The sequence below is a fragment of the Sebastes fasciatus genome, chromosome 2 (assembly GCF_043250625.1).
Source record: "Sebastes fasciatus isolate fSebFas1 chromosome 2, fSebFas1.pri, whole genome shotgun sequence".
NCBI classification, from domain to species: Eukaryota; Metazoa; Chordata; class Actinopteri; order Perciformes; family Sebastidae; genus Sebastes; species Sebastes fasciatus.
This window is the reverse complement of record NC_133796.1, coordinates 38,238,814-39,353,933: the sequence shown is the minus strand read 5'-3', so window position 1 is coordinate 39,353,933 and position 1,115,120 is coordinate 38,238,814. Positions and strand designations below refer to the sequence as shown.

Genomic DNA, 1,115,120 nt, shown 5'->3' with positions numbered 1-1,115,120 from the left:
GTCCTGCCAGTGTTTTTCAGTCCACACGTGCTCAGCAGAAACAGAACACAACACAACACAACACTTCACACACACAAAGAGAGAGAGAGGTATCAGGTCAAACTGCCTGTATTCTGTGTTTGTGATGCACATTATCAGACCAATTTACAATGAATCAGACTACCACAAACTAACTGCAATAACAGTGAACCTGGGGCATTTGGGGCCCTTCAGGACTTTTCCCAGTTGGTAATCCAGCCGTGGCTACCATGTACAGTACACAACAGAATACATACAGTACACAATGCACAGAAGGTGGTAGATTTAGCGGGATCAATAGGGGCCCAACAGGCCCCAAGGCCCCCTAATAGGTTAACCCAGCCATGGAAAAATGCTACTAAAAATCATTCCTGACTTTAGAGGTTTAGCCAAGCCCCCAGGAAGTGCGCCGGTCGTCGATCCCGACTTTCGCAGTGGCCAAACGGCGGTACTGCAACTTCCGTGTCCGTCATGTGATGCCATTAGGCCCAAAAATACTTTTTCCCATAGACTTACATTGGGAAAGAGATTTCTTTTGAAAGTGATTCAATTTCCCAATATAAACACCTAAATAGCCCTTATTTAAAAAATTAAGTTTTTAAAGTTGTAGAATGAACTAATAGCTGAATTAGCAGAGTTATTTTCCTCGGCATAATGAACGCGCATCAGACCCACGAGACTGCGCCGCCCTGCGCGTTCATGTGACATATCCGGGTTCTGCCTGCCAGCTTCCTGCTAGCTGTATGCGGCTGTAATAATGGATATATTGGCTGTAATTCATCACTTTTATCTTCTTATAATACACCCATGGGCTGTATGCTGTAAAGCCTGTGCCGTGAATGTATTCATGCATTCCGTTAATGTAACGTACGTTAATTAACATCTCCGTTCCCAAACAACCGGGTAGTAACTAGTAGGTAGTAGAGTAACACAACATAAATGGAATTTAACGTAGCTGTAGGCTATTATTATTATTATTATTATTATTATTATTATTATTATATCTAATGCGGTTAGTAACTGACTGCTAGCTACCGGTAGCTACCAGCTAGCTACGAGCGAGCAAGCTCATGAACGCGCGGTGAACTCTTGTGCGATACATTCATGTGAGCAAGCCGTGACGGCGGCATGACGCAGCATGACGACTGTGACCCCGTGACCGAGTCATGTGACCGAGCGCTGCGCAGGTTTCATGTGCCCAAGATCCGACAAGATTCGGGTACTTTTCCAGACGGAAGTCGAGCCATTTAGGCTTCACACGACTCTGAGCAACTTTCATAGGAATGAACGGGAGCCTCCAACGCTGTATCCAGTTCTCTTAATACATCCATGGGTTTAGTAGAAGGCAATGAACTACCATGTTCCAGACCTCTCTTTTTTCACTGTTTCACAATGTTTGCAGAACTAAATCATTAATCTGTGTTAATGTTGCTGATGAGCCAATCCAGCAACATTCAAAACCTCCAGCTGTGTTTTCACAGCTGTCAGAGAGAAAACAGGACTACATGGGTGCTCAGTGACATAACACCTCCTCTTTCCTGGTAGCATCAATATAACACTGGACTTAGAACTGTTGAGGGCCCTATGAACACAGGCAGTAAACATGCAAAGCGGCTCACATTTGCCTTTAGCTTCCTTTCAGAAGACTCTGAGTGGATAGAAGTCTACAGACAGATTCCGACCCCGCCCGAGGAGAAACCTCCTCTCATCTCCCTGCATGTCTTACAGCGCCCTCTGCTGTTAGATGGACAGTTTTCAGCTAAAAGACAACCTTTAAGCTGAAGTTTTTCATTATCCAAACTACTAAAAGTATACCTACAGTATTTTGCAATGCAAGGTCAGGTCAGAGTTATAGCTGATTTAGAGTGAGCTTGTTTTAAAGGTCCCATATTGTAAAAAGTGAGATTTTCATGTCTTTTATATTATAAAGCAGGTTTAAGTGCTTTATAAATACTGTTAAACTATCAAAACACTCAATATATGGAGAAACACACACAGCCCGTAATCAGAAATTGTTCGTTTGAAACAAGCCGTTAGGATTTCTGTCCATTTGTGATGTCACAAATATACAATATTTAGACCATTACACGGTTTTAAACGTAAACATTTAAAATGTGGCCCAGTTTATTTCCTGCTGCAGTGTATGTAAATAACATCAGCTGACAGGAAGTGAACATGGACCCAAGCTGTTGCCTAGCAACACAATTCCGCTGAAATGCACTAAAACGGAGCGTTTCAGACAGAGGATAAATACAGGTATATTCAGGCAGACAGTATGAGGAAAATAAAGTTTTTTTTTTAACATTGCAGCATGTAAACATGTTCTAGGAGAAACACAAAATACAAGTATGAACCTGAAAATGAGCACGATATGGGACCTTTAACTTTTCACAGAGCCATTTGACATTTGAGAGGACATGAGAGGAGCAACAGTATTTGAGATTTAAAGGCCAAACACACACACACACACACACGCACGCACGCACGCACGCACGCACGCACGCACGCACGCACGCACGCACGCACACACACACACACACACACACACACACACACACACACACACACACACGCACGCAGTCATTGGGTTTTTATATGTAGTACTTTTAAAGACCTGATTGCTTTTATACTGCTTTTACTCCGTCAATCATCCTCTCATCCACTTTTTATTCTGCTGTACTATTGCACTTTGTTCACTGTGTTACGTTCTATGTTTGTGACTATGTTTTTGTATGTCTGTGGTAGCACCCTGGTCCGCAAGCAACATCATTTTGTTTTAGCCGTGTACTTTTTATGTGGAACAATTGACAATAAAGTTGAACTATGCTTGAACTTGACGCACGCACGCACGCACGCGCGCGCGCACGCACGCACGCACACACACACACACACACACACACACACACACACACAAACACACACACACACTCAGATGAACTCACCTGACTTCCTGTAAATAGAGAGGGGAGGAGCAACACTTAGCAGGTGATCCAGGTACATGAACAGGAAGGGAAGCCTGACTCTTAAAGTGTTCAATGACTCCATTTAGAGTCTCTGAGTCAGTTTTGTCCCTGTGGACTGTAGAGGAGAGAAATGTTAGAATGAACTCAACAGTTTGATTCATCTGTGAACACAAAGTCATGACTGGCTGAATAATACTCATTAAACCTGCCGTAACCCAAGAAAACAAGCAGAGATTTAAAGAGAACTGACCAGGTGGATGTTGGGTGGTTTTATTATACTGTATACTGTGTGCACTTCCTCCTCTCTCAGTCTTGCCTGTGACTCTTGAACAAACTTGTTTCCTTTAAATGTTCACAGTCAGTGTACCTGTTTTACCTCTCAGACTGACTTCAGATCAGAAGATGAGTGATTGTGTGGAGGAAGAGGAGGACAGAGCAGAGTCTCTAGTCTCTGGCTGTCTGAAGAGTGACGGGTCCAAAGGTTGTCCTCCGAACTTCAGTGATGAACCTCGACCCTCAGAGTCAAAGTAAGAGACTGTTTTTACTGTAAGCTGACCTGGTGGATGATGATGCATTGAGGATGAAGACAAAAAGTTCTGCTAAAAGATTTATATTCCTCAAAATGCAGCTTCATGTTGTACTAACTGAGCAAGAAGAAGTGTCATTTCTGAATACCAGCTATGTTTGGATTATGAAATAGAGTTGAAACTTAGGAAAATAGCTTAAATTATTTTTTATTATTTATTTTCTTTGTTGAGAAGAATCTTAGTCATATAAGTCTAAAAAATTCCCACAAATATTACAGAAAAAGCACATTCGTATTTAACCAAATTGATTTAAACGTAAAAATTATATAACATTTGACCAAAACTCATTTTAATTCAACCTCGTCAAGCCAAAAGAGATTATCATAAACACACCGTGTTAAACAGCCATCAGAAGCTCATTCAAACTCTGGTGAAGCCCAAACAACCGAACTGTGTTCCACATTAAAAGTTGTGTCTCGGTCCGCTTCCAAGTGAACTCTGGTGTGTTTCGTTTCTGCTGTGAAAGCAAGCGAACCAACCACCAGCAGATATGTGATTTCAGCATGATTTATATAGCTAAACTACTAATAAATCCATCTGCTGATGGTGAAATCTGTTCAGGAAGTGATCTTATTGATCTGTATTTAAGGTCATGTATAGAAGCACGTCAGCTGTTAAAACTGCTGTGCTAGTGTCTGACTCTGTGTACTTTGTCAGATCATGAACTCCATTAAAGAAAGTGTGACAGCGATCCCACAGTAATACGCCCCAAGCACGTGTCCGTGCGCTCCCCGACGTTCGCACTATGTATTCGCACCAATCATCTGAAAGCGTGCAAAGGGGTTTTTGTACAGTCCTGTCTATACTATTATTCATCATAACATGTGGCTGATTTGCAGTCTAATAATACTAATAATGTTTATTATTAGTATTTATTAATCAAAGAACATAAATATACACATCAGAAGCATTAAAGTGCTGCATAAACTTCTGTCAGTCACCAGAATTAGATTTCCCCATGAGGGTGCTGATGATGCAGGATGACAATCAGTTCCCTGTCAGTCTGCAGAACTTCCTGTTTACTCCTCTGGTTGGTTTGTAAAAAGTCAGTGTGAACAGGAACCGGACCAGAACTACAACAATGTATCATTTTTTTCACTTGGTCCGGACCAAATGAACCCAACTACAGGTGTGAGAGAACCCTTAATCACACTTTTAGCACATAAACAAACGTGAACAAAGGGGTTTCTGCTAACATGTAAATAACAAATTCTGTAGGACCCTGTGATTTGAATTTGATAATAAAAATGGAATCAACTGTAAAATGTGGAATATCGTGGAATTTGCCAAGTGATAAAAATCTGGGTTTTCTCTGCCATTATAAGCATTCCTTCACAGTGTCTGAGCCAACTGAACAGAAAAAAAAACTATGCTGCTGTGTTTTGGTGTCCTTTACGGGCTCGCTGCTTCTGTCCTCTGCTCTCTGTGTGTTGGTGTTTCATCGAGAGCGAGGCTCAGCTCCTCTTCCACACACAAGGACACACTGGTGGTTACAAGACTCTGACATGTTCCTGTGGTACCAGCCCATCTATCCCCCCAGTCACAAACAGCTTACTGGCAGGACCTTGCAAATATGTTGTGCTGGTTAAACGTTCAGGGGATCCACCCTATTCAATTCAATTCAATTCAAATCACTTTATTTGTCCCCGAGGGGCAATTGTAGAGGCTCGTAGAGTATTACAATTAACAACACAAACAGGAAATTTGAAACGTCTTTAAGTTAAAACAAAAGTGATACTAATATAATACTAATACCAGTAAATACTTAAAAATAGTGCAAGTAGTGCAGTATACACAGTATACGGTACATATGGATGTAAAAAGCAAAACAAAAAACAGATGAATGAAAAACAGTCCAGGGCCAAAGCCATGTGCAAGTGTGCAAGTCTGTGTGTGTGTATGTGTATTAGTTGGGTGAGTAGAGGGACAGGGATGGTTGGGAGTTGAGGAACAGGACAGCCTTGGGGACAAATGTTGCCCTTCTCCTCTGTGTCCTGCAGCCTTGGCAGCGAAGCCAGCGTCCTGAGGGGAGCCACTCAAATGCAGGGAACAGGACGTGTGAGGGGTCCTGTAAGATCCTGCCAGCTGACCTTAGCATCTGCTGCTCGCATAGGGTGGAGAGAGCTCTAAGAGGAAGTCCAATAATTTTGGAGCAGACTTTGACTGTGCTCTGCAGGCGGTTTCTATTCTGAAGGCTAATGGAGTAGAACCAGCAGGTGATGGAGAAAGTCATGATGCTCTCAATGAAGGAGTAGTAGAAGGTTGTCAGGATGTCCTTGCTGACCCCAAAAGAGTTGAGCTTCCTCAGGAGATATTGTCGCTGCTGGCATTTCCTGAGGATCTCCTTTGTGTTGGAGGAAAATTTCAGCAGGTTGTCAAAGATTGTGCCCAGGTACTTATATTCCACAACAGTCTCTACAGGCTTCCCATGGATGGTAGTGGTGACTGCCGCAGCCAGATCTCTCTGCTTGTTGGAGAACGTCACTACCATCTCCTTGGTCTTGTTCACATTCAGTTCCAGACAGGAGTTGTCACACCACTCCACAAACTCATTAAGAGCTGAGCTGTGGTGATGTGAGGGGCCTGAAAGCAGAGATAGGAGGACTGTGTCATCTGCGAACTTGACCATGTGGCAGTTTGGCTGGTCGGACCTGCAGTCATCAGTGTAGAGGATGAAGAGCAGAGGTGAGAGGACACAGCCCTGCGGGGAACCAGTTGAAGTGTGTGAGATGTCGGAGAAGGTGTTGTTGACCAGCACTCTCTGTGACCTGTTGGTGAGAAAGTCTATTATCCACAGGATTAGTCGGTCATCTAAATGAAAGTGGGTGGTGAGTTTCTCAGCAAGAATGTGTGGCTGCAGAGTGTTAAATGCCGAGGAGAAGTCTGCAAACAGGAGTCTGGCTGTAGTGTTGGGGGATTCCAGATGCTTGTGGATGGTGTCTATGATGAATGCTTTTGCGTCGTCCACCCCTTTGCCTGTGCGATATGCAAACTGGAGTGGGTCCATCTGTGAGTCTGTTGCCTCGATGATGTGATTTTTTATGACCCTCTCCATAGCCTTCATCACAAGAGAGGTGAGAGCCACAGGCCTGAGGTCATTCAGGACGTTGGTGGTGCCCTTCTTTGGTATCGGAATAACTGTGGAGTTTTTCCACAGTTGGGGGACTATGCTGCTGACCACGGAGCTCTGAAACAGGAGCTGGAACACGCTCCCCAGCTGCTCAGCACAGTGCCACAGGGTACGGCCACAGATGTTATCTGGCCCAGGTGCTGTGTTGACTTTGGTCTTCTTTAGGGCTCTCACCACATCCTCTGTGTTTATGATGAGGGCAGAGTCACCAGGTTTGAATGTGGAGATGGTTGCATCTAGCTGGGTGCTGTTTTCTGTTTCAAATCTGGTGTAGAAGGAGTTGAGGTCGTTAGGGAGAGATGCTGGATTGCTGCCTGCAACCTGAATGGGCTTGCGGGTGGTGGAAGCAGTGTTCACAGCTGCCATGTTCTTGAGACCCTGCCAATGCTACATTATTTCTCATACCGTCTGCCTGAATATACCTGTATTCACCCTCTGTCTGAAACGCTCCTTTTATCTACTACGAAAAATTGCTTCAAATCCCAGCGCTCTTCCTGGGGGCTTGGTTTAGCGATATCAAAAGATATTCCTCTACACTTCAGTAATGAACCTGGACCCTCAGACACAAAGAAAGAGAGCTGCTATATTCAGATTTCTACACAAATGTATTTGCCAACTAAAATTTAACAGACTTTGTCAAATCAACTCTTGCTCTTAGTATCTGTGACAGCTGTCAGTCAACTAGAGAAGATTTAATCTAATCTAAGAAAACGAGTACAAACTTTTAAACCTCCTTATTGTTGACAGTAGCAGTAGTTTGTGTGTTTAGAGCTACCTTAATGACCTAAAAAAGAGAATTTATCAAGGATTCATGTGATATGAATAAAATCATCTTGGTGTTTGCAGAGTTCAGTACAGAACTAGAGCAGAGTCTCCAGTACTCAGCTGTCTGTCTGTGAAGAGTGACCAGTCCAAACGTTTTCCTCTGAACTTCAGTAAAGAACCTGGACCCTCAGACACAAAGTAAGAGCTGCTACTAACTCATTTACATGACTCATTTTCAGCATCTTAGTATCTGTGACAGCTGTCAGTCACCTAGAAAAGCTGTAATGTAATCAAATAGGACGGCTACAAACTTTTAAACCTCGTTATTTTCGAGAGTAGCAGCAGTTTGTGTGTTTAGAGCTAATTAGATAATTAGCTTTGACATCAGAGAATTATCAAGGATTCATGTGATATGAATAAAATCATCTTGGTGTTTGCAGAGTTCAATACAGACAGAGAGGAGAGTCTCCAGTACCCAGCTGTCTGTCTATGAAGAGTGACCAGTCCAAACGTTTTCCTCTGAACTTCAGTAATGAACCTGGACCCTCAGACACAAAGTAAGAGACTGTTTTTACTGTAAGCTGACCTGGTGGACGATGATACATTGAGGATGAAGAAAAAATGTTCTGCTAAAAGATTGATATTCCTCAAAATGCAGCTTCATGTTGTACTAATTGAGCAAGAAGAAGTGTCATTTCTGGTTACCATCTATGTTTGGATTATGAAAAAGAGTTGCAACTCAGGAAAATGGCTTAAATTACTTTTTATTACGCAACAGACAATAGTTTTTCTTTCAGATGTTGAGAAGAATCTTTGTCATATAAGTCTGAAAAAAACAAAACAGAAATATTACAAAAAAAGCACATTAGTTTTTAACCAAATTGATTTAGACATAAAATGAGATAACATTTGACCGAATCTCATTTTAATTCAACCTGTTCAAGCCAAAAGAGATTCTCATAAACACACCGTGTTAAAAAGCTAATTTGTGTGAGCAAGACACACACACACGCCCCATAGATAAACTCTAAGGTCACAGATTTCCTCTAAATGAATAACAGAGCAGAAGTAGGAAAACTGTAGACTGAGGCAGGGTGAGTGTTAATCCAACATTTTATTACTTTACTGCCCTCGCAATATGCGTGTCCATGAGCAAGTTGCAGTTTTTTTTCCATCATGTTATATAGCCTCCAGAATAATATCAATGTTTTAAAAGTGGCCAAATAGAGCTGATTATGTCCTTTACTGATTCACAGTCACTTTGGGCAGCTTAGCTTGAGTTAGTTAGGTTTGAACTGAGGTTACAATTGGTCTGAATATTGCGATAGACCAGCAGTCTAAGACTCACAGCATGTAACACTGGTGCCCTGGTGTTCCTTATTAGAATACAATAATATCAATGTTTTAAAAATGTCCGTTGTTCCCCTTTAATAAACAAAGTTCAGTCAGATCACTAAATGTTTAATAAGACAGTCAGACAGGAAAAGAAGCTAATTCTTGTTTATTAAAGCAGGAGAGTTAAAATAAAGACTGAATGCTGAATTCAAACAGAAAAGTACCAACACTTTAACTCTTCTCTGTGACCATCTGAGCTTCTAGACATTATCGGCCAAGTCTGGATATTTTTCACCAACAATCAACAAATGATTTTAGTAATAAAGTAATGTCTCCACAGAGAGAAGAAGAGGAGTCATGCTTCTGTGGAGGAGCTGATGTCCAGATCCAGAACAAGACCTGGACTGCAGACAGCCAGTCAGACCAGCACTGTACAAAGTAAGACTGTAGATCGGTCTGCTGATGTCTTCATGTCTGGAAACAGGACTTGTTGTTTTAATACACTGACTATTGTTGTGACAACTGTTTAAGATCTTCTCCACCATAGATACTATCTGCTCTGTATCACTTGTACTTTGTTCTCCTTTGAGAGAAAATGTTTGTTTTTATGATAGCACTCCATCTTTGCATTAACCAATCAGAATGATGTTTGTTCTCCATCTGCATAGATGTAGATGGAGAACTATTAATCTCTGTAAAGCAACAACATCACTGTTCTACCAGAACAGTGATGTTGTTGCTTTACAGCAGGGGTGCCCAATACGTCGATCGCGATCTACCGGTCGATCGCAAAGGTAGTGTGGGTAGATCGCATGGCATTAAAAAATAAAATAAAATAAAAAAATAATAATTAAATTTTTTTTTTTTTTTTTTTTTTTAAAATAGACGTCAGCCAACAAATTGCAACACTGTTTCACCTGAACTCAGCTGGAGTGGAGGATGAGATTTTGACACTACAAGCTGACATTCAGCTTAAGTCCAGGGCTCATGGACAGTTCTGGAACTTACTCACAGAGGAAAAGTACCTCAACATGAGGAAATGTGCTACCTCCTTGACTGCATTATTCGGCTCCACTTATTTATGCGAGTCAGCTTTTTCCCACATGAAGATTATTAAGTCCAAATGCCGTTCCACCTTGACTGATGATCATTTGGAAGTGTGCTTGAGGCTGGCTATCAGCAGCTACTGTCCGGACTATGCATCCCTGGCTGATTCCATTCAGTGCAAGTCATCAGAGTAAGGTAATGACAAAAAATGTACAGTTATATTGTACAATATGGGTTCATGCAGTTATGCAAGGTACACCAACATATATTGTACATATAAAGAATACTCAATATATTTATAAATAAATATATGTTTTGCATTTTTATAGTAGGTAGATCATTTTGACTTGGTCATTTTATAAGTAGCTCGCATGCTGAAAAAGTGTGTGAACCCTTACAAACATACGTCTTGTCCTGCAGAGCGACTTGTTGAAAAACTATTAAAAATAAATATAAATATCACTTCGATGTTAGTTTTGACTTCAATAAGGGATGATGACTTTATAACCTTTACTTCTTCATATTTTCTTATAATGATTATTTTCATATTGGAAATGAAAATAATACGTTTCTTTGTTTTGTCTTAAACTTGTCTCTCTCTTTCAGCAGATAGTGGTCTGCAGGAGGTTGTAGATGAACATAAGATCAGTCTGAAGATGAGAATGTGTGACAGAAGGAACTGATGAAACAGGAAGTGGAACCCTTCTCAACAGGATCTACACTGAGCTCTACATCACAGAGGGACAGAGTGAAGACGTTAATACCCAACATGAGGTGAGGCAGCTTGAGACAGCTTCCAAGAAGAAGACCCTCCATGACACTCCGATCAAGTGCCAGGACATCTTTAAAGCCTTACCTGACCAACAGGGACACATCAGAGTCGTTCTGACGAACGGCGTTGCTGGCGTTGGAAAAACCTTCTCAGTGCAGAAGTTCACTCTGGACTGGGCAGAGGGCTTGGAAAACCAAGATGTCAGTCTGGTGATTCTGCTTTCGTTCAGGGAGCTGAACTTGATCAGAGATGAGCAGTACAGTCTTCTCATGCTGCTCCATGTTTTCCATCCAACATTATAGAAGGTCACAGCAGAGAAGCTCGCTGTCTGTAAAGTTCTGTTCATCTTTGACGGCCTGGATGAAAGCAGACTTTCACTGGATTTCCACAACAACGAGGTTGTGTCTGATGTCACCCAGAAGTCATCATTCAACGTGCTGTTGACAAACCTCATCCAGGGGAATCTGCTTCCCTCAGCTCTCGTCTGGATAACTTCCCGACCTGCAGCAGCCAATCAGATCCCTCCTGCATGTGTTGACAGGGTAACAGAAGTACGAGGCTTCACTGACGCCCAGAAGGAGGAGTACTTCAGGAGGAGAGTCAGTGATGAAGAGCTGTCCAGCAGAATCATCTCACACATCAAGACATCCAGGAGCCTCCACATCATGTGTCTAATCCCAGTCTTCTGCTGGATCACTGCTACAGTTCTGGACCACATGTTGACTACAGACCAGAGAGGACAGCTGCCCAAGACCCTGACTGACATGTACTCACACTTCCTGTTGGTTCAGACAAAGAGGAAGAAGCAGAAGTATGGTGAGGGACGTGAGACAAGTCCACAGAAGCTGACGAAGGCTGACAGGGAAGTTCTTCTGAAGCTGGGGAGGCTGGCGTTTGAACAGCTGGAGAAGGGCGACATCATGTTCTACCAAGAAGACCTGTAGCGGTGTGGTCTTGATGTCACAGAGGCCTCGGTGTACTCAGGAGTTTGTACAGAGATCTTCAAAAGAGAGTGTGTGATCTTCCAGAAAACAGTCTACTGCTTTGTTCATCTGAGCATTCAGGAGTTTCTGGCTGCAGTCTACATGTTCCACTGTTACACAAACAGGAACACAGAGGTACTGGAGGCCTTCCTGGGAGAACACTTCAAGCATAGAGAGTCAAACCCAAAATCTTCTCTCAAGAACATCTCTAAGTATTTTGGAAACAATGCTAGTCGTGGCCTATCACTGGATGTCTTCCTGAAGAGAGCCATGGAGAAATCCCTTGAAAGTAAAAATGGCCACCTGGACCTGTTTGTTCGCTTCCTTCATGGCCTCTCTCTGAAGTCCAACCAGAGGCTCTTAGGAGGTCTGCTGGGTCGGACAAAGAGCAGTTCAGGAAGCATCCAGAGAGCCATCAAAAACCTGAAGGAGATGAACAAAGATGATATCTCTCCTGACAGAAACATCAACATCTTCCACTGTCTGACGGAGATGAACGACCACTCAATACAAGAGGAGATCCAAAAGTTCCTGAAGTCAGAGAACAGATCAGAGAAGCAACTCTTTGTGATCCACTGCTCAGCTCTGGCCTACATGCTGCAGATGTCAGAGGAGGTTCTGGATGAGTTGGACCTGAAGAAGTACAACACAACACATGAGGGACGATGGAGACTGATTCCAGCTGTGAGGAACTGCAGAAAAGCTCTGTAAGTCCAGATGTGATTAACTTTATAGATCAGTGTTGATTAGTAGTTTAGTTCTTCAAATATACACACAATAAAATTATTCTTAATATATAATATACTTAAAAGTGTTCCACGTGTTTATTATATAAATATGTCAGTTGTATTTTGTCACAGATGTTCTTGAGCTGTTTCAAATGCTGTGTTTCAAGCTGTCAAGTTAATGGACACACTTATTCTATTTATTTCTAATAATTGTTACATTTTACAGTTTTTTCTTATTTATCTTTTTGGGTGATGGAGACGACATGTGAACCTGGTAAAACAAATGAAAAAAACAAAAGACCAGCTTGCTGGTGGAGCGCTGGGTCTAACTGGTGTAACGGCAGCAACAGAACATTTGCTGATCCGGCGGGGAGTCTGGAGCTGCCGCACACTCTACTCCCGGTGAAGCAGTCTCCCGGTGGCGAGGAGGACGAGGCGGGGCTGCAAGTCGATTTCTCATTTCTGCTTCTTCTAATTTAATCCACACAGTGCAGTGTCCGTTCAGAGCATGTCTGTTTAGAACGGGACGAATGCTTGCAGCTTTCTCAAGAACTGCTCGTACAAACTTCACACTCGTCATTGTGCCTCCTTGGGTCCTGAGCAATACACCTGCCATGACATAGTTGCATCACACACCCGAGTCACGGCCACTCACGGTTAGGAACACCGGTGAAATACACTCTGTTTCACAGGAAAAAACAGACCCCGGTAGCTGTTACTGACAGTCAGAAACATCGGTGAAATACACTTAGCAGAGGTAATTTCCAAATAGGTGTATTAGTTGCTTGCTTTGACATAACCACCACGGTTATAAAGTAGAGCATGGATTTAATTATCGGAGGTATTTTCCTGGAGGTAATGTTATTAGTGTTATTTGTTAGTATCAAGTCTGACACCGGGGAAATACCGTCTTACTCACGGGGGAAAAACACACACAGGTCACAGCTTACTCACGGTCACACCGGTGAAATACAATAGAAGAGTTTGGTTGTAAAGTGAACTGCTGTCAATGAGCCGCGGTCTGCCCGCTGTGGATGACATGCTGCACTCAGTCTGCAGAGCCCTGAAGCCACGCCCCCGCTGCTGCACAGAGTGCTGGTCGCTTGTTTATTCAAAGTTTAATTATATTGAACGTGCGTCAAAATTGCTCCGTCCTTCTGGTTATCACTACAGTTTATTTTTTGACAGCTTGCTCCACCAGCATCAAAGTTATAACTTCCTGCTCCAGTTGGATGCCAATCCTGATGGCGTCCTCTAAGGCAGAGCGCTGCACACACACACACGGCCCCGTGGTCGCTCTTCAACACAACTCACAGCTCATTTTAAAACACTGTCAGTCTTAAAGTATTGGTACTAATAAAACTGGGTATCGCAATACATTTCTAGTATCGGTATACCGTGCAACACTATTGGATGAGCGGTTCTCAAGATATGCGAAGGACACACAGACAGAGATTCCTTGTTTTATAGTTAGATAAACAAACTATCAAAACTCACACAGACCCTGGATGTATTATTGACGAGCCCTCGGTGCGTCTCTACTTCTTGGTCCTCTCATGTTGGACTGAGGGCAGACTAATCTCCTCTTGAGGTGCAAGTAGGCTAGTACTACAAGAAAGTCAGGGCCGGACCTCGCTGGTTGGCAGTAGATATCTCTGCAGCACAATACATTGTTGTATTTAGCATAACGTCAAAACTGTTACCGCTTCATATTCTTTTGATAATGATGTTAATTTTTTTTTTTTTTTAAACTAAAACTCTGGCCAGATCTTACATGTTGCACCTTTGAAGTACCTGGACCAAAAAAAACAAACTCATTTCTGTTGCCTCCACTCTGATTTCCACTGTATTTATTCTATTTTGTAACTGCTCTGTATATATTTTGTTTTTATGTCTTTGAAGCACTTTGTAAAGTTGTTTTTGAAAAGTGCTGTATAGATGGATTATTCTTATTACTATTGTTCTTCTTCTTCTTATTATTATTATTGATTGAGTATGTAACTTTAGCTGAAGCAGCCACTTTGGCCACAAGTGACAATTATGGGGTAATGTTGAATGCTATGCTAACAGTGATTTGGTAGCACAAGTGGAGAATATTCATCAAGTCAGTGAAATGATTCAGTAATGTCAGTTGCACAACAACATCAATCTAAAGTTTTAACATTAGCATTAGCTTGGGTTGTGCCAGTGTAAAATATTTCAAACCGGTTTGGTATTAAGCCACCGGACCGGACTGGTATACCGGATTTTACCACTAGGTGTCATACTTGACTCAGCCACCGCAGACAGCCCATGAATGAGAGTGGAGCGACTCCAGTCCACCTGGTGGCAGAGGTGCACCTCTAAACTGGTTTGCCAACCGTCAATAAACACTAAAGAAGAAGAAGAAGCGGCACCACATTACACCTTACCTCGTGTGTTTTTGGGCTCATCTCTTTCGTTGGCTTCAAATCCAAATGTTGCCATATTGCCGCAGTTTTAGTTTTCTTTGAGACCAGCTCTGTCATGTCTCGTCTCGTCACCCCAAAAAACACATGAACTTCCTAGTAAATAAACCTCTTCCCCCTCCCTCCTCTACTAAAGTTTGATCTCCTTCATGTTGCCAGGCTCGGCTCACGGCCTGTCGGACACTAGTGGCTCTGTTAGTCTGTTTATAAACCAACATAATATCATAATATTAATCACATTGTCATATTGCTTATTAGTAATGCCATACAGGCTGGATTTAGCACTGTGTCTCTGTTGGAACAAGTTGTTGATGTAGGATACTTTTTAATTTGCCAGAACGTGTCATAATGACAAATTTTGGTTCCGCTGGTTAGCATAAAATCAGACCAGTTTTAGCTCGTACACCAGACCGGACCGGCAAAACCGGTGACACGAGACAAAGATTGTCTTTGTAAAACAACGTTGAATCGGAATGGTGCATTTTATTGCTAATGAATTCAAGTTGTGTTCAATAATCTTGTTTTTAAGTATTTCCTTTTATTCTATTACTCACAGAAGGAAACGCAACAATTCCACCAATAACAGTGTTCTAATGAATATATAACAACAGAATGGTAGAATTCAGACTTTTTAAGAGATCTTATACACACCAAAGATCAATGTTGTGTTTTTAATGCTGATACACTGATAACATCTTTCTGATGACATTATATTGAAAATAATGCAACCTTATTGGTTCATTAATTGTGTTTGTGAGCTGAATATGTTTGATGCTCAGAAAAGAATGTTAATGACAAAACGTCATGCAGTCATCAAAATATAGAATTATATGAATGTTTAATTATGTATAGGTCTAAAATTATTACGCGATGTGTTTCATTTCTCTACCGTTTGACAGCAGTCACTGAATTTTCCCATTTATGGACGTGAACCTGACAGCAGCAGGTAGCTATCAAAGAGAGGTCAACTTTATCAACTGTATTATGTAAGGGATAATGTACAGCGAGCCGGTCATCGCATCGGGGTGCAGCATCGCTCTGTCGGGGATTCTTTCACAACAATGACGCGCTAGCTGTACATTATCCCGCTTATGACATGGCTACTTACTTAAAGGTACTGTTTGTAACTTTCAGAATTGCTTGTTAACAGCGACACCTGTGGCCGTTAAGTCAACAAAAGTCAGCGTCGGGCTCACGCTTGCTCGCTCTAAATAGACATGAACGAGGATCGCTCAAAACAGTGAAGCGACACAAATCAGCTAAAACCACAATATCACTCTATATTTCACCTGCTTGGCAGTAATGTTAGCTGACCAGACAGAGGTCTCTCCATGTATCACTGCTGATCCTAGTGTTGGCTTTTCCTGCTTCAGCCTCCGGGTGTGAAGCAGGAAAAGCGGGTCGGTGCCGGGGCTGAAGCAGGAAGGGAAATGTTATTGTCTCCCAGCTGCGCCCGCACGGAGACACCGGCACCCGGTCGGAGACAATAACGTTTCCCGCTGCGGAGCCCCGTCACTTCACAAGACACGGAAAACCTCTGTTGGTCTGGAGGAGCTGCAGCATTTATTTCTGCACAAACGTCCACTGTACATTCACTAGATACTCTCAGAGCTAAACTAACTCTTCTGCAGTGTGGAGTGAGCGCGCATGCACGTGTAGAGGTGGAGCGAGACAGCGAGAACGCGTGCGGTGTGTGAGTGAAGGCAAGCAGGCAGAGGAGCAGAGACTCAGGCCACACACATCCCGACCCGGTAGATTTATACGTGTAAAAAGTTACAAACAGTCCCTTCAAGAAATCAATATTTTGACACAAAAACGGTCCGCCAGAGTCCGACATCAGAGCTGAGCCCATAGCAACGGTCTGTTATAGAGAAATTATAGACCGCAGAACGCCGTGATTGATCAATCAGAATTGAGTATTCAACACAGCCGTGTAATAATATGACGTATTCACTGAGTTTTAAAAATGCTTTTCTAATCAAGAAGGCCTCATGCTAACTTTGTGGAGACAGACCTGGGATCAGATCACACTGACAGACTGGACATTATGGAAGCCTCAATGTAACTACATTTCCCCTCTATTCATCTGCAAGATTAAAGAAAAACAAATATTAAAAGTCTGCAGGTTTGAGAGAGAGTGATGAGAATTATTGTTTCATGTCAAACAGTGAGATAAGATTAGCTGAATGCTGATGGGAAAAGCAACATGTTAATCAAAGAAGTATATATCAAACTGTTTAGTCATCAAATGCATGAAATAAATATAAACTGTCCTCTTTCATAATAACATATTTTGTCATTTTTGTGTCATGACAGATTTTCTGACTGTCGGATCTTAGATACTCACTGTGAAGTTGTGGCCTCAGCTCTGAAGTCCAATCCCTCCTATCTGAGAGAGCTGGACCTGAGTAACAACTACAACCTTAAGGATTCAGGATTGAAGCTGCTGTCTACTGGACTGGAGAGTCCAAACTGTAGACTGGAGACTCTGAGGTCAGTCCACTGACTGTAGCTTATTTGTACACACACTCTCTATAAACTGGCTCTGCTCCAGATGGCTCTAGAGAGGGACTTTTGCGTTTTCGCGTCGGCCACCGTAGCTCTCCAACATGGCACACGGGAGAGGCTTCAGTTGGTTGCAATCTCCTTACGTCACTGCTAGATACCGCCAGATCCTACACACTGGACCTTTAACCACAGACCTTATTTCAGGCATTTAACTAAAAACACATTGACTTCCAGACGAGGGAACAGGAAGTGCTAAAATGCTAACTCATTTCTGGGTTTTAGGACTCATTCCTGTAGTTCTCTATTTGAACATGTCTAAAGGTGCAGCACTCTTCAACAAAAACGTATTGCACCAACTTAAAGGCACATAAGTGATGATTATGAATGACACCATCGAATTAGAGGTTTCTATGGTTATAAGTTATTCCAACGTTCTTTTTGACAGCAGATCTAACTGTGCTCTGTTTTCATGTCAGCACTGTCTAATTATTTGAAGCCGCAGACAATTCGATTGCATCAAAAAGCAAATAAATATTCTGCATCAGAAACATCTTTGCAGGTTCATATTTTTTTCAAGTCTATCTCCATACAATATTCACATATTTATATGTACATTCAAAGAGTTATTGATGTCTGTCATCATTCTTTCTGTCTGTGAAGCAATGCCTGTATAACCTGTTACAAGATGAGGACAAAATCCACAGTCTTGTTGTGTGTAAAATGAACTGTAAAGTTGATCGTAAACTAATTGGAGGCTTCAGCAGTCTGAGTTATATGTATTAGGGCTGGTTGACTTGGAGAAAATCAAATATCACAATATTTTTGACCAAATACTTCGATATCGATATTGCAATGATATTGTAGGGTTGACCGTTTGTGCCTTCACAAAATATTTACACAATGAGATTTTTGATAAATAATCATCAGTAATGTAGATCTCATGACTAAGTTTAAATGACAAATAATAGAACAGCTAGAACAGGCTGGTAAGTTCAGAAAATTACATCACTTTATTGAAATGTAGCCTTTAAAACCAGGAAAAGACAAGACTTATGCCATATCATGATATTACGATATCATAAATCTAAGATGATATCTCGTCTCATATCACGATATCGATATAATATCGATATATTGCCCAGCCTTAGTATGTATCCAGTCAGTATATTGTGTTTGACAGTTTCTTTGTTGAGCTGGAGGAGGATTAGTAACACAAAGAGGGAATTTGGTACTAAACAATCTGTAACTTTGGTTAACACTAGAGGTGGGAAAAAAAATTGATTCACCTATGTATCGCAATTATGTTTTTACGATTTTGAAATAGATTTTTTTTAATGCCAGAATCAATATATTTGCTCCATTTAAGTCTATGTGGAGGTAGAAGGAAGTTACCGCTTTTATTGTGCAGCGAGCCAAACCAAGAAAGTAGAAAACGGCGGTGGTAAACACTACACATACAGTAAAGTATGGAAAGACTTTGGGTTTCACACATTGCAGGAAAAGCAGAATTAGAAATCACGGCTAAAGCTGCATGCTAACTCTGTCACGGAGAGCCAGAGACCACCTTGGAGAAGTTAGAGGAAATATACACGTGGCACTACGTCCGGTTTTCAAAATAAGGTGTTAACAAAGGGAACTGTATATACAAATTACATTCATAGAAATAAGATTGATTGATTATGTTCACCATTATGTCCCTTAAAAAAAAAAAAAAAAAAAAAATACCACTAATTTGTGAAGGAAATGTCTTTATTCTTTGATTTTTGGGTTGCTGGAAAATATGTAATGAATAATTCAGTGACAGTGACTGATATATTTGACTTCAGGACATCTCTGACTACATACATGCTGAAAATCAAACATTCTTACTGTATTAATTTACATATTTTCCAAAGTAAAACTCCCTAGAAGTGTCCGATTCAACTTTTTCCCATGGTCTAGTGTTAAAAAAGTTAACAAAAATCACAATAAATCGCAAAATCAAATCACTTGTAGAATCACAATACTTAAAAATCACAATACATAACAAATCAGGAGTTAGTTGAATTGTCCCAGCCCTAGTAAACACCCACTCGATTTGTTGGACTCACATGTCTGAATCTTCATATTAGTTTCAGTTGAACTTATGAAGTCATTTCTTACAGTGTAGTTGTGTTATGAAGGGACCGTTTCACAGGAGGAATGATTACTGCCAGCAATAACTCTTTTAATGTACATATATGTATATATGTGGCTGCTGTTTTAAGACACACTTTAACAAATGTGGACCTTTCCTGTAAGTTACATAAACCTACTAAGCTACCAGATACTGTAAGAAGAAGGCCATGTAATAAATGAAATAATGAAGTCCAACAAGTCTGATTTGATATTGATCCTCTAATTCCAGACTTGACTGAGATCAGCAGCATTTTATTGATGTTTGTTGACATGAATAGGTGTATGAATGTTGTGGTGACATTTGGATGATGTCTGTAGAAGGCTGACATGATGATCCACAATAACACAATGACAAAGTCACTCTACTCATTTTAGGGAAAAGCTCATTGATCAGGACATAGTAATGTTGAGCCACACATTTAAAACCTGAACACATCTGATTGGATTATTAACTGATTTTTATCTTCATCATTTATTCTTTATTCAGATTGTTGAGCTGCAGGTTGTCAGAGATCAGCTGTGCTTCTCTGGCCTCAGCTCTGAAGTCCAACCCCTCCCATCTGAGAGAGCTTGATCTGAGTAACAACGAACTGCAGGATTCAGTAGTGAAGCCGCTGTCTGGTTTTCTGGAGAGTCCACACTGTAGACTGGAGACTCTGAGGTCAGACACCATTCTTAACTTGTGTACTGAGATTAATATGATGTGAAAGTTGTGGTGACACTAAACTGCAGACATAAGGCTGATATTATACTGATCCACACTGAGTATCTTAATGCTAAAGTACATTTTCTTCTTCAGTGGTTTAGTCCATTGACTGTGGCAGAGCAATGTTGAGCTACACATTTAAAACCTTAATATAACACAACACTTGACTTTCATCATGTTAAAATAAATTATATATATATAAAAAAAACATAACTATGAAGAATAAATAAATAATCTCTATTTCAGCTTTCAGAAAATAACAAATATATTCACTATTTGCTTTTTCTATAACTTGTATGAAGCTATATGATGCTAATACTGACTGAATAGTTTAAACTGAAGATGCTTTGATTTTATGACTCCACTATTCCTAAAATATATATTATAGATGTTTTATCTTATATATCTTTGGTTCACATTTCCCCAAAATCCATCCTGACATATTTGGCATCTTTGGAAACTTTGAGATCTTGAGTTGAATCTTGAATCAATTTCTGTGGTTTTTAATTGTGTTTGGCTGCACAACATGAATTTGTATAGATGGATCCACTGGTGGAGCTCTCAGAGTTTAAGAGGTGAAGTCATTGAAGTAGCAGCACGTTGTCATTAATATTAATGAGGGCTCTGTTTCACTTTTTGTATTTTATAGTTTTTAACCTGCATCCTGTTGGCTTCAGGTGTTTGGAGTTTACATGTTCTAAACTTCTACGTTCTAAACCTTCTTCAGCTCTGAACAGATTATTAATCATTGAATGATTTCAAGCGGGAACGTTGTCTTCTAAACTTACATAATTTATTCTTTATTCAGATTGTGGAGCTGCAGTTTGTCAGAGATCAGCTGTGCTTCTCTGGCCTCAGCTCTGAAGTCCAACCCCTCCCATCTGAGAGAGCTGCAGCTGTGTGTTAACAAGCTGCAGGATAAAGGAGTAAAGCTTTGTGTGGTTTTTTGGAGAGTCCACACTGTAGACTGGAGACTCTGAGGTCAGTTCACTGACTCTCTGTTACTATTAGAGATCTTACATGTTTAATCAACAATTGAACCTAATTTATGTACAAACATAACTTACATCCATAAAGTTGTTAATGTCCTCTTCTTCATATTTTCATGTTTCTGGAACTAAATTTAGTCTGCAGTCACAAAAGACTTGTGTTTCTTAAAGAAATTGTAGAAAATGTCCACTGTTAGTTGTTAAAGTAAATTAATGTTTATCATTTATGGTAAATGGTCACATCTGGATACAGAAGATCCTCTGAACTAATATTGGTTTTAAACTGATCAAGTTTAGTTAATGAAGTTGAAATATTTGTCTGGTTTCTGTTAATTTCAACGTATTCCACAAATAATGTCTGATCATTGATATTGATCCTTCAGCACACACACATAGATGAAGACAGAGATCAGCAGCATATTATTGATGTGTGTTGACATGAATAGGTGTATGAATGTTGTGGTGACATTTGGATGATGTCTTTAGAAGGCTGACATGATGATGATCCACAATAACACAATGACAAAGCCACTCTACTCATTTTAGGGAAGAGCTCATTGATTAGGACATAGTACTATTGAGCTACACATTTAAAACCTGAACACATCTGATTAGACTAAAGTGATTTTTATCTTCATCATTCATTCTTTATTCAGATTGAGTGACTGCAGTTTGTCAGAGATCAGCTGTGCTTCTCTGGCCTCAGCTCTGAAGTCCAACCCCTCCCATCTGAGAGAGCTTGATCTGGGCTACAACTACCTGATGGATGTGGAGCTTCTCTCTGATCTTGTGGAGAGTCCAAACTGTAGACTGGAGACTCTCGAGTAAGTAGAGGGTCGGAGTCGGTCCATGCTGGTTACAGCAGTATTGTTATGATGTGTTTCCTCAGTTAAGCTGTTAGAGGAGAACAGTGACACAGAGAGAGAGAACAGTCGGCCAATCAGATCAGCCAGAAGCTTATTGTGATCATGTGTTAGAGCTGATGTGAAGAAGATGTTGTTGTTGTGTCCATGTCTCCAGGAAATAAAGCTGGATTACAGCTGACAATATCGCAACATGTATAGAGACAGTGGTCCTCATCCATCAAACTGTCGTACCATCAAATCTGATCAGAAAGTCTTTGTTCTCTCATTGATCAGTTCATCTTTGTCACAGCTCTGAGATTAGTCTGACTGAAGCCTCAAATCACTGGCTCTTATTTTATAGAGCCATGGTTACATTTAGTAACCGTGATGTGGTCTTTATACAGACCAGAACCTCTGCTGAAGTCCAATAATAATTTTTAATTCAAATGTCACTGAGACACTGTTTTTTTTAACATCTTTGAACTCTAACAGCAGTAAATCATTAAGTTGAGCAGTGGATATCTCTCTGATTCTGCAGTAATGATGCGTTCAGGACTCTCAGCAGTTTATTTCCACTGAGTACTTCAGTGAGATCTACAGACTTGATGCCCAAAGTCTCTGTAGGTCTGGGAGTGCTGAACTCAGTGTGTTCACTCCAATACATTAACATGAGAGCTGAAAGGAAGCTGGCTGAAGTCCCTGCTGCTCTTTATACTGGATGTTTTATTTCTATTTTACCTTTATTTAACCAGATAAGTCAACTGAGAACCATTTCTCCATTACAATGACGACCTGGCCAAGAGGCAGCGACAGAAGGCAAGGCCATACAAGATATTAGATCAAAGAACATAAGTACGATAAGTGCAATAAAACATTAGACAAAATTAAAACATCACAATATATACAGTATATACAACAATAGATATATATGTGTGGTGTGTTCCAGAGAGGCAAATACAGAAGAAGGTGCAGTGATCAGAAACTACCTCTAGTAATGAGTTAATAAAGGAGGGTAACGGGACGAGGTTGTGGAGTTTTAGTGTCTTTTGTAACTCGTTCCAGTCACTAGGAGCATCAAACTGGAATGAGTGACGACCAGAGGAGGTGCGGACTTTAGGAACGACCATACTAATGAATTTGCTAGAACATAAATTGCGTTTACTGTTCGAGATATTGAGTAGTGAGCGGAGATATGGAGGTCGGTTCTGCCAATGATAGTTTTATAAATGAACTGTGTGCTGCATCACTGACTGACAGCTGATGAAGGGAGTCTCTGTAAACACTGATTCATGACTTCTGTTTCATTTCTTCTCTCATCAGATGGTTTTGATCTCTGTCAGAGTGAGCGATCAGAAAAGTGGATGTGTTGAGAGGATCAGCCGTGTCCTGATGATCCACAGAGGTTCACCACCTGGACCTGGATCTTATTTAATCTTTTTCGTTTTATTCATTCATATATTCTGAACCCAAAATGCCTCTGCAGAATAGTTCAGTTTATGACAACATAACTGCAGATTAACACATTTAAATAGATCTTTCTACTCTGCTTTGTGTCGCAGCTCCACCCTGTGGAACGATGGAGTTTTGCTGTTTATTTCCACATATTTCTAAATAACAGTGGAAGTTAATAAAGTTACCCTATTAAAACCAAGCCCTCAGGAAGAGCGCCGGGCTTTGATGCCCATTTTCTTAGTGGCCAAACGGTGGTTCTATAACTTCCGTGTCTGTCACGTGATGCCATTGGGCCCAAAAATACTTTTTCCCATAGACTTACATTGGGAAAGAGACGTCTGTAACTCAGAGAATACTTTTTTTTTTTAGGTGGATCAACCCAGTATGAACGCTCTAATAGTCCTTATTTAAATCATTAGGTCCTAAAAGTTGTAAAATGCACTAATAGCTGAATCCAGAGTTATTTCTCTTCCTCCGTTCATGCGAATGAGATCCAGACCGAGGCTGCAGCGAGGGCTGGGAGGAGGAGTTAAAGTGACTGTTTGTAACTTTTTAAGCGTATAAATGTACAGGGTCGGGACACATGCGCGCTCGCGTGTGGCCAGAGTCACTGCTCCTCTGCCTGCTTGCCTTCAGTCACACAGCGCGCGTGTCCTCGCTGTCTCGCTCCACCTCTAGACGTGAACGCGCGCTCACTCCACACTGCAGAAGAGTTGGTTTAGCTCTGAGAATATCTAGTGAATGTACAGTGGACGTTTGTGCAGAAATAAATGCTGCAGCTCCTCCAGACCAACAGAGGTTTTCCGTGTCTTGTGAAGTGACGGGGCTCCGCAAGCGAGAAACGTTATCGTCTCTGACCGGGTGCCGGTGTCTCCCTGCGGGCGCTTTCGTGAGGCGATAACGTGTCTCGCTGCGGAGCTCCGTCACCGACCCGCTTTTCCTGCTCAGCCTCCGGTGTCTCCCTCTCCGGAGGGAGACACCGGAGGCTGAGCAGGAAAAGCCAACATTGATTCACGGAGAGACCTTCGTCTGGTCAGCTAACATTACTGCCGAGCAGCTGAAATATAGAGTGATATTGTGGTTTTAGCTGACATGTGTCGCCTCACTGTTTTGAGCGATGCTCGTTCAGGTATATTTAGAGCGAGCAAGCGTGAGCATGACGCTGACTTTCGTTGACTTAACAGCCACAGGTGTCGCTGTTAACAAGCATTTCTGAAAGTTACAAATAGTCCCTTTAAAGGAAACGCTACTGCTCCTGTTCTATGGGCCCAATGGATGAGGAAGATCACCGGATGATCCGGGTACTTTATCACTCGGCAGTCAATCCATTTTGGCTATTCGCCACTGAGCAACTCTCATAGGAATGAACGGGAGCCTCCGACGCTGTATCCAGTTCTCTTTATACATCCATGATTAAAACCAATACCAGTCATTTCTCATATTATCAAAGATAAATATTTGTTTGTAACAAACAGAAAGAATCAGATAAAAATCTGAATTCAGTCGAGGCTTCACTTAAGTTTCTCAACTGACTACAAATAGATTATGTCTGGATTTTGGTGTAAAGTCAGCACCTTCATATTTTATATAATGTTTTGATGTAAAATAAACAAACAGAACTGATTAACATGCTTACTCTAGATTTTATATTTACTAAACATGTACATACAGGAAAACTCTGCTAGTTTTCACGTTACATGACTGAACACAGACACATAAAGTCCCCCTTGGAGCTTTTTCCCCACAGAAATCAGTGTTGAAGCGGTCTTTATCAACACTGTTCATGTTCTGTTGTTCCTGCTGGAGCTGCTTTCTGCCAGCAGATGTCACCATTCCCTCTGTTTTACCACAAAGGTGGTTTATCTGAATGGATGCAGTGAACACTGAACTGATGATGTGAATGCTTTCTTTCTGACTGACTTGGTTTTGTAAAGGTTAAGTGTCATCATGATGTAGTTAAACTTGATTTAAAATGATGGAAACTGGATTTGAAATTAAATTGGCTGACCAGTTGAACAAACGCCCACTTGGACTCAAGTATGAACTGATTAGTTTGCTGGTCAAAGGTCACTGTGACCTCACAAAACACATTTTTGGCCATAACTCAAGAATTCATATGCTGATTATGTCAATTTCACACAAATGTTTATTACGATAAAATGATGAAGTGATGACATTTTTGACAGACATGGATGTAAACTGCAACTTGACTGGTTTGGGGAGGCAGACAACCATGAGGCGGTAATTCTTGTTTTTTTCTTTTCGAAGAGAAAACAAGTTTATTTATTTCATCAATGTTTAAGTATTTTGAGTTAACTAGTTTTAAAATAAGTTAGCAAACTTTGCGATATTAACAAAGAAATGTAGCTAACGTTAATGTTAACGGTCACTTTAATTTTTTAAAACTTAAACATGTTTCTGTGGTTTTCTGTCCACATTTTAAGATGAACAAATATCTGTTACTGGACTGGACAGTGAACACATCATTGTAGTAAAGATGAGAGACTGCACGTATTTTGTTATATTAATATTCAACAACTGTCTTTGACCAAACCTCTTTAACATCTCACACAATAAATAAAAGTTCACAGTATTCCTCAGCAGGGAGAGAAAACTGCATGTTCACATGTTATTAAAGTGCAGGAGTATATTCTAGTATACTTTACAGTCCCAGTAGCTACAGTTTGTGCCTCTCATGTCTTACCTTTAAACTCACTCACAGAGCTAAGCAGACAATTTTCTGACTATCTTTGAAAAATCCATAAAGTCCTTCATCGGCAGCACTTAGAGCTGTTTTGAAGACTCCACAAAGACTCTTCTGAACATCTGGTGTAAAATAAAAACACATTGTTACCAAGTTGTAATTGTATTTCCAAATCCAGGTTGCTGGAAACGGCACGTCCTTGCTCTTTTTTGTAAAACACAAACAAAACGTTCACACTTCTTCTATGATATTGGAAGAAACATCAATATAAACAAATGTTACTAAAAGAATACATTTTAACATTTTTTACATTTTACATTTGTAGTTGAAAGTTGAAAAATAATTGTATTGATTTGACAGTTAGCTTCAGCAAAACAGAAAAGAAGAGCATTGTTAAACAGAGACTGAAGGAGAGGTGGCAGAAGCAATGGGAGGAAGAGAGAAAAGGACGGTGGTTTGACAGAGTTCAGAGGAAAGTGGGAGACATGAGGTGAGTAGGAAGGAAGAGGAGAGATGAGACAATCATATCAAGACTCTGGACTAAACAGCACTCTATTTACAATACGTCAACATGATACAGGTATAGATGTAGTTACTGAAGAAGAAGAAGAAGAAGAAGAAGAAGGGTGTGTGTTCCCCTCCAGACTGCTAGGGGGCAGCAGCAGCAGTGCTGATCTGATGGTGGAGGAAGCAGAGCCGGCTGGATGATGATTGTATTAACAAGGCCTATTGAAGGAGACTCGACCATGCGTCATCAAGACGTCATAGCTTTGGGGTACCACACATGCACAGTAACGTCTAGTCTGCACTCTCCGAAATTGAGCCAATCGCAACGCAGGACCGCAGCTTCAGTTACACTGCGCATGCGTTATACCCCGAGACCGATGTCCGCTCATGACCTAACCTCCTTTCATAGACCTTGTGTATTAACAGGAAGCGTTAGCAGCGGTCAGCAGCCCAGCAGCACACATCACATCAGTGTGTAATAACGCATCTGTGTCACGGGGCTGTGAAACGGTAGCGAGCAGCGTGTCTACACGGTGAACTGGTCCTTTAAGCTGACATGGCTGTCCGGTCTGGAGATGAAGACCTGTTTGACAGCATCCTTCTGGAGGATGAAAGGTGAGTTCTCTGTTTGCTGAATGTTGTCTTACACGTGAACACCGGGGCCCGGTTCTTCATACGTGGTGACGGTAACCCCTCAGGTCGTGAATACGACGGGTGTTGATATGGACTCTTTTGATGAACACGGTAAACACCATCACATATGAAGGAACCATAAGGTCAATGTGGAAGTGTCGTCAGAGCTCTTTGACAGTTCTCCCTGGATCAGGATCGGAACCGACCACGTCAGCTCAGTTCTGGCTCGCTCTCCTCCATCTATAATGAAAGAGTGCTGATAGAATTCTGGTTTTTAGATGACCACATGCAGGTTATTATAAAGTCTAAAAGATCTGTTGGTGTAATTATCACGACTAATACTTCTACATGATGAAATATACAACAAAACAAAATAATAGCCTGTAAACAAAAAAATAACAAATCAAGTGTAGTTTGAGGTGCCGTGAGCAAAAACACATAAACCCAAACAAATGGGAATTTGTCATTTCAAATCTAAAACTTAACACAAAATTATTAATTGCAGAACTCACTTTGACGACAACTGTTAAAGCTATTAAAGAGGCTTTTTAGTGAGGTTTAATTTTCATAAAACAGTTATTTCGCTATATTGTGACAGTAGTACATGAAACGGGTAACCTGAAAAAATCATGTTTCTCTGTGTCCTCCGGTGCTCCTAACGGCATCTGCAAGATTTCACAGACCGGAGGAAAACAAGCAGTCAGAGCTGATCTGAGGTCCGCTGTCCATCTTCCGTCTATGAGAGCCGGCTGTCAATCACTCGTGAACTCCAACCAAACGGTCAAACTAGGCAGCGCTGATCAAATATGAATCAATATTCTGTTACGTTAATGACTATTTCTCTCCTCAAATGTTGTCAGAATCATCTTGTAGTGCACGGTTTAGCTGTATAATGAGAAAGTTTGTGACGCCGCCGCCATTGTAAAATCTGGTGAAGGAACGCCAAGTACCGGTCACATGACCGGAGCACAGCCAATAGGAACGCTCTCTCTCTGAAATGACCTGTGATTGGTCAAAGTCTCCCGTCACGGGCTAGATGTTCTAAAGCCTGAAAACAGAGCCATGAGGAGGAGCAGAAGTCTAGTTTTCTCTCAGAACACTTGAATTACAATATGCTGAAAGGTTATTATGGATTTTTTTCCCCAATGATGCCAAAAATATACTGCCTACTGCCGCTTTAAAAGCACGTTCATGGTGGTTGTTTTTTTCAGGTTCCGAGAGCTGGGCTACCGGGAGGGATGGGAGAAAGGGACCCTCCGAGGACTAGATGATGGCCGCAGACACGGAGCCTCTCATGGGGCCAAGCTGTCCACTGAGGTGAGTGAGCACAGTCACTGGATTTCTATCTTGCTTTCATCTCAACACGCATGCTGTTACGTATCGTCGCGCCTTAACGTTACCCATCACACAAGACTATAGACGGGCCAGGACACTGTTGACTTTGCTTTGGCAAAACTGCACATGTTTTACACGGGACATCTCTCTGTATGGATATGTTTGAACTTTAATAAGAACTGGTCCTGTGTCTGTAGCCGTTAAGTTAAACACGTGGTTAGTTAGACAGGGTTAGCAGCTGATTTCAATCTCTTGCCCTCTATCCTCCCGCAGATTTCCTTCTATTATGGGTTCGCCATCACATGGAAATGTCTCCTCCAACACGGTGCAGATGTCAAATCAAGGTATGGTCTCTTCAGACAAGATCATTATCTTTATCTTCCTCCATATTTTAGTTCAGCCCTCTGCTGGAGGACTTTAATCATGATTTTATAACCTACATACAGGGTGCTAATGATTTAAATCCAACCTTCTTCTGCTTCACGTTAAGGGTGTTTTCACATATAGTCCTCTTTAAACGAACCAAACTCAGTCCTCTTAAAGTGGACCAACAGAAAAAGGGACTCAGTCTGGTCCACTTCAGCTCTGATGGGGGCCTCCAGTCCTCTCTTTCTGTTCACACTATTGTTCCTGCCTTCATCACTCTGCTGGTCAATGCTTTCCCCTTTCAATGACATTTTTAGGGCTGACACAGGCGCTTCCACACAGAATACTGTCCAGTTTGTCGTAAACGGGGCATGTGTCTTTTATGTCAGGGGATTCCCTGCTTTTTCTCATTTTATCGCGTTACTTTGACGCGGCACTGCAGTGCGTTCCTAATGAAGCTTCAAACTTTCATATTAACTGAAAATTGGAGACAAACCTCAGCGTTTCTGTGCGTTGACAGTTGCCGTTATGTTCTGGAGAAGTGTAGTCGTTTTTTCTTCGGTCCAAACTACTCGTCCACTTTAATTAATTCAGTCATTCATTCATGTTTATTTCTGATTTATAACTAGAACAACTTGACACACAGGGCTGAGCTGCATCTCAAATTAATCTTCAGGTCCCCAGCTTTCAGATGATGTACACCACTTCTATGTGACATCTACTGTTGACCTGCTATCTCCCCCTAAAGACTCCCTGTACCCCCCCTAGAAAAGACTAAAACGTGTCTATTGTAGGTCTCAGAGGGTTAACGGTGTGTTGTGTATTTGATCATAAATAGGTATTTAACCATTCAGTGTGAAAATGAACTAAATAATCCCTTCAAGAAAAGGAGTCATTTGTATCTTGGTGACCGCTCAGCTAAGTTTCAAGTTGATTATCGTCATAAGAGCAACAATTACATCGCAGCAGTCGTTGGCAATGAGAATCTTAGATCTCAGGCTCCCTCCGACAATGTTCATTAAATAATGTATAAAAAGAAAATCGGACAAGTACAAATGTGAATCTAAGACATACAATAGTGCAGAAGTTAAAATATAGGGATAAACTATAAAAATAAAATCTATTTGTGGTAGACAGTAATTTGCAAAATGAGTAAGCTGTAATGTAAACAGGGATGTAGTAAATGTATATGCATAATGATAAAGATGATGAATAAGTCTGTACCTACAGGTTTGGGTGACTTGTTACAGATCAATTTGAATCCAACTTTGAAGAACAGAAAAGTCCACTTTTGTGTCAAATCATCAACAATCAGATGAGGCTAACTCAGTGCTCCATGGACGACGAACAGGACGCTGCAGTGTCAGTAATATATCAGAATAGGCTGTGTTCCAGATATATCCATGCAGGGAATCGGCCTCATTCTTTGGGGATTATCAGATGGACGCTGCGCTGAAGACTGACTGGTGTCCTTTTAGAGAAGCGTTTACTGATCATGGAAGTGACTTGTTTATGAAAAGTCCTGAGATGTACTTGAAAGCCACAGTGAGTGTCTCGTTTGACAGTTTTGTGTCTGTCTGTGTGTGTCGACAGAAAGCGTCTGAAAGTACTGGAGACTCTCCTGGGTTTGATCCAAACCTCCCCTCATGAGGATCCGCAGTCTTTAAAGCTAAAGGAGCACATGGAGAAACTCCGTGCCAAGTTCAGACAGGTGGTGAAGAATGTCTCAATTCAATGTTCACTTTTCTGTAACCTAAGACACAGCACAAACAAACAACAGCTAGCAGCTTACATTAGCCTCCATACAACATGCTACAGTAGGTCACTGTGTATTGTCTATATATATCGAGTAACACGTTTGTTTGTCTTTATTTACTCATCAGTGGACAGTAAATCATTTCCTGTCAGTCATTCTGATGGTTTAATAGGAAGCAATAGGGGGCTGAAGCCGATCCCAGCTGACATTGGGTGAAGGCGGGATACACCCTGGACAGGTCTCCAGACTATCACAGGGCTGACACTTAGAGACAGACAACCATTCACGCTCACGTTCACACCTACGGGACATTTAGAGTCAACAATTAACCTAACCTGCATGTCTTTGGACTGTGGTAGGAAACCTGAGCACCCGGAGAAAACCCACGCTAACACGGGGAGAACATTTAATACACAGAATTGTGTTTATTATTTGTATTTATTTCATCAGCAGCATAACCAGACATTGCAGTCCCAAAGCCAACCGCCTTTACAAAACCCTCTATTTCCTATGTGCTGCTACTGTGAGCTCCATTGCTGTTTTACCTAAAGGTCATAATGCAACATGGTTGGAGCGGACTGTAACTGAGCAACTGTATGTACGATACGATACGATACGATACGATACAACTTTACTGTCAGTTTGCACTGAAATTCATTTTGCATCCATAGGCAGCTTAGTTTGTGAAAGAGTACACATACACAATAGACATACTGTTACCATAAACAGACAGACAAGTACATCAGACAAAAACAAAATAAACACATCACCATTATTCATACATAACCCAATACAAAATGACCATCTATCCTCTGGATTTACATGTCTTTAGCAGCACATTAATTATTATTTAGCAGCAAGATGGACTGATGGACAAAAGCGTTCTTTAGCCTGATGCGGTTAAATGTCGGGACTCTGAATCGCCTCTTGGAGGGCAGAAGTTGATATTCCCCATTTAAAACATGTAAGGGATCAGAAGAGATGCTGTTGGCAAGTCTGAGCATACTCTTGTTGTGAGCTGCTTGAAAGGAGGCTGTCACAGGTTGGCCAATGATCTTCGCGCGGATCTTGATTTGGCTATAAAGGTAGTTGATCCTTGTCAACAAAGCTGAGCTACTAGATTGAAGTTGACCTGCAGACACCTGTTCAGCGACAGATAAAGGGCCGTCTCATGCCCTCCTGACAGAACAGATGAACCTCTATTTAAATCAGAGTTTTACACTCCTAATCTATTTCTTCCATTTACGGACCTACAGTGTCCTGCACTCAATGCTGTACCTGAATGCATCCTGTGCAGACATAGACAGGGCACTGAAGCTGCTGCTGCAAACATGCTTCTTTCACTACAAAGCCTGCATGAATGTCTTGTAACCAACGTGGCCTACTGCAGTTAACATGTAACTATCCTTATTGCACACCAGCTAACAACCTCTATCTGTAATCTTGTCCAGGTCTGCTCTATGCTGAGTGTTCCCTCCGACTTCAATGCTTACATCAAAACTCCTGAGGGGACTTCTTTCTGAATCCCTCCTCATGAGGAGGCGCATCCTGGTTTCTGCAGTGATTGGTCTGCACCTGGATTCCTTTCAGGGTTCCAGAGTGTGGAACTGTGACCGTGTCAGTTCGACCAGTCATCTTCGAGAGAAGTCTTTGCCTTCACATTCTGGTGGAAAGGGCTGAAATGTAGGCATGTCCCACGTCGTCATTAACCTGGAAAATCTGAGGAGATGACTGCAGTCGCTGTTGAGCTTGCAGAGTCGGGGAACGGAGTCCCAGTAAGACTCCACAAGAGAGAGATTGGTGTGTTTCTTCTCCTCTGACTGTGGGAAATGAGTGGATTTATTGCAGTGATGTTTAAGCAACTGAATTGAAAATCAAGAATGTAATAAACTGAACAGAAAACAAAGACACAAAATCACACAACACAGTTTGCTCTTTGGTGTCTGAAGTGCCGTATTCTTTGGGAGGTTTGACTAAACTACAGTGACGACATAATTGAAGCAACTCATGCTACTATTCAGCAGTGGTGGGAAGTAACTAAGTACATTTGCTCAAGTCATTTTCACTTATTTGTTTATTTTATTTTGCACAATTTAAGACTACATAACATAAGAAAAAAATAAATAAAGAATAGAAAGTAGTAGTAGTGCAGGAAGAGGAAAAAAAACCCACTGGGCTTATCTGAAGCCTCCACCTAAAGACAAGATTAATATAAAGAAATAATATGACTACATAATAGTGATAACAAACAATTAGAACAATATATATATATATATATAATAACAATAACATATATATATATATATATATATATATATAAACAAATATGTGTGTAAGTGTATGGTTAGAGTTTGTGAGGAGGATATTGATTTAAATATCTACAAAGACTTTGGGCAATCGTAACCAAACATAAGTGAGTGGAAAAAATAAATAAAAAAGATAAAAACAGATACATGGACAACTTGTGGAAAAGCAATTACAAAACAACAATTAAATGACCCTTTAAGCAACTTTTGAAACATTTGATAGATGAACAGTTTATTGATAGATGTGAAAAGCTACTCCATAATTTGGTACCCCTAAATCAGGGGTCAGCAACCTCTGGATTTTTAAAAATGGAAAAGAATACCTGTTTTTTTGTTTACATTTTCATTTTTATTTATCATTGTTGTAGGTCTATGGTACGATGGAGTATTAGGGCCACACGGGAAAAAAATCAATCTGAGATTTCGAGAATAAAGTCGTAATATTATGAGAATAATGTGAGAAGTTTATGAGAATAAAGTCATAATAAAGTAGTAATTTTACGTACTATTTTCTTTTTTTCTCGCAAAGTTATAACTTCTTTCTTGTAATATTCTGACTTTTTTTCTCGTAGAGTTATGACTTTATTCTGGAAATCTCAGATGTTTTTTCCCTCAATGTGGCCACTAATACTCCGTAGTACATTTGCACTTTGGCCCTCACTGCATTAGATTTATATATACTATATACTTAGACTATAAACTGTGTTACCTTCATCACAATGTTTAAATGTTTTGCGGCTCGAGACAGATTTTTTTATTTTTTTTTGTCTAAAATGGCTCTTTTGATGGTAAAGGTTGCCGACACCTGCCCTAAATGTTATAGAAAATTGACCTCTACTAGTTACAAATTTAGGAGGATGAAGATCTAGAGATTGACAGGTTGAGTAAGAATGAACCTGAGAATTTCTTTTAAAATAGGTCTTGAACTGCTCAGGAATATTCCCACCCGAAAGTATCTTATGAATTAAAAACACATATTTGAGATATATTGATATCAATAGTAAGATTCTGGAATTTCTGAAATAGAGGAGCAGTGGAGATGTGTGACTCTGATCGAGTTGCAATCCTAACAAAACAAGTTTTTAAACTTCCTGCTGCTCTGTCCTCCACTGAGTTAAATATTGTGTTTTTCACGCCACTACATTTATCGGACAGCTATATTTTAGTTTACGGAAAGATTTTGCATTTGAAGAGCTTCAAAAATAGGTATGACACATTGCTACAGATAAACTTTCAACGGGGTCACTCAGTGTCCAGTTTATTAGGTCACCACCCCGCTAAATGAAGGTCATCATCACAGCTGAATCAACTGCAGTCATATCTTTTAATGTAGTAAGACGTTACAGTACAATGTCATGTGTCACTATGGAAACACTGGCATGGACAGCTCTGTCAGCTGTGATGAAACACCGTGTTCTTTAGGGCAGCAGGATGTTAGTGAACAAACTTTGGACATTTAGAGAAAATATCATCTGACTGATAGAAATTCCCAGATAGCTGTAATGTACAAACAATACGAGCAGCCAGCCACTAGAGGGCGGTGCTGTAATTCAGTGATTACACCATAATCACAAGCTCTGGCCCTGAAAGTGAATATAGTGAATATGGTGTGGAGCAGCCCTGCATTGTCCTAGCAACTAAGTAACAATCAGTAAAAAGCTGCGTGTACGCACAGTTACGGCAAGTAGGTGAAAGCTGAAGCAGGATATCGCTCTGTAAACTGTGATGGATGTTTACAAAGGACAGATTGGCTGATCATTTTACCATCCACCTTCAAGTCAAGTCAAGTTATTTGTACAGCCCAAAATCACAAATCACAAAATTGCCTCGGGGGGTGAAAAAATGTGAGAAACCTCAGGAAGAGCAACAGAGGAGGGATCCCCCTTCCAGGATGGACAGACGTGCAATAGATGTCGTGTGTACAGAGTAACAACATGATGAAAATACAACATAGACAATCCATATGACAAAAAATAATACATATAATGTGAACATATGTGAGAAGGTGGGTCCAGGAGGATGTCAAGCGGCTTCCAGGTGTCGCCAAACAGATAGAGCCCGAGCAACACAACCTCCTCTCAATGCCAAACAGGTAGAGCCAGAGCAACACGACCTCCTCTCAACGCCAGATAGATAGAGCCAGAGCAACACAACCTCCTCTCCACGCCAGATAGATAAGATAGATAGAGCCAGAGCAACACTACCTCCTCAACGCCAGATAGATAGAGCCAGAGCAACACAACCTCCTCTCCACGCCAGGTAGATAGAGCGGGAGGGGGGGGGGGGGGCGGGGTTAAACCCGTCTGATCCTGTGTGTTGCATTTCCTCTCAGCAATGTCACCAAGTCTCTTTTACAAGTCTATCTTGATAGCATACACATGTCATATGTACAGTATGCTGAAAGAGATATTACCCCTGACATCATTCCTCCCTAAAGTGACTCTACTGAAAGAAATGGTAATGATATATCCACAGTCCTTGTTCTGTGCAAAAAATGCAATCAAAAGTTCACCTGAAGCTCACATGATGCTTCAGCCGTCTGAGTTACACAAAGCATTTGCTTTGAGAGTGCTTTTAGTACCAAGTTCCGTCTTTGTGTTTCCTTGCTGGGGCATCTACTGTACGTCGTGGTGGTCCCATGTACTGTAAGTTTGTTGCCGGTGACTGGTAATAAATCTGCACACTATTTATTCAGTCAGCCCTGAATGACTGTAAACTAGCAACGAGAATGGATTTGGATGTTTCCACTGTAACTTACCGGGCGCTGCGTCACCGCTCGTTGGACTGACAGGCTTCTAGTGACACAGACGCACACACAAAGTTCATCCCCACCAGAGACTGCAGTGATTGTTTATTAGAAATCTTGTAAGTTGTTGTTTTACTGCTTAATAAGAAAGTAGAGATAAGCCCAACCCAGCTGACTCCCCAGTAGGAAGAATATGTTTCTCACTACATCCCAAAAACCATAATACTAGAGCCATAACTGTCCTGTTTCAAAGAGATGTTGATATGTCATCATGGCATATTGGAATCAGTTTGTAAATGAGGCCATTGGAAGAAGGTCTGGATGCTTCCTCATAAATACCTAATAGTGAATAAGGTTAAGGAAGTGAATCACTACATGCAGAAATTAAAAAAGACATAAAGACCTTTGCAGATTTGTCAACGATCATATCTTTAAAGACATTATTATGGGAAAATGTGGTGTTTGCTTTCTTCAAAAACACCAAAACAATATTTCTTATAATAAATTTGATATGTTTTCTTTAATCTTTTAGTCATGAATATAAATTAAACTATAAATACCTTATATTAAATATTTGTTGAGTGTGATATACCTCTGGCTCTTTTGTTATTGTTATACTGAATGTGAATTATGTTATTATGTTTAATAAACAAAGAAAGTAGAGATAAGTATAAAACAACATGACGCCGTGGGTTGGTTTTCCTCCTATCCTCCCCAATTTTTTGGAGTCACCAGCCGCCACTGCTGTGTTTGCTGTGATGACAGCTATATGACGTCCTGCTTTGACTAAACTGCACACAGGCCAGCAGCTTTTAGACTGGGTCTGTCTACTGATGGGGAGCCATTGGTTAATGTTAAACGCCCTGTCCCTCTCTTTAAATAAAAGCAGGTCACCAACCTCTGCAGGGAACAGAGTATGAACAGAGTGTGTACACGGTGCTGCTCGGTCCACACACACACACACACACACACACACACACACACACACACACACACACACACACACACTCACCACCACCACCAACAACAACAACAACAACAATAGCATCAGGGGGCACCAGAGAGGACCAGAGGGACTTTTTCAGCCTTTGTCAGCCAGCCGGCTTTCTATTCCATGTCCAAACTCTCACTGACAATAAGCCAACAGGACTGTGTGTGTGTGTGTGTGTGTGTGTGTGTGTGTGTGTGTGTGTGTGTGTGTGTGTGTGTGTGTGTGTGTGTGTGTGTGGAGGGGTACAGTAGCAGCTGGTTTATGCAGTGTCAGGCAGCAGGTGAACGCTGTCTTCTAGTCGGCAGCTTCTGAAGGCAAACAGAGAAAAGAGAACGAGGGAGGCGAGGGAGGGGAGGGGAGGGGGGGGGGGGGGGGGGGGGGTAACAGGGGCCAAATGAGAGAGGCTGCATTCAAATGAGTGTTTCAGTTCGACTTGTACCCTCTTAAAGTCAAAAACAAAATCAAAGGCAAGCAAGGCACAGCGAGCAATTATCAAATGTAGAATCCAGAGAAAGAGAAAATGAATGAATTGATTGTAGCTGCAGGAAAAAAAAGGGTAAGGAGATAGAAGAACAGCCTAATAATCTTAGGAAGAAGGAGAAGGAGAAGAGGAGAAAGATGAGGAGGAAGAGCAGGAGGGAGAGGAGGAGGAGGGACTGAGGTCTTTGAGAGAATGTAGAGGAATGTGGGGAGCAGGTGGTGAGTGGTGACATGAAAAGCAGTGGTGACAAATGCTGCCGTCCGTCCGGCCGGCCGGCAGCAGCAGCAGGAAAGCTCTCTGAATGAAATGGAGGCATCAGATTTCACCAACAGCTCCAGGAGGGGGTCGGGGGGGCAACACACACAGTTCAGAGCCTGCACGTGCAGCTTTCATCCAGCTGGATCCTATATTTATGCACATTCACATCATATTCATATTGTTTGGAACATAACTGTTAATGTTTGGATACAGAAATTCAGATTTTTTTTAAAAAATGGTTTAAAAAAAAAAAAAAAAAAAAAAACTCAAGGTCCACTTTTCCAGAGCTTTCTCCTGCATCTGATGCAGCCAATGTTTGGAGTTGACTGAAGTCCCATACTTGGGTCACTTGTGTTATTCTATATTTTTCTCATTTTCAAAAAAATCCCATGAAAAGATTAAAATGTGTCTCTCAATACTTTTGGACTGACCTACTCTGTCTGAAGTACTCCGCCTTGGGACCACTGGATACTACTGAAGATATCAATCTGTAAAAACATCACAAAATATATATTTTCATTTTTTTTTTTTTTTTTAAAAGGATCATAATTTCCTGAAACAGTTTTTATCAAATGTTACTCAAACAGGAGGAACAAGAGGGCATTTGTTGGGGACTATTTCCAGCGGCGGATTAATCCCCGTTTGCTGCTCTATAGTGAGTATTAGTGGCAGCAGGACGGTGTGTGTGGGATTGAGTCAGAATAAACTACAGTGTATGTGTGTGTTCATGGTGATGAAGGAACGTCACCGTGTGTAACTGTGAGGCTCATTGATGAGTTGTTGGACATCAATGAGGAAGAACACACCATGCACACAATACTTGTTAGTAGATACATTCATTGCTGGTTTGGCTCTGAACTTGTTGACAGTGTTAAATTTCTAAAGATGCTTCTTGGGAACATTGGGCACAAATTGACCTACTCTATACTTGACGATATCGAGGGATTCATTAAGATACACATAGATGCAGAGGACCTCTCTGGGCTGGATGGACATAATGGTTGTTAATACTCAGGACCTCAGTCAGAAGATGGAAAAATTCAGGCACCATGATTGGCAATCTATTGCATTAATCATTGCTCAAATTTTCAAAGATGAAATTATTGCTAAAGAATGTAAGAACCTTTCAGTTCATTGATTTTCAACAAATGATTCTGAAAAACAACACTTTTTGGCCTTGCTTTTATTTATATTTTATTTTATTTAGTATATTTATTTTTGTATTTATTTTGTATTTATTTCAGTCTATATCCTCATTTTATTTTCCCACAGTTTTGACGAGGGCTATGTAATAAAGCTTTGTAGCCTTAGCTTTGTTCGTTGTTTTCAATGCACCACTTGTAGTGCCATGAGTTATTTTCAATGATTTATATCCTGTATATGTCTTCAGTTAAAGCTTCAGTAGGCAGTATATTTTTGGCATCATTGGGCAAAGATTCCATAATAACCTTTCAGCATATTGTAATTCAAGTGTTCTGAGAGATAACTAGACTTCTGCTCCTCCTCATGGCTCTGTTTTCAGGCTTAAGAAAATCTAGCCCGTGACGGGAGACTTTGACTAATCACAGGTCATTTCATTGACAGAGCGTTCCTATTGGCTGTGCTCCGGTTATGTGACCGGAACTTGGCGTTCCTTCAACAGATTTTAACAATGGCGGCAGCGTCACAAACTTTCTCATTTTACAGCTAAACCGTGCACTACAAGATGATTCTGACAACATTTGAGGAGAGAAATAGTCATTAACGTAACAGAATATTGATTCATATTTGATCAGCGCTGCCTAGTTTGACCGTTTGGTCGGAGTTCGCGAGTGATTGACAGACGGCTCTCATAGACGGCAGATGGACAGCAGACCTCAGATCAGCTCTGACTGCTTGTTTTTCTCCGGTCTGTGAAATCTTGTAGATGCCGTTGGGAGCACCGGAGGACACAGAAGAACATGATTTTTTTTTCAGGTTACCTGTTTCATGTACTACTGTCACGATATAGTGACCGTTTTATAAAAATAACGTTTTTTAATCATATTTGCTCCAATCTCACCTACTACAGCTTCAAAGGCCCTGGTTTCAGTGTCTACTGCCATAAGATAGATAAAAAGATGCGAAACAGGAGCACACAACATCCTCAATCTCAGAGTTCTGTTTTCATCCACAAACCTGCAACGATCAAAGTGCAGCAGGAAGCAGGAGCAGACTCCCCCCCCCCCCCTCTACCCCCCTCCTGGAAATACTTCCCTCTGTGTTTGATGTGGTCTGCTCAGTAATGTCTCTCCCTGCTCTCAGGCCACAAACACTTACCTGTGACAGGACCAGAATAGTTTATCGCATGTCAAATAAGTGTGAGTTGGTTCAGTGATGAGCAAACTGCCTGTTAACACACAAACCCACCACCCAGTGTCAGCCTCGGAACTCGTGTTACTTCACTGTGAGACTACTCCTCCATTACTGCACACACCAATGTAAATTTTTTTCTCCTAGAGAAAATCATTCCAACTTATTTTCATCATTTTGGCCGTTGATTCAATGTGGTATGACTACAGTATTCACCGTAGTAATTACTGAGATCTGTGAACACGGTAAACAAACCCCCACACTATCAATCACTATGCACAGCCTTAAAGGCCCTGACACACCAAGCCAACTGTCGGCCGTCGGGCAGTTTGGGGCCCTCGACAGGGATATTTTCACAGCGACATGGTCATCTGGAATGAAGCTTAGATGTGAGTGAGAGTGGTGTGAAAATGGTCGGCCGACGCTGCTTTGTTTCATATACGTATCATAACAACGGCTTCTATATCCGCAGTCCTCGGCCTTACTGTTTCCCTTTTTGAATGATGAATACAGACTACTGCCGCCTGCTGGTAGGGAGAGTTATTTCCTCTCACACAGGTGCAGAACAAGCCCCCAGGAAGTGCGCCGCTCGTCGATCCCGACTTTTGTATTGGCCAAACGGCGGTAGTGCAACTTCCGTGTCAGTCACGTGATGCCATTGGGCCCAAAAATACTTTTTCCCGTAGACTTACATTGGGAAAGAGACGTCTGTTTTTTGAAGTGAATCAACTTCCCAGTACGAACACCTAAATAGCCCTTATTTAAAAAATTAAGTTTTTAAAGTTGTAAAATGAACTAATAGCTGAATCCAGAGTTATTTTCCTCGGCATAATGAACGCACATCAGACCCATGAGACTGCGGCGCCCTGCGCGCTCATGTGACATATCCGGGTTCTGCCTGCCAGCTTCCTTCTAGCTGTATGCGGCTGTAATAATGGATATATTGGCTGTAATTCATCACTTTTATTGTCTAATAATACATCTATGGGCTGTATGCTGTTAAGCGTCTGTGCTGTAAATGTATTCATGCATTCCGTTAATGTAACGTATGTTAATTAACATCTCCGTTCCCAAATAACCTAACGATTGATTATTAAATTACCATTGCAGCTCCGCTGTCTCCTAAACAAACACTAGCTGCTGCGGTTAGTAGGCTAGGCTACTACAGCAGTAGTACTAGTCTACTAGACTGCTAGCTACCAGCTAGCTACGAGCGAGCAAGTTCATGAACGTGCGGTAAACACGTGTTCATGTGAGCAAGCCGTGATGGCGGCATGACGCAGCGTGACGACTGTGACCCCGTGACCGAGTCATGTGACCGAGCGGACGCTACTGCGCATGTTCCATGTGCCCAAGATCCGCCAAGATCCGGGTACTTTTCCAGACGGAAGTCGAACCATTTAGGCTCAACACGCCTCTGAGCAACTCTCATAGGAATGAACGGGGCCCCGACTCCAACGCTGTATCCAGTTCTCTTAATACATCCATGATACAGAACGTACGTGCTAGCTGGCCATTGGCTGAAGTCTTTGTGTCAAATTACCATTGAACATACCGCAAAGATTTCAGACTTAAGCGGCCATAAAAACCTTCAACACGGTCAGACTAGAGCCAACATTGGCATATACAGCAAAAACTGCCCGACCGTCGGTTGGTGTGTCAGGGCCTTTACTGCCTCCTCCTTCTCACCTTTAACAACGCGGTGGCTTTCTGGTTGTGACAAGACCAGCATGAGAACCATGCACGGCCTCATAACCTCTCTGATCATCTGACCACTTGTGTTTGTTGCCCCATTGGACTGTTGTAGTTATCCCAGTGATTACTTTGGTGAATACAATGTTATCTTGACCAATGAAAACAATATCCAAAACTACACACACGTATTGGAACAAGCCAGAATCCTTTATTTGGGATTTTTAGGCACTGACCTTGAATAGTTAAGGTTAGGCACTGACCTTGAATGGTTAAGGTTAGGCATTGACCTCTAATACTGAAGGTTAGGCATTGACCTCTAATAGTTAAGGTTAGGCATTGACCTTGAATGGTTAAGGTTAGGCATTGACCTTGAATACTGAAGGTTAGGCATTGACCTTGAATAGTTAAGGTGAGGCATTGACCTTGAATACTGAAGATTAGGCATTGACCTTGAATAGTTAACGTTAGGCATTGACCTTGAATACTGAAGGTTAGGCATTGACCTTGAATGCTGAAAGTTAGGCAATTTGCGGGTTGCTGTCTAGACACAATCGCTCTGTTGGGAGTGAGTGGGTCCTGTCAGTTAAAGTAGGTGACCACAAATGTGCCTGTTCGAAATTACTCAGAAACCCTCCGTGCATTTAAATAGAAAACATGATGTAAACAAGAAATAGCCAATTTGTCTGAAAGTAAGTTAGAAACTGAGGTGTGGGGAAACCCAACCTAATAAAGCAGTAGTTTGTGAGGGTTTTTGAGTAATTTTGAACAGGCATATTTGCGGTAACCAACTGACACTATACTGACTGACAGGACCCACCCACTCCCAGCAGCAGAGCGCATGTGCAAGTCTATGTTCAGTTTGCGCACTGACTGATGCTTAAAACGCATCACTTAACATATTAATTGTTGCTTGGGGCGAATGATTTGATCCCTTTTTCAACCACAACAGTAACTGTGTGTGTCCAACAAGAACTGGTGAGTGAAGTGGACATAGCCTATATGTGACAACAATTAGAGCTAGCATTTCTGCTAACTGCAAACATGCTAAAGGCTAACCAACATACTGTATAGGGCAAAAAGGGTAAGTAATCATGAGATAATGATAAAGTAATGAGGAACTCTGGGTGGACAAAAATACTAATGTTCAAGTAATCAGTAATTAATGAGTCATTACTAGTTATTTAGTTAATTAGAGAAGTACTCATTAACGATTCATCAATTATCAAGTCATCCCTGATTGGTTCCTCACTCTTTTATAATCATTAGCTACACTATAAAATTTGATTAGGAGTTACTCATTAACTAATGATTCACTAGAAATTGGTTCCTCATTTGTTCCCCAGTAACTACTCACAGTTTTGTCTATGTTATTGTAAAGTGTTACCCATTCAACGTACTATCTATTTGTTATTAATGTCTCCACTATATGCACTCTGTACATTTATTTAAAAAGTGTTTTACTTGAAATAGTTGAAGTTGACTACATAGTGTGTGTGTGTGTTAGGGGGTCGAGGGTCTCAAGTGAAAATCAATAGACAGACACATGGATAGAAAAAAATGAAAGCATGGTGTAACACATACAGCAGGCTGCTGTTACATAGTGTACGTTGGTGTGTGTGCTGAGGGTCTTTGTCTGCTGCTGGTTGAGCTGGCGCTGGCAGGCCTGTGGGAAAGGATTAGACTTTCACGCCTTTTCCTCCACACTGAAGCCCCATCAAAGACATTCCTTGCATAACAAATCAATGAGTCCTGTCACACACACACACACACACACACACACACACACACTCCTGTTAATCATTAGCCAAACAATAACTTTCAGGATTCAGACAGAACTTTCTTGTTCTCTCCTTAAATGTAGGAAGGAGGAAATTAGCAGAATTTACAAGTTGAAACATTAGCATTTTGTAGCAGTTTGGGGTGTCGTGATATACCACTATTGACGATAACTGTGATATTTAAAAACTGAAATATTGATATCATGTTAACACATATGATAATATTGTTTATCCAGCGCCTCTTAAAGGCACTCGTAAGAATCAGAAATTGCCTTTTAACAGCAACACCTGTGGCCGTTAAGTCAGCGAAAGTCAGCGTCCTGTTGTCAGCTAAAACCACAATATCACTCTATATTTCAGCTGCTTGGCAGTAATGTTGGCTGACCAGACGAAGGTCTCTCCATCAATCGATGCTGATCCTAGTGTTGGCTTTTCCTGCTTCACCCTACCGACCGCGGCCGGAGGGAACAGGGGAGACACCGGAGTTTTGGTCGGAGACGATAACGTTACTCGCTCCGGAGCCCCGTCTATTCACTCAGCAGCAGGAAACATGACACGGGAAACCTCTGTTGGTCTGGGGGAGCTGCAGCATTTATTTCTGCAAAAACGTCGTCTGTACATTCACTAGATATTCTCAGAGCTAAACTAACTCTTCTGCAGTGTGTAGTGTGCGCGCATGCACGTGAGAGGTAGGGTAGAGGTAGGGTTTCAGTCTCTATCTACCTAGAGGTAGGGTAGAGGTAGGGTTTCAGTCTCTGTCTACCTAGAGGTAGGGTTTCAGTCTCTATCTACCTAGAGGTAGGGTTTCAGTGTCTATCTACCTAGAGGTAGGGTAGAGGTAGGGTTTCACTCCCTATCTACCTAGAGGTAGGGTAGAAGTAGAGTTTCAGTCCCTATCTACCTAGAGGTAGGGTTTCAGTCTCTATCTACCTAGAGGTAGGGTTTCAGTCTCTATCTACCTAGAGGTAGGGTTTCAGTCTCTATCTACCTAGAGGTAGGGTTTCAGTGTCTATCTACCTAGAGGTAAGGTTTCAGTGTCTATCTACCTAGAGGTAGGGTAGAGGTAGGGTTTCACTCCCTATCTACCTAGAGGTAGGGTAGAAGTAGAGTTTCAGCCCCTATCTACCTAGAGGTAGGGTTTCAGTCCCTATCTACCTAGAGGTAGGGTAGAAGTAGGGTTTCAATCCCTATCTACCTAGAGGTAGGGTTTCAGTCCCTATCTACCTAGACGTAGGGTTTCAGTCCCTATCTACCTAGAGGTTGTGTTTCACTCCCTATCTACATAGAGGTAGGGTTTCAGTCCTTATCTACCTAGAGGTAGGGTGAAAGGTAGGGTTTCAGTCCCTATCTACCTAGAGATCGGGTTTCTGTCCCTATCTACCTAGAGGTTGTGTTTCACTCCCTATCTACATAGAGGTAGGGTTTCAGTCCTTATCTACCTAGAGGTAGGGTGAAAGGTAGGGTTTCAGTCCCTATCTACCTAGAGATCGGGTTTCTGTCCCTATCTACCTAGAGGTAGGGTTTCACTCCCTATCTACCTAGAGGTAGGGTAGAGGTAGGGTTTCAGTCCCTATCTACCTAGAGGTAGGGTAGAGGTAGGATTTCAGTCCCTATCTACCTAGAGGTAGGGTTTCAGTCTCTATCTACCTAGAGGTCGGGTTTCCGTCAGATGCTTTTCATAGTTGGATGAGCAGCCAGAATATGTGGGATTCTTTCTGTTCTCACTGCAGCGGTTGTACAACTTGTACATCAGACGATTTTTAAATGTTTCTTCTATTATTTTCATCATCACATAATCTCTCTGTCATTTTTTCGATCATTCAAATAATAATTTATTCCATAAAATGTCTAAAGAATAAGTATACTGATATTCTACATTTCACTGACTGTCAACAAATCCCACGGAAATGTGTAGCCAAAGTTTGATGCAACTTGTTCCTGACATTAAATGCTGTTCTTTACTTTGTGTCAGGCCCTGGCACTCCATCCTGTTGCTGAAAATCCTCACTAGAGGACCAAATGTGTATTAATCCGCAGCTGAAAATAGTCCCCAACAAATGCACTTTATACTTCCGTTTGAGTAACGTTTGCTTAAAACTACATTACCCAGCTGTTTTAGGAAATTATTTTTCAAAAATTAAACTACATATTAAGTATAACTATGCGTCAAGTTGCCAAGTAGGATTCTCTGCTAATTTTCAACAACATCAATAACATACAGTGTGAGTTAATTTCATTCAACAAGCCTCTCCTGTGGACAAGAACAGACCAGTTTTTCCAGACTCCATCTAATTCATGTTTTTATTGTGTAGTCGACACAAGTTGCAGACAACTGGCATGAAGTAGACACAACTGTGTGGAATGATTTGTAACAAAAAAACAGTCTATGGCTTCCGAGCACAACACTGACTCTATTTACAAACTCAAATCAACTCACTGACAGTTTGAAAATTGGAGCAAAAAGCTTTTTTCTTTTATAAATATCAAAAGGGGGAAGGAAAGGCCGCTATGGGCCTAAAGGGGGGATAAAGTCTCTTTCACAGAGACAGCTTAACACTCAACAGAGTTATACATATCCCATTTTTCTGTTATGGCACCAGTATCAAAGCATGCCCTGGACTCGCTAGTTTCCATCGCGGATGCTTCATCTTAAGCAGGTTGAACAGAGCTAGTAGGCACTGAACCAACAAGTAGAATAGAATAAAAACTAAACAAATAAAAAGACTAAAATTAGAGATAGATCTTGACTGTCACATGAGGTATTGTGGATCAAAGCATTTCTGTACATTGTCTCATTTTTCCTTGTTTTTTTTTTTTTTTGGAATAGTTCGGAAAATCATATTACGTAATTATAAACAAAAAAAAAGAAAAGGGATCACATAGAATCTACATAAAAACAACAAATGAGGATGTCAATAACACAATTTTCTATGAGAAAATTCAAACCTAGAATGGCAGTATATTGACATTTATATGTATAAAAAAAACACCAAAAATGTAGCAGCAAACAACAGGAGAAAAGCATCGTTTTTTAATCCATTACGTTTTTGTCATCTGTTTTTCTTTTTTTTTAACACGTAGGTGGGATTCATTTTTCTATAGCAGCGGAATACAAGGAGTGTTTCTCTCCTACTCTCTATCCTTAATGTACAATCAGAAACCTCATTTACAGGGTTCCCACACAGTTTGACATACTTATAGAATTCAATACTTTTTTCCAGAGTTGGATTTGAACAGGTCCCTTTCTGCTCGTACCAATCAACCTTGTCATGATAACTTTGCCGTCCTGTGTAGGAACCCTGACTTGAACTCTACAGCATTAAGACACCCCTCCCTGTTGAGCCTTCACCCTTTTTTGCCACTTTTGACACCTTTTTCGCCCCTCTGTATGCTTGCCAGCTTTGCTCTCCCCAGTTTCTTTTTTAGGCAAGTCCCCAAGAAACGCAGCCCACGTCTTTTAGGTTTGTGCAAAATCATAGTCTCAACACTTCTCTTCTTTTTATTTTAATCTTCATCCCCTTTCCCAGAATCCATGAGCAGTATTTGAACTGAGGTGGTGTGACGGAGGAGATGCTGTCATGGCGATTTAGAGGCAGAGTGGAGTTTTAGTTTTACAAATATTCCTTGGACGGCAGGGCTGCTCTGGAGGCAGATATAGTTCAGCGGTAGGTGGAGCCATGGTTTGTTTGCAAACTGGAAAATGCAAGCTTAAAAAAAATAATAAATAATATGTTTTACTATATATAAAAGTATCATTTTAACTATAAAAATAATACTTGATTTTACTTTTACTGGACCTTCAGCTTTTGGCTCTGCACATTGAAACAATTCTTATAATGGAAGAGCAGCTTTGCCTGTATGAAACATCTGTTGAACTAAAACTCAATCTGAGACTTTGAAGGCAGCTGCAGAGCGCCGCCGGCTCAATGAGACTCATGACAGTGTCAAGCAGCATTCAGTCTTGTTTTTAAAAAAGTCTGCCATAAAGGTCGATTTTTTTTTGTCCCATTTGATGAATCAGATTCAGGCCTGATCCAGATCCAACTGTCTGCAGGTGCTGCTCTCACTCTCCATCCCCCATTCAACCCCCCCATTCAATTTTCATGTTGTTTTACAAACTTAACCACTGTGATTTTTTTTTTTTAGACGACCAGCAGCGCTGACCAAAAGTGCTTTTTTTAAAAAAACAAAGTTGGAATGGTTTAGTTATACCTACACAGAAAGGACGCATAGCAGACTGTGGATCGCTTTGCTTGATTGTGCATCGATTTGATCTCATCAAATTACAGCAAGCTGAAACGGGGTAAAAGCGACCGTTGTCGACGAATGAACAAAGAATCACGTATGTCCAAAGCCTTAACAACAGCAGTCCACAGTCGCTAAGGTCCTAAAAACAGAGCGTCTCACACTACACTTGGTTTAAAAAAAAGAGGCCTAAAATTATAAAGTGACTAAACATAAGCAAGCAAGGGATATATGAATGTTTGCACGGCAACAAAACAAACATGGGACAGGAAGTCTAAAAACATACGATATAACAATAGAGAAATGAAAACAAAAAAAAGCCTCTTCTTCTTTAACAAAAGTCAGATTTCAGATAAAGACTTAAAGACAGACTACAAGGACCTACTGTACATGACACTTTGGGATGTTTTAGTAGGCGAGTTAAGTCTGTGGTAATTTAAAGATTCCTAGTTTAATATTTGAGGGAATGAGAAAAAATATCTACTAAAATGTCTGTAATGTGGCTTCAACTCCAGCCCACACGGGTCATCAGTATTCGGTGTCTTTTCTCTCTTAGACATTTCTGTAGTGTTAATTTCTTTTCCCAGGATGGGAGGGGACACTGGCAGGAAATGTGACTTGGGTTTGCGGGGCGGCGGGGGGGCACTCTGTCACGTCTTGGCAGTCGTAGTGGACAGCGGGCATGTGAGTGACATGTCGGCCATGATAGCAGCCCAGGAAGGAGGAGGAGGAGGAGGAGGAGGAGGGAGGCTGAGTTCAGATGAGGAACCCCCTCCCCGGCCGACCCATCGCCAACCTCTGTCGACAAACTTTCCCTCGATCATCAGGTCATCGCGCGACGCGGCTGTCGGTCACTTCAGATGTTGATGTCTCTGACGTCTGTCGGGGTGCAGGACAGGTCCACGTCCTCGTCCACGCGTTTGGTTTCTGTCGTGTTGTTGTGCTGCTGAGCCTGCCGCAGGCTGGACTCCAGCAGGGACTCGATCTGCTCCTGACATGACCGTAAGCAGTCCTGCAAGCACAGAAGCAACACTTTGAGTAAACACCATTGCTCTGCTAACATGGAGTGGCCTTTTCCAAACATTCAAATATGGGTTTGCGTTTTGCGTACCGGGTCACTGCGAATGACCTGCGAAAGGAAGTTGGTGAGATTCTGGGAGGATAGGGAGGCGTCTTGGCTCTTCAGGTAGAGACCTTGAACGGCTGCAACCACGCTGCCCGCCGCCACCATGGACGGAGGACTGGCGATGAAGTTGACATCTGTGTAACAACATGGAATATCAATGATTATAAAACTCCATATCTACTTCCCTTTAAATATATGAACAGAACTATTCATTATTAAACCCCTACGTGTTCCTAATCCATTTTCATTGTTGTAAGAGACGCCTTACATTCAACAGATATAAAGTGACTACAGAGCAGACAGATCCCTGCCTACATCTTCTCACAGAAAAACAACAACGCTACACATCTGCCCCTCTGAACCTTCAACATTTATTAACTAATAATGACAACATGGCTGCCACGATCAGAATAACAAAACCACAAACTAGGTCGAAGAGAACAAAAAAAAAAACAGTAGTCCCAAACTGGGGTTGGGGCTTTTATCTCCAGGAAAGTCCTAAAAAACCTCAATTATGACTGAAACTTTGAATCAACCCTGTCTGGAAACCTGTGATAGGAAGCTGTAATTGGCTACAGAAAGTAAAATATAGAGTACAACTAAATACATAAACAAGAAGTATTCATCATATAGAATAAATGAGAATTACAGGTCATAGCAGAACACACTAAAACGGAACAATAAGTGAAAATGTGAGCTATTTAGAAATACGGAAAATAGGGGAAATGTTTTTTACATTTTGATTTAAGTGAGTGTATTTTACTGCACACATGAAGACACAGGACATACGGGGTTGGTGTCCTACCTGTAGCACAGAGAGCCACGAAGGTCTGAGCGTGTTTCCTGAGGATCTGCTTGGTGGACGGGTAGATCTCCAGCTTGGACAGGAAGTGCTCGATGAAGTCGTGAGGTGTGACCGAAGCCAGGTCCCATTTCAGCTTGTTGAGAACCAGCAGCTCCATTTGCTGTGGACGGACCAAGACCAAAGGCATTCACTCACTGTGACCCAGAGAAATGTACTCTTCCCTTTATTTATTTATTTATTTTTTATATCTGCGGTGACATTTAGTTCCTGCAACTGTTGCAGTTTGTCATTGAATCTGTTCTTTTATCTCCATATCTAGATATAAAGTGTCCAGCTTTCAAGATTCATCCCCGTAGGGGTCGTAATGCTCCAGACTTCAGCTTACTCAAAAATTTATTTTATTAAGTTCCTAAAGTTTTCGAATTAATTTCTTCCTTAACTACCCATACATACTATATATTCTGTATATATTCTGTATATATATATAAATAAATAACAACCAAACATCAGCTGTCTCCATTATTCTGGTGGAGGCACTGCAACGGAAGCAGCTGCACATACAATAAATATCACAGCAAACACAAAAGCTAAGTGTGTGTGTGTAGTTCTTCATGTTCACTTTCATTGCCAACAGCCTGCACCTCTGTCTAAATTCCACTAGGTGTCGCTGTGAGTCGTGTTTTCTTGGCAGTCACTGAGACCATTCATGAAATGAGAGGCCTTCAGTCACCATGGGAGAGTCACAGGCGGCCATTCACTCTGCTGCTGCACCACAGCTACATTTATATACCAAACAACTCATCATATGTGACATTTTAATATTATATTGATATTTTCCGACTCTACGGTGACACTGACAGACCAGATGAACAGCTAAACAACTCTGTGGGGCCTATATCTTCTGCTCATGTGGTCTCTTTCCGTTCTCATGTAGGCTACTGTATATGTGTGTTATGCAACAATCCATGTCTGCAGAAGTCAATTTACCAGCAGCTCTCCGGGCTGGACCGAGTTGTCCGTGTAGATGCAGAGTTTCTCCGCCGTTAAGGGCACAGTTTCCTTCATCTTGGATGCTAGAAACATGCACGTAGCTCCCAGCAGCTGTAGTCTTGTTTTCCTGGTGGCCTCCACTGATAAAAATCTGTCCAAATAGTTCATAGCCAGCGGAAAAACCTCCTCCTCACATTTCTGTTCCTCGCAGACCTGCATGGGGAGGTGAGAAAAAGCACTTAAGAGTTTGCTTTCGGTTGCTGGAAGAAAAAATTCCCCCTATTCACATAGTATACATTGTTAAGACCACTCAAACAACTGGCTCCATGTCGTATTCCCACAGCTGTTTGCATTCAATCATTGGAAAATAAATGAAAAAGGAATTAAACATTTTGTTGCGTCTAATTCACTGGAGTTCAGAGTTTAAATATCCTGCGACTTTTAATGCAAACTCTATTCACATGTATCCGAAAACATCTAAAGTCAAAAATATGATAGATTTATTATTTTTTAATATAAGTAATACTTTTTGCAGCAATGAAAAGAGTCGGGAATTAGTGAGCAAGTCAGTTCTGACTGAGACACAAAGGTGGCGTCGAGGCAAGTTTCGCTCTGCAAATTCAACTTCGTCATCTTTTCATAAAATATTTAGAAATATTTAAAAATTACCAAGGTGTATAATGTTATCATGTAAATGATCCTCATCGAACGCCTGATCGAATGAGAGTCGAATGTGTCGAATTGTGACTCGAATTGATTTAATAATAATTAATTTGTCGGACGAGGTTCTTCTTCACGTGCTGCATGCGACACTTCCCTCTCGGCTCTCACAGGCACGATTTCAAAAATTAATACAAAATATAAAACCGCAAAGACTTCAATCCAAAAGTTCATGTTAATGTTGAAAAACATCTAATCTATCAAATCCGACTGTTAGAATTGATTTAATATTTCGCACTTTTACATAAAAAGCCCTGTTTCCAGGTCGTTCTTCAGACAGCACAGTAACTTTGTCTCCGGCTGATCGCAGAGGAAGGATCCGGAGCCCTGACACCCGCACACCGGCCACCGTGGACCGGCACACCGGCCACCTGGGACCGGCCTGCTGCTGCTCCACCAAGCGGACCTCCGGCTCTCATCCAACCCACCTACTGTCATTGTCGCTGATCTTATAAATTTATAACGATATTAAAAAATGCTTCTCATACGACAACAAAGATGGCGCGTCTACTGGCACGGGCCGGACTGCATACGTGTACATTCATGTTATTATTGAGTGTTTTCCTCCTCTGATCACATCCCAGAACCTCCACGAACATGTAGGCTGACACATAATCAATAACAACTAAAGGTATAAAGCGAGCAGTGGTCCTCTCCGAGCCGAGGGACCACCCAGCGCTCCTGAGGACATAGTCTCTGTCTTTATGTAACATGCACAGAGAATATACACAAACCAGACTCCCACACTAGTCATCATAGATAGATAGCCTATATATATATATAGATAGATAGATAGTCTACACATAGACACAGATAGAAGTGATGAAACTGAGTCACTGGAGTAGAAAGTTGAGGAGAAGTAAAGACCAACCTCTAACATCCAGGTGGCAACTATCTTCCTCATCTTGGGGACTATTTCTTTCTGAACACACTTGAAGTAGTTTGGCGACGGCAGGTAGTTCTCCTCCGCCTTCAGCATGGTGTGGAGGACCCGGTCGGTGAGCAGGTTCACGTCCTGGTAGGCTCTCCTGATGGAGTCCACCTCGCAGCACAGCAGCTGGTCCTCCATGGGGGCGACTCGGCCGGTAAAACACTGTCAACTCTCCCGGTGTCCCGGTGCTGTCCTTAGTGTCCTCAGTGTCCCTGTTAGTTAGCTGTCTCTCTGTTGTTGTTGACCGGGCTGCAGCGGGCAGGAGGAGGCTGACTGACCGACCTACGGTCCTCTGGTCTGATCTGATCTGGATCACGTCTTTACGTCTTCTGGCTGCGCTGCTGCTGCTGCTCCTCCGGTGTGCGCGAGCCCTCTGAAGCACAGAGCGCTTCCCCCCGCGAGACAAAACCCCTGGCCCGCGAGACAAAACCCCTGGCTCGCGCTCTCCAAACACGCACGCACACAACACACACATACACACACACAAAGTTTATGGACGACCGCGCGCTGAGGAGGAGGAGGTGGTGTTAGCTGACGTCAGCTGTTGTTAGGAGGAGGGGGTGAGAGGGGGGATCAAAGAGACAAGCAGTCTGCTAGGGAGCGCGCGAGGAAGGGATTCTATTATATACATATATATACGAAAACGGAGCCCCCCCACCACCACCCCCCATAGCCTGGTGGCTTCTGGGAGGAGGTGGGAGGTCCGGGGCTGACTCTGGGGCCGTCTGTCCCCGGTGGTGGAGGAGGTGGTGGTGGTGGAGGAGGGCTGACCGTCGGTAGGGGGCGGTCCGCCCCACAGCAGCTCTCTCTCTCTGAACATGAGGGGAGCACATGGGACAATAGAGCAGCAGCCCTGAAACACACAGTATAGGCTGCTGCTCCATTCACCTCCATTAATGCCTTACTCTGAAACACACAGAGCTCAGGAGACTATAGGCTATATGATATGAACCAGTGAGCATGCTTCACATGTGATCACTAACCCATTTTCTACCTCTATAATATGTATAAATAATATGTAATACGTATACACACAACAGTGGTCAATTGTTGAGCACTGTAAGTTCAATTATAAGTTATATAAAAATATAAAAATTGATTTAGAATGAAGTAAAGACTGGAGAGCAACTAGTAAAGAGTTTCTGTAACACACACTCACACACACACACACACACACACACACACACACACAGACGGGAGGAGACTGGAGTTTCACCAATGGGAGGAATTGCTGTTACTAGGCAGATGTCGGCGTAACTTTTCATGTGGGGGAAAAGTTCAGTGCACTGGAAAAGTTGACATTGTTATTGTTATCAAAGTGGTTTTACTCAGTATAGTCTTTCACATAATCAATACAGGCTTTATCTATTGACAGCACTGCTTTATGTGTGTGTGTGTGTGTACATCCCTGCTGATTTATTCAGACTGAAGAGAGAGGCCAGCAGGAGCCACATATATTCTAGACATTTACAGCCCGATACAAAGTTTATCAGTCATGTATTTAGTCGCTCAAGTTAATTCCAGCATTTAGTGTTAAGTTGCTCACATTTGAATCTAGTTTCAATATGAATCGGAGCTTTTCACATTCCTGGAATTCCTCTCTGGGCTATTGGGTGGACTACCGTAATGCCTGAAGAGGGTTACCTCTGAGGACAGAGCCTGTGGAGTCACATCACAACATATCACCACTTTGTTGTTGGATCAAAAATATAATATGATTCTGTTTTACAAAATATGTGGTCACCATGCGTTTACATCTGTAACTGAGCTGTAAACATGCTGATTTCCCCTTTTTGTCTACATACACTGTCACTTTATGTTTATGAGGGAAAACTCTCTTAACATTTGTGTTATGGTTCATTTAAATGTTTCCCATTCATACATTTTGTCACGATGTATTTTTGTTGTGTGATTTCCTCTTTACAACTGAACCTCCATCAATATGATGACACAATTAGATAAAACAATACAAATATAATTCAGCTGTTTTTCACCATCATATGCCCTTTTGATTGTCTACCCGTAATCATACAAGTATTTTATTTACAGCGTATGCATGTCATGACAAGCCACTAATTTGCCACTTTTAGCTACTTTGTTATTAACTTCTTATTTTATTGAGTTGTTATAAAATGTTTGCAAATGACGCTTTGAAAAACAAAAGATATATCCCGCAGACCCAGAGAGTACGAAAAGCTGAAACCAACAGTGATTCTGATCCACTTTGTTTCCCCTCATATATGACTTTTTCTCAATGGTGTGCTCTGTCTCTCCCAGTCCCTCTCATTGCACAGATAGCTGGAGGCTTTCTATGGGAAACAAAGGGAGCTGGAGCATGTGACTTTTGCAGTGAGGCTCTTCTAGCAGCTTTATGGTAACGGGGGAAGGAAGTGTTTAAAGGGGCAGCGGGGAGAGCTGAAGTGAAACCAGCAGGGCACAGACTGGTTCAGACTACTGATCCCACCACCACGCAGCCCACGGCTGGAAAATAAATCATATGTCAAGTCTGTGATTCACCACACCAAGGACATCCCTTTTTTGTCCCTGGCTCTCATTCACTCGCACTGCCCTCATTTTCCTTCATCGTTTCTTCAACATATTCAAACTGATTTCAACCACTTGTTGACTTTTCTTGACTACACGGGTTAAGCCAGATACTTGAATAGAATGTTGATTTTACTTCGTTTTTTTTCTTAATTCAGCCTCTTTATCAGAATGACAGATATCAGTACTTGTAGTGCAGGTGGTTGAAGAAATGTGACCGTTGTACACATTCCCAGAGAAAAGAAAAGACAGGATAGAAGTCTAAAACTCTATACAGCCATGCTGGCACCAGTTTGACACTCTACTTATGCACAGCGGTGCTTTGAGCTAAATGCTGATAATGATATCTAGCAGGTGATGTTTACCGTGGTCACACTCTCAGTTTAGCATTGGGGACATGCTAACATTGGGGACCAACATTGCCTTACTGAGAACCCTGTCTCTAGTGTGGCTAAAGCCTGTATTTCTCCACTGCGGTTAGATCGGCTGATATAATCAGATTAAAGCTGAAGTAGGCGAGATTGGAGCAAATATGATTAAAAAAAGTTATTTTTATAAAACGGTCGCTATATCGTGACAGTAGTACATGAAACAGGTAACCTGAAAAAAATCATGTTCCTCTGTGTCCTCTGTGTCCTCCGGTGCTCCTAACGGCATCTGCAAGATTTTTACAGACCGGAGGAAAACAAGCAGTAAGAACTGATCCGAGATTTGCTGTCCATGAGAGCCAGCTGTCAATCACTCGCGAAATCCGACCAAACGGTCAAACTAGGCAGCGCTGATCAAATATGAATCAATATTATGTTACTGTAATGCCCATTTCTCTCCTCAGATGTTTTCAGAATCATCTTGTAGTGCACGGTTTAGCTGTAAAATGAAAAAGTTTGTGACCCAGCAGCCATGTTGGAAATCTCTTGAAGGAATGCCAAGTAAGGCTCCTGGCTGGTCACTGCAGTTTCACTTTGACTGTACAGATAAAGGCTTTCGCTCGGCGTCAGTCTGACTAGTGAGTCACACTCTGAACATGAATTCATTTTCTAGCGCACGCTTAGACTGTTTTCTTTGACTTGAATGAGAATGTCAGATTGTCCCGTGTATGTAAAATAAACATCAGTTGTCATCATCAAGTCTCAGTGATTCAGTCATTCCATTCCCAGTACTGCCTTTCATTCATTCAGTGGTGCAGTAGGTATGTGTGTGTGTTCATGTGTTCACTCATCTCCCCTCCTCAGGGTTAGGGTTAGGGCTCCTCCACAAATTTGACTCTTTATTCTGGGCACTTTCTACAACATGGTTGCTGAATGTTTATGTATGTACAGTATATATATATATATATACATTTTCTTCAACTCTAAAACGGAAATTTCTGTTGATTTACAGGATGTCCTCTGTACCATTCACGGACACTTCTGTGATTCCGAAAACGGAAAAATCTGTAGATTTACAGTATATCCTCCGTACCGAGCCATATATCAGGCCCAACCTTTACATTCTGGAGGGAAAACAGACGCTAACGCTAGCATTTGTACGTTACCTGTCGGTCTTTGTGGACCGCCTGAGGCTAAAACTGGGGCTAACTCTACCTGACGTCCACTGAAGTCTAAAATATAAGCATCGGTTAAAGGTAAATTACAATACCAAACTTGCGTTAGTCTCAAAATAAGTCAGCAAAATATTCCGTGTATCTGGGTAACGTTAATGGTCGACAGCAGCTAAACTAAACAACAAAACAGCGATCCAACTAAAACGATATTGAGCTAACGTTAAGTCCTTAACATAAATCATTTTGGTTAGACAATTTGAGATTTTTTACCAGAGAAGTGTGAGAAAGGTTTCTCTGAACTATACTTTGCTGTGTGTGATGGTCTCTGCCTCTTCCAGCTTTCCCACAATGCAATGCGTATTTAAAAATAAGGGTAAAACTCCTGTGAAAAATCGATACAGAAAACTCCTTCATATTAACACGGCACATTGGCCCATCATTTTACAGACTTTTCTTAGAGTGCAATCTGATGGCTTTGTTATCTAATTTATATCTATATAGATAACAACAGACCGTAGCATGCCTGGCGTATTCCTGCATGTGCCAATAAGGCGCAAAATGCTTATTACTTGTTAATTTTGTGAACTATATTATCGTCCTAATTCTAATTCTGTTGCTTAGTTTTTTATATGAGTGTCTGCGGACAGAAAATTGACTATGCTATCTTCAATTTCTGCCACAAGGAAATATTTTAGAGTAGTCCAGGCTAATCTGTTGTCCTGCCTTCACCGAACCCCGAGCTTTAAGCTTTAGTGCTTAAAAGCAAAGCAGTGTGTGTGTGTGAGTTTGCAGGAGTGTTGAAGTGGTGACATTTGTCTTCACCCTCATTCTGTCCAGCTTTGAAGTCCTGATGCCTCTTCATATTCTAAATATGACCTCCAACAACACACACACACCACACACACACACACACACACACACACACACTGTGTGTGTGTGAGGGCTTCCCTTCCTCCAGCCATCAGCCAGAAGGACTGAGAGAAAGAGGGAAGGCAGAGAAAGAGGGTTCTTCCCTGTGAATGAAGCTCCTTTCTCTGCTGAGGGCAGGTCCACAATGACCCTGCAAAGATGGATAGGGAGATTGTCCTGTGAAGTGATCCGCGAACACGGATAGGCGGGGGTCAATCCGGGCGTGTGTGTGTGTGTGTCTGTGTGTGTGTGTGTCCTGCACCACAGCTAACCTAACAGCACCTCTGGTCTGGCTAGTTGGGGGGTGCTGTAGGGCCAAGGGCAAGGATAAGAGAAAAACAACAGCACAATGGGTCAGTGGGAGTTTGGGAGGGGGGGTAGGGTGGGTTGGAATGCATGCATCCCATATCACACACAACTTGAGTCTACAGGGTGCTGCTTTGATAAGTATCTGTGAATGAGGCTTGTGCTAACTACTAGCTATAGGCTTTGACCAGCAAATATTTGACATGCAGTTAGCTGGATATGGCTCCAATGTATGCTTCAATAAGGCTTTCAAAGCACATTTTCATCTTCATCCGTCATCTATTTCTGTATTAATATAAGACATTATGCTAACAAAAAGTTGATCCAAGCTGTTCCCAGTTCCCATTCACATTTTCTGCTATTCACACTGAGTCTCAGGTAGGAGTTTCCTCTTTAGGTGGAGGTGATATGTTTTGTGTTAAAAGAAATGCAAAGTTAACAATGACCGGTCATAGATACAGGAGACAGGAAATACAAGGCCTCGTTGCGCATATGAAAGTGCACGCCTTTCTGATCGTCCCAAGCCCTTGAAGTTAACAATGTGTGAGGGCCCCGTCACAGCATTTAGCTCATTTCAATGTGAACAAGGCAATTAGTTGGGTCTGCTCACTGCACTGCATAAATGTAAATGAATGAAAGGTTGTTAAAGGTGTAAAATGAAACAGGTAAACTCACACTGTCGAGCAAGAATAAACCTGCTTTGCCTAGTCGATCTGTGAAGGGGGGTTCGTACTGTAGAGTAAAGAGCATGGGTGGATATCATGTTGTTTTAGAGGTGCTATATGTAACAATTTACATGTTTTAATCGCCAATGTGTGTACGGATTGTAACGTAACTTAAAAAGTGAGACCTTTCCCGACTTTCTCGGTTGCCTGTAACAGCCTGTGGACTGACTTCTATGTAAAGGACTCGGGACTGTTTTGCCGGGAAAATCCAAAGAATATGACGTTTATGGGCGCTCCCCGAGTGCCTTGCCTGTCTTCAGCTCCCCTAAAGTGACAACAATGTGCAGCTAATATAGCAAACATTGTCTGGACTGCTTAAGCTATGATTGGCCAACTTGCTGTAACTTACAGTAGGTATGCAGCATGGATCTGCTTGGTTGCATCGTAACATTAGCTGCTAAAGTATTTTGCTAGCTGCAAGCTAGTTAGCATCATGGAGCCAATGGTCCAAATAAAATATAGGAATATACAGAACATTATGTAAGGGATAATGCCCGACGAGCTGTCCATTATTGGGAATTAATGGACGACGTGGAGAGATGTCAGGATGCTGACTGCAGTTTACTTAACGGCCACAGTTGTCATCAATAACAAGGATCTTCTGAAAGTTACATATAGTACCTTTAACTTTGGCAAAATCACAAAGGCTTCCATTCCTATACATTACTCATTTATCTTTAAATATGGATAGTATACACCATAACATGCATCACCTTTTTTTATACGTCAGGATTTCCACTTTTTAAACAAAAACACGTTTAAACCTTCTAAACAGGTTTAGGCAATAAAGCCACTATAGTTAGGTTTAGTAAAAAAAACAACATGGTTTAAAAGCTTAAAGGTCCCATATTGTAAAAAGTGAGACTTTCATGTCTTTTATATTATAAAGCAGGCTTAAGTGCTTTATAAATACTGTTAAACTATCAAAACGCTCAATATAGTGAGAAATACACACAGCCTGTATTCAGAAACTGTGCGTTTGAAACAAGCCGTTAGGATTTCTGTCCATTTGTGATGTCACAAATATACAATATTTAGAACATTACACGTTTTTTAAACGTAAACATTCTAAATGTGTCCCAGTTTATATCCTGTTGTGAATGACATCAGCTGACAAGAAGTAAACATGGACCCAAGCTGCTGCCTAGCAACACAATTCCGTTGAAATGCACTGAAACGGAGCGTTTCAGACAGAGGGTGAACACGGGTATATTCAGGCAGACAGCATGAGGAAAATAAAGTATTTTTTAACTTTACAGCATGTAAACATGTTCTAGTAGAAACACAAAATACACGTATGAACCTGAAAATGAGCACAATATGGGACCTTTAAAATGACCATGTTTGTACAGAGAAAATGTGACTTAACACTGTGAACACGGGACATAACCAAACAGCCCATTGTAAAGTGAAACTTCACGCTCGGGACATGAACAGCGGTCTCCTGGATGAAAGCCATGTGTTTGTTGGACCCCGCCTCTCACCCGCCTGGTGTCTCTTTTTTGCTCTTTAAACCTATCACCACACTCCCGGAGCACTTTCTCTGAGCGTTTGCTGTTGCTGCGGATGGGTTCACATTAGAGTTAATGGAACGCCTGCTGCGTTTCCTACAGGCGCTGGAAGGGTTCCGTGTGCGTTGGTATCACACGTAACAAGTGTCTGTAATTTACACCCTGGGAAGGTAAACGGGCTGTACATATGGACAGATGAAGAGAAGTGAAACTGAAACCTATTAAATAATCATGCAACTCCAGGTTTAGGAGTAATGTGTAGGCTACGCACTCTGCTGTCTCATATGAAGAGGCCCAATGTGAGTTAAACACACTCGTCATACATACTGTACACCTCCTGTATGAAAGGGATTCACCGACCGTGGAAAAGGAGCTAAAAGGGGAAAACAGGAATAGAAAGTGACATTCTGACCACCTACTGTACATGATTTTTCTGACAAGGCAAAGGGTAGACACTATACATCGCAGGAAACATTCTCCTCTACTGACAAAGACAGCTCCCAACATGCCCTATCTGTTGAGTTACAGAGTTCCTTCACCTGGGAAATCACTGCTTTGTGCTGCACTCCGTCCATTATATTTGCATAATTTTTGCATATATTTTGCATTATGCCTTCAAAGTATGTAAAGTATTCCTGAAACCATATGGATGAATGGTCATAGAATCACCCGGAGCACTTCACAACAACACGGAAAAACCCCAAACTCGATTCATGAAAATTTAACTATTTAGTGCAACCTGGTGTTGTGGAAAATATGGTCAATGACGTTTTTTGGCAGCACACTAGATTTGTTGATGACTTGTTGGGTTTTTGACCACACATTAAATATTAATAAATGACATACACAAAACCCCTTTCAGGGGGACTCATGCTAACCTTTATGTTGTTGAACAATCAATTTCCTCATTCAGCAGCAGTGCACTGACTGACTAACTGACTGTTTGCCTTATCAAGCAGCTGTCCCAGAAAAGACCTAACTAAGTTTGTTTGGTGAGTAACGCTTCCGTTTTCCTCAAACTGCAGATTTGGAGCTGATAATGAGTCCCTGCAGCGACGGCCTACGGTGAAGGTGTGCAACTGTAGATATTACACACAAGCTGTAAAAAAACGGCCTGCCTGTCACATTCCATTAAACTTCAGGTATGTATGGTAGGTGAGTAATCCTCACAGTAATGTCATAGATACAATTACACATTACACACAATTTGCTCAAATTAGAACCAAATTAAACTCAAATTAAGGGCTCATTTAATAAGCTTTGGAAGGCGTGGCTCCTTTTTTCAATCTGTCTGGAGCAGGGGTAGGCAACCTTTACTATCAAAGGAGCCATTTTAAGCAAAAAATATATATATATATGTCTGGAGCCGCAAAACATTTGTAGTGAGGTAGGGGCCACATTGAGGGAAAAGAAAATCGGAGATTTTGAGAATAAAGTCACAACTTTACGAGAAAAAAAGTTGTAATATTAACAAAATAAAGTCATAACTTTACGAGAAAAAAAGAAAGTGACTTGTAAAATTACTACTACTTTACTACTATACAAATATATACTAATATTATTACTTTATTCTCATAATACTACGACTTTTTTTCTCGTAAACTTCTGACTTCATTCTCATAATATTACGACTTTTTTCTCGTAATATGACTTTATTCTCGAAATCTCAGATTTATTTTATTTTCCTCAATGTGGCCCTAATACTACGTTATACCATAGACTTACAACACTGATAAATACAAATCTAAATGTAAACAAAAAAACTGTTATTATTTCCACAAATTTTTTAAAAACTCCACAGGGAGCCACTGGAGAGGAGCTGAAGAGCTGCATGTGGCTCTGGAGCCGCAGGTTGCTGATCCCTGGACTGGAGGGTTCACCGTTCTCTGCTCTCTCACATGGGATTGGAGTAACTCTAAGATCTCACTTGCACTGACATTCCCCTTTCTTTCTTCTGTATTTTAAATGTATTTAATATATATATTATATATATATATATAATATATATATTATATATATATATATATATATACATTTTTGTTGTTGTTTTGTTTTATAAATCAAATAAAGATTATGACTTTATATAGCTACATCCACTTAATCACGGTAAATCTTTGTTGTAAAACCAAATAAACGAAGGGGTGACATGAAGCAACTTCCAGGGGCCAAACCTGCTCTGTACAACAAAACCCTAGAAAGAGGACAGACTATGTATACACATATTAAAGCTGAAGTAGGCGAGATTGGAGCAAATATGATTAAAAAAAGTTATTTTTATAAAACGGTCGCTATATCGTGACAGTAGTACATGAAACAGGTAACCTGAAAAAAAACATGTGCCTCTCTGTCCTCCGGTGCTCCTAATGGCATCTGCAAGATTTCACAGACCGGAGGAAAGCAAGCAGTCAGAGCAGATCTGGTGTCCAGGTCTGCTGTCCAGCTGCTGTCTATGAGAGCCGGCTGTCAATCACTGGCTAACCCCGACCAAACGGTCAAAACTAGGCAGCGCTGATCATATATGAATCAATATTATGTTACGTTAATGCCTATTTCTCTTCTCAAATGTTTTCAGAATCATCTTGTAGTGCATGGTTTAGCTGTAAATGCGAAAGTTTGTGACGCGGACGCCATTGTAAAATCTGGTGAAGGAACGGCAATAACGCCAAGATTTTATAAAGCCTGAAAACAGAGCCATGAGGAGGTGCAGAAGTCTAGTTTTCTCTCAGAACACTTGAATTACAATATGCTGAAAGGTTATTATGGAATCTTTGCCCAATGATGCCAAAAATATACTGCCTACTGCTGCTTTAATGAAATATCAACAACATCATTCCCACAAGGTATTCAGTGCAACATTGACCACCACTTCATTTAGCAGTTTCAGTCGAAGCAAGATCACATGACATCTCCTACTGATGTTCTCTAAATAGTATATCAGTTGGTTTTATCATCAATTTATTCTAAATCACGCTGAACACTTATTCACAATTTTCTTTTAATGTAGACAGAAAACAACACCCACATGTTTACTGCATGGGGGTCCTCAGTATTTAATGACACGGGTTCCCTCATAGGTAGTAGGTGGAGTGATATTCGCACTTCAGTATAGCTGCTTAAAGACGGATGACCGAGTCAGTGTCATGAATAATGCTTATTAGACAATAATTCAGGATCTTTTATCTGTCATGGCTATTGTCATGAAGGAGTTTAAAAAGCATGCTCAAACTACCACAACAACTGTAGTCTGTAGAGTTCGGTCTAGACCTGCTCTGAATGAAAAGCGTCTTGGGATAACTTCTGTTATGATTTGACGCTATACAAAAAGAAATTGAATTGAATCGTAGTCCCAACATGATTGAAAACAGAGCTTGAGACTAGGGAAAGGTTTTAAGTAGTAGTTTTAAGGAATTAAGCTATTGAAAATGCTCATTACAGAATTCAGAGCATATCTATTGCCTCCACACGGCTCTCAACATGCACTAAAAGTGCAAACAATGGCAACGGTACTGACAGAGCTAACAGTGTTAAACTGGGAGGGGGAAGAAGGTGGGTGCTATACTTCCGCGACGACGTCGTCGGTCGGGACAACGTTATCAGCTGTAGCCGCCATATGAGAGCAGTGCAGAGTGGCGGCCGTGAGCTAACCAGTGAGGCACGCTCACATGCACTAATATGCACTAAAAGCACAGAGAAGCTCTGACTACAACACACACAGACAGAGAGACTTCATCGTCTGCTCAGGTAGACTCCTCCATATCTTTACATAGACAATAGTTGATGATGATACACACAGTTAGTACTCATAATCCTCAAGCAGACACAATACACACTGTTAGTACTCATAATCCTCAAGTAGACACAATACACACCGTTAGTACTCATAATCCTCAAGCAGACACAATACACACTGTTAGTACTCATAATCCTCAGGTAGACACAGTATATACTGTTAGTACTCATAATCATCAAGTAGACACAGTACACACTGTTAGTACTCATAAACCTCAAGTAGACACAATACACACTGTTAGTACTCATAATCCTCAAGTAGACACAGTACACACTGTTAGTACTCATAATCCTCAGGTAGACACAGTACACACTGTTAGTACTCATAAGCGTCAGGTAGACACAATACACACCGTTAGTACTCATAATCCTCAAGCAGACACAGTACTCAGTTAGTACCCATAATCCTCAAGCAGACACAGTACTCTGTTAGTACTCATAATCCTCAAGCAGACACAGTACACATTTTTAGTACTCATAACCCTCAGGTAGACACAATACACACTGTTAGTACTCATGATCCTCAGGCAGACACAGTACACACAGTTACTCATAATGGTCAGTGTTGACCACATGAAGGGGTAGAGGTACTGTAGTTGTAGTAGTACTGTAGGTACTGTAGGAGTGTTTATTGGTCGGTGGGCTGGGAGCGGTGGAATACTTGTGGTTTAGTGGAGGAGGAAGAAAAAGAGTTTATTTTGCTTCTAATTTGACAACATGCCCTTAAACAGCGTCATTACCTCGTACACAGTATCACAGTGTTTCTGCTTGTTTATGAATGTTAAGATACAATAAAAACATTCTGGGGTTAAGTGTGGCATACAGTTTGTGTGGTTGATATATTCCTTTCCTAATAGAAAATCAGGATATGTTGAAAGGTGAAATCCTGATGCCTACCAGAGTGCGGGTGGCATTTGCTTTCTTGAAGACCATCCATCCATTTTTTGCCACTTCTGGTGCCAGTAGGCTAAGCAAAGTAGTCAAGACGTCCTTGTCCCCAGTCACATCCTGTGGCTCTTTCTGGGCAGTCCCGAAGTTTTCCCAGCCCAGATAGTATTCATATGGGCCAGTGCAAAAGCCAGGGCTAACGCAAATGCAGTGTTTATGGAGTCATCTTATTTTTTTGCATGTGCGCCTGTTTAGTAATTCACTGACTCCAAATGAACGGGCTTGCATGGAGGTGGGAGGAAAGACACAGCTGAGGCTGTTTATGCTGATTAGGCGGTGCAGTGCAATTTCGGTGTTCATTTTGGCAACAAATTGTGTTTGCCTTAAAACCCGCTCAGACCACCTCTCATTGCAAACACAGGGCAATTTTGTTGGATGAGGCGCATGCATACAGACCTCACCGAAATCACAAAATACCTACAAGTAAGTTCTCTTGATTGATTTGTGCATCAAAATAAATATTTTTATGTGATTGAGGAAGATTCTTGCCAATAATTTCATCCACATGAGTTAAGTCCGGTGAGCCAGAGTTCTGCATCATGTTTTCTCCACTGGAAGGTCACCCTAGGGCATTTCATCACGCTTCTCCACTGGAAGGTCACCCTAGGGCATTTCATCACGTTTTTTACACTGGAAAGTCACCCTAGGGCACTTCATCATGTTTTCTCAACTGGAAGGTCACCCTAGAGGGCACTTCATCACGTTTTTTTTTTACACTGGAAGGTCACCCTAGAGGGCACTTCATCATGTTTTCTCCACTGGAAGGTCACCCTAGAGGGCACTTCGTCATGTTTTCTCCACTGGAAGGTCACCCTATAGGGCACTTCATCACATTTTCTCCACTGGAAAGGCACGTTAGAGGGCACTTCATCATGTTTTTTACACTGGAAGGTCACCCTAGAGGGCCCTTCATCACGCTTCTCCACTGGAAGGTCACCCTAGAGGGCACTTCGTCATGTTTTCTCCACTGGAAAGGCACCCTAGAGGGCACTTCAAAGTGTCCTTCATCACGTTTTCTCCACTGGAAGGTCACCCTAGAGGCCACTTAATCATGTTTCCTCCACTGTACTGTAGTCAATTTCCTGACTGAGCGAGATAGAGAGATAGAGAGAGAGAGAGAGAGAGAGAGAGAGAGAGAGGGGAAGAAAGTGGTGATCAACAGAGCTAGTGAGTGACCGAATGAAACACAATGTTGTTTTCTATTTGGTTCATTGCGTTCATGTAGTTAAAGAGACATACAAATGAATAAAACACTCAGATACACTTGGCCTTCCTCTAAAGTATCCACTATGAATTACGTACATATTGGATGATTCCGTATTCTCACAATTTACATCCAGTACCAAAGTTCAGTGCCAATGCATGTCCTTGTTTTATTTTAGAAAGGGATTTGATACAAAGAAGAATCGTCTAATAATGGCTCCTTTTCCCCTCTGTGTGTCTTCTTTGCAGTAATTCATTACATCCAATAAACACCAGAGTTGTGCCACAGAAAATATAGACCCCACCATCCTTTCTTTATGCTATTGGACTGACTGTTATTGGGATAATTGACCCAATCTTCACGGCTTCACAGTGTCCAATAGGACACAGGGACACTCCAGGGAAGTTTCCTCTCAATCTAAGTCCTGTGAAGGCCATGGCTTTATTGAGAGCATCCTCTGAGTTTGATCAAGTGGACAGACCCCTTAATAAGGGATGAATATCTTGGTTAAAACTCACTGACAACAAAGTCCATGTACAAAAACTATGTCTGTGTCCCAGGACGACCTTCTGAGAGCGACCCTCCTTATTGATCCCAGCAGCTGCTCCCTCATCGACTAAACATGCTCTGCTGCTTAATTCCTCACCAGGATCATGGTAATATGGGCTATTGATTGTGGAGCAGAATTATCAGTCTCCACACAAGGACATCCATCGTCAGACAGAAAAACAAAGGATTGCGAATTGATTTGCCCTGTATTCCCATCCTTATGTTATATAGTGTAACATAATCCCACGCTGTGTGTCGTGACATCTTTTCAGAGATGTTTCAAGTGTGACAGGAATATGTGAAAATTTAAGCATAAACTAGTAGGAATTAGGGCTGGGTGATATGGCCTAAAAATAATATTGTGATATTTGAAGGCTATATCGCGATACACGATATATATCGATATTTTCAAATATCCTCTAAGCACTTCAGAAATGCTCAATTTAACCCTTTGATGCATACAATCACACCAATATGATGATTCTTGTAGTCCCTGCAGCATATGTCTGCATTAAAACCTTCTTAAGTGTAAAGTAACTTATTGTTATGTTTACCAGTAAGCTGTTATAACATTGCTGATAATAAAAATTATTATTTTCACACTAGTGTAGAAAGACTCACCAACCTGGCCAAAGTATTCAGGCTCACAGCTTTGGCGAGCACTTGACGAGCTTCTTTAAAATTCCATGACATGAGAGCATCCTTTAAACCTTGCGCGATTATCTCGCCCGTGTGATCAAACGGGAAGAAGCTTGTTTGAAAGCAATTACTCTTCAACTCCCAGTTGTCGATGTAATGTACAGTGATACTCAGCCAGGTATGGCTCACACGTTCTGCTGGACATTCAGATCGGTAGTTGTGGAGAAGTGGGTCACCTCTGTTAGCTGGTTGGCCAACTTTTCTTTCACTCTTGAATCCGGGCTTTTCAACTACGCTAACTGATTTCTTTCCATTTTGCACTTTTTTTGTCATATGAGATTGCTTTGGAAAGCGAGGAAGCCAGAGTAATTTTCTTCTGGGCTGGTTTTAGTTGCTTTAGTCGTGTCTTTCGCTTTCTCCGGGCTGGCTCCTTCTCTCTCCGCTGTGTCCCTCCAGACCAAAACACACCGGCCGCATACATCACACACACTCGACCAGGAGAGTGGTGGTCTGGATGGGAGCGGAGTCTGTGACGTATGTGTGTGTGTGTCTGAGAGAGGGAGCCGTAGAGAGGGAGAGAAGGAAATGCCAAAGCGAGTCTCATGCCGGCGGGGTGGCTTAAAAACATGACATGACAATTTGTAGTCGTTGTTTGTGATATAGTCATTTTATACACCGCGCGTATTAGGATTGACCACTTACCATTAAAATATGTTAGTTAGCCTAATTATTTAGGTAGCTGTGGCGGACTGTGAGTGTGCGTTCATCCAAGAAGAGGACAACAAATATGTACTGTAGCTACACGTGCTTGTAATTTTCTTGTTTGTCTTTATGTCTGTCTCCCTGTATCTCCATCTTCTCCACCCACGCTGTGGTTCCTCCGTCACCACATCAAGAGCAGGGAAAATGCAGAAAGCATGCTGAGAAAGACGCTACCCACCACACACTCTTTCGCATATTTTTTGAGTTTGCTGCACGCTTGCTGCATGCATGAGTGTACGCTGCATGTACTATGTGCTCTGTGGATTGTTTGTTGCATGATTTCAGGATGTGTTTCTTTGCGTATACAAAAATAAATTGATTTGATTTGATTTGATTTGGAGGGTTGGGAGGAAGATTTGGAAAGATTGGGGCAACCTCTTTGCATCTCCAGCAGGAGCAATAGAAGTTTAAATGTAGTGTTGTATTAACAGCATCTCTTTAGACATGTGATGAAACTGAGAAACTTTACTGACAGTATGATATCTTCACTGAAACTGCTGGCTGTGTGATTAATGTTGTCGTGACTGTTCATGTTTGGCTCATGTGTAATAAGAAAAAAGTAAATAAAAAAAACAGTGATCTGTGAAGCTGCTGTGAGGATAACCACAGCAGACTCTGCATGCCCGTCAACTTCTCTGTCTTTTCCAGGTTTCTCCATGTTAAAGTTCATCAACCAGTGTTCCCATTTCTTTGTTCCTAAGTAATTTGCCCACACATCAAAGTCAACAACATGTTATCACAGGCACTATGGCATTGTTGCAAACATTTGTTCAAAATGACAAAGCGGGTCTCTAAATTTTGTTTCTGAATCTTACTAGAAACATTTGCCTGTATTAAAACATGTCGGCATACAATACCCACAACTGGTGGTGTAACAGCCCAGAAAACACTAAAGCAAAGAGGGATATAGGCAAAGGATCTTCACACCGCTAGTCAGGCAAGGGCTCAGGTAGGACAGAGTCAGACAGGCTGAGAATGGTTGGCAAGCTAGGGATGACACACTCTGCCGCCGCAACGCAGCGCCATATGACGTGCATCATGTGCCACCCCTAACAACAATAGGAGGCGTTGCCTGTGTTATTACTACTTTTACTAAATACCGTTAGGCTACTTCTTCCACTTTAATCATGTGTGGACACCCACTACTTAAACCTGATTTCTCACCTGAACAGCCAGTCTTCAGATATGTGGCTCGCCAGGCAATATCTTGCCATCGGGGTCGTATGGTTGGGGATATTTCTCGACCTCAACAACTAGTCTCTCCTCATCCATTCATTGACACACACGAGAGACAGCGACAGCAAGAGGTGAGTGAAGAGATCGGAAGTCAAGCTGCCACAGGAGCAGAGAAGAAGAGCTGCTCTACGAGAGCCGGGATGTACAAGCAGGGAGCGAGTAGGAAAAAATGTGTTGCAGGGCCGCAATCCACTTTACTCTACTACGTTAATCCGCTGGCTGTTTAACCCGCCTTCAGCATCACACCACGGAGGCATCTGGGAGAGACAAATTAGAACCATCAGATTTTCGGTGCTCTCATGCACCAACAAACGCTGGATGAAGAAGGACTCAACACATTGCTCTGTGAAGTGGAAGCGATCATAAATGACCGACCCATCACCAAAGCTTTCAATGACCCTCTGGAGTTGGAACCTCTAACACCGAATCATCTCCTACTGCTTAAAACAAAGCCCTCCGTACCACCAGGAACGTTCAGTCCAGATGACTGTTATAGCAAAAGGAGATGGCGCCAAGTTCAATACCTGGCAGACTTATTCTGGAAAAGATGGACTAAGGAATACTTACTAGAGCTACAAGAACGACAAAAGTGGACAAGAAACACAAGGAACTTTGTCAAAGGACACATTGTTCTTATTATTGATGATGCAGCCCCAAGAAATTTCTTCATTGACTGTTTTTACAACCTTTTTTGAACTTTTTACACACCCTACTTTTACATCTGCATAAACACACGTCCAACGATCTATGGATTTCTACATCTGATGGACTGTTGTTTGAAAAAAGCAAAGACTTGGAAAAAGTTTGGCACTTTTATGTTTTGAATTAGTAATTGTCCTGTCTCCCTACAGTCACAACTAGGGGCAGAAATGTTGGAGCCAAATGCTTGCTTTAATTTGTTAATAATAGTAATATTTTGGTTTTGTTTGATAACATTAATATATTAATTTGTGGCTGTGGAAAGTGTGTCTTTCAGTTATTATTTGAGCGATTATTAGCTAATTAATGCCGGCTGGTTGGAGTGAGAAGACGGTGCATCTTAACACCTCCGCCCCCTTGATAAGCAGGTGACTGCAACGCCTTTGTTTATTAGTTCATCAGGACATGGGAGCGAGGTTGTTCTCAGGTATGCAGCCATACAGGTTTAGACCGCTGCCAAGCGCCATATATGAAGTGAAAAGTGTCTGATTGCACCGGCCTCTTGCTCTGCTGTTCCGGTAAGGCTGATTCCTTTTGTTGTGTGGAGAATCTTGAAAAATAAACAGATTGGGCACGTCAAACTCTAGCCCATATCCTGTAGAATCATCACCAGGAAACAAGGAAACTACTGCACTTTAATACAAAAAATAGTTGATGAGGATATATTAATGCTGATATCATAGACTCAGGTAGACATTACTCCTCTATATCTTTACATAGACAATAGTAACTGAAAGTGGTCGAAGTGGGTCGGTGTTCACCAGTACGCAATACCGGAACTTCTACATTTTACTCCTTGGCATACCGTGACTTTTTCTTGCATACCAGAGTCTCTCAGAAACTGCCGGTACTCTTCTCCGTCCTCTCCATATCAGGCTCTCTGGGAGATTCATATTGGAGCAGCGCCAGCGTATTCGCTTGTTTGGGTTCACATTGGAAGCGCCGAGCATTTAGTTCCCTTCATACACACGTAATATTGACGTCTCTGCGAGGCAAAACGTGAAACTGACACGCTATCCTCTGGTGGACAGGTGGGTCTATTACACGCTTTGGCGTGATATCGGGTTACATTAGCAAACCCACCAAAAAGAATGCTACGGATGACTTTGGATGGCTCATCATCATTTGACCCTCACCTTGCACTTTGATCGCATTTCGTAGCGGCCCCCCCCCAAACGTATCTTGACCTGCACGGCCTCATTTGCATATTGAGATCCAATCAGGCCTATTTCACAGAAGACGTGTTGACATGTGGCCAGTAGGTGTAGATAATAAACTTGATGATGGCTGAATTCTACTTAGCTGCTACAGATACAGATACAGATACAGAGAGCTATATTTATCCCCGAAGGGCAATTCAGTTTCTGCAGTCCACCGAAACATATACACACATTCATACTGCACAATCATCATTGACAGAGGGAACACAGTAGGTGGCATATGGGTAGGTGCAGAACAATAAAAGTACAAGATTAAAAATTAAAAATCTTCGCAATAAAAACAATGAATACAAGAATAAAAACGAGACGAGATAAAAGAATAACGGAATAAATAAATAAATTGTCTGTGCTACAGTATTGTTCATGCTGTCACACTGGCCTGACTTACAGGGACACTTGAATAGAACAGAGCCATCGTCTCTGTTAGAAGTAAAACCTGTGCTTGTCCTGCTATGACGAGTCTAAAATGTCTGCTGACAAAAAGCCCGATGTTACAGACACAAAAAAGTGGTACTTGTGGCACAAGTGTTGAAAGCACTAACTCATGTAGCTATCTATCTATTGACCAGGTACGCTGATCCATAAGCACATTTTCTACATCTGCTTTACACTGAGTTTGACAATCTAAAACACTTTTTGCAAATAACTACTCACGGTTATCTACATGAAACACATCATTCAAAACTAAAAGCTTGGGTGTGTCGTTTGCTAAACACTGCCATTGAAATACCACACTCAATTATCAATCATCCGCACCCAGAATGCACCTGTGAAAACATGTGTAACCAATTATATCACTTAGAAATCAAAGCTCGTGCATTATGAATAGGATTTGGGTTTGCTCTGTGGTATGCACAACACATACTGTATTTACTTTACAGTACTATACAGTACCTATGCTCATGTCATCTTCAGTTAAAGTCATTGTGTCTGACACTGTTATGAGTATATGAGTATTGAGAATAAACACATTGCATTTGTGTTCATAGTCTATGTTTAACTCCGCCAAGGCCGAAGGCCTAGGAAGGAGGTTGTGTTTTCACCGGCGTTGGTTTGTTGGTTTGTTTGTCTCTCTGTCTGTTAGCAGGATTACTCCAAAACTTTGGATTTGAATAAAATCTTTTGGAGGGGCGGAGTGTAGCACATTGAACAATCCATTTGATTTTGGTGGCGATCCGGATCATGATCTGGATTCAGGAACATTTTTAAGAATTCCGATCAGCCTGAGCATTAAAACCTCAGCGAATAACACATTCGCAGTGTAACTGATGACGCGTTGATGACGTGTGACGCCGCCTCCTTCTGAGAGCAGAGAGATACGTGTGTGGATGTGTGTGCGGCAGCTGCTGGCCATTCGCGGTGAGAAAGAAAACAGCAGTAGATGACGGGATGAGAGTCAACGTAGTGTAACGTTATACAGACACAACAAGGCTGCTGAATGAGACAGGGCATCCGCCGATACGTTACACGGTTAATATTAAGCCAACCACCTTACTGAACCTCCAGCTGTGAGCTGTGATCTGTTTTTAAAGTCACGCGTTGGCGTAGGTCTGCGCTCTCCGAGTGCAATTCTAGTTACAGCATGCTACCAATGAATCTAGATAGTGTAGCATAGCATGTGGAAATAGTTATTATTTTGGTGTTTGTGTGTAGAGTTTTGGTGCAAAAACACCATTTCAAGAGCAGAAGTATAAGATATTTTGTACTCTGTTTATATACATATATAAACCAAAAACGGTTTTCAACAAAGAGGGCCCTAGCTCTGGATATTGTGTTTTAGCAATTGCAAAAAAGTGTAATATCAGGTATAAATGGGGTGTGACAGTCTGACAGTCTGACCCTGTGTGTTGCCAGCTTGTAGCCACAGGACTGGACTCACCAAGTCACAAGTCTGGTGGTGACAGAAGCTTGTGTGTCCATTATCCCAATTAAAATAAAAGTACGTATTGTGAAGAAAATTATTGACAGATTGACATGTACATGGAGCATGTTAATGTACATGGAGCATGTTAATGTATCAGTGATGGAGATCCTGAAATAATGACTATCACCAATAGTAAAAAAAAAAAAAAAAAAAAAGCAACTATGTTCAGATTAGTGGAAGCAGGAAGGAATGAGAGAAAGAACGAAGGAAAGAGGAAGGACAATAGCAAGCAAAGACGTAATATTTATTTGATCATCTTAAAAAGTAAGCAGTAATTCCAGCTTTTAGAAATAAATACAGGGTTTAACTGTGAAATATCTCTATCTCTATCTCTATTCAAGTCAACTACTCAGTACCTCAAAACTGTCTTATTATACGTAGTTACTTCAACCTGTGTGGCATCATCTATTGAACATAAATGCATTTTATTACCTTGCTGCTACATGACATTTGTTTCATGATTATTGCTGTTTGTTTATATGTAAGTGAATAAAAAGTTAAAGGTCCCATATTGTAAAAAGTGAGATTTTCATGTATTTTATATTATAAAGCAGGTTTAAGTTCTTTATAAATACTGTTAAACTATCAAAACGCTCAATATACGGAGAAATACACACAGCCTGTATTCAGAAATTGTGCATTTGAAACAAGCCGTGTCCATTTGTGATGTCACAAATATACAATATTTAGACCATTACACGGTTTCAAACGTAAACATTCTAAATGTGTCCCAGTTTATTTCCTGTTGCAGTGTATGTAAATAACATCAGCTGACAGAAAGTAAACATGGGCCCAAGCTGTTGCCTAGCAACGCAATTCCGTTGCAATTCCGTTGAAATGCAATAAAACGGAGCGTTTCAGACAGAGGGTGAATAAGTATATTCAGGCTGACAGTATGAGGAAAATAAAGTTTTTTTTTAACATTACAGCACATAAACATGTTCTAGTAGAAACACAAAATACAAGTATGAACCTGAAAATAACAACGATATGGGACTTTAAGAGAAAAAATATCTTTTTGAACTTTTTTGTGTACACAATGTATCAACTCAGAAAGCTCGATTGTGGCGTATCTACTGAGTAAATACAACTATTGCTACGATGATGATGAGCTAATACTCACTGACATATCCAGTATAATATTGATTCAGCCTGCAGAGTGTGTATCTCACTCCGTCATGTCTCTCCACCACTGATGACAAACACTTTGATATGAACAATTGAGGGGAATTAGCTGAAGCTTTGTGCAATATGCCAGTTTGTTGGAGCAGCATATGTATGGACTAATGAGTATTCGGGTCAGGTGGCCAAACGGAGGCCAGTCCTGGACTGTCAGTCTGATGTCCATCTCCTCATTCACCTGCTAATAGGATCAAAAGCAGGAGGGTCACGGCCGGGCAACCAGCGGGGCGTAGGCTAATGCAGAACGCGCGCCATCCTCGCCCATCTGCCCCAGATGGACCGCCGAACCCGTCCTTGAGGGATTAGAAATATGACTCACTACTTTATGTGTGTGTGGGTGGTGGGTATGGATTGTCTGTAATTACCCGATGGACCATCTCCAGCAAGTTTTCCATTGTTTGCGCTTGACTTTCAAGATAACACGTATCTACGTGGATTATCCCCCCCTCACACCCAATTATCTAGTGGCCAGGGAGGCTGGAAAGCTGCTATAAGTAGTCAACCATAGAGGAAGCCCTGAAGGCTCTCCTTTTTTTATTTTTTTTTTAGTAAAACTGACGTTGCACTGTTATATTAAATTGCATAAGTTAATGATGACATTTTTTTCTTTAAAGTTCCAATTTTTTGGCATTGTTCTTATCTACAACAGAGTATGAGGGCCACAATGAGAAAACAAAAATAAATTGGAGATTTCGAGAATAAAGTTGTAATATTACGAGAATAAAGACAGAAGTTTACTTGAAAAAAGGCGTAGTATAATGAGAATAAAGTCATAATATTATAATGTAGTAATTTTACATTTTATTTTAGGAGGGGAAATAGAGCAGCCTGTGTGAAAATGAGGAACGTGGAGCATCTTATGAAGTTATACTTTAGGTTTCACAAATAACCAAATACTTCCTCTTTAGGCACATCAGCACCACATTATCATCAGTATCAGGACTTCGAAAAGATTGTGCAAGAAACTGCGTTTATTCCAAAGAAAGAACCACACGGACGGTGGGTGATGGGGAAACTGACTCTTTTTTGGAGGAGGAAATGATTTTTTTTTCTCGTAAAGTTCTGACTTTATTCTCGTTATATTACGACTTTTTGTCTCGTAAAGTTCTGACTTTATTCTTGTAAAAGTTATGACTTTATTCTCGTAATATTACAACTTTTTTCTCGTAAAGTAATGACTTTATTTTCATAATATTACGAATTTGTCTTGTAAAGTTATGACTTTATTCTCATTATATTGGGACTTTTTTCTCGTAATATTATGACTCTTTTCTTGTAAAGTTATGACTTTATTCTTGTTATATTTTGACTGCATTCTTGTAATATTACAACTTTTTTCCTCGTAAAGTTATGACTTTATTATCGTAGTGTCCGATTTTTTTCCCCCTCAATGTGGCCCTAATACTCCTTCGTACTAACAAATATAAATTCAGTTTATTGCTACATAGCAGGTAGTGATGCTAGGTAACAAAAATAAGGTTTTTACAGTTCTGGCCCTGAATTCTTTTCATAGGAAAATCATGAAAGGTCATGATAACCTTTTACTCGCCAAGTTATTGTAGAGACCACAAGACAAAGTGAAACCAAAGGTGAACATCGAAATTATTACCCAAACTATAATTGTGAACTTCCATCAGATTTTGAAGTACTTCCTGGGGACAAAAATGTTTAAATTAGCAATTGTAACATTTTTTTTTCAGGTGCACTGCTGTCATATAGATAATATTATTCCACTGCGAACTTTTTTTGCATTTAAACCTGTCTGACTTTTGTTGTTTGCTCCAATGAACTTTATTCTTCAGATGATCATTAACGCTTGTCAGTCAAACGTTTTCTGACCTCACAAATGTTTGCTTTCATTAGGTAATGGTCAAATAATGCTTGCAGTTGGTGTCCACTAAGTCCACTAGATGAGAGATCACACTGACTCACAAGTGGGTTCATGTTATCATACCAGTTATCAGTTAGTGTTGAGAAAACGTTTGGAAAGAGCATCAGAGGTGTTAGGTCAGGAGTCTGCAACCTGCGGCTCCGGAGCCAGATGTGGCTTTTTAGCTGCTCTCCAGTGGCTCCCCGTGGATTTTGTTAAAGAATTACTGGAAATGAATAACTGTTTTTTGGTTTACATTTTCATCTTTATTTATCATTGTTGTAGGTCTATGGTACGATGGTACGGAGTGTTAGGAATTGAGGAGAATAAAATAAATCTTAGATTTCGAGAATAAAGTCATAATATTACGAGAAAGAAAATCGTAATATTATGAGAATAAAGTCATAATATTAGTATATATATATGTATAGTAGTATAGTAGTAGTAATTTTACAAGTTTTATTCTTTTTTTCTCGTAATTTATGACTTTATTCTGGTAATATGGCTTTTTTTCTCGTAAAGCTGTGACTTTATTCTCTAAATCTCCGATTTTGTTTTCCCTCAATGTGGCTCCTACCTCACTGCAAATGTTTTGCGGCTCCAGACAGATTTTTTTTTTTATTCTTTTGCCTTAAATGGCTCTTTTGATAGTAAGACCCCTGTGTTAGGTGAACTGTCATCACGATGAGCAACAAAGAACAAGCATTATTTCCACTGACCTGCAACTTAGAAGCTCTGAATGAAGTTGACATCAGCTTGATATTTACTTGCCATTTCTTTGAAGTTTAACAGAAAACGCCCATATTATCTATTTTCAACCACAGCAGAAGGGAAACGGGAGTTTGTGAGTCATTTAACTGTCATTGTTCAGTTATTTTTATCTTTGTATTGATTCCTCGTTTCACTGTGTAAATGTTTCACATCTCATATCACTGTCAGTCAGACAATGGTCACAGGAAACACTGTATGTGTTGTTTACAGGCAACTCCTATAATAATGACCACATATTGTAATGAAACAATATACAGTAGAATATGCTATATCTGCCAAATCCAAGAGTGTTATTCACTATTAAAACAGTTATTGGGTGTACCGTGTAGCTTTGTCATTTTGGAGAAAGTCTAAAATAACATTTACAATGATTTATTTTGAATGTTAAAGGTCCCATATCGTGCTTATTTTCAGGTTCATACTTGTATTTTGTGTTTCTACTAGAACATGTTTACATGCTGTAATGTTAAAAAAAAACGTTATTTTCCACATACTGTCGGCCAGAATATGCCTGTATTTACCCTCTGTCTGAAACGCTGTTTTAGCACATTTCAATGGAATTGCGACGAAATTGCAGCAGAATTGCGTTGCTAGGCAACAGCTTGGGTCCATGTGTACTTTCTGTCAGCTGGTGACATTCACATACACTGCAACCAGGAATAAACTGGGACACATTTAGATTGTTTATGTTTAAATCTGTGTAAAGGGTCTAAATATTGTATATTTGTGACATCACAAATGGACAGAAATCCTGACAGCTTGTTTCAAATGCTGAGTTTCTGAATACGGACTAGGTATTTCCCTGTGGATTGAGCGTTTCGATACTTTCACAGTATTTATATGGCACTTAAGCCTGATTTATAATAAAAAAAACATGAAAATATCACTTTTTTATAATATAGGACCGTTAATGTTAATGTTTTTTGATATTATAGATATATATTGTTAATATTTCAAATGTTTTTATGCTTTATATTTATGGTAATATCAGTCTAAAGAAAAAAGACAATTCATAATTTAATTGTATTTATTAGTATTTAGATTTCTAATGGTTGTACATGCAGGTGTCTAGTGCCTATAAACCCAAGACGCATCACCATATGGAAGCAGAGCAGCAAGTCTGACAGAATGAATACATACAAGCTTGTTGCAGTGTCAGCTATAAAACAATGGCTCCTATATAGAATCACACACCCTGCAGACACACGATGATACAGTATGCTCATAATCAACACAAACACAAGCAGGAATCCATCAGATCACGGTAATACCTCTACCAGATTAAAGAACAAAATCAAAGGACACACAGGACACGGATGTTTTAATTTAGTCGTATCAGAGGATGAAATAAGGGAGGCTGGATGGTCTGGCTCTCGGTGATGTGATTACTAAAGTAAACCCCACCGATGGTCAATCAAGCCTGGGATGAAGCCACATGCTGGACGTATTGATTATCACACATCTATCAATTCTCTATCCTCTATTCCAATCCTCTACTAGACTCTATGGGTAATACTCTCCTTCAATCACAAGCACACGTTCGCCCACTGACATTTGCATAAACGTAGCCGGCCAGTGCGTTACCACAGTCACTAAGGGCGTCCCCCATGCTGCCTGTTACCCCACGTTCTCTTCGTCGAGCGGCGCATGAGCGGCAGGGCCCCCTCGGTAGAAGGCTCCGCCTGTGCTTATAGAACTAGGGTTACAATATCGTAACCTTCGTTCTAACTCACACAGGCTCCGTCCTCTACTCGACTTTGTGGGTACAGTGGGTGGAGCCTGATGGATGTAAGCCCTGCTACGCCACCACATTGACCCAACCACACTGATCCAGACCGGCTAAGGATTATACACCGCAGCCCACCTGCTTCTTTATAACCTAGGCCGCTGCAGCAGAGATGTCGGGGCCCTAGCCACCTCAGGTAGTGCACAAGTGATCTGGGCCAAGTCAAATCACAAATTTGCCTTTTACAAAAGGGGGCTTTACAATCTGTACAGAATGAGTCAAGCTATGATCTAACACTGCAAGGGTCAAAAACAAACAGTAGACAAACTGCACACCACATTCCCTGGGTCATCAAGGTGCACAGGAACAGGTAGGTGTATCATGCCCAGAGGGGGTCAGGTGCAACACAACTGACACACACACCTTTTTCACCAGTCCTGTATCGTTCCAGCGATAGAGGTGCAGGTGCTTCAGCAGGTGTTGTAATGTGTAAGTGTCTGGCCAGAATTTTAGATTAAAATGTTTAATGACGTCTATGTATTGTGTTGCAGAGATAGCTAGTGAAATGAGCATGCTAACCAGCCTGCCCCGGCCTGTCCTGTCTTATAAAACCACCTGTACCTCGAGAGGCGATAGTGAGTCACTGTGCCGGAATGGGGTGGGAGGGGGGTGGGGGGGCAGTTTTGGATGACGTAGGCTAATACAGTGTTTCCCACAGGATTTTGAGAGACTGTGGTGGGTGGGTGGAAACAAATTTTGAACATTTTAGAGTTAAAGTGGCAGTAAGCAGTATATTTTTGGCATCGTTGTGCAAAAATTCCAAAATAACCTTTCAGCATATTGTAATTCAAGTGTTCTGAGAGATAACTAGACTTAATCACCTCCTCATGGCTCTGTTTTCAGGCTTTAGAAAATCTATCACAGGTCATTTCAGAGAGAGAGTGTTCCTATGATTCTGAAAACATCTGAGGAGAGAAATAGACATTAACGTAACATAATATTGTTTCATATTTGATCAGCGCTGCCTAGTTCTCGAGTGATTAACAGCCGGCTCTCATAGATGGCAGATGCAAGATTTCACAGACCGGAGGAAAACAAGCAGTAAGAGCTGATCTGAGGTGTGCTGCTTACTGCTTGTTTTCCTCCGGTCTGTGAAATCCTGCAGATGCCGTTAGGAGCACCGGAGGACACCGGGGGACACACAGGAACATGATTTTTTTTCAGGTTACCTGTCTCATGCACTACTGTCAAGATATAGCGACCGTTTTATAAAAATATATTTTTTAATCATATTTGCTCCAATCTCTCCTACTTCAGCTTTAAATACATCAATCTGGTGCACTTTAAGAGCAAAATTAAGAGGCTAGATCTATGAAGAACTTGGTGCTCTAGTAAACAATGTAATCATACAGGTTGTATGGTTATGAATGCTGATGGCAAAAAAATGGTATGATTGGATGAAGATCCACCGCACACTCTGCTCCACCGGTTGCAAAATGTGAATAAATATATTTTTCAGTGCTGTTTTATTGGGCATCAACCTAACTTTTTTACGCACATATTGTTGAGAAAAATAAGAGAGACTTGAGGTGTAAAGAAATACTTCGGTTCAGGTTGCAGTTACGTGAGACACAGCCGAGACGGAGCCGTGCAGACTGCACGGTGGCTCAGAAGGAAGTGAAACCCTTTGCGCAGCAGCCTCGTCAACTCGCTACACAGGAAGTGATATCTAATGAGCTGGCTGAGTTAAACCCTCAAGTTCACATGTAAAAATGTCTAAACCAAATGGAGTGTAACACTAATAAAGGAAAATAAATGTTAATCTTCTCAGATTAAGTTGTCGGTATATTTTGCCTCAAGCAGTGGAGGCTGGTCCATAGAGGCAGAGGAGGTTGCTCCTCCTCTATTTTTGAGAGGCATGAGGGAGATCAAAAAATTCAAAAAATAGTAATTGATTGAATTACCAAATATAATCATTTATAAAATATTTTTTCTTTATTCTTTGGAAAAAATCCATTATTCAAATCCTGATTCAAGTTCAACAGCTTCAACAGCGATGCCTGCAGGTCAGAGGGGAAAGGGCAGCCTGTGTGTGAGAAGTGGTTGTGGGCATCATGGGGGGTAGAGGAGGACAAGCACCCTCTGTCCTCCCTTAGGGCGGGACATCTTATATCAACTCAATCCATTTAATTTTTTTCATGCTGATCTGTGATTGGCCAAAACACGATCGGCCAATCAACAATCAGAAGAATACAACATTGACAGCGGGTTGGTCCAATGATGATGTCCCAATGTCCTCTTCAGTCTCTACCGCTGTGTTATATGTGATAAAAAGGCAGTAAAGTATCAGACAGCAGCTTATTAGGAAATGAATTATAACGTACAAATTGTGAACTACTTTTTAACACATAACAAAACAAATCCTTTTTATTTAGGCCTGTTTATTGAACTGTAGCTAGTTACTAGTGTTAGCTAACGCAACAGTTAGCTTGTTATAGCAGCCCTGACAGACCCGTACAGCAGTCCGTCAGCCATACTGAGATCCAGTCCGGGTCACTTCTCAACCTGCAACCCGCTCCGTTGTGGCATGCTCCCCGGTCAGCACCCGGTTAGTGACAATCAGGAATTATCACATTCACTACAATCACAGACTATCCCCCTAATGATGCTCTGACAGTTTGGGAGTCCCGTAGAGAGTTTTTTTCTCAGAGGAAGCTTATTGCTGTTTGGGACGACAGAAATTATTTTTCCAAATTGTCCAAAAACCATGTGCATATTTTGCAAATTCATCACATGCTGTTTATGCTGTTTCACCTGATAAAGTCACATTGTGTTTGTTGAAAAGCAATAAAGAAAGCAGGTCCAACATTAAGATAACAGTTCGTTATCCAAAGAAAATAAGATCATTTGTAATCAGGAAAAAAAAATATCCTGGTATCGCCAGATAACAAGACAATTCATTTGTGATCTTCCGTACTCACCATCAAAGTTTGAAGCAAATAAAAAAAAAAATACTCAGATTACAACTTAATCAGCAGACATAAGAACATTACTTTAGCCAATTGTATCTTGTATGTTCATTTCGATCATCGGATGTACCATTGTGCTGGTATATTCTGGCCCATATGGTGGCAGAAGCCAGGAAACAGGCTCACAGGATTAACCCAGCCCTTAGAATAATACACGGCTAATCAACTCCAATAGTCTATGATTATGGTTTTAGCTATAGTGAGAGACAAAGAGGTGAGAGAGCTAATTCAAGTCGGGCCGGCCTTACCTCTGTTCATAACCAAATGTTTGGCACTCGCCTTGTCTATTTAAGGGTCCTGCAGTAAATACCAGGCAAGGGAGTGTTAAGCCCCAGTATTGTATCTCCAACATGCACAGATGGTCTGAGTTCAGCTGTTCAGCTGCAGACATCACAAACACAGTCAGGCCCTTGGCAAATACAACATATAGGCCAACAACTGTGTGGTTTGGAGTAGGGATGTTGACGATTAATCGACGATCGATTAATCGGTCGTCAAGAATTTGATCGAGCGTGTGAAATTGAATCAATCTACTATCAAATAAAGATCTATATGTGGTTAAATTCTAGATATCAGTAGAATGGAGTATTTTCAAAGCATGTTTCAATGACTTGCATTCGCAACCAGAAAGGCGGCTGAGGTGGCCACACCGAACTGACAGGATGAAGGCGATGCACCCGACAGAGACGCTTAGTCAGCAGCGTCGGGAGCAGCATCTGTGCATCAGGCCTCCGCCATGGCTCCGGCAAAGCTGGCACGCCACTACGTCTAGGCCTCTACCTTTATATGTTTGCTATGTAATGCTGTCAGAGAATATGCAATATGTTGCTGTGGAAATAAGGCTTTGATTGAGGACAAAAACACATTTTGAATTATAGTCAGGATTATAGGCGATTCATTGATTGTTAGTGGTACCGATGATCGATGAAGTAAAGTGCTTAAATATGCATCCTTTATTTGGAGTCAACATGCTACATAATGAATAGTATAAAATAAAACAGGAAAGACATCTGTGCACATGGTCTCTGTTTTAGAAGTCAGTGATATCTGATCAGCTAGATCAGGGGTCAGCAACTTTTACTATCAAAAGAGCCATTTTAGGCAAAAAAAACAAAAACAACTTGTAAAATTACTACTACTATACATACATATATATGTACTAATATTATGACTTTATTCTCATAATACTAGGACTTTTTTTCTCATGAAATCATAACAGAAGTTATCTCATGATGCTTTTCATGTAGAGCAGATCTAGACCGTATACTCTATAATGTAGAGACCCAACAAGAGATCCCCCCATGAGCAACAGAGGCAAGAAAAAAACTCCTCTTAAGCAGGTAGAATCCTTGGACAGAACCAGAACCAGGCTCTGGATTGACGGACATCTGCCTCGACTGGTTGGGTAGAGAGGGGGGGGTGTGGGGGTGTGGGGGGGTGTGGGGGGAGGGAGGGGGAGATGCACAGTAACCACAATAATAGCACAACAGCTATAATAGTAATAAAAATAGGACTAATAACAAAAATCAATTGCAGTGGATGTAATAGAGTGATAATAGAAATATCAGTAATAATAATAGAAATATGACCACTACTACTAATAATAGCAGTAATAGTAGCAGTGGTCATAATAGAAATAGGGCTGATAATAATGATAATAGCAGTGGGTGTCAAGCAGGCAGCAGACACACCCCCGATCCAGGTGTAACCCCGATCCATGGATACCTGCGAGATGAGAAAGCACAAAGACTCCGGGGGAAGAAATCAAGTTAGTAACATGCATGAATGGGACATGAATTCAAATTCAAAGAGAGGGAGAGAAGGAGAGAGCAGCTCAGTGTATCATAGGAAGTCCCCCGGCAGTCTAGGTCTATAGCAGCAGAACTAGGGGCTGGTCCAAGGCAGCCTGAGCCAGCCTTGGGCCAGCCCTAACTATAAGCGTTATCAAAGAGGAAAGTCTTCAGCCTCCTCTTAAATGTGGAGAGGGTGTCTGCCTCCCGGACTGAAACTAGGAGCTGGTTCCACAGAAGAGGAGCTTGATAGCTGAAGGCTCTGGCTCCCATTCTACTGTTGGAGACTCTAGGAACCTCAAGTAACCCTGCTGCATTCTGGGAGCGCACTGTTATAGTGGGGTAACAGGGTACTATGAGCTCTTTAAGATATTTATTGGACAGCTACATTGCTTGTTACTGTGCAGATTCAGATATTACATACAAAACATATATATAGGGCAGTTGAATATGATGCATTGTTACAGAATAATCTACCCAAAGTATAGAAAGTACTTAGAATAAGCTCTCTATCAACCAGTTACAACATTAAAGTGCTGGTAACATCAGTAGCCTGTAACAATCCAATAATATAATATGTAATAATGCATGATGAAATATTAATGATGAAATATTATTAAATTAATGCTATCTGTTTCCAGTCTAGCTTCATGGAGTTCAAGTACCTCGGGGTCTTGTTCACGAGTGAGGGGACTATGGAACGTGAGATTGGCCGGAGAATCGGAGCAGCGGGGGCGGTATTGCATTCGCTTTACCGCACCGTTGTGACGAAAAAAGAGCTGAGCCGGAAGTCAATGCTCTCGATCTACCGGTCAATCTTCGTTCCTACTCTCACCTATGGTCATGAGGGCTGGGTCATGACCCAAAGAACTAGATCGCGGGTACAGGCGGCCAAAATGGGTTTTCTCAGGAGGGTGGCTGGCGTCTCCCTTAGAGATAGGGTGAGAGGCTCAGTCATCCGTTAGGGACTCGGAGTAGAGCCGCTACTCCTTTGCATTAAAAGGAGCCAGCTGAGGTGGTTCGGGCATCTAGTAAGGATGCCCCCCTGGGCGCCTCCCTAGGGAGGTGTTCCAGGCACGACCAGCTGGGAGGAGGCCACGGGGAAGACCCAGGACTAGGTGGGGAGGTTATATCTCCACACTGGCCTGGGAACGCCTCGGGATCCCCCAGTCAGAGCTGGTTAATGTGGCCCGGGAAAGGGAAGTTTGGGGTCACCTGCTGGAGCTGTTGCCCCCGCAACCCGACCCTGCATAAGCGGTTGAAGATGAGTGAGAGTGAGTGATCGATTTTCTTGAAACTCGAAAAAAAAAAAACTGAACTGGAAGTGATGTGGCATCGTTTGCATTGGGACAAAAATACTGCCATCACTTTACATAATATATGATTCAATCAGGAGTCATTAGCCACAAGAATACATTAGATAAGACTACAGCGTAGGGCTGTCAAAGTTAACGATAATTACGCGTTAACACAAAATAGTTTTAACGCCACACTTTTTTTTTAACGCAGTCGATCTTTCGGAGGTTGTAGCGGGCTCACTCTTAAAGCTAGAGTGAAGATACTGGTATCAAATGAAACGAGCAATCCATTGATACCAACCATATCATGCAGCTTAAATAATGCTCCAAACTTACGCCACTTTTAGGTGAAGTAAAACTGTCATGGCCATTTTCAGAAGGGTGCCTTGACCTCTGACCTCCAGATATGTGAATGAAAAGCTTCTGACTTCATAAAGAAAGTCTTCATTATTTATTTGTACTTTTCCAGAGACTCTGGCTGAGTGTTCCTGTAGTTCAGCGGCTCCTTCACAAAAGAGAAGAAATGCTGGTTCCCGACCAGATCAGATGGATGACGGACCGCAAGATGGACCGAACAGAAGTGAACGCCTGTGTTTAAGTGGTAGTAAAGTGCACATTAACCCTCTGAGACCCGTGGGATCGCCAAACTTTACTGTCTTTCAAAGGCTCTAGCAGGTTCAGTTTTAGGGCTAGAGTGGAGCTACATATCATATATCATATGCAACTAGAAAACCTAATGAATCCATCGGTACCAACAATGTCATACTAGCTTGTTGCGAAGGAGGTTAATTAAGGCTCCAAAGTTGGTTTAAATTTAAGTGAGGAAAAACTGTCATGGCCATTTTCAAAGGGGTCCCTTGACCTCTGACCTCCAGATATGTGAATGTAAATGGGTTCTATGGGTACCAACGAGTCTCACCTTTACAGCCATGTCCACTTTATGATAATCAAATGCAGTTTGGGACAAGTCATAGTCAAGTCAGCACACTGACACACTGACAGCTGTTGTTGCCTGTTGGGCTGCAGTTTGCCATGTTATGATTTGAGCATATTTTGTTATGCTAAATGCAGTACCTGTGAGGGTTTCTGGATGATATCTGTCATTGTTTTGTGTTGTTAATTGACTTATAGTAATAAATATATACATACATTTGCATAAAGCAGCATATTTGACCACTCCCATGTTGATAAGAGTATTACATACTTGACAAATCTCCCTTTTAAGGTACATTTTGAACAGTTAAAAGATGTGGGATTAATTTGCGATTAATCGCGATTAATCCCTGACGACTATGTGATTAATCATGATTAATCGTGGGGCAACCATGCGATTAATTCAATATTTCAATCGATTGACAGCCCTACTACAATGACATGAACAAAGAAGCCTTTAGGCCATGTTGGCAAGTAGTTTTTGAAGATCATCACCTCCTTCTGCACCTCATCAAACAATCAGACATCAGCATATCAGACTGAGCAGCGGTAGTCTATGAATATAGTGATTGTTTCATTGTTAGTTTGATGAAAGGAAGAGGCCATGCAGCACCAGCAAGTCATTGTTCTACGAGAGACATCGAATACAGAACGTTTGCCATGATGCAGCTATATGCTTCAGATCTGCTGTGCCAAAGTAATGTGGCCCCTGATTTGCATTATCTTGGATCTAGCCTGAGTGCAGCTGCTGCTTGGGTTATGTAATATGATGCTCCATATGTTCCACATGACTAATTACACTATACAAAAGGAGGAGGGTAGAGGGAGCGTTAGGGTAAGGAGAAAGGGGAGGAGGAGGAGGAGGAGGAGGAGGAGGAGGAGGAGGAGGAGGAGGAGGAGGCTGGATACGTTTGGGGAGCTGAGGATGAGAAAGAGGGGTGATGAAATATAAAGAATGCTATCATTAGTTCCTGTTCCTTCAGTTTATATCAACAAGTGTGATCAGCCTTGCAGCCTGTGTCTCCTTCGTCTCCATCCCCGCTGTTCTCCAATCAGTCCAAATTGATTGTGATAGCTGCAGGCTTTGACCTACTTTGAAGAACAATAGCTCCCCATGGCTGCTTGGGACATTCTGATGGTTTGGTTTTGGAGGTCACCCAGGCTTGGACAGCGCAGAGCTGCTAGGAAAAGGTGGGGTTGCAGCCTAACCCCTTCATCCTTTTCAGAAGCGCACTACCATCCTCTTTGACCCCACGTGACAAAGACTCTAAAGGGTCAAAACAAGCAGCTCCCGGGAGTGTCCAGACACCAGCTGCCTCCGAACTTCTACCCCATGTACAGTGACAACAGCCACACAGCTGTGGATGTCTTCCTCTGTATGGTCTCCATACAGGACCCGCTTTTCTTCAAGTAGAGCTGTGGACATACGGGAGGCTATATGATTGTTTCTCTGTGCCCCTGACAAGTCCTCCAACCAAAATGAAAAAGGTTGGTGGGCAGAACCTTTCAAAATGACACATATTACTAGGGTATCAGGTATCAGGTCCGATACTGTGCTCATGTACTGGTACTCGCAGACGGCTCCGAAACAACGGCACCGATACCACTTTACAGCAGCGTGACGTTAACCTCTCGTCACCATCTTTCGGGTCCTCACGCTCCACCTCCCCGACGGTGCGGGCGAGACGGGCCGGTGGCGCACCCGACCCCGTTGGGGGCGGGATCCCACCTCAGCCGGCGCGCGCCGCCACGGTGTTTTGCTTGCGCCCTCTGACTCGTGCATGCGTTAGACTCCTTGGTCTGTGTGGTTCAAGACGGGTAAGGTGGGTTGCTGCCATCGCTGCAGACCCCTGACGCCCTTTACGTTGGCCGAACCCCGCCTCGGGGGCACGACGCGGTTGGGGCGCACTGAGGACAGTCCGCCCCGGACGACAGTTGCATCGGGAGCAGGGGGCCCTTTCGGGCGGGGAGAGAAGGTGCAGCGAGCCCTTTGTCCACAGCGCGGTGAGGTCTGGGCGGGGAGCGCTGTAAAGCTGCGGCCGTGAGCCACCTTCGCCCCAAGCATTTCCAAGCCGACCTAGAGCCGGTGGCGACGCACACCGCCTCGTATGCGGGACTCCCCAGCCTGCTGTGTGTCGCTCACACCCTCCAGCTGGCTGTTAACAAGGGTCTTTTGGCACAGAGAAGTACTCGTATCGGTACTCGGTACTTGGTATCGGCGAGTACCCAAATGTAAGTACTTGTACTCGGTCTGAAAAAAAAGTGGCATCGGTGCATCCCTACCTAATACTATTCAATAACTACTTTCTTGTTTTACCAGTTCAAGTGACAAAAAGATGACCATGGTCGTATTAAGATAACCAGAGATCCCTTTACCGATGGTGATGGTGCCCCCTTCACTCCTTTTGTTGCTCCAAAGTTTTTCAGGCTTCCATGTTTTTCAGCTGAGCCGATTGAGAGCATACATGTTCCAGACTTGGTCTGGCCGAGCCAGCTGACTGCCTGTTGGCTCCACACACACACACACAATGACTTGAAATAATTTAGTGATATGGCTCTTCAAGCCTTTTCAAATGCAGGGACCTAATAGATCAAATTCTGAAAGTCATTTCTAAAAAAATTGACTGATTTGACAGATTGTTTGTTGGGGACTAAATGTGACCATCTGGGGGTCCCTGTGTGTTTTTTGTGTATGTGACATAAAAAACATTTAAGAGGTCCTGATACAGAGAGGCTGTGGCCCCGTGTGCCATTATCTGGTTAACCTACAGATCCCACATCCTCAGCTGTATATCAGCAGGAAACTGCCTCCAAACAGACCCTGCTTTCTGCCTCTATGAGACTGAGACAATGAGTCACATTCTGGCACTCGACCAGCTACACACTGTTGAGACCAAAGCATGAAAGTGGGAGCTCAGGAACTGACACACACACACACACAGAGACACGGGATGCCTAGGGGGGACACTCTGGACCGGATGGTCAGAAGAGACGCCCTGCATAAGAATGGAAATAGAGAGAAGAAAAAAGGAAAAACAACCATGGCAACGCTAAACCAGTGCAGAAGAGAATAAACAGACAAAACAGCCACAGGCAATAATAAACATGCAATCAATGAAAAGGGATTGTGTTGCAGAGATAAGGTTATTACTCATTATTTATTTTTTGGGCTTCCACCACACCGACTGAGATAATATGATAAACATTTCCAAAAGGAATTCTTTCATGCTTTGGAGAAGCCATTGGAACGCTATCTGACACACCATACACCAGGGGATGGCAACCTTTACTATCAAAAGAGCAATTTTAGGCAAAAAAAAAAAAAAAAAAATCTGTCTGGAGCCGCAAAACATTTGCAGTGAGGTAGGGGCCACATTGGGGGAAAAAAAATCGGAGATTTGGAGAATAAAGTCATAATATTACCAGAACAAAGTCATAACTTTATGAGAAAAAGTCCTAATATTACCAGAATAAAGTCATAACTTTATGAGAAAAAAAGTCGTAATATTACCAGAATAAAGTCATAACTTTACGAGAAAAAGTCATAATATAACGAGAATAAAGTCATAACGTTACGAGAAAAAAAGTCATATTACCAGAATAAAGTCATAACTTTCCGAGAAGAAAAGTCGTAAGATAACGAGAATAAAGTCATAACTTTACGGAAAAAAAAAGAAAATAACTTGTAAAATTACTACTACTATACTTCTAGACATACATTATATATATATATATATATACTAATATTATGACTTTATTCTCATAATACTACAACTTTTTTTCACGTACACTTTTGACTTAATTCTAATAATATTACAACTTTTTCTTTCGTAATATTACGATTTTATTCTTTATTCTCTCGACTTTTATTTTCCTCAATGTGGCCCTAATACTCCGCCATACCATCGTACCATAGACCTACAACAATGATAAATAAAAATGAAAATGGAAACAAAAAAACAGTTATTCATTTCCACTAATTTTTAAAAAAATCCACGGGGAGCCACTGGAGAGGAGTTAAAGAGCTGCATGTGGCTCCGGAGCAGCAGGTTGCAGACCCCTGCCATACACAAACAGAGCACACATGAACCATAAAGCTGTAGTTCAGCTAACACATGACCAACCATCTACTGTCTCCCATCTGTCTGTGTGTAGAGCTGGGACCACATACAGTAAGTGGCTGCTGAGCCTCACTATATTTCCACTTTTGTGTAACATCACAGCTGTGCTTGCTAGTTGTCATCAATGAATTTTTTTCCAGAGGCCTGTACTACGAAGCAGGATTTGGCGTTAGCGAGGTAACTTCAGGGTTAACCTTTCAGGGTTTTCAGTCCTACGAAGGTGGATCACTTCTTACCGGGGTAGATCACCATGGTAACTGATGCTGAACAGCTCCGGAGCAGGTTATGTTCCAAATAAGAGATCAACTCGTATAAAAGCACCTCCTTCTGACCAATCAGAGCTCGTTCGTTCGTTAGTTAGTTAAGCCAGATAACGAGAAGATACCCTGAGTATGTTGAACTCGCTTCGTAGTACAGGCCTCTGGAGGGGACATTGTCCTCCTCTGCTGACATCCTCATTGTGTCTAACTTGAGAAGCTTCAGCATGATTGACCAGCTCTGGAAATGAGGAGATAAGATAACATGGGATGATCTCCAAGAAAAACATTGGTACCACCTAATAAGAAATTTGATCAAAAGTTTTAGCTGAAGATAGCAAACACTGGGCCCCTGTGACAACCCCTCATACAAACATCCGTTCTTTAGTGTACTATGTACATGTAGTAGTGCTCTGGGGGGAGTTTGGTCATGCTGACTATCGTGAACAGGTGACAAACCTCACACAGAAAGAAGTAAGAGGTAAGAAGCTAGAATAAGAATATGAAAATGTTCTTGCATGAAGCGCATTATCATGATTTGTATCTTCCTCAGGCAGCATCCAATGCAGAAGTGTGTCAAGGTTGTAACGTGTTGCAATCAGCAGTGACCGCTGATCCGATCCTTTTCTGTGTTCTGCAGCGCCTGCATATTGAGCATAACACGTTTTCTGACTTTGCAACATGTTTCCGTGGCTGCATTGTATTGTCTTTTGAAGCTGTATGCTCGGCGGACACATGTGTGTCTTTGGTGTTTTCTTGGGGAGACTGACAGCAAAACCTGGTATTTATCTTGAGACGGTTAAACCATCTATACTATGTTTTTATAAATACACTATACTCAATGTGTATCTGGCTCTTTACTAGGTAGTAGATGTGAAGAACTGGGCACCTTTCAACCAAGTACAATGAATTGTCTCTTTTGTTAACTCCACAATGGTGATGCAATAAGGAAGTGACGAGTCTGTCTGCTGAGTGAGATACACACACACACACACACACACACACACACACACACACACACACACACACACACACACACACAAGCTCACACACAAGCTCACACACTCCTTTGCCTCCTCCTCCACTTCCCTCTCCGTCCATGCTGCCTTTTCATGAATGGAGCTGCAGAGTGGAAGTCCTTCATTGGCTGAGTGGCGGACCAATCAGAGCAGAGCCTCGGATGGGTCTTCAGGCCATTCACAGAAGTTCCTGACTCCCTCTCCCTCCTTCTGTCTCTCTCTCTCCCTCCTTCAGTCTCTCTCTCTCTCTCTGTGTCTCTCTCGCTCTCCCTCTGTCTGTCTCTCTCTGTCTGTCTCTCAATTCAATTCAATTCAATTCAATTCAATATGTTTTATTGGCATAACTGTCAGGTGAACAATATTGCCAAAGCATCAATTCAATAATGAGCAAAAAAAGAAGAAGAACAAAATAAAAACAAAAACATATACATACACATATATACAATTAATTAAGCAAATTACAATATAAAGATATTTTAAAAAAAACATGAAAATGGTAGAAAACAATATAGAAATAATGTGTTTAAGAAGGAAAAATATAGCTACATGGGTTAGCACACATGCCTGGAGGTGACCTGACATGTGAAGGCGTGCCCATGTTATTATATTGCTATATCTCTGCGCCCCCCCCCCCCCCCCCCCCCATCTTTTTTTATATTAACTCTTTGTTTATTTAATTTATTATTATTATTACTTTATTTTTTGTATTAATATTATTAATTCTTTTTTATTATTCTTATTCTTTCTTTTCTTTTCTTAATTTTATTTCAATTTTGAATGCTGTAGTTGTTTTCTCTAGTGTACTTATTGTGTTCATCTCTAAGCTCAACTACTTAAAAAAATGTTTTATAAACAATTGTAATTATGAGCTGTAAATTGCATATATGAAAACAACCTCAAAAAAAGTAAAAAAATAAAGTATGAAAAAAAAGGGGCTCTGGTTCAAGTCCCGCTTTCAGTATGCAGCTCAAATGGATGTCCCATCACACTTTCGTCTTTGGTCCGGAGTGTAAGAATGGACAGAAAAGGTTCATTCACAGTTTTAGGTCTGACACTGGGCAAGTGCTGACTGATCACACTGCAATCCACAAACATGCTGTCAGCTTTTACAGTAACCTGTTTAAATGTAAGCACGGAGAGGAGCAGGCAGTGTCTCACAGCTTCTATACTGGTCTTCCTCAGGCTGAGCAGCAAAGTGATGTAGAGTTGGAAGCAGCTCTCTCTCTCTCTGATGAACTCTATGCTGCTCTGCAGAGCATGCAGAGTGGGAAAGCTCCCGGAATAGATGGTCTATCTGTTGACTTTATAAGTCTTTGTGGTCGGTGGTGGTGGTGGTGGGGGATCTGCTGGCAGTAGTGAGTGACGGTCTCGCCGGAGGGCGTCTGCCGCTGTGCTGCAGGAGGGCGGTCCTTACCTTACTGCCTAAGAAAGGTGACCTGGGGCCTGTGTCTCTGCTCTGCTCTGATTATAAGCTCCTCTCCAAGGTGTTGGCAACCAGGCTGAGCAGAGTGAAGGAGCAAGTGATTCAGTGTGATCAGACCTACTGTGTACCGGGCAGGCTGATTTCTGATAATATTATTTTGATTCGAGACCTTTTAGAGATCTGTAAGCTGTTTAGCCTCAAAGTTGATATCATATCAATTGATCAGGAAAAAGCTTTTGATCGTGTCGAGCATTAATATTTATGGCTCACGTTGTGCCAGATGCCTCCCTGCTCATACTCTACCTTTGGCATGCACCAGCCTGAACTCAAAGTGCGTCGCCGCCGCAAGATTACTTGAGAATGGAAGAGAAAACTCAGCCCTGCAGTAGCACTTCCGCAGTTACTTGTCATGAGGTAGCGTTGTTGAGTTGAGGTCCTCTCTCTGCTCTGTGTCTGTGAAGTAGTTACGATGCGGCGGAGCTCTTGAATGTGTGTGAGGGGCGTTGCCTTGGAAGGAGCTCTGAGGGGAGGGGGTGGGTTTAGACTGAGCACCTGAGGCGATGCTACATTCAAATTATGCTAGCTTTCCAACATCGTCGACCCTATCTTTAAGGTTTTGTATTGTGATATTCAGAGCGTCCTGAAAATCAATGGTGGTTTGAGCGCTCCTTTTCAAGCTCAAAGGGGAGTTAGACAAGGCTGCGCCCTCTAGGGCATGTTATATTCTTTAGCAATCGAGGCTTTCTTGCACAAACTTAGATCTGACCTTCAGGGGCTAACTATTCCAGGTTGTAAGCACCTGTAAAATTGTCAGCCTATATGCAGATGATGTGGTCGTCCTGGTGGACAGCCAGCAGGATATTGACATGTCGGTTAAAAAGATGTTGTCCAGTTTGGTTAACTGGGACAAAAATGAAGCTCTCACTGTCGGTGGACTGGAGGAGAAGCTCAGTTTGCCTGGGGGGGCTAAAATATTTAGGAGTGTTTTTGGGTGATCAAAACGAAGAAGGAAAACTGCTGTCCTTTGCCTCTCCGAGCCTGTTTTTTTTTTTTTTGAGGGAGTAAAGGGGAAAATCCTATATGAAGCGCTAGCAAAGGCTAAATACATTACAGCACTAAGGGAGGTCAGGGAGCATCAGTGGCAGGGTCACCTGGGGGGTAGACAATGGCAGGGTTTAGGTGGACGGTGCTGTATAAGCTCAGAGAGAGAGAGACAGAGAGAGAGAGAGAGAGAGACTTTAACCTCCTTTATTAAAATATGTCTACCACGTACTTATCACAGTGCTGTATAATAATAATAATAACAATAATAATACATTTTATTTATATAGCGCTTTTCTGGATACTCAAAGACACTTTACACAGATACAATGATCATAAAACAAGGACATCATAAAAATATAAAACACACACTATTAATTACACATTAAAAGCAGTTCTAAAAAGGTGAGTTTTGATTAGTGATTTGAATGTGGACAGGTTGGTGCAGTCTCTGATGTGTTTGGGGAGTGAGTTCCAGAGGGAGGGGGCGGCTATGGAGAATGCTCTGTCGCCCCAGACATACAGTCATACAGTCACTCAATGTCTCTCTCTCTCTCTCCCCCTCTCTCAGTCATACAGGTACAACGTGTTTGTTCCTTCTTGTGTAAAGTTGATCAGTGTCTCTCTGGGACAGTATGGAATCATCATTCCTGTACACAGGTTTATCCGCATGCATTTCAATTTCCATACAAAAAGACATTCTCTATTGCTGGTAGTAGGTATACAAAGACTGGTTGGCCCACCTCACCTATAGCAGTAGAATTCTGCTCTTCTACATTTTGACAACATCATCATTTGACAGCTAGTTTCCATTAAGTTCAGTTGGATCCCTAGTGTTACAAGAGCTTACATCTGACCAGGTTGGATTGACACACACTCTATGCTGCCAGGGGTCACATGACACTGGCCTTGCAGGTTGTAGTGATGTTAATACTGCACTTAAGACTTGAGACAGACTTTGGTTGCTGGGAGATAAAAAGTGCAAAGAAGCCAAACCCATTAGTAACAGGTCAGGACCTATAAGTTGCCCTGTTATCATGTTCTAGTTGCGGTCCCACCTCAGTTAAGCAGAAATTCTTTATCGACAGCAAGCTTATCCAGCTGGGCAGGGACGATGTGTGGGAGCCACCACAGATAACACAGCTTCTACAGTTGGACAACAGGCGTGGTCATTGATGAACAGACATTTAGTACCAGATCTCATTGGACAGAGAGTTGCTGTGAGCTCATTTCAAACAATGCAGTGGTGATGTCCAGTGCTTTGAGTCTGCAGTCAGAGAATGAATTAACTTATTGAAGCAGGTGACAGCAGCTGTCAGCGATGAAGCATTTAGTGTCAGTTATTAAAATACATGTGCTGCTCTCTAGGATGTAGTTAACATCTGTTTTATCTCCAGTGAATTTGAATGTCGGTTCAGTCTATTCCAGAGGTCATTTTGTTAGCCACCAACAATGTGGGTTGTATTTCACTTCCTGCACTGATAAATGGAAAATGTTACAAGTATAGATTATTAGAGATAAGAGATGTTTTAATCTAATATTTCAGTTTTTTTTAGTCTGACAAGACACAACTGCTGTTACAGGATATTTTAGTTCCTAGTCAGTGTGTTACCTACAGTAGATGGAGTTTGGAGATTGGATACTGTATATATTGTGATGTTCTAATTTTGTCTAATGTTTTATTGCACTTTATGTTCTGTGTTCTAATATCTTGTATGGCCTTGCCTTCTGTCGCTACCTCTTGGCCAGGTCGTCATTGTAAATGAGAATTGGTTCTCAATTGACAAATCTGTTTAAATAAAGGTAAATACTATATGGAAAAGGAGTAGCAGCATGGGAGCAAAGCAATGTACTGCTGTGGACAGGGGGCAGCAGCTATATGCAATGTAGACACCTAAAAAAAATCAATATCAGTTTAAAGGGACTGTTTGTAACTTTTTAAGCGTATAAATGTACCGGGTCGGGACACATGCCGCTCGCATATGCGCGCTCGCGTGTGGCCGGAGTCTACGCTCCTCTGCCTGCTTGCCTTCACTCACACCGCGCGCGTTCTCGCTGTCTCACTCTACCTCTAGACGTGAACGCGCGATCACACACTGCAGAAGAGTTAGTTTAGCTCTGAGAATATCTAGTGAATGTACAGGGGACATTTGTTTAGAAATAACTGCTGCAGCTCCTCCAGACCAACAGAGGTTTCCCATGTCTTGTGAAGTGACGGGGCTCTGCAGCGAGAAACGTTATCGCCTCTGACCGGGTGCCGGTGTCTCCCCCCCGGGCGCAGTCGGGAGACGATAATGTTTCTCTTCCTGCTTCAGCCCCGCTGCTTCAGCCAGCAGGAAAAGCTGACACTAGGATCAGCAGTGATTCATGGAGAGACCTTCGTCTGGTCAGCTAACATTACTGCCAAGCAGGTGAAATATAGAGTGATATTGTGGTTTTAGCTGACATGTGTCGCCTCACTGTTTTGAGCGATGCTCGTTCATGTCTATTTAGAGCGCGCAAGCGCGAGCCCAACGCTGACTTTCGTTGACTTCACGGCCACAGGGGTCGCTGTTAACAAGCATTTCTGAAAGTTACAAATAGTCCCTTTAAGTGTACACTACTTTATTTCGAATATTTTCCGATGGGGAACTGAAATGAAAGTGAAACTTCTTACCTCTGCCAAGGCCAAATGTTTTCACTGGCGTTGGTTTTTGGTTTGTTTGTCTGTCTGTTAGCAGGATTACTTCAAAAGTCCATTATGTATTTGAATGAAATTTTTTGGAGGGGTGGGGTGTGGCACAATGAAAAATCCATTAAATTTTGGTGGCGATCCGGTTCATGATCCGGATTCAGGAATATTTTTTTCAGGAATAAAATTACAGAAATTGAGTTCTACAACGGTTGAAGTGAGTTTTTCTTTGTTTCTGTCCAGTTTGAATGAAGTGTTTTACGCTGCTCCGCTACGTACGGGGGGGGGGGGGGGGGCAATCGTACTCGGGCAGCTTGGCGGAGGTCTGCGCTCTGGCTGTCTGGCTATTTGAAGAGAGTATAGATAAGTTTGACACTCAGTTCAGTTCCCTGTCGGAAAATAATATAAATATAGCGTACACTTAAACTGATATTGATTTTATTTTCTTAAAACAGCAGTACATGGCTTAACTTCCATGCAGGTACCTGGATAATGGATAGGTACCTCATTCAACCGCCCTTCAAAACACCAAACTAACCCTTTATTAGAATGCTATTCTGTGCAGTCACCATGATCCAGTTCTGTCATTCGTCCGTGATAGAGAGTGATGATTGCGGTGAGCAGAAGCTTGCAGTGGAGACGGCGTTGCTAAATGTGTGTTACTGTAAAATGGAAGATGATTGATCTCTCTACCAGTATCAGAAACACAAGCGGCCCATGCTGACCAGTCACACTAAGTGCTGACATGTAGTTTCATTTTTGAGGAGGCACTACAGACGTAGGCAAAGTTGTTGGTAACGTTCCGTTAAAGAGAGAAAAACCCACAATGGTCACTGAAATAACTTGAAACTGACAAAAGTAATAATAAATAAAAATTCACTGAAAATTAACTAATGAAAATCAGATATTGTTTTTGAATTATGGTTCAGCAGAATCATTTAAAAAAACAAACTAATGAAACTGGCCTAGACAAAAATGATGGTAACATTAACTTAATATTTTGTTGACAACCTTTTGAGGCAATCACTGCAATCAAGTGATTTCTGTAACTCTCAATGAGACTTCTGCACCTGTCGACAGGTATGTTGGCCCACTCCTCGTGAGCAAACTGCTCCAGCTGTCTCAGGTTTGAAGGGTGCCTTCTCCAGACTGCATGTTTCAGCTCCTTCCACAGATGTTCAATAGGATTTAGATCAGGGCTCATAGAAGGCCACTTCAGAATAGTCCAATGTTTTGTTCTTAGCCATTCTTGGGTGTTTTTAGCTGTGTTTTGGGTCATTATCCTGTTTGAGGACCCATGACCTGCAACTGAGACCAAACTTTCTGACACTGGGCAGCACATTTCGCTCCAGAATGCCTTGATAGTCTTGAGATTTCATTGCACCCTGCACAGATTCAAGACACCCTGTGCCAGATGCAACAAAGCAGCCCCATAACATAACCGAGCCTCCTCCATGTTTCACATTAGGTACAGTGTTCTTTTCTTTGGATGCTTCATCTCTTCGTCTGTGAACATAGAGCTGATGTGACTTGCCAAAAAGCTCCAGTTTTGTCTCATCTGTCCAAAGGACATTCTCCCAGAAGCTTTGTGGCTTGTCAATATGCATTTTGGAAAATTCCAGTCTCGCTTTTTTATGATTTGGTGTCCTCCTCGGTTGTCTTCCATTAAGTCCACTTTGGCTCAAACAGTGATGGATGGTGCGATCTGACACTGATGTACCTTGACCTTGGAGTTCACCTCTAATCTCTTTGGAAGTTGTTCTGGGTTCTTTGGTTACCATTCGTATTATCCGTCTCTTCAATATGTCATCAATTTTCCTCTTGCGGCCATGTCTAGGGAGGTTGGCTACAGTCCCATGGACCTTAAACTTCTGAATAATATGTGCAGCTGTAGTCACAGGAACGTCAAGCTGCTTGGAGATGGTCTTATAGCCTTTACCTTTAACATGAAGGTCTATAATGTTCTTTCTGATCTCCTGAGACAACTCTCTCCTTAGCTTTCTGTGGTCCATGTTCAGTGTGGTACACACCATGATGCCAAACAGCACAGTGACTACTTTTCACCCTTTAAATAGGCAGACTGACTGATTACAAGTTTGAAGACACCTGTGATGCTAATTACAGGACACACCTTAGTTTAACATGTCCCTATGGTCAAATTATTTTCAATCTTTTCTAGGGCTACCATAATTTTTGTCTAGGCCAGTTTCATCAGTTTGTTTTTTTAAATGATTCTGTTGAACCACAATTCAAAAGCAAAAGCTGATTTTCATTAGTTAATTTTCAGTAAATTTTTATTTATTATTACTTTTGTCAGTTTCAAGTTATTTCAGTGACCATTGTGGGTTTTTCTCTCTTTAACGGAACGTTACCAACAACTTTGCCTACGTCTGTATAAACCCAGGCTGAATGTTTAACCCCCTTTTTTTCCATTTATTTTCACATTTCTATTCCATGTGCCTGAAGTCAAGTTTTGGTTGTGTTGTGTTTCTCCTGTTTGTTTTATCCTCAAACAGAATTCATTTTCTTTTCTAAATACTTACACTTCGCCGGATCCACCTCGCCCAATGTCTGTTAAAATAGTTTTGGTGTGTTATCCAAGGCACATAATTGAGTTTCAAGATAGTAACACAACAAAGACTTGCTTGTCTTAATTTCATCTACATAGTTAGATCTATGATTGTTCCTGGACCGATCAGTTATTTCAGTTTCACAAACTACTTTGGAGCAATAAAACAGTCAGTGGCTGAGTATTGGGATTCCAACCACATAAAGGACCAGCTAACATTGATCTCAGTTATGAAACAGTGATGGCGGCCACACTAACTGATTTAAATCATGTGTGACAAAACCCCCAAACCCACTTCCCAACCTGCCTGCGTAGAATCCTACCGTGAATACAGAGAGACGAGGACCACCCGGCAGGGGTCCTTAATACTCAACACACATGGTTAGGGTTGGCTTATGTTTGAACAGAATGACTTCATAAAATGTTTTGTAATGTGATGTTTAATGTTAGATAGATAGATAGATAGATAGATAGATAGATAGATAGATAGATAGATAGATAGATAGATAGATAGATAGATAGATAGATAGCTAACAGCACACATTTTTGGAAGACCTTGACAGTTGTTCACATGAAAAGTGACAAAAATAGCTGTGTAAAGAATGAAAAAAGAGCTGGCTCCTTTTCTCACCTCCACAAAGCCGACCAGTCACTGAGTAAAGTGGGTGTGAATGTCGGACTGTTGGTCTCGGAAAATTAAAGCAGTTGTTACTGCTGCGTATCTCTCGTGTGTGTCGTCCGCACCGGAAGCGTTTCTGCTGCTGCTGCTGCCAGCCCTTTCTTTACTTTCATAATGGTCATTTCATTTAATTATAAATATCATTTATATTTATTTTAGACAGAGAAAGGTTAAGAAGTAATGTAGTGATTTGTAAATAATAGTAATAATCCACCATTAAAACCCCATACTTTATTTAATCATGGAGCCCTACAAGTCACTGCATGTTCTACAAAACTGTCCTGTAAATATTTCAGAATAAAAGCCTCATGTTAACAAATGAAAGAATTCTGTCAACAGAAGAAACGCTTGAGGGCTTTTATTTTGAAATGAAAGCAGGAAGTGTTGATTTAAGAAAATAAATCTTTACTTTTTTTCCTGTCCGTGACATATTCTACAGATACAGACATTGAAAGTGTAGTAATGTTGCTGGTATGATGTCAATATACTGTCAAAAGATAATTTTCATTTGTCCTTTGCTGCTGTGAACGGCGCTGCTCGCGGTAAAAAATAGGCGAGACCTCGAATCTCTAGAAGAGACGCAGCTGACACGCAGCCGAGCCGCACTGTGTGAGTGCTCTAACCTGTTAACATGAACGCCGAAATAAAAAAACATGTTCTGCAGCCGCCGCGCGCTGCTGACGCGAGCGGTCTGGACAGAACAGAATAGGGCGTTATACTATCAAACTATAATGAGCAAAATAATGGTGAGTTTGAGTTGAGTTGAGTTGGGCTCAGCTGTTGGCCCAGTGGAACCAGAACTGACCAGAGAAAACTGTCACCACAAGACAGATGTGTCAGAGGTTATCTGCAGGGTGACTGTGTGTGTGTGTGTGTGCGTGTGTGTGCCTGGGTTATGTGAAAATTGTTAACAGCTGAACTGTTATCTGGGGGCTCCGCTCCATGCACTGACAGACTTGTTACAGTTTATAACTACTGTGTTCTCATCTCTAGTTATTTCTCCAGGGTCAGTGAACATCAGTCAACATTTACGTTACAAATTTTCATGAAGAAGCAGACACTGTAACTGCAACACATGAAGGTCAATTGTCAACTGTATGTCCAGACTAGAACTTTGAACAATCCACCATGACTGAACACCAGCTTGCTACACTGTGACTCTGGCCCTGTTCAAGTGGACAGCTCTATAAGTACAGGTGTAAACGCACTCAAGACGCATAGAGGACGCATTGAGATCGGATCTGTCAGACCACATTCGGAGGTGGTCTGGGACTCATTTGAACACATTCTTTTAGCAGTTTGTACGTGAATGTGTCCTGGACCACATTAAGGAGGGTCAGCAGGGTCTCTGCGCTCCTCGTATGGATAGACAGGCAGATACGAGCCTCGCGGCATGCAAACGGCCTACGTGCTCTACTATATCCTGTCAGTACATCTGTATTTTATTAAAATATATCTTATCTATTGGCTACATATCTAGAGACTATCAGACTGGGAACAGGAAGTGCATTATAATCATACTGTTATATTATATTATCATACTGTCGGAGATGTGTCTGGGATTTTATTCCGGTTCTCTGCACGGAGCTGACACCCGACCGCCCGCTCGCTCGTTCTCATCCCCGGCTCTCTGAAGCTCTGTACGGCGCTGTTTCCTGGCAAAGACAGCGGTGCCGGCGGCACAGAAGTCCCCGGGGACCGCCGGTACAATAACCTTTTATTTTGATGTTCATAATATGTACTAGAACTCACAAATATATAGGCTATTACTACTGACATTCATGTAATATTAGGTCACAACGGCTGCTGTATTAGCCGTGTGATTACTACGTGTTTATTTGCATATAGAGCGGGGAAGTGAGCTCCGATCACAAGTGATCACTGGAGATGCATGTGGAGACGTATTCTAATACGTCAGGTGTGAACAGACTTATTTGGAGCTGTCCACTTGTGATCCCATCCCGCAGGACACATGTTAATGCCAGGTCTGAACAGAACCTGACCTCCATCTGTATCCAAGTGTGTCACGTGTTGCAATACCCAGCGGAACGCGGGAGAGAGACAAAGTTTATTCATACAGCACTTATCAAACTCAGTGATTACAAAGTGGTTTTGTAATAATGGGATTGCATTAATAATTTGAAATTAAGGTGACCTGAGCTGTTGTTGGTTGTTCACTTGTAACGGCAAGTAGGTCCTGAAATCAACCAAAGCAACTAAACAGAGAAGGCAGCAGGACATCTATGCAGAGCTACTGTATACTGTAGCTTGTGATGTAAAGTTGAAAGGATGGTGCTTTGGCAGCAGTGTGGACAGGCCTGGGTTCCAACTGATCACACATTGCAGATAGTGTCAACTTGCGGTCTGATTTCTTGACTGAATTTTCAGTCAAATCTGGTTTCTGGTGTGCATGTAAACACATAATGGTGTATGCTAATGTGTTAGCATGTTGCACCAGAGCCAGCAGTGCATGGGGGAAGAAATGGATGATTTGAGGTTATATGCTGTCTTCACTGAAAGTGGCAGTAGGCAGTATATTTTTGGCATCATCAAAAATGCCATAATAACCTTTCAGCATATTGTAATTCAAGTGTTCTGAGAGATAACTAGACTTCTGCTCCTCCTCATTGCTCTGTTTTCAGAAAATCTAGCCCGTGACGGGAGACTTTGACCAATCACAGATCATTTCATTGAGAGAGCGTTCCTATTGGCTGTGGTCCGGTCATGTGACCAAAACTTGGCGTTCCTTCACCAGATTTCCCAATGGCGGCGGCGTCACAAACTTTCTAATTTTACAGCTAAACCGTGCACTACAAGATGATTCTGAAAACATTTGAGGAGAGAAATAGGCATTAACGTAACAGAATATTGATTCATATTTGATCAGCACTGCCTAGTTTGACCGTTTGGTCGGAGTTCGCGAGTGATTGACAGCCGGCTCTCATAGACAGTAGCTGGACAGCAGACCTCAGATCAGCTCTGACTGCTTGTTTTCCTCCGGTCTGTGAAATCTTGCAGATGCAGTAAGGAGCACCGGAGGACACAGGAACATGATCTTTTTTCAGGTTACCTGTTTCATGTACTACTGTCACAATACAGCGACAGTTTAAAAAAAACAACCTTTTTTAATCATCTTTGATCCAATCTCGCCTACTTCAACTTTAAACAACATTACATTGACCAACAGAAAGTGTTTTTCAAATGCTGAAATGCTGCACGATGTCAAAGTAGGATCACTGAACACGGCAGTTGTGAATGTGTTCCTAGCATGCTCAGCTGTTAGCCCCGAGGTTATTGCTGCCCTCAGGTTCAACCTCAACCCTGTCGTCTGTAGAACCAAATCACAGCCACATGAATAAAGACACAGATAGCAGTTTCTTGGACTCTGCACACACATAATAATGGAGGCGCACACAAAAGTTGCGTTTCCGTAATGTGAATACACCTTTACCCTAACCCTAATATAAACCCAATTCTAGCCTTAACCTTAAAACCCAGTCGTAACATTTTATATTGTCGTGAGGACCAGCCAAAATGTCCTCACAAAGACAGTAAGACAATTTGAATTTCTACAAATGTCACATAACCAGAGTTCAGTAGGAGACTGACCAGTTTAAACACATTACACCAGACAGGCTAGTATGGACAAACCCACAGGATGCTTTCATATCTAACTATGTACCGTATCCTACTACATAGCATAAGTTCATATTTTACAAATTATTACAATGAAATGAGTGCATGTTGTTAGGCTAGATGTCAGGAGTTGTTAGAGGAGCATCGGCCTGTTTCATTAGTTAGCAGCCAAAGATTCGCAGGAACCGCTGACTGGTCAGGACTGCCACTACATGAAAATATGCTCCTTTTTTTTTTTTTTACCTATTTCTTTATTTATCTTCTTGGTTCGATCTGAGCAAGCAAGGGAAGTTGTGAGGGACTATTATCACTGTACACACACACACACACACACACACACACACTATGCAAACAGTGGCACACTCGCGCACACAGTCTGGTCGATTTGCATTTAGGGAAGTAGTGTTTTTAGCTGGAAGGTTTAACGCTCTCCAGCTCTAACTGACATGTAGGCTAAGGTAAACAGTCCACATCCACACCCAGCAGACAGCTGCTCTCAATCTGCAGCAGCACTGTGGATATAAAGCTGGCAGGAATCACATAGATGAATCAGAGATCAAGATGATAATCAAGGTTTAGGACTGCAGCGGAGGTGTTCTTTAGTCAATAAAGGCATGATGGGGCGTCCTGGTGGCTGAACTATTAAACAAACCATGTTGCTGGTGTGACTCAGGTACTTCTCTTTGGTTTGGGTGAATTTTGTGGCACAAAATAGAAAAGACCGTGACAATCAGCCTTGAAAAAGAATAATTGGGGACATTCTGAGAGAAAGGATTTCATCAGGTAAACTTTTCAGGGTATTGCTGTAGATAACAGCAACTTACTCCATCATGCTGTAACAGCACATAAAGCCACATTCATGGATGTTCTGTGTTGAGGTTTTCTTGTTGAAAGTTGTTCTCGAAAGCCACAGACCTTATGCCAGGTGGGTCTGGGCTGTGAGTGGTATAAAAAGCTTTTTGCTTTGTCCCCCGGCTGCAGTCATTTCCAGTAAGGCCTGAGCTCCCTGCCAAATACTTTATAGGGACTCTGAACTGAGACAATGCAGCTGACCTTTCAGAGGTGCTCGCAAGCAAGATTTACAACGTGAAATCCAAGATGGACGGTCGATTTCAAAATGCAAACTAAAGGTGAGGGGCCACGTGATATTTTGGCAGCATCTTTTTTATCAGTTTTTGGGACATTATTTTGCTTTGTAAATGAAAAAAAAAACATTTATATTGAGAGTGAATATTCATTCTTAACCTTGGAATACAGTACTTTCAACTCCATAAAAAGTTGTCTTCTTCATCTGCTGAAGGAGACCGTGAGATGTGGTTGGAAGCGCCATTAAATGATAGTAAGAGGGCTTTGTCACAGCCCGGCTCTAGAGCTGTGACAAAAACGGGAGACACGTGGGTATACTGAACAAATAAAGTGATTTATTAACCAAAATGTATGTAAAAACTAAATCGAAATAATGTATGGGAGGAATCTGTAGAGTCAGTAGTGTAGGGAGTGGATGTGTGAAAATATGCTGCATGGATGTGTGCTGTAAAAACAAAGACAAAGAACCAAGAAACAGAGGTAGGGTGCCTGAGGAGGTCTGCCAGCCACAGACTGCTGCATGCTTTGTCATTTAAGCAGGGAGCACCTGCCCAGGTGTGTCACATGCTGCTGATTCGCCTCCTCATCAGGTCTGCAGCCTTGAAGAGAGAAAGCAAACACAGCAGAGGATCCAAACACAGAGGGGTCGTCACAACTTTGAGTAAAGTTTTTTTGTCAAAAATAATTTATCCACTTTCATAGCAGCTATCCTGAACTTCCTCATTCATTTCAACATGATTTGTTGATATTCCACCAAATTGTAACAAAAGTATTTTCTGATTCACATCTGCATGTTTTAGGTACTTTTCATTTCTTAATAAAGTGGTTTTAAATAATACTGAATTTAAAAATGCAATGACACAAAACAAAATTAGTTTTTTACAAATTCCTCGACTAGCAGTAAATTGCTCTAATTTCCCTACCAAAAAGTCATTTCAATACTTTATTATAATCAATCTAATTACCTGTAATGTATCACCTTAGGCTGCTCAAGTCTACAATTACAATAATTACTAAATGTTCTCAGTTTCACTACAATGATATTCACCTTACATACAAGGCGGTATGAATTTAGACCCACATAATTCAATCAAACACTGACACTAACAGCACAGGAGAGGTTTTGGTTTTCAGTTTCATCCAGAGAATACTTAGCTAGTTCTACAGCTATTTTAGCTGTCAAACAACTTTACGTTAACACTTTACTTAAAGCTAAAGTAGGTGAGATTGGAGATTTGCTCCAATCTCACCTACCTAAGGTTGGCATCCACCGACACGTTACACGGAAACACACTGTGTTAACAATAAGCCGACCACCTCACGGTACCGCCAGCTGTGATCTGTGATCTGTTTTTAATGTAACGCGTTGGCGGCGGTCTGCGCTCTCCGAGTGCCATTCTAGTTTTTTAAACAACAGGTGTACAATACATATGAAGACAAATATAAACAATAATATCAGAGGTAGATGACACAGTTTGGATTTGATCACATTTTTTAATAAAAGGCCAAATAAATGACTAAATTATAAATGGGTTAAATCATATCTAATAATTGTTGATGTTTCTGATGTTCAGGGCAAGCTGCTCCCCCACATACTTATTATTATTTTGTGTTTGTTTCATTAGTGCAGAGGGATGTTGAGTTTAGTGAAAGGCACCTGACCTTTACTGTTCTTCTTTTAGCTGCTGGTTTGGATGGTTGCACACCCATAGTCGCCTGCACATCTGTGTGATGTAGCCCTAAATGTTGTCATCTGTCCATGAAGGATAAATATATGAGAACACATCTGTGTTTGCATACCAAAATGGTATGTCCATCCGCTGTCCATGTCCGCATCCATCTGGATGCACCTGTCAACAACCAGTCAGTCTTTTGCAGACTGTCTTGAGATTAGTTTCAGATTTGCTCAACATTTGGATGGAAACATTTCTACTGTTAACTGCTGTTGTGTGTCATCAATCCAAACTAATGATGTATACAACAAGCTTGTAACATTAATATTTGGTTTATTATTTTGTACTGTAGTGTAGATTATAAAAGACTTGACTTTGACTTGGTATTCATGACTTGAGACTTGACTTAGACTTGAGACGAGGACTCAAAAGGACTTGACTTTTTTTTAATTAGATATTTAAATTTTCTAGATATTGAGAAGTTACGTTTTGTTTTTGAAACATCGGGTGATTTCTAGTAAAATGCGTGCAAACCTGGCAACCTCCTAGGATGCAGCAGACGCCAACGCAGGAGGCAGCGAGCTATCATGGAGGGGCCTAGTACAAAATAATAAAATTTGGATTCAATGATTATGTTGTCGATGGCGGTAGTAAGAAGAGAACAGCGGTATGCAAGGTCTGCGGCTCAAAAATCAGTGACACGACCACCACATCATCCAACTTCATCCGTCACTACAAAACCCACAAATGTAGGCTACGTGAGTGTGTCTTTTTAGCTCAGTTATTGGCTGGTTAAATGTTAGCTAGAAAGCTAACGTTAAGTTTAAGCTACGTTAGACTTGGCTTTGATTATGCATTTTATTGAGAAGACATATCGCCAATGTAAAAGACAATCGGAGGAATGATTCGGGGCCATATAACCAGTTAAACTATGGGGACACGTTACTAGTTAACACAGCTGTGTACTCAATTTCACAGGTTATCAATCTGAGTGATGGAGGCACCGGTATTTTGGTGTTTGTTTACGGTGACCAGACGTCCCGGTTTGTCCGGGACAGTCCCGGTTTCAAGCTGACGTGTCCCGAGTCCCGACAAATATCTGTAAAACACTCAAATGTCCCGGTTTTCAACAGTCACTAATAAATTGTCCCAGTTTTCACTACGATTTAAATAACAATATTATACTTACATAGACGTTTATCATGTCCAACTCATTAATTAATTTGTGCGCACGAGATAAGTATACAGAGAGCCAGCACAGCGCACCGCTGCAGTCACGCTGTTATGCCACAATTACGCACGGACACCAACAGATCGCTGGTTACATTTAGTGTAGTTTTGAACCACAGAACCCTCCGTGCTTATACAGTATGTGCACATCAAACGTGTCGTTTGATTAATTATTCTACACAGTTCCTTCTGCGCATCAACAGGCATTTCACTCCTCTTATAACTCCCTCAGGACCGGTCGTCCTATCAGTCTTTCACCCGGACGGTGTCTCCATCCTGACCAAAATGTGGTCTGAGCTCCACTTTTTTAATTCTAATAGGCTGAGGCTGTGGCCTGCAACATGATGTGATAGAGATGGTTCGGGTTCAAAACTAAAGTTGAAAAATAATGTACTTAGGCCCAGACAACAATAAGTTTCCTCTGAGGAAAACTCTCTACAGGACTCCCAGACTGTCAGTGTGTCATGAGGAGGACAGCCCTGTGATTAAAGCCTTGTTATTTAGCTAATATTTCATGTGTTTTCAAGGTACATTTCATTTGATTTGTATGTTATTTCATTAATTTATTTGCATGCAAGTTACATTATGGCCATGAAATGTATGCCTTTGTTGTTTTATAGCTAAGGGATAGTTTATAGCCTTTCCAATGCACAATTAATAATCAGAGGAGGTTTGTAAATGTTTCATTTCAATACGTGATATTCCCATAACATTTGCTGTTATTATTATTGTTATTATTATTATTATTATTATTATTATTATTATTATTATTAAAGCAGCCTCCGGATCAAAATAAAAGGAAGAGAGAAGGAATGAAGCATACAGATTTTAACAATATTTATTTATCCTTAACTCAATATTTTGAGCTAAGGATCGAGGAGCTTGGAGAAGGAGCATGGGAATCAGGGATTCACGGAAAAGTCAAATTTCATGACTTTCCACAGGTCACAGCTGAAAAAGTTCTTCCTTCCACATTAGAAATAACTTGTGTCAGTCTGATTTCCCCCTCCAGTTAGGCTGAAAACCATCGACTGCAATGAATGAAAAACATGTTTTAATATACATGTGTGCTCTGCTATATTCATATGAAGTGAATACATATTCCCCTGACCTCACCAAAGAACTGTTTACGTTCCCTGACTTTCCTCTGTGTTGAACGCAACCTCGCAAAATTCAAAGACCTCCGAGACATTCCTTGACCAGTGAGAAGCCTGTTTAACGATATGGGGGGCAGAGAGGAGAGAAGAAAGGGAAGTCAGAGCCCTCTTTTGACAATGGAGGAGGGAGAGGATTGAAACAGACAAGAAGGAGGAGGATTAAGCCTCTGCTGCTGGCCAGGCCCGCAGAGGTCATTCTGCCCTGCTATGGTCACATTAAAGACCACAAGACCCCCTAACCCGTGTGAATGGACCCAGTTCAAGTGCAGACACCCTTTCCCAATAGTGCACCCCCCCCCCCACACACATTTTGCCCCCAGTGTCCAGTCATCACTTTCATGTGCTGACATGGGTTGTTGGGCGGTCTTTCAGAGACCTTTGAGCGTGCATGGGGTAATAGGCTCCCTAGCTGAATAAACTTGTTCCATTCACAACGCTGTGGCTCCAGAGGATGCTGGGAGAGCAGAGGAGGGGGAGGTGAGGAGGCCGGCTTGAGCCTGGTCACTCCTTACACTATCTAAACGTTCAAACCGCACTGGTACCTTTTCCAGTGAAGTTAACAATCTATAGGACAGCTGCTTTACTCAAATCATTTCACTCTATCAACATGTATTGACATTTCTGTGAAATCTATACAACTATATTTTTCATGAAGGAGTGGCTTTATGGCTTCCTCTTATTTGTTGTGAGTTGATGATGTGAGAAGCCAATAGTGTGACAGTTGGCCTGCATTACTCTCAAGCCTCTATGAATCCATGTGTTACGTCTGGAGGTTTTCTAGATTAACCATTCGGCTCGTTTGACAAAAAGAAACATACTTCAACATACTCTGTGGCGGCACGAAGCAGAGATAATGTAAACAAGATTCGGTCCAAACCGAGTCTACAGCTGGACCGAATTGTTACACAAATAGTCAGTGATCATGTCTATAATGTTAGATCCAATGGTACATGTCCACCAAGTCCGATGAGGACACTAGGGGACGCGCTGCTCCACTCAACTGCCGTTCAAGTGGTGATGTTCCCTATCATTGAATGCACCTGATCCTGGTTTTCTGCTCGCTGTTTCAGACAGGAAACAACATGGCGGTCTGCTCGTAAACTTAGGCTGTATTTGAAACCGCCTACTACATACTACTGACGAACGCAGTATGCAGTATACAATACACAGTACATACTGCATACTGCATTCCTCAGTAGTATGCAGTATGTGATGGTTAAAGAGATGTATTTTGCAGTATGCTAGACGAGGCTTTAGCCTTTAAACCAGCTCTTAAAGCACTGGACAAAAAAAACAACTTGTACCACTATTGCAATATTATCAAAAAATACAACTTTGATTTAGTTGTTTATGTTCTGCCTGCTTACTTTATAAGATACTGCAGGTTCAAACAATGTATTCTAATAGCTCATAATGACGTGAGACAAAGAGGATCATCAACGAGGGGAGACGGGAAATATAAAATATTGATCCACAAAATTTACGTTACTCAAACTGCTTTTTCAGTTACAGCAACAAAACAGTGGACCTACTCAGCAGCTGGACCTGCTTTCCACAGGAAATGAATGGAAAGCATTGAGACGCCCTCCGTCAACGCATCTGGTGAGATGAGCCGTCGACACGCCCCCCCCCCCCCTGAAAACGTAAACAAAGGACTGTTTCCGCCTTTTCACTTTGAAAGAGAAACGGCTGATGAGGAAACTCCAACACTTGGCTGACCAATCATGTTACTTCATCACTCAGTCACTCACTCACTAAGTGAGAGACTTTTGCGTTTGTATGGCTGGTCCTCTGCAGTGCAGCCCAAAAAATATCAGAAGCCGGTGTTGGTATGACAGTCTGACATGCAGTGGCCTACCACTTTCAAGCGCCCCTGCCGTTAGGAAACGGTACATGCCAGTGGATCAGGAGCGGCATACCACTCCAGGGACCGGCTTATGCTGCTGAACCATAGTGGCACACCATCAGCCACTTTTCGATCTCAGCGTCACTCTCAACTAGCGCTAATAGCAAATATTTACAGACAAATGACAGAGCGCAGTGCAGCGGGCTCCGGTTGTGAACGCTGGTCTGAAGTCAGCACATCAGAGAAACGTGCCGACACTGAGCTGACAAGAGCAGTAAGTGGGTCTGTTGTGTTAATGCAGGGGTCTGCAACCTGCGGCTCCGGAGCCACATGCGGCTCTTTAGCTCCTCTCCAGTGGCTCCCTGTGGATTTTTTTAAAAATTTGTGGAAATGAATAACTGTTTTTGTTTACATTTTCATTTTTATTTATCATTGTTGTAGGTCTATGGTACGACGGTACAACAGAGTATTAGGGCCACATTGAGGAAAATAAAATAAATCTGAGATTTCGAGAATAAAGTCATAATATTATGAGAAAAAAATCTTAATATTATAAGAATAAAGTCAGAAGTTTATGAGAAAAAAAGTCGTAGTATTATGAGAATAAAGTCATAATATTAGTATATATATGTAGAGTAGTATAGTAGTAGTAATTTTACAAGTTGTTTTATGACTTTATTCTCTTTAAATTACGACTTTTTTTCTCGTAAAGTTATGACTTTATTCTCGAAATCTCAGATTTTTTTCCCTCAATGTGGCCCCTACTTCACTGCAAATGTTTTGCGGCTCCAGACAGATTGTATTGGTTTTTTTTGCCTAAAATGGCTCTTTTGATAGTAAAGGTTGCTGACCCCTGTGTTAATGCTAACACGCCTCACAACATATACACACAGAGTATCAGTTCAGTTGGAGGGGTTTCTGTGAGTAGTTTAAGTATGTTTAGTTCCGTATGTTAAAGAAAGTTTGGTGCTGGTGGTCTGTCGTTTTAAGTAGTGCTTTGCTAATGACGGTCCCGGTGGAGACAGAAACAGGGACGCCGTCCCTGGAACCACCCATTTCCTAGTTGTGTTCACCGCCGACATTTCCTGCAGGTTCCTGTAGAAAAGGAGTATTTGGGACACATACTGTACAGTAAGAGTCGCATGGCGACTAGACACAGGAAGTAAAATCAGTTTGTCGTCTGTTATAATAACAATAAATAGAGGGAGGCCTGTATTCCTCAACATCCCCTGCTATTCTTCTTCAGAGGGAGAAAACAGTAGGGAGGGCAGTCAGAAACAATGGTTTTCCTGTAACACCAAAGACCCTGAGCATTGTGATCATCTAGTCAGATACTAAGTATGCAATCATGTTTGTCTCTCCTCTCCTTCCTCACTAGGACATATCTCTTAACATGATTTCATTTGGAGTGATTAAAGAAAGGGAGGAAAGTGATGGAGACAGACGTGAGACAGCGGTTGAGGTTATACTGATGCAGTGGCAAGATCACAAAATTAAAGTTGAGGCTTGTGTAGCAACTTCTACCGTAATAACTGCTCATAATGTAATAAGACTTTGAGTGCATAATGTAATAAGTTATTACATTATGAGAACATTATTACATAATAAACTTAGCAAAAACAAAAGTAGAATAATATAATAAATTCAGGGCATAATGTAATAATTAAAAAAAAGAGTACTCTCTTTGTCTTCTTACAGCACAGGAACCCTCTAGTTTTACATGACACCAGTGGAGAAGTTAATTTTAGCTGGACATTTTCCGTTTGGTCAAGAGGACATTTTCATCAGTCAGTTCCATATTGATGAAGCCTCTTGGATGTGAGTCTACAAGACATCCAGTGAGCTGGACAAATGAGAACCTTTACAGAGATGATGCTGAATTTAATATACTGGTGAATCTCAGCATGTGAAATAATTGTTCGGTACATAATTATACACCCGCGAAAACGTAGTCGGGGTATATAGCGCTCCGCGTGTCCGTCCTTTCGTCCGTTTCCGGAGTAGAAATCTGAAACTATTTAACTTAGGAACTTCGTATGATGGTTGACAGTGTGGTCTAGTTGCACCTTTTGGGGGTTAGAAGTCCAGGGTGCTCACATTTTTTTAAATGTTTTGCCAAAAACTGTTTTTTTTTCAACTTCAATTTCATACCAGAGTAGAACTCGAAAAACGATTTCACTTAGGAACTTCAAATTTGGTATGATGGTTGACAGTGTGGTCTAGTTGTGCCTTTCGGGGGTTAGAAGTCCAGGGTGCCCATTAATTAATTACTTAATGCCCATTAATTCCATTGGTTTCAAAAGGGCAAAACCTTTGGCCCTATTTTAGTAGGGGTCAAGCTGAGAGTTTGTGACCCGGCAGCCATGTTGAGATCAGTTGAGGAAATACCAAGCACCGCCCACCAGCCGGAGCACAAACGTTCTCATTTTACAGCTAAACCGTGCACTACAAGATGATTCTGAAAACATTTGAGGAGAGAAATAGGCATTAACGTTAGCGCTGCCTAGTTTGACCTTATGATCGGAGTTTGTGTGTGATTGACAGCTGCCTCCGTTGAATGATCAGCCAATAGGAACGCTCTCTCTTGGAAATGACCTGTGATTGGTCAAAGTCTCCCGTCAAGTGCTAGATGTTTTAAAGCCTGAAAACAGAGCCATGAGGAGGAGCAGAAGTCTAGTTTTCTCTCAGAACAAGTGAATTACAATATGCTGAAAGGTTATTATGGACTTTTTTACCAATGATGCCAAAAACATACTGCCTACTGCAGGTTTAAGGGCTTCATTATCATTTCTGGTTTCATGGGTGCAGGATGCATGCATTATATATCTGTCCTGTCTAGGTATTTACTGCACCCTATATGTCATCATATCATGGTGCTTTCTTGTAATTTAAGACGCATGACGTTCGGACCTAGCAAACAGTGTTATCTAATTGTGTTATGATCTAGATCAGAAGGCAGATACATCTGTGAGTCAGAGTTAAAGTTGTCGCTGTAAAGTCTGTTTTAAGTGCAGCATCATGAAGTTTAATGGTTTGGTGGTTAGCCAGCAGTGATAAATGACATAGGTTGCATGTCCCGGGGGCCCCCATCCCTGTTTTGTTGATCATATTTCCATAATTTTGCATGATTTGCTTAATATTTGTATCCTGACCCTTAGCAGGCCTTGGCTGCATGGTACAGGGGAAAGCCCAGTGGCTGTTACTCATTACACAACCAGGAAGCAACAACAGCAGCTGGCCAGGAGCCTCCAGCTAGGGGTGGTAACCACACCAGGGAACTTTCCCACCAGGCAGCTGAAATGAAATAAAACAGCTGAATTACTGATTTATGCAAAAACATAATCCTCCTTTCTGTGCCCAACTACTGTTCAGTCAATGTTTTTATCCAATCTAAAGGTAGAAAACAACAGATAGTTTGTGATGTGTCTAGGAAGTGATGTTTTACAATAAATAAGCAGTAGATTGCCTTTTGAGAGCATTTTGCAATTTGATGTTTGAATGTATGAATCAGGTTCATCAGAAATGTAAACCTCATTTGGAGTGTAAGAACTCTCTTAAACTCACAGTGCCATTGAAAAGTGCAGCGGAACTGTATTCATGTCTGTTCTTTGTAGCCTTAGAAATGACCAAACAGCAACAGATCTATCTGTGAACTTTTATAATTTATTGAACATGGGTAAAGTTTCCTTTTCTTCACTTAAACTTAAATACATTAAACTTAGTTAGTTAGTTCAGTTAAACATAGTTTAACTTAAACATAGTTTAACTGAACTAACATGGGTTCTTTTGTTAACCAGATAATACACTCACATGTATTTCTAATCATTAACAAACTTAATGTGTCCTTCAGTGCAAAGCTGCACTAACCAGATCAGTGACTGCTACCCTTGCTGTGTATGTCAAAGACACTGACATAGCATGTGAAGCATGTCATGTGAAGAAGAATGTGGTCCACCTTCCAGGATATGACCTAATGGAATCAAACAGCAGATTCCAAATGTTTGAAGCAACATGCACATACAGCATTAACCTGCTTACCCATGCTGCAAGCTGATAAAAACAGAGGAGACAATGAAGACACTCGTGGTGTAACATATGCATCGCCTCATGTGCACACTCTGATAAGATAGCATTCATTTCTCTTGTGCTAGGCTTGTTCCTTCTGTGTGGGAAAAACGACAAGGAATGTGCTATTACTTCCCATCGAGCATTCTCTCACTGCCACAGACAGGCAGCTTGTTAGCTAGTTCATTCCTGCCCACGCAGGCCCATTAGAAGGCTTGGCCTACTAAACTTTAACTCTGACATGTGGGAAAGGTTACTTTTAAAAGCCGCCGGGGCAAACAAGGTGTCAGTCAAAACAGGTTCAGAACTATTTCGGATGACAAACGCAGGTCGGATTTTACAAGACGGTTCCTCTAAACAAAGACACTTTTAACACCGAGATAAGGCACTCCTATAGGCCTTTAAAGCTCAGACAGCATAGCTCCCTGTCAGCGGAGGAATGCCTTTAATACAGGTTTATTGTGTTCAGAAATTACAGGCAAGAGGTTTCGTCACCATCAAAACCTCCCTTCCTTCCCGCTTCTCAAACATTTAATGGCTAGGCTGTAGAAACCTTTATAATACAAAGTTAAAGCTGAAGTAGGCGAGATTGGAGCAAATATGATTTTAAAAAGTTATTTTTATAAAACAGTCGTTATATCGTGATGAAACAGGTAACCTGAAAAAAATCATGTGCCTGTGTCCTTCGGTGTCCTCCGGTGCTCCTAACGGCATCTGCAAGATTTCACAGACCGGAGGAAAACAAGCAGTCAGAGCTGATCTGAGGTCTGCTGTCCAGCTGCTGTCTATGAGAGCCGGCTGTCAGATGTTTTCAGAATCATCTTGTAGTGCACGGTTTAGCTGTAAAATGACGTTGATGATGAAGTGTGATCTGGCTGGTGGGCGGTGCTTGGTATTTCCTCAACTTGATCTCAACATGGCTGCCGGGTCACAAACTTTCTCATTTTACAGCTAAAGCGTGCACTACAAGATGATTCTGACAACATTTGAGGAGAGAAATAGGCATTAACGTAACAGAATATTGATTCATATTTGCTCAGCGCTGACTAGTTTGACCGTTTGGTCGGAGTTCGCGAGTGATTGACAGCTGCTCAGAGACCGCAGACTCCAGATCAGCACTAATTGGTTGTTTTCCCCCGGTCTCTGAAATATTGCTGATGCCGTTTGGAGCACTGAGACCTTTAGCTGTAAAATGAGAAAGTTTGTGACGCCGCCGCCATTTTGAAATCGGGTGAAGGAACGCCAAGTTCCGGTCACATGCCCGGAGCACAGCCAATAGGAACGCTCTCTCAATGAAATGACCTGTGATTGGTCAAAGTCTCCCATCACGGGCTAGATTTTCTAAAGCCTGAAAACAGAGCAATGAGGAGGAGCAGAAGTCCAGTCTTCTCTCAGAACACTTGAATTACAATATGTTGAAAGGATATTATGGAATTTTTGCCCAATGATGCCAAAAATATACTGCCTACTGCCACTTTAATAGGGATACACCTCCCTCCCTTCTTCTTCTTATTTTGACTATGGAGCAGTCATAATGACATGACTTCATTGCTTATAGATTCTATGTTTTATTTGTTAAAAAAGAAGCATGTTATTCTTCCTTCAAAAGTTAGTATTGAGTTGCTTTAAGGCAGATTTCTGTTGACAGTATACAGTAGTATACAGTAGTGTGGTATTGTTACCCTGCTAGTAGTTCATAGAACACTTCTAAAGCAAATGAGCAAATGCAGTTCTCCATTCCCCTTACCTTTTATCCTGCCAGCACATGACATCATGACATACATATAGCTGCCATTCCCTCGCTTAAAATATAGCCTCATATTGATCACAAAGAGGTTATTGTCCATGAGGCTGCACCGGTCAAAGCTGTAGAGAATATTCATCAGAAATAATATGTCAGTGTGAAGTAAACGGCCACACACATCATGCTTAACTATTTTCTTTCCAGATCCAGACATAAGTTTATCTCCGGTGTGGACGGACTTGACTATTGCACATCTGTCAAAGGAAAAGGAGGCCAGGTGGACCAAAAATAGCAAGAAAATGACTTAGACCTCAGTGGGTTTTAACCGGGCGAACCAGGTTAAACCACCTAGCATGCTACAGCGCTGCTACAACTGATGGAGAACTGGTGCGCTGCCAAAACTTCCTGCGTAAAATTCGCGCTCCAGAATTTGTTACGCGTTTGCGAACGGTAAACAGCCGAACCCAACGTCCTGAACCGAAACGGTTAATTACAATGACACGTATTGTTACACCCCTGTTGGGGTGTTCATGTTGTTTCTGCTCCAGTTAAAGAGATAATGGTGAACAACCCACACTCCCCTTAACCAAACGTCCAGCCCTGAAGAGATCCACCATTGTTCAACAAGGAAGAGTCAAAACTGAATTTCCTCCTCATCGGCTCCAAATCTACCCTCAGCAAGCTCAACAACCCCACACTCACCTTTGATGGCACCTCTGTTTCCCCCTCCCCCCGGGCACGCAACCTTGGCGTGATATTTGATCCCACCCTCTCCCATGAGCCCCACATCCACCAAGTTATCAAAATCTCCTTCTACCACCTACGCAATATTGCCAAGATCAGACCCTCTCTCACACCCCCCGCTGCCGAGAGGCTCATCCACGCCTTCATCTCCTCCCGTCTCGACTACTGCAACTCTCTCCTCTACGACGTAAGCACTACCTCCATCAATAAACTCCAACTGGTCCAGAACGCAACTGCCCGACTCCTCACCCACACCAAATCCTGGCATCACATCACCCCTGTCCTCAAAGACCTCCACTGGCTCCCTGTCTCCCACCGGATCTCCTACAAAATCCTGACCCTCACCTACAAAGCCCTGCACCAACTGGCTCCCCCCCCTACCTCTCTGACCTCCTCTCCCCCAAGTCCAACCTTTGCAGCTTTGTGGACAGAGCATTCTCCAGGGCAGCTCCCAAGCTTTGGAACTCCCTCCCAAAACTCATCAGAGACTCTGATTCCCTCACACTATTTCAGTCCCGCCTCAAGACCCATCTTTTCTCCTCTGCCTACTCCTTGCCCCCCCCACCCTTACCCATTTGTCCATGTGTATGTATGAGAGTGCGCCTGTGTGTCGTTTGTCTGGTGTTTGTCTCACATCGCTTCCCGTCTATATTGTTAAGCGTCTTTGAGTTCCTAAAAAGCGCTATATAAGTCAAATGTATTATTATTATTATTATTAGTCCAGCCTTCATATGAGAATGTGCAGAATGTGCTGTCCACCGATGGTTCAATCAGCCAGTGGGACTATTTCTACCTGTAGTGCAGCGCTGCATCTGGAACAGCAGGCTTTGGAGTCATCAAATGGAATTTGCTGAACCATTTGAATCAGTCTTTTTTAAAGAATGTTGCCCCTCTCTTGGCTTTATCCCACACAGGGTACTGGTGCAGAGGCTTCATATCTGGACTGCGTTGTATTGATAAGTGCAGCAGCTTTTCAAAGCATTTCCGTAGCGAGTCAACAGCTTTATCTTCCAGGGTTTCCTCTGTTTGGACAAGGTCAGGTGACAGGCTCTGCCAGATTATTTCTGAATGAACCGTGTGTGTGTGTGGCTGTGCGTGCAGACACGTGCATGGAGGGCCGTCCATTCATACATTCCTTCCTCCCACAGTAACCTGAGCCCTGGGGGGGGGGGGTGGAGGGGGAGCACAGAAAGAGAGGGTGGAGTCTACTTGACTTCTCCTGTGATAATGCTCATTCATTTTTTTCTGACTTATCGAACATTTTCTTTTTTTCTTGTGAAATAGCTGATTCAGATCAAACAATCTGAGAACTGACTGAGGTTGACTGACGTTATAAACCTAATAATAATAATAATAATAATCAGGCTAAAAATCCTCTCCGCTCTTTAATGTCCAGAAGAATCCTGACTGGGCTCCTGAGAAAAAGAGAAAGTCCGAGCAGAAAGTGGAAGGCATGGATCTTTTTGTTCTTTCTATCACCGCTCCTTCTCTTGTGTGGTACTATAGAGACTGCTGGGGTTGACAAGACAACACAGAACATAATGCTCTCACACTCACACTCACACACTCACACACACACACACACACACACACACACGCACACACGCACACACGCACACACGCACACACGCACACACACACACACACACACACACACACACACACACACACACTCACACACACACAGCAGCGCAGCCCCAGTCTCTGGCTCCCCTCCCCTGTGTCTGGTTGCAGCCCTCCTCCGTCCTGTGACCTACAGGCATTTAACCTCTGACCTGCAGGGCCAATATTAACTCTTGTGTGATTGTTCCAGGGCAGCCGACTTCCCCTGGCCCAGGCCCTGAGAACATTCCTGGGCCCCGTCGCTAGGAGAGCCTCGCTGTCACACTGCTGACCTCCTCTATGGCCAGGGTTACCCTTGATCTTCTGCGCGCACACACACACACACACACACACACACACACACACACACACACACACACACACTCGGAAGCCCCTCCACCCCCAAACCTCCCCAGCCAGGGGTCCTGCTGTTCTGTCTCGGAGCTGAAGGCCACCCAGTCCGCCTACTAGCTGCCACTGTGTGCTAACACACCTGCATTCATCAATAGCTGCAGGTAGCGGCGGCAGCATGGATGCTTGAAATGCTCACCGCCACCGACTTGTGTTTACATGCACATTAGTGTCCCGGTTTGGAGTCTTCTCCTGGTTTTGATCTTATTCGGGATATGACATTTTCATGGGACGTGACAAACCGTGTTAATTATCTCCGCGTTTTCATGTTCACAACAGTATTCAGGTTTCTGATCATGAGCATACAGGTGAGTCTCATGTTCCGAGTCCTCCAGGTAGTATCTGTTTACATGTGCAACAGATAATACCAGGACACTCCAAAAACCTGATCAGAACCAGAATACTTGTGCACATGTAAATACAAAGTTCTATACCATGAAAGGAACACTATATGTATTCGAAACCTCATACTGTACTAGTAGTACGTACTGATTTGGCCAAAATGTAGTATGGAGTATGCAGTATGCGAACAAAAGCAAAATCTCCAGTATGCTAAAAATACCCGGATGTCGTACTGATTTGGAAAAAATCTCCAGTATGCATCTACCGCACCTACTGTATCCTACAATGCAAAGCGCTGGACCGCTACAGTTACAACAGCAGCCAAAAACGGCTCGTTTTTTAAATTTTTTGTAGCTATTTCATCACTAAATTCACTTCTAAAAGTTTTTGAGGTGAGAAATCAACTGTGTAGACTTTGAATATCGTCAGTTTTACAATATCAGATGGCGAATCAGACATTTGTTCCACCGTTGTTGGAGTTTAGAAGCTCCACAAAATGCTGTGACAGCTAGCTAGCGCCTGCCGGAGTCGCTGCCAACCAGCTCATAGCGGTCTGTGAGTGTGACTACCCGGCTGGCTGGAGCACTCTCTAGAGACCGGTCTCGTAGACAAGAGGCTGTTATTTCCTTGTTGACGGATAGTTTGTTTAAATACCACAACACAAATGTCTATTATAAATTAACAGGAACCTGTGTTTATCTGCCTTTTTGGAGTTGAAAAGCTCCACAATCGCCCGCGGGGGTAGCAGCAGAGTGGCAAGGGAAGAGGCGAGGGAAGAGACGAGGGAAAGAGCAGCCTCCTACAGGGCAGAGAGATACCTGCTGAGACAATATGACCCTTTTTAACATTCCTCTAACATCTGGAGGGAGATCAGTCCACTGTTTAGTTGCTGTAACTGAAAAAGCAGTTTGAGTAACGTAAATTTTGTCGAGCAATATTTTATATTTCCCGTCTCCCCTCGTTGATGATCCTGTTTGTCTGACTTCATTATGAGCCGTTAGAATAAATACTTTAAACCTGCAGTATCTTATAAAGTTAACAAGCATAACATAAACAACAAAATCAATGTTGTATTTTTCAATAATATTGTAATAGTGGCACGAGTTCTTTTTTTTGTCCAGTGCTTTAAGAGCTGGCTTAAAGGCTAAAGCCTCGTCTAGCATACTGCTAAATACATCACTTTAACTGTTGCATACTGCATACGACTGAGGAACGCAGTATGCAGTATGTACTACTACTCCTTTTGCTTAAAGAAACAGCAACACACCATGGTAGCCAGAATCCCCTTCATTTAAATAGGTGGAAACTAAACACTTTAAAACATCTTATTGTTAAAAAGATTTTGGTTTAACCTACATGAGGATTCTGAAATATTTTCAGGTGCTGATATCTTTTCGGGGTTCTTATTCAGCATCCAAGTATTTAACAGGTTTACCTCAGAATTTGGTTAAATAAAAATGAACCTTCATGTTTCAATGAGGAAGCAAATTGAAGGGTTCACTCCAAATTTGCAGTCAATTAATGGATAAATGAATAAAAAGGCTCAGAGAACAAACAGGCAACTCAAGATAAATAAGCCTCTTGTATGATTTTATTCAAGACACACTAATGTTGTTTTGCGTTTTAGAATTTAGTTTGTTTAAGGGTGTTAAACATTAGTGTGGAAAGGTTTTAGAGGACAATTTCAGAACATATCTTCTGACTGTGCAGTACAGCATGCAACGCATCAGCTGTGATGTGGTAAGTGTCATATAATCTTCTTATGACATGAGTTGGACGAGATAAAATAATAAAATAAGAAAGACCTCCCTTGACACTTGTGATCAATTAGTCAACACTTTAATGATTTGACAAATAAAAACAGTAATCAACTTTCTACCATTTCTAAAGTCATGAGGAATTAAACATTATTGATTTATGTGAACATTGCTATCACATAGTAAATACCAGAAAACACACATTCTGTTTGAATGGTATCTCGTCTAAGGACAAGCCTCAGCTAATTAATATGGGAAACTGGTGCAAACTGTAGCTACATGCTTTTCTATGGAGACTAATGTTTTCAAATGTAAATGTTGCTGATCAGCATGTGTACCATCACTCATTGTGCCGCTAAGTTAATTTAACAAATGCCTGTATTTATTTATGTAAATTATTCCTTGAGGTGCTGCACATCATGACATTATTGATTAAATAAGACCTCTCCTCAAGCCCGGGCCCTTCACGCTCCACACATGATTCCATCTTGAATTTCTCCCTCGGGATCAATAAAGTTACTAGTTATCTATCTCTCTATCTTTATGTGACTTACCTAATAGCTGCTTTTGCACTCCTTGGTGTTTAGTTGCCTTTATGTGTGTGTGTGTGTGCGCGCGTGTGTGTGTGTGTCAATCTTGATGTAAAGACATGAAAAACAAGATTGTGACGATGTTTTCACTGAAGGCATTCAGAAATATTACTGTCGTCTCTTTGTCACAGACAACAATAGCGTGCTAACTGACGAGGCTCTCATTGGTCATTAGTCAAATTGGGTGTCAGACTGTGGATGTAGTAGATATTAATGATATGTGAAATGTGATCAGTCACCATGAGGGACAATCGAGGACAAAGGCTCATGATATCTGCAGAAATTTCCGTTTGAAAGTGAAACGGGAACTTCAGAGTCACTTTACTACACAGACTGCATAACTCACCTTCTGTCACGTGCTTGCTCGTGGTGTGCACTTTTCTACTGGGGGCGTTATATATCACATTGTTACAGGGCTGTGTTGAATATTTGATTCTGATTGGTCAATCACGGCATTATGCGGTCTGTAATTTCTATATAACAGACCGTTGCTATGTATAACAGACCGTTGCTGTGTATAACAGACCGTTGTATAACAGATCGTTGCCACGGGCGCAGCTCTGATGTCGAACTCTGGCGGACTGTTTTTGTGTCAAACTATTAATTTCTTCAGTAAGTAGCCGTGTAATAAGCGGTATAATGTACAGCTAGCGGGTCATTGTTGTGAACCAACATCGCCCTGTCGGTGATTCCTTCACAACAATGACCGACTCACCGTACATTATCCTTTACTTATTCTACTTCAAAACAAGTTTTGTCCCTGTGTTACAAAATTATGTTGTGCCATTTTTGATCAGAACAAACCCAAGTTTAACCACAAAATGTGTGTGTCCTGGAGATAGGATTTAAAACAATATTATAGTAAGTTGTGGATTCTTCATTCATAATTATCAAATATCCCTGACAATCAAATTATTATCATTAATAACAGAAAGGTAGATCTAGCAAAGGGAGGTCTAGCAGCAATCTAACAGCACCACAAATCACAATCACAAAACAATATTGACATATCTTTAGGGTGATTATGTCATAAAATATGACAGACATTTGAAGCTTCATTCGAAAACCTCCGACAGCAGATGGACAGCGGATCTCAGATCAGCTCTTACTGCTTGTTTTCCTCCGGTCTGTGAAATCTTGCCGATGCCGTTAGGAGCACCGGAGGACACAGAGGCACATGATTTTTTTTTCAGGTTACCTGTTTCATGTACTACTGTCACGATATAGCGACCATTTTATAAAAATAACTTTTTCTAATCATATTTGCTCAAATCTCGCCTACTTCAGCTTTAAAACAAGGCACCACTGATGAGGGTTGGAACACATATCAACTAGTAGAAAGTTTGGCCTTCAGGCTCAGCTCCCTCTTCAACTGGACAGTGTGCACGCTGCACCTTTAAGCTTAATGTTTAAATGTAAGCTCTAATAGACTTTCTCACAGAGTACATCGGGCAGAACTATTACTGTTTAAATGTCTTTTAATAAGTATTTGGTTCAAGCGAACATTGGTCACTAATTTTGGTCTGTTCTACATATCATGTACCATCAGTTTCAGTTGAGGCATGTGTGATATATTTGCTTCCATTGTTTGTGTGTGTTTGCTCTGCCGCCTCCAGTCACCTGTTGGTTTTTCCCCAAAACACAGCGCAGATGTCGACTGCTCATAAGGGAAGTTGACCACCTTAATACAACGGCAGCAGCCCATTCATCGCCTATCACCAGCCACTGACAGAGGAAGTTTGCTCAGGGAGATGGCTGCATCCTCATCTCATGGTTAATAAGAACTGAGTTACACAACACCTGACCATAAAGACAGGGGGGACCAATATCCTGATGCTCACTGTTCAAACAAGGAACCAACAACCCCCCCATCTCCTATACTACAATGAACATAGTGGACGTAATACTAAAAAACACCCTCTACGCTCACTGCTCACTTTATTAAGTACATTTGTACAATCTAATGCAATTCAATACAACAGCTCTGCCATAAGTTCTACCTTTAAAAAGTGTATTATGTTCAATATATGGTGACATTGTCAGTAAATTCAACTATGTTTATAATTGAGGTCTTAAGGTGGTGCTGTACTGGACTACCTTATATTGAGAGGTGTTTCTAACATGAGGGAATGTATTCACCAGCCATCCACAAAACAATTATCCCTTTCCCATTCCCAATTCTGTTTTAGAGGGGTAGGTGTGGGATACAGGGGGTCTTTAGGGGGAGATAGCAGGTCAACAGTAGATGTCACATAGAAGTGAAGCTGGGAACCTAAAGATTAATTTGAGATGCAGCTCAGCACTGTGTGTCAAGTTGTTCTAGTCATAAATCAGAAAGAATAATGAAGTCATTAAAATAAATTGTGAAAGTGTATAAGGGGTTAGAACACGCATGCTCTGCATGAGCTTTTCGTAAGATATCATGCAAACCGTTTTCATGAGGATGGGTTGCGCCATTACACCTGAGCCAAAAGTTGGTACATTACACTAGCAGGTCCTGTGTGACAGCCCTCTTGGGGTGCATCCCAAATCTCTCATTTACATCCACGTGTACCTCACTTGCGTCTTTTCCTTGTGTCTTAGTCCCTCCCGCCGGGGGATGCATGGGGAGACGCATGGAAACCATGCGAGGAGAGAGGAAACGAGGAAATGTGTTTTTAGGGACAGACGTATTTTCCTCTGAAGCATCGCATGAAGCGACGACTGTTCGGCTGGATCAGCTGTGATCACAGCTGGATCAGCGGCTTTAACAGCTGTAGAGACTTTAGATGGAGTTTGTGTCTGAACTGATCTAATACTAATAAAGACACACAGTTCTTATCAGTGGCAGAGCAGCAGTGTTTCCTCTATGTAGCCTGTTACCTGTTTAACAAACACCTGCACATGAATAACAACCTGAACACTGCAATTATTGATTAGGCTAAATGTTTGAGGGGAAATTGAAATGATGTAACTCATATCAGGAATTATCAGCCTCACGTGATTGGGATGGAAATGAGGATAAATGATGTAAAAGTGTTTGTTGATGACAGACAGACTCTTCATCTCTCTCTGACTTTAAAGCTTCAGTAGGCAGTATATTTTTGGCATCATTGGGCAAAAATTCCATAATAACCTTTCAGCATATTGTAATTCAAGTGTTCTGAGAGAAAACTAGACTTCTGCTCCTCCTCATGGCTCTGTTTTCAGGCTTTAAAAAATCTAGCCTGTGATGGGAGACTTTGACCAATCACAGGTCATTTCAGAGAGAGAGTGTTCCTATTGGCTTTGCTCCAGCTGGTGGGCGGTGCTTGGTATTTCCACAACAGATCTCAACATGGCTGCCGGGTCACAAACTTTTTCATTATTCAGCTAAACAGTACACTACAAGATGTTTCTGACAACATCTGAGGATAGAAATAGGCATTACAGTAACAGAATATTGATTCATATTTGATGTGCCTACCTGAAGTTAGGTTCAATCATCTTAATCTACAGACGGAAAACGTGGGGCCAGGTAGTGTTATTCCAGGTTTCTTACCAACCTGACTGTGTGACTGCATGTCCCATGACCCCTCTCAAATCACAGCAATGAACTTGGTGAATACATCGTTCCTATTACTGATACGACACGATACAGCTTTATTGTCAGTTTGCACTGAAATTAATTTTGCATCCATAGGCAGCTCAATAAGTGAGTGATAATGATGGCCTAAACTAACAATTACTATATAATTACATATTAGCGACCATTTTATAAAAATAACTTTTTTTAATCATATTTGCTCCAATCTCGTCTACTTTAGCTTTAACTGTATCCTTAATAAAAGTTAATGGGGGAAATAAATGGTAAATGGACTTGCATTTATACAGTATGTCACACTGATGGCAGAGGCTGCTATACAAAGTGCCAACCTGGCCATCAGGATCTCATCTAAATACAACTATTCACACACCGATGGCTCAGCCTTCGAGAGCAGTTTGGACACTTCGAGAGCAGTTTGGACACTTCGACGCGTGACCCGAGGAGCCGGGGATCGAACCGCCGACCTTCTGATTGGAGGACAACATCCAAGTCTCCTCAGATAACAGATTGTGAAAAGCAGAAGAAGACCAGAAATAGGATTATGAGACGGTCTTCAAGGTGGCCGGACCAGAACGACTTCCAGTTCAATTGAGGAGCGGAGAAATGTCAAATAAGAGACTTGAGATGCCCCTGTAGTTTTGGCGTTTTTTCACGTTAAACTCGGTGAAAATACAGTCGAGTTGAACCAAAGCACACTTGGTGATTGTTGGAAAGAGTAACGACGATGGTTTAGGTGAGTTTTATTTTGTTTCTGTCCAGTTTGAATGAAGTGTTTTACGATGCTCCGCTACGTACAGCTGATCTCAACATAAACAAAAATACACGTGGATGATGGCGCAAGCTGAACGGAGAGGGGGGGGGGGGGGGCAATCGTACTCGGCCAGCTTGGCGGAGGTCTGCGCTCTCCGAGTGCCATTCTAGTTTGTTAAATAAATCTTTAGTTAAAAGTCAAAGTGTTAATAGATGCTCCCAAAGGCCAAAGTGGACGAGGTGATGAAAATCTGTCGTCAGATGCTGTCAGGTGATGTGACCTCAGCATATAATGCTGAAGTGCTTAACCTGCACGAACCAGAATGAATTCTGGCCATAGACAACAGATGGATTTCATGTTGTCGACTTTCCACAATAAGATCCCCCTCTGCCACTGTTAAACACACGCAGCCTCATTTTGAATGACCGGTAGTGTTGGTACAGCTGTGAAATGTGTAAAAGAAAGCATTAGTGTGAGTGAGCGTGCGTGTGCGTGTGTGTGTGTGTGGATGTTACTAATGAGTTGAGAAGCAGGTCAGCTCAGCAAGAAGATGGAGGCCTCCTGGTGAGGAGTGGTCACCACTCAGTGATGGCCACGCTTCAGGACACACACACATACACACACACACACACACACACACAAGGAAGCTGATCAAGTGTATGCAATGAGGTCAGGGAGGTGTGTGAGAGGAGGAGGATGGCGTGAGAACACAAGGCGACAAGGGGGGAAAAAATCCCTCTTACTTTTTTTCTGTGGATCCATATTGTTCTGCAGTGGTGACCACAGGCTGGACACATGCCTGCCATTTGGGCAACAGGTGGTCAGACAAGGTCAACAGACACAGTGGCGAATAAAGTGCGAGGAACAAAGGATGAAAAATTGGGTTTGATTTTTGAACATGCTGTGCAGAAGTTCACGATTTATTTAGATTTGTAGCTTTAGTGCACATGTTCCCATTGATTGCCCCAGATTATTTTTTATAGTCGTCACTTAAAGGGACTGTATGTAAGAATCAGAATTGCTTGTTAACAGCGACACCTGTGGCCGTTAAGTCAACGAAAGTCAGCGTCGGGCTCGCGCTTGCTCGCTCTACATAGACGAGCATCGCTCAAAACAGTGAGGCAAAAACCACAATATCACTCTATATTTCAGCTGCTTGGCGAAGGTCTCTCCATGAATCAATGCCGATCCTAGTGTTGGCTTTTCCTGCCTCAGCCTCCCGACCGCGACCGGAGGGAGACACCGGCACCCGGTCTGAGATGATAACGTTTCTCTCTGCGAAGCTCCGTCACTTCACAAGACACGGGAAACCTCTTTTGGTCTGGAGGAGCTGCAGCATTTGTTTCTTTATTTCTGCACAAACGTCCACTGTTCATTCACTAGATATTCTCAGAGCTAAACTAACTCTTCTGCAGTGTGGAGTGTGCGCGCATGAACGTGTGGAGCGAAATAGCGAGAACGAGTGCTGTGTGTGAGTGAAGGCAAGCAGGCAGAGGAGCAGAGTACAGCAGAGACTCCGGCCCTGCAGACCAAAGCTACGGTCTCCCCCACGTCCTCCGACCGCGGCCAACACTGTTTAACAGACAGGCTTCACTAGATACAACCAAGAGGTTTTGGTGCTTCACTGTAGTTTGTGTTGGAGTCTTGTCTGAACAGCGTACCCACACGCGAGCGCGCATGGGACACCGACCTGGGTGATTTATACGTGTAAGAAGTTACAAATAGTCCCTTTAAAGAACGTTTTTGGCATCATTGGACAAAAATCCCGTACTAATCTTTCAGCGTATTGTAATTCAAGTGTTCTAAGAGAAAACTAGACTTCTGCTCCTCCTCATGGCTCTGTTTTCAGGCTTTAAAAAATTTAGCCTGTGATGGGAGACTTTGACCAATCACAGGTCATTTCAGAGAGAGAGTGTTCCTATTGGCTTTGCTCCAGCTGGTGGGCGGTGCTTGGTATTTCCACAACAGATCCCAACATGGCTGCCGGGTCACAAACTTTTTCATTATTCAGCTAAACCGTGCACTACAAGATGTTTCTGACAACATCTGAGGATAGAAATAGGCATTACAGTAACAGAATATTGATTCATATTTGATGTGCCTACCTGAAGTTAGGTTCAATCATCTTAATCTACAGACGGAAAACGTGGGGCCAGGTAGTGTTATTCCAGGTTTCTTACCAACCTGACTGTGTGACTGCATGTCCCATGACCCCTCTCAAATCACAGCAATGAACTTGGTGAATACATCGTTCCTATTACTGATACGACACGATACAACTTTATTGTCAGTTTGCACTGAAATTAATTTTGCATCCATAGGCAGCTCAATAAGTGAGTGATAATGATGGCCTAAACTAACAATTACTATATAATTACCTATTAACATGTCTAATGAAAAGACAGAAGACATTTTAATTAAAAAATTAGAGTGTTGTTCTCAAATGGTCTAACCCTCAGTATATCGCAACATCGCCCTGTCTGGGATTCTTTCACAACAATCTCCGGCTCGCTCTACATTATCCAAAGCCTATATATATATATAAATATACGTGATAAAATTTGGAACATGAGAGAACATATATCAAGCAACACTGAGCTCATATAATCATTTTTTTTAGGAAAAGCCATACTTTTTTTCGGCACCCTTCTAAAAGCTCTGTGGATGTATTATTTATTTATTTTTAAATGATTTGTCTCCATATAAATATTATATAATTTATCAATTTAACCTTTAAGCACCAGTTTAGGTTTAACATTCAAGACCATAATATTCTTTTTCCAATCTGAATGTATTTAGATTGGACCCAGTTGTTTAATGCCTGCATAATCTCTTGGCTGCCTCCCACAGAACACCAGGACCGCTCACTGACGGTTGATTCATTGTTATGAATCCAGTAGATGAAATATATATTTTGCTCCTCACGGCTCTGCGATGTGATAAAGACATTTGGAGCAAATCAAAATCCCAAAGTTTTATACATATGATGATGAAATGAAATGAAAATGTAGTTGATATGAGAAAGGGATTGGTGTTATGAAGGAAGACGAGTAAATGTCTCACAGAGGGATGAAAAGTTAGCCAAGCGTCTCCAACAGAACATTCCCATAATGCTCTCTGGGCATCCAGTTGTATCCGAGGAGTGCAGCCAGCCTGCATTGAAATCATGCTGTTATTAGAGCAAATTCAGATCATTGGAGTACAGTATTCGATTAGTGAATATATATGTTAGCGTTTTCACGTTAGGTCCAATTGATCCGTACCGAGCCCGATTGGCCCCCCTCGCTGCTCAGCTTCCACATTAGTAAAGCTGTTCCATACCCGAGTACACTTGCGTCATCATCCACGTGCATTTGTTTATGTTGAGATCAGCTGTACTAGTGGCGGAGCATCGTAAAACACTCCAAACTCACCAACACCGTCGTTGTTACTCTTTCCAACAATCACCAACTCTGGTTTGGTCAAAATAAACTCTCATTTCACAGAGTTTGATGTGAAAATAGGCCGACTCTCAGCAGTTCTCGTTCTTCAGAGGCGGATCATTTAACTAGCTAAATAAAATAACAAATATCGCCTACTATTGTTTATATTTTAATGAACCTCTCGCCTGCCTTCCTGCTTTATCACCCAGTAGTTCAGAGGATGAGATCGGTGCACGCTGCGCGCATATACAGATTTCGGAGGAGGCCGGCGGCGAAAAAAGCCTGCCCTTTCACTTTAACTACTCGTTAACTGCTAACGTTACTCGCGTTAAATAGCGGTCCACTTCCGTGTTTTGGTACGGTTGGCCTTCACAACCGATGTGAATCGTACCCGAGTGCACATGAACCGTACTCCAGACCACCTTTTCAAGTGGACTCGGGCACGGTTCGTCGATCCGTGGCTGAGTACGGTACGCAGCGTTCACACTGATCAATCGAACTGGACTTTGGGGGGACAAGTGTACTCGGATCCGGGCCCGGGTCCCTAATTGTGAAAGCACCCTATAAGCTCAGCATCAAACACAATTTATTCTGCATTCTGTCAACATCTTTTCCAATAAAAGAATTTGTGGAAAAAAGGTAATTTCTACTTTTTCCCGCCACAGGAAACCCATAACGCTTCTTTGTTTCTTCTTTTAGATTACTTCTGTTTCGGAACAGGTGCTCCTCCAGGAAAAGCATCCATCAGCTAGTGTATCAGATCATGTCCTATTCAATTACAATGCATGGACTAGTCCACCTCTCAAAAGCCTGTTGCCAGCCGTCCTGTCCGTCTGTGTGTCTGTCTGCTGAGGGGTTTTGACCCCCTCTAGCTGAGGCTTTGACAACGTGACAAGGCAGCAAGCCGCGGGCCATGATATTGTGTAAAGGGCAACTGTCCATTCGTGGGACTATTGTCTGGATGAGCGCTACTGTCTCTGAGACAAAAGAAGCACCTGCCTGATGATTCAAACACACACACACACACACACACATGATGGTCTGCCATGTGCCTGACACAAGGCCGCTGTGTGTCCATAACCTCCCATTACACAAAGGAGGGGCGTGTGATGTGGGGCTGGACATGTAACACACGCTCAGGGATTGTGTGTGTGTGTGTGTGTGTGTTGGGAGTGGGAAGGCTCACTCTAGGGGTCAGTTTGGCGGGAATGTCAGGCTTGTTGGATTTACATCTGTTCAGCAATGTGCCAGGCTGTGCGCCACACTACAGAAGAGACTCTCTCTCACACATACACTCACACACACACACGCACGCACGCACGCACGCACGCACGCACACACACACACACACACACACACACACACACACACACACACACACACACACACACACACACACACACACACACACACGCACACACACAAGCTCATCCAGCCATTTGTGAGTAACAGAAAGGCATCATGTTGGCATGTGCCTGATTAACAACAGGTCAATCTGTTCCTCAGCGTGTGTGTGTGTGTGTGTGTGTGTGTGTGTGTGTGTGTGTGTGTGTGTGTGTGTGTGTGTGTGTGTGTGTGTGTGTGTATGTGTGCACACGGGCAGCGGAAGCGACACTAAAACACTTGTTGCGCATCTGTCCTCCGAGACATGTCCAACGAGCAGCTCCTATAGTCAAAGAGAGGCTGTGTTGATCCAAGCAGCCTTCTATTGACAGTCATCCAGAGGCACAGAGGCAGACTCATAGTCATAGCTGCGGGGCTTAGTGTGAAGAATTGTGCATTCATGTGCTGTCAGGATAATTGCTTACACTGCTCTTCACCGGGGAGTTTCACTTAAATGTCAGGACACAAGTTTGATCGGTTACAATTAGGGATGGAACAGGTTCAGGTAAAAAAATCTGAACCGAACGCGTGTATGTATCGTTCGGTTCATTTGAAAATAAGTTATGAGGCCGATTGTGTGTGTTTTTTTTCATGTAGAGTTAGGCTCCCGTTTCCTGTCACACTAGAAATCAAGGCCTATTGAAGGAGGTTGGGACATGGGTCTTGAGGTACGGGGTATAGCACATGCTCAGTGTAACTGAAGCTGCGGTCGTGCGTTGCTATTGGCTCAATTTTGGCGAGTGCAGACCAGATTTTACTGTGCATGTGTTGTACCCCAAAGATATGACACGTTGATGAAGCATGACCCAGCCTTTCTGTTAATGCAGGGGACAGCAACCTGCAGCTCCTGAACCACATGCGGCTCTTTAGCTCCTCTCCAGTGGAAATGAATAACTGTTTTTTGTTTACATTTTCATTTTTTATTCATCATTGTTGTAGTAAATAAATCTGAGATTTCGAGAATAAATTCATTTTACGAGAAAAAAAGTCCTAATATTATGAGAATTATGTCATAAGTTTACGAGAAAAGGGTTGTAGTATTATGAGAATAAAGTAATAATATTATAAAGTAGTAATTTTACGCGCTATTTTCTTTTCTTCTCGTAAAGTTATGATTTTATGCTTGTAATGTTCTGACTTTTTTTCTCATAAAGTTATGACTTTATTCTCGTAATATTATTACTTTTTTCTCGTAAAGTTATGATTTTTTCTCGTAATATTGTTACTTTTTTTTCCTCGTTAAGTTATGACTTTATTCTGGAAATCTCAGATTTATTTTCCCTCAGTGTGGCCCTAATACTCCGTAGTACATTTGCACTTGGGCCCTCACTGCATTAGACTTATATACTATATTCTTAGACTATAAGCTGTGTTACCTTCATCACAATGCTCAAATGTTTTGCGGCTCTAGCCAGATTTTTTTTTTGTTGCCTAAAATGTCTCTTTTGATAGTAAAGGTTGCCGACCCCTGACTTAATGCATCCATGGACCCAGCCTCCTTCACGGATGAAGTGCAGAGTGCGGCTGTCAGTCAGTTTAGGAAAAGTTTGTGGACACAATAAAGTCCAGTTGATCCACCAGCATCGTTTGGCTCTGCTGTATGGGAGCATTACGGATTTAATGTTACCATGAAAATGACGAGAAAAAGTGGTGGATAAAAATATGATTAAAAAATGTATTTTTATGACTTTTTTTATGCGTACCGGAGCTTCTCACAAGCTGCCGGTACTCTCCTCTGCCCTCTCCATATCAGGTTCTCTGGGAGATTCATAATGATGATTCATAACGGATGCAGCGTATTTGCGCCGTGGGTTCACGTAAGGAACGGAAGTACTGTGCACAGGTCAACAAGCGATTCTGATCCTCTGCTGTTTACTATAGAGCTGTCTGTCTGTCTCTGTTTAGACACAACCGACATATATGTGGAACGAGTGCATAATTTAAAACCCACGATCACGAACAGCAGTGACACGAGGCTGTTTCTAATAAATATGATCATTGATATCACATATAATATATGATTTTATATAGTTTATAGTAGATTATCCGTGTGTCTTTTTTTGCCACGATCGTTAAGCCGTATGAACATAAAAACTATGTGGGGAACATCTGGACGAGCCGACGCACGGTGCGGTACTGGGTGGGGGTGGAGAACGAGGGTGCTGTAATATGTAAATACAATGTTGACGTCCGTTTTGTAAAATTGTTAGTGAACTTTTCATCATAACTTTTCTTTGTGAACAAATATAATTAATGAAACATTATTTACAAGTTTTCTGAATCTGCTCTTCTGATTTACAGAAGATGATTTTACAGGACAAACATTTCCAGGAGAATTAAACGTTCAGACGAAGGCTGTGATGAATAATAAGTACAGCTCTTGAGTATGTAATAGTTTTAATGTCAGTGCATATTTATCTTCACATTACCAATGTCACTTGAAAATGAACATTTTACAACTGTTATTGAAGTAAAGAGATTGATCACACTGTTGTGTGACATATGTGCATGCATGGTGTGTATTTGGTTTTCCTGCTTGTTTTGTCATTGCATCAGGACCTGCAAGCATGTACTGTACATATACTTGCGGGGAACATGTGTGCCTGGTGGTAGGTGGATGTGTATTTGCGTGTGTGCATGCATATATTAGCTGTCTTCCTACAAGTGTTGCACTACACTGAGGCATTTTAAAGGCTGAATGGAGGAGTGTAGAGGAACAGGGAGGGACAAGGTCGCTTTCAGAGGAGGGAGGAACTCAACACATAAATCCTCCAGCTTCTCTTTGATAAGGCTTCAATTCACCAAGGATCATGTACCACGCTAATAGCTGCCTGCTTCAACCTCCCAGCCAGCTCGCATAACACACACACTCACACACCACCAGCACTGACACAAACAAACACATAGAAGCAGATATAAATATGTGCAACATATTCATATAAAATTACCCCAAAACACATGTATGCTGACAAACAGAAACAGAATAGCTGTTGATAAAAACAAATTTATACATACAGTCATGTCTGCAGCTCTGGAGACACCAGGAACCACATAAAAAAATAACAACACACGTTTACGCATAAGAATACAAATGTATATAGGGAGGCTATGTCTAAATCTAACCATATAGTAGCTCTTTCAAACACACACTCTCACTCACTCACTCACTCACTCACTCACACACACACACACACACACACACACACACACACACACACACACACACACACACTGAGGCCAAAATCAGGCCATTTCTGTCCTGAGATGTTCACACAATTAAGTCAACCTAATGCGAGTGGACAGGCGCCCACTGCCATGGCTGCCAGACACAATATGCTATAATTACACATTCACTAAATGCAAACATCTGAAAATGTTGTCTTCTGTTAGAATCGGGAGCCTGAAAGAATAAAGGGGTCCAGGGTTACATGCCAGAATCTAAAGCAGACCTTGTGGTGCCCAACTTCATTGCTAACTCTAGAAACTACAGCTAACAGACATCCTTTTTGAAATTCAACGGATGAGACGGGATTTTTCTCCAGGAGACTTTAATTTTTTTTAACAAAAATTTTAAAACATTTCAGGTTTTGTGATATTTAAAACAAAATTAATTTTGAATATTTTCCACCTTCACCAAAAATGTGATGCTGTAGTACACAACACATCCACAACCATTTAATTGAATACCAACTTTTTAGTTTCATCAGTGTGAAAACAACAAAACCAAAGCAAGTGTTTTGAAAAGTTCTCTGTGGAACAATGTGTTGAGATGAAAGCAGTCTTGCCTATTTCATTAGTGTGGGTGTAGCTCTAAGCCTTGCATGCATTCAGGGATGTTAATGCAGGCTGTTGACAGATGTGATTCTAAATAGCACCACAATGTGAGTCTTCACTATAGCACACCATGACCCCCACGCTAAATGAAAAACACTAGAAGGACTTCCGGTTTGAGGGCAGATGGAGTAGACGTAGTCTGTGTCTCGCACCCGTAATTTTACTCTTCAACCTTTTCAAGCCCTCTAAATTCCACTTTGTTTTTCTAGTGAGTGGACAACGGCATTACTGCAAACATATTACAGTAATATGGCATCAGATAGGGCAAGAATGATCCGAATGTTAAAGTCGACCCCACTGAGGCAAACACTGCTAGCAACAAAGTCAACATGACGCCTATAGCTAGTCTTCTGGAAGAGCACCGTAAAACCAGTCTATCTGAATTCAAAGATGAATTCTAAGCTGAACTCAGGGCTACAGTCCAGCATGTCCAGAAAATTACCTCGGTTGAGTCTAACGCCATCCTACAGGAAGAATGCATACTCGCTCTGGAGGCAGCGTGGGTCGTCATCATCAAATTACACCGTTACCAATAGAAAGAAGGCAAGGCAAGGCAAGGCAGCTTTATTTGTATAGCACATTTCAGCAACAGGGCAATTCAAAGTGCTTTACATAAACATTCAAGAACATTGCGACAAAGTGCAAAAGAACATTAAGACATCATTAAAACAGTTATAAAAACATAAAAACATTAAAGATTAGAAAATAAAAACAAGCTAAAAATAAAAGCTAGGATAGAAGCTAAAATAGAATATAACACACAAGAGTAAAAGTTCTAGTGCAGTATAAGATCATTATCTGGTTTAATTAAAGGCAGCAGCAAACAGGAAAGTTTTAAGCTTTGATTTAAAAGAACTCAGAGTTGAAGCGGTCCTGCAGTTTTCTGGGAGCTTGTTCCAGATATTTGGTACATAAAAACTGAACGCAGCTTCTGCATGTTTAGTTCTGACTCTGGGGACACTAAGCAGACCTGATCCAGATGACCTAAGGGGTCTGGATGGTTCATAACACAGCAGAAGATCAGAAATACATTTTGGCACTAAACCATTTAGTGCTTTGAAAACCAGCAGCAGTATTTTGAAATCAATTCTCTGAGAGACAGGGAGCCAGTGTAGAGACCTCAGAACTGGACTGATATGATCCACTTTCTTGGTCTTAGTGAGGACTCTAGCAGCAGCGTTCTGAATCAGCTGCAGCTGTCTGATCGATTTTTTATTAAGACCAGTAAAGACGCCGTTACAGTAGCCAAGTCGGCTGAAGATAAATGCATGGACTAGTTTTTCCAAATCCTACTGAGACATCAGTCCTCTAATTCTTGCTATATTCTTCAGGTGATAGAAGGCTGTCTTAAAACTCAGGTCAGAGTCCATGACTACACCAAGATTTCTGGCTTGGTCCGAGCTTTTTAACATTACAGATTGTAGATGAGCACTAACCTTTAATCTTTCCTTTTTGGCTCCAAAAACTAGGACCTCAGTTTTGTTTTTGATCAGCTGAAGAAAATTCTGGCACATCCAATTATTGACTTGTTCAATGCACTCATCACTCAGTGCTTGTATTGGACGGTAGTCTCCTGGTGATAGAGTTATGTAAATTTGTGTGTTGTCTGCATAGTAATGGTAATTTATTTTGTTGTTATACAAAATCTGACCCAGTGGAAAAGAAAAGATCATAAGCGAGGCCAGAGTCAGGAGAGGCAAGCTACAGTACCGAGGCTCTCCCATTGGCATCAATGAAGACTACACTCTGGAGGTAGTGGATCAACGCATCAAAATACAGATACAATACAAATCCTGCGACACATGACAGATGGATACAGGAACTCTCAAAAAAACTGCATACAACTTGAAAATATAAGATTCTTCATTAAGGCCCAGACACACCAACCCGACATCAAAGAACTAGTGCCAATGAAGGCTGACCTTTGAGTCGCCTCAAGTCTCCTTTGTCTTGGCCAAAAAGTTGCACTCGAACACACCGCAAAGACTACAGCCGACGGCCAGTTAGCACGTACGTTCTGCACCTGCGTTAGATGAAATATCTCTCTACACCAGCAGGTGGCGGTAGTCTGTAATCATCATTGAAAAAGGGAAACAGGAAGACAGAGGACGGCCACTTTGGTCCAAACTGAAATATATCTACATCTACGTATGATTTGCAAGACGAGTATCCCGTGCGTCGGTCTCCGATGCCGAGAGACACTGACCAAGCAGCAGTATTTGATGAGTTGGGACTGAGAATGTGCAACGTGTTCTCTTCCGAACTCCTCATATACTGACACTCTGTCAGACCCATCGGCGTCACTCTTTTTGATCACAGAAAACGCATGCATCATGTTGTGAAGTAAACACTTGCTTAGGTTCAGGTAATAAAACCTCTATAGTTAGGTTTAGGAAAAAAACAACAGAGTTGGGCTTAAAAGTACTCCTTTTGTAGAGTGAAAATGACACTGAACATTGTGAGCAGGGGACACGAACAAACAGCTGATTGTAACGTGATGCACGGGACACTAACAGCGGTCTCCTTGTGTTTGTTGGACCCATCCACATCCCCTCCCACCTGCCCACTTTGTGTCTTTTTTCTCTTAAAGCTATGTCAGCATACTCCCGGCGCACTTTCCCTGAGCGTTTGATATTGACACAGATGGATTTATAGGGCAGTTAATGGAACGCCTGTAGCGTCTCGTACCGATGCTAAACGGTGCCTTAAAGGTCCAATATTATGCTCATTTTCAGGTTCATACTTAATAATAATAATAATAATAATAGCTTGGATTTATATAGCGCCTTTCATGAAACCCAAGGACGCTTAACAAAGACATAAATAAACACAACAAATGTAACAGAAGCTAGAGGCCATAGGCCTTGGTGAAGAGGTGGGTTTTGAGGAGTCTTTTGAAGGTGTCCAGAGATGGTGCGTTGCGGAGCTCTATGGGGAGAGAGTTCCAAAGTGTGGGGGCTGTCACACTGAAGGCTCTGTCCCCAAAAGTTCTCATTCTTGTGTGAGGGATGGAGAGCTGACCCGTGCCTGAGGATCTAAGGTTCCGGGGCTGTGTGTAAGGGTGGAGGAGGTCAGATAAATACTGAGGAGCCAGGGCGTTGAGGGATTTGTAGGTGAGGAGGAGGATTTTGTAGGTGATGCGGGACTTGACCGGGAGCCAGTGGAGGTGGATGAGGGTGGGGGTGATGTGCTGCCAGTATTTGCTACTTGTATTTTGTGTTTCTACTAGAACATGTTTAAATGCTGTAATGTTAAAAAAAAACGTTATTTCCCTCATAGTGTCAGCCTGAATATGCCTGTATATACCCTCTGTCTGAAACGCTCCATTTTAGCGCATTTTGATGGAATTGTGTTGCTAGGCAACAGCTTGGGTCCATGTGTACTTCCTGTCAGCTGATGACATTCACATACACACTGCAACCAGGAATAAACTGGGACACATTTAGAATGTTTACATTTAAAATTGTGTCAAGGGTCTAAATATTGTATATTCGTGACATCACGAATGGGCAGAAATCCTGACAGCTTGTTTCAAATGCAGAGTTTCTGAATAGGGACTGTGTATTTCTCTGTGGATTGTGTGTTTCGATACTTTCATAGTATTTATATAGGACTTAAGCCTGCTTTATAATAAAAAAACATGAAAATTTCACTTTTTTATAATATGGGACCTTTAAGCGTCGGGATTGGACGCCCTGGGAATGAGAACCTGCTGGAATGTGTTGGTTTGTGGCTGTGAGGGCCAGGATGGCCCATGCCGGGGTTATACATTTAAACTTGTTAAAACTAAATAAAGATCTTTATTTAGAAAAACTAAAAAGACCGGCCCACAAAAAACTGGCCAACCAGGAAAATTTCTAAGCTTCCCAATAGAGTGCTCAAATCATTGTAGCAGGATGGTCAGAGCGACAACCATCTTTATGTGTAGTTTACCGCTGCCATAGAGTGCTGCAGGGATGATGTATTTCTGTAGGCTGACAAAAACACAATGGGATTTTTCCATTAGAGTTTGGATTGTTGCAGAAAATACGCTCTGTGGCAAACACAAGTTTATGATACCTGAATGCTGTGTTTTCCTTTACATAAATAAAGACATTTACACCATGAATTGATGCATACAAATTCAACAGAATGCAGGAAATTAATTGTTTGATGCTCAAAATGTCCCTGAGGGAGAACCCCAAGGCCCCCCCCACCCACACACACACACTTAACATTATCCACTAAAAGAAAAGATTCTGGACCTCACTAATTACTTAACCCTGCCTACGGCCCTGAACAGGAAGTGAGCTGAAATTATAAATGCTTGATCAAAGGCATTCAATCCAGAAATTATTTGGATTGCTAATGTCCTAAAGTTCATATTGTTTATGCATTTTGGATGAATCTGTGTTTAGCATGACAACTGATGCAACATAAGGCTTGCTCTGATACTTAAGAAGTGTTTAACAACTAACACAGTGAATGAACTGTGCCACTCCATAAGCTGTAAATGAGGGCAATAGGACCAACAAAGAATACATTCCTCAGACGAGAGGGTTTCCACTGCCTGTTCTCAAATAAAAGGCGAGCAGACGCTGCTCTATAAACCATGCCGGCCCTCTCACTGGGAAAACCTTTTGCATTTTAAGCCATCCCCCCAACCTCTCTGTGTCAATTGTCCAGGGGGAAGTGAGGAAAGTGGTCATTGCAGGTCAAAAGAAGGCCGACAGGGGTCCTGACTTTCAAGGTGGTCCCATTAAGGATCATTCATTTTATAGTGCTCCTTAACAGTCCTCACTTCCTGGATGACCTAAACTGTTACTTAGATTCAAGACTAACAAAACACAGGCAAAACATGTTCAAAGATGGTTCTCAGAAGATCCCTTTTATTCAACTTGGTGACTATTCATACATTTGGAGACACTTTTCCACTTTCTGAAGCAGTTCAAAAACATGTCAAAATGGCTCTTCACCAAAGCAGAATGGGGCTATTGTACAAGACCAAAGTTCTGGTATTGCTAGAAACTAACATGTATATACACACACACACACACACACACACACACACACACACACACACACACACACACATTGCACACATAGTCATAGACACAGAGGTCAGATAAAGCGTCCACTGACACAATCCAGCCAGTGGCATCTGAGGAATCTTAACAGGGTTTTAATGGCCTGGGAGGCAACAAAGACATCAAGAAGGCACCGAAAGAGGTGTGTGTGTGTGTGTGTGTGTGTGTGTGTGTGTGTGTGTGTGTGTGTGTGTATGTGTGTGTGTGTGTGTGTGTGCGTGCGTGCGTGCGCAAGTTGCGGGCTGTTAGTGAAGTCGTAAGCTGTCTCACATTACTCATGGTCAAGCCTATTGATCATCATGTGGTAGATTCAGATGGTAAAGAATTTATTTGGTTTTTCAGACCCCCACTGGTGTAAGCGTAAAATATATACTGGAAAAACAAAGTTCGTAAACTTGTGTTTGGTTGATTATTTCTCTGTTGTTACAATGCTAATTGGCATTGTATTTTACATCGTTGGAAAGCCTGTTTATTTACCTTCGCAATGATGTCCAATTTGTAAGGATCATGCATTTGTGGGATGAGCAGCACAGCTGATTATGTGGGTAGCGCCCAAGAAAAATTTGCCAAAATGCTCTGCCAATGGTAAACAGTGTATTCTCATAAGGCTACCAGGAAGCCTGCAATGACTGCCCTTCACCGTCAGGCCCGTTGGCACTGGTGTCGACAACACAGACAATGGAACCTGAACATGTGGGGGAATGTCATGTTCAGTGATGAGTCCAGGTTCTGTCTGCCAAAGTTGGATGGCAGGGTCAAAGTATGGAGACGACGCGGAGAACGCTATGCTGATTGTTGCACCGATGGTGTAACAGCTTTTAGTGGGGGCAGTGTCATGGTGGCAAAACAAGGTTTGTCATCCTTGAAGGCCATCTCAATGCAGTGAGATATCGGGATGAGATTCTGCAGCCAGTGGCGATCCCATATCTCCACAATCTTTCTGGGACCTAACTTCATCCTCCGAGATGACAACGCTCGCCCCCACAGAGCCAGGGTTATCACAGACTACCTCCACAATGTGGGAGTAGAGAGAATGGAACGGCCTGCCAAAAGTCCACACCTCAACCCAATTCAACACTTGTGGGATCAGCTTGGGCGTGCTGTACGTGTTAGAATGACCAACACAACCTCGTTGGCTGACCTGCAACGAATCCTGGTTGAGGAATGGAACGCCATCCCACAGCAACGTATGACCAGGTTGGTGACCAGCATGAGGAGGAGGTGCCAGGCTGTTGTGGCTGCGTATGGATCTTCCACCTCTACTGAGGCTCATGACGGTGTATTAAATGAATAAAGTGTAAAATAGCCAATATGTCTTGTTTGTTCCTTGTTACTGAAAGAGAGTTCAATCATCCAATCCACCAAACAACTCAAAACAAGAGTCAACACCAACAGGAGAATACACTGTTTACCATTGGCAGAGCATTTTGGCAAATTTTTCTTGGGCGCTACCCACATAGTCAGCTGTGCTGCTCATCCCACAAATGCATGATCCTTACAAGTTGGACATCATTGCGAAGGTAAATAAACAGGCTTTCCAACGATGAAAAATACAATGCCAATTAGCATTGGAACAACAGAGAAATAATCCACCAAACACAAGTTTCCGAACTTTGTTTTTCCAGTTATATACATATATATATACATATATATATGTATATAAAATAATTATTGCAAAATCAACAGTGTGTTATCCTACATCAGGAAGTTACCTATTTTTAGGGTGAGTTAGATCCCAGAGGAGTCAAACTGCCTGTTGGACCCTCTATAGACGATCCATTATAAGCCTCCAGATGTGCCTGTGTGGATTTCACACTCATAAGGTAACTACATTTAAATCTAAATATAAATGAATGTATTTCCAATGTGAAGTTGACTGCTTACATTGAAAGCACCTCTATATGTTTCTCCTATGTTTTCAGGCACTGTCCATTCACTGAGGTGACTCCACACCGCCGTGCAGTGTACATATGTAGTAGAAAATCATCCTAGAAAACGGAGAGAAGGCCAAATGCTAGTGTTCTTAGTTCAACCAATCTTGAGAAGAATTTTTAGTAACCAGCAATTATTTGTGTGTGTGGTTTAGTTTTTTATGCCAAGTACTTAACATTATGCCAGATTTTGGTTTTCACCTGCTATCTTGTTGAACTAATAGCTTAAGGCCCCTTATAGTTTTATGAGTTATTGCAGAAAGTATTTAACAATGCCTAACAATAGAAAAGTCCTTCAACAGCACTAGTTGGACTGAATTTAAAAAAAGTCAAAATGACTTTTCAGGAAACAGTAGGGTACAGTCATCTGTAGCATTAGGACTCTAGACTTGTATCAGCTGTGGAGTGTGATTATTCTGGGAGGACTGGAGGTGTTATCATATGGTACAGAATGAACCTAAAAGCTTTGTGTTCTGTTTCTGGGCCATCAAGACAAAGGGTCTGTTCCTCAGCAGAAGAAATGGTATTACTTTTATCATAAGGTCAAATTACATCAGGGCCTCTCCTCCAGCCTCCACCTGCAGTGCCTCTCCTCTAGCCTCCACCTGCAGTGCCTCTCCTCCAGCCTCCACGTGCAGTCCCTCTCCTCCAGCCTCCATGTGCAGTCCCTCTCCTCCAGCCTCCACCTGCAGTCCCTCTCCTCCAGCCTCCACCTGCAGTGCTTCTCTTCCAGCGTCCACCTGCAGTGCTTCCACTACAGCCTCCACTTACAGTGCATTTCCTCCAGCCTCCACCTGCAGGGCGTCTACTTGTACAACTGCACAAGTTAAGCGTTAAGTACAATCGGACGGTCACATCGAATTCTTCCAGGAATTGTGGACGGTTATGTTTGCCTATATGAGGACTGTTATTACCTCCGCCAAGGCCAAAGGCCTAGGAAGGAGGTTATGTTTTCACCTGTTGGTTTGTTGAGCAAATATGATTAAAAAAAGTTATTTTTATAAAACGGGCGCTCTATCCTGACAGTAGTACATGAAACAGGTAACCTGAAAAAAATCATGTTCCTCTGTGTCCTCCGGTGCTCTTAACGGCATCTGCAAGATTTCACATACCGGAGGAAAACAACAGTCAGAGCTGATCTGAGGTCTGCTGTCCAGCTGCCGTCTATGAGAGCCGGCTGTCAATCACTCGCGAACTCCGACCAAACGGTCAAACTAGGCAGCGCTGATCAAATATGAATCAATATTCTGTTACGTTAATGCCTATTTCTCTCCTCAGATGTTTTCAGAATAATCTTGTAGTGCACGGTTTAGCTGTAAAATGAGAAAGTTTGTTAAGCGGCCACCATTGTAGAAAATTTGTTGAAGGAATGCCATGTTCCGGTCACATGACCGGAGCACAGCCAATAGAAACGCTCTCTCTCTGAAATGACCTGTGATTGGCCAAAGTCTCCCGTCACGGGCTAGATGTTCTAAAGTCTGAAAACAGAGCCATGAGGAGAAGCAGAAGTCTAGTTTTCTCTCAGAACACTTGAATTACAATATGCTGAAAGGTTATTATGGAATTTTTGCCCAATGATGCCAAAAATATACTGCCTACTGCCACTTCAATGCCCAAGTGTGCTTCTGTATTCAAGGACTTTAACCGCAGGTTTACAGTAGTCTCTGCTTACATACAGTATATCACAAGTAAGTAATAGAAAAAAAGTTGGAATAATAGCAATAGACTAACTGAAGGAAGTATGTATACAACATGGTACTTTTAGCCATAACCTCACACAAAAGTGTTACAGCTGAATGTACATGCATATTCGGCATACAAATCATGGAACATAAAACATAAGTACTGTATAAGTAAGTATTTATAGTCATAAATTATTTGGATTTTAACCCCTAAACACAGATTATAAATATGCCACAAGGAAAGCCTTCAACTTTTGATGGCTTTGGACGGGATTCAAACTCGTTTTTTTCCTTCCTCTCTCTCCTCCGCCTCTTCCCCTTCTTCCCTCTTCGTCCCCTTCTTTTACAGACAATTGTTCCCCAGCTTTGGCTCAGAGGTAGAGCAGGCCATCCACCAAAGGTCAGCAATTCGATCCCCGGCTCGTCCAGTCTGCATGTCGAAGTGTCCTTGAGCAAGATACAGAACCCCAAACTGCTCCTGCAGGCCGAGCCATCAGTGTATGAATGTGTGTGTGTGAATGGGTGAATGTTGACATGCAGTATAAAGTGGTTTGAGTGGTCGGAAGACTAGCAAAGAGTTATATGAATGCAAGTCCATTTACTTTGTTTGACATTATCTGATATTATGCCCCACTTTCACGAAACGACAAACTCATAAGAGAGTGATTGAGAAAAACAACTAAAGACCCGATAAACCAAGCAGAAAAAGAGTGATGTGAAAATCTCAAGTGAAAGAGGAGCGCAGATGAAAATGATAATGATAGCAGCGTCAGTACTGTTTTAAGCGTAGCTCCTCTTTCCCTCCCTCTCTGTCCTTCAGGTCTTATCTATGGCCATTTGTAGCAGCCATTAGCATTGAAGGGTCTGGTAATCTCTAGCTGCAGGGGAGGAAATTCACTTTCAAAGAGCCGAGGCCATTCTCTGTCCCCTCTCGCACCACCTCCCCCTCTGTCGCCTCCTCCTCCTCCTCCTCCTCTTCTCCTGGGCTCAGAGCCTTTATGTTGACATCTGTCCACCACATTCCAAACACATCTCCTCATCCATACCTGTTGGTCCAACACAAAAAACATCATTCTATCCTGCATGACAACAACACATTCTTACGTGCTGCAGTTGTAAATGTCATGTGTCTATTGCTTTCCTTGCCCTTGTGTGTGTGTGTGTGTGTGCGTGTGTGTGTGTGTGTGTGCGTGTGTGTGTGTGTGTGTGTGTGTGTGAACTTTGTTGATCCCTGAGAGGAATTTAGGTAAATAGAGAGTAACTTCATAGAAATAGAAGTCTCCTACTTGACATTTATGGTGGTGGAAACATTATATTATACTGCACAGTCCTGACATTAACTGCCATATATTGTAATTCTCATGCAAAAGTACATGTCCATGTAGACACGTGGAAAATGTGATAAAAACCTGATCAACTTTTCTTGCAATAAAATACATCTTTAACGTTCTTCTAGTCCTTATGCTAAGCTAGCCTAACTAACTCCTGGCTGAAGCTCTGTATTCAACACACAGACGTGAGAGTGGGGAATCAATCTTCTCATAAGCATACTTCACAAAATATCAAACTACTCCTTTAAGGAAAAAATAAGTCTTTAAGCTCCATAACTTTAAGCTCCAAAGCTTTATAACTTCCAAAAAATGATATTATCTGCCAGGTATTATTGTACAATAGAACAGATGGATACATTTCAGTAGTAGAGCATTAAATATGACGCTTTCATAATGAGCCAAGGCAAGGACCAATTGCAACAAAAATGTATTGTAAGTTATTTTTTTAAATGTTCTAAATGGGTAAGGATATAATTCTACTATGCATGAAATGTCGTCATTAGAAAGTACATATCATGTGCTTAAAGTGTACATATTGTATCTGCTCTCAATTCAGAAAGTATACTAAATATTTGGTGACATATATTGTTCCAGTTTGGTACCATTTTGCAGTGTATACAGATATCTATTTTTTTTTAATTTTTCATACAGAAGTTGCTGCCTAATGGAGATTTAAAAAAATAATCAATGTGGAAGCACAACTTGGAAGTTTGCCCTTTGCTCTACAGACTACAGTGCAATAAAACACACAGTAGCTGTAGACTTTTGTCCTTTAAAGCTGTTCTCGGCAGATGACCAAATGACACAAATATTGAGGATGTGATTACTCAGCATGTGGGCAGCGTGGAGGATCATTGGCTCTGAATGCTAAATATTTGCTATGGGTGGGTTTCTTCCTTTCATCTCAAGTGGACTGGAAATTGCCCATTAATGGCAATGTGTCCAAAGGTAATTTTTGTATCATTTATGACATTTTTTGGATTGTTTGCAATACAGCAAGAAAAAGACCAGAGTTAAGGAAGATGCAATGCCACAAATGACCACTCGATGGGGCAAAAATCTCCTGACTTTGTGAAGTCAACTAAAAAAAGTCTCAACTTGGCACTCGAAATAGAGATTTACTTATACATCATGTTAGACAATTTTGTTACATGAAGAATATATTAACAGAAACATGTTTTGGGGTGTATATTGCTTGATTGACATGTGACTCAGCCTATCACACACAGCTGCTGGTGGTTGCCTTATACTCAGCTCCTCAAGGGTGCCCAAAGTTAGGATTTTCTGGCTCTAATAACTGACATTAATGTTGGCGAACAAAACACCCTCATAGAGACACATGGGTGACATTTCACTACAGTCTGCATTGTTTCCCTGCCTTTTGCTCCAGCTCCATCATGAACCTCAGTGAGTATAACCTGGTAGGTAGGTAGGTAAAGAATGGATGGATGGGTTGCCAAGAAATCCTCTACCAAACCAAATGTTTTCCCTTATGTGATGGTGGAGGAGCATGCAAAGGCAGAACATTGTAAAGAAGAAATCAACAACAGATGAAATGTGGAAGATCCAAGCTCGCATTAGTTATCCATTTGTCACTTCTCCAGGCTTTCTCCTCTTGGCGACTCTCTTCTTGAACCATTTCTGACCAATAAAGATGCATACTCCATGCCACAGGACCCGCCTACACAGGATGAGTACCAGCAGCACCACCACAAGAGTCCCAGAGAACATTGTCCAACCTGCAACATATACAACAGTTTATCAGTACAAAAAGAAATCGCTCAGTGGCACATGCAATAATATATAGTATGTAGATATGGCATTGGCTGCTTCAGCCCATTAATGCGATATGTCAACTTCGCCGTCATATAAGGGGAAGTCAAGACTGGCCTGTAAACACATACAAGTGAATGGGGAGCATCCGTTTTTCTGGATCAAAAGCAGTTAGAAAAGTAAACACTAGTTTATAAAAAATATGTGGACTGGGTTTTTCATGGCTTTGGCCCAAACAGCATACAGTGATATTTAAAGGGACTCTATGTAAGAATCAGAAATTGCTTGTTAACAGCGACACCTGTGGCCGTTAAGTCAACGGAAGTCAGTGTTCTGTTGCCCCCGCTCGCGCATGTGCTTGCTCTCTTTTTTTTTTTAATTGTTAATCTCGTACTTTATTGTTCTGCACCTCCCCATATGCCACCTACTGTGTTCCCTCTGTCAATGATGATTGTGCAGTATGAATGTGTGTATATGTCTCGGTGGACTGCAGAAACTGAATTGCCCTTCGGGGATAAATAAAGCTCTCTGTATCTGTATCTGTATCTGTACATAGACATGAATGAGCAGCGCTCAAAACAGTGAGGCAACACACGTCAGCTAAAACCACAATATCACTCTATATTTCAGCTGCTTGGCAGTAATGTTAGCTGACCAGACGAAGGTCTCTCCATGAATCAATGCTGATCCTAGTGTTGGCTTTTCCTGCCTCAGCCTTCCGACCGCAACCAGAGGGAACAGGGGAGACACCGGAGTTTTGGTCGGAGACGATAACGTTTCTCTCTGCGGAACCCCGTCACTTCACAAGACACGGGAAACCTCTGTTGGTCTGGAGGAGCTGGAGCATTTATTTCTGCACAAACGTCCACTGTGCGTTCACTAGATATTCTCAGAGCTACGAAGTCTTCTGCAGTGTGCATTGTGCGCGCATGCATTTGAGTGTGGAGCGAAAGAGTGAGAACGAGCGCAGTGTGTGAGTGAAGGCAAGCAGGCAGAGGAGCAGAGTACAGCAGAGACTCCGGCCCTGGAGACCAAAGCTATGGTCTCCCCCGCGTCCTCCGACCGCGGCCAACACTGTTTTGCAAGACGGGCTTCACAAAATAGAACTTTGCGGTTTTGGTGCTTATGTGTAGTTTGTGTTGGAGTCTTGTCTGAACAGTGTAGCAACACGCGTGCGCGCATGGGACACCGACATGCAAGGATTTATTTGTGTAAGACGTTACAAACAGTCCCTTTAAGACAACAGAGAGTTCCCGACTTCGTGGAAACATGGCACAACATGACAATGCCCTCGTGCCCAAAGGCAGGTTAACAAAGAAATGTGTTTACCAGTTTAGTGTGGAAGACCTTGACTGACCTGCACAGAGCCCTGACCTGAACCCCATCTAACACCTTTGGGATGAACTGGAACAATGACTGTGAGCGTGATGTTGGGTGATAAGGTCACCCAACATCACGAAAGGCTTCGGTGTGTTCACAACAAAGTTCTTGCCAAATTCTCAAACAGTGTCTGAGACCCATTTCCCCCACACTTTTATGAAGTTTTATTTTGGGAGGCTGCGCCTGACAATCTTTCTTAAATATTAGTCAGAAAAGCGTGCTCACTCTACGCAGTGATTGACCAGGTTTGCACATGTGACAGAGTATACAGGAACTGAACTGGTCTCTCAAGTTACTATATAAGTGGGGCCATTTAGAACATATATGAACATTTTTGCCTTCGGACATGTCCGTGACACTTAGTATGATATTACACAGGATATCAATGCTCTTGTGGTTGAATGGAAGCAAATTCCTGCAGCCAGGTTCTAACATATATAGTAGAAAGCCTTCGCAGATGAGTGGAGGCTGTCATAGCTGCATGAGATATTCAACGTCCAGCTATAGGTTAAATATTTGGTTGTTCACATACATTTCAAGGATATATGAAGGATGTAGAATTTGAACATTTGAGTGTGCTTCTAATTACAAAAAATGGAAATAAAAGATTGAGTTGGAAAAGGAAAGTAGACCAAAAGCTAATTAGTTACAGTAACAGGAGAAAAAGTAAGTCATTACCTCCTCCCCTGTGTGTGTGTGTTGTGTGTTGTGTGTTGTGTGTGTGTGTGTGTGTGTGTGTGTGTGTGTGTGTGTATGTATGTGTGTGTATGTATGTTGTGTGTTGTATGAGTGTGTGTGTGTGTGTGTGTGTGTGTGTGTGTGTGTGTGTGTGTGTGTGTATGTATGTGTGTGTATGTATGTTGTGTGTTGTATGAGTGTGTGTGTGTGTGTGTGTGTGTGTGTGTGTGTGTGTGTGTGTGTGTGTGTGTGTGCGTGTGTGCGTGTGTGCGTGTGTGTGTGTGTGCGTGTGTGTGTGTGTGCGTGTGTGTGTGTGCGCGTCCTCTTCAGTCTTGATAACAATGATAGCTCTGTGGAGGGCCGCTCCACTACAACCATTGATAGAGAGATACAGAGAGAGAGGGACCAGGATAGAGAGAGCATGGAAAAAAAGAGGTCTGATTTGTGGAGTGTGCCTCACACCCTCCTGTGGGTACCCCCCTCTCCTCTCTCTCTCTCTCTCCTCTCATTCTTTTCTTCTCGGCCACTCTGATGTAATCCAAAGGCCTCTGCAGGAGCAGCTGCACAGCGAACCAGCCTTCCCCTCCTTCCCTCTCCCTTTCTCTAAATCTCTTTCTCTCTTTTCTTTGCACTTCCAGAGGCATGCGAGGCGAGGCGAGGCGAGGGAGAGGAGGGCGCTCAGACACAATTGGGGTCTTTTTCTGCCTTGAAAAAAAAGGGGGCTATCGCCTCACATCTCCTTCTGTCGCCCCCTCTACTGTACTATACTGCAGGCGGGTGGGTGGGTGCAGTGGCACAGTGTCTTGGTGTGCTGAAAGGGCAGCATAAAGAGACAACTGCACATAAATACCAGAGCCAGACAGCAAATTTAGCTGCAGACAAACAGTGGTGGCTTTAAACAACAGTTGTTGTTAGCAGGGATGCACTAAAACTGAGTTTATTCACATTTTCATTCGTGGAGTTTTCCTACAAACATCCTGAACTTTGACTTAAGCGGCATCAGTCAAAACCCCAAGCTACAGCCAGTGCACCAAAATGTCCATATGCACTATACAGTGATGCTATTTACCAAGTTAATAGAATCCATACATGAGAAGAATATTCCCATGAAACGTCTTTAAGAACATCATGGTGTTGTGGTTTAATCCCTGCTCTTTATGTTGAAACAAGTCTAAAGCTCTGCTAGCAGCCCCTACAGGCTGTAATGTCTATTACTCCTCACATCATAACAGTGTTGGGAGGAATAAACATGCTGACAGTTAAAGATACAATTGATAACATTGATAACATTCAGCCACATTCCATTGCATCACTTCACAACAAATGGTTGCCATTTGACCCAGACAGTGACAAGTGATGAATCGTTCAGAGTTAAAGTAATTTTGCAATATGTAGCTATAGGCCTACATTAGGTGTGTGCGTGCATGGCGCGCACTCCCCCCCTCTCCCACCGCTGCCGTAGTTTCAGCTGGAGATCAGCTGTTCTAGCGTGAAACTTCGTTAAAAAAACATTTGATTCAAACTGGACAGAAACAAAATAAAACTCACCAAAACCGTCTTGGTTAGTCTTTCCAACATTCACTAACTCTGGTTCAGTCGGCCACCCACTTCTAAATCCCCTCTGATACATATCTTTCTTATACATTGTTAGAGAGAACTACTGCGGAGACAGCCGGGGCTCCTCTCTAGCGCACCCGGTAGCGACGTGGAGGGAGAGTGGCGCCGGTCTGCACGAGCTGCCGGTGCTGCGGTCCCGAGGAGAGCCGTTCGACAAAGTTTCACTTTGGGGCATCACATGACCAGACATTATCAATCCATTTGACGAGGGCGGCTTTAACCACGGGTGCTTTCCCCCTTTCGTTTTTCTTTCAGAGAGAATGACTTTCCTTTTCCTGTCATGATATCGATGTGCAGGCAGCGCCAGCCTCAGGTGGCCAGCCAGAGAGCAGACATACACTCACCGGCCACTTTATTAGGTACACCTTGCTAGTATCGGGTGCTCTTCTGCTGCTGTTGCCCATCTGCTTCAAGGTTGGACGTGTTGTGTGTTCAGAGATGGTATTCTGCATACCATGGTTGTAACGAGTGGTTATTTGAGTTACTGTTGCCTTTCTATCATCTCCAACCACTCTGCCCATTCTCCTCTGACGTCTGACATCAACAAGGCATTTTCGTCCACACAACTGCCGCTCACTGGATATGTTCTCTTTTTCGGACCATTGTCTGTAAACCCTAGAGATGGTTGTGCGTGAAAATCCCAGTAGATCAGCAGTTTTTTAAATACTCAGACCAGCCCGTCTGGCACCAACAACCATGCCACGTTCAAAGTCACTTAAATCCCCTTTCTTCCCCATTCTGATGCTCGGTTTGAACTTCAGCAAGTCGTCTTCACCACGTCTAGATGCCTAAATGCATTGAGTTGCTGCCATGTGATTGGCTGATTAGCTATTTGTGTTAACAAGCAATTGAACAGGTGTGCCTAATAAAGTGGCCGGTGAGTGTATCTTGGCATGTATGGAAAGACCCAAAATGAACACTGTAAGTGGACTACTTAATCCCCTCACTCCTCTTGCTATGTCTCTCCCTCTCTTTAGCATTTTGTTTCATGTGAACACAACAGATTTGATCTATATCTAATACTCTGGTGAAAATCTTACAAAGGGTCCAGTAGGATCTTTAAAGATTCCCTATAGGGAAGATCATTCAAAGGATGCATCTGAAATACCTCTCCAGATGAAGTATTTCTTTATGTCTTTAATATTTTCAACATGGAAGGTAAGAACTGTCATTATTATGATTATAATTATTATTCAAAAGTCAAGTTTATAGATTGCAGGAAGAAAAAGTAAATGGAAGATGTACCTCACCTTCTAAAAGCAAGTTGAATAAATGCCCATAAAATCCCAGCAGTGGGTCAGCGGTGTGTTATATGTATGATAAAGCGCTCACTTTCTAGCACAAGCGTAGCTGAGAATCAAAGTCGTCTAACATCAAACTGTTTTGCACACTGTGGGTGGGAAATGATGTCCTTGGTTTGACTTTTCTGATACTGTGTAAGTCAACAGTCCGCTGATACAGACACCGGACCGACAGACTTTCAAAGTACCTGACATGCTTCAGGAGAAGGGCAGACATTTCAGAACACCACAGAAAAAGATTAACTGCAGTGCAGATAACGAAGCAACAATCTGTAACGGCCGGGCCACGCAGGGAACGTCAGCAGCGGCGGCTGTTGTAAACTGGAAAAACAAAGTTCGGAAACTTGTGTTTGGTCGATTATTTCTCTGTTGTATCAATGCTAATTGGCATTGTATTTTACATCGTTGGAAAGCCTGTTTATTTACCTTCGCAATGATATCCAACTTGTAAGGATCATGCATTTGTGGGATGAGCAGCACAGCTGATTATGTGGGTAGCGCCCAAGAAAAATTTGCCAAAATGCTCCGTCAATGGTAAACAGTGTATTCTCCTGTTGGTATTGACTCTTGTTTTGAGTTGTTTGGTGGATTGGATGATTGAACTCTCTATCAGTAACAAGGAACAAACAAGACATATTGGCAATTTTACACTTTATTCATTTAATCCACCGTCAGGAGCCTCAGTAGCGGTGGAAGATCCATACGCAGCCACAACAGCCTGGCACCTCCTCCTCATGCTGGTCACCAACCTGGTCACACGTTGCTGTGGGATGGCGTTCCATTCCTCAACCAGGATTCGTTGCAGGTCAGCCAGCGTGGTTGTGTTGGTCACTCTAACAAGTACAGCACGCCCAAGCTGATCCCACAAGTGTTGAATTGGGTTGAGGTCTGGACTCTTGGCAGGCCGTTCCATTCTCTCTACTCCCACATTGTGGAGGTAGTCTGTGATAACCCTGGCTCTGTGGGGGCGAGCGTTGTCATCTTGGAGGATGAAGTTAGGTCCCAGATTGTGGAGATATGGGATCGCCACTGGCTGCAGAATCTCATCCCGATATCTCACTGCATTGAGATGGCCTTCAATGATGACAAGCCTTGTTTTGCCAGTGAGGGAGATGCCGCCCCACACCATGACACTGCCCCCACCAAAAGCTGTCACTCCATCGGTTCAACAATCAGCATAGCGTTCTCCACGTCATCTCCATACTTTGACCCTGCCATCCAACTTTCGTAGACAGAACCTGGACTCATCACTGAACATGACATTCCCCCACATGTTCAGGTTCCATTGTCTGTGTTGTCGACACCAGCGCAAACGGGCCTGACGGTGAAGGGCAGTCATTGCAGGCTTCCTGGTAGCCTTATGAGAATACACTGTTTACCATTGGCAGAGCATTTTGGCAAATTTTTCTTGGGCGCTACCCACATAATCAGCTGTGCTGCTCATCCCACAAATGCATGATCCTTACAAGTTGGACATCATTGTGAAGGTAAATAAACAGGCTTTCCAACGATGTAAAATACAATGCCAATTAGCATTGTAACAACAGAGAAATAATCCACCAAACACAAGTTTCCGAACTTTGTTTTTCCAGTATATTTTGTCGTCCATGTTAACAGGTTAGAGCAGCCACACAGCTCGACTGCGTGCCAGACTGTATATTGACATCATACCAGCAACATTACTACACTTTCAATGTCTTTATCTGTAGAATACGTCACAGACATGGAAAAAAGTAAAGATTTATTTTTAATTTAACACTTCCTGCTACGGTTTCAAAAGAATATAAGTCATTGAGCGTTTTTTCTCTGTGGACCGAATTCCTTCATTTGTCAACACCAGGCTTTTATTCTGAAATATTTACAGGACGGTGTTGTAGAACATGCAGTGACTTGCAGGGCTCCATGAATGAATAAAGTACAGGGTTTTAATTGTTGATTATTACTCACTCATCACTCACTCATCTTCAACCTCTTATCCGGGGTCGGGTCGCGGGGGCAACAGCTCCAGCAGGAGACCCCAAACGTCCCTTTCCCGGGCCACATTAACCAGCTCTGACTGGGGGATCCCGAGGCGTTCCCAGGCCAGTGTGGAGATGTAATCTCTCCACCTAGTCCTGGGTCTTCCCTGTGGCCTCCCAGCTGGTCGTGCCTGGAACACCTCCCTAGGGAGGCGCCCAGGAGGCATCCTTACTAGATTCCCGAACCATCTCAGCTGGCTCCTTTACACGCAAAGGAGTAGCGGCTCTACTCCGAGTTCCTCATGGATGACTGAGCTTCTCACCCTATCTCTAAGGTAGAAGCCAACCACCTTCCTGAGAAAATCCATTTCGGCCATATGTTGATCTAGTTCCTTCGGTCATGACCGACCCCTCATGACCTTAGGTGAGGGTAGGAACGAAGATTGACCGGTAGATCGAGAGCTTTGCCTTCCGGCTCAGGTCTCTTTTTGTCACAATGGTGCGATTATTACTATTATTTACAAATGAGCACATGTTTCCGATCAGGTACCGGTTGGCCAGAAGGGAGTTGGAGCTGGAGTTTGGCCAGATATTTCCGGGAATTGTTGACATATTGTCTTATAATGATGAGTTTCATATTTTGTTTACCGATAAGGAGCGCACTCCATTTATTATCTGTCGCTGTCCATTGACGGGGGTTCTGAATTAAAGTTGTCGTGGCATATTGTGAAGGAGGGGGAGGGCCTCCAAAATGTCTGTAGCCCCGGGGCCTCAAGTAAGGCCCCCCTGCCAGCAGCAGAAACCACTTACCTATGCGTGTGTGTGCGTGTGTGTGTGTGTGTGTGTGTGTGTGTGTGTGTGTGTGTGTGTGCGTGTGTGCGTGTGTGCGTGTGTGTGTGTGTGTGTGTGTGTGTGTGTGTGTGTGCGTGCGTGCGTGCGTGTGTGCGTGTGTGTATGTGTGTGTGCGTTTCCGTTAAAGGGGTCACTGGTGTTTATTTTGCCTGTCTAGGTGTCATGCCTCTAACTGAACGTTGTACTCCCCAGTCACCAGGGAGGGACCACTGAGGGCACATATGGTGTGTCCTACAGGCACAAATGCAGTGTGTGTGTGTGTGTGTGTGTGTGCGTGTGTGTGTGTGTGTGTGTGTGTGTGTGTGTGTGTGTGTGTGTGTGTGTGTGTGTGTGTGTGTGTGTGTGTGTGTGTGTGTGTGTGTGTGTGTGTGTGTGTCTGTGTGTAAATGCAGGTTAGGGTCAATCAGCCTTGTGTTTGTTGATACTTTCAGGGAAAGGTGAACCAGCTACTGCTTCTGGGAATTATCCATAGTGCTGACCATGTTTGCTGGGCTGTTTAGTGTCTGTCCTTTGTGGTTTGACAGCAGTTACCCATGTCAACTATTTATTCATTTCCTATCACCAAGGTCTCCTTTGAAGCAGCATGAGACATGACCCTTAAAATCCTAACCTATAGGTGATTATAGACCTGGGCTCATATTGATCACACTGCAGGCCTGACTTGATTGAAAGATACCGGCTGATGAAGTATTCACAGAAAGGTCTAGGTATGGCAATGTTTGGTAAAAATATGAAATGTTGTTTAAAAACAAGTAGCTGTGCAGCAGCTAAAATAAAAGGGTCTACCCTGGCAACATTTCGATCTTTTAGTGTGGCTATAAACATGAAAAATTATGGAAGTAACTGATTGGAGAACAAAGAGAGCTTGAGAGAGAAGTTTAAACCCTGCCTACTTTAGACATGAGGCGTTTCAGCCATGTTTCTCAGTTGTCAATCTCACGTGTGTCCGACAACAGATTTTCTTCAATCAATACAGCTGTCCACACACAACACATTAATGGCTATACACACATAAAATGCGAAGCACACTTTTATACTTTCTCCATTTTACGTGCTTAACCACAGTGTTGGACTCAACAAGTGGCCTCCGATAATGTACTCTCTCTTAGTAGCATATTTAGCTGTTTTATTGATTGTTGCTATTGACAGTGAGGTGATGAACAATCTGAAAAGTACTGAGGCTGATCTGTACTTCCACAGTAATAACGTTGAGTTTTTTATTGAAGGAGGTGGAATAGAACTTTGTTTATTTCAAAGCATTCATAGAGCCAAGTCAGAGCCTCAAAGTCCCACATCACCACACCGCTTAGCTAATGCTAAGCTAACATAGTTTGTTACTTTTATCCGAGGTCACTTCTTCAGGTTTCCTGCTGGAAACAAGGGGAAAACAGCCAGCCTGGCTCTGCCCGCCTCTTTCCAATCTTTATGCTAAGCTAAGCTAACCCGGCTGCTGGATGTAGCTTCATATTTACCGTAGCAATCTTCTCATCTAACTCTCTGCAAGAAAGAGAATTTTTGTATTTCCCAAAAACTTGTCCTTTAAAAAGTGACAAGCTGTGTTCCCACATTATGTATGTCCCCCAAATCTCTAAGAAAAGTGAAGACACCTATACCATACCGCTAACTCTCGTAGACACCGGTTCAGTAAAAGGAATAATGGAAAGTCGGGCCCATAAATCATGCGAGGTATCATGGGACTAAGGATAAAAAGTGGATTACAATAGTGCTGCCAGAGGTATAGGCTATGCTCCAGTGGTCAGTAGTTCTTATACTGTGTAGACATGCTGTTTAAATGTATTATTTAATTTATACATGATTTAATCTATTTCCCAGCTTTTACCAGTTAATCAAATCTATCAGAATGGATGACTCAATAGAGTTTTGTCTTTTCACTGTCCAGACGGAGCTGGAAAAACAGCGAGATGGGAGGACAGAAAGGATGAGAAAAGGGAAGAGGAAGTAGCCTGACAGCCACATGGAGCTAGCAGACTGCTTTTTTGGCATGACCTGAAAACAAGGAGTGTGCGTGTGTGTGTGCGTGCGTGCGTGCGTGCGTGCGTGCGTGCGTGTGTGTGTGTGCATGTGCAAAAAGCTGTTCTAATTCACGGACACGTCTCTCTAGCAGAGACATCCTGTCTGTGACAGCGGAACACTCATGGTTAACAAATTAGCAGAGTATCGTTAGCTGTGAAGTGAGAGAAGGCTAGGTATGCTCTGTCTCCCCATCTCCCGTCCTCTTCCCTCTCTGATCACCTGTCTCTGTCTCCCCATCTCCCGTCCTCTTCCCTCTCTGATCACCTGTCTCTGTCTCCCCATCTCCCGTCCTCTTCCCTCTCTGATCACCTGTCTCTGTCTCGCCATCTCCCGTCCTCTTCCCTCTCTGATCACCTGTCTCTGTCTCCACATCTCCCGTCCTCTCCCCTCTCTGATCACCTGTCACTCTCTCTGTGTCTCTCTACTTTTTAAGAGGTGTGATCATTTTTGCCAAGCCATGTACAGATACAAGAATAGTTATTTTGATTTCAAAATGACTGTTCTAGTGATGCTGTGTGCTGTCAGGTTAATGTGTATTTATGTTAATGAGGAGGGATTTAAATAGTGACATCAATGTACCTTTAAAGACCCCACAGTGTTTGTTTGGTCCTTATAAGTCAAAAGTGAACTGTCTGTGTTAACCTCAATAGAATTAGTGTGGTAAGTATGAGGTTCTGTAGGTTTTATCTGAAATCTAAAGTGACCAGAATTTTTTTCCGATTTTTTGGAGCACTTTAACCTCACTCCCATAGCTGTAGGACCTCAAGAAAGGGCAGTCCACTTAAACCACCACCGGGCAGGTTTGGAGTAAATGTCCGGCTAATACATATAAACCCGAATGTGTTTGTGTGTGTGTGTGTGTGTGTGTGTGTGTGTGTGTGTGTGTGTGTCTGGGTTATCATCCAAAACCCAAAGTTTACAGCCAAGCTACCAACCTCCAAAGCCAGGATCAGTGCAGGGTGGCACACTCCACAGACAACATGGCACTGTAGCCTGGAAATGTGTGTGTGTGTGCGCGCGCAGCAGGGTGCAGCACCCTGGGTGGCCTGGCCTGTTCAGCTGTCTGTTTGGAACCATGGGTGTCTGGGCGGCAGCATTTCAACCAGACCAACTCGATACCAAGAAGCTTTTGATTTGTATCACTGAAACCTTGAAGACAGGCAAAGATCACATATGACAAAAAAAATATAAAATAAGAAGTTATTATATTTATAAAACATATAAGATAAAAAACAAAAGAAGTTATTACATATATAAAATATATAAGATAAAAACATAAGAAGTTAATACATATATAAGACATATAAAAGAAAAAACATATAAGATAAGAAGGTATTACATATTTAAAACATATAAGATAAGGAGTTATTACATATATACAACATATAAGGTAAAACATATAAGATAAGAAGGTATTACATTTATAAAACATATAAGGTAAAACATATAATATAAGAAGGTATGACATACATACAACATATAAGATAAAACATATGAGATAAGAAGGTATTACATATATAAAACATATAAGATAAAACATATAAGATAAGAAGGTATTACATATGAAACAAGATAAAACATATAAGATAAGAATGCTGACTACATCTGATTCAAAGTTACTAAACCAAACTGAGAAAGATCTTCCAGTAAGATAGGAAGAAAGTCAGTTAAAACCTTTGCCTCTCAGGCATAAACAGCGTTCAAGGCGCTGAAGAAGAATGACAAGGTGACCAGTATTGAAGGCTGCACTGAGGTCGAGAAGAACCAGAATAGAAACTTTATGGTTGTTGGAGTTAATTTTAAGATCATTAACAACTCTGACCAGGGCAGTTTCTGTACTGTGGTTGACTCTAAAACTAGATTGTTGAATATCAAACAAATTGTTATATGACAGATACATATGCAATTGTTGGTATATAAGCTTTTCTTGAATTTTTCCCAGGAATGGAAGGTTTGAAAATGGTCTGTAGTTCTCAAAAACAAATGGATCAAGATCACTCTTTTTTAACAATGGCGTTATGATAGCATGTTGGGAAAATTCCAGAGAGTAGAAGGCATTAACAATCTCAAGGACGTCATCTACCAAACAACTGAAAACATTTTTGAACAACTTAGTAGGCACTCGGTCAAGAGCACATGATGCAGAACTTAACTGCTGCACCACTTCTTGTAGTTCACTATGTTGAATAGGAGTGAAGTTGGACAAAGTGTTGGCAACATGGCACGGAGTGGAAGACGAGCAGTCACACCCAGCAGCAGAGCAAGCCTCATTATTGTTCCTAATATTGGACGTTTTATATTTAAAGTATGAGGCTAATTCATTACATTTTTCTGAAGAGTGGAGCTCAGCAGGTATTGGTCTACGATGATTAGCCAGTTTATCAATTGTACTGATCTGAAACGTATTGTTACTCAAATTTTCAGCAATAACTTAACTGTAGTAATGCTATCTAGATTTTTTTTTCATTTCTTTGTTATATGTACTGAGCAGGTCCTTATAGATATTATAATCAACCTGCAATTTTGTCTTACGCCATCTGCGCTCAGATTTGCAGCAGGTTCTTTGTAGTGCCTCCACCAAGGTGCTTTTGTTTTACCAGAGATTACTTATTTTTTTATAGGTGCAATGTTATCCATAATTTGTGTTATTGAAAAGTTAAAATTATTGACCACATTGTCACACAAAGACAAGGAAGACAGGATAGCTCCACAATCGCAATGTCAAGTGCCCTGAGTGTGGGAAAACAACAATACAAGCATGCTCAAAGCCTTTAGCAATGAAAGCAGACGGCAGAAATTTGATGCCATGTGGGGCTGATTGCCTGTCAGCAGAATCCGTAATGACTTTTCAAATGTTTATAATAATAATAATAATATGAAAAACACAGTCAATAGTAAGATAAACTATTTGAAATACAATTTTAATATACTGCATAAATTTTTTCATCCTCCAAGACAGTGTTTCCTGCTCATTTCTTTTCTCTAGGAATTGTCCCATGAATTATTTTCTAAGATCCCTGAAAACACACACACACACACACACACACACACACACACACACACACACACACACACACACGATGCATCATTTATTTTCTTTCAGAATAGGAATACCATTTTTATTTCATCTGTCAGAGCTGAGCTGGAGAAAGTTTATGAAGTCGGATATACCCTCTTCCTCTCAGACCCCCATAGAAGGAGGACAGGGTCGTGTCAACATTAGCCAATCAGCTGTAGACACAAGTCCTCAACAGTTAGCTGTCAGGTCACTGCAGAGAAGCAGACAGGCTAGTGTGTGTGTGTGTGTGTGTGTGTGTGTGTGTGTGTGTGTGTGTGTGTGTGTGTGTGTGTGTGTGTGTGTGTGTGTGTGTGAATGCAGGGTTGTACAGGGCAGATTTCATGGTTAGTTGATCACAGGCATCCCAGGCCCGACCCTCATGACAGCTGCAAGAGCCACTACCCCCCTAATACGCGCATGCGCACACGCACGCACACGCACACGCACACGCACACACAGCTCTTGCTCCAGTCTATCTTCCTTCTTTTATTAGCTATTAGATGAAGAGCTGCAGGCGACAGGCTGACCACCTCTAACTCCTCAGCCAACCCGTTCTAACTCCCAACTCGTAAATACCACCGTTTGGTAAATGCCCCTCGGCATCGGATACCGACGACCCTTTAGCGGCTAAGCGACGAAGCCAATGCCAATGTAAACCTGCCCGCCACGTTACTCAACAGTTGGAGCATGTGACGTAGTATTTCAAGCGTGAGAGTCCAAGAAGGGCGGTCGGGAGGGGAGGTGGATGGGTCAAACAAACACAGGACTTCCAGGACAGGACACCCAGGAGACCGCTGTTCGTGGCCCGTGTCAAACATAAAAGTAACGTTGACTTATTTTGTCACGTAGTCCCACAAGTCACTTGATCGCTACTCCCGTGAGCTGTTAGTCACGTGATAACTGTAACCAGCTCCTTTTACTGAATCCTCTGTTGTGTGGAAAACTACTGGCTACAGCAAGAAATTAGATGGAGGTTGTTGGATCTCTGACAAAGTAGGTGTTCAACCCCTGTGTTAAACAACACCTGCTGTTACCATGGCAACCGTGGGTGTCACCAAATCATCCAGGACTGAAATCTTGAAGATCATAACTTTTAAATATTCTGAAGTCAACTATTTACTTTGTCTAGAGAGGGAGAGTACAGCTTATTGAGTGGGTGTCATTAGTTCCTGGCACCTACTCTGTACGTCCCAGCAAACAAAGATAGTACATTTTTGTTTTTAGATTTAGTTAGCACTGCTCATTCCCGAGCCTCTGCGCCGCTATTCATCCTCATCATTAAAAGTTAAAGAGTCTGGCTGGCTGCTCTTCCATTTATACCTCACGCTAAACTATAGATCAAGATCACAGAAGGGTCATTAGCTCTGCAATCGATTGTTCCCGTTAGTCCACGTTTATCATGTCAGACACCTTGTATAGACTAACCTTCTCAGCCCTCATTCCCAACAGCCCCAACTTGTAACTTGAGGACGCTGACCCTTGACCTCCAAGGGTCACCCAGGGCCTGAGCGCCCGCACAGTCTGCCTACTGCCAGGGCTAGTTCTGAGATAATGAGCTTGCCATAGCTTAGTTTAGCTGCGCTGGACTTGTGAAAAGCATGATTAGAGCATATCTGCGCCGGACGACAGTCTTAAGGTGCCGTCTTTGCCTTAGGGTGCTACAGTAATCCCATGTTCTAGCAGGATGAAGACTAATGTGGTTACAACACATCATCCCAGTTAAATCTGCTGCAATGCTTTGGACCCCCTAATCTGGTGTCCTTGTATTACTTGACTCCTCAGTCATGCCATAAATATTGTAATAAAACCAACATTACTACTATATAAACTACCACAACAACACAAAGAAATCATTATGGCAACCATAACTACTACAACACATTGTGATGCTACTTTAACATCTACTATATGTTAAGATTTTTGCAGAAATACCCAAACACAGACACATATTACTTGAGGCCCTCCCATCCCTTCTCAATATGCCGCGGCTTTAATTCAGAACCCCCCCGTCAATGGACAGCGAGAAATATTAAATGGTGAACAGAATATGAAACTCATTATCAGACAATACGTTAACAATGAATCAAGACTAAGCTAAATTGGGTGCACAATGGCAACACAAGGAGATCATTCTTTTCAGTTAAAACCCAGAAACATCACAGACAAAGAACTGGTATAAATTTGGAGTGGTTTGGGAAGGTTTTTGACCTAAAACTATACAATTTTACATCATTTTGACCATTATTATTACTATAGATAACACCCAAAAAGCTTAAAAACAAAACTTTCTATTAACAGTTAAATCATTATTTCATCATTTATACATATCACAGCCTTCGTCTGAACGTTTATTTCTGTGGAATAATATTCTGTAAATCAATAGAGCAGATTCAGAAAACTTTTAAATACTGTTTCATTAATTACATTTATTCAAGCCTATAGCCTAGTCCAGGGGTCAGCAACCTGCGGCTCCGGAGCCACATGCGGCTCTTTAGCTCCTCTCCAGTGGCTCCCTGGGGATTTTTAAAAAGAAATAGTGGAACTGAATAACTTTTTTTTGTTTACATTTTCAATTTTATTTATCATTGTTGTAGGTCTATGGTACGATGGAGTATTGGGGCCATATTGAGGAAAATAAATAAATCAGAAACTTCGAGAATAAAGTCATAATATTACCAGAATAAAGTCATGGGTTTATGAGTAAAAAAGTCGTAATATTATGAGAATAAAGTCGTAGGTTTACGAGAATAAAGTCATAGGTTTACGGTAAAAAAAGTCGTAATATAAAGAAAATAAAGTCATAACTTTACGAGAATAAAGTCATAATATTACGAGAATAAAGTCATAGTATTATGAGAATAAAGTCATAATATTATAAAGTAGTAATTTTACGTGTTATTTTCTTTTTTCCTCGTAAAGTTATGACTTTATTCTCGTAAAGTTATGACTTTTTTCTCGTAATATTACGACTTTTTTCTCGTAACATTACGACTTTTTTCTCTCAAAATGGACTGACTGGAATGGAGACCGGTTTCAACTGGGACACCTGAAAGGTGGGATGGATTCTCATAGACCTAGGCAACTTGATCCTGACTACAGAGGGATTCATGATGCTGTCGACTTTGTAGCCAATGTAGCAGGGAGAGAGTTTCCTAGATACAGTTTTCAAAGGGATGTCTTTAGAACAAAGCCATACTTTCTGACCTGGCTGGTAGTGGAGATGCAATGAACCAGTGACTGTCAGCGAAGCTGTGGTTGCGATCATGAACGTTAACACTTCCGTGTGTGTACATAATGTATTTTATTTCACATCATAGCACACAATTTCAGATTAGTTTTCATAATCAGTTGTCTGCTGAGAAAAATTACAACGATTAATAAATTATGTTACAGTCATGCTTACGGTGTGCATTGAAATGATCACTTACTTCTCTTTCTAGTTTCAGGATTTCCAAATCAGAGTCTTTCTTTTTATCTCCATGTCCAAGTCCAAGTCCTGCAGCTTTCTTTTGTGATATTTGATTTTTCTGCTCTGCCAACTCTATTTGTTTTTTAAGTGTGAGCTGTACAGGCATCTGACAGTTTGTGAATTCTGTAAAACTCATAACAATTAGTTCAGCAGGAACTGTGCATGGTGTGGGTGTCCTACAGGTAATACTCACTACGTTGTCAGGCCTCTCATGCTGTACAGCATCTGGGTCCTTTTACAATTATGATATTCTCTATGAGCACTGACTTCTTATCTATTATGGACTAAAATATTTCCACAAGATTGACATGATACCTCTAGCCTTCTGGAGTCCACCGACACAGTCTCCCCATCGTCTGCTGCAGAAGTGCCCTCACCCTGCCACATTCAATAGAACTTAGTGTTGAGTGTTGACAGGTGCCACGCCTATATGCTTTAATGAATGATACTCACTCCATCCACCTCGCGGCGATTGCCTCATTAATGTTATGGTTTCCTTATAGCATTGAGATTAAACGTGAAATATTGCCAAATAGGTGCGTTTGCTTTTCGCTTCCACAATAAATCCTCTGCCTCCTGCTCCTACTCCTGCTACTCTGAGCTGACGGACCAGATGCATTCATGGTCAGTATGTAGTGTCCGTCATCTGACTATCGATTGATAACATGCCGCTGATACGCCAAAATGAATAAAATGGGCCAATTCTTTTTATTTATTACTTAAAGGCTACATGCCTCTGTTTTTTACAATGTTCAATTGTTTTTAATAAAAGAGTACGTGTTGAAGTACATGGGATTTATTGTTGTTGTTTTGTTTTTTACCGTGGTATCGAATTTGGTATCGAGAATCGTGGAAATTCACTGGTATTGGTATCGACTACTAGATTTCTGGTACCATGATGTCCCTAGAGGAGACAAAGCGGGCTGTGACACGTGTAGCTGCGCTCAATTTCACGTTAATTGGGATGTCTAAAGGAAAGGTGCGCAGGAACAGGCGTACGCACGGTTTTATACATGTGGAAATTTCTGTGCTTATGTACTTTTCCAATTTTGTGAGTACGCCATCTTCCAGTGTGAAAGCTGGACAGTCTTTTATACATGAGGCCCCTGGGGTCCCCTGTCAGTGCGCAATTTCCTTTTATAAATCACAAATCAACTTGGAAATGTTTGCACATGGATCAGCCTCATATCCCGCCCTCGACACGCCCACATTCAACTCTAAATGGTCGATGCAACGCACCTCACAAATGTTTCTGCCTAGAAATGATCCTGCTGATCAGTGGATCTTTACAGTGAATCACGGCAACTACCGAGAGGAAGACCAAGAAATTTTTTATTTCTGACACAGAGATCGAGGTGCTTGTAGGTGAGGAGGTCCCTGAACACTCGTTCCCTCCTAATTATACCATTCACGTAGCCCTCACAGTGCCAGTACATCATGCAGCATTACGGGTGTCACCGCTGTGTTTATATGTTTACAGCAATCGGACTGATCGATTCACAACTTGCCAAAATGATCGAGACAATCAGTAATATCCCCCACGCTGGATATCGTTTGAAAATGGGAGTTTGATGGATGAACACTATTTATTTATTTATTTATCTAAGTTGTTTCTATGGTGAGCTTGGTCAGCATTATCATTTGGACTGATAATGACAATGAGGATATGGAGAGTAACGAATGTGCGAGAGCTGTCACTGGCTTCATTTTCACACTTTGCTAATTAAAACAATCCATACTGTCTGTGCAGGTGATGAAGATGTGACAGCCACCGCAGTTGTTTTCAGTTCACTCTGTAGCGCACTGGAGACAGTCTGATAGTTGCATCGGATAGTTGTTTTTACTTTGTCTATGTATGCTGTATCTGTCCCTATCTAATAAACCACACATAAATAAATAAAGTCGTTTTCAATGTAGCGATTTATCACACAACAACTTTATGAAAACTAATATCGTACTTGGTGATAGATATGCACACTATTAGAAGATATTCTTAAAACTATTGATGCTCTGTTCTGCCATTCTTTAATGCTATTTGATGTAACCTTGGATTTCTGTCACATTTAATTTCTACAATCTGGCTTCAATTCACCACCACCTCATCATCTGCGTCGTCAGTTTCCCGCCTCCATAATGTACGTACGCATGGATCACAGTTTCTGTACAGGTGCTCACATTCTCCGGTCAAGTTTGTTTTTATACTTTTGCATGGGAAGTGACGTGCGCTCATTTCAGGCCCCGTTTTGTGCGTACGCAACGGTTATAAATGAGACTCCTGAACTCCTCTGAATACTCTGCTACACTGAGAAACAAGTTTTAAATTTGAGGAACATAAAAAACGCGCGAATATCATATAATCAAATTTATATTATTATATGTTTTAAGGTATTTATAATGATTGGATTATTAAAGAAATACTATTGGTCCACTGATCCCAATTAAGACTATAAAAACCCCTTGGATGGTATTGTGTGGCTTACATACTGCTCTTAGATTCTATCTATCTATCTATCTATCTATCTATCTATCTATCTATCTATTCCCTGACAAAGTAGCACAAGACAATTACTAGCGTCAGCCTCAGCGTCCCCTGATAGGACAATCAAGGACTTTATGTCATTTCAGCTTCAAAGTTAGCATAAGATTAACTAATGAGAGGTGATCCCAAATTGCTGCTCCCCAAGCTTTAGCCCTCTCCGTAAGCAAACCCACAATGTAAGCTATCTTGGACTTATCTGAGGAATATTTCTAAGGCTGCTGCTCGAACACCAGGGAACACTGGAGCAGAAAGGACTTGCACGACCCCAGATATCCATACCTAGATCTCAGGGCCTTTAAGCTCTGTGGGCAGGTCTCAATCCGTGAAACACTTGCTGTTAGACTCCTTAAAGTTTCAACGACTTCACAAAGAACTTGATCATGCTGACCTAAAAGAGTACCTTGATTGGCGAGAGCTATTCTTATCTTATCGTAGTTCCTCTTCTTGCAGCATTTTTTCTCTCCAATTATTGGGCACATGACAGAGTATTTGCATATGGCACACCTGCCCTTATGTAGGTTACTGTAGTGTTTAGGGGGCATTACCTATGCTAACACCTTCCCTTATATAGTGTTTAGGGGGCATTACCTATGCTAACACCTTCCCTTATATAGTGTTTAGGGGGCGTAAACTTTGCTAACACCTTCCCTTAGTGTTTAGGGGGCATTACCTATGCTAACACCTGCTCTTAGTGTTTGGGGGAGCGGTGCCTATGCTAACACCTTCCCTTATATAGTGTTTAGAGGGTGCTACCTATGCGAACACCTTCCCTTATATAGTGCTAGGTGGCGTTATCTATGCTAACACCTTCCCTTATATAGTGTTTAGGGGGCGTAAACTTTGCTAACACCTTCCCTTAGTGTTTAGGGGGCATTACCTATGCTAACACCTGCCCTTAGTGTTTGGGGGAGCTGTGCCTATGCGAACACCTTCCCTTATATAGTGCTAGGTGGTGTTATCTATGCTAACACCTTCCCTGATATAGTGTTCAGGGGGCGTTACCTGTGCTAACACCTTCCCTTATAGTGTTTAGGGGCATTACCTTTGCTAACACCATCCCTTATAGTGTTTAGGGTGCGGTGCCTATGTTACCACCTTCCCATATAGGCTATAGTGTTTAGAGGGTGTTACCTATGCTAACACTTTCCCTTACATAGTGCTAGGTGGCGTGGCGTAGTGTTTAGGGGGCGTTACCTATGCTAACAGCATCCCTTATTTAGTGTTTAGGGGGCGTTACCTATGCTAACACCTTCCGTTATTTAATGTTTAGAGGGCGTTAACTATGCTAATACCTGTCCTTATATAGTGTTTAGGGGGCGGTGCCTATGCTAACAGCTGCCCTTAGTGTTTAGGGGGCGTTACCTATGCTAACAGCTGGCATTATAGTGTTTATGGGGTGCCTATGCTAACAGCTGCCCTTAGTGTTTAGGGGGCGGTGCCTATGCTAACACCTGCCATAGTGTTTCGGTGGCAGTGCCTATGCTTACAGCTGCCCTAAATGTTTAGGGAACAGTGCCTATGCTAACACTTGTCATTATATAGTGTTTAGGGGTCGGTGTCTATGCTAATAATAAACAATTGGCCACACGCCTCCAATTTCTCATCAAGTGGGATTCATCATTAAGCACACCTGGGTAAGAGCAGATTTGGATGGACTGGACTTCTCTTATTTAAAAAAAATGAAGAGAATATGAAAGAGAATTTTAAGAGAATGTTGCTGCATGAGGCCCAATATGTATTGTCACTACACTAAGTAGTTGTCGGATTGTTGAACAGCCTCTTAAACCCCAGCCCAATGCAACACTCATGCCCACTTCACACTGTGATGGGCCAGGTGTGGAGGTGAGAAAGTATGCATAATGTGCACTTTCTCAAACTGGTTTTCATACTTCACAAGACGACTTCCATCACTTTTTTTGTGTAGCTAAAAATTAAACCATTGATTTTTTGGTATGAGGAATGTATTTTCAAAGTAACATTGCAAACAATATTGATTGACTGGCTATAAAATGTGACATACAGTATGTGAACTAAAATTAGATGAAATAATACAAACTTATTCTCAGTCTCTCAAAGAAAGACAGACTTCCATTAAGTGCGCTACTTAACGCATCACTTCCTGTTTGATTTTTCCTGATAAAGGTCTGATGAAGTAAGGAGTGGATGAATCCCTGTGTCTTGCATTGGTGACTGAGAATGGCTTTACCCATATTTATTTATATGAAACTGTCTCCAAGGGAATGAAAAATGGATTAAGGTTTACTCACTTTTAAATATATACTTCTTTATTATATATTTATTAAGAACATTGCAATTATCAGTGGGCAGCAGTGATACCAGGCATTGACACATCAATACATATACACAATAATAATAAGCAATAATTCAGCATGCATGCGCATGCATAATAATCAATAGTCTGCCTATGTGTTATTTCTTTTCTCTTTTCTCACATTAAAGGTCCAGTGTGTAGGACCTGGCGGTATCTAGCGGTGAGGGTGAGATTACAACCAACTGAAGCCTCTCTCCTGTGCCAAGTGCGTAGGGGAGCCATGGTGGCCGACGTGAAAACATGAATGGCCCTCTCTAGAGCCAGCTGTTAGGTCATTTGGAGCAGAGTGTGTAGAGTGTGTGTGTGTACGTGGGAAGTGAGTGGTGAAGCAAGAGAGAGAGAGCGGCGACGGGAACGAGTAACGTTATCAACTCCGACCCAAGCAAGAAAAGTTAACAGAGTTTGGTTTGTCTGTTCTGGGCTACTGTAGAAGGTAACGGAAACACAATGATTGGGGGTTCCGCCTTTTGATTGTTTGTGTTAAAAAAACAACAACTTTGTTTCCTTTTAAGGAAAAAAAACATGAATTCTGCTGTTAGAGTTTTGTACACTGTTGTTCAATAAGTATACATACATAAATGTGCAGTATATAGATGTCTGTATATTGTAGTCAATATTCATACGATGCTTTAGCAATAGAGTATTTTATTATGATCATGCCAATAAAGCTATTTGAATTTTTGTATTTTGAGAATAGTGGAAGAGGGATGTATGGTTGCATGGATGGTGGCAGGTAGCTTTAGCAGCATTCCAGCAGCCAAGACTGGCCTCATTGTCCTGTGTGTGTGGGAAACTCTGAACACTTCCTTTAAGAGCGATTAACAGGAAACCTAAGACGCTGGATTACTGACCCTTCTCATGTTCACCTCAACCTGCTGTAGATCAAGTCATTCAACCCCCTTACTCATCCTCTCTCTCTCTCTCTCTCTCTCTCTCTCTCTCTCTCACACACACACACAAGACACACACACAGTAAAAAACTCTAGACTATTAACTTGTCATACGTAGGAAAGATAAGCAGTATAAGCCGATGACCACTCAGTGATCATAAGGATGCATCAAAACAAACAATATTTTCATAAAACTAATCAGTTGCAGTATGCTTTTCATACCGATCACTTGCGGGGATGGAAATGGTTGGTAGGACTGTCCATCTGTCGTCCAGCATTGCCATACAACACTGATCCACCTAAACATGTTTCAGCAGCAATTTGCAACACTGCCAGTAAGTCTGGTATGGATATTCATAGTTCTCAGCCCATGATTCATAAAGATTTTTGTTACCCTTAAAAAAACTCAACCATTACCTAAAAATGTATACTTAAAGAACCCCCCCCCCCCGAAATATTTTATGATATACTCGGCTTTGAATAATAATTTGTGTATAATATGTTGCATTTCTATGAATATGCAAATATATTTCGTTTCACAGGTTTAACTGCTGGAAACAGGATGTCTCCTACTTTACTGAAAAATCCCTTCTCTGGGTATGTTTCAAGTTTCTACATCACACTTTAAGTGGCAATAGGCAATATATTTTTGGCATCATTGAGCAAAAATTCCATAATAACCTTTCAAAATATTGTAATTCAAGTGTTCTGAGAGATAACTAGACTTCTGCACCTCCTCATGGCTCTGTTTTCAGGCTTTAAGAACTTGGCGTTCCTTCACCAGATTTCACAATGGTGGCGGCGTCACAAACTTTCTCATTTTACAGCTAAACCGTGCAGTACAAGATGATTCTGAAAACATTTGAGGCGATAAATAGGCATTAACGTAACATAATATTGATTCATATTTGCTCAGTTCTGCCTAGTTTGACCGTTTGGTCGGAGTTCGTGAGTGATTGACAGCTGGCTCTCATAGACAGCAGATGGACAGCAGACCTCAGGTCAGCTCTTACTGCTTGTTTTCCTCCGGTATGTAAAATCTTGCAGATGCAGTTAGGAGCACCGGAGGACACAGAGGAACATGATTTTTTTCAGTTTACCTGTTTCATGTACTACTGTCACGATATAGCGACTGTTTTATAAAAATAACTTTTTTTAATCATATTTGCTCCAATCTCACCTACTACAGCTTTAAGTAAGAGTGTAAGTTTCATACTGGACCCTGATTGGCTACAAACTAGTTGTGATGTCAAAACCCCTGCTTGTACTTACACGTTAAACTGAGATTTAAGATGAACTCAAAGAAATTTCCCCCTCCAACAGATGAAAGTGAAAACAAGCTCTACACAATGAAGTTCAAACATCACAGTGAATTAACAATAATAATAGGTTTTTGACTGGAGGGGGGCTTAAACATTCTGGTTTATTGTGGTATTTTCATGAAATTTCCCTTTGGACATACTGTATATCCCTTCAGAGGCAGACTACTGATTGTTTTTGGTCATCCCCTGATCTCTTCTCTAGTTCCAAAAGCACAAATGGCATTTGCACTTGTACTAATGTCCAGGTTGTGTAGAGTTAAACTGAGCACATTGTGCCTGCCAGAGGATGAACCCCTCTCTGTGTGGACACTCCATGAGCTTTCCTCTAGTGCCACCCTTAGGACAAACTGTGTAGCCCCTCAACTAAGACTCTAAGAACAGCAAATTCATCAGAAAAGACAATATGTTTGTAGCATTCTGTCTGCTACGAAAGTGGATAAACTAGGTTTAGGAGGGTTTATTCATAGGGCAATGAGATGACACGTCAGATGTTACCATCATGTGGTTCTCAGATATCCACTTAATTAGTTTGTCCGTGTTGGTTCCCGTTTGCTGGGAGCTTATGTGAGCAATGGCCAGCTGGTAGCAGAAAAGCAAAGCGTGGCCAGCTGTTGTGAGCCTATTAGCTTCTAGTTTATTCATCTATAGTGGGGGTGTCTTGGTGTGGAGGTCTGTGCTACCATCTAGTGGTATAAATTGCTCTGCATAATTTGTTAAAATTTGTCATGTTAAAACTTGAAATCATTATTACACGCCTTAAAGAACATAACTCACATACCAGATGTAAACAAAAGGGACCTCCATATTACCAACATTTAATCATAGGACTGGATTCACTCACAAAATGATTGATAGGTCTGTTGATACACAACTATCAACAGTGTATAAGCCAACACCTGCTACCAGAGGTAAACTTCATTCCTCCAGTGAATACCTCTGAGGTTTTGCTCACAAAACTCATGTGGATAAATCGGCATTAGAGAGACACTCTGGGATCCTAAAGTTAAACTGAAAGGGATTTTTGGTGGACATTTCAACATAAGAAGTGTCATCTCAAAGACTGAACAACTGGAGAAGCTTCTGACTGACTCCGACCTTCAGTTCTTGTGTCTCTCTGAAACATGGATTACATCATTAACCCCAACAAGTGTTTTTACTATACTGGGATATATTTTTTAGATGGGACTGAACTCAAGGGAAGGCAGGTGGCATATTGATATATGTCAAACATTTTTTATGTAATTGTAGCAGAAGTGCTACACCGTGAGTTTTCCCAGCACACACAGACACATCAGGACAAGTTGCAGTTACGATTAACAGTCTTTATTACACGACTGATCCCACACATTAAACACAAATATACCACTATTACACTGTGTGCCTCTGCTTGCCCGGCTTCCCTGGCACAAGGTCCAGTTGCTCACATGTTCCAACCCAGTTCAGCAAACAATCTCAGAGGGAAGACCCCCAAAAGAGCTTTCGTTTTTGAGATAACCCTACCCGAGGTAGAACAAAGCACAACAATGTTTTTCACATTCTCCTAGGTCTCTTACATATGCAATGGATTCTTGTATAGAATTATTTTACTGCAAAAATGGTTAAATTGACAGATATTGTGACACACCCACAAATGCAAAATAAAGCCAGGCTGAATGGGAGATGATGCACCTGAACTCATGTAATTTCATAATGCAAGCTCTGATTGATCCCAAATTTGGTGTGATAGTGGGCAGGGGGTTCCTCTACATGTGTGAAGAAACCGAATGTGAATATATTGATGCATTGAGGAAATACAGTACTAGAAACACATAAGAACAATAAGCATAAATATCAAATATCAAGTTCTGTGATGAATGTATTAATTTACTTTTAGGTAGCTTTGGCTGGAATTGTCCCAGAAACACCAATCAGGGTTTGCTGGAATGGTATGACTGTGCTGAATCCATTAATATATGATATGTAACTGTAGCAGGTATGCTCAGTGGTCTACATTAAGAAATGTATCACGTGTTCCAAGCATGAAATGGGGGTAAATGGCATGTCTGCAGTCAATAGATACTAAATAATACACTTCAATCAGGGAGAGCTTGTTACACACCAGTTATTGAAAGTTTTGTATCAACTTTAATTTAAGGAGTAAATAAATGATGTAATGCAAGTAATCATTTTCATTTAAACCTTTAACTAAGGGATAATGTACAGCAGGCCGCTCATTGTTGTTTAATAAACCCTGACAGAGTGATGCAGCACCTCGATGCGATACATTGCCCTGAAGGGGTTTATTTCACAACAATGACCCGCTAGCTGTACATTATCCCGCTTCTTACACGGCTTCTTAACTAATATCTGTAATTCAATTTTTATTTTATTTTTTTAACTTATTTTTATTTCCTTTCAACAGGTACAGTCGTACAGCACAATAACATGTTTTGACATGACACAACAGGTTCATAAGTTTCCATAGGAGGTAGTCCGTGAGCTTCGGCGTCCTCACAATGTCCAGACATTGTTACATTAATTAGGAATGAGTAATATTTTTCGTCCATAGGCCCAGAGAATACATAAATGTACAGTGAGGAAAAATGAAATGTTTATTTATACTTATATTAGGAGAGAAGAGAAGATAAGTATAGGAAAAGAATTGGAAAAGAATAAATAAATAAATAGATAAATAAATACAAATTAAATTAAATTGAGAGATAAAGTTAGAAAAACAAATAGAAAAGGAATAATAATAAACAAAACAAAAAAATAGAGAAAAATAAATTGGGAAAAAGTAAAAATAAAAGAAGAAGGAGAATAAAAATAAAGAGAAGCAAAGTAAATAGTGATAATGAATCACAACGAAAAAAATAATAAAAAATAACGTATTTCATGTAATTCAGGTTTGACTGGTCAAAATGACGTTATAGATATCTTGAATAAAAAGTCTGACTAGTCACAGTGTAATTACGAGCAGTCAAAGCGCCGTTATTCATATCTCTAATGTTGATTCCGGATAGTCAAGCTTAGCTACTAGATGTTAAAATGGCTTGCCATACATAGCCTATTTGGTCTATGCATTTGATCACTACTATGTAACATTACGTACGACGTAATTACGTTGTTGGTTATGTCAACCCGTTGCCTCCCCAGTCAAGCAAGGCCTATTGAAGGAGGCTAGATCGCGCGTCATATCTGCGGGGTACTACACATGCGCAGTCAAATCTGGTCTGCCCTCGCTGAAATTGAGCCAATCGCAACGCACGACCGCAGCTCCGGTTACACTGCGCATGCGTCATACCCCACACCCCATGTCCTAGCCTCCTTCAACAGGCTTTGCAGTCAAGACAACACAAGGTCGTCGCAGCAGCAGCAGCAGCAGTCCGCCGCAGACATGATGTCCCTCGCTGCCCGCTCAGGGGCTTTCTCCCCGTACATGCAGGCCACAGCTGTCGCGGTCGCGGGTCCCCTGAAGGCTCTGGTACCCGGTGCTGTTGTAAAGACGGACAAGGTTTTGTTGAACCCGAAAAAACAGTTCCTGTGCCGCGAATCGCTCAGCGGTCAAAGCCCGAAGACGGGGCCTGCTGTGACGGTTAGCATCAACGGTGAGTAGCTCATTCACTTGCGTTACCGGCGTTATACTAGCGTTACCGGCGTTACCGGCGTTATACTAGCGTTACCGGCGTTACTGGCTAAATCATCTTTCTGTACATGTGCACTGAGAGTAAACGTTGGATACCATGCGCTATGTGTGTGTTGTAAAGTGATGTCCAGTCATCAAGTATCACTGTTAAATACCAGCTAGTGAGTTTAGTAACGTTAGCAGCAGCAGCTTCTTCCAGGCTGTTAGCTAGCATCCGGTTAGCCCAGGTGGTGGCTGAAGAGCGGCCTACCCTTGAGGTCATCAGGGTTACACCACTTTGTCTCAGCCAGCTGACGAGTTTACAGGTAAGCTACGTGGCAAACTAACCTAAACAGTTAGACTACACAGCCTACTGCCAGCTTTGGTTTGAGCTAACACGGAGGCTCTGTAGCCTTGTCAATAACAGCACATCACTGCTCCACCCTTCACAAGAAACTCACTGGACACACTGGACACACTGGGACACACTGAGACACACTGCTCACTGGAGGGAACTGAAGGAAATAAGATAAGATATGATATTCCTTTATTAGTCCCGCAGTGGGGACATTTGCAGTGTACAGCAGCAAAGGGGGTAGTGCAAAAAACAAGAAACATCAGCTAACACAGTAAAAAAGAGCTAAACAAAGTGTAACAAAATATGAACCATTTAAATATAAGGATGTATAAAAATAGGAGCAGTATGTACAGTATTGACAATAAAGAGATAATTAAAAAAATTACACAAGGGGAAAATGGTATTGCACAGTGAGAATGAATGAATGAATGAATGAATGAATGAATGAATGGAATTCCAGCTGAAAATATCAGGTTATTGTCAGTTTTTTGGTGTGTATGTGGTCTACTGGGAGCAGTGCTGGTTGTGGATTCTGACAGCTGCAGGAAGGAAGGACCTGCGATATCGCTCCTTCACACACTTTGGGTGAAAAAAAATGAGAGCTCAACAAAATAATAGTACATTTGGCCGTCGTGCCACTTTGGAGGGACCATGTCTCATAGTGATTTCTTTAAAACTCTATGTCCCGTAGTGTTGGAAAATGCATGATAGCTTTGCAGCAATGGTAGCTTTCTATGTGCTATCACTCCTTTTTTCATCCCTCAATCAATCACCATTTTACGCATAGATCCAGTATAAAAGAGGGTAACCAACACACAATATTATGAAGTCATATATAATTGTAAAGCTTAGACTATAGTCTATCCATCGGTCACATTGTCATGACACTGAGGACAAGAGAATGTGACCGTTGACCTATAATGCTGTAATCGGGCAAATTCTGAATGCCACTGCAAATGCCCTTATAACTAACTTCATATTGATCTGATGTGCCCATGGATAGTTCCAGCATAAAGAGCACAAAAATAGCTTTAAAATAACATATTATATGAATAACAACAATAACATTTCTTATCAGAATAAACGTAACTTTGTGCTGTTTTTTTCTGATAGAATGTTCATGTTGAAGTTAGTTATAAGGGCATTTAAGGGCTCCTGCACCTCAAAGTCTAGCAACACATCCGTGTTGTTCTCGTCCGTTGTTCACCTCCGGTGTGTCTGAAAACATTCCTGCTGTCGTCGCTCCGTTTGTTTATGAGCTACGGCAACCTGTGACAGTTGCGTCACGACTGTGCGCCCTCATTTACAACCAAATAGATTTGTCCCGCACCCGGTTGTGAGCGACCCTGGTGTGTGTCGTTCACACCGAAATTGACCCTGGTCTGACCCACCTCTCGATCTGGGTCGCGAAGCTGAGTCAGTCAGCGTGGGTTAACCCTTTCATTTCAGTTCACTTTATTTGTACATAGTGTCAAATAACGGAAGTTATCTCAAGACACTTTTCATACAGAGACCCAACGAGAGATCCCCCATGAGAGAACACTCTATGCGACAGTGGCAAGAAATAACTCCCCTTTAACCCCCTGAGACCCACAATAGACCTGTTTTAGTCTTTTTTTAGGGGGGTACAGGGGGTCTTTAGGGGGAGATAGCAAGTCAACAGTAGATGTCACATAGAAGTGGTGTACATCATCTGAAAGCTGGGAACCTGAAGATTAATTTGAGATGCAGCTCAGCACTGTGTGTCATGTTGTTCTAGTCATAAACATGAATTCATTAATTGGTTAAAATTAATTTGTAAACTCTTTAATGGTATAGAACATTATGATAGAAGTATATGATGGTCATCCCCATGCTCTTATGTCTCATGATTTGTTGCAGCAATTTTTTGGTTGATACCATTTGGTGCTAAATTTAACAATTTTTTACCACTGGAGAATTGATAAAAAATGATCAATAATCCCTCCAAAATACCACATTAACACACCAAGACCTTGAGGAACACCATAGAAAAAGCCATGCTGTGATTTGGTATCAGCACTTTTGACATTTGGAGATTTCTGCAAGAATTGCATTTTTCAGCGATTGGATGGCGAGCACTTCTGTTGTGTAAACTGCTCAGAAGCCCCCTTATTGTCAATCTAGCCAGGAAAGCCATCCATCCTCTGAATGCTCTAGGTTAGGGTTAGGGGTTTATAAATATAATTATTTGAACATGTCCACTATATATACTTCATGAAGTGGTGTATATAGGGCTGCAGCTACCAATTATTCGATCAATCCTTATCGTATTGATGGAACAAAATTCTTTGTATAATTTGATTAAACTATTTGTCATGTATTATGCTAGGGCTGTGCATCTACTCAAATTTCAATAACGATTTTGGCTTCCCCCGATTATGAGAACAAGACAATCAACATAAAACGATTATTGTGGCACATTCTGTTTGCCAGTGACTCTTGAAACACGGACCCTGTCTTGTTTACCACGCTTTATGCTTTTTTGCCGTCATCACCATCCATATCTATACAACCAATGTGCTTATGATTATACTGTTTACAAAGTTCTTCACAGACCCAGCTTCTTCATTTTGCTCTCAAAGTGCACCAGATTGATGCATTTAACTTGAAAATTTAGGCAATACAATTTTCTTCCTAAATGAATGGTGTTTACAAAGTCGACGAGTAATCGTGTTAAATAATTATCATCTTAAGATTGACCAAAATAATTCGGATCAGGATTTTTGCCATGATCGAGTTACAAGTGTACACAGCGAAGGCTGAGCCATCAGTGTGTGTGAATGCTGACATGTAGTGTAAAGTGCTTTGAGTGGTCACAAGACTAGAAAGGAGCTATAGAAATGCGAGTCCATTACCGTTTCCCATGATATAGTTTAGATTCTTAGATAGTTTTCATGTTTGACGTTCATTTAGATGCTAACGGATGCTGTGTGGCTGTCGTCACTCATTTTAAAAATGTCATTTACCAGGATTTATATTGATTTGGTCTGACTATGTTGTGATCATAAAATGAATGAAGTCCGAAACAAAATAAATGCATCATAAAAATTAATTTGAAGTCAATTGCCAATAATTACATACATTTCTATACATTGACAAGTGAAGGCTTCAGAAATGTGAGCTGCTCCGACACAAATAGACCCGCACACTGAGCGACCGGACTGGCAGCAGCCGTGAAGCAGCCGGATCCTGTGTACGTCGGCCGTTAGGGTTCACGCTGATTGGCCTCTGCAGTCTAACTGATGACCTGTTGGTTTCTGTCTGCAGGCTGTGCAGGAGTCCGCTTTGCCCACACAGACGTCAGGGTACCGGACTTCTCTGACTACAGGCGCCCAGAGGTGCTTGACCCCAGCAAGTCCTCCCAGGAGAGCAGTGAATCCAGAAGAACCTTCTCGTACCTGGTCACCGGCGCCTCAACCGTGGTGGGCATCTATGCCGCCAAGACGGTGGTCACTCAGTTTGTTTCTTCCATGAGCGCCTCAGCCGACGTCCTGGCCCTTTCAAAGATTGAAATCAAGCTGAGCGACATCCCCGAAGGCAAGAACATGACCTTCAAGTGGAGAGGCAAACCGCTGTTCGTCCGTCACCGCACAGAGAAGGAGATCGCCACAGAAGCTGGCGTGAACATGGCAGAGCTGCGCGACCCTCAGCACGACAAGGACAGGGTACTCAACCCCAGCTGGATCATCGTCCTAGGGGTGTGCACACATCTGGGCTGCGTGCCCATCGCTAACGCTGGCGAATTCGGAGGTTACTATTGCCCCTGCCATGGCTCGCACTACGACGCTTCAGGCCGTATCCGGAAAGGCCCCGCCCCCCTCAACCTGGAGGTCCCCTTCTATGAGTTTCCAGACGACGACACTGTGATCGTTGGATAGATACTCCTAACACTCAGACTGAGCTCTCATTGTGCAACATGATAAACATCTGCTCAGTATAGAGATGCTTTAGAGGTGGAATAATGCTTTTCACATCAGTAACAGCTGGTACAAGTGGAAATGTTTTGTTCTCAGCAGTCTTTCAATCAGCGTCACAATTTTCCCAAACATGACAGATGTTGTTAATGTAGTCACTTTACACACTGACAGCAAGCTGTTTTTAAATGCAGAACATTTAGAATATGTTGTCAGAGCTGAATGGGTGAACACTTGGAAGATGGCATCCTCTCTTCCTTTCTCGGCCCTGAGTGACATTTGAACGTGAAATAGAAACACCTGCTAATCGTATGAAGTTTCAGTCCATCTAAATGGAACAAACGTGTCGCAGTCTGGTAAATAAAGAATTTTATTTAATTTGACAACCTGGATTCAGTGTTCAGCCTTTTTTTGTTTAAAATTATGCCATTTGATCATGATTTAATTGTTGAGGACATGAACCGTTTAATTTGAAAGTCCTGTTGCCATGCTGAGGTCGTGGGTCAGAGTCAAACTGAGATTTAAAAAGTACCGAGGTGAGAATTGGAAGTTGAGCTTTATTCTGCAGGATGTCTTGATAAAAATCATAACATAACATAACCTAATTGTTAATAAGTAATACACGCAGGTTTGGCTGTGGCTGCAAAGAGTAAGACTGAAGACAAGCCTGCATTGCATTGAAACCTGGGTAAAAATAAAGGGTACACTTACTGAAAGCTTTCAGAAATTGATTTACTGAGATTGATTATCTCTAAAAAGAAATATTAAATATTGGTTCTTCTATGACATACGTAGATACTTGAAATCCTCTAAAAAGCCAGTATGTAGATAAATGACTCTTCAATGCATCTGGAGTTACTTATCTATACTATATTATTATTATATACTATACTCTATTAGTGCTGTACTGAAGTGAAATAAGCCTGTTCGATAGCGGTGTGTAAACATTCACAGTGCAGACAGCTAGCTACACTTAGCTTCTGCGCACGCTTGATCATGTCAGAATAATAGAAGTGTTTTATATCAACTTTAATTATGATATTCCACTGAATGACATGGAAAAGGTCAGCAGTAGTATGAAGAATATAGTACTTCTGGTCAACGCTGCATGCTGCTGTAGATGCAAGCAGAATGGTGGCAGTGAATGGTCCTGTATGGACCAGGATCTCCAGGTCCGGTGAATTGCCCTCTATGGTCCAGGATATGGAAACCTCATAGAAGGCTCTATTTTATAGGGCTGTAATTTCCTAATAGAAAGTTTCCTGGAAGAAGGTAATTTTTCACTAATTATATGGACAACAGGAATGTCTCTGAGAGAACGGCTCCGTTTAAACACTCACTTGTTATTCTTTTATTTTTTGGAAACTTTATTCTTCATACAATAGATGTTGAACTGCGTGTTTGTCTGTAGACCAATTTAACATCTTTACATGATTAGCTGACCTGCTGTGCTATTTTCTCTATTTTCCTTTAATTACAGAGCTTCTTCCTGGAAACCTCTTGAAAATAACTGGGATAATATTTGAAAATTATGGACATTTAAATCAATAACGAAAAAAAAAACTAGATTACTGACTTGCAGTGATTTTATTCTGTGTAAGAAGAAGAAGAAAGGCACTTTATTGATCCCTGAGGGGAAATTACATTTTTTCACTGTTATTTTACATAGTACATGTTACACACAGGCCCGAAATACACACACACACACACACACACATGCACAAACAGGACCTATATACATGCATTAATGGAGCGAGCGAGGGGGCTGTCCCTGACAGGCGCCCCGAGCAGTTGGGGGTTTGGTGCCTTGCTCAAGGGCACCTCGGCAGTGCCCAAGAGGCAAACTGGCATCTCACCAGATATCAGTGCACACTCAGTACTTGGTCCATGTGGGTCCATGTGGGTACTTGATTTGATGTGGGGGGGGGGAGGGGGGTGCAGCAATGACTGGCTCGCTGTACATTATCCCTTACATATACTTCTTTATACAGCACATTTCAGACACAAAGGCAATTCAAAGTGCTTTACATAGGCATAAACATACAAAAACAAATAGAACAGAAAATCAGACAATCCATTGTGTGTGTGTGTGTACTTGTTTTCATGACAAATGAGGACAATTTTTATGATAACACACCTTCAATATCAGGACGCTCGTAAAAATTAGGACATTTTTGGCCTCCTCATTTTTCCGAGCTCACCACAGTGTTCTAGAGCATTCAAATCCGGTCTGACCAAAATATAGCCGTAGACAAAATCTCAACCGATGGATGTATTCGTAGATGCATGGCTCGGAAATACTTTGATTACCAGGTCTCTAGGACCTTGGGAAAGGCACGTCCCCATTTGTCGTGTTTTTTTCAAAAGTCCTGATATTGTCTATAAACACGTATGTGTGTGTGCTCACATAGATCAGCTTTTTAACTTGATGTGTTAATGAGTGTCATGACCCGGCTCATGAGCCATGACAAGAGAGGTGTACAAGTTTATTATTAAACATACAATAACCCAAAACACATAGTGAGGTGATGAGGTGTGTGAATCAGTGTTATCAGTTTGTCAGCAGATGGATGAGTGGTTGTGTGGTGAATGAAGGGTGTCAAACCTAATCTAGTAACATAGCCGAAGCCAACCAAACAAGAACATGGTGGTGTAGGAATGGAGAGATCTCAGCTTTATGTTTAAATCATGCTAATAAATCTATTTAGTATAAGACTTAAGTATTTTTTTCTGTTTTGTTTTCTTTTACAGACTTATACAAATAAAATTCTTCTGAATATCTGGATGAAAAATTATTCTTTCTGTTGCACAATCAAAAATAATTTCAGCCATTTTCCTGAGTTTTGCAACTCTTTTTCATAATCCAAACACAGATGGTAGCCAAAAATGACACATCGTATTGCTCAACTAGTACAATGTGAAGTACAATTTGAAAATGTAATATATTATCATATGAGTTACATTTGTTTATATTGATGTTTCTTCCAATATACAATTCAAATATAATAGAAAAGGTGTGAACGTTTTGCTTTTGTTTTACAAAAACGAGCAAGGACGTGCCATTTCCAGCAACCTGGATTTGGAAATACAATCACAACTTGGTAAAGTGTTTAAAACATGTTTTTATTTTGTAACAGATGTTCAGAAGAGTCTTCAAAACAGCTATAACTTCTGCTGATGAAGGACTTTATGGATTTTTCAAAGATAGTCAGAAAATGGTCTGCTTAGCTCTGTGACTTGAGTTTAAAGGTAAGACATGAGAGGCACAAACTGTAGCTACTGGGACTGTAAAGTATACTAGAATATACTCCTGCACTTATTATAACATGTGAACATGCAGTTTTCTCTCCCTGCTGAGGAATACTGTGAACTTTTAGTGTGTGAGATGTTACAGAGGTTCTCTCAAAGACAGTTGTTGAATACTAATGTGACAAAATAACTAGTCTCATCTTTACTACAATGATGAGTTCACTGTCCAGTGCAGTAACAGATATTTGTCCATCTTAAAATGTGAACAGAAAACCACAGAAACATGTTGAAGTTTAAGTGACTGTTAAGACTAACGTTAGCTACATTTCTTTGTTAATATCGCAAAGTTAGCTAACTTATTTTAAAACTAGTTAACTCAAAATACTTAAACATTGATGAAATAAATAAACTTGTTTTCTCTTCGAAAAAGAAAAAACAAGTATTACCACCTCACGGTTGTCTGCCTCCCCAAACCAGTCAAGTTGCAGTTTACATCCATGTCTGTCAAAAATGTCATCACTTCATCATTATATCATAAACATTTTTGTGAAATTGTCATAATCAGCATATGAATTCTTGAGTTATGGCCAAAAATGTGTTTTGTGAGGTCACAGTGACCTTTGACCTTTGACCACCAAACTTTCATCAGTTCATAATTGAGTCCAAGTGGACGTTTGTGCAACTTGTGTGCTGAGTTTAATTTCAAATCCAGTTTCCATCATTTTAAATCAAGTTTAACTACATCATGATGTCACTTAACCTTTACAAAACCAAGTCAGTCAGAAAGAAAGCATTCACGTCATCAGTTCAGTGTTCACTGCATCCATTCAGATAAACCACCTTTGTGGTAAAACAGAGGGAATGGTGACATCTGCTGGCAGAAAGCAGCTCCAGCAGGAACAACAACATGAACGGTGGTGATAACGACCGCTTCAACACTGATTTCCGGGGAGGAAAAATCTCCACGGGGGACTTCATAAAACTGGAATTTTTCCTGTATGTACATGATTAGTTAATATAAAATATAGAGTACGCATGTTGATCAGTTCTCTTTGTTTATTTTACATCAAACATTATATAAAATATTATGGTGCTGACTTTCCACCATAATCCAGACATAATCTGTTTGTAGTCAGTTGAGAAGCTTAAGTGAAGCCTCGACTGAATTCAGATTTGATCTAATTCTTTCTGTTTGTTAAAAGGCAAATATTTATCTTTTAGAATATGAGAAATGGCTGGTATTGGTTTTAATCATGGATGTATAAAGAGAACTGGATACAGCGTCAGAGGCTCCCGTTTATTCCTATGAGAGTTGCTCAGTGGAGCATGAAGCCTAAATGGCTCGACTGCCGAGTGATAAAGTACCCAGATCATCCGGCGATCTTCCTCATCCATTGGGCCAATAGAGCAGGTGCAGTAGTGTTTCCTTTAACTCCTCCTCCTCCTCCTCCCAGCCCTCACTCCAGCCTCGGTCTGGGTCTCATTCACATGAACGGAGGAAGAGAAAAAACTCTGGATTCAGCTATTACTGCATTTTACAACTTTAAGTACCTAATGATTTAAATAAGGGCTATTAGAGCATTCATACTGGGAAGTTGATTTTCCCAATGTAAGTCTATGGGAAAAAGTATTTTTGGGCCCAATGGCATCACGTGACGGACACGGAAGTTGTAGAACCACCGTTTGGCCACTAAGAAAATGGGCATCAAAGCCCGGCGCTCTTCCTGAGGGCTTGGTTTTAATAGGGTAACTTTATTAACTTCCACTGTTATTTAGAAATATGTGGAAATAAACAGCAAAAGTCCATCGTTCCACAGGGTGGAGCTGCGACACAAAGCAAAGCAGAAAGATCTATTTAAATGTATTAATCTACAGTAATGTTGTCATAAACTGAACTATTCTGCAGAGGCATTTTGGGTCCAGAATATATATATATAAAAAAAAAAAAAAAAGGCAAAATAAGATCCAGGTCCAGGTGGTGAACCTCTGTGGATCATCAGGACACAGCTGATCATCTCAACACATCCACTTTTCTGATCACTCACTCTGACAGAGATCACCCCAGCTTCCATCTGATGAGAGAAGAAGAGAACAGAAGTCATGAATCAGTGTTTACAGAGACTCCCTTCATCAGCTGTCAGTCAGTGATGCAGCACACAGTTCATTTAGAAAACTATCATTGGCAAAACCAACGTCCATATCTCTGCTCACTACTCAATATATCCAACAGTAACCGCAATTTATGTTCTCGCAAATTCATTATTATGGTCCTTCCTAAAGTCCGCACCTCCTTTGGTCGTCACTCATTCCATTTTGATGCTCCTAGTGACTGGAACGAGTTACAAAAGACACTAAAACTCCACACCCTCATCCCGTTACCCTCCTTTAATAATTCATTACAAGAGATAGCTTCTGATCACTGCACCTGATTCTGAATTTGCCTCTCTTGAACACACCACATATATATATACTGTATATATATATATATATATATATACAGTATATATATATATATATATATTGTTGTATATACTGTATATATTGTGATGTTTTAATTTTGTTTAATGTTTTATTGCACTAATCGTATTTATGTTCTATGATCTAATATCTGGTATGGCCTTGCCTTCTGTCGCTGCCTCTTAGCCAGGTCGTCATTGTAAATGAGAATTGTTTCTCAGTTGACTTATCTGGTTAAATAAAATAGAAATAAAACATCCAGTATGAAGAGAAGCAGGGACTTCAGTCTGTGTAGCGTAGCCAGGTTCCTTTCAGCTCTCATGTTAACGTATTGGATTGAACACACTGAGCTCAGCACTCATAGACCTGCAGAGACTTTGGGCATCAGGTCTGTAGATTTCACTGAAGTACTAGGTTTAAATAAACTGCTGAAAGTCCTGAACGAATTAACGAATTAAAAATGATTATTGGACTTCAGCAGAGGTTCTGGTCTGTATAAAGACCACATCACGGTTACTAAATGTAACCATGGTTCTATGAAATAAGAGCCAGTGATTTGAGGCTTCAGTCAGACTGATCTCAGAGCTGTAACAAAGATGAACTGATCAATGAGAGAACAAACACTTTCTGATCAGATTTGATGGTACGACAGTTTGATGGATGAGGACCACTGTCTCTATACATGTTGTGATGCTTTCAGCTGTAATCCATCTTTATTTCCTGGAGATGTGAACACAGCAACAACATCTTCTTCACATCACCTCTAACACATGATCACAACAAGCTTCTGCCTGATCTGATTGCTGACTGTTCTCTCTCTCTCTCTGTGTCACCGTTCTCCTCTCACAGCTTAACTGAGGAAACACATCAGAACAATACTGCTGAAACCAGCATGGACCGACTCCAACCCTCTACTGACCTCAGAGTCTCCAGTCTACAATTTGGACTCTCCACAAGATCAGACAGCAGCTTCACATCTGAATCCTGCAGGTTGTTGTAGCTCAGCTCCAGCTCTCTCAGATGGGAGGGGTTGGACTTCAGAGCTGAGGCCAGAGAAGCACAGCTGATCTCTGACAAACTGCAGCCCCTCAATCTGAATAAAGAATAAATGATGAAAATAAAATCACTATATAATCCAATCAGATGTGTTCAGGTTTTAAATGTGTAGCTCAACATTACTATATCCTAATCAATGAGCTTTTCCCTAAAATGAGTAGAGTGACTTTGTCATTGTGTTATTGTGGATCATCATAATGTCAGCCTTCTACAGACATCATCCAAATGTCACCACAACATTCATACACCTATTCATGTCAACACACATCAATAACATGCTGCTGATCTCTGTGTTCATCACCGGTGTGCTGAAGGATCAATATCAATGATCAGACATTATTTGTGGAATACTTTGAAATTAACAGAAACCAGAGAAATATTTCTACTTCATTAACTAAACTAAACTTGATCAATTTAAAACCAATATTAGTTCAGAGGATCTTCTGTATCCAGATGTGACCATTTACCACAAATGATAAACATGAATTTACTTTAACAACTAACAGTGGACATTTTCTACAATTTCTTTAAGAAACACAAGTCTTTTGTGACTGCAGACTAAATTTTTTTCAACTGACATGAAAATATGAAAAAAGGACATTAACAACGTTATGGATGTAAGTTATGTTTGTACATAAATTAGGTTCAATTGTTAATTAAACATATACTGTAAGATCTGTAATAGTAACAGAGAGTCAGTGAACTGACCTCAGAGTCTCCAGTCTACAGTGTGGACTCTCCAGAAAACCACACAGGAGCTTCACTCCTGAATCCTGGAGGTCGTTTCCTCTCAGCTGCAGCTCTCTCAGATGGAGGGGGTTGGACTTCAGAGCTGAGGCCAGAGAAGCACAGCTGATCTCTGACAAACTGCAGCCCCACAATCTGAATAAAGAATAAATGATGTAACTTTAGAAGACAGCGTTCATGTTTGAAATCATTCAATGATTAATAATCTGTTCAGAGCTGAAGAAGGTTTAAAATGTAGAAGTTTAGAAAATGGAAACTCCAAACACCTGAAGCCAACAGGATGCAGGTTAAAAGCTGTAAAATATAAAAAGTGAAACAGGGCTCATTAATATTAATATTACTCATGTTGTGCAGCCAAACATAAATAAAAAACACAGAAATTGATTCAAGATTCGACTCAAGATTCGAGAAAGATGTGAAATATGTCGGGATGGATTTTGGGAGAAAAGGGAAGAAAAACAGGCAACAAAAAAATCAACAAAATTTTGTTTTGTTATTTATACCCCTTTCACACTGAGGACTCAACCAGGGTTGAACCAGGGCTGGTTGTATGTATGAAAGGGTTAACCCGCGTTGATCGACTCGCCTTTGCGACCCAGGTCGAGAGTTGGATTGGACCAGGGTTGGACCAGGGTCGATTTCAATGTGAATTGCACAGACCAGGGTCGCTAACAAACGGGGCGGGACAAACCTATTCGGTTGCAAATGAGGGCGCACAGTCCGTCACGTAACTGTCACGGGTCGCCGTGGCACATAAACAAACAGTGGGACGGCAGCAGGAATGATTTCAGACACACTGGAGATGAATAACGGACAAGAACAACAGAAAAGCAGTAAATGACGGAATGGTGAGGGACAACGTAGTGTAACGAACATAACAAGGCTGCTGAACGAGGGAGGCATCCGCCATTACGTTACATAGAAACACACCGTGTTAATAATACCTCATGGTACCGCCAGCTGTATGCTCATCTGTTTTAAAGCATGTTTACACATATTCTATTTGTAACGTTTCCTTTTTAAATTTGTATCTTTCAAAATAAACCTGCTAAAAGATCTATCTGTCGCCTGTCCAATCTGTTATAAAATAACAAACTCAGTCTTAGTTCATTACATTATCAAGCAATTAGCAAACTAAATTAAATATACACTAATTTTATTATTTTTGGACAAGCTCTTACATTATCCAAAAGTTGCCACATGCCGAGCTGAAAAACTTTAGTAGGTCTACTATATGAAGCAAATCTTAGCTGGGATGGTGGAGTGAGTGAAATATACATTTCAGTCTTCAGAAGTGTCTAATCCGTTTGTGGTGTAGCCTATATTATCATATTAGATAGCACATTGTAGTCTAATATATGATAAATGGGTACTCTAGATGGACAGAGGAAAAAAGGTTCATGAGTGCTGATTGATAGATACTGTAAATCTGTATGTTGTCTGTATGTTTTTGTATACATTACAGCTCCATACATACAACATAGTTAAACATTTTATAAAGCTAAAAATGCTGCGTGTACTATATTTACACTGTATCCCAAAAACATGCATCATTCTGTGACATTTTGTGTTTTTGCAAAAATTGATCTCTCTATAATCCTCCAGAGATGTAACCCCTCCGCCCATTTGTAACACCTCAGCTAATTGGTATGCATTGCTCCCGGGTGTGACCCAGGTTGTATCTGAATTGTCCTGACCAGGGTTCAACCCGGGTTGACTGGCTTGGTTTGAATTGACAAAAGGAGGGTTGGACCAGGGTAGGTAAACCCTGGTCCAACCCTGGTCATTGGTGTGAAAAGGGTATTACACAACGTGGGCGCTGGGCATGAAAATGACAACTGCGTCAGGGCTGTGCGCTGGGTGTAAAATAGGGCCCTCAGTGTGGATCAGTATAATATCAGCCTTATATCTGCAGTTTTATTTCGCCACAACTTTCACATCATATTAATCTCAGTACAGAAGAAAAAAATGGTGTCTGACCTCAGAGTCTCCAGTCTACAGTGTGGACTCTCCAGAAAACCACACAGTAGCTTCACTCCTGAATCCTGCAGCTTGTTGTGACTCAGCTCCAGCTCTCTCAGATGCGGGGGGTTGGACTTCAGAGCTGAGGCCAGAGAAGCACAGCTGATCTCTGACAAACTGCAGCCCCACAATCTGAATAAAGAATAAATGATGTAACTTTAGAAGACAGCGTTCATGCTTGAAATCATTCAATGATTAATAATATGTTAAGAGCTAAAGAAGGTTTAGAACGTAGCAGCTTAGAAAATGTAAACTCCAAACACCTGAAGCCAACAGGATGCAGTTTAAAAACTGTAAAATACAAAAAGTGAAACAGAGCTCTCATTAAAATTAATGACAACGTGCTGCTACTTCAATAAAGACGTAGTGACTTCACCTCTTAAACTCTGACAGTTCCACCAGTGGATCCATCTATACAAACTCATGTTGTGCAGCTAAACAAAAATAAAAAACACACAAATTGATTCAAGATTCGACTCAAGATCTCAAAGTTGCCAAAGATGCCAAATATGTCAGGATGGATTATGGGAGAAAGAGAAGAAAATCAGGCAACAAAAAAAATCAGCAAAAGAATATCTGTTACTTATACCCCATTCACACTGTGGACTCAACCAGGGTTTACACTGTATCCCAAAAACATGCATTATTCGTTTTTGCTGATCTCTGACAAACTGCAGCTCCACAATCTGAATAAAGGATAAATGATGAAGATAAAAATCACTTTATAATCCAATCAGATGTGTTCAGGTTTTAAATGTGTAGCTCAACATTACTATGTCCTAATCAATGAGCTTTTCCCTAAAATGAGTAGAGTGACTTTGTCATTGTGTTATTGTGGATCATCATAATGTCAGCCTTCTACAGACTCAATCCAAATGTCACCACAACATTTATACTCCTATTCCTTTCAATACACATCAATAACATGCTGCTGATCTCAGTCAATTTTGGAATTAGAGGATCAATATTAAATCAGACTTATTGGACTTCATTATTTCCTTTATTACATGGCCTTCTTCTTACTGTATCTGGTAGCTTAGTAGGTTTATGTCATTTACAGGAAAGGTCCACATTTGTTCAAGTGTGTCTTAAATCCACAGCCACATATATATATATATATATATATATATATACATATATATATATATGTATATATATATATATATATACATTAAAAGAGTTATTGGTGGCAGTAATCATTCTTTCTGTGAAGTGGTCCTTTCATAACACAACTACACTGTAAGAATTGATTTCATAAGTTCAACTGCAACTAATATGAAGATTCAGCCATGTGAGTCTGACAAATCAAGTGGGTGTTTACTAGGGCTGGGACAATTCAACTATCTCCTGATTCGATATATATTGTGATTTTTAAGTACTGCGATTCCACAAGTGATTTGATTTTGCGATTTACTGTAATTTTCGCAAACTTTTTTAACACTAGACTATTGAAAAACGTTGAATTGTACACTTCTAGGGACTTTTACTTTGGAAAATATCTAAATTAATACAGTAAGAATGTTTGATTTTCAGCATGTATGTAGTCAGAGATGTCCTGAATTCAAAATATCAGTCATTGTCAGGCAATATTTATAAAAAAATTTCCAGCAACCCAAAAATGTAAAGAATAAAGACTCACAAATTAGTGGTATTTTCTTTTTAATTCATAAGGGACATGTAATGTTTTGTACTTCTGATGAATATAATGAATAAATCTTATTTCCATATATGTATTTTGTATATACAGTTCCCTTTGTTAACACCTTATTTTGAAAACTGGACATAGTCACACATGTATACTTGCTCTAACTTCTTCAGGTGCGTCGCTAGCTCTCCCCGTCAGCTCCGTTGTCTTTATACATCCATGATCAGCTCCATTGGGGCCGTTTGAATGCATTTAACATAAATGTCAGTATATGGGTGCTCTAAAAAATGTAGCGTCGGCCCATTTGACCACGGAGATGAGAGTGACGGCCGGCTTGACCACACGTTACCGCAATATGATAACGTTTCCTGTCCATGACAGAGTTAGCATGCAGCTTTAGCCATGATGAATAGCTCTGCTTTTCCTGCAATGTGTGAAACCAAAGTGTTTCCATACTTTATTGTATGTGTAGTGTCTAACCACTTTGGATTTAATATGGGAGGGTGCAGGTCGTATCCACGCAGACCCTCCTACGTTTTCTACTTTCTCGTTTCGGCTCGCTGCGGTTTGTTTTGGTTGGAACGGATATGACGTCAAGTTACTCGGACTACAACATTAAAGCGGTAACTTCCTTATACCTCCACATAGACTCAAATAAAGCAAATATATCGATTCTGGCATTAAACAATCGATTTCAAACTCGTAAAAAAATAATTGCGATACATAGGTGAATCGATTTTTTTTCCCACTCCTATGTTTACCAAAGTTACAGACTGTTTAGTACCAAATTCCCTCTATGTGTTACTAATCCTCCTGTAGCTCAACAAGGAAACTGTCAAACACAACATACTTACTGGATCCATACTAAGGCTGGGCAATATATCGATATTATATCGATATAGTGATATGAGAGGAGATATCAACTTACATTTTATGATATCGTAATATCGTGATATGGCATAAGTCTTGTCTTTTCCTGGTTTTAAAGGCTACATTTCAATAAAGTGATGTAATTTTCTGAACTTACCAGACTATTCTAGCTGTTCTATTATTTGTCATTTACACTTAGTCATGAGATCCACATTACTGATGATTATTTATCAAAAATCTCATTGTGTAAATATTTTGTGAAAGCACCAATGTTGAATCTTACAATATCATCGCAATATTTATATCGAAGTATTTGGTCAAAAATATTGTGATATTTGATTTTCTCCTAGTCACCCAACCCTAATACATTTGACTCAGACTGCTGAAGCCTCCAATTAGTTTAAGATCAACTTATTTTATTTATTTATTTATTTATTTATTTATTTATTTATTTATTCATTTACATTTGATGCAATTGAAATGTCTGCGGCTTCAAATAATTAGACAATTAAGAACGTGGGATAAACTTCGAAACATAGAAACCTCTAATTAGGTAATGTTGTTCATAATCATCACATATTTGCCTTTAAATTGGTACAATACGTGTTTGTTGAAGAGTGCTGCACCTTTAGACATGTTCAAATAGAGAACTACGGGAATGAGTCCTAAAACCCAGAAATGAGTTAGCATTTTAGCACTTTCTGTTCCCTCGTCTGGAAGTCAATGGATTTTTAGTTAGATGCCTGAAATGAGGTCTGTGGTTAAAGGTCCAGTGTATAGGATCTGGTGGTATCTAGCAGTGACGTAAGGAGATTGCAACCAACTGAAGCCTCTTCTGTGTTCCAAGCAGGTTGGAGAGCGACGGTGGCCGACGCGAAAACGCTAAAGTCCCTCTCTAGAGCCATCTGGAGCAGAGCCAGTGCATAAAGAGTGTGTGTACAAACTACATACAGTAAGCTACAGTCAGTGAACTGACCTCAGAGTCTCCAGTGTACAGTTTGGACTCTCCAGGCCAGCAGACAGCATTTTCAATCCTGAATCCTGCAGGTAGTTGTTACTCAGGTCCAGCTCTCTCAGATGGGAGGGGTTGGACTTCAGAGCTGAGGCCACAACTTCACAGTGAGTATCTGAGAGTCCACAGCGAGAAAGTCTGTCATGACACAAAAATCCCAAAATATTTTATTATGAAAGAGGACAGTTTATATTTACTTCATGCATTTAATGACTAAACAGTTTGATTTCCACTTGTTTGATTAACATTTTGCTTTTCCCATCAGCATTCAGCTAATCTTATGTCACTGTTTGACATGAAACAATAATTCTCATCACTCTCTCTCAAACCTGCAGACTTTTAATGTTTGTTTTTCTTTAATCTTGCAGATGAAGAGAGAGAAAATTTAGTTAAATTGAGGCTTCCATAATGTCCAGTCTGTCAGTGTGATCTCTGACAATGTCAATGTCCAGATCTCAGAAAGATGTTATCAGTGTATCTGCATTAAAAACACACCATCGATCTTTGGTGTGTATAAGATCTCTTAAAAAGTCTGAATTCTACCATTCTGCTGTTATATATTCATCAGACTGCTGTTATTGGTGGAAGCTGTATATTTCCTGATACTACTCTTCTCTACACCAACAAGAGAGAGAAACACCAGAGTTTCCTTCTGTGAGTAACAGAATAAAAGAAAAGATTTAAAAACAAGATTATGGAACACAACTTGAATTCATGAGCAATAAAATGCACCATTGCCCGATTCAACACACTCAGGTGTTTTACAACGACAATCTTTGTCTCGTGTCACTGGTTTTGCCGGTCCGGTCTGGGGTACGAGCTTAAACCAGTTTGATTTTATGCTAACCGGCGGAACCGACATTTTTCACTATGACACGTTCTGGGAAATTAAAAAGTAGCCTACATCAACAACCTGTGCAAATAGAGTCACAGTACTAAATAAAGCCTGTATTGCATTACTAATAAGCAATATGACAATATTATGATAGTATGTTGGTTTATAAACAAGAAGAGGTTTATTTACTAGGAAGTTCATTTGTTTTTTGGGGTGACGAGACGAGACATGGCAGAGCTGGTCTCAAAGAAAACTAAAACTGCGGCAACATAGCAACATTTTGTGCCACTTCTTCTTCTTCTTTAGTGTTTATTGGTGGTTGGCAAACCAGCTTAGAGGTGCACTACTGCCACCAAGTGGACTGGAGTCGCTCCACTCTCATTCATGGGCTCTCTGCGGTGGCTGAGTCAAGTGCGACAACTGGTGGTAAAATTCGGTATACCAGTCCGGTCTGGTGTTTGGCTTAATATCAAATCGGTTTGAAATAAACTGGGATAAAAAAGTTCGGAAACTTGTGTTTGGTCGATTATTTCTCTGTTCTTACAATGCTAATGGTCATTGTATTTTACATCATTGAAAAGCCTGTTTATTTACCTTCACAATGATATCCAACTTGTAAGGATCATGCATTTGTGGGATGAGCAGCACTGCTGATTATGTGGGTAGCGCCCAAGAAAAATTTGCCAAAATGCTCTGCCAATGGTAAACAGTGTATTCTCATAAGGCTACCAGGAAGCCTGCAGGAAGCCTGCAATGACTGCCCTTCACCGTCAGGCCCGTTTGCGCTGGTGTCGACAACACAGACAATGGAACCTGAACATGTGGGGGAATGTCATGTTCAGTGATGAGTCCAGGTTCTGTCTGCCAAAGTTGGATGGCAGGGTCAAAGTATGGAGACGACGCGGAGAACGCTATGCTGATTGTTGAACCGATGGAGTAACAGCTTTTGGTGGGGGCAGTGTCACGATGTTGGGCGGCATCTCCCTCACTGGCAAAACAAGACTTTTCATCATTGAAGGCTATCTCAATGCAGTGAGATATTGGGATGAGATTCTGCAGACAGTGGCGATCCCATATCTCCACAATCTGGGACCTAACTTCATCCTCCAAGAAACAACGCTCACCCCCACAGAGCCAGGGTTATCACAGACTACCTCCACAATGTGGGAGTAGAGAGAATGGAACGGCCTGCCAAAAGTCCACACCTCAACCAATTCAACACTTGTGGGATCAGCTTGGGCGTGCTGTACGTGTTAGAGTGACCAACACAACCACGCTGGCTGACCTGCAACGAATCCTGGTTGAGGAATGGAACGCCATCCCACAGCAACGTGTGACCAGGTTGGTGACCAGCATGAGGAGGAGGTGCCAGGCTGTTGTGGCTGCGTATGGATCTTCTACCGCTACTGAGGCTCCTGACGGTGTATTAAATGAATAAAGTGTAAAATAGCCAATACTCTATGTCTTGTTTGTTCCTTGTTACTGATAGAGAGTTCAATCATCCAATCCACCAAACAACTCAAAACAAGATTCAATACCAACATGAGAATACACTGTTTACCATTGGCAGAGCATTTTGGCAAATTTGTCTTGGGCGCTACCCACATAATCAGCTGTGCCAAATGCATGTCCCTTACAAGTTGGACATCATTGTGAAGGTAAATAAACAGGCTTCCCAACGATGTAAAATACAATGCCATAATTGGCATTGTATTTTACATCGTTGGGAAGCCTGTAACAACAGAGAAATAATCCATCAAACACAAGTTTCCGAACTTTCTTTTCCCAGTATATTTTACACTGGCACAACCCAAGCTAATGCTAATGTTAAAACTTTAGACTGACTGTTGTTGTGCAACTGACATTACTGAATCAGTTCACTGACTTGATGAATATTCTCCACTTGTGCAACCAAATCACTGTTAGCATAGCATTCAACATTACCCCATAATTGTCACTTGTGGCCAAAGTGGCTGCTTCAGCTAAAGTTACATACTCAATCAATAATAATAATAAGAAGAACAATAGTAATAAGAATAATCCATCTATACAGCACTTTTCAAAAACAACTGTACAAAGTGCTTCAAAGACATAAAAACAGAATATATACAGAGCAGTTACAAAATAGAATTAATACAGTGGAAATCAGTGTGGAGGCAGCAGAAATTAGTTTGTTTTTTTGGTCGAGGTTCTTTAAAGGTGCAACATGTAACATCTGGCCAGAAATGTAGTTTAAAAAAATTGAAAATTATAATTTATCATTATCAAAAGAATATGAAGAAGTAACAGTTTTGACGCTATGCCAAATACAACAATGTATTGTGCTGCAGAGAAATCTACTGCCAACCAGCAAGGTCCGGCCCTGACTTTCTTGTAGTACTAGCTTACTTGTACCTTGAGAGGCGATAGTGAGTCACTGTAGCGTCCAGTCTGCTCTCAATCCAACATGAGAGGACCAAGAAGTAGAGCTGCACCGAGGGCTCGTCAATAATACATCCAGGGTCTGTGTGCGTTTTGATAGTTTGTTGATCTAACTATAAAACAAGGAATCTCTGTCTGTATGTCCATCGCATATCTTGAGAACCGCTCATCCAAGAGTGTTGCACGGTATACTGATACTAGAAAGATATCACGATACCGCGTTTTATTAGTACCGATACTTTAAGAATGACAGTGTTTTAATATGAGCTGTGAGTTGTGTTGATGAGCGACCACGGAGGCCGTGTGTGTGTGCAGCGCTCTGCTTTAGAGGACGCCATCAGGATTGGGATCCCGCTGGAGCAGGAAGTTATAACTTTGATGCTTGTGGAGCAAGCGGTCAAAAAATAAACTGTAGTGATAAACAGAAGGATGGAGAAATTTGGACACGCGTTCAATATTAGTAAACTTTGAATAAACAAGCGACCAGCGCTCTGTGCAGCAGCGGGGGCGGGGCTTCAGGGCACTGCAGACTGAGTCAAGCATGTCATCCACAGCGAGCAGACCGCGGCTCATTGACTGCAGTTCACTTTACAACCAACCTCTTCTTATGTATTTCATCGGTGTAATCGTGAGTAAGCTGTGACCTGTGTGTGTTTTTCCCCCGTGAGTAAGGCGGTATTTCCCCGGTGTCAGACTTTATACTAACAAATAACACTAATAACGTTACCTCCAGGAAAATACCTCCGATAATTAAGTCCATGCTCTGCTTTATAACCGTGGTGGTTATGTCAAAGCAAGCAACTGATAAACCTATTTAGAAATTACCTCTGCTAACCGTTCTCGGGAAAGCTGCAAGCACTCTGCCCGTTCTGAACAGACATTCTCTGAATGGACACTGCACTGTCTGGATTAAATTAGAAGAAGCAGAAACGAGAAATCGGCTCGCACCCCCGCCTCGTCCTCCTCGCCGCCGGGAGGCTGCTTCACCGGGAGTAAAGTGTGCAGCAGCTCCAGGAGACGTACCCCCAGTTAGCAGTTAGCTCAAATTCAGCCAGTGCAAACCCCAGCAACCAGGGCTCTGATCCCAGGACCGCCCCGACTCCCTGCTGGATCAGCAAACGTTCTGTTGCTGCCGTTATACCAGCTAGACCCAGCGCTCCACCAGCCAGCTACATTTTTAGTTTTTTTCATTTGTTTTACCAGGCTCACATGTTGTCTCCATTACCCAAAAAGATAAGTAAGGAAAAACTGTAAAATGTAACAATTATTAGAAATAAATAGAATAAGTGGTCATTAACTTGACAGCTAGAAACACAACCAACTGAAACCTTTTTCAACTCAACATTTGAAACAGTTCAATAACATCTGCGACGAAATACAACTGACATATTTATGTAATAAACACATTTAACACTTGTGAGAATATTATATTTTAAGAATAATTTTAAAAGTGTGTATATTTCAGGAACTAAACTACTAATCTACACTGATCTATAAAGTTAATCACATCTGTGTGGTGGAATTTTTGATACACAAGTTAACTCAATAGGAAGGAAGAGGCCCCTGAGCTGTTGATGTCCTACACAGAAGGTTTATTGAAGCTTGATCAAGGAGCAATTGTCAGGTCTCAACCATTGAGGTGCTCTTTGCTTGAAGGCTTCACAACCCTGCCCTTCCCCAGGTGCACAGTGTTTTAACCTTATCATGTTTTGACTTACTCGGTTCCTCTGGCATCTCTGACCCTGGTTGCCCCAGCTACTGGCTCTATGGTCCCCGCTACTGACACACCTGTACAGATAACGGTGGCTCCCCTAGGCAGGACTCCAACCCAATAATGTCAACAGAGGGACACTCTGAGAAACACTCTGACCAAGGAGAGAGAAATTAATACAAAATTCCATCACAATCTGGACTTACAGAGCTTTTCTGCAGTTCCTCACAGCTGGAATCAGTCTAAGTCGTCCCTCCTTTGTTGTGTTGTACTTGTTCAGGTCCAACTCATCCAGAACCTCCTCTGACATCTGCAGCATGTAGGCCAGAGCTGAGCAGTGGATCACAAAGAGTTGCTTCTCTGATCTGTTCTCTGACTTCAGGAACTTTTGGATCTCCTGATGTACCGAGTGGTCGTTCATCTCCGTCAGACAGTGGAAGATGTTGATGTTTCTGTCAGGAGAGATATTATCTTTGTTCATCTCCTTCAGGTTGTTGATGACTCTCTGGATGCTTCCTGGACTGCTCTTTGTCTGACCCAGCAGACCTCCTAAGAGCCTCTGGTTGGACTCCAGAGAGAGGCCATGAAGGAAGCGAACAAACAGGTCCAGGTGACCATTTTTACTTTCAAGGGATTTCTCCATGGCTCTCTTCAGGAAGACATCCAGAGATGGGCCACGACTAGCATTGTTTCCAAAATGCTTAGAGATGTTCTTGAGAGAAGACTTTGGGTTTGAATCTGTGTGCTTGTAGTCTTCTCCCAGGAAGTCCTTCAGTACCTTTGTGTTGCTGTTTGTGTAACAGTGTAACATGTAGACTGCAGCCAGAAACTCCTGAATGCTCAGATGAACAAAGCAGTAGACTGTTTTCTGGAAGATCACACACTCTCTTTTGAAGATCTCTGTACAAACTCCTGAGTACACCGAGGCCTCTGTGACATCAAGACCACACCGCTCCAGGTCTTCTTGGGAGAACATGATGTCTCCTTTCTCCAGATGTTCAAACGCCAGCCTCCCCAGCTTCAGAAGAACTTTCCTGTCAGCCTTCGTCAGCTCCTGTGGACTCGTCTCATGTCCCTCACCATACTTCTGCTTCTTCCTCTTTGTCTGAACCAACAGGAAGTGTGAGTACATGTCAGTCAGGGTCTTGGGCAGCTCTCCTCTCTGGTCTGTAGTCAACATGTGGTCCAGAACTGTAGCAGTGATCCAGCAGAAGACTGGGATTAGACACATGATGTGGAGGCTCCTGGATGTCTTGATGTGTGAGATGATTCTGCTGGACAGCTCTTCATCACTGACTCTCCTCCTGAAGTACTCCTCCTTCTGGGCGTCAGTGAAGCCTCGTACTTCTGTTACCCTGTCAACACATGCAGGAGGGATCTGATTGGCTGCTGCAGGTCGGGAAGTTATCCAGACGAGAGCTGAGGGAAGCAGATTCCCCTGGATGAGGTTTGTCAACAGCACGTTGACTGATGACTTCTGGGTGACATCAGACACAACCTCATTGTTGTGGAAATCCAGTGAAAGTCTGCTTTCATCCAGGCCGTCAAAGATGAACAGAACTTTACAGACAGCGAGCTTCTCTGCTGTGACCTTCTCTAATGTTGGATGGAAAACATGGAGCAGCATGAGAAGACTGTACTGCTCATCTCTGATCAAGTTCAGCTCCCTGAACGAAAGCAGAATCACCAGACTGACATCTTGGTTTTCCAAGCCCTCTGCCCAGTCCAGAGTGAACTTCTGCACTGAGAAGGTTTTTCCAACGCCAGCGACGCCGTTCGTCAGAACGACTCTGATTTGTCCCTGTTGGTCAGGTAAGGCTTTAAAGATGTCCTGGCACTTGATTGGAGTGTCATGGAGGGTGTTCTTCTTGGAAGCTGTCTCAAGCTGCCTCACCTCATGTTGGGTATTCACTTCTTCACTCTGTCCCTCTGTGATGTAGAGCTCAGTGTAGATCCTGTTGAGGAGGGTTCCACTTCCTGTTTCATCAGCTCCTTCAGTCACACATTCACATCTCCTCCTCAGACTGATCTTATGTTCATCTACAACCTCCTGCAGACCACTATCTGCTGAAAGAGAGAGACAAGCTTAAGACAAAATAAAGAAACTTATTATTTTCATTGCCAATATGAAAATAATCATTATAAGAAAATATAAAGTAAAGGTTATAAAGTCATCATCCCTTCTTGAAGTCAAAACTAACGTCAAAGTGATTTTTATATTTATTTTTAATAGTTTTTCAACAAGTCGCTCTGCAGAACGTGTGTTTGTAAGTCAGAGAAGGAGACTGTAGCAGGAAAGCTAATGTTATTCAAAGTCTGTGGCTCCTGTTCAGTTCAGTTCAATTCAATTCAATTTATTTTTATAGTGTCAAATCATAACAGAAGTTATCTTAAGATGCTTTTCAAATAGAGTGGGTTTAGACCTTACTCTATAATTTAGAGGCCCAACAAGAGATCCCCCATGAGCATGCATTGTTATGCGACAATGGCAAGGAAAAACTCCCTTTTCATCAGTGTGTCTGTCTGTCTATGATAGAACAGTGATGTTGTTGCTTTACAGAGATTAATAGTTCTCCATCTTCATCTACGCCGATGGAAAACAAACATCATTCTGATTGGTTAATGCAAAGATGGAGTGCTATCATAAAAACAAACATTTTCTCTCAGAGGAGAACAAAGTACAAGAGATACAGAGCAGACATGTATGGTGGAGAAGATCTTAAACAGTTGTCAACAATAGTCAGTGTATTAAAACAACAAGTCCTGTTTCCAGACATGAAGATATCAGCAGACCAATTTACAGTCTTACTTTGTACAGTGCTGGTATGACTGGCTGTCTGAGGTCCAGGTCTTGTTCTGGATCTGGACATCAGCTCCTCCCCAGAAGCATGACTCCTCTTTTTCTCTCTGTGGAGACATTACTTTATTACTAAAATTATTTGTTGATTGTTGGTGAAAAATATCAAGACTTGGCTGATAATGTAGCTCAGAAAGTCACAGAGACGAGTTAAAGTGTTGTTACTTTTCTGTTTGAATTCAGCATTCAGTCTGTAATGAAAATGTTTCTTTATTTTAACTCTCCTGCTTTAATAAACAAGAATTAGCTGCTTTTCCTATCTGACTGTCTAATTAAACATTTAGTGATCTGACTGAAGTTTGTTTATTAAAGGAGAACAACGGCCATTTTTAAAACATTAAAGTTATTTTGGAGGCGAAATAACTATATAAACTATATAACTGTATGAAAGAACTGCAACCTGCTCATGTATGCACATATTGCGAGGACGCCCCGGGAAACCACAAGGTGGCAGCGTCATCAGGGTAAACAGTAACTGCCTGTCAGTGGCGATATGAATGGAGTATAGAATTTCAACAACATTTGCAATATAAAGAACCATTCTGTCACTTTCTGAATCTATTTTATGTGATAACAATAACCACTTATAAAACAGGGAAACTGTGTCATACCTTTCTGACTTCTTTAGTTTTCCAGTAGTTATAGTTAATTCAAGTGCTGTCCACTGGAACGGAGAAATCCAGGATTTGGGCAGTAACTAGCTTTTAGTTTCCACAGTGATGAACACACCAGTAAGGTATCTTGGATTTTTTCCATCTGTGCTATACGTGGTCAACAAAAGTCTGGTACTGTATTTATGGAATTAGTTATACAAGTCTAACTAGCTAGCTACCAATATGCCGTGCCTGTTGCTAGCATGGTCGCTAGTAGTAGGATGACCGTCACAACAATGCGCTGAAATCCTGTCATGTTCTGTCATGAAAAGTTTGTTAAACTTCAGTTAGAAAATACATTTTAGTAGAAATGTAATATACAAACACACAGTCAACAAAATCATGGCATTGGCATGGCATAATTTTGTTGTTATATCATTCTGTATCTTTCCAGTGGTGTTCCTTATGTATTCAAATCTGAGAACTACGTACGTATGTTTTAGCATCAAAATGCTATTTTCCCTTCAAGCCCTTCTAAAGATGTTTTCCCACATGGTGACCTGACGTAGGTTTCTGCATGATGACACTGCTACATTTACAGTATATACTGTATATACATCCTTATAGTCAGTGTATTAACGTTACACACAGTAACTTAGATGGTGGCCGGCGTGCTCCCAGTTTGGAGAAGCAGACCGGAGTACCGGCAGGAAGCTAAGTGATTTATTGCTGCGGACGCCAAATTAGTTCAGATCAGAAAGTCACACAATAACACAAACTAACTAACCGATGGATGCAGCGGTAGACCAGCTACTCTCCTGTTCTGAGAGGGAAAATTACTGGTTTTGTGAATTGAGTCTGGTGGCTTTAAAGACAGTGATAAAACAGCTTCAGTTCTCTGTCAGAAAGGGCTGTCTGATGGCGAAGTAAAGCAGAGAAAATATTCTAAATATAGCGTACACTTAAACAAATATTTTTTTTTAGGTGGCTAAAATACTTTTTTTCGCTACTCCCGTCCACAGTGGCTTTACCTCGCCGTCAGACAGCCCTCTCTGACGGGGAACTGAAGCCGTTATATCGCTCTCTTCAAAGCCATCAGATTCTATTCACAAAAGCAGTAATTTTACCACCCAGAACACGGGAGTATACGTACAACCCCACTTCAAAAAAGCTGTCATAACAGCTGATTTTAGGAAAAGTCAAACCAACAAAATATTTTGAGGACAAATATGAGACAATTAATTACACATTTGAAGCACATTCTTCCAGATTTTGAATAGTTGTAAATCTTTACAGCGACTTCAACGTTCGGGCAAAATTATAAAGATTTTCTTGACGTGTAAATTGTGAAATGGAGGTTCTTTGGTGTTTTGTTACAGAAATACAATCAGTAGATTGTGGCTATAAAACGCAGACTAAGATCCATCTTAGGTTGAAACAGTATCTGCACTAATAGATAGTTCTGCATCAGGAATATAAATCTTTTAGCCTCAATGCATCATCGTTCACCAGGTCAGCTTACAGTAAAAACAGTCTCTTACTTTGTGTCTGAGGGTCCAGGTTCATCACTGAAGCATATAGGTATTCCTTTGGACTGGTCACTCTTCATAGACAGACAGCTGGGTACTGGAGACTCTGCTCTCGGTCTGTACTGAACTCTGCAAACACCAAGATTATTTTATTCATATGACATGAATCCTTGATAAATTCTCTGATGACAAAGCCATTTCAGTAGCTCTAAATACACAAACTACCGCTACTTTCAATAATTTGGTTTAAAAGTTTGTATTAGTCCTCTTAGATTAAAGCTTTTCTGGGTGACTGACAGCTGTCACAGATACAAAGAGGAAGAAAGCACAAATTAAAGCCCCCTTCCAGTGTAATTTGGCATTTCTATAATATTTCATATTTATTTGAGTCATTTCCTGACTAAGTTGATTAGCCACACTTTTTGCCAATTTTTTTTTTTTTTGACAAATAACTTAATTTTTTTGCTAAAAATTAAACTAAATGAGGGTTTTCATTTTAGTTTTTAGTTTCCTCAACAGACTAAACTAATGTTTAGTCTGTTTATTTTCACAATGGCTTTTGTGAATTCCGAGAACGGCTGCAATCAACGTAGTGGATTACACAAAATCCCACCGGCAGAATTAACACAACACACTGACTGTCTCTCTCACTCGCTCTCTTCTTTACTTTCTCCTCCTGCTGGAGAGGAATTAACGGAAAGCAGCCGATGCCGTTTTGGAGGTTTGCCGGCCTCTATCAGGTCCGATCGACTGGGAGCGCAACTTTCAGTCCGAGAGAAAACCAGAGAAAAGTCATGTTAGAGAAATAAACGAATCTCTGAGCAGCCCGGTACGGTGTCGGTGCTGGAGCAGAGGAGAGAGCGGCCGGTGCTGGTGGATGGTGAACCTCCAAAACATCCCGAAACTGTATCTCAAACGGCGGACCTCGTTAACATGTCTATCCGTCCTGTGGGCGGCGTGCGGCGGTGCAGCTCCTCGGTGCAGCAGCAGCCAGAAGGCCGCCTCGCCAGGAGGAGACGGTGAAGAAGAGATAGAGTTAGAGAGATTTGGTGAGTTGAGATAATTCTGGTCTCATTTGTGGTCTGATAAATAGTAAATTCATCTAAACTGGTTTGAAAAACAATGCAACTTGGTTGCCATGGTGATGAATTACGTCTGACTAATAACCACATCCCCATTCTCTGTTTGAGAAAGAGCAGCCCAATTCCAATCCACCCCCTACACCCTCCCCCTACACACTTCCACTCCATTTGCGCGATCGCGTGGAGGGTCCGCCATATCAAGTGTCATTCCAAATCAATTCACGGGGAGTGGAAGTGGGTTATAAAACCCTCCAACAGTGAACCTGCATCGATGCCGACTTAACTAGCTGCCCTAACTGACGACATGCAATGCCTTTTAGTGATCCAATGTAAGTTCCGTGTGACTACTGGTACAAATATTAACTTGTAAACTGCTCAAACTGATAGACATTTAATTTATTCTACTTTATTGTCATACAGACGTCAACAACATAAAGTAAGTAGATTGTATTTAGGATCAAATATACTCTTGTCTAGACTAGAAAACGGTGTGTGTGTGTATGTCTGTGTGTTTGTGTGTGTGTGTGTGTGTGTGTGTGTATATATATATATATATATATATATACATATATATATATATATATACACTGTATATATATATACACAGGGGCTATTGCTCCTGATAGGGGTAAAAAAATATATATATATATATTATTTTTTTACCCCTATCAGGAGCAATAGCCCCATCATTTATTATATCTCCAACTGTGCAATACTGACTTAACAGTGCAATAATTTAGTGTAAAATAAAGTATTTCTGATCCTGATATTTCTTTCTTTGCCGGAGAGAGGGAAGTTCGTTCCGCCGCTGTGTTGATACCCTCCACCTTAGAAAAAGGAGCTTCATTAAGCTGTGTGTGACTACAAACATAGTTCACTCCGCCATGGAGAGGGAGGGTGTAGGGACCGGATTGGAATTGGGCCAGCATGAACCAAAAAACAGGAAGTAAAACTAGATGGGGGGGGGGGGGGGGGGCTTTAGTTCTCTTTGTGTTGTGAAAAGTTTGTTCAACTTCAGTTAGCAAATACATTTTAGTAGAAATTTTAAAATAGAAACACAAAATCAACAGCAAACAGTATTGGTAGAGGAAAGTGAAAATTAGTCATAAATGAGTTGGTAGCAGCTCTCTTACTTTGACTCTGAGGGTCCAGGTTCATTACTGAAGAATGGAGGATATTCTTTAGACTGATCACTCTTCATAGACAGACAGCCAGAGACTAGAGACTCTGCTCTGTCCTCCTCTTCCTCCACACAATCACTCATCTTCTGATCTGAAGTCAGTCTGAGAGGAAAAACAGGTACACTGACTGTGAGTTCAGATGATTTAAAGGAAACAAGTTAGTACAAGAGTCACGGGCAACACTGAGAGAACAGGAAGTAACACACAACCTCTCTCTCTATCAAACACACACACACGCGCGCGCGCGCACACACACACACACACACACACACAGTATACAGTTTGTTTGTTTATTTAGATCCACATTAGCTTTTGCATAACAGCAGCTATTCTTCCTGGGGTCCACACAGTTTACATTGTGACAATACATAATACACTTTATCAAAAAAATGACTTGCTCCGCACACACATTTTTTTCTGCTTTATTAGTCAACGTTTTGGTCAACAAGGACCTTCATCAGGACATTAAGAAGATAAAATGGTGGTGAGTGTTCTTTTAAACACCACCAAATCAATGTGATTGGATGATTGGAAGTGTCTGCCATCCCTATTGGTTGAGGAAGTGACATCATCACATATCCATTGCACCATGAAAAAAAACAGTAAGAGAAGAGAAGAAAAATACATGTCAAACAAAGAACATCAAACATACATCACTATTGAAGGAAAACACTAATAATCTTACCATAAATTATCAGGGCACATGATCATAAGTATATAAAGTTACACCTTAAAAACATTGCTTGGTCAATTTACTAACAGCAACTCAAACAACAAGATCAAAATGCCAAGCCATCATCATTACAATTAAGTAGAAGTTCTATATTTTACAGACATACACTCATCATTGAGCCCAAAGTGGGTTATCATCATCATGATCGAAACGTTGACTAATAAAGCAGAGAAAAGTGTGTGCGGGATCAAGTCATTTTTTTGAAAAAGTACATATTGGAGGGTATCTACTCCAAGCACCACAAACAATTTTGAGAATGTGCATGTTTTCCTCTCCTTGAAATACATAATACACTAAAATAACACATCGTAATGCACGTCTACTGTAAATAAAACAATAACAAGTGAAACAGTTTAAATAACACAAACACTGATCTATCATGATCTAACAGATACATATCATCATTTATCTGTTAGATCATGATAGATTTAGATAAATATCATGATCTAAGAGATACATATCATCATTTAACATGGAATACCCATAATACCTTTACACACCAAAGAGTACAATAAAACCATCCAGAACTCTATCTGGTCAGTTCTCTTTGAATCTCTGCTTGTTTTCTTGGGTTACGGCAGGTTTAATGAGTATTATTCAGCGAGTCATGACTTTGTGTTCACAGATGAATCAAACTGTTGAGTTCATTCTAACAGTTCCCTACCCTACAGTCCACAGGGACAAAACTGACTCAGAGACTTTGACAGTGAAATAATAAAATGTTGGATTAACACTCACCCTGCTTCAGCCTTCAGTCTGGAGCTGACTGACTGAACACTTTAACTTTCAGGATTCCTTCCCTGTTCTCATGAGCCTGGATCACATGGTGAGTGTGGCTCCTTCCCTCTCCATTTACAGGAAATCAGCTGAGTTCATCTGTGACTGTGTGTGTGTTCACAGCCATTTAACATGATGCGTTCATAAGAATCTCTCTTGCCTTGAACAGGCTGAATTAACCTTCTGAGACCCACAATAGACCAGATTTAGTCTTTTTTTAGGGGGATGCAGGGGGTCTTTAGGGGGAGATAGCAGGTCAGCAGTAGATTTCCTATACAAGTGGTGTACATCATCTGAAAGCTGGGAACCTGAAGATTAATTCAGCACTGTGTGTCAAGTTGTTCTAGTCATAAATCAGAATTAAAAAATAATTAATTAAATAATTAAAATAAATAGTGAAAGTGCATAAGGGTTTAGAGCATTATGATAGAAGTATATGATGATCATTCCCATGCTCTATTATATCTCATAAATTGTTGCAGCAATTTTTGGGTTGAAACCATTTGTTACTCAGATTTTGTGCTAAATTTAACCATTTTATAACACTGGAGAATTGATAAAAATGATCAATAATCCCTCCAAAATACCACATTAAGACACCAAGATCTTGAGGAACACCATAGAAAAGCCATGCTGTGATTTGATATCAACCTGAGTTGCATTTTTCGGCGATTGGATTGCGAGCACTTCTGTTGTGTAAACTGCTCAGAAACCCCCTTATTGTCAATCTAGCTAGGAGAGCCATCCATCCTTTGAATTAGGCCTGCACGATGAGATTAAAAGTTGCAGCCGCAAGGAATTGTGGGGCGGCATTACCTTCTTTCCTTTGCTAAGGACGGTCCAGTGTATCCTATGCTAAAGGAGATATTAAAGGAAGCATTGAAGCACCTTTCCTCTGCATTTATAGGATTCAAACAGCTCTTATCATGGCTGCTAATGAGCTACTTCCGGGTCATTTCACTCCGTTAGGAACCTTCCTAAGAGAAAAAGACTTTTCGACCGCAGCCCCGGATTGGAATTGGGCCGATATATTGTCGGGCAGCAAGTCTCGCAAGAGTATGTGCAAGTTTTGCAGATCTCAAATCAGATTTCGCAATTTGCGGGCTCCCTTCTAGACACAACCTTTTTCAAACTGCTGAGTCGGCGTTTCCATTTACGGAACAGAGCCAGAGTTGCCAAGTCAGCTTATTATAAGTGACTTCGGGCTTGTTTTCCTGAAAAGTCCCTTACTAATATTGGTAGTCGTGGGTAGTGTATTTTTGGGCTTGTTTCTAGAGTGTAGTTGCTTATTTGGGCTCCTGTCTCTCTCCTTTATACCGGCATAGTTTGTTCACACACAGATGGCTGACAGTCACTGACAGTCACTCACCGCCACCGCCACCACTCAGTGTTTTGTTGTTGTGAGACAAATCTTGATGGGGTTGATGGAGTTTATCTAACAATGCCAGGTACTAAGTGGGCAAAATATGGCAAAAAGTTGGAAACAAAGAATGGGAAAAGGAGAGTGGAGTTAAAGATTCAAAGGCAGTTTGACGTTTTTGTAAGTGTGATATAATAGCACATCATGCCGATCTGGTTCAACATGCTAGCACTGAAACACATTAAAGAAAACGCAGCTCCATTCTCTTCAGTGAGGTTTCGATTCACGGTCTTTGCAAAAATGAAACAAAATACAAAAATAAACTAAAATTTTCAACTTCTTTAAATTTCTAACAAGTTTTCTTAGATTAGATTACATATTCTCTAGGTGACTGACAGCTGTCACAGATACTAATAGGAAGAGTTTATTTGATGAAGTCTGTTAAATTTTAGTTGGCAAATACATTTGTGTAGAAATTTGAATATACAAACACAAACCGAAAACATGGTATTGATCAGAGGTAACTAAGAATAAGTCATATAAATGAGTTAGTAGCAGTTTTCAGTGTGTGTGTGTGTGTTTGTGTGTGTGTGTGTGTGTGTGTGTGTGTGTGTGTGTGTGTGTGTGTGTGTGTGTGTGTGTGTGCGTGCGTGTGTGTGTGTGTTTGTGTGTTTGTGTGTATGTGTGTATGCTCACACAGATCAGCTTTTTAACTTGATTTCTTTATGAGTGTCATGACCCGGCTAATGAGCCATGACAAGAGAGGTGTACAAGTTTATTATTAAACATACAATAACCCAAAAACCATAGTGAGGTGATGAGGTGTGTGAATCAGTGTTATCAGTTTGTCAGCAGATGGATGAGTGGTTGTGTGGTGAATGAAGGGTGTCAAACCTAATCTAGTAACATAGCCGAAGCCAACCATACAAGAACATGGTGGTGTAGGAATGGAGAGATCTCAGCTTTATCTTTAAATCATGTTAATAAAGTAAGTGTTAAGTAATTTGTAATGAGGTTTTTTTAACGTTTTGTTTTTCTTTTACAGACTTATACAAATAAAATTCTTCTGAATATCTGGATGAAAAATTATTCTGTCTGTTGCACAATAAAAAAATAATTTCAACCATTTTCCTGAGTTGCAACTGTGCAACTCTTTTTTCATAATCCAAACACAGATGGTAACCAGAAATGACACATCTTATTGCTCAAATAGTACAATGTGAAGCACAATCTTTAAAATGTATTATATTATCATATGAGTTACATTTGTTTATATTGATGTTTCTTCCAATATACAATTCCAATATCATAGAAAAGGTGTGAACATTTTGCTTGTGTTTTACAAAAAAGAGCAAGGACGTGCCGTTTCCAGCAACCTGGATTTGGAAATACAATCACAACTGACACTTAACCTTTATTAAACCAAGTCAGTCAGAAAGAAAGCATTCACATCATCAGTTCAGTGTTCATTGCATCCATTCAGATAAACCACCTTTGAGGTAAAACAGAGGAAATGGTGACATCTGCTGGCAGCAAGCAGCTCCAGCAGGAACAACAGAACATGAATGGTGGTGATAACGACCGCTTCAACACTGATTTCTGAGGGGAAAAAGCTCCACAGGGAACTGTATGTGTCTGTGTTCAGTCATGTAATGTGAAAACTATCTGAGTCATACATAAAACGGAAATTTTCCTATGTGTACATGATTAGTGAATATAAAATCTAGAGTACCCATGTTAATCAGTTATGTTTGTTTATTTTACATCAAACATTATATAAAATATTAAGGTGCTGACTTAACGGCGAAATCCAGACGTAATCTGTTTGTAGACAGTTGAGAAACTTAAGTGAAGCCTCAAATGAATTCAGATTTTATCTAATTCTTTCTGTTTGTTACAAGCAAATATTTATCTTTGATATTGTGAGAAATGGCTGGTATTGGTTTTAACCATGGATGTATAAAGAGAACTGGATACAGCGTCGGAGGCTCTTGTTCATTCCTATGAGAGTTGCTCAGTGGAGCATGAAGCCTAAATGGCTCGACTGCCGAGTGATAAAGTACCCGGATCATCCGGCGATCTTCCTCATCCATTGGGCACATAGAGCAGGAGCAGTAGTGTTTCCTTTAACTCCTCCTCCCAGCCCTCCCTCCAGCCTCGGTCTGTGTCTCATTCACATGAACGGAGGAAGGGAAATAACTCTGGATTCAGCTATTAATGCATTTTACAACTTTTAGGACCTAAGGATTTAAGATTCAAGATTCATTCAAGCCTTTTATTGTCATTGTGTAGTACAACAAAATTAGATTGTGACAATCCCATAGGTGCTAATGCAAAGATAATACAATAAAAAAGAGATAATACAATGTAAACATAAAAAATATAGGAGATAATACAATATAAAAATACAATATGTATATTGGTGACATACCAGTTTTGCCAGATTATTGCACAAAGTTGCAAGTTCAAGAGGTTTATGGCAGGCAAAAAGCTATTTTTAAGTCTGTTTATGCGGTTTGATCTGAAGCGCCTGCCTGATGGGAGGAGCTTGAACAGGTTGTGTCCGGGATGAGTGCTGTCCTTGATGATATTTTTGGCCCTTCTGATACAGCGAGTGTTGTGAAGGTGGTCAAGTGATGGCAGCTCAGTGCCAACAATGTCCTGGGCTGTTTTCACAACACACTGCAGGGCTTTTTTGGCAGCTTTGGTGCAGCTGCTGTACCAGGCTTTCATGCGGTTGGTCAGGATGTTTTCTGTGGTGCATCTGTAAAAGTTGAGCAGCAGCTTCGCTCTTCTTAGCCTCCTCAGAAAGTAGAGGCATTGCTGTGCTTTGCCTACTACCGCTGAGGTGTTGTCAGCCCAGGAGAGGTCCTCTGAGATGGTGACTCACAGAAACTTGAAGCTGGAGACTCTCTCCACAGCCTCTGCTTTAATAGTTATTGCACTGTGTGTGGTCTTTCTGGTGGCCCTAAAGTCCACAATGATTTCATTGGTCTTTTTGGTGTTTAAGACCAGGTTGTTGGTGTCACACCATGCTGTCAGGTTCTGAACCACCTACCTGTATGCAGCCTCATTGTTGTTTTATATGAGCCCAATGATTGTCGCATCATCCGCAAATTTAACAATTGTGTTTGATTCGTGGGTGGGTTGGCAGTCGTGGGTGAAAAGTGAATAGAGGAGGGGCTCAGCACACAGCCCTGTGGCACGCCAGTGCTCAGGTTGAGGGTGGAGGATGTGTGATTTCCCAGTCTGATAGACTGGGGGCGGTTAATGAGAAAGTCCAGTAACCAGTTGCACATGTGGGGAGTTATTCCAGGTGTATGGAGTTTGTTGGTCAGCTGGCTTGGTACGATGGTATTAAACGCCGAGCTGTAGTCAACGAAAAGCATCCTGACGTAGGTGTTGGCTTATCCAGGTGCGAGAGGAGCCACACAGATGGCGTCCTCAGTTGATCTGTTTGCCAAAGGCAAACTGGTGTTGGTCTAGATCAGCTGGGACAGAGTTTTTGATGTTGGTGATGACCACTCGCTCAAAACACTTTGAGATGACAGTGGTGAGAGCGACTGGTCGTTAGTCGTTAAAACAGGTTATCGTGTTTGTTTTTTTGGAACAGGCACAATGGTCGTGGATTTCAGGCACGTAGGGACTGTGCATAATATATTACGTTATTAAATAAGGACTATTAGAGTGTTCATACTGGGAAGTTGATTCACCTTAAAAAAATATCGGCTGAGTTACAGACGTCTCTTTCCCAATGTAAATCTATGGGAAAAAGTATTTTTGGGCCCAATGGCATCACGTGACGGACATGAAAGTTGTAGTACCGCCGTTTGGCCGCTACGAAAATGGGCAAAAGCCCGTCGCTCTTCCTGAGGGCTTGGTTTTAATAGGGTAACTTTATTAACTTCCCCTGATATTTAGAAATATGTGGAAATAAACAGCAAATCTCCATCGTTCCACAGGGTGGAGCTGCAACACAAAGCAAAGCAGAAAGATCTATTTAAATGTGTTAATCTACTGTAACTTTGTCATAAACTGAACTATTCTGTAGAGTTTTTTTGGGTTCAGAATATATGAATGAATAACAAAAAAAAGACAAAATATGATCCAGGTCCAGGTGGTGAACCTCTGTGGATCATCAGGACACGGCTGATTCTCTCAACACATCCACTTTTCTGATCAGTCACTCTGACATAGATCACCACGGCTTCCATCTGATGAGAGAAGAAGAGAACAGAAGTCATGAATCAGTGTTTACAGAGACTCCCTTCATCAGCTGTCAGTCACTGATGCAGCACATAGTTCATTTTTAAAACTATCATTGGCAAAACCAACCTCCATATCTCCGCTCACTACTCAATATCTCCAATAGTAACCGCAATTTATGTTCTAGCAAATTCATTAGTAAAGTTTTATTGCACTTATTGTACTTATTTTCTATGATCTAATATCTTGTATGGCCTTGCCTTCTGTCGCTGCCTCTTGGCCAGTTCGTCACTGTAAATGAGAATTGGTTCTCAGTTGACTTATCTGGTTAAATAAAGGTAAAATAGAAATAAAACATCCAGTATAAAGAGAAGCAGGGACTTCAGCCTGTATAGCGTAGCCAGCTTCCTTTCAGCTCTCATGTTAACATATTGGAGTAAATGTCACAGTAAGATTTAGTTGTTTGAATCACTTGATCCAGTATTGCACGTTTATTTATTATTATGGATTTTATCATGTGTACATGTATTTCCTGTTGTTTTTTATTGATGTTGTGGTGTTGCATGTTTGCCAGTTTTATTATTGCATGGGTTTTTATATTTCATATCTGGTTTTACTGAGTTGTTTGTAATTTGGATCAAGGTGATTAACTGATGAGAAACAGCTGTGACAAATTGCTTCACACACCCCTGACAGCTCCGGATTGGTAGACAGAGACGCTGTGCTTCTTTTAAGTTGATTGTGGACAGGTGCGCAGCAGTTGCACAAAGGGAGAGATTCAGCAGGCACGAGGGAACGAGGACGCGGAGCTTGACACACGAGTTTGGGACCGAGGCGGCTTCACCGGTACGTTTTGCCGCAAGAACACGGGCCGACAGAGTGAGAGGGGTCTTTTTTAACAGTGGAAACACCTTTCATTGCTGGTATCCAAATAAGAACCTCACACTTTTTTGACATGAACACACTGAGCTCAGCTCTTTAGGCATCAAGTCTGTAGATTTCACTGAAGTACACAGTGGAAATAAACTGCTGAGAGTCCTGAATGCATCATTACTGCAGAATCAGAGAGATATCCACTGCTCACTTTAATGATGGATTTACTGCTGTTAGGGTTCAAAGATGTTAAAAAAAAAAGTGTCTCAGTGACATTTGAATTAAAAATGATTACTGGACTTCAGCGAAGGTTCTGGTCTGTATAAAGACCACATCATGGTTACTAAATGTAACCATGGTTCTATGAAATAAGAGCCAGTCATTTGAGGCTTCAGTCAGACTGATCTCAGAGCTTTGACAAAGATGAACTGATCAATGAGAGAACAAAGACTTTCTGATCACATTTGATTGTACGACAGTTTGATGGATGAGGACCACTGTCTCTATACATGTGATGCTGTCAGCTGTAATCCAGCTTTATTTCCTGAAGACATGAACACAACAACAAAATCTTTTCTTCACATCAACTCTAACACATGATCACAACAAGCTTCAGGCTGATATGAGCGGCTGACTGTCCTCTCTCTCTGTGTCACCGTTCTCCTCTCACAGCTTAACTGAGGAAACACATCACAACAATATTGCTGAAACCAGCATGGACTGACTCCGACCCTCTACTGACCTCAGAGTCTCCAGTCTACAGTGTGGACTCTCCAGAAGATCAGACAGCAGCTTCACATCTGAATCCTTCAGCTCGTTGTGGCTCAGATCCAGCTCTCTCAGATGGAGGGGGTTGGACTTCAGAGCTGAGGCCAGAGAAGCACAGCTGATCTCTGACATCCTGCAGCTCCACAATCTGAATAAAGAATAAATGATGTAATTTTAGAAGACAACGTTCCTGCTTGAAATCATTCAATGATTAATAATCTGTTCAGAGCTGAAGAAGGTTTAGAATGTAGACGTTTAGAAGATGTAAACTCCAAACACCTGAAGCCAACAGGATGCAGGTTAAAAACTGTAAAATACAAAAAGTGAAACAGAGCTCTTATTAATATTAATGCCATCGTGCTGCTACTTCAATAAAGACGTAGTGACTTAAATTCTTAAACTCTGACAGCTCCACCAGTGGATCCATCTATACAAACTCATGTTGTGCAGCCAAACACAAATAAAAACCCACAGAAGTTGATTCAAGATTCAACTCAAGATCTCAAAGTTCCCAAAGATACCAAATATGTCAGGATGGATTTTGGGGAAATGTCAACAAAAGTCATCTAAAATATATATTTTAGCAATAGTTGAGTCATAAAATCAAAGAATCTTCAGTTTAAACTATTTAGTCAGTATAAGCATCATATAGCTTCATAGAAGTTATAGAAAAAAGCAAATAGTGAACATTTCTATATATATAACAAACTCAATCTGGGTCTGTCACAGTTGGCATTTTGAGTGAGAAACTGCTCCAATGTTGGACACGCTTTACATGTGTGTATGCCAAAATCAACAACAGGAGAAGACGTTGGGAAAAAGGAAGCTCATATTCTCCGTCAAGCCCTCGTCAGGGAGCTGTTCCGGCGTGAAAACATCATCATCAGCAGAATGCGATTTGACGAGCGTCCTTTGTAACCCCGTACATGTCGAAGATAAGAGATGATTAGGTTGAGAACTGTGAAGAGGTTAGTCCCTATACACTGGCACTCAGTTACCAACTGTAAAAAAGTTTGTTTTATGAATTTGCTTAGAGCTATTGTCTGATAGCTGAAATAGAGATTATTTAATTATTCTTTATATTTATTTATTACACTATTGTGTTGAATACTCGATTCTGATCACGGCATTCTCCGGTCTGATATTTCTTTATAGCAGACCGTTGCTATAGGCACAGTTCTGATGTTGGACGCTGGCGGACCGTGTTCAAAATATTGATTTCTTCAGTAAGTAGCCGTGTAATAAGCGGGATAATGTACAGCGAGCGAGTCATTGTTGTGAAATAATCCCCTTCAGGGCGATGAGAGACCAACACGCTCCACGTCGGGGTGCAGCATCGCCCGGTCGGGGATTCTTTCACAACAATGACCGGCTTGCTGTACATTATTCTTTATGTATTTTTTATTATCATTTCTTTGAAAAAAGAGACACGATGAAAGTCAAGTGTTGTGATATATTAAGGTTTTAAATGTGTAGCTCAACATTGCTCTGCCCCAGTCAATGGACTAAACCACTGAAGAAGAAAATGTACTTTAGCATTAAGATACTCAGTGTGGATCAGTATAATATCAGCCTTATGGCTGCAGTTTAGTGTTACCACAACTTTCACATCATATTAATCTCAGTACAGAAGTGAAAAATGGTGTCTGACCTCAGAGTCTCCAGTCTACAGTGTGGACTCTCCAGAAAACCACACAAGAGCTTCACTCCTGAATCCTTCAGTTTGTTTCCATCCAGATCCAGCTTTCTCAGATAGGAGGGGTTGGACTTCAGAGCTGAGACCAAAGCACAACTGATCTCTGACAAACTGCATCACCTCAATCTGAATAAAGAATAAATGATGAAGATAAAAAATCAATTTGTAATCCAATCAGATGTGTTCAGGTTTTAAATGTGTAGCTCAACGTTACTATGTCCTAATCAATGAGCTCTTCCTTAAAATGAGTAGAGTGACTTTGTCATTGTGTTATTGTGGATCATCATAATGTCAACCTTCTACAGACATCATCCAAATGTCACCACAATATTCATATACCTATTCATGTCAACACACATCAATAACAGGCTGCTGATCTCAGTCAAGTCTGAAATTAGAGGATCAATATCAAATCAGACTTGTTCGACTTCATTATTTAATTTATTACATGGCCTTCTTCTTACTGTATCTGGTAGCTTAGTAGTTTTATGTCATTTACAGGAAAGGTCCACATTTGTTTAAGTGTGCCTTAAAACAGCAGTTTATTTATAAAAGAGTTATTGGTGGCAGTAATCATTCCTCCTGTGAAGTGGTCCCTTCATAACACAACTATACTGTAAGAAATCACTTCATAAGTTCAACGGAAACTAATATGAAGATTCAGCCATGGGACTCCGACAAATCAAGTGGGTGTTTACTAGGACTGGGACGATTCAACTATCTCCTGATTCGATATGTATTGTGATTTTTAAGTATTGTGATTCGATTTTGCTATTTATTGCGATTTTTGTTAACTTTTTAAACACTAGACCATGGGAAAAAGTATATAAAAAATATCTAAATTAATACAGTAAGAGTGTTTGATTTTCAGCATGTATGTAATCAGAGATGTCCTGAAGTCAAATGTATCAGTCATTATCAGGAATTATTTATAAAAAAAATTCCAGCAACCCAAAAATATAAACAATAAAGACATTTCCCTCACAAATTAGTGGCATTTTCTTTTTAATTTATAGGGGACATGTAATGTTTTATACTTCTGGTGAATATAATCAATAAATCTTATTTCCATATATGTATTTTGTATATACAGTTCCCTTTCATTCATTCAAAGCCTTTCGCTCCTTTGTGGAGCATAGGCCGTTGACCACAGTCCGCCAGAGTCTTTTGTCCTGGGCTTTCCTCTCCAGTTGTTTCCATGTCAGCCCGCTCTGTGTGATGTCCGTGTCAAGGTCCCTGCGCCAAGTGTTCTTGGGCCGGCCTCTCCTTCTTTTGCCTTGTGGGTTCCATCTAAGGGCCTGCCTGGTGATGCTGGTACCGGGTTTCCGGAGTGTATGGCCAATCCATCCCCATCTCCTTCTCCTGATCTCTTCTTCAACAGGTTTTTGACCTGTTCTTTGCCAAAGATCATTGTTACTGATGGTATCCGGCCAGTGGATGTTTAAGATGCGCCTCAGGCAGTTGTTTATGAATGTTTGTACTTTTTTTGTTGTGGTCTTTGTTGTCCTCCACGTCTCTGAACCATAGAGGAGTATTGGTTTAATGTTGGAGTTGAAGAGTCTGAGCTTTGTCCGCCGGCTGATTTCTTTGGAGCTCCAGATGTTCTTTAGTTGTATGAATGAAGCCCTTGCCTTGCCGATTCTGGCTCTGACATCTGCATCCGTTCCACCCTGTTTATTGATGACACTACCGAGGTATGTAAAGGCTTCTACTTCTTCCAGTGCTGTTCCCTCCAAGGTCACTGAGTCTTCACTGGTTGTGTTGACCTTGAGGACTTTACTTTTTCCTTTATGGATGTTGAGGCCTATTTGTGACCTATATACAGTTCCCTTTGTTAACACCTTATTTTGAAAACCGGACGTAGTCAAACGTGTATACTTCCTCTAACTTCTAGCTCTCCCGTCAGCTCCGTTCTCTTTATACATCCATGGTCAGCTCCGTCGGGGCCGGTGTCTGAATGCATTTAACATAAATGTCTGTATATGGGTGCTCTACAGTTGTAGCATCGGCCCATTTGACCACAGAGATGAGAGTGACGGCCGGCTTGACCGCACGTTACCGCAATACAATAACGTTTCCTGTCCATGACAGAGTTAGCATGCAGCTTTAGCCGTGATGTCTAGCTCTGCTTTTCCTGCAATGTGTGAAACCCAAAGTGTTTCCATACTTTACTGGATGTGAAGTGTTTACCACTGCTGTTTTTTCCACTTTCTCGTTTCGGCTCGCTGCGGTTTGTTTTGGTTGGAACGGATATGACGTCACGTTACTCAGACTACAACAATAAAAGCGGTAACTTCCTTCTACCTCCACATAGACTCAAATAGAGGAAATATATCGATTCTGGCATTAAAAAATGTATTTGAAAATCATTAAAAAAAAATTGCGATACATAGGTGAATCGATTTTTTTTACCATCCCTAGTGTTTACCAAAGTTACAGACTGTTTAGTACCAAATTCCCTCAATGTGTTACTAATCCTCCTGTAGCTCAACAAGGAAACTGTCAAACACAACATACTTACTGGATCCATACTAAGGCTGGGCAATATATCAATATTATATCGATATCGTGATATGAGACGAGATATCAACTTAGATTTTGGATATCGTAATATCGTGATATGGCATAAGTCTTGTCTTTTCCTGGTTTTAAAGGCTACATTTCAATAAAGTGATGTAATTTTTTGAACTTACCAGACTGTTTTAGCTATTCTATTATTTGTCATTTACACTTAGTCATGAGATCCACATTACTGATGATTATTTATCAAAAATCTCATTGTGTAAATATTTGTTTTAAAGCACCAATGGTCAATCCTACAATATTGTCGCAATATTGATATCGAAGTATTTGGTCAAAAATATTGTAATAATTGATTTTCTCCAAGTCACCCAGCTCTAATTGTCCTCATCTCGTAATACGGGGATTGCTTTTCTTTTTTCTTTTTTTTCTCTTGAGTCAGACTGCTGAAGCGTCCGGTTAGTTTAAGATTAACTTCACTGGTCATTTTACACAGAGCAAGATTGTGGATTTTGTCCTCATCTCGTAATACGGGGATTGCTTCACAGACAGAAGGAATGATGACAGACATCAATAACTCTTTGAATGAACATATGAACATGTGAGCATTGTATTGAGATAGACTTGAAAAAAATATGAACCTGCAAAGATATTGCTGATGCAGAATATTTATTTGGCTTTTGATGCAATTGAAATGTCTGCGGCTTCAAATAATTAGACAATGCTGACATGAAAGCAGAGCACAGTTAGATCTGCTGTCAAAAAGAACATGGGAATAACTTAGAACCATAGAAACCTCTAATTTAATGGTGTCATTCATAATCATCACTTATGGGCCTTTAAGTTGGTACAATACGTGTTTGTGAGAGTGATGCACCTTTAGACATGTTCAAATAGAGAGCTACAGGAATGAGTCCTAAAACCCAGAAATGAGTTAGCATTTTAGCAATTCCTGTTCCCTCATCTGGAAGTCAATGTGTTTTTTGAATGTGTTTTTAGTTAGATGCCTGAAATAAGGTCTGTGGTTGAAGGTCCAGTGTGCAGGGTCTGGCGGTATCTACCGGTGACGTAAGGAGATGGCAACCAACTGAAGCCTCTCCTGTGTGCCAAGCGTGTTGGAGAGCTACGGTGGCTGACGCGAAAACGCAAAAGTCCCTCTCTAGAGCCATCTGGAGGAGAGCCAGTGCATAGAGAGTGTGTGTACAAACTACATAAGCTACAGTCAGTGAACTGACCTCAGAGTCTCCAGTCTACAGTTTGGACTCTCCAGTCCAGCAGACAGCAACTTCACTCCTGAATCCTGCAGGTAATTGTTACTCAGGTCCAGCTCTCTCAGATGGGAGGGGTTGGACTTCAGAGCTGAGGCCACAACTTCACAGTGAGTACGTGAGATCTGACAGTCAGAAAATCTGTCATGACACAAAAATGACAAAATATGTTATTATGAAAGAGTACAGTTTATATTTACTTCATGCATTTGATGACTAAATAGTTTGACATATACTTGTTTGATTAACATTTTTCTTTTCCCATCAGCATTCAGCTAATCTTATCTCACTGCTTGATATGAAACAATAATTCTCATCGATGTCTCTCAAACCTGCAGATTTTTAATATTTGTTTTTCTTTAATCTTGCAGATGAAGAGAGAGAAAATGTAGTTACATTGAGGCTTCCATAATGTCCAGTCTGTCAGTGTGATCTGATCCCAGGTCTGTCTCCACAAAGTTAGCATGAGGCGTTCTTGATTAGAAAAGCATTTTTAAAACCCAGTGAATACGTAATATTATTATTATTATTGTTGAATACTCGATTGTGATTGGTCAATCACAGCGTTCTGCGGTCTGTAATTTCTGCATAACAGACCGTTCGGTATGGGCACAGCTCTCATGTCGGACTCTGGCGAACCCTGTCAAAATATTGATTTCTTAAAGGGACTGTTTGTAACTTTTTAAGCGTATAAATGTACCGGGTCGGGACAAATACGCGCGCGCGTGGGGCTGAAGTCCCCGCTCCTCTGCCTGCTTGCATTCAATATCACAAAGCGCAGAAATAAATACTGCAGCTCCTCCAGACCAACAGAGGTTTACCGTGTCTTGTCAAGTGACGGGGCTCTGCAACGAGAAACGTTATCGCCTCCGATCGGGTGCCGGTGTCTCCCTCTGGGCGCAGTCGGGAGACGATAACGTTTCTCTTCCTGCTTCAGCCCCGGCACCGACCCACTTTTCCTGCTTTGAAAAGCCAACAGCATTGATTCATGGAGAGACCTTCGTCTGGTCAGCTAACATTACTGCCAAGCAGCTGAAATATAGAGTGATATTGTGGTTTTAGCTGACGTGTGTCGCCTCACTGTCTGGAGCGATGCTCGTTCATGTCTATTTATAGCGAGCAAGCGCGAGCCCGACGCTGACTTTCGTTGACTTAACGGCCACAGGTGTCGCTGTTAACAAGCATTTCTGAAAGTTACAAATAGTCCCTTTAAGTAAGTAGCCGTGTAGTAAGCGGGATAATGTACAGCTAGTGGGTCATTGTTGTGAAAGAATCCCCAACAGGGCGATCCGACCCGATGACCGGCTTGCTGTACATTATCCCTTACATAATACAGTTGATAAAGTTGACCTCTCTTTGCTAGCTACCTGCGTAATAATATTAGACCTGTACATAATTAAAAATGTACGCGACTGCGTCTGCGTCGCGTGGTGGCTGCGTGATTCATGCGTCGGGTGTTCACACCAGCTGCGTCTCTGCTGCTGCATCTGCTGCTGTCAGACATTTTTTTCTACATAGAGTTTGCCTTTCATAATGGCCATTTCATTTCATTATAAATGTCATTTATATTTATTTTAGACAAAAAAAAGGTGAAACGTGTGGTAAGTGGTAAGTAATAGTAATAATCCACAATGAAAACACGGTACTATATTCATTCATGGAGCTCTCACAGTCACTGCATGTTCTACAACACTGTGCGGAACATATTTCAGAATAAAATCTTTGTGTTAACAAATGAAGGGATTCTATCCACAGAAAAAACGCTTGAGGGCTTTTATTTTTAAATGAAAGTAGGAACTGTTGATTTAAAAATAAGTTTTTACTTTTTTCTCCATAAGATATTCTACAGATAGACATTGAAACTGTAGTAATGTTGCTAGTATGATGTCAATATACAGTAAATAGATCAATTTCACTGTCTGTTGTTGCTGTGAACAGCGTGGCACGTGTCAAAAAGAGGCGATATATCTCTAGTAGAGGCGCAGCTTAGACGCAGTGTGGCTGCTCTAACCTGTTAACACGGACGCCGAAATAAGAAAACAACAGGTAACACAGCTGCCGCGCGCTACTGACGTTCCCAGTGTGGATGAGGCTTGAGTCCAGCATCTCGTCCACAGCAGGCAGACCGCAGCTCATTGACTGCAGTTCACTTTACAACCAAACTCTTCTATTGTATTTCACCTGTGTGACCATGAGTAAGCTGTGACCTGTGTGTGTTTTTCCCCCATGAGTAAGACGGTATTTCCCCGGTGTCAGACTTGATACAAACAAATAACACTAATAATGTTACCTCCAGGAAAATACCTCTGATAATAAATCCATGCTCTACCTTATAATCGTGGTGGTTACGTCAAAGCAAGCAACTAATACACCTATTTGGAAACCTCCGCTAAGTGTATTTCACCGATGTTTCTGACTGTCAGTAGCCGTGACTTGGGTGTATGATGCAACTATGTCATGGCAGGTGTATTGCTTAGGACCCAAGGAGGCACAATGTCGAGTGTGAAATTTGTACGAGCAGTTCTCGAGAAAGCTGCAGGCATTTGGCCCATTCTAAACATACATGCTCTGAACGGACACTGCACTGTCTGGATTAAATTAGAAGAAGCAAAAACGAGAAATCGGCTCGCACCCCCACCTGGTCCTCCTCCCCGCCGGGAGTACAGTGTACGGCAGCTCGGAGTGTACGGAGACGTGACCCCCAGTTAGCAGTTAGCTCAAATTCAGCCAGTGCAAACTCCAGCACCAGGGCTCTGATCCCAGGACTGCCCCGACTCCACGCTGGACCAGCAAACGTTCTGCTGCTGCCGTTACACCGGTTAAACCCAGCGCTCCACCAGCCATCTGATCGTTTTTTTTTAATTATTATTTGTTTTACCAGGTTCACACGTCGTCTCCATCACCCAAAAAGATAAATAAGAAAAAACTGTAAAATGTAAAAATTATTAGAAATAAATAAAATAAGTGTGTTCATTAACTTGACAGCTAGAAACCCAACCAACTGAAACATTTTTTAACTCAACATTTGAAACAGCTCAAGAACATCTGTGACAAAATACAACTGACATATTTATGTATTAAACACATTTAACACTTATAAGAATATTATATATTAAGAATAATTTTATAGTGTGTATATTTCAAGAACTAAACTACTAATCTACACTGATCTATAAAGTTAATCACATCTGGACTTACAGAGCTTTTCTGCAGTTCCTCACAGCTGGAATCAGTCTTAGTCGTCCCTCCTTTGTTGTGTTGTACTTCTTCAGGTCCAACTCATCCATAACCTCCTCTGACATCTGCAGAATGTAGGCCAGAGCTGAGCAGTGGATCAAAGAGAGTTTCTTCTCTGATCTGTTCTCTGACTTCAGGAACTTTTGGATCTCCTCTTGTATTGAGTGGTCGTTCATCTCCATCAGACAGTGGAAGATGTTGATGTTTCTGTCAGGAGAGATATTATCTTTTTTCATATCCTTCAGGTTGTTGATGATTCTCTGGATGCTTTCTGAACTGCTCTTTGTCCGACCCAGCAGACCTCCTAAGAGCGTCTGGTTGGACTTCAGAGAGAGGCCATGAAGGAAGCGAACAAACAGGTCCAGGTGGCCATTTTTACTTTCAAGGGATTTCTCCATGGCTCTCTTCAGGAAGACATCCAGAGATGGGCCACGACTAGCATTGTTTCCAAAATACTTAGAGATGTTGCTGAGAAAAGACTTTGGGTTTGACTCTCTGTGCTTGTAGTCTTCTCCCAGGAAGTCCTCCAGTACCTCTGTGTTGCTGTTTGTGTAACAGTGGAACACGTAGACTGCAGCCAGAAACTCCTGAATGCTCAGATGAACAATGCAGTAGACTGTTTTCTGGAAGATCACACACTCTCTTTTGAAGATCTCTGTACAAACTCCTGAGTACACCAAGACCTCTGTGACATCAAGACCACACCGCTCCAGGTCTTCTTGGTAGAACATGATGTTTCCTTTCTCCAGATGTTCAAACGCCAACCTCCCCAGCTTCAGAAGAACTTTCCTGTCAGCCTCCGTCAGCTCCTGTGGACTCGTCTCGTGTCTTTCACCATACTTCTGCTTCTTCCTCTTTGTCTGAACCAACAGGAAGTGTGAGTACATGTCAGTCAGGGTCTTGGGCAGCTCTCCTCTCTGGTCTGTAGTCAACATGTGGTCCAGAACTGTAGCAGTGATCCAGCAGAAGACTGGGATTAGACACATGATGTGGAGGCTCCTGGATGTCTTGATGTGTGAGATGATTCTGCTGGACTGCTTTTCATCACGGACTCTCCTCCTGAAGTACTCCTCCTTCTGGGCGTCAGTGAAGCCTCGTACTTCTGTTACCCTGTCAACACATGCAGGAGAGATCTGATTGGCTGCTGCAGGTCGGGAAGTTATCCAGACGAGAGCTGAGGGAAGCAGATTCCCCTGGATGAGGTTTGTCAACAGCACGTTGACTGATGACTTCTGGGTGACATCAGACACAACATCATTGTTCTTGAAATCCAGTGAAAGTCTGCTTTCATCCAGGCCGTCAAAGATGAACAGAACTTTACAGACAGCGAGCTTCTCTGCTGTGACCTTCTGTAATGTTGGATGGAAAACATGGAGCAGCATGAGAAGACTGTACTGCTCATCTCTGATCAAGTTCAGCTCCCTGAATGAAAGCAGAATCACCAGACTGACATCTTGGTTTTCCAAGCCCTCTGCCCAGTCCAGAGTGAACTTCTGCACTGAGAAGGTTTTTCCAACGCCAGCGACGCCGTTCATCAGAACGACTCTGATGTGTCCCTGTTGGTCAGGTAAGGCTTTAAAGATGTCCTGGCACTTGATCGGAGTGTCATGGAGGGTCTTCTTCTTGGAAGCTGTCTCAAGCTGCCTCACCTCATGTTGGGTATTAACCTCTTCACTCTGTCCCTCTGTGATGTAGAGCTCAGTGTAGATCCTGTTGAGGAGGGTTCCACTTCCTGTTTCATCAGTTCCTTCAGTCACACATTCATCTCCTCCTCAGACTGATCTTATGTTCATTTACAACCTCCTGCAGACCACTATCTGCTGAAAGAGAGACAAGTTTAAGACAAAACAAAGAAACGTATTATAAGAACATATAAAGAACTAAAGGTTATAAAGTCATCATCACTTCTTGAAGTCAAAACTAACGTCAAGGTGATTTTTATATTTATTTTTAATAGTTTTTCAACAAGTCGCTCTGCAGGACAAGACGTATGTTTGTAAGTCAGAGAAGGAGACTGTAGCAGGAAAGCTAATGTTGTTTAAAGTCTTTGGATCCTGTTCAGTTCAGTTCAATTCAATTTATTTTCATATAGCGTCAAATCGTAGAGAAGTTATCCTGAGACGCTTTTCATAGAGATCAGGTCTAGACCGTACCCAACAAGAGATCCCCCATGAGCATGCATTGTTATGCGACAATGGCATGGAAAAACCTTTCATCAGTGTGTCTGTCTGTCTATAGTAGAACAGTGATGTTGTTGCTTTACAGAGTTTAATAGTTCTCCATCTTCATCTATGCAGATGGAAAACAAACATCATTCTGATTGGTTAATGCAAAGACGGAGTGCTATCATGAAAACAAAACATAAAAATATTAAATTATTTCTTTTGGGTTCAGATTTTCTCTCAAAGGAGAACAAAGTATAAGTGATACAGAGTGGATATGTACATGGTGGAGAAGATCTTAAACAGTTGTCACAGTAATAGTCAGTGTATTAAAACAACATGTTCTGTTTCCAGACATGAAGACATCAGCAGACCAATCTACAGTCTTACTTTGTACAGTGCTGGTCTGACTGGCTGTCTGAGGTCCAGGTCTTGTTCTGGATCTGGACAGCAGCTCCTCCACAGAAGCATGACTCCTCTTCTTCTCTCTGTGGAGACATTAGTTTATTACTAAAATAATTTGCTGATTGTTGGTGAAAAATATCCAGACTTGAAGCTCAGATGGTCACAGAAAAGAGTTAAAGTGTTGTTACTTTTCTGTTTGAATTCAGCATCCAGTCTGTAATGAAAATGTTCCTTTATTTTAACTCTCCTGTTTTAATAAACAAGAATTAGCTGTTTAATTACTAATTAAACATTTAGTGATCTGGCTGAAGTTTGTTTATTAAAGGAGAACAACGGCCATTTTTAAAACATTAAAATTATTTTGCAGTCGAAATAACTATATTAACTATATAACTATATGAAAGAACTGCAACTTGCTTATGTACGCACATATTGAGAGGACGCCCTGGGAAACCACAAGGTGGCAGCGTCATCACAATAAACAGTGACTGTCTGTCAGTGGTGATATAAATGGAGTATAGAATTTCAGCAACAATTGCAATATAAATAAACATGTTGTTACTTTTTGAATCTATTTTATGTGTTAACAATAAACACTTATAAAACAGGGAAACTCCATTCATATCACCACTGACAGGCAGTTTACGTGTTTACCGTCATGACGCTGCCACCTTGTGGTTTCCCGGTGTGCCCTCGCTATATGAGCGTACTTGAGCAAGTTGCAGTATTTTTTCCATCATGTTATATAGCCTCCAGAATAATATCAATGTTTTAAAAATGTTCGTTGTTCCCCTTTAATACAAACTCATCATTTTCTGCAGCTACTTCACAGTAAAAGTCCTCCATTAAAGAGAGCTGCTTATGTCCTTTACTGATTCACAGTCACTTTGGGCAGCTTAGTTTCAGTTAGTTAGGTTTGAACTGAGGTTACAAGTGGTCTAAATATTGTGATGACCAGCAGTCTAAGACACACAGCATGTAACACTGGTGTCCTTGGTCTTGCTTTTTAATGTCAATATGTTTTCTGCCACTTTCTACTGTCAACTATCAAATGAATGCATGAATTCAAATATTCTAAAAAACAGAAGTGGTACAAATCTACATTTGATCATTTCATGCAATTTGTTTTGTCAGCAATTTCTAGTGATATGAGGAGGTATCGTATCCGATAACATCATTTATATATATTTATATCATTTCAATTTCAACAATCAGCCTTTCCTCATCTTTTGGAATAAGGAATAAATAGAAACAGGGTGTCTGACAAAACACGCACGCTGCGGAGCGCTTCGTCTCTAGCAGCCAGTTAGTTCATTCTAATAGAAAACAATGCAATCAAACTGATTTTGTCATTGACGCTGGCTCGCGTTAAATAAAGATATTCCACATCGTCTTTCACCTCCAGAAGGTTGATTGTCTCCTTAGACTCTACTTCTATTGCTTTAGAGTGTAGTTCCGTCAGCTCATGTGAGGTAATGTCGCCCCCTCCTGGTGGAGCTATTAAATGCACCTCTCACTTACAGATTGTTTCTACAGATAAGCTGCGGTACCAGTTGGACAAAATTACGTAAACAAACAGGAGGGAAGTTACAAATGTCACGTGGCCCATAAATCCAAAGGAAGCGATCTGCAAATGCGCAAATATCATTCCACGTGTAGAAATAGATGCACAAATGCGTATATATATATCACTTTACATGTAAACCTTAAAATACGTATTTACAGAGTAAGTTATGTGTATTTGCAAATCGCCCTTTATTTTTGTGGATGTGACTTTACACACCACAAATTCAAAAATACATGTTTGTGGATAGTGAAATATTTGGAAATCATGGTTCACATTTGTGGACTTCTGTGGATTACAACTAATAAAGTCCGATAAAAACTTCCACACCTGTGAGGACCAAAATAAGTCGGAAATCGCTGTGTTGGGTGCCCCAAAAGGAAAAAACATGAAAGAGATTTTGATGTAGTCCACCATATATATATATATATATATATATATATATATATATACTGGAAAAACAAAGTTTGGAAACTTGTGTTTGGTGGATTATTTCTCTGTTGTTACAATGCTAATGGTCATTTTATTTTACATAATTGGAAAGCCTGTTTATTTACCTTCGCAATGATGTCCCACTTGTAAGGATCATGCATTTGTGGGATGAGCAGCACAGCTGATTATGTGGGTAGCGCCGTCACCATCAATGGTAAACAGTGTATTCTCCTGTTGGTGTTGACTCTTGTTTTGAGTTGTTTGGTGGATTGGATGATTGAACTCTCTATCAGTAACAAGGAACAAACAAGACATATTGGCTATTTTACATTTTATTCATTTAATACACCGTCAGGAGCCTCAGTAGCGGTGGAAGATCCATACGCAGCCACAACAGCCTTGCACCTCCTCCTCATGCTGGTCACCAACCTGGTCACACGTTGCTGTGGGATGGCGTTCCATTCCTCAATCAGGATTCGTTGCAGGTCAGCCAACGAGGTTGTGTTGGTCACTATAACACGTACAGCATGCCCAACCTGATCCCACATGTTGAATTGGGTTGAGGTGTGGACTCTTGGCAGGCCGTTCCATTCTCTCTACTCCCACATTGTGGAGGTAGTCTGTGATAACCCTGGCTCTGTGGGGGCGAGCGTTGTCATCTTGGAGGATGAAGTTAGGTGCGAGATTGTGGAGATATGGGATCGCCACTGGCTGCAGAATCTCATCCCGATATCTCACTGCATTGAGATGGCCTTCAATGATGACAAGCCTTGTTTTGCCAGTGAGGGAGATGCCGCCCCACACCATGACACGGCCTCCACCAAAAGCTGTTACTCCATCGGTGCAACAATCAGCACAGCGTTCTCCGTGTCGTCTCCATACTTTGACCTGCCGTCCAACTTTGGCAGACAGAACCTGGACTCATCACTGAACATGACATTCCCCCACATGTTCAGGTTCCATTGTCTGTGTTTTCGACACCAGCGCAAACGGGCCTGACGGTGAAGGGCAGTCATTGCAGGCTTCCTGGTAGCCTTATGAGAATACACTGTTTAGAGCATTTTGGCAAAGATTCAATACCAACATGAGAATACACTGTTTACCATTGGCAGAGCATTTTGGCAAATTTGTCTTGGGCGCTACCCACATAATCAGCTGTGCCAAATGCATGTCCCTTACAAGTTGGACATCATTGCGAAGGTAAATAAACAGGCTTTCCAACGATGTAAAATACAATGCCAATTAGCATTGTAACAACAGAGAAATAATCCACCAAACACAAGTTTCCGAACTTTGTTTTTCCAGTTTATATGTAGGGGGTTTTTACCATGAAAAGTCAATCGACTCCTGTTTGTTTTGGTGAGAAAATAAACGCTTTTTGCATCAAGATCTGTCGAATTCTCTCGACCAATTTTTTTAACCTGATTTATAGTTTAGTTTTAATTATGATAAAGACAAAAGTGCTGGAGAGGAACTCCCTATCTTTTGCTTGCCCATGGTCGGGGCATCTTTGTCTTTATCTTAACAAAAGCCATCTAAATAGCTCTAAACACAAACTACTGCTACTCTCAACAATAACGAGGTTTACAAGTTTGTAGCCGTCCTATTTGATTACATTACATCTTTTCTAGGTGACTGACAGCTGTCACAGATACTAAGAGGAAGATGGCACAAATGATTTAGCTTTGTCTGTGTCACAAAAAGTTTAAATTTTAGTTGGCAAATAAACTTCAGTAGAAACTTTAACAAATAAACCAAATCAACAGAAAACATTGGCGGAGATAGCTGAAAAGTTAGTCATGTAAATGAGTTAGTAGCAGCTCTTACTTTGTGTCTGAGGGTCCAGGTTCATTACTGAAGTTCAGAGGAAAATGTTTGGACCGGTCACTCTTCACAGAGAGACAGCTGGGTACTGGAGACTCTGCTCTCTGTCTGTGCTGAACTCTGCAAACACCAAGATGATTTTATTCATACTGCTTGAATCCTTGATAAATTCTCTGATGTTAAAGTGTTGTGATACATTTTCAGGTTTTTTTATATAAGTATAACCTAATACAAAAATATATCATGTATTAACACAAAATGTTCATACACTAGGGTATTTTTGGTTAAAGTATAAACTTAAAGACAATCAAAAATATTATGTATTCTGTCACATAAGCTTATGTTGATTTTACATAAAAAAATGTGTGCCTGATGCATCAGTGAGGGAAAGCACTCTGGCTCGCTCTCTCTAGGTGGGAGGAGTGAAGCATGGCATGAGGATTTTTAGCATGGAGGGAGTGCAGGCAAGTCCTGAATAACATGACGGGGAGCTGTGAGGGGGGGGGGCTGATACATGATGGCGAGATGTTGAGGCTTCTGAGATTTTGCACCTCAGCTACTGGCGTGAATGGGAGGGTTTGCCCCAGGCTCGAGGTAAAAAAGTCAGAATCGTAAATCTGTCAGAAGATAAGGCCTGTGAGGACCAAAATAAGTCGGAAATCGCTGTATTGGCAAAATTAATTAATGAGATTTGGACAGAGTGCCCCAAAAGGAAAAAAACATGAAAGAGATTGGGATGTAGTCCACCATATATATATATATATATATACAGGGTTTTAACATGAAAAGTCAGTCCTCTGCTCGAGCTGCCAACTTGTGTTTGTTTTGGTGACAAAATAAACGCTTTTTGCATCAAGATCTGTTGACTACTCTCGACCAATTTTTTTAACCTGATTTATAGTTTAGTTTTAATTATGATAAAGACAAAAGTGCTGGAGAGGAAGACCCTATCTTTTGCTAAACAAAGTTTCAAAGTTTGTAGCCATCCTATTTGATCACATTACAGCTTTTCTAGGTGACCGACAGCTGTCACAGATACTGCGAGGAAGATGGCACAAATGATTTAGCTTTGTCTGTGTCACAAAAAGTTTAAATTTCAGTTGGCAAATAAACTTTAGTAGAAACTTAAACATACAAACAAAATCAACAGAAAACATTGGCGGAGATAGCTGAAAAGTTAGTAATGTAAATGAGTTAGTAGCAGCTCTTACTTTGTGTCTGAGGGTCCAGGTTCATTACTGAAGTTCAGAGGAAAACGTTTGGACTGGTCACTCTTCATAGACAGACAGCTGGGTACTGGAGACTCTGCTCTCTGTCTGTACTGAACTCTGCAAACACCAAGATGATTTTATTCATACTGCTTGAATCCTTGATAAATTCTCTTTTTTAGGTCATTAAGGTAGCTCTAAACACACAAACTACTGTTACTGTCGACAATAAGGAGGTTTAAAAGTTTGTACTTGTTTTCTTAGATTAGATTACATCTTCTCTAGGTGACTGACAGCTGTCACAGATACTAAGAGCAAGAGTTGATTTGACAAAGTCTGTTCAATTTTAGTTGGCAAATACATTTGTGTAGAAATTGTAATATAGCAGCTCTCTTACTTTGTGTTTGAGGGTCCAGGTTCATTACTGAAGTGTAGAGGACAACCTATGGACTCGTCACTCTTCAGACAGCCAGAGACTAGAGACTCTGCTCTGTCCTCCTCTTCCTCCACACAATCACTCATCTTCTGATCTGAAGTCAGTCTGAGAGGTAAAGCAGAACTCAGCTCAACAGGACAGCTCAGAACACAAGAATCAAGACAAACAAGTTTGTACAAGAGTCACAGGCAAGACTGAGAGAACATTAAGTAACACACACATGCACACACACACACACACACACACACACACACACACACACACACACACACACACACACACACACACACACACACACACACACACACACACACACACACACAGTTTACAGTACAATAAAACCACCCAGCATCCACCTGGTCAGTTCTCTTTAAATCTCTGCTTGTTTTCTTGGGTTACGGCAGGTTTAATGAGTAATATTCAGCCAGTCATGACTTTGTGTTCACAGATGAATCAAACTGTTGAGTTCATTCTAACAGTTCTCTCCTCTACAGTCCACAGGGAGAAAACTGACTCAGAGACTTTGACAGTGAAGTAATAAAATGTTGGATTAACACTCACCCTGCTTCAGCCTTCAGTCTGCTGACTGACTGAACACTTTCACTTTCAGGGTTCCCTCCCTGTTCTCATGTACCTGGATCAACCGGATCAGTGTGGCTCCTCCCCTCTCCATTTACAGGAAATCTTTCACCTTAGAGTTGATCTCAGGTGTTTGTGTGTGTTGCTCACACAAATCAGCTTTTTAACACAATGTGTTTATGAGAATCTCTTTTGGCTTGAACAGGTTAAATTAAAATTATTTTTGTTCCAATGTTATCTCATTTTATGTTTAAATCATGTGCTTTTACAGGGGTTTTTTTACAAGATTTTTCTGAACATCTGGAAGAAACATTACTCTTTCTGTTGCACAATAAACATTATTCTGAGTTGTAAGTCTTTTTCAAAATCTAAACATAGTAGCCAGCAAATGCCACATCTACCTTGCTCAATGCTTGCTTATATTTGTATGTTTTTTTCCACTATTCCATGTTTTCATAAAATATAATGTGTGAATATTCAGCTTTTTTATTTTTACAAAAAGAGAAAAGACATAAGTAATTTCCAGCAACCTGGATTTGGAAATATAATCCCAAATTCTCTACTCGTCAAATGTTTAAGTTACTAGTTAATTATTTCTTAAATACGTGTTTATTGAATTTCACATGTCAGTATTTCAGAAGTAGTAGAAGCTTATCGTTAATGAGTAACTTTAACAAAAAAATATTTTTATTTTCATGTCACACTATCAAGTTTCAGATTGACTAAAGAAACAGTCTCAGCAGATAAAGCCTAGCCTGACTGAGAAGACGATCATGCACTATAAAGTTTAAATGTTTATATCTCATTCAAAAAGTAACTACGTTAGGGACAACTATTTTTAAATAGTAAACAGTATTTGGTAATTGTTAATTCAATGAACTATATTTTTTTGGAATGTTTTCCATGAACTTTCTACAGAACACATATTTTGGCATTGCAATTGGGTTTCAATTTTGAAATGTTATAGGTTCTATGTCAGCAGTCGTAAGCTAATGTAGCTAAAAACTAACTAAACCCACGCTGCGTTCCAATCCGCGTTTCTCAGTACTTAAACTTACGATTTTGAGTGCATAAGTGCGTTCACACTGAGAAGTACGGCAAAATGCAGTGCACTCTAAGTACCCGGATGTTGTACTCAAAATGGTCAAATCGTTTCACACTCAATGGGTGCCATCTTGGCTACGTAGCAGAAGGGGCGGGAACACGACCACTATTCCAACATGTGAAAATGGCGGCTGAGGATGCAGCAGCTTGTTGCGGTGCTGAACAACGTACCTTATAGATGTAAGTTATAAAGTTTTACGTCTACTCATTTGCTTTTATTTTGCTTTAATTGTTGTGGAGCACAAGTCATCAGTGTGTTTATTGGGTTACTGTAAGAGTTTGTACAGTTTACGTACCATGAACGATATCGTGAATGCTTGTTACGTGTGGGCCTTAATGTGCCACAGGGCACATTGTTGTGGGCGTGTTTTGTTTGTCTGTCTCCCCTCCTGCTGACCTACTTCTTTTTCAGGAGGAGCACCTGAGACGGTGTACTGATCAAGGGAGGGAAGAAAAGGGCGGAGGGATGGTGTGTAAGGGGGCACACTCTCTGGCACTCAAGCTGCAGCCGGCAGCCCTGCTCGGGAGACTCCCGTCTCCATTGTTGAGTTATTTTGATCTTAGATGACCTTTTTTTCCCAGCATTTAGTTTGTGACTTTGTTTTGGGCTGGAGATCTCCGGTAGTTAAGTTTTAAGATATAGACCCTGTTCAGACCTGGTATTAACATGCGTCCTGAGTGATCAGATCACAAGTGGACAGCTTTAAGTACGTCTGTTCACACCTGGCATTAGAATGCGTCTCCACATGCGTCTTTAGTGACCACTTGTGATCCGATCTCACTTCCCCGCTCTTTATGCAAATAAACATGTAGTAAACACACGGCTAATACAGCAGCCGTTGTGACGTAATATTACATGAATGTCAGTAGTAATATCCTACTTTTGTGAATTTGGGTACATTTTATTAACATCAAAATGAAAGGATATTTTACCAGCGGTCCCCGGGGACCTCCATGCCACCGAAACCGCAGCTTCTGCCAGGCGACAGCGGGGTAGACAGTAGAGCACAGAGGCCGTTTCCATGTCACGAGGCAGACAAGCGCTCGCGTCTGCCTGTCTATTCACCTGAGGAGCGCAGAGACCCGCAGATCCAAGCGGGACGTCAGTTGAGTAGGTGGTCCTTCAATGTGGCCCAGGACACATTCACGTACACACTGCTAAAAGAATGTGGCCATATGCGACCCAGACCACCTCTGAATGTGGTCTGAGTGATCGGATCTCGATATGTCCTCAATGTGTCTTGAGTATGTTCACACCTGTACTTAGAGCTGTCCACTTGTGATCGGATCACCCAGGACGCATGTTATGCAGGTCTGAATAGGGCCTTAGTGGGGTTTCAGTTGTCTAACCATATTTGGTCATTTACATTTTGTTACCAAGTGACAGAGGCATGGCTAGCTCCTTTTGTATGTGGGGGTTTATTTTGTCCTGTGCCTTATATGGAAGACAGGGGCGGGGCTGTGTGGTGGGCGGAGCTACATCCACCCAATGAAATTACAGTTTAATATTCTGTCAGTTCAGGCTCCCGTCACGAGGACGCCAAAACTGAAGCAGAAGCGTTTGAATTTCTCCTCCAGCCAAGAGAACGGTATTATACATATGTCCGGTTTATTGATGTTTTATTTTTATCTGTATGATTTATTCTACTCCTATTTCTTTTTTCATATTTGGGTTGAATTTTTTTTTATTTTTTTTTCCTTGCATACAGATTTCTTTGGGTTGGAAGCGTTTCTGTAACGTAGTGTAATGTTTGCCACTGGGTAACTGTGGGCGGGAGGTACAGAAGTTCTCTTTGGAAATTCAAACATTTTTGCAGATCCATTAAAAATAAGCTTGTTTAAGTTAAAGCTGCAGTAGGCAGTATATTTTTGGCATCATTGGGCAAAATTTCCATAATAACCTTTCAGCATATTTTAATTCAAGTGTTCTGAGAGAAAACTAGACTTCTGTTCCTCCTCATGGCTATGTTTTCAGGCTTTATAAAATCTAGCCCGTGACGGGAGACTTTGACCAATCACAGGTCATTTCATTGAGAGAGCGTTCCTATTGGCTGTGCTCTGGTCATGTGACCGGTACTTGGCGTTCCTTCAAGAGATTTCCAACATGGCGGCTGGGTCACAAACTTTCTCATTTTACAGCTAAACCGTGCACTACAAGATGATTCTGAAAACATTTGAGGCGAGAAATAGGCATTAACGTAACAGAATATTCATCTGTATTTGGTCAGCGCTGCCTAGTTTGACCGTTTGATTGGTGTTCGCGAGTGATTTACAGCTGCCTCTGTTGAATGAACAGCCAATGGGAACGCTCTCTCTTTGAAATGAGCTGTGATTGGCTAGATTTTCTAAAGCCTGAAAACAGAGCCATGAGGAGATGCAGAAGTCTAGTTTTCTCTCAGAACACTTGAATTACAATATGCTGAAAGGTTAAAATGGAATTTTTGCCCAATGATGCCAAAAATATACTGACTACTGCAGGTTTAAGTTAGGTTAAGTTATACATTATCCCGCTTATTACCCAGCTACTTACACACGTGGACAAAATTGTTGGTACCCTTCCGTTAAAGAATGAAAAACCCACAATGGTCACTGAAATAACTTGAAACTGACAAAAGTAATAATAAATAAAAATTTAATGAAAATTAACTAATGAAAATCAGCTATTGTTTTTGAATTGTGGTTCAACAGAATCATTTAAAAAAAAAAAAAACTAATGAAACTGTCCTGGACAAAAATGATGGTACCCCTAGAAAAGATTGAAAATAATTTGACCATAGGGACATGGTCCTGTAAATAGCATCACAGGTGTCTTCAAACTTTTAATCAGTCAGTCTACCTATTTAAAGGGTGAAAAGTAGTCACTGAGCTGTTTGGTATCATGGTGTGTACCACACTGAACATGGACCACAGAAAGCTAAGGAGAGAGTTGTCTCAGGAGATTAGAAAGAAAATTATAGACAATCATGTTAAAGGTAAAGGCTATAAGACCATCTCCAAGCAGCTTGATGTTCCTGTGACTCCAGTTGCACATATTATTCAGAAGTTTAAGGTCCATGGGACTGTAGCCAACCTCCCTGGACGTGGCCGCAAGAGGAAAATTGATGACAAATTGAAGAGACGGATAATACGAATGGTAACCAAAGAGCCCAGAACAACTTCCAAAGAGATTAGAGGTGAACTCCAAGGTCAAGGTACATCAGTGTCAGATCGCACCATCCGTCACTGTTTGAGCCAAAGTGGACTTAATGGAAGACAACCGAGGAGGACACCAAATCATAAAAAAGCGAGACTGGAATTTGCCAAAATGCATATTGACAAGCCACAAAGCTTCTGGGAGAATGTCCTTTGGACAGATGAGACAAAACTGGAGCTTTTTGGCAAGTCACATTAGCTCTATGTTCACAGACGCAAAAATGAAGCATACAAAGAAAAGAACACTGTACCTAATGTGAAACATGGAGGAGGCTCGGTTATGTTCTGGGGCTGCTTTGCTGCATCTGGCACAGGGTGTCTTGAATCTGTGCAGGGTACACTGAAATATCAAGACTATCAAGGCATTCTGGAGCGAAATGTGCTGCCCAGTGTCAGAAAGCTTGGTCTCAGTTGCAGGTCATGGGTCCTCCAACAGGATAATGACCCAAAACACAGCTAAAAACACCCAAGAATGGCTAAGAACAAAACATTGGACTGTTATGAAGTGGCCTTCTATGAGCCCTGATCTAAATCCTATTGAACATCTGTGGAAGGAGCTGAAACATGCAGTCTGGAGAAGGCACCCTTCAAACCTGAGACAGCTGGAGCAGTTTGCTCACGAGGAGTGGGCCAACATACCTGTCGACAGGTGCAGAAGTCTCATTGAGAGTTACAGAAATCACTTGATTGCAGTGATTGCCTCAAAAGGTTGTGCAACAAAATATTAAGTTAAGGGTACCATCATTTTTGTCCAGGCCAGTTTCATTAGTTTGTTTTTTAAAATGATTCTGTTGAACCACAATTCAAAAGCAATGTCTGATTTTCATTAGTTAATATTCAGTAAATTTTTATTTATTATTACTTTTGTCAGTTTCAAGTTATTTCAGTGACCATTGTGGGTTTTTCTTTCTTTAACGGAAGGGTACCAACAATTTTGTCCACGTGTGTACTTAACAAATCAATAATTTGACACTGAAATGGTCTGCCAGTGTTCGAGATCAGAACGGCCTCCATAGCAACGGTCTGTCAACGGTCAGCTATAAAGAAATAATCGAGTATTCAACAAAGCCACGTAATAAGGAGGCGTTATCGGTCCCTGTAAGTGTAACCAGTGGACTTCTGCGTTGTGTTGGGTTAGTTAGAAAGGACACCGTGACACCGGGATCTCTTCAAATACGGCCTCTGTTTATTCTCTGACAAACACACAGGCAAACAGAACCTCCGTGTGAAATCTCATGTCCGCTTCAACTCCTATACACACGATTACTATATACAAAACAGAAGTTAGCTTAACTTGCCGTAACTTTAAGCTAGCAGCATTTACTCTTAAAACAACTACGGTATTCCTAAATGCCAGTTCATTGAAATCAATATATTGACATGTTGGGATAGACGTTATAACATGGTAAGAAACAAAAATATAAACAAAACCGTACGATAAATAATGGGATGGATAAGGATAATAAATCAGCCAAAAGATATGTCACCCACCTCTCCCACAGGATAGTTGTACAAAATGACAGAGGAGATTTATAATAAGGACCACAGAAGTAGAAACGAAGGAGGGGCTCTGAACTTCAAATATCCTCGGGGTTTGGAGGTTCTCCCATTCAGAATAAAGAGCAACTACATCCATTTTGTGTAATTATAAAAACCAGAGAACAAGATAGACATAGGGTACATAATGACCCTGTTACATAAGCACTATAGATGTGGGTCAATAAGGGCCTACTATGTTGTGAAAGTGAAACTTAAAAGCAACACGTTCTAACATGTAAAGCTGAATGAAAAGTTACATTTTGAATGCAAACAAAAAGGCTTCTTTAGGTTAAGGCAACAAAAACACTTAAATTAACTACGGTTCTAAAGGGAAAATGAAACTACAGCTACAGCATCGTTGGTTTCACATGGGATACAAACCCCAATCTATTGGGCGAAAGCCCTGTGTTTCCCATCCATCACCCCTGACCTTCACCCCTTATGGACTTTTGTGCAATTTATACTACAGCACCTCACTTCCTCTTCTGATCCTGTCATAATTACTATAGTCACTAGATGTCACCGTTGTGTTCTTCTATACCTTCTTCTTCTAACATTTGAATAGATATTAAACCCTACTATTGGGTGCAGTAGGCCCCTATTGACCCACATCTATGGTGCTTATAGCAACTGATAACGCCTATTTAATAGTCTGAGAGGGTCAGGGCTCTTTATTTGGTGTGATCTAAGGCTTGCTCCTGCAGATTTTCAGGTCAAAGTTTGAAACATTTGTTGATATTCGACCTGCAAAGTAGACTCTCAAATGTCCAGCGAATATGTCATTTTCACAGCAGACATTTTGACTTATCATAGATGAAAAAGCACAGGTGTAATTAATAACACTAATGATGGGTCTGTTCCATTTAGGTGTCCCCGTAGTGAACTGGCATGCACAATCCCAGGACCCTGGCACAGGCCGACATAAGTGGAATGCAGCCAGTATTAATGTCATTAACCATTCATTACGACTGCCTACATCTAGCCTGATAATTGGACTGAATTGCCTCTTCGTTCAGTTACTCAAGGCATCCCGCAAGACTGGCTGTTAAATGGTAGAAATACAAAGTGAAGAATTTTCAACTTCTCGAGTAAATTTCTCCTCGCTTAATTTGAAGTCTTCAGCCAGCCTTCAAATTCAGTATTAATTTCAGTTTATATTGTCTGTGACGAGGTGGAATATGAGAAATTGCAAGTTATTAATGTGGTGAAAATTGAGTCCCTTTACGCCAGGGGTCTCAAACTCGCGGCCCGCGGGCCAATTGCGGCCCGCAAGACGATATTTTGTGGCCCCCACCTTGATATGAAAGTTTAATGTTAGTGCGGCCGCAAATTTTTTAAAAAAAATTTTTTTTATAAAGTTTTTTTTTTGGGGGGCATTTTTTCATTTTTATTGACAGGACAGTGGATAGAGTCTTGGAAAGGGGGGGAGAGAGAGAGAGTGCATGCGGAAAGGGCCACAGGCCGGATTCGAACCCGAGCCGCCGCGGTCACGACTAAGTCTTGTTACATGGGCGCCCGCTCTACCAACTGAGCTAACCAGGCGCCCTCAGCCCGCGAGTTTTATGTGAATGGCAGTTTGCCGTGGAAAGTCCCTTTGTTGCGCGAGCCCGAGCTGAACGAACCTACCAATCACAGCGGGGTATATGGCTCCCGGGGGCGGGCAATCGGCCGGGCTTGATGCAAGCAGAGAAACATTTCACAACAACTATGGCAGCGCCCGTGTAACATCGCATAAGCTTGATTAAAGCTTGATTTATACTTCTGCGTGTAATCGACGCCGTAGCCTGACGTGCACCTCTCCAGAAATGTAACTACACGTCGCGGCGACGCAGACCGCAACAGCTGTGATTGGTCCAGTCTCTCAGCGATGCTGAGCGGCCAGGACCAAGTTCTACTTCTCTCTGCCTCCATCTTTTCAATGTTTGTTCACACAAATCGACTCAGATATATTTTCTCTTTTCGGCGTTGCAGTAATGTCAGTAAAAGTTCTGTGGTTCAACAGTTATTAGCTCCAACTCCGCTCAGTTTCTGTTTGTAGTACAAGAAGAAGAGGAAACTCATAGAGACGCCGCCGCCAACTAGCGGTTTGGTGGTGTAATTGCAGAGCAATACAAACACAGCAGGCACAACTTTATTGCGGAGTGACACCAAGTGGAATGAATATATATCTTGTCACACAGCCCCAATCATGTCTTTTTCAAAGCCTGCAGTGAAGAGAAAGGTTGGTGACGAGCACAGACAATTTCAGGAAAAGTGGGAGACGCAATAGGCCATGTTCAGAAGAACCCATTCAAGTTAAAGAACTGTTAATAATGACGTTTGAGAAGATTGTTTTTTTTTTAACAAAGCTTTTTTTGTGGAATACCTGATGCGGCCCAGCCTCACCCAGACTCTGCCTCCAGCGGCCCCCAGGTAAATTGAGTTTGAGACCACTGCTTTACGCCATGAGGGTCAAACCATTAAAATACTAGTATAAAAATGTTTTCAGATTTTAATAAAACATGTCTGCTGTTATGAACAGTGAGTAGAACTGGACAAAACTTGGCCTGTTTCTTTATTACCCAGAACCATAAAATCCAAATTTAGTGGGTCTCACATCTCTTGCTGGAGGGAGTGCGGATCAGTTTCAGTGGACCATGCACATATATTTGGGGTTTTGTCCTTATGTTATGCCTTTTTGGAAAGAAGTGGGCCATTTAGTCTCAAAGATTCTGAACCCGAATTATGATTTCTCTTTTACCTTTTTGTACCTGGGAAATGTTCCTAAAGATCTCAGTAAAAGCAACACATACCTTTTGAAGATTATTATTGCATTATGATTATTATGTGCATTTTTAACTGTATCTGTGCCTCTCTTATTATTTACTTATTTTTTCAATGATTATTATTGATTATTGTGTAATGTCCCAGTCCACACGTGTTCTATGTTCATAAAAACAAAAACAAAAAAAAAGCAGACAGGAAGAATAACATATTTTTCAGGTGAGAAAAGTAAAAAGAAATTGTTGCTTTTTGGTCAGATTAACACCTGATGTAATTCCGCCCCTTCAAATTCAAATTCAAATTCAAATAAGCTTTATTGGCATGAATGTTCAGGTCAAAGCTAAATTACATATTAAAGGTCCCATATCATGCTCATTTTCAGGTTCATACTTGTATTTTGTGTTTCTACTAGAACATGTTTACATGCTGTAATGTTAAAAAAAACAACTTTATTTTTCTCGTACTGTCTGCTTGAATATACCTGTATTTACCCTCTGCCTGAAACACTCTGTTTTAGTGCATTTCAACGGAATTGCAACAATTGCAACAGAGTTGCGTTGCCTGGCAACAGTTTGGGTCCATGTCCATTTAGAATGTGTGCATTTAAAACCGTGTAATGGTTTAAATATTGTAGATTTGTGACATCACAAATGGACAGAAATCCTAACGGCTTGTTTCAAACGCACAATTTCTGAATATGGGCTGTGTTTTTCTCCGTATATTGAGCGTTTTGATAGTTTAAAAGTATTTATAAGGCACTTAAACCTGCTTTATAATGTAAAAGACCTGAAAATCTCACTTTTTACAATATGGGACCTTTAAGTAAAAGTACAGAAGTATTATCAGCAAAGTATCTTAAAGTACCAACAGTGAGGCCATGAGATGATTATTGGAGCTGCAAAGAAGATAAAACAAGTTCTGCTACAGGAATCATAAAGCACTTAAACCTGCTTTATAATATAAAAAACATGAAAATCTTACTTTTTACAATATGGGACCTTTAAAGTGCTTTAAGATAATTAAAAGGAACAGCAGCACTTTTGTGGAGCTGGAATCATGAAACGTTTTTTTACATGAGAATTAACTGAAATGATTATCAAAATAATTGCCAATTAATTTTCTGTCAATTAACTAATTGATTAATGGACTAATCTTTCCAGCTTCACTTAGACCGTTGGGTTTAATTTATAACAAAACCTATTTCATAAGCTCTTTGTATTATTTTGTGTGTAAAGTACAAGTACTTCAAATTTGTACTAAAGTACAGTACTTGGGTAAATGTACACCAGATACAACATCAGATAAAAAATACATCCTCCTCATTCCTTCAGTGACACAGAGGTTATTTACCTCTCCACACCTCTGCTATAAAAGTAAAACCCTTTACCAACCAAATGTTAACAGCGTTCTGGGTGTGTGTGTGTGACCGATGAGTCAATTGCCCTCACAAACAGAAAAGACAAGGTTACTGCCAGGCTGTCTAAACAGTAACCAAGCAACAGGGTCAAAGACCTGAGATTCAACAGTCTCAACTTTGTATTAAAGGCTCCACAGTTCCTTTGTGAAAGTGCGTCTCTCTTGAATATCACATGTACATGGTACAAATGAAAGGTCTGATCAACATTCAGAGGACAGAAATGATTAAGTTGTGCCTGAGGCCACTTCACAGCTATTCTTCCAGTCAATAAATAAGCACATAATGTCATGTCCAATAGAATCTGTGTACTGACCGTGGCGGTCTGTAGCAGTCAGCGCTGCAGGCTCCTCCCCCGTGAACTTTGGAAAGCTTCTGGTTTTTTTCCATCTTTCTGTTGGCTGAACAGTCAGATTTCCCTCCTTCTCATCTCAGCCACAGACAGACCATCATAGAAGTGAGTACTCCAACTCGATTAACATGTGTAGTTCTGAATTCATGCTAGAACATGAGGAATTAAAATGATGAGTTTTAATTAGTATGTGGTTGGTAAATAATATTTACTTTGGATATGTAATGTAGTTTTTTTTTGTACTTTTTGTAAAGCTGCAATGTTACAGGAGATTTTTGTGGTTTCAGTCACAGCTTGTTAACCTGGTGCTCACTACCTGTGTGGGGTCATGTGATTTGCAGACGGGTCGCAGCAGATAATCAAAGCGCCATCTGTGGTTTCTTATTGCCTCACACTCTCAACAAGTTTGAGATGATTTCCTGCATGTGGTCCCCTTCACCACTGAAGGGCTCTTTGGATGGATTTCACTTTTTACGTCTGGATGAGGGGAAATCACAGTTTATAGTCGCCACTGGCCACTTGCTCATCATCAAATTGGGCTGAGGCGAGATGTAGCGTTGCGGTGAGGATAAAGTGAGGGTTCGTTCTTTTTTCCCTCTTGTTACTAATGAGCTGATACTGGTAATGTTGTTGAACATGTATGTTGATTAAAACGAACATTCCTCAAAGAGCACATTCCTTCCTTCTCCCCTCCTCCTCAGCTTCCCATGGTGTCTTGATGAACTTGAATCAAGCATGACGCTTCGTGGCTGCCCAGTGTTAATGCCCTTAAAATACATACGGCCCATCCGCCCCGTCTCCGGTGAAGGAGGTAGTGGGCGCCCGGCACTGGCCAGTGGCATGAGGCTGTGTCCATTCGTGAACACTGTTGCTGGTGTGAGGCTGAGAAAGGGGGAGGAGTACTCCTGTGTCTGTTTTTCTTTCATCTACCTCCACACGGGAGAAAAGAGGTAGGAAACACAGTGACACGAGGAGAGCTGGCGGTGTGTTCGAAGCCCTCATTGCCGGCTCAGCCCTTTTCCATTGCTGCTGCTCCACAGCTGGTAGTGGCAATGCAACTGCGCGTTAACAAAATGCATGTACAGGATGCTGAGACTGGGTTATTTTCTCCGGTTCTGCAGCAGTCCATCAACCGGGAGACTGGTTTACCACCATCGACTTAAAGGACAACATACTTTCATGTCGAGATGGCTCAGAAACTCAGGAAATTCTTGCGTTTTGCCTTCCAGGGGATAGCCTATGAGTACAACAAACTACCGTTCGGCAACTGTCTTGGCGGCGGGCCAGACTATTGGGGAGGGGGCAACGGTGACGGTGTTGATCGTCATGCAGGTGCTGGGGTCCATGGCAGCTGCTCACCCAGTGGTGCCGCTTAGACTGCTGCACATGCGACACCTGCAGAGGTGGTTTGCCAGCCTACACTTGGATGCCAAGAAGCACAGGCAACTCTTGGTGACCATTCCCCGCTCGGTAGAAAACGATCTACACTACTGGGGATCTCCACAACACCTGTTACAGGGAACACTGCTCGGACGAGCTTGACGAGTGGTCAAGCTGTTCACGAACGCGTCCCTGACGGGGTGGGTGGGGATTGCCTAGGGAGAGTGGTTGGTGGAGTGTGGCCACCGGCGGAGAACTGACACATTAACCTCCTCGAGCGCCAGGCAGTGTTCTTGGTCCTCCAGCATTTCAGGCCCCGGATACAGGGAAAGCATGCGTTGGTGAGGACCAACAACCGCACCACGGTGGCTTACATCAACAGGCAGGGCAGAGTTCGGTCCGCTGCCCTGGAAACAGTGGAGAACCTTTGGTTGTGAGCCTTAAAGCATCACGGTATGGTTTTCCCTGACATGGCAGGACGATCCGCCCTGGAGGGTGGATGTGTTTGTACCCGTTTGCACACGTTTGCACACGTTTGCACACGTTTGCACACGTGCCATGGCCAAGAAAGCTGCTTTATGCCTTTCCATCGCTCCATCTCATCCCTCCCCTACTGGAGAGAGTGAGGTGGGAGCAGTTGTCAGTCATTCTGATAGCAACAGGTCTTCGCTCAGCACCATGGTATGCAGAACTGACTCAGATGTTGGACCATCCCCCAGTTCTGGGAGGCTCTGTCTCAGGAAGTGGGGACAGTAGGCACACTGCCCACTCTGGGCCATCCACTCCAGGCTTGGCTCCTGAGAAGGACAGGCTGAGGAGGGCTGGACTGTCTGTGCAGGTTGTACAGACTATCCAAGCGGCAAGAGTGGGATACAATACTGCCTGTTACAAGGCAAAGTGGTTAGGGTTCCAACGCTGGTGCGAGGCTACTCTCAGACCAAACCTCTCCTTCGTTCCTAAGAACTTAAAGAGTTAGACCATGGCCTTACCCAGATCAGTCGCATACTATATGGGTTGGCTAGGGCCCCCTGCTTCTCTGCTGCAGCAGCCTAGGTTATAAAGAAGTCGGTGGGCTGTGGTGTCTAATCCTAAACCTGTCTGGATCTGTGTGGTTTGGTCGATGAGGTGGCGCGGCAGGGCGTACATTCATCGGGCTCTACCCACTGCACCCATAGAGTCCAGTAGAGGGTGGAGCCTGTGGGAGTTAGAACAAGAGTTACGATAATGCAACCCTAGTTCTGTAAGCAGAGGCGGAGCCCTCTACCAAGGGGGCCCTGCCGCTCCTCCTCCCTGTAGAGGGTATGGGATACCAGGCAACGAGGGACACCCGTATTCGGTAGCCACATCCTGATTGGCCGGCTAGGTTTATGCAAATCTCAGTGGGCGAACGCGTGCATGTGATTGGAGGAGAGTAGTACCCATAGAGTCCAGTAGAGGGCTCTGTCTCTGCTTATAGATCTAGGCTTACATTATCGTAACTTTCGTTCTCGCTTTTTGACTTTTCCCTGATTACCAAATTCACTTCATTTAACTGAAGTCATTGAGCTATTCAATCACTGATTTGTGAAATACAATTTATCAATTTGTAGACAGGGCTCAGATCTTCAGGTGAAACAGAGATATAGAGTAGTGTGTCATCTGCATAGCAGCTGATAGAGCCTGATGGCAGCATATACAGACAGAAAAGAATCAGGCCCAGGACTGAACACAACTTTCTACTGCAGATTTGTTACAAGAAACTGGACAAAATGCTAAAAAATATTTTGAGCACCTGGTATTTTACTCCTACCATGTCACCTACTAGAAATGACCCCACTTTCCTCTAGTCACTGCTTTTTAATGAAAAGCATGAAATTGCGGTGACTTTTAATAACATTGCTCCATCCTCTTTAGATATGTTTGACGCCTGGGTCTTATTGTTTCTTCCCCTGTTAGGTAAGTACATGCATCATTCAGACACATTTAGAACAGGTTTATATATTAACAACAATGAATCTAAACCTGTCTCAACACCTGCAGGGGCAAGGGCGTTCATGATCCACAACACCCAGTGCAGCCTGTGTCTGGAGGAATCAGCAGCTATAGGTGAAGTCCTGCTGAAGAGCTGCAACCTGGACTCACAGTCTCAGCAGTGGATCTGGAATGATCGGGGCATGCTGATGTGTGTTGCGTCGTCCAGATGTTTGTCAGCCCTGCAGAGAGAGCCTGTCCGGACTCGGTCCTGCTGGGGGTCAGAGGTGGATGCAACAGGGTTGATATGGGACTGTGACAGGGGCAGACTGATCAGCAGGAACACCTCAATGCTGCTATCAGTAGATGGCTCGCGTCTTATTCTCACACATGACAGTAAAGAGTCAAAGTGGAGATCTCTGGATGAGGGGGACATCTGCCAAGAAAAGCTCAGTAAGTCAGTGAAGATTAAAGGAACAGAAAGGTTGGGAGATTTGTGCTGGGCAGGCATTGGATTTCAATTTGATTTCTATATTCCATATTTGTATCAAAGCCATTTCTATGATATTTCATATTTATTTCAGTCATTTCCTGACAAAGATGATTAGACACACTGTTTGCCAAGAGATTTTTGACAAATAACTTAATTTTGTGCTCATAGTTAAAAAAAAAAGAAAAGAAAGTTGTTGGTAAAATGTGAATATGACGTATGACTATAGTAGAAGCTGCAGGTCAAAGGTCATCCTCCAAGCTGCAAGTCAAAGGTCATCCTCCTGCAGGTTCACTCATGCTCGTTTGAGTCTGAGCAGCAAACCGATAAATCTGTTTATCTGTTAGTTTGTCTTTCTAGTTACTTAGTTAGATGTAGTTAGCTAGTTGGGTGAAGTTAACAAGTTAGGTATAGTTAACTAATTATGTGTAGTTAACTAGTTGGTTGTATTTAGCTAGTTAGGTGTAGTTAGCTAGTTAGGTGTAATTAACTAGTTAGGTGTAGTTAACTAGTTAGGTGTAGTTAACTAGTTAGGTGTAGTTAACTTTTTAGGTGTATTTAGCTAGTTAGGTATGAACCTGAAAATTAGCATAATATGGCCCCTTAAGAAGCTTGAACTTTGACAACTGGTAAAAGTTTTAATTTACTAACATTAGTATGATATTGAAATAATATTATTTAAAAAATATTAAACTGAAGCTGTTTTTGACAGATACTGTTGCATTTACATGTGTATGACATACTGCATACAAATAATCAGAAAATTGAGTTGAACGAAACGATTTGGAGACATTATTTGGCACAAGACTGATGATAATAAAATGTCAGTCAATTTAGTGTTTGTATATTATGTATCATTTGGTCTGTAACAAACAGTGCTGCTGTGTGTGTGTGTGTGTGTGTGTGTGCGTGTGTGTGTTTGTTCTTCCTCCAGGATCCAGGAGGGCATCTGATGATCCAGACGAGTTTGAGGCTGCAGGGCAGACAGGCGAGCAGGCTTCCATGACGGAGGAACAGAGAGAATACCTCCGCTGGTACTATCGCACTGAGGACGGTAAGCTGCTCTTAAAATGTTTCATCCAAATGAAAACGTAGTGTCAGAAATCATTCTCATCACTCCAGACCAGTGGTCAAAGTGGGCCGCAGTACCGGCACTTCTACATTTTACTCCTTGGTGTACCGTGACTTTTTCATGCGAACGAGGGTGCTGTAATTTATCAGTACAATGTTCACGTCCTTTTTGTAGGCTTATTGAAAGAGATGAAGACGCGTGACATCTCCTCTTTTCACCTTCCTTGGATACGTTTTGCTGGTTGGGCCACCAGTGACACCAGAAAATGTCAAATCCCACCAGGGCTTCAGGGCCCCATTGTAACTGCCTGACAGCCCTTGTTCATCTTCTCGCTGTGTGAGCGTGTGTTGCTGTGTGTGACAGAGTCTTGAATTGTGTACTCTCTCTTGTGAGAAAATCTTGAGAGCGATCAATTGGAGAGTGAAGAATTGACTGGAGACCAAGGAATGTCTGACGCTGGAGGTTTATTGCGTCTCGAATTGAAGGAGAATCAAGTAACAGCAGTACAAGTGAAAAACAAGTAACAATTCTGAGGACACCGCTGGTCAGAGGAGATTTCTAACCTGCTCGATGTACGCAGGCAGGATAACCCAAATATGGCCATTCTCATTCTACAAAACAACATATGCTCCAGATCGTATGAACGCACAAGTGCGTATCTAATTTCCTAATTTATTTAATATATCTCAGGTCACAGGCAGTAATTAATCAGTGAGACAGAGACAACTAAGAATGTATGTCTGGGTAAAGGCTTCATTTATGTGTGAGGGGAGATGTCTGCATGTGCTGTATGAGAGACTCAAGCCTCGTCCACACTGGGAACGTCAAGAGCGGGTGGCTGCTGCTTTACCTGTTGTTTTTTATTTCAGCGTCCGGCTGGGTTGCGTGTCAGCTGCGTCTCTTCTAGAGATTCGAGGTCTCGCCTATTTTTGACGCGAGCCGCGCGGTTCACAGCAACAACAGACGGTGAAAGTGATCTATTGAAGGTTTATTGACATCATATCAGCAACATTACTACAGTTTCTATCTGTAGAATATGTTACGGAGATGAAAAAAAGTAAAGACTTGTTTTAAATCAATACTTCCTGCTTTCATTTCAAAATAAAAGCCCTGAAGCGTTTTTACTGGGGGCAGAATTCCTTAATTTGTTAACACGAGGCTTTTATTCTGAAATATGTGCCGGATAGTGTTGTAGAACATGCAGTGACTTGGAGAGCTCCATGAATGAATATAGTACTGTGTTTTAATTGTCGATTATTACTATTATTTACATATTACCACACGGTTCTTAACCTTTCCCTGTCTAAAATAAATATAAATGATATTAATAATGAAGTGAAATGGCCATTATGAAAGGCAAACTCTATGTAGAAAGAAAGGGCTGAAAGCAGCAGCAGCAGAAACGCAGGTGAAACGCAGCTGATCTGAACACGCGCCTCGCCGCCACGCGATTACAATTACAATTACAGTATATTACAGATATACTGTATTCACTGTATATTATATCCTTAACATCTCTCACAATTCTACAAAGCACATATATATATATGAATATCATTATATGAGCTGCATGTTTAGCAGTCTTCTTCCTGTTGCAGCAACCACATGGAAGTTTGTGCTGCTGGGACTGGCCCTCGTCTGCCTTCTTGTTGGTTTTTTGCTGCTGGGAATGGGAGCCATGGCCAACAAGTATGAGTTATACAACAACATGTTCATGGCAACGCTTGTATCATATTGATATTCGAAAGGCTGTTGAGTAAAAGTTCCCCGTCTTTTTTCCCTCAGAAACAGAAAGAAGATTGCCAAGTACAAGGCAGCAGCTGCTGCTGTGGCTCAGAAAGGTGAGGAGCTGCAGAGCATTTCACTGCTCAGAGATGACAGCAGCAGCAAACCGTCACCATCACTCGACAGGCTGATGCAGGGAAACAGACCCTCCCCGTCCAACGGGGAGGCGAGTGAGCTCAAAGCAGGAAACATCGTGGTCACGTGGAAAGACGGCAACACCTCCAGCCTGTACTCCGATCCTGCAGCAGAGGAGGAGAAACAGGAGGAGGAGGGCTCAGCTGATGAAGAAGTGAAGACGATGGAGTGAAGAGTTCACATTCCAGCCTGTAACACACTGTTGGACTTTACCATGCTCCCTCTTGTTAGCAGCTTCCATCACATATGGTTAAAGCCACCACCACACACTGCTCCACCCGCAGGATGCTAACATAATGTACAACTTTGATGCACTACTAATACTATGAAGTTACAAAGCATTACATGTGTAAAAGCTGCTGTCTCCCTACATTCACAGCAGTCTGACAGTCCAACAGATGAATCAATTCCTGAAAATGTTATAAAAAGGTCTGTAATCCAAAACAATCCATTAGTTAGAATGTATGCAGGATGTTAAAGAGATATACCATATGTGTGACATGAGGAAGCTTATTTCTTTGGCTAATGATAATAAGTATTGCTAACACTAATACAATTCTCCTACACGATAAACTGCATATTTGTTTTGTTTGACTGCCGCTGTGAGAGGACATTACCTAGTTAGTCGATCGTGGATGTCCAGTCAGTGTTGATGGTAAATGTAGTCCATTGAAGCAATAAATTCCTTAGTGCTGCTATACTGACCCAGAAAGCTGAGCTCTTCTGCTCTCGGAGCTGTGCTGGTAATGCCTACATGTACCAGGATGCATTGCGCGCAAGCTTCTGACGGCTGAATATTTGAGTCAAAACTGTAAAATGCATCCTCTGCTCTCATATTTTGGGATGCCATTTTCACTGCTGGAAATGTAACTAGTTTGCCATACAAGCAAAGAGGACAAGGAAGTTCTGTTTTGGAGCAGCATCTAGCACAGCGCCCCCTGGCTATACCCAGAGACATCCCAGCTAAAAAAACAGTAGCCTGTAGTTCTTCCTTCATCCAACTACATCACTGTCACGTCAAATGATGGCGCTGGATGCAGGAAGAACAACAGGAAGACTCAGCTGTCTGGGTCGATATAGCAGCACTGTGGAATCTATTGCTTCACTGGACTACATTTACCTTCAACACTGACTGGACATCCACATAAAAGGTGGCGAATTCTCCCTTTAAACTCTTCTTTAACTTTATTATGTATGGTTACATACTGTAGGAGCATGCTGTGTTTTTGCTTTCCCTCAAATGAAAAAATGATTGTCAGCAGATGAGCTTGTTGTTCCTTGTTTGTTTTTATGACAGTGAGTCTGGTGCAAGACCCAAAATAAGCATAGATATGATTCAAATAGGAGGACTATGAAGAAAACAAGAGAGATTAAGCCCGTTTGATATAAATGGACTTCCTGTTGTGATCACAGAGTGAAGGAGCTTCAGATACTCTGTATGACATCATGAATTTGATGATGATTGTAGTTTGAATGCTGCTCCAGCTGCCTCAAACATACAGACAGCAATGAAGAAGTGGATGAAAGTACTGTGTGTCTGATGACTCAACCTAAATCCTGTTGTGACTGACACATGGTGAGCTTATCAGCTAATGCCTCTTTCCAAATACTGTATGTTGATTGGCTAGGAAGACGAGTCGGCCGTTTCTCTTTCTATCTATTTAAGCATCTTAATCTATCTGATCCCACATTCCTTGAAAAGCTGTATTGACATGAACTATAGTAGGACAGTGATTACATTTCAGAATAAATGTCGGCTCCCTCGAGTCTTCACTCCATCCTCTGCTGCAACTCTCATCACTCTTGTTTACATGGAACACACTTTCTTCCCTTTTGTTTTTTAATTTCATTTTGTGACCTTCACTCCAGAGCGCCGAAGACAATTCTGTTATTTACATAATCATTTCATTTCCTATTTGTATTGATTTTAATAAAAGACAATATACTGGGATCAGAAAAGAATATTCATGCAAAACTTTCACCCAGCAAACATTTTACCTAGCAACAGTTGTACCCACACACCTTACCAATCAGAGAGCTTATGGGTCTGATTACTGACCAATCAGACACCTCATCCCATCAGGACGAGTATAGTAGGAGATGCTTAAAAGATGGTGATGCGAGAGATGTAGTCTGAACGCACACCCTTCATACTGTATGTTCAGGTCTCTATTAAGGTCTCTATATATGCCGACGACACAGCATTGGTCGGATTTTTAAAATCTGAAAATTCAGCAGTGGAAGGTTTTGAGAGGGAAACACGGAGCTTTATCCAATGGTGCTCAGATAATTTTCTTGAGGTCAACGTTAAAAAAACGAAAGAGATGGTCATAGATTTTAGTAAGAATAAGATAACAGTTCCTCCTGCCAAGTTTAAGGGAGAATTAGTTGAGCGGGTCTCAAGTTATAAATCCCTTGGAGTTGAAATTTATGACATTTAAAAAATTCAGTGCACAAAGTAAGTCTAATTAACTACAACAGAGGCTGTTCTTTCTTAGGAAATGTAATCATTTTAGAGTTGAATGTTGTATTCTTCAAATGTTTTACAATACTGTTTTTCAGAGCGTCTTCCGGTCTGCTTTGCACCTTTTGGTAATATGCATGCTCAAGATCATGTCAAACTGCAGCGCATGATCAAGACAGCAAGTAGGATCATTGGGATCGATCAGGTGTCTGCAGCACAGCTGTATAGGGACCTTATTCTAAAAAAAAGCAGATCAGATCCTCAACGATCCTACCCATCCTCTCCATCAGAAATTCAGAAAGAGTAGCAGATCAAATAGCAGATTCCTGCAGCAAAAAATTAGAACAACGAGGTATAGCAATCTTTTGTGCCGACAGCAATTACACTTCTAAACGAGAGGTAAATAGGCTGTGGCCCACCCTATGTGTTCTGGATATAGGCGTTTGAACTGTGTTTTTTTCATACAATTTGATTTGTTTTGGACGGTGTTTCTCTGTCTATTAAGACTGTCGGATTGCACTTTGCATAGAGTATATATTTTATATTGTGGAGGGTGTACTTTTGTACCGGCAGTATTGTACTGGATTTTCTGCTAGTGTGTGTGTGTGTGTGTGTGTGTGTGTGTGTGTGTGTGTGTGTGATCTTGGAGGAGGGAGTGTGCATGGGAGTGCGCTGTGCACAGGTTCCTGGGAAGTGTGTGAGGTTTTATATGTTTTTCTTTATGAGACGTGTTTATGACCATATGAATTTCCTCTTGCGAGATAATAAAGTTGACCTTTGACCTTTGAGCTTATCTGAAAGAATAAAGAATAAAGCTTGTCATACTTCCGTTTCACTCTTCTGTGTGTCAGTGTTCACGTCCTACCAACTATCAGTCGTTATTTATTTAAAGTTAAAGTCCGGGTAAAGTCAAAATAAATATGTGTTCTGAGTTTGTCACACCACAGAAAAATTTATTATTAACCACCCAGCCAAATTTGAATGCATAAAATAATCACCCAGTGTATAAAATCCATCCATCCATCTTCAACCGCTTATCCGGGATCGGGTCGCGGGGGCAACAGCTCCAGCAGGGGACCCCAAACTTCCCTTTCCCGGGCCACATTAACCAGCTCTGACTGGGGGATCCCGAGGCGTTCCCAGGCCAGAGTAGAGATATAATCTCTCCATCTAGTCCTGGGTCTTCCCCGTGGTCTCCTCCCAGCTGGTCGTGCCTGGAACACCTCCCAAGGGAGGCGCCCAGGAGGTTTAAAAATCATGGAAAAATAAGCAGTATTCTCTGCTCTGAAACGCTGGCAGGCACAATGAAGGCTGCTGAAGGCGCTGAAACCTCGCCCAATCACGGGTCAGGGTTGATTATGTATGAACAGTATATACAACACTTTATACGTTGTTGGCCATCCAATGCTGAACACGACTTTTGCAAACTATTAACGTGCATGCTCTATTGGCAGAGCACGTGTAACAGAGACTTCCGCCGGCTGAGCCAGCTAACTTCCGGTTAGCCCTATGCTTACTTGAAGGGGGATAAAATAATTAAATCGTGAGACTCTTCTAGACTTTCCAAATGTTATCGGACCAAATCGATCAGATTCTGATAGTGAAACGAGTCATTAAAACTATGTATCCATCGACATAAGCACAAGTTTAACTAGCTTGGTTGTGATTGGCCAGTGAGCGCAGACCTGGAACACGCAGTATGTTCTCATGCACACCCTGAATGACAGGAACACAGAGAGACAGACGGGACCGGACCTGGACCACCAGTAAAACCTTTATGGATGTCTTGACGGTCCACTGGGATTTGTCCCCGTATACCAGATGGCCAGTACACCACTGGCTGTGGTGAGGAAGTGTTGTAACTGGCGACTGAGAGGGGGACAACCACTGATGCTATGTGCTCTAGTTATCATATAGTGTTAGAGGAGGGGTTATGCTCAGGATGGCAGTGGGGTCATCGAGCCATGATTTCAGGCCCGCCCAAAATATCCTGAACACAAAAATGGTGAAAAAATGGTGTTTAACTACACAGTTCAGTACTGTAGTTCACAGTCTTTTTACATGTTTTAAGCAATTATTTTTACCTCCGCCAGACTGAAGGCCTAGGAAGGAGGTTATGTTTTCACCGGCGTTGGTCTGTTGGTTTGTTTGTAGATCAACTGAGACTTTCTTGACTTGCAAAATTATCTTTTAAATGTACAAACATCACATGTGTGATTCATGGTGTAATTCAAACGGGATTAAAAAGTATTTATCTCTCGCCGTTGACTACCGTTCATATTTTTTCCAAAATAAGGTCCCATGGTGTCCACCAGAAGGGGCGGGACTTTGCTTCTCTATTTGAGTAAAAGTCCTATTCATTTTTCCCATTGACAATATCAGGTGACAGTTGGGTCGACGCTCTATTGAAATCATCACTACAAAAGATGAACAACTGCGTTTGAAAGTATCTGATTCTTTGATAAAAAAAAAAGTCAAAGGTACAAGAACCATTTCAGCAAGAACCTTCCAATCACAGAGCTTAAAATTCTGTCACATCAGCTACTAACGGTGGGCGGGAGCTAAAGGTTATGGCGCTGAGAAAACAGATTTGACCATTGGCAGTTTAAATGAAGCATGGCGACGTGTTTTGTTCAAAACTGTGACAATGAGGCATTTTGAATCTACTACAATTCTGGCCTGGCTTCTTCTCCATGGCAACAGCGGCCCCAGCTCATGGGGATTGTAGTACTGATAGCTGTCAGTCAAAATGACAGATAAAACCTGTTTACTCATAAGTCAAACTGGTGGTCAGAACATAAATATGTTGGGTTGTTACATCATCCAGGAGAGTTGGGAATTCCCAGGGCATCAAATGCCAACGCTTTGTCCCCGGCCTGGGATTTCCATTAACTCCAATGTAAAGTTAGAAGATCTTGAAGCCTTTCAGCAGGGTGAGTGTGGCGGCCCTCCGTTTGCTCTGCACTCTGGATGTCTTCACGGTGACCAGCTTGGCGGTGGCGGGGGCCGGCAGCTCTTTATAGCAGGGGGTGGTGAAGGCGGGGACATCGAGCAGCGCTTTGTCCTCGCTGATGAGGACGGCCGGTACCAGACGGCCACGCTGCCCACCACGTCTCACCCTCCTCACCGCCTCATGGAAGACGCGCTGCACAGAGAGGAAGTCCAGACAGGCCGACACCTCAAAGAACAAACAGCCAAAACGAGACGCCAGCAGCTCTCCGTCACACCGGCTCACCTGCCTGAGAGAGAATACGTATGTTACTGATTATTGTGCCGCAACCGAGGACACTGCAGTACTTTTAAAATTACAGAGCAGTGTACAACAGTGACCTATCTGTATATATACGGTATGTAGAATTGATATTATATGATGTGGTTAAACAATTACATTCAATTTACATTGCCACGCATCACAAAACTATTTTTAGCTCAGCTTTCACACGTTCTCTATGGATTGGCCAGACATTCATGTTTTCCAGACGATGAATCCTATTGACCCCTGATCTTCCACCAGCTGGTTGTTTCACACTGAAAGACCTCAACAACTATTGGATGGTTGGTGATGAAAGGTGGGTCATCATTCGTGTTCCCCTCAGGATGAACTGTAATCATTATGGTGACCCTCTGACTTTTCATCTAGCGCCATCATCAGGTCAACATTTTAAAGTTCCCATATTGTAAAAAGTGAGCTTTTCATGTCTTTTACATTATAAAGCAGGTTTAAGTGCTTTATAAATACTGTTGAACTATCAAAACGCTCAATTGCGGAGAAATACACACAGCCCGTATTTAGAAATTGCGCGTTTGAAACAAGCCGTCAGGATTCCTGTCCATTTGTGATGTCACAAATATACAATATTTAGACCATTACATGGTTTTAAATGTAAACATTCTAAATGTGTCCCAGTTTATTTCCTGTTGCAGTGTATGTTAATAACATCAGCTGACAGGAAGTAAACATGGACCCAAACTGTTGCCTAGCAACGCAATTCCGTTGCAATTCCATTGAAATGCGCTAAAACAGAGTGTTTCAGACAGGCAGACAGTACGAGGTAAATAATGTGTTTTTTGAACATTACAGCATGTAAACATGTTACATAGCCTATATGTGACAACAATTAGAGCTAGCATTTCGGCTAACTACAAACATGCTAAAGGCAAACCAACGTACTGTATAGATCTAACATGATGAAGTCAACAGTCTTAAAGCGACCTATTGTGCTGGAATGATGTCAAACTTCATAATATTCATGGATGTGAATATGAATGTTTATGTTGTCTGTATATTTTTTTTATTTTTTTTTATTTGACCTTTATTTAACCAGGTAAAATCAATTGAGAACCAATTCTCATTTACAATGATGACCTGGCCAAGAGGCAGTAGCACAGTCCACACAAGTGACACAAACAGCACAGATACAATACAGTATGACAAACACATGAGAAAATGGCTAAAAACAGCATAGGTAAATTAATAAACACTATGTACAAAAAAAGGCGGATTACTGGATGTTCTTTGTAAAAATGGAAGAGAGAGAGAGAAGTGAGGGCTGGTCAGCAAGTACAGCAGTCAACTATGACTTGTTGCAGCTTTTGTTTGAACATGTTGAGAGAGGTGAGAGCTGTTAGTTTGAACGTGTTTTGTAGTGAGTTCCAGTCATTTGCAGCGGCAAAATGAAAGGAGTTATGACCAAACACAGTACGGACTTTTGGAATGATGAGCCTAATGAAGTCACTGGATCTTAAACGGCGATTGCTGTCGGAAATGTGCAGAAGATTGGAGAGGTAGCGAGGGGTCATTCCCAAAATGGATTTGTAGACCAAGAGCAGCCAGTGTTGTAGCCGCCTGGTGTGAAGGGAGGGCCAATCCACCAATCTGTAAAGATCACAGTGGTGGGTGGTGAAGGGTGCACATGTGGCAAAACGGATTGCTGAGTGGTGGAGTGTGTCCAGTTTTCTGAGGGTGGTCTTTGATGCCATTTTATAAATTATATCGCCGTAGTCAAATAGAGGAAGGATGGTCATTTTCACAAGGGTGAATTTGGCAGAGTGTGTAAAGGAGGCCTTGTTTCGATACAGGAAACCCAGTCTAGCTTTGACTTTAGCCAGAAGGTTATTGATGTGTGTGTTAAATGAGAGAGATGAGTCCAACCAGAAGCCAAGGTATTTGTAGGAGCTGACAAACTCCAGCTCCGAGCCATCAGCACTGTAGATCTTGGGAGGGCTGGGGATGATGAGGTTTTTCCGGTCAAACAGCATACATTTGGTCTTTTTGGAGTTGAGGAGCAGGTGGAGGTTGTGGAAAGACTGTTGGACGGAGGTGAGGCTTTGTTGAAGAGTGGACACAGCAGAGTGGAGTGAGGGACCAGCTGAATATATGATGGTGTCATCAGCATACAGATGAATCCAGGAATTTCTAGCAGCTTTGGCTACATTGTTAATATAAATGGAGAACAAAATAGGGCCTAAGATGATATATGATGACTAAAACACCTGTTAGGAATCCTGCTGTCTCTGATTTATTAAAGAATTAATTGTAAAGATAATGATGAAGTAATGATGGACTCCTCATTAACTATTCAGTATTATGTCTCACTGTACTGGGGGGGGGACACAAAAACAGTAACTAATGTTTAAGTAATCAGTAATTAAAGGCAGGGTTGACGATGTTCTCCAGTACACACTATCTGTTATATTGGTTGAAATGGTCTTTACATCCCGACAGCGATACATTACTGATGAGCTCTGAAAAAGGACCGGAAAAGAGCCGTCATCTTTAGCTGCTGTAATCCTGGAAAAACGTCTACAAATCACTGCCTGCTTGGAAAGAACCAATCAGATGCCTCCCTGCCTCCCTGCTCGTTATCTACCCTTGGCGTGCACCAGCCTGAACTCAAAGCCAGTCGCAGCGGTACTCGTGCATGTGTGTGGGGGGGTGTTGCCTTGGAAGGAGCCCAGAGGGGAGGGGTTGTGTTTAAAGTAGTTGCTACTTTCAAATTATATTAGCTTTCCAACATCGTCGACCCTATCTTTAATGAGTCGTTATTATGATTTGATTTTTATTACGATTATGATTCAGTTAATCAGGAACGACTAATGAAAGTTGTCAGTATGATCAAGTCACACGGTAAATGGACTTGCATTTATATGAAAGCACCCAGAGAGCACATTCAGTAAACCTCCTTCTACAAGGACGCACACTCAAGTACATTTATTATCTCAACAAAAGAAAAGAAGCTCAGCTATTGTTCTCAGGACCGAACTGACCAGTCTGCACATTAGGACTCAGATACACAGAGCCTTTCTTCAGCCTGCTAACTTCAGTAATGCAAAAGCACAGTACTTATACTGATGGACACATGAGGTCTAAACACAAACACACACAGAGATACCAGCCTGTGTCTGTCCATGTCCAGCTTGTTCCCCAGCAGGATGATGGGAGTTTGTGGCCTGAAGGTTTTGTTGTGTAGAGCCAGCGTCTGCAGGTACAGCTGGCAGCCTTTAAAGCTCTCCGTGTTGTCGATGCTGTAGACGACGAGGAAGGCGCTGGCCCACGTCAGATAACGCTCACTGTTCACTGGACCCTCCTTCACACACACACACACACACACACACACACACACACACACACACGCACACACACACACACACACACACACAGAAAAACCAAAAACACACACTGCATACTCATGTTCTCATCATCAAGCCCTCCCGCCTAGAGGGATATCAGCTGATTGAATGGACGTTATCAGCCTCATAGTAGGTTTCAGAAGGCCGTTATCATCTATTCACGTTTGAACACTGATACAAATACAAGAAGACGACGGCGACCTCTAGTGGCCGTAGAAATTATGACAGGAGTAAAGGAGAAAGTCAGGAGGCGTAGTATAAAGAGCGAGGAGGTCGGGGTGGATGGACGGGTCAAACAAACACAGGACTTTCACCCAGGAGGCCGCTGGTCATGTCCTGTGTGAAACCAAAAGTCAACGTTGACTTGTTTTACCATAATTTAGTTTCATAACTTACATACTTCAGTAACGCCACGTAGGCTGCATAAGTTATGTAACAAATGTAGGCTACTTATTCTAACCCTAACCATGTAGTATTGTTGCCTGAACCAGTGTTTCTCAAGTGGAAGTACTAGTACCTCCAGGGTTACTTTGGAGAACTGCAGGAGGTGCATGAATTTTTACTTAAAGGGACTGTTTGTAAGTATCAGAAATGCTTGTTAACAGCGACACCTGTGGCCGTTAAGTCAACGGAAGTCAGCGTTGGGCTCGCGCTTGCTCGCTCTAAATAGACATGAACAAGCATCTCTCAAAACAGTGAGGCGACACACGTCAGCTAAAACCACAATATCACTCTATATTTCAGCTGCTTGGCAGTAATGTTAGCTGACCAGACGAAGGTCTCTCCATGAATCAATGCTGATCCTAGTGTTGGCTTTTCCTGCCTCAGCCCCCCGACCGCAGCCGGAGGGAACAGGGGAGACACCGGAGTTTTGGTCAAAGACGATAACATTTCTCGCTGCGAAGCTCCGTCACTTCACAAGACACGGAAAACCTCTGTTGGTCTGGAGGAGCTGCAGTAGTTATTTCTGCACAAACGTCCATTCACTAGATATTGTCAGAGCTACAAAGTCTTCTGCAGTGTGGAGTGAGTGCGCATGCACGTGAGGTGGAGCGAGCTGAGTGCGGGCAGGCAGGCAGAGGAGCAGAGGAGCAGAGTACAGCAGAGACTCCGGCCCTGGAGACCAAAGCTACGGTCTCCCCTGCGTCCTCCGACCGCGGCCAACACTGTTTTGCAAGACAGGCTTCACTAGATATAACTTTGCGGTTTTGGTGCTTCTGTGTAGTTTGTGTTGGAGTCTGAGTCTGAACAGCTTAGCCACACGCGAGCACGCATATGCGAGCGCGCATGGGACACCGACCTGGGTGATTTTTAAGTGTAAGAAGTTACAAACAGTCCCTTTAAATGTTAATTGAAAAAATATCAGAGATGCAAAATTCTTAAAATAATGATACTTTAATAAGTTCAATGAACAATGTAAATTCGATAAACCACATTTTATATTCAATATTCCAATTTTCAATGCAATCGTCAACTGCCGTAAACTGTCAACTGCTGCAAGAAGCGTTCAGGACAACGATTCTTCACTTACGTTTTACGCTGGTCAGGCGGTACTTGGCTGAAAAAATATTTCAAAGGGAGTACATTATTGAAAAAGGTTTGAGAACTACTGGCCTAAACCTAACGTTGTTTTGTTTCAATCAGTTTCATCAGTGTGCAAAGGAAATTTAGAATGAAGTCCTTGTTAAATAACTTTATGCTGCAAGTCTTCTGTTTTGTTTTGCTGTGTTCACCCTTTGAAGGGATTATGACAGTTACGTGTTACGTGTGTTTATTTGCTTGTCCATTTGTTTTGGCCTTGACGACTCGTTGTCTCGGTTGAACTGGACTGTAGTGGAGTTTTCTGTGAAGGCTTCAGCTCCTGTGTTCCACCAGCAGGTGTCAGGCCTCACCCAGAACTGGGTCTGAACTTTGGCTTCTCCTGAAGGTTTTTATTATAAGCCTATGTACTATGATCAAACAAAAATGATCAATTCATTACTTTAAGGACACATTTCCTGTGTACTTATATTACAACTGCATTAGCACATGTTGATGATATTACTATGACCTGAGAGCAGGTGTTTATTGTGATGGGTTACAAGTCTCCTCACTGCACAATCTGATACTTCTCTTTGTCTTGATATTAAACTGAATATCTTTAGATGGTTGGAAAAAACAATCTAATAATGTCAAATAGGACTCTTGGAAATTGTAACAGACATTTTTCACTATTTTCTGCCTCCTGTACTGTAACTCTTGGTCTGGGTCAGCCCAGCAGGCATTGATAATAGGCTGGAGAGGAAAGGACCCGATGGTCTCATATAGTGATGGGGGATCGGGAGCAGAAGGGTATGTGGGAGTAAAAGCAGTTTAACCATACCTGGTCACAGGTGTCCATCACTCTCACTGTGACTGGCTGCTGGTCCACCCTCTCCTCTGATGAATAGATATCTTCTACACGGCAGCAATGACACAGAGAAGACTATTATTACTTTCCACCACTTATTTTCTGTGTATTATTCAAATGAAAGCAGAGGTCTCACCCAGATGGGGGTCATATTCACTGATGAAGCGCTTTGTGAGGAATTTGACAGTCAGTGCTGTAAAACAAAGAGAGACAACGTGACATAGTGTGTGGAGCCTCAGGGGACCGGGGTCAGCGAGGGCCCTGAGAAAACCACCGCTATAAAAACAGTCACATGGAACATTCAGATGAAACTCATGTAGCACGAAGACATCTGGTCATTTCAAAATAAAAAGCAAACAGAGGGTCAGGGCTGTATGTAACTGACCATTTCACAACAACTTCCACTGAAAACACATGTGAGCTGTTAACTGTGTAGGAAGAAACGTCTCTTTAGACTGATATTAGCTTTAAAGGTACAATGTGGCCTGAATTTACTTTAAATCAGGGGTCTGCAACCTGCAGCTCCGGAGCCACATCTTTAGCACACTCTTTAGCCCCTCTCCAGTGGCTCCCTGTGGATTTTTAAAAATGGAAATGAATAACTGTATAACTGCTATATTTAGACTGTAGGACCCAGTAGTAGAGGTATTTCTTTGGAGCATGTGTCTGTATGTGTCACACAGTGCACCTTTAATGCTTAGAACTGAAATAAATTCAATCTAATTAATCATGAAATAGCATAATGTTAAGCCAAGAAGATACATTATTGTCATGAAACATGAAAAATAATTATTTATATATATTTTTAATTTGTTCAATGAAACAGCAATAAGTCATTCAGTGTGTTATCACTTTCCTGGTTTGTATTAATGCAGTCAGCTGCTTACTTTACTGTAAACTACGACTCTGTGAACAGAAATGTATAAAACTTGGGGAAAATACAGTTATTTAGCTAGTTGTAGCCACTAGTTAATTTACTAGCTAATGATTTAGCTAGTGTTAGCCTAACTAGTGCAGTCAGTATTTTCTGACTGAACTAACATTTCAATTCGGGCCGTCAAAGTTAACGCTTTAACGCAAATTCGTTAGAACACTTCTAAATTCTTTAACACATTAACGCAACTTGTGAGTTTTAGGTTGTAGCGGGCTCAGTTTTAAAGCTAGAGTGAAGATACTAGAAAACCTAATGAATCCATTGGTGCCAGCCATGTCATACTAGCTTGTCAGGAAGGATGTTAAATAACGCTCCAAACTTACGCTACATTTTGGGGAAGAAAAACTGGCATGGCTATTTTCAAAGGGGTCCCTTTGACCTCTGACCTCAAGATATGTGAATGTAAATGGGTTCTATGGGTACCCACGAGTCTCCCCTTTACAGACATGCCCACTTTATGATAATCACATGCAGTTTGGGGCAAGTCATAGTCAAGTCAGCACACTGACACACTGACAGCTGTTGCTGCCTGTTGGGCTGCAGTTTGCCATTTGAGCATATTGTTTTATGCTAAATGCAGTACCTGTGAGGGTTTCTGGACAATATTTGTCATTGTTTTGTGTTGTTAAGTGATTTACAATAATAGATATATACATACATTTGCATAAAGCAGCATATTTGCCAACTCCCATGTTGATAAGAGTATTAAATACTTGACAAATCTCCCTCTAAGGTACATTTTGAACAGATAAAAAAAATTTGTGATTAATTTGCGATTAATCGTGATTAAATATTTTAATCGATTGACAGCCCAAGTTACAACAAACAAGCCCTTTCAGTAAACCTACAGTTGGAAGTGAGGCTAAGCTTCCTTCACCTTTCTTGCCATGAAATATTAGAATGTTAAAAGAGAGACCTGATTTCCCGGAGCCCATCACACCGAGCAGCACCAGGTTACACTCGGATGGACTTCTGTCAGCAGCTGCGGCAGAGTTACACGTCTTCACTTTCCCAAACATCGACATGGTTATCTTCCAACTGCTTCACATACTTATTTCCCACAATCTCTGGTGTCATTTGATAATGCTGAAGAGGATAAAAACACATTTCCGTACAGGCAGGCTGTGATTGAAAAGCACAAGTTCTCTGTTTTTTTCCCCTTTTATGTCCTCTAGAGATCCAAGTGGACTGATATACTGTGCTGTACGCAGTGTGTGAGTCTTCTGCTCCCGTGAGAGGAAAAAACAGTCCCGTGTGCAGATGGTGCACTGACTTCTCCATTTTAGGAAAAAGACTTCAAACGGAGCTTGTAAAAGCTGAACTGTAACTTTACTGAAGCACCAGCCAGTTCACTGAGCTGCAACTAGGGTGGCTGTAAATCTTCATTTAAGGCATTCAGACCACCAGATATTAGTCTTACTGCATTTGTGAAATGCCTCAGGAGCTCCTTTTGTTTGTGTATGTATGTAATGCCCCAACCCATCTTTCACATACTATCCCATAAGCTCTGTCTGTATGGTATATAATATATGATATATAATATATATAATATAATCACTGGATTACTTTGATACTGAAGAAAACTCAAAAACATGAAGAATCTCAGACAACTTCTGGAGTTATAAGGAGCGTCTTTTTTTATAATCTGTTCATGATGGACCTCAGAGACGAGGCAGTCAAACAGTCCAAATTCCTATGAAACAACTTGAGGAAATTCTTATTTCCTATGATATACAACATAGGCTACATGTTGTTGACTATGTATTTGAAACTGAATTAAGAGAAAGGTTAGTATTAAGAATGCGACAGAATGTGAAAAGAGCCTACAGAAATGGAAGAATGTAATCATAGCATTGATTTTCATTTTGAATACATTTTTGCAATATTCACTCTCTTTTAGCTCTGACTTTGGTCTCCACCAACTCCTGAGGGAAATATCTGGGATTTATTGATGTTCGACTTTCTTCACCAGTCACCATACTGTATATGATATACAGTATATATATGATAGATATCATGAGCTGATATTAGCTTATCACAGACATGACAGGGTTGCTGTATATGTTAGTTCAAAAAATGTAAATAGATATGTATAAAAACATGTTTGCACTCATATAGGAACAGAAAGAGAAATATATCTCTACAGAGTTTGTCCACCAGAGAGCAATATTATATTAAATTATATTATATTATATCATATTATATTATATTATATTATTTTATATTATATTATATTATATTGATATTATATTATTTTATTTTATTTTATATCATATTGTATTATATTATTTTATATTATATTATATTATATTATGTTATATTATACTATATTATATTATATTGATATTATATTATATTATTTTATATTATATTATATTATTTTACATTATATTATATTATTTTTATTTTATATTATATTATACTATATTATATTATATTATACTATATTATATCACATTATTTTATATTATATTATATTATATATCATATTGTATTATATTATATATCATATTATATTATATTATATTATATTATATTATATTATATTATATTATATTATTAACAACAGCACAAATTAATAATACAATTGTAATTCACTAATGATTTTTAAAGCAAAATGATAATTGCATGGATTATGGATTATTTTTTCATTTTGATTTCTTCTTCTGTGTGATGGTTTCAGGCCTTGGCTCCTCCAGTAAAGGTAGCAGTGCCACAGTGGAAAAGTACTTAGTTACAAGTAAGAGTCCTACATGTCCTGCACTCAACTTTTCAATGACTGCTGAAACGGTGGCATGAACACTATGTGACCCAGAAGAACAACCTATTGTTACAGTTTGACTCTTCCTGCTGCTCAAGGACACATCTTCAGCTGTTCCACAACTGTCAGCCACAAACAAAGAGCTGACATAAAACGTCAGCACATTCACAGCTACCCCGCCGTTATCCGGCTCCCATTTCTCCTCTGGCTGCATGTCATCATAATGTACTGAACCGTGTCACACGTCCGCCTGCTATGTATAGCAGTCTGTTCTCAGAGCTGTGAATAAACTCTTGTCAGCTAGCATCTGTTCTGGAGAGGAGCTACTCTGTCTCACCGGCAGTATTTTGATGTGCAGTATTTCGATCGGGATCAAAGCTTTTCTTGTGAGCGTGCAGTTCAGCTGGGATGTAATGAAGATCCACGACAGGGAAGTGATGGAGTCCGACAGCTGTCCACACTTCAGCCAGCAGCCATCGGACAGCCTGAGGGTCAACATTGACGACAGCTCTTTCACTGTGGATAAAGCCGTTCTGGCGGAGAACTGTGAGTACTTCAGAGCGTTGTTCCAGTCAGGAATGAGGGAGTGCCAACAGGAAGAGCTCCACCTGCAATGTGTGGGGGTTCTGGGGTTTCTGGTCATGCTGCGGGTCCTTGATGGGGAGCGACCCGTGCTGAGCAGCGACCAGATCGTGGGCGCCATCGAGTGTACGGCTTTTCTGCAGGTGCCCGCTCTCACCAAGCACTTGACCAACATCGTCAATTCTGAAAACTGCCTGCTCATGTACCACACGGCCGCCACCTACGGCGTGTGGGAGCTCTCCCACACTTCAGCCTTGTTCATCAGAGATATGTACACTGACCTGAAGGAGCATGTTCGCGCCTTACCCAACAAGCTGGTAGAGTACATAGAGTCTCTTCTCCCGAGTAGCTACTTGGCGGTGTGCAGCCACTCGCCGTCCACAGAGCTGCTGCAGGACTTCCAGAGGACCGTCTGCTACCTGGACGAAGACAAGGGAGAGTGGAAGGTCCTCACGCATCTACCTGTGAGCACGAGCACCACGATGGCAGGTGTGGCCGTCCTGGACAACAAACTTTACATCGTCGGAGGAGTGCTTGATGTAAGCAAGAAGGTAGTAGAGACTGGTTTCTGTTACAACCCTGCATTCAACACATGGACCACCATCTGTGGCTCCCAGCAGCTACGCTACAACGTCACTCTGATAGGTCACGAGGGCTGCCTCTACGCCCTAGGAGGTGAGTACGACACGAAGGCCCTGTCGTCTGTGGAGAGATACAGGGTGTCTAGTGGAAGCTGGGCTTTTGTCTCCCCCCTCCCCTGCCCTGCAGCCTTGGTGGTGTCCGCTGTAGCTATGAACAGGATCTTTATCTGTCTTTGGAAAGGTAAGGGGGCCACGGATATACACGAGTACGTGTCCGAACGGGACCAGTGGCGTCTGGTCACCACGCTCATCCGTGAGCACAGTTACGGTCTTCACATGGTGGCCCATAAGGATAATCTGTATGTGATGCGTAATGGACCCTGTGATGACTTCTTACTGTGCGTGATGGACTGCTACAACCTGAGCTCAGGCCAGTGGATGGCCATGTCCGGCCAGTACGGGAACAGTAAAGGCTCTCTGCTCACCGCCGTGGTCAGAGGAGACTCTGTGTTCACACTCAGCCGGCAGGTGACCACAGAGTACACCGTAGAGGATCGCAAATGGACGGTGAAGCGTGAGATGAAAGGTTTTGGCAGGATTGGATCCATATATACATTTCTGATGAGGCTGCCTAAAGCCCCCGTCTCCCCCGTGGGAAACTCTTCGGATGTGACTCAGGACCAAAACGTCAGAGACTGTCCCAGATTCTCCCCACAATGCTCTGATAACCTGTAAGAGCTGCAGACAGAGCTTGTCCAGGCTTGTTACTATGCACTATGTGGTAGAAGGGAAAAAAAGGTGAAGAATAAAATGATGACCCAAACCGTCTTTTGTAAACATCCATCAGTTTACAGACTCACTGTATGATGATCATATGATCATGAGGGGTTACTCTTTGTGTAATCTGGCTAAACTGCTCGTACATCGTCGTGGGAATATCACAGAGTTTGCAGATCACACAGCAATGATTTGGTAACTGATAGAAATGATGAACAAAACTACAAAATTCATGTCTTTTATATTATAAAGCAGGTGCTTTATTATTGCTGTTAAACTATCAAAACGATCAATATACGGAGAAATACATGCAGCCTGTATTCAGAAATTGTGCGTTTGAAACAAGCTGTTAGGATTCCTGTCCATTTGTGATGTCACAAATATACAATATATAGATCATTACACGGTTTTAAACATAAACATTCTAAATGTGTCCCAGTTTATTTCCTGTTGCAGTGTATGGGTGTGTTCCAATCTGCGTACTTCTGTACTTACACTTACTATTTTGAGTGCATAAGTGCGTTCAAACTGTGAAGTATGGCAAAGTGCAGTGCACTCAAAGTACCCGGATGTTGTACTCAAAATGGTCAGATCGTTGAGTGTGGAACGCTGGACACTTTCCACACTCAATTACCTCCATCTTGGGTACGCAGCGGAGGGGCGGGACCACGACCACTATTCAAACATACGTAGATAACAGAATAAAACTATACAATACGTAAACATACCGGTGCATTTTCCGCCAACAGGAGGACACAGCGTAGGCAACAACGTTGGAAATGTAATTTCCACTCTGCTTTCATTTTTTTCTTCAACAAAGCAGGCAGATATTTTGGCGGGTAGTGGATGGGTAAAACCCTGAAGGAGGCCGCAGGGCAACACATAGGATGCCAGCTGCAGTAAAACCCTGAAGAAGAAGATGATATTATGGCGGGTAGCGAGCCGCGGTGAAATGTTGTGATCGTCATTTCCGGTCGGTGCGCCGCAGAGTATTCGATTTGAGACGACCCTACCCCGCTGAACTTTACGCACTACTCAAGTTAGTACAGAGTGCACAAAGTGCACTACATTGAAATGTACTTCAGGAAGTACGTGGATTGGAACACACTCTATGTAAATAACGTCAGCTGACAGGAAGTAAACATGGACCCAAACTGTTGCCTAGCAAGGCAATTCTGTTGCAATTCCGTTGAAATGCACTAAAACGGAGCGTTTCAGACAGAGGGTAAATACAGGTATATTGAGGCAGACAGTACGAGGAAAATAAAGTTTTTTTTTAATGTTAAATCAAGTAAACATGTTCTAGTAGAAACACAAAATACAAGTATGAACCTGAAAATGAGCACGATATGGGACCTTTAATAACCAGCAGGTCCATTTTGGTGATGTGAATAAATGAGAATATGTTGTGCTGTTAGTGGGAACCAGTCCCTGATGGACACTGCTCCTGTTTTCACAGAAAACAAGTCTCGGATCAGGGTTGTTTTCCCAGACGGATTCATTCTAGGAAACGAGGTTAAATAAGGCTAGAACATAGAGGAGAGAAAAGAGTTGAATAAAAATAGAAACCTGCAAATCACATGAATGACAATTAAAGAAAAAAAACACTGTCTTGGTGGATTTTCATGACACTTTAATAAATCTGTCACAATTGCAACTACTCACATCAGTTGAGACTCTCACACCAAGCACAAATCAAATTTTTCGCCCTTTTTGCCGTTGTGTTCATTCGCATCACTCGTGCTAGATGCACCGGAGAGGGGGGGGGCTTACCTCCATGTAGATACCAACAAGGTTTCATCAACCATGGCCAAAATAACCACCATTGCTGCTTTGTACCTGTTGTGGAAGTCCCAGATATGTCTGAAAACCAAACGCTGTCGTGTCTGGGTTCATAACATCACCTGGCGGCGCTCTGTGAATTTCATTAGCAAGCCACACGTCGCTACTGCGGTATGAACACTGAATAAACAGATTATGCTGTGATTTAATTGCAATAAACTGATTAAAATGATGCCGAATTAACTACATAATGATGTTGATTTGTAAAAAGTCTGAATTCATGCTTTGTCAGGTCTGTCCACAAGACGACAATCAAACAACTTTTAAATTGCTTGTTTTGTGAATGGAGTTTGGATTGATCAGTGTCAGGCTATGCAGCTGCTCCATCAACACTCCACATAAAGTCATCCAGGCATAAATACTTCAGCGACGTTGTTGTTTCTACCATAGACAGTGTATGGTTTATAGTCGTGTTACCGGTGTTACACGGTGTTCGGGCACACACCAGTTACATTACTAGCTCACCACCCCCACCGCCGTTTTATTTTTTTCATAGAAATAAAATCCATTTAGTGTATTTTCACCTTTCAGTGCCGTTTTATCAACACATTGTCGGACGACGGACGCTACAATTTGAAAGTGAAAGTGTCCGCTCAGAGTATCAGGAGTCAGATTTCACACACGGGACGAGAGAGAGAGAGAGAGAGAGAGAGAGAGAGAGAGAGAGAGAGAGAGAGAGTTGACAGACAAGACGATGGCGTAGGATCTGGTGTCAAAGCAAAAGGCAAAAGCGCCTACATGGCAATATTTCAGGTTTAAGCCCAATGCTATAATAGGAAACCGTAATGGCAATGAGGCAATCGGTGTGTGGAGGACGGAGGGGTCACAGCCGGTGTGCGCGGTGCAGCGGTGCAGCGGTGCCAGGAGGAAAACTGCAGCCCTGCTGGACCCCAGAGGCTGGACACAGGGTTTGGTCTGGTCTCTGTACAGATATGAGGTACTGCTATCACAGAGCTCTAGGTGCAAACAGCCACAGACGGCTACAATTTGTCAGGACGTCCATGTCGTCAGTGACGGCAGGACGTCAGCGACAGCAGGAGGAGAATCTCAACGCTGATAGGCTTTTGCGTCGCAGCGTCACACCTCTTCCTAACTGGCTGCGATGTGAACAAGCGATTGTTTCAGTTTTTCCCAATGAAGACGTCCTAACCTGGTTCGTGCGTCAGCAAACAGGCTGAGCGACGTGCCGCTTGTTTGAAAAACAGCTCGCCCTGGCTCTATTTATGCAAAGTTTCAAGCACCTCCAACCTGTGTTCACTGGTCTAAATCGACGCTGACAGTAACAGTTAATGACAGTTAATCAATATCATGCTCTCTATGTAATAGAGAGTGACATCGCTCGTAGTATCTGGACAATTTTTCGGCAGAGTTCGCTCGCTCGCTGTATGTTAGGAAGAGGGGTCACGCAAATTCGTCACTCAAGTTGAAATATTTCAACTCACACAAATTTTGCATATTCACATCCTTTGAATCACGTCCTGTCTTCATTCGCGCTGCCCGATGCAAACTTACGTCTATTCGCGTCTATTTGCCTCTTTGCATTGACTTTGTATGTAATGACTTTGTATTTAATGACTTAATCTCACCACGCGGAAAATTAATTTTGTGTTTGGTGTGAATGCCCCATCACACACATAACACAAGTTCAATCACTTTCAGACGAGCCATGAATACAATCAATAAACACAGGAAAGAAAATGTGCAATATGGGCACATCATCATCGTCATCATTATCATATACAGTATATATATATATATAGTATATATCAGGCCACGCGCATCATCAGCTCCTCCAGCGCTCTCTCTCGGTGGTTTTCATGGACCAGCAGCACTTCTTTGATGGCGTTCTGCTGGAAGCCCATCTCATTGAACTGACTCAGCAGATGAAGGAACTCCTCTGCCTCAAGAGGAAGACATCATTATGCTTTTTTATACAATTTCAGCACTAAAACAGACTCTTATCAAAGGAAAAGTGTAAGAAAAAGTCTTGATGAGTCTATGAGAAGATGAAAGACTAAGCCATGTTGGAGCTGTGTGCATGTCTTACCTTTGTTTCACAGTTGTGGAACATCTCTAGAGCCTCTTCAACCAGGGCCATATCATGACCCAGCTGACACAGATGGTCACATGCCACCAGGTAACTCAAGATCTGCAACACATACACACACAGCTCTTCATTCATGTGGGACACAGCAACACCTTGTGGCTCAAATAGGGTAAAAACAAAAGGAAAACTGTTGAAATGACAGTTATCCTTCTCTGTTACCAATCAGTCGGCCTGAGAAAGAAAGATGGTAACCCGGCTTATTAGGCTAATAATAACAATAACTCTTGTCTGGAATACTAACCATCTAGCAGTGGTGGCGGAAGTACTCAGATTCTTTACTTTAGTATGTTACCTAAGTCAAAGTATGTACGTATAATCAGGGAAACGTCCATGTAAGCATTCTACTATTATATATCCCATCATTAGATCATTATTACTCAGGCATTACTGTAAAAGCAGGATTTTACTGTTGTATCTGCTCCAAGTGGAGCTCATTTTGAACTGTTAACTGATTATTTTGATTATTGGTTTGTAAAAGAAAAGAGTGAGAGATGCCGTCACAGTTACCCAGAGCCCAAAGTGACACCTCCAGATTTGAGTCCAAACCATCAAATTATTACAAATAAATTCAACTGAAATAATTACAAGCAAAAAGAAGGATCCTCACATTTCAGAAGCTGGAACCATGAAATGTTTTTACATGAAAAATGTAAAATAAAATAGTAAAATATCAAAATAGTGGCCAATTTATTTCCTGTCAATCGACTGATCCATTAATTGACTAATAGTTTCAGCTCTAATTTTATATATACTGTTAGGTAGTTTAATTTTTAATAAAGTATCACATTGTATGTGCTGTTGATATAAATAATAATAAATAAATATAATATATAAATTGATAAAAATCTTAATTTTGTAAAGTCCCCAGTAACTCCAGCTGTCGGATAAATGTAGTGTAGTAAAATGTTTCCCTGGCATGAAATAAAAATACTCAAATAAAGTATAAACACCCCAAAAGTACCAAGCCAGTACTGAAAGCTTGGAAATCCTTTATGACTACCTTTGGTGTCCCAAAAGTGGTGCAGACTGACCAGGGGAGTAATTTCATGTCTCGCACTTTTCCCCCAAGTGGTTAAACAGCTGAGGGTTGAACATCAGGTGTCCAGTGCATAGCGGTGAGAACCACGAGGCCTCAGATATACTGCCGCATGGAAGAATGGCAGTGAAGGCAACATGGACAACACACAGCCAGACAACAGATGAGTTTAGTTGAGCTGATCAGAGGCTGATCTGTAACCCCACTATCAACTTAGTAAAACCATTAAACGCACCATTGAGTCCAATAAAGGCACTGAGCTGCATATCAGTGCTGCACCATTCTTTAAGCTACTTCTCATGTAAAACAAACATGAACATTTCTCTTCATAGAACTTCAAGCTGATGGAAACTTGTTGAAAGTTCTCATTTGCATGTGTGTGCTTTTGTAACTTTAAATCTATTCAAGTGGAACTTAAAGCCCCCATATTGTAAAAAGTGAGATTTTTTAATATTATAAAGCAGGTTTAAGTGCTATATAAATACTGTTAAACTATCAAAATGCTCAATATACAAAGAAATACCCACAGTCTGTATTCAGAAATTGTGCGTTTGAAACAAGCCGTTAGGATTTCTGTCCATTTGTGATGTCAAAATATACAATATTTGGACCATTACACGGTTTTAAACGTAAACATTCTAAATGTGTCCCAGTTTATTTCCTGTTGCAGTGTATGTAAATACCATCAGCTGACAGGAAGTAAACATGGACCCAAACTGTTGCTTAGCAACGCAATTCCATTGCAATTCCATTGAAATGCACTAAACCAGAGTGTTTCAGACAGAGGGTAAATACAGGTATATTCAGGCAGACAGTACGAGGAAAATAATGTCTTTTTTGAACATTACAGCATGTAAACATGTTCTAGTAGAAACACAAAATACAAGTATGAACCTGAAAATGAGCATGATATGGGACATTTAAGCAAGGAGATAAAATATATCAGAATTATAACAAGCCAATATTAATCAGTCAGCCGGTGTGTCCAAGAGTGTGCGTCCCCTCTCTCCTTCTGTCCCATCAACCATGTACTGTGGCCTGGGATTGGAGGTGAGGCGAGGTTATGGGAACTCTCACTGTGGAAACTCTCAGCTCTATTTTTACACTGGCTTAAAGTGGCTTTAGTATACTTTAGTATATTGGCTTTTGGTTTCATTCCCACCTCCAGTTCCGCCCAAAATGTCAATCAAAAACCACGCCTACTGACTACAGCGCATGGCCAATGTCTGCTCAAAGTCCAGAGTGTAGTTCGCTGAGTGGACATGTTCTTTTTTTTTTTTTTTTGATAGGGCGGAAGTAATAAAAAATTGCGTGCTGTAAACGATAAATGTCAGCTGGGTGCTGTGAATGATGAACGGTTGACTGTTGATTATCAGAGCAACACTGTTTCAAATAAAATGTCAAATTATCACATGAAGTTAAGATTTATCACTCTATTTTACATTAATTAGGCCACTTTCTTGAAATGATAAATGACAATTTTGTGTTGTGAATGATGAATGCTGAATATAAGATGGGGAAAATGATGAAACTGGCTCTGTTTTCATCATATCACAACTGCTTTAGTCAAATTGGCCTTAAATGAATCAAATCACTTGGTAATATTTCACATCCATTTTCATCACCTCCATTTTTATCAATTCATTTTTGTGACTTCCACCCCTCATAATGGTCCCTCCTCCCGCCTGGATACTCCCGTCAGCTGACTGCTCCTGGTTCAGAGGCTGGCTGGCTACCGGTAGAAAGGATGAAGACCGGTGGACATGTTACCTGATATTAACAGAGACGCTCAGCTGCAACTCAGTTGCATGTAAAAAACAGTTATCTCTCCACCAGCAAGACCATGTTGGACTAGCTGGATCTGGCACACAGGCTGGAGTTCAGACTCGTCCTGACTCAAAGGTGAGTACACTGAGATTATTACACCTGTGTCACAAATGTTTGCCGTTAAACCCCGACTGGCTTTCACTGTTGCTGTGTGTCTTTCTGGCTCTCTTTCCCTTTGTTTAACTCATATACGCTTGTGACTTTATGGGTGATAGGATTTGTCAGGGAACGGACCCTGGGTAACAGCCCCCACCCGCTGACACTGCGTTCACACCAGCTCAGGCGTTACGGCAATTCGCGGTAAGGGGTTGTGCGGCGGTGTGGTCGGCGGAGAGTCACTTTAATGGCCATTGTCTGCACTCGTTTGTTCCCTCATGGCTGGTTGTGCAGCTCTGGATCGCGACGTCGGGTTCTCCGAAAGTTCATTCTGTTTCTACTCTTCTGGGTCAGCATGAAGGACAGACAGTATAGAAAGTCAGAGGTCTTACTGTACGTTACACTGACTGACCTGATCTGGGGTCTGGTGGCCTGTCTTCTGCAGGGCGATGATGGCGGTACAGAGGGGGTACCCCCGGGCAGTGACGGCCCCCAGCAGCTCTCTCTCCTCTGGGCTCAGAGCTGACAGGAGCTCAGCTGACGAGTCCAAACCAGAAGACTTCTAGGAAACAAGAGCCTGTAGTGAGTGAGAGTGTTTTTTTGGGAGCAGGACGAGGATAACAGGAGGACAGACATCTGCATCTCTCATATCACAGGACACAACACAGGACAGGACATCAGGAACATCCACCTGGAGCATCTCTGTGAGGGCATCAGGTGCCTCTTTAGGCATGTGTCTGACACCGTAGAATTCATTTTATTCCATCTTACTGGGGTACTTCCACCTGCTGCTCATAAGGACCTGAGAACCTGGCTGGATTCAGGCAGCAGACTTTACACAGTCTATTTTTAGAGTGCAGATCCCTGAAACTATTTTGGAAATGTGAACTGAAAAAAAAGGGTTAGGATTGATTTCCTCATTCACAAGCAGAATGAAAGGACATCTAAAAACTGACTTATCGCCAACTTGAATAGAAGTCCGGTCAGAGGCTATGTGTGATACAGCAGGGAGCTTTGTCTGTCTGTCTGTCTGTCCGTCAGGTTCTATAGTAAACAGCAGACTGTTCACTCTAGGTTGGCTGCTTTTACCCAGAGGCATTCTCTTAATTTGCAATATCAGTTTTGGCCCCCTGACTAGTAGTCACGATTATTTATCAGCTCAAGGTCCGATCGGCACTGATGGAAACATGACACTTGTGGACATGCTACTTTCCGCCCCTTTTTCAGCAATTTCTTTCATCTCTGCCACAAACTCCGTCAATCTCCGTCCAACCAAGCGCTCAAAAAATCATTCCAAAATAGTTGGCACCGAGTTTGAAGAGAGACTGAATAAATAACAGATATAAAAAAGTAGTAACCACTGTAACATTTTCACTGGCCTCCACGCGCTTTCTATTGTTTACTAACTCTGTTTTCTGGCGCATTCGTGACGTTGACCGTGATTCACCAGCAAAAAAACCCCCCAGAAAAGCATAGGCTACTTGTCTGCTGGCAATGGGAAAGCAGTCTATCGCTTATTTTTAGCAGGTTTTCCCACATTAAAAAAAACCTGCATATATGTGCTAATTTTGGTGGGAAAATGGTATCAGTTAAAGGGAAAATGTGCCAATTTTCAACCTTATCTCTATCTGAGTTAGGCCTGCAGTTGTTACTAATGTTCTCTGTGTGTCTGGTGCACAGCTGTAAAATCTGTTGTTCTTCCTGCTTCCAGTGTTGTCGTTGGAACCAAGGAAGAACTACAGAGTGCTCCTTCAGCTTTGGTAGCTGCAGGGCTAACAAAAAACGTCCTTGTTCTCTTCTTCGGTTATGTTTCCAACAGCATAAAAATAGCGTACCAAAATATGCAGTGCAGAGGATGTTATGGACGAGGATATTTACAGTGTACATTTTACAGTGTTTTGGTTGACTCGGATATTCGACCGTATTCGGTCGGAGCGAAGCCGCTCCAGGACATAGCCGGAGGGGACCCTCCAGAACCTGAGCTGCCGAGAGCACACACCGACCGGTGGAGCCTCCGATGCCGACCGAAACGGAGTCATTCTGCTGTAACGAGTGTCAGCTTGGGCAGTTTTTGTTGGGTGCTGGCCAACACCATCGCCACAGCCTGTCAGGCTCTGGCCAAGGAGACAAGCCTTCATAGCGGCCGGAGATGGTAGCGGTTGTCGCTGCCGCAGCATCGGCGAGTCAACGGCAGCAGCCCACCGGCCTGTGCTTCTACCACGCAAGTTTTGGATCTAAGGCCAAGGGGTGCCGCTCCCCATGCAGTTTCGGCAGGGCGGGAAACGCTGGGGCCGGCGCTCTGTAGCTGCCATGAGCGTCAGCCGAGCAGGCAGGCTGCAGTTCATCCAGGACAACGTCTCCGGGCGGCGCTTTCTCTGTGACACAGAGGATCCAGCACCATTCTTGATTTGAGTGTGTTAGTGCTCATTTAGTGAAACTGAAACACATCCTGGAACGTTGTTATCTTCCTCAAAAGATCAGACTGCTATTTCAAACGATTACTGTCAATAAAACCGGAGCTCCACACATACACAACACAATACAACATGTTCCCTTATGACACATTGTTGAGCTCTTACCCTGTGTGTTGTGTTGATGATGGGGAGCCTGTCGACTGTATTGGCTCTGGTGGTGGGCGTCCTGTGTGAGGACGGTCTGTCTGTGTTGGCACCATGTTGTTTTGACGTGTCCAGTTCCGACAGGGAGCACTGTCGTAGGTTCTTCCTGCGCTGGTGCGGCAGGCTGCTGAGGCAGGCCGGAGGGTTCAGGAGGTCTGGGACGAAGGCTCTCTGTGCTTTCCTCTGACCACGCTGACATGTAGCAGCAGCGGGACGCTCTCCACCAGAGCAGGCTTTCACTGACATACATAGGCCTATGTTGGCTTTCTCTGCGGCGCTCTCGCCATCATCCTCAGAGTCTGAGATGGCCACCTTAGTGCGCAGGACGGCGGGGTTGAGGCTGTGGGAGCGCTGTCGAGGATTGGGCTCCCAGAAGTCGGAGCAGTGGCGGCTGGCCAGGCGGCTCTGCTGTGGGCTGTTTAACATCACCCAGTATGGCGGACAAGAAGGCTGCAGTCCTGATGAAGAGGAGGAGAGCTGAGGCCGTTGCTGGCTGGCGAAGCCACTCTGCAGCCCAGTTAACACCCAGTTCTCCAGGCTGAACTCATACTGTCACAAGGACAAAACTACATATTAGTGACAGAATGTATTCTTCCCAGCCTACTACTCTGGAGCTTAAATATCCTTATTTCAACATTAGGAATCTCAGTCTGTTGGTCAAGTACTGGTCTGAAGTGAAATGTCTCAACACCTGTTCATGATGACACAGTCTAAGTCTCTATCAAAAGTCAGAGGGGAACACAAATGATGACATACATTTCATCACGATTCATCCAGTAGTTGTTCAGTTTGGACCAAAGTGGAGGACAGACATGGCCATGCCTAGAGCCACGCCATGATCGTTCGGCGTGATGGCGTTAGTATTCTCATTTAGCCATTTGTTAGCAAAGGCTTGTGTTAACCACAGACCTTATTTCAGATATCTAACCAAAACAAAACATTCAAAAACCCATTTACTTTGAGATGTGGGAACCAGAAGTGCTAAAATGCTAACTCATTTCCAGGTTTTAGGACTCATTCCCCGGGCTGCACGGTGGTGCAGTGGTTAGCATTGTCGCCTCCTGGCAAGAGGGTTGCAGGTTCGAAGTATGTGTACAGTATGTGTATGTGTACAGTATGTGTATGTGTAGAGTATGTGTATGTGTATGTGTATGTGTATGTGTCCGGTATGTGTCTAGTATGTGTACAGTATGTGTCCGGTATGTGTCCGGTATGTGTCCAGTATGTGTCGTAGTACACTCACCTCTGTCTCCTGCAGTCTGCTGAGATAATCAGGGACAACAATTGCTACGTCTTCTTTGACTTCCTGTGAGGCAGCCTCGGGCATCTTCATAGGGACACCGTCCATCCTGCTCACTTCACTGACACGCACGCACACATACACACACACACACACACACACACACACACAGGTTTACTTATCTCACTTTTGGACATATTGTAGACTTACATTCATTTCCTGGAGACTTACCCTAACCTATAACCCCATTACCCTAACCTTAACTGTATTAACCCAAACCTAACCTATAACCCCATTACCTAACCCTAACCGTAACCTAAACCTAACCTTAGCCACTGTCCAAAAAAACAGCTGTTTCCCAATTGGGGGACACGACTTTTGTCCCCAATTGGACAAACCGTCCCCAGTCAGCCGGTCTTTAGTCTAAAATGTGTCCCAGACACAGTTTGACTTTGGATGCTTGATCCATTCACCAACACTCTAGTGTAGCTACACACTAAAAAAACACCAGATGCTGCTGTATCTGAGCATCCTGACATGAAATGGCTCATGTTACTGTACAATCTGCATAATCTCTCATCATTTTTACACAAACATCTCTGAGTCAGAACTCAGTCAAATCCAAACTGACATAATAAACAGTTTTATAAGATTCAGTGTGACTTACACTTAAAGTTCCACTTTCTTATTAAAAGATGAAAGTAGTTCCTTCATGTGAGTAAAATGAAACTGCAATTTAGTGTCTTTCCACCTACACTCCACCTCTCTGCTCTCTCTTTTAAGACAGCGTACTGTATGTCATCGTTCATCCAAGGGGTTAACAGAGGGAAAGGATTCGTGACAACAAGGTTATTAAAGGAGCAGACTAAGTCACTGGTCTGGGGCTGGCCAGCAGCGACCTTGGAGAGGATATAGCTTGGTAGAGCGTGTGAGAGTGAGGCATGCGTTTGATGGATTGGGTGTCAGCATTGAAGACAGTATAAAAAATAATACCCTTGTGGTCAGACAGTATACCAGGTACATCTGACTTTCTGCACACAGACAGGTTCACACACTAAATCAGATTACCGTTCCCAGAAAACCTGCCAGCTCACACCTCTGTCTTTCTATATCGGTCCAGTGTGTTACACAGTGAAGAGAGGATCGGACACAGAAAACATGTCTGCGTATGACTGCGAGTTAACCATAAGGTATAAAGGTAAATGTGCTCCGTGTCCTCTGTCCCTGCTGTCCTGTGAAAGCTGATCACATACTGTATTTGCTCCAGTAACACCTCGAGGCCAGATGGTCCAGGACTTAACAGCAGAGAGGACAGATGCTCCGTGAGCTCATCGTGTTGTCTCTAATGCTGCTGGACTAACAACAGCAAAAGTATGTGACCACTTCCAAGTAGGCCAGTTTAAGGCGAGTACGACCTCAACCTCACTTCACAAAGGCAACAAAAAAAACATTGATTCTATTTTACTCACTGTACTTTTATTGACTGGATTTGATCAAATTGTGGAGCTGACTTTTGTCCTTTGTAAAGCATGTTGTAATTTTCTGATATTAAATGTACTTAGGTATTGAAAGTAAAAGTAAATGCTGAATTTTGAGATTTATGAAATGAATTACTCTTAACATGTACACCACCCTATAAATGGAGAAAAACAAGGTCTTCACAATTTAAAGAATTTAAAAAAAACAAAATCCCGTTTTTCCTTCATCGTAGTCGCATGTAGCATGATGTGATCCTGACATGCAGCCCGTCTGGACTGGAGCGGAAACTGAAACTCCACTACGGCTTTGAGAGCACATTGTTTGCACCTGTTGCCACATCACGTGAATGATGGAACTCGCGAGCTTTGACCACTGATTCAACAAACCTGCTTGATTGCCATAGTAACGAGTAACAGAGCTACTTAAAGCTGTAGTAGGCGAGATCGGAGCAAATATGATTAAAAAAAGTTATTTTTATAAAACGGTCACTATATCGTGACAGTAGTACATGAAACAGGTAACATGAAAAAAATCATGTGTCACTGTGTCCTCCGGTGCTCCTAACGGCATCTGCAAGATTTCACAGACCGGAGGAAAACAAGCAGTAAGAGCTGACCTGAGGTCTGCTGTCCAGCTGCTGTCTATGAGAGCAGCTGTCAATCACTCGCGAACTCCGACCAAACGGTCAAACTAGTCAGCGCTGATCAAATATGAATCAATATTCTGTTACGTTAATGTCTATTTCTCTCCTCAAATGTTGTCAGAATCATCTTGTAGTGCACGGTTTAGCTGTTAAATGAGAAAGTTTGTGACGACGCCGCCATTGTAAAATCTGTTGAAGGAACGCCAAGTTCCGGTCACTTGACCGGACCACAGCCAATACGAACGCTCTCTCAATGAAATGACCTGTGATTGGTCAAAGTCTCCCGTCACGGGCTAGATTTTCTAAAGCCTGAAAACAGAGCCATGAGGAGGAGCAGAAGTCTAGTTCTCTCTCAGAACACTACAGTGTTCTGCTGAAAGGGTATTATGGAATTTTGCCCAATGATGCCAAAAATATACTGCCTACTGCCACTTTAGGGGAAATTTATCAGAGTAAAAGTACACATTTTATTTAGGAAATGTAGAAAGTTAACAGAAATATAAAAACTCAAGTTATGTACAGATACTCACAAAGTACTGTAATGAAGTATTATTACTTTACTATATTACACCACTATATATATATAAACAACACATCATTGTGTTTATTATTACCACATTGTGTAATAATTAGTTTACACTGTTTAGAGCATTTTGGCAAATTTTTCTTGGGCGCTACCCACATAATCAGCTGTGCTGCTCATCCCACAAATGCATGATCCTTACAAGTTGGACATCATTGTGAAGGTAAATAAACAGGCTTTCCAACGATGTAAAATACAATGCCAATTAGCATTGTAACAACAGAGAAAAAATCCACCGAACACAAGTTTCCGAACTTTGTTTTTCCAGTTTATATATCTATATATCTATATATCTATATACCGATCAAACTGCAATGCACTGTGTGTTCTGAAACCTTTCTATCGGAACCAGCATTAACTTTTTCAGCAGTTTGAGCTCCAGTAGCTCTTCTATGGGATCAGACAACACTGGCCAGCCTTCGCTCCCCACGTGCATCAATGAGCCTCGGGTCTGACCCTGTCGCCGGTTCACTGGTTTTCCTTCCTTGGACCACTTTTGGTCGGTCCTGACCACTGCACACCGGGAACATCCAACAAAAGCTGCAGTTCTGGAGATGCTCTCACATCCTTACACTGGCCCATTTTTTCTGCTTCCAGCACAAAGTTCAAAGTTCAAAATGTTCACCTGCTGTCTAATATGTCCCCCCAACTGCCAGGTGATATTGTAACAAATAATCAATGTTATTCACTTCACCTGTCAGTGGTCTTAATGTTACGGCTTATCGGTGTATATCTATATTTTATTTGTACTTTATGAGCATGTGCCCTTTGAAATAAAACAGTGTATAGCACAGCCTAATCTTAATAAGCTTGGTTCCAGTAAATTGTCTGTTTCAACTATATTTGAATGTTAATAAAACAAAAGTCATCTTACCGGTGTTGTCGTGGCGCTGCTGTCACACTGTCGGGATCCTCTCAGCTCAAATGGACGCCGAAGCTTAAATTAGAGGAGATTCACCTGTAGCAGTAATCTGGGGACTTGCACTAACCTGATTTACTGTCCACACACACAAGAAGTCAACAGAGTAAAAGCCTGACGTCAGATGCCATTACAGCCGATTACAGCAGAACCCTGTGTAAACACGGTGATGTCAGGCTGGCTGGAGTCAAACATCCACATCATTATTAGATTATTCATTATTCCTTTATTATTATAGGAAATTGCTGTGGCTGTGGCTCAGTGGGTAGAGCGGGTTGTCCTTTATGCACCAGGATCGATCCCCGGTTCCTCCCGTCTGCATGTCGTTAAGCGAGACACTGAACCCCAAGTGTCTTCCCGGGCGCTTCACAGCAGCCCACTGCTACTAGGATGGGTTAAATGCAGAGGTCACATTTCATGTATTACCTGTATATATGTGATGATTCTAATTAAGTTTAACGGTCCCATATTATAAAAAGTGAAATGTTCATGTTTTTTTTTTATAATAAAGCAGGCTTCAGTCCTATATAAATACTGTGAAAGTATCGAAACGCTCTATCCACAGCCCGTATTCAGAAACTCTTCATTTGAAACAAGCTGTCAGGATTTTGGTCCATTTGTGATGTCATAAATATTCAATATTTAGACCATTACACAGTTTTAAACGTAAACAATCTAAATGTGTTCCAGTTTATTCCTGGTTTCAGTGTATGTGAATAACATCTACTGACAGGAAGTACACATGGACCAAAGCTGTTGCCTAGCAACACCATTGTTGCAATTCCATCGCAATTCCGTCTAAATGTGCTAAAACGGAGCGTTTAAGACAGAGGGTGAATACAGGCTTATTCAGGCCAACAGTATGAGGAAAATAAAGTGTTTTTTTTTTTTTTTACATTACAGCATGTAAACCTGTTCTAGTAGAAACACAAAATACAAGTATGAACCTGAAAATGAGTATAATATAGGACCTTTAAGTTTTTGAAAGCAGGACAGATGCCAGACTCTCTATTGTATAATGAAAGTGCATTTTGTGCCACAGTGTACACATCAAATATGATTCACTATAATCCAGAACACTACTGGACAGATTTCGCTCCCATTTGTTGTGAATATATGTGACTTGTGATGATTCTGGGGGATTTCCCGACCTTTCACCTAATAATGCCCTGCCAATGAGGGGTTTTAACCTGGTACTGAAAGGGTTAACCCAACAGTTTTTGCTCCTCAGATGCCTTTTCTATTAAACTTACTCTGAATAAAAATGAAGGTACATAAAAAAACAAAAACATCGCCATTAAATGCATCATTATCAGTGCTTCACTTCAGAAACACCACAGAGCATACCAAAGAAAGAGCACAACCAAACCTATGCTGTTCATCTGAGATTCAATAAAAAAAAAAATTTAGTGTCATCACACGACATGAACCTTGTGGATCGAAGCTCGTTCTCTGCAAGAGCTTCAGAGGAACAGCAGTGAGATGAATAACGTACCATATTTTGTTATCGACTCCGTTTTTCTCACCTGCAGCATTTTGTTCTGTGACCAATGCAGCTGGAACCTCATCCCTTCATCTTGTATTAGATCTGACACAGACAGTTCTACAGTGGGACGCTGCAGTTCACATGAAGATCACAGACCATGATGTAATTTTCTTATTCAGGTTAACAGAGGGTTTAGAACAAATTACTTCTAAATCCTTTATTAACTTCTTTACTCATTAAAGTCTTATTTGTACATCTTGCTCAGATGGGTTTATACCAGCAGTCCTTCCAGTAACCTGCACCGGAGGTTTGGATTTACTGTATTAGTGGAGTGTTGGATGTCGGGCACCAGTTGACAGCACATACAGTGAGTCAGAGGCCGTCTCAGTCCGTGTCAGCAGTGCACAGAGCAGAGGCCCAGGCATGGTCTGACGGGGCGTCTGGCAGGATCCAGCTCTGAGGAACCGCAGAACCATCAGGATGATCCGCTGGAACCGCAAACACATCCCACTCTCTCCTGAAAGAAGAACAAGTTATCATGTCACTGTCATTTCAATAACAGCATTCGTGGGCCTTAACACATGCTGACGTGACTGAATGATGTCTGAATTCAACTTCAGGCTCCTGCTACTGTTCATGCTGCTCACTGTCAGGTCCATCCAAATACATCTTAAATGTTCATTGAATTTCCAGACAGTATCCAATGAAAGTTTGCATCCATTACTGTGGTAGGGTGAAAAGGAGCTGATCGGTTGATGGAGATAAACAGCCGGTGGAGCTGATCCTCCAGTTGGTGCCATTAAAGCATTGCAGAGGAAGAGGACACAACGAGACGAGGTCAATAAAAGAGCTCCATTCAAAGCTGAAACGATGGAAAACCGTGTGGAAGACATAATGTTTCATGAATTAATGTGAGGAAGGTTACGGTCTCCTCATCGCTCCACACGCATCTGATGTTTTCAGCTCTTCTGTGATGTTTTTAGCAGGCTTGGGGGGGTAACCGATTGCATGGAAAGGCATTTCAGCAAACTGAAACTACTCAGCCCAGCACTCGGGACTCTGCAGGCATGATGGGAAACATGTGTCGTCCCTGTCGCTACCATGGTCGCTATGATACTCGGGGCACTTCCTGCATGCCTGTGTAATTTTACACTGCATGAATTAGCCAAGTGGCTAGCAGACTTTAGTTAGTTAGTTACTTTTCCTTACTCATCATAGCTTTTCTACTCTTACTTGGTTTAACATTAAGTCACTGCATCTCCCGACAGAACAACACCACGGTTGAATTTCAGCCTACAGGCACATTTTTCAGCTCAACGTTGTTGAATCAGAGCAACTGATATTGGTAGCGAGAGCAACAAGCTAGCGGACTGCTGAGTGCCGTCTCTCAGCGCCAAGGCTCCGCCTCCGCCCTCGGTGACTCCCACGGGTGACACACAGCGGTCAGAGGAGAGAAACAAGCGCGACAGTAAATGACAACAAAACCGTGTTTTTGTCTATTACAGCGCACTTGTAAAATACTGCAGAAGGATTTCTGTTTTGTTTTAGTAATGATTCTGTACTGAGGTGGGTCACAGATACTGATAATGAAAAGATGCAGCTTTTTATATTGTAGACTGTTGAAGTTTAATTATTGAAACACGTTCTAAATAAAAAGGGAGTTCAGTTCTCTTTTTAAAGAAGAATTTGAAAGTGTAAATGACAGTTGTCGGGGCATAAAACCAATGATCTGTTGATCTTTATGAACCAAGACTCCATAATCCAACAATGGCATGTTTAAATTAAAAATCAAATCGGATCGTGGATTTGGAGAATCGGGACACCCCTAGTCAGGTCACATCCCACATCTCAGTGTAAACAGTACACATCAGGTCAACCTGCACAATATATAGACTTAGTTGTACACTATACAGTAAGGACATGACCTGCTGTATATATATATATACACTGTATATATACAGTACATACATATATATTCATCTCCTTTCACTTCCTATAATAGCTAAATGATTCTGTTTGTTGTCTTTGCTTTATCTGTAAGTGTATTCCATCAAACATCTAACCTGATTTGTAGTAAAGCATGCAGTGAGCGCTCAGCCTGGGTGTAATAGTGTCTGAAGGGCTGCAGGACAGAATCAGCAGGAAGCTCATCTGAGAATAAAACAGAGGAAAATGATTACATATTACAAAATTACAAACAAACACATGTACTGTATGTGATTCCATCATACTGTTGAACTGTTAAACTGATGCTCTCCCTTTGGTGTCGACAGGGATGTGGGTTGTTACCTCCAAACAACATTGTGTTCACTCTGCGTTTCCTCTGCAGGTGTCTCTCCCTCTCCTTCTTCACTCGTTTCTCCTGCTCTCTCCTCCTCTCCTCCTCCTGCTCTCCTTCCAGCATCACCATCAAAGCCTTCTCCTCTGTGGAGTAGATCGCTGTCCTCTTCTTCATCACATTCCTCAGCTGCTCCAGTCTGCTGCCGAAGGCCTCGTCACATTCTCGCTCAGTGACGATACCTGCAACACACACACAGTTAGAGACTGTAGTCTACACTGTCCTGTACAGACTGTAGGCTACAGGTTACACTGCGTACAGTGTGGACTCTGTACTTTGGCAGAGTGGGAAAACGCTAGGGATGGGAATAGAGAATCGGTTCTTGTTGAGAACCAGTTCCTAGTTGTCCCAGTCCTTGGTATCGCATGCCTCCATGACTATTGATTCCTCTTACTGCTTTCCAACAGTTACACATGCACAATGAAGTAACGCCATACACACGCTGTATCATGTTTCAGTTTGTTTAGGACCAGAGCCATGTGGGAGAGAAAAAAACAAAACAATCGAAAGCATGGCACTACTACACCTGAGGCGACGCACCCTATTTTGTCCCTGGTAACGCTACACTGTGAACAACAAATCTGTGTTGAAATCAACAGAAGAAGAACTAGTAACGCTACCTGTTAGCAGCAGGTGGACAGTACTGTCCTGTTTGGCTAGATAACAGAGCTACGAACGTTAACGGAGGCTCCATTGAGTTACCCTATGACAGGTTCACACTCTGTTCAGTAAAAATGAGCACTGGGCGAAGGTAAATTAAAATGTTATCATGAAGTGTTAAATGTAATCTCGTACAATGTAGTTTTTGGCCAGACACTTGAATAATTACAGTTGTTTGAAGGAGGTGTTTTCACAGTAATATGAGATAGATATTAGAGAGGGAATTGACCCTTTACTAAGTCCATCCCCTTGAACGCAGACTGGCCAATCATAGTGCAGCATTGGCAAGCTTTGACCAAGGTCTGACAACTATACAGCTGTGCTCCATCGACTCTAATGCATTCATTTCACATTTTCTTCATTTTCAGGCTGGTTTTGTGGATTTTGAGTTAGTCACGGTTAACCGTTTTGTAATGGCGAAACTCGTTACCCAGAGAGGTTGGAAGAGATATACGTAAAAACCTGTGGAGCTAGCAGAGTGTGTTAGCACATCATCAACTTAGCACTAAGCTACGTTAGCTACTGAAGGTATACCGAATGTATACACATGTTGCTTTTGATTTTTAATGATTGTAACAGTGAATAAAGACCTACAGGGCTTTACAGGAACCGCGTTGCTCTTACATTTCATTGTCTTCTGTCTGGCTCACCAGGTGATGCTGGTTCACTGGCTTTAACTTCTGTCTTTATCTTTTTAACCTGTTATCGCTGCTGAATCAGTTGGACATCCTGATATACCATTCAAAAACTTAGCAAATTATGACCTGTTTAACTTCCTAACACTAGCTCTAAGCAGCTTATAATACATACAAATCTTGGCATTAGTAGTTTATTGTAATCAAAGCAAATATTTAAATAAAAATACATTTATTTCCTATCATTTGAATTGTGTGTTTTTATGCAAATAACCACTATAGATGATAGATGAATAACAAAGCACAGTACGGTACTGTGTACAGTACCCTCCCACCTCCGAAAAATAGGGTGAACACTGGAATTTACCATGCATATAATGTTTTAGTGTAAAATATATAGAACATTGAATGACATCAGATCTAGAATGTTATTTCTTCATTTAGCGCAAAAAAAAGAAGTTTATTCCAGACCCTGAATAAAAGTTTAAGGCACTTCCGCATTGGCTTCACTTGTCAGACCCCGGAGTTGCCCACCGGTCTGGGAATAAGGTGCATGGCTGAATAATTTACCTTTCCTCGATGCTGCCTCTTTCCTCAGTCTGCGCAGTTTCTCCAGAGATCTCAAGATGTCATGCATCCTCTTCACATCTGCCTGTTTCTTCCTCACCTCGCAGAGAACCGCGTCCGCAGCCAGCTTCAGCTCCCGCTCCTGGTACAGAAACAGATAAAAACACTTTAAATGCTGCGGCCGCAAGGAATTGTGGGATGTTATTCTCTGTTTTCCTTTGCTAAAGGATGGTCCAGTGTATCCTATGCTTAAGGAGATAATAAAGGAAGCATTGCAGCTCCTTTCCTTAGCATTTGGAGAATTCAAACAGCTCTTGTCATGGCTGCTACTGAGGTACTTCGGGTCATTTCGGAACCTTCTTAAGAGAAAAGACTATTCGAACGCTACCCAGTATACCTTGCGGGAAGACCAGCCCCTACTCTGCCGCTGATTGGCTACTGGCTTCTAAACCTAAACGCTAACGGTAGGTAGCCTAGCTATGATGCTAATAGGAGCTGAAGGTAGGCTACCCGGTCCGGACACCGGTATGTTGTTTCATCATTAAAGTCGCTTATGAGAATTTTTGAGGCAAGAAATCATCTGTGTAGATTTCGAATATTGGCAGGTTTATAAAAAATGTTTGATGTTTTCGGAGTTGAGAAGCTACAAACTGGTGCGACAGCAGATGATCGAAGTCTTTTGCCAAGACAATTGGAGAAAGCTCCAGTCAGCTCAGAGCGGGTTCTGTCAGTGGCCTGGCCGGGTGGCTGGATGATAATCCCTGCAGGCGCTTGCTCGCTGTCGCGCCAGTGTGTGGAGCATCTCAACTCTGAAAAAATCTACACAGATGATTTCTCGCTTCAACATACCGGTGTTCAGACCGGGTAGCCTGCCTTCAGAGCTGCCGTGGTTGAGTCGCTCTCCTCCGCCACGGCAGCTCAGCAGCTCCGGTTAGCATCATAGCTAGGCTACCTACCGTTAGCGTTTATGTTTAGAAGCCAGTAGCCAATCAGAGGCAGAGTAGGGGCGGGTCTTCCCACAAGGCATGCTGGGTAAGCGCGCCCGCACATATCATGGATATATTAAAAGAACTGGAAACAGCGTTGGAGGCGGGGCCCCGTTCATTCCTATGAGAGTTGCTCATTGGTGCATGAAGCCTAAATGGCTCGACATCCGTCTGGAAAAGTACCCGGATCTTGGCGGATCTTGGGCAACTGGGACATGCGCAGTAGCGTCCGCTCAGTCACATGACTTGGTCACGGGGTACCAACGTCACGCCGTCGTCACGGCTTACGCTCTAGCCTCGGTCTGGGTCTCACTCACATGAACGGAGGAAGGGAAATAACTCTGGATTCAGCTATAAGTGCATTTTACAACTTTAAAAACTTAATGATTTAAATAAGGGCTATTAGAGTGTTCTTACTGGAGAGTTAATTCACCTAAAAAAAATTATCCGCTGAGTTACAGACGTCTCTTTCCCAATGTAAGTCTATGGGAAAAAGTATTTCTGGGCCCAACGACATCACGTGACTGACACGGACGTTGCAGTACCGCCGTTTGGCCACTACGAAGGTCCAGATCGTCGACCGGAGCTCTTCCTGGGGGCTTGGCACATATGCAAAGCAGATTGAGCAGCCGGGATGGATCGGGTACATGGATGTATAAGGAGAACTGGATACAGCGCTGGAGGCAGGCTCCAGTTCTTCCTCATCCACTGGGCCCATAGGGCAGGCGCAGTAGCGTTTCCTTTAACTCCGCCTCCCAGCCCTCACTCCAGCCTCGGTCTGGGTCTCATTCACACGAATGGAGGAAGGGAAATAACTCTGGATTCAGCTATTAGTGCATTTTACAACTTTTAGGACCTAATGATTTAAATAAGGACTATTAGAGTGTTCATACTGGGAAGTTGATTTACCTAAAAAAATTATCCTCTTGAGTTACAGACGTCTCTTTCCCAATGTAAGTCTATGGGAAAAAGTATTTTGGGCCCAATGGCATCACGTGACTGACACGGAAGTTGTAGTACCGCCGTTTGGCCGCTACGACAATTTGCATCAATGCCCGGCGCTCTTCCTTCGGTTCCGAGATAGATAAAGTGATAACATGCATGAGTTTCCTTTATAATTCTGCCCCCAAGTGGACAAAAATGAACACATGTTTGAATCCTCCGACAGACGTGGACTACTACTTACCTTCTTCTTCTCCTCCACTTGGTGTACCCGCTGCATCCTCCACTTGTTTATGGCAGCCTCCTTCTCAGCGAGGAGCTCCTCTCTGTGTTCTTCCTCCACCTGGAACAGCTTCCTGGCTCTCAGTCGCCGAGCTCTCCTGTTAGCAACACGGGACAACTTCGCTCTCCAGCCGGCTAAACACTCGCTGTCACCGAGGCCCTGGAGCTTCTCCTGTAGCTCTTTCTTCACATTTAAAGCCACCACATAAGAGTCTGGCCAAACACACCCGTCCTCCACGTTGTTCCTCAGAGTTTCACAGGACTCTGCTAACTGGGCGACGAGCTGAGCTGCCCGGTTCAGAGCCGCTCTGAGGTCCGGCACAGGGGTGCGGTGCGGCGGCTGCTGGGTCTGCTGCTTCTGGGTCTGCCGGCTCTTGGGAGTGTTGTCTCTGTCTTGGAGGAACCGTCCGAGCCACTGCTGGTCCTGCCTCCTCTGAAGGGCTGTTTCATCCTCAGGTCTTGTCGTCGTTCCCGGACTCCAGTCCCGGTCCTTACCGGTACCCTGCGGAGGAAACAGCAGAGCTCCGCTTCCTGAGTAATCCTCACAGTCCCGCTGCTGTCTGTGACCGGGCTCCAGGTCATACTGAGCAGCCTGAGGACCGGCTCCGAATGGCTGGAAGGTGGCGGCTCCCCTGCTGCTGTATGCGTGTACCGGAGCGGCGGTCACCAAGGTAGTGGGGAAGTGTCCCGGTGGTGAACAGCCGAACGGAGGCGGGGGGACGGAGGGGTCAAACCCGTACGGAAAGACCGGGTGATGAGGCGGCGGTGCCGGGAAGTCGCTTCTAAACCCGTACGGGTGACCACCGCCATACCCCCCTGGAGGGGTCCACCGGGGAGCAGCCGGGTCATGGTCCGCCTGCAGCGCGCTGCTCCCCGGGGGTCTGTTGGCGGTGTACGGTGGCGTCTCCAGATAACCGCCATTATAGCCGAGAGGCTGCTGCGGCTCTGACGAAGCCTGGTGGTGGTATAAGTTGTCCATATGGTGAGCAGTAGTGACCTGTGGTGAACGTTATGGAGCTGCAGGCTGCATACAGTCTCTCTCTCAACTCCTCTCAGGAGCCATGTTTAGTGTTGTCGTCGTTTCTTCTTCTCCTTCTTCCTGTTTTCGGTAGCTTTTGGTACGTTACATCGTTACATCGCCAACAACAGCAGTGTGGCTCAAATTGGTACTACAGCCCGTAACTCAACAGTAAGAAGCTGCTTACTGTGTCTCCTTTAGCTCCGCCTCGAAACGCTCGGTCTGGTCCACCCCCATGGTCCAGCCGAGGTCTGGGCTCATTCACATGAACAGAGGTAGGAAAATGAGATAAGATCAGATATTCCTTTTTTAGTCCCACAGTGGGGAAATTTGCAGTGTACAGCAGCAAAGGGGATAGTGCAAAAAACAAGAAGCAACAGTAAAAACAAAAATCAAGATACAACACAGTAAAAAAAAGTAAAACAAAAGTAGACCGACATATAAAATATGAACAATTTAAATAGAAGAAAATATAAAAATTAGGAACAATATTACAAGTTACAAGTTACAAATTCAACTTTATTGTCATTTTCCACATACAAAGTACACGGTTAAAACGAAATGTCGTTGCTCACGGACCAAGGTGCAAACACAGACATACAAAAACAGTCACAAACACATAACACAGTGAACAAAGTGCGATGGTGCAGCACAATAAAAAGTGGATGACAGGACATTAACAGAGTAAAACAGTATAAAAGCAATCAGGTCTTTAAAAGTGCTATATATAAAAACAAGGGGAATGTTAAAAATTGGAACAATATATACAGTATTGACAATACACAGACTATTAACACAATTGCACAAGTGGAAATATGATATTGCACAGTGACATGAACTGTAACTGAAACTGTGACTATATTGCACGGTACGAATTACACCTGAGTAGTATTGATAGACAGTCAGTGTACAGTATAGTGCAGTTATTGTCCGTTTTTTGGTGTGTGTGTGTGTGTGTGTGTGTGTGGTCTACTGGGAGCAGTGGTGGTTGTGGAGTCTGACAGCTGCAGGAAGGAAGGACCTTCGATAGAGCTCCTTCACACACTTTGGGTGGAGCAGCCTGTCGCTGAAGGAGCTCTCCAGTGCTGCGATGGTGTCCTGCGTGGGGGCGGGAGTCGTTCCCCATCATAGATGACAGCTTTTTAGCCATCATCCTCCTCTCTCCCACCACCTCCACTGGGTCGAGAGGGCATCCCAGGACAGAGCTGGCCTTCCTGATCACTAGATAGCTCTGCATTCAGCTATAACTGCATTTTACAACGTTAGGGACTATTCAAGTACTGGGGAGTTGATCTACCTACACATAAATGATCCGCTGATTTACAGACGTCTCTTTCTCAATGAATGTCCGTGAAGTCTATGGTAGAAAGTCTACTGCGGTAGTCTGTGTGAGAGACAGACAGGCAGACAGACAGGCAGAGAAGGCAGCCTGACGCTTTCAAGGCCTGTTGAAGGAGGCTTGGTCACGCTTCATCAACGCGTCATATCTTCGGAGTTCTACGCAAGCGCAGTAAAACCTGCCGAGATTGAGCCAATCGCAGCGCACGGACGCAGTTTCAGTTACACTGCGCATGTGTAAAATACCCCCCAGACACCCAGACCAGGTCCGACCAGGTCCGCCCTCGTCCTAGCCTCCTTCAACAGGCCTCGGACGCTTTGCGGAAGTGTATGAGAGAGGGAGTCATATGACCAGGCAGGCAGCCGGAGAAGATGCTACCTACATGGATAACACTCCTCGGACACGGTGACTAACATCCACAACGAACACGGTAACAGCTCCCGTAATAAGTCACACGTAGACACAGTCAATAACGTTAACGTTATCTGCGGTCACTGAGTGTTAGCAGCCACACGCTCCTATTGATTGTATCTCTAGTAACAGTTCGCTAGCTAGCTGGCTGTCAAAGCTAATATAACAGAGGCAGGTGTCTCTCTCTGCAGTACGTGAAGTGATTTAACGCTCGCTGTTTGAGTCACTATAACTTCTGTTTTCCTGAATGTGTTTGTGTCTGAATGTGTCCTCAGATGGAGGAGATTAAAGTGTCTCCTGACTATAACTGGTTCAGAAGCACAGTGCCCCTGAAGAGAGTAAGTACCTCCTGATTTCTAACCTGTGATGGTGGTCCTTAATCACTGGGCCCCACTGCTTGATACAGGACCAGTAGGCCTACACATCAACACATCACATGTGTACATTATCATTTTACAAACGTGTTGAAATATGGAAAAAAAACAGATTTCACAACAAAACATTTTTCCTAAGTAAGTCAATAGACAGACCAGATCAGTGTTATTACTTGGCCTGATGTGTTTCATTTCAGTGTTCTCTCTGTGATGAAGAAGCTTTGCCTTTAATCAAACACACGTTTGTTGTTGAACACATAACTGTTGATCATTGTCATGCAGCATGATTATATTTGCATATCTGCCTGATAGCAATGAGCATCCGTCCCCAGGAGAAGTAGTCCAATCAGTAATCTCTATAAACAGACATTCACATGCAGACTTTGTAGGCAACGGGACAGGATGTTGGTACCGGACGTGTTCTGCTCTCTGTTTGTAATCGGAGTAGTATTGACCAATCACGTTGGAGTAGGCTTTAGTTGAACACAGTCCGTGTGGAGAGTAAAGAGGCGGAACACATTAGCTGAAATGTAATCTGGGAACCCAGCGGCTGTCGTGTGACGATGATTTAGCTTTTGAATCAGCTATTAAACTGGTTTCTGGTGAAACAGTCTGGTCGTACACGTCGTCTCTCAGCTCCAACGCCAGTCTCACATCTCAAGTATCTAATTGGACTGTAGACAATGAGCAGCGCACGGAAAAGGAAGTCTTGGCCCGGATATCCGCTGGCTACACCAGAACCACAGAAATATAGACCCTTTGACCCCAGAGGCTTATCTGTCGTCGGCCCGATAGCCGATGGGTTCCGAGATTGTCCAGTCAGAGCTTCAGACCTGCCAACCCAATCGCCATAAAAGCAGTCCAATTTTTTCATTTCCATTTAGGAAAGGTGTTTCTGTCTGGTATTAATATATACTGCGGTACTGTGATACTTGATTCAGCCCGATGACTGCAGCAATGGCAGACCTACCGGCAGCTGTTTCAAATTATTCTTGTCTCGCTGACTTTGAAGCGAATCTGCAGTCGTACCAAGAAAATACCAATATTACTTTTGTTGGTCAAAGAAGCCACACATTGTTTGGAAAAACTGGTTTGAGCTGCAACTAAAGTTAAAGTGAAGAGTAGAATCAGTCAACCAAGTTAAGCTGGTTTACTAAATGGATTTCCACTCTAATTTACTATTTTATAACAAACATGACAAATGTCAGTATTTAAAAGAAAAAAGAAGATCTGTTTCACCTTTTGTGGCAAGAGCGCCGCCATGTTGCAGTACTCTAGCCTGTGACCTCACAAGGTTGGTGGGCTCTGCTGAGTTAGACGGATACAACGGTAGAGACCATGAAAGACGGAGACAGAGGAGTGAGAGAGGACAGAAGAAAACACAACTAGGGGACACTATTGTGTTGTCCCTGGATGTAAAAATGAGTTTTATAATGTTAAAATCAAGTACAAAACAGTCCATTTCATAAACTGATTACAGGATTCTGCAGGTATTTTCCTGGGAAAGGGGAGCAGGTTTTGGTGAGAATTCCTGGGACATAACAGGATCTTAATCCCGAGCATTCAACCTGGCTTTCTGAGCAACATGAAAGTCCTCCGAACTGAGCTGCTCTGCTAGATTACAAATAAAAAAATAAACCAGATTAAAACACAATAGAGCAGCTGATGGCTGAGCTGCTCCATTACAGTAGCATTCACTCCTGACTACTGTACTCCCGTTTACTGCTCAGACTGCACTAACAGTCACCCTCACACTGGTCCTCTGCTTGTGCTGTTTACACCAATAAGACCTCATATTCACAGAGAGCTCTGTGCCTTTGGTTTTAATACACAGCACTGTCTAACTGCTTACCAGTGACTCTTAAGCTTCTAACAGTATAGTTGAAATCTGGGCTCATTTAATCCCTTACAATTGTGTTTTGCACATTTGTTAGTTAGTTAGTTAGTTAGTTAAACTATTTTCTGAAAAACTTGGAGGAGGGCTTGTTTAAAGTAGGATGCAGTCAGTATTAGAGATAACTTAAAAGACATTCTGTCCACACCTTGGTGGCTCTTACTCATCTCTAGCGCCTCCCAGAGGATGTAAAAATTGCAGAGTGAAGGATCATTTATAATCTGGAAAGCTTTAGTCTTTATATTTAATTCATATTTTTCGCTTGGTTGCATCTGGGACTTCTCTGCTCTGTCAGTTTATTCCTGACTTTCAGATTTCCATATGACCACATATTGCAAAATACAGTACTGTAACATGACCATGCTGAAGAATAGACTACTTTCCACCCGATTCTCCAGAGTTAGTTTACCAACGTTAACACCATTGAACCTCCTGTCTGTCAGACTGTCCACAGTGTAGTCAGTGTTCACACAGACTTTCTAAAGAGGATGAGGGTCAGAGCTGGCAGTTTACCAGTAGAGTCCGTGTGATGCTGGATGAAATGGTCAGTCATCCATCACATGCTCAGTCATCAGTCACATGCTGACTAGGGCTCAGTGTTCATAGTATTTACTGGGCTAAGGGTTCGCACTGGCTGATTCATCACAGCAGGTGGTGTTGGTTATAAGCTGTGAACAGGGCAGTCAAACTGATTATTATTTAAGAAAGGGATGCACTGATACCGTATCGGATATCGGGCCGATACTGACTCAAATAGCCGGATCGGGTGACAATGAAGCCGATCTATTAAATTCAATTCCATGTTTATATACTATATATATTTTAAACTGGAATTTTAATTCCTGTTTAAGTTTTGACCAATTTGTTGCTGCATTAAAAAGGTTTACACCCAAATTATAATTCCTGTTGTCTTTAACCTAAGGTTTTTTACCAAGTTGTCAGTGTACGATTTATTATTTTAATAATAAATAACAATTTAGTAAATTTATGTCTGTGTATTTATTTGTTACATTTTGTGTTACAAAGTTAGGAAAGCAGAGTTTAAGTCCAGCCTGATGTTGCCTTACACATAAAAGAATGATCCCAGTCACTTCCACACAGTGAGACATACAGCTGATTAATTAAACACTAGTATCGGATCGGTACTCGGTATCGGCCGATACCCAAAGCCCAGATATCGCTATCAGGACTGAAAAAGTCGGATCGGTGCGTCGCTAATTTTAGAGCCCAAAGAGGTCAAAATATCCAATATTTCACAAAACAAACACCGAAAACTTCATTTAGTCGATCAGATTTTTGCTTCTTTGTCTCGATCATATTGCAGCCTCTTACAGGGTCCAGACCCCCATCTTAGAGGGTCCAGACTAGGGCTGTCACGATATCAATTTTTCTCAATGCGATTATCATGGCAAAAAAATATCACGATAACGATATTATCGCGTTATCATTAAAAAAATGACGCAATCACTTAAAATACATCTTTAACTTTACCTGGTCCAACGTTGTTTGTTTAATTTCTAAAACAACGGACAACAGTGTATTTTACATGGTAGTGAGTGTGTCTTAACTGAGTAAACAAATATAATATAATAAATAGGTTCAGCTGACCTGCTCCTTTTTCTTTCCCTGATGATTTTCTTGGATGCTGCTGCCTGACCACAAGAAAAGTACAAGCGGTGCAGCTCAGAGGATGAGATCGGCGCATGATGCGCGCAGATACAGACATTGATATGAAACAGTTTTATATGTTTACAGATTTCGGAGGAGACCAGCGGTGTTGAAAAAAGCCTGCCCTTTCAAAACTACTCATTAACTGCTAACGTTACTCGCGTTAAATAGCGGTCCACTTCCGTGTTTTGGTACGGTTGGATTTCACACCTGATGCGAACCGTACCGGAGTACACACGATCCGTACTCCAGACCACCTTTTCAAGTGGACTCGAGCACGGATCGACGAACCGTGCCAGAGTACGGTACGCAACGTTCACACTAATCAATCGAACTGGACTTTGAGGGGACAAGTGTACTCGGATCCGGGCCCGGGTCCCTAATGTGAAAGCACCCTTAGTCTTCAATTCAGATATTTCCATATTTGTCTCCTGTGGCCTGTTTTGAAATCCCACATGAAAGAAACTTGAGGGCCGTGATGAGTTTGCTGGATGTATTTTTCTCACCTTGTGTTTTTGTCTCCACCAGATCATTGTTGATGATGACGACAGTAAGGTGTGGTCGCTGTATGACGCCGGCCCAAAGAGCATCAGGTGTCCCATCATCCTCCTCCCTCCAGTTAGCGGGACAGCTGAAGTGTTCTTCCAGCAGGTGCTGGCGCTGACAGGATGGGGCTACAGAGTCATCTCGGTGAGCTCCTCACTAGAAACACACTGCAGCTTCAGCATGTGTCTGATTCGTATCTACATTCATCTTATTTTTATTAGTTTTGTCAATAAAATGTTTGAAAACAGTGAAAATTGTCTGTTGAGTTTTTCAAATGTTTTGTTGTGTTAACTGTGATAGAAAACTGTGGCACACTGGAGGAAGTGACACCAGAGGATGTTTAACCATAATCAAATCATAATTGCACATTAAGTTTCTGTCAGTAGATTAATTGATTAATCGACTAATTAATGATAATATAGGCCTAATCCTGATTAGCGGAGGGGTCTGTGAATATGTAAATATCTAGTCTGTGTGGTTTCCAGCTGCAGTATCCGGTATACTGGGATCTCTTGGAGTTCTGTGACGGCTTCAGGAAACTTCTCGATCACCTGCAGTTGGATAAAGTAAGTCTGTGTTTTCCTTTTGCCTCAGAGCTGAGCATGCAGTATTTTTTTTGTACCCATGTGTAGGTTTGTTGCTATTCTTACGTAATCACCTGACTGCGATCACCTACGCAACAATTTTAGAACAAAGCTATTTAAAATCACGCTGTGCGGCGGAGCGAGAGGTGAAACTTGTTTCAACAAACTATTTGAGGACTAATTGACACTCCTTTGCCAATGATGCTGACTATGCCAGCAAACTACCCATGGAGGGTAAAGGAATAGTCCTGTTATCAGTGTGGGCATGTTACCTGATCACCCTCCTGACTGTGTCTCTCTCTGTCCAATGATGAACCTCCAGGTCCATCTGTTCGGTGCCTCCCTGGGTGGATTCTTGGCTCAGAAGTTTGCAGAGTGCACACACAAGTCTCCCAGAGTGCACTCGCTGATACTGTGTAACTCATTCAGTGATACCTCCATCTTCAATCAGACATGGACGTCAAACAGGTGTGTTTTAATGATACCATCATAAACTTTCCTCTCAATGTTCACCTTCATTATTAAAGCTGAAGTAGGCGAGATTGGAGGAAACATGATTTAAAAAAAGTTATTTTTATAAAACAGTCGCTATAACCTGACAGTAGTACATGAAACGGGTAACCTGAAAATAATCATGTGCCTCTGTGTCCTCCGGTGCTCCTAACGGCATCTGCAAGATTTCACAGACCGGAAGAAAACAAGCAGTCAGAGCTGATCTGAGGTCAAACTAGGCAGCGCTGATCAAATATGAATCTGTTACGTTAATACCTATTTATCTCCTCAAATTCTTTCAGAATCATCTTGTGGTGCACGGTTTAGCTGTAAAATTAGAACGTTTGTGACGCCGCCGCCATTGTGAAATCTGGTGAAGGAACGCCAAGTATCGGTCACATGACCGGAGCACAGCCAATAGGAACACTCGCTCTCTGAAATGACCTGTGATTGGTCAAAGTCTGCCGTCACGGGCTAGATGTTTTAAAGCCTGAAAACAGAGCCATGAGGAGGAGCAGAAGTCTAGTTATCTCTCAGAACACTTGAATTACAATATGCTGAAAGGTTATTATGGAATTTCTGTCCAATGATGCCAAAATTATACTGACTACTGAAGCTTTAATGTCTTGTTTCCATGTTCCTCCTCAGTTTCTGGTTAATGCCGGCTTTCATGTTGAAGAAGATTGTTCTGGGGAACTTTGCTAAAGGACCTGTGGACCCTAAAATGGCAGATGCAATCGACTTCATGGTTGACAGGGTAAGTGGACATGTGTGTGTTGACAGGGTAAGAAGATGTATGTGTTGACAGGGGAAGTGGACGTGTGTGTGTGTGTGTGTTTATTTGTGTTACAGAGGTGGTCCATGTCAGAGTAATGTATCACTATAGTGGAACAAAATATGTCTTCTTGATTCCATTTGGTGATGTAGATGTAAAGCTAGATATTAGCATCAGTAATGCTAATTGCAGTGGTGGCCTAAAGTTTAGAGACGCAAGCTTGTGACCGGAAGGTCGCCGGTTCAATCCCCCGGACCGGCGGGATAAATCTGGGTGGGGAAAAGTGAAAAAGCAGTGCTTTACCCTCCCTCATCACCACTGAGGTGCCCTTGAGCAGTGGAGCTGCTCAGTGGCCAGCAGATCAGACTGTGGTTGTACTGGGCAGCTTCCAGGAGTGAATGTGTTACTGTGTGAATGTGATCAGGGCATTCCTGGAAAAGAGAACATTGCTCTCAGTGAACCTCCCCCTGAATAAATAAAGGTTAAAAAGAATATATATATATATCAGCGACAGCCGTGGCCGGAGGCTTTGTTTTTTTTTAGGTTATCCGTCTGCACGTACCATTCTCGTGAACGCAATATCTCAGGAATTTCAGGAGGGGAATTCTTCTAATTTGGCACAAACGTCCACTCGGACTCAAGGATGACCTGATGAGATTCTGGTGGTCAAAGGTCACAAAACACGTTGTTGCCCGAAACTCAAGAATTTGTATGCTTATTATGACAATTTATCAAAAATGTGTGCACTCATTGTGCGTCACCAGAGTCTTCCAGATTTAGGGACTTTTGGAGCTAGTGCTGCTAGCTGCTGTCAGGGGAGAAGAGTTGGCATCACTGGGCTGATTTTTTCGGTTGGATCGTTTTTAAAATCTAGTGTCGCCTACCTTTAAGTAGAGATATGTGATGTCTTTGTGTTTGAATGTTAAACTCTGCCCTCCATGTGTTGTGTGTGCTGTAGTTGGAGAGTCTGAACCAAAGTGAGTTAGCATCGCGGCTAACACTCAACTGTCAAAACTCTTACGTGGAGCCGCACAAAATAAAAGATGTTGCTGTGACCATTATAGATGTAAGTGTTAAAACCATCTCTCTCCCATCAGGTATACGTCCATTTATGTATATTTCTACGACAATAACCTTAAAGACATGCTTTCTCTTTGAATGGTGTTGAGGTGTTTGATCAGAGCGCTCTATCGCTGGAGGCAAAGGAGGAGATGTATAAACTGTATCCCAACGCGAGACGAGCTCATCTGAAAACAGGAGGAAACTTCCCGTACCTGTGCAGGAGTGCTGAAGTCAACCTCTACATACAGGTACGCTCTGCTGTATCTTTTTAACTAGGAAATGATGATGGAACCGGGACACCTGTTGATCCTCAAGGTGAACAATGATTGATGATCTATTTGGTCTCAGTCTGTAACTTCAATTTTTTCAGAAAATCTGATGTGGAATATTTTTAGGGAATATAATTTGAAGAATGTTTTTTTATTTTATTCACACTTTATATTACCACGCAGTTCAAGGCGATTAACAAATGTATATATGAAGATTTTTTTTCCTTCATAATTTCCCTTGAAACTGTTATGTTCATTTTGCACTAACATTCTCAATTACATGAAAAAATACTCAGTACTTTTCATTTGTCAAGTATTCAATTCACACTGGAGTATGCAAAAATAGGCTTTACCATGTAGTTATTTCATATTGAGTATTTATTTATTTATTGAATTACCAGAAAACATGCTGTGTTATGATATATATACACTGATCAGCCATAACATTATGACCACCTGTCTAATATTGAGTAGGTCCCCCTTTTACGCCAAATCAGCCCTGACCCGTCGAGGCATGGACTCCACTAGGCCTCTGAAGGTCTGGTGTGGTATCTGGCACCAAGCCGTCGGTAGCAGATCCTTTTAAGTCCTGTAAGTTGCGAAGTGGGGCCTCCGTGGATCGGACTTGTTTGTCCAGCACATCCCGCAGATGCTCGATCGGATTAAGATCTGGAGGATGTGGAGGCCGAGTCGACACCTCCAACTCGTTTCCATCCACATGATGTAAAAGAAAATGTGATTCATCAGACCGGGCCACCTTCTTCCATCGCTCCGTGGTCCAGTTCTGATGCTCATGTAGCCCATTGTGGGCGCTTTTGGGCGGGTCAGCACGGGTCAGCATGACCGGTCTGCGGCTACGCAGCCCCATACGTAACAAACTGCGATGCACTGTGTGTTCTGACTCCTTTCTATCTGAACCAGCATTAACTTTTTCAGCAGTTTGAGCTCTTCTATTGGATCGGACAACACGGGTCAGCCTTCGCTTCCCACGTGCATCAATGAGCCTCGGGTCTGACCCTGTCGCAGGTTCACCGGTTTTCCTTCCTTGGACCACTTTTGGTAGGTCCTGACCACTGCAGACCGGGAACATCCCACAAGAGCTGCAGTTCTGGAGATGCTCTGACCCAGTCGTCTAGCCAGCACTATTTGGCCCTCGTCAAAGTCGCTGTTCGTTCTGATGTCGGACCCTGGAGGACAATTTTTGTGTCAAATTGATAGGCGTGTAATAGCCGCTACACGTCGGGCGCAGCATCGCCCTGTCGGGTTCATTTCACAACGACTGGCTCAAAATCTCACAAGCCTGACGGCCGGTCTCGAGGCACCTAGACGAAATGCATTGTGGGGTGATGTGACGTGTGGTTATATTTGATTTGTCTTTTCCGGGGGTTTTTTTATGACGCTGCTTGTTATTTTTCTGCACAGATTCACTTGCGTCAGTTCCACGGGACGAGATACGCCGCCATCAGTCCTGACATGGTGAGCGCCGAAGAGCTGGAGGTGCAGGAGAGTCACCTGAGCGGTAACCAGGACTCTGACGAGGACCAATGAGACCGCTTTTTACCTCCCAGAGCCGTTTCCTCTCAACATTTCCAACAGTTTCTCTCACCCCTTCATCATTTCACAGGACGTTTTCTCCAGATTTTCTATGGAGCTCAACGGTCAATCAGCGAGTCACCCGAGAATATTTTTATTTGACAGATGAAGCAATATTTTGATAATGACCTGTACATAAACGGTACTCGGCCGCTTTGCTTTAAACATACGACACCTTGCCTTATGTGGAATGAATATGATAATTGTTGCACTCATAAACTGCCTGAACTGTTTGCCTCAAGTGTTCATTTCTATGTGTACTATATGTTGTGGTTAACACAGCCAGCGGTGAACTGGTTTCCTGTTAACGGAAAGATGAACACACTGGCTATGGAGAGACGGTATATCTGATAGTCTTTGTGTAATTCAATGAGACGAAATTGCATTTTTTTTTTTTCATTTGTTTTGGAATACGGTAAATTACTTTGTATTTCCCATGTGCAGTTGTTGTTTCCACCCGTGTCACAGTGATGAGCCGTTAGAACTGTGGCTCTGCACTACGTTTACATGTCGTGACCGTGAGCAGCGACCAGTCCATGACATCGGTCTGTCTGTCGAACTGACGATGCTTCGGCCACTAAAACTCACATTCTGATTTTGCAAGCTGAAAATCGAGCGCAGATCCGAGTGTCACTGGATGTTTTGTAGTGTGGAGAACATTTCTACAGATATATGAATGACTAACGTGTGGTATACTGCAGCCCTGGGGTTCATTCAGTGTATCTCCAAATGCTCCTGTAGCTATAATTGATCACTTTTCCTTCTCTGCTTCACTTGTCGAAGAATAAATGAAAATGATGTGCTGTGCCTTTTTATAAGAGATAATGTACACATTCTCTACACTGTGAAACGCCTCTTCATTTGTTTTTTTAGTCACTTTTAGATGAATGTTGAAATGTCATGTACAACCACAACCGAGGAGGAGTAGCAAGTCTACCGCATCATCTCAGCCCTCCACCCATTTGTCATTTTTGAGTATTTAAAGGTACCGTTTGTAACTTCTTAAGCGTATAAATCGGGTCGGTGTCTCGTGCGCGCTCGCATGTGGCTACACTGTTCTAACACAAACTACACGGAAGCACCAAAACCGCAAAGTTCTATCTAGTGAAGCCCGTCTTGCAAAACAGTGTCAACTCTTTCTGCTTCAGCTCCCCCGACCGTGGCCAGAAGACACAGGGGAGACCGTAGCTTTGGTCTCCAGGACCGGAGTCTCTGCTGTACTCTGCTCCTCTGCCTGCCTGCCTGCCTGCCTGCTTGCCTTCACTCACACACCGCGCTCGTTCTCACTCGCTCCACCTCTAACGTGCATGCACACACACTACACACTGCAGAAGACGGGAGTCTGAAGCAGGACAACACAGTATCAGAATCGATTCATGGAGAGACCTTTGTCTGGTCAGCTAACATTACTGCCAAGCAGCTGAAATACAGAGTGATATTGTGGTTTTAGCTGACGTGTGTCGCCTCACCGTTTTGACCGATGCTCATTCATGTCTATGTGGAGCGAGCGCGAGCAACAGGACGCTGACTTTCGTTGACTTAACGGCCACAGGTGTCACCGTTAATAAGCAATTTCTGATTCTTACATAGAGTCCCTTTAAAGTTCTGTAAAGCTGCTCGGTCAATATCAACGGATCAAATGACAACATGTAATGTGAAAGAGGTCGCTCATGATGACAGAGTTATCACCTGACTCTGCAGTTCAGATCGACAGAGCGTTTTAGCTTCTCTCAATTCACCGTTCAGCTGTCCCACCCACAACTTTACCGTTCTGGTTCACTCTCACCGCTAGCGTCTTTCCCAGAGGCAGCAGGCGGCTGTTTTCAGAAGAAGCCACTGTCCTGTATCTGCTCAACAGCAAACGGAGACTAGCTGGTGAACATAGTGGAGCGTGTAAAGGGGCAGATATTTCCCTCAAAAGTTGGTAGAGGCCAAAAGCAGAGCTAAAGGAGAGAAATATTGAGCCGTTTTCTCATATGAACTCCAGAAAAGTAGAATTCGGGCATTGACATTTAGGCGAGGGCTGATGCAAGGAGGCAGGACACGACGCAGGAAATCAATAACGCGGTCACGTAGCCGGCTCTTAACTTGGTCATAAACAAACGAGTCTCCTGCCGTTGATTGAATTTTGAACGATTCTCGGCTCACTGACAGAAGTCTCCGGATCTCATCGTCTCTCCAGTTAGACGTTTTCGTTGGGTAAAGTCTGTTTAATGTCCGGTCCAAATGATTGGGACATTTGTGTTTTCACACACAGCTTCTCGGGGTAATGTCTAAATGAGTTCAGGGTTAAAGCATTCATCAGGTGGACACAAACGCTCCAAATGAATGACTGTGTTGCTCTGTAACTGCTGGATGTGGAGATAAGCAACTGTTTATCAACTTAAAAGGTGAAGGATGATATGTCAGTGTTGTTATATTGGCTGTGTTTTACAGTTCAGCTCAGCTGGTAGAGCTGAGGCCTGTACTACGCAGCAGGATTTGGCGTTAGCGAGGTAACTTCAGGGTTAACCCTTCAGGGTTTTCCGTCCTACGAAGGTGGATCACTTCTTACCGGGGTAGATCGCCATGGTAACTGATGCTGAACAGCTAACCTGCCCCAGAGCAGGTTATGTTCTAGATCAGCTCGTATAAAAGCACAGTCTACTGACCAATCAGAGCTAGGTGCGCAGAACGTATGGTAATATTACACAAATATGAAGAAGTTAAGTCATAATCCAGGCTAAAACTTGTGGAGTGAAGCAGAGTGAAATGACCCAGAAGTGTCTCAGTAGCAGCCATGATTAGAGCTGTTTAAATTCTCCAAATGCTGAGGAAAGGAGCTTTAATGCTTCCTTTATTGTCTCCTTTAGCAGAGGATACACTGGACCATCCTTTACCAAAGGAAAAGAGAATAACATCCCACAGTTCCTTGCGGCCCTAGCATTTAAAGCGACGCACCATTCGGCTGTTCATGATAACAAACGATATGCTTCTCTTGTATATTATTTTCATACGCTCATACACTAATTGGGATTCATATTTAATATGAGCGGACAGTGACAACCATTTCGTTTCACTTTATTTTCAATTAATTATTTATTTTGAAAATTGGAACAAATACCTCAGTAAAAAACAAAACCAGAATAACAAATAAAATGAACAGTAAACAATCAATTAACAATTAATCAACATAAATAAATATTACATGTCCCAAAAGAAGTTGGAAGAAGTATATGATCCTACACTGTCTCCATAACTCCAACAATTAACCCAATATTTATCATATATTCCTTTGTTTATTTAATTCCAACCTTAGTAATGAAGTGATATTTTTCACCGGTTGTCCACGTGTAAGGTCAGATGATCCTTTATTATCTGTTGAGGTAAAGTGTTCCAGCAGCAGGAGGACCTGTGGTATCTCTCTTTCACACATGACTCCTGATCCTAGTGTTGGTTTTTCCTGCTTCGGCCTCGCAACCGCGGTGGGAGGGAACAGGGGAGACACCGGAGTTTTTGTCAGAGACGATAACGTTTTTTTCACCGGAGCCCCGTCAATTCACAAGACACGGGAAACCTCTGTTGGTCTGGAGGAGCTGCAGCAGTTATTTCTGCACAAACGTCCACTGAACATTCACTAGATATTCTCAGAGCTAAACTAACTCTTCTGCAGTGTGGAGTGAGCGCGCATGCATGTCTAGAGGTAGAGCGAGCTGAGTGAAGGCAAGCAGGCAGACAGAGGAGCAGAGACTCCGGTCCTGGAGACCAAAGCTACGGTCTCCCCCGCGTCCTCCGACCGCGGCCAACACTGTTTAACAGACGGGCTTCACTAGATAGAATTTTGCGGTTTTGGTGCTTCGGTGTAGTTTGTGTTGGAGTCTCGTCTGAACAGCGTAGCCACACGCGAGCGCGCATGGGACACCGACCCGGGTGATTTATACGTGTAAGAAGTTACAAACAGTCCCTTTAATGTGTTTTATTTAACACAGACCACATACATTGAGGCATATGTACAGAGATGCATATAGTTATGAAAGAGATGTTTATTAAAAACCCAGTTGAACCATTAATAACAACAGCATGAATCAAACAAGTTTTGTTATATAGACTTGGAGTGTCTCTCTGTGGCACATATGCTTGTGTAATGATAACACACTGTAAAATTTTTTACCCTTAAATGTTTTTTTTTTAATATTCTAACAGGAAGCTCTTGACATGAAATCAGTTATTTATGATTAAAAGTATGAATTCATCATTTTCATTGTCATTGTTTCATTGACGGAAATATAAAATTCCATCGAACGACCGACGGAGCTAAATTTGTCAGTGCACAGCACACATGGACTACTTTATCTAGAGGTGTAAGACCTTCAGGATGCTCTGCTTCACACATCTGAATTCCAAACGTACTTTGAAGTACGGTATACCGATTCCTCGCCTCGCCGGTAACTCTCTCGACGTGGATCCTGACTGATGCGAGTCCTCGTGTTGACTCCAATTCCACTGGACCCAGTTGCTTTTCCCCTTTAGTAAAAGCTGGGATCTTAAGCTCGGCATTGTACAGACCAACTGAATCTGCCACATCGAACCCTCTATCAGCTAGTGTCACATCACCGAGGTCGAGGTGATCTAAAAATCCACTGCTCTCAGTCAAGTGTTTGTCCGATGTTCTGCCTCCCCATCCTTTTGATATAAAACAAACTGTTCCTTGTGGTGTTATGCCAATTAGATATTTCATGGTATGGTGGCGTTTGTGTTTCGAGTACGTCTGTGCTCTTGGTCTTAGGTCTCTAGGCTTTTCAATGAAAATCTCAAAGCAGTCAATAATACAGGCGCATTTGCGAAAGACCTGTCTAAATACCGTAGGCATCGACAGCTGGAGCTCTTCTCGATTTGGCCAAAACACAAGTGCTGGAACGAGCCTCGCGTTCAACACTTCAATGGTGTTTCTAAATGTTCTACTTGCAGTTGGAATTGAGATTTTAAAAATACAACCGAGCAATGAAAGGGGAAGGTTCATTTTCAGTCTCATAAGAGTTAGCAGCAGTTGCTGAAAGGGAGAGAGGCTTGTACCGGTCTGCAAAAACGACATCACAAACGTCAACAAGACTTGTAACTTGGAATATGTGGGGATTCCAGTCATCGCCTTCACTTTTTCATCATCTTCTTCAAAAGCCAGTTCATCAAATGTTCCCGATCTAATTGTGTCCTTCAGCCTTTCGTTTTCCTCCCTGAGTTCATTACATTCCCTTTGTAATCGTTCAGTCTTTTCCTTACAAGGTCTGTTGTCACACCGTTGTTCATCCTCAGCAGGCGGAGCAGGCTCAGCTTCTGGCACAGATGACAACTCTAGGAGGACATCCACTGCTTCTTGCTTCTTTTTCTCCTCCGCTCTTTTGTTATTCATCCTGCTGTGGTGGTCGTACCTTTCCATGTCTCTCTCTCTTTTCCTCTTCTTGGTGGCTGGTGTGTGTGAGAAGACAGATGGAACCCAGTCGGGGGACAGCGGGTCATCAGATTTGGCACCTATAATGATACAAGAGAGATAATGTCCAACATATATGCCAACAAGTTACGTTTCTAGATACCGTTCATGCAGACCGGTAAGACAATCTCTCCCTTCCAACAACAGCTTTTTACTCTTCAGACTGAAAATGAACCTTCCCTTTAACAATAACGATCGAACCCCGCTTACTACAACCTCGATTCCCAAAAAGTTGGGACACTGTGTAAAAAATGTAAATTAAAAACAGGACTCATCACATTCAGAATGAAACTTTAACATCTTGTCTTTGTATTTAATTCAACAAAGGTCGAAAAGGGTTGGCACATCACTGTATTCTGATTTTATTTACGTTTACCACAGCATCTGAACTTATTTGACTCAGGTTGTATTTAGCTAGCGTTAGCTAACAGCTGAAGTTAAAGGTCCCATATTGTAAAAAGTGAGATTTCCATGTCTGCAATATTATAAAGCAGGTTTAAGTGCTGTATAAATACTGTTAAACTATCAAAACGCTCAATATACGGAGAAATACACACAGCCCGTATTCAGAGATGAATGTGCGTATGAAACAAGCCGATAGGATTTCTGTCCATTTGTGATGTCACAAATATACAATATTTAGACCATTACACGGTTTTAAATGTAAACATACTAAATGTGTCCCCGTTTATTTCCTGTTGCAGTGGATGTGAATAGCATCAGCTGACAGGAAGTAAACATGGACCCAAATTGTTACCTAGCAACGCAATTCCGTTGCAATTCAGTTGAAATGCACTAAAACGGGGCGTTTCAGACAGAGGGTGAATACAGGTATATTCAGGCAGACAGTATGAGGAAAATAATGTGTTTTTTAACATTACAGCATGTAAACATGTTCTAGTAGGAACACAAAATACAAGTATGAAACTGAAAATTAGCACTTTAAAGTCACTCACTGGAGTTGGTTGCGTTGGTCTACAATGAACGAATTATGTCTGAACAATCACATACAGATATAATGACTATGAATATACTAATTAACATGCACAGTGTTAATCTGAGTTTACCATTGATGAAATGTTCGTTACAAATGCGTGTGTACTTCGATGGCTGCCACTGTTTGCTCCCCCCCGGCACAGAGTCCCGTCTGATGGCAGAAATCCAACATCTCCTCCTCTCCAAGTTGTCTCTTTCTGAAGGGATGCGGTAAAAGCACAGTCCGGGTTTGTCTCCCCGTCGGTTAGTGCATCCAACTGCACAACAACTGTCCGGCATTTTCAATAGATGGCGAAAATCAAAAGGTCTGCGACGAAACTCAGTCACGTTGTCAGTTGGCGGGCAGCGGGAGACGGCATGTTGTTGTGCCCTCCAGGGGGGCGGTCCTATAGGGCCGTGACGTCACGTGACAACTATGACTTGGCTGCTATGATTGGCTGCAGGCGTTCGGATAGGGGGCGGGACATCCGGCTGTTGTACTGGTCTCGATTGGCTACGGCTCATCAGACCGGGAATATTTTGAAAGTAACCGGGTGTGTTCTCTCCGCTTGTGTTTGTGTGTCAAACTCACTAAACGTCGCAGCAGCACTGTTAAACTGACTAAACCTGACGGTTAGTCCACTAAACCTGAAGCAGTCCTCCATGGAGACAGAAGCGAGGGAAGTCCCGTCAGCCGCAGCGAGGGAAGCCGGGTTTGAGATGACGGACGTCGTGGTTGATTGTGAGTCCTACGTTAACGTAGAGCTCGACATGGAGAAGACCGGCGGGGTTTCTGAAGCGGGACAGAACGGGTCCGGTATCAGTCAAGGTCCGTGGCGTGATTTACTCTTGATGTCAGTTGTTGGTTAGTTTAGTGAACAGTAAGAGCGTGTGTCCTGATGTAACTTTAACCTGTAGTTAGCGGGTCTGTTGTCTGTAGAACTCAGCAGTTTGTGTTGTTGTCTATTCAGCCTCGAACCAGTGGAACCAAACGATGCTCAGTGACGTCACAGCCCGGTAACATGTTAGATAATAACGTTTGGCTGTATGCCTCACGGTGTGGAAGTGACTGACACTGCTTTCCTAACTTTGTAAAAATAAATTAATAATAATAAATTAATTAATTAATTAATTAGACAATAATAGAATAATAAACGTACACCAGCAACTTGGTAAAAAAAAATCTTCATAATTAACAGGAATTACACATTTCAAATGTAAACTTTTTTAATGCATCAACAAATGTATGGGCAGAAAATAAATGTGTCACTAACTGAATTTAAATCATTTATATTTCAAATTTGAAATGCTCAAATTGAATAATTCGTGTCTCATTTGCAGTCTGATAAACAGTAAATTCATCAAATTCAGTGCCTCATATCACTAGTATTTTCCGAGCTACTGTAGCTGTCATATTTCAGATGGACCTTCCTTTCTGACGCTTTGGATTCAGGATTTAATCAAACTAACAAATCTGTGATTCATCAATATTTTCTTACCTGAATTTGTTCTTACTCTGCAAACAGATTTAGAAGTGCCTCAGATAGCGATGCACCAATACCAGTATCGGGTATCGGGTCTGATACTGTGCTCACGTACTCGTACTCGTACTCGCAAAGCGGCTCCGATACAATGGCACCGATGCCACTTTACGGCAGCTTGACGTTAACCTCTTGTCACCATCTTTCGGATCCTCACGCTCCACCTCCGGCGAGACGGGTTGGTGGTGGGATCCCACCTCAGCCGGCGCGCGCCGGCCCTCACTTTCATGGCGTCACAGGGTTTTGATTGCACCCTCTGACTCGCGCGTGCGTTAGACTCCTTGGTCCGTGTTTCAAGACGGGTCGGGTGGGTTGCCGACATCGCCGCAGACCCGTGGCGCCTTTTACGTGGACCGTAGCACAACGCGGTTGGGGCACACTGAGGACAGTCCGCCCTGGTCGACAGTCGCGCCGGGAGCACGGCGCCCCGTCTCTCCCCGAAAGGGAGAGAGGGCGCAGCGAGCACTTTGTCAACGGCGAGGTTCGGGGCAGGGTGCCCCACCTCTACACCTGGCAGGTAGTGGGTGTAAATATTTCTTAGCTGTTCTGTGTGTTGTGAGGTGCAACCAGTTTTAATTTAGCGATTTTTCTGAACAGCTGCTGCCTCGACCCCTAGAGCTGGAGAAAAGAATAACACATACGTTTTCCCCAACAGCTCTGTTTCAGAATGAAGAGGACGATGAAGATGAGAGTGATGATAATGATGATGATGACGACGACGACAGTGGCACAGACCATTTTAACACCGAAAAGTCCGGGACACAGCTTCAAAGATGTGAACGCCACGGACGAGAGGATTCCAGTCTTCCTGACACCTTCCAGACCGGCCACTTGCTGTTCTACGAGAGGTTCAAGGCCTACCAAGACTACATGCTCGGTAACTACAAACACTCTTACATATTCCCACTCAAATACAATCTCATAATAATAATAATAATCATTGGGAGTCCTTGTGTGTAGGAGACTGTAAGCCATCCGAGGTAAAGGCCTTCACAGCAGACTACCTGGAGAAGGTGGTGGAGCCGTGTGATTGGTTGGCTCTGTGGTCTACTCATATCTTTGATGTCCTGGTGGAGGTGAGACCAGCTTTCAGATATGTTCTTATTAATATTGTAATCTGATGTCAATCTGATTTGGAGGAACTTGTAGTAACTGGTTCTGGGTCTGTAACATTGAACCTGTGACTCATGTGACGGTACGCACTGTGAAGCTGAAAATGAGTTACAATATCAAGTCAATTAAAATTATGACACCCAGATGATGTAGATGTCATTTAACGCAATAGGCCTAGGCCCTGTTCACTGGCCGTAGTGATGGAATCTTACAGCATGTGCTCCACCAGACTTTGTCAGTAGCATCATTTTGGTTTTCCAGGACGGAGGTGAGAAAAGAGTGAACTTCTTTGAGTTCATCCACAAAATAATAATTGATGGAAGCATGCACTGATTTGCCTTTTCCAGCATTTTAGGATTTGGATTGAAATGTAACTGCTTCTAAATCATTTACAACAGCTCATTGATTTGATGCACGCAAAAAAAGTTCCAGTTGAGCAGCTTCTAAAATAAATGTGTAACCGCAGAGTAGGGATGTCACGAGAACCGATACTTCAGTACCAAGTCGATTTCCAAAATTCTAAAAACGTGACGGTACTCGTTTTCTACAGTAACGGACGTACAGTACGATGCCTGCAGGGTCCGAAATAAACACCCGCCACGCGCCAAATTCGGCTGCTTCTGTCCTCTGCTCTCTGTGTCGGAGTTTGACACACAAACACACAACAGCGCCATGCAGCAGTGAGATCCAGAGATGCAGAGATCCTCTATGTTCGAGAAGAGGATTCACTCGTGGGGGGAAAAACTGAACTGAACAAACTGAATTTCTATCTTTTGTTGCTTATTGCCAAATCTCTGAAAAGTGGTGTTTTTTTTATTGAATTCTGGGCTCTTTATTTCCGGTGAATGTTATGGGACTTGCATTTGATTATCTTACACTTAAATCCCCAGATCCACTTTGTTTGAACCATCAAGTTTCAGGAGAAAACGATGAAGAACTAACGTTACGTTACTGAGCACCAGTTGGATCCAGTTACTCTGCTGTTAAAATTACATTATATTTGATGGAGAGCGCATATGGCTGGTTTAGGACTCGAGACCTGAGTTGGGACATGGGTCACAGACTTGAGACTTACTCGTGACTTGCAAAACAGTGACTTGGTCCCACCTCTGGTAGCCTATACCCAGTGAAATGTCACCATGTCATTGAATTTAAACTATAATACTGTAGACACATGTACACATTAAATAGGATTTATTGTTTTTTGTTTTTTTGTTTTTTTACCGTGGTATCGAATTTGGTATAGAGAATCGTGGAAATTCACTGGTATTGGTATCAACTACTAGATTTCTGGTATCATGACATCCCTACCGCAGAGAGCGTTGGGTTGAACGTGTTTACAGTGAACAGCTGTTCATTACTCCCAGTGTTGGTGCTGAAGAGCTGCTCGTGATTTCAGGTGTGTGATCTGGACTTGAAGGATCTGAAGGCGTGTGTGAGGCTGGTGCTGCCGCTGCAGTGTGACACCAGAGGCTGTGAACTCAACGAGGACGCCATGAAGTCTCTGCTGGAGGCCACTCAGCAAAGAGTCCCTCTGCAGGAGCTCCACGTGGTCTACGAGCAGTCTGGGGACTTTGATCAGACCGCCCTCGCTCTCGAGCACCTCAGGTGGGACTCCTGAGCCGATCCTGTGCCTGGGCGTCACTGGTTAGCGTGTCCACGTTTTTCCATCCTTCCTCTCTCTCCTCTTCTGTCTGCAGGTTTTTCTATACACACATCTGGAGGCAGTGGGATGAGGAAGATGAAGATGATGACTTTGACTACTTTGTTCGTTGTGTGGAGCCTCGTCTCAGGTTGTGAGTACACTTTGTGTCTGGGTACGTCATCACCCAGTTTCATTCCGACGAATCCCATTTGAAAATGTGTCTTCTCTCAGCTACTACGACATCTTGGAAGACCGAGTTCCCGCGGGTCTGGTGGCAGAGTACCAGTCCTTACTGGAAAGTTGCTCCCAGTGCTTCCAGCAGTTCTCTCTGCTGCGCAGCGGCCTCAGCACCGACTCGGACTCCGAGCTGGACAACGTGTCCATGGTGGAGGGCCTGAAGCTCTACGACCAGCTGGAGACATTCAAACGCAAGCTGCACATCATTGAGAACCCCCTTTTGAGGTAAGACATATTCAAATACCCAGTGCCCTACAGCATCGCCACTGCTCCTTCTATGGGTCCTTTTCTTTATTGTCCTAACTTATGTTTCCTTCCATCGCGTCCCATCTCCTCGCTTGACCCGGAAATCGTTCCCCCTCTGCCATCATGGAGGATCTTCCAATCTCTTAAATGCACCTCAAGGAGAGAGCAAGGAAACACCGGTGTATCCTTCACCGATGCCTTTTACCGACCGACACGCACCCCTATTAGATATCAGTTACTGATTGGACGCTGCTGCTGATTGACACGCCCCCTTATTGAATATCAGTCACTGATTGGACACTGCAGCTGATCGGATTGATCTGATAACGTACAATCTCAACATCACTGAGTTTCACACCGGAGTAAAGACAGATCACAGATTAAACGTTTTATATTTTAGTTGTCTTCTGATTCACCGTCTAGTTAAATTCGGTGTTAACTGTAGGTGTGAGCAACAGACGGACCATGTTGATGGTAAAGTGCTCCAGCAGCAGAAGGACCTGCAGTGTCTCTCCTTCACACACCACGGCTGAAGCAGCCTGTTACTGAAAGAGCTGTTTAACACGTTAGGGATAATGTACGGCGAGCCGGTCATTGTTGTGAAAGAATCCCCGACATGGCGATGCTGTTCGCGTCGGGGTCTCTCATCGCCCTTAAGGGGTTTCTTTCACAACAATGACCCGCTAGCTGTACATTATCCCACTTATTACACGGCTACTTACTGAAGAAATCAATATTTTGACACAAAAACGGTCCGCCAGAGTCCGACATCAGAGCTGCGCCCATAGGTCTGTTATACATAGCAACGTTCTGTTATAGAGAAATTACAGACCGCAGAACGCCGTGCTTCACCTATCAGAATCGAGTATTCAACACAGCCGTGTAGTAAATGACAACGGTAGCAAAAAAAGTAGTAAAAAAAAACATCACTACTCAACTGATACATGCGGCCTCCAAGCCGATCAGCTGCGATCAGCTGATCCAGCTGCGATCAGCTGCCACCGTCATCGCTTCAGATGATGTTTCAGAGGAAAGGACGTCTCATGTCTCTAAAAACATATTTCCTTGTTTTCTCCTCGTATCTCTTCCTCGCCTCCTCCTCCTCCTCCTCCTCTGCATCTCAGGTGGGAGAGACTAAGAGGCGAGGACAGGAAAAGAGGAGACACATTAGCATCATGAAAAGCACCCTTTGTCTCTCTCATCCATCTTTCTCTGAATATCTTCATCGTCCTGACCTCCATGACCTCCTCTGCAGGTATGTGCTGGGTTACAGAGGTAACGCCAGGCAGCAGTGCGCGCAGAGCCGCGGGCTCAGAGCATCGGGTCTGAAGGTGGTCCATGTGGTCACAGCGTCCTGCAACCCCATCCAGCTCCAGTCCCTCCTCAGCGACAGACTGCTGCCTCTGTGTTCCTCCGAGGACACGGAGATTCAGGTCCGTACCGCGCACGCTCACAGTAGAATGTCTTACCTCCGCTGTCCACTGGTGGGCCTCAGGGTCAGGCCAAATGCTTAGATTAAATTAAAAAATGCAAAGTTACTTATTTTTCTATTTAAATGTGCTCAAGAATTCACAATCATAATTCATAATTCATAATTTCAATGACCAGTTACGTCTGAATACCAGCACATCAATCAGGACCCATCATCAGGTAGAGACCAACGGGTTTCACCAGTGTTGGCTAACGTTCCCTTGGATGCAGCGACACAACATGGATCACTTTTTGATACGAAAAAGTGACGTGGGAGAAAACCCTGCACCAGTAACAGTTAAAACGTATAGTAAGGAAATATGACCCTGAGTACATTCAATGTGGATTCATAATCCATTTGGGTCATTAGAGCTGACCGTGGCATAACACATATTAACAGCCCAGTTTATTTTATCTCCTTTTTTTTTTTTATCATGATATGTTTTTTTCTCATTTATTTAGGAAGGTGGTTAATTAATAATGGGAAATTTAGTAACAATCAGGAGTGGGCCTTAAAGGCAGGGTTGACGATGTCATCCAGTATACACTATTTGTTATATTGGTTGAACTCCTCTGTTTGTATAGAAGTCTATGAGAAAATGAGTCTACTTCTCACTTGATTTATTACCTCAGTAAACATTGTAAACATGAGTTTATGGTCTCAATCACTAGTTTCAAGTCTTCTTCAATACAGCATGATGTTCATTTAGTAAATTATCAGGCTCCAGACTAACTTTTTACGCTGGTTCCATTAAGGTTTACCCAAATTTTTTCACCGTGCCTTTTGGCGGTGCAATAATACATTTTAAGCGTTTTATCAGTTCCCATAGGCCAGGGGTCTGCAACCTGCAGCTCCGGAGCCACATGCAGCTCTTTAGCTCCTCTCCAGTGGCTCACTGTGGATTTATAAAAATGGAAATGAATAACTGTTTTTTGTTTACATTTTCATTTTTATTTATCGTTGTAGGTCTATGGTACGACGGTACAACGAAGTATTAAGGCCACACTGAGAGAAAATAAATAAATATGAGATTTCGAGAATGAAGTCATATTACGAGAATAAAGTCGTAATATTATGAAAATAAAGTCATAAGTTTAAGAGGAAAAAAAGACATAGTATTATGAGAATAAAGTCATAATATTATAAAGTAGTAATTTTACATGTCATTTTCTTTTTTCCTTGTAAAGTTATGACTATATTCTTGTAATATTACGACTTTTTTTCTCGTTAAGTTATGACTTTATTCTTGTAATATTACAACTTTTTTTTTCTCGTTAACTTACATTTCGTAGTAGTACATTTGCACTTCGGCCCTCACTGCATTAGACTTATATACTATACATATGTACTTAGACTATAGGCTGTGTTACCTTCATCAAAATGCCCATTGTTTGCGGCTCCAGACAGATCTTTTCTTTTTTTTTTTTTTGCCTAAAATGACTCTTGATTGTAAAGGTTGCTGACCCCTGTTATAGGTCTATGCTAGTGATGTCACCATACCAGTAGTTTATACCAATACCAGTGAAATTCCACAATTCTTGATACCTGATTCAATACCACGGTAAAAAAACAAAATAAAACAATCAATGGGATGTGTGTGTGTGTAGTTCTATAGAGACCCAGTGTCCGCGGTGGAATCTTGCCATCAGGGTGACGTGGTCATTGTTCTCCCAGGGATCTACAGTGTCAGCAACTCCATCTTCCTACCAGACTCCGTCACCATAGAAGGTAAATGGGTTTCCACTGAGATCATCAGATGGATGATCAGTTTTTTTTATTGTAACTCAGTACGTCAGCCGGCTCCCTGCAGGGTTGTGTCCTTTCTCCTTTTACTACCTTGGTAGTACCATGTTGTAAACTGATCTGATGACAGAGTTACTACGTCTCTTCTCCGTCACATGGAGCCGTCATGCAGGAACACGTGGACTACTGCCATAGATGTTTTTTTCGATTCAAATTTGTCCAAAACAAAAGAAATAGTCATTATTGTCATTCTTGTTGAGAAAACATTCAAACCTGCAGATACCGTGTTATCATAATTAGTGTTTTTAGATAGCTTTGATGTGTATTTGTGTATGTAAACTGGCTTGCCTCAGTATTTAGAATTGAATTGATCTCTACTGTATCTGGATGTTAATTAAACCCCCTTAAATTCAGACATCCCTCTGAGTTTAAACCTGACAACAAACACATCTTTACTGTGTTCTTGTGTTGTCTGTGTGCCAGGCTTCGGGCTTCCTGATGAGGTGGTGATTGAGAAGAAAAACAAAGGCGACTCATTTGTGGAGTCCACAGGAGCTGATGTCAAACTGTCCAACATCAAGTTCATCCAACACGATGCTATCGAGGGTATTCTGTGTGAGTATACGTGAATCCAGGTTGTAGGTGGAAGTAGACAAACTTCCCATCACTGTAAACCAAGCCCCCAGGAAAAGCGCCGGGCTTTGAAGCAAATTTAAGTAGCGGCCAAACGGCGATACTACAACTTCCATGTCCGTCACATGATGCCATTGGGCCCAAAAAGACTTTTCCCCAAAGACTTACATTGGGAAAGAGACAAGAGCGTGTGTGATTCACGCGTCGGGTGTTCAGACCGGTGTTTCTGCTGCGTTTCTGCTGCTGCTGTCGGCCCTTCCTTTCTACATAGTTTGCCTTTCATAATGGCCATTTCACTTCATTATAAATGTCATTATATTTATTTTAGACAGAAAAAGTTAAGAATGAATTAACAACATTATTATTATTATTCCCATGTACTGTTATGTGCACACATGTTGCTGTGTGATCCAGTGAAGCTGTCTGTTAACATGCTGACTCTCTCCTGCTTGGCTTCTGTCAGGTGTGCGTCACGGGACTCTGAACATGGAGAACTGCGTGCTGCAGTGCGAGACCACGGGAGTGATCGTCCGAACATCAGCCCATCTCACCATGAACATGTGTGACCTGTACGGCTCCAAGGTCAGTGCTACTGTATATGATACTGATCACAGGTTTCACCTCACAATCAGCTGTCAGGCCTGTTGTTGCTCATTTGGTTCAAATTTTATAAAAAACACAGGTACCAGCTGGGCCAATCCCAGGGCGCTATCGATACACAGGTACCAGCTGGGCCAATCCCAGGGCCCTATCGATACCCTGGTACCAGCCGGGCCAATCCCAGGGTAGTATCAATACACTGGTACGACCTGGGCCAATCCCAGGGCGCTATCGATACGTCGATTGGTCCTTTAGAGTGGTATATATTTTTTTTTGTGCATGTAAAAGGTCTTCAGAGTTACAAAGCCCAAAGTCCACCCTCCCCCCACAGAAACACTGCTCCTGAACTGCCTGTAACGCCCCGCTTGAAGTCCCGCCTTTTCATCTGTAATGTGGTGATGTCACCAAGTAACACATTTGCATAATACCTGCCTCGCGGCTAGTTTGGTACGCCATCAAACAAAGTTTGAGCAGAGCTGGAGCGGAGTTGAGACTTTGGTTCGGTCGACCAATCCCAACAGTGGGCCAGCCAGAGGGGTCAGCCAGGATAAGGAAGTGTTTTTTGAACATTAAGCGTGTAAACATGTTCTAGTAGAAAACCCCAAAACATCACCTGATAACGAGCATAATAGGTCCTCTATAATGTAAATGTGACTGTATGTGTATGTCTGTCGTGTTGCTGTGTGTTGCATGCAGGGGGCTGGTGTGGAGATTTACCCCGGCAGTGTTTGCAGTCTAGTCGGTAACGGTATCCATCACTGTAAGGACGGGATCCTCATCAAGGTGAGGAAACATTCAGCCTGATGGAAACAAATACTGTCTTTGGTGTGCGTCATGTGACTTCACGTTCTACCACTGTTACTGAGATAGGGAATTAACATGCTCCCACCCCAGTATGTATAGACGGGTGCTGAATGCTCATGTTTCCTTAGCGTGCAAACTGCCGAAATAAAAAAACAACAGGTAAAGCAGCCGCCACGCCTGACGTTCCCAGTGTGGACGAGGCTTTAGTCCCATTTCTCAGTGGAATGCTGTGATTAATAATTACAATCGGGTTATTAAATGTGAAAAAGTTTTGTCTGGTGTGTGCGCAGGACTTTGCTGATGAGCTCGACGTGATGCCTTCAATCACCATGGAGAACAATGTGATCCACAACAATGAAGGCTACGGGGTGATTCTAGTGAAACCCAACAACGGGGAACAACATGAAGGTAGGTCGATGTCGAACATCAGATCAATGAAGATGTGGATATGAAGGCTGCTTTGTTCTGTAAGAAGCTCTCTTGCAGCACAGAATCAATACTGACCAGAGCTTTTGTTCCCAGAGGGCCCTGCTGGACCGACGGCTGAAGACAAACAGCAGGGAGGTGTTACCGACCCCCTCCTCATCTCCACAACATCAACTACAAACCCGAGCAGCAGCAGCAGCAGTTCAGCAGACGTTCAGCCCGAGTCGGCAGAGAACAACGGCGCGGACGGCGACGCGGCCTCCGCCTCAGGCAGGAAGTGGCAGTTCAGTCGTCAACTGAGCAGAAACAAGGAGACTTCCTGCAGCCGAGCCGTCCAGGATCTGATGGACCACCAGATCTTCGTCTCCATTCAGGGAAACCAGTTCAGACGTAACGGCATGGGCGACTTCGGCACCTTTTTCTACTGACACAACGTCGATACGCGGCTTTTTAACATCCTTCCACAGAGTTCATGTTTTAGATGATTTCTTTTTTGTTTTGTCATGAAATAAATATTGCTGATTCACAGCAGAGACGATGAGGATGTTCCTGTGATCAGTTAGAAGTTCCCTGTTTGTGTTTCTATAAGCACAAACGGGGAACTTCTCTCGGTGAATCGCTCCCCATGTTTGAACTTGCACAAATGCTTTTATCTTATTTATTCCTTTGGACTGCTGGCGCAAAATGTTTTTAATATTTTTAATGCATTATGTTTGATATCCACTTGTCACTTTGAATGCAGTTTTGGTGGTTTCACTTCTAATAATCTAATAAATGTTGTTACCTGTAAGGTGGTGGCTTGTTGAAAGCAGTGCACTGTTGATAATACTAAGTTTTCCATTGTTCACGAATTTAATGTTTTTTTGTGATAATGAATGTCCTGCAGATTAAAAACCTCTACATCTTGCGGTGCAGTATGATGATCCTTCTAGAAGGTGTGTATTGTAACCGGACTAAACTGACCTCAACCGCTGTGAATGACACTCACTGAGTCTAATCCAGGGGGCAGCAACCTTTACTTTCAAAAGAGAAATTTTTGGCCAAAAAATAAAAATGATAGCCTTATAATAATGTTAACACCGCCTACTAAGTTTAATGCAGTGAGAACCCAAGTGCAAAAGAGACAGGACACTGAAGAATCGTCTTGAGGAGATCTGGCAATATGTTTGTTCTGGAAATGTCTTTCAATTACTGTTTTTTGTTGTTTGTTAATTTCGCGTTGCAGAAAGCAAACAAATCTGTCCGCACACTATTAAGTTCGCTATGTTCCTCTGACACTTTTCTTTTTTGGGGGATTTGGAAGCCTACTGTAGCTAGGAGAACTCAAGACTAGCCAACACGTGTTGATCGGCAAAATTAGTGGATAAGGCGGCGGGGCTGTAGACGTACGTAGGCTACGACACACAGTTTAGTTGACTGAAATGTAGGAATGTTTAGGGCTTCAAAGCTTCGGTGAAAAGTATTCGAGGACATTCAAAGCTTCGTGTATTAGCATGGCATGGCATGGTGACATGTTCTGTTTGTCTTGTCTGTCTCCATCTCCCCTGTTTCAGTGTCCGGGCCAGCGCTGCTGCCACACTACTGTACACACACACACACAACAAACAGCGATATCCGTCTGAGAATAACTACTAATAATTAATAATGTTGTGGGATTATTCCTTATTCCATGGGCTGTTTTGGGATTATTAAATTATTATTATATATATATATATATAAAATTTAAATTAGAAAACAAAGCGTTTGAATACTGATTTGGAGGTTGATTACCATGGCAACGGTCGAAGCTTCAAAGTATTCGGGTCGGCCCTCCTGAAATGTTGAAACTTATTTTTTTATTCATTTGTAAACAAATGTATTAATGCTTATTTTTTATTGTACAATTAGTTATCATTAAATTAAATTCTTTACTAGTATCCACGTGACTCCTGAGGTCCTCCACAGAGAGGATAGGCTGTAGGGTGTGATGACGTCACGCCCTCCTGGACGTTAGGTGGCGCTCTGCACCGTTCAGCTGTTTGTGATCCGCCATTAAAACCGAGAGGAGAAGAAGAAGAGAAACGCTGGTTCGGTCGTGACAACAACAGTGAGGTAAACCGTGGTCAATCAAACCCAAGATGTATGATAATATAAAGGTCACGTTTGTGAAACTGAAGCGTAGCATGTCTGCCACGATAGTGTGGTCTAACGGAACCGACGCACGGCTCTTTAAACCGACGTCACCACATCAGCTAGCATTAGCATGCTAACGAGCCGTTGTCTGGTGTTCTGTTCTGCTCACGCGAAGCAAACAGAACGCTCCACAGAACGCTATCCGTGTCGCGCGCGCACCTCTGATAGGACGAGGTTAATGCGCGGGACGTTGCAAAACTTCAACATTCAGTATAGTATGCCACTAAAACGGCGCGCGTGTGTGTGAAGCATGAGCCTCAGTCAGTCCTTGTTGGTTCTCGTAGAAAAGCCCAAGTTACAGTTATTGGACATTTCAGCACATTTTATGTGGTTTCAGCTCTTATAATGTGTCTGTCCGGTCAGTGTTGGTGGTGAATGTAGTCCATTGAGGCGGTAAAGGAGATGAGATCAGGCGGCAGCAGCAGGGGGCGGTGACCGTCTCCAGCATCCTTCACTGAGTTTACAGGAAGTCATAGGAGTAGTGACTTCCGGTTAGAGCCCTTCTGTAGGCTACTTGTAGTTTTCAGACCACGTTCAGATTTATTTATATTTGTTTGTAAATCTACGTTGAAATGTGCGTGTATCTGGCATTGGATTGGATTCTGAGCTCTCGTTTTGATAAGTGCTATATAAATAACCATTATTGTTATAATTATTATTATAAACCACACAAGATGTTTTTAACAGATGAAACCTTAATTTAATATCCTACAATCTAGTGTTAAATATTACAATTACACATAAAGTTCAGACTTTCTACAACAAGTAGTGTTTGCTGTCAAAACTAAGAGCCAATCAGCTCTTTCATCAGGCGACAGCCAGATGTTTCCCATCATGCACTGTTTTTTTTTTTTCAATCGGTGGAGGGCAACTAAAACTGCAGCCGCAGCCGCCTCGATCTCGTGAGGTTATCGTTGCCCACGTATGCATGATGTCATAGCAAGTCGGACATAAATCTAACCAGCATGCATTGTGCGGCGATCACCGGTGATCGATTCTGCGCCGGCCTGCCTCATCTCCAACGAGCCTATTGACTGAGAAAGCTTAGTTTTCCTCAGCACCATTGCTGTGGGAGCTGTGCAGGCAGTGCCTACTACACGTACCAGGATGCATTGCACGCGAGCTTCTGCGGCCCAACCCCAAGACCTCCTCTCAGTCCTTCCGCCACCTGTTTTTGCATTTATGTATATGTTTTAATTCCACCTTATTTGCACTTTTTTCTTTTCTTTTTTTTTATCAGTCTATACATTGTTTTTTTTAGGAAATTGTTGCATATTATACCTTTAAGAAAATCTAAGTTTCTGTGATTGGACTCAGTATCGGCAGATAATCAAAAGTAGAATACTCGGATTGGGCCCAAAAAACATTTGTGTCCAGAAGGTAACGCACAACTTGCGAAAACTTGCAAAAACTCTCCTGAGACTCGCTGCCTAATGACATATCCTAACCTTAACCATCAACCAAGAGAGTTTCACAGTTTGTGGGTTACCTTCTACACACAACCCAAAAAAACGTTATCGGGACATCCCTACTTGCTCTGCACATTTCTGGTGTCTTTTACTTGTCTTCAGTGCCCCCCTAAGAGTAAAAACTCAAAATGTGAGTGTAAAGGGTGAGGAGGGTCACTTAAAATCAATTTATTTCAGCTGGAACATGTCTTCAGATCTCTTCAGTATATGGTTTGTTGACATTTGTTCTTGTTCTTGTATTGAATCTCAGATTGATCATCAACAGAGTGGCAGTGTGTGGGGAGTTGGCTTCCTCAGTTTCATAAAGAGCCAGTGAGTCTGCAGCCCAACAAAGACAACATGGACACCACAACAGGAGCACAAACAAGGTATGCACACATACTCTTCACAGAGTTGAGCAGCTCTCAGCCCGGGTGGTACCCATCCTTAAATAACCGGCCAAAACAAAATTACACAAATTGTTGTAAATGCCGGACTTCTGACTGCCATATGCCAACATGACATCGGTCACTTTTGGTTACAGTGTATGTTACAGTAAGATTTAGTCCATAGGATATGTGGACATCTCCATGTCAGCACAACAGAGGGGTATACATATATCCCATGTGTTGTGTGATGACCCTGATGAAGACCACAGGCTGAAACTCTTTGGCAGGGGTGAAAGTGAAAGTAGATGAAGTTGCTGCCGTTACTGCTATCCCAACCTTCATGGCTTCATATTGTTCTTCTCCCACCCCCAGATTCATGCATCCCTGAACACACGCATTCAAGTTTTTAAACGCCTTTATGGTGACAAATTGAAATTAGAAACACTTGACATCATAAAGGCTAGGCCTGTCCTCGACCAAAGACATTCTTAGTCGACTAACACTCGTACGATTTTGTTGACTAATCGATTTGTCGATTTTATCGACAGATCTGTAAAACGGAGTTTCTCCACGAAGAATCTCACAAAAGCACCACTTTAAATCTGTTTACCAGACACGTGCTGAAAAAATGTAGCCTTATAGAAGGTTATTTCTTTAAATGGTGGAAGTGCCACAGAAAAAAAATTAGAAGACAGTTACAACTAAATTCATCAACAACAGTTGAACAGTTTACAAGCACTGTGTGTGTGTGTGTGTGTGTGTGTGTGTCAGGAAAGGACTGCCTGCCAAAAACCCCGAGGCACTCGATATCAGACAGGAAGCTGCAGCAGATGTGGGCATCTGTTCCGAAAGGGGGACTGCCTCGGCATTAGTCCCATTTCCTGAGTTGGGAAGTCGTTCTTCCGACTTGTGACTTTGTGTGTTAATGCACTTTAAGTCGTAATATGGACACCTCAAAGAACATGTGTTTTATTGCTTACATTAGCTGCTTTTGAGTTGTTGTTTCGACGTGAATTTTCCCAGTCGAGAACTAATTTTTCAGATTATTCCAACACCACATGAATGGTGAAAGGTCACTGCACATATTTTCTATTTATGATATGTTTTTTAGCTCTCTGTATTTTATGTGGTTACACCGTCAGGATTGCTACTTAATTCTGTTGTACTTTGTGCAGTGACAATAAAGGAATTCTATTCTATTCTAATGCCGCACAAATGCCCTATCTCGCAATGTTAATGAAAGTGAATATGTAATGCATTTACAAACAAACAAACGGTCGAAATTATAACCTTCTCGGTGCAGGTAGGCTAACCAACTGTTGTTAATGTTGACCTAACGTCAGCAGATGTGTTTCTTGTTGGAAATGCGCTGTGTAGGTAGCTGCTGTCCCTGTTCCCAGTACTGCGTACCGGCACTGAGTCTTTTAGTGGTACGGAGTACTTTCACCCCTGCTCTTTGGCCTCACCATATAGTTGTTCTTTGTATTACAAGTTTTGCTGGAGTTTCTACCTCTTTCTCTCTCACCAGGTTGTAAATTTTGGCGAGCTGCTGAGTCTTGTTGTTAAGATGTGTGATCAGAAGAATGGCAGTGACCGCGGCGAGATGTTAAACAGTGATGATACGGACGAGCTGTCAGCCAGTGATGAATCTGAGCCTGAAGAACGACCCAGCGGTGCTCCCTTTGACCCAGAGCTGGACGACGACGATGATGACGATGACGAGGAGGCTGTGATCACTGCTCCAGTTGCTGGACACAGAGCTCAGAGTTCATTCAGTCTGAGAGGAGGGGGCTCAGCTTTCTCAAACCGCAGCCACAGCATCTTTGAATGCCTGGACAGTGTTGCCCGGCTGGCCTCCTCCTCTCTGAGCCCGAATAACGTTACGGACGGAGTGTTTGCTCGGCCTCTGCCTCCACGTCCCAGCAGGAAGACGATCCGGCCTCCGCCCAGCTGCCCCACACCAGCGAAGAAGAAAGGAGTCCCGGACTACCTGGTGCACCCGGAGCGCTGGACCCACTACAGTCTGGAAGATGTGCCCGAGACCTGCGATCAGGGCAACAGCAGGGCGGCTCACAACTTCCTGTCCAGTCTGCAGCAGACGAAGGAGCAGCAGACGAAGGAGCAGCAGACGAAGGAGAAGCAGACGAAGGAGCAGCAGGAGAGCCGGAGCGATACCTCCTGTAACGTCGGGGAGAAGATGATCTTCTCCAGACCCAGCGGGCTGCTGAAGGAACAACTTGCTAATCAGCTGTCATCTGTTAGCAGCAAAGAGAAGGAGACTCGCCTCAGTCATCTGGAGGAGGAGCACGAGGATGAGGACGGCAAGGAGAAAGAGAAGGCTGGAGGAAGGAGAATAGACCAGAGTGTAGAAAAGGCTGAGGAAAGGGCGAGAGATGAGGAAAAAGACACAAGGGGAGCAATGGGTCGACCAGACGAGAAGAAACCGGTGCAGAAAGAAAAAGAAGAAGAGGAGGAGGAGGAGGAGGAGGAGGATATGGAAGAGGTCAACCCCGCCTTCACCTCCTTCAGGAAGACCAAGCGTAAGAACTACAGGAAGGGCTCAGGGCGAGAGGACAACTGACCACGACACAGCCCTGTTAGTTTATCTGTGCTAATGTCAGCATGCCGCCGGCCTAACTAGCTTACCGCACAGTGAAGTAAGCTGATTTTAAATCCAAGGACGAGGAGTATTTCATTAGCTGGCGACATGTTGGGTTACAATGTTAAAAAATGTTAAAAACCTTTTTACATGGTTCTCTTTTTAAAAGGAGTCCACTGGAAACATTAAGAAAGTCAGCTGGAGACAGTGTTGTCAACTTACTCATGGAGCTAACGTAAGCGTAATTAATTAGGTAGCTGCAGTGACCGTTTTCATTTCAGGAGGCAGCATCAACAGTCGTCGGCTCAAAATGAGAAGCTGCTCCTGTCTCAACCCTGTCTCCTGCAAAACACCGTTCCCATACATCTAAACTGCATTCTCAATTCCGTTTCGAGGGAAAACTTTTTCTCCCGGATTACGGTCGCAGTTTTAAACACGTGGTTACCATAAATTTAAACAAAACCAAACAAAAACATCAACAGCATCATGGTTTGGCTTAAGATAGGTAAGTTCGTTACGTTATTTAAAGGTGCCAAATGCAAGATTGGGAGTATTTCCGTTGCCTTCGCACGGCTCTCAAAATACCGACGGCTGAGCCGGCAGCTTGCAGCTAACGGCGCTAACAACACTAACAGTGAAACATACAACAACAGTGTTAACCCCGGGGGGAACAACAGGCTGGGCGCTACGCTTCCACGACGAGCTGTAACCGCGCAGAGCGGCGGCCATGAGCTAGCCAGTGGGGCACGCTCACATGCACTAAAAGCACAGAGAAGCTCTGATTCTAACACACAAAGAGAGACTTCATTCTCTGCTCAGGCAGACATTAGTCCTCTATATCTTTACATAGACAATATTAGTTGATGAAATATTAATGCTCTGAATATCGTACAGAGAACCTTTAAGTTACGGACGTAAATTAAGATATAAGTCAACGTTGATTTTTGGTTTCACACGGGACAATAACAGCGATCTCCTGGGTGGAAGTCCTCTGTGTGTGTTTGACCTGTCCTGACCTCCTCTGCAGACTATGACTAGAAACGTGTTTTTAATACGTAGAAAAACAAACGTAATCCATAAGAAAATATGTTTCCCTCGAAACGTAATTGACAATGCAGTTTCATTGTATGTGAACATAGTTTTTAGGAGACCAGGCTGTCTGTCTGAAATCAAAGACCCATTGTTTAAAAATGAATATGAATTGAGATGGTAATTCTGCTGCTGAGAACTGTATGTGCTGACAATGAAAGATTGACAGGTTAGCAACAGTCAGTAATGGGGGCGAGGAATCATCAGCTGAATCCAAATCAGCCTGAAAGACAAAAATGAAAACTCGTATTTTTTATTTTGAATAAAGGAATTAAAATGAAAGAACATGAACACGTGAGAACATCCTGTTTACACTCAGCTGATCAAACTGGGGAGGGAAATTAGAACCAGTGTAGGAATTTCAAACTGTTAGTGTTTATCTTTATTTGATTTAAATTTCTCGTTGCATGTTCTGTAAAATGGAATAGTCGCAATAAAAAAAATTGATTTGTATTATTTGTTTTACTTATCATCCTTTCAAAAACATTCAATGTTTGTTTTGTTCAATCTGAAACTTGATAGTGTGACAGGAAAATAGAAATACATTTTTGATAAAGTTACTCATTAACGATAAGCTTCTACTACTTCTGAAATACTGACATGTGAAATTCAATAAATATGTATTTAATAAATAATTAACTAGTAACTTAAACATTTTACGAGTAGAGAATTTGGGATTATATTTCCGAATCCAGGTTGCTGGAAATTACTTATGTCTTTTCTCTTTTTGTAAAAACAAAAAAAGCTGAATATTCACATATTATATTTTATGAAAACATGGAATAGTGGAAGAAACATACAAATATAACTAATAAGATAATAATATGGCACTTTTTAAAATGTCTTGTACTAATTGAGCAAGGAAGATGTGTCATTTCTGGCTGTTTAGATTATGAAAAAGACTTACAACTAAGAATTACTTTTATTGTGCAACAGAAAGAATAATTTTTCTTCCAGATGTTCCAAAAAATCTTAGTCATTATTCTGGGAAAAAAACAACTGTAAAAGCACGTTAGTATTTAACTAAACGGATTTATTGACATGATTTAAACATAAAATGAGATAACATTTGACCAAAACCCTTTTTAATTCAACCTGTTCAAGACAAAAGAGATTCTCATAAACACATTGTGTTAAAAAGATGATTTGTGTGAGTAACACACACAAACACTCGTAGATCAACTCTAAGGTGAAAGATTTCCTGTAAATGGAGAGGGGAGGAGCCACACTGATCCGGTTGATCCAGGTACATGAGAACAGTGAGGGAACCCGGAAGGTGAAAGTGTTCAGTCAGTCAACTCCAGACTCCATTTAGAGACAACAAGGCAGAAGGATGAAGACTGAAGGCTGAAGCAGGGTGAGAGTTAATCCAACATTTTATTACTTCACTGTCAAAGTCTCTGAGTCAGTTTTGTCCCTGTGGACTGTAGAGGAGAGAAATGTTAGAATGAACTCAACTGTTTGATTCATCTGTGAACACAAAGTCATGACTGGCTGAATAATACTCATTAAACCTGCCGTAACCCAAGAAAACAAGCAGAGATTTAAAGAGAACTGACCAGGTGGATGTTGGGTGGTTTTATTGTACTGTAGTGTGTGTGTGTGTGTGTGTGTGTGTGTGTGTGTGTGTGTGTGTGTGTGTGTGTGTGTGCGTGTGTGTGTGTGTGTGTGTGTGTGTGTGTGTGTGTGTGTGTGTGTGTGTGTGTGTGTGTGTGTGTGTGTGTGTGTGTGTGTGTGTGTGTGTGTGTGTGTGTGTGTGTGTGTGTGTGTCCATGTTTTCTCCGTCTTGCCTGTGACTCTTGAACAAACTTGTTTGTCTTGATTCTTGTGTTCTGGGCTCACAGCCAGTGTCCCCGTTTTACCTCTCAGACTGACTTCAGATCAGAAGATGAGTGATTGTGTGGAGGAAGAGGAGGACAGAGCAGAGTCTCTAGTCTCTGGCTGTCTGTCTATGAAAAGTGACAAGTCCATAGGTTGTCCTCTACTCTTCAGTAATGAACCTGGACCCTCAGACACAAAGTAAGAGAGCTGCTATATTACAATTTCTACATAAATGTATTTGACAACTAAAATTTAACAGACTTTGTCAAATCAACTCTTGCTCTTAGTATCTGTGACAGCTTTCAGTCACCTGGAGAAGATTTAATCTAATCTAAGAAAACAAGTACAAACTTTTAAACCTCCTTATTGTCGACAGCAGCAGTAGTTTGTGTGTTTAGAGCTACCTTAATGACCTAAAAAAGAGAATTTATCAAGGATTCATGTGATATGAATAAAATCATCTTGGTGTTTGCAGAGTTCAGTACAGACAGAGAGCAGAGTCTCCAGTACCCAGCTGTCTGTCTATGAAGAGTGACCAGTCCAAATATTATCTTGTTGACTTCAGTAATGAATCTGGACCCTCAGACACAAAGTAAGAGACTGTTTTTACTGTAAGCTGAATCTAAGGCTAAAAGATTTATAGTCCTGATGCAGAACTATAAGTGCAGATACTGTTTCAACCTAAGATGGATCACATACAAACATACAAACTACTGATTGTATTTCTGTAGCAAAACACCCGAGAATCTCCATTTTACAATTTATCATCAATTAAAATATTTTTTTCATTCAGATCCACTGCAACAGGAAATAAACTGGGACACATTTGGAATTGTTACGTTTACAACTGTGAAATGGTCTAAAGATCTGCGACTATTCAAAATCTGGAAGAATATGCTTCAAATGTGTAATTCAATTCAATTTGTCCTCAAAATATTTTGTTGGTTTGAAAATCAGCTGTTATGACCTACTGGGTGTCATCTTGAATCAGCGCACATCATAATTGTGCAACATGTGGTGAAAAAGCATCTGTAGAAAATATTTACTCACCTTGATCATCATGTGTTGATGGTTTGAGTTTGTTTATTAAGACAGTCAGATAGGAATTGCTTCTTAACAGCGACACCTGTGGCCGTGAAATAAACGAAAGTCAGCGTCGGGCTCGCGCTTGCTCACTCTAAATAGACATGAACGAACATCGCTCAAAACAGTGAGGCGACACACGTCAGCTAAATCCACAATATCACTCTATATTTCACCTGCTTGGCAGTAATGTTAGCTGACCAGACGAAGGTCTCTTCATGAATCAATGCTGATCCTAGTGTTGGCTTTTCCTGCCTCAGCACAGACTGAGGCAGCGGGGCTCCGCAGCGTGTAACGTAACTGTCTCCGCCCGCAGCTGGAGTGAACAGGGAAGACACCGGCACCCGGTCGGTAACGATACGACAACCAGACCTCTGTTGGTCTGGAGGAGCTGCAGCAGTTATTTCTGCTTAAACGTCCACTGTACATTCACTAGATATTCTCAGAGCTAAACTAACTCTTCTGCAGTGTGGAGTGAGCGCGCGTTCACGTCTAGAGGTGGAGCGAGTACGCGAGAACGCGTGCTGTCTGAGTCAAGGCAAGCAGGCAGGGGAGCAGTGGCTTCGGCCACACGCGAGCGCGCATACGCGAGCGCGCATACGCGAGCGCGCATACGCGAGCGCGCATGTGTCCCGACCCGGCACATTTATACGTTTAAAAAGTTACGAACAGTCCCTTTAAAATAAAGCGAACATTTTCATTACAGACTGAATGCTGAATTCAAACAGAAAAGTAACAACACTTAAACTCTTCTCTGTGACCATCTGAGCTTCTAGACATTATCGGCCAAGTCTGGATATTTTTCACCAACAATCAACAAATGATTTTAGTTCTAAAGTAATGTCTCCACAGAGAGAAGAAGAGGAGTCATGCTTCTGGGGAGGAGCTGATATCCAGATCCAGAACAAGACCTGGACCTCAGACAGCCAGTCAGACCAGCACTGTACAAAGTAAGACTGTAGATCGGTCTGCTGATGTCTTCATGTCTGGAAACAGGACTTGATGTTTTAATACACTGACTATTGTTGTGACAACTGTTTAAGATCTTCTCCACCATACATATCTGCTCTGTATCACTTGTACTTTGTTCTCCTTTGAGAGAAAATGTTTGTTTTTATGATAGCACTCCATCTTTGCATTAACCAATCAGAATGATGTTTGTTTTCCATCTGCATAGATGTAGATGGAGAACTATTAATCTCTGTAAAGCAACAACATCACTGTTCTACTATAGACAGACAGACACACTGATGAAAGGGGAGTTTTTCCTTGCCATTGTCGCATAACAATGCATGCTCATGGGGGATCTCTTGTTGGGTCTCTAAATTAGTTAGAGTACAGTCTAGACCTGCTCTATTTGAAAACCGTCTTAAGATAACTTCTGTAATGATTTGACGCAATATGAAAATAAATTAAATTGAATTGAACTGAACTGAACAGGAGCCACAGACTTTGAACAACATTAGCTTTCCTGCTACAGTTTCCTTCTCTGACTTACAAACATACGTTCTGCAGAGCGACTTGTTGAAAGACTATTAAAAATAAATATAAAAATCACTTTGACGTTAGTTTTGACTTCAAGAAGGGATGATGACTTTATAACCTTAACTTCTTTATATTTTCTTATAATGATTATTTTCATATTGGCAATGAAAATAATAAGTTTCTTTGTTTTGTCTTAAACTTGTCTCTCTCTTTCAGCAGATAGTGGTCTGCAGGAGGTTGTAGATGAACATAAGATCAGTCTGAGGAGGAGATGTGAATGTGTGACTGAAGGAACTGATGAAACAGGAAATGGAACCCTCCTCAACAGGATCTACACTGAGCTCTACATCACAGAGGGACAGAGTGAAGACGTTAATACCCAACATGAGGTGAGGCAGCTTGAGACAGCTTCCAAGAAGACCCTCCATGACGCTCCAATCAAGTGCCAGGACATCTTTAAAGCCTTACCTGACCAACAGGGACACATCAGAGTTGTTCTGACGAACGGCGTCGCTGGCGTTGGAAAAACCTTCTCAGTGCAGAAGTTCACTCTGGACTGGGCAGAGGGCTTGGAGAACCAAGATGTCAGTCTGGTGGTTCTGCTTTCGTTCAGGGAGCTGAACTTGATCAGAGATGAGCAGTACAGTCTTCTCATGCTGCTCCATGTTTTCCATCCAACATTACAGAAGGTCACAGCAGAGAAGCTCGCTGTCTATAAGGTTCTGTTCATCTTTGACGGCCTGGATGAAAGCAGACTTTCACTGGATTTCAAGAACAACGAGGTTGTGTCTGATGTCAACCAGAAGTCATCAGTCAACGTGCTGTTGACAAACGTCATCCAGGGGAATCTGCTTCCCTCAGCTCTCGTCTGGATAACTTCCCGACCTGCAGCAGCCAATCAGATCCCTCCTGCATGTGTTGACAGGGTAACAGAAGTACGAGGCTTCACTGACACCCAGAAGGAGGAGTACTTCAGGAGGAGAGTCAGTGATGAAGAGCTGTCCAGCAGAATCATCTCACACATCAAGACATCCAGGAGCCTCCACATCATGTGTCTTATCCCAGTCTTCTGCTGGATCACTGCTACAGTTCTGGACCACATGTTGACTACAGACCAGAGAGGAGAGCTGCCCAAGACCCTGACTGACATGTACTCACACTTCCTGTTGGTTCAGACAAAGAGGAAGAAGCAGAAGTATGGTGAGGGACGTGAGACGAGTCCACAGGAGCTGACGGAGGCTGACAGGGAAGTTCTTCTGAAGCTGGGGAGGCTGGCGTTTGAACATCTGGAGAAAGGAAACATCATGTTCTACCAAGAAGACCTGGAGCGGTGTGGTCTTGATGTCACAGAGGCCTTGGTGTACTCAGGAGTTTGTGCAGAGATCTTCAAAAGAGAGTGTGTGATCTTCCAGAAAACAGTCTACTGCTTTGTTCATCTGAGCATTCAGGAGTTTCTGGCTGCAGTCTACATGTTCCACTGTTACACAAACAGCAACACAGAGGTACTGGAGGCCTTCCTGGGAGAAGACTACAAGCACAGAGAGTCAATCCCAAAGTCTCCTCTCAAGAACATCTCTAAGTATTTTGGAAACAATGCTAGTCGTGGCCTATCACTGGATGTCTTCCTGAAGAGAGCCATGGAGAAATCCCTTGAAAGTAAAAATGGCCACCTGGACCTGTTTGTTCGCTTCCTTCATGGCCTCTCTCTGGAGACCAACCAGAGGCTCTTAGGAGGTCTGCTGGGTCGGACAAAGAGCAGTTCAGGAAGCATCCAGAGAGCCATCAACAACCTGAAGGAGATGAACAAAGATAATATCTCTCCTGACAGAAACATCAACATCTTCCACTGTCTGACGGAGATGAACGACCACTCAATACAAGAGGAGATCCAAGAGTTCCTCAAGTCAGAGAACAGATCAGAGAAGGAACTCTCTGAGATCCACTGCTCAGCTCTGGCCTACATGCTGCAGATGTCAGAGGAGGTTCTGGATGAGTTGGACCTGAACAAGTACAAGACAACAAAAGAGGGACGACTGAGACTGATTCCAGCTGTGAGGAACTGCAGAAAAGCTGAGTAAGTCCAGATGTGATTAACATTGTAAATCAGTGTATATTAGTAGTTTAGTTATTAAAATATACACACTATACAATTATTATCCTTCAAATAGTGTTCCCCATGTCTATTACATAAATTATGTCAAATGTTGAATGCAAATAATGTTGATTTTTCAGTTGGTTGGGTTTCCAGCTGTCAAGGTAATGAACACAGTTCTATTCATGATATTTCTAATAACTTAAGACTTAACAGTTTCTTCTATAAATCTGTATTTGGGTAATGGAGGCAACAAGAAAACCTGGTAAAACAAATCAAGGACTTTAGAGGTGGTTGAGGTTTCACACCAGCATCTTACCACAACATATACAGATGCAGCCACCTAGAATTTCCCCTCCCTCCATGATGGGGCCCAGGCCGATCCGTGACGGGTCTGGGCTGGGACCTTGCTGGGTTCTTGACTGAAAGGAAGTCCCCCACGATGACATAGTGAACATGGGACCGATTAGTAATGCCCCCATGGAGCTACATGTGGAAACCAGTTGCAGTGGTTTATCTATCCACCAGGTAGAGAAGTGGTTATCAAAGCTGAAGCTGCCTTATACGGCACCTGAAATCAGCTGTTCTGTACTTATCATATTTGATATGTATGAGGAAGTGTGCTTGAACCACAAATGTGGTCAGAAAAGCCTTAAGACCTTGATGATGCATTATTGTGAAGACTGTGAGTTTTTGATGAACGGCGTTGCCGTAGCATTTGCAGCCATTTGGCGTGATTCTCCATGAAACAGGAAGTTGTTTTAACTTCAGCATTCTTTGTCAAATCTGCTCCAAATTTCTCAGCCATGATGATGGTCCATGCCTGAGGTCATTTACTTGCCAATATAGACTGATGGCCCCGCCCCCTACACATTAGCCACGCCCCTTTCACAACTCATGAACCGTTTGTCCTAGACTCTTGTGGGAGGCATCATTGGACTCAGCGGGGAGATCCTCTTTCATTAGTGACGATGTTCCCCGCCCCCTACACTTTTGTCCAGCCCCCTTTCATAAGTCAGGAGTGGTTTGTCGCAGACTCTTGTGGCAGGCATCATTACTCTCAGCAGAGTTCTGGTTTCACTGTGCCTGGCCACATCCACCAGCGTTTTGCCAGTACCCCGTCATGTGGGAAGGTGCGAGGGCCCGTTCATCGCTGCTTGCAGCTTTAATTAGATTTGATTATTTTTTTTTGTCTATTTGTTAAAACTATTTCTAATCTTTTTCTGAATTGCATTGTATTTATTCTATTTTTTAGCTGCTGTGTACACAGTATTCAATCTTAAAAGCACGTTCTAAACCTGTGTTGTATAGATAAAGGATTATTATTCTTAAAATTGAGTATGTAACTCATGCTTAAGCAGAGTGTCCTCTTTCATATAATCATGACAGACTTTCTTGCTGTGGAATCTCAGAGACTCACTGTCCTCTTTCATAATAACATATTTTGTAATTTTTGTGTCATGACAGATTTTCTGACTGTCAGATGTCACATACTCACTGTGAAGTTCTGGCCTCAGCTCTGAAGTCCAACCCCTCCCATCTGAGACAGCTGAACCTGAGTAATAACAACCTGGAGGATTCAGGAGTGAAGCTGCTTTCTGCTGGACTGGAGAGCCCAAACTGTAGACTGGAGACTCTGAGGTCAATTCACCGACTGTAGCTTATGAAGTTTTTTATAAATTAAATGTTTTCAGATGATTATAAATTCATTTTTATCGACATAATTCATTCTTTATTCAGATTGAGTCGTTGCAGTTTGTCAGAGATCAGCTGTGCTTCTCTGGTCTCAGCTCTAAAGTCCAACCCCTCCCATCTGAGAGAACTGGAGCTGGGTAAAAACAAGCTGAAGGATTCAGAAGTGAAGCTCCTGTGTGGTTTTCTGGAGAGTCGACACTGTAGACTGGAGACTCTGAGGTCAGACACCATTTTTTACTTCTGTACTGAGATTAATATGATGTGAAAGTTGTGGTGACACTAAACTGCAGACATAGGGCTGATATTATACTGATCCAAACTGAGTATCTTAATGTTAAGTACATTTTCTTCTCCAGTGGTTTAGTCCATTGACTGTGGCAAAAACAATGTTGAGCTACACATTTAAAACCTTAATACAGTGGAAACCACTTATAGTTATCACGTCTGTCTGGGTCAAATTGATCACTACTGTATAAGTGGATGATTACCATAAGTGAGTCTTTGTTGTTGTGCATCATTTCTCCTGCAGATTACCATCTAATTGGCGTTTGTATTATTTATTACATGAATACAAAGAAATTCTCCCTCACCGACGGTGAGGCTTTGCTATTTTTTGGCCGGCTTTGCAGCGCGAGTGTGTATGCAGATGAATGATGCACCTTTTCCCGGGCTCCTTGCTCGCTGCGCCTTGGAGGTAGAGTATCAAGGGAGTAAAGTAAAAAACAAAAAAAAAATGTAATTAATGTTAGTCCAACGTAATTTTAAAAGGTTTTGCCAGATGTTCTCATGTATGAAAAGACCCAAAATGAACACTATAAGCGGACTACTGATTAGTATAAGCAAATTATTTAAACAGCGTTTGTATTGGAATGATTCTGTCCCAAGCCCTTTGATCCATATAAGCAGATGATCACTGTAACCGTGATCACTATAAGCGGTTTCCACTGTATATCACAATACTTGACTTTCAACATGTTTTTTTTTTCTCAAAGAAATGATGATAAAAAATACATCAATATGAAGAAGAAAAATAAATAATCTCTATTTCAACTATCAGACCATAACAAATATATTCAGTATTTACTTTTTCTAAAAAATGGTGAAGCTTTATGATGCTTATATTGACTGAATAGTTTAAACTGAAGATGCTTTGATTTTATGACTCAACTATTCCTAAAATTTATATTGTAGATGACTTTTGTTCACATTTCCCCAAAATCCTGACATATTTGACATCTTTGGAAACTTTGAGCTCTTGAGTTGAATCTTGAATCAATTTCTGTGGTTTTTATTTGTGTTTGGCTGCACAACATGAGTTTGTATAGATGGATCCACTGGTGGAGCTGCCAGAGTTTAAGAGGTGAAATCACTACGTCTTTATTGAAGTAGCAGCAAGTTGTCATTAATATTAATTAGAGCTCTGTTTCACTTTTTGTACTTTACAGTTTTTAACCTGCGTCTTTTTGGCTTCAGGTGTTTGGAGTTTACATTTTCTAAACTTCTATGTTCTAAACCTTCTTCAGCTCTGAACACATTATTAATCATTGAATGATTTCAAGCAGGAATGTTGTCTTCTAAAGTTACATCATTTATTCTTTATTCAGATTGAGTTACTGCAGGTTGTCAGAGATCAGCTGTGCTTCTCTGGTCTCAGCTCTGAAGTCCAACCCCTCTCATCTGAGAGAGCTGGATCTGAGCCTCAACGAGCTACAGGATTCAGGAGTGAAGCTCCTGTGTGGTTTTCTGGAGAGTCCACACTGTAGACTGGAGACTCTGAGGTCTGTTCACTGACTCTCTGTTACTATTAGAGATCTTATAAGTTTAATTAACAATTTAACCTAATTTATGTACAAACATAACTTACTTGTGTTTCTTAAAGAAACTGTAGAAAATGTCCACTGTTAGTTGTTAAAGTAAATTCATGTTTATCATTTGTGGTAAATGGTCACAACTGGATACAGAAGATCCTCTGAACTAATATTGGTTTTAAACTGATCAAGTTTAGTTAATGAAGTAGAAATATTTCTGTTTTTTGTTAATTTCAACATATTCCACAAATAATGTCTGATCATTGATATTGATCCTTCAGCACACACACATAGATGAACACAGAGATCAGCAGCCTGTTATTGATGTGTGTTGACATGAATAGGTGTATGAATGTTGTGGTGACATTTGGATGATGTCTGTAGAAGGCTGACATTATGATGATCCACAATAACACAATGAAAAAGTCACTCCACTCATTTTAGGGAAGAGCTCATTGATTAGGACATAGTAATGTTGAGCTACACATTTAAAACCTGAACACATCTGATTGGATTATAAAGTGATTTTTATCTTTGTCATTTATTATTTATTCAGACTGAGGTTCTGCAGTTTGTCAGATATCAGCTGTGCTTCTCTGGCCTCAGCTCTGAAGTCCAACCCCTCCCATCTGAGAAAGCTGGATCTGGATGGAAACAAACTGCAGGATTCAGGAGTGAAGCTCCTGTGTGGTTTTCTGGAGTGTCCACACTGTAGACTGGGGACTCTGAGGTCAGACACCATTTTTTACTTCTGTACTGAGATTAATATGATGTGAAAGTTGTGGTGACACTAAACTGCAGACATAAGGCTGATATTATACTGATCCACACTGAGTACCTCAATTCTTCAGGGGTTTAATCCATTGACTGTGGCAGAGCCATGTTGAGCCACACATTTAAAACCCTAAAGATAGGGTCGACGATGTTGGAAAGCTAGCATAATTTGAAAGTAGCATCGCCTCAGGAGCTCCGTCTAAACCCACACCCTCCCCTCAGGGCTCCTTCCAAGGCAACGCCTCCCCCCCCAAACACACATGCACGAGCACCGCCGCATTGTAACTACTTCACAGACACAGTGCGGAGAGAGGACCTCAACTCAACAACGCTAACTCATGACAAATAACCCTGGCAGTGTTACTTTTGGCTGAGTTTTCTCTTCCATTCTCCAGTAAACTTGCGGCGGCGATGCACTTTGAACTCAGGCTGCTGCACACTAAGGTTAGAGTACGAGCAGGGAGGCAGGGAGGCATCTCATTGGTTCTTTCCAAGCAGACCTCGAGGCAGTGATTGGTAGACGTTTTTACAGGATTACAGCAGCTATAAATGACGGCTCTTTTCGGTCCTTTTTCAGAGCTCATAAGTAATGGATCGCTGTCGGGGTGTAAAGACCATTTCAACCAATATAACAAATAATGTATACTGGATAACATAGTCAACCCTGAATTTAATATAACAGGAAAAAATCCTACAGGGATAACTCACTCTGAACCTCTTAAACACTTGATGTTCATCTTATATTCCACATCATGTTTTTTTTAATAAGTAAGGGATAATGTACAGCAAACCGTTCATTGTTGTGAAAGAGTCCCCGACAGGGTGATACTGGGGTCTCTCAACGCCCTGAAGGGGTTTATTTCACAACAATGACCCGCTAGCTGCGCATTATCCCGCTTACTACACGGCTACTTACTGAAGAAATCAATATTTTGACAATGGTCCTCCAGAGTCCGAAATCAGAACTGCGCCCATAGCAACAGTCTACTATACATAGCAACGGTCTGCTATACATAGCAACGGTCTACTACACATAGCAACGGTCTGCTATACATAGCAACGGTCTACTATACATAGCAACGGTCTACTATACATAGCAACGGTCTACTATACATAGCAACGGTCTGCTATACATAGCAACGATCTACTACACATAGCAACGGTCTGCTATACATAGCAACGGTCTACTATACATAGCAACGGTCTACTATACATAGCAATGGTCTGCTATACAGAAATTACAGACTGCAGAACGCCGTGATTGACCAATCAGAATCAAGTATTCAACACAGCCATGTAATAAATGATAATAATACACACATTGGGTTCAGGTGTTTGGAGTATACATTTTCTAAACTTCTACGTTCTAAACCTCCTTCAGCTCTGAACAGATTATTAAACATTGAATGATTTCAAGCAGAAACGTTGTCTTCTAAACTTACATCATTTATTCTTTATTCAGATTGAGGGGCTACTGGTTGTCAGAGATCAGCTGTGCTTCTCTGGCTTCAGCTCTGAAGTCCAACCCCTCCCATCTGAGAGAGCTGGATCTAAGTAACAACAAGCTGCAGGATTCAGGGGTGAAGCTCCTGTGTGGTTTTCTGGAGAGTCAACACTGTAGACTGGAGACTCTGAGGTCAGTTCACTGACTCTCTGTTACTATTAGAGATCTTATATCTTTAATTAACAATTTAACCTGATTTATGTACAAACATTGTAACAGGTGTGGTATTGGCCCAAATGTAGCACAAACACTGACAGGTAATGTGGATAATGTCTTTTATTCACGGCGTATACAGGAACCAGGACAAGCAGGTAAGTAAACTCACGGTACAGTTTTAGATGAAGGCTGAAAGCCTTGACAGTCTTTCAGGGGGTACCCAAAGGGCATGCCCAAATTACTCATAGTGTCCCGTGGGTGTGTTGAAGGCCATTTTCCACTCATCTCCCTCCCGGATGTGCACCAAATGGAAGGCATTGCGCAGGTCCAATTTAGTAAAGATGGTGGCCCCCTCCCGGAGCTCGAAAGCAGAAGAGATGAGGGGGAGAGGGTAACGATAATCGATGCAGGGCCATAGGGACTTGTCCTTCTTCTCCACGAAGAAGAAGCCTGCTCCCGCAGGCGAGGAGGAGGGACGGATGATACCAGCGGCCAAAGAGTCATTAATGTTTGTTTCCATAGAAATCCTCTCTGGAGCGGACAGGGAGCACAGACGGCCCCTCAGGGGGGGTCGTACCGGGCTGCAGGCCGATGGCACAGTCATAAGGGCGGTGCGGGGGAAGGGAGGTCGCCTTGGCCTGAAGAAGTGGTTGACTGGGGCGCGGCGGCCTGTTTTAAGAAAACTTGGTGGCAGGCCAAGCTCCATCCCAAAATGGGCCCTAGTCCAGTCAATATTGGGATTGTGGCGGCGGAGCCAAGAGTAGCCCAAGATGAGGGGAAGCCTTGGAGACTGCAGGATGTGGAACTGGATGGTCTCATGGTGCTTGCCGGAGATCAGTCTGATCGATGCAGATTTGACCCAGCAGCTTGGGATCAATCAGGTTCTCCTGTTGGGTCCTGTTCCTGCCAGCGCCCTCGATGGTCATCTCCTGGGCATGGTCACCCATCAGACAGCTCCAGTCCGCATGCTTCTTTTTTTTTTACCTTTATTTATTCAGGGGGAGGTTCACTGAGAGCAATGCTCTCTTTTTCAGGAACGGCCTGATCACATTCACACAGTCCACTGTTGGTTGTTAAAGTAAATTCATGTTTATCATTTGTGGTAAATGGTCACATCTGGATACAGAAGATCCTCTGAAATAATATTAGTTTTAAATTCATCAAGTTTAGTTAATGAAGTAGAAATATTTCTGTGGTTTCTATTCATTTCAACGTATTCCACAAATAATGTCTGATCATTGATATTGATCCTTCAACACACACACACACACACACACACACACACACACACACACACACACACACACACACACACACACACACACACACACACACACACACACACACACACGTACACACCAAATGCAGCCGTTTAAAGGATCAATATAGTGATCCTCTAATTCCAGACATGACTGAGATCAGCAGCATGTTATTGATGTGTGTTGACATGAATAGGTGTATGAATGTTGTGGTGACATTTGGATGATGTCTGTAGAAGGCTGACATTATGATGATCCACAATAACACAATGACAAAGTCACTCTACTCATTTTAGGGAAAAGCCCATTGATTAGGACATAGTACTATTGAGCTACACATTTAAAACCTGAACACATCTGATTGGATTATAAAGTAATTTTTTATCTTCATCATTTATTCTTTATTCAGATTGAGCGACTGCAGGTTGTCAGAGATCAGCTGTGCTTCTCTGGCCTCAGCTCTGAAGTCCAACCCCTCCCATCTGAGAGAGCTGGATCTGAGAGTAAACGAGCTGCAGGATTCAGGAGTGAAGCTCCTGTCTGATCTTGTGGAGAGTCCAAACTCTAGACTCAAGACTCTGAGGTCAGTAGAGGGTCGGAGTCGGTCCATGCTGGTTCCAGCAGTATTGTATATTGATGTGTTTCCTCAGTTAAAGTGTCAGTATCCAGTATATTTTTGGCATCATTGGGCAAAAATGACATAATAACCTTTCAGCATATTGTAATTCAAATGTTCTGAGAGATAACTAGACTTCTGCACCTCCTCATGGCTCTGTTTTCAGGCTTTATAAATCTAGCCTGTGACGGGAGACTTTGACCAATCAAAGGTAATTTTATTGAGAGAGCATTCCTATTGGCTTTGCTCTGGTCATGTGACCAGAACTTGGCGTTCCTTCACCAGATTTCACAATGGCGGCGGCGTCACTAATTTTCTCATTTTACAGCTAAACCGTGCACTACAAGATGATTCTGAAAACATTTTAGGAGAGAAATAGGCATTAACGTAACAGAATATTGATTCATATTTGATCAGCGCTGCCTAGTTTGACCGTTTGGTCAAGGTTCTTTTTTATATGTATATATATACTGGAAAAACAAAGTTCGGAAACTTGTGTTTGGTGGATTATTTCTCTGTTGTTACAATGCTAATGGTCATTGTATTTTACATAGTTGGAAAGCCTGTTTATTTACCTTCGCAATGATGTCCCACTTGTAAGGATCATGCATTTGTGGGATGAGCAGCACAGCTGATTATGTGGGTAGCGCCCAAGAAAAATTTGCCAAAATGCTCCGTCAATGGTAAACAGTGTATTCTCCTGTTGGTGTTGACTCTTGTTTGGAGTGGTTTGGTGGATTGGATGATTGAACTCTCTATCAGTAACAAGGAACAAACATGACATATTGGCTATTTTACACTTTATTCATTTAATACACCGTCAGGAGCCTCAGTAGCGTTGGAAGATCCATACACAGCCACAACAGCCTGGCACCTCCTCCTCATGCTGGTCACCAACCTGGTCATACGTTGCTGTGGGATGGCGTTCCATTACTCAACCAGGATTCGTTGCAGGTCAGCCAACGAAGTTGTGTTGGTCACTCTAACACGTACAGCACGCCCAAGCTGATCCCACATGTTGAATTGGGTTGAAGTGTGGACTCTTGGCAGGCCGTTCCATTCTCTCTACTCCCACATTGTGGAGGTAGTCTGTGATAACCCTGGCTCTGTGGGGGCGAGCGTTGTCATTTTGGAGGATGAAGTTAGGGGCCAGATTGTGGAGATATGGGATCGCCACTGGCTGCAGAATCTCATCCCGATATCTCACTGCATTGAGATGGCCTTCAATGATGACAAGCCTTGTTTTGCCAGTGAGGGAGATGCCGCCCCACACCATGACACAGCCTCCACCAAAAGCTATTACTCCATCGGTGCAACAATCAGCATAGCGTTCTCCGCGTCGTCTCCATACTTTGACCTGCCGTCCAACTTTGGCAGACAGAACCTGGACTCATCACTGAACATGACATTCCCCCACATGTTCAGGTTCCATTGTCTGTGTTGTTGACACCAGCGCAAACGGGCCTGACGGTGAAGGGCAGTCATTGCAGGCTTCCTGGTAGCCTTATGAGAATACACTGTTTAGAGCATTTTGGCAAATTTTTCTTGGGCGCTCCCCACATAATCAGCTGTGCTGCTCATCCCACAAATGCATGATCCTTACAAGTTGGACATCATTGCAAAGGTAAATAAACAGGCTTTCCAACGATGTAAAATACAATGCCAATTAGCATTGTAACAACAGAGAAATAATCCACCAAACACAAGTTTCCGAACTTTGTTTTTCCAGTTTATATATATATATATATATATATATATATATATATTTATGTTTATATCACTGTTCTGTATCTGTTCTGTTTTGTTTTTGCACCAATAAAACAACAACAACAACATAAACTTGAATTTATTCACTGGTGACTCACTCTTAATTCCATTCTCCCTCTCTTCTCCACCCTGCAGCGCAGACATTCACCTTGGTGAGCAGCGACACATGAGCGACGCCGGCCTCGACATGCACACTGGCGTCCCGTAAAGCCCAAATATAGCCTGCCTGCACAGAGCATGCTCCACGGCTTCCTGCGTTACAACAGGACTATTTTGATACTGCTGATACATGCCCACAAGGAGACTGAGAGGATGACAGCCCTGCTACTGTAACTAACTGACAACACACAGACGGGCCGCCATCACTTCCAGACAGAGAGAAAGGCGCATGTACCGTATCTTTAACACCTGTTGGATCTGTCCCTGAGCAAAACACCAATCTCTGGAGTCAGATTTGTCTCAAAACATTTCTGCATAAAAATAAGATTGTGAAATGGTGAAATCATAAAAAAGTTACAAATTATGTCTGTTTTAGCTGAAATATACCTGCCCATCCCAGATATGTTCCTTGGAGTCTTGAGTTTTTCTGGATTCCAAATGAGTCTCCACCTGTGTATTAACAGACAACCATACTAGGTCCATAATTGAAAAGAAAGTGGTAGACAAGGAATATGTGACTAACTCAAGTCTCAACTGATTTTTGAAAAATACAGGAATTACCTAAAGAAAACAATGTGTAAACTGCTCCTAAAATAATCCCTCTCAATCATCACTATGACCCACTAGCAGTGTATGGTGGTGTCTGTATCTACAAATAGCCTGCAGCCCTCTGCCTGGATTTCCTCTTTTCTTATTATTTAGCTGTGTTCGGGATGTTTCTGGGCTTCAGCAATAACGTTTTATTTCTCTGATTCACTTCTTTGTTCTCACTAACGCCGCTCCCTCTCCTCTCTAATTTGAGAAGGGGTGTTTGTTGTACAGGGCTTGTGCTATGTCTGTTTCAGCCGCCTATATGTATGTTTTAGAAAGGCTGAACTAGTTTTAAAAAAGAAGATTGTTTTTACAGTTTTTACTATCTGTTTATCCTCTAGAGTTTTAAATCTAAGTAGGCTTCTTGAACACAAATGCTATTTGGCAGCTCCACAATAACACAAATGAACACCTGATGGTCTGATGTGTTGACCACAGTAGCAGTTAGAATGGACCATGTCTACAAAGGCTGTGTATTAAGCAGCATGTTAGCAGAGTACCACCTTCAGTCCTCCTTATTGCACTCAACCACATTATTGGGTGTCAGTCATCAACGTTTTGGCAGCACTCAGAGCCCAACACACAATCATTGTAGTTGCGTGCATAAAACTGAAGAAAACAGACTTGAAAATGTAAAAATAAGCTTCAGGTCACAGCTACATGTGTGTAGTGCGAGTAAATCAGATGTTATGCAGCCTGGGTAGACCGCTAGATTGATTCAAATAGCAGTGTATCTTTGCGTCCGTGTAGACATGCCTTTTAAAGCCCCTGCAAGCCAGGTCCAGACTGAAATTATGATGCGAAAAGGGGATATGTTTGTGTGCATACATTTCACATAAAATACACATGGCTGCATGTGATCCGGAACAACATGCTCTATTTTGGAATTTGGTTTTCTCTTTTGCGTGCATTTTCAGTCTCGATATAATTATTTACGCAAATGGAGATAACACTTTCAAAAAGTCTCTCCTTAAAGGTCCCATATCATGCTCATTTTCAGGTTCATACTTGTATTCTGGTTTTCTACTAGAACACGTTTACATGCTTTAATGTTCAAAAAACATATTATTTTCCTCATGCCTGAATATACCTGTATTTACCCTCTGTCTGAAATACTCCGTTTTAGTGCATTTCAACGGAGTGGCAATGGAAATGCGTTGCTAGGAAACAGCTTGGGTTTACTTCCTGTCAGCTGATGTCATTCACATACACTGCAACAGGAAATAAACTGGGACACATTTAGAATGTTTATGTTTAAAACTGTGAAATGGTCTAAATATTGTAGATTTGTGACATCACAAATGGACAGAAATCCTAACGGCTTGTTTCAAACGCAGTTTTTGTATACGGGCTGTGTGTTTCTCCATGGATTGAGTGTTTTGATACTTTCACAGTATTTATATATCACTTAAACCTGCTTTATAATATAAAAGACATTTAAATCTCACTTTTTACAATATGGGACCTTTAAGTCATTCATGGTGTCGCACTCGGTTGTACACACGGAAAGTGACTCAAGTGATTGTGTTAAGAATGAAAGAAGAGAACTTTGAAAAATAGAGAACCTTCACACCCGAGTCCACTGTTGGAAAGTGACGTTTCAGATGCGGCAGATTCAGTTTCAGAGAAGAACATGTATCACTGCAACCTATTTGATGATTTGTCTGTGAAGTAGCCAGCTACTCCAAATACTCGACACTATATAAACCATTTATTTATGCCGCTCATCTAGTCAGGCTGAATAACAAGTAACAAAAATGAACACTGAACAGTCAATCCTGTTCTTTTGGTTGTCAGTCCACATAGACCGTAGTTAGGTGACAGTTTTCTGTTTCTCTTTCTTTCTTTTTTTGTGTTGCTGTTGTTAATTGGCCATACTTTTATGGCTATATATACAGTATATATAACCATTTCACAATCGTGACTGAATGCACGACTTGTTTTGGGGGTAACATCTCCATAGATGTGTTGCCAACTGTACACACACGCATCAATACACAGTACTTTTGATACCTTACTAATTATTAAAGTCATCTTAGCATAATAATTCTCAGAATATTCTACTGATCTGGAGGAGGTTACTGTTACTGAGTTGTTGGAGGTGAGTGTACAGCTGCATACAGGAGCACTTGAGTCTCACCGCAGATGGACAAAGCACCAGAACTTGACACACATGCAGTGCTTTACTTAAACCCCAAAGTGACCGCCGATGCTCTTGGATTTTAACCTGCTTTGATTTTGAGTCCAGAGGCTCCCTGATTGTTACTCTATTTTCATTCATTTGATATACATATAATCAATATATAAAAAGTATATATATATATGAACATAAAGCAGATTTTTACTTCAACAAGGTGCTGATTCTTTTGGAAAGAACTAAGTGTTTTGCAGAAGTTGTGATTATGTTGAAAAGACATTCTGAATTTCCTGAAGTCTGTGGACAACACACACACAATCTGTGAATGTTTTGGATTTTCAGTCTGCTTTTTCAGTTGTGTCTCTTTTTGTTTTTCTCTTTGGTTTACATCACTTAGAAGATATACAGAGGCTGAGGACATGACACGGATTAGATATTTTGCATTTGAATCTGTCCTGTGGTGAAGAATTGGAGAATAGCACATGTACGAAGCAATAAGTAGGACTTTGGAGCTCCAGGACATAAAATAAATTTTAAAGAGATGTATAAACTGTAAAAACATAAAATAAATCAAGATAGCATCATTTATGCACACACTGAAAAGAAGAGCGAATATTATAACTATAAAAGGTTATTATCAATATTATTAGGGTCAATATGCAAAAAGTTCATAGCCCATCTGTTTTATATCATGTGAAATAAATGATGTTCTTAAAATATGCTTGTTGCTGTTTTTTGTGTGTTTTGTCGTCTCCACTCAAATTATCTTTTGCTTTTCAGGTCTAGTTCTCGGATCTTTCTTTTTGTCCATTTATGTGACATGCTTGAACTACATGACATGTTCATCCCAACCTTTTTGGCTTGTGACTCCTTGAAATGAAAACAAGTATACTTGTATTCACATTCCATTCAGCTCCATTTATTTTGAATTGAATGTGAATCATTTTAGGTCATGGACACAAGCTGTGAGTACTTCCACCAAAGAGGGAATTTTCTTTCTCAGTTTCATTTGAAATATTTTTTTTAAACACCTGAAGAGGTGAAGAAATCCAGTCCTATGCAAGAGAAGAAAAGGAGAGAAAGGTAAGAAAATAACATCATACATTCACCTCTTTATTTAGCCAACATTCTGGTGTTCACATTGGAGAGTTCAGGAATTGAACACCTCAGCACCAGTGGGCTACCTCCGGGGTTTGAAAAGTGAAGCCAATGCGGAAGTGCCTTAAACTTGCATTCTTTCTAATGGGGCGAATCCTCTGGTTGCAAAAATAAGTCTGATTGTATAGAAGTCTATGAGAAAAATGAGCGTACTTGATTTATGTAAATATGAGTTTATGGTCTCAATGGCTAGTTTCAAGTCTTCTTCAATACGGGGTTAAACCTACGCTACAAGTGATGGAAACACAACGTGTGTGTGTGCGTGTGTGTGTGTGTCAGCCGGCCAACACTGATACTCACTCCTCCAGCTGTCTTCAGTGATTTGCAGAGAGTATGTTTCTCTGCACAGCAACTCTGAATCAGTTTCATCTCCAGTGTTTTCATTACAACATGAATATGGTTCACAGTGGCCTGTTTCCATGTACAGTAAATCATCTTTGCTTAGCTCCACAGTGTACAAAGTGCACTATGGTCACACAAATAAGAAATCGCACAGGTTCTATTGTTTGTTAAAGGATCAGTTTATGAAGTTAATAGTGTCCAAATAAGGAAATGTAAATAAATATACAATCGTAAACCTACCAACAGTAACTATAAACACTATAATCATTACTAAATATGATAAGCTTGAATGGTAATAATGTGATCTGCATCTTAAACCAATTAACTGTGACTACATTGCTTACGTTTTGATTTGAGTTTAAAAAATGAAAACAGTGATGAAACAAAAAAATGGAAATGTGCTTTAGTTTTTTTAGTTTTTATTTGGGTGAACCAACCCTTGAACATGAAACCCTCTCTGCAGTGGAGCTGTGCAAATATAATGGACCTCTTTGGTCTGCGCTACAACAATATTTACTGAAAAAGATTGGTAAAACCTACTACATTTTGATAACAAACACATTAAGGATTTTTGTAATTTAATGATACATGAAGAGACCTCATCGCAGGTAATCAGTTGATTTTAAATGACTAAGACTGCCTTCACATGATATGAAATTTGCTCTTCGCTCACCGCAAGGTAGGGCGCAGGGACCCAAAAATGTGCGAGATCAACGCCTAACCTAAACCATTCGAGGTCAATGCCTAATCTTAAAGGAACAATGTGTAGCACTGACAGCTTGCTAGCATTTAAAATGGATAACAGCGGTCCAAGATTTAAACATTGGAGCCGTGGCCCGTCTGCTCCTGTGATGTGACTAATAGCAGTTAGTGCACGTTTTCGCAATTATAGGGTTACCTTCTCGATACGACTGCGTTAGCTGGCCAGCAGTTGTCACATGGACCACAGAGAGATGACCGTTAACGTTATCTCTGTTGATCCAGTTTGTTAGCTTGCTTCCATGGCTGCAGAAGGCTGTTTGCATGCCAATTTGTTTTGTATGTGGCAACGGGTTGTTGAAATGGTCAGTGGACGGGATCACGCCGGCCAAAACAAAAACAGACGTTCTGGACAGGAATGGAAATTTCAAATAAGAACAAACTGGCTGTAGCATTGTTGTCGGAGAAGCCAATATTCAATTCAGCATGTTTTCTTAATCTGTAATGACATATCATGGTCATTTTATGATTTAATAAAGTAAATATATTACATATTGGTCCTTTAACTATTAGAGGTCAATGCCTAACCTTAATCATTCGAGGTCAATGCCTAACCTTAACCATTCGAGGTCAATGCCTAACCTTAACTATTCAGGGTCAATGCCTAACCTTAACCATTCGAGGTCAATGCCTAACCTTAACTATTCAGGGTCAATGCCTAACCTTAACCATTCGAGGTCAATGCCTAATCTTAACTATTCAGGGTCAACGCCTAACCTTAACCATTCGAGGTCAATGTCTAACCTTAACCATGTTACAAGAGTTTCGCAAATTGTGGGTTACCTTCTAGACACGACCCCTTTGCAGAGGCAAAGCGCAGCGCAGGTATGTCATCAAAAAAAGTACACAATGAACGCCATTCACTGTTTCTAGGCAACAACAGCAGTTGCAGCTGTTATCTCATGGTTGCACTTTGACCTTGGTTGCCGCTGACCTTTCAGAGTTGAAATAATTGGAACTATGAGCGCCGCGCTTAGTGGCAATGTCGAGCGGTGTGCCACGTCAACGGTAGCGCAGAGCGATTTTACCGTTGATCATGTGTGGGCGGTTTAACTTTTACTGAGCTGATACATGACTAAGTCTATGAGGGAAGTCAAAGTTTACAGATAATATTTCAGAAAGTTGATCAGAAAGTTTGATCAAACATTTGCAAAGTTATTTCTTAGTAAGATACATGTTCCATTAACGTAGGCTATTCAAACCCACACATTTGTATAATGTACCATCTGAATAAGCTGTGCGCCAGGTTGAATATCATGTGAATATAAACTTGTGGTTGAGACCAGCCTGATGCAGATGATGGTGGTGATGTCACTTATAACACAGGAAGTTCCTTTTCTCAGTACAGTCTGCGATCTCCATGTTGCCCGTGTTGTTCTTGGATATGGTTCCACAGTGCTGCCTCACGGGGGGGCAGAGGGACAGGTCAGAGTACGACATGCTCGCCCCGTTCACCCACAGCCACTCACCGGCCAGGAAACGGAGACCTGACCACACCTGAGGAGAGGAAACAATTAATGAACCTCTACCTTCTGTCCACGAAGTATTTTCAAAGAAACTACATCTATAAAACTGTTGACAGGACTCCAACTGCAAACAAGGTCAATTATAACTGTTTGTATTATTATTTTCAAACCATTAAGGTCCAATATTTGTACATGTTAGTAATGATTAATGTAAAAAAAACAAGTATCATTGTGCATTTCGGCAATGCAATTCTTGGAGATTGCTGTGACTTCTTCCTCCTCAGACTTTCAGTTTGCTTTAGGGCTGTCAAAGTTAACGCGATAAAACATGTTTTAACGCCACAAATTTCTTTAACGCATTAACGCAACATGCGATTTTTAGGTTGCAGCGGGCTCAGTTTTAAAGCTAGAGTGAAGTAGTGGCTTCATATGATACATTGGTACCAACCATCTCATAATAACATGTCGTGAAGGTGGTTAAATAACGTTACGAAGTTACGCTAAATTTTGGCACGGAAAAGCTGGCATGGCCATTTTCAAAGGGGTTCCTTGACCTCTGACCTTAACATATGTGAATGAAAATGGGTTCTATGGGTACCCACGAGTCTCCCCTTCACAGACATGCTCACTTTATGATAATCACATGCAGTTTGGGGCAAGTCATAGTCAAGTCAGCACACTGATACACTGACAGCTGTTGTTGCCTGTTGGGCTGCAGTTTGCCATGTTATGATTTGAGCATATTATTTTTTACTAAATTCAGTACCTGTCCAGGTTTCTGGGAAATATATGTCATTGTTTTGTGTTGTTAATTGATTTCCAATAATAAATATATACAGACATTTGCATAAAGCAGCATATTTGCCCACTCCCATGTTGATAAGAGTATTAAATACTCGACAAATCTCCCTTTAAGGTACATTTTGAATGGATTAAAACATGTGTGATTAATTTGAGATTAACTATGGACAATCATGCAATTAATTGCAATTAAATATTGTAATCGATTGACAGCCCTAGTTTGATTAAATTTAAATTCTACATTTATTTGTTTATTAAAATAGGGTCAACACTTATTGCATTGCATTTATTGCACCAGCTGTAGCTAAAAGCTTATTTTCTACCTGTAGTCTCTGGATGGTGTGGGGGGTTACGTGGTGACTGGTTATTAACTGTCACTTCACAGCAAGAAGATTTTGAACCCATTGGGGTCTGTCCAGCCTCACACCGAATGTATAGGCGAGAGGCTGTTAAAATGTCATTCATGACGACAGGCGTGTAGTGTCGCATGGCTTTTCACACATATCAAAGGCATAGTGTCAAAAAGAAAATATAGTGCACTAGCACCCCGTTTAAATGTTATCAGCCCATTAAATTGGCGTTATCAGGGTTTTTTAGCCCGATAGATGTGGGTCAAAAGGGGCCTGCTACACCCACTAGTAGGTTTTATAATAATAATAATAATTAAAGCTGCAAGCAGCGTTGAACGGGCCCTCGCCCCTTTGCGCACCTCGGGGGTACCCGCTGCCGTGCATTTCCATGAAAGTCGGACACTGCACGCAACAGTTAGAGGGTATTTTCTGTGTGGAGCGCGTAGCACTGTAAATGACCTGTTGAGAACCTGTGGGGCATCCTTAAAAGGCACTTCTATGAGGGTGGGTGGCAGTATACAACCATTTCTTGTTGCCAGTAGGTGGCGCTATCACCATAACTCAATAATGGAACGTATATGTCTTCAGGCCGGGACTCTTATACAGCTTGTGAGGTTTGGGGCAGATTGGAATATGTAGAGTCAAGTTACAACAGCCTCCTGTGTCGTGTCGTATGCCTCGAATGGTTGAGGTTAGGATAGGTTGTCTGGCAGCGAGTCTCACGAGAGTTTTTGCAGATCTCAGATCAAATTACGCAATTTATGGGCTCCCTTCTAGTCGCTAGTCTGGAGGCTGAAAATCAGGGCTAAAGTCAAGTAGAGTGAACTTGCTATAACCAAACTGCCAATCACTGTGCATTTTCATAATGTAGTAATCACATTTAGTACCAACTCGAAGGGACTGTAAGATCTTTACTTATTTGTTGTTTTTTGTTGTACATCTGAACACTTTGTTCAAACTCTGTATAAGCTGAACCTGTTTGTCCTCTGAACACCCACACAGGTGTTTTCAGTTATTCTGGCTCTCTGCTCAGGTTGAAGGTGGAATTAATGAGATCACAAATCTCTATCTACCAACAAGAATGATAAGAATGCCCAAACAGGTGCAATGAAGGCTGACAGGAGACTCAGGAAGATGTCAATAAATTACAGTGAGCAGAGATCTAATCAGCCAAATAAACTGAAAACACCTATATAGGTGTTCATAGCTTTTAACGCAGGGTGCAGAACCCTCTGAACCTCCTCCACTGTCACCTCTCTGTTGTCAGTGTTATTCCTACACCCACACTGAGGTGAGGGATTTGTGGTGTAGAGACTACAAGTAAAAGAAATGCACTGCACTTTTTTTATTAGCTTCTGGTGCCTCTAATTTCAGATATTGTACTGTCATCACCTATAATCATGACTAAAAGCATATCAGTATGTCATTTGGTACCCCGTTACATTCATGAAGTCAAAACTGCAGCTACTGGTGACAAAGTTAAGAGCGAAAAACAACAACGGTACTGGGTGAGCGACCTAACCGACGTGAACGTCAGAGTTTGGTTGTGTCCCATTGTCACGCATGGGAAAAGATGCTGTAAAGACAAACTTATTGTCTGTGTTATTTATTGGTTTTGATGTGAATTATTCACACTTCAGGGTGTTGACTTCATTAAGTCAGAAAGATTAGTGACATGGTTTGATTTGATTAAAACCTGATTCTATTGAGCAGGTTCCTCAGGCACGGCTCAACAATAAGGATTGCTCACATGCAAGTATAATGCCACATTGGGCTCGTAAATCTAACAACTTCCTGTTTCCTTTAGGTGGCGCAATGACTATAACTCATAATTGAACGTATACGTCTTGATGCTGGGACTCTTATAAAACATGTCAAGTTTGGTGCAGATTGGACAATGTATAGTCAATTTATAACAACTTCCTGTTTCTTGTAGGTGGCGCTAGTACTATCACTCATAATGGCACATATATGTCTTCAGGCCTGGACTCTTATCCAGCTAGGGAAATTAGGGACAAATTGGACAATGTAAAGTCAAGTTAAAACAGCCTCAGGTGTCATGTAGAAACATCGACATTTGCCGCGCCTCCACAACAACACTGTTTCGCGAAAACACAAAAGCTTTGCAATTTTGCATTGTGAAGGTGTTGAGATTCTGCTGCCCGATTTTGAGATGGCTCTCTTGAATCCTCTAGGAGGAGTATCGTAAAGTTCCATACCTGTAAAGTGATAAAATGGCGTCTTCTCACATGACCTATGACATCATGAAAGTCGGACACTGCACGCAACATTTAGAGGATATTTTCTGCATGGAGTGCGTGACGCTGCAAATGACATGATGAGAACCCGTGGGGCATCCTTACAAGGCACTTTTATGAGGGTGGGTGGCATTATACAACCATTTCTTGTAGCCAGTAGGTGGCGCTATCACCATAACTCAATAATGGAACGTATATGATTTCAGGCCTGAACTCTTATCCAGCTTGTGAAATTTGGGGCAGATTTGACTATGTAAAGCCAAGTTACAACAGCCTTCCGTGTCATCTCGAAACAGTTCCATACCTATAAAGTGACAAAATTGGTCGTCTTGGTAGTCTTCTCACATAACCTATAACATCACCGTTCGAGCGATCAAAGATTCCTTCGCAATTTAGCGTCACATTAGTTTGAGGGTTATACCAGCCAAATTTGACGCAAATCCGATGAAGTCTCAAGGAGGAGTTTGTAAAAGTATGCATAAAATACATGAAAAACACACAAAATTTGAGATGGCCGACTTGCGGGTGGGCGGAGCTAATGAAACCTAATGAGGAATATGTCTGAAATAATGAGCAGGATGTACCTACCAAATTTCATGAATATAGGATCAACTTTGCCCAAACTATGGCCTTAGGCCTTAGTCCTTAGGCGTTAGGGGACGCTATGGAGCCCGCTTAAGACGCTGAACCCAATCGCTGTATATTCACGTACAGTTCACAGATGTCCATCTTTTTACCAACTTTCATGAGTCTTCGAGTACATCAAGGTATGTTCAAAGGCTAAAAGACATAAGGGGGCGCTAAAGAGCCAACATGCCACGCCTGAGCCCAATTACACCACCAAATCAAAGTAATTGCAAGTGTGGATGTGTGTGTAAAGTTTCATGAGTTTTTGTGCAACCTAAAGTCCTCAAACATGTGTTCGTAAATTTTAAAATCACGCAGGAAATCCAGGATGGCTGACTTCCTATTGGCCGAAAAAAATCTAGAAAATATTTAATCCGCCTTTGAAGATGTGAGCAATGACCTACTCGAATTTCGTGATGATCGAAGTAACTTTCTCTGAAAACTTGCCTACATTAGGGGGCGCTATCTCGCCCGCTGGTGACACCCGAGCCCAATCACTCCAGAACATTGAATTTCCCATCAGTTCTGAAGCATATTCCACTTTTGGTGAGTTTTTGGGGATGGCTAAGGTCCCAAAAAGGTGCCAGGACACCGTTGGGGTCCTGGCACTTTCGTGCTCGGGCCCTAATAATAACTTGGATTTATATAGCGCCTTTCAAGAAACCCAAGGACGCTTAACATAGACATAAATAGACACAACAAACGGAACAAAGCAGTAGCTAGAGGCCATAGGCCTTGGTGAAGAGGTGGGTTTTAAGAAGTCTTTTGAAGCTGTCCAGAGATGGGGCGTTGCGGAGCTCTATGAGGAGAGAGTTCCAGAGGGTGGGGGCTGTCACACTGAAAGCTCTGTCCCCAAAAGTTTGCAGGTTTGTGTGAGGGATGGAGCGCTATCATCATCAATATGGTTGATTAGCAAAAGAAGGAATAAAAGAAGATGACAGAGACCTCTAGCAACCATAGTAACTAAGACAGGAGCAAAGACTTTCACCCAGGAGATCGGGGTTTGCATCCCATGTGAAACCAACAACATGTTGTATTCTTTGTATTCACAACGTTATGTTTCACTTTCACTTTTCAAACATAGTTATTGTAATCCAAAACACCATCTTTTCCTAAACTTAATGAAGTGGTTTTGTTGCCTAAACAGGCAGCAGCCTCTAGGTCTGAAAAGTGAAGCCAATGCTGAAGTGCCTTAAACTTGCATTATTTCTAATAACCAACAGGTTCCTCTAGTCTATGAGAAAATTAGCCTACTTCTCACTTGATTTATTACCTCAGTAAACATTGTAAACATGAGTTTATGGTCTCAATCGCTAGTTTCAAGTCTTATTCAATACAGCATGATGTTCATTTAGTAAATTATGGTCCCATTTAGAGATGCTTTAGGGCGTGGCTACCTTGTGATTGACAGGGCGCTACCACGGCGTCAGTCTGGAAGCTGTCCGTGTTTTTGTCTTAGTACTTTAACCCTTTCACGGTGTATTTTCAGTTCTTGAAAGTTAATTATAAACTTTTTGGTCATCTGAAAACGTCTTATTCAGCGTTCGGTTGTACTTAGCTCCACCCTTTTATCCAACCGAGATAGCGATGACCAAAATCCAAGATGGCGACAGCCACAATGCCGAACTTGAGGCTCCAAAACCGACTGACTAAGCCTAACTCTAAAGAACTTGTAGTTTTGTTGCCTAAACCAAAACAAGCTGTTTTGTTTGTGTTCAAAACGTAACATTTCATTGAGTTTTACAACGTGGTAGAGCGGGTTGGTTTTTAAGTTTCACTTCACTTTTACAACGTAGTAGGTGCAGTTTGGCCCGGCTGACATATTAGAACAGTAGTGATAATGACTGATAATGCCCATTTAATCAGTAGATGACATTCAAAATGGGTGGCACTAAATGAAAAATAAGAAATGATTTTGCCGAGCTTGAAAGATTACGCTAAGTTTGCTTTGGAAAAAGAGCACCTTCATGTTGTTGTTTTGCTGTAAAGCGATTCAGATATCCCTCCAAATTGGCTCCACAGTGGTTGGTGGAGATGGGGACACGCCACCTTAACACATAGCACCTGTAAAACATTTCTTACATGTGTCACTGAAAGTGAACCCACCTCCTCAGTGTAGGCCTCCATGACCTTGGTGGTCACGTAGTCATGGTCTTGCCCAGGCTGCACGCTGATCAGCTGGTAGTGAAGGGCTCGGCAGTGCTCCATCGCCTCCTCCCATGTCTTGTTCTCCTTTACTAGGACTAGGTTGTCCCTGGAGCAGACGAAGGGAAACCGGTTGGAGCAGTCCTGGGTAGCCATCTTTTTGCCTTTAGAGGAGATGGAGACACAGTCGCCGTTGTTCCCTGGCTCGTTCAAGTCCCAATTTCTGTACTCCGACAACCCTGTGCTCCACCTCCATGTTCCCCCTGCAGAAAAGATTTGGAAATTTGAGGTGAAAGTCTGTCAGTTTACTGTTTGTTAGGAAATCAACTAACCATCCCTCCGTCAGCTTTATGGCTAAAGACAGGAGTTGAACTGCATTGAAGAGAACTAATTAATAAATAACATCATAGCAGGGTTTTTACTCCCTTCTACTTGTTTCAAGAGGTAGAATAAGTTGATTATAGCATCTATAGCATAGCATAGTTTTCTAAAACAAACTGTGTCGTCAACGTTTTTCATTATGAGGGAAGTGAAAGCAACTGGCTTTAAGTCATTAAGTGTTTTCATGGGTCATACTGCTTTCATACACCGTTCGTAGCTATAAGAAAAGTGATGCACTGTAATTCGTGGCAGTTCGTGAAATAGTCACGAAATGTAATTTATTTGAATCGTGTACAAAGACACGAATTTCCCTTTTTTTTGTGATTCTTTTCAAAATAAAACTACTCAGTGAGATTTAGGAAAAGATCGACTTTGTTAGATTTAGGCAAGAAAACCATTAGTTACTGGTTTGGGTTAAAATAACTCCGGAAATGCCGTTACTTCCATATGGAAGTTATGTGACAAATAAATCAACGTTGGTTTCTGGTTTCACACAGGACACAAACACCGGTCTCCTGGGTGAAAGTCCTGTGTTTTTTACCCTTCCACCTCCTCCCTCCGTCGCTCTCTATACTTCCCGTTTCACAATTACGTGGATTACATAGGAATTGATTTTGTGCTGACCATCACGAAAAATAATTAAATTTGTGTCTATGTACACAAATCAATACATTCAATTTCATGACCATTTCACAAACTACTGTGTGACTGGACTGATATATCCCACGAAATCAATTCATATGTAATGCACGTCATCATGAACCAGGAAGTATAAAGATTAAAAAACGCCGGGTAGAAAGGAGATCGGAGTGGGATGGGTGGGTCAGAAAACACAGGCGACACAGGACACCGGTGTTTGTGTCCCGTGTGAAACCAGAAGTCAACGTTGATTTATTTGTCACTTCCAGAGTTATTCTAACCCAAACCACGATCTTTTCCTAGACCTAAATAGTTTTGTTGCCTAAACCTAACCAAGTTGTTTCCTGTGAAGATGTAAGTTTATTTTGAAAAGACTGTAACAAGTGGAAGTGGACATAGGAGAACACACGAAAAATGACTTTTCATAAGATATAAGAACCGCTGTATGAGGACACGTTGCCTGTGGCTGTCAGTTTGCTCGCACCTACTATACCACAGACTTTATAAAAGCTTGGCCCGTGTGAGACTGTGAGCTTGACGAGACGGATGTTTAGCTACTTGAGATAGTGACTTAACAAATTTGGTGCCATCTATGAAACTGAAACCAGAACTGTGAATTAAAAACAAAAGTCTGGTCCTTTCTCAAGGTTCCATGGTGGAGAGGAGGTTGTGTTGCTCTGGCTCTGGATCTATCTATTCAGCGTGGAGAGGAGGTTGTGTTGCTCTAGCTCTACCTGTTTGGCGCCGAGAGGAGGTCGTGGTGCTCAGGCTCTATCTGTTTGACGTGGAGAGGAGGTCATGTTGCTCGGGCTCTATCTGTTTGGCGTGGAGAGGAGAACGTGTTGCTCTAGCTCTACCTGTCTGGCGCCGAGAGGAGGTCGTGTTGCTCGGGCTCTATCTGTTTGGCGTGGAGAGGAGAACGTGTTGCTCTAGCTCTACCTGTCTGGCGCCGAGAGGAGGTCGTGTTGCTCGGGCTCTATCTGTTTGGCTTGGAGAGGAGAACGTGTTGCTCTGGCTCTACTTGTTTGGCGCCGAGAAGAGGTTGTGTTGCTCGGGCTCTATCTGTTTGGCGACGCCGGAAAGCTGCTTGACATCCTCCTGGATCCACCTTCTCACATATGTTCACATTATATGTATTATTTTTTGTCATATGGATTGTCTATGTTGTATTTTCATTATGTTGTTACTCTGTACACACAACGTCTATTGCACGTCTGTCCATCATGGAAGGGGGTACCTCCTCTGTTGCTCTTCCTGAGGTTTCTTCCATTTCTTTCCCTGTTAAAAGGTTTTTTTTGGTTAAGTTGTTCCTTATCCGATGAGAGGGTCGCACTGTAAAGGACAGAGGGTGTCGTATCCTGTACAGATTGTAAAGCCCCCTGAGGCAAATTTGTGATTTGTGATTTTGGGCTATACAAATAAAATTGACTTTACTTGACTATGAAAAGAACTCACCAATAGAAGAGTTTCTGGACTGAGATAAGAGTAATTCAGAAAAGCATGACAGGTTGCAATTGTGTGTGTCTTTACCCTCTCTATACAGTCCAGTCCAGACTGGAAAGTCCCGCTCAATGACAGCTGAGTACAGGTCGGAGGAGTGTCTAAAAGTTGCCAGATCATCGTACACACTCTTGCAGTACTGCAGGGCTTCAGACCGCGACTTTGACTGTGGTATAAACTTGTATTCGTAATGGTTCGGGCGCTGCTTGTGACAAATGAAGAAGAAAGGTCCTCCACAACTTGTGCCATAAAACCTTTCAAGAGAAAGATGAACAACAAAATTACAAAGAGGAAGAATTTGATGCATATATCTAATTTGTCCCTTTCGGAAGAAAAATATTCCAACATGTGTACTCATTTACTACGAATAACAAAACATTTACATGACCATGCTGACCATTTTCCAAATCAAATCATGCTTCAGATTTTTGAGTGCTGGCACTATATTTACATTAAGGAGGGCAGACATGTATAGACAAAACACAAGCAAATTAAGAAAGGTATGTATCCATAGTCAGTGTATTAGCTACAGTAGAGGACAGTCGGCACGCACCCAGTTTCGAGAAACAGACAGGACTACCAGCACGGGAGCAAAGCAATGTACTGCTGTGGACGGCGGCAGCAGCAAAACAGATGTTAGACACCTAAAAGAATCAATATCAGTTTAAGTGTACGCTATATTTAGAATATTTTCACTGCTTTACCTTGCCGTCAGACAGCCCTTTCCAATGGGGAACTGAAACCATTATCTGTGCTCTCTTAAAAGCCACCAGACTCCTCTGACAAAAACAGTAATTTTACCTTGCAGAACACAGGAGTTGATCAGTTAGTTTGTTTGTGTTAATGTGTGACTTTAGTGAATCCAAACTAACCCTTTAGAAAAGTGCTTCTCAAACATTTTGGGGCCAGGGACCCCTTACAGGAGATAACATTTTCCAAGTATCCCCTCTTAATCGTAACACTGATTAAGCATAATGCTTACTACTATTTGTACTCTTAGATGCCATTGGAGCTATTTGTACATCTAAAACTTTTCAACCTAAATACTACAGACCTGTTTCATAGTGATAAACAGAAACACATTTCAATCTAAATCATGTGAAGATAAGATGAGATATTCCTTTATTAGTCCCACAGAGGGGAAATTCACAATGTTATTTAATGTTAATCCCACTTAAATACCTTTTAAACAGAGGGTGATTTTATTCAAATTGTATTTCAACTCAACATGACAGCATTTATACTTTTCAAGTAATTGATCTTAAAAGCTTTCAGAAAATAAATAGTAGCAAGACTGGCATAGTTCTAATAAGTCCAGACATTTAAACTTAGTCTAAAGCTGACTTTCAATAAGTGTTTCAACTTGAAAATAATTACTGTGTGTCACAATCATATCAGAGTTTCTATTGGCTCTAAGCTAATGTGGGTGGTAATGGACTCAATATGCTTATTTAATTGGCGCAAAAGGTCCCCATCTGTAGATATGCACTTTTTAATAATACAGCACAATTTATAATTTATAGTAAATCATTTTGCGGACCCCTGACAGAGTGCCATGGATCCCTGGGGGTCCCCGGACCCCACTTTGAGAATCACTGCTTTAGAACACCAAAGTCCAGACCAGCAATGTCTGTGTTCTGCGAGGTAAAATTGCTGTTTTTGTCAATGGAGTCTGGTGGCTTTGAAGACAGCATAGTTAACGGCTTCAGTACCCTGTCGGAAAGAACTGTCTGACAGCGAGGTGAAGCAGTGAAAATATTCTAAATATAGCGTACACTTAAGCTGATGTTGAGTTCGTCCACAGCAGTACATTGCTTTGCTCCCGTGCTGGTACTCCTGTCTGTTTCTCCAAACTGGGGGCGTGCCGACCGTCATCTACTGTAGGTAATATACTGACTATGGATAAGTACCTCATACAACCCCACTTCAAAACACCTGAACTATCCCTTTAAGTTGCAGTGCACTGAGTTTTCTTGGTCACATTACTCCTGGCAGCAATCAGTTTCCATTAATTTATGTACGTTATGAAAATCAGCTCAAGTCTTTACTTCAATTGGGCCTCACACCTCCACACAACAATAGCAGCAGATACAAATGTTTAACCTTAAAGAATGGATACCAGGGCTGCTTGAGAAAATTGTTCAAGAATATACAATATAATATATAATCTGCTTAACATGCAAAAACATTGTTTAAGTCTTTAAAACCATGTAAGAACAGTCTCCCATTACCTCCTGTGTGTGTAATAGACGGTAGCACAGGTTTCGCCAGCCTGTGGCTCGCTGTTTCCCCAGGCGTTGAAGTATAGGTATACTCCATTAGACCACTTCCAATATGTTGAGTAGTTGGAGGATGTTGTGTAGGAGGTTGTTGCTTTGAACAGGCCGATCCATGCATGATAGTTCGTCATGGTCATAAGGTTTTCATCTGACTGCGTATAGATGGTGGCCAAGTCGGCCACGTAGTTGCTATTAGGACAAAAAAATAAAATAAAATAGAACAGTTCTATTTGCAAAGTGAACTGTCAGAATTCAAACAATTAAAAACAAAGTATACCAACAGTAGAGGACGTTTCCTATGCATGTATAGCTGAGGCTGATGGGATGTCATTAGTTTTGCAAATATTTCGTCATAAAACCAAAAACAAGCACAAATTGAAACTGATGAAGAGTAAAGCGATGACCAAAGTTATTGCTCTTTTATTCTGTGTAATTTCCAGTGTTACATTCAAGCCTTACTTTGTATAATCCTAACTACAAATTATAACTGTTAGTAGTTATTGATGATAATGTTAATAATGTGATAATTATTATTAAATAATGTAATGTAATTGTATTCTTAACCCTTGTGCCTCACTTTAAAAATACAGTATATAAATACATTAATAAATTAAATAAATATCTTTTCACAGTCTGGGATATGTCAATGATTAGCAACAACATAGATTTTGATGCATTTTTACTTTTTTTGTGCAGTGTCAGATTTAAAAAAAAAAAATAAATAAATACCCCCTTCCTAAAATTGCTTGAAAAATAATATACATTAATATTATTCTCCACTTTCATGTAGTTAATTTTTTAACCAACATCAGACCTGATCATAACTACCATAAATTCAAAATATATATATTTTCATAGTCTGGGATATGTTAATGATAAGCAACTTTCGCTCTTTCCTTTTTCAACAAATTTTCAAATTTTAAATTTTCAAATTATATTTTTTTAATATTTTAATGTAACTTTTTATACTCTATATTTATGTTTGTTTTATTGTTTTTTTGCAGTGCTTGCTTTTATTTTTTATTTAATTGAATTTGTATTGTTATACATCAAAACACCAAAATAAATTCCTAACACGTGAAAACCTATACTTGGCAATAAACCAGATTCTGGTTCTGAAAAATTAAACTCCCACCTCTTGCAGTAATTTTGAGCGTCCTGCCAGCTGTAATGACTTTGGAAGTACGTGTATTGTTTGGACACCACTGATCCCAGCCCACACACGGTACTGTTGAGGAGGAGGACGATGACGAAGGGTCCTGAGAAACTGCTTTTCATTGTCATCATCATCAGAATTCTGTTGTACAAATATCACATTGAATCATGCTGTGCTATCTTTTATAGTGAGGATAAACACTAGATATCTTTTATTTCACAGCAGATGAATGAAGTCATGAATCTCTTAATGTATCAGGCAGATTAAAGACCAAAGTGAATATTGTGCTAATTTTTTACTAAAAATGAATCGTTCATTGATTGTAAAAGACCATAAAAAACACTAATAGACACTAATCAACTAAAAACTTTGTCAACCACCAACAATCAGTGTTCATGTGTTGAGTTATTACCTGTCCTGATGCTTGTTTTGCCGTCTCTTGCGCTCAGTGAGAAACACCCAGTGCTGCTCGATGAGCCTCCAACATCCAGCTGAACATTTCACCACTCTGAGTTCCTCGTATCAGACCAATCATTTGACTAGCAGGCACTCTTAAATCAACTATCAGCTCCCTGTCACTTCATCTCCAGAGACCATTTGACTGTTGGCAAATGAAGCACAGATTTACCTGCAGACCTGAAACATATAGATATAGTTTGCTCAGGAGGCAGGCAAATAAAACTGCTGCATCATTGATTGGAGTCACATCAGGACATCTTGTAGGACTGTTAATAAAACATGTTTATGATCACAATTAATTTCTGAGAGAGTGAGTTTAGCAGACAATGAAATAAAATCCACAAAGTCCAGTTTGAGTAACACGAGTCTGAAGCTTACCAGACAACAAAACACAGCAGAGCGGTTTAAAAGCACAATGAGACAGGATTTTACAACTCTGGATAGTTATGACATCACAAAATGATTTTTATCATCATCCGTCTTCACAATCAGTGAATATTAGCTCATTGCAGCTACATTGGTATCGGCGTATACGTCAGTCGGTAAATTACAAGAAATTGAATCCCAAAGATATTTAAAACAGTGTCACCTTTCTATAGTTTGTCCACCAGAGAGCAGTGATAATTATGTTTCAACTTTAAACTGCCCGATGATCCCAACTGTTTAAAAGCAGTAGGATTTGTCAGTTGCGGTTTGTAAACACAACATTCAAAGTTGGCCCCTCCTCCCCGGCTCAACAAGGGTTAGGGCGCTCGCCAGATGGTGAAAGCCAAGTTTTGTCTGCCTGGCGTTTTGCCTCGCTATATTTGTGTTTTTCCGTTGCTGTATCCGCCATTTTCGTAGCTTCCTCTTGGATGCGTGCTTACGATCTGGCACCTGAGGCCTGTACTACGAAGTGAGTTCAACATACCCAGGGTATCTTCTCGTTATCTGGCTTAACTAACCCTAACAAACCAGATCACGCTAAATGATCCTACGAAGTTGGTTGTCAGGTCGTTCACATGAACGGGGCCGTGTTTGACTAATCACAAACATGGACAAGTCCGCAGACTCGCAGACAGACAGGCAGAGCGGCACATTTTACAAAGGAAGAGTAAACTATATTAGACAAATACGAAGAAGTTAAACACTTAATCCAGACTAAAATGAACAGCTGAAGCTGCCAAATGCAGGAAGGACAGCTGGCTAAAGAAAAAACTCCCGATGTGTGAATGCGTAAATTAACAGACTTATTAATTTAACGAAATACTCAAGTCAGATATAGTCGTCTAGATATAAATAGCTTTTAGGAGTGTAATGGATGAATGGATTACACTTCTATATATTTTGTGTATAACTTTCTTTCAGCTGCGCCCCCCCTCTCAGGCGGTGTGAAACGGACTCAAGAGCAACTAAAACAATAAATATAAAAACATATTTCAAAGCAGTAAACACCCACAGCATAAAAGCAATGTCAGTTTAAACTGTGTTGTGTTTAGCTTGGATTATGACTTAAACTTCTTCGTATTTGTGTAATATTACCATATGATCCGCTCACTGTGCTTTGATTGGTCAGTAGGCGGTGCTTTTATACGAGTTGGTCTCATCTGGGACATAACCTGCTCAGGAGCAGGTTAGCTGTTCAGCATCAGTTACCATGGCGATCTACCCCGGTAAGAAGTGATCCACCTTCGTAGGACGGAAAACCCTGAAGGGATAACCCTGAAGTTACCTCGCTAACGCCAAATCCTGCTTCGTAGTCACTACATTTTTATAGAGGTTGACGATCAGAAACGTCCCGAACACAGCAAAATAAGATAATACTGGCCGCAGGGTCGTGAAGCTGTATGCATGGGCACCAACGTCTGTTCTGCCACAAAGCTGTCCTACTTCCACATCGGAAAGACCATGATGATACTATTTTATCATGCTTTTATTGAGTCTGTTTTATCCTTTTCTCCAGTGTCATGGTTTGGTAATATGCCTCTGAAGGACAGAAATAGACTGAGTCAGATAGTTAAATGGTCCAGTCGGCTGATTGGTGAGTCACAGCTGAGTCTAGAGTCCCTGTATACCAGGCAGTTACAGCGAACATAGAATGAAGGCCTACAGGAACAGCTTTGTTCCAGCTGCAATTGTTCATTTAAATAAGTCCTAGCAACATTTGCACATATTTATGGAAAGTTTATCCTATTGTTGTTTTATTGTGTCGTTTGTCCTGATATTGTAGTGTTTTTTAATATTGTTCTTGTGGCCTTCTTTTTGCTGTGTCCTGATCCCAGTAAGCCTTTAAGTACTTTTTGTCATGTTTTTGATGTGTCTGTCTTTTGTCTGTGTTCTGCTGCTTAATTTATTGTCAATGCGGATGCCATCCTTTATTTTTGCTGCAAAACAAATCTACATACGGGTAAAAATAAAGTCACCTGAGCCTGAACTCTCACAAACACACTCGATAAAATCTTTTCTGAGGCAAATTATCTCTGGTACAGGCGATGTAATGAAAAAACATTCTTAACCAGGGTTGTAACACAACTTAAAACACATTTTTTCAACAGTGATTTGTAGCAGACGAACATCGTATATTGTTGTTTAATTTGTGCTGTAAAAACAACTGACTCGTATATGGAATGAACACATTTGACCGGACAATCAGACTTGATCGTATACATGAAAAACGTATTTATTTATTTATTTATTTAGGGATGTTTAAATTTAACTGATGACATCGTGCAAATATCTTCACCTGACTGCACTTTGCTTTTGTAGTAACTAAATCAAAATGCTCTCCAAAACATTTACAAGAATTAAACGGAATACATTCATAAACAATATTCAGCATAACAGAGAAGAAACGTTCTGCATATAAAGTTTTATTATGCACTGATTTAAACTCTTTGATCACAGTGCAAATAAACTCTGAATTACATCTGAAACAAAAAGAAAACAGTCATTAGAAATAAATATTTTCTGTCTGTAACATACAAGCAACTCACTTGATTAAGTCTTACATTTTAAAGGGCGGGTCCATCTGCGTTATTTTCCATTTTCTTTTCTTTTTTAAATGGAAACGCCCACTCGGTCGTTACCAAAAAGCAGTGACATAGGTTTCCGAAGCAAGCTAATCACTAAGGTCATGAATAATGTGAACGCTAGCACTAGCGTTTATGAACTTTGAGTGCTCAGTTTTACTTGTTTTAAGTGTGTTACTGCTGTCTAATATTTACAAACTCCAGTAGGTATCTGTAGTCATTTCTTTACTTGAATTAATAATCAGTACCATCTAATTACTAAATTAATTCCCTCAAAAGGCATAGCATGAAGTTACTGCAGCAGTAAGAGCTGAAGTTACAGTTTGTCTTGGTCAGTAAAGAAGGATTGCAGTGTTAGCATGCACCTGTGTTTTGAGATGTTGAATTCTCTCCCTCAGATTAATGTGTCATCACCTGGGCGGGACATGCTCCTCTCCAGCTGCTTGAAAGATTCTGCCGACAGCGTGCGGATCTCGTCCTTTAGCCGGCGGTGGCCGTCCAGGGTCAGGTGCCAAAAACACGACTTCCTCTTGCCATCTCTGCACAGCTGGTTGCAGGTTTTGCGGAAGCTGTTGTTGAAGCACAGGTTGTGTCGGATGGTGTTCTTCCAGCCGTCTGGAGCCGTCTGGAAGAAGGGGAAGTGCTCTCTGGGAAAGGACAGGGAGAAATAAGAGGAACATGGGGTTCCCTGCTGATTAAGTGCCCTCCAATTAGTCCAAATTAACAGACCCGATGTGTGTGTGTGTGTTTTACCAAACTATCAAAGTCTGACCTGGTGAAGTTGTAAATCTGCTGAACTTTGAGGCCCCCAGTGTGGCTGCTCTTGAGCGCCAAGGCGATGAGGATGCAGTAGTTCACAGGTGGACGAGGCCAGCATCCTGGCTTCAGGGTCTTACTGTCCTGGAAGCAAACAGAAACTTTATTATTTCATTAATTACTAATTCGTTCCACTTATGGTGGACAGTTTTCATTTTAACATTTCACAGAGCACCCGTTACAAACCCATGCAAACTTCACACTTTAGCTCAAACGTACAGGAAAATGTATTAATTTCTCAAGGATATTTAAAGCTCCCCAAAACTTGGTTTCAAACCTTTAGATTGTATCGACACAACGCTGTCTAAATAACCGACAATCTAAAAGTTTGGACAAAAGCATTGTGTTTCTCAAAAAGATGAATCAGGTCTGTCTGGGCAGCCGGTTAGACTGTTATCAGTTCATTAAATTGGCATTATCAGTGGTTATCAGCCTCATAGATGTGGGTCAAAAGGGGCCTGCTACACACACAGGGCAGTTGGGAAGGGAGGTGGTTGGGTCCAACAAACACAAGGCTTTCATCCACAAGACCACAGTTCATGTCCCGTGTTCACAACATCAAGTCACATTTTCACTGTAAAAACGTAGTCATTTTAAGCCCAACCATGTTTTTTTTTTTCCTAAACCTAACTCAGTGGTTTTGTAGCCTAATCCTAAGCAAGTGTTGTTTAATTTACAACTGACAAAGCGTCAGTTTATGACGAGTTGGGATGAGAGCGTGTTGTTATTTTAAGCCAAAACACTATCTTTCTCCCTAAACTTAACTAACTGGTTTTGTTGCCAAAACCTAAAGCAGCTGTTTTATTTGTGTTCAAAACGTAACATTTTTATAACACGTGAGAACGTGTTGCTTTTAAGTTTTGCTTTCAGTTTTATAACGTAGTAGGTATAGCGGGCCCCTACTGACCCACATCTATGAGGCCTAACAGCTGATAACGCCCATTTAATGGGCTGAAAATCAGGTGGTCTGGGTGTGGTTCAGATTTAACTGACAGTGTTGGCAGCATCCCACAACTGTCACCACAGTTTGATCCAAATATTACTAAATGGTAGGTGACACTACTGTAATCCAACAGAGCCCCACCCACTTCAAACCAGGAAGAACCAATGTAAAACACAGAAACAGAAATCACCTACATGAAGCGCTTTGTGTTCACGTAAAACCCCATCACTCATATTAAGGTGATAATTAAGAAAAAATGTTTAGCCTAGTGTTCTCACCCTGGCTTTCGGGGTTCTTCCCTTGCGTCTGTTCTTGGCTGGTCGACAGGAGGCCTCTTCCTTCTTGATCTAATAGTCAAAGATGATGGGATTACAGTCATAACACACACACACACACACACTCAAATTGTTTGAATCAGTGCAATGAATCCTGTATTAGTGTTTGTGCATGTAAACTTACATTTAAAATATATATTTTGTATGCACTGTAGATCGAATCTAAGTGAGTGACCTCCAGGGTCTGAGAAGTGAAGCCAATGAGGAAGTGCCTTAAACTTGCATTCTGTCTAACAGCCAGCAGGGGGCGACTCCTCTGGTTGCAAAAAATAAGTCTGAATGTATAGAAGTCTATGAGAAAATGAGCCTACTTCTCACTTGATTTATTACCTCAGTAAACATTGTAAACATGAGTTTATGGTCTCAATCGCTAGTCCGGTCTGGGAGTTTGTCTTACAACTTTAACCCTTTCACAGTGTGTTTTCAGTTCATGAAAGTTAAATGTAACATGTTGGACACCTAAAAGTGTCTTATTCAGCGTTCGGTTGTACTTAGCGCCATCCTTCCATCCTTTCGTGTCACTTCTAGTTGCAAAAAAAAACAAGATGGCGAACTCAACACGCAGGCACACACACACACACAGTTGATGTCTGCAGTGTGTACTGTACCTTGTACTCAGAGGAGTGCAGCAGCTCCTCCTTGAGAGGAGCACCGTGGGGGGCCGACATGCGGTGCTCTGTGGTTGGCTGACGTTGGGTCTCTGCAGGGTTCAGTACAGGTGTTTGGATTTCCTCAGTAGGTTCACAGTGAGTCTGCAGATCTGCTGTATTTTCTCCGTACTGGATCGGGCAGGCGATGTTGGGATTCACCAACAGCCACAGGTTTGGCTTCACAAAGGTGTCTGAAGGACAGAAACACTAATAGTACACATTCAAGGTGCAACTAAAATCAGGTCAAGGTCTACAGTAATCAGCCAAAACAAGAAGAGGTCGCTGTTATTTCAGAGTAAACAGAGTTGAGGATTTTAAGTTTCAGGCACAACTAAAAGCCTTTTCACCTTAACAAAAGAAAAATCAATGTCAACATTTTTATCCTCATCAGGAAGAGAAAGGAAAATAATGCAATAAAAGACGGGGAAGAACTTCATATTACTCGTGGACACAGCTGGGAAAAAGTGTATTCTATAAAACTGGAAATCTGAACGTCCTCCTTCAAAAAAGCATGCAGTGGTTAAATTAATTAACATCCTATAGTGGTACACCTGAGAAGATTTTGTGTAGTGTGAGGAGGAAACCGGCAACGTACGAAAAAATATGTCCTACCGTGCTCTTATTGTCTACTTAATGCTGTATTACTTCCCTTACATTCATTAGAAACTAACACCATACTTGATTGAATTTCTGTGGGCTGTGGGTGGCAGAGAGTACTTTGTTTGTCTCCGTGTTTGTCTGTTTTTCATGTGTATTTGCATATGGAAAATGGCTATTTTGCTTCAATGAAAAAAAAAAGACAGAAGAAAAAAGAAGGCTGCTGGAGGATGAAAACATGGATGTAAACTCTGCAGGTTTCAAAATGTTTTCTTTAAAAGAGGGGGCTGTGAGGGAAGTAATACATTTAACATTTGTTAAAGGAATAGTTTGACATTTTGGGAAATAAATGTACGCTTATTTGCTTTCTTGACATGACTGATGACGAGTGACATGAGAAGATCAATACCTCGTATGTCAGACATACATCAATGTTCTCAGATAAAACTCAAAAAGAAAGTGTATTTCCCAAAATGTCAAACTATTCTTCCAAAGCCTCGAGAATGAATAGAATGACATTCGGGCTGTCAAAACTAAAGCTTCAGAAGGCAACAATTTTTTGGCATCATTGGGCAAAAATTAATAACCTTTCAGCATATTGTAATTCAAGTGTTCTGAGAGAAAACTAGACTTCTGCACCTCCTCATGGCTCTGTTTTCAGGCTTTAGAAAATCTAGCCCGTGACGGGAGACTTTGACCAATCACAGGTCATTTCAGAGAGAGAGCGAGCGAGAGCGAGAGCGAGAGTTCCTATTGGCTGTGCTCCGGTTGGTGGGCGGTGCTTGGAATTTCCTCAATCTGATCTCAACATGGCTGCCAGGACACAAACTTTCTCTTTAAAGCTAAACTGTGCACCACAAGATGATTCTGAAAACATTTGAGGAGAGAAATAGGCATTACAGTAACAGAATATTTTGAACGTTTGATTGGAGTTCGCGAGTGATTGACAGCCGGCTCAGAGACGGCAGACCTCAGATCAGCTCTTACTGCTTGTTTTCCTCCGGTCTGGGAAATCTTGCAGATGCCGTTAGGAGCACCAGAAGACACCGGAGGAACATGATTTTTTCAGATTACCTGTCTCATTCACTACTGTCAGGATACAGTGACCGTTTCATAAAAATAACTTTTTTTAAATCATATTTGCTCCAATCTCGCCTACTTCAGCTTTAACGTGATATTAATACGTTTACACAAATTTGTTTTAATTTCTTTAACGCATTAATGCAACTTGCTATTTTTAGGTTGTAGCTGGCTCAGTTTTAAAGCTAGAGTGAAGATAATGGTATCATATGAAACTAAAAAAACCTAAAGAATCCATCGGTACCAACCGTGTCATATAGCTTGTCGTAAAAGAGGCTTAGAAATGCTCAAAATTTCCGCTACATTTTGGCGAGGAAAAACTGTCATGGCCATTTTCAAAGGAGTCCCTTGACCTCTGACCTCAACATATGTGAATGAAAATGGGTTCTATGGCTGTTTTCGAAACCGCATACTATACTAGTAGTACGTACTGATTTGGCCAAAATGTAGTATGTAGTATGTAGTATGCGAACAAAAGCAAAATCTCCAGTATGCCAGAAATACCCGGATGACGTACTGATTTGGAAAAATTCTCCAGTATGCATCGGACCAGTCTATCTCGCCTACTGTATCCCACAATGCAAGGCGCCGGAACAGCACAGGCTACGGGTATAAAAACAGCAGCCAAAAGCTGCTCTTTTTTTACGTTTTCTGTAGCCATTTCAACACTAAATTCACTTCTGGAAGTTTTTGAGGCGAGAAATCAACTGTGTAGATTATTAATATCGGCAGTTTTACGAAGTTAGATGGCGAATCGAACATTTGTTCCACCGTTGTCGGAGTTTAGAAGCTCCACAGAATACCGTGACAGCCAGCGAGCGCCTGCCCGGGTCGCTGCCAGCAAGCCGGGTAGTCACGCTCAGAGACCGCTATGAGCTGCTGGAGCTCTCTAGAGACCGGTCTGTAGACGAGAGGCTTTGATTTCCTTGTTGACGGATAGTTTGTTTAAATATCACAACACAGATGTCCATTATAAATTAACAGGAACCTGTGTTTATTTGCCTTTTTTCGAGTTAAAAAGCTCCACAATCACCCGCGGGCGTAGCTCGCTGGAGAGCCGGCCAGTGACGCTCACAGAGCGGCTGCAGAGCAGCAGAGTGGCGAGAGAAGATGAGAGGAGAGGAAGAGGAGAGAGAAGAGGAGAGGAGAGAGAAGAGGAGAGGGAAAGAGCAGCTTCTGACGGGGCAGAGAGGTTCCTGATGAGACAACATGACACTTTTTTAACATTTCTCTAATATCTGGAGGGAGATCAGTCCTTTTGCTGTAACTGAAAAAGCAGTTTGAGTAAAGTAAACGTTGTGGATGAATGTTTTATATTTCCCGTCTCTCCTCGTTGATGATCCTGTTTGTCGGACTTCTTTATGAGCTGTCAGAATAAATAGTTTAAACCTGCAGTATCTTATAAAGTAAACAAGCATAACATAAACAACAACATCAAAGTTGTTATTTTTTGATAATATTGTAATAGTGGTACAAGTTAGTTTTTTTGTCCAGTGCTTTAAGAGCTGGTTTGAAGGCTTAAGCCTCGTCTAGCATACTGCTAAATACATCACTTTAACTGTCACATACTGCATACTACTGAGGAACGCAGTATACAGTATGTACTGTATACTGCGCTCCTCAGTAGTATGCAGTATGCGGTTTCGAAAACAGCCTGAGTACCCACGAGTCTCCCCTTTACAGACATGCCCACTTTATGATAATCACATGCAGTTTGGGGGCAAGTCATAGTCAAGTCAGCACACTGACACACTGACAGCTGTTGTTGCCTGTTGGGCTGCAGTTTGCCATGTTATGATCTGAGCATATTTTTTATGTTAAATGCAGTACCTGTGAGGGTTTCTGGACAATATTTCTCATTGTTTTGTGTTGTTAATTAATTTCCAATAATAAATATATACATACATTTGCATAAAGCAGCATATTTGCCCATTCCCATGTTGATAAGAGTACTAAATACTTGACAAATCTCCCTTTAAGGTACATTTTGAACAGATAAAAAAGTGTGCGATTAATTTGTGATTACTTGCGATTAACTATGGACCATGATGCGATTAATCACGATTCAATGTTTTTTGATTGACAGCCCTAAATGACATTCAAATGTGTATTGATAAGGTTGTAAAACACAGAATATATAAAGAAAAGCTCACCTGACGTTTTATCGTACCAAATGAATTCATCTTTTCTTCTCGAGGCTCTTGCAGAAGGCCTCTGGACCACGTATTGATCATTCAGTTTGTCATCTGTCATTAAACATTAAACACTGACAATCAGCACAACAGTTGATTTGGCCTCCAGACTCCATTCACTGTTCCTGACAATAACATGAAACAGTTTCCTCTCATGATAATCTGTGTTTCAACTGGTTTTCTGTGCCGTTTGGATATAATGGGAGTGATTGACAATCATCAGTGAAGCCAAATACTACAGAGCAAAGAAAAACAGTCACCGTGGTAAAACTGGTCCGTGGTTGTCGCCAGTTTCAGCTCCTTGTCCATGTCCCAGTCCGTCAGGCCCACAGAGCAGTGCAGGTCGAAGAGTCGGGCTTTGGTTTTGAGCTGTAAGGTCATGGCTGGATGTGTTTCCCTCACTTCAGCTCAGCAGCTCTCTGATAACAGCTGCAGGCTGCTGATACAACAGCTGGAGCTGAACAGCCTGATTGGACTCAATTAAAGTTGAAGACTTCAGCCTGCGCTGAAGGGACATATTTGTGTGTATTTTGCAGCTACATTTGAATTTAATACATCAGAATGTGTTTCATAAATTAAATAGAATAGTAATTCTGAATTGTTACTAAGGTTACTGAAACTAAATTGAGTTTGATAAATTAAATACATCCACGTTGTGATCGATGTTCCATACTTGCTACTTGCTACATTCAAGACAACTCGGAACTCCAGAGCTTCTGACCTCCTACTGGAAACAGTTCAACGTCACTCAAATTCGGAGTTCCTACTGAACTGAGGGCAAATTTACTGAAATTAAATTAATTCATCTACCCCGACTTCACCAAGATGCAGTTACTGATAATGAGTTTTTACTGATGATATAATGTGAATCTTAATTCCATTTAATTTTGTCATTGCAATGCATGTGATGCTAATATCTTTTTCTTTTCTTCTATAATTCTTTCCCTTTTTAAAATTGATTAAGGTATGCACTGGAGAGTGCCCTGATCAAGCCCCACCGAGTTTCTTTTTTTTTGCACCTCTCCATCACATTTGTTGTTGTTTATGTAATCTCTACTTGTACCTTTTTTATATGTGTAAACAAATAAAATGTAAATATAAAATTAAAATTTGTCCAATACTTTGTTTTAAGACCAAATACGAGCAAAACTAATAACACGTATTCAGTGCACTTAGCAAATCTTCACATGCTAAACTAAGATCTACAATGGTGAACATGGTACAGTCATGTTGTTGAAACCCGATCAGAGAGCTGCGGTGATATTTGTTTGTATTTTAGACATTTAACCCGACACAGCGTTCTTCCGGCTCTCTCGTCTGCAGCAAAGCAAACATCTGACTGTAGTTTTACAACTCGCTGACAGCAGAATGTCCACCTGAGGTTTTAAAATTTAAGGTTTTAAGGATCTAAAATCACTCCTTCATACTTTTCAATCGTGTCGTACATATTGTACACAAACATAATCCCTCCATACTTTTCTAAAAACTGACATTCTCCATTGAAGCATCTCTTTCTTTCCTACATTTGTCACAAACACGTCAAACTTTTCTTTTCAATTTCTCCAGACCTGCATTAGTGCAGTTTAGTCTATTTATTTTTTTGTCACATTTACAGTACACATTTCACAAGTAAGAAACAGATCAAAACAGAAAATAAATCAAGTTTTTTACAGCATGAAAAAAACTAAATCATATAGTTATCTTTAAATATCTATATATCTTTGTATAGTTTAAACATTAAGTTTTGTCGTATACTCACAAGATTTCGCCTCATTCCAGTACGTTCATTTACAGAAAGTCAACACAATAACGGGGATGGCGAGGACCGGAAGCTCCTGTTCAGCTTTTAATATCTAACAACGATCTAGTAAAGACAGCAAATCAAGTCGGGGCTCACACACTTCACTCGTTTTTGGGGGGGGGAAACCACGGTAATGACCAGACGTGCTGACAAAATGTAGCACTAAAACAGAAATAAATACAGGTTATATAGAACCTGGTGGAGTGATGCTGAGCAGAAGAATGTTTTCATGACTGGCTGAAGTTCTTCAGTTCTGATTTGGGACGTTTTTACTGATTTCGGTAGGTAATAAATCCAAAACATACAGTACCCTTCACCTTTAAGTGTTTGTTTCATGTGCCTGGAGATTAACGTGATCTCAAAAAGATGGTTGGTGTTCGCTGTGCTGAGAGTTCACGGTAAAATAAATCATGTGTTTTTCCGTCCTGGTGGTTGACGGGTTGAATTCCTGTACTTAAAAAAATAAATTGCAAATTCTTCTTGTTGTGTATTTTGTCAGCCGACGTGTCTGATGGACATGGCGTGCCACAAAAAACAACACACTCAGCGTCAGAAAGTTTAGACAATCGGAGGCGAGTGTTTGAAAGTCAAATGAGTTGCCTCCTTTATCCGCTGAACAGATTAAGACAAGCCCCAACCACCTCTGTTGAGCTCATGGGATTATTTTCCATCTAAAAATTTAAATTGATTATGTGATTTAAGCAATAATGAGTCTGGCTGGAACTCACATCGCAACGGGAAATTTGGGTACCGAGAACCCATTTACACCTGCGAGTGAAGAATGCAGAAAATTTAGCATCAAACCATCAGGATCTTTGACACCGAGGTGGGACTGGAGACTCGAGACATAAGAATGAATGAAATGATGATGGGAAGAAGAAGGAGGAAGAGGAGGCTCAAAAGATAGGAATGTAGTTGTCGATCTTGGCGCGGTGGCGCTGGGCGATGCACTCGGCGATCCACACGATGTTCCTGCACTCCTGCTCCTTCAGCTTGACGTAGGCGTAGAAGACACTGAAGTGGAACTGGTTGAGGAAGGCCAGCTTGTTCAGCTTCACCTGCGAGGAGGAAGGAGGAGGAGGAAGAAGAGGAAAATGAAGGAGGAAGATGAGTGTTCAAACACCACAAAGCTGTACTCATGTCGGCCTATATTAGCTTATTGCAGATATAAATCAGTATCTGTTCACATGTGTGCCAATACAAAGTAGGTCTGAGGTCATTTAGAAACACTGACTACGTTTTCATGCACAAAATATTCAGTTTTTTGAACTTATTCTGAAAAATACAATATTCCTACAAAGCTGTTTACATAAAGAAAATGAATATTCCACTAATATTCCTGTTTACATGCAGCCGATTGGCGTAAAACGTCCCAATGAGGGCTGGGCAATATGGCCAAAATCTTCTATCGCAATGTAGGTCTTGATAAAGATGAATTAAATACTTGACAAATTAAAAGTACTTTCTCATTTTCTAAGAACTTAAGTGAACATGGCAGTTTTAAGTGAAATTATAGAGAAAAAAAGAAATAAATATAGGCCTAGCCTATATCGCCAGAGAAACGATATAGAAAAATATATACAATAAACATTTTTATATCATTTTGACGATATATATTGTCACATTGCCCAGCCCTATGTGCATCCTATACAGCATAGTAAATAATAAACATAATATAGAAACAGTTAAAATACAGAACAACAGAGACAACAATAAAAGTTCACGATCAATAAATAAGACATGTTTTGCACAATCCTATGTTTTTCACGCCCCCCAGTCTGTGAGTTAACATAAGAATGCTCCTAAAACCTGAATAATATCGGCATATCCCACGTCTTCATCGGTAAAATGCTACATAAGGGAATATTACTAACATATTTTCTATTTTGCTTTTTACCGTTTACTTATAATTATATCTTTATTGTTTACTTATTTATTATACCGTGTTCTGTTTTTTTACTGATGCCCCTTGTTGTTTGCACACTGTACCCCTCTGCTGCTGTAACACTGCAAATTGACCCGCTGAGGGACTAACGGGATTATCTTATTTTATCTTATCCAAACAGAATATGCTGTTTATATGACCTGTATCAAATTCAGAATATTGTCATATTTTTGAATCATTGTGAAATATTAGTGTGCGATGTAAACGTAGTCCCTGTCACCATTACATAGTTTGTCTGCCAGACACTAATTCAATTCGCGAGTCGATTTTTCAACTGTAAAATGTCCCGCTCTGTATTTATCTTGGTCACAGTTCTTTAAAAAAAAGAAAAAAAGAAAAGGAAATCCATCCATACCCAGAGCGTTGTTTGTGTTATTTAATTATGTAAAAAAAAATATCAATATCAATATCTGTCTAAAAATCCAGTATTGGTCAGGCTTCATATACTTGCACCCAGCAACCATCTGCAAAGACCAGTTAGTCACAGTCGACCCTGAAACTGCATTTAATGCACCAGAGCAGACAATCTAAATGCAAAGCGAAATTATTGCAAACGCTCCAAGTTCCAATACCGCTGAAACCGGTGATTCATTTAATAGTTGGCAACTAATCGATTAATCGTTGCAGCTCGAGAAGCAACAAAAGGCCGTCATATTCAAGGACAGCCACAAAACATCTAAATTAGGGCTGAACGATTTTGAAAAAATATCTAATTGCGATTATTTTGACTGGGAGTCATCCTTTTTACATCATTATGCTCATTTTCATTGGAAAACATATTTTTTGCGAGGATCTGTACCAAACAAAGATGTTGTTTTAAGTCTGTAGAATATGATGGGGGTTTTTTTTCGATTAATTGTGCGGCCCTAATCTAAAAAGCTGCAAACATGTATTTACACTTGTCAAACATGCAAAATGTTGCTTTTGAGCCGTGACTGAGCCGGATGGCGTGTGTACATAAGGTGTAAGACAGCTCCACTTGGGAGTAAATGCATGTCTGAACATGTGTGTGTCACCTCGTGCTCGAAGAAGCGGTCCTCCAGTGTTTTGTCACCTGGGTTGCTGCCAGCGCCCTCGAACAGCAGCTTGTACTCCTGAGGACAAGTTCAGACATAGTGACAGTGGTAGTGATCAACTACAGACAGACAATAACAGACGACAACAGGAGGATAACAAACAGGGAACTGGAGAGACACGAGTAAACAAGGCAAACCGTCTTGGCTTTAAGAATGTCTTCAGGTACACTGACTGGTTTGACAGAACTTTGTGTACAAAAACAGACAGGTTCAATTTGATATGTTAAAGCTGAGGTGATCTCAGCAGACTGCTGCCTTTTGTACTTACAGGATAGAAATCAGCGACGGCTTTGACCTGCTCGTAGTCATCAGCCCGGGCCAGCTGAGCAAGGCCTTCTGGGTAAAGCTTGCCGCAGTGGGGGAAGAGCTTGGCGCGGTCCTCCTTGGACAGCTCTGTGCCGAACGAGTTGATGGTGATGATGAAGGCTCTCCTGTCCGCCTCGAACTGCAACAAAGACGGGAAGGTCAGTGGAGCAACAACAAGTGACCGACTGAGCCGATACTTTCATCTTTTCCACTCCCCCCCTCTTTTTCATAGACCCATTTTAGTGTTTTTGTAGGGAGGAACAGGGAGTCTTTAGGGGGGGATAGCAGGTCAACAGTAGATGCCACATAGAAGTGGTGTACATCATCTGAAAGCTGGAAACCTGAAGATTAATTTGAGATGCAGCTCAGCACTGTGTGTCAAGTTATTCCTAGTCATAAATCAGAAATAAACATTAATGAATGAATGAATTAACATAAATTGTAAAATAATGTATAAGAGCATAGAACATGATGATATTAGTATATGATGGTCATCCCCATGCTCTATTATGCCTCATAAGTTCACCAATTTTGGGGTTGATACCAATTGTTACCCAGATTAGGTGCTAAATTTAACCATTTTTTTATCACTCGAGAATCGATCATAATCCCTCCAAAACACCAGATTAAGATACCAAGACCTTGAGGACCACCATAGAAAAAGCCATGCTGTGATTTGGTTTCAAAAACTCTTGACATTTGGAGATTTCTGCAAGAAGGATTGCATTTTTCAGCGATTGGATGGCGAGCACTTCTGTTGTGTAAACTGCTCAGAAACCCCCTTATTGTCAATATAACTAGGAAAGCCATCCATCCTCTGAATGCTCTAGGTCTCTAGTTTGTGGCTGTAAAGTGTCATGAGGCTGTGATTATCCTAGAGGTCACCACAGGTCATTTTATACAGTGAGGTCAAATTTTTTTAAAATTGGTTTCACTACAATGAAATGGTTACTATGGGGACTAACATCATCACACATGAATACAGTCGGGCTCATTAGTACTAATGGATTCCTTAGGTTTTCTAGTTTCATATGATACCAGTTATCTTCACTCTTTTAATTCAGCCAGACGTCCTCCACCAGCTGAGTGTGTGTGTTTGTTTTCAACCTATCCACGGAGCAGAGACTCACCTCCAGAATAGGACACATGGTGTCAGCTGTGGTTCCTCCGAGGTTGGAGCAGAACTTATAGAAAGCCTCCAGGTACGCCTGAGAAGACATGGTTCAAAATGTTCATTTAGGTAACCAAAAAAATAAACAAATGCATGAACAAAATTATTCAAGAAAAAAAATATTATCTGATTATAATATATAAGTAATCTCAATGTATATTGTCTTGCAATTTACATAACTCCAAAAAAATAATAATAAAATATGTTGAGTCATTGTTTGTATCTTTTATAACTTTTAGATATCTTGTGATTTTAATCTACTGCCTATTTTCTTTATTATATTTACTGTCTTTTATATCTTGCTGTTGTTTCAATTCATTCTGGCTTTTCTTCTGTAAACACTCACATTATTAATCATTACTATGAACATAACTATTTTACCTTGTAAAGTGTGTTACGGATTATTTCAATGTTCATCTCATCCAAGTCCTGTTCAGATATGCAGTCCTGGAAGAACGCAGCTGAAGAGAAAAAGAGAAAGAATTTACATCAAACCAACAGAAAGGAAAATGTTCTTCAAGCTTTGGCGCCATCTGCTGTTCTGCAGTAGACATTACGATTCAGATTTCACACCCTCTTTTATTTAATTAGCAGGTTATAATGTGAGGTACGCACCCAGGGGCGTGTCCACCAGGATGGCGTTGTAAAGCTCGGCGGGGGTCTGGGCGATGTTAACCGCCTCCATCTGCTCGAAGCTGCCCAGCGGGTGACACTTTGGCACCAGCTCAGAGATGGCGCGCTGGTGGAGGGTGCCCGTGATCAGCAGGATGACGTTATCAATCATATAGCTGTACCTGAAGACACAAGGTGGGGGGGGGGGGGGGGGTGGGGGGGGGGGGGGGGAGGGGGGGGGGAGAATAGAGGGGTTGTCACAACACAGCAGAGGAGCAAAGTCTATCTATGCTATGGATCTTCTGACTATTCCCCCCTTTTTGGTTTTTGTTAAAAATGATCATACATTTGAGCCCATCACTAGTACATACTATACAGTACTGCAAACTGCTCATTTTACACTAAAACTAAACTTGAATTTTATTAAACTTCCACTGGTCTGAGTCCATTTTAGTACAGATTAATAATAATAAAAAACCCTGCTGAGACATGCAATCTAAAGCCTGATTAAATGAATGGCTGACAGATTCCCAGATTAGTTTCTCAAAAACCTGCTGAAAACTATGATGAATTACACAAACCCCAAAGCCTGATTTATACCTCTGTGTACAGTAAACCAGCAGCGCACCTCCTGAAAAATGTGACTACGCGCCAGGCACTACGGACGCTGAAGAAGTTTGATTAGACATCAGAGCCAGGAGGTGGGATGTATAGACAAGTACCTCACATGTGTTACAACAACAACCTTTATTCATTCTAGGCACAGGAACTCCTCATCATCCAACGCTTAACAACCGCCCGTACAGAAAGTATTGGCGCAAAGCCATAGGAGTACTAATCAGGCATAACACTTTTAGTTTAGTGTGTGATAAATGTGTCTACATGTGCTAAAATGATTCCATGAACATTTAGTCACCTTGACGTCAGTGTCATTGTAATCTTATAGGCATAAAAAAACCACCTGCTGGTGCATTCAAGGACACTCGAGGATTATAGGACAGTAACATTTATTTGAATGCAAAATGAACACAAATCATTTTACTGGTGTTCATGACTGCCTTTTTTTTTTTTCTTCAACAACATAACTCATCAATGGATTGCTTTCCTGTCAGTTCTCAGATATCTGAGCACACTTGAATGCATCAATGACTTTCCAAATCAGTCCCTGCTTCCAGTTGTAGAACCACACGGTGACATCACTCTGACAAAGAAGAGAAAGGTGACTGAACATTCACTGTTATGGATCGGCAACTGACATAAACTCAATCTGAAAACCAAACTAGAAGACTAACGGTGTGCTTCGGAAAATGGTCGTCAGTAACGTGAAGTATGTGTCACTTGTAGTTAACGGGCACTTTAATGAGTCTCTTTATTCACACAGAGTCAAGGTTGTTGTGTATCTGGGTGTGTATACGCCACTTCCCCTCGACAAGGTGAAGCCTTCTACACAGGATAACCTCACTGATCACGGATCGATGGATGTACACACTGATTCATGTTATTTCCTTTGTTGAAAGCCGTTCATCTGCTGGTGTCAGGATTCTACAAATGTTGATAAGTAACCCACCTGACTGACAAAACCAGCAGTATAGGCCACTTTTACACATGGCTTCAAACTATCGGTAGTGGTTTACATGGTTTACTGTCAATAGACTGGCCCTTGGACTCGTCAGCAGCTACTACCATAATACTCCCATAATTACCTCCACCGGCCGAAGGCCTAGGAAAGAGGTTATGTTTTCACCGGCGTTGGTTTGTTGGTTTGTTGGTTGGTTTGTTTGTTGGTTTGTTTGTTTGTTTGTCCGTTAGCAGGATTACTCCAAAAGGAAATTTATGGAGGGGTGGGGTGTGGCACAATGAACAATCCATTCAATTTTGGTGGCGATCCGGATCATGTTTCGGATTCAGGAATATTTTTAAGGATTCCGATCAGCCAGAACATTAAAGGTCACATATTATGCTCATTTCCAGGTTCATAGATGTATTTTAATGTTGCACTAGAACATGTTTACATGCTGCAATGTTCAAAAAACCCTTTATTCTTCTCATACTGCAGCCTGAGTCTGCCTGCCTCAGAGCCTAATTCAGCCTCTGTCTGAAAACCACTGATTCACAGCCTGTCTCCTCCCACTCTGCTCTGATTGGTCAGCGTTTTCTGTCAATCAAACTTCCTCAACAACAACAGCGTCACCCTCCCTCTCCCTCCCGGAGAAGCTCTCTCGAGAGAGAGAGACGAGTGGAGAGAGAGGAGTGGAGGGAGAGGCAGCTAGAATAGAGCTTATAAACCACTTTAAAGTTTATAAACCAGAAACTTCACCCAGCGCACGTTACCGGAGGAATCTGATCAGAAATCGGCGACACATGATGAACATCTGCGGTCCAGATTCCAGGTTTTCCTGACGGTTTCTCTCAGGTAAATAATACTATTTATAGCTCTGTTAGTTAACTCAGTGTTTACCTCATGCATCAACTCTGTAAACCGTAAACATACACTCTGTTTTACGTCTGTCTTTACAGATCCATCTGTGAGAAATGACCGACAGAATCATCCCAGAGGAGAGCAGATAGCTGAAAGCAGATGGGAGATACAGAGCTACATGCTACCGCTATGAGACGGTGTGTAAACACAGCGACCATCAGGGTGGAAAATAGAAGATGTGAAACAGTAGTCAGTTCATTATTTCTGCTAAAAGATAAATGTATGGAAGATCAGAGTAATGGTATATTATTTACAGTAGTAGCTGTCTCTGTGTTACCATGACTACAGACCACCGGAGCTTAGCTTACCATAGTTTACCAGAGCTGAAGACTTTCTCCTGTACCATGTTAACATAACTAACTAACAGGTGAGATGATTACAAATGCTGTGAATAATTAATATTGTCATCTGTCAACTCAAATAAAGTTTGACTGTGAAACAGAAATGTGTTGTGTTGCTTACAAGTCACTATTTACTACCTGTACTCTGCTACATGCATGACATCAAATATATATAATATATAAATATCATCTGTTTAAACAGTGTAATTACATAAAGCCTTTGTGAAAGAACATGTTATATTTAGATGATGGGAGTACATGAAGCCTGTTCTGCTGGTTCTTGCAGACTTTGCTCAAGTTAGGTTGAGGAGGAGAGACAGTGACGCGCTGTGGGGCGGGGTCAGCTACTGAAGGTTCTCTCTGGTTCGACCAGGAAACCCTTACATGGCTTGCATTTCTCTAATGACGTCAGAAGAGAAGGAAAAAAAGCGATTTTTTTTTCTGCACCCATTTCCGGACAAACGGAGGAGGAGAAAAAGAGAGAGGATGGTCTTTTATGATACTATGGTGGCCTGTAGACACACTGGGGACAGATATTGATGTTTAAAAGACATGGAAAAGTGCATTTTGCATAATAGGTGACCTTTAAGACCTCTGGGTATAACACATGCACAGTGTAACTGATGACACGTTGATGACGCATGACCCCCCCTCTTTCCTTCAGAGAGCGAGACAGAGAGAGTGCGGAGGATGGGGGGGGTTACAACTGTAGAATCAGTGTTTTTTCACATTAAACTCTGTGAAATTCCAGTTGAGTTGGACCAAAGCACACTTGGTGATTGTTGGAAAGAGTAACGACGACGGTTTAGGTGAGTTTTATTTTGTTTCTGTCCAGTTTGAATGAAGTGTTTTACGATGCTCCGCTACGTACAGCTGATCTCAACATAAACAAAAATACACGTGGATGATGGCGCAAGCTGAACGGAGAGGGGGGCGGAGGTCTGCTCTCTCTGAGTGCCATTCTAGTTTCTTATTATTCTTATGTGCAATACCGACTTAAATTAATTGTACAATAATTTGTACAATAATTCAACCGTGCAATACTTAATACTGATTTTATACTGTACATTTCAAGAAATTGTCTTATTTGATTCTTATTTATCTACACTATTCTTTCATTAATATTTAACACACTTTAACACACAAAATTCCAATTCTCACTATGGTTATATATTGTATGTTTTCGATGCACCTATTTCTTATATTTCTCATTTAGTACTTTTATTTATTTATATTACTCTACATATATTATATTATATGTTGTAGCATTATGTATTTAATTAACATACTTCTTTATTTGTATTTTTGTTATATATTCTTTATGCTTATATATAAGAGCAACTGTAACATCCCAATTCCCCCCCCTGGGGAAATTATATCTGATTTCTGATTCTGATTAATACAAGTTCTGTATCAGCTCTGTCTGTCAGGCTGAATTTTTGGAGAAATGGATTTAAGTGTAACAAGACATCCAGAATATTTCAATATATTGTACTGATAGTACAGTCTTAAAGGTAATTTCATATGTCCCCATGCAAGAATCCCTGACTTATAAGTGTCTGAACAAGCAGCATACGACAGAATATACTGTGAAAAATGAATTTACTGCAACTGTAAAGCTACATTAAAGAAGTTTTACAGGGAATGTTATATAGTTCAACAAGTTATTTCAACACGACAGCTTTTTGCTTACGTTATGAAGTCCATGAAGCTGGCCAGCGGCTCGTACGACTGGTTCCTCATGTGGCGAAACTCCACCACCATCTTCTCCTTCAGCTTGTCGTCGATAACAGACACCGTGAGAGGAGACGCCTCGTTTGCCAGGAAGCTGCCATAGTCTGTGCTCTGCAGGTGGAGCTTCAGATCTGCAGGGGGAGACACGAGCTGATTAGGAAGCCTCGTTCTGACCGGTGTTACTAAGTGTGGAAATAACTAGAGATGCACCGATTGTAATATTCTGCTAATATTTTGGCCAATTCCGATTTCTGATTTCATTAAAAAGTCTGACCTGCAGATTACGATTTTTGCTGATTTTCTTTCTTTCTAAGAACTATAATTAACAGCATACGCAAACATTTTTGTAACGTTTCTTTCATGGAAAATTGAAATTCAATTTTATGTTCATTATAAAACACTGAATATTAAATAACTTACATTTTCTCCAAAACAGTGCCGAGTTACAGGACCTTACTCTCACTCAAACTAATCTCAAAATAAAAGTTCTCCAGGTTACTGGACAGGTAAAATCCAACTGGAAATGAATTGCAGTATATCCCACTATTGCAAGTTTTGTCTTCTTCACTCACGCTGAATAACTTCCACAACGAAAAAAAAACGAAAAAATTTGGATGCATGACACTGATTGGCCGCTTTCGACCGGTGGACGATCGATCGGTGCATCTCTAGAAGAAACCTAAAATCAAGCTGCACACGAGCAATGAATGTTGAAATTTCCCTGCTAATCAACAAACTCTTGTCTCAGAACAAGAACAATGAGCTTCATTGGGAGGGTGTAAAGCATGGGGGAAAAAAATGTGGAGGTCTGCCCCAACCAAGTAGCTCAAGTATATTTGGCATTTTAACTTTTTAAAAATACAGCAAAAATGAAATAATTCCTAAAGACCAGAGTATAAAACTGACATAACGTCAGACAAAACATAAAAGCAAAAACAACATTTACGTGTCAGTGGTAATCAGTAGCACAACAACAAAGATGAGACTTGAATGCTAGGATTTTAGATTTGTTTTCCAACCTCCAGGGAGCCACTGGTTTTAGTTTCACTACGGTAAAAAATAAGTGGGAATCACCAGAGTCCTCATGATATGATATTATCACGATACTGCTGAGTGTTGGGATAAGATCTATGGCGATTTATTACCTTTTTTCAATTGCAAATTATGCATTTTTCAACATCTGTTTTATTTAAGAAGATACAGTTTTCACTCTGTTCACCTTAGTGTTTTCATTCTCATATCTTGAGGTAAGAGGTCAAGGGACCCCTTTGAAAATGGCCATGCCAGTGTTTCCTCGCCAAAATTTTGCGTAACTTTGGAGCGTTACTTAGTGTTCTTTCCGACAAGCTAACATGATCAATTCCTTAGGTTTTCTAGTTTCATATGATACCAGTATCTTCACTCTAGCTTTAAGACTGAACCTGTTACAACCTCCGAGTATAAAATGCACTTTGTACAGACTTGATATTGCTTTAACTGCACATAACATCACAGTGAAGATCACGTCTTTGTTGTTAAAATGACATTATTGTTGCGTGGTTATGCAGAGTGTTTATATGAATATGCACTTACAACTGCATAATAACTGCAACAATACTATAAATACCAGCAGGCCATATGACTGCTGAACTCTTGAGCTCATCACTTGACACTTTACCGTTGCACTACTTCTAATTTCTCTTTATACCTGCACACACAGCAGTATATTTATTTCATCCTGTCTATATTACAGTTTATTCATTTTATTACTACTGTACACCAGTCTGCCACATCAGTATTATACTTTATATTACATTTTATTTGATTTTAATACATGTTACATACATTCTATTTTATTCCTATGTTTTAACTTCTGCACTGTTTTGTGTTTTAAGTCTTGGATTCTCATTTTTACTTGGGTGTTTTTCTTTTATACATTTTGTTGTAGAATTGTTGGAGGGAGCCTGGGAACAAGAATTTCATTGCCACCAATTGCTCCTCTGTAATTGTTGTGCATATGACAAATAAAGACTTGAAACGTGAAATACTTGATGTAACAGCAAAATGTAACAAAAATAAATAAAAAAAAGAGGATGTCCATTGTGATTGATAATGTTATTTTTCACTACTGGATTTTGATGCTGTACAGTAACTAATAAAGCCAAAGAGTAGGAAATATGCGTTTATAAATATCGTTTGGAAAATGGTCGACAGTATTGCAGTGGTGGAAAGTAAACAAGCACATTTACTCAAGTACTGTACTAAAGTACAAGTTTACCACATTTGTACTTTACTTGATATGCTACTTTCTATTTTGGAGGCAAATATTGTACTTTTTACTCCACTACATTTATTTGATAGCTTTAGTTACTTTGCAGATTATTAATATCAAATATAAACCTGACTAATAAATTATGATATATTATTACAGGTTAAGCATATAGGTTCAGTATATAAAGTAATTCAAATTAGCTCCCCCTTTACCTGCTGTAATATTAGTGATGAATACATTAATGCATCAATAATTATAATTCAATGATATAATATATCATTCTGCATAATGAGTCATTTTTCCCCTTTAGTGCTTTTAGTATACTTTGATGCTAATACTTTTGTTCTTTGACTTAGTAAGAATAGTAGAAAGACTTCTACTTGTAACAGAGTATTTGTACACGACAGTATTGCTACTTTTACTTAAGTAAATGTTCTAAATACTTCTTCCTCCACTGCAGTATTGTGGAGTGTATAATTGTAGTAATAAACACTGGTGTGACCCTTTTACAGACTCTTTTACACATGTCACATTTCTGCCATAAAATCTCAGTTATATTGATGTTTACCAGAACAAGGTCACTTTAATCTTTAATGCCCATGATGAGTTGAAGGAGTATCAGTGTAATCGAGCTATGCGAAGCTAATGCAATGTACCATTTGATCAAAACGGTAGTGTCCAACGTAAGAGTGTTAAATCTCTTCCTATCGAACTTTCACTTCCGCTATAAAAGCCCATCATTGATCAATAGACGGGAAAACACCGGGCTGTATTTGCTTAGCTTATGTTAGCATTATGTTAGCTAGCTAGCTAGGACTTAGAGGATAGCAAGCTTTTAAAAAAAACAAATCTCGAACACCATTTCACATTTACTCTGAGGAAACTGTCGGTGTGAAGCTTAATGACGAGCACTACGTGGCAATATTACAAAGAGCGTCGGTTAGTGTGATTAAAAGCAACATTATCGTGGATGTAAACCGAGCTAACTGGCTCTGAGACTGACAGCTCGCGTTAGCTAGAAAGCAAGGCCTATTAAAGGAGGTTAGGTCACTGGTTTTATCGTGTGGGGTATGACGCATGCGCAGTGTAACTGAAGCTGTGGTCCTGCGTTGCAATTGGCTCAATTTCGGCGACCAGATTCTACTGCGCATGCGTTATACTCCCGCAGCTATGACGCGTGTGCTAGCCTCCTTCTAAAGGCCGTGGCAAGTGGTTGCTATGAGCCGTCAGCTAGCATGGGTTTTAACTCACCCTCCAGGGTCTCACACTGGACGAGGTTTAGATAATCCGCCTGGGACAGTATTCCGGCTTTAAACCCCCGGACCAGCCCCTCCAGGTAGCCGTTATCAACGTTGAAGTAGAGCTCGGAGAAAGGCATCCTGTCTGACCGTCAGATCGTCTCTGCTGCTGGAGGAGAACCGTCGCAGTCCGGCTGGTTAGCGTCATCAGCTGACTGCACCATGTGACCGTCATCTGACCTGTCAGCTGCTCGTGCGCGTACTCGTGTGCGCGCACTGGACGAGAGAAAAACGTTACTATCCATTATGAGTAATACAAAACATAGCGCCTCTTGTGCAGCAGCTGGACGACAGTGAGGATGACAATAAATAAGAGATGACTATGTAACAACTACTAATGTAACAATATGCCTATGGAAATAAATTAGAAACGTAATGTTACACTACCGTTAGCTAATGTTAGGAATTAACGGTAGGTAAGTAAGGTACGTTTATTTATATAGCACATTTCAGACGCAAAGGCAATTAAAGAGCTTTACATAAGCATAAATATAGAAAATAAATGAAACAAATAAAAATAAGACAAAAAAGAGAGAGAAAATAATATCGAAATGTATCTTAAAAGGAAAAGTATTTAATACTCTTATCAACATGGGAGTGTGCAAATATGCTTGTTTTATGTATATGTATATATATATATTTATTATTGGAAATTAATTAATAACACAGAACAATTACAAGTATTGTCCAGAAACCCTCACTAGGTACTGCATTTAGGATAAAAAAATATGCTCAAATCACAACATGGCAACCTGCAGACCAACAGGCAACAACAGCTGTCAGTGTGTCAGTGTGCTGATTTGACTATGACTTGACCCAAACTGCATGTGATTATCATAAAGTGTGCATGTCTGTAAAGGGGAGACTCTTGGGTACCCATAGAACCCATTTACATTCACAGATCTTGAGGTCAGAGGTTAGAAAAGTTACAAAAGTGCTTCACATAAAAACAAAAAAACACATCAATAACAAAATAAAAGTACCAAATAGCAATGTAACAACATACTAATTAAAATAGTAAACCTATAAAACAAAATAAAAACTAGAATCAGGTCAAATCAGGGAAGGCAGTGTGATAAAAGTATGTTTTGAGTTTAGATTTAAAGGAAGCCTGTGACTCAGCCTGGAACAGATAGAAGGCTCCTGCCCCAGGACCTCAAAGTACGAGCAGGGTCATGCGGGGATAAAAGATCAGAGGTATAGTGAGGAGTCAGAACATTTAGTGCATTTAGACTATTTTTACTATTCAAAAATGTACTGGAAGCCAGTGTGAAGAGGCTAAAACCAGGGTGATGTGTTCATACTGTTTACTCTGGTTTAAATATAAATATATACTGTATACACATATATATATATATATATATATATATGTACACACACACAACCTTCAAAATGCTCACAGTTCATGACGTCTACTAATATCTGATTAGATTTAAAGCCGTTTACGTCACACTATCTGTATTAGATGCCCATAAAATAGGATGTTAACATTAATGTGATGGGTCAGCTTATATTTGTTTCCATTTAATTTAAAGATATTATATTTGATGCTTTGTGTGATAAATTCATCTGGAAAATGTTGTCTGGTTTAAAGACAAAGCTCCTAAGAACATTTGTCCTTTCTATTTTTATCATGTCTTCATGTGTCATTTGTTTCATTTCCAACAGCCCACAAAGGTTGCACTGACAATAAATTCACACTAGATGGCCCTGAAGCCCAACAAGAAAATATTGACACCACAGAAGGTGAATGTGTGTCTGAATAGGAAGGATAAAAATTAACTGAGAGGATGTCATCACAGAGCTGGAACATGAAACTCTTTGCAGCGGTTCCCTTGATAGCTCACACAAACATGTGGACTTGTGGACACATTACTATACTTGTAAGGACCCTGTCCCTAATCCTAACTTAAATATAATTATTTACTTTAACCCTAATACCAAGTCAAACCACCCTTTGAAGAAGTGAGATCAGACAAAGTGTCCCCACAAAGCACAATAGTCTAATTCAATGGTTCCCAACCTGGGGGTCCCGACCCCACTAGGGGTCGCGAGGCCTTCTTTTTGGAGCAAATCTATAAATATTTTCATAAAACGGTCGCTATACGGTGACAGTAGTACATGAAACAGATAACCTGAAAAAAACCTGTGATTGGTCAAAGTCTCCCGTCACGGGCTAGATTTTCTAAAGCCTGAAAACAGAGCCGTGATGTGGAGCAGAAATCTAGTTATCTTACTTGAATTACAATATGCTGAAAGGTTATTATGGAATTTTTTCCCAATGATGCCAAAAATATACTGCCTAGTGAAGCTTTAAAAGTTCCTAAAAATAAGAGGAAAACTCACTATTTGGGTTGATTGTACAGTTTATTAGTTGTTCTGTACTGTTATTGTTTTGCATTGAATATAATATGAAATATCCATAAAATATGTCACTTAGTCAGGGGTCCTCAGTTTTCTCAATGATAGAAAAGGAGTCCCTGTAAGGAATATATGCACCCATCAGCCATAACATTAGGACAGCATGGTCACCTGAGCAGTCTACGGCTACGCAGCCCCATAGGCAACAAACTGCGATGTACTGTGTGTTCTGACACCTTTCTATCTGAACCAGCATTAACTTTTTCAGCAGTTTGAGTTCCAGTAGCTCTTCTATTGGATCGGACAACACGGGCCAGCCTTCACTCCCCACGTGCATCAATGAGCCTCGGGTCTGACCCTGTCAGCCGGTTCACTGGTTCTCCTTCCTTGGACCACTTTTGGTTCGTCCTGACCACTGCAGACCGGGAACATCCCACAAGAGCTGCAGTTCTGGAGATGCTCTGACCCAGTCGTCTAGACAGCACAAGTTGACCCTCGTCAAAGTCGCTCACATCCTCACGCACCTTTTTTTCTGCTTCCAACACAAAGTTCAAAGTTCAAAATGTTCACTTGCTGTCTAATATACCCCCCCCCCCCCCTGCCAGATGCCATTGTAAGGAGATAGTCAATGTTATTCACTTCACCTGTCAGTGGTCTTAATGTTATGGCTAATCGGTGTATATATACTGGAAAAACAAAGTTCGGAAACTTGTGTTTGGTGGATTATTTCTCTGTTGTTACAATGCTAATTGGCATTCTATTTTACATCGTTGGAAAGCCTGTTTATTTACCTTCGCAATGATGTCCAACTTGTAAGGATCATGCATTTGTGGGATGAGCAGCACAGCTGATTATGTGGGTAGCGCCCAAGAAAAATTTGCCAAAATGCTCTGCCAATGGTAAACAGTGTATTCTCATAAGGCTACCAGGAAGCCTGCAATGACTGCCCTTCACCGTCAGGCCCATTTGCGCTGGTGTCGACAACACAGACAATGGAACCTGAACATGTGGGGGAATGTCATGTTCAGTGATGAGTCCAGGTTCTGTCTGCCAAAGTTGGATGGTAGGGTCAAAGTATGGAGACGACGTGGAGAACGCTATGCTGATTGTTGCACTGATGGGGTAACAGCTTTTGGTGGGGGCAGTGTCATGGTGTGGGGCGGCATCTCCCTCACTTGCAAAATAAGGCTTGTCATCATTAAAGGCCATCTCAATGCAGGGAGATATCGGGATGAGATTCTGCAGCCAATGGCGATCCCATATTTCCACAATCTGGGACCTAACTTCATCCTCCGAGAAACAACGCTCGCCCCCACAGAGCCAGGGTTATCACAGACTACCTCCACAATGTGGGAGTAGAGAGAATGGAACGGCCTGCCAAGAGTCCAGACCTCAACCCAATTCAACACTTGTGGGATCAGCTTGGACGTGCTGTACGTGTTAGAGTGACCAACACAACCTCATTGGCTGACCTGCAATGAATCCTGGTTGAGGAATGGAACGCCATCCCAGAGCAACGTTTGACCAGGTTGGTGACCAGCATGAGAAGGAGGTGCCAGGCTGTTGTGGATCTTCCACCGCTACAGAGGCTCCTGACGGTGGATTAAATGAATAAAGTGTAAAATGCCAATATGTCTTGTTTGTTCCTTGTTACTGATAGAGAGTTCAATCATCCAATCCACCAAACAACTCACAACAAGAGTCAATACCAACAGGAGAATACACTGTTTACCATTGACGGAGCATTTTGGCAAATTTTTCTTGGGCGCTACCCACATAGTCAGCTGTGCTGCTCATCCCACAAATGCATGATCCTTACAAGTTGGACATCATTGCGAAGGTAAATAAACAGGCTTTCCAACGATGTAAAATACATACATAATTAGCATTGTAACAACAGATAAATAATCCACCAAACATAAGTTTCCGAACTTTGTTTTTCCAGTTTATATATTATTACTACATTTTCACTGTAAAAACTTATTAATTTTAAGCCCAATCATGTTGTTTTTTCCTAAACCTAACTAAGTGGTTTTGTTTCCTAAACCTAAGGAAGTGTCTTTGTTAAATTGAGCATTAAGCACCTGTTTACTTTTACCAAAAAGTGACGCCAATGGGTCTGACAAAGCATCGGTATGTGATGAGTTGGGATGAGAACATGTTGGACATTGGGAGCATTTCTATTGCCACTGCACGGCTTTCAATATGGCGACGGCTGAACCGGCTGTAACAGCCATATGAGAGCAGTGCAGAGCGGCGGCTAGCTCACTGGCTAGATTTGATTTTTTACAATATAAATCTTTCAAGGCTGTTTTCTCAAAATAAGGTTTTTCTCACTGAGCCAAAAATCTCCACTTCAGCGGCACTTACATACACCAAACTTTCCAGTTTCATTCCTATCTATATTCTGAAGGTTTCTACAGAGGGGTTTGTTCATATATCATTCATAGCCTGATATATAGAACATTTTATTTCTAAAAAATAAAAGACGGAGGCTGTTTATGGTTGTTCACAGTATTTTCTGATTCACAAAGAGATATCCAAAATCCCATTTGTAAAATCCTTTGACTCTAATATGTCAACAAAATGAAACAAGAATATTAAACCTGACTTTTGTTCAGATTTCTGTCCTCGAAATGTATGCAAATTATCATATATTTAATAAGATAATGCCTCATTTGCATATTTTAGCATGAACATTCAGAAAACTTGAAATACAAAAAAATAATTGGGGGAAAACTGGAGAAGTTTCATGGTGATATCTATTAGGTACATTTTTTTTACCCTGTTCACCTATAATGCCTCCCCTTAAAGCCAGGCTCATGTCGTACAGCACAGCTTCTGTTGCTTTCAGTGTTTTTGTCTCACATCTTATGCAACGTTCATTCTGATCTCCAGATAGAAGCCAAAAGCTGAATGTGTGTTTGCCCCCCGCAGGGTTTTCAGCACTGCTGAGACGTAGGCCTACAGCAGCGGTTCCCAACCTTTTTCCTTAAGGGGACCCATTCTCTACCAATGAGTTAACGGATGACCACGGATTAAGTGACATATTTTATGGATATTTCATATTATATTCAATGCATGACAATAACAGTACAGAACAACCGATAAACCCAAATAGTGAACATAATAACTGCAGGAAGTTTGTGTAAAACTAGCTATTTGGATGAATTTTGAGCAGATTATTTCCTGTGAATGTTGCATCAGAGATGAGTTTTCCTGTTATTTTTAGGAACTTTTAATACAATTCTTTGTCTGTATTATGTATTTGTTCAGTCTTTAAGAAATCATACATACTTAATAGGCTTCTTGTTTTGACAAATTCAGTGTTTTCTTCTCCCTGATGCTTGGACATTGTTCTATCAGCTCTTTGGTTGTTTTAACTGCGTACTTTAGTAATGCAGGAGGAAGCTCTTTAGCAGAGAGGGAAGACTCTGTGAATATAACTTGTGTTCAGCTCTTCACTGTGCCCTCAGAGGTAGAGCGGGTCGCCCACCAATCGAAAGATTGGCGGTTCGATCCCTGGCTCCTCCAGTCCACATGTTGCATCGGAGTGAATGAGTATTTACTGTAGATTAGATCCAGATGGGCAGGTTGGCACCTTGCATGGCAGCCTCTGCCATCAGTTTTTGAATGTATGTGAATGGGTGAATGCTGACATGTAGTGTAAAGAGCTTTAAATGGTCGGAAGACTAGAAAGGTGCTATATAAATGCAAGTCCAAGTCCATTTTAAATAATAATCCAAACTTTAAAAATAAGAATTTAATTTAGTTTTTTTTCCACAAATATTAAAGATAGGGTCGACGATATTGGAAAGCTAGTATAATTTGAAAAATAGCATCGCCTCAGGAGCTCCGTCTAAACCCACCCCCTCCCCCACCGAACCGCACCGCCGCATCGTAACTACTTCACAGACACAGAGCGGAGAGAGGACCTCAACTCAACAACGCTACCTCATGACAAGTAACCGCGGCAGTGCTACTGCAGGGCTGAGCTTTCTCTTCCATTCTCCAGTAAACGTGCGGCGGCAACGCGCTTTGAGTTCAGGCTGGAGCACGCTACGGGTAGAGTACGAGCAGGGAGGCATCTGATTGGCTCTTTTCAAGCGGACCGCAAGGCAGTGATTGGTAGACGTTTTTCAGGATTACAGCAGCTACAGATGACGGCTCTTTTCCGGTCCTTTTTCAGAGCTCATCAGTAATGGATCACTGTCGGGGTGTAAAGACCATTTCAACCAATATAACAAATAGTGTGTACTGGATAACATCGTCAACCCTGCCTTTAATGAACTGCTGAGATATAGGCCAACTGTATATTTTTAAAAAAAGTTATCTTACACCCCTTAAAATCAAGAAGGCCTCGCGACCCCCTGTGAAGCTTTGGTGACCCCTAATGGGGGTCGGGACCCCCAGGTTGGGAACCAGTGGCCTACAGCATAGAACTAGATTTGTGAGGTCTTTTCAGATTTGTGGCCCACATTCTTTATCTGTATATGTGTGTCTGTGTAGTTTATAGACGATCTTCTGCTATGATCCTGATTCTCTGTTTGTCTCGAGTAAAGCCTGCCGTGTGTCAGTTTATTAATCACAAACTAAATGAATGATTAGTCTTCTTTTCTATGTACATTTTTCTATGTAACATAACTTTGTAAATAGTTGGGTTATAGCTTGCAGCAATTTGATGACCTGATTTTTTACAGTACTTGAAAAAGAGTACTTTGTGTGTAATCTCTTTACATCAGATGTTTGGTGCGGTTTGATATCACTGGTTTCTGTCCAGGGTACATTTTACTATAGTCTTAAGTTATTGCTATTCATTCAAATTAATTATTTATGTCAAAAGGTTCCTTTAAAAAAACATAAAGACACACTTGATTTGGCAATGTTTACAATTTTATTTGGTATTTGTACAAAAAGTGTGATATAAACATATATACAGCACATAATACAACATACTTATTAAAGAAATTCATATAAATTATTAACGAAATAGCTAAATTTTTTTTCAATAAACAATTCTATTCAAGGTAAAAGTAACACAATATTCTTGGCATAAAATTTCCATACAAAATTGTACAAAATACCGTACAATTGAACAAAGCTGTGCAAAACAGCAAATTGTGTCTCAGAAGCAGATCCTGTACAGTGCGCATGCGCCGATGAAGCAACAAACTTAAGTGAAGGTTGTTTTTTTTGTTGTTGTTTTTTTAACAATGACATTTATGGGGTTCTCTTTCAGGCTTCTTACAAATGTGGTCACAGTCTCATATGAAAACAAAACACGGATTATATTCTCTCTATATATTTAAAAAAATAAATAAATTAAGATACTGTTATTTCTTCTTCGTCTGACTCTGAGAAGTCCGAGTGCTTACTGGAGAGAGATGGAGAGGAGATGCTGGACCCGGCCCTCATCTTCTCTCTCCTGAACTCCTCTTCCTCCTCCTCCTCCTCAGCTGAGGACTTCTTGCCCACGTCGCTGAGGTCCGGGTGCGGGTTGGCTTTGGTGGGCAGCGTCTGCTCGCGACAGCCGCCGGACGACAGCAGCTCGCGCTCCTTGGAGTTCCTCCACTTCATCCTTCTGTTCTGGAACCAGATCTTCACCTGCAGACACGGAGAGAGAGAGTTAACAGAAAGTGGAAACAGTGATGAGAGTTAACAGGGAGTGGACAAAAGCTCTGCGTCCAAATTACGCACGACATATTGACCCTTTTTAAACACTTGTGAAGTTTGTTTTTACCTGTGAGTCTTTTAGGCCCAGCTTAGAGGCCAGCTTCTTTCTGTCGGGCTTGCTGATGTATTTCTGTTTCTGGAACATTTTCTCCAAGGCCTTGCGCTGCACATCGGAGAACACCGCCCTCCTCAGCATCCCTCTGCGGGGCTTCCCTCTGGCGGCCAGGGGCCACGAAAAGGTCCCGGGAATAGGGACCACGGATGAAGATGCTATAATACAAACACAGAAGAGACATTGGAACCTGTTAGCTTTATGTTTTCTTTGCCAAAATATCTGTTTTTGCTGAGAAGAAATGATCCTTAAAACAAGCCACAAAGAACCAAAATAGGAATATGTTAAATATATTTTTATAAAACCACACCTATATGAATATAATGATTTGTCTTTAAGCCCATACTTTTTCTAACCGGTTATTATTGGAAGTTTTTCTCCCTTTGGAGCTATGCAATACGTCTCCGTTTTGAGTGAAATGGCACGAGGTGACTAATTAGCACATTGGCCGGTCCCCAGCCGCATTGGTATGGTAAAGAGGTAGCATTTCCTTTAAGGAGGCCTGTGAGGGCGGATAGAGGAGTTAATAAACCGTGAACGGTAATTGTGTAGTAATGAACTAACGCAGAAAAGACTCTGGACAGGCGGCGAAGGCCATATATTATCGCAACAAAAGGAGATTTACACTTTCAAACTAAACACAAACTGCATACCAGAATACTGATGCCTGGAGGGGAGAGGGGGGGGGGGGGGGGGGGGGGGGGGGGGAGAGGGGAGTGAAGAGTGGAGGGAATGGCGCTTTTTTTTCTTTTTTTTTTCTCCTTCTTCTTCTTCTTCTTCTTCTTCTTTCTTGCCTTCAAATCATTTTCATTAAATGAACACGAAAAGCTATTGAGGGCGCTGGAGTTGTTTTGTTGAGGCATTCAACTTAGCCCATGAAAAGATCTCCATTATGATTTGTCTGAATGAAAGCACCGGACTAGCAACTTTATAGACTTTTCTAAGAGATTATTCTTTATTATCTCGACTCGTTGATTGGCCCGCTTGGGAGAATAAACGTTTAGGGGGCACACACACAGAAAGATAGAGAGAGAGAGAGAGAGAGAGAGAGAGAGAGAGGACTGTTTGGTCAGTGGTAACCTATCCTATGAGCCGTGTAGCACGCAGGGACTAACTCTCTCCAGCTTGGATGCAGTTTAAAATAAACCTCTCTTTATTGGACTCCCTTGGAGCCGAGACACCGGTCCTGTCTGCAGACTGCTAACTGGACTAACTGGCCGTCTCCTCCTGACAGTAGAGCTGAATCAGGAACAACGACGCGCTATGTGGTCTTGTGAGAATATTGAAAACTCTCAATAGCGCCTAATAGGGAAATTAGTGCATGACTGGTTCACGCCTTTGCACCCCCCACCCCAACCCCCCTGGTAAAAGTCACTCTCTCCGGGGTGTGTGGGTGGTTCGCCCGGTGGGAGCTGACCAAATTGGTCACGGTGCTGAAAGCTTTGTTGGCCCGCCACGGCGGCCCGGTGGCCCCCCGGGCTCTGTGGGAAAACCCTGGGCCAGGGAAATACCAAAACGCCCCCAATGGGAAGCAAGGAGGACTAGAACTCAACACCACGCCTCAAATTTAGAGCGTGACGATTTGTGATAATTGGTTAATTAGGGGGCTGGTGGGTGTGTCCGGGCAGGGGCCACAGCTCAGGGGCCACAGCTCCCCATTAATAAGACAGTGATTTCTTCTTCTCTTGTAAAAAATATATATATATGACAGGGTGCGAGAGTGTTTTACATTTAAAAGCAATTAGTTCAGACAGAATTGTAAAGGTGCGGCTGTAAGGGGTGGCTGTGACTCAGAGGGTAGAGCAGGTTGTCCACCAATCGGAAGGTCGGTGGTTCGATCCCCGGCTGCTCCGGGTCACATGTCGATGTGTCCTTGAGCGAGACACTTAAACCCAAATTTGCTCCCGAAGGCATCGGTGTGTGAATGAGTATTTAGATTAGATCCTGATGGGCAAAGTTGGCACCTTAGCAGCCTCTGTCATCAGTGTGTGAACGGGTGAATGCTGACATGTAGTGTAAAGAGCTTTGAGTGCTCGGAATACTAGAAAAGCGCTATATAAATGCAAGTCCATTTACCATTTAAAGGCTGGAGAGAGGTGGATCTATACAGGAGACGTGCGTAAAAGTTGCGCCTACCTGGTAAATAAGGTGTCCTGAATATGGGGTGAAAGGTCCCGTCAAAGCAGGGCATGGGGAAGGTCTTGGAGGTCAGGTTGTGGAAAGCATGGTGGTGAGAGGACACTGTGGAGGAACATCACATGTTAAAAAGGAGAGCATGATGGGAGGACACTGTGGAGGAACATTACATGTTAAACAGAATCATTCCTGAATGACGCAGATGAATCTGAAACGAGCACAGAGTCCCCGTCTTTTACTCACCGGTCTTTGGTGAAGGTGCGAGGATGGCGCTCACTCCAAACTTGAGAAAAGTTGGGTCCTTGCTGCTCGACACTGACATTTTCGGCGAGCACGAATCGCGCGTCACCGCGGTGGTGGTCGTCGTGGGCGCGCAGCCGCCGAAGGACAAGGTGGTGGTGGCCGTGGGCATAGAGGCGCACACCGACGGGACGGTCCGGTTAACGAAGGCGGCGGGCCGGCTGATCCGCAGCAGGTCCTCCACCAGGAAGCTGGAGTGAGTGTGGAAGGCGGACGGCAGGCTGTGGTGGAGCGGCAGACCGGCGGCGGGCCGGTACAGACCCGGGTAGAAGGCGGGAGGCGCGAGCATACTTGGGATCATCATGGTCCCGGTTTTTAGAAAAAAAAAAGAAATCAGTGGTGTCAAATGTGAGATACTCCTCGTGTCAGCTGGGAGAGAATCAGTCTGAATGTCTGCTACCTCCTCTGGTTGTGTCACTCTGGGGAGAGCAGTTTTATAGCAGCCTGACCCCCCCAAACCCCCCTCCTCGAGCCTCCACAATGGGGCTCAACAGAGTCCTCCACATGGGTCCACATGGGTCCACATGGTCGCTTTCATGCCGCATCCCCCGGCCCGCTGATTGGCCGGAGGACGCGATTTATGATTGCATTAGACTTCATAAGCAAGCAACACACAATGTCCCCATCACAAAAGAGGCTCAGTCATCAATTTTGCATGTTGACCACTTTCCTTTCAATTTGTTTTGTTTGGCAGAGAGCGAGCGGCCTAATTAAAGAGCAATCTTTACAGATCCAGTCATTATAGGGGGGACTTTTAATGAGCACTTAAGAAAAAAAGATACTTTATTCTTCCCATTCAGTGTGTCTCTCTCTGTTATGCAGAATATACAAAACACAGCCAACTCGTTAAAAATGTAAAAATATTCTTTTATTCTATTTGCAGTGCGTCAAAATTAAACACATAAAAGGCTGATAAAAAGTACTATTAATAGAATATATTTGTTGTTAAATCTACATTTTTCCACAATGCGCAGCATATCAAATGTAAATCAGTTTTAGGGTTCCATAGGATTCTCAACACTCAATCTGGCCCTTCGTCATGGAATAATGTCTTAAACGGATTTCTGCTATCAAAACGCTTTAACAGATGTGTTAAATATTACTTTTTTTTGTTGCACAGGCTCCATTGAGCGCCCAGCAGAGCCGCAGCTCAGTGCGCACATACAGGAGAAGTGTGCGGCCTGCTGATCCTGTTAACCATGAACTAACTGTCACCCTCAGCTTCAGCTTCAGCTGCGGAGGAGAGGAGGAGAGGAGGAGAGGAGGTCCCCTCGGCCTTTCTCTCTCCGCTTCAAGAAAAAGCCCAGAGGAATAAAAAAAGCTTTATTTCTAAAGACGGTTTTGTTCTGCTATTTTAACCGGCTGAATAAAAGTGCATCTGTGATTTGATTTAAAACGCATTCATATGAGCGGACACTGAGAGCCCATATAAAACTCCCATTAAAGCGACTTGGAGCCTGAGAGTCGTGTTCTGTCAGCTTTGCCCCTGAAAACCCGTTAAAGAAAAGCAATTAGGCAAAAAATGCATCGCAGAACCAAAGAGGAGGAAAAAAAGAGCCTAATTGTTGAAACCCAATTACAATAAGAAATACGGTAAAACTATTTGGAAAAGTTTGATTTAGAATTAAAATCAATAAAGAAACGAAAAAAAAGGTTTATACATGATTTGATTTTATTAATCTGTATTTTAGTTTGTCATTTATAACTTTTATTGTCAGCTTTTGAGTTAGTATTTTAGTATTTTTAGTGTTTTATTCATTATTTTCTTTTTTTCTTTTACATTAAATATGTTTTGTTTTATTTTTCTACACTCTTTTTCCACTTAAAGAAAAAACACCGGAATATCCCGGTATAGATGGCGAGTCCGTAAGCAGTTACTGTTGTTTGCTCTTGATTATTAACAACCAAATAATATAAATTAATATAAATTATTTTTGATAATATTTTTTGTTTTAAATGTGTTTTTAAAATCAGTTAATAAAAATAAACTAAAGAAGAAAGGCTCCGTGTTTTAAAGTGTGCGTAAAAACAAACTTTTATTCACTTTAAAGGTCAATTTACGCACACGGTGTGTGTCCACATTATAGTCCCTCACTGACATTTCTGTTTCGAGTAAACCAGCCAGTCAGTTTGCATCATTTGGGCTCAGCTCAAATCACGATAAGTGGCTCGACATCAATCTAATATAAACTGGCCACAATCCCATAATTAAAAGGGAACGCCTCCGTGAAATGATCCTTTAGAGAGTCGACGCTCATCAGAGGTGCGTCTGCTTTATGAGCGCAAGCAGGACGCAGGACGCACAAACAGGCGTTAACACATCAGCTCTCCATCAGCTCTCCACCACCACCACCATCACCACAGCTACACCTCCGCTAAGTAACGAGACCTTCAAAGCTTCTTTTTTTTTTTATGAGCCTCGTATTCCTTCAGCCTCCTTCTTGGCTGCCTGAAATCCTCCTTTTGTGATCGCTAAGCAGATGGTTAGCAGGAAGCATAGGCTGCTCTGGCTGACCGAGACTAATTTCTACGAGCTTTGCAAGCTTGCCACGTCGGCCGCTCCTTTACCAGGCCGAGTAAAAACAGCTGGCCGCGGCTGAATTAAGGCCATTAAAAGCACATCTCTGAAATATTAACACCCACCTCCCCCTTGTTAAAGAGCCATCACTTTACCATAAGCATCCTAGGAAGCACTGTTTTACAAGTTTACATGGCATTATAGGCTAATTTGGCGTATTTTTCATCACCAGGTCCAATACGTTTATTACAAATTATTATATTATTGGTACGTATTTGTGAGTTTACAGTGTGTCTAACGATTAATTATTACAATTTTATCAGATCATATGTATTAATAATTGTATTCTTACAATATTAAATGTGGTATTTTATATATTTAATAGTCACATTTACACCACTTCATTATGTTTATGTGCATTTATGGTATAAACTAAGATCCCCACAGGGATTACCTACTGATCATTTAATTTCATTTATGGTATCCTTGGACGGGAAGGATTACTCATTTAAACCACTTATTATATAATATAGGGATTACCAGTACACCATACTTAAATTTAGAATATTCCAAAATTAATTTCCAGCTTTATTTTGTACAATAAAGAAGTACAATATATGCACTATATCCAAATATTATCGGATTGTTGTGCTCTGCAGGGCCCTGCAGCCAGTTTACCAAATAGATGAAGTTAAGCATTGTCTTGGCTCTCTCTCTGCTTCGTTAAGTGAAAGAGGCTGAGTAAATATGTTACCCATGCATGAGAGGCTCTCTATGGGCCGCCCCATTGTGCCGCCGGTCCGACAGGTGGTTAACTGTTTATTATTCCCTCATTATTTATCGGTGACGTGGACGCACCGAGGAAAAAAGAAGGAACTCCCCAAATCTTTTCACTTAACCGGGTGATGAACAGATTGTGCTGACTGGTTGCAGCCTCGTATATGTGACAGCAGTCACCAGTCCATCCATCTCTCCGCCCTGCAGCCATTCAGCCCGCATCCAACTCTCCAGCAGGGTTCGGTCAATTAAAAATCATTTATTTCAATTAGCACATCCATTCTGACAGATGTAGACGTTTTCTGTTGCATTACATGCCAAATAGCCTACTTTCAATACATTTTCGGATATCATAGAAAATGGACATTGTTTATCTATAAGTGCCAAAGACAGAAGTCTCCAAAGACATTACAAGGATATTGTAATATTGTCAATATTGTTATTAAAGGGGCTTAAAAAAGATAATAAAATGAATAAGAAATAAAGTTGAATTTCAGACATCAAATGTTGAATATTATAGGCCCTTAATGGGATTTTTTTCAATATAAATTTATTCAAGTACTGTTTTGCTTCACTTATTTCAATTTAATGATATTTTATATTTAATTATACTATTTAAACATTTGAAAGCTATAGGGGAGAGCGGGGTCGGTTTGGACCCTATTGTATATAACACCAAATAAGCTTCCATTACTCACAGACTACTTGAACAGTAATGAAAATAATTCTTCCCTGAACAGGTTTATTTTAGAAACCCAACTCAAAAACGTGAAAGGCACAATTTTATTAAATGTGCAAGGAGTCTATTTCCCCCAAATTCTGCCTCCCGGGGTCGTTTGGGACAGCTTTAGATTGGAAAAAAAGTTGCAGTCTAAATTTGAACACCTGATATATCAGCCCAGTCGCACAGCAGTTTGTGAAATAGTCATAAAATTTAATGTATTGATTCGTGTACATAGACACAAATTTCACATTTTTTTGTGAAGGTCAGCTCAAAATCAATTCGCATGTAGTTGTGAACCCGGGAAGTATAAAGAGAAGTGAATGCTGAGTAGAAAGGAGGTCAGGGTAGATGTGTGGCTCAAAAAACACAGGACTTTCACCCAGGAGACCGGTGTCCATGTCCTACTATGTGCAACCAGAAGTCAAGGTTATTTTATTTGCACATAACTTCCATACTTAAAGCTTCAGTAGGCAGTATATTTTTTGGCATCATTGGGCAAAAATTCCAAAATAACCTTTCAGCATATTGTAATTAAAGTGTTCTGAGAGAAAACTAGACTTCTGCTCCTCCTCATGGCTCTGTTTTCAGGCTTTAAAAAATCTAGCCCGTGACGGGAGATTTTGACCAATCACAGGTCATTTCAGAGGGAGAGCGTTCCTATTGGCTGTGCTCCGGCTGGTGGGCGGTGCTTGGTATTTCTTCGACTGTTCTCAACATGGCTGCCGGGTCACAAACTTTCTCATTTTACAGCTAAACAGTACACTACAAGATGTTTCTGAAAACATTTGAGGACAGAAATAGTCATTACAGTAACAGAATCTTGATTCATATTTGATCAACGCTGCCTAGTTTGACCGTTTGGTTGGAGTTCACGAGTGATTGACAGTGATTGACAGTGATTGAGACGGCAAGGCTCCAGCTCGGCTCTGATTGGTTGTTTTTCTCCGGTCTGTGAAATCTTACAGATGCCATTAGGAGCACCGGAGGACACAGAGGCACATGATTTTTTTCAGATTACCCATCTCATCACTACTGTCAGGATATAGTGACCGTCATATTTAATAATCATATTTGCTACATTTCTACCCACTCCTGCTTTGAGTTACTTCCGTAATTATTTTAACCCAAACTGGGATCTTTTCCTAAACCTAACTATGTAGTTTTGTTGTCTGAGCCTAACCAAGTTGATCTATTCCTAAACCTAACAAAATAGTTTTATTTTGAAAAAACTGGAGCAGAAATTGACACCTGCGTCTTGTGCATTTGCTGCGGAAAATCAACTCCTTTGGTGTGAGTAGATCTATCCTGTGTACTGTCTACTTGTCATATATTGAGAGCCTTTTAACCTTTTCATTTATTTGCTGGTTTAACGGTTTGTCTATGAAGGACAGGAATTGCTTAAATAACATTGTGAAAGTCTGCTCCAAAATCATCGGAGCCCAGCAGAGCAACTTAAACTCTATCTGGGAGAAACGTGTCCTCCAGAAGGCCAAAAACATTATTAATCACAACCAAATCCTGTCCAGTGAGTTCACACTACTGCCTTCAGGACGGCGCTATCTGCCTCCTCACAGAAAGACAAACCGCTACTCCAAGTCATTCATTCCTTCCGCCATTACACTGCTGAACGCAGAGTAACTATCATGAATGAACGACAACAAAAATGTCTTATTTACTTTGAATGTACAATTATTTTGCACTAACCACATAACGGTTGTCTGTGTTTGCATTTGGTACATTCTTGGAATACAATTTGCAATGTGCAAATACTCTTGGCACTTTATTCTATTCTAATTATTTATTTATTCCTTTATTCTTTTATCTCGTCTTGTTTTTATTCTTGTATTCATTGTTTTTATTGCGGATATTTTTAATTGTTAATCTCGTACTTTATTGTTCTGCACCTCCCCATATGCCACCTACTGTGTTCCCTCTGTCAATGATGATTGTGCAGTATGAATGTGTGTATATGTCTCGGTGGACTGCAGAAACTGAATTGCCCTTCGGGGATAAATAAAGCTCTCTGTATCTGTATCTGTATCTGTGTTGCTGGACATTCATAGGAAAACGCATGAAAAATACGTTGTTGAAAGTGGTGCTGAGTATCGCAACAAAAGGAAATTCGCGTCAATGTACGCAAATTTCACGAACTGCCATGAGACTGTGTTGCATTTTCTTTTTAATGACACATTATGCGTTTCAAAATTTCCCTAAACAATAGATCTAATATAGCCCTTCAGCCCTCTCCCTCAACTCTCAGTTGTCTCATATACTTGTAAGTAGTTTTGTTGCCTAAGCCTAACCAAGTTGATCTTTTCCTGAACCTAACTAAGCAGTTTTATTTTGAAAAGACTTGAGCGGAAAGTGACACGTGACATTGTCACATGTTGCTGGACATTCGTAGGAAAATGCCACGAAAAAAGGGAAATTTGTGTCTATGTAAACAAATCAAATAGATTAAAGTTTTGTGACTATTTCACAAACTGCTGCGAGACTGTGTTGCAATGGCATAGTTGCTTTCTAACTTGCTAAAAAGACACTGTCCCAATTATCATTATTAATAATTAAGACAATAATATAAAAATAACATGCAGAAATGAACCCTTTGACATAATAAATACCTAAAATATAAAATATAAAGTACTTGCAATGAAACATTTTCTCCTCTAGTATTGCTTTTTACTGAAGTGAAGTGTCTGAATACGTCTGCCTCCATTACACATTATCTTTCAGACTTGAGTCCATGGTGCCTTCAAATGTCACAGTTCTTCTAGTGAATCCTCATCTCCTGCCATGTGAAGTTAACCAAACAACTATTTCAAGTGGATTCAGTTCGTGACTGGGCTTCACCTCAGTGGTGGCTCCCACTCTTGGTGTTTTGGCCGCGGCTTCACCTCGGCTCGCCGGCGGCACCGAAGGAGGCTCCTGCAGCATCTGGCGCAGGCGGTGCAAAAAAAGCCAAGCTCGGCACTGAGCGAATTAGCAATGCCACAAGATTCAGAAGAGCAGTGACAAGCATTAAATCGATATTAACTTTGTATTAAACATGGGCCCCCTCCCTCTTCCCCAAATGGACTGGAGCCATATCAGTGCACAAAGCGCTCTGTATGAACTCTGGCTGCACCTGTTCCCCCCTCACTTGGCCATGGGAGTTCAACTTCTTAGTTTCACCCCAGGCGCTTTTCTTTTCGTCTGCTTCACCCCACTCTGAATTCTTTCAGTTGGGCTTTTGTCATCGTTTGTGATCTCATCTTCACCTCCCACGTTTACAACTCATCAAGTCACATCATTAAGGACACGCATTTACATTTTCATTAAGCGTCCAAACAAATTCCACTTTTCAAAGAAAGTTTATTGCTCTCTCTCTCTGGTCCAGACTGGAACACTTGCCTCCCCCTTTTTTTTTTTTTTGCTGTTCATTTATTTGCAGTTGTCAGTATGGATGTCGAGTGGCGTCCTAATCCTCTTAAAGCGCATGTTGGTACAGTTTGCATATCATTTTCTCATCCCGTAGAAAGGCCACAGCCCTCTCTATTCACAGGGATTCCCTGTCCTCTTTCAGTGCAGCCACAGCCAACAGCATTAGCATAATCTGACAACCAATACCATTGTCTGTGACCTTGTATGCAAAGTTAATTGCTCATTAGTACCAGACAAAGCAGAGGGGTGCAGAGGAAACACAGTAGTCCTCTAAATCCTTGTTTTAGAAGGGGATGGCAGGCAGGTGGAACATCCTCCACTGGCTCATTATACTCCACCTGAAACCATTACAATTTATACTAAATCTGAATATTTGAGTTTCTGATAAAAGCATGTGGTGCTCAAAAACACTCAGAATCCGGTGTGTAAGTAGTTGTTGTTTATCCAACCTTTTTAGTTTTAACAATAATCTGGCAGTATTAAGTCCACACACACACACACACACACACAAACACTCGCACACACTCCCCCCAAAAGTACTATATACGATTTGTCACAGAGGCTGAGCGTTAATCAATTGCAAATGTATCTCTCCGCGAGTTTAATCTCATCTCTACATTAGTTTCACGGACGCGGGGGCGATTTGCAAGAAGGGAGCCTCCACTCCGACCCCCACCCCGAGCACCTGGCAGTCTTTTCGGGCGTAGCGTCATGTAAACACCCACTGCTCCAACGGGTGCCCCGTCTGAGGACCCAAAGCGTCGCCGCGCAGCACGGAAAAGAAGGCCAGGCTGTGTGGTTGTCAACACCGGTTTAGCTTAGGAGTCCCGTCGTGACATTAGCGGTGACTCTCCCCGGTCGGGGCCGACCTGCAGCACTTGTTTGATATAGATATAGCCGCTAATATCTGATTATTAAGGAATGAACAGGCACTAGACAGGGTTCAGAAGGCCACCACATGCAGCTGCCTAATACTGTCTTTGTGCTCTGCGGAGCTGCAAAGCCGGCAAGGACAAACAGATGAAAAATGTAATAAAACTTGCAGGATTTTTTTCAGTTCTGTGCACCATTATGAAATGAGGAAATGCTACTTGTTTTAGTCATGCACAGTGAAAGACATCCATAAAAAAGGAGCAATTAAAAGTTTTTAATCTTTCCAAGAAAAAGGCTAAAACTTGATCATTTTTACAGCTCTGGTCAGGAGGGTTTGTTGTTTACTGGGCTGGAAGCTTGAAGAAGTGTGTGTATGTATGTGGGAGGGGTAGCTGTGCAGCGCAGTCGAAGGAGAAGAAGGTATGAATGGGGAAAGAAGGGGCTTGGGTGGAGGAGGGGATGCTTGACGGACTTCACTGCCTGTTGGCCCTGCAGCATTGATGCCGTGTTGGCCATATAATCGGATTGCCAGTGGGTGAAAGTGAGCCCGGGTGCTTATGTCAGTTTGCGTCTCGTCAAGCTGAATAATACGCATGGCCAGGGAGTGAAGCGGACGCTTGCCATTGAGGGCTCTCAGTACTTGTGGCTAAGCATTTCTAAAAGAGAGAAAAAGCCTCATTGGATTCATATATAATTCTCACTCAAGCGTTTTGATGCATTTGCATAACAGGAGGAAACCAGTGATCTTTTCAGCGCTGCTGCTGCTCCTGCTGCACAAGTGTGTGTTTGCATGTGCCGCTGTGTGTGTGTGTGTGTGTGTGTGTGTGTGTGTGTGTGTGTGTGTGTAGCTGAAAGGGCCCTAGCTGAGCCCTGCATAAACAAGGCCGGACACGGTTCTCGCACTTGGCGTCTCATGATTAATCGAAGATCAACAACAAAACGACAGAACATTTAGCTTTTTTTTACTTTCACGTTGAGGAAAAAAAAAAAAAAAACTGAGCCGGGAGCAATAGTTCAGTGTTTATGTTGCCATGAATGAACGTGACCAAAGAAAACACTGCCGACCTTCATATTCTGTGGATTTCATTTGAAAACTTTTAAGGACGGTCGATGATGGGACTCTTTTCTGATGCTGTATTTCAAACCAGCGTTCTTTTACATCAGCCTGTTGAATTTGGCCCGCATGGAAATGACTGAAATGTCCTTTAAAACATCAGCCAGTAGATGCATTCCCCCCAAAATACTTTTGATCCACAAGTTGAATTCCTTTCGTAAGCATTAATCTCGTGTGTTGTTTTACTCCACTGTCACATTAAGACAGCAACACATTTAAAATGATTTTTTCTCTGTTTCATTTCAAATGAAATTGCCAAGAGGACAGTGATGATGATGATGAAGTGCTGACTTTCAGCTTTCATTTGAGGGTGTTAACATCCACATCAAATTACTAATATTATGCCCTTTTTATACATAGTGCCCTGATTTTACAACAATGCATCAGGACACTGATCCTAAACATGCAAACAAGGCAATAGCAGTTTTTTTTAGGGTCAACAGTTGTGTGTTCTGGACTGTCCAAGTCAATCACCTGACCTCAATCCAATTAATCCGACTGTTGCATTTAAAACTAAATTGAAAGCAAAAAGATTCCAAACAACAAGGAAGTGCAGATGGCTGCAGTACAGGCCTATAGAGCATCATCAGTATCAGTAATGTTGTTCATTTATGTGTTGTCTGTTACTTTTACTATAACTGTGTTGTTGCTATCTTGATCTTTGATCTCAATGGGACTAACCTGGTTAAATAAGGGAAAAAATAAATAAATAAATACAAATATAATGTCTTGTTGATGGTTCTTCACAGGCGCTAACTTTGACTTTTTATGACTTGTTTATGATATACTTTAATGGCTGTTTTATGAGTTTTTATGACATACTATAGCAAGAATTTGTAATGATTTTTTTATGACATACAATGACTTTTTTTAAAATTTAAGACATACTAAACTAGCCCGTTCTCATTCACAGGGCGTCAAATACCGCCGCAAAAGGCACCCTTTAGCGCCGGTGTGTGACGCACCAGGCTTTCCATTAACTACGATGTAAATCCATCTGCGGCAACAGTAAACGCTCGGGGAAAGTGCTGTGGTTTTTCCTTAATTCACAACATTAAGCACGTGTTTACTGTGACCAAAAAGTGACGTCAAAGGGGGCTGACAAAGCGTCAGTATGAGATGAGTTTTTTACTTTATTTTTTACTTTATTTTGTTCAATTTAAACATGAAGACAACATGGAAGGAACTTCAACCTTAACACACAAAATGCCCACACATAGAACCCCTTTTCACACAAATCTTTCCATGGTCCTAGGAATGAGTCCACATTACCTTTTTGGCATCTCAAAAAGACAACAAATTGCAACCTTGGTTAATTATTTGCCATACATTTGATTCTGTTTATGTTGGATACCCTGACAGTTACAAAATGTGCAACTGTCTGAATACTTGTTGACTGCACCTTATCTAGTATCTACATTTGTTGTACAATTGTAGCTGGAGAATCAAACATCCGTTGATGAAGCCGTGACAGCAGCCACACCTCAGTGTGAGGTGGCAGCTTGCTGGCGGCCAGCAGCTGAAGCTGACAGGGCGACTGTAACTCTCCTCATCCCGGATGCGGACCGTCAGCCGGTCCATTTACCCCGTTGAAACTCTATGAGGCATGATGACCATGAGGACGGTCAGGGTCTTTGGTCATACAGACAGCAGTAATGTGGTCTGACTTTCCACACAGCAGAGACCCCCCAGGTCTGATTCCTCGAGCAGTCAAAGTCCTGCATCTCAAAGTCACATGCAACCATTTGGAGCCATTGGCCTGTGCTGCTTCTCAGTGCCCAGTGTGGCCTGTAATTGATCCCATCATTGCATTATGGGGGATCTAACAGGCCCTAGGTGAGGTGACCTCCACGCCACCAGGTCTTTAACTCCCCTTTTCTGCTTGTCAGTTCTCCAAACCATCACTCGTATATCCCTTTCACCATCTCCTGCAGTCCATTTCCCCCTTTCTTCTTCTTCTTCACGCCCCCTCTCTCCTCCGGTTTAGCAGCCATGTTGAGCTCGGAGCCGTTTCAGCTTAATGAGCGAGAAATAACACAGTTTATCCAGATCAGAGACACGGTGGAGTACTTTCATGTTTTTCTTTTTTCTCCTGGCTATCAGCTGAGCGAACAAAGTCACACCGGGATTCAAATTGTCCTCTTATGATGAACTCATGACCAGGATATGGGGTTAAGCGGGTCCACCAGAAACAACATGGAAGAGGAGGCATATCTCTTTTTTTTAAAAGCATTACGACACTTTATAGTAGACCGTTGAAGTCTGTCAAACTTTTCCATTCGTCTTCCATTCCCAGTCGTTCAAAGCTGCATTGGGCTCTATTGCAGAGTACTTTGTATATTATCTGGAGCTGGAGAGTCTTCCTAGAGACCTCTGGTACTTGTACAAAAGCCGAATGGGGTGGGCAGGGGGAAGGGTCACCTATTGCAGAGTGACCTCTGCTCTGCAGGGCCAAATGATAAGACACTTAAGGTCAAGGAGAGCACAATGGCCTGAGAGAGAGTCCACTCCAAAGACAACAAGCCAAAGAGCAGGAATTTGAAACTTTCACTTGGCTTCAGAAAATCACTTGAGGTAAAGCTTCGAGATGAGAGGTTCTCCTTTCATTTGGTAAAATATGAGCCGGATTAAGGACGGAACGAGCTCAACCTGCTCCTACAGCTTGGCTTCTGTTTCAGTATCATTGCTCTGCAGAGCCAGAAAGCCCTAGCCCCCGCAGTTTTAGACGTACACATGCACAACTTCAACAACCATAGACTCATAGTTTTAGACGTACTCATGCACGACTTCAAGAATCACAGATCCACAGTTTAAGACGTACGCATGTGCCAGTACCAGAACCTCAGATAGACATACGGATGGCGTTTACTTTATATTTATTTTTATTTCATGTAACCTTTATTTACAATGTTACAAAAAAAAGAAAATAAAGCATGCCAAAAGCCGAGATGGGCAATTAAAAATAGAAAATGTAACAAACAGACAAGGGACTACAGATACATCCATCCATGACGGACGTAGATCGTTTGACTCTTATCAAAGCTACCAACAGTATTAAAAATAATAGTTCACGTTTCTAGCCTTTAATTAAATAAAAGTTGTTTATATTGTATTACATTAAGGATTTTTTTTATCAATACAATCATGAATCTAAAACAGCTGAATGCCTAGACACCATAGACTGTATGGTCTACGTTACAACACACACACAGATTGATAGATACACACATACATATTACACACACGATGCCTTGTTGGGTATAACGTCACCGACAAATAGATGTAACGTTAAAATATAATTTTAGTCAGCGCTGCATTTCAAATAAACATTGGCATATTAATTTTTCTCTTGTACACAGATACTGTTCGCTGTACCGCCATTTTCATTTATTGTCATTTACAATGGCGCAGTTTTACATCGAAAACTGTGACTCTTGAAGTTGCGTCTAAAAATGTGTCTCTTGAAGTTGCGCATGCATATGTCTAAAACTGTGGCTCCTGAAGTTGCGCATGCGTATGTCTAAGGGCGTATTCACACCTCCCTTGTTTAGTTGGGTTGAATGGAACCCTGGAGCGTTTACCCTCTCAGTGCGGTTCGTTTGGGCAGGTGTGAACGCAACAATTGCACTCGGGTGCGCACCAAAACAAGCGAACCGAGACCTCCTTGAAGGGGTGGTCTCGGTTCGCTTCCAAACGAACTGCGGTACGGTTTGGTACGCTTCGTTTGTGGTGGGAACTTGATCCGACCTCGATCCGGCCAAACTGGAGAAAGCATTGCACCTTTTTGGATCAAACCAGCTCTGGTAGCGAGCTGCGCTGTGCATGTCAACACCAGACACCAGACAACATTACTACAAAAGAGCCAACGCTTGCCCTATTTACATCAGTACTGAACAGGTGTAACGTCAGGCTGTGTTAAAGACCACACGCATTCCTGACGGATCTTCGGAAATATTTTCGTCCGATAAGCGTGTCACAGTTTAGGAGGGTTAAGGCACGCCTCCTCCTCCATCCTCCGTACATCTCGATATGCGCCTTTGGCAACTCCAGTGCATCAATACATTGTTTTCCAGTTGCCTCATTTTCAAACTGTATCGTTTGCCTTGAGTGAAAAATTGCTACGAGGTAAAAAAAAAAGATGACCAGGGCCAAGATCAAGCCGCATAGTTGTCCCTCCATTGATGCGTTCTGGAAGTCTGCTCTTCTTTGTTTACTTCCGGGAGTTTTCCAGCATGGAAATTCTGACCAATTAGAGAGCAGTTACTTTGCACACCAAAATTTTGGTCCGCTTGTAAATGCTGCCATGTGAACACAAACCAAACACGAGGCAGTATGCAACATTGTAACAATTTGGTCCCTGATTCAGACCAGAGCAAACCAACTACAGGTGTGAAAACGCCCTAAAACTGTGGCTCTTGAAGTCGCGCATGCGTACGTCTAAAACTGTGGCTCTTGAAGTCGTGCATTTGTACGTCTAAAACTGTGGCTCTTGAAGACACACTTGCGTACGTCTAAAAATGTGGCTCTTGATGTTGTGCATGTGTACGTCTAAAACTGTGGCTCTTGAAGTCGCGCATATGTACGTCTAAAACTGTGGGTCTGCAGGTTGATGAATCTCTTCTCTTTGGGGAATATGGAAGATGTGAAAACTTGACGAGTGATCTATATTGTTTGCCCCGCTACACGCACAGACAGATTTTTTGGTTCCAGTTGTTTCACTTTCTAATTTTCATGGGACAGTGTGATTTTCCATGGTCACGGTTCTCCTAGAATGTTTTCCCATCATCTTTCCTACGGTTCGATAGATCTTTGCAGTCTTTTTTTCGGAGGCAGATAAAGTGGGACAAGCAGCGACTAATTGATCAAGGGAGAAGCAAATCTCAGTGTCACAGTCTGGGAGTCCAACCCTATTAGCTTTACGACGTGTGTCCAACCAGCGCAGCCATGGCCAGATCTCCCACAATCTCCAAGATCCCAGCAGATGGATGGGAAATTATAGCTGCCATTTGTTGTTAGAGACAGACACATAGTTTTACTCCTTGAAGTAAATCTGCAGCAGTCTTTCATGCAATCTGAGAAACTGAAATTTCAGCATGTGTGCATGGGATGTTTGCAGCTTGTGAGTAATAGTCTGTGAAAGGAGGATACGATGACAAACAGGCGATCACAGCGTAATGAAAAATGTCCTGAATAATGACACATATGTTCCGATTTTACACCATTCACTGAGCTGGGACAATATTTCAAGGATTAGAGATAACAGACTGTGATAGGCTGTCTCCTGAGTCCAGGGATCACGGCTGCATTCACATGCAAAGAGACACTTAAACACACACACACACACTTTGAAATGAGTGTTGTTACTCTTCTTTCATATGAAAATGAATTTTTAATGACCGGCAAACACAGAAATGACGATCACAATAAGCCGTTTCCCACCACAAATTCCCAACGATAACGGCATCAATGGCACGCAAAAAAAGGAATTAATAAAAGCAGCATCAATTAATTTGCTATTGCAACATGTGACAAAGAGAGTAGAATGACGAGTGCATGAGAGCAAGAGACAGTTGGCGAAGGGTTGCCAGTTGAGAAAGCTCTATTCATCCTCCCCGAGGTCCTTCATACTCACAGAGGAGATGACAAAGAGCACCAGTTAATTAGCAAGAAGTAGCATCTCAAGGAGGACTGCGAAGAAAACCTCCATTCACTCTCTCTGCTCACCTCTCGCTTATGAGAAAGACTGAAGGGTTGGGAGGAGGAGGAGGAGTGGGGAGCCCGGCTGCCTGCATGGGGCTGCCTTGCTTGATTTAATTTGGACAGTCATTCCTTTAATTTGCAAGGTCATTGTATCTAACGGGGAGTTTCTATTGAGGCCGGCGAACAAGTGAAGGCCTTGGAGTGCAAGTCAACGATGTCTCCCCTTCTGTCTGCTGGATGAGACGCGGCCGTGGCGGAGGAGAGAGGATGAGAAGAGGAGGATGAAGTGAATGAGGGGGGATTTGGAGAGGAGATGAAGTTTTAATTAAGGCACTTCTCCGTTTCTAAGCAGACTAATTTAAGCCATAGTTCCTCACAAGTGTATGAGATGATGGAAACAGAGGTGAGGAAGAGGGCTGGAGGGCAGCCTATATTAGATCTATTGTTGAGAAAGATTTTGAAGTGCCTGAATGTGTCATTAAAAAGAAAATAACAGATGGAGAAAAAAAAGACAAGTTGGCCTACTTTCCCTCAATAAAAAAAGAGCTGAACAAAATCTTAGAAGATGCACCACGCAGAGTTTGATTTCAAAATGTACAAAATCAGGTAAATTGGATGCTTTTTTTTGTGGTGAAAGTGCAGATTAGCTGCGATGTAAACGCATCCACGTAAATATGCCACGATCAGAGCTAGTGATTCAGAATAAAAAAGAGATAAAGACTGCTCATGACGAGCGGGATGAGAGGTGGAGGGGTCCAGCAAACAGGACTTTCAACCATTAGACCGGTGTTGTAGTGACATGTTTGTTAGTGACATTTCTGATGCGTTTTCCGTACTTCTGTTGCATTGTTTCCGTACGTATTTTAGTAAGTGTACGTACTTTGTATGTATTAATTTTATGGCCGACCATGGTTTTCCCTAAACCTAACTACCGGTAAGTGGTTTTGTTGCCTAAACCTAAGTGAGATCAAGTTTAAATTAAGGCACTTCTCCGTTTCTAAGCAGACTAATTTAAGCCGTAGTTTAAATTGTATGAGACGATTGTATCAGAGGTGAGAGAGATTGTTATTGTTGTTATTGTTGAGGAAGATTTTCAAGTGCCTGAGTGTTATTAAAAAGAAAATGCAACACAGTCTCACAGCAGTTTGTGAAATAGTCACGAAATTTAATCATGTACATTGACACAAATTTCCTTTTTTAGTGACGTTCAGCACGACTTTCAACAATGTATTTTTCATGCGTTTTCCTACGAATGTGCAGCAACACGTGACACACGTGTCAATTTCCGCTCCAGTCCTTTCAAAAAACGACTTTGTTAGATCGACTTGGTTAGGCTTAGGCAACAAAACTACTTGGTTAAGTTTAGGAAAAGATGGTGGTTTGGGTTAAAATAACACCGGAAGTGTCGTAACTTAAGTACGGAAGTTACGTGACAAATAATTCAACTTTGACTTGTGGTTCCACACGGGACACAAACACTGGTCTTCTGGGTGAAAGTCCTGTGTTTTTTGACACCACCTGTCCACCGCGACCTCCTCCATACACGTAGTTCGCCGCTCTTTATACTTGCCGGTTCACAATTACGTGGATTATATACAAATTGATTTCGTGCTGACCATCACAAAAAAAATTTAAATTTGTGCACAATACATACAATTTTGTGACTATTTCACGAACTGCTGTGCGACTGGGCTGGAAAATAACAGATGGAGAAAAAAAGAAGTAACCGGTTGGCCTACTTCCCTCAATAAAAATAACTAAACAAAATCTAAGAAGATGCACAAGAGTTTGATTTCAAAATGTACTAAAGCAGATGACCTGGATGATATTTTTGTGGTGAAAGTGCAGGTTATGAAATAATGTAAAGACCCGAGGAATTAGCGGTTACCATCGCACCAGGAGCAGAAGGGCAACAGCTTGCAAGTAAATCTCTGATGGAGGGAACCTGGTTGGTTTAAATGCTGTTATTGTTTCACTTGTTTAAACGGAGGCCTGATCAGAGCAAAGAGCTCCCCGAAGTCCACAGGCTGAGGTGCAGACAAAGGTAGGCCTGCCTGCGCTGAGGTCCCCGAGGACCGAGGAATATGCAAAGCCCTGCACCTCCACACTGAGGCTGAATTTGAATGGCTTAAACCAGGCTGCACCATAAGGAGGCAACATTCAGCTCCTCTAGCCACTTGGCTTTACATTTAAAGGTTAGAAAATGTAAATGTATGACAGTGACTGGGGTTTAAGAATGGAAATGTGAGTAGTGTCACTGTTGGGAAAGGGGAAGGCTAATTAACAGTCAAACAAATAAAACATTAATGAATAACTGTAAAACGTATTTGTTTATTTAATTTATTATTATTATTATTATTATTATTATTACTTTTTTTCTCTTTGTATTATTATTATTAATTTTTTGTTTTCTTTTTTTCTTTTATTCTTTTTCTTTTCTTTTATTCAAATTTTAAATGCTGATGTTGTTTTCTCTAGTGTACTTATTGTGTTTGTTTCTAAGCTCGACTACCTAAAAATTGGTTTATAAACTATTGTAATTACGAACTGTAAATTGCATATACGAAAACAACCTCGAAAAAAAGGGGAGAGTAAAAAAAAGAATAATGTGAGAGTTGAGTTCATTGGCTGTGACAGACAGTGTCAATCAAACCGCTGAGTGGAAAGCCTCACCGCCCAGGTCTTTGAGGGCACACTGACTCTGTTCATCTTCACTGCACAGTTCAACACTGTTGAGACGACCACGTGGGCTGAGCTGCATCCAAAATATCTGTTAGACTCTTTCCTCTGTGTTACTCTGCAGAACACATCAATCAACAGAATAATTCTTCTGCTCTTTATTTATTTAATCCGTTATCTGGAAGCTGTTTTGTCTTTCTCTAAGCTGCGGTAGTGAAAGTTGTAAAATACTATTACAGAACTAGAATGGCGCAGACTTCCGCCAAGGTGGCCGAGTGCGATTGCCCCCCCTCTCCGTTCAGCTTGAGCCATCATCCACGTGTATTTTTGTTTATGATGAGATCAGCTGTACCCCCCCTCTCTGTCTCTCTCTCAGAAGGAAAGAGGCAGGGTCACTCGTCATCACTTACACTGCGCATGTGTTATACCCAGAGGTCTTAATGTTCTGGCTGATCGGAATCCTTAAAGAAATTCCTGAATCCGGAGCATGATCCGGATTGCCACCAAAATCTAATGGATTCTTCATTGTGCCACACCCCACCCCTCCAAAAAATTTACTTAAAATCCATCACAGACTTTTGGAGTAATCCTGCTAACAGACAAACCAATAAACCAACAAACCAACAAACCAACAAACCAACAAACCAACAAACCAACAAACCAACGTCGGTGAAAACATAACCTCCTTCCTAGGCCTTCGGCCTTGGCGGAGGTAAATATAGAGTGGTGCAGGAATGAGAGTCCTAAAACCCGGACATGAGTTAGCATTTAAGCACTTCTGGAGGTCAAAAGGTTTGCTGAATGGGTTTTTAGTTAGATGTCTGAAATACGGACTGTGGTTATCACAATATTAAGAGATTTTAACATTTTGTTCTGCGTTTTAAAATATGCCAATAGATATCCCACTCATGCATTTTGAAGCTTTTATATGTCATAAAATAGGTGGTTGCTAACAAGTGTCTAACTGAGACTACTAAATGTCATCACGCCGACTCGTCTGCCTTTACAGCCTCATTGTGTTTATACTCGTGCTCATGCGACCGTGGTGTAGTTCATTTATAGCATTTATAACGTTAGCTTTTTACTTCTGGCGATTGCATTCACACTTCCAAAATCATAAAAGGGGTGTTCATTTGTGAAGATTATGTTGCTGAACAAAACGTATAAGCATCACAAACGTTTGTTTGTTTATTTTCTGCAATAATCCAAAACCCAATAGAAAAAAATCCCATTGGCTTTTTGTCGAGGGAACCAGGGCGATGCTAACTTCCTGGTTGGCCTACAAAAATACAACATCCCTGCAGCACTCTATACTCCATTATGAGTAATGCTGTATTAAAAAGAAAATTTAAAAATGTAAAATGTCAGGTATTCAGGCATCAGAAAAATAAACAATCATCATGAGAGAAGCTCAGAGTGTTAGGAAAATAAAAGTCCCCACCCTCATTAAAAACACCCTTCATATCTCCAATTTTGGAGATTTCCTCCCCTCAGATCAGTTGATGGATTCTCCTTCTCTAGTTGGGTAATTAAAAAAATCAACAGTGTCAATGGTTTCAACAAATCCCCATAATGTTTACTTTCAAGTGACAAAGCCCTCTATAGCGGCCGTAAGAATTTCATTAGGAGCAAAGCAGGAAGTAGTGTGATGTTAAAAAGCCACAAAGTCGGGATGGATGGGTCCACAAAATGCTGGCGATCGCTGTTCATTTCCTGTTTCCTACCAGCAGTGAGCCATAATTGTGAGGTTCTATCTGTTATCTGCTCTATCTGCTCTATCTGTTTGGCGTGGAGAGGAGGTCGTGTTGCTCTGGCTCTATCTGTTCGGCAATGCCGTAAATCTGCTTGACAACCTCCTGGATCCACCTTCTCACATACGTATGTTCAGATTATAAGTATTATTTTTTTGTCATATGGATTGTCTATTTTGTATTTTCATTTTGCTGGTACTCTGTACACACGACATCTATTGCACGTCTGTCCATCCTAAAAATAAAATTTACTTGACTTGACTTGACAAAGTAACTACCAACTCACGCCGCACTGCGCCACTGCTCTGGTGTGAATTCGGTGTAAAGCCATCACATAAAGTTTCAATACTGCCCGCTGAAATGGAGGAAAAGTAGTCTCCCACAATGTAAAGTAAGTAGGCTACATTAAAACTGTGTTCCTACGAGAAATTCTTAGTCGACTAACATTCAAAAGATTTTGTCGACTAATCGATTTGATTTAATCGACAGATCTGTAAAACTGAGTTTCTCCACAAAGAATCACATAAAAAGTACCACTTTAAATCTGGTGTTTACCAGAGATGTGCTCAGAGGTTTCTTGGAGAATAAGTCATTCGGCATGAAAAAAAAGCATAAAAAATTACTAATCGACTAAAAAAATCTTAGTCGACTACTGTCAGACCAAAGCAACCGTTAAGTCAAATAATCGACTAAGAGGGGGCAGCCCTTGTTCCTACAGTGCTTGGTAACTTAGCAAATGTATTAAGTAACTTCCCACCTCTGATCAGTCAGGATGAATTAGTCGGCTCATCCTGTCATGTCAGTAAGTGTCAGATGGATTCTTCCTGCAGCCAGGAAACTGCTGACAGGAGCCCCGACAGCGCTAACTAGGGCCTTTAGAGACGCAGGCTAATGGTTAGCTCGCCAGGATAACATCGCCGTTTCAGCATCTGTCTCTTTCATGTTGTCGACAGGAAGGAAGACGCTGACAGAGAGCAGCACTTCTGTTTCCTGCCACTGCTTAACCTGATCAGCTGTCAAACTTTAATGATGTTTCAGGAGCAATATGAACAGAGGAAGCTAAGAAAATAAAAATCTCTAATTTGAGATTATTGATACTGATGTCCTTCCTGTTAAATTTTACTTCAGGGGATTAAATTAATCCTAATGGTCTTTCGATTTGTCATGAATATCCAAATAGCAACATTGTGCCCTACAATGGTCAATATGGAAATGTTGACTGTCCACTTTGTGAGTCATGAACGTTTGTAAGCATGAAAAGGTTGAGAGAAAGGCGTTTTTTTTTTCCTGGAGAAGTGTGGAAGACTTTTTTTTTTGCGGGGGGAGGAGGGTTTCAGGGGTTGTGCTCAAATCCCCAGAAAATTCAAAGTGAGAGAGTGGAGGGGGTGGATCTGCCAGAGGAGGAGGAGGGTGATGTATGGAAGCGTAAGAGTAAGAGTTTATTCACTGGTGTCTGAGGGAGCCTTTCAGAGCCACTGAGTGAGTCTCTATAGCGGGGCAATCAACCATAGGACTAGGAGGCTTTATCTCTAAAATACAACCCCACCTCCACCACCCTGCTCCACCCTTCAAACACACACACACACACACACACACACACACACATGCACGCACGCACATACACACACACACACTGTCTGGTACCTGTGAGAGCCTCTCATGTGCGGCTAAGGGTGCCATTGAGGGAGACAGGAGGGAGAATGGCCCGTGAGGGACAAACAATCCTGAGGAGTCTATCATTCTGTGTGGTGTTGTCTTAGGGCCTGAATAGAGCCAGTGTGACCTGCCCACCACCACTACCACCACCACCACCTCCTCCTCCACCTCCTCCTCCTCCTCCTCTCTTCTCCATCAACCCCTCCTATCTGCTGCTAGCCGCTCCACCACTACCACCACCCAGCATCCCCTGCAGCCGTCCTGCCAATAAACGCCTTATCGTCAGCGTCACTTCCAACAAACAAGCGACTCTCTCTTCCAGCCAGGGTTTCAACCAAAACAAATCACTTATTCAACTAATATATTTTCAACTAGGGACGTCCAGATCAGGTTCTTTTGGTCCACATCCCGTTCCCTATTTATTTTTTTTCTATCCACTGAGTCCAATCTAATACTATTTAAATTAGGGCTGTCACAATATCCAGCCCAGTCGCACAGCAGTTCGTGAAATAGTTACGATATTTAATGTATTGATTCGTGTACATAGATACAAATTTCAATTTTTTTTCGTGATGGTCAGGTTATGCATTTTGTCTCTTTTTTGGCAAATGAATTACACCAAAAATACAAGTGTATTAAACTGGAGATAGAGTCTGTAACCATAACTGTACAAATAAAAAAACATTAAGAGATGCTGCACAATATTATCATATGTGTATTATTAACATGATATCAATATTTCTTTTTTAAATATCATATTTACCGTCAATTCCGCTATATCGCGATTCAATGGACAGAATGCAAAGTGTGACTTTGGAACATTGTGGCCAATTTCAAATAATAAAACATCACAAATAGCAACTTTTTAGAGAATTCATTACTTGATTTATATTGTTTGTTTGACTAAGACATCATTGGAGCTGTTGCCCTATTGTCCACAATTTTGCTTTCTCTTTTTTTTGGGGGGGGGGGGGTTAAAAACTAACTGTGAGTAGCACTTACATTTGTAGAATTAAAAATATCTCAGTTTTCAAATGGTGAGGTTACATTTTCAAACTCTCTAAATCCAAATTATATTCACTTTCACATGAGGAGACTGGAGTGTCCCATCACAGATCTGAAATTAGTGTTGTTGTTTTAACCGTAACCAGGAATATTTCCAAGTAGCTTAATGTGTCCAAAGTAGAGGAGGCAGATGAAAAAACATGAGTATTTTTCAGAGCAGTCATGTGAGTCATTTTGGAAAGCACTGGCATATTATCCTTTTTTGTCCTTCATGTTTGGAGACTTGTTGGCGTCAAAGGTTGCACTTTTGACGCAATTCTTTGGCCCTTCTTGCGTTAAATGCACCCGTTTATTTCACAGACTCAGAGGCTGCGGTCGAAAAGTTAAAAAATTATGTCCTAGTATCTTTTCCTAACCACTTCTCCTTGACCTCGACGGAAAACGTCATGAGGTCAAAGAAAGATGAGAGGGAGAATTCATAAGGACTTTGGATAAGACACTTACACTAGGCCCCGTAATTATGATGCGACGTTGGATGTTATTGATGTGGGTCTGATGGACTACAAAAAGCACATCTCACACTTCACCCCATGCGTTCTTACCATGTTGTTTCATGCAGGCTATATAAACGTGTGTGAAGAAGAAATACTGAAGGTCCTTCCTTCCTGCTGCTGTCACACTTTACCATCAACACCATTCCATACATAGACCGTATACCAAAAGTGACAATTCACTCATGCGCAATGTCAATTAAACTGTTCAATATCGATATTTCAATCAATATGTGTGATAATGTGAATTCAACCATTCAGGTTTTCCTACTTATTGCATTTAGCTTTTTTTTACTGTTCAGTTATTTATTATAGGCCTATCTTGTTTTTCTTATCTCATGCTACTGAAGCCTCTTGTTAGTGCACTGTCCACTTTGCTGCTGTAATACTGCAGATTTCTCCGCTGTGGGACGAATAAGGGATCGAATAAGGGATAATTTTAGACGTGGACAATATGGTGAAAAATATTACTTCATTACCAAGGTTGGAATTGAAATAAAAAAAGGAATACAGGCTACCAGTCACATAAGTTTATATGATAGATACTGAGATAATTGTTTGAGTTATGGAGATGGGTTAGGATCATATAAGTGTATAATTCAGACTTCATTTATTTTGATTATGAGAATTTGATCATTTGATCAATTTATTTGTTATTCTTGTTTTGACTATTATTTATTTGTTACATGTTCGAAAAAAAATAAAGTGACTGTCCACTCATATTTATCATCATGAATCCCAATTAGTATATGACTGTGTGAAAGTATATGGTAAATATATGCAAGATAGGCTTATCACTTGTTTTCATGAATGGCCAAATGGTGCTTTGCTTTGAATGCTGCTGCCGCAAGGATCTATGGGACGGCATCATCTCCTTTCCTTTGGTAAAGGACGGTCCAGTGTGTCCTCTGCGTCCTCTGCTAAAGGAGATAAGAAAGGAAGCATTGAAGCTCCTTTCCTTAGCATTTAGAGAATTTGACCATCAGCTCTTATCATGGCTGCCACTGAGATACTTCCAGTTCATTTTAACTCAGTTAGGAACCTTCCTGAGCTAAAAAGAGTATTCAATTGCAGCCCAAATTTCCATCGGGCAGAGACTCCTCCATCGAGCTCAATACTGTGTGGGAAAGGCAAGGAGGACCATGACTCATCCAAACATATGGTCCTCTGATTCCCTCTGACTGATCTGTCTGCAGCATCTGTTGCCAAGAGCAGCACACAGACAGACACTGTGACCAACAGCATTGTGTAGATGTGTGTGTTAGTGTAAATGACACTGGAGGAGAAGGCCAGGGGGGCACCCAGGGCCGGGTGCAAGGGGGTACGGGGAGGGAAACAGGGCTGGTGGCCGCTGGGGTAAGGTGTGGGGGGTGGGGGGTGTACGAGGGCACCAGAAGGGCGTAAAGAGAAAGGCAGAGAATACAGTCATTACCCACCCAGGGCTATCCCTCTCTGGCCCATTAGCTGCTGGCGGCCGTGACCAATTGGGTTTTGTCGCTCCTAGCAGGGTCATCCAGTGGTGGTCTGGGCCTTTTCTACAATGGACGCTCACTCAGCCGTCCTCACACAAAACCTTTAAGAAGGGAAAGAAAATTCTCTCCCTGACTCTCTCTCTCTCGCTCTCTCTCGGTTTTTAAAAAGACCCAGTCAGGCAAGAAAGAGAAAGAGTGAAAAGTGATCATGAAAAGAGATTTGTTGCGTTGTGAGGCGCGCAGGGAAGTGATCGTTTAGCCACACGTGGGGCGAAGGGGACTCCATGGCGGTGGGTCTTGTTAACCCTCTTGACTTTTATGCCAGAAAAACCAAATCAAATTGTTCCGTGCCTCAAAGTCCCGAGGACGTGGTTCCTTGTGGGAAAAAAGCTTTCGCAACTTCACAACTGTGGCGGCGTGTGTAATTTTCAAAGTGGAAAGGAGGAATTTGAATGGGCCACAGCAGATTATCCAGTGTGTATAAACACTGATCCTTGAACTCAGACGGTTAAAACGGCGAAACAGGGAAAGCTGTTTCTCTTCTGCAGTTTGATTCCACGCGGTGGCTCGACGGAAGCAGATGCAGGAGAGGTGACAAAGGTCGGAGGTTAATCTCTAAAGAAGCATTAATTTAATTTATCGGATTCCCACTAAATGAAACGAAGCCCTCTCTTTCCGTGATTTAAAAGCTCAAACATCTAGTTCATTGAAGAATTTAATGCTCCTCTAGCAGCTGAAAAGATTCTTCACTTTCAACAGAAAAGCTAAAAAAACACACAGCTCCACATTTTGGAGATTTCAGGTTTCCATGCAGGGACTTGTACCATTAACAAAAATAATTGCGTGCACATATATGCATATTCCATCTAGTACGAGTTGTGTACGTCTGCCTGTGTGTGGGTGTGTTTTTTTTTTTTTTTGTCCAGTCCGAAGCTGAATAAAAGGCCAGTTAGCCACATAGCGGGCTACTAATTCTCCATGTCAAATACAATGGCTGCAATTATATGGTAATCAGTGTTGGTGGCTCATACCTTTCTGCTGCTTTCTGAGAGTGTGTTGTCTGGCCAAGCTGCTCCTCAGGGAGACGGTTAGTCACGGCTTATTATTGACCCATTAGACGCCCGTCCCACTGCCAGAAAGAAACCAGTCGGCTCACAGGCCGCGCTGCATTCACTGAACAACAATAACGAGAGGCAGACTGAAAACCAAGTTAATCATTTTGTTATCTGCGGACGAAATGAATGAACTCATCGGTGCCAAACTCGGATTCAGATCTTTAAAAGGAACATCCCGGCGGGGTTTTTACACCGTAACTAACAGTAACTTAACCATTCATTTATTTATCTGCAAGATAAGAAAATCAATGAGCAAACTCTTAACACATTTAACTTGTGCAAAACCGTGAAAGTAAGCCTCAAATAATTGGAAAAAATGATTAAGAAGAGTGAAGACTTTTCAAATTAATATGCACGTATAAACTCCATTGCCACTCATCCAACTGATCAAAGTGTAAGTGAAAAAGAAAATACAGGGCTGGCACTAACCATTATTTTCATTGTCGATTAATCTGATGATTATTTTATTGATTAAGCGATCAGTTGTTTGGTCTAGAAAATGTCAGAAAATTATGAAAAATGTCAATCAGTGTTTCCCAAAGCCGTCCTCAAATGTCTTGTTTTGTCTACAACTCAAAGATATTCAGTTCAGTGTCATAGAGGAGTAAAGAAACCAGAAGATATTCACATTTAACAAGCTGGAATCAGAGAAATTTTGACATGACTTGATAAATATATAAATATAAATAACTAAACCAATTAATCGATCATCAAAATAGTTTGCCAATTAATTTAATAGTTTAATCAATTAATCATTGCAGCTAAAAACAAAAAAAAATTTAATCTAGCAACTACTGATTTGTATTCACATTTCAGAATAAGATAATTATAGACTTTTTGCTTCTTGAAAAATGACTCAAACCAATTAATTGACTATCAAAATTGTTGGCGATTGACAACTAATCCATTAATTGTTGGAGCTCTAGTAAAGTTCAAGACTTGCTTGGATAATAGAGATGGTTGTCTTGATGATTAATATAATGGAAACTGATTGATTTGAACCTGGATGTTTATGGTCGTTTGTATTTTTTTTTGCTTGCTTGTTCGTTTCTTTCCTATAAACACTCGATATTGTTGTGATGTATAATTGTCAAAAAAGGCACAATCAACACAGACATCACTGTTGACTGATTATGCAACTCAAGCAAGTTTTAAGAGTCTGACAATTTATTTCCGTACAATAATGCATGAAAAACAATAGCTGCCTGGTACTGTAGAAAATGTACATCTAAAAAATACTAAACTGTATTCCCTCAAATATAGTCAAACGAAACGTAAACTATGGGGTAAATACATAAGGAGCTCAAATTTGCAAAACACGCTGGCCCTTCCACTCACGCTGTGGCTGCAAATACAAATCAGTAGTTGACAGATTTTTTTTTTTTTTAGCTGCAATGATTAATTGATTAAACTATTAAATTAATTGGCAAACTACTTTGATGATCGATTAATTGGTTCAGTTATTTATATTTATATATTTATCAAGTCAAGTCAAAAATTCTCTGATTACAGCTTGTTAAATGTGAATATCTTCTAGTTTCTTTCCTCCTCTGTGACACTAAACTGAATATCTTTGAGTTGTGGACAAAATGAGACATTTGAGGACGTGGTCTTGGGCTTTGGGAAACAACATTTTTCACCATTTTCTGACATTTTCTAGACCAAACAACTAATCGCAAAATAATCGACAGATTAATCAACGATAAAAATAACCGTTAACTGCAGCCCTGCTTTCAGCCTATTATGACTTAACACCAACTGAAATTGTGTTTTTGTTGACCTCCTGGTCAGAAGAGCAACGGACTTGGAATTTTTTTAACCAGAAGAACTGAGTGAAACATTGATTTTCAGCTTGGTGTTAAGTCACTGTTTTTAACAACATTACTGGTTTCTTTACTCCTCTGTGACAGTAAACTGAATATCTTTGAGCTGTGGATAAAACAAGACATTTGAGGAAGTCATCGTGGGCTTTGTTAAACATTTTTCACCATTTTCTGGACCAAACAACTAATTAACTAATTAATCGACAATAAAAATAACCGTTAGTCGCAGCCCTACTTGTTTTTGTTGCACTTGAGAATGAACTGTTCAGTTAAAACAGATTATCATGCAAAGCACATTCATAACACGACGCGAGCCCTGTGAAGATATTCTCTTTCCAAACATGTCCTCTCTTTGTCGCCTCTACTCTTCGTCATATAATCGACAAATGTGTTGTTTTGATATAATCCCCCCAGATCTGTCAACTCTGAAGCTTGCCCTCTGCTCCCCCACCACCCCCCCCCACAACACACCCACACAGACCCCTCTGCCACCTCCTCTCCAAGTCCCCACCCCTGCAAAGCAAAGCTCTCTTTGTTAACCTAATGTGCTTTTACCAGTTGCTTTCTGCCAGGGAGACATCTGCTGTGTGCAACCAGTCAATATTGTGAGGACAGTTCAAAGCAGCCAGTTCATTATCTGTGTCAGCTTAACAACCCAAAGGTAGCGGTCTAAGGGACACAGAGAGGAGGAGGAGGAGGAGGAGGAGAAAGGGGGAGGAGGAGAGGAGGAGGGGGGGACACAATGTGTGAGGACACAATAGACTCCTCATTAACCAGTGATTTATCATGATAGGATGCCCAGTTCAACCTTTGCCCCCCCACCCTGCCCGCGCACACACACACACACAAACACACGCACACACCTCTAGAAAAAGATCTTATTGTTGGGGAAAAAAGAAGAAGAGAGGAGTGTGAAAGTGGAGTTGAAAGTGAAATGATATAGTTAAAATGTCAAATGAAAAGTGAAAGTCTGCAGCTGAAGTGTGTCCTTTTTAGATAAACGTCGGCTCCGGCCGACACACTGTGCTTTTCATTCATTTTAATAGTGAAACTAATAAAAAAAAAAAAAAAAGTAGAAGCTGGTAACTTTCTCTTATTGTCACTTTTGCTGCTTTGATTCCATTACGCTCCTCTCTTAGACTTTTTGACTTCTCAGATCGACAACTTCTCCCTCTGACTGTGTCGTGAGAAGAGCGAGCGGCCCGACTTTATTAAACATTATGCGCAATCTGATTTGCACCGTAAAAATTAGCCTTGCAACAGACACACCCTCCCTTTCCTGAGAGGCTTTATGAAAGTCAAATGTCTGGGCTCATGATGATATCATACATGTCAGAAAAGCCTCTAAAGGATGCTCCATGCATGCATATGCAGGGGAGATCATAGTCCGTCCTCGGCCGCTCTGCCCTCTCGGAGACGGAGCCTCCTCCTGCACATAAAGGCTGTATAATGAGCGTTTAATGTATGGCTTCTCAAAATGCAAGAGAAAAGGGAATATTCAACGTGGCCCATGTGGTGGTTTTGTAAAGCTGCTGCAGGAACACACCTCTTTTCACTTTCTCCTTTTTCCATCCTTTCCATGCAACCCCCCCCCCCCCCCCCCCCCCCCCCCCCCTTCCCTCCTTCCCTCCTTCCCTCCCTTTCTGAATCCATTTGCTTAAATCAATCTCACAGGAGGCGGTCGTGGATAATGTACCAGCCAGGGTTTGTAAACCGTTTTGTTAACAATGCATTCTGAAAAGAAAAGAAAAGAAAAGAGGAGAGAGAGTGAGAGAAGGAGAGAGGCAGAAACGGGGCAGAAGGGTGCTGAAAGAGGAACAGTTGGGTGGGTGTGGTGCGCGGCGCTGTTTGGGACGGGCCCCGTCGACTGGTGACACCCCTGTCCCATCTCCTCCTCCCTCAGCTAAAGCCTGCATCCGCCCAATTCGGTCCAGTCCTTGCTTTAGTCACACCACCTGCCTTCACCATTCTTCACCACACACCCACCCGTCCGCTGACAGGACGAACAGACGGCATAAACCCCCGTAACTCAGCCTAAACACCCCGCTCACGCACACACACACACATTTGCTAAGTATACACGCTGACAGGGTAGTGCTCCCTTTATAGGATTATAGTGATCAATAACGAGCAATGAGAGAAGATCATGGTCAATTTCTCAATCGTGTCAATAGGGGACACATGTGACTGCTAGTCTGACCAGATGTGTGTAGGAATCAGACATCATTGTACAATTTGTTTTCACCTTTACTTATGAATCACAAGGGAGTGTGAGCACTACTTGAAAACTCAGATTGCATCTCTAAACTGCCAAGAGGGAGATTTCACATCCTAATAACAATGATGCCAGATCAGGATGAAAAGTCAGCTTTTAAAGTTCCTCATACCCACTGAACATGTCTGGTTAGCAGCAAACTTGGTAGTACCAGATGTTGGACTTTCCAAAAACCTTACAAACATTTAAGAACGAAGACCCCAAATCTTTAAGGCCCCGATGCACCAAGTCGACAGTCGGCTGTTGGACATTTTGGGGCCGTCGGCGAGCGTCTGTCGGTCTAGTTTTTGTGGGGCGTCCCTGCATCGTTGGCTCTAGTCTGCCCGCGTCGGAGGATTTATTGGCCGATTCAGCATGTTGAATGTAAGTGCTAACTGGCCGTCAGCTGTAGTCTTCGCAATGCGTTCGAAGTGCAACTTGTCGGCCAAGACAAAGACGACCTGAGGCAATGCAACAGTCGGGATTCATCGCCGCTAGTTCTTTGATGTTGGGTTGGTGTGTCTGGACCTTAAGCTTCCAACTTGTAATTTGATTTTGCGTGCTTACCTCTTCTATAAAAGCCTTTCCTTCTAGCGTGAATCTACAAGTTGGAAAGTTAGAATAGTTTGCAGGAGTGCGAGTATAAACACAACGAGGCTGTAAAGGGAAACTAGTGAGTTTCCATGATATTTACCCCGTGCATCATCAGATTCTACCATTGTGCACAGTATAAAATCAATAAAAAAAAACTAAATTGTATAATTTTGACTCCGAAAGGAGTAGTTTTATTATAATAATGAAATATGATAATAAACAAATAAGATCAATAACAATGTAAATAACACAACAACAAAAAGAATCCAAAGTCAAGTATGTACATTCAATATAAAAACGGTCAAAAATATTATAAAGTAAAAATACAATTTCTCGTGCGTTGATTTTGTAACTAAAATATTGAAATCATTGCCAATCAAACATGGACAAAATACACTTGGAGTGTTATTTTAGTCGCGTTAAGGCCTCGTCTTTTAGAAACAATTCGGAAAAAAAGACCACCACATTATTTTATGACGTTTTTAAAGGCGGTGTTTTAACACACAGCTCAGTTGAACCCGGTACCGGGTCCGTCCGGTAAAAGAGGTTAAGCAAGGGGTCAACTTCTTCAGTACAAGTTAGGAGTGACACATCCAATCAGCAGGGACCTGTTCCTCCATGTCCTCTGTACCAAGCTACTTTGCCTATCAAAGCCCCCTTTTAGCCCGAGGAAGCCCGGGCCAGTTTGACACCATATTCCCACGGGTCCTGCTCAGATCTCAACCAAAGCACCCATTACTGGATCATAAGCTCCAGAATCAGGCCGTACTGGACAGGAATCCCCAGTAGAGTCTTGCAGATCAGGGCTGATTTGCAACATAAGCCCCCCTGTGATTGCCCATTAGCCGCCGTCCCCACTGACAGCGGCTAGCAGGGTAGCATGTCTAGATGTAACCTGCCATTGAAGGTTTGCTACCATTACGCTCTCTAATTGGCTGTGAGGGGTATTAGGAGAGGTCGTGGCTTCAGGGAATTGATAGTGACATCTGATCTGATGTCCACTTAAAATGAAGACGATGTTGAGTCAGAGTGTGTTGACAGAAGAGGATCCCCCTGGGATGCAGCTTAGGATCTGATGACTGATGGGTTATTATAATACAAGCCCCCGGTGTCAAGACTCATTGTGCTTTATACGTTCATTTTTCTTTGGTCCACACCACAGTTTAAATTTTCACTGCAGTTTTACATTTTGGTTGGTTTAGGTTTGTTGTGACCAATTAAAAGTGAGCCAGGACCTGTAAACTAATTTGGACAAAATGTACCTACTTATTAGACAGCATTTCTGGTCATTCTGTCCAGCCCAGTCGCACTAAAAGATGTATTAATGATGAGGATAATGCGCACTGCATTTAGCGTGCAATACATACAGTCGACGTCGTGTCATAGTTGGGGGGCGTGGTTTAGGGCGGCGTCGGAACAAGCCTTTTCCCTCGCCTGGATATGCTAGGAAAGGGCGGTTTTTAATATCATAAATTTACGTACAAAAGTGCCATGTCTTATATAGAGTCCTTGTCCTCACTCGGCACAGAACGTTACATACAAAAATTGGACAGAATCGGAGTAGATTATTAAATTATAGATTATTGTCCATATCTTATAAAACACTGGACAAATGACCCCGAATAATGGCCCGAAGTGTCATTCCCAGATATTTTCTGCTATCTGGTTGAATCACCTGGTAAGTGACACTATGACATTTACTCAATATATGATGAATTAAACTTACCTTTATAATCCCCGGCTATTCAAAATAATGTATCTCTGCTGACTATTTGTAAAAAAATTAGACACATTCAAACTGTAAGGAAAAAACTGTGTTTCTCTTACCACAGATTCTGTGGTCTAATGGTGTCGCTCCAAATACTACAAAAAAAGTCATGGTTCCAGAGTGAGTCAAGTGTAGTGGAGAAACCTGATTACTGACCTGCTGGATGTATACACAGATTTTACTACTGTGCATGTAAACTCATCTGATTTCCTGTGTAACCTGATTTCTGTGGCCCTGTTCCGACCTGGTATTAACATGCGTCCTCAGTGATTTGATCACAAGTGAACAGCTCTACGTACGCGTGAACGTGTACGTGTGAACGCACTCAAGACACATTGAGGACGCATTGAGATCCGATCACGCCAAGCACCCAGGAAGAGCACCGGGCATTGATGCAAATTTCCGTAGTGGCCAAACGTCGGTACTAGAGACGTCTGTAACGTATGTCATTTTTTTTTAGGTAAATCAACTTCACATTATGAACAATTGAATAACCCTAATTTAAATCATTAGGTCCTAAAAGTTGTAAAACACACTAATAGCCGAATCCAGAGTTATGTGTATGAGACCCAGACCGAGGCTGGAGCGAGGGCTGGGAGGCGGAGTTAAAGGAAATGCTACTGCGCCCACTCTATGGGCCCAATGGATGCGGAAGATCATCGGATCACCTCCACGCCACTGGCACCAGTGCCTTTGCCTAACAACAGCGGACTACAGAGCTCCAGAGAGCGGGGAGGAGAGAAAGCGAACAGGCGGACGGACGGTCGGGTGTCAGCAAAGCAGTGGAACAAAAACACCGACACATCTCTGACAGTATGATAATAATGCACTTCCTGTTCCCAGTCTGATAGTCTGTAGATATGTAGCCTATAGATAAGGTAGAGCACAGAGTCCGTTTCCAAGCTGCGAGGCAGACGAGCGCTCGCCTGTCCGTTTACCTGAGGAGTGCAGTGATCCCGCGGATCCCAGCAGGACATCAGTAGAGTAAGCGGTCCTTAATGTGGCCCAGGACACATTCGCGTACACGAAAAAGAATGTGGTCATATGTGGCCCAGACCACCTCTGAATGTGGTCTGAAAGATCTGATCTCAATGTGTCCTCAATGCATCTTGAGTGCGTTCACACCTGTACTTGTGATCCGATCACTGAGGACGCATGTTAATACCAGGTCTGAACAGGGCCACAGTTTGTCTGCATGTGGTCTGCAGATCAGAGCGCGCAGACACCGAGTGTGGTCCATCAACAGCTCTTCCTAATCAACCCCAGAGACCCGGGCCTTTTAGCCGCCAGCCCTCAACACGCCGCGCTGTGTTTACACACGCTGATTAGTTTCGTAAGTGTACAGAATGTCCCGAGGACGGTGATCTCCGAATCAATGTGCCCCTCAGTCCCGTCCTTTATCTTCCCATCCCTCCGTCACAAAAGCCAGAGATCCTCTTGGAAGCGGCGAGAGAAATTAGGGGATCAGAGTCGGCCAACTCCTGAGCAAACAGACTGAGCTAATGGACCAGCCGCTTTCTCCTCCCCTCAAATTATTATCAGAGCGAGGGAATGTAGCCAGTCCAGTCACGATGTTAATGCTAAAGCTCGCTAATCCCTTACACACACACAGTGGCCTCGCACTTGCCTTGATACACACATGGCTACTGGGTAATCACTCCACCACCCAGGCAGTGGGAGAGGATCAGAGCGCAAAGGAATGAGACTGAAAGTGAACACATACACATGGCGGAGGGGTTCCCAGGGGCCTGGAAAACTGATGTAGCTTTTGCGAGATATGACAAAGATGACAATGAAGCAGAGGATCCAGGACATGGTTCAGAATGAAACTTTTTAAGAATGTTTTTGATTTGACACGATTCAACACATTCTCATCTATGGCAAGCCGTTTTAACATTTAATAGCTAAGCTTTACTATCCGGAATTAACATTAGAGATTTCTACAATTGCGTTTTGACTAGTCAGAATTCTTATTCAAGATATCTCTAACGTCATTGTGACTAGTCAAAACGACAGTTAGAGATATCTGTAATTTAGTTCTGACTCTCCTAAATAGCAGTCATAGATATCTCAAACGTCATTATGACCAGTCAGAATTGTTGTGCATGATGTTGTTCATCAAGGCTTCCCATTGGATATCGGCCCAACAAAGCGTCTGAACAGTGTTAGCAGAAGCTTTTGCTAACTTCGATAGTTCGGTAAAATGCGAAAGATATTAACAGATTCAAACTTCCCGGATCAATAATTCATAAGTTGTTCGAACACCAACGAGGGCTCTTTCTATTCGTAGTAAGGCAGACAATGAGCTACAAGCTCATTTTAATCACAACCAGCCTTTAGTCCTCAGAGCTGGACACGTTACATCGGTCTCTATGTGCAGCTGGCTGTGAGACGAGTGGTTCAGGGACCGTTGTGGATCATATAGTTAGAAAATTACATGAAATAGAAAGAGCTCATCGTCAAAGAATCTGTGGCCAAAGAGAGCTTTGTTCACTCGAGAGTTGTGGTAGAAATTTACAGCGTACTGTAGATTTATTGTCTCGAGACACACTTTATAAACCCATACGGCTGCAATGCAGCCTCCCACTTGCCGTAGCTGCTGACGTAATTACAGATATCTTCAACTTCATTTCAATTAGTCAAAACTCTAAATCTAGATATCTGTAATTACATTTTGACTATCCCTAACTCCGGTTAGAGATGTCTACAACATCATTCTGACTAGTCAAAATTTAATTTAAGATATCTAAAAAGGACAATGTACAATTGAGGGGAATTAAAGATATCTTAAACTGGAATTACGACTAGTCAGAATTCTTCTTCATAATTAAGAATTGTAGATTCTTGTAATGACCCATACACATGAATGGCAAAAGTAGTTTGAATCGTACTAGTCGCAATGTAATTACGAATATGTAAAATCAGAGTTTTGCCTGGTCAAAATAGAATTAGGGATATCTTGAATTAGAGTTTTGATGAGGCAAAATGACGTTGCAAATATCTCTAATGAATATCCTGTCTAGCTATTACATGTTAAAGCGGCTTGCCGTACTCATTCCAAAGTTGTCACATATGGCCACTTTGTCACACCCCTTGGCATCGCTTCAGGTGTAGGCAATAAAACCACTTAGTCAGGTTTAGGAAAAAACAAAATGGTTGGGCTTGTAAAGTGAAAATGACACTGAATGTTGGGAAGACGGGACACAAACTAACAGCTGATTCTAACATGAAAGTGAAACTTAACGCGGTCTCAGGAATGAAAGCCTTGTTTGTTGGGCACATCCACCTCAATTAGTGTGTCTTTCGGCGTGTCATGAGGATGCATTTTAGCCTTTTCGCGTGTTAACAAAACAAAACCACTTAGTTAGGTTTAGGGAAATTTCATGGTTGGGCTTCAAATAAGTACATAAAAACTAAGTAAAATGGAAATAAAGAACATGTTACAAACGTCACTAAAAAACACGCGGCAAAAGGGACTAACGTAACTTACAAAACAACCGGCCTCCTGATAAAAAGTTGTGGTTGGACCCATCCACCTCCCCTCCCGCCATAAGCGGTCTTTCTCGCCTTTTATTCTAGGCCTGACCTGATGCACATGTGAACGCACAGGTAGGTAACCCGATACAAACTCTTCCTCCTCCTCTGCATCAACACGTCCCCGTCGAAGCCTGTCCAGGTTTAGGTTGGCAACAGCTGGCTGAAGCAGAATATGCTAATGCCAGTTCTTGGGAGGAGTACTTTAGGCTTATGAGGGATTAGCGCTTGTTGGCCAGCCCTGACTCCCCGCTGAGCGAGCACGCTAATACAGGTGTTAGTAAACTGGCATTAGACTCCAGCTAATTAGCTTCCATTCACAGAGCGATTGTCCAGCCAGCTCTGCCATTTGTAGCGGTGTTTGCTCATCGGCAGGGAGGTCTCCGTGCTGTGGTGGGTCCGTTATGATCCGACATGATCTCCCTTCTTCCTTCTTTCACTCTCCCCGTAGGCCGCTGGACAGCAGGGCCCATCCAAGAGACAGACTCAGCTGGTTTTTAGAAGAGCCAGAAGCCAAGGCGGGAACAGAGGAGAGCCAGCAGCATCACACTGAGACAGCGGCCATCATAAAGTTTCAGTACAGCCGATCACGCAATAAAGCTATTGTCATTAATGGGATAGTTTGGATGTTTTAAAGTGGGGTTGTGGTACTTGTCCATACTCAGTGTATTATCTACAGTAGATGGAGTTTGGAGAAACAGATAAGAGTACAAGCATGGGAGCAAAGCAATGTACAGCAGCAAAACATATTTTAGACACCTAAACAAATCTGTATGAGTTTAAGTGAACGCTATATTTAGAGTGTTTTCACCCCTTTATCTTGCCATCAGACAGCCTTTTTCCGATGGGAAACTGAATTTATCCATGCTCTCTCCAAAGTCAGCAGACTCTGTTGACAAAAACAGTACAGATAACGCTTTCAGTTCACTTACCTGTTGAAAATATTCTAAATATAGCGTACACTGAAACGGATGTTGATTTTTTTTAGGTGGGTCTTTTCTTTTAGGTGTTTAAAACATGTTTTGCTGCTGCCCTCGTCCACAGCAGTTCATTTCTTTGCTCCCGTGCTGGTACTCCTGTCTGTTTCTCCAAAATCGAAGGTGCTGCAGGATTGAAAAACCAATGTATTCTCATACTACGAAAAGTTGTTCCTAATTTTTTCATGCGTTATCCTACGAATGTCCAGCAACACGCGTCAACTTCTGCTCGTTACATGCGTACAGTCTTATCAAATTAAACTTCCGTCTTCACTTCTTGGTTAGGTTTAGGAAAATATTGTGATTTGGGTTAAAATAACGACAGAAGCGGAGTTACTTAAGTACAGAAGTTACATTACAAAGCAGGGCTGCAACTAACGATTATTTTTATCGTCGATTAATCTGTTGATTATTTTTCTCGATTAATCGATTAGTTGTTTGGTCTATAAAATGTAAGAAAATGGGGAAAAATGTTGATCAGTGTTTCCCAAAGCCCAAGATGAACTCCTCAAATGTCTTGTTTTCAGAGATGTTCAGTTTACTGTCATAGAGGAGTCAGAAAATATTCACATTTAAGAAGCTGGAATTGAATTTATTTTTTCTTGAAAAAATTACTTAAAGTGATTAATCGATTATCAAAATAGTTGGCGATTAATTTAATAGTTGTCAACTTATTGATTAATTGTTGCAGCACTATGACGAATAAATCAACTTTGGCTACAGGACACAGTAGGACACGGACACAGCGGTCTCTGGAGGGAAAGTCTGGTGACCCATCCGTCCACCCTGACCTCCGATAGGCAGAGTTTTTGGTCTTTATACTTCCTGCTCACGATTACACGGTATAAATACAAATCAATTTTGTGGGATATACTGTATACAAATTAAAGTGCATTACTTTTCATAGGTAAAGCTATGAACAGTGCATGAGAAAAGCCTACCAGGTCAGAAACTGTTCAAAACCCATACACATGAAATGCATCAAAACCGCAGTTATTATGAGCTTTTCTACATTTACGTCTTCCAGAGAAACAAAGTAATCTGATTTCTGTAAAACAGTAAAAATGTTGTGTTCCATGCATATTGTGCCATCGCTATTTATTTCGATAATTGCTTCATGTTTGCATGTGTGATGAACAAAATGAATTTAGGTGGACGACAGGAATTGAAAGATGGGTATTACGTGCCCTACACTGTCGCTGGATGTGGGAAAGAGACTAAAGGTTAGTTGGTTGACATTCCCGAAGCCATTCTGCCGGGGATGTCGGCAGTTCAAAGGAGTCATTAAGCTTCACCCGTCCTGCCACAAAGGGGAGATTTAAGACAGCAAATAGACCTGATAGTGAAAACTCAAAGCCAAACACAAATATCCACTAAGAGGCTTTTGGTGTATTATGCTATTATTACCCATACAACACCGAGCAGATTGAACTGTTTCAAGTTTAATTTTCTCCTGGGAAACTCTCCTCATAACCGATAATCTGTCCTTTTCATGTCACCCATTGAGATAAATTATGAGCGAAATACTGATAAACAGTCATAATATTGACATTTCATCAGGCCTTGGTGGTCCTAAACATCACTTGCCAACCCTCCTGATATTCCTGGGAGACTTTTTCATCGCCTTCTCCCGTATTTCTCCCGATTTATGACAAACGTTTAAACCTTTTTTTCCCTTTTCGTTATCTCAACCTGTTTCTGGTAATGTACAGCGTGTATAAGCCCGACTGCTTCCACCCCGGACAACAATACAGCTACACCTGTGGCATTGCCCGGTAGAGAAGATGCTTGCGACACAACTCGGTTTGAGCTGCGCTCGCCGCACATCACAGCGCGCAGCGCCCAAAGTTGGGTTTTGCTCAATGCAGCGAAAAGCCGTCGTGGTGTGGCAAAGCCAAACCGAAATAACAGGTTTCAGACATGGATGTATTAAGAGAACTGGATACAGCGCTGTAGGCAGGGCCCCGTTCATTCCTATGAAAGTTGCTCAGTGGTGCATGAAGCCTAAATGGCTCGACTTCCGTCTGGAAAAGTACCCGGATCTTGGGCACATGGGACATGCGCAGTAGCGTCCGCTCGGTCACATGACTCCGTCGCGGGGTCCCAACATTACGCCGTCGTCACGGCTTGTGCTCCAGCCTCGGTCTGGGTTTCATTCACATGAACGGAGGAAGGGAAATAACTCTGGATTCGGCTATTAGTGCATTTTACAACTTTAGAAAATTATTTTTTTAAATAAGGGCTATTAGAGCGATCATACTGGGAAGTTGATTCAACTAAAAGAAAAATTATCTGCTGAGTTACAGACGTCTCTTTCCCAATGTAAGTCTATGGGAAAAAGTATTTTTGGGCCCAATGGCATCACGTGACAGACACGGAAGTTGCAGTACCGCCGTTTGGCCACTACGAAAGTTAGGATCAACGACCGGCGCACTTCCTGGGGGCTTGGTTTCAGAGCGCAGTGGTGCCGTTGTTGTGTTGTGTCTGAAACGACCTTCAGTGAGTGAGAAAATGACAGGGAAATGGAAAGTACTAAGAGAAAGAAAGCAGGGGCAAAAAATGAATAAAAACTGATGAATATTAGTTTATGCCAGAGATTCACACAAGTTCACACCAGAGGGGCAAATTATTCAGTTTTCTTTCCAGAGAATTAAAACTAAAATTAAAAGTAGGCCTATTTAACATAAAAATGCAATGTCAGTTTACTTAATATTTTGTTATTTTTCGTCTTTAAAAGTCTCCAGAATGCAGGAAACAACATCGGCCCCCAAACCCCCTGCTTTGGTTTTGAAGTCCTCCCTTTTTTTGAGGTCTCAAGGTTGGCAACTATGGTCCTAGACTCTGCGTTAAAATATAATTTGACTGAAATCAAAGAACATACTATATATCTGAAATATACCTAATACTGAAAAAGACCCTGACTGATATTAGCATAACTTTCAACGACAGAGAAAATCTCCGGTCAATTAGTTGACTGACTTTAACAAAGCCATGCTGATGAAAAGGACTCGGTGGCCAATACACAACCATTCAGACAAGGGTTTATAAAGCTCAGCAGCAGAACAAAGTCTGCGGTACACAACTTTCAGTAGATGTGTCACAAGAGCATATCTGTGGGGAAAAAAAGCAGAATTTGGTCGTTTCAGAGTTGCGATCAAAGCACATGATAGAGTGTGGTGTGTAATAACTTTCAGCAGACGCTGAAAGAAAACAAAGCATGAGCTGGTCAAAGTAACCAATGGTGTGATGGTCTACAATTTGTCTAACATTTCACAGGACTGCCATAATTGTCTCCAAATGTCCTTTTCTGATGTCTTTGTATCCTCATACAGTATGATATCTTATGAAAAGTTATTCCTATTTTTTCGTGCATTTTCCTACGAATGTCCAGCAATTTCCACTTGTTACATGCATACTGTACAGTCTTTTCAAAATAAACTTCCATCTTCACAGGAAACAACTTGGTTAGTCTCCAAAAGAAAATGATCCCTCAAAAACATGTGACCTCACAAACTTCTGTCACATCCATGCCTTCATATTTATAGCATTTTCAAAATCCTGAAAAGTTGTGCTTGTTAACAGCGACACCTGTGGCCGTTAAGTCAACGAAAGTCAGCGTCTTGTTGCTCGCGCTTGTGCTCGCTCTACATAGACATGAACGAGCATCGCTCAAAACAGTGAGGCGACACACGTCAGCTAAAACCACAATATCACTCTATATTTCAGGAATGTTATATTTGACCAGACGAAGGTCTCTCCATGAATCACTGCTGATACCGTGTTTTCCTGCTTCAGCCTCCCAACCGCGGTCAGAAGAAACAGGGGAGACACCGGGGTTTTGGTTGGAGACGATAACGTTACTCGCTCCGGAGCCCCGTCTATTCACTCAGCAGCAGGAAACAAGACACGGAAAACCTCTGTTGGTCTGGAGGAGCTGAAGCATTTATTTCTGCACAAACTTCCACTGTACATTCACTAGATATTCTCAGAGCCAAACTTACTCTCTTCTGCGTCTCCTCGTTTCGCCGCCGCTCTCTCTCTTGCTTCGCTACTCACTTCCCTCGTACACACATACACTCACACAAGACAAATTTTTCTCCGACATCGATCACATTCCTGTTTTGCCAGACCGGCTTCACTAGATATAACTTTGTTTGTTTTTTGGTGCTTCCGTGGAGTTTGTGTTGGAGTCTGAGATGTGGTGGGGGCTGGTCGTTTGTTTGCGTTAGCGTACCCCATTTCTAACCAACTGTTAGCTATCCCTGTAGCTGCGCTAAACAGAGTAGGCACACGCGAGCGGCCAGGACGTCACATCCGCTGGGACACTGACCCGAGTCCTTCACGTATTAGTCTATATGCTGATAGAGGAAACACAGAAAGTCGTGGAAGGTCTCATTTTTTAGGTTAGGTTAAAACCTGTTCTCACATTTGCAATAAAAAATTATCTATAAGTATAAAAACTTACATACAGTCCCTTCAAATGCACAATTGAGGGAAACAAACTAAATTTACACAAGTAATTGACACTATTGAAAGAGGCAGATTCACTGACAGGCGTAGCAGTCAGCAGCAGGTTGGCCAGATGTGCAAGTGTAGTCTTATCTGTACCTGCTGGGAGCTGCCAGGTCCCCCAGACTCTTCTTAGGACCCTCTATTGAAAAACACTGATAATCTGTTTGCTCCTTTAATGAGCCCATTGTTCCCCAGAGGAAGGAAAGCAGGTCTCATTGCTGCTTAGCTGCGGCTCTTTGAGCAGCAAAAGCTCCTCTGAGCACCACCGATACGAACATATTGTGAAGGTCTGAGCCTCGAGTCTGAGCCTGCAACAAAGCCATGAGCCCGAAGAAGACCCTGAGCCGCTGTGGAGTTACTTTATTGTACCGCTTTTTTCACCGCTGATCAGAGGATCTGGCAGCTGGCATGGCCTTTTTAACCCCTTAAACTTTTCATTTTCCTTTAAATTGAGACACAACTGCTTCCACACTAGGGCTATATTATTGTAATTACATATGATAAGATTTAAAAGGATTTTGTTGTATATATGTATGCTTGTTATTGTACAACAAAAAGTACATTTTAATATATACAATATAAAAAATGGTTGGAAATCTGCTTAAAACACAATAATACAAAATCTAGTGGAAAATCTGATGATTAAAAAAAATATTGCAATTTGCAACATGACCACTTTAGTTTACGTAGTTCTTTCTTTTTTAATGCTTGTATATAGGGTTTAATTTTTTTACTTTTTAAAATGTATTTAATTCCTTGAGATTAAAATCTCACACGCATCACAATGTTACAAAAATTATAAAATAAAACATGTCAAAAAATGACACAGGGAAATAAAAATAGTACATGTTACAAACAGACAATAGATACATAACACAAAATCCATTTTTTTTAGTCCGGTTACTTTCTAAAAACTAAAAGAGGACCTTATTGACTGTAAACTACATCAATCTGTGTCTTTTTAGAGAGGGAAACAAATACATTTTCCATTGCATGTAGAGGTGATATCCGGGCGAAAATTAGTTCCAACTGACATACTCCTTTTAAAAAATCTGTCAATTTTTGTACAAAATCTGAACAAAATTTAAAAAAAAGATGAGCCTTGTGTATATTCTGTATCTGCTTGTTCCGACACTTCATTGAAGCTAAATTAAGCTTACGCGCCACATTACATACACTAACTGTAAATCTAAAAAATTTCTTTAACATGCTAAAACTTGAAATTTAACAATCTCACAAAACATGAACTAAGTTAGGCAAACATTTTTGCTTTTTTAACTGATAAAACTGACCCGTAACTAGTTGACTATGAGCACACTGAAATATTCATGGATCTGTTATCATTTGGACGATAAAACACATTGGAGATTAATTACCATTGAAATGTATGACAATAAATGGATATCTGAGCAGGAGGTCACAGGAAAAGCAAAAAGGCATCATCTTGACTATTGTTCGCACCAGCTACATCGGTAGACGCAGCAACAAATAAAGGCAACAGTCGGCTCTAATGACGGAGACTCCTCATCATAGCTACAATCGAACGCTGCATCTTGATCAGACAGTGCCCCTCTAATTGAGCTAATCCCCACTTCAGGATCAGCGCCGTCCCCTGAGGTCTGACCCTCCACCCACCCTGTCTCCTGCTCTCACTGTCTCGGCTTAAACCCTCCCGTCCCCTCTGTGGCTCATGTGGACAGCAAAGCTGTTTATTGGGAGACAATGGGCAGCAGATTGTGCTGTCAGGCTCCATTAATTTCCATCATTAGCATCACACTCCAGAGTCTGTGGAATCGGGGTTCTAATCCTTAAGCCATGTTTGTGTACAGCATGTGTGTGTGGGTGATATGTGTATACGTAGGCATGCACGTGTACACGTCTTTCATTTGGAAATATCCTTAAAATTCAATTCATATCAGTCGGTTTTACAGAATTTCAGCATCTACTTCAAGGAAATAAAAATAAAAAATGATATATCATGTGCCGCAATAAGGGCTGTCAATCGATACAAATATTTAATCGCAATTAATCGCATGATTGTCCATGATTAATCTTGATTAATCACAAATTAATTGCCCAGTTATTATCTGCTCAAAGTGTACCTTAAAGGGAGATTTGTCAAGTATTTAATACTCAACATGGGAGTGGGCAAATATGATGCTTTATGCAAATGTATGTATATGTTTATTATTGGATAAATCATAAATTATCAATTAACAACACAAAACAATGCCAAATATTGTCCAGAAACCCTCACAGGTACTGCATTTAGCATAAAACAATATGCTCAAATCATAACATGACAAACTGCAGCCCAACAGGCAACAACAGCTGTCAGTGTGTCAGTGTGCTGACTTGACTATGACTTTCCCCAAACTGCATGTGATTATCATAAAGTGGGCATGTCTGTAAAGGGGAGACTCGTGGGTACCCATAGAACCCATTTTCATTCACATATCTTGAGGTCAAAGGTCAAGGGACCCCTTTGAAAATGGCCATGAAAGTTTTTCCTCACCAGAATTTAGCGTAAGTTTGGAGCGTTATTTAGCCTCTTTTGCGACAAGCTAGTATGACATTGGTTGGTACCAATGGATCCCAATGGTTTTCATATAGTTTACAGTATCTTTAAAACTGAGCCCGCTATAACCTCCGAAAGATCGATTGCGTTAATGCGTTAAAGAAATCAGTGTCGTTAAAAGTAATTTGTGTTAAGGTGTTATTATCACATTAACTTTGACAGCCGTAGCCGCAATATTTAGCAATATAAAAATGTGACCATATAGATCACGGAGCCCAAAAAAATGATAGGAATACTAACTAAATCTGATTAGTTATGACTCCTGAAATGTGCAAATTTTTGTTAAATGCCAATCAAATGTCATCAGTTAGCACTGTCAGAAGTCTCAACATGCTGCCTGAAAACACTAACAAGCTAACAGCTTTGAAACAATGTCCTACAGCAGAAATCTGAAGAGGTCAAAACTCCTTCTACATACTACAAGTGTTGCTGGAATGTTGACATCTTCAGACTTTTTCCCTTCTCCATGCACTTTGGAAGTAGGTGAAGTTGTGCCAGAAACCCCCTCTCTGCCTCTACAGCAGAAACCTAAAATCACTTTGTGTAAAGATGTCCAAAATTGAGTTTGTGGCCAACTGAAGAGGTTTGATACTCCAACCATGTTCAGACATTTACTCTTCATCTCTATGAGTGCATTCTCATCTACATGTTTGTATTCCTCAGTTCAGTTTTATGTTAAAGTTTTATTTTATTAAGGTCTGATATATTTCCTATGGGTGTATTTATTAGGGGTGGAACGGTTCACAAAATTCACGGTTTGGTTCATATCACGGTTTTCGGTTCGGTTCAGTACATTTCTGTTACAGCGAAGAGGTCATGTTCTGATTTCAACATGCTTTTCATTTATTTGGCAAAAATAAGTTAACAAATGTTTGCCTTTACAAAAGTATGGCTTACATAAAGAACATAAACACTTCTTCATTGTTAAATCTTAACTGAAAGAATATGTCTTCTACAGTCATTAGTGCAAACAAAAAAATGCAGCTTTGTTATGTTCATATAATATATATGATGTAATTATAGACTAAGGCCATCAACATAAATTGAAGCATAAGCTCAACCAGAACTATACTAAAAAAACAACAACAGTATAACATATGTCTCAATTCCCTGATTATCAGCTCTTAATTGAAATATTAGTTTTTCCACTCAAAAAGTGCAGTATTTGGAGGAATACGGTTGGATTTCTGTACCACTGTGTTATTTAAAAATAATTAATAAATATAAAACACATTACAGGGATTGTGCTGCTGGAATTACTGTGTTGCTTATAAGTGTATAGCGCGGCTCAAGTAACGTTACGTTAATCATATGCTGAAATCCAGCGTCCTTCACGACTGCATGAGGCTGCATGTCTTTCACTATAAACCTCCCCGATGCTGTAGTTGTGTTTTTCGCCCTGTCTGAATCTACATGTATAGGCTGTTTAAATGCTGCGGGGAGGAGGAGTTGTTCATTCCTACCCGAAGTGTTGCCGCTAGCTTAAACCACACGTGCTGCACAGTGCTTACACAGTGGCCATTTTATCCACCATTTTTTTTTGTCATTTTTCTAGGAAACACTAAATTCGTAATGATTCGTAGTGCTCCCATACAGCAGAGCGAAACGATGCTGGTGGATCCTCTAACTGTACTTTATCGTGTCTACTCCCCATTTCCTTAACTTTCTGACAGCCACACTCTGCACTTCATCTGTGAAGAAGGCTGCGTCACACGTCATATCTTTGGGGTACAACATATGCGCAGTAAAATCTCGCCCTCACTCCACGAAATTGAGCCAACCACAAGGCACGACCGCAGCTTCAGTTACACTGCGCATGTGTTATACCCCGTACCTCAAGAGAGACGTCCGCCCGAGTCCCAGGCTCCTTCAATAGGCCTTGATTTCTAGTGTGACAATAAACGGGAGCCTAACTCTACATGAAAATAATACACAATCGGCCTCATAACTTATTTCAAATGAACCGAACGATGCATACACGACCCAAACTGTGACTAGCGGACCGAACAGTTTGGATTCTTTACCTGAACCGTTCCATCCCTAGTATCTATTAATGTGGAGTTGACATTTTTATATTGTTATGTGTATTTCACATGCCCAGGGACAACAGATGGAAATTAGCATTTTGCTCTGTCTGGAGCAATACATTTATTTTACAATGTGCCTGTCTTAAATAAACCAAAAAATAAATAAATGTTGCTTTATCATTTGCATTTTGCACTGCAAGCTATAAGAAAACTGAGGTTCAAAAACAATTTGAAAAAAGTCAAAATGGTGAAACTTGGAATCAGTTGTGTGCACATTTAAGCACATTTAAGAAGGAATGAATAAGGACTTTTGTACAGTCATAGTTAGTATAAATGCGTTGATACGTAAACCCGGAATCATGTATAGTATTGAACTGTAACAGGGTTCAACGTTAATGTTTTTTTCCACTTGCCTGGTCGGGCAAGTGGATCAGAAACTTGCCCAAAGTCAATTTTTACTTGCCCCTGTACAAATTAGTTAAAATAGTGGTTATCAAATAAATAAGACTAAAGCCAATCGTCATGTTTTATCCGCCTTGCTCTCAAACTTACGGCAAACTGTGCAATACACAGTTAAAGTTTCGCCCACATCCTCAAACGCCACCCAACTAAACCCCTGTTTCCAGGATAATTGAAATGTTCGCTTGTGCTTCAGCTCATAAACGATATGAGAAAGAAGCAAAATCGCTCACTCTCATGAGCTACTTCCATTATCAGCTTTGGAAACAAACAATGTGTTAAATTCTTTTTTACTACTTGCCCAATCGGGCAAGTACGTTTTTAGATTTGCTGGCCCGATGTGGCATCTTACTTGCCCCAGGCAAGCGGGCAAGCCTTATTTTTGAGCCTTGTAAAAAAAGTTTGGTCATTTTTCTGTGACTAAATACAATGAAAATACTGTACAGTTGCGATTAAACTAACCATCCCAACCCTGGTTCAGCTGTAGCTTTTCTTTGCTCTATACCATCCAGGTTGGAGATTTATTGTTTGTGCATTTTCAGCCTCAACTGCAGAAATTGCATGTGACACATGGTAAATTTTTTGGTGTGAAGACGCTGTCCTACTACAGTATATCTGTGCATCTCTTATCAGGTGCAAATCCATTAACATTAGCAAATGCCTAAATATATTAGTCTACTATTGGCATTTGCCTGTACCAACCTTAAAGAGCATTATCAGTTTTGCTCTACCTGTTTTTCACCTGCATCTGTAGTAAAAAATCTTACAGAAACATGCATCAGTATTTGCCAGTGCAGGTGGGAAAATATTAGGGGTGGGAAAAAAAATCGATTCACCTATTTATTGTGATTTTTTTTTTTACGATTCTGAAATAGATTTTTGAATGCCAGAATCAATATATTTGAGTTCATTTGAGTGTATGCAGAGGTAGAAGGAGGTGACCGATTTTATTGTTGTAGTCTGAGTAACGTGACGTCATATTTGATCTGTATCTGTCACTCAAAACAAACAGTAGCCGGCCTGCGTGGATACGACCTGCACCCTCACATATTAAATCCAACGTGGTAAACACTACACATCCAGTAAAGTATGGAAACACTTTGGGTTTCACACATTACCAGGAAATGCAGAGCTAGACATCAGGACTAAAGCTGCATGCTAACTCTGTCATGGACAGGAAACGTTATCGTATCGCAGTAACGTGCGGTCAAACTAGCCGTCACTCTCATCTCCTAGGTCAAATCAGCCGACACTAGAGCACCCATATACTGACATTTATGTTAAATGCATTCAAACGGCCCCTATGGAGCTGATCATGGATGTATAAAGAGAACAGAGCTGACGGGAGAGCTAGAGATGACCTTTTTTCAGAAGTTAGAGGAAGTAGACACACGTGACTACATCCGGTTTTCAAAATAAGGTGTTAACAAAGGGAACTGTATATACAAAATACATATATGGAAATAAGATTGAGTGGATTATATTCACCAGAAGTATAAAACATTAAATGTCACTTATGAATTAAAAAGAAAATACCACAATTTTGTGAAGGAAATGTATTTATTCTTTATATTTTTGGTTAGCTGGAAAAAAAATTAAAAAATAATTCCTGACAATTTGACTTCAGGATATCTCTGACTATATACGTGCTGAAAATCAAACAATTTTATTGTAATATTTTGATATTTTCTTAAATAAAAGTACCTAGAAGTGTATGATTCAACTTTTTCACATGGTGTAGTGTTAAAAAGTTAACAAAAATTGCAATAAATTATAATATCAAATCACAATACTTAAAAATCGCAATACATATTGAATAGGCACCCAAGTATCGTGATAGTATCGAATCGGGAGAAAGGTGTATCGTCCCAGCCCTAGAAAATATCGAACATTGGTATCAACTTCAATGCATCACTAATTCATATCACAGGTAGCAGTATGAACTGTGTGAGCCATTATTTCACATCCACTGTTATAAAAGCTAATCCTGTCTGAATGGTGCTTCAGGTGAAGTGTGGCAGAACAGCAGCGACGGAGACATCAAACGTTATGCAATGCTGAGGAAAAGGCAGGAGGGACTGTGATTGAGGTATAAAGAATGTGGAAAAAGCCAATGAAAACCAACTCTTTATGATCCATATGTGCTTTAGTGCAAGATAATCAATGGTCAAATGCAATTGACCACTGACCACCATTGGTATTTCCACCTCCAGCGGCGGAGCTCTAAAAGGAAATTGAACCACGTTTCTGCCACGCACCCACTGAGGCATAAACCTTCTTACTCCAACTTCCTGTCTGATCAATGTGAGAGACAATGTCTCAACAGGTGCGACAGACAGGAGCCCAGCAGCAGCTTTCCTCCCCGCCGCTAGGCCCAATTAGCACCCGCGGCTAAGGAACAAAGAGGCGACATTTCATTTCAGCAGAGTGCCAGTTTAAGGCCTCTTCTCTCAACCTCAGCCTCTTTTCTTTCTGTCTCTTACTGCTGACATCTTTAAAGGATCATCCCTGGCTCCATCATATTCTATTAGATTGGGTCGATGCCTTGTGTTCGAAGTGGCAGGGGTGTTAAAAACATGGGGTGTTGATGAATTCATTGCATGTGACTGGACTTGCTTTCTTTGTGTGGAGGTTTTGGCTAATGAAACCCCCCGAAGGTCTGACAAAAGGCGAAGACATTTTTCAGGGTTCGGTTCGCGCTCCGGGTCCAGGCTGGATTTCCTGACCGAATTACACACAAGTGCTGCCATCCCGGACAACTTTTCAACTTATTTGGAAAGAAAAGATCCAAGGTATCCTCAAGTTAAAAAGCCTTTCATTGGGTGTTTTTTTAATACAGCGCATGATGTGTAAATGGCTTCCATCAGTGTAAGGATGGAGAGCCTTTCGCTTTCCCCTCGTTGCTGTGGGACCCTGTTTTCTGTACAGCTATATTTCACATCAGATGCTTTTCTTCAACATCTTATCAGCTTTTTTTATTTACAATTTTAGCATTTTAAAACATCCGTAGAATTTTCCTCAAATTAGGCCATCACACACATATTTTGAAAGTGTATTTCTTATGTAAAGAGCTCTTGTTTTCAACAGTGTGAACTAACCAGTTCGCAAGAGACCACACATGTAGTGGTATGTAAGTTGGATTTACATTCAATAACATTGCAAATGTCCCCGCTGTGGGACTAATAAAGGAATATCTCGTCTTATCTTAACATGATTCAAATTGAAATGTATTTCAGTTTATCACCATGAAACATGTCTGAAGTAGGGTGACCAGATCCCAACTAACCAAATGTGGGAAAAAGAGTATGTTTGTGTGGGACAATGAATCTATATCCAGTTGTTAGGAGATGTTTTCACATCAATATCAAATAGATAATAGAGAGAGAATTGTGACACTAGCTCTAAGCAGCTTGCTGAGATTTTTTTTTATCAAAGCAAATATTCAAATAATCATAATTATTTGAATTGTGTGTTTTTATGCAAACAACCACTATAGATGACAATAACAAAGTACAGTACAGTACTGTGTACAGTAGGCTTCCCTTCCTGCCCCCAAAAATAAGGCTTTTTTTGACCTGCAATGCATGTTTTTATAGTTTGTCATGCTGGGGGATTCTCTGTTTTGTTAAGTTTTGTTCATGGAAATATTACTACCCAAAACAGTCAGTCCTGTACAATTCAAAAACTCCTGCATATAATGTAATGTTCTTAATAATATGCTGTTTGGAGTGAGTTTCAGTATAATAAATGAGAACCACTGCTATAGGCAGTGCTTTTCCAAATTGCCACTGCGCATGCGCAGTCCATAAAGCGTTGTCTATGGTGGAAAATCAGGATGAGACAGTCTTGTTGAAGTTCAAGCGTCTCTCTCCCTTCCTGTTGAATGTACTATCACATCAAACCAGATACATATAATATACAATGAACAGTTGTGCTGTGAACTCTTTTCACCGTCTATCGTTGACGGAGACGGTTATGTCTATGTGTGTCCTCAGCCTATCAGTGAAGCAGACAGAGAGCACCGTCCGGAGAGATGAGGCAACCAGGAAGTGATCCAGCAGTGTGATCGTTGCTCCTAGCAGCAGTGTGTGTAATGAAACTACTGGACACCACCCTGGGAAAAGCGACCGGTCTCTTAGCTGCAGTAGTTGTTGTCATTGCAGCTGTTCTGACTTATCTCGACGACCCTGATCCGGTTAAATACAGCAGGTAACGACCCGTCTCGGTTTAGCTGCTCTGACAGATGGACTCTGCACATGTATACAAGCGTTACATTAGGAGACCTACTTGTAACGTAACGTTATCTAAATGCGGATATGAGTAACGTTAGTATTGATGTCAGCGTTAGCTACGATGGTCCCAGACCTGTCAGAGATAATAAACCACGATTTAATTTAACCCAGGAAGGCTCCTCCCTGGGTCGTCTCTGGTAGTCAAACCAGACCCCGTTAAGAAACAGGTGACTTAAAGGTTCCCTTTGTTTTTTAGGAAACATACTCGCCTTGTAAAACAAAACTATGACTGGATTCAGGATTGTATGCATGTTCTCATAAGTTCGTCATAAATTGCATCCACTACTTTACAGTTTTACATAGTTTATAACCTCGATTACTGTCGTCCACCGAGGTCGACTAGATAATAGAGAGATAATTGTGATCTGTAACTTCCAGACACTAGCTCTGAGCAGCTTGCCAAGATTGATTTAAACAAAGCAAATATTTAAATAATCATTTGAATTGTGTGGTTTTATGCAAACAACCACTATAGATGACGATAATAAAGTACACTACAGTACTGTGTCTCCCTGCCCTGATAAAGAGGGCCTTTTGGACCTGTAGTGCATGACTTTATAGTTTGTCATGCTGGGGATTCTGTTTTGTTAATGGAAACATTACTACCCAAAACAGTCAGTCCTGTACGGTTCAAAAACTCCTGCATATAATGTAATTTTCTTAATAATATGCTGTTTGGAGTGATTTTCAGTATAATAAATGCTGAAAAATAAGTGTGCAGTATGTTTTCTATAAATTAATGTAGTGATAAAATAGAGGTTACGTCTGACAGAATTTGTTTGGCCCCCGGCAACAATCTGGGTTTCTCATGTGGACCCCCCAGGAAAAATAATTGCCCACCCCCCCTGGTCATAATGGTGGTACTTGGAGGGTCAAATATTTTCTGAGGTGGTACGTGGTCTCTGTCCTCTTAACACCAAACTAGCTTCCGTCTGGAGATAGCGTTTCTTGTCAATGGCAGTCATCTGACTACAAAATTAATTTCCTATTAATTGCCCAAATACGTATGTGAAAATATGTCTTATGCCAAGATAGTAAACACTATTTACACAGCATGTTTCACAGTTGCACACTTTGCCTGCATATAATACACCGTTGTTTGACTTTGGCATTACCTGCTGTCACTTTGTCTTTGCACACAGCATGGCTGAGGACATGAAGACTCTGGAGGAAAACTTCAGGCAGCAAAATAAAAGCTGTTTCATCCTCGGTGCCTCCGGGGAAACAGGCAAATTGTTGCTTCAGGAGCTGCTGGGGCGCAACATCTTCTCCAAGATCACGCTCATCGGAAGGAGACAGCTCACCTTTGAGGACAAAGCATATGAAAACCTGGTTAGTGGGTAGTCAGTTGACTCCCATTACCTGAGATTCATCATGTTGAGAGTGACGGTTTGCTTCACACTGTGTTTTCTATGCCTCCAGGTACAAGAGGTGGTGGACTTTGAGAAGCTTGATGATTATGCTGCAGCCTTCCAGGGACATGATGTTGGCTACTGCTGCCTGGGAACAACCAAAGCGAAAGCAGGGACTGTAAGTTAAACTTTATAAATCCAACACGGGTTCTTTACTGGTGAATCAATTAAAATTTCACTGTTGTACTGTAGCACAACATTACCAAAATACACTATAGAGTATCTGTTAGGACTGATAAACTGGCTAGGCCAATACATCTGCCAATATTTGCTCATCGAAATACATTACATTGGTTTTGCCGTAGAAATCAGCCAGTAAGTAGCAAGAAATTGCAGGACAGAATGCTAAAGACATGTTTGAATTAATTTAGAAACAGGAACACTATTACACAGTTTGTCCGTCCGAGGACTGGCAAGTATTGTCAACTGTAAAATGTCCTGCTGTGGACATAGCTTGGTCTCTTAAAAAAACAAATTCAAGGGATCCTTATCAAAAATGTTTATATATCTTATGTGTTTATGCTAAAAAAAAATCTCCCCCTGTTGTTGTATCAGAGCATTATTCAGGCCATTCTACTGTCCTGTTCCACCTGCTTCTTTAACATGTTATTCATTACTAACTGGGCCAAACTCACAAGCATAACCAACACTGCTGCTAGGATAATTGGTCTCTCCACACCCAACATCGCAGAGCTAAACAATAAGGCCATTGCAAAATCAGTTCTATATCTATGACATCACACACCCACTCAACCACCACCTCGCCCTACTGGCCTCCGAGCGCAGGTAGAGAGCACTGAGGTGCAGAAGGGCTCGCTTTGGGAATAGTAGGGATGCACGATGTGACTTTTTCAGTCCCGATGCCGACAGTGACACCTGGGCTTTGGGTATCGGCCGATACCGAGTACCGATCTGATACCAGTGTTTAATTAATAAGCTGTATGCCTCACTGTGTGGAAGTGACTGGGATCATTCTTTTATGTGTAAGGAGACACCAGGCTGGACTTAAACATTGCTTTCCTGACTTTGTAAAACACAATATAACAAATAAATACATAAATACAAATTAGTGAATTGTTATTTATTATTAAAATAATAAAATGTACACCAGCAACTTGGTAAAAAATTAACAGGAATTACAATTCAGGTGTAAACCTTTTTAATGCATATTGGTCAAAACTTAAAGAGGAATTAAAATTCCAGTTTATAATGTATATAATATATACAAATAGAATTTAATTTAATAGATGATCCCCATCCAGCTGTTTGAGTCAGTATCGGCCCGATATCCAATCCGGTATCAGTATTGGTGCATCCCTAGGGAAAAGCCTAATCCCTGCAGCCAGGGTCTGAAATTAGCACCCGCCAAATGCGGGTAAATTGTTGGCAGTGGCGGGTGAAATCTTTATTCCCATCACTAGCGTTTTCCCTGCCTGCCCAAGTGGCAGGTGTCCTGATGATTTCACCCATCACTGCCAACAATATACCCCCATTTGGAGGGTGCTAATTTCAGACCCTGGGTATAATATATAATATATAGGGCTGTCAGTCGACTAAAATATTTGATCGCGATTAATCACACATTTTATATCTGTTCAAAATGTACCTTAAAGGGAGATTTGTCAAGTATTTAATACTCTTATCAATATGGGAGTGGACAAATATGCTGCTTTAGGTAAATGTATATATATATTTATTATTGGAAATCAATTAACAACACAAAACAATGAAAAATATTGTCCAGAAACCCTCACAGGTACTGCATTTAGTATGTCAAATATATGCTCAGATCATAACATGGCAAACTGCAGCCCAACAGACAACAACAGCTGTCAGTGTGTCAGTGTGCTGACTTGACTATGACTTGCCCTAAACTGCATGTGATTATCATAAAGTGGGCATGTCTGTAAAGGGGAGACTCGTGGGTACCCATAGAACCCATTTACATTCACATATCTTGAGGTCAGAGGTCAAGGGACCCCTTTGAAAATGACCATGCCGGTCTTACCTCGCCAAAATTGTCATGGTTGGTACCGATGGATTCTTTAGGTTTTATAGTTTTATATGATACCAGTATCTTTACTCTAGATTTAAAACTGAGCCCGCCACAACCTAAGAATCACAAATTGCGTTAAAGAAATTAGTGGTGATAAAACAAATTTGCGTTGAGGCGTTATTATCGTGTTAACTTTGACAGCCCTAATAATATAATAGTGACACATTATTTATTCACAACATTATTTGAATGATCATTTGATAGGAAAGCTGTGGCAAACGCCTCTCAATGTCAAAATGCTGTCAAAATAATGTTTTTCTGTTACTTCTCTCTTTCATTTCAGGAAGGATTCATCCGCGTCGATCATGACTACGTTCTAAAGTCAGCAGAGCTCGCCAAGGCAGGAGGCTGCACACAGTTCCACCTGGAGTCCTCCAGAGGAGCCGACAAAAACAGCAACTTCCTCTACCTCAAAGTCAAGGTATTTTATTTCCATCCTCTACAGCGTGCCACATACTGAGGGTCTTCTTCTTTTTCTCAACTAAAGCTTCCCTGTGTGTCTCAGTAAGTGACGACATTGGACAGTCACTGAAAGGTCAACATGAAATGGATTTTCTTCTTCCAGGGACAAGTGGAAGCAGAGATTGAGGCGCTGGGTCTTGACAGATTTGCCATTTACAGACCAGGGTGAGTCATTTACTTTTTTTATGAGATCGACTTCCAAATTCACCATATGAGACAAGAAAAATTGTCCCCAAACTAAACAAAAATGCATAGATAAATGAATACATTCTGTACAACAGAAGTATTGTGTATAGTCAAACAGTTGAGAATCCTGTCAACTTGGCCAATATTTGCAGACATGCCTGAAAAAATGCATCTTCTTTCAGCTGAATAACTGAATAAGTTATGTATGTCATCATTATCTCAACCCGCTACAGGAAATGACACCAAAACATGCGGGGATGTGGGGATGGATGATGACATCCGATAGCTGCTGGTTGTTTATAATGCAAATGGACGCTGAGCAGAACAAAACCGAATCTGGGCCGGTGCTCATATTCATCCATGTCATACGTTCTTAGTTCAACACTAGAGAAGAAGAGCTTTACATTATGCTTTATTAATGTTTCAGGGACTGTGATCGAGGTTGTTTTGACTCCCCTGCTGCTGATATGCCAGTTTGACAGGTTACCAAAACTCCATCCAGTAAACAAGGCACTTATGTGGCACCATGTGACTTATGTTTAAAGTCATGGATGGATAGTAATAGTGTGGGTGTGGAATTTTAATGTGCCAAATTATAACAAAGTTACTGTGGTACAGACCATGACAAAGATTTGAAATGCACAGTTTCACATGATACAGACTAGAAGTGCACTCGGAGAGCGCAGACCTGAAAAAAGCAGGTTCCTCTGCCTCCTTTTAGTGCTTCTAATGGCATTTGAAAGATGCCACCCAAAGAAAAACAACCAATCGGAGACGAGGAGTCTCTAACGCAGCTGTCAATCACTGCTTGCAAAACTCACAAACTCAGATGAAACGGTCAAACTAGGCAGCGCTGATCAAATATGAATCAATATTCTGTTACTCTAATGCCTATTTCTCACATAAAATGTTTTCAGAAACATCTTGTTGTTTAGCTGTAGAATGAGAAAGTTTACTCCGGTTGGTGGGCGGTGCTTGGTTTTGGCTCGACTGATTTCAACATGGCTGCCGGGTTACAAACTTTCTCATTTTACAGCTAAACAGAACACTACAAGATGTTTCTGAAAACATCTGAGGAGAGAAATAGACATTACAGTAACAGAATATTGATTCATATTTGTTCAGCGCTGCCTAGTTTGACCGTTTGATTCACGAGCAGTGATTGACAGCTGCATTAGAGACTCCTCGGCTCCGATCGGTTGTTTTTCTTCGGGCGAGGTTGAATTTTGCAAAATGCCATTAGGAGCACTAACAGCAGACAGAGGAACATGATTGTTTTCACAGCTTATCTGTCTCATGTACTTCTGGCAGGATATAATGACACTATGAGCAAACATGATAAAAAAAAGTTATTTTTATAAAAGTTACCAACTGCACCTTTAAATAAGCTGATCCAACCCAATCCAATCTCTAAATCATCAATACCTTTGTGTTTTTCTCCAACAGGGTTTTGCTGGTAGAGAGGCAGGAGAGTCGGCCTGCTGAGTGGATGGCCAGGAAATTCTTCAATGCCTTTTCTGCTGTGTGTTCTACGTCCATGTCCATCCCAATCCAAGCGGTGGCTAAAGCGATGGTGTCAAACACTCTGCTTCAACCTGAGCAGAAGACGGAGATCCTTGAGAACAAAGACATCGCCACTCTGGGAAAGAGTGCAGGGAAATAAGAGAGAGAAAGAGAGAGCAAGAAATATACTGAGGTGAGAAAAAGATTACCCATTTACTCATTTAATTTCAAGCAAGGTTTCCTGGTATGGGACTGACCCATGTTGGCCTCCTTGACACTTATCTGATGACTATATGGATGTCAAGCCATTTACATTAGACACAGGACTCTGGTGAGGCAGGGAATCACACAAATGGGTTGTCGTGTCTGCACGTTATTAATCCTGTTTTATGCAAGGAATATACATATATATATTTTGTCTGTATCTTAAAATTGCAGTGGGTAGAAATGGAGCAAATATGATTTTAAAAAGTTATTTTTATAAAACGGCATCTTTATAATGGCATCTGCAAGATTTCATCTAAAAGGTTTCACAGACCGGAGTCAAACTAGGCAGCGCTGATCAAATGCTGTATGAATCAATATTATCTTACTGTAATGCCTATTTCTCATCTCAAATGTTTTCAGAATCATCTTGTACTGTACTGTTTAGCTGTAAAAAGTTTGTGACCCGGCAGCCAGGTTGAGATCAGGTTGAGGAAATACCAAGCACCGCCCACCAGCTGGAGCACAGCCAATAGGAACGCTCAACAGGAACGCGCGCTCTGAAATGACCTGTGATTGGACAAAGTCTCCCGTCACGGGCTAGATTTTTTAAAGCCTGAAAACAGAGCTATGAGGAGGAGCAGAAGTCTAGGAAGTTTTCTCTGAGAACACTTGAATTACAATATGCTGAAAGGTTATTATGGAATTTTTGCCCAATGATGCCAAAAACATTCTGCCTACTGAAGCTTTAATGTTAATGCACCATTCCTATAAACTTAAAAGAAATAAACTTAAATGGCAGTTTGCACTCTAAGATTACACACAAACAGAACAAATAAGTATAATGAATAACCAATTTAGTTTCCATGACAACGCTCTTCTTAAAAGGGAAAATTTGCCTTTTAATGTTGATGGTAAATTGAAGCAATAAATTCCCCAGCGTGTGCCACATTGACCGAGAAAGCTGAGCTCACCTGCTCACGGAGTCGTGCTACATGTACCAGGATGCATTGCACGCTAGCTTCTGACGCCCAGGCTCCCCAGCGGCCATATCCTCCTGCGCGGCTAATGCAGCCACAGCCTCGGCCTCTCTCCGCTGTATTTCTTCGGCCGTGTACTCTGGCTCGAATAAAATACTGTTGAATAACCGAATCAGCCAAAACACTGTAAAAAGTACCTTTGTCCATAACATCCTCTGCACTCGGATGACGTTTTCGCAGTTTACAATACAAGCAAAGAGAACAAGGTGCCTTAAATAGCAGCCTGTAGTTCTTCCATGTCTCCAACTACGTCACTGTCACGTCAAATGACGGCACTGGATGCAGGAAGAACAACAGATTTTGCAGCTGCAAACTCAGCTTTCTGGTTCAATATAGCAGTAAGGGTGGGAAAAAAACGATTCACCTATGTATCGCGATTTTTTGTTACAATTTTGAAATACATTTTTTAATGCCAGAATCTATATATTTGCTTCATTTGACTCTATGCGGAGGTAGAAGGAAGGTACCGCTTTTATTGTTGTAGTCTGAGTAACGTGACTTCATATACGTTCAGTATCCGTCACTCAAAACAAACAGTAGCCGGCCGGCCGTGGCGAGCAGAAACCAGCAGAGGGTCGGCGAGGACATGACCTGCACCCTCACATATTCAATTCAAAGTGGTAAACACTACACATCCAGCAAAGGATGGAAACACTTTTGGTTTCACACATTGCAGGAAAAGCAGAGCTAAACATCACGGCTAAAGCTGCATGCTAACTCTGTCATGGACAGGAAACGTTATCGTATTGCAGTAACGTTGCGGTCAAGCCAGCCGTCACTCTCATCTCCGTGGTCAAATGGGCCGACGCTACAACTGTAGAGCACCCATATACTGACATTTATGTTAAATGCATTCAAACAGCCCCGATGGAGCTGACCATGGATGTATAAAGAGAACAGAGCTGACGGGAGAGCTAGAGATGACCTTGGAGAAGTTAGAGGAAGTATACACGTGTGACTACGTCCAGTTTTCAAAATAAGGGGTTAACAAAGGGAACTGTATATAAAAAATACATATATGGAAATAAGATTGATTGGATTTTATTCACCAGAAGTATAAAACATTACATGTCCCCTATAAATTAAAAAGAAAATACCACTAATTTGTGAGGGAAATGTCTTTATTCTTTGATTTTTGGGTTGCTGGAAAAAAAGAGTGATAAATAATGCCTGGCAATGACTGATATATTTGACATCAGGACATCTCTGACTACATACATACTGAAAATTAAACATTTTTACTGTATTTATTTAGATATTTTCCCAAGTAAAAGCCCCTAGAAGTGTATGATTCCACTTTTTCCAATGGTCTAGTGTTAAACAAGTTAACCAAAAACGCAATAAATCGTAATATTGAAACGCAATACGTGTATAATCGCAATACTAAAAAATCCCAATACATATCGAATCGGCACCCAAGTATCGTGATAGTATCAAATCTGGAGGTGTATGTATTCGGTCAACTACATTTACCAACAAACACTGACTGGACATCCACGTAAAAGGTGGTGAATTTTCCCGTTAAGATTGGGGCTCAGATTAAAGGAGTTTTAAAATCCTGACCAATTTAACTATAAAGTTATATTAAAAATGTTCCACTAAGATGATCACTACTTTATATAAGCACAACAAAAGGCTTTTAGTTTTCATATCAAGCTAACAATTCAGTTCAAAGTTCACTTGTGACTGTCTGTGTGACCTGTGTCTCCAAACTGTTGATTTTATTTCCTCTTTTCAGGTAATTGCAGCAGCTGTACAGAGACGACTACATACTGCAAACACTATTCACATCATCATCCTCATCATCATCATCATCATCATGCCAAAGTACTGACTGTGGTGGGTTCTGCTAGATTCTTTATGGAGAAAACAACCTAAAATATCCAGATCCATAAAATACTTAATCATTTAATTGTATCTGGGTATTTCTGTGGTCTTTCATGATATTGTAATATTTTCATCAGGGAACTATTGTCTTGCTTTTTGATGTGCATCATCTGTTCTCTGAGACAACGCACTGCCTTAAAATAAATGCTTGAGTTTTTATTAAATTATTATAATTATTTAACTGTGTGTGTGTTTGATTTAGGAAAATGTTTCCATAATGGCTGTATCAATATTAGTAATATCTGGTGTCTACATCTGTGCGGCATATATTGCATGCATATACAAAATATCTATGCTATGCTATAGTACAGGTAATATATAGTATTTGTTCATTTTAGATTTAACGGTATCTGTAACATGCAGATACAACGCTGAGTCGCCGACCATTGAAGATATGAAGTGTTTTTATAGTGATACCAGGAATGGAACAATTTTGAATAAACTTCGTCGATAGTGAATTTTGTCTACATTTCCAATGTTTCTAAAGCTGAATGACGGTCCCACAAGTTAAGTTACCAATTCAAAGTCTTAACTGCTAAACAGCCAGTTTGATTTTGATTATGGCACATATGAACCTATGATCGTATTTATTTTTTGATTAATATGTTTTCTTCTTTTTCTTTTTTTTAAAAGTCACAAATCATCTTGGGACCAAGTTAAATTATGCTTATGCTGGCAATGTCAAATATCCAGATTATATAAACCCTTAAAACACGTGCGAATACCAGCATGTGTTTGTTCATGTATATTAAGATGTTAAATGAAGGTAGACTGACCAGAATAAGAATGAGTCATTTTTCAATTTTCTTCTTTATTTTTATCTTCCTATTTTTGTTGTATTGGTGTATATTATTGCTCTACATGTGAAGCACTTCAAATTGCCTTTGAGTGTTTGAGGTATGATATTCAAATAAACTTGCCTTTTCTCTCCATGATCTAGCAGCACCCCCTTGTGACTGAATATGGTTACACATTGGGCTCTAAAGACTTCTATGATATGGATTCCTTCTCATCCAGAAATCTGTGATTAATGTGTTTTATTTGATTTTTTTTAATCCCTCCACACAATAGTCGAAGCTGTCAACATGCCACCTCACAGCAGGTGACCTACTATACGTACTGGTGTCATTTTTCTATAGGATCTCAAACAGGTTTTCCTTGAGACTAGGGAATAGAATTTAATAATAATATCCATAAACTTATGTTGCTAAAAATTGTAATGTGTGTTGATAAACCTGCTGATTCAAATTCTGAATAAATGGGGGAAAAAACAGTGGTGACGTGACATGAAAACATGCTTTCCGGGTTGATATTTTACATGTGAAACAGTTGATGTTCAACTCTGATAGACATTTGGACGTGTCACAGTAGGAAAAACAGGTGTAAATAATAAAATTAATGATGGCTTGCTACCAGCAAGCATCATCATCAAAAAAAAGGCATGGTAGACAAAGATGTTCAAAGAGAAATAGGGTAAAACATTAAGTTATGGATAAAGTGTTCTGCAAGAAGTCAATTAGCGGTATCATTAATACTCTTATAGAAAGTCCCATTTCTCTCTTTACATTGGTAAAGGACGGTCCAGTGTATCCTCTGTTAAAAAGAGATAAGAAAGGAAAAGCACCTTTCCTTAGCATTTAGAGGATTCAAACAGCTCTTGTCATGGCTGCTCCTGAGATACTTCCGGGTCATTTCACTCCGAAGCCCCATGTCCCATTTGTATGCATACTGCATGCAACAGTCCGTACTGTGTAAAGGGCAGCTGCAGTATGTACTGAAAGTAAAAAAGAGTATGTGATTTGGAAAATAGCCACAGCTTTCTCTTCTTCCAGCAGCTCTGGGCGTTGCCATCCTGGCCATGCAGCAATTAGTCCAAAATGAGGAACAGCTGAACTGATGGGCCCTCACTGCTCAGAGTTTAGAAATAGGTGTGTGGGGCTGTGCTACCAGTGAACAGGTTAGTCGTAGCAGAGAGTCACTGTTGAGTTAGGTCTGCTGAAAGAAAACTTAACAATGAGCTCTACAGACTGCTTGAGGTAAATTGTCCTGTTCAATGTCACCTTTGATTGCAGCTATTTGAAAACTTACTTTAATCTAAATACATGGGAAGTGTATGATCTTAATCTGTTTCCCTCTTTACTCTGCAGGCTGTTTGTGCTTCTCTTTTGGCTGATGGTTGCTGGTGATGTAAATTGTGAGAATACCCAGAAAGGTATTGCATGATATGTAGGGGTGTGAGAAAATATCGATACACATGAGTATCGCGATATTATGTCTTGTAATACTGTATAGGTTCTCCAAAACACTATTGATTTTTGATTTACCTCTTAAAAATCCGACAACCCGCCAGCGGACCCGGTCGCTATTCTGTCTTTCGGAGGTTGTAGCAGGCTCAGTTTTAAAGGTCCCATATTATAAAAAATTTGATTTTGATGTTTATTTTTATTTTAAAGCAGGCTTAAATCCTATATAAATACTGTGAAAGTATCACAACGCTCTATCCACAGGGAAATGCACACAGCCCGTATTCAGAAACTCTTCATTTGAAACAAGCTGTCATGATTATTGTCCATTTGTGATGTCACAAATATACAATATTTAGACCATCATTCAATCTAAATGTGTTCCAGATTATTCCTGGTTTCAGTGTATGTGAATAACATCTACTGACAGGAAGTACACATGGACCAAATCTGTTGCCTAGCAACATAATTCTGTTGCAATTATATCGCAATTACGTCAAAATGTGCTAAAACGGAGCGTTTAAGACAAAGGTTAAACACAGGCATGTTCAGGCCAACAGTATGAGGAAAACAAAGTGTTTTTTGAACATTACAGCATGTAAACATGTTCTAGTAGAAATACAAAATAAAAGTATGAACCTGAAAATGAGCATGATATGGGAACTTTAAAGCTAGTGAAGTGAAGATAATGCTCCAAAATTCTGCAAAATTTTGGTGAGGAAAAACTGGCATGGTCATTTTCAAAGGGGTCCCTTGACCTCTGACCTTAAGATATGTGAATGAAAATGGGTTCTGTGGGTACCCACGAGTCTCCTTTATAGACATGCTCGCTTTATGATAATCACATGCAGTTTTTTACATGCAGTATAAATGTTATTTTCACCTTTTTATAAAATGGTGTATTTGAATATTTCTGCATACTGGGGTCCCTAAACAGTCTTGGAACTACATAAATATGACTGGAAAGCTGAGACTCTTGTGGATTCAATGAGCCCAATTGTACTCATGTGTTAGTCCCCAACTTTAGTTAGTAGCCATTTCACATAGTGACTTTTATTACTCAGATTTTAAACATATGCTGGTGTGTCTTTATACTATGACAGTTTTCCTAAAATTAGATTTGAAAAAAATCTATCACCTTGCTTACAGTATATCGCAATATATTGAATCAATACCTCTGCAATTTTACTTTCAATACACTTTATATAGAACAATATGTACAGTGTCTGTCTGTGTGTTTTATTTCAATAGGTTATGTACGACACGTCCAGGCCGCGATGGCAGTCCACAATGACAACAGAGAATATAAAAGATGGAGTGGACCACCTGCTTCCAGAAACCCTAGAGCTTGTTACAATACATCAAGTGTGGACGGAGGGAAAAGTGGCAACATTTACCCTGCTCAAGAGGATCCCACCACGGACTCTAAATCATCCCAAATCCAAAACCATTATTCGTATCCTGTAATTCCTGAAACACAAAATAGCAATGTTCCAAAAAGCCATTTAAAATCTGGCTATGCGTCGGCCTCAGTTGCTCAAGGACGACGTAATGTGGTGTACGACCGCAAGAAGATTCATCAAGCGAACTCTGATTCTGTTCGGCCCCGTATCCATCGAGCCAGAACTAAGTCAACAGGAAGTTTTCCACCTGTTCAGGTAGACAAAGCTCCAGTAGGCTTTGAACCCAACAACAGAAGGGCCGCCATCTATATACACAGCAGTAAATCAAGTCCAAATATTCCAGCCACCAGTCTGAAGTCTCAAAAGATTCACGTTCTCCCCAGAAGCTTTAATCGCGGCAGAACAACCTCGTTGCAAAATGTTTTCAAACCCAGCGACAAGAAGAAGGACTCCATTTGGAAGGGACGTCCTCCTGGAAAAGTTGACACACCGATGTCTTCTCCAATATGGAGTCCCAGGGTCTACAGCGGTGATGGGACGTCTGAAGCAAAAGGATACGCTCACGTCCGCCACCTCAAGCCTGGCTTTGACAAAACACTGCTCCAAGCTGCTGCAGGTGGACAGCAGTTTTTGGAAACAGGTTTTCCAAAACCGAATCAGGCCAGTTATAGCCATGATGTTGGTGTTTCAGCAACAAGTGAAAGGCAGCTAAACCTCAATTACAATTCCAGAGGTTCAAGCCAGCTCAGCAGCTGGCATCCTCCGCCACCAGGCAGAACACAAACTCCTGTCCAAGGCAAATTCAAACCTTTCCAAACACGTCCTACGAATGGTGCGTTCCCTGCTCACACCCATTCAGACAGTGAAATGGGTCAGACTCAGACATTTGCAGGGACAACCCTTCCCCCTGGTTTGAACTCCACCACAGGTGTAACTTCACCAGTCACTGGAGACTGGAGCACTGAGTCTGCTTCGCCCACGCAGACAGCGGGCCGAGATGCAGAGCTCGTACCTCAAGCATCAAACAGTGAGGGCCAGTCTGTAAGCTCAGCAGAAGTTGGATCTTCCCCGGAGCAAGAAAACAAACCATTTACAGTTTCTCCTCCGAAGCTACAACCGGAAGAGAAAGAGAGAAACATCACCGGGTTGTCTCAAGTCTTCAAGAAAATTGATTAGTCTGGAGTTTAAACTGACCTGCCAGATGCTGCTTGGTGGCAACACCAGCAAGAGGGTAAGCCTTTACGGTTAAACATAGGGCTGCACGGTTAAGGCCAAAATGATAATCACGATTATTTTTTTTTATCAATATTGAGATCACGATTATTTATCACGATTATTCATTGATTTTTAGGGACAAATTCTTTTTACTGCAATTTTACATTTAAAGGTCCCATATTGTAAAAAGTTAAATTTTCAGGTCTTGCACATTATAAAGCAGGTTTAAGTGCTATATAAATACTGTTAAACTATCAAAACGCTCAAAAAACAGAGAAATACACACAGCCCGTATTCAGAAACTGCGCGTTTGAAACAAGCCGTAAGGATCTCTGTCCATTTGTGATGTCACAAATATACAATATTTAGACCCTTTACACAGATTTAAACGTACACATTCTAAATGTGTCCCAGTCTATGTGCATGTTAATGACATCAGCTGACAGGAAGTACACATGGACCCAAACTGTTGCCTAGCAACGCAATTCCATTGAAATGCACTAAAATGGAGTATTTCAGACAGAGGGTAAATACAGGTTTATTTAGACAGACAGTATGAGGAAAATAATGTGTTGTTTGAACATTACAGCATGTAAACATGTTCTATGAGAGACACAAAATACAAGTATGAACCTGAAAATGAGCACAATATGGGACCTTTTAAATAAATGCTTTCACATCCATGTTGTGCTAAACATTCCTGCTAATGTACAAATATTTGCATCAAAATGAGATTGGTCCTTATTCACAGTGCATCTCCTAGAAGCAAAATAAAATTGTACCAATGTTTCACCCAAAATTAAATCAATAGAGCACTGTTTTCACTTTCTAGTTGTGCTACGTTCCTGGTAATTAACAAATCTTTGCATCGAAATTTGACTTAACATTAGGTTCTTCTTCACCTGAATTCAGTGCAATTTTATTATTATTCGTCTAGTAATACAGTATATTACTCTTCTATTCTGGACTGCAGCCGCAACGTTCAGGAAAGTTTTTCACAGTCTGTGGCATGACAGCTCCCCAGAAGCGAAGCCAAAACATCTCGATCACCCCTTGGTGGCTGGCTATTAGTTTAGAAAGCGTTTGATTTGAGATGCAGCAGAGTATTCTATGAGTGGTCAATATCGCAGTCAATTGTGTTCATTTAATTGTGAGAAGCCAAAATCGTGATCGCGATTAATATTCGATTAATTGTGCAGCCCTAGTTAAACAACATTTTTTAACAACTTATCTGTTTTTGTATCTATCTATTTGTGAATGCCAAAGCTGTCAAGGTCAAAGTGATGAAATAACTTAACTCACATTTTCCCTCTCCAGATGGCGGATGGTAGTGACGGGGTAGGACCATATAGCCTAAGTGTAGGCTGTACTTCTACCTACTCCTTTTTGGAAATGTAATATGTATTTATGTTGATTATTTTATTGACAGTTTGCTTTACTGTATGTTCACTGTTCATTTTCTTTGTTATTCTTGTTTAGTTTTTTACTTAGGCATTTGTTATATGTTCAAAATAAATAATTAAAAATAAGGTCAAACAAAATGGTTGTCACTGTCCACTCATATTTATCAACATGAATCCCAATTACTGTATGAAAATAATATGCAAGATAAGCATACCGTTTGTTTTCATGAACGGCAGAATGGTGCGTGCTTTAAATGCTGCTGCCGCAAGGAATTGTGGGACAGCATTATCTCCTTTCCTTTCCTAAAGGACGGTCCAGTGTATCCTCTGCTAAAGGAGATAATGAAGGAAGCATTGAAGCACCTTTCCTTAGCACTTAGAGGATTCAACCTGCTCTTATCATGGCTGCAACTTAGATATTTCCTGGTCATTTCACTCTGTTGGGAACCTTCCTGAGAGAAAAAGACTTTGACTGCAGCCCAAGTTAACCTACTGTTATCTACTGCATAAAAAAAATTGCAACAGGAACTACAAAAAGGCCCATTTATGTTTTCATCATAGTTTCATGTTGTCAAGTTTAAAAACGCCTATACGATAGAACTAGCCACAGGTTTGTGGTGTTAACTTCATTGTTTTGACATTTGAGACACAGCATTCACACCGCCAACCTGCTAGTAGTTAAGCAAAGCATCTATTTTTACTTACATTCATGCATTTGCATTAGCACAAGTAGGACAATGAAATAAAGTGCTACAGGAATGAGTTAGCATTTTAGCACTTCTGGTTCTCTCGTCAGGAAGTCAGTGGGTTTTTAGTTAGATCCCTGAAATAAGGTCTGTGGTTAACACAAGCTGAAGAGATTTTAACGTTTTGTTGTATGGTATAAAATACATAAATAAATATCCCATTCGTAATAAAATATAAATAAATATAAAATTAATAGATAAACAAATAAAAACATACAAATAAACATAAATAAATGAAACAAAATTAATACACACGAAATACTAAGTGAAATGAATGATAATTTGAAAGAAAAACAACCGCCTACAAAATGTAGTATAGAGAAAAATGTTATTTGAATTGTGTAAATACTTAGTCAAACTTAATATTAAATAATACATTTCCAAATCCTTGAGTTGAGGTTTTTTTTCTTCTAATTTCTGCAGGTTGTTTTTATGCCTATGCATTATAGGTAATTCAATAATTATCCATAATGCAGTGTGTGGTAAGCAATGGAATGCAGGTTCAGGTTTAATGTGTTTCCTCAAGGTTTGATGTGTTGGCTTCTAATAGGCCCTCTGCCTGTTACGGTTGCATGTGTTCCCTGTATAGTGATATTAAAACATTCTAATGGTTTAACATTTTAACTTTGCAATTCACAACAGATTCATGCATTTTTAGCTGTGCATTTAATTATTCTTTCTTTGCATAACAGATAGGCTATGATCTTAAAGGCTGTTCAATATCTTTTAATATGCCTAAAGGCTTCAAAACTATTATTGCTTGTTTGATGTTGTTTGATTTTCCATGTAACATCCACATCTACAAGCCTAGATTTTGTAACAGCAATAACATAAAGAACATGGGATTGCACATTTAGCCTCGAGTGTTTCCTACATTAATTAAGGTGATTTAAGGCGGCATCAGATGGCATCTGTTCCACATTAGGAAATTAAGATTTGTTTGAGACAACTTGGCACTAAGAGTACTAATAATATGTCTACCATTTCTTTTATGAGTGTGATATCTGCATTTTCTTTCTTTTTGGGGGGGGTTTGATTAAGACACATCCTGGGGATTTAAGGGGGGTACTGGGTGTGAATTTAATGTATTGGCTTCATATCGCAATATATTCCAGAAGTCCGAAATGCAAAAAATGTCCCACATTAGGCTAATTCACCCCTACAGTGTATTTTTTTCTTTATCAAACTATTCCTTTCCCACTTGCTCATCCCACCTTCCAGACACAGCGACCTGTCCTATAATTAGTCTATTATTAAAAACAATAAATACATGTGTGTAGTGGAACATCTGCACTGTTTAACAGGCGATAATAAAACCTGTTGATCTGTATTTGTGTGGAGGTGTTATTATCATTATAATATTATACTTTTTCATTCTCATTCAACTTTGGCGTCATCTGGTGGTGAAGTGGTGGAAGTGCATCTTGGCCCCGCCCTTTCTTGACGTCACCTGACGTCACCAGGAAGTCCAGTGAGAACCAACCGAGGCGACATCATGGCAGCATACACAGACCCACGTGAGTTTGGTAAATAGCACATTTAAACCCCCAAAACGCTTCCTGTAAACATGTAAGCACTTATTTCTGCTAGCGATACTTTCTATGACGTGTATAGTTAATGAAGTGTGTGTTTAGTTGCGTCACACGGTGCGTCAGCAGCCTGTCAGCCAGCTGTAACCGTGGTGATGATAACTCATATCTGAGCACAGTGATGAGCTGAAGCTGCAGCTACACTAACAGAGTAACGGTGCACATTCAGCTGTAATGAGGGTTTATTGTTATTGACAGGCGGTGATGATGACGAGATGCCCGAGCTCTCAGACTGTGATGATGATGACGTTGTTGGTGATGAAGAGCAGTGGCTGTGGCTGGAGGAGGAGGAGGAGAGTCAGACAGTTAATGTTACCTGTCTGTTCTGTGACAGGTGAGATCACTTTACACTTTCACCTTTTGGTCAGACTCAGTTATCTTCACTTTCACTAGTTGTTTTTATTGAAAAGCTCAAAACCAGTCCAGGGAAGATCATTGTGGTTGCACATCTTATTAGTTTACTGTTTCCTCCCTGCTAGAGGACTAGAATATATACATTATATATAGATACAATAACTGGAAATCCAAACTGGGGTGTGTGTGTGTTGGGTTATTGTGCTTTTTCTTTCTTTGTCATTCTTAAAATCCCTTGGGGTAGTGTACATCTCCACTATTGATTGTGTTGCCCTTTCTGTTTTACACATGCATCAATAAAAATGTTGAAATTAAACAGATTTTCCTACCTGTTGTACCTTTGTGTTCCAGGTTGCTGAGCTCTGTGCCTGCCACCCTGCAGCACTGCATGGCGGAGCACCAGATCAACCTCGTAGACGTGATAAGAAAACACAGTAAGTAGATGCGGATAGATTTGTTAAAGTCTGAAAACAGAGCCATGAGGAGGTGCAGAAGTCTAGTTATCTCTCAGAACACTTGAATTACAATATGCTGAAAGGTTATTATGGGATTTCTGCCCAATGATGCCAAAAACTTGTTGCCTACTGAAGCTTTAACAGATTATTCAGTTCTGCGGAAATAGCTCACTCTTTTTTTCTTCCTTCCTTCCTAGATTTAGACGACTACGGCTACATAAAGATGATCAACTTCATACGGTCAACGGTGAGAACTGAGATGTGATTTAATGTTCACACTATATCGTTACATTTATATATTTTTGAATTTCTCTGATGTTTGCCATTTTCGTTCCTACCTCGTGTTCACGGGGATTAATATCGCATCCACCAGCTGAAAGATAGTCAAGTAAATGCAGCACAACTTAAAGTACTTAAAGTGCAATATGATTGATGTATTTTTTTGTGAACCAATCTGTGTTTATTTATAGAAATGTGATGCATCCTGTCTGACGGCGCTGCCAGACGCTCCCTTACCCTGGGAGAGTGAAGAGTTCCTGCGACCCGTCCTGCAGGACGACCCCCTGCTGCAGACAGGTACAGCAACTCCTCCTCCTTCATGTTTTACTTTAGCTTTTAAAGCTGAAGCAACTGACAGTTTGAGCAACAGTCTCAACAGATGTGTTTGTCTCGTTAAGACAACTTTGGCAGAAGTTTTTAGTCTCTCACTGACTCACACGCTCACATTTAGCAGGCTGGTAATTGTTGGTACTTGTTTGCCGTTTGTCCCGGGTCTCGGCTCTGGTCCAGAGGAAAAAGGTGTAAAGGTTTCAGTGCGCTTCAAAATGAACTAGTCTGTTTCATCCAAACAATAGAAAGGCAGAAGTGTTAATATTTGACATATATGACATATTTTTATGATACTGACACATTTCTTTCAGCAAGATAATCTCCACAAATGAACACCACTTTTATTATTTTTGAAGAGTAATTGCAATCGGCAGAAGTAAAAAGCTAACGTCATCACAGACGAGTCAGCATGATGACGTTTAGTAGTCTCATTTAGCCACTTGTTAGCAACCTCCTTTTTTAAGACACATAAAGGCTTCAAAATTCACAAGTGGGATATTTACTGATGTATTTTATACCGTAGAACAAAACGTTCAAATCTCTTCAGCTTGTGTTAACCACAGACATTATTTCAGGCATCTAACTAAAAACCCATTGACTTCCAGACGAGGAACAGGAAGTGCTAAAGTACTAACTCATTTCCGGGTTTTAGGACTCATTCCTGCAGCACTCTATCCACCTTATTCCTAGCCCCCATGATGCCTTGCGTGAATTATGGGTGCAATTATGGGGGCCATTGCATCAAACCATGGCAACATGGCAAACATGGAAACGCTACGCTAATTCTCTCTCCTAGAGCTATTGTATTAATAAATCTAGTAAAACATGTGTGAACACCACCTATTACAGCTCAAACGGGTGATCAGTGTGATCATAGCTCTGCCTTCTACTATGGAGGGATGGAGGACGACCTGAAGAAGTGGCCTCAGATAACCTACACTAGCATATTTAGCTACGTTATTGGCTCTGTTGCTACAGACGGTGAAAGCTCTGAGGCAGATCAGGACTTCCACAGTAACAAGCGTTAGTTTTTTTCTACATATAGATAACCGTACTTAAACTATTTGTAGTCTAATGCTCCCTGCACTCCGTGCCATGAACTGCCTTACATTTTAAACTGTACAGAAAATAGTGAAAGTAACTAGCTGTCATTAAACACACGCTACAATGCTGAGTCCTCCCTACACATGAAATCATAGCTGATGAGATTTTCTAAAGCCTGAAAACAGAGCCATGAGGAGGAGCAGAAGTCTAGTTATCGCTCAGAACACTTGAATTACAATATGTTGAAAGGTTATTATGGAATTTTTGCCCAATGATGCCAAAAATATACTGTCTACTTTAGGTTTAATCAATTAGTTGTCAACTGTTGAATTAATCGCCAACTATTTTGATAACCGATTTAATCGGTTTGAGTAATTTTTGGAAGAAAAAACTGTCAAAATTCTCTGATTCAAGCTTCTTAAATGTGAATAATTTTCTGGTTTCTTGACTCTTCTGTGACAGTAAACTGAACATCTTTGAGTTGTGGACAAAAAGAGACATTTGAGGACGTCATCTTGGGCTTTGGGAGACACTGATCGACATTTTTCACAATTTTCTGACATTTTGTAGACCAAACAAGAGAAAATAATTGACAAATTAATCAACAATGAAAATCGCTAGTTGCAGCCCTAGGCGTAACATCCTTTCATGTTTAATGAAGATTTGGCATGAATAAAACAAACATACCAAACAAAAGCAACACCCATTTCTTGTATTCCGGTACTGTTTTCATAAGCAGTCTTTGAAACCACTGGAAGGTCTGACAATCAGAATTTAGGCAGATTCATTTTAGATACGACCTGGATGGATTTAGTCTTGATTCCATATCCACTTCACTTCATTGTTCCTTCAAGGAAGACTTTTTCATTTGCAGCCATTTCAAAATACAACAGAAAACATGCAGCGCATAAATACAAAACAGTTATTTTATGCATACAATGTTGTTTTTTTGTGTTTAAACCTGTGTTAGACCCTGCGTTGAGCCTACATGTTTTACATCTCTGTTTGTCTCCCCTCTCTGTGTCCCCTTTCAGACCCCGAGGAGCTTTGTGAGGAGTCGAGCCTGTCGACGTGCCCGTCGTCGGGGGCCGAGTCCCATGATGCACTGCAGCAGAGAGCACAGGCCGCTGAGGAGAGAGCTCGTAGCTCAGAAGAGGCGCTGGCCAGAGCCATGGATGACCTGCACAAACTCAAGTCAGTGACCTTTCTGCATTTGCACCTTTTTTTGTTTATAACCACTAGGTGTGATACGGTTGTCCTATTAGTTTATTTCTCTTTTTTATACTTTATTGTAATGTTTCTTTCATCGTATTCCAGACAAAGTACGTTGCTCCTTTTTATACTTTTTATACGAGTTTAATTAATAAATAAAAGAAAACAACTAGGAGACACAAAACTCACATAAAAATAAAAATTAAAAAATTAAAAATAAATAAATAAAATGAGTTGGGTTATTAGTTTTTATAACCACTAGGTGTAATAAGGTTTTCCTATCAGTTTATTTCTCTTTTTTATACTTTATTGTAATGTTTCTTTCATCATCAAGTTAAATTAATATATAAAAGAAAACAACTAAGACACACAAAACTTGCACAAAAATAAATCAGTAAATAAAAGTTAAAAATTAAATAAATACAATTAGTTAGGTTATTAGTTTTTATAACCACTTGGTGTGATAAGGTTGTCCTATTAGTTTATTTATCTTTTTTATACTTTATTGTAATGTTTCTTTCATCGTCTTCCAGATATCGTCCGTTGTGCATTTTTATACTTTTTATACAAGTTAAATTAATAAATAAAAGAAAACAACTAAGAGACACAAAACTCGCACAAAAATAAATAAATTAAAATTAAAATTAAAAAAATAAATATATAAAATGAGTTAGGTTATTAGTTTATTTCATGTAAATCTGGGTAGATTTTTTTTCTTTTCCATGTTCTTGAGAGCTTGCAGTGCACTCTGTGTGTTGCTTTACTTATGGACTACCCACCTGGGGCCAGCAGGGGGACACAGTGAACCCAGTTTTGCAGAAACATCAACTAGAGTACCTTGTGGAAGAAGTTTGGAGGAAGGGGAAAGATAAAAAAGGAAGGGAAAATTCCACTGCAGCATGGAGGTTAAAGTGAGGAGGGGAGGTAGGAAGGGGGGGGCAATAAGGGAAAATTACAGAAAGAGTGAGGTTGGGGGGGGTTGGGTTGGGAGGAAGAGTTAGAAAGATTAATGCCTCCCATCTCCTCCATTTACTGCTACGTCCTGCATGAAGGTTGTGTGTGCTTTTCTGCTTTCTGGTCGCTGCTTTTGTCCCTAATACGAGAAGTTAAACGCAGATCTGTCCGGCGGTTTCTTTCAGGCTGCTGGCTCAGGGTCTGGTGCTCAACGCAGAAACCAGCAGACCTGGAAACCTGGGCACTGTGGCTGAGCTCCGGGAGGATGAGGACGAAGCCTACTTCAGCTCATACGGCCATTATTACATCCACGAGGAGATGCTGAAGGTCTGAGTTGTGCAAACACACACGCATACCACACGCACGCACACACACACACAGACACACACTGACCAGGGCTGCAGGTCTCATTACAGTCTCGTGAGTCACTTCCTCCGGGCGCAGCAGTCTCTGCAGAGCAAGAAGTGGGTTCATCAGCGCACGTCTTGGCTGAAAGATTTCCATGTAGCACGTAAATGAAAATGATCATCTTTACGCACACTTTGATTCTGAGGACAAGACATTTTTCTCAAAAGTGATAAATCAGCAATAAGTGCTGAGCTCTCATGTGAGACGCCAGCAGTGCCGCCGCCGCACGGAGGATGCTCCAAAACGTGGAAATAATTTTTTTTACACTGCTCAAGCTCTGAAACCTGAAAGTGTCAGCAAGGCTGAGGGGGTTGTGAGTGTGTGTGTGTGTGAGTTTGTGTGTATGTGGGGGGGGGGGTCAGCTCTGTCTCCTCCCTTCCTGTTCTACTTACCGCAGTGCTTAGACATATTCCTGTTGGCTGTCCTGATTGGTGCTAAGCACTGTTAACTTTTGCGTCATGTGCACGTGCGTCAGGCTGTAAACTCCATCAGAACCTCGGGAGGAGCGGAGACCACGTGACGGGGGGGGGGGGGGGTGTAGAATGCGGAAGAATGTGTTCAACTCTTTCACAGGTCGCCGTGAAGTGCATCACCTATGACGCACTCTCTGCGTGTGTGTGTGCGTAAGAAACCTCTGAAAGGGTGTCATGGTTTCTGAGCATCCTCAGTTAGACGTACATTACTTCCATTTAAAACAAATCAACTTTTAATTTGTCCCCCGATTACTAAAACACGGATACTGGCCAGTGTGTGTGACATGAAGGAGGTGAGAATCTTTTCAGTGTAAACTCGCCTCACTTTACTCGCTGCTTTTGAGCTCGGTTTTGAGTTTCAGTGGAGAGTTTTGGTGTCCCACAGGGCTGCCCTCGACCCAACAAATTGTTAGTCTTGTTTAGGTCGGTTGAATGGAACCCTGGAGCGTTTACCCTCTCGGTGCGTTTCGTTTGGGCAGGTGTGAATACAGCAATCGCACTCGGTTGCAGCACCAAAACAAGCGAACCGAGACCTCCTTAAAGGGGTGGTCTCGGTTCGCTTCCAAACGAACTGCGGTACGGTTCGGTACGGTTCGTTTTCGCAACTGGAGAAATCATGGTGCCTTTTTGGATTACACCAGCTCCGGTAGCAAACTGCGCTATGCATGTCAACACCAGACACCAGACAACATCACTACAACAGAGCCTACGCTTGCCCTCGCTGTTCACATCAGTACTAAACAGGTGTAACGTCACGCCTCCTCCTGAACTGTCTTGATATGAGCCTTTGGCGACTCCAGTGCATCAATACTCACATAAAAATAAAAAAATGAAAAATAAATAAATAAAATGAGTAAGGTTATTCGTTTTTATAACCACTAGGTGTGATACGGTTGTCCTATTAGTTTATTTCTCTTTTTTATACTTTATAGTAATGTTTCTTTCATCGTCTGTCAGACAAAGTCCGTTGCACATTTTTATACTTTTTATACAAGTTAAATGAATAAATAAAAGAAAACAACTAAGAGACATAAAACTCACACAAAAATGAATAAATTAATATTAAAATTAAAATAATAAATACATAAAATTAGTTATGTCACTCACACGTTTTGTTCAGCAAAATAATCTCCACAAATGAACACCACTTTTAGGATTTTCGAAGTTTGAATGCAATCGCCAGAAGTATAAAGCTAACGTTAGGCTATAAACGAACTACACCACGGTGGCATGAGCACGAGTATACACAACGAGGCTGTAAAGGCGGACGAGTCGGCGTGATGACGTTTAGTAATGTCATTTAGCCACTTGTTAGTAACCTCCTCTTTTAAGACACATTAAAGCTTCAAAATTCACAAGTGGAGTATTTACTGATGCATTTTATGTCGTAGAACAAAACGTTAAAATCTCTTCAGCTTGTGTTAACCACAGACATTATTTCAGGCATCTCACTAAAAACCCATTGACTTCCAGACGAGGAAACAGGAAGTGCTAAAATACTAACTCATTTCTGGGTTTTAGGACTCATTCCTGCACCACTCTCTTGCTGATCATTGCGATATAGCATGAATTTGTTGTTTCTGGTCTTTAGGGCAACGCTATAGTTGAATGACAAATATCAGAGTTTATTCGACTGTTCCAGCCGAGTACAATGAGTCTTTTGGTGGTCATATTCACATTACTACATTTTGTAATTGAAAAGTGTTGAATAGAACTTCCTCCATTCCACGGTGTCTCGCACCGAGGCGTGTTACCGTCATTTCAATAGATTTCTGCAGCTTTTCCTCCAGAGGGGAGTCGCTGGGCACATTTGATTGGCAGGTTAATTAGCGAGTCCTGACCTGACCTCCACAACAAAATTTCCAGTTGTATTTATCCCATAGATTTGCTCTGAAATTTCCCAGAATCCCCCCACAGTCTGTTTTGATCTGCTGTTATCTGCACCTGTGTAGAAAAAGCTTTACATGCCATGCTCTGAGGTTTTTCTTTTCCCCTCACGGGAGCTGATAAGGCCCACGTTGAATTCAACTGTATATCACAACACAAGCATCCGAATACAAGCAGTCGTAGCACTCGAAGAACGCACATTACCTGCTAAAGGTTAGATTCCCTCAAAGGAACAGCGTGTAGCATTTAGGGGGGGATCTATTGGCAGCAATGGAATATAATATTATATATTAATAAGTATGTTTTCCATCCATCCATCCATCCATTTTCTTCCGCTTGTCCGGGTCCCGGGTCGCGGATGTCCCTCTCCCCAGCAAGTTTTCTAGCTCTTCCTGAGGGATCCCGAGGTGTTCCCAGGCCAGAGGAGATGTATAATCTCTCCAGCGTGTTCTAGTTCTACCCTGTGGCCTCTTACCAGTTGGACGTGCCCAGAAAACCTCCAAAGGGAGGCGTTCAGGAGGCGTCCAGATCAGATGACCGAACCACCTCAGTTGGCCCCTTTTGACGCGAAGGAACAGCGTCTCTACTCCGAGCTCCCTCCGGATGTCTGAGCTCCTCGCCCTATCTCTGAGGCTGAAACCAGCCACCCTACAGAGGAAGCTCATTTCAGCCGCTTGTACCCGCGGTCTCATTCTTTCTTTCGGTTCCGCTCTATTTTACCCTCACTCGTGAACAAGACCCCGAGATACTTGAGCTCCTTCGCTTGGGGCAGTGACTCACTCCCTACCCGGAGGGTGCAGTCCACCGTTTTTTCCGGCAGAGAACCACGGCCTCAGATTTGAAGATACTGACTTTCATCCCGACCGCTTCACACTCGGCCGCAAACCGCCCCCAGCGCGTGCTGAAGGTCACGTCAAGTACGTTTTCATTAGTGTATAATCACCTGATAATAAGAATAGCTGTGTTTTTGTCACCTTAGAATGAGCCGTTTATATCTAGGGGTGGTATCTATAACACTGGCTCTAGGTGGGGCCGTTGGTTGCAATCTGCAACCTCACCACTAGATGTCGCCAAATCCCACACACTGCATCTTTAACTCTTAGAAAACCCTGCAGTAAATACAAATTCTCGCCATACACATTAACATGTTTTATTCTTCTCTCTCTTTTAACTCCTTCAATCAAGAAAAATTGTGGTCCGCGTGTGTTGATACTAATTTTTTGAATATTCTCTCCACAGGATAAAGTGCGCACGGAGAGTTACCGCAACTTCATGTACCGCAACCCTGAAGTGTTCAAAGACAAGGTGAGCCGGCTGAACACATGCAAACAGATCATGTGTATGATGTGTATAATGTGTATTTGCAGGGCGGCTGGTTTAATGTACAGCCAAGTCTATTAACAGAAACAGGCATGTGCATTTTGCAGGAAAAAGACATTAATAAGGTGATTTAAAACACAGTGGGACTTTATTAGCGCCTCGAATGTCGACTGCAGAGTGCTGATAACAGACGCATGCAATCCACCACCAAACACATAACACCCCCCTTCCAACTCGCCCCCCCCCCCCCCATCTCCCCTGCAGGAAGCAGTGGCCTGGATCATGACCATCCATTACATGGGCGGCTGCTGGTTAGTGCTGGGATGAGGCTGTAGAGGAGGGAGGCAGGTTTTGTTGATGGGAGCGTACATTATCCCTGTCACCAAGAAACACTCGGCAGAGAGGGAAGTGTCACCTTCTACGGGAAGCGCGCGCTAGATGGAGAACAAATCAGGATATTGTTGTTCAGTACTGTTAAGAGAGGGGCAGGGGGGCAGGGGCGGGCGGGGTGGCTGAGCAGTACAGGAAGATGGAGAAAGGAGTGAGGAGTGTCGTGTCAGCAGTGTGCCGGCGACCCTCTGTGAACCAGTAAAGGCAGCGGGGATGCTTACAGGCAGGTTGAAGTAGCCTTAAATAGAGACACACATAAACACAGTGTTACATGCAGATGCGTGCGCACTCACTGCAGCTGTGCCTCGGCCATTTAACACCAGCCGGGGGCGGAGATGAACAAATTAGCTGTAACCTATGGGAACCTGAAATAGAAGCGACTTAACAACAGTGCTGGATGGAAAAAAGTTACTATGGGGAGCAGTTTGATCAGTAAAGGTGCTGAGGTCAGCGTGCCAAACACACTGTGGCTGTGTATTGGCAAAACTCAGGAGATACGATACGTATCATGATACAGGGGTAACCATTCAATATATTGCGATACTGTAGGCAATTTTTTTTAAATCCAATTTTAGGAAAACTGTTATAGTATGAAGAACCAGAAATGCACCATTATTAGAAAAGGCAAAAATAACACATTTACACTGCATGTAAAGAACTGCATGTTATAGAACCCATTTTCATTCACATATCTTGAGGTCAGAGGTCAAGGGGGACCCCTTTGAAAATGGCCATGCCAGTTTTCCCCTCGCCACTACGTCCATATTTTACACAGTCTATGGTACAAATGTATAATATAAAATGTATTGTTGTTCTGCATCAAGTGTTGCGGCTCTTCCTAAACATATAAAAACTGTCAAGTTGTGGAAGACTCCTCTAAAATCTAAAGCTATCATATCCTTCAAGCTATTTTTCCATACATTGTATTGCTGTTTGCCTCCCGTCCTGCAGGTGGTGCTCGATGTGGGATGCGGGACTGGCATACTGTCCATGTTCGCTGCCAAAGCTGGGGCCAAGAAGGTCATAGCCGTCGACCAATCAGAAATCATCTATCAAGCCATGGACATAGTCAGGTGAGAGACACACACACACACACACACACACACACACACACACGCACACACACATGCACACACACACACACACACACACACACACACACACACACACACACACACACACACACACACACACACACACACACACACACACGCACACTACAGTCACAACTTTCACAGAAATGAACGGGGCCTCCAACGCCGTACCCGGTTCTCTTAATACATCCGTGGAGTAGTCAGATCCTCTTCCCGTTTGTGTGCAGCAGGGGATTGTGGGAGTAAAGGTCAGTGTGACCTCCACCTTTTATTTGTTGCAGCTGGTTGACTTCAGTGTCACGTGGACATAATGCACGTAATTTACACCTGCAGTCGGACTCATTCACCCCTCGCCTCTTCTTCTCCCCTGCAGCTGCAGTCCGAGGCCTACACACACACACACACACACACACACACACACACACACACACACACACACACACACACACACACATGTAGATGACCCCCTGTTGGTACCTTTTAATAAAATACACAGTCCCAATTTTAGGTGCTGTGTGTTTCCAGTTTTCCAGCAGCGGAGTCATTTACCTCCACCAGAGCCCTCCGCTGTCCGCGTCCACCTGCAGCCACTTCCTCCATCACACCCCCGCCTCTAAAATGCATTTTTGAGTTAGGGGCCATTATGACTGCTATTATTACCGTTATGTAAGAGAGTGTCGTATAAGCAAAACAACGGGGTTTGCTGAAGGAAAAGGACGTTTTAATTTTACAGCCCACTGACTCGCTGTTGGAGAGTGTGTTGGCATGCAGGCTGCGTCGCAGGTTCGCCAGCGGTGAAGATTCAGCAAAAGAAAGATGTGTAACCCCCCCTCCTCCCCTCCTACACACTCACACATGTACACACACAAACACACACACGCATACAGAAACACACACAGAGCCCTCGGCTCCCTTTAAATCTACTGTCCGCTTGTGATTTTAAAGCTCTTATTTCTGTGTGTGTGTGTGCATGGATGGCCTGTGTGTGTGTGTGTGTGTGTGTGTGTGTGCGTTGATGGCCTGTGTGTGTCCGCCACTTCCTCTCGATGTTAATATCAGGATTGTAATTAAAGTGGCTCCTGTTGGTTGGGCAGGAGCATCCATCTCCTGTCTCCACTCCGTCGCCGAAGTTTAAATGAAAAGCTAGATGTGACTTCCTTCCTTCACAGTCACTTCCTTAATGGATAATGTCTAAATACGTTTTTCTTTTTCTTTTTTCTAAATGGCTGGAATTGATGGATTATCTAATAGAAAGCTTTGAATTGTGACTACAAATTGGGGAAAAAAACTAAACAACATTTCACGTAGATTAATGAAATTCAACTTTTAATGGTGAACTAATAATAGCCGGACAGATTATCAGTTTCTGGATGTTTATCAGCCGACATTTGACTTTGGTTGAAGGATGCCGATCAGCCAGTAACGCACACGACGGCTTCGTCCAAAATCACATTCTACGCACTACGTACTCAACAAGTGTACAATCGTTCAGCATACTTATGTGTGAATAAACATTAGTATATAGGGGTGTAACGATTCATCTACTACATCGATGTATCGATTTGTATTCCTACGATCCAACTACGTCGATAGGTAATTGGCAAGTTGTCCTTCACGGGAGACGTATATTGATATAAAATCGATTTGAAACACAAAAATAGATTTGTATGGATACTAAGGATTTGCACCTTGTATTTAAGGACGACAAACGTTGTATGAAAGTGTTTTTTAGCACTTTTATTAGTAAAGAAATGTTAAACGTGACTCCGGTTCACTCTCCAGACATGCGGCAGCTCTTGCCAGCTCCGCCTTCACGCATCCATGGCGTGCATGCGGTCGAACGGCGCACTGAATTCCTAGCGCCGTGGAGGGAGACAGGCCCAGGTGCCCGGTGAGCTGCCGGCGCTGCGGATGCAAAGGAGCCGGTCGGCAGAGTTTCAGGCGCTATCAATCCACTTGACGAGGGCGGCTTCACCCAGAGGCACTTTCCCCGTGCGCTGTCGTTTTTTTCATTCAGAGAAAATGACTTTCCTTTCCCTGTCATGATATCTATGTGCATCATGCAGCCTCAGCCTCACGTATCCAGCCGGAGAGCAGACGGTCTGCGAGGATAATTATCACGACGGGAGTAAAGTAAAAAACTAAACAGAAATTCAACTAACGTCAGTCTAACATAGTTTTAAAATGTTGTTCCGTATGTTTTCATGTATGAAAAGACCCCAAATGAACACTGTAGGCTGACTACTTGATTACTTGATTATTATGACTACAGATTATTTAAGCAGCGTTTGTATAGGAATGATTTTGTCCCAAGCTGTTTGATCTCTATCAGCTGTTGATCTCTGTATTATTACTCTACCGTTTATATTGAAAATGAGGACAGAAGCAGCAGGTTAAATTACTGTTCATTTAACTTGAATAGAAGTTGGTTTATTATATTTTTTGTTAAATATTGCACTGCCTTGTATCTTGAGAACTGAAGCAGCGGGTCCTGCAGTTGCACTTTTTATTATTTTCTAATAAAAGCTGTATGTATTTGCCATTAATCATTGTGTTTACTTGTTTATATCTATAATTAATTTATCCCTGATTCCCTAACAAGAAAAACTTTGAGGAATCCTGACCTGCACTGTCCAGTATCAGATATTTATTGCACAGTCACACTGATTGAATTTTTGGCAAAAAAAGTTACTGTATCGATTTAAAGTCATTGAATCGTATCGTATCACTCTAGATGAGCCAAATATCATCCTTCAATCGTATCAGAACCATGTAAATCGTATCGTATCGCTGTAAAAATGTATCGTTACACCCCTAGTAGTATGTATCTTTTCGGACACACTGAACTGTAATTTACGTCGTCATTTCCCGAGAGCCTCCTTGCTGGTTGGAGATGTGTAACCATGGTAACCTATGCCAACCTCATGTGACCAAAACGACGGTTTGTGAGAATCAAATTCCGAATTAATTTAATATATATCTTACACCTAGCAAACTGAAATCTTATACTTAAATACGTTAAATTGAAGCGTCATTGATGTTACAGATCTGTCCGTCAACGTCTGTTATGAACGTTGTCGTCACTACAGCATTGCGTTGTGGGATATTTATGCCGTCGTAGTGTACAGCGTCGTATACTGTAATATTTCACGGGAAATAGTATGCAATTTGTGTACGATTGGTTTCATACTAAAGTTTCGGACATACTTAAATATCTCACATACTGTTTTAGCGTACTAAATAGCATGTTAGTGTGGAATTTCGGACACAACCTATGAATGCATGTAATTCAGGACAACCTGGCAATTATTCATACGTTTGCATTGAAGTTTTATGTCGTTCATTATCCCAAAAATGTGGTTAAAATAAAACTTTTTCATGTAAAATGTTGGTTAATTGTTTAGTTATTTTTATTTTCATTTATGTGACGGTTCCAATTTAAAAAAATCTTAATTCATATTTTTTTTATTGCTTTTTCGTCCTGAAAGAAGCAATATATACGCATACAGTGTGCATGTGTGTATATAAAACATATTTGGCAGATATATTGGCAAATGTCTTTATCAATGTTGTTGATTATTGGAATTGAAATTTTCTATCTTTAAAGGTGCTTAACTCGAAATTCAGAGTATCTCTATTATTGAAGAATTGCCTTCACGCAGCTCTCAACATGCTGACGGCTGAGCCAGCAGCTAACAGCTAACGGTGCTAACCGTATGAACAGTGTTAACGGTGTTAACCTGAGGGTTAACCTGAAGGGTGGGCGTTACACTTCCACCATGACGCCGTGGTTCTTGACGGCGTTATCAGCTGTACCCGCCGTATGAGAGCAGCGCAGAGCGGCGGCTCAGCGGTGGAACAACTCTGTCCCTCCACTCCGGGTCCGTACCTTTTTTATTATACAGAACGACGAGGTGGAATAATGGTACAACATTCCCGCCTAGAACAGGCTGTGTGAAAAGGGGCTTCTCTCTCTCACTCTGTCTCCCACTCACACACACACACACACACACACACACACACACACACACACACACACACACACACACACACACACACACACACACGCACACAAAGCCACACAGATACTGACTCTCTCCCCAGAGTCCTGACATTGTCCTCTAAATTACCCCAATAATGAGATTACAGTGTTTCCCTCTTGTGAAAGGTGTAGGTGGGGGGTTGGGGTTGTGGGTGAGGAGAGGCGGGGGGGGGGGGCTGTTGGATCCTGGGAGGAGGTGATAGCAGCAGTAGAAGAGCAGCAGAGAGGGGAGAGACAGTTCAAGATAAGGATCGCTGCCACAGAAATGCACTCTGGGCCGCTGTGAGTAATTGTTCTGTCCTCGGTAACATTAGCTGTCATGATAATGGAATATTCACAGAGATTGATACCCAGACTGGCCGGTCTGAAAGGAAAGATCATTTAAACAGCGGCGCTGATCCTACAGCCGCTACCTGAGCACCTGACACTTCTGCAGGCCCACAGTTACAGTTTTACCCCTTTAACACTCCTACCAACACGGCTCAGGAAAGACTGGAAATATAATGTGTGTGACAAATTTGAAATATTACCAACATTTTGCAAATTTAGTTTGTAGTTAATGTGTGTTTTGCGGCGTGCGACATTACTGTTGTCGTACACTCTCACTCGCGGCTGTTTTCTGTGAAAAAGCTCTGATATAACCGCTGTATGCTACCTGCCCAGCACCAAACAGCAGACAGACAAAGGTCCTGTTCAGACCTGGTATTAACATGCGTCCTCAGTGATCCGATCACAAGTAGACAGCTCTAAGTACAGTTGTGAACGCACTCAAGACGCATTGAGGACGCATTGAGCTCGGATCTGGGCCACATATGGCCACATTCTTTTAGCAGTGTGTACGCGAATGTGTCCTGGGACACATTAAGGACCGCCTACTCTACTGACCCGCGGGACTCACTATGCTCCTCATGTGAATAAACAGGCAGTTGCGAGCGCTTGTCTGCCTCATGGAAACAGCCTTTGTGCTTTACTGTATTCTGTCTGTACATCTGTATTTTATTAAAATAAATGTTATCTATAGGCTACATAGTCAACAGGCTATCAGACAGAGTGTGCTGTGCGCATACGGTATGCAGATTCGGAGGAGACCGGCGCCGTTGATAAAAGCCTGCCCTTTCAAACTACTCACTGACTGCTACTCGTGTTAAACAGCAGTTTACCAAAACACTTCCCGTGTTTTGGTACAGTTGGTTTTCAAATCTGATGTGAACCGTACCTGAGTACACATGAACTTTACTCGAGACCACCTTTTCAAGTGGAGTACGGCACACAGCGTTCACACTACTCAAACGAACTGGACTTTGGGGTCAAGGGTACTCGGGCCCGGGTCCCTGATGTGAAAGCCTCCCAAGTAGGCAACGTCAGTATTGTGTTGTTGTTCCGCTGCCACCAAGTGGCTTTAAACATGAATTCTCCTATTATATTTTGACGGAAATGAATTGCCATAACTGGGATTTGTAGTATCCACCTTTTTTTGAATGTGCAGCACAGCAAAACTTCAAGCCAACTATTGAACCATTTGTTTGTTGGATTCTAGGTGACGTAATATTGAAACGAGTCATGTTTTTAAGTCCTCTGACTCTTGCATGTTTCCCCCCGACAGGTCCAACCAGCTGGAGGACAAGATCACTCTGATCAAAGGCCGCATAGAAGACATCAAGCTCCCGGTGGAGAAGGTGGACATCATCATCTCAGAATGGATGGTCAGTACTTATTCACGCACACGTACATACTGTAGGAGTTTGACTGTAGGAATGCGGGAGTCAAAGCCTTTAACTCCCTAAAGCCTCGTAAAGTCAGTGAATGGAAAAAAGATATGAAAGTTCAATTCCCAATCAAAAATATGTGAACTCATATCGATAGCTGAGGATGTGAATCAGTGGACTGGATTTCGGAGTCTCTCTACTAAAACGCTCCTATGTGATTTCCTCAAATTCAGTTCAGTAGGTCTCTACAATTAAAGCTTAATAAAATATTGCTGCTCTGTGTCACCAATATATTTAGAGATACATCTATGTTTTTTGGCCTATTCTGAGGCCTGAGGCCATCGATTTTATCGATTAATTTGAATTAAAGCTTCAGTAGGTAACAAGTTTTTGGCATCATTGGGCAAAAAAATCCATAATAATCGTTCAGAATATTGTAACTCAAGTGTTCTGAGAGATAACTAGACTTCTGCTCCTCCTCATGGCTCTGTTTTTAGGCTTTACAAAATCTAGCCCGTGACGGGAGACTTTGGCCAATCACAGGTCATTTCAGAGAGAGAGCGTTCCTATTGGCTGTGCTCCGGCTGGTGGGCGGTGCTTGGTATTTCCTCAGCAGATCTCAACATGCAACACTTGCTACATTGCAAGATGTTTCTGAAAACATTTGAGGAGAGAAATAGGCATTACAGTAACAGAAAATTGATTCATATTTGATCAGCTACTACTGTCACGATAATATAACTAACTTTTTTTTAATCATATTTGCTCCATTTCTACCCACTGCTTCTTTAATCACAATAGGTAAATTAATCTTTGTTTGCTTTTTGTTAATCATTTTTATTATTAAAATAAAAACAAAGCTTATTTGAATAATCCCCTTGTCTTTTGTTGGCCTAGTTTGTTTTAAAGAAGAAAAATAAATCGATTTAAATCGTATCACCCAGCCCTATTTGGGAGCTGATTTTCCATCCAACAGTCTTTGAACTCTTAGAACACATACATCGATATATCTAAAATGTAGATGCTCAACTTAATCTCCGATTGGTCCTTTTCCAGCCAATGAGTGTGCGAGAGTCCAAGGTGGCAGCAGCAGTGACGCATGTTTTAAACATGGCTTAAACGGGGGCTAAACTCGACCATGAGCTCCTCTGAATACCTAACCAGGAAGAGCAGTCCTCCTTCCCCTTGATGCCCATTTATCAGGGAGATTCTCTGTGGCGATACAGGCGGGACGGCCAAAGTTGAACGCACCGCTGAAGTCATCCCTAATTCATGAGCATCCCGTATCTGTCCCCCCTCCACCTCCCCCATCCATCGTGAAACCCCAGGGTCACGAGCAGGGGTCGCCAGCCAGAGCCTTCCCATCCTCTCACCGGGGAAATTGAAATTCGGCGGGTTGACGTGCCGGCGGAGCGGTGAAGGATAGGGGGCGTAATCTCCGATGACACCGGCTCACAGAGCGCTAATAAATCTAAGAATCCCCCAGTCACTTCTCATCATGGCGGCGATGGCAGACATTCCTCAAGAGTGGCCAGAACTTCAATAGCTGCCCTCCGATCTGCCTACATAAAATGGAAAAATGACAGTTGTCACAGGAGTAGACTTTCTGGCCGGTGTTAAATGGCTTTAAGACTGTATTAAACTTTAATGGCTTTGTCTCAAAGCCAGGTAGTGTCTTATTACCACCGGGAGATTCTGGAGATGTCATCGCTTGATGGAATTGTTTTTCTCTTCTTTTTTTTTTGCTTCAGTCGCCTTGTTTTATTATCATATAAATCACTTTCTTATCACAATTCTTAGTGAATCTTACACATCATTGAATTCATATGTTTTTAAAATAAATCCTAAATATTTTATAAAATGTTAATTTTCTCAATATAGCTAGTGTAGGAAGTTCTAAAATGACCTTTTATTACAAAATCTAATTTCAAATGTGTTTTACAAAAATATAATTATTTCTCTTGTTGTTTCTCAGAGAAACAGTTTCATGTTCCCCTCTCCTCATTCAATGTATATAGATTCTGTAATTACCTTCCTTTATAGTAGTTTTCATTGTCTGAGGGCGGAGTCCGCCATTCCCACGCTGGATTCACAGGAAACTTGCATATTAATCCAGAGTTATTGAGAGGCGAAGTCTCTCCCCTTCCGGTGGATCACCATGGGACCTTATTTCGGAAAAAAAATACGAATGGTAGTCAACGGCGAGAGAAATATTTTTTTTCATCCCGTTTCAATTGCTCCATGAATCACACACATGCTGTTTGTCAATTTAAAAGATAATTTTGCAAGTTTAGATAGTCACAGTTCGTCGTGGGGTTTGTCGTAGTATCATTTAGTTTTGTGTGAAACCGCTCAGTGAACTACATCTCTCGTGTCGCACAATATACGTCACCAACACTAGCTAGCTAGCTAACTTAGCTATGTTCCACGCACAAATGAAACGTTGTCTTACTTGATGTGTTTTATCCAGCGACTCCTGGTCTTTATATCAGCCAGGAAGAGAGAGAAGGATCAGACCCGTTGCTGGTGTGAGTTCATCCCAGTAGGAAACACACAGGCATCGTAGCTTCAGAGAGAGAGACGTCACTACGTGACTTTTGGGTGTGTCGTCTTTCTAGTTACGTATTTTCACAGTCTGATACTTCAACAGTTTCACAACAAACTGAGACTTTCTGGACTTGCAAAATTATCTTTTAATTTAAATGCGTGATTCTAGGTGCAATTCAAAAAGGATAGAAGAAATATTTGTGTCTCTCCGTTGACTATCGTTCATATTTCTTCCGAAATAAAGTCCCATGGTGGTCCACCGGAGGGGACAGGACTTCACCTTTCTATTGTTTGTGATCTTATCTTATTGATATCAGCCTCCCTGTTTACTGGTTACTCTCTTACAGCCGTGTCAGAGCTATATTTAGTTACTGCTAATGCAAACTGAACATTTCCTACAGCTAGTAGTTCACATTAAAAGCTAAACTGGCTTCAATTCCGCAGCAGTCACAGGAAATCCAAATGTATACTGAGGTAGACAAAACATATTAGAACACGTTTTCATGCTTTAATGTAAAAAAAAAAAAAAAAAAATCTCATACCGGCTGTTGGTTGATTGGTCATCCGAACCAAACTCTTCGGACTGCGTTCCAGGTCCGCTCCAACTAGCTTTGTTTGAGGGCGTGCCAAACTAGCTGCGAGGCAAAGATGGTTACTTGGTGACATCACCACGTAACGGAAGAAAAGGCAGGACTTCAAGCGAGGCGTTTCAGGCAGTGCAGGAGCAGTGTTTCTGTTGGGGAGAGTAAATCCTGGTTTATGGTCGCCATAGTGAAGCTGGCGCGAGGTGCGCGCGTCAGAAATTTACGTCGTCATGGCTTGAATGAGCCTTCGTGCACCTCCGAATTTTTTTAACTGCGCTGGCTGCGCGCGCTGTGCTTTTCGGAGCATATTGAAACAAACAACGCGCTGAGCATAAACACCTCTGTGCATGCTTGTAGTGCGCGCGCCATCTACGGAGGCCCGCGCCACGGTGTCTCGCGCGAGTATAAACAAAGCTTAACTTCATTTTGTGTGAACATTGCAGACCTTTTAATATGCACAAAAAAACTAAATAACAAAGGAATGGGAAAAAGCACAAAAGCGTAACAGGTCCTCTTTAATATTACAGGGAGTAATGGAACAAGAAGGAGCAGCCATCGAATGTTTGGCTGCTCTGTAAGAAGATACACCAGATAGATAGATTGTTGGCTGCCCCCAAGTTTCTAGGACCTGTAGTATTAACCGCACCTGCCATTACCACGGTAACCCCAAATCAATCCGAATTGAAATCTTAAGGATTCTAAATTTAAAGTAACTTTGATTACTCTTGTCTCCTCTCTCACTCTTGTCTTACGCTCCGTCCACACTGGGAACGTCAGGGTCGCGTGGCGGCTGCGTCGCGTGGCGGCTGCGTGATTGACACGTCGGGTATTCACACCAGCTGCGTTTCTGCTGCTGACAGCCCTTTCTTTCTACATAGAGTTTGCCTTTCCTAATGGCCACATCATTTCATTATAAATATCATTTATATTTATTTTAGACAGAGAAAGGTTAAGAAACGTATGGTAATTTGTAAATAATAGTAATAATCCACAATTAAAACCCCGTACTATATTCATTCATGGAGCTCTGCAAGTCACTGCATGTTCCACAGCACTGTCCTGCACATATTTCAGAATAAAGGCTCTAGTTAAGAAATGAAGGAATTCTGTTCACAGAAAAAACGCTTGGGGGCTTTTATTTTGAAATGAAAGCAGGCAGTATTGATTTAAAAACAAGTCTTTACTTTGTTTCATCTCCGTAACATTTTCTACAGATAGAGACATGTAAACTGTAGTAATGTAGCGGGTATGATGTTAATATACAGTCAATAGATCACCTTCACTGTCTGTGACATATTCTACAGATGTCTACACATCGAAACTGTAGTAATCTTGCTGGTATGATGTCAATATACTGTCAATAGATCACTTTCACTGTCTGTTGCTGCTGTGAACTGCGCGCGGCTCGCGTCCAAAATAGGCGAGACCTCGAATCTCTAGAAGAGACGCAGCTGAGATGCGCGTCTCACGTGGGCAGTGTGGCTCCTCTAACCTGTTAACACGGACGCCAAAATAAAAAACGAAAGGTAACGCAGCCACCATGCACTCTTGACGTTCCCAGTGTGGACGAGGCTTTACTCTTGACTCCTGCAATATGTTTAATAAAAATATAAATACGGCAAATAATGGAAGAAAACAACATCAAACTGCTGTATCTATGTGGATCTATGTAATCAGGGTTTAACACATTGGAGGCGTGCTAATGCCTCCAACAGAGAATGTCCAAATTAGGTCAAAGCAATTGGAAGGTATGTACAGGAGGGAATTGTGTAACTAAGAATAGATTAGCATCTCACACTTTGCAGGCTTTGTATTCCTTCCTCTGGATTTTAGGAATGTAGGACTGATGAAATAAAAAGGAAAGGTATGAGGGGAAAAACAAGTTAAAACTGAGAACCTTCCGCACAGCCACACTGTAGTTAGTCTAGGTAGAAAGTATATTATAACAGTCTGGTGAGTTTGTTGTCACTGAACAGTGTAATTAATCTGAAATTTGTAGAATGAATGGTTCAACAAATCTCGGTGGATGAAGAGAGAGAGCCGTGGGCTTACTGTGGCAAAGAAAAGCATCACTCCTTTGAAGAAAAGCAAAACAAAAAGTACATTCATCTATCTTCACATGTGCTGTGATTGAAAGTGTTGTTCTCTGGCCTGGAAAGTAGTCTATACTGAGTAGAAGGAATTCAGTGAAAAATGCTTGGGACTTTGAAAAGGCATTAATTCCAGAGAGACTGTGGACAAATGCAGTACATCAATTAAAAAACAGAAAAATTACTGAAGAACAGAATGACAGCTTGTTGCTAATGCTTTAAAGTGTTTGCATTAGGGATGTTCACAATTAATTGACCAACATCACTTCATAGTACTACTAGTGGTCAAAAACACAGGGTTCCTTTAAAGCTGCAGTAGGCAGTATATTTTTGGCATAATTGGGCAAAAATTCCATAATAACCTTTCAACATATTGTAATTCAAGTGTTCTGAGAGAAAACTAGTCTTCTGCTCCTCCTCATGGCTCTGTTTACAGGCTTTAGAAAATGTAGCCCGTGACGGGAGCCTTTGACCAATCACAGGTAATTTCATAGAGAGAGAGCGTTCCTATTGGCTGTGCTCCGGCTGGTGGGCGGACATGGCTCAACATGGCCGCGTCACAAACTTTCTCATTTTACAGCTAAACCGTGCAGTACAAGATGATTCTGAAAACATTTGAGGCGAGAAATAGGCATTAACGTAACATAATATTGATTCATATTTGATCAGCGCTGCCTAGTTTGACCGTTTCATTGGAGTTCACGAGTGATTGACAGCCTGCTCATAGACGGCAGCTGGACGGCAGACTCCAGATCGACTCTGACTGGTTGTTTTCCTCCGGTCTGTGAAATCTTGCAGATGCCATTAGGAGCACCGGAGGACACAGAGGAACATGATATTTTTCAGATTACCTGTCTCATGCACACTCACCAACATTTTATCTGGGATACTGGGTTGAAATTTAACCCCCATCTTTGCAGATGCTGTTTTACACCCTCACATTGCAGTAGATGATTTATATTGTTATGTAAGTATAGACAAATATTGACGTCTATAACACTCACATTTTCAGTGGTGCTTTATAATTGACCATCAGATTATAAAATTAGGAAATGATGATGAAAAAAAAGAGTTGAGTATTACTTTAAAGGAACAGTGTCTAAGATTTGGTGGCATCTAGTGGTGTGGTTGCAGATTGCAACCAGCTGAGTATCCCTCCGGTCACTCCTCCCCTTCCAAGACTGCGGTAACCAGAGCCGCAGAGTGCAAAACCATGGTAACGCCGTTCACCTCGCTCAGAGGCCATCCTTACCATAATAACACTACTTTTGGAGCAACGGAAGTCAGACGGCGACTGGCGGTACCACGGTTTTACACTCTGCGGCTCACGTTACCACAGTTTCACAAGCGTGTCGGAGAATTCTAGAGCCAGTGTTTGGTTTGTCCGTCATCAGCTACTGTAGAAACATTGCAGAGCAAAATGGTGGACTATGTGGAGACAAGCCCCCAGGAGGAGCACCGGTCGTTTATGCCAATTTTCGTTGTGGCTAAACGGCGGTACTACAACTTCTGTGTCTGTCATGTGATGGACCCAAAATTGCTTTTTCCCATAGACTTACATTGGGAAAGACACGTCTGTAACTCAGAGGATAATTTTTTTGAGGTGAATCAACTCCCCAGTATGAACACTTGAACAGCCCTTATTTAAATCATTAGGTCCTAAAAGTTATAACACGCACTAATAGCTGAATCCAGAGTTATTTCCCTTCCTCCGTTCATGCGAATGAGACCCAGACCGAGGCTGGAGCGAGGGCTGGGAGGCGGCTACTGCGCCTGCTCTGTGGACCCAATGGATGCGGAAGATCTGAACAACTCTCATAGGAATGAACGGGAGCCTGCCTACAACGCCAGTTATTTTAATACATCCATGTGTGAAGAGGAACTGCTACCTATGTCGATATGAACGGCTCATTCTAAGCTAACGAAAATGCAACTATTCTTAATTTCAGGTGATTATACACTAATGAAAACATAGTTATGAATACTATATTCCATTTCTGCTAATAGATCCCCAGAAATGTTCCACACTATTCTTTTAACTGTCCATATACCAGCAAATTGTAGCTTTATAGAGATAACCTTTCAAGTTTTTTCATGAATTAATAAGTTACCTGACAATTAAGGCTGTTTATGGAAGAGAAACGAAGGATTAAATCACTGAAGTCCAGCTGTCAGAGTTGTTGGAGCGAGCAGACAGACGGTGGTTACAGGGCTAATAGACAGAGATGGGTGATGAATGTGGTGTATCTGTGGTGGTGGTGGTGGTGGTGGTGGTGGTGGTGGATGAAAAGGGGGCAAATATGTGTCTGTCTGCTGTGGCAGTGTTTGAGAGACTGCCTTTAGCAGCACCGCTGTCATTTCATAACTCACGACATTGATCGGTTCTCTTTCTCAGCACGCCGAAAAACAAACAGTGCAGAGCAGATAAGAGAGTGGGGGGGCTGACGGGGAGGAGGAGAGCCGAGTCCCCCCAAAGACTAAATAAAGATTGTCACTCCGAGATCAATCACAGCTGATGGGCCTGCTAGCATGATAGTGTTTAATGGCACGGACGCACGAATACGGACACGAGAGGAGACTGTCAGAGGAGAGTTGGCTTTAACAAACTTTTGTTACATAATACTAGAGTTAAGAACTGAAGCATTAAAGCTTCAGTAGGCAGAATGTTTTTGGCATCATTGGGCCGAGATTCCATAATAACCTTTCAGCATATTGTAATTCAAGAGCTCTGAGAGAAAACTAGACTTCTGCTCCTCCTCATGGCTCTGTTTTCAGGCTTTAAAAAATCTAGCCCGTGACGGGAGACTTTGACCAATCACAGGTCATTTCATTGAGAGAGAGCGTTCCTATTGGCTGTGCTCCGGCTGGTAGGCGGTGCTTGGTATTTCTTCAACTGTTTTCAACATGGCTGCCAGGTCACAAACTTTCTCATTTTACAGCTAAACCGTGCACTACAAGATGTTTCTGAAAACATTTGAGGAGAGAAATAGGCATTACAGTAACAGAATATTGATTCATATTTGATCAGTGCTGCCTAGTTTGACCATTTGGTCGGAGTTTGCAAGTGATTGACAGCTGCACAGAGACGGCAGACTCCAGATCAGCTCTGGATGGTTGTTTTTCCTCCGGTCTGTGAAATCTTGCAGATGCCCTTAGGATCACCGGAGGACACAGAGGAACATTTTTTTTTTTTTTTCAGATTACCTGTCTCATGCCCTAGTGTCAGGATATAGTGACCGTTTTATAAAATAACTTGCCCCCTGGACGCCTCCCTAGGGAGGTGTTCCAGGCACGACCAGCTGGGAGGAGGCCACGGAGAAGACCCAGGACTAGGTGGGGAGGTTATATCTCCACACTGGCCTGGGAACGCCTCGGGGTCCCCCAGTCAGAGCTGGTTAATGTGGCCAGGGAAAGGGAAGTTTGGGGTCCCCTGCTGGAGCTGTTGCCCCTGCAACCCGACCCCGGATAAGCGGTTGAAGATGATGTGATGTGATGATGATGTCACAATAGCTCAAAGTGTTCAGGAGATATGACTTTTTTTTGTAACATAAGCCCTGCCCAGAGCCCTAACTTTAAGGGCCAGCTATAGCAAAACTGTGTGGAATAGGGTGACAGCAAAAAAATCAGATTTGGACACAATTCAAATGGTGGAAAAAAAATCTGGATGCAAATGGGCGTGGCTTATATAGATAGATTTGTTTGGACCCCCAAAATCCAGGAAAAAATTTTGTTTCTGAGAGTTACGGTTCTTAATTACAGGCTGAAAGGTAAAGTTCATTGTTATAGCGCCACCATCTGGGCAAATTACACCACATTTGACACTGCACTCTATCGGGTCCCCAGCAATACACCCACCTAGAGTGAAGTCAATCGGATGAACGTTTCTCAAGATATGCGAAGGACATACAGAAAGAGAGACAGACAGAGATTCCTCACTTTATAGTTATAGATATATCTTGCATAAGAAGAAATTTTGAATCACAAACTGCCCAAAATAACTTTAATTATCTTCATTACTTTGAACACTAACTGATGATACAGAAAACTATGATAGAAACTAAGCGTTGACTTTTCCTTGAAGAAATAATGTAGTCTTGCTGTGGATGCTGAACCTGCATCATGTACCGGCGTCTTGGTAACAGTTTGTGTATGGAGGCGAAGGCCAGTGTCCCTGAGCTTATTGAAGTAGGCGTGTGTGGTAACTCACCTTGGAGAAACTCTCCCAGAATGTCAAATTGGTCTTCAGTTTCATTAAAATGTGAAAGGAACCCTGAACAAGGAAAGTGTCAAAGAGCTCAGTTGAACTTCTCTGCTGTGGAGACGTTTTTTTTATGCCCACATCTCTAATATTTTACCCTGAGGTGAACATAGTTTGACTACAAAACAAGTATCACCTGCATACACGCACATACACACACACAACACACACACACAAATACACAAAGTCCGAGTCATTGTGTGCGGTAGAGGGGTGAAGTCAAATTAATGGCAGCCCTTCCTCTTTAGCCTCATTATCAGTGCTGGAAGACTCACCTGCCCAAGAAGAGAGTGGTAGTCATCAGTCATCCTGTCCTTCAGTCTGCCTGACTGTCTCAGACACACACACACACACACACACACACACACACACACACACACACACACAAACACCTAAAAGAACATCGTCCGGTTAGGTGAAACATGGCAGCATTATTCTAAATTTTAGTAAATAAAAACACAAGAAAATGGTTAAAGCACAGAGTCTTTGCTTTGCACCTCGTATTGATAAAATCCGCTTGGAAAGAACCAATCAGATGCCTCCCTGCCTCCCTGCCTGTACTTCTTTCATAATAACATATGTGACTGCACAATTTCTCTTATTCCGACTGACTGTCAGTAGTGCAAGTATCAACGACAGACACAATCCTCCTGCCGAGGATTTTGCCCACTGAGACTTTGGTTAACTATTTTCATTATAAAAGATAAGGAACATTTCAAATACTTCTGTATTATATTGTACAAAGACAGAATAAACACTTTCCCAAAATGCAACAGGACACAGTAGGCTATAAAACTGAAAAGCATCTCTTATGTTATGAAATTGAAAATTGTATCCCGTTCTGCTTTTACGTCTAGAGGCTGCTTGAAAGCAGCGAGGACGAGTAGTCCTGCTCCGGTTTGTTTTTTCCTCGTCCCGGTGATCGGCACATCTGGGTGATACCGACGATTTGAACGCGTGTTATGCATGTTGGATGCGTTTCCATTCACATCCCCTACAACGGTGAAACAACGCCAACACACCGTCCTCATCTTATACGACTTTCTCTCCGTTGCTGAATGGTAACGCGCAAGCGGGTCTTCCAGCTCCGGCGGGGGGGGCAACTCATCAAAGAGGGCAAATGGGCTATTGCTCGGGCAACTTTAGCCCAGTTTTGTGCACATCCATGCTGTCATTATCAAGTTTTTTTAAACCCAGTCTTTCATCAGTCATCCAAGGCTTGTATTTTCATAAATGTGTCACTTCACGATAAGTCAGAGAGACACGTTTCCTGTCAGTACACCAGTATGCAACTTTATTTTTCCCCCTTCACGCCAAGTGAAGCATAGGCATATATAGCCATATAGACAGCCATTTACTACGAGCAGGGTGGTATATAAATAGCCACAATGCAATTCAACACAATAATATCTACTGTATGCGATGTTGCATTTCACTCATCTGGTCAAAACATCCGCAGGAGAGGAGTGACTGCTCTCTGGTTTGAATAACAATGCTACATGCAGAACATGAACCTGACGTCCTGAAATGTCCCTCAAACAGACATTCCCATAAACCCAAACCCATAATCCTGCACCGCTCAGTTGACATTGTTTTTGTGGAGAGAAATGGCCTCCGTGTTCCCTAGAAATGATTAATTTAATAACAGCTCGTGAATGCTTGGACAAGTACACAGCCGAATACAAGTACATTAAGATTTTTATAGTGTATATGTCAGTTCACAGCTATAACTTTTTATTTCACAAAGGCACACAAAGGCAGGCATTGTTTTATTTTTATGCTGCTGACTTTGACCTTAAAACAAAAATTGAGTTTTCATATTAAGGTGCCTTTCCCAAAACCGAAGCAGTAAATCCATGCATCGAGAAATGATGCGTGCTTGTATGCAACATCAGATTATCTGGTCTTGATACAATCTACTGCTGACATGATGGAGTTTTACAGCCCGTAAAACCCACAGACTGTATAGAAGAAGTGGACATAGTCACCGTAATGTCATTCATTGGTTTGTGGACTATCGTTTTGAAGCCTTGAGTTCGGCATTTTGGCCGTCGCCATCTTGTTTTTTGCAACCAGAAGTGACACGAGGGGGTGGAGCTAAGTACAACCGAACGCTGAATAAGACATTTTTAGGCGACCAATATGTTACAATATCTTTTCATGAACTTCAAACCCTCTGTGAAAGGGCTAAAGTTGTGAGGAGAAAACATAGACATCGCCCAGACCGGACATCGCCCAGACCGGACAACGCCGTGGTAGCGACCTGTCAATCACAAGGTAGCCACGCCCTAAAGCATACCCTGCTTTATGGTCTATTTGATTCTAAATGGGACCATAATTTACTAAATGAACATTGAAGAAGACTTGAAACTAGCGATAGAGACCATAAACTCATGTTTACAATGTTTACTGAGGTAATAAATCAAGTGAGAAGTAGGGTCATTTTCTCACAGACTTCTATACAATCAGAGTCGCCCCCTGCTGGATATCAGAAAGAATGCACGTTTAAGGCACTTCAGCACTGGCTTCACTTTTCAGACCCAGAGATGGGCATCAAGATAGATATGTTGTGCTCTCTTTATTCACTTATTTGTTCATTAGTATTTAGATAAAGACTTTATTGAATAGAAAACTAGAATTGCACTCGGAGTGCGCAGACCTCCGCCAACGCGGGACATTAAAAACAGATCGGTTACGTGAGGAGGTCGTCTTATTATTAACACAGTGTGTTTCCATGTAACGTATCGGTGGATGCCTCTCTCATTCAGCAGCCTTGTTACGTCTGTATAACGTTACACTACGTTGTCTCTCATCCCGTCATCTACAGCTTTTTTCTTTCTTACCGCGGACGGCCAGCAGCTCCCGCACACACATCCACACACGTATCTCTCTGCCCTGGGAAAGAGGCGGGGTCATGCGTAATCAACGCGTCATCAGTTACACTACGCAATGTTTGCTTAATGTTCTGGCTGATCGGAATCCTTAAACAAAATTCCTGAATCCGGATCATGATCCGGATTGCCACCAAAATCTAATGGATTGTTCATTGTGCCACACCCCAACCCTCCAAAAAATTTCATTCAAATCCATCACAGACTTTTGGAGTAATCCTGATAACGGACAAACCAACAAACCAACAAACAAACAAACCAACGCCGGTGAAAACATAATAATCTCAGATCTTTGAACAGCTGCTAAACTTAGAGGTCTTATTGATAACATTGTTAACATTCAGCCACTAGATGTCGCATTCTCCCTCGACCGTTCCATTGAATTCACTTCACAACTAGTCGTTGTCAGGCTCTTACCGTCAGTCTCAGCCATTTATCAGTTTTTCCACGCTAACTGACGACCCAGAGATACCACATGATACCAACTTTGTTATATTATTGGCTCACAAGCCTTGTTAGAAGTGGGAACCAAACACATAGCTTCCACAGAGATAAACAAAACATTCATTTTGAACCCCGCAGTTTGAATTTTTTAAATGATTAATTTACAATCACAACATTTTTTTCAGGAAAAGCCATTCTTTTTATTCGTCACCTTTCAAAAAGAAAGGTGAAAAACAAATATTTGTCCACATAAAAAAAACTTTAAATAGTAACGTCACCGTATTTCACTGACCTCTCTGGTTGAAGTCTGCACATTGATGCAAAGACCGCTGAGCTGCACAGCTAATCGGGAAATTTGGTGGCATGAAATTGGACAAAATATAACAATAATGGATACATGCATATCTTAGTGAAAATGTGCCATTTTCCTTCTAATCTTTTGTGTCTTCAAAATCATTTCCATACTTGATTGAAATGTTTTACCGGCCATGGAAATTATCGTACAATCTTCTGAAAGCACACGATGTTCTTATCATTGATTTCAGAAGAGCCGCGGCTTCTAATAACCTTGTAGCTATACTGCAAATTACTTTGCTGCTACACTATCTTTCCCCTCTATCTCTCATTTGCATGCCTTTAAATGGAAATTAGGCTGTTATTGGAACCTGCACAATGTACACTCGCTCAGCGTTAATGCACCGAAATCTATTACTCGGATGTGTGTGTGATATGTTTATGCTAATTTGGCGTCACCTGACCGTAGACTACTATAGAAGAGGCTTGTTTGACGAAGAGGCGCTGCCTTCTGTGTTCAGTCAAGCGTGGAGGTAGTCGCAGAAAACACACACATTCATGCGTGCGCGCCGTCTCCTTTATTTTGCCTCGGCCCCTCCTGGGACTGGAAGTGATGATGATCTGCAGTAATTGAGGAAGACGTATGTTGAATGCAGTAGGAGAGAGGAGGTACTGGAGGGCGGAGGAAAGTGTAAACTGCTGATGCAGATTTTGTACCAAAACGCCTCTTGGTACCTATAATTGACAGCCACTCCGTCTCCTATGGGTTGATGGACACGGAAATCTGTAAATTGTAGCACGCTAAACCTTTTTTCAACCCTCTGCCTGCAGCAACTAAAGACAGAAAGACATTGCAGGAGTAATTATAAAAGTTGCCACTGTAGAGTTTATAAAGAAAACTCAAACTTCAGAGCGTTTCTGTGAAGTTAAGGGTAGTGACGACTACAAAATTCTACACATAAGTAACACAGCTGTAAAAGTGTATTTGCCGTTTTTCTTTTTGTGTGTGTGTGTGTGTGTGTGTGTGTGTGTGTGTGGTAGCCCACTCAGGGGAATGTGTTTTATATGCTAATTCGGTTAATGTGTATAAGCTGCTCCAGCCCATTCTCATTAGGTTTTCATTAGTCTCTTTTATGGAAATGCACAGTGACTATACTGCAGAGCATCGCCTGCACCAGCCGGGCTGCCTGAAAGTAAAGCTGAGCCGCTTCCTCACACTAAAGCCTCGTTTCCACACACAGCTCTGTGAACGTATGCAAGTCAACCGGAAGTCCGTTCTTCCCAACGGGAACCTCCGTGATCTCCGATGTGTTCGCGAAACTCCTCCTTCAGTTTGCTTCTTTTTAGTTTCAGTTCGGTATTTGCCTCCGAGTGTGTTGAAAAATTTTGACTTTTGCGGCATATTTCGGACGGACCATGTGCACTCTGTGTGTCACAGGAAGTTATCATTTTATGCACAGGAAGTTAGTTTAGTTTTAGTTCATTACTTTATTTGACAGCGACGGGGCATATTGATAACATTTCGGAAAATATGCCAGTCAGCCAGAAAGCCTGACTTTCATCTGTAGTCCCCTCCTCCCGGATACTTGCCAACCCTGAGACCTTCAAAATAGGGAAGATTTCAAAACCAGCAGGAGGTCTGAGGGTGTTCTCCCCCAGAAAAAATAAGTTTTCAGACACTTTGTTTCCTGCATTCTGGTGACTTTCAAAGAATAAAAATAACAAAATAATAAGTACGCTGCGACAGTATTTTTATGTTAAACTTTTAATTTGACCTTTAATTCTCGGGAAAAGAAGCTGAATAATTCGCCCCTCTAGTGTGAACTTGTGTGAATCTCTGGCATAAACTAATATTCATCAGTTTTTATAATTTCTTTGCCCCTTGCTTGAGTATTTCTTTCATTTAGCTCTTTCCATTTCTCTCTCAGTCTCTCACTCACTCACCGAAGGCCCTTTCAGACACGATGCGACAACGACACCACTGCACTCTGAACCCCGTTGTCTCCAGTGGCTTTGCGTTGCGCCACAACGTTTTTTTCGCTACTAAAGCCCCACTTTGGGCGCTGCACACTGTGATGTGCGCTGAACCCAGCAGCGAGCGCAGCTCAAACGTGAGCTCAAGCTGCCCTGTGTTGCGAGCATAGAGTGCTCTCTTCTGCCAGGAATCAACATTTGGTGTAGCTGTATTGTCGTCCGGTTGGAAACAGTAGGATTATACTGTACACGCTGTACAGCGCCAGTAACGGGTTAAGATAACGATGAGGAAAAAAGGTGTGAAAATGTGCCATAAATTGGGAGAAATATGGGAGAATTATGACCCCTGGAGGAAACCGGGAGAGGGCAATGAAAAACAGGAGTCTCCCGGGAAAATCGGGAGTGTCGGCAAGTATGAGTCCCCGGCTGGCAATAGTTAAAACACAGACGGAATAAAAAAACATAGAAAATACTATCAACGATAAAAGCAATGAAAAATGAAATATGCAGATACGAACAGAGCCTTCACTACTTAGACACAAGCATTTTATGCTAACTTCCTGTGGAATTAGCAAATGAATAACTGACTGATAAATGAATACAGCTCTATTTATAAATAGTTTCAAAGTGAAAAGTTCGATGTCATATTAATCTAGCATTGGGGGGTTTCTAGCTAGCTGTGTAACATAGAGTGCATGTATAGTGGTTCATATGTTTTTAAAAAAAATATTTCACAAAATACAGACAATTACCTTCTCTCCCATTTCTGCGGTGGCGTTTCTATCCATCCGTAAAGAAATGCATTTCCTTGCGCATTCCATAAACAATAAAGAATTACGGACACAAAATAAAAATAAAAAATGTGGAAATGAGGCGTAAAGCCAAAATACTTTCCGTGTCTGCGAGTACGTGAGGGTCTGACGTCCACGTACCACCAATTGTGGTTGGTGTTGTGGCTGCGCACAGACTTGCTACAAGTGGTATCGTAGCCATGTACTGCGCATGTGTGGAACGCGTCCTCCAAGCAGACAACACACAGAACACAGAACAAACACACAGAACTACTACACCTGCGTGGCGTCCGCAGCTGTCTGTGTACGCACATGTTTGGGAGTATAATCAAGGCCCGTCTGTCACTGAGCCCAAAGGCAGACGGATCGATTGGAGGAAATGGTATCAAAAAAGTTAATCTGCTGTTGAGATTTAATCTTGTTTTTTTTTAACACAAATGAATAAAGATTCTGTGAAAGTGAGATAAAGGAGAGAGTTGGGCAGCGGAAGTCTTTGTTTTTCTTGTTGCAGTTTTTACCTGAAAGTTTTCTACAACTCTTTTGATTTACTGTGATTGATCAGCCAACATGTCGACAGCAGATACCGAAAGATCATTTTGTGATACAGATCAGTAAAATAGCGTAGACCTTAACCCTTAAAGGAAATACTTCAATACATTTTTTTTTTTTTTATTTATTTTTTACTGAGAGATTTGAAGATCAATATCAATTTAATATGTGTGTGTTCAATACAGAGGTATTCATGACCTAGAGAATAAACTGGAGGCAGGAGGAAACCGCTGGCGTTGCTTGCTTTCCAACAAATTCAAACGTATTGTACATATTTAATGTGTATTTGAAATGTGTACAAATATGAAATATTGTGGTTTTAATGAGTGGATAGTTTGCACCTTGGAGCTGTTGACCAACAAACAACATTTGGGTCCAGTGACTGTACAAGCCTCTCAGAAGTTCTGTGCTTGTGGTGCTGTTGCTGATATGTCGACGATACACCTATCTCCTGATTCCATACTTTCACGATACTCGGGTGCCGATTCGATATGTATTGCGATTTTTAAGTATTGCGATTTGATATTACGATTTATTGCGATTTTTGTTACCTTTTTTTTAACACAGTTCAATCATAAACTTTTAAGGACATTTACTTTGGAAAAATATCAAAATGAATACAGTAAGAATGTTTGATTTTCAGCATGTATGTAGTCAGAGATGTCCTGAAGTCAAATATATCAGTCATTGTCAGGACGTATTTATTCTTTTTTTTTTTTTTTTCAGCAACCCAAAAATCAAAGAATATGACATTTTCTTTTAATTTATAGGGGACATGTATGTACAGTATTTTGTATATACAGTTCCTTTTGTTAACACTTTATTCTGAAAACCAGACGTAGTCGCACGTGTATTCTTCCTCAAACTTCGCCAAGTCTATCAGGAGCCCTGGCGGTGTCCTCGTTTAGGATGCAACTCCAAAACGTGGACTAAAAATAACTTTTATCACAAACTTCACCGGTCAGACTAGATAAGATGTGAAAGGATGACTCATCTTCGCACCTGCATCTTGCCCTGCAGCATTTTGCCGAATGTGTAGTAATGGTGGGAATTATTTTAAAACTTGAACTTTTAATTAAAAACACTGAGGCACCGTTGGTCTGAGTCTGATGAAACTGTGAGGGATATTACATTTGAGCGCTGTGTTCTCGTAATTAAAATATCAGCACTGACTGGCCTGAAGGATGCCTCTGTGTCATGAAGAGTTCAACTTTACAACACCGTCCTCCTCATACCGGACTGATCTTCTACACTGATACGGCCCGAAACTGCTACATCATCCGGTTTTGATTGAACTTTTAGTGACGACACATGGTATATGATCACCTGCATCATTCAGGACTGACGACACATTCACCCAGAGGTTGAAGTATTCTGACGAAAATCTAATCCTACTCAAACTTTTGCTTCAGTTCCAGCCCTCCTCACATCCCATTCTAATGGCACAGTGTGTTTCTGTGTTTTTGATGATTAACATTGCAGATGTATAAATTAGGGGGTGTGGTACATGCTGCTGGGAGGACGTGGAAGCCAGCAGGAGGGGACAGTAATCCTGGAGCATTGTTGACAATAAAAGTAAGGTGTGACTCCGCTTTCGGGCATCTCTCTCTCTCTCTCTCTCATATCCTCTTCCCTTCAAGAGAGGCAGTGTCCCGTGAAATTGGGATCTAAATTACGAGGCTGGTGTTCTCTGTGTGAGGGTTTTTAAAAACGACCCGCTCGGCTGCTAAGGACATCGACTGGACCACGACAGTCAGCAGCAGCAGACCCGACTTTGGTCCGAGACCGGTCCGCTGTCGATAAACGCAGAGAACGTTTCCCCTTATCGTCTCGCGGAGGATGAGTCGGTTATATCGGCTTCATCGCTGTCATCATTATCAGCTCGGGGCCCACGACAGAGATGGTGACGATGTTGGGAGTTAGTTATAAATCAGGGCTGTTTCCCCTGTTTGTCTGCCGCTTGCTCTCCTCTCCGTTCTCCAATAAAAGGTTGTCTTTATTTGAATAATAAGGCTCTTATCTCAGTGAATTACTATTCTGCTGGCCACTGCATCCTCTCTACATCACTCTGTCTCTTGCTCCTCCTCTCTCCTCCTCCTCTACTTTGTCTTCATCATACAACCCCCCCCAAACGTCCCCTCATTCAGTCTTTATCTTTTGTCCCGGCCCTCACCTCTCCTTGTCCCTCTTTCCCCCTCCACCGAAGAGAAAGTAGAGATATTGGCCATTTTGGTTTCTTATTTTGTTTTCACACTTATTGGTCTTCATTTAAACGATTGTGTCGCCGTAGAGCTGCTTCCATCTTGCTCGGATGGGTCCAGCGCTCCAACATAGTGGTAGTGAGCCATTTCCCAAGTTGTAATTGACATTTTTTTCAGCACTTTTATGAGTCATGCCCTGATAAAGGCCAGTCTATTGGCAAAACACTCTCCCGTGTATTATTGTTCCACTACGCGCAATGCTTTTTGACCCCTTAAAACTCCAACGGCCTGTCGGTGGGCCTGGCCGCTATTTGTGTTTTGTGTCCCGTGTTCACAACTTTCAGTGTCACTATCACTGTACAAACGTAGTCGTTTTAAGCCCAACCATGTTGTTTTTTTCCTAAACCTAAAAAAAGTGTTTTTTTTAAAGCTGCAGTAGGCAGTATATTTTTGGCATCATTGGGCAAAAATTCCATAACAACCTTTCAGCAGATTGTAATTCAAGTGTTCTGAGAGATAACTAGACTTCTGCTCCTCCTCATGGCTCTGTTTTCAGGCTTTAGAAAATCTAGCCCGTGACGAGAGACTTTGACCAATCACAGGTCATTTCAGAGAGAGAGCGTTCCTATTGGCTGTGCTCCGGTTATGTGACCGGAACTTGGCGTTCCTTCAACAGATCTCAACATGGCTGCCGGGTCACAAACTTTCTAATTTTACGGCTAAACCGTGCGCTACAAGATGATTCTGAAAACCCTTGAGGAGAGAAATAGGCATTACAGTAACATAATATTGATTCATATTTGATCAGCGCTGCCTAGTTTGACCGTTTGGTCGGAGTTCGCGAGTGATTGACAGCCGGCTCTCATAGACAGCATATGGACAGCAGACCTCAGATCAGCTCTGACTGCTTGTTTTCCTCTGGTCTGTGAAATCTTGCAGATGCCGTTAGGAGCACCGGAGGACACAGAGGAACATGATTTTTTTCAGGTTACCTGTTTCATGTACTACTGTCACGATATAGCAACCGTTTTATAAAAACAACTTTTTTTAATCATATTTGCTCCAATCTCGCCTACTTCAGCTTTAATTCACAACATTAAGCACGTGTTTACTGCGACCAAAAAGTGATGCAGATGTGTGTGACAAAGCGTCAGTATGTGACAAGTTGGGATCAGAACGCGTTGGATAAATTTGAGCTATGAAAATAAAATCCAGCTTGTAATAATTTGTTTTCCCCTTTGTGCACCTCTTTTTTCCTCTACACTGGACCTGTAAACCTGTACAAAATACAGAATAATCGACATTGTCAGGTCATGGGTAAAACTGATGATTAAGCAATAATGTGATTTATTCCAGAATGAATGTCCATATCAGAACTGCTCCAGAAATCCATATCAAGGCATGTCAGGCTTCATAGATCTACAGTGAACACGCGGACAAATTCATCATCGTGATGGGGACCAAATATCCAGATTGAAAATTGAATTCTTTTTCCTTGTGCTTTTGATTTGATCGTAAAACACAGATCTGAAAGCACTGATGGGTGTTTTTGATCCTGAAGGAGCCTAGTCAGCGTTGTCACAGCTTTGAACGGACTGAGACGGGTCATCAGTTCCAGTAAAGTGTGCATGTAGTGATTTTGCTCCACCTCCTTGTCCCAGATGGAGATATGCCCTCCCATATGTCTGAACCCGCTCCAAATATTGTGCACATAAACACCATAGTGAAGGGGACCAGCGTCGCAGCTCTCGGGCTTATCCGATTGGTCGATCTGCTGGTTGGAGGGGTAGGAGGTTGAAAAAGCCATTTGTCAGCAGTACCTGCCATTCAGGTCGAAGCCAACAAGATGTGGACAAAACTCAATTTCAGCGTTAATGGAATAATACCACGGTTAATGTGCCGTCTACTGGAGCAGAACAGGAGGTCAACTCAGGGTCAAACCTTTGGATGTTGGGTGGCAGACCACGTGGGCACATCACTCAATTCACAGTCAACAGCTAATTCAGATTTCCACCACAGTTATCTTGAATTTAAAAATTGATTGGATTGTCCAGCGGTTCGGTAGTTTTCTCCATTTATTACCTGCCATGAGCTTCCAAAGATACCAGATAACGCTGTATTAAACTTGTTCCAGAAGATACCTGGGTAATAATGTGTACTTCCTCTGTTTCCAGGGTTACTTCCTGCTGTTTGAGTCCATGTTGGACTCTATCCTGTATGCCAGAGACCTCTACCTGGCTGACGGTGGCTCAGGTAGGTCACATTGTCTATCAGATATATGACACATGCCATGTACAAACTGCACAGAAAGGGATTTTTCTTGAGGCAATGTCATTTAATTTCTCCATAATGTGGTTTGTGAATTTTAAGAGTGATGAAACACCGCCTTCCAGGCTGTCCTTGAGCCTACACATATTTGAAAATCAACTGAAGTGGTATGAGGAAGTGCGAGGGGTGTCAGGGGTTGCTCCGAAAAAAATTTGTACAGTAGGTCGGACTACCTTGGGTGAGCTCCAAAACCCACTAACGCCATCCTGAATCAAAGGCTCAGTGTGCCAAGGAAAACTAATATCACGTGAGCCAACAGCTTCGTAACCAATACTAATAAACACATATTTCACATGGCTTGCAGTAGAGCTCGACAGCGATGTTCCATAAGTGAAAATCCCAGCCAGGTCCTGAATGGAGGATTGGGATTTTTAGCCGTAACGTCGTAACTGTCAAAGGTAGAATTACCACAAAACTACGAGATTGTGAAACCTTGTTTTAAGTAAAACACGTTTCATTTGCGATCGTCATGGATAAGTACTACACTACCCACAATCCCAAGTGTAACAGCGACGTCTCTGATAGGTGGAGCTAGCTGTTGCCACGGAAATGTGTAACGCACTCGCGAACGATTAGTGAGGGTCCGTGCTGCTCCGCGGTCTGCTCCCGGGTTTCAAACCGGGCCCACATGGCGGCTCGTTTGAAAACTTTCTCGTATGTTACGAAAATACAGCAGTTCGCCGAAATGTGTGTTTCTGGAAACATTTGATACGAGAAATAAGGCATGCAGTTGCTGAATCTGTCTTCAGTTTAGATTCAAGATTCAAGAGTTTTATTTGCCATTTGCACCTAAGTACATTGGAATTCTGAGCAGTTTACACCGAGTCAGCTTTAAGAAAAGAAAAAAGGTAGAAAAGGCACAAGGTAATTACAGTACAAAATAAGTAGCACATTCAACTCAACACAATAAATAAATAAATAATTAAAATATAAAACTCCCTCAGTGTAGTCAATAAATAAACTAAACTACCCTCTGCATAGGAACGATACCCCAGAATACAAATATACAGTATATATATATATGATCCATGACCATGTTAAAAGAACTTGTAGCTCTCAAAAATATTTTTAAAAAGAAATAATTAATATATTTCAGACAATTCCACAGTGGAAGGCAGCATGTTGCACAGCATTACAGTCCATTCAGTTCAGGTGTACTGTGTGTCAGTAATGGTATGGAGGTGAGGTGAGGTGTGGGGTATTTGTGTCCCTCTTTAACGTCCTTTGCCACCAGTCTTATTGTAGCTGGGAAGAAACTGTTGTGAAAGCAGAAGTGCTCTGTGAGTGGAGATGCTCTCTGGCCTGTGGTGCCTCAAGTTGTGTCCTGATTCCCTCCACCTGAACAGAGAGTGAGCTGGGTGGTGTCTGTCCCTCAGGATGCTCTGTGCCCTCCTCCTGCAGCGCTGGGTGTATATCGTGTCCATGGAGGGGAGGTTAGAGCCAATGATTCTTTCTCCAGTTTTTATGACTCGCTGCAGTGATTTCCTCTCAGCCTGGGTAGCGTTCCCAAACCACACCGTGATGCCGCTGGTGAGAATGCTTTCCACCAGTCCTCGGTAGGCCAGGGTGAGGGGCTGACGTCTGAGTCCAGCCTTTTTCAGCAGCCTGATGAAGTGCAGCCGCCGCTGAGCTTTCTTCACTGTTTCAGTAGTGTTTTTGGCCCAGCTCAGGTTGTTAGTCAGGCGAAGGCCGAGGAACTTCAAACTGTCAGCCCGCTCCACCTCTGTGTCCTGGATGATGAGAGGCTGCAGATGGGGGGCTCTCCTCCTGAAGTCCACGATGAGTTCTTTTGTTTTTTCTATGTTGAGAACAAGGTCGTTGTCTTCTCCATAGCTGACCTGTCCCCTGTATGCAGACTCGTCCCCACCTTGGATGAGGCCGAGGATGGTTGTGTCATCTGCATACTTAATAATGATGTTGTTCTTCTCAGTGGAAACATTGTCATGGGTGTATAGTGCAAACAGTTTTGGGCTGAGGCAGCAGCCCTGAGGGGTTCCCGTGCTGACTGTGAGCTCAGCAGAGATCTTATCTCCCATCCTCACCACCTGTGGTCTGTCAATCAGAAAGTCCAAAATCCAGTTGCAGGTGGCTGTTGGGACCCCGAGGTTAGCTGACTTCACAGTCAGCTTCATTGGCCGGATTGTATTAAAGGCGGAGCTGTAATCCAAAAAAAGTATGCGTGCATATATCCTGTTACTGTCCAAGTGTTGGAGTGTGGAGTGAAGTGCCAGTGCCACTGCGTCATCCACTGACCTGTTTGAGCGGTAAGCAAACTGTAGGGGGTCCAGTGAGTCATGAATCACTACGTTAATTGATTGAAGAACCAGCTTCTCCAGGCACTTCATGGCCACTGAGGTGAGTGCCACTGGCCTGAAGTCGTTCAGTGTATGTGTATCTGGTTTCTTCGGGACCGGTATGATGACAGATGACTTGAAACACCTAGGGACTGTTTCCTGTGTGAGAGAGGTGTTGAAGATGTCTGTGTACAGTTGGCAGTGTACACCCCTGCCAACTGTTCAGCACAGGCCCTCGAGACTCTCGGTGACACTCCATCAGGTCCAGCTGCCTTGCGTGGAATCACCTGCTTCAGAACCCTCAGAACCTGTGTGTGTGTCACCTGTAATGCAGTCTCATCAGAGTTATGGGGGGCTTTTGAGGGGGTGTCTCCATTCAGTCTGTCAAATCTAGCGTAGAAGCTGTTGAGGTTGTCTGGAAGGGTGGTGTCCCGAGCTTCTGTCCTCGTCGTGCTTCTCCTGTAGTTAGTGACAGATTGGATTCCCTACCACATACTATGTGTGTTGTTATCCAGGTAACAGCTCTCAAGTTTCTGGGAGTACGCTCTCTTTGCAGCTTTTATGGACTTTTATAGCTCGTATCGGGCAATTTTATACTCCACAGTGTCCCCTGACTTAAAAGCTGCACACCGTTTACTGATCTTCAGACGAACATCTGCATTAACCCAGGGCTTTTGATTGGGAAAGACACGAATAGTCAGGGAGGGAACACACATGGAAGTGCACCAGTCAACATAGCTGCTAACAGTCTCTCTGTACTCATGGATGTTGTCTGTCGCCTCTTTAAAGATGTTCATGTCTGTGGCCTCCAAGCAGCCTTGTAGCTCTGCCAGCGCACTGTCATTCCACCTTCTGACAGTCCTCACAGGTGACAGGGTTAGCTCTTAGCTTTGTGATGTAAATGGGTTGTAGCAGGATAGCCACGTGGTCAGATTTACCAAAATGAGGCTTGGGGACAGCAATGTAGGCCTTCTTTATGTTGCTGTAGAAACGGTCCAGTGTTTTGTCACCTCGGGTGGAGAAGTTCACAAACTGATGGAGTTTTCTTCAGTTCACAGTGATTGAGATCCCCAACAACAACAAGAGCAGCATTTGGATATGTATTCTCATGTCCACTAATCATGTCATGGAGCTCACTGAGTGCATTGCCCTCATTGGCTGAGGGGGTGGCGTAAACAACACTGAGGATGATACACTGCAGTTCTCTTGGTAAATAAAACGGCCTGCACCTTAGTGTAATGTATGCCACATCTGCGGAGCAGGAATGAGATATTATCTCCGTGTCAGTGCACCAAGACTGCTTGACGAGAATCGTCGTTCCCCCCCCCCGCGGGTTTTTCCGCAGTCCGCTGCCTTGCGTTCGAATGTTGAACAGTCCTGAATGTACCGCTGTTTGGTTAGTCGACACAGGAGATCGTCCATATTGTTTACCAAAGACTGTGCGTTGGCAAAGAGTATGATCGGTAGCGTTAGCCTTCCTCTGCTAACCAGGTGCCGGAGTCTCCGCTGGATGCCTCCCCGCCTACCGCGTTTCCGGTGCGTCCTCTGGTTGCCTGGGGAACCCCCTGCTGCATCCTGGCTAGTTGTAGCTCCGCCTTGACGAAGTAGCTCCGGGAAGCAATCAAGCTCACGAAGGTTGAAATCACCTCTGTCACTGAGCTCACCAAGCTGCAACAGGGCTGCCCTGTTATACTTTACACAAGAAAGTACTAACAAAAGTAGGAAAAGAAAATTGACTCGGAGAATACCGCAGTGTCGCACAAGCATGAGCACCATCTTGGTTGTAGATCGAAAAACGGTTAGTTTAAACGATTTCCAGAGGCAGTGAGTCACCATTCGCAGTGCTTTATGGGATGAGTAGCTCCATCTTTCTTAAAATAACTACGTGCACAGTCTTATACATTTTCCTTTTTTTTCCGTTTTACTTTGATCAAATGTTTTATGGTCACGATTCATCTCCTAGTTGGTTGGCTTATAGTTCTTCATATAAGGATTTTCTGAAACGTCAATGGATTTAATGAATGGGAAATTCAATCGACTCCTGTAACCGGAGCCGTTTAAAAAGTGTGCCGTCGCTGTTGACCTCTATAGCTATAGATTCAAATTGAAAATGTACTGTACTGTCTCTGCCAAAGGACTAAACTAAGGTTTACCACAGCATCTCCATCATTTAATTATCAGCTGATAGCGATTCAACGTCAGACCTGCTGCCTCATGTACCTCCTGCACTCCATGTAAGTGAATTTCCCCGTCCTTGCCATTATGTAACAAGCAGCAGGCTGGCACTACCAAATGGAGCACAAACCTGGAAAATCTTTGGTATGATAACAACATTTTTGGCTTTCCAGCAGCAGTTCCCAAAGTAGGAAAGGTGTCTAACCCTAGTATTAAAACCCCCCAAATGGCATTTAGAGTTTTTCTCTGCACCTCTTGCAACAATTATACTATCGATACAATTCTCCACATACTGTGCATGAACTCCAAAGAATATTTTTTTGTGTTTTATTACTCAGTGAAATCTGTTAGTTTGGGGATGGTGTAGTGCAGTGTGATACTTCAGGTCAGATTTACTCTAAATTTCATCTGTCAGCAGGGAGAAACCGCTCATGCTCACCACCCCCTGTGGTGATTACAAGTAGCACGTGAGAGAGATTGGAGTGGTTTTCTTGTATTTCCCACTGGGTGTGTCAAATTGTACGAGCGTCAATACCAACAGCAAACATTGCATTACTACTCCATAATCAAATGCACATAAGAAAAGCCAGGAACTTATGAGGGAGAATGGACATATTTCTTTTCTTTTATACAACTTGAACATGGAAAGGAGGATTCAGCCTTCCACTCAGAGGTGGAGTAACAAACAGCTGAGGGGGGGGAGGCTCAGCAGCTCACTTCAACCCGACACACACAGCTGTTTTAAAGACAACATGTCTTTAGTCAAGAGGGGGAAACTTGCACCAAAGAACGTACAGTATATTGCTAAGAAGTGAAAGTCTGTTCCATTGCAACGTCAGCGCCCAGCAGCATAGCTACGCTTCTGCCATTTTGGACATAAAGCGACTACCCGACGCCAGAAAAACGTCCGCCAACTAAGTGCCGTACAAAAGTAAAACAAAATTATTTCTATTCTACTGTTATAACTTTAATGTCTCTACCGAAATGTCCCGCGTTGAACAATACAAATCTTATAAATATTACAATACATTATAATATAACGTTTTTCATGTCAAGGATCCAAAATTGAGTCCGATAGACCACAGACCGTGGATGTATGAGAGGTTGTGTCCTGTGCTTTTTGCCCTGCGTGTTAGTAAATAGCCTACAACTCCATTAAATACTGTTGACGTCATGCTACTAGCACTACTAGCTACTGGCCGATAGCAGGTTGTTTGGGAACAGAGACGTTAATACATCCACTACGGTACAGGCTTACAGCATACAGCCCATGGGAGTATTAGAAGATGATACAAGTATAATACTATATGATTTTAATAATAATTTAAATGAGGGCTATTTAAATGTTCATACTCTGAAGTTGATCCACTTAAAAAAAAAAAAATACTCTAATTTACAGACGACTCTTTATACATTCATGGCAATGGAGTCATTGGCGTTTTCAGTCCAAAATGGCGGCATCCGCAGCGTCATCAAAAAAGCACCGGAGTTTTGCCTCTTTGTTTCTATACTCTTTGCTTGCACACAGTAATTGAATTTGGGTTTTTTTGCTTCACTAACAGCTTGGCTTAAATTAATACTACACTCCCAAAATGACCATTTGTATATCAATTACTCACCCCGTTCTACCTTGAATTTCTGAGGAAAACTTTGTATGTAACTTTGCATCTTTGCTAAAACCTTCCTATGTAAAACACTTCTGCATAAACAGTCTCCATGCAAGTCCAAAGTGTTTTATATATATAGTAAGGTTTTAGTGAAGATGCATGCGTTTGGGGAGCAGTGAGCATACGACTGGATAAATGAGACTTGAATTTTACTGCACGAGTTATGTGACAGATTGTAAATGAATGTTTTGACATAGTTTTGTTATAGTTATTAAACGTGGGCCCCCATGTACTTCAGTTCATCACGTCTTATCCCCGTTTTTTTATACTCCTAGGAGGCGTGGTGATATCGTTTTGATCAAATATGCTGCTTGGAATTTTATTGTGAACCTGTTTGACAATGAAAATGACATTTTGGGTTGTACAATAACAATATTTTCAAAGACAAAACCAAAGACAGAAGCGAAATATATAAGATGGATGTTTTTTAAATGGGATTTTAGAATTGGAGTCAAACTAATAGGACCCTATATAGACAATAGTTTGACACATGTGCAAAGACTATGTTCTTTAGGGATTTGTGTGTGTGTGCTTGTGTGCCTCAGTCTCCCAGGTCATCCCATCCCTGTCACTGACCAGATTTAATGGCTTGTGCCAAATGTGACCCAACTAAGGCACGGTTCCACCACACTGCCTTTAGTGGCTCCTTGGGACACAAGGGAGAGGTCACACTCACACGCATAGATTGACAGCCCGAGTGACCCCACCTATAGAGACGGATCTGTTAGCGAGGCGGATTGGACAGGCGAAGGTGTGACCAGAGTGAGGCAGAAAGTGACAGGTCAGAGGACAGCGTATGGCTCGTCATGAGCCTTTAACCCTGACACTCCCAGAACGGTGTCTCTCTCTCTCTCTCTCTCTCTCTCTCTCTCTCTCTCTCTCTCTCTCTCTCTCTCTCTCTCTCTCTTCTCTCTCTCTCTCTCTCTCTCTCTCTCTCTCTCTCTCTCTCTCTCTCTCTGGATCTACTGCCACTCAAAACCAGGAGAAATGTCTGCTGGCACCGGCGACTTCAGCCAATGGAGCTGCTTATAGCCTAAAAGAATTCCCAGTTCTTCCCAGCTTAGATGATAAGCTCCTCCAGGACGGCTCGTTTTTGCTTATGTTATGTTAAACCATGTCTAAAAAGGTTATTGAACTTTAGTCAGCCATTTTTCATATGCATTATTTTCAGTTAACCTACACGCCTCTGAGGTAGCAGACTCATTGTATTAACCATGATCAGCAGGATGCTCCTCTCTGGTCCTGCCCATAGACTGCATAAAATATGGACATAGTCTCTGTGACGTCGCCCATAGGTTTCTGAAAAGACGTTGTGAAGCTCAACGTGGGTGGCTCCGCCGCCATCTCGGCAGTGACCACACTATATATTATTTATTTATTTATTTATATTGTATTATATATTTTTTTCAACTTGAGGACATTCAGCAGCATACAGTGTACTGTACTGCACATACTGTATGGCTGAGAGAACAGTCCCAAAATCTCTGAACGATAAATCAAGTCAATGTAATATTTTTCTTTTTAAAATACAACAGTGTGCACCATGTCCTTTCTCATGTTGCCTCACAATTTGTCTCGATAAACTACAGTCTGACCAGCTAAAGGTTCTGGACTATGAGCTGATTGGTTGGATTTCTGTTTTCACGTAGTCTTGTCACGAGAACCGATACTTCGGTACCGTCGGGGCTCGAGACTAACGGTGTCCTGTCGTCCCGGGGACGATAGAACATTTCCCTGATAACGCTACACTGTGAACAACAAATCTGTGTTGAAATCGGCAGGAGAAGAGATAGTTAGCATTAGCTGTTAGCAGACGGTGTGCAGCACAGTCCTACTTGGATAAATAACGTTGCTAACGGCTAACCTTAACGGAGGTTGTGTTGAGTTACATTCTGATGTTCAGGCTCTATTCAATAAAATGAGTATTGGGTGAAGGTAAATTATAATCATGTCATCATGATGTGTTCAAATGTCATCTTGTCAAATTTATTTTTTGGAAAGAGACTTGTGGCGGATCATCAGGGATTAATAATAACTTTGCAAAAACCAGTATGCAAACGGTCATAAAGGAGCGTATGTTGAGGTTCATGGGATTTATGCTTTTGTTTTTTTCAGTGGTATCGAATTGGTATGGAGAATTGTGGAATTACACTGGTATTGGTATCAACTACTAAATTTCTGGTATCGTGACAACCCTAGTTTCATGTCATTGGTTGTTGCAGCTGTTCTCGATGAAATTATATGAAATTGAGACAATTATAATATTGAAAATCATAAATTTAGGTCAGTAAGAGATTCATATTTCCACTAATTTTTATAAATTCAATTCATTCCCCATGCTTAATTCAGCATGCATGGTGCCTGGCACTAAAAACACTAAGAGGTTAGTTACCTGTGTCAATACTACGAGTGGAGGCTCCTCCATGTTGTTGTGTTTGGTCAGAAGTAAACATGCCCATAAAGGCAGTATTTATGTGCTAATCTGCCAAGCAAATATTCCTGCATTTCATACCTTTAATTCATTTAATGTTGATCGTAATACAGTTACGGTGTCACATTCGATTTATCAACTTCTATTCCATAGTTTATTTTCAGATTTTGAGTGTGTGTGTGCACATGGCCGGACGTGCAGCACTGCTGCTGTATGTGTGTTTAAGCTACATTAGAAGAGAGTTACAGCGGCTCGCTCATTCTCCCCACTACATTAACCTCCCCTTCATCCTTAAATGTGTCCCTGCATGCCTGGCACAGCACAGCGTCCAGGGAAAAAGGATCTGTTTTGTCCCATGCCCCCTCCCTCGCCGCCTTTCCCTCTTTCACAGCCGACCAATGGGGGAGATGGAGAGAGAGCAAGAGAAGGGTTGTGGGGGGGGGGGGGGGGGGGGCATGACAAACGGGCTGAGCAGCGAGTCGAGAAGGACGCAGATGTCAAAGCCATGAATCTGGGGACGCCCGTGTACCCCCCCGCCACCCCCTTCTTCCTCTTCATCTTTCTCCCTCTCCATCCTCACCACAGCACCCCCTCCGTCGCCTATTCGTCTCTCTGTCTCCATTTCTTTTTCAGAGAGCTTCTCAGACGGGCCTGTCCCGATTCTGCCCAATCAGCAGCACTCCCCCTCCCCTCCTCTCACCTGGCCCTCGTAATTACTCACTCGGTTCAGTAATCAGAGTAAAATGAAGTGACAAATCTGCTGTTTGCGTGTGTGAATATGTGTGTGCACAGTCATTAGGTATGGTGACACTCACAGGGTCACAAGCAGGCTTCAGCTAATAATGAGAGGCCATGAGTTGCCCATCACTGAGCTGTCACCATCCATTCACACGTTTTACGGTCCGACGTGTCGAAGGTTACGTGAGACCGAGCATTAACACACATGCCAAGTAATATAATTAAAATGTGCTCATTGCAAGGCTTGCGTTTTTCTTAAAACTATAAAAAGTTTGTAGTTTGCTCCTGATGGAGAACGAAGTTTGGAACCAGCTTGGTTTCACAGCAGTTACGATGGGTTCCAATTCTCTGGATGATTCTTTGTCTGACAGAGATATCTGTTTAAATCCCTAACTGCTATTCTGCTAACTGTTGTTGGCAGGTAATTTGAGTGAATTGAATGCTGCTTCTAAGCGTTATTGCTGCTGCTAACCGCTTGCTATTGATATCTTCTACTGCTAACTGCTTAATGTTGCTGTGTACTGTTGTTGCTGCTAACAGTTTGTCATGGCTGTCTGCTATTACTCCTGCTAGCTGTTTACTGTTTATATCTGCTATTGTTGCTGCTAACTGTTTACTGTTTATATCTGCTATTGTTGCTGCTAACTACTTATTGTTGCTGTGTACTATTGTTGCTGCTAACAGTTTGTCATGGCTGTCTGCTATTGCTGCTGCTAACTGCTTATTGTTGCTACTAACATTTTTTCATGGCTGTCTGCTATTACTCCTGCTAACTGTTAACTGTTTATATCTGCTATTGTTGCTGCTAACTACTTAATGTTGCTGCATACTATTGTTGCTGTTAACATTTTGTCATGGCTGTCTGGTATTGCTTCTGCTATCTGTGTACTGTTTATATCTGCTATTGCTGCTGCTAACTACTTATTGTTGCTACTAAAAATTTTTCATGGCTGTCTGCTATTACTCCTGCTAACTGTTTACTGTTTATATCTGCTATTGCTGCTGCTAACTGCTTATTGTTTCTGATAACAGTTTGTCATGGCTGTCTGCTATTGCTGCTGCTAACTGCTTGTTGTTGCTGCTAACATTTTGTCATTGCTGTTTATTACTTCTGCTAACTGTTTACTGTTTCTATCTGCTATTGCTGCTGCTAACTGCTTAATGCTACTGTGTAGGCTACTATACTGTATTGTTGCTGATAACAGTTTGTCATGGCTTTCTGCTGTTGTTTCTGCTAACTGCTTACTCTTTCTATCTGCTATTGCTGCTGCTGCTAAGTACTTTCTGTAGTTTTATGCTCATATATTGTGCCTGATTTCTGTACTTTAATTGTTATTCTCTTTTTTGCTCAGTAAATTGTTTTGTATTTTTTCATTGCTTGATAAAAGCAGTACTTGCTGTAGCTATCGGTTAATGCCACTGCTAACTGCTTGCTAACTCAATCAGCTATCGCTACAGCTAACTGCTTGTTACTATCGACTATTGCTGTTGCCAACTACTATTGCCCTTGCTAATAGCTGCCACCACGATTAATAATTTACATTATTTCATGTTATATATATACCACTATTTGTACCATCTGATATAATGTCTATAGTATGGATAACTCTTAATAGTTATACTTAATAGTATTTAGCCTGTTTGCTCTGGAGATATTGCCCCGCTCTATGAATTTTCTCACTCGAAGTTATCATGATGCTACAGTCAGATATATTCGTCATAATAGTGCGCTGTGCAGATTTGTATCTGTTCTGAACATATCTATGTGGGACATATTCTTACATTACTACCAATGGCAGTAAGTTGTATGTTAAAATATGAAGTTTGATATATCCTCATGAGTGTATGACTCTAGTTTAGGCCCTAGGCCTCTGTGACGGCTAATGTTACTTCACAGTAGGGATACCAATGGCTTAAAGCATCTCAGCTCTGGCTTAATCACCAAGCATATTACCCATAGAAAAGAATCTATTCAGATGTGAAAACACAATGAAAAGGACATTAAGGCTCACGTTTAATGCTCATTTAAGACATGGATAATGTTCATTCAATAGACAGTATTATGTAATATGAGGAGCAACAATAATCACTGCCTATGCTCAGTCTTCAAAGCTTTGAAAGATGAAACTAGAAACACAGTTCCCCCCGTGACTGATTGACATCTTTCATCTTTTAAGAAAAATAGTTTTTCTGAGGCTGCAGGTTCAGTCAGCTAAAGGACAGAGACACTGTCAACTAAAGGACAGGGACACTGTCAACTGTGAAACCATGTTTTGAACTGTTCTGGCCAGTGGCACAAGCTGCAAAACCTTCCAAATGATTCCAAATCACGTAAAGTTTCCCCAACAACTCTGCATCTATTCCACCCTAAGTAATGAATCTGTTAGGTCGGGATCACATCATTTTTTATGTTGCAGGAAGAGTAACATTATAATTGATGCTGCGCAACTTTCATTAGCATGTCTACCTGAAGTAATGAAGGGGATAATGGACAAAAGTACGTTGGTGGTTGCTCTTGTCTTTGTGTTTGATCGAAGAAGAAAATGGGTCGGGCATTTTTTTTTTTATCTTCTCTGTTGTAATATAATTTGTGCAGCAGAGCCGCTGGGCCGGGATCCCACCTCAGCCGGCGCGCGCCGGCCCTCACTTTCATTGCGCCACGGGGTTTTGCTTGCACCCTCTGACTTGCGCGTGCGTTAGACTCCTTGGTCCGTGTTTCAAGACGGGTCGGGTGGGTTGCCGACATCGCCACAGACCCCTGGCGCCTTTTACGTGGGCCGTGGCACGACGCGATTGACAGTCACACCGGGAGCAGGGAGCCCCGTCACGGTGTGGCCAGGTCCGGGCGGGGAGCGCTGTAAAGCTGCCTAGAGCCGGTCGCGGCGCACCGCCTCGTATCTGGGACTCCCCAGCCTGTCGTGTGTGTCTCACGCCCTCCAGCTGGCTGTTAACGAGGGTCTTTTGTCACAGAGAAGTACTCGTATCGGTACTCGGTATCGGCGAGTACCCAAATGTAAGTACTTGTACTTGTACTCGGTCTGAAAAAAAGTGGTATCGGCGCATCCCTACTGTGTACTCTTGTTCTGGGGACATTTGGATCCAATTGTATTTCAGACAATAATACTGTGCCTCCAGCTTTGTAGCTACAGTTTGGAAAAGACCCTTTCCTGTTTCAACATGACATCGTGCACAAAGCCAGGTCCATTAACAAATGGTTTTCCCAGTGTTGTGTGGAAGAACATGACTGGCCCGCACAGAGTCCCAGCCTCAACCCCATCCAACACCTTTGGGATGAACTATGTTTCTATAGTAGCCCAGAACGGACAAATCAAACACCGGGTCTAGAGAGAGCCTTTCCTGTTTTTACGTAACCCGAAAGCCACCATAGTTCTCCGACATGCATGGAAATGGAGGGTTGAGCGGAGGTGTATTCAGTTGGTTTGCAACCTCACCGCTGGATGTCAATAAATCCTACACACTGGTCCTTTTTTAAAAGTGAAGGCTGTTATATTATGTTAGCATATTAGGGCTCACGGGACAACGAGATCTTGAACAAACACATATGGTAATACTTCGGTGTCCACATTTGATCCATCTAGTGTGTAAAGTATGAAGTATTAAAGTAGGACAGAATGCTCGCCGGGTCATGTTTCGTGCCTGTGTGATGGATACAGTCATTACAGCGGCCTCGTGAAATTGATGCAAAGCTCCACACCCACAAGATGTTAAGGCGTTTTCTGATTAAATTTGCTGAATGGTTTTCAAGCCATTCAATTTGTTGATATTAAACACGTCTCAGCACTGAGAAAAGAAGTTTATGGGACATGAATTTTGTATTTAGCTATGATTAATGATCTTTAGTTGAGAGGGAAACAAGTCCCTGATGGGATTCACTCATCGCTGACCAGGCAGCCTTACAATAGTTGAGCCCACTGAAACCGCACTTTGAGATGCGGTGACCTCCAAAAATATGAACTGTGATACGTTTGTTTGGTGCTCTTCTTTCCTTTGGATGTGTAGGAACGGTAAGCAATATTCAGGTTCAATTCAAGTGCATTGTCAATAGGTTTACAATTGTTTATACAACAGATGCTTCAAAAACTAACAATAAAAATGTCAGTTTCTAACCTCTGACAAATAACATTGCTAACAGCACTGCCAGCAGTGAGCAGCACCAGAGGAGCTACTGTAGCATGTCACAGGTGGTCTCCCCTCCGCTCCTCTCTCTCTCTCTCTCTCTCTCTCTCTCTCTCTCTCTCTCTCTCTCTCTCTCTCTCTCTCTCTCTGCCTCCACTTTCTCATTTTCTCTAGTTTCTGGTTCCTCTTGACGAGGTTGTTTAATGGTGAAATTAAGCATTTTTATCACACTGCCAACATACCACAGCAAACTGAAAAACAGTTTACTTAAGTAAGTATATGTCAGTGAAATCACCCAGATGATTGCAGTGCACAGAAGGTTGCTGGGGTAATGTGGTAATCAGGGCTGTCAGTCGATTAAAATAGTTAATCGCGATTAATCGCAAATTAATCATACTTTTTTATATATAGAAAAAAATATATATATATAAATATACATATATATATATATATATATATATATATATATAAAACAAACCAACAACGAGCGTCCCAGTCCCAATGCCCCTTCCTCATTCCTGTACCTCTCTTAAAATTCATTTATTTTTGTACTTTATATAATTTCTTTATTCAAACCATTCCATAAATTCACCCCACAAATTGATATACACACGCTCTTCCTAGTGGTACCAACACAATACTTTTTTTTAGAATAGATTTTCCACTTATGTTATAACTCCCTTTCTGTCTGAGAGCATTCTCTGTATGATGCCAGGAAGCAAATCATTCCTTGCCTTGTTCATCATTTTGTGCAGTCCTAAATTCTACCTTGCGCCTTGTAAAACAATAACCGCAATAATCATATTTTTGTAGTTATTAATTTACGTATGTTACGATAAGCCCCTTGACTCCCTTTGCTCCTCTCTTTGCTCCTCAGTCTACCCCGACCTTTGTAACATCAGCCTGGCAGCAGTCGGAGACGCACAGAAGCACCAAGACCACATTGCATTCTGGGACGACGTGTACGGCTTCAACATGGCGTGCATGAAGAAGGCCGTGGTGCCGGAGGCTATGGTGGAAGTGGTGGAAGCAGACAAGCTCATCTCTGAACCTGCAGTCATACAGGTAAATTATAACTTATATATAAGTTATGTACTGCAACATTCAACCTACAGTGTCGTGGCTTTGGAGGTCCAATAATGAGACTGATATTTGAAACTGCAAGTAGCCAATATGTTTTACCTATATTCAGTATTTTTCTTCTTTTTTTTAAGTAGCAGACGTTAATGTACAATATGACCTGAAATAACCACAAGAAACGTGGTGTTTTTCCAGGAAGTATAATTAGTAGTTGAAATGTGTTTTCTGTATTTATATGAAATAGAGAATTTACTTGCATAACCTAATACTGTAAGTCAGTTTAAAGTTGTACTTGATTTAGCCCTGTAATAAACCGTTCTGCTGAGGACAAGTTTTTCTTCTTCTTTTTGGTAAGAACATTTATGTTGATTGAGCATCGGTTCCCACCTTAGGGGTCGGGACCCCACAAGAGGTCGTACGATGAATTTAAGGAGTCGGGAGATGATTACTGCTACAAAAATTTTTTTGTTTTACAGACTTTTATTTAATCTTTGGTTCGTTCTTGTGAAATACTGTATAGTGTTTCCATCTTCAGGCATCTAAATATGATTAAAACCAAAACTGACAAGGCTGAATCACTCTTCTGTTGAACTTCTATAGACCTGCAACCTGTGCTGAGGGATCCATCCTTCCTTTAAGAGCTGATTTTGAAAATACACAACACAATGCACCTGGAGTAGTTTTATTATTATAATGAAATATGTAAGTAAAACTTAGATAATAACAAATAAGATCAATAACAACGTAAATAAGATAACAAAAATAATCCAAAGTCAATTATGTACCTTCAATATAAAACGGTCAAAAATATTATTAAAGGTCCCATACTGTAAAAAGTTAGATTTTCAAATCTTTTATATTATAAAGTTGGTTTAAGTGCCTTATAAATACTGTTAAACTATCAAAACGCTCAATATACGGAGAAATACACACAGCCCGTATTCAGAAATTGTGCATTTGAAACAAGCCGTTAGGATTTCTGTCCATTTGTGATGTCAAAAAATATACAGTATTTAGACCATTACATGGTTTTAAACATAAACATTCTAAATGTGTCCCAGTTTATTTCCTGTTGCAGTGTATGTAAATAACATCAGCTGACAGGAAGTAAACATGGAACCAAAATGTTGCCTAGCAACACAAATCTATTGAAATGCACTAAAACGGAGTGTTTCAGACAGAGGATAAATACAGGTATATTAAGGCAGACAGTATGAGGAAAATAAAGGTTTTTTTTAACATTACAGCAGGTAAACATGTTCTAGTAGAAACACAAAATACAAGTATGAACCTGAAAATGAGCACGATATGGGACCTTTAAGTAAAAATCTAAAATTTTCGTACGTTGATTTCTTAACTAAAATATTGAAATCATTGCCAAACAAACATTGTTTGGACAAAATACATTTGGAGTGTTGTTTTAGTCGCGTTAAGGCCTCGTCTTTTAGAAACAATTCGGATAAAAGACCACCACAGTATTTTATGACATTTTTAAAGGCGGTGTTTTAACACACAGCTCAGCTGTACCTGGTACCGGGTCCGTCGGGTAAAAGAGGTTAAATGTTTCTGCCAAATGTTGCCCCAAGACTAAACCCTTAGCACAGACTCTTCAGGGTTTTTTTTTTCCTGTAGCAAAGGTCAGAGTGGATCCTCAATTTTGACACCAACTATCCAGCATCTGATATTTAACACCTGTATTGGCAAACCAATATGTCAGTCTGATCCTGATATACAAGGATCGAGGAAGCTACAAGTAGGAGAAATAGAGTTTGTGGGGCCCAAGCTGTTCGGCTACTGACAGGGAATGGGAGCAGGAGTTGGCTGTGGAGAGAGAGATAGGGCCCTGAAGGGTGTGTGTGTGTGTGTGTGTGTGTGTGTGTGTGTGTGTGCGTGTGATGCTGTAGCAGTGGGTGATTGATGTGTCTAATCCTTGTTTAAGTTCCTCTTAAGGAAACTTCATTACTCTCAGCCCCTGTGGATAGAGTGGTTTTTCACTGATGGGAGAGAACACACACTAAAACAAACACACACAGTCCAACATATAAGAACATTCACCTCTTCTGAATCTCTCTCTGTGTAGGAATGCTCATCGCGTGTTTCCTCGCCGGTCGGCCCCGGTTGCTATGTAGCATGTCCTCCACCACCCATCTGTGGATGTGATGAATGAGGGGAGAACTTGATGTAATGGAATTTGAATCCTCTAATCGATAGTTTCTCCCCTCCAGTGACAAATAGACAGCCCCTCTGCCCAAATTACACTGACTCTCATCTATCGCCTCCCGTTGATACAATCCAATAACGTTCCATTAAGGCTGGCTGCTATTCCGTAAAATTGAGCACCCTTTCGTGGAATTAGAAATTCCTGCAAAACAGATGAGTTTTTTTTTTCTTGGTGAGAACAGATAGGAATATTAACTTGAGGAACTTGCAACCATTTGAAGCAGCTTTAAACCTGCCTTATATAACGTGTTTTATGGCTAGAGTCATAATTTGAATTTTTCTAGAGAGTGTGTTGCTCTAAATCAGTGGTCTGCAACCTGCGGCTCCGGAGCCACATGCGGCTCTTCAGCCCCTCTCCAGTGGCTCCCTGTGGATTTATAAAAATGGAAATGAATAACTGTTTTTTTTTTCACATTTTAATTTTTATTTATCATTGTTGTATGTCTATGGTACAACAATACGACGGAGTATTAGGGCCACATTGAGGGAAAAACAAAATTATTCTCGTAATATTACGACTTTTATTCTCGTTATGACTTTCTTATCGTTATATTACGACTCATGCACTACTGTCAGGATATAGTGACCGTTTTATAAAAATAACTTTTTTTTTATCATATTTGCTCCATTTCTACGCACTGCTAATGTCAAGGAAAACCTGCTATTTGTTGGTTCCGGCTGGGAACCAACTTTTCAGGTTCTGAACCATTTTATTTTTGGTGCGAAGCAGAACGGAACACGTCCCATGTTGGTGGAGAAGCGATATCAGTGAGTCCGATATTACAGCCAAAACAACGAGCTGATAGTTAGATTCCTTCTATACCAACTTGTTCTCATTGTTTAGTTGTTTTGTATTACAGTACATGATCACAGTTCATAATGTCATCTGTATTTATTTATTTATTTTTAAATTGTGCAACGTATGCTGTTTGTTTTTGCAGACTATTGACTGTAACGGAGTTTGTCTGTCTGAGCTGGAGTTTGCATCAGATTTCTGCTTGAAGATAACAAACACCACTGACATCACGGTGAGTACACACATACAGTCCCCGCCCACTCGCACACTGACACATCCATAATGCTAGTGATAAAATTGTAGAGTTATTAAAGTTGATAATGTTTTATCCTCAGAAATTATCTTAAAATTGTGTGAATGATAACTATTTGATCAGCATTGTCATACTTTATGTTGCTGAGATCTGAAATGCAAAAATTCATTAGAAAAACTCATTAGATCATTTTGGGATTTTTTTTCCCAGGTGAAATGTATTTCTAATTCTAATTTATAAATGTTAAACATTAAAAGGTCCCATATCGTGCTCATTTTCAGGTTCATACTTGTATTTTGTGTTTCTACTAGAACATGTTTACATGCTGTAATGTTCAAAAAACACTATTTTCCTCATACTGTCTGCCTGAATATACCTGTATTCCTGCTCTGTCTGAAACACTCCGTTTTAGTACATTTCAACGGAATTGCAACAGAATGCTAGGCAACAGTTTGGGTCCATGTTCACTTCCTTTAATAGGAAATAAACTGGGACACATTTAGAATGTTTACGTTTAAAACCGCGTAATGGTCTAAATATTGTACATTTGTGACATCACAAATGGACAGAAATCCTAACGGCTTGTTTCAAATGCACAATTTCTTAATACGGGCTGTGTGTATATCTCCGTATATTGAGCGTTTTGATAGTTTACCAGTATTTATAAAGCACTTAAACCTGCTTAATAATATAAAAGACATGAAAATCTCACTTTTTACAATATGGGACCTTTAATGGCTACACAAAAAAAATTGACCCGAAGTAAAAGTTTGCACGTCCATTGTTACCAACTGTCATTTATCAGAGATATTGTGTGAAAAGGAACGAGGCAGTACGACCAGCAGAGACATCAGTCAGCTCGTGTTGATTGATCGTGTTTCTGTATTTAAGAGGATTTCTGTCACTCGGATATTTGATAGAGTTTCAAATCGAATCAGAGCAGTGAGACTAATGTGACTTTGAATTACATGTCATACAGCATAGTGAATGTTCACAGCCTGCTTGCCCTGTCATTCTCTCAAACAACCAAAACACAATCACAACCCACCTCTCACACTGGAGCCAGAAATAGTTGCGGTGTATTAAAAACATGTTTGCCTTGCCTGTAGATTCCTGTGCTGGTCATAAAGTTATTCTTTATGTTTCAGCCTTGTCCTCTCGTACGTACTTGTCTCACATGTCAACGTACTCTAAATACTTCATAAGTCTTCAGACGAATAGGTAGCCATTATAATTAATTCAATAGATTGTTTGTGACCTCAAGGTACAAATCTTTCAACTGTTTTTGGAGCACACTCCAAGCGCCAAGGCCGAAGGCCTAGGAAGGAGGTTATGCTTTCACCGGCGTTGGTTTAGTTGTTTGTCTGTTAGCAGGATTACTCCAAAAGTCCGTAATGGATTTGAATGAATCTTTTTGGAGGGGTGGGTTGTGACACAATAAACAATCCATTAGATTTTGGTGGCGATCCGGATCATGATCCGGATTCAGGAATTTTTTTTAGGGATTCCGATCAGCCAGAACATTAAGACCTCTGGGTATAACACATGCGCAGTGTAACTGATGACGCGTTGATGACGCATGACCCCGCCTCTTTCCTTCAGAGAGAGAGAGAGCGGGGAGGTCCTTTTCTGTAATGATAGACACATTTGTAACGTAGCAGAGCCATTTTCAATGCAAACCTCCTCAGTGAGATGTTGCTCGCCATCACAAAGTGAATTACCAAAATGTAACATGATTACTGTGATGAATGAGTCATATGACCATATCCATCTAGTGTTTTGGTGGTGCTCAATTTAAACATATTTTACACAGCCTGATAAGTCCTAGGGGGGAAAAAGCAAATTAGTACTCTTTAATTGCCTAATTTGTGCTTTCAAATTAATAACTTGCGTGCACGAATTAACAGAACATAGCGTTAAAACAACATATGTTTAAGGGATTTCAAAGATAATTCAACCTTGTTAACCTACAACACCCCCGACATATTCATTTATCTCTGTCCTAAATCAAAAACTATGGGCTGTCAATCGATTCAAATATTTAATCCTGATTAATCACGTGATTGTCCGTAGTTATCAACATCCATTATCAACATGGGAGTGGGCAAATATGCCGCTTCATGCAAATGTATGTATATATTTATTACTGAAAATCAATTAACAACACAAAACAATGACAGATATTGTCCAGAAACCCTCACAGGTACTGTATTTTTTCATAAAAAATATGCTCAAATCATAACATGTCAAACTGCAGCCCAACAGGCAACAACAGCTGTCAGTGTGTCAGTGTGCTGACTTGATTATGACTTGCCCCAAACTGCATGTGATTATCATAAAGTGGGCATAAAGGGGAGACTCGTAGGTACCCATAGAACCCATTTAAAAATTCACATATCTGAAGGTCAGAGGTCAAGGGACCCCTTCGAAAATGGCCATGCCAGTTTTTCCTCGCTAAAATGTAGCACAAGTTTGGAGCGTTATTTAGCCTCCTTCATGACAAGCTAGTATGACATGGTTGGTACCGAAGGAGTCATTAGGTTTTCTAGTTTCATATGATGCCAGTATCTTCGCTCTCCTTTTAAAACCCGTTACCCGCTACAACCTCCGAAAGATCGAACAGCGGCAGGACCCCACAGCGGCCCGTTGGATTTTTAAGAAGGTAATTAAAAATCGCGAGTTGCATTAATGCGTTAAAGAAATTAGTGTTATTAAAACAAATTTGCGTTAACGCGCTATTATCGCGTTAACTTTGATAGCCCTATCAAAAATTGAAAATTAATGCAGTTAATTAACGACAAAAATAAGGAGTCCTATTTAAGATATCCCATGATTCATCGGAAACCCGGCTGAGTTGTGCAGGTCAGCTTGACCAACGACAGCAACACACAAAACTGAAGTGTGTGTCCTCAGTGAGGGTCAGCTACAGGCACCAAAGCATGGAGAATGGTTTATGAGTCTATTTGGTGAGGTGCTGGCAGCCACCATAAACCCCCCTCACCCCAGCCATCCCCACCGACTTCCCCCTGAACTTCCTCCAGCGTCTGAGGCCACATTTTCTCTCCGCGGTACCGGCCGACTACAGAGCAGCCTCGCCGCTACTGCAGGCTGTGACGCTCTGCGCTGTGAGAAGTGATCTGTCTGGACAAAAGCTCATTGTGTTGGAGCAGCTTTGTGTTGTGCTGCAGTGTTACTGCGCTGTCTGGTGTTCTATTGGTTTAATGGATAATCAATAGGTGGTTATTATCTGGCCTGTGCTCCCTGGGTGAGGCCGGGGAATTTAATGGGATTTGTAAACATCCTCTCATTTTTCCTGTCTTTTTCTGCTCTGTAATTGAAAACACCCAGTTTCTATATCTGGGATGTAAGTCCAGTCATGTTAGGGGTCCTGCAGCAAAAACAGATGATGGGATCGTACGGTGTCATTTTTCACTTTTTTATTTTATTTTTTTAGGTGCAAAACCACTCCATCCCTGCTCTCTTCCTGCTATTTCACGCTTCTGATCATCCTCCTCCGTCGGCACGCCGATATGCAAGAGCATACACACTGTATGTGTCTTTATGATTTATCATTCAGTCGTGCTATCAGACTCGTTTTATTCAAGTGTTTCTGGCTTGTTTTTTAATGCAGTTGTATCACTTGGGCTGCGTCCAGCCTGCTTGTGCCAGGATTTACAGACGGATTATTGACCTGCAGGAGTACAGGGCGGTGATAGTAACCACAGAGATACTGATCTGTAGTCAGTATCGGCCGCAGCTCCTCAGTAGTAGTTAAGGTTAGGATGTGTGAAGGGTAAACCGCTCCTGGACCAGTGCTCGGGGATCGGTGAGGGAGAGCTACTGCGCCTCCCGTCCTGTGATGGAGCGCCTGCTTTTGTTCTCCCGTCGACAGTCCATTCATCAGCTCAGCCTGCCTAACCTTGCATTAAATGAACAGCACAACCCCTGCGTCTGCGCCGTTCGCGCACAAGACAAATCCTCTCACTCTCTTTTTTTTTTCTTTTTCTTTTCCTTGCCTCCCTTTTTACATCTCGCATGCTCTGCGCCTTGTAGACATTGTGTCTGCCTTTGCAAACTGGGATACAGTATAGTATATATGTGCTGAAACTTCCATTAAAACTTGGATCAGAAATTCTCTCAGGGCATCTATATACCCTTTTTTTGTTTTAGCCCCCCTCAGCTCCACGATCCATTCACCTGAACTGTAGAGCAGGTATAGCAAAAAATGCCTCATCCCCTCCTAAAGGCTGGAAATGATGTATGCTGATGGTGTTGCAGGAGAGAATAAGTTTCTGTCTATAATTAATTTCAACACTGCTGCTGATGTAGCTACTGTAGCGCTACAGAGGAGAACGTCCCTGCAATACATCTCTAACCTGCTTTCCATCAAATTTAAATTGTGTGTGTGTGTGTGGGGGGGGGGGGGTGGCCTTCTGGACTGACGGGGCAGGCACTCGTCAACTTCAAGGATGACTTTCAGCACATTAAGAAGGGAATTGTTAATGGGGAAAAAATCCTCTCTGTAGCTCTCAACAGTGTAAAACACACAACATTCAAAGTATCATCTGAGTGTCAACAAGAAGTGTTTCGGCAGACTATTTCCAGTCCAGTCAAAACATTTTCAACATACTGATTTTTGTCAATATCCTAGAAGTTAAAGGAGAAATGTGCCAATTTTACAAAATCTGTTTAGAGGTCTTGAGGAATCCTACTGTGTTTTTATGTGCTGGATTATATTTAATGGTGGTGCAGATTTCAGATTTTTTTTCCTTTGTAAAGCACTGGTAACATTTGAAAGGTGCTATAAAAAGGAAGTTTATTTTTACTATATGTGGGAAAAAAATTGTATGAAGCCTTTTGTAGCTTCAGAAAGAGCTGTGCAAAATCAGATGAATTGTCTCAAGTGATGTCTCTTAAAAGATAGGGTCGACGATGTTGGAAAGCTAGCATACTTTGAAAGTAGCATCGCCTCAGGAGCTCCGTCTAAACCCCAAAATCTGGGGGTGTGGATTTAGAAAGAAGCGAGTTTAACAGACCTCTGCAGCCCGCTGCTCATCTCAGCTTGAGGCTAGCGACTCAAGGCTACATTGGCCGCTACCGGCATTGCAGAGCAGTCACTCTCCCTCTTACCGGTGCCCATTTAGTTCCTTTTTCGCGCATCAGCGCCTTGTTAACGATACATAGTCGGAAGACGGACGCTATGAACTGAAAGTGAAAGTGTCTGCTGAATACGAAGATTTCACACACGGGACGAGAGAGAGTTGACAGACAAGACGATGGTGGAGGATTAGGTGTCAAATTGAAAAACAAACGCGCCCATTTGGCAATATGTCCGACATTAATGAGGCAATCACAGCCGGTGTGCAAGGAGCAACGACACCAGGTGGAAATCTGTGGCCTCGCAGCGAAAGCTGGACCGGAGAGGCCAGACACACAGCCATCCGACGTTAAAGATCCAAGTAAGCGCTCGTAAATTGTCCGGTAACACCGGTCACGAGTTTATTAACCGTTGGGAACGTTTTCTCACTGTGACATCCCTAGTGCTTTGGTGACATAGCCGGGCCGGCTGCGCGTGCATTTTAGTGCATGTGAGTCTCTTTCTCTGTGGTGTCGTGGCCGCTGCTATTCACTGTGCTCACATGGAGGTTACAGCTGATAACGCCGTCCCGACCACCGACGTCATCAACCGAAAGTAGTCATCTGGATATCCCTGTAGCCGTCGGAGCGAAGTGCATCGCAGCTGTAGAGCAATAAGCCACTTTCCCTTTATCAATGGTGTCAGTCGCTGAAGACCATGCCATTTTATTTTTTGCCATTTGTAAATTTGCAGACAAAAGCCACCTTGTTACGTTTGCTACTGTTTGCTTAGCTTTATTCAAGCTAGCTAAATCAAAAACTAGCAACAGTCACTAACATCAACAGACCAGAGAGCCCTCACGGATCGAGCTGTTCTCATACACCGTTCATAGCTCCTAAACCTAACTAAGTAGTTTCGTTGCCTAAACCTAACCAAGTTGTTTCCTGCAAAGAGGGAAGTTTTTGAAAAGACGGAATGCACGTAACGAGCGTAAATTGACACGTGTTGCTGGACATTCATAAGAAAACGCACAAAAAGAATACGATATCACACGAACCGTCGGGATACGTCGCATTGATACAGCAGGAAGTCAGCCGGCCAGTTTTACCACGAAGCTGCGACAGGAATTCTGCTTTCTGTGTTTTTACGTTCAGTAACACTGAAAGACGAGGGTTTGAGATGATTGAAATGATGTTTTTTTTTGGAAAAGCTCTTGGAGGGTTGGATACCCCGTCGCCCTGGTGACAGTTAACATTTCCCAAATCTCGATAACAATGAGTAAAAAGTTATTATGATCAATGGTCATAAAATGGGGGGAAAAAATTGAAAAACACCGGTTGACAAAAACTAAAATGAATATATGTTAACACCACACATGTTTGTTTTTTTACAAATGCTGCCTCTCTACCATCTCCCACCCTGAATTTAACTTCAGTGCTCTTTTTATTCCCTGAGATTAGCTGAGTAAAGCTCAGCAACGCAGCTAACCACAGTCAGTCAGTTTAGCGCAGCGTGAATGTGGACCTTCTCTATCTGTTCCAGTACAGTTGATTGTTGTGGAGGTGTGCTGTAGCTGAGTGTGAGTCGTGCTCCACCTCACCGGAGTGGCAGCAGTCGGGTGAAGAGGCTGAGAAGAGAGATGGGGGAGGTGGAGGAGGAGGGTGGAGGGGGGATTCTCACCAACCAGCCCGTGAGGTGGTCGTGCTTGAAGCCTCCACGCCTGGATAAACCCCATCAAAAGCGCATTAGCCCTCTCTTCTCCCCCCCCTACCCTCCCTCCCCTCAGCGCCCCTCCCCTTAACCCCCCCCCCCCCCTCCCTACGTCGTATAATAGTATCTGGCCGGGCCACGCAGCTCGCTGACACACAGCCGGGCGAAAGGGGAGCGATGATGAATTGCTCCCTGTTGGTGTTATCCATGATGATAATTATTAATTTTCCCCCCCGCTCTTCCCGGAGAATGGGGGCCGGAGAGCTGCAGCGTTGCGGAGCCTCCTCCGTGGGCCCGTCAGGAAGCCCACTGTCATCACTTATCGCAGACAGAGCCGGGGCCCAAGGCTAAACGCTGATGAAAATGAAAAGCGCTCATTCTGATTTGTCCTGTTTGTGTGTGTGTGTGTGGGGGGGGGGGGGGGGTGTACGTGTCTACATTTTTTGAAGTTTACCCTTTCTTTTCCTCTCTGTTTGTCTCTCTTGTTTCGTTAACCCCCCCCCCCTTCTTCCATGTGCTGGGATACAGAGGCCTCATTCTGTCAGGGATTGCAACAAATTCTCCGATACAACATAATAACGGGGTTGTTAAAATTGTCATAAATTAATGGAACATACATTTTGAACATTGGTCTGTGAGGGTGCAACATTTTTAATTTAAAGTTTCTGATTATTCACAACAAGATGACGACGATGACGACAACCGTTTTTTCTTTTTGTATTAAATCAACTGACTTTTGTAATGTGAAAGGGGTTGCTCGTAGCATTGTTGTAGTCAAGACCACCACAACCGAGACCAAGTCCTGGCCAAGACCAGAGTGTATCGAGACCGAGACAAGACCTAAGGAATCCATTGGCACCATGTCATGCTAACATGATTGGAAAGGAGGCTAAATAACGCTCCAAAGTTGCGCTAAATTTTAACGAGGAAAAACTGGCATGGCCATTTTCAAAGGGGTCCCTTGACCTCTGACCTCAAGATATGTGGATGAAAATGGGTTCTTTGTGTACCCACGAGTCTCCCCTTTACAGACATGCCCACTTTATGATAATCACATTCAGTATTTTTTTCATGCAGTATAAATGGGTTACTTTCTCATATTCTAAAAATCGGGTATTTGAATATTTCTGCAAACTGGGGTACCTAAACAGTCTTGGAATTGCATAAACTGGGTATCAATGTAAAGCTGAGACTCTTGTGGATCCGATGAGCCCAACTGTATTCATGTGTGATGATGTTAGTCCCCATAGTAGCCATTTCATTTCAGTGAGACCATTTTTTAAAATTTGACCTCACTGTATAAAATGACCTGGGGTGACCTCTAGGATAATCACAGCCTTGTGAAACTTTACAGCCACAAACTAGAGACATAGAGCATTCAGAGGATGGATGGCTTTCCTAGCTAGATTGACAATTAGGGGACTTCTGAGCAGTCTCCAGAACAGAAGCGCTCGCCATCCAATCGCCGAAAAATGCAATGCTTGCAGAAATCTAAAAATATCAAATGTTTTTGATACCAAATCACAGCATGGCTTCTTCTGTGGTTGTTCCTCAAGGTCTTGGTGTCTTAATGTGGTATTCCGGAGGGATTATTGAACATTTTAATCAATTCTCCAGTGGTATAAAATGGTTACATTTAGCACCAAATCTATGTAACAAATGGTATCAACCCCAAAATTGCTGCAACAACTCACGAGACATAATAGAGCATGGGGATGGGCATCATATACTTTGATCATAATGTTCTAAACCCTTATACACTTTCACAATTCATTTGAAATAATTAATTAATTAATTAATTTGTGTTTATTTCTGATTTATGACTAGAACAACATGACACACAGTGCTGAGCAGCATCTCAAATTAATCTTCAGGTTCCCAGCTTTCAGATGATGTACACTTCTATGTGACGTCTACTGTTGACCTGCTATCTCCACCTAAAGACCCCCTTTACCCCCCTAAAAAAGACTAAAACGGGTCTATTGTGGGTCTCAGAGGGTTTTTAAAGGTGTTTTTAATTCTTACCAAGTGACGATTGCTGCATCTGAACACTGAAAGTTTTCAGTTCTCATCCGGAGTTAAAGTTTGCATCTCGATGTATCATTTTACTGGCTGTCGTAAAAGCTATTATTAAGTCTGTTTAAAGGGCCCTAAGAAGTTTGATAAAGTCTCTTCCCTCAGCCCAGTTTAAATCAGAAAGCATTAACAGCCTGCGATCGGCCGGGCTCGGTGCAGTACAGTCCATATCAGGTGTGAGTCATCAACGTCTTTATTGCTTATCTCAACACTTTCACATCTTTTGTGAACGAGGCAGTTACGTTCCTTTTTTTCTTCTTTCAAATGTGATTTTAATGGAGCAGCAAGTCGCCGAGATTCTCTGCTGTTTTTTTCTCTCTTTATTTTGCATTTGCAAGTTTCACTCTGTGGCCTAAATCTTAATTGCCCGTCTCGCTGCCGTGTGAAAGTTGCACAAACGCAGAAGTGACAATCAATCTCGCTTACGAGGCGTTGTCATCAGCGAGGCGCGATGAGGATGATCTCTGCCTTCTCCGGCTGAGAGAGGTGAATCCGCTCTGCCTGACGAGTAATTACGGCTAATTTCCTAATTACCTCGGTACCGAGCGCCTCTGTAGCGTTCATTAAAAGCCATAATTGCATTGGGTTGACATGCTCTTTTATCCACTTTGGCTTCTTTTCTGGCGGTTTAGTTGTGAGCTAGCGTGCCGCCCCTGCCTGTCTGAGTCGATAAAGGTTGATTGAAGCCTCTGCGCGGGGAGTGTGTTGAACACGGCTTCCGACGGCATCGTGATGTCGAGTCTGTGTGTGTGTGTGTGTGTGTGTGTGTGTGTGTATCTTTACGTGTGTGCTGTATGTAGAGCTTTCTTGGCCCAGTACATGCGGAAATAATTTAAATACAATTCGGGAGACTTTTACAGAACAGATGGCACTATTTTGTTTCTCCAAGTGATACAAATCAATAAAAAAAATCCTGTAAAAAAAGAAACCTTGCATTATGTTACTGCCACTCTCCTGCTCCTTCACACCTTCTCAACTTTGTCTGTTTTCCTGTCTTTACCTCTCTTTCCTCTCCCGTCCCTCTGTTTTCCTCTCTCCCTTCTCTTCCATTGATTCGGCTCTTCTTTGTCTCGGAGAGCTGGCCTCCAAGTTGTCAGCTGCGTCAGGATTAAAAGCTATTAGTTCTGCATCATTGCCACTACAAGTGTGCTCCTGAGATTGATAGAGTGCCTCTCTTCTTCCAGTTAGGGGGAGAAATGGGAGGAAAACAAGCCCGGGGGGGGGGGATTTTTACCTCACATATCTGACAACGGTCACCTACAGGCACTCTGGCCCTGGACTTTCCCTCAGTTTGTTTTAGATGTGTGAATTGGCTTTCACTCAGTTGTGTTTATAGCTGTATAAATCCATATCAGCCCACAGTATATTTTAAAAGAAAGACTACATTTCCATGCAGGCCTTTAATGAATTGAAAACCCAATATGAAGGAAAATAAGTTTTATCTGGTCACAGACTCTCAGCTTCTGACTGGCTGCTTTCATCTCCTTTAGTTTGCAAAACTCTCATCATCATAATGGAGCAGAGATCTGTCTAATTTCCGTTCCCCCATAGTGGGCATTATTCCGATCCACACATATTCAGTTGGACTAAAACCACATTAGTGTTTAGTTTTCCTCCTCTGTGCTGAGTGTTTTTTACATTGCAGTAACACTGTCACCAAAATAGCCACCTTTGCTAATTTCATGTACCAAGCTGGATTTTTTGTTTTGTATTATTATTGTCAGCAAAAAATTGCCTCCATGTCGTCGTCGGCTGCCTCGTAATTTATTTCTTTTGTCCGGTGACAAGTCTCCCAGATGAGGTGAGAGGGAGCACATGGGAGCTGTTGTTGACTCAGCCGAAAGGAGAAACCCGATTTGGTTTTGAGAGGAAGGAGGGTTGAAGAGTGCAGCTCTCACATGATTCATATCCAAACCTACTGTCTCTGTAAACAAGGAGGCCAATACAGTTCTCCAGACCGTGCTCACATTTTAACAATTTATTTTTGTCCGCATAGAGAACAATGATACAAGGACACAAATATTAAAGGTGCCGCAGAAAACATTCACAAAATCATGGACCAGTGACGTACACTAGGTCTTCACAATAGAAAACATGGTAGGCCTTCTCAGTTCTCAGAGATATAAGTAGCAGCGTCTTCAGCAGCGGTTTACCCCCCTTTTTTGCGCATCCCAAATTCTAACTCCGGGGTCTGAAAAGTGAAGCCAATGCTGAAGTGCCTTAAACTCGCATTCTTTCTGACAGCCAGCAGGGGGCGACTCCTCTGGTTGCAAAAAGAAGTCTGATTGTATAGAAGTCTATGAGAAAATTAGTCTACTTCTCACTTGATTTTATTACCTCAGTAAACATTGTAAACATGAGTTTATGGTCTCAATCACTAGTTTCAAATCTTCTTCAATACAGCATGATGTTCATTTAGTAAATTATGGTCCCATTTAGAGTCAAATAGCCCATAAAGCAGGGGATGCTTTAGGGCGGGGCTACCTTGTGATTGACAGGTCGCTACCACGGCGTTGTCCGGTCTGGGAGTTTAACCCTTTCACGTTGTGTTTTCAGTTCATGAAAGTTAATTATAACATTTCGGTCATTGTACTTGGCTCCACCCTCTCTTGTCGCTTGTGGTTGCAAATAACCAAGATGGCGACGGCCAAAATTTCGAACTCCTGGCTTCAAAACGGCAGTCCCCAAACCACGTCACGGTGACTACGTCCACATCTAGTATACAGTCTACGGGTAGGACCAGCCTGTGAGTGTGTCCTAGGCTGCCAAATATGAAGACAAGTAGTCTGCACCTATAACCGGCTCTAAGATGGTATTTAGGAGTGGTTGGTGTTTATTGACCTTGGTCATAAAGGCTTCCTCTAAACTAGAGTCAAAGGTGCAGGCCACCTCTAATAATAAACACTTTTTGGGTCTTTTCATTGACAGCTACAACATCTAGTCCCCTATTATGTCGTGCCGCGCTACGTACATTCCTTTGTAAACATAACAGCCTTTCAAGCCATGTTTCCATTCACATGTTTGCATGCTTATTTTGAAGTACAGCATTACAAAAGCTGTATGGAAACGCCAAAATTCGATAAAAAGTCCTCAATTGCCAAAAAAAAAAAAAATGGACGCTTGCTTGAGATGGTTTTTGCCTTCGTGAAAAAAGAGTTGACGCACTAAGTAGGTTATGGAAACGCTTTTGCCGCATAAATTCTGACGTAGCAAACATTTAACTCACATGACCGATCAGCCGTTTCTGCTGTCGCCGTCTTCTCGGATATTCCCATAACGGGCGAATGCTCGTTTTTTGTTTCCAGACAACGTGAAACATGGCCAATGACTGACTGACTGACTGACATGACAGAACAGTTAAGACTTGCCCAATTGAAACAAAGTCCCGAAGACATCTCTATTATTCTCTCGTAGATGGTTGGATGGCCAAGTCGACTGGTTTTGTTTCCCGGTTTGCATCCTCTACTTCTTCTTCTCCTCTGTTTACTGGCGGATTACAGCCATGCGTAGCCTATAGCCAACTTCTGACCAAACTACGCTGTAGCAGAGTTTATTAGTTTCAAAACAGTTGATGGAAACACGCATTTGCATTTCTTTTTTTGGCGGCATTTAAAAAATTTTGCTTAAAATTTACTTGACAATTGAATGGAAACACAGCTACTGTGGTAGGAAACCAGATAGAAAGGTTGAGTCTGGTGGGATGGACTCGTAGTTCACACACACATGCATATGACAATGACATGGTAAGCACGGCAAGCAAACTAATTTAAATTCTTGTGTCTCCTTTAAGGTAGGTAAGTACTGTAAAGATAACTGTAAATATTTGAACTGTAAATTTGATTCCCAGTTTGGTTTTACTGCCTTGTTCCTCAACACAGCAGCTTATTTTGCTCATTAAAACCCTGAGACGTGTTCTGCCTCCCGCCTCTCTCTCGGCTGCATGTCAAGAGTTGCCGTGTAGTCAAACAAATCCAGGGGTTTATTGTACTGTCACATTCTAACACGCCCCTCATATTTCATTTGCAGGCAATTGTCGGCTACTTTGACATTTTCTTTGACAAAGGCTGCGGCAACAAGGTAAGCAGCAGCGGCCAACAGCCAAGCCATTTAACGGAAACTCAATTATGTTCACGCTTTAGCGTGTTCCTCCTCCCCGAGGCCTTTCGCTGGCAATCGACGGGCGTCCTAGCCGACTGCTGATATAAGCACTTACCCAGCAGAGCCGGCCAGTTGGAACCGCCGGTGCCAAGCTCTGTGAGCAGCACAGATACGCCTTGTGATTGCACTTCCTATTGTACCTGAGACTCAAACTGCATGCTATGGATGATCCAGTAAAGGACCATTTCCACTAGGAGCTAAGGCTGGAACATTGTAACATGTTTGCTTCATGAATACAGTGCAGTTAGGTTTTATTTATAATGCTATATGGTTTAGTGTGAGAGTGGATTGACTGTAACATAAAACCATGACATAGAAGATCGGTTCAAAGGGTTTGTGCAGCTTTATTTTAATCTGAACAAGACTCCTACAGGACCTCCAGTAAAGTTTATCTTACTTCTGTTTGAGTCTCAACTTTTAAATATTATTGCTCTTTTTCGTAACTATTGTGCAGATAGACTCCTTTTAAACGACATGAATGTGAATAGCATGGTTTCCCATATAGACTCAAATTAAAGGAATAGTTCAGGTGTTTTGAAGTGGGGTTGTATGATGTACTTATCCATAGTCAGTGTATCACCTACAGTAGATGACGGTCAGCACGCCCCCCAGTTTGGAGAAACAGACAGGAGTACCAGCACTGGAGCAAAGCGATGTGCTGCTGTGGGCGGGGGGCAGCAGCAATTATAGACACCTAGAAAAAAATGAATATCAGTTTATGTGTACGTTATATTTCGAATATTTTCGCCGGTTTACCTTGCCGTGAGACAGCTATACAGTCTACGTTTCCAGTGGGCAACTGAAGTTGTTGTCTATGCTCTTGCCAAAGCAACCAGACTCTTTAACACGAACACACTGACCGATCGAGGCGGCGGTAGACCAGCAACCCCTGTGTTCTGCGAGGTAAAAATGACTGTTTTTGTCAATGGAGTCTGGTGGCTCCGAAGAGAGCATGGATGGATATAACGACTTTAATTCCCCATCAGAAAAGGCTGTCTGACGCAAGATAAAGTGGTGAAAATATTCTAAATGTAGCGTACACTTAAACAAATATTGATGTTTTGCCGCTGCCCCCCATCCACAGCAGAACATCGCTTTGCTCCCGTGCTGGTACTCCTGTCTGTTTATCCAAACTGGGGGCGTGTCGACCGCCATCTACTGTGGGTAATACACTGACTATGGTATAAGTACCTCATACAACCCCACTTCAAAAGACCCAAACTATCCCTTTAAGTCTCATTGCTTTTGTCTTTTTTATAGATTTTCATCGAAACATACCCAGAATTTCTTTTAATAATAGTAAATCGCATATATAAACCGATTTCAAGAAGTTGTTTTTGAAAAATGCTGCAACCCAACAAGTTATAGGAGCACTGGTTTGAGATGTTGTGATTGTGATGCCCTTATTTAATTATTTTTTCTTTTCACGTATTATCACACCAGGTGATGTTCTCCACGGGTCCTCAGGTCACAAAGACGCACTGGAAACAGACCGTCTTCCTACTGGACAGGCCTGTCCCTGTCCAAGCAGGTCAGTAGTAGATTTTGTCAGCTCTCATGTACATATTCCCTATCAGGCCACAAAGAGTTTACACGTGTGGTTAAGTTCCATTCAGGTTTGCTTTTCTTCTGTGGTTTTATTTTCCCTCTCCCGGACCTCGGCGGTGCGTCATAGCGAGTCGCGGCAGGTAATCTGTCTGTGGTGGAGATGTAGTCAGGCTGGTTGACACCCGTTATCTGTCAAACCGCAGAGACAGCGAGGGATCAAAACAAATCACACCCAGCCATCGAAGACAGCATGTAAAACTTAATCTGATAGCCAGGTTGCAGGCCTCTGAATCAAGACACGCTACGACAGGAGCGCTTTGTAACTGACCGGTGAAATATTTATACAAACGCTGTATCAGCAGATTAAACTGTTTTTAACTGGTGCAGCTTACTGGGAGGCGTAGCTGTATGGATTACATTTTTTTTAATACATATATATATATATAGTGTCAAATCACAACAGAAGTTATCTCGAGACGCTTTTTATATAGAGCAGGTCTAGACCGCACTCTATAGTTTAGAGACCCAACAAGAGATCCCCCATGAGCATTGCATTGTTATGGTAATGCCCTGTGGCCAGGAAAAACTCCCCTTTAGTGGGTAGAAACCTCGAGGAGAACCGGGCTCTGGGTGGGCGGACATCTGCCTCGACCGGTTGGGTTTTGAGATGGAGACAGAGACAGAGACAGAAACAGAGGGAGGGGGTGGGAGAGGGAGAGGAGGAGAGATGCACAGCAACCACAATAATAGCAAAGCAGCTGTAAGAACTAATACAAATAGGACTTATAACAAAAATCAGTAGCAGTGGATATAAAAGAATGATAATACAACTATCAGAATTAATAGCTGTAATAATAATAGAAATATAACTAATACTAGTGATAATAAAAGGGCTGATAATAATGATGGTAGCAGTGGGTGTCAAGCAGGCAGCAGACGCAACCACGATCCAGGTGTAACCCCGATCCAGGTGTAACCCCGATCCAGGTGTAACCCCGATCCATGGATACCTGCGAGACGAGAAAGCACAAAGACTCCGGGGAAAGAAATCAAGTTAGTAACTTGAATGAATGGGACATGAATATATACAGAAGGAGAGAGAGAAAGGAGCTCAGTGTATCATAGGAAGTCCCCCGGCAGTCTAGGTCTATAGCAGCAGAACTAGGGGCTGGTCCAAGGCAGCCTGAGCCAGCCTTGGGCCAGCCCTAACTATAAGCGTTATCAAAGAGGAAAGTCTTCAGCCTCCTCTTAATTGTGGAGAGGGTGTCTGCCTCCCCGACTGAAACTGGGAGCTGGTTCCACAGAAGAAGAGCTTGATAGCTGAAGGGGACTGTTGGGGACTCTAGGAACCTCAAGTAACCCTGCTGCATTCTGGGAACGCAGTGTTCCAGTGGGGTAAGAGGGTACTATGAGCTCTTTAAGATATGATGGGGCCTGACCGTTTAGGGCTCTGTAGGGTTGGATGGATGTTCTCTGAAATAACTTTCTGCAGGTTCAAACATGCAATCCAGCAAACATGACAAGGCATCTTGTATCCCCTTTTGTTGTTGGTCTATAGTGAAAAATGTCACCAACCAGCCATGAAAGTGGTAACTTTAATAGAAAAATTAGACAGCTGTGGCATTGCCAACCTGACAGGTATAACCCAACAAATCCTCTAGCTTCTGGTGGCTAAAACATTAGATAGACACGACTATGTAACTTACATTACTGGGTCTTCTCAACTTGTGCTACTGTTGCAGTCCAATAAACAGAAGTAAAAACTAGGAGGCAAAATAAAAGCTCACCTCAGCATCTTTTCCTGCTTTTTCGTCTTAGAGACCTTTTCATCTCAGAGAGGCGACACTCTGTGTTGAAGAACATTGAGATTGCAGGAGGTTTTCTTCATCTGTTCAGCCGTAGTGTCGTGACTCATACTCACCACTCACCACAAATAAAATGGAAACATAAATGCACTACTTCATGTGAGCCAGAGCATTTATCCCAGAAAGGATCTCTTTAAGTGGTTTAGATCAGTACAATCAGTTAAAGCTTTAATTAACTTAATACAGGACAAATCTCTATTATTAATGATTCCGGTGTTCTGAAAAATGTATAATGATCACTTTTCAGTGTCCCCTCACACTGTTCAGTCATTATGGATGTTGTGTGAAAGACTGTGTGCATCACTGCTGTACGCTCTAGCCCTCTCTGTGCGTTATCATAATGGGAATCGCAGATACTGTCCGCCGATGTGGGGATGGATGAGCCTGTGGGCCAGCTGTCCAACTTGCAGACCAGATATTAGATGGAGTCTACTGTAATAAATGACCTGCGGAGGGACGGAAGGCGCTTGATGTCCGGCGGCTCTTATAGCCACGCTCAGCCAGGGGCGATAAGAACGTCAAAACCTCTGACGCTGCTCAAACGCTATCGCGGGCTCGGCGCTCCGCTGGGTCAGATAAACGCAAGCGGAGAGTCTGAGAGCTGAGGACGACAGTATGCTAACACAGTGCAGAAGTGGGGGGAAACCGCAGAGCGAAACGGAGACAAGTTTCATTTGATTATCTGGTGCAGAACGTCGGGCTCTGGTTCCCTGTTTGACTTATGCGGAGCGGAGAGAGACATAATGAATGCAGATGCTTCCTACAGGGCTCGAAGGGGCACTGAATGGTTTGATGAGAATGATGTGAATCATATGCTACGGCCTTCACAGTCACATCGCAAAGCAGTGGAACACAGCTGGACACTTGTGGGTGATTTTTGGACCACCATTTTGGACCGTAATAGACAGTCCTCTCTACCACCATCACCATAATACCAAATGAAGGACTGTCTTTTAGAAGAGTGGCGGTCATCCCTCTACTAGAGTTTCAGAGACTTGGAGAATCTATGACTCGGAGCATTTGCAGCATATGGTGGATCAATACCTTACTAAGACACTCAGGGTTGTCCTTTGATTTATCACCTATATATGTATATATACACACATATTCTTAAAGGTACAGCGTGTAACATCCGGCGGCATCTACCGGTGAGGTTGCAGGCTGCAACCTCTCCCTTGTGTCAAATTATTGATTTCTTCAGTAAGTAGCTGTGTAATAAGCGGGATAATGTACAGCTAGCGGGTCATTGTTGTGATGCGGAGGGGTCTTGCATCGCCCTGTCCGGGTTTATTTCACCACAATGACCGGCTCGCTGTACATTATCCCTTACTTGTTTCCCAGCGGCTGAGTGGAGTGACGGGGGTTAACTCCAGAGCGAGTAACGTTATGACTCCGGCCCGAGCAGGAAAAATTAACAGTGTCTGTTCTTGGCTACTGTAGAAACATGGTGGCCCGCTCCGTGAAGAGGACCCGCTCCCACATTGGTTCCTTTTTCTCTAAATGAGGAGTCGCCCCCTGCTGGCCATTAGAATGAATTGTCACGCCTGCTAGAAGTGCTCGGAGATGGATGCACAAAAAAGTTTGAGCGCTCTGAAGAAAGATGCTGGGTGCGTTGCTTTTTCTCTAGGCAGCCGCATAGCATTTCAAAACAATCGAAAAAAGACGCTAGCGCTGAGAAAAAATGCTATACGGACACCCAGCCTCTCTCTCTCTCTCTCTCTCTCTCTCTCTCTTTTTTAACTGTGTGCCTGATTTTACAGTCAGCAGAGCATCTGGGCTCTTGGGGTTACTTGGGGGCATAGTGACATGTCACAGCATTAGCCAAGACACACACACACACATGTAAACAAACACACACACACATGTTCACAGCCTGAGCTCAGAACCAGCCAGTTGCGATCCAGTCGAGTCTATAAGGATCCGTCAGTCTGCTTTAATACGTGAACCGAGCCAAGTATGAGGAACAAAAGTTTAAAGGAAGAACAAAATGAAAGGCGGAAGTAGTGTGTGTGTGTGTGTGTGTGTGTGTGTGTGTGTGTGTGTGTGTGTGTGTGTGTGTGTGTGTGTGTGTGTGTGTGTGTTAGTGTGAGTGTTAGTGTGAGTGTTAGTGTGAGTGAGGGAGTGAGCGGCAGGTTATTGATGTGCTCGCTCCACCCCGGCACCCTGACGGTCCCCAGCCTCCTCCAGGGGCCGTAAACCAGAAATTGAGTTTTTAACAGCATTCACCCGGCTGCCTGCTAGACTCCTATGGTGTACTTTACAACACACACACACACACACACACACATACACTGCTCCTTTACACACTCAAAATACACAAGAGTACTAGCTTACTTCTATACTAAACTCCCCTCTGGCTGTAAGAGAAAACTTCCTAAAGTCACCTTTAAGATGGCATAACTCTTAGACGGGCGGGCGGCCTCTCCTCCTGGTGTTGACTGAGAAGCTCCTTCAGCTCTGATCGGCTGCAGCGAGGGCCGGGCATAAACATCCAGCGGTTTGTTTTAATACCCGACTCTGTCTGCGGTGATTTATCACGGCGAGAGAGACTGAATCCTATTTGATGTGTTTTGTACGAGTGCAGCAGTAATTAACTCTGAGGCTGCGCTTCTGTGGGAGGTGCCGGGCAGAAGAGGAGAGAAGGCACGCAGCAGGCTGGAACAAAACATCCCCGCAAATCCTCCCGACTGGCAGCGTAATAAATTAAACAGCGAATCATTTGTCATGCTCCGGTGTGTTTGTGTTGCTCGAGTATTGAAGAGGAGGGTCCTTTTTTTCCACAGCGTTACCTCCTTAATGTAACCAGAAAAAGGAGGTCACAATTTTTATTTTTTTTGCAAGAAAGTCCTGGAGGTGAGGCGGTGGCCTGGTTACCTGCGCCATGGGCGTTTGTTCTTATCAGGACTTTCATTGGACATTGCTTTTGTTCCCACCCACTTTCATGAGTCACCCCTCCTGTCCCGAGTGGTGCTGTAGCTCCTCTAAATTCCCTCTTTACCCCCGCCCCGCCCTCACCTGTCCAGGCTCACTTACTCGCTCACCCCGTCCCCTCGTTTGAACTCCGAAGGTCCTTGAGTTGTCGGACAGCAGCGGTCGAGCCGACCTTCAGGGTTCTTCAGGGCTGTAATCCAGCACGCTGGTTTTGTGTCTGCACACTGGTGCGTGGGATATATACCGCCCATCAGCTCTGCTCCTTAGCTCTGCACTGAACAGGAAAAGGCCTGAGAAGTGAAAACGCATTAGATGAAGGTAGACTGGAGCAAGAGGGAGGATGTCAGAGAGATGCATCACTGCAGTGTCAGGGAGGGGTGCTGAAGTCAGTGCATCCCTGTGTCTCACCCAAATGCTTCTGGTGTTTCCATGACAGATCCCCCAAGAGCACTGTGGTTGAACTTTGTGTCTGAAGTCAACATTATCAGCTCTTTCATATTGCTAATTGACAGCAAAAATCTCTCCTTACACTCAGAGAGACAACGGAAGGATTTATTAAATGCACCATCAAACTAATGTAGCTCTGTGTCTTACACTCTTACCGCTGGACTTAGAGGGAGGCCGAGTAGTGCTAACTAGGGCTGATTAAAATATTTAATTGCGATTAATCGCATGATTGTCCATGATTAATCACGATTAATCGCAAATTAATTGCACGATTTTGCGTTAACGCGTTATTATCGCCTTCACTTTGTCAGCTCCAGTGCTAACCCATAGTAAATTAGCTTCACATGAAATTAACTAATTAATTTCCCCTTTCATAGGACATGAAGTTCAGGTTCTGAAAAGTGAAGTCAATGCAGAAGTGCTTTAAACTTGCATTCTTTCTAATGGCCAGCAGGGGGCGACTCCTCTGGTTGCAAAAAGAAGTCTGTGAGTCTATGAGAAAATGAGTCTACTTCTCACTTGATTTATTACCTCCGTAAACATTGTAAACATGAAATTATGGTCTCTATCGCTAGTTTCAAATCTTCTTCAAATCAGCATGATGTTCATTTAGTAAATTATGGTCCCATTTAGAGTCAAATAGACCATAAAGCATGGCATGCTTTAGGGCGGGGCTACCTTGTGATTGACAGGTCCCTACCACAGAGTTGTCCGGTCTGGGAGTTGTCCGTGTTTTTGTCTTAGAAATGTAACCCTTTTCACAGCGTGTTTTCAGTTCATCGAGGTTAATTGTTATATCTCGGTCATCTAAAAAATTAAAACAAATTTGGTTGTGCTTAGCTCCACCCTCTCGTGTAACTTCTGGTTGCAAAAAAACAAGATGGCGACGGCCAAAAAAATGCCGAACTCGAGGCTTCAAAACCATAGTCCACAAACCAATGGGTGACCACGTCCACTTCTTATATACAGTCAATGGGCAAAACTCAGTTTAAACCATAGACCGTATATAAAGATGGACGACGTGTCCCCACTTCCTCCCACTGTACAGAAGTGAAGCCAAAATATCCCGGATACGGGAGCTGCCATCTCCAGATTTTCACAGAAACCATCTTTGGGACAAATTTATTTGAGGTGTACTTTTAGTTTGGCCCATCCGCTAACATGGAGGGGGCGGGCTTTATGACCTATACTGCAGCCAGCCACCAGGGGGGCAATCTAGATGTTTTGGCTTCACTTTTGGGGAGCCGTCATGTCGTCCATCTTTATATACAGTCTATGATTTGAACCAATCCGCTCCGTTGAAGAGCATCATGGTATTTTTCTATGGATATCAGTAAAATCTTTAAAAGGAGAGCCTTAGTATCGAAGTACTTCAGTTCAGTCTCCTCTTGCCCTCACCGTGTATCACTGCGGACGCTGTAGGAGTGTGAGTTAAATGGTTAAAATGTAGATGACAACAGTTTAAATGAATCACTAACGCGAGTCGTGTATTTCCAGTGTAATTTCATGGAGAAAGGCTGCGTTGGGCCGTTTCTCTGGGCCCCGTTTGTGCTTAATGACACTGGCATGTTGATGTACGACATGGTGGTGAAAACCCGGCTCCATTCCCCGACTCATTTCCACACATGGTTAACTCTTTCTCCCAGCATCTGAGTGGCCAGTTTACTGAAGCCTCTTCCGTGGGGAGTTCAGTCTGAATGATTACAGCAGAGCTGCTGTTGTCGCACCGCAACCGAACAGACATTCGGTCGGTGGTTCTGTTTGTATGTTTCAACGCTTGCATGAGGGATTAGTCGGACAGTTTTTCTGCAAAGTTTTGAGGGTCTTTGGTCCCACACCTCTTTTTTTTTCAAAAGGTCAGGCAATTATTCCTTTAACCTTTATCAGCCTTTTGCCAACTTGAGTTTGACTTCAGCCGTCCGCTGCCTCCCATGAGCACCAGGGGCTCTGTCGCTGTCACCACATTATAGCTAGTGTGAAATTAAGGCTCATTGTGTCATTTCCTATCAAATAAATAAAAGCAAAGATAGTTTGTTTTTTTGGGGTATCTTTGACATCAGCTTTTATCCAGAGATCACCGGTGTTTAGCCACACAGGAAACACAAAGCAGGCATGTGTCAGTGACCTTTTCTGTTGCAGTGGGGTCGTCTCGCATCAATAGCGGCAACCGCTGACCCGGTTCATTAAGTTGATGATGGAATGGAGGACAGACAGCGTCTTTTACATTCTTCTTACTGGCTACATCTTTTACCAGCCTTGCAACATTAGTATCTGTTGGGTAAAGTAGTAAGCTGCTGGTCCAGGCAGTGTTTGGATAGTTATACAAGAAAAGCCAGAAATCTGACCGTTCTGTTTGATGAGGACTTAAAGGTCCCATATTGTAAAAAGTGAGATTTCATGTCTTTTATATTATAAAGCAGGTTTAAGTGCTATATAAATACTGTTAAACTATCAAAACGCTCAATATACGGAGAAATACACACAGCCCATATTCGGAAATTGTGTGTTTGAAACAAGCCGTCTGGATTTCTGTCCATTTGTGATGTCACAAATATACAATATTTAGACCATTACGTGGTTTTAAACGTAAATATTCAAAATGTGTCCCAGTTTATTTCCTGTTGCAGTGTACGTAAATAACATCGGCTCACAGGAAGTAAACATGGACCCAAACTGTTGCATAACAACGTAATTCCATTGAAATGCACTAAAACGGAGCGTTTCAGTCGAGGGTCAATACAGGTATATTCAGGCAGACAGTTTGAGGAAAATAAAGTTGTTTTTTTAACATTACAGCATGTAACATGTTCTAGTAGAAACACAAAATACAAGTATCAACCTGAAAATGAGCACGATATGGGACCTTTAACATAATAACACGTTAGACGGCGGCTGGTGGTACCACGGTTTTACACTCTGCGGCTCACGTTACAGCAGTTCCACAAGCATGAACTACGGTGGCCTTCAGGTAGCATAAATACGCAAAAGTCTCTCTCGAGAGTCAGTGTTTGGTTTGTTCGTTCTAGGCTACTGTAGAAACATGGTGGTGCAACATGACGGACTCCGTGAAGAGGACCCGCTCCCTATGTAGAAATGAAGGACTCATTCTAAGCTAACGAAAACACAACGATTCTTAGTTTCAGGTGATTATACACTAAAGAAAACATAGTTATGAATATTATATTCCATTTCTGATAATAGATCCCCTGAAATACTACACACTGGCCCTGCTGTACACTGCAAATGTCCCCCTGTGGGACTAATAAAGGAATATCTTATCTTATCTTTAAGACAACTAGCTTTTTTTGGCCAGTCTTGCTACTGTTCATCTTCTGAAAGCTTTTAAGATCAATTATATAAAAGGTATGAATGCTGTTGTAGTATATACTGTAAGTGATATTAACATGATTTGAATCAAGATTTATTTATTTTGATCTCTAAGTAAGTAGAAAGTTAAGTATTTAGGTTGAAAAGTTTCACAATACAAATAGCTCCAATGGCATCTAAGAGTACAAATAGTTGTAAGCGTTACGCTTAATCAGTGTTACGATTATGAGGGGGGTCCTTGGTCCATAAAGTTTGAGAAGCCCTGCTCTTAACAGCTCCACTGTCCAGATAGAGGACTAAAGGGGGTCATCCTGAAGCTTTGGAACAAGCTGGTATCCCCGTCCTCCTTAATATTTTCTGCCATTTCTTGAGATCCCGGTAGGATCGGAGAGTGTTTGTTGTTGTTTGCATGTTTGTGGGTAGGTTACTTGTTTGCTTTAAATGCTGTACAGCACTTTGTAACATTATCTTTAAAACCCAGATGTACTGATGTTCCTGTAGAGTTGAGTTTAGCTCTTGTTCATTTGTCACATCCTGCTTTCTGCTAAAGCACCCACGACGTGAACGCGGCGTCCGTCTGTCCTCTCTGCAGTGGACTGACAGACCCAGAGAGCGGCGCCAGCAGCAAAGACTCGGCGACAGCGGCGTTGGCATGGTAACGAGTGAGACGTGACAGCAGTGATGGCGAACGCCTCGAACGGAGGAAAAAAAAGCACCACAGTCATCACTTTCTCTCTCCTCGTCCTCCTCTCTCCTCGTCCTCCTCTAACCTCCAGCGATGAAGAGCGTAGAGGAGGGCGGGGGGGTGAGAGGATGCTTGTTTGCCGTGTGGATAAACATTCATTTACCTCCAGCAGTCAAACGTGAAGTTAATCAGAGTGATTACGCGTCATAATCATCAGCGTCTTCCCCCGGCCTCCCGGTCGCTCGTGCATCCTACTGTAAATGCACTTTCCTCCTCGCCGCCATCTGGAGATTTTCGGCGCGTCTGCACATACACTCGCGCACACAGTCTTGCTTATTAACATACATTAAACCACATTGCCTTTACACACACATCATCATTTCTATAAGCGCCAGCGTGTGTCTGCCTCGTACTGCAGAGGCCTGAGCTCAGCAGCTCTGCACCGCCGCAGGGCGTTTATGAGCAGTTATTCATTTTCTTTTATTACGAACACACTGATCGATGTTGTCTGCCTTTTGATGGTTTTAACTTTAAGAGCCCGATATAAAGGCGTAGTAGACGTTATGGTCGTGATATACCGAGGAGGGTTATCAGGTGGAAATCAAATGAAAAACAGTTTTATTTACTTGGAACTTTCTCTCAGGTCAACAAAAAGTAAATCCAGCCACTTGTTCTCAAACAACCTGTTGAGGAAAAATAGGGCACGGGAGCAAACATGAGTAACTTTATGCATAACATAATGTGCTATCCCAAAACAAATGGAACTGGTTACTGGTTAAGAAGAGGGGGAAAAAAACTTAATTTTATTGAATTTATAATTATAGCCACGTCAGTGAGCCACACTGTTGCACTGAGTGACATGTTCCTTCATTCACATGAACAAACACTAGTTTATTTTGACTCAGTCCCCAGCCCGTTTTCATTCCCAGGGCATCAAATACCAACGCTTTGTCACGGCAATCAGCGTTTGATACCGCCGCACAAGGCACCCTTTAGCGCCGGTATGCGACACACCAGCCTTTCCATTAACTACAATTTAAACCCATCCGCGGCTATAGTAAACGCTCAGGGAAAGTGCTGTGGTGACATAGTTTAAAGAGCGAAAGAGACACACTGGGACGGGAGATGGATGGGTCCAACAAACACAGGGCTTTCATCCAGGAGACCGCTGTTCGTGTCCCGCGAGTCATGTTTCACTTTAATTTTACAAACAGCTCATTCGTGTCCCATGTTCACAACGTCAAGTCACATTTTCACTGTAAAAACGTAGTCATTTGAAGCCCAACCATGTTTGTTTTTTTCCTAAACCTAACAAAGTGGTTTTGTTGCCAAAACCTAAGCAAGTGTTTTTGTTTAATTCGCAACATCAAGCAGGTGTTTGCATGCCAAGAGAAAAGTGACACTGAGGGGTCTGACAAAGCGTCAGTATGTGACGAGTTGGGATGAGAACGTGTTGCAATCTCACGTACCCCATCCTGCTGCCACAAATATTCACTAGAGCACCAAATATGTATTCATCCGCAGCTGAAAATAGACTGAATTGCACTTTGTAGATTGTCCCTGACAACCCGTCTCACAGACCAACGTTATGTGTCCAGCTTGGAGGACAGCTCGTTGTGATTAAAATGAGGTTGTAGCTCGTTGTCTACCTCACTACGGTTAGAAAGAGCCCTCGTTTGTGTTTTAACAACGTTTCAGTTATGAGTTATTGATCCGGGAAGTTTGAATCTGTCAATATCTTTCCAACTTTACCGAGGTACATCATCTAGGGGGGCTCTGTACATCAGCAATGCGTGGACTGTCAGGAATGATTGGAAGAAGAAGAGCTCTATGAAGTAACTCATTCCCTCCAGTTACTAACTTGGGAGAAAGACTTAATACAAATGTTCTCCTAGGGGGGCTCCGTAGTATTTCTATTTGAACATACGGTGAATGTTTTATTGTCAAGTGTCTTGAGAAACGTTGGTGTGAGAATGAACTTTAAATAACCTTTGACTTTAACAAGTTCTTGTCTGAAGTTTCTTTCGAGCCAAACCGAAATCCTGCTTCTAATTCAGCGAACATTTAGACACACGGCAGGGACGGCTGACCGTGTGCCAAAACTCCAACTCAACCCCGCAGCAGCTGCTTTCCATTTTTCATCCTCACACCTTCAAACAAAGAGGAGGAGGAGGAGGAGGAGGGGACTCTCCAGCGGAAAGGTTTCCTCTCTTCAACATTAAACTAACCGTGTACTGATATCAGTGTTTCTCTCTCTTCTTCAGGGGAGGAGCTCAAGGGAAAGATCACCGTGCGTAAAAACAAGAAGGACCCTCGCTCGCTGTTGGTCACCTTTGACCTCGGAGACAGGAAGCAGACTTACAGCCTCCAATAAAGTCAGCCATCGCAGCGGTGCAACATCCAGCAGATATAGCCCACATTTAAATCGACCATTCATGTATTCACATGTGGGAGCAGGATAGAATTAAACATTTGATTTTGATAATGTTAGGATTGTTTATGTGCCTTGTAATAAAAAAAAAACATAACATATGACTTTTCTCTTTGCGTGTTTTGTTAAGCATATGGGAACAGGTTTTGAGATGTCTGGGTTACATGTAAATTCTTGTTTCAAGGGCATGAAAATTACTTTATTTCAAAGTGAAGCAGGTCCCAGCAGCACATTGACATGCAGTCATAAAGATGAATTTTAACCTTAAATCTCTTTAGACCTGCAAATAACCCAAACTACATACACTTACTCAGTGGTTCAGACCACTCATCAGGCACCGTCACACACCTGTCTCTGTCTGATCAAAATATCCAACAAAATAAAAAAACACTCCAAGGAACTGGCTGCTGGTTCTCTGTTAAAGAGATTTTGCCAAGTATTTCTCTTAATTCCCCTCCATACCCTCCCCCTTATTGTCCTACTTTGAGCTGCATGAGATTTAAAGGGGACATCATCCATCTTCCCTGAATTTACTGGGACAATGTAAAATGAATTTGAAGCTTTAAAAAAGGCTGACTGAAGCCTCTTTACATACTTCATTGAGCAGCTCTGGTTACAATTAAAGATTTTTTCCTTCCTTCTCTGCCTGAGATGATGAATACAGGACTCTGGGAAAGTGTAGTGGTCTGTGAGGAGGAGCAGACCGTCTTATAGGTGATTTGACAGTCACCTCTTCTGATGTATTTCTACTGCTTCTGTGTCCTCTCATTATGTTAATACAGTCTGGTCTGACATTAAATAGGGGCGTATGCTCACATGAGCAGGGAAAGGAAATGTTGAAACTTGCAGGCTGTCAAAGTTAATGCCATAATAACGCGTTAACACAAAGTCGTTGGAATGCTACTGATTTCTTTAACGCGACTAGCAATTTTCAGGTTGTAGTTGCCTCAGTTTTACAGCTACAGAGGCTAGTAGGCATACGGAATCCATCGGTTCCAACCATGTCATGATAGCTTGACGCGTAGGAGGTTAAATAACGCTCCAAACTTACGCTTCTTTTTTGCGAGGAAAAACTTTCATGGCCATTTTCAAAGGGGTCCCTTGACCTCTGACCTCAAGATATGTGAATGAAAATGGGTTCTATGGGTACCCACGAGTCTCCCCTTTACAGACATGCTCACTTTATGATAATCACATGCAGTTTGGGGCAAGTCATAGTCAAGTCAGCACACTGACACACTGACAGCTGTTGTTGCCTGTTGGGCTGCAGTTTGCCATGTTATGATTTGAGCATATTTTTTATGCTAAATGCAGTACCTGTGAGGGTTTCTGGACAAAAGTTGTCATTGTTTTGTGTTGGTAATTGATTTCCAATAATAAATATATACATACATTTGCATAAAGCAGCATATTTGTCCACTCCCATGTTGATAAGAGTATTAAATGCTTGACAAATCTCCCTTCAAGGTACATTTTGAACGTATAAAAACAGTGCGATTAATTTGCGATTAATTGCAATTAAATATTTAAATGATTGACCGCCCTAATTGAGACTGTTGATTTTGTGGTGCTTGAAGCTCTTAAAAGTGCTTTAAAATGCCATATATTTAATAGTGCCTCAAGGCTTATTCATAAGGAAATGTATTGTTTATTATCATGTAAAAAGGCAGAATATTTGCAATGCTTTGTTTAACTTTGCTTCTAGTTTCCCCAAAACAGATACTTTAAAAAATATATATATTATTATTATTATCACATATTTTTACTTTGTTTTTAGATGAGTAACATTTATTTAGGGAATTTCTTTGGGATGGAACATGTTGGCCTACTCTCTGAACATCCTTTTGAAAAAGTCACCTGAATTGATAAAAAGCAACGATCTTAGACACATCTGTTTCATATTCTTGTTTAAAACGAAACATCTGCATGAAAGGAACAGGCCCCGGTCAATAACAGTCAATACCAGTCATTATTAGTACAAATACAAGAGTGTTTCTGTCTGAGACAGTTGCACAAATCGCCCCAACTTAAATTGTAAAGTGTCGCCGACAGCCAGGAATGATGATGATGGTAGTGATGATGATGATGGTAGTGATGATGATGGTGGTGGTGATGATGATGCTGATGATGATGGTGATGGTGGTGATGATGATGGGAGCCGTGGGTCCCCTGGATGACCTCCTCCGCTGAATCACTGCTTCCCAGGCGCTTCAGATGGATGCGGCTTCTTATCACTCAGGCGACAGCGGTGGGAGTGATCAATTAATTACACGAGCTCGTTGTAATTAACGAGCACGAGGAGGCGACGCAGAGAAACCCTCCTCCGCGTGCCGGTTAGTTCAGCTCCTCCATCAGGACTTCTACAGTCTCGAAATGCAAAAAAAAACTAATGAATGAAAATGAAATGATGAATGATGAAGAAACCAGTAGAACCTCTTTAACAACATTTTATTCAACTGTAGTTGGACATTTCCCGCTATAGAGAACATCTGTCCAACATCTGTCTGAGGGTTCCTGCAGATACACGTGCTCTTTATTTTTGCTGCACGTGTGCGTAAAGCTCTGCAAACCGCTATTTCTGTAAACATTTAAAATCCTCATGTAACTGGATGTGTTGGCCTGTGTGTGTGTGTGTGCGTGTGCGTGTGTGTGTGTGTGTGTGTGTGTGTGTGTGTGCGCGCGCGCGCATTCCTGGCAGGCCGCGTGCTCAGCGGACTCTGGAAGACGAGCAGAAATCAATTACAATTATTCTCTGTTGACAATGTAATTAAAGTGAAGGTGGCGGCTAATACAGCCGCTGCTCCTCTTATCTGGAGAGGACGGAGATTTACAAGCGGAGGGAGGCAGCGTGCACGGAGCGCGAGCACCGGGCCCGAGCTGGCTGGCGGGACTCTGCAGGCTGCCGGTCCCCCAGGTACCGGTCCCCCCGGTGCGGTGGGTGTAACCACGGTGATCCCAGCAGGGACAGCCTGCCTCAAACCTCAGCAGCTGTCGTGAAAGCAGCGCAGGTTAACAACAGGACGTCCAGTAAACAACTCAGAACAATGCAAATGAGGATTTAGACTTTTTATTTTTTATTTTAATTTTGTTAAATTTTATATTAGTTTATTAAAGATAAATATATGTATTTTTTAGAATATATTTTATATATATATTTTTAGAATGAAAGGCTGTATTGTTCGTCTTTAATGTGAGGTATTTCTCCTGCCATGTAGGCTACTGTAGTTCAGCGGTTCTCAACCTGGGGATCGGGACCCCCCAACGGGGGTTGCGAGATCATTTCTGGGACTGCCAAATAGTTGTGGAGAAAAAATTATAAAATAAAAAAAAACGTATTAAAAATAAAATAACATATTTCAGACTGGGGAACGGTCGAGACTAGAAAAATAGCTTATGGATGAACACAGATCAGCGGCGTAAAAGTAGCCTAATTATTTAGTGAATGAATATGAAAACATCAACTAAGTAGTGGTTATATATATATATATGTATATATATATATACATATATATATATATATTATGAAAATGTAGACATTCCACCAGGCAATGGGTATTTATTATTAGCCAATTATTATTATTATTATTAGTAGTAGTAGTAGTAGTAGGCTATTATTGTTGTTGTAATTATTATTATTATTATCATAAGGCTATTATTATTATTATTATTATTATTATTATTATTATAGGCCTGTCTTTATTGCCTGTAATAATAGCTAGCTAAACAACGTGGTTGCTAAGCAACTATCTGGTTCTGGTCGTTAACACGTTTATAATTGGACTGTCAGGTCTGGCTCAGCCAATCAGAGGAGAGGAGGCGCCCGGAGCTGTTTCGCTTTATTAAGCACAAATATTTCAGTTGCAGCAAAGTGTCAAGAATTAAACATTTTATAGGCGACCAAATCAATTTCCCTCCTGTGTGGTGGCCTGTGTGCGTGTGTGTATGTGTGTGTGTGTGTGTGTGTGTGTGTGTGTTTTGTCCTGCAGCTCCACCACCTCTCACTGTGTGATGGTTTCTGTATTGAGGCCTAAACTGTTTATAATGAACGTTTTATAAAGTTATTCTTAATTAGTTGATGAGACAAACTAGGTCGCTTGTGTGTTTTTTAGTTGTTGGATAAATCCCCACACGCAGGACTTCCATGTGCATTATCCGTTCACAGGGAGCCTGTGAGGAAGGGATGCGCAATGCAGTGTTCTGGTGTTCTAGAATCTCCATGGCACATTCTCTCCTCTGTCACCGCTCCAGTCCTCCGGCCTCCAGCCAACCGCTCCGGTTCCTCCTCACACACGTGCTTTAAGAAAAAAAGAGGCCTCGTTTCTTGTGTAAGACTTTAACAAATGAGTAGCTTCATAAAGACCTCGCCCACTTTTTTTTCTTTTTTTTTTAACTTGATCAATGCTCCTATCGGTGACGCACGAAGGAACGTATAGAGCCGGGAGCGCGCCGTGCGTAAAACCCGCCAAGTGGAAACAAACTATTTATAGTTCAGACCATTTATAGCACATAGTCTTAAACCGTCAATTGTACTTCAACTTAAATATATGTATTTATATATATGGTGTGTTATGTATGCATAATGATATATCTATAAAGAATTCCAGCTGTTTTTGATATATTACAACTTAAATAAACACGTCTCCAACTAACGCGCTCTTTTGATTTCATAGTTTCTGCATTTGTTCAGGCCTAAATGTTGATGACATAAAAGAACCGAGTAGTTTTCTATGAAACAAATCATCTTGTGCACTGAAAACGCCTCTGTCCCCTGAGTGGCTACTGTAATAGTAACTGTAGCAGAGAAACCCGACTCAGCAGCACAGTGAGAACAGTATTTAGACTCTCTGCTGCTGCATTAGATCTTTCTCCAGTAAAAAGACTAAACCTGGAAATCTTTATCCCACACGAGCTGCTGCTTGTGCTCGTGTGGGATGATGCGTCCGTGTACGTGTGTAAGCATCCCACACATCCCTGGAGACAAGTGTATTAATGAGCTTTGGAAAGAGTCCCTCCAGCGCTCACACGTGCCGTGCGTAACCACAATACGCACACCAAATTCACGCACGCACGCGCACCCCCGTCTTCTTGGCTCCGGTTGTCCCTTTAAAAATCCGAATCCAAGGCCAATGATTTATCAAACTCCTATTATCAAGAAAATGTCACTCGAAGGGCACCTTGCTGCGCACTGACGCAAACTCCGCTCTTTTCCCGCCGAGCCACAGAGAAGAGCTGTGCACTTGGTGCTTTAGCGCGGATACAAGCAGTCCGCTTCAGTCCGCTTCCATCCTCTCCTCGTCTCTTTTTACAGCTGTTCCAGCCTGCCAGCAGACCTCTGCAAAAAACATGGTAAGTGTCCCAAAAGACTTTTCTACACTTTTCCACCTGCACTTTCATCTGTTTAAAGAACTTTTATTTTCAGCTGTTTTAATTTTAATTTGACACTTTTTTTTCTTTTTAAAGCAGTTTGGCACGTTGCGGTTCTCGCGCTGTCCGTGGTGCTGACAGACATGCAGCTGCGGCTCCACGTTCAAAACTTTTTTCCACTTCATCCTGTCACCAAACAGACTGGGATTCATCTTGTAAACGAATGTAATGTGGCTTTTTAAAGGTTTACATTTTATTTTAGTCCACTTTTCCTATTTATTTTTTTTATTTACTTGTTTTCTATTTAAAGAGAAGCTATTACAACCAGGTGCATTTATTTCTCTTTAACACAACTAAGCATTAATCAATCAACAGATTTTTATTTATTTTTTTAAATACAACCCTCACACACACACACACACACACACACATACACACCTTTTTTTAGATACTGGAGGCTGATCCGGTTAGTCTCCCCCCCAGTCAAAGCTAAATGTTCAGGGAGTCATTTGTTCTCCCGGCGCCCCGGGTCCTGGGTCCCGGGTCCGCTCTCTGCTGTACCGCCGTTGATCGTGCATGCCTGCCGGGGACAGAGCGGAGTCACCGAGAGACCGAGCAGCAGCAGCAGCAGCAGCTTGTCTAGTGCCCATAAAAACCAGTGGATGTGTGTGTCTGAATGACATGAGGAGGAAATGGGGCGTAAAATTAAAGAATCTTGCAGAAAGCAGAGAACCCCCCCTCACACACACACACACACACACACACACACACACACACACACACACACACCCGGTAGACTGTGAGCTGAACTACAGAGCAGCCAGACACACAACATGCTGCAGGAAAACGGTGCAGAAAGCAGAGAATAAAAGAATAGTCCCAGAGCAGAGAGAGAGAGAGAGATGATGAGCTGCAGCAGCTCTCTGTCCGCTTCATGATGTCTCTGCAGCTCTGCTGTCCTCTGTCCCTCTGATCTGTCCCTCTGTCCCTCTGTCCCTCTCATGTTCCAGGATTTCTCTGACCAGAGAGAAATGGCCAAACAGCCGGCCGGTGCCGCCGCTCCCACCGGCTACATCCCGGCTCAGCAGCAGCAGCAGCCGGACGGAGCTGCGGGACTTACAGCAAACAAACCGGACAACACCAGACCGGACAACTCGGCCCCTCACCTCCATCACCATCCGGCGCCTCAGCCGCCTCCGGCCAACGAGGGCAAAACTTTTTGCAATGTGGAAACTAATCCTGGAGATGTGGACAGTAATAAAGCGTACGGGACGTTTAAAAGCGCCGCGCCGCCGGCCCCCGGAGCAGGAGCCGCGGCCACCGGCACCGTCAACTCCTCGGCCTTCAGGAAGGACTCATCAGCCCAGTACGGAGACCCGCTGCGGGCCACCGCGGAGCAGAACAACACCGCGGGCAACTGGACGGCTATGAGCCAGACCACCATCATACTGGGGACAGATGGGAACACGTCTGTTCAGCCCGGCACCGTGGCGGCGGTAAGTCAGCTGGAATCAACCGGAAACTTTAACAGAGAGCTGGAAGCAGCTGCGGTGAGCTGGTGGAGGATGCTGCTGACTGGATTCACCTGCTGCATGGTGGATCAGGTCTGCATGGTGGATCAGGTGGATCAGGGCTGCATGGTGGATCAGGTGGATCAGGGCTGCATGGTGGATCAGGGCTGCATGGTGGATCACGGCTGCTGGTGGATCAGGGCTGCTGGTGGATCAGGGCTGCTGGTGGATCAGAGCTGCTGGTGGATCAGAGATGCATGGTGGATCAGCTGGTGGATCAGGGCTGCTGGTGTGTGATGGAGTGAAAGAGGGGAACCCAGAGCCTGTGATGAGCTCTAATGTGCGTCCCTTAAAATGGGCTTTAAATTGCTCAATGGCAGCTCGACAACTTGTGAGCTGAATTAGTGGATGATTGTGGTTTAACAATGGGATCCTAAAAAGGAGCAATCATTATGAGGCCACAGACCGATGGTTCATTATCGGAATGTTTTAAAAATAATTGTTGCTTAACAATCTGAGAAGACAGTGATGGCCTCCATGATAGAATTATTTTGTTGTAATTCAGGCTGTATTGATATTTGCACATTCCTGCTGAATTAGCTATAAATTGTGCAGTATACTGAACATGAGTAAAATCTGGTTGCATGTGAAGAACAGTATACTTTGGGGTGGATCCTGAGCTATTTGGCGTCCCTGCCGTGCGCAGCGTCCCCTCTGCACCAATCTGATGGTCCATGAAAACTTTCAAACCTGCTTATGTCAGCTAAATATTCGGAAACAAAACGAGTGTGAACGAATCAGTGTGATGGATAATGATCACATCAGGGAGGAAGATCTAGTCCCGTAAACGAGACAATTTCTCTCTTTTTTTTTTTTTGTTAGATATATTCCGAACCGATTTGCGGTGATTAGTTGTGCCTGATTTTTGCTCACAGTTCCAACAGTAACACGATTAGAGATAAAGAGGATTCAAGCCTACTCTCGCGGTGTTTTCGGTGTTCCCGTGCTGCTCCAGCAGCAGACACACTTGGTTTGGCCCACAAAGCCCAGGTGATAGACAGCACCACTGTACCACTGTATTACATGAGACTGCGGATTGTTTCCCGCGAGGGCAGACCACCCCACCCCCCCCCACACACACACACACACACACACGCACACACACACATTCCCATGCATGGTGTTGTTTATGTCTCTGAATATTCATGCTGTTGTCTTTATCCTGCGGTGCAGTTGTAATTATGCATTTTTCTCAGTATTTTCTCTCATTATATTTTATTAGTGGACCATTAGACGTTTTTCTTTTTTAATCTTTGCATCTTGAGATTTAGGAGGTGCTTTCCCGCGGTTTGGTGCCAGTAATGGGCCTATAAGTGCAGTTGAAGAGGAGTTTTATATACAGGCTTGTCATTGGAAAGCTGCTGCTGATTCCTGATTGTCAAACATCTGTAACTGTGAACGAAATTAACATATTTAGTGAGGAAATGGAAAAAAAATGTCACTCAGAAATATTCATATTCTCTGATAGGCTGGAAAATATGTCCAGGTTTCTGAATGTTAGTAGTGCTTTTCTAAAAAAAGATTTGCATTTTTATTGGTGGTTGAAGACTATCGTTTTGTATTTTTTCTTTATTAAATCCCGCCTTTCAGGCCCACGTGCTCTTTTATTATGATTTATCTACTGGTTAACTTGGAGTCCAGTGTGATAAGGCTATAGGGGTTTTATTTTTTTATTTTTTGTAGAATAAATTAATGTTTTTTCCTCTCAGGCTGATGATGATGATGAAGGGGGAGATGAGAATAAGGCCAGAGGAAACTGGACCAATAAGATGGATTTCATCCTGTCCATGGTGGGCTATGCGGTGGGTCTGGGGAACGTGTGGAGGTTCCCTTATCTCGCCTTCCGGAATGGTGGAGGTAAGAGTCCCGGGTCAGTGTCTCTAACATCCCGGTACACAAACAAAATCAGAAAAATCAGTTCAGGAAATGCCAATTTTACCTCATTTTAAGTCACAGTTGGAATGATTTCTTATTGCTTTTCTTTATAGATATTTCTTCCAATTTTAGGCCTTTAACCAGGCGGAAAATATTACCCTAAAAATACAAAAAAATAGCTTATAGAGGCGAGATTTAGTTCAGTGTTTTTTTTATGTAAAAACGGAAAAAAAGAAATAAAAATAAGAGAAAAAGAATGCCCTAAAATAATGTATTTACACCATTAAAACAGCTGCGGAAAGTGCCGCAGTTGATAACAATATTAATATGATAGTAATAGTAACAGTCCATTAATTATTATTATTATTATTATTATTAATTGTTCAGCTATGCTCGAAGCGATTTACAGATAATTTATGTTGTTTTTTTTATTGATTAATAAATGTATGTGTGTTGTTTAAATATCAGCAGATGAGACGAAGCTTGATTTCCATTTTTATTTGTTGTTAGTTTCAGCTTTCCTGCCTCTTAAAGTGCGCTCCTGCTGTTTCATTTCCTTGCAGGAGCTTTTTTGATCCCTTACCTGACTATGTTGGGCATCGCCGGCATCCCAATCTTTTTGCTGGAGGTGTCCCTGGGCCAGTTTGCCAGCCAGGGGCCTGTATCAGTGTGGAAATGCATCCCAGCTCTGCAAGGTAAACTGCCACAACTAAATAACCCACAAAAAAAAAATAATAATTCAAAAATAATCCTCATTTATTATCATCACGACCTCTCTACTTTTTCTTAAGAGTAATTTATATATTTCGTCTCATTTATTTATTTTAGGTTGCGGGATTGCCATGTTGATAATATCTGTCTTGATAGCCATATACTATAATATTATAATGTGCTGGACACTGTACTACCTGTTCGCTTCGTTGAAGGGCTCACTGCCATGGGCTAACTGTAGGAATGAGTGGAACACGGTGGAATGTAAGGACAAAGACATGCTGCTGTTAGGTAAGACACACACACCTTCACACACACACACACACACACACACACACACTGTCTCACACACACTCATTGCACACACACACACACATACACTAAAAGCACCTCTATCTCCACAATGCGCAATGCGTCACGACTCCCTCAGCTGAGGTGTCCTGCAGTATAATGAATCCTGACCTGTGATCTCTGCAGTGTTTTACCTCCCAAAATCACTTCAAATCCACAGCACTTCATGTACTTGTAATAGAGGGCCTCAATGTGACACATTCAACTTAGAAACAAACATTTTCATATAGTTTTAATTCTTGTTTTGTCTGCTAATTCTAGATATTTTATCTTTTCAAGCTGCACAGGCTGATTTTTTTGTATTAATGCAATTATAGATGAAATCATGGTTTCACTGTGATAATAATATGCTGGCAGGGGCCCGGAGGTGTTTTGACGTCGATCTGCGTCGAATAAATATCGAAATTTCGTTCATTTCGCGCAATATTTGCCTTCAGCGATTCTGTGAATTCAGCACAAAAACTGCTTGCTTGACAAATCTACTGTACAGGCTGAAGCTGCTGCAGTGCTGCGGTGAGCCCGACAGCGACCCCTGCTGGCCGCTAAGACTACTACAGGCCGCTCAACGCTGCACTGCCTCTGGCTCTATAACACACATAACAGGAGAAATAACACATACAGGAGAAATACTAGCAATAAGAAAAATCTGTTAATGACTATGATTAATACAGTATTTGCAACTTGTAGTTATTAATACGCTTATATGTGTATGTATGGGGTGGACACAATTATACGTATAATACGTACGTATATATTATATTTGTATTTGTCATATGACAGTTCTAGAAAAGCAGTCATTGGCAATGAAAATCTTTGGTCTCAGGTTCCTTCAACAATGCTCATAAAATATGTTCATATAAAAGGGGGAAATTACACAAGTAAATGTAAAAGCAAAATGATAATCTGAGGCATAAAATAGTGCAGTTGAAATAAATACAAACATAAGGAAGTATAAAATAGTAATGTAAATGTAAATTTTGTTGATGACAGTAATTTAGATGAGAAAACTGAATGTAAACAGAATGTAGTATGTAACAATGTGAAGTACTAAAAATATATCTACAGAGGCGTTAACAGGAATGTAGTATGTAATAATGAGAAGTACTCAAATATATATGCAGAGGAATAGACAGGAATGTAGTAAAATGAGAATTACTAAAATATATATACGGAGGTGTAGACAGGGATGTAGTATGTAATAATGAGAAGTACTAAAAATATATATAGAGGTGTAAACAGGAATGTAGTATAATGAGAAGTATTAAAATATATATACAAATGGTGGTTGATACAATAACCCTGCAAACATATTATAAATATGCTTACTTTTAATTCTCATAATTTAGTTTCGAAAAGACGTTTATAGAAATTAATCTTTTGAGGTTATACTCTGTGGTGCTGTAGCAGTAGATTCAGCGGTTTGTGCTGTTTTTCAACCCCATTTATTTACAGAAAACTCTGTCTTTCTCTGCTGAGTGGTTCAGTCATTGCTTTGTAAAAACTGTTATGCAAAGAGTTTTAGTCCGTTTTTTTTTTTACTTCAAATTAGAAAAAAAAGCTAAAAAAAATATTTTTTGCAATCAAATGTTTATTTAGATTAATACACAAAGTCTACAACCACAGGATTACCTCTATCGAATTACAAATAATAAAATAACAAAACAAAAATAAAAGCACCACCCGTTCCTCCTGGACATTTCAACACACACTCACATTACGTACGTTTACTGTTAGATACCAGCACTCAATCAGTGCAATCAGTAAAATGCATTAAAAGCAGGATTAAAAAAAAAAAGAAAAAAAGAATATAAGTCATATAAAAAAGCTATTTTGTCTTCACACTTTGTCTGCATGAAAAATTGTGCAGTCAAAAGAAAAACAGCTTTTCTTATCTTATCTTCCCTGGAGTATCTGAAATGAGGCCCAGATTCAGTATAATCATTTCTGTTATTCACATCTGGCTATTTATCAAAAAGAACAAAGTTCTCACTGAGGATCCACACTGCTGTCTCCAGATCACATCCATCTGTTCTGCTCCCTCTTTGCCTTCAGTGTGAACAGCTGAGTGGACAGTATAAAGCTCTGTCCCACAGCGGCACTCTGCCGTGTCTCTCCCTGTTGACATGTGTTGGTTTCTGATTTGGAACAGACACGTGCATCCTGCGGGACAGAAACATCACCTCCATCAAGAACTCCACGTTCTGTCTGTCCGCAAGCACCGTTGGGAACCTGACGAAGCTGTTGAACATGACCGTGGACGGGAACAAGACCTACGTCAGCCCCAGTGAGGAGTACTTCAAGTGAGTGGAACGTCTGTCTGATGAAAAACTGCCTTTTAAAGAAGAATTTACATTGAATAGACACAAAAATGAGACCTGCACGGTTTGGTTTACAGGTCTAATTGTCATAATCATGGAGAGATAAAATTAGATCTCATGCAGATTTACGGTCAAAAGGTCTACAGGCACAAAGACCAGGCTTGGTCATAATGATAAAAGATAATAATGATTTTAACTTATTGTTTTAAATGTGCCCAGTTGCTTTTGAAACGGTTCCACAGAGCCATTTTTAGTCCAGAAGAGAACCTGTAAATCTTTGAATTCAACACACACAAAAATCACCAAAACTAGAGTTTTCACCTGACAATGTTCTGCAAAACTTTTCCTAGGAACCTTATTATCTTAAAGCTATTGTAAATCTGATATTGTGGTAAAAGTATTACTGATAATTTCCATTAAAAAGCAGGAGCGGAGCCAGACGCAAGGGAGAGTTTTTCCCCATTAACAGCAGCTACTGTTTATTAACTATTTTTCAGGTCTTTTGAGATAATAGAATGTCTAAAAACCTGTAGGCCTACATCATTTGAGGAAAAAAACATTATTGCTAAGGGAAAACAATCATCTGGTAGCGCTTACATCTTATTTTCTATCTAATTGTTCTCAAACTGTCCTCATCGTTCTGAAACCATAACACAACAGATGTTGAGGATGACTGATGTTCACTCCCGCCGCCTAAAAAGAGGGAAAAATAATCTGATGTTGCTATTTTTAAGTTGCATAACATACATAGTAGGTCGGGTAGGAATTTGACGTAAAAACAGCGTTACTAATCTTGAAACCTATTTGTCTTATACTATGCTGGAGTAGAATTCACAGACGAAGAAGATTAGTTGACAAATTTGCCACATTTGACTCCATGCCATAACGAGAACTGCGCTCGGAGAGCGCAGACCTCCGCCAACGCGTTACTTCAAAAACAGATCACAGCTCACAGCTCACAGCTCACAGTTGACGGTACCGTGAGTTGGTCGGCTTGTTATTAACACGGTGTGTTTCCGTGTAACGTATCAACGGATGCCTCTCTCATTCAGCAACAGAAAAACCTTGGATCAATTATATTGGATTCCTTTAGGGAAAAGCGTAGTAGTAGTAGTAGTAGTCGTCGTCGTCGTAGTAGTAATAGTAGTAGTAGTCGTAGTAGTAGTAGTTGCAGCATAGAACCACCCCACATGACAATGTTAGGGTGGACATAGATGGCAATATTTCTTCAGTAATGGAACTTTTGCTCCATAGATCTGCCGGTCCAGTCAGAGAGACTAAGGGGAAATGACACAAAGTTGAAGTTACATTTAAAAAAAAACTGAAAGTTTCAAGGCTTTTTGAGAAGATATTTGGGGCTGGAGCCCCAGAAGCCACCCAACCTGGTTCGCCCCTGTTGAAAAGCACACACATTACAACTACAACTCGACAAAATACAGAACAAATACAACTTCTTTTGGTTCTGTTCAATGAATGTTTCAGCAGTCTCTTGAAGACAGAATAAGGCAACCTTCTGCAAAACCAAGAAGAAGAAGAAGAAGAAGAAGAAGAAGAAGAAGTGGATTTGTGTTTGAAACATGTTTAAATAATTGTACCACCCTGGCAGAGTTGTAGGACTGTACATAAATAATTTGCATGATGTTTTCGTTCATTGTGGCTGAGTTGTGCTTGTTTGAATCCCACCTGCAGGTACAACGTTTTGCACATCTCTAAAGGAATCGAATTTCCAGGAGACATCCGCTGGCCTCTGGCAGGCTGTCTGATGCTGGCCTGGATCATTGTCTACTGCTCTTTAGCCAAAGGAATCAAATCATCAGGAAAGGTGACCCAACACACCAAAAACTCTGCTGTTTGCACCTTTTGGTCAGCTGTAGAAGAAACACTGTGGCTGCCTTCCTCTTACTTCAGAGATGAAAGAGCCCCCTAGTGATGAAATGTGGCACATAATCAGAAGTGCACCACTCGTGTTTAAACTGAACAGCCCTGCTGTTACCAAGCTTTGGCTTCTCACAGCCCTGTCCATTCTGGATCGACCTCTCAGATAGTGAAACACCCAGATTCATTCATCTTTGAATTTGATACATGTGGAGAAACTTGATTTAGATTTCTTGTCAGCCTTTGAGTTTTTGTTTGTAACTTACTTATACTAAGTAACTTATGCTGTTACTTAAAGGTCCCATATTGTAAAAAGTGAGATTTTCAGGTCTTTTACATTATAAAGCAGGTTTAAGTGCTTTATAAATACTGTTAAACTATCAAAACGCTCAATATACGGAGAAATACACACAGCCAATATTCAGAAATTGTGCGTTTGAAACAAGCCGTTAGGCTTTCTGTCCATTTGTGATGTCACAAATATACAATATTTAGACCCTTACACAGTTTTAAATGTAAACATTCTAAATGTGTCCCAGTTTATTTCCTGTTGCAGTGTATGTGGATAACATTAGCTGACAGGATGTAAACATGGACCCAAACTGTTGCCTAGCAATGCAATTCCGTTGAACAGACAGAGGGTAAATACAGGCATATTCAGACAGACAGTATAAGGAAAATAATGTGTTTTTTGAACATTACAGCATGTAAACATGTTCTGATAGAAACACAAAATACAAGTATGAACCTGAAAATGAGCACGATATGGGACCTTTAAAATTGTTTAAGGTAAAACAATTATTTCTTTTAAAACTAAGAAGCTAAAAACAAACAGACACCTAAATACTTTTGATAGTGGATTCAAGAAGATTCAGATTCAATAAATTGCAAACAATCCACAACCCTATTGTTGCCACAATTAAAACATGCCGTAGGCCTTTTTTGACTGCAACCTGTCCGTAGTGCAGCAGCAAATTTGAAGCATTGAAAGCCAATAATTAACAGCCTTCAGCCTTTTATTTAACATCTTTGGGCAGCCGTATTTCTTGCTTCAGCACATCCACAGCGTCTAACCAATGAATTTTGGATGCAATAACTTTACACTTTTGCAGGGAGGGAAGAGAAAAGGGGAACGCAGGATTAAATTATTCTCCCCGTATCACTCAAAATTGGAAAATTGTTAGACATGTTCCATCTGGGCATTTTGTGGATCTATTTTCCCTTATATTTTTTTTAATCATTATTTTTTATTTACATTTTGATTATAAAAGAAAACAAGACAAAAACAGAAAGAAAGAGACCAAGTCTATTTTCCTCTCTTGATAGAGTTTTCAGCGTACTGATTCAGACTGAATTCTTGTATAACATCTCCCTCTACTGGACGTAGATGTGACACACACTGTGGCAACATTTAGAGACCTCAGTTGACATTGTTCACATTTAGACTGCACCAATAGATTTGCATGTTTCATCATAGGAAACATCTGGCCACCTTGTATTTTAGTAGGTCAAAGGTTACTTATTACACTCTAATGTAGCTGCAGAGATGCTTTGACAGCTCTTACTTGTTAATGCATTATTGGTGCACTTCGGTACCTCATATTGGCTTGTAATCAATATCTATATGTGGGAAAATCAAAGCTGGAATACACTGTCGCTGGGACAAGGATGACAGAAATTTCATTGTTTCTTGTCCTATAAATTTGCTGTGTTGCGGTTGCAAAAAAAAAATGTGCCTATGAAACGTAACTTTCCATTTATGTACTGTAGAGTATTTTTTTAACAGCTAAACAATGTTAACGTTTGACTCTATGATGATTGTACAAATAAATGACCAAAATGAAGTAAAGTGAATATGGCATACAGTGCATAAAAGAAGAAATTGTGGAGTCATAGGAGTGCCATAAAAAAAGAATACATCTGTAAAGTAATAAGAGAATATTTGTTGAAATATAAAGAGGAATAAATAAGTAAATAAAAAAATTGTGGAAATACAAATAAAAATAAATAAAAGAATAAATGCATGTGAAAATATAAAGGCAAATCAAATATGAAAAAACCAATTAAAAGCATTTTCATTTAATATTTATTTGTTAATTAATTTATATATATATATTTATTTCTATGTTCAAAAATATATATTTATTTGTTTGCATTCAAATTACTCGTTTTTTCCTGTATGTTTATATTTATAGTTTTTATTTTTAAATATTGTTATCTCTTTACTTTTCCTTATTCTTTTCTCTTTACTTTTGCTATTCCTTGAAGGGCCAAGCTGTTAATCAACTGGCTTTGAGCGGCCTTCCTGCCCAGGCTGCAGACATATATTTTTAATTTAAATAATAAAAAAGAGTAATTTATATAGAAAATAAATAAATAATTAGAAAAATATATATACAGAAATAAATGTGAAAATAAATGAAAATGGTTATACATATTATCTTATTTTTCATTTTTTCTCTTTATATTTCCACATTTATTCTCTTATTCTGTTACAGATTCTTTTTTTTTATGGCACTCCTATGACTCCATAAGAAATAAAAAATGAATATAAAAATAAGTACATAGTCTAAAGAATAGCCTCCTTTTAAGAACCTCTGATTTTGCTTTCTTTGCAAGTATTATCTTTAGTTATGACATTTTCCTCTCCTTCTCTCTCTCATTTCTCCTCACGTTGTCTCCTCTCTGCTCAGGTGGTGTATTTCACTGCCACATTTCCCTACGTGGTGCTGGTCATCCTGCTGATCAGAGGAGTCACCCTCCCCGGTGCCTTCAACGGCATCCTTTACTTTATCACACCAAAGTGGGAGAAACTGAATGATGCAAAGGTACCTGACGCCAACACACACACGTGTTTAATTCAACCTTGATGTGCGTTTTGCGCAGTCCTTTCCTGCTCTTCTTTACCTGCAGCTATTCCTCTCCTCCTCCTCCGTCAGGTGTGGAAAGACGCAGCCACTCAGATCTTCTTCTCTCTGTCGGCCGCTTGGGGAGGCCTCATCACACTCTCCTCCTACAATAAGTTCCACAATAACTGCTACAGGTAAACACACAAAAGGTAAACCATGCTTCTGGCAGACACATTCAAACTGTCACCGTGTGGATGTATGTCTAAAATGTCAATAATAAATGTCACTCTTTGCAGCCAGCAGTTCAGTGTTTCTTTCATTTCCTCTCACCTGAAGCATTAAAATCTGTTTTATTTATCACTCGCTCACTCAGTTCAAAACATTTGAAGGTATCTTTTATTGTAAAAATAAAGAAAATTGTAATTTCGTTTGGTTTGTAGACATTTTTTTTTCATGTAAACACAACTCAGAAAATGAAAGATCTGAGAAGAGCTTGTTGTTAAGTTGTTTCTATTTGTGTAAAACATATTATTTAAAATTTATTAATTTAATTTTATAAAATTATATAATATAAAATAAAAAAAATAAAAATCCCACTCTGAAAGTTTTGCTACAAAAATACCTTTAATAAAGCACCCATTTAAATATTATACACATACATGCCTTATGCAACAGCCCTGCATAAATATAAAATAAAATACATTTGTTGGACTAGTTTGCATTACAAGGTGTGGCTGTGAGAAACATTTAAAACACTACACCCCCTTGTGTACACCTTCGGTAAATGCCTACCACCTTTTAGAGCCTTTTATTTGCAGTATTTATTCCTGCCATCAGATGGCGCCACTGCATCTCTTATCTGTGTGAACACAACAGTGATGTCCTGTATCAAATAAAAGAACTTTATCATATTATATATATCACTTGTTATATGAAGCATGTTTTGAATATTGCTTCACTTTTTTCAATCACTAAAGCAGATATTTGCTTATTTAGCTTCTGTTTTTTCTCTCTTTCCTCTTCTCCCTTGCAGGGATACTATTATTGTGACATGTACAAACAGTGCCACCAGCGTATTTGCTGGGTTTGTCATCTTCTCGGTCATTGGTTTCATGGCACATGAGTTGAAAGTGCCGATAGAGCAGGTGGCAGATGAAGGTAAGAAACCACAGCCGCAGGCGGCAGCAGCAGCAGCAGTAGGCCGGCGCTGCTCACTCAAACACACCGCAAAGTTTCATCTTTTATCTGCTGTTGAGATGATGTGTGTGTGTGTGTGTGTGTGTGTGCATCCTCATTTACGTGTGTGTGTGTGTGTGTGTGTATGTGCGTGTGTGTGTCAGGTCCAGGCATAGCGTTCGTGGTGTACCCAGAGGCTCTGACCAGACTTCCGCTGTCTCCTTTCTGGGCGATCATCTTCTTCCTCATGCTCCTGACTCTTGGCCTGGATACCATGGTAACCACTGCTCCCACAATGTGTGTGTGTGTGTGTGTGTGTGTAGGCTATTGGTCTATACAGTACTATACAGTAAGTGGCTCATACTGTATGTCCTCATTATAAAAATGAGGAAAATCATCCAGAGTAAGGATATTTTACGGTTCTTCGCTTCTATAAATGCCGGCTTTAAAGACACAATCGGACATTTATCCCGACAGCAATGCACCTGATTCAGCTGTTTTCAGGCCATTAAATGTGTGTTATTGTGCATAGATGTGGGTCAGTAGGGGCCTACTACGTTGTAAAAGTGAAAGTGAACCTTAAAAGCAACACGTTCTAACACCTTGTAAAACTTAATGAAACAAACACAAGACTTTCAACCAGGAAACTGTTGTTCGTGTCCCGTGGGAAACTAAAAATAACGTTGACTTATTTTGTTAGTCACGTGACTCGTCGGCATCATCGGTCCCGTCATTCACGTAAGTCACTAGTCAGGGAAGTGAACCACGGCCATTTTTCTAACCCTACCTAAGTGGTTGTATTGCCTTAACCTAACTTCCTGTGAAAAAGGAAGTTTATTTTGAAAGGACGCTATGCATGTAACGAACGTATATTGACACGCCGTCCTGGTCCATCCAAAAGTAACGCAAGAGGGGTATCACCGTGCACCGGTCTCCGATGCCGAGGGGCACCGACCAAGCGGCGGAATTTGACAAGTTGTGAGTGAGAATGTGTTGCACCGGACTTCCCTCCCTCTGTAGTGGATGCACAGAGGTGAAAGTATTATCAATCCTGTCATCTGAATCTGAAGAAGACCACAAAACGAACCTGCTTCCTAAAATAGTGACTGTTATTGGCCACTTGGGGGCAGAAGAACTCCACAATGCTTGTCAAACACTACAACCTACATTGAAACATCCAGCATACACAGAGCAACACTATCACTCTAGTTTTATCTCTGGTTTGGTCTCCACTAACCCCTGAGGAAAAATATCTGACTCTTTAGCTGCTACATGTTAATTTTGTATTTCTAAAAGTATTTGTAAATTCTTTTTTTTTGGTATTGGTTTGTGAGAAAACATAGTTTGAGTTGTGGCCGCAACACCAAACAGTCTGATGGTGAAGATCTCTAAGTTTCACAACATCAGCAGCCTTTATGTCAGTCACGAGAGTCTCAAAGTAAACACTCAACTTCGGTAGCGGCATCCAGCTATGTCTAAACGCTGCACACATTGACCCAATTAACATAATTACCCATACACACCACCCACTGGGATTGATTTCAGCTCAAGTGCTCCAGCTCTCCAGGGGCTTGAGCAGAGGGGGTCCGTGTGATTGGAGTGAGTGAAATTAAGTTGACCTTAAAGTTTTTGCGACAACAACACTAAAGTAAATAAGTTTAAGTACAATTAAAGTACACATATTCAAGTAAGCATGTTTCACTATTTTCTGATATTTTGTAGACTAAACCAAAATAATGTGGAGATTAATCATAAGTGAAAACTAATAAAAACTGCTTTAGCCAGTAATCAATTGTAATCAATTTATAAATTAATCAATCTGAAAAATGGTATTGTAAATTTATCGATAACGTGCATTTAAAGTTACTGTGAGGAACTTTTAAATATATGAAACAGTCTCAATTTAACACTGATGCCTCTATATGACTGACATCAGTAAACAAGACCATCAGTGAGAAGATTGCCCATTTCCATATAGTTATTCTTAAAACTCGTCATCGGTGCCACTGGGTCAGATTCCTCGCAAAATCAGACGAAATCAGGCAGGTTCATCAGAAACTCCTTCAGCTCAGACTCCAACGGGGCCTCCTGTAGAGACCAGCCCACAGCGTCACCACGCTTGTTGGAGGACCAGGCCATATTGCTGGGCCCGCTGGAGGGAATGGAGGCACGGGAGAACCAGAACCAGGACTGTCAGATCCTGCTGCAGTAAAATGAGAGGTTTCCTAAAAGGACTCTGGTGCTCGGAAACAACACTTTTGTACTAAGGATACACCAAAATAAACACAAAATTAAGAAAAGGTTTCTCACAGTAGCTTTAAATGATACACTAAGAAACTCAATATGAAAACTTTTTTAAAAAGAGCATTAAATGTACCATTAATAATTATATTTCCTTATTCTCTCTTTAGATTATTAATTAATAATTTCCATTTCAAAATGGAATCACCAGATATGAAGAATATATTGAAAACCATCATTTTATACATTTTTAAAACTGCACTAATCAAGATTTATATATTAACAATGGATCAAATGCCCACAGTATGTGTAATGTGAAATGTTTCCCTCATAGTGACAAACACACAGTGAAATATCACCCAAACCTGCTGCTCTCTTCAGCTCTGCAGAGCATCTTAAGTGTCTTTCAAGTAATTGTTTTGGTTTTACTGCAACGCTCCCCTCATCAATCTTGTTTTCAGCAGCATGAAGGCTGTATTCACCAAAAAAGCTCTGATAAACCCGCTGTACACTACCTGCACGGTACCAAACAGCAAACAGACTAAATTAGCAATTAGCTAATGAATAACATGGAGCATTTAGAGTCAGATATTTCCCTCAGGAGTTGGTGGAGACCAAATTGAAGCTAAGAAAATGAATATTGAAGTTACATTCATCGGGTCGGTACAAACACAACTCTAAATGTGTGATAATGTTGCTTTGCGTCTGTTGGATGTGCACATAAGCAATTTTGACCTACCAATAATTACCTCCGCCAATGTTTTCACCGGCGTTGGTTTGTTGGTTTGTTGGTTTGTTTGTTTGTCCGTTAGCAGGATTACTCCAAAAGTCTGTGATGGATTTTAATGAAATCTTTTGGAGGGGTGGGGTGTGGCACAATGAGCAATCCATTAGATCTGTGGCGATCCGGATCATGATCCAGCTTCGGGAATTTTTTTTAATAACTTAATAACTTTTTTTTAATGACACCTATAGATTTAGCGTTAGTAACGACGACGGTTTAAGTGAGTTTTATTTTGTTTCTGTCCAGTTTGAATGAAGTGTTTTACGATGCTCCGCTACGTACAGCTGATCTCAACATAAACAAAAATACACGTGGATGATGGTGCAAGCTGAACTGAGAGGGGGGGGCGGAGGTCTGCGCTCTCCGAGTGCCATTCTAGTTTGCTGATACGTTTGCCATAATGACTTTATAGCATGTCAATATTCCGTTTTCTGCTTGTTTTGCTGCCCTCAAGTAGCCAAACAAGTCAGCTAATACATTTTTTAATGCGTTTTTCAGTCCAACCCATGCACCGCTACACTTCTAGAACTCTAATTGTGTCAGTTACTGCACTGATTCATTCCTGATGTAACTTCAGTGAACAAACACTTGAGTCTCTGGGATGTTTTCAAAGTCCAGAGCACCTCCAGATACAATCCTGGGCAAACAATTCCAGATAAAACAGCGACTCCTTTAAGTGCACCGTGACGCTCCCGAGCTGAGCAGAGGAGCAGAGGGCACAGCAGCGCATTAAGACACAAGTCAACAGTAATAGTAAATGATGATGTTACTTTGCCTTGGCAGTGGCGGCTCCGAAGGGAGGGCTGGTGGCTTTGTTGTAGAAAGCAGCTTCGGCGGTAATAGGCTTGGGATGTTGACGGGAAATTAGTTTTGGGAGCTCAGGAGGAAGTCGAGGAGGCTTTCTACAGTACGCACACACACATACACAAACTATACCACCCTCCTTCAATTTGCCTGTTTGTATATTCATCCACTACTGTCCTCTGGGTTCTGAGCCCATTTCACCACCGTGTTACATTTGCTAATGTAATCTGCTCCTCCTCAGGATTAGGATAATGTTCTTTATTTGTTTTGGAAATAAATGAAATTACGGTAAAAAAACGTGTTTATTGGATGAATTGAAGACGAACGGCTCACAACAACTCTGACAGCAGCAGCTGCTCCGATTCAGATGAGGAAACCTGCTGACTGGAGGCTTTTCAGTTGAAATGCTGCGGCAAACTGGGCTGATTGGACAATTTTCAGTAATTGTGTAGTGGAGGCAGCCAATCAGGATCTGCTGAACTGATTTTTTTTCTTTTAATTATTCCGAGTTTTTTTTGATAATTAAAGGCACAATGTATAGCACAGTGGGCAACCTTCGGCTCTGAAAAGTGAAGCCAGTACGGAAATGTCATAAACTTGCATTCTTTCTAATAGCCAGCAGGGGGCGACTCCTCTGGTTGCAAAACGAAGTCTGATTGTATAGAAGTCTATGAGAAAATGAGCCTACTTCTCACTTGATTTATAACCTCAGTAAACATTGTAAACATGAGTTTATTGTCTCAATCACTAGTTTCAAGTCTTCTTCAATACTCTCGTGTCACTTATGGATGCAAAGAACCAAGATGGCGACAGCCAAAATGCCGTACTCAAGGCTTCAAAACCGTAGTCCACACACCAATGGGTTACTACGTCGACTTCTTATATACAGACTATATTGTAGCATTTAGGGGTATCTATTGTCAGTAATAAGTATGTTTTCTTTAGTGTATAATCACCTGATAATAAGAATCATTGTGTTTCATGTTTCGCGACCCTTGGCACACGGGAGAATTTTTGGTTGGTTGCAATCTGCAACCACACCGCTAGATGGCGCCAAATCCTGCACACTGCACCTTTAAAGTTAAAGTCATATTTTCTCAATTTATCGATTATTTATTTGGTCCAAAATATGACAGAAAATGGTGAAAAATGTCAATCAGTTCCCAAAGCCCAAGATGACGTCCTCAAATGTATTGTTTTGTCCACAACCCAAAGATATTCAGTTTACTGTTATAAGAGGAGTAAAGAAACCAGAAAATATTCACATTTAACAAGCTGGAATCAGAAAATGTTGCCTTTTTTTTTCTTAAAAAATTACTCCGGTAATTTAATTAAACCAGTTAATCGATTATCATTGGTGATTAATTTGATAGTTGACAACTAATCGATTGATCGTTGCAGCTCTAATTTCAAAAATGTCTTATTAAACATCTTTCAACATACATGTGATTGAACAGGAACAAAAAAATCTTATCTTTTTCTCTCTTTCTCTCTCATCTCCATCCCAGTTTGCCACCATCGAGACCATCGTAACCTCTGTGTCAGACGAGTTCCCCAAATACTTGAGGAAACACAAACCTCTCTTCACCCTGGGCTGCTGCGCCTGCTTCTTCCTCCTGGGGTTTCCCATGATCACAGAGGTACGACACAGAAACACACACATCTATATATACAGAATGATGCAACACCCCCGGGTGGAGGACACTTGAGCGTTCTCCCCGCTCCCTGCTGCGACTGTTTCTTTGAATGAGCCAACAGACTTCTGCATGTAAAGCGAAGTCGCAGCCTTCAGAGGACAGGCTCAGTGAGTGGAACAAGAGAGGCTGAGTCTTATTAAAATCCCCCCTTCAGAGGCTAAAATCCAGCCTGAAGTAGGATTCATACATGTCATTTCTTTTGATCCGGTACAGGTCAGTGTGAAAAGTTATGACCGTGGACAAGTCAGAGGGAGGAGAGGGGAGGGGTGTCAGCTGTGAAGATGAAACCTTCAGTTGTTTTTGTAATATTTTCTTTGTGTGTTTGTGGCAGAATGGGATGTTCATGCTGCAGTTGGTGGACACATTCGCAGCCTCCTACTCTTTGGTCATCATTGCGATCTGCGAGCTGGTGGGGATTTCCTACCTCTACGGTGAGTACAGTTGATCCCGTTTTATCTCATGACCTTTGACCAACAAGACTGGAAGCCTGAAGCCTTACTAGTGGCCACTCCAGGCTGTAATGTTAATGCTATATCCCACAATGAACAACATACCGACAATTGTATTCTTGTCTCTCTGAGCAGTATGGATGTGCTCAGGAAATTTCATTAGGAAAATCATCATATTATGAATATTCATACCAAATTAATGGTGATCTAGTTAGTTTTTGACAACATATCAAGTCAAGTCAAACTACATTTGTATAGCACATTTAAAAACAACCGCAGTTGACCAAAGTGCTGAAAAGACTCTTTTTTTTTTAAAGAGTTCAAATAGAAAAAGAAAAGAAACATATACATACACAAGATACGTCCCTAAATACCATAAATACATACAAAAAACATACACAAGATACAAAATACAGTGTGTCTACAGGGGTATTAGGTGTGAGAACAATGTTGTTTCTCTTTTAGTCTTTTTGATTTAATACCTCTATTAAAACAATCAAATTGTGTTGCATTTTCAATTCAGTTGGTAGACAGTTCCATAACTTTGCTCCTTTAACAGACGAGGTTTAGCGTAATGCAATGTGACAGTTACCATTTATTGTGGCCTGTGTGTTGACTCTGCTGGTAACAAATTCATTAAGCAGGGAAGGAGCAGGACCACTGAGGCATTTAAAGGAACAGTGTGTAACATTTCAGAAGATCTATTAGCAGAAATTGAATATAGCATTCATAACTATGTTTTCTTTAGTGTATAAACACCTGAAACTAAGAATGTTTTCGTTAGCTTAGAATTAGTCCTTCATATCTACATAGGGAGCGAGTCCTCTTCACAGAGTCCTCCATGTTGTTCCGCCATGTTTCGCGCGACGGCATCTTTTGTTAGGCCCTCGATGCCTGGTAAATACCCACGTCTTTCAGACCCCACACCCCCCGGTTTGTGATGCAGTCTTTCTGTTGAAAACTTGTGGTATCCAAGCCCAAACCGAGATCCCCATGTGATGTCACTCGAGATATTTTTTAGAACTGTTTTCACAGACTACATAGTCCGCTCTATGACTAGTAAACTGCCTTCAACATGTACAATCAGTGGAGTGACCCTTTAACTGTTTGCTAAACCTTAAATAATTTCAGTCTTGGACTTAAAGGTGCAGTGTGTAGGATTTGGCGGCATCTCGCAGTGTGGTTGCAGATTGCAACCAACTGAAACTACTCCTGTGTGCCAAGCGTGTAGAAGAACTTCAGTGGCTGACGTGAACATTTGAAAACGTGAATGTCCCTCCATAGAGACAGTGTTTGGTTTGTCCATCATGAGCTACTGTAGAAACATGGCGGACTCTGTGAAGAGGACCCGCTCCCTATGTAGGTATAAAAGGCTCATTCTCAGCTAACAAAAACACGATTCTTATTTTCAGGTGATTATACACTAAAGAAAACATACTTGTAAATATTATATTCCATTTCCAGTAATACATTCCTCTAAATGCTACACACTGTTCCTTTAAGGGAGAGTTTTAATGTCCCACAATGCTGTTTCAGAGGCTTTTCAACAATTTGGACGAAATATTGAATTCTGGTCTTTTGGAGTGTAAAAATGGTAATATCTCATGGAATAATATGTAACACGCAGCATTCAAAGTTGTCCCTTCCTCCACGGCTCAACAAGAGAGAGAGAGAGAGAGCGAGCAGCGATGGTCAAGCGAGAGATAGAGTGAATTAAGAGAGGGAGCGGCACTAGTGAGAACAAAGCAGTTCACCAGAGAAATAAAACGTTATTGCTGAAGCCCAGAACTGTCCTGAAAATAAGGAGAAAAGACAAAATCCAGGCAGAGGGCTGCAGGGTCTCTGCAGATACAGACACCATCACACACTGCTAGTGGGTCATAAGTGATGATTGAGAGGGATTATTTTTGTATCAATCTATTCATTGTTTTTTTTTAGCATATTATACCTTTAAACCAGCTGCAGATATTGTTTGAACACAACTTCCAAAACGACTGTTTTTGGAGTCTAGACTTTGTCTATTATGTAAAATTCTGACTTCCCTTTCTCTGCTGTGTACAAAACGTTATTCCAGCCGTGACCACCAGGGGTCTCTGTTGCAACGTATAAGTCACACACACACACACACACACACACAGGTTGAGAGCTCAGGTGTGTGTCAGAGAGGCTGTTACCAAGGAGCAAAGCAAACGGCTCTCCTCCAGTTTGTCAGAGCATCAGTTCAGCTGACATATTGAAATGATTGTGTGACTCTGCCTCTTCATGTCACTCACTGTTATCCGTCAATAAAGTCAGAGGAATGAAGCCATCTGCTCCCGTGCTTTTTCTCAGGGACGACAGAAACCGATGCTCTCTCCCCATCTCTCTCTCTCTTTCTCACACACACACACACATTCATGAGGATGGATTGAATTTGCTAGTCCTTTTTTTAAAGGGCCCTTATTAAACCCAGGTCACTCTCTGTGTATTCTCTTTCTCCCATGTTCTTTTATTTCATTTCTTTGCTTTTTGTCTCTGCAGGTCTGCAGAGGTTTTGCGAGGACATTGAAATGATGATTGGTTTCCAGCCAAACCGATTCTGGAGAATCTGCTGGGCCTTTGTGACTCCGACCATTCTGACGGTATGTTTCTTTTTCGCTCGTCTCATTTTCTCTCTCTCTCTCTCTCAGACACACTCGCAAGTCAATTTTACTTCTATAGCCCAATATCACAAATCTGAAATTTGCCCTAGGGGGTTTTACAATCTGTACAGCTCAAGACACCCTTTGTCCCTTTTCAAGCCCTCGCATCGGCACGTCCGGCTTGAAATGTTTCCATTTTCACTGCCGCCTTTCAAGTTCATTGATTTGCAATTGGAAAGGAACAGAGGAGAAATTGCCTCTGTTGCACTAAAATCGAAAATTATTTCCTCCTTCCAATTCCTGTCACGTCACTGAGTCTCAAGTTGTTTGTGTTTTTCAAACTGCCAAGTAGTTAGTGTGATGTCAGTTCAGCTGCTGCAAACACATTTATTTCCAGAGAAGAGATTTTCTGTAACTTATTTGTTATATGCTGCGTAGTAGAAATTCTAATGTGCAGGGTTTAGCAGCACGTCAGTGTTGGACACTGGCCAGCGTTCATGTTAGTAATTGTAAAGGAAACCACTGTAGCTCCAAAGCACAGGTGATGATGACAAATGGAGCAGCAGTCGAGCCGGCTGGTCATCTCGCTGCTCTCGAGGGAGATCAGATATCCTCGGGGAGCCCATTGATGCACAACCCCGGGCTAATCTATATCTGTCTGCCTTCTTTTTTCTGTCTGTTTTCATTTTCTTCCTCTTATTCTAATCCTTCTCAGCCAAACTTGCTGTAGATAGGTGACATTTTAATGACATTTCAATGGCATAGCATACTATGACTTTTTATAAAAACAAATGTATGACATACTATACTATGACTTTTTATTATTTTTATGACATACTATACTATGACTTTTTATAAACAATGTATGTCATACTATACTATGTTTGTTTTTGTATTACATACTGCACTGTGACTTTTTAGTTTTATTGATTATTTTAAAGACATACTTAGATTTTTTATGACATACTTTACTATGACTTTTTAAAAATGTTTTTTTAACGACATTCTATGAAATTGTACTACTTATTTATGACATACTATACCATGACCTTTTATTCATTTTTATGACATACTACACTTTGACTTTTTATCAATTTTTATGACATAGTATACTATGACTTTTAATTTTTTTATAAAATACTATACTGTGATTTTTATTAATTTCTATGACATACTATACTATGACTTTTTATAATTTTTTATGACATAGAATACGATGACTTTTTTCTTATTTTGTATGACATACTTTACTATGACTTTATAAAATATTTCTTTAATGACATACTATGACATTTTACTACTTTTTTATGATATATTATACTATGACTTTTTATAATTTTTTATGAAATACTATACTATGACTTTTTATTAACACAGCTTTAGCTGACTGAGTTCGGTCCTGACTGAGTTCAGTATAGTTAATTGGGAAGAAATCTACTGTACAGTCCTTGTTTAGTGCAGACTACATCAGGTTGCAGAAGTCAAAAAGGAAAATTTGGGTAATTATTTTAAGATTTACAGTAGTTTTTATTCTAATCAATAGGAATTTGCATCTGAAGGATGCAGAAATAGCAAGTCATTTAGTAATAAATTACTTTAGACGTAATCAGTCAAGTTTGCTTTCATAGTTTAGCGTCACGGTAGCTTTGGGTGAATCATTGATTCCCTGAAGGATTGTGGGGTTTTCTGACATTATATGGTCCCATTTAGAGTCAAATAGACCATAAAGCAGAGAATGCTTTAGGGCGTGGCTACCTTTTGATTGACAGGTCGCTACCATGTCGTCGTCCAGTCTGGGTTTTGTCTGGGTTTTTGTCTTAGAACTTTAACCCTTTCACAGTCTGTTTTCAGTCCATAAAAGTTAATTTCACTTTTTTGGTTCACTAAAAATGTCTTATTTAGCGTTCGGTTGTACTTAGCTCCACCCTCTTGTGTTACTTCTGGTTGCAAAAAAATAAGCTGGCGACGGCCATAATGCCGAACTCGAGGCTTCAAAGTGGCAGCTCACAAACCAATGGGTGACGTCACGGTGACTACGTTCATTTCTTATATACAGTCTGTGTGTTGAACTCTATCAAATGTTACTGTGTGCCCAGTACATAGTACAGTAGTAGAAGTTAAGTTGCAACACAACTTGCAGAAGTTGTAGAAACTTTTTCAAAGTAATTTTATTACTTATTAATCGCTTACAATTATTTCTTTCAAAATCTTTTTTTCCACATGTAAAAATAGCTAATTGTAAAATCATGCTTTTGCAGGTTGTGTTGCAAACTTACAGAGATACAGCCTCGCACACCTCCTCATTAATGTGTGTCTTCTTGCAGCAGGAAACACATTTTGCAAGTGATAAATGAAATTGGAAAAATATGGGTATTTTTTGGTGAAAAATCAGCAAACACCATTTCATTTGGCAGTTGTTGTTTTTTTTATACCTGTTGAGCTGACCAGTACAACCACTGTGGCCACTGAGCAGCATCACTGGAGCAGAAGCTAAAGTGATGCTGCTCAGGGACACTGCGGCAGTAACAGAGAAGGCATCTCATTTCCTGGATTTGCTGGTCTGTACAGGGCATCCTGGGACTGAGTCTGTACCAGTGGGAGGGGATGACGTACGAGGACTACACCTACCCCGCCTGGTCCATGGTTATGGGCTGGCTCATGGTTATCTGCTCCGTCATCTGGATCCCCATCATGTTCGGCATTAAGATGCACCTCGCCCCCGGCACCTTCTCCGAGGTAATAATTGAGACAAAGCCGTGACCAGACATTGTCACGTATGTTTTGTTTTGGTCTGCTTCTCACACGCGCTCACACACACACACACACACACACACACACACACACACACACACACACACACACACACACACACTGTCGGAGAAATAGTCTCATCCTTCGCTCATTAGCAGGGAGAGACGGGCTGCTGGCTGAGTATTATTTTGGCCATTTCACTGGGAGTCCGGCAGGTCCCTTTTAAATACTCAGATTAATGGATGATGATGATGATCGTGGCTCTCTCTCCTAACGTCTCTGTTCCCTCAGCCTCAATCACAGACCGTCCTTCAACCTTACACGTTGATCTCTTTTCATTCTTTGACTGTAATAAATGCATAATCATCATAGCTTTTTTTCTCACATATTAGGGTGATGTTGAATGATACTGCTGCAGGACAACTTCAACCACCCCACATGTTTGAGGTTTTTATTGATTTTTAGAAAAGGTATCCAATCAATCTTCAGTCTACGCCATCTCAGGGTCACAAGAGTAGTAACCTTCAATGAAAACATGCTAAAAATACTACACACTGCACCTTTAAAGCTGGGGTAGGCAGTATATTTTGCGTCATTGGGCAAAAATTCCACAATGACCTTTCAGCATATTGTAATTCAAATGTTCTGAGAGACTTCTGCACCTCCTCATGGCTCTGTTTACAGGCTTTAAAAAAATCTAGCCTGTGACGGGAGACTTTGGCCAATCACAGGTCATTTCAGAGAGAGAGCATTCCTATTGGCTGTTCTACAAATGCAGATGCACGTCCCTTCGGTGATGGCCTGATTCAATGCCAGAATATTCTGTGGAAAAAATTGCTCTTCCAGCATTGACAACAACTGTCTACACTGCAAGGCAATCCAAAAAAGAAAGACGGACTTATCAAAGAGAGTCGGACAATATCGGTGAAGTGTTTCAGAGATGGAGAGAAAATCTTGCTAATATTTATATATAATTTTAGCCTTCTTCATGGGCTCACCGCTGCAGCGCAGCCATGACGGATTAGCAGAAGGCTAAACTATTAGCATAACATTTGCTCTACATCTCTGGAATGCTTCGCCGACATTGTAGCTAGCTAGAGTCTCGAATCGCAGTATGTCATCTCAAAGGGCGGTTTACAGCTGGTTGGAAGACTGGAAAGGTGCTATACAAATGCGAGACCATGGAATTTTTGCCCAATAATAAATAAATAAATAGATAGATACATAGATGTACTTTATTGATCCCAATTTGGGAAATTATTATAAATCTAAAATATAAACATAGAATATCCTACTGTATACATTAGCAAAGTTTGCAAGTTACAATACAAAATAAATGAGGTAGTAAATGTGCAAATGTAGATGTGAAAAATTCAACATGTGCAAGATTATTGCAGGACTAAAACAGAATGGAGTGTGGTTGAGACAGAAACTCTTAAGCTGAGAGTTCTCTGTTAGACAGAGGTGAGCTGTTGTAGAGGGTTATTGCTTTGGGCAGGAAGGATTTCCTGTATCTGTCTTTGTGACGGCGAAGCTGAATCAGTCTGTCGGAGAAAGAGCTCCGCGGTCTGGTAATGCCAAAATAAACTGCCTCCACCAGCTTTAACAAGCAAGCTACTGCTAAACAATTCTACCCCCCACTACAGATCTGACTCCATGTACCTGCTCTTCCTGTATAAACCCATCTGTGTGTTGCCTCTCCTCTCGCAGCGCCTGAAGCTGGTCTGCTCCCCTCAGCCTGACTGGGGTCCGTTCCTGATGAAGCACCGCGGAGAACGCTACAAGAACATGACCGACCCTCTGGGAACCAACTCCCTGGGCCTCAAACTGCCCCCCAAGGACTTCCAGCTCGGCACCTACCAGTAGCAGCCGCCCCGGGCAGCACCGCACCGCACCACCTCCATCCCCTGCAGGGGACACCACCGAGGAGGAGGGCGACCTCCACCTCTTCTTCTCCCTCCTCCTCTCTCTCTCTCTCTTTCTCCCGTCCGTACTTCAACCCTCTTTGCTTCCTGTCTTCCTCCCTGTATCGTGGAAGTGGAAACAGGCTCTTCCCTCTCTTCTTCTTCTTCTTCACCACTTCCTCTCTTCTCTCGTGGAGGAGTAGCTGCTCAGGTGGAGTCTTACTCCTCCGCTGCTGCTGCTTCATACTCGGTTAATGGGCTAATCATTGCCCCCACACACACACAACAACCACTGATTACTTCTGAACCCTTCCCAGGGATCTTTATTCCAAGAGAAAAGTGTGTCATAAAATGACACAGCTCAGACTGCACTTGCAATATTAGACTCACCATAGCTGCTCCCTATGGAGTCGTGTATGTATGTGTGTTAGTGTGTGCGCGTGCCCTCATATTTGTGTGTAGAAATAATGAATAATCTCGGTGCGAGCAGACACGGGAAAACAAAAAGAAAATTGAGCGACAGAGAAGCAGCGGTTCAATGAGCTCGGCGGGGTGTTTTGTTCCATCTGTGTATAAAATTTCCAACGGCAATACAAATAATATCAACTGCCTCGGGAAAAAAAAAAAGAAGCACTGGTATCACATTTTGTTCCTATCCAGCAGTATATATGTATATTCACACTAGCTACTGCTCAGTCGCTCTTGCTTTGTCAAAAATAGATTACAAGATCTGCAATTTGTGCCTCCTACGTCCCAGGAGAGTAGCGAACGCATCTCGATTACCACTTTTAAGGAGATACACTTTGGCCCGGATGACTCTGCAGTGTGATAGAAGCTTGGGTTTATTTTTCCTCTCTGAATCCGAGGGACCATTTGTGATACGCTCTCTCTTTGTCTATTTATTAAGTCGTATTCCTCCTCGTATTCTCCTCTATTGTATTATCCTAGAATGTAAAGGACACATTCCCAACGTAGGAAACCACTCAAGTCGTCTATCCTTCCTTTAGTAACGTGGCCATTTAACCTTTTTAAGACCCGGTAGTGCATATATTTTAGACGGCGTATTTATCTCTGTATGTGTTGTGAGCTTGTCAATCCATCTGTGAAAACCATCTTTACAATGTGCATCACATCAGTAGAGTATAAAATATATAAATATATATATATACATACATATAAAGTCATATATGTACAGCCTCCATCAGAGGAGAGAGCTAGCAAGACAGAGATTGAGAGTGTGAGTGTGTGTGTTCATGTCTCTCTGAACCCCATGTTTCTCTTGCTAGCTGTATAATATCTTGTACAAAGTGTACACTTCTTAAAAAAAATCAAGTAGTAAGTGTGTGTGTGTGTTGTCGCGTCCTCACAATGTTAGGAGCAGCTGCTATGTGTGAGTAGATGAAGATTAGACTAGAAAATGGCCTCCTTCTTCCCTGGAAGTGTACTTTGTCTCTTGTTGTTTGTGGTAGACCTCCGGAGACCTCTTCGCCATTTCAGACTTATGCCTCTTGCTTCTCTGTGTGTCCTCGTGAAAAACAGGGTCTCAGGTATATACTCGATTCCACCGGACTACTCCGGTAGACGCAGGAATAGTAGCATTCAGTGCATAGGAAACAGAGAGTAGAGCCATCCTAATGCTAAACTGTACTGGAAGCAGTGTGGAAGTGTGTGTGTTGCAAAGGATCAGAATCAAAATACTATACTTCCTGACGTGCAGCACCACTTCGCTTTTTTGCTTGCTGTTGCTCAAACGCGCCTTGCGATGATTATACAGGACATACGAGCGACTCGACCTGTTTCGACCAACTGTGTGCAGTGCTAAATCAAGTCTCTTGCAAGGAAAATATAATTTTGAACGCCTTGTAATCAACTTGATGTTTAATTGGCACTTGAGCCAGTTTTATTTACATATGCAGATAATTAAAGCTTTTCAGAGACTTTCCAGTCACCTTTCTGACACCGTGGTCCATCCGAATCAGTCAAATTACGGTAATTTAGAACCAGCCCGGTCTCACCAAATGGCGTATGAATGACACGGTAATTTGAAAGTCATTCCGCGTGCAATAACAATGCCTTTTGTTGCTTTTGGCGTGTCACGTGTACACCGTGTAGTCTGTACTGACTGCAATCTAAACGCATCTGTGTGAATATGCTACGCTCAGAGCTAGTGACGTAGCATAAAACCACCAAACACAGGACTTTAAACCAGGAGATCGGTGTTCGTGTCCCAAAGTGTTGTTGAGTTATTTTGAAGTTACGTTTGTGTATGTTACGTTGTTTACATACTTATTTTAAGCCCAACCATGATGTTTTTCCTAAACCTAACTAATTGGTTTTGTTGCCTAAACATTACCGCGACAACATGGCGTGAAATGACACGCAAAAAGCCTAAAATGTGTTATCTGGACACGCGGAATGTCCTTAAAATGTTGTGCTATTTATACGCCTGAGGCCAGGTTGTTTGGAACGTTTGTCCCTTTAAGTCGTGCTGTCAAGACATCATCAGCACAAATGAGCGACTGTAATAGTGTTTCTGCAGGGACGTAAAAGCCATCTCCAGATGTAAAAACCACAGCAGCCTGAAGGAACAGCCCGGTGCAGCCCAGCGGGCATCCAACTGGCTTTGCAGCCTCTTTAAATGTGACATGACAGGCAGCCAACTCTTACTTTGTGGGCTGCCAACCAATTACCTACACAGTAACACCATGTAGCCACTCAGAAGCAATTAGTCCTTTCCGCACTTTGACCAGTTGGATAGGTAGTTTCATGTTGACACAAAGTCCTGATTGGCTTTATTATGCTTTTAACACTGCAGGCATTTACTTGTTGAGTGGTTTAAATGGAAATTGCAGGTATAGGTGCAATTACAGCTGCTCAGAGGTTTAAGGGTCTCCTTAACCATTTCTCTAAGCCATGTCTTTTCATGATGTTGACATGAAAATAGCACAGGTATGATTTAAGAGGTTGTAAACAAAGCATAATCAATTAAAGAGCACAAAAGCCCTGTTGTTGAATAGTTCGCTTGCTCCACAGTGTTGCTTTTGTTAGTGCGTTTAGCTCTATTTGTTCAAATGTGATAATAATGTATGTCTGTGTATGCTTGCGCGTGTGTGTCTCTGTATTAGTTTTTACTGAACTCCACTTAACTGTCAATCAGATGTTTGCATGGTCAGTCTCAGAGTAGATCGCTGAAAGAACCAGAGGAGATTTACAGGATTTCTTTTGCTTGGATGCCTCGGCCTGATGCTCCTCTGTCTCTTTTCTGGTGGACATGAGGATTTTTAAGCCACCAATTGTGGACTTGAGTTGGGAAAAACTGTTAACTCTGACATGCTCTAAAAAAAAATCAACCCTATGGCAACCATTCACTTGAGAGCAGGGGCCGAAAGGAGCAGACTGGCATTTTAAATTGTGTTGGATGTAGTGGACAGTATGCTCTTTGAATGATAAAAGCCCTTTATGCCCTGAGATAGAGTTTAATGATTTCCTTTAGGGCCACAGCTAAATAGCTATAAGTTCTGTGTTTTGTGTCCCTGTGTTTCAATTTCAACTGGGCTCCAAAAAAACAGCTTAGAGCTCAGTTAAAACCACATTTCTTCATAAAATATAACACTGAAGAGCTTGCATGTGCAGTTTGTGTTGCTGTAACCCAATGTCCATGTATAGTAATCCTCCTCCTTTCTCTCTCAATAGTATAAGTCCGTGCATGTTTACGTTCGGGAGCTTTTTGTTCTCCATAACGTTAAGACACAAGAGGGTTGTCCTTCTTATAGAGGAGGAAGAAGAAAAAAATATATGGAAAAATAACTGTCAATTTACTTTGCCTGCAAGTCAACTTTGGGCAGTATAGGTAACCAAAGAAAGAATACTTTATTTAAGGTTGTAGTGAAAACAGAAAACAAACTTTAGAAGAAAAAAGGATTGTGTCATCTGCGTATAGGAGGTTGAGATACTGCCATTCATATCCCATGTAGTGTTCCTCGATGTTTGCCAATACGTTACAAAACATCTTCAGGTAACCATTGGCCTTATAGATGTCCTCTAACGGTAGAATATTGTATGTATTTCAAAAATAACACCACAGAATAGCTTATCGTCTGTCTCATATGGTACCAGTATTCCTATTGTTATGTCTGTTGTGTCTTTTTGGCACTTTATTGTCCGACCTATGAATGCATAGGTTAAATTTCTAATTACTTGAGTAATGTCATATATTTATGTGTGTTCTATGTGAGGTACTGCTGCCTATGGATATAGATATGTGCCTCCAACAGCCCACAACATCCTTTTGATTTGAAAATAGAAAGTAGATATATAATAAATATGTTTTAAAAATTGGTGTGAGATGTAAAAAAAACAAAAAAAAAGGAAAATATATATCATATATGTGAAATGCATTTATTTATTTTCAATGTCATCAATCTTTGAGGCCCTACCTCAGATTTTGTATTTATGTATAGAAATGCAATTGGATTATAGTATCTTTGCCAATAATAATATATCGCTATTATATCATGAAATGTATAACCTATGAATCAATAAATAAATGTTATTGTTTTCTTTGTTGTCACTGTCTTTTAGTCAAGTGGAGCTATAGACAATAACGACAAGGAAATTAGGTAAGGACAATAAGTCCCCTCTCTGACGTTGATTGACAACTTTTATGTAACTGAACGCATCACGGCTGTGTGGAAACGTTACTGCTATTTGTTGTTTACAGGGAAATCATGATCAGAGAGGAGGAGATTGAAAGGAAAGATGATCTGAACCCTGCAGGCATGTTGTTTGTTTCGTACATACCATGTGCTGCTGAACTGTGGCAGAGAAGCATATTGCATATTTCATGTCAAACTAATTTGCAATTTAAATGAATTTGCATGGAACACACCGGTTAGAAGTACATCATGTACATAAGTAGAAGTCCCTTAACAATGCCGGGAGGCAGAAAGCAGATTTATTGAATTCAGTGCTTCGAGCCTTATTGATTTGTTATGAAAAGGCAAGAAAATAAAGTGAATGCAATTGATTTGTAAAATACATAAATTCTACAAATAATGAGGTAATATAATTCAATATATTAATAGATTTTTTGGGATCAAAATAATTCTAAAAACACATTTGATTGTGAATCATTTAAAACAAGACACAGCAATGCTAGCGACTCTGTGAAGCTGTAGGCCTACTCAGGCACAGAGGTTGTTTGAGGTAAATGCTAATATGCTAATGTTATCTGGTAAATAGTAAAGTATAGTATATTTACCAGGTTCACCATCCAAGTTTAACTTGATAGGGAATAGGAATGTGATGTCACCGACACCATTTTTGGAGGATAATGGTTAAGAGTGCCATCCACTGGCTGTTTACTGCAAGTGTAAAAAGAACACAAAACACTGCACAGTGAATAAAGCCGATTCAAAAGCCGAATTGTAGAATATATAGTATACAGTCAGACAAAAAGGTAGGCTAACATTATGGGTTACACTTTACAAGATACCGATAGAGTATACAGATATAACAGACATTTTCTTAGTATTCCGTTAGCATAACATTAGCTAGCTTATCTTTGTCCGGATGATTGTGTAGTTGGTATCTGGCTTGTAGATCTTAATGTCATTTACCTACCTGTTTGTAAACTGGACATCAGCCTCCAAAGATTAACACATTTTGAACCGCTGATAGGTGTTCACTAACGCCAAAACACATCAGTGACCATAATAGGTGACAAGCTGTCAAGGTCTTCCTAATTTGTAAGGATTGATATCATTAACTAACTTCAATTTCAAAATATATGGCCACTTTGCCGCTGTCAGCTTCTCTTTATACTATATAAGTATTTGTCTTTCGCACGTACTTTATACATTTCTGATGATGAACGACTGACAGATGACAAATGAATAGACCAGTGACAGATAATAACAGTCTACCGTAGCTCCGTAAACTACCCTCCAAAAATGGCTCCGCTAACATGGCTAAAAATATCTCATACTTTTTAAAGATAATGTCTGAATGTTTAAAGTAGGCTACATAATATGGGGAAATGTAAACAGATTCCTCCCCTCAGCCAGATTAGAAGAGCTGATTAGTGAAGTCACCTTGTATAGCCTTTGGTTGAAATACAAATCTCTAGACTCTTTTACCACTGTGGCACATCTGCCTGTGTAAAGTAATAGTTCACAGCAAAGAGAGAATCAATCAGATTTCCTTTGATATGTCAAAAGTCCAACATCAAGCTGAAAAAAACATTTACCTCATTATCTTTGGTCTTCTCCTCCCTGACGATCCTTTGTTTCAGAGATCCCCAACAGGAGCAAAGAGACTATTCTTTAAAAGAGGTAAGTGTGCAATTTCTGCACCTTTTTACTACAGAACAGTGATTATGCTGAAAGGGTATATTATCCATCTCATTATTTGTTGATATTTTCTACCTGTGATTGATTTAAGCTTATTCTCCAAAGGACTATTCATTCTAAGTAGCTAGATGAGTCCTGAATTTACACCCCAAAATGCCTCCAGCTCCTTCTAATTCAGCTGAAACTGTTTGACAGTCTCCCCAGAGGATGAGCAATTAAAGTAAGATTTGTTTTGCTAAAAGACAAAAAAGCTACAAATCTAAATTACAGAAATTGAACAAATTTACCAAAATGATGCAATTTACCCAGATTAACATGGGACTAAACTCATCAGATGATAATTTTCAGTGGAGTTTTTACTTTACTTTCCGAGGGGATATTCACACAAGATCCAGAAGATTAAAAAACCTGTGCAATTATTACAAACCAGAGGGGAAATTCTCTTTGTTTTAAGATATAGCGTCATTTACCATCTGTTGAAAGCACTTAGACCTGAAAGTTTTGTTGAGGAAAAGTGCTGCCATCTGTATTGTCAGCGCTGTCCTTCTCTTCTCAACCTGCTAATGTAAGATCAAAGATCTCTACGGGAGGGAGAAAAATAAAGTTTGATGTTTTCTAGAACACTTTGTCTCCTTTTTGCAGGTGGTGACATTCAGACATTTATCATTCTGACCGCGGCAGTCTCGCCGACAGCCTGTTTGTTTACTTCACCATCAGTTAAAAGTTGCCTGGCCCCAGGCTTGAAGACACAAGACCCAGCACACAGTTTCCTGCCTATATTCAGCTGACAGGAAAATCCTTCATGATTTATCTCATCAGCTTTCATCAGCTGATGAGATAGTGAGTGACCTTGAGGAGCAGAAAACTTTACGACTAGACCAGCAAAATATGCTTATAGGCTTTTAAATCACCCATTCTGTGTTACAATGACATCTAAGAATGCTGTTGAAATCAACATAATGGCATGTTAGAGGGTAGCTGTTTTTCCTGCTTCTCATTGTGATCTCTGCTAAAATGATTTCATTACTGCTGAAAAGCTAAAGTATTTAATTTGGTCTTATTGTCAAAACCCAACTTAAACTTCTTGAACCTATAGGCTTCTGACTAATGCCACTGCTCGAAAATGATATGCCCAAAATTAATAGAGTGTACGTATCTCTGCAACCATAAGGTCTATTAGAATAATCTTGCCATCATAGTAAAGGTAACACTTGTGAGATTTCTGCACAGGTGTAAACATCAATATATATATATATATATATATATATATATATATGTTATTGGGTATATGTAAATGAGGATAGAACACATCATAAATGAAAGATTTCATTTCCGCCTAACAGAATTGTACACTTTTAGAGTGAATATCCCTTTAATGATGCAGTTGGAGTCCAAAACCTCTAGCAAACCATATCACAACATCTGAACATCACCTGTTCCCACTGATACTGATGCTAATAAAATGAAGCAGAGCAAAGTTGGAGATTTAGTGGAGGCATGTTATGGCGGGATCTTCAAATTGCCGGTAAATTGGGTACCATCTGTGCCATTTTAAAAAAAATCAGGTAGCTGTAAAACTCATTTAATTTCATTTACATGTCACTATAGTTATTAATTCCATCTAAATAAAACTGGTTTTGACTTTGTTTTGAAAAATCAGTCAGCCCTTTATGCATGTCCCCATTCAAAGAAAACAGTCTTCCATGTCTGCCATGACCCTGATGAGCTCTGGGAGGAACCACAGGCTCACCTGGAGTCAACTAGAGGTGAGCTCAATCTGCCCTCAATCAGAGCTCCTATAACCAGGAGGAGAATCATTGCTTTGTTTGCTCTGCAACCAACCAGACCTGTGTTCGCTTATGCTTGTCAAGTGCGTCTAAAGTGAGTTGTTCTTCAAGGTATGTCAGTTTGATAATGCCCACCCCCTGTACTGGGAGTGCTCGGGTTCAAGAGGCTTCTTATCCATCCCCAACCACTGTCGCAGATAATAGAGTGCTGTTCATCTATGCACTCTTTTATTTATTTGCGTATTTATTTGACTTTCTGCCCCTAGAGCATATGAGCTCCGTAATTAAATAGCAATGAATTAGAGAATGCTTTCCTGTCTAAACACATTTTGAAAGCCAGTGGTGTGTTAATTGTTTCTCCTTGACTTGAGGGCATCATTCACAAGAGACACTCTGGAAACATTTTGCTTTAATTTGCACCATTGTCAGATTCAGTGACATGCACACAAACATTTCTTCCCCTATCTTTCTTTTGTTTGGCTGTTTGAGTTGCAAACAATCAGCGATGATGACACACAGTCAGTCTAACTGTTTGGTTTGTAACACCACAGAACAGAAGGCATATTTTGTAAAAACTCACCACATACAGTGCACACCCATCTTTTCTTTCATAATCATGGTATTAACATTTAGACTGATATACTGTACATCAGATGGAAATGACAGTTCGGCCTATAGAAACACACTGCATGATGAGTTTGGGATTATTGCTGTGCATCTCACAGCACTATATTTTCTCTCTCTCACTCACCTGTCAGTCACAAAAAATAATTTCCTGTTGTTGTCTCAGTCTCAACCCTTAGCATCCTGCACTCCCAAAAATGTATGAAAAGTTTCTCACAAAGTGACAGTTACATTACAATGCTTTATTGTTCTTACTAAAAATATTTACGCGTTCATCAGGAACTACCTGCAAGTACATTTTACAAGGATCAGCTAGTAACTCGTTCACATCGTAGCTACTGCTTTCAGTCAGTTAGGTTACATGTCTTTGTAAACCAGCCCGTTCTCATTCCCAGGACGCCAAATACCGAGGCTTTGTCACGACCGTCGGTGTTCGGTACCGCCATACACGGCACCCTTTAGCGCCTGTATGAAACGCACCGGGCGTTCCAATAACTATAATGCAAACCCATCTGTGGCAACAGTAAACACTCTAAGAAAGTGCGCCGGGAGTGTGGTGATGTAGTTTAAAGAGCGAAAGAGACACACCGGGCGGGCGGTAGGGGAGGTGGATGGTTCCAACCAACACAAGGCTTTCATTCAGGAGGCCGCTGTTCGTGTCCCGTGCATCACATTAAAATCAGCCGTTCGTTCGTGTCCCATGTTCACAACAGTTACTATAATTTTCATTGTACAAACGTAGTAATTTTAAGCCCAATCATGTAGTTCTGTCCTAAACCTAACTATAGTATTTTTTTTGCCTAATCCTAAAGTGACGTCAAGGGTAACTATAGTGGTTGTGATGCCAAGAGGCGCAACGAAGAATGTGATGAGTTGGGATGAGAACGTGTTGAATTTCCAGTACACCAATAAAGTTACCAGACAACTGAAAATAACTAAATTATTAAACACAGGAAAAGGTCGGACCGCACGTTCTCTAGTTGCAAGACATTCCAATCAGGTAGAACAAACTCATCCAGTGCATAGACTGTATACCGATTAAAAAAAGATGTGGCGGTTATATGGAACAAAAGATTACAACAGCAGTGGCTAAATGTTCCACCTTCTTCACCAGTTAGTCACTAATGTGAGCTAAAAGCTAAAAGAGGCCAAAAAGCTGCACAGAGCTGCAGAGTTGGGTGATAATTCTGTGCCAATAACTCCCTTCCCACATAACACATAATTACATTTTCACTGCATAAACACGAGAAACTGAGGGAAAAAAACAATGCAACTTACTCATTTAAAGAGCACCAGTCTTTGATCTCGGCTTTTTTTGCTTTAAAAGAAATGTGGTCACACCAACAATTAGTGATTGGACCACCATAAGACTATTTCATTTCATGTTCATGTTTATTCCTCTGGAGCCCGGCTCTGAGGGCATCTGTGGGGATGGGACCGGGTCCCTGTGGGTGTCTGGGATTGGGCTTTGGGGAGGTGGTCGCGTCCTCTGCCTCTCTCGTCTCGGGTGGTCCAGGGTGTTCACTGGACCTGGTCGGTGCCTACGTCTTCTGTATGGTTATTCAAACTACTGATACTATTCAAAAGTAAACCTCTGAAAGACTGAGTGCACGGCAACATTTTATGAGAGAATAATATACTGCATGCATTATCCTGTTAGTATGTCTATCTCTTGTATCAAAGTACTTATATATATATATATATATTTTTGTTTTCCTTTTCCCCCTTTCTTCTTTTCTTGTCCATTAAAAGAAATTCGAAAAATAAATGAATAAAAATACCTTGGATGACTCCTGAGGTTTCTACCTTTTCAACAGTGACTCCTTTTCAACATCGTAATGAGTGACTTATTCAAATTCTTATTTATATAAATATGTGGTATTTTTCTAATGTTAACTATTTCTCATGGCAGTCTCCAGCTTCCCTATAATCAACCGTATGATCACACTATCTAACATGTAGCCCTGCAGGTATGATAACCTAAGCTGTGTTTATCCTGCTATGGGGTAAAAGCCTTTCCTGATATTTGGATACAATGATAACAGGGTCGATCTCACTTTTGAAGCCAAAGGCAAAATCAAAGCAAAGAGCAAAGACCATTATCGATAGCCTTTTATAAAGGAGCTAATGTATTTCAGGGAGGCTGCACTCTGAAATGGTAAAAGGCTGCTCTATCTGCCACCCAGATCCTCACCTGTTTGAACCCATCTTTTTGTCTCCGCCACCCACGTTTTGCCGCTATAACAGTCTCCACTCCCCTGGGAACGTTTTTACAAAAGATTTCGGAATCTGGCTGCAGGGATTTTATCCACAGGTCACGAGGTCTGGCACTGATGTTGGGCGATAAGGCCTGGCTTGCAGTCGGTGTTCCAGCTCATCCAAAAGGTGTTGGATGGGGTTGAGATCGGGGCTCTATGCAGGCCGGTCAAGTTCTTCCACACTGAACTCTGAAAACCATGTCCTCAGTTAAGAAAGGACCTTCTCCCTCCTGCTAAAATGAAAGCGCCCCTCTAGGTGGTTTGGGTTAGGGCAGAAGGGTTGGTTCAGGTTTAGGCAGGGGGAAACACATATCGATGTGAAACAGTACAACACAAGCAAGGGAGCTCGGTCGCTGGTGGCATGGAGGGAGGCCGGGCGCTGTTCATCTGCATGTCCTGCCCGCTCTGCAGTGACACAGAGTCGGTTGAAAATCGGCAAAGTTTCCTTTCGATGTCTCCCTCGTCCTCCTCCTGATCTAACAACAGGTGAAGGGGGGAGGTGTGTGGAGCCAACACTCCTTTGCTCTGAAGCTTCTTATGGTGCTAAAATATATACTGTATATACAGCATATATACACAGTAAATATATGTGTATATATATATATACATATATATATATATATATATATGTGTGTGTGCAAAGGTTCACAGTATTAAGAATAAAAAGAATATGCAATATGCAGAGAAAGTAAAAATAAAAATTAAACTTAGTCCCATGCCTCTGTGGTGGCATTTCTTTTCTTTTTTTGTAAACATCTTATTCTGATGTTTTTGCAACAGTCCCTGTAAATATACAGCAATTTACAATCAAATGAGCATGTGTTCTGTTTTCTAGACTAGACATTTGATCCTAAATACAATGTAAACTTAACGTCTGTATGACAATATTAAATGTCTCTTTGTTTTTTTTAATGATACTGAAAGTGCAATTAAGGAATTAGACGTCATAGCTGTGATTCAGTTTGATATTCAAATATTCAAATTGTGTGTACTTAATTGTTTTGCAGTCGCCGTTCTGATCTTTCTGGTACTTCTGTAGTGCACTTGACATTGGGACCTGACTAGGATTAACCCTCCCGTTTCAACTGAAATGTGTATTTTCAGAGTCTGATGAGATGATAATTCATTTCTGTGCTCACATTGACGAGAGCCCTCAATGTGACAGTCGTGGAAGTGGAGAATTGTGCAGACGGTGAGCTGTAGAGACTGAAACGAGTAATAAATCTGCGTTACATTGTGTTCTGTTGAATTGAAAATAGTGTGACGACAAGTGCAGGCAGCCAGTTCAACATTTCAAAATACCTTTAGGGCTGACTTCCATCATCCATATTTTGTTACATCTGTGAGCTGCTTAAAGAGACCTAAAGAAAGCAGAGTGTCTCAGATATCTAAAAATATGTGTTTGCCACTGATCCAATAGAGCAAGACAGATATCTGAGGTCTGCCGCTGTGTGTTATACAGCCCTTCAACAGACTGCACCTGCTCTGCTGACAAGAATATATTAAATCTCAAATAAAGTCTTCTTTAGTAACAAGAACAGAGGTGCAGATGTGCCCGTCTCATGCCGTGCTCGAGCCGTTATGGAGGTCAGTGCTGTGCTTCATGCTGTTGTTGTTTTCTGAACTGTGTGTAGAGATAAAGAGAAGTCTCCTGTGTCTTAAAGCGAGGCAGCTACAGGAATGTCAGACTAGACCACACAGCTTCTTGGTAACTACTGTATTAGTATTTTCCAGCAATATTCAGAAAATTGAAGAAGGTATTCTCGATCCAAACACAAATTAAAGATTGCTCCACCAAGCAAAATCAAATTATACGATCTCAGGCGTCCTTCCAATCTGAAATTGCCTGGCAGAGCTCCAGTCATTGGCAGTGACAGTGACTCAGATTTGAAGCATTTAGGTTTCATAAAGTTTATAATGATTAGTTCTGAAGTAGTTCAGATTTGTCCCTTAGAGGCTTTTGATAAGGTGTGGTTATGGTTGCAAGGAGACAAGAAGGTTGCAAGGCTCCAAGAAATCGAGCGTAGCGTTAGTTCAGGCAGGCCATGAAGTCAAGCGCTGCTCATGTGACAGCTGTCGGCTGATGGCGGCCGATCTTAGGCCGGCCAATCAGCTGACGCATCATCTGACAGATCAGCTGATTCCCTTCTAGGCATTCATTGGCAAATTTCATACAGGGCGCCTTATTTAAGCTCCTTCAACCTGGCCACCTGTGCTGCTTCTTCTACAAAGCCGCTCGCAACATGAGAACAACCAGATTTTCCACGTACAAGCTTCAACTTACCCTGCTGCTCGTCATGTCGATTTCCGTCCATGATGACTGGGCTATGGAGTCACAACAACAGCATCCAAGGCAGAGGAAGCCATCGGCAAAGAGAGCCGTTCCCTATCCGCCGGAGCTCGCATCTGATAAGTAGACATTCAAGTTCTGCTCCCAGCATTTCCTAATGGCCAGTGTCCAGGCTCCTACAAGTCCTGGTTGAAAACCACATCACGGCTCCAGTCGGGTCTTCTAATGAAGAGCTTTTGTAATGTTTTGGAAAGCGTCCATGGCGAAACTCCACCAGCAGATCTTCTCAAAACCTGCGCTCCCAGGAAAGCCGCTGAGAAAAGGAAAGAAAGTGCCCGAAACTCCGCTGCAGTCCCAGCTACGGCCGCTGAGCCGCCATCCAAAAGAGCACGAGATCCAGCGGTCCAAGCCCTGGTCCGAGGCCCGGTCCGAGGCCCGGTCCAAGCCCAGCAGTCCGAGCTCCAGCGGCCCGAGCTACAGCCCCGGCAGCCGGCTCCCTGGAGCAGGAGGACAACCCTGTCATTACAGCTCTATCCAGCATCCAGTCGTCACTCGCCAGTATGACTCCAGATCCAAGCTTTGAGTCCATGTCGGCATCTCCAGCAAGCCGGGTTCTTCCAAAACACGGAAGGGCCGTCACCTCTACGCGCGCCGCAGATCGATTACGTCACTCCATCGAGCTTTGATGACGTCACAGTCCCGCGGAGATTTCTGGGAATTGCAGTCCAAATCTCCACCAGGGTCCATTATTCAACCTGCTGCTGCAATTTCGCACAATCTGAGAAGCCAAATCCTTGCAGCTATCCTTCATAAAGGGTGCAAGACTGATGGAGATAAGAAGGAACATCTGTTTTAATCTGAGTCTAATCCCGTCTTCAATGATCCACTATCTGAGATGCCGACCTCAAGCCAGCCAATGAGAGTCATTCTTTGTCACAGATGAGGGGAAGCCCATGTCCCAAGCTTGGTTTGCCTCACACCTTCGCCTCCTCTGCCAATCATGCGGACTGCCACCAGAACGCTGCACTGCGCATTCTCTCCGCATAGGAGCAACAACAACAGCAGCATTAACAGCTCTTGTCTCCACACTCGAGGCTTGGGGCCGATGGTCATCAACCGCTTATGAGCGTTACCTCCGGCCGGAGGCTCAAGACATCCTCGAAGCTCAAAAGCTATGAGTGCTCAGTAACTTGCTGGCTATATATAGTAAATGTTACGGCATATCTGCTTGACTCTCTCATTTGACTTTCTAGCCATATGCCTCAGCTTGCAACCTGTGAAGAATCAAAGGCTTCACTGTATATGTTTTAGTCTAATTAGCTTTTCATTAAGTTTATGCTGATGCTGCTCTACGCTGCTGTTGCTCTACGCTGCTGTTGCTCCAAGTTGCTACTCTATGCTTCAACCTGCTGCTGCTCCACGCTGCTGCAGCTCCACACTACTGCTACTCCACGCTGCTGCAGCTCCACACTACTGCTGCTGCTGCTCCACATTGCTGATGCTGCTCCACGCTGCTGCTGCTCCACACTACTGCAGCTCCACGATACTGCTGCTGCTCCACACTACTGCAGCTCCACGATACTGCTGCTGCTCCACACTACTGCAGCTCCACGATACTGCTGCTGCTCCACACTACTGCAGCTCCACACTACTGCTGCTGCTCCACATTGCTGCTGCTGCTCCACGCTGCTGCTGCTCCACGCTGCTGCAGCTCCACACTACTGCTGCTGCTGCTCCACGCTGCTGCAGCTCCACACTACTGCTGCTGCTGCTCCACGCTGCTGCTGCTCCACGCTGCTGCTGCTCCGCGCTGCTGTTGCTCCACATTGCTACTGCTGCTAATGCTGCTCCATGCTGCTGCTCCAAACTGCTGCTCCACACTGTTGCTGCTGCTGCTGCTGCTGCTGCTTCATGTTGCTTCTGCTGCTACAGCTCAATGCTGCTGCTCCACGCTGCTGCTGCTGTTTCATGTTGCTGCTGCTGCTTCATGTTGCTTCTGCTGCTGCTGCGGCTCCATGATGCTGCCGCAGCTCCATGCTGCTGCTCCACGCCGCTGCTGCTTCATGTTGCTGCTGCTTATGCTGCAGCTCCATGCTGCTGCTTCATGTTGCTGCTGTTTCTGCAGCTCCTGCTCCACGCTGACAGAGGAAACTCAAGAAGAAGAAGGATGCAGGAAGCTGGAAGATGTTGGGAGCTGCATCAGACTCGGGTTCAGTTTCCATGACGGAGGGAATTCTTCAACCGTGTAAAAGATTATAAACAGCTCTGCTGACTCGTATGTTCAGAGAGGAACACATCGGTCTGTAGATGATCACGTTTTCCATGTTACAGCCTTAAATTAACCCTGCAGATCTGTCAGTACTACCAGTTCTGCAAAGAACATTTACTCAAGTACTATACTTAAGTTCAGTTTTGAGGTACTTCCATGTAGGCGCTGGGAAGGCCAGGGAGGTTTTCTTGGAGTGGTCATTTTTTGGGGCTCCCTGCGCTCCCTGCTTTTAGCTTTCCATGTATGCACATGGAAGGGCAAGGAGGTGTGCTCTCCTTGCCTCATGTTTTCCACGTATGCGCGTGGAACCACGTATGCACATGGAAGGTTGCAACCTGTGTAGATGCAGGCGAACTGAAGCTTCATGAAGCATCAAAGCTTTCCAGCATATTGGTTCGGAAAAGGGTTAATATCTGGATGTATCATGTGCACGAAACCACCTGGTGGTCAAAGATTATAAAACAGGCAGATATGATCTTAACCATGTGATCTGTGATATACTATATTTTGCGCCAGTAAAGGCTGTTCAGAATGACTATATATTACAAGGTAATCCATTTATATCCATATAATATAATGTCCATTTTCTAGTAAGTATATTTTGAGTTTATAACATACATGTATATTAAACTGTAATTGTTTTATGCATCTTATGTGTGTAAACCAAATCTTGGTCAATAATTGTATTGTAGTGTAGTATAATATAATAATGGCAGGAGGGGTAATATTAGTGTTCTGTGTCACTTCTGGAAAGTGGCATTGGTTTAACCAGTGTACGAGTTTCACAGGGTGCTCAGCTAGCTCCTCCTGTGGCTCTTCCATGTAAGCGCATGGAAGGCCAGGGAGGTTTGCCTGGTGTGGTCATTTTGGGGGTTTTGCTGCTGCGCTCCTTCCTTTAGCTTTCCATGTGTGCACATGGAAGGGCAAGGAGGAGTGCTCTCCTTGCCTCATGCTACCACGTAGGCTCGTGGATCCACGTATGCGCGTGGATGGGCGTAACCTGTGTAGATGCGGATGGCATCACTGTATGTCGTTTGAATCTGCACGGGTTTCACAGGGTGCTCAGCTAGCTCCTCCTGTGGCTCTTCCATGTAAGCGCATGGAAGGCCAAGGAGGTTCACTGGTGTGGTCATTTGGGGGGTATTTACTGCTGCGCTCCCTGCTTTTAGCTTTCCATGTGTGCACATGGAAGGGCAAGGAGGAGTGCTCTCCTTGCTTCATGCTACCACGGAGGCTCGTGGATCCACGTATGCGCGTGGATGGGCGCTACCTGTGTAGATGCGGATGGCATCACTGTATGTCGTTTGAATCTGTACGGGTTTCACTGGGTGCGCAGCTGGCTCCTCCTGTGGCTCTTCCATGTAAGCGCATGGAAGGCCAGGGAGGATTGCCTGGTATGGTTGTTTTGGGGGTCTTTGCTGCTGCTCTCCCTGCCTTTGGCTTTCCATGTGTGCACATGGAAGGGCAAGGAGGAGTGCTCTCCTTGTCTCATGCTACCACGTAGGCTCGTGGATCCACGTATGCACGTGGATGGGCAGGGAGGTCCCAGAGCAGAGCCATACCGCCAAATATAAATGTATATATTACTGCATGTAAATAAAGTTCTTTGACTAAAGTGGTCCTGACTGAAATAGGTTGATTTAAGAGTTGTTATTTACATAAGACGTCTTACCTCCTTGTATAGCTTGTTTTTGTGGCATTTTCTGTTTTGCTGGCATATCTCTGGCACAGGAAGATGGCGTCCCCATTCCTGATCCTGCCTACGTAGCTCTAATTGGCTTGGTTGTTTTTCCTACGTGGGAAGCAGCCGTCACCGAGCACAACACCAGACCATTTGAATAGCTGAAAAATCTGATGTGGGCAGCGATTGAGCCATCTGAAACCAGACTGACGTGTGTAGAGGGATGCTTTAATGTGGACTGTAGCACAATATGTATAGGAAGATGAAGAAAAAGAGACGACCAAACAACGGTCAGTGTGTTTACATTTAATACAGGCAGGTTTTATATGGATGCGTAGGTATTAATTCAATTCAATTTATCTTTATATAGCGTCAAATCATAGCAGAAGTCATCTCGAGACGCTTTTTATTTAGAGCAGGTCTAGACCGTACTGTGGACGGCCCACATTTCCCAGCATGCCTGCCTAGTGCAGAGTGCTGGACTGAGTAGTTTAAGTTTGCTGTTTTATGTTCCAAAATACAAAGTTTACTTTTGTTAGTGTTTGTAAAGTGATGTGTCTGTTCAGAACACGGTGGCTTATGTTGCTAATTGTGATTTTTATGCTGGTTTATAGTTTTAACCATGAGTGAGGGGCTGTTGTATTTCTTGAGTACAGCTGTATTTTCCTTAATGTGCATGTGATTGGGTGGGGCGGAAGAAAACATTGTTGATCTTGCTATTGATTTTGATCGATTTTCAAGCTAAGCACAACCAAACGCAGACATTTTTATAAATGTTGTACTGAAAACACACTGTGAAAGGTTAAAAGTTATAAGGCGAAAACACAGGCAACTCCCAGATCGGACAACGTCGTGGTAGCTACCTGTCAATCACAAGGTAGCCCCACCCTAAAGCATCCCCTGCTTTATGGTCTATTTGACTCTAAATGGGACCATAATTTACTAAATGAACATCATGCTGTATTGAAGAAGACTTGAAACTAGCGATAGAGACCATAAACTCATGTTTACAATGTTTACTGAGTTAATAAATCAAGTGAGAAGTAGGCTCATTTTCTCATAGACTTCTATACAATCACACTTCCGCCCCCTGCTGGCTGTTAGAGAGAATGCAAGTTTAAGGCACTTCAGCATTGGCTTCACTTTTCAGACTCAGAGGTTGGCCACTGCATGGGATTTTGATCATAAAGCAATATTGTCAGTAAACGAGTACAAGCTGCTGAAAATAAAAGAAGATGTACCACCTCCTTTGTTGGAAACTGAAAGTAATTTCAATAATATTAGTCTGAGTGCTTGTTTTTATAAAGGTTTCTTTTTACAAGTGTTTTCATATTGTAAACACATCAATATACCATTTGATTCTGAACCTTTAAAAAGCCTTTATTCCATCTGCAAGTAAAATAATAGTAATAATAATAAAAAAACACAACATAAACATTCTCTATTTGAAGTTTTGTTGGTCAGATAAATTACAGTTTTTGTCCCCTGTAAATTCATGTGCCCCTCCGTGCACGCTTCCAAGGGAATGATGATTTATGGTTGTACAGCCGAGCCACGGTGGCTTGGTAAAAATATGCCAGGGAAAATAACAATGTTATCCTTTAATGAGTCTTTCAAAATAAATTGCCTTGGCAAAACAAGGAATGTTCCCTCTCTGGAACTGACAATTTTGTCAGTGCTTGAAAAGCCTTGGCAGTGTGCTAGTGAGTGCTTGTATTTGAAAGTAAACAACAGTTAAGTAATACACAATGGTCTGAATCGTTGGTAGGAAATGACTCGACGATTGACAGAGCCTCGACTATTTTTAGCCCGCATGAGGAGTTATTGGTTGAAGTTACTGCAGGTCAAAAGTTAACTCGCAGTGAAAAATCTAATTTGTAATGTTCTGTATTTGTCATTAAAGCCTTTATTCCTAGAGCCTGAGGAACTACTGAGAAATAAACATGATAATGGCAATAATAATAGTACTGAGAATCATATCAAAGATACTTTTTCCCTCCACAAATGAGCCTCAACGGGACATGTTTTGATGCTGCGTTAGAGAGCAGCCTTTAGTATTACACCATCCGGCATCTAGAAACGTCTATAAGCGAGCAAACTAGTCTACAGGCTTTCAAATGTTAATATGCTTGTTTACCACCGTTTACTATGTTTCAACTGTTTTACGGTTCTATCGTTTGTTTTTAATGGAAATCAGTATTGTTTGAAAGGAAATTTCCTGCTGTCAAAGTTAATGTGATAATAACACGTTAACGCAAATTCATTTTAACACCATTCATTTCTTTAACGCATTAACACAACTTGCAATTTTTAGGTTGTAGCGGGCTCAATTTTAAAGCTATAGCGAAGATACTGTTATCATATGAAACTATAAAACTTAAGGAATCTATTGGTAACAGCCGATGTCATACTAGCTTATCACGTAGGAGGTTAAATAACGCTCAAAACTTACGCTAAATTTTTGCGAGGAAAAACTGGCATGGTCATTTTCAAAGGGGTCCCTTGACCTCTGACCTCAAGATATGTGAATGTAAATGGGTTCTATGGGTACCCACGAGTCTCCCCTTTACAGACATGCAAACTTTATGATAATCACATGCAGTTTGGGGGCAAGTCATAGTCAAGTCAGCACACTGACACACTGACAGCTGTTGTTGCCTGTTGGGCTGCAGTTTGCCATGTTATGATTTGAGCATATTTTTTATGCTAAATGCAGTACCTGTGAGGGTTTCTGGACAATATCTGTCATTGTTTTGTGTTGTTAATTGATTTCCAATAATAAATATATACATACATTTTCATAAAGCAGCATATTTGCCCACTTCCATGTTGATAAGAGTATAAAATACTTGACAAATTTCCCTTTAAGGTACATTTTGAACAGATAATAAAATGTGCAATTAATTTGCGATTAATTCCAATTAACTTTGGACAATCATGCGATTAATCGCGATCATAATATATAATGTTTGAATCAATTGACAGCCCTAAAAAAAAAGTACTTTATTCCAAAAATATCTTAGATTTTTTTCATGCCCCTGAATGGGATAAGCGGTTACAGATAATGGAAGGATGGATGTTAATAGAGATACAAGATTTGCTGTGGAGACAATGTTATCTGAGTAAATGAACATGCTGTGATTATGTGCATTGTATGCAAACCACAGTTTAATAATAACCTGAAGGTGAGAGAAAAGTAAGCACACGTACGTGTTGACACATTGTATAGCTCAGACTGTGTGTGTGTGTGTTCAAGATTCAAGATTCAAGATTCAAGATGTTTATTGTCACGCCGGTTGTACAGGTACAAACGTGTGAAATACTTTTCGCTAGGAAGCTCCATTAAATAATAAATTATATTACATTTACATTACAATTATAAAAGGAAATACTTTATACAAGGGCATATTAAGAACATATGTATTAACAATATATACAGTATATACAGTATAAGAAATATTTTTGTGTAAGAATGTGTCAAATTAATTATAGATTTAAAAGTGTCGTGTCCTTAATGACCCTCAGGGACTTCCTGAGGCACCGCTGGGTGTAAAGCTCCTGCAGGCTGGGCAGCTCGCACCCGGTGATGTGTTGGGCCGAGCGCACCACCCTTTCCAGCGCCTTACGGTCCACGTTGGTGCAGCTGCCGAACCAGGTGGTGAAGCAGCCTGTCAGGAGGCTCTCTATGGTGCCCCGGTAGAAGTCCCTGAGGATTTGTGGTTTCAGTCTGAAAGTCTTGAGTCGCCTCAGAGCGTACAGTCTCTGCTGGGTCTTCCTGACTACAGCGGTGGTGTGGGTGGCCCATGTCAAGTCCTTATGGATGTTGACACCCAGGTATTTAAAGGTGTCCACCCTCTCCACCGCTGTGCCGTTGATGGTGACTGGGGGGTGAGTGCAACCCCCCCTCCTGTAATCCACGATGACCTCCTTGGTCTTTGAGATGTTCAGGGAGAGGTGGTTGTTCTGACACCACTGTTCCAGGGTGGTCACCTCCTCCCTGTAAGCCATCTCGTCGCCATGGGAGATCAACCCCACAACTGCTGTGTCGTCCGCAAACTTCACGATGGTGTTTGAAGCTCTTGTTGCCACACAGTCGTGGGTGTAGAGGGAGTACAGGAGGGGGCTGAGAACACAGCCCTGAGGCGCTCCTGTGCTTAGAGTCAGTGAAGTCGAGGTGAGGTTGTTGATTCTCACCACCTGGGGGCGTCCCGTCAGAAAGTCCAGGATCCAGTCACAGTGGTGTGTTCAGGCCCAGATCCTTGAGCTTACTGACGAGCCTGGAGGGCACTATGGTGTTGAACGCTGAGCTGTAATCCACGAACAGCATCCTCACATAGGTGTCCCTTCCTTCCAGGTGGGAGAGGGCGGTGTGTAGTACATGGGCGATGGCGTCCTCTGTGCCTCTGTTTGGGCGGTATGCAAATTGTAGGGGGTCGAGTGTGGGGGGAAGCATGGGGCAGATTAGGGATTTAACCAGTTTCTCAAAACACTTGCTGATTATGGGGGTGAGGGCTATGGGGCGCCAGTCGTTTAAGCTGGTTACTTTTTGTTGTTTGGGGATGGGGATGATGGTGGTGGATTTGAAGCAGGTGGGGACAGTCCGGAGAGATAGTGACAGGTTGAAAATTGTTGTGAAAACCCCCGCCAACTGGTGTGCGCAGGACTTCAGGACGCGTCCAGGAATGCCGTCTGGGCTGGCATCACAGCGTCTGTGTGTGTGTGTGTGTGTGTGTGTGTGTGTGTGTGTGTGTGTGTGCGTACATCTGTTGCTGTGCTCCGAGTGTCTCTATAGTAGTCAATAGTAGAGGCTTCACTGACAGATGAGGTGAGTGTTAGGAAGGCCTGTAAGTAATAAGCCGAGACGAGGTCATTACTTCTCTCTGTGCTGTACACCATTAACCTCATGGTAGAAAATCACTGGGAAACAAAGTTGTTTTCTGTTTGTATCAGCTTTTCTTCTTCTTTATTAGACTGCTTAATCAATTCCTGCAACCTCACATGCGCCAGCATGTAAAACATTGTTCGACTTGTGAAACCGATGCTCCGGTAGATATAGAAATAATTAACACCATACCCATTTGCCATTTGGTGAGAGATACTACAGCCGAGAAACAATGTTTACTCCTGTTCATTATCGGGGAAATAGTTACAGATATGCCTTTTAATGTAGAATTATTTGAGTCGATGTGATTTACACTTCTCTGATGAAGCTACATAGCACTTGGCTTTATGGTTACAACAGAGTGAAAGCCTTCATTTGTCACCGTGTGGTCCAGGACTGAGGGCGATAACATCCAATATCCAATTCCCTTCAGGCCTGGGGGCTTTACTGAAGTGTGTGGCTTTCCTTAGAATTAGCACCCGTGTATTGTGGTCTGGTGCTGACAACAGAGCAGGAGAAATCAATGACCTTCTTGCCCTCGTGAAAGAAGTGGGTGAGCGAGGACATTCATCAGATCACAGAGGTGGATCAAGTGGAATTGCAGTTGTGGCTCCAAACCTGGTGGAGACGTGGTTAGGACGCAGAGGACCTTTGAACCTCACGGGCTATATCATTTTGTGTCACACTAACACCCTATTCAGTCAGCATGAGCTCTACAGCGACTATACATTTACATCATACTTGCCAGCCCTCCCAATTTTCCCGGGAGACTCCCGTTTTTCATCCCCCTCTCCCCATTTCCTCCCGGGGTCACGATTCTCCTGCATTTCTCCCCATTTATTTTTCATCTTTATTTTTTTCTTTTCATTATCTCAACCTGTTTTTGGCACCGTACAACGTGCATAGGCCATAAGCCCTACTGTTTCCACCACGGCAATAGAGCTACTCCAAATGTCTTTTCCAGGCGGAGGAGAGCTGCTCGCGACACCACAGCGCGGTTTGAGCTTCACTCGCCTCACATCACAGGGGCGAATTATTCAGTTTTCCTTCCTGAGAATTAGAAGTTATTTAAAAGTAGGCCTATTTAAAAAAAAAAAAAGTGATTGCAGTCTACTTATTATTTTGTTATTTTTATTCTTTAAAAGTCATCAGACCAGGACCTCCAGAACCGCTTTGGTTTTGAAATCCTCCCTATTTTTGAGGTCTCAAGGTTGGCAAGTATGGTTTACATGCACATTAATATTATACTATTATGCAGCGATTTTTTAAAAATGTAGTTCCCAATGATTATCGAATAGTATTTTTGCTTGGAATGCACATCCCTAATTAAGACATGTGGGATATGCCGATATTATTCAAGCTTTAGGAGCATTCTGTGGACATGTATACAGCACTTTCAGAATATGCGTCTCATTCTGTTTTTTTTTTACGTCAGTTTGCGACACATGGCCCCTTGCCTGTTTACAGCCAGCTGTGTGCGTTAAACACAAACTAGCCGACAGTTTGCAGAGTTGCATGCTCAAAAGAAAAGCCCACATTCTGAAAGACTTGGATATCAACAGGTTTTTGGATGTGAGCAAATATTGTAACGCCGACCTTTTCAAGAAGGTGGTTGAGGAATGAAAGAGGGAGGCTGTGTTCGCCACCGGTTACGTTAAACTCAGTTTGCGTAGGCTGCACTTAAATGGGAATATTAGTGAAATATAAATTTTCATTAGCCATGTAAACAGCTTGGTAGGAATATTTTTGTCTTTTTCGGAATAAGGGCACAAGATCTGAACATTTTGTGCATGTAGTCATTGAGAGGTTAATTATTACCATACATCTACAATTATAATAATATTTTTTTTTTAATTTTGTTTTAATAAACATGGACACACATGATTCCTTTGCTTATACATTTTTCATCTAAAATCTAATACATACATACATTAACATTACTGCATCCTTCCAATAATTCTGGTGGGAAAAATGAGACAATCCTGATTAAAAAATTGGCAGTCTATATGCTGCTTTCAGTTTATTTATTCTTGGTTTCCCGGCTTCCGTAGGAGCTTTAAGTGGACGTGTATACAGAAACACCAGCAAATCCATTCAGGCTGAAGGAGATGCCATCAAGTACCTCTGGGGCCTGTGCTGTAGAAGAAGTTTACTGTCTATCAGCTTAAGGAAAGCTGTCTGTAGCAGCTTATAGCCTGTGTACATGGAGTCTCTGGTTACATGAAGGGATTATGTTATTGATATCAGATCCAGGTATACTTACTTACTTTATACTTTATACTTTATTGTCAGACAGGTCTGAAATTTGTTTTGCATAACAGCAGCTCCGTTTGCAACATCACAGAAAGGACAAAGACAATAAACAAGGATACAAACATTTAAACATTACAATCACAGAAGACAATATTCAGGGCCCTTTAACGCACATTTGATCTGGGATTAGGCTCCATATTTAGTTTAAGGATTGACTGATGCAAAAAAGAGTGCTTCAGTCTAACCTTATTAAATCGTGGAACCCTGTATCTCCGATTCGATGGTAACAGTTGATATTCACTGTTCAAAACATGATTGGGGTTAGAGACGATGTTGTTAGCCAGCCTTACGATGTTATTATGATAGGCTGATTCATAGAGTTTCTCAAGGGGTTGACCTACTATCTTTGAGCAGATTTTCATTTGTTGGAGCAGTTTTGACTTTAAAGTAGTTGACAAATTATTGTACCATGTAGTATAACAATACTGCAGGACACTCATAATCACAGAAGTAAAAAACAATAGAAGAATTTGTTTACTTGCCCCAAAAGACCTGAGGCGGCGGAGAAAGTAAATTCTTTGTTTTGTCTTTTTACAGACAAATTCAATGTGGTCCTTCCAAGATAACAGATGATCAATCATTACTCCCAAATATTTATATGAAAATACCTGCAGGATTTTTTCGTTATGAATAACAATAGGAACTTTATGAGAATCAGATGGTGAACCAAATACAATTTCTTCCGTTTTCTTTGTGTTAATCTGAAGAGCATTACTGTCACTCCACTCGACCATTTTGTTCACGCCATGTTGGTGCAGCTCAGGGTCGTCCGAGTGACTTAACAGAGATATTATAGCCGTATCATCAGAATACTTTAGGATGTATTGATTTGGTGTATTTGTACGACAGTCATCGGTGTAAAAGGTGAAAAGCATAGCTGAACTCACGCAACCCTGAGGGGCCCCGACGTTGGTTGTGATGGCAGTGGAAAGGGTTTTATTTACTTTTACAATTTGAACTCTGTTAGTGAGAAAGGAGGCATACCAGTGTATCAAATAGGGATTCAGTTCCCGCTGGACCATTTTTGACACCAAGATGTCTGTCTGTATTGTATTGAAGGCTGATGAAAAGTCTAGAAAAAGAGCTCTTGCATAGGTTTTTGGTTTGTCTAAATGTTTTGTAATAATATGAACCAGAGCGGCAACAGCGTCTTCTGTACCACAACCCTGCTTATATGAGAATTGATATGGATCAAGATTGTCTTTTGTTGTACTGACAAGATAGAGGTATACATGTGGCTTTTCCAGTGTGGTGAGAGAACATGCATATATGGATCAGAAAAAAAGCTGATTACAGAGAGCACTGCTATCTATTCACTTTGATTTATTCTTTACATTACAGATGTCTTGTTATATCTCTTTACAGTTTATGAGATAAAAAGGTCATATGAGGGCTGTGCAAAGTCACAGCAGGGGTTAAAGTCTTTCTTGCCGAGAGCTAGATGAGGAGGTTGATTTTCACTCTCGTATCTGCGGTACATATGAAGTCACCGCCAGAAGACGGCTAACTTACTATAGCTTATCACAATGACTGAAAACAGCAGGACACAGACTGGGAAATTGTCAAACTTTTCCTTTTAAGCATAAAATATCCAGGGTTGAAATAGATTAAAATACAACGTCATTGTCCAACAGGGTGGAAAATTGCCTTGCTCAACATGAATTTAGCACAGAAGCATACAACATCCTGAAGAACAAATAATAATCAGAACCATAAAATACTAAAAACAGCAATAAAAAAAACACAAATCACACAAAATTAAATTGCTGATTGCGCTTACCTGAATAAGACTGTCTTGTGAGTGTACAGTGGATCAATGTTCTAAGTAGTAGCAAGTAGTCTGATATGGTATAATTGGTCTCCACTCAACTTGCATTCAAAATCCAATTAGTTTAGTTTCCTAAGGGGCATGATACGGCATATTTTGGCAAGCATTTTGTCCGATCAACAGCCAAGGTGAGGGGACATGCTGTTTCTGTTCTAGAAAACACAGCTTAAAAAACTGGAAGGACCAACTCTGTCCCTTATCAGCCAGAAGCCATAAACGTCATGTTCTGCTAAGAAATACCTTCAACCGACACGCTGCTCTGGTTTAAACACCATCATGGATGTAAAGCAGAACGCCGCGATAGCAGTTGGTTTAAACGTGTCAACTCCACGTTTGCCTTCTCCGTTTTTACTTCAGTCGAACAGTCTTGACACTTGCTGGAAACAGAAAGGTGGCTGGTAAATTCACTCTGTAACTTGAGCCAGAGGGCATACAGCAGAAATGAGATAGAAGAAGTTGTGACACAAGTATTTACCACCACATCTCCGCTCCAGCACACTGTACAGCTCGAGAAGCACAACTTTGAAAAGTAGCTGTCAAAACACAAATCCAGTAGATTAGAAAATAATTAGTTTGCAGTAAAAATAAATGCCTGGGCTGTCAAAGTTAACGCGATAATAGCGCACATTTTTTCTCATGGCACTAATTTCTTTAACGCATTAATGCAACTTGTGACTTCGGATGTTGTAGCGGGCTCATACTAGTTTGTCGCAATTGCAAAAGAGATTTTTTTTCGCAGTGGATTTCATCTGGTTAAATAAAATAAAGTTAAGGTGGCCAAGTTGTACTGTTAGATGTAGAAACAGCTACTCACAGTTTACCACTAATGGAGGACCTCCAGTACGACTGCCTCACCTGAAAGCCCTCTGTGCTGTTTGGATTATGCATAAATTAAATGTGAGTGAAGTATCCCTGAAGGGAAATTGTGTGTACATTGTGTGCAGGTTTCGTACAATGTACACAGTGTACTGTAAGAAATGTGCTAATTACATTGTAATTTGTAACCTTGTCTTGGAACAACATTTCTTGCCATCGCAGGCTGAATGTGTGAATGGAATCAAATATTTGTCAGCCTCAGCACAGAAAGGGGGTGTGGGCGGACAGAGGACAACATCTGTCTGCTGTATTATGGGCTCTTTGATTTGTGCCCGGTCCAGATGGGCCGTCACGCTTCATGGTTTCACACGGCAAACGCTACAGTAACAAATGACTCAGGCAGTGATCCAATGACGGGGACTCTCACTAGGACAAACAAAAGGCCAGATGAATGGGCATCTGTGGCTGACTGCAGCAGTAGATTGTCCCTCCTGTCCTATGAAGCCTGGCGAAATAAAACTTTAAATGTCAAAACATGAAACGCTGAGTGATGACAAAGCACTAAAGTGCAGGCCCCGTTATTGATAGACCCTGAGTGTAATAGCTCTTTTTTAAACATCCGTTATTTATAGAGTAACATTATTTTCATAGCTGAATTCAAAGTATTAACTGAAATCAGATAATGTGCTGTACTCTGAAGCTAAAAGAAAAACCTCTCAAATGCTAAACCAATACAAATTGTGAGCCCCCCATCCCTGATGATTTGTCTAGATATGTGGTCCATACGATATTATGATTCATACCGTAATATCGCAATATTGTATTGATACACAGACATCGTGTATCGATCTTTTATTATATAAACTATTAACCTCTTAACAATCCGACAGCCGTAATTCTGTCTTTCAGAGGTTGTAGCAAGCTCAGTCTTAAAGGGGACATATCATGCTCATCTTCAGGTTCATGTTTGTATTTTGGGTTTCTACTAGAACATGTTTACATGCTTTAATGTTCAAAAACACATAATTTTCCTCATACTGTCTGTCTGAATATACTTGTAGTCACGCTCTGTCTGAAATACTCAGTTTTAGCGAATTTCAACGGAATTGCGTTGCTAGGCAACAGCTTGGGTCCATGTTTACTTCCTGTCAGCTGATGTCATTCACATACACTGCAACAGGAAATACAACTGGGACACATTTAGTATGTTTATGTTTAAAACTGTGTAATGGTCTAAATATTGTAGATTTGTGACATCACAAATGGACAGAAATCCTAACGGCTTGTTTCAAACACACATTTTCTGAATACGGGCTGTGTGTATTTCTCCATGGATTGAGTGTTTTGATACTTTCACATTATTTATATATCACTTAAACCTGCTTTATAATATAAAAGACATGACTTTTTACAATATGGGACCTTTAAAGCTAGAGTGAAAATCCTGGTATCACATGAAACTATGTTAGTTGTGAAACCTAAGGAATTGACTGGTACAAACATGTCATGTTAGTTTGTAAATACATTTTTGCGAGGAAAAACTGGCATGGCCATTTTCAAAGGGGTCTCTTGACCTCTGACCTCAAGATATAAAACTGTATTATTTAACACAAATCTTGACAAACTGCATAATTTGTATTTGAAAAAAGATATTATATCGCAATATATATATATCACAATACTATGTTTTTATGTGTTTTTATGCTTGCTGTAGCAGAAATTGCCCACTTGGGACCAATAATAAATAGTTTTGACGTGATTCATCTACTAGATGGAGACATAGACCATGTTTTCACGTGGACGGCTGAGGATAGGCTCTTCGATGCTGGAGGAAGGCAGTGTGCAAATTCTCCTCCATGTCAAATGAATACAGATGGCCGGAATCAACTCAGAAATGATCCAGAGACATTGGAGTAGCCATTAGCAGCATTGATATGCCCTCGAACACAACTTTTGATCACAAAACAGCAAAGGTAAGACATCATTTATGGTTCTGGCTGTATAAAGTAATGTTTTTTTTCTCTTCTGTGGCTGCTCATTCAGTGAGTTTTGGTCGTAGAGTGATACAACTTATACCGTTGGAATCTGTGGCGTCTCAGCTTTTATAATGAGCATGAAGCATGTAATAGCAAAACCGCTAGCACCACTACGCATGCATGCACCCTTGGCTTGTTTTTGCTGTGTGCTCATTTAGTTGCTTGGTGTTGGAACTGCGTTTTGTTTTGGTAAAAATGGTCATCGTGAGCTTTTGGCCGAGCTTATTCCTGTTATGTGGGTGTAGTGTGGGTATGCAGGATGAATATGTTTTATATGTTTAACATGTCTTTATCTGGTGTTTGTTGCATTGTGCACAACTGCCGCTGTGTTTTTGGATCGAGCTTCCATTCTGTGCGCTGCCTTTGATTTTTTTCTGGGAATGTCGCCACTGAGACCCAGTTTGCAGTACTGTAGATGCAAGCACTTTCATTGTCTTACCTCATACGACAATAGATGGTGATTTAATAGACATTTATTTCAATGAAAATCTTCGAGATTATTACTTTAACATAAGCATACATTTTTTTATTAATGCAGTCATCGTTACGAGCAGATTTTATATTGCAAGATTGGATATTTGGGAGGAGACCAAATTAAATTCATTGTTAGTGAATATTTTATTGATCAATTTCAGTATCAACGTTTTGGAGATTTCAGATACGTTGACTAACACCATTTCGGAGACGGGGTAGCACCAACAATGGGAAACATTAAAGCCGGGCATACGCTGTACGATTTGATAAATGTTGTTGTGTAATTCCTACTCCTAGTGTACGATTGGATCATTTGCGATGTAAAGCCAAAGCACACAATTTATGTACTCACACTGGATGTATATATATATAAATTAAAAAGAACTCTGCCCCTGCAGACCGTTCTGGCGGTTGACAGCTGTCAATAAAGATTCATTTGAAAGCTCCGAGGCAGGTAAAGTTTGTTTGCTAGCAGAGATCTGTACGGTTCACAATGCTAACAAGGCAGAAACATGCTGCCTTGATCATCTCTGCCATCCAGTCCACTGAAACGTCTAAAAAAACAGAGGCGGTGGCGTAACGTTGGTGGCGAGGAAGACGTGGACAGTATGGCTTGTCCATTTTGTAGAGAGTATTGGAGGTAATCTAGCTACGTTTTACTATATCTGTTGTACATCGTTATCTTGATACCTACGCTCTGTCAGAAAAGCAGAAATAAAGCACTTACGTTGGGTGTCGGCTCGTGGCTCTGCTTCAACTGTGTGAGAGCCTGTGGATGGCCGATCAAAATTTCCGACTGTCCGGCGGCTGGTCCGGAGGAGTTGATCGGTCCTCAGTCCCCACCTTGTACACTGCACGGCAAACAACTAAAATTAGTTGTGCAGCTCAAAATTTGGGCCAGAAACGAACAGGCTAAAATCATACAGTGTATGCTCAGCTCACCAGGTAAATGTTAAAAGCATTGGAAAGGGCTAGGTGAAAAGATTGTTTTTTTCAAATTTGGGGAAAAATGGGCATGTTTTCTACTTACTGTGCATGCTAAGGTGTGGCATTCAATTCAGCATTGTTAGTGATCGCTAACACAGTAATATGTGGCGCTCCAGTTTCTTGGCCTTCACTACAATAGCTCCTTGTGTGTTGAATTCCTGCGCCAGTTGTTATGGAGTGGGTTGCTGCTGTAGCCTACCGTGTTCAGCTGTGTTCAGCCCACCACCACCAGCAGCCCTTCAGCTTGATGGTAGCAGGAGGAGGCCTGGAGGAGTCCTCCATCTGGAACTGATGCACATCTTCAGGCCCGAGACAGCATCTGATACACTTGTATATTATTCTAATTATACAAGCTACAATGTTGTAAGACGGAAAGCAATTTCATCAATGTCATATTGTGTACAAAATTTAAATTTAAAAAATACTGCGGGGGTTCTTCCACCTTAGGAAGGGAGAGCATCTAAACTTGATTTACTCATGAATGCAGGCAGCTCCATCATCACATAAACTCTATCCCCCACGTACTTTAGATTATTCCGTCAGATGACATAATTAATTATCCTCATGATCTACATCATCTGGTATTATGTGTGTTTTGAACTTGCAGAGCGCCGGGCAGCACTCTTTATTCTGATGTGGATGATCCTCTGAATCCCATTCTGGAACTTTATTATTTTATTCATGAGATCTGCTGATACATTATCAGGCTTGGATGGAGACATGGGAATCCATTTGGTGTCTTTTCCTCTGCTGGAGGTTGATCAGTGCCATTGCTCGTGTGGGCCATTGTCATGTTTCAAAGTGCCTCGTCGTGGCTTTGCTTCAGCGGAGATCTTCATTTCCTTTTTTTCGCTTGTGTCACTTGTTTCTGATGCTTGTCTCCTGTTTGATGACTTTTCGCTTCCTGACTCTGGAATATTCATCGCTTTTTACTTCTGTTCGCCTCTTTTTGTTTCTCCTTTGACTTTTGGATGAAACTAAAAAGCATTTCTTATGTTTTGTTCTTTTTCTGTTCATCTGAGAATGTTTTTTTCCCCCTCATTGATTGAGGTTTTTTCACCCCTACTCAGTTAGGAATACATCCATACATAATTATGGAACAAAACATACCACACCAGTTATCTACGAATATACATTTTTATACATTTCATGATCTGCAATACTTGCTGTAAGCGGTGGAAATTAAAATATGTAATGTGTTTGATTTCCAGTTGGTGAAATAATTTCATTTGCATATTTTCCCAGGATGCAATTAGAAAACAATTCCATCGTTTATCTGAAAAGAGGAAATAATTGCTGTAGGCCATATGGTTACGTCATTTGATAAACTTACTCTATTGAAAATAAATGACTCGAGCACAATTGATAAACCTGTTACCTCTATCCATAAATAAAATTTATATTTGTTTCCAATAGAGACTTTTTTTCAATGAGATGAATTTCAGTTTTTTCAATTGTAAATGCCAAGCTTAATAAATAGGTTTGCCTCACTGAGAAAAGTTTTATCAAACCCAGTCCATCTGCTGCATCTGCAGTTGTCATTTGTTGATGGATTCCATTGAGGCTGATTTTCACGCCTTCATTAGTTACTCCGGTAATTAATAAACCAAACATTATGATGACTGGAGATGTCGAGATGTAACGTTGACCTGTAAGTTTCTATGAAGAAGGAATCTGTACTACAAACTACTACTACACACTAGGCAGCGCTGATCAAATATGAATCAATATTATGTTACGTTAATGCCTATTTCTCTCAAATGTTTTCAGAATCATCATGTAGTGCACTGGTTTAGCTGTAAAATGAGAAAGTTTGTGACCTGGCAGCCATGATGAGATATCTTGAGGGAATACCAAGTGCCGCTCACATGACCGGAGCACAGCCAATAGGAATGCTCTCTCTCTGAAATAACCTGTGATTGGTCAAAGTCTCCCGTCCAGGGCTAGATATTCTAAAGCCTGAAAACAGAGCCATGAGGAGGAGCAGATGTCTAGTTATCTCTCAGAACACTTGAATTACAATATGCTGAAAGGTTATGGTTTACTTATGGAATTTTTGCCCAATGAGGCCAAAAAATTGTTGACTACTGAAGCTTTAAAAAGTGACGCCAAGGGGTCGAGACCAAGTGTCTGTATGTGACGAGTTGAGAATGAGAATGGGTTGGCTGAGCTGTGATGTGATTTTGGCGTAGTGACCACCCTCTTCAATGCAGCATCACTGCTACACACTGACGCACATTCATAACAACAGGAACAGCTGTAAAACGATGAATACATTTTTCTGAGCATCACAGACACTTTGCAATGACAGCATCAAATACCAAGGCTTTCTCACGGCCGTTGGCGATACCGCCACACAAGGCACCCTTTAGTGTCTGTATGAGACGCACCAGTCTTCCAATTAACTATTGGAAACTCCTCTTTTCGCTCTTTAAACTAGGTGACCTAGTTTAAAGAGCGAAAAGACACAATGGATGGGTCCAACAAACACAAGGCTTTCATCCAGGAGACCGCTGTTCGTTTCCTGTGCTCACAACATTCAGTGTCATTTTCACTTTACAAACGTAGTAGTTTTAAGCCCAACCATGTAGTTTTTTTCCTAAACCTAACTAAGTGGTTTTGTTGCCTAAACCTAAAGTGACGCCAAGGGTAACTATAGTGGTTTTGATGCCAAAAATGAAGTGACGCCAAGGGGCGTGACAAAGTGGCCGTATGTGAGGAGTTGGGATGAGAACGTGTTGACAGTGACTAGTTTAAAAAAAGCTGTATCACAGGAAGTATACATGCCCATATGGGCCCAAAAACCGGAGCCCAGTGACCAACTTTCGCCATCATGGAAGCTTAATATATCCTTCTTTCTACAGAACAGATATGATATTACAGAATTGATATTGATCTTCTCATCCAATTCCCGGAGAGATATTTTATTATTTCCCGAAATGTCAGAATATTCCAAAGCTTTTGCTCATCTTCCCTTCGTCTCAGTCTCAGAACTCTTCTAAATAATTTCAGAAAATGCAGCTGGCTGTGCAGTGATTGAACAACAGACAAGTGGGGAAAGCAAGAAATCAGTTCTCTATTGTGTAGCTGTTTTCTTCTCTCGAGTCATCAATACAAATCGCACAGAGAAGAGAGAGCATTAGTGGCCTTTTTCTCTTCCTTTCTCCGCCCAAACAGTGATAGTGTGAGAGTATTATTAATTCTGGCTTCATCATCGCTGGTATTTCTTTTCCTTTTTCTTTGCTCTCATTTATAGAGGTGTAAATCACCCTCCCCCTCTCCAACACCTCAAACCCACCAAATTGAGCTCTCGATGCCGCCCGGGCCCCAGAGCAGTGAACACAAATGTCAGCTAGATTACCAGTCTAATTGGCACAGCGTTGGCCCTGCTTTCCAAAGCAGAGAGCTAGCCTGAGAGCTGGAATGCGGCAGTGAGGACAGTAATTCACAGAGCCCACATCTGAACCGAGCAGACTGGTGAGGGGGAGGAACCCTTTTCTCTTCTCAGGTTCATATTCTGCACACACCGATGCACCACTGCTAGCATGCACATGCATAAACAATGATGCACAGAAACACACCCAGGATACAAAACTCACATTAAGCTGGGCACACACCCTCATACTGTGGGTAAGGCCCGATCGGCATGTTTGGTCTCTTTATGGAATACGAAAAATATCATGAAAATGCAAATCCCTGCTGTGGATGGAATGTAGAGAGGAAAGGAAATTTCGATGACTTGGACCAGGCATTTAAATTAAAACTGTGGAAAACAACAACACTTTGTTCCATACCATGCAAAAGTTTTTCATTTCATATATATACAATAATGTAATGTTAAATGGGACACTTACAGTAATAAACTATGTCTATACTACTATATCACAAACTCTGCAGCTCTTTTAGGCTTTTTAGCATCTTTTAGCTAATTGTTTGGTATTTATAGCAAATTAACTCTACGGTTCAGCCTCGGTGCGCTCATCAACCCCATTTCCAGTAAAGCAGCAGGCAGCTGTTTTCAGCAAAGAAGCTCTGATAGACCAACAGTACGCTACCAGCCCAACACTAAATGGCAGACAGATGACAAATGTAGTGATAGCTTGAGAATGAAGTGGAGCATTAAGGTGCAAAAGAGCCAGATATTCAACATATTTTCATAATGTTTGTTATGATATTTTATGTGTGTGACGTTACTGACTGTGCCGACGTAAAACCATCATGTGGCGGCTGCATCGGCGTGTGCGTGACCAGCAAAAACTTGGATATATGAATATGAGACTGCTGAAACCGGCCGGCTTAGATCAGCTGCTGATTGACGGTGCGTCTCTAGCTGTTAGTTTAGGAAACGTTTGATTAATGCAGCAGAGTTTTCTTTGAGCAGCCCATTTTTTAAACATCAATACCGCAGTCGATCATGTTCATTTAATTTTGGGAAGCCAAAATCGTGATTGCGATGAATATTCGATTAATTGAGCAGCCCTACCATAAGGTGGTAATATTTAGATTTTAGACACCTTGTTCTGTTCCATGAGCGACAGCTGCTCCACAAAATGTCATTGTAGTACAAAATCCTCCCACTATTTATGTCTAGACCGACCGTGTTCTCTGTGCTTCAGAGTTAATCTGCTCATTTCACAAAGTGGAAGACTGTATTGTACTCCGACAACAATCCACTTTGTCAGCCGATGATGGCTATTGGGGCTCAACAAACTGTAAGTCCCATCAGCCTGTTTGTCAGAGTGTGATCAAAAAGAGAGAGTTGTCGGGGACATTACCTCATTAATACTTTACAGTTCACAAATAAACAACTGACACGGCTAATATGAGGCAGCACTCTAAACCAGAGATGCAACCAGTGCAAGGTCACGAAGCAGATATCAGTAGCACAGGCTTTACTTCATGTTTTCTGTCGAGAAATAGGACGATAGGGAGCAACGCATGTATACACCTTGTTTTTGGTTGGCGTTTTATTGTGTTGCTCAGCTGTATCTGATCAAGAATGAGCTATTAACTGAACTGTGACTGTTTTTAGCCTCCGTTATTGTCAAATAATTTATCTTCTTTTGGCACAAAAAGACACAAACATTAGAGGAACAATGTTGTTTTGCCCGGTAGAAAGCAAATTTAGTTTCGGCTTAAAGTAGCTAATTTAAAGTGTCCCCACAGTGAAACATCAGTTATTTGAACAGAATTCAAGAGAAATCCATTCATCATTAGATATTGTTTCTATGTGTATTTGGAGAGAGCAATAACAATAGCATCGTCGGAGCAAGAGAGCAAGCTCTTACAAACACGAAAGTCGTGGCACTTATACTTAAAATGGAAACAATGGATTTTTTCCATTTATTGCTGAATGTCAGCGTTAATTGGCTGCACTAGAAAAATTGCCCCTCTGCATGTTTGCAATAAATGTGCAGTTTGCTGAAACATTTTCTGCTAGAATGCCGGAAATTACTCGAGTGTAGGAGTGGTTAATGCCTTTGAAAAATCTAGCCTGTGACCCGAGACTTTGACCAATCATAGGTCATTTCAGAGAGAGAGCATTCCTATTGGCTGTGGTCCGGTCATGTGCACTACAAGATACAACCGTGCGCTACAAGATGATTCTGAAAACATCTGAGGAGAGAAATAGGCATTAACGTAACATAATATTGATTCATATTTGATCAGCGCTGCCTAGTTTGACCGTTTGGTCAGAGTTCGCGAGTGATTGACAGCCGGCTCTCATAGACAGCAGATGGACAGCAGACCTCAGGTCAGCTCTTACTGCTCGTTTTCCTCCGGTCTGTGAAATCTTGCAGATGCCGTTAGGAGCACTGGAGGACACAGAGGCACATGTTTTTTTTCAGGTTACCTGTTTCATGTACTACTGTCACGATATAGCGACCGTTTTATAGAAATCACTTTTTTTAATCATATTTGCTCCAATCTCGCCTACTACAGCTTTAAGTAAAACAAAAACAGAAGCTGTCTGCACTAGGGATGCTAATTTAGATTTTTTTTTTTAACCGATAACCGACCCTCGTTATCCGATTATTAACTGTTAACCGACAAGATTAATGCGTCGCATGCAGCGGTGCGCCAGCCCCCCGCTCCTCTGAGTTTTGCTCAGCTTTTTAATTAATTTTATATATTTCTTTTAACCGTTTAACCGATAGCATTAATCGGTTAAAATTCTTAATGTCGGTTAACGGTTAATTATTAACATCCCTAGTCTGCACTTTGACATGCTCATTGTTAAAGTACATCCAGTATATATTTCCTTACTTTTAATCACCTCTCCGCGTTTTGTTTTCTTTTGTTCCTTCTCTTTCTGTGCAACCTCTCATTTACAATGGCTAAATAATTCTCTGCATGTGTTACAATGATTACAGACTGCTGCAGGAAAAATTAGGGGATTCTAGTGCACTTTGTACTCTCCATTACCAGCCACTTGTGGAGTGTGTTGGGGCTCTCCGAGGTGGAGAAGAGGTCGTAGCCTCTGACCTCTGTGTTAACAGAATCACCAGGCTCTTCTCAGCAGTGCAGAGCCACTTGCCCTCTGGCCCCTTATTCATCCGTTGGGGATAATCATGAGTTGGTGTGATCATCAGAGGTATGAAATTGTAAGGTCTTATTTTTTGGTGTTACTATAGCCACAGACCTGTGCTTTATCAATCACAGATTACAGACAGATCCTGGTTGGATATGTGATGTTTTTAGAGATTAAACAAGACTGAGAGTCTACCGGCTCAGTAGTGGTCCTTTTGAGGCTGTACTTAGGAACGGCAGTGCGTAGGGCTAAATGCTAACTTTAGCATGCTAACATACTCACAATGACAATGCTAACATGGTGGTGTTGTCATGAAGGAAACCTTGGCTGCACCTGCAGGATTTTTTTTACCTAACCTGCCTATTCCCACAATCCATTTGCTTAAGCGAACAAACTGGCCCATAAAGTCTCCAGCCAGATACAATCAAACTTTATCCAATACTTTCTGGGATCTGATTGAACAGCTATTACTGGGCGACTCCTCCGTCTGCAAAAAGAAGTCTGATTGTATAGAATCTATGAGAAAATGAGCCTACTCTCTTGATTTATTACCTCAGTAAACATTGTAAACATGAATTTATGGTCTCAATCGCTAGTTTCAAGTCTTCTTCAATACAGCATGATGTTCATTTAGTAAATTATGGTCCCATTTAGAGTAAAATAGACCATAAAGCAGGGGATGCTTTAGGGCGTGGCTACCTTGTGATTGACAGGTCGTTACCACGGCGTTGTCCGGTCTGGGTGTTGTCTAGTGTTAGCTTGATGCTGACACATAATGGGTATTGCCATTAACGCACTAACGGAAATTAGCATTGCAATCATGATGATATTATCTTGTAAAATTAACATGCTTAACATAAAACAACGTGTGCTCATTCTTACAGGAATTCATTTCCTATGCTCTGTGGAAATGAACTAATTAGCTGCTAACATCACATTGGTAGCTTAATCTGCTACTCTACTGCTTCAACACTCCACACTGACCAATAACAGCAACCTCACAGGATCTAAACTCAACACTATGTGGTGACATTGTTAGCTTATGGAAGATAATGTTATGTTCAATAACAAGTGATTACTGTTTATGTTTACTACAGGTATTCTGCTGTTCTCTACTATAGCCAAGAAAAGAAGAGTCGTTGTCATGTTGGTCTTTTAATACAAATTTTATACATTCAATGTTGTGTACATTTTTCCCCATGATATCGAAAATGGTGTTGAATATTGATATTTTTCAGGGTATCGTATCGGAGTTAGAAATTCCAGTACCACACTAGTGTTTTGGTCGCCTAAAAATGCATTCAGTTGTACTTAGCCCCACCCTCTCATGTCACTTCTGGTTGCAAAAAAACAAGATGGTGACGGCCACAAACTTTCTTTTATAGGAAAGTGTTTTTGAATGATTTAATATGATGCTGGCTTTTATCATCCCTCTCTGGCCATTTTATTCTGCTTTCTAAAATGTATTTTATCCCCAGATGTTTCTTGTTTCTATGATTGTTTTTATTTTATTCTTTGCTGATTTATTGTTTTTTGTTGTTTTTCTGTTTTGTTGATTTGTTTTTTCTGAAGAGCACTTTGTAACCTTGTTTAGAAAAGTGCATTATAAATAAAGATTATTATTATTATTATTATAAACAAAGATGGTTACATCCACAAACCAAGAACCAAGATGGTGACGGCCACAAACTAAGATGGTGACAGCCACAAACCAAGATGACGACGGCCAAAAAACCGACTCGAGGCCTCAAAACCGTAATCCACAAACCAATGGGTGACGGCACGGTGACTACGTCCACCTCTTATATATACAGCATATATGAGCAAGCTACAACGTGCAAACAGAAAACTATCCAGTCCGTGTAATTTAAGTATTAAAACCTGACCGCATGGAGGCGGGGATGTGCCGATCCGGGCAGCGAATATGATGTAATAGCACTTTGTTGCTTGGAAATAGAACAGAAGCATACCCTAATGTGCATTTAAGCTCATCACGACACCTCTGGTGTGTGGGCTTAACGTTACAATAGGTGCAGCTGTTTTCACGTACTGTTTGTTATAAGCTGCCGGTGTGTGCTGCCAGTAAGGCCTGCTCAATTTCTATGTTCTCTTAAAAAATCTCACAGACATTTTCAGGGGTTTCTTTAAGCTAAGATTGGAAATAAATCACAATATGGAAACGGCATTGCAGATGAGAACAATTGCAAACAAAAAATAGAAGCCACATTTGAATCAAAACAATTGAAAGCTGACTATGTTATTGAAGATTTTTCTGAGAAAACTAGATGATTTTTGTTTGGGTCTCTGTATATTCACATATCAGAGACACCACTGACATTAAATGAGTAAGTATTTTAATCTTCGTGGCTAAGTCATGGGTATTAATTGTTTGTTAAAAAGCAGCACTATGACTCTGAATCCAATGAAAGGACAGATTTATTGCTCAGACTTGGGAAGAATGGGAGTCTCTGACAGGAGTGGGCATATAATACATGATGTGGGTGTTATTTACATGCAGGTGCTGCTGTAGGGGATCTGAAATGGAAAGATGATGTGGACAACACGGCTGACCAGACTCAACACCTTCAACAATCGCATACAAATAAATGTCATCATTAATTCTGATATATCCGGCTACTGCATTATCCACCACCCTCAGTGGACACACAGTCTTGCAGAGAGTGCAGAGAAATGCTAAAACAAACCCCAAATTATTGTTTTTAAGAAGATTATCCTTTAACATTTTTCTTTTTTTTAGATTCTTCAATATAATTTGTTCCATATTTGTTCAGAATATAATCATATAAAATATAATTTGCCATAAAAAGAATCCTTTTGGGTAGTATTGGCTTGGAGAGCAATATGTACAGTAAGTGATTTTTTCTCTTCCTATTTCTCCCTCAATCTTTATTTTTTACACAAAAGGAAATCCCAAATGCTTTTAAATTGAATTTGAGGTGAGTGTATCAGATTTACAATCTGTGAAATTCAGACCTACCAGAAGAAAATATAGCTCTTTTCTACCTTATATTATGTTCAAGCTAACACCCCCTCATACTTTGCCACAAAATAGTCTGAGACAATGGAATGTTCTTTTTGATATATTAGCTCTGACACCTGGGTCATATTTTCATTAATTAAACATGGTTTTGTAATTTCATACTGATAGAGACCCATTTCACCACAGACTTCAGGCACACAAGATATGCCTTTGCCCCATAACTTAATTAGAAAATGATAAATGCCTTAGTGGTGTGTCCATACATTTTCTAAAGGTCAGAGCCACCTTTTGTCTTTACTCATTTTAATTCACCACATATTTGGAAAGGAGTTGTTGAGAGTATAGAGGGTTTACCTCCAACTCTTATCTTTGTATGCCTTTTAGGTCCGCTACATCTTTAACGTAATGGGTAGCGTTGAATATGTTTGAGTGTGCATTTTTTTTTTTAAAGGTGCAATGTGTAATGTCTGGCCACATGCTCAAAATGTATAGGGGTTAGCATTTTACCTGTACTACTAAAAAAAAAGCCATCAACAAACTAACAGCAGGGCAAGACTACGTAAAATTCAACCAAACTGCTGAAACTCTGAGAGAAAGTCACAACAACGTTGCTATCTTCATGTGTGGCATCGGCCCATAGTTTACGTTAGCCATCCTTGTGTTTACTGTGCTACTGAACGGGGGCTGTACGGTCCATGTGCGCTTTGATGGTTTATCGGATTAAATCCGACGTGGCAGAAACGAGAAAAGCACTCGTTTTTTCGTTTTGTCCTCCCCGTCACCAGGGGACTACTTCGCTGGGAGGAGAGCATGCAGCCGCTCCGGGAGACAGACCTTCAGTTAGCGGTTAGCTGTAGCAACTCAAATTCAACTAGTGGTGCAAACCTTGCTGGGGGTCTGATACCGGGGGGCTGCCCAGACTCCCCACCAGATCAGCAAATTTCCTGTTTCAGCCGTTACACAGATTAGACACGGCGCCATCTCGCTGTGACTCCCGGTACTGGGGTTTGCACTGGGGAATGCGAGTTGCAACAGCTAACCGCTAACTGATGGTCCAACTCATGGATGTATTAAGAGAACTGGATACAGCGTTGGAGGCGGGGCCCCGTTCATCCCTATGAAAGTTGCTCAGTGGCGCATGAAGCCTAAATGGCTCGACTTCCGTCTGAAAAAGTACCCGGATCTTGGGCACATGGAACATGCGCAGTAGCGTTCGCTCGGTCACATGACTCCGTCACGGGGTCCTTACGTCACGCCGTCATCACGGCTTGCGCTCCAGCCTCGGTCTGGGTTTCATTCACATGAACGGAGGAAGGGAAATAACTCTGGATTCAGCTATTAGTGCATTTTACAACTTTAAAATGCTTGCTCATTTCAGTAGATCTGCCTGCAACACAATACATAGGGGTCTTTGACATAGTGTCACCACTGTAACCTCTTCACATTCTGCTGATAATGTTGGTTAATTTTTTGAACGTTTCGATCTAAAATTCTGGCCAGATCTTACATTATGCACTTTTAAACTTTAAAAAGCCCCATAGCATCTTGTGAAGCTAAGTATTGCTGCTCAGACTATCAATGTGAGAAAGTAACCCCAGGTCACCATTCATTCCAGACTACAAGAGCCAAATGTGGCTGATACCATCCATTTTTTTTTTTTTTTTTTTTTTTGCAGTGACATGCAGACAGTGCTTGTTTTGTGCAAATGAGTTTTACAGACTTTCAAGTGCTTTTTTTCTTTTTTAATTTCCTACAGAATGATGGGCGATGCCCTGCTGCCCCACTACATGTCTTCTAATTTCCTGCTGATAAAGAAACATCACAAGAAAAATTTCAAGTTGCAGCCTTGTCCGTTCATCAGCTGGCCATTTGCAGGTTAGGACCATTGTAGTCAAAATAGCTTGGCCTAAAACTGGCATGAGCTGGAATCATGCCAGAGTTGTCTTGTGAGCAGTTTGTTATGCAGACCGAGCCCCCAGAAACAGCACTGGGCTGTGAAGTGGTTTTAACATAGTGGCCACAGTCGGTCACATGATACACTGGCCCAAACAGACTTTTATCCCATACACAATCTTTACAGAAATTGAATTAAAGCAATGAATACATTTCCCTGAGCACACACACACACACACACTGAAATGATTTGAATTTGATCCATTATGTCTTGAAGCCTTGAGGAGCTATGTTGGTGATTAACATGCCATTCAGGCCAGAGAGAAATCTAATGCTAATAAATGGGGCGCCAGTTCGGAACATGGTATCCAGTTCTCTTAGACACTCGGTTGCAGTTGGCATGATGTGGACAGTTACCTGGGTAAAATGATAGCTTAATCCATGTTGGCCTTTGTGACTGGCCCCTTAAAGCAGCTCTGTTGAGATATTTACTGTTGCGTGATGGTCCAAATCCATATGTCAATGTTCACCAAATTTAAACTGAAAACAAACACTCACAATATTGAACAGTAGGGAGTATAGGCAGTAGGCGATTTGTTAATTTTTAACAGGGGGGGACGGACCCAGTTCGTTCCATTCACCCACGACTATAGAACTGCCATATGAATGACTCTTTTGGTCAGAGAAAAAGTCACAATCACAAATCCTTCTGCTACTTCAGCGCCATGGATTTATCAATACATAGCACAGTTAGGCTATTGATACTTCAGAACCATGATCAGGGCCATAGATTCTAACTTGCACAAACCTCATGGATGATTAGGCACACTAGACTAACACAGTGGTTCCAAAAACGTTTCACGTCAAGGACCACTAAACAGACACAAATTAGACCACGGTATGGATGCGACGGTGAGGACATTTTCCCACTGGTTAATAACAACAGCGATGTTACCGATTACACCGGATATTTTACAAGAAATATGTGTAGGTCAAATGTGTAGCGCGCTTACTTTGATCTTTAACGTCGGTTGGCTGTGTTTCTGGCCTCTCCAGTAGAGCTTTCAGTCGAGGTTTGACTGACTCCTGCTACTCTGTTCTGAGACTCTGTACGGAGCCGACACTTTCACTTTCGGTTTGTAGTGCCCATCGTCTGACTATCTATTGATAACACGGTGCTGATACGCGAAAATGAACTAAATGGGTTTTATTTCTGTAAAGAAAAAGCAGAACGACGGTGGGGGCGGTGGGTACGTAATGTAATCGGTGTGTGCCCGACCACCGTATAACACCGGTAACACCGACTACCGAGGCAAGCCTAGACCACAGACCCCCATTTGATAAAATTTTGTCCCAGGATCCCCCGTAGATTTTTGTTTTTAGATATGTTATTACAGAATGTGCATGAAACCCATGACCAAAATAGACATAAGAAATAAGATATGGTAGAATTTTATTAAGCCCTGAGGAAATTATTTTGCCAGAGATATCTCAAAATTAGATAGATGAGTTTAGTAAAACAAGTAAACTAAAATAGAATGGTAATATTGCGCTTGATATTCTGTCATTGAGTTACTTATGGATGGAATTATAGTGAAAATAAATGATTTCCCTTTTTGTTGGGGACCCTAAGAACCCCTCATGACCTCTGGGGGGTCACTGGACCCCACTTTGAAAACCACTGGACTAACATATTCAAGTAAACAACCCCCTCTGCTCCGGCACTCTCTCTGCTACTAGGGGATGGAGAGGGGGGGATGGCATTTTAACAAGGGGGATGCATTTTGGATATTTTGCTAACAAGGGAGATGGCCTCAATTCTCCTACTGAGTATAGGACACTAGCAGACGGTCCTCAATAAGAAATCAGACAGGAGACCGCTGTTTGCACCCTGTTTTTCTGTTAACAATGATCACAATTTTCCCTAGACTTAACAAAGTCATTTTTTGTGCATAAACTTATCCAAATCTCATCCCTAGCGGTAGCAGATCAGGATAGAGTTATACCACATTTTTTGTAACGGTCATTTGTAACTGTTATGGAAGGCTCTGATAACGATGTCGAATGGGGCGACAGATCAGAAAACAGTCATATCGATCACTTTGAAAGGCAGTGACAAACAACCCATTTTGTCGGTCACTTTGGAGGACTTATTGCAGTGTGGAGAAACAGGAAGGTAGGGAAGAGGAAGGGGTTGATGACTATGGACCAAAACCAAATAAGCTTCTCTCTCAGTGAATTTTGGATGTCCGTCTGTCCCTTCACTGCCTCATTCTTCCTCCTCCCCAGTGAACACCACATCTCCGTGACTACAATCTCCACACTGATGCATCGTGCGAAGAAGAAAAGCAGGACTTTCTACCATTTGCCTCATTTTCTATTTCTGGTGTGGCTTCCTCGATGATAATGTCTCATGACATATTTAACTTCAAGAAACTCTCAAAATCTTTCATATGGATGGATTTGTCACATGAGGCATCATAGCTTGTTCAAAGCAATTAACAATTTACAAGAGTCAAAGGAAAACAAGTCAAAGTATCATACGTTATGTAAATCGCATAGATGCAGATGTAGATTTTGAGTGCACAAACTGGTGTGTGTCTTTGTATTGTTGGCATTTAAATCTGCAAGTACGTGAGGGTCTGCTATAGATTAGACTAGATTAGATTTCCTTTATTGTCATTGTACAGGTACAACAAAATTGAGTTTGCAACTCCCCATCACATACCCGATGCATTAAAAGACGGTCTATAAATATAGGGTACTATACAAGCGACGACTATAAGGTTAGTGACCAGTGTCGTATGTGCTTAATATTGAATAAAACATAAATCTTTGTGTGGTCCGCGTGATGTAAATTTCGTCATTAGAGGCAGTACATCTAGGCTCTGTGTGGACGTCCGGACTTGTCTTAGCGGCCACTACGCTCAAAGCATTCTCATACAACGGTTCGTATGATAGTTTACGAAAAGTTAATCCTCATTTTTTGTGTGTTTTCCTACGAATGTCCAGCGTCAATTTCCTCTCCAGGCTTTTCCAAAAAAAAAGCTTTCATCTTCACAGGAAACAACTTGGTTAGGTTCAGGCAACAAAACTACTTTGTTAGGTTTAGAAAAAGATCGTGGTTAAGTTCCGCCACACCGGAAGTGGTATAACATAACTACGGAAGTTCCGTGACAGAACAGTTAGCTTCAGGAAAAGATCGTGGTTTGGGTTAAAATAACACTGAACATGGTGTAACTTAAAGGTAGGGTCGACGATGTTGGAAAGCTAGCATAATTTGAATATAGTATTGCCTCAGCAGCTCCGTCTAAACCCACCCCCTCCCCTCGGGGCTCCTTCCAAGGCAACCCCCCCCCCCCCACCCCCACCCCCGCCCCACACACACACATGCACGAGCACCGCCGCATCGTAACTACTTCACAGACACAGAGCGGAGAGAGGACCTCAACTCAACAACGCTACCTCATGACAAGTAACCGCGACAGTGCTACTTTTGGCTGAGTTTTCTCTTCCATTCTCCAGTAAACGTGCGGCGGCGACGCGCTTTGAGTTAAGGCTGGTGCATGCCAAGGTTAGAGTACAAGCAGGGAGGCAGGAAGGCATCTGATTGGTTCTTTCCAAGCGGACCTCCAGGCAGTGATTGGTAGACGTTTTTACAAGATTACAGCAGCTACAGATGACGGCTCTTTTCCGGTCCTTTTTCGGAGCTCATCAGTAATGGATCGCTGTCAGGGTGGAAAGACCATTTCAACCAATATAACAAATAGTGTAGACTGGATAACATCGTCAACCCTGCCTTTAAGTACAGAAGTTACGTGGCAAATGAATCAACGTTGGCTTCTGGTTTCACACAGGACACGAACACCAGTCTCCTGCATGAAAGTCTGGTGTTTGGCTACAAGTGGTAGTGTAGCGATTTGCTGCGCATGTGTGGAACGCGTCCTCCAAACGGACAGTATTAACAGAACTACTATGCGTCCATGGTGTCCTCAGCCGTCCGTGTATGTGTCCGTTTGGGAGTATAATCGAGGCTTAAGTCTCAGAGGACTCTACCTCCTAGAAGGTGTTGCCGGATCAGTTGGCAAAATGTACCATAAAGCATGGAACTGCACGAAACAACAAGGCATATATTGGACTTTGGGACCTACGTTGCAAAGTAATGAGTGGGAAAAAAAGCAAAAAGGGAAAGTGTGGTCATCTGTTTGACTGTGCCTGATGATCATAGTTTTCCATAGAGGACAAGCTCGTTGACTGTCCACACCATGCGTTTCCTTGGACACTCCGCTATATAACATGAGTTAAATGGAAGTCTAGTAAGTTGTAATGGAGCTTTTTCACATTTCTGTGTGAAGCTGCTCCTTGTTTGCCGTTGGAAGGCCATATTGTTTATAAAATCACTCTAGGAAATAAAGAAACAGAAAGCATGGAATTGTTACCGGCTTTTAACGAGCAATAACTACTAAATGTTCATTTTCCACAAATTATAAAGGAAACTAACACTTTGAAAAAAGGGGTGAAACCATCCACTTATACTGTAGCACTCTAGATGTATACTAACAGTTTAAAAGCTGAGAAAAAAATATATATGTATATAACATTACAACAGAACTTTCTCCATCATTTAGAGAGGGGCTTTCTGTTTGGGTCTTAGCTGGAAAACAACCCTGCAGTTACCTTTTGGCTCCGGTCATCGTACGAACAATGAAACGACACCTGTTCATGAAACCAGTGTATGACATTTACAAAGAAGTGTGAAATGTGTAGGTAGTGCGAGGTGGAGTCGGTGCTTTGTGTTCTGAACAGAGCAGTGACTCTAACCCATCCATCACTGTAAGGGATTGTTGTGCGCATTGACATTTTATATGCTGTGAAGGGAGCAAAGTGGGCTGCTGTTGCCTGTGATTCATTTGTTGTTGTTTTTCATTGGGATCCTGCAGAGGAGTGGAGGAGCCAGCGCTTTGTTTGAATGTCAGCAGCAGAGACAGAAAGAGACTGCTGTGCCCACTGAGCTATGTACAGTGTGCCCCCATGATTATGATGGATTGTCCACTGTGAGTGCACATTTATGAATGTTAAGAGCACCTTTTATTCTAAGTGCATGTTCTGAAAGTCGGGCTGTCACGAAGAATCCTGAAGTGTTGAACGAAGTCTTATCCATATGGAGGAGATGGATGAGAAGACAGAATTTAATACTTTCAAACTGCCCAAAGCTCAGGCGATAATCCCCCTAATTCAACTCTCACATGAAAGTTTATTTGAAACTTTCAGACAATCTCTAGTCATGTCCTCATTCAGTCCAGACTTGGTACCGCTTGACCTCAAGGCATTTTCATAGATGATTTTCTTTCATATATTACAAATTTTGGCACCAGATGCAGCATATTAAATCTGTTTGAAAGTGAAATTACCAGGGCTGTCAAACGATTGGCATATTTAATCGTGATTAATCAAAATGTACCTTAAAGGGAGATTTGTCAAGTATTTAATACTCTTATCAAATATGCTGCTTTAAGCAAATGCATACATTTATTACAGGAAATCAATTAACAACACAAAACAATGACAGATATTGTCCAGAAACCCTCACAGGTACTGCATTTAGCATAAAAAATATGCTCAAATCATAACATGGCAAACTGCAGCCCAACAGGCAACAACAGCTGTCAGTGTGTCGACTTGACTATGACTTGCCCCAAACTGCATGTGATTATCATAAAGTGGGCATGTCTGTAAAGGGGAGACTCGTGGGTACTCATAGAACCCATTTTCATTCACATATCTTGAGGTCAGAGGTCAATGGACCCCTTTGAAAATGTCCCTGCCAGTTTTTCCTCGCCAAAGTTTAGCGTAAGTTTGGACTGTTATTTAGCCTGAAGTGCAACAAGCTAGTATGACATGGTTGGAACCAATGGATTCCTTATTTTTTTTTCTAGTTTCATATGATGCCAGTATCTTCACTCTAGCTTTAAAACTGAGGCCGCTATGATTTCCAAAATATCGGTGGCCTGTCAGATTTTTAAGAAAAATGTAACGCAAGTTGCGTTAATGCGTTAAAGAAAACACTTCATTTTACAGGTCCACAAATTTCATGGTAACTAGGTGATAATTAGCAAGTAACCTATTTGAATTTTTTTTGGAGTAACTGCCAAATTACCCAAATATTTACCTCAAAATTGATCGAAAATAACCTTAACCGCTATTTCCCAATAGCTGGTAATTTATTTAATACATTTCCAGGAAAAGAATACAAAGTTAATTGATATCCTTTATTTCCATTTGTGCTGATAAATAGATAATAATTAGCAAATAACTTATTTGAAATTCTTCAAAAAACACCTTGAATCATGACATTAGCTACCAGGTTTCATTTGTGTAGACAATCAGTCACACAATGGTGAGATTTATGTCTGATCAAAAGTGTCTTCTATTAGTTTTCCACCTCGGATGAAGAGCAGCGCACAGCCGCTTCTCAAGCCTAACTGTTAGTAACTGTCCACATGAAACCCAGAAGTAAATGCCTCAGTCCTCCTGGTGTGAAGTTACTGTATGCGTTGATTAGAGCGGCACTTCGCGATTCGAGAGACTAGGCGTCACGACGCCCGCTTCTCATTTGCATAAAGTTGAGGGCTCGTCTACTTTATGCAAATCACGGGCGTCCGACACGACTCGCCGCCTCTCGAAACTTCCCCAAATCTTTTAAAATAAACGTTGTCGATCCAAAATAAAGACAGATTCATCAACTGCATGGATTATTTCTCGCCTCCAATGTTTTCAGAAACACATTTCGGTGAACTATTTTCATGAAATAAGAGAAAGTTTCCAAACGAGCCTCCATACTGGTTCTGGTTTGAAATCCGGGAGAGGACCGCCCACAAGGGAAAGCGTTGTCCAATCAGGTGCAGCCGGTATTTTCGCAGTTGTAGGAGGGGAGTGTAGTTTTCTTTGTTGTGGGTCAGAAGCAGGTCAGCCATGGAGGAAAAATGAATCACAGTGGTGTCGGGTATTGCAGTGTTGTACGATGCTTCGTTGCTATATTCTATAGAAACAACAGCCAGAGGAATGCAGCCTGGAAGAAGGTTGCTGAGATTGTAGGTGTTTCCGGTGGGTTTAAAAGATATATTTGTCTGTAGCCGGTATGTTTAGTTCTCAGTCATTGTAACTGATTACAATTACATGCATTTTGTAATTAATCTATGTAACTACAGCTACTCCCCAACACTGACTATCGCACAAAAAGGACAAAGTTAGATGATAAAATTGTATTCATAAACACTGATGTAAGACACAGTAAATTGATGTGCTCCTATGATCCTATGTTCTCATCAGAGGACATCTGCCGCACAAGGTGGAAGAGTCTGAGGGACCAGTTTAAAAAAGAGAAGAAAAAAAAGTTAGGAGAAACACAGGAGTGGGGCTGGGGCCTCCTCACAACGGCCATGGAGATTTATGGCTGTGATGGAGTTTTTCATGCCATTTATTGATAATAGACTCACTTCCTCCAACCTAACCAGGAGGGTCCCATCCACTGCAGCCACCATCCACTCTGCCCTCCCTGAAGCACAGCCTGTCTCCTCCATCCGTCCCCCCTACCTGCAGCTTCCAACCACCACCCCCCTCCCTGAAGCACAGCCCGTCTCCTCCATCCTTCCACCCTACCTGCAGCTTCCAACCACCACCCCCCTCCCTGAAGCACAGCCTGTCTCCTCCATCCTTCCACCCTACCTGCAGTTTCCAACCACCACCCCCCTCCCTGAAGCACAGTCTGTCTCCCCCCAAGTGCAACCTCAGCCAGCTGCATCCACTCCACGGCCACCTGCTAAAAGGAGGCGAGTAGACACAGGTAGTGGTCCCGTGAGTGTTTTCGAGAGGAGACTCCTCCTTGCACTGGAGGATGACACCAGCCCCCCATCCACACCTCCACCTCCAGCCCCCATCGATATCGATGCCCTTTTCTTCCAAAGTCTCCTGCCGTCCCTTAAAAAGCTAGAGGACAGGAAAAAGGAGGAGGTGAAATTTAAGATTCATCAACTTCTGTTTGAGGCAGGAGCAGAATAATTACGTTCAGTTCAGATTAAGTTATATGTTCAGTTCAGTTCCAGTTCAGTTGTGTTATGTTCCATTTTTGATTATGTTAAATGTTGATGTTTTGAATTTTCAAATTAATAAATCTCTTTGATTAATAATATAACTGTATATTGGTTATTATATAATCCACTGCTTATAACACAATGCTACAGTTCTTCATTATAAAAGTTGCACTATAGTATAAAATAAAATTGAGTCGTCGTAGGAAGTGCTTGAGGTGCAAATGAAATGGGGTATACATATATGTATGTGTGTGAAATGATTTGTACTCCCCAGGTAAAACAGTACATAATTATAGTTGTGACAGTATAGTTGTGCTTGTGCAGACACAAGCACAACTATACTGTCACAACTATAGACAGTATAGTTGTGTTCGTGTAGTTGTGACTCACAACTATACTGTCTATAGTTGTGACAGTATAGTTGTGCTTATGAAACATTGCTCTTTATGCATTATATATGTGGCTCTTAAAAGAGCCTTTTGGTTGTGTAGTGCTCTACACGTTTTCTTGCCATGGAACAGCACCCTCTTGGCAAAAGTGTGAGGTGAAGCTCTGTCTCACACGAATGGCTTTCCTTGTGGCGTTGGTCGACCCCATCCTGGCAACATCCTGGAGAACAGCAGCAGAAGCAGCAGCAGAGATTTCTGGCACGTGGAGTTGTGGTTCTGCCTCCCTCATGTCTGTGACCCTCAGGAAGTTGTGAAGGACACAGGTGGCCCTCACACACAGCTCTGCAGTCACTGAGCCGACTCCAATTACACGCCGGTACATACGCCACTTGGATGAGAGGATGCCAAAAGCATCCTCAACCACCAACATGGCACGACTGAGGCGGTAATTGAAGACCCTCTGCTCCCTGCTGATGTTGGAGCCCGGGAATGGCCGCATCAGGTTCCTGCTGAGGGGAAAGGCCTCATCTCCCACAAAGACTTGTGGCAGTGAGCCTCTGTGCTCTGCTCCTGGAACCACAGCATCTTGTGGGAGGTCCAGAGTGCCATCTCAGAGCCCCTCTCCAAAAGTGGAGTTGTGGAGAGACCCACCGTCGCTGGTTCTCCCGTATCCACCGATGTCAACCACCCGGAAACGGTACTGCGCATCTACAACTGCCAAGAGGACAATAGAAAATGTCCCCTTGTAGTTGTAGTACAGCGAACCGGAGTCGGAGGGGGCCTTGATGACAACATGCTTGCCATCTATGGAGCCAACACAGTTGGGGAAGTTCCAGCGATGACGGAAATCCTTCGCTATGGTCCTCCAGTCCTCCATGGTTGGAGTATGCATCACCTAAATCACCATGGAATCCCAGATAGCCACATCCCTCACGATCCTGCCCACTGTGCAGACCCCCACATGATAATTTAAGGCTATCGTGTGGAATGAGTCACCTGTGGCAAGATATCTGTAAATACATATATGAAGACATTAGCCTTGTATTAACTGCAATATGTAGCTGTGTGGCATACACAGTATTACAGTAATTCCAACAAACATAATGGCTAACGACTACAGGAAGGCTCATGGGGTCTAGTACAACAACTTTCTGTTGACATTATTTGTCCTAACTAATGTTGAGTTGAAATATTACCTAGTTATGTAGTGCCTACAGGACACTTAATGGGCCAACTACATTATTCCAAAGTATAAGGATTTAATAACAAAAGTAATACTGCACACAACACTATGCCTATAATTAACTCACATCGTGATAATGTAATTTCACCGCTCTTATGGCATTAGGACCATGGAACTTTGTGCCAGCATGTTATTTAAACAACAATGGATGCATGGACAAAAATCAATGCAGTTTACCGTAGGCAAATAGTGAGGTGCTCAGGTGGACCGATAGCCTCCCGGTAGCTGGTGTCCATCCGAGACATTCGGTCTCCAATTTTCCCGAGCACCTCATCAAACTGGCCTCTGGTCAGTCTGAAGTTCTGCTGGAACATCACCTCATCCAGGCGAAGTTCCGTGACCAAACGGTGGTATTCGCCGTGCTGTTTGCGGGCCTGGAGTATAAGGTAGACCCAGAATCTCCAGCTGCGGCGGAGTTGGTACCTCTTGTACCGCAAATACAGCAGGGCAATCACGAAGATCCGTTTCCTTCTTCTGTTCATGGCAAATGAGAGTGGGCTATGATTCGCTATCCCTCCAAAAGTTGAAATAAAGCCAGTAAAACGTCACCACCCAGTATTGGTCAATCATCTGTCAATCATCTATCGCCACTGCCTACTGGAAAGCCCACCAAGCGTCCAATGTTAGGAAGCGTCGCGTCCCCTCACGATAAAAACGCCCCTGTGGACATGTACCATGAGTATGAAAAAGAGGATTAGACTGACCATCAGGCAGCTACAAAACGAGCCCGTCAGCAGCCAGCCACAGGACCAGCCCCTCAGCAGCCAGCAAGTGGAGAAATATGGATGTCAATAAATGGTGAAACTGAATGGTCTTCTTGCCCAAGGAATGAGCCACCCCACATGGCTGCCAATGTTATAAGGATGCAACCAGGGCCAACACGGATGGCGTTTACTCATGTGCAGGACATCAAGTCTTCCTTTGAACTTTTCATCCCGGATGCCATCCAGAAAATCATTCTGGATGGCATTCATTTGGAAGGAAGGCGTGTTTTTGGAGAGAGGTGGAAGGAGATAGACCCAACCCATTTACATGCATACTTTAGGGTTCTTATCCTTGCTGGAGTTTTCAGATACAAAGGGGAGTCCACAGAATCCCTGTGGGATCTTGAAACTGGCAGAGAACTTTTCCGTGCAACAATGTCTCTGGAAAACTTCCACATTATTTCCAGGATTATCCGCTTTGATAACCGAGACGACAGTGGTATAATAGTCGACGCTACAGTGCCGGCACCACCACAGCGTGGCAGGTTGGAGTGGTCCGAGATGACAGTGGTATAATAGAGACGAGAGAGACGAGTTAGCTGACATCAGGACAGTGTGGGACAAGTGGGTGTTTTACAACCCTGTAGCTAATGTCACTAAATAGAAAATGAGGAAGGGCATCTGGCATTTTTCAGTTTTTTTTTTTTTTATTTCATTTTGTTTTTTAGAGGGTGACCAGCGCCCCCCAGAAGGTGGTACCCTAGGCATCCGCCTATAAGGCCTATGCCTTAAACCAGCCATGCCCCGAGGTGCACGGACCGCGGTGGAGGCCTTGCTGTTGCCTACAGCAACCATTTAACTGTAAACAAATCTCTATTGACAACTTTCAGAGTTTTGCCTTATCTCAATTCATAACATTTGTTATGACATACTATGATACTACATACTATGACTTTTCAACCTGGTGCAGCACGTCTCTGGTTCAACTCATAACCGAGGCCACGCCCTTGACCTCGTATTTACTCTTGGCCTGAATATAAACTCCTTCTCAGTGATAGACTTCGTCTCTGACCATAAATGTAATCTATCTGACTTCTGTATCCGGGCAGAACCAGTCTGTCCATTACCTGTTATGGTATACTATACTATGACTTTTTCATGACATTTGTTATGACATACTATGACTTTTTTATGAGTTTTTCATGACATACTACACTTTTTTTTACATATATTTATTTAACTCAAAATGCAGTTAGAAGAAAACAGTATGTTGATTCTCTGTGGTCTAAAGAAAAGAAAAATTAATTGGGTATAAATTTAATTAAAGTTTATTCTCATGGCTCAGTATTAAATATCACATTAAATAATGGCTAATTGGAATATGAGCAGAACCTGCCCAGCCTAAGCTCTCTAAGAAGACGAGGAAAAACTCCTCCAAAATCCTGAGGCCAGATGGAAAATGGGAAGAAACCTCAAGAAAGGAAATTCAAAGAGAGATCCCCTCTCCTCGAACGGCTGGGGGTGTTACAGGATCTGCAAAAAAAAGGGCAAACGATGAATAATAACCATCCATCATCTGTAACTGCTTATCCTATCACAGGGTCAAACAGGAACACATGGGGCCGGCCATGTAGCGCCAGCCTATCACAGGCCGGTGACCTCGCCAGCCTATCACAGGCCGGTGACTTCGCCAGCCTATCAGAGGCTGGCCGCCCCGGTTCCTCAAGTTCTTCCTGTCAAAGAGAGTGTAACAGTAGTAGTTGGAAGACTTGAGTATTGTATGACGTGGACGTGTGTGCTCAGGGTTGGTTTATCTGAGCCATGGGTGATGCTTGAGCTGCTCCAGGGTCAGGCGCTGTTTGGAGTCTTCACGCAAACACATTTGCAAGAATTCCTTGCAATCTGGAGAGAAAGAAGGAGAAGAAAGATGAAGGTGACGGCTACAGAGATCCATCAGAATGTGAACTAAAATGAACAGATTAGTGTCTGTTGACATGTTTGTGTATGTTTTTGTTACTTTTGGACAGCCTCTTGTTGAACGTAGCCCCGTTTTCGTGGAACGCGATGGTGTCAAAAAATGCATCCCTGTGGAGTGTTTGGAACAGGACCACTCCCATCTGGCGGGGCACACACGCTGGTGACCTGTCCAAGGTCGCCAGGCCATCGTCGTTCAAACAGGACCACTCCCATCTGCCATGCTGTGATGGGGCCGGCCCTGTAGCGCCAGCCTATCACAGGCCGGTGACTTCGCCAGCCTATCACAGGCCAGTGACCTCGCCAGCCTATCACAGGCTGACCGCCCCGGTTCCTCACGTTCTTCCTGTCAAAGATAGAGCAACATTAGTACTTGGAAGACTTGAGTATTGTATGGCGGCGGGGACGTGTGTGTTTCGGGTTGGTTTATCTGAGCCATGGGTGCTGCTTGAGCTGCTCCAGGGTCAGGCGCTGTTCGGGGTCTTCAGTCAGACACTTTTGCAAGAAATCCTTGCAATCTGGAGAGAAAGAAGGAGAAGAAAGATGAAGGTGACGGCTACAGAGATCCATCAGTGAACTAAAATGAACAGATTAGTGTCTGTTGACATGTTTGTGTATGTTTCTGTTACCTTCGGACATCCTCTTGTTGAACGTCACGCCATTCTGGAGTACCGCGATGGTCTCAAAAAATGCATTCCTGTGGAACGTTTGAAACACGACCACTCCAACCTGCCACACTGTGGTGGTGCCGGCACTGTAGCGTCGACTATAATACCACTCCGGAGGGATGAGATTAGGGGTAACTAGAATATACAGATATAATGATAAGACGGTGAGGAGGAGGAGGAGGAGGAGGAGGAGGAGGAGGAGCTTCCTTTAAACGTAAAAGTCACAGATGGGTAAGTTAGTGAAGAGCAGGAGTAGAAGCTAGACATCTTACCGTAGTAGACGCGGTAACTGGCTCCTCTCTTCACGAAGCAGCTCAGTCCAAAGTCAATGAGGCGAACTCGCGGGACGTCCGAGCCGGTCTCGATCAAGATATTTTCCGCCTTGATGTCCCGGTGAAAGATGCTCTTATCCTCAAGCTCAATTAATGCATCAACCAGCTGTTTCAGGATGATCTGAGAAACAAAAAGAGAGAGATGAGGGATCGGAGAGGAGGGTGCTTTGACATTTCTTCATGGCTGTTCCACGCCAACGTGGAAGTGTAATTACTTTGGTGAGTACAATGTACAATAATGACTAGAAATAATGGTCAAAATAATCCCCTCCAGTTCCTGTACAACGTTTAAAACACACACAAGGATCCTCCAGCAGCTTACCTTGGCCTCTTCCTCTTTTAAGGAGCCTCCCTTTGACCAGATGTACGTAGCCATGTCCATGCAGGGGACTGGTCTCTCCAGCACCAGGATCAGCTCCTGTTCCAGATCGTACCAGTCCAGTAGGGACACAGGTGCCGAGGAGGCCGCTGAGCCACTTGTTTCGGCCGCCAGTTTCAACAAGATGGCGACCTCCCCAGAGAGCGTATTCCCATGCTCGTCCTGAAACATCACAACAAAGAGGAGGATGAGTGAGAGAAGCTCCACAGAGAAGCAGGATTCATCCAGAATACATCCAATAAGAGAGTGCCGTGTTGAATACAGCACATCTTAACTCACCACGTGTTTGATGCACTGATTGTCGCTCGGGATGTATTTGATGGCAACCTACGAGACACAAACTTTGTTAGCACTTCCTGTCCATACTGTGTGTGTGTGTGCATGTGTGCGCAAAAATGTGTGTGTAATACTTACAGGCAAATGATCTGCTTTGCGATAGCCAGCAAACACAGATCCACGCCCTCCTTCGCCGAGCTTCTCTTGCTGTTGATATTTGTCCTCGAATGCAGCTAAAAGACAAACAAGGTTTAGTTTTAATAGAGTTGTGAGGAACACTGACTACATTTTACTGAAGCTCTGGGGTGGATTCATGCACAGACTGGCCTAGGCTGCCATTTACAGGGGCCCCAGATCGGCCAGATTATTTTTAATTATTTAAATGTACTTCAGAGAAAAAAAACAATTTTTTTTTACCCTTATTGGCCCACAAGAAACATAAAAAAAATGAAGAGGGACACATGTACCCAATCAGCTGACCTTATGAGCCTGGCCCGACAATGTGACCAGGTTCATGAAGTCAATTTGGTTTTCAAATAATACGTCACTACTGGACAGAATAGTGGCAAAGTGTCAAAAAGAAAATATCTGATCACGGAGCCACAAAAACAAACAGCACAAGTTCTGAAAGAACACCGTGACCAGAATCTACTAAAGAAAACCCCTAAATTGACGAGATATGTCAAGATTTAGATTAAAGGCTGTCTCAATGTTTTTGTATACGCCAGTGTTCCCCCGACTGTGTCCGTGTGGGCCGTGAAATATTCCTAGCACGCTTTTATACATGACACTAAATTACTTTTTTTCTGGTAACATTAAAGCATGATGAGTAAGGTTGGGCGGGGGCATACAAAGAGTAGCCCAGGGGCCCCTGAACACTTTAATCCGCCACTGCTTAAGTTCTAATATGAATTTTACACTTAACATAAAGCCCGACGTGTATTACTATGTACTGACCTCTTTGCACACATGTGGGCAAATTGTGTGCAGTGTGCAGTTTGTCGTCCTCGGACTCTGTCAGGTCTGGGCTCCTCTTCTTCTTCTTCTTACCGCCTCTCTTCCTCTCATCCTCTGCAGATGAGATGAGGTTTTCAACAGATGAGAAAAAAAAACAGAGGGACATCAACTTGTTGTCAGTCACAGGACCTAACGTGGACAATAAGTCCTCCAAACTAAATGACAACACAGACCGTCATTCTGTGACTTCCAAAATGACACATTGGAGTCTTTTCTGCCCTGCTGCCTCTCAGTTAAAGGAATAGCTCGTCATTTCTTTTCACACTTTGCTATTGTATATAGTATGATATTGTTATTCTATGTTCATATTTTATATTTTCTAAGCTAGTTGTAGTAGTCTGGCATATTTATAGTATATTCTAACATCTATCTATCTATCTATCTATCTATCTATCTATCTATCTATCTATCTATCTATCCTCTCATTTTCTTATTCTTAATCTTAGTACTTATATTTCTTTACATATATATTTTTTTATATTGTAGCATTATGTACATAATTTACACGTTACATACTCCTTTATTTCTATTTTCTCACATTCCTTATGTTCATACAAGAGCAACTGTCACGCCCCAACGTCTCCCCGGGGATCAATAAACTATTACTGATTCTGAAGCTGAAGCTGGATTTGAGCTGTGGCTAGCCTTACGTAGCCTAATGTATCCTAACTTAGCCTAACTTAGCCTAACTTAGCCTAACTTAGCATAAAGACTCGTGAGGCTGGGGGAAACAGTTAGCCTGGCTCTGTCCAAAGTAAAATAAAATACGCCCTCCAATTCAAACTAATATTTCTCACTGTCCTCTGGTGGTATCTGTCCATGCAGATATACTCTATCTGTCTTCATCCTAATACAATGGAGGGGATTGACATTACATAAAGCCAAACCCGACATGTATCACTATGTACTGACCTCTTTGCAAGTGTGTGGGCACATTTTGTGGGGTGCTCAGTTTGTCGTCCTCGGACTCTGTCAGGTCTGGGCTCCTCTTCTTTCTCTTACCGCCTCTTTTGCTCTCATTCTCCAGAGATGAGATGAGGTTTTCTACAGCTGTGAAAAAAAACAGAGGAACATCAGCTTGTTGACAGTCACAGGACCTAACGTGGACAATAAGTCTTCCAAACTAAATGACAACACAGACCGTCATTCTGTGACTTCCAAAATGACACATTTGAGTCTTTTCTGCTCTGCTGCCTCTCAGTTAAAGGAATAGCTCGTCATTTCTTTTCACACTTTGCTATTGTATATAGTATGATATTGTTATTCTATGTTCTATGACACATTTGAGTCTTTTCTGCTCTGCTTTCTCTTAGTTAAAGGTCCCATATCGTGCTCATTTTCAGGTTCATACTTGTATTTTGTGTTTCTACTAGAACATGTCTACATGCTGTAATGTTCAAGAAACACATTATTTCCCTCGTACCGTCTGCCTGAATATACCTGTAATTACTTTCTGTCTGAAACGCTCAGTTTTAGTACATTTCAATGGAATTGCAACAGAATTACGTTGCAAGGCAACAGTTTCGGTCCATGTTTACTTCCTGTCAGCTGATGTCATTCACATACACTACAACAGGAAATTAACTGGGACCCATTTAGAATGTTTACGTTTAAATCTTTGAAATGGTCTAAATATTGTAGATTTGTGATATCAGAAATGGACAGAAATCCTGACGGCTTGTTTCAAACGCACAATTTCTGAATACGGGCTGTGTGTATTTCTCCATATATTGAGCGTTTTGATAGTTTAACAGTATTTATAAAGCACTTAAACCTGCTTTATAATATAAAAGACATGAAAATCTCACTTTTTACAATATGTTACCTTTAATGACATCAGCCGACAATAAGTTAACATGGTCCCAAACTGTTGCCTGGCAACGGAATTCCGTTGCAATGCGCTAAAACGGAACATTTCAGACGGAGGCAGGTATATCCAAGCAGACAGTGCGAGCAAAATAAAGTTTTTTTGAACATTACAGCATGTAAACATGTTCTAATAGAAACACAAAATACAAGTATGAACCTGAAAATTAGCACGATATGGGACCTTTAATAATGGAATACATGAAGTAAAATACTTGATTAAGCAACCTACAAGAAATTAAATCAAATAACTCCTGCTAGGCATTTTCACATTTAACACACAGTATACCTTAATTTGATCCAACTTGAGCTTCATCATGACCATCATCAGCTTTTCTTTTCCTTACCAACCAGTTAACCAAACTCATCTGAAAATTAAAAAACTATATAATATACTACAAGCTAAGTGTACAGAGATTTACAGGGATCACATTTTAGAACAATGTGTACTATCTGTCAACACTGGCCAAAAATGACATTCAATTATTCTTTCTAAATAAATACACAAGTTGAAATCTATTTGAACGACTGTTAGATGTTTAATGAACATGTGTTGAGATTATTGATGTCTCTAATTTAGTTAATTGCTGAAGTAGCAAGCACTATTGGCTGTTGCCACATTCACTGAGCATATAATTGGATAGTTAAATGAACTAAGAAAGATGTTGTACAAATACTGTATGTACTCAATGTTTTTATGTTCATATAACAAGTAGTTATTTTCTTGTTCAATAATGTGAACATTTTGTGTTCACTTTACATAACATAAACACATCATAACAACAAGAGTTGCAGAGTTATGCTGAACACAATTTTTTTGCTGTCTTAACATAAAACTAGCACAAATTTCTGTTTTTACCAACTTATTATTTTCTAGTACACTTAATTTAGTAATAATTAGTCAAAGCAACATTAAATTTAAAGGTTGAGTACAACTCCATTTCTTTGTTTATGTAACGTAAAATCTTTGAGTAGAAATAAAAACATGAATTTATGTTATAATGTTTATGTCAATAGAACTTAAATATTTAATGTTAAAATGGCATTTATTGTTAAGCTCAATGGACAGCATAGAAATTGTGCACTATGTGTATATTTTAGTAGTTGTTTTAACTTAGTAGCCCTTTTGGTGCCCCAGAAGAAATTCAGATTTGGAAACCGCAACAAACATCACAGTGGCTTCAAGACAAAAATTAAGATTTTTTTTTTCATAAATAACTGTTTTTATTATAATATAAATAAAAAATTGGTTCCTGGTATTGTTTGTTTAATACATTATGGTATTGGATCGGTACATAGACTGGCGTACTCGCCGATACCCGATACCGAATTTTGGGCAGTATCGGACGCAACACCTCAAGTTTCAATTGGGCAAGTTTTAATTGCTCTTTCACATCAGCTAGTATAGTCCATGTTTCATGTTGTCAGGAGACAAAAACGAGCATTCGTAGTTTATAGGAATATCCGAGCAGACGCCTACAGGATTACTCCAAAAGTCTGTGATGGATTTTAATTAAATATTTTAGAGGGGTGGGGTGTAGCACAATGAACAATCCATTCGATTTTGGTGGCGATCCCGATCATGATCTGGATTCAGGAATTTTTTTAAGAATTCCGATCAGCCTGAGCATTAAAACCACAGGGTATATAACACATGCGTAGTGTAACTGATGACGCGTTGATGACGCATGAGCCCGCCTCTTTCCTCCTTCGAGCAGAGAGATACGTGTGTGGATGTGTGGCGAGACTCCGAAGTGTGGCGGGAGCTGCTGGCCGTCCACGGTGAGAAAGAACAAAGCGGTAGCTGACGGGATGAGAGACAACGTAGCGTAACATTATACAGTCAAAACAAGGCTGCTGAATGAGAGAGGCATTCGGCGATACCTTACATGGAAACAAGCCGACCGCCTCACAGTATCGCCAGCTGTGAGCTGTGATTTGTTTTTAAAGTCACGCACCTTGGCGGAGGTCTGCACTCTCCGAGTGCCATTCTAGTTCGAATTTGCTTTAGATTTGGAGGTGAAAAGACCAGGAAAAAAAGCTAGTTTTGGTTGAAAAAGTTTTCAGTTGTCTGAATGAAACCAGGTTACATAAACATTTCAACACCTTCTCTTTTGCATTCATTTTGTCAAAATCCATAAAATGAAGGGTTAGAATTTTTTTTTTGTTTCACAATGGTAAGACCTTCCTTGCAACATTAAGAGCTCTTCTTGTTCAGAGATAATGTTCACAAGGTTGAACATAGTCGCTGATTAATGGAGTTAGGAAGGAACATGAGCAAGGAAACCTGAATCCATTTCGAACCCCATAAACCATGCTATTATACTCACTCATTCAGATGTCTTTAGGGGAACATGTTACGACCTCACTCAACATACTCCTTTACAGTGTTTTTACACCGATTGTGAAATGATTTAGGCTATTGAGCAACTGATATGTGCAGGATGTAAATTAGGGAGTAGGGTCAAGGTTTCTCTAGTCTGGCACAATAAGGAACTGTATTGGAATGGTTTGCCAGATACAAACCACAAAACATTAACCTCAGATATACAGCACTATTTCTTATTTGTGATGTCTGGAAGGAACCAGTTGAGTCTTATTTGAATCTTCCTGTGCAGGGATTCTATTTGTGGCCCAAAATGTTTTGTTCTCATTTCAATATCACAAACTCATAACACAGCCAAAGATTGGTGTTATTAGACTCTGTTGTACTGCCCTGAAATGGGGTTGAAAATGTTGGACCCCTCTCTCTCTCAGTCAAATAGCTTCTGTCCATATAAACTTCTGCTCATAGTTATCAATAACCTGTCAAAATCATTGCACTAAAATTGATCTAATTTTGTACTGAAACAGTAATTATAGAGGAGGCTATCTACATCGATCTGAAGTTATTGATACAAAACTTAATTAAACCTTGTTCTCATGTTTAATATTCTCGAAAATACATCTAATTTATCCTTATCTCTCAAATATATATATATCTTCCATATATTAACAAGATTAGGGAAGCAATGACTTTTTCAGCCAAGATAGCGATACCTGGGCTTTGGGTATCGGTCGACAACGAGTACAGATCCGATACCAGTGTTTAATTAATAAGCTGTATGCCTCACTGTGTGGAAGAGACTGGGATCATTCTGTTATATGTAAGGCAACATCAGGCTGGACTTAAACATTGCTTTCCTAACTTTGTAAAACACAATATAAAATATGAAAACGTAGATACAAATTTACTAGGTCCGTCAAAGTTAACGTGATAACGCATCGACGCAAATTCGTTTCAACGCCACTAATTTCTTTAATGCATTAATGGAACTTGTGATTTTTAAGTTGTAGAGGGTTCTTTTTTAAAGCTAAAATGAAGATACTGGTGTCATATGAAGAAAATCTAAGAAATCCATTGGTATCAACCATGTCATACTAGCCTGTCGTGAAGGAGGCTAAATAACGCTCAGAATTTACAATAAATTTAAGAAAGGAAAAACTGGCATGGCCACTTTCAGGGGGGTCCTTTGACCTCTGCCCTTAAGATATGTGAATGAAAATGGGTTCTATGGGTACCCACGAGTCTCGCCTTTACAGGCATGCCTACTTTATGATAATCACATGCAGTTTGGGGGCAAGTCATAGTCAAGTCAGCACACTGACACACTGACAGCTGTTGTTACCTGTTGGGCTGCAGTTTGCCATGATATGATTTGAACATATTTTTATGCTAAATGCAGTACCTGTGAGGGTTTCTGGACAATATTTGTAATTGTTTTGTGTTGTTAATTGATTTCCAATAATCAATATATACATACATTTGCACAAAGCAGCATATTTGCCAACTCCCGTGTTGTTAGTATTAAATACTTGGCAAATCTCCCTTTAAGGTACATTTTGAACAGATAAAAAAATGTGCAATTAATCGCGATTAAATAGTTTATATTTATAAATATTGATTGACAGCCCTAAAATTTACTGAATTATTTATTGATAAAATAATTAACCGTATGCAGCAAGTAATTGGTCAAAACTTAAACAGGACTTAAATTCCAGTATATAATGTGTATACAGTATATAAACATAGAATTTAATCGAATAGATCGGCCCCATTGTCACTGATATCTATCAGTATCCGCCCGATATCCGATATCGGTATCGGTATCGGTGCATCCCTAAACAAAATAGCTGTTTTCTGAAGGAAGACATTGGGCTCTATTTTATAGTCATGCAAGTGCAACGACAAAGTGGTAGGTATTTGGTGCACGGACTGTGTGGGCGTCTCAAAGCGCACCTGCTGTTTTGGTTCATGTATGTGCAGCTGCACAGAGTGCAAAAAGACTGGGTGAGGTTGAATATAGATTGGGCAGTGTGGTAATAAAAAATAAATAAATAAACTAGAATTGCACTCAGAGAGCGCAGACCTCCGCCAAGGTGCCCGAGTACGATTGACCCCCCCTCTCCGTTCAGCTTGCGCCATCATCCACTTGTATTTTTGTTTATGTTGAGATCAGCTGTATGTAGCGGAGCATCGTAAAACACAAATAAAACTAACAAAATAAAACTCACCTAAACTGTCATCGTTACTTTTTCCAACAATCACCACATCTGCTTTGGTGGAACTCAACTGTAATTTCATTGAGTTTAATGTGAAGAAACGCAGAATCTACAGTTGTTGTTGAGTGTCCTTATACAAATAATGATATACAGTAGGTAGTTTCAGGTAGGTCATAATTAAGATAAGTGATTAACAATGTGGCGGATGCTGTTGTTTTTTTCCGACCCTCGGGGAATGAATCAGTGCCATTATTTCGCCGGCTGCCTCTGTCCACCGCCTCTATTGTTTAGTGTGGCCATTTTGCTTCGCCTTGTGGAGCCAAAGTACATAAACACCATTATCAGAGGAGCAGTTGGAGGGAGTGCGCTGCTGTCAAACAAACAATGGCCCTGTGGAATTACCTGCCACGACTCATACATGTCGGGGAGCCGTGATCATCCTCATTCAACCGCAGTCTGGGAACCCTCAAGTTTTTGTTGTGTTCATTTGGGCTTCTAAGTGATTGAGGAGGATCTGACTATTAATTAAGAATGTTGATTACTGTAATTTGTAATCATTCCTCCTATAATTTCTGCAGTGTGCAGCAGTGCACAGAGGGAGGTCCATGAACAGTAACAATGTGCTGTTATTTATTTTTTTTTTCTTGTGCGTGCGTGTGTGTGTACTTCCTTGGCCCGCCTTTGAATACCGTGATTTAATAATACAGATTATTAATTAGTGGTATGCTGTTGGGGTTTTATAAAACCCATTAAAGGAAAATTGATGTAATTGGAGCAAATGTTTGGCTGAAAAGTACACGCACCAGTGTGCAGTCTCTGATGTGAAATGCTGGTTACTCCCTCCATCCAGGCTTTAAGTTGTTTTCTTCTGCAGCTTTTATGTTCCGCTTTTAACTTTAAAAGTTTAGACTTTCTCTCGCGTAACTATCATGAACCATAGCGGATCATCTGAGGACGTCGCCTTTAATCAGAAACCCCAGCTGCCAGGTTGTATGAGGCTATTACCTATTCAGTCTGCCCCCTGCTCAATGGCTTGTTTTATACTGCTATCATTCAAGGTTATACTGAGCCTGATTTGTACTGTCATTAAACAGGTCCTGTTGACATTTCAAGTACTCTCAAGCTGAATCATGGCCTTTCGCGTGCTTTATGAAATTGCCCTCCATTGGACAGAAACCGAAACAATAACTTGAATGAGATTGCGCTGAGATATCCATCTTTACGCGTGATAGTGAAAGCCGTAAGATGTATTCTTTAAAGTTCTGTTAGAGTTTTAATCAGATCTTAGGGTCACAGTTCCCACAAAAATGTCCCCTACCGTTTTCATCTGAAACACATGCATTATTTTAACAGCTGTTTCACTTTCTTGGTAAGAGTTTTCCAGCGAGACAAGATCTCTTGCGGTATTTGGGTTTGAATTGCCCCAGAGATAATCGATTTGTCCGTCTTCAGTATTTATGAGCTTTCTTTCTGCAGTAACCCTCCAGACTGAAACCATGTAGGTGTGGTTTCTGCTGCCCTCAGTTAGCAGGTCAGTCATGTTGTCAGGGATCTATTCATTTTGCTGACTTGAGCTCAAATTCATAGTGATAACTGAATCTATATATCATCCACAAACTGCAGAAAATAATAATCACTCACACACAGAAGAAATGTTCTGCCACCTGAACCTTCACTGGGCCGTGTTTTCTGTGCCCTCAAGTCCATTGTTGATAATGAAGATGCGCTCAAAAGCGTGAGCAACGCCGTCGGGCGTAACTACTATAATAGTAGTTCAACTTTTGGAACGAAGCATGTCATGTAACAAGGAACAACCAATCACAGCTGGCATATATTTTCTTTCTTCTGTAAATATCAGCCTATAGTAAATATATGAAGGAGAAGTTATTATACCCCACACAACAACGTAGTCAGGGGTATATAGCGCTTCCGTCCGTCCGTCCGTCCTTCCTTCAGTCCGTTCGCGTGTCACACTTTCGTTTCCGGAGCAGAACTCGAAAACTATTTATTATTCTACTATTTACTTCATATTTGGTATGATGGTTGACAGTGTGGTTTAGTTTTGCCTTTTGGGGGTTAGAAGTCCAGGGTGCCCAAAATTTTTGAAATTTTGGCCAAAAACTGGGATTTTTTTTTTACTTCCATTTCATTTCCGGAGTAGTATCAGCCGGGAAGAGAAAGAACGATAAGACCCTTTGCTCGTGTGAGTACATCCCAGTACGAAACACACAGGCATCCTAGCTTCAGAGAGAGAGATGTTAGTCTTTCTAATTACTTATTTCATAGTCTGATACTTCAACAGTTTTACAACAAACTGCGACTTTCTTGACTTGCAAAATTATTTTAAATTGACAAACATCATATGTGTGATTCATGGCGCAATTCAAACAGTATCAAAAAAATATTTGTCTCTCCCCGTTGACGACTGTTCCTATTTTAATTTTTTTTCGAAATAAGGTCCAATGGTGGTCCACCGGAAGGGGCGGGATTTTGCCTCTTTATAGTGGCGCGAGACGGCGCTAGTAACTGCCCAATGAGATAATGAGAATGTAAATGACTCAATTCAAGCATGCCTGCAAGCTTCAGGCTCATAACAGCCATTTTGAATCCATGTGTGAACAACGTGTAACTCCTTAAAGATGTCATTTGCTGTTTTTAATTTTCAAGTTTACATCAGTTATTTACATTGAATAAGGCCAGATAACGGACGCTGAATTTCATGCACAATTAAAATTTGATGTTTGATGATATCATTTAAGATTTCAAAATTTCAGACTTCGGCGACTACTAATGTTAGTATTAAAATGTAGCTCTTACCTGCGGACACAGAGATGATGGCCTAAAAGCAACAAATAGATACATTTTCATTGGGATTGTCTATTTTTTGACAAACAAACTTACACCAACGGAAATCTTAAGCATTACCACATCCAGTCTATCACTATAAACACACATGGAAAAGTAGAAGTCAAGAAGTCAAGGAACAACCAAGCACTGTACAGGTCTGTGAGGTGCTGTAACTGAAATTCCTCTCACTGTAGCCGAAGGGCGTAGAAATGTTCGCTCAGTGCTGGGGTTGACTAGCTTGCAGGGGAAATGTGTTTCTTCGTGTAGCCTATTTCTGGCAGCAGTTGGAGGTGACTCTGTGTTTGTTTGTGTGTGTGTGTGTGTGTGTGTGTGTGTGTGTGTGTGTGTGTGCGTGTGTGTGTGTGTGCGTGTGTGTGTGTGTGTGTGTGTGTGTGTGTGCTGTGATGGAAGAGTGGAGCGGATGCTGTTCTTTCTTGTGCTCTGAGATTTGAGCTCCCAACCAGGCCAGTGTGCGCTCCCAGCGCTGCAGCCCTGAATGGGAAGCACCAGCAGCCACTCACTGTGAGGTGCAGACCTGACAAGCCTGCATCGACAGATAAGGCAGAGCAGCTTTGGTCAACAACAGAGCTGCACAATACAAATGCTAATATCAAACTGTAGGGTTGTACCAAGATGTTTACCACTGAGATTTGATTGAATTCCGTCTTGAGATCCGACCTGGCCAAATCAGATCCCCACTGCTTATCTGTGGGAGCCTTGCTGATGGCTTAAAATAGGAAATGGTAATCATCGTGGCCTTTTTCAGCACAGGGTCCGAGTGTGAAGACGTCCCTATGGGTCCATTTGAAGGAACTGGCTGGTCATAAGGACCGTTAACTGGCTGTCTTTTTCTCTGCGTCTTTTGTGTCTGCTAATGAGAAATGTCATTCTCTAAACTCTGTCACTGCCTTCTCCGTCTGACTTTTCAAACATATTGAAGGTCACTTAAAGGGCTATATTAATCAGTGAACCGCAGGTTTCTCTGTCCTAAGAGACAGTGCTAAATGGACAGCGTTCATCCCATTCGAGAGATGGACTGTCTGTCCGACTAACATCTGCAGTTAGCTTGTAAAGCCAGAATGTTGCCATTTTTCTTCTCCGCTTGAACAAGGACAACATGCCCTGTGCACAGCACTGGAAATTGCCAGCCGTGTGGCGTGGGATTGGGAGTGCTTTACGTATCAAGGAGTCATTGGGGAAGCTGTGCAAAGGCAATAAGCAGAGTTTGTTGTGTAAAATGTCCTTCAGTTACTGTTTGAGAGAGCGGAAATCTCTCTGTCATGTCAGTGTATAACATAATTAACACAACACATAAGGCGTTAACGCAAATTTGTTTTAACGCCACTAATTTCTTTAACGCATTAATGCAACTTGCAATTAATTTGTAGCAGGTTCAGTTTTAAAGCTAGAGTGAAGATACTGGTGTCATACGAAACTAAAACAACCTAATGAATCCATCGTTACCAACCGTGTCATACTAGCTTGTCACGAGGGAAGCTGAATAACGCTCCAAAATTACACTACATTTTGGAGAGGAAAAACTGGCATGGCCATTTTCAAAGGGGTCCCTTGACCTCTGACCTCAAGATATGTGAATGAAAATGGGTTCTATTGGCACCCACGAGTCTCCCCTTTACAGACATGCCCACTTTATGATAATCACATGCAGTTTGGGGGCAAGTCATAGTCAAGTCAGCACACTGACACACTGACAGCTATTGTTGCCTGTTGGGCTGCAGTTTGCCATGTTATGATTTGAGCATATTTTTTTTATATACTAAATACAGTACCTGTGAGGTTTTTGGACTGTAGTTATTGTTTTGTGTTGTTAATTGATTTCCAATAATAAATATATACATACATGTAGACGTAAAGCAAGCATATTTGTCCACTCCCATGTTGATAAGAGTATTAAATACTTGACAAATCTCCCTTTAAGGTACATTTTGAACAGATAAAAAATGTGTGATTAATATGTGATTAATTTGCGATTAATCGCGATTAACTATGGACAATCATGTGACTAATCACGATTGAATATTTTAATCGATTGACAGCCCTAAATGAAATATTATTTAATATAGTTTAGATATGTAATTGGATTACAAATAACATATCAGATAATGGATACGTGCTTTGTTTTCCACACTCGTTTAGTACCAAGTTATATACTGCTACAGATGACATAGCACATGCATTATCACAGTGGGCTGGCTGTAGCTTAGTGGGTAGAGTGGGTCATGGTTTAACCAGAAGGTTGGCGGTTTGATCCCCGGCTCCTACTGTCTGCATGTCAAAGTGTCCTTGAGCGAGACACTGAACCCCTAGTTCAGGGGTGCACACACTTTTTCAGCATGCGAGCTACTTATAAAATGACCAGGTCAAAATGATCTACCTACTATAAAAATGCAAAACATATATTTATTTATAAATATATTGAGTATTCTTTATATGTACAATATATGTTGGTGTACCTTGCATAACTGCATGAACCCATATTGTACAATATAACTGTACATTTTTTGTCATTACCTTACTCTGATGACTTGCACTGAATGAAATCAGCCAGGGATGCATAGTCCGGACAGTAGCTGCTGATAGCCAGCCTCAAGCACACTTCCAAATGATCATCAGTCAAGGTGGAACGGTATTTGGACTTAATAATCTTCATGTGGGAAAAGGCTGACTCGCATAAATAAGTGGAGCTGAATAATGCAGTCAAGGAGGTAGCACATTTCCTCATGTTGAGGTACTTTTCCTCTGTGAGTAAGTTCCAGAACTGTCCATGAGCCCTGGACTTAAGCTGAATGTCAGCTTGTAGTGTCAAAATCTCATCCTCCACTCCAGATGAGTTCAGGTGAAACAGTGTTGCAATTTTTGATGCGAGTGAATCAGCCTCAGCATCTTCCCGAAAAGGGTAGCACATGAATGTAGCGACTGGCTCCAGTAAAACAAAGTCTTGAAAGCGTCTGTCAAACTCTGACATACAGTTCTCAATCTGCTCTGATAGGCTGACGTCTATTTTTAATTTATTTATTTTTTTTTTTAATGCCATGCGATCTACCCACACTACCTTTGCGATCGACCGGTAGATCGCGATCGACGTATTGGGCACCCCTGCCCTAGTTGCTCCCTGTGTGCTTTACAGCAGCCCACTGCTCCTAAATGCTTAGTAAGGTTAAACGCAGAGGTCAAATTTCATGTATGTATATGATGATTGTAATTCAGTTTACGTTATTAAGCTTGTGGTATTAAAATACCAACTCACTGCATCATTTTGAGCTTGTCATTAGAGGAATGGTAATGAGTTGTATTGAGTTCCACACAGCAGCACTGTCTCTGTGCTGCCTCGGGCTGTAACATGTCAGTATCTCAAAGAATCTGCCGGCTTGACTTCTTGCATCTATAATAAACTCGTGCTCTCATTACTCGCAATACTCACAACAAGATAGAAGTTTCTATTGGCACTGTATAATATGAACATAAAAAAGTGTTGTCTGTTTCAACACATTTTGATGAAATCACACGAGTCATTTTGTCAATAGTAATTTGGTTGCATATTTGGAGCTGAAATGCAAAAGGTTCTTGTTTTATTTAGTATGTCTCAATCTTTGGTGTGTAGCACTCTTGGGATGGTGTTTCTGCTGAAAACTTGGTATTTCCTGTCTGTCAAACAGTGGGCATGGACTGCAGCATCTTTTTGCTTGGAGTTTGAGTTTCTGTAGGTGGCGTTAGGTCAAAGAAGAGTAAGGGAGAATATATGGAAACAGAGTACTTTTAGGATGCTGTAATCAAAGTTTTTACATTAACAATGGATCAGTTTCTTTTAGCTACGTGGAGCTGTTAATGTCTTTTAACTCACTGTAACTTCATTGGCTGAGCGAAGCGAGTCAATTGCTGCCTGCGGCATTACAATGAAATAAGATTGTGTCATGTTATTTTTCACTTGTTGTCTACTTATCTCTACTTTCTTATGTTAAATGAAAGATCAAACTGTTCAACGGTAAGTTACGAGATTTATTAAAAACAATTACTGCAGGCTCTGCATGGGAATGAACCTTGTGTGTTCGTAATGTGTCATTAGAAGCCTGTCAGTCCAACGAATAGTTAAGGTTAAGCATTAACCTTGAATAGTTAAGGTTAGGCATTGACCTTGAATGGTTAAGATTAGGCATTGACCTTGAATGGTTAAGGTTAGGCATTGACCTTGAATGATTAAGGTTGAGCATTGACCTTGAACAGTTAAGGTTAGGCATTGACCTTGAATGGTTAAGATTAGGCATTGACCTCGAATGGTTAAGGTTAGGCTTTGACCCCAAATAGTCACGGTTAGGCATTGACCTCAAATAGTTAAGGTTAAGCATTGACCTCTAATAGTTAAGTTTAGGCAGTGACCTTGAATGGTTAAGGTTAGGCATTGACTTCGAATGGTTAAGGTTAGGCATTGACCTCGAATGATTAAGGTTGAGCATTGACCTTGAATAGTTAAGGTTAGGCGTTGACCTCGAATGGTTAAGGTTAGGCTTTGACCCCAAATAGTCACGGTTAGGCATTGACCTCAAATAGTTAAGGTTAAGCATTGACCTCTAATAGTTAAGTTTAGGCAGTGACCTTGAATGGTTAAGGTTAGGCATTGACCTTGAATAGTTAAGGTTAGTCATTGACCTCAAATAGTTAAGGTTAAGCATTGACCTCTAATAGTTAAGTTTAGGCAGTGACCTTGAATGGTTAAGGTTAGGCATTGACCTTGAATAGTTAAGGTTAGTCATTGACCTCAAATAGTTAAGGTTAAGCATTGACCTCTAATAGTTAAGTTTAGGCAGTGACCTTGAATAGTTAAGGTTAAGCATTGATCTTGAGTAGTTAAGATTAGGCATTGATCTAGAATAGTTCAAGTTAGGCTTTGACCCCAAATAGTCAAGTTTAGGCATTGACCTCAAATAGTTAAGGTTAGGCATTGACCTTGAATAGTTAAGATTAAGCATTGACCTCTAATAGTTAAGTTTAGGCAGTGACCTTGAATAGTTAAGGTTAGGCATTGACCTCTAACAGTTAAGTTTAGGCAGTGACCTCTAATGGTTAAGGTTAGGCATTGACCTTGAATGGTGAAGGACCCGAGACCCAAGGTTGTGCTGGCAGAGCGGAGCTCTTCCTCCGCTACCCGGCGGCGTCCTGCCGCCACTAGTTAATCGATCGTGGAAGGCATTGTTCTCTTGGACGGATTAAAAAAAAGAAAAAATAAATTCTAAAATGGTTTGCCAAATATACTTGGGCGGCCGTTGATATACCTGGGCGGCCTGCCCGAGTAAAGTCTACTGTATGAGTGGGAAACACTGGATTGTTATCAGTTACCAGATGTTGGTTTGCAAAAATATTGATCTATGTTTCTGATGCACATATACTAACAAAAGCACCAAAAGATAAACATCAGAGTGGCAGGCGCTTGTTGGCCCCAATCGGTGAGCGAGAGCTGTCTGTTCAGACTAACTTTCACCCATTTAGTAAAGTTTCTCATAGTTTTTTGCTTCTAGGTTGTCTTATCTTCTAGCACAAACAAAACCACAGAATTATGAGCAAAACAAAATGTTTCAGTGCCAGTTTTTCTCAATTTGTTTTTGAAGCATATAACAAGACAGTTAAGATATATTGACAGAAAATGGTTGGCTAGTTTGTTTCGTTTGCCCCTGTGATGTTTTTTTTAGATCATGAAAACAGACAACTGACTATAGAAGATCTTTCTTCTCACACAAATTGCAGAAGATACATCTCAGCAGTCAGCTGGCTGTAGTAGCCATAGTAGCCTTTGCAAATCAGCTGAAGTGCAACTTATGACAGAAGACATGCTGCAATGGAGAGTGTCGGCCTGTGTCTGTGCCAGTTTTATGTGGTCAGCTTGTTGTGCCAGGACCTTGTGTTACTGCACTCTGTTTCGGAGACACATTCTCATTATAAGGTTTTCTCGTCACCAGCTTCACACCAACATACTTTCCGATCAGGTACTTCAACGAATTGCTTGTTGCTGCAGTGGACAGGTGACTCTGACCTGGACACAAGCTCCTTGTTATAATGATATTCCTATACTTCCATGAGATATCTATCTATTGAAATCAAAGAAAAGAGTATTAACAACAACCGTTTATTTTTAGAAAAATACCACAGTGTAATACACATACGTTTTGCCCCTAAAGTTGTTGCACTGTGTTGCAGCTTGTTTTGCTCACCATTACTGCAGACAGCCTGTACTTTGGCTCTGCTCAGTGGGCACCCTTGGGGGTGGTGGGTTTGAAACCCAACTTCTCCCTGTATGGATAATTATGCCCTCTGTTTGTTATGCTTCAAGCCTCAATCACACAGCCAGCTGAAATGGAACAGAGAGCAAACATTTAGCCACACAGCGTAAACATCGAGTCTCTTGTGTGTTGGGAATGTCATGGTCCATCTCAAGCAGAGGTTTCACAGAGCCGGAACAATAGACACAGACTGTCAACACATCGTCACATGCTGCCCTCCAACGTCATCAACCAGCACTTCATGCATGATTTCCACAACATTCAAATACAACCAATTCCTATTAAGCTTTTAAATCCTAATATTCAGAGTGCATACATTGAAGTGGTGCGCCAAGCACGGCACATTGACAGTTCATATACTTTTCATCCATGCACAAGTAAAAACAGTCTATCAAATAATTTTCTAATGAACAACATTAGGCCTTGACTGAAAACGTCCATTGAACAAAATATGATTAATAGAAACATTGGCCTGTGAATTGTATTCATTCTTTAAACAAGCTAAAGCATTAATCAGCAGGGATGTCTCGATATCAGAAATTTAGTAGTCGATACCAATATCAGTGAAATTTCACAATTCTCGATACCAATTCTGTACCACGGTACAAATCAAGTAAAACAATAAATCCCATGTACTGTGCTTCATACACTCTTCTTGCATACTGTTTTTCTGTAAGGAAGTTAAACAGGTCATAATTCCCTCTCTATTATCTATTTTATATTGCTTTGAAAACGTCTCCTTCAAACAACTGGATTTATTCAAGTTTCTCGTCAAAAACTACATTTTACAAGATTAAGATAAGATAATCCTTTATTAGTCCTACAGCGGGGAAATTTGCAGGATTACAGCAGCAGAGGAGGAAAGTGTAAACAATAAGAGGCATCAGTAAAACCAGTAAAACCAGATTAATAAATAAGCAAGTAAGCAATAAAGATATAGTTAGTAAGTAAACAGTAAAAAAAAAAAAAACAGGCGATAAGAAATAGACTGAAAGTTTTGGTTCACAAATAACAAAAAAAAGTAGAGCACAGATGAGTTAAAAAGTTATTAACCATAAGAAAGTACAACGAAACAAGTTAAATCATTTTATATTTGAATAATTTTACTAAATAGAGCCTGAACGCATCATAATGTAAATTAATGATACCTATCGTGTTGAAATCGGCAGGAAGAGTGCTAGTTAGCTGTAAAGCAGCACCTGCACGGAGCTAACGGCTAACGTTAACTGGCTCTCGTCCGGCCGATTTCAACACAGATTTGTCGCATTATCAGGGAAAAAAATAAGGTGCGTCACATGGATGCGTTGATAGTGAATTTACTGCGTCCCAAATATATTTTTTATCGTCCCCCGAGTATCGTCACATTTTTATCGGTTCTCGTGACATCCCTATTAACCAGACCTTTTAAATGATGTTTTGAAGAGGGGTTCCAGACTTCTTGTCTTCAAATTCTAGACTCTTAGATGATTGTTGGGAGCCACTGAGCTCTTTCAGAGTAAAGGTCCTTTATGCTGAAACATCATGGAGGGACATAAAATGTCTTTTCAGTTTCCAGCCACACCGCTGCTGCCTCTGCACATGTGCAGCTGCCCACCTGCCAGCCTCTGTGAATCAGGGCTTCCCCCAATCACTAATCCCAATGTAACCCTGGGCAATAAGGATGTTTTTTATTGCCCTATACCACAGAATGACCACAATACATCAACTGGAGTTGAAAGAATTTTTTATCAATCCCAGTGAATCAGAGCTCACTTCCTCTAAGGCTAAGCTTTCTTATTTGTTTTCCTTTTTTGAAAGAAATGCCTCGACTCAGCGATCGAAAGAGAGCGCTACGAGTTAGTGAGTGTAAACATTTTCTTTTCTTCAGTCTTAAAAGGACAAGAGCGTTATTATGACAGTAAAAACAGACATGGTAGACACACACTAGTATGAGTACAACCCTGAAATGAGTTGCATTGAGAACCTTTTTCTCTCTATCACCTGCAAAAACACTGCCATCATTCTCACACCACCTATAGTACACGTAAACTCATAATAGTCATTCTCATGCTTGTTTTCTTTCTTTGAAAAATGTTGGAAAAATCTAAACCTAAAGAAGAAGTAGGTGATTCAATTCAAGCTGAATAAAAGTGAGTAAACAGCCCAAATTACAAATCACAGCACTGAATCACAAAGTGAATGCATTCATTCAGAAATGCTGGATTAGATCTGAGACTGTAGTTGATTATTAATGTTAAACCCACCTGTACTGTGGCACGCACATACTGAGGACACTTCAGTAAATTATTCACCTCACTATGAGAGAACATCTTCAAAGGGTGGAAGGTTGTGTTTAGTGCTGCTTACTATGGGAAAGTTCTGTATCTGCTACTGTCTCTGAACAAAGAGTATTAGAGAGATGGGTAAACGTTATCAGTACAGGGGTTACTTGTATGAAGCACTGCATGAATTTAATTGACAGATGATTCCTGATGACTCCTTAGAAAATAATTTCTGGAACTGCATTGACATTTTTTTTGCTATATACTATATACTAAGAATCTGGTGATGCGTTACGTATCATGATACGGGGTTAATGATTCAGTCCAATTTCGGTCTACAACAACTCCTGAGAAGAAAAACATCTGCTTATTTAGCTGTTAGATGTTCCAATTTCTTTTCCAGCTAGTTGCTAAATTTGTCTGTCTGTGGTTTGTTGGTGGGCCGGTAGTGTACAGTGGGTTTATCAGAAATGATTTGCTGAAAACAGCTGCCTGCTGCTGGAAACAAGGTTAATGAGACTGAGACTGAAACCAAAAGAGGCTAAAAAGCTCCCCAGAGCTGCAGAGTTGCTGATTATTTGAATATTCTGATGATAAGCAGGTATAATGTTCCCCATGTTCAGCATCTTGGTGTAGTGTGTTAGCATGCTAATATTTGCTAATTACGAAGCACAAAGTGCAGCTGAGGCTGATGGGAATGCCATTAGTTTTTGCAGGTATTTAGTCATAAAGCAAAGTATTGGACAAATCCATTTTTGACCTGATGAAGGCGCCAGAGGAAAAGTTAAGGAATCACCAAAGTTATTACATTTTATCCTGAGGCAACCCACCCAACAGATGCTGAAACATTTCACTCAAAACCACACATGGTAAAGCTCATGGTGGCTTTAGAGGAAAAGTCAGAGGATCACCAACGTTATTGGGATATATCATCTGGTGAGCATGAGTATCTGTGCCACTAGTTGTTGAGATACATTTCAATCTGGACTAAAGTGGTGGACCGACCGACAGATCAGCAGCATTGCCATCCATTGAGCCCTGCTGCTAGTGTAGCTAATAAAAACACCAAATGCAATTATCCTACCATTGAGCTGTAATGAGCCTCTACCGCAGTGTGTTTCATTCTCGACTCCAGTGCTGAAATGTAATTACAGTGAATTTCATCAGACAAGAGAGGATTTTCAACTTTGATTTTCAACCCACACGTTTGTTTTATTATGATGAAAATTGGTTGATAATCAGTGTCTTCTAGAGTGAACCCTATTTAGCTACCTCCCACAAAATGCTGACAAAACAAGAGAGGAACATCAATAATAGCAGTGATCGTATCGGTTTTCCTCTTTATCTTTTTCTTTTTAATGTCCTCGGCAGGAGCAATCTGATAAGATAAAGTGCATCTCCTCAAAAATGTTGACACAAATGTTATTTCCTTAAGGTCATCCCCGTGCCTATGGAGACAAATGGTCTTTGTTTGTTATTATTTCGTTGTGTTTTGCTGACGCAAATGTTTTAACTCGGAGAATTATGTTGCAAAATGTCTTTGAAAATGTGGGTTTGTGACAGAAACACTTTGCTTTAACTTCAATCTGCAGCAGACTGTTTTGGAACAATGAGGCAGGTCTAAATGAGGCTGCAGGCTATGAGGGGGAATAATGTGTTTGGTTGTTTTGGGGATAGAATTAAAGGCCCTGTTCAGACCTGGTATTAACATGCATCATGAGTGATCCGATAACAAGTGGACAGCTCTAAGTACGTCTGTTCACACCTGGCATTTGGTTCATCACCAAATCCGCCTTCTTCCACCTCAAAAACATCTCACGTCTCCGGCAATCACTCTCTGACTCTGTGGCAGAAACCCTCATCCACGCTTTCGTCACCTCCCGTTTGGACTACTGCAATGGAGTTCTGTCCGGGGTTCCCAGCAAAGCCCTGGACAGGCTCCAGTATGTGCAAAACTCGGCTGCCAGGGTTCTCACCCGCACCAAGCCCTGGCAGCACATCACCCCCACCCTCATCCACCTCCACTGGCTCCCGGTCAAGTCCCGCATCACCTACAAAATCCTCCTCCTCACCTACAAATCCCTCAATGCCCTGGCTCCTCAGTATTTATCTAACCTCCTCCACCCTTACACACAGCCCCGGAACCTTAGATCCTCAGGCACGGGTCAGCTCTCCATCCCTCACACAAGACTGCAAACTTTTGGGGACAGAGCCTTCAGTGTGACAGCCCCCACCCTCTGGAACTCTCTCCCCATAGAGCTCCGCAACGCACCATCTCTGGACACCTTCAAAAGACTCCTCAAAACCCACCTCTTCACCAAGGCCTATGGCCTCTAGCTACTGTTACATTTGTTGTGTTTATTTATGTCTTTGTTAAGCGTCCTTGGGTTTCATGAAAGGCGCTATATAAATCCAAGCTATTATTATTATTATTATTATTATTATTAGAATGCGTCTCTATATGCGTCTTGAGTGGCCACTTGTGATCCGATCTCACTTCCCTGCTCTATATGCAATAAACACGTTGTAATGATGTAATATTACATGAATGTCAGTAGTAATATCCTACATATTTGTGAATTCGGGTACATTTAATTAACATCAAAATAAAAGGCTATTGTGCCACCGGCACCGCAGACTTTGCCAGGCAACAGCAGAGAACAGAGCTTCAGAGAGCCTCGGATGAGGGCGGACGGGTGGGTGTCAGCTCCGTGCAGTAGAGCACAGAGGCCCTTTCCATGCTGCGAGGCAGATGTGCGCCCGTGTCTGCCTGTCTATTCACCTGAGGAGCATAGTGAGACCCGTGGATCCCAGCGGGACGTCAGATGAGTAGGCGGTCCTTTAATGTGGCCCAGGACACATTCACTACACACTGCTAAAAGAATGTGGCCATATGTAGCCCAGACCACCTCTGAATGTGGACTGAGCGATTGGATCTCAATGCATCCTCAATGTGTCTTGAGTGTATTCACACCTGTACTTAGAGCGGTCCACTTGTGATCCGATCCCTGAAGACAGTCTGAACCGGGCCATAGAGAAAGGAGTGCTCTGCCTCTGCTGGGAGGTGTTTCATCCTTTGAGATGTACTATCAAAGTTAAGACTATTAGATAAATACTATAGGACCTTTGAGTGTTTAGAGCAGTGGAGGCAGTGCTGTCACTGTCATCAGGTTGAAAGGTGGAAACCATTTTAGGGTCCCACAGTGGAACCCATATGTGTTTTAATATTTTATACGTATCCACATACTTTTGGCGATATACTAGGGCTGTCAATCTATTAAAATAGTTGATCGTGATTAATCGCATTATTTTCCATAGTTAATCATGATTAATCGCAAATTAATTGCACATTTTTTTATCTGTTCAAAATGTACTTTAAAGAGAGATATGTCAAGAATTTAATACTATTATCAACATGGAAGTGGGCAAATATGGCAAACTGCAGCCCAACAGGCAACAACAGCTGTCAGTGTGTCAGGGTGCTGACTTGATTATGACTTGCCCCAAAACTGCATGTGATTATCATAAAGTGGGCATGTCTGTAAAGGGGAGACTCGTGGGTACCCATTGAACCCATTTTCATTCACATATCTTGAGGTCAGAGGTCAAGGCCTGCTACAACCTCTGAAAGATCGATTGCGTTAAAGAAATTAGTGGCGTTAAAACTAATTTGCGTTATTGTGTTAACTTTGACAGCCCTACCATATATTGTGTCATTCTACATTGTACTTCTGTGAGTATTTACCATGTGCACTGGCTATTTGTCAGTCATACGAAAAGCCTACAACGACCGATAATAATATACTGTATCGGGCCCTTAAAGAGACAGTGTTTAGGATTTGGTGGCATCTAGTGGTGTGGTTGCAGATTGCAACCAACTGAGTACCCCTCCGCTCACTCCTCCCTTTCCAAGACTGATGTAACGTGAGCCGCTGAGTGCAAAACCATGGTAACGCCGTTCACCTCGCTCAGAGGCTACCATAATAACACTACTTTAGGAGCAACAGAAGTCAGATGGTGGCTGGCGGTACCACAGTTTGGCACATGCAGCTCACGTTACCGCAGTTTCACAAGTCGGAGATCTACGGTGGCCTTCAGGTAACGTAAAAACATGAAAGGCTCTCACTTTTGTGTGGTTTATCTGTTCCGGGCTACTGTAGAAACATGGCGGAGCAACATGGCGGACTCTGTGAAGAGGACCCGCTCCCTATGTAGATACGGAGGGCTCATTCTAAGCTAACGAAAACACAATGATTCTTAGTTTCAGGTGATTATGCACGAGTGAAAACATAGTTATGAATATTATATTCCATTTCTGCTAATAGATCCCCTGAAATGCACTGACCTTTTAAGAGTTGTAAGACTTACCAAGATGGAATCTAATTAAGATCATGTGTGGGTACAGCATGTTGGATATTTTGAGGGAATAAATGAATACATTTGAAAGTTAAATTAATTAAATTGGAGTGCCTTTGTGCAGCAGCAGCAGCAGCAGAGTTTGGTAACATCCAGCCCCTCTCTCTCCCTGCGCTCTCAACAGGGCAGCACTGGGCCAAACTGACTCTGATGTTCAGAACAGGACCTAGAAGGGATGCCAAGCTGGGCACCTGCCTTTACAACCCTTATCTCTCTTTGGCTTCTCTCTTCTCACCTTTTTTTAGTCTGGCTAGTTCTCCTTCCAGATACTTTTTAGTGATCATCATACAGAACTGGGAAATTTGGAGAGCTGCAAAATTTGATAAAATTTCCCCACAGTCACAAAGGTGTTTTTGTGTTTGCTCGGAGCATTAAATGAAGTATTTGGTGCTGAATAAATTATGGGATAAATGGCAGTAGAAATTTTTTCTTAAAGGGTAACTTCGGTATTTTCTGACCTGGACCCAATTTTCCCATTTTTTGCATCTAAGTGACTGACGGGGACAACAGTTTTTGAAATTGATCCAGTATTGAGTCCTCTCACGCCAGGGCGGACTCAATACTGGATCCTCTGTTGTTAAGAGACAGACAACCATGTTTGTGTGCTCATATCCATTGGACAGTCTACACTTTGACTGATGTCTTTTGGACCAAAGTTTTTGAGAGCGCATAACATGATTTCAACGGCGATTAATGACAATTTTAAATGTCAAAATATTCAATTGATGTGATAAACGTTAACTTTATTTACCGCTTATTAAATAACGCTGCTGCAACATCAATATTGGGCGCAGGATTACGTGAAAACAGCGTCTGTGTTGACAGAGTTGCTGCTGCAGTGCCAAGCAGTCAGTGCGCACCATTGATGTTAAAAATGCCCATTTCAAAGCATTCATTCAACAAAGGGTGATATATTTAACAACTTGTGATAGCACAATAATCATTTCATACAGACTACAGTACTGTGAGAAGCATTAATTAAGTTGAAATGTACATTTTCGGTGCTCTAGTCATCTCCCCTCTCAAGCCGCTGTGGGCGCACCTCACAAACTGACTGAAATCTCACAGGAACAAATGGAATGAAAGAGGGGGAACTGAAGATGACACCCACATACATTTTATGCACGATCACAAAGTGTTTATTCAGCAGTCGGCGGAAAAATGTCATCTGTACGGAACATCGTTAGTGTGCAGAATATAGGTAGTGTACGTTAGTTACGCTACGAAAGAGCAGCGGAGAAGAGATGTCAGGTCCTTAAAAGGACTGACAGCAGAGCCAGGAGAACATCAGATATGATTTCATGTGTAGGGAGGACACAGCATCGTACCGTCTGTTTAATGACAGCCAGTTACTTTCACTATTTTCTGTACAGTTTAAAATGTAAGGCAGATCATAGCACGGGGTGCAGGGAGCATTAGACTAAAATAGTTTAAGTACGGTTATCTGTGTGTAGAAAAAAACAAAAACCTTGCAACGGAGCCAATAACGTAGCTAAATCTGCTAGTGTAGGTTATCTGAGGCCACTTCTTCAGGTCGTCCTCCATCCCTCCATAGTAGAAGACAGAGCTATGATCACATTATCCTGTTTGAGCTGTAATAGGTGGTGTTCACACATGTTTTACTAGATTTTTTAACACAATTGCTCTAGGAGAGACGATTAGCATAGCGTTACCATGGAAAACGGCAATTCAGGTTCAGTGACAAGAAGCGTGATATGACGCCCATAATTCACGCAGGGCATCATGGGGGCTTGGAATAAGGTGGATATTACGCTAACATTCTGAACATTACATGGTAAATGCTAGCTTGTTACATTGCTAATTTTGAGCACAGGACTTCAGCTTAATTCAAAATGAACATGGATCTTTCTGTTCTTTAAAGCTGAATTAGATTTGTCACACGTAGGGCTGTCGCAATAACCGCAATATTGCAATACAAATACTATTATATTGATAACATGCCGCTGATATGCAAAAAATGAACTAAATGGGTTTCATTTCTGTCAAAAAAGCGAAACGACGGTGGGGGCGGTGGGTACGTAATGTAATCGGCGTGTGCTCGATTACCGCGTAACACCGGTAACCGACGACCGCGGCGAGCCTAGTCTGTGTGAAAACCTCATGGACAAGAGAAAATGAGGACATTCACATCGTGCACACCCTCGTAGCAGCTCTGCAGCAGGTACTAATTCAGGGAGCAGGGATTTAGAAATGCAGGCAAAGTTCTCCTAAAAATGTTCCTGGCAAAGTAGAAGCAATGAGCATTATTTGTAATAGTATGATATATATAGACCGGTGGCGGCAGAGAGGCAGCTTTTGTATTACTGTGTAGAGTACTTTGTATTTAATTAGTTAAGGTCTTTGGCAGAAAGTGCCGAGCTTGATGTGCAGGTATTCTATTCTCACCATCCTCTGGGCAGCTTTCACACATCATCCGAGGAGGGTGATAATGAGGGTGAATTTAAATTCCACTATCGGGCCTTTAAAAGAAAGCCTCACACTAGCATTTTAAAATATTCAGTAGCTGAAAATTAATCTAACAGATAATGAGTTGTTAATCACAGCAGCTCTGGGTGTTTAATCTATCCACTGTAAAGAGGCTGTTCACCTGGAGATCTCCAGAGAACAGAGAGGCTTCTGACAATGGCTTTCTCACATGTGGGTGACTCATTTATGCTCCGTCCTTCCTCTGAGGAAGCCGGTGCTCGGAGGAAACAGGACTTGAGGTGTACCACAATATAAATCTGGCCTTTTTCTTTTCTCTTAACCTCCTGTCTTTTTCTAGAATTCTCAAAAGAAGTAAAGTATCTGTGTTGCATCAGTTTCGCTTCCCAGAAAAACCTCAATCAGTCTTATTAAAGGAGTTCCAGTTATTTCAGATAACACGGCAGGAAATGCCTGCCATGACAGACGGTTGATTTTCTGGTGTGATCTGTGGGATGGCAGGGTCTTATCAGGAAGCTGCCACTCCCAATAAAGAAACAACTCCTTTAATTATGCTTAATCCAGGGGAAAACGTAGCCAGTCATACCACACATGTCACATTGGGCAGCTAAATATGGTTGTCCTTTCAACAGGAGAGCATTCAGACAGTGTTCAGGCATTGGGATCCAAGGGTGGGATTCTTTTCAAACCACTCAGCTGTCACCCTGTTTACCAGAGTCTGATTCAGTGTGGCTGGAGAGGGACAAAAACACATTTCCAGGGACCTGGGTAGCGAGATGAGAGGAGGGGGAAATGTACATGAAAGAGCGGGAAAGGGAAATTTATCTTTTAATGGGGTGTAGGCACATTGGCAGGAACGAGAGAGATGCACCATTGAGTGGTTAATGGTAGAGAGGTGACATACAGTAACTCAGTGCTACGACACTTTGTGAAAATAAAAGTCAAACAACAACAGAGATAAGGACAATTCTGGTTTTATTTTCATGAAAACATGTCGGCACTCAGACAATCAGACGGGTTGTAGACAAGCCAGCATTTTAGACGGATTATCTAAACTGCTTTATTTGGAGGTGAAACCGAGGACACAATGTTGGTAGTAATCTGCACAAGAAAACGTTGTACTAGGGCTGGGCAGTATGACGACAACAATATAAAAATGTCTATTGTATATATTCTTCTACATGGTTTATATCACAATATGTTCGGCCTATATTTATTACCCTGCTTTATCTTTTTTTCTCTCTATATTTCATTTAAAGGTCCCATATCGTGCTCATTTTTAGGTTCATACTTGTATTTTGTGTTTCTACTAGAACATGTTTACATGCTGTAATGTTCAAAAAACACTATTTTCCTCATACTGTCTGCCTGAATATACCTGTATTTACCCTCTGTCTGAAACGCTCCGTTTTAGCACATCTCGATGGAATTGCGATGGAATTGCAACATAATTGCATTGCTAGGCAACAGCTTTGGTCCATGTGTACTTCCTGTCAGTAGATGCTATTCACATACACTGAAACCAGGAATAAACTGGGACACGTATAGATTGTTTACGTTTAGAACTGTGTAATGGTCTAAATATTGTATATTTGTGAAAATCTCACTTTTTATCATATGGGACCTTTAAAACTGTTATGTTCATTTTGCACTTAATTTCTTAAAATGAGAAAATACTCAGTACTTTTCATTTTTCAAGTATTTAATTCACACAGTAGTATACAAAAACAGGCTTTACCATGTGGTTATTTCATGTAGACTATTTATTTATTGAATAACCAGAAAACATGCTATATTGTGATATATATCGTTATTGACATATTAAATGTCCTATATCGGGATAGAAGATTTTGGCCCTATCGCCCAGCAGAAGGTCAGTGTTGAACCTACACGTCAGCCTGTAAACTGTGAGGTATGTTTACAACAGCCAGTTTGGGTCATAATGTTTCCATTGAGGTAATTGTTGACCTTGGAAGTAAACAAAATCTTAACTCAAGGTCACCTTCTGGAGGTTTTAGCTTCAGCGAACACTACTGCTAAAGAAGACTGTTAGATATGGTTGAAAGCTCCAGGAAATGAGTTAAGTGGAACTTGACATTTTTTTTCGCCATTATTTGAATACATTTGGCTAACATGGAAATCTGGCGGCATTTAGTGGTGAGGTTGCAGATTGCAACCAACTGAAACTTCTACCTTGTGCTCCCTATGTAGATATAAACGGCTCATTCTAAGCTAACGAAAACACAACCGTCTTTAGTTTCAGTTAATGAAACACTTATTAATATATTAATATTCAATTCAATTTCTGACAATAGATCCCCCTAAATGTTACACACTGGCCCTTTAACTTGGTGAGTATAATGTTATCATCCTTACTGATGACCTAACATGAACTAGAGTTATTCTTTAAGAACTCCTTTTAAATGTTCCAGGAATTGTACCAAAATCACTTGTTCCTTGGCCCTTGGCTGAACATTTAATCACATTTCATTAAACTCTGTGAATGATTTTGAGATATCTAAATAATTAGCAAGAATACACGATTGAATAAATAACCTCTTTGGCAGACATTTAACCCAAACATCAGTGTTCATCATGTCAAAAATCGATGAAAGAATTACTTCTAGGAGTTCAAAGCAAACACGTTCTTTACCTAAACCTTCACATTATTCATCATCTTGAATTTAGTCGAGAATGCACAAGATGAGATCTCGTTAGCCTCGGCTTCACTTGACCTCTGGTTTCATTACTCCTCTGGTGCTCAGACTGACTGAATAACCAAGGTCAGTTTGTGGAGTTGATGGAGAAACACAGCATCTGTGTTAATCACAGTGCAGCTGCAGTTTCTTCTTCACTCAAAGACACCATAGGAAGTAGAAATATCATTTTTAAAAAAGCTTTAGTAGTGAGTAGCAGTGATATCTCTGTAGCTGCCATTGTAAAATACATATGGGAGAAACATTGACGTACACCATATACTGTATATAAGAAGTGGACGTAGTCACCGTGATGTCACCCATTGATTTGTGGACTGCTGTTTTGAAGCCTTGAGTTCGGCTTTTTGGCTGTCGCCATCTTGATTTTTTGGAACCAGAAGTGGAGCCAAGTGCAACCGAACGCTGAATAAGACTTTTTTAGGCGACCAAAAAGTTTATAATTAACTTTCATGAACTGAAAACACACCTTGAAAGAGTTAAAGTTCCAAGACGAAAACACGGACAACTCCCAGACCGGACAACGCCGTGGTAGCGACCTGTCAATCACAAGGTAGCCACGCCCTAAAGCATCCCCTGCTTTATGGTCTATCTGACTCTAAATGGGTCCATAATTTACTAAATGAACATCATGCTGTATTGAAGAAGACTTGAAACTAGCGATTGAGACCATAAACTCATGTTTACAATGTTTACTGAGGTAATAAATCAAGTGAGAAGTAGCCTCAATTGGATACAATCAGACTTCTTTTTGCAACCAGAGGAGTCGCCCTCTGCTGGCTGTTGGAAAGAATGCAGGTGTAAAGCACTTCTGCATTGGCTTCACTTTTCATATTTTGCCACACACATTTAAATAAGCAAACAGGAAGCAAACAAACAAATCAATCCAGGGAGAGATGAATTCATCCCAGTGCAGTCATGTAGTGCAGGTTGTATTTCATTCTGTCAGAGGTTTGTCATGTCGCAGTATGCTAGCTGTGCGAAACAGACAGCTGTTATTATCCCAGAGTATCTGCTCAGTTACATTGCTCAAACTATAGGCTTGACCTGTATTCATCAAGCCCTCGCCTTGTAGCAAAAATAATGTGCAGTATGAATTATGCACAGCACTACATATCAGTGTAACAACCTTTAGCCAAGAAAAGCCTGATTTAAACCATGACAGTTAATTTTAATTAATTAAAGTTTTTCCACAGTATAACAAAAATAGCCACATTTCATGCAGATTTTTGTTGTGGGTTTTAAAAATATATTTTTCATTCTGAAAAGACAACAACGTCTGCTGATGTCTGCATTTGGGCGGTGGTAAATCAGCGCCTTGACAAATGTCACTGTAGTGATGAATGCCTTCATCGCAGAGCGAGACATCAGGGGCTTTGCTCTTCTGTCTGTGGGTGCCATGGCAACGCAGACAGAGCGGTGTGTGTGTGTGTGTGTGTGTGAGTGTGTGAGTGTGTGTGTGTGTGTGTGTGACCTGCCCACCTTCCAAACTCTCACCAGATTAACTTCCGTGTTCTGTCGCTGCGTCTGCCTGCCGCTCTGGGCTCGGCTGATAGGTCGAATCTGCTCGTCCGCTCTGGCCATTGACTATTAGCGGATCAAAGTCTTTCCTCTGCCAGAGTCATGTGTGCAGATTGATGCAGTTCAAGGAGGACTTTGAAATAACTAGACGTGTGTGTGTGTGTGTGTGTGTCAATGTGTGTGTGTTTTCTAGTTTTGAGTTTTAGGCTTCCACATTGAACCAAACTTCGAGCGTCTATTTTAAAAACCATTCCCAAACACTGGCACATCCTTGAGACAGATTTTTTATGACTTCTTTTTGTTGAACAATTAGTAATGTAATTGTTTTTTGCATTATATAATAAATAAATAAGGAGTAAGTGACTGTTCGCTTAACCCCTCCCCCCGAACAATGAACATCCAATTAGGAACAAGCTTAGCAACCATAACTAGATATGGTAGGCCTGAAAAGCTATGGATTTCTCCATCTGCCAAAGTGCTGTGCATGGGTCAGTATTAAGAGCAACACGTGGACCTACACGGAGTCTGACTCGTTTCCCTATGCCTACAATCAACAACTGCAACTTAACTGCAAGCATAGGTTGACCAACTCATGGACAGCTTAAGTTTTATAGACATATGTGGAGGGCATCCTGAAAGAACAACATAAACAGTTCACATGTCACTTACTGGCAACATTTAGATACTTCCAATTATTATTTGCCTTTATTCCTTTAAAGCTGCAGTAGGCAGTATATTTTTGGCATCATTGGGCATAAAATTCCATAATAACCTTTCAGCATATTGTAATTCAAGTGTTCTGAGAGATAACTAGACTTCTGCTCCTCCTCATGGCTCTGTTTTCAGGCTTTAGAAAATCTAGCCTGTGACGGGATACTTTCACCAATCACAGGTCATTTCATTGAGAGAGCGTTCCTATTGGCTGTGCTCCGGTCATGTGACCGGTACTTAAAGAGATTTCAACATGGCTGCCGCGTCACAAACTTTCTCGTTTTACAGCTAAACCGTGCACTACAAGATGATTCTGAAAACATTTAAGGAGAGAAATAGGCATTAACGTAACATAATATTGATTCATATTTGATCAGCGCTGCCTAGTTTGACTGTTTGGTCGGAGTTCGCGAGGGATTGTCAGCCGGCTCTCATAGACAGCAGCTGGACAGCAGACCTCAGATCAGCTCTTACTGCTTGTTTTCCTCCGGTCTGTGAAATCTTGCAGATGCCGTTAGGAGCACCGGAGGACACAGGAACATGATTTCTTTCAGGTTACCTGTCTCATGTACTACTGTCAGAATATAGTGACCGTTTTTCATAGAAAATACTTTTTTTTAATCATATTTACTCCAATCTCGCCAACTTCAGCTTTAATTTCCAATTTCTCTCCACCAGTGGACATGTGGCTGGCAAATTTATTTTTAGTAAATCTGTACAGCGATTACATTATGGTTAATCTACAATGCCTGTTTGTTTGTTTTCCCTTCATTTAGCTTTGTGGTAGTCTATGAACAGTTCCCCTGTTTCACAGGAGCTATCTGGTTCCACTGTGCACACCAGGTTTGGTTTGTGTTACTGCTGGGGAAATCTTCCCACCGGTTAATAAACTGCATGTGCTGCCATGCCTGTTTTGTGAACACCAACATGGACCCACTGTAGTCTTTAACCGGGTCTAAGTTTTCATGTGAGCTTGCAATGTCTGTGGCTTTTTCCAGGTTTAACCTGAGCCTATAGGCTGGACTTTCAGCGATCATCAGACACAATGTAACATTTTTGATCTGCATTGTTCCACAAAACAAACTGTTTAGATGTGTATCGCCATGTGATTTTTTTTATTGCCATTGTGCTTCACATACAGCACCTCCGTGTTATCCTACTGATACCCAAGAGGGGCAATTGTGCGATTTGGTGCTAGCAGGCAGTAGTACAGGTAGTGATAAGGGACATAAGACATCTAGAACATCTCTGTGGTGATATAACAAAGACCCATATAGAGAAAGAAAGGGAGGTGGACAGAGGGAGGACGCAGTGATCCAGAGAAATGTATTAGCCTGCTGTGGATTGACAGTTCCAGCTCTGTGGCCAGTCTACCACAATTTCTCCCTCTCCCTCTCACACACTCTCTCTCTCTAAAAAGACATGGGAATTGCAGGTTTAAAAAAGGAAATTAACTGTTGTGTTCATTCAGTCAACATTATTTTGTGAAACCACCAGAGAGCACCTGTCTGTAAACATGTAAACACAAGTCAGACATTGTGTTCAATCTTCAGCTGAGGCAGCACAGGTCCATTTATTGATAGTGTGTCATTTTGTCATAGTAAAAAAAATCCATATTGAACATATACATAAATTGAAACAGGCTATACAATTGCATCCATATATTCATAACCAGGGAAATGTGACAGGAAATCCTATTTTCCCCCCAAGATGAGCATCTGCATTTTGTATGCTTCAGCACACAGAGGACGGGTGAGCATTTCTCAGGTGGTAGAGGATAATAAAATGTGAATGAAGAAAACATAAGGTCTTAGCTAGGTGTCTGATCACAGAGTTCCTTAATCTGACTTTTAGCTGCTCTGCCTCTCATCCAATGAATCCCTTTATGTGGCCTGTGACGGCACATACAGTCATGTGGCATTCAAGTTGCACCACTGTAATCTAGTACGTCTCCACTCTCCGCTTAGCATAAACAGCTTGAAGATGTCACTAATTCATTTGCATACGTTCACTTTTTACATATTTTTAATATTTAATACTAAACACATATTTGTGAGACATAAAAAAGAATGAAAGATTTAAAAAATAAAAATAAAAAGTGCTGGCAAAAAGTTTAACAGACAAATCTTTTCAACTGTGTCTTTTTTGATAATAAATAATATAAATAAATAATTATAAATAATAATAACTTGGATTTCTATAGCGCCTTTTAAGAAACCCAAGGACGCTTTCCATAGACATAAATAGACACAACAAACGGAACATAACAGTAGCTAGAGGCCATAGGCCTTGTTGAAGAGGTGGGTTATAATACAATAAATAATACACAATCCACACAATTATCAAGGTAAGCAAAGTAAACACTTAATAATTTGGAAAGATAGTGAAGAATACCATTCAATAACAGTAGGGTGACCTCTTTTGGTCTACTTTTACGCCTACTGTAAGGACGCATTCACACCAGCCTAGTTTAGTCCGGTTGAACTGAACCCTGGGGCGTTTACCCCCTTGTTACGATGTGTTTGGGTTGGTGTGAACGCCGGACTCGAACTCTGGTGCGGACCAAACGTCCACTCTCTGGTCCGCCTTGAAGGCGCGGTCTTGGACAGCTGTCAAGTGAACTCTGGAGCGGTTCATTTCCGAACTCACTTTACCATTTGAACCGGTCACAGGAAGCGTACCATTCATGTGTCATTTCATTAGTTAAAAAACGTTTGCTTTTCTTGTTTTTTTCCATGTGACTGGTGAACTAGTAGCCTGTTTGCTACCACTGAATTTGACTAATTTACTGTTTTCAGACCACAAATGCTAGGAGACTAGTTTGCCGATAGGAAAGCAGTCGGCAGCTGCCACTGGCCACCAGCCCGCTGTTCGGTTCATTTTCTGTAACCAGTGTAGCATGAAAGCATGGCGGAATAAGCAAGCTAGCTAACTGGCTAGCTGCTAAATGAGTGAAATGTAACAACTTAATACTTGTCACAGTGTAGGAAAACACATTGCTATCGCCAGATGAGTGACAACTTTTTTAGTCTAATTTTCTGTACGTTAACCAGAGTAGCATGAAAGCATGGTAGCTAGCTAACTAGCCAGCCGCTAAATGATTAAAATAACAACTTCGCTTCATCCACACTCTTGTCACAGCGTAAGGAAAGCACATCACACGAGTCGTATGACGAGCCGACCGTTTGACCAATTACCAGACGACGTTGCCACCACATGGCTTTTGATTACAATTTCTGGACTGTTTGAGTTTTGCCTTTATGAACGCAAACCGGACCAGTTGTTAAACTGAAACAATGCATCATCCTCGCAATGGTTCAATTCAGAAACTGGACCTTTATGTGTGAACCCGCCCTAAGATTAGAAAACCAGAAAAACTAAAACGTTTGATATATTAAGAAGTTGGACTTGGTACGCACTGAAGAAACATCAGATTCAAACTTCTTGACATTAACCCTAATTAATAGTCTTTTAGACTAGTCTTTTAATAGTCAATTAGAAATTTGGCAATATAGCCCTCCTCCTGCTGTGTGTTATTTTGTCAAGCCAACCGTGCCTAATAGACCCACCTCTCCACCAGAGGTTAGAGTGTCAGTGTCACGTTTTGCCTCGCCGAGGCCTGAATATTACACACTTTTTATTTACATGCAGTACCAGCAGGGGGCAACAAAGCCACTGAATTAGGATCAGGCAAGAAAACCACTTAGTTAGGGTAAGGGAAAACGTCATGGTTGGGCTTAAAATAAGTACGTAAATTAAGTAAAACACGTACGGAAACAACGTAATGTCAGTACGGAAAACACGTGACAAACGTCACTAACGTAATTTGCAAAACAAAACACCGGTCTCAAACACGGGTCTGCCGCTTGTAAGTCCTGTGCTTGTTGGACCCACCAACTGGTCTTTCTCACTTTATATACTACATAAACTAGCTCTGAAGTTAGGCTTCCGTCACTACACAACACGTGACAAACGTGTCACGTATCAACCAACACTACAAAACATTGCAACTTCATGCAGGCATTGCATGCTCGGCGACACAAAACGTTACGCTGACTTGAAATGCTTTGCCGTGAGACTGGGCTGGGTCGTCACTGAAATTGGTTGCTGTTGTAGCTCAGTTCTTCTATCTATTTTCCTCCATTCTTTGTCTTTAACGGTTTGTTCGTCGTCTTCATTTTTATACACCAACGAAGCTTTAAATCTTGATTCTCTCCTTTCCTTTTTTTTCATTTTCTTCCCTTCCTCGGGTTAGTTTCTAAGGAGGTGTTAACTTCCTTGAAATGAAGCCTCAGCAGAAGTCTATTCCTTAATTAAATGACAACATGGCCGGCTCAAAGGCTATGAAGCTACTCTTACACTGTAATGAGCACTTCACCTAAAGAAAATGTGTCACCATTAATGCTATAATTGTTTGGAAAACATTTTCCTCTCATGCCTAATTTCTGTTAATTTCATGCGTCCATTCAAGTGCTGCATTAAACAAACAGTCAGCCCGGTGCAGTAAAAGCACTCTGAATGTACACATAAGTGGTTCGCATTTTTGTTACTTACTATTTATTTCTCTTTCTTGCCCTCGTTTTATCCCTCTTACAATAAAAAAAAAAACATCTCAGTGATGTCTTGATACTAGAGATTGTACGCTAATGGTCTATTAGTGAGGCATATCCGTGTAACAGTGCACTTTAGTTCCTGAGAAGTAGCAAAGTCTCAACTTGAAATGAAGTTGAAATGCAGATCTCATTTCTATTCTGAGGCGGTGCTGGTTTCTGTGGCTATAAAGCCGGGCCTGTTTTATCTAATGAGCATAGAGTAGTTAATTCTCCTCTGCTCCACAGCTTCTGGCAGGAGACAGTCTTGGAGGTCAATTTGTTTACAGGGCAGGAGGTAATTGCGAGGCTCGACCTCTCAGCTCAGCCAAGGAAATATCAAGGCTGGTTTTGGGGAATCGCTGAGGGGAGGCAGACAATTAGCCACCAGTGAAAACACCTCTGGTGAGCACACCATGGTTTCTCGCTTCTGAGCTGCATATCCGGACATGCTCCGAGCAGGATGTGTCTTCTTCTTGTTGCTCCGGAGAAGAATTCTTTGATTGGCTCAGAGTTGGCAGGAGAACAGGGTTCCTGTGGACAATTGATCCAGTTTTCTCTTTGTAAAGTGTCACGGCTGCTCAGTTGAAGCTCAAGTTAACCAACCTCCGCTGTATCTACCTCAGCTGGGACATGTTAGATCAGTCCTGTCCCATCATCCTGTTCTCTGTAGAACCACAATCAAAGACACGAGGCCTGTGGTCTCTAAGAACTGGATTCTTGTCTTGTCACTTTGGGTTTGATCTTCTTTCTGCTCAAGTAATTCATTAAATTGTGAGAAAACAATTCCCTCTGTGGCCACTTTGTATTCACTTTGTGCAGGAATACATGGGCTGCTCAGCTCTTTGATCAACATACCATTTTAGGTATCAAAGATTGGTATCAGCTTGGAAAGCAGATTTAGCTGAGCTAGAAACTACATGTGGTGGCTTTCTGAGCGTGCATATTTGCTAAAGCAGCATATACTGGTTCAAAAAGGTGAAACTTTAACCAATAGCTGTTACAGTGGAACGGATAACATACATTTTTCAGTCAAATCCTGCAAATAGTGATACAAGGACCAAATTTGGTATGCTTGATCTAATTTTTAGACGATACACCTATCTCCTCATTCGATACTATCACTATACTTGGGTTTCGATATGTGTTGCATTTGATATTACGATTTATTGCAATTTTTGTAAACTTTTTTAACATTATACCATGTGAAAATGTTGAATCATACACTTCTAGGGACTTTTACTTTGGAAAATATCTAAATTGATACATTAAGAATGTTTGATTTTTAGCATGTATGTAGTCAGAGATGTCCTGAAGTCAAATATATCAGTCATTATCAGGAATTATTTATTAAATTTTTTCCAGCAAAACAAAAATCAAAGAATAAAGACATTTCCTACCAATTTGGTGGTATTTTCTTTTTAATTTATAAGGGACATGTAATGTTTTATACTTCTGGTGAATATAATCAATCAATCTTATTTCCATAATATGTATTTTATATATACAGTTCCCTTTGTTAACACCTTATTTTGAAAGCTGGACGTAGTAACACGTGTATACTTCCACTAACTTTGCCAAGGTGGTCTCTAGCTCTCCCGTCAGCTCCGTTCTCTTTATACATCCATGATCAGCTCCATCGGGGCTGTTTGAATGCATTTAACATAAATGTCAGTATATGGGTGCTCTGCAGTTGTAGCGTCGGCCCACTTGACCACGGAGATGAGAGTGACGACCGACCTGAGCGCATGTTACCGCGATACGATAACGTGACAGAGTTAGCATGCGGCTTTAGCCATGACGTCTAGCTCTGCTTTTCCTGCAATGTGTGAAACCCAAAGTGTTTCCGTACTTTTATGGATGTGTAGTGTTTACCACTTTGGGTTTAACATGTGAGGGTGCAGGTCGTATCCATGCAGACCCTCCAACGTTTTCTACTTTCTCGTTTCGGCTCGCTGCGGTTTGTTTTGATTGATGGATACGGAACGGATATGACGTCACGTTACTCTGACTACAACAATAAAAGTAGCAACTTCCTGCTACCTCCGCATAGACGCAAATGAAGCAAATATATCAATATTGACTATTCAATAATCAATTTCAAAATTATAAAAAGAGCGATACATAGGTGAATTGATTTTTTTCCCACTACCCTTAAAGGGTTTTTTGGTGGGGAGTTGTTCCTTATCTGATGAGAGGGACGCACTGTAAAGGACAGAGGGTGTCGTATCTTGTACAGATTGTAAAGCCCCCTGACGCAAATTTGTGATTTTGTGCTATACAGATAAAATTGACTTGACTTGACTAATAGCTGCTGTGTTTTCAAATATAAATGTAAACCACAACGTTAAGGAATTGATAAATGGATATTTGAATATAAAGTATAAATTTGTGTCGCACTTTCTTCCGTTTTTTCATGCTTTTCCTTTTCACTTACTGCCTGGGAGCATTGCAGAAAAGAAGTTATCTTATACTTTCCCTATCCATTTCTTTAGTGTCATTCGTCGATCTAGGATGGAAAGTTCATTATATTTTACACATTATGCGAGAGACATTTTAAGGAACTTTTTTAAAACTTGAAATTACTTTTTCACAAAAACTGCCTCCTCTATTCCAGAGGAAAATGCCTGCTGCTAATCTCCACATTTTCAGTCTCGAAGCACACAGAACAGCATGGACTCACAATACAATGGAGCGAACTGAGCGAGGCGGCTGAAATAAGCCACATTTTGCATTTTATGAAACATAATGTGGTGGTGGTGTGTGTACTGTATGTGTGCATGTAGACACTGAAAATTGTACATTTGTAGTGGAGTTCAGAGACTTCATTAGTAGGGGCCCACATAATAAATATATGAGGCTTTTGAAGATTACTCACTGGACTCAAACAGTCTTCTCCATCTGATTATCACATTATAACCACATAACCTATGACTACTTTGACATATTGAAGTGATTCCTGCTCAACTTGGAACTGGAATCTGATCGTGTTGATGTTGGATCCAGCTGTCTGTCCAGATGCAGTATCTCCACATCTTCTGGCCAGATAGATGAAATAGTTAATGAGGGCATTCACGCTTTTGGAGAGGTCTGAGCATGCACCTCTGTTGGTCTGAGCAGGCAGAATCACAAGTGATCATATCCTACTGAAAAGGTGGAGGGCACTTCTGCATCTGCAATCTGAATGTTTCTTTGCATTATGATTTATTAACTGTATTTCTGTCATTTGTTTATTTCTGGTTGTTGATCCCCTTTACGGTACCCCGGCACCCCAAGCTTTTGAGGCCCTGATACACTCAGCGGTCGGACAGTTTGGGGCCATCGGTGAACATCCGTCGGCCCAGTTTTTTTGGTGTGTCCTGCACCGTCGGCAAACGTAGCTTTGTGTCATGTACATATCATGACAACGTCTTGTTTATCCACAGTCTTCTGGTTTCCCTTATTGATTGATAAATACAGACTACCGCCACTTGCTGGCGAGGAGAGTTATTTCAAGGCACGTAGGCGCAGAGCATACGTGGTAGTTGGCCGTCGGCTGTAGTCTTTGCGGTGTGTTCGAGTGCAACTTTTTGGCCAAGACAAAGGCATCATGAGGCGACTCTACGGGTGGCCTTCGTCACCGCTAGTTCTTTGATGTCGGGCGGTGTGTGGCCCTTGCGTCTCCTAACCAGCAACACCTCTGTCAGTCAGTATCTGACTATGGGTCAGGTCAGGTCCCGAACTGATTTAGACATAATTGCAGATTTTAACACAATGAGGCAGTACCCAACTGATTGTCAGAGTATATCGCACACTGGGTCAACCATGCAATGCATGTACACTAGAAATATCAAAATATAAAGGGCAGGTTGCCATGAACAGTAATGATCAGCCATAATGATATGTGCTCTGCAATTTTTTACAACACAACACTTGTGAATCATATAAATGTACCACATTGGAATAAAATATGAATGTAATTAGATATGTATAAGAGCCACTGTATCAAAGGAGTATTCTGATTAAAATCAAATTATCTCAAGAGGAGATTTAGAGCTTCACATTGTGTCTCCTAAAACCTTAAATCCCACTATAATAAAACAAATATGGTAAACTGCAGCCCAACAGGCAACAACAGCTGTCAGTGTGTCAGTGTGCTGACTTGACCATTAATTGCCCCAAACTGCATGTGATTATCATAAAGTGGGCATATCTGTAAAGGGGAGACTCACGGGTACCCATAGAACCCATTTACATTCACTGATCTGGAGGTCAGAGGCCAAGGGGACCCCTTTGAAAATGGCCATGCCAGATTTTCCTCACCAACATTTTGCATAAGTTTGGAGCGTTATTTAGCCTCCTTCATGACAAGCTAGTATGACATGGTTGGTACCGATGGGCTCCTTAGGTTTTCTAGTATCATATGATGCCAGTATTTTCACTTTAGTTTTAAAACTGAGTACAATCAGTGTCTCATCTTATGCACAAGCTCAACATGACCTTTACCTCCTCTCTATATTGAAACATGCAACCACACACACACATCCTGAGAAATCAGTGGACCTCTGCACTACTACTGGGAACCTGCCTCTAGAACTTATCTTGCAGCGATAGGAAATATTCTATACTGATCGGATGGAAATCTATATCCTCTGAGATAAGTGCAGTGACAGTCAGCCGATAGCAGTCAGCAAACAGTTTTTCTATACGACACGTAGAGTGGGTCTCTCCGCAGAGCTGCGATTGATCAGCGAGGGCTGGATCTGCATCAGAGTTTAACATAATGAGCCTGACGGCGGGAGGTCTGCAGCAGTGAACGAGCAACACAAAACCTTGCAGATTGTTTAGTCTATAACTGCCTCTGGAGGAAGAAGTTTGCTTGAAGAATTGACAAACTTTATTTTATTTAATTGGCCTGTCAATGAGGATGCATTCAATACAAGCAGCAGAGTAGAATTTCCTTTTTTCTAGGAGATGCTTTAAATGGTTAATTCATTTATACTCCATTTGGTGCTCTTGTCTCCATTAAACCTGCAGTAGGCAGAATGTTTTTGGCATCATTGGGCAAAAATTCCATAATAACCTTTCAGCATATTGTAATTCAAGTGTTCTAAGAGAACACTAGACTTTTGCACCTCCTCATGGCTCTGTTTTCAGGCTTTAAAAAATCTATCACATGTCATTTCAGAGAGAGAGCGTTCCTATTGGCTGTGCTCCGGCTGGTGGGCGGCGCTTGGTATTTTCTCAACTGATCTCAGCATGGCTGCCGGGTCACAAACTTTCGAATTTTACAAGTAAATAGTGCACTACAAGATGTTTCTGAAAACATTTGAGGTGAGAAATAGGCATTAATGTACCAAAATATTAATTCATATTTGATCAGCGCCGCCTAGTTTGACCGTTTGGTCGGAGCTGCTCAGAGACATTTTTTTCAGGTTACCTGTCTCGTGCACTACTGTCAGGATATAGTGACCGTTTTATAAAAATAACTTTTTTTTAATCATATTTGCTCCATTTCTACCCACTGCAGTTTTAATACACACTTCGTCCTGCAAAAAAATATTCAGCATTTCAAATTAAGAAGTTATGATTTATCTTATAAAACCCCTCACCACACTCATTGAGCTTGACTGAGTTAATTATGACAACAAATATGCCCTTGAAAAATCACCGCTGAGTCCTGTGATTATTCAAATGTTCACAATCGTCCGCTGCGATTTGATAGTGTCTCTGCACACCGACTACGCGTGTCCTTTTTTCTTCCGTAATTGATTTGCTTGTAAACAGCTTATTAGTGCAAAGATTGCTTTAGGACTCGATAAACTCATCTCATTAGGAGGGAAATGCATTAGTGCTGATTTAATATGAAGCTTGAATACTGATGGTGCGTCATGCAGGAGCGTGGAGGAGTACGAGTAAAAGGTTTTCCTCTTCACCTGCAAAAAACCTGCATCCTTTTATCCAACAAACAATGCATTTTTGGGCCTGTGCGGGCCACCGGGAAGCATGTAAGCATCCGTCTCGGCTTTTCGGTCCATCTGCGCGCCCTCTTTTGTCTCCGAGCCACACACACACACACACACACACACACACACACTCTCTCACGCGCACGCTGCAATATGCCAGTGGGCAGTGCTGGTGTGAGAATGCCATCTGTACTCACACCATCAGATCCACCCTGGCGGCTGTCCACGCCATGCCCTGCTGCTTATTTATCACCGCCTGGCACATGGCGATGATGGTAATTGATTTTATTGAGGCCTCAACCCCCCCCACCTCACCTCTTTTTTTCTGCCAAACTCCTCTGCCTCTCCACACAGCAGCATCCCTCTGCCTCAACAACATCTTCTCTTTTTCTTCATGTGTCAAGGAGACGGGCCGGTGTTATTTTAAGTGATGGTTTGTGGAGAGAACACACCGATAGCAGCATTGATTGTATTGCATGTGCAGCGGGGTGTGCGTGTGGTGCGATTGTGCGTTCAGGCTTGAGGCTGTGTATATCTGAAGGAAAGGAGAGGTGATGGAGAGGAGTGACAGCGCCGAGTGCTGCTGCAGCGTGACCGTCATCGTCGGTTCGAGCCGAAGGAACTGGGACGGTCAATAACACTCGATGGCTCCACGTTAGGGGCCCCGTGGAGCCTAAGGACAGTCATTAGGAGTCAGGTACACTGGTGCAGTTCCCCTGGCAATTAACTCCACGGAACCAACTCCACTTTATTGGGACTTTGTTAAAAGCGCAGTAAAACCTTCTCTGCTTGTCTGAGTTACCCTAACAACCATGATTACGTTGTAAATAACAGTAAACAAGACAACATGCTGAATCTCGCTGAGCACAAACAGCGTGACAGACAAACAACCTGCACTCTGTCTTCTGCACCGCTCGCCTCGCACACTGCAGGAAAATCAACGGCTTCGTGTTTCAGGCTTTTAAAGGCTTTGATTTTGAATGCACACTATCTGCTATCTGAATGTCATTGCACTCAGCTCAAAGAAGAGATTTCCATCAGATCCGTGGGAGAATATTTGTAATCGCCGGGGGACTTGGGGGGAATCTCTGCTGGTTGTGTCACTGCTTACATCTGACAGCAGATAACAGTTGTTATAGGCCACTAGAGCTGTAAGAAGATGAAAAATCTCTGTGATGTTCCTTTCATTTTCCTGTGTGGACTGATATGATCTCAGTCATCTGCAATTAGTTCTTAAGGTGAACATAGATTACAGGTAATTACCGCACCAGAATCTTACACATCTCTTATCTAATGGTCACCAGAAAGCAGTTATAGTCATGTACAGACATGACAGAAGAAAATGTACAGTAGGTTGTTATTTCGAGATTACGAAATTAAAAAAGACAACATGGCCATCACTATTTGTAGTTGCATTTATTGAGACGGGAAACTTTTTATTTGCAGCCTTTATTGCAAATAAATTCTCTCTATAGCAGCCTCTGGTCTGAGTTTACTCAAATAGTATACTGAAAGGTGCACCCCATTCAACTGTTATCAGGCCATTAAAGGGACTCTATGTAAGAATCAGAAATTACTTGTTAACAGCGACACCTGTGGCCGTTAAGTCAACGAAAGTCAGCGTCCTGTTGTTCGCGCTCGCGCTTGTGCTCGCTCTACATAGACATGAACGAGCATTGATCAACACATTGAAGCCACACACGTCAGCTAAAACACAATATCACTCTATATTTCACCTGCTTGGCAGTAATGTTGGCTGACCAGACGAAGGTCTCTCAATGAATCGATGCTGATACTGTGTTTCCTGCTTCAGCCTCCTGACCGCTGTCAGAAGGCACAGGAGCAAGACCAGAGTTTTGGTTTTGGTTCTGCAGTGTGTAGTGTGCGCATATGCATGTGAGAGGTGGAGCGAGCTAGCAGGTGAGAACGGACACGGTGTGTGAGTGAAGGCAAGCAGGCAGGCAGCGGAGCGAACACAGCATCGTCTCCCCTGTGTCTTCTGACCGCGGTCGGGGGGGTCGAAGCAGGAAGAGTAGACACTGTTTTGAAGATGGGCTTCACTAGATATAACTTTGCGGTTTTGGTGCTTCCGTGTAGTTCGTGTTGGAACAGCGTAGCCACACGTGAGCGCGCATGGAACACCGACCCGCAATGATTTATAAGAGTGTAAGTGTAAGAAGTTACAAACAGTACCTTTAAATAGGCATTATCAGTTATGGCTATGCTATAAACACCATAGATGTGGGTCAATAGGGACCTGCTCCACCTACTATGTTGTAAAAATGAAAGTGAAACTTAAAAGCAACAAGTTCTAACATGTTGTAAAACTGTATTGCAACGTCACATTTTACACACAAACAAAAAGGCTTCTATAGCTTTATGCAACAAAACTACAACTTCTTAAGGTTTAGGCAAAAAAACAAACAACATTCAGTTAAGTTCAGGGAAAAACATTATGTTTTGGCTATGAATAACTACGAACAAAAAAACAATTACATGCTGTTGGTTTCACATGGGATGCTAACTCCGGTCTCCTTGGTGAAAACCCTGTGTTTTGTGTCTCGTCCATCTGCGAGCTCCAGCCCTAGTAGAATTTCACAGAGTCTATACTACAGTACCTAACTTCCGCTTATGCTTTACAATCAGTACAGCATACGACAACCTCTCTCCTTTACGACCCTCGCTTCGAATAAGGAAAAATATTTGAACAGGGGAAAAAATGGAAGAAACCTCAGGAAGAGCAACTGAGGAAGGATTTCCGTCTCCCTGGATAGATAGACCTGCAATAGATGTTGTGTGTACAGAATATACAAACATAATAAAACTACAATATAAACAATCCATATGACAAAATTATACATAGAATGTGAACTGTATATGAAAAAGGTTGATCCAGGAGGATCTCAAGCAGCTTCCAGACAGCTTTACAGCTAGAGCCCAGGCAGCAACCTCCAGTTCTGAAAAGTGAAGCCAATGCTGAAGTGCCTTAAACTTGCATTCTCTCTAATAGCCAGCAAGGGGCGACTCCTCTGGTTGGAAAAAGAAGTCTGATTGTATAGAAGTCTATGAGAAAAATGAGCCTACTTCTCACTTGATTTATTACCTCAGTAAACATTTTACACATGAGTTTATGATCTCAATCACTAGTTTCAAGTCTTCTTCAATACAGCATGAAGTTCATTTAGTAAATTATGGTCCCATTTAGAGTCAAATAGACCATAAAGCATGGGATGCTTTAGGGCGTGGCTACCTTGTGATTGATTGTGGTTGCTACCACGGCGTTGTCCGGTCTGGGTGTTGTCCGTGTTTTCGCCTTTAAGCATATCATTCACACAGATAGGAAAATGAAAAACACTGCAAATGCACCATATTGTGAAATTCACCTGTCGTCATGCCAGAGTCGCTTCTGGCCAGTGGCTTCTTCTCCGAATCAGCAGCTGGTTACTGTTGTGCGAAACCGGCTTGCAAATAACTAACACAACATTTAGCCGGCGCAAAACTGATGCAACACAACAGATGAACATCGGCCACTGCCATCGGCGAATGTCATCTTATTTGCCGAAAGCTGTCAACAAGGTGAATATCGGCCGATAAATTTGTGCATCCATAAAAACACATATCCAACAGTCAACAGCCTGCTACTTCATACTGTTATTTGTTAGATGAAATCAAAGCAAGTGATTTTCAGCAGACTTTAATTATGACTTTGAAATAAATAATATTATTCATATTCAGATACAGGAACATCCCTAAGCATATGTGCAAGGTGTGTGTTTTGTATGCATGTTTGACCAGTTTTTTTTTGTGTCTGAGCAGTGCTATCTCAGGCTGTCATCGCCTATCTCAGTGCACACTGCCAGAGAACGAGCCGCACATTAGGATGGGCGGCAGGTGGGAGGCAGGTCCAGGGAAAGATCAATGCAATTTGCAAAGTGCCTTCCATACAATTTCAGTGTTGGATTGTCTCCAGCAGTAAGAGCGAGAGGTACACAGCGAAGGAGAAAAGTCATGACTCAACTTAACTTCGGCAAAACTTTAGGCCCTTTTTACCCCGACTGTCAGAAAGCAAATGTGTCCGTGCGATCTGCAATGTTGTAGGGAAACGGGGCAACTATCAGGACATTCTGGTACAGCAGGATTGATACCATCGCACATGTTCCACTTTACACTTCAAACTGTAAATGATTGCTCTACTCCGGCTCTGCCCCAAAGAGTAAATCTTTTTAAAATCTAACTTTGTCCTCTGTTCACTTGTCAGAGGGCACAATGAATGATCTGCAATGATTTCTGGTGCAGTTTAGTACCCCCATCCAATTCTTCCTTATGACTCTTAAAAGAGAAACCCTGCAGATGTTCTTGCTAATGTAACCCACATGATATAATGGGTTACATTAAAAAGAAAGAAAAACACTCATATTATGAATTACTGTGCTTCTGTAATGTCACTCAAACAAAAATAACTAAGCTAGTGTGAAGTGTCAAGTTGTGGTTGCTATCCAATGAATACAGTTGTGAACCTGTTATCTCAGCCAACCAGCAACCCGCTGTGGCGACTAGTCCCGCCCACCTGCTCCCCTCAGGTAGCAAGTGCGTGAGTGTTTTCCAGCGCAAGATGCAGAGAGACGGAGAGCGTGACAGTGTGTTGATATAAAAGTTAAAGAAATAAGGAGAGAAACAGAAGACAACTAGGAGCTACAACTAAAACGGGTTTTACTGGAGACTATAAAACGGCAGTGGTCGGTAGTTGAGAGTAAATACAAGTGAGTTAGTAAACTCGTTTGCTGTTGTTAGCTGCTAATTAGCCGCGCGCTAACTGCTCGCGCTAGCTTGGAAGTGCGGACATCCCCGTGACTTTCCCTGCTGAAAACGTTCCCTTGTTTCCTGCTTCAAGAAGCCAGGTAATACAAACGGTCCATTAACCAGTTATTTCATTGTAATTTCATCCACAATGAAAGCTAATTTATCTGATTTAAAGGCATTGAAGTTACATTAGCCTCATTAGCTATACTGTATGTTTATGTAGACACGTGGTTTTACGCTGTCGTTTCGTGCTCGTCCAGCCTTCTCAGCACAGAAATCGGTGAGCATGATCATTTCATTTCAATGAGGGACTTCATTTTATTTTGCATTAATGGAGTCATTGTACTGAATTATTTGTACAAGCTGTTTATTTACAAGGTTATTCCATGAATGGAAGTCATTTTATTTTGCACTTTATGTAACTTTTTGCTGATTTCTATGGCAGCTAAACTGTTTTGATCTATAACTTGCCTTGTTAAAGGGCAAGTACAAAAATATAATTGTTTCATTTAAAGTTTGTGTCAATGCAAATTTAATGATGTAACTACAGACAAAATAGATAGATAATTGATACTCATGATATTTCTCTGACCCTGTCTGTTGACAGGTCAGGTTTTTTCTTTTGGGTTGTTTTGTGCCTTGGACCTTCCAGTGATGTAGATGGCGAGCTATCCCACCTAGATCTAGAGAGGAGAGACCTAAGAGATCCTGCTGCACTCTGCGGTGTGGTAGGCCCAGTATCTGCAAACACCCTGACACTCAGCCCTATCAAACAATTCCCCCTCTTTCCCACACACTTTCCCATGCCCTGGAACTCTGAACTCTTAACACCTCAGACTTCGATTTTTCCTCATTTATGGAACTCTGAGCTCGTTCCTATTTTTTTGGGACTCCTTTTTATTGGACTTCGACTTGAACTTACCTTTTAATTCCTGGAACTGTTTGTTAGTGGCCGAGTAGTGGGATATCATCCTTCAGTGAATGGTGTTTGTAAAATGTTTGATATTATTTTTTGTTTTTCATGAGTGTTTGAACTGTGAATGTGAATTTTGAAACTTATACTTGAGTTTAAGGTTAATACGGAAAATTCAGGTTAAAGGGTGCACCCAAGATAGAGTTGAGATATTTGATACTGCATGTTCTATTTCATACTGCAGTTTTTCCTTTTTTTCATATTTGTGACGTCAAATCTTTTATCATATTTCTATACTACTAAAGCCGGTATATTTTTGCATTTAAATCCCTGCTTCTGAGTCTTCTTTAAACATTCCACTGTGCTCCGGTAGTTGAACCTAGCCCTATGCTAGCCCATATATTATTTCACATTTTCACATTGTAGCATTTACTGTCGATTCTTTATAAGTGTTACACTAAGTAAAGGATAATGCACATTAAGGCTTATGTTATATCAATGATCATTGTTTCCTTAAATGTTTTTTCCATCCGGTGGTGAATCTTTAGCTCAAATTCACGCCTGGGAAAAGACTAAATCATTTTGGATAGCTTTTTGATATTGTTATCTCAAACCACAATCATTTGTTGCTTCTACAACTTATTTGGCTATGAAGTAATCTAGTTATTATCACTTATAGGTGTAGTTCCCTCTGTGCTACTTTGTCCACTTGCACAGTGGCAAAACAGACGTACAAGAGCAAGTCAAGTGTATTTATGTAAGAGGGGACATATCGTGCTCATTTTCAGGTTCATACTTGTATTTTGGGTTTCTACTAGAACATGTTTACATGCTGTAATGCTCAAAAAACGCATTATTTTTCTCATACTTTCTGTCTGAATATACCTGTATTCACGTTCTGCCTGAAACCTTCATTTTAGCGCCTGTCTCTTTCAGACCCCCTCCTAAGAAAAGCCCAGTCTGCTCTGATTGGCTTGAGAGAAAAATATGGTGCACCTTTGCAAATTTAGTTCCTAAGCCGAAGGTGGAGATACTCAGATGGGGGGCAATATATTCTAAGGAGCCTTTAAGTAAAATCCAAAGTTTGTCCCAGAGGGTTTACAATCTGTCGCTAATGTTGTACAATCTATACAGCTTGTAATAAAGTGCTACGGGAATAAGTCCTAAAACCCAGAAATAAAAGTTAGCTTTTTACTTCTGGCGATCATATTTACACCAAATAACATATTTTGCCAAGAAGCGAAAGTCAGTTGGTCGTTCCATTGCAACATCAGCGCCCAGCAGTAAAGCTACGCTTTCGCCATTTTGGACTGAAAGCAACTACCGGACGTCAGTAAAACTACCGCCTAAAAATTGCCACGCAAATGTAAAAAAAAAATGGCATATTCTATTGTCATATTCTACCGAAATGGCTTGTGTTGAACAATAACACATGATAAATATAATAAGCGTTTCAGTCCACAATGGCGGCTGTTTCGTCTCTTTGCTTCTATACACTCTGTTTACGCTTCAAAAATCATAAAAGTGTGTTTTCATTTGTGAGGATTATCTTGCTGAACAACACGTGTAAGTACCATTAACGTTTATTTGCCACAGAGATTATTTTCTGCAATAATCCAAAACCCGATGGAAAAATCCCATTGGCTTTTTGTCGAGGGGACCAGGGCGATGCTAACTTCCTGGTTGGCCTACAAAAATATGTCATCCCTGGAGCACTCTATGCCCTCTAGCATTAGCAAAAACTCTACAAAAAAGTAATAGTTCACTGCAGGGGAAACATTTTGTAGGGAATACAAATTTTGTCACGATTTGTTATCATAACAATATTCTACAAATGACGGTAAAGCTGCAATTCATTATTTCCTGTTATAATTGCAACTATGCAAGTTACATAGAGTTGCTGTTGGAGTCTAAGCCAGCTTTGAATAGTCATAGCTGAATAAATGAAATGCTATTTTCCAGTCTTATTATGCTTCAAGAAAGCAGAAATAGCACACCAGACTTTCTTCACCTTGTGGTTGCGAGCTGTTGTTGCAGATAGGGACACAGCAGATTTCTATTAAGACTAATGTTTGATTTAGTTTCAATACAACTAAGCAGATGTAGCGCCTACATTCTCAACCTGATAGAAACACTGGGCCTTCAGATATTTCCAGGTCAAGGACAGAAACAGTTTGAGCTTCCCGTCCCCGGTCTGTGGCTGGGTCTTTGCCTCACAGATCTTCAGGGACAGAAGCCACAGTCGGACTCTAAAATAAGTCTGATGTGCCCGGACAATCGATGGCTCTTCCAAACACAGCTGGCCTAATTAGCTCCCTCACACACCGAAGTGTGATCAGCAAACAGCATCTAAACACATTCAGAAGCATGCCTTCACCTAATCTCATTTATTTTCCAATTTCTCTCAATCTTTCTTTCACTTTCATAATTCTCACATGCAGACTTTGGGGAGTAGTTAATTTCATGCAATTAAATTTGTTTTGTTTTTTTCTTTTGTTAATTTTGCTGTCGGGTCTATTATTTATAATTTTAATTTTGTTTTGACAGTCTGATACATGATTGCAATTATTTTTTTGACTATTGGAAAAGGGTAGAACTGCATTTTATTCTGATTTAAAATATTTTTTGTTACAGTTGCAGACTGTAATAAAGCTTCAGTGGGCAGTATATTTTTGGGCATCATTGGGCAAAAATTCAATAATAACCTTTCAGCGTATTGTAATTCAAGTGTTCTGAGAGATAACTAGACTTCTGCACCTCGTCATGGCTCTGTTTTCAGGCTTTAGAAACTCTAGCTCGGGACGGGAGACTTTGACCAATCACAGGTCATTTCATTGAGAGAGCGTTCCTATTGGCTGTGCTCCGGTCATGTGACCAGAACTTGGCATTCCTTCACTAGATTTCGCAATGGCGGCGGCGTCACAAACTTTCTCATTTTACAGCTGAACAGTACACTACAAGATGATTCTGAAAACATCTGAGGAGAGAAATAGGCATTAACGTAACAGAATATTGATTCATATTTGATCAGCGCTGCCTAGTTTGACCGTTTGGTCGGAGTTTGCGAGTGATTAACAGCTGGCTCTCATAGACAGCAGCTGGACAGCAGACCTCAGATCAGCTCTTACTGCTTGTTTTCCTCCGGTCTGTGAAACCCTGCAGATGCCGTTAGGAGCACCAGAGGACACAGAGACACATGATTTTTTTCAGCTTACCTGTTTCATGTACTACTGTCTATTAAAGGAGTACTTTATCAAGGCTACACTGAAACTGAAAGGAGTCAACATTGTAGAATATAAAACATGAAATAGTATTGATAATGATTTGGATGTTCATCATTTGTTTAATACTGTGATTCATTTTGATAAGACGACGAAGCTGGGGATTTTTTCACATCCGATAACCCCCCCCCCCCCCCCCAAAAAAAATTAAACTGTGATGTAAATTTCAAGAATTTACTGGACTAATAATAATGAAATAAACACTGAAAGTTGGTGAAATGTCAGTTGAAGTGAAGCTCTGACAGCAGATGAATTGTCATTTGAGGTGTACGCATTCAGGCTGTTCTCATACACCATTTGTTGTTTTTCCTACAAAAGGTAATGCACTGTAATTCGTATAAATCCTATGAAATCAATTTGTATGTAATCATGAACCAGGACATACACCACATAGGGAGGATGTCGGGGCGGATGGGTGAGTCAAAAAACACCAGATTTTCACTTAAAGGTTCCATATTGTAAAAAGTGACATTTTCATGGCTTTTATATTATAAAGGAGGTTTAAGTTCTATGTAAATACTGTGAAAATATCAAAATGCTTAATCCACAGAGAAATCCACAGCCCGTATTCAGAAACTGAGCTTTTGAAACAAGCCGTCAGGATTTCGTTCCATTTGTGATGTCACAAATCTACAATATTTAGACCATTTCAAAGTTTTAAACGTAAACATTCTAAATGGGTCCCAGTTTATTTCCTGTTGCATTGTATGTGAATGACATCAGCTGACAGGAAGTAAACATGGACCCACGCTGTTGCCTAGCAACGCAATTCTGTTGCAATTCCATTGAACAGAATGGAATATACATGGAGAGGAGAGGAGCGTTTCAGGGTAATTACAGGTATATTCAAGCAGACAGTATGAGGAAAATAAAGTTTTTTTTAAACATTACAGCATGTAAACATGTTATAGTAGAACCCAAAATACAAGTATGAACCTGAAAATGAGCACGATATGTCCCCTTTAAAGAGTAAGTGATGACGGCAGTTAAAGTGTCAGTTGAAGCCTAAGCTCTGGAAGCTTTTGAATTGGCAGTTAAAGTGTAAGCATTGTATGAATATGAAGTATTTTTTTTATGTAAGCAGAGAATACAGTGCAAATATAGGCACTGAAAAATAGTTCAAAGGTGTAAACACAGAAGCTGTTGAATTATCAGTAAGGGATGATGAAGGGTCAACTTTGAACAGTTTTTAAAAAGTTGAATATTTAGAAAATGATAAAATATATGAAAAAATTGAATAGAAGCAACCAGAAAGCTTCCCAGTGAGCACACTAATAACAGAGCTGACTTATAAAACATCCTGAGATATTACTGAAAGCCATAAAGGTTCTGTAATTTGAAAATGAAACAATAAAAACCATCAGTCAAGCTGGACACATACAGTACTAACATGAGAATGTCCATTTTCTGCCAGAGCGGTGGGATTGGAGAGAGAATGGGGTCCAGTAATGGGGTCTATGAATCAGAAACTGGAGTTAAAGCTGTTTGTCTGGATGGTTTTACTTTACAGAGGGGCCTGTTGGAGGCAGAGAGAGCTGAGTGGAAACAGGTCAGACCGAACTGCTCAGTTCAGTTCAGCTACTTCAGGCAACAATGACTTCATATAGGATATATGAAGCAGAGATATAAAGAAAGTCCCAGCACCAAATGTATCATGTAAATGGAACCCTGAGCCCTATTCTTAGCCGGACTCTGCAATAGCTCAACCCTGTAGGTAATAGAGTTTGGTAAGATTGAGATTGTCCGGGTGAGAAACTGCAGAATGAGTTGTTTGCCAGAGAGGGGAAGTGCGCCGTGTCTTTTCATCTTGTGAAGAAATTGAGTGAAGAAAGACTGGCGGAACTGCTGATTGGAAAACTTTTTCGGTTTTCCCTTCTATTGTTACACATGTACAGCACCTCACTGCTCACTCTCTACATCCTATAGAAAAGTTAGGATCAAACTTAGTGAATGACACAATGCATAATCAACACTATTATCAGGGTTTTGGAAGTGTTTCGTGAAGCTAAAGAGACAGATTTTTTTTAACAGTCGTGAGATTTGAAATTTTTTTTTTTACCTTTATGCATTTCAACACAAAATCCAAAGATGGGGTTTGCAAGTATTTACAGATGCATTAGAGCAGATCCATTTTTAATTGAATCTCTTTTATCCATCCCAAGTAGCTTTTTATGTTCTACCAGGAACCAGCTCAGGACTGAAACATGTAATATATATATATATAAGGGATAATGTACAGCAAGCGGGGTCATTGTTGTGAAAGAATCCCTAACAGGGCGATGCCGCACCCCGACGCGGAGCGCAGTCTCTCATCGCCCCGAAGGGGATTCATTCACAACAATGACCCGCTAGCTGTATATTATCCTGCTTATTACAAGGCTACTTACTTAATAAATCAATAATTTGACACATAAATGGTTCGCCAGAGTTCGACATCAGAACTGCGCCCATAGCAACGGTCTACTATACATAGTACCGGTCTGCTATCAAGAAATAGCAGAATGTAGAACACCGTGATCAACCAATCAGAATCAAGTATTCAACAACGCCATGTAATAATGTATTATATCAACACAGTCCAATGACAGTTTGTGAAAAAAATGTACATTTTTACAAAATGTAATCTATTTGATTCGTGTAATTTCCCTTTTTTCTCGTGACGCTCAGCACGACTTTCAACAACGTATTTTACGTGCGTTTTCCTACGAATGTCCAGCAACACTTGGCGCACATGTCAATTTCCGCTCAAGTCTTTTCAAAAATAAAATTACTTAGTTAGGCTTAGGAAAAGATTGTGGTTTTGGTTAAAATAACACCAAGGGTGGCGTAACTTAAGTATGGAAGTTATGTGACAAAAACTACTTAGGTAGGTTTGGGAAAAGATTGTGGTTTGTGTTAAAATAACTCTGGGAGTGCTGTAATTTAAGTAGGGAAGTTACGTGATAAATAACTCAACTTTGACTTGTGGTTTCACATGGGACACAATCACCGGTCTCCTGGGCGAAAGTCCTGTGTTTTCTTGACCCACACATCCACCCTGACCTCCTTCCTACACAGCGTTCACCGCTCTTTATACTCTCCAGTTCACAATTACACAGATTACATATGAATTGATTTTGTGCTGACCATCACGAAAAAAAAAAAATCAAAATTCGTGTCTATGTACACAAATCAATACATACCAGTATTAGCTGCTCTGTTTCAACTATGTTAGGCTGTAAAAACGTGCATGCAGGCTGAAAGTCAACTGTGGTGTTCTGTTGGGAAATGCCGTGACAAAAACATAGTAAGAGCAGAGGAGCTATGGGAAAGTCAGACAGCTGCTAGACTAATTCATGCAGTGTAAATTGCCATAGGCTTTGTGCCACATTCATGTGGTGTCGGAATAATCGGAAAAATTAGTTCCCCACTTGGAAAATTAACGTGAACGCCCCCTCAAGTCCAGGGGAAACGCTACATAATAAATAATTATTCTTTTTTATTACATATTTCACAATGGAGCAAACATATCACCATTAAAGTCCTAATAGTTCTCATATGGGGGTCAGCCTTGGTTGTGGAGCCTGATGGCTACCAGCATGAAGGACTGACCCAGGCGCTTTGTGCATTTTGAACAGATAAAACGTGATTAATTTGTGATTAATCACTATTAACTATGAACAATCACGCGATTTTATTGATTGACAGCCTTAATTAATCTACAATAACAATTCCGACAAATGAGCCAGCCAGGTGAGGGTGTGTCAGGGTAGCCAATGAAAAGAGAGACTAATGTGACTAATGAAGAACGGGGCAGCGAATGTGTGCAAAGTTTGCAAGCTTGACAGGATTGTGTGTGAGGATTGAGATGGAATTTGGAAGTCCTCTGGGGACCATGAATGTCTGTGCAAGTATAGTCTCCATTGTTTTTAGGCTATCCATTCATTTAAAAAAAAAAAAAAAAAAAACTTTGGAGGTGGCCTTTATTTTTCTCAAATCCATAGACTTTCAAGGTTTTTCAAGGCTAGAGGAAATGAACCACTCTTGGGCTCCTGGGCTTAGTAACTGAGCAAAATTGTATTCCTATTGATGTGTTACTCTCACTATACGGGCTGAGGGGCACTTTCAATAAGAGAGAGAGTGCGAGAGAGAGGTGCATGACTGGCAGCCATGAGAATGTCATTAGGATTAGCTGTAAAATGTAGGCCATCCTCCATTTTCCTGGTATGGCCCACAGAGCAGAGAGCAGCAGAGAACACCTTATGTGCGCAGTAAAGCAAAATATACAGCACAGAGAGGAGGAAATATCAAGCAGTTGACTATTTTAAGAGCTTTTGGGTTTGGTTTATTACTTTCACCGTGTTTTTATAGATTTTAATCACCATACATCTTTGGGAGGAAGACAGCTAAGAAAATAACACGGCTGTGTGTCCTTGATCTCTAAGAGGTACTTCATTCTGTTCAATTCCAGGTTAACTGAAAAATGATGTAAAACATTTGCATCGCATTTCAGCGAGTAAAGGTGTAAGCAGTGAGCCACGAGAGGCTGTGATATACAGCTAAGGGGCGCTGTTAGGCACGATGCGGAGCCTCGAGTGGCTTCTTGCTTTTATAAAACGGTTACGACATATACCTGGCAAGGTTTCATAAAATACACACACAAAAAACTAAATAAAATTATTGATAAAAAATAATTTCTCTTCCGCCAATTAATGTAGTTCTTCGGCAACATTTAGCAGAACAGTTACCAAGCAAATTTTTCGGTGCATAATAAGTTAATATATTGTAATTTCAGTCGTATATTGTTTTTCTTGGTAATTCTGTAATATGTCTGAGGAAAATGTCGATATTCCCAACGGTCTCATCTTTCTCCTCTGTCATTATGTCGCAGACGACAGTAACGTTATTATTGCGCCTGCAGCTTGGAGGATGACCTTTGACCTGCAGCTTCTACTATAGTTATACGTCATATTATCCCATTTTAGCGACAACTTTCCTTTTTTTTTTTTACTATGAGCACAAAATTAAGTTATTTATAACAATGTGGTTAATCAACTTAGTCAGGAAATGACTCAAATATATATGAAATATCACAGAAATGCCAAAATACACTGGAGGGAGGCTTTAAAGATTGAGGTAATTAACATTTATCTGGATATCACCATTAATTGTGCAATTTTTGAAGTAGTCTTCAATCTTGTGCTGGTACAGGGGTGTTTGTCTCTGGACAAGGACAAGGACATCGCTCCAGCATCTTCTCACTGTAGTTTAGGCGCCAGTAAGATTGCAGGGACAATTCATGCCCTGTCATTGACATGCTTCCTCTTGCCTCTAGGCCAGCATCACAACGTTTTGTACAGTGGTGCTTTGCATGCAGGGGTTGATGTAGATGTGCAGCAGTGCTGGCTGATTTACAAATCCGTGGCAACATGGAGCCAAGGAAGTTCACCGCCATGGGCTATATAATATGCCTAACATAAGAGAATGAAAAAAAAAAGGTTCTCATCATGTTGCAGTTACATAGTAACTTAATATGTATCTACCATTGGCAACTATTATGCCCACTTTCCCCTAGCTGTTGTGAGCAAAATTGAGCATAATAGGCTATAAATAAAAGCGTGCAAGCTAGCTAAAGTTACATCGTTAACTTAGAGATCGTGGGTGTAGTTTTTTGGGGTTTGGATGGAGATAAAAGGCCACTGGTGACAGCAATGGCAGGTATTTCTCCCTGGCTACTCAAACATAAATCCCCGTAGGCTCTCTTTGTTTCTTTCTTTCACCGGCATCTTTGTGGGTTTTTTGTGAAACGAAACTACGGCTTATCGGTCAGCCCTAATTGGGAATTCCTTGCTGTGCTGAGTTTGCTGTGCTTGTGCATGTGACGATGTTAGAGCCTACATGCCAAATATCAGTCACTGTACATATTCTACATTAACATCATAATCCATTCAACTGGCTGAAAATCATGTACATTTTGGATCAGGCGTGATGTTTATATGACTAGATTAAATGTAACAGTTCCAGCTGCAGGCATTGACCTTCTCACAGCAGGGTGCTGATGGGACCTTGTCAAAAATCCACAACTCAAACTGCCCCTGATTGCTCATGTCATCCATGCATGGTCCCAAATCTTAACCGCAGTGGGAACCTGGTGGGAGTCTAATTTCTGCCTTTCTGACTCTTATGAGAGAATACTAATCTGTCGGCGATAACGCTCAGCTCAAACCACGCAGGGGAGAGTTCACAGTGTCATGTTTTCACACCATAATCGGTAGTAGAGCAACAGAGGCATAAGTCTTGTCTGTCTAATGAAAAACCACATCAGAGTCAAAGAACAAAACGCCACCGCAAGTGCTCTGTTTATTCTGCGGAGGCTGAGGAAATATGCTGATCTCAGTCAGGCCTTGGAAACCCTCAGACACGTGTAAATTAAAACAGCAGAGGCACTGAACTACAATATTTTGTGCTTCTGAGTAATGCTGACAACTGAGAACAACATTATGACAACAGCAGATGACTCACCCGACTCCTTCTACGTACAGTCTCTGAGTGAAAAGGTGTTGTTTTCTGGAAAATGATAAACTCTTGTTGTGTCAGTATGTATTGATGTGTTTTAACAGAGCTAGTGTATAAAAAATGTCTGAGGACCTGTTCAAGTCGAAGGCTTTGTGAAAAACAAATGACTACAAAACATGATGAATTTTTAATCCCTCCAGTCCCCCCCGGGTGATTTGAGGACTCCTCCGCCCTGTACATGACTTCTGTGGTTAAGTCGCTATTCAAAGTGCTCTTCAGATTTTGGTGTAGGATGAACTGGCATCACTGGGTCTGAACTGATACAGAGGATTTAGAGGGATAATGGGAATAAATCCAAACGTGGAAGCAACCAGGAATCTGAGAAATCATCACTAAATCTTTCCCTGAAAAATATACAGTATTTATAGACAAATGAATATCACACAAAGCAATAAGTATTGGATAAAGTATACAAATACTAGCATTCAAATTGCTACCAAGTAGAAGTTCTCATTAAAGGTGATAAATGTGAAACGGCTAAGCTGGCGGCTTGCAGCCAACGGGGCTAACAACGACTGCTGACAGAGCCAGGTCTGGACGGCCTTATCGGCTGTAACCACCATGTGAGAGCAGTGCAGAGCGGCAGCCTTGACCCATCCAGTGGTGAACACTCACATGCACTAAAAGGCACACACGGCCGGCTATGTCAACAAAGCACAGAGAAGCTTGAATTACAACACGCACAGAGGGAAGCCCAGTCTCATGGCAAAGCATGTAATAGACCCGTCTGTCCACCTGAAGGAAGCGTGTCAGTGTCACGTTTTGTGTCGCCGAGACGTGAATATTACAATATTATTATTATTATTTATTTTTTTATTTATTCAAGGCAGAATGATAGGATGATCCTCTCCGCGCCACGGGCACTGCATGCACTGACTTTGGCTGAATGTTGTGTTATTGACGTCCGTGCGACCAATCAGGTGATGACAGACAAGGATCATACCATCAAGCAGGGAGGGGCGGGGGCGCGGGCGCGCGGCACGCTGACGGTCTACAGGTACAGAGCAGGAGGGAGAGGAGGAGAGAAAGAGAAAGAGGAGTGTGGTGCGCGGAAACGAAGCAACATGTAAAATCATGGTATTCTGGAAATTATAAGGTTTAGAATAATTATATTGAATAATTTAAGTGACATATGTGCACACATACTAATCATAGGTCAAAATATCGCTAAATTTTGCTGAATTATAAAAGGCAGAAATGGTAAAACAAAGAGCCGTTTGGGAGCCGAAAGAGACGGCTCTTCTTGGTGAGCTGAGCCAAATAATCTGGCTCACTAAAAAGAGCCGTAATTCCCATCACTGGTGACTTCATTCTCTGCTCAGGTAGACATTACTGCTCTATGTCTTTACATAGACAATAGTTGTTTAATGCCATATTAATGCTCTGGATATCGTATAGAGAACCTTTACGTAGAATGGCTTGTTTAAAAAATATTTTCTTATAGGATTTATACTGACACGTTAACATTCATTATAGCATGGCAACTGAGAATTCTTGATTCTGATTGGCTGGCATGTGTTGATTAATTTCTAATAACCAAATAGTATAACTGAACACCTCTGATGCAGGTGTTTGTTACACAGACACACAATGTATATGAGGATTTTTTTGAATGTTATCCCTCAACTTTTCATGGGTGCAGTAATGTCAGAGCTGGTCAGTACTTTCTAAACTGGTGTGTAGTTCATGACAATTCACATTTTATAAGCCATTCATTTGCTTTTTATGTGAAGTCTTGATCTGCAATGTAACTAGTTACTATAGCTGTACTATATATATATATCATTTTTGAAACCTCTGTAGTGTTAAATCAAATGTTCGGGAGTAAGGGAATTACTCAAGTAGTTGCTTTTCATGACTGTCAATTAACTGTTCAAATATGAGCTAAACCTGAATGTTTGTATTTTATCTCTTATTTGTCCTCACTCGAAAACCAACAGCTTTGTTAAGTTCCTAAGTTTCCTAACAAGCGACCTCTTGCAATGCAAATAATGACCGTTCTCACTCAACGGCAAAGGTGGACGTGGCGTGACACAAAACTCACAAAAAAATTAAAGTAGGAGGTTGAGGTGGATGGTTTACACTTAAGACCTCTGCTCACATACGGGTGAACCATTATCATGAGCCTAACCGTAACAAAGTTGTATCTTTATCTAAACTTGGCAGATCAGAAAATGCTCGAGTTGTTTTTGTAGTATTCAAGTCATTTCACAAGGCAGTGTGAAATGTCACGTTTTGTTCAGTGACACGATACATAAAAAAAACACAAATCTAACATTATTATTAATAATATAAGCTCCCTACTATTTGTTTTCAATATAAACCATTTCTTTATTTCTGCTCTTCAGTGGTATTTCAGTCAGTGAAATATTCTTATTGCAATTATCTCTCCCCAATTAACTTAATGTGATCATGGCCCGACGGCTGTATGCGTTAATAAGCAATGATTAAAACCTCTAAGGTAAACCTGTCAAGATAAGCCAGCCTCGGGCTATGTCAAAATGTAATGTAATAATAATGTAATGATAACAAAACAAAAGCATCTAATAATCACATAAAAATCCCTCTTGTCGCAGTCTCTAACATTTATTTAATGAAATGGTACATTATTTTCTAATTATGTTAACAATGCATATACACACATCTGTGCTGTATCACACAATCATAGTATATAGTACAGTAATTGGAAAGAAAGATAACTGGTTGCTCGGTGTGTTCAGTCGTAAGGTAAAACGTGTCGGGTGCTCTTGGAAAACGAGGGGAAAAAAATCAGGATAAACAGGAAGGCAATCCAGGCACTCCAAAATATCAAGAAAAAGTAGCAACGAGGAAGAGAATAAATTAAAAAGCCTTTATTGTAGTGGCTAAATCATTTAAAAAGCCAACATGTTTCGACCACTGTATTTCTTCGTCAGGGAAAGTAATTTATGTCCTTATTAATGAAACTACTCCTACTTTACAACAGAGGCTGTAAGGATAACAATGGGAGTCTATACAGAAAAAGAAAAATATATGGAATATTTTTCATTATTTTTTATTACTCACAGAAAGTTGCATGTAAAGTCAATATCCTCATTAAAACCAGAATACTTTAAAGGTCCCATATCATCCTCATTTTCAGGTTCATACTTGTATTTTGTGTTTCTACTAGAACATGTTTACATGCTGTAATGTTAAAAAAACACTTTATTTTCCTAATACTGTTGGCCTGAACATGCCTGTATTAACCCTCCGTCTTAAACGCTCCGTTTTAGAACATTTCGACGGAAATGCGACGAAATTGCAACAGAATTGCGTTGCTAGGCAACAGCTTGGGTCCATGTGTACTTCCTGTCAGCTGATGTCATATACACTGCATCCAAGAATAAACTGGGACACATTTAGAATGTTTACGTTTAAATCTGTGTAAAGGGTCTAAATATTGTATATTTGTGACATCACAAATGGACAGAAATCCTGACAGCTTGTTTTAAATGCAGAGTTTCTGAATACGGGCTGCGTGTATTTCCCTGTGGATAGAGCATTTCGGTACTTTCACAGTATTTATATAGGACTTAAATCTGCTTTATAATAAAAAAAACATGAAAATCTCACTTTTATAATATGGGGCCTTTAAGGCATCCAGTCGATGGTTCCAAAAAGTGTCTCCCTCTGGTAAAGTTTTTGTAACCTGTCTCCCCCCCCCAACCAGCGGTTTAATATGTTCGATGCACTCTATGCGAAACTAAGAATCATGAGCACCGTGATACTCACTAAAGCGTCTAGCCATGGAGTAGTCGCGATTCCTGACTCCGATGGCATATTTATGCTCGGCGAGGCGATCTCAGGTGTCTTTTTGTGCCGCCTATGTAGAAAAAGCCCTCCTCACATGGACAAAACAAGCGGTATATGACAAAGGTGGTGTAACAGTTAATGAAATCTCTTTGTTTTTTAGGTTTTATCTGAGTTAATGTTTGCAAAATATTTAGTTTTCATCACATTTTCACAGTGAGGGCAATGCATGCATTTAAAAGGTGCCAAACGGCTTGGTCAGCCAAGTACCTTTTTTATCTGCTGGAAGATATGAATGCATTAGCCTGTCCCGAAGATTATAGGGGCGCGTCTAAAAAGAAACAATAGGGGGTTCAGGAAGATTCTGTATGCATGAAGAATAAAATAACATTTAACAATGTCATGTAAAGTTAGCACTACCCTGATCCTGTAGCTTTTTTTCCACAATCCTCCTGTCTCTCTCCCTAATGCAGGTCAGAGACAGACACAGAAATGGGAACACCTGCAGGTGCCATTCGTTTATCTAATGTGACAGCAACAGTTTAGCAGCAGGAAATAATCTCTTAAAAAGCATTAAGTGGCTGAGTGGATGCAGCCAAGCCCTCAGAGTCCAGCCTTGTATTGAGGATTTATAGCATTTTTTTCAGTCATCAGTAGGTTAGTTGCAATTTTATTGTAAACTCTGACCTCATTGAATTGACAGACTACAACAATGAAGTTTAGAATTTAAAGTTTTTTGATGAATAAAAGGTATAAATCCAGAGTGATTTAATAATAGATCCTGTCAGCTCTGCCATTAAATAATCAGCATGAAGCGATACCATCTTGTGTGATTAAGGAATAACGTGCACAGCTACACATTCTTACTTTGCGGGACTGTATTTATAGCTCATGCGATCTACATTACTGTTGTATTAGATTTAGTGAGCTGCGACAGTAAATTGGAACCGCTGTGCATCGCTCTTCGGTGTTAACCCTTTACCATTCCGCCCTCTATTTTAAAGGGGTAAGAGATGTTCAGGGGGGAAAACACTCAGCAGTAGATGTCACATAGAAGTGGTGTACATCATCTGAAAGCAGGGAACCTGAAGATTAATTTGAGATGCTGCTCAGCACTGTGTGTCAAGTTGTTCCAGTCATTAAAGATGAAGTAGGTGAGATTGGAGCAAATATGATTGAAAAAAGTTATTTTTATAAAACGGTCGCTATATCGTGACAGTAGTACATGAAACAGGTAACCTGAAAAAAATCATGTGCCTCTGTGTCCTCCGGTGCTCCTAACGGCATCTGCAAGATTTCACAGACCGGAGGAAAATAAGCAGTCAGAGCTGATCAGGTGTCTGCTGTCCATCTGCTGTCTATGAGAGCCAGCTGTCAATCACTCGCAGACTCCGACCAAACGGTCAAACTACATCAAAATATGAATCAATATTCTGTTACGTTAATGCCTATATCTCACCTCAAATGTTTTCAGAATCATCTTGTAGTGCACGGTTTAGCTGTAAAATGAGAAAGTTTGTGACGCCACCATGAAATCTGGTGAAGGAACGCCAAGTACCGGTCACATGACCGGAGCACAGCCAATAGGAACGCTCTCTCAATGAAATGAAAACTGTGATCAGTCAAAGTCTCCCGTCACGGGCTAGAAACAGAGCCATGAGGAGGTGCAGAAGTCTAGTTATCTCTCAGAACACTTGAATTACAATATACTGAAAGGTTATTATGGAATTTTTGCCCAATGATGCCAAAAATATACTGCCTACTGACACTTTAATAAGAAATAAAAAAATAATTAATAAATTAAAATAAATTGTGAAAGTGTATAAGGGCATAGAACATGATGATATAAGTTTGTGATGGTCATCCCCATGCTCTATTATGTTTTTTAATAAATTGTTGCAGCAAGTTTTGGGTTGATACTATTTGTTACACAGATTTGGTGCTAAATTTAACCGTTTTTTACCACTCGAAAATTGATAAAAATTATCAATAATCTCTCCAAAACACCACATTAAGACACCAAGACTTTGACGAACAACCATAGAAAAAGCCATGCTGTGATTTGGGATCAAAAACTTTTGACATTTGGAGATTTCTGCAAGAATTGCATTTTTCGGTGATTGGATGGTGAGCACTTATGTTGTGCAAACTGCTCAGAAACCCCCTTATAGTCAATCTAGCTAAGAAAGCCATCCATCCTCTGAATGCTCTAGGTCTTTAGTTTGTGGTTGTAAAGTGTCATGAGGCTGTGATTATCCTAGAGGTCACCACAGGTCATTTTATACAGCGAGGTCAAGTTTCAAAAAATTGTCTCACTACAATGAAATGGCTACTATGGAGACTAACATCATCACACATGAATACATTTAAGCTCATTGGATCCACAAGAGTCATCTTCACAGTGATACCCAATTTATACAATTCCAGGACTGTTTAGCTAGTTACTGTTAGTATGCAGAAATATTCAAACACATCATTTTAGAGTAGGCAAAAATAAGCCATTTATACTGTATTCAAAAAACTGCATGTGATTATCATAAAGTGGTCATTTTTGTAAAGCGGAGACTCGTGAGTACCCATAAAACCCATTTTCATTCACATATCTTGAGGTGAGAGGTCAAAGGACCCCTTTGAAATATGCCATGCCAGTTTTTCCTCGACAAAATTGAGTATAAATTCATAGCATTATTTAGCAATCTTCTCTAGTTTCATATGATACCAGTATCTTCACTCCAGCTTGAAAACTCAGCCAGCAATAACCTCTGAAAGACAGGATAGCGACTTTTAACAATGTTAATTACTATTTTCTTTTTTTGTCAGGTTTATTTGGTGCTAGTTGGCAAACTACTGTAGCTGGTGAGTTAACGGCTAACACAGCAGTCACAATGGCTGTCTGGGCTTCTTTCTATTTTCTATGAACTGTGCTGTTTACTCCCCCCCCCCACCCCCCCCGGCATGTTGCTCCCAGGATTGAACATAGTTTATTGAAGAGGGTAAAAAAAGCTCCTGTTAGCTTGGTCGCAAACAATAAGTTCACAGTTAATGATATTTGTACCATTGCCTCATAACTGTCTAAAAATAATTGCTCTTCAGTGAAACAGTTTCCTTCTCCAATAGAGCAGGCTTGGGCATAAGTGAAACAGCTAATAAAATACAATAGCTTTCTCCATTTTTGACTCTTAGGGTGTTTTCATATTAGGTATGATGGATCCGTACCACGCCGGATTACAAATGGCCACCCTCCCCACTCCCCCGCCGCTCAGCTTTCACATTAGTAAAGTTGTTCCGTACCACTTCAATACTTCATTCAAACTTGACAGAAACTAAATAAAACTTACCAAAACCGTCGTCGTTGGTCTTTCAAACATCGCCCGGCCCCATCGCCTACTATTGTCTCTATTTTAAAGAACCTTCTGCCTGCCTTCCTGCGTTATCACCCAATGCCATGCAGTTCAGAGGATGAGTTTGGCGCATGCTGCGAGCATATAAAGATTTCGAAGGAGACTGGCGGCGTTGAATAAAGCCTGCCCTTTCACAACTACTCGCTGACCACTTCCGTGTTTCGGTACGGTTGGCTTTCACACCTGATGCCAACCGTACCCGAGTACACACGAACCGTACTCGAGACCACCTTTTCAAGTGGACTCGAGTACGGATTGACGAACCGTGCCAGAGTACGGTACGGAGCGTTCACACTTATCAAACATACTGGACTTTGGGGTCAAGTGTACTCTGATCCGGGCCCGGGTCCCTGATGTGAAAGCACCCTTAAACACTCTGTTCCCTGAAAAAGGTTGTGTCAAAGTTTACCGGAGTTAAACTCAACAGTTTTGTACAGATTTACTTTGCCCACTGAGGTTTACTTTTAATCCACTGATCCTGGTTATTCCATTGACATGAATTAATTTTGCTGTGCAATTTGTCTGTTTTTAAAAAACTGGTATGACCGGCCTAAGGTACAGTCAAATTAATCTTCCGCCTACCAAACTCGCCCTGCACTCAGCCCAAAAAGATGCGATGTCACGGTTCCGATGTGGGTTGTGTGAGAGTGATGCTGCAGTTTGTGGTGATAACACGTTAAAATACTGACTGCTCCATTTCCAAACACAGTGCATCACTGTTTCTATTAGCTGACTGTGCACATCGGCACGGCCAAAGTCGAACTTGAGGTGAACTCTGAACTGAGGTCTGCGAGAACAGGAGATGCTTTAATTTGTCCTTCATACGGGTTTCATCTGAAGTAAATGGGAAACAGACATTTGTAGGACATAACTGTAATGTGACCATATTTGTATTAGTGCTGTAATACATGCTTTTCTGTTTCAACCTGTGCGGAGGTCTAAATCAGCCAGAATAACTGAAAACACCTGTGTGGGGGTGCAGGGCCAAGTATCCCCACTGCTGTGGGATAATAGGCCCTTTTCACGTTGCAGGGTAAACACAGGTGTAATTAATAACATTAATTATGGCCCTGATCCATTTAGGTGTGCCAGGGCCCTGGTATTGTGCATGCTGGCTCACTGGAATGGCTGTGACACACTAAGTAGAATAGGACCATAATTCATTTGATCAGTTACACCTGTGTTTACCCTGATGTGACATGTCAAAATGGCTGCTGTGAAAAGGGCCTATAAGCACACAGAACATCAACACTGTTTGGTTACACACAGGATGTTTGACTGCCTGAGGTCAGCCAAGTTGCCAGGGAAAATGTTGGCATCGTACGTTTCTGTAAACCACAGATATGTTGAATGTTTTTGCACTAAGGACGGTTGTTGTTACGCTACCTAGTTACGTTATTATTTTATCACAAACCATGATCTTTTTTCTAACTTTAACCAAGTAGTTTTGTTTGCTAAACCTAACCAATCGTTACCAAGCGATAAAGTTCACTAAGACTTTCTACCAGTAGACAGCTGATGTTGACTTTCCGCTTGTTATTTAATGTTGTTACGTAACGTAACGTAACGTAATGTAACGTAACGTTACATAAGAAAGTCCACTAAGGACGGTTGTTGTTAGTTGTTTCGCTACGTTGTTATGCTACGTTGTTATGCTACGTTGTTACGCTACGTTGTTACGCTACGTTGTTACGCTACGTTGTTACGCTACGTTGTTACGCAACGCTACGTTGTTACGCAACGCTACGTTGTTACGCTACCTAGTTACGCTACCTAGTTACGGCTACCTAGTTACGGCTGACCTTGTTACGTTATTAATGTTTTTTTTCTAACTTTAACCTTTTTGTTTTGTTTCCTAACCCTAACCAATCGTTCCACAATGTTAACCACGTGACATTGTGCATTTCTGCAAGTGATACGAGGTTGATAATTAAACATATTTTTTTTGTTCAGAAACGTCAGGTTCGACGTATCCCATAGTTTGCAGAAACATACAATGCCAAAAATGTTTCTGCCGACTGGGTTGGTGTTCAACCTCCTGTTGAATCAAAACGATATCAAGCAGTGTAATAACATACTACTAATACAGCTAGGGAGTACTCGTTAAGTACTAGGAGTCCTCATTGTTTTCAAACAGCAGTCAGAACCTCGATTGTTTGATGGACCAACATTTGCTTAACTACGCTGGTAAGGTTTATATTACTTAAATGGCTCATTATTTCCAGTTTTATTAATGAGGAAAACAAATGAACAACAGAATTATTAGAAACAGGTTTCTCAATTAAGTCAGAAATGGAATCAAGGCAATTACTAGAATAATAGCAAGTGCAGTCAGACCAGCTGTGAGCACTTTCTTTTATAATTAGCAATGCCACAGCAATAAATGACTTTAAAAATAATCAAGCCTCCCTCAGCTAGAAACATTATAAACTGATGGACGAGTGGTGTTATTTTCCCCACGACGTTGAGCGAGGTCTTCCATGTATTCTTTTCTTGCTTGAGGACATGTTGAAATGAGTCACTGTGATACAGTGCTCATGTATTCTGCAGCTTATGAGAAATCCCTGTCGGTCTGTCTAAGTGTGAGTTGGAGGATAGGGAACCTGATGACATAACTGCTGCATTTGCGATGTGTCATTTGAATCCCATTTGTTTGATTCCCCACCAATAAAACTCAACTGTGAGTGCTGTGTACTTTGTTATTGAGAGTGTAGGACGGTCTGTCAAGTAAATATGAATTAGGGCTGACAAAGTTAACGCGATAATAACGCAAAATCATTTTAATGCCACTAATTTCTTCAACGCATTAACTCAACTTGTGAGATTTAGGTTGTAGCGGGCCAAGTTTTAAAGCCAGAATGAACATCCTGGCATCATATGAAACTACAAAACCCAAGGAATCCACTGGTACCAACATGACATACTAGCTCGTCGGGAGGAGGATAAATAACGCTCCAAACTTGCACTAAAATTTGGCGAGGAAAAACTCTAATGTTCATTTTCAAAGGGGTTCCTTGACCTCTGACTTCAAGATATGTGAATGTAAAATTGTTTTATGGGTACCCACGAGTCAAGTCAGCACACTGACACACTGACAGCTGTTGCTGCCGGTTGGGCTGCAGTTTGCCACGTTAAATATAATATTATTATAATAAATATATACATAAGTTGCATAAAGCAAGCACATTTGCCCACTCCCACATTGAAAAGAGTATTAAATACATGACAAATCTCCCTTTAAGGCACATTTTGAACAGATAGAAAATAGAGATGCACCGATACCACTTTTTTTCAGGCCGAGTACAAGTTCAAATACTTACATTTGGGTACTCGCCGATACCGAGTATCGGTACGAGTACTTCTCTGTGCCAAAAAACCCTCGTTAACAGCCAGCTGGAGGGTGTGAGCAACACACGGCAGGCTGGGGAGTCCCACATACGAGGCAGTGCGCCGTGACCGGCTCTAGGTCGGCTTGGAAAGGCTCGGGGCGAAGGTGCTTCCCGGGGCCGTGGCCAAAGCGTCACCGGGGCGGACTGTCCTCAGTGCGGACTGTCCTCAGTGCGCCCGAACTGCGTCGTGCCCCCAGGGCGGGGCTCGGCCCACGTAAAAGGCGCCAGGGGTCTTCGGCGATGTCTGCAACACACCCGACCCGTCTTGAAACACGGACCAAAGAGTCTAATGCACGCGCGAGTCAGAGGGTGCAAGCAAAACCCCGTGGCGCAAAGTGAGGGCCGGCGCGCGCCGACTGGGGTGGGATCCCGGCCCCGTGGGGTCGGGCGCACCACCGGCCCCTGTCTCGCCCGCACAGTCGGGGAGGTGGAGCGTGAGCGCGTGCGATTGCCCCCGAAACATGGTGACGAGAGGTTAACGTCGCGCTACTGTAAAGTGGTATCGGTGCCGTTGAATCGGAGCCGTTTCGTGAGTACGAGTACATGAGCACAGTATCGGACCCGATACCCGATACTAGTATCGGGTATCGGTGCATCCCTAATAAAAAATGTGCGATTAATCGTGATTAACTATGGACAGTTATGATTAATCACGATTAAATATTCAAATCAATTGACAGCCCTAATATGAATCAAACAGATATCTGCCTGCCAGTCCTTTGTTGTTTACATCCCTTATCACAATGTTTAGCTCTGACTGCTGCGTTGACAGAGTTGCAAAAACGCAGGTCAGCACAAAAAATAAACATTTAAGAAAACAGATTAGTGGGAATCTATTTTGCCTATTTCTCATATAGAAGTTTATTAAATATACTGAAATAATAATAGCTTTCTGTAAAGTTGTACAGTAATCATAGTTTCCTTTCTTTTCTTATCCTTATATAAACCCAAGAATTTTCACTAATTCCAAAGAAACTTGTAATAAGATGAAGAGGGGAAGAGGCAATTTATCTCAGTATGGCTTGCTTATATGAAAGAGCGGCCTGGCTTCATTGTGCCATCGGAGGTCATTTAGTTTCACAGTTTCTCTCTGGCCCCCGGGACTATCTACCTGAATCATCCATTAATCTTCCGCTCTAACAGAGAGTACCACTGGCTGGTTATGCAAGGGGCCCTTTTGTCAGAATAATATAAAAGCACGTCATTACTGCTTGGGCCTTTAATTGCTGTATTGTGTCCATTGTCACTGGCTATGAGGCTGTAATTTGTTTTTTGTTGTTGAAAGTTTTAGTTACATAAGAAAGAGGTATAAAGCTTACATATTATTCATACGAAATGGAACCCAGTCGCACAGCGTATCCGTTGCTTCACATCTTCACTTCTCTAAGGAGAGAAGTTGATCTGAGGCACAAGGATTCAGGAAATGCTGTGAGTGTCATTTATGTGCACATTAGTAGTCGAGACTGCTCACATTGCCAGAAGCTAGGCTAGGAGAAAAAAAAAAGATGTGTCAACAACGAATGTGCGGCGTTCCTAAGAACATCTGAAAAATGTTCTTTATAAAAGGATGTCAACCTGGCTGTGTACAGTAGGTGATGCACTTTTATGTAATTCCATGGGAAATAAAGAGGAAGTAGGAGCCTGAAGGCGAAGCTCTCTATTTATCAGTCGGTTTGTGTTTCAATCCTCAGTTGTGGTCATGAATGTGAGTGGTGACTGATAACAAATATTTTTTTTGTTCAGGCAATCCGGGACTTAGCTTTCAGAGGAACATGGTGAGAAGCTTGGGAACCATCTCAGAGTAGAACTGCTGCTCCTTCATATTGAAATGAGTCAGTTGAGGTGAATTGGACATGGATGACTCCCTATGGAGGTATTAAAGATAGATCCAGCTGGGAGGAGACCTTGGGGGCACACCCAATATAATATTATAATGTATATATCCCATCTGGGCCTGAGAATGCCTCGGGATCCCCCAAGAGGAGCTGGAGGATGTGACTAGGGAGCAGGACTACCCTGCTTAATGTGCTGCCATCGCAACCCTGGATGGATGGATATAGCCACTGCGAATAAGTGGTAGAATAGATGGATGGATAGAGCTATGGACAGGAGTCAATACAGTCTTTCTATCTGGTGAACCGCTGGCCTTGACTTGAGTTGATGGAGTGACATAGCTTGTGCAAGAGATGTGGGATAACCAAAGGATAGATTTATTTTTGTGTAGCAGAGTTTCATCCCGGAAGTTGGGTACCCAATCTGACAAGTCTTTATACCTAAATAATAAAACATGTTGTAGTGACTTTCTCAAAGACCCCGATGAGCATTTGTACAATCGATGGTAGAATGAAGACTTACCAGTGAACTAAAGAACCACCCATATAACACCATCACAGTACTTTTTGTTCTGCTACTGGACGTATACAGTACACGTAGGACTTCTTTAACAACCAACATTTAACAGTAACATAAGAAAAAGAAGAATCAAGACCCATACACAAAAATTCACTATCGTGGAACAGATTACCTGACACATTATGTCTTTTCTTTATACATTTTCTTGAACTAGCAAATATTTATACAACCCTTTAAAGGACCAGTGTGTAACTATTACGGGGATCTATTGGCATGTTGCGCCGCCATGTTTCCACAGTAACCCAGAACATACGAATCAAACTCTGTTAACTTTTCCCACTTGGGCCGGAGTCGATAATGTTATTCTCTCTCGGTGCAGCCGTGCCCTCTCTCTCTTGCTTCACTACTCACTTCCCTTGTACACACACACTGTAAGCACTGGCTGTGCTCCAAATGACCTGCGCTACTCTTACAACAACTGGCTCTATATACGGCCATTTGCGTTGGCCACCTTAGCTCTCCAACACACTTGACACACGGGAGAGGCTTCAGTTGGTTGCAATCTCCTCACCGCTAGATACCTTTAAACCATTCTGTAGAGGATTCCACAGTTTGACGCCAACCACTGAAATTCGAAGTAATCCGTGCAAACTAATAACGCTTCAAATTAAATTTCCTTCTACGTTTGCACGAAAAGGCGATTGAATGCCACGATAATGCGCAAGGCGTTTAGTGCGCAATAAGTACGTCTTTCTTGATTTCCGCCTGTCATTTGTAGGCTACGCCATGTATCCTGATCTGACTGCAATGTAAACGTATTTGCGTATAAATGCCACAGTAAGAGTTAGTGACGTAGTATAAAAAGCGATAAAGAACACTTATTAGGTAACGGGTCCAACAAACACCAGACTTTTAACCAGGAGACCGGTGTTCAAGATCGGTGTTGATTGGCGTTTTGTCAGTGACGTTAGTGACGTTTGTCACGTGTTTTTTTTGGGATGTTTGTGACATGTTTTCCATAGTTGTGTTAAGTTGTTTCTCTATGTATTTTACTTAGTTTACGTACTTCTTTTAAGCCCAACCGTGCCGTTTTTCCTTAACCTAACTAAGTGGTTTGGTTGCCAAAACCTACCTGCGGACATTACAGTAGTTTAGTTGCGTGGCGTACAAATGACACGCGAAAAACGGCATAAAAAGGACACACGAAAAGGCTAAAATGCAAACTCATGACACGCGGAATGCCAGTGTAATGTCGTGGTATTTATGTGCCTTCCTGTGAGACCGGGTTGTAATAACAAACAGCTTTCTTGTAATACTCTGCTTTCGCCATCATGGTTCAGAGAAACCAAAGTTGATTACTGGTAAGACATGGGGACACAAACTGTGGTCTCCAGTTTCAAAGCCACACACTTTCTGTCTCCTTCCCAAGCCTTCCTACAACATCATGCCACTTCCACTTTTGCTATTTACTGTGGACAGTTGTTATTTACACAACTGTAAGAGGTCACTTTTAAGAAAAAAGAGTTTAAGCCATTTGACTAAAGGCTTTTTTATGTGGTGACTGTCTTAACCTTTTCTACACTTTCCATGAAGAGATGACACCTAAGGACACAGAAGAGTAAGAGTGCCAGTACCCTTTGATGTTTGATTTTAGTGCCAGTTCCTGACTCCATTCCTGAGGCCACTGTCTTTCACTGTCCCACACTCACTGTCATGTCTTTTAAAGAGTCATACTGCACTATGCACTGTACCATTGAGTGAGTACAATGAAAACCAAAAAGCAATAGGTGTAGGTGTATACAAAATATTGTAGTTTGAAGCTCAGAAATACAACCTGCAGGGTTTTGGCTTCAGGCATTTGAGTATGTTGTTATCCCTGCCCTCTTCTCTTCCCTGAGTTGGTCATAATCCAGTTTCTACACTTACCACGCTCTTGATGAGCTTTTTTTTTATTTAACCTTAAAGTAGAAGTGAAGTGTTCAACCAAGTTAAGCTGGTTTACTAAAGGGATTTGCACTCTAATGAACAATCCTATTACAAACATGATAAATGTCAGCATTTAGGAGAAAAAAGAAGATCAGTTTAATCTTTTGTGACAAGCTAATGTCTCTAGTGTTTGCTTTGGAGATTTTAAAGTTTTACTTTGTGATGGGAGTTATGGTTCGCTAATGTTGTGCTGGTAGCTGTGGGGGGACTGTAGATTCAGCGTTTTTTCACATTAAACTCAGTGAAATTATAGTTGAGTTCGACCAAAGCACACTTGGTGATTGTTGGAAAGACTAACGACGATGGTTTAGGTGAGTTTTATTTTGTTTCTGTCCAGTTTGAATGAAGTGTTTTACGATGCTCCGCTACGTACAGCTGATCTCAACATAAACAAAAATACACGTGGATGATGGCGCAAGCTGAACGGATGGGGGGGGGCAATCGTACGAGCAGAGGTCTGCGCTCTCCAAGTTCCATTCTAGTTTCTTGTGCCGCTGCTTCCTGTCATTGTTGCTGTGAATCTCTCTGCTGTGGTTGCTAGCTTCATGCCATCTGTATTCTAAATACTATGTGCATGTCAAATGATTACAGTTACTAATTACAGACACTTTACTTCTGTATTCTGAATGCATACTGTAATCTTAATGTCTTTTATAACTAACTATAATGACAAATAGAAGATTAATGGTGAGGTCTCATTTTGAACCCATATACATTATAACCAGATTAATGCCTTAGTGTGGTTATTGACGATAATTAGGTTAGATCCTTACCCACCGCTGCTGTATATAATGAGCAACAAACTTATATTATCTGTATGTGTTTCAATTCTTTTCCCACCTCTGCAGCCTCCACAGGGTGTGAACTGTCTAATTTGGAGGGGGGGTTAGGGAGTCCATATGGCCCTCAGTGCTGCTCACACGATCTAATGAGAGCTATTTTAGCATACGGCTCCCTGTAGCTAATTTGGGTTCATGGAAATGAAATGTCTGCACTCTGTATTTACTTTAAAGCACTCCTCCATTTGTACTCTAATAATTCCGACCAGGAGAACACGCACCATCAAGACTCAATCAGCTTTAATAGCACTGCTCTCAATGGCTGATAATCACGACTCCATTTCTGTACATTACATGTTGTAGTGTTTGAACCAAACGGGAGCAGCTCGCTCTCCGTCGACGTTCGGGTGTTTATGCACCCAAATGACACGTGTTCTATAGTCACAGCTATATGTAATGGCAGGTGTATTGCTCAGGACCCGGGGAAACGCAGCGTGAAGTTATTTGGATAAGCGGTTCTCGAAAAAGCTGCAAGCAGCATCACCACAGGCGAAGCAATCAGCGCTTCCTGAACATGCACGTTTTGAACGGGTACTGTACCGGTAGGCTATAATGTGTGAAGATGAGTCCTCACATTCCAGATTTCATTATTATCTACTGATTAAATGAAGAAATTTAGGAAGCAATGTAATGGATCAAAGCACTGTATGCAGATAATGGCTTATTAATGCATTGTGCTCCTTTTATTTTACAGTATTTAACATTTCAAAGGGTTTTCGTCCTCATAGTCTTTCAAACTGCAACTCTAATGCCTTGTTTTACATCTTGTAAAAAAAAAAAAACACTGATCATAACATGCCTTACTTTTGTTTCCAGATCAGGTGTTATTGAACAGCAAATATCCAAAGACTGTTTATGTCAAAGATCTGGTGTGAATGCTAACACTACAGAGGTCTATGTAGGAGATGAATCCTAAAAGTAAAAAATGCAGCTTTAAAGGGGACATATCATGATAATTTTCAGGTTCATACTTGTATTTTGGGTTTCTACTAGAACATGTGTACATGCTTTAATGTTCAAAAAACACATTATTTTTCACATCCTGTCTGTCTGAATATACCTGTATTCACCTTCTGTCTGTAAACGCTCCGTTTTAGCGCCTGTCTCTTTAAGACCCCCTCCGAAGAAAAGCCCAGTCTGCTCTGATTGGCTTGTGAGAAAAATACGGTGCACCTTTACAAAGGTAGTTCTCAAGCTGTGGATGGAGATACTCGGATGATATATTCAAATGAGCCCGCATGTGAAGGGGCAACCCTGTCTCATTTCAATACAACTAAAGTGCATTCTCAAATACACTTTGAGGGAACCACATTTTCTCCTGGATTACGGTCGCAGTTTAAAACTGTTTAAAACAGTTTTAAACAGTTTTAAACAGTTTTAAACGTGGTTAATGTTTTAAATTGAAAGAAAACTAAAATTGCAACAAAACTACTTGTAGTTAAAAATATGTGTCCAAGTTAACGTGATAATAACTAAACTAAATAAATACATTTGTTTTAACGCCACTAGTTTCTTTAACGCATTAACGATCTTTTGGAGGTTGTAGCGGGTTCAGTTTTAAAGGTAGAGTGAAGTTACTGGCATCTTATGAAACTAGAAAAACCTAAGGAACCCATTGGTACCAACCATGTCATACTAACATGCCGCAAAGGAGGTTAAATAACGCTCCAAAGTTGCGCTAAATTTTGGCGAGGAAAATCTGTCCTGGCCATTTTCAAAGGGGTCCCTTGACCTCTGACCTCAAGATATGTGAATGAAAATGGGTTCTATGGGTACCCACGAGTCTCCCCTTTACAGACATGCCCACTTTATGATAATCATATGCAGTTTTGGGGCAAGTCATAGTCAAGTCAGCACACTGACACACTGACAGCTGTTGTTGCCTGTTGGGCTGCAGTTTGCCATGTTATGATCTGAGCATATTGTTTTATGCTAAATGCAGTACCTGTGAGGGTTTCTGGACAAAATGTGTCATTATTTTGTGTTGTTAATGTAGAGGGAAAAAATTATCATTTGGAGTATAACCTTTGTATTAAGTGTGATTCTCTGTGTTATACTGTTCATGACTTGCTCCCTTTTCCGCTGAACTGTACTCGAACCCCTGATGATCATATGACTCCCTTTCTGAACTATACTCGAACCTTTGACACCGTAAATGAACTGTCCTTTTTCTATACAATGCCTGATCTGTATAAATGATGTAAGGATGAAATATAGTTTAGCCTGCACATTGACCCTTCTCTCTCATGTCTGAGACAAAGTGTGTCATCATTTATGGAAATTCCCTGCTTGAAAGTGTGCCTTCATTTATAGTATGTAATCAAATCAAATGTAACCAATGTAACCTTGACTCTTTGATCGTATGCATATAAAAATCCTGGTGAGGATACACTCGGCACCGATTCCTCGGCAGTCGCTGACTGTCACTTTAGAGGTTTTGGTCCTTTTGCGCAAAAGCTTAATAAATATACAAAGATACATTTCTCTTTCTTTGTCTCCCTTATTAGGTCAATTTCCACCACAGTTAATATATTTCCAATAATAGATATACACACATTTGAATAAAGCATATTTGCCCACTTCCAGCCAAATCTGTATGGCTTGTTGAATCACATGATTTCTGATCTAGGCAGAGTTGTCTTATTTCACAGTTTGTGGGTTGGTAGGCACTCCAGATACCCAAATGTATGAACACAAGCACTGAGAAAGTGAGTTTTTCACGATTTGTCTCCTTGAAGGCTTAATGGATGGTTAGTAATTTTGCATCTGAACCTGCCGTCTTCTTTGCCGATTGGAAAGAAATTATCAGTGTGTTGTTATGTTGTTCCAAAAGAAAATCAAAAGCTTTCAACTTATTCTCTGCCTGAAAACAGACGAGGTGTCCATTGATGTAATAGCGCATCAAATGGAGCAATAAAGTCAGTGTCTCTCCCTCTGATTTTGGAAATTACAAAAAAAATAACCAAAATGTTTCTCATATTTAATTTCTCATGCAACAGTCAAAGAAAACTGTTGCCAATACAAACCCTTTTTCTCATTAAATGTCGATAAGTGATGCACTTTAAACATTTTCAATTTAGTTTTGGTGTTGTCTTTTTTTCCGGTGGACAATTGGCCAATCCTGGAAGCTGTGCCGTCATGTCAAATCTTTTCAGCACTTCTACAAAGTAGGAAAACGTTTCATCAATCTTGCACATCACTGATGAACATCAGGTTTTGTCCCGCAGAATCGAAAGAGCAATGTTCTTTTTAAAGAACCACTGTGTCACACCAAGTTCAACACCCATACAGGGAGAAATGTATCACAGAAGAGGCAAAGAGAGCAATATCTACCTAGAAGGAGCTCCAGGAAATAGACTAGAATGCAATGTACTTGCAATGTTCACAGTTGGGGCAACTCTCGCTCTTGAAATCTGAAAGAACACCACGTCTGCTATTTCTATCACAGTTTCCACCTAAATCCTGCAGCTGAGAATAACAGGTTCACACGGCATTTCAGGAATTTTTTTTTGGGAAGACAAAAATGGGGAAATCACTGGTAGACCCAGACTAAATAAGCAGGGAAAGAGGGAAACACAAAAATACTACATAACTATAAAAATAACTACAAAATTCATAGCAAAATTGTTGACCCTTATGATCTTGCTCTAAAGGATCATACCAGTGTGTCTACTGTTATACATATAATATATTGTTTGCATTTATTTCTGTACAATATGAAAATCAATTAGAGTATTGAAACTTGCTTGAGTTATACAACCCATCACAGTCTATAATGAAGTCTGCAGTCATTGTGTCATTTACATTATCACGGCATGGTAAAGCACTTTGACTTTATTTGAGGGGACTGCACTCTATTATGACATACCAGTATAATAATGAATGCAGGAACAATACATCAGAAGTTGTGCATAGCGTACATTTGAAAAAGCAGAAATGTTAATGATTTATGTCCAAGATTTATAGTTACAGTAAACCAAGAATGAGTTAATTTGTCTTAACAAACTTTACGACTTCCCTACCCTGTCCATGGCACTCAGCCCACTGGCTCCTACTGCTGACACAGATCTTTAAAAACAGGTCACAAATATATAGTTTATTTATTTCAAATGGCTTAGTAATTTCCTAAAGCAGCTGGGCACTGTAGTTTTTTAGCAAATGTTCCTTAAACGGAGGTAAATTGTGCATTTGCCAGGGACTGTTTTTATCCATGGATTAATACACATTTGGTGCTCTTGTGAGTATTTACGGCTGCATGACACTTGCTTTGAGTCAGACCCAAATGTACATGTATTTGGGATTGACTCAAAGCAAACTACACTTGCCGTGTTCGTGGTAATGATGGAACATGTCAGCCAGTGTATCAGTGTCATCATTAGGGCCCGAACACCGACCAGCGGTCGGCTAGCAGAGGCCCTATTGAAACTGTATAATTTTTTTATTATTTTATTTCCACACATTCAGGCGCCTTTTTGAGGGCATTGGGGCGCTCGAAAACTCTCCAAACTTGGCGTATTAATCATAACTGGTGAAAAATATCATATTTCATGGGTCCCGTGCTCGGGTTTGACAAAATTGTTTTCAAATTAAAGCCTCCACCCAACTTTCACGTAGCTAGTTGAAATTTGGTAGGTATGTGTAACAAATTAATATGATGCTGGCTTTTATCATCCCTCTCTGGCCATTTTATTCTCTTTTTTTTGTTTTTATAATCCCTCTGCTGTTTGTATTTTATTTTTGCTGATTTATTGTTTTTTTTTTGCTGTTTTTCTGTTTTGTTTTTTTCTGAAAAGAAAAGTGCTATATAAATAAAGTTTATTATTATTATTACAACATGTGGACACATGCAAAAAAGCCTCTTTGACGTTTACCGTAAACCCAACAGGAAGTCGGCCATTTTTCATTTCATGTGCAATTTTAGGCCATTTTCTGCCATTTACGGGCACTGTACTATAATGAACACCTAGTTGGCTTGGTTCAATGCTTAAAACTAATAGAATAATTTTCTGAAATGTCAGTGGAGTGAATGAATGGGAAATTCACTTCTGGAACCGGAGCCGTTGAAGAAGTGGGCGGTCATTGTTGAGCTTTATGGCAGGGTGGAATAATCTATTTCAGGCTTTGGCTACATAAGCAGTGAGTTTCGTAGCATCAATTCATTGTTGGATTTGGCCGTTTCATGGGATTTGTTGTCAAAAAGAAAAGAAAAAATGAATATCCCCAGACTTCAAATTTAACCTTTTTAAAACTTTCACACTTGACAAAGCATAATGAAGTAGGTTTACCATAAGGGTAATACGTGCCTTGATCACTAGGGGTTGCAAATATCATATGCGCATTATGGTTCTTTAAGCTGTTTGTTGCAGGTTTTTTGAATTTATGTGTCACTCATATTAGAAAGCTTTAGTCTGCAGTTTGAGAGATCTGATCTCCGTGATACAATGATACAGCAGTAAGTTGTCATTCCAATCACACCGCTGCCTTCTGCAAGAGAGACGCTGCCTTTTCCAGTCTAGCAGGCGTGTTTACCTCTGCCTGAAGAAAGTTGAGAGCAAAAGTGGGTCATGCTTGGGATAAGTGCTGCTATATTTGTCAAAGGAATCAAACTTGCCGGGACAATTCATGCCCATCATGTCCAGAGAGTTTTTCTGTGCGACCTGATAATTACCTCCAGGCCACAGTTTATGTGAACAATGCACCAGTCCACAGTGGTGGCGCCCGTTTAATCCATAACTTATTCTGCTCTCACAGCAGGGTGGAGTGAACGAAAAAAAAAAAATCCCGTCTCACCGTTTCCCCTCCTGTCGTTGAATGAAGAGAACCATTTTTAAAATTGTGGTGCAGAAAGTACACAGAGGTCCAAAAATTATCTTTTGTGGAACAGTTGCAGCTCAAATGGTATTGAATAGCGTCCACCACATTGTGGTTTGTGGCGTCACATATTCACATTGGCGAAGCTCTTTTTTTTTTTTTTGCAAGTACCTCTGAGGGAATCATTACTCATGTTCCTGGAGAAGTGACATTCAACGAGACTCCAACTGTTGCTGAAATAAAGTTAAAGCACTGATTCCCCTGAGTGCCATTAAGACGTCCCTCTGGAGCTTCCCCTGGCTTTATAAGTCTCTCATGGTGCAGATTTTATAACCTTCTCATAGTTTCCAGCCCCCTCCATTCGACCTATTAAAGCCAGACTGGACCTAAAATTCTCCAGCGCGGCTGAATGGAACAACACACACTGTTTACCGAAGCTTCACCTTCACTCTGTGGTGTTAACTTCAGAGGGAGAGCATTGTATGCAGTGTGAGCCAGGTTGTGAACTGCCAACCTCATTCCTTGATTCTTGTAAAGTATAAAACCCTCAGTCTGTGCAGTAAGTCACAATTAAACTGTGATCCAGCTTAAGCCAGGCCCACACTTTAATGTGGACAACTCTGAAAATGCAAATTTTTTTGCCTCCGTACGGGCGACGGCCAGCATTATGTTTTCAGGTTCTCCATTCGTCCATCCGTATGAACACGATATCTCTGGAACACCTGGAGGGAATTTCTTCTCATGGCACAAATGTCCACCCTGATTCAAGGATGAACTGATTAGATGTTGGGGGTCAAAGGTCAAGGTCACTCCGACCTCACATCTGTCTCATTCTTGTGATATCTCAGAAAAGTCTTGAGCGAATTGTATTGCATCTGGCACAGACATCCACTTGGACTTGAAGATGAACTGATTAGAATTTGGTAGTCAAAGGTCTCTGTGACCTCACAAAAAAATTAATTCTAGAAGAACTCAAGAATTCATACGCTCATTATGACAATTTCACAGAAATATCTTATTCTAGTTTCTCTCTATTTTGGCCTTAAATCTATACTTAGCCAAAATTTTCCATCACAAACAACTCAGCTCTTCAAAAACTTTCGAGTGGATGAAAGAGCGGTTAGCACTCACTGTGAGAAGGCCCTGGATTGAGCACCGCCAAGAGTGTCTGGGGCTTTTGTTTACTGAGTTGGCATGCTCTTCCTGTGTTAAAGTAGTTTCCCACTTGGTATGCACATTATCTGATGTCCAATAGAAACAAACATCGAGGACATCTCCTCCTGTGACATGCCACGTGACGTGCCCCCCCCCAATTCCCCCCTCACCTCCAGCCCTTTCTATAATCACTCATTTTATTTCTCTAGCTGATGAAGCAGTACAGGTGTTGTTATTGACATATAGTATACACAAGTATACTATATACTGTAAGTATAAAACAGTGATTTTATTAAGGGGTCAAGGAGAATATTAAGTAATTATCGTATTATCGTATCGTAACCTGACGCGCCAGATGGCTTGTTTACACAGGACCATCTGAGAAGCCATTATTGGAAACTGTTTGGAAAAGGGAAGGCACTTTCAAAAATACTCTGCAGGTGATTGGATGAACCATCTGTCAATCAAACTCTTGCCGAAGCCAGTCGGGAGAAGAGCGAAAACATCTTTTCACCATTGAAAAAAGGCCTTAAGTGACGTTCTTTGCTTTTATTCAATGAAGAAATACTCTCCAGTTCTGATAGAACTGATCTGGCTGGTCGTAGCTATACCTATTAAATATAAAGAGCAGCGAATGCCACGTAGGGAGGAAGGCTGGGTGGATGGGTGGGTGAAAAACTACTGGACTTTTGCACAGGAGACCGGCGTTCGTGTCCCGTGTGAAACCAGAAGTCAACATTCATTTATGTGTCACGTAAGTAACACCATTTCCGGAGTTATTTTAAGCCAAACTACGATCTTTACCTAAACCTAACTAAGTAGTGTTGTTGCCTAAACCTAAGGAAGTTCTTTCCTGTGAAGACGGACGTTTATTTTGAAAAGACTGTATGCATGTAATGAGCGGAAATTAACACGTGTTGCTGGACATTCGTAGGAAAACAAATGGAAAAGGAGGTTATAACTTTTTCGTAAGATATTATACGAACCGATGAACTGATGCTATTGCAGCATCTATACTAACCGCCATTGTTGTTTTGAACACACAGTTGCCTCTTTGTGTTGCGTCACGCACACCATCACGCCCGTAGCTGACAGTAGCTCCTCACAGGACGCTGATTGGTCCGTGCTCTGGTCACATTACTCAAAGCCTGACGAGATGTGAATGATTGTGTAACATGTGATCCCGTGATTTTTGTGTGATATCGCGAGAATCCAGCTGCCATGCAAGGTAAACTATTAAGCTTTACACAGCCATATCCGGCAGAAAGCCGGTTCATTAAACCCCACTTCTTACCAGACGAAGGCAGTGATGTACAATGGCAGAGATTAACAAAGAAGTGTGACCTCCAAGCCTGGCACACACGGCAGTGGCACACATGATGCCACATCCACCAGGCGGCAAATTTGGGAATTATGGTGGTGAGCATTTTAACACCGTGATTAATGGGTAATGAGGGGTTTTCAGCAGACACAGCGGGCTGCATGGCTCTGTTCCCTGGCTGTAATATTCAGGCCCTCATTCAACAACTGCATGCTCTATCAGAAGCTTAGTTCTTCATTCTATAGAGCATGAATCTCTTTCATGTCTGCCTGGGTTATTGTATGCAAGACGCTTGCCTCAAATCAGCTGATCATTATTTGATGTGTATGCGTGAGTTTGCTTCCCATACTTTTAATGATTATCATTAGGGCTGTGTTAGTTAATGCGATAACGCGTTAACACAAATTTGTTTTAACGCCACTTATTTCTTCAACGCATTAACAAAACTTGCGATTTTTAGGTTGTAGCCGGCTCAGTTTTAAAGCTAGAGTGAAGATAGAAAACCTAAGGAATCCATTGGTACCTACCATGTCATACTAACTTGTCGCAAAGGAGGTTAAATAACGCTCCATACATGCGCTAAATTTTGGCGAGGAAAAACTGCCACGGCCATTTTCAAAGGGGTGCCTTGACCTCTGACCTCCAGATATGTGAATGAAAATGGGTTCTATGGGTACCCACGAGTCTCCCCTTTACAGACATGCCCACTTTATGATAATCACATGCAGTTTGGGGCAAGTCATAGTCAAGTCAGCACACTGACACACTGACAGCTGTTGTTGCCTGTTGGGCTGCAGTTTTCCATGTTATGATTTCAGCATATATTTTTTTATGCTAAATACAGTACCTGTGAGGGTTTCTGGACAATATTTGTCATTGTTTTGTGTTGTTAATTGATTTCCAACTAGTACATGCATTTCCTGCTGAAAATGCGTGTGAATGCTGACAGCTGAAATGAATTGCAAAGCATTGATGAAAATGCAGAAATGTGAAATGACTTGCCTAAAAATGTTAAAGCTCAAATGCATTGCACTGCACTGCTGAAAAACCTAGAAGTTGAAATGTACAACTGGCAGAGTTGGAAGCTGTAAAGTGTAATACGTTCAAAAGTGGTAAATTTGAAGTGAATTGCCTGAATAGGCGGAAAGAAGAAATGCTTTATATGAATATCAGACAGATGAACTGCATTGCTAAACACACAGAGAGAGACAGAAAGTAGTATTCGGGTGGAATAAACCTTTAAAACTACAAGTCGTTAGATCCTGATGAATAGTTTGGCACCTTGCATTGCAGCCTCTGCCATCAGTGTATGAATGTGTGTGTGAATGACTGAATGTTGACATGTATTGTAACGCAGTTGAGTGGTCGGAAGAAACTAGAAAGGCGCTATTTAAATGCAAGTCCATCCATTTACCAAAGCGGCTGAAGGAGTTATACCTTCTGTTCTGTCCATGAATGCTCAAAGAGATTGCATTATTCAACAGAACTGCATGGAAATAAAAGCAATACGAGTGGGAAACGAATGATGTACAGTTAGAAATAACTGCATGCACGGCGCTCATCTGAGCAGCTGAAATTGATCTGCAGTGGTAGCCCTACTGTAACAGGCTGGGACAAACTCACAATGTTTTTTTGAAACAAAGAAAGAAATAACCTAATATATTACGTTTGCCGAATTTACAACAAGGCACGAATATTTACAAATTTGTCGTAGACAGAGGAACACAAAGTTTATAAAGTTTCCCCTTACTCAATAACTCACAAAACGGTTTGATTTTTAAAGGGACTCTGGGGATTTTCTCTCCAGCTACAAATAGGATGAAATTGTGGTTGCAGTTTACTGTATTATTTGTTAAATTTGGTAATGGTACCAGCTCTGGATTATAACTTGCAGCTTTTAGGACACAGCAGAAGTGTGAGAAGACTCCAGTCAACAGTCTTTGCAGATGTTACAGGATCTTCTGCCTGTTCTCTGCAGAGAACCGTGTGTTCTGAGTAATTTTATACACTTATATGAGACAGAATTACATTCTTACATTTGCTGATTTCTTGGTGTTCAACGTGTTCTCAAAGTAAATTGGCTTTGCACGAAACCTACAGTTAAGTTACAGCATAACCTGAATTTATATAGAACTTTTTGAACATTGAAATTGGAAAAAAGCGATTCTTTTAGGGCTGGGACAATACACCTATCTCCTGATTTGATACTATCTGGATACTTGGGTGCCGATTCGATATGTATTGCGATTTTTAAGTAATGCGATTTAACAAGTATTGAGATTCGATATTATAATTTATTGCAATTTAACTTTTTTTAACACTAGACCATGGGAAAAGTTGAATGGTACACAATAATTTTACATAATTTTACTTTGGAAAATATCTAAATAAATACAATTAAAATGTTGATTTTCAGCATGTATGTAGTCAGAGATGTCCTGAAGTCAAATATATCAGACATTGTCAGCCATTACTTATGATTTTTTTTTTTCCAGCAACCCAAAAGTCAAACAATAAAGACATTTCCCTCACAAATTAGTGGTATTCTCTCTTTAATTTATAAAAGACATGTAATGTTTTATTCTTCTGATGATTATAATCCAATCAATCTTATTTCCATATATGTATTTTGTATATACAGTTCCCTTTGTTAACACCTTATTTTGAAAACCGGACGTAGTCACACGTGTATACTTCCACTAACTTCTACAAGTCCGTCGATAGCTCTCCCATCAGCGCTGTTCTCTTTATACATCAGTTAGCATGCAGCTTTAGCCACGATGTCTAGCTCTGCTTTCGTGTTTCCATAATGTATGTGAAGTGTTTACCACTTTAGGTTTAAAATGTGAGAGTGCAGGTCGTATCCACGCCGACCCTTCGCCGTTTTCTACTTTCTATTTTCGGCTAGCTGCTGCCGGCTGCGGTGTGTTTTGGTGATGGATACGGAACGGATATGACGTCATGTTACTCAGACTACAACAATAAAAATGGTAATTTCCTTCTACCTCCACATAACCTCAAATGAAGCAAATATATTGATTCTGGCATTAAAAAATCTACTTCAAAATCGTAAAAAAAAAAAAAAAATTGTGATACATGAATCGATTTTTTTCCCCACCCCAAAGATGAGGATTTTCTTCCCAAAACGTCCTATCAGGAGCAAAGAAGCCAGGTCATCTTGTCTGAAGGCAAACATATACCCATCACTTTGACGCTGCACGGTGCTGCTCTTGATTCCTAGAAATATCAGAGCGTATAACGGCTGATTACTAGTACTATTACTAATATAACAAACATGATATCAGGCTGATGTGTTCGGTAACTACAAAACAAGGTTGGAATGAACATAAAGAGGTCCACCATGTAAAATACTAGAAGCACTGCTGAATGTCATTTATCTCATCAGTGGCTCAGCTCTATCTCGCCACTCGTAGGTTTAATTTGACTCCTGTTCTGCTCCGAGAAACTCTAAACTCTGGCCTCCATCTCCGTCAGGCAGCTAAGACCCATAGCGAATGAGCTTTTCCGAGTGCTGTTTTTGAGGTCACTTCTGTTTGCGCGCAAATTGGATGTCTCGCTCGCCTGTTTCCCTGATAAAGGGCCCGCTGGTTGCACCTCTTCTGCTGACCTCACGGTGTGTGAATGCGGGACGATGGCAGGCATTGTAATATGTTGACAAGCACAGATTGAAAACAGCCGGGCCCCACTGCAATCGTGCAATCTGGAGAATGGGACTAAATTATAGAGCAAATCCTGTTGACATTCATGCTGCCAGTCCATGCTCTTCTCTGTCGCTCTCTGTCTCTTTCTGTGACTTTGTTTGTTCACTTTGCACAGCCCTGATGCAGGAAGCATATGTGTCAACAAATGTCCAATCAGTGCATACGTAGCAGAGTGAGCAGTGGTGAATTCGGACTGTCTGAGGTACAGGGGCGAAATAAAACCAGCGCACAGAAACCTTTCTTGCATGTAGGGCAGCCTATATGGCACTGCATCATGTTTTCTCCCCTGGAACGACACCCTAGATATCACTTATGTCTCTTTCACACCAATGACCAGGGTCGGACCTGTGGCTGGGACGATACACCTATCTCTTGATTGGATACTATCACGATACTTGGGTCCCGATTCGATATGTATTGCGTTTTTTTAAGTATTCCGATTTATTGCAATTTTTGTTAACATTTTTAACACTAGACCATGAAAAGAAGTTGAATTATACACTTCTAGGGACTTTTTACTTAAGAAAATATCTAAATTGATACAGTAAGAAGTTTGATTTTCAGCATGTAGTCAAAGATGTCCTGACGTCAAATATATCAGTCATTGTCAGGCATTACTTTTTACATTGTTTTAGAGATAAAGACATTTCCCTCACTAATTAGTAGTATTTTCTTTTTAATTTTTAAGGGACGTGTAATGTTTTTTACTTCCGGTGAATATAGTCCAATCAATCTTATTTCCATATACTGTATGTATTTTGTATATACAGTTCCCTTTGTTAAAACCTTATTTTGAAGACTGGATGTAGTCACATATACTTTCAAGTTCCGCTAACTTCGCCAAGTCCGTCTCTAGCTCTCCCGTCAGCTCTCCTCTCTTTATACATACATAAATGTCAGTATATGGGTGCTCTACAGTTGTAGCGTCGGCTGATTTGACCACGGAGATGAGAGTGACGGCTGGCTTGACCGCACTTTACCGCAATATGATAACGTTTCCTGTCCGTGACAGAGTTAGCATGCAGCTTTAGCCGTGATGTCTAGCTCTGCTTTTTCTGCAATGTGTGAAACCCAAAGTGTTTCTGCTATTATCGTATCTGCTGGTTTCATCTCGCTACGGCCGGCAGGCTACAGCTTGTTATGAGTGAAGGATAGGGAACAGAAATGACGTAAAATGTCACAGAAGGATGCATGTTTTGGGAATAATGTGTAAATATAGTACATACAGCATTTTTACCTTTGTAAAAGGTAACTATATTATATTTTACTTGGATCTGTACCTAATGTATGCAAAAACACATGAACTCATGAACCTTCTTTCCTCTGTCTATCTACAGAGTACCCATTTATCATATATTAGACTACATTATTCGATCTAATATGATAATATCGGCTATATTTACAAAAGGATTAGACACTTCTGAAGACTGAGATGTATATTTCACTCACTCCACCATCCCAGCAATGATTTGCTTCTTATAGTAGACCTGCTAAAGTTTTCCAGCTGGGCATGTGGCAGCTGTTGGATAATGTAAGAGCTTGTCCAAATGTAATATAATGAGTTTATATTTCATGAAGTTCGCTAATTGCTTGATAATGTAATTAACTGGGATTGTTTTTGTTATTTTATAACAGATGGAACAGGCGACATATGTGTCTTTTTGCAGGTTTATCTGGAAAATTTAAAAAGTTCAAAAAAGGTAATAGAAAATGTGTAAACATGCTTTAAAAACAGATGTGCCTCACAGCTGGCAGTACCGTGAGGTGTGTTTCTGTTTCTGTGTACGGTGGTCGGATGCCTCTCTCAAAAATACAACATTTTACAATCAAATGAACACATCTACTGTTTTCTAGCAGTTTGATGCTAAATACAATGTAAACTTGTTAACATCTGTATGACTATATTAAATGTCTGTCATTGTTTGAGCAGTTTATGTTTGTATGGGTAGATGCATGGAACTTAACATTTGTACGGAGCGTGTTCCATCACGAACACAAAACGCAGTTGCAGGTGGCCAGTCAGTCAGCATCGATGCACTGATACACGCTCGCTGTTGGAGGGTTTTATAACCCACTTTCACTCCCCGGTAATTGGTTTGGGATGGCACCTAATATGGTGGACCCTCCACGCGAACGCGCAAACGGAATGGAAGTAGGTAGGGAGAGGTTGTAGAGGCAGATTGAGAAAGGACCAGACAGTATGAGAAAAATAATGTGTTTTTTTTTTAACATTAAAGAATGTAAACGTGCTCTAGTAGAAACCCCAAAATACAAGTATCAACCTGGAAATGAGCATGATAATCCCCTTTAAAGGTCCCATATTGTAAAAAGTGATATTTTCATTGCTTTTATATTATAAAGCAGGTTTAAGTTATATATAACTTATATATAACTGTGAAAGTATCAAAACGCTTAATCCACAGAGAAATACACACAGCCCGTATTCAGAAACTGAGCTTTTGAAACAAGCCGTCAGGATTTCTGTCCATTTGTGATGTCACAAATCTACAATATTTAGATCCTTTCAAAGTTTTAAACATAAACATAAATGGGTCCCAGTTTATTTCCTGTTGCAGTGTATGTTAATGACATCAGCTGACAGGAAGTACACACGGACCCTAGCTGTTGCGTAGCAATGCAATTTTGTTGCAATTCCGTTGAAATGCACTAAAACGGAGCGTTTCAGACAGAGGGTAAATACAGGTATATTCAAGCAGACAGTGTGAGGAAAATAAAGTGTTTTTTGAACATTATAGCATGTAAACGTGTTCTAGTAGAAACAGAAAATACAAGTATGAACCTGAAAATGAGCATGATATGTCCCCTTTAAGGTTCATTGAAATCTGTATTCATTTTACAAAACTGTTTTTTCTTTGTGTTCCTTGGCTGGCTGTGGCTGCTAGCAGGAGCCTTTATGTATAGTATATCTGCCGTGCCTCAGTAGATAATTCCACCAATGATCTTGATGTTTATGAAGAGACAGAATGTGCAGATGAACTAGACAACATCATTTTGAGACACTTAAAGCCCCCCTCCAGTGTATTTTGGCATTTCTATGATAGTTCATATTTATTTGAGTCATTTCCTGACTAAGATGATTAGTTTGCCAATTTTTTTTGACAAATAACTTCAATTTGTGCTCAAAGTTAAAGAAAAAAGACAGTTGTTGGTAAAATGGGAATATGATGTATGACTATAGTAGAAGCTGCAGGTCAAAGGTCATCCTCCAAGCTGCAGATGCACTCATGCTTGTTTGAGTCTGAGCAACAACCGGTAAATCTGTTTATGTCAGTCAGTTTGTCTTTCTAGTTAGTTAGCTAGTTAGCTCCAGTTAGGTGTAGTTAGCTAGCCCAACTTGTTGCATTAGCTAACTGAGGCGAGAGGGACCGGTGCTGGTGGACGGTGCACCTCCAAAACGTCCTGAAACTGCATTTCAAACGGCGGACCTCAACAACATGTCTATCCGTCCTCCGGTGCGCTGTGACTGGCGTGCGGCGGTGTGGCACCTCGGTGCAGCAACCGCCAGACGGACGCCTCGCCAGGAGGAGACGGTAAAGAAGAGAGTGAGTGAGAGAGAGTCGGTGTGTTGCGCTAATTCTTGTCTCATTTGTGGTCTGATAAACAGTAAATTCATCTAAATTGGTTTCATCTAAACTGGGTTGAAAAATTATGCAATCTGGTTGCCATGGTAACGAATAACCTATGACTATCAACCTCACCCCCCATTCTCTATTTGAGAAAGAACTTTAACCAAAAAACAGGAATTAAATCTGGCTGGAGGGGGGCTTTAATTGCTTTTTTTTTTACTTTTTAAAAGCCTGAAAGGCAGGAATTATGTCGCCTCACCGCCTGCCTACAAACAATTTAAAGTCCCCTTCCCTCCCTTTTCTCTCTTCACCGCTCTGCAACCTGTAATTTCAAATAATGTGGTGTTTTTTCCCCCCCCTTCAAGATTTTTCCGTTCTGGATCAGTGGTTTGCAGAACGCTGCTATTGTTTACAGTCTAATTTGAGACCATGGAACAGTGACCTGCATCCCAACACAGACATTACACCATATCCCTATGGTGTAGAGAGAACACACTCGCAAGGGCGGAGCAGGCGGTGCACACACTGTGTAACTGCCTTAATCACTGAGCAGACGCTGCTGTTCTCCTCTCCTCACCAGTTTGTGTTGATGCAGGTAACCCAGACAACCTGACAATGTACACAAATTAGAGTCAAGGCAGGAGAGGGGTATGATTAATGGTTCTCAATAAGGACAGGCCCCAGGAGGAGAGAGGACTGGAGCAGCAGTGCTTATAAATCCCAGGGATTCTCTGAGGCGAGGAGGAGGAGGAGGTGGGAGGAAGAGGAGGTCGATTTAGGAGCTGGAGGAAGTGATGGGGATGGGGATGGGGATGGGGGGGAGGAGGAGAAGGGATGCAGGACTTGGTGTCCGTGCTATTATTCAAATCCCTCAGTGCAAACTCACACTCTACAGGCTATACAGTATCTCCATCCACTTAATACAATCTGTTCTACTTTGTCAGCTGCAGTGTTGTTAATTTGTCCCGCGAGACTGGGAATCCTTTGAATAATCTCTAAACTGTGACAAGTGAGAGTGAGCCTATACCTATCTATTACTGAGAATTCCCACATCCTCCACTCACCGACTTTCCCTTTGAAAAAGCCTTTTTCTCACCTTCGAAATTGGAAGTTTCGGCGGTCTGAACAGGAGGAGGTGGGGGGGGGACTTCACAGATTGATAATTGAGAATATTGTCAAAACATTCAGTCTGCCGTCCAGTTTAAAATATATCCGTAATAAACGCGTTCGTCTGTCACTGTTGATGCCAAGCTCTCACCGATTCGACACGTTCAAACGTTATAACGCGATTATAACGATTTGGCACCGAGAGAACCCCCCCCCCCCCTCCCGCTCCGGTGAGGTGGACCATTCCTCCACATCCAGGCGAGGTGAGAGCGGTGCGGGTGCACACGGCGCCAGACGGACCAGAGCGGCTCGAGTGAGCAGAGATAGAGAGACACGCAGCAGACGAGGAGCTCACCGGCCGAGAGGACTCTCTGTACAGCGAAACTCACCCCCAACAACAACAACACACACAAATGGATATTTACGTGGCTTTGTTTCCTCTTCTCTTTTTTACCAAACCAGGTGAGTAGTAGGAACTCTTATTTTTGGTCGCGAGTCACGTTCCTCGTCTTTTTTCCGCTTTTTTTCAGTTCGCACCTGAGCTGCTCGAGCGCGTCTCATTTGTTTGGTGGGCTGTTGCTGTTTTTTTTTTTTTTACCACCTGCAGTTTGTTGAGTTGATATTTTTGCAAACCAAAGGTATAAAGTGGATGACTGACACCTTTTACCTTTTAAACGTGTGCGCGCGGTGCACCTCGAGCCAGCCCCGTGCAGAACACAGGTGTTGGCTGCGGTGCGTTTACGTGTAAATGAAAACGGCGGCACTTTTTTTTTTCTCCGACATTTTAAGCAGTCATATGCACACATAAGCAGTGCTTGTGAGATGCTGCTTCACACCCTCATAACCTTCATCTCTCTCTCTCCCACCACACAGCTCTGGCTTTCGGATCAGATCAAGACTACCAGATTGATATCATCAACGAATTTGACCTGGCGAATGCCACCTATGGAATTACCCAAGTGGCGGGGCTTCACAACAGCAGCAAAGCCTTCCTGTTTCGAGGTAAGGCTGCTCTCCTCCAGCACCACAGCACAGCTGACACATTTCCTCCCTCATTAGTCGCGCTGCTCAAGTTCTGAACATGTCTTTTGTCTTCCTTGTGTCATGGCCCCCTTTGTTTCGGTAGTTTGGTGTGAGCAGCAGCAGCAGAGCCACACCTTTCATGGTGTTAGCTGGGATGCAGAAAGGGGAACACTCCAGGGAGCCTCCTCCTCCTCATAATTAACTCCACATTTAATTTGTCCCAAGCAGCTTTGTGATGCTTTCTGGACACACTTGAGCAGCTCTGGTCTGTGTAGGATTTTCTACAGCACTTATTTTCCACTGTTTCCAGTGGCACCCCCATACAGTGTTGTTTAATCCCAACAACTGGTGCTTAAGAGGACCCTGAAGGGCACACACTATGTGGCTGGTTTCAGAGAAAACCCCCATAATAATTATGCATAAATGTCAAAGTCCTAATAGTTGATGTTGAGATGCGTAACCAGTGTCAGATGCTCACTTGCGTCTGCACTCTGAAAAGGACTATTTTGGTAGAAGTTTTTCCGCCTGCCTGGTGTGCACTCGGCTGTAAGCAGCTATAGGCTGAGTTGTTAGAGAAGTAGAAAGAGGAAAGAGGAAAGAATCTAGTGAGAGAAGATGGAGAAAGAGACTTTTTTTTAGTGATTAGTTGCTTGCTGTCTGCTTCTTTGTGCTTTGTTTTCTGCTTGGCTGCCGCTACAGAAAATCTGGAAACCAGGAAAAACCTGCGATGGGAATTTTATTATCATATTTGAAACTTAATGTCATTTTGAATAGCTCGATATTCAAAAAGGCAGTATGTATGAGATTCACATTAAATTGGAGAGGAGTTGTTGTCTCATCGTGGCCCAGAAAATGTTCAAACCTGGACGGAAACTCAATGTTGGGGAGTCTTTTTTTATACTTTTCTGGCATGGAAATATTCAAATTCAAAGATACTGGCACAAACACCAGCAGCTTGAATCCCAAATAAGCAGCGCTGGGTGTTGAATATCGGCAGAGTGGTGGTGGTGCGCTGTGTGGTTTTATTTTCTAGAGTGCTTGGCTCGATGTGCCACTGGCTCTGTATGAATGAAGTCAGGGCAGCTTGGCCGACTCTGCCGAGGTGAAGCTGTCCAAGATTCAGTGCTGGAGGCCATACGGGATACATAACCTCACTTTTTTACTTGATATGCACATACACACACACACATACACACTCCTACTCCCAGCTGCTCTCCCTACGGTCTCCAGGCTCCCAGGGTCGGGGTGCAGCAGCTAGATAGTGTGGGAAACGGGAGGCTAATCCAGTCGGGAAACTGGACCCGTGAGTGTTGGCGAGGACGCTGGTGTTGTGACCTATTTAACACTTCGCCCACCCATGCGCTGCTTTCATGGCCCGGTGACCCAGATGGCTCCACAGCACAGCAGCCAAAGTTGCAGCAAAAAGTTGATGTTCTTCTAACAGGTTACGACAAACGGGTCATGATTTACCCGTCTAGCAGAAGCTGCGTGGATTGGCTCAGTGATTATTCAAGATGATTTATGTATGCTGTATGCAATCACGTTGTGCTCTGAGCTCAATATCATATTTCATCTGTTTGATTGCAGAAATTGTGGCGGAACATATTGTAATGCTGATCAAGCGGCTCGGGGAGGGGGGGAAATAGGGCAATGTGGTGTTCCAATTAGTGTCGATAGCACTGAGAGAGAAAGAGAGAAAGGGCTCTGGCAGCGTCTCTGACTGGACACTGGGACCAGTCTCTCCAGTCTCCCAGTTAGCCAGTGATTTACAAACAACAGATGGTTTCTTCTCTTTAACGTTTCCACCAGAATAATGTGCCAGTGCCATCGATGAAAGGCGGACGAGTTCAGCCTCCGCGAAAAAGTCCGTATCTGGATGAAGAGAAAGAAAAATGCTGATATTCCCCTGCTGTGATAGCGGGGAACAAAGCTCAGCTAATCGCTAAGATATTTGTTCTTATAGTCTCTGTACCTTTCATCAACAGGATTGCTTTATAGTGCGGGGAACTTGCTGCGAATAAAGTTTAGTTTGTCCAGAAGAGGGCCGACCTAGTTTCTCATCCTACATATGAATCCGGATTGTCAACCTCATTACTCAGACACCCTCCTCTCTCCCAATGTTGATATAGATTTAAAGTTATTTTGATGGCGGTTATCGGTTTGTACTTTGGTATCCCACTATGGCTACATGTAGGGTCTGTCGATCTGTCGGTTTGGTCCTGAGTGAAATATCTCAACTTCAAACCTATGTTGGTGCTTCAATCGTACAGGTCTTTCCTCATCAGACTGATAAATAAGTGCTCAGTTCTTGAAAATATGACATTTTATAAAAACCTGAACAACTATTGGATGGATTACCATGAAATGTGATGCAGACATTCTTGGTTCCAAGTGAGGGGACCAGAGAGGGGAATGTTAGGTTCTCAAACATTTTGGGGCCAGGGATCCCTTAAAAGGGGAGAACATTTTCCAAGGACCTCCTCATAGTTGTAACACAGATTAAGCATAATGCTCACTCACATTTGTACTCTTAGATGTCATTGGTATTTGTATTCTAAAACTTTTCAACCTAAATACTTCAGACCTGTTTGATAGCGATAAACAGAAACACGTTTCTATTTGAATCATGTTAACACCACTTTGTTTTGCCTTGATATTCCAGGTGCTTTGTAATCAGATGTCACTAGCTTGGCCGGCTTCAAGGCTTCATTCGCTAGCACCTGAAGACACATGATGCATTTTACTCGCTGTCGCTCGATGTAACTGTCATCATATTTTCTCAATTTAGCTAGTTCAGGCTTAGCGTCACTTGACGATATAGACTGACTCAAATATTTCTCCATGCTCGCCAGCTAGCTAGCAGCAGCAGGAACGGTTTGTTGCGCCCTGAGCGAAGTGACTGGTTCATGATAGATTGCCTTGATGTGTCACAATCATATCAGAGTCTCCATTGGTCCAAAGCTAATGTGGATGGGAGTAATGGACACAATATGCCTGTTTGATTGGTGCAAATGGTCCCCATCTGTAGATATATACTTTTTATAATACAGCACAATTTTATCATTTATAGCAAATTATAGTGTATTTTAGTGCATTTCAACAGAATTGCGTTGCTAGGTAACAGTTTTGGTTCATGTTTACTTCCTGTCAGCAGATGTCATTCACATACACTGCAACAGGAAATAAACTGGGACACATTTAGAATGTTTACGTTTAAAACCGTATAATGGTCTAAATATTGTCCATTTGTGACATCACAAATGGACAAAAATCATAACGGCTTGTTTCAAATGCGCAGTTTCTGAATACGGGCCGTGTGTATTTCTCCGTATATTGAGCGTTTTGATAGTTTAACAGTATTTATAAAGCACTTAAACCTGCTTTATAATATAAAAGGCCTAAAAATCTCACTTTTTACAATATGGGACCTTTAAAGCATTCAGCCTAACTGCCTATGTACATAAGAAGGTAAGGCCAAACTCGAGGTCCACTTGGTTCCTAATATCTTAGACATGGCTCGGGACCTCAGTCGGGCCGTGTCAAAATGATATTCAGTCTAATCTCTATAAACAGATTCTGTATTCATATGGCAACGGGACAAGATTTTGGCATTGGAAACGTTCTAATTTTCTTTTACAGTCCAAGTAGTATTGACCAATCACGTTTGAATGCAGGTAAACTGTCCGTGTGGAGAGCAAAAGAGGATGCAATGCAATCTTGGAACCCACCAGCTGTCATCTGTGATGATGATTTAGCTTTTTATTGGTTTAAAATTAGCTTGTTAACTGGCTACTAGTGAAATAATCCGGTCGTGCACGTCGTCATTAAGCAGCCTGCGGAAAAGGAAGTCTTGTATCTCAAGTTACTTGATAGTATTGTAAACAATAAGCAGCCCACGAAGCTTATCCTTTGTCAGACTGATAGCCGATGGGTTCTGAGACTGTATTCAGTGTAACTGGGTCAGGAAGAGCCCCCTTGTATTGGTTTTGGGGTCTGTGTGTCAATATGTGTAATAACTGGATCCAGCCAGACTTGTGATCAGCTCTGATCATGAGGTACGTCCTCCAGTACATTACATGAGAAAAAATTGTTTTTGACGCAAGACCAGGAGTGTGATGTGAAATGTGTGAACTCCCTTCAACTGTGATGGCTCGTTAATTGGTGCCACATCACGCTGCCGCCGGTTTTGGTGTTAATTTCTCTCTTTGGATGTGTTTGGGTTGACCTCATTTTGAATCGTATCTAATTATCCTCTGGGCTGTTTGAGCAGTCAGCCGTCCTTGGATTCCTTTCGGGTCTGTTTTTTTTTTTTTTTTAATTGTATTTATGCGCCTCATATTTGGGTAGGTTTAATGTGTTTGTTTCGGACCAAACTGTCGTTACATTCATGAAAGTTGAACTTTGAGCCACCAGGTCTGACAATGTAGAGCTAAGCTCGACTAGCTGAGTCTTGAGATGTCCTGAAATGACCGCTGTGCAGAGAATAGATCCTTTCCATTTAGGTAACAACTTGACCTTTCCCTTAATGCCACACTCAGGACAAACTTTACATTTTTTTTCACGGCTGTATTAAGATGAAGATCTTCATTTCTCATCCATCCAGCAATTTTATTTTCTGGTGTGCCATGCAGCTTCATAGGAGCGCATCCATGGCTGTATACCTTTCAAAAAATACTTGAATACTGAGCTACTGTATTTTTACTGCCTGATATTTTACTGACGGGAAGGAGTTTGAAAATGGTCAGCGGGGTTTAAAAGATCTGGACGGCCTTCATTGTGTTTTAAATAGGGCTGTCAATAGATTAAAATGTTTAATTGCCATTAATTGCATGATTGTCCATAGTTAATCACCTTTAATCCCATATTTTTTACCTGTTCAAAATGTACCTTCAAGGGAGATTTGTCAAGCATTTAATACTCTTATCAACATGGGAGTGGGCAAATATGCTGCTTTATGTAAATGTATGTATATATTTATTATTGGAAATCAATTAACAACACAAAACAATGACAGATATTGTCCAGAAACCCTCACAGGTACTGCATTTAGCATAACAAATATGCTCAAATCATAACATGGCAAACTGCAGCCCAACAGGCAACAACAGCTGTCAGTGTGTCAGAGTGCTGACTTGACTATGACTTGCCCCAAACTGCATGTGAAATCCCTTTGAAAATGGCCATGACAGTTTTTCTTGCTTAAATGTAGGTGGTACCAATGGATTCCTTATGTTTTTCTAGTTTCATATGACACCAGTAGCTTCACTCTAGCTTTAAAACTGAGCCCACTACGACCTAAAAATCGCAAGTTGCGTTAAGTCGTTAAAGAAATTAGTGGCGTTAAAACAAATTTGCGTTAACGCGTCATCGTGTTAACTTTGACAGCCCTAATTTGAAGGTAACGAATTGTAAGCTGAATGAAATTTGGTTTGGCCATTTGTCACATGACCAGAGTCAAAATATGATTATCAGTTTTCAAGTAATATTAAGTCATTTGTTTCATATCTTATTTTCATGTTAGATTGTTCCTTTTTCAAGTTTTTTTCCAATAAGAGCCAAAATGAACTCCAAGTCTATTATACTAGTTTATTTAGACTCTGTGAAACCTGTCTGGTCAGTATAGATCCTCTGTTCTTCATCGACTCTCTCGCTCAAAATCATTAATGTTAAACACTTAAATGGTAACAACAGATGCAGCCTTGATCCTGATATCCCCGAGATTTATAAACACGCCTCCTTTCGGCCTTTTAGGCCAATTATCCTTAACATATAACAACTCTGCAGTCTGGTTTTAGGACCGAAATGGTCCTTAATTAACGCTTTATCGACCTTTTTGTCGATTCCAATCAAAGCCTCTTTCCCGACCTCATTTAAAGCTGAAATCCACACCGAAACACCTCAACTACTGTCCCATAAAGAGCTGGAGCTGATGGGAATTGCATTTCTTTTTGTATTTGTTGTTATATCCCTGTGAATAACTGGCAAAATGTAGCAGGTAAAGTGTGCATCATTATGTCTCTCATAATGTCTCTCTGATGTCCTTCAGAATCAGAGAGACACTTTGCATAGTTCAACAACCATGCAGGGAGAAATCCATTGTAAGAGAGGAAACGCAGTTGAAAACGGACCAGAATGCAATGCGGCAACCAAAAAAAAGGCTGTATTTGAAACCGCCTACTACATACTACTGACAACTAACAAGTTGTAACAAGTAACTTCAGTTATAGCAACAACACAGTGGACTGATATCCCTACAAATATTAGAGTAATGTTAAAAAGGGTTATGTTGTCTCAGCGGGTATCTCTCTGCCCCGTCAGAGGCAGCTCTGTCCCTCGCCTCTCTGCTGCTCTGTAGCCGGTCTATGAGCGTCACTGGCGGTCTATGAGCTTTTTAACTCTCTTGTCTATGAGACCGGTCTCTAGAGAGAGCTCCGGCCAGCTCATAGCGGGGTCTGTGAGCGTGACCGCCCGGCTGGCGGGCTTCTAAACTCCAAAAACGTTGGAGCAAATGTACGATTCGTCATCTAATATTGTAAAACTGTAAACATTCAAAATCTACACAGTTGATTTCTCTCCTCACAAATTTTCAGAAGTGAATTTAGTGATGAAATAGCTACGAAAAATGTAAAAAAACGAGCCATTTTTGGCTGCTGTTGTTGTGACCATAGGCCGTACCACCCCAGCGCTTTGCATTGTGGGATACAGTAGGTGAGGTAGACTGGTCTGATGCATACTGGAGATTTTTTCCAAATAAGTATGAAATCTGAGTATTTTTGGCATACTGTAGATTTTGCTTTTGTTTGTATACTACATGCTACATTTTGGCCAAATTAGTATGTACTACTAGTATAGTATGAGGTTTCAAATACAGCCCAAGTCTTGAGTTTAAAGAAAGGGTTCTATTTTTTTTTGTTGACTAGGAACTCAGCTTCATGGTGTCAAAAGCCAGGAAATCATTCACTGATGTAGAGGTTGCTGGAGACAAAGTGTACATTCAAACTGTAAATTACAACACTCAAAGGAATTGTTCAATATTGCGTTATTGTGATACCACTCTCGTATCTGTCATTTGAATGCGAAGTTACAGCCAAGAGAAGCTCACTAATTAACACATTATTACAACCAAAGTGTCAAAATAACAAGTTTCTGTTTTACAGGGACTTGTGTGTTGTTAACCACAACTTGTTGTTTTCACATTTAGGTTTTTGTACCAATTAAACAACCAAGATGTAACGTGTTAATTAGTAAGCTCAGGAGGGGGGGTGATTCTTTTTTTTTAATTTTTCCTAATCAGGTTTTGGTATCAAGCTTATCATCTAACACTCAGCATGAAAGAGAATAAGCATATTTCCCATAATGACAAACCATTAATACTGGGATTGCAAACTTTACATGCAGTGTTTCCCCCTAGGTTGATTGCTTGGGGGGAGGGGATTGGCTGCTTGTGAGGGTGCGGGGGGCGCTAGACACCACTGTTAGGTGGAAGCTAGAGTTAGAAATCTTCTTTAATAACATTTATTTTTGTTGAAATTCTCATTACATTCCGACGGCAATCAATAAATCTGATCATCCTATGATTTCATTTGGCTCGAATGAAATGATTAGAGGGGCTACCTGCCTCTCTACCTGCCTATACTCTGCCCGTGCACTCATTGCGCGTCACCGGAGTCTTCCACAAGCTGCTAGCTTGACAACTGTGAGTACTAACAGTAGCCACGTTCGTTGTTTACGATCATAAAGATCATTTTGGCGGAGTAGCTTTAGAGGCTGGCCTTAATGAGTGTCAGTGTTGCTTACTTGACGACTTTCTTGCTAGATTTAGTGACTTTTGGAGCTAGTGCCGCTAGCTACTTTCATTGGAAAAGAGGTCATTGGCAACACTGGGCTGTTTTTTTTGGTTTGATAATTTTTAGAATCATTATACTCTTGCTAGTTTCTTAAGATTACCAAGCCTAACTTGGCTTTTGGCATTTTACACTGCATAAATTAGCTTAGCGGCTAGCAGACTTTTTCTTACTCATAGCTCTTCTACTCTTTAAGGCGCTGCATTTCCCAACAGAACACCATGGTTGAATTTCAGCCCAACATTGCTGAAACAGAGCAGCTAATACTGGTCTCTCTGCCCTCACACTAAGACACACACACACTCAATCTGTGCAAAGCCCCGCCCCCCATCGGTGAAACACAGAGAAGAGGAGAGAAACTAGCGCGACAGTTAGGGCTGCCCCCTCTTAGTCGATAAGTCGACTAAATAGGTCGTTTTGGTCTTACAGCTAGTTGACACTGCACGACTTTAGCTCTGATTTTTCTGCTCCCCAACAGTTTTTTGAGCTCCCCGACAAAAGCCAGAGATCAGATGCAAATCGGCGTTGGTTCGACGCTCACACATCGGCACTCGAGGCTCAAATACGCGATTCAATGGCTCGCTGATGCCTCGCAGATACATTATCTAGCATGCTAAATATCTGTACCTGTTGGGGACTCAGGCCACGAGCTGCAGCCAATGAGAGCGCAAGACACTGGTTTGAGGTGAAACAAACAAAAGCAATTTAATGTATGTGTTGCATTTGTAACACGGAGCAAAGTTGTTGTTGCACATAGAGGGATAAATAGTAAAGTGTGGAAACAGGCTGTTTTGGGAACACACGACAACATCAGCAATGTCTCGTGTATGGTATCACGTCATTTACTGTGAATTTCTCGCGTGTTTTCGTGACAAAACGTAGTTTGGAGACTTCATCGAGGTCTCCTCTCAGTGAAAGATCTCGTAATGTGTGACCTCCCATCGTCGATCAGTCATGTAGTGTGAAAACCACAACGACTTAAAGACTCCAGATTACAAGACAGCAAGTCGTATAGTGTCAACAGTAGAGCGATCTGACGACTTTGAGAGTCGTGTAGTGTGAACTTAGGTTATGTTGACTAAGTTTTCTTTAGTTGATTAGTCATTTTTATGCTTTTTTCATGCTGAATGACTTATTTCAATAAACTTATCAGCACTTCTCTGGTAAACACAAGATTTAAAGAGGTACTTTGTGTGATTCTTTTATCTTAAAACTAATCGATTAGTCGACAAAATCATGTGATTGTTAGTTGACTAAGAATTTCTTTGGTCGAGGACAGCCCTGTCGACAGTAAATGACAGCAACACTCAATAACGAGTGCATGTAAATATTTAGTTTCCTTCTTTCGGGGGGCGGGGGGGCCTACTGGGGGCAATGGTAGAGGAAACACTGACGTATTGTTGACAATCAAATTGTAGTTGACACAAGTGAAATTGTTGTTTCCATGCAGACATTTTGTCTCAAATGATGCTGCATTTCCATGTGGGTGGGACCCCTGCAGTGAGCTGGACTGTGAGCAGCAGTTATGAAAGTCCAGTCCACGATGCAGGGAAGAGTTTTCACTGTAAAGAGGCCTTGCTTACATTGATGGCATGTCAGGGGGTTTGAGGTTTGTCCAAACTGCAATAAGCGCCTTTAGCTTTTCTCTCACAGAATGTAAAACTGACAAAAAAGAACTGAAAAAGTGTCCAAATCCAGATGAAGAGCAATTTATAATGAACCGAGTCAGCGGAAGGTCGCTACTCTTTGTGAACAAGTCAGCAAATCCTGCTTCACTATTCTGAATTTACTAGAACTACTGAAAGCTGAATTGAACCTTTTTAGAAATGCTGTTTTCTCTGACAAAATGGGACTTGTGCTAAAAGCTTGCCTTACTGTGACAATTTAAAATGTAGTATTAGTTTGTTTAATCTGGTTTTGATTCCACCGATGGTCTCCGGGTCAAATATAATGTTGCCAATTATCATCCCAATTGATTCGGCCTTCGGCCTTCGGCCTTCGCCAAGTCCCGCCCCTCGAATCCAGACTGTCCAGTAATAGCGTGGCGTCGGCCAGCTGCAGGGTCCGACAACTTGAGGGCTTTCTGCTCCGTAGACTCTCATGCAATTATTTCAGATTTTCTTCATTGTTTTAGGCTGGTTTTGTGGATTTCAATCTAGTCATGGTTAAACATTGTGCCTTGGGCACCTGTAATAGTGATACTCGTTTTCCGGAGAGGTTGGAGGGAGATATAGGTTTCAAAAACGTTACGTTTCGACGTAAAAACCCGTGGAGCTAACATTAGCAGAGAGTGTGCTAGCACATCATAGTGTTAGCACACTATGCTACGCAAGCTACTGCAGGTATACTGAATGCATACGCATGCTGCTTTTGCTTTGTAATGATTGGAACCGTGAATAAAGACCTACCCGGCTTTACAGGAACAGTGTTGTTCCTTTATTTCATTGTCTGCTGTCTGGATCACCAGGTGATGCTGGTTCACGTTGACACTGTGATCTGTTGGCTTTAGCTTCTGTCTTTATCTTTTGAACCTGTTTTCACTGCTGACCCAGTTTGACATCCTGATATATCCCTCAAACGCGTAGTATAGACCATTTTTGTCTGCTTCTCACTGAAATCACTTTTTAATTTTTCCAAAAATTAGATGCTATGTATTCAGGGAGTGCAGATAGAGACAGTGTGGGCTCTATGGTAGCTCTGATGGAGTAGCAGCGGGGGGCGGGGCTTAGCAAAGGGTCAATTATAAGCCATGCGTTCTAGCTTTCCATATCCTGGACCTGGTTCAGTGAAACTATGACACTGATGAATTTCAGGTATGTCAGAACACCATTACCATAACTCTTCCCGGCTGACAATGCAAACCGGTGATCGTACAGGTTTTAGTTCAATTTTGAACATTAGAAATTCCGGAGCATTTCAGGTTTTCCATAACGCCACCCAGAGCAGAGAGGTAATCGTCACAGAGGTCTCCAGCATCTTTTTCTGGATCCGTTCACATGTAGCGACAGCTGCCTCTTCTGTTTGGCTTTTGCAAAACACTTCTTGTTGTAAGGAAAAATATATATATATTGTGTGAGCTAAAATAGGTGTGTTATGAACGGCTAAATTGGCAACTCTGAAATCACTCAATTTCTGCAATTGCTCACAGCTGAAAAGAAAAATTGAGGGCCCCAAAGTTCAGCCAGCACTTTATTAACAGCAGAAAACAAAGTAACCAACTGCCGTCACCTCTCTCTGCCCTCCAAAAACCCTGGGGGGTGGACAAAATAATGTGAACATGCTAAATTTCAATTACCAACACAGCTTAAGATGAGTTGGGCGAATGCCAGTGAGCCTACAGGCCAATTATATTTGTCACATAGAAAAGATATGATTTTTTTTAAAGTTAACTTTATTCAACCATCAGAGCTACAAAGAGGCCATATAATCTGAGCCCAAACTGCAAGAACATCAGTCAAACATACAATAATTATTTTGTGTGTCAAAGGTAGAAGTCTAGAAAACATGACAATAGGTGCTAAACCGGCAAACTGAGTGACTGAGTTCACCTTTGAGTTCAGTTTACAACAGAGATGATTTACTTCAATCTTTATGCTTCATACATGGTGTTCTATATTTTTCTTATTAGCCAATCCTATGAAAAGGCCAAAACCATGTCTTCGTCTCTCAACAGATAGTGATAAGATATGTGAATGTAAATGGGTTCTCTGGGTACCCACGAGTCTCCCCTTTACAGACGTGCCCACTTTATGATAATCACATGCAGTTTGGGGCAAGTCATAGTCAAGTCAGCACACTGACACACTGACAGCTGTTGTTGCCTGTTGGTCTTGAGTTTGCCATGTTATGATTTGAGCATATTTTTTATGCTAAATGCAGTACCTGTGAGGGTTTCTGGACAATATTTGTAATTGTTTTGTGTTGTCAATTGATAATAATAAATTATTAATAAATATATACATACATTTGCATAAAGCAAACATATTTTTCCACTCCCAATTTAATAAGAGTATTAAATACTTGACAAATCTCCCTTTAAGGTACATTTCGAACAGATTAAAAATATGCGATTAATCGCAATTCAATATTTTAATAGATTGACAGCCCTAATTTTAACAATTGAAAATCACGATCTTTTTTGAATTTCCAGTGCCGCTACAATGGAGCCTAATGTAAGAAATCATTTCTTCAAATTTTAATTGTTCTAAAACATCAACAGTAAACATCAGGTTTTGTTGTCGGTTCCAATCATACAGGAAAGAAGTCAATTATAGAAAAAGACACCCAGACACTGAAACCAAGAGACTATTCTCACTTCTTCCTAGCAAACGAACAGTGCTGTAACTATCAATCCCTCTACTAGCACATAAAACCCAGAGGTAAATGCAACAGGTTCTCACCACTTCTCTCGCAGTTATTAAAAGGCATTCTGTGAATGATACACTAGAAAAATCTCAACATGAAATATAAATAGATGAAGCAGGTTGTTGTAAAGAGTGTACACCAAAACTCGAAATCACAGGCTCCAAGGTAGAACTTTGTTAATTCTTTTGTTTTACCAAAAGAAAAATGATTCATGCAGATAAAAGTTCCCCGTAACAATCCATCAATGTAGACTACAGACGTGCTTTTAATGATGAAGAATTGTAAGAATGATGGCGTCTAATTGCTGATGGGGGAAAAATGATTCCCTGACGTTTTTAAGCCTGAATTGAGGCAGGGCGAGGCGATTGCTGCTGATTACAATGATTACTCTCCTTCAATACACTGAAGAGAAGAGCTCCTAATTGTTTGTAATGGTGTATGTTTTCGTCTCCGTCATCTCCCAGCCGTCAGGGAGTGTGTAGTTAAAACTCTGATCTGATACCTCGCCAGATGTTGTGTGTTTTTGAACAGCTCACTGTGCATTGCTTTCATGTGTTATAGGGCTGTTTTACCACGGTTTTAATCTTATAATTCAGGGCTAATTGGCTTATAAATTGTACATGTAAACACTTCATCAACAGGTTACTGATTAGTAAAAGAGAAAAAACAAACTGTTGCTGCCTCCACTGCCTGCCTGTGTATCTGTCAGCTAGATGTCTCGGGAATGTACGGACTCGCCCTCGCCTAGGGATGCTAATTTTGAATTTTTTTTCCCCAACCAATAACCGACCCTTGTTGCGATTATTAACCGTTGACCGACAAGATTAGTGCGTTTCATGCAGGGGTGCTGTGGTTGTAGTGCCCTAACAAGCCGCCCAGCTGCAACGATAAGCAGATGCATAAACAGGTTACATCCATAATTTATCACCAGCTGCAGTGTATGAGCACAACAGACAACTGAGTTCACCCGACCGGGAGAGTCAGCAGCCTCGATGCTGCGTATGTTGTCGTGGACACATGCAGCCACTTTAGTCTCCACCGCATCATTTAGATTAGCTGCCAGGTTGTCAGCTGTTTGTCTGCCTGTTGGAACTTGTGGTTGTTGTGGTGCAGGAAACACCGTTTCTCTGCATTTTCTCCCGTGAGCTCCTGCTCCTCTTCTTGTCATAGATGGTCCCAATCTCACTGAATATTCTCTCGCTGGGAACAGATAAGGGGGGGTGGGCAGAGGAATTTTTTTTTGCCAGTGGTGCAAGAAGGCATATGAGGGATGTGTTCCGTTTCCACCATTCTAATGGCAGACCAGTCTGTCTGTCAATCAACGGCTCACGGAGGTACCGCGCCAGCTGCTCAGAGATGCCATGCTCATCACTCTCTTCAGCAGGAGTTTCACGAGCCTGCAAAAATATGTGCATACATTTGGTCCAGAAGACCAGAGGGACCAGGTTCCTCTTCCTCCTCAACCTCCAGCTTTTTCTGTTTCGGATCCGATCCTTGGTCTCCAGTGGTGGCTGCTTTTTGTTGTTCGGACATAATGGCGTGCTCTTCTTTTAGCCATTTCTGTGCCATCTTGCTCAGTGTGTCTACTGCAGAGACGTGACCCTTGTACCGAAGATCCAGCAGTGTTGCCAGCACCAAATATTTGGTCTTCCTTGATCTTTGCAAATCGTCTCTCCAAGCTTTGCAACGTGGTTTCCCATAGTGTTTTGATCCCCCCTCGTGGTGGGACCCTCTGCCTGAAGCACCGTCTTCAGTACAGCAATGCTTGGGATGATGCAGGAGACGGAGGCCTCTGCTTTGCTCATCTCAAAAGTCACTTCCTCAATAGGCGCCTATTTGAATGGCACTCAGACGCTGTTTTGCGAGCACAGAGTGGCTGTCTTTAACTTGACAATAATGACCCCCACTACTCTCTGGCTGCGGACGCCCTCAATCACCACAAGCTGTAGTGTGTGTGTGTGCAGTACAGCTGAGGTCTGGTATTGTTGCCCCAGTCTGAGGCCTTTAATCATGTTTGCACCACTGTCTCGGAGCACAAGCACCACTCTGTCTTGGTTGATATCCCGATGTTTCAGCATGCTAAGGAACAACTCGCTGATGTAGTCCCCAGTGCGGGAGCCAGACATGGCCTCGACATTTAGGACTACCTGTTTCCTTTCCCAGTTATTGTCTATAAAACGACATGCTAGACTCATTAATGATTCCGTTTCTCCAGAACAACAGTCTGTGGTGAAAGACAAATGGAAGCCAGCATTTGCATTTCAACCTTTTTGTGCACACTGTCCAGCATGTCTGTGCGGTGCTACTTCTCCTTTTTGATGCCATACCTTGGCTCTGCTGTAGCCATCAGCCGCTGGAAGCCGACATCTGAAACAATTGTAAAGGGCTGGTTGTCTGTGGCAATCATTTCTGTTATTAAAGTATCATTTTTTTTTTTACCTGGGTTCAGAGTTTTGCCATCTTCTTTGAGCATCAAACATCTGGTGCTACAGTGGGCTGAAGTGAGATGGCTGGAGCAGCAGCTGCTGTATCCTCTTTTTCCTTCTGTGCCTCTTTATCAGTCTGGAGGTGGTGACACTTCAGGTGATTCAACATGTTTGTGGTATTTTTTCTTCTTCCCTTTTTCAGCTCCCATGCTCACTAGTTGGTTGCAGATATTGCACCTTGCCTTCTCTGGTGTTGGCTCAGTGAAATACTGCCATAAGGGGTTAGATTTCTGTTCAGCCATCAGACTGCAATTATTAAAAAAAAAAAATATATAAGGTTATTATTTTATTTTAAAGTAATTTATCCTATAATTCATTATTCCATGCACATTACAATCTAATCTAATCTAATCTAATCTAATCTAATTTTTAACACCGGTGATTGAAGGAATTTGGGCAAATATTTATAGTAGTGTGCATGATGGTTAATAGTAGTAATAGTTCAGGGCTAAAAACTTTTTAAGCACCTTTCCAAAACTGTCCTAAAGCATGTTTTTTATTTTTGTTTGTTGACAGACACTGTTACAAGCCATATGGCCATAATCTAAGTGATCACAAAAAAATAATAATAACTTCGTTCACTTGTATTACACAGCCTTCTGCTCATATCTGCTATGCTGCGGACTACACACAGGCTACTAGCGGTGATGTCATATAGGCTATGTAGGACCCCATAGACATGTTTAATGAGGAAGTGAACTTTTTGCTAAATGTTTCGACTAATTGCTTATGTTTCTGCCCTCACATGACGAGCATTGTCAGCATCAACTCTAGTAAAGTGTAATCACGCTTCTGAAGTTTAGTTTTCTCCGCCATGGTTACTAAGAGCAGAAGCTCTGTGTGTCTGAACACGGCGCTAAAGCAGCGTGTATGCGAGAGCTGCTCCGCCCCGCACACGGCTAACGTTACCGACGGAGAGAAATTCTCCGTCACCAAAAACAGAATTGATAACGTCGGAGCCTATCAATACTACGGTTTGTACAAATTTAGCCCCGGAGCCCGTTACCGGGTTTTGGTACCCATCCCTACCTGTAAGGTAGTTGGTTGGAGGTTCGCTATCAATACAGTTCCAAAGTATTTTCTCTCTAAAAGTAACATTTCATATCTAACCAATTAAATATATATAAGGCTTTGAAAGAGAAGAATTTCAGCCTTACCGTTTTCTCCCGGTTTCTCCCAGTTACGACGTTGTTCTTCTCACACACACGCATGCAAAGGTTAACCCACTGGGTTACATCTACTGAGGTCTGCCGGTAGAATGGCAATTTGATTGACACCAGGGTGTCACACATGTTCCACAGCAACAACAACACTGGGCTGCCCGCAGATGTGCCTGCTTGCTAATCGGCTTAATATGCTCAGGCCGATTATGTAAAAAATGTAAAAAAATCTGCCCGATAAATCGGCCGTCGGGCGACCTCTAGTAAGGACTTAGACAGTGTGGGAAAGTGGAAGTGACAGAGGTAATTAAATAGCGGACATTCACACATGGAGGAAAGAAAGGCAGAATATGAGGTACAAGATCTTCCTTAATGGGGGCTTGTATGCTGTATATGTGCATCATGGACAGGGAAGTAAAGGAACATGAGCTGCTGTGTGTAAAGTAGCAATCAGCACCACAGCTGAGTGGACAGCTCCCCTTGAGACTCACAACTGTAACTCTGCATTCACACATACAAATGCAAAGTAGTAGTAGGCAGGCAGTCTATGGCCTGTCGTGAGCTACAGCTCTGTGAGAATGTTGCATTAAGCAAGTAATTTACATACTCCGCTCCAACTGGACTGTTGTTTTCTGATGTAGCAGCCGTGCTACACATGAGAAAAGGAATTAATTCCCCGTTGCACAGTTTGTTTCACGGGTACAGAATAGCTTTGTTTTCTCTTTATACCTTGTGGTATGCGCTGTTGAAACTGTGTTCATACAACAATCACCTGAGCTGGCAAGCCTGTTGGCGTTGCCATCCTGTATCTGCGCTGGATGCGATCCTCACTCGTCTCGTGGAGCGGAGTAGTAAACAATTCTCTGCGTCCGAGTGTGACTGTGGGCATTTAAACGACTGTGATTGGCTCTCGCCTGCTTGTCGCTTGCATTGCGTCAGAGGACATTTGCAGCTTTTCTCAGCTTCCCCCTTTAGTTTTGCTGGGTGCATTTTAAATCTCCGTAGGTCAGGTGTCGGGTTGCATCGGCAGGTTCAGCTTTCAATGAATTGCAGCCTATCGCTGCCCCAGCTTTTGAGTCTGTGGATGACCTGTAAGACCAATTTAAATAGTGTTAACCCCTTACTATTCCACCCCTTTTTTTCAGAGGGGTACTGTAGGGGTGGGGGACGGGGGATGTTAAGGGGTAAATAAAAAGTCAACAGTAGATGTCGAATAGAAGTGGCTTTTAAAGCAGCTGCTAAGCTTAATTTATGTTCTATTCTTGAAAATCCAACCTGGAATCCAAATGATAAACACATTTACTTTTGCAGAGGCAGCAGCTTTGTGCCTCGTAGCTCTTAATGATTTTGTTGCATCTTCTATATACCAGTTCCATTTCACTTCCAGTTTATTCTTAATAGATTTAGTAGCGTTTAAACTTCCATCAAATCTTCAGCTGACAGATTTCTTGTCAACCCAAAGCTACTGTATATGAATCAATATCAAAGGCCCATTTTGGTACCAACAGGGATTTAATCCATTGACTCTGTAGCGAAAGAGTTCATGATTGAATTGATGACTAGTTATATTGGGTTCTCCACATATAGAGTTTCTTGACAGCTAATCAAAAGACAAATGCCTTGGACCAAAATGTTTTGGCCTTTATGTCTTTTTAGTATTTCAGATTTACCCTCGGGGTAACCAAGCAGGGTGGGAGGCTAACAACACGGGCCGATAAATCCACATCTCACTGCAGGTTTCCTTTCCTCTCAACGTATCAGCGCCGTGCATGTTACTCCTGTTTTTAGAAAGTCCAAAATATGCCAATCTTTGATGTGCTCCAGTGAAATGTTATCATGTTTGTGTCAGGCGATTGGGCAGGCGTAAGGTTTGGCTCCACTCGAACGGATCTGTCTGTTCTCTTGTGGTGGAGATGAGACCGAGCCGCATGTAACCAAAATGGAAAAAGGAAAAATGGCAAATTAAAGAGCCGAATTTAGCTCACAATTGCAGATGCTGCAGAGAAATCAGACATTAGGTGGTTTAAGGGGGAGAAATAGGTGATGACACATTTTAGAAATCTTGACGAGCACAAATAGAGCAAACAGCACAGTGTGACCCAAACAAGTATTCCTGGAGGTTTGGTAGGGAATTGGCTAGAATCTGAGTGGTTCCATTGAGGTCTCATTCTCTCTCCTGCATCCATTTTGTTTCTATTTATACCTCCCCCCTGACTGCAGAGCGGAGTCGGGTTGCATATGTCACAGATATTACAGAGAAAGCCCCATGCAGGCAGGCCCGAGAGGCTGTGGGCAGTTCACAAGCTGCGAGCTAAGCCAGGCTACGATTCTAAAGTCTACTGCGCTCAGTCCCAGCCGCTGAATCCAATGGAGGCTATCAAACCTTTCATCTTTTATGTATGAGCTTCCTGGCTGTCCTACTGCTGGAGGAGGCGAGACACTGGTCCCACCTCACAGGAACCTCGGCGGAATTATTCCATCTGAATTATTCATCGTACATGAGGGCGATATCTCTTAAAGGGACAGACGTGTCTCTATTGCCCCCCTGCTGTCAAATTAAAGGCAGTGTAGAGGAACAATGGCCAGAAGCAAGTGCCTTTAGTTGGATGTGGGGGAAACATAATCTTATCCGGCACACCCAGAACCTGAAATCCATATAACTGGTCCGGAGCATCGCGGCCTCCCGGGACCAGGATCAATAGCGGAGATTTACTGCAAAGGATCCACTTCTGGCGTCGAAGCTCTACAGTGAAGCTGCCTTCTGCAATTTTTGGACCCAAACTGTGAAATCCTTGCCCTCTATCCCCATCTGTTGATGTTTTTTAAAGCCCCTTGGTGTGGATTTTATGGATCTTTGAAATTATTCTGATGGCATACGTTTTTGTTTGTAGAGAAATTGGGCAATCTCAGTGAAAATTGGAGCTGTCAGTGTGCTGCTTTCGGCCTACTCCTCTGTGTCCCCAGAGGAGTCTTAGGAGTCTCCAAAGTCAGAAATGTTCAATTCCTATATGCATACTAGGGATGCTAATTTTGAAAAATGTTCTTAACTGATATCCGACCCTCGTTAACCGATTATTAACCGTTAACTGACAAGATTTTTTCCCCGCATGCAGCGCTGCGCCGGCTACAGTGTACGAGCACAACAGACAACTGAGTCTTCAGTTCACCCGTCTGGGAGCGTTAACTTAGCAGCTACGATGCTGCGTGTAGTGTCGTGGCCATGCAGCCACTTTCCCAGTAAAAGTTTCCATGCACATTTAGTTCAGTTTAGCAGGTTGTCAGCTGTGTGTCTGCCCGGATTAAGGAAAGCAATATCCGACAAACAGTGTGTGTGTTTGTGCTACGTTAGCATATGTAGCTCTGCTGGTAGCTTCGTGCTCCCCGACAGACCGTGTGTGTGGCATTATAGCTGTGAACATAGGTGTAGCAGACAGTGTGCGTACAGTTTATTTGTCGGTGAATAAGTGCTCCGAGGCTACAACTCCTCAGCTATAGACGGGAGCCTATCTTCCTGTATCTGTAACGCCGGCTCCGGCTTAACATTTCTTTTAACCGTTTTAACCAAAAGTGTTAATCGTTAATATGCTTAATGTCGGTTAATTATTAACATTCCCACTGCTTACATAGGGGCTAGCTGTTATATTATGCTACTACACTGCTGTTTTATTAGGCCCACTTCTGCTACATTTCAATCATGCTGGCGTTAGAAATGGCCATGTCGGTCAATCATTCGGTCCGTCACTTTGGTCCGGACTGAAATGTCTCAACAACGATTGGAAGGATTGCCTTAAAATGATACATCCGTGGTCCCCTGAGAATGAATCCTATTGGCCCAATCCCAAAATCCACATTCATGGACTTGGAGGTGTGTTCCCGTCAAGGCTTATTGAAAGAGGCTGGGACACGGGTCTTGGGGTACGGGGTATGACACATGCGCAGTGTAGCTGGAAATGCGGTCGTGCATTGCTATTGTCTCAATTTCGGCGAGTCCCGACCAGATTTTGCTGTGCATGTGTTGTACCACGATGAAATGATGCGTTGATGACGCGTTACATCTCCCCTTTTCACCCTCCTTGGTTCCCGCAAAGTCCATGAGGGTTTAGGGCTGTACCACTGTCAAATCTCCAAACGCTTGAGGGCTCCTTCACAGACATTTTGACGCTATGCACACTTTCCGTTATAGTCCACATTTCTCCGGACTTTGCCACCCACAATTCATAGCTTTGTGACATTAAACAAGGGTTTACCAGGGGAAGGTCGGAGACATTAACATTAAGGATTTAAAATGTTACATAAAAAACATGAAATTAGAGCAATGCAAGCATAGGCTACATTACACACCTGGTTTATTCATCAACTACAGTGGAAACAGCTCATCATGATCACATCTGTCAGGGTCACATTGATCACTATAAGCGGATGATTATTATAACTGCAGTTTTGTTGTTGCATTACATGAATACAAAGTAATAAAACGGTTTGCTTCTTCTGCCTTTACCCTCACCAAGGAGGAGACATAAGACGAACGACGCCCCTTTACCGGGGCCCCTTTGCTCGCTCACCCAGTAGCGCCATGGATGGAAACGGCTGCCGGTCTGCATGTGTGCCGCAGAGCCGGTTTCACGTGACCAGGCATTATCAACCCACTTGACGAGAGCGATTTCCCTGTGCGCATTCATTTTTCATTTGGAGATGACTTTCCTTTTCCCGTCACAATATCATGCACGCAGCATCAGCCTCCGGAATCCAGCCCGAAATCAGATGGTCTGCGAGGCAAAGGATCAAGGGAGTAAAGTAAAAAAGTCCCTTCTGAGTGACTTTGATTCCCTAACAGCTGGTTGACATTTCACGGTGACGTGTCTCAACAACTGTGGGGTGGATAATCATGCAATTCGATGCAGACATTCATGGTCTTTGTGAAATTCAGTGATCCTTTGACTTTTCCTCCAGCACCATCATCACGTCAAATTTAGAATTTGTCCAACACTGAGGTTTATGACCAAACACCTGCAGAATTAATTACCTTTTATCTTAAGAGCTTCTTCTTTACTTTACTACTTTACTATTGTGGCTGTGGACTTCATTTTAACTTTACTCTTTCTGGTTTGGTTGCTTACATTTTTCTATAGCATTTCATATATGACATTTCTTAGCGATTCAGCGCACACCTTTCCAGACCTTCAAGGTCTGTTATTGGACACTCTTTTAGTTCTAATCACTGTAAAATGTGGTTGTAGAAATTGCAAGTCATCCAGCTTATCCTGGTGTGCAGCACACAAACACATACATAGTAAATAGTTACAGCTTTAATAATAACACCACATACTGCAGCTCCCCACTGAATTCACCGCACAGAAGGAGGCTGGATTGCTGGCTCCTTTTATTCCTTTTCTATTTTTATAGCAGCGAATTGTGCTGTTTTTGTGCTCTTACGAACAATGCAGGTTTAGAATTGACCGTCTGGAAAGTAGTGGCAATCGTGTATTATCATACACTCAAAGTTCCCTCTAAAGCCTGGCTCATTATCGCACGCGGAGAAATGTCATCAACAATACGACGGCTGCATGACTGAAAAACTGGCACACTAACCTCAGCGTGGAGCAATTAAACTCTGTCTGTTTATCGCTGCCTCAAACTGCTCGTGGAAGGTGCGAGAATGAGCCTTCAGCACCTTCCTATCTCCATCAGAAGCCTGATATAATTAGCCCTGCTTTGTCCTGCCCGGAGCCATTGTCTTTTTGTTTTGATGCTATCACAGTCCCGCTGTAATTGCATCACTTTCACTCCGGTGGCTTTATAACCTATCGTAAATTGGAATTGGTATGTTTTCTGTTACGACTAATTACAGCTAATGACATTTTGGTACCACTTGGATATGATGTAGGAGATGCATTCTATACCAGCAGCCAGAGTTTCATCACCAACAAAGAGAAACAGTTGAGAAAAGGGACACACAGATTGTGAAATTTCTGGCCGGTACTGATGTTTTTATTACCTCTGTCAAGGCCGAAGGCCTAGGAAGGAGGTTATGTTTTCACCGGTGTTGGTTTGTTATTTTTTTTGTTGGTTTGTTTGTCCGTTAGCAGGATTACGCCAAAAGTCTGTGATGGATTTGAATGAAATTTTTTGGAGGGGTGAAGTGTGGCACAATGATAATTTTATCCATTAGATTTTGGTGGCTATCTGGATCATGATCCGGATTCAGGAATATTTTGAAGGATTCCGATCAGCCTGAGCATTAAAACCACAGGGTATATAGCACATGCGCAGTGTAACTGATGACGCGTTGATGACGCGTGACCCCGCCTTCTTCTGAGAGCAGAGAGATACGTGTGTGGATGTGTGTGCGGAAGCTGCTGTACTTCCGCGGTGAGAAAGAACTAAGCTGTAGCTGAGTCGTTGGTAGGGATGTGACAGTGAGGAAAATTTTCCCACCGGTTAATAAACTTGTGACAACACCGGTGTCACCGATTACACCAGACATTTTACAAGAAAAGATTACGGTCAATATGTGCAGAGTGCTGACTCTAATCTTTACCGTTGGGTGGCGGTGTGTCTGGCCTCTCCGGTAGCGCTTTTGCTGCGGGGCTCCGCTGCAGGGGTCTACCTGGTGGCGCTGCTCCATGCACACCGGCTGTGACAGCTCCATCCACCTTGCGGCGATTACCTCATTAATGTTATGGTTCCCTTATGGCATTGAGATTAAACGTGAAATATTGCCAAATAGGTGGGTTTGCCTTTCACTTCGACAACAAATTCTCTGCCTTCTGCTCCTACTACTCTGAGATGAGAGACCAGATGCATTCATGGTCAGTATGTGTGTGTCCGTCGTCTGACTATCGAATGAAAACATGCCGCTGATACGCCAAAATGAACAAAATGGTTCAATTATTTTTATTTGTTACTTAAAGGCTACATGCCTCTGTTTTTTGTAATGTTCAAATGTTTTTAATAAAAGAGTATGTGTTGAATTACATGGGATTTTTGTGGTATCGAATTTGTAGAGAATCGTGGAAATTCACTGGTATTGGCATCGACTACTAGATTTCTGTTACCGTGACATCCCTACAATGTAGTGTGACGTTATACAGACATAACAAGGCTGCTGAATGAGAGAGACCTTGGCCGATACGTTATACGGAAACACACCGTGTTAATAATAAGCCGACCACCTCATGTAACCGCCAGCTGTGAGCTGTGATCTGTTTTTAAAGTCAAGCGTTGGCGGAGGTCTGCGCTCTCTGAGTGCAATTCTAGTTTATTTTGTCTTTTTGCTCTGATTTATTCTTTTGTGCCAGGGAAACAAAGACCTCGTTATTAAAAAAAAATAACTGAGCTAATTTAAAGTCATGCATTACACTGTCTTTGAATGAGCACAAATTCATAAAAATGTATGAATCAACCTTAATATAACATTTTCTCACATGAGTCATTCTTTTTTTTTTTCTTTTTTTAAATTTTTTTTTAAGAAACCGCTTCAAAAGCCTTTTTGGCTGATATACAGCTACCTACTCAATGAAAAGAATGTTTCAGTACTATTTTGTGAAACAAATTAAATGTAAAAGCGGTTACAAATATAAGCAGTGTTTCTCACACATTGATTTTACTTTGGCGGGCCGCCCATATACTAACGGCCGCCCAAGTATATTTGGCGACCCATTTTAGCATTTTTTATTTTTATTTTTTTATCCGTCCGAGAAAATTACGCCATCCACTAGGGACGCTAATTTTGAAAAATGTTCTTAACTGATAACCAACCCTCGTTAACCGACAACATTTGTGCCGCGCATTCAGCGGTGCGCCAGCTGCAGTGTATGAGCACAACAGACAACTGAGTCCCCAGTTCAACCGTCCAGGAGCGTTAACTTAGCAGCCACGGTGCTGCATGTAGTGTCGCGGACATGCAGCCACTTTCCCAGTAAAAGTCTCCACCGCACATTTAGTTCAGTTTAGCAGGTTGTCAGCTGTGTGTCTGCCCGGCATAACTTTAGCGAGTGTCCGACAAACTGTGTGTTTATTTGGGCTACGTTAGCAGCTCTAGCATTGCCGGAGGCTTCGTGCTCGCCGCCGCAACACACGTACAGTCTGCGTGACTTTAGCGGGTGACCGACAGACCATGTGTGATGACACAAATAACCAACGCATTTAGCAGGCGCAAAATTGATGCAACACAACAGATAAATATTGGCCACTGCCATCGGTGAATATAATCTTATTTACCGATAGGCCAATCGAAGTCAACAAGGCCAATATATGAATTGGTGCATCCCTAACCGAGAAGGAAATTTTTTAGCATCCAGCGATGTTTGTTCATTTATTACTTTCCCTATAAATCCTATCGTAATGAAACATAAATAAATTTTTGGAATGTACATTGTGTGCTGCTCAGAATAAATGATTACCTGACCTTAACATCAAATTGAATATTGATATTAAACTGATAATTAAAAGCTAAGAAGTGTAACTCATAATCTCACAGACCACACATAGAGACACACAGCAAACTGGAAGATTTTCTGCTTTCGCGTCATGTTTTCTGTCTACCCTTTCTTCTAAATAAATAATATCCTACCACGGAAGGTACCGCAGTCTTTGAGACAACCTATATAAGATCTCCAGCCAACAGCAAGTAGCTTTTTTGCCACTCTCAGACCCGTAAGATAACCATGTTAAGATAGTCATGATAATTTGAGCAAATAATCATTATGCAGAAGTACTGTATGACGCTTGGGAAACAGGGAATATTTTTCCTAAAATACTTTGATTATACTATCTCATTAATAAGTATGCAACAGCTAACAAGTCCCTGCTGAAAAAGCTGACAACATTCTTGATAATACATCCCTACCCTTTTAAAAAAAACACCACTGATCTCTAATAAAATCACAGAGGGAAAGTATGTTGGGATTAAGCAGCACTAGGGCTCATCTCCCAAGATGTGGTCGCGGGCACTTCATGGATTAACTGTCAACACCAACAACCTGGTTACCAAGACAACACTGACACCATCGTGGCTGCATGCTGCTGGTAATTTACCAAAAAGGTGTCACTGACCACCTTTAAACTCGAGCTGAAGCCTGTAACACGCCGGAGCAAACGCAGAGCATATCGCTGTTACCATGTGAACACCTTGCCAGACCAATCTGGCAGATTTTCACGTTTCAAGTGCAAATGAAACTTCACATGCCTCTGGGGGGCTGAAAAAGTTCCACCACTGCCTGGTCTTATAAAACGGTGTCAAACAGGGGGGGTGGGGTGCTCCCAAATCACACTTTTCCTCGTTCCATCACAGTGAGGTTGACAGGTATGGATTTGTTGGAAGTTAGCTAACATTTGCTGGTTGTCAGGCCAACGCAGCATCCTGTTATGCACCTTAGTGTCCATGGTAGTCACAGTGTCACTCTTAGCTTAAAGAGGTGTGTGTATGCATATGTATGTGTTTGGCAAAGGGGTGCTGTTTAAAATGGGTGGGATGCCATTAAAAAGAACACAGGGAACTATTGCCCTGAAAACTATTGCCCTGAACAAAAACAAGAATTAAAGTCACAGTTGTCTTGATTTTTGTCTGAAGAGGGGCTGGCAGTGTCAGACATTGAGAACCCCTGCATTAAAAGATATCTGGAGTATCAGAGTTGGAATTTTGTGCTGACGGTGGCGCTAGATAAAAGCTTGAGGTCTGTCCAAAATGGAAAGGATTCAGCTCCTGGGGAGCATGAATGTGCCCAGTGATGTCATTACAGCCTGACTGATACTGGATTTCTGAAGCCGATATCAATGAACGAGAGCTATATATCAGCTAATATTATGTTTTTGTCACAACATAGCACACACAAACACAAGTAAACATTTTGTTTAGGATCAGTGTTGCAAGATCTGCAGTTTTCCTGTGGAAATGGGCTACTTTTCAGGTGTTTGAATTTTTTGTCCACTGTTTTGTGTTGACCTATTTTGCATGTGGATTACATGAATAATATCTTTAGATAAAAAAAATCTAAATTTAAATACAATGATTTATTGATACGCAAATTCTACCAAACTGACGCCAGATCGGCACGTACACAGATGGACATGGGACACGTCACATAACGTCACGTCACGACCGCCGGCGCCCGCTTCTCGATCCCAAGGCAGGGAGGAAGAGGGAGAAGGGAAGAACAAGTGAATAGTTTAAGAGTAAGAGGAACTGTTTAGGGAAAACTGCTTTTAATGCTGACACACTAAACATTTATGGTGTTACTTTATACATTTGTCAATGATGGCAATGCTGATGTATTTAAAAGCAGTGTATATGGTTTGGCAGGGGCATATTTTGAGTCCTGGATTTTGGCTGGTTTTATTGGCTGTTGGGCTGGTTTTGGGCTGGTTTTTGATTGGGCTGATTTTGTCACATAGACCTGGCAACCCTATTTAGGATCCCTAGCATTTGATAATCAAACCACTGTGACCAAGATATGTACTGGGATATAATTTTATACTGTAGTTCAAGTTCAATTGCTCTCTGTTGGACACTATATATAATGTCATTACAGTTTCTTTTTCCTTTTTTTGAGGTTATTGTTTTTTGCCTTTTTTTTGCCTTTATTTGACAGTGTAAGAGACAGAGACAGGAAATGGGGGGAGAGAGAGTGGGGTATGACGTGCAACAACGATCCCAAGGCTGGAATTGAACCTGAGACGTTGCGGTAATGTGCCACATGCTGTAACAGCTCGGCTATGAAGGTGCTCCTCAGTTTCTAAATTATCTCAAACAAATCTTTGGCACTTATGTAATTCATTTTTTACTTTTTGGCTGACATACCAATACAAATGCAAATATATCTATCTATATTGGTCATGCCAATTTATCTGTTATGGCGATCTGCCTATTACATTTGGATATTTTGTGGTTAGAACCTGATGGTGGAGCTAAAGGAAAGATTAGGGGCGTCATCAAAATGATCAGCCATCCTCTGGAGACATCATATACATCATAAAATGGTATTATCTCTCTTTTGTCTCTATGCTTCCGTATCCTCCTCTTAGCTCCATTATATCAGCAGCTCTTCATACACTCGGAGATATCAGAGATGACAGGATGGGTTGTTGATACCACAACCCATGACATTATTTTGATAGAGGCAGGGCTGATTTTTTTTGGTGTGGGAGCAGCGTGTACATTCAGCTGCCAGCAAGCTGCGATGCAACATTTAAAGCACGTACACAATGTGCCTTCATCTAATCTTTACCAGGATGGTAGACGGAGTGCAATAGGCCAGCAATGTTGACTGATATCCAGACAGGTCGGGACTGGAGATGAACTAAGATGATGAGGGAAGTTTTGAAGCACTAAATAGAATAACTAATTTGGTTTCAAATAGATTTTTAGTTTTATAAATAAGTGTTTACTGATTAGTCTGTCCTTCAGAGGTGTGTAGTAACTACATTTATGGAAGTTCTGTGCTTGAAAGGTGGCATTAAAGGTCTAATGAAATATAAAGTTGTATATTTACTCCCTTAATGTCAAACAGGATCCCATTGAAACAGGATGACAAGTGTAAACCAACAGGATATCAAATATGGAGAGAAGCATTTTGTGTTGTGATAGCTTTATTAGTTTAAATTATGCCTACCAGTGCAGCATGAATTGAACTGTTTTCCAGGAAGTAATGCTATTCCACGAAGTTCAGGTCTCCATTTCTTGAAGACTTTATACAGTTAGTAGTTTTCTCCTTCAATCCATAGTTTCTGAAACGCCTCCTTCACGGTCTTCTTTGTATGTTCCCAACTGCCATAGATTTGCTAGAATATAGAGAAATACACTTCTTCAACTCTCATGTACAAAGCCTTCGAACAAATGTTAAGCTACATTTCCACCAGATCCGGCGAGGAGGCTATGGGGCCTCGCTGCTCCACTCAACTGGCCGCTTAGTTCCCACTGGTGACGTACCCAATCATGGAATGCACCTGATTGGTACCTGGTTCTTCTGTGCTCGCCGTTTCAAACAGGAAACAACACGGCGGCCTGCTTGTAAAACTTTCTGTTATTCTGTCTAAACAATCCACCAAAAATCTACTTCTGAAAACATTTGAGGTGAGAAATAGGCTACACCACGGCTGGATCTCGTTTCATTTTAGGACTAAATCACATGGTCCAAGTTTTGTGAGCCAGGCGCATCACGTTGGACGGGCTCATTTGCCTAAAGTTGAGGTTTTTCAACTTTATTCAAACACAGACCAGCAAACGCAGCGCAACCCTCCTCCAAATTCGCTGCAACACTCCAAACCACTGGGCGACTGCTTCTCCTGCTCTCCATCGAAAATGAATAAATAGTGTTAAGACGCTCTCCATCACCGGATCTGGTGGAAATGCGCCCTTAGTGTGCAAATGCTACTCTTCCATCAGTCAGAAACACTTGAGCTGAGAATGGAGATCATTATCATTCATTAAGGATCAAGTTTTTGTGGCCATGATCCCGAACAGAGTCCCTTTTTAATATTGGGTACCTGCCCATACGGAGTCTGATGGGATACTAAATGTTAATAAGATATGTAACTGATACATTGAAATAACAGCTGTAGTCCTATAAGTCAGACACATGAGCTTCTTGATCCAAATACCGGAAGTCTTGGTTCAAAACTATTAGGTATGTACGGTCAGCGCCTGCTAAATATGAGAAGCTGCTACCTGAATGTTTTGTACACTGCTCTTTGCTAATTATAGAGAAAGAGGAGAGATAACAAATTTATTAGCAAATCGGTGTGTTTTGTCAACCTGAAGTTCCTCACCGGTGTGACAAAATGATCATTCACATTCACACTCTAATTTTGGACTTGGATATGCAGCGACATGCTCACACTTTAGGCTATTATAAATGAGGCCGGCACTAGTAGGCTGAAGTTAACAAAACACAAACATTATATGTGCTTCATTTTAGCCGAGACTGATCCATTAAAATATGCCCGGATCGGCTCCGATACTAGATCCTTAGGATCGCCTCAGGATATCTTATCATCCATTATTAATTCACCAGGTAGAGGTCAGTGCAACATCATATTTGTTTATTTATCTTGGTAAAATGATGAATTCTAGAATTTTTTTTACTTCTAATAGTGTGTTTACTGTGGTTTTACCACTCTTACTTAAAGGTGCTAAACGTGAAAATTCAGAGCATATCTATTGTCTCTCAACATGGCAACAGCTTGCAGCTAACGGTGCTAACAGTGCAATCAACGGCAACAGTGCAGACTGAGCTAACAGTGAATGGATGGTGGGTGCGACGTTTCCGTGTTGACGCTGTTGGTTGGAATGGCGTTATCAGCTGTAACCGTTTGAGAGCAGTGCAGAGCAGCGGTCGCGAGTTAGCCAGCGGAGCATGCTCACGCACAAACACACACTGAAAGCATGCACGGCTGGCTGGATATGTTAACAAAGCACAGAGAAGCTCTGACACATACAATGGGAGAGGGACTTCATTCTCTGCTCCGGTAGACATTACTCCTCTATATCTTTACATACCAAATAGTTGTTTGTTGCTATATTAATGCTCTGAATGTTGAATAGAGAAGCTTTAACTAATGCCGGGTACACACTACACAAGAATCAAGCCGGTTTTCAGCCCGATTCCCCCCTCCCGACAATCGTCAGCAAAGCCCAGATTTTTGATGGTTCTAAAGATTATTTTCCCAGATATTCCTGTGGTGTGAGGTATGTTAACAGTGTTTTTTTTACATCCCCCAATCAACTCGGAAGTCCATCCTTGCCGCACCAATCTCAAATCGGAAGAATTAAACATGTTCAATATTTACGATTGCATCTCTTGTTGTGTGTGGGGAACCCTGAAGATAGTCAATGACGCGGTCACGTGGGAAAGAACGATATCCAATTGAAAACGAAGCTGACTGAAGGACAACCACCGCTGTCATGGCGGCCGTGGCTAATGCATCCATCCTTTTGTGAATTTTCAGTACAAAGTAGTGCAAAAGAAAACATTGCTAATTCTTCCTACCCGTCGTCCGCCATGTTTGTTTACACTAAAGTCACGTTTGATCGCGAGATATTTTGTGAGATTTCCGGTTTTGAGAGTCGGGACTCTTGTTGTTCATAATATAACATAACATGTTGTTACGTGATGTGTACAGATGTTCGTTATGATGTTCTTGTGTGGCTGAATATCTTAGATACATCAGTATCCTCTGATGTCTGCAGTCCACTAAGAAGCATTCTTAGTTTCCAAGAAGGAAATTGGTTTTATTCTGAATCCATTCAACTCATTCATATTCATTCCAACATATTCTCTTTGAACTAAACTTTATTAATTTGCAAAAACATCAAAAACATCGCATTCATTCTGGGACACTGCATATTTGATTATGAAAACTGAATCATACAGTGTTTTTTTTTTTTGCTTAATATAAACCAAAATGTTATCCGGCGTTTCAGATGTACAGAAACGTTGGCTGTAATTAAAGTTCCAAATCTGTAACTCAGAGAATCTCAGACATGATTGGTGTGACTTAAATGGAAGTTGGATGGATATGGTGTTTAATTAGTATCAAAACCTGCGCGCGCACAGAACAGTATCCGCGAACGGAAAAGCATCAATGCGAGGGAGCGTTATGGCTCCGCGTGCAAAAATGCAGTCGCGCAGGGGCTGTGATGAGCACTCACTTGACCATCTCTACGCGCTCGCAACTGCTCAACTCGCTCGCTCGTCAAGTTGACTTTTGACACTTTGGAGGCGGGGAACATGAATAATTCATGAACATGTGACACCGTTGTCCAATCATAGAGCACAGAACACGTGACCATCCATTCCTCCAAATATCACAATTTTGTATCTGGGAAGCAGTTGAGTATTAGCATTAGATAATAGCATTTGAAAAGTAATGCCAGGAATGCCAACAACACTAATAATAATGAACAATCAATAGGTTTGGGGAAATAATTTTAATTTAAATCATTTAAATCATTTAAATTTAAATTTTAAATTTATTAGATGTTAATTTTTTGTTTGTTTTTAAAAATATAAAAGTAAAGAAAATAATCTATAAAAAAAATCTATCAAGGCAAAAGAGAAACCTTTGGAAAGCTCTCAAAAAGGGTATTCCTTTCTAACCCCCTTAAGTGCATCGAAACATTGACAGTGATTTTATTTTATATATGAATAATATGTTATACTCAACTGCTTCCCAGATACAATATTGTGATATTGAGTGGATTGTCACGTGTTCTGTGCTCTATGATTGGACAACGGTGTCGCGTGTTCATGAATTATTCATGTTCTGCCTTCGCCATCAGAGACTGTTGGTGTTGAATGTGAGCAATTAAAGAGCGGACACATCAGCCACTGTCTATTCCATCCCCGCCTCCAAAGTTGACGAGCGAGCGAGTTGAGCAGTTGAGCAGTTGAGCAGTTGCGAACGCGTAGAGAGGGGTCGATCGTGACTGCATTTGTGCACGCAAAGCAGAAATGCTCCCTCGCAATGATGCTTTTCCGCTCGCGGATACTGTTCTGTGCGCCCGCGGGTTTTGATACTAATTTAACGCCATAGATGGCTGATACATTTTGGCACAGTGACTGTAATCTCATGTCAAAAATTAGAATTTTGGAAGTGCTGGACTGATGGTTAGAGTTCGATGAAATCTCAAAGGATGATGCATTTTGTTGCAGAGTGCTTTCAGTTTGTCTACAGCATCTGTGGAGGAGAAAGTGTTTGCTTTTAACTTGTTTAGCGGTGTGTGAAAAAAGGTCTGACACTTTATTGGCTGGTCGGAACCAACATAATTTGGTTCTTCATAACAGCACGGATGCAGTACTGTACCTGCTACAGTGTTTAAATCTTCAGCACTAGGAAGGAGCAAACAGAAAAAAACCCTCTCCAGTCGAGGATTAAAGGACGCTGGATTTAAAAATAAAAAAAATGGGAGAGCTGACTGCATCACAAGGCGAGCCGTCATTTTGTTTTAGTCAGGGTTAGAGGAGGAACAGGCATAGCAAAACACAGTGAGAGATGCTGCTGCTCTTCTTGACTGCGAGCTTTTCATGTCCTCCAGTTGTGTCTCTGAGGCAAGACGGAGAGCTGAAAAGTGAGAGGGGCTTTGATGGTAAAAGAGGAGGCTTATTCAGTCCCGTTGCTAAATGAAATTCGGCTTGTTGTTTGCTCCTGAAGCAGCCAAGAAGTATGAATATGTAGGAGAGGTATATATGCTCGTCTCACAAGCTGACCTATAATTTACAAACCTTTGTGGTGTATCGTGTGATTGACTGTGAGTCTTGTGAGATTTTCAAGAAGATTTTTACTGTCTAGCATGTGAATGCAGACTTCGTATTCTTGGTAGCCACTGTGCACTGCAACTTATCCTATCCAACAAACAAGCAAAATATTATCTCAGCCCAGTCGCCAGGTAAAAATGTTGGTATTGGACGTTTCCGCAAACCAGGGATACGTTGAATGTCGACGTTTTTGTATTCGGTCAGAGTGAGTGACGTAGTTTAAGGAGTGAAAAGAGACACGCCAGACGGGGCGGGAGGGGAGGTGGATGGGTCCAACAAACACAAGACTTTCATCCAGGAGACCGCTGTCAGTGTCCTGTACGTCACGTCACAATCAGCTGTTCGTTTATGTCCCGTGTTCGCAACGTTCTTTTCTGGCGACTGGGTTGATTATTTGGAGAAGTTAGTCTTAATAAAAAGAGCAGTTAACCTCAGTAGTTACCCGAGTGGAAGAAGGTCCTGACTGGGTTCTTTCTGTGTGCTTTAAGCAGGAGGTTCCTCTAAGAGCTCTGGTTTCCTCTTACCCCAAAAGGCTTCACAGGCCGTAATCGTGATCGCTTACATTTCATCTCATGGAGAAATTCAATGTCCGATCCTTTGTTTTAAGTCAGCTGTCACACAGGTGTTTTTTACTCACAAAATGTTCACGCACAGTAATGCAACAAGTGCCGTCACCTCTCCAACTCTCCGCTGTCCGTCTGTGCGAAACACTACACACCATAAAGACCACAAAAAGCAATATGAGCCTGTTAATTTATGTTATTTACCTAATTTATGTGCACTCGTTTCATTTCCGCTCAGCAATGGGAGTCTCTTGCGTTTTGCTTTCATGTGTAGGTGCGGTGTTTCACCATGGGCGGAGCCCCGCAAGCAGAAAGCCAATAAGAGTAATTTATTAATTTAATCCGTGCAGAAGATGAACAGACAGTCCAATCCAATCCAAATTTATTTATAAAGCACATTTAAAAACAACAAAAGTTGACCAAAGTGCTGTACAATTATACAAAAAAACATAAAAACAACACATTAAAACACTAAGACCAACTTAAAACCAACAGGACATTAAAAAAATAAAAGCGTAATAAACAGTTAATTCAGGTAACTCGGGCAAAGGCTGCACCGAAGCAACAACACTGGAGAGAGTGGAGAGAGAAATTCCCTCGAGGCAACAACAAGGCCAAAAAGATTTAGAGTTTTTTTTTTTTTCTTTTTGTAAAAAATAAAAATGAAAATGAAGGAACAGCTTAAATGCAGGTGATTGCTTTTCTAAATGCAATGCAGAGCTATTCTGTGGTCAAGCATATACATTGGAATGATTTTAATAAATTTTATGTACTTAAAGTGTCAGTAGGCAGTATATTTTTGGCATCATTGGGCTTTCTCATTTTACAGCTAAATAGTAAACATTTGAGGAGAGAAATAGGCATTAACGTAACATAATATTGATTCATATTTGATCAGCGCTGCCTAGTTTGACCGTTTGGTCGGAGTTCGCGAGTGATTGACAGCCGGCTCTCATAGACAGTAGATGGACAGCAGACCTCAGATCAGGTCCGACTGCTTGTTTTCCTCCGGTCTGTGAAATCTTGCAAATGCCGTTAGGAGCACCGGAGGACACTTGCTTCATGTACTACTGTCAGGATATAGCGACCGTTTTATAAAAATAACTTTTTTTAATCATATTTGCTCCAATCTCGCCTACTTCAGCTTTAAGAATATGCTGCCATGGACCAAGGCATTGGCCTCAGAACTGAAGTGTTCACCCTGGATTCCTCCTCGTTCACTAAAACCCCTTTCAGACAGGTTTTATTTCTCTAAGTCAGGTGATTTTAAAACTGCATGTGCTGGTCAGGGACTTTAATCCTGTTTAGAGAGCATATGTGAGTGATTTTTTCTCCACCTGCGCTAGTATTTATTACAGTCTGAAGTACTAAGACTTTTTCCAGTGCAGTTGATCCACTGGGAACTGCATTTCCTCTTGGTTTCATCAGCTCGGTGTGTCCTTGGGAGTTCTATGGGAACAATGGACGCAGCAAAAAAAAGAAGCTTTTTGCCAATCTGATGGATGCTGGTGCGTAAACACCCCACATGTATTTAACACCATCAGCTCACAGGAAACGGTCCTCTTCTTACTGTAGCTTTAGTAAGACCATTTGACTATTTGCAACTATCTGATGATAATAAATACTGTAAAAACAAAATCATTTAAATATAATGATTATGTGAATTTAAAAAAAATGATGAGGTACTGGTGACAAGGGTCATGCAATTTTCATTATAAACACATTTCTGTGGTACAGAAATGGTGAAAATATGGTTTGGAGCCCGAGGTTGAGAGAACTTTCACACCGGGCTTACCCCGACTTTAGTTCAGGGCTTGTTAACCCTGCTTCGCAGCATAGTTAGCACAGAGTTTGCGGGGTCATCCCCTGAAAATCGACTGAACACAGGGCTTGCGGATGCCAGTTGCTAGTAGAAGTGCAGTGTGAATGGTATAACCCTTGGCTTAGGTTGACCCTGGGTTAATAATGTGTGTGTGAAAAGGGGTCAAGTTAGCCCAGGGTCAACTCTTAGCCCAAGGAAAGCTAAGGATAACCCTGGGATACTGATATGTGAAAAGCCCTAGGTTTACCTTGTAACCATGGTCTTGAGTCAATGGAAATAAATCAAAATCTGAAAACTAGGGGTCAGAGAGCTTCTCCAATCAAGATCTATTAATAAAACACTTGTAAAAAATGATCTTCAGCATACTTAGAACACATTTTGACTATAGGGTGACATTTTACACTTGCTTGTTTTGTCCAAACAACTGTTCAAAGCCCAACATTAGTCAATTTGCAAAGATATAAGACACAATTTTATGCTTCTCCATGGGGAAGTGTTGTCACGGTTAAGGAATTTCCCCTGCGGTGATGATGATTGACTCAACAGCGCTATATGCAGTTATTATTGCCATTTTAAATGATTTAATTTATCCAGATTGTAGTACTATATAAATACGCTGTATTGTTAGGCTGTTTTTCCCTGAACTTAACTTTTTTGCCTACCTATAGAAGTTCTAGTTTTGTTGCCTCAACATAAAGAAGCCTTTCAGTTTGTGTTCAAAACGTGACGTTTTACGTGTTGGAACGTGTTGCTTTTAAGTTTCACTTTCACTTTTACAACGTGGTAGACGTAGCAGACCCCTACTCCCCCACATCTATGGTGCTTATAGCGACTGATAACGCACATTCGATGGCCTGATAACAGTCGAATCGGGTGAGTTTCTCCTCCGTTGTTGTTGTTGTTGTTGTTGTTGTTGTTGTTGTTGTCGTCCAGCACTTGTAGCCTACGTGTAGAATGTGACGGTTGGTCTGTGTGGTATTTGTCCCGCCCCTCCTCCATTGTGATTGGACAGCCGGGTAAAAAAAGTGACAGTGACGAGCGCATCGTTTTACCCGAAGCTGAATATTTTTCAACTCTCGGCGAACCAGAAAAAAACATCAAACACCAAACTTGCAGCGCAGAACAGACGCTCAGCGCCTCATCACGCTGCTGCTGTTTGTAGCATAGTGCAAATGCACAGTGCTCCAATTGCAAAGAATTTAACAAAGAAAAATTATGAACATCCCTAGCCCTTATTCACACGTTACAAGTCACAAGTTAAAAAAGATAAAGAGGTAGAATACAACTACACAAAATGATATGAAATTGAATAAGAGCTGCGAATTGTGACATTTGAGAAGCTGAAACCTACACATTTTTGACGTTGCTCTGCAGTATCGTAGATTTCTGTCCATCAGCTAATGATTTATCAACTAATTCTTTCAGCACTAGAACAGAGCAAAAGCTTTACTACCCATCACCCTGGAATATTAGAGCCACCTGAATGGAGCCTAATAAAGTACAACAACATATTTTTACTATGAGCAGGATATGTAGTACCTGCCAGCCTCATAGCAGCAGTTTATTAACACAAAAGCTTTAACTTTACAGTGACTTAGGGCTGCTAATGCATCACAGTGACAGCACCTCCAGAGAAAGGAAACAGCACTGCCTCCCTCTCTCACACACACAAGAGGGAGGAAGGCCACAGAGATTTTTCAAGCTCGTGTTACGCTCAGCTCGCGTCCCCATGCTCGAGAGAGGATAGCGTTTGTCATGAAGACAGGGGAAACATCTGGAGTGCCATTTGTTTTAATAATTCATCGTTTCTGACTTCATAATCAACCCCAACACAGTCGGAGCCACTAAACCCGGTAGCTTCCTCTCCGAACGGAGTCCCGTGTGAATAATCTGCCGCCGACACATGTTGAGAGTACACATCGAGATATTGTTCCACACGCAGCAGCTAGTTTGCATTTCCAGTCGCCTGCATTTGATGAGTTGCCTCCTTTGTGCTTTGCCTCTGTGTGAATTGATGCCCCATTTGCTCAGATAAGAGACTGAGGGAACTGTTTGTGTTGTTTGTCTTGCCGTGTCTTTCCTTTTTTTAGAGAAGTATTGGTGTGTTTGTTCACCGGAGAGGGCTGTAATGTTTTTCAGATACTGACACCGCTGCCTATAGGGCTGCACCGTATGTGGCACATTTTCCTTAAGATTAAAAGAGAAGAGTTTAGTATATAGTTTCACTGTGTTGAATGACTGTGCATGCTGCAAGGTGGACCCTAAAAATGTGTTTTCAGCACAGTAACTGCATAAAAAATAGAGTAACGAAAAAACACTGATAAACAAAACAAATATTCTACTTATTCAATACATAGTTGGTTGACCTTCTCTGACTCTAACCTGTTTATGTTCCAATGTTTGTGTCTCCTCACATGTCAAATGTCATGCAACATTTCTAATACTGTCAATAGAGGCATTCATGGTGCATTTCACTAATGTATAATTATCTAAGTCAGGTTTGTTGACCTATCCATCCACCATAACCTCCTGCCTAAGAGGATTTGCGGTGGCATTAAAATAACTGTTTACATGCACATAATTATTCCACTATTATTCCGAATCTGATTCAGGTCAAGCAAACAGTAGTGCTGTCAATCGATTAAAATACTTAATCGCGATGAATTGTACGATTGTTCATAGTTAATCTTTATTAATCACAATTTAATCATATATTTTTATCTGTTCAAAATGTACCTTAAAGGGAGATTTGTCAAGTATTTAATTCTCTTATCAACATGGAAGTTGATAAACAAATATGCTCAAATGATAACATGTCAAACTGCAGCCCAACAGGCAACAACAGCTGTCAGTGTGTCAGTGTGCTGACTTGACTATGACTTGCCTCAAACTGCATGTGATTATCATAAAGTGGGCATGCCTGTAAAGGGGTGACTCGTGGGTACCCAGAGAACTAATTTTCATTCACATATCTTGAGGTCAGAGGTCAAGGGGACCCCTTTGAAAATGGCCATGACAGTTTTTCCTTGCCGAAAATTTAACGCAAGTTGGAGCATTATTTAGCCTCCTTCGCATGCCGGAAAGGAGGCTAAATAATGCTCCAACGCTCCAACTTGCCAGTATGACATGGTTGGTACCAATGATTTCCTTAGGTTTTCTCGTTTCATATGATGCCAGTATCTTCACTCTAGCTCACTGAGCCCGCTACAACCTAAAAATCACAAGTTGTATAAATGCATTAAAGAAATTAGTGACGTTAAAACAAATTTGCGTCAACGCGTTATCGCCTTAAAGATAGGCTCAACGATGTTGGAAAGCCAGCATAATTTGAAAATAGCATTGCCTCAGGAGCTGTCTAAACCCACCCCCTCCCCTCGGGGCTCCTTCCAAGGCAACGCACCCCCACACACACATGCACGAGCACTGCCACATCGTAACTACTTCACAGACACAGAGTGGAGAGAGGACCTCAACAACGCTACCTCATGACAAGTAACCGTGGCAGTGTTACTTTTGGCTGAGTTTTCTCTTCCACTCTCCAGTAAACGTGCGGCGGCGACGCGCTTTGAGTTCAGGCTAGTGCACGCCACGGGTAAAGTTCGAGCAGGGAGACAGGAAGGCATCTGATTGGTTCTTTTCAAGCAGACCACGAGGCAGTGATTGGTAGACGTTTTTACAGGATTACAGCAGCTACAGATGACGGCTCTTCTCCGGCCCTTTTTCAGAGCTCATCAGTAATGGATCGCTGTCGGGGTGTAAGACCATTTCAACCAATATAACAAATAGTGTAGACTGGAGAACATCGTCAACCCTGCCTTTAACTTTGACAGCCCTATTTTAAACATTATGAAAGACTTGGATATTGACAGGATTTTGGATATGCGCAAATTTCACAACGCCGACTTTTTCAAGAAGGTGGTTGAAGGAATGAAAGAGGGAGGCTGTGTTTGCACGGTCGAACAAGTCCACCATCGGTTACGTTAATCGGAGTATGCATGTCTGCATGCAAACGGGAATATTAGTGGAATATTCCTTTTCATTAACCATGTAAACAGCTTTGTAGGAATATTGTCTTTTTCGGAATAAGGGCAAAAACCAGAATATTTTGTGCACAAGGAGGATTATCACAGCTCTAATAAAGCTCTTCGTTCTCGTATCATGGCCCCTAAGGAACATGTTTATCGTCAAATGTACACACACATGTGTAACCTGTAATATACAGTATAATCGCTGCAGGTGTTTCCTGTGGTGCCACTGGGCTGTGAGAGAGATGTTTTCTGGGAGAGAAGCAAGGCGCCTTTGGGTGACCTTTTGGGCTGTATTATCTCTGTGTGTGTCTCCTCCCCTGTATGTCCTGTCCTGATCCTATCTATCAGCTCTGCTCTGCATGCTGCCCACGCTGCACCACTTGTTTGCTCCACCGCCATCGCTTTTTTTTTTTTCTCACCTCTCTCTCTCTCCTTTTTAGAGGAGAAAGAAATGCAGCAGGGCTCACGCAGAGGTAAACTGTGCGGCTGTGGCTGTCAGTTCGTGGCTGTGAGAGAATGATTAAAGAGCCCGCCATAAACATGACTGCGTGATGATGAGGTTATTTGCCGATTTGTTGCTTTATTCGACATTTAACGACGTGGTGGTTTAGAGCTCTCGGGGGGGATGATTTATCGCAAATATAAGGAGGACAGTACTAACGGACGCCGTTATCCTTATCCCGGCATCATATTTTTCAAGTATGCAGAGCATGGCTAATTGAGATAAATAGCTGTGTAAGCAGTGCTGATGACAGGATGGAGGCTGGCTGGCGAGCCTGCTGGCTGGTGCCGCCGTCCCACTCTTAGATCCAGCGATCGGCTGTTTGTCAGGCGGAGCGGCACGAGGAGAGTGAGGAGGTAATTAAGCTCGGCTGAGTTGCGATGGTGGGGGGGGGCTCTCCTGGATCTCTACAGGGGCCTCGGCTGTACAGTCGCCTGGTCTCCTCAGAGTGAGCCCCACTCCCTGCAGCGGGCCTACCGCAGGCCTGACAGATACTGATACGGCACCTCAAAGCACTCAGCGCTCCACTAAATTAGCTCACATCTCAATTCCACCTATTTCCCCTGTGCAGCTTGTGTTCTTTGTGTGTGTGTGTGTGTGTGTGGATTCATGCTGCATGTGTACAGTGTGAGCGGTTTGAAGCACAGACTGCCAGCTGTGGTGTTAAAACCAGCCCACAGCAGAGGAGGATTGTGTAGAGCTGTGGGGGGTGGAGCAGATTATGGATAGGATCTCAGCCCAGAGAGTTGTTAACAAAACACATGCGAACACACACGCACACACACGCACACACACAGTGTATGGAAAGAGATTAGTGCCCACAGGGACTGAAGTTGGAGCAGCATACATTAGAATTTCTCGAGTTTATACCGAATCTTTCTGAATTTTAAAACATTTTCTTTTTCAATAAATTAATTTAGAATAATAACATGTGACAATTCAAGATTTAATTAATCCAGCACAGAAGGGAGTGCACTTTTAAACCTTGTTTCTTTTGTGCATTATTCAGTTGCCATCTTTCAGTCAGAAAACAGCTACTGTTTGCACACAAAGATGCAGTATATGGTCGACTGGTTTAATGAGTTAGGCCATTTTTACATCCGCTCTTTCTCTCTCGTTTTATGAGGTAGAAAGAGAAATACAGACAGACTGATTTTTACTCGAGGCTATCTCAGAAATAAGAGCTGTTTCCATGGTAACAATCAACAACAACTGCTACCAAATGGGAAAAAAACTGGATCAAAATGTGTGGCTTGCTGACAATGCAGTGGAGACAGTTTTCTGCAAGCATCTGGGGTGTCTACCAACCCACAAACTGTGAAATAAGACAACCCAGTCAGTGTTTCTGTGGGCTGCCTAGATCAGAAAACATGTGATTCAACAAGCCATTCAGATTTGGATCCCTTCCTATGTCACATGCAGGCTCATTAGAAAACAGTATATTGCCCACAGCTTGAGAACTGCCTTTGCAAAGGTGCACCATATTTTTCTCCAATCAGAGCAGACTGGGCTTTATCAGGAGGGGGTCAAATAATGTGTTTTTTGAACATTAAAGCATGTAAACATGTTCTAGTAGAAACACAAAATACAAGTATGAACCTTGAAATGACCATTATGGGTCCCCTTCTAATCTCTACTTTTGATATCAACACCAAATAGATGACATGAAAGGGTTGCTCATGCCAATGAGCACACTCGGACTAAACACACAACTCCGCACTCTATGCTGATTTTTTTGCCTCCACTTAATAACGAGCCAGGACAGGTGACGTATTATAGATCGATAAAGTCTGCGTAGGGAGGAGGTGGATGGGTGGGTATAAAAACACCGGGCTTTCATCCAGGAGACCGCTGTTTGTGTCCTGTGTGAAACCAGAAGTTGACTAATGCACTACGCACTGTGTATTCTGACACCTTTCTGTCTGTCGGAACCAGCATTAACTTTTTCAGCAGTTTGAGCTCCAGTAGCTCTTCTATTGGATCGGACAACACGGGCCAGCCTTCGCTCCCCACGTGCATCAATGAGCCTCGGGTCTGACCCTGTCAGCCGGTTCACCTGTTTTCCGTCCTTGGACCACTTTTGGTAGGTCCTGACCACTGCAGACCGGGAACATCCCACAAGAGCTGCGGTTCTGGAGATGCTCTGACCCAGTCGTCTAGCCAGCACTATTTGGTCCTTGTCAAAGTCGCTCACATCCTTACACTTGCCCATTTTTTCTACTTCCAACACATCAACTTAAAGGATAAAATGTTCACTTGCTGTCTAATATATCCCACCCACTGCCGGGTGCCATTGTAACGAGATAGTCAATGTACGTATCTACTGTGTGTATATATATACATATATACAGTATATATATATATATATATTAGGGGTGTGACGATTCACTCAGCTCACGATACGATAGAATACACGATATTGAGGTCACGATCTCGATACGATACGATATTATAACGCGCTGTTAGCCGCCGAGCTAAGTTGAGTTAACGCTCCCGGACGGGTGAACAGGGGACTCCCATCAACGAATATCTGTTGTGCTCCTACAGCTGATGCAGCGCTGCGTACGAGGCACAAATCTTGTCGGTTAACGGTTAATAATCGGTTAACGAGGGTCGGTTATCGGTTAAGAAAATGTTTCAAAATTAGCATCCCTAATTTCTAGTAAACAATCCCAGTTTATTTTACCTGCACAGCATCAAATAGTGGACTGGCTGGTAAAGAAAGTGGAACATCTACTGCAGCTAAAGAGATAAATATATTTCTCAGGAGTTGGTGGACGTACTAACATCAGGTGGACAAAAATACTCCAACGAAGATGCTAATGTTTCTCTTTCTTTGAGGCATACTGTAAATAGACAGCTGTTTGCTAACATGCTAGCCATAACAACACTATATAAGCTATATGGCTTTTTTTCTATGGGCTTGTTTTGCAGTCACTCTGCCCCCTATAGGCAGACAGACTAATGCATTACATTTCTTCAGAGGTGTATGTTTTGGTGGCTTGAAGCGGTTCCTCAATAATTCATGTTTTTCAATTGAAAATAGTTTCCTGAAGTAGTTGGGCACCGTGCTGAGTGAGAACTAGTAGTAACATCTAAAAAAATTTACCTTGTTTGTTTAGCCCGTGATTTTAGGATTACACGTTGGATTTATTTCTTGACAAACAACAGTTAATGCAACTACCTAGTACGTCAATGCGGCAGTTCTGGCTTTACCGTGGATTGCTAAATGTAGTCGGTGCTCTGGTTTTGGATCTCTGTAGAGAACCAATCTTGGCGACTTGGTGACGTTAAGACTTTGGGATGCCGCACACGGTCACTGCACCTGGATTTTTTTCCCACCAAATAATAGTTCCAACTTGTAACTCCCCTACAACCACAAATTGCCATTTTTACTTTTTCTATTCATGGGTAGCTTAAACATGAAGTCTCCATTATATAACCTAATTAAGGCAGGTTTAGAGTTTGTTCGGCTTATATTACCACTTTGAAGCCAGGCTGTTTCCCCTGCTTTCAGTCTACAAATTAATCTTCTCTCTTGGTCGGAAAGAAAGCAAATGCACATATTTCCCAAAATGTCAAACCATTCGCTTAAATACAACAATAATAATTTTGACTTTATTACACATTGCATTTTTTTTTTTTTTATTTAAATTTTATTTATCCTACAAAAATATTTTTTAATGTTTCCTTTAACAGCTCAAAACGAGCATGACAAATTCAAACTCAAGTCAGCTCAAGTACCATCCCTTATGGTGCTAATCTCATTTCATACCACGCACACACACACACACACACACACACACACACACACACACACACACACACACAAGCTTTAACTCTGCATACGGTTCATAACTGGCTTCACAGCCTCACTCTGCATGTCTTCGGTGAGAGTTAGAGATACAACATGCAAATGTCGGTGCCCCTGGAGGAAATGGAAAGGGAAGTTCATTACTCTAATCTAATATTCCTCTGGCTGGATTTTGCGTCGAGGCTCTGCGTTATTGTTCTTCCACAGATGGATGAGCTTTATTTCAGTGACTTTTTTTCCTTATTTACTGTAATCAAGCTGCACTCAGTTGGATGGCTCGTGCTAGAGAGTTGTCAGCTCCGTTGAAGCCCCACGCCCTCTCAGGGTGTTATCAAGTGGCCGGTCTCATTAGATATGTGACACATCACATCACACCGATAACCTACCAGATAGAGCTTCCAGTTTGTTTTTTTATGTTTACAGGCAGGTTATCTACTTGCAAAGAGAAGGAAAAGTTGAACTGAATCATCAATGTTTTATCATTTCAGATTTATGAATTTTTCAGCAGCCGGGGAGCTCTTCAAATGCGAGCCAAGTCAACTTCGGAGAGGCTTGCTGAGAGCTCGGCTGTGTTTGTAGGCTGCTTGACATGCACTCACTAGTCTCCTTCACGTGCATCAAACTCTCTTCCTCCTTTTTTTTTTTTTTTTGTACTAACACTGTTCACTTTCTGCGGCTTTCGCCAGTTTCTAAACCTCATTCAACATTCCTTGCCATTTCGCTGTAACTGCACCACTTGCCTCGAACTCTCTTCTTCAGTTATTTATTTGGTGACTTCTGTTAGCGTCTCTGCTCCTGCATTTCTTAGTCTGTTGCTCTTTGCGTTTCGCTTTTGATGGGAAAATGTCGACTAAATTTGCAACATCTCTGCTTCAGCTGTAGTCGAGGTGAAGTGCCATCAGTGGTTGCTGTTGACATATGGTTTTTGTTACCTTGAATCTTTGAGAGTTTTTTTACGTGCGTTTGTTTTCCATTTCCAGTCATGCCTCGCTCCTTTATCTTCAGTTCCAGCCCAGCCCCTCCTGCTCTGCAGTCCAGTCTCTCTGCTTTTTTACTCTCCACTGCAGACCCGCCTTGAGCAGCCGAAAGCAGGCTAGCTCCTCAGGGACAGTGTGCTGTGTGCTGGATGGATGACTGGCTGGCTGGCTCCATGTGTGGATGTACAGATGACTGCCTTCTTGCAGGATCAGAAAGAAAAGAAAAGAAAGCTTCTAAAGAGCTAGGGAAATTTAGAAGGAACTGGCATATTGTTTGGTCATATATATTTTCTTGTTGAGTTGCCACGTAACCGTGCATGAATGTGACCACTGCCCCGAATGAGCCACCATAGCTGATTGTGAGGTTAATAGTGGGAGATGTTTTTTCCATTTTTAAATAATGTTGTCATTTACGGAGACAAATGAAAGGATTAATACAAAAAAGAGAGGGGGGGAAGATATAAAACAAAGGTCCTCTTGTGCTTTATTTTTTTTTACGTTCAAACTGCAGTTGGTAACTTTGAGCAAATATGATTTAAAGTTATTTTTATAAACCTGTCACTATATCCTGACAATAGAAAATATCATGTTCCTCTGTCCTCCTGTAAGACAACCAATCGGAGCCGAGGAATCTCTACAGCAGCTGTCAATCACTGCTTGTGAAGCTTGTGAATTCCGATCAAATGGTCAAAATAGGCATTGCTGATCAAATATGAATCAATATTATGTTACTGTAATGACCATTTCTCTCCTCAAACGTTTTCAGAAACGTCTTGTAGTGTACTGTTTAGCTGTAAAATGAGAAAGTTTGCGCTGGCTGGTGGGCGGTGCTTTGTTTCTGGCTCAGGGTTCCTCTGACTGTTTCTTTGATTGTACTTGTTGTCTCGAACCCGGGCCACTGCTGTAATGACTCGGCCTCGAGCTACCAGGGTATTTTTGGTTCAGAAACGTTGCCATTCAACGTATCCGTGGTTTGCATTAAAGTCCAAAGGCAAAAAAAATGTTCTGCCGATTGGGTTGACCTGAAAAGAGACTGAAGTCACTCTCCCTCTGTGTGTGTGTTGTAATCCAAATTCCTCTGTGTTTTGTTGACATAGCCGGGCCGGCAGTGCGTGCCTTTTAGTGCCATGTGAGCATGCCCCTCTGGCTAGCTCATGGCCGTCGCTCTGCACTGCTCTCATACGGCAGTTATAGCTGATAAAGCCGTCTTGGCTGACGGCATCACCGCAAAAGCGTAGTGCCCACCCTCCGGTTCCCCTGACGGAGATAACAGTGTTACAGTAAGCACTGTTGCCGTTGTTTGCACTGTTAGTGCTGTTAGCACCGTTAGCTGTTTTTCACGTGAAGCACCTTTTTTTAAAGTTTTACTATTATTCCTGATTATTAGATTCATACTAGGGCTAAACTGTAGGTCGTTGCCTTAGGATGTGAGGGCGCACCTACTTCATTATCTGCATTACTGTGAAGATGAAAACGAGCAGTAAAAATCCCACCTGCTCGGTAAGTGGGTTGGTCGATGGATCTGTCAGCAGAGGTATCAGAGCTGGAGGGGTTGTGATGGCCAATGAAAAGAAGCTTTTATCTTGTCTTGTTAACAGTCCATTGTGGGTTTAGTAAATTGGCCGCAACTGATGCCAGAAAACTTTGATGTGTTGTTCTTCTCTTGTACCTTTAAATGTCGTTCCTTGCTGTTACCCAGCAGCCTCTGAGCAGCTGCCAGTGATGCTGAATGTGTTGCTGCGGGGACTGTAACAATGTGACTACTGTCCAACAGAGACAGCCTCTTTGATCTGACGCCCGAGTATAGACAGATTGTGTTTGTGTATCGTGCTTTACGTGCTTGTACCGTTCACTTTATCCAGATTTAGGTTAGTCTGTATACTAAACATGGACTGATTCAGAAGTTGTTAAAAGCTTTTTCCTAAGTTCCAAACTTAAATGATGATTTCAGGATTCAGAAACTGAGCACCACCTGCAGGATTTGCTAGTTTTCTCCGTTTTTATATGAAATATCTCTGGGTTTTGGACTGTTGGTCGGACAAAACAAGATATTTGAGGACTTAAGCTTGGGCTCTGGGAAACTACGGAGGATAAATCAACAATTAAAAAATAACTATTAGTCGCAGCCCTGATATCAAGTGCTTTTAGTCCCTGCTTAAGGGCTGTATAGTAGGGATGTGACAGTGAGAACATTTTCTCACGGGTTAATAAACTTGTGTCAACACGGGTGTTACCAATTACACCGGACATTGTACAACAAAAGATGATGGTCAATATATGTAGCGCACTTACTTTGATCTTTACCGTCGGGTGGAAGTGTGTTTAGCCTCTCTGGTCAAGCTTTCACTGCCGGGCCGCAGGTTTCCACCTGGTGCTGCTCTGCAGCGCACACCGGCTGTGAATGCTCTGCCTTCATCGCAGCGTTTACCTCATCAACGTCATGGTTCCCTTACAGCATTCGGTTTAAATCTGAAGTATTGCCAAATAGGGCACTTTTGCTTTTCGCTTTGCATCGTCTTGTCTGTCAACTCTCTCTCGTCCCGTGTGTGAAATCTGACTCCTGCTACTTTGAGCTCCTCTGTGACACTCTGTACGGAGCAGATGCATTCACTGTCAGTTTGTAGCGTCCGTCGTCCGGCTTTGTATTGATAACACGGCACTGATACGCCAAAGTTAACTAAATGGGTTTTATTTCTGTAAAAAAGCAAACACGACGGTGGGGGCAGTGGGTACGTAATGTAATCGGTGTGTGCCCGACCGCCGTGTAACACCGGTAACACCGGTAACACCGACTACCGAGGCAAGCCTACTGTGTAGTCCAAAAACAGAGCTTATAGCCATGTGCCACTTTAAGACTTTCTCTTGCTTGACCACTTCTCTCCTCTGTGCTGCACTTGAGGATGGCTGGCAATGAAACTCCATTCACATCATTGCATAGTACCATGTCATGTAAAGATGCACTGACAGAAGTTGTGGTTAAGGTACAGTAGCTGAGATGTGTCAATCTTTTCAAACTGATCCTGATGTCCTATCACTCAGCCCTAATTAACAGCCAGCTGTAATAGCAGTCAATACAAATGTATTACCTCGCACGGCAGCTGGATTCTCGCAATGTCACAAGACCTCTCTTGACTAACGATTGACTAACGACTCACATGACTCATGTGACTAATGATACTACTGAGTCACGTGACTAGCGAGTGCCTAACAACTCACGTGACTCACATGACTAACGATACCAGTGAGTCACTTGATTAATGACTGATGTGACAAAATAAGCCAACATTGACTTTTGGTGTCACACAGGACTCGAACAACGGTCTCCTGGGTAAAAGTCCTTTGTTTGTTTGATCCATTCACCACCACCCCACGCACCCACACTAAGCCACCCACCTATCGCTCTGAGCATCTAATAACGACGCGGATGGGTTTACATTGGAGTTAGTTGAAAGGGTGCCTCCGTCCGTTGGTATCAGACGCAGAGGGGCGCTGACCAAGCTACGGTATTTGACGAGTTGGGAGTGAGACCGGGTTGACTGCACACATGAATATACAAACCAGAAGGAGGCGATGTACGGTAATGGTCCTCCTAGTGAGCTGGAGGGTGAAGGCTTTTAGACATTTTCTTGCCAGCTGCTGCGCCGGCTGGACACCGGCCTCCTACAAAAAACTCTGCCCTGTTCTACTTTGTGCCCTTGGCAAAAACTTGAGTGTAGTACAGTAATATGCTTATCTGGCTGTGACACAGGTCTTCCATATCAGGCCAGACAGACAGAAGTCCACACAGACTTGACTGGCAGTGTCTTCGGTGAGTGAAGTCTCTCCGGACCGTGGCTGAGCTCCTCTTCCTCACTGCCAGTTAAAGAGGCCATCTGTAAGACTTAGCTGAGCTGGGGGAGGACCCGCCAGGGTCCTGATTAAAGTGATGAGCTGTAAAATGGAGAGGGGGAGGGGGGGGGGGGGCTGACAGCCGGCTGCTGCCTGCTACACTGAGCTTCATCTTGTCTGCTGGGAGACGAACCTTACTGCTCTACCTGTTTCCTCCTGTCACTGTAAATAGGTTTGTTTATGTCTACAAGCCTGAGACTTGCTGTACAGTGGAGACTGTTAGGGGGTGCACTGCTTTACTTCTGCTCCCTATCGATCCATCATTATTAGTGGACTGTCGGGGCTTTTGTAAATTTTGGTTTCCACTGGCTAATTCCGCTTAGGTGCAGCACAGTTTGTAAACAACTGACACTTAGTAGACTATCATCTTGGTGTGTGTGTGTGTCACATTTAATGATGTTAAGTTTGTGTCTGCAGCAAGCCTTTTGTCAAACAGCATCTGTTAGCATTTTGTCTCTCTCTAGCTCTTGTTACAGACATCTTCATGTAAGCAGACTGCACTTGATCCAAATAATGTTTGGAATACAGCACATTTTCAAAAGCCAAGTATTGGAGGATTATAAAGAATTTTGCAGAGCAATTTTTCAGGACTTAATATGATGATGATATGACGACTGCACTTTGTGAAACCAGTATATTTAGATGAGGTGACTCTAGGGAGGCCACAATACCAGAGATTTAGCAGTCGATACCAATACCAGTGAAATTCCAGATTCTCAATACCCAATTTGATACCACGGTCAAAAACAAAACAATAAATTCCATCTACTTCAACATACTCTCCTTTATTACCGTTTGCATATTTTGCAAATTTATTATTGATCCCTGATGATCCGCCTCAAATTTCTCACAAAAAAAATAATTATTACAAGATTACATTTGAACGCATCATGATAGCGTTGCATTTTTACCTACACCCAATATTCATTTACCTATTTATTCATTACTAAATAGAGCTTGAACACATCACAATATAACTCAATGCAACCTCTGTACATTTAGCCAAGCAGGACTGTGCTTTTCACCAGCTGCTAACAGATAACGTTACTCTCCTCCTGCCGATTTCAACACAGATTTATTGTTCATATTGTAGCTTTATCAGGGACATTTGTACTCTGCACACACTACAAAGAAGCACATTTCAAGGAAGTCAGAAGATTTTAGGATGACTAAATCTCATCTTTTCCAAGAAAAATAACATCATCAAACACCATTCGCATTAGAATATTAAACTTGTTTCGAGGTAACTGGTCTTGATTTTTATGTTAAAATACCAATCAATCTTTTTTTAGGTGGAGTTGAAAATAAATGATGGTTGTCAAATTCTCATCCCGAACATAATTGAGAAAAATGGCTTTGCTCATTTCAAGAATCAGCAATCGTCAGGTACAAAAGAGTCAGAATAATACAACACTCAACACTTAATCTTGTCCTGTTAGAGACCTACATTGTTAGTAAAATATACAGTAGAACACATTGTTTAACGTGTGAATAAGTAACAGGACATGCTGCTGTGTTTACTGTGCTGTCAGTCATTTTGTATAATTTATTTTGTACAAAAACATCTCTTTTTAGAAATATAGCAGCATTAGAGGCATTTATCTCCTTTTAATATTCAGGGTCTTAACTTTAATTAGTTTACTCAAACTGACACATTTTCTTTCTTGTTTTAAATCTTAACTATGGGATTGTTTTTTTCGTTTGCTTCAAAAGAATTCATCCAATGAGACTGTTGTCAATGCAAAAAAGCACAGCACTGGTCATTCGCTTAAAGGTGATAAATGCGAGATTGGGAGCATTTCTATTGCCTCCGCACGGCTCTCAACATGGCGACAGCTGAGCCGGTGGTTCGTAGCTAACGATGCTTACAGCGAAAACAAAGGCAACAGTGCTGACAGAGCTAACGGTGTTAACCTGGGGGGTAACCAGAGGATCGGCGCTAACACTTCGACGATGGCACGGTCGGTCGGGGCGGCGTTATGAGCTGTGCAGAGCAGTGGCCATGCGCTAGCCAGTGGGGCACGCTCACATGCTTGAACATGCACTAAAAGCTTGTGCGGCTAGCGGCTATGTCATCAAAGCTCAGATGACGACACACACAGAGGGAGAGTGACTTCATCCTCTGCTCAGGTAGACATTACTCCTCTTTATCTAAACAAATAGTTGTTTAATGCCCTTATTGCTCTGGATATCATATAGATCACCTTTAAAACAACCCAACCACCTACAGTACGTGACCTGTATTTACAACGTGGCTGACTTGTGAGACTGGTGTTTTTTAATCCCGTCTCCTACCTACACTCGTGTTGGTTTCATGACCACAAGTTATTTCAGTCTCCTAACGTTGTCTGGGTCTTAACCGTGGAGGTGGCAGATCAGAAAACACTCCTATAAATTGGTTTAGTCATCCTGGAAAGCAGCGATGACCAACCCACAGTATTTTGTTACATAGGTGTGAAGACTTGTTGGGCATGTTTTCCTGCCAGTAGGGATGCTAGATCAGAAAATGATAAACAAAAAGCAACCTTTGTAGTGGTTCAGGTTTGAGGACGAGTTGCGTTTGAACGTTGTTAGCACAGATACATTCTGGTGTTAAGTATCTGCATCTGAGCCAGTTGAACCATTGATCTTCCAGCCCTGGCATTACTTTGAAGGGGAATGAGTTTTGCAGTTAATCACTGCAGATAAAAATACAGTTCAACTCCCATTCTCCTTTGCAGCCAAGCTCATATGCATAGGGATAAGAGACTGCTTTGTTTGGTTTGCTGCCTGTTTCATGCGGGATTCATTACTACAGTTTGTTGGTATCGATCAAGCCGTGAAGACCTTGAACTCGACTTTATTAAGCGCTCACATGAGGAGCGACAGCCGCAGTTTAAATGGGATTGAATTAATGTGGGAACACATTTATTGACCTTGAAGCGTAGCCTACCACACAGCTTCCTTCCTTCACTCGTCAGTCAGGTGAAGGTAAAAACCTGTATCTGACAGTATCTTCACATCATGAAAATAGGGCCAGCGTCTGAAGGCGGTGATCTAATGACAGACTCCGGTCATGGAGCCATTGTGCTGGAGAACAGAGGGAAGTGGCACTCCATCGACTGGGCTGTGACAGCAGGGAGGCTGAGTGTGAAGGCGGGCGGGCCACTGTCACCCTGGGGAATTTTAAAAGCCCTGCGCTGAGACAGCCACAGACTCCTCTCCGCTGGACTGTCTGTCATGTACAGCTGGTTTTTGTGGAGCTGCAGCAGCCTCTCGTTCAGATCTGGTGGCTTAGACACACACTACAAATTCCTCTGGTTTCCTCACCTACATTCACCTTCACATACATACGGATGGGACGCAATATTCTATTGCAGATCGCGATAAAAAACAACGGAGCTCCTGGCGATGCTACTTTCAAAGTATGCTAGCTTTCCAACATCGTCGACCCTACCTTTATGATTTTTGTTTTTCACTAAAATAGTTTTTCACTAAAATAGTTTTCCACTAAAATAAGGTGTGTCCTGTCTGTGATGCTGTAAAAATATTTGTTTACAAAAAATGTAAGGTAAAGTGATTCTAGTAAATTTTAATGCCATTTTAAGAGTTTTAAGAATATTTTGCTGAATATCGGGATAATGTTGTGAATCGCAATTGTTTTGACCTGGATAATCGTAACATATCGTCCCATTCCTGCACATAAAAAAATGCTCACATTCCAAGACTAGAGAGGACTATCATTTATTACCAAATCCTGGAGACAGTGGAGGTGTGCTGTCTGTCTGATCAACAAAATGTTTTAGTTAACATATACTCACTTCTCAGTTTATGAGATTTCAGTGTGATGTTTTATGTACATATTTGTTGGGATTCAGTTTTGTTTGTGGACATGGAGCACAAGAAACAAGACTAGTTATCTACCATGCTAGCAAAGAGCCGCTGCTGCCATTTTGGACTGAAAACACATATTATATTTCTAATATTTTATTGTTCAACACAGGCCATTTCGGTAGTATATGAGCATAAAATAGAAATAAGTTTGTTTTACTTTTTTTTTTTTAGGCAAACGTTTTACTGGCGTCCAGTAGTCGCTTTCAGTCCAAAATAGCAGAAGCGTAGCTCTGCTGCCGGGTGCTGATGTTGCAATGGAAAGAACAATTGACTTTCACTTCTTGGCAATATACGTTCTTTGATGCTATAGCCCCTTTGTTGGGCTTTAATGCTAACAAGCTTACTGTATGTTCAGCAGATCTATTTACAATGTTTACCATCTAAGCAGAGCATGTTAGCATGCTAACATCTGCTAATTAGCACTAAACTTATAGTACATCTGATGTTGATGGAAAGACCACAGGTTTGCAGGTATACGTATTGTCATGAATTGCGAATTGACATTTTGACCTGATGGTGGCACCAGATGAAGTGTGAGGGGATTCAGTGGGAGTCAGTGGGATTCATCCATGAATGTGGACCATGAATGTCTCTATACAATTGCATTGGCAATCCACCCAGTAGCTGTTGATATATTTCAGTCTGGATCAAGTGGTGAACCCATCGACTGATGTAATTATCACTACACCATGAAATCATCTTGTATTGATATGCAACTTGATTACGATATGCAAACCTCTAAGCACTGTAAGCCTCAAGTTGCCCTCATTCTATGTAAGTATATAGAGGTAAAAATGTACAACTCACTGCATTGTATTTGAAAGCAATGTTGTCTAAAGAAACCAACCCTGTCGTCTGATCATTTGGGAGTCAGTTGCCAGGTGTTGGGGGTGTCCTTGAACACAGTAATGTGTTTCCAAGCTGTTCACTCTGGCACAATCATTGGACAATAATTGTCTTTTAAGTCTGTACGTTTCTTTTCATTCCATATTGACATGAGTGAGAACCACTGTCTCTGAAAAAGTAGGAAATCAATAAAACAAACAAAGCCACCAGTCCTAGCTTAGACGAAGATGGAAACGACAAGCATATATAGGCACTGACATGAACACTTTACGGTGCTCATACATATATGCATCCATCTTTTACAACAGGTTGTATGCTAATTCAACTTGTGACCCCACTCTGACACCATCATTGCTGACTCACAAACATCACGGGAATGCTGATTACAAACAAATGGGGGATTCCGATATACACTGTGTAAATGCAGGGTCACACACAGACTCAGACTGTTATGGTGTGATTTATGTTATTTATTGCTGCTTTAAATGTCAAAGCCGCACATCACAGTGTAGTTTTGGCCACCATTCCTATCAGGAATAAAAAAAATACCAATACTGACGAGGTTCAATTCAGACTGGGTGAGAAACAAACCTCACAGTTAGTTGGACTTATTTTAAAGAGAAACTGAAGGCAAAACGGTAAAATTATGACCCAAACTGTCTGTTGCAAACATCCATCAAAGTTTACAAAATAACTTCTCGGTTCAACTGCAAATATTGCATATATTGCATATATTGACACACCGTGTCAATATATGCATGTAACACGCATATATTGACACACCATCCCCACCTAGGTCAAAGTTGTCCTTTCAAAATAAACTTTCGTCTTCACAGGAAGTTATGTTGAAACCACTGACTAGCGACTCGTATGACAAAATTAGTCAACGTTGACTTTTAGTTTTACAATCAACTGTGTCCTGGGTGAAAGTCCTGTGTTTGTTTGACCCTTCTGCCACAACTCCCTACCCGCCCTAAGCGGACTATCGCACACTTTATACAGTTGCACACATAATATGTCAGTTGCTCTGAGCGTCTAATAATGCAGCCCTGTCTCCTACAAAATTCCGTTCCCATACAACTAAAGTGCGTTCTCAAGTACGTTTCTCGCAGTTTTAAACAGTTTTAAACAGTTTTAAACAGTTTTAAACACGTGGTTAACATTGTAAACTATAACAAAACAAAAAACACATCAAAAGTACTTGTTAGGTTTAGTAAAAAAAAACATCATGGTTTGGCTTAAAATGACTACATTTGTTACGTTAAGTTACGGACGTAAATTCAAATAAGTGAGTGTTGATGTTTAGTTTCGCACAGGACATGAACAGTAGTCTCCTCGTTGAAAGCCCTGTGTTTTTTGACCCATCCCCCACCCCGACCTCCTCCCTACGCAGACTTCCGCGGACTATCATTGCAAACATATTTGTGATACGTTATAAACAAACCGCGACTAAATATGTTTCCTTTGAAATGTAATTCACAATGCATTTTTCGTTGTATGGGAACGGAATTTTTAGGAGACGGGGCTGAATGATGACGCGGGTGGGTTTACATTGGAGATAGTTGAAAGCCCGGTGCGTCGCATACAGACGCTAAAGGGTGCCTCCGCGCGTCGGTATCAGATGCCGAGGGGCACCATTTGACAAGTTGGGAGTGAGATTGTGTTGACCCCGTTGGATATGTTGTGTCAATGTTGTAGTTTTCCCAGATCTCAGCAATTACTTTGGTTTTTACAGTTATTCTAACTGATAGAAATGATTGCCAAAACTACAAATGTAAGACTGAAATTGTAATACACTAGTATTATCCTTTAAAAGCAAACTGCAAAACTGTGGGTAAGAGCTCCGTCCAGAAGTAGCTGGATTTAAGGGCAAAATCTCTGAAGGACACAAAGTTCTCTTTATGCAAAGTTTCCTGTTTAAGTATCAATTTCCATGCACTAGTTTGGTGTAGCTCGTTGGCATCAACAGATTAATTTTCTTCCCTGCCAGACAGAACTGCCAGAACTGTTGATGAGATATATTTCCAAAGTGTGAAGGTGTTTCACCATGTGTGATTAGATAGCTTAATATGCTGCTCCCCTATTTTGGCAAGTGCACGCGGTGGAGGAGGCGCACGGAAAAGCACATCGCCTGTGAAAAGAGTTTACACAAGCTCATGATTTCCCTTCCATTTTGACTTTATTCCCTCAGATGTTGGGAGAGCCGTTCACGCCCCGGCACACATCACAGAGAGAGTGGTGCAGCTGTTCAGGAGGAAAAGTGAGTTTACCTTCTTGGCCTCCATCCAGCAGAAGTCCTCCACGTCAGGAGTCATATTCTCCATCCACGAGTCCGAACACAGGTAATCCGTCTGTAATCCTCTTCATTTTTGGCCCCGCAGCTCCTTTTTTTCTGCACAACTTTACTTGCACGGCTTGCCGGAGCGCTCTCGTTTTAAATTAAACCCGGAGATGAATTCTCATCTCGCTGCATAGCTGTTTGCAGATGGCTGTTGATGAGGTGTAGTAAAGTAAAGATCAGTGTGAGATTACTCCACTGCCAGGGAAAGTCAGTGTGTGATAGGAGGGCAAGTCTGCGGGGCGGAATAATGCAGCGTATCCTCCTGTATGCTCGGGGCAGAAAGATAACCCTCCATGTATTGTGTCTGTAAGATGAGTGTGAAGTACTAAGCAATGCCGAGCATGCTGATAATGCTGAACTTTTATCGTAGAACGCTGCATAAACAGACATGTCTGACTGGGGCGGCTACACCGATAACTAGAATATATGGCCTTGTAACTGAGCTGCGATGAACTACCAGAGCACAGAAATAGGTACACATCTTTTTTTTTCTTTTTTTTTTTTCTCTGAGTAATAATTTGAGCATTGGTAATCTCCTCTCGAGGAGTCTTATTGAATTCGTAGCAGAGGGCTGAATCTTGCTGCAGAATGCGATGGCTGCAGGACATCAGCGAGTGGCAGCAGCGAGCTCACCCGCCGACCCCCCTGAGAAACTCTACAACTGTGAATTGTTTTTAAAGGGCAGGCAACATTGATTTTCCTCCACTTGTCTGAAGGTAAAAGCCTTCAGTTGTGTAAAACACGCAGTCCGAGTGGGCATGTGAGGGAGTGTGTGTATATGTGTAAGACAAAGGCAAAATCATACACAGTGGCAGAGTAAAGCCGAGGCCTCTCTCAACTGATGGAGAGAGCTGTTGTGTAGGGAAGGCGAGTCCTCTGAAACAGCGCTTCCCAACCTGGGGTTGATCTGAGGGGTCACCATTAAACAATCTGTTATAGTTGATAGTTGTTTGTTTTCTTACTTTTCTATAATTTTAGTTTATATTCTTGTGAAATACTAAATACTATCAATTCTGGCCTCTAAGAATCCTTCTTGGAGAAATCAGAAAGAGAGTCCATAAAGTCCATAACCAGCGATTGGGGGTCACAAGTAGACATTGCTTCATTTTAAGGGGTTACAATCAGTGCTGTCAAAGTATAATAGTAACGCAATTGACAAATCTGCCTTTAAAGTAGATTTTGAACAGATAATTTTTTTTTATTAATTTGCGATTAATCACGATTAACTACGGACAGTCATGCAATTTGTCGTGATTAAATATTTTAATCGATTGACAGCCGTAGTCACAATACAAAAATGTTGGGAACCACTGCTCTAAAATGTAATAAAAGCTACAGGTTATTCTGCACTAAAAAATAGCTACAGGTTTGATCGACTTTGTTAGACACAAAAGCTGTGTTATACTGTAAGTTAGAACTTCAAAGAATACCTACAACATTGGAGCTACTTCGTGAAAATATAATAATATCTAAATATCAGCTCAAATGGTCAAAAATATGACTATTTTCTTGCACAATACTTTTTTATTGCAAGCAGTTAATAGCATATTGCACAAATCTTTATGTACAAAACCAATAATTCACTTTTTATTAAACTTTCCAAGAATATAGAACAGTTCAGCTACAACAATAAAATGCTGCTTACATGTTAATACATCACTAATTATTAGCCTCTATAGTAATATAGAATTGCAACATATATCATAACAATGACTGTTCTCCATCATAAGTACTAGGGTTGGGTGATTGGACGAATATATTTGAATGTAATGTATACCCACTCATGTCTCACCCACTGTCACACTGGCATGAGTGAGTCTGCGACTTGCTGCAAGTAGGTTTGTATACAGAAGTTAAGCCGCCACAACGGTTGCAATGGCAACAGTACACACAAAAATGTCCGCCGCTCTGACCGTCCTGCAACGGTCGTGTCTAGAAGGTAACTCGCAAATTGCGAAAACTTGCAGTAACTTGCAAAAACTCTTGCGAGACTCAATGCCTAACCTTAACCATTCGAGGTCAATGCCTAATCTTAACTATTCAAGGTCAATGCCTAACCTTGACTATTCAAGGTCAATGCCTAACCTTAACTATTCAAGGTCAATGCCTAACCTTGACTATTCAAGGTCAATGCCTAACCTTAACTATTCAAGGTCAATGCCTAACCTTAACTATTCAAGGTCAATGCCTAACCTTAACTATTCAAGGTCAATGCCTAACCTTAATCATTCTAGGTCAATGCCTAACCTTAACCATTCGAGGTCAATGCCTAACCTTAATCATTCTAGGTCAATGCCTAACCTTAACTATTCAAGGTCAATGCCTAACCTTAATCATTCTATGTCAATGCCTAACCTTAACTATTCAAGGTCAATGCCTAACCTTAATCATTCTAGGTCAATGCCTAACCTTAACTATTCGAGGACATTTTGCAGACGATGCATGCTTTTACTTCAGTGAGGTTTTGAATGCAGGACTGTTGATTATAATGGAGAATTTTTTCTTTGTGTTTTGCTACTTTTATGTTAAGTAAAGAATCTTTGTCCACTGGTGTGTGTGTGTGCCTGTGCACTTACCTTTCTCCAAGCACATCTTGTATGATCCACCCTTGAAGAGAAATGTGTTGGCCCCTGCTGTGCTTTTAAGGTGACCCTGAGAGTTGCCCATAGTCCCCTTTCTTTCTATCTTTCTCTCTCTCTTATCTCTCTGTCAGTGTCTCTCTCTCTCTGTCTCTCTCACATTACCTGCAGGCATAATTGCCACACAGCGGGCTGGCCAAACAACAGCGAGGCTAAATGGAGCCAGCTGACTGTACTTTCCTCCTCCTTCAGGCACAATGACATGCACCACGCAGCATATGTAGCTCGGAGGAGTGCTCGGACTAAACAAATGTTGTATTACAGGCACTCAGCCATGCTCAAACACAGCCACTTGTTATACTGTGGTACAGTATACTGATTCCTGGAGCCAGACATTTATAGTAATCAGAGGGTTGTTGAGTTTAAAAAGATCTGTTTTCCCAAATTACAACAAGACATATTTCTGCTCTTAACCCTAGTGATATGTAGGCATACTCACACTGGTTTTATTTGCCCAAGTTTTGAGCAATAAGTCCTCCAACCAAAACAGCAAATACATGATATGTCATTGGCCTCCAAAATAACCAAAACGAGCGTATTCTGATCAAGACGACATTTGGCAGTGCCTCATAAAAATGATTCATGACTTTTTTTTTTCTGATCGGTCACCGCTGCGGCTAGATTAAGGCACAAGAAGAGAACAATTGTGGTCATGCTTTAAAGAAACCAGTGTTTACTTTTAGTATAGGCAACGGGATGTGGACAATTGTCTTCAAGGTCAAAGAGAGGATTGTTGACCCACCCATCCACCATAACCTCCTGCCTAAGAGGATTTGCGGTGGCATATCAATGACTCTTTTTACATGCACACTAAGGGCGTTTTCAAATTAGGTATGATTGATTCGTACTGTGCCCGAGTAAGATAGCCCCCCGTCTCCACTCCCCCGCGGCTCAGCTTTCACATTAGTAAAGTTGTTCCGTACCCGAGTACCCTTGTGTCATCATCCATGTGTATTTGTTTATGTTGAGATCAGCTGTTCTAGCAGCAGATCATCGTAAAACACTTCATTCAAACTTGACAGAAACAAAATAAAACTCACCAAAACCGTCGTCATGAGTCTTTCCAACAATCACCAACTCTGGTTTGGTCGAAATCAACCCTTATTTCACTGAGTTTGATGTGAAAATGTGTAGACTCTACACTCTGTTTCTCCCCGCTGTCTCTCTCTCTGCCCGCTGAGCATCTGAGCGACTCTCGTTCTTCGGAGGCAGACCATTAAACTAGCTAAAAAAAAATAACAAACATCGTCCAACCCCATCGCCTACTATTGTCTCGCGTTATTAGCAGTCCACTATCCTGTTTCGGTATGGTTGGCTTTCACACCAGATGCCAACCGTACCCGAGTACACACAAACCGTACTCCAGACCACCTTTTCAAGCGGGCTCCGTACCGTACTCGGGCACGGTTTACACTAATCTAACGAACTGGACTTTGGGTTCCCTGATGTGAAAGCAATATAATATTCTACTATTATTACCTCCGCCAAGGCCGAAGGCCTAGGAAGGAGGTTATGTTTTCACTGGCGTTGGTTTGTTGGTTTGGAGGATTACTCCAAAAGTTTGCGATGGATTTGAATGAAATTTTTTGATGGGGTGGGGTGCACAATGAACAATCCATTATATTTTGGTGGAAAAATTCCTGAATCAGGATTGTGATCCTCTCCGAATTGTAGTTCCAAATAGGTCAATATTCAGAATTTGATACGGGTCATGTAAACAGCATATTCCGTTTGGATATCCTGAATTAGGCCTTATTCAAAATTGAGCATTTTCCCATTAAGACATGTGGGATATACCGATATTATTCTGGTTTCAGGAGCATTCTTTGGACATGTATACAGCGCATTAAGAACATGCGTCTCATTTGGGGTTATTACGGCAACATAATAACACAACATATAACACAAACCAACTAGCCGACAGTTTGCAGAGATGCATGCCCAAAAGAAAAGCCCACATTTCTGGTCGGAGTGAGAAACACTCCTACTTTTAAACATTATGAAAGACTTGCATATCGACAGGTACTTGGATATGTGCAAATTATCACAATGCCGACCTTTTCAAGAAGGTGGTTGAAGTAATGAAAAGGGGGAGGCTGCATTAGCTTGGTCAAACAACTCCGCCACCGGTTACGTTGATCGGAGTATGCACGGCTGCATGTAAACGGGAATATTAGTGGAATATTTCATTAGCCATCTAAACAGTTTAGTAGGGATATTGTCTTTTGCGGGGTGAGATCTGTGGATTATTCAGCTTAACAGGATACTGTTACCTTTCAAATGTAGATATCATAAAATCTCAACACATTAGCCTAAATCTAAATATCTACATGACCTGACATCATAGGAGAACTGACTCATAATAATCTCACAATACAGACTGAATATTTAGCCATTTATTCCTTATTTATAACATCCAGCCAGCTACTTGATTTTCAGGCCTCTTCCTTTTCTTTCCAATATTGTGTATTGTTGATAAAGGAGATATTTGGATGCAAATCTAGCCAAGTCAAGCAGCAGGCTGAAGTTATTGTGAGACGAGCTGTTGTGTGAGTCAGACTGCCACACTGCGAGTGTAATTAAATTTGGCGAGATGGACAGAGCGTTGACTGGCTCGGTGCAGACCTGTGCCCCATTGTGACCGGAGATTTGTTCTGAACCTCTGAATCCTCTCTGAAGGCCCTATTAGAGCCCTCGGCCGATGCCCATTCTTTCCCATTATAACACAGGCCTCCCATTCAGCCAGCTAACAGACAGCTAGCTCTACCACTCGGGCCGAATCCAATCATACATTCCTTCTGTCCCTTCTTTACTTCTTCGTCTTTCTCTCAGCACAATCAAACCGCCCTCTCTTCCCTCCCACATCCTCTGCCAGCTCCGCTTTCCCAATATGATAATATCCTCCTCTCCTCCCTCCTCTCATCCTCCGCTCTCCTCATCCTCAAAGTGAAAACGTCCTTTGAATGCAAGCATTTTCTCGCTACCCGCTGCAAAAGCAGAAGAAACTTTTTTTTCTTTTTTTCTGCTTGTGCCCGGCACTGGGGAATGGGGAGAGAAGGTTTATTGCTGCTCCACTAGGCTGAATAGAACAAAAGCCTATTTCTGCCCAGCCAGCAGTTTTCTTGGTCCCGGTAACGCTCTCATTGTCAGCAAGTGGCAGTAGCTGTGTGATGAACTAACTCAAAGCCCGTCCTCTCCACTGCTCTTCCCACCTGAACACTTAAACACACCTAAGATGCTCAGCCAGCTCCTCCAGCTGCTCTGTTCATCTGCCTGCCCCTTTGTCACTCTACAGGTCTGTCTCTATCTACATGCCTCAGTTCATAAGCACCTATACAGGCTTTCCTCTTGTAAGGAAACCTGCTGAGCTGAAGTCGACATGAGGTGGGAGTTGAAAACACACACGGAGGTGGAGGAGAGGGACTTTGTAAAATTAGACTTTGTGGTAAAAGTTTGGGGATGTTGTTGAGTAAGCATGGAGAAGTTGGATGCAGTAAATATTTTATAGATTTACTTTTAACATGAACAGTTAATTGAACATGAGCACAAGAACAACCCTAAAGTGGAACGTATAAGGTGTCTTGATAGGTAAATCAGTGAGTTTATCAGTCAGAACGAACCTTTATAAAATACTTTAAAATTCTTACCTTCAAGCTGAAGAAGACGAGATTGGAGCAAATATTATTAAAAAAATATATTTTTATAAAACGGTCGCTATATCGTGACAGTAGTACATGAAACAGGTAACCTGAAAAAATCATGTGCCTCTGTGTCCTCCGGTCCTCCTAACGGCATCTGCAAGATTTCACAGACCGGAGGAAAACAAGCAGTCAGAGCTGGTCTGAGGTCTGCTGTCCAGCTGACGTCTATGAGAGCCGGCTGTCAATCACATGTGAACTCCGACCAAACGGTCAAACTAGGCAGCGCTGATCAAATATGAATCAATATTATGTTACTGTAATGCCTATTTCTCTCCTCAAATGTTTTCAGAATCATCTTGTAGTGCACGGTTTAGCTGTAAAATTAGATAGTTTGTGACCCGGCAGCCATGTTGAGATCTCTTGGGGAAATACCAAGCAACGCTCACATGACCGGAGCACAGCCAATAGGAACGCTCTCGCTCTGAAATGACCTATGATTGGCTAGCTTTTTTAATTACTTAGATTTTCTAAAGCCTGAAAACAGAGCCATGAGGCGGTGCAGAAGTCTAGTTTTCTCTCAGAACACTTGAATTACAATATGCTGAAAGGTTATTGTGGAATTTTTACCCAATGATGCTAAAATATTGTTGCCTAATTCCACGTCTTTGATTTACACAGTACTGTAAGTTGTATTGACTTCATTGGAAATCCCGTTGTGACGTAAGTCATGTTTTCATTACGTTACACTCACCTGACCTTGTTTTTTTTCCACCTGATACATTGCTGGAGATTATCTTCCCTTTTGAGAGTTTGTACTTTCAACAATATTTTCCATAATCAAATTTATTAGTATTATTAGTTATTAGCAGAAGCAGTAAGTAGTTTTGCAAAATCCATTACAAAAAATGCAACACTTATGCATTCCTGAATCTCTACAATCATGGCCAGATGTCATCGTAATAGATGGGTCTCCTTTTTGTAGTTTTGGATTGCATCAATCCTCATTGGAATAAATCCTGTCATCTGATAAATTAACTCTCACCATCTGATTCTAACGTGCACTCTATATAATAGCCTTGAAAAACAGGTGGGGGGACATATTGCTAAGAAGTATGATCTTTTTTTTTTTGTGCCAAAATTGCAATAAGCAATTTGGTTTGTTTATCGTTCCTTGGCAGATGATCTGAAAATTCTTCAAAAGGAAAAAAGGAACTGTTTGGTGCTGTTCTGGGCTGCCACGGCGAATCTCTGCTCTCTGTTTATTTTATGCTTAAATTTGATCTGCAGAATTTTTCCGAAATGTGTTTTGCCATCAGATGGGATTTGTGTGTGAATGGTAGAGAGAGAAAACCCTGCTGGCTTTGATCCTGAACTCCTGATCTCTCCTGTGGAGTAGGGGCTGAGGGATGAGCTGCACCCTCTCACCTCAGACACATACCAGTTTCCACTCTGCACTCCCTGGACTATTCTTCAGCCGTGTTTGTTCTAAGAAAAAGGATGCGATATAGTACAAATGCTGACTGACAACAATTCCCTCTGCTCATCAGAGTCTTCTTCAGAATTTCTATGAACTAACATAGGCTGACCAAAATGCAGAATAATTTTCCGTTAATCATTCTTGCTGGTGTGCAAACTATCTTGGCTAAGGTGGATGTAATTGCATGCCTGTTAATAGGACATGTAACATTATTGGAAACCGGACAACCAGTCAGCTGTGCCACATACTGTATGAGACACACTTTGTGGACAAATTGGTAGATTTGGCTTGACAGGCCGACCTGGATCATTCAAACAATGCAATTTGCGTACAGAGCCTGAAGGCATCGGGCCACATATTGAAGGCTATTACATGCTCAAGATAGTTTTGACAGTTGGTCCGTCTGCTGCTGTCTCCATTTCTGTGAGTTTGCCTTCATAAACAAAAACAAAAAAAGACATCATTGTAAAGAGAAACTCCACATCTGCTTAAGACGCCCATAGGAAGGAAGAGAACCCTGAAGAACATCAAGCCCACAGGAAAATAAATTACTCACACAGCACGACAGAGGCTCAGCTTGCTGACTGGCAGCAAAAAGGCGATCTTAGACTCACCCTGCCCCACACTTCCCAGACACCTCCATTGTGTTTGTTGTTAGTTTGAATGACAGGATCCCCCTGACGCCCCTGAGACTACCAGATCTCCCTCACCTGTCCAACAGTTTTTAGACCCCAGAGACCTTCACCAGCAAAGAGCTCTCTCTGGCAGAAAAAACATCCCAAACCCCAGAAGTTTCTTTTAACACTTGGATGCTCAACACCACTGACTATTTTTCAGTTTGATACAGAGAGTCAGGGACTAATCTATCAAGATCTAATCTGACATGCTATAGTCTTTAGGTGTACATCAAATAGGATTCTTTTATATGCCTCTGCGCCGGCGACATCGTTTTTGGGTCGTCCGTCCGTCTGTCTGTACGTCCCATTTTGATGAACTCGATATCTCAGGAACACCTGGAGGAAGTGTCTTCAAATTTGGCACAAATGTCCACTTGGACTCGAGGATGAACGGAGTAGATTTTGGTGGTCAAAGGTCAAGGACACACCAATGTCTAACAGGATTAAATGACGAAGTGGTGACATTTTGAACTGCAACTTGACTGGCTGGTGGAGGCATACAACCACAAGGCGGTTATTCTAGTTTCTTTCTCTCCGTTACTCAGTTTGATTCAGTTTGTTGGACAGTAACTGAGAGGGTAGCTGGCTGTACCAGGGTTAGCTGTTAGATTAGACAACCCAACAGTATAAATTAGCACTAGAATAAACTAGTACTTCTACTTTAACCCTCATTTTACCAACCTATTTGACATACAGTACAAGGACGACCGACTGGGGTCCCGCAAGAAAAAAACTACTGTGAGAAACGACCATCATAACAAAATGTTATCTTATTTCTTCTCAAAACATTATTAGTTATTTAATTAATGTCATCTGAAGGGAAAAAAACAAAACATTTTTTTATGATAAGTTACAGTTAATTTGCATATTGTGTAAAAATAGACATGAGGAAACGTGTGTCTGCTGCATCTGTCTGTCTCCTTCAAACTGACTGACAGAGTGATGGTGTGTGATACTTTAAAGTAGGACCCATAGCAAACATTTTATCCATCTATTCTATTTGATCTATTTTAACTGCATAAGCTGCAATTGGGTGCTTTTGTACTGAAGTCCCCTAGGACCCCGATACATTTGTCTTTTTAAAAAGCACAAATTAAAACAGAAACAGAACACAATGATATGAAGTCATTAGGAACAAACTGACTGACAAAGTCATGAAAAATTGGAATGAAAGAGTAAAGTGTGTGTGTGTGAGATATGACAACAAGTATACCTCTGGGGTCTGCGGGGACCCCAGTCGGTAGGATGAGGGTTAAAGTGGCAGTAGGCAGTATATTTTTATGGCATCATTGGGCAAAAATTCCACAATAACCTTTCAGCATATTGTGATTAAAAAAGCTAGCCCGTGACGGGAGACTTTGACCAATCACAGGTCATTTCAGAGAGTGAACGTTCCTATTGGCTGTGCTCCGGTCATGTGAGAAGTGCTTGGTATTCCCAAAGAGATCTCAACATGGCTGCCGGGTCACAAACTTTCTCATTTTACAGCTAAACCGTGCACTACAAGATGATTCTGAGAATATTTGAGGAGAGAAATAGGCATTAACGTAACAGAATATTGATTCATATTTGATCAGCGCTGCCTAGTTTGACCGTTTGGTCGGAGTTCGCGAGTGATTAACAGCCGGCTCTCATAGACGGCAGATGGACAGCAGACCTCAGATCAGCTCTGACTGCTTGTTTGTCTGACAGCTTTAAGTAAATTTTGTTGAAAATACTGACATTCTTTTATTCAAGTAAATAAATTGAATGCAGGACTTTAACTTGTAGTGAGTATTTTCACAGCGTATTATTGCTACTTTTACCTAAGTAAAGGATCTGAATACGTCTACCTCTCTTATGGGAGTTTTCATGAAGCAAGCTCTTGTGGTCATTAAATAGCACTGCTTCTCAGACCATGGTGATTACTGATTCACAAACCCATCGTATCCTAAGTAAGCGAGTTAGCTTTCTCACTGACCTGCATGGAGAGTTATTCCTGATTCGTGTCTTTGGATTTTTGAGAGAAGCACCCGAATGGATGTTTTTTTTATTCACTCCTCTGCACCCCGTTATTCCAATCCCTCTGGCCTGTCCATCAACTGTTTAAACCCGATGGCATCGCTGCCCCGATGGACCTCATCGCCAGGAACCTGAGGCGGTCTGCCTTGCACCATGCTTTGCTGCTAATAATGCCACGCTGCTGAACACACACTGTGTTCACACTCGCTGTGAAAAGAAGAATTAATTTGCTCCTGCTCATCACAGCCTGTTGATCTGTACACCTCAAGCCAGGCTCAGTTTTGATGACGATGTGATGAGATAATCTGCTAAATCCAGAAACTCCATCAAGGATAGTCCACCTGTGACAACTGAAGCACGCGACGCCTCGCAACCAATCCCGGTCACATTCTTCAGGTCAGTAACTGAAGGCATCGGTGCGTTTTCCCATCATGGTATCTGGTTTACCTCCTTCTCCTCCCGTCCCACGGACCAGCTCCAGAGTGTTGACCTCCCTATTGAGCAGATAATTGGCTGTCAGCTGCCCTCCATAAAATAGCTGCATGACACTGGGGGTTGAAGAAAAAGGACAGGATGATATACAGCCAACCCAGCACTCTCGGGGCAGCCGTTCATTTCCAAAACTTTTCTCTTACAGATGACGCCGGTGCATTTTGATGAAGACCACTTGTCACCTCTACAGCTTCTTCCCGGAGCTGTCACTGCACTCCTGAGACCCTTCCACCGCCCACAATCTCCATCTCAGGGGACTCTGACGGCGACCCTGCACTGTGCCTGTTTATTTATTACTCAGCAGTTTGAACCAGCAGCTCTCCTGCTCTCAGCACATTTACAAGACTGTGAGGAAAATGGGGAGACGCATTAGCATGAAGTCTCCACATTATGAATATGGTTATATCATCGCTGGTGCTACCTCACCTTGGATATCTATGTGTTTTATGGTCTGCTGCTAATGAGAAAAAGCTGTTGTTACTTTAAAACATCGCTGCTAGATCAGCTCCGCCGTGTCCATATCACTTTAAAGGGTAACTTTGGTATTTTCCAACCTGACCCTGTTTTCCCATCTTAGGCTGAATTCACCAGATCAGATGTTGGGGCGATTCGCGCAGGGTTGTGCGGCAGTGTGGGAGAGTCACTGTAATGGTCCTTTAACCGCAACGTTTATTGTCTTTTATTCCCTCATGGCTGGGTTGTACAGCTCTGGATCACCGGCTAAAGCCTCGTTCACACTGGGAACGTCGGCAGCGCGTGGCGGCTGCGTTACCTGTTTTTTTATTTCGGAGTCCGTGTTAACAGGTTGAAGCAGCCACACTGCCCACTGCACGTCTCACGCGCATCAGCTGTGTCTCAGCTGCGTCTCAGCTGCGTCTCTTCTAGAGATTCGAGGTCTCGCCTATTTTTGACACGAGCCGCGTGCGGTTCACAGCAGCAACAGACATTGAAGGTGATCTATTGACTGAATATTAACATCATATCAGCAACATTACTACAGTTTCAATGTCTGCATCTGTAGAATATGTTACGGAGATGAAAAAAAGTAAAGACTTGTTTTTAAATTAACACTTTAATTTCAAAATAAAACCCCTCAAGCTTTTTTTTTCTGTGGACAGAATTCCTTCATTTGTTAACACAAGGCTTTTATTCTGAAATATGGGCCGGACAGTGTTGTAGAATATACGGTGACTTGCAGAGCTCCTATGAATGAATAAAGTACGGTGTTGTAATTCTGGATTATTACTATTATTTACAAATGACCACATACTCATCATAGTGGTATCTAACCACACAGATATTTTTGCTTTTATTTGTCCAAGTTTTTGAGATATCTGTTTTAACGATTTTTGCCCCAACGCGATTACAATAGAGGTAAAACAAAATTTTTTTTTTTGGTGCTCTCAGCAAAGAAAATGTATAATATAAAAATTCAACAGCCACAGCTCTTTCCAGAAATAGTGTTCCCATTACTCCGGATAATCAGTCCCGTTCTTGATACTTCTAATATAGTCTCAGTTAAAACTGTTGACAAGAGTTAACATTGGCCAGGGCGGCTGGGATTTCCATTGAACGGCACACCACCGTGTCTCTAAACATTGTTCAGGCCTTTGTGAATTAGCGAGGCACTTGTTTAACTACCTGGAGACTGGGCCAGGTAGGTAGGTTATGTGTCCTGATTGTGCATACACTTACACAATTATTCTGTCTAGAAACACTAGGAGCAGGGGTGCATTTTTTGACTGTTTTTGTTCTTCATCTGGAAAGGTCACATCCTGAGGTTCTAGTTCTAATTTGGTTTACTTGAGGTAAAGTTATTTGTAGCTATTATCTTGAAGAGTCCTCTTTTGGTTGTATTTGATTATTTGATTTGAACAGCACACACCAGCCCTTTTTTTTCTTTGTAGCTCACCTCTTTTTTTGTGTTTTCTGAAGTTCCTTGTCAATAAATAACTTTAATTTACCAGTTCCACCTGGTTTTATGTAGCTTCCCCTTGTGAGCCCGGTCGTAACAACAAGTGCTGTGAGAGTATCACGCCGGCATGGTGACAATCACTGGTGCAGACACGTTGTGCTCCCACCACAGGTCCTGTAGAGAACCGATTAGATTTTAGAACATCTTGTTGCATACTTTTTAATATCAATAAGCAACCATTATGAAACTCTTAAATGATTGAATATATGATGATCATGATTAACTTAGTTCCTCTTGTTCTAGTCGTGGTTACAGCTGTCTATCTGTGTGTATTTTGTTGTTAGTGTCTCTGCACACTCCCTCCAAGACAAATTCCTGCACTTGCAGTGGTAACATTGTGACTATATTGATTCTCATTCTGTTGTCATGTCACCTGGAGCTTCTTAGTTGACACGGGTATGGAAACTTGACTTTGTGGACAATAAAAAAATGATATTAAGGCGTCTCTATTCAGATAGAATTTGCTATAGTCGTGATGCAGAAAATCTTATTTTACAACTGCAAAATCACCATATCTGTAGATGAATGGTGCAGCAAATGTTTGGGTCACGGCGACACCAAAGTTAGTTTCCTGTTGTGTAGAGCACCTCTTTACATTTCCATTTACAATATTACTAGGGCTGTCAATCGATTAAAATATTTAATCACCATAAATGACATGATTGTCCGTTGTTAATCGCGATCAGTTGGCAATTAATCGCACATTTCTTATGTCTTCAAAATGTACCTTAAAGGGAAATTTGTCAAATGTTTATAACTCTTATCAACATGGGAGTGGGCAAATATGCTTGCTTTATGCAAATGTATGTATATATTTATTATTGGTAATCAATTAACAACACAAAACAATGACAGATATTGTCCAGAAACCCTCACAGGTACTGCATTTAGCATAAACAAAATGCTAAAATCATAACATGGCAAACTGCAGCCCAACGGGCAACAACAGCTGTCAGTGTGTCAGTGTGCTGACTTGACTATGACTTGCCCCAAACTGCATGTGATTATCATAAAGTGGGCATGTCTGTAAAGGGGAGACTCGTGGGTACCCAGAGAACCCATTTACATTCACATATCTTGTGGTCACAGGTCAAGGGACCCCTTTGAAAATGGCTATGCCAGTGTTTCCTCGCCAAAAGTTAGCGCAGCTTAGAGCATTATTATTCCTTAGGTTTTCTAGTTTCATATGATACCAGTATCTTCACTCTAACTTTAAAACTGAGCCCGATACAACCAAAAATCGCGAGAAGAAATTTGCATAAAAGAAAATAAATATTACATTACATTTATTTGGCAGACACTTATTCAACCACTGTTGAGCCAGAACAGAGATGGCAGCGGTGTTTAATATGTACAGTAGTTGTACAGTCAAATTTAGCAACAAAAAAACCCCTCCCATCACATACTGTAAGTGTTTCCTTGAATTTTCTTTTCATTGACAGTTGGTGTGGTTTTCCTAGAAAATGAGAATGAAATCTAAAGCTGTGTCCCAGTTCAGGGGGCTTTGTCGAAGTCCACATTCTTAGACCGAATGCATCATAATTGGCCCACAAAAGCCTTTTTTGTGCTTTTTGAAAGGATTCTCCCAGTGCGGCTCAGAAGTGCAGCGGTTCTTGTCCAAATTTGGAGGACACGAGCAGTCTGTCCTCTGCAGCTCTCCACACCCCCATTATCCGTCGTCCGCTGCTCTTTGTTTACTAGCAATTATTTGGTTAAATCACTTAAATTCTGACACTTCTTTGTTGCTTTCTGCTCATTCACGTACATCTTCTTTTCAAGTGTATTTTTGCTCAGAAAACAGTGCAGAGTTTTGCCATCAAATCCAAAACCATTCTAATCATAGCACAGCCTCTCTCGCTCTTCCACAGCTAACCAGCATTTTCGGCTTTCTTTGATATGCAAACACTGTTTTTTTTTTCTGTGGATGCTCACATTAGGGGTCTGTTAGATCCACGCAGTTGCCATTAGTAAAAAAAAAAAAAAGTGGCTTAGTAAATTCTGGATGTGAGAGGATCAGCAATGAAAAGAAAGCCTTTATAATGGTGATAAGGCTCATTGTTTGTATTTTGCACAGAGAAACAGATATGTAATTTTTTTAGTGTGTCAGGCTTCACAATTAGTTACAAATGGACTGCCTGCCAACAGATTATTCCCCCTCATTAAATATGCTGTAACGCAGGGATACAATAGCTACCGCTAAATGCTTCATAAAATAAACACTGGCTGTGAAGTGGAGTTAATGCCTTTGATGATTATTTCATGAGTCAAATCGGGATGACTGTTTCTGCTCGTCGGGTGATTTCAGGCCTCTCGAAGCCCCCGAGGAGGCTTCCATCAGTGGAGGAGGGCGAAGCTGGAGAGCTCTCGTCCTCCGCTTTACTCCTCGTTCGATGCAAATGATTCTTCTCTCCAGCTGACAAGTGTCAGCGGCTCTGTCTCCTGCAGCACGGTTTAAACGAGCTATCAGCTCGGTGCCCCGCCGCAGCCGCAGAGTGATGTATTCATTTAATTTCAGAGCGATGACACGCCGTACAAAGTCGGCCGAACTGGCCAGCCATACCCGTACTGACTCTACCTCTCTCTCTATTTCTCACACACACACACACACACACACACACACACACACACACACACACACACACACACAAACATGTAAGTGAGTAAGCAGCCCCTGCTCGGTGCATGCAAATGCGATTTAATGTTGTAGAAAAACACTTCCCTGTGATGCTTGTTAATTTACTGTGTGATAATTGTTTTAGTATTAACACAGCCTGCTGTGTGGGGGGCTGATGGGTCGTCATTAGCTCCGCGGAAAGCTTTGAACTCGGTTATCTGAACCCTACAAGACGCCCCCTCCTCTCATTTTCCCTTTGTCTTTTCTTGGTTACAACAATTCATTTGTTCATCTTCATTCTTGTTATGTAGGAAACGCCGCGCCACGGCTAATGCTTTTATGAACTGACATGTATCAACAAACAAAAATGCAGGCTTTCGGGTAACATTCACCCAGCAACTGAAGGTGCTTTATTGTGCATGGAAATATGTTTTAAAGGCTTAGGGGAAAAACAAACAAACATGTGAAAGTCATGTCTTCAAATGTGAATTATTACATTTTACATGCAAAATAAGATATTTCACTAGTAAAATGTCCATATGTACCTATGATAACATTACGACATTGGTACAAATTAGATGAGACTTAAACAAACAAAGTGCCTTGGTAGCTGAGTGGTTTCATTGCAAGCCATATAACAGCAGCAACGTCCCAGGTTTGATTCCGGCCTTGGGACCTTTGTCTCTCTCTCTCTCTCTCTCCCATTTCGACACTGTCCTCTGTGAAAGGCGAACATGACACAAAATAAAAACCACCACATTAGCAGAACTTGCAGTATATGAAAGAGAAAATGAAAGTGAACAATACAATTATAACTCAAACTTCAAATTGAAAATATCCATCACAGTTTATAGACCGACTTCCTGGTTCTGCTTTGACCTGCTGATCTTATCGTAGTTGTGAGCGCACACTTTCCCTGTGCAGTTAGGGATTAATAACAACACTTTGGTTTTAATGGAGGGGTACATAGAGCCGGGGTTCTCAAACATTTTGGGGCCAGGGACCCCTTCAGGACATTTTCCAAGCACCCCCTCTTAATCAAAACACCGTACTACCATTTGTACTCTTAGATGACATTAGAACTATTTGTATTGTAAAACTTTTCAACTTAAATACTTCAGACCTGTTTGATAGTGATAAACAGAAACTCATTTCTATTTGGACCATGTTAACACCACCTTTGTTTTGCCCTGATATTCCAGGTGTTTTGTAATCAGATGTAGCTTTAGCTGACCGGCTTTAGGGCTTCAATCGCTAGCAACTGAAGACACATGTCGCATTTTGGTCTCCTGTCGCTGTCGTTTGATAGAACTATTGTTATATTTTCTCAATTTAGCTAGTTTGCGTCACTTGAGGCTATGGACTGCTAGCTCGCCAGCTAGCTAGCTGGCTACTAAGCTAAACTAAGTAGCAACGGGAACGGTTTGTTGCGCCCTGACCGAAGTAAGTGATTCATGACAGATTGACGTGATGTGTAACCATCATATCAGAGTTTCTATTGGTCCAAAGCTAACATGGCTGGGAGTAATGGACACAGTATGCTTGTTTTATTGGCGCAAATGGTCCCCATCTGTAGATATGTACTTTTTAATAATACAGCACAATTTTATAATTTATAGCAAAATATTTCGCGGACCCCCTGACAGAGTGCCACGGACCCCTGGGGGTCCCCGGACCTCACTTTGATAATCCCTGGTTTAGATAAACTGGCCATACTGTTGTTTGGCTTGTTTACAACAAATGTTTGATGCTTGTGTCCCCACTGGACTCGCATTCCCAGATATCAGCTATTACTTTGGTGAATATAATGTTATCACAACTGATAGAAACCTCCTTCTCTTATGTCTCATATTCAGAGGCTGTACTGCAGTGCTTACACCAATGTGTACCTGGCCACTGTAAACATCTCATCTTGATATTTTATATTTCATTTGACTGTTTTCGGTGTTTCGTTTGTGTCGACTTCTTCTCAGTTTCATTCATTTTCCAAACAGAAAAGATGGAGAAATCTGCCTCCTCACAGCCTCCATTGATATTCTCTGGGGTGGGTCCACTCTCCCTTTCCATAAATATGCATGAGAGCCATAGAGTTTTGTATTGAATGGGCTTGATCCCTATGCGAGTGTGTGTTTGTGTGTGTGTGAACTTGTGTTTCAGTGTCTGAATATATCAGAATAGGCTAGGTTCTGGCTCGGTTCGAGTTATGTATCAGAGAGCTGTGTCACATACTGTATATTGTGTGTGTGTGTGTGTGTGTGTGTGAATGTGAGAGGCCAGTGGTTCCAGTGTTGGGGGTCATTTTGTGCCGCAGGGAAGCTGAAATGTCATGACTGGCTGCCTGCGGCTCTCGGGCTGCCGCCGTCTCTGGCTGGCTGGCTCTTAATTTAGCGTGGCTGATGATGGTGGAGAGTCGAGCGCACGCGGTGCTGGAGACGAGCCGGTGTGACTGCAGGTCGAACGCCTGCGGTCACACCACCAAGTGAGGACAGTCGGTGAAACTGAGACAGAAATGTCTTTCTTTTTTTTCTGTTTGGTTAGACCGGCTGACAGACATCTTTTTTACAGAAAGCCGACGCTGAGTAATCGCTCTCAGTAGCTGTTTGATGAAGCATCAACTCACCGTCCTTCATGTGTACACGCAGTATGATTGTTTGTCAGCTGGGTAATGAAATTACAGTGTGTGTTTACAGGGGTCAAGATGAGAGTGACCTCTTTTTAATAAATATTGGATCAGCAAGTCATCGTAGTCTGCTTAAGATGACGACCGCAACTACAAACAGATTGTCTGCGAGACAGAATGACATTTAATTCTTTATAGTTTTAATCACACATTTTGATTGTGTAAATATTTTTGGCCTGCGAGCATAAGGTTGAGTATTTTAGTCCGTCCTTTAGTATCAATATTCACGATCCCAAGGTGGAACATTTTTGGATATTTTGTCCAATCAGGTCAACATTTTTCCTTGATCAAGACTTTTGGGAATGCGTATGTCTTCAGTGACCTCCTGATCTCTTCTCTATAGTGCAGCTGTGTGGCCAAATATTCCACTTCATGCAAGAAATGTCAACTTCTAATTGGTAGATTCACATTTTCTTTACTAATTAAGTCCCTCAGAGGATGAAATATTTCCACATTGGATGCTCTTTGAGCGTTCCTTCAGGTCAAGTTCTCTTGCAAATGAGATACATTATAATCTAACTGGTTACTGCAATATTTCTAAGCCAGATGATAAAACCTTATTATTATAGTTATTTTAAAACCTACCAGCGGTTCGTCTGTAAGACGAGCAGATTTGTCATTAGGTATGCCAACACTTTCATATTATTAGACAATAAATATTGTAGCCTTCTAAGCTATATTCACACTACGAGCGACAAAAGCAACAAAACGGCCTAACGTGGCCAGCTACATTGTCGCCGTTGAAGTGTTGCTCAAGCGCTCGTTGACCTATTTATGTCGTTAAAGCTTCAGTAGGCAGTATATTTTTGGCATCATTGGGCAAAAATTCCATAATAACCTTTCAGCATATTGTAATTCAAGTGTTCTGAGAGATAACTAGACTTCTGCTCCTCCTCATAGCTCTGTTTACAGACTTTAAAAAATCTAGCCCGTGACGGGAGACTTTGACCAATCACAGGTCATTTCATTGAGAGAGCGTTCCTATTGGCTGTGCTCCGATCATGTGACCGGAAGTTGGCGTTCCTTCACCAGATTTCACAATGGTGGCGGCGTCACAAACTTTCTTATTTTACAGCTAAACCGTGCACTACAAGATGATTCTGAAAACATCTGAGGAGAGAAATAGGCATTAACGTAACAGAATATTGATTCATATTTGATCAGCGCTGCCTAGTTTGACCGTTTGGTCGGAGTTCGCGAGTGATTGACAGCCGGCTCTCATAGACAGCAGATGGACAGCGGACCTCAGGTCAGCTCTTACTGCTTCTTTTTCTCCGGTCTGTGAAATCTTGCAGATGCCGTTATGAGCACTGGAGGACACCGGAGGACACCGGAGGACACCGGAGGACACCGGAGGACAGGGGAACATGATTTTTTTCAGGTTACATGTTTGATGTACTACTGTCACGATATAGCGACCGTTTTATAAAAATAACTTTTTTTAATCATATTTGCTCCAATCTCGCCTACTTCAGCTTTAAATACCACTGGGAACTGGAATTTATTTAGATGCAACGGAACAGGGTGAAAAGAAAAAACATGATTGGTTGACACTTCTCCACGTCATTGGAGCGCTGAAAACAGTTGAAACCAGCTCAGCTTTATTCGTACCGTGTCATGACCAACACGCGGCGACGAGTGTCGGGCGTCAGGTTGTAGCTTCGTGTCACCGGCTTCCATTGAAAATTACTTTTTAGCCTGTTGCTGTGTCGTCTGCAGTGTGAACACAGCATTAAGAGGGGCTATGAGGGTTTTAGACATTTGCTCATGTTGTATATAAATCGTTCACTAAGGGCCTAATAACAGCTACTCCAAAATAATATCATTAGTTTAGTCTTCAGCAGAGTTTTACTGTTCCATGTAGAGGAATGGTGATTTTTATTGTCAATCCTTTTTTGTTTGCTTGTCTTTTTTAATTGATCATTTGTTTGAAAATACTGGAATATGCCCATTTCAAGTTGTCCTAGATGACCTCTTCAGATTGCTTGTTTTTTTCTTACCGTCAGTCCAAAACTGAAAGATATTCAACATGCAGTTATATAAAACAGAACAAAAAAAACCAACTCACAATTGAGAAGATAGAACTTTTGCTTCATAATTATGGAAAACAGAACCTGTTAAAATAAAAAAATAAATGACTCAATAAATAAATAAACATCATTAAATGTAGAAAAAAATAATATAAAAAATGAATGTAGCAAGTAATTAATGGATTAAAGGGACTATTTGTAACTTTCAGAATTTCTTGTTAACAGCGACACCTGTGGCCGTGAAGTCAACGAAAGTCAGCGCCGGGCTCGCGTTTGCTCGCTCTACATAGACATCGCTCAAAACAGTGAGGCGACACACGTCAGCTAAACCCACAATATCACTCTATATTTCACCTACTTGGCAGTAATGTTAGCTGACCAGACCAAGGTCTCTCCATGAATCAATGCTGATCCTAGTGTTGGCTTTTCCAGCTTCAGCGTCGGTGCCGGGGCTCTGAACCATGAAAAGCGGGTCGGTGCCGGAGCTCCGCAGCGAGACACGTTATCGCCTCCTCGACCGGTTGCTTCGCAGGGGAGACGATAACGTTTCTCGCTGCGGAGCCCCGTCACTTCACAAGACACGGGAAACCTCTGTTGGTCTGGAGGAGCTGCAGCAGTTATTTCTGCACAAACGTCCACTGTACATTCACTAGATATTCTCAAAGCTAAACTAACTCTTCTGCAGTGTGGAGTGAACGCGCGTTCACGTCTAGAGGTGGAGCGAGACAGCGAGAACGCGCGCGCTGTCTGAGTGAAGGCAAGCAGGCAGAGGAGACGAGAGCACAGCGGCAACACGCGAGCGCGCATTTGTTCCGTCCCGGTACATTTATAAGCTTAAAAAGTTACAAACAGTCGAAATTGATATTTCTATTTTAATTGACTTCTTTATTTATTTATCTTTGTATTAATTCCCTTATTTATTTACTCTCCTGTTTAATTTTCCCTTAAATTTATTTATGTATTTTTTTTGTATTTATTTATTTATTATATGCACGATTTTCCCTTTGCACTTCACCCCTTATTTCCCAAAACGTATTTATTTCTGTATTCTTTTCTTTACACATTTCTTTTTACATTTCTTTATGCATTTCTGCCTTAATATGTAAATGAGGGGGCTGTCACTCAATGTGAGTCATTTATTTATTTATTCTTTTTTTTTTTTCTATTATTTTGGTAGGTTCTGTCCTCCATACATAATGACTTAAAACATGAATCAATTATTCAGATAGTGGTGGCATAACTTTTCTGTTGCCGTACTAATCAGTTAATTGACTAATTGTTTCAGCCTTATGCAGTGATAATCTAAATGTCACTTCCTCTCTCATTCTGGAATCAAATTATATGTATAAAATATAAATTGTTTTTATTTTCATCTCTCAAACAAGTTTTAGAAAACAATTCACCAACCTGCTTTGTACGGACACACAACACTGAGTGTTTTCCATGAGTTTAGATATTTCTTTAACCAGAACAGAGACCATGTCCTGGAAGCCGAGCCGTGTCTGACCTACTCTTTTCTTCTGCAGTTACTTTGAGCTGGAGAGCAGCGGGGTGAGGGAGGAGATCCGCTACCACTACCGCTTCAAAGGCAAGCCGCGCTCCGAGTCCTTCCCCTACCGCCTCGCTGACGGCCAGTGGCACAAGATCGCCCTCACCATCAGCGCCACCCACCTACTGCTGCATGTCGACTGTAACAGGTAAACAGACACACACACTGAAACACCTTGATGTCTCTGTCACTAGTGGCGATTTATTTTTACCGTGCTCCTTTGAAGTGACACATCTAATGAGCTGTCTGTGTTTATCAAGGTAAATATTTGTTCTCTACTGTCTCAGTGCGGATGACAGGCTGTTAACAGGGCTGACAATGAAACATCCAAGGACAAATTAACACACACGAGGAAGGGCTGCGTCTTTATATAGCCTAGAGAGGATGTGTGTTCAGCTCACACTGTTCCATAATCAAGTGGAAGGTAACAATGACATAATCGCCTCATCGATTGGGCAGTGAAGGGCCTTTTCTAAAGGAGCACTCAGTCAGAGCTGATCTATAAACATGCACTTCAGCTGTGACAATCCTCTCTCAATCCTCACACTCCTGAGAGCCAGGAAGCCATCGCTTGTCCCTTTTCTTAACACAGGCGCTAGACAGACAACGCCCGCGAACAAGCGCCGTAAATTTGAGTAGAGGCAACGCTCCGTTACCTCTCGCGGATGAAAAGCTATATGATGCACGGGAGGATCGCGTTGTCGTATTGATTCTTCCCAGACGCCTATTATTCCCATCAGGCCGGTGGTTTGTCGATTAATTATCGCCGCAGTGGCTTGTCTGTCAGATGAGACTGTGGCGAAGATAAAAGAGAGCATCAGAGTGTTTCTGGGGAGAAGAGTTCAAACCTAATTGGATAAAATTGGAATCAAAACCCTTTTTCTTGCTCGCAGTGCTTCGGGTGAGTTCATTAAGTCATGGTTAGATTGAATGAGTTGCTTCAGTGCTGTTTATCATCTGACTGTGAGTGGTATGACGCTCAAGGTTGATACTAAGCTGCTGTTTTTTTAATTCCTGGCTGAAAGGAATACTTCACCCACAGAATGACCATTTGTATATCAGCTACTCACCCCGTGTTACCTTGAATTCTTGAAGAAAACGGAGAAAAGTCTTAATGAATTGAAGTAGATGGGGTCCCTCGTTTAACAACCTCTATCACAACATGCTTTTACAAACTCTCACATAACTTGTGCAACGTATCCTCGTACAACTGTTAACCTTATGAAAAGTTATTCCTTATTTTTTGTGCGTTTTCCTACAAATGTCCAGCAACGTGTGTCATTTCCACTCGTTACATGCGTATAGTCTTTTCAGATTTTAGGAGTAAAATCTCATCGAGATTAAAAATCTCTTTTCCAAGAGTGTCCTGGCCAAGATAGGCAGCAGCACAGTTACACGGTTGCAGACTTAAAGATAACATAACAATTGAAAACGAAGACAAAGAGCAAATTACAGAATCATAAGGAATAAAAAAAACATGAATCCACATTCAAAACATCTGCGACCAGATTTGCTTGCTTCGAAATCTTTCAGAAGCACTTTAAAGACATTCAGTGAGACCAGCTCTCCAAGTTTCAGGTCATTTTGTAACTGATTCCAAGATGAGGGAGCAGCATACTTGAACGCCATTTTTCCCAGTTCAGTACGGACTTTTGGGGACAGTTAGTAGGATTAAGTGCTGGGAGAGAAGACGGTAACTTCCCATACTTTTTTTGAAGGATATAGGTCCGTAGGTAAGATGGAAGCAGACCAAGAATAGCCTTATAATTAAGAACACGCTAGTGGTTCGATCTACAGGTGGACAAGGCAGACCATCCTACCCGAGCATACAAAGAGCAGTGGTGCGTAAGGGCTTTCAAATTTGTACTAAATCTCATTACTCCATGGTAGACGGTATCCAGCGAGCGTAGGCTTTGAGAAGATTCATATATGTATATAACATCGCCATAGTCCAGCACAGACATTAAGGTGGCAGCGACAAGCCTCTTTTTGGCCTTGAAGGAAAAGCAAGACTTGTTTCTAAAATAAAAACCCAATTTCAACTTTAGTTTTTTCACCAGCTGCTGAATGTGAGGCTTAAAAGTCAGATAATCATCAATCACAATTCCAAGGTGCTTGTATTGAGATACAGACTCAATTTCAGGGCCCTGAAAAGTGGTGACAGGAGGGAGATTCAGTGGCTTAGATTTTGCATTTGAGAACAGCATGAGTTTTGTTTTGTCAGCATAAAAGGTGTTTTTTGACCCATCTTCCCCCCCAATCTCCTTCCTAATGTGGCTTTTGTCGCTCTTTACACTTCCTGGTTCACGATTATGTGGATTACATGCAAATTGATACGGGAGACGTATGAATTACTTATGAAGATTACTTTTCGTAGGTGTAGTTAGGTACAGTGTATGAGACCAGCCTGACTCGTGCAGTATAATCCAAGTCTCGTTTATCCAGTCGTATGTTCAGTACTTCCCAAACACATATGTCTTTGCTAAAACCTTCATATTCAAAATGCACAAACGGTCTCTCATCTACGCAGGCGCGCTATGAGAAGTGTTTTAAATAATCAGGTTTTAGTGAAGATGAATGTGTAGACTACACGAGTTGTGTGATAGTTTGTAAACGGATGTTTTTGACGTGGTTTTGCTGTTGCTTTGTTGTTTTTGATATCAAATCACAGCATGGCTTTATCTATGGTGTTCTTCAAGGTCTTGATGTCTTAATGTGGTATTTTGGAGGGAGTTTTAAACTAAATTTAGCACCTCATCTGTGTTACAAAGGGTATCAACCCACAAATGAGAAACAACTTATGAGTCATAATAGAGCATGGGAATGGCCATCAATAGTTATCTCGAGGAGCTTTTTACATAGAGCAGATTCAGTCCAGTTCAGTTCAGCTTTATTGTCCCCTAGGAGAAATTAGGTTTAGCAGCCACAAAATACCGAGCGTTTCACAGTCACATCAATTAAAACAAACACCAGACAATACAAATCAGACAAGACGGTACAACATACATAGCTTAAAATAGATCACCATATGGAGATAAGTGATCCTTAAAAGTGTTCAACAGACCAATAGCTACTGGAACAAAGGATGCCTTAAGTCTCTTAGTCCTCCCTGCAGGCATCCTAAAGCGTCGTCCCAGGGACAATAGCTCAATCTGTCTTCGCAGGGGGGTGATCAGACCAGTCCAAAATGGCGTTGGCCCTCCTGAGGACCTGTTAGTGATAGATGGCAGTAAGCTGAGCCTGACTTACCCCAGTGATTTTACTTACCACTCTAACAAGGCTATTACGTCTATTTTTGTTGGACAAAGTGAGGTTGCCAAACCATGCTACCATAAAAAGGTGAAGACGGACTCAATAAAACCTCGATTAAAAAGTGTCATCATGGTTGCACTCATGTTAAAGGGACTGTTTGTAACTTTTTAAGCGTATAAATGTACCAGGTCGGGACATATGCGTGCCGCTCGCATATGCGCGCTCGCGTGTGGCTGAAGTCTCTGCTCCTCTGCATGCTCGCCTTCACTCAGACAGCGCGGGCGTTCTCGCTGTCTCGCTCCACCTCTAGACGTGAACGCGCGCTCACTTCACACTGCAGGAGAGTTAGTTTAGTTCTGAGAATATCTAGTGGATGTTTGTGCAGAAATAAATGCTGCAGCTCCTCGAGACCAACAGAGGTTTCCTATGTCTTGTGAAGTGACGGGGCTCCGCAGAGAGAAACGTTATCGTGTCCGACCGGGTGCGAGCCCGACGCTGACTTTTGTTGACTTAACGGCCACAGGTGTCGCTGTTAACAAGCATTTCTGAAAGTTACAAATAATCCCTTTAAAAGAGTTCATTTTTCTTAGAAAGAAAAGACGCTGCTTTACTTTCTTTAAAGACGGCATCTGCATTAGGTTCAAAACACAGTTTACTATCAATAACTGTGCCAAGATATTTGTAGCTGTCCACCAGTTCAATCATCAGGTCTAGACCGTACTCTATAGTTTAGAGACCCAACAAGAGATCTCCCATGAGCATTGCATTGATAGGGTAATGCACTGTGGCCAGGTAAGGGCTGGGCGGTCATCTGCCTCAACCGGTACAGCAGAGCCTTTAACATTCAGATTGAATTAAAGTAAAGATGAAATAAAAAAATAAATAAGGAAGAAGCAGCTGCTGAACAAATTAAAAACATGAGTCACCAGTTTGCCTTGATGTGGGAGGAACAGATGACAAAAGGCATCGCAGCGCTCTTTAATAAAAAAATTCATCAGCGTAAAAATCCCCAAAACAAAAAAACATCCACTAAGAACATGATTTCCACATCTTGTAGGTTGAAAAAATCAGTCACTGCTAAAACTTTTTCCTAGAAGTATTTTAATATAGAATAACATTGCAAAACACAACTGCAACCTGTGGGTGTCTTCTTCACCCCTGTTGGTTAGTGAGTGCAGGTCAGACAGAGGGAAATATGAATCCTCATACACCTACAGCTACACAACGTCATCTGTTTGCCGGCTACATCTTATTTTTTTGTGAAATAGGTGGGCGTTTTATTTTAAACTAGAATGGCACTCGGAGAGCGCAGACCTCCGCCAAGGTGCCTGACTTTAAAAACAGATCACAGCTCACAGCTGGTGGTACCGTGATGTGGTCGGCTTCTTATTAACACGGTGTGTTTCCGTGTAATGTATCGGCGGATGCCTCTCTCATTCAGCAGCCTTGTTATGTCTGTATAACGTTACACTACGTTGTCTCTCATCCCGTCATCTACCGCTTTTTCCTTTCTCACTGCGGGCGGTCAGCAGCTCCCGCACACACATCCACACACGTATCTCTCTGCTCTCAGAAGGGGGCGGGGTCACGCATCGGTGAAAACATAACCTCCTTGGTGAAAACATAACCTCCTTGGCCCAAGGCATTTGGCCTTGGCGGAGATAATAAACCCAGCAACACATTGATTGGTAATGCATGCACTCTAGGCTTGGACGGTATTAAGGTATACCAGGGTTAGGGATGTTAATAATTAACCGTTAACCGGCATTACAAATTTTAACCAATTAATGCTATCAGTTAAAAGGTTAAAATTAATTTTTAAAAAATAATAAGGAGAAAAGCCGGTCCACCTTAAGAGGCTGCACCGGAGTTGCAGGATACAGGAAGTTGGCTCCTGTCTTGAGCTGAGGAGTTGTAGGATTTAGTCACCGACAAATAAACTGTACACACACACTGTTACAACTACATTCACAGCTATAACGCTACCGACAACCCCACACTCACCGCCGCCACACACACACGGCCTGTCGGACACTCGCTAACGTTACTCTGGGCATTTTGGGTTAAAATTACCCAGGAAGTGGCATAACTTAAGAACGAAAGTAGCGTGACAAATAAATCTATGTTGACTTCTGGTTTCACACGGGACCTGAACACGGTTTCCACCCTGACCTCTTCCCTACGCTGTGTTTGTCGCTCTTTATACTTCCTGGTTCATGATTACATAGATTACATACAAATTACAGTGCATTACCTTTTGTAGGTATAGCTGTGAACAGTGTATGAGAACAGCCTGTTTCCCTACAGTGGGAGGAAGTGGGGACGCATCGTACATCCAGTATATACAGTCTATGTTTTTAGCAGCCTCGACTTTTCATCACAAAAACAATATCCTACTTCAGGGCTTTCCTTTAATCCATCCATCCATCTTATAATATGTTGTGTCCAGTAGTGCTTCGGATGGAGTGGAGAACAGATTCTCAGTGTGGATCTGTTGTGGCAGGAAGGTTTGGAGAGTCCCATTATCACCAAAATGTTCACATACAGTTTCCAACGAACCGCAGCGCTTTAGAGTCGTGTTACACCTGAACAATGTTGCTGAAATTGACATAAGGTAACAGTTTCTTTAACCGGGGCGTTCACCAATGCAAGCAGTCAGTTTTGTTGTCGTTAACTACCAACTTTAAATATGCCGCTCTGCTATCCACTTACTTATTCTCAATCACCAAAACACAGAAAGGATCTGAAGATCTTTATGCAGAGCTGCTCTATGAAGCTTTTCTTGGAAGATCAAAGTGCGGCAGGGCGAATGTCACCATGGTTACCGCGCCCCCCCTCCCACCTTAGATGTGCAGTCGTGGGTCAGACTGAAAGGTCACCCACCTCATCTGCCGCTCTGCTCTCAGCTCTCTGATCACATGTTGTCCCCTGGCCATATTTCACCGTGACCCACGGCAGCACCGGCTGACACCATCCGCCGGCAAATCAGTTTTCAAATGGTCTTCAAAAGTAGCAATCACGGCTCATGATACCTGTCATCTGAGAAACAACACGACACTTTAGCCCGATGTGACTCGCACCCCCCACCGCTATCTCAAAAAACCCCATGGTGAAACTCCGCAGCTGTCGTATCAAAGTGTTCTGCATGTTTTGGTCCGAAATAGCTTTTGAAAACAGCAGCTGAAGTGGTTCTCTTCAGTGTTTATTCGGTTTGACTCTGCCCACATAGCATTTGGCTTTTCACTACAAGGGCAACGACCTCTGCTCGAATCCTTTAACATCACCAGGAACCCCGGCATGCTTAAGTGCAAAAGGATACCAAAATAAGTCTCTCAAATGTTGTAGTTTGGATTGCCTAAAGGGGCTGAAATGAGAACCCATTACACCAAACTATATTTACTCTCATCTGACTCTTCAGTAGAATAGAATATGTGCATGTTTTATTATCACTAGTTCTCAAGCCATAAAGCTTGTAATTTGATGCTTTTGTATAGCTGATAAACACTGCAGTGAGCAGAATATGTCCAGAATTACCAATCAGACTTTCCCACAGGGCACTAATGAGGATAGTTAATATGAGGACTGGATTTAGATTAGTTACAAAGAAATGAAGTTGCCAGATTCTCTTTTTTTTTATTTGCATACTGATTATGCAAAGTTTCAGTGTGTGTGTTTCTTCTCTTCCTTTTTTCAAGGTTCTTAAAGAACTAATGATGATGAACTCATCCCTCACAAATTCAGAATTTCAATTGTATTTTTCCCCCCTTAAATGTTCTCTCACACTACTTTGACAGCAGCTAAGAAAAATGTGGCTTTGATGCTAACTTTGTACGAGGACCAAACACAAAAATGAAAAAAAAAAAATAGAAAATAATCTTCCTGCTAACCTGATCATCTCACTCCTCTTTAAGTGTTGGGAATGATTCCCCCATTCAAAGCAAATTGGCAGCCCCATTACCCATTGCATTTAGCGCGATCTGATTTGTGCACCAAACAGCACTTTATTGATTTCAAGGCTCATTAAATCGTTTTAAGTATCCGTAAATGTGAGCGGGTGCAGTGTATCCTCACACATTCAGGTGGACTTTTTACCGCCCTGACAGCTCTTGCTTTATCGACGCCTGTTTCGCACCCAAACCGTGACGCACACGCCGATTGATGTGGTGATTAGGTGGACAAAGGTGGTGACTCTGCAAAATGAATCATCAAGGCAAGTTTATGTATGTAGCACATTTTTCATGCACACAGACAATTCAAAGTGCTTCACATAATGCTTAAAAAAACAGCATCAAATGTTAAAATGCAAATTAAAAGAATAGAAGTCTTTTTTTTAAAGCACATTTTAAAAAGTTAAGAAGAGCTGCATGAATACAGGATATAGGAGGACAGGAGGGTTCATGATGAGTATCGAAGGTTCAGTCAAAGGCAATGGAGAACGTGAAGTTTTTAACCTGGATTTAAAGGTGCTCAAAGGCGGTGCGGATGTAATATTCTCTGGACGTTAGTTCCAGCTCTGTGGTGCAGAGTGTGAGGACAGTCGGCAGCCTGAGAGGGTTCATATCGTAAAAGACAGTCAGGGATGTATTTTCGGTTGTAAGCCATTGAGAGATTTAAAGAAAAGCAGCGGTACTTTAAACTCTATTCTCTGACACACTGGGAGCCAGGAAACCACTTTGGTTACTGTACGGATTAAACACGCAAGATGTAACAGGGTTTTTGCCTGACTCCCAGCCCAGGCCTAAAATTAAAATGTGTTATACAGGTAGCAAACTCCTTTAAAGGGACTGTTTGTAACTTCTTACACGTATAAATCATTGCGGGTCGGTGTCCCATGCTCGCTCGTGTGTGGCTACGCTGTTCAGACTCAGACTCCAACACAAACTACACGGAAGCACCAAAACCGCAAAGTTATATCTAGTGAAGCCCGTCTTGCAAAACAGTATTAACTCTTCCTGCGTCAGCCTCCGGACCGCGGTCAGAAGACACAGGGGAGACCGTAGCTTTGGTCTCCAGAGCCGGAGTCTCTGCTGTACTCTGCTCCTCTGCCTGCTTGCCTTCACCCACACACCGCGCTCGTTCTCAATCGTCCTCTCGCTCCACCTCTCACGTGCATGCGCGCACACTCCACACTGCAGAAGAGTTAGTTTAGCTCTGAGAATATCTAGTGAATGTACAGTGGAAGTTTTAGCTGACGTGTGTCACCAAAAAAGTTTTTGACCGATGCTCGTTCATGTCTATGTAGAGCGAGCACAAGCGCGAGCAACAGGATGCTGACTTTCGTTGATTTGACGGCTACAGGTGTCGCTGTTAACAAGCCATTTCTGATTCTTACATAAAGTCCCTTTAAGGAATAACTGGTAGTGCATAGGTTGTGTGCTTAACGTTAGCAAGCGTCGGTGTGCGGTCGTGAGGCAGACGGGGAGAGCGAGGGAGTGTGTGTGCGTGTGACGGACTGACGGCAGTAATGTTATAGTACTGAGTGTAGCAGTGCAGAGTGAGTACAGTTTAAGCTGCCGGTATAATAAATGCTACAACTGTCAAGTTCACAAGCTTGCCACAGTCTGTTTACTGAAGGGGTTAGCCCCGAAGTTAGCCACAACTTCAGGCGCTACTCGCGTCATTGTCTCTGCACTGTTAATTATGTCATTGCCGTTGCGTAATCAATACGTGCCTGATCAGCGTCAGCTGGTAGACCATCCGTAATAAATACAGACATGCATATTTTTTGTTGTAAGCTCTATTTGGTTGAGTTGCCTCTTAGCGAAATGCTCTGATTGAATTTAAGTCCGCCTGGTAAGCGGTGATGCAGCGTACATGTCTAGGGATTGTATTGTGAAAGGTAAGGACGGGAGGAGTAATGAGGCATATTTTACGAAATTAATAAATACAAAATTGCGCTGCTCTCTCTCCTCTCGTCCATCTGCCGTTTTTCCTTCAGTGCAATGCATGATGGTATATAGTGATTGGTTAGTGACCATTGGTTGTACATTACTATTCACAATGCATTGTGGGATACTTTGAGTTTATTATAGGGTACAATAATTCTCACTATACATACGGACACCACTACAAAATGCCGAACTCACTATATCGTTTGCTACATACTATAATTGATACAGTGTAAAGGATGTGAGCCTGTTAGCTTGTTTTGGAGTTCCTCTACCCCCTTAGTGTCCCAAAAATGCAGCTTTAACAAACAAACGACAATAACATTTTGCAGAGAGAAAAAGTATACACCTCAGAAGTCAGTAAAATAAAATGGTGGAGAAAACGGATGATTTAAGGATAGTTGACGTGTTTTGAATTGTAGACTCATTTAGGACAATTTTGTTTGCAGTTACATCGTCTGATAGAAGAAATGTATTTTAGCAATCAAAAACATCATGGGATAATTGTCAAGTGATTGGTACAATGGTGTAAATATCAGCCGTGCGACCGGTGCAGCTGCACAGGGACAACACATTTTTTGCAGCTTTCTTATTGTAGCTGGGCCCGGAGTCTTTTAGGTAACTATTGAACGATAATCCTGAAAGTACTTACAAATGTGATCACTATATATATATATATATATATATACAGACCACCTTCCCACCTTGGGTTTAACACTTATGGTTTCTGTCTGTGGTGCTGATAAGAGGCTGGTTTGAAGGAGGGGGTTACATGGTGACATAGCAATTGTCTGGAGTGGTTGTGTTGGCACACACTGGCGTACGCTTAATTTTGGGGGAAGGCTGTGGAGGCCTCTCTCTCCAAAGAAACAGAATGCGATACAGCTACAAGGCATATTTAGTTGGCTCACTTTTCTGGTTCTCAACTGGGAAAAAACTTCATCTCCTGGTCACATGCTTCCCTTCTTTGGAGGTTATCAAAGAGCATTCTGGGAAATGAATACAACACTTAACCAATATGGCACTTAATTCTGGTGCTTTTGCTCCCATGAATAGCTTTAAGATAAGCATTCAGACGTAGTAATGAATTCAGACGCTAACTGGTGAAATGCCTTTGACCCCTGCTCATCAACGTCATTATTTAATGAATCAAATGTTCCATTTGTCCCTCATCTATATTTTACACTTTGCACCCGTCAGGGATGATGGAAATTGCTCATCAGGGCTCTATTCTTTACAGACTTGCTCTCCATCTACAGTAAAGTCTGATGAATCAGTTTTCTTTTTACTGAGGGAATGATTTCCATGTATATTTTTCATCAAGGACACATGAAATAACAGCAAATTAATGAACAGTATCTTTTTTTTTTTTTTTTTACAATATTTTATAAGCAATGTAATTAATTATTCCACACACTGACTAGAATAATCATAATTATTAATTAGATTAATCGTTGCTGTCACAGTAACGGAACATTTCAAGTATGTATGCAAACAACGAGAAACGGCAACATTATCCTCTATTTGAAGGACTTATTCCGTTTGGATATCCCCGTCACACCCGTCCGTGTCTCTGACGCTGTTTGTTACAAGAAGCAAATCCTCTGGCTTCCCCGCAGGGCAACGTCTTCAAATTGTACCTGTTGTATTATTTGACCGCACCACGAGAGTCATTGTGTCCAAAGTGAAAGGACTCTTACCTGGGGGCAGGATTTGGACTTAATCTCAAGGTGGATCAGAAACTCGAGGGTTCATGGAAATTTCCCCCGTGACTGTTTACCCGTCTGTCCTTGTCTGAGATCGATCGGAAGGAAAGATCGGAGGTAAAGAGGTAAAGACATGTGGGCAACATGCTGAGGGAGCACAGAGGGGGCAGTGTCGCCTTCAGCGGGGATAAAGTCTGTCAGTGAAGGAAAAGTACTCCATAATAAAGCGATGGAAACATGTTCCATCTGTACAAAAATATAGCATCAACGTTCCTACCAATGAGAATGCTAATGATAACCATAGAGCAACATAATGGCAAGATAACTATAATAATGCCAATTAGAATAAATCAAAATATCAATTAAAAAAAAATCAAAACACTGTTTTAAAATGCTTTGCAAAATCTTAACAACCAAAAACCTAAATTATCTCAATTAAAGGCAAATGTAGTAGCTGTTCTGAGCTTTCAATCATATAACATGATGCTCAGTTATCATTGAATTTTAGACCTTTAAGGACTTCTTAGCCTAAAAGTTCATTCTTGAACTTGAGGTCAAAATGAACTTTGAAGCTCAATAAAATGCATAACAAATGTTTTATTAAAATGTGAATTAGTGTTGAGAAACAACATCTTGTGCTCTGAGAACTGGTGATGGAAATTGTCTTAATTTTTGAAATTTTGTTGACTAAACAATTAGTTAATCAGAATGATAATGAATAGAAAAAGTGGTAATAATCATGCCTGGTACACCCTAACATAGACTTGCTGACTCTGATGCTATTGATCTCACTACTGTCACTTTATCTTCAATGTATCATCAATTTTAGTCTCCATATGCTCTTGTATAGTTTTCCATTTTACTTTTTTATCCTATTCTTTGTCTTATTCAGGGCTGCGTTAACACAAATTTGTTTTAATGCTACTAATTTCTTTAACACATTAACATAACTTGCGATTTTTAGGTTTTACCGGTTATCAGTTTTAAAGCTAGAGTGAGAATACTGGCATCATATGAACCTAGAAAGCTAAGGAATCCATCGGTACCAACCATGTCATCCTAGCTTGTCGCGAAGGAGGCTACATAACGCTCCAAACTTGCGGTGAATTTTGGCGAGGAAAAACTGCCATGGCCATTTTTAAAGGGGTCCCTTGACCTCTGACCTCAAGATATGTGAATGAAAATGGGTTCTATGGGTACCCACGAGTCTCCCCTTTACAGACATGCCCACTTTATGATAATCACATGCAGTTTGGGGCAAGTCATAGTCAAGTCAGCACACTGACACACTGACAGCTGTTGTTGCCTGTTGGGCTGCAGTTTGCCATGCCTTGCATTTAGCATGCAGGACCTGTGAGGGTTTCTGGACTATATTTGTCATTGTTTTGTGTTTATTGATTTCCAAAAATAAATATATACATACATTTACATAAAACAGCATATTTTCCCACTCCCATGTTGATAATAGTATTAAATACTTGATAAATCTCCTTTTAAGGTACATTTTGAACAGATAAAAAAATGTGCGATTAATCATGGTCAATCAGGCAATTAATCGCATTTAATATTTTTTTATCGATTGACAGTCCTAGTTTTTTAATATACCTCTTAATATAACTTTCTTTTCCTTTCTCTATTTATCTGTACTATTGCTGTCTTTATGGCGCTGCAACAACCAGATCCCTCCTCTGGGGATCAATAAAGGTTTATGTTATCTTATGTAATAATGAAAATAATAGTTGCAGCCTTACTGAGGATATCGGATTTTACAGTACTGCAGCACTTAGAGTTTAAAGGTCGGCGATGTACTGGAGCTGGAGTTTATCTTCTTATTGTTGTAGATTTGATTGTAGATTTTATTCCCATCGGTTCTGATCACATTTTGCTCAGCTCCTAGTTGCAGAGATTTTGGAGATTTTGGATAGGGTCAAAATATTGTACTCTCCCGTCCATTAAGTCACGCAACACAAGCCTCCACTCTGTCCTTTTAACAACAAAATAAACCCTCTGGTGCTTCCATGTGCCATCATGTACATGATTTTGCACTTTGTGTGTGTGCTGGCTGGACTGCTGCCATCCCAAAGGTTAAAAGGGAGCTTTTTGGAAATCTGTTGCTTGCTCCGAAGATGCTGCTTTCACATGATAAGAAATTTGCTCTTCACTCACCATAAGGAACAGAGAGCAGAGCCTTGCAGAGGCAAAGCGCAACACAGGTATAATATGCCGTTAAAAAAGTGCACAAGAAACGCGATTCACCGTTTCTAGGCAACATCAACAGCTACAGCTGTTATCTCGTTGGTTGCGCTTTGAAAGCTCAGCAGTGGCCAAGGGCAAAGTTGAAATAATTTGAAGTTTAAGCGCAGTGCTCGGTGGCGATTACGATCCAACTACATCGATAGGTACTCGGCAAGTTGTCCCTCACCAGAGACGTATATCGATATAAAATCAATTTGATACGCAAAAATCGGTTGTATCGATATTAAGGATTTGTACCTTGTATTTAAGGACGACAAACATTATATGAAAGTGTTTTTTAGCAGTTTTATTAGTAAAGAAATGTTAAACGTTACTCCGGTTCACTCTCCAGACATGCGCCGGCTTGCCAGTTCCACCCTATGCAGCGTGAACACGCATCCATGACGTGCATGCAGACGAACGGCGCACTGAACCCCTCGCTCTCTCACCCGGTAGAGGAGCCTTTCGAGGGCGGCTTCACCCACAGGAGTTTTCCCCGTGCGCTGTCGTTTTATCATTCAGAGAAAATGACTTTCCTTTCCCCGTCATGATATCTATGTACACGCAGCATCAGCCTCACGTATCCAGCCGGAGAGCAGACGGTTCGCGAGGCGAATTATCACGACGGGAGTAAAGTAAAAAACTAAACAGAAATTCAACTAACGTAAGTCTAACATAGTTTTAAAATGTTTTTCTGTATGTTTTCATGTATCAAACGACCCCAAATGAACACTGTAGGCTGACTACTTGATTACTTGATTATTATGACTACAGATTATTTAAGCAGCGTTTGTATAGGAATGATTTTGTCCCAAGCTGTTTGATCTCTATCAGCTGTTGATCTCTGTATTATTACTCTACCGTTTATATTGAAAATGAGGACAGAAGCAGCAGGTTAAATTACTGTTCATTTAACTTGAATAGAAGTTGGTTTATTATAATTCGTGTTAAATATTGCACTGCCTTGTATCTTGAGAACTGAAGCAGCGGGTCCTGCAGTTGCACTTTTTATTATTTTCTAATAAAAGCCGTATGTATTTGCCATTAATCATTGTGTTTACTTGTTTATATCCATAATTAATTTATCCCTGATTCCCTTACAAAAAAAACTTTGAGGAATCCTGACCTGCACTGTCCAGTATCAGATATTTATTGCACAGTCACACTGATTGAAATTTTGGCAAAATAAGTTACTTTATCTTTTTCAAATCATTGAATCGTATCGTATCACTCTAGATGAGCCAAATATCATCCTTCAATCTTATCGGAACCATGGAAATCGTATTGTATCGTTGTAAAAACGTATCGTTACACCCCTACCAGTATTGCTTTGTCTACCGTTTTCCGCTCTGATACCAACTTGTAGTTATTCAGTAGTGACCTGAAAGTGAACGTTACACTAATGAATCCAGATTGCTCACACAGGAGCCGGTGTTGGTGCTGCCTGACCCCAGAGCTTCATCCTTGACACGACTAATCGCAGCTTCCTAATTTGACGGAGACTCGCCTGGTCTCCTGCACTCATCTCATCTAATAATATTCCATCTCTGTCGGTAATTATGTTTCTTCTGCGCGTTGATTAATGCGGTTTGCCTCTGAGCTCATCAGCTCAGCACCCGCTCATTCGCAGGCATAACATCTCTATCCGCAGCCACCCCTAATAAATGATCCCGATCACTTAACGTGGTTGCACTAAATAAATGTCTGTCCACGCGTTTATTTTATCATACGTCTTGCAAAAGGTGGGCTCCCTGTCATTGTTCCTGAGCATTAGTTTAATCAGTAGTCTCTTGATTTCTCAACTCCATCCATAAGCACTGGGTGGATGGTAGAGAAACACCTTGAAAAGGTCACCAAGTCAAAGGAGATGTTTTATGTATGAACACTCCGCACAGAATGGGCTTCAAAATTAATTGATCCATCTTGCTGTGAGGTGACAGTGGTATTAATTAAGTCGGGTTAGGACGGTACATTAAACTTAAAAGCTCAAGAAGAGCAACCGACTACATAATCTAATTATGAAATGAGGTATTTAATTACTGCTTTTAGTGGCAATCTTAAAAATGATCTCCTGGCCAGAGAGAATATTCATATTCAAACTCCGAAAAGTCTTGGGGTGAGTTCTTCATGGACAGCGCCATTTGTCTTTCTGAATATTGAAATCAACAAAGATATCTCTTTTCACATAGAGCAGGTCTAGACTGTACTCTTTTTTAATAATATTTACAGACACCCAGCAATTCCCACATTCATTCACCCGTCCTTGTGAACTACTAATGCTTGAAGCTTGGTGACGTGAGTGCTTGCGCTCTCGGTCACCAACAGTATGATAAGTTACCTCAGTTGTTCAAGGGGAGCATATTTCTACCACCCGCTCTTGTTTAGCTGCTGACTGCTAAATGTATCCCATGTCTTTAGTGGAGCTCCAACAGAGCAGGGTTATAGTAAGTAAGGAAGTAAGTAATTTATTTTTCAAAGCGTCATGCACCAAAAGGTGCCAAGCCCACATGGGCTTACAAGAGACTACATGCATAACAAATAGGAGCAATGTAATAATGAGAGCATAAAAACAAATATAATACACCTCTATGCTCTATGCACAGACAAAGTCAAACAATGTCAAAGCAAATATGAACACAATCCATCTCCTTAGACGTTACAGCTGTAAAACACAAGTTAGGCACATCTGAGGCACAGACTTTGCTTTTAACACATCAAACATAAAGCATGTCACACTGTTGGTAGGCATTTAACAAACTGATCTAGGGGAAACACTTTGTCTGTAAACAGACACTGAAGTCTACATTCATCTGACATAGAAAACAAATCAGGACATTTTAATCTAAGATTGTGATATAAGGACTATGGAACAAAATGTGCATTTCATTTTCAACCTCTCCCAGCTCGAAAATGAAATTGAGACACACTTAAAGTGGCAGTAGGCAGTATATTTTTGGCATCATTGGGGAAAAATTACATAATAACCTTTCAGCATATTGTAATTCAAGTGTTCTGAGAGATAACTAGACTTCTGCTCCTCCTCATGGCTCTGTTTTCAGGCTTTAGAAAATCTAGCCCTCGACAGGAGACTTTGACCAATCACAGGTCATTTCAGAGAGAGAGCGTTCCTATCGGCTGTGCTCCGGTCATGTGACCGGTACTTGGCGTTCCTTCAGGCCATCTCAACCTAATCTCAACATGGCTTCTGGGTCACAAACTTTCTCATTTTACAGCCAAACCGTGCAGTACAAGATGATTCTGAAAACATCTGAGGAGAGAAATAGGCATTAACGTAACAGAATATTGATTCATATTTGATCAGCGCTGCCTAGTTTGACCGTTTGGTCGGAGTTCGCGAGTGATTGACAGCCGGCTCTCATAGACAGCAGATGGACAGCAGACCTCAGATCAGCTCTGACTGCTTGTTTTCCTCCGGTCTGTGAAATCTTGCAGATGCTGTTAGGAGCACCGGAGGACACAGAAGCACATGATTTTTTTCAGGTTACCTGTTTCATGTACTACTGTCACGATATACCGACCATTTTATAAAAATACCTTTTTTTAAATCATATTTGCTCCAATCTCGCCTACTTCAGCTTTAATATGACGAGATTCCTCCCTCATTTTGATTCTGTGGCTCTCCGTACCCTCACAGGTCAAGCAACCCTGTCTTCTACAAAATTACGTTCCCATGCAACTAAACTGCATTCTCACATTTTGGGGGAAACATATTTCCTGCCAGATTATGGTCGCAGTTTTAAACAGTTTTAAACAGTTTTAACAGTTTTAAACAGTTCTAAACACGTGGTTGACGTTGTAAATTGAAACAAAACAAAAAGACTACTTGGTTAAGTTTGGTAAAAAACGGTGTGGTTTGGCTTAAAATGACGTTACGTTTTTAAGCTACGGACGTAGATTAAAATAAGTGAGCGTTGACTTTTAGTTTCACACGGGACACACAGCACAGTCTCCTGGATAAAAGTCCTGTGCTTGTTTGACCCATCCACCACCCCGACCTCCTCCCTATGCAAACTTCTGCGGACTGTCATTACAAACGTGTTTGTGATACGTCAAAAACAAACGTAATCCACAACAAAATAGGTTTCCCGTTTGAGACAGGGCCGTGTTAAGGGGGCTGCATGTAGGATCTGGCGGTATCTAGCAGCGAGGTTCAGATTGCATCCAACTAAAGCCTCTCCCGTGTGCCAAGCGGGCAGAAGTACTATGGTGGCCGATGTGAAAAAGGTGCAAGAGCCAGGTGTTGTAGGTTATTTGGAGCACAGCCAGTGCATTGAGTGTATGTGGGAAGTGAGTGGTGAAGCAAGATAGAGAGAGAGAGCGGCAACAGGAGCGAGTAACGTCATTGACTCCGGCCCAAGCAGGAAAAGTTAACAGAGTTTAGTTTGTCCATTCTGGGCTACTGTAGAAACATGGTGGTGCAACATGGCGGACTCCGTGGAGAGGACCCGCTCCCTATGTACATATAACAACGGCTCATTCTAAGGTAGCGAAAACAAAATGATTCTAAAGCCTGGGGCACACTGCCCGCTTCAGGCTCGCCTGACGGCAGCGTCACGTCGTGGCCGCGTGATGCCCACCTAGGGTGTTCACACTAGACGCGAGTTAGCTGCCTCTTGGGAGCGTGTCAGCTACCTGTCAGCTGTGTTTCTGATGCTGCTGTCAGCCCTTTCTTTCTACATAGAGTTTGCCTTTTAATGGCCATTTAACTTCATGATAAATATAATTTATATTTATTTTAGACAGAGAAAGGTTCAGAAACGTGTGGTAATTAGTAAATAATAGTAATAATCCACAATTAAAACTCCGTACTGTATTCATTTATGATGCTTTCCAACTCTCTGCTTGTTCCACATCACTGTCCGGCACATATTTCAGAATAAAAGCCTCGTGTTAACAAATGAAGGAATTCTGTGCAAAGAAAACCCGCTTTAGGGCTTTTATTTCGAAATGAAAGCAGGAAGTGTTGATTTAAAAACAAGTTTACTTAACTTTACTTTTTTTTCATCTCCGTAACATATTCTACAGATAAACCTCGAAACTGTAGTAAAGTCTTGCTGGTATGAAGTTAGTCACTAGATCACTTTCACTGTCTGTGACATATTCTACAGATGTCTAGACATGGAAACTGTGGTAATCTTGCTGGTATGATGTTCATATACTGTCAATAGATCACCTTCACTGTCGGTTGCTGCTGGGACACGCAGCCGAGAGGTAAGCGGCTCGCGTGTAAAATAGGCGAGCCTTCTATTCTATAAAATAGACGCGCGTCTGACGTGCGTCTCATGCGGGCAGTGTGTCCACTCTAACCTGTTAACATGGACGCCGAAATAAAAAACAACACGCGACGCTGCCGTCACGCGAGCATGAAGCGGGCTGTGTGTCCAGGCTTTAGTTTCAGGTGATAATACACAAAAAAAAAAAAAAACCAACATATTTATCAATATTATATTCCATTTCAATAGATCAATAGAAAATAGATCCCCCTAATTGTTACACACTGGTCCTTTTTTATAGTTTTCTATTTGTCAAGTGCATAAAGTTGGGTGTCAAACTTCAACAAGGTTGTTGATCATAGTGATTCCAGTTTTGCGGTCAGAAATGCCGGTGTGACCCGGCTCTGCTGTTAAGTCTGAGGTCAGAATACCTCGGCTTTGTTTTTTTTTCCACTCTTCTACAAAATAACTTCTGACTAACCGTCAAAGTCACTGACATTCAGATATAAAAACTGCTGTTTAGTCTGCCTGCTGCTGCTCTGTGGAAAGAAAAAAAAACCTTACGACTCACCTCACCGGATGAAAAATTAATTTTCTGCTTTGCTGCCGCAGCATTTTTAGCAGCATTTCAATGAACAGCATGGACATTTAGAAATAATGATATGTATGGAACACAAAATGTTATTGCATTCAGATGTGTGGAGTGAGAAGATGGCTGCAGTGTGTTGCCTCGCACACAGTCGATGGCTTTTTCAGTCCTCTACTACCTCCTCCACCTATCATTTTCAAAATGCATTTCATCGGAACATACTCTACTTACTGTAGGTAATTTCTCTCCCACGCACGCTTCTGTGTGCTATTACCTGCAGGAGTGCCACCGTGGAGCCTAGACAAGGTCAGACGCTTACATAACTGTAGTATGTAATTGCAATCACAAAATTTTTGCTAATTGAATTAGTGGCAGACACCCAGAACATACTCCCTTGTCACACACTCCGAGTCAGCTCTTTGTTTTGGACCTGAATAGCTAATCGCAGTAATGACATTGGCTCTGCCTGTCGCTTACGACCACGTGGTCGTCCCCCTGTACATGCAGAAGGTCATTTCATGTGCAGTCTGGCTGGAGTTTCCCGTGGGGGCCTTTCACTTCCCCTCAGCGCCGTTCAGTTCCTGCTTCCAGCGCCTTTGCCTCTCCTGTGCTGCTTTTTTTATTTAGCATCCAGTTTAAACCGGGGGCTCTGCTGCATGTGTGATCTTCAGATGTGGTTATGAAAGCCAACCTTCAAGCTAGGGTTGAGTTGAAAGTAACAGGTTTTCTCCTTGTTGGCTCCTTCCTTTGGGGGTGCAGCACAGAAATGGGCTGGAAACAAAAGCAACCCCCCTCTCAAGATCTACTCAACCCTCTTTTTCGCTTTCCGTGGCTCTCTGACTGCCAGGTCTCTCTCTCCCTCAGTGGACTGTATACAGGAATTAGTTTTTCACCAAGACCACAAAGCTAAAGCCCCGCTAGCACACGCTGTTCGAAAACACACTGACACATTGGACAACACAGTGAAGCTGTACTCAGCAGTAGGTCTAACGTCTAAACTTTGTCCTGAGGGTGGTGCTAGAGGAAAGGTCACAGGGTCATTCACCACCTTGGGCATTTTAAATGTACTCGGCAAACTATTGTCCTTTTTCCATACGCATGTGCTGGCTTGGCTTGACTTTGCATCTCCATTACATCAGGGTTACCCGCTTCAGGGTGTGTGAAACCACGGTTGTGGCTAGTGGTCAAAGGAGCGGCTGTAAAACGGTGGATAAACTCATTTAATTTCCGGTATTCTTCACAATAAAAGTCCCCCCTGTTATTGTTGCTGCTTGTACTCTTCCTCCCTGCAGTATTAGTACACTTGCTTTTATTTGAAGAATAGCCGCTAACAAAGTTCCACCAATTTGGTGATGAACACATTTCAGTAACTATACGTACATTCCTTGTTTTTTTGGTATTTAAAGGTCCCATATTATACTCATTTTCAGGTTCATACTTGTACTTTATGTTTCTACTAGAACATGTTTACATGCTGTAATGTTAAAAAAAAAACAACTTTATTTTCGTCATACTGTTGGCCTGCATATGCCTGTATCTACCCTCTGTCTGAAACGCTCCGTTTTAGCACATTTCGACGGAGTTGCGATGGAATTGCAACAGAATTGTGTTGCTAGGCAACAATTTTGGTCCATGTGTACTTCCTGTCAATAGATGTTATTCACATACACTGAAACCAAGAATAAACTGGGACACATTTAGATTGTTTACATTTAAAACTGTGTAATGGACTAAATATTTTGTATTTGTGACATCACAAATGGACAAAAATCCTGACCGCTTGTTTCAAATGAAGAGTTTCTGAATAAGGGCTGTGTGTATTTCCCTGTGGATAGAGCATTTCGATACCTTCACAGTATTTATACACAAATTAAGCTGTCTTTATAATAAAAAACACATAGTTTTGGACCTTTAAAAGGTTTTATTATGAAGCAGCAAAATCAAGAAATGTTAGGTTTTATTAAGGGTGTAACGACTAACCGATATGTGTCAGAAAATCAATACAAGAGTCTTAGATTCATCGATATAAATCTCTGAATCCGACTCAAATTATTCGGGGAAAATCCATATGCCCGTCATAAACCGATACAGTCAGAAATAGATCCACTTGAGCCGCTTTTTACATGTTATGTGTGTGTGTGTCGTGGATGTGGTAAGAGAGTGAGGTGTTTGTATGTGTGTGTGTGTGTGTTTGTAATGTTACAAGGGGAGAGTATCGAATCGTTACATGGTTAACTATCGTTTTTGTACCGCATCGCAGACCATGTGTTGAGATGCGTATTGAACCTTCTAAGGAGGGTGAAGATGTACACTCCTGGTTTTCATCAGCAGCAACTTAACATGACTCTTATACAGCTGAAAGGGAAACAGTAAAATAAAGCAGATATCTGAAAGTACAAACAAGGACGCAGGAGAGAAACTAAACTTCAAACCACAGAGATTCGAAAGCTAAATAAGTATTGAGAGCTGAACTGGTCCATCTTGTGCGTGGCGTGGCACAACTCGGCACACAAAAACTGATAATTTAAACACAAATCAGCACGGCGTAGTTTAACTCGGCGCGCCCAAAAGTGCCGATGGAAAAAGCCACATATGTAATCTGTTAATAAGATACTGTATCTAGCGGATGACGCTGACATCTTTGGCTTGCCAGTAGTACTGGCCTGACAGAGCAAAGTGCAACATACAGAATGGAAAGGGTTCATCCTCTGGGGAGAATGTAAATCTGTAAAAAGGTTACTATCTATTGATGCCTTCAAATGGGGTTGTGTTTACCGTGTTTACGAGATGAGTCCATATGAACGTCGCCCTCTTGTGGTATCCACAACCTCGTAAGTGGAACTTTTCTGAAAGTGCCGAGTTCACGACTTGTGACGTGTTTGTTGACGTTGTCATTTTTCGGTGCATAATAAGTGAATATGTGTTAACTTTAGTCGTATATTGTTATTCTTTGTAATTTTATAATAGATCTGAGGAAAATGTTCCCAACGGCCTCATCTTTTTCCTCCGTCATTATGCCATGTAACCCACTTGCTAGCTCGCTAAACTGTTAGCCTTTGTGGCTTCTAGACGCCGACGGCAACGTTAATATTGCCGTTGCTTAGCAGCGGTGTTTTTCACGACTTAAACACTTGAACGCCTATCGCATATCGGGTACACGACTTCCCATGTTGTAAACACGGGCTCACGAGTTTCTTTTGAAGGCACCATTTTTTCCTGAGCTTTTAACTGTATTTTAGTCTTTCTTAGTGGATGGAATTCCTCAGTTGTCATGGAGACAGCTCTGGACAAAAATGGTATCCAGTTATTTAGCTTATCCGTAGGTCATGCTTTTACCCTGATTAGTGCACAGCCACATTCCCTGTGACAGGAACATCCAACAGAGATGATACACAACACAATGTCCATAATTACTGAAACACAGAAGGGTTACAGCGGCATTATTAAAATACCTCCATATGTCTTTGTTTTCACTGAGTATATTTGCTATGTCTAACCTAAAGCGAGATTTAGACACGAGTAGGATTTTGTATTTATTGGTAGAGAGAGTCTTGGACAAGGAGGAATATTAGAACAAAGATCTGAGAAAGTGATCACGAACTAAGAGAGAGCTCAGTTCACTGATGTTCATTTGGCTTTCAGCCCAAACAACACCCTGAATATTCCTCTGCACGTGTTCTTGTGTGTGTATGTGAGAAAGATGCAGTGCTTTGTTTCCTTTACTTTGTAGCAGTATGTTATGCAAACCTTTGTTTGCTAAACCTGAACAGTTTTGCTTGCATTGTAGGTGTTTCGCAGTGTGCTTTGTCAATATTGTTAATTGTTAATTAAAGGCAGGGTTTACACTATTTGTTATATCGATTGAAATGGTCTTTACACCCCGACAGCGATCCATTACTTATGAGCTCTGAAAAAGGACCGGAAACGAGCCGTCATCTGTAGCTGCTGTAATCCTGTAAAAATGTCTACCAATCACTGCCTCGCGGCCCGCTTGGAAAGAACCAATCAGATGCCTCCCTGCCTGTACTCTACACTCAGGCACCAGTCTGAACTCAAAGTGCGTTGCCGCCGCAGGTTTACTGGAGAATGGAAGAGAAAAGTCAGCCAAAAGTAGCACGATAGTAGTTAGTAGTAGTTAGTTAGATAGTAGAAGTAGTTACGATGCGGCGGTGCTTGTGCATGTGTGTGGGGGGGTGTTGCCTTGGAAGGAGCCCCGAGGGGAGGGGGTGGGTTTAGACGGCACTCCTGAGGCGGTGCTACTTTCAAATGATGCTAGCTTTCCAACATCATCAACCCTATCTTTAAGATCATATCTACAAAGCTTATTTGAACTTTTCTACTCAACATCTTATTTCCATAGTTTTGGCCATTATTTTTATAATTTTATATTGCTGAGATCTGGAAACACAGACACACATAGCTAAATGAAGTTTGGCGGGGCAAGAAATGCGAGCAGTCGGACAGGTTACACTGTAAACAAGCCCAGATTATCTAAACCACTTTATAGTTAAACCCGACATTAAGATACGGGTCACTAATATTCCCTCATTGCAGATAATCTGTGTGTTTACAACTACGGAAAGTGCGGTAGGTCAGTTGAAGTTGAACCAGGAAGTCTGTCTGTAAACTGTGATGTACTGCATGTTAACAACTGACGATTGTATTACGTTTGGCTAACCTGGGGGTTTGTTTAAAACTACAAAACATAGGATTCTGGTTGTGATAAACCATAATTTATCCTTTAATATTTCACATTTTTCTCAAAGCATCAGAGGTTGTTTTTTTAGTTGTTTTACTCCAGTCTGGCGTATGTGAGGCTGCAGCTCATTTGATTATGTTAAAAACACATTATTTTGTGTGTACACTATTGTGTTCTCTCTGCTGGATGTTTTTGTTTTCGAGAGAACGTAGGTGTCACAACAGCATGCTTTGCACACTCATCAGTGACGAGCTATACTTATGGATAACAAGCTGAATAACTGAATAACAATTGTGCCTCATTTACAATTTTTTTTGCAGTTTAGTGTCAAGTCAGAGGCTCAGAGAGGCTTTTTGTTAGTCATGCCTCACTTTGCACCCGTGGCTTGACTTCTGATACGATTTTTCTTTATTTCCCAATTATTCAAGGTCAAGACTTTGAAGACAGAGGTTTATTGATACACCTTCATCAGCTGGGGTGTCTGAACCTCTGCAGTGGCGGTTACAGAAACTCTGCATTTAGCCTTGTTGCCTGGAGTGAAGCAGCCGTCTAATACAGAGTAAAATATAAATGTCCCTAGAGGAAATGTTACAGATTTTTAAAAACTTGCCGAGTATTTCCGCCACTCTGGATCCCCCAGAGTCATTACAGGGCACATGTGGTGATGGTTAGACCTGTACGATATTGACAACCCCAGAGAAAAAGGATATGAGTGATGCAGAGGGCATACGGTACACTTGCATCTGTTATATGGTTGTTTTTAGCCAATGGCGGCTCCAGAGACGGCAGTGTTGGTCTGTTGGTCAGTCGGCAGGTCGGCCCACCGCCTTTGTCCACACTGAAATATCTCTAACTATTGAATGGATGGCCATAAGATTTGGTACATATATTCATATCTTCTAGAAGGATGTACCCTACCGACTATGGCGACCCTCTGACTTTTCATCTAGTGCCATCATGAGCTGACATTAGTGGTTTTTGAGTGAAATGTCTCCACAACTATGGAATGAATTGCCATGGAATTTGGTAGAGACATTCTTGCACTTCTCAAGATGAACTGTAACAGCTTTGGTGATCCCTTCACTTTCCATCTAGTGTCATCATCAGGTTGACATTTTTATCTGCTCAATACTTTGGTTTGTGACAACAAACAAGAAGTGGACGTTGTTACCGTGACGTCACCCATTTGGTTTGTGGACTACGGTTTTTGAAGGCTTGAGTTTTGTCGCCATCTTGTTTTTTTTGCAACCAGAAGTGGCAGCAGAGGATGGAGCGAAGTACAACCGAATGCTGAATAATGTATTTTTAAGCGCCAAAAATGTTACAATTAACTTTCATGAATTGAAAACACACTGTGAAAGGGTTAAAGTTGTAAGACGAAATAGGAAGTGAAACCTTCACCCTTTGGGCCAAACGGTAACAAGATGCCACATTTGATCCCAATCAAAACTTGGGCTATGTATTGGCAAAAATCTGGCGATATTCGGCCGGGCCGTCAAATTTTTAAGAGGTTAATTGAAAATAGTGTTTTGGGGGAAATGATACAGTATCGCACAACAGAATATTGTGATACTTGTGTATTGATATTTTCTTACAGCCCAAATCAGAACTAATATTTCTTTTGGCAATTCAAAATGTGATGTTCTAGTTAGACTACTTAGAACCAGAAAACTGTGCCAGATTAGCAATTTTTCCTCTTAACTGTGTTTGGAATCATCAGCACTGTTGAGGGTCTTCGACCAATCAGAACGCTTGTTTGAAACTACCTGTTGCACGATGACCGATAGAGGCCGGTGGACACTCAGTTCAGCCACAGTTAGAGGAGCAGATGCTTGAGCAGCATGAGGACATGGTAATGAAGAGGCGTCTACGTGGCCTGCATTAACCAGACGCTTGACTAACAATGTAGTCTGATCTACATTATTCATCTCATTTGGCCCATAAATCATCGGAGGGATGTCAATATTTAAGATGTAGTCGTGGCCTTAACAAGCTGCTTTTGTGGCTGAAAGAGGGGCTGTTATTGGTTTCATCAGGAATAAACTGCCACCAGCCAGTGTTTATTTATTTATTTCCTTTTGAACCTCAACCCACCACTGCTCATTGCCACTCTGAACACATTTTACAAATCACACTGCGGCGGTCTGTGTTTCAGTTATGGTGTGAAGACGTGCTTTAACAATCTCTTTTAAATGTCTTAGCTCTCCCCGGTGCCTCTTTCATCCTCTTTCTCTCTCTCCATCGTGGCGGTTGTGTTGAATGATGTCCTAATTAAGTCTTCAAAACAGCTGACTATCAGTGTTAATGGCTGTTGCAACACAGAGTCTGATAAAATGTTGTGAAATGAGCACAAACTTTGAAGAGATATTTTGGTAACAATTTGTAATAACCATCATTTATAAATGGTGAAGTGGAAACTTAGTTAATAGTTATTTTACTGTTGACCAGCAATGAAATGATAATTAATCATGTTTACTAATTATTAGTAATGCTATAATTTCTGTTACTTTATCATTAATTTATGTAATATGAAATAATTAGTTTATAAATTTCGATATTATATCAAAGTTGACTGGAGACGATAACAATTACATTCTGATTACATTAGTAAAGTTTTTATTATCAGCTTATTGTTGCAAAAATTATAAAATGTTATACTATATTAAGTATTCATTAATGATTACCAAATGATTTGTACATTTTTAAGAAATCATGTGTGAAACATCTTTAAACATTACATAGATAGGTGGACCAGAAACCAATTATTAACCATTAACAATGAGTAACTATCTATCCAAATAATGTTTATAGATACCTTACAATGTATTTATTGACCATTTAATAAGGTATTATAATCATCAGTTCCAGCTCTATAATAAACATCCAAATAATGTTTATAGACGGTTTTAAAAAACAATTATTGGACTGACCCTGCTGACCCGTTTTGGAGGTTCCTGACGGTGGACCCGTTGTTCTTCGCTGTCAGTGGACGGGGTGTTGAACCCCATTGTTATTACTATTATCATTATCATAATTGTTAGTATTATTATTATAATTATTATTACATTCATTTTGTTCTTTGCTCATTTATTTATTTAGTTAGTTCCTTCCCTATGCTCTCCCTTAGTTAACTACATTAATACTTATTATTTTTTTATTTTCTCTCCTCTCTCCATATATCCACCCTATAGACTCCACCCCAGAATGCATGCATGCACGCACATGCACACAGACACACGCACACACTAGCATCACCTGGTTCTCACATCTCATGGCAAAATTGTTGTAACTAGCCTCTATTCACTGTTCTTGTCGTCCTTGTGTTGTTTTGTTAATGCATTGTCTTTTGCCTTGCAATAAAAAAAAAATAATAATTACCATTAACAAAGTGTTAAAAATATCTATCCATGTAATATTTATATATATTTTACAAAACAATTTCTTAAAAGATTTACAAATAATTTCGTAATCATTAACACGTGATTATTATAGTATATAAAATGTTTTATTATATGCAATAATAAGCTGTTAAAATAACTACTAAAAATAAATAATAGCATTACTTATAATTAGTAAACATTAATTATCATTTAATGGGTGTTAACAGTAAAATAACTATTAATACAATTTGTATTAACATCAATTCACCATTTATAAATGATGGGTATTACAAAAATATTTTTTTGTGAAGATTGTGTTCCAGATAATGTGATTTTTTACCTGTTCAGCACATGAGCAGGTCACATGAAGCTTTCATTTGAGCACGGCTGCAATGCATGAAATTATTTCAATTTCAGACTCCCTGTTTCTGGCTGTCTGCTCTATCTTTTTTTTTTTTTTTTTCATGCACATTATTTTTTCCATAGTGCTCATATTACAGTTCCCATATCACTGTTAATGTGCACATGGATGTCAGGAAGAAGACTGATGGCTCAGCGAGCCTCACAGTCATCTGAAATACTTCCGACCCTATTCTACTCCTCTAGAGCGCCTGCATTATGAAGATCAACATTATGTATTCTAAATGATGTCTTGTAGGGCTGATGATAACATCCGTTCCGTTTCACAGTCAAGTGTACATTTCGAACGTAGGTTATGAAATACTGTCGGTTTCATTACACACTTGGCTAATGAAGGAGGGGAGACATCGGGAGCTCTCCACCTTAAAGATCTCGTAATGATTCGACTCGTACTGCTTTTGTGTCCAGCAGCCAGAAAATGACATTCTGCCTTGCTCATTAAAGAAGCCAGTGAGCTGGAAGGTACATTCCTTTTTTTTTTTTTCACCTGCTAAGCAGCTCATCAGCCGGGCCAAAACTATCATTAGGACAAGAACAAGGCTGTTAGACTGGAATGGAACATTAGAATAATGATGAAGTTGCAGTGAAGCCAAACTTCATCTGATTCTTTCTGTCCATTGTTCTTACAGTCGTTAATCTTTGTCATTTTTCCATTGCTATTCCATAATACATCTCAATATTTTAAAGGGGACATACTATGAAAACTCACGTTTCCAGTGCTTGTGCTAATACATTTGGGTATCTTGAGTTCCTACCAACCCACAAACTGCGAAATAAGACAACCCGGTCAGATTTTTGTGGGCTGCCTTGATCAGAAAACATGTGATTCAACAAGCCAATCAGATTTGGCTCCCCTTCCTATGTCACATGCAGGCTCATTAGAATAAATCGCCCACAGCTTGAGAACTACCTTGGCAAAGGTGTGCCATATTTCTTCTCGTAAGCCCAAGACTGGTTTTTTTCGGGAAGGGGTCTTAAAGAGACAGGCGCTAAAACGGAACGTTCAGACATTTGAAGTAATTTCCCCTGAAGTGACAATGATTGGCTCAGCAGCGCGATATACAATACTATTGCCTTTTTTTGTTGCAAAATTACTTAATTTATCCTGATTTAAGGGCTATATATATTAGTTGTATTGTTAGGCATTAAATGTTACGTATATTGTTGCTTTTTAAATGACAAAGATGACAGTGTTAAAACTATATAAATAGGCTATTGTTTACTGTTAAATGCAGAACATAGAAGGGCAATGAGGCGCAGCTATTTTTTTTTTCTGCGGAGACTCTGTGGTAGCGTCTGGTTGTTATGATATGGGATGTCCGCAGAAGGGAAGGCTGACGCACATAGGGAGGGAGAGGATGGGCCTGCCGGTGGGTGTATTAATTTCTCCTCCATTGTTGTTGTTCAGCACTTGTAGCCTAAATATAGGATCTGGTCTGTGTGGTATTTGACCCGCCCCTCCTACTTTGTGATTGGACGGCTGGGTAAATGTGACGAATGCAGCGTTTCATCCAAAGTCACGCTGCTGCCGTTTGTAGCATAGTGTTAATACTGTACGCGTTGTAAAGAATTAAAAAAAGACAAAATGAACATAGCGGTTGTGGCGGTTACTTGCCATCCCCTGCGGTTCGCTTGTCAATAACGCGGTATTGCAATATTGCTGTTATTGTGACAGCCATAAATACAGGTATATTCAGACATATATAAAAATTATATGCTTTTTGAACGTTAAAGATGCTCCATATGATATCCAGGGCATTAATATAGCATCCTACAACTATTTGCTGTGTAAAGATATGGAGTAGTAATGTCTACCTGAGCAGAGAATGAAGTCTCTCTCCATCTGTGTGTGTGTGTTTTGTAATCCGAGCTTCTCCTTGCTTTGTTGACATAGGCGGGCCGGCTGTGCATGCTTTTAGTGCGTGTTTGTGCATGTGAGCGTGCCCCACTGGCTCGCTCACGGCCGCCGCTCTGCGCTGTTCTCAAGCAGCGGTTACAGCTGATAACGCCGTCCTGATCGACAGTGCTGTCGCAGAAGTGTAGCACCGACCCTCCGGTTCCCCCTTAGGTAAACACTGTTAGCTCTGTCAGCAGTGTTGCCTTTCACTGATAGCACCGTTAGTTATGAGTCTTTGGCTCGGCTGTCGCCATGTTGAAAAGCCATGCGGAGGCAATATAAATGCTCCCAATCTTGCATTTATTACCTTTTTAAAACATGTTCTAGAAGAAACCCCAAAATACAAGTATGAACCTGAAAATGAGCATGAGATGTCCTCTTTAATATATGGTATAATATGTAGTGGTATGCATGGACAGGTCCAAGTCAAAGTGAAGCCGTGCATGAAGAACTAGAAATGTTACCCCAAATGAGCAATTCAGGTGTAACATTTTAATTTCCTGTGAAGGGCAGTGCCAGTGTTGCTCAGCGGAGCAGCGAGCATTCATTATTTCATTACCCGATCATTGACGCCCCAGCGAAGAGGAGTGTGCGCCACAAAGAATGATAATGAGTCGAAATCGGGTTAATAATGCCACATGATGCTTTCTGTAACCTTGACACCTTTGCCCTTGTCCTTGGCAAGCGTTGCGCCCGAGATACAGTTGGTATTTCTGACCTGGAAAGGCTCTTTTGTTTGACCGGGTGGTTGCATTGTCACAACTTCGCAGGACACAGAGCATAATGAAAGCACAGGAGGAAATTATATGTGGCCCGTGGGTCTCTAATCAATGTGGCAACTCCAGCAGAATAACCCCACATTTAGATCAATGGGTGGCTGCAGGGTCTCAGCGAGTATTTACTCCTCCTGCCCTAGCCGGCCTAATGAAGGAACATTTTAAATGTCAATGAGTAGTGGTGGTAAAGTATTTTTTTTTTCCCAATTGATTTTCTATAATGTGCTCGTCATGCGGGTTAGGCTGCACACAGAGACCTCGACCATCTGACTGGGATTTTCCATCAGTGTTGCAAGCCTGTCGTTCCGCTGATGCAACTGTTGATTCCCATTATTTTCAATCAGGGTGCATTTTTTAACCTGAAATTGATTTGAGTGGTGAACTGGTAATTATCATGTGAATGAATCTGGTGCTAATCAGCTTGGGGTTTTTTTCCCCACTGTTTATTACATCAATAATATTCTCTCGTTTCCGTTGATTATTTTTTGGGGCTTTTTACATTCAACTGATAGCAAGACAGACAGGAAACATGGGGAGACAGATCAGGGGATTCAATTCTATCACTAGACAGTTTTTGGACTGGATGATTCTGTAAAACTCTGGATTAAATCGAATGACAATGTTTTTGAACTTTCAGTTCAGCCAGTATGTGACGGATTATTTACCCTATGAGTAGGTCTGGGTGTCGGTACTCGACATCGACTGAAATAACCCAATACCAAGTAGTATTGAAACTTCTTGAGTCAAAGGACACCTGCATCAGATCCTTTTTGTACCCAGATCTAGAAAAAAAAACGACTGTTGCAGTCAATCGCCACAAGCGTGCTTCAGTTTAATGCAACGTGTGATTAGCCCACCATACCGCAGCAGCTACAACCCATACAGTTTGTGGTTTGGTGAAGTCGAGCGCGGTGTATTTGACGGGGTTAGCATGCCGAGATGCCCCCAAAACGTTTGACTATACTTAGGGCTGGGTATCGCTTACGATGCCAGCACCAATACCAGTACCAGTGATACAGATACCAAACGAGTACCTCATTCGATACCCATCATGTGAATGGAAGCTGTGTGTGCTGGCTAGCAAATTGCTACCGCTACTATGTAGTGCTCATATAGCGGTTACCGCTGATAACACCGTCCCCCGACCCACAGTTGTAGGATCGCAATGTCACCGGTACCCCCCAGGTCAAGTGTTAGCTCTGTCAGCAGTTGTTGCAGTTGTTAGTGCTTAAAGCAACGTTAGCACCGTTAGCTGCTAGCCGCCAGCCGCCAGCCGCCAGCTCAGACATCTCCGTGTTCAGAGCCGTGTGCAGACAGGCAATCCTGGCTCTATGGGTTGTTGTAGCTGCTGTGGTAGTGGGCCAATCACACGTCGTAATAAATCAAAGAATGCTCACGGTGATGGTTGGATGCATTGTATCGTTTGACTGAAGAAGTTTCGATACTACTTGGCACTGGGTTGTTTCGGTCGATACCTTTTAAAGGTATTGAGTACCGATACCCAGCCCTAACTATACTACAAATTAATTGATAAAAATAAATGCGGCGGTGGTGGCATTTTATGCAACTAATTGCTTCCATTTACATGATGGGTATCGAGTGAACTAGAACAAAAAGGTATCAAATTGAAGTACTCTATTGGTATCAGTATCACTTTTAGCGTACTGGTATTGGTACTGGTGTTGTAATTTTTTAAGCGATACCCAGCCCTATGACACTACCTGCATAACTTGTATTGACTGCCACAAAGAAGGATCTGCAGCATAATTTTAGACGGTTGTTTTCAGCACAGTATATATGTAAAGATACATATAGTAGTTTCCCATAATTCAACTTCCAGAAAGCAATAATAATTGAACAATTTAGTATGACATGTAATAAGCAGATGCACCCAACATTAAAGAGTAACTTCCTGTAACACCAGGCTATAGAGCTCTCACTGCGCTCTGTGGTCGAAAGTCTCAAGTTTGCTTTTTGGCTTTGCTTCATATAAAGACTCTCTGCTTCCTGCTTTGGCACTAAACATGGCCGTTGGATTCGAATCTCGTACAACAGAATAGTCATACTTGGCTGAAGGATGACATGCAACAAAGATCCCCATATCGGATTCAAACTGGGGACATGGCTGTGATGTAGTGTTTTGTTTTTTCTCTGTATACTGTATGTGTCGTTATATTCCTGCTCTGCCTTAGCAAGTTTCTCACTGGCGTGAACGCTGTCAGCCTCATGCCGTCATTAGCCCTGGCTGAGCCGCCATCATTCTGCTGCTCAAGTATTTGACTTTGTTTTAAAGAGCAGATTGGAGGCTGTTAGTCCTCCCTAATAGCCCTTCTTCTGTCTGGGGATCACTGCCGTCTTGTGTAAGGTGTGATGGAGTGTGTCATTACTGTAGCCTCCCTGCGTCGAGCTCAGCGGGGTCCAACCCACATCACGCTGGCAGACGCCCCAGCTCGGGCCCCTGGTGGCAGTGAGGAGGAGGAGGAGGAGGAGGAGGAGGAGGAAGAGGAGGAGGAGGAGGAGGACAGCAGGAGCTCGCTGCGCCAAGGAGACCCAGGGGACACTTGCATGCATACACGACCGTACTTTCACACCTTGCCATCCTCTCCATCTCCTGTTTTGTTTTTTTTTTGTTCCCCAGAATATATGTGCAGTAGTTGTGTCTTATCAGTAAAGGACAGGAGCGTCTATCAACAGATAAGGTCATTGTGGAGGTGAAGTTATTACAGATATGTGAGACAGAGAGGAAGCAGGCGTACAGTTCCTCTGGGAATTGGGTGACGAAGCCACATTAGACTCTTCATCTACATACTGTAGGTAAAACCAGTCCTATCCCCTGCACCAAGCTGGGGGTAAAGGAATTTGGGTCATTTTATCCATTAAACATGATACATCTGCCATCCTATTAGGATATGCTCTAGTTTCAGGCAATAGTTTCCTCGCCTTTTTCAGCGGGGATGCTCTAGTTCTTTTCCGTTAGTTTTCTGCTTTTTGGGTTCTTTTTGCACCGCATGCTGCCAAGATGTTTAAAAAACATTTGTTGTTAAAAAAAAAATCCAATCTTGCCCACATTTCATCCATTAGGGATTTCATTTTTTTTTACTGAAAGACGACCAAGACTGGATTTAACAATGAATGGGAGTATTGACTCAAATCGCAGGCCTGCCATCTCGGAGCAGAATGCCGGCGTCTTTCAATCTCTGTGGGTGGCGGAGCTCCAGTTTTTGAGTAGAGCTGGTACAGTTTGATTCATTTCGCAGCACTTAAGAAGCATGAGAGAGACAGACAGATGCCCTTTTAGAAATAGACGCTGCAGAGCGGCAGTGACAGCTGCCTGAATATACGGTAGTGCTGCCACGGAAGTCGAGGACAGACGAGAATAAGAAGGAACACCGGCGCGGCGTTGCTCCACTTCCACAACACAATTTATCATCTTCATGTTATGGTTATTTTTTTGTTTGACATACATGTGTAAAGCTTCAACAGGCAGAATATTTTTGGCATCACTGGGCAAAAATTCCATAATAACCTTTCAGCATATTGTAATTCTAGTGTTCTGAGAGAAAACTAGACTTCTGCACCTCCTCATGGCTCTGTTTTCAGGCTTTAGAAAATCTGGCTTGTGACGGAAGACTTTGAGCAATCACAGGTCATTTCAGAGAGAGAGAGCGTTCCTATTGGCTGTGCTTCCGCTGGTGAGTGGTGCTTGATATTTCCTCAACTGTTCTCAACATGGCAGCCGGGTCACAAACTCTCATTTTACAGCTAAACAGTACACTACAAGATGTTTCTGAAAACATTTGAGGAGAGAAATAGGCTTTACAGTAACCGTACAGTACAGTAAGGCTCAAGCTCGGCTCTGATTGGTTATTTTCCTCCGGTCTGTGAAATCTTGCAGATTCCGCTAGAAGCACCGGAGGACGCAGAGGCACAATTTTTTTTAGATTACCTGTCTCATGGGGCTTTCAGGGTGGCTGTGGCTCAGAGGGTAGAGCAGGTCGTCCACCAATCGGAAGGTCGTTGGTTCGATCCCCAGCTGCTTCGGTCACATGTCGGTGTGCAAGACACTTAACCCCAAAATTGCTCTCGAAGGCTGAGCCATCGGTGTGCGTGAATGAGTATATAGATTAGATCCTGATGGGCAAAGTTGGGCACCTTTCATGGCAGCCTCTGCCATCAGTGTATGAATGGGTGAATGCTGACATGTAGTGTAAAGCACTTTGAGTGGTCGGAAGGCTAGAAAAGCGCTAAATAAATGCAAGACCATTTACCATTCCATGCACTACTGTCAGGATAGAGTGACTGATTTATAAAAACAACTTTTTTTTTAATCATATTTGCTCCATTTCTACCCACTGCATCTTTAATCACCCATCCAAGTGGTTGCCGATCAATTTTCTGCCAATCGACTAACAAATTAATCGACTAATCGTCTCAGCTCTACTGAGGAGCACTGCTGCAGCTACGGCTTGATTATATTATATAAAACAAAACATACTGTTATATAGCCTCTGCATAGACTTAATGGAGTTTCATTGAAAAGCCTTATTTATCTACAGTATCTCCCCACATCTGTCTTAACAGCGCACATAGCAATAACAAGCCCTAATGATGATCTTGAAACACGTCAAGAGTTTAAACTATGCCGGCTGTTGCATTAAACATCGAGAGCCTGCGCCCCACTGTAAGTAAACTGGACTTTGGATAAACCTCCCCAGATGTCTTCATTCTCACAGAAACATGGCTTTACCCCAAAGTCTGATGTTGCCGCTTTGCCATAAATGGTAGGAAGTCTATTGTTTCAAATGGATCCATTCTACCTTAACAGGAATACATCATGCGGTTGTGACTGTTAAATCGAGCCTTAATTCTCAACTCTGACTGATGCAGATTTATTACACGTGTCTGTTCTGTTGCTCAGATGGCTGCAGGGATTTAATGAACCGAAGGAGAATGTTTTCACACAGTATTACACAGCTGTGAACAACAAATACCATAATTTAGAGGTAAATGCAGACCGCTTTTATCATCATTTTTGCATTAAACCTACATTTTTGTTGCTGATTTAAATGCATCTACTGGTTGGAGGGTGCCAATAATTCAGCATGCACTTCATTGCCGTAATTAAGAGATTAAGGTAAACTGCTTTATCGATGTTCCGCATTAAACATGCATCTAAATCAGCATCCAAAATGTATCTACTAGTTGGATGGTGCCAATAATTAAGCATGCAGTGCTGGGCATACAGAACCCCACACAGATGGGTGAGTCAAGGTTAAGACAATAAACAAAAATATGAAAATAGAGTCCATTGTCTTTGGAACTTTAAAGATACATTCTTGCTTGTTTTTGTCTTTAAAAAAAAAAAAACACAAAATAGAAAAAGCTTACTCATTTTGCAGAATTTCCCGCAACTCAGGAAATTTAAATAAGCATGTATTCCAGCCCAGTCGCACAGCAGTTCATGAAATAGTCACAAAACTAAAAATCAATTTTTTCGTGATGGTCATCACAAAATCAATTTTTATGTATTTGTGTAATTCATTCACTTATGTAATTCGCGTAATTGTGAACTGGGAAGGATAGAGAGTGGCGAACGCTTCGTAGGGAGGAGGTCGGAGTGGATGGGTGGGTCAGAAAACGCAGAACTTCCCCCCAGGAGACCACTGTTTGTGTCCCGTGTGAAACCAGAAGTCCGTGAAACCACTATCCTTTCCTAAAGCTAAAAAAAATAGTTTCGTCACGTACCGTCTGTACTTAAAGATAGAGTCGAAGATGTTATTTTTTTGAAAGTAGCATCGCCTCAGGAGCTCCGTCTAAACCCACCCCCACCCCTTGGGGCTCCTTTTAATGCAACGCCCCCCACACACATGCACGAGCACCGCCGCATCGTAACTACTTCACAGACACAGAGCGGAGAGAGTGGAGTTTTCTCTTTCATTCTCCAGTAAATGTGTGGCAGCGACGCACTTTGAAATCAGGCTGGTGCATGCCAAGGGTAGAGTACGAGCAGGGAGGCATCCTATTGGTTCTTTCCAAGCGGACCTCGAGGCAGTGATTGGTAGACGTTTTTACAGGATTACAGCAGCTACAGATGACGGCTCTTTTCCGGTCCTTTTTCAGAGCTCATCAGTATGGGATCGCTGTCGGGGTGTAAAACCATTTCAACCAATATAACAAATAGTGGTTACTGAATAACATCGTCCACCCTGCCTTTAAGTTACACCACTTCTGGGGTTATTTAAACCAAAACTATGATCTTTTCCGAAACCTAACTAAGTAATTTAATTTGAAAAGACTGGAGCAGAACTTGACAGGTGTGCCACGTGTTGCTGGACATTCGTAAGAAAACGCACGAAAAAATACTTTTTTGTAAGTCATGTTGAGCGTTTTAAAAAAAGGGAAATTTGTGTCTATGTACACAAAATCAAATAGATTGAAATTCGTGGCTATTTCACAAACTGCCGTGAGACTGTGTTGGTATTTCTGTAGCATTTTTCAGAGTGCTTCACGAAAACAAAAAGAGACAGGGTACAACACATATGCATACAAAAGGACAGACCAAAAGATATAAAAAATAAAAATAAAACCCCACAAAATATACCTAAAATCAAGTTGATATCTAAAGTCTCGGTTATAGTCCCAAACGGACACATACACGGACAGCTGCGGACACTACGGTCGCGTAGTAGTTCAGTTTAAATACTGTCCGCTTGGGACAAGTCTGCGCAGTCACAACAAATTGGCAGTATGTGGATGTCTCCACTGAGCCTTTGCCTACATCCTCCGATGACGAAAAGTACGTCACGTCGCATGTCTGTGAGGGTCGGCAGACGTAGAAAGTATAACTTCGGTATAAAATGGTTGAAAGCTCCGTGCAGAAAATGTACAGTATGCTTGTTTTTCTGTTCCTGTTTGGTACATTGACATGCTGTCTTCATAGCACTATCTGGCATGTGAATGTGTGTGCGTATGAGATACAATGGAAACCGCCATACACATTATCTAATGAACTCTAATTCTGCTCAACACATCACACATACTGCGAACGTCTGTAATGCTTATAAAGGACTATATGCTGCATGACACATTTGCCACTGCTGTCAAAGAGGTGTCACCTCTGGATGTAATTATGCACACACACATTCCCCGGTGATGACAGGCTTGTTTACTATTCCTCATGATCTGTTCTGTAACACCCCTAACACTGCATAGGAAGGTGGAAGAGAGTTGAGGTGTAAATGGATGAATCTTTTTCCGTCAGATTTATTTAGTATAGCTCCCTGGTTACAGATTTCACTGGGCTCGGATTGTAACTATACATAGGAAGACACATTTAGAGGTATGACAACCAGGGCTCTCAACGCGATATCGTATTAGCGCAAATTCATTTTAACGCCATTTCTTTAATGCATTAACGCAATTTTTGTTGTTGTAGCGGGTTCCTTTTTAAAGCAGAAAGAAGATACTGGCATCACATGAAACTAAAAAAAAAAACAAAGGAATCCATTGGTACCAACCATGTCGTACTAGCTTGTCGTGAAGGAGGCGTAATAACGCTCCGAACTTACGCTACATTTTGGCAAAGAACAACTGGTATGGCTATTTTCAAAGGGGTCCCTTTGACCTCGGACCTCAAGATATGTGAATGGGTTCTATGGGTACCCACGAGTCTCCCCTTTACAGACATGCCCACTTTATGATAATCACATGCAGTTTGGGGCAAGTCATAGTCAAGTCAGCACACTGACACACTGACAGCTGTTGTTGCCTGTTGGGCTGCAGTTTGCCATGTTATGATTTGAGCATATTTGTTTATGCTAAACACAGTACCTGTGAGGGTTTCTGGACAATATCTGTCATTGTTTCGTTTTGGTAATTGATTTCCAATAATAAATATATACATACATTTGCTTAACGCAGCATATTTTCCCACTCCCAGAGTATTAAATACTTGACAAATCTCCCTTTAAGGTACATTTTGAACAAATAAAAAAATTGTGATTTATTTGCGGTTAATCGTGATTTAACTATGGACAGTCACGCAGTTAATCACGATTCAATATTTGAATCGATTGACAGCCCTAATAACAACAGAATGTACTGTATGTTAGCACAAGGAAAGTGCTGATCAGTGGCTCTCTCTATACACGTGGATTCACACGTTAATGAGCCGGAATTTATATCCAATCTCAGCAAATGGACTGTAGCTGAGAATCAACCCAATTATTCTGACCACATTATAATTAGTAGGGCATAATCTGTATTCACAAAGGAAAGGTTGTCTCATGGTTATTATTGAACATTTTGTTCACAATAGATCCACTCTCTTTCTGTCCACATTTGAACACGGTGATGGGTATTATGTGTTTTGGATTGTGTGCTACACCTGAGTGGTATCATGATGAATGTTTAGGCTTAGTATCTGAAAGACCACATGTAGCCGTTTACTTCTGTTTCAGTAGGTGCCGACAGTAAAGTCAAGTTGGTGTTTACAGCCTGATATCACATGAAGTGTCTCAGTGGGCTTTCTTTCTGATGCAGCTTGAGCTCTTCAAGAAGACAAAGAAAGAAAAAAAAAAAAATCTCCCAAAACATTAGGACTTAAGGGAGAAGGAAGACACTTTAAAAGGGTGAAATCAAACAACACTGTCTCCTAGAAATGATGTTTATAGACTCCTGAATGTTTTTTCCAAGTATGTTTTGGAGGAAACATTTTTTTGTAGTCCATAAGGTGGTGTGTCTCGCACATCACTGAAGTCTTATGTACAAAACTCAGGACCCAAAAGCACCTCGGGGAAAAGATCATGGGAAAAGATCATGGTTTGGTTAAGACTAGGAATATATTATGTTTTCAGTTATATTGAAAAAGTAAAGACCTGTTGACTTGTTCAATATTTAACCAAGACATTGATCTTTCCCTAACTGTAACTGTTTTTTTTTAGTTGATCATGCAGTAGTTGTCACGAGCAGCTACAGCAGGAATTTGTTTTCCCAACATTTGGAAATTTGAAAAACATGGGGAAAGTTTTGTTTTTAATATGAACTACGGCTGTCAATTGAATAAATTATTTAATCACGATTAATCTCATGATTGTCCATAGTTAATTATGATTCATCGCAAATTAATCTCACATTTTTTTTATCTGTTCAAAATGTACTTTAAAGGGAGACTTGTATTTAATACTCTTATCAACATGGGAGTGGGCAAATATGCTGCTTTATGCAAATGTATGTATATATTTATGATTGGAAATGACAAACACTGTCCAGAAACCCTCACAGGTACCTCATTTAGCTTTAAAAAAATATATACTTTATCATAAAGTGGGCATGTCTGTAAAGGAGAGACTCTTGGGTACCCATAGTACCCATTTTCATTCACATATCTTAAGGTCAGAGGTCAAGGGGACCCCTTTGAAAATGGACATGCCAGTTTTTCCTTGAAGTTCGGAACGTTATTTAGCCTTTTTTCCCTGACAAGTTGATGATGACAGATCCTTTACTCAAAAGCTGTTGTAAAAAACCTGTAAAAAGGCAAAATACAATGGGATCATAATCCGACAATAACATTATAATAAGTCCAATTTCATTGCAGTAAATACCATCATTTAGAAGACCGAGAAAGGGGTCCATTGAAGACGCTGATCATAATTAGGGTTAAAGGGGGAAGAGTCGGCCGATTTGGAAGCTTGGAGGACGTGTTGTCATTTTCTCCGATGAAGACCAGTATATAGAAATGACACCATGTATTAGTCTTCCACATAGGGCTGGGTTCTGTTAGCTGCACCTTTTGGATTTCATTCAAAATGGATAACATTCAAAGGACTGGTTAAGCCCTGAATCTAACAAGCTTATCAAAACATTTACCTCGCTTGTCTTTATTATTTTAGCATGAAGTCTTCTGGATGTTTTAATCAGATCTCTAACATTTTCTTACCATTTTTAATTTTTTTGTACAAAGCAGTAAAGTACGATTTTTACCTTTAAAACATTAAGGTAGTGCCAAAGGCCCTGTTCATACCTGGCACTGACATGCGTCCTGGGTGATCCGATCACAAGTGGACATCTTTAAGTACACGTGTGAATGCACCCAAGTTCACACCGCTATCGGAGGTGGTCTGGGTCGCATATGGCAACATTCTTAAAACTCACCTAAACCGTCGTCGTTACTCATCAACAACAATCACCAAGTGTGCTTTGGTCGAACTCAACTGGAATTCCACCGAGTTTAATGTGAAAAAACGCTGAATCTACAGTTCCCCCCCACCATCCCGCTCTCTCTCTGTCTCTCTCTGTGAGGGAAAGAGGCGGGGTCATGCGTCATCAATGCGTCATCAGTTACACTGTGCATGTGTTATACCCAGAGGTCTTATCGGAATCTGTAAAAAAAATTCCTGACCTGGATCTCTACCAAAATCTAATGGATTGTTCATTGTGCCACACCCCACCCCTCCAAAAAAAATGCATTGAAATCCATCGCAAACTTTTGGAGTTATCCTGCTAACGGACAAACTAACAAACCAACAAACCGACGCCGGTGAAAACACAACCTCCTTCCTAGGCCTTTGGCCTTGGTGGAGGTAATTATCTTAATACTGTATATAGTTATATAGCTTCATGGCTTGTTGGTGATGAGTCTGTATTTTTGTTCCGATGCTCTGCACAGATCTGACACCCGCCCGCTCTCTGAAGCTCTTTGTGGTGTCAGCGGTACGTAGGTCCCCGGGGGCCGCCGGTAGACAGTAACCTTATATTTTTATGCTCATAACATTAACCTCGATTCATGAATATGTAGGATATCAATACTGCTGTCTCCCTCCGGTCAAAAACAGCAACGCTATTGGTCTTTGCAAACAGAAATTATGCAGATATGTTGTCAATCTGGTCAAATTTGAATTTTGTCCTTGAAAACCAATCTTTTGAGTTGTAGTTCTTAAATATGGTATTCAGCTTCATGTTAATCAACTTAATCTGAATTGATATGCAAAAGGATTTGTGAATGTTTTCAGATTTCACAAGAAGATTCTACAGATTCAGGTTTGATAAACTGCCGGCGAAGCCCAATCCTAGTTACAAACACCTTTAGGAGCATTTTTAGAGCATTCAGGACTTTCTTTTTTAGCTTCCTGTCACATAACCAGTAATCTCTCACCCGCCTTCAGTGACGCGACATTATCTCAGCCTGTGCTTTTGGCAGAGGATAAACGGAGAGCTTTGAGAATTTTGTCCCACGGCGAGGCGAGTGACTCAAAAGGGACTTCGACTCCTGAATCCCGTCTTCATCTCTCTGGCAGAGGAGAGACACAAACATGACAGGAAATGTCTCGAGTTCAACTAGTGGAAAATTGGAAGTGGTCTGGGGTTTAGTGTGGCCGACAGATATTGGCAAAGCAAATAATGAAGGCTGTGATTGAGATTGTTCTCTTGAAGGGAAGCCATGACGGCTGCCAAAGAGCTAAATATTGTGTCTCACTTTTGAAGATGAAAGCTGTCGGTTTTTCGAATTTTCTGACATGTAATCCTTAAGTTAGATGGACGGGGCTTTTGATGGCATTAGTGGCTTTATTTAGTCTTTTTAATGTATTTGCTCTTATCGCTGGCTTAAAGACAAACTTGGGAAACAGCCAGCCAGTACTGCTGAAATCCTGACCGCCCAAGATTAAATGTAGTTTATTCAATTCAGTCAGTAAATCGGTGGAAACGAGGTGGCCTGGCAGCTTATTGAAGTGGACTGTCAACAAAATATGTGTTATGTAGTAAGATGTGGATTTATACACTCGCCGCCATACGGTGCTTCCACAGCTCCAGCCGGCCGTAATGCAGCACTTTCCTCATCTCAGGGTTTTCTCTTTGCTTCAGCCTCCATTCACATGAATGATGGCGGAGTCGCTCCACACCTGCCTCTCTCTCTCTCTCTCTCTCTCTCTCTCTCTCTCTCTTCTCTCTCTCTCTCTCTCTCTTCTCTCTCTCTCTCTCTCCTCTCTCTCTCTCTCTCTCTCTCTCTCTCTCTCTCTCTCTCTCTCTCTCTCTCTCTCTCTCTCTCTCTCTCTCTCTCTCTCTCTCCTCTCTCTCTCTCACTCACTCTCTCACTCACTCACTCACTCACTCACTCACTCACTCACTCACTCACTCACTCACTCACTCACTCACTCACTCACTCACTCACTCACTCACTCACATCCACACTGATAAAGGTGAAGACGAGCGGTGTGAAAGTGGAGCAGTGCTGCCCTATTTTACTGGTTCAGGATGGAGTGATCAGTCTGGTTCATCTCTCTCCACTGTATCATGTGTTCCTGCAAGTCACTCCCATTTCCAACAAGCTTTTATTGATGTTTTTTTCTACTGTGTAGTAGATGCTAAGGGATTTGGCAAAGCCTGTTAATCCAACATTAAAGTTATAATCCTTAAGATTTCAGTCCTGGTTGACTTGATGACACCAGTGGTTACTGGTCGAGACAGCAAGTGTCCTACAGGTCCTAGGATTCTAAAGGGCAGCAGACACTTGTTGTTTTGTCAGAAATATAGCAGAAAAACAACCTGTGTATCTGTATACTCATTTTGTGTTGATGAATACGTCGTCAATTTACGTCAATAATCGGCCTTGTTTCATTAAGCTAAGAGCAACCATGATCTGATTTCATGCTGCACACGGCACAGGTAGTTTTGCACAAAACTGAAGAGGATGGTGGTAGGCCTGTTGCAACAATTACTATAGCGACTTATCGTACGATATATGGACATTACCTCAATCGTTTTTACGCTAGCGACTTATCGTACGATATATGGACATGGCCAACATCGTTTTTACGTTAGCAACTTATCGTACGATATATGGACATGACCTCAATCCTTTTTACGTTAGCGACTTATCGTACGATATATGGACATGACCTCAATCGTTTTTACGTTATCGACTTATCATATGATATACGGACATGAGCACGATCATTTTTAAGTTAACGACTTATTGTACGATATATGGACATGACTTTGTGATTTTTACGTTGTCAGCTTACCATGACTTACATGGCCTTGCATTTCCTGTGAATCCCTCATGCATGGGTAGGTAATTTTTGAACATTGAATGGCTATTGCTAAAAATAATGCTCAATATAAATATAAAAAATAGAGTTAGATTGTTTAAAACTCTTGATAATTTTAACTTTTAAAGGGACAGTTCACCCAAAATACAAGAGAAATCTCGAAACCGGTACAAATGAAATCAAAACTATCTGCAGGAGTAGATATCACTGTAGTGAGACAATGTTTTTTTGTCTGTTTTTTAGGATGAATTTAAAATGTTGCCAACACATTCATTGTATTTATTCACATTCCCCTTCTATTCTCTGGGTTGCAAACTGTAGCTATTACTCATTGGATCCTGCACCCCGGCGATAGAAGAGTTCTGTTAATCATACTATATGTTGACTGGTGAATGTCCTCTATAATTAGCTGTTGATGGCTGCGGCCTGTGGTGTCAGACCGTGCAAATATGCCCGTGAGCACATCGCTATTCTAATTGGCATCTCGGCGCTCGGCTCTCTCCAATATTCCCTGTGTGAAACTCCCGGTCTTCACCACCGCTGAGCTGCTGCTGAGAGGGGAAGGTGAGGGAAGCAAAGACAGAAAGGTTGGGGGGGAGATAAAATAGAGTATAATCACATGACCTCTACATTCTCTACTGCAGTGACAGCTCGCCCAGCAGGGGGGGGAAATCAGACGGCTACAGAATAAACAGCATTGCGGCACTGCAGCACCTACACATCAAGCACAATGTATGCACATGTCAACATTTTTAAATGAACAAGCTGCTATTTAGGAAAAAACATAAATTAAAGAAATAAAAGAACATTATTTTGAAAATGTGTGCATATAAATAACAGAGCCGTAATTATTCATGCGTGGCCGTGGCATTGTTTTTCTCTCTTAGAAACATAAAAGAGACTAACTGTGACTCAGATGACAAATTCTGCTGCTGTTTTGTACTTGATTCATTCTCTCGCTGGAGGAAAATAGCTTTTTTTTATAGCATTAAAGGAAACTAACTTATGGATCTTGTCTATGTTTTTTATTTTCCAAACACCGTCTACAAGTTATAGCTTTCTTTCTTTGACAGTTATAACTTGATATATCCGTCACAAACAAATGCAGTATAGGCGCAGGTTGAGGCTGATGATCTACAGAGTGAATGTCTCATTTGATCAGGATTGTGTACACTCTTAAAGGTACTGTTTGTAACTTCTTAGACGTGTAAATCATTGCAGGTCGGTGTCCCATGTGCGCTCGCGTGTGGCTACGCTGTACAGACTCAGACTCCAACACAAACTACACGGAAGCACCAAAACCGCAAAGTTCTATCTAGTGAAGCCCATCTTGCAAAACAGTGTTAACTCTTCCTGCTTCAGCCCCCCGACTGTGGTCAGAAGACACAGGGGAGACCGTAGCTTTGGTCTCCAGGGCCAGAGTCTCTGCTCCTCTGCCTGCCTGCTTGCCTTCACTCACACACTGCGCTCATTCTAACTCGCTCTCTCGCTCCACCTCTCACGTGCATGCGCACACACTCCACACTGCAGAAGAGTTAGTTTAGCTCTGAGAATATCTAGTGAATGTACAGTGGACGTTTGTGGAGATATGCTGCAGCTCCCCCAGACCAACAGAGGTTTCCCGTGTCATGTTTCCTGCTGCTGAGTGAATAAACGGGGCTCCGGAGCGAGTAACGTTATCGTCTCCGAACAAAACTCCGGTGTCTCCCCTGTTCCCTCTGACGGCGGTCGAGAGGCTGAAGCAGGAGAAGCCAACACTAGGATCAGCATTGATTCATGGAGAGACCTTTGTCTGGTCAGCTAACATTACTGCCAAGCAGCTGAAATATAGAGTGATATTGTGCTTTTAGCTGACGTGTGTCGCCTCACTGTTTTGAGCAATGCTTGTTCATGTCTATGTAGAGCGAGCACAAGCGCGAGCGCGAGCAACAGGACGCTGACTTTTTTGACTTAATGGCCACAGGTGTCGCTGTTAACAAGCAATTTCTGATACTTACATAGAGTTCCTTTAATGTCATTAGCTTATTAGGCTCTTAGAGCTAACATGTAAGCAAGCACTCATTTAAAGTTACTGTGAGGAACTTTTATCTGGTTATGAAACAGTCAATTCAATTTCAATACAATACAATTCAATACTGTATTACTATATGACCTTCATCAGTAAACAAGACCATCAACAAGAAGATTAGCTATTTCTGTATAGTTATTCTTAAACTTGTCATCAGTGCCACTGGATCAGATTCTGTGAAAAATCTGATAAAATCACGCAGGTTCACCAGAAACTCCTTCAGCTCAGACTCCAGCAGCTCAGACTCCAGCTGGGCATCCAACCAGTTTGCCATGGACAGACCCAGATCCGGCTACGCCTCCGCCTTCGACCTGCAGCCTGAGCTCCGGCGGGAGGTGGATGGTGGAGAGCTCTGCGCCCAGGCCATATTGCTGGGCTCGCTGGAGGGAAGGGGAGCACTGGAGAACCAGAACCGGGATTGCACAGTACTGACTGTCAGACCCTGCTGCAGTAAAATGAGCTGAAATGCTCAGAAACACCGCTTTTGTCTACAGGAACCAACACAAAACTAAAGTTCCTCGCAGTAACTTTAATGTAACTTACATTTCACATGAAGCAGAAACATGGGCATAAAGGCATCCCAATAGAGCCCATTTTCTTTCCACCTGTCAAATTATTGACATGCGTTGTATTCACGATTTATTCACTTTGTTCGGTGCAGGTAGTTTGCGTGAGCTGCCCGTAGTTTTATAGCGGGGGTTGGTGAGAGCTATTAGTAGTCAACCATATGTGCAGGCAAATCAAAAACCAAAAGCTGACAAAACCTTTGAAAGCTACAGAGCTGCGGGGATTATAGCAGCACTTTTTACATTACAGGGAGTCATTTCACTCTGTGATAATAACAAAAATGCTGCTTAATGGAGCAGTAAGTATATGCTGAAAGCCTAAAAAATGACAGCATGCAAACGAGATTGGTCTTGAGATATGACCTAACCAAACACCTGCCCAGCTGCTGACATTCACCCCTTAATAATAATAATACGTTTTATTTTGCATGATTATTTATTTCCTCTTCACTTTGCCAACTCTTCAACATTATGACTATTACCTGTTTTTTTAAGTGTAGTACCGTGAGTCATTGTTGCAGTTCCTCTGTCAGAGATCAAAACAAACTACTAAATAACTGAATGCAATACCCTCAATGAAGCTGAAACAGAGACAAATCAGCTTGCTGCTCTTGAGTGCAGAGAAACGCAGGAGGTTTCCTCCTCCTTCTCCTACTAGTGCGAACAGAGGGAGGAGAAAACTTGACAAATTGTTCTCTGACATCCCCATCCGTGCTCACCAGCGTCCTTTAGACCGCTTCATTGGAAAAAAAAAAAAATGGTGTTGAATGACGCTGAGGATGTTTGCCTTGCTAATGCCAAAGCATGTTTGTGTCTGTCTGTCTATCTGGAGTCGGGTTAGTTAATCCAGCCTACATCCCAGGTCCAGATATCAATACCGTGTTATAGAGGGCCACGGGGCGAGACTGGCTGTCATGCTCGAGGAGAGCAAGCCTCTGCTCATGAAGGGAGAGGGAGGGGGCGTGAGGGAGCGGACATGCACACAGTGTGTTGGATTTACCGCTCAGCTGTATTGGATCAGTGTTCCTGCCAGACCAGGACAAAAAAGAGAAACGTGCTTGTATCAGTGTCGCTATCATAACCAAACATTCTCTTCTGATTTGTCGTTGGCAGGATTTACGAGCGGGTGATAGACCCTCCTCAGATGGAGCTGACCCCGGGCAGCGGAGTGTGGCTTGGCCAGCACAGCCACAAGCATGGCCTGTTCAAGGTAAGACTCCACAGATGATTTCCTTCATGCACCTGAACGTGCTTCACATTAAAGATTGCCTGGTATAATTGGCCATAGGCTGTGTGGGGGGAAGACAGCCAAGTGGAAGATACAAGAAAGAAGGGCTCTCAGAGGAGCCACAAAAAGCTCAGCGTATGCTTTGAAAGGCGTATTCCCAAGCCCATTACCAAGTTGTCGATTTTTAATCACTGCTCATTTTCTCAGGCTCCTGCGTGTGCTCACAGCAGGGAGGGGATGTGGCTGAGTGTCACCAAGACATGAACGCACTCCTGATATTCCCACCTCTCCCGCCCACCCACCATGCAATCAATGGGCCGTTTTATATTTTTTTCTGTCTAACATCTATGTAATATTGATCAGCCCACTGTGGTGTAAATAATTTCTCCTCCTCATGCTTTGACACTATCGCTGCTGCACATCAGCCCACTGTCCCCTCCTCCCTCTTCTTCTTCCTCCTCCTCATCCCTCATAGCCTCTTGCATCAAGGCTTCAAGGAGCTCCTTCTTCTGGAGGAAAAGCTCTGGTCTTGAAAGACGCAGCTCCCATCATCCAGTTCCCTACCCGCCGTCGGCTCAGTGATGGGAGTCTGTCTACCCCGACATGTGCAGGCAGCGCTCAGAAGTCTTTGTCAGCAGCAGAGACAGATGGTGTGGGAAGCGTGCAGGCTCGTGTGAAGCGAAGAGGGAATGGGGAGATTTTCCCTTCAGGTTTACACTGGGATGAGTTGGAATGTCGGCTGACAGGTGCTCTTGTAAAACATTGAATCGAGGACCTGTTGCACGTTGTATCAGAAGGGCCGTTTAGAGCTACATACACCTTTTTTTTTTTTATTTAACATTCACCTAATTATCTCCCGCTGCTGCTCATGCATATTTATGAGCCAACATATCTCATAATTCAACGTGTGCCAAGAAGTTTTCCAGAGATAGAAACTTAGTTATAGTTTGATTATTCCATGAGTGCCGTCTACCCAGATCTGAAAATAATAAATTAGTTCTAGTTAAAGCCGCAGTTGGTAACTTTAATAACAATAAAGTTTTGTCATATTTGTTCGAACTGCAACTATATCCTGACTGTAGTGCCTTAAGACAGATAATCTGTGAAACAATCAGGTTCCTCTGCCTGCTGTTAGTGCTCCTAATGGCATTTGCAAGATTCCACCGCTTCCAAAGAAAAAACAACCAATCACAGCCGAGGAGTCTCTAACGCAGCCGTCAATCACTGCTTGTGAAGCTTGTGAACTCGCAAACTGTGAAACTAGTCAGCGCTGATCAAATATATATATTCTATTACTGTATGCCTATTTCTCACCTCAGATGTTTTCGGAAACATCTTGTACCTTTAAAGCTGAAGTAGGCGAGATTGGAGCAAATCTGATTAAAGTAATAGTAGTAGTTATTTTTATAAAACGGCGTTATATCCTGACAGTAGTACATGAAACAGGTAACCTGAAAAAAATCATGTTCCTCCTGTGTCTTCTGGCGTCCTCCGGTGTCCTCCGGTGTCCTCCGGTGTCCTCCGGTGTCCTCCGGTGTCCTCCGGTGTCCTCCGGCTCCGGTGTCCTCCGGTGCTCCTAACATCATCTGCAAGATTTCACAGACCGGAGGAAAACAAGCAGTAAGAGCTGATCTGAGGTCTGCTGTCCAGCTGCTGTCTATGAGAGCCGGCTGTCAATCACTCGCGAACTCCGACCAAACGGTCAAACTAGGCAGCGCTGATCAAATATGAATCAATATTATGTTACGTTAATGCTTATTTCTCTCCTCAGATGTTTTCAGAATCATCTTGTAGTGCACGCTTTAGCTGTAACATGAGAAAGTTTGTGACCCGGCAGCCATGTTGAGATCAGGTTGAGATGGCTTGAAGGAACGCCAAGTACCGGTCACATGACCGGAGCACAGCCAATAGGAACGCTCTCTCAATGAAATGACCTGTGATTGGTCAAAGTCTCCCGTCACGGGCTAGATTTTCTAAAGCCTGTAAACAGAGCCATGAGGAGGTGCAGAGGTCTAGTTATCTCTCAGAACACTTGAATGTATAATATGCTGAAAGGTTATTATGGCATTTTTGCCCAATGATGCCAAACATATACTGACTACTGCCACTTTAACTCTCTCCCAAATCCCAAAACTAGAGTGCTAAAACTCAACGTTGTGATGTCATAGGGTACAAAGTCTGGAGCTGCTTCATAGACAATAAATGGGGAGAGATGCTATACAGTAGATGAACCTGAGAGCACCCAGGGGAATGTTCCGAGTAAATGGGAACATTTTCTGTTTCACAACTAACACTACAATAAAATCAAGCTCATTTTGGGTATAAAAAGAAAACAAACATCCATAAAATCTCCATTCATCATAAAGTCTCCCATTCATTGTCTATGGAGTAGCTCCAGACTTTCTACCCTATGACATCACAAGTTTGAAACTTACTTCTCTGGTTTCTGACTTTAAGAGAGTAGCTCATGTTCACAAATATCGATTGAACTTTCCTAGGCAATGGAAAATAACATACTGGAATTCTTAATTTAGGTGGTGTTCCCCTTTGATGGGTTTGGTTCCATTCAGGTTCAATGTCTAGCTACCTAGCTACATTCCAGCTCAGGTCTGCTGTCTTTCTCTGCATGTTAAAAAAGATTTAGTACTTTAAGAAAAGAAAAGAAGGATTGACAAAAACTCTCTAAAATCCTGTTGTCTTTTATTTCCCAGTCTTTGAATTAGCTTAGCTTAGCATAAAAACTGGAAGCAGGGGGGACACAGCTAACCTAACTCTATCCAAAGTTCAATACGCCTACCACTGCCTCGAAAGCTAACAAATCAACACCTTGTATCTCATTTGTTGAATCTTTACTCAAACACAAATTTAAAAACAACAAGTTATGGCTTAACGGGGAGTTACAGTATGTGCTGTAACTATTTCTTGGCAAACATTGGCGAGGAATATTGTGCAGGGGCCTTAAGAGACACAAACACACAGAAATAGAGAAAGCCGATATGGACAGAGACAAAACATATTGTTAAAAAACTTTACTTTGCTACTCCTTTGCTATTCCCTTCACACTTTCTCACCTGCTCCCGTCTGTAACCTGCTAAAGACGAGAGGATAAAACAGAGCCTACTTAGATCTTGTCATGTGAAAAGCCGAGAAGGCTGAAGAGCTCGTTGGGAAACGAGAGAAAAGAATAAAGAGGGCGAAAGAAGTAGAAGAAGTAACAGTGCAGATGGAGATAGGAGGTGAGATAAAGCTGCAGCTGTAATCTATCCCATTCGGGACTCAGGAGTAGGATAATGATAAGACAAGCTAACTAGGCCTTTTAAATAAAACATATCGAGCCCTCGCAGCGGCTTGAGACGCTCCTCGTCCTCGTGCCGCCTCCTCCCGGGAGCTTCTCCGTCTGAAGGAGGAACTGTAATAAATTATCTCTATCTAGAATCCATTGTGCCAAGGATGCTGACTCCTCAGGGACACGGCGAGCTCGTTTGGAACCGGTGCTTTTGTGAAACGCTCGGTGTTTTCATGCACCACGGGCCAGTAATGAATCTACTACGGACAATGATGGAAAGCTCGAACACGTTAGAATGAGGCAGCGCGATGACGGAAAAGCCAAACCTGGACACGAGAGATTCAGAGCTTAGATCTCTCACTCAAGTCTGTCTTTTGATCTCCCCGTGTATGTCTTGCGTTGCCTCTGTTTCCTGGTTGTTTAAATTTGTTTGTTTATGCTTTTGTTCGCGTCTTTGTTCTTTTTATTTCGACGTACCATCCACGGTATGATCTTCTCTATACCTGGTGTTCAAACCTCAGTAGCAAAACAGTACAGTGTCGGGTTAATTACCCAACTTCTGAAAAGCAGAATGAGCAAAAGGAAACGCATCAGTATATTATGGAATTAATTTCAACTTCTTTACGAAGAACTAAACTTTAAGAATGTCGTATGCTGTGAGGATCCTTAATGGTGCTTAAAGGCAGGGTTGACGATGTTCTCCAGTATACACTATTTGTTATATCGGTTGAAATGGTCTTTACACCCCGACAGCGATTCATTACTTATGAGCTCTGAAAAAGGACCGGAAAAGAGCCGTCATCTGTAGCTGCTGTAATCCTGTAAAAACGTCTACCAATCACTGCCTCGCGGTCCGCTTGGAAAGAACCATTTTTAGGGCCATTTTACAGCCGCTCCTTTGAGTAGCGCGTAACTGTTGTAATGGAGACGTAAATTCCTGCCGTGCTGGGCTGACACGCCAAGTCATGAGTGGAAAAATCCTACAAGACACAGGAACTCGGCTTGTGTCTTGAGGAGTTGTAGCATTCATTCACCGACAGCCTGAACTCTACACACACTGCTTCTCTCACAGCTAGTTACAACTGACTTCCTTTCACCGTCACTCCGTCACACACACACACTCCCTTGCTCTCACTGTTTGTGTGTCTGTCTGTCTCTCTCTCTCTCTCTCTCTCTGGACCACAAACACAGACACTAACACTAACATTAAGCACACAACCTACGCACTGAGTTATTCCTTAAAGGAGTTCGCTACTTGTATAACACATTTTAGTTTAAAAAACATCTTAAAAATACATAATTCCCCGATGTTTTGCCCTGGCGGGGAGTCATCTCAGGCCCGCCGGGCTTACAATATACTGGCGGAATCCCTGTATTCAACATAATTGAATATCGTTCTGTTATCGTGGACACGTGAGGACCATTATCATGGCCAACCAATATTGTTTCTAATGATAATCTTGTTATATCGCCCCAAGCCTAATTTGTTTATATTTAGATGCTTTTGCACATCTGTTTCCCGGAAGAATGGCTAAATAAGATGCTTTTCTCCTTTCATTTCTGAAGAAGGCACAACTGCTGCCCCGACATTAGCTGATGGATTAAAGTCTGCACTGCCAAGACGTTCTATAAAGTGCTCCTGCTAAATTTCTATCCTCGTTATGTTAGGAAGTCGTGTGCAGTAGTGCATGCCTCCCTCAGGTTTGAGTATGTACGCTACACAGTGAATGACATATACACACAAGTTTTTGTGTGCAATTTGATAGCCGATCCTCCAGACAATTGCAGCTAAAATCACAAGTTAAATTAACCTATCATCGTCTCTCATTTGAAACAAAAAGGCGTGCAGAAAAAGGCCTTTAGGGTGCTTTCACAAGCCAACATTTAGTCGGTTTTAATGAATCTCTGGTGCGGTTCGTTTGGACTGTTGTAAACACAGTAATGGTACTCTCACAACCGAGACCATCGCTTGCAAGAGGTTTCCTCGCGACCCCTTGCGTGGTTCGACTGCAGGGAGAATATAATCATGACATAGACACAGACAAACAAGGTTAACATGAGTGAGAGAGGACTGACCTGGACTCCTGCAGAAGTCCGATGTTTCGCTTGACATCTGGGCCGAAGAGAACATACAGAATATGCTGAATAAAGTCCACAAAAATAGTGACGTTTATAAAGTCTTTTGAGATAAACTGAAGGAGAAGGGATTCGTGCGCACAGTAGCTCGGTGCCGAGTCAAAGTGAAACAACTTCGACGGCAAAGTCCTCGATTCGCTGCATAGAAGTGGCTGCTCTCGAGACGCAAAACATAAATTCGCTCCTTCGTACACGCTCCTCAGCACTGTGTTACTATAGTGACTATAACTGGAAGGAAGTGCATAGACTATAGAAGTCAAAGTGATTTATTATTTTGTTTTTGTAATCTATCGAATTAAAAAGTGATTCATTATTGTGTTATGGTAACCTGTAGGAGGTTGAGCATGGAAAAGCTAAAACTCGGGACCTGTAGTCCTGTGACACAGGGGAAGTGAATCTTGATGAGCTAAAGCATAAAGATGATGACTGACGGCTGAAAGAAGAAGTGACTAAAAGGCCTAGACAGGTCCCAAGAATGAGCTGAGTAATGATGTTAACATGACCATTGTATGAGGAGGAGAGAGGGGAAAGGGGAAAGGGGAAAGGGGAAAGGGGGAGAGTGTGCGCGCACATCCTTTGACGAGATGAGAAAATGAGTCTACTTCTCACTTGATTTATTACCTCAGTAAACATTGTAAACATGAGTTTATGGTCTCAATCTCTAGTTTCAAGTCTTCTTCAATACAGCATGATGTTCATTTAGTAAATTATGGTCCCATTTAGAGTCAGATAGACCATAAAGCAGGGGATGATTTAGGGCGGGGCTACCTTGTGATTGACAGGTCGATACCACGGCGTTGTCCGGTCTGGGAGTTGTCCCTGTTTTCGTCTTAGAACTTTTACCCTTTCACAGTGTGTTTTCAGTCCATAAAAGTTAATTTTGAACAATTTGATCACCTAAAAATGTCTTATTTAGCGTTCGATTGTACTTGGTTCCCCACTCTCGTGTCACTTCCGGTTGCAAAAAAAAACAAGATGGCGACAGCCAAAATGCTGAATTCGCGACTTCAAAACGGCAATTCAAAAACCAATGGGTGACATCACGGTGACATCACGGTGACATCTCAACTTGTTGTTTGTGGTGAGTTTGAGCCTCTAATGTCTGCATGTCTAGTGGCACCAACACGTGACAGGTCAAAGTTTATTGGACACTGAGTGAGCTACATCATTACTGTCCATCATAGGGCTGACCCCTCTTTGTCGATCAGTCCACTAATTGGTCATTTTGGTCTTAGTCGACTAAGATTTCTTTAGACACTTAGTCATTTTTTACGCTTTTTTTCATGCTGAATGAGTTATTTCCTAGAAACGTCGGATCACATCTCTGGTAAACACAAGACTTAAAGTGGTGCTTTTGTGTGATTCGTTGCGGAGAAACCCATTTTTACTGATCCGTCGATTAAATCAACTAATCGATCAGTCGACAAAATCCAATGAGTGTTGGTCGACTAAGAATTTCTTTGGTCGAGGACAGCCCTAGTCCATCAAGGTGTCGTTTATTGCCTTGAAACAGTTGGCCTCTGTCAAATGGAGCACGGAGATGTGAATAAGTCAATTCTTTGTGGAGATCATCGGCATCATTATCATCCCTTTCTCTCTCTCTCTCTCTCTCTCTGTTCATCTGCCCTCTCTCATACTTGTTAATGAGTGTTTGTTGTTGATGCGTGTTTAGTCCTGGGAGATGAACCGCAGGTGGAGGTTAAGTCTTCAGACCCGGCTAGACCAAGGAAAGGTCATGTTGTGCATGATCAAATTGAGTAAATAGAATCACAGGAAAAAGCTTTACCCAGGATAATACTTCTGTCAATGTTGCCTGAAGGCGGAGTGCCGGCCAAATACGCCCAGCCTATTATTACTATAATAAACAAGCTAACTGGGAATTATGACTGTACAAGCGAGCAGACAAGCGTAGAGATGGTAATTCTATCAGCAATAACGGTGAGTGAACTTATGAACGTTTGGGGAAACAAAGAAACAAATGATGCATAAACAGCACATAAGCACACATACATTTGCACCACTTGTGAGGACCCTCATTGACTGTATTCATTCCCTCTCCCCAGCGTGAGTCTTATCCAAATCTTAAACCAATCCGTATTCTAATCTTATTTTTCATCTTTTTAACAGTATAAATACATCTGTTTCTCATACAAATGTGTAAAAACACACACGCACACACACATTTTTTTGTCTTGCATTTAGTCAAGACTACAATGCCGTCTGTAAGTATTTGGACAGTGACACATTTTTAATTGCTTTGTCTATACTCCTGCAGCACGTTGGCTATGAAATGAAAACGATGTTATAGTGCCGACGTTCAGCTTTACTTGATTATCTTCACATCCACAGCAGATGAACAGTGTAGGAACTGAAGCCCTTTTTTTATTCATCGTCCCTCAATGGGATGCTTTATATGTTTGGAGGAAACTCACAATCACTTGGACTGACAATACACAGTTTGGCCGTAAAAAACAACAACAAAAAAAGCCCTCGTCATCATCCTAAAATTAGATAGTGTGGTGGCAATAAACTATGTTCTTTCATGAAAACATGGGAGAATTACACGGTAAATGACGTAATACCATACGCAAGACATTGCTGATGTTGTTGTTGGCACGTGTGTTTACAAAATAGCCTGTTTCCACACTCTTTTTTTTACTATTTATTCCTCTAGGTGCAACAACAACTTTGCTCCATGTTGCAAACAACACATACAGTAAGGCCCTATTCAGACCTGGTATTAACATGCGTCCTCAGTGATCGGATCACAAGTGGACGGCTCTAAGTACAGGTGTGAACGCACTCAAGTCGCATTGAGGACGCATTGAGATCGGATCTTTCAGACCACAATCCGAGGTGGTCTGGGCCACATATGACCACATTCTTTTAGCAGTGTGTACGCGAATGCGTCCTGGGCCACATTAAGGACCACTGACGCCCGCCCGCCCGCCCGCCCACCCGCCTACCCGCCTGCCCGCCCGCCTGTTCTCTGTCCTCCCCGGCTCTCTGGAGCTCTGTAAGCCGGTGTTGTCTGGCAAAAGCAGCGGTGCTGATGGCGCGGAGGTCCCCGGGGACCGCCGGTACAATAACCTTTTATTTAAATGTTAATAAAATGTACCAGAATTCATGAATATGTAGGATATTACTACTGACATTCATGTAATATTACATCACAACGGCTGCTGTATTAGCCGTGTTTTTACTGCGTGTTTATGTGCATTATAGAGCGGGGAAGTCAATCGGATCACATGTGGCCACTGAAGACGCATGTGGAGACGCAGTCTAATGCCAGGTGTGAATAGACGTAGTTAAAGCTGTCCACTTGTGATCCGATCACTGAATCACTGAGGACGCATGTTAATACCAGGTCTGAACAGGGCCTAAGTTCCTGTTGTAATAGGCGACCCCTCCTCCCCCAGGTTTCCCCTCAAACCGTGTCTCGTATTTAGCATGTTAGATATCTGGAATGTGTCTGCGGGGAATCAACGCGAGCCGACGCCGATTCGCCTCTGATCGGGGGCTTTTGTCGGAGAGCTCTAAAAACTTTCCGGGAGTGGAAAATCAGGGCTAAAGTTTAATACAATTAAACATTCCTCACAGTAACTTTAAAGGTCACATATTATACTCCATTTAAACTAGTTATTATAGGTCTCAGACACCTCCAAACCATGTCTCTGAAGTTTTTTTTTCAAAAAAACAATCAGATCATGCATTCCAGCATGTCTCTATAACCTCTGTTTCAGCCCATTTCCAAAAGTGCTGATTTCTGTGTCTGTAGCCTCTGTCTCCTCCCACTCTGCTCTGATTGGTCAGCGTTTTCTGTCAATCAAATGTCCTCAACAACAGCGTCACCCTCCCCCTCCCTCCCGGAGAAGCTCTCTCTCTCTCTCTCTCTCTCTCTCTCTCTCTCTCTCTCTCTAGAGAGAGAGAGAGAGAGAGAGAGAGACGAGTGGAGAGATAGCAGCTAGAATAAAGTTTATAAACCACTTTAAAGTTTATAAACCAGAAACTTCACCCAGCGCACGTTACCGGAGGAATCTGATCAGAAATCGGCGACACATGATGAACATCTGCGGTCCAGATTCCAGGTTTTCCTGACGGTTTCTCTCAGGTAAATAATACTATTTATATCTCTGTTAGTTAACTCAGTGTTTACCTCATGCATCAACTCTGTAAACCGTAAACATACACTCTGTTTTACGTCTGTCTTTACAGATCCATCTGTGAGAAATGACCGACAGAATCATCCCAGAGGAGAGCAGACAGCTGAGAGCAGACAGCTGAGAGCAGATGGCTCTGTTTACATGGAGATACAAAGCTAACCCGGTAGCATGTAGCTAACCCGTTAGCATGTAGCTACATGCTAACGGGTTAGCTACATGCTACCGCTATGACACGGTGTGTAAACACAGCGACCATCAGGGTGGAAAATAGAAGATGTGAAACAGTAGTCAGTTCATTATTTCTGCTAAAAGATAAATGTATGGAAGATCAGAGTAATGGTATATTATTTACAGTAGTAGCTGTCTCTGTGTTACCATGACTACAGACCACCGGAGCTTAGCTTACCATAGTTTACCAGAGCTGAAGACTTTCTCCTGTACCATGTTAACATAACTGCAGGTGGGATGATTACAAATGCTGTGAATAATTAATATTGTCATCTGTCTACTCAAATAAAGTTTACAATACATGATGCAAGCTTTTGTGTGGAGTATTGCAGCCAACAACAGAACAAGCTTTTTTTTTCTTTCAGCATGTTTACTAGTAAACAGTCGAAATAACAATGGCGGACGCAGCTTGCTGAGCCGGCTACTCCGTGGGCGGGGTTACCAAGCCGGGGTATGGGGTGAGGGGGGTGCTGTTCTGTTTCACTGGAAACAGGAAAGCCATATATGGCTTGCATTTCTGCCTAATGACGTCAGAAGACTAGGAAAAAAGCGAATTTTTATTTCTGCACCCATTTCCGGACAAACGGAGGAGGAGAAAAAGAGAGAGGATGGTCTTTTATGATACTATGGTGGCCTGTAGACACACTGGGGACAGATATTGATGTTTAAAAGACATGGAAAAGTGCATTTTGCATAATATGTGACCTTTAAATAAACGAGGAATCTTTAGAAGTTGTGTCTGTCCACCTGATGAAAGTAAATTCATGATATTCACTATCTTTTAGCTCTGGTTTGGTCTCCCGAAAAAAAAAATAACTGGCTTTTGAGCTGCTAGTTTATTCAGCTAGTCAATAGGTTTGTCTGTCTGCCATTTGGTGCAGGGAGTTAGCGTACACTGGATTTACAGGTACGCTGAAAACATACAGAAAAACTCCAAACTATGAGTTAAAAGAGGCTTAAAGAATCTGCACAGTTGGTGATAATTCTCTGTGGATTCATCACTTTTAGCAACCTCTCTTTACTGTATATAGTCCTTTTATTTCATTGTTCTAAAAATATTGATTAGTGCAGCTTTAAAGCTGAACGTCAGCACTTTTCCCCCCGTTCATTTCAAATCCAATGTTCTGTTGTGCAGAGACAACACAATAGAAAAAGATCTGTCACTGCTCTGACTGTATATGACTTGAAAGCAGCTGTGTAATTGGACTTGTCTCACCACGGAGGAGCATATAGACCTTATTCCTGAATAGTGCTATTGAAACATATCTGCCATAGGGGTTGGCTGAGGCATGAAAAAAAAAATGTGTGCACGTTTCTGCCCGCGTGTGTGTGGGAGAGAGAGAGAGAGAGAGAGAGAGAGAGAGAGAGAGAGAGATTGTATGACTTCAGTTCGAATTACCTGCTGATCATTGACAGTGATGTGTGGTCAGGGCCCCTATATTACACCACCGGGACAGACATCTGTGATCTACACCCTCATTTTCATTCTGAGTGACACTGACAATCTCTTCTTCACCATCCACTGCTCACACAGCCTCTCTGTGTGTGTGTGAGGGTGTTTGTTCTCAATCTGTGCTCCAAGCCTGTTCGCCTCAAGGCTCCCTCCTCCCGTGTCTCTGTTTGAAAAGGAGGCAGGTGTTGCTTGCACACAGGCCAGCCAAATCACTGTAAAATAATTTCACATACACACAGAGCGAGAGACGAGATGATGCCAACTGCGCTTGAGGTGGTGAATTCTAATGTCCTTCCAGCATGTTTTCAGTCGCCACTTTGAAGGAACGGTGAAATTATATTACCCCCGTGTGTGTGTGTGTGTGTGTGTGTGTTATTGTGTGTGCGTGTGGGCAGCCTAGTGTTTTACAAGTTGGGTTTTCCATTAGAGAGGGTTTTTTTCTCCCCGAGATTGTTCTCTGTGGTCATCATGGAGCCCTCTGTTTACCAGCCCTGCACCTCTGGAGCCCGTCACTCACAGTGATTGACAGACAGTCTGTTAAAGGAAAGAACTCTATCGGTTATAGGCAATTTACTTCCCTCTATGTGTGAAGTACATTTGCTTCAGTTCAGTCAGGAATGGATGCTGTACTGTATATATAGTACGACAATAGTTTTTTTAATTTTTTAACATTTGCTGTGGTGGTTTTTCACCATTTCTAAAATACAAGAACATTCAAACCTACACTGTAAGTAATTTGATTGTATATTTCCAGTAAATTACTGGCTACTAGTTGCATTACTTTCACAGCAATTTACTGTATATTTTTTACAGTAAGTTATTGTGAAATGACAGCTGTATACTGTGACCTCACAGTAGTTATATCAGTATATTACAGGGATTTAGCAGTATGCTGCTGTAGAATTACTGTATTAGATAGATAGATGGATACTTTATTGATGAAATTTTGCTTAAAAGTAGCTTAAACAACACGTCCTAACACCAATACACCTTAAAATGAGACAAAATCGAATAGAATAAAATAAAGTAAAATAAAATAAAAATAAGATAACATAAGTACAGCAGTGAAGCGACAGTGTGCACATTTTTTTTACTTAGAAAAGTTGTATGGATAGAGCTGTATCAGTTTATTCATTCGCTAGCATGTTATGCTTACTTCCTGTGGCATGCGGTGCTTATGGTCCGTCAGTAATCTGCCGCAAAAGTTGACTTTTTTCAACGTACTCGAGGCAAGTTATGCACTGAAAAAAAAAACGTAAGGAAGAGATTCACCAACAACATCGGAGATGGCGGAGGTTCCCACAGGAATGAACGAACTTCCGGTTGATTTGCATACGTACACAGAGCTATGTGGAAACGAGGTGCAGGCAAGGACACTCCTTGGTTAGGTTTAGGAAAATATCTACTCGGTTAGGATAAGGCCACAAAACGTCTTAGTTAGGTTTAGGAAAATATCGTAGGTTTGGCTTAAAATAACTCTGGAAGTGGCGTTACCTCAGTACTTAAGTTACGTTACAGATAAATCAACGTTGACTTCTGGTTTCACACGGGACACGAACGCGGGTCTCCTAGGCAAAAGTCCGCCATTTTTTTTTACCCAACCATCCACTCCGTCCTCCTCCCTACACGGCATTTGCCGTTCTTTATATTTCCGGGTTCACAATTACATGAATTAGACACAAATTGATTTTGTGGGATATATTACTAATTACTGTGCATCACTTTCCGTAGGTACAGCTACGAACATGTATGAGACCAGCCTGATCTGATTTAGGACCACATTATGAAAGTGGACCAAACCAGAAATGAAAAGATCAGATTCAATGTGATTTGTGCTGTTCACAGTGTTATAAAATAAACAGATCTGAGTCACATATGTGCAACATGGTCATATTCTTGTCTGTCATGTTTTGTGCCATTAGATCCACAGAGATATTCCATGATCTTACCAATCGATGTTTATCATTGTCTCTTTCTGTCTTCTCCCTGCACCCCCTCCCTCTGTGTTTCCAGGGCGTTATCCAGGACGTGAAGCTGATTTTCGCTCCCAATGGCTACATCACACAGTGTCCCAACCTTAACCGCAGTGAGTATCGTGATGACACAGTCACACATAATGTTCTGAACACGCTCTTAGTAAGAGTTAAAGTAGAAAGGAAAAAAAAAGAGCACTCCCCATTACTGTGCGCCATTATAAGATTGGACTGCAATGAGCTATGTGTCAGCCGGTGGTGACCTCTCCTCCGCTGATCACAGATAAAGCCTCCCCTCCATTCTATCATCTTCCTCTCTCTCTCTCCAGTAATCTTCATTTTGCTTTAATTCAGATTCAGTGCAGCCTCCTCTCTCCCCGCCCTCGTTTCTCCATCTGTTTACTGTCCAACAGATTAAGATACAAGGCCACCGCTGTGCCACTGTCTCTGTTACTGATCAATAGGGCATGTAATCACACCTTGTCGCTTTATTATTGATACTAATGCCAGCCACAAGGCTAAGACAAAGAGTAAACAGATGTGCGAGGCTTCCCTTTTGTTTGCTGCCGGCCGACATGAGCTGCGTTCCAATACTTTTTTCTTTTTTTTTAAATAAATATTGTCTCGTATCTAAATGCTTCCCTCTTGCTTTTCCTCTCCTTTTTCCTCTCTGTTTTGGTGCTTTCCCTTTCCTCCGTTGAGCCTGTCCGACCTGCAGCGATTTCTTGAGCCTGGTGCAAGGCATCATGGACCTTCAGGAGCTACTGGCCAAGATGACCCTGAAGGTAAGAACAAGGAACAACCTCCCACACAGAAAACCACCACCAGCAGCTCAACAGAAAATGGTGAAAGGACTTGCAGCGGCTGCCAAACAAAAAACTGTAAAATTATAATATCCAAATTCAAATAAATGTTTAAATTTCCAGAAATTTCCAGTCAATGTTTTGCAGAGAAATAATGTTATTTTACAGATTTTCCCTAAATTATTGCAATCAAACACCTTCGATAAAGTGACGGGACCAGAAGTACTGCAGAGAAAAACAGTTATTTTATGTATTTTCCCTAAATTATTACAATAACAACTTTTATAATGTGCTGCAGAACTAGAGTTATTGGTGTCACAAATGTTTAGCAGACTTTACAGATAAAAGACAAAACAATGAATATGTAAAAATGTTGGCAACTATGTCAGTGTTAAATAAAAGTATCCAGTTAAAAGATCCACTAATATCTCTCCCAGTTGTAGCTGACAAGCAAATAAATAAATAAATGAAAATGAATAAATAACTCCCCTTCTCCACTACAGCCGGAGACAGCTGGATCCTTTGATATATTTGCCGCCTTCATTGAAGTGCATTGTTCTTTTCCCTCAGTATCTCATTTCTGTTTCATTTCAACAAGGCGGTACCTGAGAGAGATAGAAGTTATTGTTAGGAAACAAAAAACAAAATGAACATGCACCTTAATTTGTCTTTAGAAAATCTGATTATTGTGACGGTTGTTATTGTGAGTGTGGATTGAAGTGGTTTTAAAAGACCCGAAACCAGAAAAAAACAGAAAAGATATTAATGTGTATGTAAGAGGGAACAGCAACCTCTTGGTCCCAGAAGTCCCCATATTATTATTAGTATTTTACATTTTGCAGTGGCTCAGGATTAGAGTGGTGAAAGAATGGAACAGTTTTCACTTTGAATATACATTTTCATCATAACAATTAGGGATGTACCGATACCACTTTTTTTTCAGACCGAGTACAAGTACTTACATTTGGGTACTCGCCGATACCGAGTACCGATACCGAGTACCAATATGAGTACCGATACGAGTACCTCTCTGTGCCAAAAGACCCTCGTTAACAGCCAGCTGGAGGGTGTGAGCGACACACGACAGGCTGGGGAGTCCCGTATACGAGGCGGGGCGCTGCGACCGGCTTGGAAAGGCTCGGGGGAAAGGTGGCTCGCGGCCACATCTTTACAGCGCTCCCCGCCCGGACCTCGCCGCACCGTGGACAAAGAGCTCGCTGGGATGGGACCCCCTGCTCCCGGTGCTGCCAGGGTGTGGCTCAGCCCACGTCAAAGGCGCCAGTGGTCTGCGGCGATGTCTGCAACCCACCCGACCCGTCTTGAAACACGGAACAAGGAGTCTCACGCACGCGCGAGTCAGAGGGTGAAAGCAAAACCCTGTGATGCAAGAAAAGTGAGGGCCGGCGCGCGCCAGCTGAGGTGAGATCCCGGCCCCGCGGGGTCGGGCGCACCACCAACCCGTCTCGCCCGCACCGTCGGGGATGTGGAGCGAGGAGAGAGTGTGGAGAGAGGTTAACGTCACGCCACCGTAAAGTGGTATCGGTGCTGTTGTATCTGAGCCGTTTTGCGAGTACGAGTACATGAGCACAGTATCGGACCCGATACCCGATACCCGATACTGGTATCGGTATCGGTGCATCCCTAATAACAACAGAGGGAAATGTGAATGAAAGCATTATAGTTCCTCAAGAATGACAGTAAAGAAGAGTAGAGCTTGACCTTGTAAATTACAGTTGACACAACAACCTCAACTCAACGTCAGCTTATTGGACTCCCTAAAAACGTCGTATTTCACCCGAAGGCAGTGCCGTACAAAGTGTTGTGTGCCTGATGGGTCTCGTCACTTTTGGGGATTTTTTTGATAAGATAGCAAAACTGTAATATAAAAAGTTGTTTATTAACCCGATGTTTGCCTTAAGACCAAGATTAAACCTACAAAAACGTTCTCATCCCAACTCGTCACGCCCCTTGGCGTCACATAGTATTAGGGAGTCCCGTCCACTTACTTGCTTGTTCTGGAGCATTTGACCATATTACACCGTCCTCATCAGCAGATTGAGTTTGCTCCGTTTGCTCCGTAGAACTAGAACTGAAACGACCTTGAATTGAAGAAGAGTAGAGTTCTGCTGTTAGGTGAAAATCTTTTGCTTTCACATCAGTTGAAGAAGGAAAGGAAGGAAGGAACAAGGGAAGGATGAAAGCTTGTATGTTTTATGAGCTTATCTCGTTTTATTTGAGGCAGCAAGAGTTCAAACCTTAATTCAGTTTGAAGGTCATTCCCTGTTTGGTGGTCTATAAAGTGTGTTGAGTGACCGGTTAAGGATACAGAGATGATCAACACAATAATTCAGAAGATATTTTGTGCCCGTAGCTGTGAAACCTTTGCACGACTCAATAGTTGGGTTGTGTTTTCAACATAATTTGTAAAGTCTTGTCTTATATGTATTGTATTTAATATTATAATTGAATACGTATTTTAAAGGTTTTAATTTCAGCCGTCAATCGATTAAAATGTTTAATCACTATTAATTGCATGATTGTCCATAGTTAATCGCGATTAATCGCCCATTTTTTATTTGTTCAAAATGTACCTTAAAGGGAGATTTGTCAAGCATTTAATACTCTTATCAACATGGAAGTGGACAAATATGCTGCTTTATGCAAACGTATGTTTATATTTCTTATTGAAAATCAATTAACAACAAAAAACAATGACAAATATTGTCCAGCAACCCTCACAGGTACTGCATTTAACATAAAAAAAATACTCAAACTCAAGCCCAACAGGCAACAACAGCTGTCTACCCTCTGGGGTTTAATACATCTGATCTTGAACTTCTGGCTCCATGTCATTGGCTTCTATTCTACGTTTAACCACAGTATTTGGGATAAAGACATTTTAGTCATTGAGAATTGCTTAAATGTAGGTCAGACATTCATAATACTGACCTTCACTTATTGTTACCGAGCAGCTACGTCTTTATTACGAGCATATGCAGGGGTGGAGCAATGCGTGAAATAACTGCTGTATTATCTTGTTAAAGTGATTTAGATTCTAATGTTTATTTCCCTGCCCTGCTGCTACTGTCATTGTAATGAATTTCAGATGCTAGAGGTTAGGTTTTTTTGGGCAGTACACACACACACACACACACACACACACACACACACACACACACACACACACACACACAGACACACACACACACACACACACACACACACACAAGGGACCGATGCATTCAGGGTTCAGTAAAGTGTCAGGAAATGGCGACTGCATTGGCACAACAGGCGGCTAACAGGTGGTGTGCATTCTGCAGTGCAGCCATGGGGGAGAGCTTGAACCATTTCTAAGACTAAACATCTGCATAACCGTGTGTGAGTGTGATTGACTTTTTGTGTGTGTGTGTGTGTGTGTGTGTGTGCGTGTGCTTCTATGTGCATGAGTGAGCGCTATAAGGTGGGAGTGAATGAAGCAAGGACATCTCAGCGGGCAGGCGAGCTATAGAATAATTCTGGGTGTAAATAAGGGTGAAATGAAGAACATTACCCTACCGCTGTGTCAACGCTTCCCCCTTCACATGAGTGCACCTCAACCTATTGCCACCTGACCTCATTGCATCCTCCCCGCTGTGACTCATATGAGCAGTCACCTCCAGCGCTAAATGTTATGCTGTATATAGAGATTGGAGGAATTCAGCATGAGGTGAATAATTGCTTGGTCGGGATGATGTCAAGGCGAGGTGAGATGGCAGTGTGATCCACCGTCTGTGGATTAGCGTGGCAGCATTTGCCTGTAATATACCCGTGTGGTTGTGAGAGGCCAAAAGACATAGTAGTAATGGCTCAATACTACTTTTTTCTGATACCACAACATGGAATATCAACACAAATACCAATCCAATATATATATCTTTTTTTCCTCCAGTGGTATGTAGCCATGTAGATTGTTTTGTTGTTAGTTTTTCTGCTATCTGTCTCTCGGATTTCTGTTTATACAATAAAGGTGTCAATGGAGGAATTTTGATTGTGCTGTTGACAGCATTGAGCAGTTTCTTCCAGAGGTTCCGTCCAGAATCAGTGTCCCTGTTAATCTGGATTATCCACATACCTCTCCGTCAACGAACAATTAGTCCCAATAAAAATGGCTGACATCAAGGTCAGAGACCAACGTATCCTCATGAAATTGTTCAGATTATATTATTCCTCATTTTTTGTACGTTTTCCTACTAATATCCAACAACACGTGTCAATTTTCGCTAGTTACATGCATACAGTCTTTTCAAAATAAACTTCTGTCTTCTCAGGAAACTCCTTGGTTAGGTTAAGGCAACAAAACTGTTTACTTAGGTTTAGGCAACAAAACTACTTACTTAGGTTTAGGCAACAAAACTACTTACTTAGGTTAAGGCAACAAAACTACTTACTTAGGTTTAGGCAACAAAACTACTTACTTAGGTTTAGGCAACAAAACTACTTACTTAGGTTTAGGCAACAAAACTACTTACTTAGGTTTAGGCAACAAAACTACTTACTTAGGTTAAGGCAACAAAACTACTTAGTTAGGTTTAGGCAACAAAACAACTTACTTAGGTTTAGGCAACAAAACAACTTACTTAGGTTTAAGCAACAAAACTACTTAGTTAGGTTTAGACAACAAAACAACTTACTTAGGTTTAGGCAACAAAACTACTTAGTTAGGTTTAGGCAGCAAAACTACTAGTTAGGTTTAAGCAACTATATAACCCCTTGTGTAAGGTATAAATCCATTTTAAGACGCAGGTTGAAAAATACCACTATTTACTTTTACTCACTAAAACGCTTGTACAGACGCACACCTATTCTGCTAATTAAATGTCAGTTGCCATTGTGTAGTGAGTTTTCAACCATGGGAAATGAGCTGGTCATCATAGTTGCTTACAACAATGTTGATTCCTCACTTTTCCTTCATTGTATTATTACAATATTTATGCTGACTTTGGAAGGCTAATAGAAAAGGATTCCCCCACTTGCTGTTAATCCAAACACATCCTCACCATCACTCACATTTAAAGATGCATTGATCTGCAGTATTAACCCTTTAAATGTACCATCAGGTTTTGGAGTCACAATGTGTTTTTGTTTCATTGTTACGGCTTAAATATGATAATTACTTGAGGGCAGACATCCCCGATATGAATACAAACAAAATCAAATTAATTCCTCCTTGGCTCAAGACTGATTGGTCCCCAGAATTCATACATGTGGGACAACCTTTAGATATGCAGGCAAACAAAAAAGATTAATGATCATCTTTTCCCTTGCCCTCCTTCAGCTCTTACTGTATTCTTCTATGTCCCTCTGCCTCATGTATCAACGGAGCTACATGCTTGTTAGCCTCTGACTCCTTTGTGTGATATCGCCGTGCCATTTGATGCTCACACTGTACAGGAAAGGTATTCCTCGGCGGTGCCTCAAGGCAGCCTCCCAGTCTTTGAAATTGTATTTCAAACATTTTGTTTAGGGGCTTTGACAGGACACATCTCCAGTGCTCACAGCTCACACAGCTCTCCAGCAGCCAGCTGGGACTCCTCTAAATGAAGTAAAAGGCCTAAGTGGCATCCAGCATTTTTCTTTTTTCACTGAGAAGCCTCCATCACTTCGCATCAAGCCCTTTCTTTCTGACACCGTGGCCGGGGCAGGTCTCAGAGGAGCAGAGGGGGCGGAGGCGCAGCGCCAGAGCAGCCTTGAGTGTCTTAAGTGGACCTACAATTTCTGAGTTGACCCACGCTGCTCAGATCAATTGAACCTTTGAATTCCCCCACTTTTCCACCTTTTCAAACAACATCTGATTGCTTATGTGTGGGTCAGACAGTTCTTTTACTTTATAGATATATGAATTTATATGTGAATTGCTGTTTGTGTGTAAACAGCCAGCTGCTATTCAAGGCCGTAAACTGAGCTTTCATGGATGCAGTGTGCTGTTTTGCTCAGAAAAGACGTGTGTAGATTATATATGAATACAAGCTGAACCTTGGTGGATGTTGATTTTCAACAGGAAAAAAAAAGAAACATTACATTTAGTATATATTTACATAATGCTGCATGTGGTTAATTTGAATGATATTATGGACAGGGTTAAATTGTTGGCAGTGGCGGGTGAAATCGTCAGGCCATCCACCACTTTGGCAGGCATGGAAAATGCTAGTGATGGGAATAGAGAACCGTAGTTGTCAGATTTCTTGGCATCTCATGCCTCCGTGACTGTTGATTCCTCTTATTGACGCTTTCCGACAGTTACGCATGCACAATGACGTAACGGCATGCGCACGCTGTATCATGTTTCGGTTTGTTTGGGACCGGAGGCACGGCGGAGAGAAAAAAAAGTGCTCAAAAGCATGGTGCTACTACTACTAAACCTGATGGGGGACACATCTTATTTTTCCCCTGATAATGCGACACTGGGAATAACAAATCTGTGTTGTAATCGACAGGAGGAGAGTTAGTAACGTTACCTGTTCGCAGCCAGTGGGCAGCACTGTCCTGCTTGGATAAATAACGGAGCTACTAGCGTTAACGGAGGTGCCATTGAGTTACAATTATGAGGCGTTCAAACTCTGCTCAGTAAAATGACTATTGGGCGAAGGTAAATTACGTTATCACGATGTGTTCAAATGTAATGTCGTAAAATTACGTTTTTTTTGGCGAGAAACCTGAATCAGTTCAGTTGTTTGAAGGAGATGTTTTCACAACAATATAAAATAGATATTAGAGAGAGAATTATGACCTGTTTAACTTCCTAACAGCTTACCAAGATTTTTTAATGAGAGGAAATATTTAAATAATCATTTGAATTGTGAACAGATAACATTTCTAATTGACAGACAAAAAAAAAACTTGTCTGCCACAGTGGCAGGAAGTGAAAAACTGGAATCATCCATTGGATCAACAAGATGCCAGATTGACGTTTTATCTCCTTTGCTACAATATCGACGTGAATCCCTCCTGCACCAGTTTGAGTTCAAACACTCAAAGCAGCATGGCTGATGAATTAATTCTCTTAGTCTCCTAGAGATGACATTTACCGTATATACAACGAAAAATACATTTGGAGAGGAACACCTCAATTACCTTTTTCATGCCTCCAAGCCGGAAACTTCAAGATGTTTCGGGTTGTGTGTGTGTCTGTCCGATCCGTTCTTGTGAACACGATATCTCTGGAACGCCTTGAGCGAATTTCTTTAAATTTGGCAAAAACGTCTACTTGAACTCAAGGATAAACCGAGGTCACTGTGACCTCACAAAACACGTTTTTGGCAAAACGACAAATGTCTAACAGGATAAAATGATGAAGTGATGACATTTTGGACAGACATGGATGTAAACTGCAACTTGACTGGTCGGCGGAGGCATAGTCAGTTTGGAGCAAGTCATAGTCAAGTCAGCACACTGACACCCTGACAGCTGTTGTTGCCTGTTTGGCTGCAGTTTGCCATGTTATGATCCAAGCACATTTTTTATACTAAATGCAGTACCTGTGAGGGTTTCTGGACAATATCTGTCATTGTTTTGTGTTGTTAATTGATTTCCAATAACAAATATATACATACATTTGCATAAAGCAGCATATTTACCCACTCCCATGTTGATAAGAGTATTAAATACTTGACAAATCTCCCTTTAAGGTACATTTTGAACAGATAAACACTGTGCGATTAAATCACAATTACCTATGGACAATCATGCGATTAAATATTTTAATCGATTGACAGCCCTAGTGATTTAAGCTACTGATGTGAATTTAAATAAGTGAACATTAACTTTCGGTTTCATACGGGACACAAACAGCGGTCTCCTGGGTGAAAGTCCTGAGTTTGTATGACACATCCCAGACCTCCTCCCTACGTGATCTTCCGCGGACTATCATTATAAACGTATTTATGATACGTCAAAAATAAAAGTAATCTGTGACAAAATATGTTTCCCGCAAAACGTAATTCACAATGCAGTTTCGTTGTATCGGAACATCATTTTTAGGAGACCGGGCTGTCCATTTGTAGCAACTAAAGCGTGACTAACATTTTTTGAATGGTTATGTTTAGGCACTCACAGTATTTGGTTAATGTTAGGGAAAGGTCGTGGTCTTGGTTTGATATTGAAAAGGTCAATAGCGACTTTGACGCACGAAACAGGGCATGTTCACTCAATTAACATCAAACCAAAACCCAGATCTTTCCCCGACCTTAAAACAAATGCTTTCGTTGCCTAAACCACACACACAAGACTCAGGATGCGAACCCCAGTGTGAAGTTCTGTGCTCCTCCCCACGACCTCCGTGCGGACTTTCATCACTGGACAAAAAAAAAAAAGCCATTGGCTGTGAATATGATCCAGCCAGCAATAACATTCCTTACAAAACACACTTGGCGAAACAAATCAGTAGTATATAAACAGAAATTCTAAGAGACGGGGTAGTTTAAATCCTGCTTTAAAGTTAATCCCCGATTGGTGCAGACTGCCCTCTGTGCCCCTCCCCGTGACACTGCCTCGTGTCAGTCAAAAGATGCATCGCTTCAGTCGAGAGACAAGCGTGGATTGTTGAGCGTGAAATAAGCTGAGGAGGAAGGGCTGATCAGTGTGGGGGAAAAAAAAGAGGAGTGAGGCAGGATCGGGGCTGTCAGTCCTGGCTGTCATTTTCTCAGTAGATTATAGCCTGAGGTCTGAAGCATGAGCTGCATGATGATCACTTATTATTCAGTGTCCTTCTAATGAGTGACTCCCAGCAGAGCACCTCTCTGTGCAAAACGGACCGGGGGCACGCTGGGGGCGGGTTAACCTGCGTGCACACGTAGACTTTTGATTTGGTTTTGTGACTCTGCGTGTTTCTGTGTTCGTCCTCAGTTGAACTACGCAGAGTCCAGGCTGACCCAGCTGGAGGGCTGTCACTGCGAGAGGACCTGCAGCGCCAACGGCCTGGTCTACCGGGACAAGGAGCTGTGGGTGGAGCCGGAGAACTGCAGGAACTGTGCATGTAAGGTGGGTGTCGCCCTCGTCCTCACGATCAAAGTTGAGTGAGGCACCGGCTTTCAACTGTATCACACTGTAAAATAAATCTCCCATCATATTCAAGTCAATTTTATTAGCCTAATATCACAAATCACAAATTTGCCTCGAGGGGTTTTACAATCTGTACAGCGTGTGACATTGGATTCTAGCAATGTCATAAGATATATATCATATATCACAGACATATCACACGAAAATCCATCTTGTGAGGCTTCAGGTAATCGCGTTTGTGACCGGCAAGCCAGAGCACGGACCGATCGACGTACTGCGAGGAGCTACTGGCGGCTACAGGCGTGGCTTAGGTGTGTGAGACAACACAGAGAGGCGGCTGTTAGGCTGCTATCGAAAAGTCCTTTTTAGCTTAGGAAGGTTCCTACGGGAGTAGAATAACCTGGAAGTATCTCAGTAGCAGCCATGATAAGAGCTGTTCAAGTTCTCTAAATGCTAAGGAAAGGTACTTCAATGCTTCCTTTCTTATCTCCTTTAGCAGAGGATACACTGGACTATCCTTTACCAAATGAAAGGATATGATGGCGTTCCACAATTCCTTGCGGCTGCAACTTTTAGCAACGCACCATTCGGCCGTGTGACAATCATTTTGTTTCACTTTATTTCTGTTTATTTCGAACGTGTAACAAATACCTAAGTAAACAACAAAACAAGAATAACAAATCAAATGAACAGTCAACATATAGAGAACTGTCCATAAACAAATAATCTACATGAATGAATATTACGTCCGAAAAGGAGTAGGAAGAAATGTACATTTAATGCTTTTACTCCTTCACCATAACTAAAAAGAAACTGAATATTTATCATAAACTGTTGTGGTAGCCTATAGGCTATTCCTTTTTTTATTTCAGTTCCAATTTTGGTAATGAAATGATATTTTTCACCGGTTGTCCACGTTAGGTCAGATAATCTTTTATTATACGTTGATGTAAAGTGTTTCAGCTGCAGAAGGACCTGCGGTGTCTCTCTTTCACACACCGCAAGCGAAGCAGTCGGTCACTGAAAGAGCTATTTAAGAACGCACTAGGCGAATATGCGCCTTTTGTAGTCCATCTTCAGAACATTGTAGTTTCACCACGGCAGACCCGCGTCACTAACATCCGCCACCGTCGCATCATAATTACGGCGCCTATAGTGTAAATGCAGTCGGATTGCCTTAACGCCGCCGTTGTCTTTTCCTAACTCCTTCTGAACTCTCCTTCACATCTTTCCTTGACCTCATGATGTTTTCCTTAGAGGTCAAGGAAAAGAGGTTAGGAAAAGACCTTAGGACGTCATTTTTTATTTTACTTTTCGACCGCAGCCTCAGCAACAATGGCGGCTCCTGAAGAGGTTAGCGTTTAGCTGCAATAGCATCAGTTCTATCAGAACTGGAGAGTATTTCTTCATTGAAAGAAGAGCAAAGAACAGCACTGAAGGCTTCTCTCGATGGAAAAGATGTTTTCGCTCTTCTCCCGACTGGCTTCGGCTGGAGTTTGATTGCCAGATGGTTCATCCAATCACCTGCCAAATATATTTGAAAAGTGACTGCCCTTTTCCAAACAGTTTCCAATGACGGCTTCTCAGATGGTTCTGTCTAACTAACCATCTGGCGGGTCAGGCGGGCATACAACACCCTCTGTCCTTACATCCCCGGATAACGGGGGGGGGGGGGGGGAAGCTTTAACCATGAAAAAATGAAAGAAACCTCAGAGCAAAGAGGAGGGATCCTGTCCCAGGACAGACACACAATAGATGTCATGTGTACATATTGGATAATTTAATCTACTTTTTTAATATGATTGTCTTCAAGTGAAAAAATAAAGATAAACGGCCGCTGCAAGAACATTAAACCAACCTGTTTTCTGTAGAAATTACTGCTAGTATCTTGAGAGGAAGCAATTTAGTGTAAGCTTATTTAACCCATTAACATGAAGTCCCCCCTTTTTTATTTATCTTTTATTCAACCAGAAAAGTCCCATTGAGATACATTTTTTATTCTGCCAGGGAGTTATAAAAAAAAGGGCAAACGGGGACAGATAACATCACAGCGCAAAACATACAAGAAAACAACAACAGACGCAAAACACACAGGAATCAGAGGCTAAAATATTCAAGGCAAATTAAATGGCACTTGATAAAAGCAACAACATTGACCTGTAAAAATAGATTTTAAAATGTTTTTAAACCTGTCAAGAAAGGGTAAAGATTTCAAGTCAAGTATGCCTGGCAGCTCGCTCCGAGCTTGTGGGGCATGAAAGGAAAAGGCAGATTTAGCCTGTAGCTCTGTTTGGGTGATTGGGACCATGAGGGGAATTTTCTCTGATGGTCTGATGGATTGTGCTGCAGCTACTGGAGTAATATGTCAGTTAACTGGATACGTACTGCGGTAATTTACCCAGTAAAACAGTTTTTTTTTTGCAAAACAAATAAACATATTGGCTTTCTCCATAAACACAGTGAAGTCCTTTTATTTCCCTTAAGTAGCTTTAAGATGATTGAAATCATCTTATTCAACACCGTCTGACATTACCTTATTTTTTTAATATTTTTGTGCATTCATGCCTTTTATACTGTAGTGACAGTAGAGAAATGAAGGGAAAGACAGATGGGTAATAAACATTCCGTTGCCAGATGTGAACTGAGGACGTCGCAAGTCCTGGTCTGTAAACCACCAAGGTGCTCCAACAGTATCATATTCTGTATCAGCTGCTTTCTGCTCTTCAGCAGAAGCTATATTTCGGGCAACTGTAGCTCAGTTTGTAGAGCGGGTCGTCCTTTAACCGTAAGATTGGTGGTTCGATCCCCCAGCTCCTACTGTCTGCATGTCAAAGTGTCCTCGAGCGAGACACCCAACCCCAAGTTGCTCCCCGGGCGCTTTACAGCAGCCCACTGCTCCTAATGCTTAGGATGGGTTAAATCAGTGGTTCTCAAACCAGATGTCGGAATCTCTTTCACTGTAAACAAATTGGCTCTGATCGTCTCTTTATAAATCCGTGGTAGCGATGGTGTTCATTCAGACAGGTAGTCTGTAGGTTTACAAAATGGACAGATATTTGACAGGGACAAAAAGAAAAAGATGCTTGGGAGATGAACTTGACAACGTGCTCATCTGACGCCAATCAAAAGAAAATATGAAGTAGGGTCGCACCGAGTAGTTCAAAGCTTCATTCTGAACATATAAAAACATTAGCCGACCTTCCACCTTCTCTTCCCTCCTCTCTCTCAAACACACACAGAACATCTCTGTCCAAAAGTCCAAATTTATTGAAAAAAGAGAGATCGTAATTATTTCCAGTATTCACTCCATGTTTTTATCTAATGAAATATTCTGCCTCGGTCCGTATCTTTTAATCGTTCAACCTTTCAAAAACAACTGTTTCACTGTGGTTAAACCGTGAAAATATTTCTTACTCCAAAGGAGGGAATGACAGAAAAAGTTTGCAGAGGTCAAATTTAGTGTACGTACCTGTATGTATAGGATTATTGTAATAAAGTTTTAAGTTAAGTTTAAGTTGTTTTTTTCTAAAAAAGTTTAGTAACACATTGATCTGTATTTGAAAGCGGTTGAAATTGTTTTAACCAAATGCAGATCTTTCGACTTTTTAAAGAAAATAAGAATTTTGAGACCTGATAATATGAAGAAATGTCCAGTGTGTCATATGAAATCAAAGGAGAAATCGTAGTAGTCGAGGGGAAAGTGGGTACACCAAAAAGACAAATCACCAGATTTATAACAAAATAGTCTCCGGAACACTTTCAGCATTAGGCGTAGATTTTTTTCATTTAATGAGAAGTCACTACAACTCTTATTTCCTCCACTCTGAACACTTAGCTTCCTTAACTTGTCTTCCCATCAGCCCTCCCTCCATCCCAGCCCCTGCATCATGTCTACCCTGCCTCCTGCCCGCCCCCTAACAAGCGCCCCCTAATAAGCCTCACTGCTGTACTCATACATAGTGTAGGAGCCAGACTTTGAAATGTGTTGAATCAGGCCATCCCTGGCCCCGGGGAATTAGACTTGCTGCATCATTGCACATCAAGCACAGGGTGGAGTTTAGTCGGTCTGATTTCCTCCTGCGGACATGCCATTAACTGATAACCGCGGCGTCCTGGGGGAACCATTTCCGATGACTCATGAAATGAAGAGGCGCTCGCAGAGAGAGATATCAGCCTCAAAAAAATGAAGGCAGTCCTTCAGGGCCTGAATAACTACCTGCTATCAGCGGGGCGCTCGCTTTCAGTAGCCGCCATCCAGCGCTCGATGACGAGTCTGTTATCTGATAGTATGACATTATAATTTACTTATTTTTTATATACAGTATATGATAGCTTTCAGTTTCAGATTGCTGGTGATTGGGAACAGGTTCGGGTTGGTTTGCATGGTGCGAACACTGCAAGAGCATTAGACATTCAGGGCTGAGTAAGCAGCATTGGATGAGAGTATACATCACACTGCATGTGTTAACTGTTAGTGGTAAAGAGTGTTTTTTTTCCAGATGAAAATATATAATTCCACGAATGCTTATGCAAATTGAGACATAGAAAGACGTAGGAGACGTGTACATGGTGGATTTTTTTGGCACTGCTATAGGCAAAAGCCTTTAATGTTCACATTAGGATTGGGACGATTCACTCATCTCCCGATTCAATACTTTCACGATACTTGGGTGCCGATTCGATATGTATCGCGATTTCTAAGTATTGCAATTCTACAAGTATTTCGATTCGATATTACGATCATTGCGATTTTTACCTCAGCCATGGCTGAAGGCCTAGGAAGGAAGTTATGTTGTTTGTCCGTTAGCAGGATTACTCCAAAAGTCCGCGATGGATTTGAATGAAATGTTTTGGAGGGGTGGGGAGCGGCACAATGAACAATCCATTAGATTATGGTGCCGATCCGATTCATGATCCGGATACAGGAACATTTTTAAGGATTCCAATCAGCCTGAGCATTAAAACCACAGAGTATATAACACATACGCAGTGTAACTGATGTCGCGTTGATGAAGCGTGACCCCGCCTCAACAGACAACGTAGTGTAACGTTATACAGACATGACAAGGCTGCTGAATGAGAGAGGCATCCGCCGACACGTTACACGGAAACACACCGTGTTAATAATAAGCCGACCACCTCACGGTACTGCCAGCTGGGAGCTGTGATCTGTTTTTAAAGTCACACGTTGGCGGAGGTCTGCACTCCGAGTGCCATCCTAGTTGTTAACTTTAACTTTTCTTTAACTTTCAAAAAATTAATCATACACTTCTAGGGGCTTTTACTTTGTAAAATTATCTAAATTGATACAGTAAAAAATGGTTGCCGGTCGTATCCATGTGGAATCTCCGCCACTTTCTACTTTTCCGTTTCGGCTCGCTGCAGTCGACTGTGGTTTGTTTTGTTAACGGATACGGAACGGATATGACGTCACATTACTCTGACTACAACAATAAAAGCGGTAACTTCCTTCTCCCTTTGCATAGACTCAAATTAAGCAAATATATCGATTATGGCATTAAGAAATTGATTTAAAAAAACGTTGGAATCACAATACATAGGTGAATCAATTTTTTTCCCACCCAGTTCACAGTGAGCATTTGATTTTTGCTTCTGATGTTAACATGTTTTACGTCTTTTCTTATAGAACGGTGTGGTGGAGTGTCGCAGGATTTTCTGTCCTCCAGCAAACTGCTCCGAGGACTCGCTGCCTGTACACATCGACGGGACTTGCTGCAAGAAATGCAGACGTAAGTAACAGAAGCATACATTTAGATCGAGCAGGAAGCAGAAACAATTTTCTCAGCTAAACCTGTGAAAGTTGCCTCTGCAACACCACCAGGTCAGATCAGCTGCTAACGACTTGCTCATTTGTGTTTCTGCCAAGCGGTGGAAATAGATGATGATGATTAAATAAACCTCCTGTTGCTCAGTCTACAGCCTCTACCACCATTCAAAACTTTGGCTCGTATTTTATCTATAAAACTAGCATAGAGCTACGGATGATGTCATCTCTCCACAGCCGCCTTCTCGAAAATCAACTCTTCTCTATAATCGTTTTGGTTTTATCAATACATGCTAATCAGGACACATTAAACTAAGTTGTATGTTTTGCTGCCTTTTGTTAATCAGAATGAACTTTGACTTTACATTGTCTAGACAGTTTAAGAGAAGGTGATGTTGACCTCATATTAAAGGGTAACTTCAGGATTTCTCAACCTGGGGCCTCATTACAGAAACGTCATAAGTCTGAAATACGATTTTATCTCAGTTCAGGATGACATTTAGGATTTTTGGTATTACAGAAACATGTTCCTAACTGCATTTAGGCAAAAAAAATCCTATATTATCTTATCATAGGATTCTATCTGTTACAGAAGCGTCCTAATTTAGGGATTTCCCAAATTAGGAATCCTAAATTAGGATTAGGGGTGGGAAAACAAATCGATTCATCTATGTTTTTTTGTTTTTTTTACGGTTTCGAAATAATTTTTTTAATACCAGAATCAATATATTTGCTTCATTTGAGTCTTTGCGGAGTCTGAGTCCCGTGACGTCATATCCGTTCCGTATCCGTTAACCAAAACAAACCGCAGCGAGCTGAAACCAAAAAGTAGAAAACAGCGGAGGGTCTGCGTGGATTCGTCCTGCACCCTCACATGTTAAATCCAAAGTGGTAAACACTACACATCCAGTAAAGGATGGAAACACTTTGGGTTTCACACATTGTAGGAAAAGCAGAGCTAAACATCACGGCTAAAGCTGCATGCTAACTGTCATGGACAGGAAATGTGTCGTATCGCGGTAACGCAATGTCAAGCCGGCCGTCGCTCTCATCTCCGTGGTCAAATCAGCCGATGCTACAACTGTAGAGCACCCATATACTGACATTAATGTTAAATGCATTCAAACGGCCCCGATGGAGCTGACCATGGATGTATAAAGAGAACAGAGCTGACGGGAGAGCTAGCGACGGAGCTAGCGGAAATATACGTGTGTGACTACATCCGGTTTTCAAAATAATGCGTTAACAAAGGGAACTGTTTACAAATACTTATAGAAATAAGACTGACTGATTATATTCACCAAAACATTACATGTCCCTTATAAAAAAAAAAAAAATACCACTAATTTGTGGAGGAGATGTCTTTATTCTTTGATTTTTGGGTTGCTGGAAAAAAATAATAAATAATGCCTGACAATGACTGATATATTTGACTTCATACATGCTGAATATCAAACATTCTTACCGTAGCAATTTAGATATTTTCCAAAGTAAAAGTCCCTAGGAGTGTATTATTCAACTTTTCCCATGGTCTAGTGTTAAAAATATTAACAAGAAATCGCAATACCCATCGAATCGGGAGAATCGTCCCAGCCCTAATCTACAGTAGTAATCTTGCTTTATTTCCAGAGTGTATCTGGGATGTTTTGCAGCAGTAGAACAGTGTCATGCCACTTCCTCTTCTTTGCTAGTGAGTGGGAGACGGTCATTATTCACACAACCACACAAATGTCCGCTTGTCAGGGAAACACAGGTTGCTCGCATTGAGACAAATGACCGTCCTACATGCATGCTCAGCTTGTTTCCTGAAGGTACGACTACCACCAGAACCGCTGTAGATACAAAGAGGGCTGTCGTCTGTGGCTGCTGGCACAATGAAACCAGAGTAAACTATCTGCGAGAGCAGAGATCACAGTCGGTTTTGCGGAAGCTGAAATGGAAGGCACTATTTCTAGTATAAAGCACACAGGGGTCTGCTACAGCTGCACACAGACCCACAGACAACTGCGCCTCTCTCTTGCTATATGGCAAAAACACGAAATCCCTGAAGGATAGTTTGTCTTTGAATAATTCCAGCCCTCCTCTGCCTCCCTCCTTCCATCCCTCTGCTCGCTCCGTCCTCCTCCTCCTCCTCCTCCTCCTCCTCCTCTTCCTCCCCTGTGAACATCAGAGCTCTGGAACAGACGAGCGAGGGGAGCAGCGGTCCAGAGCTGCGACTGAGCGCTCCACGGTCCTGCACCCTGGAGAGGAGAAAAGCAGGACTTCGTATCATGTGCTTCGTTTTCTATTTCTGCTTTGCCGCCAGAGGAATATGCCGACGGGTCTCCTCTATTGTATTCTTAATGTGCTGTTACATTTCTTCTCCGTTTACGCACACCAGCCAAGAACAACTCTGTCTCTGACAGAATTAATTATGCAGAACTTCAGGCTGGAAACTTTTTCTTTTTTTTCCACAGGCATCTCAAAAGCATCTTTAGCTATTTCTTTAGTACCACGGGTGCTGATATTGTCTGATTGTCTGATTACTGGTATTTCATATTTACTGTACTTACCTTAATAGAGTGTTATTTTCTATCTTTGTGCCCACAGCGAAATGCACCTACATGGGCCAGACCTTTTCCGAAGGCCAGCGCTTTTTGTCCCGGAGCTGCAGGGAATGCAAGGTAACATTTCTACTTAAAGGTCCAGTGTGTATAATTTCAGGGGATCTATTAGCAGAAATGGAATATAATATTCATAACTATGTTTTCATTAATGTATAATCACCTGGAACTAAGAATCTGTGTGTTTTTGCAAGCTTAGAATGAGCCGTTCATATCTACGTAGGGAGCGGGGTCCTCTTCAGAATCCGCCGCCATGCTGCTCCGCCATGTTTCTACAGTAGCCCAGAACGGACAAACCTTTACTATTTTTGCGTTACCTGAAGGTCACCGTAGTTCTCCAACACGCTTGGGAAGGGAGGGGTGAGTGGAGGTTTATTCAGTTTTTTGCAATCTGCAACCTCACCGCTAGATGCCGCTAAATCCCACCGACTGGACCTTTAATTGTACAATTCTTTCTCCAGCATTTAGCCTATACTCTGCAATCAAACATACCGTGCAGCACTTCCACTCTTTCAGTGTAAATGTGTAATGATTGTGGTGGACTGCTCGGCGTGTTATTCAATTAGCCAGCAGGCCATATTAGTTTTCCCTTCGTCCCCCCAATCTGCTCAATCTGCCTTCTTTTCCTTCTCTCTAATGGCGAGATAGCCAGGTAATTAGAATAAATATGAACACAGCAACACAAAGGCCTGATTTTAATAGATGCTTCATCTCAGCGTGGATTATAATTAAAGTCGTTATTCCAGTTCACCATAGAAAAGAGGTGAGCTTTCTTCACCGAGGAGCCATTTATCTTTTAAAGACGCTGTTTTAAGGAGAAAATTAGCGTTTTATGCGTGTAATTGCACACAAAGAGCCGCACAGTGGATTCCTGAACTCATTATTAGCCCTCCGGCACTTCGGAAGCCTGATTATATTGTTTGTAAGCTTTGTTTCAAACAATTACAACCATCCTCCACTCCTGGAATATGAACCCTGCTAAGTGACCAATTTGTGGACAAGTTGTTTTCAGAGGGGACCTGGAAAGTTTTATTTTGAGGCCTTCGGAGGTCTCTCGTGTCAGCGTTTCGGTCCCATAAGTCTCAGTTGTATTTTTCGGCACGTGTGTTGTGTCAGTTTCTGCATGTCAGACCGTGTTTCTGTCCTCTCACCGTCACAGCAGGAAAGGTGGGAAGTGGGAAAAGCATCAATGAATATATACATTGACATATGGAGAGAATAAGCAGGAAGGATGAGATCGGTGGTCGTTGGGGTGTCAAGTCAACTTTTATTTACATACATGTAGCCCGCAATATCACAAATCACACAGCGACTTTACAATCTGTCCAGCATACGACAGCCTCTCTGCTTCGCCATCTGTATGGATAAGTAACACTCAGCAGCTCAGATTGTCACCAAATAACTGTGCTGCGCTGAAACAGATTAGTTGATCAACAGAAAATGAATTGACAGACATTTTAAAAATCAAATAATTGTTTATGAAGCAAAATTATTAGGCAACTAGAATGGCACTCGGAGAGCGCAGACCTCCGCCAAGATGCCCGAGTACAATTGCCCCCCCTCTCCGTGCAGCTTGAGCCATCATCCACGTGTATTTTTGTTTATGTTGCGATCAGCTGTACGTAGCGGAGCATCGTAAAACACTTCATTCAAACTGGACAGAAACAAAATAAAACTCACCTAAACCGTTGTCGTTACTCTTTCCAACAATCACCAAGTGTGCTTTGGTCAAACTGAACTGTAATATCACAGAGTTTAATGTGAAAAAACGCTGAATCTACAGTTCTTACTAATTATGACAATTTCTCACATGTATTTAAGAGGATAAGATTATGTAGTGATGACATTTTGGACAGACGGGAGTAAACTGCAGCACAGTTATTATTAGGGCTGTGAAAATTACCACGATAATAACGCATTAATGCAAATAAATTTTAAGGCCACTAATTTCTTTAACGCACTAATGCAATTGAGCCTTCGGAGGTTGTAGCAGGCTCAGTTTGAAAGCCAGACTGAAGATACTGGTATCATATATCATAGCTTGTCATGAAGGAGGTTAAATAACGCTCCAAACTTACGTTACATTTTCATGAGGAAAAACTGTCATGGAAATTTTCAAAGGAGTCCCTTGACCTCTGACCTCAAGATATGTGAATGAAAACGGGTTCTATGGGTACCCACGAGTCTCCCCTTTACAGACATGCCCACTTTATGATAATCACAGGCAGTTTGGGGCAAGTCATAGTCAAGTCAGCACACTGACACACTGACAGCTGTTGTTGTCTGTTGGGCTGCAGTTTGCCATGTTATGATTTGAGCATATATTTTATGCTAAATGCAGTACCTGTGAGGGTTTCTGGACAATATCTGTCATTGTTTTGTGTTGGTAATTGATTTCCTATAATGAATATATACATACATTTGCATAAAGCAGCATATTTGCCCACTCCCATGTTGATAAGAGTATTAAATACTTGACAAATATCCCTTTAAGGTACATTTTGAACAGATAAAAAATGTGCGATTAATTGCGATTAACCATGGACAATCGTTGATTGACAGCCCTAGTTATTATGGCTTACATGTTAGCATACATTTGTTTATATACACACACTAATCAGACACACAGCAACATTAGCATTCATTCTGAGTTCAATATTCAGTCTCCTCTTAGCGCTGCATCGGTGGCTCTTTTGTACAAGGCAGCTAGTCGCTTTAACTTTATCCGTCTGCTGTTTGTTGCTCGACAGGTAGCGTACGGTGGGATTATCGAAACGTTTTCATCCAAAAAAACAGCAGAAACATCACCAATGAGAGCGGACTGTGTGGGCCTTCAAACCAAAACAATGAGCTAACAGGAAAAGACAAGTTCTCATTAGTTAATGACTGATAAAAGGCTCACAGTGCAAAGCTGTACTATTAAAAGATGACACGTGGAAGCAGTTAATAGTATGGTAATAGTATGGTCCCTAGAATAGAAGGAATTGACATTGAAGGAAGTTGTGGGGGAGAAATCTTCGGGATTTGAGTCGATACTTCCGTCCTTGAGAGGTCTGGTCTGACGTAGCAGCCAGGCTGCTGCTGCTGCTGCTGCTGCTGTGTGCCTGCTATTTGTTTTGAAGGCCCAGGGGAAGATGACACAGAGTTCGATCTACCTTTGTTTCCCTTCTTTGGTGGCGCCTATCTGCACCTTACCTGCTATCTGTATTCATGCCCCCCTTGTGAATGTGAGCAGCATATACAGCCTTTTACAATCCTCCCCTCTCTGTTGTCATGGCAGCCTCATTCAGCCAGGAGTATCTTAAAAACACCCTGTTTTTTAACACTTGAAAACATCCTTTTAACTGCAGTTGTTGTTCAAAAGCAGTGTCACCGTCCCCTTTTGTGATGTTCAAATTATAAGGTTCACGCTGGCAAAACGTAGCTCTACCCGCAGGCCTTTATGTAAGGTCTGAGAACTGAAAATATGTATTAAACATAAAAAGGAGGTTACACTTGGCAGGGTTATAAAACATGAAGGTTTGATATTTAACTATTATTACAGGGACGGATCATTATGTGACTTACTGTCAGTATGTCTAACATTGAATTTAACATTATTTTGTTAAATAAAATACTGTTACTGGAAGTCCTGGTCCAAAAAATATAAAGTTTATAATCTTAAATTATTGTTATATTTGATTTATTGTTTATTTCTGCAGGGACCTCGCACAATTAAGACTAATTGCACCACAGTTAGCTAGAAGCTAATTTGCATCTGTTGTCCCTATACAGGTAGACTAACAACAACCACACTGCAAATACACTACATGAACGATGCACGGTGCATAAAAGACCATCAGTGTGAGATAATAATAATAGAATCAGTATGATAAATACAATGCAATGCATGGTTTTAAACGCTGCAAAGCTTCCCGAGCCTCTAATGTTTGTTGGTGTGGAATTCCACTTCCCCTCTACTTTAACCGTGAAAGCAGATCGACCAAAGGCTGTCCTTCTGAACAGCGGTACCCAATGGATACTCTAGTGCTAATGGAACTGCCACTGCCGGGGTAGGCCAGGCATCATTGTAGAGGACGGGGTGCGAGATTATGAATCATTTTAAACATCAGGCAGCAGGCAGGAGTAAAGTAAGAAGTCATCAAAGTTGAGGAAATTATATCTTTTCCGGTTATTACAGTGATGATGAGCCTTTGACTTTTTAACTAGTACTTTTAGGAATTGTTTATAGCACTGGTTCCCAACCTGGGGGTCCCGACCCCCATTAGGGGTTGCCAAAGCTTCACGGGGGGGTTACGAGGCCGTCTTTAGAAAAAATACATAACACAGACAGAGACTTGTTTTAAAAAATAATCTCTGGTGCAATATTCACCGGAAATAATCCTCTCAAAATTCATACAAATCGTTTGTTTCATACAAACTCCCTCCAGTGATTGTGTTCACTATTTGGGTTAATTGTACTGTTTATCAGTTGTTCTGTACTATTATTGTTATTCATTGGATATATTATGAAATATTCATAAAATACAGTATGTCACTTAGTCAGGGGTAGTCAATTTACTCAATGATAGAAAAGGGGCCCCTTAAGGAAAAAGGTTGGAAACCAGTGGTTTATAGAGTCAAAGTATCCTCGTACATGATATCTTATTGTATGATATCTTATGAAAAAGTTATTCCTCCTTTTTGGCTCGTTTTTCTAAGAAAGTCCAGCAACACGTGTCAATTTCCACTCGTTAGATGCATATAGTCTTTTCAAAATAAACTTCTGTCTTCACAGGAAATAACTTCCTTAGGTTTAGGCAACAAAACTACTTTAGTTAGGATTAGGAAGAAGTTTGCGGTTTGGCTTAACATAACCCCGGAAGTTGTGTTACTTAAGTACATAAGTTAAGACAATAAATCAGTGTTTGTTTCTGGTTTCACACGGGACATGAACGCCGGTCTCCTGGGCGATTGTCTGGTATTTTTAGACCAACCCATCAACCCCCGTCCTCCTACAACTTCCTGGTTCAGGATTACGTGAATTGCACACAAATTGATTTTGTGGGATATACGCGAATTACAGTGCATTACTTTTCGTAGGTATAGCTACCAACAGTGTATGATACCAGCCTGAGTTAGTACACAGGCTTGAGTGTAGTCACACCTGCCTGTGACTAGGTTGTTATAACAATAAGATAGATGGGGGGGGGAAATCAATGAGTACATAAATCTTTACAGCGGACGGAGACAACTGATGCCTGATACCCTTAAGGTTATTCAGATTAAATGTAACTTTGCTGATGACCCTACAGACTTCCTTTTCAAAACTATTATCACCTATATTCTGTCTTATCTTATATTAAGTCTTCTTCACCAATGATCTTTAGCTGAGTCCAAACACCGGCTTGCAGAGAGAACACAAACCGGACAACAGACCAGTTTAATGCAGTCTGTCATCGAGTTTTAACGTTAACTAGCAACAGCTGATATGACCTGCTGCTGCTTGTCATTTTTAAAGAAGATAAGTTAGCTGAATGTTTTATCCACTGATATGTGCTGATGGTACTTAGAGTCACTAATGTATTTTCCGTGCGATGGGTGAAACATGCATGGAATTATATGAACAGCATGCGTCCACATGACATTCAGGAATAAATGCTTAGAATTAACATTAAAAACAAATTAAAAACACATTCTCAACATCACCAGGTCATATAGACATATAGTATGTCAGCAAGTTCACACTTTGTCACGTCAAGTAAGTCTTTTCACGTGACGCTTGTTAGTGGATTTCCCGACTTCAGTCAACAACCGATACGACCGTTTCGACACGTTATGTTTGAGGAAAATTCAACCCAGTCGCCAGAAAAAATGTTGGCATTGTACGTTTCTGCAAACCACGGATACGTTGAATGTCGACGTTTCTGAACCCAAAATACGTTTCATAAAAATGTTTCACATCAGCCTCAGATCACGCCTGCAGAAACGCACAACACTGCGTGGTTAACGTTGTGAAATGATTGGTCCGTGGTGGTTAACTACTTGGAGGTTAGAAAAATGATCATGGTTTGTGTTCAAATAATAACATAACGGAACTTAACAACCGTAACAACATAACTAGCGTAAATAAATATCGGCAGCCCTTAGTGGACTTTTTAACGTAACGTAACAAGCAGCAGTCTCCTCGGTGAAATGGTGCCTTCAAATGGGGTCGTGTTTACCGTGTTTACGAGATGAGTTGTGACGTGTTTGTTGACGTAAAAAAATGGCGGAGGCCATATTGTAATTTCAGTCGTATATTGTTTTTCTTTGTAATTTTAAAATACGTCTGAGGCCTCATGTTTTTCATGCCTTTTGCATTTCCTGCATTATGTTACCCACTTGCTAGCTTGCTAAATCGTTAGCCTTTGTGGCTTCTAGACGCCGACAGTAACGTTAATATTGCCATTGCTTAGCAGCGGTGTTCTCACGACTTTACCACTTGAACGCCAAGAATATCGTACACACGACTTCCCATGTTGTAAATACCAGCTCACAAGTTTCATTTGAAGGCACCAAAAGTCCTGTGTTTATGTTGAACAAACTTACCACAAAAAAAAAGGTTAAAGAAGCAGGATTGTGACGGGAAGCTTGCTGATTTGAGCTCCGGAACAGATCAGATTGAGTGTCATTTTTCCCCTTAAATGGTGTTATTGTTCTGGTGAAGATCTTGTGTAATGCTCAGACCTTCACACATTTGACCCCCAGCACTGTAATTGTAATGTTTTCCTTCTGTCCTCTCCTTCCAGAACGGCCTGATGGTGAAAGTCACAGAAACTTGTCCAGAGCTCAACTGCACCGTCGGTGAGCAGATCTTACCAGATGGCAGATGCTGCAATGTTTGCAGAGGTATGTCTTCCTCCCCACTGCACTATTCTCAGATGCGCGAATCGCTCTTTCTTTGGACGTGCACACACCAATCCCCCTGCCGCTGCCAGAGGTAAACATAGCCAGTATGCCGGTTGCTGATTCAGGCTGAGCCTCTGCAATAATTCTGTTTCTCTCCCTCTCCACCGGGTACGAGTGCTTCTTGGCTGGGATACCTATCAGAGCAGATTGGTCTGTCTGCTATAGAGCACCTGCTATGCCAATTTGCCTGAACCCCGCTGCTCTGGCAGGGGGGTACTACAGGGTAAATAGCCACGGGTAATTCCGTAAATACATTGAATAAACGAACTGTAGGAGGCTGTCTGCTATAGAGCCATAATGAAAGGAACCAGGGGCAGGTTCCGAGCAAAAGGAAATTGCGCTCTCATTTAGGTAAGATAAGCAGCATGCGTCAGACTCACTGTATTCAGAGGAGAGGGAGATGAAAAGAGTGTGAAAGAGGATGCAAAGAGAAGATAGAGGAAAGGGAAGGAGAGGAGGAAGATGAGAGGGAGGAAATATAAAGTCTTAGACCTGCTGTGTTGAAAAGAATGGAAAGGAAAGGAGAGGAGGAGGAGGCGAGGTAAAGAGTTTAAAGCACATGAGAGGAGAGGGGGATGATGAAAAAGTTAAAGAGAGGATAATACGCTATATTTTGAGAGGAGAGGAGAGAGGACAGGAGAGGGAAGATAAAGAATAGAGAAAGAATACGATGCTGGCCCACACGAAAAGATTTTTCAAATCTTAACAGATGTTGAAAACGTAAGAGACCTCACACATAACGACATGTTAGGTTAAACAGTTTTGTTCCTATAGTGTACGGTGACAAACGATTTGGCCAAAACAGCACACCACTATTCATGAACAAAAATTGTCCCGACTCTCAAAACCAGAAATCTCGCAAAATCTCTCGATCAAGTGTTCAATCAATTTGTTTGTTTTCCTACAAATGACCAGCAACATGCGTCAATTTACACTCGTTACATCCAGTCTTTTCAAAATAAAACTCTGTTTTCACAGGAAAACAACGTCCTTAGGTTTAGGCAACAAAACTACTTACTTAGGTTTAGGAAACGATTCAGGTTTGGATTAAAATACCTAAATGGCGTTACTTAAGTACAAGTTTCTAACAAATAAATCAATGTTGACTTTGTTTTTTTCACCGGTCTCCTGGGAGAAAGTCTGCTGTTTTTTTGACCTACCCATCCACCCCGACCTCCTCGCTACACAGCGTTTGCCGTTCTTTATATTTCATGGTTCACGGTTAAGTGAATTACACACAAATTAATTTCATGGGATGTATGTGAATTACGGTGCATTACTTTGCATAGGTATAGCTACTGACGGTGCATGAGACCAACCTGAAACACACATGGCGTACGACGGCCAGTAAGAATAATCAATGTTGATTGTTGCACTACTTTGTACTGAAAATTCACAAAGAAAAGAGAAAATGAATGAATAGTGTCAAGTTGCTCCTCCATTTCTGAGCTCCATCTTACTACTACTTTATGCTTCACGTTTTCCATTAGCTCATGCATTAGCTCATGCATTAGCCACGGCCCGGCAGTTGCTGTCCTTTATTCTTCAGTCAGCTTGGTTCCCAATTGGCTGTCGTTCTTTTCCCACGTGACTGCGTCATCGGCTGTCCTTGAAGTTCCCCACACACAAGAGTAGATCCGATCCGATCACATTAACCATGTTCAATATTTACGATTTGAAATCAGTGAAGGCAGGATAGACTTCCAAGCCGATTGGGGAATGTTAAAAACACCCCTAGCATACCTCACACCACAGGAATATCTGGAAAGATAATCTTTAGAATAGGGCTGTCAAAGTTAACATGAAGTTTTTTTTTTTTATTTCTCAAACCAATTAATCGATTATCATAATAGATGGCGATTAATTTAATAATTGACAACCAATCCGATGCCTCCCTGCCTCCCTACTCGTTCTCTAACCTTGGCGTGCACCAGCCTGAACTCAAAGCGTGTCGCCAAAAGTAGCAGTGCCGTGGTTACTTGTCATGAGGTAGCGTTGTTGAGTTGAGGTCCTCTCTCCGCTCTGTGTCTGTGAAGTAGTTACGATGCGGCGGTGCTCGTGCATGTGTGTGTGGGGGGCGTTGCCTTGGAAGGAGCCCCGAGGAGAGGGGAGGGGGGGTTAAGACAGAGCTCCTGAGGCGATGCTACTTTCAAATTATGCTAGCTTTCCAACATCATCGACCCTATCTTTAAGGTACACTTTGAACATATAAAAAAATGTATGATTAATTTGCGATTAATCGTGATTAACTATGGACAATCATGCGATTAATCGCAAATAAATATTTTAATCGATTGACAGCCCTACTTTAGAGCCATGAAAAATCCGGGCTTTGCTTACAGTTGTTGGGAGGGGAGAGGAAAATCGGGCCCCAAATCGGCTTGATTCTCGTATAGTGTGTACCCGGCACTAGACTTGTTGAAAAGGAGAGATGAGAGGAGGGAGGAGAGGAGAAGAAAGGTTTAGAGTATAGAGGAAAGGACAGCAGAGAGGGAGAGAAGAGTAGGCGAGAGGAGAGTTTGTCCAGTAAGAGCTAACAATTAGAGATTGATAGTCACAGTGTCTGTTCTATTTCTCTCTTTCTCTCTCCCACTCTCACACACCCACGCCCACCATCGCTAAAAACTCAGAGGCGGTCATTATTTTCTAATCATCTCTAGACCTCTTCTCCACTGTGTGACTCAGTACTTTGCCACCACTCTGATATTTACTTGTGCCTCGCTGTTAAATCCTCTGTTAAATTGGTAATTACGCAGAGTGCTCATGCCTCTCTGTTTTACTGAAATAGAAGAAGAAGAATCCCACCGGAAAAGGGGGCCGATGTATTGCAAATCAAAAGATCCAGCTATCACAAACACAACTGCAATGCATTTTTCCCCCCCTTCTGTGGTGTCTGAGCAGAACTATACTTTATACCACATGCACACACTCTCACACATGCTCCTTATTGTAATCAGTCCTTTTACATGTTTACGCCGTTCGGTGGGGTGCTGCTGTAGATGGTGGAGGAGGAATAATGCACACATACTGTAGCTCTTTTTCCTCAGTAATGGCTCCCCAGGCTGCCTGCCTCTCAGGGCTTTTATGTGCAGCCAGCCAGTCTGTCTGTCATTACAGGACATGATGGGCTATATCAGCTCATACTTACTGAGCAGGAGACAATCACATCTCTGTCTGTCCGTCTGTCTGTCTGCTTCCTTATCTGTTGCGCATTTTCCGTACATCTGTCATGTCACATCCTCTGTACACGTGCAGGATCTCAGTGTGTCTGACAATAGATCGATACTGTGGTACACAGGCACTGTAGGGGTTAACGTTCCAATCCACCACCGCAGCCGATCGGGGTATTTAATCCCCGTAGCGATACCATGTGTTCCAATAGATACAATTGTTCCCAGGTGGGAAGCCAGTGAGGGATCCTGATCCTTTTACTGCACTAGTGTCTCCTGCACTTCCACTGAAGAAAACACTGACCTCGCTGTGACCTTGAAACGTAGGCTTTAAAAGTACAGTATGTAGCTTACTTTATTTCCGCGGATGGCAGCTGTTTTCATCTTGGATTCATGCGTTAAAGGTCCCATATTATAAAAAGTGAGATTTTCATGTTTTTTTTTATTATAAAGTAGGCTTAAGTCCTATATAAATACTCTGAGAGGATTGTAACGCTCAATCCACAGGGAAATACACACAGCCCGTATTCAGAAACTCTGCATTTGAAACAAGCTGTTTTTTCTCCATTTGTGATGTCACAAATATACAATAGTTAGACCATTACACAGTCTTAAACGTAAACAATCTAAATGTGTCCCAGTTTATTTCTGGTTTCAGTGTATGTGAATAACATCTACTGACAGGAAGTATACATGGACCAAAGCTGTTGCCTAGCAACACAATTATCTTGCAATTCCGTCAAAATGTGCTAAAACAGAGCGTTTAAGACAGAGGGTGAATACAGGCATATTCAGGCCAACAGTATGAGGAAAATAAAGTTGTTTTTTTAACATTACAGCATGTAAACATGTCCTAGTAGAAACACAAAATACAAGTATGAATCTGAAAATGAGCACGATATGGGACCTTTAAGACGGATTCAAATGGTGGTCAGAGTCACTGGAAGAAAGTGTCAAAACTAAATAGAAATGTCCTCAGAAACGTCTCACAAACCACCGCTGCAACTGTTTAACAGGTCCCACACACTCATACTGTTGATTGTCCACAAGAGAGCTAAATACTTCCCTGTCACACACAGTCGTCCAGCGAGATGTTGCCTATTATTGCCTTTAGCGTTTTTATTTGTGAAGAGATAATTGTGATACAACATTTTGCTGTGTACTCTTATTTTGAAACTTCTGTGTTGGCGGTGCAGATATCTAGTTACAGCCTATAGCTCAGTATTTCATTCATTTCTGTGAAGAAAACTTAATGAAATTGTTATCTTTAAAGAGACACTGAATTTTGTAAAAAAAAAAAAAGAAAAAGCCAATTAAGTATGTATGATAGGATAAATAAAAAAAAATACGTAATACAGACAGATAATTGTATTAAAAAAATCCTAACAGGAAAACTCATCTCTGATGCAACATTCACAGGAAATAATCTATCAAATTCATCGTTCATCGACGTTATTTCTTTCACTATTTGGGTTAATTGGTAACAGCTTATCAGTTGTTCTGTACTGTTATTGTTATGCATTGAATATAATATGAAATACCCATAAAATGTCACTTACTCAGGGGTCGTCAGTTTACTCAATGAGAGAAAAAGGGGTCCCTTAAAGAAAAAAGGTATAGGGAACCACTGCTGTAGGGGCTGGCCATCTATCAGTCTAGTCTTCATCATTCACCTGTTTTGTAAAACATCATATTGAAGGTCCTGTGCTGAAATACGTTGGCTGAACTGAAATGGAGAATCCTTTCTCTTTTGCTACTGGAGCCCCTCACTGAAGTCGCTGACTGTTAAAGCAGCACAGCGCATTGTTTCTACGAGCACCCTTCAAACCAGCACATCAACACAGAATAGCAGGAGAACACACTGTCCTGTGCTACAGAGCAGCACACTCGTGACCCCCCCTTCACTCTACTGGCTGGATGGATGACCTCCTCTGAGACTTCCTACATGAGCTGCATGTGTGTGTGTGTGTTTTTTTTAAATATATTGTTTGTGTGTGTGTGTACGTGCTGTTGTGAAAGCCAAAATTTGTATTATTGCACCAACAATTTGCTGCAGTCATAAACCTTATGCATACAGGCTCCTCGTCATCCGCAGTATTGTGGTCGACAGGAACAAAGTTGCTCTTTTGTGCATTTGTCTGCTTTTATCTCCGTGTGCAGTCCAAAGTAAATGGAGGCCTCCTTTGTCTCGCTCTCTCAGGTTATGACTTCTGCGCAGAGGGACTCATTTGTGGCGAGAACTCCGAGTGCAAAAACCGGAATACTAAAGCCGAGTGTGAATGCAAGAGCGGCTATGCCTCCATCCACGGGGATTCTACTTACTGTGAAGGTAGGACTATACTTTTCCCAGCTCGGGCTGAGTCGGGGGGCTCATGTGAGACCGACTCACAATATCTATTAGCTACAGGATGTTAAAAGCAGTGCGGCTGGCAGCATGTCAGCGTTTAATTCACCGTGGGCCCACAGACTGAGATTTCTAATGAGCTGATATTAACACACAGATGATGACAGGCTGTAAGGGAACAAGGAGTTGTCTGAGAAAGCATGTGGTCAGCTTGTGAAAAGGGAACCTGAACCGTTGTTATGGCATCAGTAATCCAAAAAAAGCACATGGATGTGTTGATTTGTCTGTTTATAAGGTTGGTAAAGGTTAAGGGTAGGTGCAGTTTCAGCAGCTTGATATTGTAAGTGGTATTTTACATTACTGCTGGCCATTTTCCAAAGGATATCATTGAGTTTTAAATAGATTTTCGGCTATTAATTTCATTTAATACAGATTTGGAAAATGAAAATTTTGACACCTGTCAAAGTTTCTGTATCATCTAATGACAATGCAGTAGTGTTGTCACGATGCTGGAATTTCTAACTTCAATACGATACCTTGAAAAATATCAACAATCGACTCCTTTTTCGATGCCACGGGTTTTATTGAAAAATAAATAGCGCCATGTGTGTCAACTTGCTGTCGGACAAAAGAGAGAGCAGAAAGATCAGCTGGTATCTGTTTATCGACACTGTGGAAAATGAAAATTGTAACAATTATTATCAATACTCTGATATTTTGGACAACACTGTAATGCAGCTGTGTTTTTTTTTATTGTGTGATCAGGCAGTATCTAGCTCTTGTTCTAATGAAGGCTGATTGCACTTTCTTTTAATTTGCTTTGGACAAATAAATGTGATGTAACGCATTCAATACTTCAGAGGCAGATGTGGAAAAGAATCCCATTCAGGGATTGGTTGTTGGAAAATACAGTAAAACCAAGAAGACAAACAATAACATGGACATTGTCGAATGATAATATGAATTTGGTAATTTCTTGCATTAAGAATGCTGCCGTTTGGCGTCCTCTTCGATTGTAATGCATGTATTAGAGCATCTCAAATGTACAACGGAGTACGTTTTTCAACACAGCCTATGCTTGCAACCACTAAAACATGACACGATAACAAGACAGACTTAATGTCCGTAGTGTTGAATTACCTATTTGAATCAACTGCAAGTTGACCTTTGTAGCATCTCGAAATGGACTTAAACCAATCTGCAAGGTACGAAGTCAGTTTGTAAACTCATGGCATGCTTTTAAAAAATGGAAACTTGACGGGATTTATATTCATTTGGCTGGCACAAAGATCCTTTCAGGTTATTGTGAAACTTTTGCTCATGCTTTCATCAAATGTTTGGTAAGATTTAAACTTCACTTGCAGCTGTTATATGTTTGGGAACTGAACCCAAGTCTGTAGAGTTAATGGTACACGTTTTACCCATGCCAAACTGCATATTTACTTTTCACGAAACTACATAACTATTTTAAGCTGAGCTGAAGAGAGTAAAGGCACTCGCGAGCGTGCATGACGTTATATCCGTTGGATTTTCCCAGAAATACTGACCCGCATACTTCACATTAAAAGCAGTCTACAGGCTGATAGAGGAAACTCAGAAAGTTGCAGAAGATCTCATCTTTTTAGGTTAGTTTACAACCTGTTCACACATTGGCAATAAAAAAACAATTAACAAACGTTCATACGTGTAAAAACTCACATACGGTCCCTTTAAACTAGAGTGCCTATTGTTTCCAGTAGTGTCTGCCTCACTTTTCCTGTAAAACAATTTTGAGACATCTGATCTGTTTTTCGAGACATAATTTCACAAATCTTCAGGGGATCTCAGCCTCTCTGAAAAAGCAACTAAGAGTGTCAGGGTGCTTCCAGTATACGATGACTGTTGGACTTGGCTGCCAGTCAGTGGGTGCTGGAGGCCCAGAGTGCTTGTGATGGAGCTAATGGCCTTATTTGATTAAGAGGCTTGGGAGCGGCAGTCGGCGGATTGAAGGATTTGCTCGTCGCTCGTCGCAGTTGTCTTTGGGTCGGAGCCACGGCAGACTGGATTCACTAAACACGCCGAGAGCCGGGTAGCCACGAGCCCTCCAGTCTCGTCTGCCTCTGTTTGATCTGCATGGTAAAGTGGTTTACCCAGAGCTCCACTCCAATCCACGACAGTCCCACACCATACGAGCGAGGGCTGGGAAACGCTGATTGTTAGATCAACTATGTAAATCGGGAGGAGCCACGGCTCTATTGGCTGCGAGGCATTATCCGTGTTTGGGGGTTTGCTCCCTAAAGGCGGCTCAGACTTCTATTGTGACTGGATTAGCTGGCATCCTGCTGTACAGTATGGTGATATTTGACATGGAGTCACTCTCACCTCCAACTTAAATTGGCTTAGGATAACATGTCTTACGCAGCAGACTCTGTATCTGTTTTATTTGAGTTATAAACAAAGCCCGGCAGTCTAAGAATAGATGTTTTACAAGACAAATTAATTTCTCCTCATGTACTTTACAAACCGGATATTGTGTCTGGCCGTGGCTCTAAGCTGTCATTAAATGTGAGCATTATATCCTCATAAATGGTTTAATGTGCAGCGGAATGATTGAAGATGAGATTATTTACTTGTAATCAGAGGGCTGTTTGAGGACGGACCAGAGGCGGAGGCTTCCGTCTGTCATTCAGTCACCTTATGGAGCCGTTATTCTAACTCTCCCTCGCTTTAAGATGAATATCTAATTATTCTCAGAGGGATATTTGGCTGGCATATTGTCCTCCATCGTACCAAAACTTTGCATAAGTGCAAAATGAGGCACCCCACCTGTTGTGAAAGGTTGCATTGATATTTTCCCATTAAAACACATGTAAGACTTTTCTGCCCTTCATAGTGTATTTCTGGAGTGTTTATTAACTTGAAAAAAATCCCGAATGTCTTAGCCTAGACAAATTTTGTTCAGTTTTCACTCTTTGTTTAGACTTCATGTCTTAGCTAAGCAGGCCGTAAATTGTTATTGTTTGTATTTCGATTTGTGATGAAGAGGTTTTGAGTTTTGACACACGTTTTCCCATCACTCTTTTGATATTTCAAACAGCAAGTGTGATGCTGTGTTTTTAGGTATTAGCTGTAGGCTATGGGGGATGGAACCTGCCAAAATAAATAAATCATAAATCATCAATAAATAATACTAATAATGAGTGACAACAATGTGTACAGAACATAATACAGAAATAAATACGTTTGGGGAAATAAACAAGGGGTGAAATGCAAAGGGAAAATTGTGCAGAAATAAATAAATAAATGCATAAATAAATACACACATTAAAAAATAAGTATAAAATAAATACAAAATAAATGCTTAAATAAATAAGCACATAAACAAATAAACACCTACATAAATAAATCAATGAATCAATAAATATAATAAATACATGGATAAATAAAAGGGGAATTTAAAAAAGAAGATAAATTAAATACATAAGAGAATTAATGCAAAGATAAATAAATAAAGCAGTAAATCAAAAAAAAAATCAATTTATGTCACATTTTATCAATTAATTAATGGCTACATTTATTTTTTATATTATTTTTACTGCATTTAATGACATATTCATTTATTTATTTATCGAGTCATTTATTTTTATTTTTGTAATTTTTGGCAGGTTCAGTCCTCCATAGAAGGCTTCACCTGAACCCTGTTAGTGAATCTGCACAATAGAATATAATGCTGAAATAGCTACAGAACAAACACTTCCTGTTTGCAACACCGATGTACAAACAACCATCGACTAGATACTTTGTTTTTTTTACTGAAAATGTACTTTTTACTTTAGATTCATCCACAACTGAGGAAAGTGGTTGAGTTCACTGAAAAGAGGGAGTTCAGTTGTTTCCAGCAGTATGTGTACGTGGTCTGTGTGTTCCAGTCTGACTGATTTATGACACTGGAGAAGTGGGGAGGGGGGGGATTTTTTGATGACACATGCTTTTCTCAGGTGCTAGAAGTCAATGAAGCTGCAGCATATTTTGTCTGTCTGCTGCAGCATGTATGACGCATGCCTGATTCCTGCAGCCGGGAGGAGGATGTGTTAATATTTAAAGCCATCTGCCCAATCTCAGAAAGCAGAAAATGTGCCTGCATATGCAGAATATGCACACATGTAGAAACACACTAATGATGGTGTTTGCCTCACTAGCCTGCCCACCAAAGTGTTCATTTACTCCATTAACGATGTATGTTACTGCATGAGAACTGATGGTCTCAGAGATGAGTCAGTTGGAGGCATCGCTCTGCGTACTCGATGTTGAGGCATCTGCTCCTCCTCTTCTCTAGCTTGGGAAAGACTTTTTAATCCTGGAGGAAGCCTGGGAGAAGGCCGCGGTTGCTATTGATCGGTCTTGTCAACACTCAGCAAGTCAAAGGCTCCAGCTGGCCTGCTGGCTCTGCCTCAGCAACAGCATGGACACATGAAGCGCAATAGGCCTAATGGACTGCATGGAATTACTGTTTGCACTGAAGGCCATCAACCCCTTCCATATTTTCCTCACAGTTACCTGAAAGGCCTTTCCTCCTTTACCTTGACCTCAGGATAAGGATATTTCTATTCACACAGAACCAGTCTAAGAAACTGTCCCTGGAAACTGTTTGGAAAAGGGCAGGCACTTTCAAAAAAATACTTGACAGATGATTGGATGAACCATCTGTCAATCAAACTCGTGCCAAAGCCAGTCGGGAGAAGAGTGAAATCCGTCAAGAAAAGCCTTCAGTGCCGTTCTTTGCTCCTCCTTCAATGAAGAAATACTCTCCAGCTCTGATAGAACTGAGTTCCTCACAGGATGCTGATTGGTCCGTGCTCTGGCTTGCCAGACACAAACGCATTGCTTGAAGCCTGACAAGATGGATTTTCATGTGATATGCGATCCTGCGATTCTTTGCGTGATCTTGTGACATTACGACAATCCAACTGCCGTGCAAGGTAAGAGTATTGGGTAAGAGTATTGGAACTTTAAATAACCCAGTACCAAGTAGTATCAAAACTGCTCAAGTCAAACAATACCTGCAATTGATCCTTTTTATACCCAGATCTAGAAAAAAAACCAGACTGAGACTATGGTTTTGCGCGGAGCCAGTCACCGCAGGCATTCTTTGATTTAATGCAACGTGTGATTGATCAACCACTACCGCCGCAGCTACAACCCATACAGCCGGGATTGCCTGCCTGCGCACAGCTCTGAACACGGAGATGTCGGAGCTGGCGGCTAACAGCTAGCAGCACTAACAACGCAAACAGGGCTAACAACGGCAGACAGAGCTAACAGTGTTAACCCTGGGGGGGGACCAGAGGGTGGGCGTTACGCTTCCGTGACAACGCAGCCCCACTGTGGGTCGCTGCGTGAGCGCTGTGCAGTGCGCTGGCGGTGATTAGCGAGCCAGTGGGGCACACACACAGCCTCAATTCACATATTTGGTATTGAATGAAGCGCTCTATTGGTGTCTGTATCACTTTAAGGGTACTGGTATTGGTACTGGCACCGTCCGATACCAAGCCCTAATCACAGGGCTGACACATAGATGCTCACACTCACATTCACACCTAAAGGCAATTTAGAGTGGCCGATTAACCGAACCTGCATGTCTTTAGACTGTGGGAGGAAATCGAACCCAGAACCTTCTCGCTGTGAGGCGTCAATACTAACAACAACACCAACATACCGTGCTACGCACCTGTTGTTTTTTCACCTCATTGTGTTTACCACTTCTGAAACCAAACCCATGCCCTCTCAGACTTCCACATGCAAAAGTGTGTCAACATTTTCTAATGTTAAAATAAAAATCAATTGCGTTAAGGCCCTGACACACCAAGCCGACGGTTGGCATTCACACAGTTTGGGGCCATCGGTGAGCGTCCGTCGGCCTAGTTTTTTGCATTGTGTCCCGGCCATCTGGAATGAAGCTAAGCGGTGAGTGAGAGGTGTGAAAATGGTCGGCAAACGCCGCTTTGTTTTCATGTACATATCATAACAACGGCTTGCATATCCGCCGTCCTTCCTGTTTCCCTTTTTGAATGACGAATACACACTACCGCCACCGGAGAGTTATTTCCTCTCACGCAGGCCCAGAACGTACTTGCTAACTGGCCATCGGCTGTAGTCTTTGCGCTGTGTTCGAATGCAACTTGTCGGCCTTCATCGCCGCTAGTTCTTTGATGTCGGCTTGGTGTGTCTGTGACTTCAGACAACTATTCTACTTTCCCACTTCCAATATTACTGTATACAGCATGTACTGTATGTACATAGATGTAAGCCCATCTATTATAATGTGGTAAAACAGGTCTATCACTAGCTTCGGATCAAAGATCTTCAATCAGATAAATCCTGCGAGGCAGGAATATGGTGAACGCTGTGACACCGGTGTTAAAGCACTAATTTCCTATTGATAAAAAGCACCGACTACATCTCGCGGGTTGTGTTCTCCCTCTGGCTCAGTGTGTCACACCACCTGTTGCTGCTACATTACTGTTATTTCTCACGTTTGCGCTAATGGGCTTATCATAGGCTTATTATCCTCATCAGCTCGTGTTTATGCTGTCAGTGATATTCTTCTCGAGTCCCGGCAGATCTACTGTATCATCGCTCAGCACCAGAGGACACAGACATTAACACTGTTGTTGTTGTCGTTGACAGCTTGTTAATCGTAACCTAAAAAAAAAAAACATGTTCACATTGGGTTGAGCCCTCTCACGATAAAGCTCCAAATAAAGGAAGTGCTAAAGCAGCTGATGGGAGAATAGTTGCATCAGCTAAGAGCAAACAACATAATTCCCTGCTTCCCTAGCGGAGTGCTGCAGGGACCCTCCTCCCAAATGGCTGGTTGTTACCTCAGAGGCTGCTCTGTATATCTCTTTTCCACGGTGGCTGAAATCCCAGCATGGGTCTAATGTTGAACCAAAGTGCACCTAGATAGTGCATATCTTTCTTTCATTGGATATGTTCTCAGCTTTATATGGGCCTTTTTTTTTCTCAATATACCCAAATGATCTCCCACTCTGCAGGAAGCTTATATTTTTTGTTCTTTACAGCCTCTCAAGTGCCTCTTCTGTGCACTTCTTTTCCCCTCCATGTTTCAAATTAAAGGCTCCATCGCCGCAGCGCGTCCTTGGAAATGTTTATGGGCGAGCGCATTAGGGAAAAGTCAGAGCAGTTAGTAAGACGCTCGAGTCGAGTCGAGTATTTTCCGCATGTGCAGAGATGAAGCGTATTTCCACAGTAATGGTCTCGGGAGGTTGCTGCGGAGAATTCTCCTGCTGTTAAGAACCCTCATGGGTCATTCTACCCACATTAATGGCGGCATTAGCTCCTGTTGTGCCCCGTAACTCTTCAGCGGCTCTTATGTACAACTAAAACAGTGACTCGCCCTTGTTTGACACGTAAAGGTGGATTCGTTTCACCGCTCCGCCAGCTGTGTGTTTTGTTTGGTGTGCTGCTCGAGATGTCGCTGGGTTTAATTTGGCTCTTATTAACATGCATTTGATGCAAATGTTGCGACTCCTTCTCCACTTCACGTTGCTGTCAATCACCAGCTAAGGCTGTATTTTTCTGCAGACCATAGTTTTATTTTTTTTCTGCTATAGGTAATAAGATTAGAGCCCAGTGTGAGGCCGACACATTGGAACCTTAAACGGAGCTATTTCTGTTTGTTCAGCTCGCTTCCATTTAGCTCCGGAGCAGCCGAACTCCCCGGGTTCACAGGCTGACTCTCTGATGTGTCCCCTTAGCTAACAGGCTCTGGGGAGGCACTTTATGATGTCCCCTGATCTCCAGTCAATCTCCACCGACACCACAGCAAGATTTCAGCTCCTCTTCTCTTCTTTGCTCTCTCTCTCTCTGGCTTTCACCACTCACTGATAATAGGCCGTGACTTTGGTGCTAATAGTGTAACAGTTACTGCAACTGGAGCTTTTTGAACACATTTCAGACATCTCGGTTGTAACATGATGAACTTCACAGAGGAAACTCACATTACAATGTAGAATAAAAGCAGTCAATAAAAATGTGAATATTTTGAAAAATAAATGATCAATCAGAAAAATGCAGTGCACTTGTATGGATGGGGACCGTGTTAAATACTGTGGCTGGAGTGCCCTAACTACATTGAGTTGCTTTAATTGAAAATGAGCTCAATAAAATCACTTTAGAGCTAATTATCAGTGCTACCATCAGTCCTAGACGTGTCCATGCAGTGTTTTACATCAAATCTATAGAGTGGGGGTGGGGGTGGGTGTCTGAGTGGCTGTGATCAATTTCTTGTCCATTTTGCACTTGCTGGTCACAAAGGGCAAATGAGAAAGTGCAAAAATCACCTCGGCTGTTTATGACACACGAATGGGAAAAGTGACAACAGTGACTTGTTTTAGTTGACAAACATGACATCAATTTCCCTCAGAACAATAATGAATGGACAGACGTAAAAAAGTCCTCTTAAAATAATGCTAACTAAACTTGATTATTTGTGTAAAATCAAGAACCAATTTTCATAAAACTAGTGCAGCAATATGTCTTAAGCCCATTTTAAATCGAAATACAAATTTATCCACCTTGCTTCTATTTAATGTTCATGCAGTTTAACAAAATGCAAAAAAAAGACAAAGATAAACACAGTGTTGTTGATTGTCTTGCCTATATCAAGATACGTATACGTTTTGCTGCTGTCAGCTCCTGGGAAGAAACTCTTGTGAATTCTCTGCACGAAGCAATCCTACTTTGTCGATCATCTAGTTTTCTCTAAAGAGGTGTTTTGGATGCGAGTGTGACAACAATGCATATCACTTTTCAGAAAAAGAAAATTCTTGTCAGATCTACTGTACAGTCGCTGAAAAAGAGATTGAATATCTTACCTTGAAACACTTTTAACAACCTAATGCATATATTGTAGATTTCTTATCTCTGATAAGAAAATAGAAGATTTTATCACCCTAAAAATCAGATTGTATGATTTCCTTTGAATCACACTTTCTGCTCACAGTTTGAACGTATGCCACTCTATGCCACTCTGTCTCTATGCCTCCACTTCACAGTACGATGGAGGTGAATAGACTTGTGTTTGGGGTACTCAAAAGCATTGTACAACAGAAACACATATCTCCAAACATAGTGTCATGTTCACTCTAGATAATGTACAGACCTCACTGTGGACCTCACTGTGGACTGTTTTTATGCCTTCATGACGGTGACAGCCGTGGCCGGAGACATTATGTTTTTGGGTTGTCCGACCCATTCTCGTGAACCCAATATCTCAGGAACGCCTGGAGGGATTTTTTTTGTCTTAAGGAAAAACTGCTTAGAATTTGGTGGTCAAAGGTCAAGGTCACTGTGACCTCACAAAACACATTTTTGGCCATAATTCAATAATTCACATGCTAATTATGACAATTTGACATAAAAGTCAAACAGGATAAAGTCATAAATAGATGGCATTTTACATGGATGTAAACTAAAACTTGACCTGTTGGCAGAAGCATACAACCGTGAGGTGGTGATTGTAGTCTTGGAGATGAACTCCTCAGTAAAAATGAATTCAAGTGTAAACTGTTGATTAGCGTTTATTTTTAAATGCCATTAGCACCATAATCTAAATTCCATTCACCTCCATGGTATTGGTACGGTATTGGGTTTTATTTTTATTTATTTTATTTCTTCCTTTTTATTCCTTTTATTTCACAGTGATTTTTTTTTTTTCTTGATATGTCCCCTTTAAATCTAAATACAAGATTGTCAACCTTGTTCATAAAGAACAATCATTTAATGTTCATTAGAAAACTTTGTCTTTTACCAGTTTAACCAAATACAAAAAAGACAAAGATAAACAGTGTTGATGCCTCTATCAAGATTTGTCTGATCCTTAAAATAAGCAATCTAGTCTAGTTAACTAAGAAAACCTGTGTTGAAACATGTTGTTGTGATTTGATACATACAGTATGAATTTCCGACGAATTATGGCACAATTTTGGCACACTCTCATTATGCACCAATTTACTAATGTTTTTATTGCTGTATACGTCCTGCTGCTGTCAGCTCCTGGGAAAAAAACCTCTTGTGAATGCTCTGCACGAAGCAATCCTACTTTGTTGATCATCTAGTTTTCTCTTAATGGGTGTTTTGGAAGTGAGTGTGTCATGCAAATCACTTTTTTCAGTCTCATTTCTTGTCAGATTTACAGAGATTGAATATCTTAAGGAGAAAAACTAAAACCGGGTACCTTGAAACACTTTTAACAACCTAATGCATATAGATTTCTTACCTCGAATATAAGATTTTATCAACCTAAAAAATAAGATTGTATGACTTTCTTGAATTGCACTTTTTGCTCAGAGTTTGAACTTCCACTCCATTATGATGGAGGTGAATGGACTTGTGTTTGGGATACTGAAAGCATTGTACAACAGAAACACATATTTACAAACGCAGTGTCATGTTCACTCTTGATAATGTACAGACCTCACCGTGCACAGCTTCTATTCCTCAACACTGGTGAGAGCCAAGGCCGGAAGCATCATATTTTTGGGTTGTCCGTACGTACGTCCATACCCTTCTCATGAACGCGTCATCTCAGGAACGCCTACAGGGAATTTCTTCAAATGTGGCTCAAACGTCCACTTGGATTCAAGGATGTACGGATTAGGATTTGGTCACAAAACACGTTTTTTGGCGATAACTCAAGAATTCATATGCCAACTAAGGCAATTTCTCACAAAGTCAGGATAACAGGATAAAATGATGCAACGTATTCTTATACAACGGTTCGTATGATGATATCTTCGGAAAAAGCTATTACTCCTTTTTCGTTTGTTTTCCCACAAATGACCAGCAACGTGCACGTGTCAATTTCCGCTTTTTTCAAAATAAACTTCCGTCTTCACAGGAAACAACTTCCTTAGGTTTAGGCAAGAAAATAACTTAGTTAGGTTTATGAAAAGATCCTGGTTTGGCTAAAACTAGCTCCGGAAGTGGCGTTACTCAAGTACGTGACTTATGTGACAAATATATCAACGTTGACTTCTGGTTTCATATGGGACATGAACGCCGGTCTCCTTGGGGAAAGTCTTGTATATTTGACGCACCCATCAATTCCAACCGGCTCCCTACATGGCGTTCACCGCTTTTTATACTTCCTTGTTCACGATTCCGTTAATTACACACAAATGGATTTTGTGGGATACACACAAATTCCATTACTTTTTGTAGGTATAGCTATGAACAGTGTATGAGACCAGCCTGAATGGTGAAGTGATGTCATTTTTGGACAGACATGGTTGTAAACTGAAACTTGACTGATTGGCGGACGCATACAAGCGAGGCGGTAATTCTAGTCTTGGAGATAATTTCCTCAGTAAAAATTAGTTTGAGTGTAAACTGTCGATTAGCAGTTATTTTTCAATGCTGTGAGCAATACAATCTAAATTCCATTCACCTCCATGATATTGGGATGGCGGCAGGAATCTGCGATAGATATCGAAAAACCTCGGCACGTGAAACCAAAACTATCTGCATGGTTGGATGTCACCGGGGATGGCTGAAAATGTCTTTTTGTATAATTTGGGAGAACTGACTTGTCAGTTATTCTGAACATCCCCCCCCCCCCGTGGAGGCTTTGGTTGCTGGTTCAGTAAATGCTTTCTGTGTGTCCACATATCCTGAGCCCTGTTAGCCAAGATGTTCCCAACTGATAACGTTGTGTCCAGATCCCGTACTCCCGGGACAGATGAATTAGGATTTATGAAGTGATTTGTGCAGGATTTTACCCATCTTGAATCTCTGTGTTGCCGGGGGCTGATAGAGGTGCCGTTATCGTATGTTTGCAGAAGAGCTGAGATGAGCTGTGCGTTTGGCTTCTGGGTGGGACAGACCAGTACACACTGACACTGACAGTCACACAGACGGACAGATTCATGGTGGCGCTAGGCCGCGGCTACAAACAGACAGACATACCGACAGATCCCTTGGAGTGCAAACCTGCAGGAATCATATCCACGGAGGTTGGAACTGAGCTAATCAAGGGCAGAGCCTGCCTGCAGGACTTCCACAGCAGGACTGATGGTGTGTGTGAGTGCACATGTGTTTGTGTGTGTGTGTAGCTGTCCTGGGATTTTAGATAAGCTCAGGGAAACACAATGTGTCTCCACCCGGAGTGCAGCACCTGCCCCTATGCTACCGCTAATCCGCGAAAACTGACAGCTTCTGCTTACTTTTCCCTGCCGAGTCTGGTCACACATAACAACATCAGCAGCCAGAGAAACATGGAAATACACACCTATGATGAAGGGTTTTTACTCATCCTGTATCACAGACCACTTCAGTGTCAAGTCATTACCATTAATGTTCTCAAAGCAGCGCCGTTGAGAGGTAATGCGATGTGCGCCGAGAGGCAAAGTGACGTATTGATTGGGAGCAGTTTAGATAATCCTCATTTGTCTTTATTCGGCCCGCGATGATGGGAGCACCAGTGTGCGTCTGTCTTTTGTGGCATTGGCGAGCGCCGCTGGCTGAATTGGCTCTCACTCAGTGGCATTAAAGAGTAATTGGCTGTGCTCGTACTTCTGCGAATCAATCAGGTTCTCTGTGGGAACTCTGCCTCCGCCGTGTTAAAACAAGGATGTAATGACAGGGAACGAATGAGCAACAGGGCCCGCTTCTCCTCGGTCCTGTATATTGTAGAAAGTGGCGGGGGTTGAGTTGGGGGAGATACACAGAGGAGGACAGACAGGCAGTCAGTAAGGTAGATAAAGACAAGGACAAGCTAAAAGGCAATAGTTTAAGCCTCTGCCAACAACCTGCTGTAAGCGGTGCCCTTCGTAAAAGTTTGTTGTTTGTCCTCCAAGACAAAGCACATGTTCAGTAATCAACTTGGAAGTCCTCGACATTCCAACCAGCACTTAAATACACCAGAAGACACAACGATGCCTGTAGTTAAAATGAGACAACCCCATGCTCTTATGTCTTGGGGGGTTCTGGCACCTTCAGTGTCTCTTATACAGACAGTCAGGAAATCTTTTAAACAATTCACTTTCATACATTACAGAGGGTTTGATGACCTTTGAACCGTTCTTTGACAATTTAATTCAAGTTAAGGCTGCATGTATTATATGTAGAAAGCCGAAACAAAACTGTCACAGCGTGCCCATGAATGAATTATCATCCATTCAGTATTATCAAGTCGACCAGAAATTCAATAAGTGGTAAATTGTTTGTTTATTTGTAAATTAAATTTTTATTTCATTTTTTTCTTTATTTACTTATTTTTTTTAATTAATGCCTTTTACTTAGATTTTTAATATCACTATTGCTATATTTATTTTATTTCATTTTTATGTATTTATGTTTACTTCTATTTTTAATGTCATTATTATTGTTATTATTTGAATTGTTTGTATTATTATTATTATTATTATTATTATTTGTATTATTATTTGTATTATTTTTCTTATTATGATAAGAATTTTCTTTTTTTTACTGTTACTATCACTATCGCTATCTCTCTCCATGTGTATAAGTATTTACCTATGTACATTTACCTGTCCGTAATTGGGCATCGAAACCTAAAATCTGCGCCGAAAACTTCAATAAACAAAACTGTGAAAGCAAAAAAGAAAGAAAGAAAGAAATTCAATAAGCAAATTGCCCAAAATGTTGCGCTGTTTCTTTAAACTTTTCCATAGGAGTTTTGGTTTCATACAATGGTGGCATTATTCCAATCCAGGAAGAACTCAATGTCACAGGACTCCAATGCATACAGAATTACAATAGATGTCTGTTTAGGGGCTGGATCACCACCACAATCTCACCCTCCGATCCACAGGTCAATAGACACAGTATTTGTCTGCCAAATTCTAGGCAGAGGGTCAATGGTTCAATCTCCCAGCAGGATTAATCTGAGTGCCCTGCAGTGCCCTGAAGTGCTCTTGAGCAAGACCCCTTACCCCCCGACTGATCCTATGAGCTGCTCAGTGGCCAACAGATTAGACGACGGTTGTACTGTGCAGCTTCCAGGTGTGAATTCATGCAACTGTGTGAGTGTGGAACAATGGATTCTTGAAAGAGAGAGCACTGTTCACAGCAAAACTACCCCCAGTTAAAGGACAATTCTGGTTTATTACAACTTGAATTTCATACATTTAGCCCAAAGCTTCTATCATAACATGTTAATTGCGGCGATCTAGGAGGAGGCGACAACGCTAAAAAGAAGTCAGACTGGGTAATAAACACAGTCAGACTATTATATGGGTTTTAAAGACGACCTATTATGCTTTTGTGCTTTTCCGCCGCAGAAACACAGCTGCTGAAACGCCTCGCTTGAAGTCCTGCCTTTTCTTCTGTAACGTGGTGATGTCACCAAGTAACCCTCTGCCTTTCAGCTATAGTTTGGCACACCATCAAACAAAGCCTGTTCGAGCAGAGCTGGAGCAGAGTTCGTAGAGTTCGGTTCATTTGACCAATCATAACAGTACTAGGCCAGCTGACCAATCAGAGCAGACTGTTTTTTTTTGTGGAGGGTGGGGTAGGAGCTCAAACAGAGCGTTTCAGACAGAGGGTGAAAAGAGGTGGAGCAGCGCAGCCGGTATGAGAAAAATGAAGCGTTTTTTGAACATTAAAGCATGTAAACATGTTCTAGTAGTAACCCAAAATACAAGTATGCACCTGAAAATAAGTATAATAGGTCCCCTTTAAAAGCCAAGCTTATTTGTTTAAAGCATCAATCACTGTTTACAGACATACTTCCAGATTTGACTTTGACTTATCCTACCGATGTAGCGATGCCACAATTGAGCAATTACGTTGGCGATTACAATTTTATCATAACCGATAGAAACAATGATCAAAGCTACAAAATAAGATCCCAGTTGGAATAAACTGGAATCATCCTTAAATAAAGGTTACAGAAAAATCATCTTGGCTGCTATCAAACACGCAGCCAGACGGGCAGGGGTAAAAATAACAATAAAGTCCCTCTTGTCACTGCTCAAACAGAGATAATGACAGAGAGGACAGTGTTGGAAAGTACAAGCAGTACTGCTGGCCAAAGCTCTGTTCATGTCGCTGAAAGTCTGAGAGCGCGAGGAGAGCCTCTCTGTGTGCAGCGGGTGGATTGAACCGACCTACTGTGTAACACTGGCAGAGGTCTGCCGGAGTCACAGTGGGTGAGCACTCTGGTAAAAGGTCAGTGAAAGACCTGTAATGAATTATAGTCATTTCACTCAACGGCAGTGTGCAGTGTGTGTGTGTGTGTGTACTGCTGCTCCTCTGAGTCTCTCCATGTCCCACTTCTCAAACTCTCTTCTGGGTGGCATCCATCTCTGCCATCTGCACCGCGCCGACTGCATGTGTTCCAACACAGCCAACGCTGTCCTTGGCATCGCTCCGCTCCCCTCGCCTCATTCCTCATACGGTTATTTATCCCCGCTTATTCCCATTCAATTTTCCTGACCATTTCTGAGCTGTAGGGGATTGGGGTGGTAATCCTCGAGCTGGAGGGCTTGCTGGCGTGCCTGCTCTGCATGGTCTTTGGGCTAAAATGTTTAAATTCCCATTGGAATCGAGCCTGGAAGCTCACCATGCAAGCCTGGAAACTTATTTTGCTCCAAGTAGCCTAATGGGAGCGAATGCAGATTACCTAAAGGCCTGTTTTATTTCATTAGCATGGATCAGTGTTTTACCCCCCCAAGCGTTGGGACAATGTGCTATTTTCACATTAGCTATTGCGATATGTCATCAGATTGCCAAAGTGATTATCTTGCTGTTGAGAAAAAAAGTCTTCATTAATTAACGCGTACTGTAATCTTGTTTTAGAGGGACTACGTTTCAATAAAACTTTAACTGCCAAATCTCAATTTAAGCGGTTAAGATTGTTTTTGTAAAGCTGTTGGCTCAGACGTGTAGCTGAACTTATCTCACAGCTACAGACTATCTGCTCTTTTCATTTTAAAAATAATAGGGCTTGAATTTCCCAAATGGTGGGGGCAGTACTCTCTGATGCGCGGACACTCGAAGCAAACACAGCACCAATCATTGATAAACTCCGGCCGCAGCTTCAGTTCGAGTGTGGACGAAACAAAAGGCGTTTCTTTCTCAGGCAGACATTGTCATTTGCTGACCCTGTAGCACTCAATCGCAGGGTTGTTACAGACACGCATGCAGAGAAGTAGTCTAGGCTCATTTTCCACATCCCTGCTGGTTTTAACACACCATCAATCAAACACTGTCTTTGTCCTAATTCAGTTGCCACTTCCTTTGAAGGACACGGCCTATAAAGGTGTTACATCTGGAGGACTGAAGGAAAGTGGATCGGTCTTGCACTTCCCTTCCCAGATGAGACAGTCTAGCCTCACCTGAACCGTCGCTAATGGTGCAGTTTTTGGGGAGTCCTCGTCAACTCGTAAAGTTGAGAATTTAAGTTTACCAAGAAGAAGTTGCACTTGAATTGCTGACAAAAGTGTAAAGTTCAGTGAATGAAGCAGGATCCCTGAGAGAATGTTTCGCTTGGCATTGTGTACCATTTTATTGGGGCGACTGTGGTTCAGAGGGTACAGCAGGTCGTCCACCAATCGGAAGGTCGGTGGTTCGATTCCCCGGCTGCTCCGGTCACATGTCGATGTGTCCTTGAGCAAGACACTTAACCCTAAATTGCTCCCAAAGGCTGAGCCATCAGTGTATGAATGTGTGTGTGTGTGAATGGGTGAATGCTGACATGTAGTGTAAAGCGCTTTGAGTGGTCGGAAGACTAGAAAAGCGCTATATGAATGAAAATCCATTTACCATTTATTCATAAATATGCATATGTTTTACTTAACTGTAAAGCCCTATAGTGATTAACAACGTATTCAGGCTGCAAACGGGAAGAAAGTGTACACTTGATTTCCATTATTTAAAGGACCAGTGTGTAACAATTATGGGGATTTATTGGCAGAAACGGAATATAATATTAATTAAAGGATGTTGTCTTTAGTGTATAATCACCTGAAAAGAAGAATTGTTGTGCTTTCGTTACCTTAGAATGAGTCGTTTTTATCTACATATGGAGCGAGTCCCCTTCACCGTCATGTTTCTACAGTAGCCCAGAACAGACATAGGGGGCCATTTGCGTTTTCACATTTTTGCGTTGATCACATAGACTGTATATAAGAAGCGGACGTAGTCACCGTAATGTCAACCATTGGTTTGTGGACTGCTGTTTTGAAATCTCAAGATCACCATCTTGGTTTTTGGCTGACGCCATCTTGGTTTTCTTGCAACCAGAAGTAACATGAAGGGGTGGAGCTAAGTACAACCGAACGTTGAATAAGACATTTTCAGGCTACCGAAAAGGTTATAATTACCTTGTATGAACTGAAAACAGACTGTGAAAGGGTTAAAGTTCTACGACGAAAACACAGACAACTCCCAGACCGGACAACGCTGTGGTAGCGACCTGTCAATCCGCCCTAAAGCATCCCCTGCTTTATGGTCTATTTGACTCTAAATGGGACCATAATTTACAAAATGAACATCATGCTGTATTGAAGAAGACTTGAAACTAGTGATTAAGACCATAAACTCATGTTTACAATGTTTACAGAGGTAATAAATCAAGTGAGAAGTAGGCTCATTTTCTCATAGACTGCTATACAATCAGACTGCTTTTTTGCAACCAGAGGAGTCGCCCCCTGCTGGCTGTTAGAAATAATGCAAGTTTAAGGCACTTCTATATTGGCTTCATTTTTCAGACCCGGAGGTTGCCGCTTGGTCGGCCACCGTACAGTTCTCATACATGCTTGGCACACATGAGAAGTTTCAGTTCTGCAACCTCACCACTAGATGCCGCCAAATCCTACACACTTCCACCTTTAAGGTCATTTCCTGTGCGTTTTTGTCGGAAATCTGGAGACGGACAGACGCTCCTCCTCAGTCTTCCCTTCAGTCAACCCCAATCTGTTAATTACAGCAGAGACCGCCGGGACTAATGATCGTGTTCCACAGGGTGGTAATGACACAATTATAACTGCGAGGACATCAGTCATCTCCATTTAGCTCAGACAGTGTCCTTGGCCTTTTAGGCGCACACACTGAAGTGAATAAGACAAAAAACTCAGATGACTGAGTGTCATTGAACAAAATTACTCTCTTTCACAGTTACTGAACTCACAGGGCTATCGGAAAGATCCAGTTCTACCCCAAAGTGAATGCCGAGGCTGTGATAAAAAAAAAAAAGAACTATGCATCAACAGCGTCCAGTGCAAATCATTTTGTTCTGCCTAAATATACAGTATGTCAAGTGATGAATGAATGAATATTTCGGCCCCGTCGGCTCTTTTTTGAGGGAATGATGAGATAGTTTGTATGCCAAGACTCTAAATTTCTCCTGAAGTCTAGCTTTGTTTGGGGATTGATTTTAGCCGTCAGAGTACCGTCAAGGATTTTCCCTTGGAGTAGTGATTTTCTGCTCTGCTCCACAAAGCGCGACAGCTCAGAGTGGTTTATGACCCCAAGCGTTCTGCCAGGCTGCCTTACATTCACACCATATTTAACCGCTGACAATTAAACCCGCCAACAACCTTTCGTTGTAACTGTCACAGCACTAATTTAATGCTCCAGTGCAACCGAGATGAGCTGCGGCTTTTATAAGGAAGCAGGGGTGATGCCATGCACACATCATGTCTACGAAGAAAACACATACACGGGAGCGATCTAATCTAATCGAGTGTTATTGCAGCGAGTATCCAGTGTTTGCCTTTGAAAAATGGCTTCAATCTTAAAGGAACATGCTGCAGATTTTCTCAGTGATCTCCACATAGTCATACCAATAGAAAGTGGGAAACATGTTGAGTTTTGAAGGAACATTTGTAAAGTTTCAGTTTGAGTTTACAGTTTGCTGCCGTCTTGGCAGTTACTGGAGCTGCAATATTACATTTTTGTTGGGGGGATTGCTCGGGGGGGATCTGAGGTAACCGAGGCACGGCTGACTGTGCTAGCATGAGATACTGTTATCTGTCAATCAAGCAAACATGCCTCAGAAGTTGGGCCCTTTAAATGGATCTTATGGGGTCTGGGGTTATTTTGAAGCCAGCATCCTGCAGCCATAAGAGAGTGTGCAGCTTTTTCAAAGCTTTTCAAAGTCTATATTTCAATGTGAAGCTTTACAAACTGTAAGTGGAAATAAATTCATAAATGTTTTTTTATCATTTATAAAAAAAAAAAAAATTAAAAAAAACTTTCCAACCAAATTTAGACCAGTTTGACCTTGATGTCTGGATGTATTTTTTTTACCTATAAATCCCCCAAATGCTCAAGATAATGCTTTGTTTTTATACCTTTCAAGATGTAGACAAATGTTACACGTTTGTTAGGCAAGCAGAAACACTGTTTTAGGAATACTAACTCATCCAAGGCTGACAGTCTTCAGTCTCTCTGTCCCGTCTGTCTTGATTTTTTTTTTTTATATTATGTATATTGCAACCTGTTCTCACTCCAAACTAATACCGCAGCTTGGTCGGTGCCCCTCGGCGTCTGATACCGACGCACCGAGGCACCCTTTAGCTTCCGTATGAGATGCACCAGGCTTTCAACTAACTCCAAGTTAAACCCATCCGCATCATTGTTAGATGTCAGAGCAACTGACCATAGTCTAAAGAGTCAGAAAGTCCAAGTAGGGTGGGTAGGAGGGACGTTGGATGGTCAAACAAACTCAGGACTTTCACCCAGCAGATCGCTGTTTGTGTCCCGTGTGAAATGAAGTCAACATTGACTTATTTTACCGTAGTTTTGTTCCGTAACTTAACGTAGGCTACTTAACAGCAGTTATGTAACAAGCGTACTTATTTTACGTAACACAGTTATTTTAACCCAAACCCTGATCTTTTCTTAAACCTATAATCAAGTATTTTGTTCCTTAAACCTATTTTTGTTGTGTAAGTAAACCTAAAAACTGAGTAAACCTACGATGGAAGATTATCTTGAAAAGAGACAGTATGCATGTAACAAGCGGGAACCGTAAGTTTCCTATAAACACTGAAGTCGTAGTTATAGTTCAAAATGTCATAGTCCTAGTTTGAAACGTAGGCGCACTGACCAAGCTGCAGTATTTGACGAGCTTGGAGTGAGAATGTGTTGCATATAGTGTCCTCATCTATCTGCAGCTAAAGTGAATCTGAGTGTGAGCTATATATCTTCATTACTATTCCCTTAGCAGCATTGTTGTCTTTATATAGGTATACAGCTATACGTCTCCAAAAAGCTTGTCCTGTTTTTGGTGTCAACGGCACCAAGTGCAAAAAGTTAAAGATACTTCAACTTCGAACTCAACTGTGCCACGCTTCAAAGGGGGTTGTGTATCATAGCAACAGCGGGAGCCTCATCTAGTGCTTCCCCAAATATATCTGCCAAACGCTCCCAGCTATAATACAGACGCTCGGAAGTACAAAGGAGCCTCAGCTCCCTGCACCTGTTGCCCAAAGCATGTCTACTGTGGCAGTCTTTGAGGTGTGGAGTTTAGCCCGGATGCAGAGGTTCAGGATGCCGGCACAGTGAGGGAAGAGTTCATCGATTTATTCAGGGTTTACTCCATCAAAGCTGTGCACGAAGCACTGTTATCATGTACAGTTCAGGGAAATCTTGGTTTCCTTCGCTGTGTAGCACAAGTGTTGCCCTCTTGTGGAGTCCAGAAGAAGCAGGTATACGGGAAGAAGAGACAATTATTGGCTGTTTGCTATAGCAAACGAAAAATAGCTGGCTCACAGTTTCAGCTGTTTGTCCACATGGAATCACCCGTCACGTCGCTGGTTTAAAACTAAGAGCTCCAAAGCATCTCTTGGACCAAGGCAGATTTCTGTCTGTGTGTGCATGACTACTGGCAGAGTCGCAATTCTTGTAGAATCGCAATACTTGAAAAATGCAATACATATCGAATCGCCACCCAAGTATCGTGATAGTATCGAATCGGGAGATCGAAATCGGTCCCCGTCCTCCCAGCCCTATAGGTGATAACCTTGGACTGCTAATATTTGACTTCATTTGTCCTCCCCCTGTGTTCATACATTTCTAACATTTCGGGTTGCCTAGTGAGAGATATCAGAGCATAGAAAAAGTCCCACAAGCCCTTCTTGTACTGTATTTACCACCAGGGGGCTAATTAATGAATGAACTTCAACTTGTTTTTGTAGTAAATCCAAAATGACAGAACATGGTGTGAAGAGAGAGGTTAAGGATGTAATGGCAGGTGTAGTGTTTGGATGTTGTCAGTAGAAGGTCATTGTAAGTGAAGAAACACAAACCCTGTGTGTTCTGTTTATCTCCACGCTCCCTCCTGAAAGGCTTTAAACATTAATTTCTCTGGCTGGCAGATGGCTGCATTGAAAGGTTGAGTGTTAATAAAGAGCAGCTGGTGGAGTTTTGGTTTGACCTTCATGTGATGAACGTCCTGCAGTGAGTGGAGAGGAACTCCCCAATGACAAGTGTGTAACTCCTCTGATGGATGGCATACACACCTAGCTGGTGTACAGACACACACACACACACACACACACACACACTGGTATTAGACATTGCTGTGCTATTTGAATGACATTGTGAGATACAGACTTTTGTACATATTTTGATACTCACGCCAAATGTCCTCTTCAAGTAAAAGTTGTCTCCTCACCCACACAGTTACACACATTCACACATTCACACATGGAAGTTGCCCAGTACATTACAGTACATAACAGTACATAACATTCATTTGGCAGACACTTTCATACAAAGGGACTTTTTCCCACTCATACACCGTCACTGTGAGTACATCGGGGTTCAGCATCTTGCTCGTTACAACTGCAGTCCAATCCGATGGCCAATAAGCAGCACGACTAGAGCAGCTGGGGGTTTCAGTGCCTTGCTCAAGGGCATTCCATCAATGATAATGAGGTAGAGGGCAAGCCCTGATCTTTTACTTGGTCAATCCAGATTTATCTGGATATTGAACCAGTCAAACGAACCAGGCTGTTCTCATACACCGTTCGTACCTACGAAAAGTAATGCACTGTAATTTGTATACATCCCACAGAATCAGTTTGTATGTGATCAGCGTAATTGCGAACCAGGAAGTATAAAGAGCATCAAACGCGGCATATGGAGGAGGTCGGGGTGGATTAAAAAAACACTGGACTTCCGCCCCGAAGACCGATGTTCACACCCCGTGTGAAACCAGAAGTCAACGTTGATTTATTTGTCACGTACTTTCCGTACTTAAAGCTGGGCATACACTGTACGACTCATTTTAGAGTCGGACTGAATTTCAGCTTCGTTGGGCGTCTTTTGCCGTGTAGCGTACGGGGGGGACTGAGGACCGATGAATTCCTGATATGTCCGAAATTTCGGTCGGCCGACACCCAACATCAGTGCCTTTTTTTCTCCTCTTTTTACAGTAATCAGAGCGTAGCTATCAAGATAACAATGTAGGCTACAATAGATATAGCCAGTAAAACGTAGCTAGCTTACCTCCAATTCTCTCTGCAAAATGGATAAGCCATACTGTCCACGTCTTCCACGCCACCTGTGAATCCATATAACGTTATGCCTCTTTTTTCGGACGCTTCAGCAGACAGGATGGCACAGATGATCAAGGCAGCATGTTTCTGCCTTGTTAGCGTTGTGACCCATACAGACCTCTGCTAGCAAACAAACTTTAACCGCCTCAGAGCTTTCAAACAAATCTTTATTAACAACCATCAACAGCCAGCAGGGGCCGACGGGCAGTGTTTTTTTTTCTATCTTACACGTAGGATACAGTGTGAGCACGCAGGTGTAAGATCGGAAAAAAAACACGGCCCGTCGGCTCGTGCGACAGGCCGTGGATGATGATCGGACCGTACACATAAATCGTTAGCTTTGTCTTTACATCGCAAACGATTTACTCGTACAGTATAGGAGTAGGAATTACACAACAACATTTCTAAAATGTAATTAATTTAAAAGCTTTTCTCCTTAAACTGACGAGCTGCTCCTCTGAGTTTTACTCAGCTTTTTCATTAATTATTAATATTTCTTTTAACCGTTTAACCTATAGCGTTAATCGGTTAAAATGCTTAATGTCGGTTAACGGTTAAACGGTTAATTATTAACATCCCTATGTTAGGCAATTACTGCAATTTTGCCAGCTGAGCTCAGATACATCAAGTGACATCTCTTTACTCAATATATCCAAATGTAACCGTAACAAACCATGTGATTCTTTATTTTTACTCTAGAGACCTCCATTAGATTGGCAGTGGGCAGCTAATAAAAAGCAAATGTTGTCATAAAGATAAATTGCTGTAATTGCTGATCAGGACAACTCCAACACTCAGCAACAGAGCAGGCTGAGTTGTGACTGAGTGTCAGTGTGACTGTGTGAGGAGGAGGAGGAGGTGAGCAGGAGTGACTTGATAATTGAGCCGTGGGTTATTCACATGTTAGATCATTTAATGAGTCAGACAGCGGAGAGGGTATCCTCTGCTTGGGAGCTGTTGACTTCATTAAAAACAGTAATGGTGTGTAATGATGTGATCAAGCTTAAGCCTGTCAGAGCGCAGCAGCAGGGTGTTGACACCCAGCACCATTAACATAATGTTGGTGGCATATGCTGTCCATCTGAATGGCCGAGCGCGGGGTCAGCGATGGGATTGACACGATGAGTAATGCGTTGAGAGGTTTGTGCCGCTCGCTTCTTCTCTTGATGGAAAAGATTGCTACGCGAAGCGACCCATACTAGAGACTTCTGGATATCTGGACCACGGCTGCCTCAATTTTAACAAGGGCTGTCAAAGTTAACGCGATAATAACACGTTAACGCACATTTTTTCACCACCTCTAATTTCTTTAACACATTAACGCAATAGATCTTTTGGAGGCTGTAGTGGGCTCAGTTTTAAAGCTAGAGTAGAATAAGCAGGTATCATGAAACTAGAAATCCCAAGGAAACCACCATGTCACTAGCTTGTCGAGAAGGAGGTTAAATGACGCTCCAAACTTGCGCTAAATTTTGGTGAGGAAAAACTGTCATGGCCATTTCCAAAAGGGTCCCTTGACCTCTGACCTCCAGATATGTGACTGTAAATGGGTTCTATGGGTACCCACGAGTCTCCCCTTTACAGACAAGCCCACTTTATGATAATCACATGCAGTTTGAGGCAAGTCATAGTCAAGTCAGCACACTGACACACTGACAGCTGTTGTTGCCTGTTGGGCTGCAGTTTGCCATGTTATGATTTGAGCATATTTCTGATGCTAAATGCAGTACCTGTGAGGGTTTCTGGACAATATTTGTCATTGTTTTGTGTTGTTCATTGATTTCCAACAATAAATATATACACACATCTGCATAAAGCAGCATATTTGTCCACTCCCATGTTGATAAGAGTATTAAATACTTGACAAATCTCCCTTTAAGATACATTTTGAACAGTAAAGGCCTACTTTTTTGCTGAGGTTCTAGTGGAGCTCGCCCAATGATAAACACATACAGTAATATTAAGATGCGTTCCCATAGCAGCTGGACAACTTGTTAGGTCCCTTGACCTCTGACCTCAAATGTTTTCAGAATCATCTTGTAGTGTACTGTTTAACTGTAAAATGAGAAAGTTTGTGACCCGGCAGCCATGTTGAGATCAGTTGAGAAAATACCAAGCACCGCCCACCAGCCAGAGCACAGCCAATAGAAACGCCCAAAAGGTACGCTCTCTCTGAAATCAACTGTGATTGGCCAAAGTCTCCGATCACAGGCTAGATTTTCTAAAGCCATAAAACAGAGCCATGAGGAGGTGCAGAAGTCTAGTTTTTTTTTTCTTCTCAGAACACTTGTTTTACAATATGCTGTAGGGTTATTATGGAATCTTTGTCCAGTGATGAGCAGTAAGATGACCCTGTTTTGTTGTCAGAACTTCCATCTCAAACAATCCCATTGATTTTTGATCAGTTATCAGTCTAATGTCCAGAGTTTAAAGTTTAGTTTAATGTTTAAAAAGAAGTGTGCAAAATGAACTTTTAGTTTGCAGTTTAGTTTTTGGGACCATTTGGTAAAAAAAAAAAAAGGCCATTAAATAAGCAAACAGATTCAGGCTCAATTTTTTACTTGTCAATTCACCAAAATCTGCATGTCTTTGGGCTGTGGCAGGAAGCTGGAGCACACACACACGCACGCACGCACGCACGCACGCACACACACACACACACGCACGCACGCACACACACACACACACACACACACATAGCTGGTTTGAGCCCAGGCCTTCTTCCTGTGAGGAGTCAGTGCTGCCCATTTATTTTAATGAGGCACAATTGTCTTACGACCGTCAGTGTGGGTCAAATGTGCTTACATCACTAGGTCTGGTCATTCATATGCGGTAACTCATTGTCTTTTCCTGCATACTGTCAAGAGTAGGGGGAGGGGTTGGGGGCGGGAGTCCGGGAACCAATCCCAGCATGCACTAGGCAAAAGGAGATCAACCTCCATTCACTGCTGGGTTTCAGTCAGAGTTGCCAAGTCTGCTTAATATGAGCGACTTTGGGCTCGTTTTCCTGAAAAGTCACTTACACATATTGGTAATCAGGGGTTGCATTTGTTTGGGCTTGTTTCTAAAGTGTAGATGCTTATTTGGGCTTGCTCTTGTCTCGCTCCTCTATACAGGTTTAGTTTGTCCTGTTGCAAGATCCATACACAACCCCCATCCCAGTTTGCCATTTTTTTAAGTGTGATATTAAAGCACATCATGCCGATCTGATTCAACATGCAAGCACTGAAAAACATAAAAGAAACGCTGCACTGTTCTCTTCAATAAGGCTTATGACAACAGCTTCTTCCCAGCTACAATAAGACTGGTAGCAATGGACATTAAAGAGGGACACAAATACCCCACACCTCACCTCGATACCATTATTGACTCACAGTGCACCTGAACCAAATGGACTGAAATGCTGTGCAATATGCTGCCCTCCATTGTGCAATCCTCTGCAATATATTAATTTTCTTTTTTATATATTTTTATGAGAGCTACAAGTTGTTTTTAATATGGTCATGGAGCATACAGTATATTTGTATTCTGGGGGTATCGTGCCTATGCAGAGGGTAGTTTAGTTTATTTATTGACTATACTGAGGGTGTTTTATGTTTTAATTATCTATTTATTTATTTGTTTATTGTGTTGAGTTGAATGTGCTACTTATTTTTTTGTACTGTAATTACCTTGTGCCTTTTCGTCTTTTTCTTTTCTTAAAGCTGACTCGGTGTAAAGAATTCCAATGTGCTTAGGTACAAATGGCAAATGAATGGATTGCAGTCTCAAAGCAAAACGAAATTAAATTAAATGAATGAAACAAAACAAAAATGAAATAAATGTAAAGTTACAAGCTAAAAGTGGATGCAAAAAAATTACCTTAAAAGTTCAACTTCTTTAAGTTTATAACAAGAAAAATGCTAAGTTACAAGCTAAAAATGCAATGCATGCAATCCAAAATAAATTCCTATATTTGAAGTGATCAAATGGCCGCCTCTCTCTCTCTCATGTTGTGGTAGGTAGGTCGCTTGTTTTCGGATTTTTGGGGGGGAAGAGTTTCTTTTTTTGGGCTTCTTTCTATAGACCCGATTGCTTGTGGAAACGCTGGTTTCAGTACCACCACTGAGAATGCTCTGTGATATCGGAAATTAAACTAATATTTTCAAATGCAACGAATAGATTAACACCCAAGCAGAGTCTATTTTGTCTATAGACATTGAATTTTGTCACAGACGGAGCTTCCGCTCTACCTTGCTGACAATTATTAATCTCCTGTGAAATGGAAACAAAAGTTTGCCTCCGCAATGCTCCTGCTTTATGGACTGAGATATGAGATTCAGCGCGGCGCCTGCAGAATTGCTCCCAATTTAACGTTCAGAGGAAAACCAAATATAGCGTCTGTGGATTTGATTGGCAGAAGGTTAAACAGTGTCTTATCTGCAGACACAGGATATGTAATCACAGAGGGATGCTGGCATCACATCGCCCCACCTGAGAGGGCCGCCCTGTCCCGCAAAGCCTCCGTGAAGGGAGCTATCAGGCTATTAATCACGGGCGTACGCGGCGCCGTATCTGTCACCTGGCTGTTAATGCGTGTGTCCGTGTGCAGCTTCCATCAGACCAGAGCTGGATCAGTTCAGCGGTCATTCTCTGTCTTTTATTTTATGCTTCATCCCTGTTTAGCGTCGCTTATCCGGGCTTCCACCCTCTTTCTCAATCTCTCTTATTTTCTTTTCACCGAGATATTATTAAGGGAAATATACACTTTATCTTACTGGTTGATGTCAGGGGCAACATTTACATACCCAGGGCATTCTGTAGCTGGAGTAATTTGGTTTTGAGTCTATATATGTATGTATGTATGTATATATGCGTATCCTTCATTACTATTTACAATGTTCTGAGAATAAGCTCAGGCTCTGATGATGAGAAGCCTTGCCAGGAGTGCTCTATTATCATATTCATTTAACCCGTATTTAACCTTGCCGCCGTCTCCCACTAAATAATGTAGCTGTTGCGTCTGACCTGTGGTCAGTCTCACAATGTTTCATCACTTGGGAATGAATAGCTAATGGGAGTGTACCTGAATGTGCCCATAAACGTTTATATTTTGCTGCAAATAGGGCAATAATATGCAGTTGCGGAAAGTAACTTAAGCACATTTACTCAAGTAATTAAATACACATTTGAGATACTTGTACTTTACTTGAGTATTTCCATTTTATGCAACTTTATACTTCTACTCCGCTATATCTCAGAGGGAAATATTGTACTTTTTACTCCACTATGTTTATCTGATACTGATTTTAGTTACTTTTCAGATTACAAGTTTTCATCCCCTTCCTGTCCAGTGAAAACCACATATCTCCAGATGTGTTGATTTTGATAGTTTGTGACAAAACAGTGGTGCAATGCAACAAAGTAATAATACTTCAGTATTTTTTGGGAGTATCTGTACTTTTGGGGTGGCAGTAGTTCAGTCCATAGGGACTTGGCCTGGGAACCGGTGGGTCGCTGGTTCAAGTCCCCGCATGGACCAAGTACCGAGTGTGAACTGCTTGCTGGAGAGGTGCCAGTTTGCCCCTGGGCACTGCCGAGGTGCCAAACCCCCGACTGCTCAGGGCGCCTGTCAGGGGCAGCCCCCTCGCTCTGACATCTCTCTCATTAATGCATGTATATAGGTCCTGTTTGTGCATGTGTGTGTGTGTGTGTGTGTGTGTCCTGTATATAACAGAGTGAAACAATTGAATTTCCTCTCGGGGATTAATAAAGTGCCTTTCTCCTTCTTCTCTTCTTTACTTGAGTTTATATATTTCTGTCAACTTTCACTTTTACTTTTTACTATTGCAAGCAAGCAAGGTTTGGTGAGTCCTCTAGCTCACAAGTTACATCATTCACATGATGGGCAAGTGCAAACAAAGTGCCCTCAGAGCCGTAGTTTAGTTTTGATTTCCGCACAAGTCCAGACAGGCTGCATGTCAGATCATATTACATGCTACTATACGTGGGAAGGAAAAACTGGATTTTGCTCTTTAAAGCTGAAGTAGGTGAGATTGGAGCAACTATGATTAAAAAAAGTTATTTTTATAGAACGGTCACTATATCGTGACAGTAGTACATGAAACAGATAACCTGAAAAAAATCATGTGCCTCTGTGTCCTCCGGTGCTCCTAACGGCATCTGCAAGATTTCACAGACCGGAGGAAAACAAGCAGTAAGAGCTGATCTGAGGTCTGCTGTCCATCTGCTGTCTATGAGAGCTGGCTGTCAATCACTCGCGAACTCCGACCAAACGGTCAAACTAGGCAGCGCTGATCAAATATGAATCAATATTATGTTACCTTAATGCCTATTTCTCTCCTCAAATGTTTTCAGAATCATCTTGTAGCGCACGGTTTAGCTGTAAAATGAGAAAGTTTGTGCCGCTGTTCGGTAAGTTCCGGTCACATGGCTGGAGCACAGCCAATAGGAACGCTCTCGCTCTGAAATGACCTGTGATTGGTCAAAATCTCCCGTCACAGGCTAGATATTTTAAAGCCTGTAAAAAGAGCCATGATGAGATGCAGAAGTCTAGTTCTCTCTCAGAACACTTGGATTATGCTGAAAGGTTATTATGGAATTTTTGCCCAATGATGCCAAAAATATACTGCCTACTGCAACTTTCAATCCTTAAATTTGTGAAGACCTAATTTTTCTTCAAGTGTAATGCAGCCTCCATTTCAAGGTACGGCACACGTTAAGTACAGAAAATATCAGACACTTTTACTCAAGTAATATTCTAATAGGTGACTTTAACTTCTACTAAAGTCCTTTTTCTGGTTAGATATCTAACCAGAACTCCAGTTATTTTACTCAAGTGTGGCTTTCAGGTACTTCATCCACCACTGGTGGTAAACTGAAGGATGAAGTGTTCCTTTATGTGCTGAGAAAATCCTCCCATTTCTTAAGCTAAATAAACTCTTTAAAAAGCCTCTTGGATCAGCTGGAAGATGCACCGTCACAAAGCTGAGAACAGGCTGTTTATTTCTGATACCATGATGCACTGCTGTAGATTAAACTCGCCAACAGGATATAAAGGAGTTAAAAACGACTACAGCAGTAAAATGCAACATAGACATGAATTCAGCAGTAATATTAATCCAGGAACATCATAGTGCAGCACTGATGGGGGACATTTTATTGCACAATCAATACTTTTACTTTTCATACTTTAAGTACATTTTGCTGATAGTACCTGTATATTTTTACTAGGGCTGTCAATTGATTAAAATATTAAATCGCAATTAATCACATGATTGTCCATAGTTAATCACAATTAATCGAAAATGAATCGCACACTTTGTATATGTTCAAAATGTACCTTAAAGGGAGACTTGTCAAGTATTTAATACTCTTATTAACATGGAAGTGGGCAAATATGCTACTTTATGCAAAATGTATATGTTTATTATTGGAAATCAATTAACAACACAAAACAATAACAAATATTGTCCAGAAACCCTCACAGGTACTGCATTTAGCATAAAAAGAATATGCTCCAATCATAACATGGCAAACTGCAGCCCAACAGGCAACAACAGCTGTCAGTGTGTCAGTGTGCTGACTCGACTATGACTTGCCCCAAACTGCATGTGATTATCATAAAGTGGGCATATCTGTAAAGGGGAGACTCGTGGGTACCCATAGAACCCATTTTATTCAAATATCTTGAGGTCAGAGGTCAAGCGACCCCTTTGAAAATGGCCATGACAATTTTTCCTCACAAAAAGTAGTGTTATTTAGCCTCCTTGGTAACAAGCTAGTGTGACAACATGACAAGTGTTGGTAGCATTATATTCTTTAGGGTTTTCTAGTCTTATATGAGACCAGTATCTTCACTCTAGCTTTAAAACTGAACCTCCGAAAGATCGATTGTGTTAATGCGTTAAAGAAATTAGTGGCGTTACATTAACTTTGACAGCCCTAATTTTTACCTAAGTAATGTTCTGAATGCAGAACTATTACTTGTAATGGAGTATTTTAACAGTGTGGTATTAGTACTTTTACTTAAGTAAAGGATCTGAATACTTCTTCCACCACTGATAATATGTTTAGATCTGTAACATACATAAACACACCATCTAAAGAGCGATATACACCGAGTGGTAACTTGCGTGCTTGAAAAATGCAAAGCAGATTAATAATTACAAAATCAAGATATCGCCTCACTGGGATATTTGTGCAAATTCAAGATATGCACACTTATTAAAAGATATATGTGGTGCATCATATTAAGAGCTTCTAAAAGAATAATCCTCAGTAGCAGGATATAGAATGACAGTAGTGGAAATCAATATCAGAGTTTCAGTATTTTCATGTTTCTGTCCTGATAACCCGCGTAGTGGTCGGCTTAAGTTTAAAGTTATGCGGATGGCAGAGCTCCCGGTGTGTGCGGTGCATACTGTCTGTGTCTGCCGTCAGGTTCATGTAATAAAGACTCACAGTGTGACCCATTAACTGACTGATATAGCAAGTGTGCTTATCAAAGTGTTGATTGATTTCGATGATAATTAACAAGAACTGCAGTCAGCAGATTATATTTATTCACATCACTTCGTCTTTCCAGGTCTAATTAGAGAGGTTGAGAGCAGCTCTGTTTCACAGCTGTACGCGGGAACTCGTGTAAATATATATAAATACACACAGAGAGCAGCAGCAGTTTATATGACAACCTTTCCATCATTTAACTTACATGTCTACGATGAAGAACCGGTGGTGGTAAACACTGGAATTTCATCTTATTTCCATAACAACGACTAAAATTTAGTTTCAATGCTTTCAAATACGGTAAATCAATCAAAATGTGGACTGAAATTCACAAAGTATCTCCTTGAAAATGTTTTATATCTTAATTGAAATGAAAGTTGACGGACAAAACTGGCTTTGAGATGTAGTAACTTTAATGACGGCTGTACCAAACATCTTGAAAATACATGTCCAGCTACCAAATGATGATGAATCACTTGTATGATAATGAAAAATGTTATGTTTGTAACACTACCGATGTACCACATCATTATTTTACATATTTAGCATCGCTGAATCATGTCGAGCATCTCTTCAAAAGTGTCAATGAGCTCAGCTCGTTCCTGTAAAACTAGTAAATGTGTCAAATCTTTTGACTTTCTTCTTAGATACTTAGGTACTGCAGATTTTCTAAAAAATCAACACTATATGTAAACGTTATAAAAATAAAACAAACCACTATATGCAGAGCTCTCATCTATCTTTTTAAAGAACATACAAAAGAGCACAATCCCCTACTTCAACCCACATACAAATACATACAACATCCAAAATAGTACTATATAAAAAAACAACAACAAAAACAAGTCAACTGACAGAAGAGGCACTTTGAAATATCAGTAGTTAATCAGAGGCACTAAGGTCCATAACAGTTGTGAATGTGTGATCTTTTCAGGGGGCTGGGGGGCACATCTGTTCATTTCCAAACCCCGTTTAGCTATGAGGACAGGAGAATGAGACTTTGAGGTCACTGCTTTTCATTTTTGCAATACATAAAGCTTTTTTATACTGCATTCTGTAATCGTAGAAAAATCCCTTAAACATGCACAAACAAATGTAAAGTTTGGATCCGGTGTGAAAGGAGCTCCTGTGATATCAGTCGGTGTGTCATAGACCATCTTTACACCTTGCATTAACATGCGTTTTGGGTGATTGGATTGCTATCGGATGGTGCTTAACCACATGAAAGTACCGGGGCTGGGACGATTCACCTATCTCGTGACGGCTGGCTTGACCGCACGTTACTGCGATACGATAATGTTTCCTGTCCGTGACAGAGTTAGCAAGCAGCTTTAGCCGTGATGTCTAGCTCTGCTTTTCCTGCAATGTGTGAAACCCAAAGTGTTTCCATCCTTTACTGGATGTGTAGTGTTTACCACTTTGGATTTAATATGTGAGGGTGCAGGTCGTATCCACGCCGACCGGAACGGATATGACGTCACGTTAGACTACAACAATAAAAGTGCTAACTTCATTCTACCTCCCCATAGAATCAAATGAAGCAAAGCAAATGTATCGATTCTGGTATTAAAAAAATGATTCATCATAGGTGAATCAATATTTCTTTCCCCAGACCTAGAAAGTACGGGTGTAAATGCACTCAAAAGACATTGAGGATGGATTGTGATCCATTGTGACCACATTGAACACAAGTGTAAATGCAATTTCCTTTTTTTAATCTACTGACAACTATGTGGACGAAAATACGCAACACTAGGACTGTCCCACGTAAATTTTTTTGGGCTCCAGAGCTTTGTTAGTAATCAACAGCGAGTATTCAAAGCTTTGGCAGGGTGTCTGGGGTGGGGGCAAGGCTCAACCCGCAGCGCGTTCCCAGAGCTTCTCCAGTCACTGGACCGTGGTGACCAGAGAGATCACCGCCATCACTCTGTCTGCGCTCAGCGTCTCCTCTCCTCATCCCTCTGCGTGTGCGAGTGTACGCGTGCAAAGTCACGTTTGCAGGCCCCCTCCTCCTAAACGGCGCCATTCTGAGGCTGATGTGTCCGTGCATCACGCACCGCCTCTCTGGCAGTGCCCAAATGCAAGCCTCTGCGTAATGTAGCTTCCCCCTCAGCCCTTTCAGACAGAACGATCGGATCTCAATGTGGACACCGGAGACGCATATTAATACCAGGTTTAAACGCAATCAGGTTAAATCATATCTAGATCCAATCTGGACACGAGATGCATTTTAATACCAGGTGTAAAGGTGGTCATAGATGTACCAAAACAATACCACATCTAAAACATTTCATATCATTCAAGTTTGCGTTGGTGTCATTTCTATGGAATGAGGTAGAGTTGATGAGGTAAACCGTAATGTATCAGTGTGTTTATATGCGCAATAGTGCTGTTTATATGCTGTTTGTGCATGTAAACATCCCAGTTTCCTTATTCTGGTATCAAAACCAGAAACAGAACTCGGGAACTATGGCATAAAAACACTTTGTTCCAGTTTTCTAATCGCTGCCTGCAATCTATGCTGGTGCATCCTCAACTTGAGTCACGTTATTGGAGGAAGTAGTGTTGAAGAAGCTGTTGTTAAATGAACCAGAAACCAAACTGCTGAGGTACAGTAACTGGAAATGTAAAGATTAGCTGAAATGCCGAAGAGTCAAACACATCCCTGCACCAACCACACAATCCAAAACCTGGAGAACGGCTGGAACAAAGAGCTGAATAACCAACTACTGTTATGTTTCATGTAAACATCATATTCCAAATAAGATAAAAACAGGATAACAATCATGATGGTGAAACTAGTGCACATGTAAACATTCTCAGTGGTAGTTTAACTGTCGCTGTAACATCACCACATCGGTGAGCACTTCCAGAGTTGTTGTAAGAAAGGATCTTCGTTGTAGATAAGAAAAGCTGTTAACATGAGGTATCCATTTTCACAGCAGCGGTATTCCAGACAGAGATAGGTAGATATGTATCCATTTATGATGCTGGTAGATCCCTTGTCAAGGTCGTTGTAGATGATAGTCCAGTTTTCACTCCAAGATATCTGTGGACCTCATACGTTAATTGGTTGAATGCATTAAAGCAGTGTGATCAGTCCTTGTAGATGTTTTTAAGATTAAGATTTACGAATAAAGTTATTATATGCCCTGCGATGGACTGGCGACCTGTCCAGGGTGTACCCTGCCTTCGCCCAATGTCGGCTGGGATCGGCTCCAGCCCCCCCGCGACCCCTAACGGGATAAGCGGTTGCAGATGGATGGATGGATGGTTATTATCATGTAGTCCACTAACAGGCCAACTGATGATGATGGTGGAACTTCCACTTTTTGAAGCTGGTTAGTCAAAGACCACCTAACGAGTGCCCTCACAGACTGGCAACAACCACAACCACAGCACCTGCCACTAAAGATTGTTACTCCCTGTGAGCTCTGTACACACATGCTCTGCCTCCGAGGAGAGTGAGAGGGGAAAATAAAGAGGAGAGAAACTGTTGTCTCATTTTTGAAACACTTTCTAAATAAAAAGGGAGTTGAGTTCTCTTTAAAGAAGAATTTGAATGTGAAAAAGACAGTTGTCAGGGCATGAAACCAATGATTTGATGATCTTTAAGAATCAAGACTCCATAGTCTAATGGTACATGTCCACAGGAACCGTCCTTTCCACGCTTCCCATTCATTGTCTATGTATGCAGCCGTGCAATGCATTCTGGTAGCGTGGCGGCGCGATTCGAGAGACGGACCGTCATGTCGCCCACTCCTCATTTGCATAAAGTTGATTACTTTATGCAAATCACGGGCGTCCGACACGACTCGCCGCCTCTGGAAACACCCGAGAAACTTTTAAACTAAGCGTTGTTGATCCAAAATAAAGACAGATTCAGCAACTGCATGGCTTATATCTCGCCTAAAATGTTTTCAGAAACGCATTTCGGTGAACTATTTTCATGATATAAATGAACGAACAGCCATGTTTTTTTTGGGAGTAGCAGCCCAAGTGGGAAAGCGTTCTTTCAATCAGGTGTCGAGTGCCTAGTGGCAGCCCATCAAGCGTACAATGCTGGGAAGCGAGGCGATCCCTCGCGATGAAAAAAAACGCCCCTTTGGACATGTACCATGACAATGGCATGTTTAAATTGAATTGTGACCTTAAAATCGAAAGCCACATTGAATCGTGACACCTCTAGTAAGTGTAGTTACTCAGTGAGTTAATAGTTGTCTCGATGCCACTCATTGTAACAGTTCCTAAAAGCAGTGAAACAAAGTGTTTTTTGACAAGTGCTACAATAGACAGGCGACTTTCTTTTACAGACTGCACATTTCCTTCTGCCAGCAGTGGCCCGAGATCTGGAGGCCACATTGGTCATTTGCTCTACAAAGTAAGCTGGCAGGTGACCTACGCATATAGCATAAGCGGGTGGCACCTCAGTGGACGGAGAAGGAGGTGTGGTGGCTGGTACATTGGATGGGGAGGCAGGTGGCACTGTGAGCTGGGAGGAGGGTGTATTGGAGGTAGGTGTCGCGGAGGTTGGTGGCGCTGTTGACGGGGGGGCAGGCTGGACTTTGAATGGAGAAGCAGGAGGCACTTTGAAAGGAGAAGCAGGCAACATATAGTTTTGTGGAGCTGACCGGTATGGAGTGGACCCAATCTCAGCCATGGACAAAATCAGCTGTTCCCTGAAGGTTTTCTGTGTCAACACAGGCCGATTCTGCAGTTTAGACAATCCTTTGTGGAGGATGAAGGCATTCACAGTGGCTATGTCCACAAAATGATAAAACAAGGTCTTGTACCATTTCTGGGTTTTATGGAGGACGTTGTAGTAGCTAATGAGTGCGTCTGACAAGTCGACACCCCCCATGTGCTGGTTGTAATCTAGGATGCAGCCCGGAACAGGCACCTCCTTCATTGTCCACTGTCCACCTGCATCTTTCACTTTGCGCTTCGTCATGTCATTGCTGTACGCTTTGTGTAAAGTGGAACACATCGTTACCTGCCGGGCGTCTAACCACTTAACAAACAGCAACCCTCCTTTCCTGATCCACCGGATAGTTCCCCTTGGAGTTTTCACAGGCAAGTCATTCCTTTTCGTTCTAGGATAACCAGCTACGTTAGAACGAAGAGTGCCGCACGCCCAGATTTTCCTCTGAAGGAGGTCAAGGAAAAGAGTTGGACTGGTGTAAAAGTTGTCCACATAGAGCTTGTATCCTTTGCCGAGAAAGGGCATCTTCAGCAGTCTCATGACCGCGTCGTAGCTTGCCCCCTTCCCTGAGGGTTCACCGTCTTTTCCCCCATACACAAAAAAGTTCAGGGTATAGCCGCACGATGAGTCTGCTAAAACATAAAGCTTGAAGCCCCATCTAGTAGGCTTGTTTTTAATGTACTGCTTGAACCCGATCCTTGCTTTACTCGCCACCATCCGTTCATCTATGGAGATATTCTGGTGGGGATGATAGAAAGTGTAGCAGGCCTCCAAAATCTGCCCATATAGTGGCTTTATCTTGCAGAGTCTGTCATGCCCCGATGTCCCTTTCTTCTGGTCATTGGCCGCTTCGACCGCAGGGTCATTCATGTGTAGACTGCCGGAGATGGCTAGGAAGCGTTTGCAGGACATGACAGAGGCAGGAAACGGCAGGTTGAACAGCTTAGATCCTCTCCAGAAGTCTCTCAGAGTTTTTAGCGGTACGAGACCCATGTAGAGGACAATGGAGATGAAGGAGTACATATCCGCTGCTGTGACAGGCACCAAGCCTTTCTTCTGGCCTTGGTATTTCTTTTCCCCATAGGTGTTGGTGTTTTTTACCAATGTTTTGATCACCGTCGTAGAGAAGAACAGCTGGAAGAGTTCGAGTGGCGTGTAATTCGCAGTTCTGTTCAGCTGCGGCCCCACGTCCCTCTCAGGTCTGAACCGTGGTTGAGGAGGCTCGACATCTTCCTCATCCATGTTACACCACCGGTCTCCGTCGGCTTCCTCCTCCTCCTTGCCAGTATTTGACGAGGAGGGGGTGCCTTTTTTGGGTGTAGATGCATGGTTGATCTTCTTTCTGAGGGGACTCTTTTCCCACTTCTTCGATGGGGATTTGAGGGGCGATGACACTGGAGATGAAACCGAGTGGCTACGCTTCCTGGCAGCACTTCTCTTTGCTGGCTTACTATTCCACTCTTCATCTGAACTGTCCTCATCAGTGACGTCTGCCCTGTAAGTAAAGTAGACAGGTGAGGATTAGGGATTAATTACAATTTTGACCGATTAATGCTATCAGTTAAACGGTTAAAAGAAATATTAAACATTAAATAAAAAGCTGAGGGCAAAACTCAGAGGAGCGGCTTGTCACTTAAAGGAGAATAGCTAGTCCACCTTAACAGCCCACCTTAAGTGAGTCTAAGACAGACTTGTTGCTAACTTCAGGGCTAACTCCCTTCACTTTAACCAGCAGGTGGCTGGCAAGACATGGGAGCTTGGCTTGGGTCTTGAGGAGTTGTAGCATTTGTTCACTGACAAATAAACTGTACACACACTGCACTGCTACGTTAATAGCTATAACATTACTGATAACTTCACACTAGGGATGCTAATTTTGAAAAATTTCTTAACCGAAAACCGACCCTCATTAACCGATTATTAACCGTTAACCGACAAGATTTGTGCCTCGCATGCAGCGGTGCGCCAGCTGTAGTGTATGAGCACAACAGACAACTGAGTCCGCAGTTCACCCGTCAGGAGAGCTACTTTAGCAGCCACGGTGCTTTGTGTAGTGTCGCGGACATGCAGCCACTTTCCCAGTAAAAGTCTCCACCGCATCATTTAGTCTAGTTTAGCAGGATGTCAGCTGTGTGTCTGTCATGCGTAACTTAGTAACTAGTGAGTGTCCCACAAACAGTGTGTGTTCTTGTGCTACGTTAGCAGCTCTCTTATTGCCGGTATCTTCGTACTCACCGCCGCCACACACATACGCTCTGTCAGGGCGGCGTAACTTTAGCGAGTGTCCGACAGACCGTGTGTGAATGTGGGGTTGTTGGTGGTGTTATAGCTGTTTATTTGTCGGTGAATAAATGCTACTCAAGTCAAGCGAGCTCAAGACGGGACTTTAACAGTTAATTATTAACATCCCAGCTGACAACCTCGCATCTAAACTAAATGATGCGGTGGAGACTTACTTATGTGTCCACGACAATATACGCAGCATAGTGGCTGCTAACTCTCCCGGACGGGAAAACTGGGGACTCAGTTGCCTGTTTTGCTCATACACTGCAGCTGGTGATACATGATGGATTTAACCTGTTTATGCATCGGCCTATTGTTGCAGCTGGGTGGCTTGTTAGGGCACTACAACCACAGCACCCCTGCATGAAATTTTGTTGGTTAACGGTTAATGATTGGTTAACGAGGGTCGGTTATTGGTCAGAAAAAAAATCTATATAAGCATTCCCTAGTGAAGATTAATTGTATAGTAGGATAACATTCTTCTGGAATAAATTAATTGCAACTTTCCCCAAATCATTTTTTCCAAGCAAGACTGACGGTGAAACAAACAGTGAATGAAGCAATTATTCAAAAAGAGAAGTAGAAGGTCAAAAAGATGAATGAGGGCAGTAATGTGAAGTGGCCATAATAGTGGCTGTATTATTGTATTGCTTCCACTTCACAGGGAACACATCATGCTCATTTTCAGGTTCATACTTGTAGTTTTGGGTTTCTACTAGAACAAGTTTACATACTTTAATGTTCAATAAACACATTATTTTTCTCATCCTGTTTGTCTGAATATACCTGTATTCACCCTCTGTCTGAAACTCTCTTTAAGCCCCCCTCCCAAATCAATGTATCAATGTGATGAAGTACCTTGATTTATCAGGTATTTAATTGTCTTGATTAGCCAAAAACAGACGTTGTCATCTGTTTATTTTATCGGTAGGCAGTTTCTTAAAGGATCACTGTGTAACAATTAGGGGGATCTATGGGCAGAAATGTGATATAATATTAACTGTGATTCTTTAGTGTGTGATCATCTGAAAATGTTGTGTTTTCATTAGATTAGAATGAGACGTTTGTATCTACATGGGGAGCTGGTCCTCTCTACATGGAGTCCGCCATGTTGCACCGCCGTGTTTCTACAGTAGCCCAGAACAGACAAACCAAACACTGTTAACTGTTACTGCTTGGGCCGGAGTCGATTATGTTGCTCGTCGGCGCTCTCTCTCTCTTGCTTCACCACTCACTTCCCTCGTGCACACACTCTACGCACTGGCTCTGCTCCAAATGACCTACGCTACTCTTGCAACAACTGGCTCTAGAGAGGGGCACCACTAGATACCGCCCAGATCCTACACACTGTTCCTTTAATTGATTTTACGGAGCCTTTACAGTATTACAATACAAACTTACATACCATAATAGAGGGTTTTCTCCATATCTTCCCTAAAAACCTCAATTAATATGTCTATTATATTATCATTACTGCATAAACAGTTGGCAGTTACACCTCTGTAAGACTAATGCAGTCTAATACAACAGGCCTGTAAAAGTTGGGGGGGATTTCCTAGACACAGATTAAAAAAAGAATGGTCAAAATTTAAGTAGCAGAGGCCGAGATATCCTGACTTTTAGTCTCCAGTATTAGTCTAGTTCCAAAAATACTGGATCCCACATTGCAACTCAATAAGATCTTTCATCAGACCCCTCCCAGCCTGGCAAAGGCCCAATACTGTCAAACTCCACACCTCTAGTTTGTAACGCATTCTTTCTGTTATAAATGTGTATCATACAAGCTCAAGCTGAGACAAACCTGATGACCTCATCATCAGGGTGATTTTCTCATGCTTGTCAAAGCTTCTCCAGAGCCGCAAAAGACATTATACAACTGTTCTCACAGGCTTAATTGTACTGAACATAATGTGTAAAGCCCTTTAAGGGTGGGACATATCATGATGATGACGCACAGTATTGTTTTGTCCAATATCAGGTTATCATCTATTCCATAATGATGCATGTAAGTACACCTTTTTCATTCATTCAACCATTATTTATACTCAAGAGATCATTGAAGGGCGACCCACATTTACAATGACATTGAGTTAAAGCTGAAGTATTTTTATAAAACGGTCGCTATATCCTGACAGTAGTACATAAAACAGGTGACCTGAAAAAAAATCTGGTGCCTCTGTGTCCTCCGGTGCTCCTAACGCCATTTGCAAGATTTCACAGACCGGAGGAAAACAACCAGTAAGAGCTGATCTGAGGTCTGCTGTCCATCTGCTGTCTATGAGAGCCGGCTGTCAATCACTCTGAACTCCGACCAAACGGTCAAACTAGGCAGCGCTGATCAAATATGAATCAATATTTTGTTACTGTAATGCCTATTTCTCTCCTAAAATGTTTTCAGAATCATCTTGTAGTGCACGGTTTAGCTGTAAAATAAGAAAGTTTGTGACGCCGCTGCCATTGTGAAATCTGGTGAAGGAACGCCAAGTACCGGTCACATGACCGGAGCACAGCCAATAGGAACGCTCTCTCTCTCTGAAATGACCTGTGATTGGTCAAAGTCTCCCGTCACGGGCTAGATTTTCTAAAGCCTGAAAACAGAGCCATGAGGAGGAGCAGAAGTCTAGTTTTCTCTCAGAACACTTGAATTGCAATATGCTGAAAGGTTATTATGGAATTTTTGCCCAATGATGCCAAAAATAAACTGCCTACTGAAGCTTTGATTACAAAAAAACAAAGAAAAGGAAAGCAAAATAACATATAATAAACTAGTAAAAGTCATTAAACAATTTTGATTAGGGAAAATAACTTGATAGATACATAAAGTAAAATATAAAAGCCCTAGCCTTTTTGCTATTAGGATAGATAATTTGACAGATTTAAATGTGAAATAAAACAGTTATATAGAAACAAGTAGATTTCAGGGGATTTAAGATCAACTTTCGAAAATGTCCCAAAGGTATACAGTAAAGTGAATTGATTTTAAGGAGGTGTTGTTTTGTTCCAGGAGTCAGGTGCACTACAATTAAAAGCAGTTTTTTCCATGTCTAGACCGAGATCGTGGAACATGAAGCAGGTGCCAGTCAATAGAGCGTGTCTGATAAAACCCACCTCCTGTAGTCTCCTCATTGTTGACCAAAAGCTTTTTACTTGGTGTTAACATGGGATCGCCATGCAGATTGTTTTATGAGAAATGTACTACTTTTATGAAAAGTTAATATCAAGCTGATAGATAAGAAAAAAATATGCAATGCATTAAAAAAAAAAAAGAATGTCTGGTAAAATTGCACAGGCACACAAAAGAGGGTTGTTGCCTTCCCACCCTTTACTCCCTTTCTCAGTGCTTGGGCACATACTGTACATTTGGGTATCAGGAGTGCCTGCCAACCTACAAACTGAAATAAGACACCACATTGTTTTGTTTTTTGTGGGCTGCATAGCTCAGAAAATATGTGATTCAACAAGCCCTATAGATTTGGCTGCCCTTCCTAAATCAAATGCAGGCTCATTATTACACACAGCTCGAGGACTACCTGTACAAAGGTGCACCATATTTTACTCTCAAGCCAAACAGAGCAGACGGGAGGGGGTCTTAAAGAGCCAGGCGCTGAAATGGAGCGTTTCAGACAGAGTGTGAATACAGGTACATTCAGACAGACAGTATGAGAAAAATAATGTGTTTAACTTCAAAGCATGTAAACTAGGGCTGTCAAAGTTAACGCCATAATAACGCAAATTTGTTTTATCGTCACTAATTTCTTTAACGCGTTAACGCAATCGGATCTTTCAGAGGTTCAGTTTTAAAGCTAGAGTGAAGATACTGGTATCATATGAAACTAGAAGGAATCCATTGGTATCAACCACGTCGTACTAGCTTGTTGTGAAGGAGGTTAAATAACGTTCCAAACTTGCGCAAAATTTTGGCGGGGAAAAACTGTCATCGCCATCTTCGAAGGGGTTCCCTCGACCTCTGACCTCAAGATATGTGAATGTAAATGGATTCTATGGGTACCCACGAGTCTCCCCTTTACAGACATGCCCACTTTATGATAATCACATGCAGTTTATGGCAAGTCATAGTCAAGTCAGCACACTGACATACTGACAGCTGTTGTTACCTGTTGGACTGCAGTTTGCCATGTTATGATTTGAGCATATTTTTCATGCTAAATGCAGTACCTGTGAGGGTTTCTGGACAATATTTGTAATTTTTTTGTGTTGTTTAATGATTTCCAATAATAAATATATACACACATTTGCAGAAACAAGCATATTTACCCACTCCCATGTTGATAAGAGTATTAAATACTTGACAAATCTCCCTTTAAGGTACATTTTCAACAGGAAAGGCCTAATTTTTTGGCCCAATGAGGACAATGGACCGCGATGTGCACGAGTTTAATGTCGCAAAAAAATGCGGAGAGTTGTGTGCGTAAAGTAAACCAACCCTGCACTAACTAAAAAGCACTAACAACAACAGGAGCTGCAGGTTAACGTGGTGCTCTCCGTGCGTGTGCTCGTTGTCCGTGTATGTACATCAACGCTATTATGTGTGTCTGAGTGCACCGGCTGCTGCTCCAGCAGGACGAGAGCTTCTAGCAGCAGCTTGTGCACATGAATGAATAGATGAATGGATGCTGCTGGTGCACACTAGTCTGCACAGGAGCAGGATATTAGCGCAACAGGCATCCCGGGTATGTGCTGCACCACTGTATAAATGCATGTACTCTACATGTTTGCATATAAGACCTCACAGATCATATCTATAGTGTTAAAGCGCGGGGTTTCGTTGGCACGGATCCAGCTCCGGACCGGGTGTTGAGTACTCACTGATCTGGTCCTCGGGTCGGTCCCCTCGGGATGTAGTCCTCGTCCAGATCGACCTCGCTCTCAGAGGCTGAATCCGAGTGGAGATGCTCTGATTCATCCTCAGACTCTGACAGAAACATTTCTTTAAGTCTGACTTTTCTCTCTCTCTCTCTTCAACACAATGAGGGTGGATTCTTTACGCTCGGGTGTCTCCGGTCCGACAGGATGTCCCGTCTACTGATGACCATATATGGTTAGGAGGAAGAGGATTGCTGATAGGCTTCACTGTGCAGAGGCCTGTTTCCCTAAACCAAGATAACGGATTGAGCCGGGGTTTCCAGTTATCCTGGCTCAGTTTAGCCTTGATTTATTCTGTGCAGCTATCCTGCTCCAGACCAGACTAACAGCCAGGTTTAATTGATCCTGCTGTGTTATCTGTTCAGTCAGCAGTCACTCCGATCAGAACCCAGTGTGTTTTTTACAGTTAGTCCATGACCTTATGCATGTATTTTGCCTCATTTTTATTAGCCTTAAAGCGTCAAAATAGCATATTTGAATGCAGGCTAATAAAATAAGTACTAACTGAATACATACCATCATTCGGTGAAGTACTGTTGTTATTTTAACATCGTGATCATCATTCATTTTTATTTTTATAATCAATCATGTGATAATCATTATCATGGTTATATTGTGTTTATGAAGACTGCTGTTCATATTGTTGTTAGAGGTTTGATGAATATATTATTGATTAGAAATGGCTGATGAAGTTCACTGGACCAGTAACTATATACTGTAGTGTTCTGTACATTCATGAAACAACAGGGATATAACAGAAAACACATTTTACAATTACAGGACACCTCACAGGACAGTAAACATAAGAAATATGTACAAATATGTGCATCAAACATACAATATATAACCACAGTGTAAATAAGAAATGAAATGCGGAATTAGAAATAAGAATTGAATATGAATATTTCTTGAAATAAAATAATTACTTTCTCTGAGTGTTTGCTGTTGCCGCTGATGGGTTTACATAGTAGTTAATGGAAAACTAAAGGGTGCTTTGTGCATTGTTATCACGCGCCGATTGACGTGACAAAGCGTCGGTAATTACGCCCTTGGGAATGAGAACGGGCTGATATACGAAACAGAAGTTTGTCCCTGAATCATATTATATGTTGCATCTTGTTTATCTAGAGGCCAAACATATTCAGTTGCACAGCTGAAAGCTGGTATTCTTCTTCTGGCTATTGAGCTTGGTCGATTAATAAATATTCAAGAGGAAAACAGATTGTGTGAGTTCAGCTGTGTGACTTGGGTGAAGTGGAAAGTGAGTCAGATTTTCTTTGGTACAGTAAAAACTATGATGACTTATAAGAGAGTTAATGGTCCTTGAAATGGTACTCAGATGAACAAAAACTGGAGTGGTTGTATAAATTTGATGTGTTTGAGTTGCCAGTTGTGTCTCAAAAGCCTGGAAAAGAAGGCAAGATTGTTTGTTTAATTAGTAGTTAATTAGATTTACAGTACTACATAGTAAATGTACTCAATGATGATTTAATTATGAAGGATGCTTTGGTTGTTTTTCTATTTTCTTTGTTGTTCGAAAAAGTAGTATACGCTGTATTCAGGTGCTGATGCTGAGATCAGGTTAAAATAACAATGGTGTTGGTATCTAGAAAGGCTCATAGACTGCATATAAGAAGTGGACGTAGTCAGCGTGACGTCACCCATTGGTTTGTGGACTGTTTGAAGCCATGAGTTTGGCAGGGCTGGCCGTCGCCATCTTGGTTTTTTTTTACACGAGAGGTAGGAGCTAAGTACAACCGAACACCAGTGACCAAAATGATACATTTAACTTTGATGAACTGAAAACACAAACTGTGAAAGGGTTGAAGTTCGATGACGAAAATACGGACAACGCCGTGGTAGCGACCTGTCAATCACAAGGTAGCCCCGCCCTAAAGCATCCCCTGCTTTATGGTCTATTTGACTCTAAATGGGACCATAATTTACTAAATGAACATCATGCTGTATTGAAGAAGACTTGAAACTAGCGATTGAGACCATAAACTCATGTTTACAATGTTTACTGAGGTAATAAATCAAGTGAGAAGCAGGCTCATTTTCTCATAGACTTCTATACAATCAGACTTCTTTTTGCAACCAGAGGAGTCGCCCCCTGCTGGCTGTTAGAAAGAATGCACGTTTAAGGCACTTCCACATTGGCTTCACTTTTCAGAACTGGTGGTTGCCGCCTGGCTAGGCTACACCAGGACACCTGACCAACTGTCCAACTTCATTTACATTTTCCAGACAATGATTTGTGAAAGTAACGTGGTTACATATCGACACATTTTACACAAAATAAACTGAAAATTATAAAGATATTTTTATTTGTTATCACGCCTGTTTTTTCAGGGGAATTGGGGACTTTCTCCAGTCAATACCTGCATCAGTTGTAGAGAGAGTTTAAAGGGTGCCCCATTGGGTTACATTTAGAGCATGTGGTGTCCGTCAGTACACCGCCATGGGAAAAAAATAACAGCACTGCTTAAACCGTCTCCGATTCACCTCATTAACGGCAAAGCATGGTGGGTAAATCTTCATGTGTGGGTGCAGAATCCTGTTATCTCAGGAAGTGTATTTGTCAGCTCATGACATCTTACAATAATATTTGTTTGAAAGTGCAGGGGTCTCGTAATCAGTCTGACCAGGCAGCTGCTGAGTGACCTTGCTTGCCCTTCCCCCATTGAAAATCAGAGACAGTGGTGTTAGCCACAGGGACGAGGCTGAATACGCCTCCCACTCACTTTTACAACCCTAGTTCTCGATAGAGTGTGGAAGAGTTGAATGAAAAAGCCCAAATTATGCTACTTATTCATGACGTGGAGAGCTTCAGTGGAGGGAGTTATAGTCAAAGTGTTTTGTTTGCCTCCTTTGCACTCAATTTGTGACAGAAATATTTAAAGCAGATTCACGGGGAAACAAATCTGCATGCAATTTTACATTTAAAAAAAAACAAAACAGAAAGAAATAGTCCACAAGCGTAAGCACTGTAAACACTGGAACTACTTTCTACAGAAAAAAAAGTAGTCCCTGTTGAAATTAGTGCAGTAAAAATGGATGTTAAGATCAGTTTTATGTGTTATTTTACGGCACAGGTTATTTTTACTACAGGTTATTTTTTTATTTAATTTAGGATACGATCCAAGTTTCCTCCCTGGTAAATATTTCCTCAACATTATCATTTCACAGCACAACAAAATGTGGAAGCCGTAAACGCTTTCAAAAACTACTGAACCTTTCTGTTTACAGCCAGAGTCATGAACGGCTCATGAATTATTCAGTCTGTCATAGCTGTGATTTCAAATTTGGGAAAGTTTAAAGGTCCCGTTTTACTCACCTGTCAGCCTTTTAGGTATTAAGTGTGCCTCGTTGTTTATTTATTTTTCAAATTGGTGGGAATCCTGCTGTGCACGGGGTTTACGGATGGTGCAGAACAACAGTAACATGAGTTAATTTGAACCAGTAGGTTAATATACGGCAACGTTAAAGAGTGCGATAACTGCTGAATCCAAATCAGTCTTGATTTTGACATCATTTTCATTATATAATCATGATAATTTTTCCAGTGTAGGCTTGAATTCAAAGTAAAGAACCATAATCCAAACTAAACACTCTGATACACTTCTGAAAGTTTAGTGAAATAGCTTTTCCCTTGTGTTTTACACATTGTGGTTTGGCTGGAACACAATGTTCCCATGCAGCGACCTTTACACAACCGTTAATGACCAAAATGTGCAACTGTGTGTGCGTTAGAAGAAAATAAGGATTTAGGATCACCAGTGTGTGCATCTTAAATCGTGATATCCACAGTAATGTCGTTATTCCCTGTACTGACTGATAGAAATTGTGATAGAAGGTGGACTGTTTGGGGTTGGAAAGTCATCTCCGAGGCCTCCTGCCAGTTTTGTGGCAGCGGGAAAGAAGTGAATGCAAATCGCAAGGCCCCAAATTGAGCATTTATTGGCTAACGTGTAAAGTTGTGTTGCGTGTTTTACCAAAATTGCCCCCAATAATTGGATCAAGGGGTAGAACAATGCTCCCCGCTGCAGAGTAAGTCATCTAAGTGGTGCTTGTAGCCACCAGCCAGGCCTCTGAATGATGCATGTTATGGATGTCTCCTCTGTGCTGCTCTTTCAGGCCTGTTGACAGGAGGATGGTGTGTGTGTGTGTGTGTGTGTGTGTGTGTGTGTGTGTGTGTGTGTGTGTGTGGGAGGGGTTGATGATGGCGATGACACTTGTCACATGTCCTCTGTGGGAGTCCTAGGGGCCGCTGCTGGTCTGAGCTGTGGATGTAATCTCTGTTCATGTTTAATAGAGTAGCTGAATGATTCTGGCTGTCCAGGTTCAGGGAGTAAAACTCCTGCTCATTTTCTAAACAAGGTTATAGGGGACTGACTGCCAAGACTTGGATGGACTTGAAAACTTACCCGGTTGAATTGTCAGCACAAAAAGATGAACAATGAGAGAGAAAATACGTGGTTTGTTTGATTAAAGATTCAAAGGCACAAGCACTTGAACATAAAAACGTTAGTGGGGAAGTCAACTAGGACTCCCAGGAAGCATTTTGGTTAGAAACATTTAAAGATTAAACTTTGCAAAACCGTGTTGCATTTGAATTTTGGATGAATGCAACATGGCGCAGTGTTTTGTTTGCAATGGCAACATGTTTTTTTTTCTTTTTAGTTGCTACAGCTCTGATTGGCTCTGACTGGTTTGGCTTCTTCTTCATGTCAATGGCAGATGAGGCTTATGGTAACTTGTTAAGTAGACATTAAATATGTATAGCTAATAACATTATATATATATATATATGTATATATATATATATATATAATATTTATAGCCTATAACATATAAGTTCTTTATTGTTAAATTGTCCAGGAGGCTCCCTTATTGTTATATTGAGGAAAACTGAGGTTACCACTCAAAAGAACCCTCACCAGAATAAGAAAGACAACATTAGTCATGTGTTCAGATGCCACAAATACAATCTGATGTTGACATTTACCTGATAAGGACCACATTGTGGTTGTGCAAATTATGACTCTTATCTGTCAGAATAATGTGATTTTTGTCACAGCGCTGAAAACTCTTTTAGGGAGGAGGTTGAGTTTTATGTGCCTTAAAGCTACTACGAGGAACTTTAGTTTTATGTTGATTTTGGCGGTCCTTGTGGACAAAAGCAGTGTTTCCAAGCATCAGAGTCCCTTTAGAAAACCTCTCATTTTACTGCAGCAGGGTGGCTCTGGTTCTCCCCGGACCTCCAGCAGCGTGGTGTCGGTGTCGGCTCCCAGCGGGGACCGGCGGAGCAGCGAGGCGACGCTCTGACCCTGGCCGGAGGAGGAGCCGCTGCTGTCGGGCCTTTCGATCTTGGTCTGTCCGCGATGAGCTGCTCGCTGCCGGAGGCCCCGCTGGAGTCTGAGCTGAAGGGGTTTCTGGTGAACTTGATTTCAATTTCGTCTGATTTCGCGCGGAATGCGACCCGGGTAGCACCGAGACAAGCATTAAGAATAACTACATAGAAATAGCCAATCTCCTCGCTTGATGGCCTCGTTTACTGATGTAGGTCATATAGAGGCACCAGTATTAACTTGAGGCTGTTTCATAACCAGTTAAAATTTCTTCACAGTAACTTGAACCTTTAACCAATTGTTTTTGTAAGTCATTTGATTTGAAATGCATGATGATGTTGATAAAGGCGCCATTTGGAATTTGCAATTATCAATGGTCTATTTTTTTTAATTAAGTCTGACAGAAAATACAATGGGAGAAATCCCATTGTATTTTGCTGGTTGTATGGAACTTGAGATAGTCAGAAAGCACTTTTAGATAAATTAACAAAGCAAATGGAGAGACAGAGGAGGAGGAGAAGAAGAAGAAGAAGAAGAAGAAGAAGAAGAACAAGAGAGCAGAACGATTGTGATCTCCTCCTGATTTGAGCTGTGTCGAACAGTAGTAGCGTGCAACTTTTAGAACTGTTTCCTCGGATTAAATATAAATGGTAGCATAATGCATATTGCATCGGTTTGGATGCCTCGCTCTCTTGTTTTCAACTGCTGTGTAAACACCTGACAGGAAACGGTCAGCACTGACTGAGGTTCAGACTGCACTTCCTGCCGAGCATCTGAAACTTTCATGACCCTCGGTCAGCATGTGTGTGGGTAAGAGAGATAAAGGGGTTAAAGGAAAAGCAGAGAGACGGGGAAAGAACAGGCCGAGAGTGTTGTTCTTTAGCATGCATCCTCTCTCAGCAACATTCACATGCTGTTGGAGAAAACAACTCCCCCGACGCGGCACAGGGCCGATGTTTTTCCGAGATCGCCATAAAAACTAAAGGAGGATGAATGATTCAGACCGCTGCAGCAACGTCTGCAGCATCTGCTGCTCTCTGAGCTCCCAAGGATTCCTGCTCTCACTCACCGCCGCCTCGCCTTCTGCTCATCTACACCTCCATCTTTATTTCATTCGACTCTGTTTTTCCATTTGCTTTCCACCTAAGCAAGTAAATCATCACACCTCCTACTCTCAGCCCATCGCTGCGCACACAGTGCCCTCCTGCAGCACTCCTCCGCCCCCCTCCCTCCTTCCCCCCCTATCTGTGTTTAACAAGTTTAATTTTGGTGTTCTAATTACGTAGGTGTTATTACTGTTTCCACTGCTGCAAAACCAATTGACCCTCTGGGGACAAATACAACTTCTGTGTGTTTTTCTCTGAGTTTTGTTTGGATCATTAAAAGGTTGTGTTCATGCCATATGTTTTTTAGTGCCCACGATGGTACAAACTAACCAAGAGATGTAGTTTTATGTCTGTTGGACAAACCTGAATACTGTTGTATGAGCATAGAAAAGACAAATGTTTGAACAAATTCACACATTTCTTTCCATACTACCATACCATCCATCTTTGTCGATAACGGTGTGATGGCTGATAAAATTGTCAGATCCATTATGGGAGGGGAAGGATGATAATCTGATTACGGACCAAACGGACAAGACTAAATCTTATTTGTCCAACGTCTGTTTTTGGACAGCGATTTTAGTCCATGTAGACTATTGTCAAGCTATTAAGGTTTGCCAGTTTTCAGTTCCTTCAGGAATTGACAATGAAAAATTGTCAGACAAGCTTGCACATTTTTGGGGGATTTCAAATGGTCAAATCAGAAGGATGCATGGGCCTTTTACTAACTTTTCAAAATAAAGTAATCCAATCTAGAACCGCAGTTCCAAAAACAAAATCAATCCCTCGACTTCAGCAAACCAACTTCTTTACAAATCCCTTAACCCTCGAGGGACATGTTGTCCTTGAGGTTTTCTCAGGCAGCTTTTGTGTATCACTCCTAATAAACCTCACCATATCAAATGTTAGCCAACAATATCTGATCTTCTACCTCAACCGATCCATCGATAACATAATTGTTCACCTCAAACTAACAAGCCAGTGTAACGTTTGGTCAGTTTTGTGCACAGCAAAACTGAATTTTACCCAATCATACACTGACCGGCCAGCCGCCATGTTGAAAACAGCTAAACAGTACACTGAAATATGTTTCTGAAAACATTTGAGGAGAGAAATAAGCATTATAGTAACATAATATTCATTCATATTTGATCAGTGCTGCCTAGTTTGACTGTTCACGAGCTTCACCAGCAGTGATTGACAGCAGCGTCAGAGACTGCTCGGCTCCGATTGGTTGTTTTCCTTCGGTGGAATCTTGCAAATGTCATTAGGAGCACTAAAAGGAGGCAGAGGAACCTGAGCTTTTCACAGATCATCTGTCTCATGTACTATAGTCAGGATATAGTGACAGTTTGAGCAAATATGACAAAAAGTTATTTTTTATTATAGGTCCCATATTGTAAAAAGTGAAATGTTCGTGTCTTTTATATTATAAATCAGGTTCAAGTGCTATATGAATACTGTGAAAGTATCGAAACGCTCAATATACTGAGAAATACACACAGCCCGTATTCAGAAATTGTGCGTTTGAAACAAGCTGTTTTTTTTTCTACCCATTTGTGATGTCACAAATACACACTATTTAGACCATTACACGGTTTTAAACGTAAACACTCTAAATGTGTCACAGTTTACTTCCTGTTGCAGTGTATGTAAATAACATCAGCTGACAGGAAGTAAACATGGACCCAAACTGCCTGAATATACCTGTATTTACCCTCTGTCTGAAACGCTCTGTTTTAGTGCATTTCAACGGAATTGCGTTGCTAAGCAACAGACAGTATGAGAAAAATAAAGTTGTTTTTTTTGCAGCATGTAAACATGCTCTATTAGAAACACAAAATACAAGTATGAACCTGGAAATGAGTATAATATGGGACCTTTAAAGTTACCAAATGTAGCTTAAACTCCCCCACAAATGTTACTTTTTAATTAACTGAAATGTGACATTTCAACTCCACTTTAAACCGAAACCAGCCCCTTCAGTAAATTAGACAACATTCTGACAACTTCTCAAACATTAATTCGATGGCATTTAGCCATCAGGGGGTTATCAGAGGAATCATAGTAAAGCAACTTCATGTAAACACGACATCCAATTTCTTTGCCTTGACCTGATTACTGACAGTAATCATTTTTTTTTATGAGCATGAAAGTGTGTCGAGTTTCCTCCTACCTCACCGGCAGGAATCAGGCAGCATTTGACTCACCGTGAATAGAGCATTTTGGTAAAATGTCACATCACAGTGAGGGAGAGAGAGCGAGCGATAGGAGATGATGGCACTTCCAAAAGGTAACAGCCTCCTCTGACCACTCGCAGCCATGGAGCTCATTAAACGTCCTTGCTGGCCACTTTTCTTATCAGCTCTGTCCTCTGAGCAGAACCCCTCAGGCCCAGATGAAGATTCAATTCAAGCTATAAAACCGGACGCGTTCACGCCGAGCACATTTCCAGAAGTTCATTCAAACTCGGGAAATGCTTTCTCCTTCAGCCTGCCTGATTTGAGCAGATGACAACAAAGCCATTCCAGTTCAGGTTTTTACAACAAACCACCTGCAAAAAGTGAGAATTTCTCTGTGAAGAGAACTAAGTGAGGTTCATTATGATGCCACTGTGACTGTGGCTGTGAGGAGACAGACAGATACAACAAGAGTCTGTTATATTTAGCCGTTTCGTCACGAGTTCACTATTGAATTAATGCAACATGATACATCGCTATGGTCTTTAAAAGTTTATCAATCTAGGATAAAATCAAGAACGATGTTATGATTACTGTGAGAAAAAAGCAGAAACACAGTTAAAATAATTAACAAAAATAATCGTAATATTTGCACACATTGAATCCTTCCAGAGAAATGCTAAATCATTCAGTGACTTATGTTAATGTTAATGTAACTGGATGTCACATACGGTATTTGCATTGTGCATTAGAAATCCTATGTACTTGTCATTGCTAGTTAGGTTTATAATTGCATTATTATTATTAGTACAAATGTCAGATTTGAATGTAGAAATGCCAATCTTTAAATCTCCAAAAAAGTGTGTCAAGTAAGGTTATATATTTGTTTCACAAACATAAAAAAAGTAAAATAAAATTCACATGACAGGAATGTAAAATATATGTGAGGGTGTGGTAGAAACCTATAATTGCTTATATAAAAACTACACCCAAAAGACATACAAAAGATAAACATCATAACATACAAAAATCCTAAATATTAGTGTTCAAAATTTTGACATATAAAAATAAGGTAGTAAGTTTATGCTTATTCTCTGTTATATAATGAATGCATATCTTTTTTCCTGTGTGATATCTCAAGAGTCAAATTGTCAACATATCTGCAAAAATCAACATCTGTAGCAGGCATTAAAGGAGATTGTTGAGCAATGGATTCACCCACTATAATAGGGGTGAATGAATGGTCTTTAATCTGAGCTGAGTATCATCGGAGCACCGTGAACAGTCCAACAATCACACAAGATAAAGAGTTGTTACTCATATGGATCATTATTGGAAAGCACTGACCCCGTTTACACTTGTGTCTCGCATTCGGATAAAATCCAGTCAAGCTTTTATTGCACTTTTGTTCACACTTAGCCACATCATATTTATGAACTTTGAGACTTTTTCCTGTTGCTTTTATGAGATAGGGAGGTCATTGACTGTATAACAAGATAACAATGTCTATATTCAGTGTAACTTCAAATGCTGTTATCGCAGAGGACAGACTACAAGTAGTTATTTCTAGATTGTGCTTATCACATAGGTCAGATGGGAGGAGTTAACATTACAAAAAAAAGCTAGAGTGGAGATACTGGCATCATATGAAACTAGAAAACCTAAAGAATCCATCGGTACCAACCATGTCATACTAGCTTGTCGTGAAGGAGGTTAAATGACGTGCCAAACTACATTTGGCGAGGAAAAAATCAGAATGATGCATGGGAATTTTACTAACTGCCACTACGATTAATCTGCGATTAAAGCTGAAGTAGGCGAGATTGGAGCAAATATGATTTAAATAACATATTTTTATAAAACGGTCGCAATATCGTGACAGTAGTACATGAAACAGGTAACCTGAAAAAAAATCATGTGCCTATGTGTCCTCCGCTGCTCTTAACGGCATCTGCAGGATTTCACAGACCGGAGGAAAACAACCAGTCAGCTCTGATCTGAGGTCTGCTGTCTAGCTGCCGTCTATGAGATATCTAAATTATCATATTCTCAAGTCTACAGCTCAATCTGTAATCAAATCACTTCTCATTTGTGATAGTGAATCATACGTGGAAGATGTCGTCACGTCTGCCAGCATTACAGCCTGAAATCCCCTCTCTGAAGATCTGATAAACGAGGGTCATTGTTTGAAGAAACAGACGGGCCCCTGTGTGACTCTGAGCCGACTCGACCTCTCAAAGCTACATGAGAAGGAAAATAAAGACCGAAAAAATTCCGTCCCATCAGCTGTATGACGTTCCTCTGCTGCTGCAGACGCTCTGCTGTCCTGGAGAGTAGTAGCAGAGGTAATCACTCCGTTCGGTCCTCATTATCCAACAATGCTAAATGGATTGTCGGTTGCTATAGCGCCTAACAATCACCCGGTGCCGACACGGGCAGGCGTGTGCATTTAGAGTAATGTGAAAGGCACATTGCAGTGCATAAGTCACGTTGCCCCAGGTGTAGCAGGCACAGTGAAATGACACTTTTCTTTCAAAAAATGGCAGCTTTGTTCCCTCTAATACATGCGTGTCTCGTAATTTACCACAATTTGCTGTTTTTTTTTAAAGAAAGAACAAATGTAAGTGTGTCCTTGTTATTTATGCATCATATATTTGCTGGTTTTGCCTGTGTTTTGTTTTAGTTCTGCTCTGTGTTCCTCTAAAGGCTTCCTGCTGCTGTGTTACCTCTGCTGTGTTATTTTCATCGCCTGGTAATGAGAAAGTGTCACGTCGACACACTTTCTGATTTCTGAAGACAATGATGATATGAAATTACAGTGGTTCACTGAGGAAAGGAGGCTGGGATGTTTTTGTTCTTGTTGTTTTTTTTTAGCCGAGCATAGGACTTGAGAAAAAGGTATCAGCGATGTGTTTGAAACGAGTTTCCTCTTTGATCCTCGGATGCTTCTGGTGCTCCGACTCACTCCGAGAGGTCGACATGGGACAGGTGCCAGTTTCATGACCCAGTAATGGCATGTGGAATCATCTGTGGGTAAGATACGGATGGTATAAAGGGGAGGAACGATCTTTGTTTGGCTGAGGGGGGAACGGCTAACTACCCTATTTTAAGTAGCAACCTACTTAAGCTTTTTATACTCGAAAAATCTAACCGACACTCCGAGTGTGTGATTGACACGTTAATTGACGCTCCTTATGAGGAGCTGCTAGGGCTGAAAAGTTAAAGAGTGTAATTATCTCTTTAGAATCCAAGAGGACATTTGATAATGGGGATGTATTACCCTTATTACAATGGAGATTGTGGCTGCAGTTTTTCCGTCTGAGACTATATTAAGCGTGTTTCAGGTTCTTAAACCCCAGGCATTCTTTTCTTGCGTTTCACTCCCTCTATGAAAAAGGCTTATGGCATTATATTCCCCCTCAATGAAAAAAAGAATGATGTTCATATTGGATTGGATTGTGCACTTCATGATTTTTGTCCAGCGCCAACGTTTAGTACAAATGCTGGAGTCTTTTTATGTAGTGAGGAGTTGAGACTTGAACCTGCCATGGCTTTTTCTTATTAGTAATCACAATGTCTTCCCAACCTTTACCCTGTGTTGTTGCCTAACCATAACCATAAAATAGTTATTAATGCATTATTATTTTATATTACTAACTTAATTTGTATAGCACTTTTCAAGCTGGGAGCACAAACTGCTTTCCATAGATAGCATTAAAAAAAAAACAATCACAAATATAAAAAAGAAATCCAGGGTTACTTTCAGGATGCGTGAGGTTACTTCGAACTTTAGGGCACTTTTTTTTAATTAAGAAATGTTTTATACAGTTTGAATTGTTTGTGCTATATAACTCCGTGTCTAAAGTATTTTCAGGGTTTAACTTAAGAACCATGTGGACAATACACTCACGTCTTATGCCCAGTTCAGACTACACGATATCAGCTCGATTATAGCCCGACACGGCCATCGTAGGGGATCGAGAATGATAAATGAGTGTCGTGTGCGAAAATCAATCCTCTTATCTCGCGTAGTGTGTCATAGTACACGACAACCGACGCCACGTCTGGGACGCCCCACAACACCCCGAGGAAAAGTCTAGCCTGTCAGAATTTTTCGTCTTGACACGCCTAGTGTGACATCTCCAACGACGTGTTCCTTTGCGTTGACCAATCAGGTGCTCTCTCCAGCGTGCAGTCGCAGTCAGGTCACTTGGTAATAAACAAACATGGCGAAAAGGAGGAGGGATGCCGAGTTTTCTGCTCTCAGGTGGGACAACGAAACTGACTGAAGTATGGACAGTCCATACCGTCCTCTCTGTGCCACCCAGGAGCGCATCCACAACCATTTTTTCTTTCTTTTCTTTTTCTTTTCACAACACAAGACCGCCAGGATCACGCACAACGCTCTGAACTCGCGCATGATCATGGAATACGACGTGCCGTGATTGGTCGTGGTCATACGTGTAGTCTTCCCAGTCACCCGACCAAGACACTGCAAGAGTTTATCGCGCTGATATCGTTAGATCCGACATGGTGACCATCGTCAAAGACAAAAATCATCAGCCGAGTATTTTTGTTGTGCACATTTATGGCAGTATGCTCAAGCACCTCTTGTGGTTGCGGTGATTCACAATATTTGAAAAAACTATTTAATTGACTATTTCATACCATCATTGACTGCTGACTCCTCACTACTCTTAACCGGCCGCAAGTGATCAACAACCGTTTCAGTAGCAAAAAGCATTTCCGTCAATCTGAGCTGAAAACTGAGCAACTTTCATAGGAATGAACGGGGCACCGACTCTGTATCCAGTTCTCTTTATACGTCCATGGGTTGTACCGATAACTAATTGGAATATTTTGACACTATAAAGATTGACGACTGTGACGGCAAGATTTGATGTTACAAGGAGTGTCCTTTTTATTAGATTTTCTCATGGATTTATGGGTGTTTTTTACCTCCATCTAATCTGATTCCAGCAGTATGTGTATGACATCTCAGCTTGTCAGTTAGACTGATTCATGGCCCTGAGAGGAAGAGGTGAATTTCTTTTGATGCAAACTCTATCAATTGTGTGCCGGCTCTTTTCACGCCTTTCCTCCCAGCTTCAATCTTTTTTATGTTTGAATTCTCATGCAGAGGGGATTAGAACGGAGAGGAAGGATACTGTGGTGACTGGTTGAGAGACAGAGAAAAAAGGCTTTTAAGAGCGAGGGATTGGGAGAGATTGATGAGATCACGTACGCGGATGAGAGAATAGGAGTGAGAGTCGTGAGCTTTAAAGGTAGCAGCATGCATTAAATTCGGTCGGCGGGAGGGTGTTGTCAGGTGTTTCATCTGGAAACAATGAAGCTGGTCTAAATGAGGCTGCAGGGCTGAGGCGGGGAACCTCCTGTGATCAATAATGTGTCTGGTTGGTCTGGGCCTGGCAGGGGAGAGATTTAAAGAGAAAGGAGTGCTCCCCCTCCGCTGGGAGGTGTTTAATCCTCTGAGATGTAGCATCAAAGTCCAAAAGACCATTCTATTAAGGTACGAGACACGCTCACAAAATGCGGAGGCCTAACATGGTTCAGGAAGAGACCTGAAAGACGCTAGGATTAGTGCTGAGGAGGAGGCCCAGTGGTCTGATTGGACAGGATGTTCTTTATTCTTACCCTCTGCTTTCATTTTGTCCTTCAGGGCTGTTTGAAAGTACACTGTGTCTTTGCTGTTGAGCGAGCATAGTTTTGATATTTATTTGGAATTTCTCCCCAAAAGACACCTTATATTATAATTATTATAATTAAAACTCTATTAACTCTGAATTAAACGAGTGTGTAATGTGTAAAGGGTCGCTCATGAACTAAAAAAAAAAAAAAGAATTCTCCAGCTCTGCTGCTGTACTCAGCTTTGTATTATGTTTTAGCTCATTGTTTTATGGCACATTTACTGTGTGGTTCAGCATCACATCATGCCTGTTTCAACAAGTCCTCCAACCCATACGACCACATAGACCGTTTGTTCCTATACCCTCTAATACAGCTCCATCACCGGTGGCAGGAGATCAACACGTCCTTATATCTAACCGTAACGGTCGCGGTTTTAAACACGTGGTTAAAATTGTGAAACGGTCTAAGTCGGGTTATGTTTAGGCAACAAAACTACTTGGTTAGGTTTACGAAAAGATAAGTTTGTTAACCTAGTTTACATACGTGGCGACATAAGTTCAGTAAGTTATGTAGATAAGTTAAAATAACTCGTTGACTCTTCGTTTCACCAATACATTCTCATCCCAACTCGTCACATATTGACGCTTTAGTCGCAGTTAACACATCCTTAATGTTGTGAATTAAACAAAAAAAGTTAGTTTTAACTTAATGGGCTAACAGGTGCCTCGTGGGCGGTATCGCACACTAACATCCGTGACAAAGCATCAATATTTTTACGCCCTGGGAATGAGAATGGGCTGGTTTTCACACGGGGAACAATCGTCAGTCTCCAGGGTCAAAGTCCTATGTTTGTTTGACCCACCCATCCACTCCGACCTCCTCCTAACGCTGACTTTGTCCCTCTTTTTAATATGTCACCTGACTTCCTCCTTTGCGCCCATCATAATTGGCCACAAGAGGTCGCTGCGGAACAATAAACGTAAACATAACATACTGATAAAACCACAGTGTAAAGACGGACAACTTTAGGGACTAGAAAGTGGAACAGCTAAAGAGGGAGACATTTTTCTCAGGAGATGGTGGAGACCAGACTGGAGCTAAAAGAAAAGTGAATATTGGATTTATGTTCTTCAGGTGGACAATCACAACTCTAAGGATCTACTGTTTATTTTCAACATTTAAAGGGGCAGTAGTCAGTATATTTTTGGCATCATTTGGCAAAAATTCCATAGTAACCTTTCAGCATATTGTAATTCAAGTGTTCTGAGAGAAAACTAGACTTCTGCACCTCCCCTCTGTTTTCAGGCTTTAGAAAATCTAGCCCGTGACGGAAGACTTTGACCAATAACAGGTCATTTCAGAGAAAGAGCGTTCCTATTGGCTGTGTTCTGGTCATGTGACCGGAAATATAACATAAACTGTGTGAGTGCTAGTGATTGACAGCCGGCTCTCATAGACAGCAGCTGGACAGCAGACCTCAGACCAGCTCTTACTGCTGGTTTTCCTCTGGTCTGTGAAATCTTGCTGATTTTCCCATGATTTTTTTCAGGTTACCTGTTTCATGTACTACTGTCACGATATAGCGACAGTTTTATAAAAATAACTTTTTTTAATCATACTTGCTCCAATCTCGCCTACTTCAGCTTTTACTATAACAGACCGCTATAGTGGATGCAACCAAATGGCCATAGGCGGCCTTCTTTTAGTTCGTTAAGTTGGTGATAAGTCAGTTAGCACTCTCTATATGTTATAGTTCTATTTTTACTGGTACCTTTTTAATTTGTCTGTATGCAAAACATTAATAGAGAACAAAAAGAGGATTATAGGATCTACCCTGTGATGATGTAGTAACCCAGTCCACACAGATTATAAGAGTTTAATTTCACATCATCTAACCCAGGTGAATACACCTACAATACAGTAAAGGAGGTAAAAAATCTATAGCACTCGCTGCTGGACAAACTTGTTTCCTCTTAATGTCCACACTGAGACGGAGAAAAAGAAAAAGAAAAAGCAAAGGGAAGCCAAGTGGGTCTCTAAAGAGTTTTACTCGTATCCTCTGATGCCTCACCCTTATTACCTCCCCCTCTCTCCCGCCTCCCATCACCAGAGGCTGAAACAGTTTTTTCGCTCCAGGTTCTTGTTGTACAACACTCGAGGATGAAGTGTTCGTATCCGAGCAGTCTTGTGTATTATCATAATATCTGACCCGGGGCGTTCTTTGTGGGAGAGCATGTTACAACCTGCTGAAAAAAGACTTGTAGTCGTGTTATTTTCTCATGCCAGGAGGAAGAGGGATTTAGCTCAGGAACTGTACTCTTTATTTATTTTATTTTATTTCAGTCTACAGCTCCTAATCTGCTCCAGTCTGATCATTCACACACATGCAAACAAACACACACCTTGAAATCCCCAAATCCCATTTGTGTGACTTTGTTGCTGCCGAGGCACAGCCACCTCCACTCCCGTAGTCATCATCACCTATATACTGTTACCTGCTGTGCTAAATACACACACAAATGCAATCACACAGACTCACTGATAAACACACAACATCATCCTCGTCTTCCGTGTGAGTAGCGTGATGTTTGCCTCTGCAGCAGGAGGAGGAGCAGGGGCACATCTCACAGCCTCCCGCCCCCTCCCCCTGCTCCGCAGCTCTATAAGATATTTATAAGCATTTTGATAGTTTTCTTCCACTCTCTATCATCCGAGGTGAACGCTGTCATGTCGGATTACTCCTGTGCTATTCACTGAAGACACCGGCGCACTGTTTAGACCCACATAGGGTTCGTTCTGAATTATTAATCGCATTCATGTCATTAAGCAGCTCGCACAGCCTCCCTATAGCCAGGGACGCCTAGAAACAGAGAGAGAGAGAGGCACTGATTAGATTCTCAGCAGATGTAGCTCAAACCCTCTGCTGCACTGCAAAAAAAAAATACTTTAATTAATTCATTTATTGATGAATTAATTAAAAAGAAAAACAACTTGTATGAAATACAGCATCAAACAGCATCAGTGCATACAGTGTTAGACACGTTCACACATTATGTATGAGACAACAGCATTCATAACACACACAGAGCGTTACATCAGGAGCTTAATTCATCCTCTTGAGGTTGATTTGGGGCCACTGAAACAACCCGTTCTCACTCCCAACTTGTCAAATGCCGCCGTTTTGGTAGGTGCCTCTCGGCATCGGAAACCGATGCACGGAGTCACCCTTTAGCAACAGTACGTGACGAACCGGGCTTTCAACTGACTCCAATGTAAACCCACCCACGATGTTAATGGATGGTTCGAGCAACTGACGTAGTATGCATACCATGAGAGTCCACTCAGGGCGCGCATGAGGGGTGATGGCGTTGGTGTCATGTGTGAAACTAAAAGTAATTTTGACTTATTTTGTCACGTCAGTCGTTAGTCATGTGACTTGTCGGTATCTTCAGCCTCGTGAGTCACCAATGACGCGAGTCGACCACGACCGTTTCCTAACCCTACCTAAGTGTTTGTGTTGCCTAAATCTAAATTTCTGTGAAAAAAGGAAGTTTATTTTGAAAGGACACTATGCATTTAACGAGTGTAAATTGACACGCCGTCCCTGGTCCGTCCAAAAGTAACGCAAGAGGGACACGTTGGGAGTGAGAATGTGTTAGTTGAAAATATATTTAATTTATAGAAACGCGTGCAGATAGCAGTATTATCTGTGGCTCTACAGCAACTTGTGTAGGTATAGCATCCAAGTTCACAACGTAGCAGCGGTGCCACCATAGCAACGTCGGTTACTACATATACAATTTGTTTATACCAATGTATTCATTTGGTAGATGCTTTTAACCAAAGCGACGGACAAAAGAAGTTCAATCCGAGCCTCAGTAGATCAAGAAGAAGCCTTAGCATCCCTGCTTATACTCATTATTATCATTATACCCTTATATCATAACTGGAAAAATAGCAGGGGAACTCAAGCTGGGAGCAGACTTTAAGATTATTGAGGCCTACAAAGACCAGATACCACACAAGTTCCACCAAAATACACAGATTCTGTAGTCTTGATGATCAGAATGGAGCACATATTGAACCACTGAAGGACCAGTGTTGGTGGTAACGCGTTACAAAGTAACATGGTCCGGTCAAAAGCGGCTTTTTGACTTGGCGTCGAAACGTCGGTCTTAAAATAAAGTTTACTGCATTAAATCCGTGTGCTCCAGTGTGCTTTGGACCTGCTCTCTGAAGTTTCTCCTGTTATAAAAAAGACATATATTAGGATCTGACTCTTGGGAAAGTTCTTCTTTTGATAACTAATGTAATAAATAATGAATGCAATATTATTTCACTTCCATTTATTGAGCCTTCACCCTGAAACTGTCTTGGGGCCCGCCTCCTTTGAAAACCTCTGCTGCGGACTGTGATTAGAGACACATCACCATAGGTACCCCTCTAAATACAGCATGTTCCAAAGCATAATGTACCATCCATCAAATACAGGCTTGATAATTAACCCTGCAGTTTGCATTGAATAGACAAAAGAAAGAAGGAAAAACTAGTTTGTTGAGATGGTTGAAGGAGAGATGAGGGCAACATGGACTGTACAGTTAAGTCAATTTTATTTGTATAGCCCAAAATCACAAATTTGCCTCAGGGGGCTTTACAATCTGTTTAGGATACGACACCCTCTGTCCTTTACAGTGCGACCCTCTCATCAGATAAGGAAAAACTTAACCAAAAAAAAACCTTTTAATGGGAGAAATAAATGGAAGAAACCTCAGGAAGGGCAACAGAGGACGGATCCCCTTCCAGGTTGGACAGACTTGTAACAGATGCCGTGTGTACAGAGTAACAACATAATGAAAATACAACATAGACAATCCATATGACAAAAAATAATACATATAATGTGAACATATGTGAGAAGGTGGATCCAGGAGGATATCAAGCAGCTTCCAGGCGTTGCCAAACAGAATAGAGCCAGAGCAACACGACCTCCTCTCCACGCTAAACAGATAGAGCCATAGCAACACAACCTCCTCTCCACGCCAGATAGGTAGAGCCAGAGCAACACAACCTCCTCTCCACGCCAAACAGATAGAGCCATAGCAACACGACCTCCTCTCGACGCCAGGTAGGTAGAGCTAGAGCAACACAACCTCCTCTCCACGCCATATAGGTAGAACCAGAGCAACACAACCTCCTCTCCACGCCAAACAGATAAAGCCATAGCAACACGACCTCCTCTCAACGCCAGATAGGTAGAGCCAGAGCAACACGACCTCCTCTCCACACCAGATAGGTAGAGCCAGAGCAACACGACCTCCTCTCCACGCCAACAGCCTACAGTCTGCAGTGCAATCTGGAGGAGAGAGGAGAATGAATTTAATAAGAGCGACATGAACTTGGTGATCAGCTCTGAATTTAAACTGAAGTCACGTCTTAGTTTTTTATTAGAAGTAGATTGAAGAACTAGATTTTCTTCTGAGTGAATGTGAACCAGCAATCTGTTAAAAAATAACAAAACAACAATAGATTCCTACATTGTAAGTTTGTTTGCTGATGTTAACACTCGTGCACCGCAAGCTCATTAATGCGACCGCTCATGTGCAAACGCAACCGCATGCAGCGAGCTTGCTCTCTCTCCTCTGTTCCTGTGTGTCTCTCACACACAGAGACACACACACACACACACACACACACACACACACACACACACACACACACACACACACACACATACACACACACATACACACACACAGGGCTGGTGCAGATAGAAAATGGGTTTTGCCAGTGACAATAAGAGATGAATGGAGAAGTGCTCAGAGTAAATGAGGTGATTTCCATGATGAAATAGAGCGATAAAAAGGCACAGGAGAGATCGCTTTTCCTCTCCCCTTCTCTCTCTACGGCTCTCCTCCGCTTTGTTGGCCGCCCATTCATCATGACATCATAGTGATGGAGAACACACACACATACACAACACACACACACACACACACACACAGAGTAGATGAAGAGGAAACACACTGCTGAACTGAAAGCATCCGGAAGAGAAAGCAGGTTGAAGTCTTGTGCTCAAATCTGCCCGATACTGTATCCCAGCCGTAGGTGACCTTGAAGTGAAGAGGGTGATGTCACTCTGGAGGGTTGAGCAGCAACCCGGTGTGTCGGCCTGCGCGGATAAGAGCCGGCTCTGATCTCCTGAGGATTGAAATAAGCCAGCAAGGAATTATTTAGTGGGCAAAGGCAGGAGCAAGGGCAAAGCCCAGAGTACTGATGTAAATTTTTAGAGTATGAAAGTAACTTTTGCCCTGCTAGGTGAGAGGATGAAGGACTTCAGTGTCAGTGGGTCGATCAGTCTGTCCAACACTTTGGTCAGAGGTATCTCCATGACTACTGGCCAGATAAACATGAAATTTGGTGTAGATATTCATCGCCCAAGGACGATGTATTTTAAAGATGTTACATCTCAGGCTTTAAAATTGTAGCTGCTTTCACACTTGTTTGAGTGTGAAGCAGAGTTTGATTCCCCATTTGACCTCACTGGTGTGCTTCAAGAGTGCCCTACTATTGTTCCGATCCACAGCCCACTACATCATTTTGTCAGTAAATGCAGCTGTTTACCTCTGTTGCCCCGAAACAAGATTGGCACCCAAATTGATGTGCGCGGGAAAAAAACGAAGAACAATGTACGTCCAGGTGGACCCGTGTGATTACAACTGAAGGGAGCACGACCCCCCCCAATATGGGCCGAGAATAACTGATACACGAGTGCTGCTCTTCCACTACCCTCCCAGGAAAAAAACATATTGTTTGCATTAACTGTTCTGTAAGGCAGTTTATCCCCTGTTGTCTGGAAAACAATTCAAGAATACCTAATGATTTGGATTTCCATTGGTGATACAGACTAGGGCTGCGTGTTGGCAAGAATCTGGCGATACGATACGTATCACGATACAGGGGTTACGATTCAATATGTTGCGATACTGTAAGCAAGGCGATATATTGCAAGTTTTTAACTTAATTTTAGGGAAACTGTCATAGTAAAAAGAACACCACCATATGCATACAATCTGAGTTTTAAGAAAAGTTTACTTTTTCATACAATCCGAACAGTGGGATCTGCATTTGCCTTCATCACAGTCTCTGTTACAGCAAACATCACAGCAATACTTTGATTCAAATTCACGGTTCGGTTCATATCACGGTTTTGGGGTCATGATTTTCGGTTCGGTTTGATACATTTATGTTACAGCGAGGAGGTCATGTTTTGATTTCAACGTGCTTTTCATTTATTTGCCAAAAATAAGTAAACAAATGTTTGCCTTAACAAAAGTATGGCTTACATAAGGAACATAAACACTTCTTCATTGACAAATCTTAATTGAAAGAATATGTCTTCTACAGTAATTAGTACAAACAAAAAATGCAGCTTTGTTATTTTCATATAAATGATGAAATTATAAACTAAGGCCATACATTGATGCATAAGATCAACCAGAACTATACTAAAAAAACGTAGAGCTTTTTATCTCCCACTCATTCAACAGTGGCTCTTTGGTCATAATTCTTACTATAACAGTTAAGGCACTCAAATACTGACATGATGTCAATAAGAGAAAAAAAAATTACAAAAATAAAATCATAAATGTCTGTAATGTTCCATCTTAAGGCTGTTATTAAATTCTCAACTGCTGCTTATGCTAGTTTATAAAAGGGCAGGCACAACAGACTAAAATTCACACCCGAAGGTTCACGCACTTTGACCATATTATGCTTTAATTCTGTATAGTTTATGGTGGAGTGTGGTCGTACTGTATATGCAGCGATAAACACTCTTATAGCATCAGATATTACTTTGGCATGGTGTGAATCTGTTGTGGAAGGCTGTCTGAACGCTGGGGGGTTTGAACGGACTCTCCGTCCAGTCTGCTTTTGTTTCGCTCAGCTATTCTACACATTTGGGTGATGCCGTTGTAATTAAATGTTTCAAGTGTCAGCATATACACCCGACTTCAGTTGAACAGTGTCGGCGTACAGTTTGACACAAATCGTTGTCAGTTTAGCTCGACTATCATGAGCTACTGCGCCGCTACAATGCTGCTACCATTCCTGGTGCGCTGCCAAAATGTTCCGTGTAAAACTCACGCTCCAGAGTTTCTGTTCTGCGCGTGCGAGTAGTAAACATAAACAGCTGTTTGGGTAACGGAGAGCCGAAAGGAAGTCGCGGACCGAACCAAACGGTTCGGGTCAAATAGACAAACCGTTCCACCCCTGTTAGTTAATCTTTGCATGTAAACTGTTATTAATTAAAAATCTATACTGTGTTTTTTAGAATCAATACAGTTTCACAAAACAAAATATTCCATTCAACATTTTCTATATTTTCTCACAACCCTAATATAGATAACCCTCTGACTGCACTTGGACTGTACCGCAGTTAAACTGGAATCCATATCAGACCACCTCATTTAGGTGGACTTTGATTTGTTTCTTGGTCTGTGCCTGATTATTGAAAAAGCATCATATTTTTAGGTAAAACAGTGTGAACCTGCCTTCAGTGTATTGAATTCTTTTCCATCACAGCGCTTTCACATCAGTATGTGGGAGAACTATATACATGTTGGAGTTCAATGTATAGTGTTTTGATGAACGTTTCTCCTTAGTGAATGCATCCTAGTAGCGGTTGTTGAAGCTGAAGCATGGTAGAAAGTGTGTGAAGAAACAAGTTGCTTGAGGGGATACCGGAGACTTTAGTCATTTAAAGTGCAAGTCTTTATTCTGACAAGCGACGCTGGTTGTGATTAGGAGCGTTTGGCAGGTTTGTGGTGATGGATGTCAGAACGCCGTCCCAGTCTTTCTCTGATCAAGCACAACTTGGGGAAGAGATACCAGTGTCATGTAGAAGTTTTTAATTTAACAGCTTGTGTTTTACCTGCAGGGTTATTTGCCCCAAAGGGATCATTTATATGAATTTTTTAACAGCGGAGTGATGTGATACCCTTCTCTCCAGCTGTGCTGCATGTTGACAAGCATCATGTTCAGCCTACAGAGTTACTCCTCTCCTCCAGGAGTGTGGATGAAGACAGTATTGAGAATTTAATTGAAAGCCTAAGAAAACCTGAAATTTGTCAAGACAAGGATGGTGAATTCTTCTGAATTATTTAAGTTAGCTGTTTATGCTGTTTGTAGCCACAGACCTTAGCAGGTTTAGGTTGTTTTAGACTGCAGAGAATATGGCTACAAAGATGGAAAGATGACATGGCAGGAGGAGCTCAACAAACTGACACTTAAAGGGATAGTTCGGGTGTTTTGAAGTGCGGTTGTATGAGGTACTTATCCATAGTAGGGGTATTACTTACAGTAGACGGTCAGCATGTCATCAAATCACAGCAATCTAGATGATAGCGTACAGTCTAGACCAGCTCTATATGGAAAGTGCCTTGAGATAACTTCTATATACGCTATATACAAATAAATTGAATTGAATTGAATCAAGAGACAGACAGGAGCACCGACACCGGAGCAAAGCAATGTACTGCTGTGGACGGGGGACGGCACAAAAATATGTTTTCGCCACCTAAAAGAAAGGCCCACCTAAAAATAAAAATTGATAGCCGCTTAAGTGTACATTTATTTTGAATATTTTTTCCGACGGCGAACTGAACAACGTATCTATACTGTTTTTGTCATCATAAGTTTCACTTTCAGTTCAGTTCCCTGTCAGAAAGGAGAAGGAAAGGGCGTCTGACGGCGGGATAAAGCGGTGAAAATATTCTAAATGTAGCGTACACTTAAACGGATAAAGCATTTTATAGGTGGGTCTTTCTTTTAGGTGGCTAAAATAAGTTTTTCTGCCGTCCCCGTCCACAGCACTGTATTGCTTTGCTCCGGTGTCAGTGCTCCAGTCTGCTTCTCCAAGCTGTCATCTACTGCAGGTAGTACACCTACTATGGTATAAGTACCTCATACAACCCCACTTCAAAACACCCAAACTATCCCTTTAAGAAAACACAAGCAAATGAGGAAAAAGTCTCCATGACTACGATGACAGCTACATATCATATTACAAACACATTTACCACAATTGAGGCATAAAGACGTCATTGACGAGCAATTGAAATATTCTGCAGTTTTTAGTGTACCCCATAAATTTCCGTTTAGTTCCGTATGACTCGGAGCTTTCCTGTATTTACGGCATGTTTTCATGGCTCCTTGATGGCAAAAGCAGTGGCCGGAAGCATTATGTCTTCAGGTTTTCTGTCCATACAGTATGTACATCCCATTCACATGAAAGTGACACCTCAGGAACACCTGTAAGGAATTTCTTCAAATCTGGCACAAACATCTGGCACTTGGACTCAAGTATGAACTGATTAGATTTTGGTGGTCAAAGGTCAAGGTCACCGTGACCTCACAAAACATATTTTGGGCCATAATGTAAGAATCCACATGCTAATTTGAAATTTCACACAAATGTTTAACAGGATAAAATGATGAAGAGATGACTGATTTTGGGTGTCAACTACAACTTGCCTGATTGGTGGAGGCATACAACCACAAGGTGGTAGTTCTAGTTTTTTTTTTATGTCACTTCATGGGAGCTGTAGTTTGTTTGTTGTTAAAATCAAGTGCTGTAGTTGATACTCTTTTATCTTGAAAAGGAATGGTAAACCTCAGTTGTTTCATAAAGATAGATGAACGACACCCTCAATGAGAGAATGCATTGAGTTACAGAAGCTGGTGGTACAGTGGCCAGCCAGGACGTCACATCAGGACACTGGGCTCTTTGTTACAAAGACAGTTATTCCTGCCCTTTGTGGAACTTAGAGCTAAAAGATGGTTAATAGTAGGAATTAAGCAACTCAAAGTTAATCAAATAGCTAATGAGTTAACAAGTAGGACGGCACTTTAGTCAATCCCTGTATTTTGGGGAGTAAAAACTACTAGAAAGGGTCAATTCTTCTGCTGCTGGGGCTCCTTAACTCTCTCTCTCTGTCTCTCCCTCTTTCTCTCTTTTTTCGTCTCTCTCTCTCTCTTTCTCTATCTGTCTCTCCCTCTGTGTCCCCGTCTGTCTCCCTTCCCCCTGCTGTCCATACAACGACAGAACTTCCTTCCCTTAATATTGAAAGTTGTATTGAGAGTTGTCACCTCCTATCATTAATCTCTGTCTGCCCCCCTGAGCTCGGTGCCCTTGTGGAAAGGTCTCACACATGAAAGCACTAGCCTTCTGCACACACACACACACACACACACACACACACACACACACACACACACACTCACACACACACACTATTTAATACACTTCCCCACCACTCTCTCGCTCCCCGGTAAAGTCCTACAGTGTACAACTTGTGGAACATGAAAAAAAGATGAGCGAAATGGCTGACCTGGTGCTCGGCTGAGTGCACCCTCCCCGTATCGCCCTGCCCTACCCAGAGACAACCCCTCCCATCGGGGGCGACAAGAGTTCACTGCCGGGGCTGAGGACAGAGGACAGGGAAGGACTGGAGGAGCTAAAACAACAGAGTTTACAGCCAGAGTGTCAGAGAAACGAGCTACAGAACAGAAGCAGGGACAAAGTTGAAAATGACAATGCACAATATCCTGGAAAAAATAAACCTCAACAGGGGTTGCATCGCCCAGTCAGGGTTTATTTCACAACAATGACCGGCTAGCTGTACATTATCCCGCTTATTACATGACTACTTACTGAAGAAATCAATAATTCAACATCAGAACTGCGCCCATAGCAACGGTCTGTTATACATAGCAGTGGTCTGTTATAAAGAAATAACAGACCGTAGAACGCCGTGATTGACCAATCAACAAAGCCGTGTAATAACGATTGAAAACGCACAATAAAGATCCGATAACAGTCGAATCGGGTTCCTGAACCCTGACTCTACCTTTATATTGAGGTACCACAATTGAATGTAATTTCAGTGTTATACAGTAGTATGTTAAAAATCCCGATTACTGATCAGACTGTTGAGGAGTTTGCTTAAAAAATCTTGAAAAACAGGGACCAGTTGTTTGTTTAATGTTGTCCTATAAAGTTCAAAACCTTTTTCTAAAGTGTTCAGTTGAGTACAGAATTAGCTAATGATCCATTGATAATTTATTTATATTTCTCCAATTGAGTAAGGACTTAAAGCAAATATGATTAAAAAAAGTTATTTTCATAAAACGGTGGTTATATCGTGACAGTAGTACATGAAACAGGTAACCTAAAAAATCATGTCTCTGTGTCCGAAGGTGTCCTCCGGTGCTGATCTGATCTGCTGTCTATGAGAGCTGGCTGTCAATCACTCACAAACTCCGACCAAACGGTCAAACTAGGCAGCGCTGATCAAATATGAATCAACATTATGTTACGCTAATGCCTATTGCTCTCCTCAAATGTTTTCAGAATCATCTTGTAGTGCACGATTTAGCTATAAAATGAGAAAATTTGGGATGCCGCCGCCATTGTGAAATCTGGTGAAGGAACGCCACATAACCGGAGCTCAGCCAATAGGAACGCTCTCTCAATGAAATGACCTGTGATTGGTGAAAGTCTCCTGACACAGGTTAGATTTTCTAAAGCCTGAAAACAGAGCCATGAGGAGGAGCATAAGTCTAGTTTTCTCTGAGAACACTTGAATTACAATATGCTGAAAGGTTATTACGGAATTTTTGCCCAATGATGCCAAAAACATTCTGCCTACTGCCACTTTAACTGGTGCACAGATCCAGAGAACATGGAAATAATCATCTTTTGCATATGTGGACAATGACAATGTCATTTATTATTAGGCCTGGGTTTTTAATGTGACAAGGCTCTACTGTGGAAGTTTACTCTGAAACCTTCAACTCAGCTGTAGCTAAAGACAGCCCAAGGTTGGACCAGGGTTTATGTCCGCAAAATGTCACCTGCTTCTCAGAGTTTGTCCTCATTTCACAAAATCTAGTGAGTAGTGTTTTTTTTCCCTGCCAGGGCAGAAATGGCAGACCTGCGGTTTCACTCACACACCGCAAATGAAAGCTGACTATATAAAGGATGTCAACGCCGATTGAGAGCAAATTTGTTTCCAGACACACATGCAGCCCGTCTCCATCCCAACGCCGTCGCTGGCATTTAATTGCACTTGATATTTAAGCGCTGGAGCAGATCACATTACAAGTGGCTCTTCCTCCTGTTTGTGCTGCCGGCGTATTCCATTATATGCTCCTCATTTCCCTAGCTGTCCTTCAGACTGCGTTGAATGTCAGCTGCTCGGGGCATCGGGATTCTGTATCAATTATAGGAGTTGAGGCAGCTACAGTGAATCGGGAGCTGATAGCATCGGCGCAGGCGGGGAAAAGGGAGGAGGGCGAGCTCAGCGCAGGTAGATAGAGCCGTGGCCGGCAGAAGGGCGCCGGATTGAGCCGAGGCAGACTGCAAGTCACCTCAGGATAAAGTAGAGATATTGGGGATTTAGAGGGAGAAGTTAATGAGAAATGTAATGCAGAAAGTAGAAGGATTGTTACTGTTACACTGGAATTAGTTGCACAGTTGGTATTAATTTCTAGCTGTCGCACACCAATTATAATTTTATTAAAAGATCATATTGGTGTTTTAGCTCATTAGCTACCTGCGATGCCCAGTTGACAGCATTGCTTTTCTAAAACATGTCATGCTTTTAAATTTTCCTTCCTGCCCTCTATAACTACTAGTGTCAGAACGCTAATTAATTTAGTTGCATGCATTTTGTTGTCAGAGTTGAGTTAGGAAGGCGGGGGTGATTTCAAGGAGGCTCTGACACCTGACATGTTTTCGCAGAGAAGCAGTGATTTCACAGCCAGTGTTGGAAAGTCAGACAGGAAAGAAAAATATGGATGTTGATCATAACTGTAGGAGTTCAGAGATGCACAAAATGTTCCTCTCTACGGTAAAATTGCAGCCGCGATAACTCCCTCCTCCTGTCAATGCCAGAATTCCACTGGTTGCGCAATGTGGAGGTCAGCGTATTTGGGGTCAAGTTTAGTATAGTTGAACTGAATCGTGGCAGAAATGTTGTGTATTGTGCGCCACCATTGCTCACACCACTGCCCAAGAGAGCACAACCACTCTGTTTCATTCAATTCAAAGCCTATTGCTCCTTTATGGAGCATAGGCCGTTGACCACTGTCCGCCACAGTCTTCTTTCCTGTGTTTTCCTCTCCAGTTGTTTCCATGTCAGCCCGCTCTGTTTGATGCCCATGTCAAGGTCCCTGCGCCAGGTGTTCTTGGGCCGGCCTCTCCTTCTTTTGCTTTATGCGTTCCATCTAAGGGCCTGCCTGGTGATGCTGGTACTCCGTTTCTGGACAATCCATTCCCATCTCCTTCTCCTGATCTCTTCTTCAACAGGTTTTTGACCTGTTCTCTGCCAGAGATCATTGTTGCTGATGGTATCTGGCCAGTAGATGTTTAAGATCCGCCTCAGGCAGTTGTTTATGAATGTTTGTACTTTTGTTATTGTGGTCTTGGTTGTCCTCCACGTCTCTGAACCATAGAGGAGTATTGGTTTAATGTTGGAGTTGAAGAGTCTGAGCTTTGTCCGGCAGCTGATTTCTTCGGAGCTCCAGATGTTCTTAAGTTGTATGAATGAAGCCCTCGCCTTTCCGATTCTGGCTTTCCGACATCTATGTCCTTCCCGCACTGCTTATCAATGACACTGCCGAGGTATGTAAAGGCTTCTACTTCTTCAAGTGATGTTCCCTCCAAGGTCATTGAGTCTTTGCTGTTTATGTTGACCTTGAGGACTTTACTTTTCCCTGTATGGATGTTGAGGCCTATTTGTGATGATGTGTCTGCCAGTATTCTTGTCTTTTCTTGCATCTGTTGTCGACTGTGAGACAGAAAAGCCAGGTCACCAGCAAAGTCTAAGTCGTCAAGCTGTGTTGTGAGTGTCCACTGGATCCCGTTTCTCCTTTGTGTACAACCAATCTGTGCTTTGAAAATAATGGTTTTGCTCTTTGCGATGTCGCGATTTCACACTTCTTGTGTGAAAGTCCTGACAGCAAAACGTCACAATTTTTTTATTTTTTTACGGTGAGGGATTACCTATCTCTGCAATTGACTTTAACCGTCTGAGACCAATAACAGACCTGTTTTTGTCTTTTTATGGGGGTAAAAGGGGTCTTTAAGTGGAGATAGCAGGTCAGCAGTAGATGTCACTTAGAAGTGGTGTACATCATCTGAAAGCTGGGAACCTGAAGATTCATTGAGATGCTGCTCAGCACTGTGTGTCAAGTTGTTCTAGTCATAAGTCAGAAATAAACATGAATGAATGAATGAATTATTCAAAATGAATTGGAAAAGTGTATAAGGGTTAAGAACATTATGATAGAAGTATGGGATTTCCATCCCCATGCTCTATTATGTCTCATAAGTTGTTGCAGCAATTTGTGGGTTGATACCATTTGTTACACAGATTTGGTGTTAAATTGAACCATTTCTTTCCACTGGAGAATTGATAAAAATGATCAATAATCACTCCAAAATACCACATTAGGACACCAAGACCTTGAGGAACACCATAGAAAAAGCCATGCTGTGATTTGGTTCCAAAAACTTTTGACATTTTGAGATTTCTGCAGGAATTGCATTTGTCGGCGATTGTATCGCGAGCACTTCTGTTGTGTAAACTGCTCAGAAACCCCCTTATTGTCAATCTAGCTAGGAAAGCCATCCATCCTCTGAATGCTCTAGGTCTCTAGTTTGTGGTTGTAAAGTTCCATGAGGCTGTGATTATCCTAGAGGTCACCACAGGTCATTTTATACAGTGAGGACAAGTTTCAAAAGATGGTCTCACTACAATGAAATGTCTACTATGAGGACTAACATCATCACACATGAATACAGTTGAGCTCATTGGATCCACAAGAGGCTCAGCTTTACAGTGATACCCAATTTATGTAAATACAATCAAGGCTTTTTAATATATTTCCTTCCTCGTTGCCACTTGTTTTAGTATTTTAGAGTGCCTGGATTGCCATCCTGTCCATCCTTATTTTTTTTCCCCCGTTTTCCAAGAGAATCCGACACGTTTTGTTTTACGGTTGAATACACAGATCAGCCAATTATCTGTCTTTCCAAGCATGGTAAAAAACTGCGACCGTAATCTGGGAGAAAATATCTTTCCCTCGAAACATAATTGAAAATGCACTTTAGCTGTATGGGAACATAATTTTGTAGGAAACAGGGTTGCTAGACCATAAGAAAAGATTGTGCCCATGTGCCCAAGGCATTCTGAGTGCACAAGATGCAGTTTAGTGACGCTAAAACTTTCAGTTCATGTTCTCTGCGAGGACTGAAGTATGTTCTGTGTATGAAATTAAAATGAATAATGTGATGGTTGAGGTTCCTGGGGGAAAGTTATATGTTCTGCCTAATGTGTTGCCAGTTTGAGATTGGAGCTATTCTGGGAGAGGTCCGCCTCAGAGGAGGCCTTCAGCGAGATAGAATATACTGCCGAGACCCGTTCCCTGGGTCCCACTGGTCTTATAACATGACGTTACACACGAGCAGTAGGATTGAACTATTTGGAGACGCGACGCAGTGCAAATGACCAGTAATACCCCTGGAAATTAGGGAGAACAAATCCTCCTTCGCTTTTTTTCCGTCTTTGGGGAGTTGAGCGTTTGAGTCTGGGTTTTTTCTCTCCCCAAACATTTTTTTTTGGGGAGAGTGCTACACCGTGCAAAACCACTGGTATCATCCTTTAAACAAATATTGGAAAGCTTCCCGAACACCCGGCCCTCCATCATCATTCCCATTCATTCGGGAGAATACTGTGAAGAAGTTAATCAGTGACAACATAACAAGGTGTATTGAGGAGTAGAATAACTGCAATAAGGAAACGGGGAAAGAATTTGCATAACGATAAAGAGTCATTTCATAGAGGGGGAGTGTGAAATGAGAGTTTGATTGAAGAAAACGTTTCTGAAATCAAACCTTAGAAGTCAAATTATATTGTAAAGTGCCATTTTTTAAAAGAACGTGTGAAATGAAATTTCAACTTTTACAATCGACGGAGTGAAGAAACGGTAACATGACAGTTAATGAAAAAAATCTGTACAAAACACTTATCGGCTTTCTTTTTTATTCTGAATTAATGCGAGTGAGACGACAGTTAGATCACCCTCAGGATGAGAGGTTGTTACTTTTTAGCTCTCTGCAGGGAAACAAAGATAAGACAGTTACTTCATGATGGATCATAGGGGACACTAGTAAAATACAATGAATGTTGAAGTGAGTGATGATTTAAAAAAGACATGCGTTCACTTCAGTGAATTCAGAGAATGAGGCACAGCAGAGCAAGACAAAGTGTATGACAGACCAGAGAGAGATTAAGTTTCACATTTAAGTGGATATTTTTTCAGAAGAAGTATGCAGGATTTTTTAAACATTTTTTTTATTTAGAGACCAGTAAAATGTGTCGTATCTAGAGATGCTACAGTTGAATAGTCACCGCTATGGTTAGGGTTTCAATTTAGGTACAATAACTACTAGGTTAATGTGGCGATAGGCAAGTGTTATGCTTCTACTTATCATCATGGAGTAAATGTTGATTGCACAATGTAATAGCTAAGGAATTGTATCGCAAGGCAAAAGCTTGGGTCCATGTTTACTTCCTGTCAGCTAATGTCATTCAAATACCCTGCAAAAAGAAATAAACTGGAACACATTTGGAATGCTTAACAACTGTGAAATGGTCCGTCGAATAATGACCCTATCGGCGTTTAGATTGGTTCCCTATATAAGCCTCAATTCTGTCTGCCACCGATAACCCGGGAATATGAAAGGCTCCATTTACGGCACAAAGGAAGCACGGCAACCCTTGCACAACCAAAACAGGAAGAGGATAGCACTTTTGTTTTCCCTGGTAGCTTTGTGTAGCTTTGTAGCTATCCCCACTTATCAAAGAGTATCAATGTAAGTTATTTGCTGTTTCTATCCCCAGTCATGGAAATGGTGGACGGTGGAACATCCAAAGTAACTGAGGAAAACAAAATACAGTGTGTCCTGTGCAGTGTTGACAACTCTTTTCCAATGAAAGTAGCTATAGCGCTAGCTCCAAAAGTCGCTACAGGTCACCAGATCACGTGATATGCTCATTTGCATATTGATGATATCATCAACAACATTAATTTGCATAAAGCTTGGTGGTTGTGTCGGTTGCAGCGAGGGAGAAATTCACACTTGTCGACCCTCCCGATTTCACCGGGAGACACCCATTTTTCATTGCCCTCTCCCGGTTTCCTCCCGGGGTTACATTTCTCCCTTATTTCTCCCAATTTATGACATTTTTTTACACTTTTTTTCCTTTTCATCATCCCCACAGATTCCACCGGGAAACGACAGTTGGTGTAGCTCTATTGTCGTCCCTCGCTGCAACCAACACAAGCTTTGTGCAAATTAATGTTGTTGATGATATCATCAATATGCAAATGAGCATATAAGAGACATATAATATGCTATGGTCCAACCATTAATGAATCATATTTACCTCTATACCCTGTGAATAGTATTAACTTGAACTAGTATAGTTCATTTAAAGGGACTATTTGTAAGATTCAGAAATGCTGCTTAACAGCGACACCTGTGCCCTTGAAATCAACGAAAGTCAGCGTCGAGCTCGCGCTTGCTCGCTCTACATAGACATGAACGAGCATCGCTCAAAACAGTGAGGCGACACATGTCAGCTAAAACCACAATATCACTCTATATTTCAGCTGCTCGGCAGTAATGTTAGCAGACCAGACGAAGGTCTCTCCATGAATCACTGCTGACCCTAGTGTTGGCTTTTCCTGCTCAGCGCAGGCTTCAGCAGCGGGGCTCCTCAACGAGTTACGTTATCGCCTCCCGACCGCAGCCGGCAGCCGAAGACACTGGCACCCGGTCGGTAACGAGACGATAACGTAACACGTTGCGGAGCCCCGTCACTTCACAAGACACGGTAAACCTCTGTTGGTCTGGAGGAGCTGCAGCATTTATTTCTGCACAAACGTCCCCTGTGCATTCACTAGATATTCTCAGAGCTAAACTAACTCTTCTGCAGTGTGGAGTGAGCGCGCGTTCGCGTCTAGAGGTGGAGCGAGACAGCGAGGACGCGCGCGCTGTCTGAGTGAAGGAGAGCAGGCAGCGGAGACAAGGCTCCGGCCACACGCGAGCGCGCATATGTGAACGCGCATGTGTGCCGACCCGCTACATTTATACGCTTAAAAAGTTACAAACAGTCCCTTTAACCAATCCACAATCTTAACCTAACCTTTACCAGTGTGTTGTTCTTGTTTAAATCTAACTAGTATAGTTCAAGTTGTACTAGAATAGTATTAACTGGAACCTAGGTCTTGTGTTGTTGTGTTTTGTTGCTGTCGCTTCTGCTGTTGTGGTCATTGTTGGTAAAGATTGCAATGTGATTATGTACTGAAATGTAGCCTAAGAGTTCAAAGTGATTTGAGTGGACTCCGGGAAGAATAGCTGGGATTCAGCCACAGCTAATGGAGATGCGAATAATAGATGAAAGAGCAGTCTATGCTCGCGACACAGCGCATTTCGAGCTCACGTTTAAGCGTCGCTCGACACAGCGTGCAGCGCCCGAAGTTGGGCTTTTCTTGACACACTGAAAAGCCCCTGTGGCACGGCTCAAGCCGCTGGAAATAACGGGTTTCAGAGCAGAGTGGTGCCGTTGTCACATTGTGTCTGGAAGGGCCTTCAGTTAGTGAGAGAGAGAAGGAGAGAGAAATGGAGAGTGTAAGAGAAAAGAATAGTCAAGCAGGAGCAAAAATGAATGAAACGGATGAATATTAGTTTATGCTAGAGATTCATACGCCGAGTTTTCTTTCCCGGTAGTTAATGGTAAAATCAAAAGTTAAACATAACTTTTTTTTAAGGTCTCAAGGTTGGTGAAAGAGTAGAGGAAGAGACCTCTGCTGTTGGCAGAAGAGCCGTGGACTGCGAGCAGCTCTGAGCAGCATTGGGAATGAATTACAATATGATATATTTTTTGATATTTTTCTCTTTTTTTCCGTGATGGTCTGAATAGGTTGCTAAATGTGCCTCTTGTAGTCGGCTCTGAGGAAAACGGAGAGCGATCCAGTTGTCTTTGTGACGGCGGTGCCAACAATCATACCACTTGGGAACGCTAGGGGGAAGTTGAAAACTCTTAATATTTGTTGAACCAACATTGAAAGGGATGCAAACAGGGAACTGCCGTGTCAAAGTCTATGTTTAATATTTTCATATTTTTAGAAAGTAGGAATTATTGTAACAAACATCCTCATTGGCTCCTCCTTATCTGAATGCAGATTTAGTACAACGCTGTATTTACATTGAGCAATCTTTATATTCATATTCTCCATATTTGTGTGGCCATTTTGATTGATGCTTAATATTGTGACTTTGATATGTAAACGTGCGTATTGTAACTGATTTGTATGAGTTAAACACTAGCAGAATGGATTTAGGTGAAAGAAGCGCTGGTGTGGATCTGTGGTTTCAGCTTGTAGTTCTACATTTGCCTCCATCTTTATCTCCAGCATCTATGAGACATAATGTAGGTTACATATTGTGTATGAAATAGGATAGGATACTTTTTTTTTTAACATTTCCAATCCACAATCTTTACCTAATCTTTACCAGTGTGTTGTTCTTGGTTAAATCTGGACCGAGTTCTCCAGTGTCTATGTCTTGCACTTTGTAAACCCACTCCAACCACCTCCTTACAACTTGTGTGTGTGTGGCACAAGAATGTAGCACTTCATAGCCTGCCTGGGACAAATGTTGCCAATGAACATAATCCAGGTGGTAATTACGTTTCCTCCAAAACGCGTTAGGCCAAACCATATAAAGAGATTTTAAAGGGGACATATTATGCTTATTTTCAGGTTCATACTTGTATTTGGTGTTTCTACTAGAACATGTTTACATACTTTAATGTTTAAATACACATTATTTTCCTCATACTGTCTGTCTAAATATACCTGTATATACCCTCTGTCTGAAACGCTCCGTTTTAGTACATTTGAATGGAATTGCAACGGAATTGCGTTGCTAGGCAACAGCTTGGGTCCAAGTTTACATCCTGTCAGCTGATGTCATTCACATACACTGCAACGGGAAATAAACTGGGACACTTTTAGAATGTGTACGTTTAAAACTTTGAAATGGTCTAAACATTGTATATTTGTGACATCACAAATGGACAGAAGTCCTAACGGCTTGTTTGAAAAGCTCAGTTTCTGAAAACGGGTTGTGTGTATTTCTCTGTGGATTAAGCGCTCCGATACTTTCACAGTATTTATATATCACTTAAACCTGCTTTATAATATAAAGCCATGAAAATGTCACTTTTTATAATATGGGACCTTTAAGAGACAGGGCTGAGCTGAGAAGCCTCAACTCACTGTTTATTTTTTTTAAATTAATGCAACAAGGGCACTTTACAAAACAAAATACATTTATTAAGGAACAAATCTATTGAAGGAGCTCTCATATAATTTTGCATCTTGATACATATCTGTTTAATATAATGCAGTTTGTTTGCCGTTTGCTCCAGAACCCCATCGAGTTGAATCTATTGAAGCTTGAGATACCACAGTGACATGTATAGAGAGCAAAACATACGGAAGAGGTAATACAGCATGTGAGGTATGACAGATATTTTAAATCAATCAGCTTTAATCTTGAAGAGCACTTTGATGCATGTACATGTTGTTCATATACACGGGGTCACCAGCGGATTCAGATGCACCAACTTCCCAGGTCTGATTATCATGCATCCTTCGCTCTGTAGTTTTGGAAGTGGGCTGTCTCGCAGCTGGCAGAGCAGATGACAAGTGCGGATGTTGTCAGAAGCAGATGTGGCGCCGCCTGCATAGCTGATGTATTACCAACGTTAGTTGTCAACGTCTTATCTTAAAGAAGACCTGCGATGTAGAGAAACAGGTGTAAATATGTGTTGTTGATGCAGTTGTCAAGAGGACAGGAGCTGCTCTTATTTAGCAGATCGTCTAGTTCGCCGTTGCAGTTGTTGCTTTTTTTTTTTCTGTTGAGTTTTAGATTTTCAAATTAAAGTCCAACTCAACGTTTTATGGCGTCAGATTTGTCATGTCGCGAGTGCGATAAAACACGCTCGCGAGCAGATTATATTATTTCACAAGCACAGATATTAGCTGCCACTCGCATGATATACAACCCTGCGTACCAATTCAACAACCGAGTGTTATACTGACAGCTGCGAGTGAGACAAACAAAACATAGGGAGAGGCAAAGAATGGCGCTAGAACTGAGCAGCAAGCACACAGAGCAGCCGCCACCTGCAAGAGAGCGTCTGCTTGGCGTGTGCTGGAGGACATGCTGCATATTACCTTACAAACACTAACAAAAGTAACATTTGCATTTTTGGAACATAAAACAGCAGACCTAAACTACTCAGCACGCGGGACTAGGCAGGCATGATGGGAAATGTGGGCCGTCCCTGTTGCTACGATGCTCAGGGCACTTTCTGCATATGCATATGAATAAAATAAAAGTAGCCTAGCGGCCAGCAGATTTTAGTAAGTTAGTTAGTTACTTTTCCATACTCATCATAGCTCTTCTACTCTTACTTCGTTCAACATTAAGTCACTGCTCCCGACAGAACAACACCACGGTTGAATTTCAGCCTACATGCATGTTTTTTTGTAGATTACAGCACACTTGTAATGCTCTGCAGAAGGATTTCTGTTTTGTTTTTGTAATGATTCTGTACTGAGGTGGGTCACAGGTTCTGATATTGTAATGATTCTGTACTGAGGTGGGTCACACAGATACTGATAATGAAAATATGCATCTTTTTATATTGTAGACTGTTGTAGTCTAATTTATGAAACACTTTCTATATAAAAAGGGAGTTGAGTTCTCTTTTTAAAGGAGAATTTGAAAGTGTAAATGACAGTTGTCGGGGCATAAAACCAAATGATCTGTTGATCTTTACGAACCAAGACATCCATAATCCAACAATGGCATGTTTAAATCAAATCGAATCGTAAAATAAATCGGACACCATACGATTTGTCTCGAAAACTGGAAGAAGGACGAATTTGTGTGCAGAACCGGCCAGGGGGTTTGCTGAGCGTCGTGTCAACTAAAGTGTGTGAGATGAAAATCCTCCAAAGCTGCTCATTTTGGTTGGTCATCACTGGTTTTGTTTTTTTAAGGATTGTATTAGGGATTAGGATTAAGATTACATTTTGGATTAAGTTGGGATGAAAGTTGAAAAATAACTCTTTTTCCATTATCTGCCAAAACCAAGATAATCCTTCACTACATTAGTGCCTCACTGTGTCCTAGCTGAGTCTGGATGTGACTTTACATTAAAGTTGTTTTTACACAATTTTGACCAGACATTTTCTAAACTTTTACTTTTATAATTCACGTTTACAGGGACAGTCATCATCAATCGATGACAATGACAGTAAATAAGCAATTTTTGGGGATTTTTACAGGCCAAAAGACGTCTAGATGTCGAGGTGGGGCTGTATAACACTGGACTATATTTGGAGAAAAGTTAAAGTAGCCAATAAAACAGATTGTACAAGACAAGTACCGTAGAGGGCAAACAAAAGCCCCATAAACACACTGAGGCTAAAATAAACTAATCGATACATGACAAGACACTAAGATTTGCTGAAGAGGCACAGTCATGTATCAATGACACAATGGAACAAAATAATTAACACAAGTATACCGGCTAAATGAACATGCACACAGGTAATCTAACCTTAATGCTATTATGATGACTGTACGGTGTCAAGTATGCCCATTTTATACTCTAGTTGTATTACAAAAGGACATTCAGCCTTGTAAATACATTTCAACATATTGTGCAACTCACACAGCAAAGAGGTTTTGCTTGTAAGACGTTTCCATTGTTTGTTGATCTTATTTCAGGTTGCTTCAAGTGGCGCTAGTTGCCATTCGACGTATTCTCACGCATACGAACCGTTGTTCGTATGATACCTTGAGAAAAAGTTATTCTACGAATGTCCAACAACACGTGTCAATTTCCGCTCGTTACATGCATACGGTCTTTTCAAAATAAATTTCCGTCTTCACAGGAAACAACTTCCTTAGGTTTAGGCAAGAAAGCTACTTAGTTAGGTTTAGGAAAAGATGGACTTGGTTAGGTTTAGGCGACAAAACTACTTGAGTTAGATTTAGGAAAAAAAGATCATGGTTTGTCTTAAAATAACTCCAGAAGTGGCGTTACTCATGTGACAGATAAATCAATGTTGACTTCTGGTTTCACACGGGACACGAACGCCGACCTCTTGGGCGAAAGTCCCGTATTTTTTGACCCACACACAAATTGCTTTCGAGGGATATTCACCAATTATAGTGCATTACTTTTCGTACTACTACGAACAGTGTATGAGACCAGCTTGGGCCATTTAACAAGTGGTGGAGGTGGTATACCTTTACCCAATTCACAAACTTTGCTCCATATAATTGAAATAAGCAATACAAGGAACTCTTACTCTGATTATTAGAATATAAATTTACAAGTGAATGTAAAAGAGTTTTATTTGAAGGTTGGTGTTTGTTTAGGATTTGGGTTTGGAGTTACGATAAGGATTTGAAGTGATGTTTAAGGTGTTTTGTTGAGTCAGAGTTGAGGGTTAGGCACCGACAGATCCTCTGATCAACAGAGTGTGTATCATGCGTGCCTCGAGAACATAGATTTACACAGCACAGACTGCCGTCGCAGCGGAACACCGAGGACCATGGGGAGTTTCCCACGAGTATGGTAATACACACGCATGTTCAGATGGCCCGAGGACACACATATGTGTGTGTTCGTGCACATGTTGGAACATGAGAGCCCGCTCAGCTGCCGTTCGTCTGGAGGATGCGACCTCTCCTCCTCCTCCTCTGTCCTCCAGCTGCTCTCTGCTGTCAGAGGGAACCAGAGGGGATGGCCTTAATTACGGCAAAGAGGTTGACTGTGACACTGACGCAGGACGTGGCGGTGGCGTCTCCAGGCCGGGGCCGAACAGGGCACGCCTTGCTCCCTGTTGCTGCATCCGGAGACAATGATGACAATAAGAGCTATTGCGGACCATCTGCCGCCAATGCCCTCCCAACAGCCGCCGACTCAGGGACAAATAACTCTGTGTGTTGTGTGTGTGTGTGTGTGTGTGTGTGTGTGTGTGTGAAAGCTGCTTCTTCAAGCCTTCTCCTCAGCTACTCTACAGTCACTTGGCTGTTTCTCCCGCTGGGCCTCATGCTGACACATCTACCTTTCAGGAAAATGGGGCACAGCAGCAGCGGGGCATGTAAAAATATTTACAAACTCAATTAAAAATGTAGGAGTCTGTTAAAAAATCCTGAGGGAAAAAAAAGACCCTGAAGTCTCAATTAACAAAAATGTATTTTTAGCTTAACACAGAACCCAGAACATACTGGGCTCGTTGACCTGAAGTATAATAACAAGGATAATATCAGTGAAATTACACTCAATATTACAAGTTTGTTTCCGTACGATGCTCAGAGTATGCAAAACATTGTTGACACGTGAAATTGCTTGGAAATATATATTTAATTTGACAGTGATTTAATTTGATTCTAATTCTTTCTGCAAATAATGAAACAATAAATGAAAATAATAAAGTATAGTTCTGATAAAATCACTTACATTCTGCCCACAACTGCTTCGACTGCTGTGGTTACACTTTGATGCCACTAAAGCAGGAATTAAATTGTGAAAGTAACAGATTCACAAAACAGTGAAAGGTTGTGTTTTCCCACGAGACTCACATTTTAGTGTCTCTGCCAGAGTCTCACAGACATGAACCGAAAATATCTGATAGTCGCACTATCACAGGAAATGTATTATGTGTGTTGACGCCTCCCAAAAGCAACAGGGGGACAGAAACATGTCAAAGCAGACAGTAGTCTGTATTTGGTATTTCATTTCAAAGAAACACCTTAAAGCTTACACCAGTCATTTTTTTGCAGCAAAGCGCAACAAGCTGTGAACACAGTGACAAAATATGTAGCAACATTCACATTCAATTAAAGTTGTGTTTTTGGCCACCTGGTCCAATATTCACTCTCTTTTTAATTTGCTCTGCACCAACTCCTGAGAAATGATAGGCTCTTAAGCAGATAAATGCTCCTCTATATATGTTCACTAGCTAACTTTGTTCATCTGTGGTTTGGTGCTGAGCAGTTATGGTAGAATCATAGATATAAGGATGCTTTCACATCAGGGACCCGGGCCTGGATCAGAGTACACTTGTCCCCAAAGTCCAGTTCGATTGATTAGTGTGAACGCTCCGTACCGTACGCTGGCACGGTTCGTCGATCCGTACCAGGGTCCACTTGAAAAGGTGGTCTGGAGTACGGTTTGTGTGTACTCGGGTACGATTCGCATCAGGTGTGAAAGCAAACCGTACCGAAACACGGAAGTGGTCCCTATTTAAAGAGAGTAACGTTAGCAGTTAGCGAGTAGTTTTGAAAGGGCAGGCTTTATTCAACGCCGCCGGTCTCCTCCGAAATCTGTATACATACAAAACTGTTTCATATCTACAGTATGTCTGTATCTGCTTGCAGCATTCGCCGATCTCATCCTCTGAACTGCACAACCGTGGATGATACAGCAGGAAGGCCGGCGTGTAAAAAAATCTAGACAATAGGCGATGGGGTTGAGTGATGTTTGTTATTTAATTTAGCTGATTTAATGGTCTGTCTCTGAAGAACGAGAGACGCTCAGCTGCTCGGTGGGCAGAGAGAGAGACGGGCTGGGGGTGGAGACAACGTCTAGAGTCGGCATATTTTCACATCAAACTCTGTGAAATAAGAGTTGATTTAGACCAAACCAGAGTTGGTGATTGTTAGAAATTGTATTGGTGAGTTTTATTTTGTTTCTGTCCAGTTTGAATGAAGTGTTTTACGATGCTCCGCTACGTACAGCTGATCCCAACATAAGCAAAAATACACGTGGATGATGGCGCAAGTGTGCTCGGGTACGGAACAACTTTACTAATGTGAAAGCTGACCAGAGAGGGGGGGCACGGTACGGATCAATCTTACCTAATGTGAAAACGCCCTAAGAAATGGATGTAGTATACAACCATGTGTTGTAGAATGATAAATGAATGAACCTCGTATCTTGAAAAATCAATGCATTCTAATAGCAGGTAAATTTACTCATTTACGCTAGTATTAAATCTGTCCGGACTTCTGGATTCATCACGTGTGTTGATGTTTTTTTACATTAGTAAAAAAATAAAAACTAATGTCTGAAATGTCCATCTCAGCTATCAGCACATCACCACAGTGAATGACTCTCAGTTCCCAAACTAATAATCCATGAAGGGTTTTTTTTTTCAACATAAAAAAGTAGTCCTTCTTACTTGTGCCTCCCACATGAACTTAAACTGAATTAATGTCCTAACACCCACCACACTCCACCGCCAGATTAAAACTCAAAATAAACCTTAATAAAATCAACCATAATGTGATACCCTCATTTACACCTGCACTCACACACAAGCGTTTTGCCAGCATCCGCTCCAGGTACAGCAGCTGCCTCTGGATGGGAATAATAATGAAGCTAATTAAGCGCTCCCACACTGTGTTGTCAAATATTTATAGTCCAATATCGGCTCTGCTGTCAAATGATTACTGCCTGTCATCGATGAAGTCACAACAAGTTCAGTGTTACTTTGATGTCTCACAGGTTTCTTTTTTGTATCCTCGTCTCTTTCACTTTCCGTTCATGCTTCTTCCTGGTTCGGCATCTTTTTCCGTCCCAGCTTTTGTTCTCCGTTTCTATCTTTAATTCCCCTCCGTTTGCTCTTGTATTTGTGTTTCCATCCCTGTTTGAATGTATCTTGTTTGTCTCTCTTTTGTCTTCCTCCGTGATGTGCAGTGAGTCGGAAAAGATGAAAGATATTAATTTACCATAGTAACCAAAAAACAAGGTCAAAACTGTCAGGGTAATTTACAGTTCCACACCTCCTCACCTAGCTTTCTATTGCTTTCTTTCCCTATCAGCAGGGTGAATGGTGACTGATGGGATGTCAATTAGATCATTCAGGTTGTTAGCCACGAGGCATCGCCGTTACCTAGCAACAGCTTACTAATGGTTGAATATGGCCAATAATCTGAAACAAGTTCTCATGTGGACTTGCATAATAGTATGTAGATGACCTTCCTGACTAATTTGGTTGTGTGTGTGCATGTGTGTGTGTGCGTGTGCGTGTGCGTGTGTGTGTGTGTGTGTGTGTGTGTGTGTGTGTGTGTGTGTGTGTGTGTGTGTGTGTGTGTGTGTGTGTGTGTGTGTGTGTTGCAACCTGACACAATGAGAGCTAAATTCAACCATCTGCTGCTGTGCCCTGCCCACAGTCCTGAGCACAGGGTCAATCAAGGGTGTGTGTGTGTGTGTGTGTGTGTGTGTGTGTGTGTGTGTGTGTGTGTGTGTGTGTGTGTGTGTGTGTGTGTGTGTGTGTGTGTGTGTGTGTGTGTGTGTGTGTGTGTGTGTGTGTGTGTGTGTGTGTGTGTGTGTGTGTGTGTGTGTGTGTGTGTGAGACTGATGCAGCTCGTAGAATAGTAATGCATGCTGGCTGTGCCTGGGGGGAAAAATATAAAAAACAGTAGACATGGTGGAAACACAATGTGACCGATGTAAAGAAAACACCCAAAATGCACGCAAACGAGTTTTGGAGGCGAGTTTTTCTGGAGGTTTTCTTCATCTAGTTAGTGACGTCTCGGAGAACAACTTGCAAACTTGCTTTTTGTCATCTTAATCTCACAACATCAAGGCCAACTGGTGAGACAGTTTTTATTTAATAAGCTTTTTTTTGCTGCTTTATGGTTCTGATTGTTTTAGGAAGTGTTTAATCAGTGGGGAGAAGTGAAAACATGTTGTCTGTGTGATGTTGGCTAATCCTTGGTCTAAATGTGTACAGTCAGTCTACTACTTCATCATCATGGTGGACAAGCTGTTGCCGTAGCAGACGGACTAACTCTGACCAGTTCACCTAGTATTTATGTGTTGACACAACCCGTTCGCTCTCCCACGCTTGGTCAGTGGGAGGATGGTCGGGTCGAACAAACACAGACTTTCATCCAGGAGGCCGCCGTTTGTGTCCCGTGTGAAAACAAGTCAGCGTTGACTTATTTTACCTTTTGTTATGTAACTAACATACTTAACTAACGTCACATACGTAAGTTACGTAACAAACATACCTATTTTAACCGGAAACGCATCATCTTTTCCTAACCCTAACCAAATACTTTTGTTGCTTAAACCTTACCAAGTAAACCTAAAAACTAAGTAAACCTACATTGGAGGTTTATTTTGAAAGAAAAACCAATAACACTATGATTGTAAAGAACAGAAACTGTATATTTCCTGTGAAGTTTGTTTTGAAAAAAAACACTGCGCATGTAAGGAGCGGAAACTGTATGTTTCCTGTGCAGAAGTTTATTTTGAAAAGACACTATGCATGTAAAGAGCGGAAACTATTTCATATGAACACAAGTTTTTTTTTTAAAACAAAAAAAACACTGCCTGTAACAATGGGAAACTGTATGTTTCCTGTGAACATGGAAGTTTATTTTGAAAAAAAACACTTAACATGTAACGAGCAAAAACTGTACATTACCTTTGAACATGGAATTTTATTTTGAAAGAAAAAAAGAAAAAACAGTATGTATTTTGCATCCCACAGACAATTGTGGGCACCAACAAGGAAACCATACTGAAGGATGCTCATTTCGGAAGATTCATATTGTTTTCTAATGAAGCTATATAGAGGATTGGGCACAGGGTCAGAGCATTGAGTTTTATCAGTCAGCTAAAATGAGTGGATTCCTTTATTTAACTTCCTTTGGAGTCGTCCAACAGTGTCCTCTGGGTTTTGACCACTCAGTGGTTTCATACAAGGAAATGGAAGTGTATTATTCTGCAACACCTTTTTAACGGTCTGCTATTGGCTCGAGGGCATGCACATTAAACAAGAGCGCAATGGTTTTCAAGCTGAGGCCGTTGCACAGGGGTGAGTGAGCCCATAATTATAGCTGTATTAGTGCCGGGATCAAATTTGCTTAATGGTCAATTGCATTTTTGTCCCTTGTTTAAACAACCTCGATTGTACCATTCGGAGTAGGTGTGTGTGTGATGTGTGTGTGTGTAGCCAGGCTGCACATATCTTTGTTGAAACCCAGTCAACCATTCAAAAGCACTGATTATTTGTGCTATACTTTGTCAGTTGGTAGTTTATCCGTTCTTGTTTGGTGATGAGGTGGTAGTTTTGACCAATAAACCGATGGGCATTATATTTTGTGCTTATTTGAGGTTTCTTTGCACAGTTTGTTGACTTTATATTTAGATTCATAGGTTTCAGGTTTCTCAGGGGAATATACAAATCTGGTGTCTATGTTTGAGACAGTACCTCAGCAGAAAAACAACAACATTGGTCCTTTGTTCTTTTCCAGCAAGCAACCTCTTCTGGGTCTGTGTAATGACATGTCATCTCTCAGACGCAAAGAGGAAAGTAGTATTACATCATCCTCACCAGCAGTCAATGTTGGTTCCTATAGAGGTGGTAGATCAGAAAACAATATGGGCCGATTTGGAAAGCACTAACAAGCAACCTATTTCGTCATGTAATGTAGGTTGGAGGGCTTGATGGTGTGTCCTATAGGGAGAAAGGGAAAGCAGAGAGTTTTGACATTACAATGTTGTGCCAGGTTCGAGCCTAAAATGTTTTTGAGCTCCTCGGGCCTGAATAAAAACAGCCAGAATCAGGTTTTGGGTTGAAGTTTTAGCCCTGTGCGGGACTCTCGGAAGCATCCTCGCCTTTAGTCCGAGAGTAGAGGGACATTGATTTCTTCGAGGTATTCAAACACAGTGTGTTTTTGTGATTACATGTATTGGTCCGCAGGACTGCAGCTGCCCTGAAAACAAAGGAAAAAAGTACTAATGAATCATGAGTACTCAGCTCAGCACTACTGCTGGCAGCTTTTCTCAGTTTTCCTCTGGCAGCATCTGTGTTTACCTCTCAGCTTCTTACCCCGTCTTCATACACAACAGCATCTGCACCACTTCTGATTATCAGCCTTTCACCGGAACAACTTCGTGTGTGTGTGTGTGTCTCAGTGAATGTGCAAGGATCCACATGTGCATCTCGGCTTGTGCCTCTGCAGAGGTGGTTCTAGACCATTATAAATTGTGTGGGGCAAGCTGGGGCTGCATGCATTTTTAGGGTTACCAAATATGTTAAGCACAATTGTAACATACCAGCTCCACACCCATAGGTATGGTTATCAAAAGACTAACAATACACATAAAACAATATGCACAAGAATACTCATTCATTGTTAACGTACATTTTATTTACCGCTGCCCATGAATAATTACAATTTCCCCTCTCTGGGGATAGTATGTACAAAATAATTCACCATAGTTAGGGGCCCAGAGGTTGCTGGGGAACCAGACAAATCTGCAAGCTCATGTTTTACTTGCTCTGGAAGATGCGTCTGGTTCACCACCGCTTTGGACAGATTTCCAACAACCTGAGATCTGACGGGCCGCTCACAACCGTTGATCTAATATGGGGCGTGTTTGAGACGATGACTGTAAAGAGGAGCGCTGTTGAGGCGTTTTGGAAAACAACCAACATGGCTGCAGCTGATGTGGAACTTCCTGTTGAAGCCGCTGACATCGCCAGACCAAAATCGCAAATGCGGCGTCTGTCAGAGCAAATAAAACATATCAATCACAGACATATTGAATCGATAATTATTTATGCTACACCGTCACCGCTCATCTCTGCACGCTGTACTCTGTTTACATTTTTCTGTTGCTCAGCGCTACGACACAAGTTCCGTTGCTCTAATTGGTTGTAGGTCTATCCAATTGTGTCCTGAGGCATTTTGGTCCTCGTCCGTTGTCTGGCAATGTCAATGCTAGTCCAGTCATTGCAAAGCTGACTCAGAGCTATTGCTCAACTGACCCGTATGAGTATAGAACAACATTTTTTTTTCAGTTTTGGTGAGCTCTTCCTTTTACCCCAAAGTTGACTCACTTGTCTAAAAGTAAAAGTGAACACCTGCTCTTTCCAGTTGACCTGAGGGGTCTGGATGCTTCGTAACATACGAGTGACTCAGAGAGGCATTTAGGTCCCAGACCGCTGAGTGCTTTATAGACAGGTACTGTAATATATTTTTAAAAATATATCCTTAGACACACAGGAAGCACTAATATGTGAGGTATGTGATTCACCACCTTCAAAGTAGTTGATAAAAAAAGTATGTACACCTTGGCTTTGTGACCTAGTGCATGACACATTGTCTCACTGTGATCTGAAAGACCCCATAGTGTCCACTTTTACTGTTACTGTACGTAAGCATGCAATGTGCTGAACAGGTGAAAATGGTCATTCTGTTCTTACATAATTTATTTTGCGATGAAGGAAGGTAAACCTCAGATACACTGAGTCTGTAACAGGAAAACTTTGTTTATTTTTTTTTTTATTTTGCGCAAATTAAGACTAGACAAATATAACAAAAAGTAATCATAAACAGTGCAAGAAGAGGCAAAAAACCCACTGGCTTTATTTGAAGTCTCCACCTAAATAGTGTTAAAATTCCACAATGTTATAGAGAACAATGGATTACTATACAGATATAATGACTACATAATTGTGATAACAAACAATTAGTACAACATAAAACACAGGATTATATTTGTGTGTGGATATTGGTTTAAATACCTACATTGACTCCAAAGCAATAGTAATACATCACACTGTGAGTGGAAAAAAAAAGAAAAAAATCATACATGGACAATATGGGGCAAATCAGTTACAAAACAGCAGTTAAATGACCCTTTAAGCATCTTTTGAAACATTTAAAGGTCCCATATTGTAAAAAGTGAGATTTTCATGTCTTTTTTATTATAAAGCAGGTTTAAGTGATATATAAGTACTGTGAAAGTATCAAAACGCTGAATCCACAGAGAAATACATACAGCCCATATTCAGAAACTGTGTTTGAAACAAGCCGGATTTCTGTCCATTTGTGATGTCACAAATCCACAATATTTAAGACCATTACACGGTTTTAAACTAAAACATTCTAAATGTGAATGAATTACATCAGCTGACAGGAAGTAGACATGGACCCAAGCTGTTTACTAGCAACGCAATTCCGTTGCCATTCCGTTGCCATTCCGTTGAAATGCGCTAAAATGGAGCGTTTCTGACAGAGCATGAATACAGGTATATTCAGACAGACAGTGTGAGGAAAATAATGTGTTTTTTTAACATTAAAGCATGTAAACATGTTCTAGTAGAAACACAAAATACAAACACGAACCTGAAAATTAGTATGATATGGGACCTTTAACTGATTAACAGTTTTTTGATAGATGTGAAAAGTTACTCCATAATTTGCTACCTCTAAATCTCATCCAAAATTGACCTCTACTAATGAGAAATTTAGGAGGATGAAGATCTAAAGATTGACAAGTTGAGTAAGAATGGACCTTAGAATTTGCTCAGGAATATTCCCTTCACCAGAAGGTATCTTATAAATTAAAACACATATTTGGGAAATATTGATGTCTTAAATAGTTAGAATCTGGAGTTTCTGAAATAGAGGAGCAGAACTTTATACTATATCTGTCTTTATAACTCTGTGGATGAGCTGTGTTTGGTTGCTGTGTGGATTCATCCTCTACGCTGATAATATTTCATTGTAAAACACCAGAGACCGCTACAGTGGATTGTGTCTGTCTTCTGTGATATAAATCTCTCCGCTTCGACAAAGCAAATTAAGTTTGCGTTTAGGATTTCACTCGCAACAATACGACCTCCGCTGTGCGGTAATCCGTTAAACTGTGAGGAGAGGCGCACACGTCACCGCCTTCGCCTGCCTGATATATGGATTTATTTCAGTTAGTGGGCACCCAGGAGTACTTTTCTAAGCTTTGCAGTAAATATACCTGTGTGAACACCCAGCAGTCTCACACACACACACATAGCACCTGTCATCTAGGTAAACTGTTCCGCTCTGCCTGACAGAAGGACTCTGTCACAGTTTCAGTCTTCAGAGTGTCTGTCTGAAAGTCTGTCAGTGTGCAGCTCGCTGAATGGCAGCTTCCTCGTTGGAGTTACGGAGTGACGGGCGGATTAAACCACCACCGTGCTCACGCTGCTTCCTCCTCCCTGATAGAGAACCACACCATCATTCAGTTCTCCTATACCCACGGGCTGTTCTCTGACAGGCCGCGTGTTCTCCGAGCAAGCTCTAATCTGCTCAACCAGAGCACTTCCTGCTCTGTATGCGTCTTCCAGAAGGACAAGGATGGCGATAAGGGCTGCTGCTCTCTAAAGGCTCCCTAATTAAATGCATCAGTAGTTCCTTTTCTCCTCTGGCTCCCAAGAGGGGACACACAGCATCCATGGCTGCATGTTGATTGTTGTTGGTTTTTTTGTGTTTGATTTGTTTACAGCACGGATTGATAAGAGAGTTTAGTCATTGAGTTCTGCCTCTGTGCGCCCTCATTGTGGAAATGAAGTCCCCCCGTCATGAGGATCGTTTGGTCCCCTCCTTGTCTCGGTCCATATTAAAGGATAATACTACAGTTCTTTTCAACTTTGTGCTGGCGCTCTAAGTTCCCCACTGCCGCAGGAAGAATAGGAGCATAGTGGGGAATATCTAGGTTCACTTTCCTCCTTCACAAGTCAAAGTTGTTGAAAGCAATGCTGTGTATAAGACTCAATTATCCTGCTATGTAATTGCGGGATGAGATTAATTTCCTCCTTCAGAGGAGGCCATTTTCCCGCCGACAGTATGAAAAACATTGTCCACACAGGGATGAAAGTCAATCACACAGGGATGAGAAGAAACATTTTCTTTTATCCTCGTTTCTGAGAGTTTTCATATCAGGACGGCGTTGCATTACGCTCCGTTGCCTGTCAATCAGCCGACACACACAAGAAGAAGAAGAAAAAAGTTTAAAAAGTTTCCAAACCAATAAGAAGAACAGTGAGGTGGCCAGCTGAAATGCTGAAATTGAGCGTGATGATCATACATTATGCATGCGTTGTAACAGCATCAAAACCTTGATACGATTTTAGGTTTTATTTGCACCGGAGAGACAGGATTCCTGTGGGTACAGACATATTGGGATGAATGAGAGATTTGCTGACAACACAGCAAAATTCAATGAAACCGTATGTGTTTGTTTGAATTTTTATGAAGATGGAAGCAGGTTAGAGTCAGCACTCTTCATGACCTCATCAAGGAAACATCAGCCTCTTACTTTACCCAGGATAGCAGCTGATATAAAACTATTTAACACCGTGTGTAGACATTTGTTTTGTTTTGGTCCAAGACGGGTTGTAGTCACGTTTCCGCAACACAACAGCGAAGAAGCGTGCTTTATTTTTATTTCACATAGGAGTCAATAACAGTTGTTGCTCTGCTGATTACAGTCTGCGATGCGTTTCAGCTGCACGTGTGGGAGTATAGGGTCACATGGTTAAGGTTGTACTTTAAAACCATAGCAAAACTAGATTGCTGAAAACTCAAATTACTGTAATGTGCATTTGCAAAAATAATTGGGGGTCATGTACTGTATATGCCGTGACTCAGAATGACGTCAGTGTTTCTGCTTCAGGCAGTAATAGAAAACAGTATTTGATTGATGTTACATGAACAAAGTTTGCCTAACTCTCAGCCCTGGTGAGCACACACACAAGTTCAGCTTTGAACAAAACCCAAGTGATTCTTGACTGTGTGGAGACACAAAAGTAACAAGGCATCTTTGGAGTTATTTAAGGTGTATTCTTAGCCCGATTACTACAGGAAAAAAATGAAAATACGTTGAATTAATCAATCGATTAAAATATTCAATCACCTGATTTTCCATAGTTAATCATGATTTATCACACAATTTTTTATCTGTTCGAAATATACCTTAAAAGGAAGATTTGTCAAGTATTTATTACTCTTATCAACATGGGAGTGGGCAAATATGCTGCTTTATGCAAATGTATGTATATATGTATTATTGGAAATCAATTAACAACACAAAACAATGACAGATATTGTCCAGAAACCCTCACAGGTACTGCATTTAGCATAAAACATGTGCTCAAATCATAACATGGCAAACTGCAGCCCAACAGGCAACAACAGCTGTCAGTGTGTCAGTGTGCTGACTTGACTATGACTTGCCCCAAACTGCATGTGATTATCATAAAGTGGGCATGCCTGTAAAGGGGAGACTCGTGGGTACCCATAGAACCCATTTTCATTCACATATCTTGAGGTCAGAGGTCAAGGGACCCCTTTGAAAATGGCCATGAGAGTTTTTCCTCGCCAAAGTTTAGAGTGTTATTCAGCCTCCTTCGCGACAAGCTCATATGACATGGTTGGTACCAATGGATTCCTTAGGTTTTCTAGTTTCATATGATGCCAGTAGCTTTAAAACTGAGCCCGCTACAACCAAAAAATCGCAAATTACGTTATGCGTTAAAGAAATTAGTGGCGTTAAAATGAATTTGCGTTAACGCGTTATTATCACGTTAACTTTGACAGCCCTAGTTGGATGTCAACGTTTTTGAATTCGGTCAGAGCAAGTGATGTGGTATATTGAGCAACCTGGTATGAAAATTACGTGGAATAATAACAGAGTATAACAAGCAAGAAAGTCCAAAAAGGGCGGGTGGGAGCGTTGTTGGTGGGTGGGTCAAAGAAACACAAGACTTTTCACTGTAGACCGCTTTTTGTGTCCTGTGTGAGATCAAAAGTAATCGCTGACTTTACGTTATTATTTTAACACAAACCATGAACTTTTTTTCTCCCAGACCGTTCTCTGCACTGAACGCTCAGAGACTGATGACCCTCCAAACTAATGTGGAGTAAAGGACCGTTACTGGGATTGGTAAATGTAATGTAATAACTGAATTTGGCTTACCCTATTATTACTGGAAAAAAAGCATTCACAATGTTGTAACCCAGTAACATCCCCAACATAGTTACAATATCGTCTGCAGCCAAAAAAGTTAACTCAAACTGGTGCTGTTCAGTTTAATGTTGTAATTTCATACATTTTGATATCATTGACGTGCACACAGACATAATAATCTGTGTAATCGTTCTATTTTTTTTTCTCACTCACACTGTTTCGGATGTTTATTGTGTTTTCAGTGAACTCAAATGAAAAAAAAAAAAAACTGATTATCTGTTTACACAAAATGCATTAGAGGAAAAAATTAAATACCCCATCTCTCTTTCAACACAGTGTGTGTGTGTGTGTGTGTGTGTGTGTGTGTGTGTGTGTGTGTGTGTGTGTGTGCCTGTAGTATTTTGAAAGCAATGCTCTGTGCAAGCCTCAGTTATCTTAGTGTGTAATTGCTGGATGAGATTAACGTCTGTGTACAGGAAAATAGAGAGAGAGAGCGAGAGAGAGCGAGGGAGGTCAAAGAAGAGGGGAATGCTGATTGCTGTGTGTGTGTGTGTGTGTGTGTGTGTGTGTGTGTGTGTGTGTGTGTGTGTGTGTGTGTGTGTGTGTGTGAAGGAGACATCTGCTGAGAGAGTGATGAGATACGTATCAGTACGGGTGATGACATTTGGATGGAAGCAACTCTGGTCAAGTCAGGAGTCACTTTTCTCTGAAGTCGTGCTCATGAATTATTAAATGGTGCTGTGTTGTGGCGATGCGGGTCAGTTAGGGACGAGCAATCCAGAGTTTTAGCAGCTTTGTTTTTGTACTGAGGCATCTGCAGACACTGAATTTGCAACGTGATCTCAACCCCTTCTTGTCATATTATCCCCGCTTGGACAGAGGCCCCCGGGGTCACTGTGACGGCAGATAAAGCCTTTGAATGGTATCTTGATGCCGAAGGTTCGCGTGTGGTTGACGTTGTGTAACAGTGGCAGTTAGAATAAACATCATGGTTTGGCTTAAAATGAGAACGTTTTTTACTTAACTTGAGCTATGGACATAACGTCATGCGTCTCAGTGCCGTAGTGTCACGTGACATAACGTTGTCAGTAAAATATAACTCAACTTTTGGTTTCACACGGGACACAAACGTTGGTACCCAGAGTAAAAGTCTTGTGTTTGTTTGACCCATCCACCAGCTCTCCCTCCCGCACTTAGCAGACATTCTTGTTCTTAATACGACATCAGTTACTCTGAGCGTCTAATAATGACATGGATGGGTTATTAGGAGTTATTTAAATGCCTGGTGCGTCTCATACTGACGCTAAAGGGTGCCTTGTGTGTCAGTATCAAGACGCTGAGGGTATTTGATGCCCTGGAAGTGAGGCTGGATTTTGTTTTATTTTGGATTTAGATGCATTGATACTACAGATTACACTCTAAACTCTACTGGAAGTTAAATGATCTTGTTAAAATTACATCAACTCATTCTCCCTTATTGAAAAATCCAGAACCAATAAATATGCAAATATTCGCAATTTCAAAAATGTAACCGCTGGACACAAGTGAGCTCTATTAGCCTGAATGCAGCAGATGTAATATTGCCACAACCATCCATCGACCATCCACCACTTTATTATTGTATTCTTATTTTAATGTTGGTCATTAATCTTCATAGCTGTTATTTCTATTCTGTGTAAGAACATCGAGAGAGCTGCATAAAACCAGAGTCAAATTACATGTACTGTATGTATGTACTTGGCAAAATAAATCAGATTCTGATTCTACAAAGCAGCGAGTTCATCAACCAAAGAAGCTCATCATCATCAAAACAATACGTGTGGTGGTGCAAATACTACTGAATCAATGACAGCACATATAATAATCCAAACGTTCAAATGAGAAATAAACGACAGGACTCTCAAAGAGCACAACTTATTTTTTCTTCCCAGCGCCTCATTTCTAAGTTAAACTGAGCCTCTAGACTCTGTTAACATACTTAACTTTTAATATTTGGAATTAGGAGTTTATGTACCAAAGTTTCATATTTCCTTCTTAGCTGAGCAGTGTTCCATGTTTAACGATGAATATCTGAGGTTTGCGTTGGCACCAAATCAATTGTTCCATTGCCAAACTCCATTCAATCTTACAATCAAATTCAACTCTGTTCATGAGTTTATGGAAACACCCCGCTGAGTGAGAAACTGAAAACAGGAAAGACAATTGATTAACAATCTTGAATTGTTGAGTGGGAAAACTTTAGAAAACATGCATGGGAGTGCACAAACACACACAAATGTACTCGTTTCGTTGTCTTAACCAAGCGCCAAAGTTTCATGTTTTGGAAACGAGGAAAGAATCTGAATGTGTTTGAAGTGTAAAGAGGTATTTATCTCTGGATGTGTTTCCATCTCTCTCTCATTCTGAGGCTGCAGAGCCTTACAGTCGCCTTCAAACAGACCAAGAAATGAGCTGCTCAAAGAGACTGATCAGCTGCCGTGGCTGAAGTCCTGGACCACATTACTGGACGCACGCGCACACACACACACACACACACACACACACACACACACACACACACGCACACGCACACGCACACGCACACGCACACGCACGCGCACACACACACACACACACACACACACACACACACACACACACACACACACACACACACACGCACACGCACACACACACACACAATCTGGGTTGATTTGAGTAAACAAAATAAGGAGCTTCAGTCAGCAGGGCACAATATTGCTGTTGGATGGAAATCTGTTTCCATTAACCTCTGCATAGTAAGGGGTGATGCAGATACAGTAGTAGTGTGCACGTGCACTCCAACGTACACACACACGTACATGCACACAAGCTTGCACACAGACACACACACACACAAACACATAAGTATGAAGAGTCTCCTCTCTTTCTCTCCCTCAATTCAATTCAGTTCAATTCAATTCAGTTCAAAGGGACTTTATTGGCATGGGAAACATACGTTTACTTAGTCAAAGCTAGTGTGAAATAAAAACTAAACATGTTTGTGCGATAAGTAAATATTGACTTGATTAAAGAAATGTGTATACAGAGCTGTGTAACGTTGCAACATTATAATCAAATATATAAATAAAAAGAAAAAATAGGTAGTAAGTTTAACTTCAAAATACAAACAGAAAAAAATGCAATTTTGCTCTTTAATGCATTTACGCAAGCAAGGTTTTGGAGCAGGTAGTGGGATTGGTTTTAAAGCTAAGGTGAAGATTTTGGTATCTTGTGAACCTAGAAAGCCTAATGAATCCATCGGTACCAACCATGTCATACTAGCTTGTTGCGAAGGAGGCTAAATAACGCTCCAAACTTACGCGAAATTTTGGCGAAGAAAAACTGTCATGGCCATTTTCAAAGGGGTCCCTTGACCTCTGACCTCCAGATATGTGAATGTAAATGGGTTCTATGGGTGACACACTGACAGCTGTTATTGCCTGTTGGGCTGCAGTTTGCCATGTTATGATTATGATTTTTAATGCTAAATGCAGTACCTGTGAGGGGTTCTGGATAATATTTGTCATTGTTAAATGATTTCCAATTTTATATACATATACACACATACATTTGCATAAAAAAAGCACATTAGCCCACTAACTTTGAACAAATAAAAATGTGTGATTAATTTGCAATTAATCACATGATTGCCCATGATCAATTGTGATTAATCGCAAATTAATCACACATTTTTATCTGTTCAAATTTAGTAGGCGTATATGCAATTAAATATTTTAATCGATTGACAGACAATCAATTGATATTGCCATTAGAAAATATACAAGCAAGTGAGAACTGTGTAAAACTACAACAGTTAAATAGATCTATTTAAAGGTATGTGTTCTGTATGTATGCACTCTCTCTCTCTCTCCACCAAACACACAAATACACACAAAGGAATGAGCTGGTGCAAAGACACACACACTCACACACACACACTCACACATGTGCATGCACACAGAGAGTCCTATCCTGCCTTATTTTTAGCTGTCCCCCTCCTCAGCCCTGACCTACATCACAGCATGAATAAAGCAGCAGAGAGATGAAGAAACTGAGCTCAGTGGGAGGAGGTGGGAGGAGGAGGAGGTCTGAGGTGGAGGGGGAAGAGACAGAGACAGAGAGAGAGAGACACACACCGGCAGATCCAGAAAAATGAATTCTCCCCTCTGTGTGAAATGACAGATCCAGTTCTGTCAGCAGACCTCACCTGCTACGACACTCCCAGAGGAGGCTGCAGAGGGCGAACACACTCACAGACAGTCAGACACACACAGTAACAGACACAGTGGCTACAGGACCTTGTGGAACGACAGAGATCAGAAAGCCTCATCACGCGTCAATCTCGACAGTAGATGCTTTTCCCGCTTTAAGTGGAAACTGACAAAAGCAGCGAGCTCTCGACTTTGAATAATTGAGGGCGCACGTCTGCAACATCACAGGCCGGCCTTCATCAGGCCCGAACAACGCTTTGGCGCCTTTCGCCAATAAAGGGTAATCAAATGAGCAGCTTTCAGGGCAGAGTAGTGCTTTAGAACACCTCGAAAATTGGATTCAGGTACTGTTTTGCAGCCTCTAAGCACTCGAGTAAGTTCCATGTTTTTGATGTAGCAGATCAATGCTTTTTGCGCTGAAGGCCGGCGAGGCTTTGTACGCCTGAATACACGATCCGTCTCTCTTTGATTGTGCAATTCAACACTCCTACTGTACGCTCTCCAAGGATGAAATTTGCCGAGAAAAAACCTCTGGGTGTTGCATGTAAGTCAATTACATACTTCATACAAATTCATTCTGTTGTAAGGGGAAAGTGTGAGCTGAAAACCTCAAAGCTGGAATGTATTTATCCAAGGAGAGGATATGGAAATACTCTCCTCACTCTCTGCTTCCCCTAAGTGTAGCATACAGAGTCCCTTAAGTGGTGGAAAGGCCTGTTAGCCTGAGGAAACTGGTTTCTCTGCCGCTCACATCCACATAAATACTCTGTACTGTACACACACATGCACACAAATTTAGACCCTTCTGCATAACACCTCCCTTGTGTGTTTCCGATCCCATTTCATCAGCAGTCATCCAGCTCAGCTAATGCCTCCCTGAGCTCCGCGTTTCAGTGTTCATACAATGTCTTTCAAGCTACATTAGGAAGAGAGCAAGTCTGTGTATGAAGAGAGGCTCTAATGGATCATATTAGCTGAACATTATGGATGTCAAGAAAGACGCTGGTCTCCCTGCTGTCCTTTGTGCTCTTCAGTTTAGATGTCCTTATCTCATCACCTTTCTCATTTCATTTTTTTCCTTTCCTCTCCCCATTTTCTTTAAAATCTCTCCTTTGTTTCCTTTCTTTCTGGTCCTTATGTTTCCTTTTTTTCTTGTCATCTCTTGCCTCAACCCGGTCTCATGGGAAGGTGTATAAATAGCACGGCATTTCCGCATGTCATGATAACCCATTTTAGGTTTTTTGCATATCATTTAACACCACGTTGTTACCGTCAAACTGTCGTCGTTATGTTTAGGCAACAAGACCACTTAGTTAGTTTTAGGAAAAACTTAATAGTTGGGCTTATAATAAGTATGTAAACTAAGTAAAATACAAGGGTTGTTGAAGTTAACGCAGTAATAACGCAAATTTGTTTTAACGCAACTTGCAATATTTTGGTTGCAGCGGGCTCAGAGTGAAGATACTGGTATCATATGAAACTAAAAACCTAAGGAATCCACTGGTACCAACTGTCATGGCCATTTTCAAAGGGGTTCCTTGAGTTTGAGATTGCCATGTTATGATTTCAGCATATTGTTTTATGCTAAATGCAGTACCTGTGAGGGTTTCTGGACAATATTTGTCATTGTTTTGTGTTGTTAATTGATTTACAATAATAAATATATACATACATTTCCATAAAGAAGCATATTTGCCCACTCCCATGTTGATAAGAGTATTAAATATTTAATAAATCTCCCTTTAAGGGACATTTTGAACAGATACAACATTTGATTAATTTGCGATTGATCGTGATTAAATATTTGAATCGATTGACAGCCCTATAAAATACATACATAAACAACATAACATAAGTATGGAAAACATGTCACAAATGGCACTAACGTACTTTCAAAATAACAACACTTTGGGACACGAACACCGGTCTCCTGGTTAAAAGTCCTGTGTTTGTTGAATCCATCCATCTCCCCTCCCGCCCACCATAAGCAGTCTCTCTCACTTTTCATTATTCTTTGTCGCTATCTCTGAGCGCAGCATATTCATGCGGATGCATTTGCATTGCAGTCAGTACAGACTAAATAGCATACACGACACGGCAAAAGCAACAAAGGCGTCGTTATTGCACGCAAAATGACTTACAAATTACTGTGTCTCTCATGTGTCATTTTGTGACAGCAGGCTGCTTGCCTGGTACTCTTTTCTTCTTTTTTAAAGATGATTTATTTTGGCATTTTTACCTCTTATTGGATAGTTGATAGAGAAGCATCAGACTGGAAACAGGAGGGAAAGAGAGAGAAGTGGTATGATACGCAACAAAGCTCTCTGGCTGGAATCGAACCAGCGACATTGCGGTTATGTGGCATGCGCCGTAACCATGCAGCTACCAAAGGATCCAAAAACAAACTATCCTTTGAAAAAAGTTTTCTTGTTTGTGATTGATGAAAAGAGGTGATTTTTGGATGGGAAAGACTCAAATTAATAACTGCAAGCAACGAGGTGGCACGCAGGGCCCGGGCTTTTGTGATGAGATTAAAGCAATAGTGTTGAAGCAGTTCAGTGAGCTTCATCCTGCTTCATCAGTCGCCCGAGGAATCACTCTCACTGTGTGTCCTGAGTGTGTCTTTGGAGAACTGCCGGGGAGTTATTAATCCACTGTATCCGCTCTGTTTGTCTTCAGATATTGATGAGTGTGCGACCCAGATGCATTACTGCCAGTCCAACACGGCGTGTGTCAACCTGCCCGGCAGCCACCGCTGTGACTGTCTGCCCGGCTTCATCAGAGTGGACGAATATTCCTGCACCGGTAGGTCTGCATGCATGCAAACACATCACTGACTCATTACTCAGATCTTATTACATGATGGCACAGACACCAGTCAGTAAGAATGTCATCATAAAACTAGTAGTAGTAATAAATAAACAAAAAGATAAAAGGACAAAAAACAAAACACTAAAAGGTTACAGATATATCAAAAATAAAAAAGCTAAAATACAAAACTTGATATATTCTCCAAACCCCCTCATCTCCCCAATCACCCCCAAATCTCCACAATATTCCATCCATGTATACATTAAAATGCATATCATTAGCAGTGGCGTGATTGGGAGGAACGGCCTCCCTGATCTAAACCCGAGTGGTCGTTTGTTGTTGGACTTCTGTGCTAGTCATGGATTGTCCATCACGAACACCATGTTCGAACATAAGGATGCTCATAAGTGTACGTGGTACCAGAGCACCCTAGGCCGAAGGTCGATGATCGATTTTGTAATCGTATCATCTGATCTGAGGCCGCATGTTTTGGACACTCGGGTGAAGAGAGGGGCGGAGCTGTCAACTGATCACCATCTGGTGGTGAGTTGGGTCAGAGGGTGGGGGAAGACTCTGGACAGACCTGGTAAGCCCAAACGCGTAGTGAGGGTGAACTGGGAACGTCTGGAGGAGGCCCCTGTCCGAGAGATCTTCAACTCACACCTCCGGCGGAGCTTTTCTGGCATCCCTGTGGAGGTTGGGGGCATTGAACCCGAGTGGACGATGTTCAAAGCGTCCATTGCTGAAGCTGCGGCGGTGAGCTGTGGTTTTAAGGTCTTAGGTGCCTCAAGGGGCGGCAACCCTCGAACACCGTGGTGGACACCGGTGGTCAGGGAAGCCGTCCGACTGAAGAAGGAGGCCTTCCGGGATATGTTATCTCGGAGGTCTCCGGAGGCAGTTGCAGGGTACCGACGGGCCCGAAGAGCAGCAGCCACTGCCGTGACGGAGGCAAAGCAGCGGGTGTGGGAGGAGTTCGGAGCAGCCATGGAGAAGGACTTTCGGTCGGCACCAAAGTGCTTCTGGAAAACCATCCGGCACCTTAGGAGGGGGAAACGGGGAACCATCCAAGCTGTGTACAGTAAGGATGGGACACTGTTGACCTCAACTGAGGAGGTAATCGGGCGGTGGAAGGAGCACTTTGAGGAACTTCTGAATCCGACCAATACGCCCTCTATGGTAGAGGCAGAGCTGGAAGCTGATGGGGGACCATCATCAATTACCCTGGTGGAAGTCACTGAGGTAGTCAAACAACTCCACAGTGGCAAAGCCCCGGGGGTTGATGAGATCCGCCCAGAAATGTTGAAGGCTCTGGGTGGGGAGGGGCTGTCTTGGATGACACGTCTCTTCAACACCGCGTGGAAGTCGGTGACAGTGCCTAAGGAGTGGCAGACCGGGGTGGTGGTTCCCCTTTTCAAAAAGGGGGACCAGAGAGTGTGTGCCAATTACAGGGGTATCACACTGCTCAGCCTCCCTGGTAAAGTCTACTCCAAGGTGCTGGAAAGGAGGGTTCGGCCGATAGTCGAACCTCAGATCGAAGAGGAACAATGCGGATTCCGTCCTGGCCGTGGAACAACGGACCAGCTCTTCACTCTCGCAAGGATCCTGGAGGGGGCCTGGGAGTATGCCCATCCAGTCTACATGTGTTTTGTGGACTTGGAGAAGGCATATGACCGGGTCCCCCGGGAGATACTGTGGGGGGTGCTGCGGGAGTATGGGGTGAGGGGGGCACTTCTCAGGGCCATCCAATCCCTGTACGCCCAAAGCGAGAGCTGTGTTCGGATCCTCGGCAGTAAGTCGGACTCGTTTCCGGTGGGGGTTGGCCTCCGCCAGGGCTGCGCTTTGTCACCAATCCTGTTCGTGATATTCATGGACAGGATATCGAGGCGTAGTCGGGTGGAGGAGGGTTTGCAGATCGGTGTGCTGAGGATCTCATCGCTGCTTTTTGCAGATGATGTGGTCCTGTTGGCATCATCGGTCTGCGACCTCCAGCACTCACTGGATCGGTTCGCAGCCGAGTGTGACGCAGTCGGGATGAGAATCAGCACCTCTAAATCTGAGGCCATGGTTCTCAGCAGGAAACCGATGGATTGCCTACTCCGGGTAGGGAATGAGTCCTTACCCCAAGTGAAGGAGTTTAAGTATCTCGGGGTCTTGTTCGCGAGTGAGGGGACGATGGAACGTGAGATTGGTCGGAGAATCGGAGCAGCAGGGGCGGTATTGCATTCGCTTTACCGCACCGTTGTGACGAAAAGAGAGCTGAGCCGGAAGGCAAAGCTCTCGATCTACCGGTCAATCTTCGTTCCTACTCTCACCTATGGTCATGAGGGTTGGGTCATGACTGAAAGAACGAGGTCGCGGGTGCAAGCGGCCGAAATGGGTTTCCTCAGGAGGGTGGCTGGCGTCTCCCTTAGAGATAGGGTAAGAAGCTCAGTCATCCGTGAGGGACTCGGAGTAGAGTCCTTGCTCCTTTGCGTCGAAAGGAGCCAGTTGAGGTGGTTCGGGCATCTAGCACGGATGCCTCCTGGGCGCCTCCCTTGGGAGGTGTTCCAGGCACGACCAGCTGGGAGGAGACCACGGGGAAGACCCAGGACTAGGTGGAGAGATTATATCTCTACTCTGGCCTGGGAACGCCTCGGGATCCCCCAGTCAGAGCTGGTTAATGTGGCCCGGGAAAGGGAAGTTTGGGGTCCCCTGCTGGAGCTGTTGCCCCCGCGACCCGACCCCGGATAAGCGGTTGAAGATGGATGGATGGATCATTAGCAGTTCTTTCTTTTGCTTGTTCCATCACCGACCTCCCTCATCCGCCGTCACACAGTGATACAAGCTGGAGTAGATATACCATACTGTGAATTATAATAAATAAGAACCAAGGCTACAAGTTAAATAAACAATCCAAAATAATTTCAGAAACATAATAAAACTGAAAGAAGAGAAACATATCATCGAAATAAAGAAGCAAATGCATGATAGCAATGCTGATAATAATACAAAAAATACTAATTACAAAATGGTGAAAGAATGCGATCCCCCCCTATTTGGTTGTTGACTCCTCCTGATATATTATTATATGTATTATATTATATTATTAATCCAATAGAAATATATTACCTGTCTGGAATTACTGTACTTTTTGCTAAGCTGAGGTGCAGTATCTTCATATTTTGTGTTATGACTTTTCACCCATAACTTTCTACTTAGTAGAAGTAGATTTAGTAAATTTTCTCTAAAAGGATATCTACTGTATGTGGGGGATGTTTGACAATAAGATAATAACATTACACATAGGATTATCTCTATAAATTGACTTGGAACGTTTTATTGATATAGAACAGTATGATAATGCACATAATACGCCAGAATAATGTCATTTGGATTTGTTATAGCCTATTCAAAGTTAGACAGGCAAAGGTGTTTTTTTGTCCATCTACGGTGTGAGGATCCTCAGTTGAGCGTCTAATGTGAATATAAGATTGCATTTGGCAGCTCATTAAAAGATAGTTTTACTGCGCGTTCTGACTATATATATTATAAAGCTATATGTATAGCTGCAGACATATGCACATATAAGATAAGATAGAACTGTATTTATCCCGAGGCAAACTGTTGAAATCCTGCATACGCTGCCAATATCAATACCGTTAAAAACTGATCTGAAATATACTTTGACATAAGTTAAAAGGTCAGTTCAAATCCAAAGAATCACTTAAAGCAAGTTCTGCCTCATAGCACATTTCATCCCCAGCACCCTCACAGATTTGTACGGCTTATAGTCCACAAGTCCAAAGGGTGCACATTTGGATTCAGCCATTGTCTTTGTGAGCATGTTAGCATTTAGCTCTCGCACCACTGTGTCTAAGTATAGCCTATAGCCTCACAGAGCCGTTATCCTGGCTGTAGACTCTTCAGTCATGGTACAAAGAGGGAAGGAAACTGTGATTCATCACCATTAAAACTGTGTTACAGTCACAGTTATGTCAATACTCAAGTCAAGTACCTCAATTGTACATAAATCTTGTACTTGAGTAGATGTTCCACTATCTCATATAAGTAAATTATTCCAATATGTAGCCTACATTGTGTCCTCTCTTTGTCAGTTTTACCACTAAATAACATTGGTTGCTGTTTTCATGCTCCTAAATGAGGTGAAAAATTGTAACGTTCGCTTCCGTCAACTGAAACATGGCAGCTCTGCAGCTGTGACGCTGTATCTTTAGTTGTCTGAAATGAAATTGTTGTTTGTCTCCCCGGAACTGGCTAGTTAGCTAGCTAGCTTATCCGAAGACTGACAAGCTAGCTAGCTAACGCCTGCTCTCCTCCCGGTGAAGTAGTCTCTCCTAGCGGCGAGGAGTGAGGCAGAAGTGACCGTGACCCGGCGCTGTCCACTGTTGGGCTCATTTTCTGTAGCATGGTGGAATTAGCAAGGTAGCTAGCTAACTAGCCAGTCGCTAAATGAGTAAAACTTAACTTAATGCTTCGTCCACACACTGTTGTCACAGCGTAGGAAAGCACAGTGCTGTCGCCAGATGAGTGACCAGTAGGCCTATTGCATGACAGCATGACGGGATTAGCAAGCTAGCTAAGTAGCCAGCCGTTCGGACAGCGGCCTTGTGGCCGACGGCGGCGCTGTAAGGGATAAATTGAGGACGCATAAATCTTTGGATGCCTAAAGTTAACTGTCCTTCAGTAAAGTCAGTCAAAAAGAGGCAAAGCGTTTCAGAGATGGACCGTGAGCCGTGGAGCCGTGAGCCATTGGCTGCGGTTAGCAGAAGGCTAAACTATTAGCAACCCTTTCTCTCCATCGCTGAAACGTTTCGCATATATTGTAGCTTGCTAGAGCCTCGAATCACATTCTCATCTCAACTATGTGATATTTTGGCACCCAACAACGCAGCAAGATGACATTTTTGATGTGTAACTTTAGCCCACTGCTAGTATTAGCCTCCCGTCTTTCCTTTGTTTTGCCTCCAGCTAAAACCATGACATAATCGTGACGTCGACACAAGAAGGGTCTATTAACACATTAACTGATTGGAGAATACCTTTGTGTGTCTTTTTAACTGAAAGGTTATAGAGAATCAGCATGTGATTGAACAAGAACGGTTGATTGCAGCCATTCAGTTTTTAATGGCTTTTCTGCAGTAAATATTCTGATTTAAAACATCCTTCTTCTTCTTCTACATCCCTGACCTTCTCAGAGCTTAATGTCATGGGAAAGTATGGACACAATTTCACCAACATATTTACCTATTTGTAACAACACAATGCAAATATTCTGTCTAAGTCTATTATCTCTGTGGCTCAAGCTTTTGCTCAACATGCAGTGGGCCTATACTATAACACCTGTTTGCAGTGTTTTTCCTGGGAAGGGGTTTAAAGCAACGTGTTTTCTCGAGGGTGAATAGGATGTGCTTGGTTGCTGCTCAGTGTTTCTCCGGAGAAGTGTTCTTTAATTAGCTCGGAGTTGGCAGCCACGCGGGGACAGAGATCCATAGACAATCAATCTATTTTGCAGCTTGTAAACTGTCCTGGCTGCTGACTGCGAGCCCTAGGAGCCTGCTCTACATCTGCTGGGAGAGATAAATCCTCTCTCTGTCTCCTGTTCCCTCTCCCAGCTTCTCCTTCAGCTTCTCCTCCAGGGTTTTAGATCCTCTGCATGAGTGTAATACGGAGTAAGTGTTCACGGCGAGGGGAGGCGGCGGCGGCTCATCTTTCACTCGCTAACACGATTGCACATTAGCTTCTGTAATTGGTGCGTTGTGCTGAAATCTGTATTGTTATTCTTCATTGTGTCTAGATCTGGAAAGGTTTCTGGTAATGATATTGTTTTCGCTGCATTAAGCAGGACACACACAGACACAGCAGAAGCCAGCTTCTGGTTTTTCTCTGGTTTCTCTGTTTTTTTTGTTCTATCAAGCCGTTAGCAAGGAGAAAGTTAACTCAGGAGGTCCAGTAGCTGCTCGGATTAGGCTGAAATGAGCTTCTGTATGAGCCTTTATCATTAATCATAATAGAGTATGCATCGCTCAGCCAACATGGTTATGTGGGCCCCACATGGGTTATGCTGGGGGTACCTGGGTTCCAAGTGGGTATGGGCCCAAAATGGGCATCTTATCTGGGGCCCACTTGGGTTAACTAAGTAGGTCCCACATAGACTCCTCCCCAAGTGGGCTACCCATGTGGATCCTAGGTGAGTCAGTAATGGAAAATTAGTGCATGGGCTCAGAATGGGCAACACAAATGGGGCCCACTTGGGGTTGATGTCACTTTGTTCTGTGACATCACCTTCTCAAACCAGTGATGGCCAAACAGCTATGGCTGCTATGAATTGGTAGAACTGTAAAAATTAAAAAATTAAAACCATATACTTGCCAGCCGTACCATACATTTAGTGTTCTGTCGATGTTGAAATGTAACCAGATATTGATTTTCCTGACGGGAACACATTTAACCCCGGATTATGGTCGCAGTTTTAAACAGTTTTAAATGTGGTTAACATTGTAAATTGCAACAAACAAAACAAAAAAAACAATTCAACAAAACTTCTTCCTTAGGTTTAGGCAACAAAAATACTTGTTTAGTTTTAGTGAAAAAAACATCATGGTTTGGGTTAAAATGATTACGAGATTGAAACAGAACAAAAACACTACAAAACTACCTGGTTAGGTTTAGTAAAAAAACACCATGGTTTTGCTTAAAACTGCGGACTATCATTACAAACACATCTGTGATACATCAAAAACAAAAACATAATCTGGAACAAATGATGTTTCACACTAAACGTAATTCACAATATGGTTTTGTTGTATGGGAGCCTAATATTTAGGAGACAAGGCTGGTAATGATATACTATAGTTGCCTGATCTTATTATACCCCTTTAACATCCACGTCTGCCTAAATTAAAACATATTAACTGTTGTCGATTGTTCATACCCTTGCGATGGATTTGGACAAAATGTTTTTTTAGTGTTTGACTGCCACACTGCGTTGTTGGTGGGAGACACCATATTATTTTAGGTTTTGGTTTTATAGCCTGCTATATGCATAGCTGCGTAACTTTTATTACAAAACATTCTTTTTGAAAATGACCACATTAACTGAAAAGGGTATTGCATGTTTATTTTTAACGTTTCATAGTAGCAGTCTGTTCTACATACATAGCGCTAGCATCCTGCAGGCACAACAGGTTCAAGGTTATAGCAGGATTTGTCAGTGTCATCGCAATTACAAGGTCCTCAAAGGTTATTCGGGTTACATTATATTTTTCTGTATTGTTCTTGTGATTGCCATATTATACTGCTGAAATTCATCCTCACTTATGTTCCAAACATTCCCTTTTGTTCCAAGGTAATACTATACAAATTGTATGTCTAATATTGTCACTCGTTACCTGGAAACACTTGTGGGCTGCAAAATGCTGAACTACCTGTTTCTATGATTTTTTTTTTCACCCATGGTGAATACACAATGCTGTTTCATGTTTGCCGCTCAGCGGGAAGCGACCGTACGGTGACATCACCCACGTGTCCTCAGTCAGATATAAAGAATTCCCCCGAATCGTTAAAATCAAGCAGAGCTGAGATAAGGAATACAAGAGAGATGTGTTTGTTGACAATCACTGACTGCAGTGTTTGTGCAATGTGTTTGTTCCTGTCTTTTAGCTTCAGGCCAGTGTCTCTGTGTGTCTCTACGGACGTCAGACAGCTCTTGGCTTCGTCCACCCACAAACTTACCTCACATCACTGTAGCCACCGTACGGTCTCCGGATTTACCCTCAATATTACAATCTGAGCAGCTCCTTCCTCGGAGGAATAAAGTGTCACCTATTGCAGTTTTTACACGACACGCCATGTATCACCTTTTGCATGGGGCACTCTCAGCCTCATCCCTCTCTGTCTCTCCTGCCTGGCGGAGGAGCCTGTCCTTTGTGAAGACAGCTCCCTGTAAACAATATAGGAGGCTGCGGTAATTGTGGTTCCACTTGATTTCACCCCTATGGAAGCAGCCGAGCAGCTCTGGGGAAACGGGATGGGAAGAGGAGAGGTGACAGGAAGTGTGAGGTTTCTGCATCTCCTCTTCTCAAAATGCCACAGCGCTGTCACGTCCGTGTTTGTGCAGCCCGGATCAGTTCACCGTTAGTCCTGGACGACTTTATCTATATACGTTGGTCAAAATAACATTTGGTGTCCCCATTTAAAGGCCATTTGACTTGAAACTGATTAGTTTGGTTTGGTCATTTTCAACTTATACAGCTCAAATTCACATAAATAATAATAATAAAAAAACAATAAGTCATTACATTTGAAATAGTGACAAACCTAGTTTATGCTGACGGAAAATGTGTAGGCTGAAGTCTTAGCTTATTACACCCATTAATTAATTTTGTACACTTGTCATTCAATTTATACACTAAAAATTAAAGAAGAAAAAAATAAAATATATGTATATATACCCCAAAAGACCCAAACAAAAAAAATCACATTATCTTTATATGTTGTTTAAAATAACATTTGGTGTTCCCATTTCAAGGACATTTGAAGTTAAACTGATTAGTTTAGTTTGGTTTATTTTGGTCGTTTTCAACTTATACAGCTCAAATTCACATTTAAATAATAATAATAATAAATAAATAAATGATAAAATAAATACCAACAACAAATCAAAGCAAGTTGATGCTGACTGAAAAGGCGTAGGCTGAAGCCTTAGCTTATTACACCTACTCTTTTTACATTCATTATTTTGTACACTTGTCATTCAATTTACACACTAAAATGTAAATGTAAATCCAATTTTATTGTCACACATTACACATACATAGCACAGTACACAGTGAAATGTAGCTGCTGTATTTAACCCATCCTAGTATATTAGGAGCAAAAAATTAAAGAATAAATAAATAAAATATATCAATATTGCATATACCCAAAAAGTCCCAAACAAAAATTAATATACACACTAGTGTTCATACCTTATATTTGTTCATCATCTTACTTATAAATATACATTTAAATATATGCCTTTTAGTTCAAACATACTCACTCTAATTTGTCCACCAGATCTCTAATTTAGAGAGCATGCAAGTTTATGTTGGTTGTTTCATAATTATAAGCTCTGTTTACAATTCTTATAGCTGTCTTCTAGAGCATAAAAAATGGATTTGTGATTGTTTTGTATGTACTTCCCAAAACCTCCATACAGTAGGTAATGTATGGAACTATAAAATAATGTTACAATACAAATTTAGTTGAAGATGTCTTTTGTTTTGTGCAATATTGTTTTGAGGACTGGAAAAGCTTTACTGGATATCGGGTGAATACACAGAGAGGGACATTTCTAAAATAGATATTTATTTTCAAGAATAAAATGTGGATTATGTGTTGAGCTTAGCCTCCAGTTTGTATAGATGATAGCGGTGTTAACCCTCAGTCTTTATGGTGCAGTGCAAGCAGAACTCTAGTGATTTCCCCTGTGGAAGGTCATTATGATCGCTAACTTCATGTGTTTGTGGATAATAGTCGTCTGCCATAATTGTGGAAATGGTCGCCCCGACTCCCACTGTGAACTTATCTTATGATCTCCGGGTTTTAAAGGAATTGTTTTCTACATTAAGCAGGTGCTGATAAGGCTCGCAGTTAAAGATTAAACCAGTGGAATGAGAGGTTTAAGGTCTTTCCTCCCTCTTGGCTGCGTCCTGTAAATAAACTCCCGACAGCAGGTTCAGCGCAGGCCTGGAGATAAAGTGTAGTATAGCCATTTTGAAAATGAACTCCTCATCTCTTCGAGAGCTGTAGCTTTGCACACTGTGTGACTGGGTGAAGACATTGAAACTCTCTAATAGATTAAAGAGCTCACTGACTGCCAAGCTGCAGCTTCTAAACTCTCAGTGGACTCAAGACACTGTAAGAAATATATTCTCAGGCCAATATTATTGGCTGATAATAGTCTTTATTACCTTTATACTAGGGCTGTCAATCAATCAACATATACAGTATATTCACGATTAATCGCATGGTTGTCCATAGTTAATCGCGGTTAATCGCAAATTAGTCACAGATTGACTGGACAAATATGCTTGCCGCCTACAGCTCTCAAAAAACTAAAGTAAAACGAAACAAACTCAAGCTAATAAAAGATTGTTCAGTGTCATCCTATATTTATAACTCATATAATGACCCTAATGTCATAATTGATAGTAAATTAAATTGTTTAGCTGTAAAATATCCTGCCCCGTTATACAATTATAATTAATGCAAAGTCTTTGTGTAAACAAGCAAAAAAGACCAATACATTATTGATTTTTTTTTTTTTTTTTTACATTTATTGACATAAAAAGTCACATAATTCCGGCTCTAATTAATATCATTAGTCTGTTTACCCACAACTTGTTTATTGTTCCTTTAGCCGACATAAACACATGGTGGCATTTCAACTGTATTGATTGAATTGAGCAGATTCAGGTCTTGGCTAATCCTTCATTCAAACAGGAGCCACATCACATGCTGCTGCCGTTGATCCTCTATAATGCATATTTCTCTTCTACCCTCATCTGCACTCTACTGATCAATACTTGACTTTGTGTATTTTCTTATCAAGCTGCCACTCATTGCTCAGACTCTGCTGTATGGCTGACCAAAAGAAGCTGCCATTAATTTCATGCATCATTTGCTACATATATTCTGCAAAACTCTAGCATTGGGAAAGGCTGCATCCCCCCTCAAGACACATTATATGTTTAATGAAAATTTAATCAAATCCAATTCCAATTATACATGTAATGAATGTGGAGCTCAGGTGTGACGAGCCCGGAAACCTTGGCAACCCTCCCTGTATACATTAACTCTTCAAAAATGGAGGTCAGGCTGTCGGGCTGGCTCGGCACCAGCCAATTTAACAAGCCCATCAACCACAGTTTGGGAAGGAGACCGATAAGTTTTCCTTAGTCCTCACTTTCATCCGTGTGTGATTGGCTCTGAGGAGGCTGCTGTTTATATTTAGCTTCCCCCATAAAGATTTGATGTAAGGAGTGTTTTCTTGCCGCTCGTCAGCAGACTTTACAACCATCCGGAGTGATGTCTGTCCTCACGTTACGCTGCTTTTCTGGAAGCTTTGTCTCTTCTTCTGCAGTGCGTTGTCTTCCTGTTCTCCACATGGAGACATGTGGAATAATAATGCACTCTACGGGATGGGTGTTTCCTGACAGAGGGCATTAATGAAACATGCTCGCATTAATGCGAATTGCAGCCTAAGCATCTTTATCGCCTTGAGCTGTATATCTCATTGGGTAGTAAATGAATTGCATTACCTCGCAGGTTGCTGCTGCTACACAGAGAGGATATGAACTAGGTGGTCAGGGGCGCTATAAAGCAAACCCTGCAGTAATATTACCAAAGAAGCGGCTGTAATTCATGATGTGAATGTGAATATTTGCTGCATATTGAGAAGCTCTTGTGTTTTTAAAGAGCCAGGTCTTTAGTGCTTCATGTTAATAATAACATGTGACTGTAGCACACCTCAGCAGCCGTGCAGATTCCCCTTTGGAGGCACTTCTCCTGCTTCCCTGCTCCATTTTATGGAAAAATATGCTTATTTACTATGCTAATCCTTATGAGTAAGGTCTCATTACCTGTAAATATGTGTGTGTTGATGCGTGGGTGGATGAGAGGCGTATTGTAAAGCACTTTGGCATCAAATTGTTACATAAACGTAGTCGATTTACCATTAAAAAAAATAAAAAAGCCACAAAAATTTCACTATAGGAAAAAAAAAAGCTAAGTTGGAAATGTGGTGTTGTAAATGATGATGTTGTGGAACCTGGTTTTACTAATTGTTTAATTTGGGGCAGTATAGTCACAGCATCAGTTTGTTGCCGCCACCCACCATTTCTGTCCGAACAAGTCCCCATACCTTCATAAGTGCCTTCCAAAACGACCCATTTGAACCCTACAAAAACAACACATATATGCTGTAGCTCTATGGCTGAAGCGGGTGTAATTAATATTTATATTAGAAAGGATAACATCACTGCATTTATGTGAAAGTGGTTGCTCATAATATCAAACCTACACAGGATTATCACTCATCTCTGCAGTTCCCCTCAGCTCCAACTAAGGATCCAACTTTTTTAGTCCCAATACTGATAGTGATATCGGGTACCTATCCGATATCAGTGTTTAGTTAATAAGCTGTATGCCTCACTGTGTGGAAGTGACTGGGATCATTCTTTTGAGTGTAAGGCAACATCAGGCTTGACTTAAACATTGCTTTCCTAACTTTGTAAAACAAAATGTGACCAATAAACACATAGATATACATTTATTTAAGTGTTTTTTTTATTATTCAAATAATAAATCGTACACCAGAAACTCAGTAAGCATTTTTCAAAACTTAAAACAGGAATTAAAATGACAGTATACTATGTATATAGTATATAAACATAAAATTGAATTAAATAGATCGGCCCCATTGTCACCGATATCCGATCCAGCTATTTGAGTCAGTATTGGCCCGATATCCAGTATTGGAATCGGTGTATCCCTAGCTCCAAGCATTTTAGCATATTTCAGATTATTGGTTTTGTTTTGTTTTACTGTTTTGGTTCACTCTTATAAGTGCCGTTTCCAGACAGCAGGCAGATGTATTCAGCCAAAAACCTCCCAAAACCCATTGCATGCTTCCTGTTCAGCACCAAACAGCAGACAGATGAAGATACTGACTAGCTGGTGAACATAGTGGAGCATTTAGCTGCTAAAGAGCAGGCGGCAACCTCCGGTTCTGAAAAGTGAAGCCAATACTGAAGTGCCTTAAACTTGCATTCTCTCTAATAGCCAACAGGGGACGACTCCTCTGGTTGCAAAAAGAAGTCTGATTGAATAGAAGTCTGTGAGAAAATGACCCTACTTCTCACTTGATTTATTACCTCAGTAAACATTGTAAACATGAGTTTATGGTCTCAATCGCTAGTTTCAAGTCTTCTTCAATACAGCATGATGTTCATTTAGTACATTATGGTCCCATTAAGAGTCAAATAGACCATAAAGCAAGGGATGCTTTAGGGCGGGGCTACCTTGTGATTGACAGGTCGCTAACACGGCATTGTCCGGTCTGGGAGTTGTCCGTGTTTTCGTCTTACAACTTTAACCCTTTCACAGTGTGTTTTCAGTTCATGAAAGTTAATTATAACATTTTGGTCGCCTAAAAAAGTCTTAGCTCCACCCTCTCGTGTCACTTCTGGTTCCAAAAAAACAAGATGGTGAAAGCCAAAAACCAAGAAGACGATGGTCAATATGACAAACTCGAGGCTTCAAAACCATAGTCCACATACCAATGGGTGACGTCACGGTGACTATGCCCACTTGTTATATGCTAAAGAGCCAGACATTTTTCTCAGGAGCTGGTGGAGCCCAAAACAGAGCTAAAAGAAGAGTGAATACAGGACTTTAATCCATCAGGTGACCAGAAACAAGACTTTGAAATGAATGCTAAAGCTGCTCCATATCTGCTGGATATGTAAATGGGCAGCTGTTTGCTAACGAGTTTTCTTTCACAACTTTATATGGAGATAATGTGTCAACGTTTACAGCTTGTTTTTGCATACTTGATCTCCTCTCTTAAGAATGGAAATACATAGTGTTTTATTTTTGTTACTTTGGGAGCATTTGGATAGAAACATATCTTATGTTACCTTAGTGCTTTAGTTCAGTGATGGCATAAATTATACCGTAACAAGATAAGTGATAAAGGGACATCTGCATCATAAAAGGACCAATAACGAAGTCTTTAAAAGTCACCAGAATACATAAAGGTCCCTAAGTCTACACTGCCCTATGCAAGGAGCCCCTTAAGCCCAGGTTTTGTCTTAATACAATCTTAATGAAATCTTCTTATTTCTGAGCACACACACATGGCCTGCATGCAGTAGTATTGAGAAGCAGCAGTGTAAGGTGGAATAAATTGACTGGCAAGTCAAAATAAAACAGCCTTTTGAACTCCAGGTGGATTACTGCAGGAAATTCTGAATTTTTCTCCAACTAATTTTATGGAAATCCATGTCCTCCAGGCTAAATGCTATGACAGGCAATCAATAGTTCCTCCTGTGACACGGGACAGATCTCTGCTGACTTCACATCACGTCAAGGTGAGCAGCAAGGCCGAGGCAGAAAGTGAGAATGACGACGTTGTGTTGGCACACAAAAAAAAAAAGGAAAATGTAGACAGAAAAAAATCCTGCCGTGCTCTGTTCTTTTTTATGGGGCTTGTCACTGATCATTAAACTTCACATTACTGAAGTGTTCTGCTTGACATTATTGAACGAGACGACGGTGGAAGCTAAAGAGATGAGGACATGTTTTAGAAAATTTAGTATGCAAAGTAAAAGTGAATCATGAGCTGTTGGTTTTGCTCATAGATCCCATAATACACACAGAGTCAGTCTCTTTTGTTGAGTTTTGGAAACCATTTACAAAAAAAGGTTCTGAGCGCTGAAAAAAGAACAGAAGACGGATGAAATGTGAGAAAGGGAATGTCGGCAGACATCGTTTCTGTGACACAAACAACACTGACTTCAGTTTAGTTTCTCTGTGACTTGAAAAACATGATGTGAGTTGACATCGCCAACGCAGTTTCAGTTTGTGTAATGAGAGAAAGTAATAGAGGAGTATAAATAGGCATCAAACAAAAAGGGTATACAAATATAATGTGTTGTGTGGAGACACTGCTGCTGCAGTATTTACTGGGATGGTTAATGGGGAGAGAGAGCTTTTTAAAAGCTCAGGACAGATGCCACTCAGTCAGTTGACTGGGCTACAGCAGCACACTCACATTATAGTTGATGCTCACGTATATCATAAAAACTCTCACAAAAACTCTCACTTGATCTCCATGATTAAGGTGCAGCATTTAAAACTGCTGTCTTTAGTCTGTCTTGATGTGATTGGTTTGCACACTATACACGACGCTGACATACACACACACTACAAAATGTCATAATTCAATATATCCCCATACGACGGTTCATATGATATCTTAGGAAACGTTATTTTTCATGCATTTTGCCATGTAATGTATGTCCTGCAACACAAGCGATCAGTACGCAAGTCCCTGCTGTGTTTAGGCAACAAAACTACTTGGTTAGGTTTAGGGAAAAGGTCATGGTTTGGGATAAAATAACTATGTTACTTAGGCGGCATTGCGTAAATTCGTAAGTTCAGGCTGGTCTCATACACTGTTCGTAGCTATACCAAAAAGTAATCCATTATAATTTGTGTATATCCCACAAAATCAATTTGTGTTTTAATTCACGTAACCGTGAACCAAGAAATATAAAGAGCAGCGAACGCTCAGGGTGGATGGGTGAGTTCACCCAGGAGACCGACGTTCGTGTCCCATGTGAAATGAGAAAGTTTGTGACCCGGCAGCCATGTTGAGATCAGTTGAAGAAATACCAAGCACCGCCTATCAGCCGGAGCAAACTTTCTCATTTTACAGCTGAACCATACATTACAAGATGATTCTGAAAACATTTGAGGAGAGAAATAGGAATTACAGTAACAGAATATTGATTCATATTTGATCAGCGCTGCCTAGTTTGACCGTTTGATCGGAGTTCATGAGTGATTTACAGCTGCTTCCGTTGAATGAACAGCCAATAGGAACGCTCTCTCTCTCTCTCTGAAATGACTTGTGATTGGCCGAAGTCTCCCGTCACGGGCGATAGATTTTTTAAAGCGTGAAAACAGAGCCATGAGGAGGTGTAGAAGTCTCTCAGACCACTTGAATTACAATATGCTGAAAGGTTATTAAGGAATTTTTGCCCAATGATGCCAAAAAACATTCTGTCTACTGCAGGTTTAAATAAAAGTACAGAATCATCAGCAAAATGTGCTAGTTTCAACTACTTTATATACAGATAGGTAGTCTAGTCCGGTGGTTTCAAACTTAAGTGTCACAAGGTAAATGCGAGGGGTCGTGAGGTGATTAATGGGAGAGAAAAGAAGAAAAAGTTCTGTTACACAAATCTTCCTTCGTTTTTTGGGCTTTTCTGTAGTAGTAGTGTTACATTGCAGAAATAAATTAGCTAAAAATTTTACTTAAGTACTGTACTTGAGTAAACATACTTAATTACCTCAATTACCTCTGCTTCCTCACATTTTACAGTGATCAACTGCTCATAATGTCAAAAAGCTTTGGAGGGAATCATTCCTACACAAATGCTTTTGCTTATAACAATCAAGTAGTTTGCTTACAGTGATCATTCGGGATCTTTTCATACATAATATTGAAAAACAAAATGTTTACACTCCCATGATACTTTGCCTCATGGTAACTTATATGTGCTTCCCGCTGGCTACCTGAGCCTGGTGCTGCGTGCACATTGAAATCCCGACAGGAAAAAAAAAAGTAATTTTCTCTCAATTAAAAACGTACTCTCCTCGAAATGTTATGACAAACTTCCAAAAACAAGTCAACGAAACGCTGCAGCGAAACTTGGTCAAACTTGTGTAGTCTACGACAGAAACAGTCATGGCTGCTAGAGATGGAGACAGAAAACGAATGCGCACGGGGAAAGCACCTGTGGTTGAAGCCACCCTCATCAAGTGGCTTGATAATGCCCGGTCACATAATCCCCCACTTAAGCTAGACTACGGTGTCCGTTTCTTTACTTTGTATTCATTTGATAAATGTGAAAATGTCAATTAGATGGTGATCTGCATGAGAAATAAAAAAAGGAAATAATAATAACTAGAATGGCACTCGGAGAGCGCAGACCTCCACCAAGCTGCCCGAATACGATTGCCCCCCCTCTCTGTTCAGCTTGCGCCATCATCCACGTGTATTTGTGTTTATGTTGAGATCAGCTGTACGTAGCGGAGCATCGTAAAACATTTCATTCAAACTGGACAGAAACGAAATAAAACTCACCTAAACCGTCGTCGTTACTCTTTCCAACAATCACCAAGTGGGCTTTGGTCGAACTCAACTGTAATTTCACAGGGTTTAATGTGAAAAAACGCCGAATCTACAGGTATCCCCCCCCCCTGCTCTCTCTCTGTCCCTCTGCAGGCAGAAGGAAAGATGCAGGGTGACGCGTCATGAAAGCGTCATCAGTTACACTGCGCATGTCCTAAAGCCTGTGGTGTTAATGCAGTGGCTTAGCGGAGTTATTAAAACAAATTCCCAAAGCCAGATCATGATCCAGATCGCCACCAAAATCTAATGGATTGTTCATTGTGCCACACCCCACCCCTCCAAAAAATTTAATTCAAATCCATCATGGACTTTTGGAGTAATCATCCAAACCAACAAACCAACGCCGGTAAAAACATAACCTGCTTCCTAGGCCTTCAGCCTTGGCAAAGTTAATAATCCTCCGCTTATAGTGATCAATTTGACCTGGACAGTCGTGATCACTATAACAGGTTCCCATCGTATTTCGGTGTTTAACTCTGACTGAACGTGAAGTGCATTTTACAGGCGGTTGATTTATACAAAGCCGATGTGAGGAGACGAGTGTGAGAGTGGACACAAATCATTAGCTGTAGGCAGTGCAAATGGAGGCCAATAGTTGCCCGAGCATTGGAAATGTTTCAGCTTGAGTGGGAAATTAGCATTTATCCCGTGGCTTTATGACTCACCTATGGAAAAAAAAGGCAAAAGGAGAGAAACTGGAGGGAAAAAACCCCAAAGAATTAGAATTCCTGGTGAGTTTTTACTTGTCAGTAAATAAGACACTTTGGCAAATAAAGTAAATGAAGCAAGACAAATACTCATTTTGTGTTCAATCTGAAGCACCATGTGTACAGTGAACATTTCTGTATTGTAGTGGATTTACTGCTCACTAAACTACTAACCCTACAGGGGCCAGTAAATGACAGAACAAAGCTGTGATTTTGGACACAGCTCAGGCTCTGACCTGCCCTCATTGGTGAGGAACATTATTGTTTTTCCCAGTAATTCTGTGAAATGGGGAAACAGCCTCCATCATCCCTCTGATCCTCCTATTACGCTGCGTTCTCCGGTGTGTTGACGGAGCAGAAGCTGTACCGGGTGTGACGGCCGCTGTCCGTGGTCCTGATGATCAGTCATTAGGCATCATTAGCCCAGCACTTTGGGGGGTCACCTCAACATGCCCAGACCTGACACCGCATCGCTCTATAATCATCAGTAATTAGACCAAAACCTGACGGAGACGGGGCTGTTGTTATCTCCGCTGAGCTCACTACTGTCAGTGTAATAACTTTTCCAGTGACACAATCATTCATCACTGGGTTCGGTTATTGTATTGTAGAAAAAAAAAGTCCCCCCATGGAGACTCTAACTGGTAGATTTGATCAATCTGCGATGGTTTATACGTTCCATTAATTATTTTGTGAGAGTTGTAATGTATTTATCGGTCCACCCACCGAACGACAGCTGATTTTTGAAGCCAGTGCTTTAAAATACAGTTCCTCTGTGGCGGGTGTTGGTTCGAAATAACATTCATATAGAAATACAAAGCCCATGAAATGTTATATTAAAGGGGACATATCATGTAAAACTTTTTCAGTGCTTGTGCACATACATTTGGGTGTTTTGGAGTGCCTACCAACCGACAAACTGTGAAATATGTGATTCAACAAGCCATCCAGATTTGTCTCCCCTTCCTCACATGTAGGCTCATTAGAATATACCGCCCACAGCTTCAGAACTACCTTTGCAAAGGTGCGCCATATTTTTACTCACAAGCCAATCAGAGCAGACTGGGCTTTTTCAGGAGGGGGGTTCTTAAAGAGGCAGGTGCTAAAACTGAGTGTTTCAGACAGAGGGTGAATATATAGGTATATTCAGACAGACAGGATGAGAAAAATAATGTGATTTTTGAATATTAAAGCATGTACACATGTTCTAGTAGAAACCCCAAATACAAGTATGAACCTGAAAATTTCCATGATATGTCCCCTTTAAAGCTGAATTAAGCACTATTTTTGAAAAACTTTTTTTGAAAATTGAAACAGCACTTCGCCCAATCCAGATAATAATAGACTAAACCCATACAGTAGACTATTGGCACTGCAGCAACTATTGCAGCATGCACAAATCTATTAATCTAATACGACTTATTGTACAATCAATAGCAGAATAGAAAACAGTGAAGCACTCAAACACACACGAAAGCTCTTTACATATTGATTGATTTCAGTTTTCAGTCTTGCACCTAATGACTTGTGAGCCAGGACGCCCCCCCCCCCCCCAGGTCCTCTGGCTCCAGCTTTGTAGTTGTTCTGAAGTGCAGGACAGAAACCTTTGGTGAGGCAGCTTTTAGCTTTTATGCTTTTTTGAGCTGTTGGAACAATGCCTCCTGAGGATTTGACCCAAGTGTTGACATCTTAAAATGTACTTTGTCTGCCTAACTTTTGCCTTGAACACTTTATGGCATATCACTCATGTCATATCATGTTTTCTCTTTAATTGTTTTTGCTTATTTCATTCTACCTTTTCACAATAATATCCCAACATTTTAACTTTTTTAGTTAGTCTTCTGTTGTTTTAGTGGTAATCTGCTGCAACGGTTCAACAAGCCCACGGTTCGGTTTGTATTGCGGTACTTGGGTCACAGTTTTGGTTTCTGGTTTCAGTTTGTTTTGCACATTAGGGAGAAGAAAAACTACCATTTCCATTGTGTTTCAACTCCAAAATATATAAACTAGGGCTGCCAATCCATTCAAATATTTAATTGCAATTCATCGCATGATTGTCCAAAGTTAATCGTGATTAATCACACATTTTTTATCTGTTCAAAATGTACCTTAAAGGGAGATTTGTCGAGTATTTAATACTCTTTTCAACATGGGAGTGGACAAATGCTTGCTTTATGTAAATGTATGTATATATTTATTATTATAAATCAATTAGCAACACAAAACAATGGCAAATATTGTCCAGAAACCCTCACAGGTACTGCATTTAGCATACAAAATATGCTCAAATCATAACATGGCAAACTGCAGCTCAACAGGCAACAACAGCTGTCAGTGTGTCAGTGTGCTGACTTGACTATGACTTGCCCCCAAACTACGACCCGTAGGTACCCATAGTACCCATTTTCATTCACATATCTTGAGGTCAGAGGTCAAGGCACCCCTTTGGAAACGGCTATGCAAGCTTTTTCCCTCCTTTTTTGAAGCGTTATTATTGTCTCGGTAACTTTGACAGCCCTAATTGATAGTAATAAATTATATTTCTATATTATATGAAGCCATAACACTGATTTTATACATGGAATAAAGCAGGCTACTTAATGGTCAAGTAGGCCCATGTTCAGATAATTACCTCTTCTGTCTCTCTGGCACCTCATCAAATAATTACCAGGCCTGTGTTTAATGGTGATGCAACGGTTCAACAAGCCCACTGTTTGGTTTGTACGCCATTGAGCGGTCCAGTTTTTTTTACGGTTTTGCAACCCTACTCTCTCTCTCTCTCTCTCTCTCTCTCTCTCTCTCTCTCTCTCTCTCTCTCTCTCTCTCTCTCTCTCTCTCTCTCTCTCTCTCTCTCTCTCTCTCTCTCTCTCTCTCTCTCTCTCTCTCTCTCTCTCTCTCTCTCTCTCTCGTTAATCTTATTTATTACACGGCTTTATTGAATACTCAATTCTGATTGGTCAACCTCGGCGTTGTACGGTCTGTTATTTCTTTATAGCAGACCGTTGCTACGTATAACAGTGCGTTGCTATGGGCGCAGTTCTGATGTCAGACTGGCGTACCGTTGATGTGTCAAATTATTGATTTTTTAAGTAAGTAGCCGTGTAATAAGCGGGATAATGTACAGCTAGCGGGTCATTGTTGTCTTCGGGGAGATGCAAGACGGGATTTATTTCACAACAATGGCCGACTCACTGTACATGATCCCTTACTATCCTTCTTCACTGACAGAAACAAGCAAAGTTCTTGAGAAACAAAACTTGAAACAAATTGAATTGAGACCCAATTTCCACCAAAATACAAACAACTCGCTTTGCGCTGCCTCGTTTTAATGAATCGCCCATCCGTTTTGCGGCTCTCCTCCCGCCCGTGGACCTCGCTCTCGGCACCAAAATACCACACAGGCTGGCAAATCGCTTTCCAAGGTCAGGAAAAGCTGTTAGAGCGCCGCTTGCACTGGTTGTTGCGCCGCCACAAAAATATGGCTCCTAAGTGTTTTCTAGGAGGGATTTATTGCTTATTGAGGTTGGCAGTTTTTCACTTACTCATTATCCCTCAATTCAGCCGCTGCATCTGTCTGTTTATACTTCCAACTCCAAATAATTTCAAATTGGCCAGCAGCATTAATACGCAGCCATGGCCGTCAGTGTTTTGATTGTGTCGCTCTGTCCTCCATCAGCTCACTGCCATTAAAAACACTGAATATTAAATCATGGAACTCTTCCTCTATTACTCCACCATTAATGTAGCCCGCATTTCACATCCCCCCTTCACATAAACTCTTACACATCCCACCAGCGCTGTTGACATTCACCTCCACTTTATAGTTCAGCGTGGGGAGGAAATCCTTGGGAAGAGAAAAGCGAAATAATTTCTCCTCGTTGCTCCGGGGCCTCCGTGAGCACCACTCATTAATTAAGGGGAATGTATTAGTCATGACTCCCACCAAAAGCTTTTGCATATTAATGAGGAGTGTGTGTTTTAGTTGGTGTGTATCTTGTGAGCGGAGGCAGCTTCAGGCCGGGTCCTGACTGGCACTTAAAGACACAGTTTCATGATTTTGAAATAAAAAAAGATGCTTCTTCCGTTGTAAATCCCCACAGCTGCATCATCAAAGGTCTCTTTTTTAATGCATTGTTTATAATCATCTAAAATCATGTTAGATTCTAATTGAAGACGCAGCCTAATCAGTTTGGTAAGCTCCGCAGTAAGACTTAAATCAATAAACACGTTGCCAAAAATCAATTAATCCCATATTTATGAGCGACAATTATTATTTCATGTTGTTATAATTATGTTCTTTTAAAAAAAAAAATTGATTCGTCTGATTTCCTTTTTTCTTTAATAGGGCATTACGCAGGGTTGTGGTGGCCTCAGGTCAACTCGTTAGGATCTTGTAGTGTGGGGCTCATTAGTGGAACATGTAGTATGTATGATGTCACTCTGGTGTGATTAGCAGGCTGATGCAGTGTTGATCAGTGGACTTAAGAGACCTGAGTTGACAGAAATCTGTAATTATTGGTGGGGGGGGATATATTAGACAGCTAGTGAACATTGGAAGCTTTGTGTTGGAAGCATAAAAAATGGGCCAGCGTAAGAATGTGAGCGACTTTGACAAGGGCCAAATAGTGCTGGCTAGACGACTGGGTCAGAGCATCTCCAGAACTGCAGCTCTTGTGGGATGTTCCCGGTCTGCAGTGGTCAGGACGAACCAAAAGTGGTCCAAGGAAGGAGAACCAGTGAACCGGCTGACAGGGTCAGACCCAAGGCTCATTGATGCACGTGGGGAGCGAAGGCTGACCCGTGTTGTCCGATCAAATAGAAGAGCTACTGGAGCTCAAACTGCTGAAAAAGTTAATGCTGGTTCCGATAGAAAGGTGTCAGAACACACAGTGCATCACAGTTTGTTGCGTATGGGGCTGAGTAGCAGGGTGCCCATGCTGTCATAACGTTATGGCTGATTGGTGTCATCTCTTCAGTGTGTTCTGGGCAGTGGGCAACCCTGGGGTCTGAAAAGTGAAGCCAATGCTAGGGTGCCTAAAACTTGCATTCTTTCTAACAGCCAGCAGGGGGCGACTCCTCTGGTTGCAAAAATAAGTCAGATTGTATAGAAGTCAATGAGAAAATGAGCCTACTTCTCACTTGATTTATTACCTCAGTAAACATTGTAAACATGAGTTTATGGTCTCAATCGCTAGTTTCAAGTCTTCTTCAATACAGCATGATGTTCATTTTGTGAATTATGTTCCCATTTAGAGTCAAATAGACCATAAAGCATGGGATGCTTTAGGGCATGGCTATGTTGTGGTTCACAGGTCGCTTCCACGGCGTTGTGTTTGTGTTCCCATTGCGGAAATTTTGAGCACATCTTTGTGCATAAATTTAGCACGTACAATTCAAATAAATGTGAAAAGAGGACGCTTGAGACAACACCAAGTGTCCGTCATGTCTGTAACCCTCTGGGGATCAACGGTGGAGTTAGCAGAGGGAATTTCACATTCCAGATTGGAAGAAAATGGGGGAATGAAGTTGGAAAAAATCGATATATTGAGTCACTTGCATGCAGCTTGGATCTAAATTTCCTGCATGGGTCCATTCACTCTATATCTGGAGCAGTTCAGCTGAACTGCGGGGCCTCATTTATAAAAGTTCTTGGACGACGCTGGATTACCAAAAGGTCGAAGTTGGAAACCGTCCCGGAGCTTCAGACCCTCAGGGGCACCAATGTGTGTCACTGGGTTTGTGGTAATTTGAGTAACTGCAAATTAGCTTGGGAATATGCACATTTATAGCACATGAACTATTTTCTTAATTACTTTATTATGTCGGTTGATGTTGGTATTGAATAGTGAAATCTAAGTGACACTGGAGGGAACCAGAGGAAAACTTCAGCACAGAGTTCTGATTGATTTCTAGAGCTGATGATTCACAGCAGTTACAATGGATTCCAACAGTGACAAACTTTCGCAACAAAAAGAAAAGCAATTAAAATGTTCTTTATAAACTTGTCAAACTACTCATGCGGCGCGATCCATTTTTTCTGTATGTTCTAAACACACATTTCTGCCAAAATATCATGAAATACAAGTGAAGTTAGCTGCTTATATTTACCATTTGCGATTCATAAGCAAACATAGATAGAGTGAGAGCATGCAGCTTATCACGCTAGCAAAGCCGTTTATTTGGCCATATTTTTTATCTAAATTGAATCTCTTAATAAAAGCCTCCATTCAGCCTGCTGCATAGACCTTTAGTGTGTTCCTATAGTACACTCCAGCCTAATAGATAAAGCACTTTTTGGTTGTGGTAACATCTGATTTCACTATGAAACATGGATCATGGTCGTAATTCATTGTAAATCCAAACTACAAACTTTTCTGAGTGACCTTTTAGGTTGTAGGTGGTGAGTTTTTGACACTCAAAAGAAAAATGAAATATTCCTCAAACTTTCTCCAGGGTCCTCAGCAGATGTAGCCAACCGCCAAAGTCTGAGTAAAGTCAAGGTTATTTAGCAAACAGCTGGAAAGCAAAGCCAAAGTTTTGTAGCACCACCTGCAGTACTGAACCCGCCTCTCATTCCCTCTTGCCTTGAGCTAATAGCACAGATATAAAAGTCAAGAGAGCAGTTCACGGCACCCAGCAGAATATAAAACAATGACCCTGTGCATGTACAGTACATACAGCGCTGTGTACCGCCATGTTATCAGTGAGTCAGCGTTTCATGAATGAAACTATTTAATGCAACATATTTTCATACTGCTGGCCTTGCACTGTTTTCTATAATGAAATAGCCCCTCAGTTTGATGGTCCCACAATCTATCCAGCCCATGAAGGACCACACTGCTTTCAATTCAAGGATGAGGAGAGGAATGCCCAAACTGCAAATTGCAGGGTTTTGACATGACAGCAGTCCTTCTCTCTGTTGTCAGCTGTTGAGAACTCAGCTGATGTGATGCTCTCATCTGCAATGCGATTGGTTCAGTTTGCATCCCTTTTAAACAGGCAAATCGTGCATTGTTGATATTCGTAGTGTTACATTATGGTTAGGGCTGTCAATCGATTAACATATTTAATCGCGATTAATCACATAATGTGTCCATAGTGATTCATCGTAAATTAATCACAGTTTTTTTCTTTTTTTTCTGTTCAAAATGTACCTTAAAGGGAGATTTGTCAAGTATTTAATACTCTTATCAACATGGGAGAGGACAAATATGCTGCTTTATGCAAATGTATGTATATATGTATTATTGGAAATCAATTAACAACACAAAACAATGACAAGTATTGTCGAGAAACCCTCACAGGCACTACATTTAGCATAAAAAATATGCTCAAATCATAACATGGCAAACTTAAGCCCAACGGGCAATAACAGCTCATGCCCATAGAACCCCATTTTCATTCCCATATCTTGAGGTCAGAGGTCAAAAGACCACTTTGAAAATGGCCATGCCAGTTTTTTATCTCGCCAAAATTTAGCTTAAGTTTGGAGCGTTACTTTGCCTCTTTCACGACAATCTGGTACGTCATGGTTGGTACCAATGGATTCCTTAGGTTTTTCTAGTTTGAAATGATGCCAGTATCTTCACTCTAGCTTTAAAACTGCGTTATTTCATTATCATCGTGTTAACTTTGACAGCTCTAATTATGGTGTTAAAAATCCTTTTAGTTATTTGTGCTTTCATGTGGAAGTCGTTTATTTATGTGTGAAACTTTAATGCTGACGTCTTGGCCAGGACTCTTTCGGAAAAGAGATTTTAAACCCAATGGGACTCTCCTGGAAAAAAATAACTGTTAAATAAAAATAACAATGAAAATACATTGTTTTGATGAGTTATAATAACTGGATAGGAAGCATTAATCAGCTCTAACTGATTGTTACTTTTACATGGCACGGGTCAGATACTGTATGTAGGCTTAATAGGTGAAAAGCAAAAAAAAAGCACCAGGAATCAGATATTTTCATGTTGTTTTCAGATCATTGTCTATCATATTATACAGAAATCTGATATTGCATTCCCCCCCGCTCTGGTGTCCTCCAAGAAAAATAAATAGGTTTATAGTTGACAGAAGTGGAGTCCAGCTGTAGATACCTACAGCATACGTTTTGATTTATAGTTCAGCATTGGATTGGACTTGATGAGTTAAAAATACAGTACACAAATGTGCATACAGTACAAAACGTTACCAGGATATCGTGATAAAGTCACATGACTTATTACCATTGCATCTCCTGTAGTCAGGCTAGGAGGCAGGCAGGAGAAGGAGATGACATGTAAATGCTTCTAATATCCCATTTTTACACTAATACACCTAATGAAAACATTAAAACATCAATATTATACAGTCTTATACATTCAGAAACCAGACCGGAGCTTAGAACTGTTTCTTACTCAACATCCATTTTTACAACTATTCACTCATTGACAACAACACCACCGTAATACCAGATGGATCTATCGTACGTGATCTGGTCGTATCATCCACCATCTGTGTTTACATTCTTTTATTCACTTTGTGATAGAAGCATCGGTAGAAACGTTCTCCTCGTCTCATTACTGTGATAAACAGCGGCGATCCTGGTGAGCAGGTTCGCAGTAAAGATGTGTTTTCTTGGTGTGTTACTCAAAAAGGGAAGTTTTCCAACTTGCTTCATGTTGTCTTAGTGCTGGGCAATATATCAATATTATATAGATATTGTGATATGAGACTAGATATCGTCTTAGATTTTGGATAGAGTAATATTATAATATGGCACAAAGTGTTGTCTTTTCCTGGTTTTAAAGGTGGCATTACAGTAAAATGATACAATATTATGAACTTACCAGACTATTCTAGCTGTTCTATTATTTGCCTTTACCCACTTAGTCATTATATCCACATTACTAATGATTATTTATCATAGATTGCAATATCGATTTTGAGGTATTTGGTCAAAAATATTGTGATATTAGATTTTTTCTCCATATCGCCCGGCCCTAGGTCGTCTACGCAATCAAAAATCTATATTGGCATTGGAAACTTTACAGAGAAAACACAAGCAGCTCATGCTGGACCAGTGAATAGGGGACATTAAATGCACTTCAACCACCTCACAAAGTATAGTTGGCCTGTCCGGTGCTCACAGAGTAGGGCAATCTTGTAACAGGAGAGACTTCAGAGAGCAGGTCCAAAGCACACCGGAGCACATGGACTTAAGGCAGTAAACTTTATTAAAGACTAACGTTTCGACGCCAACTGAGTCACAGATCTGAGACTCACATCCTCTAAAGTCCCCTAGTCTATCCCCTAGTTAGGAACTGATTCAGCATAGGCCGGAAAAATTGGGAGGGAACAATAAGCTGCGTGTAGGCAGGTAAACAAACATATATCATATAATAACAAAAAGAGAATTAAAAGTAAATATATAAATAGCAGTTTCAATGCCTACATTCATGTACATATATCAAACATAATTGTAATAATAGTGATAAATAACGACAAAGATATATACATCCAACATCCAAATATCAAAAAGATCTTAAATATCTTAAACGCCACCCCCTAGTGAGGAGCTCCCGTCAGTAGTAGGAGAGTGAGCTACAATCAGATTATCAATAGATAAAAGAGACATACATGAGGGGATATATAATACTAGTCAGTAATATAATAATTAATGATATGATATTGGAGTACTGGGACATATTGAGACATTTTAAGCAAACTGTTTTCCTTTATCAGATGTAAACTCCACAGAGTTAATGATCTAAAAGTTCTACATGTTTACATGATTTAGTGAGTGTTGAGTGTTGATATATTTCTGGATGTTGTGTCTCACTAGTCACTAGTATGTAAGCCAACATCATTAGACTAATTGATGCTGATACTGTGAGCAATCAGTCAGCCCACCTGGCATGCATCAGCTGTAGCTGCTCACACCGACTACCACCCAGCGGTTTTAATATAAAACTAGAAAAGGAAAAGCAGCTGTTGCTCTGCCATTGTTTGAAGTAACCTTCATGTTACAACATTTATTTCAAATCCATTTTGAACACTCGGAAACGTGGACGCTCAGAAATCTGGCTGTTGACAAAAGAAAAAGCTCAGCTGTGACCTCATATTCTCAGCCAACTAGCTTGTTGACTGTCCTCATCAGTGGAATTTAATGGCTGCTCATCTCAAAAAAATAAATGAGCATTTTTTCCAATGACCTCTCCATCTTCCACACAACAAACACACACGGATCTATTCTGACTGTGGTGTCTCTCTCTCTCTCTCTCCATCTCTCCCTCAGAGCACGACGAGTGCGCCAGCGGCCAGAATTTGTGTGATGAGAACGCCATCTGCACCAACACCATCAGAGGACACCTGTGTACCTGCAAGCCGGGCTACGTGGGCAACGGCACCATCTGCAGAGGTAAGTTCCTGCCCCGGAACAGCCCTCCAGACACACAAATACAGACCCAAACCTTTCTCCACACAGCCTTTGATGGCGGCTGAGCCTCTGCTCCGTAACATCGCGGTCGGCCTGGTTCACTCCTCCTTCACATCACCTAACCAGGCAGCAGCTGCTGCAGAGATGATGAAAATTGATTCTGGAGCAGTTTCAGCCTGTTTTTCCACATGTGTGCCTCCTCTCCCTCACTGCACACTCTGCTCCCTGTTGACCTGTCACCCCACCCGGGCGCCTCACCCGATTGGCCCCTACAGCACCACACAGATGGAGGGAGGGAGGAAGGAGGGCGGAATGGAGAAATGATTTTGTGCAGTGTGTGTGTGGTCGTGTGTGTCGTACATGCAGCGCTAACAATTGAACAATACCAAAAAAAATCTCTTTTATAATCTTTTGTAGAAGCCTCCATTCAGCCTGCTGCATGGACCTTGTTTAGTACACTCCAGCCTAATAGTGAAAGCACTTGTGGGTTGTCATCTTCTGAAAATGAAAATAGAGACAGCCAGTGATTAAATGAAAGTGGAAAAGTGCCTCAATAAAAGAAAATGAATAAATGGATACTTAGCTCAACATAGCACAGTAGGTATCAATTTGGTAAGAAGAAAAACGAGGTAACACGTCCACTGTTTAAACACAATTTTAAGATATTATTTCAGTACAGTTAACACCTGCTTCATGTTGAAATATAGTCATTTAAATACTCTTCAAACATAGTTATATGTAACCTGGAAATCCCCCAAAAATAATTTCACTCTTCAGCACTTACAAGGAGCCTTTAGTATGTGACTCACACCGTGTTGTAGTAAATATTAAGGATGCCCCGATTACTGTTATTTTCCTTATCAGTTATTTCATATTCAGTATATGCCCATACCAAGACCGATATCCTATTCATCAGTGTCCTACACAGTAGAAACTCAACAACTAGGGCAGACCGATAATTCACTTTTATCATCTGTGGACTTTCAATGAAATTGTGATTATCGTTGTTCAAACTTTGCAAACATGATTAATCTTTAAGGTTTCGATTTTACACATTTGAAGGCCTTTGTCTAATATAAAGCTTACCATTTACACCCTGTCCATTGCCATGAGCATGAATTGCATTATTTTATTATTATATATTGTAGTGTGATTTTTTTAAATCAATATCAGAAAGTATTATGTTTAATGTTGCAATGATGCAACACAGTCGCCAGAATAAAATGTTTTCATTGTACGTTTATGCAAACCACAGATACAGAACCAAACATACATTTCATATCAACATTTCTACACAAGTGTATATCGGCATTGCGATGTTTTAACCGCACGTGGCATTTTTGCCGTTTCAAAACTACATTTTCAATTACCTTTAGGTTTAGGCAACAAAACTACTTGTTTAGTTTCAGTAAAATATGTTTTGGGTTAAAATAAGTACATTACTTTTGGTTTCAAACAGATCACCTCGAAACGTAATTGACAATGCAGTTTTGTTGTATGGGGATGCAAGTTGAGACCAGACCAGGCTGAATGAAAACCTACATTAGAATGACTGTCGGTTAAAGCAATATCTCATAACATATATACATTATCTAAAATTTTAAATTAACAGCAGGACTTTAGAGGTGTGATGCACCCGTGAAATGTCACTGAAATAGTGCTGAGCAGTGCATAAAGCGACAAAGCCAGTGCTGAAGTGCATCTTTGACAGCTGCTGTTCCCAGAGCGCAATGGCTTATCCAATTTAGTGATTGGAAATCAAGCTTTGTATGCGCCATACTTATCAATTTCAAAGTTTCAGTTTTAGCAAAATGTGTCTAAAAACCGGCCTGCTGCCATGCAAAGTGAGCTTTAACAGTTTCTAACAACATCCTGCTGTTACTGTGCAACCTTGATGTGTTACATGGTTTCAGCAGCTTGTCACAATCGATGCAGATGTCTTGCCAATAACATTGGCTTTTGGCCCATTTTCACTGTCTGGCCATTTCAGAAATGGCATTTTTAATAAACTCTGTGAGCACATTTTATCTGATGACAGCTTTACAACAAGAGTGACTTATTGCTGTTTAATGATTTCCCATTGAGGGGAAGCTGCACTGTGCTTAACAACTCCTTTATTGAACTGAACAATCGAATGAGAAGTAATAATAATAATAATAATAAAAAAAAACATTAAATTGGATTTATGTTTGTTTACCAATTACATGAAAAGCACTTTGGGAGCTTGCATTGGCATTTGTTTCTCTGCTGTAGTTCCGTGACCCGGTGTTAGTGTTTATGTGAGTGAATATTTGCAGTGTAGCTGTTTACATGCCCTCTGACATTCTCAGGTGTGTGTGTGTGTGTGTGTGTGTGTGTGTGTGTGTGCATTTCTACACACACACCCTCCAGTTCTAGGGTCAGGTGTCCACTCGTCCATGTACTGTACGGACTATATTTTACTGTATATATGTGCACTGAAGGCTGCCGCAGTGGGACGGTCTCTAAAGGTTCAGGTAAGATGGAGCAGGGCCGTCGATAGCGGTGCATGTAGGGCCCTTTACGTAGTCTGAGGAGACTCGTTAGAGCGTTAGCAGCTTCTACGAGCCAGAGGAGCGTCACAGCTCAAGCTCTCAGATGAGTGCAACGAATATCCCCAGGGTCTATTATCACAGCTGCGGAAACATCCAGGGAGTCCCCTGTCCACCCGGGTATTAACAGCCATGTTTACAGTCGAGCCAGTGAGGTGAAGAGAGGGAAAACACACTGCATGTAATCAATTTTCTAAAGCTCAGTCTATGGCTATAAGCAACCAGGAAGTCTGAGATAGAATCTCTTTTTCAGGAAACATCTGATAAAAATGACATAGAATAGATAACATGGATATTCAGGTTGTTCTGATGGTTGGTTACATTTTGGATCCAGTTCCACAAAATACCTGCAATTCCCTTTTTTTATTTACAAAGAGTAATATTCATTATAATCAGTCAGGTTGCCATTTAGCCGAAGAGCAGATATCAGATATTTGAATGTCAATCTTTGAGTTTTATTCATTAAATATGGCATATGCTGTTTTTGACAGTTGTTGAAAGCTAAGTCTACATGGATTCAGTAAAATATTTGAAATGATTGAGATTTGGTCGGTAAATTTGATATTAGATTCATATTTGATTAAATGTTTTTAAACCTCAACTCCTCAACAGCACATAAGACTCACAACAGTCACGACTAAAGCATTTAAAGAAAAAAGGAAACCATAGCCTTGACCACCTAAAACAGTTATGTCCCTCATGAAGCAGTTTTTGAATTAGGTCTTTAAATGCCTGATTTAGTGGCATCATTTGGTACTGATGTGAAAATTATACTTTTTCTACTCATCAAAAAAGCTCCCATAGCACCACACACTATACCACTATAAGCCAAACTTGTCATAGACACAACATAAACTGCTAGTTACCAGAATTGTGCTTTTATAAAGTATAACATTAGTAAACCTTTTATTTAACCAAGCAATCGATGCCACAACTCAGTCGGTACTCAAAAAGCAGCGGTTTGATTCGCAGCCCTCCTCACGTCTAGTGTGTGATTTGTAAATAAAGAGATCCCATGAGCTCGCATCAAGCCCTTTTATGTAATTTTCATGGCTGCGTGCTTATGCTTGGCTGCTGAAGAGAGAAGAGATGGAAGTATCATTAAGGTTAATTAGGCTTTGATTTCTCTAACTACTTAATAAACTTCCAGCAAAATGTGTTGCATCATGGGATATCAGTTGCTGTGTAGGAGCCAACATCACCAGATGAAACCAGTCAATCTCAGTGCCGGTTCCACCACACCAACACATTCTCACTCCCAATCTCGTCAAATAACACCGTTTGGTCAGTGTCCCCTCTTGCGTTACTTTTGGACGGTCGTTACATGCATAGTGTCCTTTCAAAATAAACTTTCTTTTTTCACAGGACGTTAGGTTTAAGCAACACATCCACTTAGTTAGGGCAAAGAGTATAGAAGCAAAGGGATGCAACTCTGGTGTTTTTTTGACAAAAGCCACCATTTTGGACTGAAAACACTTTTTAGTTGGACATTTTACGGGTAGTCGCTTTCAGTCCAAAAAGGCGGAAGCGCAGCTTTGCTGCTCGGCGCTGATGTTGCAATGGAACAAACAATTGAGTTTCACTTCTTGGCAAGATACGTTCTTTGGTTAGGGTTGGGAAACGGTCGTGGTTGACGTTAATTTCACTGACTAGCAACTCACGACTAGTGACAAAAGACTGACGTGATAAAATACGTCAACGTTACTTTTAGTTTCACACGGGCCACAGACACCGGCCTCCTGGTCCAAAGTGTTTGTTTGACCCATCCACCACCCGTCCCGCCTGCCCTTAATGGACTCTCACGCTATTAATACTACACCACTTGCTCTGACCGTCGAATAACGCTGCGGGTGGGTTTACATTGGAATTAGTTGAAAGCCTGGTTCGTCACATACTGTTGCTAAAGGTTGCCTCCGTGCGTCGGTTTCCGATGCCGAGTGGCGCCTGACCATATATATTATTTGTGGTATTTGATGAGTTGGGAGTGAGAACGGGTTGTCCACCAACACCAAACAACTGCAGCTTGTGAGGCTGTAACTTCCATTAAACATTGGTTTTGTTTACCTGAAACCTTCTTTTAACGAGCGGCATGAAAGTCCCTGTAATTCCAAAGGCAAGTTCAAAACCGAAACCTAGTCCACTGATCGCCGAGCTTATCGCCTTTTGAGATATTTTGATCATCTCTCAACTTGTTTGACACAGGTGGAAATTAAAACACGGTTAACTTTGACCCTGCCATGTAACACCGTTATTTCCCCCTCATTAAGTCCTGTTCTGTATCTGCGCTGCTGCTCATCACCGTGACAGTTAATAATGTTGTAATTAGAAGGACAGGACAGAGGAAAGCATGTCAGCCATACCAATGATTAGCGAAGGAAACGTGTGTGTGTGTGTGTATATGTGTGTGTGTGTGTAGGAGAGAGAGATAGATGGAAAGTGAATGCTAGGGGAGATAGATTAAAAAGAGGAAGGCAAGAGGAAGAAAGGTAAATGCAAAACGCCAATAGAGGAAAAAAAGCAGAAAACGACAGGGTAAGGAAAAAGAAGTAGGTGTCCAACCGCAGCCACCCCCTCTACCCCGCTGTAACACAGGCATTAGGATGGGCGGCAGGTGGGAGGCAGGTCTAGGGAGAGATCAATGCAATTTGCAAAGTGCCTTCCACACAGTTTCTGCCTTTGGATTGTCTCCAGACTCACGCTACACACACACACACACCTGCAGACAATATATAACCTGATGGTAGCACTACCTCCACATTTTTCACTCTGGAAGTCACAGTCAGTATGCAAATTATGGAACGCTAACAGCTACACAGGCAGGTGTTTAGAATATGAATTGTATAAATGTAAATAACGATGGAAAGACGCCACTTATGTCCATGTTGGAATATGAGATATGGTAAATGGACACCAGAGAAAAAGTATGTGGGTGCCTGAACATTACACCCATACATGATGTCATTCCAGCGCCATGGACATTAATCTGCAGCTGTAAAAGCCTCTTTCTTTCCTTTTAGATTTTAGAACCTGGCTGCAGGGATTTACTCCCGTTCAGCCCCGAGAGCATTAGTGAGGTCGACCACTGATATTGGACCATGAGGTTTTAATTCATCCCAAAGGTGTTGGATGGAGTTGAGGTCAGGGCTCTGTGCAGGCCAGGCAAGTTCTTCCACACCAAAGGAAACTTAAGTTCTTTGTAGAGCTCATTTTGTGCAACAGGGGATTTTTAAGAAACACACTTTTACTGTCCAAAACATCACTACATGCTGTAACATTAAAATTTATCATAAAGTCAAGATGATATCAAAAATGCCCTTTTAATCCTTTTAGATCACCTCCCTGGTCATATTGTGCACCTATTTAAGAATATATGCAAAAAAGAAAAGAAATAAAATTCTTTGTATTTTTTTTAATCAAAATTAAGGATGTAAATCGATTAAAACATTTAATCGCAATTAATTGCATGATTGTTCATAGTTAATCGGGATTAATCGCAAATTTTGTATCTGTTCAAAATGTACCTTAAAGGAAGATTTGTCAAGTATTTAATACTCTTATCATCATAGGAGTGGGCTAATATGCTTGCTTTATGCAAATATATGTATATATTTATTATTTGAAATCAATTAACAACACAAAACAATGACAAATACTGTCTTGTATTATATTGACTTGAACCAAACTGCATGTGATTATCATAAAGTGGGCATGGGACCCTTTGAAATGACTATGACAGTTTTCCTCGCCAAAATGTAGCGTAAGTTTGGAGTGTTATTTAGCCTCCTTACCAACAAGTCAGTATGACATGGTTGGTACCAATGGTTTCCTCAGGTTTCTAGTTTCATACGATGCCAGTATCTTCACTTTAAGTCTTCACTCTTTAAAACTGAGCCCGCTAGAACCTAAAAATCGTAAGTTGCTTTAATGCATTAAAGAAATTAGTGGCGTTAAAATGAATTTGTGTTAATGCGTTATTATCACGTTAACTTTGACAGCCCTAATTTTGATATCAAAATCCAATCGTTTTTTTCCCCCATGAAACAAAATATGACATCTGTTTATGTAAGCTAGTACCGACCACTTTCAGCCTAAAATATCATGACATCATCCATCAATCTGCGACTTTTAGCGACAAAGGACGTGTGTGCGGATGCTACATGATTCTAAGCCGCCCACTTTTGAGCACACCAATCAAATGCAAAGGGTTTAATTTAAATCCCTGTCATGACTGTACACCGCTCAGATATTCCCTTTCACTGGGGTATACTAACAGTACAGAAGCTAAAGGGTTAGTACACTCAATTATTTGCTATTATATGGTCTCCTAATATTTAGTTACAGTATATCCAGGAGGTATGAGGTGTTTAGTGACCCAAGATAAATAACTTTGAGTTAATCTGAGTTACCCTACAGAAGTTTAATTGGGGTAAAGAACTCAGGGTCCCATCTACATACATAGAGGCTACAGCCATATAGTGTAGTGAATCTATGATCAGCCAGGATACACAAACCACTCATGACAACGTCGCTCCTACTCACTGATGATATTTGTCAGAAGCAGGTGAGGAAATTCTATACTTTTTAATAATGTCATTAAAACTTCCCACGTCTTACCTATCCTATTCTGGCCAATTAGTATTATGCGAGCCGGGAGTTGGAGGAATCGGCCTCTATTTTCCCCATCCCCCTGAGATCTCATTACTGTGTGATGGCGACAGTGTTGGCCAATCGACCTGTGCCTCCCATCTCATTCCCCTCATACATCACCGCGGCCCTCTCAGGAATAAGGGAATTAGTGTGAGTGCGACTGCAGCTCCTCCACCAGCCTGTCCCTGCTAATGTTAATAAGGCAGAAAACTGTGTTTGGCCAGCCTTGAGCAATGAGCGGTGACTCCATAGTAGACGAGGCAAAATCAGGTTTCTGAGCGGAAAAAAAAAAAAAAGAGGTTGTGATTAACTTGACATGTTAAAAGCTAAACAGGTGATGAGCGCCCTTGAGTGACAATGGCTTATTTCCTGTGAAAGCAACCGTTTCCAAATCCCTCTGCCACACTTGAATTGGTTCAGAAAGAGAGAGCATTTTATTTGCCAAAGGTATAATTTGACCTTTTATATTTGTTGTGACTCGGAGGACGACAAAGACGGCTACAGCTTTGGCTTTGCATACTCAATGACTTTAAAACTCAAAATCACTCATTTTATTTTTATGCCTCTGCCACCGTGGCCAGAGATATAATGTTTTCAGGTGTTCCGTCTGTCCGTCCATACGTATATACGTCTGTCTGTCTTCCTACATGTGAATGCAGAATCAGTTTATAGACATTACGTCTCTACATAAATCCGTCCGATCCATTCTCATGATGGTAATATCTCAGGAACGCCTAGAACAAATTTGGCACAAATGTCCACTTGGACTCGAGGATGAACGTATTAGATGTTGATGGTCAATGGTCAAGGTCACTGTGATCTCACAAAACATGTTTTTATGCCTCCATGTTGGCACCAGCCGTTGCCGGAGGCATAATGTTTTTGGGTTGTCAGTTCGTCTGTGTACGTCCGTCCGTCCGTCCGTCCGGTGCATTCTCGTGAATGCAATATCTCAAATTTGCCACAAACGTCCACTTGGACTCAAGGATGAAGTGATTAGAAGTTGGTGGTCAAATGTCAAGGTCACTGTGACCTCACAAAACACATTTTTAGCCATAACTCAAGAATTCATATGCTAATTATGACAATTTCACACAAATGTCTACCAGGATAAAATGATGAAGTGATGGACAGACATGGATGTAAACTGCAACTTGACTTGTTGGCGGAGGCATACAACCATGAGGTGGTAATTCTGGTTCTTTTAGACCTTAAAGGGAAAACCCTCTCTCAGATCCTTGTCCTCTGTTATATAGATCTCATTAAGTGATGTTTCACGCATTACAGATTTTGTGATGAAGTGTGGCCTTATTGTTCCCTCCTTAACTTTTTCATATAGTGAACATACCTACAGTACGTTTCCCTGGATTGTTTTCAACAACCCCTGTAGACTGGGACTGGCCTTTTAGTATTTAGCTGGTATTAAGTGGAGGGACCTACAGCACTGGAACAATGGTTTCCTACTCACTGGAAAGACATCATGTCGTCTTATATCGCGGTTTGTGGCGGCTATGGAAAGATGCCCACGCTTGTTGATTCTGTCTGACTGACACCAAGACCTGTCATATACTGTATATACAGTATGTATACATATTGTACAGGCTCATAGTGTTTTTCCTTACTTTGGTTTAAAAACACAATTTAAGATATACAGTATAGTTTAAAATGACTGATGGAGAGATGTTCAAATCCAACATTTTAAATATATCTATGCTGGAAAAAAAATTGTTATCGCACTTGGTAATCATAAATGTAGCTTCAAATTTAACTCCATATATGCCAGGTCGTAGCTGGCCCCCTGTCTGCCTGCTGTGACTTGGGATGATTGCAGGGGCACATAAAGAGAGGTCGCTATCTCGAGAGCCCATTTCACTGCTATTGATTGTCTGGGCCAACTAGAAGTGAGAAGAAATGAGGGGTTAAGACTCCCACTACCTTTACTTACTCATTCTTCCTCCTCTCCCTTCCTCTCCCCCCTCTCTTTTCTTTTGTATTGCAATTCTCCTGTGGAGAAAAAAAGGGCTACCATTATGTCATCTCCCCCAGAGCACAATAAATAAGCCACAATAGTTCAATCGAAGCACGGCGTAAGATTATAGATCAGCATTGTTCCCGCTGCCAGCCTAATGATCAGCAGCCTATTGCGGAGCCTTTTGTCGGCGGCAGAATGAGTGAGCTAATCTTGTTAATGGTCCATTTCATTCCCTAGCACTGGTTTGTATAGACAAAGGGTTTTTAAATAGAGAGGATTTGAGTAGCGAGTCTAAACAGCGGCGCAGAGGACAAAGGCATTGACTCGTGCTTTTCTCATCTCGCTATCGGAGCTAATCACAGAGGAACCATGTTGCAACCAGCCAACAGTGAGCAGTGAAACCCAGGCTAATGTATTCTGAGAGAAGGAGGGAGGGGAGAGGGAGGGGGGGTGTTTGCTGCAGGGAGGGGAAAGAAGAAATGAGAGGGGGGGGGTTTGTTGGATTCAGCCTTCATTTCCCCCTACAAGTCTGAAGCGTTTAATTTTCTGTTTACATAATTATTGCTCCCCTTCATCCCTTTTTGATAGGAACAACACATTTAGCGTCTTCTCTGCCGTGTAGTTCCGTGCTAGAGGGCATAGTGTTTTACAACATTTAATTGGGTGAAAACCACAGTATCTGAAGCTATGATTAATTGCAAATGTGGAAAAAAAAACTGTACCAGGGAAAAACTACTTGTTTTTGAAGCTTTGTAGCAATTATCATTTGAGGCAATTATTTTTAGTCCGTGCCCTGCTGTTAGATGTAGCTGATGTGCAGCAAAGAGAGAATCCTCTCTCTTGCTGTTCATCTCTATCAGATCTGCTCTTGTAATGTAATTTAATGCACCAGGAGGAAATCTAGCATGCTGTCCTCATTCTATCTGATCAGTGGTGTTTTTTTGTTTTTTTTTGTCTTCAATCAGTCTTCTTGTGTCAACGCAGTGGGAAATCTGTGAAAAGAATACTCTTTGTTTAACATGGAGATGCTTGTCAGTGATGCAGTGTGATATAGAGAGGATGGCAAATAATACCAGCTCTAGTGCTAGTATGCTGCAACTGCAAATGCTAAAACATATTCATTGTACTTATAGACATATAATAGTACTGTTCACATGTTGACATAGACTCAATGAAGTCAACGGAATGAAGACAGGAGATTTGACTTGGACTTGAGGCTAACTTGAGGCTAGGGATGTCACGAGATCCAATACTTTGGTACCAAGTCGATAACAAAATTCTGAAAACGTGGCGGAACTCGTTTTTCTACATTACCGATGATACCGTAGCTACTGTAGATACTGTCAGGGCCCAAGAGTAATGTTGTCCCAGGGACTAGGGCTGGGCAATATGAAAATATATATTGTCAAACGATATAAAATGTCTACCGTATATATTTTTCTATAAAGTTTCTATCACAATATAGGCTACGCCTATATTTCTTTCTCTATAATATCACTTAAAGTGGCAGTAGGCAGTATATTTTTGGCATCAGTGGGCAAAAATTTCATAATAACCTTTCAGCATATTGTAATTCAAGTGTTCTGAGAGATAACTAGACTTCTGCACCTCCTCATGGCTCTGTTTTCAGGCTTTAAAAAATCGAGACTTTGACCAATCACAGGTCATTTCAGAGAGAGAATGTTCCTATTGGCTGTGCTCCGGTGCACCGGTACTTGCCGTTCTTTCAAGCCATCTCAACATGGCGGCGGCGTCACAAACTTTCTCATTTCACAGCTAAACCGTGCACTACAAGATGATTCTGAAAACATTTGAGGAGAGAAATAGGCATTAACGTAACAGAATATTGATTCATATTTGATCAGCGCTGCCTAGTTTGACCGTTTGGTCGGAGTTCGCAAGTGATTGACAGCCGGCTCTCATAGACAGCAGATGGACAGCAGACTCAGGTCAGCTCTTACTGCTTCTTTTCCTCCGGTCTGTGAAATTGTGCAGATGCCGTTAGGAGCACCGGAGGACACAGAGGCACATTTTCAGGTTACCTGTTTCATGTACTACTGTCAGGATATAGCCACCGTTTTATAAAAATAACTTTTTTTTTAATCATATTTGCTCCAATCTCGCCTACTTCAGCTTTAAAATGGTTATGTTCATTTTTCACTCAAGCTCTTAAAATGAGAAAATACTCAGTATTTTTCATTTGTTAAGTATTTAATTCAAAAGGAGTATACAAAAATAGGCTTTACCATGTGTTTATTTCATTTATGTATTTATTGAACTACCAGAAAACATGTTAGATCGTATATATATCATTATCGAAATATGAATTTACCTAAATCGGGATAGAAGATTTTTGCCATATCGCTCAGCCCTATTTTTTCCCTGATAATGCTACATTGATGAACAACAAATCTGTGTTGAAATCAGCAGGGCAAGATCTAGTTAACGTTAGCTCTTAGCAGCCAGTAAGCACCACAGTAATGCACGGAGTTAACAGCTAACGTTTACGGGAGGTGCCATTGATTTACATTATGATACGTTGGGCGAAGATAAATTGTAACGTTATCATGATGTGTTCAAATGTAATCTTGTAAAATGTAGTTTTTGGTGAGAAACTTGAATAAATCCAGTTGTTTTGAAGGAGATGTTTTCACAGCAATAAAAAATAGATAATAGAGAGGTAATTATGACCTGTTTAACTTCCTAACAAAAACCAGTATGCAAACAGTAATAAAGGAGTGGATGTTGGTTGGCTGTAAGTACACAGGGTTTATTGTTTTTCTTCTGTTTTTTATTCACCGTGGTATCGAATTGGTATTGACTTGACTTTCACTCTGCTTATAAAGACTCGCTCTGTCTGAGTTGATATGAGATGTAAACTCGCCTCACAATACTTAAAACCCGTTCTGGTGCTCTGCTGCTAATATTTTCTGAGTCTTTGGGGAGAGAGTGGGAAGAAACAATCACGTGTGCTTATGTGTTTTATGGCTTGACAGCTTCTCAAGAGGAGCCAGCAGCAGGGTCCGCTGAGGAATGTGGTTGAAGACCACTCTGGCTGAGTTAAAATGAGCTCTTATCATCCAGAGTGTGTCTGGTTTGGTTCTATCTTATCAGTGTTTTATGGTTTTATTGCCCTTTTTCTATTGCTCTGTCTCGCTGTATGCTCGCCCGGTTGTTCTCCGTAGCATTAAGGTGAATGTTAGACAGGAAGAGGTGTGAGGGGACGCTTGGCTCATAGCAGGAAAGTAGAGACATACAGGCCTCATGGCTGCTGTTTGCATTTGGACAGCAGAAAACAATAGAACACATGTATACAGGAGAAAAACACGGATGCATCACACACACTAGTGGTTACCAGACGTTTTAGCGCTACTTGTAGTTCCTCATCACAGATTATGGCTTCAGTCTGGATGTGTTGAGAGCATTTTAACCAAAGAGTAATTTTTCCTTCTCAGATCGTTTAATTTGAAGGATTTATAGAGGTCTGACATAGTGAAAATGTCCAGTATGTCACAATAAATAAAGACATAAAATACTTTAAATGAATTTAGATTAATCATGGGACCCTTTGGGAGGTCTCGACTCTAGGATGGGAATCCACTGACCTATAGTGCAGTGGTTCCCAAACTGTATGACTTGTTTTTATTAACAAATACTATTTTAAACACAACGAAACACCTTAATAGTAGCCTATATTTTTAAAATTTTGTGTAGACTAACTAAATTAGAACAAAAAAAACTAGCACGCACAACCTTGCTACCAAAATATTAAAGCCTGTGTTCGCTACTTCCAGCGGACTAAACTTTACCGGCTGAGCTCAAAGCGGATCGCTCGCTGAAAATGGACTTTACAGACGTGTCCCTTGATACATTCTGGTTGCGGGTAGCAAAGCAATACCCCAATCCATCGGAGCGTACTGTTTCTATTTTATTACCATTCCCGGCCATGTACTTATGCGAGCTGGCCTTCTCGTCGATGATGTTCGTAAAAACAACAGAAGGGAGCGCTTGTCCGTGGAGCAGGATGCGCAAGTGACACTGTCCTCTGTCTTGTCTCAGATCTGCTCTCGGAGACAGGTACACATCAATCATAAATTGACCCCTCATGTAATAACAGAAAAACAAAAACGCAACAATTAATAGCACTTCCAAAATTACTGAAACAACATAGGTTATTGTCATAGGACATACATTTAGCTAGTAGGCCTGATTGTAATTGGTGATTTGTTTTGTCTCTCTTGGTGACATTTTTTTTTTTGTTATAGCACTTGAACTAGCCTAGTTGTTGTAAAAATTAAATCTGATTTGTGTGATTATGGCACATTATTTTGTTATTATGTATATCTTGTTACATTTTAAATAATAATACAATTATTTTTAAAACAGATTTCAAGAAAGCACTTTTCTAAAGCCTAAAGCACTTGTCTAAAACCCCCTAAAAAATGTTAACAACTCTTGTTATTGTAATTCATTATGAAAACTGAATCAAAGATGATGAATAAAATAGCCTTTTATTATGAGCCAATCACTGTTGTCCATGGTGGTTGCCACTTTCCTGCATTACCTCAGCTTCACTGAGGCTTCATCCAGGTTGCATATACAGTAAACCTCCATGAGCTGTAAAACAAACTCCAGGCTACAAAACATCTCTTTACACCATAGCAGTGGTTTTCAAACATGTTTGTCCCAAAGCACACCCTTATGAAGATGAAATTTCCAAAGCATATTATTTTTTTCTTACTCAAAATATTGATGTATGCAAACCTCATAAATACAGAATGACTGTATAAGTATATAGAGGCTTTATTGCATCTCAAATAGACAAGTAAATCTAGCAAATGCACCTTAAATGCACTCTTCTTATAATAATCAAATAATCATTTGAAGTTGTCACACAGAAAAGAGCTAGTTATTGAGACCTGAACTTGTGAAGAAAGGAGAACTTCAACTTGGCCGTGCGCCTGCATTTAGTGACCATTAGGCAAACTGCCTATTAAAGCACTTTCACGCTAAGCCTTCGGTAATTGTCGCGTGGGAACACATCAGCTGAAATGGGCTTTTCCACACAGTTAGAGGAGGGTTTGATAAATGCGATGTCTTGGCTTTAGTAAAAAAAAAAGAAAAAAAGAAAAGATTTGCATCAGTTACTCAATAGACGACCTTTCTGTACATTAACCACCAATGTTTTAGTGAAATATTCTTTCAAACGCCTTGGTATCTCTCTGTAAATATCACTGTCGTATAATTTTCATTTGGATTATGTGCAGCAAAGAAAACACAAACAACACTATAGCCTCGAGACTACAAGACACCAGTAGATGTTTTTGGTGTATTTGGGGTATTGTGTCCGTATAATTCACAAACCATTTGAAACATTACACGTACTGTCTTACTACTCGCAGCCTTTGTTTCTTATTTTTGGAATATTAAATGTATGACTTTCTCACACAGGTTTGCAGTAAGATAACAATAGGTTGTTTGTTATTGGGTATCAGCACATTTCTGGGTGCTGCCATTAAAAAAACACACACAGTGTAATTTGGCAAACTCATAAAGGAAGACATTCATTAGTTGACACTGCAAAATAAAAAATTAAAAAAAACTCAATTTGTATCGCAATACAATAAACATTGAAGTACACATCACACTGGAAAAAGAAATTCTACTGATCAGTTTCCGTTTTATGCAGGAATACTGCTCCCCATCTTCAAGTAATTCACTAGCTCCAGGGCTCCGTTGACTCAAAAGTTACAACTTTAACCTGATATATTTTTATTTGTCTTAATATGAAATCAAATATACACAGGATATGTGTGTGTAGATGATAAATAATGCATTGGTTTATCTGTTAATAAAGTCGTGCTCACCACCTCATGTTAGCTTAATGTCTCTGGTGCCGTCTCCCTCGTCCAATCAACTGAAAACTCAAAGAAAACACATTTTGCTCAGAACCAAATCGTTCTCTGAATTATAGCAAATTTAATTTGCAACCCGCACTAATAGCATAAAGATATTCACCTGGTACATAGCTGTGGTATAAAATAAAAAAAAAGCCTGTTTTCAAACACAGACAGGGTTTCAACTGGGACTGAAAAGCACAAAGCCCAGAGGCTCCGAGCTCCAAAACACTTTAGTTCAGATCTGTGGGCCCTGACTGATTTATGGCAGGCTGCAGGCTGCACACACACACAGTACACACACAGTACACACACAGTACACGCACAAACATAAATAACGGATAGAAAAGTAGAGGAAATACTTGACTAAGAAAACACCTTGAAACTTAAGCTATTGTAGTCCGAACTCAAAGCAGTTGCTGGGGATTTTACTTTAAAAAGGTAATCTATTACTTATTACTCCTAAAATTGGTAATGGAACTTGTACTTGGAGAGTAGTGCATTCACATCCCTCTTCTTTTAAGTTACGTTATAATTAGCGTTGTCAAAGTAAACGCGTTAATACATTAGCGTAAATTTGTTTTTTACGTTACTAATTTCGCATTAACGCATTAACGCAACTTGCAATGTCGATGTTTCGGAGGTTATAGCGGACTCAAAACTAGAGTGAAGATACTGGCATCATATGAAACTAAATAAACCTAAAGAATCCATTGGTACCAACCATGTCATACTAGCTTGTCGCAAAGGAGGCTAAATAACGCTCTACACTTACGCTAAATTTTGGCACGGAAAAACTGCCATGGCCATTTTCAAAGGGGTCCCTTAACCTCTGACTTCAAGATATGTGATTGAAAATGGGTTCTCTGGGTACCCACGAGTCTCTCCTTTACAGACATGCCCACTTTATGATAATCACATGCAGTTTGGGGCAAGTCATAGTCAAGTCAGCACACTGACACACTGACAGCTGTTGTTGCCTGTTGGGCTGCAGTTTACCATGTTATGATTTGAGCATATTTTGTATGCTAAATGCAGAACCTGTGAGGGTTTCTGGACAATATCTGTCATTGTTTTGTGTTGTCAATTGATTTCCAATAATACATATATACTTACATTTGCATGAAGCAGCACATTTGTCCACTCCCATGTTGAGTATTAAATACTTGACAAATCTCCCTTTAAGATACATTTTGAACAGACACAAAAATGTGTGATTAATTTGCAATTAATCACGATTGACTATGGACAATCATGCGATTAATCACAATTAAATCTTTTAATTGATTGACAGCCCTAGTTATAAGATAACTTGACTTTGACTCGACTGCTTTGAATCCGGATTTGGCCGCTTAAAGACTTGAATTGAGAAACACTCAAGTCTCAATACCTGCAATTAGCGCCAAAAATCATACTCCTTCTCTGAGTCAGAGTTCAAATCTGAACACACAGACATGATACACATATTAGGATATATATTATATTAGTTTATTCAAGAGATAATGCTATCCTTTGAATAAACTTCCAAAACATTTTCTTAGTAATAATAGAGTAAATACGATACATGTGACTCCAGAACTTGCCTTAAATTGATCACATTTTTAAGTTTGCTTCAGTATCACAGTAATCCGGTGATAGTGTTTTTTGTATTCATGGGTACACTGCAAACAGGAACTGCTAGTAACTAATTTGGCATACTTTTAATGGTGCCAATTTGCCAAAATGTAAACAAATATAGGCTTAAAAGAAAAGGGCTAGAGTTGTAGCCCACAGTTAACTGACTCCAAGGCAACATAGGGTTAGAGCTTGGTTGTCTCAAAGGTTTCTCTGCCACCAGTTCAACACACCTGATAAATATACATATATTGATGCCATGGACAGCTGATTCTGACCTGGGTGTACAACTTATATTTTATGGTGATATTATTATCGTATTTCCCACTTTACTTAAAGCATCCAACCCCCTCTGCTATTCTGCATTTGATTTGATTTGATCTGATCTTATTATGTTCCTGCTCTTAAACATACTGCTGTTTTTCTAACAGCAAAGAGTCAATGAGCCAAGGCAAAATAATGTTCTCCGATATAATCTATATATTGACAAAGCTTTGCATTCAATCCCCTGCAGTAGAAATCTGCTGAAATTGAATGATAGTAACACTATCTCCATCCTGCCAGTAACTGTGTTGTAATTACTGAAAAATATAGTAATGCGTGATATTATTTAATAATAGTATTGAATAACAATCAGCTAATCGATAATTCTAGCCCTCCGTTAATGAACTGATGGACAGCGATATGGATCACAAGTCATTTTATAAATTTATCTATTGACTTTTTGTTGTCGTTGTTGTCACTTTGTCCAAGTTGCTACAGTATGTCACAGTCAAGATATGATCTATGACTTCATTTATTATTTCTGCTTTCATATCAATAGAGAACACTTGAACAAAGATACAGAGAAAACAACAAGTTGTTTATTAGAATCTGATATCCAGGTTTCTTCAGCTAATTAGTGCAATGTTTCACACACACACACACACACACACAGAGCTCATCAAAGGAAGAGTCAGAGACGTTCATTTTCCACCAAGAAAGCAGCCGGAAGTAAGAATGAACAGACGGTTAACCAAAATGTAGTCTTACTCGTATGATATTATAGTGTGCATGTCAGTGATAAAAATAAATAAGTGAATAACTATATTTTATTGTTAAACTTACAACGATCATATAAAATTAGGGCTGTCAAAGTTAACGTGATAATAACGCTTTGATACAAATTTTTTTAACGCCACTAACTTCTTCAATGCATTAACTCAACTCACGATTTTTAGGTTGTAGCGGGCTCATCATCATATGAAACCAGAAAACCTGAGGAATCAATTGATACCAACTATGTCACAGGTCGAAGGAGACCAAATAACGCTCCAAACTTGCACTAAATTTTGGCGAGGAAAAACTGACATTTTCAAAGGGGTCCCTTGACCTCTGACCTCCAGATATGTGAATGCAAATGGGTTCTACGGGTACCCACGAGTCTCCCCTTTACAGACATGCCCACTTTATGATAATCACATGCAGTTTGGGGCAAGTCATAGTCAAGTCAGCACACTGACACACTGACTGCTGTTGTTGCCTGTTGGGTTTGAGTTTGCCATGTTATGATTTGAGCATATTTTGTATGCTAAATGCAGTACCTGTGAGGGTTTCTGGACAATATCTGTCATTGTTTTGTGTTGTCAATTGATTTCCAATAATAAATATATACATATGTTTGTATAAAGCAGCATATTTGCCCACTCCCATGTTGATAAGAGTATTAAATACTTGACAAATCTCCCTTTAAGGTACATTAACTATGGACAATCATGCAATTAATCAGGATTAAATGTTTTAATTGATTAACAGCCCATATAAAATACAGTATATTGTTATATACGTAGTTAATAAAACTACCCAACGGTACTGTATATCAAATTTTTTAATTTGGTTCCACTGCAGCAGGATAAAACATTACACTGTTGCTTACATGTTACTGCATCAAGGATATTAATTCAATAGTATAATGTATACTACTGTAACACTGACGAAGTCCATTTTTGCTGCATTGTGAGAACTTTCAGTTTTATACTTTAATCAAATTTTTCCAATGATATAAACACTTTTCTACAGGACTTTGATTGTGATTTTTACAGTGGAAGTCTTAAAAAAAATCTGAATACTTCTGCCAACTCTGTCTAATTAGCTGTAATTAATCAGAGCTGCGCCGCCAGCGTGGCTAAAAAGGTTAAACCAGAGGTCACAGAGGCAGAAGCACAGGTTAGTGTGTTGAGATGTCTGTGTGTTGACAAAGTGAAAGAAATGAAACAGCAGCCGATCTCCTCAGAGGATGTTCTGATGGTTTCTGTTCTCTTCAACTGCCTTTAATGCCAGCTGCTGGTTCGCCTTATGGGGCCTCCACCTGCATGTGACACACATACCCGCACAACATGCATATCCAAATTCACTTTACATCCGCAGCCTCTTTTAGTGCAGCTTCCTCAGCTGTCACTTCCATCGTCTCTCTTCTCTTCTTTCTTCTCTCGTCATCCGTCTATTCCTCACCTCTCATCCGTCCTCCCTGTCTTCCATGTGCTGTCTGTCAGGGCGATAGTGACAGGTCTAGTTTTCAGAGTCATATTTTTAAGGCTTTTTTTGCTTGCTATTTATGCTATTTATGCTCAGTGTCTTTGAAGGGACACAATGAGATGTCATCTCTCAGTTTGTGTGATGAGGCTAGTTTTGAATCTGTGTCTAGAGGTATCACTCTGCCCCATCATCTGTACAATGATCCAATTGGACTGATGGCCAATAAACAAACAAAGACTAGGGTTCATTGTTTTCAGTTACTAATTAAAAAAAATTAAGGATTTATCTGAGTTAATTTTAAATATTAAAAAAAATATATATTAAAAAAATACATACTCGGCAGCTCGTTTTCTCACAATTTTTCTCTTAAAGGGGACATACAGTATAATAAAAAACTATTTTTTTCAGTGTACTCAAATATTTGAGTATCTGAAGAGCCTACCAACTATGAAATGAGTCAACCCAGTGAGTTTTTTCGGGGCTACCTAGATCAGAAAACATGTGATTCAACAAGCCATTCAGATTTCTCTCCCCTTCCCATGTCACTTGCTTTTTCAGGGGGGGGTCTTAAAGAGACAGGTGCTAAAACAGAGCGTTTCAGACAGAGGGTGAATACAGGTATATTCAGACAGATAGTATGAGAAAAATGAGTTTTTTGAACAGTAAAGCATGTAAACATGTTTAGTAGAAACCCATGCATGAACCTGAGAATGAGCATGTCCCCTTTAACCTCCATTTATTGGAGCTTTGTACTCCACAAAATAACCTTGTTTACCATAAAGTACAAGGATTATTGTCCTTTTGCAGCAGCAAGGATAGCACTTGGACATAGCAGAGGACATAATATGCTGGTGAAAATTATTTTCTGCTGCAAAATTCTATACATGTATTACTATCCAAAGATGGGGGCATTGATTTAGGAGAGACACATTGCTTTTGATTATTTCAATGCCGTGAGCTATAAACTAAATTCCATTCCTCTCCATTGTACTGCAGTGGAGGCAGAACTGTTGACTTGAATGTAATGGGGAAATTTAACTCTGGATCAACGAGTGACATCTTCTCAATCTCCCTGATAAAATTAAATTCACATCATGACCCTATCTGATGCATTATCCCAGCGGCGTGGGTCATGGGGTATTTCCAGCGCTATCTCGCCTCTCATCAGTAAACTTCATCTTGTCAGTGAAACAGCAGAGTTTGGAGAAAAACGGTGTCGTCAGCTGCGTCTCGGTAATGGATTCAGATAGAGTGAGTCGAGCGTCCTGCCTGCACCACCCTCGGTTATGAAAGCTCCTCACATCCAGCTGCCAAGGGCGTCCCTCTTCCTCCCCTTGTCGCCGCTCTGATAGGTTCATGCCCCCACGACTCTTCCTCAGATGAAAATAGATAAAATCATCCAGACGTGGCGTGAACAGCCAGTTAATGTTTGCCACACACTGATTCAGTCGAAAAAGAGGCAGTGAGACGAATATGGTTTTATTCTTTTCATTTTCTATTTAGTTGTTATCCAGAATTTTTTTTATTTTTTACATAACAAATAAGAAATGGAAGAAACTCCCACAACAAAGTAAACTGTTTTGTCTTGGGGGTTGTTTTTATTTATTATTTATTTGTCCTTTAACTGGACTATTTATACATAAATGCATCTATACGCATACACTTATCCACACTTAGCACCCACATCCAAGCAGGAATATATTCTTTATATATACACATATATTCCTGTCAAGTTGTTATGGCAAACTTGTTAGCAAGAATAGAGAAGACACAGAACAGCATTAACATTCATTTGGAGTTGTGTTTGTGTCCACCTGATGAATGTACTGTAAGTCCGATAATCACTCTCCCTCTAGCTCTTTCTTTGCTCTCATAACTCATGAGAGAAATATCTGGCTCTTTAGCTACTACATGTAAATGCTCCACTTTGTTCACCAGTCTCTGTCTGCTGTTGGTGCAGGGTAGGTGGGGTGCAACTGGCTTTTTACAATGATTTTAATGAATATCCTTTGTGTCTGTGAACGGCACTGATGAGAGCCGTGAGAGTGAACAAAAACAGTAAAGTTGCGGACCATGAAACCAAAACAATAATCTGAAATGCTCTTTAGAGCTGAGGTGCTAATTATCTGTATGTTTGTTTCTGGTCTGGCACTACAATCGCAAGAAGAGCGTTGTTTTCCATTGTCTCCCAAAATTGTTCCAAAAAAATGAGAATTATCAGCGTTTTCTGACGTTCCTCCTCTGTGCCAGTTTGATTAAAGCTAGGGTTGGTAATGTTGAGAAACTAGCAGGAGTACCCTTGATTTAAAAAATGATCCAACCAAAAAAGCCATCCCAGTGTTGCCATGAAAGTACCTACTGTAGCAGCATTAGCTGCTAACTAGATCCAGAAGACCCTAAATCGAGAAAGTCGTGAAGTCGGCAACACTGACAGCCCGTCCCTTCAGGCCTACGCCCCCAGAATTATCATAATGAACGTAAACAACCAACATGGCTATTGTTAGCACCCACAGCTGTCAGGCTAACAGCTTCTGAAAGACTCCGGTGATGCACAATGAGTGCACGTGCAAAGTGCACGCAGGCAGGTAGGCAGGCAGGAACGAAATGATTGAACTGGCTTATTACAGCCACAGATGCTAGATTCTTTTCTTTTTTTGTCAGAGCATAGGATTTATTGATTGCTGTCAGGATGTTATGAGAATTTCATCAAATATAAATGTATGTAAATAAAGATGTATTTGAATAGCACAACCAACAGTACCTTTAATGAACTGCTGGCTGGGCCTAAGACAACTTTACACCTTTGTGGACAATAACGCTATTCTATTCTATGATAATTATGCTACTTCCACCTTTGCTTCTGATATATGCAGTATTATTTTTATTTTATTTTTAAATTACTTGTTTATCCTGATTTTAGAGCTATATGAATACATTTAGACGTGGGTGTGTGTGAAAGAGTAAAGCAGTCCAACACGTTCTGGGTTTTCCTCATAACTTCAGTGAACTCCCGAATACAGCAAAATCCGGCCATTCCACTCTCCACCATTCCCCCCCGCCAGAACTGCCCCTCCTCTTCCTTTTTTTTCTTCTTCTCCCCTTTTCTTATTTCTCCACCCACAAAACTACCAGCTGTCCAAACAGCGCCGACCAGTTGAAATATGTGATACAAGCAGTAGCTGACGATATCTGATAACAGAACATCTTGACATTAACGTAAACTCTAAATATGTGTAAACAAAATGGAATAGAGCAAATCAATAACATACTAAACCTATGTTTGCACAACTATGTTTACATGATACAATTTCATTCTTACACTATTATTTGGTATATTGTTGCTTTTTAAATGACAAAGATGACAGATTTAAAACAAGTTAAAGGTCCCATATTATAAAAAAGTGAGATTTTCATGTTTTTTTATTATAAAGCAGGCTTAAGTCCTATATAAATACTGAGTAAGTATCGAAATGCTCAATCCACGGAAGTACACACAGCCCGTATTCAGAAACTCTGCATTTGAAACAAGCTGTCAGGATCTCTGTCCATTTGTGATGTCACAAATATACAATATTTAGACCCTTTACACAGATTTAAACACAAACATTCTAAATGTGTCCCAGTTTATTCCTGTTGCAGTGTATGTGAATGTCACCAGCTGACAGGAAGTACACATGGACCCAAGCTGTTGCCTAGCAACGCAATTCTGTTGCAATTGCATTGCAATTCCATCGAAATGCGCTAAAACAGAGTGTTTAAGACAGAGGGTAAATACAGGCATATTCAGGCCGACAGTATGAGGAAAATAAAGTTTTTTTTGAACATTAAAGCATGTAAACATGTTCTAGTAGAAACACAGAATACAAGTATCATCCTGAAAATGAGCACGATATGGGACCTTTAAATACTTATTGTTAAATGCAGAACACAGAAGGGCAATGAGGCACAGAGTTTTTTTTCAACTGCACTTTGGTTGCTATGATATGGAATATCAAAATGTTGGCACAAGGTAGAGTACTTGCTCTGGATGAAGGGAAGGCTGAAACACGTAGGGAGAGAGGACGAACCCGCCGGTGTATGTGTATTAATTTCTCCTCCATTGTTGTAGTTGTTCAGCTCTTGTAGCCTACATGTAGTGACGTGACGGTTGGTCGTTGTGGAGGTTTACCCAAAGTTGAACATTTTTTCAACTCTCAGCAACCAGGAAAAAACACGGCGCTCCCCTTTCAAAGAATTAAAAAAAAATATGAACATGTGGTGGTTGTTGCCATCTCCTGTGGTTGGCTGGTCAATATTGCGTTTTTTGCGACAGCCCTACACAACCAAATGAGGTCGATTGTAAGGAAAAAGTAAACATAGGTCATTTGGTGAGGGTTGTCTCATACATTGATTCGTTGTTTATTCTGTATGCTGGTGCAAAAGAAGCGCAGGTGTTTTTCAGGTGGAGTACTACTCCATCATCCTGGTTCAATAAAGCAATCTGTGTGATGATAAGTAGATGAAAGCTGATAGGCGGAAACTTGTGAGTATGATTCTCAAATGATCTTCACACTGAGAGTTTAGGTCACTCTTACTTCACTCTCAGTCTCTTCTTGGTTGGTAGCAACATAATCTGTCACCTCCATCATTTAAACCAGGTGCACATTCATGACACGCTTATGTTTAGTCAATCCGAGTATATAATCCATCATACGTATGAAGCAAAGCAGCAGCGTAAAATAGAGCTTTGCCGAGTCTTTCAAGGCAGCCTCTTACTTGTGGATATTTATAAAAATGTGAATTTGGATTAGGATTATAGAACATGCTTTTAAGAGATCAGTCCGACTCTTGAGACAGGGATCCTCTCGGTGGCATTAAGCAGGGCCGTTCAGTAATGGATAACCATGTACGCAAATAATGTAGTTGCATTTTGCTGCCTGGAAACGTAATGACTAGAGACTACGATAAATAGTGATTTAAAGTGAAAGCAAGAATCTCGGAGGGTGATTTAAATGCCGACAGCTGTTTTACATCTCGAAAATGTGGCGCAGAAAAAATGTGGTTGTCAGTTTGCTCATGTTTTTTCAGCCTCCCTGTCTAACATAAACTAATGGCACCTTAGTGTTAGCTCAGTCTCCCCGCTGCCATCTGGTTATGGAGGCAACATTTCAAACTGTCTCTCCGAAGATGCACGACAGCTATGACAGCAATGAATTATGGTTACTGAAGTTCACTGGCAGGCTTAGTTTGATTGCAGATAACATCTGCGAGGAGTGACAGGTATCACAGCACCCGAACTGAATGCAAGCATAAAGGTGCTTGTGCAGAATAAGGCCACAGTACTATTGTTATCGAGCATAATTTCAGTGAAATTTTTTATTTTTCACTGTCTCTTTATATCCACGGTGGCACCTACAGTATATCTCCAATATGGCAAAGTGATTTAAGAGTAATTGGAGAGATTTAGAAGTAATTGCCAAGAATACCTTCCACTTACAGTTTTTAATGAAACACATTTTAAGTAACTCCATGTAACCCAGCAACAGTTTGTGGAACAGTTAATAGTGGCCCTTTAAAGCTGAAGTAGGCGAGATTGGAGCAAATATTATTAAAAAAAGTTATTTTTATAAAACGGTCACTATATCGTGACAGTAGTACATGAAACAGGTAACCTGAAAAAAATCATGTTCCTCTGTGTCCTCCGGCGCTCCTAACGGCATCTACAAGATTTCACAGATCGGAGGAAAACAAGCAGTAAGAGCTGAACTGAGGTCTGCTGTCCATCTGCCATCTCTGAGCAGCTGTCAATCACTCGCGAATTCCGACAAAACGGTCAAAATAGGCAGCGCTGATCAAATATGAATCAATATTATGTACCGTTAATGCCTATTTCTCTCCTGAAATGTTAGGCACGGTTTATCTGTAAAATGAGAAAGTTTGTGACGCAGCATCCATGTTGAGATGGCTTGAAGGAACGCCAAGTTCCAGTCACATGACCGGAGCACAGCCAATAGGACGGTCAAAGTCTCCCAACATGGGCTAGATTTTTCAAAGCCTGAAAACAGAGCCATGAGGAGGTGCAGAAGTCTAGTTTTCTCTCAGAACACTTGAATTACAATGAAATGTTGTTATGGATTTTTTGCCCAATGATGCCAAAAATATATTGCCTACTGCCCCTTTAATAGCAGTAATAGCATCATTTAGCAAAACGACAAAGAGGTAATAGTACGTTACCATTATTATTCCTGGAATTCCGGCGGAATTAATTGCCATGTCAGCGGTATTGATCAACCACCCCTTTCAACCCACCGCAGATACATTATGGCGGTGAAAATCGTACTTAACGTGACTTTAATCCATGCCGACCGCCTGGCCCGAGTCCTTATTGTCTTGTAAGTGCTGCCATTATCTGTGATGTTCGCTAAATGCCCAACAGAGAGTACAGCCAAGGGTGAACTGCCTCAACTCTGATGCATAACAAAGTGAGGCATTTGTATGAGTAAATGGGTTGGCGTTAATTCTTTCTTAGCTGAGTTTCTGCCCTGCTCAGCTTTTTCCTTCCTTGCAAGCTTAACTCCTGTATTTAAGCCTACTGTTGTGCATTCATTAGCGGGGGAAGCTAGGCAGATATTATACAAACACTGCAGAGAGGAAGTACTCTTTTCTTCCTCTGAAATCAGGTTTGTGGGAGAGAGAGAGAGAGAGAGAGAGAGATGAGGAGTCCATTATCTAGATATTCCTCTGTTCTGTCAGAACTACTGATGATGTGATCAGGAGCACCCTGTTATGTGTTGTATTGTACATTCCCTCCCTCTCTTTTGAAAACACAATCTTTTGGAAGACATGCTTAGATTTAAAAGGTGGATTCATTTATTTTTGGTCACTAGGGGGGCAAGAGATCTGCAAAACAAGCAGACAGAAACACAGCTCTGACATATCACATTTTAACTCTCAAAGTTAACGCGATAAGGCATTAATGCAAATTTGTTTTAACGCAACTATTTTCGTTAAGACATTCACGCAACTTGTGCTTTTGATGTTGCAGCTGGCTCAGTTTTAAAGCTAGAGTGGAGATACTGGCATCATATGAAACTAGAAAAACCTAAGGAATCCATTGGTACCAACTAGGTCATACTACCATACCTACCCTAACCCTAACCCTTGTTGCGAAGGAGGCTAAATGACATTCCAAATTCCGCTAAATTTTGGCGAGGAAAAACTGTCATGGCCATTTTTCAAAGGGATCCATTGACCTCTGACCTCCAGATATGTGAATGAAAATGGGTTCTATGGGTACCCACGAGTCTCCCCTTTACAGACATGCCCACTTTATGATAATCACATGCAGTTTGGGGCAAGTCAGAGGGTACATTTTGAACAGATCAAAAAATTTGCAATTAAATTGCGATTAATCGCGATTAAATATTTCTTATCGATTGACAGCCCTAATTTTAACATTATTACTATAGAAATAGTTACCTATTTAAAAGAACAATAAGTGGGACTGACAGCTATTTTTTTAAATGGATAACAGCGGTCCAAATTCAAATCCCTGGAGCCGTGGCCCGTCCGCTCCTCCGGTGTGACTGATGGCAGTTAGCGCAAGTTTTTGCAATTTGAGGGTTACCTTCTAGACACAACCCTGTTAGCCTCTGGCCAGCAGCAGTAGTCGGAATCACTTCACTGGCTGTGTGTCTCAAATACGCACCGCCTTGATAACCCAGCTGCACACGGACCACAGAGAGATCTGTATTTTACTCTCCTTTTAGTTCCATTTGGTCACCAACTCCTGAGAAAAGTCTTTGTTAAACTTTCCTCACCAGTACAGTCTCTAACATTGTCTGTGAGCTGTTTGGTGATGGGCAGGTAGTCTGCAGTGGGTTTGTCAGAGCATGTTGCTGCTGCTGGAGTTGGGGTTGTTGAGAGTGGCTGACCTGAATGTCAGACTAAAAGAAAGATGTCAGCAGTGCTTGAATGCTACTGAGACGCGCAGCAATACAATCCAAACCCACTCTGACCTCTGCTACGGCTGTCACCGTCTTCACAACCAACCGTCCTTCCAGCAGCACAGACAGCCACCAGCCAAACTGTCTTTACCAGGCTGAGTAATATCAGAAATACTACCATGATGATTTACTCTGTGTGTTTATGTATTCATAGTAACACTAGGGGCCTTGATTGATCACTGTAGATATAAACTACTTCATATTTTGACAGGAGATTTGTGTGAAATCATTGGCTTCCTGTGGCCATTATGCTTAATTAGGCGTGCACGACAAAAATAAATTAGACTTCATGCATAAAACCATAGGAGGTTGCAATTTAAGTCTCACACATGAGTAGATTTATAGATTTTTTAGAAACAGATCTGTTCAAAATGGACAAATGAGACATCTAAAAAATGCTCCCGAATTATCTTTTTTTTTCAAAGTACTGCTGTCATAAATTTCGGCGAGACTGACACATTCAATACACATACCGTAAAAATAATAATGATCTGTTGGTGTATCATTATGAACCCCAATTTGTGCCTCTCATGTTTTAGTGTTGCAGTACCTCAAAGACTGTTCTAACCATCTGGATGGAAATATTCCATCTGCTGCACGATCAAAAATATTTTTAACCCATTTCCGACGTTGCAACTCAATTAGTTTTCCTAATCCAAACAAAGATGGTAGCCGGTAGCTGGGCAGAAAACAAAGTGAAAGGGGTTAAAAAAAAAAAAGATTTCATCATGCAGCAGATTGAATATTTGTTTTCATCCAGATGGTTATAAGAGTCTTTGAGGATTCTGAATCTCTATAAGGTTTGTTAAACAACCTACTGAGTTTTTCAAATGTTGCCATCTTTAAGAGAAATGCTTACCACTTTAACTCAAACAGGATACTAATGCTAAGACATGAGAACCTTATCATGTAACGTGTGCTGTCATCAACTGTCTCTTTACATGCATAAATGAGTAAAGGGAGGTCATTCCGGTTTATGTCCATAGCCCTTTCTTAGTGCTCCAAACTTCGCCTTCAATCGCCCAAAAGCACATTCAATCACCATTTGGCTTCCACATGTTTAATGTGTTCCTGCTTTGGCCTCCTGTGATTGTAACATTTTTCAAATGTTAAGTGTTAACAAAACGTCAAAAAGCCGGAAGTCCGCCATCTTTGTTACTGTTTGTGGCGCATGCTCACAACACGCATGCGTGAAATGAGGAGAGGATGTCAACATTTCCCAAACGCTCTGTTTTACACATCCGCACCGATACAAAGTAACCGGAGTTTTTAAAAATATCTGTTTTTGTGACCCAAAACTCTGTTTGCGTGTGGACGAGAGGCCAAAACGTAGAGGAAAATAACCGTTTTTAATAATATCTGTGTACGTGTAGACAGGACCTGACTGTCTGTCTTTCTCTATGTCCTACACGTGTCTTGAGAACCATTCATCCAATCTACTTCACACTTGGCGGGTGTATTTCTGCGGACCCAAGGTAGTGCAGTGTTGACTTTGATGCAATTTGGCCAATAGGTGGCGCTGAAGCAGCATCATCATCTAACTATAAAGGAAAGAATATCTGTCTGTCCGTGTATGTATGACTACCCTTCGCGTGTTTCGAGAACCGTTCATCCAATCAACTTCACACTTGGCGGGTGCAAGCAGCCGTGCTGCGGTTCACGACAACACTGCAAGCAGCACTTCTGGGGGCCAAGCAATTGGCCTTTTCCGGACAGGTATGCGCTCCGCACCGGCACTGCATTAGTATTGCAAAATACAGCTTTAAAGGGGACATATCATGCTCATCTTCAGGTTCATACTTGTATTTTGGGTTTCTACTAGAACATGTTTATATGTTTTAATGTTCAAACAACACATTATTTTTCTCATATTGTCTGTCTCAATATCCCTGTATACACCCTCTATCAGAAACGCTTCGTTTTAGCGCATTTCAACGGAATGGCAATGGAATTGCATTGCTAGGCAACAGTTTGGGTCCATGTTTACGTCCTGTCAGCTGATGTCATTCACATACACTGCAACAGGAAATAAACTGGGACACATTTAGTATGTTTACATTTAAAACTGTGAAATTGTCTAAATATTGTAGATTTGTGACATCACAAATGTACAGAAATCCTGATGGCTTGTATCAAACGCACAGTTTCTGAATACGGGCTGTGTGTATTTATCTGTGGATTGAGCGTTTTGATACTTTCACAGTATTGACAGTAGGCTATATATCACTTAAACGGAAATCAAAATCTCACTTTTTACAACATGGGACCTTTAAAGTCTTGAGATTTTAATTTATAGATGAGATCATTATCAAGAGGCTTACAATGTCTCAATGCAGTACATCACTGGGCTGTGCTATTCTTCATGGGAAGCAAATTATTAGCTCAGTTTTATTCTACCACAGAATTCAAAATGTCCCTTCTTTCTCCTTTCGTACCTACTTGAATTTGCGAAATATCCATTGGCTTTCTCTGTGATTTCCCTGCTCTTAATTCTGAGATGGATCCTTGGATGCCCAACGACCGTGAATGTGGCTGTTAGCTACGGCACAGAGTGGAATGATGCCATTCTCACCACCCACTGGAAAGCAATCTAGGCCCGTAATGGGAAACTCAAATAGCAAATCTGTAGATATAAGCATGTCTCGGGAAGTCACGAGTCAGCAACAGGCTCAGTTAAGCAGTGAGATAGTTTAGCTGGAGGTCACAGGGACTACAATGACGGAGGGCAGTCTCCTCCTCTAAGCCTCAGCACAGACTATCTGTCGCTGTAGCGGAGGTCCTGGTAATGTAATGTGGAGGGGGAGCAGAGGGAGGAGCTGGAGAGGAGAAATGGGGAAAAAAATTGATACAAGGCACATGAAGAGGAGAGGAAGATGAAGGACGGAGCTGAGGGGATGGTGAGATGCTCTGTATAAGTCAGTGGTGGAGTCTTTGGAGGCTTGAGATATTTCCAGCAACAATGGAGCAGGATAGCGATCAGTAGCATCAATGGTAAACATCAGACTCTGGTGTCACAAGAGGATACATACTGTAGAGATCGATTTCTACAACCACAGGAGAAGGAAATGGAACAGAATACATTGAAGCTATACCGCTCATCTTTCTGAGTTTGTTTTTCTACTGTATAGGATGTGAATTACCGCTCCTCTTCAGCGGTATGTGACGGTCCCTACTGGGGTTGTTGAACAGCAGCACCGCATTTTTTATTCACTTCTCAATAATATCCGGGAATGGAAAAGCATCACACATTCACACTATCACGCTTTCTATGTAGAAAAAAACCTACAGCTGAATACAAGCAGTTCTCCTCTCAGAGAAAGCCCTCAGAGAGAAACACTATGAGGCGCCGGATGTACAAAAGATTTGGTTACAATATTCTAGCCGATATATATTTTAATATGTAGCTAACTTTCCTCACATTTGAGACAGAAATTCATGTAAACACATGATATATATAATAAAACATAAAAAATAGGGCTGTCAATTGATCAAAATATTAAATCGAGATTGATCGCACATTTTTAATCTGTTCGAATTGTACCTTAAAGGGAGATTTGTCAAGTATTTAATAATCTAATCAACATGGGAGTGGGCAAATATGCTGCTTTATGCAAACCTATGTATATATTTATTATTGGAAATCAATTAACAACACAAAACGATGACAAATATTGTCCAGAAACCCTCACAGGTACTGCATTTAGCATAACAAAATATGCTCAAATCATAACATGGCAAACTGCAGCCCAACAGGCAACAACAGCTGACAGTGTGTCAGTGTGCTGACTTGACTATGACTTGCCCCAAACTGCATGTGATTATCATAAAGTGGGCATGTCTGTAAAGGGGAGACTCGTGGGTACCCATATAACCCATTTTTATTCACATATCTGGAGGTCAGAGGTCAAGGGACCCCTTTGAAAATGGCCATGCCAGTTTTTCCTCGCCAAAAGTTAGTGTAAGTTTGGAGCGTTATTAAGGCTCCGTCCCGACAAGCTAGTATGACATGGTTGGTACCAATGGATTCCTTCGGTTTTTCTAGTTTCATATGATGCCTTCACTTTTTACTTTTTGTGTTAATGCATATACGAAATTAGTGGCGTTAAAATGAATTTGCGTTGCGTAACTTTGACAGCCCTAGTAAAAAAAAAGGAAAATGTTCCATCTTAACATGTGTCAGGGACGGTGTGTCCGTGTTTCCGCTCGTTACATGCAATATGTTTTTTTCAAAATAAACTTCTGTGTTCACAGGATACCTACAGTTTCCGCTCATTACATGCATTTAGTGTTGTTGTTTTTTCAAATTAAACATCCGTTTACTTAGTTTTTATGTTTACTTGGTTTAGGCAACAAAACTAGGCTTCTTGATTAGGTTTAGGAAAACTTTGTGGTTTGGGTTAAAGTACGAACGTTTGTTACGTAAGTTAAGTTACGTAAGTTAAGAAGTCAACATAAATAAGTCAACGTTGACTTTTGGGTTTAAAATGGGACATGAACCCTCCGGTGAAAGTCATGTGTTTGACCCATCCACCACCCCGACCTCCTCGCTAGGTGGACTTTCTCACTCTACGTCAGTTGCTCTGAGCGTCTAACAATGACGTGGATGGGTTTACATCGGGGTGAGTTGAAAGGGTGTCTGGGTATCAGACGCCGAGGGCCACTGACCAAGCGTCGGTATTCGACAAGTTGGGAGTGAGAACGGGTTGAAGAAACACACGACACACCCACCCCCAGTGAAGCTTTGGAATTCATTAGTTCAGCACGCGGGCGGCATTATGCTGATGGTGGTGAAATGATAATTAGAGCTGGAGATAGATTGAGTCAATATAAGTGTAATTAATTTTTGAGTGTGAGGTTTATTAGTACAGAGGCAATCAGGCTCCTAATGAGGGCCTGATAGAACTTCTTAAATAGTGGAACCAGTCAAATTAATAGCTCTAATAGCTTCTGGCATGGGACTCTGCTTTTATTTATTGCACTTATGCATGCGTTTGTATATTTAGCACTTGTTTTTTTCTAAACACCAGGGTGATAATTTAGGCGGATAAATTGTTTTTCTTTGCTTTAATAAACCAAAGGGAGACAAGCTGCCGCACATACATCACACACACACAGATATTACACTCACACACCCAATGTATGGGACTATAAATAGATTTTTCAGCCCATTAAGGCTCATCTTTCAAATCGTGTCATTAATTAAGCTTTGAAATACTCAAGCAATTTCTCTTTAATGAACTTGCTCAATTAAGTCTGCCCTCTTTTTGGTTTAATCCTCCTCGCTTTAAGCACTGACTAACTACTCTTTCTTTCTCTCTCCGTCTCTCCCTACACACTCGCTCTTCCTTTTGTTTTGTGGAGTACATTCGTCTGCAGACTCTCCTCACCCTTCCCCGTCTCCTTTGTGTGTTTGTCTCAGCCATGTTGATGCATCACACCCTGTGCACTCACAGAACAAATCATAGTCATTTGCACTACTGCCAGCCTGTTTCCAACAAAAGGTGGGGAGATAGTTGTACACACTTGATCTTACAAGTACACACACACACATCGATAAGATTCTCAAATAACTGCAGAGTAGACAAGTGAAATGTCACCTCATGAATGATGCAGGTAGCTCTGTAGGCGATCAACATATATTGCATATGCATATTAGAACCAAAGTGTATCTAAATCTGACCGGTGGTGGAGCAATAATGGCCTGTCAGAGTTCAACATGTTGGCCAGGTTTGAGCTTTATATATGGACTTTAGGCTTTTAGTCCTGTCTTTGAGACTGTCCTCACATTTTCCAGTCAAGTGACCTCTAGTGGTGGGGCAAATAATGAATATCCTTTGTAGTAGCAAAGGTAAAACATGTATAACCTCTCAGGGCTTGGTCACATCAGCATTTATAACAGCAAAGCTATTAATTCAATGGAATTTGCAACAACACACAACTACATTTTTACTGCGGCTGCTTCCGGTGAACATATCCTCATACTGTAAAACAATTTGTAAATCTTACGAAAAGTTATTTTGTTATTCTTGGGAAATGTCCAGCAACACGAGCGATAAGTGCACTTGTGCAAGCCACTGCGGTGTTTAGGAAACAAAACTTCTTGGTTAGGTTTAGGAAAAGATTGTGGCTTGGGTTAAAATTATTAAGGAAATGGCGTTATTTAAGTACGGAAGTTACGTAACAAATATGTCAACGTTTGGGTTAAAATAAGTACGGAAGTGGCATTACTTAAGTACGGAAGTTGCGTGACTACTAAGTCAATGTTTGGGTTAAAATAACTACGGAGGTTGGCGTAACTTAAGTACGGAAGTTATGTGACAAATAAATCATTGTTGACTTCTGGTTTCACACGGGACTCAAACAGTGGTCTCTTGAGTTAAAGTCTGTGTTTTTAGACCCCACCCATCCACTCCGACCTCCTCCCTACTCGCCGTTTGTCGCTCTTTATACTACTTGTGCAAGTCCTTGCAGTGTTTAGGAAACAAAACTTCTTGCTTAGATTTAGGACAAGATTGTGGTTTGGGTTGAAATAACTACGGAAGTGGCGTTAATTAAGTACGGACGTTACGTAACAAATATGTCAGCGTTTTGGTTAAAATAACTACGGAAGTGGCGTTACTTAAGTACGGAAGTTGCGTGACTACTAAGTCAATGTTTGGGTTAAAATAACTACGGAGGTTGGCGTAACTTAAGTACGGAAGTTACGTGACAAATAAATCAAAGTTGACTTCTGGTTTCACACGGGACTCAAACAATGGTCTCTTGGGTTAAAGTCTGTGATTTTAGACCCACCCGACCTCCTCCCTACTCGCCGTTTGTTGCTCTTTATACTACGTCATGTCCTAGCTCACAATTACGTGCATTACATACAAATTGATTATGTGGGTTATATACAAATTATAGTGCATTACTTTCCGAAGCAATAGCTAATAACAGTGTATTAGAATAGCCTGTTCTGGTATGACCCAGCATTTACTGTGGGAAGGAGGTCTAAACTAGGTCTGGATGGTCGAGTGTAGGAAGTGTATGATTTTGTTAACGGAGATCACGGTTAGCGCCCCATCTGCCATCAACACTGGTTTATTTTCAGCCATAAAGACTAAGCTGTTCAGTCTTTTTTTGGAACAGCCATGTGGATCGTTTTTGGAAGGCACTGACAAATTATCCATTTTTTGTCATTTAGGTAAACATAACTTGTATTATTTGTATGCATGGTGCCACGGCCTTACCAGCAACACTGAGCACTCATAAAATACATCGTAGAAGAGAGAATGTGAGGCAGCAATAGTACAACTGTAGCTCAGGTGGTAGAGCAGGCACAGTCCTTGACACTCATCTTCAAATGTGCTCCTGATGTTGCATGGCAGCTCCGCCACAATCAGTGTGTGTGTGTGTGTGTGTGTGTCTGTGCGTGGGTGAATGTGAGGATTTGTAAAGTGCTTGCACTCTTCTCAAGATAAATGTGCTATATAAAAGTAGTGCACTTACCTTGGAGCCGAGCTCGAGTATCCACAATAAAATCTGTTACATTCTCGTGCTGTCCTACCAGTACAACAACCGAGCCTTTAGATTAAACCCACTAAAGAACAGATTATAATATTCATTTCAGTTTTGCAGGAAGAGCATTAGGTGGCAGAAGCTTTACAACTGTTAATTTCAACCAATGCTTTCAATAGACAGACAACACAACATTATGTTCTACATGTTTTCACTTACTTGTTCCAGTTGCTCTATACCAACATTGCTTATACATAACAGGTAGAAATATTTGCCTTTCTGCATTCTGTCATGCTTCTGTATCCAGCCCAGTCGCCAGGAAAAAATGTTGGTATTGAACGTTTCTGCAAACCAGGGATACGTTGAATGCCGACATTTTTGCATTCGGTCAAAGCGAGTGGAATAGTTTAAAGAGTGAAAAGAGACATGGTGGGCAGGCAGGAGAGGAGGTGGATGGGTCCAACAAACACAGGACTTTCATCCAGGAGACCATTGTTCGTGTCCCGTGCATCACGTTACAATCAGCTGTTCATTTGTGTCCCGTGTTCACAACGTTCAGTGTCATTTTCACTGTACAAACATAGTAGTTTTAAGCCCAAAAAAAAAAAAAGGCAGCACTGTTTCCAGTCTTGTTCAAAGACGTTTTTTACCCATGGGGCTTTTTTAGCATCACTTACTGTAACTCTGATTCTTTAACACCCACATGGAGAGTTGTCATGTGGAGGATAACCACTTTAAAAAAACTAATTTCACATCAGACACCCTAAAAGACCCTTGAAGAGAATCGATCAATGAATTGGAGTAGGACGGGTTACAGTTTGGAGCTGTGTATCAGGTGATGTCGGTAATGGTGAAGTGCCTCTTTTCAGATCTTCCATCCATCTATCTTCAACCGCTTATCCGGGATCGGGTCGCGGGGGCAACAGCTCCAGCAGGGGACCCCAAACTTCCCTTTCCCGGGCCACATTAACCAGCTCTGACTGGGGGATCCCGAGGCGTTCCCAGGCCAGAGTAGAGATATAATCTCTCCATCTAGTCCTGGGTCTTCCCCGTGGTCTCCTCCCAGCTGGTCGTGCCTGGAACACCTCCCAAGGGAGGCGCCCAGGAGGCATCCGTGCTAGATGCCCGAACCACCTCAACTGGCTCCTTTCGACGCAAAGGAGCAAGGACTCTACTCCGAGTCCCTCACGGATGACTGAGCTTCTTACCCTATCTCTAAGGGAGACGCCAGCCACCCTCCTGAGGAAACCCATTTCGGCCGCTTGCACCCGCGACCTCGTTCTTTCGGTCATGACCCAACCCTCATGACCATAGGTGAGAGTAGGAACGAAGATTGAACGGTAGATCGAGAGCTTTGCCTTCCGGCTCAGCTCTCTTTTCGTCACAACGGTGCGGTAAAGCGAATGCAATACCGCCCCTGCTGCTCCGATTCTCCGACCAATCTCACGTTCCATCGTCCCCTCACTCGCGAACAAGACCCCGAGATACTTAAACTCCTTCACTTGGGGTAAGGACTCATTCCCTACCCGGAGTAGGCAAACCACCGGTTTCCTGCTGAGAACCATGGCCTCAGATTTAGAGGTGCTGATTCTCATCCCGACTGCGTCACACTCGGCTGCGAACCGATCCAGTGAGTGCTGGAGGTCGCAGACCGATGATGCCAACAGGACCACATCATCTGCAAAAAGCAGCGATGAGATCCTCAGCACACCGATCTGCAAACCCTCCTCCACCCGACTACGCCTCGATATCCTGTCCATGAATATCACGAACAGGATTGGTGACAAAGCGCAGCCCTGGCGGAGGCCAACCCCCACCGGAAACGAGTCCGACTTATTGCCGAGGATCCGAACACAGCTCTCGCTTTGGGCGTACAGGGATTGGATGGCCCTGAGAAGTGCCCCCCTCACCCCATACTCCCGCAGCACCCCCCACAGTATCTCCCGGGGGACCCGGTCATATGCCTTCTCCAAGTCCACAAAACACATGTAGACTGGATGGGCATACTCCCAGGCCCCCTCCAGGATCCTTGCGAGAGTGAAAAGCTGGTCCGTTGTTCCACGGCCAGGACGGAATCCGCATTGTTCCTCTTCGATCTGAGGTTCGACTATCGGCCGAACCCTCCTTTCCAGCACCTTGGAGTAGACTTTACCAGGGAGGCTGAGCAGTGTGATACCCCTGTAATTGGCACACACTCTCTGGTCCCCCTTTTTGAAAAGGGGAACCACCACCTCTGCCACTCCTTAGGCACTGTCACCGACTTCCACGCGGTGTTGAAGAGACGTGTCATCCAAGACAGCCCCTCCCCACCCAGAGCCTTCAGCATTTCTGGGCGGATCTCATCAACCCCCGGGGCTTTGCCACTGTGGAGTTGTTTGACTACCTCAGTGACTTCCACCAGGGTAATTGATGATGGTCCCCCATCAGCTTCCAGCTCTGCCTCTACCATAGAGGGCGTATTGGTCGGATTCAGAAGTTCCTCAAAGTGCTCCTTCCACCGCCCGATTACCTCCTCAGTTGAGGTCAACAGTGTCCCATCCTTACTGTACACAGCTTGGATGGTTCCCCGTTTCCCCCTCCTAAGGTGCCGGATGGTTTTCCAGAAGCACTTTGGTGCCGACCGAAAGTCCTTCTCCATGGCTGCTCCGAACTCCTCCCACACCCGCTGCTTTGCCTCCGTCACGGCAGTGGCTGCTGCTCTTCGGGCCCGTCGGTACCCTGCAACTGCCTCCGGAGACCTCCGAGATAACATATCCCGGAAGGCCTCCTTCTTCAGTCGGACGGCTTCCCTGACCACCGGTGTCCACCACGGTGATCTTTTCAGATCTTGTGATAATATTTTATCAGGTTGCCAGCTCCGTGGCGCTCCACATCTTGAGTACACACACACACACACACACACACACACACACACATATAAAGATAAAAACACCAAAAAGATATGAAAGTATGACAGTGCTTTTAAACATAGTCAGAGGAACCACTTTGCACTTTGTAACGTCTTCATGAAACCTTAAACAGCATGAATTCAAAGCCTTTTTTTTTTGTGCGGCTGCTGCTGTGATATCCAGGATATGAAGACAAACTGAACTATAATCCATTTCTCTTTCTCTTTCTAGCTTTCTGTGAGGAGGGATGCAGGAGCGGCGGGACCTGTGTATCTCCCAACACGTGTGTCTGTCCCTCAGGATTTACGGGACGCCGCTGTGAGACAGGTAGGAACTCGCCTGACCCCCCTCACCTGTCCTGCTTGTCCGGTTGTCCCTCCTAATTAAAGCTCAGCTGGAGCATCGAATTGTTTTTTATCGAGTTCAGAAGTGACATCAGAGGAATGGTCATTAGGTCGGTGTGAGGGCTCAGCAGTTGCCCTTTGTCTCTCTCTCTCCATTCTTCTCTCTCTCTCACTCACTCTCTCTCTCTCACACACACACACACACACACACACACACACACACACACACACACACGCACTTTAATGCTCCATCTCTAAAGCCGTGTGTTTAAATTGGACCCATGAGAGCTGTAGACAAGGACAGCTAATTCTTCTCTCCTCTCCTCCTCCTCCTTTCTCATTCCCTCCTTTTCCTCCCATCCCCTCCTCCATTTTCCTTCCTCTCTCCATCCTTTCCTCTATTCCCGTCTCCACCTTCCTGTCTTCCTCACCTTCTTCCTTTTGCCTCCCCCGCCTTGCTCTCCTCCCCTCCCACTTTTTCGCTACTACCATTTTTTCCTCCTTTCTCATCCCCTCTTTCCTTTCACCTCTCCTCCATCCTTTCCCTATGTCTTCCACTTCGCTCTTGCTTTTCCTCCTCTTTCTTCATTTCATCTATTACAGTATCGTCCCCCCTTGCCCCTTCCTTCCTCCCATTCATTCCCCTCTTCTCTTTGTCTGTCTTCACCGCTTCTCTTTTCCTCCTCCATTTTCTTTCTGTTTTCTCTCCTTTTTCCCCCCTCAGCTTTCTTTCCCTTCTTTCTCCCCTCCCTCTATCTTTCTTCTCATCGACTACTTACCCCTACTCCTCTTCTCCTTTTCTTTTCCCTTTCTTCTTTCCTCCATCTCTTCATCATCTCTTCCTCCCCTCTCCTCTTCTCCTCTCCCTCTTTCCACCTGTGCTTTCTTTCCCATGCTCTTCTCATTTCCTCTCCTTCCCTTCTCCTTTTTCTTTCCCCATATCCTCCGCTACCTCTTCTCGTCCACACCTTTCTCTCTTCTCCTCTCATCCTCCCCTTTGCTCCCCCATTGTCTTCTCCCTGTTTCTCTCTCATTTCTTTTCCTCACCTCTCCTCACCTCACCTCACCTCACCTCTCTTCTGTTATTAAGCCTTTTATCTCTGCGGTCTGGTGATCAACCTGCTCTCATAGAGCACCATAGTCACAGGTCAGCTATTCGAGCAGGTTCGCCATGGTTTTCCCTTTAGATACAAGGTTACACTTACATGTGCACGTTATTGGAGACCTAAATTGCTCTGCATGCGGGTACTGTTGTCGGTCCTAATAGGTTCTGTTAATGTGTAAAGCAGTGTGCTTGCTGTAGTCCCCCTGGAATACATTCGCTATCTTCATCACAAGTTTTGTGTTGTCTGTGGATAACGCTCCGCGGAAAGCACCAGTCACCAGGGAGCGGATCATATTGAGTGTAAGAATTACACAAAATGTTTCTTTGTGATTAATTCTGTATTGATTTTGCAAAAGGATAATGAAAACTGTCCCCCCTCCACAAGATTACAAATTGTATATGGCAAATTAAACCATGATTAAACTTAATTAGGTTAGATGGCACGTCTTAAAGGCACAATGAGTAGGATTTGTCGGTTGTGGTTTGTAAACACAACATTCAAAGTTGCCCCCCCCCCCCCCCCCCGGCTCAAAGAGGGTTAGGGTGCTCAGCCAACTACAGATTCACTTGTTTTGGAACGAGCTTTGTCAGCTTGACATTTTGCCTCGCTATATTTGAGTTTTTTTCCGCGCTGTGTCATTTTCGTAGCTTTCTCTTGGATGTGGGCTTATGATCTGGCACTTTTTTTGGTGTGTTTTTTAGAGAGGTTGTCGCCAAGAAACGTCCCGACCACAGCGAAATAAGAAAATGCAGTTATAGACCAGGGTCTCTAGAAGTGTGTTTCTAGTGGGTCATAAGTGATGGGTGAGAGGTATTATTTTTGTATCAGTTTATATGTTCTCTATACGATATCCAGAGCATTAGTATATCAGCCAACAACTATTGTCTATGTAAAGATATAGAGGAGTAATGTCTACCTGAGCAGAGAATGAAATTGTTCTCCCTCTGTGTGTGTCGTAATCCGAGCTTCCTCAACTCTCACCTCACTTACCTCAAATTCAAGGAAATACAAAATAATAATAGTTCATGTCACTCTGTAGTTAAATCATAAACTTCTTCTTTTCTTTCCAAACACTTTTTACGTTGTTGTGGAGAAAATAACCCCAATACTAACACCAATTCAGATATACTCTCATGTCTGAGCATATGAACTGCTGAGAGGTAATCATTGGCAATCAGCGTGCAACACAGTTTTATGAAAGCAATCAACCACGGACTAATTAACCTCCCAATAAACAGCATCAAATATCTATTAATTAATTAATGTGGCAAGCTAATTCCTCAGTGCTGCTCTCTGAAAAAGACATTTCATATCCCGAACGTAACGTTTCGACGTTGCAACTTGGCACGGACTTTACATCTGTGCCTGTAAATTAAATTTTGATGACCAACTAAATGCAGGATAGGTTTGAAAAATGACTTCATTGCATCTGCAAAATGGTTCTGTTGCTTCTCTTTGAACCCACTTTAGAGGGGGTGAGGGCAGGAAAAGATTATGCAAAGAAGCAAATAAAGTGAGGAGCGGATGAGGTACAGAATGCATCTTTCCTCCCTAGGAAGCAAAATATAGACTCATCCCGCTAATGAGGCTCCTCCCTGTGGCCCTCTGGCTGCTGCCCGAGGCTGCTACAGATGTGATGCAGTGCAAAATCACTCTGTCTCTCTGTGTCAATATCGGTGTCTGTCTCCGGGTGTCGAACTGTTTCTTCCTTCATGTATATATACCATTTGCAGAAGCTGCAGAACAACAGGTCCTGCTTTCTACTAACCGTAGGCTTACATATGCATCACCAATGACCAGATAACATATGAACCAAATCCTTAAAGGTGCTAAATGTGATATACAGAGCGTTAATATAGCAGCAAACAACTATTTGGCATGTAAAGTTATAGGAGTAATGTCTACCTGAGCAGAGAACGAAGTCACTATCCCTCTCTGTGTGTTGTAATTCGAGCTTCTCTGTGCTTATTTGACATAGCCAGGCCAGCTTAAGGACAGGTTCAGTGCATGTTAGTGCATCTGCATTACCCTCATATGGCGATTACAGCCGATAACGCGGTCCCAACCAACGGTGTTGTCGCGGAAGCAGCGGTATCGAGACAAACTGACAATGGCTTTTGAACGAAGAAAGAAATAAACTAACAACTACTGTACTGTAAGTCTGAGAAACATACAGTGCAAACCATGGCCTATAAACAAAGAAACGTCTGTGCTTCAGTTGGTTTATGTGTTTTTGTGAAGGAAGCGCCACATCATGGTGTGTCATGGCAAACATTCTGTAGCCTTCACATTCATTTTATGTAGCAGTTTGTTGTAACTGTAAAGTGTTTTCTCAGTGGTCAGTTCAGATCATGTGATCATAGGTTAGAGGTCAACCAGGAAATGCTATAGTGTTTAAGAATTTCTCCATGCGGTCAGATCGAAGGGTTCTCTCCCTTTTTTCCTTTACCTTTGTGCCTTGGAGAGCCTTTGCTTGTAAGTTTTGCTACTTCTTCTGTGTTTTGTCTTAATTTGCATATAAATAATTTGGACTTCAAACGTTTGGATTAAAAACAAAGTAATTTGTGATAATTTATTTTGCTAAACTAAGCCGAAAATGTAGTTTCTTGTCATAGTGTGTGCATGGAGGCTATTTATAAGCAATGGAAATTAATTTGTGCTGTATTCTGAGAACAGTTTGTAACAAAAGCATTGTAAAGTTGTATTGTTTCAGTTTTACAATGAAAGAAGAAGAGAAAAGAGGACTCAGGAAAACACTTTAACTTTACACCTGTTTGTTAGCTCTCTGTCAGTTTGTGCGTAGTTGGAACACGCATCAAGGACAGAATACCCTGCAATTGAATGAAGGCCTGTTTACACTGGAATTTAGTGACTGGAAATTAGCTGGGAACTAGCTGGGATCGGGCTGGCAATAGGCTGGAAGTCGGCTGGGATTGGAAAGTATAGGTGGCTGAATCTGTAGCACGTTTAACATCTTTATATCTAACTAGAAATGGGTACATTCTTTGATTCCGCTGAAAACTTGCAGCTGAAATATTGAGTGCAGCATAAATGTCTTAAAATGCTGATTTGTGTGTTTCTGAAATGTGTTTGTATAAGTAATATTTCAAAATGAAGCTGTGGCGGAAGTTGAAACACTGAAAGAGTATTGAAAAGGTTTCAAGTGTCTATGAAGCATTAACAGTACGGTCTATATCACAGCTACTCATTGTATGTGTTTCTATTTCAATCAGGAGAGACAAGTGAATGAAGTTTAGAGAATTGTTTATTATAACAGATGATATGTGATAGTGTTGAGCTTAGACTCTACGGGGAGATTTGTAATTGAGGGGCGTCTGCCCTGAGCAGCAGCAGCAAGATAAATCCCCCATGGAGTCCAGACACTGGTGATGGTGGCAGCAGATGATTCTGCTGAGACTGGTAGGCTGATGGGGAGGTGGAGGGGTGCACGTAACAGCAGCATGAACGTACTAAAGGCAGAGAGAGAATCTTATTTAAAGGTCCCATAATGTACAAACTGAGATTCTCAGGCCTTTTACATTATAAAGCAGGTTTAAGTGCTTTATAAATACTGTTAAACTATCAAAACGCTCAATATACGAGAAATACACAGCCCATATTCAGAAATTGGGCGTTTGAAACAAGCCGTTAGGATTTCTGTCCATTTGTGATGTCACAAATATACAATATTTAAACCATTACACGGTTTTAAACGTAAACATTCTAAATGTGTCCCAGTTTATTTCCTGTTACAGTGTATGTAAATAACATCAGCTGACGGGAAGTAAACATGGACCCAAACTGTTGCCTAGCAATGCAATTCCGTTGCAATTCCATTAAAATGCACTAAAACGGAGCGTTTCAGACAGAGGGTAAATACAGGTATATTGATGCACGCAGTATGAGGAAAATAATGTGTTTTTTGAACATTACAGCATGTAAACATGTTCTAGTAGAAACACAAAATACAAGTATGAACCTGAAAATGAGCACGATATGAGACCTTTAAAAACAGCCAGTAGCAATATAATAAAGATGTAAGGATAACAATGTAGGTGTGTCACTGTGCTATTGGATATATGTGACCAGCTTATGAGAACAGCTGATAGCACATGTTATGTAGGCTAAGTAAAATGGAAGTAAAATACTTAGATGTCCTTAAAGTGCCTTCAGGCTTTGGTGGAGTTTTGCTGCAGGCACCATGTACGAGCTTTACAGAAGTTTCTTGTTTTACCTCGGTGCACTACATGTTCTCTGTGACTGTGAGTTTCACTCTCAACCTGTCTCTACATCTCTGTTGTCTGTCTCCACTTCCATCTCCCTCTCTCTTTTCCTTCCTGTGTCACATCACAGCTCCACTGACTTCTCTCCTCGGCGGTGTATATACTGTAGCTCAGCGGGAGGTTAAGAGCATCTAAATATAAAGCCGATGGGAACGGAGCCGATCTCTTTCATCCTCTCTCCCACATTGACCCGCTCCTTGCCACAGATCCTCTGTTTGATCCTTGGGGTTTATTTTATGAAATACTTTACTCCAAAAGGATCAAAAACTGAACAGCTGACCTAACGACGAACTCCCGGTTCACACATTGTGAAGTACGTACTACTTCTTTGTCATAGAAGTCAATGTGATGCACACACTGTACTGTAGAATATGTGGTTGGGATAGAGTTGATGCATTTTGTGAATCAGGTGCCACAAGTTTGCTTCAGTGTGACTGATATGTCAGGATATGGACAGTAGCAGCAGCAGTGGGGGGAAAGGCGTTTCCAATCTGTATAAACGGTATAAGGTGCGTTTACTGTATACTGGCCGTGAAGAAATCTCCAGTCAGCCTTGTCTCTTAAAAATGACGTTCCCATGCAAAGGAAACTGCATTGTGAATTCTGTTTTGAGGGACGTATCACTAATGCGTTTGTAATGATAATCTGTGGAAGTCCGTGTAGGGAGGAGGTCAGGGTGGTGGATGGGTCAACACAAGACTTTCACCCAGGAGACAGCGGTTTTCTCCTGTGTGAAACTAAAAGTAAACTAAATATTCACTTATTTTAATTTATGGCCGTAGCTTAATAACTTAAGCCAAACCATGATGTTTTTTTACCAAACCTAACCAACTAGTTTTGCGTTTTTTTGTACGCGATAATAACACGTTAACACAAATTCGATAATAATTCCTTTAACGCATTAATGCAATTGATCTTTTGGTGGTTGTAGCGGGCTCAGTTTGAAAGCTAGAGTAAAGATACTGGTATCATTTGAAAATAAAGACGTACAGGTTGCATTTATTTGTCGTGTCAACAGCAATTCAGTGATTATCTTTAAAAATGTTTTTTAGGATGTGCTTCACACTGGAATTAAGTTGTTTAAACACTGTTGAAACATCAGTTATATGTAACCTAGATCTATGAATAACTTGTCTTTTGACCTGCAAATCACCACATCTATGCTTACTAGCTCAACCTTTAAAGACCTACACACACCTAATCTCCTTCCTGTTCATACTGTATCATGACAACAAGAAGTTGCTGTAGCAAACAGACATTTTATAAGAGGAACATGTTAACTTGTGAAAATATCAGTAGCTGTATAGCGCAGCATGCATTCGTAAGTGCTCGGCTGTGTCCTGTGGTCACTTTAACTGCTCCTTTAATCCGGCAGGCTGTTAATTTTATGCACATTTACTGGTCACAGACTATCAGGTAGCAACAAGCACAGACCTTGTTTGTTGTTTCTGTCTGAAGGCACATTACTGTAAATGCCCCTCGTGACATTTTCCGCGATGTCGTTTCAGTAGGTTAGTAGGGCTGAGATAAGGGTAATTATGTAAAGCTCGGCAGGCCGGAGGATTCTCCCGAGAGCTCGGGGATTATTTTAACTATGTGTGGATTCATTCCCGTTTCCTCCGTGAGCCAAAACTCACAGCTTTTCTCAGTCCGGGCTGTCATAAAGTCTTCACGTACCCCCGTTGGGAAAATCCACAGACGGGGCAGAAGTGAAGCCCTTGCAGAAAGTACTAAGTGCTCTCGTTTGCATTGTGATGGAAGGAAACAGAGGGAAATGTGATATGCTGTCTGGCTGCTTTCCTTCCTGTGGCTGTAACAAAGATTGATGGAGTGTATGTGTGTGTGTGTGTGTGTGTGCGTGTGTGTACTCGAGCATATTGTACTTTATACCGCAGGAAGGTCACCTGTCCACTTGACTGCAAGAGACAAAGCTTCTACGTGCACACCAGCTAACAAATAGCTTTATAAGACTATTGAGCAACAGGAATTATTGACTGTGTGCGAATGAAATGAGCTTTTATTACATCTCAATAAAAAGGTCTTACTAGGCAAGTGATGAATGGGGTTTTAAATAACATGTGCTCTCTATAAAAAGAGATTCAGAGTCCTGGTGGAATTAGTTATTTATGTGCTACACAATTGGTGCAGTGGATTATCACGGGTCTCCGATCAAAGAGATCATCTTTTCAGTTCAGGTTTTCAGTTTCACCTCCTCTTTGCAGCACGACACACAAATGTGTGTTGTGCTGATTTTCTTATTTTATAGACTTTTTATTGTGACATACCCTACTATGCCTTTTTATGACATTTTAATGTCATACTATACAATAATTTTTTTATATTTTATGACATACTACACTATGACTTTTTTATGACATACTATATTATGACTTTTTATGACATACTATACTATGACTTTTGGTGATATTTTATGACATTCTATACTATGACATTTTATGACATTTTAATGGCATAGACTATGACTTAATGACATACTATACTATGTTTTTTTAATTACTTTATGACATACTATGCTATGACTTTTTATGACTTTTTATGACTTTTGTATGATGTACTATACTATAGTTTTCATGGCATTTTTATGACATTCTATACTATGACTATTTTTTCGACATACTGTACTGACTTTTTTGACATACAATACTAAGACTTTTTCAACACACTATAATATAGACAAAATAATTTATACATAGTATAGTATTGTTGAAAAGAAAAGTCTTTACCTTACTCAATACTATAATGTGACTTTTATGACACTGTGACTGTTTTTGACATACTATGACTTTTTCATTATATTATTCTATGACGTGTTTCCGACATACTATACTATGACTTTTTTTTTCGACATACTATATATTACCTTTTTTTCGACATACTACACTATGCCTATCTTAGACATACTATACTATGGCTTTTTTTCAACCAATTATACTGTAACTATTTTCGACATATTATACTATGACTCTTTTTCAACATATTATACTGTGACTTTTTCAACATACTATAATATCCCTTTTTTTACGACTTACTATACTAAGACTTTTTTTGACATACTATCCTATGATTATTTTTTCGACATACTACACTGACTTTTTTTGACATACTATAGTATGACTTTTCTTTTTTGACATACTATACTATGACTTTTTTTACATACTATAATGTGACTTTTTTCAACATACTTAATAATATATACATAGTATAGTATTGTCGAAAAAAAAGTCTCTTTACTCAATACTATACTATAACTTTTTTATGACTCTGTTTTCTACATATTATACTATGCCTTTTATTTCGATACTATACTATCTAGAAAACAGTTGACAGGTCAGAAGGGCTGCAGCTGCGGCAGTCGCAGAAGCAAAAACCTGGTTGTGGGAGGAGTTCGGGGGGAGACCATGGAGAAGGACTTTCGGTTGTCCTCAAGGAAGTTCTGGCAAACCGTTAGACGACTCAGAGAGGGAAAGCAGGACTCAGGCTGTGTTCAGCAGGCAAGGAGAACTACTGACCCGGACTGGGGATATCGTTGAGCAGTGGTAAGAGCACTTTGTTGGTCCTAAACACGACCAACACGTCCTCCGTAGAGGAAGCAGAGTTTGAAGACTCAGGGGAAGGCTTGTCCATATCCTTGGCAGAGGTCGCTGAGGTAGTTGGGGGAGTCATGGAAGTTTGCCTGTCCAGTGTACATGTGTTTTTTACAGATATGGATAAACTTAAACTTGACTGGTTGGCGTGACAAACTATACTATGACTTTTTATGACTTTTTCAAAATAACATGCTATACTATAACTTTTTATGCCTTTGCGTCGACGATAGCTATGGCTGGAGGCATTATGTTTACGGGTTGTTCAACTGTCCGTCCATTCTCGTGAAAGAGATATCTCAGAAACACCTGGACAGAATTTCTTCAGATTTAGAACGGCCACCCTGACTCAATGATGAACTAGATAGATTTTGGTGTTCAAAGGTCAGTTTAATCTCATGTCCGCCCCATTGTTGTGAACGTAATATCTCAGGAACATATCGAGGGAATTTCTTCAAATTTGGCGCAAATGTCCACCCTGACTCAATAATGAACTGATTCGATTTTGGTGGTCAAAGTTAAAGGTCACTGTGACCTCATGTCCATCCCACTCTTGTGAAAGCAATATCTCAGGAATGCCTGGAGGGAATTGTGTTATATCTGGCACAGATATCAATTTGGACTTGAGGATGAACTGACTAGAATTTGGTAGTCAAAGGTCAAGGTCACTGTGACCTCACAAAACAGGTTTTTGGCCATAACTCAAGAATTAATGTGCTAATTATGGCAATTTCATAGAAATGTGTAATAGGATAAAATGGTGAAGCAATGAAATTTGAGACAGACATAGATGTAAACTGCAACTTGACTGGTTGGCGGAGGCATACAGTATGGCTAGATCAGTCTAGACCAGTCTAGACCTGCTCTATATGAAAAGTGTCTCGAGATAACTAAATTCAAGTTTATGACATACTATGCGATGAAATCCATTTTTAATGACATTTTTATTACTTAATATACTATGACTTTTTATGACCTTCTATGCTATGTCTTTTTTATGACTTATTATTTATATTCTATGACGTCTTTATTCCTCTGGCCACGGCTGTCGTTGGCACGGAGGCATTGTGTTTTCAGGTTGTCTGTCCGGTCCATTCTTGTGAACGCGATATCTCAGGAATGCCCAGAAGGAATTTCTACATACAATCACAAGGCGTTAATTCTAGTTATGACATATACTATAATTGTTTTATGACTTATTTTTTTATGACATAATACACTGATTTTTTATACCTCTGAGACGACCGTGGCAGGAGGCATTATGTTTTATATCCACGCAGACTCTCCGCCGTTTTCTACTTTTTTGTTTCGGCTCACTGCGGCAGGCTCGTTTGTTTTGGTTTTTGAAACGGATATGACGTCACATTACTCAGACTACAACAATAAAAGCGGTAACTTCCTTCTACCTCCGGATAAACTCAAATTAAGCAAATATATTGATTCTGGCATTAAAAAATGGATTTCAAAATCGTAACAACAAAAAAACCCTGATACATAGGTGAGTCGATCTTTTTTTCCCCACTCCTACAAATTTCTGTATTTATTCCAGATGTGCAAACTGATTCTGTTGCACTAAATCAACACCACTTCTTGCACAGCTGTGTTGGGAACAGGTGATCTGACAGTCAATAACATTCCACTGTTTGGCACTAAAAAAAACGTCTTGGTTGTTTTGTCTGTGTCATTGTTCTGCTGTATTGTCCTACAGTAAGTTACTGTTCCTACGCTGTTCACCCAGTATAGATTGAAACACCTTCACATACTCTTGAAGCTGAAAGTAGAGGGTTTCATTGCATAGTCATCGTTTTAAATGTAGTGCTGTAGTGTACAGAGTCAAAATAATGACACACGTGTCATTGTCCTCTGTGAAATACAGAGAAGCCAAAGATAGATGAAACTGAGAGAGGCAGAGAAATACATGTTAAATATCATATTTCTTAACAGACAACAAAATGAGTATTTCTCTCTCAGAAGATAAAAGAAGAATTGCAGCACCTCCTTTACCTCCCAATTAAAGTGGTAGCATTTTGTAGTAGCAGTGAAAAACATCTTAGTTATAATGAGCCACTTTTCATAAATTATGGACATATGCGTTGGAGAGCAGGGCAGAATTATTGTTATTAGGAAGGCTGGCAGTTGTTTGTGCACTGTATATGTTCCAACTGGGCGTTATTGCTTTTGTTCCTTACAAAGCTCTCTCCACAAGGAACATAAACATTTCCGTTAGTTTATGCAAAACAGGGTTTTGCATGAGACTCCATACTGAAGGTACAGAATGTGGTCTCAAAACATGCAAAAGTAGAAAGTCTGTACATCAGCCAATTAAAAAAGAATGGATGAGTGAATAAATAACAAATATTGCTTCATTTTGATTAAATCATTGTGCCATGATCCTAATTTGCACAAAACGCTGTGCATTACTTGCTGTGACAAACAAGTAATTTGAATAGTTACAGCGACAAATTATACTACATGGTGTATATTAGAGCTGCCGACAGCTCGTTGTCACCACAGTGACCAATCGCTGCTGTGATCTGTAGCGTTAAATGCAGGGTTAAATAAAGACAGTGTTTGCACAGAACCCCGACAGCTTTGCAATCATAAAATGTTCAACAAATATAATATGCCATTAATAACATAATTAGTTTTGCAAGGCTGTTATTTTCTCTTCATTGTGATTCTTATTTCAAGATGCTGTACATGTTTTTCTTCACTGCCTACCTCTCTGAATGCCTTCATTCTATGTGTATATGAATTTTAAGCTAACAAGAGACTGTAAAGTCAAACAGCCACAAATTAAATTCAATACATTATCGGATCTGATCACAACCGAGCTACACCTTTCACTGGTGTATCCTGTTTTGTTTGTTTTCCTTTGTTTTCCCAAGGACCAAGGAGTATTATTAAATGAATTACCATATTTGAATGTTATATCATTGTTTTGGTTTGTGCCTCAATCATTTTTTTTCCTTGACAAAAACAACACTGTTGGGAAAAAAAATACTCACTGACAAACAACTACAGTACAAAAGTATTAGTACATGTACAAAAATGGACAGAGCATAGAATTAGAATTTAGGAGTAGAACGGACATTAAAACTCAATTCAGTGCAGCAGGATGGTCAGAGCGGCGGCCTTATTTATGTGTACCGTTGCCATGGCGACCGTCATAGTGGACTGACTTCCGCATAAACAAAATCGAGTTGCGGCAAGTCGCAGACTCCCTGAGTTGAGGTTTTGCAGTAGCGACGACTAAACGATTAGTTATGTTACGAAACACAGAGGAAATGTAAATGAGTCAAATTGAACAACTTAATGTTTCATCCACACGCTCTTGTCACAGCGGAGGAAAAAACAGTGCTGTCGCCAGATGAGGGACAACTTTGTTCGGCCTCGGAGAGGGAAAAGCTACCTAGCTAACTAGTCAGCCAGCTGTCTCCGGGAGCTGCTCTCCGTTCTCTTCCCAGCGAGCTGCGACCACACACTTTACAGCCCCTTTGACGTGGGTTCTGTTGGCACCATAACTAATAACAATTTCTTTTGTACTAGGTAAAACCACAGCAAACTGTTCAATGACCGTTCTACTCCTATTTTATTTCTATGGGACAGACTGTCTGACCGGCAGCAGGATCTCTGGTGTTTGGTCAGGTGTTCTGATGAACACAATTAGCTGTGTTTGTGGATGGGAAGCCAGTGAGGGGTCTTGGAGTGGGCACCTGCACAGAGAGGCTGGTGGGATCTGAGTAGATAGCATATTTTTTTAACCAATCTCAGCACTTTTCATATGTCTGCAGTGCAGATGCAAAAAACATTCTTTTATTGTGATGCGTATCAACTTGTGGGTTGAGGAGCCAACCGCATCGATTTGAGAAGTTTCATTCTTTCAATAGTTTTTTTCCTTGGTGTATAACCTGGTCCACACTTTACTTTACACAATTTAATAATTTGGAAGTATAAAAATCTATCCTTTTAAACTGAATCAGGGTCAGTTTATTTGAAACTTAATGATGCATTGAATCTCCACTGAAGGAATATAATCGCTGCTGGATGCAGTATAACCAGCCCAAGCACGTGGACGTGTGCCCTCTCATGCACACGCACAGAACTGCTCTTTTGTTGAAGGGTTAGCTGCTCTCAGCCACCAGTCACCTCTAATCTCGGTATGTTTCAGTGGGATGTCAGAGAGGGAATCTTTTGGTGTAGCTCTGACCGGATCTCTGACCTGAGAGGCTGACAGAGGGCAGCCCTCCCGGCAGCTGTCACGTCTTATTACCTACAGCACACCAGGCTAACGACACAACCACACCACACACACTGCTATCTGTATAGAGATAAATATGTGTGTGTATATGTGTGTGTGATCTTAAGACAGGACCAAAGGTATCAACTGTGACTTTCACAACACAGCTGGAGCAACAGGAAAATGTTAACAGCACAAAATCAGAAGGCCATTTTTTTTTTTTTCTACGGATAGAGAAACTAGCTATATGGTGATGTAATATATAAGCTGCTCTCGAAGTATCAGCTGTATATACAGAAATACAGTGTGTGGTAGGGGCAACTGCAGTGTTTTCTTTGCTTAAATGTATCTGGGTCAAAATTAAACAAGTCACACCACCCCCCTCTCTATAAAGCAGGTTTATTGCTTTATTAGCAGTGTAGCACATCTCAACAACAAGGCAGTTCAAAGTGTTGTATATTAGACATAAAAAGGCAATATGCCATACTTTATTCTCTCATTTTAAACTTGCGCTTTAAGTTTGTTTCTGGTTTCTTAATACAGTGGTATATTCTGGTTTCTCATACAGTAATACAGTGTACAGTAATCCATCAGTTAGTCATGCCACTTAACTGTAACTCACAGTCAAAACTATAAATATAAGCTTTTCAAAAACATTTTTACAAAATGTTATATTTGCCTATCTCCTTCCAGTGTGCAACATTTAGCGGGATCTAATGGCAGAAATGGAATATAATATTGATAACTATGTTCTCCTTATTGTATAATCACCTGGAACTAAGAATTGTTGTGTTTCAGTTAGCTTAGAATGAGCGGGTCCCCTTCACAGAGTCCACCATGTTGCACCGCCATGTTTCTACAGTAGCCCAGAACGGACAAACCCAACACTGTTTTGGGCCGGAGTCATAACGTTACTCTCTCCTGTCACCGACGCACTCTCTCTTGCCACGTACACGCACTCCATGCACTGGCTCTGACCTACGCTACTCTTACAACAACTGGCTCTATTCGCCATTCGCATTTTCGCGTCGGACACCGTAGTTCACCTGCACGCTTGGCACACAGGAGAGACTTCAGTGTGTTGCTTTTTGCAACCTCACCACTAGATACCACCAGATCCTACACACTGCTCCTTTAACTAAAATCCATATTGTCAAAAAAAACGTGTTTTGATGGACTCATGAAATGGTAAAACAAGTTTGTAATTGTGCAACATGTGTTTGGAGAGAACGTGTATTACAACTTTCTGAAAGAGGAAAACTAGCTGTCTGGTATCGTAAAAGTGAAGTGTAAATGAAAACAATAAATGAGAATTGTATTCAACTGAGAAACACAATTTAATTTGTTGAAAAGATACATCCGTGTCTCCGCGCTGCATAAATAGTATTTACTTTAAATGGAACTACACTACTTGCCTAAGCTCCACAAGCTGACAAGTGTAAATGTATTCAGTGAAGAGATTTGTCCTGTTTAGCATAGCTTAGCGCAAAGACTGTTAGCAAAGAGAAACTACTGAAACTATCCTCAAACAGCTCAACGTTTCTTCTTCCTGTTTTTATGTTGTATATTGTTAGAAGTAATCTCAATACATCCAAATGGACGGCATATAAGAAACTAAAGATAACATTGATATTGATATTCTCTTTAAACAATTCATTTACTTTATGTGGGATTTGTCATTCATGATAGTGAGTATAAAGCCACAGTCAATTAGATCCCTAAGAAATTAGCAGCTTTTGAAGCTCTGAAGTTACAAAGCCCAGATCTCAACTTTCTTTGTCAGCAAGATGTCGCTACACTTGTATCATTGCTTGTACTGCTGTGACAGACTACATGAATACTCTTTAAACTGACAAAACTCTACAACCCTCACTCGCTTATACAAACTACTCTTAAAATCCATTACATGATATGAACTATGTTTGCTGGTCAAGCTACAAACTAATGCACTTTTTGGCTGGACCGCAGAGGGCCGGCCCTACAAACGCAAAAGTCCGTCACTGAGCGACTGACTGAGTGATGAAGTTACACGATTGGTCGGCCGAGTGTTGGAGTGTCCTCATTGGCCGTTGCTCTTTCAAAATGAAAAGGCGGGGAACACTCCTTTATGCAAATGTCCAACGCGACGCGTCCGGCTCACGAAACTACGACCAATCTGTCAAACTAGGGGATCTAGTTTTAAAATGAAATGAGATTCAGCAGTGGCATCACCTATTTCTTGCTTAAAATGTTTTCAGAAGTAGATTTTGGTGTTAGACGGATTAACAGAAAGCTTACGAGAAGGCCGCCATGTTGTTTCCTGTTTGAAACGGCGAGCAGAAATCCAGGGACCAATCGAGTGCATTCCACGAGAGGGTACGTCACCGCTTGAACTGCCAGTTGAGTGGAGCAGCGCGTCCCCTTGTGTCCTCGCTGGACCTGGTGGACATTTACCGCTGGATTTAACATTATAGACATGACCACTGACTATTTGTATAACAATTTAGCCACAAATTCACAGACTGACCGTACACAGTCCAGATACTATATACTCGGTTTTGACCGAGTTCATTGTTCATGTTGATTTGCTTGAAAATGTGGGGTTTTCCGCCCGTCAGCAACCACGTGAGATATACGCAGACGTGACACTTAACGGGCCGTCCCTCACTACCTTTCCCCGTTTGCCGCAGTTCCCATTCAGGTGATTGAAGGTGTGACTGAAGGTCACGCTTTAACCATCAGGGTGTGCGCACAGGTCGGGTCTTGCAGCCAGAAGCGAGAGTAGCTGCAGATGAGGAGCAGAGCTCACACCATACATAATGGATGAGAGAGATTTACTCCCCCGAGAAGGAGCGAAGACCTAACGCCTCTGGGCTGGGCATGTGTATGCACGCCGCACACCAGAAACAAAGCAAGCCTGAGTAGAAACGGCAGAATGAGCGAGGGGAAGACGAAACAGAAAAGTGCACGGAGGAAACAACTCTGCTGCCAAATGGTGTGATTTCAGAAAGACTTTGATCCCTGCTATGACAGACTGCAGAGATGTTGGCTGTCTAATGTGGGCAGCCGCTGACCCAGCTCTGCTGTTGGGGCGGCGGTTTGCTCTGATTAGATCAACCTCCACTGTTGTAACCAGCACAGATCAAAGAACGGGCAAAAAGACAGACACACAAATGAGCTGAAATTTCAGGTTTAGGTTTGTTGCTGGGAAAATAAATTCAACTGATGCTGACGCCACTGTTTGTGTTTGTGTCCTCAGATATTGACGAGTGTGCAGAGGGCCTGATTGAGTGCCACAACCACTCCCGCTGTGTCAACCTGCCCGGCTGGTACCACTGTGAATGCAGAAGTGGTTTCCATGACAATGGCTCCTACCTGCTCGATGGGAGCTCCTGCATTGGTGAGCATACATTGAATTGAAAACATCTTTATAACTGCTTGAAATACCAGCCCCTCAACCTCTGCATGCCCACCAGTTAATATAGCGTCACAAACTTTCTCATTTTATAGCTAAACCGTACACTACAAGATGATTCTGAAAACATTTGAGGAGTGAAATGGGCATTAACGTAACTAGGGATGAACCGATACCACTTTTTTTCAGACCGAGAACAAGTACAAGTACTTACATTTGGGGACTCGCCGATACAGAGTACCGATACGAGTACTTCTCTGTGTCAAAAGACACTGTTAACAGCCAGCTGGAGGGTGTGAGCGACACACGGCAGGCTGGGGAGTCCCTCATACGAGGCGATGCGCCGTGACCTGCTCTAGGTTGGCTTGGATAGGCTCGGGGCGAAGGTGGCTCGCGGCCGCAGCTTTACAGCGCTCCACGCCCGGATCTCACCGCACCGTGGACAAAGGGCTCGCTGCGCCCTCTCTCCCCGCCGGGGAGGGACGGGACTCCCTGCTCCCGGTGCGACTGTCGACCGGGGTGGACTGTCCTCAGTGCGCCCCAACCGCGCCGTGCTGCCAGATCGGGGCTCGGCCCACGTAAAAGGCAGCAGGGGTCTGCAGCGATGTCGGCAACCCACCCGACCCGTCTTGAAACACGGACCAGTTTGACATACACGCGAGTCAGAGGGTGCAGGCAAAACCCTGTGGCGTAATGAAAGTGAGGACCGGTGCACGCCTGCTGAGGTGGGATCCCGGCCCGGCGGGGTCAGGCACACCACCGTAAAGTGGTATTGGTGTCGTTGTATCGGAGCCGTTTTGCAAGTACAAGTACATGAGCACAGTATCGGTATCGGTGCATCCCTAAACGTAACATAATATTGATTCATATTTGATCAGCGCTGCCTAGTTTGACCGTTTGGTCGGAGTTCGCGAGTGATTGACAACCGGCTCTCATAGACAGCAGCTGTACAGCAGACCTCAGATCAGCTCTTTCTGCTTGTTTTCCTCCGGTCTGTGAAATCTCGCAGATGCCGTTAGGAGCACCGGAGGACACCAGAGGCACATGATTTTTTTCAGGTTACCTGTCACATGTACTACTGTCAGGATATAGCGACCGTTTTATAAAAATAACTTTTTTTAATCATATTTGCTCCAATCTCGCCTACTTCAGCTTCAATTGCTCAGGACTGCTGAATACTGCCGTGCGTGGCTTCCTCTTCAAGTCTCTTTTCTCTCTGGTCTCCCTACAGGCTCACTTGATTGCCATTCTTTGTCTCATTTATCCTCTTTGAAAATCTAGCATGTAGACATGAGCTCAGACTGTGATGTAATGTATGGGTGCATGTGCTCCTACATGCCATCCAGCAGACTTACAAGGAGGCTAATCAAGAGGTCCTCTCACCTTCACAGCTCGAGATCTAACCATGCTGTGTGACACCCCCGCACACTACCCTTGATGAGATATGCATGAGGTGCAGCATCATGCCGCTATTAGACGCTTGTGTCATGTGCTCTCTCCCATGTGTGCTCGCCTACCAAGCCAGAGAGAGGCAGAGTTACAGACGGAAATAGAGAAACATTAGGCTCGTGTGTTTCCTGTGTCAAAACACAGCGCTGATGATGATGCATAGAGCAAGAAAGTACAGTGAAAGTCCTAAATGTGCAATCAATTATTAATCAGCTTACCTCTGCTCTGTGTATATGGATGACCACAGGTTCACCTTGCTTAATAATTTGCCATATTTTCACCATTTTACGATGCCACTGTATGTTACCAGTGTGCAGTATTACAGTATTTTACACCACTCCATTTTGTCGTCCAGTATCATCAACACAACTAAAAGTCATGCGTTTCAAATTTTACTAAAGTAAAAGTACAAAAGTATTTGCATCAAAATGTACTTAATGTACCTGAAGTATGCGGAATGGCCCATTACATAATTATATGATATCATTGGATTATATCTATTGATGCATTAATAAGTATATCATAACATGATGTGTAAGGTGTGAATGTGGGGCTTATTTATATTTTATGTATATGCATTATATATTGCATATTTCCCCCTTATTCGGTGGTGGAAGAAAAACTCCTTATTCTCCTTATACTGTGGAGCCTTTAAGGTCCCAAAAAAGATTTTTCTTTTTTTTTTTTTACTTGCACTCAAGATAATAAGTTTACTGTGTGCTACAAAAATATAAGTATATTTTTGGGAGGACTTTAGGGACTCTCCCATAGATGTGGGCCTTTAATCTATAACAATGCATCATAGTGAAACAGGCGAGCTCACAGGCAGACTGGGAGTCTTGATAAATACGATTAATAAGTTCATATCACATATACAGCGGGATATTTGTGTGATTTGAACAGCTGTCTATGCAGATTACTATTTACTAAATGCGACAAAAATAGACTTGAAGAGAAGTGTGGATCGATACATTTAATAAAATGAAGCATGGAAACGTGCCAGTCGGGGACATCAAAAAAGTTTCTAAAAACACTTTCTGTATGGATTAGCCGGGATCTGCCGACAATGATAGTCGGCCCGTTTCATTGTCAACATCTGTTGTTGCTCACTTCTGGTTTTACATTTGAGTTGTGGCTTTTGCTTTTGCGTTTTTTGGCTTTTGCATTTGCGTTGTGGCTTTTACATTTGCATTGTAGCTTTTGCGTTGTGGCTTTAACTTTTGAGTTGTAGCTTTTACATTTTGACCAGTACGGCTCACACGATGACATCTTTTCATTTTTTTCATTACTGGCTTTTACAGTCGCGTTGTGGCATTTCCATTTGCGTTGTAGCTTTTGCTTTTGCGTTGTGGCTTTTACAGTCGCGTTGTGGCATTTTCATTTGCGTTGTAGCTTTTGCTTTTGCGTTGTGGCTTTTACAGTCGCGTTGTGGCATTTGTATTTGCGTTGTGGCTTTTACATTTGCGCCAAAAGGCATTCAGGGAAACAAGGCAGGTTGAGAGGGGGGAGTGGGTACAGCACAAATGAAAACGGAATGTATTGAGCATCTAGTACAACTGTGGATATCTCCCATAATGGTAATATGGAATACACTTCCAAAAGAACTCACCCTTGTGGGCTTGCAAATGTGGCTCTGAAAGGCTTGTAGCTCGCTTGGATGATGGCAGCTGTGGTCAGCGTGTACTTGCACAGCAGTTACAATGGATCCCAATAGTCTCCAGAGTCATGGTGAAATAAAATAAGTAATAAAATAATTTCTGCAGCGTAATCCCCTTTTCTACTGTGGTCCTTATGTTCAGTATATTCCTAACACTCGGCTTCTCCACTACTTCTGTGTCACATTATAGCTCCTTAGCTCCACCAGAAGTAGCGTATTTAGCAAATTATTGGGGAAGCATCTTATACTTGGAACATATTAAAACATACAAATCAACACAGAGAAGAGGATTATGGTGCAGGAGTGGTTCGAGAAGTTTCAGTGGACAATTTATTTTTGTCAGGTCATCATTTGAATCAAATGTAACTGTGATAGCTTCCATCCTCCACTAAGGAGAAAGTTGCACAAATTTCAGACCCAACTTTCAAGACTAAAAGGGCAAGTGTTTGATATTAAAAATATACCTTTTTTCCACTTTAAAGCCTTTATGTGTAGGATTTGAAAGGTCTGACTTTGGTGACTCCTATTGGTAATGTCACAAAAGACAACTGTCAAGTTTCCATCCAAGTTTAGCTTAAATTTCAACTGAATTTCCAGAAAATCAGCATAAGAAAATGCTAATTAATGTGCTTTTCCATCCACTACTTATACAAATAGGAGTTGGTTCATCAAGATAAAGACTTGGTGGCACTAATTCTTCAGTTGGGTGCCATTAAACCATTTCAGAGGAAGAGGACGTCATAAGATGGCAAAAATGCAATGGAAATATGGCATTTATGTTTGTTTCATGTATTAAATCAACCCAATCTCATGGAAGGTGTTTAAATAGCACAACATTTTAAAAACATTCCACGTGTTATGATAACTCATTTTGGGCTCTTCGCGAGTTCACGGTTATGTTTATGCGACAAAACTACAGTAAAATTCGCAGCTAGGTTTAGGTAACAAATCACTTAGTTAGGTTTAGGAAAAAGGTTATGATTGGGCTTAAAATAACTACGTAAACGAATGAAAGCACGTCACAAACGTAACTTAACAACTCAACACTTTGGGACACGAACACCGGTCTCCTGGTTGACAGTCCTGTGTTTGTTGGACCCATCCACCTCCCCGCCCACCATAAGCAGTCTCTCTCACTTTATATTCTACGTCACTAGCTCTGAGTGTAGCATATACATGCAGATGCGTTTGCATTGCAGTCAGTACAGACTACATGGTGTACACATGGCACGCCAAAAGCAATAAATGCGCTGTTATTTCGTGCAAAATGACTTACAAATTATCGTGTCATTCATACGCCATTTGGTGAGACCGGGCTGATTAATTTGAGGACAGTCCCCTCATTGGTCCACACAAGTCCGATGATTTTGTCAGTTTCAGTGACTAGTGATGTTTAAATGCTTCACGTAAGGCAAGGCAAGGCAAGGCAAGGCAAGGCAGCTTTATTTGTAGAGCACATTTCAGCAACAGGGCAATTCAAAGTGCTTTACATAAACATTCAAGAACATTGCGACAAAGTGCAAAAGAACATTAAGACATCATTAAAACAGTTATAAAAACATAAAAACATTAAAGATTAGAAAATAAAAACAAGCTAAAAATAAAAGCTAGAATAGAAGCTAAAATAGAATATAACACACAAGAGTAAAAGTTATATTACAGTATAACATCATTATCTGGTTTAATAAAAGGCAGCAGCAAACAGTTTTAAGCTTTGATTTAAAAGAACTCAGAGTACATCATGATTTATTCGCCAAGTTTGTTTCCATTGCATTTTGGCGCATTTTGCTTTTATCGATGCACAAACTTTACCCACTCATTCAGGCTTTTTTGCAATATTTCGACTTTTTTAAAAACTTTTTTTATTTTATTTTCTACGGACACCACTTTTACATGAATGAGCTGAAGTAGCACAAAGTCTGCACCACTTGGGTTGTGTCATTTTTCTACCAAACAAAACCTCATGCCATCATAATGATTTAAAAGATGGCTTAATCACATAAATAAATCGACACATAACTCACATCTGCAGCAAATGAGTCAAGCGGCTACATTACACAGATCAGTCACAAGTGGTAATTGGACATTAACTTACTTGGTTGTCCTCATACATATTCATATTCATGACTTGAAACTGTGATTTATACAATGTAATTAGGGAAAGCACTTATTTGCATGTCATTGAGATGCCATTAATGACATTGCTTAGTGTGTGTCCTAATGTGTAATGTGTGTGTGTGTTGTGTAGGTGTGTCACTCCTTAAGCAGACTAGTGCATGTAGCCGTGACTGCATATCCGCCACCTTTTCTCGCCCCACTTTGCAGTATTAGGCTGGAAGCCAGCAGGGGAAATAAGTACGAATGACAATTTAACAGGATTTTTTCCTCTCTACAATATCCCTCCAACAGCCTCTCATGAGTCAACCAAACAGAAAGAAGCATTTTTTAATAAGAGAGTCAGATCAAAGCAGTGAGCTGCAGCGCCAGTCGGTTAACTACATCAACTGGCTGCATGTTGGCCGTGAGGATGTGACGGCCATGAAGGAAACAGCAGAAAGCACTAGGGGCGAGAATTAGTGGGCAGAAAGAAAAAGGATAATGTTTTGAGAAAGCAGACAGTCTCTCTGTCTATGTATAAAAGCAATTGTGTGCATAATTGCACATAATAATTTGGTTGTTGGAGGGATATTTCAAAAGATGTATGCACAGATTTTAGTTAAACTTTCAAACGCAAATCAACAGCCAAAAAGCAACACTTTCACATACTATTTTCTGTAAAAAAACAAAAAACATAGGCTTGATTAAAAAATAATAAGGATATGGTTTTGGGTTGATGAAAATAATCTAACTTCAAATTTTGATATCCTGTGTTTTGTCGCAACAGCGAATTAGGGAATTATTCAGCGTTGGTGAATGTGTAGCTTTGTGGAAAAGGCTTTCCGGTTAAAGGATGTGCTGTGTTTTTTAAATGAACAGAGCACTTTGTTCTAATGTAGGTGCTAATTTATGTTTGACACATGGAACAACTAGCTGTGCTTCCCTAAAGGTGTCCTGCTGGTTGACACATGAATCTAAAAAGAGTCTTTCATCTGTGAAGTGACTAAGTGCACTCTCCCAGATTGGGCATGAAGGTGTGATACCTAAAGTGTCTGTTCATACAGACACTTAACACATGTACATACAGTTAATTTTAAAATGTACATATAAGCAACGAAGTCAACGGACATGGGGTACAAATTAGACTAAGCGCTAGAAACCACACCTTATTCAAAATATACATTGACATAATGCAAATATTTTAAAACCTGGGAGCATATAGTGTGAGTGTGTGATTCACTCTGAATGTCTAGCTAAGGATGGCAATTTTAAAACATTCAAATATCACTGTTTATTCAATATTTTTGTTCTATTTCTGCTTTCAGTAAATGGAAGTGGAAAAAAATAATAACTAGTCACCAATCAGACTTTTTCATTCCGAGTTCCGATCCGATACCAGTGTTTATTTAATAAGCTGTGTGCCTCACTGTGAAGTAGAGACTGGGATCAATCATTTATGTGTATAGGACACACCGGGCTTGACTGAAACATTACTTTCTTAACTTTGTAAAACAAAATATAACAAATAAATGCACAGATATACATTTACCGAATTGTTATTTATTATTAAAATAATAAATCGTACAGGAATGACAATTCAAGTGTAAGCCTTTTTAATGCAGCACCGACTTGGTCAAAACTTAAACAGGAATTCAAATACCAGAGAGAATTGAATTGAATAGATCGGCTCTATTGTCACCGATACCCGATCCAGCTATTTGAGTCAGTATCGGCCCGATATCCGATCCGGTGTCGTATTGGTGCATCCCTAATATTAACATTAGTTAATACATTAGTTATCAAAAGGTAATCACATAGAATAGCCTAAATGTGTGAGATTTGGTTAAAGAGATTCAGTAGCTCAGAGATACAGTAGTTTGGGAAAGTGGGAAAACGGTAACATTTCCCAAAGTCAGAAATTAGTAAATCCCTGAGGACAGACCTTTTTTATGTATTTGGTGTAGTCTGAAATTATGTCAAACAGCAATATAAGGCTATCTTGGCTCAATTGTTGAGTGTCTATGGGATCAAATAACATAATCATGATCCCATAGGCATCTAGGAATTGAGCAAAACAAGTAAACTAAGGAGGCTGAGGGGGCGCCTTTTGCCAAGCTTTGTCCGAGGAGAGGCCCACAGTCTCAGACTTTGAAAACCCCTACTGTAGACCATCGTGGGTTAAACGTCACCAGCTCGACAAAAGAGGCGAGTAAAAGGCGCTACAGCTAAGACAGCAGGACAGAGAATACTGAATGATGTACAGGTTTTTAGAAAGCAGAGATGCAACTGAAAAGTTGAACAAAATGAGTGTTCTTCAGAGTGCATTATGTTTATAGATGAAACCAAGTTACGATGACGGAAGTACCCTCTCTCAATTGAAACGTTGTTTAACGTTTCAATTTTTAATAGCAATTGCTGCAGTGGATGCCAGATTGTATTAGAATATGTAAAGTATACCCCAGGAACACATTCAATTTAATTGAATTAGTTTAGCTGTAAAATGAGAAAGTTTGCTATGGCGATAGGGCTGCACAATCAATCAAATATTAATCACGATCACAATTTTGGCTTCCGACAATTAAATGAACACGATCGACTGCGATATTGACGTTTAAAATGCTCTTTTGTGGAGCTGCCACACCACTGCATGTGCACTTTACAGCGGCAGCCTGTGGAAAACTTTACTGAATGTTGCGGCTGCAGTCCAGAGTAGAAGAGTAATATACTGCACATTACTCGTTTTAAATGAAAATGCACTAAACTCAGATGAAGAACCTTATTTGTAAATATTAAGTACTTTGATGCAAAGATTTGCACAACGAGAAAGTGAAAACAGTGCTCTGTTTATTTCATTTTGAGTAAAAAAGTTTTTGTACAATTTTATTTTGATTCCAGGAGATGCACCGTGAAAAATGATCAGTCTTATTTTGATGTAAATATTTGTACATTAGCAGGAATGTAACAACATGGAAGTGAAAGCAGTCTGTTTATTTAAATGTTAAAGTGCAGTAAAAAAAAATATCTGTCTCTAAAATCAATGAATAATCGTGATCGTGATATTGGGGTGTGGCACAACGAACAATCCATTTGATTTTGGTGGCGATTTTTAAGGATTCCGATCAGCCACAACATTAAGACCTCTGGGTATAACACATGCGCAGTGTAACTGATGATGCATGACCCCGCCTCTTTCCTTCAGAGAGAGAGACAGAGAGAGAGCGGGGAATATAACAACTGTATATTCTGTGTTTTTTCACATTAAACTCTGTGAAATTCCAGTTGAGTTCGACCAAAGCACACTTGGTGAGTGTTGGAAAGAGTAACGGCGACGGTTTAGGTGATTTTTTTTTGTTTCTGTCCAGTTTGAATGAAGCGATTTACGATGCTCCGCTACTTACAGCTGATCTCAACATAAACAAAAATACACGTGGATGATGCCGCAAGCTGAATGGAGAGGGGGGGTGGAGGTCTGCGCTCTCCGAGTGCCATTCTAGTTACATTTACTCAAAGTTCCCGACTGCAGCTTTAAAGTGTTACAGTAGGTTGTGTTTAACTGACACGATTTGCTGTGTTGTTTTCGTGTTTTTTCTTGTTGGATTTCGTTGTGTTCTAAGTTGTGTTTTTTTTCGCTGTGTGTTGAGTTGGCTATGCAGCGATGCAATACATTTCATTACATTGTATTAAGTTGCATTGTGTTGCACTGCGTATTGTTGCGGCGAGGACCTGAGCAGCTGCAAACAGCAGTACTTATTCCTTTACTGCTTTGACTGAGAGCTGCACGGGCTGCATCTCAAAAACACGATTACTATGCCTAATGCTTTAGGGAGGGACAGGTGGCTTTAATAAACAGATTGTGCATAAAGATGAAGATAATACACCATAAACTCCCACTGTCTCCCTGCACGACAGCGTGCGTGCATCATTTTCTCCCCCCCTCGCTGTGCTGTACATGACCTTTCCATATGGGCTGCCTGGAGGACATACCAGAGAAATATGATTTAAATACTGAGCTTTCTGATGCCTTCTAATTACCAACATCTGTCAGAAGGATGTATTTGCTGTGTGTGTGTGTGTGTGTCCGTGCGTATACGTCTACACCTGTGCTAATGTTAGTGTTGTCGTGTACATGCACTGTGGGATTAGTGCTTTCATGTGTAACAGCACATGTAGGTGTGAGTGGAAGTTTCTCATACGGTCGGCTGTGCTCAGCTGGTTCCTCTGAAAGGCTTTTGTGTTCGGCTGCGAGACCGTCGTTCACAGCCTACGTGTAAGAGTACGCTTCATCAGCGAGCAGCAGCTTGTGGCTGAATGTGGTGAATGTAGCATGAAGAGCATTAATCCTTCACCAGCGGAGGTACAGTATGTCTGACTGGCTGATGGGGATTTCATTTAGTGTATGCAAATAGTCTGTCGCAGGCACAATAAACTCTCGGCTGAGCTGTTTTCCCCTCTCTCTCTGTGTGCAGCAAACTTGATACCAATTAGAGTGTGTATTCAGCACTGTCACAGTGAATTGTTTGTTCCCGGTGTGGCCACAGCGTCGATCAAGTTTCACGTCCACCCAAGAGTAGGTCTGCCTGCCAGATACCACTCATTATTCTCCGCTGGAGACAACAAAACTGCATGTTGCGTGGTGTTCTCAGTGTGAGCAACTTTGGGCCAGAGGCACTAAACATTTTTATGTTGAACCGTCTGGCGGTGCGAGCCATGTATTTTTGCTGCCGTTTCGTTGTTTTACGACCAAGCTTTTTGAATTTGTTCCTGCGGTTTACTATCCAGTGGTTTCGTCCGTATCTGTAAAATTCACCAAGGCTCTCTTCTTTAGTCATTTTCCAACTTCTTAGCTGTAATCTCTGCAGTCTAAAAACTTCTACACCCTCCAGCCCTGTATAAATGTCTTGCTGTTATTACGGACAAATCTCAAATAAGTGTTTACCCTCGACTGCTCCACGGACTCACCTCTTTTGTCAAGCCAACACGTGTATATCCCCTGGTGGTCTAGGGATTATGGGAAATAGGATTTAAAGGCAGCTAAAAAAAAATAGAAATACTGAATTAAACAGATTGTTTCGCACAGAAAGTGAGCCACACGACATACCATTCAGAAAGGCTCTGTTCAGGCTGTTCTCATACACTGTTCGTAGCGATACCGACGGAAAGTAATGCACTGTAATTTGTATACATCCTAAGTAATTGTGAGCCAGGACAGGTGACGTAGTATGAAGAGCGACAGAGTTCGTGAAGAGAGGATATTGAGGTGGATGGGTGGGTCTAAAGCTTGATTTATGCTTGACACATCCACGAGGGTCACCGGTGTCGTCAGTGACGTCACACCATCAGGCAGCCTGTTTTCTCTCTGTGCACATTTTCTAACTACGTGGATGGGTGGAAAGCATGTTGAAACCATGCTGGAGATGTGAGTTTTCGATACACTGCCGCCTTCAGTTTGGGAGAATAGCGGTTTGCCGGAGTATAAAACATCCAAATATTTCATGGTCATGATTCCGCATCAGGTCACGTCCGTGCGACCGACTAAGCATAACTGGGGCTTAAAAGAAATGTTTCACCCGGGACTTTCACCCAAGTCAATGTTGATTTATTTGTCATGTAACTTCCGTACTTAAAGGAACAGTGTGTAGGATCTGGAGGTATCTAGCGCTGAGGTTGCAGATTACAATTTACAGCTAGGATTGCTACCGTGGCTGACGCAAAAACGTGAATGGCCCTCCGTAGAGCCAGTTGTTGTGAGAGCAGAGTGCTTAGATTGTGTGCGTTTGTGGGAGGTGAGTGGTGAAGGAAGAGAGAGAGAGTGGCGGTGACGAGAGTGAGTTATGTTATCGACTCCAGCCAAAACAGGAAAAGTTAGGTGTTTGGTTTGTCCGTTCTAGGCTAATGTTGGCGGTGCAACATGACTCTGTTGAGAGGGGACCCGCTCATTTGCAACCGAATAGGTTTGTCCCACCCCATTTGTCAGCGACCCTGGTCCGTGCCATTCACATCGAAATCGACCCTGGTCTGACCCACCTCTCGACCTGGATCGCAAAGACGAGTCGAACAACACAGGTTCACCGTGAAAATAAAATAAATGGGCTTGTTGACCGCGTTGCTCACAGTGTGAAAGCATAACAAACACACAAAAACATGAATACCATTTTTTTTTTTTTTTAGTTTCAGTTTTTCTGCTTCGGGCTTTTGTTCATGCAACACTAGCGGCCTGCTGTCAGTGTCGTGTGGGTGTGATCAATGTCTGTAGGCAGCAGGTGCTGGCAGGGGAGAGCAGAGCTAACTGTCGAAGGGACTTTGGTCTTTTACTCTCACATTTAGTTTTCAGATAAAGAGAGTTAAATGTCACGGCTGGAGAAAAGGTAGGGACAGACTTTTGGCGCTGTGTTTCCTGAGCCTCGCTGATAAAGTAAATTAGATGCCGTCCGTCCTCTATGCTCATGTTGGTGCTTTTGGTTTGAGGAGGAAAAGAAGCTGTCTGAGCAGATGTTTCATTCCTTTGATGATTCAACTGAATCCACAAAGAGAATATAGGTTATGATTGATGTGACTGATGCTACGATGTGCAAGGTATACTCTTTGTACAGTATATACAGGGAAGCGGTGAAAAATATGACCTAATGCTTTCCCTCAAATTATAACGCAATTACTTTGTTTGAATGAATTATAATACAAGAAAAAGCAATCTGCTATCCCATAACCCCCTAAGACCCGGATCCCAACTGACTTTACTGTCTTTCAGAGGCTCTAGTAGGTTCAGTTTTTGGGCTAGTTTTAGTGAAGACACTGATATAATATGTAACTAAAAAAACCTAAGGAATCCATTGGTACCAACCATTTCATACTACCATGTTGGGAAGGAAGGTAACTAACGCTCCAGAGTTGGGATAAATGTTAGTGAGGAAAACTGGCATGGCCATTTTCAAAGGGGTCCCTTGACCTCTGACCTATATATGTGAATGCAAATGGATTCTATGGGTACCCACGAGTCTCCCCTTTACAGACATGCCACTTTATGATAATCACATGCAGTTTTAGGCAAAAAAAACATGCAGTTTTTTTCATGCGGTAAAAATGTGTTATTTCCGCCTATTCTAAAATGATGTATTTGAATATTTCTGCATACTGGGGTCCCTAAACAGTCTTGGAATTGCATTAATTGGGTATCACTGTAAAGCTGACACTCTTGTGGATCCATGAGCCCAATTATATTCATGTGTGATGATGTTAGTCCCCATAGTATTCTTTTTATATAGTGAGACCATTCAGAGGATTGATGGCTTTCCTAGCTAGATTAACAATAAGGGGGTTTCTGAGCAGTTTCCAGAACAGAAGTGCTCGCCATCCAATCACTGAAAATGCAATTCTTGCAGAAATCTCCAGATGTCAAAGGTTTTTGATCCCAAACCACAGCATGGCTTTTTCTATGGTGTTCCTCAAGGTCTTGGTGTCTTAATGTGGTATTTTGGAGGGCTTATTGATCATTTTAATCAATTCTTGAGTGGTAAAACATGGTTAAATTTAGCACAAAAATCTTCGTAACAAATGGTTACAAAACTTGCTGCAACAATTTATGAGACATAATAGAGCATGGTAATGACCATCACAAACTTATATCATCATGTTCTACGCTCTTATACACTTTCACAATCTATTTTAATTAATTAATTAATTTGTATTTCTTATTAATGACTAGAACAACTTGACACACAGTGCTGAGCAGCATCTCAAATTAATCCTCAGGTTCCCTGCTTTCAGATGATGTACACCACTTCTATGTGACATCTACTGTTGACCTGCTATCTCACCTTAAAGACCCCCTGTACCGCCCTAAAAAAGACAAAAACGGGTCTATTGTGGTTCTCAGAGGGTTAAATATGTATTATATTATTATATACTGTATGTGTAAGAGATGACAAAGACAACGCAATGTTGTGATTAATAGCCAAAACCTGAAATATACAGTATATCCATATCTCATACGTTTATTCTGCCCTACATTATACAGTGTGTAATACTGTGTGTGGAGAAGGAATGCGGCACTATTAATTTATGGGGACTGATTAAATTAAAGAAACCTCCGTACTAAAACACAACTGCAAGCCTGCTGTCAGCACTCTGACTGCTCCTCCCTAACTGACCACAACATCCTGTAATTTCAGTTTATACCAAACTCAATGTACTTAATTTGAAGGCATGACTTGAGGGCTGAAACATTAATTTGTGCATAACACAAATTAATGTGAGGACATAGGAAATGTAATTAAAAGTAAATGTGCACCACATCTACAACAGAGTTCATAAAGGTGCAAAGCTGTGAATGGGTGCAGCTTGTACTGTAATACAACACTACAGCTCTAAATGGCCAATGTCACAATTCCTTGGAATAACATTTCCAGCGAACATAAGACATCCAGACATGAATTATGATTCAACCAAATTGTATTTGGTTAAGTAAATGAGTGTGGATGAGAATTAGGAGACAGCGTTGTGTTTCAAAGTATACTGTGTGTAGGCCAAAATATTGTTTAAAATTCTCCAATACTAATGCAGAAAGTGTACTTTTTTTCTTTTTGATACCTTACTTTACGAAATACAAACAGGTTTTTCTACTACAACGTCTTAAGATAAGATAATATAAGATATAACTTTATAAATCCCGAAAGAAATTATTGTGCCAGAGATTGCTCAAAATTACAACAAGTTCAAGTGTATAAAATAAAAAGTACTATTTCTAGCACCAGTGCCTAATAGAATAACAATAAAATAAGATACATTTAGCAAAATGAGTAAATAAGATAAGTAAAATAAAAAATGGTAAAGTAAGCTAAAAAACAAAACAGAAAAGGAAGTAATATTGCTTATGATGAGAAAAAGTTGATAAGAAATTTCTTGAGTGTTAAACGCTGCTAAATAATTTGACCAATTTCAGACAATGAAATTGTCTTTTAGATATGACTGATGCCTTATAGAGTACGGACTTGACCTTTCTCTATATGAAAAGTGTCTTGAGATAACTTCTGTTATGATTTGACGCTATATACAAATAAATTGAATTGAATAATAAAATTGAAAAAATAGTTGATACTACAGGACACATTTTGGTCAGGAGCAAAATACTATTGAGCTTTAATACCCAGCCCTATATCATATGCCAGTTAATGTCACAACTTAATAACATTTTCAGAGACAAATGAATAGAACTGTTTTCATCATACAACCAGTAAACGTCATAACTTGCATAAAATCTAAAAGCATGAATGAAAACGTACCCGATGCAGTCTGCGTTCTGTTAAACCTGCAGCTTCCTGTTGATTGTAGTTTTCCCCAGAAAAGCTCGTTTGACCTCGTTTTGTATGTTTTTTTTCCACAACAAGACTGACAGGACTGTGAAACACAAGCTTTCCCAAAAACACAATGTTCCTACATTATGTACAACAGGTGACGTGTAAGCGTGCATTTACCGTGGCTTCCTCTTTGTCTTCCAGACGTTGATGAGTGCAGTTTGCAGACACACACCTGCTGGAATGACAGCGTGTGTGTGAACCTCCCGGGAGGCTACGACTGCGTGTGCACGTCCGGTCCGGGCTGCGGCGGCGACTGCCCACAGGAAGAGGGAATCAGACGCAACGGAGAGGACTGGAAACCCAGCTTCGACCGCTGTGCTATATGCTCCTGCAAGGTACACAAGATGAACACACACATACAAATGCACTACACTTAGCAATACTGGTCAGGACAAAGAGAAAACACCAATACATGATATGCAAGATATTTACCAAATTCCTTGATGATCCTGTTTTTTTTGTTGGTTTTTTTCAGAAATTTTATCAATTTGCTTCATTTTATCATTTGACCTGTATGGAATACATCTGATATGCCAGAAAACTCATGAGCAGTGTTGAGCCCGCTGACTTTATGGCTTTCTACTCCTTGTGGACGCAGGCATCCTCAGGCCAACTTTACTGTCTTTCAGGAAGGCTCAGTTTTAGAGCTATAGTGGAGGTACTGGTAACATAAGAAACTAATTGAAACCATTGGTACCAACCAGCTTGTCAGGAAGAAGGCTAGATAATGGCGAGGGAAAAACTAGCATGGCGATTTTCAAAGGGGTCCCTTGACCTCTCACCTCCAGATACAGTATGTGAATGAAAATGGGTTCTATGATACCCACCAGTCTCCCCTTTATAGACATGCCCACTAGATGATAATCACATGCAGTTTGAGGCAAAAACATGCATTTTTTGCATGCAGTACAAATGTGTTATTGTCTCCTATTCTAAAATGGTGTATTTGAATATTTCTGCACACTGGGGTCCCTAAACAGTCTTGAACTACATACATGTAATTTGTGTATCACTGTAAAGCTGAAACTCTTGTGGATCCAATGGGCCCAATTGTATTCATGTGTGATGATCATAGTAGTCCTTTCATATAGTGAGACCATTTTTTTGAAATTTTAACTCACTGTATAAAATGACCAGTGGTGACCTCTAGGATAATCACAGCCTCTTGAAACTTTACAACCACAAACTAAAGACCTAGAGCATTTAGAGGATGGATGGCTTTCTTTGTAGATTGAAAATAAGAGAGTTTATGAGCAGTTTCCAGAATGGCTTGGTTTTTTCTATGGTGTTCCTCAGGTCTTGGTGTCTTAATGTGGTACTTTGGAGAGATTTTTGATCATTTTTATTAATTCTCGAGTGGTAAAAAATGGTTAAATTTAGCACCAAATCTTTTCAACAAATGGTATCAACCGAAAAATTGCTGTAACAACTTATGAGACATAATACAGCGTGGGAATGACCATCATAAAATTTGATCATAATGTTCTTAGCCCTTATACAACATTTGAACAGGCGCCGTAACAAAGCTACATTTATTACAGATTTATGACTAGAACAACTTGACACACAGTGCTGAACTGAATCTCAAATTCATTTTCATGTTCCCAGCTTTCAGATGATGTACACCACTTCTATGTGGCATCTACTGTTGGGGGTACAGGAGGTTTTTAGGGGGAGATAGCAGGTCAACAGTAGATGTCACATAGAAGTGGTGTACATCATCTGAAAGCTGGAAACATTTTGCGATGGAGCTCAGCACTGTGTGTGCTCAGAAACCCCCTCATAGTCCATCTAGCTAGGAAAGCCATCCATCCTCTGAATGCTCTAGGTCTCTAGTTTGTGGCTGTAAAGTTTCATGAGGCTGTGATTATCCTAGAGGTCACCACAGGTCATTTGATACAGTGAGATCAAATTTCAAAAGATGGTCTCACTACAATGAAACGGCTACTATGGGTACTAACATCATCGCACATGAATACAGTTGGGCTCATTGGATCCACAAGAGTCTCAGCTTTACAGGGATACACAATGTATGTAATTCAAGACTGTTTAGGGACCCCAGTATGCAGAAACCATTTAAAAAAGAAAAAGAAACTGCATTGTTTTTGCCCCAAACTGCATGTGATTATCATAAAGTGGAGTTTATTCTCCTTCCAGATTTCCCGAGGCTAGCATGGCATGGTTTGTACCAATTCCTTAGTTTTTCGAGTTTCATATGATACCAATTACTTCACTCTAGCCTGATACCGCCTCTGAAATACAGTTAAGTCGTCCAAGGGCACAGAGACCCTCAAGGAGTGGAAGAGGTTAAAAACCTCAAGTCTTCTTTCATTGATGTCAGTCTTTACCTACACCTCAGAACATGTAATCGGCTGTCTGGAGCTGATCTAGCTGATATTTGTATTGATAGTTGAAACAAACACAAAAATAAATGATTTTTTCTGACCTTTCTTCCGTCAGGAGACCAAATTAAGCATCAAACAGGATCAACTCAAGGGGAAAAAAAGCACATCAGTGCTCCCATCTGTTTGTCAACCAGCCTGCATTACATTCTGACAAATATTTGTGGCAGCTTAACAACTCATGTCTGTGCTCAGGAGTCAGGAGTGAGGCGACGCAGTGTGGCTGCAGGAGAGTGACATATTGATCAGATTTGTCTTTGGGAAGGTGAGGCTCAGTGAGTGAGATTAATACGAAACAGACACAGGGTTATTTGGAATGAAATGACAGCTGTGGGCGGCGGTTCTAATGATGCCACATCGGCTCATAAAATTCAGAATTTACCACCAGGGCGTTTCACATGAACTCCTCTGCTAAGTACCAAGGGTAAACTAAAGCAAACTCCATGATACTTGTGCATCATGGAGTTTTGACATTTCAGTCGACATGTGGTGGTTAACATCAGGTTGCCATAGTTATTTCCATCCTGCAGTGGCTTCCTCCACAACAGGTTCATATGTCACATGAACTGAACTATGACGACACTGCATTGTAATTTTCAATGCCAATTGACAATCCATATGACAAAAAATAATACATGTAATGTGAACATATGTGAAAAGGTGGATCCAGGAGGATGTCAAGCAGCTTCCAGGCATCGCCAAACAGATAGAGCCAGAGCAACACAACCTCCTCTCCACGCCAACCATATAGAGCCTAGCAACACAACCTCCTCTCCACGCCAGATAGATAGAGCCAGAGCAACACAACCTCCTCTCCACGCCAGATAGATAGAGCCAGAGCAACACGACCTCCTCTCCACGCCAGATAGATAGAGCCAGAGCAACACGACCTCCTCTCCACGCCAGATAGATAGAGCTAGAGCAACAGAGCTGTTCCGTCAAAAATAGACCCAATGCGTAAAGATTGTGGAGAAAAGAGACGCTAATAAGACGCTCTGCTAAAACTGGATACCTTCAGCCTTGCTAGCTTTTGAGTCAGATTTGGGATGTTTGCTGAATATAAAGAGGCAGTGATCTGGGTTCCTGGCAATCTCGGAACCCGTCAGCTATCGGTCTGATGACAGATAAGCCAGATAAGCAAGGGGCTATATTTCTGTGGTTCTGGTGTAGCCAGCTGATATCTGAGCCAAGAGTTCCTTTCAGTGCGCTGAAATTGTAGTTGGAGTTGAGAAACGACGTGCACGACCAGATTGTTTCACAAGTAGCCAGTTTACTTACCAGCAAATTTTAAACAAATAAAAAGCTAAATCGTCGTCAGACGGTAGCCGATGCGTCACCTGCATTCAAACAAAGCCTGCTTGAACGTAATTGGTCAATACCACTCGGACTACAAACGGAAACCAGAATGCGTCCGACGCCAAAGTCTTGTCCCGTTACCTACAGGTATGAATGCAGAATCTCTTTTATAGAGATTAGGTTTCTCGTGACTGTAAGGCAGCCAGAAAGTTACTGTGGTTTGTGAAGAAGGACAGAGAAGAGGCAATCAGGGTCAGAAAGTACAGACTAGTCATAAATGCTGCATGTCGATTGATTTGTTGAACACGAGAGGAAGGTTGATTGGTTCGATATGATTGAAATTTGTGGATGTCAGACGGGGCTAGTGGAAAAGATAGAAGTGCACACTGTAAGAGGAAGATGGCAGTGGGCACAGCAGGAAAGAGTTTGTAGAAACTCCCCAGCACATGACATCAAAGGTAAAAAACTTGAGAGCAAAGATCTTCTATAAAGTTTTATTTGAAGGAAAATGAAAGGAGAAATTGATCTAAATGAGAGAATTACAATCTAGAGTTCTACAGAAGTGATTTAACAGGGACCTGAAATGCTCTTAAATTAAATTACCTCCAGAAAAAAATTCCCCTGGAGAGGAATACCTCATCCCAGGACTGTGTTGAAAAAAAAAGTTATGATTTAAGAGAACGTCATCTGCAGTCATCGTAAAGTTGTTGTCATCAAAGTTGGCATAAAAGAAGCCGTATAATGATATTGTTTTAGTCAGCACAACAGTGCCGCATTAGCATTCATCCCGGGCCTTATTCCCCGGCATTAAAATGAGCAGTTTGCCTTCATGTGTTCTGTCGGCACTGTACAATTGGCATTACTTTTCCCAGCAAGTCAAGGGCTATAACTGTAAAGACCAAGGCCATCGGTATCGGTACCCTGGGACTCAGCGGTTACTGTAGCAGGACAATATGCATCGATAAAACATTGGCTCTGCATTGCCCCTTTAATGGTATGCGGAATGATTTTATGGCTCCCATACAACAGCAATTTTATGTAACATTTTTACATCTCCATTACAACGTCGTACCCGGGCCAGACAGTGCTGGCTGTGGGGAGTAAAATGGACCATAAAGTTTTCTCGGGGTAGAGACGGAGAGAGCCAGGGACACGGCGGCTTGGGATGCTTCCAGATCTGGCAGACTCCTCTACGTTTGACTTTGCATTCCGGCCCAGACACCAAAAACTTCTAACGCATTCTCGCTTCATTCACGGCTCTAATAAATTGCTGGTAGAAAATGGAGATTTGTGAGTTGCTACAACGCATTCAAATCCTCCGTAGGTAGGTATGCCGGCCTTGAATTATCTGCCTGAATTACCCGGTGTGCCAAATAGTTAACTAGCTCTCTCTAAAGGCATCGAAGATATGTTTAAAATATGCATATTGATAAATCTTGGATTCATCTGATAGGGGTCTTTGAATCATGATACTGGTGTGCTATTTCTTTTTTTTTTTACAGCGATTGAATATGTTTGAAATTGCAACACATTTGTAGCAAAAAACAATGTCAGGCACTCAGTGTTCTCTCCAGGATTGGACTCTTTTCAGAGATGAAAAGGCTCTGAAGCAACATTCAAGGCATCAGGGAATCCTAAAACCCTTCACTGTAACCAGACTGATGAAAGCTTTCAGTTTCAGCAGCTGTTGAATGCAGGGTGACCCACCTATTCAATGACAAAGACATGCTGGAGCAGTACTTTACAGGAGGCGACGTGCATTCAAGTTGATCTATTTTTCGGCACTATTTCTTTGGAAGACAACTAAATAGAGTTTTTCAGGGCCACTATTATGACTTATATCTGTTTGTCCCCTGACACTGTAACCTCTGCTGTGCAGGAAGGGCAGACCTACTGCCGGAGGAGACCCTGTGACTGCGGAGACCCAGACGAGGATCTGTTCTGCTGTCCCGGCTGCGACAACAGGCCCAGCAGCCAGTGTCTGGACCAGAGCGGACGCACACTCTACCGCAGCGGAGCATCGTGGCCGTACGGCTGCCAGCAGTGCCGCTGCATGGTCCGTATGCAGAAACACACACACACACACACACATACACCAACCCCGTCTCCGACAAAATTACGTTCCCATACAACTAAACTGTATTCTCAATTACGTTTCAAGGGAAATGTATTTTCTCACGGATTACGGTCACATTTTCAAACAGTTTTGAAACACGTGGTTAAGGTTGTAAATTGAGTAGTAAAAAACCTCATGGTTGGCTTAAAGGTACGGTGTGTAACATCTGGCGGTGAGGTTGCAGATTGTAACATCTCTCTTGTGCCAACATGTAGAAGAACTACGGTGGCTGACATGAAAACGCAAAATGTCATTTGGAGAATAGCAGAGCCAGTGTGTAGTGTGTGTACGTGGGAAGTGAGTGGTGAAGCAAGAGAGAGAGCAATGGCGAATATGTGTGAGCGAACAAGTGAGCTAGTGTAGCAGATGGCAAAGTTAGTTTAGCTCTGAGAATTTCAAGTGTATGTAGTGGAAGTTGCAGTTTGTGCAGAAATAAATGCTGCAGCTCCTCAAGACCAACAGAGGTTTCCTGGGTTTTGTTTCCCCGACGGCTGAGTGGAGTGACGCGGGTTAAACTTATACACTACAGAAAACATACTTATTAATATTATATTACATCTCTGCCAATAGATCCCCCGGAGTGTTACACCCTGGCCCTTTAAAATGACTACTTTGTTACATTATGCAGCTACGGACGTAAATTAAAGGTGCTGAATGGGAGATTGGGAGCATTTCTGTTGCTCCACACGGTTCTCAACATGGAGACAGCTGAGCTAACGGTGCTAACAGCAAAAACAACGGCAACACTGTTGACAGAGCTAACACTGTTAACCTGGGGGGAGGGGGGGGGGGGGGGGGGGGGCAGGTGGATTTAGCCAGTGGTGCACGATCACATGCAATAAAAGAACATGCGGCCGACCCGGCTATGTCAACAAAGCACGGAGAAGCTTGGATTACAACACACACAGAGGGAGAGTGACTTCATTCTCTGCTCAGGTAGACATTACTCCTCTATATCTTTACATAGCAAATAGTTGTTTGATGCTATATTAATGCTCTGAATATCATAGAACGTTGACTTTTAGTTTCACATGGGACACAGACAGCGGTCTCCTGGGTGAAAACATATTTGCGATACGTCAAAAACATCATTCACAATGCAGCTTCATTGTATGGGAACATCATTTTTAGGAGACAGGACTGTTTACACATATACACGGAATGTGTGTGAAACAGGTTTGTCAGAAGAAAACAGATGACATCAAAAACACAGAATCTCCTCATCAACATGAAGCTCAGAGCTGGGCTCGGTTTAATACCTGGCTCTGATCTGCTGCTCAGCTGTGTGCATGCGGAAGGCTCAGATAATTATCACCTCTCTAATTAGAGATGAGGCAACAAATCAGCATGTGAGCTGTATAACTGCCAGATCAGCTGATTCACACACAACAACAACCAACACACACGGTAACATTTGTGTCACCTTTCTTTCTTTCTTTCTTTCACCTCACTCAGGAGGGGGAGGTGGACTGCTGGCCTCTGGTTTGCCCCGTGTTGATGTGCGAGTACACAGCGGTGGCGGAGGGCGAGTGTTGCCCGCGTTGCGTCACGGACCCCTGTCTGGCCGACAACCTGTCGTATGACATTCGGCAGACGTGTCAGGACCCCGCAGGCGCCGTCCGCCTCAGCGGAGACACATGGCATATGCCCCACTCACCCTGTACCTCCTGCAAGTGTAAGGTAAGCCAAAGCAACGACGACCACGATGAAGGGTTCGCTCTACTGTGCAGAAGTTTGATTATGACGCTGGTGTGGACGATTCAGTGTTCAACCAGAATGAATTTGTACTCTTTCGACTTGATATCTCACAAATAATTCATGCTCAGTTTGCCTGTTATCGAGGCGCAATAGTGCTTTTACCTCATCTGTTTCTCCATCCCTGCAGCTTTGTACATGTAGTTTGGGGATATAAAAAGCTCATCCAGTTACACAAGCTTGTTTCAGTTCATGTTCAATTTTGTGAATTCCCCCGTACCTTGTTACAGATAAAGGTAGTAGGCATTACAGGCGATTGGTACTGAAGACAAATTCTTGGAGGTGGAAGCTGTTATAGTCTGTCTAATGTGTGATGGAGGATATGCAACGTCTGAATACAAAAAAACATCTGAAAAAATCTGATTGTCACAGATGATGTAAGATACATTTAATCTTAAAAGAGTAAAAAAATATGCAGATCACTGTGTCAGGAACATGTCACCTTAACTCAGATCATCTCCGCACATTTACTAAAAATAATCTGTTGTCCCTCAGTTCCGCTTTTTTTTTTGCAATCAGAATTTAAATTAGCCAAAAAGAGGACATGGACCGAAACCATAATCAACGTCACATGTCAGGTTAAATTTGTATAGTGATTCCATGAACTGAATCAGTAAACTTCTGTAAACTTTTGCAAAAACGTACAACTCCTATAGGCAGCCGCAGCAGCTGGTGGGCTCACTCACGCTGTGGTCACAGCAAGTGGTTATAGCTGCTGCACTTGTATAAGTCACTCTGCTACCCGTGTGCTGCATCGCTGCTGGTAAAGACATATAGTTTGCCTCTGACCAGCAGGAGACCTCACTTTCAGCCAAAGCAGAGCCCCCGCCCCCCCACCCCCATGGTCAGAGAGCACAGGCCCAATTACTCTGGTCAGCTATCTATCCTCCTTGCCTTGAAGGGAGACACATCAGACTAATATAGGGTAACAATTTTAACTAACAGATATTACCACGAAACCTCCCCACTTTATTACTTACATTAAGAGAAGTACTTTTTGGATTACAAGTTTTCTGAGATTTTATATTTAAGTATGCACATTTGGTTGTTTGATTTTGTAGATGTATGAGTCAGAGGTTTTTACAGAGGGAATGTTGGCTATCTCTTTGCATCACTCCATAAATAAACATACAGCCATAAAAAAAAACATTTCACCATGTTTTAAGGAATAAAATGTTCTATAAATCAGGCTATGAATGATATAGGAACAAACCCTTCAGTAAAAACCATCATAATGTAGATAGGAATAAAACAGGAACGTTTGGTGGATGTAAGTGCTACTGAAGGGGAGATTTCTGGCTTAGAGTCTGAGAAAAAACTAATTCTGAGAAAACGGCATTGAAAGATATACCGTATATTTGTACTTTCTGTTCTCTCTTCTCTCCGACGGCGAGTTGAAACGCACACCTTTTTATCTTTTAATAGAAATCTAAAATTGTATGCCCTCAATGTTGTGTTGTCAATTTTTTCCCCTTGGTAACGAAAATGGTATCGAATATTGATATTTTTCAAGGTATTGTATGGAAGTTAGAAATTCCAGTATTGTGACAAGAGTTTAAAAAAAAGTTGACTTTTGCGCCCTTATGCTACTTCCTGTCTCAGTTTACATAGTTACAGTATGTTGCAGTGGAAGAGTGACATGAAGATACATTACAACACTGCTTTAGCGGTCGGGCGTTTAAACACAACACAAAACGAACGACAAATCTTTGTATGTAAACTATTAATAAAAAAAACAACGTGTTTTTTGAGAATCGATACAGTATCACAAAATATAATATTGTGATACACAAGTGTATTGATCTTTTCTTACACCTTACTCTTTATTTAGTATCAATATATCTACTGATTACAGCCAGCCAAGCTCTGAATCATGTTATTACATGCAACATGTATTATAATAAACTGCATTTGATACCCTTTATCTCTTCTCTCCTGTCTGCTCAGAATGGAAACGTTTGCTGCTCGGTGGATCTCGACTGCCTTCAGAACAACTAAAGCTCTCCTCCTCCTCCTCCTCCTGTCCTCCTCTCACTGCGGGACTGCCACGCCCCCCCTCCTCCATCTGATGACTAGCCCCCCTTGGATTCATACAAATAGACTCACGCACACACATGTGCATGCCAGTGTGTGCACAGAAAATACAAACATGCACTGGACAGACTGGGGTGTTAAGGCTGTGCTTTTATGCCGTAACTCGACAAACAGTGAGAGTGTGAGTGAGTGAGTGTGTGTGCGTGTGTGTGTGTGTGTGTGTGTGTGTGTGTGTGTGTGTGTGTGTGTGTGTGTGTGTGTGTGTGGCTCAGGCAGAGACTGAGGCCATAGTCGCTCTCACCACAGTCACTGTGTTGTGTATGTGTCTGTGTGTTGTTTCCATTTTCACTAAATGTCTTGAGGAAACCTGTTTAGCATTACATATCATCAAACCCCAAAACAGAGACAAGCAGCTGTCTTTAAGAAAAAGGATTCACAGCTGGACAGATGTTGAGGCACTTCAGCTATCTATGTTGCAAAATGTAAACTCACTCTTGCTTGGTCACCTATAGGAAGTCGTCATAAAACATTTATTACTGTGGTAACCAAAAGTAATGCACCCTAATTGTATGTGATGTTCTGTGAAGCTGAACGAAGCTATTGTGGGGAAATAAGAACATTCTTCATTAAATTTTACTTTTAGTTATTTTCATGTTTATGGTTCTGGGGCTGAACATGCAAACAAATCAAGGGTGCATAACTTTTATTTACACGCTATATAAATGTTTTATGACAACACATCAGCATTCCTGCATCTACAGCCGACAGCTGTCTGCTTCTCCCACTTCAAGGACTGAATCCTCCAAATATGACACAGCAAAAGATTTCATTGCAGCCCCTCAGTACCCCACTGCGTGCCAGTGAGTTGTCTAATGTCAACCTGTTCTCACTCCCAACTCCTCAAATACCACCACTTGGTCATTACCCTGTGTAAGTACAATGAGAGGGCTGAATAAAACCAGAGTCAAATTCCATGTATGTATGTATGTTCTTGGCAAAATAAATCTGATTTTGATTCTGATTGCCCCTCGGCTTCAGATACTGATGCATTCCCGGCCCCCTATAGCACCCAGGCTTTCAACTAATTCCAATGTAAACCCAACCCGCGGCATTATTAGACGGTCAGAGCAATGGACGTAGTATAAAGAGCATGAGAGTCAGCTTACAGCGGGTGGGAGAGGTGGTGGATGGGTCAAGCAAACACAGGACTTTCAACCAGGAGGCCGCTGTTCGTGACCCGTGTGAAACTGAAAGTAAACGTTTAATTTAGGGATGCACCAATACCAGTATTACATCATTAGATCGATACCATGCATACAAGATTAGTGCCTTGCATGCAGGGCTGCTGTGGTTGAAGTGCCGTCCAGCTGTAACGATAACCCGATGCAGCTAACAGCCACGATGTTGCGTGCATTCTCGTGGACACATGCAGTCACTTTAGTCCCCACCGCATCAATTAGTTTAGCTGTGAGGTTGTCAGTTGTGTGTCTGCCTGGCGTACTCTGTCAGGGTTTCCGCCAGTGTATCGCAAGCCCGGCATAACGTTAGCGGCGTGTCCGGTCGAGAGAGAGAGAGAGAGAGACAGCGTGTGATGATGAGTATGAAGTTTGCAGTAACGTTATAGCTGTGAACGCAGCAGCGCAGCGTACCGTTTATTTGTTGGTGAATAAATACTACGAGACTCAAGTCGAGCTCCCGTGTCTCTTGCGTGCCACCTGTTGATTAAAGTGAAGGGTAGGTTAGCCCTGAAGTTAGCAACGACTCTGGCTCAGGCACACTTAAGGTGGGCTTACCTTTAAGGTGGACCAGCTATTCTCCGTTAAGTGATACGCTTTTTATATTTTTTCATATTTAAATGTTTAATTATTAACATCCCTACTGCAAACTATGCTCTGTTTCTACCAGGAAAACTCACAGTTGAATGTTAAAATGTCAGTAACAGCATCATATTGTATATTTACTTTGTTACAGTCAGAAAGTGAGGAACATCTGAAATTAAACATGTTTTCTAAGTCGTTGTTAGAATTGTAATAGTATTATTAAGTACGCATACCGGGATTCATTGGCAAGTACCCAAATGTAAGTACTTCGGTCTGAAAGACAGTGATATCCGTGCATCCCAAGTTTACTTATTTTGTCACATCAGTCGTTAGTCACGTGACTCGTTAGTATCGTTAGTCCCGTGAGTCGCTAGTCAATTGGTAGTCATGTGAGTCCACAGTCAACGTCAAAACAATCTTTACTTAACCCTAACTAAGTGGTTGTGTTGCCTAAACATAACTTCCTGTGAAAACCGATCTTTATTTTGACAAGACACCATATATATATGCCCAAAACTAACGCTAGAGGAGGGGTACCTGGAGCAACGGTTTCCTCTGCCGAGGGGCAACGACCAAGCGGCGGTATTTGACGAGTTGGGAAAGAGAATGTGTTGCTAATGGAGCATCACAACTTAACTGTAAACTTGGATATCATCATACTTGTTCTAGTTTTCACTTTGATTTTAACTTTTTTGTTAAAGGGCAGCATCTTAGTGGTGAATATAAGTTAAAAATAAGGGTTCTGACTGATGTGTTTTGGCTTGTGGCCTTTACAAAGCTAAGGGCCATAGGCTGAAACGCTTTGCTTTCATAATGAAGTTGTTCTCAATTCAACAAATGTTGCCGGAGCTTAGATTTCTGACAAGCAGCGCCTGAACGCACCATTAGTTTTGGTCTCTGTGAGGCTAGATCATGTCATCTGGAAAAAGGAGGTGCGGTCTTTACTTGTCAGAGTGCTTTGAACGTGAAGTACGTGTCGGACCATCAAACGGTGTCTCAACGTTGGAGATGGGGGCGGCTGCATCTGACAATTTTTGTCACTTTCTGAAAGAGACAATCCAACAAGCACGGCCACTTTGAGCAGTGATTGGCCAGGTGTGTGGAGAAGAGAAAGCATGTCTCAATTTTGGTTGTCAGAAACTGTGCGCCGTTGTCCCCGTCTGTACGAGCCCATCGCTATGATGGCAGACCTGTCCTGTAAACGGAGGATGGCCGGAGGTTATTTCAAGCATACCTCGGTCTTCAGGTCCTTTAAATGACCTGCCTTCATGAGTCACATCGCTCAGAGGATCCAGGCTCTGAATTAGGACATATAGCTGTTGTCTGTCCTGCTGAGACCATTGACGCTTCTGTCTCCCAACACTTTCCCTCTGCCTCAATGTCTCCTCTCTGATGTGGTAGACTGCCAGATAGTCACGATATCAAAGCAGGCTGATGGTGCACAACAGATTCCTGCAGGCCAGAACAAGCACCAGCCGTAGCTGTCGATGAAATCGGCAGAGCTTGTGGTGGGTCGGACTTCTCTAGTCTCCCAGGGCTTCTCAGAGCACAGAGAGCGGCAGAGAGAGAGACATAAAAAAAAAGAGATAGTGTGAGGGTGGGGCTAATTAAAGCCTTGTCACGCAGGGCTGGATTTGAGTATGCCAGGAGGTCACCAAGTGTCGACTCTGTTTACAGACGGCCAGGCTTATTAAGGCAGGAGAGTCTGGTGTTTTTCTCCCTACAGTTCACCCGTTCGCAGCTCTGGTCGCCTGTCCTCTCCTCCACACCTCTCTCCATTATCCTCAAACTTGTCTCGAGAGCGCTAACGTTTCCCTCAAGTGTTGTTGTCATCACTGTCTGTTTTTTCCCCCAGAGAAAACCAGGGGGATTTGTAACACTGGCGCAAAATTTTGTGAAATGAGCAGACTTTGAAATGCGAACTACGTGCTGCGGCCGTGAATAATTATTATTCAACCACGAAACGATTACCTGATAACAGTAGGAATTTGACAATGCAGTTGCACCTTTTGGTCGGGTGAAATAGATTTTTTCAGTAAGCTTTTGTTATACGGCTCTTTATAAAACCACTTAACAGTTAATTAAAAAAATCATTTCAAGGGTAACTCTGTTTCATTTCAAAGCTGGAACCAACGGTCAAGGTGTCTCTCTGGCTTCTCTGCACACTGTCAGCATATTGCAGATATCAAGACTCATTTTCATCTTTCAAGTGAATCCGTTTGCTGCCTCGGAGTGAAAAACAGCTTCCATCGATTGAGATAATCCTTAACCCAGAAAATGAAACCTTCATTTGGTTTCACCCAAGTTACTGTGTGTTAAGTGACATAAATTAGCCGGAGCCCTAAACAATACTGGTATTCCCCATCAGAGTCAGGGTTGATATGGGAAAATCCCATCTAGTGCCCATCTCGACGCGCAGATCGCATTGACCCGCCTATCCAGGATAGCGTGTGAATATTACACGCGTATATGAAGGTGAAGTACCAGTATGGGGCAACAAAACCACTCACTTAGGTTTAGGAAAAACCTTATAGTTGGCCTTAAAATAAGTTCGTAAACTACATACAACAGGTACGGAAAACACGTCACAAATGTCCCTAAAAACACGTAAATAACGTAACTTACAACTTACTATTCTGGCTGAAAGTTCTGTGTTTGTTGGACCCATCCACCTCCAAACTGCCGTAAGCAGTCTTTCTCACTCTTTGTTCTATGTCACTAGGCGTTCTTATGGCACGCTTTTGCCTTGCGCATTATCATGTCATGCATACGCCTTTACATGCGACGGGACTGATTATTCAACACGATTACTCATTGATTTTGGAAACATCATGCATTTAGAAAGAACAAATGCATCAATCTGGTGCACTTTGAAATTAAGAGGCTGGATCTATGAACAATGGTGTGCTTTTGTAAACAATTTAATTATAAACACATTGGTTGTATAGATATGAATGGCAGGAAAGTCACACCCACAAAGCATGGTAAACGAGACGGGGTCCGGCACAACGCGGCACTGAGGACAGTCCGCCCCTGTTGACAGTAGCACCGGGAGCAGGGAGCTCCGTCCCTCCCCGCAGGGAGAGAGGGCACAGCAAGGTTAAGCACCACCATGGAGGAAATACGCCCAGCGACTTGATTTATTACCTCAGTAAACATTGTAAACATGAGTTTATGGCCTCAATCGCTAGTTTCAAGTCTTCTTCAATACAGCATGATGTTCATTTAGTAAATTATGGTCCCATTTAGAGTCAGATAGACCATAAAGTAGGGGATGCTTTAGGGCGTGGCTACCATGTGATTGACAGGTCGCCACCACGGCGTTGTTTGTGTTTCATCTTACAACTTTAACCATCAGTTCATGAAAGTTAATTGTAACATTTTGATCGCCTAAAAATGTCTCATTCAGCATTCGGTTGTACTCAGCTCCACCGTTTCATGTCACTTCTGGTTACAAACAATGAGATGGCGATGGACAAAATGCCGAACTCGAGGCTTCAAAACGGCAGTCCACAAACCAATCGGTGCCGTCACGGTGACTACGTCCACTTCTCATATACAGTCTATGGTGTAGAGTAACTTCTAGCATGTTTTTCGTTCAATATCACAATCATTCTTTCCAGTAGCGGATCATCCAAACAGAATAATCTCATTAGCGCACCTCATCTGAGATCAGTTGTGTCTTCTTTGTTGTCTGCAGTAGCTTAAAAAAAACAATCTTTGATGCATTATTTTGGATGACCTTGATCTTCGGAGCTCAAAGTAAATGTCTCCGCCATCTCCCTCCTACTGACCTTCCACTATTTAATGTCAAACTAGCTCGTTTCTGGGATATTTTTTCTACCCTTTCATACACAGAGTGCGTTGTTCAGACTCAAAAAACAAGTTGGTCATTTCACAAATCTTTGGGGAAGGTGCTGCTAGTTGTTTAACCTCTCAGTCACAATGTCCTTGTGTCGTCTTTGTTTGCCACCACATCTGTTTGTGTCTCACTTGAGCATTTTCTCCCTGCACTCTCCTCTCATCATCGCAATGCCTCTTGTAAAACTGGATTCGTCAACTGTGCACAAAGTACACGACAAAAGAAAAAAACAAGTGATGTAAATGGTATCTGTGCCCATCGGAGTTTAACACAGCAATCGAAAGCAGACATTTGTACAAAGGATCACTGAAAACAAGGTTTTCAGATTGCTCTGTCGATTGATTTGATATGAAATATGACTACTGTAAAACACTATTTGCAAGTTTGTGTGTAATGTTTTTACATACTGACGATATGATAAAAATTATACAGTTTTTTAATTACCATTGTGTTCATGAATAACGTGTTAATTTCAGTGGACTACTTTTTCTTTTTGTGGGATAGGTTCTGTTTTGCTGTAAATACTGTGTAAAGTGAAGGGTTCTGTAAAGAGAGTAAGACTATGTGAATAATTCTCACTACCACAGCTTCTTCTTAGGATCTGAGCATTGCAAGTCAAGTATGACAAAGAAGCGACATTTCTATTGTTTCTACTATTTCTTTATTTTTCTATTCTTGCCTTAACCCTTTTAGTATCGGTCATAGTTTAACATCTTCACTGTTTTAGGACAACATTATGGATTTGACTAGCCTGTGTGTGTGTGTACAGATCTCTGATCGGTGTCCCCTCACTAAAAGCTGAGACTCATGCAGAAGCGGATTTTGGAATTCAGAATGAGCGTAGACTACCGTCTGGTCCAACAGACGAGGAGCATGGACAGACTTCACACATTTTCTTTTGTTTGTACGAACTGAACTGAAAAATCTCAGACAAAATAGAACTATGTACACATGTAAAAAAAAAAAAATGTTGAAAATGAAAATGTTGTTCTTGATTCAGTTCCTACTAAAAAAAAGCAAGCCATTGTGTTCCTCCTATAATGTCTGACTTTTTAAAAGAAGCAGTTTTGGACCTTCTAGATCCTGATGTGCTTGTTTCATGTTTTTGATAGAGGACCGCGGCGGAGGAATCCTCCGGGTCTGTTCATTGTTTCTTCTCCAGATCAGAGTGGCCAACCTAATTGTACTCAAAGGGTTAAGTGTCATTTGACTTGAAGACTGTGTCGTGATAAGAGTTTGCTGTAAAAAAAATTATTCGGTTAATAAATATTTTAGTTGTTTACTTTATTTGCTGAGAGTCTTTTGGCTTCAAAGTGGGATGATGACTGGCAGCTGAGCTCACAGGTTCCTGGAGGACAGATATATATACGCCACGGTCACGAGAGACACCTAAATGGCTCGCCATCGCGCGCCATCCACTGGCAGCTTAAACGGAAAGCAATGTTTCCGAGCCTCAAAAATGAAAGTCAATCCCAGCATCGGGATACAGTCCTGGAAAAAAGTCTTTCATGTTTCTGCTTTTATCAATACTGCCGTTTTCCATTTCCCTCAGGAAATGTATGAAAGGCTGCGTTGCAGTAAAGATAAGTACATTCTTTGATGCTTTAAAGGAGCGCTGCTGTGCTGCTAACAGGAGCCGGTACAGCAACACTTTTGAAGCTACATAAGTGGGGGGAAAAATCTGAAAGCTGCACAACATGAATTTACCGTCAACACTGACTGGACATCCACATAAAAGGTGGCAGGTTTTCGCTTTGACTTTTGCACTCAAAGTCATGTGAACCACAGCACTGTACCCTTATGTCCAAACAAAATATGAATTCCTTTTCTTTATATGAGCACTTTGCTGCCAATGCATACTGTGCAATTGACTATCAACTATACATATACACCTTCCAAGTCTAATTATAATTCCATCCATCCAGCAATTAACTTCCGGCAGGCTTAGCGGGGTATTCCAGACATCTCTCTCTCTAGCAACGTTTTCAGACACTTACAGAGAAAGCTCTCACTTTGGTTATACAGCAAGAGCCAAGCCCTGCTTTCCTTTTCTGAGTCATCTAACGGTTTGCCAGAACTTCCTTGAGGCCAACTGAAAGTCCCTCTCCATAGTCTCCCCGAATTCCTCCCACATTTTTATTGGATTTTGCTGTGGTGACCGCCGCAGCTGCAGCCCCCTCTGGCCAACCGGTACCTGTCTGCTGTTTCCAGAGACCCCCGGGCCAACCAATCACAATCGTCTTGGGCAGCATTAAAGGTACTGTTTGTAACTTCTTACACTTACACTCTTATAAATCATTGCGGGTCGGTGTCTCATGCGTACTCGCGTGTGGCTACGCTGTTCCAACACAAACTACACGGAAGCACCAAAACCGCAAAGTTATATCTAGTGAAGCACGTCTTGCAAAACAGTGTCAACTAATCCTGCTCCAGCCTCCCGACCGCGGCCAGAAGACACAGAGGAGACCGTAGCTTTGGTCTCCGGGGTCGGAGTCAATGCTGTGTCTGCTCCTCTGCTTGCCTTCACTCACACACCGCGCTCGTTCTCACTCGCTCTCTCGCTCCACCTCTCACACTCCACACTGCAGAAGAGTTAGTTTAGCTCTGAGAATATCTAGTGAATTTACAGTGGAAGTTTGTGCAGAAATAAATGCTGCAGCTCCCCCAGACCAACAGAGGTTTTCTGTGTCGTTTCCTGCTGCTGAGTGAATAGACGAGGCTCCGCAGCGAGTAATGTTATCGTCTCCAACCAAAACTCCAGTGTCTCCCCTGTTCCCCCCAACCGCGGTCGGGAGGCTGAAGCAGGAAACACAGTATCAGCATTGATTCATGGAGAGACCTTCGTCTGGTCAACTATAACATTACTGCCAAGCAGCTGAAATATAGAGTGATATTGTGCTTTTAGCTGACGTGTGTCACCTCACTGTGTTAATCGATGCTCGTTCATGTCTATGTAGAGCGAGCACAAGCGCGAGCAACAGGACGCTGACTTTCGTTGACTTAACGGCCGCAGGTGTCGCTGTTAACAAGCAATTTCTGATTCTAACATAAAGTCCCTTTAAGCAAAGGATGCAGCAACGGTGCCCTTGCAAAATAGATTGCACAGAAAGCAGAAGGGGAGGAGAATTCCGGTTGAAACAGGCAGCCAATGGCAGGCTTATACCCACAGTCTACATCTGGTGAGTCAGACTAGTATCAAAGTGATGGACTGACAGAAAGACACAAAGACATTGTCATCCATGCGGCTAGGAACGCTATAGATGTTGCAGCGGGTGCAACATCTATAAATATATAATTCAGTCTGGCCCAGGTTCAACTTCTTTGCTCGTTCAGTTTTTAACATTTTTAAGCTTAGGGCCCTGGGTCCGGGTGTGGCTGAGCCTCTCACATCGCCTCACAGTCACATTGATTGATAAAAAAAATTATAATTTCCTAACCATAACTCAGTGTTTTAGTAGCCTAACTAACAATACAGGCTACGCAACCAACCCTGACCTCCTCTCTTTGGCATTGCAAGGGATCATAATCCAGGCAGCAGTTAACGTGTCGTACAAAATATTACATAGCATTATAGTAGTATTATAACTATTTGTATGACATACACCATTATGTCAGACTTAAATCTAGATGAATTCTGAATACAGTTTACCAAATTCAGCCCAGCGTATCTGGTGTCATATCTGGAAACTAATAAAATGTAACATGAAGATCTGTGGGTTTTAATGATGCTCTGCAATATGCTAAGCAACATCTAAATATTTGGGGTTTTTTCCCCAGTTAAAATAACATCTAAAAGGAGGAAGACTGATATCTACTACGGCTTTGTTGTTGTTGAGATAAACAACTGATCCTCTGCTATGAATCCAGCACAAACACACGAGAGAATACACACCTTTAATAGTATACAGGAACAATTATGACATCAGTCCCAGTGCATTTCCCCCGAACATCTGCTTGCCACAGATCAGTGTGAACGTCTTTATCTTAGATGGTGAATTGAGATGCCTCTGGAGGGGGCGGGGTCTCTCTAGTGAGCAGCACTGGGGAGGGTTCAGTCAATTAACCTGCTGTCAGTCAGCTGTAAAGCAAGTGCTCTCTTGTTCTCTCCAGTTCGTCTGTCCCGGTCTCAGTGAGTGTTGGCCCTGTGCTCCCTGTCCGTCCCGGCAGAGCTGAGCTGGAGCCGGCCTCGGCTCAGCTCTGCCGGGAGAGACTCCACCCAAAGGTGCTTACCATTCATGGGCTGGAACCTTTGAGGTCGCCACAGAGGCGATGGAGTGACTCCCTCAGCAACAACTCTCATCTACTGTATAGATGCAGAGGGAGGGGGTGGGTGCAGCTAGCATCTATGCATGAGTGGACTGACTTAACAGCACACAATTGAAAATCGTATTTTCAATCAGCTCTAATTTAACTTTAAGAGATATCTTACTCTTCCTGATAGACTTGTTGGGGTAGAACAACAAAAGACAGCAGTTTGGCATCGGTTCAGCAAAACAGAAAGTTACTTCAGCAGCCCTCCTCCTCCTACCTCTACCTCCTCCTCCTCCTCCTCCTCCACCACCACCACCGCTTCCTCCTGCCACCAGCAGTCAAATCGATCAATTTCTCCTCTTTCTATTGACATTTCATGAAAACCCCACCGGGCAGCCGTATTGAAATGCAAGAGGCAACAAATACAAGTGCTCCACCTCAGGCTGAGAATTAATACATAAACTATGTGCATATTGCTCATGTTAATACAACGAGGTTTAAGCTGCTTAAATGCCTTATCGACATGCTGGCCAATCAATGGGTGTATAATTAAAGAGTGCAGCTGAGCCAGTGACAAGGCGAGCCGCACCGCCACTATTGACCTGTGGCCAGATAGAGCAGCTAAGTGTTTATTTAACCTAGTGTCATGGTGCATGTGTGTGTGTGTGTGTTAAGCATGTGTGTGCATTTAATGTATTTGTATGACCTGGTGACCCCCCCACTGCTTGTCGATTTTGCTAATGTTGAGTTTGATTTGATTCAAATTCATGTATTATTTTCGGATGTTACACCATATTTAAAGTGTGAAGAATGAAAGAAATCAATAATTACAATCACAAATAACGAATGACGTTATTCCGTGTTCAAGCAACTGTGAAATTAGGAAACCAGGTGCAGAGAATAACAGAAAGGAGAATATTGTTTTCTGCTAATGGCGAAAAGGGTAGTTAGCGTAGCTAAAGGCGCTTAATGTATTGATGTTCGGAGAAGCCTTTGCCGGCATATGAATAAATTGCCTACTTGGACCTTTTATCCCACCGATGATAAGAACTTTTCCCTCCTCTTTGTAAAGTGCAGATTCAGATCTAAAGAGGTAGTTGGAATATACCAATAGATGTGAAAATTAATGATTTATTTTAAATAAGAGTGGGCAGTTCACCATCCCCAAGTATGAATTTTTCATAGAGCTCCTGAAAGGATGAATAAGGTGCAGCAAAATGAGACGACGCAGCGAGAGAACTAATAAAGCTGCATAGAGAACTGCAGAGCAGTGCGAGCATTAACAGACTGGGGTGAAAGACCCGAGTGAGGGTTTTTGAGCGTGTTTGCTATGTATTTTAGTTTCATAAATAAATAGATAAATAGATAAATATTTCATGTCATGTCCAGATATTTCCTGCTTGATGGGAAGCAACTATCACTGACTGTACTGCATGTAGTACTTCTTAAAAAACACTAACAAAGTGCTTTAAAGGTCATCATGAAGCAATTAAAAAATAAAAGCGAATTAATAATGTAAATAATTACTAAAAGTGAAAATAGTGAAAATATTTAAAAAAAGAAATTAAGATATTTAAAGGTCCCATATTATGCTAATTTTCAGGTTCATACTTGTATTTTATGTTTCTACTAGAACATGTTTACATGCTGTAATGTTCAAAAAACACTTTCTGTTTCTCATATAGTCTGCCTGAAAATACCTGCATTTACTCTCTGTCTGAAACGCTCCGTTTTAGTGCATTTCAACGGAAATGCGTTGCTAAGCAACAGCTTGGGTCCAAGTTTACTTCCTGTCAGCTGATGTCATTCACATACGCTGCAGCAGGAAATAAACTGGGACACATATAGAATGCTTTTAAACCTTTAAAACTGTGTAATGGTCTAAATATTTTAGATTTGTGACATCACAAATGGACAAAAATCCTGACAGCTTGTTTCAAAAGCACAGTTTCTGAATAAAGGCTGTGGGTATGTCTCTGCGTATTGAGCGTTTTGATACTTTCACAGTATTTATACAGCACTGAAACCTTCTTTATGAAACAAAAGACATGAAAATCTCACTTTTTATAATATGGGGCCTTTAAGTTAAAATCTACAGAATGGGTAGTTGTTGTTTTTACTTTTTATTGGAATGGTACAAAGTCAGTTGGCTAATCTTGCAGATGCGGCAAATTGTTACAAAGTTCAGGGATTCGAATCGCCGCCGGTTCTCAGACACATTTAGAAATGCGATAAGAGCAAAATCACTAGGTGACTGAATGGTTAACAGGTCTGAAATATAGCCTGGAGCCAAGCCTTTAACTGCTTATCATGTGATTAGTAAAATCTTAAAGCTGCATTAATTAATTTTTGGCCACCGAGGGGCAGAAAAAATATCAAAACAAGCTGACACAGCCAACACTGTATCACTGACACCACAACCAACACCACAACCAAACCTTCACCTATTTACACATCCAGCAGACACAGAGGAACTATAGTATTCATTTGGAGTTGTTTATCTGTCCACCTAACAAATGTAAGTCTCCCTCGCTCTCCTTTTACCTCTGGTTTCGTCAGTATCTGCCTCATTTTATGCAAGATCTTCCATTTTCTTCTGGTTGCTAACGTTGTCTGTCTGTAGTTTCCCACACTATTAGAGGTGTAACGGTACACAAAATCCACAGTTAAGTACGTTTTCGGTACAACAGAAATGTTCTTAATTTCGAAAAATTATAACATTCTACAGTGGCTCATTGGCCATAACTCTTACTTTAACAGCTAAGGCACTCAAATGCTACTTTATTGTCAATAGATAAATATAGATAAATAAAGATAAATAAAGATAAATAAAATGAAATAAATAAATAACAGAAATGTCTGTAATGTAAATGCAATATAATGTAAATGTAACCCAGTTTTCCCTCGGGGATCAATAAAGTATCTCTGATTCTGTAATGCTCCATCATAAGACTCTGACCTGTTGATCATTCCTGAACTGAACTGTAGCTTGTGCTCGTTCATACAGGGCAGCTACAACAGACTGTCTGAAATACACACATGAAGGCACATTGCAGCAGTGCTCAAATTACTTTGCTTTAATTCGGTATCGTTTACGATCGAGTGTGTCGAGTTACTTTGGCAGGGTGTGAATGTGCAGTGGGAGGCTGCCTGAACGCTGTGGAGAGAAAAACTCGCCGTCTGGTCTGGTTTTGTTTCGCTCCGCTAAACGACACATACAGGTGATGCCGTCGTAAATTAAATGTTTTAAAGGTCCCATATCGTGCTCATTTTCAGGTTCATACTTGTATTTTGTGTTTCTATTGGAACATATTTACATGCTGTAATGTTCAAAAAACACTTTATATTCCTCATACTGTCCGACTGAATACACCTGTATTTACCCTCTGTCTGAAACGCTCCGTTTTAGTGCATTTCAACGGAATTGCAACGGAATTGCGTTGCTACGCAACAGTTTGGGTCCATGTTTACTTCCTGTCAGCTAATGTTAGTTACATACACTGCAACAGGAAATAAACTGGGACACATTTAGAATGTGTATGTTTAAAACTGTGTAATGGTCTAAATATTGTATATTTGTGACATCATAAATGGACAGAAAGCCTAACGGCTTGTTTCAAATGCACAATTTCTGAATACGGGCTGTGTGTGTTTCTCCGTATATTGAGCGTTTTGATAGTTTAACAGTATTTATATAGCATTTAAACCTGCTTTATAATGTAAAAGACCTGAAAATCTCACTTTTTACAATAAGGGACCTTTAAGTGTATTCACAGATATACCCGACTTCAGTATAACAGTGTCAGCATACGATTTGACACAAATCGTTGTCCATTGGGCTTGATTAACCCGGTGAGCTAACGTTTTTCTGTTCAATGTTTACGAGTAGTAGACCTAAACATCTACCGTTACACCGTTACACCCCTGCACACTATTGCCATCACTCTCTCCACATGCACTTCTACATGTGAAAAACACACAACTGAACACGAGTTCACGGCCCCTCTCAAGGGTTTGCTAAAAGGCATTCCGGGTAATGCGGAAAATCAATAAAATTTCCATCAAACCTTGAACATCAGAGTATCCAGGGGAGGCTTTTCTCTTTAACATAGTAAATCTGACGGCAGCAGCAGGACAGTCTTTTGGATAATTTGGTAGAGTGGATCCCGATTAAAGTGACAGGAAGTGTGCCAGAATCAGCCATCGGGGTGGTTTCAGGTTGCTGTGTCTGGTTAGAAAACGACTGTAGAGCCGAGTAAAAACCAATTAAACCATCAGCCGTCAGCCTCCACCACGACCTTCGCACACCCGCTCTGACCAGCGCTATTAATTTTCTGTCACAACTTATTAGGCGATAACATTTATCAATTAGGCAAACAGATTTAAATTGGAGAGGGCATGCGGCCCAGAGGCACAACCATCCACAAGTGTCATGCGAGCCCATTTAGAAGAAAAAAAATACTGTAGACATAAATGAATTCTTGAAAAGACTTTGTGTATCAGGAGGTGTCAGCAGATGCGCTGGTCTCTAATGTGCTTGTTTATCACTGTGTATAGAGACTGCGGATAATCAGTCGAGCAGGCAGCTGGCCTTTATTATAAAAACATGCATTCACAATCAGCTGTTCAACAGCTCGAGGCTCGGTTATCCCCTCGGAGGCTAGATATGAGAAAAGGCAGGTTCTAACAGAAAAAAAAATCCCTCTTTTATTTCCCACTTTATCACGTGGGAAAACGCTCCATTTGAAAACAACACATCTAATATCTTCCACCATTAATACAGACTGTAAAGCTTTAAATTTACAGTTGCTGAGCTGAAGTTCATATTTGAGAAGAAAGCTTAAAGAAAGTTAAAATATTCAGTTATGCAAATGCGGATCTAAATGGATGCGGTTTCTCATTTAAACATTAAGCTTATGTTACACCAGTATGACACACGGCTCCTTGAAATAACAAAAAAAAAAAAAAACGGATTGCATAACGCTGAATAATTACATCTAATTATACATCCCCCCCAACTCCCTCTGTCCCACCATTTCTCTGTTTTGTGATTCATTTTCCATCGACCGTGTTGTGTGTGAAATCTTTAATCTGGGCCGAGGAGAGAAACTGGGCCAGATGTGGATGATCAATAGACTTTCTGTGACAACCTGACAGACACTTATTAGACGTGACGCGTTGCAGCCTCCGGCCCTGCCATCGTATTCATCTGCACTCGCGTTGACTGACTTTGAATATTTGAATGCGAACAAAGCAGACCGTGACAGCATCCAACCTGAACCACCTGACTGTCAAGGTCTTCATTTCCTGAAGAGAATAATGCTTCGTCCGCGTGTCGGCACTAGAAAGAGGAGATGTGGATGATTTCTACGAAATGCAAAGAGGCTTACGACCTATGTGGTGAAAAATAGAAACGGACGTTTTGGATGCATCTTCACAGACAGTTCTGCCTTCGCTCCAATACAATGTTCTGGTCACTGAGGATTATCCCTTTAAATTGAGTTAGAGTTATTAGACATCGGGCCTCATGCAGCAACAGTCTCTTAAATGTATCTCATATTTTCTCTTAATTTTCTGTTAAGAGAAAAAATAAGAGAAGTCAACTTCAGATGCAGCAAACATTAACCATCCAAATGCTGCTCTTACCCAGGTATTATTAGCATAGGTAATGCTCCCTAAACACTATATATAAGGGCAGGTGTTGTGCCATGTGCAAATACTAGGGCTGTCCCGAATACCATTTTTTGGGCTTTGAAGCTTTGGGGAGGGATTATTCAAAGGTATTCGAAGCTTCGCAGTGCGGCGCAACCGCTGACATGTTTCCCTCTCTGTTTGTCTCCATCTCCCCCGTTTCAATGCCCTGGACAGCGCCGCTGCCGCACTGTTGTACACAAAGCTCTATACACAAGAAACAGCAACACCGTCTGAGTATAACTAATAATAATTAATGTTGAATATGAATAATGTTGTGGGATTATTACCTCTGCCAAGGCCAAAGGCCTTGGGCCAAAGAGGTTGTGTTTTCACCGGCGTTGGTTTGTTTGTCTGTTAGTAGGATTACTCCAGAAGTTCGGGATGGATTTGAATGAAATCTTTTGGAAGGGTGGAGTGTAGCGCAATGAACAATCCATTTGGTTTTTGGTGGCGATCCAGATCATGGTCCACATTCAGGATTTTTTTTAAGGATTCCGAGCATTAAGACTACTGGGTATAACACCTGCACAGTGTAACTGATGACGCGTTGACGCATTGACGCGTCGATCGATGACGTGTGACCCCGCCCCCTTCCTTCTGAGAGGAGAGAGATATGTGTGGCGAGACCGCGAGGTGCGGGAGCAGCTGGCCATCCGCGGTGAGAAAGAAAAAAGCGTCAGATAACGGGATGAGAGACAACGTAGTGTAACGTTATACAGACATAACAAGGCTGCTGAATGAGAGAGGCATCCGCCGATACGTTACACGGAAACACACCGTGTTAATAAGAAGCCGACCGCCTCACGGTACCGCCAGCTGGGAGCTGTGATCTGTTTTTAAAGTCAGGCACCTTGGCGGAGGTCTGCGCTCTCCGAGTGCCATTCTAGTTCCTTATTCTATGGTCTATTGTTGGATTTATACTTTATTATTACATAATTGTGTGAAAAAATAATAATTAAAAAACGAAGCAATTCGAATACTGATTTGGAGGTCAATTACATGGCAACGGTCAAAGCTTCGAAGCTGTGAAGCATTCGGGTCATCCCTAGCAAATACTCTGGAACGTGCCCAAGAATTGGAGAGATGACACCAAAAACAGTCTGTAAGAAGAAGAACTTCAGCAGTAGTGAAATTGAGATACTGTTAAATAAACTTAAAACAAAGTAAACGTGATCATTCCAGAGCGTCAGTACTGGCGTTACCAGCAAACCAAAAAGCATCGAAGAGCAATATGTAAGCCATTGAGAAGCTGAACACACAATATCATCCAAGGGTTTTTAATAATCTTAATTGGGATCAATGGAACAATAGCATTTCTTTAATAATCCAATCATTCTAATTACTCCAAAACATAAGCTAAATTTGATTAAATATGTTTCCTTGGGTTGGACAAACAATTTTTGGACTGTTAAATGTCAACTGATTAACATAATTAATCACAATTAAATCACAAATGAATCGTACAGTTTGTATCTGTTCAAAATGTCCCTTAAAGGGAGATTTGTCAAGTATTTAATACTCTTATCAACATGGGAGTGGGTAAATATGCTGCTTTATACTGATGAATATAAATATTTATTATTGGAAATCAATGAACAACACAAAACAATGACAAATATTGTCCAAAACCCTCCCAGATACTGCATTTAGCATTAAAAATATGCTCAAATCATAACATGGCAAACTGCAGCCCAACAGGCAGCAACAGCTGTCAGTGTGTCAGTGTGCTGACTTGACTATGACTTGACCCAAACTGCATGTGATTATCATAAAGTGGGCATGTCTGTAATGGGGAGACTCGCGGGTACCCGTAGAACAAATTTTCAGGTCAAAGGACCCCTTTGAAAAATGGCCATGTCAGTTTCTCCTCGCTAAAATTTAGCGTGACTTTCGAGCGTTATTTAGCCTCCTTCGTGACAAGCTAGTATGCTATGGTTGGTACCAAATCATACAATTGATTCCTTAGGTTTTCTAGTTTCATATGATGCCAGTATCTTCATTTTAGCTTTAAAATTGAACCCGCTACAACCTCCAAAAGATCGATTGCGTTAATGTGTTAAAGAAATTAGTGGCATTGAAACAAATTTGCGTTAAAGTGTTATCACATTAACTATAACAGCTTTTTTTCTTATGTTGGTAAGAGTGCTCTCGACCACTTGTGAAATGCTCTCTTACCTAAGAGAAGAGCAAATATAAGAAAACATTGGCACATCCCAGAAATCAATGTGTACTAAAAAAATAAGAACAGATCGTGGATACGAACAAAAATAAGAGGACATTAGTTATTATATTGCTTCCTCCTGCGTGAGGCCCGTTATTAATAGATTTATATTTCAGTATAGCATGTATGTCTGTCAACTCTCTAGTGCACATACGCATACTGATTACACACTAAGTGATTATTCATTACGAGCACTGATGTCAGGATTATGCCGCTAACAAACACGACAGCTCTGTGTGTGTGTGTGTGTGTGTGTGTGTGTGTGTGTACGTGCGCTTTTGAGAAGGCAAAGGTCTGCTCGGTAAATATGACTGGAACAGATAACAGGACTCTCACTGGGTAATGAGACAGGAAGAAATGTTAAGCGAGCCCTGGGAGAGACATGTAATGAAGCATTGTTTGCGGGATGAGAACACATGAACACACACACACACACACACACACACACGTACACAGGTAATGAAGCATTGTGGGAGGTTGAGCCTGGCTGAGGCTGATAACATCCCGTTGTGCCTGATGGAGGACAATGGGCCGTAGAAATGGAACCACACCGTCTGTGCACCAAACTCCACCGTCATCACCCCCCCTCCACACACACACACACACACACACACACACACACACACACACACACACACACACACACACACACACACACACACACACACACACAGATGGATGGATCTGGAAGTGGGCCTGAAAGATAACAGGGAGGCCTGAAGAGGAAAAGAGGTCTGAAAGCGATGCTCAGTCCTCGTTGCGCCGCAGCTCTGTTCGTCGGCCAACATTGATCATCGCTGCCGAGGACCCCTGAGCCCGATGCGTCCCACCAACTAGTTTAATTAAAAGACACATTTTCATAAGAGGAGAGCCGGGGGAGCTCAGTTGGGAACTGCTACATATGGACGCCTTCCAAAAAAATTGTTATGGTAGCTTAGAAATGTTCCCGTGGAAGCACTGTTTAGATGGCTGAATGATTTCTCTCCCTTTTCATTATCCTCTAACGCCTTTTGTTTGCCAAAAAGATTAGCACACTGTCTCCGGAATATTTACCGCAGCGCCTGTACTTCACTTGTGTTCGGGAGGTGTATTTGATGCGGATAGTTAATTATATGTTGAGCGGGTTAGCCAAGGCAGACTGGTAAAACTCCCACTGGGCTTTTGTTTTCAACATCCTGCCTCTTGTCTTTGCCTCTTGTAGCTCTCACACAAGGCGGAGCAGAATAGGAGTGCGGCTCGACTCTCAACACAAATGAAATTCAATGTTTTATCTGGGCGAGCAGATGGAGAACACCCCCTGGAAACTGATGGCACCTCAGTGTACACTGCAGTCTAGACAGAGTTCTTACCAGCAACGAGGGTTCAGAAATTATTATGTGGTTTGTTATGTTTGGAGCGGCGGTTTTTGTTTGCTGGAATAATGAAGTGATATTGATACGGCTCAGGCAACAGAGAAATATGAGTGCTGGAAATGGATTCTAAGAGTCAATTAACCCTGGATAGATGGGGGTTGCAATGCACTTGCATCCAGCACGCCGGTCTTGAATTTTGGATCTCGTGCAAAGGAAGCCTGAGGAAGAATGTCTGCTTTCCATTATGAAAAGGCTGGCATCCATTTCCCTGAGATAATTTCAATTATATGAAATAAGCAAGAATTTTCAAATTAAAAACCTGTCTCAGATATGGTGGAGTTAAAAAATACAAATTGCAGCAGGAGGAAAAAGGATAGAAAGTTCATGATGACATTCTAGCCTATTTGTGCCTGCTCCGTAGCTGTATATGCTGCATCCTGCTCGATTTGAAAGAGACTCTTCTGCTGTGACATCCGCTGTTTCGTGCACAAGTTTAGTCAGTCGCAAAACTGCAGAGGAAGCACCTTGGTGTCATGTTATTCTTCCTCTCTTCTGTTCCTAATGAGACATGTAGGTCGACACTGTAACTCTTCAGACTGCCACACGCTGTTCAACAACCCATCTGCACCGGTACTCGTGGCATGTACCCGCACACACCCACCACAATCTGGGGCTGCCTCCCCCCCCTCTAGCCCCGAGCCAAATGCTGTGGCCTGGTTTACAGACAATCTGCTGCCCAGCAGGAGGCGGTGTGAAGAGCGACGCAAGAGTCCCTAGGAGGCTGACCTACAGGGAACAAACCCTCTGCAGCTTCCAGGCTGAATTCCAGTCCACTCCAATATTACATCAAAAGTTAACAAAAAGTGGGCTAAGACATTTTGTTCATGCATGCTCAGGCAACTTAAACAAGTAGTTTCGTGTAGCTAAGATACAAAACAACAGTAGATGCCTTTATGAGATCCTTTTCAGTTAAAAAATGATCTACAATTGTTTTGCTTACTAGGAAAATACTAAAGATTTGGAGTATTGATTGCTGAATCAGATGAGTGTCGAAGTCAAGAGTCAATATGAGTCAAGAGCACATCTTTTCTGGTATTGTTGATTCTGCCTTTTGGAGGGAGGTTCAAAAGATGTGTAATACAATGAAGCTGTGATTTCAACCAGATTTTTTCTTGATGATATTGGGTGATGATACAGAGATAGACCACCCGATTTAACTGTTATCAGGCCATTAAAGCTGAAGTAGGCGAGATCGGAGCAAATATGATTAAAAAAAGGTATTTTTATAAAACGGTCGCTATATCGTGACAGTAGTCCATGAAACAGGTAACCTGAAAAAAATCATGTTCCTCTGTCCTCCGGTGCTCCTAACGGCATCTGCAAGATTTCACAGACCGGAGGAAAACAAGCCGTAAGAGCTGATCTGAGGTCTGCTGTCCATCTGCTGTCTATGAGAGCCGGCTGTCAATCACTCGTGAACTCCGACCAAACGGTCAAACTAGGCAGCGCTGATCAAATATGAATCAATATTCTGTTACGTTAATGCCTATTGCTCTCCTCAAATGTTTTCAGAATCATCTTGTAGTGCACGCTTTAGCTGTAACATGAGAAAGTTTGGGACGCTGCCGCCATTTTGAAATCTTGTGAAGGAACGCCAAGTGCTGGTCATGTGACCGGAGCACAGCCAATAGGAACGCTCCCACAATGAAATGACCTGTGATTGGTCAAAGTCTTCCGTCACGGGCTAGATTTTCTAAAGCCTGAAAACAGAGCCATGAGGAGGAGCAGAAGTCTAGTTATCTCTCAGAACACTTGAATTACAATTCTGAGCCAGGAAAAACTTTGCTGTCCAATAGAGATATCTCACCAAAGTCTAAACCGACACGACAACAGAACGACCACGCCTTGAGCTGCACGCCAGTACTGTAGCTAAAGACATGACTTTGTGTATATGCCATCGCTAACAGTTTAATAAAAAGGCATTCTGAAGCTTGATTTACTGACCAGAGGCAGAAAATCGTAATCTGGGCAATATTGATGTCCCTGGATGGAGCTCAACGGGGATGTGTAAGCATTAACTACTATAATAAAGTGTGATAGGCTAAGACACTGTTGCTGCTTGGTGTTTTGTCCCCCTGTCAGTCAAATGTATGTGTGAATAAGCACGTTTACTCACTGTGTTTCACACTCCGACAGCGCAGCGCTGGTTGGACGGGGTGTGATCGCTGCATGACTTCAGTCAGCATGAAACCTTCAGAGGTCGCTGCAGGAGGATCTGAGTGAAGAAAAGAGGAGGGGGGAGTCAGACCACAGCATTTGACATTTACTGGCCTTTGGCTTCATTGTCAGACTCTCTGCAGGAGAGACCACTGAAGACAGAACATGCAGGAGATCCTACGCACACACACACACACAGATTTCAAAGAGCATTTCCTAATCTTGGG

At 41.6% G+C, this 1,115,120-nt stretch overlaps 24 protein-coding genes, 3 long non-coding RNA genes and 2 pseudogenes across 49 annotated transcripts; 17 read left to right on the top strand and 12 right to left on the bottom strand.

Moving 5' to 3' along the window:
• The first annotated feature begins 3,355 nt into the window (after positions 1-3,355).
• Positions 3,356-21,964, top strand: LOC141760299 (NACHT, LRR and PYD domains-containing protein 12-like; annotated as a pseudogene).
• Positions 21,965-27,064: 5,100 nt separating this feature from the next.
• On the top strand, positions 27,065-32,656 carry lto1 (LTO1 maturation factor of ABCE1). The gene is made up of 5 exons (XM_074623546.1): positions 27,065-27,258; positions 28,488-28,593; positions 28,885-28,955; positions 30,571-30,688; positions 32,185-32,656. The coding sequence occupies exons 1-5, from the start codon at positions 27,200-27,202 to the stop codon at positions 32,254-32,256; spliced, it is 426 nt and encodes a 141-aa protein (XP_074479647.1). The 5' UTR covers positions 27,065-27,199; the 3' UTR covers positions 32,257-32,656.
• Positions 32,657-45,606: 12,950 nt separating this feature from the next.
• On the bottom strand, positions 45,607-52,524 carry ccnd1 (cyclin D1). The gene is made up of 5 exons (XM_074623394.1): positions 52,077-52,524; positions 50,483-50,698; positions 49,496-49,655; positions 48,676-48,824; positions 45,607-48,576 (listed from the first exon to the last, which is right to left on the bottom strand). Exons 1-5 carry the CDS (start codon positions 52,272-52,274, stop codon positions 48,421-48,423), a joined length of 879 nt encoding a protein of 292 aa, XP_074479495.1. The 5' UTR covers positions 52,275-52,524; the 3' UTR covers positions 45,607-48,420.
• Positions 52,525-172,252: 119,728 nt separating this feature from the next.
• On the top strand, positions 172,253-177,363 carry uqcrfs1 (ubiquinol-cytochrome c reductase, Rieske iron-sulfur polypeptide 1). Its single transcript, XM_074623339.1, has 2 exons — positions 172,253-172,661; positions 176,325-177,363. The coding sequence occupies exons 1-2, from the start codon at positions 172,268-172,270 to the stop codon at positions 176,933-176,935; spliced, it is 1,005 nt and encodes a 334-aa protein (XP_074479440.1). The 5' UTR covers positions 172,253-172,267; the 3' UTR covers positions 176,936-177,363.
• A 1,319-nt stretch (positions 177,364-178,682) lies between these two features.
• On the top strand, positions 178,683-179,686 carry LOC141760618 (uncharacterized). Its single transcript, XR_012592406.1, has 2 exons — positions 178,683-178,854; positions 179,535-179,686. It is a non-coding gene; the product is annotated as an uncharacterized LOC141760618 (long non-coding RNA).
• Positions 179,687-181,262: 1,576 nt separating this feature from the next.
• Positions 181,263-227,809, bottom strand: LOC141760261 (protein NLRC3-like). Of its 6 annotated transcripts, none has more exons than XM_074622927.1 (10): positions 227,669-227,809; positions 227,275-227,391; positions 226,067-226,183; positions 222,229-222,326; positions 195,203-197,063; positions 189,994-190,167; positions 186,461-186,634; positions 184,442-184,615; positions 183,597-183,770; positions 181,263-182,292 (listed from the first exon to the last, which is right to left on the bottom strand). In XM_074622927.1, the coding sequence occupies exons 1-10, from the start codon at positions 227,791-227,793 to the stop codon at positions 182,277-182,279; spliced, it is 3,030 nt and encodes a 1,009-aa protein (XP_074479028.1). In that variant the 5' UTR covers positions 227,794-227,809; the 3' UTR covers positions 181,263-182,276. The 6 variants fall into 6 exon arrangements, with proteins under 6 accessions (XP_074479028.1, XP_074479036.1, XP_074479061.1 ...); XM_074622935.1 differs by having other exon boundaries at positions 195,203-197,060; XM_074622960.1 differs by lacking the exon at positions 184,442-184,615.
• On the bottom strand, positions 219,335-221,848 carry LOC141761617 (protein NLRC3-like; annotated as a pseudogene).
• Positions 227,810-238,658: 10,849 nt separating the features above from the next.
• On the top strand, positions 238,659-246,035 carry LOC141760492 (uncharacterized). Its single transcript, XM_074623349.1, has 6 exons — positions 238,659-238,755; positions 241,924-241,965; positions 242,050-242,433; positions 243,405-243,524; positions 245,141-245,231; positions 245,328-246,035. The coding sequence occupies exons 2-6, from the start codon at positions 241,926-241,928 to the stop codon at positions 245,632-245,634; spliced, it is 942 nt and encodes a 313-aa protein (XP_074479450.1). The 5' UTR covers positions 238,659-238,755; positions 241,924-241,925; the 3' UTR covers positions 245,635-246,035.
• A 3,116-nt stretch (positions 246,036-249,151) lies between these two features.
• Positions 249,152-259,248, bottom strand: rasl12 (RAS-like, family 12). Of its 2 annotated transcripts, none has more exons than XM_074623420.1 (5): positions 258,796-259,248; positions 257,082-257,138; positions 256,919-256,992; positions 254,311-254,513; positions 249,152-251,165 (listed from the first exon to the last, which is right to left on the bottom strand). In XM_074623420.1, exons 1-5 carry the CDS (start codon positions 258,902-258,904, stop codon positions 250,832-250,834), a joined length of 777 nt encoding a protein of 258 aa, XP_074479521.1. In that variant the 5' UTR covers positions 258,905-259,248; the 3' UTR covers positions 249,152-250,831. The 2 variants fall into 2 exon arrangements, with proteins under 2 accessions (XP_074479521.1, XP_074479531.1); XM_074623430.1 differs by having other exon boundaries at positions 249,152-251,161; positions 254,319-254,513; positions 258,796-259,242.
• On the top strand, positions 255,163-301,125 carry LOC141760619 (uncharacterized). Its single transcript, XR_012592407.1, has 2 exons — positions 255,163-255,761; positions 300,737-301,125. It is a non-coding gene; the product is annotated as an uncharacterized LOC141760619 (long non-coding RNA).
• On the top strand, positions 260,558-264,595 carry kbtbd13a (kelch repeat and BTB domain containing 13a). Its single transcript, XM_074623205.1, has one exon. The coding sequence runs from the start codon at positions 260,991-260,993 to the stop codon at positions 262,536-262,538; it is 1,548 nt and encodes a 515-aa protein (XP_074479306.1). The 5' UTR covers positions 260,558-260,990; the 3' UTR covers positions 262,539-264,595.
• Positions 265,091-689,864, bottom strand: ubap1lb (ubiquitin associated protein 1-like b). 7 transcript variants are annotated; one of them, XM_074623242.1, is made up of 6 exons: positions 689,779-689,864; positions 273,350-273,467; positions 272,068-272,655; positions 269,901-270,050; positions 266,470-266,571; positions 265,091-266,323 (listed from the first exon to the last, which is right to left on the bottom strand). In XM_074623242.1, the coding sequence occupies exons 2-6, from the start codon at positions 273,452-273,454 to the stop codon at positions 266,189-266,191; spliced, it is 1,080 nt and encodes a 359-aa protein (XP_074479343.1). In that variant the 5' UTR covers positions 273,455-273,467; positions 689,779-689,864; the 3' UTR covers positions 265,091-266,188. The 7 variants fall into 7 exon arrangements, with proteins under 7 accessions (XP_074479343.1, XP_074479366.1, XP_074479350.1 ...); XM_074623265.1 differs by having other exon boundaries at positions 273,350-273,462; positions 689,779-689,856; XM_074623249.1 differs by lacking the exon at positions 689,779-689,864 and adding an exon at positions 293,461-293,620.
• pdcd7 (programmed cell death 7) lies at positions 278,661-285,990 on the bottom strand. Its single transcript, XM_074623041.1, has 5 exons — positions 284,829-285,990; positions 282,660-282,798; positions 280,746-280,976; positions 280,520-280,607; positions 278,661-278,973 (listed from the first exon to the last, which is right to left on the bottom strand). Exons 1-5 carry the CDS (start codon positions 285,843-285,845, stop codon positions 278,841-278,843), a joined length of 1,608 nt encoding a protein of 535 aa, XP_074479142.1. The 5' UTR covers positions 285,846-285,990; the 3' UTR covers positions 278,661-278,840.
• On the top strand, positions 287,487-297,741 carry spg21 (SPG21 abhydrolase domain containing, maspardin). Its single transcript, XM_074623360.1, has 9 exons — positions 287,487-287,653; positions 287,910-287,972; positions 292,099-292,260; positions 292,602-292,682; positions 293,023-293,168; positions 293,841-293,949; positions 294,926-295,033; positions 295,137-295,277; positions 296,721-297,741. The coding sequence occupies exons 2-9, from the start codon at positions 287,910-287,912 to the stop codon at positions 296,844-296,846; spliced, it is 936 nt and encodes a 311-aa protein (XP_074479461.1). The 5' UTR covers positions 287,487-287,653; the 3' UTR covers positions 296,847-297,741.
• On the bottom strand, positions 301,034-303,746 carry LOC141760404 (uncharacterized). Its single transcript, XM_074623219.1, has 2 exons — positions 303,423-303,746; positions 301,034-302,396 (listed from the first exon to the last, which is right to left on the bottom strand). The coding sequence occupies exons 1-2, from the start codon at positions 303,628-303,630 to the stop codon at positions 301,135-301,137; spliced, it is 1,470 nt and encodes a 489-aa protein (XP_074479320.1). The 5' UTR covers positions 303,631-303,746; the 3' UTR covers positions 301,034-301,134.
• shcbp1 (SHC SH2-domain binding protein 1) lies at positions 303,859-314,696 on the top strand. 2 transcript variants are annotated; one of them, XM_074623016.1, is made up of 13 exons: positions 303,859-304,072; positions 305,527-305,748; positions 305,832-305,947; positions 307,384-307,592; positions 307,685-307,780; positions 307,861-308,091; positions 309,368-309,545; positions 311,191-311,311; positions 311,810-311,941; positions 312,423-312,541; positions 313,256-313,342; positions 313,654-313,771; positions 313,886-314,696. In XM_074623016.1, the coding sequence occupies exons 1-13, from the start codon at positions 303,994-303,996 to the stop codon at positions 314,215-314,217; spliced, it is 2,040 nt and encodes a 679-aa protein (XP_074479117.1). In that variant the 5' UTR covers positions 303,859-303,993; the 3' UTR covers positions 314,218-314,696. The 2 variants fall into 2 exon arrangements, with proteins under 2 accessions (XP_074479117.1, XP_074479107.1); XM_074623006.1 differs by having other exon boundaries at positions 303,859-304,159.
• tssc4 (tumor suppressing subtransferable candidate 4) lies at positions 315,721-321,939 on the top strand. Of its 4 annotated transcripts, none has more exons than XM_074623310.1 (3): positions 315,721-315,880; positions 317,681-317,798; positions 319,327-321,939. In XM_074623310.1, exon 3 carries the CDS (start codon positions 319,366-319,368, stop codon positions 320,377-320,379), a length of 1,014 nt encoding a protein of 337 aa, XP_074479411.1. In that variant the 5' UTR covers positions 315,721-315,880; positions 317,681-317,798; positions 319,327-319,365; the 3' UTR covers positions 320,380-321,939. The 4 variants fall into 4 exon arrangements, with proteins under 4 accessions (XP_074479411.1, XP_074479434.1, XP_074479419.1 ...); XM_074623333.1 differs by lacking the exon at positions 315,721-315,880 and adding an exon at positions 315,933-316,176; XM_074623318.1 differs by lacking the exon at positions 315,721-315,880 and adding an exon at positions 317,010-317,145.
• Positions 322,790-341,423, top strand: LOC141760250 (protein NLRC3-like). 2 transcript variants are annotated; one of them, XM_074622905.1, is made up of 12 exons: positions 322,790-322,843; positions 323,356-323,505; positions 323,783-323,899; positions 325,243-325,340; positions 326,092-327,949; positions 329,435-329,608; positions 329,708-329,881; positions 331,267-331,440; positions 332,027-332,200; positions 333,707-333,880; positions 335,573-335,746; positions 337,682-341,423. In XM_074622905.1, the coding sequence occupies exons 2-12, from the start codon at positions 323,375-323,377 to the stop codon at positions 337,752-337,754; spliced, it is 3,321 nt and encodes a 1,106-aa protein (XP_074479006.1). In that variant the 5' UTR covers positions 322,790-322,843; positions 323,356-323,374; the 3' UTR covers positions 337,755-341,423. The 2 variants fall into 2 exon arrangements, with proteins under 2 accessions (XP_074479006.1, XP_074479016.1); XM_074622915.1 differs by lacking the exons at positions 322,790-322,843; positions 323,783-323,899; positions 329,708-329,881 and having other exon boundaries at positions 323,359-323,505; positions 326,095-327,949.
• foxr1 (forkhead box R1) lies at positions 359,388-366,834 on the bottom strand. 3 transcript variants are annotated; one of them, XR_012592387.1, is made up of 7 exons: positions 366,635-366,834; positions 366,336-366,428; positions 362,464-362,696; positions 361,799-361,867; positions 360,534-360,661; positions 360,176-360,386; positions 359,388-359,659 (listed from the first exon to the last, which is right to left on the bottom strand). XR_012592387.1 is itself a non-coding variant. In XM_074623379.1 (7 exons), exons 1-6 carry the CDS (start codon positions 366,753-366,755, stop codon positions 360,156-360,158), a joined length of 897 nt encoding a protein of 298 aa, XP_074479480.1. In that variant the 5' UTR covers positions 366,756-366,832; the 3' UTR covers positions 359,388-359,659; positions 360,127-360,155. The 3 variants fall into 3 exon arrangements, 2 of the variants coding, with proteins under 2 accessions (XP_074479480.1, XP_074479472.1); XM_074623379.1 differs by having other exon boundaries at positions 360,127-360,408; positions 366,635-366,832; XM_074623371.1 differs by having other exon boundaries at positions 360,176-360,408; positions 366,635-366,832.
• LOC141760448 (V-type proton ATPase subunit d 1) lies at positions 367,920-381,549 on the bottom strand. Its single transcript, XM_074623299.1, has 8 exons — positions 381,342-381,549; positions 377,799-377,970; positions 373,289-373,467; positions 373,055-373,134; positions 372,633-372,710; positions 371,465-371,641; positions 371,137-371,214; positions 367,920-369,233 (listed from the first exon to the last, which is right to left on the bottom strand). Exons 1-8 carry the CDS (start codon positions 381,466-381,468, stop codon positions 369,072-369,074), a joined length of 1,053 nt encoding a protein of 350 aa, XP_074479400.1. The 5' UTR covers positions 381,469-381,549; the 3' UTR covers positions 367,920-369,071.
• dbx1a (developing brain homeobox 1a) lies at positions 388,634-392,373 on the bottom strand. Its single transcript, XM_074626118.1, has 4 exons — positions 391,914-392,373; positions 391,671-391,775; positions 389,490-389,692; positions 388,634-389,353 (listed from the first exon to the last, which is right to left on the bottom strand). The coding sequence occupies exons 1-4, from the start codon at positions 392,272-392,274 to the stop codon at positions 389,072-389,074; spliced, it is 951 nt and encodes a 316-aa protein (XP_074482219.1). The 5' UTR covers positions 392,275-392,373; the 3' UTR covers positions 388,634-389,071.
• Positions 441,663-451,069, top strand: htatip2 (HIV-1 Tat interactive protein 2). 2 transcript variants are annotated; one of them, XM_074622893.1, is made up of 8 exons: positions 441,663-441,736; positions 441,847-442,060; positions 443,286-443,475; positions 443,566-443,673; positions 445,895-446,032; positions 446,177-446,238; positions 447,706-447,955; positions 450,745-451,069. In XM_074622893.1, the coding sequence occupies exons 2-7, from the start codon at positions 441,945-441,947 to the stop codon at positions 447,920-447,922; spliced, it is 831 nt and encodes a 276-aa protein (XP_074478994.1). In that variant the 5' UTR covers positions 441,663-441,736; positions 441,847-441,944; the 3' UTR covers positions 447,923-447,955; positions 450,745-451,069. The 2 variants fall into 2 exon arrangements, with proteins under 2 accessions (XP_074478994.1, XP_074478986.1); XM_074622885.1 differs by having other exon boundaries at positions 441,720-442,060.
• Positions 452,774-457,295, top strand: LOC141760229 (uncharacterized). Of its 3 annotated transcripts, none has more exons than XR_012592303.1 (4): positions 452,774-452,929; positions 453,041-453,087; positions 454,388-455,770; positions 457,072-457,295. XR_012592303.1 is itself a non-coding variant. In XM_074622870.1 (3 exons), the coding sequence occupies exons 1-3, from the start codon at positions 452,907-452,909 to the stop codon at positions 455,713-455,715; spliced, it is 1,416 nt and encodes a 471-aa protein (XP_074478971.1). In that variant the 5' UTR covers positions 452,775-452,906; the 3' UTR covers positions 455,716-455,774. The 3 variants fall into 3 exon arrangements, 1 of the variants encoding a protein (XP_074478971.1); XR_012592301.1 differs by having other exon boundaries at positions 452,775-452,929; positions 453,041-453,105; XM_074622870.1 differs by lacking the exon at positions 457,072-457,295 and having other exon boundaries at positions 452,775-452,929; positions 453,041-453,105; positions 454,388-455,774.
• On the top strand, positions 459,301-540,541 carry prmt3 (protein arginine methyltransferase 3). The gene is made up of 16 exons (XM_074623054.1): positions 459,301-459,420; positions 459,691-459,826; positions 460,198-460,280; positions 460,499-460,548; positions 460,772-460,877; positions 462,989-463,148; positions 464,306-464,447; positions 468,128-468,193; positions 469,550-469,671; positions 475,338-475,437; positions 496,238-496,316; positions 510,711-510,898; positions 514,075-514,161; positions 527,072-527,122; positions 528,647-528,734; positions 540,271-540,541. The coding sequence occupies exons 1-16, from the start codon at positions 459,399-459,401 to the stop codon at positions 540,378-540,380; spliced, it is 1,590 nt and encodes a 529-aa protein (XP_074479155.1). The 5' UTR covers positions 459,301-459,398; the 3' UTR covers positions 540,381-540,541.
• On the top strand, positions 545,276-574,411 carry slc6a5 (solute carrier family 6 member 5). Its single transcript, XM_074622861.1, has 16 exons — positions 545,276-545,783; positions 546,812-547,297; positions 549,082-549,229; positions 549,811-549,942; positions 550,076-550,249; positions 552,459-552,609; positions 554,317-554,449; positions 557,196-557,330; positions 557,442-557,545; positions 558,385-558,509; positions 558,692-558,804; positions 563,865-563,996; positions 564,385-564,484; positions 567,023-567,123; positions 569,692-569,859; positions 571,585-574,411. The coding sequence occupies exons 1-16, from the start codon at positions 545,781-545,783 to the stop codon at positions 571,738-571,740; spliced, it is 2,361 nt and encodes a 786-aa protein (XP_074478962.1). The 5' UTR covers positions 545,276-545,780; the 3' UTR covers positions 571,741-574,411.
• LOC141761609 (uncharacterized) lies at positions 593,597-622,059 on the top strand. Its single transcript, XM_074625056.1, has 3 exons — positions 593,597-593,744; positions 621,129-621,192; positions 621,314-622,059. Exons 1-3 carry the CDS (start codon positions 593,597-593,599, stop codon positions 621,855-621,857), a joined length of 756 nt encoding a protein of 251 aa, XP_074481157.1. The 3' UTR covers positions 621,858-622,059.
• Positions 626,626-633,034, bottom strand: LOC141761595 (serine/threonine-protein kinase pim-2-like). Its single transcript, XM_074625034.1, has 9 exons — positions 633,025-633,034; positions 629,784-629,921; positions 628,812-628,925; positions 627,993-628,132; positions 627,858-627,905; positions 627,522-627,740; positions 627,140-627,320; positions 626,829-627,002; positions 626,626-626,717 (listed from the first exon to the last, which is right to left on the bottom strand). The coding sequence occupies exons 1-9, from the start codon at positions 633,032-633,034 to the stop codon at positions 626,626-626,628; spliced, it is 1,116 nt and encodes a 371-aa protein (XP_074481135.1).
• A 27,249-nt stretch (positions 689,865-717,113) lies between the features above and the next one.
• Positions 717,114-1,094,497, top strand: LOC141760306 (protein kinase C-binding protein NELL1-like). The gene is made up of 20 exons (XM_074622982.1): positions 717,114-717,470; positions 717,882-718,010; positions 772,644-772,794; positions 794,546-794,716; positions 841,438-841,534; positions 854,832-854,904; positions 855,494-855,576; positions 864,475-864,609; positions 870,278-870,380; positions 873,005-873,078; positions 879,789-879,888; positions 885,319-885,447; positions 986,549-986,674; positions 1,014,624-1,014,746; positions 1,052,580-1,052,675; positions 1,069,165-1,069,305; positions 1,084,015-1,084,208; positions 1,089,451-1,089,627; positions 1,091,143-1,091,367; positions 1,093,390-1,094,497. The coding sequence occupies exons 1-20, from the start codon at positions 717,422-717,424 to the stop codon at positions 1,093,438-1,093,440; spliced, it is 2,427 nt and encodes an 808-aa protein (XP_074479083.1). The 5' UTR covers positions 717,114-717,421; the 3' UTR covers positions 1,093,441-1,094,497.
• On the bottom strand, positions 975,174-976,338 carry LOC141760629 (uncharacterized). Its single transcript, XR_012592412.1, has 2 exons — positions 975,437-976,338; positions 975,174-975,290 (listed from the first exon to the last, which is right to left on the bottom strand). It is a non-coding gene; the product is annotated as an uncharacterized LOC141760629 (long non-coding RNA).
• Positions 1,094,498-1,115,120: the final 20,623 nt, after the last annotated feature.

Bases quoted from the DNA above. Each gene is read 5' to 3' on its own strand.
- lto1 (XM_074623546.1), top strand. From the start codon at position 27,200: ATGGCTGTCCGGTCTGGAGATGAAGACCTGTTTGACAGCATCCTTCTG. The intron at 28,594-28,884 runs GTGAGTGAGCAC...ATCCTCCCGCAG, and splicing joins GGGCCAAGCTGTCCACTGAG to ATTTCCTTCTATTATGGGTT. The intron at 30,689-32,184 runs GTGGTGAAGAAT...AATCTTGTCCAG, and splicing joins TCCGTGCCAAGTTCAGACAG to GTCTGCTCTATGCTGAGTGT.
- ccnd1 (XM_074623394.1), bottom strand. From the start codon at position 52,274: ATGGAGGACCAGCTGCTGTGCTGCGAGGTGGACTCCATCAGGAGAGCC. The intron at 49,656-50,482 runs GTAAATTGACTT...GTCCGTCCACAG, and splicing joins TCCAGCCCGGAGAGCTGCTG to CAAATGGAGCTGCTGGTTCT. The intron at 48,825-49,495 runs GTAGGACACCAA...GTTGTTACACAG, and splicing joins CGTGGCTCTCTGTGCTACAG to ATGTCAACTTCATCGCCAGT.
- uqcrfs1 (XM_074623339.1), top strand. From the start codon at position 172,268: ATGCGCAGTCAAATCTGGTCTGCCCTCGCTGAAATTGAGCCAATCGCA. The intron at 172,662-176,324 runs GTGAGTAGCTCA...TTCTGTCTGCAG, and splicing joins TGTGACGGTTAGCATCAACG to GCTGTGCAGGAGTCCGCTTT.
- LOC141760261 (XM_074622927.1), bottom strand. From the start codon at position 227,793: ATGAGTGATTGTGTGGAGGAAGAGGAGGACAGAGCAGAGTCTCTAGTC. The intron at 222,327-226,066 runs GTAAGAGCTGCT...ATGTCTCCACAG, and splicing joins CCTGGACCCTCAGACACAAA to AGAGAAGAAGAGGAGTCATG. The intron at 184,616-186,460 runs GTCAGACACCAT...TTCTTTATTCAG, and splicing joins TGTAGACTGGAGACTCTGAG to ATTGTGGGGCTGCAGTTTGT.
- LOC141760492 (XM_074623349.1), top strand. From the start codon at position 241,926: ATGTTTGACGCCTGGGTCTTATTGTTTCTTCCCCTGTTAG. The intron at 241,966-242,049 runs GTAAGTACATGC...CAACACCTGCAG, and splicing joins ATTGTTTCTTCCCCTGTTAG to GGGCAAGGGCGTTCATGATC. The intron at 245,232-245,327 runs GTATGAGTTATA...TTTTTCCCTCAG, and splicing joins ATGGGAGCCATGGCCAACAA to AAACAGAAAGAAGATTGCCA.
- rasl12 (XM_074623420.1), bottom strand. From the start codon at position 258,904: ATGTCGATGTTTGGGAAAGTGAAGACGTGTAACTCTGCCGCAGCTGCT. The intron at 256,993-257,081 runs GTGAGACCTCTG...GCTGCCGTGTAG, and splicing joins TGAATATGACCCCCATCTGG to AAGATATCTATTCATCAGAG. The intron at 251,166-254,310 runs GTGTGTGTTTGT...ATTCTCTCTCAG, and splicing joins AGACACAGGCTGGTATCTCT to GCAGGTGAGCCGGTGTGACG.
- kbtbd13a (XM_074623205.1), top strand. From the start codon at position 260,991: ATGTGCAGTATTTCGATCGGGATCAAAGCTTTTCTTGTGAGCGTGCAG.
- ubap1lb (XM_074623242.1), bottom strand. From the start codon at position 273,454: ATGGACGGTGTCCCTATGAAGATGCCCGAGGCTGCCTCACAGGAAGTC. The intron at 272,656-273,349 runs GTGAGTGTACTA...TCCTTGTGACAG, and splicing joins GCAGACTGCAGGAGACAGAG to TATGAGTTCAGCCTGGAGAA. The intron at 266,572-269,900 runs GTCAGTCAGTGT...TATGTGTTGCAG, and splicing joins GCCACCAGACCCCAGATCAG to ATCTTGAGTTACCTGGTGGC.
- pdcd7 (XM_074623041.1), bottom strand. From the start codon at position 285,845: ATGGACAACTTATACCACCACCAGGCTTCGTCAGAGCCGCAGCAGCCT. The intron at 282,799-284,828 runs GTAAGTAGTAGT...TTTCTGTACCAG, and splicing joins AAGTGGAGGAGAAGAAGAAG to GAGCGGGAGCTGAAGCTGGC. The intron at 278,974-280,519 runs GTTAGATGTTTG...TTCTTCTTTCAG, and splicing joins CATGCTTTACTACAAATCAG to GAGAGAGTGGGATGTGTTTG.
- spg21 (XM_074623360.1), top strand. From the start codon at position 287,910: ATGGAGGAGATTAAAGTGTCTCCTGACTATAACTGGTTCAGAAGCACA. The intron at 287,973-292,098 runs GTAAGTACCTCC...TGTCTCCACCAG, and splicing joins GCACAGTGCCCCTGAAGAGA to ATCATTGTTGATGATGACGA. The intron at 295,278-296,720 runs GTACGCTCTGCT...TTTTCTGCACAG, and splicing joins AAGTCAACCTCTACATACAG to ATTCACTTGCGTCAGTTCCA.
- LOC141760404 (XM_074623219.1), bottom strand. From the start codon at position 303,630: ATGCCGGACAGTTGTTGTGCAGTTGGATGCACTAACCGACGGGGAGAC. The intron at 302,397-303,422 runs GTAAACTCAGAT...GTATCATTATAG, and splicing joins TAACGAACATTTCATCAATG to GTGCCAAATCTGATGACCCG.
- shcbp1 (XM_074623006.1), top strand. From the start codon at position 303,994: ATGGAGACAGAAGCGAGGGAAGTCCCGTCAGCCGCAGCGAGGGAAGCC. The intron at 305,948-307,383 runs GTGAGACCAGCT...TCGTGATTTCAG, and splicing joins TCTTTGATGTCCTGGTGGAG to GTGTGTGATCTGGACTTGAA. The intron at 313,343-313,653 runs GTGAGGAAACAT...GTGTGTGCGCAG, and splicing joins AGGACGGGATCCTCATCAAG to GACTTTGCTGATGAGCTCGA.
- tssc4 (XM_074623310.1), top strand. From the start codon at position 319,366: ATGTGTGATCAGAAGAATGGCAGTGACCGCGGCGAGATGTTAAACAGT.
- LOC141760250 (XM_074622905.1), top strand. From the start codon at position 323,375: ATGAGTGATTGTGTGGAGGAAGAGGAGGACAGAGCAGAGTCTCTAGTC. The intron at 325,341-326,091 runs GTAAGACTGTAG...TCTCTCTTTCAG, and splicing joins TCAGACCAGCACTGTACAAA to CAGATAGTGGTCTGCAGGAG. The intron at 335,747-337,681 runs GTCAGTAGAGGG...TCCACCCTGCAG, and splicing joins TCTAGACTCAAGACTCTGAG to CGCAGACATTCACCTTGGTG.
- foxr1 (XM_074623371.1), bottom strand. From the start codon at position 366,755: ATGACCTTACAGCTCAAAACCAAAGCCCGACTCTTCGACCTGCACTGC. The intron at 366,429-366,634 runs GTGACTGTTTTT...GTTTAATGACAG, and splicing joins CACGGACCAGTTTTACCACG to ATGACAAACTGAATGATCAA. The intron at 362,697-366,335 runs GTGAGCTTTTCT...TCTGTCCTTCAG, and splicing joins TTGGTACGATAAAACGTCAG to ACACCTTTGTGAAGCCAAAC.
- LOC141760448 (XM_074623299.1), bottom strand. From the start codon at position 381,468: ATGCCTTTCTCCGAGCTCTACTTCAACGTTGATAACGGCTACCTGGAG. The intron at 372,711-373,054 runs GTAAAATAGTTA...ATGTCTTCTCAG, and splicing joins TCCGTAACACACTTTACAAG to GCGTACCTGGAGGCTTTCTA. The intron at 369,234-371,136 runs GTGACACACACA...TCCTCCTCGCAG, and splicing joins ACCGCTTCTTCGAGCACGAG to GTGAAGCTGAACAAGCTGGC.
- dbx1a (XM_074626118.1), bottom strand. From the start codon at position 392,274: ATGATGATCCCAAGTATGCTCGCGCCTCCCGCCTTCTACCCGGGTCTG. The intron at 391,776-391,913 runs GTGAGTAAAAGA...GTTCCTCCACAG, and splicing joins CGCACCTTCACCAAAGACCG to TGTCCTCTCACCACCATGCT. The intron at 389,354-389,489 runs GTAAAAACAAAC...CCGTGTCTGCAG, and splicing joins TGGGCCTAAAAGACTCACAG to GTGAAGATCTGGTTCCAGAA.
- htatip2 (XM_074622893.1), top strand. From the start codon at position 441,945: ATGAAACTACTGGACACCACCCTGGGAAAAGCGACCGGTCTCTTAGCT. The intron at 442,061-443,285 runs GTAACGACCCGT...CTTTGCACACAG, and splicing joins GATCCGGTTAAATACAGCAG to CATGGCTGAGGACATGAAGA. The intron at 443,674-445,894 runs GTAAGTTAAACT...CTTTCATTTCAG, and splicing joins CCAAAGCGAAAGCAGGGACT to GAAGGATTCATCCGCGTCGA.
- LOC141760229 (XM_074622870.1), top strand. From the start codon at position 452,907: ATGAGCTCTACAGACTGCTTGAG. The intron at 452,930-453,040 runs GTAAATTGTCCT...TTTACTCTGCAG, and splicing joins AGCTCTACAGACTGCTTGAG to GCTGTTTGTGCTTCTCTTTT. The intron at 453,106-454,387 runs GTATTGCATGAT...TTATTTCAATAG, and splicing joins TTGTGAGAATACCCAGAAAG to GTTATGTACGACACGTCCAG.
- prmt3 (XM_074623054.1), top strand. From the start codon at position 459,399: ATGGCAGCATACACAGACCCAC. The intron at 468,194-469,549 runs GTGAGCCGGCTG...CCCGTCCTGCAG, and splicing joins CTGAAGTGTTCAAAGACAAG to GTGGTGCTCGATGTGGGATG. The intron at 496,317-510,710 runs GTAGGTCACATT...TTTGCTCCTCAG, and splicing joins CCTGGCTGACGGTGGCTCAG to TCTACCCCGACCTTTGTAAC.
- slc6a5 (XM_074622861.1), top strand. The intron at 549,230-549,810 runs GTAAGAGTCCCG...ATTTCCTTGCAG, and splicing joins CGCCTTCCGGAATGGTGGAG to GAGCTTTTTTGATCCCTTAC. The intron at 558,510-558,691 runs GTAAGAAACCAC...TGTGTGTGTCAG, and splicing joins AGAGCAGGTGGCAGATGAAG to GTCCAGGCATAGCGTTCGTG.
- LOC141761609 (XM_074625056.1), top strand. From the start codon at position 593,597: ATGGGGATGATGGTGGTGGATTTGAAGCAGGTGGGGACAGTCCGGAGA. The intron at 593,745-621,128 runs GTCTGTGTGTGT...TGTTCTCATCAG, and splicing joins GTCTGGGCTGGCATCACAGC to AGGACATCTGCCGCACAAGG. The intron at 621,193-621,313 runs GTTAGGAGAAAC...CAACCTAACCAG, and splicing joins AAAAAAGAGAAGAAAAAAAA to GAGGGTCCCATCCACTGCAG.
- LOC141761595 (XM_074625034.1), bottom strand. The intron at 628,133-628,811 runs GTCAGTACATAG...AAATGTAGTCAG, and splicing joins GCCCACATGTGTGCAAAGAG to TGTTCCTCACAACTCTATTA. The intron at 626,718-626,828 runs GTAACAGAAACA...CTTTCTCTCCAG, and splicing joins CAACAAGAGGATGTCCGAAG to ATTGCAAGGATTTCTTGCAA.
- LOC141760306 (XM_074622982.1), top strand. From the start codon at position 717,422: ATGGATATTTACGTGGCTTTGTTTCCTCTTCTCTTTTTTACCAAACCA. The intron at 1,084,209-1,089,450 runs GTACACAAGATG...TCTGCTGTGCAG, and splicing joins GTGCTATATGCTCCTGCAAG to GAAGGGCAGACCTACTGCCG. The intron at 1,089,628-1,091,142 runs GTCCGTATGCAG...CACCTCACTCAG, and splicing joins GCCAGCAGTGCCGCTGCATG to GAGGGGGAGGTGGACTGCTG.